Source organism: Bos indicus, chromosome 5, assembly GCF_029378745.1.
Source record: "Bos indicus isolate NIAB-ARS_2022 breed Sahiwal x Tharparkar chromosome 5, NIAB-ARS_B.indTharparkar_mat_pri_1.0, whole genome shotgun sequence".
Taxonomy (NCBI): domain Eukaryota; kingdom Metazoa; phylum Chordata; class Mammalia; order Artiodactyla; family Bovidae; genus Bos; species Bos indicus.
Window position 1 is genome coordinate 24,372,247 of NC_091764.1, and position 1,153,433 is coordinate 25,525,679.

The following is a 1,153,433-nucleotide window of genomic DNA, read 5'->3' on the forward strand; positions in this document are numbered from 1 at the left end:
AACAAAACCTGTGCTGGCTAAAATTGTAATTGCCAAACAAGATCCACATAAGGGCTCCATTCAGGCCACAGGCTACCAGTGTGCAAGCTCTTGTTTAATACTTAATTTTTTCTAGTTATTTCACGTATGTATGTATTATTCACTCAACTAGAAAGTAGAAAAAACTATACAAGTAGGAGCTGTGTCTTAATGTCCTTCAATGTCCTGCAGGTCATCTGCAGTGGACAGCTCACAGGTGCCCTGCAAAATATCTGATGATACACACACATACTCACACACCACTCACACACACAAACTCACCCCCCTCACACACACAAACCCACACATTCACACACACAAACCCACACACACTCACATACACACTCACACAAACACACATTCACACACACACTCACCCCACACACACTCACATACACTCTCTCACACAAACTCACACATTTGCACACACAAACCATTTACACACACAAACTTACACACACACTCACACAATCACTCACACTGCTGCTGCTGCTGCTAAGTTGCTTCAGTTGTGTCCAACTCTGTGCAACCCCGTGGACTGCAGCCCACCAGGCTCCCCCGTCCCTGGGACTCTCCAGGCAAGAAGACTGGAGTGGGTTGCCATTGCCTTCTCTAATGCAAGAAAGTGAAAAGTGAAAGTGAAGTCGCTCAGTCATATCCGACTCTTAGCGACCCCATGGACTGCAGCCTACCAGGCTCCTCCACCTTTGGGATTTTCCAGGCAAGAGTGGTGCAGTGGGGTGCCATTGCCTTCTCCACAATCACTCACACTAGCAACTAATTATTACAAAGTGTGGTATTTGGAGCTGTGAGAAGAGGGACTGCCTCCCAACTGCCCAAGAGTGAGGGAGCACCAAGTTGGGAGCACTAAAAGGACATCATCTGACGAGAAGGTGGAGATGCTCTGTCGGGAGAGACAGGCTGAGGGTAGGTGGATCAGGAAATTTTCTGGAGGTTCAGCCTCATCGCAGTGGAGATGAGAAAGTGCTGCAGGCTCTTAAGCAGATGGTGACAAGACCAGAGCGGAATTTGAGATAAATCCTAAAAACTAGAGCCTGGAATGCCCTGGCTGACACCTCAGAACAAAGCTCAGCCTCCCAGAGACAGCTCTGCCGGGCCTTGCGTATGTGTGGGAAGAATGGGAAGACTGGGACCTGAGGAAGCACTGGAGGAGCTCAGGGGGCTTCGGCGAGATGGGTGATGACTTGGTGGTATGCCCCATTCAGAGAAAATTGCTGTGTGTGTGTGTGTGTGTGTGTGTGTGTGTGTGTACAGATGTGTGCACACCAGTAGGCACAGTAGTTCTCAGGTGGATCCAGGCAAGCTGACCGCCCACAGGTTCAGCACATTCCCCTCTGTGGGAAGAAGACATTTCCCTCTACTCTTCCAGCTTTGTCTCTAAGAATTAAATTGACACGAGACAGATGAATAGGAGAAAGTCAAACAGAGCTTAATAACATATACATGGGAGAGACTCAGGAAAACTGCATAACCCACCAAAATAGGTTCATAACTAAAACTCTCACCTTAACTACCATCTTCAGCTAAAGATATAAGAGGATGTTGGGGGTAGTGGTATGGGACCTCAAAGGGGAGTCAGGCAACTGACATGGAGACGGAAAAGCAACTATTTGATAGACAAATGTTTGCTGGGTGGGCAGAGATGGTGGGCCATAGAGAGGGATTTTAACAGACTTTGCTAGGTCCCTCCCTCTCCACCACTGGTTCACCCTGCAGTTGTCTGTGGTGATGGCTCCCTTCCCGGGACAGGCCCTCTGTCTACATTCTTTGGGCGGTCAAGGGGAAGATCAAAGTTTCTTCCTGAGTCTTTTGGGTCATGATTGTTTCCAGCTCAAAATAACCCATGTGTGAAAGAGACACTTTGTGGGGAGTACATTTTGCTCCCCTCCACTTCCCCTACATGTGTATGCCAACCAGTTCCAGACCCTGGTCAGCGAAGGGAGGTGGTCTTGAGATCCAACCATCAGATCATCTTTGGCCCCCGGGGACATCTGGAGGAAATACTGAGCACTCTCACTTTAAACGGCCCACGCACTCAGTAACCCGTGGCAACCCCTAGAGGCTGCTACAACCTCAGCAATGAGGAGGACTGTACCCAGGGAACTTGGTTCCCCAGATGAGAAATGGCTGAGCCTTGGTGATCACAGGACGTGACCACCAACAGTCTGCACGTGCCCGCAGCTCTCATGTTGATGAGGTCTGAAGGGGGAGATGCCCACTCCCCTAACACCCTTCTCTGAGAGAAAAAAGAATCTCAGAAGAAATGATGTGAACAGCAGAGGACACTTCTCTGGTGGTTCTCTGATGGCCAACAGTAACTGGATGTTTCTTAAGTCTATTTCTCTACATTTGCTCAGGGGCAGATCTTCAATCCTGAGACTTGAAACAATTTCTTCAGAAATAAGTGGGCTTCCCTGGTGGCTCAGATGGTAAAGGATCTGCCTACAATGCAGGAGACACGGGCTTGATTCCTGGGTGGGGAAGATCCCTTGGAGAAGGGATAATTAACCAGCTGCAATTAGTGGTACCTCATAAAGCCCAGAAAATACTGTGGTCAGAAGAGTCCCACTGAAGAGGCAGTCAGGGAGGCTTGGGGCATGTGGATGGGACCGCTGTTGTCAGCAGTCTATGTTAAGATGGGTGACATCTGGGCCGCTGGCCCCAGGGATTTTGTACTTAGCAATGGAGGGGTAACTCTTCATTCCCAATCTTGACTAGTGGTAAAGATGTCAGATGCCCACAACTGATCAGGTGATCGTGATCGATGCATAACTCATATCACCATGCATTTCTGTATACAAATGGGGATGCTTCCAAAGGGGCCAGGGTACTGCATAGCCCCATTAGCCTCTGGGTGTCCCCTCTCTCCCTGCTCTGGATAGCATCTATTTTTATTGTATGCCTAAAAAAATACTGCAGTCCTAAGTGAATGGAAGGGCTTCCCAGCAGGCGCAGTGATAAAGAATCAGTCTGCCAATGCAGGAGATGCAAGAGAGGTGTTTGATCCCTGGGTCCGGATGATCCCCTAGAGGAGGGAGTGGCAACCCACTCCAGTATTCTCGCCTGGAGAATTATATGCACAGAGGAGCCTGGGGGCCATCGTCCCAGGGGTCGCAAAGAATCGGACATGACTGAGCAAGTGCATGCGCACAGGCAAGCGAGAGGAAAGCAACAAAGGGGAGGGCGTGGGTTCACACAGAGAGAGGCGCATGGCGCCTGTTAAGCACATCACTTGGTGACCACAATATAAAATAAAACTAAATAGTTAATAATTTTTGTTCCAGTTACCTAAAGACACACTTCACACTAAAATAGCTGCTTTAAGATTGCTGTGTCAACACAGCACAAGTTTTCTCATACTGCTTCCCCCATTCACCCACTGCCAGTGTCAGTTAGGAATGTCTTATGATGTGACTGAGGTCGCACAGAGTCGGACACGACTGAAGCGACTTAGCAGCAGCAGCAGCAGCAACTAACAGAGCTTAAGCAAGAGAGATATTTATGACCTCACATCACAAGTAGTCTGCAAGTAGATGATTTATGGTATTGACTGAGATGCTCAGCCAAGCTGACAAGGATCCAGCCTCTTTCCGTGTTTCTTCTGCCATCCTTAGCATGCTGGCTGTCAATCTTCACGCTTATCACCTCATGGTCACAAGACGGCTGCCAAAGTTCCACACATCATATCTTCATGCAAGGCGGGAATAAAGTGAAAAGGGCAGTAGTTAAGAGGTGGTTACAACTGAATTAAGAACTGAACCATAACCAACCTAGTGGTAGCTGAGATGAAAGGCAACAAATTTGAGACATGTTTAGAAGGTAACATTGACATGACCATGGTGGCAATGATGAGGAAGATGGACGGAGGTTTCTAGTTTGGGTGACCAGGTAGGTGATGGTGGTGGTGACTTCAATGGAAGCAATGGGTACAGAAAAAACAGATGTGGTATAAGAGAAAAATAATGACCTTGTTTTTTTTTTTTTAGTTTGAAGTACTCTAGGGTCATCAAGGTTATGTAGATATTTTATAGGAAACTTAAAACTGCATCCATGGCTCAGAAAAGATGTAACATTAACTATGTCATTAAGGTAGTACTCATCACACAGGTGATGCTGAAGCCATGGAGAGTGTGTAGAAAGGAGGTGGAGGGGAGATGATGGAGCCACGAAAGTCTGAAGAGTGGTGGAGAAGTAAAGGATACCCAAAAGGAAAACCCCTCAGGGAGGACAGAGCATCAGAGAGCAGGGAGAGATCTGCACTGTCCAATGATCTAGAGATCAAGTAAGACCAGGGATATGAAATACATCCACTGTTTCTGGCAATGAGGTAATTGATGACCTCACTGAAAGCAGTTTATGGGAGGGAGGCACTGACTGTACTTTATCATGGTTTGAAGAGCCTTAGGAAATTAGGAAGTGGAGAAAATTCCCTCAGGAAACATGTTTCGAGGTGTGGCCACATGACTCATTCTGGCCCAGGACTGATAAGATTGGTCTTATTGGGGGCCTGGAGATGAGATTTTCCTCTCTGTAAAAGGCAAGAATGAGGACAGCCTGCAATTCCTGTTGTGTTTTTCTGTGTGACTATATGATGGCTGGATCTGGGGCAGCGATCTTGTGGCCAGGAGGGGAGACATCATTAATACACTGAGGCTTAGCAGAGCAGTAGGATGGGATGAACTTGGCCCATGGCCTTCACTGAGCTGATAACTATCCTTGCAGCCACCTACCTCTAAACTTCTTTTTAGACAAGAAAAATAAATCCTTGTTGCTTAAGCCACTTTTTTTCTGCTTATAACTGGCATGTTGAACACACTGTTCATGAGATATAATAAAAAATGAACTCTATTATTGCTTCCCACCATCCCTGGAAACTATGGAGACTCGGGTTTGACCCTTGGGTCAGGAAAATACCCTGGAGGAGGAAATGGCAATTCACTCCAGTATTCTTGCTTGGAGAATCCCGGGTAGGCTGCTGCTGCTGCTGCTGCTAAGTCGCTTCAGTCGTGTCCAACTTGGTGCGACCCCATAGACGGCAGCCCACCAGGCTCCCCCGTCGTTGGGATTCTCCAGGCAAGAACACCCTGGTAGGCTACAGTCCATCAAAACTGAGCGGCTAACACACACACACACACACACACACACAGGAAACTATGCACTGGGGATAATATCTCCCTACTCCTAGATAAAAGCTCTGGCAGACACATTACTTTTGTCCTCACACTTAGGTAAAAGTATAAATTCTCCTCCGACAGCGAACATGGTTGCAATTTTGTAATTAAAATGGTCCAAGACCAACAAACACACTGAACCTAATTTTGGATCAAATTTCATTTCATCAGGCCTGGGTTAGGCTCAAAGCCCAAGGTGAAAAGAGCCACAAGGCTGGATTCTTTCTGTCCACCTCATGCTCCTCCTCCTTCCCCTGGAGCTTACCTCTCACCTGCCTGCTAGGGTGCATTTGACCCTTTAGGTCAGGGTCAGGGTACAGGGTCATGAATACTCAAGCCATGGGGCAGATCTTCCTTGAACAAGTCCTGCTAGAAGCTGACTGTGGCTTTACAGTCTCAGCAGAGGTGAAGCTGACTTTCTCATGGGTGCTGCTGTGGGCTCTTAGAAGCTTCTCGTCCTTGGGGATCATCATTCCCTGCAGTTCCCTTGACTTGAGGGGATGCAAAAGGCGATGCCAAAGAATGTACATACTGCAGAATTGCACTCATCTCACACGCTAGCAAAGTAATGCTCAAAATTCTCCAAGCCAGGCTTCAACAGTACGTGAACCATGAACTTCCAGATGTTCAAGCTGGATTTAGAAAAGGCAGAGGAACCAGAGTGCAAATTGCCAACATCAGTTGGATCACAGAAAAAGCAAGAGAATTCCAGAAAAACATCTACTTCTGCTTCACTGACTACGCTAAAGCCTTTGACTGTGTGGCTCATAACAAACTGTGGAAAACTCTTCAAGAGATGAGAATACCAGACCACCTTACCTGCCTCCCGAGAAATCTGTATGCAGGTCAAGAAGCAACAGTTAGAACTGGACATGGAACAACAGACTGGTTCCAAATTGGAAAAGGAGTACGTCAAGGTTGTATACTGTCACCCTGCTTATTTAACTTATATGCAGAGTGTATCATGCAAAATGCCGGGCTGGATGAAGCACAAGCTGGAATCAAGATTGTTGGGAGAAATATCAATAATCTCAGATATGCAGATACCACCCTTATGGCAGAAAGCAAAGAGGAACTAAAGAGCCTTTTGATGAAAGTGAAAGAAGAGAGTGAAAAGCTGGCTTAAAACTCAACCTTCAAAAAACTAAGATCATGACATCCAGTCCCATCACTTCATAGCACATAGATGAGGAAACAATGGAAACAATTTTCTTGGTCTCCAAAATCACTGCAGATGGTAACTGCAGCCATGAAATTAAAAGAGCTTGCTTCTTGAAAGAAAAGCTATGACCAACCTAGATGGCATATTAAAAAGCAGAGACATTATGGCTCAGCTGGCAAATAATCTGCCTGAAATGTGCGAGACCTGGGTTCGATCCCTGGGTTGGGAAGAGCCCCTGGAGAAGGGAAGGGCTACCCACTCCAGTATTCTGGCCTGGAGAATTTCATGGACTGTACAGTCCATGGGGTCACAAAGACACCAACTGAGTGACTTTCATTTCACTCCACATTATTTTGCAGAAGGTTTGTATAGTCAAAGCTATCGTTTTTCCAGTAGCCATGTATGGATGGAGAATTGGACCATAAAGAAGGCTGAGTGTCAAAGAACTGATGCTTTTGAACTGTGGTGTTGGAGAAGACTCTTAAGAGTCCCTTGGACTACAAGGAGATCCAACCAGTCATTCCTAAAGGAAATCAATCCTAAATATTCATTGGAAGGACTGATGCTGAAGCTGAAGCTCCAATACTTTGGCCACCTGATGCAAAGAACTGACTCATTGGAAAAGACCCTGATACCAGGAAAGATTGAAGGCAGGAGGAGAAGGGGACAACAGAGGATGATGTAGTTGGATGGCATCACCGACTCAATGGACATGAGTTCGAGCAAGCTCTGGGAGTTGGTGATGGACAGGGAAGTCTGGCATGCTGCAGTCCATGGGGTCGCAGAGAGTCGGACCTGACTGAGTGACTGGACTGAACCTGTCCTGAAGGCTCCTTCCTCAGCCAGAGGAAGGCCGTGCCCACCTCCAGCTTCCATCTGCTGTGTTGCCCCCTGGCCCCACCCACTGGCTCAACCAAACTCATACCATGCAGATGTCTCTCCTGAGTGGCCGATGGGAAACCGGGCATCCCTGTGGCTGAACCCAACACAGCCCGTGCCTCCTGGGTAGCCACAGGCCACTTCACTGTCTCACCTGTCAATCAAAGCTCTCTTGGGGACCTGCTCTTAGGTGAGGGCAGTAGAACCCTCACCCCAGGCCATCTGAGTGCCTGAAATCTGAAGACAGAAATAATTTACAAATATTCTCCTTCTCGGATTTCCCTGGTGGCTCAGACAGTAAAGAATCTGCCTGCAATGAGGGAGACCCAGGTTCGATCCCTGGGTCAGGAAGGTCCCCTGGAGAAGGGAATGGCAACCCACTCCAGTATTCTTGCCTGGGAAATCCCATGGACAGAGGAGCCTCGTGGGCTACAGTCCATAAGTAGTCCATAAGCAAAAGAGTCAGATACAGCTGAGCAACTAACACTTCTCTTTCTTGCCCCTGTCTCAATCCTTTTCTGTTCTTGAATCAGTGAGAGGCTCCTGATCACCTCCTTTGGAAGTTCTACATGAACGACTTGGCTTTAGAATTCCATCTTTTATATTCTGGTGGTTTCCTCAAAACTTTGGTTTAGCCACCTACCCCTGAAATGCTTTTGCTGAGAAAAATAAACCTCTATTGTTTCAGTTCAGTAGTCTATCACCAGGCATGCAAAGTAGTTCAACCACTTCAGCTGGCTTCATGGCTCTCCTGGCACAATAAAGTTCAAGTCGGTGATTTATAATAGTGAAAAATCAGAAATGTCCAACCACAGGAGACTCAACAAATGAAACATGCATTTGATGGAAAATTATACAGCCTTTTCAAATGATACTTGGAAAGAATCGAAATATAGGAACATAGAAAAATGTTCATATTTTGTTAAATTATAGAAGAAAATTGACTTCCTGGTGGCTCAGATGGTAAAGCGTCTGCCTACAATGCAGGAGACCCGGGTTCAATCCACGTTCAATGGGTTGGGAAGATCTCCTAGAGAAGGAAATGGCAACCCATTCCAGCACTCTTGCCTGGAAAATCCCATGGATGGAGGAGCCTAGTAGGCTACAGTCCATGGGGTCTCAAAGAGTCGGACACGACTGAACCGCTTCACTTCACTTCATAGAGGAAAAAGACTAACAGGAAACATGTCAGAAAGATCAAAGTCCAGTTTGGTTGGAAAACCAGCACATGTACATTATATATGCATAGAAGACAGCTGGGTGAATACACAAGACACCCAGGCATCAGCATCTGCCTCTGGGGAGGTCCTGGGGATGAAGGAGGAGGGGGGTGTGACTTCAGAAGGTATCAGTCAGATGCATATATTGCATTTTCAACTAAAGAAACGGATAGTGTTGTTTTTCTTTTTTTAAGTTTGATACTTTAGAGGGAAAAGGATAAAAATAATTTTCTCTGAATGGAAGATTTAATAGAGATTTAAAAAAATCTTTTTCTTTGTTTCTCCTGTATTGCCAAATCATCATGTGTTACTAAAATAAACAGGAAAGGGGACTTTCCTGGCCATCCAGCGGCTAAGACTCCATGCTCTCCATGCTCCCAATGCAGGGGCCTGGGATCGATCCCTGGTCTAGGAACAAGATCCCATATGCTGCAACTAAGATCTAGCGGAAACAAATAAACAAATATTTACAACAGAAAGAAAATAATCAGGAAAAAAAGGCCACACACCCACAGAAAAATGCCCTCCTTCTCTGTTGCCTGCCTTTCCCTCCCTGAGCAGTTTTAAAGTCACAAGTAATAAGTGGGCGCAGACGGCTGGGCTCCATGGGGGGAGTGGATGGTCTCGAGCAGGGTGGCGGAACTCAAGCACGGGGACAGGACTTGGTGGGGGGAGCCTGGGGGAGGCACTCAGAGCCTGGGATGGGTGAGGAGGGTTTCCTGGCGTGTTGAAGTTGGAGCAGTTGGGGAGAGTGTCCACGCAATGAGACGACCTGGCCAGGGTGACCGAGATTGCAGTAGGGTGAGAAGGGCTGCTCAGCAGAGAGGCAGCCTGGTGCTGAGTGTCGACACCCAAAACCCACCCACGCCAGGGAGAGGCAGGCAGCAGAGAGACGGAGCTGGCGACACATGGAAGTTGGGCAAATGAGGAATATTAGAGACAATGGAAGGCAGTGTTTCACTGTTGGAGAGCGGGTGAAGATACCGAAAGGAAGACAATTTGAATGAATCCGTGGGGTTGGACTGGGGTCAGAAGTATTGGTGTGCACTCATGGTTTTCAACATATAGCATCCGTGTGTGTGTGTGTGTGTGTTCAGTTGCTTCTACCTCTTTGCGACCCCATGGACTGTAGCCCACCAGGCTCCTCTATCCATGGAATTTCCAGGCAAGAATACTGGAGTGGGTTGCCATTTCCTACTCCAGGGAATCTTCCCATCTCAGGGATCAAACACATATCCCTGTGTCTCCCGCACTGGCAGGCAGATTCTTTACCACTGAGCCCCCTGGGAAGCCTTTTCAACATACAGAGAGATACAGAAATAAGCAGAGATCTAAATGTATATTTATGTGAATATATGTATAAACAAATATATATGCTGTCTAAGCTCAGTCTGCTATAATAAAATATCATAAACTGAGTGGCTTAAACAAAAGCTTTTTTTCCTCCCATAGTTCCGGAAACTAGGAAGTCCAAGATCAAGGGTGCAGATCTGACTCCTGGTGAGGGCCCTCTTCCCGGCTTGCACTGGGTTGGCCACCTCCTCACTGTGTGCTCACCTGGCCTTTCCTCAGTGCACACTGCTCCTCTGCTTATAAAGCCTCTAATCCTGTGGTGAGGAAACCACCCTAATGACCTCATCTAACCCTAATCACCTCCCAAAGGCTCCATCTCCAAACACCATCACATCGGGTTATGGCTTCAACATATGAATTAGGGGGACACACACATTCGGTCCATGGCAGGTACATACACAGGTGTATGTGTCTCATTCCATGTTACATGTACACACCCATACACGAACACTGCGTCTAGTCCCTACCTCTGTCCACTCAGACGGCCAGGGAGTGATAACACCCCCATATCAGAGAGCAAAGCTAGCACCCTGATCTTGGCTTTTAAATACTGTTTTCCACTAAAAGGGACCTGGATTCCTTGCCAAAACTGCCAGTTCCAGGTCTAGGGTGAGGAAAGCACAAGACGAACCTGGAACATCTTGTGCCCAAACGCAAAGGGTGCTCAAAGAATTGTGAGGACACGCCAGAGGGACACGAAAGACAGCTCAAATGAGTTCCCAGTGCTCAAGCAGGGGACAACACGTCCTTAAGATGAATAACTGTCATCATGAATTGCAACCTTTGAGTAAAAGAAAAAGCCATGAACCCCTACTGAGAGAAGTAAATCAAAGAATAAATTGAAAGTTTTTGGAGAAAACAGGAGGCGCAAAGTAACTTCCCCTAAAATACTTGTTAATTACCAAGAGGAAAAAATATTTTTATAGTGGTGGAGCCTGGCAGACATCACCTTAATCGAGTGTTCAAAGCAAAAGCATCCGTAACAAGACACAACAAAACTGCAGCCCATCTGATAGGATGCAGTGAGAACACAGCGTCACTTCTGCGATATTCCTGCCAAAGATGGATATGCCAAATCTAATCACGAGGAAACACCAGCTTGGGGGACTTAATACAAACAACTGTAATCTTCAAATGCGCCAAGATGAGGAAAGTCAGGGAAAGATTAAGGAACTGTTTCAGACAGGAGACAAAAAAAAAAGAGAACTAAATGCAGCTCATGCTTCTGAACTGGATCCTCAGGCTGCAAAGGACAATACCAGGACAATTGGCGAAGTGTGAATGGGGTCTGAGGATTGGATGCCAGTAACACCTCCATTTAATTTTCAGATTTTGATGGTTGTATGCTGGTGATAGAGGAGAATGTCCTTATTTTCAGGAATCACACAGTAAAGTCTGAGCAGGTGACTGGATTTCACTCCCAAATGGTTCAGGAAAAATAAAATTCTTTGTACTAAACCTCCAACTTTTCTCCAAGTTAGTGATCCTTTCAAATCTTTTTTTTTAAACCAATAAATTCAATTTACATATATGAGTTAAATATCCCTAAATACAAAATAGGGCTTCCCCCGTGGCTCAGCGGTAAAGAATCCACCTGCAGTGCAGGAGACATGGGTTTGATCCTTGGATCCGGACGATACCCTGGAGAAGGAAATGGCAACCCACTCCAGTTTCTTGCCTGGAGGATCCTATAGACAAAGGAGCCTGGTGGGCTACAGTCGACGGGGTCACCAAAGAATCGGACATGACTTAGTGACTGAACAACAATGACGACAAAGACAGAATAGGTATGTTATGTACTGCATGTTTACTTTATTTGTGCAAGAACAGGGCATAAGCAGACCATCTGTATACACAGCACAGGGGCCCAGAAGCAGACATAGACCGCCCTGTGCTGAGTCGGGGGTTGCAGCGCCTGGAGACCCGAAGAGGTTCTGGAGAGATGGGCCAGCCTCTGACGGCTTCCTGACTGCAGCTGGAGGCTGGGCCCCTCCCTAGAATATCTAGCTCTACCCCCCACCCTCCCAACCTCTGTCAGTTCTGAGAGAACAGCTTCCAAACATCCTAGAAGATTCAGAAATCAGAAATTCATAATTGCTGACCTCAGAAATCATTGAAATCCCAAACATTCTTCTATTTGAGGATCCCCGGGGCATGTCCCAGACAGCCTCATACCCTGGATGGTGGCACCCACTGTGACCTGAGGGTTCAGAGTCAGTCAGAGGAGGTTCTATGCTCAAGCTTCTCTGAGTCTGTGCCTCAATCACTCCACGCATAAGATAAGAAGTGGGAGGGACTTCCCTGGCGGCCCAGTGTTTGGGACTTTGCAGGGAGGGATGGGTACAAATTCGATCCCTGGATGGGTAGCTAGGATCTCACATCTTGCAGCCAAGAGGCCAAAATGTAAAATAGAAGCAATGTTGTAACAAATTCAATAGAAGACTTTCAAGATGGTCCACATCAAAAAATTCTTAAAAAGATAAGAAGAGGGCTGTGGTGGGGAGGAGATAACATAATCCATAGGCCCCACGAGAAGAGGGCTGTGGTGGGGATGAGGTAACATAATCCATAGACCCCACGCCCTGTACCGGGTACACGACAAGCTCAGTGAACAGGAACTGCTTCCCTTTATCAGTTAAACATTCGTGTTTCCTTTCCTGGACTCCAGAAATGTGGTCACCACTTCAATAAAAGCTAGAAGTACTGAAAGCCAGTTGGGCTGGGCTCAGATGTGTGCTCTATTTTTAGCCATGTGAACTTGGGACCCCAGTAAGGTTTTATGGGACCTGCTTTATGGCTCCAGGCTTCCTTCTGGCACAGGGTGAGAGTGAGGTTACTGGGTGAGGTGATGGATCAGGGAAAGTCAAAGTGAAGGGAAGCTTTTCAGAAGCCACACTGGCCCAGTTAGAGACCCTCATCCCTTGGCAAAGTGAGGGGTTTCTGGGAGGAAGTTTATGCAGACCCTATTTTCCATACTCAGTAATATGTTGTTGTTTAGTCGCTAAGATGTGTCTGACTCTTCGTAACCCCATGGACTACAGCCCACCAGGTTCCTCTGTCCATGGGATTTCCCAAGTAAGAATACTGGAGTGGGTTGCCATTCCCTTCTCCAAGGGACCTTCCTAACCCAGGGGTCAAACCCACATCTCCTGCATTGGCAGGCAGACTCTTTATAACTGAGCCACCTGGGAAGCCCCAGCAATATGTTTTGAACACCGATTGTCTAAGAACAGCAGATAAAGAAGAAAGGAAACACTCAATCAGGGCAAGATGCTTCAGTCAAGGGGGAGCATCATAGTGGCAAATGATGTACAAATTAAGTAAAGACACAAGCTGCAAAGTAGGCACCAGATAAGCAAAGGGGTCACTGGTGACCCCACTGAGAGAAGTTGTCCATCAGTTTGCAGGCTGATACTAGTTTTTGGTGGATTAAGAAGCCTGGGGAGAGCAGAGTGGAGATTATTCCTTTAAGACACATGGTGAAGGGACGAGAAGGAGTAGTGAGTGGAGCAAGGGCAGGATGCAAAAAAGTGGGTTCAGGATATTGGCGGTGTGGACAGTGGTGTAGGCTGAAGTGAGTGTGTGGAAAAGCAGGCACGGATGGCACCGGACTTGATGATAGAGGAGCAAAGTCTCAGGAGAGGTGGGATGGGGAGAAGTGGGCACAGGTGGGTGGGTCATTGTGGCTGAGCAGAGCAAAGAAGGGAAGAGGGGAGAACCACCGAGCAAGCCTAGGCCTGATGAGTAGGGGTCCGGGGCTCTGGGGAGGGAGACCTACCGGGGAAGGGAGTGTCTTCCTCTGTACCGGCTGCAGTTGGGCACACCATGGCCCCAGATGGTGAGGAGGCTCCTGGTATCCCTGACCCAGGATTCCAGGGAAGCAGTTTCATCAGCTGCACCCCTGGCTGCAGGTGCAGGGAGCAGCTGGCCTGACCCGGGGTTGTGCCCAAGCAGGGTGACATGGGCAAGAGCCCGGGGTGAGGGCACAGAGGCTGCCAGTGAGAAGCCCCTCAGGGATGTGAAGGAGCCAGTGGGGAGCTCTGTGTACGCTCTGAGCCCAGCATCCCGCAGAGGGGTTACTCACTGCTGACTCAGACCCAGGTGCTCATTTGCATGTTATTCATTTCAAGCCAAAAAAAAAAAAAGAGCAGGAATACTAAGAGCATCTCATTCCCCCTTCCAAAAGAGCCACCTCAGATCTTCGAGTGCTCCTGTGGCTGTGCTCAGTCTCTCTGACCTAGAAATCTTTCCACCTTGGAGGGCTCCCCTCAATCATGCCCACACAGCTGTCTGTGAAATTTGGAAAGTTCATTTCCTCTCCAAGAACACCAAGGTAAGTTTTCATTTTAAGTTAAATGCTCAGAGCATGGCCCTTAGTGCTGCCAAATATTCTGGTTGTATCATTGTCTCCTCCCACTACAATGTCACCTCCATGAGGAGAGGGGCGTCGTTTTGTATCCCTGTGCCTAGAACGGTGCCTGATACACAGTAGGTGCTCAATAAACACATTCAATGACTGAAGGCCCTGTTCCAAGCACTTTAACTACACCTTTCCACCCTGTGCATGTTCCAGTTGACGACATGGAGATTCAGAGAGGCTAAACGTTTTCCGCAGGTCATTCAGATTGCAGGTACAAACGAAGCCCCGAGTTTCAGGCGGGCCTGCCCACTTGTCATGCAATCATTCAGAAGTTGCTTGATGAGTTTATTGGGTAACCACTCCTATGAAGCTGATTCATGCTAACCCAACTCTGACAAGAACATCCCTGACAAGAAAAAGCAAACGTGCTAATTTACATTCAAACAAAAATAAACTACCAAGGAGCTGAAATGCTCTGAGCAGCTGGATGGCTCAGTCCAGCCCCAGTAGGACACGTGTTGTGACTAAGGAAGGCAGAGGAATGTTCGCCAGCTTGGCCAGGAGCCAGCTCTGGGAACTGGACACCAGGAGCCCCACTGGGCTGACAGGTCAGGGTCCTGCTTCCAGGAGGACCAGCAACACATGGCTGCCTGCGCTCTCCACTTGCGAGGAGAGCCAGCCTCCAGCCTCCAGCCTCCTCGGGTCCTCCCAGGCTCTCATTTGGGGAGAAATGCTTGTTGAATAATGAGTGGACCTTCCCCCTTCCAACTCCATATATGGTTTTCATCGACTCTTCAGTGACTGCTTCTTGTTCATAAGGGGAAACCCTACATGTACCAGGAAGTCATACTGTTTAACAACTCTGACCCCAGTGTCTAGGGAAGCCCATCTCTGTGAATCCAGGCCTCCATTTGGGTTCCTGCCAGTTTGAGCCGCTGAGGGTGTTTATGTCCTGCCTATGGTTTGAATTTTGGGGATCTCTTTTATAATTATCTGTTCCCTGCAGCTACAAGGGCACGGGCTTCAAACTACAGGGGAGTATGAAATGGAAGAGCAACCAAAATGACTTCAGAGGGACTTCCCTGGTGGCCCAGTGGCTGAGACTCCACACTCCCAATGCAGGGGGCCCGGGTTCGATCCCTGGTTGGGGAACGAGATCCCACATGCCGCAAGGAGAGATCCCACGGACCACAGCGAAGATTGAAGAGCCCGTGTGCCACAACTAAGACCCAGCCCAGCTAAATAAATAAACAGATAAATAAATAAAGTATTTATGTACTAGTAGGAAATGATCTTTATTATATTTTTAAAAAAAATCACTTTGGGGAGTGACCAGTGGAAGTTTGGAAAGCAAACTTATAATGTGGATGGTTGAGAATCAGAAAAGAATCTAGGCCTTTCCAGAAAGAGATTCTTTGGCACATGGAGTCCCTTAACTGTTAGTGGAAACCAAGACATGACTTTGCTCCTTTTCTACTACGTAGCAGTTATTTTAAAGCAGAACATTAAAAAAAAACCAAACCCAATTCCCAGGACCTGGGCCAGAGCAAGGTAACCACCACCAACACAGCTGTTACACGGCTGACGCCCGTTGCTGTCCGCTGCTTTAGTCCAGGTAAAGGCCTGGCAGGGGAGAAATTCTGGCTGGCTTAGCAAGGAGAGGAATCTGAGAGTAGCCATCACAGATGGTGGGTAGCAGATGCTAACAGAGCACAGGGCGGAAACCAAAAGGGACCTCACCGTCTCAAAGTTGAGCAAAAAAGCTGATAAATACTCGGCCCAGCCAACTGCCAATTATACAGCCCATGAAGCTCAGGAAGCCAGGGAGGGTGTAGAAGTTTCTTTAGTTGATAGCTTTCCATTCTTTTCAACCACAGATCTGTCAGCCTATGTCTCTTCAAGGAGCAAGTATATCAGCTTCAGGGAACCATCCTCACCATAGTATGGCCAAAGAGCAGAGGTGAAAACGCACAATTTGCAACTGGGCTCCAGGAGAGTCATTTGCCTCGCAGAAGCTGGGAGTTTCCAAGCAACTGGATGCCAATCATTCAGTCTTTCTATTACAGCATAGGGGGTGGTTAAGCAGTGTAGGCTCAGAGTCACACACGCATGGGACTAACAGACCCACCATATCCATGATAAACTTCAGCCACTTGGAACCTGTTTCCTCAGCTGTTAAGCAAGGATAGAAGTGCCTATGTTCTTAGGCGTTGGTATGATCATGTTTGATGGTGAATACAAACCATCTGGCACATAGAATGTGGTAGTGATGGTTTAGTTACTAAGTCCTATCTGACTCTTGCGACCCCACGGACTGAGGCCCACCAGGCTCCTCTGCCCGTAAAATTCTCCAGGCAAGAATACTGCAGTGGGTAGCCACTCCCTTCTCTAAGGGATCTTCCCGATCCAGGGGTCGAACCTGGGTCTCCTGCATCTCCGGTACTGCAGGAGGATTCCTAACTGCTGAGCCCCACCAGGGAAGCCCCAGCGCATAGCATGGCACACAGCAAATGCTCAAAGAACCTTAGCTGTCACTTCACAGCTATGAAAGTCCAGATGGCGCTGTTCCATATCGTCACAGACCTGCTGTATCCCATAAATTCCTCCCGCTCATGGTCATACGTATCAGAAAGTAACTCTATGTACAGCAGCAGAGGCAATCTTATGGTTAGAAATTAACAAAAGCTATTATTACCAATTGCTATTATGGTCTTAAGCTACTTGGTCAAGTTGTGACTATAGATATTCTCAAGTGTCCATGATAATTTCTTCTATTAGGAGTCCAGGTATGATTCAAAATCAGAAAGCACTGCTTTCCTAGGTAGCAATAGCTTTCATTATTAGCTATAATCCAACTAAACAAATTTTTTTACCATCTCTCATTTTAAGGAAATATCAGATCAGATCAGTCGCTCAGTCGTGTCCGACTCTGCGACCCCATGAATCACAGCATGCCAGGCCTCCCTGTCCATCACCAACTCCCGGAGTGCACTCAGACTCACGTCCATCGAGTCAGTGATGCCATCCAGCCATCTCATCCTCTGTCGTCCCCTTCTCCTCCTGCCCCCAATCCCTCCCAGCATCAGAGTCTTTTCCAATGAGTCAACTCTTGGCATGAGGTGGCCAAAGTACTGGAGTTTCAGCTTTAGCATCATTCCTTCCAAAGAAATCCCAGGGCTGATCTCCTTCAGAATGGACTGGTTGGATCTCCGTGCAGTCCAAGGGACTCTCAAGAGTCTTCTCCAACACCACAGTTCAAAAGCATCAATTCTTCGGCGCTCAGTCCAACTCTCACATCCATACATGACCACAGGAAAAACCATAGCCTTGACTAGACAAACCTTTGTTGGCAAAGTAATGTCTCTGCTTTTGAATGTGCTATCTAGGTTGGTCATAACTTTCCTTCCAAGGAGTAAGCGTCTTTTAATTTCATGGCTGCAGTCACCATCTGTAGTGATTTTGGAGCCCCCAAAAATAAAGTCTGACACTGTTTCCACTGTTTCCCCATCTATTTGCCATGAAGTGGTGGGACCGGATGCCATGATCTTCATTTTCTGAATGTTGAGCTTTAAGCCAACTTTTTCACTCTCCTCTTTCACTTTCATCAAGAGGCTTTTTAGTTCCTCTTCGCTTTCTGCCATAAGGGTGGTGTCATCTGCATATCTGAGGTTATTGATATGGTGTTTTCCCTAAAGCAACACTTGGGAATATGCCAGATCAGTCCCACACTTAATGTAATTATTTTAATTTTCTGTATATACATCTTCAGACATCAAATAACAATGGGTGTGCAAAATAACAGTGGGGTGCCCTAAGATTTCCAAGGATTCAGATATGCAAATAAACCAGGGCAGGGGAGGAGCTGATGCATTTACCAAGTCTCCATCCTCTAAATGTTCTAGTTATCATGTTAGTGCACGGTGGGTGCTGGAATGACCAGAGCAGAAGTTGCTCATCACACGGAGCTGAGTGGAAGTAGATAAAAAGGCAGGAGAAGGCAAAGGCAAAGAGAGTCCCAGCTCCCTCCTTCACTCGCTGTGACCTTGGGAAACCTGCATGTATCTGAGCTTCAATTCCACCCATGTACCCGGGATAACAATGCCCATGGCATAGGACTGGCTCGGCTGAGTTACAGCACTAGGAAAACAAATACTTCGTCAGCACCGAAGCACCACACAAAAGAGAGACGCCGCTAAGTGTGCGTCTTCTAGCAGAGGGTCCGCTCACTCCTGTGCCCACGCCCGCCCCGGCGAGGCCCTCCTTGTCTTGCTCACTCCAGCTCGGGATGGCTCTGCCCTGTCCTCAGCATCCCACCACACCTCCGCCCACAACGCTGGGGACAGCCCCTAGATTTCCACCCTTCTCCCTCCCCCCAGGCTCAAGGAATAGGCACGCAGACAACTTTCCCCAGAGTTGAAAGTAGTTGAAAGACTGATGGTCGGGGCGGGAAGGTAGAGAAGACAGGGAGGGATAAGAGAGGATTTTTAGGGCAGTGAAACTATTCTGTATGGTACTATTAATGCAATTAGCGGTGGGTACATGTCATTACACACTGAACCCTAATGTAAACTAGGGACTTCGGGTGATAATGATACATCAATGTAGGTTTGTCAAGTGTCACAAATGTACCCCCCAGTGGGGAATGTTGACAGGAGGGGAGAGTGTGCATGTGTGGGAACAGAGGGGTGTGTGGAAATTGTTATTCCTTCCAATCAAGCTTTTTGTGAACCTAAAACTGCTCTAAAATAGCCTATTTTAAAAAATGATTCTGTACACACAAAGAGATCTGCTATTGAGATGGGCTCTGACAAATGTGGATATTTAAGAAATCCAGCACTTTATTTAACATCAAAGCCAACATCAAGTGTTAATTAAAAAAAAAAATAACAGCCCCTGCTTTGACTCGGGTAGCGATCTACATAAAATTTACAACTCTAGGCTAACAGGAAACTATATGATGTCCCATAAAACAGAAATTCTGCAGCAGGCCTCACAATAAGCATTTCCAGTTTCTGTGCTCAGAGCCACTAACTGCCTAAACACACTAACAGAGAGCTTTGCTGAAACAAACGCAGCAGACATGCTTTAAATAAACCAAAGTTGCAACACATAAATCATTCCTAAAACAATCAAGATATGTTACTTTCAGCTTCTTATAAACAGAGAATTGCATTTACTTTAGAAAATTATAGATCTGCTTTATACCTTCTGGGTTACCACAATGATTAAATGTACCTTTCTTCTCAGCAAAGTTTCTTAACTACTTTTAATATAAATAGGCCAATTTCATTCTTTTTAGTGATCTACCTTTTTAGATTAACTCTTTCCTTAGCATATGTGCTAAACTTCTTATAACACCTCTCTCCAGATAAAGTCCTGAATTTTAAATGTCATTTCATCCTACCCCCCAGTTCCTCAAAATTATGAAAAAAAAATGCAAAATCAACCGTTTAATCATACATGTTCATATTATTAGCAAGTATATTTAAGTGTTTTCCCGAACCAACACAACTGTATTTGGATTCAATGCAAAAATGTTCCATCTGATGCAAAATAACTTGGTATTTAAAAAACAAAGGAAAAGGACCTAAGAGAAGTAGTTCCTCTATTACTGAACCCACAATTAAACCTGATACACTAGAAGAATGACAAGGCGAGAAACATACATAGTGGGGAAACACGTAAATGAAAACCAGAGTGACAGAGCAGGAGAAAGGCTAACATCACACAAATGCCCACTGATAGACAGGGAGGGATAATGACTGCATTATGGGCTGTGGTGGAGAGGGGAGGAATTCAGATTATCAATAGATCACGGCAACCATATAAGCTAAACAACTAACTGTACATGCTAGAAACTTGGGACTCTACTTTCACTGCCCCAGATCAGCCATGGAATATTTTTATTTCCTGCTTCATTTTTGGTTTTATCTTGGTGGGGAGGGGGGAACTGAATGGGAGGATGTTCTGTTTTGACTCAACCATACTCAAAATATAAGCTGCAATAACCAACTCAAAACCCACAAGAGAGTATTCTTAGGTTCTTCTTTTGTCCTCAGCAGACTATCATTATCCTTGTGATCATGAAAATAATATGCCACCAAAAAATCCAGTGCTAGGACACAATGCCCAGTATCTTCAATCACTTAAGTTCATGGAGGGAGCAGGCACTTCCCCATCCCACAGATGGCTTTCATCTCTAGGTATGTACATGATGCTGACTGCCAGGGAAAGGTGGGGAAAGGGATTCATTAACTTAAATGTAAATTGAATACCCAATTCCAGAATGTCATAGCAAGATCACTATTTTTATTGTATATTTATAACATTTTATTTAATCTCCTTAGGCAGTGAAAAGCAGCAGCAGCGGGAGAGTTTATTCTTTGAGAAGAGAATAATAAACTGCAGAGAGTAAAAGTCTCCTTGGAGGATACCATCTTATTAAAAAGCTTCATGAACTTTCGACAAGACTTGAAAATAAATACACTGTGTAGGTTGAGCACATCCAAGTGAAAATAAGGTTTTTGAAATCTAATGAGAATCACTGGAAATAAGAATTCTTAAAAATAAAAATTCACCGTCAGGTGGAGTGACTTAGACCCTACAATATTTCAGAAGAGAGTCAGTTTTGAGCAGTTTCTGTTAACAGCTCCACGTTGCAGGGGGTGAATCATGTTGCTTTCCGTTTATTTCTCCATCTCTCTCACTGGGGAGGAGAGACACTGATCATAGGTCCGGGAAGCATCAAAGCAAAGGCGCCAGGCTGAGCAATGGAGCGGAGTATGGGGGCGTGAGGAGCAGGCTCGAGCCTTCTTGGGTCCTCCCAGAGCTCTTATCTCAAGGGCCAGGGATCGATCTCCTCTCTAAACTACCAGTAGCATCCACACCCACCCCACCCCCTGGCTTGTCCAAAGTGGCCTCAGAAAGGTTCACAGAAATCAAGAGGACCCATCCAGGAGGCAGCTTGATTCAAGGGCATAAGTTACATCCAGCCCTTATCCACATGGAGACTGAGGCCCAAGGACAACCGGGAATGCTGGCCATGAAAACAGAACCAGACTCTTTCTCTGGATCCAGAAACTGTCTCCATCTCCTGGACTGGATGGATAGACCAGGGGAGAGTCTTGCAGTGAAAGGGGACAGAGCCATGAGAGGAGGTAGGACTGTAACTCCCTCTTCCCTGAATGCAAGATACTTGAAGCCAAAGATTTCATGAAACAATGTTTATTGTTGTAAATAACTCAAGTCTGGAATTAGATGGTAGCCACAGTTACATGTGAATGGACTAAAACCACTGAATTGTAAACTTAAAAAAAATAAAAGCAAGCAAATTTTAGTTGTGTAAGTCTCACCCACACTGGACTTGTACCAGATGTTCGACAGTTCCGTTCTCTCAAACCATGGCATTTGTCACATTTTTAAAGGAGATTTTCCTAAGAGCATGTGTGCATGCACAGTCGCTTCAGTTGTGTCTGATACTTTGCAACCCTATGGACTATAGTCCACCAGGCTTCTCTGTCCATGGAATTCTCCAGGAAAGAACACTGGGGTGGGTTGCCATGCCCTCCTCCAGGGGTTCTTCCTGACTCAGGGATCAAACCTGCATCTCCTGCAACTCCTGTACTACAGGCAGATTCTTTTCTGCTGAGCCACCAGGGAAGCCCTATTTGCAAAAATATTGCACTTAAAATTTAAATCCGGGTCATTTGATGTTTTCTGGAAGATAACATATACTAACACTCTTCCTTTTGTCTTCAGATAACAAAACAGGTTGTGGGAGGAGGGGATGAACCAGTTTTCACTAACATCTTCTAGAGCTTCTTTTTTTGTGACAGAGAAACAGATTTAAAAGACAGTATCATCTGGGCTCAAGAGAGTAAATGACATCCCCCAGATTGGCCAAAGATGTTGACTTCTGCATGCTCTCACCTCAGCAGAAATGTGACCGCTCCTTCTACTCCCTTAGAACTTATCCTAAGAGACAGAGGGCAACCTTGGCTCAGACACTGAATCTAATTTATTCTTACAGGTCTTTCAGGGTCTGCCAAAGACCCTCTCAATCTTCACCCAGGCCACCTGCACCCACTTAGATGCCACCCCCTTAAACCACATATTCTACTTTCTTCCCTTTTTCCAGTGTTCCCACTTCAGGGCACTTTAGCTTTAGAAACTATGATCCTGCTGTCCTTTCTTGGAGAGAGAGAAAAAAAAAAAAAAAAAAAAACACTCCAAATGTGAGCAGCCTTTTTTATTTACTGAGTACACTTTGCCAGCCCTCACAGACTGAATAAAATGAATCACAGAAAACGAAACACATCCTGAGAGGGGCTGATCACAGTGAAAATTTGCTGGAACACAAATACAGTGCTTTTCGGACCTCAATTAAAGACACAGTTTGAAGAGGGATTGGGGAGCATCTCTATATGCCTGGAAGGTGGTACGTTCGACAGTCAGTGAAGGTGGAATCAGGACTGTGGCTCCCTGGGTGAAAGAAGGCAAGACCTGTTCATAAATCCTCACGTCTTACCATTTAAAGAGCAATGGAACAGCTAGGTTAGACTTTTGATGGACTAACAGGTGAACCGTAAGATTCCCATGTGACAGTCACACACAGTTGGCCACGGTGGACACTGGGCACACGGGGGACCAACGGCCAGCAGCAGACAGTGGGACAGATTACACGGGATCTACTGTGCTTTCACAGGCCCCACAGGCTCACAGGGTCGCCGTCTGAGCGTCTTCCCCTCCCCAAGTCCTGCCACATCTTCACTGCTTCCAGGACTTGAGGGGAAATGTAACCCTAGCAATGGTGAAGCTCAGTATCAACAGAGACTTAAGAGAGACTGAAAACCTCTCTCCTTCTGGGTCACTGATTACACCGTGTGCTTGACAACCAGAGGCTGACCATGCTGAGCTGCTCAGGTGGGCAGGAAACCAGGACTGATTAAGGCAGTGAGCAAGGTGGGGAGAGCCTGGAAACAGATTCACGGTAACCACGCACAGGGACCCAGCTGGCGAGTGCCACCGAGTGACGAGAACTGTAGTTATTTACAATGCACAGCCCTGGTCCTTGTATTCGTCCGTCGGCACAAATGTTCATTTTAAAGTTTGGTAGTATGCACAGAGTTTTCTTTAAAATAAAAACTTGAAAGGATGTGAGGACAGGAACCAGAGACTTCATCTTGGTATTATTATCCTTTCTATGGCACACAGAATGTGGTCCCAGTTTTTACAAAATATCGCAAAGAGAGTCACAGCGAAAAAGGTGCCGAGGATGTGGAAGCGGCTCTTCATCATGGGCGAGATGAACTTGGCGATGGTGGACACGCACACCAAGATGACGGTCATGAAGGCGAGGACGACATTGATGCACTTGCCCAGCAGGACTTTGGCATTCACCGTGTCTGTCTGCAGGGCTTGCTGCTCCTGCTGGTGGAGCTCCAGCTTAGAGATGCGAGTCTGGCAGGACTCCAGGGCTTCCTGTGGGCGAGAGGGAGAGCGAGGATCAAACGCTGTTGGGGCAACACAGGAGCGGGAGCCAGGACGTGCACAGGGCCGCCCCGCTCAGGACGCTGCTGCTGGGGCAGCTTCACACTGACGCTGATGATAATGGTGGTGATGACAGACAGGTGTCAGACAAGAATCCCAGGGCTCGCCTTATCCTGCTATTCATGGATAGAACGAGCTTGTATCTACAACCGTGAAATACCATGAATAAGGAATTTAAGGGCAGGTATTTTGGTTTTTGGCCACACTGCACAGTATGTGGGATCTTAGTTCCCCGACCCGGGGAGGCACTGGAGGCACAGGGTCTTAACCACTGGATCACCAGGGAAGTCCCACAGTTAGGTATTTTGACTCTGCCTCTATGTAGAATAAAGTGCATAAAATACTGGCATCTGGTGGAACTCTCAGGGACAAACCAGTGGAGGGGGTGGGGTCCCGTTTGGCAACAGAAGACTATCTTCAGCAGTGAAGGAAGTGGCATCTCCAACTGCTGGTCCTCACGCCACTGCTCAGAGTCTGCGCATCTGTTGCAGAGCAGTGGAGGACAGTGGGAGAGACAGGGCCGTGGACCGTGGGGCTCCCGTGGCTGCTCTCTGAATGCCGCATCCCCAGGGCCCTACCTGAGGCCACACCTTCTCCCTAGGTCTCAGCCCCCCCCAAGCTTTCATTACTTGTACTCCAAGAACATCTCCAGCCCAGGTGTCTCTTCTGAGACGGAGCTGTGTGTCTACATGAGTCCCTGACATTTCCATCACTGCTGCCGTTTAGTCACTAAGTCGTGTCTGACTCTTTTGTGACCCCATAGGCTGTAGCCCACCAGGCTCCTCTGTCCATGGCATTTCCTAGGCAAGAATATTGGAGTGGGGTGCGATTTCCTTTTCCAGGGGATCTTCCCAACGCAGGGACTGATCCCACGTCTCTTGCATCTCCTGCACTGGCAGGCAGGTTCCTCACCACTGAGCCACCAGGGAGGCCCTGACATCTCCGTCAGAGCTTCTCAGAAGCACCTCAGATGCAATGTGGCCAGTTCTGTATACACGTCCTCACCATCCTCACTCCTGCCATCAACCCCGTTTCCCTTCCAGTTCCTTTTCTCAGAAAACAGCTCTTGGTGAGCCAAATTCTCATATGAGAAGCATGAGGGGCATTCCTTGATGCCCTTCTCATGACCCAGCCCCACCCACACAATGTCTGGCATTTATCTTAACTGGTCCGTTCGTCTCCCCTCCCACAGTAACCCCCCACCTAAACCACCAGGGTCTCTGCCTGCAATAACTTTACACTTGTTTCTCTGCACATCCTCTCCATCCCCAACCACATGAATCCACTTCCCACACAGCAGCCCAGGTGACCTCTGAAAGATGTGTATCTGGTATGGCTCTTTCTCGTAGAACCTTTTAAATCTTTAACGTGGCCCAGGCCCAGCCACTCTCTCCTGCCAAGCTTACCAGATAAGCCCACTTCCTCCCCGCTTTCACTGTGTTCTAGCCATCCTGGCTTTATAAAGTGCTGAGAAGGACCATGTTCAGGGCCTTTGCACACGCGCTGTGCTGTGCCTAAAAGGTCTGCCTCCCCACACACCACCCCGCTCCATCTTTCAGGTCCCATGTTGATGGTCACATCCTGAGGGAAGCATTCCTGGACCCACCAGACTGTCAAGCCCTTCTCCGGGCCTCGTGCCTAACCAGGGGACCATGCCTGCACTGTGCCCTGAATACCTCCAGCAGGAGGCGCAGGCTGGCTGCACGCTCCGGAGACTGAATGCCAGTAAGGGGACCCGAGGCTTGAAAAAGGGAAGAAACATACACCTCCCAGGAGAAAAAGACCTAAGAGGCAGTACAATGACCTAGTTTGGTTCACCAGCCTATTTTCTAACTTATTTCCCAATATATGTTTGCTCAATTAAAATCCAGTCATGTTTTCAGATTTTAAACAAGCATAATGGTGCCAACATTGATTTACTTTCCTTTTTGTGACCATACTCTATGGGCCAAGGGTTCCCTGTTACTATAGTAACTCTCATTATACAGGCTACCGACAAAGCAGGTAAAACTTCTTCAGATCCTCACGATCCAAACAATGCTGACTTCCATAGCAACAGGCAAAGGGCCCCCCAGACCATGTATTCTTTTAAAATGCTTAGGTCCACAGATAGCATCCTCTGTTTTAGGCATGGCATGGAACTAGTGATGGAACGGGACAAAAGATCACCATTTTAGGGAAATGCATTCACCTGTGACTGGGGAGATGATTTACATATACAGAATAGATTGATTCTAGACACTGCCTTAGAACTTCGGTCAAATTTTTAGCCAAAAGAGAAAGTCAAGAAAATTAAGCAGTCAACTGTGAGGAATTTTGGTCACAGCACCCGCTAAGAAATTAAATAGTGGGCCAAAGTAAGTACTGCATTTATTGGGGATAAGGACAAAGGACAGGATTATCTTTAAACTTTTCATTGCAAATTCAGGGTTAAAAAAACTCATTTGCTCTTTAAAACAACAACAAAAGCTTTGTATCCTAACAGGCAACAGTTACCCTCATCTATGCTACTCCATCACCTTGTATAACCCTGCCTATAAGCACGAAAGAAACAAGAAAGAGGAAGCTGAGCAGGCCCAGTCACCAAAGCCCCAAGAAATAGAGCTACTCATACATACTAAATATGAAACTGACCAGCATCTGTTTTTTGGCCGCTAATGTGTCAGGTAAAGGTTTCAGTATTTTATCTATCTTATCCCATTTAATCCTTCTGACAGATGTTTGAGGTAGAGCTTGTTAACATTTCCATTTTACAGATGAGGAAGCTGAGGCATAGCACTGACTTGTGCGGGGTCACACAGTAAGAGACAGGGGCAAGATTCTAACAGCAAAGGCCCTCCAGTCACTCACACGGACACCCCTTTGCACTTCTGAGCTACAGGTAAAACTAGAAAACGGTAAAATGAAATCTGAATTTTTAAGCTCTCTCTGAAGTTCACCTCCCCCCTTATCTTACCCCTTTCATCTCTAAAGTATATTTCTTTTAAAAAAGAGTAACAATATAAACCCAAACAATCCCGTAAATAAGCAAACCATATATAATATTTAGATATAAGCCAGTGGAATCCCAGATGTATGCTAAACAGCATGCTCTAATAAAACAGACTGTGCTGTTTGCCTGGCAACACGTCACATTTAGACGGGTTCACATCTTTTACACCAGTCAGCAGTAAAGCTCAGTCTCCTAGCCCAGAGCGGAAATTCGCTTGGTGTCTTCTGCACCAAGGTCCTCAGGGGCAAATAAGTCTGATGCTTTCTTTGGCTCCCAGCATTGTCCAAGCAGACAACTGGCAGCAGCACTGGCTCAGCCCTTGACAGGAAGGAACAAAACATGGACAGCTGAAACTGGCTCACACACTGTGGGAGAAATCTGCGTTTCAGCCCCTTGTAAAGTGGGGTTGGAGAAAATAACCACGCCTACAAAGAACATTTGTAAAACTGAAGCTGTGCGTGACCTGGATAGTACTCTTTGTTTTCTTTTCTTAAAGAAGGGAATCTATGGGAATGTAAATCACTGCCGCCACCATGGAAAACAGTACAGAGGTTCCTCAAAAAATTACAGATAGAACTACCATACGATCCACAAGTCCCACTTCTGTGTACACACCAAGGACATGACATTACCATCTAGAAGAGAAATTCACACCCTCACATTTATTATAGTGTTACTGACAATAGCCAATCCGTGGAAACAACTCAAGTGTCCACTGATGGATCACTAAAGAAAATGTGGTACACGTACACACACAGGCGTACTATGCAGCCATGAGAAAGAAGAGAGCAATGCCCTTTGCAACACGGATGGGCCTAAAGGGTATTAACGCTAAGTGAAATGAGTCAGACAGACAACCAACACTGTAGAATCTAACAGGGGAAGGGAGGCGAAATGGGTGAAGAGGGTCAAAAGCACAAACTTTCACTTATAAGATGAATAAACCCTGGGGAATGCAATGTACAGCTTGGTCACTCTAGTTGACAACGTTGTATTGTATATTTGAAAGTTGCTCAGAGTAGACCTTACAAGTTCTCATCATAAGAGAACAAATTTGTAACTATGTGAGGTGATGAATGTTAATTTACTGTAGTGATATTTTTGCAATATGTACACATATGAAATCATTATATTGTATACTTTCATACAGTTGTATGAAAATTATATATGAATAAAAACTGGGGCGAAAGAGACCTTCTGGAACCCCAAAAAGGAGCTCAAGAAGCCTACGGCTGCTTCAATACAGCATTGTTGTTCACTTGCTCAGCTGTGTCTGACTCTTTTGCGATCCTATGGACTGTAGCCCATCAGGATCCTCTGTCCATGGGATTTCCCAGGCAAGAATACTGGAGTGGGTTGCCATTTCTTCCTTTAGGGCATCTTCCTGAGCCAGGGATCGAACCCAGGTCTCCTGCGTTGCAGGTGGATTCTTTACCATCTGAGCCACCAGGGAAGCACCATGACAGCATTAGTATCACATTATCACTAGAACACGCCTTTGTTTATACTGATCCATTTTCCTCCATCCACTGGGATCCCATCCACCCCTTCGAAACCCACCTTCTCCAGGACTTTGATTCAGATTCATTACTCAAGGACTACTTGTAAGACCTTGAACAAGTTCTCTGTGCCTTGGTCTCTACATCTGAGAAATGGGAAGAGTAATAGGAGCTATCCCAAACAGAAACAAATGGGCGTACAGACACCTCAAGTGCTTTGACAGTGCCTGGCACAGTATGTGCTCAAGTGCTTGAAATTCCCACAAATATGAAAGCTATTATTTTACAGATAAGCAAAGAAACTTAAAGCTTGCTCAGGACCAGGTAGCTGGTAAACAGCTGGGACTGAAATCCAGGGTCTAATCACTTTGTGGCCCCCTGCCCCACAAGTCCATAGCTTGCTAGGCACCACACGCCTGAATTTCTGAGGCTTTCAGAGCCTATAATCATGTAACTTGGCCCTCGTTCATGTTGTCTTGAGGCCCCTGGCAGCTGTGTTCCTCTTGATTTCTCACCTAAGCAAGCATGTTGAAGGCAAGGTTCGTCTCATATTTTAAAATTTGTAAAAATGTGGTGATGGTGGGGAGAGCAGAGTATAGGCGCTAGGCTTGGTGTAGGTAAAAAATAATTGTTAACTACTTTAGGCAGAAAGCAAACAGACTATAGCTTAAAGTCTGTAACAGGAGCTACTGGGGTCAACAGGGTAAAGATTAAATGTCTGCTCCTGATGCCAGAAATTCTTCCAGGCTTGCGTGTAATGTATCGGTTTGTTAAATGAATGAACGGCGGGGAAGAGCTCACGTGAGCTCTGGTGGGAGGGGGGAGGCACCTGGATGTCCCGTGAGCGCTCATAGGCCTGGTAGGCCACCTTCTCCTCGATGCTGGCTAGCTCCTGCTTCAGGTTGGCCGTCTCGTGCTGATGCAGGTCCGTGAGGTCGTGGAGCTGGTCCTCCAGTCGCTCGCACCTTTGTAAAGAGATGAATCGATTCTGAGCGCGACGTTTCAAAAGCGTACGACAGCACTTAGAAAATGACATCCTTTGTGCCTGCCGTCGCCACCGCCCTGTGGCTTGTGCTCATCCACGCAGACTGAGCTTCCAAGAGTACGTCTAGTTGTAGGGGACATGCTTTTGGATAACGCTGAACTCTAGCTCCAGAAAGGACTGGTCTCTGCAGTCTTAACTCTGTCCTCACTACTGAGGGTTCATGCAAACCAAAGTGGGCTATTCTGCCCACGCCACACCAGCACCTTGCTGGCTGTGGGGACAACAGGGCAGACTCCAGTGGCTCCTCGTTTGGGCTGGTCAGGAGGCGGGGCTGGCAAGAAGCCTGCTCAAGGCGAGGACCCACTGGCATGCTGGTGCTTCTCCCTCTTCTGAGCCCTCAGTGCCCGGTGGCTCACCGCCATAGCTCTCGTGCACCAGAGAAGCTATAAAGACAGGACTGGTTTCTATGCGGAGCCAAGTCCACTGATTTCCCAGTGTACACGGTGATGGTGAATACAGGTCTCAGTTCTTAAGTGCCAATAAAAAAAAATTCAGCTTGTTACAAATTCAAGATGGGTTAACAGGTGGCAGTTCGAAAAGTTCAAATCTAAAGAAGGACCAAGATTCTTATTCCCAATGCCCAGTCCCCTCAGAGAAGGGGAATTTTGTCTTATATCTGAAAACTTATATAATGTTTATTTTGAAACAGGAAGCACTATTTGGGGAAGATGCATTAAACCTGGATGACTTTTGAGTAATGCCAGTTTTAGACACTCCATATAGGTCACTTGAAAAAATCATTTTAAAAAACACTTTAACACAGATTTAATGATCATTCTCAGGTAGGACCTTGTAGCTGCTCAATGTTGGGTGTTTGTAAGCAAGCCTTTTAAAGACCTCTTAACAGATGAATGAATAAAGAAGGTGTGGCACACACGGACAATAGAATACTACTCAGCCATGAAAAAAGAATGAAATGCTGCCATTCGCAGCAACACGGATGGACCTGGAGGTTATCAGACTCAGAGAGATAAGTCAGACAGAGACAGACAGCACGTGATGTTGCTTATCTGTGGAATCTTTTAAAAAAAGATACAAATTAACTTATTTAAAAAACAGAAGCAGACTCACAGACTTAGAAAGCAAACTGATGATTGCCAAAGGGAAAGCATAGGGGAGGGATAAGTTAGAAGTTTGATACTAACATGGACACACTGCTCTATATAAAATAGGTAATAAGGACCTACTGTACGGCACAGGGAACTCTACCCAATACTCTGTAAAAGCCTAAATGGGGAAAGAAGCTGAAGAAGAACAGATATATGTGTATGTATAACAATCACTTTGCAGTACACCTGAAACTAACACATCGTCATAAATCAGCTACACTCCACTATAAAATAAAGATTAAAAACAAATATCTCCTAAGGTAAGCCATATAGTGAGAGACTAAACCAGGAGGATCACAAACATAACCATATAACAAAATGAGAACCAAAACTGTTTGAATTGATATTTGTGACTTGAAATAAAATTTGGACCCAAACAGAGCTGTATCCCAAACTACCTGAATGGAATTAAAGTCAATATTATTTAGAAAAACTGTGACTCAAAAATTGTTCTTATGTGACAAAGAATCCAGAGTCAAACATGCACACAGAAAGTTTTAAAAAAATTGTTTCATAAAATATAAGAGCTGGAAAAGCCACATCTCTAAACTAACACTCACATAAAATCATATATCAGATATAAAACAACATGTAAACTAAATTTAAAATTTAAATCTTATAATATGTAACAGGCATTCACTGTTTCATCTATATTCTTAGAAGTTAACATTCACTTGACAAAAAAACCTGATGCGGGGATATTTTTACTGGGAAAATGGTGGAAAATCACCTCATATTTGGACATGTACACTTTTTATGCTAGAGGCACCAAAAAGCCAGCCATATACAACACTTGAATTTAAAAATTAGCTTATATAAATCCACAAGATTTGAATTTTTAAGATTCCTTTTGAAAGGTTTTCATTTAGGGTGAAAAGTTTATTAATAAGCAAAATGTAATCTCACAAAAAAATACATGATATAAACACATTTAAAGACATTATAAAAATACATTATATAAAGAGATTTAGGTACCAAATAGAAGTTACCTTGCTGGACTGTGAATTTGTTTTTTTACTTGACAGTTATTATGGGGGGAAACCCAAATACAGACCTTGAAATTAGTATACTGAGATCTTGTGACAACTGTCTACTGAATCAGGAGCTCAATATGCATGTGAGTCATTGACTATATGGTGATATTTTAACAGACCCACATGCATGATGTCTTTCTCTAAGCTGTCAGGCTTCAAGTAGCAAATTACAATATTTAGAATTGCAAAGTATGGAAGGGACTCTCGGTTCCTAAATGCCTTTTGACCCACAATCACATTAAAAAAAAAAAAAAATTCGCATATCACTTTCAAACAATCTCTCCAATCTTAGAAACTCAAGCTCCTAAGAGCAGAGCCTGAAATACCTGTATCTCTCCTCTTGCAGTGTCTGAGAGATGAAGCCGTACTCCCTCTTGAACTGCACCTTGAGGGCCTCGATGTCCTCAGCCAGCTGCGCCTGGGTGTCCTTGATCTCCCGGAGCTCCTCCAGGATGGCGGTGAGTTTGCCCTGGCTGTCCAGTGCGCCCGAGCCCCCAGCCGCAAACGACTGGTTCCCATTGCTGTCGGCGGAGCCGGACGTGCCGCTCGAGCACTCGTCGTCGCTGCCGTATTTGGGCTTGTTCACGATGGTGGCGCTGCCCCCGTAGACCCTGGCGCTGGCCTCGGGCCGGAACTCCTCCAAGGAGTTCTTCAGGTGGGCAATGTTGTCAGCGCTGCCAAACTTATTCCGGATCAAGTTGGCGAACTCTCTGGACTTGTTGAAGACAAACACGGGCGGGGTGAGGGACACCCCCGGCATGCCCGACTTGCTGCTCTCCAGGCTGTGGGGGGCAGTGCGGGACTTGGCCTGGGCATCCTTCAGAGAGGGCGGGATGTCCTTCAGCTGGTCCTTGGCAGTGTCCTTGGCGCTCCGGAGGGCCCCGTTCTGCTCGAGCTCCCGGAGCTTCCGGTGGTACTGATCTAACTTCTTCTGCAGCTGGGCGATGGAGTGAGCCGACTTCTGGTTCTTCTTCTCGAACACCTGCTTGATGCGGCCAGCCTGCTGCTTGTCCGCGCTGTTGACCAGCTTCAGATACTCTGCCACGTTCCCATCACGGGACGTTTGCTCGATTTTTATCTGCTCTGTGACCTTGAGGATTTTCTGTCTCAGGCTGTCCGCATTGAGTTTGACCTTGTGGAAGTCCAGGATGCCATCTGGTACATCGAAGTTGAGGTTGGTATCCGACCCGCCTCTGCGGATGTTCAGGGGCAGGCTTAGGGTATTCATGTCATGGCGTTCTACCTGGAGGAGACAACAGGTAGGGGGACGGGAAGCACTATTAGACTGGAAGTCCAAGAGAGGGTCACTGTGACCGACCCTGTACACACACAACAGACATACTTTATGCCCCAGATTTTCAAACTGCAAGTATTCACCGGATAAAAACTCCCTACTATCCTCTCAAGTTGAATGAAGGACAACCCAACTCCTTCCTGCACTCATGTACAGGGATGATGAGATTCCACTCTACCAGGTTATCCAATGTTCTGTCTGATTAGATGGTAAGCATTTGTTGCCAGTATAGAAAATCCATCACACGATGATGTTATCAGTCCTCATGGTTTTCCAAAGTGCCCAGGTAAGTGGAATGCCTGCCATGCCCCATTCACAAAGAACTTCACCATTGTGGGAAATGCGCTCAATTCAGAACTCAATCATTTAACAGAAGGGCAGAAAAATAAAAATAAAAAAGAAAGCAAAGTTCCAGTAGGTACATTCGTCCACACAAGAATCGTTTTCTTAATGGAAACATTAACAGATGTGATAGAATAATATGGTACAGGATTAATTGAGTAATACAACAGCAATATTTAGATGTGGAAACAAATAACCCAAACGACAACCAAAGTGATTATAAACAACAACAGTGACAATACTAAGACCATGAGAAACAGCTTTCTCACTCCAGGGCCACCAGGAGAAAAGAACTGCATCATTGAGCACCCTGGCCAAGGGAGGTGACTAGATTCTGCTCTAAAAGGGACAGGCAAATGGGATCCGCATGGCAGGCACTGATGATCACAGGGTTGGTCTTGTCTGGGCCTCACCATCACACTAGGCAAAGAACATGTTATATCCATATAACATGTAGAAACAGAGACTTAAAGAGCCAGGATTTGAATCCAACTCATCCTACCTCTGGTCCTCTTTACATTCTTGTCCCCAGAGGACTAAACACAGGTCTTTATAGCATCTGAACACAACCTCTGAACAAAAATTCTTAGGTTCTAAACTGAAGTATTGGAGAAGGCAATGGCACCCTACTCCAGTACTCTTGCCTGGAAAATCCCATGGACGGAGGAGCCTGGTAGGCTGAAGTCCAAGGGGTCACGAAGAGTCGGACACTTAGTGAGCGACTTCCCTTTCACTTTTCACTTTCATGCATTGGAGAAGAAACTGGCAACCCACTCCAGTGTTCTTGCCTAGAGAATCCCAGGGACGGCGGAGCCTAGTGGGCTGCCGTCTATGGGGTCACACAGAGTCGGACACGACTGAAGTGACTTAGCAGCAGCAGCAGCAGCAAACTGAAGTATCTTATTTGTAAAGCTGACAATCTTTTGATTAGAAGAATGACTTGGGAGTCTTGGGAGATGGAATGGGAGACAAGACAATGCTCACTTCAAGTTAGCTTTTTTTAACGGGAGAAGAAGCTGATACAGCCAAAAACTGCTATGACAATAACAGACCTCATACTGACAAGTGACCCAGGCTCAAATGTGGACCATTTCCAACACTTAGCATCAACGCTTTGCCATATGCAAAACCCTACCCAGTGCTTTTTCCATGGAGGGAGTCCAGTAGCCCAGGGGGACACAATCCCAGGTCAGTGGGTCAGTGGGCCTCCTTCACAGCTTAAAAAAAGTTTCTTAACTTACTTCTTGGCCCCCCTCTCTCCACACACGACTTGGCTGTAAGAGATCCTGGTTGCTTTCTTTGGCATATGAGCATCACATAGGAAAGGCTGGAAGGAATTAAATGCCAGATCACTATTAAGACTGTAAAAAAGGATAAAGGAATTGTGACTTCACCTGGTCAAGGGGGAAGGATGGGTGTAGGAACTAAAGAAGGTACATAATGATCACCTTCAAGTCCTGAAGAGATGACCACAGGAAGTTCAAGGAAGCCAAGCACCTACGGCTCACCCCATGGATCCAAACAGGAATAGGCTCAAAATACAGAAACAAAGGAGGCACTAAGCTGAGGAAATGTTTACTTTGGGCCGACAGAGTTAATAACAGTATAACTGTGAGGTCAGGAATTCAGTTTCACTTAAGATAGCCCATCTGATCATGCTGCTCTACTTCAGAGAAAATCTCTCTGGCTCTCTCATGCCTCTCAATTTATTTAATACAACCTGGCCCCTGTTAAGGGCCCAGCTTAGCTGTCAGGCCTCCAACATGCACCTGATGAATGCCAACCATCTTACGTGAACCATGTAAGTTCCTAGAATGTGTATGCATTTTCTATGGACTTCCTCATATGCACCGTATTTTCAATGGCAGCTACATACCCACTTCTGTTTATCAAAATTCAGTATATTCTTTATAATCCATTTCAAATGCCACTTTTTTCCTCTGAAGCTTTTCCCAGTCCTTCCTGCGATCCTCCATAGTGCTCTTGCTTCACTTTACTCCGCCTCTGAGCATTCACCCACTCCTCCAGGGGAAAGGTGGTGTCCCAACTGCCCCCAGCTCTAGAGTGAGCTCTGGCCCTACTTCACAAGAGGCTGTCAGTTACATATTTGCTGAACTAAAGTGACCTCATTCTTTATTCCTGAAGAATCTGCACTGAAGTCATTTAAGACAGGGGTCCCCAACCTCCAGGATCTAATGCCTGATGATTTGAGGTAGAGCTGATATAATAATAATAATAATACAATTCAAGTGCACAATACATGTAATAAATGTAGTGGGTCTGAATCATCCTGAAACCATCCCCCCCGCCCAACCCCAGGCCTGGAAAATGTCCTCCTCCATAAAACCGGTCCCTGGTGCCAAAAAGGATGGGGTCCCCTGATTTAAGATATATTTGAAGGGACTTCCCTGGTGGTACAGTGGCTAAGAACCCACTTTGCAATGCAAGGGACTGACCAGGTTCAATCCCTGGTCAGGGAACTAAGAGCCCACATACCATGGGGTAACCAAGCCCCTGTGCCACGACCACTGAGCTTGTGTACCCCAACAGACACCCAGTGCAGCCAATAAATAAGTAAACAAAACTATAAGATACATTTGAAGAGAATTTAAAAAATGGCCTTAGAAGTTCTGTCCAGACGGACCGACAATTTCAGGTAAAGATGTTTTCTTAATACCGAGGTAGTAATTTCTACATCATTTCAACCTGATTTCAACTGATCAGATTTTTCTAAGTATCAACGTGCAACATGAAGCACAAATAAAAACAAGGACTTCTAAACTTTAAGCTTAATTTACACACAGAAAAGAGAGTATTTGAAAAGAATAAAACTCGAATTTTCACAAACTCTAAACCTAGTGTAACCAGGACTCAGTTAAAAAAAAAAAAACAAAGAACACACAAGCTCCCCTGCGCCCCCGTCAGTCACAACAACATCATCCCCACCTCCAGAGGTAACCAGGGGCCTCGCTTCTAACAGCACACATTCGTTCTGGCTAATATATCACGTAGTCCGCTTGTCTTTTTTGCTCCACATCGTGGGAGTCATAAGGAGGAAGGCTCCTGTCACTCAGATAAAAGCAGATTAAGTTTTTTTTAAAGAAAAAAAAACCCTGCTTACAGTCCCTGTTAAAAAGTCCACCACACCTTGGAGGGTACCGGGGCTCTTAATCCTTACCTTACCAAACAAGCAAGAAGTCATCACCTGTTCCTCTTCCTTTAATTCTCAGCCCCACAGCAGCTGCCTATCCCGCCCTGGTGTCTCAGGGCACTGGCCCGGTTCCCTCACAAATGCTGGCCCCGGCCGGCGGCGTACACAGGAATGTTTGTGCTCAGACAGCTGGCTGACTTCTCGCTCACTTCAGTTACAACGCCTGGCGCGTCCTCGAGAGTCCAGGTGGAGGACAGCAACCGTGTCTAAAGCTCAATCAATGACTCCTTCTGCTGGCTCGCAAATCTTAGAAACTTCCGATGAGGGTGGAGAGCTGAAACTTGTGTTGGGCTGCAGGCCTCAGCCTTTTATAGCCCAGGCTCTGCGAGATAATTAAGAGTCAGCAAACCCATACAATCCCTGACCTCAAGCTGGGGCTGCAGGTACCGGCTGGAAGAAAGCTGAGTGAGTCCTCCAGCCACCATATCAGACTTGGCACTGAGGTCATGGTACAAACGCAGCTGTTTCGGGGCTGGGGCCCAGGGAGGAGGATTAAGGTCCACAGCTCGCCCAGAGCCAATGAGCTTGGGGACCAGGTGGGTCAGGGCACATGCGCTCCAACGCTGGCACTGCATTCACTAGCTGTGTGTTCTCGGCTATACCTAATTACCTGTGTGGTCTTTGATTTCCTAATCTACAGAATGAGGAGACAGAACCAGACAACTCAGAGATAACACTGCAAAACTCCCTGACGCGTATTCCAAGCTATCTTGACTGTGAGAGGGCAACACGGGACCCTGGACTTGAAAGATAGACTGCTTTGGTTTCCATCTTGGCACCGTTCTTGCGAGCTGTGTGGCCCTGGAAAAATGACTTAGCCTCTCTGTGCTTTAGCTTCCTCTTCTGTAAAATGGAGATAGTGATTCTTTGAAGAGTTGTGAGGAATAAATTAGCTAATTCGTATCAAGCACTTAAAAGACTTCCCGGCACAGAAATTAACCATTTTGGTTTCAATAAGATATACTATTGTTTATCATCCCTATGTTATTTACAAATGTACCTATGTAAAAACTAAAAGAAAAACAAGCTGCAAAGTGCTAACAGTGGTTATCTCTGTCCTGTGGGGTTATGAGGAGTCATTCTTTTTAAGATGCTTTTGTATTTTCCAATCTTTAAAAAATAAGGAACCCGAATTACCGTTTTGGTAGAAAAGACGCTGGTTTTAAAAATGACTGCTAAGCTTCAGTTCTCTTGGAATGATTTGTCTATTATTACCTTACATGAAAGCAGACCGCCAGCATTCTAGTGAAAAGCCATTCCTCATAATGTTTTCCTTCCAGCAGCAGTAACATTTCCACTGTCTTCTCAGTGTTCTGGAACAAAGGCTAACGAAAAGCCTTAAGCCCTGGACACACGTCAAAACCTGACACTGAATCATCTCTGCTCCAACCCAAGCCTCCAGCACAATTACTCCTGGGAGCTCACCTTCCTCACTGGGATGCCAGGCACATCTCAGTCATTACCAGTGTTGCTCAAACACATTGTTCAGGCTTCAAAAGAGGGCTGTCCCCCAGGACATCTCATGTGTACCCACTAAAGCTCAGAGAGACGTGAACAAAAAGAGCAGCATAGCCAAGCAGAGGCACATGATCCAAACCAAGAGGACTGGAAGGCAGAGTGTGGGCTCCTGTGGACGCAGACCAGCATGGACTTGAGGCAAGAGGGCCCGAGGCCCTGGGGTCGCAGAAGGGCCACAAGCTGCAGGGGCAGAGAGATCAGAGCCAGGGCAACAGATAACAACCTGCACCTTAGTCCTGAGGCCAAATACAATGAACCTCTGCTCACAGAAAAGCTGCCTGAGCTCGGCCACATAAGGAAAGGCCAGGTCCTGCAAACTGGCGGCCACTGCCTGGGCCTGGCATGTTTCAGAGCACACACAAGGGTGATTTTACAGACACACCCACAAGGGAGCTGCAGGTTCAGGATCCAAAGGTTTTCAGGGTTTCCGTGGCCCAGGTGTCCAAGCCAACACAGCTGAAATTTTGTACTATTACTCATTTTAGCCAAAATCTAACTTTCGGTGTAGCATCAGGGCTGTTCCTCTGGTGTGCTGGTCAGAATGTGCTAGGCTTTGCTGGCGTAACAACCAACATCAAAATTCTAGGGGCTTAAGAAAAAGGGAAAGGTTTATCTCTCATTCATGCTAACAAGCCTGCTGTGAGTCGGCTGAGGGACCCAGGCTGTGGCGGAGCCCCTGCATCAGGAGTGCTGCTGGTGGCCAGGGCAGGGTACTTGGTGATTGTCCACTGGCTCCTAAAGTCTTCCCCTGAAGTCTCCTGGGCTTCCTGAGTTTGATGCACTGGCCCTACCTAACTTCAATCCTGCCACATGCCCAGGAGGAAAAATACCATGTTAGTGACACATGCCATATCTTATTGGCTAAAAACTCTGAGACCGGTTCTGCTGTTATTACCATTTCACAAATGAGAAACCTGGATGCTGAGAAGTAAATTGCCCAGTAAACAGCAGAACTAGGACTGAAATCCAGGCCGTCTGTCTCCAGAGCCTGTTTCCCTGACAATCATGACTGAATGCTCTTATTACGAGTCAGGCATTATGCTAAATTTGTTTATATATTCTTCACAAATATATGAATAGAATAATATACAAACACATAAATTGTGGTGCTGGAGAAGACTCTTGAGAGTCCTGTGGATTGCAAGGAGATCAAACCAGTCAATTCTAAAGGAAATCAACCCTGAATATTCATTGAAAGGACTGATGCTGAAGCTGAAGCCCCAGTACTTTGGCCACCTGATGTGAAGAGCAGACTCACTGGAAAAGACCCTGATCCTGGGAGACAGTGAGGACAGGAGAAGGTGGCAACAGAGGATGAGATGGTTGGATGGCATCACCGACTCAGTGGACATGAGTTTGAGCAAACTCCAGGGGCTAGCAAAGGACCGGGAAGCCTGGTGTGCTGCAGTCCATGGGGTCGCAAAGAGTTGGACACAACTGAGCAACTGAACAATGAACCAACCCAGTTGCTGGACCCTGGACTCAAACACTTGGTTTTCTCGCCAACTAAACCAATCTGTACTGGAAAAATAATTTTGAAGGTCAATAAGCATCCTTATCAAGATGTAATTATTACATCCATGGGGACACCTAGACAGAACATTTAAGACCTCTATTCGAGAAGGAGGCCACTTCCCCTCCCATAACTATATGCTAGAAATGGAAAATCTGAAAGATGCTCACGTGGTATCCCAAAGGATATGTTATTAGTAAACTGTCTTAGTACACTGTTTGTTCTAATTTGTTCAAAGAACACTTCCTTTCGCAGTTCAAATCTAACAACGGCACATTCTGTTCACGGTGTACAGAACGGGAATTGAGTCACTAGTTTTATCATAAAAGTTTTAATTTCTCCCCACCTCTTCCTCTCAGTATCACTGACAAAAGAAAACCTGTAGCGTCAAAAGTTCTATTTCTTGATTGGAAGGCAAAGTAAATCTGGAATCAAGGATCATTTGGAACTGGGGCTGAAATACATGTCCTTTTGAGAGCTCAATCTTTTATTCATAGATCCTGCTAATTAACAGTGTATGGGAGATTAGGCAAAGTGTTCAGAGATCTCAAAAATAAATTCTTCAAATATCTTCAAGCGCTTACAAACACTTAATACTGTAATTAGAAATAATTATCTTGATAAGCCTCTACCAGGCAACAGTGGTAGGTAACCTACTTTGAGTTACATATACTAGAAAAATACTTATTTCTTCAAAAGAGCTTTCAATTAATGCAAACTAATCCCTTACCAAATTAGTCTGATCTGGTAAAGATTTACCGTATACTCTATAATTTATCTAAGAATTGAATTAAAGACAGGGAGGCCAGATTTAAAAAGACTGTGCCTTGAAGAGCAGAAGGGGAAGGCTATGGTGATGAAAACCAATCTACCCAGAGAACCACCTGCAGCTCAAGGACGGTCCCCGAGGGAGCGTAGGCGAGTGTGAGGCCACATAAGACAAGGGTTCTGCTGACAAGAGGAGGGAGTCTCTGGGGACCAAGCGTACCTCGAAAACAGGCAAGCTCAGGAAAGAGAAGTGAGCCCCTCACCTCCACCAAGAACTCAGCTTTCTCTTAGGAAGAATTCGCAGTTCCTTTTTTTTTTTTTCAGAGGATTTTAAAACTTTATTTCACTGAGATTAAGACTCCTCCTAATGAGGTTTCTTTTGTTTTAAAGTATCTTTTTTTTCAGAGTAGCACTGACATATATACATGCTGCTGCTGCTGCCAAGTCGCTTCAGTCGTGTCCAACTCTGTGCGACCCCATAGACGGCAGCCCACCAGGCTCCCCGGTCCCTGGGATTCTCCAGGCAAGAACACTGGAGTGGGTTGCCATTTCCTTCTCCAATTCATGAAAGTGAAAAGAGAAAGTGAAGTCGCTCAGTCCTGTCCGACTCTTCGCGACCCCATGGACTGGAGCCCACCAGGCTCCCCCGTCCACGGGATTTTCCAGGCAAGAGTACCGGAGTGGGGCGCCATTGCCTTCTCCGACATACATGCTACCATGTGCTAAACAGACAGCTGGCGGGAAGCTGCTGTGCAGCACAGGGCGCTCAGCTCGGCGCTCTGCGCAGACCTAGAGGGTGAGATTGGGGGCGGGGACGGGCACATACATATGGCTGATCACCACGTTGTGCGGCAGAAACCACCGCAGTTCCTTCTTGTGGGGAGACGTGGGATGGGGAGCTTTGAAGATGGGGAAACAGGAAGCCCCAGTTTTAATACTAAACACAGAATAAGCGTCACTGAGGCTTTTAGTTCCTATACTCAGAACAAAAGGAGGGAAGGGATGAGTGGGAAGACCCGGCGCAACCTAACAGCTTCGGAGGGATTCAGGGATCTGTCCCCAGCATGGTTATTCCCGGTCTGTTCCCGGCAGCATCTGTCAGTAAAACAGATCCAGGAAAGGGACCTGAGCACTTACCTTTTGAGGGAGAGGGGGGAGGACCATGTTCTGCTGCAGGAGAACCACCCAGCCCCAGGAACTGAGGGAGCAGAGGCAGCTCAGAAGAAGGCAGGTGCCAAGGTCCTGAGCTAGCGGGCAGAGCAGGGTGGTGGCCAGAGTGGCAGCCTGGGGCAGACAGCCTGCCTCCCGCTAGGCCGGGGCCCAGCCTTCTCCTTTTCCTGGAGCATTTATTCACTGCCTCCTCTCCTCAAAACACAGAGGGTGGGTGTTCTCGGGAGGGCCACGTACTTGAGCAAAGCTTCTGAATGCTAACTACAAAGCCAGCCGTGTCCTGGTGTCTTTCAGCACCTCCAATCTGAACAAGGAGAGAGAAGGAAACACATCTCCCTCTCAGACACACAATGATGGATAACTTTGTACCAGGGGCAGCGACCTGTAGCAGAAGCTACTCTCAAGAGGGAAGAATCCTTGAAATCTCATCTGGCCTAATGCCTGTTTTTAAAAGCAGCAGCCTGAGTATGTACCCAACTTACTTTTCATTGCAATCTATGCTCTCTTCATTCTAGGGGGCCTACACAAAAGGGAAAGTAATTTGACTTGGATTGACATGTATCACTGCTATACTTAACACAGATAACCACTTGACTGGGGATCAGAAGGCTGTGTGACAGAAACAGCTCTGCTCTTCAGCTGCTGTGTGACCCCTGTGGAAGCTTCAACTCAGGTACTTTAGTTGTGTATCAATATCCGGACCACACGTTCAATGGACCCATCTTACTCTATAATCTTATGAACTCAATGTTAAAAACTTTCAAATAAAGTACTTAAAAAAATAAAATAGCCAACAAGGACTTACTGTATACCACAGCGAACTTGCTCAATACTCTGGAATAACCTAAATGGGAAAAGAATCCGAAGAAGAATAGATATATGTATGTATATAACTGAATCACTCTGCTGTACACCTGAAAACTAACACAGTACTACTAATCAACTATATTCCAATATAAAATATATTTTTTAAAAGTACAGCTTCTTGGATCAATACATAAGATGGATATAATAGTGAATACGATAGGGATGTCTATCAGACACCAACCATCATGTTTCCCTTTTTTGCTACTAGGATACTAGGCAGTTTAGAATCAAATTCAGAGTAACTGTTAGACTTGTCAATGAGTCTATTTGCTTTTCCTTCTTTTTTTTTTTTTTTTTTTTTTGAACTTTTGGATATTATTGCTACTCTGCCTATCATAATCTGACTCTTAGTGGAAATAGGCAGGTGAACTTTAATGATGCTGGGTATGTCATCTTGCCAAGAGATGAACACTAGACTCTCACTCCCATGTGTGACTGGGGGAATGTGCTTGAACACACTGAGCTCACACACTGGCACAGTAACCTCTCTCCGCCTTCCCTAGGGCACCCAGAGAAAGCCACAGCAGAGTCACAATCTGGTCCAAGTCCTTTGAAAAGACGCTATATTAAGACTGAGCCAGAAAACACACTCAGGCCCTAAAGCACCTTCCCCAAGGAAACCTAAGCCTTATAACTGAATTATTCCCTGCAGGCCAGGGGTTTAATTTGGTTTTGGTCCTGTAACAAATACTGGAGGAGGGGCACAGGTCCTGGATGATCTGTGTAGTATATAATTCTGTTTTAAACGAATCAGAACATTACTAGATATCAGACATGGCTTAGAAATAACATACTTAAGTTTTGAGGAAGCAAAGGAAAACTGATCTGTATTCATTTCTTTCCCTTTGGCAATACGGAAATTACTTCCTTTGAGCAATTTTATTTTTTCTAACGTAAGCCAGCAGTATTATCACCAAATAGCAATTGGAAATAAAAAGCTGCTTTTAGTTTCACAAAAATTATAAATAACATTACTTAAAAAAAAAAAAAAACTTTAATGTCCATGAAAAGTGTACTCAATCAACATTTTGCAATTTATGTAGTATGGAAAAACCATCTGACTTTGAAGTCACGTTGGACCTTCAAATGAGACAATCAAAATAAAAACTCTGACCTCCTTGGGCTGAATAAAATTTCCTTTTTAAAAGATAAAGCAGATCATGTCCTTTTCAAAAACCCTTTCGAGATCCCTAAAGTGTGAAATCCTTAGCAAAGACTTTAAAATTCTTGATCAGAGTCCTCTCAGCCTATACTGCTAGTAGACTCATCCATAACGTGACTGTGAGCACATCTATGCACCAGCACTACAGTTAGGATGAAGCTTGATACACACTCTCATTTGAATCCCCGCAGCTCCATGAAGTAGGAGCCATTACCTATGCTTTATAGATTTAGAAGTGAGGAGCCATCACATAATTTGTGATTACAGCTAATAAGACACAGAACCAACATGTGTACCAAGGTCTAAAGCCTTTAATGTTCACTGCACTCGGCCAATAAGCTCCCGAATGCTTCACACACTTGCCGTGTTAAATACCTGCTGTTTCCTCGCCATAGCACGACCTCTCATACTTCCATCCCAAGGTGTCTTCTGAGGTCTAATCCAAATACTGTCTCTTTCACACAGCCTCCCCCATGCCAAAGCCCAGGCTCCTTTACACTCTCCCCGCAAGGATGCCCTTCAGGTGCATACTCTCCAGGTCTGGCAAGCGTGTGTGTAACATCTGTTCTGCTGTCTTAAAGCCTAGAGGAGGAGGGAATGTCTCCTAAGCCACCTGTGTCCTGGCCTACATTCCTTCTTCAACAGGACCTTGTTATCTGCTGGGTGAATCAATGGCTGACAAACAGCCAACTGGGGCAGCCAGTCATTCCGCGTGCTCACATCCTTTCAGCTGCTTGCGTCCGAGATCAAGAAGAACCTGTAGCTGAAGTGGTGCTGGACTGTCTTCAAGACAGACCGGACCGTGGACTGTTAATGGCTTTTGATTCATGCAAGAGGTCAAATATTCAAGAGACTAATGTGTCCCATGGCTCTTTGACGCTCCAAGCAGAATACAGGCGACCGATTATCAATTGATAGATACTAAGACCCTGTGGTGTTGGAGAAGACTCTTGAGAGTCCCTTGGACTGTAAGGAGATCCAACCAGTCCATTCTGAAGGAGATCATTCCTGGGTGTTCATTGGAAGGACTGATGCTAAAGCTGAAACTCCAGTACTTTGGCCACCTCATGTGAAGAGTTGACTTATTGGAAAAGACTCTGATGCTGGGAGGAATTGAGGGCAGGAGGAGAAGGGGACGACAGAGGATGAGATGGCTGGATGGCATCACCGACTCAATGGACATGAGTTTGAGTAAACTCCGGGAGTTGGTGATGGACAGGGAGGCCTGGCGTGCTGCGATTCATGGGGTCGCAAAGAGTCGGACATGACTGAGTGACTGAACTGACTGACTGAAGACCCACAATGTGCAAGAGGTGTACTCTCTTCCTAAGTGACATTTCCCCTGAGATTACCATCCTGTCACAGAGAACTAGGTGTCGGCTCCTAACACATCCATGTCTCAACTCAATCCATCCTTTGTGGTGGCATGTAAGGAAACAGTCTTGTACTGTATTAAATGACAATCTTCAAAAAATAATTTATTCAATGTGCCAGCAAGACTATCAAGAGTACAGCTGATCCCTGAACAATGTGGGTTTGAACTGGGCAGGTCCACTTGCACACAGATTTTTTTCAATCGATAGTATAGTACCGCACAATCTGTGGCTGATTGAATCTGCAGACGCAGGGCAAAGAGGGGCAGAAATGAGAGGGGAGTACGGGGCATGAGCACCCAAAGGTTTCAGTATCCAAGGTGGGGGGGTGGTCCTGGAACCAATGTCCCAGGGACACCAATGCCAACTGTAGTTCCTTGTCCCTTAGGAAATCACAATTCAATAGAACTGGAACAAAAAATAAAACAGCCCTTCTTTCCTCCAAAGCCTAAGAAGGAAATGACTTGTTTAAAGGCCAAAAGCAGGGTCCAAGAAAGAACAGAACCTTGGCAAAATAGTTCAAATTTATTTTTAAAAGGGAAGCTACTAGATATTAAGAACTTATGAAGCATCATGTAATTTTCTAAATGCCTCACATAGATTACTGTATTTCTCCTTTCAAGAATCTGGGATTAGAACAACTATTTTCCATTTTACAGATGGGAAAAGGAACTGACTTTTCTGAAGTCATAAAGCTAGCATGTAGATGAGCTATCATTCCAGTTGGCTTCAAGGGCTGGGCTCTAATAATATTCCCACCTGCTACTGAGACCTGCTGCATATAACAGACTCTTTCCTAGACATGAATGTGTTTCCCATAATCCCTACAACCCCTAAGATTTTGTTTACTTAAATCACTGTGTTACTGTTAAATGTTACAAAGTAAAAAGTATGTATGGTAGAGAAACCAGAAGGGTGAATACTAATGGACGGATTTAGACAGTTCTTGGTACCACAAGGCAATTTACTGGAGATGTCCTGAATCTGACATTTAATAAGTAAGACAAAACACTACGCTTAAATCCCAAGATACCATGGGTAATAAAAAATGCAGGTTGCTCCTGTTTCAACCATTAAAAATGATTCTCAATGCCAGGGAAACCTGCCAGCTTGTGCATCAACTCCCTCTCCTGGCTAAAGCTCCAGTGGCTACTGGAGTCATTAAAGGCTTCGCTACCAAGATGCAGTTAAGAGGGGGCTTCCTTCTCCCACAGACACAGCAGTTCACAAGCACTCGAGTCACGTTTCATAGACAACTGTCCTCTAGGAACTTATTGTTCTGTAATCTCAGAGGAAGGAAACTGCAAAGAAATGAATTGTAGACTGTGATTTTTGAGATAAACACTATACCATGACCCTTCTTAGAATCCAAGTCTATATTTGGTTTGTATTTCCAAACAGAGGCAGCAGCCTTTCAGGGCCACTTATAACACTTGCAGCAACTAGCCAACTCAGATTCAGGGGAAAGCCCTGATTCCAAAGCTGTGTGTCCTATAACTGTGTCACAGTGGTGGCATACATGAGTGGTTTAGAAGCAGAGATTCAGAGCAGGACTGTGTATGTTCATATCGCAGCTCTGCCATATTAATTGTATCACCTTGGGCAAGTAGTTACTTACTCTCTCTCTGACTCAGTCTCCTCATCTATAAAGTGGGAACAGGTATTGACTTCACAGGCTGACTGTGAGGATTAAATGAATTAATGTTTTATGAATAAACTGCAGTTAAGTGAATAAACTGCTTGGAACAGGGCCTCGTAGAGAGTCACTGCTGTCTAAGTGTAAGCTATCCTTTATTAAACACAACGTACCCCCAATGGGTACTCCCCTAGGTCAGGAAGATCCCCTGGAGGAGGAAATGGCAACCCATTCCACAATACCTGCTGGGAAATCCCAAGCATAGAGGAGCCTGGTGGGCTACAGTCTGTGGGGTTGCAAAGAGCTGGACACGACGGAGCACACACCCACACCCAACAGGTGGGAACTTCAGAAAAGTCCAGAACCAAGAACAAAGGCGCTGCTGCCGCCACGACTAAGCTCTTCCAGCAGAAGCGGACCACTGCCCCCACCCCACGGAATCCGCTTGCGTCTGCATCTAGCTGCACACAGAGAAGAGAAACGACCAGCAGGGTATCACACTCACACCAGGAGGTGCCTGAAGGATCAAGTGTCAATGAGCCTGAATAGCAATGCTAAGACTTCTTTAAAAATGCCACCATCGCTCATTATTAGAGAAATATAAATCAAAACTACAATGAGGTATCACCTTACACCAGTCAGAATGGCCATCATTAAAAAAAAAACCTACGAACAATAAATGCTGGAGAGGCTGTGGAGAAAAGGGACCCCTCGTGCACTATTGGTGGGAATATAAACTGATACAGCCACGATGGAGAACAGTTTGAAGATTCCTTTAAAAACTAGGAATAAAATTACCATATGACCCAACAATCCCACTATTGGACATACACCCTGGGGAAACCATAACTGAAAAAGACACATGTACCCCAGTGCTCACTGCAGCACTATTTACAATAATTGGATCATGGAAGCAACCTAGATGTCCATCAACAAATGAATGGATAAAGAAGTTGTGCTGCCTATACACAACAGAATATTACTCAGCCATAAAAAGGAAAGCATTTGACTCAGTTCTAATAAGAGGGATGAACCTACAGCCTATTATACAGTGAAATCAGTCAGAAAGAGAAAGACAAAAATCATGTATTAACATATATATAGGAATCTAGGAAGATAGTACTGATGAACCTATGTGCAGGGCCGCGGTGGAGATGCAGACATACTGAACAGACTTGTGGGCATAGTGGGAGAAGTGGGACACGTTGAGAGAGGAGACTGAAACACACACATTGCCATATGCAAAATCAGACAGCCGGTGGAAGTTTAATCACGCAAGGAGCTCAAATCTGCTGCTCTGTGATAACCCAGAGGGGTGGGATGGGGTGGGAGGTGACAGGGAAGTTCAAGAGGGAGGGGAATATGTATACCTATGGGATGGGAATACCAGACCACCTGACCTGCCTCTTGAGAAATTTGTATGCAGGTCGGGAAGCAACAGTTAAAACTGGACATGGAACAACAGACTGGTTCCAAATAGGAAAAGGAGTACATCAAGGCTGTATATTGTCACCCTGCTTATTTAACTTATATGCAGAGTACATCATGAGAAACGCTGGGCTGAAAGAAGCACAAGCTGGAATCAAGATTGCTGGGAGAAATATCAAGAACCTCAGATATGCAGATGACACCACCCTTATGGCAGAAAGTGAAGAGGAACTAAAACGCCTCTTGATGAAAGTGAAAGTGGAGAGTCAAAAAGTTGGCTTAAAGCTCAACATTCAGAAAACGAAGATCATGGCATCTGGTCCCATCACTTCATGGGAAATAGATGGGGAAACAGTGTCAGACTTTATTTTTTGGGGCTCCAAAATCACTGCAGATGGTGACTGCAGCCATGAAATTAAAAGACGCTTACTCCTTGGAAGAAAAGTTATGACCAACCTAGATAGCATATTGAAAAGCAGAGACATTACTTTGCCAGCAAAGGTTCGTCTAGTCAAGGCTATGGTTTTTCCTGTGGTCATGTATGGATGTGAGAGTTGGACTGTGAAGAAGGCTGAGTGCCGAAGAATTGATGCTTTTGAACTGTGGTGTTGGAGAAGACTCTTGAGAGTCCCTTGGACTGCAAGGAGATCCAACCAGTCCATTCTGAAGGAGATCAGCCCTGGGATTTCTTTGGAAGGAATGATGCTGAAGCTGAAATTCCAGTACTTTGGCCACCTCATGCGAAGAGTTGACTTATTGGAAAAGACTCTGATGCTGGGAGGGATCCGGGGCAGGAGGAGAAGGGGACGACAGAGGATGAGATGGCTGGATGGCATCACCGACCTGATAGACGTGAGTCTGAGTGAACTCCGGGAGTTGGTGATGGAAAGGGAGGCCTGGCGTGCTGCGATTCATGGGGTCGCAAAAAGTTGGACACGACTAAGCGACTGAACTTAACTGAACTGACTGATGGCTAATCCATGTTGCTATATGGCAGAAACCAATACAATATGTAAAGCAATTATCCTTCAATTAAAAATAAATAAATTTTTAAAAAATGCCCATCAAAAGCAGATGACCTAGTATATGAGTGATTTAATCTAACTTTTAAAAAGTTACGGTATCTTAAAAGATTAAAATTTTAAAGCTCAATATCTGGTCCTTAATTTTTAAATAAATTCATTACTTTTCTATGTTGCTATTTTCGGTAAAACCAGAACTCTAAATTAAGACCTAAAGACAGACATCTAACATTTCCCATCTCTAAGTCTTTAAGCCAAACAAGAGGAAATTGTATTAGATGAGCTTATCTAATGATGATAATTTGCTACTTTTTCTAAAGAGCCTCCCAAATTACTTCTTGAGAGTATTATGTCATGGAAGCCTGTCTTTATAGATGAAGTGTGGAATTTTTTTTTTCAGCCAGGTTACAGTTAATTCTATGACCTTATCTATCAATGACAACATTCTCTAATTTTGTGTAGGTTTTCTCTCCTTCAACCCTTATTCAAATTGCCACCAAATTGTTATTTCTTTGTGCAGCAATTTCTCTCTAGATTGACACTTTCTTGCTATTTCTGGGTCTGTCTTCCTGAATCCAATCCCATTCCCTACCTTACCCTACACAAAGGGCAATGGTCTAATCGGTTTTACTGCTTTCAAAATTTTACTTTTTCTATCCAGTCCATAGAGAGTCATCACGCTAATTTTCTAAGCTTCCACTTTCATCACGTTATAACAAGATACCCAAGATGTACAGTGGTTCTTCCTTTAATAAAGAAATTAGGTTCTTCCTCCTCTTGGTACTTAATCTGAGTGTTTTTTCCCATTTGAACTCTTCAATGTCTTCCTCCTTTCTACCAACCACCCACCAGACAGATCCTGATGCCATAGTACACTGAACACATTTTTGTACTTTTTTTTTTTTAACCTTAATACTTATTCCCAGTGGATACAGCATTTCGAAAGTCTCTGTCTTACCCCAATTCTACCACTCTTTCAAGATCTCTTCTGTGAGGTCCATGTCCCATCCTTCCCGATTCATTTTGGCTCTTATTTATACGGTCCAGTTGGTTCCTACTTGTTTTATCTTTCTTGATGGACTTTTAGATTACCAGGAGTATTCACTTTTTAGATGCCACACAATACTCAGCACAGAACTGGCAATATCACTGGGTAGCAAATACTTATTATAACCAACTTCTCTATGCTATAAAGCAGTATATTCCCAATTCTGAATGAGACCAAAGTAAGAAATACACATGTACCATGACATACATGCATATGTGTTCATGTACACACACATACATAACCGAAACATAAATTTTATAAAACAAGTACTTATCTTTATACATGCAATGCAACTATATTTTTAAAAATCATGGCTAACACTTTTTTAAAAACATTTAACATGACAACTGAATATTAGTAAATTATAGTTAATTCTGTTAGGTATGTTAATTTTATTATGTAGAAAAAGTCCTTGTTTTTAAATACATTTCAGAAACAATATAACTTACTTTGAAAAAGATTACATACACACACAGACACAAAGGAAATGTGAAAATTTTTAATTGCTGAATCTGATAACATGGATGGGTGTTTGCTATACTCTTCTTCTAGTTTCCCATCTAAAAATATGATAGTTGCTAGCCATTAAATCTATTTCATAACCAACTAATGGGTTTCTATCTTGTTTGAAAAAATGTGCTTTATAATTAAGAAAAAGACATAAACCACTTGTTTCTATGTTTACTAATTATATTTAAGGAGACTCTAACATACTGAAGAGGGCTTCCCCTGGTGGCTGGCTCAGTGGCAAACAATCCACCTGCCAGTTGATGGGGTCTCAAGTCAGACATGACTTAGTGATTAAACAACAACATACTGAAGAATGTTCTGTAGTTACTTCCTGGCTAGTAGGTCAATAAGGGATTTAATCTTCCACTGCTATGAGCCACTAATCTCTCCTTTAAAATCCTTTCTATGGAACTTTCTGTGAAACATGACTATCTTAGCAGGAAGGTATAAGATTAAGGACTGATTTTTTACTTGCAGAGATCACAGAATCAGAATTTACCTTAAGACTTCTCATCCTAAGAATAATCTTTGTGGTTTTCATCAAGGCTTTAAAGAGTAACATCTGGGAATGTTAAAAACGATGCACTGAAACTGAAACATTCTAATAAACACACACATTGGTTAAGACAGTCCTCTTCCTTTTCCTTTAAGCACTGGGTCTAGTAAAAGAGTAAGTTTCACAGTCAGTAACACCTCGATTTAACTGACTGGAAGAGGGAAGTATAGATGAGTGAAAGAAATTTCCAGGTAACTAGAATTCTTACCATTTATAGGCCAATATATTAAGTCGGGCTTCCCTGGTGGCTCAGAGGTTAAAGCATCTGCCTGCAATGTGGGAGACCTGGGTTTGATCCCTGGGTCGGGAAGATCCCCTGGAGAAGGAAATGGCAACCCACTCCAGTATTCTTGCCTGGAGAATCCCATGGGCGGAGGAGCCTGGTGGGCTACAGTCCATGGGGTTGCAAAGAGTCGGACACGACTGAGTGACTTCACTTCACTTCATATTAAGTCTTGCTGATTGCGGATTTCTAAATTACTAACTTCCCATGACTGCTTTCCTGTTGACTGAGATCATCTATATGAGCAAGTCTGAACTGTGACACAGCATCTTGACCTCAGGAAGAAACCTGGTCTAGATCCGTGTGGGACCTGGGGTCTAGTTACCCCTCCAGTCTTAGGTCCCTCACTTGAGAAAATGAAGTGGCTGAACTCTGCAACCTCCATGCCTTTGCAGCTCTTCTCCTCCACAATTCTATTACCACTAGGTCTGTAAAGCTGGCTGCTCTCAGCACATACCAATTAACATACGTTGAATATTTATACTTCTGGATAATGAATTTTACTCACCAAAATGAAAATCAAGCAAAAAGCAGTTAAAAATAATATGCAGCAAGTTAAAAAGAAAGAAAGAAAGAAAGAAAGAAAGAAAAAGAACAGTTGTTAACATACCACATAAGTGGATCTCAATAACATCATTCTTAATGAAAGAAACCACAAACCAAGAAGGACATGCTCTGTGATTCCAGTGACTGGGATGTCAAACGGGTTATGCGTGTGGGGAAGCAGAGAGGACCTGCCACAAGGTGGCATAGTGGAGTGCTGGATGCTGACCAGGCCAATGCAAGGGACACTTACATGGTGCAACACAGGCAGAAACCATTCAACTGTACATTCAGATGTAAGCACGTTACCACAAGTTATTCTTCAAAAGAGTAAAAAAATAAATGCAAAAAAATCATAGGAAATGAAGATCACTGTCAAAATTACTATTTTAACTTTACAGGGCCTAAAACATGGCTGCTACTGCTAAGTCACTTCAGTCGTGTCCGACTCTGTGCGACCCCATAGATGGCAGCCCACCAGGCTCCCCCGTCCCTGGGATTCTCCAGGCAAGAACACTGGAGTGGGTTTCCATTTCCTTCTCCAGTGCATGGAAGTGAAAAGCGAAAGTGAAGTCACTCAGTCGTGTCTGACTCTTCGAGACCCCATGGACTGCAGCCTATCAGGCTCCTCCGCCCATGGGATTTTCCAGGCAAGAGTACTGGAGTGGGTTGCCACTGCCTTCTAAAACATGGCAGGTGTTTATTAAATGCATATTGATTAACATATGAAATTGTTCGGTTCTAGCAGGAAAAGAATTTTCAACGGTGTGTCCATTCACACTTTTGGTCAGCCCTTTCACATTTTTAATGTTTCTGAAATTTTCATGATACTCTCTTACAAATATTTGTTTTTAATACCCGGATACAGAAGAGCAAATGTAAAGTACAGAAAAAGAGTAGAAATCCTCATGATACACTAGCAAGGCACTAATACCTACGATGTAACTAAATTCATCAGATTTAAATGCAAAAATATTTTATCTTACATTCTGCAAAATGCAGTAAAATCCTAAATACCATGTTGACACAGATTGAAAATCACCTGGTTCATTACATGATAGTTATTTAGAAAGCCAGTTTTTCTTAAAGAGGCTGAGAAACCTCTTTGTACACCATATATAAGACCAAATTATTTTTATGACAGTTAACAGAATTGATTAAATTAAGTTCCAAGCCAGGCCCCCTAAGATACAGAACTCACACTCAAAAAATGTTTCCTGGGCATTTTTTGAGCCACGCAGTACGCTAAAAGCACTGGCGTCAGAAAGATGAAATGATGAACTCTTCCCTAGGAGTTCACTGTTTGGGCTGGAGACATACAGAGATACACAACTGCAGAAAAATGTAGTAGGTACTCTAGGAAACAAAGAAGTGGAAATACTGGATACAGAAGGCTTCAGTGAGACATCTTCCAAGATGCTATCTGACCTGGGCTTGGAAGGGGAGGCTCAAAAATCAGCTGAGAGAGACCACAATGGGTCCACAGAGGCAGACTGCAGAATATTTAGGAAACAAAGTTTCTTCAGATGTCTAGAATTTATAACAAGTAATGGGTCATTCTAAGTCACGCTGGGGCCAAAAAAAAAGTGCAAGGCAAGAATTTCTAAAGGAAGGAGACATGAAATGCTAAAGAATACAGACAGTCTGTGCCAGGCTCTATTATACTTCATCATGCAGACAAGGTGAAGCTGGGATTTTTTAAGTGATTGGGAAATTTTTTTAACCATAAAAATAAGATACTCAGAAATAGAGAAGCTTAAATGTCAAAAAGAGTAGGGGAAAAAAATCATCCATAGCCCCACCCTAAAAACAGACGCTGCTTAGACTCTCAGTAATGTTTTTGAAACACAGAACTATGACTCTACTTACTGTACATAAGGATTTCAGACTTGGTTCATGTACTGTTCACAGTCACATAAGATTTATTCATGAATTTGTGAGACTCCATCAATACTGTGCCTGTACACTCACACTGCACTGCATAGGAACAGTACTGGGATGCAGGGATCAGGCAACCAGATCTATTAAAAACAAAATCATTTGAAGTTAAGGACAGCTGAATTCTCCCCTAAAATAATAGTGCCCATCATATGATGGTAAATCAGGCATTCTGCCTCAGAAACATGATTGGTGATTTATTCCATCTTTACTCATTTCTTTGCAAGGGATCTGAAATGCTAAACTAATTATCACAGCGGCTGGTGCTTTTTTATCAGAGGGTTTTTTGACAGATTGCAAAGGACAAAATTTTACCTAGCATGAAAGAAAAGGCCAGAATTAAAAATGACTTCCCTGAAGGGTACAATTCCTTTTGTCTTTTATTTACAGATTGAAAAAAGAAATCCTTCAATGTATGCGCGTTACAAATTATATTCTCTTCACTGTAAGCCATGGTTACAGAAACATCTCAGATTCTTCTGCCTGCAAGAAGGCACCACAGTAACCCTGCTCTACACTATATATCTTTATGACTCAAATTCTGTAAGAAAAAAATGTAAAAAATCCAAATTAGATTAGTAAAAGAGGGGAAAAAAGGCTGTGAAGGATAGAAGGTAGTTTGGGAAAATTTCGATGACAGATGCTTTCATTTCTCTTTACTGGGAACTGAAACCAAATCATAGGCCAGTACCTGGCTCAGAGCCCTAACTTTCCAACAAGACTGTAAAAACTCTGAGACAGGACACCTGCTCTGAGCTTACCACAGAACTGCTTTGTGCAGAATTACCATTGGAAAACACATTAACTTTATGCCCCAAAGGAAGAATGCCTTTCTTAAAAGGCTTTGTTTAAGCCTACTTCCCTAAGATATATGAATGGTGGGGTATTCTTTTGCCTAATACTGGGAAAGCCCATGAACTTATTAAGACTCTAAGGGCTGCTAACTACACATGAATATTCCAAAGTAGTACACTTTATTAATTAGACTCAGTCCATCTACCTTATTCAACATTCCAAAATGTTAGAGGACCATCTGTTCAAGAGTTCACCAACTGAGAAAATTATGAAAACTCATTCAGCCCAAGACGTGATCCTGAATTTGATGAACTGAAACTTCTTTGATTTGTATACTTGATGATGCCTGTGATGCCATTCATTACTTCAGATGTTCCTTTGACTCATGTTTTATTACTGAGGCCACTGTAAATATATCCATAAGGACCACAATCCCTGTGTCAGAGAAAGTTTTGCTCAACCACTTTTTGTCCTAGATTAACATAGAGTCAACAGTTACTGAACGTGTTCTTCATACTACAGGATCGACTCATAGTGCTCCTACTTAATAGAGGGAAGGGTGTATTTATTTTATTAAGGGGCATATCCTTCAAAGAAGCTGCACTTTATATATAAATAGGGGGAAAGTGACAAACATACCTGGGCAAGGATTAAATGACAGACTTGGGCATCATCATTTATTTACCACTAATATAGCATCTGTCATCAAAAGTTTCAATAAATCTTGACAAATGTTCTCGACCCAACCTGGGATATAATTACCCGAAAGTGTTCCAAATCACTTCTGAATTTCACACTGAACAAAATAGCCATTCAGGTTTGGGGGCTCATTGCTAAGTCTTTTCTTCCCCTTGCCTCACACATCACTAAGTTTCTTTTTTTATCTTCCAACACCCAACCCTTCCTTTCTCTCCGACATCTGACACTTGCTTGTCCAGGTCTTCTATGCTGCACCTACAACCATCCCTTCACTCATCTCACTGTCTCTAGGCTGCACAGCAGGGGTCTCCAACTTCCAGGATCTAATGCCTGATGATCTGAGGTATAACTGATGTAATAATAACAGAAATGAAGGGCACAATAAATGGCATGGGCTTAAATGATCCCCAAACCATCCCCTACAACCAGTCCATGGAAAAACTGTCTCCCACGAAACAGGTTCCTGGGGACTGTTTCTAAATTCTGTTAGAAAAGTCAAGGTCCTCCATGTCTTGACCCAAATCTGTCTCTTTCTAGACTTTGTACACACACCCTCTTACCTAGACCAAATGACTTGATCCAGTGATCTCTGACTAGATCAACATGCCCAGATCACTTCTATTAACTCACCTCACCTTGGCTCAAGAGCACCCTGCAACATGCAGTCCAACCGCCCCTTCCACCTCCACCATCTCCCTGGTGCCTGCCACATGCCCAACAGCACGACAGATGTTTGACATGTTTCTAATCCTCACCTCAGTCCTACAAGTTATGGTTCATCTATCATGATGAGTATCAAAGAAATCAAAGACTTTGACAAATTCACAAACTGGTGACAGATGAGCTCAAGCTCGGGTCTTAGTCCATAGCCTGTGTTCTTTCTAAAACCTCAGGCTTCCTGGAATACCATCCCCAACTCTCTCCTTACCAAAACCTTGAGGTTCCTTCAGAGTCTGATTCAATTTAACCTCTTTTATCCAAAGGTGTTTCTCATCACCTCCAGTCTAGTAAACAGTGCTTACTCAGAACCTCTGCTGCTCTTACTGTCTGAGTCTCTCTGGTTGCAGTAAATTCTTTACTGCCTCTTATTATTAATTGCCTTATTTTCCCCCTTTTTCATAGTCCCACGGCCCCATGTTGCCTCTTGAACACAGAAGGCACTCAACTATCCTATAACTGAGTGGTTCTCCACTTTGGCAGCATGTCCTATGGGTAAAATTCCATACCAGCAGGATAGTTTCAGTACCGAATAAAAAATTCAATATGATGTCACAAACTAAGAAGATCAGCAGACAGGGCTAATCTGATGGCTTAAAAATGTTATCAAAGATCCAAGCTCTTTCCATTTTTTCATTATACCATCTTCAGAGCATCTGCAAGTTCTCTCAGAGAGGCAAATGAGCTACTGTGGTTTTAAGAACCACATATAGATAATTTCCAGCTAAAGACAAGTACACTGCTCTTCTTTCATATTTTGTTAGGAAGGAAACTATTTTCTAGAAACTCCTCAGCAGATTTCCCTTAGGACAGGACTTTGGATAGGACTGAGTCCTATGTCCCTGAGCTAGCTGCAAGGGAGTCTGTGGAAGCAGTACCTAACATTTTTAGCCTCTACTCTGCTGGCTCCACCAGCCAGGGAGAAAGGAAAGAAGAGGAGTATTTGGATAGACAACCAACACTGTTAGAGAAATATCAATACAATGATAAGCTCTGTATAATGAAACCCCTTCACAGTTCAAACAGACGAATTATCTTAAGAAAGTTCTGCTAATCAGGTTATAACAAGCAATCCTGTTACAACAGGGTGTTGTTTGTACACTAGGAGAGATAAGAACTGGAATCTCCCAGTCCTTTAGCCAATAGGTTGTAAATACACTCCTTTTCCTCAGGTCCTTAAATATCACAATCTCTTTCACCATCATGACCATCACAAGGAAGGAAAGACAAGCAGGGAAAAAAAAAAAAAAAATCAGTCCTTTTGAGCTTCCATACATTTCTCCAAACACACTAAAACATTAAAAAACACTTCTGAGAGATTTAAAGAACAGAAATGGAAATGAAAGTATTTCCAAGTCTCTGCCTCCTTGTCTTATTCTTTGCTTCTACCTAACAGGACAGTCTGCCTTGTATCACCACCATTACCACTGCCCCCACCATTATCTGTTTCTAATTCTGGAATTGGCTTAGACATCCACTAATGGAGAACCACTTAAAAACCAGTACAATGAAGAACAATGCAGTCACCAAAACAGAGGTGGATCTGAATGGAAGCTGTCCAAGCTCAACTGTTAAGGGAGAAAGATACAGAGCTACATCTATAGTACACACTCAAGCTCTATATACTTGAGCTTTAAAAGACGGGCGGTGGTGGGATTCATATAAATGTGATACAAGTGTACTTTAGTGGTAGAGAAATTTCTAGAAGCATGTCTTAGGAATTGTGGATGGTAATTACTTCCGGGGAAATGGCAGAGAAAAAGCAAGGGAGTAGTTAACACAAACCTTGGGATAGCATCACCTCCTAGGTGAGGAGATTTGTGACACAGCGATATGAAATCAGGGAGAAGGTCAGAGGGTTAAGTCTGAATTTTTGCCCTGGGTTTTAGGTACAGGGGTGTCTCATATTACTTTTTAAAATGGCATATCTGTGTGTGCAATATTTTACAATTTACAAATATTTAAAAATAAGAACTATAGAACAAGAAGTGTTAGTCACTCAGTCGTGTCCGACTCTTTGTGACCCCATGGATTGTAGCCCACCAGACTCCTCTGTCCATGGGATTCTCCAGACAAGAATACTGGAGTGGGTTGCCATTCCCTTCTCCATAGAACAAATTACACAGTTTAAAAAAAAAAAAAAAGAAAAAAAACCCAGGAGTGTATGTTTAAGGCTTCCCAGGTGAGGCTAGTGGTAAAGAATCCGCCTGCCAATGCAGGAGACATAAGAGACACAGGTTCCATCCCGGGTCAGAAAGACCCCCCTGGAGGAGGGCATGGCCATTCACTCTAGTATTCTTGCCTGGAGAATCCCATGGACAGAGGAGCCTGGTGAGCTACAGTCCATGGGGTCACACAGAGTCAGACACGATTGAAGTGACTTAGCATGCACTCACCCTTGAATAGGTACCTTGAATATGTTTATGCTATGTGATGAATAACAACCTCTTTTAATCCTATCATTTTACCTCTGAATCTACACTTAACTATTTGGGTATTATCTTAAAATCTAAATTTGAGGCCCTACTTAAATTGTGACCTGGATTTAAAGGCCCTCAGGAGACCCCCTTCAACAGGGCCTGAGTTAATCTCCCTGGGGCATTATCCTCGGTGGCTCACATCCAGGAATTTGAAGGATAAAGTCCCATATGTCCCCCAGGCTACAGGTGGCTGCAAACAACTCAACTGTGTACTTTGGGCAATCCAACTGGACTCCTCAGTGGCTGGAGGAGGGGAACAGAGAGGAGGAAGAGCCTGGGGCAGAGTGGGCCAGCAGGCTTGCAAGGGCTTCTCCTCAAGAGCCCATCCACCAGCAGACCCACTGCTACACCCCTTTTGAATAGCCTCGCACAGACAGCAGCTCCAGCTGTTTCACAAGCTGTGCTCTAGCAGTTCCGGGGGGCCATTTCCCCCTTTCATTCCAATGGAAACCCTGCGTGTCAATCTCTGTCAACCACTGTGCTCACAATGCTATGAGACTATTAAGATGCTCTGTTGTTAGAATAGCTAGCCCCCCAGTTCTGTTTTTTTAGTAACAGAAATTTAATTTTCAAGATTCAAAGGATCAAACAATGACCGCAAACTTCTCCAACTCTCCATACCCCTCACTCCCCAACCAAAGCTGTTTTAGCTTTTAAAGATTGGGGGTCATTACCAACAGTAAGACCACAGTTGGGAACTTCCCTATGGCCCAGTGGCTAAGACTCTGCGCTCCCAACGCAGAGGGCCCAGGTTCGATCTCTGTTCACGGAACTAGATTCCATGGGCTGCGACTCAAGAGTTTACAAATCACAACTAAAAGATCCTTCATGCTGCAGCTAAGACCCGGCACAGCCAAGTAAATAAAAGACTAATTTTGTGACATTCCAGGCAAATGCCTGATTCAGAGCTAACTGGGGGAAAATGACTGAATTAATAAATGTGTTCAACATGTCAATGTCCAAGAAATGAAAGAAGGTTTGTATTTATTGCAGCAATACCCCCACAGTTTTCTAGGACATAGATGCAAGAGCACAGCCACAAACTGAACACAGACTTCCCATGAGATTCAGCAGCTCTCAGAAGCAGAGCACAGGTGAAATGGAACCGTCCCTGCTCTCCACCCACCGCCGTGGGGTGGCGGAGGACGGCCAGAACAGCCCTGGTGCTTCAGGCCACAGCGCTTCCCCTCCGCTGCTTCCTCCCCCAACCATAGGCCACACCACACACCCTCAGCAGTCACTTTCCTGCGGTCTCAAGTTTCAAGGGGCGATGTCCACTTGTCAACAGACCGAATGTTAAAAGACAAAGTCAGACGCCAACTCAGTAAGCTCAGACCCAGGAACACTTTCAAAATGACAGGGAAGGAGCAGGACTGGCTCTTTTCCAGCCAGTAGCCGGCACACTCATGCCTAGATGTTTGTTCACCTCCTAAATCACACACACATTGGGTTTACATTTTTAAAGGACCAAGCGGTAAGGAGTTCGGTGGTTCATTAGGAGTTGCTGCAGTTTAAGGATGTAGAAATCCACTGAGAAATTACAAAAGGTGCAGGGCAAGCAAAAAAAAAACAAAAACAAAACCATTAAAAGCCCCCAAACAACTTGTATCTCTCTTTCAAGCACCTCACAGGATACAAATCACCACACAGCTCTACCATCCATACTGACACAGCCTGGCTGAAACAGGAGCGCACGGAAGAGACTTACCAAACACCACACCACACATCAGGGAGCAGAGACCTGGATCGGCGACCAGCTCACCCTCCTGCTCGAGAGGCATCTGAGCCTGGAAGGCAGGCAGGCTGGATACTACAACAGCTCCTACTGTATGACTCACCCTGGACTTTGGAGATACTGCTCACATATCTCTGGGTATTCCCATGTTTGCCTCAGAGAAACTCCACGCCCTGTACCGTAACCACTACTACTGCCAGCCGTAATACACTGTATTCAGCCTACTGCTGACAAATGGGCTCTTTGTGCTGCCAGGAGAAAAGATACAATTCTGTATTTTCAGAGAGAGGCAGACTAGAACAGAGTCCTGTTATCACACCACTCTGGGGGTGCGAGAGGAATTTAGGGGGATGTTCGGACTGGCACTCCCGGTTTACAGACTAGGAAACGGGCTCAATTCAACCAACTTCAGTTGGGCAGAGCCAACACACACCAGCGATCTGAACACAGGAAACCCCGACAAGAACAGAGGCAGGGTGAGCAGCAAGTGGTCAGAGCGCACAGGGAAGGGCAGTGAGTGGAGTCGGGAGAACCTTCCTTCTGTTGCTTCATTCATGGGACAGATGCTCGCTGGTGCCTTCACGTGTCAGGCGCAGCGAGGCGTGCTGGAGCTGCAGAGGGGGCACCCCCACCCCTGGGCTAGAGGCAAGGCAAACAATGACAGTTGCTGATGAGCCATGGGAGGTTGTACATGGTGCTATAAGGTAGCATACGGGAGGGGCAGCTAAGGGGGAGACAGGCGGAGCAGGGCAGGAGAGGTGACAAGGCTGGCACAAGGCAGGAAGAAAGAGATTTGTCAGTCAAAGGGTGCTTCAGGTGGTGCGTTCTGAATCAGCCAGCCAGACAGCCTGTGAGGATGTGAAGGGTACCACGCGCAGCAAAGGTGGCAGGAGAAGAACTGGGTCAGCAGACAGGGATCAGACGTTGAGGATTCCAGTTAAATCATGCTAAGGTGTTTGGATTTCATCTGAGAGGACAGGTGGCTGCAGTTAAAGGGATGAGGGTAATCAGCTCCCTGTTTCAGACAAGTCATTCTGAAAAAGATGAGAAAATGCATCCCAGTGGCAGGGATTGGAGCCCGCAGTAGTGACCCAAGGCAAGAGCTGGTAGTGGCGGGATGAAGTGGTGGTGGTGGGGAGAACAGAACAGTGTCTGGGGAATACACAGGAGGCAGCATCAAAAGGACGTGATACCCATCGGATGTGGGAGTGAACGGGGGAGTCAAGGGAAACCCCACTTGTTTCTTTCTGGTGGGCGACACATCATTCATGAGATAAGCAACTGAGGACAGGCAGGAGGAAGAAGAGATCTGCAGGGAATTCAGCATCAGACAAAATGAACTTGAGGTGCCTGCGAACATTTCAGCACAGGCATACAGAGGGATGCTCAAAGAGACAGGGGTTGAAGACAGAGAACTGGAGCCTGTGGGTGACACTGCCTTGGGGCAGCTCACTCAATCAGAGGATGTGCCTGGATTTAGGGTCAGGTAGACCTGGTCAAAACTCCACTCTGCCACTTAGTAGCTGACCCCCAGCAAATAAATTAGTTCTTCTGAGGCTGTAGTTTCATCTGAGGAAATTCCTCCTAGAATGTAGTGATAGCAGCAAAGAATCTGAGGTCAGACACAAACATTAAATATTTCTCTCTTGCCCTTCTTTAATCATGAATGGCTTTTTGTAATAATAAGTTGAGTACTAACCTCTGCCACAGATTACAAGTTGCCCCGTTGTCAGTCACTTGTCTTCGAATCCTTTGACCTTCCTTGTATGAAGAGATTCTCAAATGTCTGAACTGCTAGCTCAGGCCAGAATCAGTCTAAGAGACCAAGGGTTTCCTGCCCTTGACATTAAATAACTAATGCAAAGATCTCAAAATGGTTATGTGGTTTAGGTGGTACTGATTTAATTCTGTCTTGGGGGCATGATGGGGTGGGGGGAGAAAAGAGCACTGGCTGTTTGCAAAAGACAGAAAACTGTGTGGGTCTAATAAAGCCTCGTGAAAATAACAGGACTTTTTTTTTTTTTTTCGGAAAACTATACTGTAATATTTAAGAGGAAGAGTGTCTCCTGAAGTGAGTATTTACATAGCCTCTATCCTCTGGATCAGTTCAAATAAATGTCTTAAATGTTAAATAATGAACTCCAGCAAATGGGTCTTATCTTAAACCTAACCTTAAGTTAATAGTATACTCCGAATGTAAGAAATACATAGTTTCTTTGTAAGGTTCACTTTGCTTTTTCTATTTATAACTCTCAAAATGGACATTTAAAAACTACAGTAAAATTGAAAACTCACATTTGAGTGCTAAGGCATACAGAATTCAATTTTACATAGCCAAGCCTGTTCATTTTTCTCCTGGTTTTGCCTTCAAATCTGGGTGCTAATTTGTTTTACCCATTTTTTATTGGCTGTCTTCCTAGCCTGAAAACCTAGCCTTGGTCCCTGGATATTTTATTGTATTTCCAACTTACTTGCTACAGTCTTACTTGACCCTGTTTCCTGATCCCTCCCTAGCTTCATATATTCCCATTCTTTCATCCACAGCCTAGCTTAACATACCTATTTCATGTTCTCTGTCTCAAAATAGCGCCAAAAAATTCACAAAAGTTTCTAATATAAATTTGTTTTACAACCGCCTCAAAGCTCTCTTGTTGCTCGGCTTATTTAGTTAGTCTGATTAAAGACAGCTGCTGCTACTGCTAAGTCACTTCAGTCGTGTCCGACTCTGTGCGACCCCATAGACAGCAGCCCACCAGGCTCCACCGTCCCTGGGATTCTCCAGGCAAGAACACTGGAGTGGGTTGCCACTTCCTTCTCCAACGCATGAAAGTGAAAAGTGAAAGGGAAGTTGCTCAGTCGTGTCCGACTCTTAGCGACCCAATGGACTGCAGCCTACGAGGCTCCTCCATCCATGGGACTTTCCAGGCAAGAGTACTGGAGTGGGGTGCCATTGCCTTCTCCAGATTAAAGACAGAGAACGATCTAATTCAGAGCTATGGTCTTGGCCACAGGTGGTCCAGCTCAAGCATGACCAGTTTCAGAGAGCACTTTGGTCCCTCTGTGCTGAAGGAGAACACGCATCCTCTCCCCAGTGTGCCTAACCCTAACCCAAGGTTCTCAGAGACTGTCTGGATGGCTCCCTTTAAGCTCACACAACACACCTGGCCAACCCACGTTAGCCAATATCTAAGATTCTGACTCCTCAGTGACTTACAGATCCCCTCGAAGATACCCCCTAGTTCTTCCCTGCCTTGAATGGACTTGAATTTCCCACACTTGAATAAACTCAACTAATTTTCTATGTGTAAGACACTGTCCTATCTTGCTGCCACCAGGAGACACAATGAAGGCAGGGAGACAAAGGCAGATAGCGTCAGCCGGGATGGGATCTGCCACTAATCCAGCACACCCCCATGCCGCCCAACTCCAGACCTGTGTTAAGGAGATGCACACACATCTGACTGAGAGACTGTGTGCTCAAGTCGTGTCTGACTCTTTATGATCCCATGGACTGTAGCCCGTTAGGCTCCTCTCTCCATGGGATTCTACAGGCAAGAATACTGGAATGGGCTGCCATTTCCTTCTCCAGGGGAAAAGCCTATGGGATGTAATTCTTTCCATTTAAACGTTTCTTTGGGGCTTCCCTGGTGGCTCAGTGGTCAAGAATCTGCTTGCCAATCTGGGAGGAGCCCACATGCTGCAGAGCAACTAAGCCCATGTGCCCCAACTGTTGAGCTCTACAGCCCGGGAGCCACACTGCTGAGCCCAAAGGCGGAAGCTCGTGGGCCCTAAACTCTGTGCTCCACAAGAGAGGTCACCACAATGAAAAGCCTATGCACCGCAACTAGAGTAGCCCCTGCTCACCACAGCTAAAGAAAAGCTCGCACAGCAATGAAGACCGAGTACAGCCAAAATAAATACATAAATAAAATAAATAATTTTCAAAATACTTTGAAACACACACACCTAACTACTACACGGTGATTCACATTAGAGGTGTTTGAAGAGCATCCCATCCCCATCACACTTCACCCAAACTGCCCTGTGGCATCCACTAACGGAGCAGGTCAGATCCAAGAAACACTTTACCATAATCTGGAGCATGACATTTCTCATCACCACATTCTGCTCCAGGGCTGCCTGAATTTCTTCTGAACCCTGACTTTCACCAAGTTCTGGGACCTTGTGTGACCCAAAGCTTTCTCCTTGCAAGTTCAGGATTAGCTACTTGCTTTGCTAAGCCATTCTATATACTTCGTCTCCCTCTAAAAACCTAAGATATCTTTTTAATTCTTCTCTTTCTCATGAAAGATCTCATTTAATTCCTTCAAGCAGAGACTCTGGAGACTCAGGGTTTGAGTAAACAAGGAGAGTTAGCTGCTTACTTGCTGCATCAGAACCAACTGGGGCAGGAAAGCCTTTTGAAAAGAAAAGATTTTCCTGGTAAACAGGCACAACCCTCTAGAAGGACATTTTGTTCCCATTGATCCTTATTTAAAAGACATATGTCCTTTGACCCAACGATTTTGCTTTTAAAAATTTATCCATATATGGTTAGAGAAAAAAAGATGTACAAAAATACTCAGTACAGTATTAACAAGTCGAAAGAAACATGGAAAAAAGCACTCTAGAAGGAACTTAAATTGTATTATCAATAGGAGACTAGTTAATTAAATGACAGATATGGAGGTTGTGAGCAGAGAACTTTTCTGTAAAGATACACAGGAGACGTAATAGCACATATCTCTGGGGATAAAGATGAGACATTGGAAAGAGACTCCATTTTCTAGCACCTGCCTTTTAGTGCTATGGATTTTTTTCCCTATGAAGTTGCATTTTTTTAAGTGTGGACTGTAAACAGGAAAGCAAAGTGTACCTTCATAATTTTCACTTACGTGGATGATCTACAAGACACTTCATTTAACAATGTTATTCAATCTTTGTAAACAGGAAATAGAACGAGGAACAAATAGAAACTCTACATATTAAAATGTGTTTGCTCCAGCAGGTAGTGATCTCATCATTACACATTAGAAACCCTTGTCTCAGAGTCTGAGAAGATCAGGTTTCTTTTCTCTAAAGTACCTGCTGAATGTGCTATAGACGCTTCTACAATCTAGGTGGCTCAATTTAACCATCTCCCTTGTGCTAATAAATGTGTTCTGACACTTAAACTTAGTTTTATTCTAGAAATTGAGGGAAGATTGGGAGGAGCCCACAACTTTTGTCAAAACCTCGAAAAAGGAAAAAACCCTTCAACTTAAAAAAAAAAAAAAAAAGACTGATGCTCAAGCTCCATATAAGACTTACTGAACCTTTGGGTCTGGTAGTCCAATTCCTGTATCTTTTAACCAGCTCTCCAGGTAATTTCTACATGGCTGGTCCTACCTCATGCACAGCAGAAATAACCGTGTTTAGCAAACTCTATGTCTTATCTGAACAAAAGCACACACCATAGAGTAGAAAATTCTATAAACAAAGGTGTTCACTACTGCACCACTGAGATTTTAAAATTATTATTTTTTTGAAACACTGATACAGAGTTTGGGGCTGACGCTGGCTGCAAGCAGAACCACTGGGCACTACCATCAAAGCTTCTGGCTCATTTACTTTCTCAGATTGTGGCTGCAATCACCTGACCACACAGCCTCCTTTTTCCTACCCACTCCCACACTAATCTTATGTCCGAATATAGTCTGACCACTACTGAGCTCATCTGGTATTTCCTGAACATCTGACTATAAGATCACCTGTGTGTGCTGTGCTTAGTCACTCAGTCGTGTCTGACTCTTTGTGAACTTATGGACTATATCCCACCAGGCTCTGTCCGTGGGACCTGGGGCCCCTACTATCCTTGTCCCACGCCAGACCTAGTGAATCAGAATCTCTAATAGAGTTTCTGGGTGTTAAACCAGTGACCCAGGTTACTCTAATAAACAGAGAAGTCTAGAAAACACCAATGCAGGTCACACTCGTTTTAAGATAAGGAAGTCAAGATCTAAGTTGTTAAATAAGTTTTCCAAGGACTTACCAGCTGATCACTGACAGCTGGGACACCCGAAACCTGGTGAGGTAATTCTCGCCTTTTACACCTTTATTACTTATTATTCTGTTTATCATGAGTATCTGTGAAGTTTCTGATTCACCATGATGAGGCCCCAAGTAAGTGACTAATGAATCTGAAGGCAGAGGGCACATCATGACATGCCACTCGTTTAAACAATAACATCGCTGTAAGGCTGTCCAACATCTAGCTACCTGCACCTAAAGTTCTTTCACTTTCAGTATCAGGATGAGGGTGTGCGTGCATGCATGCGTGTGTGTGCATACGCTCAGTCATGTCCAACTCTGCGACCTCGTGGACTGTAGCCTACCAGGCTCCTCTGTCCATGGGATTTTCCAGGCAAGGATACTGGAGTGGGTTGCCATTTCCTCCTCGAGGGGATCTTCCTGACCCAGGGATCGAACCTACGTCTCTTCCATCTCCTGCATTGGCAGGCAGGTTCTTTACCACTACCACCACCTGGGAATTCCATCAGGATGAGGAGGCACATAAAATAGAACATGTAATGGAAAAAGACATACAGTTCCACACATGTATAACTAGGTGGGGAAGATTCGAAGTCCTCCGATCTCACTATCTCTTGCTCAGATGTTAGAACCTTTACCCAAAGGAGTCTAATAACCACACACTTTCATTACAGCAACAGCCCGCACCTTGCTGTTGGGAGGCAGAAGAGGACAGCTCCCACCGAGATTCCACAACCTTTCCCTGCAACCAGTATCTCTTAACCCATCGATGAGAAAAACCGATGGGAGACAAAACCCTCAGCTTGGAAAGCACACAGCAAGCTTTAATTCGGGGAGGGTTCCGTGGAGTTATAATTGCCTCTAATTGGCCCTCCCACACAGTCTCACAATTTACAGCTGTAATCGGTTCCACAAAGAACGTGTTAAATTTCTTTTCTACCTTTGAAATCAGAATCGTTTCTGGTTAGGTTCTTACAACATTATAGTTTTCTTTTCTTTTACAGAAAAGGATGAATGAGTGAATAAAAAGCAAAGATGCAGACAGACCTTTTGGAAATGAACACTGAACCCTCCGACTTAATGATAACCCAAAGGGATTCAAATTTGTAACAGAGACTGATGCCAATTCGGGAAACCTTTCCGTTCCAGGGCACATGATCCAAAAAAACACATTCATCTGGTCAGACATTTTCCATACTCTGATTTTTATCTTTCTTGGCATGCTCCACTCTCCTTTAATAAAGTCACAACCCGTTGTTGCCATGGAACCCAATCAGACTTGGAGCCTGTTACTATGACTTCCCTGCAGGTCTAAAAAAAGACCGAGTGACCAAAAAGAACAGCCCTTTCTTTAAAAAAAAATAATAATAATTTATAAGGCAAAAAGACTCCAAAAAGGACCCAACCCTTTTATATCCACTGAAGTTTAAGCTCTCGTGCTGGCTAATTTAAACGCTGGAGCCAAAGCTAGCCAATGTTTTATAAAAATTTGTCAGCTGAGACATTCCCAAAAGATGGTTTTATAAATAAGTACCTGGCAAAGAGGATAAAAATGTTCTTAGGATTCTTCCTTTTTTTTTTCCCCTTCCAGGCAGTCTTTCTGAATTCTGAGTAGCTGTTTAGCAAACATGTGTCAATCAGCAGCTACCAAATTGCAATATTCATTTCCACCAATACTTAATTTTTGCCAAGAGCTCAAGATCTCTCTGTAAAGAAAAGATAAGCTAAACAGTACAATCCACCCTGGGTTCTCTCATATCTGGAGCTGGACCAAAGCTGTAGAAAAAAATACCTGAGACAGACAGCAGAGCTACTTACAGAGCTACTGAAGGAAAGAGAATGAACACGTGTTGAGTGCCTACCATGAGCTGTGCACTTTGAGGTCATCGCGAGAACCCAGCAACAGATGCACTTCCCTATCTCTGTTTTGCAGCTAAGAGACCAAGACTCAGAGAGCTTAAAACAGCTTGCTCCAAGCTGCCATGCTAGAACGGTGTCTGGCGCCCAAAGCCAAAGCTATTCATTTGTTCAGCCAACATGTATTTCTGGCCTCACAGGTGCTTTTGCATTTTGTTATGTTTCTTTTTCCTTACAATAGAGGACAATAGAGTCTGAAGCTTCTAAAGCCTGTCTGTAAAGAGGGCATGGCATCTATCTTTACTGGCACAAGGGGCCAGTTCTGGCTGTCCCCGCTTATCACAACCACCACATCTGAACAGCAGCAGCCTACTCCTGGGAGAATCATGAGTAGATGCCCTGGCCTCTTACCTGAGTTGACAGGGGGCCAGACATCCACTACATCCCTCAAAAGGCTGCCCTCTGAGAAGGCCTTCCAACCCTGAACCCTGCAGAATAGAGAGGACCAGGAAGCTCTTGGTACCTGTTTTTTGTGCAATTTCAGTGGCGAAGTAAAAGCCAAGTCAGGAAAACTCAACGACAGTTATTCTATTCAACCCTGGTTGTGGATATCCAGCTTCAAGAAATGACTAGTGAGGACGAATGTGGTAAAGCACAGAAGTTACTTTCAAAGTTATACTATTACTCATACCAGCCTTTCGGCTAAAGATACTTTGTCTGTTTCCCTGTATAACGAAATACAACTGCTTTTATTAAAAGAAATTTCAAAAACCCAAACAAAACCACAGTGAGATAGCACTTCACACCTAGTAGGACGATCACAATCAAAAGGCATAAAATAACAAGTGTTAGCAGAGACAGGGAGAATCAGAACCTTCATAACCTGCTGGTGGGAGCAAAAAAATGGTGCAACTGCTGAAGAAAATACTCTAGCAGTTCCTCAAAAGGTTAAATATAGAATTACCAGGGGCTTCTCCAGTGGTCCAGTGGCTAGGACTCCAAAGCAGAGAGCCAAGTTTCGACCCCTGATCAGGGAATTAGATCCCACATGCCACAACTAAGCCCTGGCGCAGCCAAATAAATAAATATTTTTAAAGAGAATTAGCATATAACCCAGCAGTTCTACTCTTAGGTATATATCCAAGAGGAACAAAACTTACACCTACACAAAAACTCATACACAAATGTGTATAGCAGTTTTAATTATAACAGCCCCCAGATGGAAAGTCCCAAATGTCCATCAACTGATGAATGGATGATAAAATGTTGTACATCCATGCAATGAACCACTATTTGGCAAAAGAAATTAGGTACTGACGTTACACCATGGAAGAACCCTGACAACCTTATGCTGATTGAAAGAAATCAGAGATAAAGACAGCGTGACAGAAACTCCACCCATTCACAGAAAATGTCCAAAATAGGGCAAATCCAGAGACAAAAAAGTAAATTAGTGGTTGCCTTGGCCTCGAGTTTGGGAAGGGAGGAAATGGAGAATGACTGCTAATGGATACGGAGATTCCCTTTCGTTCTGGAATTGATTGTTGTGGTGGTGTCACAACTCTGTGCGTATACAAAAATCATTAAACTGTACACTTACAAACGGGTGAATAGTACGTGAATTACATCTCAATAAAGCTGTTTTCTTTTCTTTTTTTTTTTTTTAAGGAAAAACCAACACAACTCTTTTTCGGTTTTTTGTTGTCCTATTAAATGAAAATAACCCAACTGACAAGACCATCTGACCTGGGACATGTGACTTTGTCTCTGGGGTCTCTGTGTTTTTAAGGAAACAAGGCTCAAGCCTGAACCTGACATCCTCTTCTGCTGCCCTATGAACAAAGGAATCTTGTGACTTTTTATTTGAGGGGAAAAACCATGTGGATGAACCTCTCAGCCAGTGTTCAAACAGGGGAGTCAGACCCCATCTGTCGGCCAGGCCAGGCTCTATCCCATTCTTGCTGACTCTCTAAGTTCCCTCCTTTGGTTCTTCCCTTCACCCCAGCCGTGAGCCTTAACTGGTTCCTGAACACCTGCCATGCACAAGGTTTGATGCCAGGCGGTTTTCATCACCACTAGTTCTCAATCCACAGTCTAGAGGTATGCTCCACTCTACAGGTGCGTAACAGGCTCAGGATGATTATGCAAGGTGATGAGGGGTGCATGGCCGCACGCTGGCAGAGATGAGATTGGAACTTGAAACCAAACTCATTTCTACACCTGAGTTTTTCAAACTGGGTCCACAGGCATATTCTGGGGTTCCCTGATTTTGCTACAAACAATTTAAAAGAATGTGTTTATTTAGACAGTGAAAAATATTAAAATTTGGAGGAGCATACAACCATCTGCTAAACAAGTTAACTGGAAACTCTGGGGTTTTAAGGCTTTTTCCACTTCTGCTCATATGAGGCCAGGTATCTGTACTTCTTTAGTTGTCACAGTGAACAGGAAATGTGTCAGCTAACTGTCTTGGGGTGCTGGGGCTGCCATAACAAGGGACCACAAAATGAGTGGCTTAAAACAACAGAAATGTATCATCTCGCAGCACTGGAGGCCTGAAATCTGAGTGCTGGCAAGGCCATGCTCCTTCTGAAGGTGTTGGGGAAGGGCCTCTCCAGGCCTCTCTCCCAGCTTCTGGGCACCTGAGGCATTCCTTGACTTGTAATTTCATCCAGTAATCCTGTCTTCACATCATCCTTCCTCTGTGCGTGTCTGTCTCCCAATCCCCCATTTTATAAGAACACCAGTCACAGTGGATTAGGGCCCACCCTGATGACTTCCCTTCAACATGTGTGGACGAAGAATGTCACCTGCCATATTGGTGAACAAAGGATGTAGTGGTCATCAAGCCATTAGTCACTGCAGCCACCTTCAACTGTGCACCCTGGATACTGGCCCCAGATGATTAAGGTGCTTATCAAGGGAATGATTTCAGTGAGCCCAGACTCCCGAAGCTTCCCGGAAGCCTGGCACGCAGCAGGTGCTCAATACACATGTGATGAATTAGGCTGAAAGCAGAATCATTACAAGTGTGACTCTTACCTGTGCCGCTTCTGCAAGGAAGTTGGCCTGACATCTCCCATATAAGATGCTGCTGAGCTGGTGAAAAGGGACAGGGAGGAGACACTGGGTGGGAGGGGGTTGGAAGAAGCCCCTCAGGGGCTACAGGGAGCTTATTCTTCAATCAGTGCTGTGCCAAGATGCCTGAGTGACTCCTCTTCCCCAGCATGTGTTGAGATGTAGGTACCACCCAGCTGGATGCACTGCGTATCAGGGCTGCTGTCCATCAAAGCTCTCAATCTCAAGGTGTGGTCCTGGGGGAAGGGAACACCTCAGACCACGAAGATTGGAAAGTAAAGGGTAGCCTACTTTTCTGCCTTCTCCCAAAGTGCTAATCAATGGAAAACTCTGCCTGGCCACTCAAGGAGGCCGTTATTCTCCCAAGTTAACCCCCATCTTTTCTCCCAAGGACTCTGGAACCCCAGGTCCAGGAAACTCACCAGAGCTCCTGAAAGAAAGCCACAAGGGTTCAATCCTCCAGGAATTCTCACAGCAAAGGTGGACTCTGAACTTGCCTACAGAGTAACTGGCAGGAGTGAGATATTCTAAGCATCTCAGAGTCTGCTGAATCTAGAGAGCGATGGATGGTGAAGACCCAAGCACAAAAAGACCGCTCAAGGTCAGACAGCAAATGCATTCAAGAGAAGGGAGAGGGAATACTCTTCACCAGGGAGGAGCCTGTGAAAGAATGCATAATGTCTCCCCAACTCCAAATTCAACCTCAGCTAATCCTTTGTATAAGTCCTGGCCATGTGGATTTGACTGGGGTGGGAGTAGGGTTGGAAATGGGGGTGACACATTATAATAATGGGAAAATCGTTAAGTACTGACTTCATAAAATTCTAAGGCATTTAAGGGTGCCTTTCATCTCGGAAATTCTACAAAGGAACCAAAATCATTGCAAGACTATTTTCAAAAAGCAAACAAAACCTCACTGAGAGATGGTACTATAATTTCTTGAGTTTGCGTCAGTCTGTTTTCTGTAGTTAGAAAAAAGGTGCTGGGTTTGGGTTACGAAGGCAGTGTTCCACTATAAAAACCTGCTGGTTGCTATGACAATGAACATCTCTGTTCCTCCCTTTTCTGTAGCATCCTTCTTACATCTGAATCAAATCAAAGGACCTATCTGTGATGGCCAGGGTTTAGTATTTCCTTTGCAGGAGGATATAAAAATGCATATACACACATACACTCATACACAAAATACACCATCAAAGGGCTAACCAGGGCCTTCCCTCGGGGCTCAGTGGGAAAGAATCCTCCTGCCAGTACAGGGGACACAGGTTTGATCCCTGGTCCAGGAATATCCCACAGGACGGGGGAAAACTAGGCCCATGTGCCACAACTACTGAGCCTGTGTTCTAGAGCCCACGAGCCTTAACTACGGAGCCCAAGCACCACAACTAGGGAAGCCCACATGCCTGCAGCCTATGCTCTGCAACAAGAGAAACTACTGCACTGACGAACTTGAGCACCACAGCTACAGAGCAGTCCCTGCTCACCTCGAAGAGAAGCCTGCGTGCAGCAACGAAGGGCTGGCACAGCCATACATATAAATAAAAAAATGGGGGGCTAATCAGAGGTGAACCAAAAGCTCAAAAATGGGTACTACTTTTTGTCCTCCCTGTCCTCTCCCTACAAACATCTATCAGGAAATACCTGGGCAGGAGAGTATGAATATGAAGGAAGGTGAGCTAGAAAGCCTTAGCAGTAGACACTTCATCCCGCCTACAGCATCTCAGGGTAGACTCTCGGTCAATTCTTTTCAGAAAGGCCCACATGAGGCCAGGGCTCCCTGGAGCACTGCCATTTTCTATCTGCAAAACTGCTGACCTGAGCTCCTCCAAGGCAGTGCCCACGTCTGACTGGCCATAGGGGCCAGCACAGCGCCAGGTAGGTACACAAAGCAGCACTCAGGACGATGAGGGGGCCTCTGGAATAACGCAGCCACTCCTTACATTTTCTACCAAGATCTCAAGTTAGAACCCATCCTGCTTCAACTTGTGCCTGCCTGAGAAGCAAGCCAGGGAAATCTAGATCCATGCTCTCGGGTGTACAGCTTGGGACCTGCAGTACAGCGTGGCTATTGGTTTCCATCACTGTGGTCCTGAGTCTTGACCACTGACGCTTCCCCAGACCTGGGGCAAAACAAAGAGTAAATGAGAAAGTTACAGCACTAATGTGGTTTATTGTCTCCTTTCCAGGACTAAGGCTGCTCGTCACTTAGCTAGATTTAATTGCAAAACATGTTTGTTTTAGAAAAGCTATGAAAATACCAAAAAGCCAGTGGAAGAGAAATAGAGCTCCCACTGTTCTACTTGTCCAGAGGTTGTGTGTGTGCATGCTTAGTTGCTCTGCTGCTAAGTCGCTTCAGTCGTGTCCGATTCTGTGCGATCCCATAGACGGCAGCCCACCAGGCTCCTCTGTCCCTGGGATTCTCCAGGCAAGAACACTGGAGTGGGTTGCCATTTCCTTCTCCAATGCATGAAAGTGAAAAGTGAAAGTGACGTTGCTCAGTCATGTCCGACTCTTAGTGACCCCACGGACTGCAGCCTACCAGGCTCCTCCGTCCATGGGATTCTCCAGGCAAGAGTACTGGAGTGGGGTGCCATTGCTTAGTTGCTCAGTCGTGTCCAACTCAGGTTCCTCTGTGCACGGAGATTCTCCAGGCAAGAATACTGCTATGGGTTGCCATGCCCTCCTCCAGGGGATCTTCCCAACCTAGGGATCGAACCCAGGTCTCCCGCACTGTGGGGGATTCTTCACCGTCTGAGCCACCAAGGTAGCCCAAGAATACTAGAGTGAGTAGCCATTCCCTTCTCCAGGGATCTTCTGACTCAGGGACAGAACCGGGGTCTCCTGCATTGCAGGCAGATTCTTTACCATCTTAGCCACCAGGCTGCCAGGGTCTGTATTTGAATTTCTGTGTCACTACAATTCCAGGGATTGTGGCCGTTCTCCCCATTGGTTAGAGGCAAAGGCTCGGGAAAGCTGACCAATACGGATTCAAGTTCGAGCCTTTCCACTTTTTACTGGTATAATCATGCTAGAGTCATTTTCCCCTGTTTGAGCCTCAGTTCTTCATGCATAAAATGAGGATAACTGCACTTATTTGCTTTCAGGCAAAATTAAAATGCATACAAATTCTAAACAAATACTATTCAACATACACATGGAATCTAACATCACTATGAACATTTTCTATGACAAATATTAAAATACGGCTTTAAAAAATCACTCCTGTAAGTACAATTATTTGACAAAGTTACTTAAAAATAGATGGTAAACTTAAAGATACTCTTTTTCCTCTGCCCCAGGAATGTCACTTCAAAGAATCTTTCCTAGAGAAACCCTCCCACGAGTATACAGACCTTCTCAGAATCAGCCTGCCTGCCCAACATTAGCAGAGTGGCTACATACACACTCTGGTTTATTCATATACTGAAATAATGTACATCAGTATAAATGGGAATGAAACTGGATAAATTTATAAACATCATGTTGGGAAAAAATAGCCAGTTACAAAAGAGGTGCCATTTACATAAATATTTAATACAACAAACAGTATTATAAATTGCTGACGGATTCTTTTTTTGTTTGTTTGGTTGGTTTTAATTTTCCAGAAGGAGAACTGGGCCTCTGACAGTCCTTACGGATCCTCCCCATGTGTAAAACCATTAAAAGAATCAAACACAACAAATTCAGGTTACGGAGACCTCTGAGAAGGTAGAAAGGGAGAAGATGTCAAGGTACTGTGTCTGGAACCACTTATTTCTTAAAAAAAAAAAAAAAAGAAAAAAATCTGGTACAAGCATGGCAAAATATTAACATCTGTTAAATCTACGTGGTAGGTCTATGAGTGCCACACTTTAAAAAAATGTCTTTTCCATATCTGAAGTATTTAGTAACCAAAAATAAATTTACTATTTATCCAGAACTATTTGGTTAATGATTTGATATGGGTTTTCCTCATATGCAGAACATTCTCCCCTCCGTGAATTTGGTTTAATTTTAAAAAATGGTGTAAGTTGCTGTTTCTGATGGGCCATTTCGTTACCTTATCATTTTGGAATCTGATGTCACTGCATTTACTTCCATAGGACATTAACTGCAACCTTAAATTAAAATCAACAACCACAGTAGGCTTAAGAAAATTAAAATCCACTGAGAGTTTAATAAGCTAGCTGCCCTAGAAAAACATCCAGCCTCATTTTAACTTACTGTTTAAATAAACTAAGGAACAATTATCCAATGGTAAAGAACCCACTTGCCAACGCTGGAGATGTAAGAGATGTGGGTTCAATCCCTGGGTCAGGAAGATCCCCTGGAAGAGGGCGCAGCAACCACTCTGGTATTCTTGCCTGGAGAATCCCATGGACAGAGGAGCCTGGAGGGCTACATACAGTCCATAGGATCACAAAGAGTGGTCTCGACTGAAACAACTTAGCACAGACCAGCACAGGGAACTAGCTCCCACACGCCGCCACTAAGAGTTTGCATGTCACAACTAAAGACCCTGCATGCTGCACCTGAGACCCAGGGCAGCCAAAAGGGGGGGAATCATGTACCAACTAAGCAACTGTGATTTCTGAAATGTCCAAAGTATCAGAAAACATAAAGTAATCTTTGTGTACAGATTTAATCTTTCTCTCAACTGTATACGTATTATTCTTAGTAAACAAATCAGCTCTCATTAACATCACCCCAAATGTGCAACAAATAATTTTTAAAAATGAAGGCTGAGAAGGCATCAACATTAATTTAAAGGAAACCACATAAATATATGACTATTTCATTCTTCTCTTATTTGCCCAAAGAAAAGTTTCAAAAAATGTCTGTTGAAATGGTAGGCTCAGCAAAACCAGAGATGAGGGACGCTATAATCCTCATCTTCGCCAACAAGCAGGACCTCCCCGATGCCATGAAACCCCACGAGATCCAGGAGAAACTGGGCCTGACCTGGATTCGGGACAGGAACTGGTATGTGCAGCCCTCCTGTGCCACCTCGGGGGACGGACTCTATGAGGGGCTCACATGGTCAACCTCTAACTACAAATCCTAATGAGCATTCTCCACCCATCCCCCAGAAAGGAGAGAAATCAAAAACCCATTCATAGGATTATCGCCACCATCACCTCTTTCAATTGCCACTTTCTCTTCTTTTGAATTTGAACTCTGGAGTTACAGTTCTGCGGTTTGGGGGAGGGAGTTAGGGATTTTCTTTCTTTTCTTTTTTTGCTTTGCGTTAGGATGCTCTGATCTGACTTTTTGACATGAACACAAAGTGCTAGATGCTCTTGTTGACTTCCAGCAAATGGGATGGGGGAAATATAGCAGTTCTTGGTAAATTCCTTTATAATAATGGTTTGATTTTTTTATCTCGAGAGAATCTTCTTTTCCAATGTATGCTTTTTTCCTTTTTGCCCAGTTTCCTTATCACTTGCTGTAGATGGCTTATTTTGCATTCATGCAGACTATGTTGCAAGTCTGTTTCATCTAGTAAACTGAAAATTATTGCTTAATCAAACTGCCATTTGTCTTTTATATTTAAGGCCTTTTCCCCCGCCTTATGAGTTCTGACTTTAACTTAGTAAATTCAAATGTGACCTTTTATATCTAAAACCAGTATAGTAAACTTAGCCCACGTGGCAAATAATGAGTAATATCCTTGTAATATGTTCCAGTTCCACATCAGTATGTTAAACAGGTAATGTAAGAAGTTCTTTGAAATTTCAGCTATTAAGTTCTGAAACATACATCATGCATGAGTAAGGATAAAACTCAAGTTCCCCATTGCAAAGCTAACTTACACTGCATAAAACTATGAAAATATAACCTGTCAAGGACACAGATTTTTTTTCACTGCAAAGTTAGCAACTTTGCTGTGTTTTCCCTCTTTGTTAACTTTTAAAACATACTCTTCCAGAAAATGGAGCAATAATGGTGTATAACATACACAGATGAAATATTTGTAGATATTTTAAGTGACTTTTGGGCAAAACTGGAATATATCCTTTTACCATGTTTCAAATATCTAAGACCAGTAGACTTTACATTACTGGAATGGTTATTTTGTTCATTAATAAATCATTTAATAATTCAAATTATATGCACCTTTTACCTAGTTGAAAAAAAAAAAAACTGTTTCCACATTATAGCAACCTGAAGATGTCTTTTTTTTTTTTTTTTAGTAAATGAGTGATCCATATCTCCATTAATTAGAACACTGGAAAAGATGTTTTATAAAAAGTATTCTATTGGATTAACTCATGCAAATAGATATCCTGTTGGTTCAAAAATACACTATCTCCTTTAAGGAAGGAAATGTGATGAATGAATGATGTGTAGACTTGAGGAATGACAAAGGGGTAGTAGGATGTAGAAGAAGAACCTACAGATGACAATGAATGTAAACTTATTTTTCTTCAAGTGTAAGCAATGTGCTTGCTGGTGATAGCCAGATCTTAACAAGATTACTTGCTTAGCTGGTTAGGACCAGTAACTAGATTATTGAGACCACTATGATAATACTTTGAACCAAATGTTAATGCTTGATACAGAATAGTGTAGCAGCATCTGGTTCTTATATAGCCTTAAGGATTAATTGTAGAGATCCTCAAGGAATTAAAACTTAGGGAATTTCAGAAATGCAGACTGCAAATGCAGTTTACAGGAAAAGGTGAAGTGGGTTTTGTTTATGAGGGTGTCTGAAAACGAAAATTGAACGGGATATCATGGTATATGATTGGGCAGTATTGGTCCTCCATGCTTTGGCCATATTGTATAATGGAGCTTTTACCAAAGATGTATGAGAAATACAAGGCTGTAGAAAATTAACTCTTCAAAGTAAAACTCTTGACAAACGTTTTACTTAAAGCAGATGAGAAAAGGTGCTATGTTGTAGGCTCCTAATGGTGCAGAGGGATTTTTGAATTCAAAATGCAACTAAAGTATCAAGTTCTCAGCGTCACTTTAGTAGAAGTATCTCTGGAAATGAAGCTGACACACACCTAAGAACATTTTCGTTGCTTTTAAAATTCCCAAAGCTCCATCATACATTTAATTACTAGTGTGTTAAATGATTACATATAAGGTACATAAACATGGGTTATACAAATATCAATGTTACGGTAACATCCTGAAGCGACAAGCACAAAGGTATAAATGCCTAAACTGGAGGAAACTTGAAACCCTCATGTTAATTCTTAAATGTAGTATTTCTAACTTGTGACAAGACAGATTGGTAGGCAGCCATTTTTGTGTCTTAAAATAACTGGGGGCATAGTTAAAATTTTATACATCAAGTGATTGCTAAGGAATGTTGCAGGTGAGATGTGGTTATTTTCAGTTTATTTGAAATGTCTTAAGGTGGGGGGAGGAGGGGAAGCAAATATCTGAAATTTGGAAAACCCTAAATCTTTTGATAAGAAATTGTAATTTCACTTACGTTATCTTTAAGGATATAAAAGGTTGATAAATTGGTGTAAATTGAGCCATAACCATTGGTGATCATGGGGACTGGTAATTAAGGCTGCAGAAAAAAATTACAATCTAAGAATTTAAGAAATAAGATCCTGAAGATTTTGTTTAATTGCATCAATTTCTGTATTTTATGTGCATTTAAAAACTGCAGTAAGTTGAATGGGTTAATCTTGTCTAATATAAGTAAATGAGTCTGTAGACTGTGATCTCCCCAAACTAAAAAGTACAGTACTTGGAATTGTGTTCTTTATGGTTGTAGTCTTGGTAAAGCACAAATACGCAGAAAATAAAGGAATTACACAGTGAAAAATAAATAAATAAATAGACAGCATAAAGCTGAAGAGCTCTCCTTTTAATTCTTTCTTTATAAATAGAGCCTAATTTGAGCCCTGAGTACTTAAAATCATTTTAAATTGCCAAAGTGCTAGTTAAGTTTCTCAACAGAATTTAATGCACTCCCACCTACCCAAACAGTAGGAGCATGTCTGGGTACTAAAACAGACAAAGATTTGGTATAAATAAGAGCCCTCACGGCTCCCATGGTGGTAAGAGTACATGAATGAGCTGCGTGAATGAAAGGAGACTATCACTGTAATTTGGGTGCCCACATATCCAACAGATGATGCCAAATCAGCGAGTACCTCTAAATTGCTCAGCACATGAGGTAAACTTTGGCTGGCTCTATAAAAGAAAGATCACTTGATAATTTGTTTAAGTCAGGAGGTTTCGACAAGCACAGCGGCCTTTCCCAAATGAAAAACACGTGTAATAAAAGCATACTCGTTTCACTATTATAATACACTCATGGGTCAGCCTATGAAATGTTAAGTGTTAATTTCTGGGTACAAGAAACAGTTTCAACTTCCCTCTGTGTCAGACACACGCACTGTAACCCATGTGAACCTCTCAGTAATTAACTTCGGTGCATACAACCACCACTAAATATTTAGTGATATTTAGCAAGCCACAGGAGTAACTTACAAATATGGGGAATTAAGCCAAATACAGCAACACCTTATTACCTACAAACATGAAATCTTGTTTTATTATGTTAACGTGAGTCATAAACCAACTTAAATTCCTAGTACTGAGGATAGCACAAGGGAGCTACAGATGTTTCCTAAGGAGAGGACCAAGCTTTTCCTAAGCTTTAAAGTAGTCTGCTGAGAGTTATTCCTGTCCTTTCACCTCTGGAGCTCAGATGGTAGACCACAATGATTAAGGCAGCAAGAACACATATTCTTTATACTGTAACAGCTTTTGCAAACATACACAGGGACAAACGAAAGTGAAAGTGTTAGTTGATCAGTCATGTCTGACTCTGTGTGACCCCATGAACCGTAGCCCACCAGGCTCCTCTGGCCATGGAATTCTCCAGGCAAGAATATTTGGAGTGGGTTGCCATTTCCTGCTCCAAGATTTTACATTAAATAGAACTTGTTGACAGGTAACATCTAGTTCAAAAGGGTTGAAAGCAAATTTTTATTTTTAAATGAACAACTTTACCGTCTCTTCTGTTTTACCTTTTGGTCTTTCCTTACCATCAGTGATACTGGAAATATGCCTGTTGAAAGTTTCAAAATACATGAGCTAGAGTTCTCAAAATGCTCATTTTTGCGGGGAGGAGGAGGAGGAGAAGGGGAGGAAGGATATCATTCCAGAAAAAATGAACCAAAAGCATAACCTTTGATTCAATACATTTACAACCAGAGAAAGAAATTCATGAAGATGAAACTATACATATGGACAGCAGTGTATTTTTAAAGAGAAGTAACTGCAAAAAATGGTGCAGGAATAACTATGGCATTTATGTGCAGACATCTTAAAGAGGATCAAATTCTAACTGGATCAAAGATTAAAATATATAAAAAGAAAAATCATAAAATGTATTGTAAAACACCATGGTGTTTATGGTTTTTTAAAGAGTCATTTAAAAGGCCATTCTAAGAATGACACAAACCTTTAATAAGTGCTAAAATTTTTAAATTTATCCATGGCAAAGTCTGGCTAGTATATATTCCATGTTTGCTACATGCTACATCTATATATATGCAAGGTATTATTAAGTCAGTGTGGAAGGCAGAATTCTAAGAGAGACCCCAGGGCTCCTACGCACTGGTGTATATACCTCATATGATAAGCTCTCCTTGTGTGTAAACAAGACTTGTGAGTAAGATGGGGTTTTACCTCCATGATTCAGTTCAGTTCAGTCGCTCAGTCGTGTCCGACTTTTTGCGACCCCATGAATCGCAGCACACCAGGCCTCCCTGTCCATCACCAACTCCCAGAGTTCACTCAGACTCACGTCCATCGAGTCAGTGATGCCATCCAGCCATCTCATCCTCTGTCGTCCCCTTCTCCTTCTGCCCCCAATCCCTCCCAGCATCAGAGTTTTTTCCAATGAGTCAACTCTTCACATGAGGTGGCCAAAGTACTGGAGTTTCAGCTTCAGCATCATTCCCTCCAAAGAAATCCCAGGGCTGATCTCCTTCAGAATGGACTGGTTGGATCTCCTTGCAGTCCAAGGGACTCTCAAGAGTCTTCTCCAACACCACACTTCAAAAGCATCAATTCTTCAGCACTCAGCCTTCTTCACAGTCCAACTCTCACACCCATACACGACCACAGGAAAAATCACAGCCTTGACTAGACAGACCTTTGTTGGCAAAGTAATGTCTCTGCTTTTGAATATGCTATCTAGGTTGGTCATAACTTTCCTTCCAAGGAGTAAGTGTCTTTTAATTTCATGGCTGCAGTCACCATCTGCAGTGATTTTGGAGCCCCAAAAAATAAAGTCAGCCACCGTTTCCACTGTTTCCCCATCTATTTCCCATGAAGTGATGGGACTGGATGCCATGATCTTCGTTTTCTGAATGTTGAGCTTTAAGCCAACTTTTTCACTCTCCATTCTCATTTTCATCAAGAGGCTTTTTAGTTCCTCTTCACTTTCTGCCATAAGGGTGGTGACTTGTGAGTAAGATGGGGTTTTACCTCCATGATTAGGTTACATTATTTGTCAAGGGTAAAAGAATGTTGCAGATGTAATTAAGGTCTCTAATCAGCTGACTTTAATTCATCAAAAGGTGGAATCACTGAGTGGGCCTGGCCTATCAGGTTTCTAGAGGTGATGCGACAGAGACACTCGTCTGCTGGCCTTGAAGAAATAAACTACCGTGTTGTAGAGAGGGCCACGTGGCAGGGAACAGCAGGCAGCTAGGCAGCCTGCAAGGGCTGAGGGCCACAGTCCTACAACTGCAAAGAACTTAACTCGGGAAACAACAAATGAGCTTAGAAAAGGATTCCAAGCCTCAGACAAGACTGTAATCCTGGCTGACACCTTCATTTTAGGCTGATGAAACTTAAAACGAGAAGAGACACAGGTAAGCTGGGCCTGAACTCTTGGCTCATGGAAACTGTGCGATGATAAATGGGTGTCACTTTAAGTTGCTGGATTTGCAGTAATTTGTTACATGACAGTGGAAAATTAACAGACAAAAATGACAAACAGAAAAAAAAAATGTGCAAAACAGCATATTTAATAAGTAAAAACTCCTACCAATCAATTTGAGATTAATAACCCAATAAATGAGCAGAATATATAAACAGGTAATTCACAATAAAGAGAAATGTTTTTAAGTGTATAAAAATATGATTAACATATTGCACTATAATTACATAAGATGTAACCATTGGGAAAATCTAGGTGGCGGGAGAGGGTAAATGGACACCTCTGTACTACTTTCTGCAGCTTCCTCTGCATCTAAAATTATTTCAAAATATTAAAAAATACAGGTAATCTCATTCATATCAGGAAAAATATAAATTAAAATGAGGTACCAGTTTTCACCTACCAGATTAGCAAGCATCAAAAAACCTTGCAATACACTGTGTGTCAGAAAGATGTGAGCTGAGGCATGTTCATACATTGATGGTTACATAAACTGTAACAGTTTCACTCTCTACTGCACCTTCAGCTCCTACTGTCTGCACAGGTACAGTGTTCAATTTCACAATACCATAACTTAAAAGGCACATACCCTTTGATGAGCAAACCCACGTTTAAGAATTTAGCTTTCAAATGGAAGAGCCGCTGGAGAAGGGACAGGCTACCCACTCCAGTATTCTTGGGCTTCCCTTGTGGCTCAGCTGATAAAGGATCCGCCTGCAATGCAGGAGACCTGGGTTTGATCCCTGGGTTGGGAAGATCCCCTGGAGAAGAGAAAGGCTACTCACTCCAGTATTCTGGCCTAGAGAATTCCATGGACTATACAGTCCATGGGGCTGCAAAGAGTCGGTCACGACTGAGTGACTTTCATATATTCTTCACATGTGCAAAAAGAAGCATGCCCCAGTGTGGTGAGTGAGGTGCCTATAGTAATTAAAGACTGAAAGCAATACATGTTTCCTGTAATAAGGAAATGGTTAAATAAATTATGGAATACCCATAGACTGGAATCCTGTATAGCAATTATAACAAGATTGATTAATCTGCATTGATAAAGATCAAGAGTAGAATATGTTTTCCAGCTTCTCAAGTCCCACAGAGCAATTTCACAGCATACCCACATTCACTTATTTGGTCAGTATTTACACGTCCCAAGTATGTACCACGCTCCATGTCTGGATAAAAAGGATGTAACTATCCCCATGTGAGAAGAGGGAGCAAGTGCCCACAGGCAGAGAGGGGAGGCAGGGGAGCCCACAAAGAACGGAGACCAGGGCTCAAGGGCCAAAAGGGCATAAAAGACAAAGGTCAGATGAAGAGGCTCGGGTGACAGGCTGGGCTTCTGTCCTGCTGAAGGATTTAAAGCAAAATCTTGACAAGACATTCAGTGAAGCACACAGTTACTATAAAAACCAAGCAGGGGTCCAGCTGGAGAAGTTCAGGATCTGGAGACCATGTGTGATTTCATGAGAGATGTCTTAGGGCATCTCAACTTGAGCACTTCCAGTAAGCTGCATCACCCAGGCACACCCCTTCACCGCATACGTGCTAAGACCTCCAGAACCATGAGGACAGCATGAAGTCCTCTTGAAACATGCCATCTTGCGTACTGGAGTCAGAGGATATACTCGACACATTGTCCTCGCTTGGAGAAACATTTACAAGCAGATGTCTCAAGCACCTGGACACGCTTCCCTTAACCATGTTCCTTTACTGGTTCTTCATCCAACATTTAAGGATGGAGTCAAAGCAGGAAACTATTCCGCTACATTTCTACAACCTTCCTGTGTTCTGAGCTCTTAATGGCTGAAGCTTTTAAGCACCATCCCTGATGCCAACACACAGCCTGAACAGCTCTTACTGAATGGACCTTATATTTTCAGATAAATTAATATCTATGCCAACTAGTGTTCAGTCCCAAATAGAGGCCACCTGTTCCAATTAGTGAGATTAAAATAGTATATTACTGACTATCTGAAGTCGAGTCCCAAGTCTTCTGGATTATCACAAAATCTTTACAAAAGACAGAAAAAAAAAAAAAAAAAAAGAGAGAATTTTGGTCCTAACACACAGTTGCACACACAGGAGTAAATATATCCAGGTGACGAAGTATAGCTTTTGCGAAGGGACAGACTTTATTTCTGGACAAGTGCTTACCTCAAAATTTCTGAGAAAGGCTGCTCAAGGCATCATTTAATTTAATTAAGAAAAGCTCAAGGCATCATTTAATTTCCTTACAACAAGCTTACAGATACAGCTTAATTAGATTCAACTTTACTTCAGAAAAACACAGAGCTTAAATTTCTTCTCCACCCATGTTTCTGTCCCTGCCTGAAATTCCCAAAGAATCTGCATCTTCTGGATGTTCCACTCTTTAGCCCCATGCCCTCCATTGTCTCAGTTTTTCTCAGGTCATCAGAAGACTAGAAAGACAGCCTGGAACACAACTCTCAATTTCCCAAACATTCCTATCCCAACAAGGCTGCCCTCAACTCACCAGAGTGTGCTTTTGTTCATCCCAAACATTCAATTATTTAAATTTTTGCAATCCATGAGAAGAAGAAAAATCTCTTAGCATTTTCAAGACCAAAGGTCTTAACTGTTTCATAAAGGAAGAGAGTTAACACATCAAGACTGGTGTTTTCCTAAATGATTCTGAATCATTTTAGGTGGGCAAAACTGAAAGCATTAAATACACACAGAATCAGAGAGAGTGAGTTAGTCCCTTGAAAACAATCCTCAACCCAACGCAGCTGCTTGAGGCTGGGAGCACGTCTGGGTTCTGTGCTAACAGCCCCTTTACCAAGCTCCCACGCTCGCTCATCCCCTTTTTCACCTGGTGCAGAGGCCAGATGATATTCTCCTAGAGCAGTTAACACTGCTGTTGTTTTTTCAGTTGCTCAGTTGCGTCTGACTCTTTGCGACCCCATGAACTGTAGATCCCCAGGCTCCTCTGTCCTTGGGATTCTCCAGGCAAGAATATTGGAGTGGGCTGCCACTTCCTTCTCCAGGGGATCTTCCAGACCCAGGGATCAAACCTGCATCTCCAGCACTGGCAGGTGGACTCTTTACCACTGAGGTACCAGGGAAGCCCAAACTGATTTAGAAATACTAAATAAATAAAGGTGCTGGTGGTCTGCGTAGGAGGTGTGGGAATGAGTGAGGTTTGGGGAACTCTGCAGTAGACAGAGGATGACTCAGTGTCAGAACAACCCACACTGTGCTGGGTCTGCCAACCCCACTTCTCACGGTCACTCACACAAGCAGGCGGGGGAGGAGCGACATTTCAGGGTGACTCCAGACTCTGAACCCTTCACTCCAACCCTCAAATCTGGAAGCAAATTGAGGGAGTGGTGTTGGGGATGAAGAGGAAAAGGTGGTTGAGAAAATTTAGGAAGCAAACCATTGGATGTGGTGGGTAAGGGGGCTGATTGAGTGGGCTTCCCCAGCATCCAGTTTGGGGATTGACTGTATGGGAAAAGTATTCATCAGGAATTGGGGGGGTTGTGAGAGAACAAATTAAGTTTGACACACAGACTTTGAGGTGCCTGTGGAACATGTGCACAGAAACATGAGACCACAGATATGAAAGTGAAAGCTGCTCGGGTGTGCCCGACTCTGTGACCCCATGAACTGTAGCCCACTGGGCTCCTCTGTCCATGGGGTTTTCCAGGCAAGAGTACTGGCGTGGGTTGCCATTTTCTTTTCCAAGGGATCTTCCCAACCAGGGACTGAAACTGGGTCTCCTGCATTGCAGGCAGACTCTTTACCATCTGAGCCATCAGGGAAAGGGCAGAAACATACTATACAATAAAGCCACACCTAGGTTGAGCTCTCAGGTCAGCACATGAGGCAGGAAGCATACACACTTTCACAGAGGGAGATGTGCCCCTCTGGACGGACGTGCCAGCTCCCAGAAGGTGACAGACCCCACCCCTGCCTTCCCCCAGGGTGCCAGTGCATGACTGTTTCTTAGGCTAAGAAGCTGATGATGTTGCTGGTTTGTGTTTAGGGGCTGTGTTGTATGGAAATTATATATGCCAAAGACAAAGGGTGCTGGAAGATGCTCTCCAAAGAGACTCACGGGACCGGAGAGCTTCAGAGGTGACAAAAGACTGAGGCTGAAATTCTAAGTTAAATCTGTACATGATGTATTCCATGACTTTTGCATCTGGTACGTGCTTTTTCCCCAATACCCTTTCCCAACAGGTAGGAGGTCAAGACAAAGATGAACTCACATCACAAAACTTGATTTTGGAAAAAAAAAAAAAAAGACCATAAAAGGGACCTCAGAAAAGACTTTTTTTAAAATCTTAGTCACACCCCACAGCATGTGGGGTTAGTTTCCTGACCAGAGATTGAACCTGTGCCCCTGCAATGGAAGGCAGAGTCTTAACCACTGAACCACATGGGAAGCCCCAGAAAAGATAATTTTAAAACAGTCGCAGCAGATCCAATACAGCTAAGTAGTTTAATATATGAATTGTTACCCCTCCTATTTACTCCAACCCCACCAGAAATCTGGAAATAAAGTCAGAAGCATAATGGCCTAACATTAAATTATTTAATTCACTTTTTTCACCCAAAAATCACAAAATTTTAAATCTGTTCATCAATTAATTCTCTACTGAAAATAATTAAAACTTTCATCAAGTTCAATTTTGAGATGTTTATCACATAATTTAGCAATTAGTATGGTATTAAAAGTGTTTTAAGGACTTCCCTGGTGGCTCAGACAGTAAAAGCGTCTGCCTACAATGTGGGAGTCCTGGGTTTGATCCCTGGGTCAGGAAGATACCCCTGGAGAAGGAAATGGCAACCTACTCCAGTACTCTTGCCTGGAAAATCCCATGGATGGACGGAGGAGCCTGGTAGGCTACAGTCCATGGGGTCGCAGAGAGTCGGACACAACTGAGTGACTTCACTTTACTTTAAAAAGTGTTTTAAGTGGCTTTCTTTTAAGAAATTCTCTTCTAAGACAGGAGCTGGTATAATGCTTAGTCCTTAATCAGTTTGTATTCATTCTATCTGGTTACAGTCTATTTGGTTTTATTTTTGCAAAGTATCAATAGAATGATGTGGAGTTAATGTCTGAATTCTCTTCCAGTTCTAACACAGTGAAATCTTTAAGTCTAACTTTCCAACCTCTGCCTTAAGGGTTAGAAGGATATGCCTGCCCAGTGAAGCTTGAGTCCTACAGAGAGATCCTATGAGGCCAGAAGGTGACTCAACTATAACATGAAGAAACCACCCTTGTTTTGTCTTTCCACTGCTCATCCTCCAGAGAAAACACATCAGGAAGAATATGATTCTTTAACAATGTCTTTAAGTTGTAAGCTTATTCAACAGCCTTGAAGATGTCCCCAACTACTGTCAAAATTCTTACACCCTAGGCATTATAAAAAGTTTGTAAATGATCACTCTAAATTGTTCACCCACCGAATGCTTACTGGGAACAACCTCCTGCAGAGCACCAGCAATGTGCAGTTTGGCGGGCCCCCAGCAGAGCACCTTCATCCCCAAGCACTGAACAGGTTTCTTAAGACAGAACTTTCTTCTGCACTCAGCTCAGAGGCAGAAGATTGGGAAGTGGCTAAAATGCAAGATCTGGAATTAGATCTGGATTCATCAAACCCTAGCGCCACTATTTCCCAACAGCCACAGGCCTCGGACAAATCACTTAACCCACCTGGGCCTTAACTCCCCCAACTGTAAAACATAAGTATAAATAGGATATTGTGAGGATTAAGGAGTGCATTTGAATTGTTTAATATTGGCACCTGGTATATAGTGAGGAACTGGTAGCTATTGGCTATTATCACTGTCGCTGCATTCTTCTCTTTATTTACATTCTTTGTGCCTTCTTACAGAGGAATAATCGACACAGACACTACATTCTCCTTCAAGCAGCATCGCCCTCTCCCAAGTCAGTGGAAGCAGCTGGATTATGCATAGATCATATATCCCCATGTTCCTTTTCTGAGGAATGTGAAGTCCTCACTCTGATTCACAGTACAGTGATTCATGGTTCTCTTCTCTCTCACCACTCCCCCCATCACCACGCTCCACTTAAAACACAATTAAACAAAGAAACAGCAGGGCTGAAACAAAGTCAAGCTGGGCTTGACTTAGCAGCCTCTCCTAAGTCAAGACCTGGGCAATTTCCACCCAGAAGCACGAGGCTCATTTCTGACCTTAACGGCAGACCTGGAAATTTAGGCAGTGGGTCTGAAGCAAACACATCCTGTGATCCAACTGGGTAGCAGCTGTCTTGGTGTTCCACAGCGGATGTGACAAGCGGGCGTGTTGTTGGAGGCTGGCGATTCATTTTCCTCTAAAGGGAGAACCAGTGAGCCCACAGCAAAGCATGGCTCAAAAAAACACACATCAATCCATTCATGCTACACTGAAGACAGTTCCAACTCACACATTCATCTACTGACTGTCCCTTTAATTAACTCTTTAGAAGAAAACAAATCACTGATTAACAATTGTACTCACAGACCACTCACTCAAGTTACCCCTTCACCAGGTCAGCGTCTCACCTACAGAAGAAGTCTGTTTCCACTCACTCTGGTTCCTGTTCAGGAAGTAAGCATGCAATCATCAACTTATTACATCACTGCCCAATCACTTCCATAAGTGAGAAGGGCTCTGACATCTTCCTCTCCCTGACTGCCTCTGGCCACTACTCATCATGCAGTTCTGGATCTATTTCCAAACCTCAGAAGGTTTAAAGATGTACTACAGGTGGCAGCCATACCCGACACAGGTTTTACTTCAGACACTAGAGACTCGTACTTACTATCATCACTTCCTCCTACAAAAGAGAAGGGTATTTCCTGGGGCTACAGGGATAAAAAAGATACATTCACTAGATACTAAATTTCCAGAGAGGCCAGGCTGTTTCATCACCCATACCTTGCTGATGCATGGAACAGCAGTGAGCACAGAGAAGGTGCTCCGAAACATTTGCTGAATGAAGCCTCTTGCTCTCCCAGCGCCAGCGTCTGTAGTTCATAAACATGTAAGCAATCAATTGATGAGGAATGTGCAATGGAGGAAGGTACCACATGCTAAAAATCCAAGAAAAGTCTCCATATTATTCACAAAATCAGCAGTCTTTCCATTCTCAAGCTTATGAATATGTGTTTCAGTTCAGTCGCTCAGTCACATCCGACTCTTTGCAATCCCATGGACTGCAGCACGCCAGGCTTCCCTGCCCATCACCAACTCCTGGAGCTTGCTCAAACTCATGTCTTACATAGCAATAACAAAAACTGGCCACCATCTATTGAGTCTTACTGTGTAGCTGACATTTTATAGACATGACTCATTTATTACTCACAACACCTCAACGGTGTGGAAGAGGAAACTAAGGCCTAGGATAACTATTAGGTCCAAGGTCGAGTGCTTAGTAAGCAGCCCTAACTAGCCCAGGATCTGTCCTCTGCGGGCTAGCCGCATGAAACTGGTTCTGTAGACCGAACAGTCTGGTCTGTGCAGGCAGGATGGAATAGAAGTTGATGATGTCCGAGAGTAATGAGGAAGCTAAGGCACCAGCTATCTCCTCCTGAGGTCGTAAGTGGCTAAACTAAGGTGGGATGTCTGGGGAACACAGGAAGAAGGAAAGGAATCCAGAGAAATGTCAGACCTCCAGGGGCATGGCTGACAGACTAGAGATGGGGGGAGGCAGGCACTCCAGACAACCAGCAGCTCTGATCAGTGGACCAACAGCATAAGGAAAAAAATTATTTACCTCACACATGGAGAAAAACAGCTACTACTGAGTATATACAACCACTCTTTTTACAAATTCTCTTACTGAAGACTCACAATCACTCCCCAAAGTGGGGATTATTACCACCTTTTATACATGGGCAACTGGAGGCTTGGAAAGGTTAGAGCCTGCCCAGCAGTCACCCCGTTGGGAAGTGTGAAGAGCCAGCTATGATCCAAGTCTTCTGCTTCCAGAGCCACAGCTGTTCGGCCCTAGACCCTAGTGGCTGAAGATGGCATTTTAGGACACTCAAAATTAGAACTGACAAAAATTTGATTCAGACATAATTAATAAAAACCAGTAACTGTATAGAAAGCGGACTCCCTATATTCTTAAATAGATAATAGGCTTTAACTATCTAGGGCATGGGAAAAAAAAGTAAGATTCTAATTATGTACACTCTTTCTTTTAAAATAAGGGGATATAATGTGCAGTGAGTTTTAACATGTACCATTTCTGAGTTTTACCCAGATGAAATTTAAAAATGTGAATGACCCTGACTTGTCAGCTTAGAGGCAATCACAGAATTCATCAGTTACATTACATTTTCACCAAGGGGGGTGGGGGGGAGGAATTTAGGTTAATCCACCTGGCTGTAAAAATAGACTTGTGCACTGTTAAAATAGTACACTGCCTCATTATTATTCTAGTCTCAAAGGCTTAAACAAGCTCAGCAAGCAGGATGTCTATTTTCCCTGCTCTCTCAACAGGGTATCAATTTTGAACACAGAAAGTGACCATTCGGTAAACAAGAACTTGATCTCACTGAGTCTTAACCCCCCAGGGGGAAACTTCTTATCTCTGAAAGGTTAACCAACTCCTCACACACACCTCCATTTCTCATTATAATGTTTTTAGGGGAGCTAATTTACCAAATAAGTCCACAAAAAGGTTCTTTTTAAATCCTATGTTAGAACCTTACTGTATGGCACAGGGAACTCTACTCAATGCTCTCTGATGACCTAAATGGGAAGGAAATCCAAAAGAGAAGGGATATAGGTAAACATACAGTCAATTCTCTTTGCTGTACAGCAGAAACTAACACAACACTGTAAAGCAACTACACTCCCATCGAAAAATAAATAAACGAATCCTATACTAGATGATTTGTCAAGGCAAAAGTGATATAAAGAAATTAAGTATCAGTGTTCCTTGAGGCTACCCTCAGCATCACATACTTTCTGAGTGTAAAGAAAATAAGTTTTTATAGCTACATTCAAATGAGTACCATGAAACAGTAGTTAAAATCATCTAATGGGATGCTTTCTGCGTGGGAAAATTGCTTCCGCCTGGCCTTCATTATAGCAGCCTTATGGCAGCCTTCAGGACAGATGAAAATTATATCAGCCCCATCTGAGTAAAGGTCTTTGCTGTAGAACTTGTGATCACTGTCCACTGAAGTTCTAGCCTTCCTCAATTTGATTTTGTCCAGTCCTTACCAGATTTCATTTGCCCTATATAAGCTAATTTAGAATAATCAGTATATATACGTCTAATACAGTTTTAATATATGGTCTATATAAAAACCAGGTGTCTCCATGTAGTACTTTAACAGGGTCAACAGAATTTTAAACAACATAAGAAACCCCCTTCACAAACGGTTCCCCTACTTTAACAGGAAAGATGGGTGTGGAAATGGAACAGCAGCAGATACAGCAGAGATAAAGTCTGTCGCTGACTTACACATCTGCTTTGCCACTTTCCATCTCAGTAGTTAAGCTAAAAAGAGCTGAGTTTTGGAAAGTTCCATGTGCTTTTGCCAAATTGCTTAAATGGGTTCACAATGAGCCATCCCTCCCTCAAAGATTACTAATCCTGCTGTTTACACGAAGATTATCACAGTTGTGACAAGAGAAACCCAGCTTCCACACTTTTTTCAAACCTGAAATGTCTTCCGTCAACTACAACACGATGGACCACACATGCCCGATTACAAAGTCATCAGAAAAAGATCTTTATCTTCCTTTGCAGTTATATTAGTCAGCCGCCATCCCTCAACAAACGTCTAACTTTAGGTAACCAAAGATTTTTTACTATCAATATTTTCTTTCAAATGCAGTTTCTAGTTATTTTCATTACAAACTGTTATGGAACTTTTAAGAAAGTGCAGAAAAAGAGAGGGAGAATTCTTTTGTGGGGAGGGAGAGCGGGCTGCATGCTGGAGATAAGTATTACTCCACTAAATGTACTTAATCCGAAAAATATTAAATCATTTTGTTAAACTGATTAACAGATGCGAGCACGATCCTACCTCCTGAACTTTAAGCAGAGAGGCTGGCAGTCAACGACTAAGATCGTGCAAGAGAGCAGTTAGCGCAAACAACACCTTCAGGCAATCCTCGCCCGAACAAATGCCAGGAGGAGGAGGTGCAGTTCTAAACGGCAGTTCAATCAGTCAACGGGAGAGCCAAGTGTTCAACCTGGACGATCAAACATTCCTGAGAGCAAAGCTATCCCCGAGGCAGGTGAGGCTTCCTCTCTCCTGAGGGACCGGCGCGCAGGCTGAGGCCTCCCTCCCCGTTCGAGCACTACATGGTTCGTCTCCGCTGCTCACTCTGAAAAGCTATTTTCGCCCACAGCCAAAATCAGCAACAGCAAATTACACAGCAAACAATGGAGAGGGCGCCTGCTCCTGACGACTAGAAACTGTACAGGCAGCGCGCAAGACTGACTTTTCACTGGGGCAGAGCCCGGAGGAGCGGCCGCGGGAAACCGGGAAGCGGGGTCTGCCGCCTGTCTACGCTCCGGCCGCGCACAGCCCCGAACCCGAAAGCCCCGACGGCTCGGGAGGCGCGGCGGCTGCTCTTGAGTTTAGGAAGCTGGGAGGCCGAACTCCGGGGACACGACGACGCGCGCGGCGGGATCCCCTCGGGTCTGGCCCCGCGCAGAGAGCGCTCCCTGGCGGAGAGGGGCAGCGGAGCGCCGGTCGTCGAGGAGACCCAGGCGCGCCGGGACCCGACGAGCGGCGGTGGGCCTGGGCTTGGCGTTGCTCCCACCCCGGACGGGAACTTGAGGTCTCGGAACCGCGCGGGCCGAGCTCCTACGCCCCTCTTCCAATCCCTGTCAGCCCGAAAGGTGCAGGGAAGTCCGGGCTCCGAGCCGCAGGGAAGGGAGGGAGGGAGCCGGCGAAACGCGCAGGGCGAGGTCGTTCCAGCAGGAGCCCACGCCCACCCAACCTCTCCCCTGGGAGGGCGCCCCCACCGCCACAACGACCGCGACCCTCACCCTTCTCTTGCAGTGGTGGTGCCGGCCCGGGTCGGAATAGGTCCGGTCCACGGTGAGCGCCGTGTCGCTGCCCGGCATCTCGGCGCTGGCGCCGGGAACTTTCCCGGGGTCCAGTGCCGCCGCGCCGCGAGCTGCCGGCGTGCTCCGGCTTGGGCTTGGGCTCGCCCAGGGGAGCCTCGGCCAGGGGGCGGTGCGGGCTCCCGCAGCTGCTGCCAACACCCGCGCGGCCGCCCTGCGCCGCCGCCGCTGCTGCTGCCGCGGAGTGGAGAGGGCGGGAGAGGCGGGGCAGGGACGCAAGAGTCTCCGCCCCTCTCCCGTCTCTGCCGCGCCCCCTGCGCGCCCCGCCCTCCCGAGACCCTCTCCAGGTGCCTCGGCTCTGCCTCCCTCTCTTGCTTAAACTTGATTCCACCTGAGTGGCATCTTCACTATTTGTTGACTTACCTGATGAAAGATGGATTTTGGTCAAGATGTTGAGGCATGCCTTTAATGCTTCCTTTCACGTTAGTCTTATTCAACATGCACTTATGGGACACCGTGCTAGGCCCTGGGGGTAGGGATCCGAATTCTTTTTTTGTGTCTGAGGTGTTTTTTTTTTTTTTTTTTTTTTTTTTTAAGTGCTCATGTTTTTCTTCTTCTGATTCCACTGAGCAAATACTACACTTCCTCTTAAACAACCATCTATAGTGTTGTGTATTTTTATTTTGCAAGTCTGGCTCACCTTTATGTTGGAAACTACTTGAAAATCAAGATACATCTTTTCATTTTAGTATGCCCTATTTCGAGTGAAGAGTTCCTCCCCACAAGAAATATGGAGTCTAGAGGAGACAGTGAAAACACCTCGTCTGGTTATTGAGACAGTGTACCAGTGGGAGAATGAGTTGAAATACTGAAAGTGCAGCTGCTCCAGAGAAGAATTAGAGTTAGACCTTACCAGCCCAGAAGGAGGAGGATTGGGATCCTCTCCTTCAAAGGGCTGAGGGGAAGGGAAGTACAGGCAGAAGAAAAATCCTGAGCATAAAAATAGAGGTGCATGCTAAGTCACGTGCAACTCTGGGCAACCCCTATGGACTGTAGACCGCCAGGCTCCTCTGTCCATGGGATTCTCCAGGCAAGAACACTGGAGTGGGTTGCCATGCCCTCCTCCAGGGGATTCCCCACCCATAGATGGAACTCGCATCTCTTACCTCCACCTACATTGGCAGATGGGTTCTTTACCACTAGCGCCACCCGGGAAGCCCCCAAAGGTACGTTTGGAAAACCTCAAGCCATCAGTTTAGGGAGTCTCTGCAGGAACAGAAAGACTGGATGGAAAAAGTAGGCAGCGACCATGTGGTGCAGGGCTCTACTTCAAGGCTGATTAGTTCAGCCCTATTGTTGGATACTGGGAGAGCTGCTGGAGGGTTCTGAAAGGGGACAAGACAGTGTCAGGATGGAAAGTAAAGAAGAAATATCTAATAGCTGTGAGATGCACTGATTAAAGATGGGTAAGGGACACCGGCTAGAAGGCTACTGCAAAAATTGAAAACAACTTCAATGTCCTTCAGAAGGAGATTGAGTAAATTACAATATAGACATCCAGTTAAGTGGTGCTGCTAAGTCACATCAGTCGTGTCCAACTCTTCTCGACCCCACAGACGGCAGCCCAACAGGCTCCTGTCCCTGGGATTCTCCAGGCAAGAACACTGGAGTGGGTTGCCATTTCCTTCTCCAGTGCATGAAAGTGAAATATGAAAGTGAAGTCGCTCAGTCGTGTCCAACTCTTCTCAACCCCACAGACGGCAGCCCACCAGGCTCCCGTCCCTGGGATTTCCCAGGCAAGAGTGCTGGAGTGGTGTGCCATTGCCTTCTCCAGTGTTAGGTACCTGTAATAGAATGGCAGCTCTCAATGTATGGCTACAGAAATAGCTCTAACATATCTGGTTAGTAAAAAAGCAATGTGCAGAGTAATATATATATAGTATTCCACCATTTATATAAAAACTATATATATATATATGGTTAAATATGCATAACATATTTTGGGGAGAATTAACATGAAACTAGAGAAATCTACAAGAAACTGATGGCAGGAGACAGGAACTAGGTAGCTAGAAGGAACGGATGAAGGTTTATTTCTCACCGTATATGCTTTTTGAACTTGAATGCTTGAACTGTGTGCATATATTGACTATTTAAAAAGTGAAATAAAACATATCTTTTATTGAAGGGGGGTTTGGGGGAGAATGGATACATACACATGTATGGCTGAGTCCCTTCACTGTTTACCTGAAACCATCATAACATTGTTAATTGGCCTTACCCCAATATAAAATAAAAAGTTCTAAAAAAGGCAAGGATTTCTAAATATATATATGTATTTTTTTAATGAAGAGGACAAATTTATCAAAACTAACTTAAGAAACGGAAAACCCCATAGAGTCCTAAAATCATTCAAAAATTAAATCAACATTTAAAAATACTCCCCATATATGAAACAACTCCACCAGTCCCAGAGAGTTTTTCAGGTGAGTTACTCCAAAGCAGAGAAGAGAGATTTCAAATGTGAATGTGTGTATGATGTTAGCTAGGGTGGCTACAGAAGGCCTCCACGATAAGGTAACATTTGAGAAGAGATCTAGGAAGAATGGGAGCTAGCCACGTAGATGTCTGAAGACTGTTGATGAAAGGAACAGCAAGTATTAATATAAAGTCCCCAAAGCAGGAACATTTGGGAGTGTTCAGGAAGAGCAAGGAGGCCAGTGTTGCCTGGGACAACAGTAGATGAAATCAGAAACATTTCAAAGGACCAGGTCCTATAGGGTAATTTAGACTATTTTAAGAACTTTGAGTTTAATTCTGAGAAAGATGGGAATATCTGAAATTTTCTAAGCAAATGCTCTGTCTTTTCACTTGGGAGGAAAAAAAAAAATGATCCCTACCTCAAGGCATACAAAAAAATCAGTATCAGATAGATTAAAGATCTAAAGGAGAAAAAACAATTATTAAAACTGCCAAAAGTGGAAGAATATCATTCTGATCTCAAGTCATAAAAAGTAGTTCACAAAAAACATAAACCACAAAGATTCGACTACACTGTTTTAAATTTTCTGCTCATGAAAAAAAATAATAAAGTGAAAAGATAAGCCACAAACAAAATGAGCTAAAAATAATCAATATAGATGAATTTCATCAACAATACTGAGAAACAAAAAAAAAGCAAACCACATAAAACTGCCTGTTGTGAGATTCTATTCAAGTAAAGTTGAAATAGGAAGAATAAATGGCATTTTTAGGAGAACAAAGATATATAGCTAAGCTATTAAGAAAAGTTAAGAGCATGATATACACAAATTTCAGGAGAGTATTTACCTCTAGTGTGGAGATAAGGATTCAAGAGGAAAGGGAAACAAGATTATAAACAATGCCATATTTACTGAATGGCTATTGTTATACTAGATATGTTTTCATGCCTACATATATACACAATATTTCATAATAATTTAAAATTCTAAAGATAACAAAGACTCAAAAGACAGATGTGATGATGGCATCCTTAATCCTGGATTTAAGTCACCAGTGGAGTATCTACTTATATACACAAATGTAATGAGCACCGAAGAATTGATGCTTTTGAACTGTGGTGTTGGAGAAAACTCTTGAGAGTCCCTTGGACTGCAAGGAGATCCAACCAGTCCATCCTAAAGGAGATCAGTCCTGGGTATTCATTGGAAGGACTGATGTTGAAGCTGAAACTCCAGTACTCTGGCCACCTGATGCGAAGAGTTGACTCATTTGAAAAGACCCTGATGCTGGGAAAGATTGAGGGCAGGAGGAGAAGGGGATGACAGAGGATGAGATGGTTGGATGGCATCACCGACTCAATGCACATGGGTTTGGGCAGACTCTGGGAGTTGGTAATGGACAGGGAGGCCTGGCGTGCTGCAGTTCATGGGGTCACAAAGAGTTGGACACGACTGAGTGACTGAACTGAACTGAATAACACTTTATAAGTATAAATCTTGATATAAAGGCAAGACAGTCTGTTGTTATTGTCTTTATGCCAATGTAATCTTATAAAGATCCATTCTGAAATCTGTTAAGAGTCTGTCTCTGGGTTTTCCCCCTTCATTTGCCTGATGCCTCATTTTTTCAGGTACCTAGGACTGTAGAAATTATATTGATCAGGTGTATGCATGTACAAGTGTGTGTAACTGTATCTGTGTGTAACTTTAGAGAGGCCAGACCTAAGTAAGTTCTCTGACAAGCCAAGATTGGGCTTTGGTTAGTGACAGCAGGCAGCTATTTTCCATTTCTATTACTGTCTTGGTGTTGCTTAGAAGAACTCCATTCTGGAAAGAAACGCTGATCCTCCACAAAACGAATGAATTAAAACTATATTAGGCTCACTTCAATTTCAATTAACAGAGGATGTTCTTTTTTAGATCATTTTGATTTTTTTCATAAGCCAGTTGCCCAAAAGCTGCTCTACTGGGCACTCATACAAAATAATGTTTTTAAAAGCCCAAATTAAATAGCACAAGAGCAAGCTCCCCAGAAAAGAAAGAAAACAAGCTGTGTGGATCACCATTGGCTCTCTTATTTGGAATTAGGACCCATGGGGAAAACAGATCATGTGCCTTCTTTTTCTCTCTTCTTCTCAGGGAGAGGGAGGGAGAGAGGGTGGGGGGGGGGAGAGAGAGAGAGAGAGAGAGAACACACATTTTTTCTTCAACATAAGAATTATCTGTGCCTCTGATAACAGCCTCCAAAAGCCTCTCTCTGCAAAACATAATTAAAATTTTTTTAAAAACTGCACCTTTAAAGTAGCAAATGCAATCAGAACAATATGGAAGATAAAGGTACAAAATCTAGGGTGTAAACCAAGAATTTACTTCCAAAGTGTAAGGTACAATAACGCAGCATGTTCTCAGCAGGAGAGAAGCGAACTGGGTCATTAAAGCCATAATAGTGTAAAACAGTGAGAAAAGTCTTCATAAAAGAGACAGGGTTGTACTTGATTCTCATAGTACATATTTGTTGTTTCTGCCTGCCCCAGCATCCAGCCTCTTATTCTCAAAATATTAACAGTACCTCGATTTTTCTTTTGGGATCCATCCCATCCCCATCCTCAATTCAAGTAATTTAGGTGAGACTGACCACGCTGGACCTCTGGCTCCAGGAAGAGGCACGTGATCCAGACTTGGCCAATCAGAGTTGGTTCAACGTGCACAGAAAGAGGCTCATGACCCAGTCAGAGCCAATCAGAGTCTCCCCTGAGACTTCTGCTGTAACTACTGGGAAAGAACTGAGCCCATCAAGGTGGCACCAGGTTTAGCCGGTAGAATATAAACCTGCTGCCATGGTGGGCATTCCTGCTATATGTGGTAGACACACAAACACAACTTCCTCCCTGAGGGAAACAGCCATGAAAGGGGAAAGACTCATCGCTGAATTGTTGAAGCACTGAATCCAGCTTTTTCCACTATCTACTGCCACACGACAGCTCACCCTAAGATACACTGGCTTACAACAACTACCTAATTCATTTGCTTATGAGTCTGCATTTTGAGCAAGTCTGCAGAGTTTGGCTTTTCTCTGCTCCTTGTGATACTGGCTGGAGCTGGAGTGTCCAAGATGGCTTCACTCACCTGTCAGCACCAAGAGGAATGGGGGTGGCTGGAATACCTGGGGCTGGCCAGGCCTCTATCTCAATGTGTATATGTTTATATATTTAAACAAAATATTTTTATATTTCATAGTCTCCCTTCTTCCAGGGATCCCTTCTCCCTATTGGAATAGCTGGACTTATTTACATGGTGAGTGGTTTTCAAGAGATGAAAAACAAATGATGCCAAACTTCTTAAGGGCTAGCCCGGAGTTGGCAGAGTAGCACTTCTGTCACATTCGATTGGTTAGAATGAGTCAAAAGCCCAGACCAGGCTCAAGGGGAGCAGAAGTAGCATCCACTCTTGACTGGAGTAGTAGACACATACAGGGATGGGAGAATTGTTGGATGCCATCACAGCAGACGATCCGCCACATCAAATGTGGCTAGATTCTCCCCTCCTTTCTGGTTATATGAAGCAAGGCATTTCTCATTTTACTTAAACCAGTTTTTAAAAACCGAATACATTTAATGCTGGGTCTGGGTAGACAGAAGACAGTGAGAAGGGCAGCATTTCAAGAGAAAGCAGGACCTAAGGACAACACAAACAGAGGAACAGTGAGCAGAGAATTCCAGTGAGGACAGTTTTTATCAGGCCACTAATTGAGCCTTCCTTGGTCAGTCCATGCCAGATGACCTCCTAGATTCTTGAACTAATTATAGTCTATACCTCTTGTTTGAACACAAAAGTTATCTTATCACGTTATTTAAATATTTAGTGTGGTGTTTTGTATGTGCCCTCCCCCAACTAGATTATAGGCTACCTGAAGGAAAAAATGATGCCTTCTAGGTAAGTGTGTGCAGTCCTGGTTCCTAACATAGTATCACACATTCAATGCATACTTGCTGAGTGAATGGATAGATTCAACATTTATCAAACGCCTAGTTATTTTCCCAGCATTAGGGTTTTAAAAATGAGTAAGAGGTAAGCAAAAGGTAGCTTTTGCCCTCCAGGGGTTGGAATGAGCAATATTATAAGGATGAAAATGTGCTGAACAATGAGTGTTACTAATTTTCATACACTAAGTAGTTACTGAAATTTGTGATTTCACAAATTTCTGCGATTGCTTATTGAGCATCTTTGATGTGATGGGTTCTGTTCCTGGTGCTGAGGATATAAAAATGAGTAAGAGGGACGTCCCTGGTGGTCCAGTGGTTAAGTATCTGCCTGTCAACGCAGGGGACACAAGTTTGATCCTTGGTCCAGGAACTAAGAACACATATGCCGGGTGGCAACTAAGGCTGTGCACCACAAGTACTGAGCCCATGCACCTCGAACCTGTGCTCCACGATAAGAGAAGCCACTGCAATGAGAAGCCTGCATACCCTAACTTGAGAGTAGCCCACACTCGCTGCAACTAGGGAAAGCCTGTGTGCAGCAAGAAAGACCCAGCGTAGCCAAAAATAAATAAATAATTTTTTTTAATTAAAAAAAAAAAGAGGACAACATGGTCCAATCCTGAAAGGCTATCCCATTTAGACGGGGAGACAGACTGCCAAAAAAAAGGGGTTACTATGAATGCAAAGATAGTTATATCCTTGGTACAGTGGTGGGGCAAAGGGAAAAAGTCATCTCCTGGTGAAACTCAGTTCCGTACGTTAGGCTTCCTATCACTATAGCAGGGAGAAGGAAATAAACATAAAGGAAAGTGTGACTTTAAAGATGAAAGTGTAAGCCTCTTATAAAGTAAAGGAAAATGTATTCCTTTCACATAATATTTTTATTTAATAGTAGAGGGAAGTTTCCTTCTCCAGGGAAAATATGTAAGACAAAAAGTACAGCAAGCTTTTCTCTTAAGGATTTAAGGACAGAGAGTGGAAAGTGAAGAATAAATCAGATGTTTAAAATTTGTTCAAATAGCTTAAGGTAAATACATGCTGATATATATAAAAAATATATACATATAACTTGTTTATACCCCAGACCAGAAGCTTCCAGGGCTGATACAAATATAAATATCTAATTTTAACCACCTGATTTACAGCCAACTGGAAATGACCACTCTTAATGTTTATACTTAATTTTCAAGATAGCATGTTCTATATAACTGTAAGAAAACAATTGCTGCTATTTATTTAGCATTAGCAATCATCTGGCACAGTAACCCATAACTTCCACTTGGCAAGATTTTGATAAAAACAGGAAAGTAAAAAGATTCAAACTTTGCAGGCTTGTGAACTTGCCTTCTAAGTTTCCATTTTTCTTTTTTAATTTAACAATTTCATGCTACCAATTTCTCAAGAGCAATGAAATCTTTTTTCAATTTTTTAATTGACTGATGATTGCTTTACAAAGTTAATTTGATTTCTGTCATACATCAACATGAATTAGCCATAGATGTACATATGTCCCCTCCCTCTTGAATCTCCCTCCCACCTCCTGCCCATTCTCACCTCTCTATAGTATTACAGAGCCCCAGTTTGAGTTCCCTGAGTCATACAGCAAATTCCCATTGGCTATCTATTTACATACGTTAGTGTATATGTATGCATGCTACTCTTTCCATTCACCTTGCCCTCTCCCTCTTCTCCCTCACCCTTGTCCGTACGTCTGGTTTCTGTGTCTGTGTCTTCATTGCTAAGAGTGATGAATCTTAAAGAGGATTCTACATGGAGATTTCAAGTGTTCAAGACACTGATCCCTAACATTTATCTTCCCTGAATACATGAAGCTACATTAAGAGGTACAAAAATGTACTTTATCTCATCAAAATGAAAAGCTTTTGCTTTGTAAAAACCTTGTTAAGACAGTGAAAGGACAGAATACAGATGGGGAGAAACATTTGCAAAACCACAAATGCAACAAATTAGCTGGGTTAGAATCCAGAATATATAAAGAACTCTCAAAACTCAGCAGTAAAAAAAAAAAAATAAACAATCCAGCTGGATTTAAAAAAGACAGAGGAACCATAAGTCAAATTGCCAACATCCGTTGGATCATAGAAAAAGCAAGAGAATTCCAGGAAAGCACCTATTTCTGCTTCATTGACTACACTAAAGCCTTTGATTCTGTGGATCACAACAAACTGTGGAAAATTCTTCAAGAGATGGGAATACCAGACCACCTCAACTGCCTCCTGAGAAATCTGTATGTGGGCCAAGAAGCAACAGTGAGAACCGGACATGGAACAACAGACTGGTTCTAAATTGGGACAGGAATACATCAAGGCTGTGTATTGTCACCCGGCTTATTTAACTTACATGCAGAGTACATCATGCGAAATGCTGGGCTGAATGAAACACAGCTGGAACTAAGATTGCCAGGAGAAATATCAGTAACCTCAGATATGCAGATGACACCACCCTTATGACAGAAAGTGAAGAGAAACTATAAAGAGCCTCTTGATGAAAGTGAAAGAGGAGAGTGAAAACTCTGGTTTAAAACTCAACATTCAAAAAACTAAGATCATGGCATCTGGTCCCATCAGTTCATGGGAAATAAATAGGGAAACAATGGAAACAGTGAGAAACTTTATTTTCTTGGGCTCCAAAATCACTGCAGATGGTAACTGCAGCCATGAAATTAAAAGACGCTTGCTCCTTGGAAGAAAAGCTATGACTAACCTACACAGAATATTAAAAAGCAGAGACACTGCTTTGCCAGCAAAGGTCCATCTAGTCAAAGCTATGGTTTTTTCCAGTAGTCATGTATGGATGTGAGAGTTGGACCATAAAGAAAGATGAGTACCAAAGAATTGATGCTTGTGAACTGTGGCATTGGAGAAGACTCTTGAGAGTTACTTAGACTGCAAGGAGATCAAACCAGTCATTCCTAAAAGGAAATCAGTCCTGAATATTCATTGGAAGGACTGATGCTGAAGCTGAAACTCCAATACTTTGGCCACCTGATGTGAAGAACTGACTCATTGAAAAGACCCTGATGCTGGGAAAGATTGAGGGCAGGAGGAGAAGGGGACAACAGAGGATGAGATAGTTGGATGACATCACCGACTCGATGAACATGAGTTTGGGTAAGCTCTGGGAGTTGGTGATGGACAGAGAAGCCTGGCGTGCTGCAGTTCATAGGGTCACAAAGAGTCAGACATGACTGAGTGACTAAACTGAACTCAACTGAACTGAACTGAAAAATGGGCAAAAGACATAAATAGATTTCATCAAGGAAGATATACAGATAGCAGGTCACATATGAAGAGATGTTCAGTGTTATTAGCCATTCAGTTCAGTTCAGTCGCTCAGTCGTGTCCGACTCTTTGCGACCCCATGAATCGCAGCACACCAGACCTCCCTGTCCATCACCAACTCCCGGAGTTCACTCAAACTCACATCCATCGAGTCAGTGATGCCATCCAGCCATCTCATCTTCTGTCATCCCCTTCTCCTCCTGCCCCCAATCCCTCCCAGCATCAGAGTCTTTTCCAATGAGTCAACTCTTCGCATGAAGTGGCCAAAGTACTGGAGTTTCAGTTTTAGCATCATTCCTTCCAAAGAACACCCAGGACTGATCTCCTTCAGCATGGACTGGTTGGATCTCCTTGCAGTCCAGGGGACTCTCAAGAGTCTTCTCCAACACCACAGTTCAAAAGCATCAATTCTTCGGTGCTCAGCCTTCTTCACAGTCCAACTCTCACATCCATACATGATCACAGGAAAAACCATAGCCTTGACTAGACAGACATTTGTTGGCAAAGTAATGTCTCTGCTTTTTAATATGCTATCTAGCTTGGTCATAACTTTCCTTCCAAGGAATAAGTTTCTTTTAATTTCATGGCTGCAATCACCATCTACAGTGATTTTGGAGCCCCTGAAAATTAAGTCTGACACTGTTTCCACTGTTTCCCCATCTATTTCCCATGAAGTGATGGGACCAGATGCCATGATCTTCGTTTTCTGAATGTTGAGCTTTAAGCCAACTTTTTCACTCTCCTCTTTCACTTTCATCAAGAGGCTTTTTAGTTCCTTTTCACTTTCTGCCATAAGGGTGGTGTCATCTGCATATCTGAGGTTCTTGATATTTCTCCCCGCAATCTTGATTCCAGCCTGTGCTTCTTCCAGCCCAGCGTTTCTCATGATGTACTCTGCATATAAGTTAAGTAAGCAGGGTGACGATATACAGCCTTGACGTACTGCTTTTCCTATTTGGAACCAGTCCGTTGTTCCGTGTCCAGGGAAATGCAAATTAAAACCTCAATTGAGACATCACGACATACCTATGAGAACCTATCAGATTGGTAATAATAAAAAATAGTGATAGCACTAAATTCTGGCAAGGATATGGAGAAACTTAATAACTCATACATTTCTGGCAGGAATGTAAAATGGTACAATCTCTCTGGAAAATAATTTGGCATTTTTCTATAAAACTAAATATGCAAATACCATATGACTCAGCAATTACACTCTTAAGTCATTTATTCCAGGGAGAAGAAAACATATGTTCACATTAAAACCTACACAAAAATGTTCATAGTAGCTTTATTCATAAAAGCCCCAAACTAGAAATGGCCCGGGATGGCCTTCAGCAGATAAATGGTTCAACACACTTTGGGACATCCATACTATGAAATACTACTTAGCAAGAAAATGGTACACACAAATGATATACAACAACTTGGGTGAGTGCTGAGGGAATTATGCTGAATGAGAAAAGCTAATCTTCCAAAGGTTATATACCACACAATGATTTCATTCATGTAGCGTTCTTGTAATGACAAAATCATAGAAATGGAATCAAGACTGGTGATTGCCAAGGATTAGGAACTGGGTGGGGAGGAAGGGGGATACAGGAGGAGGCGAATAGAGTGATAAAAGGGCAACGCCAGGGATCCTGTGATGATGGAAGTCTTCTGTATCTTGACTGTAGTGGCATAGTACTCATTCATGTGAAACAACTGCAGAGAACTAAACACACACACACACACAGAGAACTGCCCCTCAGTATCCATGGGGCATTGGTTCCAGGACCCACTGCAGATTCCAAAACCCACAGATGCTCCCATAGTCAACCCTCAGTATCCATAGTTCCACATCCTCGGATTTAACCAGCTGCAGGTATAGTATGGAATGTGTTCACTGAAAAATTATGTGTATTAGTCGACCCACGCAGCTCAAATCTGTGTTGTTCAACGATCAATTGCACGAGCAAAACTGGGGAAAATCTGATTAAGGTTGTGGATTGCTTCAATGCTACCATGTTATTTGTAGTACTACTTCTACAAAAGACGTTACTTTTGAGGAAACTAGGTAAAAGGTACCCGGGATCTCTCTGTATTATTCCTGTAACTACATGTGACTGTATAATGATCTCAAAATGAAAACGTTAATGTAAAATGTATTTTAGGACTTCCCTAGTGGTACAGTGGGTAAGAATCCACCTGCCAGTGCAGGGTTCTATTCCTGGTCCAGGAAGTTTCCACATGCCCCAGAGCAACTAAGCCCATGTGCCACAACTGCTAAGCCTGTGCGCCTGGCACCTGTGCCCACGCAACACGAGAAGCCACCACGATGCACTGCAACGAAGGGTGGCCTCCGCTCACCACAACTGGGGAAAGTCCATGAGCGGCAGCAAGGACCCAGCACAACCAAAAACACGTAATTTTAAAAATAAATAAAATAAAATGTATTTTAAATGTAGGTGCAACTGGGATGATTTTCACAGGAAAATCTTTGGGTTTGGGGAAAGGGGAACAACACAGCAAGTGGGAGTGGGTGGTGCAGGTTCAGTTCAGTTCAGTCGCTCCGTTGTGTCCGACTCTTTGCAACCCCATGAATCGCAGCACACCAGGCCTCCCTGTCCATCACCAACTCCCGGAGTTCACCCAAACTCATGTCCATGGAGTTGGTGATGCCATCCAGCCATCTCATCCTCTGTCATCCCCTTCTCCTCCTGCCCCCAATCCCTCCCAGCATCAGGGTCTTTTCCAATGAGTCAGTTCTTCACATCAGGTGGCCAAAGTATTGGAGTTTCAGCTTCAGCATCATTCCTTCCAAAGAACACCCAGGACTGATCTCCTTTAGAATGGACTGGTTGGATCTCCTTGCAGTCCAAGGGACTCTCAAGTCTTCTCCAGCACCACAGTTCAAAAGCATCAATTCTTCGGCACTCAGCCTTCTTCACAGTCCAACTCTCACATCCATACATGACCACTGGAAAAACCATAGCCTTGACTAGACGGACCTTTGTTGGCAAAGTAATGTCTCTGCTTTTGAATATGCTATCTAGGTTGGTCATAACTTTCCTTCCAAGGAGTAAGCGTCTTTTAATTTCATGGCTACAATCACCATCTGCAGTGATTTGGGAGCCCAAAAAAATAAAGTCTGACACTGTTTCCACTGTTTGCCCATCTGTTTCCCATGAAGTGATGGGACCAGATGCCATGATCTTCGTTTTCTAAATGTTGAGCTTTAAGCCAAATTTTTCACTCTCCACTTTCACTTTCATCAAGAGGCTTCTTAGTTCCTCTTCACTTTCTGCCATAAGGGTGGTGTCATCTGCATATCTGGGGTTATTGATATTTCTCCTGGCAGAGTGGGTGGTAGAGAGAATTTTTTCTCTGGAGGAGCGGTCCACAGAGCAGAGTGCCTCCAAGTTCTGGCCCCTTACCACACCACAGAAGGGGACCAGCTGTAGAGATCGGCAAGTAAGGGCCAGACCATAGGTGGTGTCCATGAATGAGATCGCCAACAGCAGCCCTTGGCTGCAGTGATGCTGTGTCTGAAGCTCTAGTCAACTCCGAAGACTTTGAGGCCAGGGGTTAGTCCTTTATCCTGAGCCAGCCAGTGATCAGCTTTTTAACAGAGAAGCAGTCATTCTATGTTTTTGTTTGAATAAATGACTGACAATTAAGAACAACAGACCGAACAGACCGATCATTTTCAGTAAAATGCAAAAATTCATATTTTCTACATTGAATAGAGAATTTCACTGTTCTGCTGAGAGTTCCCATATTGGTTTGAGTCTCTGAATTACATTCTGTAACACACAGATGATAACATGAGTGCTATGTTATTTCTAACCTCTTGACCTCCCATTTACTAGGAAAGGGTTGCATTATCTGATCACCGTTTATGACTCTTGGCTGTCTGCTCCTGCAGTTTCCCAGAAGCCACAACAATGACAGAAAACAAACCTAGATGCAAATGCCTTACTTTGTACTCGGCACAAAGTGTTCCTTTTGGTTAAGTCTTTACTAGAGTTGTGACGCTCAGGTTCCCACTTCCCTTCACCACAGAGGCAGCAGTGTTCTGATCTCTAGCTGACTTCACGCTCTGCATGACCAGCCAAGGAGAATTCTTTCTCATCAAACACATACTGAGCCTGAAGGCTGAGCTAGCTTCACTTCAGAAACACAGCGTCTGTGAATTCACTTTGCACTTTATCAATTCACTTTGCAAGATAAGGATGGTGGGAGATGAAACTGCCAGAAAAATCTGATGTGATGTCTACACAAGTCCCAGTCCAACCAAAAGGGAGGCTGCTGCTTGATGAAGCCTTCCTTGTCCACTCCAATCCACACTCACGTATCCCTTCTCTGAATTCTGACAGCATCTGTTGCTTCTATCAGTCAGATAAACATTTAAGTAGAAATGTTCTTCTGCTGTTGCAGGAAGGCAGTACCATACACACTGGAGATAGGCACGCTGCCTGGATTCTAATCTGGATGTTACTACCTACTTAGCTATGAAGCCTTGGTTCTCTCATTTGTAAGCTGAGAATAATAAAAGAATCTACCTCATTATTGCTAAGAGTTAAGACATATGAAAAACATTTCCAAATGACGGCTCAATAAATGTCTACAGAAAGCAAAACAAAATCTAAAATCTGAATTCACGTGACACATTTTTCTCCTGATCAGTAAGACTTCCACGACCGACCTTATCCTGGAACGTATCCTATTAAGGAAGAGGTGCACTCTGATGTCACACCTTATCTTCACAAATTTTGTAACAGAACTAAGAAAGAGTAGGCGCCTGTGGCCAAGCTCTGGACCAAGAAAGGTAAACTTCTCTTCACATTAACCTTTGATTCCCTTCGTCTTCAAGGTACCTGCTCCCACATATAACACAGAATTGTTTTTTGGTTTTTTTTTTTGTTTTTGGCTTGTACACTTTGATCAAATAATTCCATTTCTAGGACTCTATTTAAAAAAAAAATACAACACAGGAAAAGTTTTATAGACAAAGACTGCCCATCACAGTGTTTTATCATTCTGCAAAGTTCAGAGCAATCTAAAGGACTGTTTGTGAAACAGTTGTTTATTGTTTATAAAGATAAAAGGTTAATGATACAAATTATGATAGTTCTACAAAAAAGAGAGTATACCTATTGCAAATTATACTTAGGAAGAATGTGTAATCATATGGGGAAATGCTTATATAATAATATTATGCAAAAAATCTTGATAACCCTAATTTGTCAGATTGACAAAAATTTAAAAAGTATTCTAGTTTAGTGCTGGCAATGACCTGAAGCAGCAGGAACTCTTACACATTGGCGGTGGGAACATAAACAGGTACAAGCCCTCTGAAGCACCATCTGGCATTATCTCATAAAGTTGAGGCCATGCCTATCCTATGAGTCAACCTCTCCACTCATCAGTATGTATCCTAGAGCTGCCTATCCTATGAGTCAACCTCTCCACTCATCAGTATGTATCCTAGAGCAGTAGTCCTCAAACTTTTGGGCGCCAGGGACTGATTTCTTGATTTCATGGGAGACAATTTTTCCATGGACCAGAGGTTAGGGGGATGGTTTTGGAATGATTCAAGTACATTCCATTTGTTGTGCACTTTATTTCTAATCCAGTGCCACTGCTGATCTGACAGGAGGTATCAGCCTGGAAGTTGGGGACCCCTTTCCTAGAGGAGACTAGTCAACCAGAACAGAAAGACAAGGATGTTCAACATGGTAAGAGTCCCCAGCAGGAAATAACCCAACTGTCATCAACAACAAATGGGTAAACTGTAGAAGTTGTATTTGAGAATTACATTTTCCACTTAATGTCTGTCATCTGTTGCTGAAAATCAAATGCATGAAAATGCTAACTACAGCCTATTTCTCATTAACTTGACTAATTTTTACAAAGTATGGCTTTTTGGTTGTAGGTAGCCAAACTGATTGACCCAGAGTCAAACAAAATGCCCAGTATAAAGTATCATAAATGCTAATTCTCCCTGACCTACCCCAAATGTTCAGAGCAAAATGATTAGCAGAAGCCCTGAAACATTTTGCTACTGAAGAGTAAGGGAAAAAATCTTCCTCTCCTACTTTTGTGTCTTCCTATGGCATCTGTCCAGTACTCTGTACAGAGTCAGCAAAAGATGATAGTTGTTATTGTCTTTTGGATAATATGGAGGAGGAGCAGCCTACTCCATCTGCACTGGAATTTTAAATATATCAACTCTGAATTATGCCAAACCCCTTCCCTGCCCCCATCTCTGTGATAGTACATGCTATTATTTTTTCATTTTGCTGAGGGTCTCTAAATAAGTTATCTGACCAAGGGTATTCAGCTAATAAATGGCAAAAGTGGAGTCCAAATTCCAGGCCTTTTTGACATCAAAGCCCACTTAGGTATATATCCTTGGACAATTTATTTAACCTTTCTAGGCCCCAGTTTCCTCACCTGTAGAGTGGGGATACTTGCAACCATTAACATTACCACCTCTTAACCAAAGACCTACACTAGCATCACTAAGAAAAGGAACAAGGAGGAACCTCAAGGCCTCTGGAAACTCCACTGATGCCTGGCGCCTCACTTAACATGCAGTTCATATGAACTTGCTCCCCACCTCCCGCTTGATCTTTTTCTGCACCACTTGAAGAGTTTAATGAACAGCAGCATTTTTAATAGTCCCATGAAGATGATGTCTATTTTCTAAGCTTCTCGTTTCCTGTTCTTTCCTTGAAGAAAGAAAATGAGCAGAGCTTTTAAAAGTCAAAATTATATCATTAGGACTTTATCTGAAGGCTCCTTGTAAATCTTTTTTTTTTAATCATTTCCAAGCACTTTTAGCTTTCCAGTTTTTCATTTCAAAATGCAAAATGAGAACTCAATTTTCAGATCACTGTGGAAGGGATGGCTAAATTTCCTACCAGTATTTAGAAGTACTCACCATCCTAGCTGACACTGTTGAAAGGTATTCTACAGTTCTATTATTTCTCATTGCTTCTTGCCAGATCAGCTGTGGCTGATGCACTCCCAGTCAGTATTTCTGACATTCCATTGAGAGAATGTCTTTCACAAAAGAAAAAAAACTGCTACCCTAGGCACAAGATTTAAAATAGCTAACAAAGCATCATGCAGGGTACCCAGCTGGTAGCCACCCCTGCTTATGAGCATGAACATGCATTTAACATGTGCACACACACACATGAATTATCAGAAGTTACCAAAAATGCAACAGGGTTTGGTCATTTGGAGTTAAAAACAATAATAACCCTTTCAACTGCGAAAAGGGACTCTTGGAGGTAATAAGAGGAAAAACAAACAAACATATGATAAAAGATGAAATTGTTTATAAAGCTTGATTTGGAATATCTGTTCCCAAAGAAGAAGAAAATCCATAAATATCACTGTGGCCTCCCGACTCTGATAATTGTAAAACTATTCTCTAGACACAGCTCTATGGAGATGAAGTTTTTCCCAAGCTTGATTAGTTCCATCTGATCCTTTTACAAACGGAATTACATTTTGTCAATTCAAAAATAGCATAATGTCTTAGATATAGACGGCAGCCCACCAGGCCCCGCCGTCCCTGGGATTCTCCAGGCAAGAACACTGGAGTGGGTTGCCATTTCCTTCTCCAATGCGTGAAAGTGAAAAGTGAAAGTGAAGTCGCTCAGTCGTGTCTGACTCTTAGCGACCCCATGGACTGCAGCCTACCAGGCTCCTCCGTCCATGGGATTTTCCAGGCAAGAGCACTGGAGTGGGGTGCCACTGCCTTCTCCCAAACCATTAGAATACAGGTTATCAATTAGAATGTATATTATTCATAAAATTCCAGTGCACAAGCACCTACTTAAATTATTGTGTTTAAAATATTTTCCCTCGCTGAGATAAAGATTAGCTGCATGATAAATGATTGTCTAATGCTGCAGTGTCCAACACAACAGACACTAGCCACACGTGGCCCATGAGCACTTGCAATGTGCCTACTGGGACTGAGGAACTGAATTTTTTATTTTATTTTAATTAAATTACATTTTGAAGATTTAGTACCCCCAAATGCAAAATATTCATTAATATTTTTGGTACTGACTACATGTTAACATAAACAACAAAGGCCATTTTTATTTAGTTGCCAAAATGTGAAAACACAGAGGTTGACCAGTATTCTGTAAATCTCATTACAGAAAATATGAGACAAATATAAACATACTATTATTTATGCATACCTCTTTCTCCTCAAATGATCTCTCAGGTCAAAATTAATCTTCCTTCCCTGCTAGCATGTTATGTATAATTTTAATACCGTACTTATGACAGTCTAATATTTTTATTGACCACATCAGGTGGCTGGCAGGATTTAAGTTCCCCCATCAGGGACTGAACTCAGGCCCAAAGTGGTGAAAGTATGAAGCCTTAACCACTGGACTGCCAGGGAATTCCTGACAGTCTAATTTATATGAAATAAACTGTGCATGTCTACCACACCCTCCCTACTAGACTGTAAGCATTTTGAAATAGGAGGACTAACTTGCTCATTCTAAAAATCTGCCACTCCCCACTGTGGTTCTTACAATGAAAATCCTTTCATAAATGTTTGAAAACTTGAATACAGTGTATACAAGTTTTGTTTTTTTTTTTAAGTTCATTGTTCTATAAAAGAAAGCCTAAAACTAATCATGAGGAATTCTATGCTCATGGAAGGAAAGACGCAATATCAACTAAATGACAAGTTCCCCTAAATCAATTGATAAATGAAACCGAAACTGACCAGTTACCATGACCAGGAATAAGACCAATAGAGAGGGCTCAGAAATAGACTCAAGCATATTTAGTAGCATAATCTATGACAAAGGCAGCATTGTAAGTCAGCGGGGAAAGGAAAATACTGGTAGTTCACATGGAGAAAAGGAAAACTGCACTAGATTCTCACACCAAAATAAAAAAATTCAGGTGCAACTCACCTCTGAAAAATATGTCATGTTTTCTACTATTGATGATTCATTGAGATTTCCAAGTGGACTATGTAACACATAAATTACACACTGTGAACACACCGTCCCTACCCCATGGTAATAGAAAGGAACAGAAATGAATACTTTTAAGGACTTATTTTAAAGATGCCCACACAACAGGGTACATAAAACACATTTTTTCTTCTTTAATGTACTGAACCAAGCCAGAAGTCACTGCGGCTGAAGGTCAAAATTTCAGAACTGAGGTAGAGGCCAGTAAATCCATGGAGGGGCTCAGTTACTGTGCAAAGTACTTCTAAGGGCTTCTTTGAAGTTAACTCCATAAAGCTGGAATCAAATCCAGCTGCACAGTGACAGTGCTCCACTCTATGAAACAGCGCCTCTCGACTCAGCCCCATCTGGGTTGTTTCACTGAGGCAAAGCTCCGTGTGACCCTCACTCACTCAGATCTAAGCCAGTTACTCTCAGTGTAACCCCACACATCAGACACTCAGAGCAGAGGCAGTGCGATCCCGCACGCCGCATGGTTTGCTTACACTTTCTACAGTTCTGAGCAAGTGGTGGAATTTCTTCCCGGACTTCCAGGGAGGCCAAAACCCCAAAACCAGGCTCGGAAAGAAAAGAGTGTTTCAAACACGTTGCCTATCAATACCACATGTGCTCAGATCATCTCCCACATGAGTTTATTTCCTGCTTGAAAGCCTGTTTTCTAGATCTCATAGCTTCGATTCTCCTGAGTGGGCTTGTAGTGACCTCGTAACACAGATGGGATATTGCTATCACCATTAGTATTAGTTTGTGGGGCTGTCACGACAAAATACCTTCAATGATAGAGTGGCTTCAATAGTAGAAACATATCTTCCCCCAATTCTGGAAGTCCAAGATCAAAGGACCAAAAGGGATTGTTTTCTCTGGGGCCAATCTCCTTGGCTTGCACATGGCAGCCCCCTCGACGCTTTGCCTTTTTTCTTGGTCATCACCCGTGCCCTTATATCCTTGGTACCTCAGTGTGGTCAAAGATCCTCCTCTTACAAGGACACCAGTCAGACTGAAATAGGGCCCAACTTAACAGCCTCATTTTAACTTAATCATCTTAACTTAAAAATCCCCTTTTCCAACACAGTGATGTTCTCAAGTATGAAAGAGTAGGGCTTCAACACGTGAATTTTAGGGGGACACAATGCAGCCCCAAACACCACTTATGGGATGATTAATTTGCCAAATACATGTAAGCAGCCATGCTGTGAAGCTGGGAGGAACAGCAGCTGAGAAGTGAAAGAGAAGGGATCTCTAAGCCCACAGAGAAACTCCATGACCTGTAGGGGAGTGGGGGAGGGGGGTAGGTAATGCCTGATTTCTTTTGTAGAAAACTTCTCATTTTGATTAGGTACTCTCTTAAACTCCTACTTAAATTTCACATAGACTTATGTATAAGACTTCATCCAAAGAGATAACTAAAGAGGTGTGTGTGTGTGTGTGTGTGTGTGTGTGTGTGTGTGTGTCGCTCAGTCATGTCTACCTCTTTGTGACCCCATGGACTGTAGCCTACCAGGCTCCTCTGTCCATGGAATTCTCCAGGCAAAAATAGAGTGGATAGCCATTCCTTTCTGAAGGAGATCTTCCCAAACCAGGGGTAAAACCCGGATTTGCTGCCTTGCAGGTAGATTCTTTACTGTCTGAGCCACCACGAAAGCCCACTAAAGAAGTAATGGTCCATTAATTGCCTCTAACAACTCCTGCAAAATACCTAGCCTTTTCTCCAATTCTCAATGTGTCATCTCTCTGTGTAAAACATATGTGTAGGGCCTAGTGATAAACGGGCAGAAAAGGAGAGTGTGGGGAGAGAAACAGAAGAGATGGGAGAAAAGGAAAACCAGTGAATTGATATTTTTAAAGAAAGTACAGTAATAAAAATAAAATACACTCGAGAGGTAAGACCATGCTGTAACTGGCGCTTCTCTGAGTGAAATGCTAGGGCAGGATGGGCCAAGAGAATTTTGGATGTGAAAAAGACATAATGAGATGGAAAAAGAAGTATAAATCTGTTGTAAAGCTCAGTGATTCATTTTTGAAATGAGATATGATCTACTTAAAAGGACCTGGGAGACAAGGAAAGCGTGGAGATATGAGGAGATGATGCCATAGCAACAGCTGGGCATGGGGATAGAAGGAAGTTCTGCTGTTGCTGGGTCAAATGAAGAGTGGGGTTTTTCGGGTCAAATAAACAGAACTGAATCTGAGGTTAGCAAAGGACTCTACAGTCCCAGACTCTGGTGTTAAAAATCTATACCATGCCTAAGTAAAAAACTATCTTTTAAAGAGCTCTGGCTAAAGATGGGGTTTTATAATTACATATTGATTTATATTGGATTTCTTAGTCTACTGCAGAGTTTGGAATCTCTCCAGGAGTACTTCCCTGCCAATTTCTAGGTAGTTTATAGCAATTTCCAAGTACCTCTGAATATACATTTTCAACAGATGGGATTATTAAATGCTTAGTGCAAACAATGATCCATAGATGTGTTACCACCCACCAGTAGACAAAGTAGATCTTCTCTCTGCTCCACTCTCATTTCAATAAATATTTACATCCTTCCATTACTCACTTCAAGACTGCAGGATATGGAATTTCATTGCTCTTTTAAGGTGAATGCAAGAACTTATTGGTGCTTTCCAAATTTTCCAATTAACTTGCTCTCAGAAAAATTTACTTTTGGCTCAAAGAACAGATCCAGTTCATGGTCTGTAGACACTTTCATTAACAGATCAGTCATAATTCTCAGCCAATATTTTTTTGGTGCCAATATTTTTTTCCAAGTAGGAACTCTTTTTTTTTCATATATATATTTTACTTTTAAAACCTAGAATTGCAGAACTTTCCAGAATCTTCAAGAGTGTATGGTCTAGCCTTGTGTTTTAGATGAGGAAACTGAGCCACAGATATGTAAATTGACTCACTAAATCAGTAAGATAGTTGGAGGAAGGGGTGGGAGAAAAGAGAGAAGAGAGACTGTGGGCAGGTCCAGAGCCAGGTCTATGTCCATGCACTTTCACACACACACACCTCACAGCATCCTTGTCACAGTCCCAGGACAGGGGAGAGACTGAGGCTGAGAGATGTTAGGAAACCTGCCCACTGTCACCGGAGGGACTGATTTAAACCCAAGTCTGTCTGATACTGCACACCAACCCTTCCCGATTTCCCTACACTTTCAAAGAAAATAAACAGACCAAGTTATATTAAGTTCAAAGCTGATATTTACAATGGCATTATATAAAATTTCTCAAAACCTTGGGTTTATTCCTTACTGTTCAATCTCTGATTTTTACCTGTTTAAACTTTGGCAGCATAATTGACATTTACTTAAGAAAGTATGAATTACTACATATTTAATCTTCCCTGGTGGCTCAGCTGGTAAAGAATCTGCCTGTAATGAAGGAGACCTGGGTTTGATCCCTGGGTTGGGAAGATCCCCTGGAGGAGGGAAAAGCTACCCACTTCAGTATTCTGGCCTGGAGAAGTCCGTGGGGTGGCAAAGAGTCGGACATGACTAAGCAACTTTCACTTTCTCAGAAAGTATGAATTAATACATGCTGCTGCTGCTGCTAAGTCGCTTCAGTCGTGTCCGACTCTGTGCCACCCCATAGACGGCAGCCCACCAGGCTCCTCCATCCCTGGGATTCTCCAGGCAAGAAGACTGGAGTGGGTTGCCATTGCCTTCTCGGGAATTAATACATATTTAGGTATACTGCTGCTAATGCTACTGCTAAGTCGCTTCAGTTGTGTCCGACTCTGTGCGACCCATAGACGGCAGCCCACTAGGCTCCTCTGTCCCTGGGATTCTCCAGGCAAGAATACTGGAGTGGGTTGCCATTTCCTTCTCCAATGCATGAAAATGAAAAATGAAAGTGACGTTGCTCAGTCGTGCCCGACTCTTAACAACCCCATGGACTGGAGCCTACCAGGCTCCTCCGTCCATGGGGTTTTCCAGGCAAGAGTACTGGAGTTGGGTGCCATTGCCTTCTCCGATATTTAGGTATAAATCAAGTGAAATCCCAGCTGTCTGGCCTTAATGAATCAGTGATTTAAAAAATTCATAATCTTTTGAAGGGTTATTTGAATTATTTGAAAGAAATACAATGCAGACCCTTTAGCATGTCTTACCTAAATTGGAAATTTACTGAGTATGTCTTACATGTGTATGTGTGTGTGTGTGTGTGTGTGTGTACTCAGTTGCATTGGACTCTTTGCCACCCCATGGACTGTAGCCTGGGATTTTCCTGACAAAAGTACTAGAGTGGGCTACCATTTCCTTCTCCATATCTTTCATACCCATCACCTAATGTTCATGGTGAGAGGCACAAAAAGGTACAAGAAATCAGCTAGTAACTGATGCAAACTCAAGGCCATGATGGGTGCGTGCTCAGTCATGTCCGACTCTTTGTGACCCTATGGACTGTAGCCCGCCAGGATCCTATGTCCATGAATTCTCCAGGCCAGAATACTGGAGTGGGTCTCCATTTCCTCCTCCAAGGATCTTCCCGACCCAGGGATCGAGCCCACGTCTCCCATGTCTCCTGCCCTGGTGGCTGGATTCTTTATCACTGAGCCACCTGGCCCCCTGGCACCAGAAACCAAGCCAAGAAGTGGGGCAGAATGTACATTTAAAATACATCCAGCATATTTAAATATGAAAGCTTCTTAGAATTTTGTATTTGTTTCACAGAACTTACAGTCTTCTTGGGAACCATTTCATCAAACTAAGGACTGGTGCTCAATTTCTCTGGCCCTGTTAATTAGATCGGTTTTATTTGGCAGAGAGAATAAATAATTTGTATTTATTTAAAACAGGTTGGTATCTACATAGCTACTAAACTCAACACTGTTGGGCCACAGGGCTAATGAGACCTGATGCTTCACTCCTGTTGACTCAAAGTGCCATCACCACAAAGGTCATCCTTAAATCTTCATTTGGAAAATCTGAATTGCATGAGTGATTAGGTAAGAGTGTGACCTATTACTATAATAAAACAACCCACAGGTACGCACTGGGTTGGCCAAAAAGTTTGTTCATAATAGCTTCTGGAAAAACCCAAACGAACTTTTTGGCCAACTCAATACTATTACTACTTTAGGAGCCAATGGCATAATGTTAGTTTTTAACAGACAGCAAGTAACACTCATTAGCAGACTTTTTGTGTCCTTCTGCTCACATTTAATGCATGAGGTTAAAGCTATTTTAATACCCAATCTTCTTTCAGATCACTTTAAAAAATCTAAGTCTGCCTTGGGTCATCCTCAGTAGAATGGAACTGGGAAGGCAATGAATTGCTTTTGTTTTTATGTCACCATGTCCATAATGAGGCGATGTTTTTAAAAAGAAAACAATCAAAAAGTTCAAGGAACGATACCCTTGTAACTTTGTGCTCTTTTGTAACCCAAAGTGATAATACTGACAAACCTGGTAATTATGCTTTCTAAATCTCAGATTGCTTTCTCTCAGTTGCCAAAAGTACATTCAGTAAATTACATCTACTTCCGTCAGTATTTAAATTCCCATTTGTATCCCAGTAGAAACACACATTTCCTGAGGAAAAGAAGCCATGTTTTAAAGAAGGAAGCTGACATCTTTAAGCTTGGATTAAGTCTTTTTAAGATGGAAAAAACTTTTGGCAGGATCTGAGTTCATCCTACTCCAGTAGAAATTGGAAACTTGTCCCTTATTTCATAAACATTACTATACAAATTATAAAACATACTGGTACCACAACAACCAACTCCACAGAGTATATATGCAGCTTTTGATGGTAACCTGGGCAGGAGGGAAGGCAAAAAATCCCTTTATTTAAAAATTGAAGTATAGCTGATGTAAGATAGCATATAAATTACAGGTGTAGAGTATAGTGATTCCCAATTTTTAAAGGTTATATTCCACTTATGTTACTATAAAATAATGGCTATATTTCCCTTGTTATAAAACATATTCTTTTTTGCTTTGTTTTTGTTTTACAACATATTCTTATCATTTATTTTATACATAATAGTTTGTACTTCTTAATTACCTACCCCTAAACTGCCCCTCCCCCTCCCCTTTCCAAAAGTCACTTAATTTTGAACTTGAGGGTTTGTGAGGATACTTTCTATTTTCACTATCCCAGACTTCCCTAGACTTTTCACTCAGGGAGAACATGTGATGCCGATTCATTCAAGTCTAGAGTGTGAGGAACATTATTTTACTGGGTTAGGCATATAAAGTCAGTACAGTTGACGAAACAGGAACAAGCAAGAAACCTCAAACCAGGCTGATAAATAGTCTCAGGATTATCCCAGTTTTCTTGCTCTCTGGGTTCACCATCTCCCTTGGAAAATCTATTTCCATTTTTTAAGAGGTCCGGACAACCAAATTAACGAGTGGTCATTGCAACTTTCACTTGGAAAACACTTTGTTTTATGAAACATCCTGACATTTATAGCAAAACCAAGGCAAACCGGCCAGTTGGTATTTCCGGGGGGCCCACTGTGTGTCAAGTTTTGACCAGGTTGTAGGGTGACAGCTGCAGAATGAGATCCCCAACTGCCCCTGGCTGAACGCAGCAAAGCACTGATGGGGAAGACCAGCACAGCACACTGCGGGCTTTCGAGAAGAAACAGGTGTGTTGGAGTCTCAGGGCCCGCAAACCTGTTAGGGGAAGCACACTGATAGAAACTGCCCACCCTGGCCAGGCGCCATAGTAACCATTTGCATGAGTTGTTTGACGATAGGAGATCTTGCTAAGGAACACGAAACTAATAAGCCCCCACCAATGGGAAGAGTTCAAGAAAGGTCAAAAGGAGACACCACATGTCCGACCGCCTCCCAGAATCCTTCTCTCTGGCATCCGTCTTGGCTGAACAAGGCGTGCGCCACCAGGAAGGACTCTGAGTCAGAACGATTGGCTAAGGACAACCCGGAAACTAATCCCATCACCATAAAACCCGAGACTGCAAGCCATGTGGCAGAGCAGTTCTCCTAGGTTCCCTTACCCTACTGCTCTCCACCCGGGTGCCCTTTCCCAATAAAATATCTTGCTTTGTCAGCACACAATTCATTTCTGAGTGTTAGACAAGAGCTCAGTTTCGGGCCCTGGTCCCCCTTCCTGCAACAGACCTGACCAAGTCTGGAGCTGAGAAGGATTCCCTAATAAAGAGACTCTTACGCTGAAGCCTAAAGAAAGAACAGCTGTTAAGCTGGTGCAGAAAGGATAGAGAAAGACAGCTGAGGGGAAGAGTGGTGTACACTTGAGAAATGGAGATAAATATAACGCAGCTGGAAAAAGTAAGCGATGAAGCTGAAGAAAAGGTAAGAGCCACACCATACAGAGTCTGGTGGGCCAGAAGAGGGAATCTAGAATTGATTGCTAGGGCAATTAGAAACCACTGATTTGTTCCAAGCAGAGAAGTCATACCCTGCTGCTGCTGCTGCTAAGTCGCTTCCGTCGTGTCTGACTCTGTGCGACCCCATATGATCCAATTGTTATTATTGTTTGTGGTCATTTTAGGTCACTATGGCTGCAGTTGGGGTGGAAGTAGAGAATCTAGTTTCTTTCTTCTGATAAAACTAAATAAATAAGTGAACATGCATAGGTACCACACCCACTCCTTCTTTTAATTTAAAAAAACCCTCCAATTAAGTAGGAGGGTCCTCTGAGCAGCAGGATGCAGGTTCAAAACTATTATTCAGTGTTAATAAGCTTCCTGTGGTCAAGGGAAACTGTTACAATTCATATCTGGGGTTTGCCCAGATATGATATTAAAGAAAAGCATTCTTTATTCTGGGAAGTAGCTTTCTGATCACGCAAATGTCAGTGGGATACCCACTGTCCTTTGGTAGCTCTCCAAGCCAGTAATGTAATCCAAAAGCAAATGCTCTGATGTTATTAAGTGTCTCCTTTAATAAATGAAAAGGCTGTTCCACTGTGAGAAAGACGTATCTTTACAGAAAAACTCTGCTCCTCATAGAGTTCTGCATTTTTGTGGAGAATATCATTTAAGAACCCAAGGACTTTCCTGGTGGCCCAGTGGTTAAGAATCTGCACTTCCACCACAGGGAGCAATGGTCTGTCCTCCCTGGTCAGGGAACTAAGATCCCACATGCCACATGGCATGACCAGATAAATAAATTAAAACAAACAAAACAGTTACCAGCTAGGAGGCTACTGCTCTGCTCAGTTCAGTCACTCAGTCGTGTCCAACTCTTTGCGACCCCATGGACTGCAGCACGCCAGGCCTCCCTGTCCATCACCAACTCCCAGAGCTTGTTCAAACTCATGTGCATTGAGTCGGTGATGCTATCCAATCACCTCATCCTCTGTTGTCCCCTTCTCCTCCTGCCTTCAATCTTTCCCAGCATCAGGGTCTTTTCCAATGAGTCAGCTCTTCGCATCAGGTGGCCAAAGTATTGGAGCTTCAGCATCAGTCCTTCCAATGAATATTCAGGACTGATTTCCTTTAGGATTGACTGGTTTGATGTCCTTGCAGGCCAAGGGACTCTCAAGAGTCTTCTCACTGCTCTGCCAGGCTTGGAGTAAAGAGAACAGGGGAGAGATGCTGTGGAATACAAACAAGAGGACGTGCTGATTCCCCAGATGTCATGTGCTAGGGAGGGACACTCTAAGGAGGGTTGTTGATGGTTGGTTGTGTCAGGGTGCCATTCACTGACCAGTGTGACCCCAGAGGAGCCAGAGCGGGTGTGGAGGAGCGTGAGTATATTCGGATGCACTCAGTGGCCACCAAGTGCTAGTAGAGGTAAACAAATAAGCAAGAGTGGAGGTCAGAAGACAGGGAGGAGCGAAAGAATTGAGGGTGGGAGTTGTAGGCACATCAGTGCTCTCTGAAGCCAAGCGTGGTCTAGGAGAGAGAGCAGGATGGGAGGGGAAGGGTCACCTACAGACCCAGAGAAAGCCTGGACCCTCCCAACAGCCTCCTCTCCAGCCCCTTGCCTCCACCCTTGTCCCCAATAGTCTATTCTCCACAGAGAATCTGGGGTTGACTTTAATTATTTTATTTTTGTTTGTTTGTTTTTTTTTTATTTTATTTTATTTTTAAACTTTACATAATTGTATTAGTTTTGCCAAATATCAAAAGTCATTGTTTTACTCAAAGCCCTCCAATGACCTCTAAGTTCACTTGAAATAAAGCCAAGTCCTTACAGTGCCTGGAAAATGTCTCAAGATCTGCCCTGCCCCTCTCCTCACCACAGACCACTTGTCTGGGTTCATCTCCACATCCACCCCTCTCCTGCTGGGCTCACTCTGCTCCAGCCTCACTGATTTCTTGCTGCTCCTCAAATGTACCAAGTACTCCCCTGCCCCAGAGCCTTTGCACTGGCTGTTGCTTTTGCCTGAATGGTCTTCTAAATATTCTACATGTATTACTTCCTACTTCCTGAGGTCTCTAGTCAAAAATCAGCCAATCAGTGAGGACTTCCCTGAGTATGCTATCCTAAATTGCAGCATTCATCCATTCCCCTTTCCCTACTGGAACTTAGTAATATCTGATATATGTCCACTAGACATATGGTTCATTATATACAATATAGTGTTATACAATACAGTTGTATATATTATATACATTTACTATGTGTCAGTTGTCATCTGATACAGTATGTATTAATTTTTACAATTTCCCAGCCCCAAGCATAACTCCATGAAACCAGCAACTTAATTCTGTTCACCGCTGCATCCCTAGAGCCAAGAAAACTTCCTGGAATGAAATATGCACTTGCTAAATTATTTGTGGAATGAACAAATCCCGACATTTCATGACACCATAGAAGAGCAGAAGGGATTGAGGATGTAAGAGGAAAACAAGAAAAGAGTGTCACTAAAACCAAAGACGAGTGCACTGATAAAAGCAATAGTTAACACTTATTGTTGCTTATCACTATCTTGGGTTCGGAAGATCCCCTGGAGGAGGGCATGGCAACCCACTCCAATATTCTTGTCTGGAGAAACCCATGGACAAAGGAGCCTGGCGAGCTACAGTCCATACGGTTGCAGAGAGCTGGACACGACTGAAGTGACTTAACACGCACACACGTTGCTGCAGCAGACACGGTGCTCACCGTTACACGAACGATCTCATTTAGACCTGGCCACAATCCTAAGAGGAAGTTGAGTAATTCCCCAAGGTTGCCATGTGTACTACATCCTGCTAAGAGAGGAATTAAATTGAGTCCTAAAAGCTGCCCACTGAACTCATTCACGGGTGACTTTAACAAAAATCTGGCCGTTTCCGGACTGAAGAAGAGAGAGAGGTGAGAGGAAGGGGAGGAAACGAGGACAGGGAAGCAGCCACAAGTTTTAAAGATTATACTCCATTTATAATTATAAAATGTTGGCTATAATCCTTGTGCTGTACAGTATATCCTTGTGGCTTCCTTTATACATAGTAGTTCGTACCTCTCCCTCCCTTACCCCTATCTCACCGCTTCTCACTTCCCTCTCCCCACTGGTAACCACGAGTTTGTTTTCTGTATCTGTGAATCTGCTTCTAGTTTCTTGTATTTGTTAGATTCCACATATAAGTGATATCATACAGTATTTGTCCTTCTCCAACTTATTTCACACAGCATAACACCCTCCAAGTCCTTCCACATTGCTACAAATGTCATCCTTTTTATGACTGAGTAGTATTCCAGTGTGTATATATACATGTGTGTGTGTGTGTGTGTGTGTGTGTGTACACACACTCTCTCTCCAATACTTCCTAATTGAGGCTAACTTAGGGCAAGATCATACATGACCACAGCCCAGTACCAACTCCCCAACTGTGGCCATTTCTTATGGAGACATGGCCATCTCCAATTAAAGGGACAGAGAACAGAACCACAAAGGCTTTACTTTTAAAATTTAAAACATCAAGTCCTGCTCTTTAGTTATCACTGTATGTTACAAATATATATATATGTGTGTGTATATACACACACACTCTCCTTTATCCATTCATCTGTTGATGGACACTTAGATTGTTTCCATATCTTGACTATTATACATAATGCTGGTATGGACACTGGGGTGCATGTATCTTTTGAGTTAGTGTTTTTAGTGTTTTCAGATATATGCCAGGAGTGGATATATGGGACTTCTATTTTTAGTTTTTTGTGAAACCTCCACACTGTTTTCCACAGTGGCCGCACTAATTTACAATCAAGGTGGGTTTTATTTTAGGTGACAACGAAATAATTTGAATTTCTAAAACCCAACCCTTTCAGAGTTTTGCTTAGCAACTCTATGGGAGCAATCAGCATAGATAAGGTATTTGTTTTCCAAGTTTCCTGCTCCAAAGAAATTCAGATTTTTTGCTTACAAATTTGGTTTTTAAAAGTCATTGGCTAGACATAAAACTTGCTCCCTACATCCTACAAGATGGAAAAATCCACAGAAAAGATGTGTAATTGGGTCAACATGACAAAGAAACAAAAAGAAGACCTACTCCAGTTCTCTCAGGAGGCTGAAAATTCAGAGCTTTAGAAAAATCAACGGAGCCATACTGTTTTGTGACAGCCTGGAACACAGACCCCACAGTGTACATGGAGGAAGAAAACCTAGCTGGTTAGTCCTTCTGGGCGAGCCACTATTGAGCTCTGTCCCCTTGTGCAATCTGTCCAACGTCAGTGTCAGAATGATCTTTCTTAAGGCTCCCTTGGTTCTGGGCAGAATCAGAGAAGGAGGAGCCAGAAAAAGTGCTTTATGCAAATGCAACCCTATTTCTTGTGATTGAAGGTGAGTAAGCATTAAAAGGGGGCTTCCCTGGTGGCTCAGTGGTAAAGAATCTGCCTGCAGTGCAGGAGACCCAGTTCAATCCCTGGGTAGGGAAGATCCCCTGGAGGAGGGCATGGCACTCTAGTACTCTTGTCTACCTAGAGAATCCCATGGACAGAGGAGCCTGGCACCTGCAGTCCACAGGGTCGCACAGAGTCAGATACGACTCAGGCGACTAAGTAACAGCAAGCATTAAAAGATACTTCCAATAATGTATGCAAGCTGACAGTAACCGTTTGGATATGTGTACAAACATTCACCAACTGATTCAAGAGAACAAAAAAAATTCAGTGATTGCTTAACAATTACACATGTCGTTTATTTAGAAACACCTGCATACTTACTGTTAATTCCTACCACTGGTGCTGCGGAAGCCGACTGACAATGAGGTTAAGCCAGGCCTAAGCTGGAAGTGCTGTCTGCTCTCAGAAAATGCAGAGTGTGACATACTTACTTTCAGCTTGCTCTGAATCTGACAGTGTAACAATTCTGTACGCAAATCCTGGCACACAGTAAATGCATTACTAACCAAAGAAAAACCAGTACAGCCAGTCTAATTATAGACCAGACAGGCTTTAAGCCTCTCTTTAGTAGTTCCTAATTGAGGCTTACTTAGGGCAAGATCATACAAGACTGCAGCCTGGTACCTACTCTCCAACTGGGGCCATTTCTTATGGAGACATAGCCATCTCCAATTAAAGGGACAGAGAACAGAACCACAAGGGCTTTTCTTTTAAAATTTAAAACATCAAGACCTTCCCTTTAGCTATCACTGTATGTTACAAATATTGAAAATGTTGAATGGGGGCAGAGGTGGTGGATTAATTGTTACAGAGACCAAAAGCATCAGGTGTTTCACTTATGTACCATTCTGGGCTCCCAGAACCTCTGCTGCTGCTGCTAAGTTGCTTCAGTTGTGTCCAACTCTGTGCGACCCCATAGACGGCAGCCCACTAGGCTCCCCAATCCCTGGGATTCTCCAGGCAAGAACACTGGAGTGGGTTGCCATTTCCTTCTCCAATGCACGAAAGTGAAAAGTGAAAGTGAAATCACTCAGTCGTGTCAGACTCTTAGCGACCCCATGGACTGAAGCCTGCCAGCCTCCTCCGTCCATGGGATTTTCCAGGCAAGAGTACTGGAGTGGGGTGCCATTGCCTTCTCCAGAGTAGGAGCGAATCAATCCCACATCCAAGCAGATAACAGCTAAATCACCCTCTCCACACAATTCTTCCTGGCATCCTCCTCTGTCTCTGCAAAACAAGATTGGTTCTCCTTCCTCTCCCTGACCCCAGGGCCTAGGTCCTCGGCTGCCCAGTGACAGTAACACTTGAATCACACCATCTTCTGGGCTGCTGCGGCTGTAGTTAGCAACAGCCAAGGTGGGGCTGGGGAGAGCATAACTTTGATGATGTACTTGTGACTTCAAAAAGAGTCGCCTCTGGGCTTCCCCAGTGGCTCAGCAGTAAAGAATCTGCCTGCCAATGCAGGAGATGAGAGTTTGATCCCTGGTCCGGGAAGATCTCACATGCCACGGAGCAACTGAGCTCATTTGCCAAAACTATTGAGGCTGTACTCCAGGGCCCGTGAGCTGCAAATACTGAGCCCATGCACCTAGAGCCTGTGCTCCGCAACAGAAGAAGCCACCACAATCAGAAGCCCATGCACTGCAACGAAGACCCAGCGCAACCAAAAATAAATAATTTTTTTTAAAAAACAAAAATAAATAATTTCTTTAAAATATTAAAAAAGAGTTGCCTCCTAAGCTTCTGGGAATTCTCCTTGCCGCCAAGTCAGCCCTGGCTAAGATCACGAGTATGCCTATGTGTGCATGCTCAGTTGTGTCCAACTCTTTGCAACCCTCTGAACTGTAGCCCACCAGGCTCCTCTGTCCATGGAATTTTCCAGGCAAGAATATTGGAGTGGGTTGCCATTGCTTCCTCCAGGGGATCATCCCTACCCTGGAATCAAACCCAGGTCTCCTGCAGCTCCTGCATTGCAAGCAGGTTCTTTACCACTGAGTCACCTGGGAAGCATCAGGATCATGAGTATTATCAATGACAAAAAAAGCGAGGAGGAGGTAGGAGAGAAGGAGTGGGAGGATGGGAAGGGGGAGAAGAGGGGTAGGAGAGGAAGAGGAAGAAAAAGGCAGTGCAATCCTTCTTTACTGGGTGTTTGGCACCCAAAACTGAAATTGGACTTCCCAACACAGGAATCGAACCAGGGTCTCCTGCATTATAGGCAGATTCTTTACCAACTGAGCTATCAGGGAATCCCCGAAATTGGACTAGGAAATAAATATGATTGAAACCAAGTCCCCCTAAGACTGACTTACCAAGTTGACGATTAATCTCCAAAACTTCATTCCCATTCTTGTCCCCTCTGACCTCAATTCTGTGCTAACTGAACACTACTCAACCAGAGTCAGATGACCAAGATTGCTGTTGTTGATAACGGTGTTAATGTACTAAAATTGTTTGTAAAGATGAGAATTGCTCTTATAGATGTCATCTTCAACGTACAAACTCAGGTTGTTTCTCCAGGGCATGATGAGCTCACAGATCCCTCATGAGCCAAGGCCAGAGAATCATAAACCAAAGACATCCTGACTCTAGAAACCACAGTTAAGAAATATCACAGAAATGTCACAAGATGATGATGACTAGTTTCTTTGTTCTTCTTTAAAAAGATTCTTAACCTCAAAGACCACATTGGAGTGGATCTCTTCCTCCCATACTTGGCGCTCTGCAAAAAATCCTCACTTTGCTGCAGGCTCCCACTGCCAGAATTTGGTTTTCTGCACCACAGGCACGCAAGCCCTTTGCTTGGTCACATGATGATGGTCAGCATGGGAAACCTTCCACAAATACCTCTGACCAGGCTTTCCCTCCTCCCTTTCTGCAGCTGGCCCGCCCTCCACACCTCAGTCAGCCTGCATTGCTCACCATTCCCTACACATGCTGACCTGTCTCATCTCCGTGCTGTTTTTTAGCTGATGGCATAACCTTTCCTCATGGCAAACAGAAGGGGAAAAAGTGGAAATAGTGACAGATTTTCTTGGCCTCCAGAATCACTGAGGATGGTGACCGCAGCCATGAAATTAAAAGATACTTGCTCCTTGGAAGGAAAGCTATGACAAACCTAGACAGCATATTAAAAAGCAGAGACATCACTTTGCCAACAAAGGTCTGTATAGTCAAAGCTATGTTTTTTCCAGTAGTCATGTATGGACGTGAGAGTTGGACCATAAAGAAGGCTGAACACCAAAGAACTGATACTTTCGAATGGTGGTGCTGGAGAAGACTCTTGAGAGTCCCTGCATAGCAAGGAGATAAAACCAGTCAATTATAAAGGAAACCAACCTTGAATATTCATTGGAAGGACTGATGCTGAAGCTGAAGCTCCAGTACTTTGGCCACCTAATACAAAGAGCCGACTCATTGGGAAAAACCCTGATGGTGGGAAACAAGACTGACGGCAAAAAGAGAAGGGGGCGGCAGAGGACGAGATGGTCAGATAGCATCACTGACTCAATGGACATGAGTTTGAGCAAAGTCTGGGAGATGGTGAAGGACAGGGAAGCCTGGCGTGCTACAGTCCATGGGGTTGTAAAGAGTGGGATAAGACTTAGGCACTAAACGAGAACAACCACCCCTCTTCTCTCACAGGAACCCCACCCTTCCAGGCCCAGATCAAATGCTCCTCCCCAAAGAAGTCTTCCTCAATTACCAGAAGCAATAATCTTCTGTCTACAACAGTAAGTAAAGTTGGTAATAAGATTAGTGAGCACATACTATGGGACAAGAATCACGTGACACAGTTGATTGTTTTTTCCCTTTAATCCTCACAGTGACCTCCATGAGGACACACCATTACTGTTCCCTTCTGTAGATGAGAAAACCGAAGCTGAGAAATGTTAGATATTTTAAAAGAGCAGTGAGGGCAGTGGGCTGGAGTAGCTTGACTCCAGAGCTCACACGCTCTCCTGCAAGTTGCCTTGTACTGTAATATACACGTGTCCCATCTGCTCTGTGAATTTTGAGGTCGTATATCTTTGGCTATCCCATTATACTAACTCAGGGCCTGGCTCAAAGTGGGTGCTTGAATTTGAGCAATAGTAACTTGGTGCTGTTTTATGCATTTCTAGAGCTATCCCATTATAGTAACTCGGGGCCTGGTTCAAAGGGGTGTTTGACTTTGAGCAAAAGTAACTTGGTGTTGTTTTATGCATTTCTAGATAGATCACTATGCCTGATTTTTCCAGGCATATGATCTCTCTCATTTCATCCAGCAAAAAGGCTTTAGGACAAGAAAAGAATGGCAATTATAATTGGCCATCCAAGGTCAAGAATCCAAGACCCAGGAAGTAGGAGAAATCTGATCCTTAAAACATTCAAGAAGCATCAAAAGGGCCCACAGGACATGGGCACCACTGTTTCCTAATTTTGGTGATCAGATATCTGAGACATGTAAGAACTGCCTTTGTGTGCATCAGGTAGATCACTGAGAATGGTGAGTCCTGGGGGGGTCTTTCTTTTCAGGTAAGTTTATTATAAATGTATGCCTGCTGCAGTCAACATTCCTTTAGATTCTCTGTTTTCAGTCTCATGGAGAATGATAAACTCTTGTTGAGAGCATAAGGCAAGGTGGCTCAAACAGCAGGCGGGCTTTCCTGCTAAGCGGACTTGGTCTGAACGTCCTGTGGAGGAGGAAAAAGTTTTCGTTTCCCACGACTCTGTTAGGGTCCCTCTTGCTGCTGTTATTTAGTCCCTCAGGCGTGACCAACTCTTTTGTGACTCTATGGACCACAGCCTCTGTCCATGGGATTTCCCAGGCAAGAATATTGGAGGGGTAGCCATTTCCTTCTCCAGGGGATCTTCCCAACCCAGGGATAGAACCTGTGTTTTCTGCATTGCATAGTCCTTTTTTTTTTTTTTTTTTAATTAAAGGATAATTGCTTTACAGAATTTTGTGGTTTTCTGTCATACATCAACAAGAATCAGTGCAGGCAGATTCTTTACCAATGAGCCACCAGGAAGTCCTAGGGTCCCTGACTGGGCCTGAAAAGTAAACTGACAGGAGAAAAGCATACAACTTTATTTAACACAAGATACTTCATATGGAAATGAAGACCCCAGGAAGCAGTTAAGCCTGTGTACTTTTACGCAAGGTTTGATGGAGAATGCCCAGTGGTGAAGGAATACGACAGGTTAAGGAATATAAAGTAACTGGAGGAGCCTGGTGGGCCGCAGTCCATGGGGTCGAGAAGAGTCGGACATGACTGAGCGACTTCACTTTCACTTTTCACTTTCATGCATTGGAGAAGGGAATGGCAACCCACTCCAGTGTTCTTGCCTGGAGAATCCCAGGGACGTGGAGCCTGGTGGGCTGCTGTCTATGGGGTCACACAGAGTCGGACACGACTGAAGCGACTTAGCAGCAGCAGCAGCAATAAACTGAGGGAAACTAGCAAAGCTTGTTTGTTGAGATTCTCTCCGAGTACCTTTGTCTTTGGAGATAAGGATGCTCCTTTGCTCAGGGTGTAGGAGGGATACCTCTTGCAGAAGGGTTTTATGATCTGTGTTGGGAGAAGGGAGAGGAAAGGTCAGAGTGACCTTCCTGCCTGTGTTGTTCATTCAGCTTAAAATATTCAATACACCAAGGGCCATACAGCATAAAATATTCATACACCAAGGGCCACATTGGGGTAGTATGTCCTGAACCCCTTCACTCCCAATTCTGCCCCATTTTTGTGATGTAAGACTTAACATTTGATCCTGGGTCTGCTTGTCTGATAATCAGCACCTGTTCATCCATAAGATGACTGGAGGACAGAATGCAATAATGCATAGAAAGTGCCCAGTACAGTGTACTCAGAAAGTATTTAATGATTACTATTACTAATATTAGAGGTCTTCCTTGGTGGCTCAGTGGTAAAGAATCCACCTGCCAACTAGGGGATTCGATCTCTGGTCTGAGAAGATCCCCTGGAGAAGGAAATGGCAACCCGTTCCAGTATTCTTGCCTGGAGAACCCCAAAGAGTTTGGCAGGCTACAGTCCATGGGGTCACAAAGAGTCAGACATGACTTAGTGACTGAACAACAACAATTACTAATATTAAATGGCCACTGTTGGAGATCATGGTTTACAGCTCACAGGAACACTTTTTTCATCTGAAAAATTCCTCATTGAAGTTTACTGGTTAGTGCTATTTTTTTCTGGTCTGCAGATCCAACAGTGAATACAGATATCCACACCTCTCAACATAAAGAAGGAGGGGAGGTAAACTGTGGAGGGACCATCTAACAATTAAAGCTGCTTGAAATCTGAGACTGTGAGCACTCCCTCTTTCCTACTCAACAGAAGATGCCTCCTATGGATGTTGCCCTTTGTCCAACCTCAGTTCCCTAAGATCCTACTTCTAAGAGCCTAGCCACTTTCCCTAGCTACTTACAATGATGATTCTTAAACTTCAGAGGCCATAAGAATCATTGAAGGTGTTTAATAAATGCAGATTCCCAGGCCCACTACAAGGGATTATGATTTAATAAAGACCATCCCAGGTGATTTCAATATCAGGGGTTCTGGGTGCCACACTTTGAAAAGCCTGGGCAGTGACTGACACCTTAGAAATACTTAACATGTGTACGTATATTTCCTGCATCAGAAAAAGACCGAAAATCTTCTTTTACTTTTCTAACTCTCTATCTGCATTTTAAAAAACAATGCTCACTTTCAGCCTAATCCTTGGATTCTGCAATAAGGGGTGTGTCTTCTAGTTATAACTTATTAGCTATTGTCTATTATTGTCTATTAGTTATGCTGAGTAGTTTTAAAGTCTCCTTTAACTTAATGTTGTTGATGAAACACTGAAAAGTTACCCTGTTGTTCCTTCCCAAAGTTGCAGATTAGTGTATTATTTTAAGACAGGCCAAGATCTTGACATTGATTATAATATATATAATAATTTGTAAGATTATATGTTATAACTTATATAAGTGATATATATATATATATATATATATATATATATATAAAATCAATCAAAGTTCTGGAACAGAGGACATCAGGAGAGAATGCAGTTGCAAATACTAAACCTGCCTCAGAATTGACCGATGAGAGTATTCATTTGTTTCCCTTGACTCCAGTGACTGGGGACAGCACAGTATGAATATTTAAAACCAATAAGACCATAAACTCTAGGGGCAGACTGCATGAATTTCAAATCCAGCTTCTGTACTCACTACTATGTGATTCTAGGCAAGTTATCTAATGGCTCTGTGCCTTAATTTCTTCATCTATGAACTGGGATGTTGGAAGAATAGAGTTGGTTCATAGTATTATTATTATTGGATGCTATTATTGGATGGTCATGTGACCCAAACCAAGCCAAAGACACTCGGTCCCAGAACTTTGGTTGGATATACTTCTCCTAGAGTCACTAAACTGGTAAACATATGAGAACTGCCAGGGGCCACCTGTGGAGAAAGTCTTCCTGAGACTGAGTCTCCCACAGAAGAGAGAGAGCTGAGAGACAGAGCAGTCATTTCTGGGGTTTGTTATTGCTTGAGACCAGAATCTAGTCATGCCTGGACATCTAGGGTAGGACTTGTCAATGACCTGGTCTATTAACTCCCTGTTTTCTCTGTTTGAGTTGGGAGTTGGTGCTTCCCTGATAGCTCAGTTGGTAAAGAACCACCTGCAACGCAGGAGACCGAAGTTTGATTCCTGAGTCAGGAAGATCCGCTAGAGAAGGGATAGGCTAACCATTCCAGTAGTCTGGGTTTCCCTGGTGGTTCAGCTGGTAAAGAATCCGCCTGCAATGCAGGAGACCTGGGTTCGATCCCTGGGTTGGGAAGATCCCCTGGAGAAGGGAAAGGCTACCCACTCCAGTATTCTGGCCTGGAGAATTCCATGGACTGTATAGTCCATGGGGTCACAAAGAGTTGGACACGACTGAGCAATTTTCACTTCACTTCATTTCCCATTACTTGCAAAAAAAGAATTTTGACCTGGTTTTATTGAGACATAATTCAGAATACAATTCACTCCATTAAAGCATACAATTCCTTCAGTGGTTTTTAGTACATTTCCAGAGTTGTGCAACCATCACCATGATGTAGGAGTTTTGATCCAAAACTCCTCAGAAATGGCTCAGGAGGCATGAGGTGTGGAAGATGGTGGGGACAGACTTGTGCAAATCTGCTTGCAAAAGCATCACAATTTTGAAACTACCTTTAAAGTTGGAATCATCAACTATTTGATTTGAAAGTGGCTTCCAGCTCAGCACAGCATAATGGAAAAGGAAGTGAACTGGAATTAGAACCCTTAGTTTCTTTATTATTATTATTTGTTAAGGTCTATATTGAATGTGTTACAGTATTGCTTGGGCTACCCTGGTGGCTCAGACAGTAAAGAATCCACCAGCAATGCGGGGGACCTGGGTTCGATCCCTGGGTTGGGAAGATCCCCTGGAGGAGGGCATGGCAACCCATTCCAGTATTCTTGCCTGGAAAAACCCATGGACAGAGGAGCCTGGCAGGTTATCATCCATGGGAATCATAAAGAATCAGACACGACTGAACCACTAAGCACAGCACAGTATTGCTTGTTTTCTATTTGGGGGCTTTTTGGGCTCAAGGCATGTGGGATCTTAGCTTCTCAACCAGGAATTAAATCCATACCCCCTGCATTGGTAGGCAAAGTCCCAACCACCAGACCACCAGGAAATTCTCTAGAACTCCCAGTTTCTTTTGAGGGAAATTATAAAATCCCTATGATCCCTTCATCCTCTACATAATTCTATGCTTTTAGTTAAATCCTGTCGGGTTCATGACAAAAATGAAAACCAAAGAGGGTAAGCCAACTGCCCAAAGTCGACAGAGGTATTTACTGTTAGACACATTCATGGACACAGTTCAGTTTTCTCTTGCTAGTTTCAAGTAGTTCTTACTTTTTCTGCAGGATTTCATACTCAAGATCCAGTTCTTATCTCTTGAAATGCTTGGAGGTTAGAAAGTCTTTGAAATACTAATCAAATAGTCATCCATTCATTCTAGAAATACATTGTGATTAACGGTATTCCCCAAACTTATGTTCAGTCTCGGTGTGTCTCTCTTCAGATATTATTCTACCTATAGAGGAAAATTAATATACTTTCTTTAAAGCAAAATATGATAGTTAATTGCAAAAATATTCTATAGTATTTAATATGTTAGTTAGATAACAGGCTGGCAAGTTTCTACACATGTTTGTACAATAATCTTGGTTTGCAGAATCAGGAGGTTTCATTACAAAGTCCTGCTGGGGATAAATAAGACTGATGGTTAAGGGAATAACTGCATTCTTCATCTATTAACAACAAAAATAAAAAGATTTGATAACCAAACTGAGAATTTAGAATAATTTCACTTATAACATCTCGTGAGACTTTAGATGAAAGGCATAAAGAACTCTAGCTGTTATTAATCTCAAATCTGTCTATCTGGGCACAAAAGAACTCTATATGTAGGCTTTTGAAATTTTTGGAAACACACTTCCTGGAAGAACCTGAGAGTCTGGATCTGGCCAACAAAAGGTAATCCAGACTGGGGCAGGATGCATGGTACTTAGCCATATTCAAGGTCAGAGAGGAATTTGCTTTATCTGAGCTATCCTGGGAAAACACAATTAGAACACCCAAGGAAATATCACCAGCAGGGATAGTATTTGTGATCATCATTGTTTTTAGTGCGTGTTTTTCTCCTCTGTGAATCTAGACAAAATTAGTTGAACCCTGTAAAAAGAGTACTGGATGTTTTATTTAAGCTATAAGCAAGAGGTGGTAAAATATTTAAACTGAGTAGTGAGACCTTTGTATGGGCTTCAAGGGGTAAATAGTGAAAAAGAGAGGAACACAGTCCATAATTCCATCACCCTGCTACAACCACCATGAGGGTGTTAATGTGCGTCTGTTTACTTTTCTCCGAAGCAGTCATTATATACACTTGCAACTGAGAGGAGAAAAAGCTCTATCTAAGATGTCCTGCCAAGTCCTGCCTTTACCGAACTATCCTCTTTCCCAGCACATATATTCTCTTCCTTCAAAACCAACAAGCCCTATCCCATCACCCTTGCTACAGTGATTATACAAGCCCAGGCTCTCCAGGGATGCAGGCAAGTAAGCATCCCCGACCAGGCTGCTACCCTCATACACACCAAAGCTCTCCACTCTGTCCTCTGTCCATAGTCTTCCAGCAGCAAATTGCTCTCTGTCCTCAAACTTCAAACATTTTCTTCACTTCCCCGTTCTAATTGAAACCTGTGGTCACTGCTTCCCCTGCTGTTTTCTCTCGCGTTTTCACTGTGTGAAGCCTGAGTCCACCTCCACAGCTGGCCTCCTCCGTGTCGGTGATCTTCCTTTCTGTCTACATTCCCACCTTTTAAAAGCTGTCATTAGATTCAACGACAGGCGGCTCCTTGCTGCAGTTATCAAGAGAAGGCCACCTCTTACCACTCCCCCTTCATTCCTTTTGGTTTTCCTTTGGCCGTACTGAACGGCTTGTTTGAACCATTCAGTTGGGATTGAACCAGGGCCTTTGGCAGTGAAAGCATCGAGTCCAACCACTGGACTGCCAGGGAATTCCCCATCCGCTCTCATTCCTTAAATATATTAGTCCCTGACTCACTGTTACCTTTGCCAACGTTACTTACTTTATAAAATACTTCCTGATTTCAAAATCCACAGGGGAGCCTCCCAATACTCCTGGCCTCTAAGCTCCTTGACCACTTTCCCATCACATGTCTTGTCTTCCACCCTACCGCAGCTTCCCCCATAGTCATGCTCCAGACCATGCCACTGCCAAACCCCACTGCCACCCTCCTCCATTTCAAGCATCCCACCACCACTTGCTTGACTTCCGGCTGACTCCCTTTAGTTCCCTCACAATCCAAGGAGACCTATGAGGCACTGATCTTACCATCTTTTCACTATTAATAATATCCTGCATTATCTCCACCCAGCTTCTTCGAACAGCTTACCATTCACCTACGTATACCTCCAACTCCTTGCCTCTCCTTCCCATCCTAATATTCACACAGCAAAACCTCTGCCTTGTCTCACTTACTCTGTGCCTGCATCAGTGCAGCTCAACATGGCTGGAGAAAAACATACCCATGTGGCTGTTCTCATCTTAAATCCATGACCAGAAACCAGGATTGCCATCTGATAATCCTGCCATCTGGTCCCTCTGCCCTCCCTCTCTCCTAGACGGTTAATTCATACCCCTCTTTCCTCAAACTTCCAACACCTGCTCCTCCTCCATTCTCACTCTTGGCTCATGATTTTGCTTTCCATGTCTCTTGGAAAAAAAAAAAAAAGGTAGCGATCAGAAGAGAACTCCCACAAGCTCCCCCACACCGCGTTGACCCACCACGCGCACCTGTGCCCATTCACACCTGCTTTCCCTCCTGTCACAGGTGAGCTGTCTGAGGTCCTGAGGCCAAGCTCCTCTTCCCGCTCTACACCCCAGAACTCCTTCCCTACTCAGGGCATATGGCCAGATTCTCCCCTCTCTTTCCCGCATCATTTTATTTTCTCCCTCGGGGATCCTTTACAAAAGCACACAAACATGCTGTCATTTTTTCATCCTTAAAAAGCCCTCTCTTGACCACATCTCGGTGAAAACTAAGTCAGACCTTGTCCATCCTGCTCAAAGGGTGTCATCCTTGTCACCCTACTTAGAGAAAGGCCAACATCTACTAAAGACCTCCACAGGTGCTCCACCCGCTCCACCCTCTGTGCCTCAGCCCAGCCGGCATTTTCATTCTTCCAAGCACACTCACTGGGCATGCTTTCTCAGGCCTTTGTGCATGCGGTCCCCTCAGACGGGACAATCATTCACGCCTTCACCAGAGAGGCTCTGTTGGCCTCCCAGCGTAAAGCTGCAATGCAACCATATCCCCAATGTGCCCTGTCTCTTCACTGCTTTATTTTCCTTCTTTGCATGTATCGATTTCTAACATATAGTGTGCCTACTTGTTGGGTTTATTGACTGTTTCCTGCAGTCAATATTCACAGAGCTGGAATATAAACTCTGCAAGAGCAAGACATTTTTTTTGTTTACTTTGTTTACTGCCAATGTTTCCTCAGCATTGCAGGGCCTGGCTCACAGCAGGTGTTCAACAACCATCAGTTGGCTGAATGAATGAATGAATGGTTAAAATTAAAGATGTAAGAGTCATATTTTATCATTGTAAAGTTTTCATAATCATGTTTATTTACGGTTCTTCTATAGCCTCTGCATTAGAGTTCTCTGAATCAAACATAAGGACCTTCATTTTATCATGTTCTCCTGTAAACCTGTCCCTGCCTTTCAAACAGAATTTGATTTTAGAATGAGAAAAGTCAAAATTCTGGCGCACCTTCAGTAATTCTTTTCCTGCTTTCATTTCAGTTTATACTGAGTTTGGTTTGAAAGGAGGTGGCTTTTGTGTCTGTCTTGGGGAGCAGAGAAAATCTTGGGAGGACTTGAGAAAATATCTGGGAGGAGAAAGCATCAATCAGAGCTTAGAAAGAAACTCATTCAGAGGGTAAGGGGGAAAAATACTGACGCTGGAAACAAACGGTAGAATCAGTCATATCACTTGAGAATATGGTTCTCTGGGTCCGAAGAACACTGTGGCCCAAAGCTGCTTCCAAGATCAAAGGAAAAGTGGAATTCCACAGCAGAAATAAAGATTTTAGCCAGGATTAAAAGTACAAATAAAAACAAAACCACAACAGGGTTTGAAGGTGGTGCCAGCAGTAAAGAATCTGCCTGCAATGCAGGAGACCCCCCAGTTGGATCCCTGGGTTTGGGGGGAGATCTTCCCCACTCCAGTATTCTTGCCTGGGAGAATCCCATGAACAGAAGAGCCTGGCAGGCTACAGTCCATAGGGTCGCAGAGAGTCAAACTCAAGTGACTATTAGTACTTAACACACACAAAAGTACAAATAAAACCCCAACAGGGGGACAGCGAGCCCAGGAGCTGGAAAGACCTCAAAGTGAATCTGGCTCCCCGACTTCCCAGTGCTGGGAGGGAGTTCCAAGGCGGTGGGGGTTGGGGGGGGAGTGGGAAGGGCTGGATGGATTTTGGCTCCTCCCCCACCCCAACCCCCACTGAGTCCCCAGAGCCCAGCACCGGGTAAGAGGCTTGGATACTGAACAAATGACGTTTGCGGTGAACAAATGCCGAACTCAGGGGAAAGTGACAGTGAAAGTGATGTCGCTCTGTCGTTTCAACTCTTTGGGACCCCATGGGGTGTAGCCTACCAGGCTCCTCCCTCCATGGGATTCTCCAGGCAAGAGTACTGGAGTGTGGTGCCATTTTCCTTCTCCAGGGGATCTTCCCGATCCAGGGATCGAACCTAGGTCTCCCGCATTCCAGGCAGACGCTTTAACCTCTGAGCCACCAGGTCTCCCGCATTCCAGGCAGACGCTTTAACCTCTGAGCCACCAGGTCTCCCGCATTCCAGGCAGACGCTTTAACCTCTGAGCCACCAGGGACTCCGTGCAAGGACCTTCTCAATTCAAGCTGCCTCTACAGGTGAGCCAGACTTCACAGAATTTGCTTGGTTTTCCCCGTCACTTTACTGCCCCTCTCACGGTCTGCTTAACCCACTCTCAGAATAATCTTCTCATTTGTTGTTTGTTTGTGTCTCCGCTCCACAATGGAACCGGCGTCAACGACGTCAGTCCCTCAGCTACCAAACATTAATTTCCATTTAAAAACAAAGTGTTTTAGCAGAGAACTGGGGATGCAGGAGGCACGGTGCAGAGTCTGGGCTCCACTTATTAGTCCAGGCTGACAGATTTTTCATCAGGTTCTTGTTTTTCTCCTCTGCAGGAAAGCTTATTTCCATAGAAGGATATCCCCTCTTTGTGTTCATTCTTCATTCACAGTTTTAGTGTTTACTTTTGCTTTTTGTCTTTGCACAATCCTTGCAGTTTCAAGAATCTGAAGAGACTCTGGATGGGAATGCCTTACCCTTCCCTGAAAATATCTCCGGTGCCTGCCAGTAGGAGCTGACACATTTCCCTGGTATTCCTTTCCCATCTCTGTAAGGCAAAAGGGTGCTAGTAAATCATGTGGACAAGCCTCAGATAAGCTGGTATTTGTTTGTGGGATATTTTTCAAGCCTGGGGCCAAGACTGTGCAACAGTAAGTTCATTTCAACAGAGTTCTGGAGAGAGGGTTCCAGATGCAGTCTGGACTACATAACCATTGACCTGTTCAGAAGTCCAGCAAAGCTGAGGAGAGGAAGGCTTCAAAGCCCACTGCTCAGAGAACAGCTGTGCCCACTGAAGCAAGAGGCTGCTCTCCCCAACAGTTGGGGTGCGTCAAGGGGGTCGGGGAGGTGAGAATTGCTTGGTAAACACTGGAGCAGAAGAAGTGACAGCCGGGGGCACCCCCAGCAGAATAAATCTCATGAATGAGGGCAGAGGCCTTTTCTTGTTTTGTTCACAATGTCTCCAGCATCTAACTATGTGTACAAGTTATAATTACTGTTCAGTAAATATTTATGGGATGCATGAATGAAGGAGGCAGAAAGCCTGGGCACCACAAAAATCCTTTTGAATAAAAAGGGGAGTTTTGGAAGGGGTTAGATCTGCTCTTGTCATGTTAAGTTTTTCTAGGAGATGTTTATAATTCTACTGAAACCCCAGGTTGCTGTGGCCTGAAGAATAAAATGAGTCACTAAAGTTTTTTTTTCTGCTATATATGACAAACCAAAAAAGGGGGGGGGGCTTCAATCAAAAATTATGGGGCCTAGTGTGAGCAAATATAGTTGTGAGCCAAATATAGGTGTGAGCCAAATATAGGAGATGAAAAACTAAGAAAAAGACTCCTGGACACAGAGCTATATCTGTGTGCTGTTATGTATGTGTATACAGAAATATACAGTTACTATTTATTAGCACTTGCCTCATTCCAGACACCATTTAATTCATCTAATACCAATAAGATGTTGTAGCACTGTTATTTCCATTTGATAGATACAGAAATTGAGGCCAAGAAGTTTTTAAAAAGGCTAAATATAAAGCAACCTTGACAATAAAGTGCTTCTTCCTTTCCCCAATGAAAAAATTACCCTCTTTCAAAGATTCTTGGCTAACTGAAGAAAGCTTTTAAAAATGATAGTACACAATTTCTGATATGCACTGTTCAAAATAAGGAACCACCAAAGTCACTGACTTAATTCTTCCTTTGGCCAGAAGAAGAAAAGACAGAAATAAATTTTCGAGGATCTCTTTCTTGAAAGAACTTTATGTAATCTTGTGTTAGTCGCTCAGTCATGTCCAATTCTTTGTGACCCCATGGACTGTAGCCCACCAGGCACCTCTGTCCGTGGCATTTTCCCAGCAAGAATACTGGAGGGGGTTGCCATTTCCTTTTCCAGGGGATCTTCCCAACTCAGGGATCCAACCCAGGTCTCCCACACTGCAGGCAGATTCTTCACCATCTGAGCCACCACAGTTCCTAATTTGAATAATGTTATACCATGACAATTAATTGGCAGGTAATGTTATTTCCATTGGAGATACTAAATTTTAGACAATCTGGGTGTTTCCCAGTGGGTTTCTTAGAGACAACTCTAAAAAGACATTTCATGGTTACTAAAAACAGAGTAGGATTTTATTATGGGATGTTTTCAGCCTTCAACTTTATTCAACAGCTTTCTCTTCCACACAGCCTTACCGTTTAGCTCCCAGTCTCTGTACTTACATTAACACCCTCTCTTACACGCTTAGGGTTTTTTTAACCAGCAATTGCTGAAAAGGAAAACTGCTATTTCAGGCCACAGACAAGATTTCATTTGCTGAGTCTAAGTCAGAAGAATAGAAAGTAAATTGAAGGCCAAACCAAAGAATATGAGAATAAATAGACTTTAGGAATAAACATAAAATTTACAGTATGTTTCTTCCAGGGAGGTGAATAATATATAATCAATATCTATTATATTTTCATCTATCAATTTGATTCAATGTATACATTGCAAAAAGGTCTGGTAGGTCTTCATAGAACTCTTCAAGTTCAGCTTCTTCAGTGTTACTGGTTGGGGCATAGACTTGGATTACTGTGATATTGAATGGTTCGCCTTGGAAACGAACAGAAATCATTCTGTTGTTTTTGAGATTGCATCCAAGTACTGCATTTCGGACTCTTTTGTTGACCATGATGGCTACTCCATTTTTTCTAAGGGATTCCTGCCCGCAGTAGTAGATATGATGGTCATCTGAGTTAAATTCACCCATTCCAGTCCATTTTAGTTCGCTGATTCATAGAATGTCGACGTTCACTCTTGCCATCGCCTGTTTGACCACTTCCTTTTCATTATAGGGGACTGGAACGCAAAAGTAGAAAGTCAAGAAACACCTGAAGTAACAGGCAAATTTGGCCTTGGAATATGGAATGAAGCAGGGCAAAGACTGATAGAGTTTTGCCAAGAAAATGCACTGGTCATAGCAAACACCCTCTTCCAACAACACAAGAGAAGACTCTACACATGGACATCACCAGATGGCCAACACCGAAATCAGATTGATTATATTCTTTGCAGCCAAAGATGGAGAAGCTCTATACAGTCAACAAAAACAAGACCGGGAGCTGACTGTGGCTCAGATCATGAACGCCTTATTGCCAAATTCAGAATTAAATTGAAGAAAGTAGAGAAAACCACTAGACCATTCAGGTATGACCTAAATCAAATCCCTTATGATTATACAGTGGAAGTGAGAAATAGATTTAAGGGACTAGATCTGATAGATAGAGTGCTTGATGAACTATGGACGGAGGTTCGTGACATTGTACAAGAGACAGGGATCAAGACCATCCCCATGGAAAAGAAATGCAAAAAAGCAAAATGGCTGTCTGAGGAGGCCTTACATATAGCTGTGAAAAGAAGAGAAGTGAAAAGCAAAGGAGAAAAGGAAATATACAAGCATCTGAATGCAGAGTTCCAAAGAATAGCAAGAAGAGATAAGAAAGCCTTCCTCAGCGATCAATGCAAAGAAATAGAGGAAAACAACAGAATGGGAAAGACTAGAGATCTCTTCAAGAAAATTAGAGATACCAAGGGAACATTTCATGCAAAGATGGGCTTGATAGAGAACAGAAATGGTATGGCCCTAACAGAAACAGAAGATATTAAGAAGAGGCGGCAAGAATACACAGAAGAACTGTACAAAAAAGATCTTCATGACCCAGATAATCATGATGGTGTGATCACTCACCTAGAGCCAGACATCTTGGAATGTGAAGTCAAGTGGGCCTTAGAAAGCATCACTATGAACAAAGCTAGTGGAGGTGATGGAATTCCAGTGGAGCTATTTCAAATCCTGAAAGATGATGCTGTGAAAGTGCTCTACTCAATATGCCAGCAAATTTGGAAAACTCAGCAGTGGCTACAGGACTGGAAAAGGTCAGTTTTCATTCCAATCCCAAAGAAAGGCAATGCCAAAGAATGCTCAAACTACTACACAATTGCACTCATCTCACACGCTAGTAAAGTAATGCTCAAAATTCTCCAAAACAGGCTTCAGCAATATGTGAACCATGAACTTCCAGATGTTCAAGCTGGTTTTAGTAAAGGCAGAGGAACCAGAGATCAAATTGCCAACATCCGCTGGATCATGGAAAAAGCAAGAGAGTTCCAGAAAAACATCTATTTCTGCTTTATTGACTATGCCAAAGCCTTTGACTGTATGGATCACAATAAACTGTGGAAAATTCTGAAAGAGATGGGAATACCAGACCACCTGACCTGCCTCTTGAGAAATTTGTATGCAGGTCAGGAAGCAACAGTTAGAACTGGACATGGAACAACAGACTGGTTCCAAATAGGAAAAGGAGTATGTCAAGGCTGTATATAATCACCCTGCTTATTTAACTTATATGCAGAGTACATCATGAGAAACGCTAGGCTGGAAGAAGTACAAGCTGGAATCAAGATTGCCAGGAGAAATATCAATAACCTCAGATATACAGATGACACCACCCTTATGTGAAGAGGAACTCAAAAGCCTCTTGATGAAAGTGAAAGAGGAGAGGGAAAAAGTTGGCTTAAAGCTCAACATTCAGAAAACGAAGATCATGGCATCTGGTCCCATCACTTCATGGGAAATAGATGGGGAAACAGTGGAAACAGTGTCAGACTTTATTTTTTTGGGCTCCAAAATCACTGCAGATGGTGACTGCAGCCATGAAATTAAAAGACGCTTACTCCTTGGAAGAAAAGTTATGACCATCCTAGATAGCATATTGAAAAGCAGAGACATTACTTTGCCAACAAAGGTCCGTCTAGTCAAGGCTATGGTTTTTCCAGTGGTCATGTATGGATGTGAGGTATGGATATGAGAGTTGGACTGTGAAGAAAGCTGAGCACTGAAGAATTGATGCTTTTGAACTGTGGTGTTGGAGAAGACTCTTGAGAGTCCCTTGGACTGCAAGGAGATCCAACCAGTCCATCCTAAAGGAGATCCATCCTGGGATTTCTTTGGAGGGAATGATGCTAAAGCTGAAACTCCGGTACTTTGGCCACCTCATGCGAAGAGTTGACTCATTGGAAAAGACTCTGATGCTGGGAGGGACTGGGGGCAGGCGGAGAAGGGGACGACAGAGGATGAGATGGCTGGATGGCATCACTGAGTCGATGGATGTGAGTCGGAGTGAACTCCGCGAGTTGGTGATGGACAGGGAGGCCTGGCGTGCTGCGATTCATGGGGTTGCAAAGAGTCGGACACAACTGAGTGACTGAACTGAACTGAACTGATACATTGCAAATGTCTTCATCATCACTACAGCTACTTTTTGAGTCAACTAACACAGTTTCCTGTAGTCTTTACTGTGTCTGTCTGGTTTTCTTAGTAGAAACACACATGACTATAAATATAGGCCCTTTCCCCACCATGTTGTTCAAATAGCTGCACATTATTACAAAGTATATTTACCAATATGCTCTGGAAACACTGGATTGTTTCCAAATGCTCAATATTACAAAGGGCACTGAAACAAACATCCTTATGGATAAACACGTACATCTGTTCTTAATGATGTCTATAGGATTTTACTAAGTCATAAAGCCAAGCAGGACCCCATGGGATCTTCCTGGGGACAGGCCTCTCATCGCGCCTCCCCATGTCCCTAGCCTCTTCCCTGTAAAAAAAACCTTTAGCCTCCTAGGCTCAGAAAAGTTACAGAATCAGAATAAACCAAAGGAAATCAAACAAGACAAAATTATGATAGTTTAACTAAAAAACAAAATCAAGGATCTTTAGTTCCTCCTTAAGGGCTATAGATAATATCTTGAGCCATATCTTTGAGTTGTTTTATAGATACTAAAACCCCGGCCAGGTGAAAGAAGTTAACTGCATGCTGACCAACAGCATGCAGATCCCAGATTGATTAAAATCAGAAAAGCTGATGATCGATATTTCCAAAACATCACCCTGTTACCTCACTATTAACCACTATTGTGGTTAGAGAACTGAACACAATCTGATCATCCATCTCACGAGCCTCCCTCTCACACTGTCTTAAAAAACCCTTTCCGGAAAGCCACTGGAGTGTTTAGCTCTTTTGAGCATGAACTTCCCAAGAATACCTCCCCATCCCCCCCTGGAACAAGAGATTTTCTTTTTTTAATCACCATCAGTTAACTTTACCTGTCTCTGAACTTCATACAGGGCTTCCCAGGTGGCTCAGTGGTAAAGAATTTGTCTGCCAGGGCAGGGGGCTCAGGTTTAATCCCTGGGTCAGGAAGATCCCCTGGAGGAGGAACTGGCAACCCATTCCAGTGTTCTTGCCAGGAAAAATCCCATGGACAGAGGAGCCTGGCAGGCTGCAGTCCCTGGGGTCACAAAGAGTGGGACATGACTGAGTGACTGAGCGTGAACTTCATACAGGTACTCCTTTCGTGCCTGGCTTCTTTTGCCCAACATAATACCTTTGAGATGCAGTCATGCTTTTGCATGCGTCATTGGATCATTTTTAAAATTAGCTCATCATTTTCATTGCTATGAAATATTTTACTACATGAAAGTGCCACAATTCATCTATCCATTTCCCTGTTGATGTCCATTTGGGTGGCTAGCTTGGAGCTATTAGAAATAAGGCTGGTATAACACCATTGTTCATGTCTTTTGGTGATGAAGGAGGGCAGAACAGGCCACCCCAAAATGTGCCACTTCGCCATGTGGGTCATTTTGAGCTGAAGGCAAACAAGATCCAGCAACAGGAAAAGTTTTTCCTTCTCCCCTAACTGCCTAAAAGTAGGAAGGGGGACTGTACTAAGAACACAGTCATTACCAACTTCTTCATTAGACTTAATCTGCAATGCAGGACAAACGTTTGTTTACCAAATGCTTGCCTTTCTTTCTTACAGTTCTGTGTGGGTTCCTCTCCTCTGAAGCTCCAGATTCCTGTCCCTTTCCTTATCTCAGGATAGGGTACAAGCCTAACTGCATGGCTGCCTTTGATTCTCATATCTTGTGGATTCCTGTATGTAATTAGATTCATTTTTCTCCCATTCATTTGTCTTTTTATTATGGGGAGTCTCAGCTAAGAACCCAGAAAATTATTTTTCCCTTCCCTCGCAGTGAACACATGCAGTCATTTTTCTTATATGTTTATTTAGGAGTGGAGCTGCTGTTCAATGGCTAGGTATAGGCATGACTTTAGTGGAAACTGCTGATTTTTCAAACTGACTGAACCAATTTACATTCCCACAAGTAATATGAGATTAGTTCCAGTTATTCCACACAGTTACCAATATGCTGTCTAAACTTGAAGATACTTGATAGATACGACATGACAGAGTCTTACACATTCCATTTATATTACAAAAATTTATTCTGGATTTTCACCATTGGAACATAGAGTACAATAACAAAGGAGGGTTTAGACATTTGTTTCAAGTGGTTGATTCTTGGTAGAAACTGTCTGTACTATTACAATCATTATTATCCTGGTCAACATGCCTGAGACCTTCTAACACACACAAAGGTCAGAGAAAAACCCCTATAACCTTTCAAGTCAAGCTGCTAACCTCCCAAATGAACCTCTAAGACATGATAGTCCATAATCAGCCACATAATTAACAAACTGAAGTCAAGGGCACTTTTATCTCCAATCAAAATGAAAGAGATTTATGTCTAATTACTAATGCATCTGATGCTCATCATAATAAAACTTATCTCCATGAGAAATCTCACAAAATGAACTGACTTTGACTAGTTGAAGCCTCACTCATCTCTGAGAAGAGCATTTTACTATGTCCAGCTTATGAAACAGTGAACTGAGACTTTGAAGAGTTCTGGCTGAGATGGTGAACAGGCTTCACAGGCTCTGTGGATATACCAGTCCAATTCTTTGTCCTCCAATTAAATCATGGCCACAGACTCTCCCACGTGTGCACTTATAAAAAGTAACTTGTGACTGTCGACCTGGTGGCTCTACCTGTTACACAGCTGGAGCCAAGAACGTTGGAACCCGCATAAATACCAAGCAGTGTGAGAAGCTGAGTCTGCAATCCTCCTCCCCATTTCCCAGTCACACCAGGGATGGGACTGGTGTTGAGGGTCTTCCAGTTGCCCCTCAAGAATCTACTGTGCCTTCCCTGGGAGCTCAGCCCACACAGGCTGCAGCAAGAACCTCCAGGCAGGCTCACTGTGGGGCAACACTGGCAGGAAGCGGAAAAGAAGAGGGAGGCTGGGAGAGTCATTACAGCAGTCTCCTTCTCTGCGGCTCCCTGCAAGCTGGCTGCATCTTTTGACCGGAAGGCATAGCTCTGGCCAGGCAGCTCCCTGCGTACGGTCTCTGTCCTCGGTTCTGGCGACCACTCCCTTCCTCTTCAGCTCTAGGGCAGCAATCAGCCTGAAGTAGCCCTGCACATGTCCTGCGTTTTCTCTCCACCTTTATAAGGACTTTCTTTATTAATTCTCTTCAAATTGTGTCCTATTTGGACTCTAGCTAATACTATAGTCTTGTCAAAGACCCAACCTAAAGCCCTCACAGTAAATGAAAAAGAAAGACACTATTAGACATATCCTAAGGGAATATGTAACCTTAGGAGGCCTGGAGGAAGAACAAGAATGAATGGGCTTTACCTATCCACCTATAAACACACCGCCTACAGGGCTGGTGGTTCCCTCAACATGCAGTGAGCACCTGGGATGCAGCAGGTCTGGTGCAGGGACTTTCACACACTCTGTCATCATGTGCTGTGTAGCTTTGAGCAGACTTGTAACCCCTCGGCACCCCAGTTTTTCATCTGTAAAATGAGAACAATTATAGGACCCACCTTGTAGGGTTATTGAGAGAACTAAACGAGATAATACTGTCAAGTGGCCAACAGGACAGAATACATGCTCAATAAATGTTACTATTAATAATAATGATTTTGAGGAGACAATAGTTATGAAGACGAGTAAGCAACTCTTAAAACAATCTTCCAAGGTAGGTATTTCCCTCGTTTTAAGAGTAAACTCGGGCCTCGTGAGCTACACCACAAAGAAGAGGCAGAAGAGAGATTCATCTGGGGCTGCTTCTCGCGGATAGAAAAGCCCACACTGATCTGTTGACTGTGCTTTCTATGTAAGAATGAATTCTTTAATGAGTCCAAAAGACAACTAACCTGTTAGTCAACTAAAATAGAAATACCTTTATCCCTCGGATTGGTTCCAGGACCTCTGTATATACCAAAATCCAAGGATGCTCAAGTCCCTTATAGAAAACAGCTTAGTACCATTGGCCCCCCTTATTCACAGATGGAAGCCCAAGAATACTGAGGGGCCAACTGTATATTTATTGGAAAAAACTATGCATCTAAGTGGACTTCTGCAGTTTAAATCAAGGGTCAACTGTACATACATGTATACACGACACATACTGAAAACTAAAATAAAAACTATTATTTTTTAAATCAAGTACCCTGATTTTTTTTTTGAGTCTTTAATTATGAATAAAATATCTTACACCTACTGAATTCACTTGTGCAAAAAGAATAGGTTGATGCCTTCTCAAAGTGTTCTGTGAAGAGCTATGGCACCAGAAGTCTTAGACCTTCATCTGAAGATAAAGGTTTCCTTAGGGAGCTATAGGGAATCTACAATTTCACAACTGCATAAAGTTGGAAAAAACACTTTTGTAAAAGTGATGACATTCTTTAAAATTGATCAGCATCATGTCATTGTTCATACAACATTTAATTAATCCTAAGGAAGTATTACTGCAGATGGTGATTGCAGCCATGAAATTAAAAGACGCTTACTCCTTGGAAGGAAAGTTATGACCAACCTAGATAGCATATTCAAAAGCAGAGACATTACTTTGCCAACAAAGGTTTGTCTAGTCAAGGCTATGGTTTTTCCAGTGGTCATGTATGGATGTGAGAGTTGGACTGTGAAGAAGGCTGAGCACCGAAGAATTGATGCTTTTGAAGTGTGGTGTTGGAGAAGACTCTTGAGAGTCCCTTGGACTGCAAGGAGATCCAACCAGTCCATTCTGAAGGAGATCAGCCCTGGGATTTCTTTGGAAGGACTGATGCTAAAGCTGAAACTCCAATACTTTGGCTACCTCATGCAAAGAATTGACTCATTGGAAAAGACTCTGATGCTGGGAGGGATTGGGGGCAGGAGGAGAAGAGGATGACAGAGGATGAGATGGCTGGATAGCATCACCGACTCAATGGACATGAGTTTGAGTGAACTCTGGGAGTTGGTGATGGACAGGGAGGCCTGGCATGCTGCAGTTCATGGGGTCGCAAAGAGTTGGACACGACTGAGCGACTGAACTGAACTGAACTGAAAGAAGTATTAGGGCTTCCCAGGTAGCTCAGCTGGTAAAGAATCTGCCAGCAATGCAATAGACCCCAGTTCGATTCCTGGGTTGGGAAATTCCCCTGGAGAAGGGATAGGCTACCCACTCCAGTATTCTTGGGCTTCTCTGGTGGCTCAGATGGTAAAGAATCTGCCTGCAGTGCAGGAGACCAGGGTTCAATCGCTGGGTTGGGAAGATCCCTTGGAGAAGGGCATGGCAGCCCAGTACAGTATTCTTGCTGCAGAATCCCCATGGACAGAGGAGCCTGGTGGGCTATAGTCCATGGGGTTGCAAAGAGTCAGACATGACTGAGCAAATAAGCACAGCACAAATAAGTATTATTACCTTCATGTTTCAAAAATCATACACAATATGTATTAAGGATCTTAAAATCTTCTGTCATTTCATAGATGCCTTCTTTCTACATCTGTTGAAGTGAAGTGAAAGTGTTAGTGACTCAGTCATGTCTGACTCTTTGTGAACCCATGGACAGAGGAGCCTGGTGGCCTAAACCCATGGACTACAGCCTGCCAGGCTCCTCTGTCCATGGAATTTTCCAGGCAAGAACACTGGCGTGGACAGCCATTCCCTTGTCCAAGGGACCTTCCTAATTGAAGGATCAACCCTGGGTCTCCTGTGTTGCCAACAGATTCTTTATCATCTGAGCCACGAGGGAAACATCCTACATCTGTTTAAGGCCAATAATAAAACATTTAAGAATCTTCTGTTATCCTCCTCTAAGTAAAAATTAATTAAAATTTTTAAGAAAGAAGAGAAATTAATTTGAATCCTGTTGACACTAAATCTGTATCTATTCCACCATCACATCACACTCCCCTCTGTACCCCCCACTCCCACCCCACGTTGCCACAATTCACAGTCTACATAAAGGATAACACAGATGTGGCCCATTGCTCTCACATTCTTCTCCCCAAATGAGTAATGGAAGAGGGTCCTCCTTCTAGCCAGTCCCCAGAAATTCTCCTAACATGCTATCCCAAGCAGCCACTAACAGTCATCAGATTTGACTTGTGACACAAACCTCATCTGCTTTCTCTGAAGGAAAACATCAATTCAGATGAACAGGGCAATATCAGATTCAACAAAGAATATTGGCTCCGTAGAATAGGAACTTTGCTATGTTCACTCCAGTTATCTCCAGGGCCTAGAACAATGCTTGGTTCATAGGAAAGAAAGAAAGAAAGTGAAGTCACTCAGTTGTATCCGACTCTTTGTGACCCCATAGCCTATAGCCTACCAGGCTCCCCCATCCCTGGGATTCTCCAGGCAAGGACACTGGAGTGGGTTGCCATTTCCTTCTCCAATGCATGAAAGTGAAAAGTGAAGTCGCTCAGTTGTGTCCGACTCTTAGTGACCCCATGGACTGCAGCCCACCAGGCTCCTCTGTCCATGGGATTTTCCAGGCAAGAGTACTGGAGTGGGGAGAGGAAAAAGACATATATACAGATTTGGTCTTAAAAGTTCCCCAGATATAAAAGTTTAGAAAGTGAAAAGCAAGTCATTTCCTCTCCCACCTACCCCCACCTCCCACCCTCTTCCTTCAACTCCTCCCCCACCCAAAGGACCAGGGAGGTCTGCAAACTATGGCCCAAGGGTCAAACCAGCCTGCCACCTGTTTATGTACAGCCTGTGAGCTAAGAAATTGTTTTTACATTTAATAGTTGAAATAAGTCAAAAGAAGAGGAGTATTTAGTGGCATATGAAAATTACATGCACTCAGGTTTCAATTTCCATACATAAGTTTTCACTGGCACACAGCCACATCCGCTTGCTTGTGTTGTCTGTGGCTGCTTTTTCACCAGAGTTGTAGAGTTGAGCAGCATCCCTCATCTAACAGAATAGATCCTATCAGCCTTTCTAAAAACAACTCTCTTTCTAACCCACTATCTTTTATTCATCCATCTATTTATCAGATTGCTTGACACAATACCTTCTGTCTGCCTGCTTTTTTTCATTCAACTATATATCATGGCCATTTTAAGTTTCCCTAGACCCACCAAGTTTCTAATAGGTATTTCATCGTCAGTCATGCATTCAAGGGCATTTCTTCCTCTCCTCGCTTATCTTCCATACTAAGCACAGGAAGTGCATATTGGAAAAGGTTCAGGAGAAATGGGAGCGATAATCCTCTGATTTCCCTTTAAAGTAAACACAACACCCTGATCATCAGTCATTCCCCAACTGCGCTGGCCAGGTCTGGTGGAACACACCCATTGTAATTGTGCTGCCTGGTTGGGAAAATTATTGCCAAACAAATGTCTTAGGTGAGTGAGCAGCCCTGAACAAAAATAACAGATTTTATTCTTCTGCCCTTTTATTTAATGTGAGTAACCAACTCTAGACTGTGTAATACTTGTACCTAATTTCCAGCAACTCATAGATTCACTTAAACTGTGAATCTGTTACATTGACTTAGTTTCTGTAATTTTTCTGATGGCACTTTCTTGACATTCCACCAACAAATGTATTTTTACTTACTAGATTTCAATTTAGTCAGTAAATCTGTACTAAGGTAGGTGGTCTTTGATATTTGCTTGAGAGAGGATAGAGGGGAAAAACATTTTAACTGTGCAAAAATAATTTCTGGGATTATTTTCAGGTATGATTTGAATTAAGAGTTAAGTTTCTTCTTCTAGAAGACTTCCTGTAATAGCACTGAAGTGAAGTGAAGTCACTCAGTCGTGTCCGACTCTTTGCGACCCCGTGGACTATAGCCCACCAGGCTCCCCTGTCCATGGGATTCTCCAGGCAAGAACACTGGAGTGGGTTGCTATTTCCTTCTCCAGGGGATCTTCCTGACCCAGGCATTGGACACAGGTCTCCTGCATTGCAAGCAGATGCTTTAACCTCTGAGCCACCAGGGAAGCCCCAAACTAAAGAAAATGACACACAAGAGGGAGAGGATATGTGTATATAATTATGACTGATTCATGTTGTTGTACAGCAGAAACCAACACAACATTGTAATTTTCCTCTGATTAACAAATAAATTTAAAAAAGAAAACAATACTTTATTGACCTTACATTTGATTCTGGTTTATATTGGTTAAAGTTGGCAGGTGCTCCGGTCATACCATGCCAAAATTTAGTGGTTTAAAACAGAAATAGTCATTTATGCTGCTCATGAACTCTGCAACTTGGGCAGTGTTCAGTGGGGACATCTCTTCTGTGCTCCACGTGGCATCAACTGGGGTCACTCAATGGAGGCTACAGGATCCACTTGCACATGACTCACTCATGTGGTTGGTAAGCTGGCACTCACTAACCAGCATCCTTATTTCCTTTCCGTGGGGGCCTCTTAATTTGGTGTCTTGGGCTTCCTTATAGCATGGTTTCTAACAGTCAGTATTCAAAGAAGCCAAGGCAGAAGCTGCAAGTCTTCTTACAGTTCACCTTGTATATCACACGGTGTCATTTCTTCTTCACTCTACCAATTAAGGAAATCATTAAAGCCAGCACAAGTTCAAGGGGAGGAGGAGAATTCAATCCCGTGTCTCAACAGGAGGAGTTTCAAGGAATTTACCTACCGTAGCACCGTTAAGCTACCATAGCACATCATAGAAACAGTGTAAATGTGTCTCTGAAAATCTGGAAATGTGTGGAGGGTCCCAGACTGTTTGAAAAGGGTGCCAGATGCCTCTCTTGGGAGGGAATAAATCACGTTAGTCAGAAGCACAGACCATTTGGGTATGATTCCTAGCACATACACCAGCTACACAATAATGAACAATTTGCTTGATTCTTCCACATCCTCACAGCCTCAGCTACAAAATGGGGGAAAATAATGTCTATTGCATCAGGTTTGCAGGGGGAAACCAAGATTCTGCTTTTTAATTTTTTAAAAAACTTAAATATAACATATGCAAATAATATACAAAATTAAAATTTCTATGAATTTGCACAAACTGAACACATTCATCTGACACATTCATCAGGCCTGGGGAGCAACAGACAGTGGTAGGGACTTTGGCGAACAGGAGAGCATATCTCCCCTCTCAGGGAGACTCTTGGCTCCTGCCAGTGGTTGCTATGTGGGAATAAAGGTGGAGTGTGCAGAGGGTCAGACTTAGCCCAGGGCCCCTGTCTGGGACTTTGTGGGAGGTTCAGGAACAGTGGTAAGGGAATGGGAAAATCAGTGAGGGCTGAACAACAAGAGAGGCTGACATTTAGGGTGTAGCCAAGCATGCCAGTAACAGGTATGGAATTGACCAGGCACAAGGTTCTGTAGGGCTTTCCTCATGGCTCAGAAGGTAAATCTGCCTGCAATGCGAGAGACCAGGGTTCAATCCCTGAGTCAGGAAGTTCCTTGGAGAAGGGAATGGCTACCCACTGCAGTATTCTTGCCTAGAGAATTCCATGGACAGAGGAGCCTGGCAGGCTGTAGTCCATGGGTTCAGGCCTCCAGGCTCCTCTGTCCATGGGTTCATAAAGAGTCAGACATGACTGAGCAACTGACACACGCAAAATTTTTTAAGGAAACTTCTTGAATTCTGAACACAAGAAGGCTTCTTGAGACAATCAGCCAAGGGCTGGCCCTTCACATACACCACCAATTTTCATCACTAAAGCCATTTCAGGAGCTCCACTCTCATGAATTGTCCTCAGGCTTTCTCCCCCACTGCCTTTGCCTCTGTCCACATGGTGGGAGGGGGAGGTCATGTTCTCTCTTTTCTCACTGTCTTGCTTGCTTTTTCACAAGTTGCCCTTCTGTGTGGAGATCCTAAGGCTCTCCCTCTTGTGAAATGTCTTGTGACACACATCATCCTATTGGAAGATCAAATCCTTTTTGGAAAGAGACAGACACATGTTAGGGAAACGAAGACAATATATTGCCCATGACTCTGGCTATGAAATCTGAGGCAACTGGTAGACCTTTTCAAACAATTCTGAGCCCTCCCCACCCTGACTGTGGCGCATGGTTTAATCAGTGGCTGATGGAGTACTGAGATGCGGTGGGAGGAGGGAAAGTCTGGGATCTAACAACTAATCCCATAACTGAAAGATCTACAGAATGGCTGCCCCCAGGATGCAGCTGGTGAGAGCCACGTCAAGAAGAGGACTGACTTACTTGGAAATATTCAGATCAAACTACCACCTAAACATTATATCCATGCTTGCAGCCTACTAAATGAGGCAGTGCACAGTCAGCACTCAAGCTCAGTGCTGGGCAAAGAGCAGGTGACTTATAAACCCTTCCCCTCTCCCCACCCCATTACTCTTTTCCCCTTTCTATTGTGTGTGATTACATGAAGCTTTATTTACTTGAGAATTCTGCTAGTTATAGTCAGCTCTTTTTCTCAAGCTCTACGCCCTGATCTGAACAACATGACCACATAGTTTTCTACTGACTAGGAAGATGCCTTTGAATCATTTCATTCACTTGTTAAAGATAAGGCCTCTAGTTCAGAGATTGTGAGTGTTTCTGGATATATACATTCTGTTACCTATCAATCATTATTACCTTGGAGGTAGTACAATGATACAGCTGGTTTGTTCATGTGTATAAACACATTTTTATGCTCAGCACACATTCTACGAAGAAATCTAGGTACTTTAAATACAGCTGGAAGGAGACATGACATAAATTAATGAAATCAAGTTGAAGGACAAAATTCTCCTTAAAATATTTTTTCCACCCTATATCCTTATTTACAGTGCATTTTAATAAGTTCTGTTTGGCGTATTTTTTTTTTTTTTTGGTTGTACCACACAGCTTATGGGATGTTAGTTCCCTGACCAGGGATTGAACCCCAGCTCTCAGCAGTGAAAGAGTAGAATCTTATGCCAGGGAATTCCCTGGGGTATCTTAAACTACTGTAAAACAAATCAGTTAAGATAGCACTAGATTCTTCACACTGCGAATAAAAATCTTTACTCAATAATTTAGGATGAGCTATAACTTTTAAGAGAGTCAAGATTACTTTGGAAAAGGAAGTATGGGTGGTAACAGGAACATGTTTTAGGCTCTACTAGTAATAGTAATTTATGAGACAAGAATACCACTCAAATGTAATACTAAAAGTCTAGATTTTGGTTTAGATTTTAAAACATTTTTATTTTCATCAACATTTTAAAAGCATTTTAAAATTTAGCATGTTTTTCTAGAAATGCACTTGCACGCATACACTTTTATATAAACTGGGCTATGGATTCTTTTTGAAATATGTTTTTTCAAAACAATAATGCAAGTATTTCTACTTTAGCTACATCACAATGCCGAAGTTAACTAATGGCCTATTGTTGGATACTATGTGAAACATTTCGCTATTTTAAACAATGCTAATAGAATAATTAGGGCTTCCCTGGTAGCTCAGTGGTAAAGAATTCGCCTGCCAAAACAGGCTTCAAGCCCTGGGTTGGGAAGATAACCTGGAGAAATGGCAACTCCCACTCCAGTATTCTTGCCTGGAAAATCCCATGGACAGAGGAGCCTGGTGGGCTGCAGTCCCTGGGGTCGCACAAGAGTCAGAGACTAAACAACAACACAACCATTCTTTATATCAAAGCTTTACATGCCTGTCCCTTTATTTCCTTAGGATAGTCTACTAGGGGTGAAATTACTATGACAAAGAACATACACATTTTAAAGCTTGGAATATAGATTTCAAACCCTCCTCCCCCAAATCCTATCAATTTACACTCCAACAGAGAGCTCTTCTCCGCAGCTGGGCCAGCCCTGGATTGTCCATTTCTTTACTGTCCTTACCACCTCAGTGGCATTTGTTTAATGACATAGCTTTGATTCTTTGTGAAGTGTTTTTCATACATTTATTATCATCTGAATTTCTGTTGTTGTGAATCGTCTGATCAGGATGCATGCAGGTGCAGGTTTTACCACATACATTGTTAATGCAGAGCAGACATCACAGGCCTCCAGAGGACTGAATGCACTATTGAAGCAATTCTGGCTGTAAAATATACATAGAGTGACCAAAAAAAAAAAAAAAAAAAAAAGGAATCACTCAAACAAACCTCTTACTTCTTGTCTGAAGTAAACAAAACACGTTCTCCATTTGTGGGTCAACACAATTAGTACCTCTTACTAAAGAAAAAGGGCTGGTTCTAGCTGCTGAGTCATTTAGATTATGTTCCACTTGGCAACATAACTTTCATTCCTTTTGCAAATAAAGAGATGTTCAGAACTACTCCAAGTTCCAAGCAATGCATTAAGGACAACAGGAAACACACACCCACAAAAGACAGATACACTTACAAGCAGGAATCCAGGCATTTATACAAAGTCCAGTTACTATTTTATTATTTAATCGAGTTAATCTTTCTTAAGTTAGGACCTCACTGTCAAATAGTGGCTGGAGATAACTTAAAACATCTGAAATCCAAAAGCCCTCTCTCCAAGTATTTTATCAGTTTAAGTATTAAACAGTATCTTGTATTTATGGATGCAACCTGGTACTCCAAGTTTGTTATTTCCCATTCCAAGCCTCAGTCAGTCAGTTCAGTCTCTCAGTCGTGTCTGACTCTTTGCAACCCCCTGGACTGCAGCACACCCGGTCTCTCTGTCCATCACCAACTCCCGGAGTTTACTCAAACTCATGTCCACTGAGTTGGTGATGCCATCCAACCATCTTATCCCCTGTAATCCCCTTCTCCTCCACCTTCAATCTTTCCCAGCATCAGGGTCTTTTCCAGTGAGTCAGCTCTTCACATCAGGTGGCCAAAGGATTGGAGCTTCACCTTCAGCATCAGTTCTTCCAATGAATATTCAGGACTAATTTCCTTTAGGATGGACTGGTTTGATCTCCTTGCAGTCCAAGGGACTCTCAAGAGTCTTTCCCAACACCACAGTTCAAAAGCATCAATTCTTCAGCACTCTGCTTTCTTTATAGTCCAACTTTCACATCCATACATGACTACTGGAAAAACCATAGCTTTGACTTAAACAGACCTTTGTTGGCAAAGTAATGTCTCTGCTTTTTAATATGTTTTCTAGGTTGGTCATAACTTTTCTTCCAAGGAGCAAGCGTCTTTTTAATTTTCCAAGCCTAACCTGCCTCTTACATTCACTATTTCTGTCTAATGGCAGGGCTTCCTTCCCAGGTACTCAGGTTGAACACTATGACATAATCTTTACTTCTCTTCCTCCTTTACCCTCCAAAGCCAATCATTTGCCATATCCTGGGGACTGTTCTTGCTTAGTTTTTTTTTTTTTTTTTAATATAAATGAACCATTTATTTTAGAATAGTTTTAGATTTACAACAAAGATGTAAAGATAACAGTGCTCCCATATTCTCCTGTTTGCACTTCATGGTACCACAGGGCACCTGTCACATAGGAAACTCCACACTTCATTGAGACATCACTAATTTTCCCCGTGTCCTTTCTCTGTGTCAGGATCCCATTCCCAGTATATAGTACTCCTAGCCATCACATCTCCTTAGTCTCCTGAGGTTTGTGACAGGTGCTCAGGCTTGTTTTTGAACACCTGGACAGCTTTGAGGAATACTGGTCAGGTATTTGGTAGAATGTCCCTCCGTTTAGGTTTGTCTGGTGTTCTTCCCATGTTTGACTGGGGTGATGAGTATTTTGGAGGATGACCACAGAGGTGAAGTGCCGTTTTCATCCCACAGCTATCGATGCGACTTACGTGTAATGACAGGAACCTTGACCACCGGGCAGACAGCACTCACCAGGTCTCTCTAGAGTTACTCTTCCCCCACTCCTGCTTTCCACACTCATTTTGCAAATGAGGAAACAGGTTAGAAGTCAAATAACTATGTCAAGGTTAGAAAGTAAAGCTGAAATTGGAACATAGTACTTCTCCCCCGTAGTTCTGTGTTTCTTCCACAATACTAAGGGTTGGTAAACAGTGATGGTACCATAGGCCAGATTCTACTCTCTGACTGTTTTTTTTATTATTATTATTTTAAATTTAAATTTATTTATTTTAATTGGAGGCTAATTACTTTACAATATTGTATTGGTTTTTTTTATAAAGCCTACAAGCTAAGCATGGCTTTTATATTCCAAATGGTTAAAAAAAATCAAAATATTGGGGGGAAGGGATAGTTAGGGAGTTTGAGATGGGCATGCACACACTGCTATATTTAAAATGGATAACCGACAAGGACCTACTATACAGCACAGGGAACTGCCCAATGTTATGTGTCAGCCTGGAGGGGAGGGAAGTTTGGGGGAGAATGGATACATGTATATGTTTGGCTGAGTCCCTTTGCTGTCCACCTGAAGCTATCACAACACTGTTAATTGGCTATACTCTAATATAAAATAAAACGTTAAAAAAATAAAAGTCAAAAGAAGAATATTTCCTAACATGTAAAACTTACATGAAATTCAAATTTCAGTGTCCATAAATCAAGCTTACTAGAATATAGCAATGCTCACTTGTTTATATATTTGCCTGTAGCCACTTTTATGATACCTCAGCTGAGCTGAACAGTTGTGACAGAGACCATATGACCCCCAAAATTTTAAATATTTATTATATGGCCCTTTTCAGAAACCATCTGCCAACCCTGCGCTATGCCATGATGCTAACTACCCACCAAACACCCTCATTTTTGTCAGGGGGTGGAGAAAAGAAGAATCTCTTCATCCCTAAGAAGATTTGCTAACTGTGCAATCTGCAAAGTGTAAAAAAGACCCTCAGAAATATTTCTTTAGGAGCCCAGATTCAAGGTTTGCTGTGCTTTCCCATTCTTAGTGATGAACTCATACATGTGGGGTGAAAGAGTTGGGTGGGAGTGAGGCAGAGATGCGGAGACAGGGCCACAGAGCAGAAAAAGACAGAGAAACACACATTATAATGGATGTTAGGATTTGGGGGCAGATCCCTCAGTGAACAGATGGTACATAAAATTAGTGCAGCGAGTCAAAAATCTGTACCCCGGGAGAGTTTGTGACAGGCCAGGGAGCCTTCAATGCAAGCATTGAGATCCCTCTCCTACTTGTACAGCAAAGGCATCCTTAGAAGCATTCCCTGCATGCTTCCAAGTCACAGCTGCTCCAGCGTATTCCAGAGAAAGCCCCTCCCAGCCTTCTCCCTGGCTCAGACCATGACCCCCATCATTCCTATCCACAAACGACAAGGCTGGCCACTCGCCCAGCTCTCTAACACTGTTCTCTATTTCTAACTCTAGGAAATGAGAGACATGTCTCATGATAACTGTATTCTGCGGTGTTATTTTAAGTATCTGGTTTTATTGTGTATAAAATACAGAAAGTTACTTTTTTCTCCATCTTTTATGAATAATTATTTTCTTCTTTCTGGGATCTCATCAAATGCCTATGAAATTTCTGAGTTAGGAGCCCCCTCCTTTTAAAGAGGTTTGTTTTTTTTTTTTTTTTAATGAAGCAGATAAGAAGTGGGCATTGATCACGAATCAGGAAAATGGGATCATCTTTGGAGAGGAAGATGCAACTGTTGCAGAAAGACAATGGGCAAAGGGAAGGTCATTTGAGGATAACTTGATGAAAGTAAATAATAGGCAAAGCAGCCAACCTAGGAAAGTTCAAGGATAAGGGCACTGCTGAGGCTGTGTAAACATGTTGACCTAAAGAACTCTACAACTGCTCAATTGTTGATACTTTTCTAAATGTGTCAGCTTCCCTGATAGCTCAGTTAAGAATCTGCCTGCAATGCAGGAGACCCCGGTTCTTTTCCTGGGTCGGGAAGATCCCCTGGAGAAGGGATAGGCTACCCACTCCAGTGTTTTTGAGATTCCCTTGTGGCTCAGCTGGTAAAGAACCCGCCTGCAATGTGGGAGACCTGGGTTTGATCCCTGGGCTGGGGAGATCTCCTGGAGAAGGGAAAGGCTACCCACTCCAGTATTCTGGCCTGGAGAATTCCATGGACAGTCCATAGGGTCGCAAAGAGTCAGACAGGACTGAGTGACTTTCACTTTCAAATGTGTCAGCATAGAAATCCTGTGAGGTTAAGAATTAACCTTGTTTTTCAACTAAGGCCTGAAGAAGGGAAACAGCTCATTTAAGTTATCTCCATGAAGTCATATATTGGATTTATCACTATATTCCCAGAACCTACCCTCATGCCTTGGAACACAGCAAGTATTCAATAAGGAGTTGTTAAACGTGTCATTTGGCCAGTTGACCAAACTCCAGCTTGTGTCTCCAACTCTTCATACTGCTCATGGATGAAGAAGACTCCTGCAATAAATGATCCTCTCCCTTCTATGCCACCTTCAAAGTACAATTTGTTGATTCATGACTTGCCAGTTTGGTTATCATCTAAGTACAGTTCGGTCACTAGTGAGTCAGTAGTAGGTACAGAGAACCAAGGGAGGGACTCAACATCCCATTTCCTGAGCATTTTAAGTTAATTCCAACTCAGTGGGTAGATTATACTAATCTCAAAAAGCAAATGTATACAACACAATATTTATAGAGGATCAGTATTTACAGGGAGAAGGCAATGGCACCCCACTCCAGTACTCTTGCCTGGAAAATCCCATGGACGGAGGAGCCTGATAGGCTGCAGTCCATGGGGTCGCTAACAGTCGGACACGACTGAGTGACTTCACTTTCACTTTTCACTTTCATGCATTGAAGAAGGAAATGGCAATCCACTCCAGGGTTCTTGCCTGGAGAATCCCAGGGACGGTGGAGCCTGGTGGGCTGCCGTCTATAGGGTCGCACAGAGTCAGACACGACTGAAGCGACTTAGCAGCAGCAGCAGTATTTACAGAGGGCTTCCCAGGTGGTGCTAGTGGAAAAGAACCCAACTGCCAATGCAGGAGACATACGAGACACAGGTTCAACCCCTGGTTTGGGAAGATCCCCTGGAAGAGGACATGGCAACCCCCTCCAGTATTGCCTGGAGAATCCCACAGACAGAGGAGCCTGGAGGGCTACAGTCCATAAGGTCACAAAGAGCTGGACATGACTGAAATGCTTTAGCATGCACCCACAGCATTTACAGAGGAAATGTTACCTTTTAATAATTAAATCTTAAAGTTGTTTTCCAAGCTTACAGATGGGACTGGCTTTACTTAACAGTTTGGCAATAAGAAAATGAAGGGCAAGATGAGAATTCTGCAGAATTCTCTAGACTAACCTTCTCATAAAAGCCATATCTGTAAAACAGAAGAGTATGAGGATAAACAAAAAAAGAAGAAGAAAAATTCAGCTGCTTTTTACTTTCTCATAAAAAAGCCAAATTATCAGTCACAGTACATTCTGTATAGTCTATTCATTAACCTGTATTTACATAATGATGCAAATGTTCGAGGCCACAGTTTTCCTTGGAGGAGGCATGGTTTGAAAACAAATACTATCATGATGCTACACAAGGCAGGAGAAAACCGAATGGGCAGTGTCACAGGTTTGCTGAGCCCCTTTCAAAAAATTCCCTTTTCAATCTTTAGAATGAGTAGAGACTTTCTGGCAATGCCATCTAACTTTGTATTTGAGAGACATGTGGGGGATAACAAGGCATGAAATTGCTTTGCAAAAGAACTCATTTTTCTGATTCAATAAATGGTATGGGGGAAGGGAAAGGTCCATTCAATCCTGATCTGAATTAGGGAGAGCAAAGAAAATCTTTAATGCTTTTCAAGTTAATCCTGCACTGAGATATTGGTTCTGAGAGATGATGAGAAAAGAAAATCTAGGAGCACTTGGTCATGAGAGAAAGTGACTTTGTTATTTCCAAGAAACCAATATATTGTCCCTGCATTTGCTAACAGACCACCCAGCCAGGATGGGATAACTGGATATGTAAAACTTAGTGTCTACCAATGGAGAAGGCAATGGCACCCCACTCCAGTACTCTTGCCTGGAAAATCCCATGGACGGAGGAGCCTGGTGGGCTGTAGTCCATGGGGTCGCTAGGAGTTGGACACGACTAAGCAGCTTCACTTTGACTTTTCACTTTCATGCACTGGAGAAGGAAATGGCAACCCACTCCAGTGTTCTTGCCTGGAGAACCCCAGGGACGGGGGAGCCTGGTGGGCTGCCGTCTATGGGGTCGCACAGAGTCGGACACGACTGAAGTGACTTAGCAGCAGCAGCAGCAGCAGCAGTAGTGTCTACCAAGAGTAAACTGGTTCCTCAGGCAAAGCACTAATAAATCACTGGTTTGATTGTGGAAACAACAGTTTATTATTTTTTTTAACTAAGACAACAGAGAGCTCATAGTCCCCAGAAGGAAAAGGTACTTTCCTGCCAACATGGGACAAAAGTGCAATTCTTCAGAAGCAGTCCACCAAAGGCTTCCTCTCCCCTCTCCATCACGGCTGGCAATAGAATTTTATGTCTCAAATGAATGAACATTTTAATAATGTTTTCTGATAAATGTGATTATGAAAGTAATTTCTCTTTGCTCTGTGAAATGAAGACACATTGAAATTGACTGCATGTGGAGATTTTGTTTATTTAATAACTTGGATATGCTATGAAATCTCAAAAGTACTGGACTAAAGGAACTCAAAGACTCATTGGATCCATGGTATATTCCCTTGTTCCAAGGCATGGCCCTTGGACCAGTAGCATGAGCATCATTCTAAAGCCTGTTAGAAATGCAGAATCTTGGGCCCCATCTTAGAACTAGTGAGCCAAAATCTGCTTTGTTACAAGATAGCCAGGTATTCTGGATGTACAAAATTTGTATCCTTTCTCCTTCAGCTGTACATCTCTTGAGTTTAAGAATCCTTCGTCTAGCATGCAGATACATTAGTGGTGGTATCTAAGGATCAGAAATGCTTTGGCCATTGGTAAGATGGATGCCTGGGTACCATGCTCACCCCTGCAGGAAGGCAGGGAGTCAGGCCATGTGGACTGACTGCCAAGGAAGAAAAAATCATTCAAAGTGCTATTATAAGATAGAGAATGAGTGATGGGCAAACACATTAAAAGATATTCCCAAAGTGATGAGTTGTTAAGGATGAGCACCTGACCCAAGTCAGGTCAAGGAGGCTCATTTGTGAGTCTTTTGCCACATCTACAGAGAATGAGAAGCTCTTGGTTCTGAGGTTATAAAACTGATAAAATAGAAACCTAGGGCCACCCCTAGGGTGACCTCTTAAAAGAAGGCCTGCCGGGCAACAAAGCAAACCCCAGGAAAACAGGGCTAAGAGGTGGAGAAAGACCAAGTCCCCAGGACTTCAATATAGTGGCCCAAGCACAGGGCCACTAATTCCAGGGGCACAGCACACTGTTTTCTGATAAAACCTGAATGTGCCCCCGGGAGTGATGCAACAGCACGGCAGCCCTTCTTGGCTGAAGTTATGCCTGAACCTGGACTTCTGTTACATGTGCCAATACATTTCTCCACTTAAAAATTTTTTTTTTTTGGTTTGAGATAGATTTTCCATGACCTGAAACCAACTAAAAGACTGTTAACACTCAAGAGGTACTTTAAAAATACTCAGGCTCATATGCAGCCCAAAACTTTCTCCCCTACAACAGACAGACTGATATGGCCTAGGTAGGGGTGGGCGTTGGGGAGAGACAGTCAGATTATGCATTCTTATGCATGTCTGGGAAGGTGTAAATGAATAAATCCTGTTTAGAAAGGCCATTTGGTAATTTCTACTAATATCAAAAAGGATATACCCTATAAAATAAATAAGTCATGGGATATAATATACAGCATTATATATTAAATTATAATTAACAATACTGAATTAATTAAGCTATTATTAATTATAGCATTAAACTACAATTAATAATATTGTATTTGTATATCTAAAAGTTGCTAAAGGAGTAAATCTTAAAACCTTTTCATTAAAAGAAAAAAAATTCTATAACTATGTATGATGACAGATATTAACTAGACTTACTCTGGTGATCATTTTGCAACATATACAAATATCAGATCATTATGTTATATACCTGAGACCAAAAAAAAAAAAAGAAAAATATAGATGGCCAATAAATAGAACAAAACAAAAAGGATATACCATTGGGCCTAGTAATTCTACTTCTACCAACTGATTCTATATAAATCAGCACCATGTACCCATAAGTATTCACATATATTCAACTAAGTATTATTGGGATGACAAAAGCTTATACAGCCAAACTGCGCAACAATACAAGGCTGAAGTAAATGGTTTAGATGGTCCATTTGAAATATGGAACAAACATTCCACAGCTATTAAAAAGAATATGTACAGATGTAGAAAACAAATTTATGGTTACCAGGTGGTAACCATAAGCTGAGGGGAGGGATAAATTGGGAGACTGTACATGTGCGTGCTGAGATGTCTGCTCAGTCATGTCTGACTCTTTGTAGCCCACCAGGCTCCCCTGTCCATGGGATGTTCCAGACAAGAATACTGGAGTGGGTTGCCATTACCTCTTCCAGGCAGTCTCCCGGACCCAGGGATTGAACCTGAGTCTGCTGCAGCTCCAGCATTGGCTGTTGCTGCTAAGTCACTTCAGTCGTGTCTGACTCTGTGTGACCCCATAGACGGCAGCCTACCAGGCTCCCCCATCCCTGGGATTCTCCAGGCAAGAACACTGGAGTGGGTTGCCATTTCCTTCTCCAATGCATGAAAGTGAAAAGTGAAAGTGAAGTCGCTCAGTCGTGTCTGACTCCCAGCGACCCCATGGACTGCAGCCCACCAGGCTCCTCCGTCCATGGGATTTTCCAGGCAAGAGTACTGGAGTGGGGTGCCATGGCCTTCTCCCCGACCCACGGATTGAAGCTGAGTCTGCTGCAGCTCCAGCATTGGCAGGGGGAGTCTTTATCACTGAGCCACCTGGGAAGCCCCAAAATTGGGAGACTGGGACTGACATATACACACTGCTATATATAAAATAGATAACTAATGAGGACCTACTATATAGCATAGGGAACTCTACCTGATACTCTGTGATGGCCTAGATGGGAAAAGAGTGCAAACGTAAGTGGATAGATGCATATGTACAACTGATTCACTTTGCTGTACACCTGAAACTAATACAACATTGTAAATCAACTTTACTTCAATAAAAATTTTTTAAAAAAAGAAAAAATATGGCAGCTCTACATGTGCTATCCTGGAACAATTCTCAAGGTAAGTGTAAAAAGTAAGGTATGAAATACCTATTATTCCAGAGTATGCCCCCATTTATATAAATAAAAAGGATAAATAAATACATGTATGCATATTATGTGTGTATGTACATGTAGGTATAATATGTACAACATGTATATGTATTTATGAGTAGAATATCTTTGTAGAAGTAGATAAACTTAATAATAGTTGTTTCTGGGGAGATTACAGGATCGGAAAGAGATCACATCCTTTACATTTTCTAACAACATGCATCAATTCCATATGCATTGCCCTGGCATATCTGGAACACTTCCCTCCTGCTTCCTTTAGAAACACTGGCCTGGAGAAGATGGGGATGCTTGTCCCAGGGAAGGAGTCTGGAGACTGAGCCATCAGCAGCCCCCTCCTCTCTTATTAGACCAGGAGCTGAGTATTCCACAGCCACTCAAAAATTATTGACAAATCGCTCAGAGAACTGAATGTAATCAGGGAGGGTGGACCTGCATGAACAGGAATGAGAGTTATTTTCCCCAGGAGCAGACATACACAGACTGGGCCCTGGGAACATCTGTCTTGCTGAAGGAATGCTGCCAGGCAGGGAAGGTTCCCAGCTGCCCTGCCATCAAAGCAACCCTCTCTGTGATTTCTTTCTCTCAGGTGGCCTGAATCCTCACTGACATCTGGCCTGGCCTGTTGGCCAATCAGAATTACTGAGCCCTCCTTCAGGACACCCTTTTGATTTCTAAAGACCTGCCCCTCTGAAGCATGTACAGCTGAAAACACTGAAAGCTTCAAGCCCAGTTTAAATGAAAAGTGTAAGCAATCTACGCATTAATTCTGAAGTAGCTTGACTTTCCTAATGAACTGAGGGTTAGACAGTCACTGGCATGAGTCTGGGATGTTCTGCCGAGGTCCCCATGTGCCTGTTGACAGTGAGACACAAACACAGGGACACAGGGTGACCTGAGACACTCATGGCCAAGACCACCCACACAGGGACAGCTGCCAGTGGGGGAAGCTTGGGGGCTGGCACTGGAGTCACTATCACTTTACTGCTTTGAAATGTGCAACTCAAGTGTGATGAAGCTGTTGTTTCCATTAAGCTGTGGTGAAAGTGAAGTTGCTCAGTCGTGTCCGACTCTTTGCGACCCCATGGACTGCAGCCTACCATGCTCCTCCGTCCATGGGATTTTCCAAGCAAGAGTACTGGAGTGGGGTGCCATTTCCTTCTCCAGGGGATCTTCCTGACCTAGGGATTGAACCCGGGTCTCCCGCATTGTAGGCAGATGCTTTACCATCTGAGCCACCAAGGAAGTCTATTAAGCTGTAACTCACCTACAAATTAACCTCGCTGCACTGATTCAGTTAAATGATGTTTTAGAAACAGTTCTGATCCCAGTATTTGGAAACAGAAACTCATTCTCCCTTTCCCCCCAGGAAAACCCATCCCCCCTCACTGCCCCAAACTCCATATCTTACTGGTGAGCCTTCTGAAATGGATGTGTGGTTATGTGTGCATAGGCAGGGGGTGGTAGAGGGTGAGTTGGGAAAGTGGCACATGCGTGCTATCAGAGAGCACAGAACTGGTTTTAATACTTTCCCAAATGAACACACAAACTGCACTTTATACCTTTCCAGGCCTCGGATTTCTCATCTGCCTACGCTCCCTGGGAAATCAGGGGAAAAAAAATTTTTTTTTTTTTCTCATTCATTAATGAAGTTTTTAATGTTAAAATTCTTTTGTTCCACATTATTTTCCTTAAACTTCCATTTTTTTTCTAAAAAACTTTTTTTATTTTACATTGATGTATAGCTGATTAACAATGTTGTGACAGTTTCAGGTGGACAGTGAAGGGACCCAGCCCTACACATACATGTATCCATTCTCCCCCAAACTCCCCTTCCATCCAGGCTGTCACATAACATGAGCAGTGTTCCCTGTGCTGTAGAGTAGGTCCTTGTCAGTTATCCATTTTAAATAGAGTCGTGTGTTACATATCAATCCTATTATTTCTTATTAGTCTTAGCACCTGCTTTGCTGTGGCTCTTTGTTTTTTAGAGAGTTTTGGTGTGGTATCTAATGTGATTTGCGGTGTCATGTAGCTGCTATTGCATTTTCTGCCAAATCAACTGTTATCTTTGAATAGGGACTTTGGCCCTTTCACATTTACTGGAACAGCTGATGGATTTCATGGGACTTACTTAGGGGCAGACTGTAGGGCAGGTACAGAGGCTCTGAATGGTCTCAGAGCCTCTTGCACTGCACTGTCGGCGCTTGGACCAAAAGCACCCGAAGAGGAGGGCTGGCACCAAAAAGAGCTAGAGGTCACAGGGAGCTCGGTGCTCTGCGATGACCTGGAGGGGTGGGATGGGGGTTCAAGAGGGAGGGGATAAACGTATACACAGGGCTGACTGACTTTGGGGTACAGCAGAAACAAACACAACACTGTAAGGCAATTATACTCCAATGAAATAAATAAATAGAGCTAGAGGTTTAGTTGTTTTGATGATTACAGCTGGAGCTGACCGTGTCGTGATCTTTCACAATGCCCACCTGGGGAAAGCTTAGTAAATACTTATTGAACTGAGCAACCTTTGTCTCTACTCCAGCTGCTATAGAACTGTGTGCATGTTCAGTTTGAACACTAAACAAAAAAGCAGAGTGCAAGTATGAAATACTGTTGAACACACAATTAAAATGTATTCAAAATGGACCCGAGTCTATTATTAATTACTGTTGTTTGGTGAGCTCTGGGGGAAATGTGGCTCTTTTCATCTGGGGGGATTTAAAAAGCCACACAGGCAGTTCCAGTTGAAACACACTTGCGAGGGGCCTCCTGGGTCTAGGCAGACTGTGACTCAAGTCCACGAGGGCTACATACTGTGCTCGGTGTATGCGGAAGTTCTTCCCCTGGGCTTCATCTGATCCCACCTCCATCCCTCACCATCTCACAGGACAAGATACAAACTCGCAACTCATGCCAAATGCCCCATCTGACCCGAGATCTCTTCATGCAGAGCAGTCTGCCTGCCATGGACAGAGTCTGACCCTATTCACGTTGAATGAGGTCAGGTAACATGTAGCTGGGTTAGACTGGAATATGGCCAACAATCCTAACCAGAAAATGTCTAGAATGATCTGTGATCCAGTGTGAGTGAATTTATACCTCCAGCAACAATGCCAAGACTTGGGATATGATAGAGACCCAAAAATGCTGAATGAATGAAGTGAAAAACCAGACTACATCCTAAATTTTTAAGGAAGCAGTTAAACCAGATCCACGGCAAGATCTAATCTGAATCATATGAAATAAGTTTTAAGGGTTCGTGTGAGGTGAATGGGACGAGAAACTGGCTAGCGATTCCTTACACCTGTAAACGACTTCCTCAGCACTTTCATATCTGTGATCTCACTTCCTTATAACGAAAACCTTATAATGGTGGTTAAACAAGTATTATTATGCTTATTTTACAGATGGGGAAACTGGCTCAGAGAAATTGTGATTGGTTTAACAACTTTATACTAAACAGAGCTAGGATACGAATTCTGATGTCTTTGACCTCACCTTACCATAGGAAGCTATAGTTACTATTGTTTATCTTTTATAATTAAGCTACATATAAACATAGCCTCATACAAGCACACAGTACTCAGGACATCTTCCTGCCTTCATCGGTGTCTGCTTCAGTGTTTCCACAATGGAAATCAACTGACCTGGGAGGCAGACAAACCTGGATTCAGGTCCCCACTCGGATCTATGTGATTTTGAACCAGTAACCATCTCTCTACGCCTCTGCTTATGTATCTGGAAAATGAGAATAACAAGATCTGTCTCAAAGGGTTACTGTGAGGATTAAATGAGAATACAGGTAAAGTGCTTAATACGAAGATTAACACATTGTCAACATCCAGTGAGTGACAGCTCTCATGATTATTATGGTAAAGTGAAGGAGAAAAACGTAATCTGGGACTATGAATTTGAATCGAGGGTTATACAGCCTAGCTTATAGTGACTCGTAGCTGTTAGTTTCAGACTGGATTACCAATTGAAAGAGTTCAAAATCACTGAGTACAAGATATATAAAATGAGAATCTAGGAATGCATTGAGATTTTCACATTTTTAAGCAGAGAATGTCTACATGCATTTAAACATAGGCATACACACTCAACATTCAGAAGTGGAAACAGAGACAGATTTTATTTTCTTGGGCTCCAAAAGCACTGCGGATGGTGACTGCAGCTATGAAATTAAAAGACACTTGCTCCTTGGAAGGAAAGCTATGACACACCTAGACAGCATATTCAAAAGCAGAGACATCACTTTGTCGACAAAGGTTCATCTAGTCAAAGCTATGGCTTTTCCAATAGTCACGTATGGACATGAGAGTTGGACCATAAAGAAGGCTGAGTGCTGAAGAATTGATGTTTTCAAATTGTGGTGCTGGAGAAGACTCTTGAGAGTCCCTTGGACTGCAAGGAAATCAAAACAGTCAATCCTAAAGGAAATCAACTCTGAATACTCATTGGAAAGACTGATGCTAAAGCTGAAGTTCCAATACTTTGGCCACCTGATGTGAAGAGCCGACTTATTGGAAAAGACCCTGATGTTGGGAAAGATTGAAGGCAAAAGGAGAAGAGGGCAGCAGAGGATGACATGGTTAGACAGCATCACCGACTCAATGGACATGAGTTTGAGCAAAGTCTGGGAGATAGTGAAGGACAGGGAAGCCTGGCATGCTGCAGTCCATGGGGTCACAAAGAGTCGGACATGAGTTAGCGACTGAAGAACAACAACCACATACACATGGATGCAGGCTGGGGAAACATACACTTTCCTACATTATAGCAAACTTCTTGATGAACTGCAAAAAAAAACAGCTCAGTGGACTTTCTTTCAGCACAAACAACACTGCAAGTGAGAGAATAAGATCCATTCTGATATGACTCTGCATCCACTACAGGTAGAAGTTCATCCCCTGAAAGTACAACACACTATTAAGATTTGATCAATTTCCTTTAAAGTCTGGAAATCAGTTCTGATCACGAACTTCACTATGATATTATATCTCTAAAAGCTCTTCAACATGTTTCAAGGCTGAAAATCCAAAAGATTCCAGATATACTGATGGCTAACAATAATTAACCATCTTTTTTAAAAACTGAAAGCTGCTAATACAATATATCAGAGAGCCAACAGATTCTTTAGTAATAATTCACAATGAACACAGATTCTGGAACTGGATGGTCTGAGTGTTTTGTTTGCTTGGCCACACAGCATGTGAGATCTTAGTTCCCCAACCAGGGTTCAAACCTGGACCCTCTGCATTGGGAGCACAGCATCTTAACCACTGGACTGCCAGGGAAGTCCTGTCTGAGTTTAAATTCAGACTGTACCACTTCTTAGCTGGGTGATTCCCAGTAAATTATTTCATCTTCCTGTACTTCAGTTTCCTATCAACAAAAGGGAAATAATAAGAGCATATACTTCATAAAGTTTCCTATGAGTATTAAATGAGATAACTGATATAAAATTCCTAGAAAGGCACTTAGCACAGAGTCATAAATCAGTACATGGCATCTATTGTTCTATATATACGCAAAATACCCTCATTTAAAAACACTTACCACTTCAGTTCTATACCCATCCTTCCTCAGTGACCAACCTTGGAAGTTCCACCCAGACAATGATGTGAAAACTGATTTATCTTGCATTCTCTGCTCAGAAAGGCCAGGTACTGTGACTGCCACAGAATAGTTACTCGGAAAATATTTGATAAGAGAATGAAATAATGACAGCAATATTTTAAAGCACTTTGGAAATATATCATGAAAAGCATGATATTCATTGTGATCCTCAAGGGTAAGGGAGAAAGAAAAGCTATTCAAAGCTTAGATTGTCTTTCTCCCATTGGAATAAAAGGGAAATGAATAAGAGCAGCTATTGCAAGAGGCAGTGGAATTAAATTATGTCAATTTCCCAGCATGATAATAACAGAAAGCTCCATCATGGAGGCTAGGCTGGTCACCTATTCATCCACTCTGTTCTTTTAAATGACACACCATCCTCTCACAAACCCCTCTGTTACTGATCAATGTACATGAGTCACTGAGAATTCACATTATACAAAATCACAAAAAAGCAATAGGAATTCAACAATATTTTTTCTAGCTCTCACAAATATTTGGCCCCCAAACCATGGGTATCAGAGAGCTGAATTTCCAATACGCTTTTCAACTGTCATCTGACAGCAAAATCCTATGGAGGAGGCTCCGGTCAGTGGTTCCTATGGGGATACTATGCCAGGAAAGATTCATAAGCAGAAGGGTGGGAGCTGCCCAAGACCTGCAATGAAAGCTCTGGTCAAAGCCCACAGAAATTCCAGGCTTCAAACTCAGGCATTCCACACAAAAAGACAAAATTATCCCCTGGGGGACAGAAGCTGCACTGTTACAGAAGCGTGTATATATATATAGGAAAAAATCAACTGCTCCAATATAAAATTAAGTGGCAAAATGTCCATGATATTTCTCCCCTCTAAAAGAGAACATTGTAGACCAACATGTATAGTGACTCTATTTAAACAAACCCAAGCAAAACCTTCTCCACTGCCCTTCTTTCTCTGTAATTTATACATAGAAAAAAAAGACTGTCTGCTCTCATCTGATTCCTCTTGAAAGGGAATCAACATTCCACATATGCCTTGATCAGCTCAGAGTTCAGGGGGCCTGTGCTTCACTCATTCCATGCAGTACTTTTCAAGATGGTTGTTACTGTGAACGCGTTTGTGGCTTTGATTTTTAGCAGCTTCCCTCCTCCTCTGGATCAAACCAAGATTAGACTTGACTGACACTGTCCACAGCCCCACCTGGCCACATCCAAGTTAAGTGAGGCTCTGAGTCAATGACAAGCAGGGCTGAGGGTTCAGTAAGACAGTGGCTGTCAATTCTGGCTGCATATTAGAACAATCTGGAGAGCTTTAAAAACTCTTAATGCCTCATTCTAATGCCAGAGATTCTGTCTGGTTTGGTCGATTGGAGCATTCTTTTCAAAATCAGTATTTTTTTTTTTAAGCTCCCATGATTCTAATGTACAACCAGGTTTCAAAGTCACTGCAATAGGAAATCCCTCTTAATAGGTAAATATGCTCTGGAATTCGTCTGTAGCTCGCTATCTGTAAATAGAGCTCAAGGCGCCTGACAGGACTTCTACAAAACAACTCATAGACTGCACTAAGCATTTATTAAACTACATTCAATTCTCCCAACAACAGGGAAGTGGATTTTATGATCACTTCCATTGACCAGATGCAAAAACCAGTCCTCAGGAATGGCAAGTAACCTGTCCCAGGCATTCACAGGAAGAAAGGGGAGAGATAAGGAACATTTCTGCAGATTTCAAAGACATGTCCTTCATGCTGGAACCCTTCCCCAGTGGAGCCCCATGCCTTGGCCTTACTGAAATGTTTTACTTGCTCCTGGCGCCCTGAGAGTTGGGCTCCTCTTGGTTCTCTAGGAGACTGGGGTTCAATCCTGAACCTCTGGTTAATTCTTACCAGCCCTTCTTATCTTTTGCTTCTGATACCATTTTCTTCACCTTGAAGGAACTCTGTCCAGTACAGCTTTGGTATTTCAAAATCTAGGCATAGGTCACTCTCGGGTACAGCTCCCTCTGGTCACTGACCTCCCTCCCCACCTCACCCCAATCCACCCTACCACTCTCTCCCAGACTCCACCCATAGTCGGTCCTGGGTGACTCTCAGGTGTCTGCATGCTATGCCAACCGCAGTATCACTTAAATCTCTCTGGGTTTCTTCCCCCCACATGAACTATCGTGAAGCTGTTCATCTGGCATGTTTATGATTGTTCCTTTAAATTTATATATAGGACTGATTGTTGCGTTTTCATTAAAAATATTTTTATTTTTATTAGTTTGGGGCCATTATCCCAGTACTCCTATAGAATTCTGAAATTAAATTGCCACATATCATCATGAAGTCTCCTCCTGAGATCTTTTTCTCATCTGTAAGTTTCATGACCATGGGCTCTATGTTTTTTTCCCTGATTCCTAATAAAAAGGGTTCTTCACTACTATCCTTCCTTTCATGTGGCCTGAAACTGACAGAAATAACATTCACTAGGAAACAAATCACTCACTGGACTCTCTCCAGTTAACTGTATTAGTTATTCAGTCACCAAGACTCTTCATGACCCCATAGATGGCAGCATGCCAGGCCTCCCTCTCCCCGACTATCTCCCGGAGTTTGTCCAAGTTCATGTCCACTAAATGCATGATGCCATCCAACCATCTCATCCTCTGTTGCCTCCTTCTCCTCCTGCCCTTGATCTTTGGCAGCAACAGGGTCTTTTCCAATGTGTCAGCTGTTCATATCAGGTGGCCAAAATACTGGAGCTTCAGTTTCAGCATCAGTTCTTCCAATGAGTACTCAGGGTTGATTTCCTTTAAGACTGACTGGTTTGATCTCCTTGCAGTCCAAGAGATTCTCAAGAGTCTTCTCCAGCACCACAGTTCGATTCTTTGGTGCTCTGCCTTTTTTATAGCCGAGCTCTCACAATCATATGTGACTACTGGAAAAACCATAGCCTTGACGATATGGACCTTCTGTCGGCAGAGTAATGTCTTTGCTTTTGAACACACTGTCTAGGTTTGTCATAGCTTTCCTGCCAAGAAGCAACTGCCTTCTAATTTCATGGCTGCAGTCACCGCTCGCAGTGATTTTAGAGTTCAAGAAGAGGAAATTTGTCACTACTTCCACCTATTCCCCTTATATTTGCCATAAAGTGATGGGACCAGATGCCATGATCTTCCTTTTTTTAATACTGAGTTTTAACCTGGCTTTTTCATGCTCCTCCTTCACCGTTAGGAAGAGGCTCTTTAGTTCCCCTTTGCTTTCTGCCATTTGAATGGTATCATCCATATATTTGAGGTTGTTGATATTTCTCCCTGCAATTTTGATTCCAGCTTGTAATTCATCTAGCCCAGCATTTCTCATGATGTGCTCTGCATATAAGTTAAATAAGCAGAGTGACAATAAACAGCTTTGTTGCACTTCTTTCTCAATCTGAATCAGTCAGGTGTTCCATACAAAGTACCAACTGTTGCTTCTTGACCAGCATAGAGGTTTCTCAGGAGACAATAAGATCGTCTGGTATTCCCATCTCTTTAAGAGTTGTCCACAGTTTGTTATGATCCACAGAGTCAAAGGCTTTTGTGTAGTCAATGAAACAGAAGTATATGTTTTTCTGGAATGCCCTTGCTTTCTCTATGATCCAGTGAATGTAGGCAATTTGATCTCTAGTTCCTCTGCCTTTTCTAAACCCAGCATGGACATCTGGAAGTTCTTGGTCCATTTAATGCTGAAGCCTAGCATGCAGGATTTTTAGCATAGCCTTACTAGCATGGGAGATGAGTGTAACTGGCTGGTGGTTTGAACTGCCAGACAGTTCATTAGTACTGCCCTTCTTGGGAACTGGGATGAGGATTGACTTTTTCCAGTCCTGTGGCCACTGGTGGGTTTTCCAAATTTGCTGACATACTGAGTGCAGCACTTTGGTAGCATCATCTTTTAGGATTTTAAATAGTTCTGCTGGAATTCCATTGCCTCCACTAGCTTTATTGACAGCAATACTTCCTAAGGACCACTTGACTTCACATTCCAGAACGTCTGGCTCTGGGTGAATGACCACACCATCAAGGTTATCTGGTTCATTTAAGATCGTTTTTCGTACAGTTCTTCTGTGTATTCTTTTCATCTCTTCTTGATCTCTAGTGCTTCTATTAGATCTTTACCATTTTTATCCTTATGGTGCTCACCTTTGAATGACATGCTCCTCTGATAGTTCCAATGATCTTGAAGAGATCTCTAGTCTTACCCTTTCTGTTATTTTCCTCTATTTCTTTGCATTGTTCACTGAAGAAGGCCTTCTTGTTTCTCCTCGCTATTTTCTGTAACCCTGCGTTTAGATGGGTGTACCTTCCTTTTCTTCCTTGCTTTTTGCTTCTCTTCTTTCTTTAGCTATTTAAAAACCTCCTCAGACAACCACTTTGCCTTCTTGCTTTTTTCTTTGGGATGGTTTTGTTTGCTGCCTCCTGTACAGTATTATGGGCCTCTGTCCATAGTTCTTCTGGCACTCTGTTTACTAGATTTAATCCCTTGAATCTATTCATCACCTCCACTGTATATTCATAGGGGGTTTGATTTAAATCGCAACTGCCCGGCCTAGTGGTTTTTCCTGCTTTAGTTTAAGCCTGAATTTTGCTATGAGAAGCTGATGATCTGAGCTACAGTCAGCTCCAGGTCCTGTTTTTGCTGACTGTATAGAGCTTCTCCATCTTCAGCTACAAAGAATGTAATCAACCTGATTTCAGCCATGTATAAAGTCATCTCTTATGTTGTTGAAAAAGGTGTTTGCTATGACCAGTGCATTCTCTTGGCAGAATTCTCTTAGCCTTCGCACTGCTTTATTTTGTACTCCAAGGCCAAACTTGCCTGTTACTCCAAGTATCTCCTGACTTCCTACTTTTGCATTCCAATCCCCTATGATGAATAGGACAATTTTATTTAATGTTAGTTCTTTTTTGTGTTTTTTTTTTCTTTTATTTATTTTTTTGATGTTAGTTCTAAGAGGTCTTCTAGTTCTTCATAGTACTGATCAGCTTCTTCGGGATTAGTGACTGGGCATAGACTTGAATTACTGTGATGTGGAATGGTTTGCCTTGGAAACAAACCGAGATCATTCTGTCATTTTTTGAGGCTGCACCCAAGTACTGCATTTCGGCTCTTCTGTTGATTATAAGGGCTACTCCATTTCTTTTACAGGATTCTTGCCCACAGTCATAGATATAATGGTCAACTGAGTTAAATTCACCCATTCCCGTCCATTTTAGTTCACTGATCCCTAAGATGTCGATGTCTACTCTTGCCATCTCTTGCTTGACTACATCCAGTTAACCTTGATTCATGGACCTAACATTCCAGGTTCCTGTGCAATACTGTTCTTTACAGCATCACATTATACTTTCATCACCAGAAATATCCGCAACTGAGCATCATTTCCGCTTTGGCCCAGCTGCTTCATTCTTTCTGAAGCTATCAGCAGTTGTCCTCCACTCTTTCCCGGTAGCATATTGGACACTTTCTGACCTGCAGGACTCATCTTTTGGTGTCCTATCTTTTTGCCTTTTTATACTGTTCATGGGGTTCTCACAGTGAGTGTCCTGGGGTGGTTTGCCATTCCCTACGCCAGTGGGTCATATATTGTCAGAACTCTCCACTATGACCTGTCTGTCTTGGGTGGTCCTGCACAGCATGGCTCATAGCTTCACTGAGTTATGCTAGCTAACTTAGTTTTCAAAATCTGATATGGGATTTTGTGAGTACCTTGTTGAAATTAAGATTTACTATGTACTTTTCTCTGAACCAAGTCACCATAAAGAATATTCTTAGTAAATCTTTATGGCTCTTAGTGATCTCTTTACTATTTTCTCATTCCCATCATCTATTTGATAATCTATTCTAAACTTGTTAAGGATTAAGAGAAAAGTCAAAGACTATTTGTGAAAAACAGTACAGTATTTTCCCATTTTGGGAGCCAATGCTCCTATTCTCCACAACTTTTCAAAATTTGCTAATAGTTGCCCTAAGGTCAACGCCCTCACACATGGAATGTAATCAGACAAGGCTTTCTTAGCCTCTCTCCACCTATCCTTTCAGTGCTCTTCTAACTCATTTATCTTTTATTGTGGGCTTCTCTGGTGGCGCAGATGGTAAAGAATCTGCCTGCAATGGTGGAGACCCAGGTTCAATCCCTGGGTTGGGAAGATCCCCTGGAGAAGGGAATGGAAACCCACTTCAGTATTCTTGCCTGGAGAATTACATGGTCAGAAGAGCCTGGTGGGCTAGAGTCCATGGGATCACAAAGAATTGAAAATGTTACCCCAGTAACATTAGTCATAATTTCTTACTTAGTCATAAGAAATAACAGCGAGATCCTTGTGTGCTTTGCCCAGTTTCCCCCGATGGTTTTTCCAAAACTGTCATATTCGATATAATACCACAACCAGATATTGATATTGATAAAATCCTCATATCTTCTTCAGACTTCCTTAGTTTTACGTGTACTCATGTGTGTGTGTGTGTGTGTGAACTTCTCCACAACATCACTACTTGTGCAAAATCATGTATCCAGTCAAGATACAGAACAAATGGTTCTAACACCACAAGAGTCCTTCGTGTTGCCTACCCACTAATCTTTTAAACATGCTTGCTCTGTTCTTTCTGGATCAACTGTCTTAAAGGAAAAAGCATATGCAAAATATGAGTTGAGAAGTGCTTTCACTGGGCTATTGGTTAACTTCACTGCTTCCTCCCCCTTTAGAGCACAGTTTCTTAAAACTGCATAAATTTGTTTTCTGAATACTACTACTACACTCTCCAGAATTTTTTTTTTAATGCTTTTAAGTCCTTAGGTGTTCTTTATTTGATGCTCATATTTATAATTTCTTTGGAGTTCTTTATCTGATGTTCATTTTTATAATTTCTTTAGAATGAAGCATGACAAATGGGTGGAGAGGTTTTTTTTCCCTCCTTTGCAGCAGAAAGGAAGATGGTTTCCAATTATAAGAATTTATGAGACATCTTTCATTTGAGTATGAAACTGTAACCAGAAGCTGTAGATCTCTTACCATGTTAAAGTATCATTTTCCCTTCCATATTAAAGTATGGCATTTGACACATTCCTTGAGGAAAAGGATCACATCCATTTCTTTCGTGTTTACAGTGGCTGCTGTCCTTGACTCTCAAGGACCCATACATCCCAGATGATTAATCTAAGTTAAGGATCAGTGGCTTTTGTGTAAAGGGCAGACAGTAAATAGTTTAGCCTTTGCCAGAAGATCGCTGTTGCAACTGTTCAGTTCTGCTGCTGTATCATGAAAGCAGCAACAGGCATTATGTAAATGACTGAGCCTGGCTTATGCCAATTACACTTCAGTAATACTTGCCAAACCCTGACCTGAACTAATCATGGTTAAGTCCATTTCCTCAGTCAATGACTGGCTCACAAATGGACACAGGACCCAATCCTAATATGTGGAATGTGACAAAAGTTTGCTGAGGGGCTCCTAGGAAAGACTATTTCACGTTTTAGACAGTTAAGGAAGAGGCAACCCTCCTTTTCCCTTTGGATATTAGCAGATCTGGATGTGATGCCTGGAATCACTGCAGCCATCTTGCTCCTGATCTAAAAATGCAGCCATAGGAGGGCAGAACCATGAGGATCACAGAGGACAGCAGAAGCTTGACACACCACGCTTGCAGACTGCTCCTTCTTCTTATGTAAGACAACAAATTTCCTTATCACTTAAGCCCGTGAGTTGGCCAAAAAGCATCCTAATTACTATACCCCCTTCAACGCTTAGCAAAGTACTTCATAGAGGAAGCTCACACAAACTGAACCTTCAATGCATGCAAATTAGAGTTCTTTCCATTGTAAATAACAACCTAGCTCCTTTTAAAGACAAGTTCAAATTTTCGGGGGAGGGGGAACAGTAACACTAATAAGAAATAATAGTAAACCTCATATTATTTAAGATGAATAGAAAACCAAAGTATTCGATAATTTTTCATTTTTCTCAAAATAAATGTGTTTCAAGATTATCCACTCCTTACAGTTATCCTCCCCTTACTTGAAGCCTTCCTCTCCCTGACTGGCCCTTGGAAGGCAAACTGCATGCAAATGTCTGTATACTCATCAGTCTTACTGGGCATGGTTCCAACTGGCCACCCCACATGAACACAATAAAAGTTAAACATCAATTAAAATTCATGCAATCCATTTAGCTCTCTGAAAAATCACTAAATAACCATACACATTTGGGGCCCAAATTAATCCTAAATTGTTTCCCATCAGTCTTTAGTCATCAAACATACTGGGCCTCATTTTAGACTCTATTAATTGCTCATTCAGCTTTCAGAGTAGGCCATGAAAAATGAACCCAGGATAAAAAATAAAGACGTGGAATGAGATGCCACACTGGGTCAAGTTCAGCTGGCCAGGTAAGTCTTTTAGTGATGGTGGCACTAGGGAAATTCCCCAGGAGGGCAAGCCCTATCCAGGGCTGAGGGGACACGCAAAGGGTTCTCTGATTTATTCATCCGCTGATTTATTCGTCTGCTTTCAACACAGACCTGGATGTCTAACAGGCATCTCACATTTTAACATGTCCAAAGCAGAATGCATAATTTCTCCTCTAAGTCTAGTTCTTATCCCATCTTTTCCATTTCAATAAATGGCACCCAACTACATAAGCCCAAAGTCAGCATCACCCTTGATTTCTTTTTTCTTACCAGCCTGATGCCATCAGCAGTTCTCACTGACTCTGCAACCAAAACCTGTCCATTCCTCCCCATCCCATGCCACCACCTTAATCTGGATCTCTGTCATGTCCTTTTTGAGATTACTGCCACCACCTCCTAAATAGGCTCTCTGTTGTCCCTTCTGTCTCCCAACAACCCATTCTTTTAAAAATTAAATACAATCCCATCGCTCCCCTGCTTAAAACCCTTCAGTAGCTTCCATCTGCATTTTTTTCTATTTAAATTTTTGGCTGGTTTTTTAAATTTCTTGGCCATGCCCCATGGCATGTGAGATCTTAGTTTCCCAACCAGGGATCAAACCAGTGCCCTGCAGTGGAATCTCAGAGTCTTAACTACTGAACCACCAGGGAAGTCCCCCAGATGCATTTTAGAATTAACATCTTTATGAATTTCCTATTGCAGCTATAAAAATTAGCATAATTTGGTGGCTTAGCCCAACACAAATGTACTCTCTTACAGTTCTGGAAATCAGAAGTGTAAAATCAAGGTGTCAGTAGGGCTGGGCTCCTCCTGGAGGCTTCAGAGGAGAATCTGCTCCCATGCCTTTTTTGGCTTCTAGAGCTTCCTACACTCCTCAACTTGTGGCTCCTTCCTCAGCTTCTCTGGTTCTCCTGCCCTCCTCGAACAAGGACCTTTGTGATGACACTGGGCCCACCCCGGTCACTCAGTATGGTAGCCCCATCACAAGATAATTAACTCCATCACATCTGCAGTTTCTTTTACCACGTAAGTGACATTTTTATAGGCTTGGAGACTAGGACACGGATAGTTTAGAAGGGCCCTTCTTCAGCCTATCATAATACAATATTGTAAAGTTTAAAAATAAAATAAAATTAAAAAAAAAATCAAAACCAACACATGGATGGACCTAGAGAGAATCCTACAGAGTGAAGTAAGTCGGAAAGAGAAAACCAAATATCGTATATTAACGCATATGCATGGAATCTAGAAAAATGGTATAGACAATCTTAATTGCAAAGCAGAAACACAGACGTAGAGAACAAATATATGCATGCCCAGGGGGAAAGGGGAAGTGGGAGGAATTGGGAGATCGGGACTGACACATATACACCGCTGACACTATACATAAAATAGCTAACTAGTGAAGATACACTGGACAAGACAGGGAGCTCTAACGGTCGCCTGAGGGGAAGGAAGTCTGAAAGGCGAATGTGTGTGTGGCGGATTGATCTCGCTGTACAGCCGAAACTAACACAGTGTTGTAAAGCAACTACACTCCAATAAAAAGTATTTTAAAAAGCACAACATAAATAAACAGAGCAGCTCCTGACCATAGCTTACCAGCCTGATGTCACCCATGCAACCCAGACCCGATCGCCTCTCTCTCTCTCACTTACATTCTCCTTCCACTCAGGCTCCCGTCACTCTGTCAATGTGCCAAGCTGGCTCTCCCCCTAGAGTCTTTACCCCGCTGTCCTCTCCATCCGGGCCAGTCCTTTCCCAGAAGTCCGCACAGTCGATTCATTCTTAAGAGCTCAAGTGTCATTTCCTCACTTATCACCACCCGAGACCTCCTCCTTGACCTATATCCTCACTGTCAGTAAGTCAACTCAGGGGGAAGATTCTCTGGTTTGCTCACTGTATCACCTAGAACAGTGACTGACATTTGCCGCAACTAAATATTTGTTGAAGGACTAAACTTTATGACTTCAAAACGTTGGTGATTTCCCCATAACATGCCTCCATATCTCATTCTGGTTTTATAATCCACAGACTTACACAAATGCTTTTTCAACTCGCCCACATCTTCATCCTAGATCAGTGCGCAGGATAAGGCTAAACAAGATGAAATGTGATTAAAAACAACTGTAAAGCCTGCAAAATATTGGTGGGGGAGGTGGGAGGTGGAGTGAGGGGACAGGGCTGAAAAAAATGTGAATAACATAACACGGGCTTCCCTTGTAGCTCAGTTGGTAAAGAACCTGCCTACAATGAAGGGGACTTGTTTCCTGGTTTGGGAAGATCCCTTGGAGGAGGAAATGGCAACCCACTCCAGTATTCTTGCCTGGAGAATCGCATGGACAGAGGAGCCTGGCAGGCTATAGTCCAGTCCAGTTGCAAGAGTCGGACACGACATAGCAAGTAAACCACCAACATAACACGGAAAGTAGATTCAGAAGGAAGAATTACAGATGACTCTTAACTCAACATGACTTACCAATAGGACACAGCTACCAAAAACATAACCTTCTGTGCAATGGAGGTTTTCAAGCAAAAAGAAAACTACTTCTTGGACACACTTCATTAACAAAAATAAGAAATTCCCCTGCAGGCAAGTGGTTAAGATTCCATGCTTTCGTTTTCGAGAGTTTAGGTTCAATCCCTGGTTGGGGAAACGAAAATCCCATGAGCCATGCATGGCGCAGCACCCCCTGCCTCACCACTCACAAAAAGCTATCATTTACCAAGGGTACAAAATGAACTAGGCACTGTAATGAAAGCGCCACATGAAATGCCTCATTGAATCCCCAAAACACTGTTATGGAGGAGTGTGTTAGTCCCTCAGTCATGTCCAATTCTTTGCGACCCCATGTACTGTAGCCCACCGGACTCCTCTGTACATGAAATTCTCCAGGCAACAATACTGGAGTGGGTTGCCATTCCCTTCTCCAGGGGATCTTCCTGACTCACGGATTGAACCTGGGTCTCCTGCATTTCAGGCAGATTCTTTACTATCTGAGCCTCCAGGGAAGCACATTATTTATATTTCTCGTTCCACAGATGACAGAAATATAGTTCAAAGGAGTCAGGTAATTTGCTCAAATTTATAGAATTAGCATGTGTTAGAGTCAGGATTCAGGAGTCCAAAGGTCTTTAAAAGTAATGGTCTACTGTACCAGCTTTTACTGACTATGCTGGGCACAGTGAAGGGTTGATAAGAAAGCACTACCTGTTCTTTAGGAGTTGTGGGATTCAGCAATCTGAGCAGCCAGCCCTGTGTAGCCTGGTGAAGCTTATGACCCATAAACTGGAAGGTGAAGTCCTTAATTTATAACTGCAGAATACCTGCATGCTGATTAGCTCCCAAAACACTACCACCTGCCAGTAATTCAGGCTTCACGTTTCAAAAATCATCTGACACTTCCTTCTCCTTCATCTCCATCTCTCATGAATCATAAAGTCCAGCTACCAATTCTACTAATATTTCTGCTTATAATTACTGAGTTTCAAAGAAAAACATCCACTGTTAGAAAGACAGTCTAACACTATAAAAAGATAGATAATAAAAAAAGTAAGTCTCCCTCCCATTATAGACCCCAAGTGCTCTTTTCTGGAGACAACTGTTACTGTTAAAAACACACAAATGGGAAAGGGAGTGATAGGATCAGATGTGGGTCAGCCTGGGTGCAGTGGAGGGAGGGTTAGGGCAAGTGAGGCAAACACCAAGAGGTCAGCATGGAGGATACTGCAATTGCTATGGCGACCCATGATACAATTGTGAAATAGGACCATAGCAACCAGAAGAAAAGACCCTGATGCTGGGAAAGATTGAGGGCAGGAGCAGAAGTGGGTCAAAGAGGATAAATGGTTGGGTGGCATTATCGACTCAATGGACATGAGTTTGAGCAAACTCCAGGAGGCAATGACGGACAGGGAAGCCTGGCGTGCTGCAGTCCATGGGGTCGAAAAGAGTCACAGATGACTTAGCAACTGACCGACAACAAACTTGAAGAATCTGTGGAATATAAGGGGGTTGAGTCATTTAGAGACAGCGGTGCTTGGATTTGGGGATGAAAGACAGTGAAGAGTCTGGGATGACCTGCATGCCTGGCTTGATGATGGTATTGTTTCACTGAGATCAGAGTATGCAGTGAAATCGGAGTATGAAGTTCACAAACACAGCCGTGGATGTGTTTGTGGCAGTTGGGGCATACAGGAGACAGACAGCAGTGGGGGTCTAGAGCTCAAGAGGGCGGTCAGGCTGCAGCACAATGGGGCTGCTGAAGCTGTGCACAGGCTAAGTTCGCAGAGGGGGTGGCCCGAGCAGGGTGAGAGCATCCCCGTCTTGGGATGGGCAGAGGAAGCGGCATCCCGGATGTCGTCACCACTGCATGGACAACAGAAGACACTCCAGACGCCTGTATTTATCTGGAGGTGTATTTTGACGTGTATTCAGTCCTGTTTTGAGCCTCTGTCATTTCATATGCATGTCCTTCTGTCCTGTAACACTTGCCATTCTTTCAAAGGTGGAGATTTGGCATGTTTCAAACATGAGGGATAACACTTTTTAAAAAAATTTTTTTGCATTTTAATATTTTCTTAAATTAGGGTATGTAGCTGCTAGCAGTTGGACTGGGTCTGAGCAATATAACAACTGAGGTGGGGAAGGTTTGAAATGTGCGTGCACTGCTCGCTTTGCTGCCTTGCGTTTCTGCCATAGCCGAGAGAACTACTACCCCAGTCCTGGGCTCAAAATAGGCACATGAATGGGGCAGAATCGCCCCAGCTGATCCACAGACCTGAGAGGGATAAACAAGTGCTTACTGTCTACTAGGTGGCACTGAGGTTTTGTGGTTGTTATGCAACAGATGGTGAGGGACAGGGAGGCCTGGTGTGCCGCATTCCATGGGGTTGCAAAGAGCAGGACACGACTGGGCGACTAAACAACAGCATGCAACGGTTATTCCTTTCCCTTGTGTTGAAGTATCATTTATACACAATGAAATGTTCAGATCTTAAATACACCTTCAGTCTGTATTCACCTGCGGAACCCACACCCCTGGCCATTACCAAGTGATTCGCTGGCCCTTTTGAGTCAATCACCACCTCATGCCCAAAAGCAAACACTGACTTCCTCTAACATCATATCTTAGTTTTAAGACTTCTATCATTACAACCTACTTTGGGGGTAAGTTGATATACAAAAGAGCAGGGATTAGCAAAATCCAGCCCATTATCCATTTCTGTATGCTTCATGAGCTAAGAATGGTTTTTACATTTTTAAACAGCTAACAGAAAAATCTAAAGAGGAGTACTCGTTTGTGACGTGTGAAAATTTTCAAATTTCATCGCCTGTGATAGTTTTTTATTGGCATGCAGCCAGCTCCATTTGTTGATATATCATCTATGGCTGCTTCTGCACTATAGCTGTGGAGATGAAGAGCTGAGATTCAAGAACATATGCCCCAGAAGCCTGAAGTACTTACTACCTGGCCCATCCCCCTCTCTCCATCACACATGTGGATCCAAGTGCTGGCAGAGGGGGACGGGGGCTGGTCAATGCTGAGAACCAGGAGTTCTGAGTGCTGTTCTAATTACCCTCAATCAAGTTATATATAAAAATCATACAGGTTCATGGAGAAGGCAATGGCAACCCACTCCAGTACTCTTGCCTGGAAAATCCATGGACGGAGGAGCCTGGTAGGCTGTAGTCCATGGGGTCGTGAAGAGTCGGACATGACTGAGCGACTTCACTTTCACTTTTCACTTTCCTGCATTGGAGAAGGAAATGGCAACCCACTCCAGTGTTCTTGCCTGGAGAATCCCAGGGACGGGGGAGCCTGGTGGGCTGCCGTCTATGGGGTCACACAGAGTCGGACACGACTGAAGCGACTTAGCAGCAGCAGCAGCAGCAGCAGCATGCATGTTCATGAAAGTCTAAATACTGTCAAAACACACAATGTGGAAAGTAAGAGCCTCTCATAAGCCCAGCTCTAGGGCAGAATACTCTACACTAAGATTTCCAAGCAAACTAAAGCTAAGTTACAACTAATGCATAATCATTATTATCCTGTATCGTTTTCATATGATGGTCACCATCACGAAGATCCATTACTACTGAAACAGGAAGAGTGAAGCTGTGAATAGGAATAGGCCAAAGTCAGATGAAGAGGTAGGATGACTGCCAACATTTCACCTGTGAACTACAAGGGGAGACAGGAAAGAGTCTGATCCCCAGAATCACACTGCATTAAACACCCAAATCCCGCCAGGCCAGTCCATGGGCACATCAGACCTCCAAGGACAAAAGGAGGGGTCCCGAAGGGGGACCAGCCACCACACACTGTGCTGGCTGGGCTTTGCCAGATTACAGGTGTGCATGGCTGCCTTAGAAACAGCCTGAATCTTATCCTAGAATGCAAAGTGTGTTCTCTCCCGGCTAATAAAGTACAGTGCTATTCCTCTGCTGGGAATACCGGTAAGATTTACATTCTGCCTTTAGGAATAACACCATCTGGAGACACCTTTCCAATATATGGCTTTGTTCAATAATTCCAACTCTAGAAGACCATCTCTTCAAGTTTTTCCCAACCACCTCAGCCTTCCTTAATGGAAATATTTCTCTTTTCATTCAGTGATTTCTCCTCTAATTGAGAACCATTTTGATACTCTAGAAGGGATGTGGGATTGGGGGCAGTGACAGATCTGAATATCTGCAGGGCTTTTCTTATGCTGAGTGGCAAACATAAGTCGGGATCAGAGTTCAATTTTGGAGACAACAGGGGAAAAGCTGATGCCATTTCTCATGCCATCCCTTTAAGTGTATCTGCATAAGCATTAAAGTTTATTAAAGGTGATAAAGTATTACTTTAAAGGCTATCAATTTAGTAGCCAACTGTGGATGTTCACATGCTTCTGTTTTTGGGGTGGGGGGTGGTTGTTGAGTATTTCAGGAAACCTATGAATTCTTTGCTCAGAAAAACTCACACGTGCACACCTTCCCTACACACACACACACAAATATTCATGGTGCCTTCAGGCTCCCAGTGCATGGCGAGGGATCCCAAGTTTATAAAACTTAACTACGGGATGGGGGGGGCGGTAAGGGGAGAGTGTACCCCGAGGGGCTGTATTAGAGACAGTCTAAAATGACAGCCTCATCACCTGTGAAGTTTGCCTCAGAGGCAGGGAGATAAAATGAATAAAATAGGCTCTTAATTTGCAGCTCAGCTGGCCTTTGGGGGGAAAAAATGCAAGGGTTTGATTTGAGAGTGACTAAATTGGTATTCGTATGCTCCGTGTGTCTGTGTGTGTAGGTGCATGTAGATGTGGGAGTTTCGTGTGTTCACGTGAGTCCACCCTTGAGGGACGAATCGTCCACTCCTCTATACTGTTCCTCAGTTTAGCAGCTGAGATGAATTCACCCAGGTGAGAGCCAGCTGGTGGGGCCCCAGGCAGCCTGCCCCGGACCGGGGGGCGGGGGGGGACCCTGTTAACCTCTTCCCACCTCCAAGTGTCTATGCTCACGGCCACCATCAAGGTGAGGACACCAGTCCCCATGGGAGCCTTTCTGGCAGCTGTGAACTGTTCCAATTCCTTCTAATCGCAGAGGACTGATCTGCTGCTTACTGCTAAACCGCCTTAAACTACATCCCGCTGTGTGGCCCAAAGGGGATTACCAGCTGTCATGGAGCTTTTATCTTTCCACCTACCCAGCAGCAGACAGGAGAGCTCAAAATGTGACAGAAGTAAGAACTAGGAGTAAAGAAATTCCCAGAGGGGCAAGTCTGTGTCTCTCAGAGGCGCTGAAAGCATCCTACACAAAAGTAAAACATGAATCTTGGGTTTCCTGAATTCTCCTCTGTCTTTTCTTGGCTAAAAGCATGAGACTGATAAGTCAGTGTCTGCCAACTGCGAGCTCTGGCCAGCAAAGAAAATCAGATGGGGGAAAGGCAGGCGCCTGAGCACGGGCTTGCTAGCAGGCAAACACACACAGGCCAGACGTGGGGAGAAAGGAAAGAAAAGGCCACCGCCCTTCCTGAACTTTCAAGGACAGCCCTACAATTGTTTCAAAGGGTGGTCCAGACAACACAGGAACTCCTAAGAGTTCAGCTGAGGGAAGAGCACGTGTGCGCACCACAGGATCATCAGACTGGCTCTGTTTCCATGTCCATGATCACACACAGGTTCTGCTTCCTATGGCAGCAAAGGCTGCGCTGCCTTCAGAACTCTGGGCTGTCTTGCCAGGTCTGGCGTCTATTCCAGGAACCCTTGGGACCAAGAGACTGATCAACAGAGGAAGGGGGAAAAAAAAGAGTGTTTTATTGTGCAAAAGCCCAAGTAACTTTTTTAAAATGTGCGTTGTTTAAAATCTTCCAGTGGATTCCCACTTCCCTGAGGATAATTTCTCAGTTCCCTATGTTGGCCTTTATGTAAGACCATATACGTAGATGCTCCAAACAGGGACACCTTGGAGAATGAAAGACACTGCTATTCCTAACAATGCTGGGACAACTGTCATAAACCAGGACTGTCTACCAAGACACCAGACTCTGGGCATCCTCTGGCTCAGCCCAGGGACCCCCCCTTCCCTCCCACCGCCCACAGGCTTTCTCCCACCTCCTCGCCCTGTTCCACGTGTCTGCAGGTTTCTCACCCACCCCACTCTTGCTCAGCCCTCTCAGGTCTCAGTCTGGAAGGAACATGGACAGGGAGGTCTCCTCTGACCCCTGAGACAAGGTTGGTTCCCTCTCACAGGCTCCCAGGGCACCCAGAACACTGCTCATCACTTCTGCTATCTTCATTTACTGGCTGTGGTTGCCTTCTGCAGCCGCCTCGCTGTTTGGCCTCCAGGTTGGGGCAACTCAGATCCTTGCAGTAGGCCTGATGCAAGGAGGTGTTGGGTTCTTCCGGTCTCACCCACGGCACCTGTTTCAGATGCTTCCCTTAACCACCGTCCCCATACCACGTGAGCTAAAGGCTGTTCCAAGGGCTCTCAGGGCCTTAGGCTGCCTCTGACACACGCTGCTGACATGGACCCACTCAGCACTCTGAGCCCTCCAGAGCAGAGACTGTGATCCAGTCACGCAGGCACAGTGTGCTCCTTGGGGAAGAGGCTGGAAAACGATGAGAGAGCCACGATCCCTGGTCAGAAACCTTGGGCCCAGATGCACTTTGGGCTTCAGAATTTTTCATTTGAAAATGATAGCTTGATGTAATAGCGCCAGTGGAGCTGGGCAGCACCCAGTAATCTGCCACCACTGATATTTCTGCAGCAAAACGTGTGAATATTCACACTGAGCGGCTAAATAAAGCCTCAAAATAACCTCACCCTGACTCCCTTCGGGTCAGGCTTTGCAAGCCACTGAGTTCAGAGCAAGTCAGAATTTTCTGCCCCGGTTATGAAGGAATTTTGGTTGTCAAGAGCTTTTGGGTAAGGAAACATTCAAAGAAATAATAGCTGAGAACTTTCCTGAATTGCTGAAAGTCATTACCTACCTGGTCACAGCAGGTTCTTGAATTTTTGTCTATAAGTATTGAATAAAACTTTTTTAACCACCCCCCCAAAAGTTTTTGGGTATTTTAATCATGGGAAAGGGGCTGTGGACTCGTGACAGCTGACATTTTATTAATACTCATCTTGGTGCTGTTCCAAGTTTCTATACAGTTGTATATAACACAACATATTCTACATATATCTATGGACATGTTATAAATAATATATAGGCTGCATCTATAAAATGTCATTTTGTGCTCAAAACAATCCTATAAAGTAAGTGTTCCTAAAAAAAATAAATAAATCAATCAACTAAGTGTTCCTGCTTTATTGTTCAGATAAGGAAACTGAGGCACAGAGAAGCCACAGGACACACCCAGGGTCAGCAGCAGACTCCAACACCGACACACGCGCCCCAGCTAGTGCTCAGCCACGGCTGAGTAAACGAATCAACAAAGCTCGCGTGTGCATGCAGCAAGGTGCAGGGGAAGCAGCTGAACAGCAAATCTGCCGAGGTGGCCGGGTCAGTTCCCTGGGGCTGTCTGTCTCAAACCTCTTTGATAGGCATTGCTTCTACACAAAGATTCTATCCCATCTTAAATGTTTACAAGCGGCCCAGCCTCCTGGACACAGAGCCTGCCTGGTGCAGGGGTTGGCTCCTGACTCAAATTAGGACCATTAACGACAGTTCCCTGCAACTTGGGAGCTGGCATTACAAAGACATTCTCTTGGACAATGAGACGCACGCATGTTTCAAAGGGATATAGGAAACAACCAGAGACAGCCGAGACATCCAAACCCAGCCTGACATATTCTACTCTGCAGACTATGATTTCTTTTTAAATAAAACACTGGCTGGCACACGGGACCTAGTAGGCCAGTGGGGGCTGCCTCTTGCTGCTGATATGTAACTGATTATTGTCGAGTCATTTGGCAATGATATTCTTCCACCAAGGCTTACCGCGCACTACTACGGGCCAGGCACTCTGCTTAGCAGATAATGTGGTGCGCGCTCTCCCAGGTCATGAGACTATAGTGGAACATCAACAACAAGGTGAGTGTCATGATCCGGGGAATAAATGGGCAGCAGAGAGAATTATCAGCAATGGGTTTAAATCAATTTGTAATTGGACCTGAAGTGGAACAAAAATTAATTATAGTATTTATGAGCTGTTCAAGTTTAATCCAACAAATTTAGATTATAAAACTAAACGCTTGTGAAGGATTACTGACGCAAGCAGTAGAGTTTCGTGCACTGAGTCATTCTAACGCTCCCGTGTCGAGCACAGACCATCTAGACTGACTGTTATCATTAACAGAAGATTAACATGATTTGCATATATATTGTGAACGTCTAATTAAATAGTTCAATAGTGGAAAAACTAATACAATTTGAGAGTATGGTTTCCAGAAAACATTTAGTTCAGCCAATATCTTTTGTCCACTTAAAGCCAGGTTTATCGCCAATGTAAAACTGCATTCTGCAGAAAGCACTTTGCAAAAGTGTTCGGACACCTGCATTTCAAGAGATAAAAGAACAACACTAAAGTGCCTGCAGCTAGAGTAAATATGATTGTGTAGCTCTGGCAACAGAAACATATTTGATGGAACATATGACAGACCCTGTTAGCTGTGATTGCACTTATTCTTTTCTTTCTTGTGAACATGACCCCCATTTTGGTCACTACTCTAACATGCCCTGCTAAATATACTATTTTCCGGCCTCCCTTGAAGTCACAGATGGCCATAGGTCATGGTTCTGGTGAATAAAGTCCAAGTCTGTGTCTGGCTCCTAATAAAAGGAAATAGTTGGCAAAAGGAACCCTTCTCCTACTCGTCTCCTAACCTGGATGTAGACGTGATGCCGGAGCTGCAGCCACCATACTGTCACCATGAGGATGAAAGTAAACATGCCAAGTAGCCCTGATGAGGAATTCAACCAGACTACCTCTAGACTTTATATTATGTGATTAAAAAAAACACACTCTTACTTGTTTTAACCACTGTTCTTTGATATTTCTGTTCTTTGCAACTGAACATTACTAACAGAATAGCCCAAGACAGGAAGTTGTACTGAGAAGTTTGAACCTTGGGTAACCAAGACCGAGAATTCTCTATAATCAGTGACTCAGTGCAGACAGAAGGAAGTAGCCAGTCTGGTACAGAGCAGCATAAAATACTGTTCATCATGGAACCATCAAGTCAGGATGGTGGCAGAGGCTGTTGGCTATTTACTCGACATGTGTCTCTGTCTTCTTTCTCACCAACATATTCTTTTCCAGCCCCAGAGCAAGTCCCATTTGAGTCACCTGGGCAAAACCTAATAAAAGACAGGAAAGTTGGTTTGGGGCTGTGCTCTGCAACTGTGTAGACAGTTAAGCTTCCAGCTTTCACTTTACATAGGAGAGATTTCAATATGAGGTGCAGAAATGTGGTTTACTTCACGGCAAGTGCAATTTACTGTTAGAACCTTCAGGCCATTTTCTCTGTTTTTTGGTAGAAGTAGGTTTCTAGGAGCCTGGTATATTTGATATAAGATTATTACTACTCCTGGACTCAACGGTAGCTGTATAAATACACATGGAAGAGGTAGCTGCACTTCCCTTGAACCTAATGACCTCACCTTTCCCCCTTTTAAATCGAGAAGCAGTCTGTGCTCTTTTACTCACTCTTGTGTTAATGCTTCATTTGTAAATAATAAAACATTATCTATTTATTTATTCTAAAAAAGGAAGGCATGGGGGGAGTCCCAGAGAACAAGGCATACTCAGAAATTCTAAGGCTGGAGAGCACCAGGAGCTAAGGTTTCATATATGGGCAGGCAGGTGTGGGAGAGTTCTGTGTCTCACACATTAAAGACTGACTTTCATTCCAGTGGCAACAAGGAGCCACTGAAGGATTTTAAACAAGGAACTGACATACTCAGATGTCTTCTTTAGAAAGATCACATGGGCTGCACTACAGGGAACAAATTGCAGGTGGCACAAGAGGCCACTTACAAATTAGTAACAAATGATGCAGGCCTGATTACGGCTATGGCAACCGACAGCTCTGAGAGGCATGAAGGGAATGGGCTTGACATCAGCTTGGGTTCATTGGTACCGGACAGGAAAGCATCACAGCGGCTCCCAGATTTGACAGGGGATAGTTGATACCATTCAGAGCCATAGAAAATGCAGGGCGGCAGGTGAATGGTAGATGGCACCCGCACTTCTGTGCATGTGGTGGGGCATCTCCTGGAGATATACCACCAGACGGCAGAACACACGGGTCAAGCCCTCAGATCTGAACAGTAACTAACTGTGCATGCAAACAAAGAGCCATCAAACTGTAGATGAACTGAATCGCGTAAAGACAACGAGTAAAATAGGAAGATGTGTCAGTGAAATCACAGGAAAAAAACAACACTAACAGCAGGGATCTACAAATAAGAGAAGGAAGAGATGGCCAGCAGCCTAGGAAGGGAACCACAGAGGAGGCGGGGCAGGGAGCAGGGGAGCAAGGCGGGGCGCCCAGGGAGGAGCTGGAAGGCCTGAGTGGCCTGCAGGGCCCACCACTGCCGAGAGTGACGCCAGCAAGGCTGCTCCTCCCCAGTACACACGGGCTTTGACCCACGGCCAGTGTGTGTGCGATCCTGCTCCCCCGCCACAGCTACCCGGTCAAGAGGCGATCGTTGCCCCAAGCAGTGTAGAAGCCTGGAGTGCCATCGCCCCGCCGCGGGGACTGTGAAGCCGGCTGAGCGGGGAGGAGAGCAGGAACACAGAGTCCCGGTCCGTGTTCTGATAAATGACTGTTGTGCTAAGGTGAATTCCAGCTGGTTTTTCTTACTTGGAATAATCCCAGTCTATATCCAGTGAGAGACGCAGAAATACAAATGGCTGTATCGCCTGACAGAGTGAACTACATGCTTGATGGAGACGGAAGAGGCTGCCGTGCAAGTTCCAGAGCAGGCGAGATGAACTGGGGCTGGGTTTAGGGAATGCTTCCAGAAGGGAGGTGGCATCTGGGCTGGCACTTGAAACATTAGGAGGCTTTTCAGGGGGAAAGAAGGGAAAGAGTGCGCTCTAGCTGAAGGAGGAGCACCAGCAAATGCAGAGAAGCAGGAAATAAATGGAGCGTTAAGGCAAATGCAGGGGATGGCCATGCCCCCGCCAGTCTCCTGGTCTGATTAACTCTGGCGCTGGCACACCCTTCAGGAGCCTGCAAAGCCTTCCTGTCCTCCCTCAGCAGCCTGCCCAGCCCATCTCAGCCCTTCCCACGCTGTCTCGGAAGTCAGCTTGTGTGCGTCTGCGTCCCTCTCCAGGCTGGAGGCACGCATCCTTTTACTTCCGTCCGTCCGGGGCCTGGCACAGAGCCTGGCACGAGTGGGGGTTGAGGGCAGACCTGAGCATCTCCAGTAACCTCTGCTCAACCAGTGCACTTGGAGGAGGTGGGCAGCATGAAAGTCTGAGAAGGGACCCTGGGGTCTGGTAGCAGGGAGGCTGCTCGTCAAGACTGGCTTGGATGAATGTGGGTGTAGGAACATTAAAACAACTTAAGTTTCCTTTTTTTTTTTTAGTGTGGTAAAATGTATAGAATATAAAATTAGCCATTTGAGTGTCCAGTTCAGTGGCATGGAGTGCATTTATATCGCTGTGCAAACGTCACCACTATCAATTCCCAGAACTTTTCATCTTCCCAGACTGAACCTCTGTACCCATTAAACACTTAAGTCCCATCCCAGCTCCTCTCACCCACCTGTAACCACCACACCACCTCCTGTCTCCATCTATTCTATTCCTCTAGGTACCTCAGTAAATAGCATTTGACCTTTTCGAAACAATTTAGGTTTAATCGTGCTTTAAACTGCAAACATTTACCAAGTGTTAGCACTTCCTCCTCCTGAGGCGGGCAGGGTAGGACTATAGGTCTGGCTTTGGAGGCTGATGAAGCTGGGGCTCAGGAAAGTTAAATGATTCACCCAAACCTCAGCTTTAAGGGGTCATAAGTGGCCCATGTTCCCCAAACTGCCAGGCTCAGCTAACCCTCTCAACACACTCCATGGAGGCCCCTTCAAAATCTGGACCGCTGGAGGGCCATTACCTCAACGCACACCCCACATATCAGCTGGTCTCCCTTGCCTTGGCCCAAAGGTGGGTGGTTTGGGCACTTCACTAAAGATTAGCAATCAGAACAGGAAATGGCCAATTTAGTAGGGCAGGGACAACAAGGATTTAACCTTAGGCCCGGGTGTGTCTTTCCAAGGTCGGATGCTCCCTGCTTAGGAGGGAGACTCGCTCAGAGAGGTCAAAGCCATTGCCAGCATGAATTATTCATCTGTACACTTGTTTGGAGTCCACCTGAATAGGCAACACAGTACAGTCATAGCAGAAATGTGCTAAATGATTAACCCTCCTCCTGCCAGAGTCCCTGGCTGCTGGGCTGGTTGTCTTTCTACTGAACATCCGGAGAAAGGTCCTGCTTTCCATATTCAGGTCAAAAGGTTCGCTTGATTTTGTTTTCTGCAGTCATTAGTCAACACTAATGAACTATCGGTGGTGGTTTGGTTGATAAGTCGTGTCTGGCTGTTTGCAAATCCATGGACTGTAGCCTGCCAGGCTCCTCTGTCCATGGGATTCTCCAGGCAAGAATACTGGAGTGGTTGCCATTTCCTTCTCCAGGGGATCTTCCAGACACAGAAGTTGAACCTGGGTCTCCTGCATTGCAGGCAGATTCTTTACCAACTAAGCTACAAGGGAAGATCCTAATGACTATTTGCAGACTGCCAAAGGACTCATTGGAAAAGACCTGATGCTGGGAAAGATTGAAGGCAGGAGGAGAAGGGGACGACAGAGGATGAGATGGTTCGATGGTATCAGTGACTCGATGGACGTGAGTTTGAGCAGGCTCCAGGAGTTGGTGATGGACAGGGAAGCCCGGCATGCTACAGTCCATAGGGTCACAAAGAGTGACTGAATTGAACTGAACTCAAAGGATGCAGGGTTTCTTTAAATTAGTTTGTTTGCTGGAATTAGAAATGGTTCAAACTGTGCATTCATTATCTTCTAAATCAATGTAGAAAGCTCTTAGTGAGCCTAAAGATAATGAGGCTCATTCATTCCATTCTCATCGATACCAACTAAAATAATCTATCGGGTGTTTGTGTGTGCATACATAGGATCTAACATTAAAATCTGAAGACAATCCTTTAAAGATGCTCGTACTTTTTATTTGCCTGTAAATTTACCTGAAGGATAAAATCAAAAGCTAATTAGTTTGATCCCATGTGGCTCCGTTGTGCTTAAGCCTTAAGGAAGATTATGTCTTAGAATTTAAGAATTTCCCTTTGGGCTGGTTGAAAGATGGAAATCCTGTCTCACCTTAAGACTCTGTAAGTGAACCAGAGTGGCTGGGAGACAGATATGGAGGAGGAACCAAGGAGGCTGAAGCAGGAAGACCTAGATTCACAAGCTGCCTCCCACTTATGACACAGTGCTCTGCTGCTGCTGCTGCTAAGTCGCATCAGTCTGTCCGACTCTGTGCGACCCCATAGATGGCAGCCCACCAGGCTCCCCCATCCCTGGGATTCTCCAGGCAAGAACACTGGTGTGGGTTGCCATTTCGTTCTCCAGTGCATGAAAGTGAAAAGTGAAAGTGAAGTCGCTCAGTCGTGTCCGACTCTTCGAAACCCCACGGACTGCAGCCCACCAGGCTCCTGCACCCATGGGATTTTCCAGGCAAGAGTACTGGAGTGGGGTGCCATTGCCTTCTCTGACAGTGCTCTAGGGAAAGCCTATTTATCTGAGCCTCAGTTTCCTCATCTGTGAAAAGGGATCATACCTTCATCTACCAAGGAGGGATTCAGTGCAGAGATTAAATAAAATGAGAACTAATAGCAGCAACAATTCACTGAGTGCATACAATGAGTCAGGCACTGTTCTGTGGAAATTACTGCAATGCACTTTACAAATACCAACTGTAATAACAACTTTATTGTTGGCCTTTACTGGCAATTCACAGTGTTTCAATAAGTTTAGAGGATATGGACAGGTTTCTTCCACTTTATTCTTAAAATCCCATACTGTTTGAGTACCAAAGGTCTTACCTCCCAAATGCCACTTTTGAGTCCATAAGGATCTTCTTCCCGCCCGTCCTCTCTTCAAGGGATGAGGGGAGAAACTGAACCAGAAGGAAGAGGACAGGGAGCTAATATATATTAATTGAGGCACCAAACTTCCATAGCCAGAAACTTAGCCAAATGTTGGGTGTACAAGGATAATAAATAGGAGTAATGTTAAAATGTATCATTATGCTTTTTTCCACCTTTTGTATTTGAGGGCTGATGGACTGGCAGCGGCAGGGATTTGGAGGCTAGTGGTGACCAGCGCTACAGCCACTGCTGGTTGCTCCCAACAAGCCACCCTGAGAAGTCAGGTGACACCCGAGGCATTTCAGCCACTTCCCTCCAGGGAACAGTCCCAGCTGGGCACAAACAGGTACTCAAGGACTCAGCATGTGGGCCGCTCATTCCGGCCACCGGCCACTACCAGCCACACAAACCACGCTTCCTGCTCTTCTCAGGGGCCTTTTTAAGGAGGAGCTGGAGTGCGGACAGGGCTCTGAACGACAGAGACCTCCAGACAAAACCAAATTACCTAGACAGCCGATTTGAGTCGTTGGAGGAGACGAAGCTATTGGATTAGAATAAGATTTGGTTTTCCTCCGCTACCCAAGGAGTTCAAATGAAGCCTGAGTTCACTCTAGAAAAATAAGTTACACTTTCTTTGCAAATACAAGTGGTAAGAGTAAATCCAATATTAATATCCTGCAGCCCTCAGCCATGGTCTGGGAAAGGTTGTAATTATTTCCTCTGCCTGGAAAGCTTTCCCTCACCTTTTTGCACTCCTCTTCCTAGTTAATAGCTTTTTCAGATGCTTGCTTGGAACAACTTCCTGATGGAAACTTCCCTGGAACAACCCCCCCACCCCCAATCCACATCCCCAAAGCCAGGTCAGTGCTCCCCCCTCCCCCACGGCCATGCTCCCAAGCCTGGCCTCATCAAGGCAGGGACCTCTGTGTTGTAAGTGCTTGTTTTTTTTTGCCTCTGCAGTCTGTGTAAACTTTTCAAGTCAAGGACTGTGTCTTGTTCACCACTACATTCCTGGTGCCTAACACAGCGTCTGACAATACATATGTTCAATACTGATTGACAAGTGACTCACTGATGACCATGCAAGGAATACATACTCCTTAGGTGTCAACAATTTGAATGTGGAAAGACAGCTGTCTGCCAGGGAACGCCAAGCTCAATACAGAAGGGAGAAGAAGAACCTGGGACGTGGCTGGTTAGAAAAGACCCGCTCATTTTGAAAAGGGTCCAGAACTAAAATTATGTTTTTGTTTTGTTTTATTTTTAGTGTAACGCCACATACATGCCACACCCAGCACCTGGCCAAGCTCCGCCCCTAACTGGATATGGGACTTGGCCCCAGCTCCTCATCACTTACTCAAGTTTCACTTTCATGTAATCCCATCATCAGAGCTTCAGGGTTCTTAAGGGATGACAGAGACTTGAAGAGTCTTCTTTTAATTCTGTATTATACTGAAAATATAAAACAATAAAACGAATCATGCAGGAGTGGAATTTTGGAGTATTTCTTTCCGGTTTTCTACAATGCACATGATTATCCTTTTTGTGTTATATATTCTAACGAGGTCCATGCCCATGGACAGCTGCCACCTCTGGGCACCTCTGCTTCCCCTGCTTCTTCAGCTCCCATTCACTCTAGAGTCCAGTGAGGGCCGTGGCATCTGCGCTGGCTGTCCCCAGGGGCATCAGAGTGTGTACTGTCACTAGGGCTTTTCACATTTGTTTCCAGTATTTGGTGACCATTCTTTTAAGTGCTACTTAAACTTGTTTTTTTCTTTTTTTGAAAAACAAACAAGGGACTTTCCCTGATGGTCCAGTGGTTAAGAATCTGCCTTCCAATGCAGAGCATGGGGGTTCAATCCCTGGTCGGGGAGCAAAGATCCCACGTCATAGGGCACCTAAGCCTGCACAATCCAACTACTGAAGCTCGTAAGCTCTAGAGTCCGTGCTCCACAACAAGAAGAGCCTGCGCACCACAGCTAGAGAGAAGCCCTGCAAGCTGCACCTAGAGAAAGCCTGCATGCCACGACAAAGACCCAGTGCAGCTAAACAAGCAAACAAAGCATAAGCAAGGTGAAGGGAACAGTATAAAGAACCCATATGCCCCTCACCCTTATTTCATATTCTCCCCCACACTGTACGTGTATTGGGAGCACTTTAAAGCAGACACCATGTACCAAATCTTCAACACCATTTTTAACTGTCCCTGTGCCCTGAAGCTGCCTTTGGGAGGCTCAGAACCTCAGAAATGCACAGAATGTATAAAGAGTACCAGTAGGTAAAGGCTGCTTATGGATGTACACGCTCACAGCATCACGCTGATTTTTTTCTCCCTGACCTGCACGAGAGGGAAACCTTCCAAGTAACTGCTTAAAAGCAAACTCTGCAAATGCCTTTGATCCCTGTGAAAACCTTAGAAGGAACCAGGCAATTTTCCAAAAGCACCAGACTTCACACAGTAACACGCCAGGTCAAATGGACATTTCTGCCTGATACCCAGTTATTTCAATTGTCACCTCTCCAGTTACTTAGTCTCCCTGCTTCATTCTGCCTGGATAGTGGAAAGGGCCACCTGGTTCACTGACTGCCGCTGCCTTTTCTTTTTCCTCACATAAAGAAGAGGGGACTAGTAATTACAGGTGTCATGAGAGCAAGTGATCTTGTCTAGACACAGAGAAAGGGGGCTCAGGGGCCTGGGGGCTGAGCTGTCTGAATACTGACCCACCCAGGGACAGACACACAGACATAACTGGGACTTGCTCAAGCACACAAAAGCACAAAATGAACAAATGAATCAATCAGTCAAAGCTAAAGAGGCTAGAGGCCCAGTGGAATGAATGCTGGAGCCTGGATCCCCCAGGCCAAGTACTGGGAGCTGCTGCTGCTAAGTCACTTCAGTCGTGTCCGACTCTGTGCGACCCCATAGATGGCAGCCCACCAGGCTGCCCCATCCCTGGGATTCTCCAGGCAAGAACACTGGAGTGGGTTGCCATTTCCTTCTCCACAAACAACTAAAATAAAACCTAAGAGATAACACAGTGAGTTTCAAACATACACCATCGCAGGACTTCCCTGATGGTCCAGGACTTCCCTGATGGTCTGGTCCCTGATTGGGGAACTGGGATCCCACACGCTGCGTGGCATGGCCAAAAAATAAACCCCAAAATATCAACTCAACAAAAGAGTTACTCTCTTTCTTCAACTTAACTTCTAAGTCTTGGTCCTTGGAAGAGTCACTTCTACACAACTAAAATCACGGCATACGGGTACTTTTATACGTGCTCCTCCTCACCTAATATACCAAACACACCCCCACGTTGCCTGTCTTCCTCAGAATTGTTTTACATAGCTGCACGGTCTGTAGGTATGCCTATAAGCCCAAATGTAATTCTCTGCTCTATTCCTTCCCTCTTTCTTCAGTCACTCATCTTTTGGAAGTGAAGTGAAAATTGCTCTGTTGTGTCCGACTCTTTGCGACCCCATGGACTATACAGTCCATGGAATTCTCCAGGCCAGAACACTGGAGTGGGTAGCTATTTCCTTCTCCAGGGGATCTTCCCAACCCAGGGATCGAATCCACGTCTCCCGTATTGCAGGCAGATTCTTCACCAGCTGAGTCACAAGGCAGGGGGTGCAAAAACTGCTCTTTCGCCTCGTCTCCATCCCCTTCTGCCACAAAGCACCCATCCCCAGAGGCACCCCTGCTTCCAGGAACTAGCTTGTGCTTCTGCCTCTGTAGGCAACACTCTGCAGCCACTCATCACCTGGCCTATTCCTACCTCTGTGTAAGGGCTCAGATTAAAAGTCACTTATTCCAGGAGGCTTCCCTGACCCTCCTGATGACCTTAACTTTCTGGACTTCAAAGGTCAAGGTACTCATCACACTCTGTATTGTAACCATTTGTCTAATAGTCCGTTTGATCACTAGAACTGAGCAGAAGTCATTTTTCTGAGCCCGATTAGCCAAGTGGTCTGGTCTCCCTTCAGCCTCAGTTTCCTCATCTGTGGGAGGGGATAATTACGCAGTCTCTCACACCATTCACAAGGATGTGAAAATCACATGAGGCAGTATTGCAAAGATTCTTGGAACAGCATGAAGGGCTGTAAGAATGTTGATAATCATTACTGATTATACATCTGTACTTAATCCCAAGAGATAAAAAGCAGCCACATAATTTTAACTTTTTGAGGATCACAGATGAATAGTGATCGCCAACATTTACTGAAGGGCTCCCCTGGTGGCTCAGCGGTAAAGAATCCACCTGCCAATGTAGGAGACTTAGATTCAATCCCTGGGTTGGGAAGATCCCCTGAAGAGGAAATGACAACCCATTCTTGCCTGGGAAATCCCACACACAGAGTCTGATGGGCTACAGTCCATGAGTTGCAAAAGAGTTGGACATGACTCAGAGACTAACCACCACCACCACCACTTACTGACTGCTATGGGCACTGTACCAGGCGGTGTATATACATTTTGTCATTGTCTCCTCATGCAAATGAATGGGGTAAGACCTCTTATTGTTCTCATTTCTCAGAGGCTCAGAAGACTAAATCATTTTCCGGAGGACACACTGTTTTAGAATAGGATGCTAAGAACCCATGTAAGCCTCTCTTCAACAAGTGCCCACATTCGTGTCCATAGAAAACAGTGCCCACAATGTCCATAAGTTCATGGGTTCCCTAAAGCCCATGTTCTGTGGGCTGAGCCCTTGTTCAAGGCAGAGAAATGAATTCTGCAGAAAAGTTCAAAGATTTACACACCTCGCAGTTCTGGGTGGTTATGAGAATAAAACCTGTGTCAGCAAGAATTCGAGAGCCTGGGAACAGGTTATAAATCCTGAGGTCTCACCAGACATTGTTGCCTTGGCAATTTAAGTCATCGGATGACTGAAGACTCTTGGCCCAACAGCCACCTGGCATGAACACTGCACTCTGATAAATCATGTGCCGGGAGAAGCTGATGGTACCAGCTGTCAAACTCCAGCCACTAGCAGCAACAGACACTTCAGGGTATAAATAGTTTCTGAAGACACTCATGGCTTGATGGAGCCCACAAACTGGAAAAGCATTTGCTAAACAGAATGTAAGCGGCCACAAGGAACCAGAGCGGGAGCAGAAACAAGAGTGTGTCGAACCATCTGGCTTTGGCCTCTCCTAATCTCAGAAAAGCTTTAGAAACTGCGAGGCATCACCATGGGTGTAAGAAGTGCATGTGGCTCACACCGAGAAGGGTGAGAGACAGCAGCCTGGCCACCAGGCATGGTGAAACCCATCCCTCTGCAGAAAAATCCCTGGGCCTGTGCCACAAGCCAAAATAAGCAATTAAAACATGAAAGCAATCTCGTGGGCCAGGCTGCATTTTTCAGCATGGCACCGCATGGGCAAAGCCTCAGAGACCACTTGGGAATGGACTGAGATGAGCCAAACTGGTTGCCATGGTGAAGGCTCCCCGAACCAAGGAGCAAAGGCTTACAGAGTATGTGGCTTCAAGAAAAGCAGCCTGCTGAGTAGTGTGAGGTGTGATGGTCCTCACAAAGACAAGGGTGGAGACCGGCTGTTCAGGTTCCCTTGGAGACAGAAAGGGAATGTGGCTGAGGAGCTGGTTGAAGTGGGGTCAGGGGGAGCAGCCTGAGGGAATTCCCCACCCCCGAGACCTGTCACGTGTGGGCACACACACAAAGAAAGGAAACAGACACACACACAAGAAAGGTGCCAAGCAGCCCCCTAAATGTCAGAAAGGCAGAAGCCTTCTTGAAACAAGGTTTGCTTTGCTTTTAACAAAGGGCCTGGGGTTCTCGTGGCGAGAATACTGGAGTGGCTTGCTGTTCCCTCCTCCAGTACACAGCGAGGGACAGGGAAGCCTGGCATGCTGCAGCCCATGGGGTCACAAAGAGTCGGACACAACAAGCGACTGAAGAACTGAACAACAACGCCCTCTATCAGACATTAGGTTGGCGCCCCGTAAGTTCAACTTCTATCAGAGCAAATAGGGAGGAAATTATAGGCCCACACATTTTTACCTTTAATTCTGAGACCCAGAAAGTTCCGAGATATGAAAGCTTTTTTCTAAGTGTGTGTAAATCAATCACTTGGTAACAAAAATCTGACGCCAAGTGACAACGTATTTATAGTCTTCCCTTCTAGCTGTAAGTCATACCACAGATACATCAACATGTCTGATCACAGAGTGTAACCCCAGCCCCACTGGGGGTCTGATGCAATATAAGATGTAATAAGCCAAGAATTTCCTTTAAAATTTCAGATAACTGATTCTGGACATATATTTCCTTTTCTACACATCGGTAAAAATCAAAGAAATGCTGGACCATTTGGGATGGGATGGATACAATCAAAAAGACAGCTGCAAGATCTCATTTAGACTCTTTGAAGGAACGTGGCTTTGAGGCAATTTGCATGTCCTCATAAGGTCCATGGACAAGCCTATCCTTATGTTCCAGCCCTAGTTTAGAGTTTACCTCTGATGATTAACTCTGTGAAAACTCTACCTCTGCACCCAGATAAATCCAAAGCAACACCAGGCTTTTCATGCACACAGCAAAGTTGGGAAGATTTTCTACCACGATGGTAAGGATGGGTAACAAGTCAGCCACTGCCTACTCCTCTCCCAAAAGTGTGTGAGCTGAGGACTTGACTCCTTTCATCTCCAAGGGTCCATGATTTTAGAAGAGGAGTATAAAAAAAGCAAAGTTAAAGATGAGGTATTTTCTCAAGGATTCAAAGAGTATTTTCAATGAACAAAAAGACTCTAAGCTTTTCTATCAAAATGATCTGCTTTTCCTGTTTCACAGCAGAAAGATCATTTTGGGCACCTGGAGACAAGGAAAGAGGATCCAAAAAAAAGGAGTAAAGATGGTTTATTAACAAAAAGACTTGGATTCAAAATCACACACTGCCACTTAAGAGCTGTGTAACCTTGGAAAGTTTACATCCCCGAGGCTGAATATCATCTGGAACCGAGAGGAAACAATACTTCTTTCCTCGTAGGGTTTTTATGAGGATGAAATGACATGGAAAACATTCAATATATGGTAGCTATTATTGTGGTTGCAATTAGATTCTGGAACTTGAACAAGGCCTGGCCTCACTTCTTATTTCACCAGATTGCCTGGTTCAGCAGAGTGTAGGGAATACTGACTTCACAATCACAGAGCCAGTGGCTAATAAACACACATAGCAACAAATCACAGTGGTAAACCAATCTCCCTCCGCTAATAACTGCTTCCCAGGCTTCTGCATTTGCTTTGTTAAAGAACTCAATAGGTCCTGAGGGCTATGAAACCAAATCTTCTAGAAAAGGGTGAGTTACATCAGAATTAAAGATTCTGTTAAGGGCCTAGTACTATGGGAGGAATCCATTCAAAGCCATCCTTATTAAAGAAGGCTAAGCAAAAAAGCAGTCCATCCTAAAGGAAATCAGTCCTGAATATTCATTGGAAGGACTGATACAGAAGCTGAAACTCCAATACTTTGGCCACCTGATGCAAAGAACTGACTCATCTGAAAAGACCCCGATGCTGGGAAAGATTGAAGGCAGGAGGAGAAGGGGACAACAGAGGATGAGATGGTTGGATGGCATCACTGATTCAGTGGACATGATTTTGAGTAAACTCCGGGAGTTGGCGATGGACAGGGAGGCATGGAGTGCTGCAGTCCATGGGGTTGCAAGGAGTCAGACATGACTGAGCGACTGAACTGAACTGAAGCAAAAACACTAAGTAACTTGGCATGTTTTCTGAGGCTTACCTTACACCCTCCCCTCAACCAATCCTTTCAGGTGACAAACTTTTACTGAGATGCACTATGTACCACATTGAGTGCTGGGGCACAAAAATGAAAACATATGGCCCCTTCCCCTCAGAGAGTTCAGGCTTGCAAGTGAGACAGTTGCAAGAATCAGTTAGTATGGTACATGCTATCAGTGCTAATGAGAAACACAGGTTTATAAATGGACTATCTAACACAAACAAACATCTTTTTGTTTCCTTAATGTAAGATATTTCCATAATGTTGGGATTTTATATAGTGCCCATGGTTGACTTTAGAAATTAGGGGAAATAAAAACTTTACAGGAAAAATAAAGAGCTCAATGATGGAATGATATGACCGATTTTCTAACATTCAAATACAGGGGTGAGTGCCAAAATTCAGCAAAGAACCAGAACTTTGATGGGACCCATGAGAAGAAAGGAGGGCACCCCACACCACCTGGAGGTGAAACTGACAAGTCAGGCTTCCCCAAGAAAGCGGTACTTAAGGTGAGACAAGAACTGAGTGACAGTTTGCCAGTGAGAGTGTAAACTGGAGTAAGTGCAGCCCTTTTAGAGAGCAATCCGGGAATATCTGTCAGTATTTAAAATGTGCAGGAACTTCCCTGGTCGTCCAGTGGCTAAGACTCTCTGCTCCCCATGCAGGGGGCCTGGGTTCAACCCCTGGTCAGGGAACTCGATCCCACACGCCACAACAAAGACTGAAGATCCCACGTGCCACAACTGTGAACTGGCACAGCCAAACAAAATAAATATTTTTTTAAAATAAAATGTGTAGACCCCTCCACTCAGATGCTCCTCTTCTACTGAGATGAATGCCAGGAAACATACACAAAGGTCTGTGTAAAAAGATGTTCACTGCATCACTTGGATGCATAAGTGATAAGTATATAATAAGTATATAAAAAGATGACACTGGAAATAACTTGTGTCCACCAAGAGGGGATTCTTTAAATAAAGTGGAAAGTACACCAGAACATAACTATGAAAATACAAAACTTACAAATAGCATATTAAGTTTTAAAAGCCAAGTTACAGAATAGCGTGATCTTATTTTTGTATAAATAATTTTATATATACTTCGTTTGTATATGAATAGGAAAAGTCAGAAAAGACACACAACAAGCCATATTAGGCCTATGAGAGCTGCTAGGGGAGGGAGAGGGGTGAGGAGAGGGAATTTCATTCTCTCACCTTCTCTATATTTACATTTTTATGACAACGTATTTCTTTAGTATTTAAAAAAGTTTTTTTTTAAAGTTTACTAATTGGATAGTTATGAGTACAAAAAAAGCAGAGATTTTAGAGAGTGTGTATTCAGAAACAGGCTTCCCTGGCAGCTCAGCGGTAAAGAATCCGTCTGCCAATGCAGGAGATGCAAGTTCAGTCCCTGGATCAGGAGGCTCCCCTGGAGGAGGGCATGGCAACCCATTCCAGTATTTTTGCCTGGAGAATCCCATGGACAGGAGCCCCGTGGGCTCCTGTAGTCCACGGGGCCTCAAAGAGTTGGACACGACTTAGCACCTGAGCACATGTGCGTGCATTCAGAAACAGATGGTTGCTATTTGAATACAGGAGGCACCTGAGTGCAGGCGACGGGATCCAGGGGAGGCTTCACAGGAGAGACCAAAATGAGGGGTTCTCCTTGGAGAATGGAGGACAGAGAGTACGGAATGAGTAAACAGCACAAGAACAGAAGAACCGAAGAATGCTCTTCAAACGGACGAGAACAGTGCAGAGAAAAGTGGACCAGGGATTTTCAAGAGTGAAAAGCAGGAAACATCTGAAGAGCAGAGGTATCAACACATCTTTTTATTTTTTAATTTTTTTAACACATCTTTTTAAAGGAGGGTATCTACTAAACAGATTAAAAACTAAATTTTCACTAAATCCCAACTACAACTTTGTTTGCTAAGAGGGAAAGTAGAGGGAGAGAGAAAGTTGTTTTAAATAAAAGAACAATTTAAATTAAAATGCCAATTTATTCACAAATTGTTCCATTACAAATACCAGTGACACAACGGAAAGGGCTTTGAAAGCAAACCTGTAGTTCGTCCAAGATGAGTTTCAGACCAAACCCCAGCCTCTCCCTCTTTCTCCCTGGTGGAGACTCACTTATCCCATTCGTTTTTGGGAGCCCAATCCTTCTCTCAGAAAGATCTAAGGTAAGTGGTTTATACTTCAGTGTGAACTTATAGTCATTCTTACCTTTCAACATATTTTAATTTTAGGTCCTAACTTCCCTGGTGGCTCAGATGGTAAAGAATCTGCCTGAAATGCAGTAGACCCGAGTTCAATCCCTGGGTCAGGAAGATCCCAGGAAGGAAATGGCAATCCACTCCAGTATTCTTGCCTGGAGAATTCCATGGACAAAGGAGTATGGCGGGCTACAGTCCATGGGGTCGCAAAGACTCAAACACAACTGAGCAACTAACACTTTCACTAAATACAAATCCTTAATTTAGAGATCCAATGTTTTTTAAAGCAATTGTGAACATCAGGCAACAGGTGAAGATGGAGGGAGAAAGTTCCTCATGGCCATGGGTGGAGTCACCTACACTTGGAAGCTAGTCTTCTTTTCATGTCTAAACCACATGGAAACAGCCCTCTCAGAACTGTGAGCTTGGTCCAGGATCCATAGGTTGGATTCTAAAACACTGATGGAGTAGAGGTGGGGATATTAGTCCCTTGTAGCTCATTTCCTTAAAACACATCAGCAAATGAACTGAAGCTATAGCCACTTTCTGGTTAATTTAATCAACTGGAGACAAGAAAACTAGTGAATTCTGCTGAGAAAGTATCCCTCTGGGGGTTAAATGGTCTCTTGGGCTGTCCACATCCATCAAATTAATTCAATAATCCTAAGCTCTCATTTCACATTGTGTTATATGAATATTACTCTGCAGGTTCAATGTTGATGACCTAATAAGCATCTCACCAGCATTTGTGAATAGCTTGGCAGCTAAAAGGTCTCTTCCTCCCTTCCTAAAGCAGGGTCTAAAACAATGCCCACGGGATCCTGGGGGAAGTACCACAACTACCACAGTTGAAACCCTGCCCCACTTTTAAACAGGGGCTTCAATTACGAAAAGGTGATGGTTTAAAACGCTTTAAGTTGACTGTATGTTTCCCAATCCAAAAAATAAGTAATTTTAAGGCATCTGGCAATTGATAGGGAGAGTAAATATATGAGGGTTAATCATCCTACACTGCCCATATTTGGAACAATAATAAAAGGGAAAATGAAATAGCAAACATTTTTTAAAGTCTTGCTAACAAGACTAACGAGTAACCATTTCTGACCTATCAGATGGGCAAATTTTTTAAAAACATTCTTCCAATGTGGGAGAGTATTTAAGAAAGCTGGTGCTGGGCTGTCCTGGTGGCTGAGTGGTAAAGAATCTGCCTGCCAGTGCAGGAGACACAGGTTTGATCCCTGATTCGGGAAGACTCCACACGCCTAGGAGCAACTAAGACTGAGCACCACAACTACTGAGCCTGTGCCCTAGAGTCTCTGCTCTGCAACGAGAGATGCGACCGCAGTGAGAAGCCGGAGCACTGCAGGTGAACTGCAGCCCCCGCAGAACAAAGACCCAGCACTGCCAAAAATAAATATACATACAATTATTTAAAAAAGAAAGCTGGGCCCGGTGAGAGTATACTTCCTTTCAAAGAATAACTTGAAATTTTGTTCAAAACATCTTTTAATGTGCATATGCTATGATTCAGCTATTTCATTTCTAGGGACATATTCTAATAAAATAAACAAGTATACAAAGAAAGATGGACAAAGATAATCTTTGTAGTGATAACCTGTAATAGTAAAAAGTTGTAAAAATCACAAATTTCCATTAGTAGTGAGCTGTAACTTACGTTATAAAATGGAATACTACACAGTCATTAGCACTGATAATGCAGAGGCATATTGATTCATAAGTAGATTCATAACATGCTAGTAATGACAGAGGCAGGTTATAACACCATATATAGCATGAAATTTCACTTCTGTTAAGCAATACAGACACACATATACAGAATATAAATTAAGAAGTGTTAAGCAATTTATACACACATACATCCTAAACTATAAATTGAAAAAGTACAATTCTCTTCAAAATATGCTAGCATAAACTGTGATATACAGATGTGTGAGTTTTAATTTATATCCTACAAGTAAGCGCTTATTTAGCATCTTAAAGACTTAATTATATGTTGGGGCTTCCCAGATGGCTCAGTGGTAAAGAATCTGCCTGCCCATGCAGAAGACACGGGTTTGATCCTGGGTCAGGAAGATCCCCTGGAGAAGGAAATGGCAACCCACTCCAGTATTCTTGCCTGGGAAACCCATGGACGGAGGAGCTCAGCAGGCTACAGTCCATGGGGTCGCAAACAGTCAGATATGACCTAGTAATGACCAGAACAACAAATCACATGTTGACATGTCTATTATAAGGCTTCAATTGCTTTTATTCTCTGATTAATATCAGAGCATTTGTTAATAACCATAATGGATATTGGAAATGATTGTTACTGATAAAAAGACACGTGTTGCAAATATATGGCTCAGCCTGAAATGTTATACCAGCAACTCTGCCACGGTCCAGGTGTGAGAATCAGGCGAGCCCAGCTGCCTCTGGCCCTCCAGCTCGTGTGGAGGTGGGTTCTGTGGTGTGAGCAGCCTGTGAGGCCAGCTGAATCCCACAGCTGCGGTGCTACAACTGCTCGCCCCACGTGCTTCCATTCAAGGCGCTCCACTTAGGGTCTGGAAGGCCGGGAGCTGGGGGCTCACCGGCAGTTCCCAGCGTGGCTGTGTGCCCATCTGGTGATGCATGGTTGTCCCTGTAACAGGATTTGGTCCAGAGAACGGTTTTTTATTTACCCTTCTACCTCTTTGGGAAGCTGTGGCAATGGTCTTTGCCACGGGCCTTGCCACGGTCCTCACCTCCAGGGATCTGTAATCATTGGAGGCTACTGATACCTACCAAGCATGACCTTATTAATTGTGAACTACTGAACTGACTTTGGTCACCGTGCAACCAAGGCTGTCGTATGCCGGAAATGCAGCAGTGATTACCTACAAATTGTGGGACACTGAGACTCCTGCCCACCCTTCTCCAAGGTGCTTTCTAATTTTTCCTGTAATGAACAGGCAGTATGTGTTTTCTAAGTAATAAATAAATAAAAGGAAACAAACTGCACAGACTGCACTGTCACCACCTGCTGGCAAATACTTAGAAGGGCCACTCAGGTTAATGCAGACTCATCACCAGTAAGCAGCAGGGCTGAAGCTCTACTCACTGGCTTCAAGTCATTTTCTATTCAGGAGTGTAACATTTGGATTGTTCTGGAGGGGAAAAAAAAAATCACCTATTGTGATGGACAGCATACTTTAAAGTAGGAAGCTCTCTTTAAGCAAGCTGTGTTAAAAGAATTCTGACTTTTCCGAAGAAAAATACAGTTCCATTGACTGTGGTTTAAGTATAAAGAAAATCATACTCTGCTGGATGTAACATTATTAATTTGGTCATCTGTCAAATAGTCCACATGTTCTTAAATGCATCCCTCCCAACTATCAATGTGTAAAGCAAAATACATGTCTACTGGACCCGTCTTCACACAAACATCTATTACCTGATGACTGTAAGCTGAAAAAGGAAATGGCAACCCTCTCCAGTACTCTTGCCTGGAAAATCCCATTAACAGAGGAGCCTGGAGGGCTACAGTTCATGGGGTTGCAAAGAATCAGACATAACTTAGCAATGAAACAACTATTGACTATAAGTTAGGTCTATATTCTATAAGATGTCAATCCACATCACCACTTGACTTTTTCCCATTGCTGATGGCATTCCCATGCTTCCTTCAGCACCATCTATTGCCACAGCTGTTTGGCACTGTCTGAACAGAAGGCGTAAAAACAGCCCTTACTACCACTACCCATGTGCTGTGTGATCATCTGGGAGTTTCCTTCACAAAGCACCATCCCCAAACAAAATGTTCTCCTTTATACCTTCATTCACTCTTTTCTTACCACAGGATGGCATATCTTTACCGTTGCCTGTCCACTCCACGCCATCTTCTTGAGGCCAGTATCAAATATCAGTAAAGCCTTGTTTAATTTATCCCCCAAGAAGTAAATGTTTCTTGCTCTGTGGTCTTGGAATACTGTGTTGGTCTCTTTCTAGCAGTACTTGCTTCATCCTAACTTAGACAATACTGTTGCAAACGTGAGTTGTATGAACCAGCCGACATGCACACTTAGCGCTCATGGAGCACCCCCCGCCACCATGATGTTTGACAGGGGTGCCGTAAGTATCCACTGAGTATTTGCCAAGTTGAAAGTGTGAACCTCTGAATATATGGCTCAGATCTAAATAGCCACTGACTTGGATATGTGTGAGCACACTCTTCACACACATACAAACACACATATACACCACGGATATAACCAGCTCAGGTGGTGAGAGATGATACCAACCACAGTAAGAATGCCACCGAGGTCAGCAGCTTCACATGCAAAGCCAAAACAGTGCCATGGGCTACACCCAGTTTAAATCATTTTAAGGACCTGGTTCTTTGGCTGTTTTTAATCAGGGGGTCGTCAAAATGGACTCAATCAGTAAGGCTATAATCTCTTCAGTCTTAATATCTCTGCTGAATTTCTAACAGGAATATCAGTATCTTAGCCTCAGGGTTCGGGTTCTGTAAGCAAAGCCAATTCCGCACAGCCACAGATGGCAGGAAAAGGCAGCAGTTACAACAGCTCCATGACGGGACAGCCTTTCCCCAGGCTGCTCTCTGGGCAACAGGGCCTCCTGGTGGCACAGGACTCGTGTGTGCGACAGGCCACAGGTGACCGCCTCCCTCTCCCTGCCAACCTCTGCTGTCTTCCGTGCCCGACTCCCATCACCCCAGCTCAGGAAACAGGAAGGCTGCTGCCCTCAGAACATCCATCCTGCCAGTTCACCCCATTCCACCCTGTCCTCTCTCCAATGGAAGAGGATGCTACAAGGACACCCCACCCCACTTCCAACCATCTCTCTCTCCCATTACACCCCTCACACACTACTCATCATTTCTATAAATTATTTACACATCCTATTAATAAATATGTTACTTGGAATCCTTGCTTGAAATGAATGGAAAACAGACAAATCCTTTTAACAGGGAGGATGGGGAGCAAGGGCCCACTGTGAGCGTGACACACACACACACTCAGTGGTTATTCACACAGAGGGCACACAAGACTGTACCTGCAACTGTTAATCCACTCTCCACACTGGAAAGGACTACATCGGTCCTCTAATTTCAGGAGGGCCCAGACTTTCGGATTCCAAGGCAGGTGCAACTCTCTCCCCCACACGATCATCCTACATAATTAAAAGGGAAGGAACAACATGGAGCTGCCAATACTCTATTTTACCAATTTGGGGACTTTTTAAAATCACCATCTCTTTTGGAAAAGGATTCTTTAGTATCACAAAGGAACATGCTACCAGAATGACAATGATTAAATTTAGCTTTATGAAACTGACTTCGTTGCATTTCCTCTGTCATGGACCTGAGCTGGTTTGGGGATAGACTAATAGGAATCAGTGACCTAGATTGTTCCAAAGTTTCAGATCCTCCAAGAACCAAAGTTTTAGATGTTAAAGATATTATATCATTACTGTACATTATTTCAGTACAGTTAATATTTTTGATTAAATAAACTCACATTTTTAGTTTTCTTTTAAAAGAAAACTATAGATCATGTCCATAAAGGAAAAATCAATATCACCTGCCACAAATAAAAGCAACCACAAATGAATGCAATAAAAACAAAACATGTTATTAAATTCCAGCTAGATACTATTGCCTGGTCTCTCTCTGCACTGCCAAGGGAGATTGGCAAGTGTTAGAGCCGTTATTAAAGACTATCATTAAAAAAGCTTTCTCTTTGACAAGATCAGAGGGTTGAAATTAAATTGAAAAGAAATTACTTTCACACAAGGTGATGCAATATTATTTAGTGCTAGATCCAGGCTCCATCTAAAATCATCTCTAGTGGTTCATGTCCTACTCAAGAGGCATACTAATCAAGACACTTTGGTGGCTGAATCTCATTCATTCATTCAACACACTTCCTGAGCACCTACTACGTTCCAAGCAAGGTACACAATAGAATGAACAAAACAAACGTGGTACGTTTCACAAAAAAGCTCACCTTTCAGTGGTGAAACCTACATTAAACAAACGGCGACACAAAGTGTATTTGTGGGGACTTCCCGGCTGGTCCAGTGGTTAAGACTCCATGCTTCCGCTACAGGGGGCATAGGTTTGATCTGTGGTCAGGGAATTAATATCCCACGTGCCACACAGTGCAGTCAAAAAATGAAAAAAAAACTCAAAAAAAGTATATTTGTGCTGTTTTATATAAATATATGTAGATACGTGTAAGATATATCAAAATATGATATGCCTGTGATAAGGTTGTATACACACACACACACACACAAACATGCCTTTATTTGTTAAGTGCTATAAACAAAAAAGGGCTTCCCAGGTGGCACTAGTGGTAAAGAACCCACCTGCCAATGAAGGAGATATAAGACACAAGGGTTCGATCCCTGGGTCGGGAAGATTCCCTGAAGGAAGACACGGCAACCCACTCCAGTATTCTTGCCTGGAGAATCCCATGGACAGAGGAGCCTGGCAAGCTACAGTTCACAGGGTCGCAAAGAGTTGCACAGAACTGAAGCAATTTAGCAGGCATGCATAAAGAGAAAAGAACAAGGTGTCATGGTATAGTTTTATTGGTAAGACTCTAAACAAGGGGTTCAGGAAAACCCTATGTGAATGTAACAATTAGGTTGAGCCTACAGGAAGAGCAAGATTTAGCAGGCTGAAAGTGTCGGGGGAGGGGCGGGGGAGAATGCGTGGGGCATTCTAGGCAGAGGTAACCATAGTGTAGACAAGAGCTTGGCTCCTCTGGGGAACTGGAAAAAAGAAGCGTGGCTGGAATGCAGCAAGTAGAGGAAGAGTTTTCCAGCCTCTGTCGAGTGATCAGAACCTTTCTACCTCTCTCTGCAAAGATCTCTTCCATTCTTACACCACTCCCCAGAAATGTCTCCTTTTACTAAAGAGAAACCCATCTCTCTGCCTCATTTAATGAGTTTACACATTAATATAGCAGTTCAACCCTTTGCCTCATAGACAGAAAAAAATTCAACCCTTCTTCCACATGGGAGCCCATTATATATCTGCAGAGAGCTAGCATGTTACACCTGAAGCTTCTCTTCCAAATTAAACAACACCCAAGTTTCTGCGCTACATATGGTCTGTGTCACTCTTGCATGGAAGGTAGATTTTCCAAGGCCCATTTCTGTCATGGCATTAGAATTTCCCTCTCCACATATAATCCAAAGTTTGTTTTCAGCCTTGGGTATTCTTTTATTTTGCTCTGTTAGAAACAGCTTTTCTGGATAATACCCAAATAAGTTAAGGTCAGGCCTGAATTTCTTAAGAACTGGGAAATCTCAAATGTATACCATCATTAATATTTATTTCGTCTTTCATGTCTCTTTCCCACATCTTGGAAGACATATTTCATTTGTAGGGGTGGGCTAAGGATCTTTTTCAAATAATGGAGTGGCAATAGATTCTGATCTAAACTGAATTCAAAGATATCATACTCAAAACTTGCAGTATAAAAAAACACACAAGTTATTATTGCTCAAACTGACCATCCATTTATTTGGAAGACTCTGGGAAGGTGCATGTAATGCAAGAAAACTGCTCTGGATTGCTTCACGTCCAGCCCCAGACTCCCTGGAAACTAGGGTGAGGTTACAGGGACAGTGCTGTGTAAGCAGGGCACTCTGCCAAGCAGGGCTCACATATCTCCACTTCAAGACTGGAGTGGAAAAACAGACCAAAACTCTCATGAATAAATAGTGTATCCTTGGCATGCTGGATGAAAGTTAAGTGGCCTTTAACACAATTTATCCAAATAAATTGGCATCTCTCAGTATTCCTACCCGCTGCCTCCCTGCCCTCTCCCCTCTTATCATATTAGGTCCAATTTCTAGCTGCTTCCTGTTGCAAGGTGAATTGTCCCAGGGAAAAAAAGGTTGTTTCCACGTGATCTCTTATTCCTGAAGCTTCTTTCACTCTGTGGCTGTCATATTACCCATTACCCCTTCATCAGGTGAGGCCCTGTGGTCTGAGGAAAAGCAGAAGAAATTCAAAGGCAATGAGCTGCTTCTTCCCTATTAGTCCTAATACCTTTAGGGTAGGTAGTGGGAGATACTGAATAGAACAGAGAAAGTCTGTCTTCTCATTAGCCTGCCCATCACAGCTCTCCTTCAGCATGTAATCTGAAGAAGTACCATGCAGGTATGAGTAAAATTGTATCACCAATAGCATTAAAGCTTAGTGAATTTAAGTGACAGATGAAAGGGCTTCTCTGTCTCACCAGAAGCAGCCGACATGTAAAGCTGTAGGGAACAGTGTTCCCATTAAAATACCAACTCCTAGAGGGCAGAGGGGGCTTCCCAGGTGGCGCTAGTTGTAAAGAACCCACCTGCCAATGCAGGAGACATAAGAGTTGCGGGTTCGATCCCTGGGTCGGGAAGATCCCCTGGAGGAGGGCATGGCAACACACTCCAGTATTCTTACCTGGGAAATTCCATGGACAGAGGAGCCTGAGAGGTTACAGTCCATGGGGTCGCAACAAGTCAGACACCATTGAGTGACTAACACTCACACTCGCTCTTTCTTCCACTTTACCCTTCCCTTCCCTGAAAAGACACTGTTTTGGTGAGACTCTAATGTTGTTTTCCTTTTTCCTTTTATTTTCGTGCTTTTATATTTGATGTTTAAAATCATCTTCAGGAAAATTCTGGGGGAAAAAGTGAAAGTGTTTGTGTAAATTGACACCAGTTGCTATAACAGATAACTCCCCAATCTTAGTAGCTTAACACAATCGATCTTCCCCTCAACTCATATAAATTCCCAAATGAGTGTTCTTTTTTTAAAAATTGGAGTTTAGTTGCTCTACAATGTTGTGTTAATATCTGCTGCACAGCAAAATGAATCAGCCATACATAGACACAGATCCCTCTTTGTCACCACAGAGCACTGAGTTCCCTGTGCTACAGAACAGGTTCTCATTAGTTATTTATTTTATACATGCGTGTGCTCAGTTGCTCAGTCATATCTGCCTCTTTGCTACCTCAAGGACTGTAGCCCACCAGGCTCCTCTGTCCATGAAATTTTTCAGGCAAGAATACTGGGGCAAATTGCCATTTCCTACTCCAGGGGATCTTCCCAGCCCAGGGATCGAGCTCACGTCTCCTCCGTCAGCAGGCAGATTCTTTACTACCGTGCTACCTGGGAAGCCCATTTTATACACGGTACTGTATCCACGTCAATCCCAATCCCCAAGTCATCCCACTCCCCTTTTGCCCCTTGGCGTCCATATGTTTGTTCTCTCTGTCTGTGTCTCTATTTCTACTTTGCAAATAGGCTCATCTGTACCACTTTCCTAGATTTGTTAAGTCTGCAACCCAATTTAAAAGCAAACTATGCCATCCAGTAAGCTTATTTCCTTAGAAGACATTATTTTAGAAAGTGCAGAGCAGAATATAATTTACAAGTCATTAAGAAAAACACCCTCTGCTGCTTTCCTAGCAAAACACTTCCCCACTCCTTGCTGACAGATGACTTCAAAACAGCCTCTGAAAGGAATCTTAACAACTGTGAGCAGTTGAATAGTGAACAGCACAAAGAAAGGAGGGTTTATTATGCATTTGTTTGCTTCTCAAGAAGAAGACTTAGGAGAGATTTTCTGGGGGCTCATCTTCCCCCAAATTTTTATTGATGCATGAACTTCAAACTCTTCATTGTAAAAATTTCAAATACACAAAAGAGAGAGACTAAAGAGATGAAGTAACTCTTTCAAGGTTTCCCAGCAACAGAGGCAGGATGTGAACCCAGGTCTAGTTAACTCTGCAGTCCAAGCCCTTAACGGTGCTACCACCCTACCACCTTCTGTTGACATGTTCATTGGTTCCAAAGTACAGGTGAAGGTTAATGTCCTTCTGAATCTAGTGTGTGTTGAGGATGGGAATAGATGGGAAAGGATAGAAGGAACTCTCCCGCCCAAGGTCTGGGGAAATCCCTGGGGCAGACAGGGACCCTGACAACAATTTACAGACATGACCTCGAGGGCATCAGCTTTTCCAGACCTCACCGGGAACGGCAGTAACCAACACCTATTCTGGGAAGTCCCTCTAACCAGCAGGCCACTCCAGGCTGTGGGTTCCTGTGGACCAGCCCCTGGTGCCCTGCTGAGTCAGAACATTCCCAATCCCACTAGGAAGAGGTGGATTATCAGACAAGTGTTGCTGAAGCAGATAGATGGCAAATTCAGACTATATAATCTGAAGTAAGATTACTAAAAGGATTGTTTACAAAGGTGTGGGTAGGGTATGGGGCCAAAACTCATGACCATAGGGACAGTCACCACCCAAGGCTCGATAGAGAGAAGGAAGGAACTGCTGAAGTCCCAGGAGGGAGGAATATGGAGACTCTCCTTCACCAGAGCTGAAACCTGTGGTCAAGGTGGACTCAGGAGCCAGAGGGGACTTAAGAGGGAGGAAGCTGGGAAAACTTACTTTACTATGAATCTTCTCTCCCAACCACTCTCACTGGCCTCCCCGCTGGCTGAAACCAATGGGGAAACCAGAGGATGAGGGAGCCTGGTAGCTGGTTCACAGTTCATCTCCCAGGACTCAGAGCAGGATGGAGAAGGAGGGCTGGGGCTGCCGGTGAAAGCTGGCAGGACACAGGGGCTCACAGCCACCTTCCTGATGGTACCAAGCCACGGCTTAAGTGGACACATACTCGGCAATGCCCAGGACTCTAGCTCTCCAAACATTCAATGGGCCGCCTTCTCCCCACATCTGCCTACGGTGGCTCAGAGCAGCTGAAGCGATCAGAGCACACTGCTCCTCAGTTCAAAACCTTCCAACATTGTCCACCTCATTCAGAATAAATCCAAGTCCCAGAATGGTCTGTGAAGCTCTTTATAAGCTGGCTTCTGCCGCCCTCTCTGGTCTTACTGCCTGACTCACACGTGTAAACGTGGGTGTGTACTGAATGAATTAATGAACACGCACAAGCATGAGAGACAGAACTGCTTCATTTCAGCTGAGCTCTGCTTCTGAGTTCTCACCTCAGTGCCCCAGAGCACTTGGCCAAGCCCCGTAGCGGAGCTGCACTTTCATCACACCTATTGTTAATGGTTTTTCATAACTATCAAGGTAATTCACGTTCATTGTAGAAAAAGAACAAAAATTTGAAGATTAATTCAGCCACTGTCAACAGAGCTTTTATGCATATATTTAGTATACAAAACTGGTATACTATTATGATTTTGAGAGTTCCAAAGAATAGCAAGAAGAGATAAGAAAGCCTTCTTCAGTGATCAATGCAAAGAAATAGAGGAAAACAACAGAATGGGAAATACTAGAGATCTCTTCAACAAAATTAGAGACACCAAGGGAACATGTCATGCAAAGATGGCCTCGATAAAAGACAGAAATGGTATGGACCTAACAGAAGCAGAAAATATTAAGAAGAGGTGGCAAGAATACACAGAAGAACTGTACAAAAAAGATCTTCATGACCAAGATAATCACAATGGTATGATCACTCACCTGGAGCCAGATATCCTGGAATGGAAAGGCCCACTGGAAGTCAAGTGGGCCTTAGGAAGCATCACTACGAACAAAGCTAGTGGAGGTGATGGAATTCCAGTGGAGCTATTTCAAATCCTGAAAGATGATGCTGTCAAAGTGCTCCACTCAATATGCCAGCAAATTTGGAAAACTCAGCAGTGGCTACAGGACTGGAAAAGGTCAGTTTTCATTCCAATCCCAAAAAAGGCAATGCCAAAGAATGCTCAAACTACCGCACAATTGCACTCATCTCACATGCTAGTAAAGTAATGCTCAACATTCTCCAAGCCAGGCTTCAGCAATACGTGAACCGTGAACTTCCAGATGTTCAAACTGGTTTTAGAAAAGGCAGAGGAACCAGAGATCGAATTGCCAACATCCGCTGGATCATGGAAAAAGCAAGAGAGTTTCAGAAAAATATCTATTTCTGCTTTATTGACTATGCCAAAGCCTTTGACTGTGTGGATCACAATAAACTGTGGAAAATTCTGAAAGAGATGGGAATACCAGACCACCTGACCTGCCTCTTGAGAAACCTATATGCAGGTCAGGAGGCAACAGTTAGAACTGGACATGGAACAACAGACTGGTTCAAAATAGGAAAAGGAGTACGTCAAGGCTGTATATTGTCACCCTGCTTATTTAACTTCTATGCAGAGTACATCATGAGAAACGCTGGGCTGGAAGAAGCACAGGCTGGAATCAAGATTGCCGGGAGAAATATCAAGAACCTCACATATGCAGATGACACCACCCTTATGGCAGAAAGTGAAGAGGAACTAAGAAGCCTCTTGATGAAAGTGAAAGAAGAGAGTGAAAAAGTTGGCTTAAAACTCAACATTCAGAAAACGAAGATCATGGCATCTGGTCCCATCACTTCATGGGAAATAGATGGGGAAACAGTGTCAGACTTTATTTTGGGGGGCTCCAAAATCACTACAGATGGTGACTGCAGCCATGAAATTAAAAGACGCTTACTCCTTGGAAGGAAAGTTATGACCAACCTAGATAGCATATTCAAAAGCAGAGACATTACTCTGCCAACAAAGGTCCATCTAGTCAAGGCTATGGTTTTTCCAGTGGTCATGTATGGATGTGAGAGTTGGACTGTGAAGAAGGCTGAGCGCTGAAGAATTGATGCTCTTGAACCGTGGTGTTGGAGAAGACTCCTTGAGAGTCCCTTGGACTGCAAGGAGATCCAACCAGTTCATTCTGAAGGAGACCAGCCCTGGGATTTCTTTGGAAGGAATGATGCTAAAGCTGAAACTCCAGTACTTTGGCCACCTCATGCAAAGAGTTGACTCATTGGAAAAGACTCTGATGCTGGAAGGGATTGGAGGCAGAAGGAAAAGGGGACAACAGAGGATGAGATGGTTGGATGGCATCACCGACTCGATGGACGTGAGTTTGAGTGAACTCTGGGAGTTGGTGATGGACAGGGAGGCCTGGCATACTGCGATTCATGGGGTCACAGAGTCGGACACGACTGAGCGAATGAACTGTTTGAACCGATTCTCATTTAACAATGTGGCATTAAACTTTCTTCCAAAACTTATTGTTTCAAGACTGCATTGCATTTCACTGAGTCTCCAAACTAATGTCACTAACTAATCCCCTACTACTGTACATTCCATTTGTTTCCCTTTTTCTAGCTATCATAAAAAACAATAATAAACATTCTTTCATATCCACATATGTTTCCATTATTATATGCTCCAGACAGATTCCTATAACTGCTTGACAAATGCAAATACAAATTAGAGCATTTCGAAGTATTACTGAATTGCTCTCCAGAACAAGTGCCTCGATTAACACTCCCAGTATCGGTATTTAAATACAGTCATCTCCTTTTTCTTTTACTAATACTGGGTATTAATATTTTTAAAAATATATAATACCATGTTGAAACTGTCAATTTTCTATCTCTATTAAATAATTAGATCACAGATTTCTTGAGAAAGAAAACTGTCTTTGACTTCTGATATACAGCAGGCACTTGATGTTGGAAGGATGGATGAATGGATAGATGGATGGATTGGATGGATGGACGGATGGATGGATGGATGGACTGGACAGACTAGATGGATTGAATAGATGAATTTTGTTAAGGAGTACCAAGAAAGACACTGAGCCACGTGAATAAGTTGTCTTTTTCCAATTTCTAGGACACTCCTGACTGGTTTGTGTATTCATCACGGTGACAGTCTCTCCTCTTTGGTTAAATTCCACTGGGCATCACTTTGCTTTTGATTATAAAGCATTGGGCTCATATTCCACCAAATCTGGCTCTCCCTCCCAGTTGGCTTCAGCAAAGAGGTATTAAAATTACTAATTTGGGCTTACGTGTTTACAGTCTCAAGTATAACTAATTAACATTTTAACAGCAGAATAACAAGTCCCAGATTTTCCTTAGTAAAGCAAAACTGAAAGTAAACAGCATAATGGACTGCTCCATAGCATCCAAACCCACCACCTAGAAAGATATCATCACCAGGGGTTGCAGCTTACCGAGAATCTGTACTGAGAGAAATTTAACCCAGTGATGCCACCATGGGGAGCTGCCTGGTACCCATTCACCCCATGTGCAGACCACAACTTGTCAGTCCTCGGGGAATCAGTAAGGGGAGGGGCTGGAGTCTTGTCTGCTGGTGTAGCCCCTGTGCCCAGCATTGTCTGAAACACGGTAAAGTGAGGTGAAGTGAAAGTCACTCGGTTGCGTCTGACTCTTTGAGACTCCATGGACTGAGTCCATGGAATTCTCCAGACAGAATACTGGAGTGGGTAGCCTTTCCCTTCTCCAGGGGATCTTCCCAACTCAGGGATCAAACCCAGGTATCCCGCATTGCAGGCAGATTTCTTTACCAGCTGAGCCACTAGGGAAGCCCAAGAATACTGGTGCAGGTAGCCTATCCCTTCTCCAGTGGATCTTCCCAACCCAGGGCCTCCTGCATTGCAAGCAGATTCTTTACCAACTGAGCTATGAGGGAAGCCTCTGACACATGGTAAATACCGGTTAAGTGTCTAGTGAATAAGCAGACCCCAAAGAGAGGGAATATGGGGCAAGAAGATTCATGGAAGCCTGGTTATACTGAGTGGGCTATACTGCTCATAAATTCTTGAACCTGGATTTGGACCTAGGTCAGAAACAACCCCATTCACTTTCTCTGTTCTATGCTGTCTTTCCACATTAGAGAACAATGTTTAATGCCCTCTTTCTGAAAACCTGTGCTGCAATAAATAATCTGAGTCACAGTTTCAAATTTAAAGTGCCTCAAATAATCAATCATATTTCATCTACTGTGAAGGGGTTCTCACAGCAACATTCCCCCTGTTTCTAATGACCCCAGTATGCTAAAAAGATATGGAAGCAAGAACTACTGTCTATCCACAACAAACTGGCACTAAAATCATAGGCTTCTTGGGCTGGGAAGACAGAAGCAAAATGAACAATGTACTCTCCAATTTGCTTTTGTTTTTTCATATGTACCCTGTGGCTGGAGATAAGAGTTAATCACTTTAATGACATCAAGTGCCAATAACAGCTTATGTGCAACCATAGCAGAAGAAGCCGTATAACTTATCTACTCATTTATTTAGCATTAGGCACCATGGAACCCAGGAGACCCCAGTTCAATCCCTGGATTGGGAAGATTCCCTGGAGAAGGGAAAGGCAACCCACTCCAGTATTCTGGCCTGGAGAATTCCATGGACTGTATAGCCCATGGGGTCACAAAGAGTCGGACACAACTGAACAACTTTTACTTTCAGGCGCCATGGAAACAAAGACAGGAGGTTCCTCCTACCCTCATGATTGTCAACTGGAGAGATCTATACACAATCTATCAGAGTACAATACGGAAAAAGCACAAAGAGACCCATGTTCATGTTACAGGAAGTTTCTGACCAGGTTTCTCAAGGAGGTGAGAAGTTGTGGCAATAAGAAAAAAGAATGGACTGTTAGAAAGCAAGAAGGACCATGAATTATATTAGTTGAGAATATATTAATTATACTAGAAGTTACTCATTGAGTGCCCTACTATGGAACCAGGATACCCTCACTAAGATAGAACCTGTTATTATCCCCATTTTAGAGAGGAGGAAGCTGAAGCTTAGTTTAAATAATTTGCCCAGCTAGTTAAGTTCCTAACCATAAGGAGAAGCAACTGAAAGTAAAGATGTGAAAACTGTATATAACAATCATTGTCCCAAATACCACTTGAAAATTAGGTGTAAACTTACTGATGATCTGCTGTTACATAACAAGCTACTTTCAACACTTAATGGTATAAATAAATAAACATTTATTATCTTTTAGTTTCTGTGAGTCAAGAGTTGAGGAGCAGCTTAGTTGGGCTGTTCTGGCTCAAGATCCCTCAGGAGTTTGCATTCAAGATGGCAACTGAGGCTGTGTTCATCTGAAGACTTGACTGGGGCTGGAAGATCTATTTCCAAGACGGCTGCTGGCATGAAGCCTTCATTTTCTTGCTTTGGGAATCTCTCCACAGGAGTCAATATCCTCATGCCATGGCCCTTGGCTTCCCCAGAACTAGTACTTCAAAGGAGAGCAACACAGAAGCCATAGTGCCTTTTATGACTTACTCTCCAAAGTCTGACATCATCCCTTCCTCAACTTTCTATTAATTAGAAGTGAGTTTTGCGGGGTTTCCTTCGGGGTCCAGTGGTTAAGAATCTGCCTTGCAATGCAGGGGACACAGGTTCAATCTGTGGTTGGAGAACTAAGATCCCACATGCCAAGGAGCAACTAAACCCACGCACTGCAATGTACTGAGCCTGTGTGCCACAACCAGGGACCCAACGAAGACCCCTCGTGCTGCAGCTGAGACCCGAAGCAGCCAAATAGGTATTTTTTAAAAAGCAGCAGTGAGTTGTTAAGCACAGGCCATAACCAAGGGGAAGACAATCTCTTCTACCTTTTAAATGGAGGAGAATATTTGGACATATTTTTAAACCACCACTAGACCTCAGACTGGAAATTAGAATTGACTGCAAGGACCCTATCTAGAGAAAAAGATTTGCATCCCAGAAAAAAGGGGGTGGCAAATAAACCAGGTCCCAGGTGCTGGGGAAATAAGAGGGCAGCTCTAGGCCATCAAAGGGCCAGGGAGCTGTTCACATTCATTAAAGACTGAGGTGGAATTATTTGAGAGGAGTTAGGTGCCTGGTAAAATTCATAGGTTTTGAAACAGCAACATGCAGTTTAAAAAAAATACTTCTCTACTGTTATTAATTTCTTTTGGTTTTCCCTGCCATTGAGCAAAAGCTCTTTTGAAAATGTTTTTACTTCTTAGATGTGTTTCTAGAAAGGAGTTGGGCTGGATAGAAACAAAGGAATTAAGATCTCAGGAGCAGAGGGGAGTGGCAGCCAGGACCAAGGGGAGGGAGACCAGGGGGTTGGAAGAGGAGGAGCAGGGCCCCCGGGTAAGCTGCTCCCACCAGAGAGTCTCCTTCAGGGCTCTCCTGGGCATGCTGCAGACCGGTGAAAACTGGTGTTCTGTTCAAAAGGGAGGGGCTCCTCCGTTTCAGAGCATGCAGAACCTAGATGGAAATGAACCTCCGAGCCCAGAAAGCTGAATGTTAAACAACCAATTTACATGACCTCCCAAATGCCAAAATACAGACCATGAAAGGTCTTAACATATTGCACACAGTGTCTGCACCAAGTTGGAGAAAAATAGAGGAGGCAAAGCCAAGAGAAAGATGAGCGTCGTGGCAAAATGAATGATATTCAGCTGGACCTGGGTTCGAATTCTAGCGTCTTCTCTCACCAGCTGTGACACAGTGGGAAAGCTCTTCTTTCTGAGGTTTGATTCTCTTATTGTAAAGATGGGGGTACTAGCAATTTCCTCACCAAGTGGTGAGGATTTAATGAGAGATGTAAGCATTCGATGATGGTCATATTATTAACACACAACAGGGTAGCTAAGATATGAAGTTGACCTTTAGAAATAAAAACGGAGAACGTTTGCTCATTTTCTCCATCTCGGTGTACAGTTTATGAGAAATCCTCTCAAGCGTTGCTCAGAGAACAGATGGTGAGTCAGGCACCTTCTCTCCCTCTCGCAGCCTCCCTGACCTCCAATGCTCTGCTCTCCAGGGCAAGGGGCCGGCCCCACCTCCCCTGGGCTAGCAGGGGAAAACGCAAAGAGCTGCTGTCCCCAGAATACCAGCAGCATCTCCAGATGGGGTAAGTTCTGGGGAGGAGCTGGGGCAGTGAACTCCCAGGGTTCCTTCATCCCCATCTTTCTGAGACCATGGGTTTTTTTGCCCAGCATAGTTTAGGTCAGTTCAGTTGCTCAGTCGTGTCCGACTCTTTGCGACCCCATGAATCGCAGCACGCCAGGCCTCCCTGTCCATCACCAACTCCCGGAGTTCACTCAAACTCATGTCCATCGAGTTGGTGGTGCCATCCAGCCATCTCATCCTCTGTCATCCCCTTCTCCTCCTGCCCCCAACCCCCTCCAGCATCAGAATCTTTTCCAATGAGTCAAGCCCTACTCAACAGCAGCTTTTTCACATCCCAGAAATCAGGCACCACGGTGGCCCTGTGGGCCTCCTGGAATCCTAGGGAACGGGATGCTGGAATACTAGGGAAAGGGGTACTAAGGGTAGGTAAGGACCCTCTCTGCAGCACACAGTGAGAAATAATCCCTTCAGGGTTATTATCACTTCAGCTTCAGGTCACAAGCCACAGAGCAATATAAGCTCATAACCAGTGGGGCTGTGTGCCTACAGCCAGCAGTGCAGTTCGAAGGCCTTTATGAAAAGGAAAACAAATTACACAGGTGTTATAAGGTACCTTAAAAGAAGCTGATGGCAACACAGATGCAACTAAGCATTATCCTAGGCGAAGTAAGTCAGAAAGAGAAAGACAAAAGCCGTACGACACCACTTATCGTGGAATCTAAGGTAGGGCACAAATGAACCTATCCACAAAACGGAGACAGACTCACAGGCAGAGAGATCAGATTTGCGGTCGCCAAGGGACAGGGGGAGGCTGGAGTGGGAATGTGGGGTTGGTAGATGTAAACCATCGCATCTAGCATGGGTAAAAGAACAAAACCCCACTGTATAGTCCAGGGAACTATATCCAGTCTCCTAGAAAGAACCATCATGAAAAATATTTTAAAAGGAATGTCTATACGTGCAAAGCTCACTCACTCTGCTATATAGCAGAGATGGAACAATGCTGTAAATCAGGTTTTTTAAAAAGCTGATGAAAGGATAATTGCTGTTTCCCACTCCACATGACCAAGTGTCAACACATCAACAGGTCAGCTGGTCAGCTCACTCCCACTCTCCAGTGGGGAAGGGGACGAGCTGCAGCCCAAAGCTGGCAGAACGCGCAGGGCGGAAACCGGCTGAAATTCCTTTCCAGACCTCGTCCTTACTGTTTCCCAAGTCTCATCAGGGAAACAGTTCCTTGACCTCCTTGATATCTTGCCAGCCAAACAGGAAACTTCAGGCCCACGTGGCCACGTCCCGTTAATAACGGAAGCACTCTCCTAAAAGCAGGCAAGCCCGGCTTTAGGAAGGATCCAATCAGCAGATACAATACAACATTTTCATAAACGATTCATGCCTCTCCAGGGCTTCCCTGGGACTTATCAGGAGCGGAGGGAAGACGGCACTGACAGCCTCCTGGGAAGTCAAATTATTCTGGAATCTTGGGGAATGAACAGAATGTGTTGCTATTTACTTTTAATAACAAAACCGCCTAGCACCTGTCTACACCTGTCTCTCAGTCAAAGAAAATTGTTATTGCTGTTACAGGGGAACGGCTGGCTCTAAGGGCTGCCAGACACACGTGCGCAGGGGAACTCAGGTGGACCCTCCGTGGAGTTAGGAGACACTTGATCGCACACCCACCAGGTAGCTCAGACTGACTCCGGCCGGCAGCTTCTGGCCCTTTCTGAGCAGTAGGAATTTTTCAAGTTCTCTGTACAATAGTTTCCTCATCCTCTGGGTCAACAACAACAGCCAAAACTTACTGAGCCCTTGTGATACAGCAGGTACTGTTCTGATACGTATTATCTCTTTTCTTTTCACAGCTACCCTGAGAGGCAGGTTCTATCATCATCCCCGTATCCTACAAATGCAGAAAGTGAGACAAACGGAGTTTCAAGAAGGAAGCTAGCCAAGGTCCCGCAGCTGAAAGAACAGAGCTGGGATTCAAACTCACAGTCTGGTCCCAGAGCCTGTACACTTGCTACTGTGATATCCGAACTTGCTTATTGCATTCCATATGTGTTTCTGGGTTTTCTCATGACATTTGAGGATTAAGTCCTTCTCCCCTTCTTCGAAATCCTACCAAAACCAGGTGGCCTTCGATGGCGGGCATCTCATACCTGTTGGTCAGTGTCTATGTTTCAGCAGCCTCGACCCAGGAGAAGACTGCTGTTTCATGCTTTACAAAGAAAACCAAAACTTAACATTGACTTTTTGAGATTTCTTCTGCCAAATGTTATTTTCTAGTGATGATGTAATTTTATTTCCCTAAAGAAGCAGAATAAAATGGTGGAACAAGGGTTTTGAAGAGAGAGAGAAAGGTTCCAATTGGCCTCCTGCCATTTCTTGATGAGTGACCTTAGGCAAGTTATTTAATCTCTCTCAGTCTGAGACTCCAAGCCTATAAAATGTGGGTAACCATACTTATCTTTGAATATTATGATGAGAAACGAAGGATATAAAGTATAGAAAGCATCTATTATAAGAGTAATTCTCTAAGGCTTTTTCCTGTTCTAAAGGCCTGTGACTCTGTAGCTATATCTCTTGGGTGGTTATACATCTTCAAGGAAGCAAGCGTTAGCTTTGCTGGCTTGCTTCATTCTCAAGCATGTCCTGGCTGTGGAGCATCAATGAGCCTCCACTGAGTACTGTCCTCCAGTGCACGGCCCACGCCTTCCACCCCAGAGAGCACTAAGGCACACGTGTGTGCAAAGAGAACCAACCGTTCCAAGAAGAAAATGACCGAGCAGAAGACTGACAGGAGAAGGCACTTCCTGCTGCCCCTGTGTCAGGCTAGATGAGAGAAATTTTTAGGGAAGAGCAGACTGAGACAGGCAGAGAAGGTGAAAAAAAATTCAGTTCAGTTCAGTAGCTCAGTAGCTACTGTTGTGTTCGACTCTTTGCGACCCCATGAATCGCAGCACTCCAGGCCTCCCTGTCCATCACCAACTCCTGGAGTTCACCCAAACTCATGCCCTTCGAGTTGGTGATGCCATCCAGCCATCTCATCCTCTGTCATTCCTCTTCTCCTCCTGCCCTCAATCTTTCCCAGCATCAGGGTGTTTTCCAATGAGTCAGCTCTTCTCATCAGGTGGCCAAAGTATTGGAGTTTCAGCTTCAACATCAGTCCTTCCAATGAACACCCAGGGCTGATCTCCTTTAGGATGGACTGCTTGGATCTCCTTGCAGTCCAAGGGACTCTCAAGAGTCTTCTCCAACACCACAGTTAAAAAGCATCAATTCTCTGGTGCTCAGCTTTCTTTATAGTCCAACTCTCACATCCATACATGACCACTGGAAAAACCATAGCCTTGACTAGACGGACCTTTGTCGGCAAAGTAATGTCTCTGCTTTTTAATACGCTGTCTAGGTTGGTCATAACTTTCCTTCCAAGGAGGAAGCGTCTTTTAATTTCATGGCTGCGATCACCATCTGCAGTGATTTTGGAACCCAAAAATATAAAGTCTGATACTGTTTCCACTGTTTCCCCATCTATCTGTCATGAAGTGAAGCCATGATCTTAGTTTTCTGAATGTTGAGCTTTAAGCCAACCTTTTCACTCTCTTCTTTCACTTTCATCAAGAGGCTTTTTAGTTCCTCTTCACTTTCTGCCATAAGGGTGATGTCATCTGCATATCTGAGGTTGCTGATATTTCTCCCGGCAATCTTGATTCCAGCTTGTGCTTCCTTCAGCCCAGCATTTCTCATGATGTACTCTGCGTATAAATTAAATAAGCAGGGTGACAATATACAGCCTTGACGTACTCCTTTTCCTATTTGGAACCAGTCTGTTGTTCCATGTCCAGTTCTAACTGTTGCTTCCTGACCTGCATACAGATTTCTCAAGAGGCAGGTCAGGTGGTCTGGTATTCCCATCTCTTTAAGATAAAAAAATTTCAGGAAGGGCTCAGAAAGAGAGCACAGTGAGATCTGGAGTGTAAAGATGGAACATCACCAGCTATATTCAGTCAACAATAAGACAGCTGGTTAGGCAGCAGATTTAATGGCAGGAAGTTAGAATTAAACAAATAATTGATAGTGGATAGATTATTGTTATATTTTGCTTTACCAAGTTCATGTATGTGACCCTACTTAATACTTACAAGGGCAATGCTAAGCTGGCATTATCTCTACTTTGCTATTGAGTCAGAGACACTCAAAGACTCTGGTGCTGGGAAAGACTGAAGGCAAAAGGAGAAGGGGGCGACAGAGGATGAGATGGTTAAACAGCATCACCAACTCAATGGACATGAAGAGGACAGTGGAGGACAGAGGAGCCTGGCATGCTGCGTCCATGGGGTCACCAAGAGTTGGACACAACTTAACAAATGAACAACAACAATGACTCAGTTCACTTTATTTCCAAATTTGATCCTCAAAATAATTAGAAAAGATGAAATATAATTAATCATATTTCATCCACTTCAAAGGGGTGCTCACGGCAACCTTCCCTCTGCTTCTGATGACCTCAGTATGCTAAAAAGATATGGAAGCAAGAACTATTGTCTACCCACAACAACTGGCACTAAAACCACAGGCTTCTTGGGCTGGGAAGACAGAAAGCAAAATGAGCAATGTATTCTCCAATTTGCTTTTGTTTTTTCATATGTACCCTGTGGCTGGAGATAAGAGCTAATCACTTAATGCCATCAAGTGCCAGTAATAACTTATGTGCAAGCATAGCAGAAGAAGTTGTATAACTTATCTATTCATTTATTTGGCATTAGGCACCATGGAAACAAAGACAGGAGGTTCCTCCTACCCTCATGATTATTATCTCCATATATAATGCTAACTTTATTATCCTGAAATGAAATCTAACTCATAAATAATGTAACAGCCATAACTGTGACAACTAAAACTGTCCCCCCAAATATCCAAAGTACTGTTGAAGGGATAGGATGCCCTCACCCACCCAAAGTCAAAGGTAGGGCCAAGTCACAAACTCAGGTCTCCAGACTTCTGGAACAAGGTTTTTCATTGAAAAGGTGGATGTGGCCAGAGTAGAGGACACGGACCACCAGAGCTATGAATGGGAAGCCTGAACATCAGTGAGGTCAGGCCTGCAGCTTCCTGTCCTTCTGCCACTGGCCACCGGTATTGAGAAGATGAAGACATTTCCATCCATCACATTCACTCCCATCCTCAGGTCTTCAGTCTCTAGAACTCATCTTGGCGAAATGGAAATTTTGTCTGCTGTTATGGTATAGAGTCCGTATCCCAGTTCTAACAAAAAGTGTAAAAATACAGGATTCTTCTTGAGAAGAATCATTTACATTCTCAATGGCCAATTCAAATCAAGTTATAATACAAAACACATTTGCTTTAAAAGTCTACGCTGGGAAGGAATGGAGACACAGAGGTAGAAAAGGGACAGTGGACACAGAAGGGGAAGGAGAGGGTGAGACTGAGAAAGTAACACTGACATACATACACCGCCATGTGTAAAACAGATAGCTAGCAGGAAGCTGCCATACAACACAGGGAGCCCAGCCTGGCACTCTGTGATGACTTAAGAGGGGTGGGATGAATTGCTCAACTGGGTAAAAGTGAAAGTGAAGTCGTGTCTGACTCTTTTGCGACCCTACAGATACCAGGCTCCTCTGTCCATGGGATTTTCTAGGCAAGAGTACTGGAGTGGGTTGCCATTTCCTTCTCCAGGAAATCTTCCCGACCCAGGGATGTAACCCAGGTCTCCTGCATTGTAGACAGACACTTTACCGTCTGAGCCACACCGGCTTATTTTGGGGTTATATATAGTCATGACTCGGAGAAAGCAACGGCAGCCTACTCCAGTACTCTTGCCTGGAAAATCCCATGGACGGAGGAGCCTGGTGGGCTGCAGTCCATGGGGTCGCTAAGAGTCAGGCACAACTGAGCGATTTCACTTTCACTTTTCACTTTCATTCATTGGAGAAGGAAATGGCAACCCACTCCAGTGTTCTTGCCTGGAGAATCCCAGGGACAGAGGAGCCTAGTGGGCTGCCATCTATGGGGTCACACAGAGTTGGACATGACTGAAGTGACTTAGCAGCAGCAGCATAGTCATGACTGATTCGGCTGTTGAATGCAGAAACCAACACAACACGGTAAAGCAATTATCCTCCGCTTAAAAAAAAACAAAAAACCAAAAAAAAACAGTCTGTGCTTGACTCTGGATTGGATTTACCTTCCTCAGGGTCAAGCCACCTGACAGGATGATGGCTTTAATCAACCCTACCAAAAAAAAGCAAAAGCAAAAAGACATCCAGAGCTCACATTTTGGAGCGCTTCTGGTAGCTTCTAGACTGAAAATTTTAAGCACAGACTGTCAGGAACAAATGCAAAGCATTATTTTCATTCTTGTGGTTCAATTCACGTGCTCCAATGGCGTGTTAGCATGCTTGTAAACCTATGTGATGACCCATCAGACAGTGAGCAGCATGCGTGTCTCTCAGCTGGTTGCGTACCATTCTCTCAGCAGACATTAAATAACAAAACTACCGCCTAGGGACTGCTGTCCTGTGGCTCACTTCCCGAAGTTCTATCTACTCAGAATTATTCATTCCGCAAATGATTACCAAGCACCTACACGGCGCAAGGCACCATGAGAAGTTGAAAGCTGTCCCCGGTCCTCCCAGGATTCCACAATCTGATGAAGAAAAGGAGCCAGGTACCCAGGCAAAGAGCCCTGTGGGTGGGGGGTGGGGATGGGGTGGGACACGAAAGCCTGGGGAGATTGAACGGAGAGTCCAACCAATGTTTGCTTATGTGGTAAACAATGCTAGGAATGGTATGGATAAATAAAATCCACAGACAACCTCAGATTTAAACTAATCGAACAGGTCAAACCTGTTCAAAAGATTAACGGTAGCCTTAAACACATCTACTGTTGCCTGAGACTGGCTTATTAGAGGGAAGAGAGACTGCTGTTTATCGAAGTTCAGTTGAACGACTAATTCAGTTCAGTTGAGAGACTAATCACCAACTGAGAGAGAAGAGAATCATAGGCAAGAAGGAAATAACTTTAGCCGGGAAGTTTCTGGTGCTTGCAGTATAGGACAGACGTAAAGCAATATGTGTACACATACAGTGATGTGTGTAGTCGCTCAGTCACGTCCGACTCTTTGCGATCCCACGGACTGTAGCCTACCAGGCTCCTTTGCCCATGGAGATTCTCCAGACAAGAATACTGCAGTGGGTTGCCATGCCCTCCTCCAGGAGATCTTCCCAACCCAGGGGTCAAACCCAGGTCTCACGCACTGCAGGCAGGTTCTTTACCATCTGAGCCACCAGGGAAGTCCGTGTATAGTGATATGGGTGTACAAAATTTAACAGCAAAAGACTTACAAACCAAGGGAAAGACAGAGCAAAAATATCTTTCGGATTTTTTAAAGTCCTCTGACACAAAGTTCAATTTTATTATCTCTGTCCTCACTTGTGAAAGAACAAAATTCTACAGTTTAAGAAGTGGATAAATAGTGCCAAGATTTTCTTTTCTTTCTTACAACTTGGAAAACGAGATATTTTAATTTTCTTCTTTGTATTTTTTATACCAACCCCCTAATTTCTTCTCCAAAAAAGTATAGCATTCTATGCTATGGAGGGCAAAAGAAGACTGCTTTCATGATACAACACCTTCCGCTTGGAAAATGCTGTGATAGTGCTGCTAAGGTTTTTAATAGCTTCCTTGGGAAGCTATTAAAAAACATAGTTTACCCACGTAAAGTACATATTTCAGTGGGTTTAGTATGTTTATTATAGTGCAACCATCAACACAATCTAATTTCAGAACACTTTCATCCCAAAACAAAATCTTAAACCCATCATCAGTGACTCTCCATTTTCCCCTGACCCCTGACAACTGTACCTCCTCACAGGGAATTAAGTGAGGTTAAGTACAGAAGAGGAGTTCAAGAAACATAGCTCTTACCATCAAGATGATTTTTTTTTTTTTAAATAGAAAGGAGTAAGAAAATAATTGAGAAAACCATTTGATCCTTGCAATTTGCTTTTACTTTGGTCTCAACTTTCAGCTTAACCATGAAATATTTATGTCAAATAATATCTGCAACACTTAAATTGTTAACACAGGCTCTTTTATATGAACCTCTGTCATCAGTTAGGGTTAGATTCAGCTGTGAGTAACAGAGACTCCAGATAATGATTTAAACAAAATAAAAATGTATTTCTCTTGTGTGTGAAAGTCCAGAGGCAGGCAGCACAAAGTCCTCACAGACCCCAAAATCTTCCAGGTCACCTTTCGTACACCCTTTGAGTGTCGACCTTGGTCTTACGATTCAATACGGTGGCTACAGTCATCATAACTGTGTTCCAGGCTCAAGGATGGAAGGAGGAATAGATAAGAAAGAGAGGGCAAAGAGCACCCACCAGTTTTTTCAAAAACATTCTGCAGGGTACCAAACAACCCTTCTACTCACATCCCATCAGCCAGAACTACTTCCCTGGCCTCTTCTGGTTGCATGGGAGGCTACAAAATGTAGTCTTTATCCTGGATGGCTTGTGCCCAACTAAGAGTTGTGAGCTCTGATAAGAAACGCATGAACATGAAGTCGTTAAGTATAATGAGCAGTCTCTGCCACAACAGATAATATGCTCAAAACTCAAGATGTAACAAATGAGTATTTTAAAAGGAGGGTATCACTGATATCACTAAGTGCCACTTACGAGAAATTTGCAGAACTCTGGCTGCAAAGATTTACAAAAATAAAGGAAGAGCCAGTATTCAGAAGTGAGTCACAAATGAGATGAAAAGCTGTTGATAAACTGCTTGGAGATAACTAGTTCATCAACAGCTCTTTTTATCTACTTTGTGGATGATGACGTGAAAGAAAGTTCATTGATGCTTCAGAAAGTAATGCAATGGTAAAAGGGGGTATATTTTTGATCCAATAAACCTATATCCTGAATTGTCTTCAACAGTGACATAAAACTATATGTACAGATATGTTTGTTGAAGAGTATTCAATAAGAAAAAATACTTAACTGTACAGAACTGAATTATAGAATTAGTAAACAAAATGCTGTAATATATAGTCATTACAAATAAAATCCATGTACAAACTTTATCCTATGAAGTGAACAGAAGTTTTTTACTGATTGCTATTAGATATACATTAAATGCATATAATGAAAACATGAATTAAACTTTTTAATAATGACCAACTGGGATAGGTGCCCCAGACCAGTAGAAAGCTAGATGGGCTTTATACAAAGTCAAAATAATTCTCTGTTCTGTCGGCCTGAAGAAAAAATAAAAGAAATTTCAATCAACATATAGCACCAACTTAGCCAAAATGACGCCTCATGTATGACTCTAACCAAAACTGTAAAACAGCTACATAGCTAACTGTTCTGAATGTACCTCCTTCTCCTACCCTGTATCATTTAATGGCATTAAAAATAAATAGATCACTGACAATGTGGAGACTAGGAGGCAAAGGAGTAACTTCAAGAGTTTAAAAAAAAAAAAGTGAAAGAAGCAAACTGAATGATCAAAATTAACTCATCAGTTCCCAAATAACAACTGTTAAAACTGCAATCTTTTAGGGACTTCCTGTTGGTCCAGTGGATAAGAATCCACCTGCCAATGCAGGAGACATAGGTTCAATCCCTGGTCCAGAAGATTCCACATGCCTCAGGGCAGGGAAGCCCTTGTGCCACAACGGCCAAAGAGCACACACCCTAGAGCCTGAGCACCGCAGCAAGAGAAGTCACCACAATGAGAAGCCTGTGCACAACTACAGAACGCCCATGCACAAAAGGAAAACCCAGCACAGCCAAAAATAAGTAAGTAAAAATTTAAAGAAACTTTTAGAAATCTTTTAGAAAAGGTATACTTCCTATGGGGCTTCCCAAGTGGCGCTAGTGGTAAAGAACCCACCCGTCAATGCAGGTGATGTAAGAGACGCGAGTTCAATCCCTGGGTGGGGAAGATCCCCTGGAGGAGGGCATGGCAACCACTCCAGTATTCTTGCCTGGAGAATCCCATGGACAGAGGAGCCTGGTGGCCCACAGTCCATAGGGTTGCACAGTCAGACACAACTGAAGCGATTTAGTATGCACGCATGGGAGAAGGAAATGGCAACCCACTCCAGTATTCTTGCCTGGAGAATCCCAGAGACAGAGGAGCCTGGTGGGCTGCTGTCTATGGGGTCGCACAGAGTCAGACACGACTGAAGCGACTTAGCAGCAGCAGCAGCAGCATACTTCCTATGAGACACTTGTATGCTCTCTTCTTTCCACAAGTATGAGTTATGAGCCTTATCATATTTCCTCTTTTGCTATGGCTGCCATGAGGCTCCATGTAAAATCAATCAATTTTAATACTTATGGCTTATGGTCAATTTTAATATTTATGGTTAGTATTACTATTTTAGCATTCTCTTCTTTTCCTTGCTTCTGATTTTCAATTGCTAGATCCACTTTACTAGCTTCATTAGTATACATCTGTTGAAACTCACTCCAAATTCTCTGCTGCAAGCAATACGGTAAGTCAAATGAACTCCCTGGAATTTACATTCCACCAACCTTAACATATAGTGTATCTCCTCCTATGTGAGCTCATCAGAACTAACCACTGCAGAAAGCTTTTGTGACAGCTTCTGCTAGACTATGACACATCCATGATCTCCCCCAAGGAGACATCTGGCCTTAAAACACAAACAGCATGCTTCATTCTGATGTAGAGCCTGTGGTTAGAAAGTGCTTGTTATCATTTTCTATTCATGTTTCTCATCAGAAAAAAAATTCTATTCTAATTCTTCATCACAAATATTTCAAACCATCTAACGCATGCCCTTTGTAACACCAAACTTGCTGCCTTTGTAAAGATTATAGATTTTTATCCTGTGTAAATTATTTTACAACACAGACTACAAAAGGGGAAAATAACAGGAGATTCAATCACTCTCTGGTTTATTTAAATGAAAAATTATTCTCTTGCCTCTATAAAATGATGATGTTTTTCTTTTCTGTCCATGCCATTGTTTCACGTTTTGAAAATCACATAAAATACAAACACCACCAAACCAAGCAAAACACAAGAAGGTTCTCATGAAAACTAATTCTCTTAGCACACAGGGAGGATTTCTGATACATCTTTTTGGTGGCACGTTCACTTATTAATTCTTTCAATAAATATTCGTGAAGAACCTACTATGTGCCAGGCACTAGACAAGGCAAAGACCCTGTCTGCTCTTTACTTATATAGTATCATTTTGGGCAACACAAAGGTTTTGTTCAGAGTTAAGTGTTCTGCTTGCAAGCTGCAGTAAGGTCATGTCATTTCTTTTCCACATTTTCTTATGCCTCGAGCATCTTCTGTGTCCCGTTGCCAACTGGTCTCTTCTCCAGCACCCAGACCTCCTCTGTGAACTCACAACACAGTAATACATGACACAGGAACCCTAGGGCACTGCTCTAGTAGTTACTGAGCAGTTCTTGTTTTGCATCATTTGAGAAATATTTTCAACACAGCCTTGGTTTTGCTTCTCCTTATTTCCACCTGACCCACAGATCCAACACTGCAGCCTCACTCACCCACCTCACCCATGGCTTCCCATCTTCTCATGTCACCTCGACCCCTCTCCTGGACACAGCAGTTCTGCAGGAGATCAAAGACCTTCCCTTTTCACCTCTCAAGAGGACTAGGATCTCCATCTCTCCATTTGACTATAAGTGAGTAAGACAAGCTGGGTCTTTCAACCTTCCCCTCAAGGGAAGTTCAAAGTGTCTGCTTTGTCAGTGGCATCAAGTAGGTTTTCCCCTATTATTTTGACACATTTGGAATCGTCACAGGCAGTCTGCTTAAAACAAAAAAGTGTCGTGGTGGGGATCGGGGGAAAGTAACGGTGGGTGACAATCCACAACAGGGTTTGAAAATGATTAAAACCAGTAAGAAGACCTTTGTTCGGGTAGAATCCCAAACCAAGGCACTGGAGGGCAAGAGTGACAAATGCAAAATCTGAGGACCAACTCCAGCGATGATTATGCAAAACACTACTGGCCTTCACGCTTTGATGGCCATGCACTAATTTCTCCAGCTTCCAGCACACTAAATGCAAGCATTGTGTAATGACAGCAACTGGATGGAAAGGTAATTGGGAGCTGAAAATAGAGACTTTGCCTCATTATAATAATCCTTTACCAGAAATGTTTACTGTGTAAAAAAGCGCTATTCCCTGGGCACCTGTCTAAAGAAGTAGCCATTAAAGATGCTAAGAGTGTTACCATTTCCAGTGTTTTAAATCTATGAATGCTAAAAAGCCTATAAAAAATAAATACCTTTGCATTTATTTTTTAAATTTTTATTTTGATCAGGGGCCCAGGAGGACTGAATCCCATTTCTAGGCGAAAAAAATGCGAGAGCAATAAATTCAAACCATGAGCCTAGACTGCTTAGCTGACTTCCCTCTAATGCTACTTTTTTTTCTTCCTCTTTTCCTTTCCACTCCTAACACTCTTTCTTCAATATCAGGCATCCCACCATGCTTTGCACAACCCTTTATAAGAGGGGAGGTAAATAATGAGGAAGAGAAGAGACAAAAATCTTCAACATTTCTTTTCTTCTGCCACCCCTGTAGTCTGACTTGCTCCTGGAGGTACCCTGGGGGTGCTGATGGAGTAAGGATGACAGTAACCACCACTATGTACTCACTCTGTTCCAGGTATGTTAAAAATACAGTCTAATTCTCATGAGAGCTTAATAAGGCCTAAATACTTTTTAAATCATTCTTTGATTGCAAAGAATAGAAAATATAGCTAACTGAAGCTTACATAAATAGGGGCCTATTTTCCTCGCATAACAAGAAACAGTTCCAGATGTTTCGGGGGGTTCAATAATGGTAGGACTTGGGGTTGGCATCCCTGATTTTCCTGGTCTTCTGCCTCATAGTCACAAAATGGCTGCAGCAGTTCCAAGCATCATATCCTAGCCCTGTTGCATTCAAAGCAGGAAGCAGAAAGTAGCTTAGGCAGAGGTGCTCCTCTTTTACCTCCTACTTACCCAAGGGAACAAAAATTCCTCTCAGAAGACTTCCCCATACATTTCATGGACCAGAAGGTCACATGTCTGCACCTTTAGGCCAGAAACAAGGCCCATCTTTCCTGAGTTTAAGTGGCTTTGTTAACAAGGAAAGAAAGAGTAATGGTTTGGGACTAAACAACAAATAGTCCAAAACAGTACCACCATCTCTAAACAACAGATGAGGAGACAGGGTCTTGGTGAGGTGGTATAACCTGCCAAAGTTCACAGCTAGCAGTAAGTGGCAGAACAAGGATTCAAAACTGGGGGTCAGCGTGCTTTCTGATCCCCTGAGCAAACTCTAACTGCAATAGTCCCTCCTGCTGGGACCTAATTCCTTCTGTCTACAGTGCTCCCTCCTTTTTTCTTTCATTATATATATTTTTTCTTACCATAGCCACACTGAGTCTCTGAAATCAAATCTCACCGAAATCTGTAGAGATCAGCTCCTCCCCCCCCATTTGTAAGAATTAAGTCCAAATCCATCAGGTCAAGAGCCCCTGAGTTTCAGTGTCTGCTCTTCGTAAAACAGCCACTCCCTAATTACCTATATCAGGAGCTGGAAGGGACTTCCCAGGCGGTACTAGTGGTAAAGAATTTGCCTGACAATGCAGGAGAGGTGGGTTCAATTCCTGGGTGGGGGAAGATTCCCTTAAGGAAATGGCAACCCACTCCAGTAGTCTTGCCTGGAAAATTTCATGAACAGAGGAGCCTGGTGGGCTACAGCCCATGGGGCTGCAGAGTCAGACATGTGCTGAAAACCGCCCTCCCCAGGGGCACCAGGGGAGCACTCATTTCGTTAACAGAGCTGCAGGGACTCACAGGCCTCCGAGACACGGGGCAAGCAGAGCCTGACAAAGAGGTCACCGTCAAAAACACAAAAGGGCGAAGGCCTTTTATAAACCTGAAAATGTCAGGCCTGTGCCTACAGCTCAGACCCAGGTGGGATGGACTTAGCCACCCCCACAGGCAGCCCCGGAGGCAGCGGACGACGAAGGGCAGGTTCCCAGGGCAGGCTCCAACAGCCCCTGCAGATTTCCTAATCAGTGGCTGCTGTCCTTAACTGTACAGTGGAGATGACAGTGGATCTCACTGCACTTTTTTGAGAATTAAAAGATTATGTGCGTCGTACGTGAGTACTCAGTCACGTCCGATGCTTTGCGAACCCGTGGACGGTAGCCCGCCAGGCTCTTCTGTTCATCTAGTTCTCCAGGCAAGAATACTGGAGTGGGTTGTCATTTCCTCCACCAGGGGATCTTCTCAACCCAGGGAAGGGAGGATCATGCTGCTCACTAGATGAATGCCAGTGCTTTAGCAGGAGTGGCAGCAGCAGCAGCACCAGAAGAAAGAAACAAGACCAAACTAGTTTTAAAGATTCAAAGCGAAATGAAGTCAAGTCGCTCAGTCGTGTCCAGCTCTTTGCAACCCCATGGACTGTAGTCCCACTAGGCTCCTCTGTCCATGGAATTTTCCAGGCAAGAGTACTGGAGTGAGTTGCCATTTCCTTCTCCAAAAGGTGCCATTAAATTGCCTCGCTGTCTGCTCAGCCCAGAGCTCACCAACTCCCTAAATTCACTCAACCATGAACAATCACCCAAGGCAACACACAAAGTATACAGTTTGATATGACAAACGTCGTGTCGTATTTTTATTTTATGTTATGTATATGTCTTCTTTGTATATTTGTTTTTGTGTGTTTGTGAGGGGGAATATATTCCAAGGAATCAAGAGAATGTACATAACAGGTGCACACATTTAAAATTAAAAAAAAAAAAGAAACACCCACACACCATCCCACAGCTTACAGAATAGAATAAAAATCAACATCTTTGAAGTCCTTTTTGTCCTTCTAGGATTCCCAGCCCTTTCTTGCCTTCCCTACCTGCTCCCACCCAGCACAGGCAAATGCCAATCTGAATTTTGAATGAACCATTCCTTTGCTTTTCCTTATAGTTTCTCTCTATATATATTTCCATGTATATATGGATATATATATATCCCTAAGCAATAAATCATATAATTGTATATGATTATATATTTTTACTAAACTTCATGTAAATGAAATTATACATTCTTCTGCAATTTGCTTTTTCATTCAATATTTATCTTGAGTTTTATCCACGTTTACACATATAATTATACTTCATTCATTTGCATTGGTATTTAGTAATAATCCACTGTAGGAATACAACACAATTAACTTACACATTCTCCTGTTATGGATATTTGCCTTGTTTCTAGTCCAAAACGCCTAACCTCAAGACAAGCTTCTTCTTGTTCAGTGGCTTAGGCAGTACCTAAATATTCAAGATAACCATATAATGTGTTGCCCAAACTTAGACATATTTGAGAGTGAAAGGAAATGCTATTAATAAATACATTAGGACAAGAAGAATTAACTATTTTGAATGTCACCCTTTAAATCCTGAATATGATTATAGGATTTCTTAATCACCCCCCTAAAGTGAAAACCAAGGCATTTAAATCCAGTCTTGATGGTTTACATTTCAAAAACTGTTAGCATCTTCATCTGGAAGTATAACCCTGAAGGAGAGCCCTGACAACGAATTATTTCTTTTATCCTGGGAAGAAGAGAAGCAAATTCTTTGGGAAGTAAGATGGAGACAATGCACAGCTTCCCAATCCTCTGCTGTCTCAGACATTCGCAGTTTTATTATCATTGTCTGAAGAAAACTCCAGTTATGATAACAACAGAAAGACAATGTTTGAAATGCCTTTGAATCCAAGTCCTTTTTCTGAGCCCAAGGAGGGCTAAAGGCTCAGCATCTAATGTCTCATTTAATCTTTACTTCTACTCTGGGTGGCAGGTATGAAGCTTAGAGAGGTGGGGAAACTTGTCTAAGGTCACAGTGCATGTAAGCAGCAGAGCCTCAAAGGTTGTGTCTAAGTTGATGATCATATAATTTATTGTACAAATCAGGACACTTCTGGGAGTGAGAAGGCACTGCTATTTACAACTGCACCAGGAAACCAGGTGTCACCGGCACCATGACACAGGATGGCTTTGGTTCTAAATTTTCCCACATGCTTTCCTAATCTTCCCAGTTCAGATACGATTAACTTGGGGGACTGACCAGATTTTTTGGACCCTATTCTCTAGGGTTCACATTCCTTTGGGGTAGAGAGGCAGCTCCCCAGAAGGACACCTGGAATCCGTCCCCCGTTCCTCTCCAGTAAACCTGGAAGACCTGTGTGACATCCCAGTAGCATCCTTCCATCCAGCAGAGCAGGTTGGAGAGGATCGTCATTTGCTTCCCTGATTCCTAATTAAATTAGAGCAACATTCCTCCTCCCAAAGAATCAGCAGAGTTAATGACCCTCTCACTGGAGCGAGCATCACTCTGAGCGGCTGCGGCCACGTCCTCTGACTGGAGGCTCCACAGCCCTCTCCTTCAGCAGGTTCACTGAGACTCCTAGCCTTCGCGCCTTCCTGTGTACATGAGTGTGTCCTTTCTCACCATCTCTTATCTGTCTTTCTCACACACATATGCTGTTTTTTCTTTAATTTAATGAAATATACAGTTGGTGGGACCTGTTTCTGCATCTTCACCAGCAGCTGGGGCATCTCCAGTTTCTCTTGTGTGTTTCTGGTTTGAATTACTAGAGCTCTGTACTGTGAAGCTACAGTACCAAGTCCTGTACTAAGGAGCTCCTAAAGGGCTGCCCTGGCTAGAGAAGACTGGGTTTGTTTTTAATGTGGGTTTGTTTAGACATGGAGAAATAGAGAACTACAGAACAGTATCTCCTTGGCCTGAAGAACACATCTGCCTTTGGCTATACAAAAATGCTCACATCCACATTATTTGGAAACAGCACAAATGTTCAACAAGAGTAAAATGATAAAACATAGTAGAGTCATACAGTAGGAATGCATTCCAGTAGGAAAAATGCACAGATAAGTTAATAATACACACAATAAATTAATCTCACAATCAACGTGCTGAGGGAAAGAAGCAAAAAAAAGGGGGTATTACAAACAGTATGATTTTATTTATAGAAGGTTCAAAAATGGGCAAAACTCAACTATGATGTCAGAAATGAGGAGGAGGTAAAGAATAATGACTAGGTTGGTAATATTCCATTTCTTCATCTGGATAGTGATCACAGACGTGGTAACTACGCTAATTCAAGTAACACTACTGAAGACAAGTGCATTTTCCTGTATGTATGTTACACTTGGAGAAAGCTTTACTTTCAAAAAAACCTAAAACTGAAGTCTCTTTCAGTCAAATAGTCTGTAACTTGTACCAGAAGTACCTTCACTGTTAAACTATCAGTGTGCCCTTCGGCAAATCACTGCTGTGTATTTATTTCGTTACCTGCAATAGCACCTAGAAAAGGAAGTGGCACTTGGAGAAGGAAAGGGCAACCCACTCCAGTATTCTTGCCTGGAAAATCCTATGGACAGAGGAGCCTGGTGGGCTAGAGTCAATGGCACCGCAAGAATCAGACACAACTTAGTGACTAAACCACCACCAATAGCAACAGATATGTGGCATCTACATGAGAAGTACTTAGTACAAATGAGTGAGACATACTTAGTAAGTGCCTGGTGCATAAGTGCTGCTCAGTCCTAAGCTGTATCTGACTCTTTGTGATCCCATGGACTACAGCACACCAGGGTTCCCTGTCCTTCACTAACTCCTGGAGTTTGCTCAAACTCATGTCCATTGAGTCAATAATGCCATCCAACCATCTCATCCTCTGTCACCCCCTTCATCTCTGGCCCTCAATCTTTCCCAGCATCAGGGTCTTTTCCAATGAGTTGGCTCTTCCCATCAGGTGGCCAAATTATTGGAGCTTCAGCTTCAGCATCACTCCTTTCAGTGAATATTCAAGACTGATTTCTTTTAGGATTGACTACTTTGATCTCCTTTCTGTCCAAGGGACTCTCAGGAGTCTTTTCCAGCACCACAGTTCAAAAGCATCAATTCTTCGGCGCTCAGGACTCTTTTTTACATGACTTCTGGAAAAACCATATCTTTGACTAGATAGACCTCTGTCAGCAAAGCAATATCTCTGCTTTTTAATACACTGTCTAGGTTTGTCATAGCTTGCTCCTCCCAAGGAGCAGCGTCTTTTAATTTCATGGCTGTGGTCACCATACACAGTGATTTGGGAGCCCAAGAAAATAAAATCTTCCACGTTTCCAGTTTGTCCCCTTCTATGTGTCATGAAGTAATGTGACCAAATGCCATGATCTTAGTTTTGTGAATGTTGACTTTTAAGCCAGCTTTCTCACTCTCCTCTTTCACCCTCATCTAGAGGCTCTTTAGTCCCTCTTCGCTGTCCGCCATTAGAGGGGTGTATCATCTGCATATATGAGGTTGTTGATATTTCTCCCAGCAATCTTGATTCCAGCTTATATGAGTCATCCAGCCCAGCATTTCGCATGATGTATTCTTCATATAGGAGAAGGCAATGGCACCCCACTCCAGTACTCTTGCCTGGAAAATCCCATGGACGGAGGAGCCTGGTAGGCTGCAGTTCATGGGGTCACTAAGAGTCGGACACGACAGAGTGACTTCACTTTGACTTTTCACTTTCATGCATTGGAGAAGGAAATGGCAACCCACTCCAGCATTCTTGCCTGGAGAATCCCAGGGGTAGGGGAGCCTGGTGGGCTGCCGTCTATGGGGTCACACAGAGTCGGACACGACTGAAGCGACTTAGCAGCAGCAGCAGCAGCACCATTCTTCATATAAGTCAATTAAGCAGAGTGACAGTATACAGCCTTGACGTACTCCTTTCCCAATTTTGAACCAGCACACAAGTAGGTACTCAAAAATGTTAGCTGTTTGAACTGGTGGTATCCCTTCTATGCCTGCCTTCCTCATATTTGGGACTTGCATCTCCATTTATCACCTACTCTGGATAGAGTGAAGACATACTGAAATGGACAAGTCCATTTACCCCAGTCAAGGGGGCTATTGAGAGGAATGGATAAGTCTCTTCCAGTGGACAATCTGGCCACACGTACCAAGAGTCCCTCAAAAATGTTTCCACCCTGCAATTCCATCCCAGTATCCTAAGGAGATGAGACATGCAAACAAGATTTGTATGTGCTGCAATGCATTTTATTTATAAAAGTGGAAAACTGGAAACAATTTATTATCTCAGAAAATAGGTAAATAAAATAAGGGTGGTGAGAAGTTTTAATGACATGAAAAAGCTAAATATGAAAAGAAGAGACCTATATGTTACCCATCAAAAAATATTAACAAATATACAGAGAAGAAAAAAGTAAAAGAAATTAAACCAAAGTTTAAGCTAATTATCTTGAGAAGATCATACTACAGGGATTTACGTTTTTCTTCCTTATACTTTTCTGTTTTTTCAAAATTCTTCTATGAGTACATGTTACCGTTTATAAATGTGAAACACAGAGTTTGTGTCTCCTTCTCCACAGGCCTTTATCTCTGACGTCAAGGTGACAGCCAGTTGCAATTCATCATGTTTTAGGAAGGACCCCACCACACAATGGAAAGCGTCAGAAGGAAGGTGACTGCCAAGTTGGCAAAGGGCTTCAACAGCAAGACCCGTGAAGAATGGTTGGAGGGAAGGGGATGTGTACCTTGAGGAGGACCAATCAACAGGATAGCTTTCTTGGAGTACCTATCACGTGGAAGAGGGATTACCCTTGCTCTACTAGAACCTAGAGATTGGAACCAAGACCAATGGGGTCAAAGGTTCAAGGAGGAGAGAAGGGGAGAATGAAGATTTAGCTCAAGAAGCCAACACACTGTATGATCACACTATGAACCTCAGGCTTCCTTCCTGCCCCACAGCAAGGAGCTCCTTGGAGGTAGCCAATGAATTGTTTTGTTAACGTTTGGGAAACCACAGAGCACCATCCTGAGGACCATCTGAGCACCATCCCAGACCAGTCTACTGTGAACAACCGCGTGAGTTACGATCTCTGAAATTCATCGCCTTTTAATCCCTCTCTCTTGCCCTGCAGAACAGCCTTTAAATTATACACAAACTGGGCCGCTCCTGTTTTCTCCACTGGATGATCTTAATCCAAGGCGTCACCACCTCTCTTCCCTGTACCAACAATGGCTTCCCTGTTGGTTTCTAGCACCTCCTGTTGCCCCCAGTCCATCTGCTACATAGAAGCTCAAGGAATGGTTTTCTTAGACTAAACTAAAAAATTATGAAGTGATTTCAAGACTCAAAGTGGAGACTCCAGCCTTCAACAGGGCCCTTCTCCGTCGCTCCCCGCACTCCTACCAAACGAATCGTCTTTTCGGTTTATCATTCACAGCCAACTCTCTCCCACTCAGGGTATTTGCAGGTGCTGAAACACTCTCCATCCCTCACTGGCTTGACTCTTCTGCAACTCAAATCTCAGGTGTCATTTCCCAGTTTTAATCCTATATATATAATGGCATCTCAATGCCCTAATGAAACTTTATGTGGTTTATAGGATTTTTGTGAGTAGCCACAACTGACCAGATGGCCTCCAGGCTCTCCACCAAGCAGAACCCCCTGTAGTTCCTCAAATGTGTGAGCATTCTCTTTGTCCATCAGTTTTGTGTAGGTTGCTTTCTCTAACTGGAAAACTCTTCTTGTGGCTAATTCCTATCACCTTAAGGTCTCACCCTAACGTGACTTGGACTGACTTGAGGGAAAACGTCCCTTCCCTCTAGATACTGGGTGAAGTACCTCCCCAGTGCATGCCTACAGCCCTTGGAATTATTCCATCACAGCACTCACTTTCCTCAACTGTATTTGTAGCTGTTGCTACTTGGCAAACTACACCAGGGATGGCACCTATATTGCTCAGAACGACCGAATAAATGACTTCATTTTAAAAATATGATGTTTTCCCCCATGAAGGAGCAAACTAGAGTTAAAAAATAGGAAAATAAAAGATTGCAGCAGGAAACATTCTAATAAGTGCTATTTTCTTTCTAGCATAATGAAACAAATCTAGACTTCACTCAATTCCCTGTCCTGAGCAAGGGTTCATTTGTTGTCACTTTTATTTTCACTACCTGGCACAGTAATTATTCTTGACCGGCACTTGAATGCCCTGGGCAATCTCCGGTATGCACACAAAAGGATCGATAGGTACTAAACAGACTGAAAAGATGTATAGTATTAAATTTGCAAAACAGCAGGAAATAAAAGAAAAGTAAATCAAGAAAACACTGGAGGACAGAAGACCAATAAGCAAAAAAATAAATCTTCCATAGTCTACCTTCCCAAAGGTATATACAGCTTCTGTTCATTTGATGAAACTGTTTTGAGTGAAAGACCTTGGGAAGCCAGAAGCCAGAACCCTAGTCTTGTTCTCAGTGTGGATTCAAGGTGAAGGTGCTCTGTGGTGACCTAAATGGGAAGGAAATCCCAAAGAGGCGATATATGTACACGTAGAGCTGATTCACTTTGTGTACACTTAGTCAGTTCAGTCATTCAGTCGTGTCCAGCTCTTTGCGACCCCACGGACTGCAGCACGCCAGGCTTCCCTGTCCATCACCAACTCCCAGAGCCCGCTCAAACTCATGGCCATCGATTCGGTGATGCCATCCAACCATCTCATCCTCTGTCGTCCCCTTCTCCTCCCACCTTCAATCTTTCCCACTAACAAAACATTGTATGCAATTATACTTCCAGAAAAATTAATTAAAAAAAAATAAAACATCTCACTTCACTAAGGATTGGATGAGATACTGAATGTGAAGCAGTCAGCACAGAGGCTGGCATTTATATGCCTAGTAATTATAGGAGCTATTATCATCTTTTCCATTTGGTAGAGCTGGATGTTATGATGATGAGAGCTAACAATTACTAAGCACTCTTGCATCAGGCACTGCTCTAACACATTTCATGTACTAAGGCATTTATTCCCACAGTGATGCAGGTACTGTTATTATCGCCAATCTACAGAGGAGGAAACGGAAGCAACACCATGCCAAGGTCACACAGCTTGCCCAGCTTGAGCCTCAAGTCCAGGCCGTCTGACCCCGGGCCTCTGCTCTCTGTTGCCAAAATACACCATATCCTGTGCTGTCTGGGGGCAGTGCCACGTCTCCCCACGCAACTTGGAGAGCTCCCTCGGGGCATGCCCTGCACTGTGCACTTCTCAGGGACCTCCATGACAGCTTTAGCAGGGAACCTGAGCCACCATGAGGACTCCAGACACCTGTGACATCTGATAGGCACACAAGACACAACTGACCGATTTCCAGAACACCTATTTTGTCAGATGACCTTGAAGTAGACCATCTGTCTACTGAAGAAGGTATGTCTGAAGGGAACATAGAGGGTCTCTGCCACAGGAATGCAAGCTCCCTCCCCAAATACAGCTCTTGGGCTTTCAGAGTCAGATCCCTAAAGGTTTGAAAAACTCTGAGAACAACCTGACCAGTGTTCATACACTCCTAGAGTCTAAACTGTCTCAGCTGAAGGTCTCTGTGAGTCATTCAAACTAAAATACCTGCCAGACAGAATGACATGTGCCTCAAAGCCTGCTGATCTGTAGAGCACTACCATTACCCGCCTTGGCTCTGATGGACAACAAAACTCTTCATGTTGTCATCGTTACAGACACTTTCACTGAGTGTGTCACTGTGCTAATTAGGTGCTAGCAAGGCAGGTAATAGGACACAAACCTCATTAACACAGACTCCATTAATGTGGAATGTGTGAGAATGCTTACCATTCAATTTTACTTTTTCATTATCTATAAATGAAAATATGTATAATACATGAATAAATAAAATCTATTTATCCAGTCTGCAAACACTTTTTGGGAATCTCTTATGTCCTAGCAGTAGGGTGGCAGTCAGAGACACTGTTTTGTATAATTCTCATTAAAAGAGAACTCTGTAATGTAAGAAGTAATGTATTCATTTTAAATAAGCTAGAAGTCTGGAAAATTTAAGTATGGTACATCCATACTGTAGAATGCCTTGCAATTATAATAAAACCAGTGGGGTAGATCAGTTGGTGCTAACATATTAACAAGAGCAATTGCTAAATGAAAAAAAAAAAAACAACAGGTGGAACTCTCTCTCAAATATCTCATTTATTGGAAAAAATAACAAGATGATATGAATAAGAAGCTACCTACATAAGTACATATGCAGTGAAATTCTCAGGAAATCAAGTTAAGAAAATCAAATGGCCTGGCATGGAAAAGCAACCCATTTTTTTAACTGTACTTTTGTAATGTGGAATTCTTTATCATTTTCATGTTATTTGCATAACATTAATGCTAATTAAAAGAGCTTAGCATAAATTATTATTTATTGGCCCATGCTAAGCACAGTGTCTGGTACATAATTGGAATTCCAGTATCTATTGCATAAATGTAAATAAATAATGCTATGAATGACCGTTTAAATGTATTAGTCTTGGAGAGGAGCCAAGATGGCGGAGGAGTAGGACGGGGAGAACACTTTCTCCCCCACAAATTCATCAGAGGAGCATTTAAACGTCGAGTAAATTCCACAAAACAACTTCTGAATGCCGGCAGAGGACATCAGGCACCCAGAAAAGCAATCCAACTCTTCGAAAGGAGGTAGGAAAAATTATAAAAGACAAAAAAAGAGACAAAAGAGGGAGGGACGGAGCTCCGTCCCGGGAAGGGAGTCTTAAAAAGAGAGAAGTTTCCAAACACCAGGAAACCTTCTCACTGCCGAATCTGTGCCGAGCTTTGGAAGCACAGAGGGCAACATAACAGGAAGAAAAAATAAATAAACAATTAAAACTCGAAGATTGCGAGTCCTACGGTAACTCCCGCAGCAGAGAAGCAGCGCAGACGCCTGTAGGCGCCATTAACAAGCGGGGGCTGGGCAGGGAGGCGCAGCACGGGCTGCATCGCTTAGAGTAAGAATCTGGCCTGAATACCCTAAGCACTATCTGAGCGAAATAATTTGGGCTAACAAACCAGACTGTGGGATATCTACCACGCGAAAAGCCAGCCCCAACCTAAGACCGCCAGGCCCGCGAACGGAACAAAGAATTGAACAGAGATAGCCGGCTGCAGACCTTCCCCCTCCGGTGACAGGCAGCCAGAGCCGGAAGGGGGCAATCGCAGCCCCAGAGAGACATTATCTATAAAACTGTAAGCAGGCTTCTTTGCTAACTAAAACTTCTTGGGGGTCTGGACGGTTAACATCTGCCTAAGAAGGTGCGCCGGTTTTGCGCCCAGATAACCGAGTGGCGGGGAGGCGATAAGTCGCAGCATTGGCGCTCGCCAAACACCTCATCACTTGAGCTGCTCGGACCTGGGAAGAGCACAACACTCAGGCCCAACTGAGTCTGCGCCTCTGAGGACTACCCGAGTGCCTGAACCTGAGCGGCTTGGACCTGGGAGGTACATACAACCCAGGGCCAGCCTCGGATTGTTCCCGGCGGAACAACCTAGAGCCCGAGCAGTGTGGGCAGGGAGGCTACACGCGCAGTGAGCGGGGGCAGAACCAGTGTGGCTGAGGCACTACGAGCGCACGCCAGTGTTATTTGCTTGCAGCATCCCTCCCTCCCTCCCCACAGCGCGACTGAACAAAGAGAAGAAATACAGTTCCACCCATCAGAACACTGACACAAGCTTCCCTAACCAGGAAACCTTGACAAGCCACCTGTACAAACTCACACACAGCGAGGAATAGCCACAATAAAGAGAACTCCACAAACTGCCAGAATACAGAAAGGACACCCCAAACTCAGCAATTTAAACAAGATGAAGAGACAGAGGAATAGCCAGCAGATAAAGGAACAGGATAAATGCCCACCAAACCAAACAAAAGAGGAAGAGATAGGGAATCTACCTGATAAAGAATTCCGAATAATGATAGTGAAATTGATCCAAAATCTTGAAATTAAAATGGAATCACAGATAAATAGCTTGGAGACAAGGATTGAGAAGATGCAAGAAAGGTTTAACAAGGACCTAGAAGAAATAAAAAAGAGTCAATATACAATGAATAATGCAATAAATGAAATTAAAAACACTCTGGAGGCAACAAATAGTAGAATAACAGAGGCAGAAGATAGGATTAGTGAACTAGAAGATAGATTGGTAGAAATAAATGAATCAGAGAGAATAAAAGAAAAACGAATTAAAAGAAATGAGGACAATCTCAGAGACCTCCAGGACAATATTAAACGCTACAACATTCGAATCATAGGGGTTCCAGAAGAAGAAGACAAAAAGAAAGATCATGAGAAAATACTTGAGGAGATAATAGTTGAAAACTTCCCTAAACTGGGGAAGGAAATAATCACCCAAGTCCAAGAAACCCAGAGAATCCCAAACAGGATAAACCCAAGGCGAAACACCCCAAGACACATATTACTCAAATTAACGAAGATCAAACACAAAGAACAAATATTAAAAGCAGCAAGGGAAAAACAACAAATAACACACAAGGGAATTCCCATAAGGATAACAGCTGATCTTTCAATAGAAACTCTTCAAGCCAGGAGGGAATGGCAAGACATACTTAAAATGATGAAAGAAAATAACCTACAGCCCAGATTATTGTACCCAGCAAGGATTTCATTCAAGTATGAAGGAGAAATCAAAAGCTTTTCAGACAAGCAAAAGCTGAGAGAATTCTGCACCACCAAACCAGCTCTACAACAAATACTAAAGGATATTCTCTAGACAGGAAACACAAAAATGGTGTATAAATTCGAACCCCAAACAATAAAGTAAATGGCAACGGGATCATACTTATCAGTAATTACCTTAAACGTAAATGGGTTGAATGCCCCAACCAAAAGACAAAGACTGGCTGAATGGATACAAAAACAAGACCCCTACATATGTTGTCTACAGGAGACCCACCTCAAAACAGGGGACACATACAGACTGAAAGTGAAGGGCTGGAAAAAGATTTTCCATGCAAATAGGGACCAAAAGAAAGCAGGAGTAGCAATACTCATATCAGATAAAACAGACTTTAAAACAAAGGCTGTGAAAAGAGACAAAGAAGGTCACTACATAATGATCAAAGGATCAATCCAAGAAGAAGATATAACAATTATAAATATATATGCACCCAACACGGGAGCACCGCAGTATGTAAGACAAATGCTAACAAGTATGAAAGGAGAAATTAACAATAACACAATAATAGTGGGAGACTTTAATACCCCACTCACACCTATGGATAGATCAACTAAACAGAAAATTAACAAGGAAACACAAACTTTAAACGATACAATAGACCAGTTAGACCTAATTGATATCTATAGGACATTTCATCCCAAAACAATGAATTTCACCTTTTTCTCAAGCGCACATGGAACCTTCTCCAGGATAGATCACATCCTGGGCCATAAATCTAGCCTTGGTAAATTCAAAAAAATAGAAATCATTCCAAGCATCTTTTCTGACCACAATGCAGTAAGATTAGATCTCAATTACAGGAGAAAAACTATTAAAAATTCCAACATATGGAGGCTGAACAACACGCTGCTGAATAACCAACAAATCACAGAAGAAATCAAAAAAGAAATCAAAATTTGTATAGAAACGAATGAAAATGAAAACACAACAACCCAAAACCTGTGGGACACAGTAAAAGCAGTCCTAAGGGGAAAGTTCATAGCAATACAGGCACACCTCAAGAAACAAGAAAAAAGTCAAATAAATAACCTAACTCTACACCTAAAGCAACTAGAAAAGGAAGAAATGAAGAACCCCAGGGTTAGTAGAAGGAAAGAAATCTTAAAAATTAGAGCAGAAATAAATGCAAAAGAAACAAAAGAGACCATAGCAAAAATCAACAAAGCCAAAAGCTGGTTCTTTGAAAGGATAAATAAAATTGACAAACCATTAGCCAGACTCATCAAGAAACAAAGGGAGAAAAATCAAATCAATAAAATTAGAAATGACAGTGGAGAGATCACAACAGACAACATAGAAATACAAAGGATCATAAGAGACTATTATCAACAATTATATGCCAATAAAATGGACAACGAGGAAGAAATGGACAAATTCTTAGAAAAGTACAACTTTCCAAAACTCGACCAGGAAGAAATAGAAAATCTTAACAGACCCATCACAAGCATGGAAATTGAAACTGTAATCAAAAATCTTCCAGCAAACAAAAGCCCAGGTCCAGACGGCTTCACGGCTGAATTCTACCAAAAATTTAGAGAAGAGCTAACACCTATCCTGCTCAAACTCTTCCAGAAAATTGCAGAGGAAGGTAAACTTCCAAACTCATTCTATGAGGCCACCATCACCCTAATACCAAAACCTGACAAAGATGCCACAAAAAAAGAAAACTATAGGCCAATATCACTGATGAACATAGATGCAAAAATCCTAAACAAAATTCTAGCAATCAGAATCCAACAACACATTAAAAAGATCATACACCATGACCAAGTGGGCTTTATCCCAGGGATGCAAGGATTCTTCAATATCCGCAAATCAATCAATGTAATACACCACATTAACAAATTGAGAAACAAAAACCATATGATTATCTCAATAGATGCAGAGAAAGCCTTTGACAAAATTCAACACCCATTTATGATAAAAACTCTCCAGAAAGCAGGAATAGAAGGAACATACCTCAACATAATAAAAGCTATATATGACAAACCCACAGCAAACATTATCCTCAATGGTGAAAAATTGAAAGCATTTCCTCTAAAGTCAGGAACAAGACAAGGGTGCCCACTTTCACCATTACTATTCAACATAGTTTTGGAAGTTTTGGCTACAGCAATCAGAGCAGAAAAAGAAATAAAAGGAATCCAAATTGGAAAAGAAGAAGTAAAACTCTCACTATTTGCAGATGACATGATCCTCTACATAGAAAACCCTAAAGACTCCACCAGAAAATTACTAGAACTAATCAATGATTATAGTAAAGTTGCAGGATATAAAATCAACACACAGAAATCCCTTGCATTCCTATACACTAATAATGAGAAAACAGAAAGAGAAATTAAGGAAACAATTCCATTCACCATTGCAACGAAAAGAATAAAATACTTAGGAATATATCTACCTAAAGAAACTAAAGACCTATATATAGAAAACTATAAAACACTGGTGAAAGAAGTCAAAGAGGACACTAATAGATGGAGAAATATACCATGTTCATGGATTGGAAGAATCAATATAGTGAAAATGAGTATACTACCCAAAGCAATTTATAGATTCAATGCAATCCCTATCAAGCTACCAACAGTATTCTTCACAGAGCTAGAACAAATAATTTCACAATTTGTATGGAAATACAAAAAACCTCGAATAGCCAAAGCGATCTTGAGAAAGAAAAATGGAACTGGAGGAATCAACCTACCTGACTTCAGGCTCTACTACAAAGCCACAGTTATCAAGACAGTATGGTACTGGCACAAAGACAGAAATATAGATCAATGGAACAAAATAGAAAGCCCAGAGATAAATCCACGCACATATGGACACCTTATCTTTGACAAAGGAGGCAAGAATATACAGTGGATTAAAGACAATCTCTTTAACAAGTGGTGCTGGGAAATCTGGTCAACCACTTGTAAAAGAATGAAACTAGAACACTTTCTAACACCATACACAAAAATAAACTCAAAATGGATTAAAGATCTAAACGTAAGACCAGAAACTATAAAACTCCTAGAGGAGAACATAGGCAAAACACTCTCTGACATACATCACAGCAGGATCCTCTATGACCCACCTCCCAGAATATTGGAAATAAAAGCAAAAATAAACAAATGGGACCTAATTAAACTTAAAAGCTTCTGCACATCAAAGGAAACTATTAGCAAGGTGAAAAGACAGCCTTCAGAATGGGAGAAAATAATAGCATATGAAGCAACCGACAAACAACTAATCTCAAAAATATACAAGCAACTCCTACAGCTCAACTCCAGAAAAATAAATGACCCAATCAAAAAATGGGCCAAAGATCTAAATAGACACTTCTCCAAAGAAGACATACAGATGGCTAACAAACACATGAAAAGATGCTCAACATCACTCTTTATCAGAGAAATGCAAATCAAAACCACTATGAGGTACCATTTCACACCAGTCAGAATGGCTGCGATCCAAAAGTCTACAAATAATAAATGCTGGAGAGGGTGTGGAGAAAAGGGAACCCTCTTACACTGTTGGTGGGAATGCAAACTAGTACAGCCACTATGGAGAACAGTGTGGAGATTCCTTAAAAAACTGGAAATAGAACTGCCTTATGATCCAGCAATCCCACTGCTGGGCATACACACTGAGGAAACCAGAAGGGAAAGAGACACGTGTACCCCAATGTTCATCGCAGCACTGTTTATAATAGCCAGGACATGGAAGCAACCTAGATGCCCATCAGCAGATGAATGGATAAGAAAGCTGTGGTACATATACACAATGGAGTATTACTCAGCCATTAAAAAAGAATACATTTGAATCAGTTCTAATGAGGTGGATGAAACTGGAGCCTATTATACAGAGTGAAGTAAGCCAGAAGGAAAAACATAAATACAGTATACTAACGCATATATATGGAATTTAGAAAGATGGTAACGATAACCCTGTATACGAGACAGCAAAAGAGACACTGATGTATAGAACAGTCTTATGGACTCTGTGGGAGAGGGTGGGAAGATTTGGGAGAATGGCATTGAAACATGTGAAATATCATGTATGAAACGAGATGCCAGTCCAGGTTCAGTGCACGATGCTGGATGCTTGGGGCTGGTGCGCTGGGAAGGCCCAGGGGGATGGTATGGGGAGGTTGGGAGGGAGGAGGGTTCAGGATGGGGAGCATGTGTATATCTGAAATTAAAAAAAAAAAAAACAAAAAAAACAAACAAAAAAAAATAAAAATAAAAATAAACAACAAAAAAAATAAATGTATTAGTCTTTCCTATTCACTGCATCAGGTCTCATTCTAATAATACAGGCAAAAATACAGGGTTGACCAAAAGGTTTGTTCAGGTTTTTCTGTAAGATAGAATAGAAAAACGTGAATGAATTTTTTGGCCAACCCAATACTCTGGAGTGAGTTCAAGTCCATGCATGTGCTTGTGCTGGGCTCAGTCATAGCCAACTCTTTGCAACCTTTGGACTGTAGCCTGCCAAGGTCCTCTGTCCATGGGATTTTTCAGGCAAGAATACTGGAGTGGGTTGCCACTTCCTCCTCCAAGGGATCTTCCTGACCCAGGGATCAAACGCACATCTCCCACACTGCAGGTGGGTTCTTTACCACTGAGCCATCAAGGAAGCCCATGTATGTGCTTAGAGAAATTCAGCTGTAACAGCTCTGAAAAATATTCTGTAACCCACACTGTATCTTTATGCTCCTGCCCTCTTCTCTCTCACGCTCTGTGCTACACGAACAAGTGTCTGTGTTTGCCCGTGCACATATACACACAGTCAGGAAAACAGTTCACTGACAGAAAGGAAAGAAAGGTCTGGAGTTACGAAAGGCTTTGCTGCAGTTGCTAAAAATGGTCATTTTTTAAGCAGATACCGACTTGAGGAAGGCAAATCGATAACCTCGTTAGTGCTTACTTTGCTCTATCACGAATTCTGAAGTATGTTTTGAAAAGAGTAAGTTGCTGCAGATTCATTTGAAAAGATGCATTTTTTCCTACCAGCAACCACAGAGATGCTACTAAATAGTGAGGGTAAACCTTAAGCATCTTGAAGGCCAGCAACACTGAACTCCTGGATTGAAAGGTCTTAGGTAAAGCTGGCACGTCCGGCTGCTCCTTGTGCTGCTCCTTCCTGCATGAGAGATGGCGAGCTGGGGAGTTGAAAACTGACAGCTCTACTTTCTCAGTGCTGATAAATGGGGAACAAATCATGTATTTGCCCTGAGTGTGCGGTACGTTGTCTTAAATTGTTTTGCTGGCATTTTTTTCCCCGAGTAGCAGCAACTAGGCAAAAAAAAAAGAAAAGACATCTGGTAACTTCTTTAGGGAAAATTTGAACAGATTTGTGGGTGTAATGCTAGTCAATCTGTTTCATAAATAAACCCCAGGCAATGTCATCAATTAAATATCTTTTTAAAGATGGCTTTAACATGAACAATGCCCTGGAAACTAACATCCCAATATCCTAATAATCTTGAGAACCACCATGTATGGAACATTCATTAGGTCCTGGCAGGCACTGTGCAAAGAACTCCTCAAGGAAAGCAACATTTTAATTCTTACAACACAATAGTGTGTCATTTTTATCTCCATTTTGTGGATGAAGAAACTGAGACTGAGGTGAATTAACTTGTCTAAAGTCACAGAGTTTGTTAGCTGAAGAACTGAGATCCAAGCCCAGTGTCTGAAGCACAGTGCTCAACAGGCTTACCAGAGAGAGAAAGGTTAAGGATTCAAGGTTAAGGATTGAAGGGAGCCACTTTCTCCATGCACTAGAGCTGACCTTCTCTGACCTTCAGCACTTTTTAGCAAAGCAGGCCAGGTGTGGCAGACAAAACAGCAGGCCTGGCACCTGGAAGCCCAGGGTTGTCCTGGTTCTACCATGAGCAAACCTGCTTGCATCATGTAACCTGTCCAAGCCTTGCTCTTCACAGATGTGAAAGGAGGCGGCTACACTAGAATATCCTTCAGATCTAAAACTGCACGTCCAGGAGCACACACATATAGAAACCATTTTTCCTGGATGGTAAAGTAGAAAAAAGTCTAATGTAAGCCACAGTGTACAACTGAGCCCACTTTACAGAGAAAAGTCCTGACAGACGGCAACACCAGCAGTCATCTTCCAATGCAATTGCACTAATGACCTCCAGGTGCCAGTGGTCCATTTCTGGTCATCCTAACTGAGCGATCAGCAGCATCTGCTCTGCGAAGCCTCTTCTTCACTTGACTTCAGGATGCTAGTCTCTTCTATATTTCCCTCTACCCCACTGTGCTGCTACTTCTAATTCTGCTTTGCTGCTTCATCCTCGCCTCCTCAATCAACGCAGTGCCTCAGAGTTGAGTCCTAGACCCCTTTGTCTACACTAATTCTCAGGGTGTTCTCATCTGGGTTCATGGATTTAAATGCAATCTGCATGCTGCTATCAAATATCCATCCTGGAACTCCAGACGTTTATATTCAGCTGCCCACTTGACATCTCTACCGAGATATCAAGTGGGCATTTCATGCTCCCAAATGAGCTTCTGATTCCCACCTAATTCTGCCCTTAGTAAAGACATTCTACAGTAAATGGACACTATACTCATCTAGGTGTTCAGGCCAGGGTCTCTCTGACTCCCACCTTACTGAGGGTTAAAGCCAGAGTCTTGTAATACTTACAAGTCCTTCCAGGTTCTTATCACAACTCATTTCCAATCATTTCTCTGCCCTTATCTCCAATTAGTCTTCCCCATTCCAGCCACTCCAGCCAGCCCTGGCTTGGGCAATTACTATCCACTCTGCTTGGAACACCTCCCTGCATAACCCACAGGCTCGCTTCCTCACCTCTCTCAGGTATTTGCTCAAATATCACTTTACCTGATGATCTAAATTGTAACCTTTCCCTCAAAGCACACTCTTCTTCCTCTCTCCCCTGCTTTATGTCTCTCCATAAAATTTTACCATCTGATGTATTTATATTATTTTCATGTATTTCCTTACTGCCTATATTCTCCAGCTAGAATGTAAGGTCCAAGGAGGGAGGAAGGTTTACTGTCTTGCTTATTGATGTATCTCTAACACCGAAACTATTGCCTAGAACACAGCAGGCACTTTTTGTGGAAAAAAAAATATTTACTCTATAATGTTGTATACATAGCCTGTGAAGAGTAGAAGAACAGATCAGCCTCCAAATAAGCTACTTTAACGTAAGGATTATTTTGAGCTGAAGATAAATGAGATTTCCAGTTACCACATGAAAATAGTCAGAATACAGAATTTTTAACAACAACAACAACAACAAAGTATACAAGAAACAGGAAAATATGGTCATCCGCCCTTCTCTCTTCCAGGAAGGACAGAAGTTAATCACCAAGGCAGTCTAGACCCCCATCAGCTCAGAGAACTCTATACAGCACTGGAGAACTCTATGTAATTATCCGCTAAAACAAGCCCTTACCTTCCATTAGTTTCCTTATACATTGATCTTCTCACAGTCTGCCAACCCTAGGATCCCCAGGTCCTTTTCCTTTGTCTTATCACTTGTCTAGAAATTCACTGTTCTCTTGTGAAAATGCTATATAAAACCTCTTCGGTGTCTCATCTGAGTCCTCCCACAGGTATGCATGATGCACATGTTAATAAACCTCTGTCTGCTTTTCTCTTGCTGATCTGTCTTTTGTCAATTTAATTTATAGGGCTCAGCTGGAAAACCTAGAACAGCAGCGGAAAGCAGGGTTTTTTCCTCCCTCTATATTTGGGCACACCAGAGCACACACAATAGCCATTTCTCTGTGAGAGGGAGGAAAATGATGAAATACCATCTCAGACACTAGTTTCTTTTCCTCTCATCTAAAAACAGGGGCCAGTTAGGATTTAAGGAGAAGTATATATTGTGGTTGTCTCATTTAAACTTCACAGTCCCAAAAAAGAAAGAGGAACATGACATCTTTAAGGTAACTTCTTAAAAGTATTTGAATTAGGATTAGTATTTTGTTTCTATCATATATAAATTAATTTTTAACATATACACTTTTTACATATATGTTAAGTTGGAGAATCAATCATGCCAGGATTTCTATGATAATCTTGAAACTGTCTTTACATATCAACAGCCTATTTTATTTATTTATTTTAATCTATAGCAGATTGCACTGATAATTCTTTTTTTTTTTTTTTGGTTTTTCAAATTTTAAATCTTTCACCCATCATGATTCTGCAATGGCAAATGATGTCATCAAGTAAAAAAAGTCAAAGGTCAGACACTAGCATGCTGCTGCTGCTGCTGCTGCTGCTGCTAAGTCACATCAGTCGTGTCCAACTCTGTGGGACCTCATAGACAGCAGCCCACCAGGCTCCCCCATCCCTGGGATTCTCCAGGCAAGAACACTGGAGTGGGTTGCCATTTCCTTCTTCAATCCATGAAAGTGAAAAGTCAAAGTGAAGTCACTCAGTTGTGTCCGACTCTTTGCGACCCCATGGACTGCAGCCCACCAGGCTCCTCCATCCATGGGATTTTCCAGGCAAGAGTACTGGAGTGGGGTAGACACTAGCATGAAAGAGCCTAAAGATCTAAGTCATAGGTTCACTGCTTTACTAGCTAATTTCATTAACTTATTTAACTTCCCTGATTCTTGGTTTGCTCATCTGTGAAAGGATGTTAGCCATCTAGTAAGATTTGTGGGAGGATCAATGAGATAATCCATGTAAAACACTTAGCACAGTGCTAGGCAAAGAGGAAGATCTCAATTATTATTATACTTTATCTGAAGACTTTGGCTCTTAAAATTCGAAGGGCTTATAGATCCCAAACTCTCCCCCAGCCACCCATCACTCTATCTCAATGCCTTACTTTATTTTCTTGGTATATTTACCACTACCGGAAATTATCCTATTTGTTTATTGGGCTTACACTTGCCTCGCCACACCAGAACATAACCCCCCAAAATCAGGGGCTTTATCTTGTCAACTGAGCCTAGAGCAGTGTGCCTGGCACACAGTGGTGCTGAAATCAGCATCAGTTGAATAAATGAATATCACCTGCCCATCCATAAACATAATACCACAGAGTGCCCAGGCTAGGAATGAAAAGAAAGCGAAGTAAGATAGAGAAAGCTGTGCCATTTTGAATAGGGTGGCCAGCAAAGGCTTCTGAAATGCTGACACTGAAGCAAAGAAGAGCAGTTTCAATGACAGTGGGTCAGACAGTGTGACTGGGGTGAGATTCAGGCATGAACAGGATGTAAGACGCTGCGGGGTGGCAAGATGGGGTATTAAAGAAGCTGAGAGTGGGGCCCCTGCACTTACTACCCTTTGTCTGGACCTCAGCTAACAAAATACTTTGGTGTCTGCCAAAAAAAAGTTTTCCTTTATTCATGAAGCTTTTATAGCAGTCCTGACATCTCCCTCCTCTGCCCCTTGGGCCTTTCGTCCTTTCTTCAACTACAGCACTTCCAGCACTTCTGTGGAATTGTAAGTTTCCCATCTTACCTGCCTCTTGTCCCCTCCAGTGAGCTCCTTGAGGGCAGAGACCCCACAGGGTACCCAACAGATAAGGAAAGAAGAGAGCTTCTGGCTGATGCTTCTCCCTGTGGATACCCTTCTGCTATAAAGACCAAGTTTCTTCCATTTAAAACAAGGCTTGCAGGAGTGATGCCATTCCCTGAAAAATGGCAGAGCAGGAAGCTCGAGGGATCATCCCGCCACTCAGGCAACCACTGAGGTGGAAGAAGTGGTGGGAATCAACTATTTGGGAACCTAGAATCTAACTGGACTCTTACAGCAACCTGGGGAGTGCCTGATGAAGAAAGAGGCTGCTCATCTTTCTTAAGCAAGCAGTGTGGGTAAACCAGCTCCCACCCTCCATTCCTCAGCTCCATCACAGCTGTGCGGGGAGCAGTTCACATTCCTGGAGTGGCTGACTGGTGCCAGGATGGGCAGCGGGGACCTCGTCCTCTAAAAATTTGGGGTTGTGCACTCTGGTTGATCTGGTGGTGCTTGAGGCACTGACACAGACAGTTGCCCTGGTTTTAGCCCTCTCAGTGGCAGCAGCTTCACTGATGGCATCCACTGGAAAATTTCAGAAGACCAAAAAAAAAAAAAATCCCTCCTGGGATTTCCCTGGCACTCCAGTGATTAAAACTCCATTCTTTCACTGCAGGGGGCACAGATTTAATCCCTGGTTGGGGAACTAAGATCCCACATGCTGCATGGTGCGGGAGAAAAAAAACAAAAAAAAACCCTTATTTTTGGAGCTAGACATTTAAATATATCTTTGTCAGGCCACTGGCTGACCTCCAAGATAAGGGAACAGAAACTTCAGTGACCAGATACAACAAGAAATGCATATTTGCAACAACCACTGTGGAAATGTCACAAATAGCAGCGGCCCTCAACACCACCAACAAAAAGATCAACAATCCCTGAAGAGTGGAGAATGAGATTTCCAGTTACCACGTGATAATAGTCAGAATATAGAATTTTTAACAACAAAAAAATACAAACTATACAAGAAACAGGAAAATTTCTGTTCTGGTCATTCACAGGAAAAGAAAAAGAAATAGAATGCATCAGAAGCCATCCCCAAGGAAACCTAGACACTGGAATTACTCGTCAAAGATGTTACATCAACTGTGTTAAACCTGTTCAATAAGCTAAAAGAAATGAACAAATAATCAATAGAAATAATAGAACAGTCTTTTGGACTCTGTGGGAGAGGGAGAGGGTGGGATGATTTGGGAGAATGGCACTGAAACATGTATAATATCATATATGAAATGAGAAAAAAAAAAGAAGGTTTCTTTGATTTGAAAAAAAAAAGAAAAGAAAGAAAAATGTGATATGAGAAAAAAGAATATTGACCAAAAAATAAAAATTATAAAAAGAAAATAAATTCTGGAAGTTAAAAGTATAATGACTGAGATGAAAAATGAGCTGGAGATGTTCAGCATCAAATCTGAACAAGCAGAAAAAAGAATCAGCAAGCTTGAAGATAGGAAAAATCAAAATTAACAAATCTGAGCAGCAGAAAGAAGGAAGAAAAGTGAACAGAATCTAAGTGAGGTTCGTATGTAGGAGACTTACTGTATATACTGCAAGAACCTCAACAAACTCCAAGAAAGATAAAGCCAGAGGTCCACATGGAGACAAATTATAGGCACAATGTCAAAACCCCAAGAAAGAGAAAAATTTTAAAGCGTAGAGAAGTGACTCTTCAAATACATGGGAGTGTCAATAAATTTATAGCTGCTTTGTCATCAGAAGCCATGGAAACCAGAAGACAGTGGAATAACATTTAAAGTCCTGAAAGAAAAAAGTTAACCAATAATTCTATGTCCAATAAAATTATCCTTCAAGAATGAAAGAGAAATTAAAATTAATGTCTATATAAATGAAAGATAAAGGAGTTCATTGCCAGCAAGAGCTTCCCTGAGAAATGATAAAAGAAGGCTAAAATGAAAAGAAACTAAAGCCATAGGAAGAAATAAAGAACACTGGTAAAGGTAACCACGCAGGTAAATATAAAAACAAGCATTACTGTACTTTTAATTTTTAACTTCTCTTTTTTCCTATATTACTTATAAGGCAGATACACAAGATAAATCTTGTTTGGGGGCACGCAGTGTATGGTGGGGTAAATCTGACAGTGTTAGTCACTCAGTTGTGTCCAATTCTTTGTAACCCCATGGACTATAGCCCACCAAGTTCCTCTGTCCATGCAATTCTCCAGGCAAAAATACTGGAAAGGGTAGCCATTCCTTTTCCTAGGGGATCTTTCCCACCCAGGGATTGAACCTGGGTCTCCTGCATTGCAGGCAGATTCTTTACTGTCTGAGCCACCACAGAAGCCCATCCGTGGCAATGACAATATAAAGGAGGAGGAACAGAAATGGAGTGTATACTACTGAAACTAAGTTGGTATTAGTCAAACTAGATTATTATACGTTTTCTTTTGATTTGAACGCTAATTTTAAAATAAAGTTTATAAGAAGTATGGTGTCATGGTGGAAAAACTATGAAATCAAATAAGAAATAAGGCTGAAATTGCCTCACATCACACCAGCTTTATCCTGATTGAGTTGAAATTTTTTTTAATATTTCCTAGATATTTAGATATTTTCTAGAAGAGTCAGACTATAGAGGGGAGCATTTCAGACAGGGGGAATAATATGAGTGGCAGAGAAGTTTTTTTGGTTTTTTTTTTCCCCTTTTTCTGAAAGAGGTTCTCCTTTGCTTAACAAGATTTTTCAGAGTACTTTGGATATCAAAGACACTAGAGTATAAGAATTAAGAAACAGACTCTGAGCTAACCTATCCAGATTTTAATCTGGACCTATCATTTACTTTCTGTGTAATTTTGGACAATCTTTCAATACCTCAGTTTCTTTATCTGTAAAATGGGAATAATAATAGTACCTACTTCATGAGGTTGTTGTGAGGAATAAATGTTAATACACATAAAGCACTTAGAAGAGACTCTGGAATATAGGTAAAGCCTAACAAATATTATTTCTTCTTACAATCATACAATCATCTAAAAATCCCCTGAGAGGTTCCAGCAAGTTCTACAACTGTAGCAATAAATAAAATGTAAAATTCTTTACCTTATTTCACAGTCTAATCAATCAATCCATTTCCTTTCAGATGCAGATAATTCTTAGATCTAAGATTCAGAACAAGTGTAAAGAGTCAGACACAACTGAGTGAGTGAGCTGACTGAAAGCCTATCAATATTTTGGTAGTGCTTATTTAAAAAAAAAAAAAAAAGTCTTCCACCCGCCATCAGCTCTACAAGGATCAAGTCACTAGCCACTGCAGTGGCTGACCTTTAACACACCCTGAAAGGAGTTCAGGGCAGAGACCAGCAACGAAGCACTCTGTGCTCTGGGAAAACTGAAAGAAGAGACCTTTAAACCGTTAGGTATTTTCAGGAGAAACTTTTTATAAACCTGGATTCTTTCACCTTCCCATACTTAGAAAAGTACTAAAACCATAAACTAAGATGTCTGTTCCTCCTCCTATCAACAACCTTGTAACAAGATATGTGCTTTATGTAGCCCTTCACCGAAATCACATTTATAGTGACCACCCACATATGCACCGAGCAGTTCCTCAGAGCTATCTGAGAGGTTGTCTCCTCAGCTGCAGTTCCCTGGAAGTCCCCAAATGAGACTCACAGCTCTCACACTGGGCATTTTTATTTCAGTAAACAGAGTAATAATGCAGTTAGTTCTAAAAGCTTTCTTCTAAACCAGCATTACAGCATTTGTGTCTTTCTGTCATTGCCATTTACACAGGATATACGACAGGATATAAACTGCCATGCGGCTATCTAGAAAGCTAAGATGGTTAGCCATGTGAGATTTATTCACTCCTTTAGTCATCCATTCAATAGATACTGAGTACCATTAATGTGCCAAGTACTGGGAAACAGGATTAAACAAAACAGACAGAAACCTAAGTTGACTTTCTGACAAGTAACCACACATAGGGAGGCGGCTGTTGAGGGATGCATGGGACCTGGGCAGGCAGGAACGGGGTTACTATTCTTATCTTGCTTCCTTTCTGACCCCTCTGATTTGGAACTATATTATATCACATTGTATTCAACTCAAGACTCCTGACCCAGAGGTAAAAACCATGCAAGTGAATTCCTTAAGTCCCTGCTACTTCTCACCACCATCATCCAGTCACCCAGCCCAGAAACCGAGGAACCAAAAATGACTCCGTCTCTTGGTCATCTCCAAAGACAAATACTGTAATCACACAAGAGCCACACTAGTAAAGATGAGTTGAGAGCTGTGTATCTAGATGACCTTTTTTCAAAAAGGATCTCCATCTTTTCAGGGTGATTTAACTAGATTCCTGTCCGAGGCAGAAACGAAACCACTGTCCTCCAAAACCTGGCTTCCCAATTTGAGTCTTGGTTTGGACAAGTCCTTCAACCTCTCTGACGGTTTCCTCAACTGTTAAATGGGGACAGTAATGCACATCTACAGGCTATGGTGATGAGTTAAAGACATGAAAAGTGCTTAGAACACCTAACACGTATGAAGCACTCAACACACACTGAAAAACGTGAACCTCCCAACATTCCTTTCAGTGGTTCATTTTATCTGGAGAGGATCACATCTGTGAAAAGTACAACCCAACAGATGAGTGCATAATTATCACAGCACACCAAGCAGAGAGGTGGATTTGGAGGGTGGGAGAGGCATGTCTCAGGCCACAGTTAAGGGCCTGGGCTGGTTGCAAGATTTGGCTTTTCCAAGAGCTTGGAACCCTATCAACTGGCACTTTCTGCAAAATTTCCCAGGAAGACTCTGCCTCCCACACCCCTCACCCCACCCCCAACTTCCACTTGTTTTCCTTTAAAACTGATTCAACTGACACAGTCGGGAAAGGAGAGGGTGGGATGAATTAAGAGAATAGCATGGAAACATATACATTACCATGGGAGTCCTGGGTTTATTCCCTGGGTTGGGAAGATGCCCTGGACAAAGGAATGGCTACCCACTCCAGTATTCTTGCTTGGAGAATTCCATGGACAGAGGAGGCTGGTGAACTACCATCCATGGGCTCATAAAGAGTTGGACACGACTGAGCTACTGACACACACATATACATTACCACAGATAAAATAGATAGCCAATGGGAATTTGCTGTGTGACACAGGGAGCTCAACCCTGTGTCTGTGACAACTTAGAGGGTTGGGGTGGAGTGGGAGATGGGAGCGGGGTACAGGAGGGAGGGGACACACACACACATATATATAAACCTGTGGCTGATTCATGCTGATGTATGGCAGAGGCCAACACAATATTGCAGAGCAACTGTCCTCTGATTAAAAAATAAAAGAAAAAAATGATTTACCTAAGGAAGTATGGGCCTCGAGGCCAGGGCCTAATGTGGCTAACAGGGCCCTGGCCTGGTGCTTCCTATACAGAATCCCCTAAACCCTGTGTCAAAGGAGACCCATCAGGAGAAGCACACTGCCAGCCCTTCTCACAGCTCATCACCGTTGGAAAACTCTCCCTGCAGCTTGGCTCTCCTCTCTCCATCTGCATTCGGAGAAGTACACTGACCCTGCCCTGGAGAGGATGCTTCAGGGGATCACTGAGGGGCCGCTGGTATTCCTTTCACAGCATGTGGTTCTTTCTCCCTGAAGACCCCTCTCCCCAAGTGGTCAGAAGCCTGCATTTCAGCAGCACATCATGCTTCACCCTGAGGCTGACGGCTCTGGGTGAAAACAAGCCAGGGCTGAAGGACAACTCAACAGACATCCAGGGGCCTCGAGGGCATTTTGCAAAGGGAAATAAGTCCAACAGGGAAAGACAAACACTGCATATTCTCACTGATAGATGGAGTCTTTTTTTTTTTTTTTTTCCACACTGCATGGCTTCTGGGATCTTATTTTCCCAACCTGTGTGGAATCTTAAAAAGCCAAACTCATAGAAATAGAGTAGCATGGAGGTTGCCAGAGGCTGAGAGGCTGGGAAACTGGATAATGATTTCCACTGGCTATCTATAGCCAGTTCCCATTGGCTACCTATTTTAACTGTGGTAGTGTGTATGTGTTAGTCAGTCGCTCAGTCCTGTCCAGCTCTTTACAACCCCATGGACTGCAGCTCGCCAGGCTTCTCTGTCCATGGACTTCTCCAGGCAATTGTTGGTCAAAGTGTACAAAGTGTACTTCCAGCTATAAGTTAAGGATCTAAGGTACAGCACGATGACTTAAAATTAACAGTATATTGTATTACAGACTTGAAAGTTGTTAAGAGGGTCAATCTTAAATGTTATCACCACACCAAAAAAGGGTAATTATGAGCGGGGATGGAAGCACTAACTAACCTTATTTGGGCCATCGTTTTGCTATATATATAATACATATAGCACACTGTACACCTTAAACTTATATATGTCAATAATATCTCAATAAAGCTAGAAAAAAGTACCAAGACCTGTGGTTTCTCCCCAGCTGCCTGTCCCACTGAAGTCTAGAAACGTTTTCTTTTTGACATTTTAAAATAAAATTCAAGAAGTCAGTTTCCTTGCTGTGACTACAGAAATGCTGACTATTTGGATGATTATTCCTCTTTCTTATCTGATGACATCTCTGTGAGGATAGGGGCTGCAGCTCAATCAACTCTGCATTCCTAGCACTGAATACAGAAACTAGCCTAAGAAAAGGCTGTTGAATAAATACATAAGTAAATTCTATCTTTATAGCATCTACTGACATCTAAGAATTCCAAATTAGAAGTTATAAAATTTACATATAAAATGTATGACAGATATCTTAAGAACAAATAAGCTGCAAAATCAATTATGCACTACATACTACACAGAATTTGACGAAAATTAGCACTCTCTTCAAATAAAAAAAATGTACTGTAAAACAAGCTTTGTTATTCATTGGTATGAACACAGAACCAATCATTCTGGCCTTCACTATTATAGAATGCTTATATTTTCCAGTTTATAAAGTGGGAAAAACAACAGTTACCTCATTGAATTTTTGTGAGGATTAAATGAGTTAATACATGAATAGTACCTGGGATAGTGCCTGGCAGACATTGACCACTTAAGAAATGTTAGCTATTATTATGGCTGTCACCATTATCAGGCACTGTCCTGGCTAAGACTATTACCCAAGTTAGAGAGAAGTTCATTTAGTTAATCTGCCTAGAAAAGTATTAATAGAAGCAAGATGCACATATAGTCTATCCCCTTGACAACAAAATTTGCCCTCAGAGCTTTAGATATCTTCTAAAAGCCATTAATGGATTCTCATCATGTAAAAATTGCCTATAAATTGTTTGTTTCTTAGAATGTGATGGTACCTTGAAGCAGAAATAGATACTTAGCAGACCCTAAATGAAGCCCAAAAGAAGTGAATTAGCAGCCTCACTCAAAGGTTCTTTAAAAAAAAAAATTCAGAAAGCAATTTTTACCTTCTCTTCAGGCCAGATGATGATGGTCCTGATTCAGAAAGGTCTGGGGCACTTTTATCTGATATGGGCCTGTGTGTATGTGAGAACTTCAGATGACTACTGTTTGGGTCAAAAATAGTCACTGAGAAACAAAAACTGAAATACCACTGAGAATCAGAAAGCAGAAGTATTTTCAAAGTTGCTCCATTTGCCCTCTCCCGCTGTGGGCGTTTCCCTGCTTCTTAGAACACCATCCTTCAGTGAGCAGTTCCCAAAGTGTTCCGCAGGCCGCCAGTCCCCAAGGTGTGGGGCCATGTGAGGGCCCTGAGGTCAAGTTTGGGAAATATATACTATTTTCTTCTCCAGAGAGTCACAATGCCCACCAACATATCAGAGGTCTTGAGCTTCTTCCAGGAAAGAATTCGGCTAGTTGCGCTTTACCCACTGGTTGAGAATGTAAACTAAAAATGCTGCTGCCAATCCAATTCTGTGAGGATCCAGCCAGTAGCCACTGCGGTCACTCACCCACGATGGGCCTGAGGGGAATTCAGGACAGAGAAAAAGAGCATACTCCAAGCGGGCTTCCCTGGTGGCTCAGTGGTAAAAGAATCCACCTGCCAAGGTAGGAGATGCAGGTTCGATCCCTGGGTTGGGAAAATGCCCTGGAGAAGGAAATAACAACCCACTCCAGCATTCTGGCCTGGAAAATCTCATGGACAGAGGAGCCTGGTGGGCTACAGTTCATTGAGTAGCGAGAAACGGACATGACTTATGTGACTAAACCACCACCACCGTATTTCAAGTACTTACTGGTCCTGAGGAAGCGAAGATACATATCTAAGGAGAAATCTCAATGACCCCAGATTCCCCAATCTTCCCATAGAGAAGCATTTAACTTGAGATGCTGTTCTTTGCAATTAGCAGTAATCTTTTTATGTCTGACCACATGTTTTTTTTTTTTCTCCCAGCAAACATGTCATATATATTCTGGCTCCCCCCTTACTGCTTCAGAGCTGCTTCTCAAAGCTGTCTGAAAGGTTGTCTTCCAGGCTACAGCCCTCGGTTAAGGTCCTCAAATAAAACTTCTTGTGCATTTTTCTTTTAGTCAACAAGAAATCAGCCACATATACCCTTTTACCAAAATACATAAATAAATATATATATACCAGAATTTTCACTTTGGATACTGAAATAGCCTAAAATTAACCACTTCTTTCCATTTAGGAATGACAGTGAGCTCATTACCTGGCCTGGCAAAGTCAACACTTAAAAGTAGATAGGAAAGAACCTTAACCTTATGCATTCTCACAGCCCCTCATCCAGTGCATGTTTTCATAACCAGAATCAAGTCAAAAAGAAACTATCCTCAGGATCCATATGAGGTATATCCCAAACCCAGGAAGGCAACCATAAATTCTAGGAATGGTCCACATAGGGCATCATTTCAGAAAATTTTGAGAATAAAAGAAAAGAAGAAGATGTAAGAGCAATCCAATCAACAAAAGAAATTTAATTGTCCTCCTATTTAAGTCCAGGAGAAGAATGCAAGGGCATCACAATCTAATCAGAACATGTCCAAAGTCTTTAGGAAGAAACTCACTGAGGTCAGTTTAACTCAGCCCCAACCAGAGAGGAATGCTCAAGGGGTTCCTTGTCAAACTATCTCCAAAGACCCCAATCTCTAGAACATTATCTTAAATCTACAACTGGAAAAAATTTTCCAGAATCCTGAATAGCTGTTTGCAATACAGCTTTTTCCTAGCACGTGAAACCGCACAGAAAATTAGGGGTACTGGAAGCATCTTGCCTCCCACCCTCAAGTCACTGTAACAGTCACTCAACCATTGGTCTCCCTGATGACCAAACTTACTAAAAAGGCACAGCATCAGCAGAGAGGAACGTGACGTTTCTAAAATAACTAAGAATAAAAGCATCCTGGGTTATGTAACTCTTTGTTTCCCAGGATTCAAAGGTGTTCAAGATCCTTGAGACTGAGAACCCCCTAAGTGGGGGAGGAAAGGTGTGGGGAAGGTTTTACTTGAATAGATCTACAGAAAAGCCTTATCTCATAGGCTCTGCAGCTGAACAGAAAGTCACCTAAAATTGCCACCATTTTGCTCCATCACTGTCCAACAGAACTTTCTGCAATGAAGAAAGTGTTCTGTATAAGCACTGTTCAATATGGTAGCCACTAGCCACATATAGCTACTCCACCCTTGAACTGTGGCTAGTACAACTGAAGAACTGAAATCTCAATTTTAGTTAATTTTAACTTAGATAACCACTAAGCCATGTGGCCCATGACTTCTGGACTAAATAGTACAACTAGCTAATATAGTCAAAGTTCCTTCAACATGAATTCCACAAAAAGAGAGGTGGTCAGGGATCAAGGGAGGTTCTTCCTAGGTTCTGGGAAATGGATTATTTTACTTATCAAAGGAAGAAGGGAACAATCGAGTTCAGTATCTCATGAATCTTCATGTACACCACTAACTTGGCTAAGGGTGAGCATTATTCCCATTATGACTAAAGGAGAAACTGAGATACAAATCAATTAATTGATATAATCAGTAATTGCTATTAGCAGAATCTCTACATGTCCAAAGGGTTTTATATGTGATTTTTACCACAATCTTCCAAGAGACACATTACTGTCTTTCTTTTACAAATGTGGAAACTGAAGCTCAAGGAGGTTAAGTGGCTTAGGAAATGCCACTTAGGTGGAGCTAAGAATTGAACTTCAAGACTACCCCGCCCCCCAAAAAATACACGTGTGGTCTTTACCAAAAGTGACTTTTCATTTCTAGATTTAATCAAGTATTTTTTTGAGCATCATATACACAATACCATGCCGAGTGCTTGGTGAACGGGTGATACGAAGGTAAACAAGGAAAACCAGCACACTGAGCTTGAGGGTCACGTGGGCTTGTTAGTCTTCTCTACAAAGTACAGTAATTATTCAATTACTCACAGTTAGCAACGTCAGCCCAGAATATAACATAAGCTAATATTTTTAGTACTTCAAACACATACAGAGCCAAAAACAAAAGTGACAAGAGAAAAAAGTGAAGAAGTTAGACTTCATCAAAATTTAAAACTTTGGGAATCAAAGTAAAAACAGCCCTCAGCAACAGAGTAAAAAGACAAGATGGGAGAAAATAATTGCAAATCACACAGCTGACAAGGGACTTAAAAACTCTTTCAACTCAACAATCAGAAGACAATCTATACACATTTTATGTTGACATATGCTTACATTTCTAGGAGTAGAATGCTGGACCATATGGTCATTCTGTGTTTAGCATTTTGAGGACGTAGCAAACTGTATTCCCAAGTGGCTGCACCATTTTACAAGCTCACTAGCAATATATGGAGGCTCAAATTTCCCCACAACCTCATCAACACTTGTTATTGTCTGTCTTTTTCATTTTAGCCATTCTCGTTGGTGTGGAACGGCACCTCATTACAGTTCAATTTGCATTTCACTAAAGACTAGTGATGCTGAATATCTTTTCATGTGTTTACTGGCCATCTGTGTATCTTCTTTGGAGAAATGCTTATTCAAATCCTTTGCCTGTTGTTGTTGTTGCTGTTTTTCAGGGACAGGGGGACTGGGGAAAGGAAAATCAATCCATTTCATTGAGGAGCTCCAAGGAAGGATCCAAGGTTTGGGAAGACAATGAGATCCAGGTCTGGCCAGGATATCTCCAACCTCACAGTCACTGAAAGTCTTGTCTGTTTTAAAATGGGTTGATTTTATTGTGAAGTTGTAATAGTTTCATATATATTCTGGATACAATTTCCCTATCAGATACACAATTTGAAAATATTTTTTTCCTATTTTGAATCTGCCCTTCTATGAATCAAGTCAGGTTCTCCAGCAAACAGCCCCATTCCTTGCTCAGGAAGGAACATATCATCTGAAAACATAAAGGACAACATTTTTTAAAGGGCATTTCACTTTCTAATGTGGAGCAGTTGAGAAACCCTCTCAATCCACAGCACAGAAGGGTCACTAATGACTTGAAAATAATTATGAAGCAGGAAGATGGAGCAGACTGGGAAAGAAATGTTAGGGCTGAGCTAGTGAGTCACAGATTTTAAAAGTGAAAAATACTGCTCATCTTTTTCCTTCCTCTGTTTTGTTTTAAAATCTCTCTTTGTCACTATTTTTCTAAAAGGGCCTACATGCTTCATAATCATCAGTATGTGAGCCACACAGGGCAACGATCTGGAGAACCTGACTTGAGCCACAAAAAAAGCAGAAATGTGTTAGTTATGAGCCATGTTACCCAAGACCAGAAGGTCCATGGAGGAGTACATAAACACTTGTGCACAAGTGCAGGTAGCTCAAATCCCCACCCCTGGATCTGCCTCCTACACAGCTGTCATCACTATGAACCTGCCAAAACCAAACACAGCTGGGGAGAGAGGACATCCAGATGGACAGGTACTAGATATGCAAACATCTCTCTCAACAGACAGACAGACACAAGTTTCTTGGGAAAGAAAACAAGAAAGGGAAGAAACAAGATTCAAAGCAGTCCCAAAGGGTGAATACTGGGGAAAACCCAACAAGATCAACATGGTACATTTCCAACAGATGCCAGCTGTTAGTGTTAACGTTAATATTAAATAACAACATTAACTTTAAAGTTCTGAATTTATGTTTAAAACAGCAATTACATAAAAAGAGACTAATGGAAAACTGGCTTGTGTAAAATCCACAGGAGGAAAAAAGGTTGGGAGTTTTGGTTGGCCACAAGCTTCACATGTGCCAACTGAGCAATGCAGCTGCTAAATAACCATCCCCACAAGGCTGTCAGCATCAAAGGAACTGATAGGCTCGGTAAACTCTACCAGACAGGCCATGTCTGATGTGTAGGCTTGGTGTGGGCACAGAAGATACGGATAATCTGAAGCATATCTAGCAAGGAGTGACCAGGATAGCCATAGGTCTGGAATCCAAATTAAATACAAAATAGCTGATGGAACAGGACGTGTGTGGACCTGTAAATGTGGAAGTTTAAGGTAGCGACATTCAAATATCTGAAGAAATGCCAACAGAGGATGGCCCTACGTCATTGCGTGTTGCCAAAGGTGAAAATTGCAGGGGAATGCTATGCTCCATATGTGAAGTGATTTTCCTGTACTCGAAGTCATCCGAGCATTGATCTCATGGGCTTGAGAAGCTCTATTTTGTTGGACACGCTGGGCTACTGAACAGACGATTATGTGCCAGCAAGAGCAATCTAAGGATCCTGTGGTGGGTCCCAAAACCAAGGATCCCAAAGTTTTAAAGTCTCTTCCAGCACCAAGAACCTGCAGTCCTATGATTCGGATTATGACTGAAATTCATCACACTAGTAGACAAAGCCCAGTGCTTATCTCTCCTCCAGCTCATCTTTATGTTGTGAATGGTGAACATTTAAAAGTACTCTTGGTAGGCCTGGAAAAATTATTAAGTAACATCAGAGTCTCAAATATTAACTATTTTTGTTAAATACTTTTCCATTGTACTTAAACCCTATTGCTTATCTGCAAAAACGTAAATGAGATGATAAAACTGAATAAACTCTGAAGAACTCAAAGCAATATAAGGGATTTTTATTATGACTGATGGTGATCAGTAAACAGAGAAGCACCCAATAACTTTAAGAAAAAAGAAAACACTTTCATATGGAGCAGCAGTTTCTTCTTTTCTCTCAAGTATAAACTTCCAAGGCAGATATAATTTTATCTTCATCTCAAAATTTCATAAACAGAGTGCCAGACTCTTGCATACACAATTTCAACAGAGTATCCACCACAAAATATTAGTAAGAGAACTTGGAGTCTGGGCTTTGCCTTCTGTCCTCAAAGAAGAATAAATGCAGGATCCAGGGAGAATGTAAGAGTGAAAGCTGGAGCACCTAAACTAACCACAAACCAAAGACACAGGCTAAAAGGCACAGCCTAAGCATAACCTACAAAAGGAAACAACAGATGAACTGGACTTCACCAAAATTAAAACCTTTTGTGTACTTGCCTGGCAGTCCAGTGTCAAGACTCCACACTTCTAATTCAGGGGGCATGGGTTCAATCCCTGGTCAGGGAACTAAGATCCCACAAGCCAAGGAGGCATGGCAAAAATTAAAATCCTTTGCTTTTCAAAAGTCACCATCAAGAAAATGAAAAGACAAGCCACAGATGCGAGAAAATATTTTAAAATCACATCTGAAAAGGGACTTGTATCAAGGATAAATAAAGAACTCTTACAACTCAATAAGAAGACAACCCAAGTAAAAAATGCAAAAAAAAAAACACTGAACAAATATTTCACCAAAGAAGATATATGAATATCTAATCTAATAAGCACATATAAAGATGCTCAGAATCAACAGTCATTCAGTTCAGTTGCTCAGTCGTGTCCAACTCTTTGCGACCACATGAATTGCAGCACGCCAGGCCTCCCTGTCCATCACCAACTCCTGGAGTTCACTCAGACTCAAGTCCATCGAGTTGGTGATGCCATCCAGCCATCTCATCCTCTGTCGTCCCCTTCTCCTCCTGCCCCCAATCCCTCCCAGCATCAGAGTCTTTTCCAATGAGTCAACTCTTCGCATGAGGTGGCCAAAGTACTGGAGTTTCAGCTTCAGCATCATTCCTTCCAAAGAACACCCAGGACTGATCTCCTTTAGAATGGACTGGTTGGATCTCCTTGCAGTCCAAGGGACTCTCAAGAGTCTTCTCCAACACCACAGTTCCAAAGCATCATTAGGGAAATACAAATTAAAACCACAATGAGACATCCCTACACATCCACTACCACGGCTACAACTGAAAAGACAGTTTCAAATCTGTAGAGCAACAGAACCCGTCTCATACTCCAGTAGTGTGAAAGTAAAATGATAAGCCACTTTGGAAAACAATTTAGCAGTTTCTTAAAAGGTTAAACATACATCTACCATATGTACCAGAAATTTCACTCTCAGCTATCTACCAATGAATAATGAAAACGTTCGTCCATATAAGCACACACACACAAATGATCATAGCAGAGACAACACAGATGTCATAGAAGTGAATAAAGGTAGTATATCCCTACAGTGAAATATTCAGCAATAAAAAGGAAGGTAATATGTATATCAATACATATTACAACATGAATGAATCTCAAAATCATTATGCTAATTGGGGGAAAAAAAAAAACAGACCCAAAAGACCATACGTTGAATGATTTCATTTATGTGAAATTTCCAGAAAAGGCAAATTCACAGAGAAAGAAAGCAGATCAGTGCTTGCCTGGGAGTGACAGCAGAGACCAGCTGCAAATGTGCCACATTTGGTAGTAACAGAAAAGTTTTAAACATGGATTATGTTGATGGTTGTACAGCTCTATAAATTTACTAAAAGTCACTGAATTTAAAACAGTTGAAATTTACAGCGTGCAAAATATTCCTCAATAAAACTCTTTTAAAATATAGTACAGCCCTGAGACCCATGAAAAAGTAGGCCTGGATCAGAGGGTAGATCTTTTAGTCATGTTCATTACATATGTCATTTTCAGTTCATAGAAATATAATGGAGAAAAAGAACAAATTTCCTTTTTCTTCTGTCTTACTTATCAAAAGCAATTTCTTCAGGTATCTCAAAATTTGAAGCCATAAGTGCCAGATTCTCTTATAATGTGATTTTGGAGTCAGGGTGCCTAGCGGTTAAAGATGGGGACTATGGGCTCAACCTGTATCTAAAAGCTGCTTTCCGACTTACTAGGCAACCCTGAGCATGTGACTGAATCTGAATCTCTGTTTCTTGTTCCTGTAAAACAAAACTCATACATTGCAGAATTCCCTGGTGGCCCAGTGGGAAAGAATCTGCCTGCCAATGCAGGGGACATGGGTTCGATCACTGGTCCAGGAAGATCCCATAGGCCACGGGGCAACTAAGCCCATGCACCGCAACTACTGAGCGCACCAGTCACAACCACTGACGACCATGTGCCCTAGAGCCATGCTCCACAACGAGAGAAGGCACTGCAACGAGAAGCCTGGGCACCGCAACTGGAGAGTAGCCCCAGCTCACCGCAACTAGAGAAAAGCTCATGACGCAACGAAGGCTCTGCACAGCCAAAATAAAATAAATAAGCAATTAAAAAACAAAACCTCACACTTATCACATGGTCTAACACACAGGAAGTACTCGGCAAATGATGATGCTCTGATTTTGATTATCAACACATCATCATTATCATCAATATTACTGCCCCTCCCTCAGGAGGCATGAAACGTGACTGATCCACACATGTTCTCAATGTACTTTTAGTGCTTCGTAACTGCTCTGGTTCATTTAATTCAGACTCCCACAGCAGAGACATCACCAGGACTCCTTGTGATCCTCATTTGTTATCTTAAAGACTCCGACTTTGAAATAAAGTCCCCAAATCACCTCATAGGACAGAACAAAAGCTGTCCCCTCTCCTGGGAAAAGCTAGGTATTTTCCAAGTACCCAACAGAAAAAACATTTACTAGGTAGGCTTTTGTTATTTGTTTCTTGGAGAACTGGATAAAGAAGAAAACGTCAGCCTTTCCTCAGAGATGCCCAACAGTGGAAAAGAGCACTAGAAAAATAAAGTCATCTGTCAGAGGAGCTGGCGCAGGGACTTGACGACCAGACCGTGCCCCAGAGGGTCACCAACACCCACCGAGTGAAGAAGGGGCCCTGGTTCAGTGTGGGCTGCTTTCTTAGTCAACAGCTGGATCCCAGCCAAGAGCAAAAACCTTTTTCTTTTTTATGTTTTTTTTTTTTTTAATCTATATGAAACAGGAAGGGAAACTGCACGCGAGTGAACTCTATTCTGTAAGACAAGTGTCTTCTGGTTCTCCCTGTCTTCCTTCTGGGCTTGGGGCAGGGGGCCAGAACCCTGTAAAAGTATCTGTGGTATTGAGAATGAGCTTATGTTCTCTGGGGGAAAGTCTTGGGGAAAGGGCTACTTAGGGAGTTTGGAAAGGACATGTACACACTGCTATATTTAAAATGGATAGCCAACAAGGACCTACTGTACAGCACAGGGAACTCTGTTCAATGTTATGTGGCAGCCTGGATGGGAGGGGAGTCTGGGGGAGAATGGATACATTTATGTATATGAGCTTCCTCGTAGATCAGCTGGTAAAGAATCTGCCTGCAATGCGGGAGACCTAGGTTTGATCTCTGGGTTGGGAAGATCCCCTGAAGGACAGCATGATAACGCACTCCAGGATTCTTGCCTGAAGAATCTCCATGGACAGAGGAGGCTGGCAGGTTACAGTCCATGGGGTCGTAGAGAGTCGGACACGACTGAGCAACTAGGCACAAGCACACGTGCACACTGAGTCCCTTCACTGTTCACCTGAAACTATCACAGCATTGTTTGTTAATCAGCTACACTCAATACAAATAAAAGTTTAAAAAGGCAAAAAAAAGTACCTGTGGTACCAGGTGAACCACTTCATCACCAATGACTGGAAATGTACAATGATTACACCTGCCCAGCCCGTGTCCCTCTCCATGGCCCACCAGCGCACACAGCCCCTCAAGAACCCAAGCCTCCCAGCACATCCCTCTGGCCAACACCTCAGAGAACATCTGGGAAGAGACACCAACAACATGACCGAGGGGCAAGTGGCCTTCAGTCTCCACACTTGCTGGTCAGCCACAAAAGCCCCAAGAACTCAAAGTCTTCGTAGGAACTATGTCATGGGATTTACCTATCAAGAGGACTGCTTTAATTCAGCATCCGAGAAGGCCTCATGGCCTCTATGGGGCTTCTCTTGCTCATTTTTTATTTACTTATTTTTGGCTGTTCCAGGTCTTTGTTGCTGCGTGAGCTTTCTCTTGTTGCGGTGAGCAGGGGCTACTAAGTTATGGTGTGCAGGAGTCTTCTCCTTTCTGTGGTTTTCTCTTGTGGGGGAGCATGGGCTCTAGAGCACAGGCTCCGTAGTTTTGGCACATGAGCTTAGCTGCTCTGTGGCGTGTGGGATCTTCCAGGACCAGGAATCGAACTCATGTCCCCTGCACTGGCAGGCAGATTCTTATTCACTGGACAGTCAAGGAAGTCCTCCTGCTCATCCAAATAGCAGTACACTAACAGCAATAAAAATAATAAGGAAAGAAACTTCCCCACATGAAATGAGGGCCGGATATAAATGCCCTAAAATCTGAATGGATGATGCTCTCGTCATTCTGGATCTGTCCTTGAATGTTGCCTCTATTTTGCTTTTCCACCACAAAGGGAGAGACCTTGAAAGCTGAGAAGGCCCACAGGGGACCAGAGAAGTGAAATAACTTACCAAAGGTCACAGAACATAGAAGCAACCAAGCCAAGACTAACACCAAACTTCTTCCACACAAACTGGGAAACACTGTTGTTCTGAATTACAATCCATCCTCTCCATTAAAGCACATGTCCCTGACCCAGAAAGTGTTCACAGGGGGACTACAAAGGGAGCTGATAACAAGGTTCAAATCTAGTTCTGTCCCGTACCAAAGTGTGTGACTGCAGGCAACTTCCTTAACCTCAGTTTTCTCATCCATCATAGGAGGCTAAGACAAGTGCTAACCCTATAGGCTATTCTGAGAATGAAATGTAGCAACACGGTCTCTAAAACAGTACCTGATGTAAGCAGTATAAAACTCAAGATCATCACCATTCTAAAACAGAGGGGAAGTGAAAGTGGAAATGGGGATTAAATGGAAAAAAAAAAAAGTGAATGTGTGATCATCAAGTAAGTAGAACACGTTGCGACCATTTAACTTCAAAAAATTTAGACACACCAAGAATCATGTTAACAGTAGCTTAGCTAGTGGGGGTTACTTCCCTGGTGGTCTAGCAGCTAAGACTCTGAGCTTCCAATGCAGGGTGCCAGGGTTCAATCTCTTGTCTGGCAACTATATCCCACATGCCGAAACTAAAGAGTTCAATGCTGCAACTAGGATCTGACGTAGCCAAATAAATACACTTAAAAAAAAACACACCAGCAGCTGCCAGGAAAATGAAAGCAAAACAAGAACACGTTTACTAAAGGTACAAAATGACTCCAAATATGTTAAATGATCATACCTATACACACACATTCAGACACACTTCAAAAAGAGAGTGAAGAAAATAGATAAATGAAAATAAATGAAACCCTCTGCTATTCTCTGAGCTATGGGATTATGGTTGACTTTCATTATCTTCTCTGTTTTCCAAGTTTTAACTCTGCAGACATGTACTACTTAGAAATCAACATAAAGGCGAGTTTTAAAGATTGTATTTAAAGAAGAAACTTGACCCCAGGCCAAGTCTCAAATGGCTGAAGGGCTGTTATAGAGCAGCTACAATGGGGTGGGTGGAGCCCTAAGAAGCCAGGCCTGTATTCAGGCCTGTGTTTGGGAGGGAAGCCCAAGAGATGGAGATGGGGGACTCTCAAACCACCAAGCAAATGTGAAATTTGTTGCCTGAAGTAACAACAGGTCAGGGACCAGCAGAACTCTTTAATAAGAACAAATTTCAAAAAGAAAAGAAAATGGGAGTGATGACTTCGGCAGTTCCTAGTTAAAGAGAGAGATATGAAAGCCTGGGGAAAAGGAGAAATGAGAAAAATTCTGGAGAAAGCTAACCAGCAGCCAATTCTCTTTCTCTGGCTGAGACAGATCAGTCGCCAGAACTAAAGAGCAAAAAGATCAAAATGGCTGTAAAAAGGAACAGTGGGCCCCTACTGGGGACAAGGCTGGATGGAACAAGCCACCTGGGCTTGGTGTTTCCAGCTGCTCTCCAAGTCTAAGACCATCCCCCATCCTCAGTGAGGACCAAGAATGTCCTCTTTGCAGCAGCCAGATGGGAGAAGTGCATCTGCTGACTCTGGGACCGCTGACACAGACATAAGCCAGAGGGCCCAGAAAGAACTTCCCGTGGGGCCTAAGAAGACTGAGTTAGCCTGCAATCTTTCTCTACACATCTTCCTGGCCTGTTTTTAGTCTCCAGTTCTTCCAGCTTGAGTTCTCAATTTCTTGTTGCTCACGCAAAGGGCAGACAAATGGAACAGAAGAACAAGACACACAGAACAGGCGGCAGAGGACAGCTTCACCCAACCCCAGCATCTCCTGTTCAGGGTCTCACTCTCCTCTGAGGAGCCGCCAACCTTGCGATCAGCTGAAGCAGGGCACATCCTCCCCCTCCCCCAATCCCAGCATCTCTGCATCTTCCCCCCCACCGTTCTTGGTGTGCTCAAGAAGGGCAGCTATCTAGGACCAGTGCATGTTAAGGTTCATCCAAACCACTCACCAAGTTTCCCTATTTCACAGATGAGAAAGAGGAGGCAGAAAAAAGAGGATTCTGTGTCTGAGTCTATCAAAGTCAGATGAGGTAACACGCTATCCCCAGACCATCTGATTCATGGCCTTGCCCGAGGTCACAAATCTGTATAGTGACAGAACCAGGACAAGAAGGTCATTAGCCTGCTGCCTGCCCCTTCTCTGGCCTGTGAACTGGACTGCACTCTACACTGCTCATTGTAAAAGCTCCAGCCCAATTCCAGGCTCCTCCTGGGCAGACATCAATGAAGAAAAAAATCCAGAAGGCTAACTCAAATCCAGGTGTAATAGACAGGAGTGACACTTCTTCTAAAAGGACAACTATAACAAAAATGTCTCAATCCAAGAAGTGGCCCTACAAGGGTGGACTGTTAGCACCTGTGATGACCTATGGATGAAACATTACGAATATCTGCACAGTCTTAAAGTATCATCCCCAAATATCAATATATATGAATAAAAGCATCATTAATTACTTGATTGTTTTAAAATGTACCTACAAATTCTTTGAGACTCCTCCCTCTAGAAGATGGAGCTTAAACTCCCTTCCTCTCCCTAAGTGCAGGCAGGACTCAGTGATTTCTCTTCTAATGAACAGAATATGGAAAGGAAAAAAAGAGTAATTTAACAGCAGCAAAATCTGACAGACACCACCTCATGACCAAGCGATCGAGGTTAACATCACCAGTGGTGAGTCACGTTGATGTCATCTACTTCCTGACCTGATACAATGACCAGGACATATCACTTCTATTTCACTCATTGCTATAATCTATAACCTCAAACTAACCACAAGAAAGCACTAAACAAGCCCAAATCAAGGGACATTCTACAAATTACCTGATCACTACTCTTTGAAAAGTGTCAAGGTCATGGAAGACAAGGGAAGATAAAACTAGAGGAGAATAACCACACATGACAATTAAATGCAATATGAATCGAATCCTGAAACAGAAAAGAATATTAGTAGAAAACTTGGGGAAATCTGAAATCGGAATAAAGTCCATAGTTAGTAATTAAAATTAAGAGCATTGTACCAATGTAAATGTCTTAGTTTTGACAAATGCACCATGGTTACATAAAATGTTAATATGAAGGGAAGGCAAGTGAAGGATGTACAAAGATTGTCTACACTATCAATATATACTATTTGCAAACTCTTCTGTAAATCTAAGAATATTTCAAAATAAAACAAAACTGATGCTTCAGGAAGCTGCACTGTGCTTACGCTAAAGGCTTCAGGTCCCCACAAAACCCCTAAGAGTTTGAGAAGCTACACATCTCTCGGTTATCATCTCTTGCCTAATACCATAGCTGTGACAAAGACACATCATCAAGAAATGGCATGTACCATCTTAATTATTCAGCTGTCTTTACCCGCAGACCCTTTCTAAACTCCATTCTGATAAGGAAAGGGATGAACACAGCGCTGAGGCTCTGAGCACGGCGAAGCTCCAGTTCGTTGCCTCTGGTCCCATCACTCAGCACTTTGCTAGTTTCCAACACAGGATGAGTTACTGACACACCCAGAGGACGCATTCTGAGTGTGCATCAATACTAATTCATTTACAGAGAGGGTTTTGCTTCCCTCCTCTCCTTCTAGAAACAGCCTGATTTAACACTTCATGCTACCTCAGAGATAAGCTGTCACTAAACCTTCAACCATCCATAACTGAGAAGATAAAATCTTCCCAATAACCTTGAGGGAAAACATTTAAAAGTTCTCAGCATCTAAATATATGCATTTTACTTCATAGTTCCTTTCTATAATCTTTGGGTGAGGCTCTTTTGTTTCTTCTTTATTTTGAAGACGAAATGAGGGACTTCTCTGGTGGTCCAGTGGTTAAGAATCTGCCGGCCAAGGCAAGGGACATGGGTTCAATCCCTGGTCCAGGAAGATTCCACATGCCCATAGAGGAGCAACTCAGCCCATGTGCCACGACTACTGAGCCCGCGCTCTAGAGCCGGAGAGCCGCAACCATGGAGCCTGCGTGCTGCAACTACTGAGGTAAGCCTGCACACCTAGAGCCTGTGCTCCACAAGAGAAGCCAGCACAATGAGAAGCCCACGCACCACAGCGAGAGAAAGCCCGCATGCAGCAGCAAGACCCAGCACAGCCCAAAGTAAATAAATAAAAAGACATAGTAGACACACTGCTTGTAAAAATGCCCACAAGTTCACTAGTCCTCTTGTATCCACATCCTTTTTCAACATTATGTGGCTTCCTCCACCAAGCGTGTGGGGGTAGGGAGCATTATTTTCCCTACCCCTAGAAGTGGGGCTGGCCTTGTAACTTGCTTTGACCAATAAAATGTGGCAGAATTGACACCATGCTGGTTCTGAAGCTAGGCTCAAGAGGCTTTGTTTCCTTTCTGCCCACTCTCCTGGAACTCCAACAGTCACGAGACCAAGCCAGGGCTAGTGGGCTTTAGGATGAGAAAACTCGTAGCATGAAGATGAGGTCTCACAACTAGACCCCAGCCAACCCATCAGTCGACTCAGATACATGAGCAATTACAGCCAAGAACAGAACTGCCCACCTGACTGAGGCCACCTGAGCCCAGCCCAAACTGCTGACCAGCAGAGTCCCAAGCTACGTAAATAAAGCCACTAGATTTGGGGATAGTTTATTGCACAGCAAAACCTAGCCAATACAATGGAAGTGTGCAATTTTAATGCTATTAATTTTTCTGATCTTAAAAGTATCACGTACTTATTGGGAAAAGGTTAGGAAAAACGGAAAAGGAGAAAATTACCCCGAATTTAGCAGTACAAAAAAACCAATACTCTGGTATATTTCTTTCCAATCTTCAGTGTGTATGAGTGAATGAAAATGGGATCAGTTTAGTTATAATTCTATATCTTGCTTCTCCCCCACAAATATTCTAGAAGTTTTATGCTGCAAAAACAATTTTTAATAATTTCATAATATTATCATAGATGTACAATTTATCACAGTGGCTCCAATGATAAAGAATCTGCCTTCTCTGGTGACTCAGATGGTAAAGAATCTGCCTACAATGCAAGAGAATCCGGGTTCAATCCCTGGATAGGGAAGATCCCCTGGAGAAGGGAATGGCAACCCACTCCAGTACTCTTGCCTGGAGAATCCCATGGACAGAGGAGCCTGGTGGGCTATAGTCCATGGAGTCACAAAGAGTCAGACGCGATTGGGCAACTAACTTTCACAATTTAAACCTGTGCCATATATTTTGTGGTTACTATAAAACGAATAAAGTTAATTTTTCATTATTATAAATAATGCTGTTCACTGGAGCACAGAAACTAGCCCCCTGCACACACACACCGCCCTCGCTTGCTGGCAGAGATCCATTTTGTTTAGTTCACCCTGTGGGCTACCATCTTTCCAGAGTCTGGGCAGGCGGGGCTCTCCCCAGCAAAAGAAAGAGAGGAAACTCTTTTGATTAGTCTAAGCTGCAGGCTAAATCCATCTCATCACCAGTTACTGTATGGTCCATTTAATGCCATTCTGGTCTGTGAGACAGAAGTCTTCTGGGAAGCTTTGGAAAAGGTTTTCCTGATAGAAAGACATCTGCGCAGGAAGGAAAGGTCCCTTTTCTCAGCTCCACCTATCAGTGTGTGAGAAAGTATTGCCAGAACTGATGCAGCCCTTTGTGACCGTCAGGAGCTACACCCGAGGGGAAGAGTCAACAGGTAAACATAGCAAAGCAGGAAAAGGAAAGAACCCACGTCCTTTTGGCTGGGGCTGGATTCCCTGGAAACACGCCACCGCTGGACAGCAAGACAAGAAACCTAAATCTCTCCTTGCTTAAACCATCCTTAACCAGATTTTCTGTTTCCTGAGGGCAAAGGGACAGAGGCTCTTTAAACACTGTAGCAATGGGCCTCTTCTTCAGCACTCTAAGGCTTATATAAAATCTATAAAAACAACTGGGTGAAAAGACACATATAAAGTACTCAATATTCTAACATCCAGACAACTGATGTAGTTCTCACTTGTTCCAACGTTTTAAAAAAATTCTCCTAGTAAATTCCTTTATTCACTTAAGTCCAAGGATGTGAGAGTTTTTCTTTGGGTCTTGTGTTTTTGGCACCACTGTGATTGGGAGCATTTTCCCATTACAGCCAACAGACTGTTACTGATACATAATACTGGTATTATTTCTTATGTATATACTCACAAGTTTACTGATGTCTCATTAATTCTAGAAGTGTCACCATCTGGACTGTTTTTATTGGTATATAATTATGTTGCTTATTAAAAAAAAAAAACTTTCTTCTTATTGTCAGCTACACTTTAAATACACGTTTCACGCTTTATTGCACAAGCAAGCAATGCCAGAACAATAATGAATATCATCTTGGGTTTTTTAAACTGAAATCTCTAGTGTTTCCCACTAAGAAAGATGTTAGATGCTAGTTTAAGATACATGTACATGTGTGGACCCACACACATACATTATTTTTTGGTTTATCCTTAGATATAAATTATCTAAGGAAACATCTTATTGTTCTAAGAATTTTATTTTTTAAGTTAAGAATGGGTGTGCACAGTATGGTCTGTCATACTGGAATTGACTTGGTCTAATTTACAGACTTCCTAAAAAAACTTCTTTATATTTCTGACATAAAATGTTATGCCAACATCTTGAATGATTCTTCGAATTAGACTTTTCTTTTCCATGTACTTTATCAGGTTTTTTAAATCACATGACTAGGGTAGCTCTTCTACTTGAGTATGATAGCAAATATATAACATGGAAATTACCTGATATTTGGAAATTCAAATAAGTTCATAAGTAAAATTGCCTTAGGAACCCATTACCTCATGGCAAGAGAGGAAAAATCCCAACAGATCATGTTAAACAGTTTAGAAAGAAGGAAGGAAGGACAATTACTGAAACGCTGGTATTACAATGTACTGACATTTCTAGAGCTGCTGCTAGACACAAAACTATATAATACTTGCCTGATGCTGGGACTTAGCTCTGGCTTTTTGTTGTTTTGTTTTATTTTGTTCTATTGCACCAGAGACACTTCTCCATGTTTCAGACAGTATTACTCAGGAGGGCAAAGAAAACCTTAGTTTCTCCATGTGGAAACACAGAGCCAAGTACCTGTCCATTTCTCACCATCTCCATATGTATCAATTACATACTTTCACAATAATGCTGCAGAATAAGCAATACAAACACATCACTGATACACAGTAATAAGTGCTTACAGCTCCTACTGTTAGGTATGGTGATCAGTTAGGTAGTTCTCCCGATCTTGGCTGGAATTACTTACCCTGGTATAACTGTTACCCTGGAGTCAGCTGGCTCTTCACTGATTTAGGAAGTTCTTGGCTAGGAAAATTAGGGTCATTTGGCTCTGTTCTGAAAATGTTCTCATGGTAATGAGATGGAAGCACAGCAGAGCAAGCAGAAACACTCAATGCCTCTTGAGGCCTGGGCTTGGAGCTGAAACGCCATTCATCACTACTACAGCACTCTGATGGCCAAAGCGAAAATCACAAGGCCAGGCCAGATTCAAGGGGTGAGGAAATGGAGCCTGGAACTGAAAAGAGTAGTGGTAGAGAACTAGCCATGCTTGCGATCAGCCACAGTATATCTCTGCCTTCAGCTCTCTGCGTCTAAACATTAGTGACACCGCATCCTTTCCACTCACATCTCACCACTGCAACATTTGCCCATAAATCACCCTTTCTCCTCACAAGAGAGAGGCTGCTTTTTTGCCCCAACACTTTAGCTGTCTCAGGGACCCAAGGAAGCAGCTGGGCTTTCTGCTCAGGGGAAAGAACAAGAACTGCTAAGTGAGCTAGTAAAAAGTTGGCCCAGGGGAGAGGGCAGGGAGGCGAGAGAACAGAGACTCCATGGCAGACCACAGAGGCATGGCTGGGCATGGCTCATGCAGAGTGGCTGCTGGGGAACCGTGTTCTGTATCTCTGCCTTTCAGTGAGTTAAGAATACAGGAAAATGAAGTTTAAGGCTACAGAGTACTCCCTTTAGAGGTGGAGCTTCTCCATGTCAGCAGTGTGTGTCAAGATGGGCAAGTGTGAGTTAAAGGCTGTGCAGTCACTGGCTGCCTGATCTTGGGGGGCTCTAGACCTCTTGTTGTTTAGTCATTAAGTCGTGTCCAACTCCTTCTCGACTCCATGGACTGTAGCCCTCCAGGCTCCTCTGTCCATGGGATTCCCAGAACATGGACAAGAATACTGGAGTGGGTTGCCATTTCCTTCTACAAGCGATCTTCCCAACCCAGGGATCAACCTGAGCCTCCTCCGTCTCCTGAACTGACAAGTGGATTCTTTACCACCGAGCCATCTGGGAAGCCCCCAGATCTCTTAGGACACTGATTACAAACAAGGGGTTGGATAAGTCTCAACTTTTCAGCACCAACATTCCATGGCTGTGGATTTTACTTTGCTACGAAGCTGAACTCTCTTCATATATACTCTTTCTTCAGGTCAACCTGTAGTACAACTGGTTACAATTTTAAAGATCAGAGGAACACTACCAACAGCATAACCTTAAATCCAACCTCTCAAAATACGGATTCTGCCACCCTAGATGATCAAAAGCTGCCAAGGACCATCGTATAAAGGAAACCAAAAGTGCATATTCTTCAGGGCAGTGCAGGTTCACTTTTGACTGAAGAAAGACTCAGATTTATTTTAAGCAATTGACACTGCTGAATTTTTTCACATTGAGAATTACTATTATTTCCCCCATTTCCGTTATTTTTTAAAAATTCAACTTATTTTTTGAATAGGTGATACATGAACATGGAACTAAACTCATTAAGTTATAAAATAATACAAAGTAAAATGTAGGCTTCCCTAGCATTCTTATTCGTAAAACACTCAATTACCCTCCCCTCAGGGATGATCATAGCTACCAGTATCCTATATATATAATAAGTGCAAGCATTTGTATATCACATGTGTACACTTGGGCAGACACACACACATACACACTGTTCCTTTTAAAAACTAATAAATGGTATTATACTAAAAATATTGTTTTACATCTTACTTTTTCCCCTTTTAATGGCATATATTGGGCATTATTCCACATAAAGCTGCCTCATTCTTTTAAAAGACTGCATTATATTCTGCTGTATGGACATTCTATTGCTCAACCAGTTCTCATAATGAATAATTAGGTTGTTTCCAATATTTTGGCATTTCAAACAAAGCTACTCTGAGTAACTTTGTACACCAGCTATTTTGCATAGATGCAAGCGCATCTAAGGATAAATTCCTGCAAGTGGAATTACTTCACCTGTTGATAACTGTGTGGGTTTCCCTGGAAGCTCAGCTGGTAAAGAATCTGCCTGCAATGCAGGATACCTGGGTTCGATTCGTGGGTTGGGAAGATCCACTGGAGAAGAGATAGGCTACCCACCCCAGTATTCTTGGGCTTCCCTGGTGGCTCAGATGGTAGTGTCTGTAACTTGGACAGATAAAGCCAAATCACTTCCAGATCAGATGATGGCAAATTATGATCTACAGGCCAAATCAGCCATGAGCTAAAGATAGTTTTGCATTTTTAAAGAGCTACTTTTTTAAAGAGGAGGAGGAGGAAGTGGTGGGTGGGGAAGAAAGTTTGACAGAGACCTCACATGGCCTTTAAAGCTTCAAATATTTACTATCGGGTTCTTTACAGAAAAAGTTTGTTGACCCCTTCTCTTGGTCAACTTTATATTCCCACTAGCAATTTGTGATGAGTGTCTCTCCACTATTTCAGTTTTAATCTTTGGTCAAATTAAGATTTAAAATAATGCTTCGGGTTTTGTTTCAGTTGAAGAAAAATTTGAAGCACCTATAATACACACTGGCACTATAGTCTTTCCAGGAGAAAACACAGCTTGTCAAATATCAACTGACGCTTGAATTGCTCCTGATTCAACTCTGTTGACAAACTCGAGGCAGATTTAGGACTAGAACCTGGGCCTTCTGCCTCCCGGTCTTACACACCTTTCTCCTAAACCACAATTTTCACATGTCCAGAATCACAAAACTAATAAAGAGTACAACTGGTCCGACCAACACCCCAGCCCACTCTCTACCTTCCCCATCTCACTGGGGTCCAATCTGTTTATTTCTCATGCAAAACGTGTTTTCAGTCCGCTTCATTGGGTTGGGAGTAGGGCAGGGGACAACAACAAGAACAAAATAGAAAACCTTCTCTCTTCTAAGTATCTAGAGAATTCCAGATTCATAAAGGACCAAACCCAACCATCCATGCATTCTAAATGTGTCTTTTTTCCATCAATCTATATAAATAGCCTCTACCTCACTCACTCTATTTATGCTTCCAGAGTCTGGCTGCTTCTGCAGTGCCTGTGGTGGAAACGGGGCCGGGGGCCCTCTGGAAACACACACGGGAGTTTTTGTAGACACTTAAGAATTCATGAACAGAGGAGCTTGGCAGGTTACATTCTTTGGGGTTGCAAAAGAGTCAGACACGACTTAGCGACTAAACACATACACACAAGAATTCATACTCTGTGTTAGTTAATTTTATGTTGTCAACTTGACTGGGTTAAAAGAAGTCCAGAGAGCTGTAAAATATTATTTCTGGACGTGTCTGTGAGGTTGTTTCTGGAAGAGATGAGCATTTGAACTGATGAACTGAAAAAAGCAGATGGCCCTCCCCAGTGAGAGTGGCCACGTGCCCATCAATTGAGGGCCCAAATAGAGCGAAAAGGCAGAACGGAGGGCCAGTTCCCTCCCTGCTTGAGCTGAGACATTCATCTTCTCCGGCTCCTGGATATCACATCGGAACTTCTGATTCTCTGGATTTCAGATTCAGACCAGAATTTATACTACCAGCGGATTCTAAGGCCTTTGGAATGGGACTGAATGATACCACTGCTTTCTTGGTTCTCCAGCTTACAGACAGCAAATCATAGACTTTCTCGGCCTCTATAACCACATGAGCTAATTTTTATAATAAATCTCCTCTTGTATATATATTTATACATATCCTATCCGCCTGGTTCTCTAAAGAACCCTAATATATCCGCTTCCATGGAATTTGAGGGCCAAGTAAACGTCCATGGCCTTGGATATGGAGCAAGAAAAGCATCTCATCTCTGTCAGATCCAGCCCTCGCCTTCCTCTGTCCTCCCTGGTCTCCTAGGATCCAGCACTCATCTTTCTCCAGTGTGCCAGGCACTGCTCTCTTGCCCCCATGACTGCTCACCCACGACTTCAGATGGGAGCCAGCCGCATTAAGCGCCCCCCGCCACGTGGATGTAACACTGCTGCTGGTGGAGATCCTCCAGCCTCCGCCGCGAGGATACACACACTCTGGTCTGTGCCTGCTGAGCACTATCGTTTCCAGCTAGCCCTGTGGCTAAATCTAAACGATGCTCGAGTTGGAAATGCTTCCTGTAGTCCTTCCAGCATCATAAAAAAAATGCACTTGAGAGCAGTCACCACTGATAATAGCTTTAATAAATATAATCCGTCCTATTTTCAACTAAGATTTTAGCTTTCACCCAGCAGGGCTTTAATAGAAGTCCTAAGCCAGAGAGCAGGTCGTTGAAAATGGAGAATATCTTTTTTAATGAACCAAATAGAAGGACTTTTGTTGCCATCCTAGGTTTTCTTTTTCAAGTCTTCCTGGCCCTCATCATTCTGAAACACAATTGAAGATAATTCTTTTCCCTCACAACACCACGTACTCCCTCCCCTCCACTAATTCCTACCTCCATTTTGTATTCTGTTATAGAGTCGGACACGACTGAAGCAACTTAGCAGCAGCAGCATAAAGCTTTTTAATAGGACTAGTAATATAAGAGAGAAACTAAGCAGTAGGTGGAATATTTTGTTCCTTGTAATAGGCTGTGGTCAAAAAGTCATGCAAATTCTCACCAGGATACCAAGAAGGGAGAAACATATGCCAAGAAGATTCCACAAGGGGACTCGGATGTGATCTCTCTCTGCCGATACCTCAAAATAACCTCTTAAGGTTTTGGCAGCAGGCTCTGGGTAACACAACGTCTCTATAAATCAGCTCAGTCACGCAGATATGATTTAGTTAGCTCCCAGGACAACAGGATGTTTGGCTGACGTTTGCAGACAAATGAGGAGGACAGTCCTAGAGACTGCCTAGCTTCACATTGAGGCTCAAAGGGACTACCCCGCCTTCCACACTAAGCTGTTAGCTCCCTGGCTCGTAGTGGACATTTTTAAGGTGCTAGACTGAAGGCTAGAGGAGAGGAGGGAGGCAGAGGATCAGACGGCTAGGTAGCATCACCAACTCAATGGACATGAATTTGAGCAAACTCCGGGAGATAGTGGAGGACAGGGGAGCCTGGCGTGATGCAGTTCATGGGGTCACAAAAGGTCGGACATGACTGAGCAACTAAACAACAACAACATTAACCCATTAGAGAAGCGCGCGTGAGATGGCATGGTTGAAGCCGGCCCTCCCACAGTCATGCAGTGGTGGAGGCTGGAGCTGCCCCAGGGGTTATGAAGAAAAGCACTAAGTTAAAATGACGCAGCACAGACAGTGAATGAAACAGGGCAGATATGTGTATATAAACACATACGACATGCCCCATGAAGAAGGCTGAGGGCCGAAGAATCCATGCTTTTGAACTGTGGTGTTGGAGAAGACTCTTGAGAGTCCCTTGGACTGCAAGGAGATCCAACCAGTCCATTCTAAAGGAGATGAGCCCTGGGATTTCTTTGGAAAGACTGATGCTGAAGCTGAAACTCCAGTACTTTGGCCACCTCATGCAAAGAGTTGAGTCACTGGAAAAGACTCTGATGCTGGGAGGGATTGAGGGCAGGAGGAGAAGGGGACGACAGAGGATGAGATGGCTGGATGGCATCACCGACTCAATGGACGTTGAGTGAGTGAACTCCGGGAGATGGTGATGGACAGGGAGGCCTGGCGTGCTTTGATTCATGGGGTTGCAAAGAGTCGGACACGACTGAGCGACTGAACTGAACTGACATGGTTAGTGGCTTTTTCTCAAATTTTTATTCATTCATCTATTTACTCGTTCAACAAACGGTTATTGAGGGCTCACTGAGTGCCAGGTATGAATACTAAGAACTAGGGAAATGATGGTAAACTAGATAACTGCTTATGGAGCTTACAGTGTAGTGTTTACAGCTTAGTCAAGAAAGAAATTTATAACTGATGCCCATTAAAAAAAAAAAAAACCAAGTAGTTGGGGAAAGTTGATATTCTGGACTATTGAGAATTATCACATATACCATAAATGGATTCTCAGTTCACAAATAAGTAGACTTACCTTAAATAGTCTACGTACAACTGAGTAAATCAAAATAATAGTTCTGTTCATTCAGAAAAAAAAAAAAAATGTTTATTGAGGACAAGCTGTGTGCTAGTTACTGAATTAAAAGCTGGATTACAGAAATGACTGATAAAGTGGCCCAGTGGCCAAGACTGTGCTCCCAGTGCAGGGGGCCTAGGTTCAATCCTTGGCCAGGGAACTAGATCCCACATGCCACAACTAAAGATCCCACATACTGCAACAAAGATCAAAGATCCTGCCTGCCCCAACTAAGATCCCGCACAGCCAAATAAATCAAAATAAATATTATTAAAAATACTATAAAAATAAAATAAAAATAAATGTTAAAAATAAAAGAATGGGAGTGAAGAAAGTCATAAGGTTTGGAAAGAGGGCAACACTTAAGACTATGAGCAGAGTCTTAAAGAATGTTGAGTAAGGCAATGCCCAGCAGGCAAGGGGTTGGGAAGTTCATTTCAGATGGAGGGAAAAGAATGCACATTCCCAAGTGAAAGCAGTGCCATCAGGGGGAGCAGAGAGTGCATCTGGGCAGTGGCCAAAGATAAGCCTAGAAAGAGAAACAGAACCCACATCGTGAGCGGCTCTGTACACCCCGACAACACAGCTGCACTTTATCTGGCAAGCAGCGGAAAGCCTCTGCTGTGTTTTGAGCACGAATGGATTAAACGATTAGATTTGGCTGTTGAAATATTACTCAGGCTGAAGTAATATGCACGTCACACGCTTCTGAAGGTGTGGCTGAGGGTATAAAGGCTGGAGGAAGGGAGAATGGTGCAGGAGAGCAATGATGCAGAGGCAGGAGGATAATGACCATCAGCTGTTCTTCTCAGCTTGATTGCAAACCAAAGGGAGTGTAACTGAAAATTAAAGAAAGATATCTTAGAAGAGGTCATCCATTAAACTCTGTCCAGGCTCTTCATTAAAGCAAAACAGAACAAAAAGCAACCTAGCGTCACATCACAAGATGAATAAAACTGCCTGTGCCTTTAGACCTATTAACTGCATTAAGAGACTCCAAAGAAAACAATACTGATGAGAGAAAAACAACTTTGTTCAAAGATGTTTTTAAGTCTACTACTCAAATAGCCAACAAACAAAAATAATCCAAATGTCTAAAAATAAGAGACAGTTTAAGTCAGCTGTCATCAACATGACTAAGTACTACATAAATATTAAATATAGCCATAACTAAAAAAAAAACTTATAACTAAATGCATGAATAAATACATAAAGACAACAAAAAACATATAGCGGCAACTATCCCCATACACTATGTGAGGGGCAAGCTTCAGAATAAGATACATACAATGCTTATAACCATAAGTGCCCAGTATGTGTCAGGCCTAATGCTAAGTTCTGAGAATCCAAAAATAACCCTGGGAAAGCCAGACTCAGACAGTCATAGCAATGCAAGAAGTTCCAGACAAAGTTGGTCACCTCATGGTGCGAGAGAGAAGACCTGCCCAGCTCAGAGCCAACACACACACACAATACAAATGTGGACATTCAAATCAGTAGAAGAACTCAGTCACAAATCTGATCACCCCCAAACATGTACCTATGGATTTTATTAGCTTATCCTGGACATGAAAATAAAAACTGTGAAACTTATGATGTGTGCGTGTGTGCTAAGGGGCTTCAGTCAGGTTGGACTCTCTGAGATGTTATAGACTAATAGCCTGCTAGGCTCTTCTGTCCATGGGATTCTCCAGGCAAGAATACTGGAGTGGGTTGCCATATCTTCCTCCAAGGGATCTTTCCGACCCAGGCTTCAAACCCATGTTGCCTGAAGCTCCTCACTGCAGGTAGATTGTTTACTGCTGAGCCACTGGGGAAGCCTGTGTGACTTATAATGAAGAACACTCAAATCCCCAAGACCTTGGTTTGAGAGACAAAGATTTAAAAGTAAGAGGATGGCAGTGGAAGGGAAAGACAACAAAGATTCACCCAACAGTATTCAGCTCCTGAGGAGGACTGAGAAAAAAGAATCAGAAATGCTGTCAAAAGACCGAAGCCTCCACATCTGGGAGAATGGTCATGGGGTTCCCTAAAACAAGAGACCCAAAGAGAAGATACAGTTTGAGAGTAAAAACTAAGCTTCATTGTTGTTGACATTCAATGTTGCTCATTTGGGAAACGAGAGGGAGACGTATGCAGGACTGTGCTAGAAAATGACTTCTGGAGATTTGGAGCCATAGGGTAGAGACTCAGAATCCAAGTTATTCTTGTGGAGACAGCTGAAACCAGAAATGAATACTGAACAACAGGTATGAACGTGTCTACCTAACACTCCTAAATGGAGAAGATACACCCCTTTTAGCCCCTCAAATATTCAAGCATCTACTCACTTTCAAAGTAGTAGTGCTATCAAATTAATAAAATAATAATAAGTGGAGCAGAGATGTTTGGATAGCATCACCGACTCAGTGGACATGAACTTGGGCAAACTCTGGGAGACAGTAAGGGACAGAGAGGCCTGGTGGGCTGCAGACCATGGGGTCACAAAGAGGTGGACACAACTTAGCAACTCAGTAACAACAACAAAATGGAATAAAGATTAACAATACAATAAACTATGGAATAAAGGATCGGTCTACACACAGAGCTGATACACTGACTATTTTTCCATGAGAACCATTCTCTACTTTTATAATGAACATAATTTGGGAACATGATTTGATTAATAACAATTAATATGAGGGACTTCTCAGGTGTTCCAGTGGCTAAGGCTCCGCACTCCCAGTGCAGGAGGCTGGGGCTCAATCCCTGGTCAGGGAGCTAGATCCCACATTAGTTGTGGCATGCACAACTAAGAGTTCCCATGCCACAACTAAAATACCCTGCATGCCACAACTAAGATCTGCTGCAGCCAAATAAATAAATATATATTTTTTTAATAATAATAATTAACATGAAAGCTAACTTTTTATGCAGCCATATATTCAGAACACCCTCCTACTAAGCCTACTTCTAAGATAAGGACTGTGGGACTATATCTCAGGTAAATTTCTAACAACATATCTGGAGGATAACAAACACTTAATATTTAGGGAAGAAATTTTGCAAACCAAGGACGACTTTGTATGGTTCTCAAACATGAGGAAGTTGCAGAGTACGATATATTGAGCATTTGAGTGTATGTACATACTCCTGAGTTCTTCTGCTGAAAACAATCTGGGGTGCCAAAGTGGAGGTGGGTGCTTTCACTCATTTGAAATCTACGATTACTCATATGTAAATCAGAGGCAATGCAAGGAATGTGAGAAACTCAGAATCAATTCATCTTTTTAGTACTACTGAGATTCTTTTTGGGTTTGTGATCTGTATGTGCCAACACTACAATTGTGTTAGTTCCAGAAATAACTCGGAAAACCATTTTCAGTGATGAGCTTTGAGCAGCAAAACTGGAAAGGATATTGTCGATCTAGTGTACATTCAGGGTATGCTGAACATCCCGCTCTTTCTCTCACACGCATGCTTCAGAGCACAGATGTGAAAACAACGCTGTAAAATTCAGGACTACGGGGAGAGAGCTGAAGAAGGAAAAACACAATTTGGGTACTTACTCTGGGTTGGATATCAAATCACCAGTTCTCCTATTTCCACTTGCTGAAACACATTCCCAAGAAGCTAAAGTGAAAATAATTCTTGTTCTTCCTGAGCCTCTATGTTTGATTCCCTTATTGTCTGTGAAGACAAATGGCATGAACTTTTAAGGGGAAAGCCCAGACGAGGATAAGAGGGAACTTCTGGTTTTCTTAAATCCATCAGCTGAGGCATACAAACAAAACAAAGCTTCCCAAACACATCATAGTTACCTAGGGAACCTGTTAACAGTACAGACTTCTCACCCTCTCAGAAAAATTCTGATTCAGTAATTTCTGGGGTGGGACTGGAAATCTGTATTTTTCCAAAGCCCTCCCCATTCCCACAAATGATTCTAATAACCAGCCAGGTGTGTGAGCCATGAACAAGAAATGGTACTCAGACTCAGCAAATAACAGTAACAGTTTTCACGTGGGCAGCATCTCAGAGTTTACAAAAGCCATATTCACATGAACTATCTCATCACCATGTCACCGATGATGAGGTTCAGAGTGGTCCAAGGTCCACAAGCCTGCATGTGTCACATCTTAGTTCAGACGCCACAGTATAATAACATATATAACATAATATATAAAATATTAACATATATATAACACATATAATATGTATTATATGTATACATATACACACATACATATGTATACATATACATACACACATATATACACATATACATGCATTATACATATATTATATATAATACATTATATTATGTTATATATATGTATCTCTCCTAAGTTGCATCAGTCGTGTCCGATTGTGTGCGACCCCATAGATGGAAGCTCACCAGGCTCCCGTGTCCCTGGGATTCTCCAGGCAAGAACACTGGAGTGGGTTGCCATTTCCTTCTCCAATGCAGGAAAGTGAAAAGTGAAAGTGAAGTCGCTCAGTCATATCTGACTCTTAGCGACCCCATGGACTGCAGCCTACCAGGCTCCTCCGTCCATGGGATTTTCCAGGCAAGAGTACTGGAGTGGGGTGCCATTGCCTCCTCTGGTATATATGCATATATGTATATATATGTATATATGTGTGTGTATGTATATGTATACATATACATATGTCACATCTCAGTTCAGACGCCACAGTATAATAACATATATAATATATATAATATATAAAAATATATAACATATTAACATATATATAACAGATATAATGTATTATATATAACATACATTATATATAATGTATTATATATATTATATATTAATATATTATAAATTAACATATAATATATATTAATATAATTATAATATATATGTATATTATGTATACATGCATTATATGTAAATATAATATATAATGTATATTAATTAATATACAATGTATATTATATATAGTACATTATATTATATAATGTTATATATGTATATTAACATATAATATATATTATATATACAACATATATACATATACGTATATGTATATATGCATACATATATTTGTACATGTATGTATATATGTATACATATGTATATATACATATATGCATATATACATATGTATATACACACATGTACATTATATATCTTATATATGTATATATTAACATATATAAATATATAATATATATTATACATATTATATAACATATATACATATACAAATATGTGTATTGTATATGTATATATGTATACATATATTTGTACATATATGTATATATACATATGCACATATATATGTATATATACGTATATATACACACACATATATATATAACATAATATAATGTATTATATATAATACATTATATATACATTATATATGTTATATATGTATGCTGCTGCTGCTGCTGCTAAGTCACGTCAATCATGTCTGACTATATACATATACACACATATATTATATAATATATATAACATATACAATATAATGTATTATGTAATAGATATTATATATGTTATGTATATGTATATGTGCATATGTATATATATATTCATATATATGTATATATATTTGTATTAATATATTTGTATAATATAATGTATTATGTAATACATTATATTATATGTTATATATGTGTGTATATATTAACATATATAACATATACATATATTATATATGTATATACATATATACGTATATATGTATGTGTATATATGTATACATATATTTGTATGTATATATATATAATATATATAACATAATATATAACATATATAACCTTATATATATAACATAATAACTGCACCATTACTCCAAAACCAAATTTCTGAGCACTGGTGAATTCTCACCTGATCTTGAGTCTCATTTCCCATAGTATCCATGTACCCGACTGGCAAATCACTATGGCGCACCCAGACAATTCTTACAGCTGCCCATAGTTCAGAAAGACTATCTGCATCCCAAGTGACCACTTCTTACTATATAAGCACTAGCAAAATCTATTAAATGGAACTTTAATAAATTTGTAGAATACACAGCTTGTAGCATTCTAATTTCATAGCTTGTAATGATAAATTATCTGAAGATAAAGAAGACAAAGGTATCCACTTCAGAAAAGAAAGTGATGCTAACAAACCTCACTACTAATTTCCGTAATAAATTTCCATAATTCTAGTTAATGAAACTCATTAGGATCTTGAAGTATGAGAACAAGATCCTTTGTAATTAGAAAGGGTGCTACGAACAACAAGTAAAGGTAGATGGGTGGATGTGTATGTTTAGGCAGCCAGAGAGACAAGCAGGGAAATGCAATATGAAATGTCTTGGTTTGGAATGGGTTCCTGGTTTTCTGTCCATGTGGTTCTGCATAACTTCTGAGTGCTGTGGCAAGAAAAGCTGGTTCACATTCTGGAAGGCAAACTGCAGACACACCTCGGACACAGGCAAAAACCCAACGCTACCAGAAAGCCATGGCCAGATCCAGTCGCCTGTCTTGCATGTGTGTGCGATCCATAAGAATGGCTTTAACATGTTTAAATGACTGAAAAAATCAGAAGAATTATATTTCATAATGTGTGAAAATTATATGAAATTAAGATTTCAGCATCCATAAATAAAGTTTTACTGGGACACGGCCACATCTACTCATTCTGTGTCATTTTATGTACTGCCTGGAATGGGTGAATTTAACTCAGCTGACCATTATATCTACTACTGCGGGCAGGAATCCCTTAGAAGAAATGGAGTAGCCATCATGGTCAACAAAAGAGTATGAAATCCAATACTTGGATGCAATCTCAAAAACGACAGAATTATCTCTGTTCGTTTCCAAGGAAAACCATTTAATATCACAGTAATCCAAGTCTATGCCCCAACCAGTAACGCTGAAAAAGCTGAAGTTGAACAGTTCTATGAAGACCTACAAGACCTTTTAGAACTAACACCCCAAAAAGATGTCCTTTTCATTATAGGGAACTGGAATGCAAAAGTAGGAAGACAAGAAACACCTGGAGTAACAGGCAAATTTGGCCTTGGAGTACGGAATGAAGCAGGGCAAAGACTAATAGAGTTTTTCCAAGAGAAAGCACTGGTCATAGCAAACACCCTCTTCCAACAACACAAGAGAAGACTCTACACATGGACATCACCAGATGGTCAACACCAAAATCAGATTGATTATGTTCTTTGCAGCCAAAGATGGAGAAGCTCTATACAGTCAGCAAAAACAAGACTGGGAGTGGACTGTGGCTCAGATTATGAGCTCCTTATTGCCAAATTCGGACTTAAACTGAAGAAAGTAGGGAAAACCATTAGACCATTCAGGTATGACCTAAATCAAATCCCTTATGATTATACAGTGGAAGTGAGAAATAGATTTAAGGGACTAGATCTGATAGAGTGCCTGATGAACTATGGTCTGAGATTCATGACATTGTTCAGGAGACAGGGATCAAGACCATCCCCATGGAAAAGAAATGCAAAAAAGCAAAATGGCTGTCTGGGGAGGCCTTACAAATAGCTGTGAAAAGAAGAGAAGCGAAAAGCAAAGGAGAAAAGGGAAGATAGAAGCATCTGAATGCAGAGTTCCAAAGAATAGCAAGGAGAGATAAGAAAGCCTTCCTCAGTGATCAATGCAAAGAAATACAGGAAAAGAACAGAATGGGGAAGACTAGAGATCTCTTCCAGAAAATTAGAGATACCAAGGGAACATGTCATGCAAAGATGGCCTCAATAAAGGAAAGAAATGGTTTTGGACCTAACAGAAGCAGAAGATACTAAGAAGAAATGGCAAGAATACACAGAAGAACTGTACAAAAAAGATCTTCATGACCCAGATAATCACGATGGTATGATCACTCACCTGGAGCCAGATATCCTGGAATGTGAAGTCAAGTGGGCCTTAGAAAGCATCACTATGAACAAAGTTAGTGGAGGTGATGGCATTCCAGTTGAGCTATTTCAAATCCTGAAAGATGATGCTGTGAAAGTGCTGCACTCAATATGCCAGCAAATTTGGAAAACTCAGCAGTGGCCACAGGACTGGAAAAGGTCAGTTTGCATTCCAATCCCAAAGAAAGGCAATGCCAAAGAATGCTCAAACTACCGCATAATTGCTCATCTCACACACTAGTAAAGTAATACTCAAAATTCTCCAAGCCAGGCTTCAGCAATACGTGAACTGTGAACTTCCTGATGTTCAAGCTGGATTTAGAAAAGGCAGAGGAACCAGAGATAAATTGCCAACATCCGCTGGATCATGGAAAAAGCAAGAGAGTTCCAGAAAAGCATCTATTTCTGCTTTATTGACTATGCCAAAGCCTTTGACTGTGTGGATCACAATAAACTGTGGAAAATTCTCAAAGAGATGGGAATACCAGACCACGTGACCTGCCTCTTGAGAAACCTATATGCAGGTCAGGAAGCAACAGTTAGAACTGGACATGGAACAACAGACTGGTTCCAAATAGGAAAAGGAGTACGTCAAGGCTGTATATTGTTACCCTGCTTATTTAACTTCTATGCAGAGTACATCATGAGAAATGCTGGGCTGGAAGAAGCACAAGCTGGAATCAAGATTGCCAGGAGAAATATCAATAACCTCAGATATGCAGATGACACCACCCTTATGACAGAAAGTGAAGAGGAACTAAAAAGCCTCTTGATGAAAGTCAAAGAGGAGAGTGAAAAAGTTGGCTTAAAGCTCAACATTCAGAAAACTAAGATCATGGCATCCAGTCCCATCACTTCATGGGAAATAGATGGGGAAACAGTAGAAACAGTGTCAGACTTTATTTTTCTGGGCTCCCAAATCACTGCAGATGGTGACTGCAGCCATGAAATTAAAAGACGCTTACTCCTTGGAAGAAAAGTTATGACCAACCTAGATAGCATATCAAAAGCAGAGACATTACTTTGCCAACAAAGGTCTGTCTAGTCAAGGCTATGGTTTTTCCAGTGGTCATGTGTGGATGTGAGAGTTGGACTGTGAAGAAAGCTGAGCACCTAAGAATTGATGCTTTTGAACTGTGGTGTTGGAGAAGCCTCTTGAGAGTCTCTTGGACTGCAAGGAGATCCAACCAGTCCATTCTAAAGGAGATCAGCCCTGGGTGTTCTTTGGAAGGAATGATGCTGAAGCTGAAACTCCAGTACTTTGGCCACCTCATGCAAAGAGTTGACTCATTGGAAAAGACTCTGATGCTGGGAGGGATTGGGGGCAGGAGGAGAAGGGGACGACAGAGGATGAGATGGCTGGATGGCATCACTGACTCAATGGACGTGAGTTTGACTGAACTCTGGGAGATGGTGATGGACAGGGAGGCCTGGTGTGCTGTGAATCATGGGGTTGCAAAGAGTCGGACATGACTGAGCGACTGAACTGAACTGAATTGATGGCTGTTTTCACATTGCATAGTTAAGTAGCCGTGACAAGAAGCCATATGACCCAGGAAGCTCTTACTATCTGGCCCTTCAAAGAGAAAGCCTACCAATCTCCGCTTTAGGGCAGGTGTTAGATTACTTCCTGAAAAATGACTCTGATCATAAATAAATAAAATACTGAACTTAGAATTTATCTTATTTATTTTCTTTGATATTGACCTTAAAAGCATACACACCACCATCGAGTAACCTCTGCTTGGGTGTCCTGATATTGAACTGAAACTATTCCCATGGTTTCTGAATCCAGAAGTAGGGGCAGGTGAGGGCTTCTGCACATTCAACTCCATCATTACAATGATGGATGCATGAAGAGGCAGCCAAGCAGACTAATCCTGCAGGGCTCTCTGCATGGGCTGGGTCTGAGCCTTCCTTTTATTGAGGGGTAACAAAGAGTCGGACACGACTGAGCAACTGAACTGAACTGAAAGAGCTTTTTTCTCTGTCAACAAATATCTCAGGCACTATTGCCATTTTCCCAGCCTTAATATTCAAAAATCTGAAATGCGGGACACAACGCATAATTCAAAGTAGAATGGCAGGAGCCACTGCCCTCCCTTTCACAAGGCAGGAAGGTGGCCGGTCAGCATCCAGACAGTCCTGGCCTATTATAAATAGTCTTGTTTCTGCCATCTCTGAAGGCAACATAAATCATGTATAAAGTGTTTTATAGTATTGCACCAGTCAGCTAACTCAATTGTCAGGATACCTCAAACCCTGTGATTTAGACTCAAAAGAGTGGGGAGCCTCACACCTTTGAACTGCCTTTTTGACTATTCCATGTCACAGCTTGCTTGAGGTGAGGGGAGGAAAACCAAAATGTTCTCCATTAGAAAATCAATGTAAATACCCTGGAAAGCCAGTTAATAAGCATAATGGTTTAGAAGAGAAGTAAACAGAGTGGTTTATTATTCACAGCACAAGTACGTATTTTAAACTGTGGCTGTATCACACACATCGATTGCTGGTTAACTTTTTATTTTTTTAAGGCTTCTTGTTTGGTTGCTTATGTGTTATGGTTGAATTCTTAAGGTATTTTACTCACATTCAAACAGCACCTAATCCAAGCCTCTTTCCCAGTGTTTTTACCTAAACCCTCTGTGAACCACAGTTTCCAGTTTCATAACATATCCAGTCCTTAGGTGCCAAGTTAACAAAGAAGGTGCCCTCATACTGAAGACCTCTGTGGGCTCATTTCCCTGTTGAAAACCTGAATGTGCTTTCACAAGCTGTAACTCTAGCACGAATCCCAGCTCTGCCTGGTGGATGTGCACAGAGACGATACGGCATTTCCCCAAGCTCCAGTTTGCAGCTGACGACCGAGGTTAAGACTACTTTATAAAAAAATAAATAAATAAAACACACACACACACACACAAGACTACTTTAAGTGATGATTTTGACTCAGGAAATTTACTAAATATCACTGAATTACACACTTACCATTGGCCAGTTGCATAATATGTAAACTATTCCTCAATAAACTTGTTAAAAAGTTAGTTTTTTAAACTTGTGGTGAAGGCAAGAAGCCATCAGTGAAAATGAGCAAGTAGAGAGACAGGCTCACTGAGGAGAAGAGATCAGGGTGAGGCGGGAGTAAACAGGCGAAGCCAGAGGCCCAGACAGAGGCCCTCAAGTGTTCCCAGGTGTCACGTCCTATTTAAAACCCTCTTCCTAGATTCCCCTGACTCTCTTCTGCCCCTCAGAGTTAAACAGGCTCTTTTCTAGGCTGTATTTCGGATATGCTTTTGTAAATGCAATTATCACATTGCATAGCAAATATTTCTTTAAAAGTCTGCTTTCCACTTAACTGTGAGTTTTTGGAGTAGCAGTCCTGGTCCCTAATTTAGTCTAATAAGGTTTAAGAAAATCAGATGAATGAAAAAATGAAAAATTACCATTGCTGCAAAAAGTAAACAAAAAAAGATGGCTTTGAAGAATCAATTAACTGTACACGTATATGCAAAGCACTTAGTACAATGTTTTCATGTCATGAGCGTTAGTAGACGGTGTTTTTCTTTATTAACAACAGTTGCTAAGAACTACACTACAGAAAGAAGTCTTTTTTGAAACTACTCTAACCTGCAAAATAGAGATGTCCAAATGCATAGAAGGCCTAATTTTAGGGGACCCTTCTCTTATTTCCAAAACTTAAGGGCCCAGATACTGGCCAGATTTCAAAGAACCTCACAGAGCTATCTACAATTTGTGATCAAAATCCTCCAAGGTCACAATTAGCAGCAATCCCACTCTCAATTAACCTTGTACTTGCAAGCCGAAGCCATTATTGAGTAGTACTTGTTGGGCTGGCTGAGAATTCATTCTCCTCAAGTTTGATCTGAATAAAAAGAGACAAAAGGCAGCAGAGAGTAAGGGAGGGAAGAAGCGAGGGATGGTGTTCCTGACTGTCTCCTCCTCCTCTTCCCAAAGGTAAGCTACTGTCCAGAGTGTCAGGAACTGCTGGACTATTGACTTAGCTGGCACCATAGGAGACTGCTTCAGCCATTCAATAGTATTTACTGAGCCCCTCCTATGGGTCTGCCATTGATCTAGGCACTAGACACATCAATGAACAAAGCATTTAAACATACTCAAGAACAATGAGGTAAGGTGACACTACTATCTGACATCAGGCATTAGCAAGATCTGAAAAAAGAGACCACAGATTCATCCATATATGGAAACCTGATAAATGCAAAAGGTGGCACTTCACATTCGTGAGGAAAGGATGGGAATTCAGTAAGTGTTGCTGAAGTGGTTGGTTATCAACATGGGGGGAAATACTAAATTCCTAACTCACTTAATATGTTGAACTTAATATCAAGTGGGTTAATGGTCTAAATACAAAGTTCAGTTCAGTCACTCAGTCATGTCTGACTCTTTGCGACCCCATGAACCGCAGCACGCCAGGCCTCCCTGTCCATCACCAACTCCCTGAGTCCATCAAGTCAGTGATGCCTTCCAACCATCTCATCTTCTGTCGTCCCCCTCTCCTCCTGCCCTCAATCCCTCCCAGCATCAGGGTCTTTTCCAATGAGTCCGCTCTTCGCATCAGGTGGCCAAAGTATTGGAGTTTCAGCTTCAACATCAGTCCTTCCAATGAACACCCAGGACTGATCTCCTTTAGGAGGGACTGGTTGGATCTCCTTGCAGTCCAAGGGACTCTCAAGAGTCTTCTCCAACACCACAGTTCAAAAGCATCAATTCTTTGGTGCTCAGTTTTCTTTATAGTCCAACTCTCACATCCATACATGATCACTGGAAAACCATAGCCTTGACTAGACGGATCTTTGTTGGCAAAGTAATGTCTCTGCTTTTTAATATGCTGTCTAGGTTGGTCATAACTTTCCTTCCAAGAAGTAAGCGTCTTTTAATTTCATGGCTGCAGTCACCATCTGCAGTGATTTGGGAGCCCAGAAAAATAAAGTCTGACACTGTTTTCCCATCTATTTCCCATGAAGTGATGGGACCAGATGCCATGATCTTAGTTTTCTGAATGTTGAGCTTTAAGCCAACTTTTTCACTCTCTTCTTTCACTTTCATCAAGAGGCTCTTTAGTTCTTCTTCACTATCTGTCATAAGGGTGGTGTCATCTGCATACCTGAGGTTATTGATATTTCTCCTGGCAATCTTGATTCCAGCTTGTGCTTCCTCCAGCCCAGCATTTCTCATGATGTACTCTGCATATAAGCTAAATAAGCAGGGTGACACTATACAGCCTTGACATACTCCTTTTCCTATTTGGAACCAGTCTGTTGTTCCATGTCCAGTTCTAACTGTTGCTTCCTGACCTGCATATAGGTTTCTATATAGGCAGGTCACGTGGTCTGGTATTCCCATCTCTTTCAGAATTTTCAGTGTTTGTTGTGATCCACACAGTCAAAGGCTTTGGCATAGTCAATAAAGCAGAAGTAGATGTTTTTCTGGAACTCTCTTGCTTTTTCCATGATCCAGCAAATGTTGGCAATTTGATCTCTGGTTCCTCTGACTTTCCTAAGACCAGCTTGAACATCTGCACATTCACAGTTCACATACTGCTGAAGCCTGGCTTGGAGAATTTTGAGCATTACTTTACTAGCGTGTGAGATGAGTGCAATTGTGTGGTAGTTTGAGCAGTCTTTGGCATTGCCTTTCTTTAGGATTGGAATACAAACTGACCTTTTCCAGTCCTGTGGCCACTGCTGAGTTTTCCAAATTTGCTGGCATATTGAGTGCAGCACTTTCACAGCATCATCTTTCAGGTTTTGAAATAGCTCAACTGGAATGCCATCACCTCCACTAGCTTTGTTCATAGTGATGCTTTCTAAGGCCCACTTGACTTTCCATTCCAGGATGTCTGGCTCTAGGTGAGTGATCATACCATCATGATTATCTGGGTCATGAAGATCTTTTTTGTACAGTTCTTCTGTGTATTCTTGCCACCTTTTCTTAATACCCTCTGCTTCTGTTAGGTCCCTACCATTTCTGTCCTTTATTGTGCCCATCTTTGCATGACACGTTCCCTTGGTATCTCTAATTTTCTTGAAGAGATCTCTAGTCTTCCCCATTCTGTTCTTTTCCTCTATTTCTTTGCATTGATCACTGAGGAAGGCTTTCTTATCTCCTCTTGCTATTCTTTAGAACCCTGCATTCAAATGGGTATATAAATACTAAAGACAAAGCTTAAATTCTTTTTAGGAAAAACATATGTAAATATCTTTAGTTTGCAGACAGGGAAGGACTCCTTATGAAACAAAAAGCACAAACCACAAAGGAATGAACTGGCAACCTCAAATACATTAAAATTTAAAATATTCTATTAAAAAAGATAAACTGGAAAAATTGCAACTCAGTAAGAAAAAGACAATATAAAAGACAAATAAGCAAAATATATGAACTGATATTTCACAAAAGAGGAAAGTTGAATGGCAAATGAATACATAAACCTATGTTCAACTATACTTGTAAGCAGAGAAATACAAATTAAAACCAGTGAGAGAATATTCTACCCATGTCTGATTTGCAAAAAAAAAAAAAAAGTTACACTCTTGACAGTACCAAGCATTTGGTAAAAATACAGGCCATTCATAAACTGCCGATCAATCTCTTTAGAAGAGTATGGCAATATCCAGCAGAATGGACAGTACGATTACCCTGCTGTCCCACTACCCACCTCTAAATACCCTGGCAAACAAGTAGATACACAGAATAATACAGCAGCACTGCTTTAAAACAACCTAAATATATGGCAAAAAGACAAAGGATAACTTAATTACACAGTTATTTCATTTTGTGAACATACTATAAAAATCCATTATCAGCTATTGGTATCAAATGGATAAATGCCACATCATGCAAAAAAGCAAATTATAAGAATACATAATACATTCATACGTACACATATGGTGTATATGTTGGGATACATACAAAATTTAAAGACAGGCAGAATAACAGTGTGTCTTACTTAAGGATCTATGCATATATAATAAAGCATAAAAGGTCATGGAGTCTGTCACGTTAACCCCTGTCCTCCCTCATCCTCTGCATCCTGCTGCTGTTACTTAGCTCCTCAGTCGTATCTGGCTGTGCAACCCTACGCTGCAGGCTGCCAGGCTCCTCTGTCCCTGGGATTCTCCAGGCAAGAATACTGGAGTGCGTTAGCCATGTCCTCCTCCAGATCTTCCCGACCCAAGGGTTTAATCTGGATCTCCTGCATTGCAGGCAGATTCTTTACCGCTGAGCCACCAGGGAAGCCCCCACTGCATCCTATCAGTCATTAAGTTCTACTGACCCTACTGCCAAAACACGACTCAAATAGAACAAGCCCTTTCCCTTTACCCCCTGGTCATGGTCATTGGGATCAATGACTGATAGCCTCCTAACCAGGTTTCCTACCCCAATTTTCCACCTCCAGTCCATACTCCACATTATGGGCAACGGAAACTTCTGAAGCAAATGTCTGATTTTCAGAAGTCTGCTTAGAAGCTCTCAATGGCTTTTGGTTGTTCTTTGGACACTTCTCAACATGACCTCCACAGCCAACGGGGCCTTTCCCCTTCTCTTTCCCTCCTCAACTATTGTGTGCTCCCTTGCGCTCTAGGCAGCAGCTACTCTACATGCCTCTCGCTTCTTTTGGCGTGCTACTCCTCTCCCCATTTTGCACACACTGTTTATCCCACCTGGAATGAAATCCTCCTCCTCTTTCCTGGTTGCCCTGCTCAGGCTTCAAGTCTCTGTCAACAGTCACTTTGTCTGAAAGCTTTTATGAACCTTCCCTCCACCCCTGCCCTGAGTAAGAAAGGACCTTCTAGCTTGCCGACAAAGGTTTGTATAGTCAAAGGTATGGTTTTTCCAGTAGTCATGTACGGATGTGTGAGGTGGACCATAAAGAAGGCTAAGCACCAAAGAATTGATGCTTTTAAAATGTGGTGTTGGAGAAGGCTCTTGAGAGTCCCTTGGACTGCAAGGAGATCCAACCAGTCAACCCTAAAGGAAATCAATCCTGAATATTCATTGGAAGGACTGATGCTGAAACTGAAGCTCCAAAATTTTGGCCACCTGATGCGAAGAGCCAACTCATTAGAAAAGATTCTGATGCTGGGAAAGACTGAAGGCAGGAGAAGAAGGGGATGACAGAGGACAAGATGGATGAATAGCATCACCGATTCAATGGACACGAGTTTGAGTAAACTCCGGGAGTTGGTGAAGGACAGGGAAGTCTGGCGTGCTGCAGTCCATGGGGTCGCAAAGAGTCAGACACGACTGAGCGACTGAACAACCACCTCCACCACCTTTGCAACAGCATGCCACCACTCGCAGAACTGCTTCACCACCTCCTCAGACAGACTCCAAGCCCTCTGACAAGATCAGTGCCGCTCAGAGCTCGTTCACTCACCATGATGTCTAGCACACATTAGGAGGTTCATTTGAAATATCTGTTCCATGAGCGTTACCACGTTACATTTAGTCCACGTACAAACAACGCTTGCGAAACCACCTCAGTTGTTTCCTTCAACTTGAAGATATGCAGGGCTCTAAATTCAGAAAGCCATGAATTACCTGCGGTGTTTATGTTTTATCCCCTCTGCTGCTTTGGTAAGCATTGTTTGCCACCAGAGAAGCACTCCATCAAAAGGAGCAAGAACTGGCAAGACTCAGAACCAGCTAGCTTGATTCTCAAACCTTAAAAAAAAAAAAAAAAAGCTCCATGTATTTTCAAAGGTCAACACCTCGGTTACAAGAGAGACATAATGCCTGAAATCTTGTTAGGATTACCATGATTAAAGTGGAAAGGTTTTTGGCAAAAGGACTGAAAGTTTATTCATTTATGTTTTTTTGCCCAAAGATTTTTGGTCTAAGGCTCATGTGGCTATGCTTAACAGCTGCCAAGGATAGAGGCTGCCTGCGAGTTCACCAGCAGTTTACCTAGAGCTGCTGTTGCTGCTACTGCTAAGTCACTTCAGTCGTGTCCGACTCTGTGTGACCCCATAGACTGCAGCCCACCAAGCTCCCCTGTCCCTGGGATTCTCCAGGCAAGAACACTGGAGTGGGTTGCCATTTCCTTCTCCAATGCAGGACAGTGGAAAGTGAAAAGTGAAAGTGAAGTTGCTCAGTCATGTCCGACCCTCAGTGACCCCATGGACTGCAGCCTACCAGGCTCCTCCATCCATGGGATTTTCCAGGCAAGAGTACTGGAGTGGGGTGCCATTGCCTTCTCCGTTACCTAGAGCAGAAGCTCTCAATTTTAAATCCCCAACCTTCCATCCCATTCTTTTTTTTTATTAGCATAAACATTAAGAACACAGACTCTGGTGCCAGGATGCCTGGTTTAAAATCCCTGCTATATCATTTATTGGCTGTGGTATGCTGGGCAAATTACTTAGCTGGTCAGCATCTCTAGCTTCCTCACTTGAGCATGGGGATAAAATGGCACTTATTTAAGAGGTTTGCTGTGAGGATTAAATGGGCTAATTACACATAAGGCACCTAGAGTAAAGGCTCCATAAGCGTCAGACATATCTAGGGCAGAAGAATAGGTTTGGAGGAGCAGGGATGTGAAACAGAATGGACAACACGGAAGCAAAAGTCATCTGCTACATAATAGTAACAGAGCACTTTGGACAGATTATTACTCAGCCTTCAGAAAAATCCATTAATGCAAGTGAGCCAATCCAAGTCACATGGCTAATAAATAGCTGAGCTGGATGTGAATTCAGGCAATCTGTTTCCAGAGATCAAGTCCTGAACCACTATGAAATCGTGTCTCCTACCTTCACATCTGCCCCTTCGGGAATGGGATTCCTGCCTCGAACAGGAGAAAGTGAAGGAAAAAAAGATGTAAGGAGTGGAAAAGAAGAAAGAATAAACAAAATAAGGTCAGACTCAACTACTTTCTGAATTTAAGTGATAAAGTGACAGGTTTCCCTTTATCATCCCTTCGCACAGAGCCTACTATCTCTGTGGTTGACACTCTACTGTGAATCTGGTGAGCCAGGATGAAATTAAAGTCACTGTGAAAGACTGCAACAGGATCACAGATCCCTCTCGACTTGGTAAGACCCAAATGTGAAGTGGACCTCACAGTCATGAAATGAGAGGGTGGGCAGGAGTGCCGTGCACTGAGTATCAGGAACACAGAAATGGTACCCCTACCCAGAGCATCAGGACAAGCTGCAGGGCTTTAGAGTTAGACACACAAAGGATTCACACTGTTGTCTGGCCCAGAGCATCTGAAAAAAACGACTTGACATCTCTGAGCATCACTTTTTCTATATGTGAAATGGGAACAAGAACACCCCCCTCTTCACGGATAAACCACACTGCTACAGTGTCAGGAAGAAACGGGAAGACAGCACTAACACATGGCAAAGGCAGGTGAAGAGCGAGGGCAGACTGGTAACTGGTGGTGGTGTTCAGTCACCAAGTTGTGTCCGACTCTTTGTGGCCCTATGGACCGCAGCACGCCAGGCTCCCTGTCCTTCACTATCCCCCAGAGTTTGCTCAAACCCATGTCCATTGAGTTGGTGATGCCATCCAACCTGTGTCACCAATCTTGTCTTCTGTCACCCCTTCTCCTCCTGCCCTCAGTCTTTCCCAGCATCAGGGTCTCTTCCAGTGAGTTAGTTCTTCGAATCAGGTGGCCAAAGTACTGGAGTTTGAGCTTCAGCATCAGCCCTTCCAATGAACATTTAGGGTTGATTTCCTCTAGGACTGACTGGGTTGGATCTCCTTGCTGTCCAAGGGACTTTCAAGAGTCTTCTCTTGCACCACAATTTGAAAGCATCAATGCTTCAATTTGGTGATACCTCTTTCTTTTTTCAATTTAACAAACTTACACAGCACTTACAATATGCCAGGCACTGTACTAGTCAGTCACTTTACAATTATTAACTTATTCAATTTTTGTGGCAGATTGTTTGCCAAAATGGGAAACATTTGGCAAACTTACTGTATCCCTGTCCTTGGAGAGTCCCCTCCCACATGGACTCTAAGGCTGGCCGGATACCTGATTTGGTCAATGGGACAACAGCAAATACGACATAAGCAGAGATCTGAAAAATGCTTGTGCTTTGGGGTTTGCCATCTCTTGCTGCTTTTTTGAACCCTGAGACCTCCACATGAACATCTGCCACCCTAAATGAGGTCCCCGAAGACCAACTCGCTTGTTGACTGCCAGACATGAGTGAGGCCACCCTAGATCCTCCAGCTACCAGCTGACCCACCAGGACCACAAAGCTGGAGAGGACTCAGTGGAGCTCAGTCGGGTTGGCCAAGCCAAGAAGAGCCACCCAGCCAACCTACCGACTCACAAGCTGAGTAAAACAGTTATTGTCTTAAGTCACTAAGCTTTGGGATGATTTAACAAATCAACACAAACTGATACAACCTTCATAACTATTGTGTTAAATAGGTATTACTCTTATTCCTATTTTACAAGTCAGGCAAGGGAGTTAAAGAGAGGTTAAGTGACATGCACATACTGTTAAATGGCAGTCAAGTCCACCCCAGGCAATCTGGTTTCTAAATATGGGCTATATTTATGTGTCTATATATTTATATAGATACCTCCCCAACACTATGCTGCTTTACCTAACAAAGGTAAAGACATTTGTATCAGTTGATCCAGACATTTATCACACAGATATACTCATATGAAATCATGTATATATAAGAGTATTCAGCACTGCTGATAGTAGCAAGGCTAGAAAAACCAATTCCAGCAGATCCATGTAAAGATACCACGTGAGGCCATAAAAAGAACAGGTAGCTCTACAAACACCGATCTTGTGTACACAGAAAAAAGCAAAATGCATTTATATGTTAGCATTATATGCTAACATTTACATTTGTGTGTAAAAAAGCAGGGTGGGGGACGTGAGTATACATCTGCTGTGTCTCTGCACAGACTATTTCTGAAAGTACACAAGAAATGGGTTTAACCTCAATCATTTCTAGGGGAAGGGAAGCAGCTAGCTGAGCAACAGAGTAGGAGGAACAATGTTCACTGTAACCTTCGTATCTTTTAAATTTTATGTAAATGCATCACTTATTAAGTGTCACTTTAAAGCTGTTACAAACATGAAGGGAGATGACCCATGGCTGGCACAGATAAGCCATCAATAAGTAGTAACTACCATTGTCCTTATTTTTCCACAGTTGATTTCTAACTCCTTTTTTCAAACTTTAAACTTTTTTTTTTTGGAAGAAATAGAATGGTGTTTTTATTCTCAGCTGGCAGTGAGGGGAACACAGCATGCTCCTGCCTCAAGAACTACACCCCTAAGGCAAGTGCTCCCAGTCAGGAGTCTGTGACAAGGAAGCAAAGGTGGCAGGATCTTGCTTTCTTCCTCTTGCACTGTTTCAAAGGCAGTCATAAACTGGCGTCAGTAACCCAGCGACTGCATCTGGCAGTTTCTGACATGTAACTACAAGGGGAAGGGTGTTGTAAAGGTAAACACCAGATAGGGGATGTATGTATTTAGCATAGAGGCAAGTGAAGTGTAGCTCCTGCAGAGTTAGAGGGCAGAAAAACAAACTTAGTTACAGACGTGCAGAATTAGGAGCACTTTTATCTTTTTCCATCAGAGGGCAGACAGACTGAAAAGCACAATCAGAAAACTAACCAATCTGACCACATGGACCACAGCCTTGTCTAACTCAATGAAACTATGAGACATGTCGTGTAGGGTCACCCAAGATGGATGGGTCGTGGTGGAGAGATCTGATGAAATGTGGTACACTGGAGAAGGGAATGGCAAACCACTTTAGTATTCTTGCCTTGAGAACCCCATGAAGAGTATAAAAAGGCAAAACTATAGGACACTGAAAGATGAACTCCCCAGGTCGGTAGGTGCCCAGTATGCTACTGGAGAAGAGTAGAGAAATAACTCCAGAAAGAATGAAGAGACAGAGCCAAAGCAAAAACAACACCCAGTTGTGGATGTGACTGGTGATGGAAGTAAAGTCTGATGCTGTAAAGAGCAATACTGCATAGGAACCTGGAATGTTAGGTCCATGAATCAAGGCAAATTGAAGTGGCAAACAGGAGATGGCAAGAGTGAACATTGACATTTTAGGACTCAACAAACTAAAATGAACTGAAATGGGTGAATTTAACTCAGATGACCATTATATCTAATACTGTGGGCAAGAATCCCTTGGAAGAAATGGAGTAGTCATCATAGTCAACGAAAGAGTCTGAAATGCAGTCCTTGGATGCAATCTCAAAAAACGACAGAATGATCTCTGTTCGTTTCCAGGGCAAATCATTCAGGAACACAGTAATCCAAGTCTATTCCCCGACCAGTAATGCTGAAGAAGCTGAACAGTTCTATGAAGACCTACAAGACCTTCTAGAACTAAAACCCAAAAAAGATGTCATTTTCTTTATAGGGAACTGGAATGCAAAAGTAGCAAGTCAAGAAACACCTGGAGTAACAGGCAAATTTGGCCTTGGAGTACAAAACAGAGCAGGGCAAAAGCTAATAGAGTTTTGCCAAGAGAACGCACTGGTCATAGCAAATACCTCTTCCAATAACACAAGAGAAGACTCTACACAAGATCACCAGATGGTCCAATACAGAAATCAGACTGATTATATTCTTTGCAGCCAAAGATGGAGAAGCTCTATACAGTCAGCAAAAACAAGACCTGGAGCTGACTGTGGCTCAGATCATGAACTCCTTATTGCCAAATTCGGACTTAAATTGAAGAAAGGAGGGAAAACCATGAGACTATTCAGGTATGACCTAAATCAAACCCCTTACAATTATACAGTGGAAATGAAAAATAGATTCAAGGGATTAGATCTGATAGATACAGTCCCTGAAGAACTATGGACAGAGGTTCGTGACATTGTACAGGGATCAAGACCATCCTCATGGAAAAGAAATACAAAAAAGCAAAATGGCTGTCTGAGGAGACCTTACAAATAGCTGTGAAAAGAAGAGAAGCAAAAAGCAAAGGAGAAAAGGGAAGATACAAGCATCTGAATGCAGAGTTCCAAAGAACAGCAAAGAGAGACAAGAAAGCCTTCCTCAGTGATCAACGCAAAGAAAAGAGGAAAACAACACAATGGGAAAGACTAGAGATCTCTTCAAGAAAATCAGAGATACCAAGGGAACATTTATGCCAAGATGGGCACAATAAAGAACAGAAATGGTATGGACCTAACAGAAGCAGAAGATAAGAAGAGGTGACAAGAATACACAGAAGAACTGTACAAAAAAGATCTTCACGACCCAGATAATCACAATGGTGTGATCACTCATCTAGAGCCAGACATCCTGGAATGTGAAGTCAAGTGGGCCTTAGGAAGCATCACTATGAACAAAGCTAGTGGAGGTGATGGAATTCCAGTGGAGCTATTTCAAATCCTGAAAGATGATGCTGTGAAAGTGCTGCACTCAATATGCCAGCAAATTTGGAAAACTCAGCAGTGGCCACAGGACTGGAAAAGGTCAGTTTGCATTCCAATCCCAAAGAAAGGCAATGCCAAAGAATGCTCAAACTACCGCACAATTGCACTCATCTCACATGCTAGTAAAGTAATGCTCAAATTCTCCAAGTCAGGCTTCAGTGGTACGTGAACCGTGAACTTCCAGATGTTCAAGCTGGTTTTAGAAAAGGCAGAGGAAACAGAGATCAAATTGCCAACATCTGCTGATCATCAAAAAAACAAGAGAGTTCCAGAAAAACATCTATTTCTTTTTTTTCTTTAATTTAAATTTATTTATTTTAATTGGGGGCTAATTACTTTACAATATTGTATTGGTTTTGCCATACATCAACATGAATCCGCCACGGGTGTACACATGTTCCCAATCCTGAACCCCTCTTCCACCTCCCTCTCTATTTCTGCTTTATTGACTATGCCAAAGCCTTTGACTGTGTGGATCACAATAAACTATGGAAAATTCTGAAAGAGATGGGAATACCAGACCACCTGACCTGCCTCTTGAGAAACCTGTATGCAGGTCAGGAAGCAACAGTTAGAACTGGACATGGAACAACAGACTGGTTCCAAATAGGAAAAGGAGTATGTCAAGGCTGTATATTGTCACCCTGCTTATTTAACTTCTATGCAGAGTACATCATGAGAAATGCTGGGCTGGAAGAAGCACAAGCTGGAATCAAGACTGCCAGGAGAAATATCAATAACCTCAGATATGCAGATGACACCGCCCTTATAGCAGAAAGTGAAGAAGAACTAAAGAGCCTCTGATGAAAGTGAAAGAGAAGAGTGAAAAATTGGCTTAAAGCTCAACATTCAGAAAACGAAGATCATGGCATCTGGTCCCATCACTTTATGGTAAATAAATGAGGAAAGAGTGGAAACAGTGACAGACTTTATTTTCTTGGGTTCCAAAATCACTTTAGATGGTAACTGCAGCCATGAAATTAAAAAACGCTTATTCCTTGGAAGAAAAGTTATGACTAACCTACACAGCATATTAAAAAGCAGAGACATTACTTTGCCAACAAAGGTCCATCTAGTCTAAGCTCTGGTTTTTCCAGTAGTCACGTATGGATGTGAGAGTTGGACTATAAAGAAAGCTGAGCGCCCAAGAATTGATGCTTTTGAACTGTGGTGTTGGAGAAGACTCTTGAGAGTCCCTTGGATTGCAAGGAGATCCAACCAGTTCATCCTAAAGGAAATCATCCCTGAATATTCATTGGAAGGACTGATGCTGAAGCTGAAACTCCAATACTTAGGCCACCTGATATGAAGAGCTGACTCACTGGAAAAGACTGTGATGCTGGCAAAGATTGAGGGCAGGAGAAGAAGGGGACAACAGAGGATGAGATGGCTGGATGGCATCACTGACTCAATGGACATGAGTTTGAGTAAACTCCAGGAGTTGGTGATGGACAGGAAGGCTTGGCGTGCTGCAGTCCATGGAGTCACAAAGAGTCAGACACAACTGAGCGACTGAACTGAACTGAACTGAACTCACCAATGGGAGTGGTTGGAGTGGCTGCAGACAAATAGGCCAGGTGGCAGGCATTTCCCTTTCTCGGGGTCTGCTGACTCAAATTGAAGGGCTGCAATCGCTGATCCATGTCTCAGGTCTTTCCTTCTGGGCCACGGATGAACATTATCCTCCTGGAATTTAGGCTCCAGGTCCTGCTTCAAAGTTATTTATAAGTGATTCACTGCTGACTCCTCCTTCTTCCACCACCCCCAACTACTCCAAACTTTAAACTTTCTATTTTTTTATGGTAATGATAACCCTATATGCGAGGCAGCAAAAGAGACACAGATGTATAGAACAGTCTTTTGGACTCTGTGGGAGAAGGCAAGAGTGGGATGATCTGAGAGAATAACATTGAAACACGTATTTTATCATATGTGAAACAGATCAACAGTCCAGGTTCAATGCATGAGACAGGGTGCTCTGGGCTGGTGCACTGGGATGACCCAGAGGGATGGGATGGGGAGGGACATGGGAGGGGACTCCAGGATGGGGAACACATGTACACCCATGGCTGATTCATGTCAATGTATGACAAAACCACTACAATATTGTAAAGTAATTAGCTTCCAATTAAAATAAATAAATTAAAAAAAATAAACTTTCTATTTTGTATTGGGGTATAGCCAATTAACAACCTTGTCATAGTTTTAGGTGAACAGCAAAGGGACCCAGCCATACACATACATGTATCTATTCTCCACTGAGTACAAATAAGTTTTTAAAGTAACTCTTGAAACCCTTGGCTCTCATAGGAAGGAGCTCATTTTGGATGCAAAATAGAGAACAAAATGTTAAACCAGCTACATGAAGAGGTGAAAGAAGAATCGAGCAGGTGGCTTCTCTAGAGGTCACCTGAGGTTCAAAGCAGAGTGGTGTATGCACCATGCCAGCTTCTCCCGGCAGAAACCCAGTTACTGGGCATCTTCTGTGCTGCCATTCTGAACACCCTCATGCACTTTCCCTTTCAGTCAAAAACTCCAGGGAAAACAGTCACCGCTTTCCACGTAATAGAATGTCTTCCCTCCCTCTGCATTTACTGATCTACAATGGCTGAATGGTCACCACATGCATCTTCCTAACAGCAAAATTATCTCTTCAGGACCAGAAAAAGTCCGAGACAGGAGCGGACAGTTTGCAGGCAACAGAGTAGACTGGCAAGAGAAGGGTTTTGGGGTCAGGCAAGCCCGGGTCCAATCCCAGCTCCAACACTTAGCTGGGTGGCCTAGAGCAACATACTCAATGTTCCTGAGCTTGTGACTGCATCTGTAGAATGGTGACAAGAGTTACTATTTCAGGGGGCTCTTATTAATACATGTACCACAGTAAATGTTCACTGAATGCTCACTATTTTCATTATCACTGGGGCATTTTAACCAAGGCCCAACCACCTTTTTCTATATCTCTCTCTCGCTCTCACATACACACATTCACACAGTTAGCAACCTTAAACATACATGTGGATTCCTATCCCTTCCTTCCTCCCACGTCAGCAACTTCAGTTGACTTTACCTCCAAAATACCTCCCCCGGCTCCATCACTCCTGCACTCAAAGGTGGCCTCCCTCTACCACTACCATTCCCATCCCATAATCCATTCTACACACATAGCCAAACTGATCTTCAAACAAGTAAAGCAGACCACATCATTCTACTCCTTTAGTTAAAATTCTCTTCTAAAGAGCATTCCTCTAACCAACAAGGACCTACGGTATAGCACAGGGAACTCTGCTCAATGTTATGTGGCAGCCTGGATGGAAAGGGAGTTTGGAGAATGGATACATGTATATGTATGGCTGAGTCCCCTCACTGTTCACCTCGAACTAGCACAATATTGATAATCAACTATAATCCAATACAAAATGAAAAGCTTAATAAAGTGGGAAAAAAAGAGCATCCCTCTGCATTTAGGCCTAAATCCAAATTTCTTACCAAATTTCTCCATTCCACTCTCCTCACCCCACTCTGCTTCAATTCTGGTATCTTCTCTCTGTTTTTCACACAGGCCATGCCTGCTCCTACCTCAGGGCCTTTGCATTTGATGTTCTTCAGGCTATAGCACTTTCCTCAAAACTTCACATAGCTGACTTCCTTTCCTGTGTAATTCACAGTTCAAATGTCAACTTCTTGGAAACATCTTCCCTGCCCACACAAATTAAAATGGTTTCACTCCCGGATCCACTTTCCATTCTGTAACAGAACAAACCCAACTCCATATTGACCTATTCCTTTAGCTCTAACCTTTGAGCTCTGTTGCCTGAGCTTAAGTCATGGAGGTTCTCCATCCGTTTGTAAAAGAATATTGCCTATAGCCTGAAATACACAAGACAGCCCATTCCCAAGGCTCTGACCTTTAAAAGTATAACACTTTCCCCTCCATATAGAGACAAAAAGTTGCAGAAGAGAGAATAACTTTAGTCTTGTTGAAGATTTATGAGAACATTGTGACCAGACCCTCCTGGACAGCTGCAAGAACCAGCTTGATTCTGGCACCAAGGAGTTTGCAACAATCAGCCACACTCCCTCCCGTTTTAGTAGTATAAAAGCAGCCGGAATTCTAGTTAGGTAAGATGGATTTTGGGGACATTACTCCACCATCTTCGCAGTCTGCTGGCTTTCCAAATAAAGTTGCTATTCCTTGCCTCAACAACTCATCTCTTACTTTATTGGCCTGTGCTTTATTGGCAGTACAAGCTTCGGCTGGAGACAATTCCACTATCCTGCTTTATTTTCTTCATAGCACTCATCACTATGTAAAATTATTTGAATATTTGTTTACTTCTGTATCATCTAATTTCTCAACCAGAATGTAGCCTCCAAGAAAACAAGGTTTTTAGCTATCATCTGCTCTCTGTACTCTTAGAGCTTAGAACAGTGTCCACACATATGTTTAATACATATGCCTTATGGTGGTGGTTCCCTCGTGGCTCAGGTGGTAGAGTCCCCCTGCAATGCAATAGACCTGGGTTCAACTCCCTGGAGAAGGGAATGGCTGCCCACTCCAGTATTCTTGCCTGGAGACTCTCATGGAGGGAAGAGCCTGGAGGGCTACAAAGAGTCACAAAGAGTTCATGGGGTCACAAAGAGTCAGACATGACTGAGTGATACTAAAAGACAGTAACACTTTTCACTCCTTTATAGTGGTGGTGGTGGTGGGTGTTTAAAATGCAAATTGCTGAGCTCCAGTCCTAAAAGTTCTCATTTAAAATAACTGAGGTTGAGCCCAGAAATCTGCCATTCTAGCAAGCATTCACCTCTTTCATCCTAAAGAAGGTAGTATGCAAATCTCATTTCAAAATACTTTGGTCAGTGCCCACCATCCTCAAATCTAGATTCTCCGTCTAACACACCTTACCTATCCCTACAGATCCCATCTCAGTTGTTTCCTTAATAACCCTAGTGGCACTCAAGGTAAAAGGAGGTTACTGAAATTGGAGTTTAAACAAGTAACCCCGCCAGTTTCCATTTCTGCTGCTCTTCTGATGCCAGGCATGTCAAACTAGCTGGCCAGCCCCACTGGAATCCTGTTCTCCCCAGACACACCTGAGCAGGTCTGGACTCACTCCAAAGGCAAACCAGGTAAATTTCCATGTCAGCTCACTAATAGATTTTCCAGAGGCAGCTGAGGCCAATTCACACTTGCTCTACATAAACTCACTCTAAATATCACCCACCCCCACCAAACATTAGACTTACCCTGGCACCACCTGCTAAAGGACAGGCCAGAGTTCCCTTTGAAACACCCTAGCCCCTGAGAGGAAGAAATCTTTGAAAGGGTCACAGGTGACCAAATTAATAAGCACATACATAGGGCTTCCTAGGCGGCTCAGGTGGTAAAGAATCCTCTGTCAGTGGGATTTTCTGGGCAAGAGTACTGGAGTGGATTGCCATTTCCTTCTCCAGGCAATCTTCCCGACCCAGGGATCAAACCCAGGTCTCCTGCATTGTAGACAGACGCTTTACCATCTGAGCCACCAGGGAAGTCTTGAAAGGGTCACAGGTGACCAAATTAATAAGCACATATGTAGGGCTTACCTAGGCGGCTCAAGTGGCAAAGAATCTGTCTCGCGACACAGGAGACATAGGCAAGAGAAACCGGGTTTGATACCTGGGTGAGAAAGATCCCCTGGAGGAGGAAATGGCAACCCACTTCAGTATCCTTGTCTGGAAAATCCCATGGACAGAGGAGCCAAGACGCACTCTCAAAAGAGTCAGAGGGGACTGACTGAGCTGAACACACACACATACGTTAGTCACAAAGCAACCCAACTCCAACCCAGAGAAATTCACAAGCTCTGGTGAATTACTGTTTTTCCCATTTCCTCTCTCAACCTTGTCTCCTCAGAAAACACTCTCTGCTCTGGCACATAAACTGTCATGAACGTTGGTGTTTAGGAGGTCTGGGGAAATGTCACAGTATCTACCTGGATCTCCTTGAATTTCCTCTGCTCTCTCTTCTACTCTGTAAGTGCCGAGATCCTGCATTTGATTAAAGCAACCTGGTCCCCAAGATTAAGATCCAAACGGCATGTGGGGACTGATAACTCAGAAAATCACCAACACTTCCATGTCAATCACCGACACTTCCATGGCAATCACCAACACTTCCAGGTTAATCAGCTCCCGCAGACAGGCAAGATTAAACTGCGCAGGACATGTGAGCGTGCTTTGCAGGGCGGACAACAAGCACCACCAACCTTCAGACTGTTCCTTGGGGTGGAATAAACCCTGCACTTCAGCCTGTGGATTGGAGTTCCCAGCCACACACCTCCCCCCCCCCCCCCCCCCCACCTCCTCCAGGAGCTCTGGTGAAGGGGGAACGGTGTGAGCAAGACCCTCACACTCGCGGTTTGGGGAAGGAGCCGCTGTCGAGGGCGCCCCCAGCCCCGACGGAGGTGCTGGGAGCCGGCCTCCGGGACTCCGCGCGGGTTCCCGTCGGTGGGCAGCGCCTGGCTAGCCGGAGCGACTAGAGTTTACACTCCGCGCCTTCCAAACGCCATAAGCCAGCGCATTTCTGGAGAAGACTGGGGACCACTACCTCCTCCAAACGCACGCACCCGCCGCGGCGCCGTCACTTGCAGGACTCGGGCTGGGGCCCGCCGCTCCCTGCGTGTGCGCCAGAGGAGCCCGAACCGTGCCTGCCGGCAAAGTTTCGAGGCTCCGGAGGAGCGAGCGAGGCGCCGAGCTCAGAACGCAGCGGCGAGGCGAGCCGGCTTGGGGAACGCGGGGAAAGGGGCTCTCCTCAAAACGGGGGGCGCAGGGTGCGGGGAAGAGCCCACCTCGGGCTCGGGGAGGCGCGGACACAGAGCTCTCGACGTGTCCGCGCGGCCGCAGGCAACCGATGAACCCGATGCCCTCAGGCGAGGAGGGATCCCACGGTCCCCAGTGTACCCCCAAGCCGTCCGAAGGGCGCCGCCCCCCTCCGCACGCCCAGGCTACGGCCGCGGCCCCGCGAGACCCACCGTCCCAGCCCTCTGCCCTTCCCGCCCGGCTCCCCAGTCGCCCGGAGCGGGGCGGGAGGGACGCGCTCTCACGCTCCCCGGCCCCTCGCGCTTCCGAGGCGGGGCACACTCACCCTCCGCATGGTGCCGGGACGGTGCTGGCCGGGCTCTGCGGCGCGGGCACGAGGCGACGGGGCGGGAGCGCCGCTCAGCTAGCCGGGAGGGCCGCGCTGCCCCCACCCGCACACGCGTGCGCCGCGGCTGGCGAGCCGGCGGACCGGCGGGCCGGGGCGGGGCGGGGCGGTGGCTTCCCGGCGGCTGGGTCCTCGGGTCCGCCCCCTCCCGCGTGCCTAGCTCGGGGACCTCCCGCTCCAGGGGCCTTCCTCCCCGGTCGCGGCGGCCCCACCTTCCTCGCGGCGCGGCGCCCTTCTCCTTCTCGAGGTCGCGCCTCACCCGAAGAGGAGCCGGTCCTCGCGGCCACCTCAGCACTGGGAGACGGCTGGAGTTGAACGTGGGGACCCTGCAGGCACCCAGTTTAAGGAGCAAGAGGGATTGGTGGAGAACTGAAGTGAGAGTTCTACCCACTTTGAAAGTACTTCTGTACTGCTCGTTGGATGGGAGGATGCCTGCTAGTGTCCCATCCCCTCTATAATAGAGTCAGCGATTAGGTCTTTTGGAATCAAGAAACCTTTGTCGGGGGAGCGGGGGTGGGGGAGAGTTAAGTGTGGGAAACCGCAGATCAGCCTGAGGCAGGAGGAAAGACAGCCTCACGGAACAGAGATGATCTAGTTTTCCAGATGAACGAACTCGGTAGGGCCAGGGCATCCTCATTACTGAAGAACCCACAGGTCTTCCTGGCAAACCCCTGCTTGCTAAGCTTCCTCTTCACAGTCTCCCCACCCCCACCCCAACTGATCCAAACAACAGAGAAAGCCCATCCCCAACTGCTGATGCTGGGAAAAGGATGAGGGGCACGGGATCTAGTCCTCCGGATCAAGAAAACACTGCACACCTGGAGCCAGAGTATTCAGGAGCCAAATCTTGAAGAACAAATTAGAATGGAACGATGTGTGCAGGTCTTCGGGAAGAAACCTGGCCTTTGTCTTTTCAGCTTCTATTGCTGAACAAAGTAAATCAAATAGCAAAGAATTCAAGGCAGCCTAAATTCAATGTAGAAGAGAAGAAAAAAAAAAAAAAAAAATCCCTGTTTACCAAAAGAGCCTTTGAAAAACTTACAAGGACGCTTGTGTTTTCAAACCCAGCTGTGACAGGTAAGCAGGCAACAGCAGTAGAAACACAAAGGCTTGTGCTGGGTAAACACTTGTGAGAATGTTGCATCTTTTACATTGCCTGACTGCCAGTTATTCTGGCAGCTCACCGCTTACCGCTGTCAAAGATACACTGTTATAATTTTCTAAGGTTGATAGTGTCAACGGCACCAATTATTAAACAGACTAAGTACTTTTATGGTCAAATGAATGAAAATATTTTGTCTAGATATCTCTTGGGTACCTACCAGCACAGATAAGAGGAAAGACTGATGATGTATTGGGAGAAAAAGTAAAGAAAGGAAATTCATGAACTCTGCTAACCCACTTTTTACGTATTTATGATCTGCATGCATAAATACATGAGGTTTTTGCTCCCTTGATCTGAATCCTTCAGACTGGCCTTTGATGTTTTGCCTTTGGGGAAATAACAGTTGTAGCCAGTGTACTCATGCACCATAGGCTTTACCTCTGTTACCACTTTCAATCTATACAACCCTATGAAGTGAGTACTACAATTTTATGGTTTTTCAGAGAGCGCTACAGAGAGGGTCAGTCATTTGCCCAGGTTCATACAGCTTGTTAGTGGCACAGTCAGAATTTGAACTCAGGCAGTCTGACTCCAGGGCCCATCCACTTAATCCCAATGCTTTACTACCCTCCTGTGCTCTGCTTCATGTAAAAGATGCAGCAGTGAAAAATGTTACTCAAAGTTAACATGAGCTCCTGTCATAAATCATGTAAGTTGCTTGCCATCTCTGAACCTTGGCTTCCTCATCTATAAGATGAAAACTTGCACTAAATAAATGCATTAAAGATCTGTCAAGAAATAAAGAGTTTTAGTTTAAAGTATTATGTACAAGTGAAAGTCCCTCAGTCATATCCGACTCTTTGCAAACCCATATTTTATACAGTCCATGGGATTCTCTAGGCCAGAGAATTGGAGTGGGTAGCCATTCCCTTCTCCAGGGGATCTTCCCAAACCAAGGATAGAACCCAGGTCTCTCACATTGCAGGCAAATTCTCTACCAGTGAGCCACCAGGGAAACCCAAGAAAACTGGAGTGGGTAGCCTATCCCTTCTCCAGTGGATTGTCCCAACACAGGAATCAAACCGGGGTCTCCTGCATTCAGGCAGATTCTTTACCAGCTGAACTACTAAGAGCAGTTTAGAGTATTCAGTTCAATTCAGTTCAGTCGCTCAGTCGTGTCCTACTCTTTGCGACCCCCATGGATTGCAGCACACCAGGCCTCCCTGTCCATCACCAACTCCTGGGAGTTTACTCAAATTCATGTCCATTCAGTTGGTGATGCCATCCAACCATCTCATCCTCTGTCATCCCCTTCTCCTCCCGCCTTCAATCTTTCCCAGCATCAGGGTCTTCTCCAATGAGTCAGCTCTTCGTATCAGGTGGCCAAAGCATTGGAGTTTTAGCTTCAACATCAGTCCTTCCAGTGAATATTCAGGACTGATTTCCTTTAGGATGGACTGGTTGGTTGGATCTCCTGCAGTCCAAGGGACTCTCAAGAGTCTTCTCCAACACCACAGTTCAAAAGCATCAATTCTTCGGTGCTCAGCTTTCTTTATAGTCCAATTCTCACATCCATACATGACTACTGGAAAAACCATAGCCTTGACTAGATGGACTTTGGTGGCAAAGTAATATCTTTACTTTTTAATATGCTGTCTAGGTTGGGCATAACTTTTCTTCCAAGGAGTAAGCGTCTTTCAATTTCATGGTTGCATGAAATTATGTTTAGAGTATTACCATGTGAATGTATTGTGCTCAGCATTGCGGGAAATCTTAACCTAGAGGTACGGAGTTAGTAACTTCATGGGTTTCTATAATATCTCACCAGAGCCTCTGGTTTTGTAGTGCTTATGCTGCTTTCTACAACACTACCTCTCTCTCCTCCTTCTAATGAAAGTCCTTTCCTTTGTGAATGCAATTTCTAATCTAATTAATGTTAATTTCTTACTCAACTTGAATAAGGACCCTGGTATGAGGGGGGAAGTTTGAGTTAACTAATTGTTATGGTGATCTTCAAGCCTTAGTTAGTGTTTAGTTTAAATAATTAGTTTAGTTTAAATAATTTTTAAACTCCTTTCAGAAACCAACAGGATTATTCAACTGTATCAAATAAATGACAACATATCATTTGTTAATGGAACAGAGTGATACTGAAGCTCATCTATGGAAATCCCCATGTTTCCAATACTATCATTAACTAATTTGAAGAACCAATTTAAAAGTGGAACTAGATTGAATCAGATTTTCCTCTTTTTGCAGGGGAGGGCCTCTGTTTCCTTTATATAGATAAAGCATATTCAAAGGGTTTTAATGATAAGTTATATTGCTGGTTCATATTATCACATCTCCATCAGCCTTCTATACTGAGATATATTACTATTTGTTTCTCTGAAAACCACCTAATATTTGAGAACATATTTTTTTCCTTTTTTTTTTTTTCAATTGTGTAACAACATTTCCACCAGTCTCAAACAGTGGTATTTAGTCCTCTTGATCTTCAGGCCAGATTTATAGGTCCTCCACTTAAACACAGCAGGAAATGTACTAAGATTATGAGGCCAATTTAACTTCTTCCATTAGTTATTAACAACCATAGGCATTTGATATAAAATTGGGCAAAAATGAACCCATTTGCAATTTCACATAAATAGTAAAAGAGAAATGAATAATTTGTCTACTTTTTGTAGATAAGAAATGTTGCCAATTAGCATAACTTCTTACCAGTCTATCATCAGCTTGAAATGACTTAGCAATGGAATATTGTTTTTCTTTGCCAATGTTCTTAAATCAGATTCCTTCAGAAAGCATCTATTAAATACCTACTAAGAAGGAATAGGGTATTGGTTGAATCAACCCATATTTCCCTGAAACAGATCAAGAATAATATAAGGAAAAGAAATGGTCATAACTACATATGCCCCAGGCACCATGACAAACCATTTTACATGTATCAATCTGTTTCATCCTCACAAAACCCTACCAGATATTTGTTATTATCTCCATGTGATAGGTTAGGAAACTAAGGTTTATCATGAATAAATCCCTTCCATAGGTATCAAGATTGCCGGGAGAAATATCAATAACCTCAGATATCCAGATGACACCACCCTTATGACAGAAAGCAAAGAAGAACTTAAGACCCTCTTGAAGAAAGTGAAAGAGGAGAGTGAAAAAGTTGGCTTAGAGCTCAACATTCAGAAAACTAAGATCATGGCATCCAGTCCCACCACTTCATGGGAAATAGATGGGGAAACAGTGGAAACAAAGACAGACTTTTTGGTGGTGGGGGGGGCGCGCCAAAATCACTGCAGATGGTGACTGCAGCCATGAAATTAAAAGACGCTTGCTACTTGGAAGAAAAGTTATGACCAACCTAGACAGCATATTAAAAAGCAGAGACATTACTTTGCTGATAAAGGTCCATCTAGTCAAAGCTATGGTTTTTTCAGTAGTTATGTATAGATGTGAGAGTTGGACTATAAAGAAAGCTGAGCACCGAAGAATTGATGCTTTTGAACTGTGGTGTTGGAGAAGACTCTTGAGAGTCCCTTGGACTGCAGGAGATCCAACCAACCAGTCCATCCTAAAGGAAATCAGTCCTGAATATTCATTGGAAGGACTGATGCTGAAGCTAAAACTCCAATACTTTGGCTACCTGATATGAAGAACTGACTCATTTGAAAGGATTCTGATGCTGGGAAAGATTGAAGGCAGCAGGAGAAGGGGATGACAGAGGATGAGACGGTTGGAGGCCATCACCTACTCAATGGACATGAGTTTGAATAAATTCCAGGAGTTGGTGATGGACAAGGGAGGCCTGGCTTGCTGCAGTCCATGGGGTCACAAAGAGTCAGACATGACTGAGCGACTGAACTGAACTGATAGGTGGCATGGCTAATAAGTGGTGCAGATTTAACCCAAGTCTGTCTAACTCCAGAGCCCATGAGATTAACCAGTGACAAGTGGATGCTGATACATCACAGACTCCTCTGTCTAGAACTTCTTCAAAGCAGTGGAAATGTGAGCCAAGAGTTTCATATCCAGTAAAGCTGACTTTCAAGTCTTTCTACTTGAATAGATTGGATTTAACTAAGAAAGTGGAGAAGGCAATGGCACCCCACTCCAGTACTCTTGCCTGGAAAATCCCATGGATAGAGGAGCCAGGTGGGCTGCAGTCCATGGGGTCGCTAAGAGTCAGACACGACTGAGCAACTTCATTTTCACTTTTCACTTTCCTGCATTGGAGAAGGAAATGGCAACCCACTCCAGTGTTCTTGCCTGGAGAATCCCAGGGACGGGAGAGCCTTGTGGGCTGCCGTCTCTGGGGTCGCACAGAGTCAGACACGACTGAAGTGACTCAGCAGCAGCAGCAACTAAGAAAGGGTTCTTGAAGAAGATGATTGTTGTTTCGGTTGCTAAGCCCTGTCCGACTCTTCTGTGACTTCTCTGTAGCCTGCAGACTTCTCTGTCCATAGGATTTCCCAGGCAAAAATACTGGAGTGGATTGCCATGCCCTCCTCCATGGGATCTTCCCAACACAGGGATCAAACCTGCATCTCTTAGGTCTGCATTGGCAGGCAGATTCTTTACACTGAGCCACCCAGGAAGCTCTGAAGAAGATGAATCCTTATCTTTTTTTAAAGAAAGGACGAGATTTGAATTAAAAGAGTGAAGACTGTTCTTGAGAGGGGTCAGCACAATGGCCAAAACATGGAGAAGATGACAATTAAAAACAAACAAACAAAAAAAGACCTGATCTCCTAAGGAGTCCTGGGGCACATGACTGGGGAGATATGCCTGGTGGCCAGTTAATAAGAGGCTGAGGATACTCATCAGGGTACAATCATACACATTCCCTTCATTTTTATTTGCACTATCACAATCACTCAAAAATATCCATTTATTTTGCTGTAGAAGTTCAGTGTGGTTGCTATGCCATTATTTTTCTTCTTGCCCTTGCCAAGACCTCTTTGACTTCTCTGAGCCACAACCAAGGAATCGGGCACTCCATTAATATTATTTTATTTTTTTAGGTGCCTGAGGATGCATGATTGGAGAAAGAGTAAGGAAGAGCTTACCTGGAGTTGTATGTAGACTTTGAGAAATTTGGTTCTGCTCTCTCCTGAGGTTCTTTGCAGGGTTGGCTCCCTAATTGGTATTTGAAAAGATAAAAATTCACCTAAACTCCTCATACTGTTTACATATTTCCACATCCCTTTCTAGTCTCAATCCAAATGCATACCTGCTTGCAATCTATTAACATGGCTTTCTCTTCTGTTAGACTCCTTTATAGAAGGCTTCTTAAAGTGTTATTAACTCAGTCATATCCGGTTCTTTATGACCCCATGGGCGTAGCCCACCAGGCTCCTCTGTCCGTGGAATTCTTCAGGCAAGAAAATTGGAATGGATTGCCATTCCCTTCTCCAGGGGATCTTCCTGATCCAGGGATCAAACCAGGGTCTCCTGCATTGCAAGCAGATTCTTTACTTTCTGAGCTACTATCGCCCATCTCCTTAAAGAAGGGACTGTCTTAATCCTTACATCTCTATGGCCTATCACAAAATAGGTACTCAGTATATGTTTAATAAATGAATGAATGATGTTAAAATCATATTGTAGTCTTCTCCTTTCCATTGACAAAAGATTTTCTATATTAATAATTATCTTTATTGATGCTTATATGGACATCTCATTGGTGCTGCTTCCCAGGTGGCTCAAGTGGTAAAGAATCCACCTGCCAACACAGGAGATGCAGGAGACATGAGTTCAATCCCAGGGGTGGAAAGATCCCCTGGAGGAGGGCATGGCAACCCACTCGAGTATTCTTGCCTGGAGAATCTCATAGACAAAGGAGTCTGACAGGCAGCAAAGAGTCATGACATGACTGAGTGCATGCATGCATTGTGAACATTGATATATTATCATTTAACCATCCTTTCAAGTCATTCGAGTTCTTTCTACTCTTTAGAAATTCTTTGTGAGTTACTGAGTAGAGACATGACTTAATATAAGCAAAAATTTAGAGGCAAATAATATGAATGAGGTTGGTCAAATGGTCCAGATGTAAGGAGGCCAGTTAGGAGACTCACCTCAGTCACACAAAAGGGTGCTGATGAGGTGGCTAAGGCCAGGATTAAGATGATGGCTGTGGAAATGCGAAGGGAGAATTCATTTCTATGTCTACTGCTAAAGCTGGAAAGTTGTAATATGGGTTTATGTCTGCTGCTGCTGCTGCTGCTAAGTCGCTTCAGTCGTGTCCGACTCTGTGCAACCCCATAGACGGCAGCCCACCAGGCTCCACCGTCCCTGGGATTCTCCAGGCAAGAATACTGGAGTGGGTTGCCATTTCCTTCTCCAATACATGAAAGTGAAAAGTGAAAGTGAAGTCGCTCAGTCGTGTCCGACCCTCAGCGACCCTATGGACTGCAGCCTTCCAGGCTCCTCCGTCCATGGGATTTTCCAGGCAAGAGTACTGCTGCTGCTGCTGCTGCTAAGTCACTTCAGTCATGGCAAGAGTACTACTGAGGGCTAAATATATGACAGACAATAGCAACATTGTTCTGTGTTGAAGGGCATTGTTTTAGCACCACGGACAGCTCCTGGCTTGCAAGGCAGGGGCTGTGGGTGGAATGGGGCCATTATCACTGTCTGATGGCTCCTCTGAATAAAAAGCAATAAATAGCATTTGTTGAGCATGTACTCAGTGAAAGCCTTCCATGCATTAACTTATTTAATTTTCACAAGGAAGTAGGCACAGAAAGGACCCCCAAAGTCAGACAGATAACAAATGAGGCAGAGCTAACTTCTGAACCTAGGCATTCTGGCTCCAAAGTCTATTACATCATATTGTAAAAGACAATTACAGTTAAGTATGATAAATTATATGACAGGAAAACCACAAAAGAGAGGTATCTGAACTACACCATGGAGGGAAAGAAAGGGAGGAGTATTCTGGGAAATTTTCTGACAGAAGAGAACACTGGAACTAAGTTTTGAAGGATGAATGGGATGTACCTAGAGAAGAAGAAGGCTAATAGTTTACTTGAAGCCCTGCGTTGAGAAGGGTTCCGAGGCCAGATCCAGGCTCAGCAAAAAGCCTCCTGTGATCAATTAACAAATGAGGTAGAGAACAATAGAAAACCTGAGCTATCGAGGTATGTGGGCCAAATAATAAAGGATCTTGCATGTAAGTTAAGAAGTTTAGGGCTTCCCTGATGGTCCAGTAGTTAAGAATCTGCCTCGCAATTCGAGGGACATCGGTTCAATCCCTGATCCAGGAAGATCCCATGTGTGCATGTGTTAGTCATTTAGTTGTGTCCAACTCTTTGTGACCCCATAGGCTGTAGCCCGCCATGCCTCATGGCAACTAGGCCCTTGAGCCCTAGAGCCTGTGCTGCACAACAAGAAAAACCACTGCAGTGAGAAGCCTTCACAACAGAGAATAGAGAATAGCCCCCACTTCCCACAACTAGAGGAAGCCTGCACGAAGCAGTGAAGACCTAGCACAGACAAAAATGATTAATTAAAAAGAAGAAGTTTAGACATTTTTTTCTAAAAGCTATGAGAAATCACCAAGGAGTTTTAGGCAAGACATGGCAGGATAAAATTTGCATTCTAGAAAAAGCATCCTAAGATGTCCTAATACCTAATGTAATGAACAAAAACTAGCTTAGAGAGAGGGCAATACATTCATCCTAGATAAGATGGGAACAGAGGCAAACAGACTACATTCACTCAACAATAGTTACAAGAAGCTCTGATTGGAGATGCCCTTATTAAATAAGAGTGAGATGAAAAGAAATTCGGAGGAGGCAATGGCACCCCACTCCAGTACTCTTGCCTGGAAAATCCCATGGACGGAGGAGTCTGCTAGGCTACAGTCCATGGGGTCACTAAGAGTTGGACACGACTGAGCGACTTCACTTTCACTTTTCACTTTCATGCATTGGAGAAGGAAATGGCAACCCACTCCAGTGTTCTTGCCTGGAGAATCCCAGGGACAGGGGAGCCTGGTGGGCTACCATCTATGGGGTCGCACAGAGTCAGACACTACTGAAGCACCTTAGCAGCCACAGCAGCAGAAAAGAAATTACATGGCAACCATGTAAATACCGTACAATCAAACATGGGAGAGACAGGGAGGAAGGAAGGTAGTGGGTCAACTATGAAGAAACTAGTCTGGAAGAAAATATAATTCCAAGATACAGGAGATCCTCAGGGATTATACTAGACAAAAGGGCCTTAATAAGAAAATGAATCTGAGAAAAATAAGACCTCAAAATTCAGATGATAAAATGAAAGAGGGAGATTAAAGAGATTTCAGAGCTAAGGAAATGAATCGAGAACAGAAGCAACACCATTATATATCTAATACACAAATTAGAAATGTCAAAGTAACAGGAAAGACATGATTGAAAATTGAATTAATGGCATGGATAAAAGACTTGAGATAATTATGGGAAATACAATGGAAAAACACACAGGGAGTAAAGCAATTAGGGAAAAGATAATAAGAGAACAAAGAGACCATCAAACATAAGGATAATTGGTGCCCCTAATAAAGAATCCAATAAATGCAACAAAATATGCATGCAGAAACACAATACATGGACATTTTTCCTAAAATGAAGGGAGAACTGAATCTGCAGAGGAAATTTTCCATTGTGCACCAGGGGGAAAAACTGCTTTCAACAAACAAGATATTAATTTTCAAGGGGAAATAACTTAGACATTGGGCAGAAAAGGCAAATCATCCATGGAGGTAGAGGTGGGTAGGGATGGAATCAAGCTGGATACAAACATTTCCAAACAGCCTCAATGTAAGAAGACAATAAAACAATGTCTAGAGAGTTTGGAGAGAAAAAAGTGTGACCTTGGAATATTACAACTAGCCACAAGTAGATGTCTCAAACATGAAAGAACAGAATGAAACACCCATGAATCTTTCTTGGAAAAAAAAAACAAAAACAAAACAGGGCTTCCCTGGTGACTCAGTTAAAGAGTAAAGAATCCACCTGCCAATGCAGGAGACATGGGGTTCCATCCCTGATCTGGGAATGTCCCACGTGCTGCAGAGCAATTAAGGCCGTGTGCCATAACCATTAAGCCTGTGCTCTAGAGCCCGAGAGCCGCAGCTGCTGAAACCTGCACGCCCTAGAGCCCATCCTCCGTAATAAGAAAAGCCACAGCAGAGAGAAGCCAGCCTGCACGCTGCAACTACAGAGTAGCCCCTGCTCACTGCAACTAGAGAGAAGCCCGTGTAGCAAGGAAGACTCAGCACAGCCAAATAAATAAATAAAAGTTTCCTAAAACTCCAACCAATCAGGACCAAGAAATGAATTTTTTTTAAAAAGAATTCAGGAACAGAAGACACCAAGGTAAGAATCCAAAGAATATGGTGATAGGATGGGCAGATAAACCAGATAAACTGTTTATATACAGAATTAAGACAAAGGACGGATGGAATTCTAGTTATGGAACAAAATGTAGATATTACAAATCCTGACAAAGTAAAAATAATAGATTTTACAAATCAGAAGGTGGGAGAAGGAAGAAGTAAAATGCTAATTACTTCATCTCTCACCTGCAGGGATCCAATTGCTATCACCTAAAATTGAAGCATAAACCAAGGGAAATAGTGTAACTTCCTAACAATTTCCTAACTTTTTTCTTAAGCTCAGGAATGCCTTATAAAAACACTTCTCCCAGGTGAGGGGGAAAAGTTGTCTGAAACTAAATTACCAGTTTAATTTTAGTTTTTCCTTTTGTAAAGTGAAAGTCGCTTAGTCGTGTCCAGCTCTTTGCGACCCCATCGACTATACAGTCCATGGAATTCTCTAGGCCAGAATCCTGGAGTGGGTAGCCGTTCTCTTCTCCAGGGGATCTTCCAAACTCAGGGATCGAACCCAGGTCTCCCGCATTGCAGGCAGATTCTTTACCAGCTGAGCCACCAGGGAAGCTTAAAATTCAGTACTTCAATTACAATAACTTTGGTAATTAATCATAAAATTCTTTCCATCTGTCTGTCTCTCATCTTCTACCTTTATATATACATAAAAGAGACCTTGAATTATGTTACTGTTTCTGGGTGGTGAGATGTTTTCCCAGTTTTAATGAAATATAATTGACATATAACATTGTATTAGTTTAATCAATATGTACCACATACTTATTTGATGTATATATTGTAAAGTGACTATCACAGGAAGTCTAGATAACATCCATCACCTCACATAGGTATAATGGCAGGATTTCCTTCTTTTTTGGGTGGTGAGATTCTGAGGAATGTGCTGCTTTTATTTTTTCTTTGTACTTTTCTGTATTGCCTGAAACTTTTGGTAAGGAACAGGTATTTTTATTTTAAAACAATTACCTTTTTATTATAAATGAATATGGCTGCCCTAAGTGATTTGACATGGAAAGACGTCCATGATACATTGCTGAGTGAAAATATTGCTGGTTTCAAAATTGCATCTGCAGTATATCATTATTTGAGGTAAAACCTACATAGCATACATGCTAATATATAAATTAATAAGTCTGAAAAGGCAAGCACCTAAATGTTAGCAGTATCTCTGAAGCTGGGATAAAGAATTTAAGAGAAGGGTTTATAACTTCAGTATCATTTTTTTAAAACCTTTTTTAATTGAAAATGAAACACAGGTACAAACACAAACAAAAAGGAAACGTGTAGTCTTTTAAGTTCCTAAGGTGAACATCCTGTAAATACAACCCAGGTCAACAAGTATAACACTGTCAGTAGCCCCAAAACCTGTCTGGTGCCCCATCCTCTTTCCTCCCCACAAAATATCAGTATTATCATGACTTTTGAAGTACTGATATCCTTACATTTCTTTATGGTTTTATCATTCAAGTACACATGCACTTAAAAATACTTTGATATGTTGTCTCTTTTAATCTATGTCTTGTTCTCCCTCCATTCCTTTCTTCTCCTATATTGGCTGAAAAACCGTGGGGGGTCTGTCTTGAGTTTCCCACAGATGCAAGCTGGACTTGGTTGCTTGCACAGTTATGATGCACTTTAATGTGTCCCTCTGTCTGTCCTCCATATTTCCTGCAGAAAGACAGCTGGATCCAGATTCTCTTTGGCAAGACTACGGGTGATGTGACGCTTTTATCAAGTGCTATAGCATGTCTGCTCGACTCTTTTTGGGTGATGTTAGTAGCTATTATCAATATCTCAATTCATTGACTTTTTAGGATTGCAAAATATTTCTACATACCTCAATAAAATAATACGTATTAACAGAAAGATTTCTAGGGAATTCCCTGGCAGTCCAGTGGCTAGGGCTCCACACCTCCACTGTAGGGGGCACCAGGTTCAATCCCTGGTCAGGGAACTGAGATCCCACAAAAATGTTTTGAGTTCTACTTTTCTTTCTCATTCATTAACTGAAATGCTTTTATATGGAGATAATTTCCCTCATTGGTTACCCAGTGTTGCAATTTATACAGAAAAGGCAAGATCATTGTTTGATTCTGTTTTCTTTACCAGTTTTGAAGATAATGAATTGGTTCCCTATCATATTTGGAAAGTAATCAATTATTTTTTAATATCCATATGAATTCATGGGTTAAGCATATTTGGTGGATTTTAATCAATTGCGATGATCATCCTTCCTGAAGGCTCTGTCTCATCTTTGGCCACACCTTCCAGTGAACATCTCTTGGCTGGGGATTCTCCTGCTCTCCATCCAGGAGCTGCCCCACTGCTCCCTCAGCTTTGTTAGCACAGATGTTGATACCACACAAGTCTTCCTGTATTGGGGGATTCGGCGGTAATCTTGTCACCCAGTTTTGCTAGAAACATGTCCACGGGTTTTAGATTTAGCCCTCTAGTTTCTCTGTCTGTATTGCCTCATCTTTGGCCAGTTAAAGCCTCTTCAATTCAGCTTGTGGGTTTTATTGTTTGTTTTCTGTTTGGCCATATCCCTAAAACGCTTCATACCTTCCCTGCTCTCAGATTTCCAAGTTCAACTGGTAGATCTTCTGTCCCAGATAGGAATCAACTATTTCTCTGAGACTTAACCATTTCTCCAAGAAGCCTTAATTTAATTGAGAGGTAGATTAAGAGAGGCAAATATTTCAAGACCACAATATTGGTACTAGGCATGCTCCATGTTTCTGCCTTGCTCACAAATTTTAGGCCTCTGGATATATGTGATTTATGTATAGTCTTATGGTCTTAGCTCTGTCCCCAAAGACACCTACCACCTGTATATAATCTATAGACCACAGGCTATATATACATAGACGAAAGACTTTGTCTCTTTCGCTCCACTTAACTCTGAACTTGGCTTCCCTTCTCTACTGTCTATTTCCACTCTTTCTCTTTCAAGGCAATACCCTACCCTGAAAAGGATCCCTGGCTGGTCAGCTAGAAGAATCTGTAAAGGTTACACTGCTCCAGCTCCTCTGGCTTTTACTGCGAACCCACTTCACTCTCCAGCTACTGGAACTGACGGATATCTACCCATGACAACAGCTCTTCTCAGGTTACATTACCATGCCTTCCAGTGAACGCCCCTTGACTGGGGATTCTCCTGCTCTCCATCCAGCAGGTGACCCACTGTTTCGCTCTGCTTTGTCAGCACAGATGTTGATACCATGCAAGTCTTTCCAAATTGGGGGATTCAGTGATATCTTGTCACCCAGTTTTGTTGGAATTGTGTCCATGGGTTTTGGATTTAGCCATCTAGTTTCTCTGTCTGTATTTGTCAATTCAGAGAAATTTCAGAAAATATGCTGGAGCTACGATCTTCCCAGCTCATCTTATTTTACTATATTTTTACAATGGTTATGTTTAGGCTGTTATGTTTTCTGGGAAGGAGTGGAAAGCAACAATATTTTCATTTGGAGAAGGAAAAAAAGATAAGTCTGGCTGCATTGTACTGTTTGGCTTTGGGGGAGTTTAACAGATAAAATCAGCTGGTACGCACTAGTACAGCTGTACCACTAGTAAAATATTTAAATACATCCATTTCAGCTGGCACCAGGCTCAACTACTCCCAGGTGGCGCTAGTGGTAAAGAACCCCCCTGCCAGTGCAAGAGATGTAAGAGACCAGGGTTTGATCCCTTGGTCGGGAAGATCCCCTGGAGGAGGGCATGGCAGTCCACTCCAGTATTCTTGCCTGGAGAACTGCATGGTCAGAGGAGTCTGGAAGGCTACAGTCCATAGGATCGTACAGAGACAGACATGACCAAAGCGACTTAGCAGCAGCAGCATTTCAACTAGTAAATACCACTATTTCAACCCCAAGTTCTCGTACCTTGATATTCCTTTCCTGTGCCCCCAACCCGCCCCCGCTCCCCGTTCAGAAAAGTTAATGTCTACCCCGGGAAGGGTCCTCCAGGATTCCAGCTCACTGGCGGCTTGGTTAGTGCCCAGACTACACTGTTGGTTCAATATCCCAACCGTGGGGACTTCCCTAGGGGTCCAGTGGCTAAGACTGCACTCCCAGTGCAGGGGGCCCTCATCCAGTTCCTGCTCAGGGACTAGATCCCACGTGCTGCAACTAAGATCTTGCAGTTCGCGTGCCACAAGGAAAATCAGAGATCCAGAGTGCCACAGTTAAAACCAGGCATGACTGAATGAATGAATGCATAAATAAATAATAAAAAATATATCCTGACTATGACCTCTGGGAAGACTACACAGGGTTTTGAGACTGGCAGTACATGGAGATAAGAGAGAGGATGAAATGGGTATGTGGCTTCTGAATGGGCCTCAGCTGAATAATTCAACCAGTATTTCTGAAGCATTCCCTGTGTGTTAGGCACTGTGCTAAGCTACACCCTGAGGAGCCCACAAAGTTCTGTGCCTTGGGGCCATGGGGAAGGTGACAGTTTTGCCATAGAGAGGTACAAACCTCAGTCCCTGAGTGGAAATGGGAGGAGCAATGAAAGTGCAGACCCAGTGTCAAAGCTCTTAATTTGACATCACCTAACAAGCTCACATCTCTCCACCTTTGGAACACTGACTGCCATGAAAGTCCCGGCAGCTAATTAAACACACAGTAAGTAAGCCAGGCAAGGAACAGCCTGTCCTTGTACACAATGAATCCAGCAGTCTCCTTAGACACAAAAGCTGGCATCTTTATCTGTAGAGTGAATCAGTTATTTAACAATTCATGTTCCGTGTCCTAATTGGACCAGCAATGGTTTCTTTGAATACTGAGGAAAAGAGACCTAGAGTAAAAGCAGGTCGGCAGCACAGTGTTTGTCTAAATAAAAACAAAATTTTTTCTTAAGAAAGACTTTTACAGTCAGGAATGTAACATACTTAAGAAGATGCTCTAATTGTATTTGCCCAGTTACTGGAAGCACAAATCTCTTGGAGAAAAAAAAAAAAAATTAAATAGGACTAGCTGTCTACTGTCAGAGCCCAAAAAGCACCAAGAGGAAAAATAAATAACCGTGACACCTTCATTCCCCCAGAGTCAACAAATTCCAATTGATTACATGTATTACTGCTGCTGCTGCTAAGTCGCTTCAGTCATGTCAGACTCTGTGTGACCCCATAGACAGCAGCCCACCAGGCTCCCCCGTACCTGGGATTCTCCAGGCAAGAACACTGGAGTGGGTTGCCATTTCCTTCTCCAAAGCATGAAAGTGAAAAGTGAAAGTAAAGTCACGCAGTCGTGTCCGACTAGCAAATACATATTGTTATTCAGTCACTCAGTCATGTCTGACTCTTTGCGACCCCATGAACTGCAGCACACCAGGCTTCCCTGTCCATCACCAACTCCTGGAGCTTGCTCAAATTCATGTCCATCAAGTTGGTGATGCCATCCAACCATCTCATCCTCTGTCATCCCCTTCTCCTCCTGCCTTCAATCTTTCCCAGCATCAGGGTCTTTTCAAATGAGTCAGTTCTTTGGATTAGGTGACCAAAATATTGGAGTTTCAGCTTCAGCATCAGTCCTTCCAATGAATATTCAGGACTGATTTTCTTTAGAATTGACTGGTTTGGTCTCCTTGCAGTCCAAGGGATTCTCAAGAGTCTTCTCCAACACCACAGTTCAAAAGCATCAATTCTTCAGCGTTCAGCTTTCTTTGTAATCCAACTCTCACATCCATACATAACTACTGGAAAAACCATAACTTTGACTAGATGGACCTTTGTCAGCAAAGTAATGTCTCTGCTTTTTAATATGCTGTCTAGGTTGGTCATAGCCTTTCTTCCAGAGAGCAAGTGTCTTTTAATTTCATGGCTGTAGTCACCATCTGCAGTGATTTTGGAGCCCCCCAAAAGAAAATCTCTTACTGTTTCCATTGTTTCCCCATCTATTTGCCATGAAGTGATGGGACCAGATGCCATGATCTTATTTTTTTGAATGTTGAGTTTTAAGCCAACTTTTTCACTTTCTTCTTTCACTTTCATCAAGAGGCTCTTTAGTTCTTCTTCACTTTCTGCCATAAGAGTGGTGTCATCTGCGTATCTGAACTTACTGATATTTGTCCCGGCAACCTTGATTCCAGCTTGTATTTGTATTCCAACCAAAGTATTGGAGCTTCAGCTTCAGCATTAGTTATTTTAATGAACATTCAGGGTTGATTTTTTTTTTTAGGATTGACTGGTTTGGTCTCTTTGCAGTTCCAAGGGACTCTCAAGAGCCTTCTCCAACACCACAGTTCGAAATACATACTAAGCATCTACTATGTATCAAGTGTATCAATACTTTGGCCACCTGATGCGAAGAGCCACTCTTTGGAAAAGACCCTGATGCTAGGAATGACTGAGGGCAGGAGGAGAAGAGGGGGACAGAGGACGAGATGGCTGGATGGCATTGTCAACTCAATGGACATGAGTTTGAGCAAGCTTTGGGAGAGGGGAAAGGACAGGGAAGCCTGGTATGCAGGTTCCTGGGGTTGCAAAGAGTCAGACATGACTTAGTGACTGAACATCAACAACAATGTATGAGGTGCAGTCTCTACGATTACCAACTTCCACCTTAATCATCAGGGAAATCAGTATGCAGACATGACTGTTGTAGAGGTCAGCCTTGCTTCTGTAGAAGAAGTAAGAAATTCAATGTTTCCCACAGTGGAGGTAATACTTAAATAGGAACCAGACATATATTGTGAGTAGGACATTATTGTTTATACCTTCAGTTGGGACTTCTGAGAAAATGAACAATCACAACAGTTTGATTAGTCTGTAGGAGTTTATGACGAATGTGGGAACCCCCTGTCTTGGATCCTATTTCCAAAGCAGAAGAATCAGACCCTGTAAAATATCAGCCGACAAAGTCAGAATGTTACATTGACAACTGCTACCATTAACTTCTAGTAATACAGTGGTTTGCAAGATGGGAAGGCGATGTATCAAAAATCTTGGTGGGGTGACAGAGGGAACTAAAAGGGATGTTTTTCAAATTACACATCCCCTTAATAAGAGATTTTATACAGAAATGACTATGAGCACAGGCTTTGGATTCAGACTGCCTAAATTCAAATCCTGGCTTTAGTATGTATTAGTTGTGTGACTTTAGAGAAATTATGAAGCCACTATATGATTCTGTTTTTGCAGTTGTAAAAGGGGAACAATGACAGTAGTAGTATCTGTTCATTCAGCTGTTTTGAGAACTGAGCGAATTAAAATAGCTAAAGCCCTTAGAAACGTGCCTCCCTCTCAGGCCCCTTTCTACTGCTGCCTCTCGCTGACCTACATTGACTTTCCTGGGGAGGCCTCAAGTCTTAGACCATGACAGAATCAAGAGCGGGGAGGAATCTTGGAGGCCATCTGCTCTCATCCATTCTGGAATCCTCTCTCTGAAATCTTGGCCGAGTCATCTGGCTCCTACTTCAACACACTGAAAAAAATCCGTTCCATCTCTGGACATTTGAAAGAACACACTGAAAAAACCTGTTCCATCTCCAGACATTTGAAAGGCCTCCCTTGTATTGAGCTGAGTCTGTTTCTGTCTTCTCTGACTTTTGCTCTCTCTGTTGGAATCAGAGACAATAAGGTTATTAATATCCCTTTAAATAATGGAGGACAGCTAATGGTGTACAGTTAAGCCTGTGGGCTCTATGGGCAGATTGCATGGATGGACTGACTCTCAGCTTCCCCGTTTGCTGATTGTCTGATCTCGGGCAATTTAATCTTTCTATGCCACAAGATTCCTCATCTGCAAAAAAGGCATACTAATTCTGCCAATTTCATAGGGTTGTTGTGGGGACTGAATGAAATAGCATACTTAAGGAACCTGTTGCATGATATTCAATCACTGTCAGCAATGTCATCATACATACATGGTTCCTAAAACTCAATAAATGGGGACTTCCCTGGTGGTCCAGTGGTTAAGAATCTACCTGCCAATGCAGGGGACACAGGTTCGATCCCTGGTCCAGGAAGATCCCACATGCCACAAAGCAAGCAAGCCCAGGCACCACAACCACTGAGGCCGCACACCCTAGAGCCTGTGCTCCACGACAAGAAGCCTGCGTTCTGCAACTAGAGGTAGCCCCCCTCGCGGCAACTAGAGAAAGCTCTCATGCGGCAATGAAGACCCAGCACAGCCAAAAACAAATAAATGAATTTAAAAATGAATGTCATCAACACCGATGCTGTTGATAACCCTCTTGGGCATTTGTTTTTTGGGATACACATCTGTATTTCCTTCACTTATTCCTGATGCAATTCCAGTGCCCCCTCAGCCGTTCCCTCTGAGCGAGCTCTGGTTGCCAGTCTTCCTCTCCAGGGCTCCAGCTCCCTTTCCCTCTTTCACTGCACCCCCCATATGGAGCCAGGACTCTGGGGGCTTCTGGTCCACATAGACCAGAACGAGCCACTATCTTGCTCGTTTGGTTGTTGCTTCATCTACTGATTCATTCACAAATGATTTTAAGCATTTATATTTTTATAAATGGATCCTAAGGGAGAACTGGCTTTTTTAGCAAGCGCATCACGGTCTTGATTGACAATGAATGCACAGTGACCTGACTCCTCTTTAGTTAGAAATTTTACGAGGCATTTCCTTTGCACTCACAGCTGAACGTTGAAGGTTGAGACTTTGGATTTGTTTCTTTTATGTAGCTCACTCAGCTCCTTAAAATATACTCACCTTTAAATCAGAGTAAGGGTTGCAAACTGGTGGCTCCAGGGCCAAATCCAGCTGGCAGAAATGGGCAGTGTCATCTTCACCCCTGCCTCCCTCCCTCCCTTCCTTCCTGCCCGGTATAAAATATCTGACTTGCTTTTAGCAAAGCACGGACTCCCCAGCTTAACCAGGGTTTCCTCCATTCTCTGTTACCCCATACAGGGTATATACACATTTAAATGACCTTCCTGGCCCTGAAGGCATTGAAGGTTTAGATCCCAACATTTGGGACAGTGAGCAATTTGCAAAAGGGAGGGGTCATTATAGCAGTTTTTATTTTAGAGCATTTACTGTGGACAGGCACTGGGCTATATATACATTCCATACATCCTACAACTTTAATAGACTGAGAAAGAAAAGCCAGCCCAGAGCCACAGAGCTGGGGGCAGCCCTGGGACCCATGCAGGCCTGGGTAGGCCAGAGCAGCCACTGCTGTGCTCCATGGAAATGGGTGCTTTTCTGAAGCAGTCACACCTGGTCTCCTTATTCTTAAACATTTAAGGAAATACAGAGGCTTTAATTCAGCTGAAAAACCGAAGGAGAGCAGACTGCTACCCCCAAACATTATATTGTGGCATACTGATTATTTTGATCTATAGTTACTTGAGAAACAGCCAGTTTAAGAAGGACTCTCTGACCCTTCTCTGTCCCCCTGAAGGCAGGAAACAGATCTGTCATCCGAAAGCTACCTTCCCTGTCCCAGGAAGGTAGAAAATATTATTTATCACCAGAAATCGGGAATTTAGGACAGGGAAGGCTGTATAAACAAATTTTGTTACATCTTCACTAATTTGTTACTCTAAGTCCAAAATCCTTTGTCTTGTCAATTCTTTATAAATTCACTGTTTTTTGTGTGTAAAAGCTGCCTGTTTTGGTCTCATACTTTTATGGGATTCCCATACATACAGCATTAAATGTTTTCTTCCTGTTTATGTGCCTTAAGTCAACTTACATATTAGGCCAGACAAAGAACCTATTGTAGAAGGGAAGAGGGGGACATTTTTCCACCCCTATGAAATTATGACTAGATGTGAAAACCAAAACCCAGAAGAGAGACTAAGCAGATAAGCCCCAGAACAAAATGATAAAAACTCTCCTAGCTTTTAAGAGGAAATTCTAAAAAGCCTGAGAATGAGAGTTTTTCTGAAGCTATTATTATTAAACTAAGTGGTCACATGTGCGTGTGTATCTATACTATATTTTATTTTGTTGAATATGCTTTTATGACACCATAGCCCATGTGTAAAACTTGATTTCTCTAAGGACAGTGCAGACAGAGCACCAAAACTGATCATTACTAGCTGTGTCTTCAGAAGCAGAACCAGATAGGGCAAGGAGCAGCAGAAAATTAACTGCCTCATAAAAATTCCAGACTAGCCAGCCCTCAATGACAGCAGGGGCCTCCCTCCCTCCCTCCTTTGTGTTCTCAATAGGGATCAAATGAAGGCCCACAAACTACTGATACTATCACGTTTTTAGGAAAGACCCCCTTTGGTCAGTTCACATGTTTCCGAGGGCCAACTGCTGTGTCCCATGTGAAATACTGAAGCACAGTGCTTGCCTGCCCTCCTGGAGCTTAGAATCAAGACGATGCAAGTTCTTTCCTTTTGAGTGTCACTTACTCAGAATTCTAAATATTTCTTGTAATCATTTTCCAACATGTCTCTGAAACAGAGATGGATTATAGTTTCTGGAAGTATCTAGTTCCCAGGATGCAATGGACTGAATTATGTCCCTGCCAAATTCATATCTTAAAGCCCTGACCCCCATGTGACTGTACTGGACACAGGGCCATTCAGGAGGATTAAGGTTAAGTGAGGTCATTAAGTGTAGCTGCTGCTGCTGCTAAGTCGCATCAGTCGTATCCAACTCTGTGTGACTCCAGAGACGGCAGCCCACCAGGCTCCCCCGTCCCTGGGATTCTCCAGGCAAGAACACTGGAGTGGGTTGCCATTTCCTTCTGCAAAGCGTGAAAGTGAAGTTGCTCAGTCGTGTCCGACTCTTAGCGACCCCATGGATTATAACCCACCAGGCTCCTCCGCCCATGGGAATTTTACAGGCAAGAGTACTGGAGTGGGGTGCCATTGCCTTCTCCGCATCAAGTGTAGAGTCCTGATCTAATAGGACTGGAGTCCTTATAAGAAGAGGAAGAGATACTGGTGCTCTCTTTGTGTGCACACACTGGGGAAGGCCACGTGGGCACGCAGCAAGAAGGCAGAGCTCTGCAAGCCAGGGAGAGGGTTCTCGCCAGAACCCAATCTTGCTGGCGCCCACATCTCAGACTTGCAGCCTTCCAAATTATAAGAAAATAAATCCCTGCTTAACTGACTCAGCCTGCAGTATTTTGTTATGGCAGCTCTAGCGCACTAATATATGTGGTGTGATATTAGCATGTGTAGAGTAACTAAGGGTACAAAAGCATCAGTATGAAATAGCATCACTCAGATGCCCCTCATCAGTTCAGGGGCCTGGTGAGCATCTACTATTTTGCCTGCTCTGCTTCTCTGACTTGTTTGGGGAACTCCTCATCCCCAGTCCATAGAGTTCATGTGGAGTTGTCACTCACTGTTTACTGCCCTATGCTGACCATAGGCTTGCTTATTACGGTACCCAATCACCCTGATGACGGTGACGGTAACTGGTACAGCAGCTGGCATGCCACACAGACAGGACATCAGAGCCTTTCTCTGCATTTATATGCAGTACTTACCTTGGACATTTGATATGCATTGAGAGAACTTGCTTTTTCTGCTAGGCTTGCAGAAAAGTGAAAGTGTTAGTCACTCAGCAGGGTCCAACTCTTTGGGACCCCATGGACTGTAGCCCACCAGGCTCCTCTGTCCACAGGATTTTCCATGCAAGAGTACTGCAGTGGGTTGCCGTTTCCTTCTCCGGGAGATCTTCCCAACCCAGGGATCGAACCTGGGTCTCCTGCATTGCAGGCAGACTCTTTACCATCTGAGCCACCAGGGAAACTTGCAGAGCTGGGTCTTAAAAGGCTGGCTGCATGTAGGAAGCCTGACTATAATGGTAGAGAGCAAGCCTGGAGGAGAAATGAGAAGACAGAGAGTGCATGTTATGTCCGGCCATGTCCCAAACCTACTCCTGGCTCCCCACTCCCCAAAGCAGCGTACTGCTTCTCTTTTAAGCTTAAGCTAGTTTGAGTTTGATTTCTGTCACTTGTATCTAAGAATCTCAACTTATCCAGTAGGTTCACTGGTCCCTTTGAGTCCTTTGCTGGCCAGATTTGGCCAGAACCCAGGCTCAAAGCGACTTTCATCCTCCGATTGTGCTGATCCTTTTCTTTTCAGAGGAGGGCAAGTTTTATCATCAGATTTCCCATGACTAGACACATACTTTCCCTGCATTCCCCTCTAGGTTCTTCCAGCTAAACACCTCAGTTTTCCTGTCTTTAAAAGGGCAACAGCTACCTGTAAAAACACCGAATCAGTATGCTGTACACTCAAAACTAATATAATATTATAAACCAACTATACTTCAATTTTGTAAAAATCGGGAAGTGTTGCTGTGAAGTAATTTCAGGAGGTATCTAGCATATTATTGGGCAGTAGTCAGTGCTTGGGAATGTTAGCTCCAATCATGGAAAATTCTCTGTATGGTGCCTGAGGCCCTCTCTTAGGCTTCCATATAACAACCTCTTATTTTTCCTCATGAAAAGCAAAAGCAATGAACAGATCACAGTCAATATCTGTTGTTTTCACAGTAAGATCTTAGTCCCCTCCCAGAGGAAGGTTGTCTATCTGTAACAAGGGAGGAGAACACATGTGCATAAATGCTCTGCTTAAAATTGTGCTTTTTTAGAAATCATTCTTGCCTACTTTTCCTCTTCAATTCAAGAATGAGAAGAAACCATTTCTTCAGCATCCGTTAGCATAATGTAACATAACATGCTCAGTCCCGTCTGGATCTTTGTGACCCTATAGACTGTAGCCTGCCAGGCTCCTCTGTCCGTGGGATTTCCCAGGCAAGGAGGTTGCCATTTCCTCCTCCAGGGGATCTTCCCGACCCAGGGATGGAACCCCCATCTCCTGCATGTTCTTCACTGGTACTCGGGTTCTTTACCACTGAGCCAAATGGAAAGCCCAGCATCCAGGAAGGAGAACTGAAATGAAAGATTACCAGGGGCGCTCAATTACTGCTCTGAGGAAATTAACAAAGAGGGCTGGCAAGCCTGCCCTCCCTGGCATGGTCACTGGATGGGCTTGCAAAGATTTGGTTGGGTCCTGGGGAAACTCCTCTGCTGTCTGCCGTCACCACCAAATGGGAGGTACCACCGCACCCCTCCAGGGGAGGATAGTTTGGGAAACAGAAGAACCTCAGGTTCAGGCTGAAGCGGGAGCTTCATAAGGCTGCTACCTGGATGGTACATCTGGTATAATAGGGATAAAGGAAGTGCAAAACCCTTTTGACTGGTCTCAGCCTCCTGGGATCCTGAAATCTCCATTACTTGGGATAAAAAAGAATTGCAGTACAAACTGCCCCACAGAGGAGAAGCTTCTGGTCAACAATTAGGGCTTGCTAAACAACCAACCAGAGCAGGGTAGTGCTGACACAGGCTTGGCGAACCATTAAATCATCACACTCAGTGGGTCAGCCTCAGTCAGGGCCACCGGCCTTCGCTGTCGTGGACAGAGCTCTGAGTCACACTGCACGCACTCATCCACTTTAGTCTCGCCCTGTGAGGTGGGTTACCTATCCTCCTTACATAGAGGAAGAAACCGGCTTAGAGATACGAGGTAACCAGTTGGTAAGCAGAACTTGCTAGTCTGTATAAATACAACACCCACATTCTTCCCCACTGCAAAAAAGTATTCACATATTTAAGACTCTTGTTTCTAAGGCATGCAATGAGGGCAGTTAGGCCAGCACACCCCTAATTAACTAGATGGGCTTCATCTTCCTAATAATCTTCATCATTTTGACTCTAAAATAAAAAGCCATCCTATCAGCACCATTCAAAATGCTTGGAGAAGGAAATGGCAACCCACTCCAGTGTTCTTGCCTGGAGAATCCCAGGGACACAGGAGCCTGTTGGGCTCCCATCTATGTGGTCACACAGAGTTGGACACAACTGACGTGACTTAGCAGCAGCAGCAGCAGCATAATGCTTCCTTTCCCAGAGAAGAGGCTGTTCTCCGGTATTTTCTCAATCAACCTCATGAGAGCCTGGCACATTGTTTCTCAGTAATCGTAAGCAGCGTTCATCTGCATCTCTTCATTCGCTGAACACTGAATGGGTCAGGCCTTTTTGCTCCATGTCCTGGGTCCTCAGAGGGGCCTGCAGCCCTTTTATTGTTATCCCTCGTCTGGCCTAGCCAAAGACCAAAGCAGATGGCCCAGCTCTGGGGGTAGAGACCTCCTCTGGTTTCCCCACTTGAAGACCAGTTAATCACCTGCAGTAGTTCATGCTTCTTCCTCTTCCGTACAAATAAGACCCAGGCACTTCTTGAGAAACCTCTGGTTTGCAACGTTTTGAAAACTTTTCAAACAACCATCACTTGCGCTTCCACTCAGCAGCTGAAGTATCAATGTGGTGGGGTGGAAGTCAGGGCGACATTGCTGTCCTGCAATTGCTGCATTTATTTCACTCATTTCACATATTGGCAGGGGCATAAAGGGTTAGGTGTTTACTTCTTCATTGGTTTAGGGCCCTCTCTCACCCCGCACCCAGTCTCATTCATCAGTAACTGGAGACAGCTGTCTACAAGGAGTCTTTATGGTGTTTTAATGTTATTTTATTTTCCTAAAATGTCAGTTGGACAGCCAAGAAAATTTCCCCTTAGAGTCCTTGGAGGTTGTTCTGAGCTGAAATCACCACCCCCATGGTTGGCTGAGCACTAGATGAAAAACAGTGTTATAAGTCAAATTAATATTTTAGGGAAGAAAATGTGTGAACCCACACCGGCAGTTCCGCCAGCATAATTTCAAGCTTTAGCCACAAAACTGCAGAGGAACGACTGAGGGCCAGAGTCATCCCTGGCCATCAGTTAGGGAGCCGAAATCCAAGAGAAGGAGAGAATGAATAATGGTGATGAGGTCTCCGTTCATCCACTGTGGCAGATTAGAAGGCCATCAGAAGGCACGAGTGATGACATTTTTAAATGGATTCATTCTGTGAGAAGACAGCTGGGTGAAAAGCAGTGGGTCAGAGCTTATTAGAAACCACAGCTGAAGCCGTAAGGAAAGAACATAAGACACTGTAGAAAAATAATGATGATGAGAGATAAAGCAGCTTGACAAAAGCAGTTTACAAAACTGAACGTACAATACTGTCCAATTTTTGAAAACTACAAGAGAGATACAGACAGGCAAGCAATAGGCATGAGTTGAGTGCCAGGGTTTTTAAAACTGACTTTGCAATAGAATGTTCTGGAATTTTTTTTTTAAACACAGACCCATCATCCCTATCCCTGCTGCTGCTGCTGCTTCTAAGTCGCTTCAGTCGTGTCCGACTCTGTGCGACCCCATAGACAGCAGCCCACTAGGCTCCCCTGTCCCCGGGATTCTCCAGGCAAGAACACTGGAGTGGGTTGTCATTTCCTTCTCCAATGCATGAAAGTGAAAAGTGAAAGTGAAGTCGCTCAGTCGTGTCTAACTCTTAGCCACCAGGTAGACTGTAGCCCTCCAGGTTCCTCCGTCCATGGCATTTCCAGGCAAGAGGACCAGAGTGGGGTGCCATTGCCTTCTCCTCCCTACCCCTAGAGGTTCTGATTTATTAGCTCTGGTTTGGCATCTTTATTTTAAAAAGCTCCCCAGGTTGTTCTGATGCATTGTCAGCACTGAGGACCACTAGTACATACAGAGAAAAATTTAAAAACCAGAAATGGCTTTATGGGATATGTCTGATTTAATTTTAATGCAGTTTTTCTGTGTTCCTACATATTGTTCTATGAACATGCATTACATCTCTGATCAGAAAAGGTTATTAATAAAAATTATAACTGAACTTATTAGGAAAAATCACCCCAGGCAACAAGAAATAATAATAATGACTAACATTTTGCTGAGAGCCAGATATGCTCTTTGTCTTGTTTTTGTTTTGTTTTGTTTTTCAGCAATTGGGAATGTTGGATCTTTGTTCCCTGATCAGAGATTGAACTGAACTCATGGCCCCTGCAGTGGAAGCACAGAGTCTTGACCACTGAACCACAAGGGAACTCCCAGACACTGGCTTTATCAATGTCCTTACAACAACTCTGTGACTGAGGTACTGGTATTTCAGCCATTCTACTGATAAGGAAGGTGAAGTCCAAGAGGTTCCAGCTCAGACACCAAGACAGTGACAGACACAGCACAAACTCAGGACCAGTTACTGGAGAACCTGAGGCTTACCCTAAAGAAGTCCTGTGTGGTCCCTCCCCTCCATCACACCATCACGGGCCCTGTAGATCCAGGGCCTCACCTGTGCCTGCTTCCGGCTTCCCAGGGCTCATGGGAAGTTTCCTCTCTGAATTCCCATCAGTGTTCTACTTCTTCCAAAGACTTCCCACAGTTTGCTACTCCCCTCAAAGGAGAACCCTGTCTCCAGGCAAGCTAGAGAGAGAGGAAAAAGAAAGAAGAAATTGAACACCACAGGATACTGACTGTCTAATAAGACATATTATAAGAATCCTTTTTTAAAAGTATTAATTGATTTTTTTACTGGAGTGGAGAATGAAGAGGAGGTGCCCCAGGCAATTATACTTGGGGATACAGATGGGAAATTCTACAGGGTTTTCCCCTGGGGAGATGACAGAGTGCTTATCAGATTATTTCCCCATTTCACAGATGGTGGTGCCAAATTCTTAAGAAACAACATGAAAGAGAAAAAAAAAAAAAAAAATGAGTGATGCCCCAGCCAGAACCAAAAATCCTTTCTAGTCCACAAAAGGTTTGTGGATTTTAAAAGATTTTTTAAAAAATCAACGGCTATTTACCTTCATCCTCTTTCATGATTAGGTTTCCAGATAAAACACAGCATGTCCTGTAAGATGTGAATTTCAGATAAGTAATTTTTTTGGTAAAAGATGTCCCAAATATGGGACATATTTATACTAAAAAATTATTGTTTATTTTATTGATAGGTCAGTTTTAACTGGGAGTCCTGTACTTTTGTGTGCTGAATATGACAGACCTATTTCATGAGAAACATGATTTTCTTTCTTCCTTGGACATTGTTTTTCCTTCTCAGTGTCATCAGCTCAATGATTTGAAGAAGCATAGACCAGAAAATTGAGCTCATCAACTGAGCTCATCCTTTTGTGTCAAACAACCCACTGAGCCAACTCCTCTGGTAGTCAATAAGTGTTACATCTTCCAAAGGCGCACACACACACCCCTTATACACATGCATTCACAGACACCCACACACCTTCAGACATGCCCAGGCACACACTTTCACATATATGTATACATATGCATACACACAGAGTACAAACAGATTTTAATTTCTCCTAACACTCTAAAATGCAGATCCCTCATTCTCTTTTCACATTTTCATGGCTTTCCAAACACATTTTCTTATTTGTTCAAGGAGAAAAAGCCATGTCTCCAGTTTACTTTACATGCCCAGCTACACTAACCGGGCTTCCCACAGAGATGGTTGGCAATAAGACCTCGTCTTTTGTATTTCAGAAATGTTGAATGTTCTTTTCTTGCCACTGTATTAAACTGCTATTTTAGTATAAAGGGGATGACAGTTGTCTTAGGGTCAGATACTAAACACAACTTCCTAACAAGGAAAAATACAAAACTGCAAATTGAAAACTTGAACCATACAATAAAAATACTTGAAAATGAGAGAAAAGAAAAATTTTAAAGTATTTTCAAGAAGGATAGTAGTTAAATGAATAATTCCTAGATCCAGCCTACTTGAGTAACTAGCTGGCCAAGTTACTTAACTTTATCTGTAAAGTAGAAGTAACAATAGTTTCCATCTCATGGATTGCTGTGATATTTAAGTACATACATAATTAAAGATGTACAAAATAGTGGCCAACACACATTTTTTACTATTACAGTTACCTCTTATTTGCCACACACAGGGGTAGCCTCTTTACATACATAATTATATTTGATTATCAAATGAATGTGAGCTATGTAGTCATGAGGAAACTGAAACTCACAGAGGTTAAGAGACTTCCCTGAGGTCACACAGCTAGCATGCAATAAGCCAAGATTTAAGTACCAATCTCAGTACAAAAACACTGTTCTCTTGATTACCCAGTTTTAAGGTAACAAGCAGAAAGTACACAGGTGGCAAGGTGGTAGCTTTTCAAGGAGACGACCTCTATGGTCATTGCTTCTATGGAGTGGGGTGGAGGTGGGGTATTCAGAAAGATTTGGACTGGTGCATCAGGTAAACAGTACAGGACCTTCTGTCTAGTTACAAACCTCACCAAACATTTGCCAACCAGATTAGGACCCTACTTTTTTGTGACCTCTCCATGTAAATCCCAAGGAGGTGGAAAGCCCTGACCCTGACTCTGCCTGCCTCTCTGTTTTAAGGCAATTAAGGTAGGGCTGATCCACCAGCACTGGGTGTGTTCTAGCAGCAGCCCCAAGGACTCGATCCTTTATCACATTTGTCTACTCAGCTTCTCCACCTGGATATCTAAGACTCTCATCTCAGACTTAAGTCCAAAACTGGCTTTACCTCTGAGGGCCCCAGTTCAACAGATAACAACTCCCTTCTTCTGGTTGAGCGGACCTAAAGGTGTGGAGTTGTCCTTCACGTCTCTCTTTCTTGTGCCCTTGATATCTAATCCACTGACTCATCCCTCATCCAGTCCTGATGGTTCTACCTTCAGAATACATCCAGAACCTGACCACCTCCCTCCATCTCCACGCCCACCCTCCCAGTCTGTGCATTGCGCCTTCATCAGCACCACTTCCATCCTTGTCTTCTGCCATCACGTCATCTTCACACAGTGGCCAGAGTACTCTTGTTACATTTGCCTCCGATCGCCAGGCTTCTCTGCTCAAACTCCTCCAAAATCTCCCACATCAGAGGGCCTGAGAAGCCCGTCATTATCCACAACTCTGCCTCAGCTCTCTTGGACCTCCCCTCGCACCACGATCCACAACCCCATCTGTTCCAGCCCCTACCCCTCCACACCAGTCCTTGTACGGGCTGAGCCAGCTCCCGCATTAGGCCCTTCGCTCTCTGTCTGCTGGAAGTACCCCACCACATTGCCTATATGACTCACTCCCCAGCATCCTTCAAATCACTGTGCTCCTCCATCTCACCCTACCAGAGAGGACCACCCTGTCCACCTACATAAAACAGCGATGTACCACCCTCACCCGGGCACTCCCTCCCCCTTAACCTGCCTTATTTTTTTCACAGCATTTGTCACTTCCTGATGTGCTCTATTCACCTATTTGCTTATTGTCTCCATCCTCTAGAAGGGAAGATCCAGGTGGATAGAGATTTTATCTGTGTTATTGACTGCTGTTTATGTATCCTCAAGGCCTAGAAGCCTATGTACACACAGTAGGTACACAATAAATATTTGACAAATGAATGAATGGAAAGAGCCTCATGTCATCTGAACAGGACACCTCTGCTGATTGCTTCAGCTTTCCTACTCTAAAGTCAGCCTTTAGAAAGACTCTTGAGACCTCCCTGGTGGTCCAGTGGTCAAGACTCCACACTTCCATTGCAGGGGATGTGGGTTGGGGAAATAAGATCCTGTAGGCTGTGAGGTGTGGCCAAAAAATGGAAAAAAAAAAAAAGACTCTCCACTCTGCATTCTTTTCCATCTTAGGAGTCAAAACTCCAGGGTGATCCTGAACAAATCTTTTCTGGCTGGCGTGCTGCTGCGTTTGTGTAGTTCTGCTCGGTTGGGTTGAACAGAACAGGCTCATGGACAAAGCCACGTGCAAGGCTCCCTGTGTGTCTCTGGCTTCCCATGCGTTCTCGGTGGAAACGTGTCTGGGGCCACTGTTCTAAAGCCTCCAAACCAACCAGCGCATGACGAAAACCTCATCACTCAAGCAGAGAAGAAAACAAATCCATCCACCTCAATACCCACTTCCATGGAAACTTGGCATTAGTTCAAAAGGCCAGTGCTGGCAACACTTTTGACTTTTATTATCCTCTTTTGTCATTCCAGGGATTGTGTTTACAGGCACATGCTGAGAGGAGGCGGCCTTTCGAATTGAATGCACCAAGCAGGAAACCTTCCAAAGCCCAAATTAATTATCTTCAGCAGCATCTAAATAATTATTATTTTGTGAGGAGTTTGCCAGTCAGAGACTTTGGCACATCCATTAGGGACCCTGAAACCCCGCCAAGGACTTAGCCTTTCACTGCAGAAATCCCTTTACCCCCCCAAATAAGCAAGGCTGTTAGAGAAAGTCTTTGCTGATCCAGGTGGGAAGCCTCACCCAACCCTCTGGCTTCTGCTGCATCTCCTAACAGCTGAAGTGTTGCCTACAGGAGCCTCACACAGACACTGAACACTATGAAGGCAGAATGCTAGAGTATGCAGTTGCTAAATGTCCAAGGATCATTCCTAAAAGGGTTCAGGCATATCCAATCACCACTGTGTTGGTTAGTCATTTCTCCAGGATTACACTGGCAAAACTATCAATAAGTCTAGAGTTCCTGTTAATGGGTCCCAGGTTCATGTACACGCATGCTACCCACATGAAGAGGACAATGCCCGGTGGAAGTACTTGAACTCTGTGGTTTTTCTGGCACTTGCTTTAGCCATGTCCCCTCTAAGATTCCTGAACATTCAACCAGCACAAATTTCTAGATCGTTTTTAAAGTATATTTAAGACACTGAAGGCTCAGATGGTAAAGAGTTTGTCTGCAATGCAGGAGACCCAGGTTTGATCCCTGGGTTGGGAAGATCCCCTGGAGAAGGGAATGCAACCCATTCCAGTATTCTTGCCTGGAGAATTCCATGGACAGAGGAGCCTGGCAGGCTATAGTCCACAGGTCACAAAGAGTCAGACACGACTGAGCAACCATCACTTTCACTTTCGCACCATACTTTAATTTGTCATCCATTTTAAGATGCACCATTATTTTATGTTGGAGAAGGAAATGGCAACTCACTTCAGTATTCTTGCTTGAAGAATCCCATGGACAGAGGAAGCCTGATGAGCTACAGTCCATAGGGTCGCAAAGAGTTGGACACAATTGAGTGACTAACTCATACCTACATACATTATTTTATGTAAAGCTAAGAAAGACAACAATGCTGTCAATTAAATTAGAACAAGCCATTGATTGTAGATTGGGTCCTGATCAGAAATAAGTTGTCAAAAATTGTGTATCTTATTAATACAATCATGTGTGTGTGTGTGTGTGTGTGTGTGTGTGTGTGTGTAGGGAGAAAGAGAGAGATGTAGTGGGGGGAAAAGGAAACTCATATAAGTGGTTTGGAGCAGTTTTGATATTTCATATTTTTACCATTTCTAAAATTAAAGAAAATTACTATACTGCTTTAAAAATCCACTTGGGATTTTAATAGAATTTTTTATATTATCAACTGTACAAATTTATTTCTATCTTAGACTCTACTGAGCAGGCACCAAGTTCTCTAACATGAAAATGAATTATGTAATTGCTTTTTCTGCTTGCTCTTCTTGCAAAGGGCCAAACCAAGTTCAGTGTTGCTGCCTCAGCAGAGCACATATGATTAAGTAATGCAGTAAATGGCCATCGTTCTAAGATCTTGAATCCACTCACTCACTCTTTCAGGACTGCCATCTAAACTCCGGTCACTGGTAATTTTCTGAGTTTATCTCTCGTTTCTCATTTACAGAATGAGAAGCTAGAACTAAATTGATTTCTAAGCACCTTTTCTGCTTTAACATTCAGCTTTATACTAACTCCAGTTTGACTTCTAAAATATAGGAATCATCTGGAAAACATTTAATGAGCATACGTTCAAGGCACTCTCATTATTGCTTTTCATATGGTGTTTCATTTAACCCTGAGGCAGCTCTGTGAGGTATAACAGATGTTACTATGACTATTTTACAGATGCAGAAGCTGCAAATAAATGCCGAGCAAGGTCTTTTGTTTTCTGTTACAGATTGAGTGACATATAATTCACATCCCATACAACTCACCTTTTAAAATGTAAAATTCAATGATTTTTAGTATATTCGGGGCTTCCCTGGTGGCTCAGAGGATAAAGCATCTGCCTGCAATGCAGGAGACCGGGGTTCGACCCCTGGGTTGGGAAGATCCCCTGGAGAAGGAAATGGCAGCCCACTCCAGTATTCTTGCCTGGAGAATCTCATGGACAGAGGAGCCTGACGGGCTTCAGTCCACAGGGTCGCAAAGAATCGGACACGACTGAGTGACTTCACTTTCACTTTCTTTCTATAGTATATTCACAGTAGTGCAAACAGCTGTTGTTATTGTTTAGCTGCCCAGTTGTGTCCAACTCTTTTGCAACCCCGTGGACTGTAGCCTGCCAGGCTCCTCTGTCCATGGGATTTCCCAGGCAAGAATACTGGAGTGGGTTGCCATTTCCTTCTCCAGGGGACCTTCCTGACCCAGGAATTGAGCCTGTGTCTCCTGCATTGGCAGGTGGATTCTTTACCACTGAGCCACTAGGGAAGCCCATGCAAACCATGTACCAAACTCAATAAAAGCCATGTATCATAATCAATATTAGAACCTTTAAATCACCTTAAAAAGAACCACCCCTTTTAGCAGGCATTCCCCTCATTGCCTACTTTCTCAGCCCCTGGCTACCATTAGTCTACTTTATGTCTCTAGAGTTGGCTAGTCAGGATATGTGCTACAAATGAGATCATACAATACAGTCGTTCCCTTTGTATCCACGAGGAATTGGTCCCAGGAATCCCCACAACCCTACAGGTATGCAAATCCCATAGATAAAATGGCGAAGTACAGTGAATACAGTTGGCCCTCCATGTGCATAGTTTCATATTTGCAGATTCAACTAATCATGGGTATGGGGGGCACATTGTATGTGGTCCTTCCTAGTAGGGTCTTGAACCCAAGTCTTCCGGACTGCAGGATTATATATCATACTGCCTTGGTGCCGGGTATTTTGAAGGACATAGATAAAGTAGGATGCTAATCCCTGCTCAAGTTTGAGTGAGAAAAGTGTTAGTGGCTCAGCTGTGCCCAACCCTTTGCAACTCCATGTATTGAAGCCCACCAGCTCCTCTGTACGTAGAATTCTCTAGGCAAGAATACTGGATTGGGTAGCCATTCCCTTCTCCAGGAGATCTTCCTGCCTAGGGATCAACATGCATTCAAAACAAGAGCCGACATCCCTATCAAATTACTGATGGCATTTTTTGCAGATCTAGAATTTTAAAAAATCTTAAAATTTGTATGGAAATACAAAAGATGCCAAATAGCTAAAGCAATTTTGAGAAAGAAAATGAAGCTGGAGGAATCGGGCTTGCTGGCTTCAGACTACACTATGAAGCTATAGTAATCAAAACAGCACAAAGTCAGACCTATAGATCAATGGAAAAGGATAAAAAGCCCAGAAATAAACCTACGTACCCATGGTCAGTTAATCTATGACAAAGGAAACAAGAATATACAGTGGAGAAGACAGTCTCTTCAGTAAGTGGTGCTGGGAAAACTAGACAGCCACATGTAAAAGAATGAATGAAATTAGAACATTCTATAATACCATACACAAAAATAAAATGGATTAAAGACTTAAATGTTACATCAGATACTATAAAACTCTTAGAGTAAAATATAGGCAGAATACTCTTTAACATAAATTGCGGCAAGATCTTTTTGGATCCACCTCCTAGAGTAATGAAAATTTAAAAAAAAAACAAAAACAAATGGGGCCTAATTAAACTTAAAAGCTTTTACACAGCAAAGGAAATCATAAACAAAATAAAAACAGAACCCACAAAGTGGGAGAAAATATTTGCAAATGATGAATCCAACAAGGAATTAACCTCCAAAAGATAAAAACAGCTCATGCAGCTCAATATTAAAAATAAAAAATATTTAGAAGATTTAGATAGACATTTTTCTAAAGAAAATGAAAGTCATTCAGTCATGTCCGACTCTTTGTGACCCCATGGACTATACAGTCCATGGAATTCTCCAGGCCAGAATACTGGAGTGGGTAGCCTTTCCATCTTCCAGGGGATCTTCCCAACCCAGGGATCCAACCGAGGTCTCCCGCATTGCAGGTGGTTTCTTTACCAGCTGAGCCACAAGGGCCAAAAAGCACATGAAAAATGCTCAATATAGCTAGTTATTAGACATATGCAAATAAAAACACAATGGGAAAAAAACCACAATGAGATATTACCTCACACTGGTAAGAATGGCAATTGTCAAAATGTCTACAAGCAATAAATGCTAGAGAACGTATGGAGAAAGGAGAAGCCTCCTACACTGTTGGTGGGAATGTAAATGGTACAGCCACTATGGAGAACAATAAGGAGGTTCCTTAAAAAACTAAAAATAGAGCTACTGTATGATCCAGCGATCCCACTCTGGGGCATATATCTGGAGAAAACCATAATTTGAAGATATATGCACCCCAATGTTCATAGTAGTGTTTACAATAGCCAAGACATGGAAGCAACATAAATGTCCATCAACAGATGAATATATAAAGGCAATGTACTACATGTATACAATGGAATATTATTCAGTCATAAAAAGACTGAAATAATGCCATTTGCAGCAACATGGGGGCTTCCTACGTGGCGCTAGTGGTAAAGAACCCACTTGCCAATGCAGGAGACATAAAAGATGCGGGTTCAAGCTCTGGGTCAGGAAGAACCCCTGGAGGAGGGCACAGCAACCCACTCCAGCATACTTGCCTGGAGAATCCCATGGACAGAGGAGCTAGCAGGTTACAGTTCATAAGGTTGCAAAGAGTCAGACACCACTGAAGTGACTTAGCACGCACGCATGCAGCAACAAGAATGGACCTAGAGATTATCACACTAAGTGAAGTCAGTCAGACAAAGACAAATACAACGTGATATCACTTATACGTGGAATCTAAAAAGATAACGCAAATGAACTCATTTACAAAACATAAACAGACTCATGGACTTAGAAAACAAATTTATGGTTACCAAAGAGGAAAGGCAAGGGGAGGGATAAATTAGGAGGTTGGGATTAACACACACACACACACACACACACACATATATATATATACATAAAATAGATAATCAACAAGGACCTACTGTATAGCACAGGGAACTCTATTCAATACTCTGTAATAACCTATATGGGAAAAGAATCTGAAAAAGAATGCTGCTAAGTCACTTCAGTTGTGTCCGACTCTGTGCGACCCCATAGACAGCAGCCCACCAGGCTCCCCCGTCCCTGGGATTCTCCAGGCAAGAACACTGGAGTGGGTTGCCATCTCCTTCTCCACTGCATGAAAGTGAAAAGTGAAAGTGAAGTTGCTCAGTCGTGTCCGACTCTTAGCGACCCCATGGACTGCAGCCTACCAGGCTCCTCCACCCATGGGATTTTCCAGGCAAGAGTACTGGAGTGGGGTGCCAGTGCCTTCTCCGTGAAAAAGAATAGATGTATGTGTATATATAACTGAATGACTCTGCTGTACACCTGAAACTAACACAACAATGTAAATGCACTATACTCCAATATGAAATTAAACATTTTAAAATAATTAAGAAAATAAAACAATAACACAATATAAGATAACAGGGGAGACAAAAGTGTGATCAGATAGATCTCCCTGACTTCCCATTTCTGTTCTTCTCGGTCTGCATATGGAGGTTTAGCAGGTCCTCAGAGGCACTTGGTTCTGAGCAGGAACCCACGCCCACACACTCTGAGGTTCACTCAGAGCTATAAAACTGTAAAGAGAAAAAGCAGGTAACTTTCCTGGCCCTTTATGGTCAAAGAGGGGACAGACTGTGGTCTTGTTTCTGTACTGAGTCTTGAGCTGACAAAGCATTCCTCAAACACCTCCAAGCCACAGCTCAGGATTCTCCCTTCCTGTACCCTGGCTGGAAGTTTCAGTCTTTGTACTCAAACTGCTGCAAATCTTCTCACCGTATAGGCCAGCCCCTTTCCCTAATGTGTGGAAGGACACAGGCTGGCACCTTGCAGAGGTGACTATGCTGGATATTCTCTATTTGTCCCACACCATCTTCGCCCTCCTCTCCCTGCTCTGGACTCTGAAGGCTGGTCTCTGGGCTCACCAGGCTCCCTTGCTGTTAGGTTAGATCCAGGCAGCTGCTTGCAAAAGACAGAAGGGCAAGAAGATGGAGAGCCTGGGGTCTTTAGTCTCTGGCCCCTCTCTCTTGGGTCCAGGGCTAGTAGCAGCTGCCTTCTCTTGCTAGCTTCCAGATATCTAGCCATCCTTTGATGGTTCCCTTCAGTCCAGTTCAGTTCAGTTCAGTCACTCAGTCGTGTCTGACTCTTTGCAACCCCATGGACTGCAGCACACCAGGCCTTCCTGTCTATCACCAACTCCCGGAGCTTGCTCAAACTCATGTCCATCGAGTTAGTGATGTCATCCAATCATCTCATCCTCTGTTGGCCCCTTCTCCTCCTGCCTTCAATCTTTCCTTAATCTTTCCCAAATCTTTGAAAATCATCTCTCCATTAATTTTTCAGTTAAATTCTTCTGACTGTGTCATCTGTTTCTGCTAGGACAGCTAGCAGCCTTCAGAGATAGCTACTGAGAGCTACGTGCATGCATGTTCAGTTGCTCAGTCATGTCTGACTCTGTGACCCTATGGACTGTAGCCCTCCAGGCTCCTCTTTTCATGGAATTCTCCAGGCCAGAATACTGGAGTGGGTTGCCATTTCCTCCTCCAGGGGATCTTCCTGACCCAGGGATCAAACCCGCCTCTTTTGAGTTTCCTGCATTGGCAGGTGGATTCTTTACCACTGAGCCACCTAGGAAGCTTCAAATAATCACTCCAAAAGGGGTAGGCAGAACTAGCTGTCTATTTATCAACTTTCCTTCTGCCTTAATGGGCTTCCTTGATAGCTCAGTTGGTAAAGAATCAGCATGCAATGCAGGAGACCCTGGTTGGATTCCTGGGTTGGGACGATCCTCTGGAGAAGGGAGTCTACCCCCTCCAGTATTCTTGGGCTTCCCTTGTGGCTCAGCTGGTAAAGAATCTGCCTTCAATGAGGGAGACCTGGGTTGGATTCCTGGGTTGGGAAGATCCCATGGAGAAGGGAAAGGCTACCTACTCCAGTATTCTGGCCTGGAGAATTCCATGGACTATATAGTTCATGGGGTCACAAAGAGTTAAATAAGACTGAGCTTCACTTCATTTCTGCCTTAATAATAATAAACCCACTTTATTTGTAGCTAGACATGTAGCTACTCCTAATTTTCTCACCCTCCTTTGCAATTAGCTATTATGGCCTTATGACTCAATTCTGCCTGTAAGATGTAAGCAGAAGTCAAATGTAGCCGTTTCTGGGAAAGCTTAAAAGAAAGCTAGATAATGTCATTTGGCCTTTTTTCTGTGTTCTTTCCTCTACTACTTGAAACATGGTAATGATGGCTAGAGTTCCAGTAGCTGTCTTAGACCATGCGAATGAAGGCTATACCTTAGTAATGGTGGGATGGGACACCTGAAGGAGCTTGGGTCTTTGCATGTGTAGAGTTCCTATACCAGCCTGGACTGCCTACTTCTGATCTCTTGCACAACCCATGCTTGCTTATGCCGCTGTTATTTTTGGCTGTCTGTACGATGCAGCTGAGTTCAGACTAAAATTGGGGAGTGAGATTGGAAAAGAAGTGTGGTTTAGGAGAAAGAACTTTAGGCCAAAAGGCAGAAGATGCTGGTTCAACCTGTAGTTCTTCTATCAGTCGTGTCTGACTCTGTGCGACCCCATGGACTGCAGCCCACCAGGCTTCTCCGTCCATGGGATTCTCCAGGCAAGAACACTGGAGTGGGTTGCCATTTCCTTCTCCAATGCATGAAAGTGGAAAGTGAAAGTGAAGTCGCTCAGTCGTGTCTGACTCTTAGCGACCCCATGGACTGCAGCCTACCAGGCTCCTCTGTCCATGGGATTTTCCGGGCAACAGTACTGGAGTTGGGTGCCATTGCCTTCTCCCACTAAGAGCTCTAGAATATTGAGAAAATCACCTGGTCTTCCTGAGACTCAATTCCCTATCCATTAAGTTGGAAAAATAGTATCCACTTCACATGATCATTGAGAAGATTACATAAGATAAATATGTTTCAGTGTGCTGCAAACAGCAAGCGCATGGTTTTAAGTGTATGGCTCTAGAGTTGGACTGGGAGTTATAATCCTGCCCCCACTCCTTACTAGCTGTGTGCCTTTGAGAAAAGCTGTGTACCTTTGGGAACTGACTTGGCCTCAGTTCTCTCATCTTTAAAAGTGCATTATAATAATACATGCCTTACAGGGCTTCCCTGGTGGCTCAGATGGGAAAGAATCTGCCTGCAACGTGGGAGAACTGTGTTCAATCCCTGGGTCAGGAAGATCCACTAGAGAAGGGAATGGCAACCCCCTCCAGTCTTCGTGCCTGGAGAATTCCATGGACAGAGGTGCCTGGCAGGCTACAGTCCACAGTGTCACAAAGAATTAGACATGAATGAGCAACTAACACTTTCATTTTCATAGGACTTTGAGGATAAAATTTGGGAATTTGTGTAATTACCTTATTTTATTACCTAGCACACAGTAAACATTCATTAAATGAGTAAACTACTGCTATTGTTATTTTCTGGTCATCACCCTCTAATCATTTTTATATATTCTTATAATGATTATTTTCATTTTAAGTAATGGATTGCATGTTTCTATGACAAAGGAATGTCTATATACTGTTACAGCCTTTACTGCTCCAAGCTCAACGCCAGACCCAGAAGTACTTAATTAAACAGCTCACAAATCATTTTGCATGCTTCAGTTGAGGAGGTCCAGTTTTTCAGTGAGGTTGAGATTCCTGTTCTCAGAAAAACAGCTAGATTTACCAAAGAGGAATGAGATGGGGAGAGGCTGGGAGAAGAGGCTGAGAAGTGTTGAGATTTCAGAACTAGTAGGGCATTATATAAATAGAGAGTCCTTGTTGCAGACAACAGAATTCACTCTGGCTGGCTTAAGTAGAAATAAGAACATGAAAGAAGCTAAAAAGCTCACAAAATCTTTGGGAAGAACCAAGCTTGAATGTAATGCAGCCAGAAAAAAATGCCCTGCCACAATATGGAGCTGTTTTAATGCAAGTCTACAAAGAACCATAAGAAAGTACCTTGGAGGTTTACAGAGAATCTGCTCTCCTTCCCCCCTCCCTCCCTCTCTCTTTCTGGACTCAGCTGCCTTCTTACATCTAGGCCTCATAAGTTGGGCAGAAACTATCACATGTCTCAGTCTATCTGCAAGGGAGTCTAAGAATGTAGATTTTAGCTTTCTTGACAGAAAGGGGTTGGAATATGAGTTTACTGAGTCAACTTATAGTATCTGCCACATAAATTTTAGGACTTTCTGTTTGCCTATGGCTTCATCAGTGTGATGTGTCAGAAAGACCATGAGGTATAGTGAAAAGATCACAGGCCATGATAACAGATAAATGTGCTTCTTTCTTTTCTTTGCACAGACCAAATTTGTTCCTATCTTAGAGTTGTTGCGTATGTTCATCTTTTACCTGGAACTCTCTGCCCCTGTGACTTCTCATGGTTCATCCATACCTGTCCTCAAGTTCTGGCATGAATGTTACCTCCTCAGACAGGCCTTCCCTGACCACCCATCTACATGATTCCATCTCACCCAGCCTCCCATCATGTCATCCTTTTATTTTCTCTTTAGAATTTATCTGCTATCTTCTTGTTCCTTGTTGTTGTTGCTTTTGCAGCCTGTACTCCTCTTACCTCTAAATAGAACGGAAATTCCATAAGAGCAGAGACTTAGTCTATCTTATTCACAGCTGTACTCCTGGAGTCCTAAAGAGTGGCTGACACATGACAATATTTATTTTATTATGTATACATATAGGCTTCCCTGGTGGCTCAGATGGTAAAGAATCTGCCTGCAGTGTGGGAGACCTGGGTCCAATCCCTGGGTTCAGAAGATCCCCTGGAGAAGGGAATGGCTACCCACTCCAGTATTCTGGCCTGGAGAATTCCATGGACAGAGGAGACTGGCGGGCTACAGTCCATGGGGTTGCAAAGAATCGGACATGACCGAGCAACTTTCACTATGTATACTTATATACATGCATATGTAAGTCTGGCTTTAGAGCCTGAGCATGCTAAATATAGCAGGTTAATTCTTGGATACATGTGTGCATGGACGTCTTTGAGTCATCTCATTGGCCCTCTCTATTATATTTAACACTGCTAATTATCTCTTTCTCTGTCTCCTCACGGGCTTCTCATCCTCAATCCCCTTGTCCCCTCTCTTTACCTGCTAGTGTTCTATAGACTTCCATCCTGTGTCAACTGCTGTTTTTGCCACATGCTCTCCTTGGGTTTTATTCAGCATCACGATATGCTGAATATGAATGCCTATATTTTGTGCTCAATTTCTAGTGCCGATTCTCCAAGGGGGACAGAACTAAATGTTCTTGGCTTCCTGATGTCACCATTTGAGCATCCTTTATGCATCTCAAACTCAGCAAACACAAAGTTGACTTCATCTGCTATGTGTAGTCAAGTTAGTATCAGCCGGTCTGAGGAGAGGGTGCCATTTCATCTTCCCCCCAAACAAAATCTACTCCTTCTCCACATCCCCCACCTCAGTCAACATCACCAACCATTTAGCCAGTCTTCAGGACCAACAACCTGGAATTCACTTTAGAATTTCCTCCCCTCTTCTCATAGCCAATCTATGACCAACTCCTATGGATTTTACTACTTAAATAGTTCTCTAGTCCATCCTTTCTTTTTATTCCTGCTCCCAACAGGATTTCTGCATTTCCTTCCAAGAATATATATCGCAATAGTGTCCTAACTACTCTACCTGTCTCTGGTCTTGCTCCCTCAAATCTGTTTCTGAATATCACTGGTGTGATCGAACTACAATAAAATTTTGTTTGCTCTAAGCTACGCTCTGCAGTGGCTCTGCCATTCATTGCCCTCAAGATAAAGTTCCCCCTTGTTAAAAATCAACCTTGACCTGGCCCTCGCCCACATCCCAAATCTACATCAAGCCCCTTCCCTACTCCCAACCTTCACCATCATCTATGCTGCAGAAATGACCAGTTGGGGACTTCCCTGGTGGCTCAATGGTTAAGAATCCACCTCCAGTGCGGGGAACATTGGTTTGATCCCTGGTCTGGGAAGCTCCCACATGCCATGGGGCAACCAAGCCTGTGTGCCACAAGCACTGGGCCCACATGCTGCAACTACGGAAGGCCCTGGACTAGAGCCTGTAGTCCACAAGAGAAGCCACTGCAATGAGAGGCCATTGCAGTGAGGAGCCTGTGCACCACAGCAGAGAGCAGCCCCAGCTCAGCGCAACCAGAGAAAGCCGGCACACAGCAGCAGAGACCCAGCGCGTGCAAAAATGAAAATAAATAAATCAATTTAAAAACAAATGGCCAACTGGCCAGTTCACTGCTTTTCCCCACCAAAGCCCACATATAGAGGCCTGTTTTGCTCCTGTGGAGTAGGGATCAGGGAAAGTCAGTCAACTGGAGAGGAAAGGAAACGTTACGGTAGCTTTTCGGTTCCCCAGTTTCTTCTTGAAGCCCAGCTGCAGTCCTGCCATTTCACTTCTCCAGACCCTCCAAGAGCTTTATAATTCAGTTCTTTTATTCACTTCTGGCTCAAGTTGTGTCTGCTATTTGAAACCAAAAGAGTTTCAACAAATGCACTGATGAACTGAAAGAAAAGGCATCTGTTTACATAAGATGATTTGCATGAGAGGAAGGAAAGAGCCCTGTCACAGGAAGAGGGAGATGACTGGGGAGGCTGGCCCAGCCAGGCTGGGAGGGATGCGTGTCTGAGCAGCGAGTGGAGCAGGAGAAGCTGCTAAAAGACGATGAAGACTATTTCACAGAGCCTCCCTCCTGCAGAAGCACAGCTTCTGGGTCCAAGTGACCGAGCACCACACGGGGCAGAGCGTTCTCCACCTTCTGTAAGGGACGCAGCTGTGGCACATTTAGGGCTCCAGGGACAATGGAACCGCTTTGGCATCTCCAGGTTGGCTGTCTGGGGATCCCAAAAGAGAGGGCATTCATGGCACAGTCCTCAGCGTTACCACCTTGGACACTAGCAGCATGGGTGTGGAAATGCACCCTCCCCAAATGGCTCAGTGGGCAACAGATATCTTTGAGGGGAGGAGATGAGGGCCCAGGAAGAAGACGTCACAGATGTCCCTTGGTAACGGTAGTGGACAGACTGGTTTGCAACACAACCACTGGGGAATCACAAAAATAACTGAACGAGACGTGAATGGGGACACTCAGGCTCTGAAACTTGAAGATGTGAGATGAATTCAGCAAAATGTGGGTTATCACCATTAGTGCGCCCCCACTGTGACCCCCAGGCCAGGGAAAGCTGAGGAAATTGAAGGTCACGGTATTAGATCTACTTAAAAATGGTTTTAAGTGAAGGAATAAAATAACCCTAGGAAAACTAAGTTGGAATTATCTATGGGACTTTCCTTCAAAGCCTTGTCTAGAACTCACAAGATGTTTATGAAATGTCATCCACTAAAAGATATAATTTATAATTTAGTATGCCAAGATTTTCCTACTGACTCAACAAAGTAGAGGAGGACAATAGAAAGCTTATATTCCAGGGTAACAAGTCTGAATGTCCCCTTTATAAAATTAGGATCTCTGGGTAGTTAGCCACAGAGATCTTGTCAATTATTCTCGATCTCATTTGGGAAAGAAGTAGACAGACATTTTTATAACCTTACTTTTAGTTCTGCATTTCACATGGAGTGCTTGACCCAATTGTGAAATGACACATTTTCCACAGCCTGGTTGGGATAAACCTGACTGAACATATAGCAAATCAATTCACCCATGGAATGGATGGATGTCAACCTAGCCTTAAAGAGAAACTTTCTCTCTAAAGAAACTTTGAACTAAATTGATACTTAATACAACTTTTGGATCTTTGGTTCTTTTTCATTCTTATAAGTGATAATACTGAGTTTCAAATTGAAGTTGATGAGTTATAAAAACCTTCATTTATAATATCCTAACTATGTTTACAAGGAGAAGGCGATGGCACCCCACTCCAGTACTCTTGCCTGGAAAATCCCATGGATGGAGGAGCCTGGTGGGCTGCAGTCCATGGGGTCACGAAGAGTCGGACATAACTGAGAGACTTCCCTTTCACTTTTCACTTTCATGCATTGGAGAAGGAAATGGCAACCCACTCCAGTATTCTTGCCTAGAGAATCCCAGGGACGGGGGAGCCTGCTGTCTATGGGGTCACACAGAGTCGGACACAACTGAAGTGACTTAGCAGCAGGAGCAGCAACTATGTTTACAGACATTTTAATAACACTCAGGAGACATAAAATGCAGGATCATTAGTTCATTGGAAGATGAAGACTTGGGGAATTAAAATGTTTCTCAAACATAAATTTTCTAGTAAATGAAATCCAGAAATCAAACTTCCTATGTGAGAGGAATCGCTCAAAGCAAGTAACAAAACCTTCTGAGACAGATGTCATTTTTTCCCTATTTCACAGATGAAGAAACATAGGCTTGGGACTTCTCTGTGGTCCAGTGGCTAACACTCCAGGCTCCCAATGCAAGCAGGCTGCATCCGATCCCTGGTCAGGCAACTAGAACCCACATGCCACCACTGAAGGTTCACACGCCGCAACCGAAGATTCCATGTGCTGAACCAAAAGATCCCATGTGCCTCAACTGACACCTGTGCAACCAAATAAGTAAACAGAAATAATTTTTAAAACTGAGAAGGAAAGAAACAGAAATTTGGAGAACTTAAGTAACTTGCCTAAGAACCCACAGCTAGTAAGAGCTGGGCAGGGATTTAAGACAAACTGACTAGAGAGACCAGATGTGGTATCAGCATAAGTACACAGTGTCCCGACTTCTGCTAGCTCCTTCTTTAGCCAGTATCTGTACCTTTGGACTGTTTTGGTGCCAACTCTGATCCCATCTCTATGTGATCTTATCCTTCAAGCATGTAACCGCTTTTCTAGGAAGTCTAACTGACCTAGGATGAATTAGTGTCTTCACTATGGGTTTTTCATTTTGACATGACCAAGTAATTCCATAATTCTCAGCAGACACTGGCTGGGTCCTGAGTGTCCTAAACTAACTCATTTCTGGCACTATCTACCTGGAGATAGCATGAGATTCTACAGGTTAAGGGCTCAGTCCAAAACACTGCTCTTCCTTAGCCCCCAACTTCAGATGCCAATCACAAGTTCAGGCTGTCACCTGAGCTTCTGATTTACTAGCTAGAGATGACAGGTCCCTGTGACTGAATTCTGGGGTTTGATTAACTTACTAGAGCAACTCACATAAGCGTTTTACCTGCTAGATTACTGGCTTATTAGGAAAGGATATAACCCAGGAAAAGCCAGATGGAAAAGATTCATAGGGCAAGAGATGTGGGAAGGGGCTCGGTCTCCTAGCACCTCCTTGTGCTCACCAATCTGGAAACTCCAAATCCCGTCCTTCTGGTTTTTCTATTTGTTTAGTTTGCCACACTGCATGGCCTGTGGGATCTTGGTTCTTCAACCAGCGATTAAACCCAGGCTGCAGCAGTGAAAGCACCCTGTCCTTTTGGTTTCTATGGAGGCTTCATTACATAGGCATGCTTGATGAAATCTTTGACCATTGGAGAACAATTCAACCTCCAGTTCCTCTCTCCTCCCCAGAGGCAGTGGGAGGAAGAGGGACTGAAAGTCCCTTTCTTCAGAGAAGGGGTTAGATGCTTGAAAGATAAAACCACATATAGATGGGTTCAGAGTTGATACCAAAGTAGTCCAAACAGCTGTGGTCCATTCCCCTGGCAACTACCATCCATCCTTAGGTGCTTTCCAAAAGTCACTTCTTTAATATAAACTCATGTGTGGCTCAAAAGAGTTTGTTGTGAATACTGAGACACCTTTATCACTTAGAGACGTCCAAGGGTTTTAGGAGCTCAGTGCCAGAAAGGAGGGCAAAGACCAAATATATATTTCTTATAAATCACAGCTTTCATGTTTAAGTTGTGGGGACATTAACTGGAAAAACCCCTCAAATGCACCTACTACATCTCAGTGAGTTCTTTATAATCAAGACTTGAAAAACAACCACAGGCAAAAATATTGGAGAATCACAAGGTGGAGGATTACCAGTGTCGATGACCTACAATGTGCCATGAAGTGAAAGTGAAAGTCACTCAGTCATGTCCGACTCTTTGCGACCCCATGGACTATACAGTACATGGAATTCTCCAGGCCAGAATATTGGAGTGTGTAGCCTTTCCTGTCTCCAGGGGATCTTCCCAACCCAGGGGTCAAACCCAGGTCTCCCATATTGCAGGCAGATTCTTTACCAGCTGAGCCACAAGGAAAGCCCATTATGTGTCAAGCACTGTGCTAAGAGTTCTAAATGCATTACCTCATTTATGTTTGTAACAACACAAGAACTAACTGTAACAACACAAGAACAAAGACTATCAAAGGGTCAGTTAGAACAATCAACAATGTTAAAGAACAATGACAATGCAAGATATTAGAAGACTTCAACAGCCTAAGAGGAGACAGACTAGGAAGATGGTCCTTGGGAAGAGCCTCAAACAAATGGATTTAAATTCTTCTTAATTTATATTTTGAATGGGTATTATATGCAAAATTCAAAAGGTACAAAGAAAGTCTTTTGACTATTTTATCTAATCAAAATAGTTTATTGATTGGGACCATAAACTTTTTTGTCCCAAGAGTTTTATAATGGACATTTGATATTTGTGTTTGCTCCGCATCTTTTCTTTGTAGTTCTTTTATATTGTGAATTCTCCTTTCCATAAATAGAAACAAAGATAACACATATCCTGAAACCCTTTGCTGCTAGGATATAGACATGTGACTATACTCCAATAAACCCCAAATCTAAGCAAGACTGGAAATACAAGCAAAAAAATTACACATTATTCTCCTGGTAAGTATGGCCCTGGGGAATTTGCCTTTCTGCAGGAACTGCAGTGGGTCCAGGCTTTACAGAGGTTGAGCATCCCCTGCCTGGCAGCCACAGCAGGACTTCTGCTAGAACACTCCGATGGTGTGTTCAGACATTTGGGATGTCGTTGGACATTTCTCCTGGATGCTTTGCTTCTGACTGTTTGACATGCAGGTTTTGTTGTTGGCCTTCCCAGAAATTCTAGTTAATACCATGTAATGAAGTTCTACTGAAACTGGATAGAATGGATTCTTTCTTTGAAAGAGGTCACAAGGTACTGGCAATCTGGGGTAGATTAGATGACCTGGTTGGCTAAGAAAGCAGTAAGGGGACTTCCCTGGTGGCTCAGTGGTAAAGAATCCACTTGTCAGTGCAGGAGACACAGGTTCAACCCCCTGGCCCAGGAAGATCCCACATACTGCAGAGCAACTAAGCCCGTGCACCACAACTATTGAGCCTGTGCTCCAGAGCCTGAGAGCCACAACTACCGAGCCCACGCACTGCAACTCCTGAAGCCTACACACCCTAGAGCCGGCGCTCCACAACAAGAGAAGCCGCTGCAATGAGAAGCCTGCACATCACGAGAGCAGCCCTGCTTGCCACAGTTAGAGAAAAGCCTGCACAGTAACAAAGACCCAGCACAGTCAAAAGTAAATAAATAAAACAATTTTAAAAAATAAAGCAGTAAGGATGGGATGCAGGTAAAACAGTGGCACCCAGTGGTAAAAGAGTCATGAAAACTACTGCAATACAAGTTAGGATGATGCTGTTTCTTCCTCAGTTTAGTCAGACACATCACTAGATTATATCTCAGGATGCCACAGTTAGAGTGAGGCCGGCCCCTATTCCCTATTAGGCAGGATTTGTAGGGCTGAAAAACTGCCCCACATCTCCTGGGCTTCTCAGAGAAATCAAGAATGTAAACAGGGCTCAGACTATTCGGAGAAAATGGCTGAGAAGATCTTTTTTGAAGAGGTTTCAGCTCTAAGTCTTTTCTCCTTTGACAAGGGTGGAGGGTGCTTGGTGCTATCTCCCAATCTCAAGCCTGGTGAAAGAAATTTCCAGTAGACCACTGAGTAAGTTGCAGCAGCCTCCTGCAGCTGGCAGACACGGAAGACCAGGGTCTAATGACCAAGAAAGTGCAATCCAGTCACGGAATGAAGTCCAGGTTCTCCAGCAAAATGTTGAATGTTAAGAAGGGCTGGTTAAGTGCTCTGGAGAGAACAGACCCAGGAGGTGCTATGCTGGAATCATTGGGCACTCTCAGAGCTTGCTGGGGCAGGGAAGGGATTTCCCATGACTACTTGCAGGTTGCACAGGAGAAAGCCTTGGATCCTAACAATAGGTCTTTTTAGACAGACCTTGACAATCAAAGCTGAGCATGTACTGCTGGATATCCAGGGGCCAAGGAAAGAGTTGAAAGAACCACCCAGAACAGAGATTTGTCCTATTGAGGGAATTGCAGGAGAGGAGGACTGCAGGGAGTGTCCAAAATCCCTAGGCCAGTACACCGAGGGAAGAATCCTCCTGAGCTAAACTATGGCCCCCTGGGGGTCACCAGCTTTAATCATCTCCAAGGCCAGAGAACATGAAGCCGCACGTTAAGTCATAACTCACTGGTCTCTTTCCCTCTCATCTTACCCAATCTTCAATCTGAGAGAAAAAGACAATGATAGCTAGCAGGTGGAGGTGAAGGTCATTGGGGACAGCAAGAGAAGCTGTCAGAAGTTTCATCTGCGGGGAGAGGAAGATCAGCTCTCCTCCTCCATCCCTGAGTGAAACTGAGAGAGTTGGTGGTAAACATAAAAGTGCATTTTGATTATACCATGAGTTGTGTTCATACTGGGGCTTCCCAGGTGGCTCAGTGGGAAAGAACCAGCATGTCAATGCAGGAGACACAGGTTTGATCCCTGGGTCGGGAAGATACCCTGGAGTAGGCAATGGCACCCCACTCCAGTTCTCTTGCCTGGGAAATCCCATGGGTAGAGGAGCCTGGTGGGCTACAGTCCATGGGACCACAGAGTCGGACACAACTGAGCGACTAAGGACAAGCCCACACACCCAGTGGCCAAACTGATCACCTGCTGCTGTGCAGAATGAAATGTCAGGGGAAGCAGGGCTCCGGTGGGTGGAGAAGGAAGGAATATGAAAGCTCTCAGGTGAGAAGTTCCATCTAATCGCAGAAAACAAATTAAAGAAAAAAAAATCATGGGCTATTTAATTCTCACTTCAGAGCATGGTCAGTGAATGAGAAAGGTTCTATGACCTCCCTAAAATACTCTTTCATCTCATGAAGGCACAGAGCTAATGAAGCTGAAAAGTCAGAGGCAGAGACAGAGCCTGAAGATCGATGGATTATAAAACAGACTGAATTCACAGTCTCACCAGGTCTTTCAGGGCATTTATTGGGAAAAAGTGACTCTTGCCCTGAGTATTGGAATGGACATATTTTGGAGGTGTCACATAGCCCCCAAAATCTAAAGTCCCAGAACAGAACTCCCTGGATCAACAAAAACAGCCCGTCCTCCCATTCCGATGAGGCTGGTCCCGTCCTGTTCAAAGACACCAACTTCACATGGTGGTGACCTTGCAAGGGGATGTCCCCACGGTCCACCCCTACCTCTGCTCACTGACTCCAGACCCACAGTTACAGTCCGATTCCAGCATGCCCTGAATCAAAATCAGACCTGGGAAGAGCAGGCTGGCACACCCAAAGCACTGCAGGACTGTGGGAAAGTATTCTGACATTGTTAGGAAGAGAAGGTCCTCATTTTAGATTGGATCGATTTCATTTTATAGGTGCCCTCACCAAAAAGTTCTGGATTCAATGTGCTAGATCAAACAATCAGAAGAGGTGTCAATTTCTTGCCTGGTTGTCTGAGACTGAGTCTCAGCGGCAGCCTGTGCATGTGAAGTTCAGAAGCCACACATTCCTTGATGGAATGTACACCCCAAGTTATCTCATTAGTAAAGATACAGGTGTGCTCAGAAGGGTTTCCTCACGAATAACGAAAGACTATCATATCACTCAGGAAATTCCAAGGGTTTTAGGAGCTCTGTGCCAGGAGCCAGGAATGAAAACCAAATATATATATTCCTTAACATAAGTCATAATATCACATATATGTACCCCAATGTTTATAGCAGCATTATTTACAATTGCCAACATGTGGAAGTAACCTAAGTGTTCATCAAGAGATGAATAGATAAAGAAGATGTAGTATACACACAATAGAAAACTACTTACCCATGAAAAAAAAATGAATGAAATTTTGCCATCTGCAGCAACATGGATGGACCTAGAGGGTATTATGCTAAGTGAAGTAAGTCTGACAAAAAAAGACAAATACTGTGTGGTATCACTTATACGTGGAATCTAAAAATGCAAGTAGTGACAAGAAGGAAAAAGACTCATAGATAGAGAACAAACCAGCGGTTACCAGAGGGGAGAGGTGGGGGTGGGCAAGACAAGAATAGGAGATCAAGAGGTACAAACTGCTATGTAGTAAAAAATTAGCTACTGGTATATATTGTACAATACAGGCTGCTGCTGCTGCTGCTAAGTCACGTAAGTCGTGTCCGACTCTGTGCGACCCCATAGACGGCAGCCCACCAGGCTCCCCCGTCCCTGGGATTCTCCAGGCAAGAACACTGGAGTGGGTTGCCATTTCCTTCTCCAACAATACAGGCTAGGTAGCCAATATTTTATAATAAAAATAAATGGAGTATAATCTTTAAAACTGTAAATCACTATGCTACATACCGGAGAAGGCAATGGCACCACACTCCAGTACTCTTGCCTGGAAAATCCCATGGACGGAGGAACCTGGTAGGCTGCAGTCCATGGGGTCGCTAAGAGTTGGACACGACTGAGTGACTTAGCAGCGGCAGCAGCAGCACGCTGCATACCTGTAACTTATATAATATTGTACATCAAGTGTGCTGTTGTTGTTCAGTCACCTAGTTGTGTCCAACTCTTTGACACCACGGATTACAGCATGCCAGGCCTCCCTGTCCCTCACCATCTCCCGAAGTTTGTCCAAGTTCATGTCCATTGCATCAGTGATGCCATCCAGTCATCTCACCCTCTGACACCCTCTTCTTCTGCCCTCAATCTTTCCCAGCATCAGGGACTTTTCCAATCAGTTGGCTGTTCACATCAGATGACCAAAAATACATCAACTATACCTCAATTTAAAAAAATCACAATATCAGAGTTATCCGTTTCATTAGATTGTAAGGTCCATGAACATCCATTTTTTTCTTCTTCACCACAGTATCCCCAGAACTGGTGCAGGGTTCTCTGTACATGGGATTTTCTCAATAAATGTTGGAATAAACGACTCACTGATTTTTAATATGATAATTGTATTGTCAATTATCTATTCCTAGATAACAAATTGCTTCAAAGTTAGAAACTTAGAACAGCACACAGTTATCATCTTGGTTAACTGTGAGTCTAGACCTCATGGTTCTTGTGAGTCTAGAGTCCAGGCAAGACTGTTGGTTCTCTACTCCAGGGTCTCATCTGAAAGCTGCAATCACTGTCTTGGCCAGGGCTGCAATATTAGCTCAAGATTTGACTGGCAAATGATCCACTTATAAACTCACATGATTGTTGGAAGAATTCAGCTTCTCGAGGATGGTTAGCCTGAGGGCTGCAGTTCCTTCTCCACTGTCAGTGGGAAGTTACTCTCAGTTTCTGCCATCTCAGAACATGGTCACTTGCTTCCTCAGAGCCAGCAAGGAAGAGGGTCTATTAGCATGATGGACGTTAAAATCTTACGTAATAAAATGATATACATGCAATCACGTACATTCCATTACCTATTGATCAGAAACAAATCTCAGGACCCACTCACACTCAAAGGGAGAGAATTACACAATATCATGGATACCAGGAGGTAAAAGTCTTTGGGGCCGCCTTATAGCCTGTCTGCCTCAGTGATGCACCAAATACCCTTATTGAATCAGCTAAGCTGTAGCCATTCTCTAAAGAAGGTTGGACAGTTAATGTCTGTGAAATGCCAGAGGGTCCTCATTAGCTCAGCCTTCATTACTCAAGTCCCAGCTATTGTCAGGTTACATAGGGAAGCAAAGGTCATCTCAAGATAAAAATATTCACTGATATCAAATTAGTTCCCATTCGAAAAACATTTCTTCTCTTAATGCTAGTATCTGTCCTCTTAGATCACATTTTGCCAGAGCACCTCCTGCTAATTGTGCGAGCCTGCAATGCAAATACAATCAAAACCAACTGCATGGGCACTTCAAAAGAAAATTATTTGACTCTCAGAGGCTTAGGAGAGGCCCTTGGGAAAACCAATGAATCCCTAAAATAACTTTGTAAGAATATTCTTATTTGGACCATGTTGGGAAATTTGATCATGAAATATTATGCATCCTGCTGTCGTACCAGTTTTGGATAAATATTATGAAAAACTGTCAGCAAAATATTCCTTTTTCTTATGCTAAGAAAATGGCCCAGATGCAGAATAATTAAGTAAACTAACCTTAAATATAAGAGAAAATAACATAGTCCCATAATTTTATTTTTTTACTTACTATAACCTTGAGTCTTTTGTGGCCTGGGTTCAAATCCTAGTTATATTAATTACTAGCTGTGAGATAGGCAAGTTAATATTTCTGTGCCTCAGACCACATGTCTATAACATGGAGATGCTAGTAATAATACCTGAATCACCTTGTTCCTTATTTGACCCTAATGACAACACAAGGAGGCCAATGTTAAGGCAGGTGCTCTTGATGGGATTAATGACTGTGATTGGAGTAAGATGACCAGATGTTCCTTTTTTTGCCTTTAAAATGCTGGGCCTCCACAGCATAAATCATAGAGGCCAACTAATTAAGGTCAGGGGAGTCTGCAAGTTCAGGATAACTTCCTCATCTCATAGGTTTTTTAAAAAGTCCATACAACATGAATCCACCAAAAACAAAGACCAGATGATACACTGCACCTCATAAGATATAAGAGCATTTAAGTAACTTTCCAAAGGTCAATAGATTAAAAGTGATGGATTCAAAGCCCTGTGTAACTAACTGCAAAGCCCACTTTGATGCTTTTTTCCCATAACTTTCTCTGTGCACAGCCCTGTGGATGGGAGGATGAGTAGTAGCAGGGAGGAGTGGGCCGACTAGGAGAAATACCCAGTGCTCAGATCCATAGCCAGCCCCAGAAAATCACCAGCCTTGCTTCCCCACTCCCTTCTTCCTCAATGAACCCTTCATTCCTTAGCTCTCCCCTCCCTCCCCCACAGCTCTTATGTTCCTCCAGGCTGCTGCTTAAGAAGGTTTTTGAACAGTGCCCTTGAGATCTCAGGAAAAGAGAAACAATCTAAATCGAAAAAGCAAATAAACATTGAACCATCTTCCAGCTGTTCTGTTTGAACAGACAGAGGAACCCGAAGCAAGGCCCAGGAGTGTTAAGAGTTCATTTTCAAAGCACAGCTCAGAGAGTGCTCATGCTTAATAAACCAATGGAGTGAGACAGAATGTAGAGACTGGGGAAAGGGTCATTGCTTGACAGATCAATGCCACAAACATAAACAGCCAAGTCCACACACATGCAAATACAGATTGAGGTGCTGCTCGGGGCCAGGAAGCATCAACTGTGTCTCTGGAACTTGTGGTTCCAAGCACGAAGCCTGGCTTTCCCACTTGCTAGTCACAGCATCTCTGCTCCTTCGTATGTGAGGAAGAGAATAATCAAAATCCTTGGAGATCAAGTTGGGAATGGCAAAGAAAATGAAATGCTGGGATCCAAGTGGTATTGCCTTGGAAAATAATCATTGTGAGGGAAGGAAAGTATTATTCCATAGCTGGTGCTGGGTACAGTCTGAAGAGTGAAATGAATTCATTCCACTGTGGAAATATTTAACTGAAACAAAAAGGACTGTAGATAACATGCTACATGGTATTTAATGATAAGGTCTGAGAGGCAAATCTCATGAACAAAAGCACACAGAGAATTCCAAACCCTGAGGTTATATTATCATCTCAGTACAATGATGAAAGAGGATTAGCGAATATTCACACCCCAGAAACCTCAAAAAACCAGGAACAATAAATATCATCCAGGTGGGTCAAATATCTTAAGTTTAAAATGTCTTATCCCCAATAGTCCTGCTTAATACAGTTTATATATATATGTATATATATTCACACACATATATAGTGTTTTTTTCAGATGTTAATTGAAATCTCAAAAACATATATTTAACCAATCAAGAAAAATAAATCTTGTCTTGTTTTCATTTTAGTCACTCAGTTGTATCTGACCCTTTTGTGACCCCATGGACTGTAGCCTGCTCTACAGGCAGGCTCCTCTGTCCATGGGATTTCCCAGACAAGTATACTGCAGTGGGTGGCCCTTTTCTTCTCCAGAGGATCTTTCTAACCCAGGGATTGAACCTGTGTCTCCTGTACTGCAGGCGGATTCTTTACCACTGAGCATATATACCATAAAAAGATATCTCAAAGAAGGTTATGATTGATTCATTGATTGATTGGCTAATGGGGGAGTTTAGGTACATTATCTCCAATCATCATAAAGGCTCCCAATGCGCTTTACAGAAGGGAAAACTGAGGCTCAAAGTATCTAAAATCATCCAACTGATAGAGATGTGCTTAGTTTCAAAGCTTCTATTCTCAGACCACAGCTTCCTGGCTGGAAGAAGGAAGGGAATGAGCAGAGATTCTGATGCAAAACTAGAGGCTGGCCAGGGAGGAGGCCACTGGGCTCTGGATCTGGTGGGATAGGTTTGTGTGGTCAAGCGCATCAGGAAGCAAAAGCTTGGCCACTCTGTGTTGTTAGTGGTCATAATATGAATAACTGGCTGAATATTCCAAGTGTGGACTGCTATCAGTACAATGGCTAGCCGACAAGAAGGTGTTTCTTTTAACCATCCCAGTTTACCCCAATCCCCCAGTGAGAACAGATTGAAGGCTCATATCAGGACCTACTGAATGAGATAGAACATTGTCTGAGTGAGTCTTACTGACATCAGGAACTACTAAACACTGCCCATAGTTCCAAGTGTTATACATCTTTGCCACTAATACTTGTGCATGAATTAGCTTGTTAAGGAAATAAGCAAACTAATGACTTCCCAAGACCAGAAGAAAGGAGGTTCAGATGAATACGTTTTGTAAGGGAAAGGGACTGTGGTTGGGAAGAAGCAGAGGGTAGAACCAAAGTGGGTAGAGCCAGAGCGAGAGCTGGACGGAGGTCAGGGGGACGGAAGGCCCTGAAATAACCAAAGGGATCCAAGGAAGAAAGCTCAGAGGACACAGAAGATGAGATCTCACTTCTTTCCAAACCTTATTGTTGTCCATGAAATTGAGCCATCCATGGGCAGCTGTCCCTTCCTATGTAAACCAGGGGCCCCTGGGATGGGTCTGCAGTCATAGGCAAATATCTCTTTTGTTTTTATGTCTCAGATGAATATAGACAGCACAGTATAATGGAGAGAGGAAAGGCTTAGCACTTTGGAGCTAGTGTTGGAGGAGACAGCTGCCTCTTTCACCTACTGGCTTAGAAATTACTTACCTTCCATGAGAGTCAAGTCCCTCATCTATACAAAAGTTCATAGCAATTTATTAAGGTAACACCATATGCCGTGCAATACTTGTTAGGTAAGCAGGTAACACCTACTAAGGTAACACCTCAGCACACAGTCTCATGTTCCACAGATGAGTCCTTCCCTCATCTATAACTCCAGTCCTGCACTCTGCCCACCCCAAGCAAGCAGAAATCACTGAGTTCGTTCACTCCACTGCCTGGCCCTGAGCCATCTGAGGTCAGCACCTCTCCTTCCCCTTGCTGGCACCCTAACAGTTTGCTCTCTTTATTTTCCTACTGCCCCTGCTCTGAGGACCTCTGAGGACTTGGCAGACTCCAGAGGGGAAACATAAACCATTTCTATGTTATCAAGAGGGAAGTCAGGACACAATGAAAAATAAGCGGTTTTTCCAGAAAACATTTGAGAGAAATCCCAAATTGTCATCCTTTCCCACCGTCCACCCCACTGTTTGAACTGCTGCCCTGGACACTGGAAGAAAGCAGCTGGCTATCAGGGACTGTGGTCCACAGGGAATGCTTATCAAGGGCTGGGTTGGGGTCAAATTTTCAGGTGTCTCATCTTCTTTTTATTTTTTATTTTTTTTTATTTTTTTGTGTGTCTCATTTTCTGAAGCCCTCGGAAACTGCCTCTCCTGAATGACGGCAGCTGCAGCACCAAAGTCATTTTATCCTGAAACAATTGCCAAGCACCAGGCATACCCAGCCTGTGGCGCTGGAGAGGCATGAGTGACATGCTTCCTCGGATTATGTCCATCCCTTTGAGGAAAAGCATATTGCTAGGTGATAGTAACCTCTGGTGTCAGCCTCTGTTTTTAGTCTCCAAGTGAGTGATGAATCAGGTTCTAATCTGACAGTGTGCTTAAAGACATATTAAAGTCAAATTAAATTACAGTGCCTCAGACACCACACACATTTCTAAAGAACAGAGCCAGAAGGCATTATACCTGCTCAGTTTCAACACGCACCCATTATAACCTAAATTATTCTTATTACATATCCCATTATACCTCAGAAGGTTAAATGTGACTCTAAGATGAAGTAAGTTTCCTCCAATTTTAATCAAGCCTCCTATATTCCGGTAGTTCATTCCAAAAGTTGGAGATAGAAATGATTTCTCTTGAATATTATCACTGTGCTGTGAGCTCAGACACTGCTGGTAGAATCAATACTCTCAATCACTGAGATCGATCTGGAACACTTGTGACATTGGCAGACACTGCCTCGGGCACTGGGGAGACAAGGGTGAACAAGAGCAAGAATTATTCTTGCCCTTGTGGAGCTAGTTGAGGGAGAAGCGAGATAATAACCAAATAATCAAATAAGTAAATGGTTAGAATTGAGTGCTGAAATTATATTACTAAGTCTCTGATTTTATCTCCTCCATCCATCTCTTAGCTCTGTGGTCTTCTATTCCAGCACCTGTCTCTATGTGACTAAGATGGCCACTTGCAGCTCCTGACTACTACAGTGCTAATGAATGATGATCCTAAAGGAACAATTGTCCCTAGAGCTCCAGCCTGTCCTGGAGAGGATGCTGATAGGCCTGGATCAGATCACATGCTCCTTCTCACAATGCGATGGAGACCTGGGAAAGGAATATTCTGATTGGCCAGCGTAGGTCACATGTGCACTCAAGGTGGCAAAGGGAGGGGTGGTGTTAGTTTCCTTGTTCCACACACCTAAGCAGGATTCCTATGGCATGGGAGACAGTAGCTTCCCAAGTTAAAGGGTGATGGGCCAACGAACATTTGTCCATGAAAGTGTCAGAAGGTTGATATTTAAAGTTAATCAAGTGAAAGAAGAAAAGAAGTAGCAACGTAAGTTATGCTTTCTCTACATTTCCTTCCTGGTCCTCTAAGGCCAGGAACTGAGGCATGCTACAGGGTAGAAAGAGAGAGGGTTTCAGGACTAGACAGACATGGGCTCAAATCCTGTCACCACCACTTTTTAGAGGCTGTGTGGCCTTCAGCAAATCATCCAACCCTCTAAAAGAGTTTCTTCACTGGTAGCAAGGGGATAATAGTTCCACCCCATAGGCTCAATAGGGACATGAAATTGTACAGTGTAAACAAGGAGGTGCAGCAATGGGACCACTGGAGCTACTTGATGGATGGTGGGTATTTAGAAATCTCCCTGAGGTACCATACTGTGCAACAAAATATTGTAGACAGACAGGGTCCTAATATGGAATGGAGGGAGGGAATGGTGTTTAGAGACAAGAGGAAGAAACAAAATATATACAAATAAATAAATAAATAAGCTTCCATTCATATTTTGAAAGTGCTCTGATGGAAATAAACAAGGTAGAAAAAACAGGAGAAAAACAAATACAACAGAGTAATAAGAGTGGAGGCCTCCTTTAGACGGAATCGGCCAGGAAGGCCTCCTTGAGAAGGTGATATGTGTCCTTCAGAAGTCCTGAAGGCTGAGAAAGAGACTGCCACACAAGGAGTCCAGGGAGTGGGTTCTGGACAGAGGGAACAGCAAGTGCGGAGGCTCAGAAGCAGGGAAGGGGCGGTCATATTCAAGGAACAGAAGGAAGGACAGAGGTGGGAATGGTAAGGTTAAAGAGAAACCCGAAACAGATCCTAGTAAGTATGGATCCTTTCAGTCCATAGTAAGGTAGTTCAAGTTCCACACTAAATGATGTATCTGGCTAAAAATTCTAATAAGATAATTAGAGTTGTTGAGTGGAAAACAGAACAGATAAGGGCATGCGTGGGGCAACCAGTTGGGAGACAATTGCAGTCATCTAGGTAATAAGACCAAAGAAGGCAATGGCACCCCACTCCAGTACTCTTGCCTGGAAAGTCCCAGATGGAGGAGCCTGGTGGGCTGCAGTCCATGGGGTCGAACAGAGTCAGACACGACTGAGCGACTTCACTTTCACTTTTCACTTTCATGCATTGGAGAAGGAAATGGCAACCCACTCCAGTGTTCTTGCCTGGAGAATCCAAGGGATGGGGGAGCCTGGTGGGCTGCCGTCTATGGGATCTCACAGGGTCAGACACAACTGAAGCGACTTAGCAGCAGCAGCAACAGGTAATAAGACACTGGGAACCTAGCCTACTCTGATGATAGTGGAGATGGGGATAAATGGCTGGATTAAAGATATATTTTGGTTGTAGAACCAGGAAGACTCAGAGATGGATTTGTATGTGGGAGGTGAAGGAAATGAAAGAATTAAAGATAAATCTTGCCTCTGGGGATTGAGCAACTACTTGGGCAAATGTGGGCCATTTAGTGAGCTAGGGACACCTTGGGAAGAGACAGATTTAGGATACTGAGATTGAAGTCCCTATAGAGACTCAGGGGGTGACAAAATGGATTAGGCAGTTTGATGACAAATCTGGGTCTTAAGGGAAAGGCCAGGGCTAGGGTACAAATCTGAAACCATAGAACTGGATGAGATCATCCAGGAAAGAGGGGAGATAAGAAGAGAAGGGAGAAGGTCCTTGCATGAGCCTTGAGACTCACAGAGGAAGAGCCAGCAAGAAAGAGAGGCCATGATCTAGAGGGAAACCAGAGAGTCAGAGGAACAGAGGTCAGGAGAGGACATCATTTCATAAAGAAGGAAGCAGTCAATTCTGGTGAAAACTGTTGAGTGATTAGTAAAATGAGGACAAGGAAATGAACTTTAAATTTAGAAACAAGTGAAATGAAGCAGGAAAAAGGCTAGCAGAGTTTTGTCAAGAGAACATGCTGGTCATAGCAAACACCCTCTTCCAACAACACAAGAGACGACTCTACACATGGACATCACCAGATGGTCAATACCGAAATTAGACTGATTATATTCTTTGTAGCTGAAGATGGAGAAACTCTATACAGTCAGCAAAAACAAGACCTGGAGCTGACTGTGGCTCAGATCATGAACTTCTCATTGCAAAATTCAGACTTAAATTGAAGAATGTAGGGAAAATCACTAGGCCATTAAGGTATGACCTAAATCAAATCCCTTACAATTATACAGTGGAGGTGACAAATAGATTCAAGGGACTAGATCTGATAGACAGAGTTCCTGAGAACTATGGATGGAGGTTTGTGACATTGTATAGGAGGCAGTGATCAAAACCATCCCCAAGAAAAAGAAATGCAAAAAGGCAGAATGGTTCTGAGGAGGCCTTACAAAGAGCTGAGAAAAGAAGAGAAGTGAAAGGCAAAGGAGAAAAGGAAAGATATACCCATCAGAATGCAGAGTTCCAGAGAACAGTACGGAGAGATAAAGTGAACCATGCAAAGAAATAGAGGAAAACAATAGAATCAGAAACACTAAAGATCTCTTCAAGAAAATTAGAGATACCAAGGGAACATTTCATGCAAAGATGGGCTCGATAGAGGACAGAAATGGTATGTACCTGACAGAAGCAGAAGAGATTAAGAAGAGGTGGCAAGAACACACAGAAGAGCTATATAAAAAAGATCTTAATAACCCATATAACCATGATGGTGTGATCACTCACTTAGAGCCAGACATCCTGGAATGAGAAGTCAAGTGGGTCTTAGGAAGCATCACTAAGAACAAGCTAGTGAAGGTGATGGAATTCCAGCTGAGCTATTTCAAATCCTAAAAGATGATGCTATGAAAGTACTGTACTCAGTAACATGCCAGCAAATTTGGAAAACTCAGCAGTGGCCACAGGACTGGAAAAGGTCAGTTTTCACTCCAATCCCAAAGAAGGGCAGTGCCAAAAAATGTTCAAATTACCACATGATTGCACTCATTTCACATGCTAGCAAAGTAATGCTCAAAATCCTTCAAGCTAGATTTCAACAGCCTGTGGACCGAGAAGTTCCAGATGTACAAGCTGGATTTAGGAAAAGCGGAGGAATAAAGATCATACTGTCAACATCTGTTGGATCATAGAAAAAACGAGAGAATTCCAGACATCTACTTCTGTTTCATTGACTACACTAAAGCCTTTGACTGTGAAGATCACAACAAACTTTGGAAAATTCTTAAAGAGATGGAAATACCAGACCACTTTATCTGCTTCCTGAGAAACCTGTATGCAGGTCAAGAGGCAACAGTTAGAACAGGACATGGAACAACAGACTGGTTCCAAATAGGGAATGGAGTACGTCAAGGCTGTATATTGTCACCCTGCTTATTTAACTTATAGGCAGAGTATATCATGCTAAATGCTTGACTGGATGAAGCACAAGCTGGAATCAAAATTTCGGGGAGGAATATCAACTTCAGATATGTAGATGACACCACCCTAATGGCAGAAAGCAAAGAGGAATTAAAAAGCCTCTTGTCTTGTTGAAGGTGAAAGAAGAGAGTGAAAAAGCTAGCTTGCAACTCAACATTCAAAAAATGAAGATCATGGCATCCGGTTCCATCACTTCATGGCAAATAGATGTGGAAACAATGGAAACAGTGACAGACTTTATTTTCTTTGGCTCTAAAATCACTGCAGATGGTGACTGCAGCCATGAAATTAAAAGGCGCTTGCTCCTTGGAAGAAAAGCTATGACAAACCTAGACAGCACATTAAAAAGCAGAGACGTTACTTTGCCGACAAAGGTCTGTATAGTCAAAGCTCTGCTTTTTCCAGTAGTCATGTACGGATGTGAGAGCTGGACAATAAAAAAGACTGAGCACAGAAGAATTGATGCTTTTGAACTGTGGTGTTGGAGAAGACTCTTGAGAGTCCTTTGGACAGCAAGGAGATCAAACCAGTCAACCCTAAAGGAAATCAACAGTGAATATTTATTGAAAGGATTGATGCTGAAGCTGAAGCTCCAATTCTTAGGCCACCTGATGAGAAGAGTCAACTCACTGGAAAAGACCCTGATGCTGGGAAAGATTAAAAGCAGGAGGAGAAGGGGATGATAGAGGATGAGATGGTTGGATGGCATCACCAACTCGATGGACATAAGTTTGAGTAAGCTCTGGGAGATGATGAAAGACAGGGAAGCCTAGCGTGCTGCAGTCCATGGGGTCAGAAAGAATTGGACATGACTGAGGAACTGAATGATGACAAATAAACAGAAGTCCACCCTTGACAGTGGTGCTCTCAAACTCATCTTTCCAAAACACATCTGATTATGTTACTCCCCTGATTACAAAATTCAGTAGCTCATCTCCAAAGCCTTAGCAGGGCGCATGGGCCGGGTCCTTCCCACCAAAGCCTCCATCTGCTCTCATCCACTCCCCACTTCTCTGCCTGTGCTTCCTGTGAGCAGCGACCACAGATAGTCCTGCCTCTCCGGGAAGCCCCTGCTCTTTGGGTCTGTGGACATAGTTTCTCAGATCTGCCCTGCCTGCACTGCCTTTCCCTTGCTCCTGGCGGATGCCATACCCTGATTCCATCACGAGACAGTGTTGTTGGAGCCACAAATCCCCTCCTTAGCTCTCTAATACAGCACTTCTCAGGTTGCGTTAGAATTGTTTTCCTATTCATGGCACCCACTAGACTCTGAGTGAGATTCTTTACAGCTGGGAATTTGTTTTGTTTATCTCTGCACTCAGCACAGTACCTAATGCATAGCAGCTGCCTACTAGGCATTTGTTGAATCAGTTTCCTGAAGACAAAGTTTTAACTACTCTTTAAAAAGCAATTTTAAAGTAAATCTCTTAAACCTGAATGCATATACAAGTTCCCCTTACTCAAAAAATCATCTTGCAGGGTACAGAAACGTGATCACTCCTATTATCACTTGAACTGTGTTCTCCACCCCTTATTGAAGTCTTAACTCTCAATACCTCAAAATGGGACCTGAGTTGGAAATAGGGTCTTTACAGAGGTAATCAGGTGGCAGGGGGGCTAGTCCAATATACCTAGTATCCTTACAAAAAAGGAAAATTGGGACATGGAGGCAGACACACCCAGAGGGAAGACCATGGGAAGACAGGGAGAATGCCTCGTGAAGACAGAGGATTAGAGTGATGCGTCTACAAGCCAAGGAATGCCTGTGGCCACCAGAAGCTAGGAAAGAAGTCTGGAAGTTTCCTTCCTCAGCACCTTCAGAGGGAGCGTGAACCTGCTGACACTTTGATTTTGAACTTCTGGCCTCTGGAACCAAGAAAGTAAATTTCTGTCATTTTAAGCCATGTAGTTTTTGCTTCGTTGCTTTGGCAACTCTAGGAAGTTATCAACAGTACAACCCCTGACATGCAGGAAGCCCCAAATGTATTTTCTTTCTCTTGTCACTTTGGCAGTCCATAAGTTGAACTCAACCCATTATGCTGAAAATGTTTAAAATACAGGAAAAAAAAAATCACTCTCATCAATTTTGCCTAACAGAGAATGAAGAATCCCCAAAGACCTGAGTTTAATCAGATTTAAATTAATCTACATTTTGTATTTGTAGTAATATTAAATTAACCAAATGCATTTTATAATAATAATGTAGTCTGAAGATGGAAATTGGATTATATTAATTTGAGCACTCTATTTTTATTTAGTAAAAGAAAGTTATGCCTTTTCTTCTGCTCATTTTATAGCCCTGAGTGAGTTCCTTATAAAATAATATAGTCTATTAATTAAAAAATACTCTATGAAAACCATAAAGTTCTGTAGTGAAACAGTGAAACACGTGGTTTCACTGAAAATTAACAGTGGCAGTTAATTTTATGTCAACTTGACTGGAATAAGAAACATCCAAATAGCTGGTAAAATGTCTTGTGAGTGCTTCCAGAAGGAATTAGCATTTAAAATGGAAAGCTGAGTAAAGAAGACCATCCTCACCAGAACATATGGGCATCACTCAATCCATTGAGAGTGTGAATAGAACAAAAAGGAAAAGGAAGGGCAAATTTGTTCTTTGTTTGAACTGGGGTGACCGTCTCCTCCTGCCCTCAGACAATGATACTTATTGGTTCTTGGGACTTGAAGTCAGCCAAGAAACACCACTGGCTTTCTTGGGTCTCCTGCCTGCAGAAAACTGTTCAGGTGACTTTTATATATCTATCTATCACCTATTGGTTCTGTTCTTCTGAAGAACCCTGACTAATACAGATGGGGACGTGGCAGAGAAAGTATCATTGACTTAGTTGAGTGGAGAAGAAAAAAGTAAAGAAGCTGAGCTGATACTTTGGGAAGGCATTAGTCAATTTAACCAAAAAAAAAAAAACAGAAGCCACTTTAAGTGTTTAAACAGAAGGAATTTAATACAAGGGATTGGTAACACATAACAGAAGAGATGGGCTTCCCCAAAGGCTTAGGTGGCAAAGAATCTGCCTGCAGTGCAGGAGACCCGGGTTCGATCCCTGGGTCAGGAAGATGCCCTGAAGAAGGAAATGGCAACCCACTCCAGTATTCTTGCCTGGAAAATCCCATGGACAGAGGAGCCTGGGGGGCTATAGTCCCCCTGGGGGTGACAAAGAGTCTGACACAACTGAGCAACTAACACTACTACTACTACTATTACTACTACTACTACTACTACTACTACTACTATTACTACTACTACTACTACTACCAAGGGCAGAGCTAAGCACCAAACAGAACAATGAGGCGAACCTGAGATGAACAATGGAAGGAGCCACTATTGCCTTTAGGCTGGAGCGGGTTTCTCAATCGGGAACTATTGGTGTTTTGCACCAGATGATCCTCTGTTATCAGGGGCTATGCCCTGTGTAAATAGGATGTTTAGTCTTTATCTCTGACATTCAGCCACTAGACGCCAATAGCACCACGGTCCCAAGCTGTAACAACCAGAAATGTTTACAGACATTGCTAAATGTCCCTTGAGTAGAGGGAGTGGGGATTAGGTAGAAATGTCCCTAGGGTGAGAACCACTGAACTGGAGAGACAAAAGGAGGAAGTGGTGTTACTGGAACTTAGGTACAGGGTCACCTAGGAAACGCTGGATCCACAAAGCAAGAGGTTTGTCCAGTGAGAATTAGAGACATGGAAAAGAGGCTTTAGGCAGAGAGGGAGAAGGAGAAATACCCTGGCTTTTCCCCTGCCCCCTCAATTTCCTGCAGGTTGGTGTTGGTTTCCGGAGATATGCATGCAAGCATGCATACTAAGTTGCTTCAGTCGTGTCTGACTCTTTGCTACAGGCCCCATGGACTGCAGCCCACCAGGCTCCTCTGTCCATGGGATTCTCCAGGCTAGAATACTCGAGTGGGGTGCCATGCTCTCTTCCAGGGGATCTTCCCAACCCATGTCTCTTATGTCTCCTGCATTGGCAGTTAGGTTCTTTACCATTAGCGCTACCTGGGAAGCTCCGACATACAGAGCAGATCAAGGCAAAGGCAAGAAATGGCCTAAGGGTGCAGAATTGGTGCAGAGATTCCCTTAAAACTTTGGCTCTGAATGGAGTAAGTATTTTAATCTGAGGTCCAACTTTGAGATGTTCCAGATCACCAGATGATCACCACGTGTCATACAGAGGTAACTTACTGTGAAACCAAAGACCAACTTTGAGATGTTCCAGATCACCAGATGATCACCACGTGTCATACAGAGGTAACTTACTGTGAAACCAAAGAAATCCCTTGTTTGCATGGGCCCCTCCAAGGTGCCAGGAGGACTCTAGTAATGTGTTCAACATGGTCTTACATTTTAGTAAAATGCATTTCACACTCCTCCTCATGTTGGGTGGACCTGAAGTGGGTGTGGGCACTTCAGAGCAACAGGGGCGCCTGCCCTGGGGCCCACACATCAGAGAGCCGCATGGAGCCTCCTCCTGCTGCACCATTCCCTCTAGATGAGAAGTCTGCAGTGTCTGGGGCTATGCCCACGGAGAATTTATACCCTCCCCTTTTGCCCGTACTTTGAGTACCCAGGGCTATAAAATTGCCTGTCCATATGGTCCTGAGCCAGCTCCCAGGGTCTACATGGGCCTCTCCTCTGAGTCCAGACTTCCAAGACTGGAATGCACACCCTTAGGAATAGGAATGCACACTCCTAGGCCCAAGAGGGAGCCAAGGCATAGCAGTTTGCTGGGGTTTATAGATAAAGCTTGGTTGTATGGACTGTAGTGTTTGCACATGTGATGAGGCCCTGCAGGGTGCAGAAGGGAGCTCGATAGGAATAGGAAGAGAAGGGGAGTCATAAATAAGCAATAAGATCAGTATAAATTATTCCAACATTAAGAAGCAAATTCTAAGTCCTCCGTTTTTATTCAAATTATATCCAAGGAAGTAATTCACAAAGAAGAGAGAAGTTTTGAATAAAAGGAAAGAATCAGCTTTTATATTGTTTGATATCTGTTTCTTCTTGATCTAGCATGACATACTGACATCATAATCTACCCAAACAATGACAAACTGGTTAATGAGGGTCCTCAGTTCAAAAAGTATTGAACATTAGTCCCTGTGCAAGAGAATTTGAGATACGTATGAATTCTTACAGCTTATATGTAAAAGAAAGTTGATGTAGGATCTCCCAAATTTGACAATTTAAAAAAACTACATGACTTATCAGTAACCAGTTATGAGGCTGAAAAACTTTTTCTATCATATCAATAAAAATATTTATTCAACCAGGCTAGAAGAAAGACTGAGTAATCTTGCTATAAGGTGTACAGGGACTTCCCTGGTGGTCCAGTGGCTAAGATGCCACACTCCCAATGCAGGGGGCCTGGATTCAATCCCTGGTCAGGAAATTAGATCCCAAATGCCACAACTAAGAATCCACATGCTGAAACAAACAAACAAAAAATATCCCATATGCCAAAACCAAAAATATCCTGCATGCCACAGTGGAGATCAAAGATCCCATGTGCTGCAACCCAGGCCTGCTGCTGCTACTGCTAAGTCGCTTCAGCCGTGACTGACTCTGTGTGACCCCTTAGACGGCAGCCCACCAGGCTCCCCCATCCCTGGGATTCTCCAAGCAAGAACACTGGAGTGGGTTGCCATTTCCTTCTCCAATGCATGAAAGTGAAAAGTGAAAGTGAAGTCGTGTCTGACTCTTAGCGACCGCATGGATTGCAGCCCACGAGGCTCCTCCGTCCATGGGATTTTCCAGGCAAGAGTACTGGAGTGGGGTGCCATTGCCTTCTCTGAACTCAGGCCTAGCTCAGCCAAATAAATAAATGGATATTAAATAAACTAAATATTTCTTTAATATTAAAATTAAAAAAGAACTTTACAGAGGTATGTCACCAATCAATATAGAGAGAAGGATATTAAAGAGATGTGTCAAGCCATCAAATAATGATGGTATTATTATTTTTCTAGATTTTTGTAGTATTTGTCAGTTTTTAAAATTTTGTGACTTGCTGTAGTTCCTTTTCCCATTTCATGTAAATATTAAACTTCATGTTTAGTTGTTCACAATTTTTAATTCTCTTCTCTAAAGAAAGAGCCCGCCTCCCTCTAAATTGCAAAGCTTTGGTTTCCACAAAATCTGGCTCTTCCCCTGGCATCATAATTTATTCTGTGAGTTGTTTGAGTGTGGAGAAATGAAGTAAGAGGGGCTTGAGGGCTATGCCTGGAGATATTTATAGAAAATTATCTGAATGGGCAGCTCATCCTGACTCCCAAAATGTCAAGACGTTTTATTTCCAGGTGAGTCAGTAAGTGGCGCTTCTCGAATACCATTTTCAGATGACTGAATTACGTCTTCTTTCCTCCTTGTTTTTGTTCTGTAGTCATGGTGGCAGCTGATGACAGGAGATTGAAGTGGGTGAGGGGCAGATGTTTAGCTATGACTCCTCCGTCTCTCACACGGTAGAGAGCAAAAACAGACGACTAAAAAAGAAAAAAAAAAAGAGGCCACCAGAACACGCCTTCAACCCTGGCAAAGAGTTTTGCTATTGGGAGCCCCATCCATTTTGGAGCCCCAAGGTCAACCCAAAGTAGATAAAGCAGGAGTGTGGGTATAAGGTCATAGAAGCCAAAGTTCAGGGGCTTCATTTGTGAGCCTATAGGCTGCAGAGCAGTGACTATTCATCTCACTGAACAAAGCACAGGGATTAATTCTTAGTGTGTAATTTATTATTTCTTTTAAAAAGAAGCTATTTTATCTTGAAGTTATTAGGGTTCCTAAGTGTTCACATTTCCTCAGAAACAGTTATTGGGATTTGCTGATGTAATTCCTACATAATTCCTTGGTGTGGTTATGTAGTTCCTTGCGACAGAAGAGCTGCCCTGAGCAAGGCTGCCAGTCCATTTTCCAGCAAAGGTTTTTTAACTCCTCAAAAACTTTCTGGTTAAAGTGGGTTGAACACAAACTCTTTATCTCTGCTCCCTTCCATGATCCCAATAACACAACTGAAAAAAGAGTGAAATAGGAAAACTTCACAAGGACAAAAAGAATGAAAGACAATGGCAGCAGAACAGGATTCAACAATCCTGGAGACCGTAGTCCTGGAAAGTGGGACTCAGCAGGAGAGTGGATCAGAAGTACTCGCCCTCCCTTACCACTTCTAGGCCAGAACAGAAGAACTTTCACAAAGTGACTTCAAACTTATATTTTCTGGGGTTATTTTCTTTTATAAAACGGATCACTTCAACTTATAGAATAGAAGCTTTCATTGACTTAACAGGGAGAGTTAATCAGGAGCAAGTCAATTATTACCTCCAGATCCATCCTCTATCCCTGGTCAGGAAGTTCTCTTTCTGGAGAGATGGGACCAGCAGATCCTGGATTCAGAGAGGGCTTAGATGAGATGTTAGATCAAAAACAGTAGTCAAGGCGGAGTCAGCTGTCTCTGAAACACAGATACTGGAGGAAAGGAGAACAATTTCCCAAAATGAAGTTGGGTAACAGTGACAACAGCTGATACATACACGGCGTGTGACGCAGTTTCTGAAACACTTTATACACATTAACTCAATTCTCACAACAACCGTATGCTCGGGGAACAATTATCACTTTATTTTATGTGCAAGGAACTCAAGGCACAGAGAGTTTCAGTACATTCCCGAAGGCCACACAGCCAATTAGGGGCAGAACAGGAGATGAACCCAGACAGTCTGGCTATACTGAGAGGGGGACATGAATCCCAGGGGGCAAAACTCACGAAGGGTTACCACAGGGAGAACTGTGGCTTATGTTCCAAAAGTTTCATAGATTGTGGAGGTTATATGCAGTTAACTTCTGGTAGCTACAATGTGAGCCAAGCAAACAACAATGCCACGCTCATTCATTCTGAGCAGATTCTTTTCTGCAGCAGCAGGTCCCTCTATAGCTACAGGTCTATGGTGGCCTGATTAATGACCCCCTCCCCGCCAAAAGATGCCATGTCTCAATCCTGGGAACCTGTTACATTACATGGTAATAGGGGCCCTGTGGGTGTGGATCTTGAGATCTAAATGCAGAATCTTGAGATGAGGGTTCTCCAGTCCTCAGGCCTTTCGTACTTACCCAGCTCAGAGTACCAGGTGAGACGCTCACGGACTACACACCCCTCTGCTAATACCACACGCAGCCCACATCACGATTCCAATCACCAGTAAGAAGCTGCTGACAAAGGTGAGTGGGAGTGGACTTCAGATAGATCTGTGTCTTAACTGGGATATGAACTGAAAATTGGTACTGATTACACACCACATACACTGAGTACATACCCACAGGATCCCCATGTAAGAAATGGTTTCTAATCACAGAATAGAAAACTCTCTCATTAAGGATAAATGTACTGTGACAAAAAGAAAAAAAGTGCTATGACATTTGCAGAGCTTGAACGCCAACACAAATGGATTTTGTGCAGGAATCAGAATTTCTAGAGTGGCAAAGATGTTGCTGTGATTTCAAGGAAAGAACTGTGAATAAAGCTTGGCTCAGCCGTGTCTGTAGAAAGGATGAAACGTTATTAGTCATGGATGGAGACTGGCGTGGAATCAACAGCCCACCTGTTCTCTTGGTAGAAATCATCTCTGTTCCTGTTTAAATAATTTTGATATTGTGAATTGATAATCCTAAAATGATCTTTGAAGCTTAGGAAGGAGGAGGGAGGAGGAGCTTAGGAAGGAGGGAGGAATACCATGGGGGCACCTAAATGAGACACCAGAAATGAGCAGATGGAAGCTACAAACAATATATGACAGGGAGGGGCCAAGCAAGTCATTTTTCCAAGGGTGTGTCAGTCATGTCAGGTCTGCAAGAGAACTATGAACCTGATGTGTTCCTTAGACAAGAAGCAGAAGGTTATTGGGTATAGAAGTCCTGAACCAGGAAAAGATACATTGAGCCAGGAGCTGCAGAGAGACATCTGAAAGGCTATGTTACTATTAGAGGAGCTAGGCTCAGACCTTGACTTAGAACAGTGATAGCAAACGCACAGTTACTCTCTACCCCATGCCCATGGCAGACATCACTTACACTTTCTCGCTGAAGCCAGAGGCAGCCTCAGAATCTTTCTTAGCTTGGATCTCAGTCCTAATACTTATTGATCAGAGTTGACAGACGAGATGAAATCTATTTGCTATCCCTGGTTTAGAACAGGGATACAAGAACAAGAGGTAAAAGAACCAAACATTGGTTAGAAAGGCACACACATTAGTATCTTGAAAAAGCACCAAGGGCAAGTTGAGTAGAACAGAAAGATTTGGGCAAGAAAGAAAGGAAGGACTTCCAGGGTCTGAGGCCAAGGGGGTATCCAGGAAGTTGCAGGAAATGACACTAGCCAGGCTGAGGTCTAGAGGGAGAACTTAGCAAATGTTTCCTCATGTCTCTATGGCTTTAATGGGATTATGGGCCCATCCTGAACTGATCACTGTCATCACATGTGGGCTCTGCTGATTGGTTTAAGTTAATAAAGCCCACCTGTAGAGCAAAGGGCATTCCCACCTAAACCTCATGACTAAGAGTCAGCAAGAGGTGGCTTCCCGAAGGAACTGGGGTACCCCTCCCATGAAGGAAGAGACGTAATGCTGAGGAATAACAACAGGCTTTACCTACACTGGGTAGGATTTACAAGGACCAGATTTGGAGAGCTCTTATAGAAGGGCAGTGGGATATCCATCGAGTAGGTGCAGGGTGGCTCAAAGCCCACAAAAATAATTTCTGGGGACCACATAGGAATTTCTTTCCTCTTCTAAGGAGACCAAAGAATTCATACCTGCCACAGAAATGAGGAAGCAAGTTTAGGTTGCAACTCAGAATATTCCCAGACCTAGTAGAGACACAAGCTTGAATTTCCTTGGCTAAGCATTTCAGGCCAGCTTTTCAACGTTATATGAGGGTGACACCTTGGAACCAGCCAGGAACTAGATCCTACAGCTCAAAGACAACAATAGCAAGTGCTTTCTGCAACCGTGAAAGCATCCTGTGTTTGTAATTTTGCTTCCATGAATGTTTCCTCGAGATGCGTGACAGCCAATTCCTGAGGTCTGAAAGTCCCGAGTGACTGCCTTCTAGAAAAGAAAAGAAAAAGGAAATGGGGCGATTGTGTCCTAGGTCTTTGTCACTCCTGGAAACAGAAAATTCCCCAGGGCTGGAGAGGGGATGGCAGCTTTGAAAAGAAAGGGAGTTTGGATGTTTGGGATACATGGAAAAGAGGAAACGTGCAGAAAGGCAGTGATGAGAAGCAGGTGTGGGTTTGATAGGCAGAAAACCCCATGGGTTATAGAGGAGGAAGAATTTGTAAATAAGAAGAAAGCCATCAGTGGAAAGAAAGGTGTTAGTTTGCTGCAGTTTGTTCACAAATAGTATCAATTGTGTTAGGTATCTGCCAGGTGTAAGCATTAGGAAATCTTTCCCAAATTGTCTTTAGAAAGAAAAAGAATTTATTAGCTCATGTATTTGAAGGGGAGGGCTTTCCTGGTGGCTCAGTGGTAAAGAACCCACCTGCCAACGCCGGAGATGTGGGATCCATCCCTGGATCGGGAAGATCCCCTGGAGAAGGAAATGGCAACCCAGTGCAGTACTCTTGCCTGGGAAATCCCATGGACGGAGAAGCCTGGCATCACAGAGTCATACACAACTTAAAGATCAAACAACAATAACAAAATTAGAAAGAGACAGATGTAGAATGGACTTTGGGCAAGATCTGATCCAGTAGGGACTTCCCCGGTGGTCCAGTGGCTAAGACACTGCACTTCCAACACAGGGGGACTGGGTTCAATCCCTGGTTAGGGAACTAGGTCCCACCTGCCACAGCTAAGAGTTCTCATGCTGCAACTGAAAGATTGTGCCTGTTGCAACAAAGATGGAAGATCCCATGGGCCGCAACTAGGACCTGGCACAGCCAAGTAAGTAAATAAATATTAAAAAAAGATCTGATGCAGCAACTCAAAGGATTCCACTTCTTCCCATCTCTACTCTCTTCATCCTAAGGCTGGCTCTTCTCATTGCTGCAAGATGCCTACCAGCAGCTCCTGGGGGAAAGGAACATGCTTCCTCATTAACACAGACGGAAGAGAAAGGATGCTGTGTCCCAGAATCCCTATCAAAGGACCTCTGATTGGACTTACTTAAGTCCTGTGACGACCTTTGAACCAATTACTGTGTTCAGGGGAAGGGAAATCAGGTTCTAATCATAGGTGGCTATACAGCCCCTCACATCAAATCTGCATGGCTGAGAATGGTCCAAGTTGTGGTTTTCTTAAACAGGAAGTTATTATGAAGGAAGAGAACTAAAGGCTGGAGAGCCAATAGCAGATCTCCTCGTATCAAATGTATGGAGAAAGGAGGAATATACTTAATATATATTTCTAAATTAAAGATAAAGGCAAATAGCAGAAGTCTCTCTCCTAGAAGAGACTTTGGCTTAAAAAAAAAAACAAAAACTGATGACCAGAAGAGAAAGGCTCCCATGGTTTGACCATGGCCTTGCTTGGCTGGCTGGCAGCTGCTCCACCAAATGAAATGAGGCTCGCGGTAACAACTCGCATGGATCACCTCTAAAGAGGGATCTTGATATACATACTTAACCTCACATTCTTAGAGGGACTCATGGGCACATCGCAAAGAGGGAGTTAATGTTCTGTTAAGTTCTTGCTTTATTTATTCGCAAAGATGGTTTTTTCCTGAAACCCAGCACTGTGTTAGCATCCTGCAAGTCCCTCTGATTCAAGTAAGCCATAGGAAGATGGATGACTGTTCACTCACTGAAGAATTTCCCAAGTTAAGAAGACATACAATTAATGGTGGAGCAACTCAGCTAGAAACTCTTATATGCCACGGAAGACAGAGAATAATGAGAACATTCTTCGGTGCCCAGAAGAGAAGAGTGAAATAGAGTCAGTAGCATGATAACTGTTCAGTAGATCTTTTTTTCTTCCTGGGCTTGTTGTCCTTGGTTCGTGGCATGGGCCTATGGAGCTGAGAGAGCCAAAACATCCATCTGAAACAGAATTCTCCAACCACTATGTCAGACTGTAGCAGCAGATTCCAAAGTCTTGCGTGGTAATGAGATGATTCTTTAAACAAATTATGTTATATCCCTACAATGGAATTCTATTCTTTCACTTAAAATGATGCTGTAGATGAAAATGTATTGACTTTGTTTTTTAAATATTTATTCGTCTGGCTGTGCTGGGCCTTAGTTGTGGTACATGGGATCTAGTTCTCAGGCCAGGGATCAAACCCAGGCCCCCTGCATCGGGAGCATGGAGTCTTAGCCAGTGGACCAAAAGTGTATTAACTTTAGCCAGTGGACCAAAAGCCAGGGAAGTCCAAAAGTGTATTAACTTAAAATGATGTTCAAAATATATTATTGGGTAAAAAAGCAAATTAAAAAACCACATGGAGGTTACAACCGTACTTTTCAAAAATATGAAAATATTTCGGCACAGAAACAGTGAGAAAATATATTTTAAAGTGTTTCCAGTAGTTTCCTCTGCATGATGGAATCATGAATATTCTTTTTTTTTTTAAACCGGAGGATAATTACTTTACAATATTGTGTTGGTTTTTGCCATACATCAACATGAATCAGCCACAGGTACACAAACGTCCCTTCCCTCCTGAACCTCCCCCCACCTCCCTCGCCATCCCACTCCTCTAGGTAGTCAGAGTACAGGGTTGAGCTCCTGTGTCACACAGTAAATTCCTGCGGGCTATCTATTTTACATATGGTAATGGATTTGTTTCCCTTCTACGCTCTCAATTCATCCCGCCCTGTCCTTCCCCCCACCCCCCCCCCACCCCCCTTCCGCTGCCCAGCTGTGTCCACACGTCTGCTGTGTCTGCATCTCCATTGCTGCCCCGCAAATACGTTCATCAGTACCATCTTTCTAGGCAATCATGAATATTCTTTGTGGATCTTTTTTATATTCTCTAAATTTTCTATAATGTTTATCTATGGCTTTTGTTATAAAAATACAGCAGAGATATTTTGAACTAAAAAACTATATCCGTTACATCTGTAACTCTTTAATTGTACTTCCATCTTATTCTTTTAAAAGTGTGGCATTCTTGGTAAGCAGCCACAGGTCCTCTGTGGCATGAGGCAGGGGAAGAAATGCATGCATGCATATATAAACGAGTGAATGAATAAACACGGCCCCAATTACAGCAGGAAAGGAAACTCTGGGGAATCCCAAGCCCGACCCTCTGTTCTCTCACTTTGATTTAGTTAACATTGAAATGAGATCCAATTCCAGGAGAATAGTCCCAGCCCTGGCCACATGAGACATTTTAATGCTTCTGGGTCTGCTGACAGAGTTTTCTTGCTCCCAGGAGAGGCATCTCAAGAACATAGATTCTCAGACTCGAGTCAGGGGTCCATCACTCCCCTCTGGGCCCCAAGAGGCCTTTCTCATCCCATAATCTCTAGATCACACTCTCCTCCCCAGGCAGGGCCACATTTGGCCTTGGAGGGAATGCCACCACCCGGACCCAGAGGTACTCCTTGACCTTCACACTCACTCCAAGGTTTCTGGTGCTGCCCCCTGCTTCAGACACCTCTAGTCCTGCCCCCCTATGCAGCCAGCATCACGGCAGCAAGCCTGCTCCCAATATGTTAGAAGTCCCTCCCCTCCGCTTTAGTCCCGAACAAAGCTGCAAACTCCCCCTCAACAGCTGCCAGCATCTAGAAACACAAAGGCCTCTTCACAGAGCTGTTCTCAGGTGGGAAGAGGGTGGACACATCAAGGTCCAACTCAGTCCCACAGTACCCCCACCTTTCTGCTCACCAGGCTGCTAGACGTGGGGACACGAAGTGACAGAAGTGGAGGTGAAAGAAACTCAAAAGCCTGCAAGTAACATGTTATCTACAAGTTGCTGAGCTGCAGTAATTGTTGCCAAGGGTAATACAGGCCTAGTATTGATAGGTTTGTTTTTTTAGGAGAAAGTAGAAATTTAGGTTATATTATCTGTAATCCCCAATTTTTAAATACTGGCCATATGCCATATATATATATATGCATTTAATATTTGTTTATATTTGTTTCTATATTTATTTGCACCGGGTTGAGTTGCAGTGTGGGATCGAGTTCCTTGACCAGGATTTGAACCCAGGTCGCCTGCATTGGGAGTGCAGAGTCTTAGCCACTGGACCACCAGAGAAGTCCCATGTGTTCTATATTTTTAATCCCAAAATAAGTCTGTCCTGGTTAGGAATTCTGTCCAGTTGCAATAATAGAGATGAGAAATAATACGACTGATGGTAGAGTCTTGGTTCTCTCTCACCTGAAAGAAATCCAGGGCAGTGCAGGGCTGTGGGCAGCTCCACGAATATCACGTTTGAATCACTTGGCTTGGCTTTCTGCCTAGTGGTTGCTAAAACACTGGAACTCGAATTCAAGATAAACCAGCTGAAAGTCCCTGGGCACAGCCATTTATCTTTCTATGCTGGTTTCCTCTTTTGTAAGATGGACTAGAATGGTATCTGCCTCACAGGATGGATGTGAGATGGAATGAGGTAATACATGAAAAGAGCCTGGGGCACAGTGAAACCCGTAAATGTTGTATAAGACACAGAAAACCCCATCCTAGATCCTTCTACATGGTAATGACAAAGTAGCCTTTAGAGAGCTGAGCATAGGACAGATAAGAGATGAATTGTTCTGTATGTTAAAATGAGAAGAGCTCAATTTCCTATCTTTTCCCCCTCTTAGAGCAGGAAATGACAGAAAGAGAAGGGAGGAGAGAAGCAAGTAGCAAAGCAGTGTGCAGAAGGACATTTACAAAGATCTGATCTTATTTTTTGACACTGATGATCTTTTTTGAAACGTAAGCCCGTCTGTCACCCCAAATCTTTAAAGTCTGCTAGGCACTAAAGTATCTATTATAAGTAATTTTAAATAAAATATGAGAAGGGGATGAGTTCTGTGGATATCGACGTAGGATACAAGTGGACAGCATATGAAAATGAAGTCACTCAGTCATGTCCGACTCTTTGCGACCCCGTGGACTGTAGCCCACCAGGCTCCTCCGTCCATGGGATTCTCCAGGCACGAATACTGGAATGGGTTGCCATTTCCTTGTCCAGGGGATATTCCCGACCCAGGGATCGAACTTAGGTCTCCTACATTGCAGGCAGACCGCTTTAACCTCTGATCCACCAGGGAAGCCCAGCAGACAGCATGTATAGGACTGTATATTCTAATGAATAACTAATGCAACAGAAATGAGAAGGATTGGGAGTTTGGAGTTAGCAGATGACAATTAGTATGTATAGGATGGATAAATATCAAAGTCCTATGTTAGAGCACAGGGAACTATATTCAATATCTTGTGATAAACAAGATAATGGAAACAAGTATGAAAAAGAATATAAATATGTATAACTAAATCACTGTGCAGTTCAGCAGAACTGGAGCCATTAACCTCTGGAGCCAGAGGTTAATCTGTAAGAACATGAACTCTACCCTTCCCCAAATCCTTGGAGAGATTACTGGATTTTCTTCAAATGTGAAAGGAGGGGTGAGAGTTTGAGTCAATTTTATTAATACCTTGATCTAAAGCAGCAGCAACACCCTAATAGACATTTGATTTGCATAGCTACTACCTACCCTCCTCCAGTCCTCAACCACACTCCCGATGACCCTTCACAAAACTGAAGGGGAATCTTCTGACACTGCCTCTGCATTTGTAACACTCTTCATCAAATCAGGAAGAGCTTGAGTTGACTGTAATTCTAAAGGATGAATGGATGCTGATGGTGTTTCCTAGCAACAACTGGAAAGAAATCAAGGTTAAGTGATAGAGTGCCATGAGCAGAAGCAAAAGATCCACTGAAACAGTCAGAAGTAACATAGGCTTAAGCACGGACCGTCAGACCAAAACTGGCAATTGCACGCTGCTCCCATTAGGACGCTGCACAGATGAAGCAACAGCAAGAGACAAGGTAGGCTAAAGGAGGCCTCATAAAAATGACCCCGATCACATTGCTCAAAACCCAGGTTTGGCGGGACAGCCTCAGCCAGAGAAAACCATTTCATCTATAGACAACTGAAGGTCATAGAAGGCTGTCAAATAAATCCCTTTGATCTCATTACAATGACATTTATTTCTATAAAGCCATATAGTATTAAATAAGACACTAATAATCACATTTCAGAAGGATGAAAACAACTCTCTTCACTACCGTATTAGTAAATTTAACAAGCACTGATTGTTACCCAAGTACCAGCTAAAGAATACTAGTGTATCCTACGGCGTTTGTCAGAGGTATTTTTATTGCCAAAACAAGAAATTCAGCGTGAGCTTCACTTGAGCAAAAAGAGGATTTGGGGGAAGGAGTGAGTCGTGGAATCAAAAACATCGAGGAATCAGGGCAGCGCCGAGGAACCAGAAACCAGGGATTTAACGCGCCTGGGACTCTTTCTGCTTTGCTGTGACTTCTTCATTTCCTCAGGCTTCTCTCTGAGGCTACAATATGGCTCGTAACAACCCTGGAGCTGTGTAGTTTTGTGGTCCCAGGAGGGAAGAGCACTTTCCTTACTAGTTTCACTTAGGAAAAATCCCAGGGTGGGATGCGTTACCCCACGCTGGGCTGCGTGTCTTCTGGGCTGCTCACTGGGGTCGGGAAGAAGGTGCGAGCATCGGTCAGGCTTGGGTCACACACTCACCCCTGGTGTCGGGACAGGAGGTAGGATACACTGGTTAGCAGGGTTGGGATGGGAAGAAGTCCCACAAAGAAAGGGATGCTATTTTCCAAAGGAGAAAAACCTGGCACCGAGCAGAAAAGAACACATGCCCACCACATTTCTTGAATTGGTGAGGAGAGTGATTTTCATAACCCACTACTATCCTTAGCTTGTCTAAGTTGTCTTGGTAAAGGCAAATCATTACAGAATCCACAGCTGTCTGGAATGTACTGTGGATTTGGTTTAACCTTGCAAAATTGCAATTAGCCACCGTAGGAAGGGGGACTTTAGTTGTTCATCTCTGAAAATACCAAATCCCATTTTCTCCATAAGTAAAAAGATGATAAAGATAACATCTAATATAGTAGCTACATTTGAACTCTGTTTCCAAATAGAACAGTTACATTTATTAAGGATTTTTTAGTCAGTAAAATAACACAAAATTGAATTTTTATTAACATTTAAAGGAATATTACATACAATAATTTTTTAAAATTACTCATTCCTATAGTGATCTGGCTTCCTGGGTAGCTCAGCTGGTAAAGAATCCACCTGCAATGCAGGAGACTCTGGCTCAATTTCTGGGTCAGGAGGTTCCCTTGGAGAAGGGATAGGAGATCCACTCCAGTATTCTTGCCTGGAGAATCCCATGGACAAAGGAGCCTGGCGGGCTACAGTCTCTAGGGTCAGAAAGCGTCAGCCATGACTGAAGCGATTGAGAGCGCACACACACTAACAACTGTCTCAAACAATTATTGAATCATAAATTGTATAATTGTGTCTCATATTTGGGCAAAGAAGCTAATCTCTTAGACTTCAAAATGTTCTCTCAAACAAGACACATTTGCAGTGTGCAAAATGAAACAGTTGCTAATTCTAAGTGAGTGAAGTGGAAGTCATGTTGGACTTTATATGAACCCACGGACTCTAGCCTACCAGGCTCTTCAATCGATGGGATTTCCCAGGCAAGAATACTGGAGTGGGTTGCCATTTCCTTCTCCTGCTAATTCTAAGACCCTAAGAGAAATCTCAACATCAAACTTGATGTGAGAAACCACCGATCAACAAAAAATGAAGGCAAGAAAGCTGTTATCCAGTCAAAAATCAAGGAACAACTGTGCCCCGAAAGACCACAAAAGAAAATGTGAGAATAAGATCTTAGCTCTTCTTCACCAATGGGAAACTAGATAAGGGGGTTTTTAATTTAGGGTGTGAGGACAGTTAGGGAGCTGGGGCAAGCACAGTTATATGACAAATATTAATGGCCATCTCAATTCTCTAACTGAAAAACTCAGGTCAGTTTGTATAGGGGAAGCTGTCTCCAAATGCAACAGGCTTGTTTGAGATTCACTGGAAAAGCCTACCTAAGCAAGGGAAGTCATCTGAGCAAACAGAGAAGTACATAATTCAGAACAAAGAGATGTCTGTCAATAGAGTACAGACTTGTGGTTGCCAAGGTGAGGGGGTAGTTGGGAGGGAAGGATTGGGAGTTTGGAATAGATGCAAACTAGTATGTATAGATGGATAAGCAACAAGGTCCTACTGAATAGCACAGAGAACTCTATTCAGTATCTTGTGATAAACCATAATGGAAAAGAATATGAAAAAGAATATATATATATATGTAAAACTGAATCACTTTGCCCTACAATAGAACTTGTTTTAAAGTCGCTAAGTCATGAATGATTCTTTTGCGACCCCATGGACTGTGGCCCTCCAGGATCCTCTGTCTGTGGGATTTCCCAGGCAAGAATACTAGAGTGGGTTGCCATTTCCTTCTCCAGGGAATCTTCCAGAGCGAGGGATCGAACTCGTGTCTCCTGCATCGGCAGGTGGATTCTTTACCACTGAGCCACCTGGGAAGCCTGCGGTAGAAATTAATACATTGTAAATCAACTATACTTCAATAAATTTATAAAAAAGAAGAGATGTTAGTTAAAACATCCCTACATTTTTGGACAAAATTCCAGCAGAGTGGTAGTTTTCCCAGTGGACAAGGCAACTTTTCTCCACTGGGAATATTAATCATGATACAGTAAAAGCTGGTCGGACACCACCAAGCTTGGAGTAGGTTCTCTATGACAGATATCATTAATGCCAACCAGGAGTTATTCCTCCAGCTTTTGTTAACAGAATCCTAGTTTTGCTTACCCTTCATGTCTTTCAACAAGGCTGAGTCCTGGTCCAGCCACTGGGGATGACCACTGATTAATAAAACAAATATGGGCATCTCATGAGCCTTGCCAGGTGACTGGTTTAGACATGGGCATGAGATGCAATTCTGCTGAAAGTTTCTGGGGAGATGTTCATGCTCTCAAAAAGGGACATAAGACAGGGGCATCCCCCTTTCCTGACTCTAGATATTGTCCTCTGCGTGTGATGTCTAGAACTGCAGCAGCTATTTTATGAAAGGAGCCAGACTAAGAGAAAAAATCCCCATATTGAGGATGGCAGAGTGGAGAGATGGGAAAACCCATCTCTTGATCCCTTGATAATGTTACTGGGCCCTTGAACTTAGAAACTACAAACTACTTCAGTTACTTAAATCTTAACTATAGATTCTTTATAGGTTTGTTACTAGTGTATTGAAGGCACTTCTGAATTGGTTTTCTTTATAAGCCAAAGCTTCTTGAAACTGTACCCAAGCCAGAGGTATCAAAATCCAATTTCAGGACATGATGGTCAGATCAGCCTTCCAGCCTCCTCTACTTGCTGCCCAACTTTGTGTGTGATCTTTTAACGTTCAAAAACTTGGCATCCCCATCCTCCTTTACCTCCCCTCTCTTCCTTTCCATCCCCTCAACCCCCCACCAGACCTTTACTTCAAACCTTATCCACCCTCAAGTCACACTGCACTTAACTGCAGGTAATGGAATTTTTAGGAGACTCAACTCAATCTATATCAAGCCCAACTGCAAAAAGGTGGAATAATCATATGGTGCTTGCCCAAGGACGGGGTAGTTTTTAAATGGATCTATAGTAGGGTGAATGTCACTTTCTTTTATGCTGAGGATACAGTATATAACCCATTAGAATTGAGTTTTAAAATCATTTTTTTTTTAACTGAGACAAAATTCACATAGCACAAAATTCACCTTATAAACCATTTTAAAATGTGTAATTCAATGGTTTTTAGTATATTTACAATATAGTGCAACCATTATCACCACCTCACTCTAGAATGCTATCTGATCCCATCATTCCTCCCCGCAAAAAATCCCAGGCCTGTTAGTGTATGTGTGCATGCTAAGTATCTTCAGTCGTATCTGACTCTGTGAAACCCTATGGACTATAGCCCACCAAGCTCCTCTGTCCATGGGATTTACTACGCAAGAATACTGGAGTGGGTTGCCATTTCCTTCTCCAGGGCATCTTCCCGACCCGGGGATCAAACCCGTGTCTCTTACGTCTCCTGCATTGGCAGGCAGGTTCTTTACCAGTAGTGCCAGCTGGGAAGCCCAGGCCTAGTAGTGAAAGTGAAAGTCACTCAGTGGTGTCCAACTCTTTTCGATCCCACAGACTATACTGTCCATGGAATTCTCTAGGCCAGAATACTGGAGTGGGTAGCTGTTTCCTTCTCCAGGGGGTTGTTCCAACCCAGGAAGTGAACCAGGTCTCCTGTGCTGCAGGCAGATTCTTTACCAGCTGAGCCACCAGGGAAGCCTATTAGTTGTAAACTTACACGTCTTAAAGGACTTTTACTGATTTTGTTTCTTGTAGTTTGTATTATGAAAATAATAGGGTGGATTGTTTTTATTCACTTTTCCAATGCAAAATTACGTTTTACAACTTCCCTGGTGGTCCAGTGGTTAAGAGTCTGCCTGCCAATGCAGGGGATGCGAGTTTGATCCCTGGTCTGGGAAGATTACGCATGCTGTGGGGCAGCTGAGCCCAGGCACAACTGCTGAGGCCTGAGTGCCTACAGCCCATGCTCTGCAACAAGAGAAGCCACTGGAGTGAGAAGCCCACACTGCAACTAGGGTAGCTCCCCACCCCCACCATCATAGCAGCTGGACAAAGCCTGCATGCAGAAATGAAGACCAAGCACAGCCAGAAATAAGTGAATAAATTGGAAAAAGAAAACTCAAAAAAATAGAATCACAATACCACTGTGATTTATGTTTTATTGTCGTTTGTGCTTTTTCAAACTATAGATGCCTCCCAGATTCTGATGGGCAAACCCATCTCTGCAGGCATCCTCTCTCGGCAATCAGGACTATGCTCTGATAGAGGATACTTGTAAGATGTGCATATTTTGTGTGCATGGTTCTTATATGGCCAACTGCTTCTTCCATGAGTGAGTTCTTGTTTTTTTCCACCTAGCTCAAGTTAGAGTTAATGGTTCTAGTGATTTAGATGAAACTCTTAACATTACAAATTTACTGATTCTACCTGCAAAAAACTGCTTTTCATAAATGAAATAGTTTTAATGATAACTTAATATTTAAATTTCAAATTAGAACACAGACTTTTTCTGTCACATACTTTTTATCCTCTTCCTATTGCTTTGAAAGAAGTATCATAAACCCCTTAAAATGTGGGAGTTGATGCTTAGCCTTATTTAGTGACATAAAAATGATTGTCTGTTTTTTACCCATTTTATTGTGGCCCAAAGTCCCATGTCCAGGCTACATGCAGTCAGATCTGCAGACCTTTCTAACTGGAATCATCCAGTAGAGTCATAACATACACGAATTGTAAAGACCTGGATATATCCTCAAATGCACATGCAGATACCTCATGGAATGTGGGCATCCACTTTAACACAAACTTTTTTTTAAAAAGGTTTTTTTTAAATTTTAATTAGTTTATAGTAATAAATCATAACAGACACCACAGGCCATCAAATACCCATATTTATAAATCAAAAATTCATAATCAGAGCTACACCTAATAAGAAAGATGGTGCAGACCAGTAACAAATTTCATTATTACAGAGAAGTGACAAAGTCATAAGAATGTTATATCCATGAGGACAGGCAAAGAAATCAGTGTATATTCAGAAAACAAACTAACAAACAAAACCAGTGAAATTCATTGGTTTCACTAAAAAGTCTAAGTGAATTCCACATTCAGGCACAGTTGGAGTTGGGAGTTAAACACTCTTAATAAGTCTGTCCTGTGTCTTCTCTTGGCTCCACTTTTCCTTTCATTGTTCACTTTCAGGCTCCCTTCCGAGGTGCAGTGGCTCCCAGCCACACCTGGGATCTATCCTCCAAGCTTCAAGTCTTACGTGTGTGTGTGTGTGTGTGTCCAGTCATGTTCAACTCTGCGACCCCATGGACTGTAGCCTCCCAGGGTCCTCTATCCATGGAATTTTCCAGGCAAGAATTCTGGAGTGGGTTGCCATTTCCTTCGCCAGGGCATCTTCCCGACCCAGAGATTGAACCTGCGTCTCTTGCATCTCCTGCATTGGCAGGTGGGTTCCTTACCAGGTAAGCCTTATAGAACGAGGCTTCTATAGAAGCCTTATAGAACGAGGAATTCTATTTTCCAGTATTTCTAACTAAATCCTACTAGTTGAGTTGCACTGGTCTGTCTTAGTCACCTATTCATTCCTGAACCAGTCACTGAAGCCAGTGAAACACAATACTCTGAGAATATTTACAGTGGGTACAAACCCACTGACCCATATGGACTACAAGCAGGGGTATGATAGTTCTCAAGGTAAGTCAGGATTCTATGACAGAAAAAAGGAAAAGGGATGCTGGGCATCCCCAGCAACAGATGTCCAGACATATGCTTCCCAGGAACTGGATTAACTCCCTGACATGTCCTGGTGGATAACCCAGAACTAATGTGTGGCACAGCTCCAAGGGGCACCATTCATACTGTATCCACGTAGGTGAAAAGTGCAACACAGGAGCTATTGTGCCCAACCTTTCTTTGGACAGGAAGGCTGGATCAACACCAGATGAACCTGGGAAACAATTTTTGTAAGGCCAGTTCTGTCCCCAAGAATTTGTTAGACAGTTTACCACCACATCTCGACTTCGGTAATCCCATTCTTTCCCTGAGTCTTAAGACAGACATTACCCTCCTGGAGCCGGCGCTAACAAATGTGCCCTGATTATAGGGCACTTATGAGGCAACTGCATTTCATACTGATGGGCACTTGGCACCAGCAGATGGATCATTTTGTATTTGAGAAGAATGTTATAAGTCATTTTCTTCTGTAGGAGCATGATTTAAAACAGGGATGCAGGCCTGGAGGTCTCTGCAAACTGATCACACAAAGTGATTGCAAACCCTTGATATAATCACGAATCTTTTTGGAAACACAGCACGACATCCTGGCAATTAGTGTGCTTTTTTCTTTCTTCTATAAAAACTGCTCAATGAAACATTTTCAGTTCTCTATTTATAACTAGTTGCATGCTTTAATGCTATCCCCTACAGATCCTTTCACTTCCTAAAATTTCAGATTTTGCTATTCAGGGCTGCTGCCGTTTTAATTTCAGTCATCACACCTCTATCAAAAATACGAAATCTGATCAATACTGTTTTACTTTAGGTGTTCAGTCAGTGCTGAATACACAGGTTATTTCCTGGAATAATTTTGTTCATCTTGTTTTTCAAAAAGGAACAATAAATACTACGAAGAAAATAAAACAAGCAAATTTATATAAATAGAATTCTTAAATAAGAGGAAGTTTCAAGAGAGCTCCTTTAGATTAGACAGACAGGGAGCATCTCGCTGTGGAAGCGATACTGGTTAAGTGAGACACCAGTGATACAACAGAGGGTAGAACACAAAGATGTTACTGGTCTAGACCGAAGGAAGAGTAAGTGCAAAGGCCCCAACTCAAGAATGAATCCTGTTTTGAAAGGGGGCTGGTGTGACTCACATATGGTGTGTTATAGAGGGAAAAACAAGAAAGATAATGTCTGAGAAACGGGCACATCAGGAATACCAGACATTGTTCCCACAGACACTGGTTCATTGCCACTTTCGGTGAAGTCGCCTGTATTCTTGAGCACAGGCACTCTTCTGCGTATGACAAAGCAGAAGGCATTCTCAGCCCATGAATGTTAGTGCTGGCCAAGGTATGGCAGGGTCCATACTCAGAACAACCGTCTATTTCCATGGGAACAGATCACAGCTCCATCCACAATGGAAGCGGTCCAGGGAAATGAACTTGTCACCAGGTGGCTGCTGGACTTTATGCTGGGTTCCCTCAGAGTCTGGCCCTAAGTCAAGGACTTGTGCTCAGGAGGTGCTCCTGGTAAGCACTTAGCTGCTTTGTTCTAATCTTAAATTCTAGGTCCCATCCTCAAGGTTCATTGGTAAAATCCTTCCTAAAACCTTTACACCAATTGTCAACATTGCTTTTTTCAGGTCTCTGACCATATAGCCAGTGATCGTTTTAGAGCCTGGCTCAGGTCATGCTTTCTTCAAGTCAAAGTATATGGTAAAAGGCATTGCTTGGAACTTCCCTGGTGGTCCACTGGCTAAGACTCTGCACTCCTAATGCAGGGGGGCCGAGTTCGAGCCCTGGTCAGGGAACTAGATCCCACATGCCACAACTAAAGATCCTGCATGCTGCAGCAAGACCCAGCACAGCCAAATATATATAAAGGCATCGCTGTACGGCAGAAACCAACACAGCATTTTAAAACAATTATCCTATGCTGGGATTTGCCCTCTACGGTCCTTCAAGATCACTGTGAATGGGGCTGCAGGATACAGCAGTATACTTCCACCTGGTAATACTTATTGTTCAACAATATCTATAAGCCAGGCTTGACTTTTTCCATTCTCAATTAATTGGCCAACAACTCTCCACCAGGGCAAAGGGATAGATTGATAGGGGCACTGAGTGGGAATAGGGTACTTAAAAGCACACAGTGGGGAGAAATCTGCTTACCCAAAGTTAGAGTGCCTTCATGGTCTGCTCTGGTCCCATCTGCTATGGCAATGCTACTGGAAATAGCCAACTTTTTGAGTAGGTGAATTACACAGCAATACCAGTAGCAAATGGGAGCCGTATCACAAAAGGAAAAGAGTAATTTTTCTGAAGGGGATGTGGCCTTGTTCCAAAATCCTGTGGGCTTCCACTGTGACTCTCCTAGAGATTTGTTTCTGACTTTAGTAAAGCATTTCAATCTTTCAGATACTTCGAGAGGGCCGAGCAGCAGAGCTGCTTGGTCTACAGCCTAGGTGGGCCACCGAGAGAGGCTGCTTCTGCACTGCCAACTTTTCAGGTCACTTGGGAAATAAATACGAGCAAAACATTTGTATGCTATATGCTGTCTCTAAAATCCAGAGCCTTTCTTAATTGTAGAACAGGCAAGGTGCAGCAATTTGCCCTTTAACACTGAAGAGGCCCATCTCAACATGCACTAGACCACTGAATCCCTGAGAAAATCACGAAGGAATCAAGTCCCTCCCTTTGTATGATATTCAGGTTCCATCCTTGGCATATGTTGTGTCTTATCAGGGCATTTGGGTATCTGATATTTCATGCTCTGCATCAACACAGTGGGCTAATGTGACATCCTACAGTTTGATGAGGCATTAAATGTCCTCATGTAGCAATTGGCTAGAAGTGACATCCATTCTGTCCCTGTCAGGTAAAAGCAAACAATTGCTGATGGATTCTACCAACCAAAATGGGTAAAAATACAGTGGTTAGACCAACAGTTACATCTCAAATGCCAGAGGCTGTACTAACTTGCTCCAGTGAAGAGACCATTGGATAGCATCTGCAATTCAAATCACCTCAAGGTTAAGTTTGATCATTATAAACTGCTGTCACCCTCCAAGGCCTTTCTCGCTGGTCAAATGGAAGTACACTATATTTGAGGATGACAGGAATGTCCACATTTGTACCTTTCTTCCCACCAATGGTTGCATTTAACTGTCATTACCCCAAAGACATACTGCTTTTTCACTTATTATTTTGGTAAGAATGGAATGCTCCAATGTCCTTCCCTTGGCCTTTTGCCACAAGTGTATTTACTCCTGAAGGCAGGGATCCAATGCTGGGCTTCTGCAAAGGGTGTCCAACCATCTACACTTAGGAACTGAAGAAATAAAGCATGGGGTAGAGGAAAGGGAGAGGAGTTCAGCCTTTCCCATGGGCTTCGAGTGAAATGGGGTCCAACGTGCCACTCACAGCCTATATTTTTATCAGTGGGCCATGGTGTTCTCAAGCTTCCCAAAGTTGGTCTAATTTGGAACAAGTGTTCACTGAAACACTGATATTTCTTTTTTCTAAGTACACATATCTATTAATATAGCACAGCCCTTGAGGGTTTCAGATCAGATCAGATCAGTCGCTCAGTCATGTCCGACTCTTTGCGACCCCATAAATCGCAGCACGCCAGGCCTCCCTGTCCAGCACCAACTCCCGGAGTTCACTCAGACTCACGTCCATCGAGTCAGTGATGCCATCCAGCCATCTCATCCTCTGTCGTCCCCCTCTCCTCCTGCCCCCAATCCCTCCCAGCATCAGAGTCTTCCAATGAGTCAACTCTTCGCATGAGGTGGCCAAAGTACTGGAGTTTCAGCTTTAGCATCAGTCCTTCCAAAGAAATCCCAGGGCTGATCTCCGTCAGAATGGAGCCCTGTGAATTAACTCAGGTGTGAAATCTAGAGAGAAGCTGTGATCTAGCTTGATTCAGGTGTCTATTATCCAGACCTATAAAGTTGTTTTCAAGAAAAACCAGATTAAGAACTAAGGTAGCGAGTTGGGGGCGGGGCTGTAGAAAAAAAAAAAAAAAGAACTAAGGTAGCTGCCTACTGCTTTCATTCCTAGAAGCCCCAAGCTAACCATCAGCAGAGATCGCTGCAGATCAGACCATTTCCTCGTTACCATCTCTGTCCACCTTCCCCCTCCTTATGAGAACCACACCCACTTTCCTTCTAACAGGTGAACCTCCAGCATAGCCAATCCAGAAAGAACAGCCAGGACAGAACTTCTAATTTTTCACATTTCCCTTTTCAATCTATTCCTAATTGCACTAGAAAGCCATGCTTTAGGCACTGACAGAAAAGTCAGTGAAGTGGTAGACAGAGCATACAAAATCTCAGTCTAGCACAGGCTAGCTTTTAGCGCTTAGTGCTGCTCTGCTTTGGTCAATCAACAAATTGCAGACAGCTGCCCCAATAATATGCCGACTATCATATCTCCTGAGAGCACCACATTCAACCTGATCCAGCTAAGTAGGGAATACTCAGCAGCAAAGCTATGGGAAAACCTTAATTTCTTATGATTGAGAAAGTTTCAGAACTCAGGTTCAGAAACCTGAGGAATTGGCTAAGTCATATAATTGCCCTGAGTTTCACTCAACACCTTGAGTGGAGATTTGGGGATTAAAGTTCATTCTCTCCCTTAAGTTATCCAGTATCCTTGAAAGCAATCACATGACTCTACAACCTTTTTCCATCACTAAATTGTTCCATCTCTGTTCTGCTAAACTATTCTATGGTAGCTGCTAACTGGTATCCAAGGGCCTTATCCTTCAGGGGCTTATGGACCCCAGTGACTAAGGACAAGAGCTTGATAAGCTGATCACTGCAGCTGCTAGCTTCCCATCCAGAATACGAAGAGAGGTGGTGGTGCCTTTCATCCTACCCAACATCAGTGTGGATGACGACTGCAGCCATGAAATTAAAAGATGCTAGCTCCTTGGAAGAAAAACTATGACAAACCTAGACAGCATATTAAAAAGCAGAGACATCACTTTGCCTATAAAGGTCCATACAGTCAAAGCTATGGTTTTTCCAGAAGTCATGTACGGATGTGACAGCTGGACCATAAAGAAGGCTGAGCACAGAAGAATTGATACTTATGAATTCTGGTGTTGGACTTCTCCACTCCCTTGGACTGCAAGGAAATTAAGCCAATCCTAAAGGAAATCAACCCTGAACATTCACTGGAAGGACTGATGCTGAAGTTGAAGCTCCAATACTTTAGCCACCTGATGTGAAGTGCCGATTCATTAGAAAAGACCCTAATGATGGAAAAGATTAAAGGCAGGAGGAGAAGGGGACGACAGAGAATGAGATGGCTGGATGGCATCACCAAGTTAACTGACATAAATTTGAGCAAACTCTGGAAGACGATGAAGGACAGGGGAGTCTGGTGTGCTGTAGCCCATGGGGTTGCAAAGAGTCAGACACAACTGAGCAACTGAACGACAACATAACCAGTTCCAAAGATTCCTTATTTCCCGGAAGGTCTTTTGCCTACAATCCATTCTTTGGAACCAATCTGGATATTAGTTAAAGCTCTTTTATTTGCAAGCAAAAAAAAAAAGAAAAATGTCAGTGACCTTACTTGGCTTAAGGAAATAAAAATATATTGGAATGGATCCTGGGGTAGTTCAAATCAACTATGAAAGAACCAAAACTCAGGAAATAGGAAACCTCTCATAACCTTCTTACAGGCCATCATAAAATCATCCAACTTTGATGTCTCTCAGTCTCTCCATTCAACTTTCAAATTCCCATGAGAAGATCTGTTTGGCTCAACTCAGTGTTAGGTCTCCCCATCAATCAGCTATGGCAGCAAGGCAGGGACACAAAGCACAGAGACCACCACACAGGTGACAGGGGACCGTACACCACGCAGCTGCCCCAACAGAAGTCTACTTCAATTACCCATGTTTGTAAGCTTCTATTTTGCAGCTGATAAATAAAAAGTTAAGGGCAAAAAAGCACAAAGTGAAAGTGAAGTTGCTGAGTCGTGTCCGACTCTTTGCAACCCCATGGACACCAGGCTCCTCCGTCCATGGGATTTTCTAGGCAAGAGTACTGGAGTGGGTTGCCATTTCCTTCTCCGGGGATTCTTCCCAACCCAGGGATCGAACCCAGGTCTCCCGCATTGTAGACAAGACGCTTTACCGTCTGAGCCACCAAAAAGCACAAAAGACACTGCTTAATCAAATAACTTTAATCAAGTTAACAGTAAGCAGTACAATTATAGGAAAAGCCCCATATTTTACACGTAAATTGCTTTTCATTGTCTTTACTTGTAAGGTGTCGAAGGTGGGACCCACTCCTGAATCTTCTTTCTAGTGGTGGAATAAGGTACGTACTGTTGTGGAGTGCCACTCAGATTGAATTTATGGTTTGTCCAAATGAATTTACGAGCAGTAGGTGGTTTTACTGTTGGAGGATCATCAGTCATACAGTGAAGCCAACGATGCCTTAAAGAGAGAGAGAGAAAAAAAAAGACAGTTATGAAGAGGTAGCCTAGTGTAGGAGGAGGAGCGCTAAGAGAGCAGTTCTCAAGTTATTACGTTGCTTGAGCTCAAATCTCAGCTCTAACTAGCTGAACTTTCCCATGCTTTGGTTGTTTCATCTGAACATTCTTACTAAGAAAAGTATAAGGATTAAATCAGATAATACCTAGAAAAACTCCTGTGCATGGCAGGTTCTCAATGTTAGCTACTGCTTTTATGATTATTATATGTCATCAAATCTAGGACCCCATCAATTTTAAGATACACCATTATTTTATGTATCACTAAGAAAGAAAAGAAGATGCTGCTAATTGTGGCACAACTGATTATAACATGCATCTTAATTTTAGATATAAAAATGTAGTTTAGAACTGATGACGTACAGCATTATTCTATTGGATGCTAGAGGCTGCCTCCGCGGTTTCAGCATGCTCAGGATGCTCTGGTTCATGAAGCTCTAGTTTGAAACCCTTCAGGCTCTTGTCGAAGAGGAGGGTCTCTGCGTGCATCTTAAGTCAAAGCTTAAGTCTGAGCACTGGAGGACATACAGTTTGTTATAATAAAATTGTTCAACCACAGCCCAAAGTTCACGAGTGTTTCAGCTTCAAGTGTTTGTAAAAAGATACTTGGGGGGAGGTGCCAGAAATCTGGCCTAAAGAAGGAAGCCGGGCATTTCCTTGGAGTACAGAAAACTCTCTAATAACAGAAAAGAAAGAAACTAAGTCCAAGGGACAAAGAGTAGAACTGAGCAGAAAACCAAGCTGAATTTATATGGGAAAGGAAGGGGAGAGAGAATTTATAACAAGATTCTGAGCTCCTAACACAAAGATGACTCTATAAGAAAAGGGAATGAGGTGACAGGCATAGAATTGCAGCTCCTGAGGAAAAAAAGGGCTGGGGTGGGGTGAGGGGGGATTACCCGGCTAGAGAGGAAAGGGCAAGTCAAGGAAGTTTCAGTAAAATAAGACTAAAGCTTGGACTGCAAGGAGATCCAGCCAGTCCATTCTGAAGGAGATCAGCCCTGGATTTCTTTGGAGGGAATGATGCTAAAGCTGAAACTCCAGTACGTTAGCCACCTCATGCGAAGAGTTGACTCATTGGAAAATACTCTGATGCTGGGAGGGGTTGGGGGCAGGAGGAGAAGGGGACGACAGAGGATGAGATGGCTGGATGGCATCACTGACTCGATGGACGTGAGTCTGAGAGAACTCCGGGAGTTGGTGATGGACAGAGAGGCCTGGCGTGCTGCGATTTATGGGGTCGCAAAGAGTCGGACACGACTGAGCGACTGAACTGAACTGAAAGCTAATGAGAAAAATGCATGATGCTATGTAAGTTTAAGAATATCTGCTAACAGTAATTGATAGATACAGCTAGGTAATTGTCTAAGATCAATAAGATATTATTACAGTTGCTATATTTGTGTCTAAGATAATTATATCATGACCAGCTAACACAATGAAGAATGAGGAAGTCTAAACCCACCGGGCTGCTTTCTCTCTTACATCCTCCAAAGGAAAATGGGGATTAGTCAAAGTAACCTGGACCAATAAACCATGACATTATGAGACACCAGTGGTGAGACAGGAGGGATTAGCTGTGAAAACCAAAGCTTTTACTTACCAAGGGGTTTTATGTAAGTTAAGGCACAGCAGAAATATTTAACTTTTGCCTTTTGAGTCAGCCTAAGTAACTACAAAAAAAGTGTGTTCAAAAAAATGTTAGTTGCTCTGTCATGTCGGACTTTTTGCAACCCCATGGACTGTAGCCTGCCAGGCTCCTCTGTTCATGGAATTCTCCAGGGGAATCTTCCCAACCCAGGGGCTGAAACCAGATCTCCTGAACTGCAGGCAGATTCTTTACTGTCTGAGCCATTTTTATTCAAATAATTGTCATCAAGACTCCTGAAAGTTAAAATGATATTTAAAGAAGCAGAGTCCAAAGCTTTTATATGCCTATTCAGTAACTTAACTGAGAGCTCAGAGAGAGAAAGAAAATGCTAAAAAGAGAGAACTATAAGAGGAGGGAATTCTCTGGTGGTCCAGTGGTTAGGACTCAGCAGTTTCAGTGCCAAGGGCCCAGGTTCAATCCCTGGTCAGGGAACTAAGATAAGATACTACAGGCTGCACGGTGAGGCCAAAAAAAGGAAAAAGAAAACTAAAAGAAATTTTTACCGCCAACACATAAAATCTGAAAATGTTCATCTAGTAAGGCTACTGACTGGAGTCAGGGAATGAGTAAACAATCATTTATTCTCATTCTGTTAGAATAAGAAGCTACAAGAAATAAGAAAATGTTTATAATCTGCTAGCCTAATTTAACCCTTCTAACTATATTATTAAATAAAGCGTAAAGAAACAATATCTTTTAGATTTTCACACTGAAGAGTTTGCGCAAACAGGTTTTCATTTGGGTCATTTTTATTCCAATTAATTAAAGGCACCAATGGACTAAGAGTACTGCCTAAAAACTGTGTTGAGCTGGCGTCAGACCCACTTCAACTTTATATCACTGTTATTATCTTACAGGACAAAATATAAACTTCAACTTGATGATAAAGTCAGTAAGACTATAAATAAGGAGACTGGCAGAAAGGCAGAAAGTTCTAAATACAAAAGAGATAAGTATTTGTCATGAAAACAGATTACACTTTGGGAAAAACTTAGTACTCAAATATATTCAAGTATGTCAAAATTAATAACAAAGATATTAAACCATAATTACAACACAACTCAAATGGAAATAAATCCCACAGGTGGTTGATCCAATTTTCAGTTGTTAATGAAGAAAACAGAGACTGGAACACAAAAAGAAGTGTAGAAAGGAACAGGAAAGGACGACCTTCTCTTTCTTTGAAAACATACTACTTCACTTAAGTTTGAGGTTGTTAGCCACTCTAAGCACAAAATGGAGGGATTTATTTCTGAAGAAAGAATAAAACAGCCTAATAGGAAATTTAAGAAATAAAAATATACACCATATAAAACAGATTGTAAGATGGTAAACAATCTTTAAGATGGATATTAATAACAAAGATAAAAAGTTTAATTTTCCTTTTCAGAAATATAACAGCAACAAAAATACAGGCAGTTTTGAATCTTTTCCTTGGATAATAAACATTATTAACTTTGGGAATCAAGGCTGGAGTTTGTGTTCATGTTTCAGATATTTTTACCTAACATCACTGAGCCTAGAAACAACAAAGATTTTTCAACTTTTCAAAAGACAGACTAAGAAAAACCACACAAACCCCTCCAGATGGTTTTCTGAGGTAAAAATATTCATTATACTTAAACTATTATTACTCCATCTCACTTTAGTTTATGAAACATTCTCATGCATACCACTCAATCACTTAAATTAATACTAAGTATTTTGTATTTTAAAACTGAGGAAACAGAGTTGAAACCACCTTCCAAGGTCCCACAGCACTTATGTCACACAGCTGAGGCTTGAACAGTTTCCCAGGAGCCGAAAAGAACATCCTGATCAGGAGCTTACATACGAGCAACAGATGAAAACTGGCTGGGATGATGATAGCACTTAAGTATCTGTCAAAACCCTGAGATCCAGCTAACCATAGGATAAGACTGACATATTTAACAAAATAAAAACCAAAGACAATTCATGACAAAATAGCCAACTCAAACTTCTTTAGCTCAGTAACTACTGTTTTTAATTAAATGCAATCTGAATCAAAATCTCAATAGGGTTTGACAATTATAATTCTAAGGATCAGCTGCAAGCCTATCTTAAGAACACTTTGAAAACACAACAATCAGGAAGGCTGGCAATACCAGACTTTAAAGTCACAAACATTAGAACAATATAAAAATTGGTACAAAAACTCTGTACTAAGAATTTTGTACAAAAGTATAATAATAGAACAAAATCCCCTAGACTTAAGGATATATAAAGTAAGGTTGGCATATCAAATTATTGGGGAAAGTAAATTTTTCTCAATAAATTATGCTAGGACAATTAATTTTGTTGAGGAAAAAGTGCAAGAATATTTATATTCATAAGACGTGTTGATACTAACAGAATATGAAGGACCATTTCTGAGCTTAACATCAAAGTCCAAAAGCCATAAAGAAAAAAAAATGGTAATTTTATTACATAAAAATTGAAGTATGTTTATGTCCTAAAACTCTGAAAACAAGATTAAAAAATAAAAGAAATGGGGAAATATACAGAAAAGTAGTTAATCTATCACTACAAAACAGAAAAAGTTAAACATCCAATAGCAAAACAGATAAATGATGTTAAAAGATAAGTCATAAAAAAAGATAAAAAATTTTAACCAAGGGAATAAAAATTAAAACAAGATATAACGTTTTACTTGCTAAGCTGGTAAAGATTTAAAAATAAAATAATATCTAGTATTGGTGAAGTTATAGAGAAATCAAACTCACATACTGTGAATGTATTTACCCTGAGAATGTCAACTGAGGGTAATTTGGCAGTAGGTACCAAACACTTCCAAAACATGTACATTTCTGGACTCAGCAATTTTACTTGTAGGAATGTGCCACAGAAAATAGGATGTGTGGATAAACACTTACATACAAGGATACTGACCAAAGTTTACTTATAATAGTAAAAACACAGAAAAAACAAAACCAAGAATAATATAGGGAATACTTTAACTCAGGCCATAGCCACATGACAGAGGATTAAAGCCTTAGTAAATATTATGTTAACAGAGAATATTTTATGACTTGAGAAAACGCTCACCAAATATTAAGCTTAAAAAGCAGGTTATTTACTTAATTTACTGAACGATCAGATCAGATCAGTTGCTCAGTCATGTCTGACTCTTTGCAACCCCATGAATCCCAGCACGCCAGGCCTCCCTGTCCATCACCAACTCCCGGAGTTCACTGAGACTCACGTCCATTGAGTCAGTGATGCCATCCAGCCATCTCATCCTCTGTCGTCCCCTTCTCCTCCTGCCCTCAATCCCTCCCAGCATCAGAGTCTTTTCCAATGAGTCAACTCTTCGCATGAGGTGGCCAAAGTACTGGAGTTTCAATAGTAGATAGCATTTGTAAGTCATGGCACTGTTCTAAACAATTTATAAATATTAACTCATTTAATTCTTAAAACAACTCTATGAGACAGATGTTATTAACCCGATTTAATAAATGAGGAAACTAGAGCACCAAGAGTTTAAAAATAACTTGCCCATGATAGTGAAGCCAGGATTCAAACACAGGCTACCACTTTAAAAAATCCACTTACATTAAAAACAAAAGCATTGGACTCTGTGGGAGAGGGAGAGGGTGGGAAGATTTGGGAGAATGGCAATGAAACATGTAAAATATCATGTAGGAAACGAGTTGCCAGTCCAGGTTCGATGCATGATGCTGGATGCTGGGGGCTGGTGCACTGGGACGGCCCAGAGGGATGGTATGGGGAGGGAGGAGGGAGGAGGGTTCGGGATGGGGAGCACATGTATACCTGTGGCAGATTCATTTTGATATTTGGCAAAACTAATACAATTATGTAAAGTTTAAAAACAAAAGCAAAGGATATATATGCACAGGAAAAGGGGAAATGAGAAGAATATATATCAAAATATCAACAGTATTTTGTCTCTGTGTGGTAGGGTAATAGGTTACTTTTATTTGCTTTGTGATTTTCTGAATTTTCTGTAACAAACATGTACTACTTGGTAAGACAAAAGAAAGCTATTAAAAATTAAAATCCTAATTCAAAACAACTAGCAGGGTTTTAAATCCTCATTGAAATCATCTGTCATTTATTTGAGACTATAAGTAGGTTCTTCTACTTCTAACCCCACTTCACCCCACTTTAGACCATCACTTAAAAAAAAAACAAAACACTCTCTTTAATGTACTGAATGTTTTAGTGGCAGGTAGACTGCTTCTCTCAGTCTACCTTAATGGGAATTCTTCCTATGTCACTTCCACAGCACAACGTCTTTCACTATAGTTACACAGAAAAGGTTCAAACTGTTTTTCTAATTTAGAAACCTCAAAAATTTCTACATATGACTATGTGTGCCATATTTTATACTTTGATAACCTGTGAACATCAAATAGATTTTGTCTGGAAATTGCAGATAGTTCTTTGTTCAGCAAACTACCCAGTTTATTTCCACAATCAGGTATGAAATTTCCCAACAACACATCTTTGTAAAATGTTACATTGAACAGTGAATAAAATGTGTTATTTATTATAAAGCAATATTCTGTAACACCTACATATCTACCTAAACATGCATTTTATAGTTTCTTAAAACACAGCCACTTAATACTCTCATTTTCTGGAACAGAAAATAAACATTAGGAAGGAACTATTTTGAAAATAACCTGTAACCCACTGTACTGAGTAACACTTATTTCAATTCAGAGTATTTTATACAACACTTACTATCTGAAGAAGGACAGACTGAGCAGATATATCAAGAGGAAGACAATATTCTCTGGCATTGAGAGATGGCAATTTACTTAGGAAAATAATATTCTAAAAGACTAAGATACAATTCAGTGGGACAAGATATTAAAAAGGACAGGCTGAAGTTAGAGTGGAACTCAGAGGTAAATATATTACAGCTTCAAATTCATACAAAAGCTATGAAAAGAGTGACAGATATACCATTTTTGGATCAGCCAGCAGAAGCAAATAAAATTACTGTATCCAAAAAGCAAAATAACAGTTGTTTCAAGTAAAACAGTATGTCCACATTCATCTAACAAAAGTTTACTGAGCGACTACTACGTGTGAGACACTGATTCAAGCATTAGCAACACAAGAGTGAACGAGATTCTTACCAAGAAGCATGGCAGCTGGAGAAACAAACCATGAGAGAAGGACGGGGCTCTTTCAGCTAGGGCAGTCTAAGAAGTCACTGGAACAGACACTTGAACAACCTGCAGGCCTGAGCCGTGCAATCTGGGGAAACATCCAGTGCAAAGTAACTGAGGTAGGAGCGTGGTCACTCCGTAAGAAAAGCCAGAAGGCCATTGTGGCTAGTAAGTCAAGAGTCAGCAGGGTGGTGAACTGGGCAGGGCGCACAGACCTGGAAGGGCCAGGACGGCATATGGCCTTGCAGACCGAGTGAAGTGAGAGCCGCTCAGTCGTGTCCGACTCTTTGCAACCCCATGGACTATACAGGGCATGGAATTCTCCAGGCCAGAATACTGGGATGGGTAGCTTTTCCCTTCTCCATGGGATATTCCCAACCCTGGGATTGAACCCAGGCTTCTCTCATTACAGGTGGATTCTTTACCAGCTGAGCCACAAGGGAAGCCCAAGAATACTGGAGTGGGTAGCCTATCCCTTCTCCAGTGGATCTTCCCGACCCAAAGAATCGAACCAGCGTCTTCTGCATTGCAGGTTGATTCTTTACCAACTGAGCTATTAAGGAAGCCCTGCAGACCAAGTAAGGAGTTGGAATTTTAATTCTAATCATAATGGAAAGCCAATGGAGAGAGTTCTGAGCAGAGTACTGATATAATCTGAGTTAACATTTTAAAATAATCACTCTAATCACTTAATCATCTTCCCAGGTGGCGCACTGGTAAATAATCTGCCTGCCAATGCAGGACATGCAAAGAAACATGTTTGATCCCTGGGTCAGGGATATGCCCTGGAGTAGGAAATGGCAATGCACTCCAATATTCTTGCCTGGAAAATTCCATGGACAGAGAAGCCTGGCTGGCTATATAGTCCATAAGGTCACAAAGAGTCGGACACGACTGAGCAACTGCACGCGCGTGTGAGCGCGCGCACACACACACACACAATCATTCAGTATGTTGGGAATACTGGTATATTGTAAGAATGTAAGCCAACTAGTTAAGTGGTTGCAGAAGTCCAGGCAAGACATTACTGTGTTCTGGACTGGGGTAACAGCCATAGATGTAGTGATTAGGCATGGGATACATTCAGAAGATAAAGCAGAAAGAACATGTTGATAGAACATGTTCCTAGAGAAAGAGTTTAAAAGGACCCTTAAATTTTTGGCTTGAATAAACAAGAGTCATTTAATGGCTTAGGAACATTTTGCCTGAAAGGTTCATTAACCTACCTACACTGGGAATCTGAAGATATTTAAAAAAATCAAATATATTATATTTATAAATGTGCCCTAAAATGCTTTAAGGGATGTAATTAACTAACATTGCAAGTGGAGATAACTCCTTAGGAGAATTTCTTTCCATTAGCGTTTATTAACCATTCATCAAAGAACAAGAGAATATAATTGTTTTTTATTTTTATGCACAAATATTCAAGTTACTAATCTTGCTATCCTATTCATAAACAAATCCTCAAAGCTTAAGAGCAACTACATTTTAAAGTTTGCAGCTATAGTTAATAGAATATTCATTTTAAACCCAAATTGCCATTAGTCCTGTCTATATTCAAAGCCCCTCTACACTAAAACACTCAAACTGACAAGCAGCATATTAAGTGAAAACATCTGTGCTATATTAAGTGAGGGGAGGGGGAAGGGAAACAAAATATTGTATATAACAAATATATTTGTATACACACATTTACCTATATATAGTTATTAAAATTTATAACCACAAATCTTCTAAAGAAGACGTGACCAATAAACTACAACCTGTTCTCCACACTGTGGTCCTTTGAAAACATTCCTTCTCTACTCAAAAGCCGACAAACTGGTATCTGTTCAATCAGTGAACAAAACCTTAACAGTGCTTATTTCTTGGCTAAGGAATTATAGTTTATTTTTGTTTGTCCTTCTATGGATTTTCCAAGTTTTCTATAACAACTGTACATTTTTACCATCATGATTATAAGGATTCTTTTTAAAAAGGAAAATTGCTTATATTATACACTGAAAAAAAAGAGTAAATAAAACTGAATGATTAGGAACACAACTAACATAAACATTTATTTTAAAAGACTAAAGGAAATATGGCAAATGCTGACAGTGGTTGCCTCTTAGGGGTGTATGTGGATTATCCCTGCCCACCCAACAGATTTTTAAAAATTTTTCTGATCTCTCCACATTTTGTTCAAGAACAGATTCCATTTAGATTCAATGAAGTTCATACTGCCAAATGTACGTGGACACTTCTCTGTCCTTATATTACTTAATCTCTCAGCAAAAATCAACACAGTTAGACTTCCTATGATTATTGAAATGCTCATTTCTCTTGTCTTCCTTACTTTGCTGCTGCTGCTGCTAAGTCGCTTCAGTTGAGTCCGACTCTGTGTGACCCCATAGACGGCAGCCCACCAGGCTCCCCCATCCCTGGGATTCTCCAGGCAAGAACACTGGAGTGGGTTGCCATTTCCTTCTCCAATGCATGAAAGTGAAAAGTGAAAGGGAAGTCGCTCAGTCGTGTCTGACTCTTCGAGACCCCATGGACTGCAGCCTTCCAGGCTCCGCCGTCCATGGGATTTTCCAGGCAAGAGTACTGCAGTGGGGTGCCATTGCCTTCTCCGCCTTACTTTGCTGCTGCTGCTGCTGCTGCTGCTCAGTGGCTTCAGTCGTGTCCGACTCTGTGCGACCCCATAGACGGCAGCCCACCAGACTCCCCTGTCCCTGGGTTCTCCAGGCAAGAACACTGGAGCGGGTTGCCATTTCCTTCTCCAATCCTTACTTTGCTAGTAACTACTTATTCTTTACTGGCTCGACCTCTGTCCTAAGCTACAGATTCATCTATCCTGCTGTTTACTTAACATAATTGTTCACTTGGATTTCTGGCACGTATCTCAAATTTCCTTCATCCAAAAAGGAGGCTTCTGATTCCTACCCTCCACCCTCACAGGCTACCCTTCTCCTAGTCTTCCCATCCTAATGAAAGGTACCACCACCACCCAGTCTCTCAAGCCCGAAGTAATCATCTCCAGGTAATCCTCCCCACCTGCTACCTCACTTCTCTAAAAGGCTTCTAGAACATCTTCTGTCAAGTGAAAAAAAAAAAAAGCTGACTAAAATGATGTTGTGTGTATGTATGTGTGTGTGTTAAGTTGCTTCAGTCATGTCCGACTCTTTGCAACCCTATGGACTGTGTTAGGTATCCTAAATAAATTAACCCTACAAAAGAAAAACCATTGTCAATGTCACCATGGCACTAAAAAAATCTTCAAGGACAAATTATTTTCTGAAAAAAAAAAAAAAAAAAAGCGAAAACTTTTGAAAATAAGCTATAATTTCTTTTAAAAAGTACTTATGTATTACTTGAGTAATTTAACCGTTAATTTTAATAAGAAAAATTAATATATGGGGAGGAGAGACCAGTACACTACATGGAAGAAGGAAGGGCATGTTACTTTAAAATGAACAGAAGGTGCCACCAAGTGGGAAAAAAGTATATCCACAATAAAGAAAAATCCAGGCAAGCCATGGTTTTTCTTTTTTAACTTGGTTCAAAGGATTTCAGAGTTCAAATATTTCAAACCACACATAAACAAAACTTTGTTTCTCCTGATGTAAATGAAAACAGCAATTTTATACTATTATGCAAAAAACTGCCCAAAATTTTCTTTCTATTGGTATTCAACAACATTTTATCGTGTCAAATTTCATGTAGATACTGATTATTTACTTGGTTTACTACCATAAAAATGAAAATAAATATTATTATGCATTACTGTATAGATGGTGGCAATTAGCTAACTTAAAGATAAAATTAAGGGTACTCCAAAATGGTATAAGACAGTATTTGTAATCCACTGAAATAAAGACTTTGAGTATTCTATTCAGTCAAGTTAAAGGAGAAATTAAAATCTAATTGTTGACCCCATAAATGAATAAAGGACTTCCATGGTGGCTCAGATGGTAAAAGCATCTGCCTACAATGCGGGAGACCCGGGTTCGATCCCTGGGTCGCAAAGATCCCCTGGGAGAAGGAAATGGCAACCCACTCCAGTACTCTTGCCTGGACGGACTGGGGAGCCTGGTAGGCTACAGTCCATGGGGTCGAAAAGAGTCGGACTAAGCACCTTCACTTTCATTTTAAATGAATAAAACAGATAAGAAAAGGAAGGTACTGTAACAAAGAAAAATAACAGTAAGTTACAATACAGTATTAGTCTACCAGCCAGTACTCATTAAGTGACTATAAACTCCAGGACAGGCTCATATATTTTCATCCGTATAAATGTACAAACCCATGAGTACCTGAAACATAGTGGGGTGCTTAATAAATATTCACTCAATGGCATGAACTATTTGTAAGCTGGGTGCTGTGCTGGGCTCTAGGCAATAATTTTTTTCTTTAATTTTCAACGTTCGAGTGGCTCCACTGCCCATCCAAGATGTTTGCACCACCACGGATACCTTTTGTTTATCTACTAATAGACCTTACCAACTGCTGACACATTCAAAGAAAAGGAAAGCTTTGAGACAAGACTGACAAAATGAACTCATTTTCCCACACAATTTCTCATGTTACCACAAAGATGGGGAACATTAAGTGAGCTACTGCTGCTGCTAAGTCACATCAGTCTTGTCCGACTCTGTTGGACTTCATAGACGGCAGCCCACCAGGCTCCCCCGTCCCTGGGACTCTCCAGGCAAGAACAATGGAGTGGGTTGCCATTTCCTTCTCCAATGCAGGAAAGTGAAAAGTGAAAGTGAAGTCGCTCAGTCATGTCCGACTTTTAGCAACCCCATGGACTGCAGCCTACCAGGCTCCTCCGGCCATGGGATTTTCCAGGCAAGAGTACTGGAGTGGGGTGCCATTGCCTTCTCCGAAGTGAGCTACAAGTTCATTAAAAATATGCCCTGGTTCTACCAAAAACACTGAAAGGATGCCACTGAAGGGAAATCCTTCCCCAGGTGAGACTATGTAACTACTCAACAGACTCAAAGACTGTCAGAGGCCACAGAGGGCCCCTGAGAACTCAGCAGGGCCAAGCACGGGAGCCACAGCCTGAGAACACAGGGACGCATCAGGTGTCACTCTCACAGGGAGTCTTTGCAGTAGTTCGTCAGGGGACGCGGCTCACTCAGACATCCATCTTTCACTCTGTAGATGACACAGCACAGGCTCAAGGGAGATGAGAACCACACAAGGCAGGTGCCGGAGCTGCCCTAACTTTAAAGCTTCACGCCCACAAAAGCTAACATCTCTGTTAACAACTACACAGGCACGGCTTCAGGACCGCCATTCCCAGCAGGGACATACTGGTTCTAAGAGCAACAAGACAGGGGAGCCAAAACATAGCTGACTCATCAGGCATTTGCAAGTCCTCTCAATCTAGATGCAGTTTGCCAATCAAGGATCAGTTTTATCCAGCACTATGACTGATACAATCTAACCTGGTTTCCAGGGTGACAGAGCTAGATATTTAACTGAAGATCAGAGTCTCTCAACCCTTTTACCCATAATTTATGAAAACTTCATACTATGCTAGGTAAAATCACACTTGAAGTCCTATCTCCAGCACCAACCTCTATTCTGACCTCCGGACTAATGTTTTCAACTATCTATCCACCACACTCACTTGGCTGTCTAACAGACATCTCAGATGGAACTCTTGATTACCCCTTCCAATTGTGCTTCTCCCATTCTGCCTGCTCCTCCTCTTCCCAGCTAAGATACCACTAGTAGTTCAGGCCAAAATCTTGAAGCTACCCTTTTCCCTCAAAATCCAATCTATCAGCAAATCTAGTTGAGTCCATCTCACTTCAAAATGCGTCTCTGTGGTGGGCAGCCTCTAAGATGACCTCCAATGACCACATCCTCCTGGTGGACATACCTCTCCTTGACTGTGGGCTAGCCCGACGGACTCAACTAACAGAATACAGCACCAGTGTGGGGTGTCACTTCTGAGATTAGGTTTAAAAAGACTGCAGCTTCCAACTATGGTGCTCCCTTTCATTTGCTCCTGATTGTAACTCTGGGAAAACCAGCTGCCGCATCATGAGGTAGTCTTGAGGGGAGGCCCACACGAGTGTTCTAAGGTCTGTGAATGAGTTGAACAGTGGATCCTTCCAAATGTAAACCTCAATATGACTGCAGCCTCACATGGCAAAGAGATGGGGAAACAACGGAAACAGTAACAGATTTTATTTTCTTGGGCTCCAAAATCACCGTGGACAGTGACTGCAGTCATGAAATTAAAAGATGCTTGCTCCTTGGAAGAAAAGCTATGACAAACCTAGATAGCATATTAAAAAGCAGAGACATTACTTTGCCGACAAAGGTCCATATAGTCAAAGCTATGGTTTTTCCAGTAGTCATGTATGGATGCCAGAGTTGGACCATAAAGAAAGATAAGAGACAAAGAATTGATGCTTTTGAACTGTGGTGTTGGAGAAGATTCCTGAGAGTCCCTTGGACTGCAAGGAGATCCAACCAGTCCATCCTAAAGAAAATCAACCCTGAATATTCGTTAGAAGGACTGATCCTGAAATTCCAATACTTTGGCCACCTGACGCTGACTTATTAGAAATTACCCCGATGCTGGGAAAAATTGAAGGCAGGAGGAGAAGGGGATGACAGAGGATGAGATGGTTGGATGGCCTCACTGACTCAATGGACATGAGGGTGAGCAAGCTCTGGGAGATGGGGAAGGACAGCGAAGCCTGGCGTGCTGCAGTCCATGGGTCGCAAAGAGTTGGACACGACTGAGCAACTGAACAACAGCAAACACACGGTGTCTTCTGTATGGCCTTGTGAGAGAGTCTAAGCCAGAGATATCCAGCTAAGCTGCACTCAAACTCGTACCCACAGAAACTGTACGATAATGTTTACTGCTTTAAACTAAATTTGAAAAATCTGTTACACGGGAGTAGACAACGGTGTGTGCGTGCTCAGTCGTGCCTGACTCTGTGAACCCAGGGACTATACAGCCCCCCAGGCTCCTCTGTCCATCCTCTGGGATAACCCCGGCAAGAACACTGGGATGGGCTGCTGTTTCCTCCTCCAGGGGATTTTGCTGCCCCAGGGAATGAACCCGCACCTACTGCGGGTCCTGCACTGGCAGGCAGATTCCTTACCTCTGTACCACCAGGAAAGCCCCCGAGAGCCATTAGCTGGGGCTAAGCAAAGTAAGCATCTGTCTGCTTGGCACAGTGGGTGGAGAGGAGGAGTGTGGCAACAGACTAGTAAGGTGATAGAGCCTGCGCGGGGAGAAGAAGGCATTCCCGTGGGGAGGGAGGGGGAGTTGCCAAGCTGATGTGGGGTGCTGGAAGCATAGTGGGGTAAGAAGGGCGTTCAGAGGTGGGGAGTGGGAAGGAAGCAATGAGAACTTCCATACATAGAGTGGAATTCATCAAATAAGTAACTCTATTTAAAAAAAAAAGAAACAGAAATATGGAAAGAGAAAAAGCTGGAATATAACCTATGGTGTTGGACTGGATTCAGTGGCACTGCTGTGGATGCATGGTTTTCAATATGTAGACTAAAAAAGACAGAGATATAGATGTATACACACATACACACAATTGTTAGAGCCAACTAAGCTTGTCCACTGAGAGAGCCTGGGAGCAGTGATGTCCCAACAGCAGTGAGCATACTTTGCACTTAGATATTATTATAGTTTCTAAATACTATATGGAAAAACAGCAAGAAAACAAAACAAACACAGGGCTCCTCAAAGAAATGGCTGTTTTCATGGGTGGGGAGGGGAAAACATAAGATGAACCTGGAAAAATTGTTGTCAGAAAGAATGTGCTCCAAGAATGCTGGAGATGTTTTAAAAGGACCACAAATGCAGACTGAATGGACTCCTACTGGTCAAATTTGTTCAATCTGAGCAATAAAAGAACAAATTATATTAACAGATTATGCTGCTGCTGCATTGCTTCAGTTGTGTCTGACTCTTTGCAACACTATGAACTGCAGCCCACACTATGGACAGAGCGCCCTCTGTCCACGGGGATTCTCCAGGCAAGAATCCTGGAGCAGGCTGCCATGCCCTCCTCCAGGGAACCTTCCCGACGCAGGGATGGAACCTGTATCTCTTATGTCTCCTGCACTGGCAGGCAGGTTCCTTACCACTAGTGCCACCTGGGAAGCCCATTAAGGGACTATAACCCATGGATTAAAATAACAGTTCATACTGCTATAAATAAATTGAAGTTTCTTGAGTAACTGGATAGTTATATAACTTCAAAGTTTCTCCGCACAAAATGCTAATTGTAAAGGGAAAATGAGTAACTTGAGAATGCAGAAATCTGGGGAAATCAGAAGCCATTTAATAAAATGCAACAAGAAGAACCTGACATTGCTTCCGTGACATTCCTGTCACAGATGCACAGCTCGCATGGAGTTATGAGGAAACACACCGAGAAGCACTCCACAACACAACTGGCCTGCAATCTTGTAAAGTGTTAAGATCATAAAAATCAAGGAAAAACTGATGAACCAATCCAGTGTGGAAGAGACTAGAGAGAAATGAGGTCTACATGAAAGGCATGACCAGACCCTCCTGCTATAAAGGACATGGTTGGGAACACTGATGAAACCTGAAACAGGGTCTGACCATTACACGGCAGTGTGTATCACTGTTCATTTCCTAACTTTGACGGTTACATCGTAGCTATGTATGTAGGAGAATGTACTTGTTTGTAGGAATTATATACTAAAGTTAATTCTGTCGTAATATGACATCATTTTGGAAACTTACTTTGAAATGATTCAAGTACTTGGACTTTTCAGAAAATTTGGGATTGTTCCCAATTTTTAAAAAATTGTAAAACAGGACTTCCCTGGTGGCGCAGTGGTAAGAATCTGCCTGCCAATGCAGGGGACACTGTTTCCATCCCTGGTCCAGGAAGATCCGACATGCCACGGAGCAGCTAAGCCTGTGTGCCACAACTGCTGAGCTCACGCTCTAGAGCCCGCGAGCCGCAACTACTGAAGCCTGTGTGCCCGAGAGCCTGCGCTCCGCAACACGAGAAGCCACGGAAATGAGAAGCCTGCACGCTGCAACCAAGAGCAGCCCCCACACTGCAACGAGAGAAAGCCCACGCACAGCAAAGAAGGCCCCTCCCAGCCAAAACTAAATAAAGAAATAAAATGTAAAAACCTGTAAAACAGATCACACTCTATCTTGCCTTCCAGTGACTTTCTAAGAACTTTAAAAAAACAGCCAAAGGATTTACCCATGACTTACAAGATCCGCATGCAGATGTAGCTACTGTAGGCCCTAGCTAGTTCTCCTTCCTCGTCTCCTGACATCTTCCCCTCACTCATTCCATTCCAGCCCAACTGGCCACTTTGCTGTTCTTTTGAATACAAGCAATACATCTCAGACACAACGGGCCTTTGCACCTGTGGTTTCTGCTGTCTGGAACTCTTCATTTCCCCCACCTCAGTCCCCTCCCCTTTTCAAATGTCACTTCTTCAAGAAGCCTTCCCTAACCCCTGTATAAAACAGCCACCTCCCCCTCAAGAGAAGGCCCTCACTCTTTATGAATATCAGCTCCCTTGCATTTACTGTTTCCTAAAACACATATTTGTTTTTCTGCTTCCTCTCATGAGAGCAAGGGCTTTGTTTCACTCACTTGTTGTATTCACAGTGCCCACAATTGTTCCTGGCATCCAGTAGGCATGCCATAGGTTTTTTGGTTTTGTTTTTTTTGCCATAGGTATTTGAATGAATAAAGATGACAGACTGTAGTTCATTACTCTATACGTAATACCTGGCTCTCTAATGAAAGAAAAATCAACCCAACTTCAGATTTATTCATGGATCAAATCAAAGGTAAGATCAGAGTTCCACAATGCATTGCACTCACTCAGAAAAGGGGGTTCTGAGAAACAAACAGCTGAAGCCAATCCAAACCACTCTCTCCAAGGCAGATTTATCACAAGCCTTTAAGCTTCCTTTACAAACAAGGGTCCTCAAAGGTGCTCAGAACTTAGGGGGCTCCACTCCACAAAGAAACCCAGCTTTGTATCCTCAACTGCCCCCAGGCAGCACCCCAGCGGGTGATGTTATCTTCTACAGCTTTCAGCTTGGCTGAATAGCACTTATCATTTCAGATTTTTAACTATTTAATGGCTTAAAATGTGTTTCATCCCACATAATTTAAATCAATTCCCTCCCTAACCCCTAATCTAGATAGGTACTCTGAAGGAGATGGCCATCCATCTGAACAAGACAGCCCACAGACCTACACACTCTTGGGACCAACCCCTCCCCAAAACAATCAACCAAATAAATGAAAACTGCAGGATACCTAGTCACCTAAAGCCAACACTCCACTTTGAGATCGTGGTCTCAAATAGTGCCCCTGACATACAGAATGCCCCTTCAGAGAAGGCAGGTAGCTCCAGACCTAAAATCACAGCTCTTCACATTTTCACAGACCACAGATTATTGTTTCCCATTAAAAAGAGCACAAAAATCCAGCCTCAAATAACATCAGTGCTGCTTTCTCATGTTAAGAGCCAATGAGTTTTATTAAAGACACACTTCAATATCGTAGTCTTCAAACTACGTCACTGACAGGGGTAAACACTCCTAAGCAGTCCAAGCAGGGGACCACAAGTTGAAAACTGCACGTACGTGAACCCTTATAAACATACTTTCCTTAGCTCACATAATATTTAAAAAAACAAAAAAACTACTCTGTCCAATGAAGTAGACTGTTCAATTTAAATAAAACATTAGATTAGTTCACTTCCTTAGTCACATTAGCTGCATTTCAAGGCGCTCTGGGCTACATGAGGCTGGTGGTTTTGTTGTAGTTCAGTCGCTAAGTCGTGCTGGACTCTTTGTGACCCCACGGACTGTAGCCTGCCAGGCTCCTCTGTCCATGGGATTTCCCAAGCAAGAACACTGGAGTGGGTTGCCATGCCCTTCTCCAGTGGATCTTCCCGACCCAAGGACCAAACTTGCGTCTCTTGCACTGGCAGGTGGAATCTTTAACACTCACTGAGCCACCAGGGAAGCCCCACTGGAAAGCACAGTTATAGAACGTTTCCATCATCACGGAAAGTTCTATTGGACAGTGCTGTATTAAACATTCAATAACAAACAAACAGAAAATAAATCTCATAAAGAAATACAGATTTCCACTTTCTCTTGAAAAATTGTATCTGGAAATCCTTGGCTGGACCCCCACCTGGTGGAGCTGGAGAGGGAGCAGCACGTGCGTTCAGCTCACTGTAGCGCCCAGAGCCCCCAGCCATCTCACAGCAGCACTTCCGCCACTCACTCAGTGCCTGGGTTCCTACTTGAGCCTTTAGAATGAAAGTGAATACTATGAGATTATCTCAGTTTCTACTCAGTAGAGCCCCAAACTACTTCTGACGATCAAGTTCAACTAAAAGATCACAATTAACCTGATACTTTATTTTTAGGTGTGTGCTTTTTTTGTAAAATTTTCTAGACCAGGATCTTCTAGAAAGGATCTCTAGAGTATATCAACCAGCAATCTATGAAATAGATATAAATACTTTTTCTGAACTATTTTTATTAAAAATTTGGTAATTCAAGTAAGAGGATTTGAAATTTCATTTTTAAAATAGACATATTAGAAATCATAGTTTTTAGAGACCAAAGGAATTTGAGGGAATCTCACTTAACAGATGAGAAATCCAAACTCCAGAGAGGTTAAGGAATGTGCTTTAAGTTGAACTGCTGAATTAGATCAGGGCCAGAGCTCTTTTAGCCTTTCTCTTCACTATGGCCAAGTGATACCACAGCATCCTGCTTTTCCTCAAAGATGACCACACCATTATATAACCCAACATATAATATGATTGGTGATACCTCTCTATCAAGAGAGAGTCTACACCTCTCCTGTTAAACATGAACAGAGTTTTCTAACTGCCTCGGCCAAGGGAATGCAGACTAAGTACTGGATGATTTCCAACACTAACTCAGATAAAGCAACATGGCTTCTGCCTGGTGCTCCCTCTCAGAGCATTTGCTTAAGTAGGCTCAGGCTACCTGAGGGTATTCCAACCCAACACTCAGCCATGTTCCCCGCTAAAAGCCAGCATCAATTGCCAGACGGAGACAGAACATATCTCCAGACTGTTGTCAGAGCTGCTCCAGGTCTTTGCTCAAACCCTCCAACCTCCACCTTCGGCCAGGTTATTCTTGCTTAAAACCAGCAAACAAGCCACTACCTCCACCCACACGTTTAGTAAAAGTGAACATAAATTTTTAAGTTAAAGGGTACAGAGATAAGAAAGGAAGCTACAAGCAAAAACACAGATGGAACCAGATGAGACCAACCAATGAATCTGACCTCCAACTATAATAACCCTGAGTCATCTTATACATTGATTTCTATGATATTAACATATTAAATGGCACACCTACCAACAGTGATGACCAGACATTAGTAACAAAAAAAGGATAAAAAGGGAGTGGCACCCCACTCCCTGAGGATGGGGGGAGCCCTACCTTTCCTGGCAGACTAATGCATATGCCTCCCCATCATTAGGCTCACTTCTCCTCCCTTTGTCTTTACTTTTTAAAAAAAAATCCCTCTTGCCACTGATTTGAGTAAGATGGAGGAGGAGAAAGACATGTGCTCATCTCCTCCTAAGAGAACACCAAAATTGCAACTAGCTGCTGAACAATCAACAGGAACCCACCAAAAAAAAGATACCCCACATTCAAGGGCAAAGGAGAAGCCACAACAAGATGGTAGGAGGGCTGCAATCGAGTTTAAAATCAAACCTCATACCAGCCAAAGATGCTTGGAGAACACACACAAAAAAACCTTGTGTGCACCAGGACCCCAGGGAAAGGAGCAGAGACTGAGCCAGCCCTGCCTGTGTTTGAGAGTCTCCTGGAGAGGCATGGGGCCTCAGGAAGCATTATGACGAAGAAAGTCAGTAGAGGTGATGAAATTCCAGCTGAGCTATCTCAACTCCTAAAAGATGATGCTGTTAAGTGCTGCACTCAGTAACATGCCAGCAAATTTGGAAAACTCAGCAGTGGCCACAGGACTGGAAAAGGTCAGTTTTCATTCCAATCTCAAAGAAGTGCAATGCCAAAGAATGTTCAAACTGCTACACAATTGCATTCATTTCACATGCTAGAGAAGTAATGCTCAAAATCCTTCAAGCTAGGCTTTAACAGTATGTGAACCAAGAACTTCCAGATATACAAGCTGGATTTAGAAAAGGCAGATGAACCAGAGATCAAATTGCCAAAATCTCCTGGATCATAGAAAAAAGCAAGGGAATTCCCAAAAAACACCTACTTCTGTTTCATTGACTATTCTAAAGCCTTTGACTGTGTGGATCACAACGAACTGTGGAAAATTCTTAAAGAGAAAGGAATACCAGACCACCTTACCTGCCTCCTGAGAAACCTGTATGAAGGTCAAGAAGCAACAGTTAGAACGGGACATAGAACAACGGACTGGTTCCAAATAGGAAAAGGAGTACGTCAAGGCTGTATACTGTCACCCTGCTTATTTAACTTCTGTGCAGAGTTTCATGAGAAACGCTGGGCTGGATGTAGCACAAGCTGGAATCAAGATTGCCAGGAGAAATATCAATAACATCAGATATGCAGATGATACCACCCTAATGGCAGAAAGTGAAGAGGAACTAAAAAGCCTCTTGATGAAGGTGAAAGAAGTGAAAAAGCTGGCTTAAAACTCAACATTCAAAAACTAAAATCATGGCATCTGATCCCATCACTTCATGGCAAATAGATGGTGAAACAATGGAAACAGTGACAATTTTCTTGGGCTCCAAAATCATTGCAGATGGTGACTGCAGCCATGAAATTAAAAGACGCTTACTTCCTGGAAGAAAAGCTATGACCAACCTGGACAGCATATTAAATAGCAGAGACATCACTTTTCTGACAACGGTCTGTCTAGTCAAAGCTATGGTTTTCCAGTAGTCATGTACGGATGTGTGAGGTGGACCATAAAGAAGACTGAGCACCGAAGAACTGATGCTTTTTAACTGTGGTGCTGGAGAAAACTCTTGAGAGTCCCCCGGACTGCAAGGGGATCAAACCAATCAATCCTAAAGGAAATTTATCCTGAATATTCATTGGAAGGGCTGATGCTGAAGCTGAAGCTCCAATCCTTTGGCCACCTGATGCCAAGAGCCAACTCGCTGGAAAAGATCTTGATGCTGGGAAAGACTGAGGGCAGGAGAAGGGGGCAATAGTGGATGAGATGGTTGGATGGGATCATCAACTCAACAGACATGAGTTTGAGCAAGAGTTTGGGGAGACAGTAAAGGACAGCAAAGCCTGGCGTGCTGCAGTCCCTGGGGTCGCAAAGGGTCAGACACAACTAAGCAGCTGAACAACAACTACTGCCACCTGGGCAAGAAGCTGATCTGTGAATATGTTCTCGCTTCTCCACTCTTTGGCCAGTGAATAAAGCTTGTGCTGAGTCAATCTCCGTCAGGGTCCATGGGATGTAATCAGGAACAAGATGATTCCAGCATCAGCCCTGAGTCTTCCCCTTGAAGCCTCAGACATCCTGGAGCAGAGATAAGCCATTCCTGCTCTGTCCTGTCTGAACTCCTGACCCACAAAAACCCCAAGATAAATACTTATTGTTGTTTTAAGCTACTAAGTTCTAGGATAACTAGTCACACAGCCATCACAATTGGGACCGATGCTTTCAGAACACCACCGATTAACTTAGCAATAGAATTTCAACAAATATTTGTGTAATACTGCCAACTTAAATAAAATAAAATGCTGATGCAGCCTACCATTCAGGGGGCACCATGCTTCCATCCACATCCCAGAATGTGTTTTTGCCATTCATTTCAGTAGTATATATAACCCATCGGTGTCGGCCTGAAGGGAAAGATCAACGTGTAGTTTAGAGAGATGTGAGGAGGTAAAGACCAGCTTTCTAAAACAGCGTAATTGCGTAGTATCAAAGTAAGCTTTTTATTAAGAAAAGACTTTTATATGCTCTTATGTAAGAGAAAAGTTAGAGAACTATAGAGACCCGGGTGTATTATTGAAGGTAAACTCCAGGAAGTACATGGCAAGGTTTATCAACAACCCAGAGGCCACCTCAGGAAAACCCCTCTAGGGCAATGGACTCGCTCTGTGGGTGGAGCTCAGGCCTTTTCCACAGTGCAGAACCCTTGTTTCTCCCCCAGGTGCCCTGCCAAGCAGGTATCAGAGAGGGAAGGGGAATACTTTCCCAGTCATTCTGGGTATTCAGGAGAGAAAAGTGCTCCTCCTGAAACTGGGGCAAGAGAAATGTATTCACAGCAATCACACTTGAGGAACAGGTTTCCGTATAAATATTTTTAAATAACCATCAGAGATTCTTTAGGAAATTGGTGGTTATTACATAATAAACAAGCATTACATATGATGGTTAGATAAGTAGAACAGCTCATGTTATCAAAATAGTATAGCTACATGTTTTAACAAATTTCTATGAAACAGCTGAGAGCCTAACCACAATTTACAAAACTGTTAGGCAAAGGCCTATATTTTAAGGAACATTGTCACTTTTTTTTCTTTTACTTTTTACTGGGGTATAGTTGATTTACAATGATGTGTTTCAGGTGTAGAGCAAAGTGAATCTGTTTTTATACATACATATATATATATATATATATATATATATATATGTATATATGTATCTCCACTCTTTTTTGAGATTCTCTTCCCATATAAGCCATTACAGAGTGTTAAGTAGAGTTCCCTGTGCTATACAAGACTGTCATTTATTATCAATGGCTGTTAGGCAAGTTATAAGCCTCAGTTTCTTTATCTATTAAAAGTGGCTGATTATACCCACATCTTAACGTTGCTATGAAAACTAAATGTCACACACACACCCCTAGTTTGGTATCAAGCACATAGGTGCATAAAATCTCTTCCTCACTGCCCTCACCCCCACAAAGGGAATACTGAATTCATCCCTGTAATGAATTTTAAGCCAATAAGCAAAATGATGCCATGATAGAGCTGGGCTTTAACAATCTCATAATCTATACATATCAAAATTTTAAATGTGCATACTCAGACTCAGCAAATTCCACTTACAGGAATTTACTCTTAGAGTACTTAAACAAGTGAATGTGGACACTGTTACAATCAAGTTCACTGCAGCATTGTCTCTAACAGCAAAAAGTTGAAGGCAATGTAAGTGTCTACCAATAGTGAACTATCCAAGAAAATAATGGTTCTTCCATACAGTGGAATACACTGGTGCTATTTAAAAGAATGGTGTGAAAATCTGTAAAATAAGAAAACACAAGTGTTCAAACAGAAAAGAATGCTGTAGATACCTTCAACTTACTATGGGAAAAATGACCCATGATTTTTAAGTAAAAGTATTTCAGTTTACAAACAACATGCATGACATAATTTTAAAAAATGAATGTTTACACATGCACTGAGGAATGTTGAAATATATATATATATAATACTATTAAAATGGGGTAAAACTATGAGACAAGGAAGCTTTCCTTTTTCACTTCATACACTAAGTTTCAATGTTTTACAACAAAATATATCATTTTTTAAATTAGCAAAAGTAAAGATATTTCCAATGTGAGGCAAAAATGGAAAGAAGAAAAGGGGAAAAAATGAAGGAAGTTTATTATTATACTAGTTTGTAACAAAGCGATGAATAGAAAGAATTTTGGCCTGGGGCTCTGCCACTACCTAGCTGTTATTTAACTAAGTTCCTTCTGGATAAGACATTTTCTTGGGCCTCAGTTTTCTTCTCTATTCAAAAAAAAAAGCTTTTTGATAATCTCTTAAAATCAACTGCAGGCCTAGAACTCTGATTTGCCTAAATATTACAAAATTATGGTTACAGAGTGTTAAGATACTGCTGTTTACCCCTTGTAGACCAACTTGCATCCAGTGCAATCACACATGGATACATGATTTGTATGTTCCTAAAAATATTAAGGTCCATGAGCAAGTTTCCTCTGTAAAATGAGGGAGGGGGAGATGTTAAATATTAAAGTAGATAATGTACGTTATATGTGTTTAGCAAGCACATGGCACTCAAGGCCATTATATTTCACCTTATCAGTTTTTCCCCTGGATAAAGACTAACTATTCCCTCTCTGATACTTTTAATCTCAATCAAAAGATAATTTTTTTTATTATAAAAGTAACAAATGCACATGGCAAAAAATTTCCAACACTTCAAGAAGGTAATAATACTAACAACAGTAGTATAGTATTTTTTGAGCACTTACAGCCCGAGCAATAGGCCAGTGGTTCTCAACGGGGGATAACTCTGTCCCCCAGGGGACATTTGGCAAAGTCTGGAGACATTTTTGGTTGTCACAACTGCAGAAGGGAAGTGTTTCTGGTACTTGGTGGGTCGATGCCAAGGATGCTAAGCATTCCATAATGCACAGACCAGCCCCTCACAACAGAGAAGTATCTGACCCACAGTGTTAATCTTGTTGAGGCTGATAAATCCTACATTTAGATAAGCTCCTCCCATTCACTTATCTATTTTTTATACAAGTTTATGAGGCAAATATTATTATGATGATGCTACTTTATAACATGAGGAAGCTGGGGCTGAGAGACATTAATTAAGTAAACTTCAGAGTTACAAAGTTTTAACATGGAGAAACAAAATGTTGAAACCTTACCATCTGATAATACTTCTAAGTTTCTTGTATTTCCTTCCAGCATTTGGAATATGAACACAAAAAGCTTAATTTTCTTCCTGTGAGGCAATAAATTGTTCTGCATCTGGAGTTTCTTGTGTTACAAACATCTTTGACATCTTTCTACATAAAATGTATTGGTTTACATCATTCTTAATAACAACAAAGTATTATAAAAAATGCAATTCATCAATATCCAATTGATGCACAATTAATGTTGCTTTTAGAATGTACTAGTAAAACAATGCTGCAATGGTTGCTTTTGGTTTGCAAGAATATTTAAGGTGGATTCCTAGAAGTTGAATTGCTGGGACAAAAGATACGTGCAATGTAAATTTTAAGAAAATTTACTGACTGTCCTCCAAAAGGACTGTTCTAATGTATATACTTAAAAAAAAAAAATTATTTATCTGGCTACACCAGGTCTTAGTTGTGGCACATGGGATCTTCAATCTTCCTTGTGGCACGCAGGATCTTTAGTTGTGGCATGTAAACTCTTAGTTAGGACATATGGGATCTAGCTCCCTGACCAGGGATTGAACTTGGGCCCCCTGCACTGGGAGCATGCAGTCCCAGCCACTAGACCACCAGGGAAGTCCTCATGTATATACTCATGGCATTTCCCCAGTAAGTATTTATCAGATTGGCAAATGCTTCAAAACTCAACAGGTGAAAAAAGATAATGCTGTTTTTTTGAACTGCATTTCTGTAATTACAAGTGAGGATGAGAGGGATAAGTTAGGAATTTAGATTTAAAATATACACATACTATACATAAAATAGATAACCAAAAAAGACCTATTATATAGCAGAGGGAACTATACTTAATATGTTGTAATAACCTACAATGGAAGAGAATGTAAAAAAAGAATATGTGTATTTATACACGTATACATGAATCCCTTTGCTGTATACCTGAAACACTGTAAATCAACTATATTTCAATAAAAATTGAAAAATAAAAAAATCATGTATTCTTTTAATAAAAAATAAGAATGAGCATCTTTTCATGCCTTTGTTAGTGACTTAATTTTCTTTTCCTATGGATTACCTTTTTCTTTTTTCTATTGAGTTCTTCATCCTTTTACAAGTACCTTGTAAAAATACATTATGGAAAACAAAGTAAAATCAAACCCCAATCTCACTCCCATTACTTATACCCCAAAATACTGCACTTACCAAAAAACTGCTTGTTGTCTTCATAGTATTTATTTCCATATTTGTCTTCTCCCACTAATGTGCCAACCCTCACATCATTTGCCCTGGGAATGTCCAAAAGAAAACAGACATTTTGGAAAGATTTTTTATTTACAACACATAGGTAAAAAAGAGAGTATTAACTTTCACAAACATAGGCAGCTGTGCCAAGGAGAAAAACGAGGAGATGCTGGATATGGTCACCGATTGTATACTTCCAGCACAAGCGAAGAGAAACTGAGCCAACTGATGTGCCTTAAATGCACTAAATATTTACACGCAATACCTTCAAATTACAAGACTACTTTAAAAAATCTATTATCCCTAGGTCTGAGCCACTGAAGTTAGCAATAAACTTCAGGAAACCTGGAAATTAAAGTGTTTCATCTTAAAATGATACGAACATCTGGCTCTTTCATTCGGCTCTAGGTCTCCAACTCCGTTTCCCCGGACGATGCTGCTCGTCCAATTTACCGAGTTGAAGGACTACTCGGGGAAAATTGTAATCACTTGGTTTAACTCCTTACATTACATGGAAGGAAAGGGAAGGAGGAAAAAAACCCCAAAAGTTTCCCAAGGTCACACAGTGTGAGCTTTTGGCAAGCTCATTACTCTCCAGGAAGCAGAGCAGGGGTGCAGCCCATACACGCCCTCACCTCTATGTCACAGCCCTGTCTCTACAGCCGGCTTTGATCCCGTCTCCGGGAGACCCCGGGACAGACTTCCGCCCGGGGAAAGCCAGGCTGACTTGGCCGGTTGTCCTTGAGAGGAGTTGCGGATTCTCCAAGGTGACCCAAGCCCGAACCCCCTTCTAAGAAACCAGCCAGGGTAAGTCCAGTCCCAGAAGGCAAGAGCATGGCTGGCTGCCTACCTGAACAAGACTCGTAGATAGCCGCGGAGGCCACCGTGGCCGCTGACCTGCTGCAGCCCGCGCTTCAGGACCTGCAGCAACTCCATCTTGTCCTGCAGGCCCCGCCTCTCCGGCGCGCCGCGGAAAACCCACCGGCGGAACCAGCCACTCAGCGGCAGGGAGCCGACGACAGAAAGTTTCCAAGCACGCGCGGCAGGAGGAGTTGGTTTTGCGCATGCGCGGGTCTGGAGCTCCCCCTTGTGGCCTCCTCCCGTTTTCCAGAGAAGATGAGCTTTGTTGTCCCTCCAGAGCTGCGTTTTCAGAGATGCCATTTAGAAGACAGGACAAGTGGAAAAGTCACCTATACTAGGGTTTCCCAGGTGAAGTTTTCTCCTTTGGGGACCTCAGTTTCCTCATCTAAAGTGATTGCTTCAGACTACTCCAAAAATCCTTTCTAGAGTCAAGATTCTTTAGAAACAATTACCATCAAGGAATTCAATATTAAGCACAAAATGATTATTGCACATTTGAAAGTAAGTACATTTAATACTACAGTTGTATAGGTAGGCCATTGAGGAGGAGGAATAGAAAAATACAAGATTAAGTATCTACTTTAAAGGACTTAATGATTCAGTTTCAAGTTTTGAAATAATAAAAAACTATTTTCTAATTTAAATTAGATGCATATTTAATTTTTTAAATAATCAGTTCAGTTCAGTTGCTCAGTTGTATCCGACTCTGAGACCCCATGAACTGCAGCACGCCAGGCTTCCCTGTCCATCACCAGCTCCTGGAGCTTGCTCAAACTCATGTCCATTGAGTCTGTGATGCCATCCAACCATCTCATCCTCTGTCATCCCCTTTGCCTTCATTCACTCTTTCCCAGCATCAGGGTCTTTTCCGAAGAGTCAGTTCTTCACATCAGGTGGCCAAAGGATTGGAGCTTCAGCTTCAGCATCAGTCCTTCCAATGAATATTCAGGACTGATTTCCTTTAGGATTGACTGGTTTGATCTCCTTGCTGTCCAAGGGACTCTTCAAGAGTCTTCTCTAGCACCACAGTTCAAAAACATCAATTCTTTGGTGCTCAGCTTTCTTTATAGTCCAACTCTCACATCCATACATGACTACTGGAAAAACCATACTGGAAAAACTAGACGGACCTTTGTCGGCAAAGTAATGTCTCTACATTTTAATATGCTGTCTACGTTTGTCATGGCTTTTCTTCCAAGGAGCAAGCGTCTTTTAATTTCACGGCTGCAGTCACCATCTGCAGTGATTTTGGAGCCCAAGAAAATATAGTCTGTCACTGTTACCATTGTTTCCCCATCTATTCGCCATGAAGTGATGGGACCAGATGCCATGATCTTCGTTTTTTGAATGTTGAGTTTTAAGCCAACTTTTTCACTCTCCTCTTTCACTTTCATGCAGAAGCTCTTCAATTCCTCTTTGCCTTCTGCCATAAGGGTGGCATTTCTGCCATTTTTAAATAATAAAAGGAATTAAATGAACATTATTTTTTCTAGCATCTAACTTTATGACTTTCAATATGCTTTAAAACACACACTCCTTGATCTGTCAGTTTGAAACAGTCCTCTGAGTCCCAGCTATTTGAGATGAGAAACTTGGCACATGGTCACTTTCTTCATCTCTTCTCATCTTTTGTGCTTCCAGATGCCAGTTTACCATATCATTTCTTTAAAAAGGCCAAGGCTTATAAGATTTACACTCTAACCCATAACTGAAAGTCTTCATAATTGTCTAAAGAGTTTTAAAAATGGAAACACATTATTTCCTGAGAGGACTGAGTAATAAGATTGGACCCAGACATGTAATGTCACACTACTAAATCTTCAACCCCAGAAGAGAAACCTCCAAATGTTAGGATCAAATTTTCTTTTCTTAGACTCACTCAAAATTATGTCACACAGGAATTTATTTTATGCTTAAGTGTGACTTTCATGGTCTTTCCACAGGCTTTTTTGTTTTTAAAAAATTCCATCTGTCTTATTTCACAATATAAAAATTACTCTAAAAGCATAACCATATTATTACTATCTCACCTGAAAAAGTTAATAACTGCTTAATATAAAGTATCTGCTGAGGAAGGTTCAAATTTCCACAATCATTTAATACTTTTTTTTAGTTTGTCCAAATAAGTTCCATATTTTGTAACTGATTTTCTTTTAATATATGATTCTCCCCATTTCCCACACCTTGTTTTTGGTCCTTCTGGTTTATTTGACAAACACACTGGTAATTTCTCCTGTAGAGTTTTCCACTGTCTGGATTTTGTTGATTGTGTCCTTGTGTTCTTCTAGCCCCTGTATTTCTGTTCAGTTCAGTCGCTCAGTCGTGTCCGACTCTTTGCGACCCCATGAAATGCAGCATGCCAGGCCTCCCTGTCCATCACCATCTCCCGGAGTTCACTCAAACTCACGTCCATCGAGTCGGTGATGCCATCCAGCCACCTCATCCTCTGTCGTCCCCTTTCCCTCCTGCCCCCAATCCCTCCCAGCATCAGGGTCTTTTCCAACGAGTCAACTCTTCGCATGAGGTGGCCAAAGTATTGGAGTTTCAGCTTTAGCATCATTAAATCTAGGCACCTAACAAGATTTGTGTTCATTTTTTTGTTATCTTTCCATTCAGGAGCATATATGGTGTCTGCTTGTCTCATTTTTTTGGTGATTTTAGCTGTCACTGCTAAGCATTGTCTAAATACTTTCATTCCTTCATTAGCCTCAAATCTCCTATAAAGAGAAAAGTGTGTGTGTGTGCTCAGTCATGTCCAACTCTTTGCAGCCCCACTGACCTTAGTTCGCCAGGCTTCTCTGCCCATTCATTTTTCCAGGCAAGAATATTGGAGTGGGGTGCCATTCCCTCCTCCAGGGGATCTTTCTGACCCAGGGATCGAACCCATGTCTCCTGCATCTCCTGCACTAGCAGGCAGATTCTTTACCACTACCACCACCCTGGGAAGCCCCGTAAAGAAAAAACTTCCTCTCAACTATTTGGTTCCTAAAATACTGTTCATATAGGAAAGATGCTTGATTCTCCCTTATGGAACAGTTTTCAAAAGTACAATTTGGTTTCCTAGCATCCTGTGTATATGTGGGGGGAGAAGCAAAAAAACCCATAAAATTTACCATCTTGTTTTAAAGTGTATAATAATGTTAACTATATATATAGTTGTGTAGCAAATCTCTAGAACTTTTGTATCTTGCAAAACTGAAACTCTCAACCCACAGAACAACACTCCCCTTTCTCTCTATACTAGGTTGTGCTGTGCTTTGCTAAGTTGCTTCAGTTGTATCTGACTCTTTGCAACCCTATGGGCCATAGCACGCCAGGCTCCTCTGTCCATGGGATTCTCCAGGCAAGAACACTGGAGTAGGTTGCCATGCCCTCCTCCAGAAGATCTTTCCCACCCAGGGAACACCCAGGGATAGATCGAACCTGCATCTCTTACGTCTCCTGCATTGGCAGGTAGGTTCTTTACCACTCCCTAATAGCTCAGTTGGTAAAGAATCAGCCTGCAATGCAGAAGACTCCAGTTCAACTCCTGGGTCAGGAAGATCCGCTGGAGAAGGGATAGGCTACCCACTCTAGTATTCTTGGGTTTCCCTGGTGGCTTATCTGGTAAAGAATCCTCTCTCAAAGCGGGAGACCTGGATTCAATCCCTGGGTTGGGAAGATTCCCTGGAGAAAGGCTACCCACTCCAGTATTTTAGCCTGGAGAATTCCATGGACTGTATAGTCCATAGGATCACAAAGAGTTGGACACAACTGAGTGACTTTTACTTTCTTTACCACTAGCACCACCTGGGAAGCTTCTATTGGAGCTCCTATTAGGTCACCAGAGCCCAATAACCACTATTCTACTTTCTGAGAGTATGACTACTTTAGATACCTGCTATAAATGAAATCATGCAGGCCTTGTTTTGGCTCAGACAGTAAAGAATCTGCCTGGGTCAGGAAGATCCCCTGGAGGACGGTATGACAACCCACTCCAGTATTGCCTGGAGAATTCCATGGACACGGGAACCTGGTGGGCTACAGTCCTTGGGGTCACAAAGAGTCAGACACGACGAACACTTTCACTTTTATCTTACTTAGCATACTATCCTTCAGTTTCATCCACGTTGTAGGATGAAATCCATGTGACAGGATTTCCTTTTGTAAGGCTAATATTCTACTGTGTGTACATATCACTTTTTCTCTATCCATTCATCTTTCAGTGGGTGTTTTTGGTTGCTTTCATCTCTTAGCTATCACGCAGTAAACATGGGAGTGTATACATCTCTTCCAGATCTGTTTTCAATTCCCTGGGATATAAGTCTGTGTGTGTGTGTTAAAAGGATGTGTTAAAGGCATAATCTTTAACCATGGATTGATTTTTAAGATTTCATTTTTTCCTAGTGTTGTTTCTGCTTGTTTTAAAATGTTTGTTCCCCATTGCTGTTCCCGTTTCTTGCTTTTTTTGTGGGGGTGGGAAAGAAAAGTTTATTGCAAGGCCAACCAAACAGAATGGGTGGCTCATACTCTAAATTCCCAAACTCCCCAGTGGTTTTCAGGGAAAAGTTTTTATAGGTAAAATTTGGGTTGAGAGCTACAGGGTATGTGACTTTCTTCTGATTGGTTGGTGGTAAGGTAACAGGGCAGTGCAGGAATCTTTTGCTCAGCCTGCAGTTGCTATCCTCCACCTGGGTGAGGGCCTCAGATTTGTAAAATTGCCAGGCCTGCTATGAAACCAGGTAAACCATCTAAACGACTTGGTTCTTCAGTCTCTCCCTTGTTTGCACGGAGACCACCATCCTATTCAGGATTTCTGCTGGCCCCACGACTTTTCTAAGTTCACTGCCCATAATGCTGACTGACAAAATCAAAGTTCAACTCTCTCCATTGTGGGTGCCTAACAGACCCAACATATGTGCTCAGTGTCCACCCAAGCCAACTCTGCTACTTATTTTTTTTTAAATAAACATATATATATAATATATATATATATATATATATATATATATTTTTTTTTTTTTAAAAGAAAAAGGCAGGTCAGTGAGAAGGACAGAGATGGGCTGGTTGAAAAGGCCTGGGGAATTACCTCCATCCCTGGAAGCAGAGGGCAGAGGATGAAGAGCAAAATGCAAGTGAAGGTGAGTGGGGGCAGCACACCCAAAGGGGACAGGGACCTTGGTGTGTCCCACAGACACACAGGGAGAAGGCTGAAGAACTGGGCCTGAGTCAGTCACACCCCTCAGGGCTCCAGAGACCATGGGAGGCAGCTGGGACGTGTCCAGTTGGCAAGCGGGTCCATGGAAGGGTTGTTAAGAAGGGAATGGACGGGCGCAGACAGATGTGCTTCAGAAGGTTCTCAGTGGTGCTGCTGGAGAAGGCTGCCGGGGGCAGAGGCACACACACAGAGGTGAAGGGATCTGTGACCAACTCTGGAAGCTGAAGCTTCAGGGGTTACTGTTGAACTCGATGGGGGTGGGAAGATGGAAGAGCTGCCCTAGGTGTTGGCTCAGGTGAGTCGGTGGCTGGTGGTGTTGGTCACCAAGGCAGGTCACTGAGCCAGCAGTGCTGGGGACTCCGAAGTGCCTACAACCACAGCACACAGTAGATGCCCAAAAGGATACTGGTTGAACCAGAACACCCACCTCCTTTTCGATTTCATTTTTTTCTTCTTAAAACTTGTTATGTACACTTTGAATCATGTACAGATAGGACAATTTCAATATTTTTTAGGATCTATATGTATTGCTTATTGCTGACTCATTCAAATTTCCTTCTAACTTTGATAATTTTGTGAGCTCATATTTGGTTGAGCTTAATGTGTGACAAATTGAGGTTCTAAATTAAGAGGTCAGCCAACTACACTCGAAGGGCTAAGTCCAGTTCACTCCCTGTTTTTTAAATGTTTTACTGGACCACTGCCATGCCCATTCACTTATGTACACTCTACAGCTGCTTCTGAACAACAGCAGAGTAGTTGATTCAGACATGGTAAGGTCCTCAAAGTAAAAAACACTGATGCTCTGGCCCTTTACAGAAAACTGTGCAAAACTCTGATGTAAATTAATGTTTTCCCCAGAGTTTTGATTCTGCCAGGACAGGGAGGGTTCATGACCTGGGACAACTTAAGCCTGCTTTGAGAACTCATGCCATATTTCTTTCAAGTCCAGCAATAGATCAAAGGCCTTCAGAGTTATCTATTCCACAATACTGTTAGAAGCAGTAATACACTATCTTCTTTGATTATGCTGTTCTCATTTCAAGATGGTATGGATCTTTTTCATTTAACAGGTCAATCATTCAACCTGAGAAGCACATGTCCTTCTGTGGAACTTTTCTTGTATCAAGTAATTTTCTTACCTCGTCTTTTGTTTTCTCTTAAGTCCTTACTATTAAAATGTTAGACGTCCTGTTCTCTTTTCTCATTTTCTATTTCTCTGTCTCTTGGTTAGAGTTGACCCTTAAAATCATGGGTTTGAACTGTGTGGGTCTACTTACATGCAGACTTAAAAAAATACACACACACTACAGTGCTACCGGAGCTGCAGGTGGTTGGTGCCCCGAACACCCATGTTATTCAAGGCTGAATTGTACTTTGAAGGTTGTTGAAACCTTGAAACCTTTCCTCAACAACTTTATCTTGCAACCCTTCTAATGAATTGTTTTGGCTATCAGTTTAAATTTCCAGGGGCAGTTTCTTCCTTTAAATTTTCCTTTTCAAAGCATCCTATTTTCATTTAATGAATACACATTTCTTTCAAAATATTAATAATATTTGAAGGTGGGGTACTTTTCTGATCACTGCATTGTTATCTTCCCCCACCATCAGATTATAGCTGATCTCTTATATATTAAAAATTTTCCTCAAATATCTGATGATCCTGGCTCTATGTTCATATTTAACAGTAGACATTAGAGAGCTGAATGGGAACCCCATGTATACATATATGACTTAGAAATACTGGGATTCACTGAAGAGTGATAAAATGGTAGGCAGTCTTCTTATCAGGGACAACCAAAAGTTGAGTGTCAGATCTTTTTTCCAGACAAATTAGTTTTTCCTAAAGAAAAAAAATCCTGGCATTAGAAGCCTATACCCAGTGGTCAGCATTCTGGGAACATGCTTCAGTTCAGTTCAGTTCAGTCACTCAGTCGTGTCCGACTCTTTGCGACCCCATGAATCGCAGCACGCCAGGCCTCCCTGTCCATCACCAACTCCTGGAGTTCACTCAGACTCACGTCCATCGAGACAGTGATGCCATCCAGCCATCTCATCCTCTGTCGTCCCCTTCTCCTCCTGCCCCCAATCCCTCCCGGCATCAGAGTCTTTTCCAATGAGTCAACTCTTCACATGAGGTGGCCAAAGTACTGGAGTTTCAGCTTCAGCATCATTCCTTCCAAAGAAATCCCAGGGGTGATCTCCTTCAGATTGGACTGGTTGGATCTCCTTGCAGTCCAAGGGACTCTCAAGAGTCTTCTCCAACACCACAGTTCAAAAGCATCAATTCTTCGGCGCTCAGCCTTCTTCACAGTCCAACTCTCACATCCATACATGACCACAGGAAAAACCATAGCCTTGACTAGACGGACCTTTGTTGGCAAAGTAATGTCTCTACTTTTCATATGCTATCTAGGTTGGACATAACTTTCCTTCCAAGGAGTAAGCGTTTTTTAATTTCATGGCTGCAATCACCATCTGCAGTGATTTTGGGGCCCAAAAAAATAGTTTGACACTGTTTCCACTGTTTCCCCATCTATTTCCCATGAAGTGATGGGACCGGATGCCATTATCTTTGTTTTCTGAATGTTGAGCTTTAAGCCAACTTTTCATTCTTCTCTTTCACTTTCATCAAGAGGCTTTTTAGTTCCTCTTCACTTTCTGCCATAAGAGTGGTGTCATCTGCATATCTGAGGTTATTGATATTTCTCCTGGCAATCTTGATTCCAGCTTGTGTTTCTTCCAGTCCAGCGTTTCTCATGATGTACTCTGCATAGTAGTTAAATAAGCAGGGTGACAATATACAGCCTTGACGTACTCCTTTTCCTATTTGGAACCAGTCTATTGTTCCATGTCCAGTTCTAACTGTTGCTTCCTGACCTGCATACAGATTTCTCAAGAGGCAGGTCAGGTGGTTTGGTATTCCCATCTCTTTCAGAATTTGCCACAGTTTATTGTGATCCACACAGTCAAAGGCTTTGGCATATGGCCGTAGACGGGAACATGCTTAGGGAGCCCATATTCAACGCAGATTTTCACTTAATCCATATCTTCAAGATTATACCTAATCAAAGCCTTCTGTTATCCCTGGTATCCTATAAATCCTGTGATCTTCTGGTTTAGTGTCTCAAGATTATTCATCTCTGGCTTCTTGCTCAAACAGGCTGAATGATAGAAAGTGGTCACTGGGGACTTCCCTGGTGGTCTAGCAGTTAAGATTCCAAGTTTCCAGTGCAGGGGTCATGGGTTTGATCTCCAGTTGGAGAACTAAGATCTCACATGCCGTGCAGCGCGGCCAAAAACAAGACAAAAAACAAGAAAAAGAAAGGGGTCACCTGACTTGAATAAACGTAGAGAAAGGCAGTTCAATGATTCTGTAGACAGATATGCAACCAATCCTCTTGTTAATGCTGCAAGTACCATCTCTGAAGATGAGCACCTGATTCCCCGGGCACTAGACAGCATTGCTGGACACTGCAACGCATACTGGCTCCTTTCTCAGTGTACCACCTTTTGCAGGCATTCAGATGACCATTCCCTTGGTTTTGGCTCTTTCTCTACCCACATTTTCTTTCCCTAAAATTTATTCAACTCTCTTATCCTTTGATTTCTTCTCTCCTGTTTCATCTGTCATTGTGTGTTTACACTTTACTGAGATTTCAGGAGAGAAAGAAAATAAACGGTCAGTGTGTAATATTTAGTTACAAGTCTTCAAACTGAACTGTAAATCATCCTAAAATATTGGGATATGGAAATGTTTTCCATGCTTTTTCCTTCCTGAAAGTACTTTCACAAATATTACTAGAGATTTCTTAACAATGGGACAAACAGAAGGATGACCAATGAACAAACAGGACTCTGAAATCAAATATATTGGCAGAAAACAAATTTGTAATGCAGGCCACATTTTAATGTAGTTTTTAAAAAACACTTCCAAATACAACTGTAAATGTAATCAGGAAAAATACTTCAAACATGTATCTTAATTAACCATTAGTACATTACTTAAAAGAATTTCTCGAATCCTTGGCTTTCTTCAGCGGGTTTATAAAGGTATAAACCTACTGATTTTTCCATTTGACTATTCTGTACTAAATGTAGTTTACCCAGCTGTCATTATAGAAAAAAAATCCCATTGACAAAAATCACATTTTAAATAGGGAAAAAAAGTTTCCCTTAAGTTGGTAAAGACTGTAAATTGACACTTTAAAACTTCTTATTTACTATAAAGCAGCAATTAGTAAAATCCATACTCTTCCCCCAAATTCTGCTTCTCTTCTATTGCAAAATCTTTGTAAAAAATGTTCAAGTGCAATAAAATATCCTTATTTTTTAAAAAAAATCAACAAATAGAGATAACAAAGTAATTTCTCACGAAGTTATAGCAAAGAAATACTTAACAGTATCATGTTCTGCTAAAGAAAACATTACTGTGGAAGACATTCAAGGAATCTAAACTGTTTCCATTGTGGTATACAAGGCAGTGCTTCAGGCTGATGCTCATACTGTTGTTACAACAGCCCTTTCCCCTTTAGAGTGAAAAATCAGTGCACATTCCTCCATGTATTAAACAACTGAAGTCTCAAAAAATTATCAATTGCTTTTAAATAACTGTCTAACTCACTTTGGAAACACAGACTGGCTATGATAAATCCACTTTCACAAAGGAGGTATTTGCAGTGACCTAACAGAAACTGGCTAAATCCCATGGAAGGGTCAGGAAACTAAATGCAGGTCAGAAAAGAGGGAGAGATGACAGATGCTTTCTGTGGAATAAACAGCAACAATTTATATATCTGTTGTGAAATACTGAAGCTTGTGGCACTCAATCAGTTTCTATTACTTTTACAACACAGTAAACCAAAAATATTAAAACATGAACCCTATCTTATTCTCAAAAACAATTTTCTGCTACATACATAAATAAAAAGTGCTTGTAACTAATAATACACAACACTAAAGATATCAGCTCTTAAGTTCACAAATAACCTATGTCTCATTGCCAGCAATGAGGGTGATAAATGCTAATGGTGCCATGATATTTACAAAAAACAAAAAAATATTTATATTCAATTATTATCTCCTATAGTCCCAGTGTTATCATTATATCACTGAGCATAAAATAATCTTCTTTAGACAGGTAATTAAAACAGATTATATTTTAGAAGCGTAAAATGCAAGATCCTTCTTAGCGATTGATTAAGTGTTTGTACTGGTTCATAATGAAAGTAAACATGAATAGAACACAATTCTGGGGGGAAAACAGAGAGACTTATTTATTTGTTTTATAAAATAAAAGGAGAAATCTTAGTCAAGAGGTGACAGCTTTAGGTGTCATCTTAACCAAGAATAAGATGATAATATTTTTTATTCACTTAAATAAGACAGGAAAGGAAATTCTAATTCCTGCTACCTGCTCAGTCACTTCAAACAGTCTTCTTAAGGAAGTAAAATCTAAATATCTTGGTTTTTGGTTTCTCTTTTAAAGTAAAAATTTCCAGATGCCCTGGAATCAGTGAGTTCGATTTGGTATCTTCTTGTGTTCTGGGAAAGAACAATCACTTTAAATTGAGATCTCAGCTTTCAAATGCTGTGACCAATTATTTGTGAGTTATAATCTGCAGGTTCCATTTTTAAAATATGTGGGATGACACTGTCAATTCGAACATTGCCGATGAGACCTTTGAAAAACAGTTCTTCGGTGATGGTAGCGTTCATCAATCTCAAAGCTGGCAATCGAAGTAGTAGTCTAGACAACCTCAAAAGAGAAAAGGAAGGTGAACAAGGTTGTAAATCAAAGAGTAACTCAGTTGAAAGACATCAGTAATTTCTGCATGAATACCAATGCCATAAACAAAGATTACCAATGGTTTTCAACACTTATAATATTTAGTATTCTCAAGCCTTAAACGATATGACAATCACCTAGATATATATGATGTCTGAGAGACTTCTTTGGAAAGCCTTGCTCTTAACTGCTATGCTGTGCTACCTCTAGTTGGTTGTATGAACCATGGAACAAAGTTTTAAACCATGGATCGAGTTATAAGTTTAATGGCTTAGGAACTCTTTCAAGGTTATCATAGCAATGTTTTGTGTTATCAGGATACATGAGGCTCAAAGATAGTTTTTTTGGTTTTGCTTTGTAAAATGTATTGGGAATAGTAAAATAGGCAATGAAGTGAAGTGAAGTGAAGTGAAAAGTCGCTCAGTCATGCCTGACTCTTTGTGACCCCATGGAAGTAGTCCATGGAATTCTTCAGGCCAGAATACTGGAGTGGGTAGCTGTTCCCCTCTCCAGGTAATCTTCCCAACCCAGGGATCGAACCCAGGTCTCCTGTATTGCAGGCAGATTCTTTACCAGCTGAGCCACTAGGGAAGCCCCAAATAGGCAATAGCTGTTATTAATGGGAAGAGCACAGATTACAGAATCAAAACCATCAGGTTCAAATCCTGATTCAACTACTTCCTGGCTATGTGAATGGGTGGAAGCCACTACTCGCCCTGTCTCTCTCCCAATGTTGTGACAATCAACAAGATGATCCCTGCCAGTTTCTGTGCTAGTGAGGTAGGACAATGTCTTGTGTGAAAGTACATCTTAAGTTGAAAACTGCTATCCAAAGATAATTAATGAAACTAACTATGGATATAAGAAACTAAGAAAGAGTTCCAGAGGTCAAAGAACCTGGAACCTAATGGAACAGAGGTCAGCAAGAAGGTGTACAGTCAAAACGAGGAAAATTCTAAATACTCTATTGATTTGTATGTGTGTGTGCTAGTTGCTCAGTTGTGTCCAACTCTGTGACCCCATGGACTGTGGCCTGTCAGCCTCCTCTGTCCATGGAATTCTCCAGACAAGAATACTAAAATGGGTCACCACGCCCTTCTCCAGGGTATCTTCTTGACCCAGGGATCAAACCCTGGTCTCCAGCATTGCAGGCAGACTCTACCTTTTCAGCCATCAGGGAAAGCCCATTAATTTATATAAGGTATAAAACTTTTGAAACTTTAAAACACTGAAAAAAGAAAAAAAAAGATCATAACAAAACTAACACCCAAAGAACTACCTTTCCAAAAAGTTTGTGGCATTATCTGTCCTTCCTCTATGCTAAGGCCTTACACTCTTGAGAACACTGGAGCACTTGAGAACAAGTGAAACCAGCAGACCCAGAATTAAGTGATCTTTCTGTGTTCATGTACTATACTGCTCAAATACCTCATTTCCTGTTTGTTCCCACCAGCTGAGCTGTATTCACAGAACTGTGAATAGATACTTAGGAAGTAAGGTAGGAAAACTATTTAGATGTTAGATAAACTACAGCTGATTTTCATGATGGAACTGCCTTATAAGCCTATTATCTAATATATGTAAAAAGTTATTATATGTAACATATTCTTTTACTAGTTTGAAGTATGTTAATAATATTAGTAAACAAATTTACATAGCCCTTACTATGTAACAGGCACTGCTCTACCAAGCTCTTTGAATATATTAACTGATTTAATCCTTATACTAATTATAAAATGTGGGTACTATTATCTCCATTTTACAGTAAAGAAATTGAAATAGAAGTTAAATAACTTCTATTAACTTCTATAAGGTCTTACAGCTAGTAGCAGGGTTAGGCATTAAACCCAGGTGCTCTTGCTTTGACAGCCAAATGCTTAATCACTCAAAAACTGAGTTCATTTTATTAAAGGACACTGGTAAGAAACACCTTGCTATAAATGCCATAGGCCAAATTTCAAAATTAATTATAAAATAAGCTATTTTTTAAATTCATGCACTTTTCATCCGCTTTTCTAATTCAATCCATTATTTCATCTGAAGCAAGTTAAGAGCTTGGGTGTGAGAGTCAAACTACCTGGCTCTGCTGTTTATTGTGTGACTTTGAGCAGGTTACTTAACCTTTCTGTGCTGAAGCCTCATATAAAACAGTACATATAAAGTGCTTGCAACAATGCATTAACTACTTGAAAGGCCAAAGCTGACTAAATTTAATTACACTTGAAATGGAGAATAAGGAAACAGATACACAAAAATTTTTAAGATGAATTTAATTAAATAGTATTTAACTTCTAGATACCTGTAGGTGTCATCTGGATATGTTTTGGTTATATAATCTTGGAATTCAACATAAGCCTTTTCCTGAAATTTCTCAATCTGTTCCATGTTTTCTAGGCCTGGATGATCTGAAACATTAAAGAATATATTGTTACCTTAGTTCTGAATACTCATTTACTAAGATACCAAGTAGAGATGGAAGAGGTAATAAAAAACAGTTCAGAAGGAAGCCCGATCATATATGTGTGGCTCTTTCATTCCACAAATACTATTTTAGTAACCCACCCACTAAATACCAGGCACTGTACTTAAACCCTTAAAACTATTTCATCTGATATATGTATTCTAACATTTAATAAAAAAATGAAACCATTGGGCTCAAATAAAATAAGACAGCCTTTTCTATTTCAAAAGTGGTAGAAAGGATTTTGATCATTTTGCTTTCAATAGAAACAAAAAAATGAAATGACTTAGCTTGGTTAAAAGTATTTTTAACCAAGGAAATATTTTCAGAATGAAAATGAAAGTGAAACTCGCTCAGCCATGTCCGACCCTTTGTGAGCCCATGGACTATACAATATACAGTCCATGGAATTCTCCAGGCCAGAATACTGGAGTGGGTAACCTTCCCCTTCTCCAGGGGATCTTCTCAACCCAGGGATTGAACCCAGGTCTCCCACATTGCAGGCGGATTCTTTACCAGCTGAGCCACAAGGGAAGCCCAAGAACACAGGAGTGGGTAGCCTATCCCTTCTCCAGCAGAACTTCCCAACCCAGGAATCCAACTGGGATCTCCTGCATTGCAGGCTGATTCTTTACCGAGCTATGAGGGAAGCCCCCATTTTCAAAATATATTCTTTAAAATTTTTTTCATTAAAATAATAATACATATTTTAACTTAAGTATAATTAACATACAACGTATCTGTTTAAGGTACACAACAAAATGAAGTGACATTCATATGCACTGTGAAATGATCACCACAGTAAGTCTAGTTATCATCTGTCACCATTCAAAGCTACAAAACTTTTCTTCCGATGAGAACTTTCAAGGTTTATTTTCTAGGAACTTTCATGTTTACACTACAATGGTGACTACTGTCACCATGTTACAAATGTTATCACTGTGACCTGATCATAACTACAAGTTTGTACCTCATGATTCTCCTTCACCCATGTCACCCACGCTCGTGCATGCTATATTCTATATTTTTTTAATAAGAAAATCTTCCTTTCACCATTGTTAGGATAAAAAGATACTTAGGAAAATATAAACTCTGAACATCATCTCTATCAGAAAAATAATATAGCAACATGAAATAACCTATATAAATATTTCACTGAAATGGAAATGTTAAAAGAATTTCATGAAACTTATGCCTAAAATATGGAAAGTGGTATCCTGACTAAGGAGAATAAGAAAAGTAGCAAACAGAAACAGAGGGAATATTTAATAAAACAAAAGTACATTATAATTCTGTTGTCAAATCTACGGTCTTTCAATTTTAAGGAAAATTAAAGTGGCAAATTGGTTGTGATAAAGATTGCGATACATGTTATTAATTTAGCTAAAACATCAGAATAATAGTACAAAATAGCTTTAATTATCTTACTGATATCACTGAAGGTAGTAAGAAGCAGGGTTCCTCAGATAATTTTATTATGATACATAGTAACAGAAAAACATATACCAAAATGAAGAATACAGAGCCTAAGAAAATAGGCAATTTTTCTTACTCTAAAATTGATTGTTGAGCTTTACTGTCATTTTACTATATGTAAAAACTAGTACTTGGCAGAAAGACAAGAGACCCATTTTTCTATTTATTGGGAACTCGGAGAAGGAAATGGCAACCCACTCCAGTGTTCTTGCCTGGAGAATCCCAGGGACGGGGGAGCCTGGTGGGCTGCCGTCTATGGGGTCGCACAGAGTCGGACACGACTGAAGCGACTTAGCAGCAGCAGCAGCATAACATGTTTGGAAATTTAACCCATTAACAAAGCAATCTTCATCTCTCTTTTTGCCTTTTAATGATGCCTAGAAAATATACCTAAACATTCAAGTGCTGAACAGGACTAAAAGTCTATGTCATTTCACTGATTTCTTCAATTTTCCTTTTCATGCCCAGATGTCTAACATCCAACAATTTCACAGATTTGAAGTGTACAATTCAATAGTTTTTTAGTATATTCAGAGTTGTGCAAACCTCACCACAATCTAATTTTAGAACATCTTTGTTGGCCCCAAAAGAAACACCCATTAGTAGTCACTCTCCATTATCTCCTATCCTTACACCAAGGAAGCCACAAATCTCTCTATAGATTTGCCTATTCTAGACAATGCAGATACATGGAAATATTTAATATGCGTTTTTTTTGTGATTGATTTCTGTCACCTGCATACTGTTTTCAAGGTTTATCCATGCTGGCATGTATTAGAATTTCGTTACTTTTTATGGCTGAATGATATTCCATTTATATATACATTTTGTTTATTCATTTGTTTCATGGACACTTCAGTTGTTTCCATATCAATGTACATTCCCAATGGCAAATGTATGAGGGTTGTAATTTCTCCACATCCTCAAACACTGTATTTTGAATAAGAAGTAAATGTTTATATACCTGGACTGAAGAGTACTATTGCCTTCAGGTAGGCATATTCATATCCATCAATGCAGAGTTTTACCATGCTGTTACAAAACTCCTGTAGTTTGAAGATGTGTTCCATCAATAATTTCCTTCTTTCTGCTGATATTTTATCTTTAATTAAAAACAAACAAAATCTTCTAGTGTTCAGCAAAAATGTATGACTATTTTTATCCAACATATTTCCTCCTCACTAATTTCCAGCTTTGAATATAATCAATTTATCAAATGTTAAAAATTCAATATATCTGCAAGTTTAGTGTTTTATTTATTTATTTATTCAGCTGTGCTGGGTCGTAGTTGCAGCATGTGGGATCTAGTTCCTGAACCAGGGATGGAACCCAGGCCCCCTGCACTGGGAGCATAGAGTCTTGGCCACTGAACCACCAGGGAAGTCCCTCTCTGCCAACTTCAAATGAAACTAATTAATGATCTTCAGACACTGTTCATTCAAGAAAATAAAAAAAGAACAGGCTGTTAATATAAAAAGCCCTAAAGGTTATGTTTCCTTCCAAGATACACCTTTGAGAAGATAAGCTATAAAGATTAACTACAAAAGACTCAAATTTTGCTAATAGGATTTAAGTTTATATCAATAAAATAAGCAAAATCATCTAGATATTTAAGTTACCGACACTACTACAACAACAACAAAAAAAACCCTGTTAAGACCAAAGAAAAGTTGAATAAAACAGTATGTTCTAACTTAAAATTTATTGTGTTTATGTAGTACTGACTTCTGGTATATCTACTATTGATGAGATTTTAATAATCAATAATCTTATTGATGAGGTTATTCTTTGCCATTAAATGGAGGGGAAGCAGATAGTTCAAGAAAAATGTACAACAACAGGAAGTGGCATATGCAAAGGAAATAAATGTAATTCTCTGTCTATAATTTTTTCTTGAACTCAAAAAAAATAGTTCTTCCCATTTGATGAAGGGGCACCTTCTTGGATAGTCACAAGCCATTCTGAAACAAAACATTTATAAATCAGTGCTTGCCCACCTGTCTCCTCAAGCAAATGGGAGTTGTAATCAGGAAAAGGAAAAAGATAATTAGGATTGTTTTGTGACTCTTCAGTAGTGTCTAAGTGAAAGGATACATACTGATGAATTGATTAAAAAAAAAAAAGTTTAGCCTACCTTGGGATTCAAAAGGCTACAATGAAGAAAAGCAGTTTAAAAACAGTTGGTAACTATACATTTATAAATAGTTGATTACCTCTATATAAGCGTACCCTGGATTCTTTGGTATGTACGTTGAAGTGTAAAAATTCATGAGGCCTGATCAGAAAGAGCACTTAAATACATTTGTTTCAGTTTTGTTGTACTATCATTTAAAACTATTTTGGTTGATTAATGAATTATATCAAAATGTAACAATTATGTAAGGTAAAAAGGATTATTGATATTTATCTTTTGATACTTAACTTTAAACGTAATACTATAAAACCGATGTCTCCTCTTATATCCTAGAAAAGGAAAAATAAGGTGCTTTTTACCTTGTTGAAGGCTACTGTGAAGACAGTTGACAAACGTTGCTAATATAGTTGCGACATTCATCACTTGCCAGCACTGGGCAAGACCGAGAGTAAAAAGTTCATTCCAATAAGCTTTCACCAATGATATGCTGTTTTCTTGCCTATAAAAACAAAAACAAATATCAAATATGTTTTATGAAACCTTATAACTGACTCATATATTTGAAAATACAATATTCAGTTCAGTTCAGTCACTCAGTCGTATTGGACTCTTTGCGACCCCATGAACCGCAGCACACCAGGCCTCCCTGTCCATCACCAACTCCCGGAGCCTACCCAAACTCATGTCCATTGAGTCGGTGATGCCATCCAACCATCTCATCCTCTGTCGTCCCCTTCTCCTCCTGCCCTCAATCTTTCCCAGCATCAGGGTCTTTTCAAATCAGTCAGCTCTTCGCATCAGGTGGCCAAAGGATTGGAGTTTCAGCTTCAACATCAATCCTTCCAATGAACACCCAGGACTGATCTCCTTTAGAATGGATTGGTTGGATCTCCTTGCAGTCCAAGGGACTCTCAGGAGTCTTCTCCAACACCACAGTTCAAAAGCATCAATTCTTCAGTGCTCAGCTTTCTTTATAGTCCAACTCTTACATCCATACATGATTACTGGAAAGACCACAGCCTTGACTAGACGGACCTTTTTTGGCAAAGTAATGTCTCTGCTTTTTAATATACTGTCTAGGTTGGTCATAACTTTCCTTCCAAGGAGTAAGCATCTTTTAATTTCATGGCTGAAATCACCATCTGCAGTGATTCTGGAGCCCACAAAGACAAAGTCAGCCACTGTTCCCCCTCTATTTGCCATGAAGTGATGGGACCGGATGCTATGATCTTAGTTTTCTGAATGTTGAGCTTTAAGCCAACTTTTCATTCTCCTCTTTCACTTTCATCAAGAGGCTTTTTAGTTCCTCTTCACTTTCTGCCATAAGGGTGGTGTCATCTGCATATCTGAGGTTATTGATATTTCTCCTGGCAATCTTGATTCCAGCTTGTGCTTCTTCCATCCCAGCGGTTCTCATGATGTACTCTGCATAGAAGTTAAATAAGCAGGGTGACAATATACAGCCTTGACGTACTCCTTTTCCTATCTGGAACCAGTGTGTTGTTCCATGTCCAGTTCTAACTGTTGCTTAAGAGGCAGGTCAGGTGGTCTGGTATTCCCATCTCTTTCAGAATTTTCCACACTTCATTGTGATCCAAACAGTCAAAGGCTTTGGCATTGTCAATAAAGCAGAAATAAATGTTTTTCTGGAACTCCCTTGCTTTTTCGATGATCCAGCGAATGTTGGCAATTTGATCTCTGGTTCCTCTACCTTTTCTAAAACCAGCTTGAACATCTGGAAGTTCACAGTTCATACTGCTGAAGCCTGGCTTGGAGAATTTTGAGCATTACTTTACTAGCATGTGAGATGAATGCAACTGTGCAGTAGTTTGAGCATTCTTTGGCATTTCCTTTCTTAGGGACTGGAATGAAAACTCTGAGTCTAAAGTTTTATACAGGAAAGTCAAAGGTAATCAACCAGTGAACAAAGCACACAAAAAAAGAACAGAGTAAACAGATTTAAAAAGTCAGTTTTTGATGGCCTGCGTTATATCTCTTAGTTAGAAAATAACATTGGCATTGTTGTACAATGAGGTCCTACAACTTGACCAATACTTTTCTAACTATGGGCTTAACTTTCTCCATGGTCTCTTTGCTTCTTCAAACCAGTTACTTTAAAACAATAAAGAAATCTGACTTTAAACAAAGCTTGGATTTCTCATAATAGACCATTTTCCATTACCACCTAATCTAAACAGAATACAGACATGCTCTTCAGTGATACAACCAAACTTCTAACTCTTCATAGTGGTACTATGGGCTAATTTATATTTTCTTACTTTTTTAGGGGGCAACCAACCACATGATTAAAAAATAATTACTTCTATTTTCAGACATATTCAGTGTATGCAAGTTTCAGATCCTTATTAACAAGCCTGAGATGACACTGAAACGGTGGTGGTAGGGAGAAACAATACCCCAAGTCATCTAGAGTCTCCCTTATTTAAGCCAATCAAAGACAGCCTATTATAAATGCTGGCTCCAGTGCACTGACTTCATTCAAACTGTTAACTCCATCAGATTATGAAATATGGATAATCTTCCACATAAAATAATATACAGTAAATACCACCCACTATGATCCTTCATATAAAATTTCAAGTTATAATGCTGTATCAGTTTGCCCCGTTTAAACAAATTCTCCCAAAATAAAAGCTCTTGCCTCATGTACATCTGTGCTACAAAATCACACTTAATATTCAAGAACTTCAGGACACTTACCCTAGAGCCTGGAAGGAAGGAATTGAAAGTGCCCAGTGCATTGATAAGAACAGCAGCCTGGAGGCAGACTCCCCAATGTAGTGCACATTCAGGTACTCAGGCATAGGAGACGGCATGGTGAGCTAGTGTGGACAGGGATGAGGTCAATTATCTCACATCGGACACTTCTAAATGAGCACTTCTTTGAAAAACTTAACTGTCAACATGTCAAGTAACTATCTTACATATTAGCCAAAAAGGCAAATCTTGATATAATCCAAGTCACTGGATGTTACAGCTAAAAACAGGATTTAGAATAAACAAAAAGAGCAGAGTTTCTAATAAAGCAATATTCAGATAAAGCAGAATTCCACTTAACAAATACCAACCTCAACATTATCTCGGTGTATTTTTAAAAGTTACTTTCTGTCTTCATATCAACAGTAAGTGTTTCCTTTCCTCTCTTCATTAACAGTATGTATACAGAAAACTTAATTCAAGAAGCAATCCTTTATGTTAAATGTCCCTTTCATTTAGGCTATGGGGATAACAAATTCAAATGCTTATAGGAGAGTAAGGAGTGAAGTGAGCCTGCTGATGCCATTTGTAGAGTGCATATTCCCAGATAACGGGCATGGGTGAATTCAACACATTGAAGACGTTTGGAATTAGGGCTCAGAACTGCTTGCTTTTTCAATTTTTCAAAAAGCAGCTTCTACACAAAATCTCACCATCTAATCTACAGGAAAAATAAAATGTGTCTGTGGCCATAACAGTCACAGGCTGACCTTAGGTAATGTGTGACCACTGTTGGAAATAAAGATCCTACATCAGAATACTTATCAAAGCATTTCTGAAAATCTTGTTAAAGAGATCTTTTATTGCTATAAATTAAGAATTGATGCTTTTGAACTGTGATGTTGGAGAAGACTCTTGAGAGTCCCTTGGACTGCAAGGAGACCCAACCAGTCCATCCTAAAGGAGATCAGTCCTGGGTGTTCTTTGGAAGGACTGATGCTGAAGCTGAAACTCCAATACTTTGGCCACCTCATGCAAAGAGGTGACTCATTGGAAAAGACCCTGATGCTGGGTGGAATTGGGGGCAGGAGGAGAAGGGGACGACAGAGGATGAGATGGCTGGATGGCATCATCCACTCAATGGACATGAGTTTGAGTGAACTCCGGGAGTTGGTGATGGACAGGGAGGCCTGGCGTGCTGCAACTCATAGGGTCGCAAGGAGTCGGACATGACTGAGTGACTGAACTGAACTGAAATGTAATTTCATTCATAAGAAACTTCTATTTTAAAATTATTAAAATAATCAGTAATACCAAGCATAGGTGATGATATAGGGAAACAAATACATACAACTGAAGTGAGGTGAAAGTTGCTCAGTTGTATCCGACTCTTTGCGACTCCATGGACTATACAGTCCACGGTATTCTCTAGGCCAGAATACTGGAGTGGGTAGCCTTTCCCTTCTCCAGGAGATCTTCCCAACCCAGGGATGGAACCCAGGTCTCCCGCATTGCAGGCAGATTCTCTACCAGCTAAGCCACCAGGGAACTGAGTACCGGTCAAATGAAGGGCAAATTGGCTGTATCTATCAGCGTTTTAAAACTGAGTTTATCCTATGACCTAACAACGCCATTTCTAAATCTCTATTTCAAAAGGATACTTGCAAATATGCACAAAAAAGCATATACAAGGATGTCCATTTCAGTACCACTCTTAACAGAAAAACTAAATTAAATGCTGGCTATAACCCAAATTTCTATCACTAAGGAAAGAATAATCCATGCCTACTTAGCAGGCATTAAAATTAGTAACATAAACTGAGATAGCAAGAAACATTTCAGACATCTAAGCAGAAAAAAATAGCAAAATAACATTGATGAGCCAATATATGTTAAAAAGAGTATATGCATATAGATACACACTTTATGTGTATTGTATATATGATAGGAGGAGATACACCACACATTTAACAGTAGCTACCTCTGCTGGGGGACAGATGAAAATGCCCATGTGCATTTTTCTGGGGAGTGAATATACAGCTTTTAACAGATTCTCAAAGGTATCTATGATGCCAAACAGATTAAAGCTTTTCATCGAAATGATACCAAAGTTCTCTGGAAATGTTAGATAAAAATGCAAAAAATATTAATTTCCTTTGTTCAGTGTTAACCATAAGCGGTTTGTCTATTTACAAAACGGTGTCAAGTAATAGAACAGGACAATCAACAGCTGAAATTTCACATGTGAAAAGATAATTTTTAAAATGTTTGAGAAATGTTTACTGCAGCAATAAATTAAAATATCATTCCTTAAGAGAATTATAATAAGTAGATATTAAGCATCATAAATTTAATTGTTAGGATTCAACTGTTTCCACACATAAGTATATAAAAAACCAATTGGAAACTACCATACATTTCCGTACTGCCTATGGTGAGTAGGGGGAAAAAAAAATCCCTGAAAGTAATTACCAAAGATTACTAGTTTTAAGGGTAGGATTAGGGTGCAAAAACAAGATTACCCTTTACTAAGTAGTTTAAAATCATTCTAAAACAAATGAAATACTTACAATATGTAAAAACTGGATATTGGGGGCTAAAAGATACAGATGCACCCCGATTTACACAATAGTGGTGGCAATGCTGAAAACTGTGTTGCTCTAATCGTAAAACTGAAACCACTTGCAATATACACTAGAACCTGTTATTCAAAAGACTGCCACATTGTATTATTTTATAGAGAAAAAACTGTTTTACATACATAATTTTCTTAAAGCCAAGATAAACCTCCAACATTATATCAAGGCCAATTCTAGAAAGAAAAATGTTTTAATTTCCCCAATTTATCTGTCCAAAACAAATTTTTGAAGGATGACACTGATTATTCTCACTGCCTATTCCTATAGCCCCCATAAAATTTTTTCTTGTAAAGTACAAATAAAGCATTTCTGATTTTTTCATGTAAATTAACTTTGGTAAAATGTTCCATAAAGACTAGTTTCCATGATACATTTGTGGACTATATCAAATTACAGCCACAATTATTTAAATGTGACTTTTCTCTGAGTCAATTCTACTAAGCCAAATTTTGTAGGAATAAATTTTATCATACGCAGCTTTGATCAGTGTTAGATTTTTTTTTTTGGCTGCACCACACAGCATGTGGGATCTTAGTTCCTGGAAGGGATGGAACCCACGTGACCAACCTGTAGTGGAAGCTCAGAGTCTTAACCACTGGACCACCAGGGAAGTCCCTGGCCAGGGTTAGATTTATCTTGTGTTCATTATTTCTGCCAGTAGCACACATCTATTTGATAACTGTATATATTTTCATAAGAAACCCATGGAAATTTATATTCGCCAGTAAAGTTATGAGCAACTACCCTCAGGTAGTCCAGGACTGCTATGCTATGCACTGCTAACTAAGAGTTCTTAAGCACTTTCAATCACTTGCATATGATCTGCTAACAGTCCTCAGGGTGGGAGGAGCAAAGATAAACAGAGGGATCAAAACAGCAGAGTCTTAATGAAGGGTCTCAATGTCTCATTGGTCAGCCTATATAGCTGTAGTTTGAATATTATCTGAATGACAAATCAAATGCCAGATGTTATTTTCTAATATTCTACATGTATTGTTTCTAGTATTCTACATGTATTGTTTCCATCATAAATATATTTAAGGAAGCAAAAAAGAAATTACAGATGTACCTTCTCCAAATGGTTAAAGTGTAAAAAGTTAAAAACCAAAAATTAAATAATTTTAACCTTCTTAAAATGAGGCTGAGAGCTAGCTAACTGAGGCATTATATAATTAATTCTGTTCTTTGTAGTTAACTTGGTAAAAGCAGAAAATCTGGGTCTTAGATACTGATTTACACTAAAGCAGTAGTAGCTAGGCATTGAATAAAACCAGTGGATTCCACACATGATGAACACCAATACTTAAGAATACCCCCATCAACCATGTCTAACAGTGTCTAAACGAAACAAATCATGTCCAAATGTCCTAAAAGCTAACTTTTATAATCTTAAACACATTAATTGATATTGTGAGTACTATATAAACAGGATGTTTTAGTGAGCTGTTATTTTATGTTTTAGCTGGTGTTTCGAATCCTATTTGGGGTATCTCTGAGTTTAAAAGCACAACAAATATATTTTGATTTCTGAAAGGACAATTAAAATGGTCACACAACATAAAAATTATGAAATGTATATATATATAGAAATACCCTGAAAGCTACATGTGAATCGCTGAGAAGTGGCCCCTCTTTTTCGATGTAATTTATGCTTGAGTCTCCAGCAATTAGGTGTACGTTTCCTTCCATGCCCTCTCCTGAGCTCTGACAGGCTGTGCTTTCTCCAGGATTCAAAGCTTTTGCAAGAGTGTCAAATGCCCTATAAGGAGACATCAGAAGCTGTGAGCTTGGCCAATCTCCACAATAAAATGAGAATTCTATATAAAATCCTGAAATTAAGATTTAGGCCTTAAAAACTGTTTAGAAAATAGAACTTTGGTATATCACTGAGTATTCTATTTCAGTGATGTCTTTGACTCACTCTCCAAAAATAACAAATTAAACTTTAAATGTATAGTATGAAAAACTTTATTATTAATATATTTTACCAGAGAATTAGTCTTTTTAAAAAACTTACATGATTTAAGGGGAGAAAAATTCTTATGCTTCCTTTTACAAGTTAAATATTTGATACAACAAGGTATCAGGCCATTTATTTTACATACAAAAGTTATTTAGAAGAACAAGAGCAAGAACTTAAGCTGACTTTATTCTACACAAAACAAAGTTAGGTTTTTAATTTTATTTAAAAATGCAGAGAATAAACTTATGATAACACAGCTACATCTGAACTATAAGAATCTGAAATTAAGATGGCAAATAATTAATATTAGTAAGTAACTAGTCAAACAGCTCCTTGTATTTTTCAGTGAGAGGGCTTCTACAGTTCTTTAAAATCTCATGTTCAACAAAGTACTCGGTGAGATTCTGCAGTTCGTTCAATATTTTAGAAGAGGAACAGAGTGTAAAAAAAGCTGGTTTCTACATCCTAAGTATTAATAGCAGAAGAATGAAAAGTAGAATTCTGATACAAGTTTCCTGAAGTGTAAACTTAAAACTATAATGGATTCAACCCAATTTTTAAAACCTATTTTCATCACCAGAAATTGGTGGGGGAAATGAAAAATGACTGCCTAGTAAGATATACATTAAACTTTAAATACACAGAATATAAAATCTGGCAACTAGAACATCTGAAAAATCAGACCCAAATTATCATCTTTATTGGGAAAAAAAAACCAAAACTGAATTTTATGACTACATTTCTAATCTTATCATATTTACTTATTGCTCACTATTTACAATGTAACCTGCTGGACATCATTTTATATTGAACAGAATTTTTCAATGAAAGTTTACTTATGACTTAAATTTTCTAAGTTTAATAGAAATAATTGTTTTTTGAAACTTCTGTAAATAATATTTAACATAAAAGTATTTTTTAAGAGATACTAAAGGACAATTGGCAAAGGGACACATGCTCAAAACAGATCTTACCTTGAAACATCACCGTTTGTCTGCATTTCTTGATGAAATTCACACAAAGAGGTATAAGAAGTATCACCATTGCTTAAGCTTTCAATCATAGACACTTCATTACTATTTGGAGCAGGATCTTTAGTTTTTCCAAGGTTTGCTAATGATGTAACCACACTGGCCAATGTACTTAAATCTCCCTGACATGATACAGCCTTTAAAAAAAAAAAATTAAAATTCTGCAAATTGGTATCAGTTAACATTTCAATCTTAAATATCTAATTCTAGAATGTGAAATGCCAAAAGAAAAGCATATAAAGATATATGAAATCTAGAAAGTAAAATCAAAGAGCTCTGAGCTTTTAGAAACTTGAGGAACAAGTTTAAAAATATCAGGCACATTTCCTAGGAAATATTAATATTTACACAGGTTAAACTAAAAACTGTACATAATGGCTATCTATCCACATAACAGTTGCTTTCTTTTATTAAAAAGGTATTTGCTGCCCCAGGTCTTAGTTGTGGCATGTGATATCTAATTCCCTGACCAGGGATGGAACCAGGACTACCAGGGAAGTCCATTAACAGGTGCCTTCCCTATAAAAGGATATTAAATTAGATGAGCTTTCAAGATCTTCCAGCATTAAAATTTTGATATTTCTGTAATTCCCAAAACTTATTATGCAAACTCGAAAGTTGCATAGGATAAAATTAATGTTTTATTAAGGAATAGAGAAAAGAAAAGTGTATTACTGAACAGACTTCCAGGATGCCAAGTTTTACCAGCCACTGTGTTAAATGTGTTAAATATCAAGCATTCTGTAGGTGGAAAGTCCCTCTACATTATTTAGGAGACTGGGCTTTTGTATATATTGCATGTTTTCCTATTTGTCACCACTTTTTATTTTTGTTAACGTGTACATTCTTTATGCATGAATTAGCGACAACTGTTTTATGAAAAAATCTGCTCAACTCTCTGACTACCCAGAAATATAATCTGTACAGGAAAAGCAGATAGATGGTTTATTTTTCTTCCTTTTATTTATCAATTTTAGAGCAATGAATCAATGCCCAAGCAACTTATGACGAAAGGTGAATTTTGAGTATCATTTTAAATTCATATTTTTATATACTCATTAGTCATTCTTTCATAAATGCTCAAATCATTCCACCCTAATCAAATGAAAGGCTTTTCAGTTTGCCTTCTATGACTTCTGACAGGTCCATAGATATTTAAAATTTTTCATTATATCTTTATGGTTTTTTAGTGATAATGATTACTCCTAAGAGGATACATGTTTCCTTGAATTTCTCTATATCAATTCTTTAGTTTATGCAAAACTGATTTGTCTATGAATACATAGACAAATAGCTTCTGTGCTCTCCCCAAACTAAAGAATGGTCCCAGAATTATTTACTGAGTAATCCACCAGTTACTAAGTTTCTTACATGACTGCGACCTTTGTATGTATTTTATGTAATCCATACATCAACCCTGTGAAATTGCAATCATTGTCCCTTTATTACTGATAAGAAGAATTACTCATTGTCTCTTTAGCAGTAAGTAGTAGAGGCAGGATAGGAAGTCAGATCGGTCTGACAGGAAAGCCTGTGCTCCTAACCCCTGCTCCTGCCTTCATATATACATGTAAAAGGAACTGACATTTTTTAGGTGTTTTAATTTTCAACTAAAACATTTATATATTCTCTTCCATTTCATACCATGTCTATCTAGACAGGTGCTTAATGTGGAAAGGACTTACATTGTAGCTTGACAGCTTTGGGACCATTTGTCAGAAACTAACCAAATAAGGTTGTTAACACAATTTAATATAAAGACATTTAGAGAAGTACAGTGTCTGGGCAAGTATTACAGAAAATTTTCAACAAAACTTAGTTCTCTTCCTTTCCTGAAGAAGTTAATATGTCAATGAAGTTGTAACTACCATTCTAGGTACAAATCATGTAGATAAGGCTAAGTGAAGTCTTGAATGTAATTCCAAAATATATGGTAAGATACCAGATCTCCTTGATTAATAACAATACGCTAAAGCCCAATCTGTAAGGCAGACACTCTTATTATCCCTTATTTTATAGATGAGGAAGGAAACTGAAGCACTAAGGTCAAATATCTTGCCCAAGGTTATGCAGCTAGTAAGTGGCAGATGAAATTTGATTCCAGAGCACAAGTATTAAGATTGCCTTAAAGTACCAAATAAAAAATAATAACACAAATCTGGCCATATATAGAATAAATAATTTCATAGGGCATATGAAACCAGATCACATTATAGGTTAAGACAAACACCAGTAATAGGCTCTCTGAAATCTGCCTTCAGGAACAATGTTTGTTTTCAGTTCTTATAAGGGGCTTTCAAACACTACGGAATTCTACATGCTTGTTTTTTATTTCAGACCTCTTGCTCAATAAAGAGCTGCTCCAAATCTCTAAGGGGACCCAGATGACTTGGATACATAGCATGAGAGCTCATGCAACTGTTACTACTCTTGATTCAAGTCAGTGTTTTAAGTGAGGTGCGTGAAGAATTTCTCTTCATCTGAAATATTTTTAATATCAACATTTTAACACTAAAAAGTTTGTAGGACAACACAAAAGGAATATAAAGAATTTTATACTTATTATACATTTCTATATCTGAGGACTTTTATTTTAAGATGAAAGAAACCCAGAAGACTTTTCCACGTTGAAGCTATAGTTGGTTCTAGTGGAAAAATGAACATTTCTACTGATAAAATTAATTTATCAGGACTCACAAAGTAGAAGCTGCTCCAGTGACCTGGCCCATTTCACACCACACTTACGGCAGAAAGCAAAGAACTAAAGAGCCTCTTGATGAAAGTGAAAGAGGAGAGTGAAAAGTTGGCTTAAAACTCAACATTCAGAAAACTAAGATCATGGCCTCTGGTCCCATCACTTCATGGCAAAGAGATGGGGAAACTGTGAAAACAGTGACAGACTTTATTTTCTTGGGCTCCAAAATCACTGCAGATGGTGACTACAGCCATGAAATATAAATATGCTTGCTCCTTGGAAGAAAAGCTATGACCAACCTAGACAGCATATTAAAAAGCAGAGACATTACTTTGCCAACAAAGGTCCGTCTAGTCAAAGCTATGGTTTTTCTAGTAGTCATGTATGGATGTGCGAGTTGGACTATAAAGAAAGCTGAGCACCGAAGAATTGATGCTTTTGAACTGTGGTGTTGGAGAAGACTCTTGAGAGTCCCTTGGCCTGCAAGGAGATCCAATCAGTCCATTCTAAAGGAGATCAGTCCTGAATATTCATTGGAAGGACTCTTGCTGAAGCTGAAATTCCAATACTTTGGCCACCTGATGAGAAGAACTGACTCATTGGAAAAGACCCTGATGCTGAGAAAGATTGAAGGTGGGAGAAGAAGCAGACGACAGAGGATGAGGTGGTTGGATGGCATCACCAACTCAATGGACATGAGTTTGAATAAGCTCCGGGAGTTGGTGATGGACAGGGAGGCCTGGCTTGCTGCAGTCCATGGGGTCCCAAAGAGTCAGATGTGACTGAACTGAAACTTACGTCACTTTGCACTTAAAGGAAACATCTGTCAAAGAAACCTATCATATACCAGTCATAATCCTCCAGCTCCAGCTTTAGTGAGCTCACCTCATCCTAGACAGCAGGACCCGAGAGCATTACAGGGAATCCCAAACTCTGAGTCAATCCCAACCTCTGTTTCCTTTTTGCTGCTTCAAATCCTCTATAAAACTAACTCTTGTCTAAAATTCCTCCACTAGAGTGTTCCACTGCTAATCAGCACTGTAATCCGCTCATCCATGGATCGTTTTCCGTTAAATAAGGAACACTGAACTCATTACCAAATTTTTTTAGTTTTGTTATTTGATACTACCAAACAGTTGATGATAATTTTCATTAAAATAAAAACAAGAATCTGTAACCCGAAATATTTAGGACCAAATCAATTGGCCAAACTGATGGAGGAGAAAAGGAAAAACTTTTATAAGCTTAAGCAGTTTTAAGCTTTAAATTAATTGTACTAAACACACCTTATCTGGTGTCATCAGCATAGTTGACTCAGTTTTTATTCCAGATTGATGAATATTCACAAACATTCCTGAATCTAAAAGTCCTGCTGACCTGTAACAAATAAGTACAAATTTTAGCCTTGGTTTCACTGGGAAGACAAAAAATGACCACCTGCTTATCATATGTTGCTGTTGTTTTCTTTTTTTACTATACCTTGCAGTTTCACTATCTGTTACAAAAGTTGGAGTTGCAGCTAACGGGCTTCGAAGGTCTTTTCGAATGTAGATTTTTTCTGTTGAAGCAGCACAGTTGGAAGATTTTTCTCTGGATACTTCAATGGGTTTTCTTTCACACTGAACAGCTACAAAAATGTGCCAAATTTATATCACAATGCAGAATTTATAAGCAATTATAAATGCAAGCTCTAGGTCAGCAATGTTGTTATGGGAGACATGGTTATCATAACTCTAAAGATAACCATCAATCTTTAGAAATTATTTTTTAAGTTCAATGAAGTTGCTTCAAATAGTAAAACTGGCCACTGTGCATCTCTCTTATTCTCTTTTCTCTCCCTGCCCCAGTTGTGGCAGAAATGCAGAATTCTTATTTTTTAAAAGTTCACTATCAAGAAGGAAAACCTGAAGTTAGGAGTCCTTTACACATCTAATACACATAAGAGTATTAAAAAATAAAGTATTTAAACAACTGAAGACAATACTGACAGTGAACCACAAAAAGACCCAAGTCAAATCTTTTTTTAATTAAGGGCAGGGAGATTTTTAAAAATTTGTTAGTTTTTTAATTTGTACAGGGCAAGGAGATTTTTGAGCAGCAACTCAATCGCTTAGTTTTTATTTATAAAATAGAGGTTAATAAAAAAAAATAGAGGTAATAAATTTTATGGGCTTCCCTGGTAAAGCTCAGATGGCAAAGAATCTGCCTGAAATGTGGGAGACCTGGGTTTGATCTCTGGGTTGGGAAGAGCCCTTGGAGAAGGGAATGGCTAACCATTCCAGTATTCTGGCCTGGAGAATCCATGGACAGAGAGGAGCCTGAAGGGCTACTGTCCATGGAGTTGCAAAGAGCTGGATGTGACTGAGCAACTTTCAATAAAATTTACAGCAATTTTATTTCATGATACTTAGGAGACGGTATACTGAAGTTGTTAAATGTACGTTTTCTGAGAAAAACAAAACAAAACTGCCAAGATGCAAATCCAAGTTCTGCCACTTATTAGTTATGTGACCTTGGGCAAGTTTCTAAATTTCCTCTGTTCACACAAATGTAAAATGGCTAACAGTAGTATCTACTGACAATTCTGATGTGAGAACAAATAATTTAATTTGTACGCTATACACAGAGTAAAGCACAATGAGAGCTCAATCAATACTAGCTACTGTTATTGCCTTATTAACCACTTTAGTATTAAAAGTTTGGTGAAAAACTAAACTGGTATCTAGTTACCTTTAAAAAAAATTATTATTACCAGATCCAAACTAAAATTACAATGCCTGGCATTATAAGCATTGAGTTAAGATTTGTTGAACATACAAAAAATACATATTTCTATATTTTTGTTGGAAAACTTTAAATTAAAAAACATATATATATGACATATTTTAACGTGTTAATTTTAACATATTTCTAGGAGTTTGCCTGAATTCTTAAAAGTATTTTCTCCTGAAAAGCTAATACATACAGTCTTGTTTCATTCCAAACGCAATACATCTTTGTAACCTGCAGTATTGACAGCGATTTCGATGGTGTTTATTAATAATACAGTCCTTTGATCCTCGACATGAATAAACTAAATTTTTTCGGATACTTCTTTTAAAAAATCCTTTGCAGCCTTCACAAGTTACTGCTCCATAATGACGGCCTAGAAACAAATGTTTAAGAAAATACGAAAGTCACATTTTTCAGAACTAAAATGAAGTAGGCCCGCCCACATCTACCCTTTAAACATGAGATGAAACTGAGATTTCTGAGTTTATGACATGATGTTTTTTTTTTTTAATGAACTACCAGAGAATGACACAAACAATTCTCTGATAAAATATACTAAACAATATGAGATTTTAAATTTTGCAAAGTAATTTTAACAATGACATGGAAAATTTGGGAAAGAGAAGAAACACAATCACCCATAACCCATGATATAAAAACTATTTTCACTTCTGAGATCACTTACAAATGACAATTCTATTATGTACTATATAAGGGTTTCCCTGGTGGCTCAGTGGTTAAGAATCCACCTGTCAATGCAGAAGATGCAGGTTGGATCCCTGGGTTGAGAACATCCCTTGGAGAAGGAAATGGCAACCTACTCTAGTATTCTTGCCTGGGAAATCCCATGGACAGAGGAACCTGGAGGACTATAGCCCATGGGGTCCAGAGAGCTGGACATGACTTAGCAACTTAACAACAACAATATACTTTATAAAGCTACTTTATTCTGAAAACTATGCTCTAAAAAAAGGATATAATGTCAGTTAGTATTTGAAAATCTAATCATCCTTCCTTATAGTGAGTCCACTTTTAAATTTTTGGAGAAATCTGTTACACTTTGATAAACCTATCATTTTCACAAACCATTAACAAACTGAACATACTCTGGGAAAAGCTCCAGTACAAGTTTTGTAATGAAGCTATGGGAAAGATAAAAAAGATGAAGGAAAACAAGCTGGGCCCTTAAACTTATCTCACTGGTACTTGTGAATATATACGAATAAATATGGGTATGTATTTCTGGGCATGAAGGAACAATGGCCAGAACTAAAACAGTGCAAACCTGAGTACTAAAATCAGGCTTGGAGAAATGTCTGCTCAACTATGCAGAGCATTTCATCAGGGTTCACCAGAGCTTTTCCACCTCAGTAATCTATTACTCTGTATTCCTAGAATGAGAACAGGGCTCAACAGGTAGATTAGTAATCTAATGTTACATGTTATTAAGGATCACAACTAATTTTTAAGCAATACCTTTGATAAAACTGGTTTCACATTCAGAAAAATTTCCACATGTTCAGTTTACTTTCAAAAAATTGAAACTGCCTTTCATAATTCTTTGAAATATGCATTTTATGTCACTGCAAGATCACATTAAACTGCAGTGAAATAAAAAACCTTTAGGTGAATAAAAAGCTCTGGGGGAAAATCAGTTAAATTTCATAGGCTACAAATATGAACCATAAAAACAACATGCTCCTTTATTTTACTTTTTACTGTCAGTAGAAGAAATGCAGCAGTGAGGCAATTATTTTAACAGCACAACACAGATAGCAGGTTATTTGTAGTATTACCTGATGCTTTGTCTCCACATACTACGCAAAGATCAAAAACCTTATTTGGTCCTTGTTCTGAGGAAGAATTATCTGTTAAGAACTAAAGAAACCCCCCAAAACAAACAAACAAACAAGAAAACAATAATTTGTTGTTACTCAGTAATACTCTTATGTAAAAAATTAAAAGAACTTTCATATTACTTTTTGCTTTCTTTTTTGTAAGTTATTCTGAAACTTTGAACTCTATTATTATGCATGTATCAATTAAACTATTCTGAATTTTCTTTACATAAAGATTAAAATTTCAATGTTATAAAAAGTACAGACAGAAATAATACCTTTTAAGTTTGTTCCCTAACAATTCATTAAAGTAAAAAGAGTCTTAAACACACAAATACATGAGTATATTTTTTTACTGCATCTCACCCATAAAGTATTTACTATTCATATGGAACACATCAAATTACTGTAGCAGTTATCTGTCCTATTTTGACATTTGTCTTTGAATAACTCAGAATATTTCCCCATAGAATGATATGACTAAAATAAGCTATAATAGCATAAAAAGAGAAATCTAATTTTAAATATAAAAAGGTTATGAAGAAAAAAGAAATCTGTTGAAGCATTTACTTTAACTATGGAACATGACTGATATACAAAGGTATAAACTTTTCATTCAGCTGTCTAAGGATTGGGTTAGGTGCAGAGGTTGAGAACATGGACTCTGGAGTCTGTTAATGACAGCAAATTAGTAGGGACTAGATGGAGTGGCCTTGGGCAAATTACTAAATTTCTTTAAACTATATTAAGAGCTCATCGCTAGGTACAGCTAATATAATACAAAGAAATACTAGTTTCTTCTTTTAGGTTCATCCTTCAATCTGTCATTTTCTTTCAATCTTTTGAAATGTGAACAAATTAAATTCAAGCTTCAAAATGGTAAAAACCTACCCCTGCTTTAAAACAGCTCACAAAATAATCCTCTCTTCCTTCTCTTAGGGGTGTGAATGCCTTCAGGAACAATTCTGATTTTAAAAACTTTAAATAGTCATTAAAATAGCTGTCCCAGGGAATTCCTTGGTGATCCAGTGGTTAGGACCCTGCGCTTTCACTGCTGAGGGTCTGGGTTTGACCCCTGGTTGAGTAACGAAGACCCTGCATGCCATGCAGCAAGGCCAAAAAATTTTTTCAAAAATAAAACAGCTGTCCCTTACTATGTTATAGTAGCATAATTTCTTTTTATATCACCATAAAAATCAGTCTTCAATGAAAACTTAAAAAAAAAACAATTTCTGTATTAGATATCCTTTGAAAACATCTCTGACAAATATCTATCTTTTTTTAAATAGCATATCTACTGCAAATGGTGCTAATCTTTTATTTGTTAATTTCCTAAGGGTGGAAGAGACACTGAGGTTAATGGGCCTGCCCACATCCCATCTTAGGTCACTGGAACAGAAATCAAATCTTGGCCCAGGGGAATTCCGTCCTATACCTGTTTCTCTTTCATTGCTTTTAGAGATGCAAAGTACCAATATTATTTTTATTTTTTAAATAAAGAAAACCTTTGAAAAAGATTAACTTTAAAGAAATCTGATATACACCTTTTCAGCCAACTGATGTCACCAGTCATAAATATGATGATAGGAACTACGCTTGGAATGATGTGATGAAAATGGCACTTAACTTCTGCTAACTACTCCCCCACACCCACAACCCCAGTCTAACCATGAAAAAAACATCAGACCAAGTCCCACAATAAGGCAATTTATAATATACCTGACCAGTATAACTTAAAACTATCAAAGTCACCAAATATAAGGAAAGTCTGAGAAACTGCCACAGATTAGAGGAGTCAAAGGAAACATGACAAATGTACTGTAATTTGGTATCCTGGAACAGACAGACATTAGGTAAAAAGTAGGGAAAGCTATGGATTTTAGCTAATGTATAAATACTACCAGTTCATTATTTATAATAAATATATATTATTTATTATATATATATATTATTTATAAATATATATAAATATAATAAATATATATTATAAATATATATAATAAATATATAATAAATATAATGTAGAATGTCAATTATATGAGTAATTGTGTGTTGGGCGATTATATGGGAACTCTCTATACTAAATGCTCAATATTTCTGTAAATACAAAACTGTTCTTAAGAAAATCAAGCATGTTTATTAAAAAAAAATAAAGAAATTAGGGTATGGATAATGCCATACATTTTTTTAGTGACTTCTAATAACTTTATATATTTTACCCATTTTCTACATTAGCTGTTTTTAAAAGTAATATAAAATTGTGTAACTTGAAGAATAATACAATTTATCAGGATATATAGGCATAATTTTGTATCTTATGAATTTGGAGCTTTTCAATTCTAAAAGGAATTTTACTTGATTAGCTTTTCAACACAAAATGTGGAATCCAATTTTCAGTGGGCACCCTCACCAAAGCCTCTGGAAGCCAATGTAAGGGTTCACTGTATTTATATTCAATCATAGCAACCATTGGTAAAAACAGCAGCTACATAATTGTATGAAAGCCTTAGCTGGCTCTTTGAAGAATAATGTATAACTAGCAAAAATAAACAGCAATGTAAAGGTAATTTACACTACTGAGTGAGTTCCAGTGTTAGAGCAGACCACAGGCTCGGCTGCTCACTACATTAGTGAAGATGCACACGACAGAAGGGAAGCAAAGGCCACAAAGCTGCCAGCTGTAATATGGACTTCTTGATCCGGCAGCTGCTTGTTCACAACACAGGCATCTTGGTCTTGGAAACTGCAGTCACAGAATTCTGTAGATGCTCCTGATTTGGAAGTTTCCTAACTGCCGAAGCAGGGCACCTAGAAGCAAGCTCTGAAGCAGGCTCCCAGTTATTCTTGGAAACCTGACCTACAAGTGTTCCTTCAGCCTTTCTAACAGTACTTTGAGCTCTCTACATTCTTTGTTAAATTCCTTCCTGCCCAAACTCGCCAGAGTGGATCTTACTATATGCCACTAAAAACCCACCGAAATATACGCTGTGAGGATGTGTGAGGAAAAGTATAGTGGCCCATAGGAGAAGGTAGCACCTAATTTTATACAAGATCTTTTCCTACTGAACATGCAGGATATAAAGTCTTAATGTCAGGACTTATTTTATGATATGCTTTTTCTTTTTTTCAAGGATAAGATTAAAGAGAAACTCTTATGAATTTACCTGGAGCTGTTGTGTAGACAAATCAGGAGTCGTAAAAAATAACTGGTTGACACCTGCTGCATCTGGCGTTGTGAAGAAAACTTTTCCTGGAGTAGAGTCTTGCCTGGCCAGAATGACTTTGTTTGGAGTAGAGCCATCGTGATTTGTCAGAATGAACTGTTTGCCTTGGGTATTATGATCAAGTGCTGTCACAATCTGGATTTTCTGGCCAGTAGGCTGCTCTGTAACAATCTAATACAATCATGTCATTAGTAATTAAGTCAACTTAATCTTTTTCCTTCTCTAAGGACAATTTTTCTCATTTCTCAGACAAAGCTAGACTAGAAAGCATACCATTACATATATAGATTCAATGTAATACACATAACATACATACCATTTAATCTAGCAATCCTACTTCCATGACATCCTACCCTACAGAAATAAACAAATGTGTAGATAAAGCTACAATAGTAAGAGCACTTGGACTTCACTATTTTGATTCCTTCCCTTCTCCTCCTTCCTACCTTCCATATACATAAACATATACTGAGTGTATTCTATTTGCCAATCGCTGTTTGTTCTGGGTCCCTGGATACAACAATAAAGAAAACAAAATTTTTATTCTCTAAAAGCTTTTACTTTAGTGAGGAAAGGCCAATAAAAAACAAGTAAGCAAATAATATTGTCAGGTGGTTATGTGTTACAAAGTAAAATAAAGCAGGGTAAGCTGGGGGTTATTGATGGAATGAGAGTGTTGAGGAGATAACATTTCAGCACAGACCTGAGTGAAGGAACAGACCAAGGCTTAGGACTAGCTAGGGGAAGTGCGTCCCTAGTAGAGGAAGCAGCCTGTGGGGCAGGAAGAGCGTGTTTGAGATAGCTGAGGCAAGAGGCACAGCAAGAGAGCTGTATGAGTGAAACTGGATGGGAGAGAGATTTACGGTAGGAAGTGGGATGTGAGAAACAAAAAGGGCCAAACTGAAAAGGGTCTTGTAGGCCATACAACATCTGATTTCCTACTGGATGACATGGAGATCCACTGAAGGGCTCGCGGAGCAGAGACGCGGCAGGATCTTTTGCAAACAGCATCTTTCTAGATTCAGTGTAAAGATCAGACTATGAATTAAGAACAGAATTAAGGGAGACCAGAAAGGATGCCAGTGCACAAACACTGGCAGCACTTGGGTACTGTATATAGGCAGAGACACAGGCCAAGATCAGGGTAGTAGGCATGCTAGGGGTGAAAAACAATTGGGGATATTTTATAAAGGGAGAGGTGACAAGATACACTGATGGATTGGATATGGAATATGAGAAGAGAAGAGTCGAGGATGATTATGAAATTTTGGCCCGACCAATTAGGACAGAATTGTCATTTACTGAGACAGAGTAGTCTGGAGAAGAAAAAGTTCATGAATAAAAAGAACAGCCTAGCATTGAGGGTTTTCAATGTAGCTGAGCAAATATTTTACGGAAAAAAACTCATTAAGCCAATTAAATTCCCTGAATTCAATTTTAAAATGGCAAAGCTGATTTGTTCCCAAGTTTTTTCTATTTCTCTGAAATTATTTTCAAGACTATTTTCTCCTTTTTCTGGCTCTCTTAGCAGCCCCCATGGTGGTCGTCAAGAACAAGCACCTTATGAAAGGAGGCAAAAAGAGAGCCAAGAAGGAAGTGGTTGACCCAGTTTCTAAAAAAGATTGGTATGATGTGAAAGCACCAGCTATGTTCAGTATAAGGAATACTGGGAAAACGTTGTTCACAAGAACTCAAGGAACCAAAATCACATCTGATGGCCTCAACGAATATGTTTTTAAGTGAGTCTCACTAATCTGCAGAATGATGAAGTAGCATTTAGAAAATTCAGGCTAATTATTGAGAATGTTCAGGGCAAAAACTGCCTAATTTCCATGGCATGGATCTTATCCGTAACGTATTCCATGGTCAAAAAGTGGCAAACCATGATTGAAGCTCATGTTGAGGTCAAGACTACGGATGGTTACTTGCTTCATCTGTTCTGTGTGGGTAACTAAAAAACGCAACCATCAGATTTAGAAGACCTTTTATGCTCAGCGCTAGCAGGTACACCAGATCCCCAAGAGGGATCTGCACCTGAGAGGCGCAGATGAATGACTTGAAAGAAGTGGTCAATAAACTGATTTCAGATAGCACTGGAAAAGACTTGCCAATCTATTTATCCACTCCATGATGTCTTCTTTAGAAAAGCAAAAAATGCTAAAGGAGCCCAAGTTTGAATTGGGAAAACTCATGGAGCTACATGGTGAAGGTAGTAGTTCTGGAAAAGCTACTGGGGATGAGACAGGTGCTAAAGTTAAATGAGTTGGTGAATATGAGCCACCAGTCCAAGAATCTGTTTAAAACGTGTACTTTTAATGATGACAAAAGATCTTATTTGTGGTAGGAAAAAAAAGACTATTTTCTGCACAAAATTTACAGCACAGTTCTGAATCACTCATTAGTTTTTGTCTAGAGCACACTGCATTGATTATGGCTGCTACCAATGTGAGTTTCCTTTGTTGACCATTATTTCTACCATGCCCTATTTTCCTGGCTGCAGTTTTAACTGTTGTCAGTTTTGTTTTGCATAGGTTATTTCTACCAAGTCTCGTCTCCAACCTCCCCACTAACAATTTCTGCAATATTCAATGACACTTATAAGAGGTTTTCAATCAGTTCATGTGTAATTTTACCATGTAAAGTTTATGCTGTTATACATTTCATTTTAGAATATTCCTTTTTTTTTTTTTTTTATGTCTTTGAATCTGTTTTATTGATGTTACTCTGTTCCTATCAGAAATATTAATTGTAAACTGAATAAAAATCTAATGGCTCACACTTATTTCTTAGAGACAAGAGCATCAGGTACATGCAGGGTCCTTTATTATTATTATTGCCTGGAAACACTTTGCTTAGATGGGTAAAAGTATGTTTACTGCAGCACAATAATTATAATTAGAAACTGAAGTGATCCAAGTGGCCTTCAATAAAGAAAAGTAAATAGATTATGGAAACAGTTCTCAGGTCTTAGGATTTCTTTACATCCCTAAACAAATAAATAAAAATCACTGAGAGCCCAAACGGCTTTTATTTACATAGGTTATATCTATTGATATTTACCATACTGAAATTCAAATAGAAAAAATTTTAAGTATTTATTAATTCATCTTAAAATAACCCATTAAATATTAACATAATATATTTATTTAATGAAAAGTAAGTATATTTTCCAAACAAAAAAAAATTTAGTGGAGGACAGAGGCACTGATTTACATTTTTGCAAACAGATTCAATGTCTGGCTTAATAGAAGCTGGATACTCATACCTGCCTGTGCATTCAATCTGCTGCAAAGGCTGTTTTGGTTAGAACAAAGAAAGACAATCCAGCCTTATATTTTTTGGGTAAAAGGGAGAGAATATCTTAATTGCTTCTTCAAATTGTGTAAACTGTTCTTTGATATGACATCAAAACGTGAAAAGTGACAGCTTTTTAGAGGTTAGTTGCAATGTAGAATCAGAAACTACTGGGTTGGTCAAAAAGTTCATTTGGGTTTTTCTTGAGATGATACAAGAGACTTGAACTAACTTCTTGGCCAACCAATATATTAAAATCTATTGGTCTATCCTGTAATGTGAATCCTTCACTTATGAGTGATTTTGTTACATCATGCACTGTTCATTTCGAAAACGCTGGTTCAATGAGTTATGTACACCTTTTAAATTTTGACATATTTAACCTATCATGTAACAAGTAGTCTCTGGAAAATTATACCACGTATTTGTGAGAGAACGATAGTGAAAAGACAAACAGCATTTTAGTATTATTATGAGAATGGTTTGGACCTTGCTGACTCTGAAAGAGTCCCTAGATGATATTTTGAAAACCTCTGGACTATGGAACTTCTTACTAGAACACAGCTGTTTATATGATATAGATCTCCTTCTAATGGTCCAGTAAACCACAGATTTCACACCCTCCAGAAACAGTCTCTGACTAGAACCTCACATCCCACAACTCTTCATTAGCTGTTTTTCTTCCATGTTCCCAATTCCCAATTACACTCTACACAATCACCTATCATAGCACTGAACATACTCTATTTTTATTGTCCAATTATTCAACCATCTCTCACTAGATCAAAGTGAACTGAAAGTCAGTTCAGTTCAGTTACTCAGTTGTGTCCAACTCTTTGCGACCCCGTGAACCGCAGCACGCCAGGCCTCCCTGTCCATCACCAACTCCCGGAGTCCACCCAAACTCATGTCCACTGAGTCGGTGATGCCATCCAACCATCTCATCCTCTGTCGTCCCCTTCTCCTCCTGCCCTCAATCTTTCCCAGCATCAGGGTCTTTTCAAATCAGTCAGCTCTTTGCATCAGGTGGCCAAAGTATTGGAGTTTCAGCCTCAACATCAGTCCTTTCAGTGAACAGCCAGGACTGATCTCCTTTAGAATGGACTGGTTGGATCTCCTTGCAGTCCAAGGGACTCTCAAGAGTCTTCTCCAACACCCCAGTTCAAAAGCATCAATTCTTCAGTGCTGAGCTTTCTTTGTAGTCCAACTCTCACATCCATACATGACTACTCAAAAAACCATAGCCTTGACTAGACGGACCTTTGTTGACAAAGTAATGTCTCTGCTTTTTAATATGCTGTCTAGGTTGGTCACTGGAGAAGGACATGGCAACCCACTCCAGTACTCTTGCCTGGAGAATTCCGTGGAGAGAGGAGCCTGGTAGGCTGCTGTCCATGGGGTCGCACAGAGTCAGACACGACTAAAGCAACTTAGCGGCAGCGGCAGCAGGTTGGCCATAACTTTCCTTCCAAGAAGTAAATGTCTTATAATTTCATGGCTGCAATCATCATCTGCAGTGATTTTGGAGCCCCCCAAAAAATAAAGTCAGCCACTGTTTCCCCATCTATTTGCCATGAAGTGATGGGACCGGATGCCATGATCTTAGGTTTCTGAATCTTGAGCTTTAAGCCAACTTTTTCACTCTCCTCTTTCACATTCATCAAGAGGCTCTTTAGCTCTTCTTCGCTTTCTGTCATAAGGGTGGTGTCATCTGCATATTACTGATATTTCTCTGGGCAATCTTGATTCCAACAATTGAGGGTATCTTTTATCTCTGTGCCACCAAAACCTAGCAAACTTATTTGTATAAATCACTTTGGTTAAGCAGTTAATGAACAGTAAATTAGACATACCTCTCCCATTTGTTGTTCAATAATTTGATGTGCAATTTCTTCTATGGATGCCATGATTTGATTGTCAGTGTCCTGCCAAAAATAAGATGCTTTTTCACAATTATACCCACAAAACATATTAACTGAAGAATTTACAAATGAAATTATATGATAACTAGGATTTGCTTCAAAATATTCTGGTTTTGGAAAGAGGTAGAGGTGGGAAGGAATAAACAACTTAAGATTGGCTGTGTGTTGACAATTATCAAAGACGGTTGACGTTTATACAAGAATTCATAAAATTATTCTCTGTGCTTTTACAAATTTTGAAAATGTCTATTAAAAAAAAATACCAAACAATTTCACTTTTCAAAGGTACTGAAGACTAAACCACAGACTTTCAATATAGATCAGGAATGGTTTATTAATTAAAGAAGGTCAATCCAGTCTATAAACAAATACATCACTGTAGCCATTTAACACACTTTTTAATCAGTATACTGTAAAAGCTGACAAAATAATTATATTCAGAAGACTGGAAGATTTCTCCAGAATTTTATGATTGTTCTTCATTGTTCTTATGTGTTAAGTTTAATTTGAATTTTAACATAAAACTCTTCAAATAGATTTGAAAGTCAGTAAGATTAACAGATTGACTTTGACATTTGTTTTTTCTCTATATCAGGTAGTCAAGAATACAAAAATCATTTGACTTTATTATATACCATCATAAATTCACTAATATTCTACAATTAATATTGATCACCAAATTATTTTAATCACTTGTCTTTCAATCACTTTTAAAACCTTAAATGTTTCAATTACTTGTTCTAAAAGCAATATACAGTATTTAGATTAATTACTCAACTATCTCCCACTTGAAAAGTAGTGCCAGTTAAGTGCCCTCAACCTCTCTGGAACCCAACCAAGGAGACGGTTACTGCCAAAGCCTGTGTGCTCTGGGTCCATGATGGAATGGCAATCCTTCCAAACTCTTCTCTATTTTGGCGGGGGGTGGGGGGGACGGAGTGTCATTCTTTCTTTTTTTTGAAAGGCAACATATGTTCAAAACAGAACAGCGCTATTGACCCACCCAGTATTCCAGAGTTCCAGAATTCCAACAGCCTTCATTCATTTCATCCCATTTATGTCCCCTTCAGTCCAAGCTGGCAGCCATTTCTGCTGGCATGAATTCTCAGAAATCTTTGTTGCCTCCCATGCAATTCACACGGGTTCATGCCACCAGACAAGAGTCTTGTACAGATCTCTTGTGGGTAACTGCATCTCTATTCCTACCATGTGCTGTCTGTAGATCTCAAGGACACTGTGAATGCAGTCTTTTGAACAAGGCTGCTTACTTTTCCTACACGAAAAACTCTTCCTTTGAGACTCACTTAAGCGAGTTATACCAGTTTTTAATGTCATTCATTCATTTCTCTTTCAATTACACTACTTACTGAAGACTGACAGACTGGTGTCCCGTTCCTGCCATTCTCCCAGTTTCTTGACCTCAAGGTCCAATAACGTTCACCCACTTGCTATTAACACTTTAATACTGTGGTGCCAGACTGCTTTAATGTATATATTTAACATTATTTTAGCTCTTAATATTCTTCAAAGCCTTCCCTTTAATTATAGGATGTGAGGTGCCAATGGTTAAACCTTACATTTTAGCCATATGCACTACTTGTAACTCCTTGAATTTATTACCATGTTGCTTCATATTGCCATGTCTCTGCTAATGGCTTCTCTCTCTATCACAACTGCAATGGAATCACTAGATCAACATGTGTTTGTTTTCCAAGACTAAATTTAACTCAAAAAAACTGAGGAAAAATAAGCATTCTTTACATATTATTGATGTAAGTCTAAATTGAAACAAACTTCCCAGAAATTTGCCAATGTTTATCAAAGCTTTAAAACTTTTCCTACTCATTGATCCAATAATTCATTCGACATTCTTCCATTCAAAAATAATTGTTGAGTGCTTACTATGAGCCAGGCAGTTTTCCAAATGTTAGGGATACATCTTTCTAAATGTCAGGGAGTATTAAAACAAGGGCTTCCCTGATAGCTCAGTTGGTAAAGAATTCGCCTGTAATGCAGGAGACCTTGGTTTGATTCCTGAGTTGGGAAGATCCGCTGGAGAAGGGATAGGCTATACTCACTCCAGTGTTCTTGGGCTTCCCTTGTGGCTTAGCTGGTAAAGAACCTGCCCGCAATGTGGGAGACCTGGGTTTGATCCCAGGGTTGGGAAGATCCCCTGGAAAAGGGAAAGACTACCCACTCCAGTATTTTGGCCTGGAGAATTCCATGGACTGAACAGTAGGAAAAAGAGACAATAAATAAAATATACAAACATTCTCAAGTATTACTGATGACTTCTCTAAGTGCAGATTTACAGGCCACTTATTTTCTGCTTTTTGAATGGGTATCTACTAATGGGTAATTACAAAAGTAAACATTCCTTCATCTGTAATCCACTGTATTTTGTGCCTATTTATCTTCTAAAGCACGTGGCTTTATCTGTGTAGATGATAAAAAAACTTCTAAAGAAAAAGAACTCGTAGTTTTTCAATGGACTAATTTTTTCCAATGAACCTGTAATGTTTAATACTGCCTGGTACTTGTATTTGAACTCAGAAAGCATCAATATTTACTGAAAGATACTTAACAGGCACGGTGTGACTGCTGGACTTCACAGTGAGTAAGACAGAGACAATCTCTGCTGCATGGAGCTTATATTTTAATGAAGAAACAGATTTTTTAAATTACCACGTACTAAACGCTACGAACGGGGAAGGCAATGGCACCCCACTCCAGTACTCTTGCCTGGAAAATCCCACGGACGGAGGAGCCTGGTAGGCTGCAGTCCGTGGGGTCGCGAAGAGTCGGACACAACTGAGTGACTTCACTTTCACTTTTCACTTTCATGCATTGGAGAAGGAAATGGCAACCCACTCCAGTGTTCTTGTCTGGAGAATCTGAGGGATGGGGGAGCCTGGTGGGCTGCTGTCAATGGGGTCGCACAGAGTCCGACACGACTGAAGCGACTCAACAGCAGCAGCAGCAAATGCTACAAAGTAAACTAGTAAGTAGTGATAAAGAGAAAAAGAGAGGAATATAGGAGGGGGTTTATAAAGGTAGTAGAGTGCCCTAGAGTCAAGTCAATAAATCACTTTCAATCCCATTTTTACTATTTACTAAATGTTTAACTACATGTCAGTCACTTAAGGCTGTTTGCTTATAAATGAAATGGATTCAGTAAAATCTATCTCAAAATATTCTTGTAAAAATTGAGTTTGTGAAAATATCTTTGTCAATGTATGCTGTTGTTCCGTTGCTAAGTCATGTCCAACTCCTTGCGACCCCATGGACTGCAGCATGCCAGGCTTCCCTGTCCTTCACTATCATGGAGTTTGGTCAAACTCACGTCCATTGAGTCAGTGAGGCCATCTAACCATCTCATTCTCTGTCACCCCCTTCTCCTGCCTTCAACCTTTCCCAGTGTCAGGGTCGTTTCCAGTAAGTTGGCTCTTCGCATCAGGTGGCCGATGGAGCTTTAGCTTCCGTCCTGCCAGAGAACATTCAGGGTTGATTTCCTTTAGGATTGACTGGTTTCATCATCTTGCTGTCCAAGGGACTTCAAGAGCCTTCTCCAGAGCCACAATTCAAAAGTATCAGTTCTTCGTCACTTAGATTTCTTTGTGGTCCAACTCTCACATTTGTACCAATGACTACTGGCAAAACCAGTAGGTCCATTTGACCAAATGGACCTCTGTTGGCAAAGCAATATCTCTGCTTTTTAATATGCTGTCTAGGTTTGCCATGACTTTTCTTCCAAGGAACAAGCATCTTTTAATTTCGTGGGTGTAGTCACCATCTGCAGTGATTTTGGAACCCGAGAAAATAAAATTTGACACTGTTTCCACTTTTCACCCATCTATTTGCCAATATAACAACATTCATCCACACACACACACACACACACGCACAGACACATAATCAGTGTACAATGGTCTCTTGCAGGTAAAACATATTCCCTGAAAGTTAGCTGAATAAATAAAGTGCTCAATAAATAAAGAGCAACAGGTCAGGAGAACCATCACACTGGAGAGGGAGGGTCTGGGAAAATCTTATAGAAGAGACATTTGAGATAGGCATTGAAGGGTAAGCGTTTTTACCAACCTGAGGGACAAAGCCAAAAAACAGGAGGATGCTGCCTTTACTACTCTAGAGCTAATTAACATATAGAAGACACACAGTCTTACATTTTTGGCTCTGATTCTTCTTTTTTCACATTCACCTCAATCTCACGTCTATGTATCTTCCCACAGGAAAAAATATACCCTCAGTGATGCCATTTGAATCTGTTCATGGGGTTCTCATGGCAAGAATACTGGAGTGGTTTGTCATTCCCTCCTCCAGTGGACCATGTTTTGTCAGAACTCTCCACTATGTCCCATTCACCCTGGATGGCCCTTCATGGCACAGCTCGTAGCTTTATTGAGTTATACAAGCCCTTTCGCCATGATAAGGCTGTGATCCATGAAAGTTATGGTTTTTCCAGTAGTCATGGACGGATGTGATAGTTGGACCAAAAGAAAGCAGAGCACCAAAGAATTGATGCTTTCCAAATGTGGTGCTGGAGAAGACTCTTGAAAGTCCCTTGGACAGCAAGGAGATCAAATCAGTCAATCCTAAAGGACATCAACCCTGAATATTCACTGGAAAGACTGATGCTGAAGCTGCAACACTTTGGCCACCTGATGTGAGGCGCTGACTCACTGGAAAAATACCCTGATGCTGGGAAAGACTGAAGGCAAAAGGAGAAGAGGGTAGCAAAGGATGAGATGGTTAGATAGCATCACTGAATCAATGGACACAAATCTAAGCAAACACCAGGATATAGTGAAGGACAGGGAAGCGTGGCATGCTGCAGTCCACGGGGTTGCAAAGAGTCGGAAATGATTTATTGACTGAACAACAAAAGTGGTGTCATCCTCCTTCCATTCAGGTTCAAAATTTTAAGTCTGTGTTCTTTGAGTACATCATAAACAGTCCATTTTCTTTCTCCACCAGCCCTACTCCCATCAACCAACTGTAGGCTCTTGTTACAAAGCAGTATTTTGCAAACTCCTTATTGTGAGCCACTTGTGAATGGGGAAATATAGTGGGTCAGAATTTTCTTCTTTTAAAAAAGAAATTAGAATAGAAAATACTGCATCAAGCATAGTGAGGGTAAGGACTTACTTCAATTTAATCTGTGTGCTAAGTCATGACGGAAAACATTCTTCTGTGTAGCAGTCAAAAAATGCTTGAAAATATGATGCAAAACAATTATTATTTTTTTTTTTTTTCTGGTAGGGTGGATCAAACATAGATTTGAAAATCTGGGACTTCCCTGGTGGTACAGTGGATAGGAATCTACCTGCCAATGCAGGAACACGGATTTGATTCCTGGTCTGGGACGATTCCACACGTCATGAAGTAACTAAGCCCATTAACTACAACTACTGAGTCCGTGTGCCGCAACTACTGAAGTTCGCACAACTACAGCCCACGCTCCGCAACGAGAAGCCACTTCAGGGAGGAGCCTGGGCGCCGCAACTGGAGAAAGCAAGGTGCAGCAACCAAGTCCCAGCACAACCGAAAATAAAAAAGAAAAGAAAATCTGACGGCAGTTAAGGTTTCCCTCACAAGAAAACAGGTTCACATTCATTCTCTCTACAACTGATCATATATGCTATGCTGAATTTCAAGGAGTTCATAACTCTATGGCCAGCCCAAGGTCTTCAGGTTAAGAATCCTTTGAGTATAATTTCAGCTACTGCCAGAAAAAACTTTCCTGGATGAATACTTAATATATTCAACTTTGTGTATATGAAAAACCCCTAGAAGGCAAGAATCATCTATGTGTCAGCACTTCTAACCAACAGCAAAATCTCGGGATGCTTACAGAATTGAAACACATCCTTATTCTCCTGTTTTATAAGTATCAGTGCCTCTTTAATGGTCAAAGAATAAAGTTTCAATCCTTCTCCTGGTATTTTTTCAGTATTTACTAAGTCCTTATAAACACACCTGCCACTGCAGACACAAAGGAGCATTCCTTTATAGTTTGACTTCCCCATCTTCCTATTGTATCTCCTACCAGTCCCAGAGGGGACTCGTTCAGGACAAACTGGAATGTTCTTTATTCCCCAATATACAATTCCAAGCTCCTCCTCCCTCATTTAAATTCTCTCACCTTTAAAACTCAGTTGTGAAACTTCTGTTTACTTACAAAATTGTATGCAAGGGTGCATTTTTCTAGAGACAGTCTATGGCTTTCATAAAAGATTAAAAAAGGTGGCAGACGGTTCTATGACTCAAAAAAGGTACATGATTATATAAACTATTAATCCTTTCTTATATACGATTTCTTTCCTTCTCTCCAACAAATAGTAGGAATTATATTGTGTAGCACACACAAAGAGTACATATTTTGGGGATGTTTTTTGCCTTTGCTTTCCTTTTAAAAAGCCGAAATGCTCCTACAAAGAATGATGAAATTACATTTTCTGCGATCCATTTTAAAAATAAGCAGAAATAGCTTCTTTATTGTACATCTACCAAACTGACAATTAAAATCTAAAACCAACCACACAGCAGGCACCGTTCTAAAACCCTCAAAGTCGAAGGTCCATTAAGTTCCGAAGCACAAAAACCCTAAAGGCCTTAATTTCAAGCCTTTTTTATTTTCCTTTCCAGAAATTATTTTTTAACAGTTGACCTATATAGCGAAGGTTACAAAACAACCTGGCAACATATGCCATTCATAAAACGGTATCTGCAAGAGCTGGAAGCAGACTTTTCTTAACAAAAGAGATGCAGGAAGCTTGGACGTGCACTGCAATGAGGACATTCGGCCGTTGCCTTTTCTTTCTCTAAAGATAGAGATCCAAAGGCAGCGGCCGCTCCTGCGCCACCGGTTGTGAAAGTAGAGAGCGTCATTCCGTCGGTCCAGTAAAAAGCACAGAAACAAGTCAGAGACTCGTAGTGAAAGGGATCCGGGCCTCGGCTCGCCGCCAGGCCGGCTTCTCCCACGTCCGCAGGCGCTAGAGCCCACTCCGACCCCGGGCCCGGCGGCAGCGCGCGGCTCCCGGAGGCTGGGGAAGAGGCGCCCGCGCCAAGACGGAAGCTTTCCCTGTAGGTGAAAGGTCAGAGGTGCCGCGGGAGAAGCTGCCGTGCGCGCAGAGCCGCTCGCCGACTCCCTCTCGCGCCCACCGCCACGGCCCTGCTCTGGGCTCTGGACCCCGCTCCCGGCTCCGGCCTCGGCCTTTCTCGGAGCCCCGCGCACTCGGCCCCGCTGCTCCGGCAGCTCCCAGCCCGCCCAGAGTAGCGCGCCGCGGATGCCGAAGTGCGGGTTCTGCTGGCCGAAGCCTCAGGCTGCTGCGGGGACTGGGGGCGCGCCCGTTGGCAGTTGGGAGGAAGGGACCCTCCCAGGGCCCCCCGCCTTCCTCCCGGGCGCCGCTGCGGCCGCTTTTCTCCTCACCCGTCCCTCCTTACCGGCGCTTCTCTGCCGAGCGGCGTCCTACGCTGGGCGTAAACCGGACAGTCCCGTGCGGCGGCTGCTGGGACGGGATAGGGTAGGGAGCCTCCAAGCAAACAGACTGGAAAAAGCTGAAGCGGGGAGGGTCAAAAAAGTGGAGATGGACCTTTCTGGGTTTGTGTATTTGGGGGGGGAGGGGGGGTCAGAGTTCGTGACCCCTCCCTCAGCGGCTCGGTGCGCGCTCCCGTCCGCGCCTGCGCACCAGTGGAGTGCAGAGGCGGCGAGAGGCGGTCGTGACGTTCCCCGGGTGGAGGGTTGAGAGAACCCAGCCTCTGGAAGTAGACTGCCCCCTATCGCGTAGGAGGGAGACTGCTCCGGCAGAGCTGCACTTCCCTTATCTAGGGCTTGGAGAAGATGTGTGCGCTTAGCATCCTGTTTGCAAAAGGCGGTCCTTAAAGAAAATTTTGAGACTGTTCAGATTGGAGCCAAGATAGATGACCTAATCAGTTTTAGACAGTTCGGTCTCTAATTTATGGGAAACTGGGCTTTGTCACAGGCTCTTGCTTTAGACTAAACGGTTTATTAGAACACTTAACTGGGTAGATCCCAATAAAATATTTCAAATTCCCTTAAATAAGCTGGAGTATAGCCCTGTTGAGTAAGGCTAAGTTTTACTTATCAACTTTTGTGAGTAAATAGCATAATTGCCTAAATGGAGCCAGAGCAGAATCACTTAGAATGAAAACTTTCAGAAGACTGGCTTTAGTCTGTTTTGTTCACTGGTGTATTCCCAAGCGTATGGGACAGTACCTAATGGTAAATACAGATTTGCGAAATAAGGTGTTGACAGAACATCACATTCTGATCGTGGCCCCCGAAGCACCAAGGTGTGGTAGCAAGAGCCGCCATGTTTGCAGAGTGCTGTGTGGTGTGGTCTTGAAGGGGTCCTCAAAATGTCTTATTTATTTTTTAATGTCATAGTTTTGATTCACCCTAGAAAAGCAGTCACGCATTCAGACCAGAAACCCAAGTCAGGAAAAACAAGGTGCACTGATAAGGAGAACATCTCCTCTGTCATTTCCCCCTGGAACTGGGCATCTGGGCAAACAAAAGGGGCATGCGACAACCCCTAACAAGTGAAAACACTACGTCTCATTCTCTAGAAGTCGCCCTCTTCCTTTTAGTGTCATTTGTTGTGTAACTGGTGGTTTTAAAGCAGCCCTCCTCCATCCATCCTTGAAGTCGAGTCCTAAAGGAAATCAACCCTGAAATGTTCATTGGAGGGACTGATGCTGAAGCTGAAGCTGCAGTACTTTGACCACTGGATGTGAAGAGCCGATTCTTTGGAACAGACCCTGATGCTGGGAAAGACTAAAGTCAAAAGGAGAAAGGCTAGTAGAGGATGAGATGGTTGGATGGTATTATCGACTCAATGGACATGAATTTGAGCAAACTCAGGGAGACAGCGAAGGATGGGAACCCAGCGTGCTGTAGTCCATCCAGTCCCAGAGAGTTGGACACGACTTAGCAACTGAACAACAGCTACTCCATCCACCCAAATTGGGAGCCAATCCTTACATCTGTCCCAAAGATGAAAGCTAAGAAAGTATACTACCTATAGGTCCAATGGAAAAAGGCGATCTGAGACCTTTTCTCTATTCTCAGTGCCCAATATGCACACCCACAGTGATGCCTAGGGTCATCCCCTTTACAGCCAATTAATCTGCTTAGGTCACAGTAACATTTCAGTGTAGACACCATGCAAATGGGGAGTATGTTTTGTTGGTGAAAAAGAGCTTCCTCTATGATTCAGGAAAATAGATCAGTGTGGTTCATCTCTAATTGCATGGCTATAAAAAATGATTTAAAAGACATCACACTGAGAGTAGATTTAGTAAATTTATTTTGTATAAATATACATAACATTATTTACACTGCTAATATTTTATTTATAAAGTATCTATATCTCTACATGGACAATAAGATACAAACATCATTTTTAAAGTAAAAAGTGTTTCTATAAATTTATGTCATTTGAAAAAATAGTATTTCAAGATTGGTTCTTAACATGCTATGATGAACTCATAAAAGAAAGTTGCCACCATTCGTCCTAACCACTCCCTCAAAAACGGGGGAATTTTATATTGAGACTTTCTGAACATTTATCTTAACAAAAAAAGCCAACTAGAAAATTTCCATTAGAAAAAAACATTAGAAGTGGCATAGGCTCCAGAATATTTGTGTTTTGGAGGCATTCAAAAAAGAGATCATTTGAATTTAATTCACAACAGTGTCCAGTGAATGCAAGGCACTCTGCCGGGTGCTGAGGAGGAATCGCAAACGAACAAGATACAGTTGCTGTTCTCAAGGCTAGAATGTGATAAGCACCATAAGAAAGTCTGTAGGAGCCAAAGGCTACAGGAGCATAGAGGAAGGAGAGACTAGATCTAATCTGCAGGAATGGGGAGAGGCTAGGATCAACTGTTATAGAGAAGTCTTAGGTAAATAGGCAGAAAAATGGGGTGGGGGGAGGATGAGAAAAGACAAAACGGTGTGAACAGAGGAAGGTAGGGTTGGGGTTAGCTGCCACATGATACCTGAGCAGAAGTATTCATGCCAAACCACTCAGAAGCCAGTGAAGGTTGTAAAGAGCAGGAATGAAACTAAATTGGAACTATGCTTAACAAGGTGGGTCTGGCAGTGTTTAAATGGGAAGGCATTGGAATTAGAAGAAAAGTTATACCCATCACTGGGAAGAGGTAACAAGGATTTGAGCTAGGGTGGATGCAATAACAGAAGGACAAAGAAGATGGAAAAGACACGAGGGCAATTGTAAAGGGTCTTGTTGAGACTTGGAGGCAGATTCTGGAGCCAAGAATGGTGTTTCTCCATTGTAGAAGAAAACATGCAGATCTGAATGAAAGGAAATTGAGTTTTAGACATGTAAAGCTTAAAATGCTTAAGATATAGATGTCCAACAGGTACTTGCTAATATGGCCTTGCAGGATGGTGGGAAGAGCAGGTCTAAGATCTGAGTTATAATATGGGCCATCTGGGACTTTTGAGTTCAAAATGATAAGAATCCTGTCCTTACTTTCTTCCAACAAATATTTTCTCTTGAAAGATGCAAGGTAGGTATTTTGTGAGAAACTGTTGTACCAGGAATAGAATAGTACGTTTTTAAGGAGTGTGCAGTATAGTAAGAGAAATAGGATTTATCTCTGGAAGTCCCCGTGATGACATCCGACAACAACAGATCTCAAATTTCAAAAACCGGGTACAAGGAAAGCACACTCAAAGACATAAATCAAGATATCCTGTGATGACATTTACATTTTAACTGAATTACTAAATAGTAGGCTTTCCCTATTTCTGGATATATTCTACCATCCAAATATAAAATACACCTTTGGCTAACAAAACTATACTTTAAAGTTGTCCTCATGTAATTGGTTCATTTGGAGAAGGCAATGGCACCCCACTCCAGTACTCTTGCCTGGAAAATCCCAGGGACGGAGGAGCCTGGTGGGCTGCAGTCCATGGGGTCGCGAAGAGTCGGACATGTCTGAGTGACTTCACTTCGACTTTTCACTTTTATTCATTGGAGAAGGAAATGGCAACCCACTCCAGTATTCTTGCTTAGAGAATCCTAGGGATGGGGGAGCCTGGTGGGCTGCCGTCTATGGGGTCGCACTGAGTCGGACACAACTGAAGTGATTTAGCAGCAGCAGTAGTTGGTTCATTACAGCTTTATATTAAAGTTTGCTCTGATGATCTCATTTTAAGAAATGCTACTACACAATCAAGCTTTTAGTTATTAAAAGGGAGATGTATCTTGGGAAAAGACAATAGCAGGATACTGGGTACATTAGGGAACAAGGGGAAAGAGGTTGGGAAGAGGTTCAGAAATACCAAAGATAAACTTTCTCATTTTCTTAGACTCTGGTGGGTCCTCTATGTTTAAAGCTGCCACAGATAAGGGAGCAGCACTGCCTAGAGACACACACTAAGGCCAGCCTTCCCCTAGTTTGACCTGGCATCTCTTGTCTAGGTTTCTTAAGCATCCTTTTGGACTGAACTTTATAACTACTCTTCTTTCTCCTTATGAATAAAAGGAGACACTTGAAAAGGATTTGATGGAAGCACATATATCAATGTAGAAAATACACTAAGCACTACTGGGATCTAAGTACTGTTTATGCTTTCTTCTCATTTATAGAGTGCATACAACATCTTTTTTTTTTTTTGCTAAAATGTTAGCTTCAAGAGTGGTTTTAAAAGTATTGACAGCTTTATAACAAAATATATATAATCAGGCTTTTCATTTGACATTGAATGAGCAAGGTTAAATAATTGATCAGCTTCAGTGAAGTTATGAAGGATTGATAAGGGAGAAAGGGAATGTAATACTATTTCACATGTAAAACATCTGGTGGGGGGGGCTGGTAATCCGATAGCTTCCTCAAAAGGCACCATATTTTATATTTTTCAAAGCCCTCCATGGGCCTAAGCCAACTAGCATAATCATACATGCGCTTCACATGTAATTAGAATTATCAGAAGTCTGTGCACTGTTTCTTAAATATTTAACTGATTCTTGATTCAGCCAACTGTTGGAAAGACAGAATAGCCACTGGCTGATAATTTTCAGATTCCGATTAGACCAAACCTTGCAGTCAGAAGGTTGAAAGCTCAAGAGGAGGAGAGAGGAACCCCAGTAACCTGTTTTACAAAATGCTGATCCTATGAAACCAAGGGAAATACTTCATAAGGCATGACCTTGGTCTCTAAAAAGGACACACTAAAAACTGCAGGGATTTTAACGTGGAAGCCTTATTTATGCTATCTTGGTTAAAGTTAATGAGATGCAAAGAAATGTTAGTTTACCTACAGCTAACAGAAAGACTTGGAAGTTAACATGTAAGGACTGTATGTGAGGTTGCAAGAGGGTTTAAAATGATTCCACAGCAAGTAATAGCCAGAAAATGACAGCAGTCAAAATCGAGATGTAGAGACCCTGGTGCTGCAACCAACATTCTAAGGGTTTCAGGAGGCGCTCGGCAATTCTCTTGGCAGTCACAGAGATAATACTGCATTAGGAAATTCTTTATATAACAGCAGAAGGGAAATTTCTTGAGCCTTTTATTCAAAGGAATTTCTTGCCTTTGAAGATACTTTATATTTCATTTAAGCTCAGTCAGTAAATTTATATTATGAACATCAGAAATGACTTTAATCATAGTGTTAATTTAATTTTACTTCTGCTCATCAATTTTATGTATAAAGCAGTTCATATGTTAAACAATACATGAACCAAAATAGGAATATAAGTCCTTCCTAATGAGGTATGCTGACAGCTGTTTAAAGGAAAATATAAAAATATATACTTTAATTACCAGAGAGGACATAACACAAAGTGGTATTTAAAAATCTTTTAAAAATGATTACTATACAATTTCTAATACTGGCTTAGAATATGTGCTTTTTGATATGGTAATTCCAGTTCATTTAAAAAAATCACAATATTATAGAAAATGTAACATTCTTTTTATATACAAATACCTCTCTACTACCTTGGGCTCAGAACATCTAGAAGAGCAAGAAACATTATATAATATACTCGCCATATTTTGCTTTTCAAAGAAATAATACATTTATGTTTGTGTTGAAATGGTAGTTTTTTTTTTCTTTTTTAAAGATTAGACTTAATGTAAAGGCCATAGAGTTAATTATTTGTGTAACCCTGAAAATGGAAACATTCTTTTTCCTACTCACAATTGAGTTAAGTGAAAATTCAGATTCTATCCCTTTGCAGTAATTCCTTGATGATATATAACATTATCTCATGGCACAAGAGGTACGTAACAGTAGAAATACTTTAGACAATTTACTGGAATTTTGTTTCAGTTACTGAGGTAGAAATTGGCCATATGTTTTTCCATTAAAAGATAAAAAAAATTCATCTAAATGTATGGATTCAAAGACATACATTTTTCTCATCAGCTGTTTAATCATAATTTCCAACCCAAAGACTGTATAGAAATTCATACCACTGGTGAGAATGTTACAAAGTAACATTGTAAAACACACTGAGAAAACAGGAGGGACCGTGTCACAAACAGTTAATACGGTATTAAGGTAAGTGTTCTGGTTTCTAAAAAAAAGGTACTTCAGAATACAGTGTGAGTCTCAGAAATAACTCTGACCATTAAGTAAACATTAAAATTTTAATAAATAACATACATGAAAAACAAACATTTTTAAAAAATTACCTTATACCTAATAAAATAATCTCTCTGATGAAGATTTTAGTTGGATTCATCTTGGCATTGTTCATTTATATAAAATGTTTGTACTGCATTTATTCTGATGAAATTCCACCCTTTTGGAACCACAGGAGACGAAACCAACGCAACTACAGTATTGTGCCTTCTTGAAATGCTTCTATCCACCTGGAAGAGAAATTTGTTAGACCTGTAAAATGCAGTCACCCAACATACGGTAAGACAATACTATAGACCACAGCTATTCCCTTGGATCCAATTACCCAACAGTATATTTAAGATCTTTTCTATAGCAAACGAGAATTCTGTATGAATGAAACTACCCTTTATCTGGTAACTTGGACCAAAATTTGACCTGAAGAGTGCATCTCTTATTTTTTTTTAGTGGTCAATTTAAAATGCAGATGGCATATAAGTTATACCATAATAAATAAGATTTTTTAAAAGTCAAAAGTTTTCCTTAAAATTAACACATTTTAATATTCTGTAATGTGAAAATATTGCAACCCATGTGATATTAATAAACTCAAAGAGAAATTTATAAATTAGTCTGTATTAATTCTAAATAACAACTAAGCTGATTCTTTTCATCCAACTACATTCAACTCTCTTGAAGGGATTTCTATTTTGTCAACTATATAAGGAAAAGATACATATTCAAAAGTTCAACAGCTGATCATGAACACAAATGAAAATGATGAGAAATATAATATCTAACAGAATTGTAGGCAATTACTATTTTATCCAAATAACTATTTTTTAAAGAAAAAATAGCTGTGTCATAATTTTAAATTATTCTTCCGTACCCAGAAGTAATCATTTGGTTTAACAGCTATATATGGTTCGAAACTCTAATATAGACTGAAAAAAAAAGCTTATAGAGTATTTGTAATATAGTATCTGACTATTATTGAGGGGGAACATGTTTAATTCTGATACATTAGTTGTAACTACCTTTAATAAAAGACAAGCCTTATTTAAAGCATTCTTTTAGATTTGCATGTACTTTGAGAGCCTAGTGAGAAAACATGAGCACCACTTAGTGAAAATAAAAATGCATATTTTGTGAGGCCAAAATAAAAATCTAGTGAAAGGGAGGTGAACTGAATTGTTTTGTTCACAGAGGACCTCAATTTCACGGAGATACTCTTCTCTATGTCAAGCAATCTCACGACATCTAAATAAATATTCTTTTCAGAATTTTGAAGAGACTATTTCAACCCCTTCCATCTAAAATGATATATGTTTCCTTCTACTCAGTCACTGGGAAGCATAAGAGACTCTTAATGTGTTTGACCTTCTCCCCAAAGATGTAAGTTAGCAAGCAGCTGTTTAAGCTCCTGCCGTTCCATGGCACGACTGACTCACTGGACTGCCAAAATCCCAGAATGTTTCAAGAGAAAACTCTCCTCTTTGGAGGAGAGGTCAAATACCTCTGCTTCCCTTCCTTTCAGCAGAGCAGCTTCATGCTGCTTCCTTGGAGGTCATGTGTACACAAAATATTTTGGACAGAACTACCTATTTTCTTTTCCTCTCTGCTTCCTGAAAATATTCCAGATACTCTTGCCTATCTTTAAAATAATTCTAAAGAGTTTGAATAATACGTTAAATCTTTCTAAATGGGATCTCTGATTTATATTCTTTGTTGATCACATGCCTGGAAGTAGGTTATTTTTAAAATCAATCATTTAAAGTAACAATTTGAAATCTCATGTATGAAAAAAAAAAGCCTAAATTACTTACTTCTGAGCTGAGTGAGCGTCATCTGCTTTGAATACATAAAATAGCATGTTTTTGTGCAGTAACTGAAACACTCTCGACTCTGAATTCTCATCTTTGACTTGAGTAACTGTGAATCCTAGTAAAGGCTGACTCTCCAAAGCTGCCACGTCCTAAATTTACAAAGACACAAAGGAAGATGGACTTCTAAAATGATACAGAATTCAGACCTGCAACTTTTTATCTGAAAAGCTCTAACTTAATTTCAAACAAACACACGTATATAAAACAATGGTAATTCTAGCAACTAATTCACTTTTCATTTATTCAACAATATTTATTGGGCCACCCTCTCCCCACTCATCAGACAGACATGGCAGCAGACAGTTTTCAATGTGTTCATATTCACTGATTTCATGTTATTTCCCTACAACCATGGGAAGTGAGTAATTACATTACTTTCATTTTATGGATGCAAAAAATACAGCTCAGAAAGGTGACATAGCCCAGTCTTACCAAACTTCTGCCTTTAGTGAAGTAGTCAGTAGTCACATGATATCCCCCAAACTTAACATTTTAACACTATGGAAAATTCCTAATATCTTTGAGTATCTTTAGGTACAAAACAAGGACACTGTTCATGTCAAAAACAACAGTAATATCTCCCCCTCTGAAAGTAAAGCAAAAGTGTAGACAAATAGACCAGGCAAACACTAATCATTTCTAGGTGGCACTATAAAATAAAACTCCAAATTATTCATGTTTACATTTCAGATCTTACCTCACTTGCAGCATATGTATACAGTACTTTATTTTTTATGACAAACCACAAGTGTTTCCAAGGTTTTTTATTGCCCTTTGATCTGTACAAGTAGCCACTCATAGAGGAATCTTCTGTGTTTGCTGATACCTAAATAAGCAAACCCCATACACAGTTTAACAGTTTTTAGACAAAACCAAAATTTAAAATAACAAAATTGTTTTTGATCATTGATGCTGAAAGCAATAACCATGATAATATCGTGTTTAAGAATGAAGCTGTTTATATTCAAAATCTGCTGCTGTACAGATTGAATACTTCCATTACCATGAGCACAAAATTTTTCCTTTTAGAAGCAATTCCAGAATTTTACCTGGTTTACCTGTGCTTGCATGTATAGGTTTCTTAGTGGGTTCCACTAGGTTTTCTGGGTTGCCAGGAGATGAATAATAATTTCAAATGACAAAAATGCCTTTTTAAAGCCGTGTTTTGGGGACGGTATATGTTGTTTATTGCTCTCTTTTAGGGGTGTTAGGGAAAATTACTTAAACCTTTAACTTTGTTTCTGTGATAACTCTGGATTTCTACAAATTATATCAACAGATAAGTAAACAGGAAATTCTATTTTTGGGGGGAGGGGATCATGCAGCTTGTAGGAATCTTAGTTCCCTGGACAGGGATCAAACCCCTGCTCCCTGCATTGGGAGCTCAGAGTCTTACCCACTGGACTGCCAGCAAAGTCCCAAGTGGAAAATTTATATCTAATGTTAAATTAGAATGTCTATTAAGTGCAAGTAAATCTGTATACAGAAATAACATCTTATATAAGACTACCAAGTAATTAAAAAAAAGGAAAACTACAACATTTACATTCAAAGGAGGTTTCTCTTAAAATGCAGTTACACTGATACTACTGATACTAAATATTTAGGTTAACTGTTACTATCATTGCCGAAATATTGTGTATATTGCTCTTTTGGAATATTTTACAATTAATTTAATAGCCATATAAGACTAATCACAATATTGAATAATCATACATAGTCCTCTATTATCTTTTTAAAAGAAAAATTAGTGTTAAACCAGTTTAATCACCTAATTCACAAAACTTTCATGCTATAACTTGGCTGAATCTCAAAAACACTGTGCTAAGCGAAAGAAGCCAAACATTCAGGATCATATATTGCATGACGCCTTTTACATGACAGATCCAGAACAGACACGAGCAGATTCACAGTTGCCAGGAGGTGGGGGTCGGGGGTGGGGGTGGGGAATGATTATTTAACAAACACAGGGTGTTCTTATGAGGCAATGAAAAAGTTTTGAAACTAGAGCAATACAGCAGTTACACATCACTGTGAATACACCAAATACCACTGAATTGTGTATCTTTAAACAGTTAATTATATGTTATGTGAATTTCACCCCCGTTTAAAACAAAAGACAAAAACCACAGGTTTCCAAGGAGACTACTTTGACTTGTATAGAATGTAATCGGAAAAATGAATTTCCCCTGTGTGGCCACAGAGGCACAAAGCAATGGTTTTCAAACTTAAGTAGACATACACCTGAATCACTGGGAATGCTTGTTCAAGTTTCTGATTCCACACAGCTTGGGCCCAAGAATCTGCATTTCTAGTGAGTTCCATGGTGGTGCTGCTGCCACTCCGGAGGACACTGAGAACCAGCGGAGTCAGGGGAGAAAGCAGAGGTTTGAAAGTGGAAGGCCCGTTTGTATGCTTGGGTAGAAAGATGTACAAAAGAGGACTGGAATTAGGTTGAGTCTAGTCTATAGCCCATAAAGAGTTTTTTGTAGCCAAAAACTCTGTGGAGTTCTGACTAAAGAGGGGAGCACGTGTCAGAATTATAAACAGTGACATCAACATGGAGAAGTGAAAAATTACAAAGAACTGAATATTATTTCAGTTGGTTAAAAACTGCAAAGTTTTTGAATGTAAACTTAGATTCAGGAACTGTGTGATCGAAGAAAAAGAGTTAAGAGGTATTCACTTAGCTGGCTTACCCAGTTCCACATGAAACTTGGCAAATGGAACTGTAAATCCTATTCTTACTATTTCATGAGACTGGCTATAAATCACTTCCTAGTGTTTCAACAACCATGATAAAATATGCTCAGCTTTACATAAGGAACATGATCTTGGTCAAATTTTTAGAGTTCCTTTCTTCCACTTTTCATGATGGAACACTTCGACAGCAAACAAGCAAGAGAACAAAATTTAAAATGCTACTTTCCTGGGCACAAAACCAATTAATAAACTAACCAAAATAGGAATGACTAGAAAGGCAGAACTATTTGATCTCTTGACATCAGCTGATTTAACACTTGACTTTGAGGAACTGGGACAGAATATCAGTGATGCATATGGATTTACTCCAGGGGCAGGTCAAGCTTTGTAGGTTATTAAAACTTAAAAATTTTTTCTGTTAAGTTGAAGGAAGAACAACCTACTATCAGTGAACAACCTACTATATCAGTTGTATATAACCTACTAATGCCTAAGAAAAAATAAGCCATGCAGATGAGTAAATGCTAACAAAATCCCCCCAATAGTTTATAGACTTCTTCCCTCTGATAAGGGGTCTCCTCAAAGTAATTTTAAAAATCAACCCAAGTCCAAATTATCTTTACTTTCTATCACTGCTATAAAATGCTTTCCAAACCTTTCAACATTCATTTTCTAAATGACTCAGGTCATAAGGGAGATAAGGGAGGCCTAAGCCACATCCATCTTCAGTATTAAAATGCACGTCTTAACAGTGGTGGGAAATGGCATCTTCCTTTATGAGAGAAAAACTAAAGTACTATCTGGGTATGAATAATTCAGCCTCTATCAAGTTGCAAGTTTAATGGAAACACTTACTTCTTTCAGAGCAGCTGGGATTTTTTTCTGTTTCCTCCCTGATGGAATACTATGTAAGACTGATGATAAGGCGCTGGAAGGAGATTTGTGATTTCCAGGGGATCCAAACTTAGGAGAGTGCTGGTGATCTAAAACAAACCAGGTACACTTATGGAACCAACGGTAAACATTCTGCAATTCAATTTAATCCAAGTCAATAAACACTGTTGTGCAAAATATCCATGGAAGGATACTTAAGAGACTTGTGTCACTGAGGCCCCTGGGAAAGGAAACCAAATGGGTGGAAGTTGAGTGGGAGGAAGACTTTTCACTGTCTATTTTTTACTTTTTTCAACTGCAAACCATATGAAAGAATTGCCCCTTTATGCCTTTAGAATTCTGAAACATGTTCATGTACTACCAACTTAAAAAACTAAATTGAAAAAACTTCTCTCTTGACTTAAAAAAAAAAAAAAAACTAACATCATCATTTAGTATCTAATACATGACCAAATAACATTACATAAAATTTTCAAAAAGAGACTATAAGGCAAGAGGAGGCAGTAATTAATTTTGACTGCAGAGGTTCAAGGAAAGCTGGGAAAAGAATGAGTTTTGAGTTGGCATCAAGGTATTAAGTAGGAGTCTGGCAAGCAAAAAAGAGGAGAAAGAACACTTTGTGAAGAAAAGTCAGCATAAGCAAAAGCACAGAGATATGAAATTAGATCATCTATTTGGAGTGAAGCTAGAAAAAAGAGGACTGGTTCTAAGGACTGTCTTTTAGGCAGTAGGAAATCAAAAGCCTTCTGGGCTGGGAAGTAGACTCAATTTAGAAAACCAAATCTGACAGTAGGAAAGGGGAAGGATTTGCAAGAGAAAAACCTGTTAGCAAAGTAGGACAGCAGTCAGATGAAAGATAACGAAGGCTTTGTTAGGGTGGAGATGCAGAAGTCAAGAGCAGGACAGATTTTTCAAAGATAAATCTGCCAAGATTTATTGACCAAATGGGTGACAAAGGAGTATTCAACAATGGATTTTGAATGTTTGAGCCTATATTAGATACTCAGAGAACAGAGGGAGGAACATAAGGCTGGCAGAAGATCAGGTGAGTGTTTCTTTTTGGAAAATGTGTACAGAAAATAACAAACAATTCCTCTATTAATGTATGGATTTTAAAATAGCATGTCAACCAGTTTTATTCACTTAGACACTCTCATCTGCTAATGAAAAGCTTTTCTTCATCGCCATGAAGGATCATCTTTTAAAAGTTTAGATCCTCTAAGTTTCAGGAATTTTAACTACGGATCTTTTCTCAAAATGTAAACCTGAGCTGCATTCATCTTAACTGGAGGAATGGATACCTGCAGGCAGATGTAACTCATCATTTTGTAGCTGGTAAAAAGCTGCACATTTAGATGTAGGTTAAAACCTCACACATCAGTCCAAGTGAATAGAATAAGGCTAACAAAGTGCCACTTGGTATGTTTTCATAGAGAACTACTTGACTGATTGACAAAAATGATTTGTAATACACATAGATGTGAAACTAGAAACTTGAAAATTACTTAGAAGCTAAAGTTCCCTTGTAACTGTTCTAAGCATTTCATCCTGTGATTATATTTCTACAATTAGAATCCTTAGCAAAACCCTTTTCCAAATAAAAATAAAGTTTCAGTGCAACCTTTCCTGGAATCATCACAAATACGAGTGAAGAAAGCTTAACTATCCAGTGCTATGTGACACCTAGAGGGGTGGGAGATGGGAGGAGGTTCAAGAGGGAGGGGACATATGTATACCTATGGCTGATTCATGTTGATGTATAGCAGTAACCGACACAAAACAGTAAAGCCATTATCCTCCAAGTAAAAATAAATAAATTAAAAAAAAAGAAAGAAAAAGCTTAACTAAGTTAAGAATGCAAGATACTTAATATTTTGAGAGAAGTATCACCAATTATATTGCTAATAGGCCCTATGACAATTCTTTTAGAAGGTTTTTTGCAAGCATCTGGACCATAAAGGAATTTTCAGTTAAATCTTTACTTATACATTACCTAATTTCTGCAGTTCTTGGAAACAGTGTTCACATACTCTTGCTGGTTGATTTTTCAGGTAATCTAAGCCATACTTATTTGATGAACAAGCTTGGCATACAATCTGCAAACACATTGGAATTAAATCATTTCATTTATTTTTATTTTTTTTTAATTTTATTTTATTTTTAAATTTTACAATATTGTATTAGTTTTGCCAAACATCGAAATGAATCTACCACAGGTATACCTGTGTTCCCCATCCTAAACCCTCCTCCCTCCTCCCTCCCCATACCCTCCCTCTGGGTCGTCCCAGTGCACCAGCCCCAAGCATCCAGTATCGTGACTGGCGACTCGTTTGTATCTAAACCATCAGTCACAATTTATAGCCCAGTCTACTTTTCAAAACCTGTTCATAGTCATTGGGTCTCAATAACAACTCAGTAGAGGTATGTAGGGAACTCACACACACTACCACATTTGAAGAGGCCACAGATTATCATTGATTGCTTATGACAGATAATAATATACTAATGGAGTTAACAGGTGCAAATGTTTAGACACTGCCTGGTGGGTATAGTAAGTGCTATGTTAGCTGTGCCATCATCACTGTCACTGCTGCAACCATGAATACCTCTGCTGTACCTCTTCCTAGTGTCTGGCCTGTATTAAATGCTCTCTAAATAACATCCATTAAATCTTTACAGTCACTCTCTGATTTCATTGTTACTATGCACATTTTACTGATCATGTTATAAAAACTTAGAAACATCACAAAGGGTAACTTCAACACTGAAAGTTTCCTCCTGTTAAGAAAGTAGTTTTGGGACAAATGTAGTTTCAATAATTACCTATAAATGTGAGCATCTATTTAATTGTCAATTTGTTAGTTTTTTTTTTTTTTTTTTTTAAATGAACATGTTCTACTATTGACATCCTAAAGTAATCTTGGGGTAGAAGGAGTAAGTTTCCTAACAAGATTGCCTCATGCTAAATGTTTAGGGGGGGATACCAGTCTTGAGTCAGTATCTCTCTCCTCCCTACCCTACAATGGTTTACAAGTGGAAATACACTTCTTCACCATGTACAGCGTGGAGCTATTGAAAATCACAAGGGAAGAGAGTGTGATCCTCTCCAACCTTTCCGCAGGCCCGGCAGTGATGTCGTCTCCAGGTGAGAGTAAATTCACTGGTGCAGATCATACACATGGTGGCCCTGGTATCAGGAATCCAGATGGGAGCCTTAGATCCAAGAGGACTAACCTCGTCTTTATCTTCTGAGTCAGCCTGTAGAAGAAGGACTTCTGATTATTTCTAGGCACGCTGCCTGCTACCGCTCAAATCTTTTTATTTTGCACTGGCAGCTCACAATGCTGACGGTATCATTAAGGATGTGGATGAAATAGGAACAATTGTATTTTTCATCTTCTCAGGATATTAAGATGAGCTACATTCCAACAATCCTCCAGTGCAAAACTGTACTACCATTGCCTGTGGTAGTGCAAGGACAGCTGATTAGTTTCTTCCTCAAACTATACTACTGTATTTTCTACAGTGAGGTTTTATAACCAGAAAAAATATGAATGCACTATATACTATCCTAGATTTGTAGGGAGACATTAATAGAATAAACATTTAGGCTCTGAAATTATGCACATACCCAATCCTTCTGTGAAGCATATGCTGCTTTTCTAAACCCCTGGGAAAAGTTTCTTTAAGGTGAAAATGGTTTGAAATGCACTTAAAAAACATGCGAAGGAAAAGAACAATACCTCATCAAGACTCCGACTAGGACAGAATGTGATTCTTTTCTTGGCATACTCTTCTATTGACCTGGAAATGGCTTCGAGCCATTCATCCCTTTCTGGGGCAGAACTGTTGGGGGCAAAAGAGGTTCTATCAGCCAGATGTCAGCTCTTATTCTTTGCCTTTTTCTTATTTTCCTTCTGCCATGGCAACAGATTCCACCATCCTCCAACAATGTGAGTCACAGGCAACAACTAGGAGGTTTCTGGGCACAAATAACCAGCGGGCATTTAAAGAACATATGGCATTTTAGCAAACACAACACTTTTCTTCTTTCCAAAGATACCACTTTCTAAAACTGAATGGCTTTTGAAGTCTCCTAAATTTGGAAGTATTTTTGTTCAATTTAAGGGCTATTCATGCAATTAATAACTGTAATTACTTATATAACCAAGGAGCTTCCTGAGATATAATCCTAGCTTTAAAAAATATTCCAAGGAATCAAGTTTCAAATCCAAATTTACAACACAGAATGCCAAATATTTTTAGGTTACTAAATACTCTAGAAAGGGCACTAGAGTAAAGGAAACATATTTTTGGTGTCATAAACAGAAGCTGAAGAAGTGTTTAATAAGGTAGAGAGCCTTCAGTGGTTATTAGGGCTCCTCTACCAATTCAGTCCATCACGTTTTCTGTTCTTACCCTCAGTTCATCAGGAATGTCTGACTCAGATATAGATAGAAATGGGCCAAATAGGGGGACAGCCTGCTCGGAAAAATGCATTCTTGTTCTACGTTTTTGCAAAGAGGCCCTCTAAAAAAATTCTATGGTGACTCAGAATCATTACCAGTATCGGTGCATTTGTTTTGCAAACTCAGGAGGGGAGACACATTTTAGGTATTGTGTGTGTATGTGTGTGTCTTTGTAGAGAGAAAAGAGAATTTAATAATAAATGTAAAACTCTATCATAATAAAAATCCATTATAATAATGGGAATGTTACTGTGTAAGAAAATGTGCATTTTCTTATTTTTAAGAGAAGCATACTCAAGTATGCAGAAGTAAAATGACCTGATATTTGCCATATGTTTTAAAGTACTTTTAGAAAAAAGGAAAATCTGTGGCAGAACCTTGGTAATTTTTTGAGTCTTAGTGACCAAATATGCAGGTTCGTTGTAGTCCTCATTCTATTTTTAAGTGCATAACTTTTAAGTAATGACTTTAAAAGGAAAAATTCCATCATAAAAAATTATACAAATAGGCATATTTTGATGAATCCAGAGCACATCAAGGAGATACTTTAACCTTCCCCACCATAATCATTCTCAGAAATGAACCTTCCAACTAAATGGCTTCAGTACCATTTAGAAAATGCACTCATACGGATATTAAAAGGAAGGCATCCAGTTTACAAACAAAATTTTAAAACTAGTATATTTTTCAAAGTTTCATTATGTATCAGAACCAAAATAAAATAGAAATAGCCCCATCTCTCTAAACCAAACAAAACCCACCTGTTACCTCTACTATTCCACCATCACTGTCTCACTAGCTGCCGCTAATTTAACATTTACCACATTATCTGCCAATTGTGCTGAATGCTCTCTGTGCAAATGCCATCACACCTCATATCCTCAGAGGAATATCTCTTTCCCCCAATCCCAATTTCACACACCATCTCCATCTATAGAAAAGCAATGTGAAGATTTGAACAGTTAGATAATTTGCTTTAGATAATATGATGCTCAGGATGCTCAAGTGCTCAGTCCTGTCTGACTCTCTGTGACCCCATGGACTGGAGCCCACCAGGTTCCTCTGTCCGTAGGATTCTCCAGACAAAAATACTGGAATGGGTTGCCATTTCCTTCCCAACGGATCTTCCTGACCCAGGGATCAAACCCATATTTCTTGCATCGGCAGGCAAATTCTATACCGCTGCATCACTTGCGATGCCTTAGATAACAGGCTGCTGTGTTAAATGGTGACCTGGTATCAGACTCAGGTGTGGCTAAGGATGGAACCCTTCACCACCAGGCCATCTCTAGCTCCTATTCCTGTCCTCTGAAGAGTTATGCTATGAGATCACAGGTCCAGGTTCCGGGTAAACATTCATAAAATATTACTGTCCCCCCTGCCTTCTCTCCTTCCCCAACTTTTCACTGGAAAAGGTAACAGAAAGCAGAGAGGCAGATGGCTAATTTGAGGATTGCTGTCTGATTTTTCTGGAGCCCTGGGAGCATGTGGAATGTGATTCGACTGCAAATCATGTCACATATGCTGTTCTTTCATTTAGTTATTCCTGGCTTTTTCTTGTGTGGGCTTCTGCCAAAACAATGTTTATCAGCTCTTGATAAAACACGTCTCAGAGACCACACACATTCGCCTCGAGCATCAAGTGCAGACATTCTAGCCCTGCTTTTGTGACATGGTTAAGAGAAGAATCAGCATCTTCCTCCTAAGAAAACACAGTTAAGCCAAGTATTCTTTTCTTTATGGAATGTGGACATTGCCAGAAAGCAAATTTGCATCAACCAAGCACCTTTTCTCCACTGACTGGAAAGAATTTCTAAGGGAAAAAGTTCTCCAACAGAAGGGATTTCTGGTGTGCTCGACCTGCCACACTATGGCTTTCTTGTGTTAACTGTGGGACGCTACTCTGGGGTCCAAAGGCCCCATCATTTCAGTTCACTTGATAACATTTACTGGGAGCCTTCCATGGGCCAGGCACGATGCTGTGAACCGGGCACAAAAGTACCCTTCACTTCCAAGTGCTGACACCCAACTGAGGTGAGACCTAAGAACAAGTAATTACCATATAATACAGTAAGGGTAAAGTAGATAAATAATTCAGAAATAGTAAACTACCTCATTTGGGTCGCAAAGAAGGCTTTGCAGAGGTGATGACTAACGTGCGACTGGAAAAATTACAGGATTTAACAGGGAAGTCTGTGGTCTCCCTGTGCACTCCCAGTCAGTCTGCTACCTTCCATCATCATCTCTAAACTGATGACTCCCCAGGACATGCCTCTAGTCTGGTCTCCCTTCTGACATCCAGCTCCTGGCATAAACTACCTCTGTACTGACCGATGGTTTTTAGGCACCTCATATTCAATATGCACCTGTGAGCCTGCACTCACTCACTCAGTCGTGCCTGACTCTTTACGACCCCATGAACTGTAGCCCACCAGGCTCCTCTGTCTGTGGCATTTTCCAGGCAAGAGTACTGGAGCAGGTTACCATTTCCTTCTCCAGGGGATCTTCCACATTCACATCTGAACCTAAATTCCTGATTTCTCCCCAAAGCTCTCAGTTACCTATCGCAGCAACCTGATACGTTGTCCAGGCTAAAGACTCAATCTTATTGCCTCTCTCATTTCCTTTGTCCCATTACTCACTGCCTTCAGTTCCCTCTCAAACTGTTCTCCACGGAGTAACCAGATATTCTTTTTAAAATGCCAGTATGATCAAATCATTCCTTTGTATAATCTTTCCGTGGTTTCCTGTGGCTCTTAGGCTAAAGACCAAAATCCACAAGACAGTTCTGCATAACTTTTCTCCCAGTCCCTTCAGGTTTATCTCGGGTCACTCTCCCTCTCATTTGCTAAGTTCAAGACGCAGTGGCTTTTCAGTTCTTCGAACACGCCATGCTGCCTTCCACCTCAGGATCTTCGTTCCCACTACTCCTAGTGGCCAAGAGCCCCCTCCTTTTCTCTTTGCCAAGCTATCCAACTCCTACTTACCCTTCATAACTCGACAGACACAGGACTTGAGGGAGGCTATCCCTAACTGCCCTTTCTCCATCAAATCTAACTGAAGGCTAGACCTCAGTCTAACCATAGTCCAGACCTCACCATCGACAGCCTCCTAACCGGTCTTCCAACTTCTACTCTAGTCTCTGGTGGCCTGTCATCTACAAAGCAGATAGTGTGCTTTTTTAAACATGAAAAATGAGGTCATACCAATTCTTGGCTTAAACCTTTGGATAGTTTCCCATCACACTTAAAAATTCAGTGATCTTACTAGATCATTCTAGGAGCCAGATCTGAAAAAACACACAACATCTAGATATTTAACTGATAGGCAACCAAAGAAAGAAAGACTGACCATCATTTTCTGAATTGTTTAATTTTTAATAAACAGAATGTTTGTTTATCAAAGCACATTTTAGTTAGAAAACTTAAGTGCAATTGAAAACTTAACTTCCCTATAAGCATTTCCTCTTTGGATCTTTGAAAATAAATTTTTTAATTTTAAGAACCAAGCTAAAGTATTCGCCAGCAACCGGATATACAGGGACTTGATGTTCTTTGCATTTTTTGTACTAATTCAAGAAAGAAAGAAAAGAAAGGGGAAAAATCACACAGTTCCAGGTGATCAAACTTTTTTCCCACTTTCTTAAAAAAAAAAAAATTGGCTGCACTGCTCGGCTCATGGGATCTTAGTTCCCCAACCAAGTACTGAACCTGGGCCCTGAGCAGTGAAAGTGTGGAGTCCTAACCACTGAGCAACCAGGCAAGTCCCCTACTTTCACATTTTAAATACTGATCTGGAGGATGCTTCAAGTACTCGCTCCCTTGACAGAGCTCTGCTTGCTCCAGCCAGCATCTGGGAAGCACGTGACAAACCCAGAATACAAGAATTTGTCTTCCCCTGTCATCCTGAGATTTAGTATCAGACAGCAGTGGCCTTTCTGTTTCAGAAGAGTGACACAACCCAGGGAGCTGTTCCTGTGGTCTGATTTGGGAAGTCAGCACATTTGGTCTGAGGCCTTCACATCCAGGGACACAGGCAATATTAGAACAGTTAAAAGAATGAATTTTAGTGTCAGATCCAAATTTCAGCTCCACTGGCTCTGCTACTTAATAGCTGGTTGACTTTTTTCACCATAAAATGGGTATAATAGTAGTAACTCACCTAAAAATTTATTGTGAAGATTTAATGAATTAATACACAGAAAGTACTCAAGACAGTCCCGAGTACAAAGTAAGCACCATGTAAGGGTTTGCTGCTATTTTGATTACATCAAAGGTGAAGTCTGAGAGCCACCCAGACTTGTTATCCAGATCTGGCAGTAGAGTAAGCTAGAGCTATTGGTGTCTTTCCCTTCACCAGTCAAATCCTGCCAGACAGCCACTCCTGGCACTTAGCCAAACCTGAATAATGTACCTGTATGAGTCATACAGTTTCAGGTTTCCTCAGCACTTGATTTACATTATGGTCATATATTTTGCTGTACACACAAATCACTGTAGGTTTCTATTGGAGGCAAAGTGGTATTATAGTAACAACAGATTTAAAACCAAAAAAAGTTCTATTCATATCCTGACTTTGCCAGCAATGCAGCCTTAAGAAAACAATTCAATTTTTCTGTAACTTGGTCTTCCTCACTTTTATGACACCTACCTCAATAGATTTTTTATGACCTTGGAATGTTATACGAAAACTTCCTTGTAAAATATAAAGTGCTAGATGTTTTAAGAACATTCCATATCACTGTAAAAGGATTTGAAATACCCACTTCAAAAATAATGATTGGCAAAGCACTTTTTAGCATTATTACTCCATTCAGAGGAACATTTTAATATTTGTGCTTCTAGCATACTACTGCATCAGCTCTCAGACATTCTCCCTACATGGTAAATCAAGAGTAAACTGCATGGGGAACCCCCTTGATGGTCCAGTGGCTAATACTCCTCGTTCCTAATGCTGAGAGGCTGGGATCTGGTTCCCCTGGTAAGGGAACTAGATCCCACATGCCGCAATTAAGACCTGGCGCAGTCAAATAAATTAATAAATTTAAAAAAGAAAAAGTAAACTGCATGGTATTAGGAGAGAAAAGAAGGGGGGAAAATAAGTCTAGTTGTTAACCTTAATGTGAAAAATGTTGCAGGTATCTGAGCCCGTAACACTGGCAAATGTTTATACGTATTTGTAAAATGTACCTGGCTGAGAGGATGAAGGAACGTTCTACACTTTCGATCTTAAGTTCATTTTGATATGCTTCTTGGGTGGGTTTTCTGACCTGGAAGAAAGCAAAACGAACTGAGCAGACATCTCCTATGGAAAACCTTATCTCCGATGTGCAGTTAAAACTGCCCAATGCTCTCCCTCATCTGCTCTATGCTCCAGATGAATGTAAACACCCACATACTCAAAGGCCCAACTTTCCCATCTTCAGGCCTTTGCTCACACTATTCCCTCTACCAAGAATGCCTTTCCCCACATCTCAGTGTGGCCAGATGTGACCCACTCTGTTAAGATTCTTGGCTCTTCCTCCAGAAAGACTTCCTCATGTCTCCCTCTTTACTCACTGCCAACTATCCCTCCACCATGTCCCATAAAAAGCTACACGTTCTTTATTTTCTGAGCTCCCACAAATTTTGTGCCTTTATAGTGATTATTTATTACCATCTATTTTATAGGTGTTGACATGCAGTGTATTTGCTTCCCCACTAGTTGCTAAACTCATGGGGGTTTAGAGCAAAGGTGGAGACGAAAGAATCCTGTTTCAATTCATCTTTGTATTTTTCACTAAGTCATTAACATGTTTTGTTTATAGCAGTTCTCAGGAAATATCTTGTAACTAAATTAATATATGAGGGAAAAAATGAATAAGTGAACACACGAACAGCAACACATGGAGACAGAAGAGAGAAGGATTATGAGAAAATGATCATCGTAGGGATTTTTCTCTAAATACATCTGGGTTAAAAAAAAAATATATATCTTCTAACAGACGCACAGACCTTCATTCCAGCCAAAGATAGCATGTTGTTCAGTTTGTACATCCCAGACTGCACTGGTGTTGTATACAACAGGGCATCATTAAACTGAAAGTAGAAACATTTCATAGGACAAAGTAAAGCAAGAAATTTTATCTACAAAGATACTGGTAAGACACAGGAATAAAGGAACAAAATTACCTCTTTGCTTCAAACTCTCTCAATAAAATCCTTAGGTTCTGCTTATAAAATCAGAACCACCTAGAATGTTCTATTATAATATTACTAGAAGGCAACTTCTGGAAAATGCGCTGTCTTTCCAAGTTCTATAAGAAATTTGACATTTTCTGAATTCTAAATCCCACTAAGGAACTATAATCTGCCAAAACAAAACACCGACAGAATCAATTTTTCCAAATCAGACATGAAACAAACTAGATTCAAGAAGGAAGTAAATTTCTAGTTATGCACCATACAAGACTTTGTTTCCTATACTTGACATGCAAATAAGCACTCCAGACAGTCAAAGATCCCACTAAAACTGCTATTTGAACATGCCAAGCTTATCTGGCCTGAACAAAGGTCTCCTTTCACTAAGCAATTACCCCTGCCTTGGGTTCAACAGCAACACACATAGCCACTTACCAGGAAAAACATTCGGGGCTGCATGACTTTCCGAGATAGCTTCATCAGAATTCCTTCTTTGAGAAAAACCTGATTCATCCAAATGAACACCCATTTAATACCATCACAACTACAATATATGTATACACGTAATTTCCTTTTCAACCTTCTTTACCCAGATGTTTTGTGTGAAGGCTGGGTAGCATAGTTTCCTTGTGGCTTTTTACAGCCATGGTTTCTTTTAAAACCCTTACAGTCATTTAGGAATTGGATAAGCCAGCAGAATTCTATAAAGCCAATACTGACCCCAGGGGTACCATGTGGTCTAAAATGTAACTGACTGAGTGTGTACTTTATCCCCAGGCTGAGCCAACATCCTGACAATTGCACTTTGTAAATTTCCTGAATTCATTCCCTCAGCCACTTTTGTGCTCCAAGAAGAGCATCAAAACATCAATAATTTTCCCCTCCTCTCAAAATTCACTCTTACATTAAAGATTTGAAATGAAATTGTCTTTAAAGCTGTGTGAGGTCAGCTATATTACACAATAAAATGATCCTATTTAATCAGATACTCTGTGGGGTCCATTGCCATTCTCCTAATTGAATTGGACTTCTTGTTACAGTGACTTAAATCATGCATGTTTTTAAAGGATAGAATGAATGCAGTTAATCCAGATTGGGTCACTGAAGACTAACAATAACAAAAAACCTATTTTCATAACTCAAATGAAAATAGCTACAAATGGTGACTAAATCCATTGTATTAAGCTTGTAAAGGGCAATCTAAAACACTTACCCGTCCAGGCTGAACTATTTCATGGTGTCCATTTAAGCTGTACTGAATTTGCATAAGTTTCTGGAAGTTGTCCTATAGAAAGAGAATGCAGAGCATATGAAGGCATAAGCTCCCAGGTACAACAGTACAACAGCCACTGAAATGAAGATACTTACTCCTTGCTTCATGGTGTCATTGGCGTGGTTGGCTACCTCTATAACAACAGCAAGGGCATCTAAAATACGTAGGAACAGAAGGGGCATTTGATCACTATCATTACCAATGAAATGCAACATCAAGCAACTCCAGGTAACAAGACGGCTAGTGGAGGAGCTCAGTTAACTGTGCGTGGGCAGAAATACACATGGTGAAGTTCGAGGAGAGCAAAACCAAGGACAAACAGGCAAAAACAGTACTTAGGAAAAGAAATGAGCCAAAGACAGACTCTGAAGACACATTAGAGGGAATTCCCTGGCAGTCCAATGGTTAGGACTTCCATCGCAGGGAGTATGGGTTCAACCTCTGATCAGGGAGCCAAGACCCAATAACCATGCAGTCTGGCCAAAAACAAAAAAGACACATTATAGACCATGCATATCAACAGTAGGAAGTCAGGATTGTTTTGCGCTGAGATTTGTGCTCTTGGAGACTACAAGGATACGAATAGGATTTAACTGGAAGCTGAGGACCATTCCAGGATAAACTGCCTTGACAGACAAGGATCCTGGGATAGGAAACCAGAATTATGAGAACCTTGAATTTAAGAAGGTCAGGGCTTAGCTGTCTTCTCTTAGTCTGACCCCAAAAGGGAAAAAAGCCTCGTGGAAGCATACTGTATCTTAGGAAATTACACACATTATTTTGTGAGTTGGGTTACTGAGCCTCACCTGTGTTTTATTCTTTTTATTAACTTCTTGCCTTTATCAAATGTTTCTGAACGTCTGTCTTACCATCTTCATTATACATATAAAGGAAAAAGTGTCCCTTGTCTCGTTTTGGGCCATGGCTGTTCTCAGCAGTATTCCCCTAGGGAATGCCTGAATATGTGTAAGAACTTTTGTTTGTCACAATGATGGGAAGGCCCACTGGCCTTTAGTGGGAAGGAGCCAGGGATGTTAAATATCCTGCAGTGCTAATTAGCAATCCCCACAAAGAAAGCTATCCCAAATGACAGCAGCACTTTCACAGAGAGAAACTGGTAGAGTGTTAAAGAGGGAAGCATACTCTCCTGAGCCTGGTGTGGCAGTGACAGTAATTATCAATGAAAGGAATAGATATATATATTTTTTAATCAATTTCTGGAAAGGGTTTGAGGTTTTTTTTGGACCAGCTACTATACCTACTGGGATTCCCCGATGGCTCAGATGGTAAGAATCTGCTGGTAATGAAGGAGATCCAGGTTTGATCCATGGATTGGAAAGATCCCCTGGAGACGGAAATGGCTACACACTCCAGTATTCTTGCCTGGAGAGTTCCATGGACAGAGGAGGCTGCTGGGCTACAGTCCACAGGGTCGCAAAGAGTTAGACATGACTGAGGGACTAACTATACCTTCCAAGGGATACTCTTTCTGGTATCGACCCTGGAGGTTTCTGTAGCCTTTAAATATATTATTGGACTTTCCTGGCAGTACAGTGGATAAGAATCCACCTGCTAATGCAGGGAACGTGGGTTCGATCCCTATCTGGGAAGATTCCACATGCCTCAAAGCAACTAAGCCTGTGTGCCACCACTACTGAGCCCATGTATTGCAGCTACTGAGGCCTGCGCACCTAGAGCCTGTGCTCTGCTACAAGAGCAGCCACCACGATGAGCGGCCTGCTCACCGCAACGAAGAGGAGCTCTGCTCATTGCAACTAGAGAAAACCCACTCACAGCAACGACGACCCAGTGCAACCAAAAATAAATGTGTTATCATCACCTTTATCCAAGGAAAGCAGTATCTTCTTGTACAGATTCCAACCACCTATCGGAATGTACTGCAGTTGGCACTTATCGTGGAAGATATCAAGAGGTGAGCCTGGACACATTCCCTGCTTTCTGACCTGCTTGACCTCCCAGTGGACAGGGACAAAGGCTTGAAGATTTAATGAATGGATGAAGTACTAAAGTTGCTGCTATTTGGTCACCTGGCCTCCAGGCTCTGACTTCTCCCACCCATTCTGCAACCCTACTTTTCCCATGTCATCCCTTTACAAGGCCCCTGTGACGCTTCCTTTAACTTTTCTGCTCACCTTCCAAAGCTATATTACCAACAGTCTCATTTTCTCTCGCCCTTGGGCAGTCTCATCACTGCACTGCACTGCCTCTGGCCATACAGTACATGTCACCATTCACTGCCTATTCTAAGCCATGTCTTTGCTGAACTGTGTAATTTCCTTTAAATAAGCTCCTTAATCTCTGCCCTGCCTCTGTTTTACTGGCAAAACGGAGCTAACAATGCACTTTCTTTGAAGGCAGAAGCCCTGGGACAGATGTTTTCTTGAGGCCTGCTCTGTTAAACTCTGTCTAAGATATTTATCTTCGTGATGTCCATTCTTCCTCTCGTCCACCATCTCCAGTCAATTCATCTCTGGTTCCGCTTTCCTCTAAGTAGAACTCTGCCTCTTCAATTCTCATGCTTTGTTCCCTCTTTCAAATGATTCTATGCTGCTCAGCGCATTCTTACTTTAAAGCTATCTGCTTTGTTCTTTACCTGAAGGGTATCACAGACGTCCTTCTTCAACTAAACTATGTTCACCAAAGACAAGAAGCATGTTCTATCCCCCACTCCAATCTTTTCCTTTAAAAAAGCACCCTTTAAAGCACAACCCTTGTGAAAGAAGATGTTAGAGAAAAAGAAGTAAAATGATTAATAGAATGAATAAGAATCTCTACAAAATGGGTTAAAGACCTTTCAGCTTTGTAATCTGATAATGTAAAGGAGGATGCACAAGAATGTGATCAAAATTCATAAGATGAACGTAGTGGAGATGGATTTGTCTAGGGTGTTTCTGTAGATTGGAACCAGGGATATACCTATGACATTCAAAAGAGGTAGTTTGGGAGTAAACAGAAAAAAACACTACTATCCCAAATGGAATTAAATCCTTGTGTGTGTGTGTGAAACAGAGAGAAAGAGGGAGAGAGACAGACATACTTGCATGCACATGCGCGCGCACGCGCGCGTACACACACACACACACACACACAGTGGATTATCCCATGAATATCAGTGAATCCCTTGTACTGTACTAGACTATTTCCGATAAGTACTATTGGGGTAAGGAGTGGAAGGATGGCAAACCTAATGCCCATCTTTAAACAGTCCCAGAATAATAGATTATTTTAGACCTTACCTCTAATTTGTATTGTTTGGTCACTTCAGGGACTCATGATTTTAAAGCCTGAAAGGATGCTGCAGATCAACTGGTTCAATCTCTGCCTTCGAAAGCTGGTGGACATTTACTGAAGGTGAACGCACCCTGGCACAGACAGACTGAGCCCAGGAGGACGACGCTTCCTGATCACACACTATGCTGGGACCACCCTCTCAGGAGGCTGGCTCCCATGGCTGCCTGACCATGGGCATCTTTGGTCCCTATAATTTCACCTGCTTCCAGGCCACTAACACTTTATCTAGTTCTATCTTCATCTGCCCAAAACAGAGTTTAAAAAGGCTTGTTATGAATAAAACACAGTTTTGTATATGGGTTTTGTTACATTTTTACTTTCTAGGTCCAAATGAATGTAACATAAAAACTTCTAACACATAAGACCACAGAAATCATTTACCTTGAGTGTCTCTGTAATCTCCAGAGTCTTCTAAGAGATTTTTCAAATAATCTAGAAAAGGTGAAAAAAATACATATATAGTACTTAGTACAATAAAGCACTAAGGAAAAAAAAATTAGTCAGCCTTATTAGTCAGACCAATAAGTCAGCCTTATTGGTTAGTATACACATTCATTCTGGTTGTGCTAACTTTCTAAAAATGGAAGAATAAAGCCCTGGGGTCAATTTGAAATCAGGACACAGAATCAGAGCTAAGAAAGAGCCTACAGGTTGCACTGGTGATTTTAGAGATGAGTAACCAGGCTACTGAGGACACGTCTCACCCAAGTAATCCCACCTCTTTGTGGCAGAGCCAGGATCAGAATCCAGGTCTCCAGATGACCAGCTCAACACTTTTACTCCAACACACAGTAAATACCTTAATCCCAAGATCAGATGTACGTCTACTTCCAAAATCCAAGCATTAATAAATTGAATGCCTAAGGGACTCAGATTCATCAATCTTAAGAGTCTAATAATGCCCAGAATACATACCCAAAAAATGCAATATGTGTGTCTAGACCAGTGGTTCTCAAACGGGGGCAACTTTGCCCCACACCCACCTCCCAAGACATTTGAAAACGACTGAAGATATTTCTGATGATCACAACTGGGTGAACGGGGACACCACTGGCATTGAGGGGTTAGAGGCCAGAGATGCTGCTTAACATCTGCCAAATGCGCAGGATCGTCCTAATGTCAACATTAGGGCGTTGTCAACAGGGCTGCAGTAAAGAAACCCTGGTCCAGATGGTCTGTAAATGAGCGACATGGTACACAGCAGCTCTTGCAACACAAAATAAATTAAGGCAATAGGTTATATTTAATAAGTCTTTAACACCAAGGAATATTGCTGGATTTCAAAGTGACACTTCCAGTTGAGAAATGCTGAACGACTTAACTACCAAATTAAAACAAATCCCATTTCCTGTAATTTCAAGACCCCACTACATGGTCCCTGTTGACTGTTCTGATTTTCTTTCTTGCTACTGCCTTACACCAGCCCTTTGTTCTTATTAAAATTTGATTCTACACAATTTATTAAACACTTCCTATGTGTTCCCTGGCTCTATACTTTTTGTCTTTAATGCACCCTTCTTCTGAATCCTTTCTTGTCTCTGCATATAAAAATTCTACTCATAATTCATCAAGGCTCATCTCAAATTCCTCCTCCCCTACCAAACTTTCCATTTGAAAGAAATATTCTTTCCCTTTGAATAATATAACACAGCAGTTACTCACTGTATGCCTTCTATCATTTTTTTTTTCATTAGATTCAAGGCTCCTTGTGGGCAGGGCCTGCCCACATCTGATACCATCTTTCTCTCATACCACTTAGCCAGAGACGTGGCATACAAGGGACAAGAAATACTTAATGATTTTTTTTTTTTAAGATTTTTTTCATATAGGATTTTGTCTTAGTGGGTAAAAGGCAGTAAAAGCTAAAATCAATCCTAATTCCTGTGGGAGCTTAGAAATGGAAAGAGGAAAGGCATATTAAAAGACTGAATGCATTTTATCAGATCCAGTCTCCACTAGGAGATACCGCAGATGACATTAAGCCTCTCTGAGCCACAGCACAGGTTCTATCGTTCCAGAGACCATCACACCACTTGCGCTCCCCAGGTGGCGCTAGTGGTAACGAACACGCCTGCCAATGTAGGAGACCTAAGAGATGCAGTTTCGATCCCTGGGTCAAGAAGATCTCCTGGAGGAGGGCATGGTAACCCACTCCACTAGCCTGGAGAATCCCATGAACAGAGGAGCCTGGCAGGCTACAGTCCATGGGGTTGCAAAGAGTCAGACACGACTGAAGTGAGTTAGTACCATGCAATCTCCACTTAGCAATATTATGGAACAAATACAATTTCATCCCATGGATTTATGAAGTCATGCTCAAAAAGGCACAAAGAGAAACTTGGATATTGGTGCCAGCTTTTCAAACTTAATAGATGACATAAACATACACACCCAGCTGTTGAAACTATACGTCTTTGAGACACTGATCTAAGAACCTGTGAGTCTAGACATGCACACTGTAACTACCCAGCCCTGGCAGTGAGTCACCGTGAGATACTGTGGGAGACAGCACTAAGCTTCTGTGAGCCACAGCAGAAGTTCTATCTCACCAGAGGCCATCACAAGCAATTTAGATCCCAAACTAATCCGAACACACATTGGAGAGCATTCTTCCAATCAAATAAGAAAGTCTCCAAAACTAACAAAATATATTGACCGTACACTGTACTTAGCCTCACCCAGGGATGAAAAATGAATTTAATCTCACTCTGACCCCATCAGAATGCATTCCCTGTATAAGTCATCTTTTGTGAATTCAAATATTTAATGTTTCCATGAGAGTGACAGGGTTAGGAAGAAAAACGTACTCTTTTTAGGCTACATCATTAGTCAAAAGGGATGTTCCTTTAAGCCTGGGGGAGCAGAAGAGCACATGAACGAAAGCAGATTTACCTAAGCATCAGATTCACAGCAAGTTCCTATTTTGTCTTTGATTCTTATTCTTTAATACAGAAACATATCTATGCAAACTGAGACATTTCTCTAAACCAAAAGCGGTCACTGGAGGTTGTCCGTATTAGGAAATCCTGACCTCAGAATCACTATGCTGAGCCTGATAAGTTTCTGAGTTGCATTTTCTTCCCTTGTACTCAAGTTCAGCTACTGCTCGCCAACCTAAACTTTTAGGAACAAAGTGGAAAGACACAAATTGGCTGGGCAAAAACCCCACCATGAAGCTGTTGCAAAATCATACTATTAATCAAGAAGATAATGGGGTTAGGTTTACTTTCCTTGCCAATTAAAAAAAAAAAACAACTTAAAATTCACCTTTCAAAATTCAGCTTTCCAGAAGTGAATTTTAGAATTTCAACTTTCTAATGTATTCATCTGTATTTTCAGGTTATCTCATTGCAGTACATCTTCCTTTTGAGAACTTTTACCTTTTCTAGGAAGACCCAACCATGAGCCCCTCAGTTAAGAATCACTCCATGCCTTAACTACAGAATGAGCAGGAGACTGATCACCCTCTGAGTCAGATGGAAGGAGCAATGAAATCACCAGCTGTCCCAGTGACTGTCATAAGCCAGGTGAAACACAGGAAGGGAGACCAGACAGACACGCCTGCATTGGTCATGTGGAATTGTTCACTACATATCATTTAGGTCCTAGTATCCTGCTGGCCACCTGATACGAATAACTGACTCATTTGAAAAGACCCTGATGCTGGGAAAGATTGAAGGCAGGAGGAGAAGGGGACAACAGAAGATGAGATGGTTGGATGGCATCACCGACTCGATGGACATGAATTTGAGCAAGCTCCAGGTGTTGGTGATGGACAGGGAAGCCTGGTGTGTTGCAGTCCGTGGAGTTGGACACGACTGAGCAACTGAACTGAACTGATCCCGCTGGCGATCATTTTAAAAAATGAGAACACAGGAGTCATTTCAATTTGCCATGTTAGATTTATAGTATTCCATGTCTTTCCTGTTTTCAACAAACGAAGCAAAGAATTTTTCAAAACTTCAGTAATAAAAATGCCTCAAATGCTATTGAAGTTATTTATGTCAAAGAAAAACAGGCTGGTGAGGTCTGCATGGGCACCACAAAATGTACTTTCTGGCCACCAGGTGGCACCCTTGATTAATAAAGGTTAATTAATCCCCATAATCACCATCATCCAACAGTAGCAGCACAAAACTAATTTAGCATGTGCAGCCTCAAGGATTAAGCAAGTGAATTTTGTCCTCATATATCAGGACATAGTCTTTCATGTTCTCATAAAAGAATGAGAACCTAAAAAACACCATATCTTGTTAGAGCTCTAAGTGTTCAATACATGAACTCCTAGTAAGCCTTACCATTTCTTGATTGCCTCATCAATGAATAAGCAACTTAAAGCAGAAAACTATTCAGAGGTATAGTAACCATTTCCTAAAGAAGAGTCATCTGTGAGAATCGGGGACTTTTTAATTCAACAGCACCCAGTCAGATTCCTGGACGCTTTGCTCAGAAACGGTTGATGGCAAAGAACAGAGGAAATGAGCATATACAAAGGGTAGAGTTCCAAAGTTGAGCGTTTCAAATTTGAGAACATGGTTCTATGGTGTCAGGTATCCCTTTAAACACAAATGCTAAACTATGGATTGCAGGAGGACCAGGAGCCTGATTATTTACTCTTATATTACCAGCATCTAATAGAATATGCAATAAAATTGCATATTCAGCAAATGTTTCCTGAATTTATGATGGACTAAATGACATTCCATGTCCAGTTCTAATTGTTGCTTCCTGACCTGCATATAGGTTTCTCAAGAGGCAGGTCAGGTGGTCTGGTATTCCCATCTCTTTCAGGATTTTCCACAGTTTATTGTGATCCACACAGTCAAAGGCTTTGGCATAGTCAATAAAGCAGAAATAGATGTTATTCTGGAACTCTCTTGCTTTTCCGATGATCCAGCAGATGTTGGCCATTTGATCTCTGGTTCCTCTGCCTCTTCTAAAACCAGCTTGAACATCTGGAAGTTCATGGTTCACGTATTACTGAAGCCTGGCTTGGAGAATTTTGAGCATTACTTTACTAGCGTGTGAGATGAGTGCAACTGTGCAGTAGTTTGAGCATTCTTTGGCACTGGCTTTCTTTGGGATTGGAATGAAAACTGACCTTATATGCAGAGTACATCATGAGAAACGCTGGGCTCGAAGAAGCACAAGCTGGAATCAAGACGTCCCGGAGAAATATCAATAACCTCAGATATGCAGATGACACCACCCTTATGGCAGAAAGTGAAGAGGAACTAAAAAGCCTCTTGATGAAAGTGAAAGAGGAGAGTGAAAAAGTTGGCTTAAAGCTCAACATTCAGAAAACAAAGATCATGGCATCCGGTCCCATCACTTCATGGGAAATAGATGGGGAAACAGTGGAAACCGTGTCAGACTTTATTTTTGGGGGCTCCAAAATCACTGCAGATGGTGACTGCAGCCATGAAATTAAAAGATGCTTACTCCTTGGAAGGAAAGTTGTGACCAACCTAGACAGCATATTCAAAAGCAGAGACATTACTTTGCCAACAAAGGTTCGTCTAGTCAAGGCTATGGTTTTTCCTGTGGTCATGTATGGATGTGAGAGTTGGACTGTGAAGAAGGCTGAGAGCCGAAGAAAGCTGTACCAGAACATTGGGGGTGGGGGGCGGGGAATGAAAAGGAAAAGATTCTGGGTCTATACAGTAAAAGCCTTAACTTATTTCTAGGACAAACGAATAAAAGAAGTTACCTCATGCAAAGAGTTGACTCATTGGAAAAGACTCTGATGCTGGGAGGGATTGGGGGCAGGAGGAGAAGGGGACAACAGAGGATGAGATGGCTGGATGGCATCACCGACTCGATGGACGTGAGTTTGAGTAGACTCCGGGAGTTGGTGATGGACAGGGAGGCCTGGCGTGCTGCGATTCATGGGGTCGCAAAGAGTCAGACATGACTGAGTAACTGAACTGAACTGAAGACATTCACTTAGGGGTTACCACTTTTTGCTCCATATTTTATTAAGCAGCTGAGATGATGCTCGGAGGGTCTGATTAATTAAAAAGTGCTCCAGTCTTTGCTCTAATTTTCCTGCTTCTCAAATATGGAGAACTCAGTTGGGAACCCTTCTCAGTTCAGTATGTGGTCCAGAGCTCCCTAAGTTAGTAAAGTGACCTTTCCAGGCTCTCAGGCTCACCAATTCATGTTCTAAGAAAGCTGACAATGCCTTTCTGTGAATTAAAAAGACCATTTATTTCTCAGGACTTCCTCCAAAGTCCAGTGCTTCCTAATGCAGGAGCTATGGTTTGCTCCCTGCTCAGGGAACTAAGATCCCACATGCCTCATGGCACAGCCAAAAAGTTTAAAAAAAAAATTAAAAAGTCCAATTCTCCTGGGCTGATGCAGTCCTTCACCAGGGCACCCAATAAGGTGAGCAGAGTGAAGGCTGGACTTGGAACTCGGCAGGAGCCCATCAGGACATAGCCACTTGAGGCAACACTGGCCTATCTTAAGACTTTGATCAGTCTGTTCCAGAGGGGCATGCCCAAAGAACTCACAAACCAAACCTGATGCCAGGCTCATCGTAGGGCAAAATTTTAGAGCAGGTCTTATAATGGACAGACTCTCCCTTCAGTTCCTTTTTAGCAGAACAGGTTGGCTTGGCATATCCAGAAGGCCCTTAGAGGAATCAACCCCAGATGGAAATCTCCCAACAAATGTAAACATCCATTATTTTTACTTCATTGAGATTGCTTTTCTTCTTGGATAACATTTTCCAAGCATTAAGGCTGCCAATTTACCAAGTGAGAATCTCACATATACAGAAATGGCTTCGTTGAGGCCAAGGCCCACTTAAAGAACCTCTTATTCATATTTGGTCCCCACCAACCCAGTTATCAACGAATTGCAGTTGCAAATAAAGTATTTTGAATTGCAACAGAACTAGAGCTGAGCTAATTACAATAGGAATTTTGAATGTTATGACCCTCCCATTTCTCAAGGATGGAGCTGCCTTATATCAAGGGCTTTGGATTCCTTAGAGACGAAATTCTTTGGCTGGTGTCCAGGACAGCCCTGCCTTTCATCATGTTTTGCTCTAGAGAAAATGTTAGAATGATTTCAGATGTAGAAAATTAGCCCATGGTTTTCAAACAAACACTTGCTAGGCAGAGGTTTTAATTTTCAGAAGCAAAGTTTCAATATTCAGTGGGGATTTTTAAAAGTCATGCATTAATCTGATTCTGATCTTTTGTCATATCTGCTTATTAGCCTGTTCACAACTCAAATTTATAGCTTCAGAACACTACGGCAGATGTAACAGATGTTTTCAATATCCCATTTTTCTATCAAAATGGGAAATCCTGGATTTCTAAAACCTAGAGGGAGTTAATGCCATCCTGGACTAAAGGCCAAGATTACACGAAAAGTAATATAATATGTTGTTAAAGTTACTTATAATATAACATAAATATCTTGAACAAGATCAAAGAAACTACCTGATCTGAATTTAATCAAAGTTCAAAGGATTGGTTCCTCTGCCACATACAGAAATGGAAAAAAATACTTCAGAGGAATTTTTAAATTACACTTTTCATTATATTTTCTTCACTAGGATCCCCAATGATTCACCTTGTTTCAACACCAATGTAGTAACTTTCCACAAATAAAAGGTTTTTTACTGAAACTTTTATAGTGCATATAACAAAATAGAGACATCCCCCCCACAAATAAAACCCCAAATCCTAACAACAGCAGCAAAAACAAACAACCTGAAAGGATACATGATAGTCATCCCTGAATGGTAGAAGATGAAAAGGGACTTTTTTTTGGTATTATGTAACATACTTTTCATACACACAAAAGTGAAAGAAAGTGAAAGTCACTCAGTCATGTCCGATTCTTTGTGACCCCATGGACTATACAGTCCATGGAATTCTCCAGGCCAGAATACTGGAGTGGGTAGCCTTTCCTTCCTCCAGGGGATCTTCCCAAGCAAGGGATCAAACCCAGGTCTCCCGCATTGCAGGCAGATTCTTTACCAGTGAGCCACAAGGGGAGCCCAGAAGCGCACTTGTCCCACAGAGCCAGCCAGGAAAGGTTCCTTCCAAAAAGAGAAGGTGATGCTTACAAAAATAAATCCTCAGGATCTTCTCACTCAAACAAATGACCAGATCAATATAAATTCTAGGCAAGAAGAGGAAGAGCTGGGAGGGAACCTGAGGGGTTGGGTGTGGTTCCCAAAGAACAGGACTGTAAGCTCCATAAGGGCAGGGACCACCACTGTGTTGTACATACAGGTGCCCAGCTCAGTGCCAGCCATGTGAATACTGCTTGAATGAGAAAGTGGTCGATGAATGGAGGAGAAAATCTGCCCTTGACAGTCAGGTTTGAGGAGAGAGTCAGATAATGAATGCAGCTAGAGCAAAGGAAAGTAAGGCTTGCACAATTCTTCAGTTACAAAGAGCATGTTTAATAGTTGTGGTCTTTATACTCTGGACCAATAATTTTTTTTTCTAAAGTAAGATTTAACTTTTTAGAGCAGTTTTACATTTACCGCTAATCTGAGGAGAAGATATGAAGACTTCCTACATATCCCCCGCGCTCACACATGCATAGTCTCCCCCATCATCAACACACCCCATCAGAGTGGTGCATATGGTACAATGGAGGAACCTACACTGATACACCATAACTGCCTCAAATCCACAGTTTCCATTACAGTTCATTCTTGACTTTGGATAAATGTGTAATGACATGTATCCCTCATTGTGGTAGGATAAGTAAGTTTTCAACTTTCCTGAAAAGCAAAATAAAAGTATGTCTGCGAAATGACAGAAAATATATACAGCTATCCCTTGTTATCTGTGGGAGATTTAGTTCCAGCACTCTGCTCAGATACCAAAATCTGGATGCTCAATTCGCTTATATAAGATGGTACAGTACAGTCAGCCCTCCCTGTGTGTGGGTTGTGAGTCTGCAGATACCGGAGGCCAACTGCAGAGTCTCTGCTCCCAGTTCCTGGCCCAAGGTTCCCCAAATCTTTACAATCTTCTAAATGACAGAAGCAGCAGGAGCATCTTTTGTCCTAATATCTGGATTCCCTGGTGGCTCAGATGGTAAAGAGTCTGCCTCCAATGTGGGAGACTTGGGTTTGATTCCTGGGCGGGATGATCCACTGGAGAAGGAAATGGCAACCCACGCCAGTATTCTTGCCTGGGAAATCCCATGGACAGAAGAGCCTGGCAGGCTACAGTCTATGGGGTCACAGACAGTCAGACACACCTGAGCAATTTCCCTTTCTTTCTGTTCTTTGACTTTAGTTCTGACAAAAATGGGCTTGCCAGGACATGCTAGTGGTAAAGAACTCCCTGTCAATGCAGGAGACATAAGAAACATGGGTTCGATCCCTGGGTCTGGAAGATCCCCTGGAGGAGGGCAAGGCAACCTACTCACATTCTTGCCTGGAGAATTCCATGGACAGAGGAGCCTGGCAGGCTACAGTCCATAGGGTCACAAAGAGCTGGACATGACTGAAGTGACTTAGTGCTTGCACACACAAGCATGCGCGTGCGCACACACACCACCCCCTCCCCCTGCCCCCAAAGCTGCCTTGGGATTTCCTAGGTGACAACAAGTATCTTTTGTTGTAACAAGGTGACTCTTAGTGGGCTCCTAAATGGGGATGGGTCACCAGAAAGATCAAACCATGACTGAAACTTTCAGCACCACTCTCCATCCTCCAGGAAGGGGAGAGGGACTAGAAGTGGAGTTAATGATGGGCCATGCCTCCGTGATGAAGCCTCCATAAAAATACCAGAGGACAGGATTTGGTGGGGTTCCAGGGAGCTGGAGTACCCAGAGAGGGCATGGGAGTTCCAACCCACATACTTAGCCCTGAGTATCTCTTCCATATGAAGCTCGTTTTTATGCTTTATCATACCATTCTACAATAAACCAGTAAATGTAAACAGGTGTTCCCCTGAACTCTGTGAGCCATTCTAGCAAATTTTCAAACCTAAGGAGAAAGTCATGGGAACCCAGATTTACAGTCCATCAGTCAGAAATAGAGGTTGCAGCCCAAGACTTGTGAATGGCACCTGAAGTTTGGAAGGATCAGAGCCCACTATCTCTAGGCAGATAGTGTCAGAACTGAATTAAATAACAGCAGCAGTCTTCAACCTTTTTGGCACCAGGAACCGATTTTGTGGAAGATAATTTTCCCATGGACCAGGGGTGGGGGGATGGTTTCGGGATGATTCAAGTGCATTAAATTTATTGTGCACTTCACTTCTATTATTATTACATCAGCTCCACCTCAGATTATCAAGTGTTAGATGCCAGAGGTTGGGGACCCCTGAATTACAGGACACCAAGCTGGTGCTGAAGAGAATCGCTTGGTATAGGGAAAAAAAGCCCATATATCTGGTGTTAGTAGTGTTGAGTGTGGTGGTGTGAGAGCCAACGGGAGACACAGGAGGAGTGTGTTTTTTCCCAAGGTCTTCTTGGAAGGGGGCCTGATAAGAACACCATGACCAGTAGGAAGATACTGCCATAACTTGGCATGACTTTAGAAAGATCTGGCCTGAATCATAAAAAGGGAAATGGAAAGAGCAGGAAGCAGAGCAGAGAAAAACTAGTCAGCAAATCCTACGACCGAGGCAAGATGAGGAAAGGGAAGCATTTCAGTCCTTTCCCACAGGTTTGTTTCTGGATAACCGGAAGACTTGTTTTTACTCTTAAAAGCAATTTATCGATCCATCCATCCAACAAATGTTCACTGGCACTACCATATAGGAATTCTCAACCTCATAAAAAGGAACACGGCTTATTTCTCTGAGCCCTTTCAGTTTATTGAGTCCCTGTTATGTTCCAGAATCTATGCAGGCAGAGTTAGGATAAAAAAGATAGTCTCTACCCTGAACTGATGAGGAGGTAGAAAATAAAAATTAATGTTGTTTCTTCAGCAGCATCTGCGCACTTAAAAAAAACCACTCCCTCACTGTTGCTTCAAGATCCCCCTTTGTCCTAACTCCAAACAGGGTTTGGGCACCACACAGACATAAAGATCTGGCCAGATCCACTGGTCTTAAGTGGCCAAAATAAAGGCAGAATTTACAAGTTTCTCTTCTTAAATTAAGTCACTTTATTTTACTACTTAAAAAAAAAAATCTGATCTTAAGCATTTCATTACACAATAGACATTTTCTTGGATCCTATTTTGAGTTGAGCTTAAAAAAACATTATCAAGAATTTACTTGGAAATTTTACTACAATGAAGGAAGAGAGAGCCTAAAAAAATAACCACTAAAAACCCAAATTAGGTTCTGAAGAAAACACTGCATGACAACAGGCTGGTTGTTTGAACAGGAGGCAGGACTGCTGTATCCAGGGATTTCCAGTTACCTCTCTCTAGAAGAATTCCAAAAGAAACCATCTTATCTGCACTCCATCCCTGCATTTCTCAATCTTCCCTTCCCCAGAAGCCAAAGTGGGCACAAATCTACTTACACCAAGCCGGGCAGGAATCCTTCCCTTTCTCTGCCCAATAAATCAAAGTTGTCAGGAGTTGTCTCAAATAGTCTCACTCTTTCTTTCTGTGCCCCTGTCATTTCTAAAATGGAAATAAAAGTACTTCCCTCATAGGGTTGTTGGGAGGATTAAATCATTGAGTTTGTTTATCCAAAGATGAGGATCCAGCTAATTCACACATCTGAATTGATGCTAACCTAAGACCTGAAGTCCAACTTCTAAAAAATCTAAATGCATAGACAGGGGCACTTTGATAACTAAAGCAGAAATATCTTGCAAGGAAAAGAAAAATCAGAACATGACAAAAAGGAGTATTGGAAAGTCAGAGTTTTAAGTAAAAAGACATATAAAACAAACTGTTGGCATCAATTCCCATATGTCCTTAGGATTATATGATCATAGATTCTTCAGTTAATACTATTTGTGTTGCTGGGGCAGGACATTTCACCTCTCTGGAGAAGAGAACATCCCTGAAATTCTCTCTCTCAATATTGTTCTTTAGGCTAAAGATATTTTGGTTAAAAGGATGCCTTAAATGTAGCTTAAAATCAACAAAAATTATTTCCTAAATAGCTTTCAAGTGATCCCAAACTGACCCAGATACATTGGGTACACTAAATTATGAATTATTAATTAAAGACTTACTCATCAGGACTTCCTGGGGGTCCAGAGGTTAAGAATCCGCCTGCCGGTGCAGAGGATATAGGTTTGATCCCTAGTCTGGGAAAATCCCATATGCTGCACAGGAAATAATCTGTGTGCCACAACTACTGAGTTGCACTCTAGAGCCCGTGCTCCACAACAAGAGAAGCCACTGCGATGAGAAGCCCTGCATCGCAACAAGGAGTAGCCACTACTTGGCACAGCTAGAGAGAGCTCGTGGACAGCAACGAGGCCCAGAGAAGCCACAAAACAACAACAACAACAACAACTCACTCACTGACCTCAAGGGGTTTATAATCAAACTAAGGAATCAATATTCAAGTCATACAAATATTAGCAAATAAACAAGACACCAAATAAATCTTTACTAAGTCACACTGCACTGACACGAAGGATCAAGGAGAACTGAAGTAATCCGAGATGGCTTTGGAGGGATGGGGGACTCAGGTCAGGGGGGAGGAAGGGAAGAATCTGAATCAATGGAAGAAAAGGCACAGAATGAATATGAAGTCTTTGCTTTACAAAGTCTATGTTCTTTCTTTAACTTTAGTCCTGACTTTGCAACCTTGAACAAGTCATTTACCTTTCAATAAATCCACAATTATTAAGAGTCTACTATATATAAAGTATTGTACATCATTTAAATAATGTAGATTTTCCAAGTTAAGAAATGGGGGGGGGGGGGGGGGCTTTAAGATTAAAGAAAACACAGCTCAAAACTAACTCCAATCTCATATCATCTTGGTTATAAAACAATGAAACAAGTGAAACCTGTTCTCTTAAAGAGAATTTTTAAAACTTACTGTTGCTATTTCACCATTCATCAATTAAAATCAAACCCAGCATGAAACCTACATTAAACACATGTGTAACTTTTACTTGGATCAGTCATAGTGTGGGAAAAAAATATTTTTACATGAAAATTTCAGAACCTTGCTCCATTCTTCTCCCATTTGAAAACCATAGTTGTCTTTTGCCACTAAAAACAGTACTTAATTCAACAGCTGTAGAAATAGCCTGAGCCCTTCAATAGCTCATTTATGATAAAGCACTGAATTTATCTAGCAAAAACACAACACATGCATGGGCACTTCCTTTTGCCCTGTGTATTCCAAATCTCTGCCAACTGCAGAGGAAAGAAAGTACAGATGGACAGGATATCCTGAAATTATTTGGTTTGCCTTATGTCAGTCCAGAGAGAAATCCAGTGCCTGATTCACAGCAAGAAATTCAAATTAAGTAGAAATATCTAGGGTAGCCAGTCCTGGGGCTGAAGGCAGGCATTCCTCACCAGTGGTTCACCAGGGAAGCTTGGAAGGATGGCTTTGCCTAAAGGGAAATCAAGAAATCTTGGCTTTCCAGAATTCACTTCCCTCATTCCATTAAGCTCTTGGCTTAAGAGAAAGTGATTAAGGATAAAAGCATGCATGCCATTTCTTAAGAACACTAACAGGAACCAAGTACCTCAAAACCTATTACATAAAATTTCAACTGACTGAATTTAGAGTTGTGGAGGCATTTGAATATTCTTGTGTATTTGGACACAATTCCTTTAAAACAAATTTTTTTTTGGTATGCAGGATCTTAGTTCCCAGACCAGGGATTGAACCTGTACCCCCTGCATTGGAAGAAGGGAGTTTTAACCACAGACATACAGAGAAGTTCTAGAAACAACTCTTAATGGTACTATATATATATTAAGGTATTGCACATCCAGTACATTTCCATAAATACCACAGAGGACCTAGTAGTATGTGTTTGATACTATGCTTGGTACTGAGGCTATATTGGCTTTTTTGTAATGCCAAACAACTTAATATGTGAAATATGCATAGCTATGGTGAAGATTTAAAGAGCCAATGAATATAAAGTCCTGAGCCTCCATTCAAATCATAGCTTTCTTTTCCTTCTTCTTTTTTAAATGATTACATTGGTAAACAAGACACGCAGCCCGGTAATCTTGAAGCTGTAGAAGATACAGACAATGGCCTGACATAGTGACGGTGATGATGATGATGATAAGGATCTAATAATAGGAGTTAATACTTATTTAGACTTTACTATGAGCAATGCTTGTGGCTCAGACGGTAAAGTGTCTGCCTGCAGTGTGGGAGAGCCGGGTTCAATCCCTGGGTTGGGAAGATCCCCTGGTGAAGGAAATGGCAACCCACTCTAGTACTCTTGCCTGGAAAACTCCATGAAAATTCCTGGAAAATTCCAGGAGCCTGGTGGGTTACAGTCCATGGGGTCGCAAAGAATCGGACACGACTGAGCAACTTCACTTTCACTATGAGCAAGGCATTACTCTAAGCACATAGCTCATCAATCAATCCTTATAATAACCCTCTGAAGTAAGTGACTAGGGCCATGGTGAAAAACTGTAAGTGTTTTAAGTGGCTCAGTTGTGTCTGACTCTTCGTGAACCCATGGACTGTAACCTGCCAGGCTCCTCTGTCCATGGAATTCTCCAGGCAAGAATACTCAACTGGGCAGCCATTCCCTTCTCTAGGGGATCTTCATAACCCAGGGATCAAACCCAAGTCTCCTGCATAGTAGGAGATTTACCATCTGAGCCACCAGGTAAGCCCCAGGGTCATGGTAGTTGATATTCAAATATGTGGGAATGATCCTCTAAACCTCATTCTTGAGTCGCTGGAAAAGCACCTTCTAGGAATTAGTAATATTAAGCAGGTAAAATGACCCAAGGTTTTGGGGCTGGGACAGTAAAAGAAGTTCTGAGCAAAACAAATTAACATGTAGAAATGCCCAGAGCAGAGAATGCACATGGATGATCGAAGAACTGGAAGAAGCTCAGTTCTGGTGATGTCTATGTGAGGCCACCAGCAATGTATAAATTCCTTGTTAGGAAAAGCAGCTACTGGATAGACAGAAAAACAGAAGTGTTCTCAGGAAAAGCAGGGTGTCCTCAGTGTGACAGGAGTTCCTTGGTTGGTAATCTGCCAGAGAAGCCCACCTGTTAGCAGCAGCCTGTACTGGGGAATCCTCTGAACCGGCTTGAGCAGGTAGTGCTTGAGGGCCAGATTAGCACAGCGTGGGCTCATCTGAAAGGAAAGGCATCCAAAGTAAACACGAACATTTTCCTCCGAAGCAAGAGACCCAGACTCAGGTGCTCGGGAAGCCAAGTTTTAAATAGCCAGCAACTCCGGGAGGGGGTTCATGGAGATACTCCCTTTATTTTAAGGCACAACTCATACGCTGAGAGGGAGACCAGAGCTGACTCATCATGGAGCCCACCCTCTCTTGCAGATAGGTCTCCGAAATCACTGACTCGTGAGGAAAATTCACAGCCCAGAAATAAAACTACTGGGAACTGGATTCAAATAAACATCAGAGCCTGTTGTCAATATACTCATAATAACAACAGTTGGTACTGGGGAGAAGGCAGAAATTCAAGACAACCTGAAAAACAGCCTTGCTAAACAAACCTCTTATAAGCCTGAAGAATGTAAACTTTCTCAGATGAACGGCTACAAAGGACAGCCCCAAATCACACTGTCAATGGAAACATTTGATTCTGGAACCCTTTTGACTTGACCATGAGGACATTTGATTCTGCCTTTAAAGTTGTTTTCTGTAGTATATATAACAGATACTGGTGCCCAATTCTGAGCCCCACCTCCAATCTCCATAACAGGTATTAACTGTGGGGAGACCACAAAATGGCCTAGGGAAAATGTCCCCGCATCCTAAGATGTCCTGGGGTTCTTAAACAGCTTAAGTGAGAAGGGAAGAGTTTTTTCAAATTTGTTCAGAGGGTTCTATTTGTTTCTAAATATATACATCCAGGGTCTGGTATGCAGGATAATTATGAAAGCATAATGATAATGCATGTTAAGAAAGCATCTGTTGTGCAAGCATCCTTAGACATTGGACGGTTAACTTCCCCCGGTCTTGTGTTTTTTTTTGGTGCCAAGGCAACAGAACAACTCACTGGACAGTGATGAGAACCTGGGCCACAGCTATATATATATATATATCTATCTATCACACTTCCATTCTTAACAGCATGAAGACTTCAGAAGAAAGGAAAAGAGGGAAGAAAAGTTGACACATAATTTTAAAGTTTAATTACCATACAAATTAGAAGAAATAAGCAATATCTTAATACTTCTAAAACTTTTCTAGTTTGGTATAAATGGAATTTACTGATAGTTTTAGCTTCAAAACAGAGAAAGTGGTAGCAAAACAGAGGATGGTAGCAAAAATACCTCAAATTCTCTAACAACAGCAGCAAAACCTGGGTTTTTCTTGCACTGCTCATCCAACAAAGCTATATTCTTATCAAATTCTTTGATGTATGTGGAATACATTTTTAGATATGGTCCCTTCTTTACAAAGATATCAGCAATTCTTTGTTGTTCCGTCCTAAGGAGTGAGAAGGGATAGACAAGAAAAAGAGTCATTACAGGATCCAAAATATATCCACTGATAAGCAGAGTCCCATTTCCAAGCCATCTGTTTATCCTTTTTTCCTCTTCTTATAAGATATATCCCCTAATGCCCACTCTTTCCCATTTCGATTGTCATCATTATATTTTGCCTGGACTCTGCCAGTTCTGACTGGTCTGCTAGTCCTGACTGGTCTTTCCTGCTTCTGTACAGCCAGAGACTTTAGAAAATTCAGATGAATTTCTAAGATAATTTTTTGTAAGACGAATGATAAAGTACGGACAGGGAAATTCTTTGTAATTACATTTTATTTTAGCATGCCTTTAAAAGAGAGCTTTTAGTCACTCCTCAGTCCTTAAACTGTGTAATTATAGTTTTAATCACTCCTTAGCCCTTAAACTGTGTAAGTATAAATTTTATACTTAGGCCGTAGTGAAGTATTAATCACTATTTAGCATATTTTCCCAACATGTAGAGGCAAGATATTTCCAAAACAGGCAGAGGTTATTTTCCTGGATTATATATAAATAAAACTTAGAGGGAAATTTTTTTATCATCAAAGTAGGTGATACACAATGTTGTTCTAATAATTTGGTGGTTACCCATGAACTTCAACAGTAAATCCAACCCCCTAAACCAAACTCACCACACATTTCCAAAGATGTCACCAAACTTTCTATTACTGTCTAAATATCATAATACTGTCTAAATATCATAACGGGCTTCCCTGGTGGCTTAGATGGCAAAAAGAATCTGCCTGCAATGTGGGAGACTGGGGTTTGATCCCTGAGTCGAGAAGACCCCCTGGAGAAGGAAATGGCAACCCACTCCAGTATTCTTGGCTGGAGAATTCTGGTGGGCTACAGTCCACAGGGTCACAAAGAGTCGGATAGGACTGAACGACTAACACTCAAATACGGGTAGTGGCAGTCAACCTTTGGTATTGTTTTCCGGTTGTGAAATCTACAGCACCTACAATAATGTCATATATGTGTAAATTTCCTAAACCAAACAGAAAAATCTCCCTATTCTCTCAGTTAAAAGCCTCCTTTAGGAAATGCAGTTTCCTCTTTTTGAGGTTCCAAAAAGAGAGATATTTAAAAATGTTTCCAACGTGAATATATCAACTAAACTCTCCTCCCAGTCTCAAAAATCTTGGATTATCAAAGGGCACCTATAGAAAGTTAAATTGGCCAAAGATAGGCCCTTCTTGCTTTTGAGACAACATTACTAAAGAATTAAAAAATGTAGTGTACTGAGCTGAGTGCACCAGTGAATTCTGGCCATCTAACGTGATCAATCTAGGGGACTTCCCTGGCAGTCCAATGGTTAAGACTACAAGCCTCCACTATGCAGGGGGCACAGGTTCAATCCCCAGTCGGGGAAATAAGATCCTGCATGATGTGCTGTGTGGTCAAAAATAAATAAATAAATAAAGTGATCAATCTACAGGTAATTCTTATGCCAAGAAAATTCAACATATTGAATAAACACAATGTAAGGAACAACAAGTCTTTGTCACATGCAGGTCCCTTCTGCCTTTATCTAAAATTGGAAACTCTGGGAAAGCGGGTCGGCCCATTTTTACCAGTTTGACATTCTTTCCTCCAGCTCCTTCAGGAGATCCCGATTGAGCTCATACAGCTGAGGCAAGTAGTACAGGATCTGGTTTAGGATCCGGTCCTCAATCACTGGTTTCCCAAGTTGCCTGGAAGCATGGGCTACTGCATCCCGGAAATCCTGTTACAGTTCAGAGGAGGAAAAACAATGTATACACACATACCACTTAATATAATGAAAAGCTTTTCCCCCAGTCACTCTCTTTACCACAACAATATGAACTGCAAACTGTATTTCCCATGTAGAGTTCAAACTGAAAGCACCCACTTCCTCTTACCCCACTTACTTGGATAAGAAAGTACACATACATACATACACACATACACACATACACACACACACCCCGAGTGGCTGGAGTGGATGTTTGGTTTTTAAACAGAACATGATATTTCTCTTAAATCTTTTGGTTTGATCTCCAAACTTAGCAATTATATTAAGGAGGTATCTGCAAATTATACCGGAACTCTTAAGTAGTCCTCAAAATTATTCTAATACTGCTATATGGACAAAATCCATTTATTTAAAAGTTCCCAGAAGATCTTAATTAATTTTACATTGGGAGCATCCTTTTGTCCACTTTCAGTAATTATTTGCTAACTGCTGGAACATTCTAACTGAGGCATTTAGAGGGTGATACATTCTTGATAATCAGAGAATATTGGATGTAAGCCCTTGTTCCTATTCTACTGTATCTCATTGAGCTAGCTCCATTTTACTCATCAGTTAAATGGGTTGTAAGACTTTAATTAGATACTACACACAAAGCTTTCTGCAATGTATTTGGCACATAGACGCAACAAAACATTTTAACTCTGGACTTGAAACTCTCTCTTCCCTCTATCCAACCTCCCCATAAATTCACCAGAATTTATAGAAATTAAAAATTTTTCTCATCACACATTCTTTTTCCTTGACTTTTCCCTATAATAAGACTATTTATACCATGTTTTAAGACAGGTCCACCCTACCCCACCCTCTCTCTCCAGAGAACTTGGAAAGGGTGAGGCTGGAGATGGTACCTGGCCAGAATTCAATATATTTTGAGGCGTACCCTCAGGGGATAAGTAAGACAATAGCAAACTGTATCACAGTCCTGAGGATTCAAAAAAAGATTGTTCCTTCTTAGAAAGGAATTTAATTAAAAACCTTAAGGCAAAGGCTGGGTAAAACAGACTCTTTACTAGGCTTTATCTTTTTTCTCCTTTCTAACTGCTTCCCTTCAGGAATTCACTGGGCAAATCAAAAATCAAAACAAAGACCCTGATTTCTACCCTGATCCCTTTTAATAGCTACCCCATACATACACACACTAACCATTAGTATCAGTATTTCTTGAGCTTCTTGTGAAGGACAACAAACTCATATCTAATTTGAAAGTAAATAAAAGCTACCAGAGTAATGAAAATAAAAACAACAGTAAACAAATGGAACGTAATTAAACTTAAAAAGTTTCTGCAAAGCAAAGGAAACCATAAACAAAAGGAAAAAACAATCCACAGAATGGGAAAAATATCTGCAAATAAAGTGACCTACAAAGAATTAATCTCCAAAATATACAACTAGCTCATGCAGCTCTATGTCAATAAAAACAAACAATCCAATCAAAAAATGTACAGAAGATCTAAATAGGTATTTCTCCAAAGAAGACATACAGATATCCAAGAGGCTCATGAAAAAATGCTCAACATAACCAATGACCAGAAAAATGCAAATCGAAACTACAGTGAAGTATTACCTCATACTTTATTTTATTGGACTCCAAAATCACTGCAGATGGTGACTGAAGCCATGAAATTAAAAGATGCTTGCTCTCTGGAAGAAAAGCTATGACCAACCCAGATAGCATATTAAAAAGCAGAGACATTACTTTGCCAACAAAAGTCTGCCTAGTCAAAGATATAGTTTTTCCAGTGGTCATGTATGGATGTGAGAGTTGGACTATAAAGAAAGCTGAGTGCAGAAGAATTGATGCTTTTGAACTGTGGTGTTGGAGAAGACTCTTGAGAGTCCCTTGGACTGCAAGGAGATCCAACCAGTCCATCCTGAAGGAAATGAGTCCTGAATATTCATTGAAAGGACTGATGTGGAAGCTCAAACTCCAAAACTTTGGTCACCTGATGTGCAGAACTGACTCACTGGAAAGGACCCAGATGCCGGGAAAGATTGAAGGCGGGAGGAGAAGGGGACGACAGAGGATGAGATGGCTGGATGGCATCACCGACTGAATGGACATGAGTTTGAGTAAGCTCCGGGAGTTGGTGATGGACAGGGAGGCCTGGCGTGCTGCAGTCCATGGGGTTGCAAAAAGTCAGACACAACTGAGTGACTGAACTGAATCACCTTATACAGGTCAGGATGGCATCATCAAAATATCTACAAATAATAAATGCTAGAGAGTCTGTGGAGAAAAGGGAACCCTCCTACACTGTGGGTGGGAATGTAAATTGGTACAGCTACGAGGGAAACAGTATGGACGCTCCTTAAAATACTAAAAACAGAACTACCGTACGATCCAGTAATCCCATTCTTGGGCATCCATCAGGAGAAAATCATACTTCAAAAGGATACATGCAAATGTTTATTGCAGCACTATTTGCAATAGTCAAGAAATGGAGGGGACTTCCCTAGTAGTCAAGTGGTTAAGACCCTTGTTTCCACTGCAGAAAGCAAGAGTTCAACCCCTGCTTGAGGAACCAGATTTTGTGATTCTGCATGTCACCCCATACAACCAAAGGGAAAAAAAAGAAAAAAATGACTCCTCTTCTAAGGTATATTTTAGACAAGTCAAATGCTATGCTCAACAAGTGCTAATAAACCCTTCACTTAGTGCTCAGTGTGTTCAGTTGTTGTGTCCAACTCTTCAAGATTCCATGCACTGTAGCCCACCCAAGGAATCTTCCAGGCAAGAATACTGGAGTGAGTTACCATTTCCTCCTGCAGGGGATCTTTCCACGTCTCCTGTGTCTCCTGCATTGAAAGGCGCATTCTTTACCACTAAGCCACCTGGGAAGCCCTCAGTACCTTTATCAACCCCAAATAGTCATATTAACCCATAGGAACCAAACTACTTCCACCAGTAACTAAAGAACTACTTTTACAACTAATTACTGTAATATAAAATAAGAATTTACTACTTGTATAAACTAAAATTCAGAAAAACACACAAAAAAACTCCACAAACCAAATGGATTGGGGCCAAATTCCACCTCCAAACAGCTTGTTTTTATCAGCACTCACATATAGTAAGAGAAAATAGAGCTAACTTAACATTTTTGACAGTCATCAGGATTTCCATCAGGCAGAACTATAGAGAATGTGTTTACATATCACAAATAACATCCTCAACTGTAAATATACTCAAAGCACTATAACTAAACATCTTCTATGGCATTTTTCATTTTCCCAGTTCAAAGACTAATATAATTAAGATGCAAGAGTTCCTTTTTCAGCAAAACAAGAAGCACTGTCCTTTCTTCTGATAGGTTAAATGATGGATATGTTTGTCCCCTGGCAGGAGGATAACTTTTATTTTCCAGTTAGAAGGCATTTCCTCAGCCAGGACAGTGACAGCAGACATTAGCTGCTAAGCAGCTTAAGGACCTGTTTGACACAGCTTTGCTAGACTCTGCATTCCATGTCTGCCACCACTGCCAAAAAGGAAACTGGTTTATTTAAGACACAGTCAACAGAGACCAGCTAGTATGCTGCACTGACGAGTAAGGTGGTCACCTCTAACTGGGGGTCCCTGACACATACCTGGCAAAACTGTGGGGGTTTTTTTGAAGTATTATTGGGTAATGTCAGCAGTTCTGCAGGAATGAATGGCCAAAGATGCCATTTTGGGGGCTTGTACTGTGCTTTTCTTGGAAGAAAAGCTATGACCAACCTAGACAGCATATTAAAAAGCAGAGACATTACTTTGCCAACAAAGGTCCGTCTAGTCAAAGCTATGGTTTTTCCAGTAGTCATGTATGGGTGTGAGAGTTGGATCATAAAGAAACTCAGCACCAAAGAACTGATGCTTTTGAACCATAGTGTTAGAGAAGACTCTTGAGAGTCCCTTGGACTGCAAGATCAAACTAGTCAATCCTAAAGGAAATCAGTCCTGAATATTCATTGAAAGGACTGATGCTGAAGCTGAAGCTCCAATACTTTGGCCACCTGATGTGAAGAGCCAACTCACTGGAAAAGACCCTGATGCTGGGAAAGATTGAAGGCAGGAGAAGGGGACAACAGAGGATGAGATAGATGGCATCACCAACTCAATGGACATGAGTTTGAGGAGGCTCCGGGAGTTGGTGATGGACAGGGAAGCCTGGCATGCTGCAGTCCATGGGGTTGCAAACAGTTGGACACAACTGAGCAACTGAACTGAACTGTGAGGCATGCAGGACCTTAGTTCCCAGACCAGGGATTGAGCCTGTGACCCCTGCAGTGGAAGCACTGGAGCTTAACCATTGAACCACCAGGGAAGTCCACCATGATGTATTTTTTTAAAATTATGACAGCATGTCAAAATAAAAGAGAAATAATTATAAGAGCAAAAGAAGAATGTCTATGATGACCTTCTTAACTGCACAGGGCAGCCCTGGCCCCCATCTCATTTCCCCACCCTGTGGGCCACCATCCCCTGAAAGCCATGTGCAGTGGCCACAACGCCAGATGTAACTAAGTCACACAGGAACTACACACAATCTAACTTCTCAACTCTTCATGAACCTCAACCACTGCCAAACATGTGCCACTGGAAGGAGGAAAAAAAATATTTTTAATAGAAAGGATGATTACAACATATGTCTGGTTCTTCTTCTAAATGCTAACAGCCAGGATAATTTGGGAAAGTGTGATGACACTTAAGAGCCAGAGGCAAAACTATTTTGGGGCAGAAGAATCTAAAGTTGCCAACACCCCCTTGAATAAGTCAGTGAGGACACAGGATGATAGGACTAGTACTTTCCGTTAGATCCAGAGTATAGTTTTTCACACTGGAAAAGCTGAGGAATTAAAATAAATGGGTGGAAGGGAGCTATAGTATAAAAATGTTAGGTGCTGGCATCCCTGGTGGCTCAGTGGTAAAGAATCTGCCTGCCAATGCAGAAGACATGGGTTTGATCCCTGGTCCAGGAAGACCCCGCATGCTGCGGAGCACCTAAGCCTATGCACAACTACTGAGCCTGTGTTCTAGAACCCAGAAGACAGAATTACTGAAGCCCACATGCCCTAGAGCCCATGTCCCACAAGAGAAGGCCGCGTACAGCTAGTAGAGAGGAGCCCCCACTTGCTGCAACTAGAGAAAAAGCCCATGCAGCAACAAAGTCCCAGCACAGTCAAAAATAAATAAAAATAAAATTATTTTAAAAAGTTAGGTAAATGAGTGAGTTTTTTAAAATATCAACTACATATACTTCAGTCTATTCTTCTAACATAAAACCTACCAAAGAGTCTGTATGCAAAACAAGTTCCTAATCACCACCAACCTGGCCTTTTTAGAAATAGAAATGGGTGCCTCAATTAAAAAGTGTAGTATAATATTATTCTTAATAATTTGAAGAAAACCTACAACCAGATCAACTTAAAAAAAAATACTCAGTTCCTGTGAGGTATTAACATACTAGTCTTACCACCTCTGATCTCCTGGGCAAAAGCAAGCAAAAATCAATGCAAACAAAATCGAGACTGAACATTTTAACGTAATGAAGCACAAAACAGATGGCCTTGTTCATCAGGTCAGACTTTATATCCCCAGGGCCAAAGAGCAGCAAGTGACTTAATGACCAGCTGTCCTGACTGGCATGACCCGACCTTAGGGCATTACTTAACCACTATGATGACACAGTGAATTACAAAGACCAAATGGATATATGGGCAGACAAGGGGCTCTGTAGAGCTCCCTGCCTATATGAAGGGCACTAATCAATTCGTATTAAGCAAAAGCAAAGGAGCTGCTAAGATCAGAGAGCTATGATGAATAAGCAAAAGGCAGTGTGATGCTATGAAGTACAAGTGGGGATGGGGTATAGGCTCCACATTAATAACTTGATTTTATTCTAAAATGAAAATGTTTGACCAAGGAAGTTACTCCTCCCTTTGTTTATGTTCAGACCTGGTGATAATCTGAAAGCAAGCCAATAAACTCAAAAATACACCAGAGCCTATACAGCACAGCAGACATTCCAAGTAACAACTTTTAATCAATTTCTGAACTTTCACTTAGCACGTGGGTTCAAAGGGACCCAGAATTTAAAGTCTGGCTTTGCCATTTAGTAATGGGGTACTTTTGGCAGTTAGGTCACTTTCTTCACTTAAAAAACAGACATGACACCCATTTGACAGGGTTGTCATGAGGACTGAAACAGATAATTTATGTAACAGCACGCTGCACAGAGAGCACTCAGTAGACAGCCATTTATTTCATTAAAGGAGATTCAGTTATTTTAAATGATCACATGACCACCATTTACAATCCCAAGTCCCTTGAAGCTCGGAAAAAGAGCTCTCAAACAGAAGTCTATAAACAGAAGCAAACATCAAAGCAAGGTGAGGAAAACCAACAGTTCAGTGGCAAGACAGAGACACGCTTAACAATGAACTTCATTCAGCGAAGGAAGCCACTCAACACTGAAAGTTTGGTGTCCATGTCAACATACAATACAGGAGGATGCTTCACAACTAAAAAACAAAGAATAATTAAATAGTTCACAAAACTGAAAAAGAGACAGTGTATTTGGTAAAACAAGATGGTCATTTTAATATGGTAACAACTGGAGGCTTCTGTGAGGAAGTCTTTTATTCTTTTTATAATGCACTTTTTTTAAAAAGATATTTTCTATTTACTAACAAACACCTGACTGTCCAAAGTAACTCTGCCTCTAACTCTACGGATTTTAATTGAGAGTCTTCTCAAACCTTCAGGGTAATATATATTCCAGCCTAAGGAAATTGGTAGAACAAAAATGCCTCATTACAAGTACCACTTACCTACAACTTAACCAGCCCATCTTTGTTCGAAAGACCTCAAAGTCTTTGATCATTCTCTCTTAAGATGTATTATTTAAATCATGCTGTTTAGACATTTATAAAATAAGTTTATAGATACATCTATTAAACCAGTCTCCCAGCAGAGAGCAAATCAAATAACAAAAACAAAACAAAAAAACATTGTATCATTTGTACTTAATTATATTAGATGTCTAAGGTGTTTTATCTTGAAAATGGTACTTATAAACAATATTATAGCAACCTCTGGATTGGACAACTTCTGATACAAAAAAGGAAAAGAAATATAATTAACTAGAGCTCTACCAAACCAAGAATTATTCATCACTTTCCTATCATTCATTTAACAGATATTAATTTAGTGGGATAACACTAAACAAAACAGACAAAAATCCCTGTTTTCACGGAGCTTACTTTCTAATGGAAAAAGAAACCTAGTAGGGTATTTTTCAGAAACAAATTCTATTTTGATTGATTTGAGTAAAAGCTTACTTGGTAACAACAAAATTAAATAGTACAGATTTTAACTGATAGAAATAATTCTAAATAACAGCACATGGGAAATAGATGGGGAAACAGTGGAAACAGTGTCAGACTTTATTTTTTTGGGCTCCAAAATCACTGCAGATGGTGACTGCAGCCATGAAATTAAAAGACGCTTACTCCTTGGAAGGAAAGTTCTGACTAACCTAGATAGCATATTGAAAAGCAGAGACATTACTTTCCCAACAAAGGTCCGTCTAGTCAAGGCTATGGTTTTTCCTGTGGTCATGTATGAATGTGAGAGTTGGACTGTGAAGAAGGCTGAGCGCCGAAGAATTGATGCTTTTGAACTGTGGTGTCGGAGAAGACTCTTGAGAGTCCCTTGGACTGCAAGGTGATCCAACCAGTCCATTCTGAAAGAGATCAGCCCTGGGATTTCTTTGGAGGGAATGATGCTAAAAAGCTGAAACTCCAGTACTTTAGCCACTTCATGTGAAGAGGTGACTCACTGGAAAAGACTCTGATGCTGGGAGGGATTGGGGGCAGGAGGAGAAGGGGATGACAGAGGATGAGATGGCTGGATGGCATCACTGACTCGATGGACGTGAGTCTAAGTGAACTCCAGGAGTTAGTGATGGACAGGAGGCCTGGCGAGCTGCGATTCAAGGGGTCGCAAAGAGTCGGACACGACTGAGCGACTGAACTGAACTGAACCGAACCTGAAGAATGTCCACTTCACCTGCAGCTAACACTAATTAAGTGCCTAACATTTATTTTGTATGATCACATTTAACCATCACACCAAATGTGGTTATTATTCCCATTTTCAAGAAGAAACCAAGGCTTGATTAATTTCTCCAAGAGCACAGTTAGTGGCAGAAGCACAATTCTTAACCACTAGCCAATTAGTCACATTCATTCATTCAATAACATTTACTGGGGGCCTTCCACACAATAGGAATGATGGGAAACTCAGAAGATATCCCTGGGTTGGGAAGATCCCCTGGGAAAGGGAATGGCAACTCACTCCAGTATTCTTGCCTGGAGAATCCCATGGATAGAGGAGCCTGGCAGGCTACAGTACATGGGGTCACAAAGAGTTGGACATGACTGAGCAGCTAACACTTTCACTTTTTTTTCTTTTCTGAAACTACAGGATCGTTGCCCTCACCTAGCTTACATTTTAGAAAGTGAAGTAAAGTGAAAGTCGCTCAGTCGTGTCCAACTCTGTGACTCCATGGACTGTAGCCCGCCAGGCTTCTCTGTCCAAGGGATTTTCCAGATCAGAATACTGGAGTGGGCTGCCATTTCCTTCTCCAGGGGATCTTCCCAACTCAGGGATCGAACCCAGGTCTCCCACATTGCAGGCAGATTCTTTACCATCTAAGCCACCGGGGAAGCCCTACATTTTAGAAGAAGAGACTAAAAACAAACAAGTAAACAAACAGATAAACAACATATGTGATGTAATCAAGAAGAAAATAAACACAGGAAAGTTGGAAAGGATGGTCAAGGAAGACCTCTTTGACGAAGTCACCTTAAGCTCAACTGGAAGGATAAAGAAAGAACTAGCTTGAATGAATGAAGGAAGGATAAATATTCCAGGAAACCGCACTGGTAAAATCTCTCAGCAGAAATAACCTTAGCACTGAACTAAAAACTGAAAGCAGGCCATGATGGGACAGAACATAGTCTTTTACAAGTGAGAGAAGGCCTTCCTCTCTTTCACTGCCTTTTCATCTCATTACTAGAAGCCAAATACAGAGCACCTTACAGGCGCAGGGAACGATAACTTACTATCCACATTAGATCATTTCTGACAGTAAAAGGAAGCTCTATTAATAATATTTGTTGCTGCTGTTTAGTCACTAAGTCATGTCTGACTCTTTGCAACCCCATGGACTGTAGCCCGCCAGGATCCTCTGCCCATGGGATTTCCCAGGCAGGAATACTGGAGTGGGTTGCCACTCCCTTCTCCAAGGGATCTTCCTGATCTAGCAATTAAACCTACATTTCCTTCATTGGCAGGCAATTCCTTACCACTGAGTCACCTGAGAAGCCCATTAATAATATTATGCCAAGACAATAACCAAGATGGTCAAAAGCAGATTAGGACAGATCGTCATCCTACTTCCAGGACTTGGGACTTGCTAAGGAACAGCTTTTATTCTTAATGCAATGGGAATCATATAAACAGCTTTAAGCAGGATAGTGACATGACCTAATACATATTTTAAGAAAATCACCCTTAATACTTCACATGAAAAAATATTTTAAGGAACAGACTGAAGGGGGGTAAGAATAGAAATAGGAAGCCCAGTTAAAAGGCTGATGCTGTTTTGAGTAAGAGATGATATTCTGGACTAGGATAGTGGCAGTAAAGAGGAAATAAAATCAGCAGGGTTGCTAACAGTTTGGCAAGAGAGGTGAGAGGGAGAAATGAAGAACAAATCCTAGTTTTCTGGCTCTGGCAGCTATATGGATGTCATCACTATTTTGAAAAGAGAATCTCTGTTTTTCCTTGGACTCAATAGTGTATTGACTTAGAGACAATGTGTCTATTGGACCATTTTTTCAAATCTAGGTCAAAGTCTAAGCGCTCATGGTAGATACTGCAGAGTAAGGACCATATAAAACATTACTTTTAAAGTCTTGCTACTGCCTCTGCAGGCCCAATTTTTTCTCGCAAACATCAGAAGAATCAAAGCCTTCAACTAAGTACACCGATTCTTAGAATTTTAAGTATACTTTAAATCACATGATCGCTACCCAAATCTAATTCTTTCCAATGTAGTATGATAAAATTTATTAGTTTAGATTTAAAATCACTTTTATGAGCTATATCACCTAGTTTATCAAATTCGAAACAAAGAAATAATAGTGAGCTACAGTGATATATTGAAGTGATATATAAAGTATTGCACTACAGAGACACATTAAATTTCAAGTGTGACTACTATACTAGACAGTGCAGATAACTGAACATTTTTGTTTCTGAGAAAGATCTATTAATGTTAATCTAGAGTCTCGAATATGGAAAACTATTAATGGGAAATCATATATAACTGAAATAATAGCTCCTCCCAAGCCACTAATATAATGGGTTGATTTCCAAAGATACCCACTGGGTTATCTAAAGCCTGTTAAGATATTTTAAAGCAGTCATATTCTATCATATAACACAGTAGTTAACTCATTTAGATGAAATCAGATAGCAGCAGCATTCAGGATTACAACTATCCATGAGCTATCTTTGTGGTAGGGGAGTAAACGTGAGCCTTAATAGCATGATTGGAATGTTGGACTGAAACAAGAGATGCTTTTGGCTTTACCCACATTATCCTGGTGACAAAGCCCTCCTAGCAATGGTTCAGAATCTGTTTTAATGCCTGGCTGTTAAGACACCCACTAATGTTGGGCTCTGCTGAGTTACCCTTTGCACATACCAGACAGGATGTTAATATAAGGTTGGCAGATGATCTATTCTCACTCCTACATTAAAAGCTTAGGAGGTTTTGAAGATGTACAAATCAAGGTGAGTTACGGATGATTCACTCTGTTCAACATCAGTGGGGAAGAAGCCGAGGCCATCTATCAGATCTGAGATGATAAGGGAAACATTTTGGTCTAATTGTCTATTCTTATGGTGCTTTTGTTTTGTTTCAAACACACAGAGGTAAGAATCAGGATACATATTTTTTTTTAAAAATCAAACACTCTGGTAATGCTTTTACTGGGCTTGCCTTGTGGCTCAGTTGGTAAAGAATCAGCCTGCAATGCAGGAGACCTAGGTTCAATCCCTGGGTTGGGAAGATCCCCTGGAGAAGGCAAAGGCTACCCACTCCAGTATTCTGGCCTGGAGAATTCCATGGACTGTATAGTTCATGGGGTCACGAAGAGTTGACTTTCACTTCACTTCACTTCATTGCTTTTAAGTGCTTCTCTACCTACTGGAATCAGAACTTCCTTCATGAAAACGAAATTTTAGTTCAGGAGTAGAGGAAAAGGCATTTGAAAGCATCAGAATTGTGAAAAGTCTACTGCCTGGTAATATTAAAATGGATACTTCATTCACTGATGCTCTACATGGGAAGAAGGAGAAGAAGAAAATATAACAGCAATTTGAGATCCTATCATATACTTTATAATTTTAGTTTTTTTCACATACTTTATTTCACTGATTCTTCATGACCTGAGAGATGGATTTTTTTTTTTTTTTTCAGCCACACCACAGCTTGTGAGACCTTGAGTTCCCTGACGAGGCGTGGAACCTGGACCCTCAGCAGTGAAAGCTCAGAGTTCTAACCACTAGACAGCCATGGATTTCCCCAAACTGTTTTCTAAAATTCACATACCTAGTAAGAAACAGAATCTACTTAGCTAATGCTTCTCCAAGTGTGGTCTACAAATTGTTATAGGTATACAAAGACATTAGTCAAAAAAAGTAAGAATAAGGGATTAGAAACTTTTCTATCCATGAATTTTTATTGCATTTTACCAAAGTTTTGGTCCACCATGGATGTGCAATTTAAATATTCATTTGCTCACCAAAGCAGTGTGAGAAGCAATATATTAGACTACAGGCATCCTAAACATATGTTCCATGCAAGGTTTGAATAGCACAGTGAAGTTAAACAGCAATTTTTGCCTCTACCAGTTTCCTCATTCACTTGCAGATGCTTCAAATTTCCTTCAGGAGGTCCTCTGTCTATTTAAACATGTCTATCAGAAAATATGTCAAATAGATATAATGTGCTCATTCTGGAGATAAATTCTAAGTTTTCAAGAAAACAGCAATTTAGCATTTTCTTCCACCTCTCCCTCTACAGTTCCTTATACAATAGAGACAGTTGGGGCATAGCAGCCAATGCATATGCAGTTTATTTTCAAAAGTCATTTATTTATCAAGTTTATCATTATTTTTTTTAATGACAATATTGTTGTCATTCAACAGCTCAGGTGACCAAATATTGCTATATATATACATAAATTTTAAAAGGGAACCTACCAATATAGTCAAGAGTTACATGAAAAAAAATTCATGGGAAAAACAAATTAGCAATGCTAAGAAATTTTTAAGAAAAATATTCCAAAGCTAGAGATTTTTCACACAGGAATTAGGTCTCCATGAAGGCAATGGCACCCCACTCCAGTACTCTTGCCTGGAAAATCCCATGGATGGAAGAGCCTGGTAGGCTGCAGTCCATGGGGTCGCTAAGAGTCAGACATGACTGAGCAACTTTACTTTCACTTTTCACTTTCATGCATTGGAGAAGGAAATGGCAACCCACTCCAGTGTTCTTGTCTGGAGAATCCCAGGGACGGGGGAGCCTGGTGGGCTGCTGTCTATGGGGTCACACAGTCGGACACGACTGAAGCGACTTAGCAGCAGTAGCAGTGCCCACTGGACCAACTAAAGAGCACAGGGGATTGGTGAATGTTACCCACCTTTAAGTGGAACCCTCTTTTCATGTTTATACAAAAGAAAACAGAAAATGATACTCTTTTCAGAGACAGGAATGAGTATATATTTTGTAAACCTACCACTCCTCAGTAATTCAGTTAATAATTACCATCTAAGTAAACTTGGATGGTAACTTAATTCACTTCCATTTCTTTTAAATTGTTTTGTCTATTTCAAACTTTTCTTTTCTAAATCTTAATATCCTGCTAAAATATAACTAAAACAAAGTAACACCAAAAGCACTTTAATTGCCAGTAAGTAATGAACTTGTGCAGAGAAGGCAATGGCAACCCACTTCAGTAGTCTTGCCTGGAAAATCCCATGGACGGAGGAGCCTGGTGGGCTGCAGTCCATGGGGTCGCTAAGAGTCGGACACGACTGAGCGACTTCACTTTCACTTTTCACTTTCATGCACTGGAAAAGGAAATGGCAACCCACTCCAGTGTTCTTGCCTGGAGAATCCCAGGGATGGAGGAGCCTGGTGGGCTGCCGTCTATGGGGTCGCACAGAGTCGGACACGACTGAAGCGACTTAGCAGCAGCAGGAGCAATGAACTTGTGAAAACTTGCAGGAGTGCATGAGAAAAATGAATATGCAGCCAGACACATTAACTGTTTCCCAACAGGTTTTTTCAAGTTTACAACTGCAAAAATTGAAAACAGAACTCTAAAAAAGTTTGTTTTTAAAATATCTATTTTAAGTGACTTTCTAGGAGATTGTTCATATAGAACAGTTTTGAACACCAACATTCTTTACCCATTGCTGTAGAAAATTCTACTGAAGCAGAAATCTTCTGCAAATGGCCAAGAAGAAATATCATCCTTCTAATAACTCTTTATTATGAGGATAAAAAGTTTAAAGATTTGGAGATACAGATATAAAGGCTCTGTTTTTCAGAAATCATCTGGCATATTATACACATACATGAGATTAATGCACTTTAGAAAATTTCTGTCTTCACATAAATGTGTGAATTTACTAATATAACCATGTATTAGAAAGCACATACATGTATATACATGTTAATTTAATAACACTGAACATATCGAAGGATAGGGAAAGATGTAAAAGAGGATAGTCAGACTTCAAGAAAATATTAGCAGATACTTACAATATGCAAAAGTTTTAACACATCCACAAACCTGTAAAAAACAGCAATGGGAGACATGTTTTAAACGAACCAATGAGGAAACAAATAGTCTTTTGAATTGGAAACTGGATACCTACACTTTTTCTGAGCTCATGATCTCTTTGGCAATATGATGGACTTTACATTTCATTCCAGTATCTTCACCCTGTGGATAAGAGTGCATTAAGAAAGCATGAACTCATAAAAGGATAAGGAAGATCAGCTTTGAGTTATTCAGATGTACATTCAAGCTCTGATACTTACAGGTTTCAATTAGAACACATTTCATACTATATAATGTCTCAAATGGCAAACATGAAGGATTAGATGTGGTTATTAAACCATGATACAGGAGAAGCTGAGAGCAATCATAATCCTCACTGTTATCAATGCCGGATTCATGGAGTACCCTGAGGAACCCCAGAGCCCCAGTGGGGCACACTGTTAGTGGCACAAAACTGAAGTTACATTCTGCAGGGGAAATAGACACCACATGAACTTGTGTTCTTGGGGTGCAGGCAAGTAATTTTAGTTAGTAACTATTTAGTAGGCCTGTCGGAGAAGGCAATGGCAACCCACTCCAGTACTCTTGCCTGGAAAATCCCATGGACGGAGAGGCCTGGAGGGCTGCAGTCCATGGGGTCACTAAGAGCGACTTCACTTTCACTTTTCACTTTCATGCATTGGAGAAGGAAATGGCAACCCACTCTAGTGTTCTTGCCTGGAGAATCCCAGGGGCGGGGGAGCCTGGTGGGCTGCCGTCTGTGGGGTCGCACACAGTCGGACACGACTGAAGCGACATAGTAGTAGTAGTAGTAGTAGTAGGCCTGTATCAGAGAAGGCAATGGCATCCCACTCCAATACTCTTGCCTGGAAAATCCCATGGACAGAGGAGCCTGGAGGGCTGCAGTCCATGGGGTCGCTGAGGGTTGGACACAACTGAGCAACTTCACTTTCACTTTTCACTTTCATGCATTGAAGAAGGAAATGGCAACCCACTTCAGTGTTCTTGCCTAGAGAATCCCAGGGACGGGGAAGCCTGGTGGGCTGCCGTCTATGGGGTCGCACAGAGTCGGACATGACTCAAGTGACTTAGCAGCAGGCCTGTATAAGAGTACTTCACCTTCAGTAAAGCCATTTTAAGTCAGACAACTTGAGTGCAGACTGGCAAGTGCTCTTCAGTAGTCTATAACCCCACATATCACAGCCATAAGCTTTTACAACTTACTGAAAATACCTTTTAGAAATATGCTCTTCCTGGAATAGACTGTTTCCTCATAGTCCTCAACTCTGCTGATACACTAATCTGGACATTTCCCCTCTAGAAGTGAGACAATAAATTTCTGATGTTTGGGCTTCCCTGGTGGCTCAGTGGTAAAGAATCTGCCTGTCAGTGCAGGAGACATAAGAGATATGGGTTTGATCCCTGGGTTAGGAAGATCCCCTGGAGGAGGGCATAGCAACCCAGTAGTCATGTATGGATGCCAGAGTTGGACCATAAAGAAAGCTGAGTGACAAAGAATTGATGCTTTTCAACTGTGGTGTTGGAGAAGATGGACAGCAAGGAGATCAAACCAGTCAATCCTCAAGGAAATCAGTCCCGAATATTCATTGGAAGGACTGATGCTGAAGCTGAAGCTCCAATATTTTGGCCACCTGATGTGAAGAACTGACTCACTAGAAAAGACCCTGCTGGGAAAGACTGAAGGCAGGAGAAGGGGACAACAGAGGATGAGGTGGTTGGATGGCATCACCGACTCAATCGACATGAGTTTGAGCAAGCTCCAGGAGTTGGTGATGGATAGGGAAGCCTGGCGTGCTGTAGTCCATGGGGTCACAAAGAGTTGGACAAAACTGAGCAACTGAACTAAACTGATCCATCATCCGATAGCATGGTTAGTAGGAGAAAACAGCTTCACCATCAGCTAATTCATTGCTCTGCAGCTGAAAACACTTCTGATCATTAAAACCACCAGGCAATGCATGAGACAGGGTGCTCAGGGCTGGTGCACTGGGATGACCCTGAGAGATGGGATGGGGAGAGAGGGGGAGGGGGGTTCAGGATGGGTAACACATGTACACCCATGGCTGATTCATGTCAATGTATGGCAAAAACCACTACAATATTGTAAAGTAATTAGCCTACAATTAAAATAAATAAATTAATTACAAATAAATAAATAAAACCACCAGACAACTCTTATTAATTTTCAGATTCCTAGGTAACTGTCTTGGAAATTCTGATTTTGTACTTCTGAAATGGGGCATGAAAGTAGACGTTAGAAGAAGGGATTGAACATAAATAAGAAATAGCTCCAGGCTTCAAGACGAGAACAAGGGAGCAAACCACACATACAAATAACTATACATAAAGACACGGACTTGCCTGGTGGCTCAGATGGTTAAAAATCTGCCTGCAATGCAAGAGACATGGGTTTGATCCCTGGGTCAAGATCCCCAGGAGAAGGAAATGCCAACCCACTCCTCTATTTTTGCCTGGAGAATTCCATGGATAAAGGAACCCAGTGGGCCACAGTCCATGGAGCTGAAGAGTCCAACAGGACTGAGTGACGAACACTTTGACTTTTCATATATAAGGACAACTGCGAAATGTACTGATTATCTCGAAGGAGAGAAGGATCATAATCAGGCAGTGGTACGATCATAACCAGGAAAAGATTGACAAAGAATAAAAAATTTGATGACCTTCAGTCACTCCTTAAACAGACATAAAATACTCACATCCCAGATACTATACATATCCACTGATCAAAGCCAGAAACCTGGACTCTACGTTCTTCTCCACCCTCTATGATCACAACTGAATCATTGAGCCCTGTTGATCTGCACTTCTGAATATTTTATTAATCCTCTCCTCTCCTTTCATACTGCCTCCTTATTTCTGGTCTACATTACTGCAGTAATCTCAGTGGCTCCCTTGCTCTAGATTTACCCCCGCTGCAACCATTCTCTGCACTGCCACTAGACAGCTAGGCTCTAAACTGCGAATATAATCACATCTGTTCTCAGGCTGAAGCATGTTAGCAGACCCTATCACGGAACTTCCTTTTCCATGTGTATACGGCACTCCACATGACGGTCTGGTTGTCTTCACTAGTCTCATTCCTGCTTCTCCACGGTGTGTACTCTCTACTCTAGCCAAACTGGAACCACCCTGAAACTCCACATGTGCTCTGCCCTTACATGTCTGTCCTGCTTCGACTTCCCTCCTTACCAGCTCCACCTCCCCCGAAGATTTCTGCTCATTATATTCCAACCCATCTTTTAAAGTGGCAGGCACTCAGTTTTCTCCTTGACAAAGGCTGCCTTTATATTCTCTATTCTCTCCCTACCATCCTTGGGGATGTCATTTGGATGACAAGATTATTCTCTTACTGGTGTAGAGTTTACAGGACTGAACCCAGTGGGCTCTGTTTATTTGCTGACCCGTCTAAATCCTCTCTAGTCTGTGATCTTATTCACCCTTGTCCCCTTATGCACCAAGCAGACTGCCTGGTTCACTCTGCACTTAAGACGCATGAATGAGCAAGTGTACAAGGTGGCTACCATCTGCTCAGAATCTAAGACCAGAGAGCACTACTTTTGAGTAACAGGAAAATGTAAATTCAAACTAACAAACAAAAGGCTCATTACAGCGATTTCATCATGTAAAAGAACAGAATGTTGGACTAGATGATTAACGGTCTGCTGCTGCAATTCTAAACTTCTAGGAGTCTGTATAAAGTTTTCTACTTTACCTTTTAAACCAGGAAGACGGCAGAGCTAAAGAAGGACAGAAACTACTAGAAAATGATTCAGAGGATTACAATCATTTTCCAAGTAGAGAAAGCCAAAGACAATCAAAAAACAAAATACAAAGCTCTATATTAACTCCAACTTGCAAGAACAATGATTCTGACCCAAGTCAAACTATGACGGGAAAGTACATCCCACTGTAAAACTTCAAGACAGAGGCCTTATTTGGTGTCTTAACTTCTCTGTTAATGTAAGTCCTCACTTAAACTACATCACATTTCAAAGGAAGCTGCCTGTTAGATAATTGCATGTCCCCAAGTATGCAGTCATGGAAGTTGAAACAAGAGTTACAAATGAGATTACTTTGTTAAGGTCATAAAATAATTCAAACAAATTCCAAACAGAACCTTTGATCTGAAATTTAGTTTTATGTTCTGATCTCCTGATAACAGACCAGCTTTGTAAATTCTTAACTGTGTTCTCTTCTTTTCATATTTGTTCACAAGTAAAATCCAGTGAAATTTATCCATTACTTTAAAACAGAATTTGTAAAACATCTCTGCTGTATCACTTGAGTTCTACTAAAAATAATACATACGGAATTTAGAAAGATGGTAACGATAACCTGTATGCAAGACAGCAAAAGAGACACAGATGTATAGAACAGTCTTATGGACTCTGTGGGAGAGGGCGAGGGTGGGATGATTTGGGAGAATGGCATTGAAACATGTATAATATCATACGTGAAACGAAATGCCAGTCCTGGTTCGATGCATGATACAGGATGCTCGGGGCTGGTGCACTGGGATGACCCAGAGGGACGGTATGGAGAGGGAGGTGGAGGGGGGTTCAGGATGGGGAACACATGTACACCCGTGGCGGATTCATGTTGATATATGGCAAAACCAATACAATACTGTAAAGTAAAAAAAAAAACCTAAACAACCACATCACCCAAGAAACATCTCCATATCATTAAATAATCCCACAAATGAGGTGACACCATGATGAACTAAAAAAAAAAAGTCCTCTTAGGTTTTCACCTCTCTCTTCATGGTATGTACCATATGAGCTGTTACATATACACAAAAAAATGTGGGGGAGGGAGGCAGAGAAGTCAATATTTAGGAGGGGTGAATAGTGGCGAATATTCTAACCATAACGAAGCAGAATGAATAACATATCTCATTTTTAAACAATCATTTATTAAGTACTGAAAATAAAGACCAAAAAATATAAAACTAAAAAATTGGAAAAGAAAAAATTTGCATGGCTACTCCCTCCATCCCAAACACGTTCCATCAACATCATTCAGATTCTGTGGCTCAAACCAAGTTATTAGCAGTGACAGATTTTGGCTACAAACCTCAGTTCCGGAGGTTCCCAGGCAAGTTATTTAACCTGTTTTTAAAAAGTCCCTTTCTTCATGTGAAGAAGAGAAAAAGAGGACAGTTGTCAAATCTATAACCCTGGACGATTTTGAAGATTAAGTGTAATAACCTGCACAGAGACAGGCACAGACACACAGATGTGGTAAGGGCAGTTTTCTTGCTTTTATGGTGGCACTTTTCTCTTTCCAGGAATAACTTTTTGAACATCAGTTTGTTGTTCCTTCACAAGTTAAAGATAAGGGCGCAGCGGCACACATTCTCTCTTCTCTCCTTCTACTGAGTCTGGTACTTTGGTGAGGGAATGTTATTGGCATCTAGACACGTATTCGTGATGTGCCCATTATATGTCCATGGAATGGGGTATTTGCTATAGTTTGAAATAAGTCCCTCCAAAATGAATGTTCAAGTCTTAACCCCTTGGGGTTAAGGTCCCTGGGGGACCTCAGAATGCATCCTGATTTGGAAATAGGCTTGTTTCAGATGTAGTAAGCTAAAAATAAGGTCATTTTGGACTATGGTATGCTCCTAATCTAGTAAGATTCGTTTCCTTCTAAGAAGAGGAGACACAAGCACACACACACAGCGAGCACACCATGTGATGACGGGGGCAGGACTGAAGTGCTGGAGCTATAAGCCAAGGAACCCTAAGGATGGCCGGCAAACCACAGGAAGAGGTAAGGAAAGATTCTTCCTTAGAGGTTTCAGAGAGAGCTTGGCCTTGACAACACCCTGATTGTGGAATTCTGACCTCCAGAACTGTTAAATAATCAGTTAATTATTAATTGTTAATTTCTGTTTTCAAGGCACTCAGTTTGTGGTCCTCTGTAACAACTTCCCTACGAAACTAATACAAACACAAGCACAGACGTACATCACACGTGTTTAATGTGCATAAATTTCTTTGATTTACGAAGTGTTTTGGCAACTATTAGCCTGCTTGAGACTCAGAACAACATTACTGTCCCGCTGAATAAACTGAGACATTTAAAATCAAACAAGTTATAGAAGAAGGTCTTCTCCTATGCTTCTACTCCAAAGACTTCTTTTGGAAACTATCACCTTTTCTCCTTGAGTTACTGGCTGGCTACAGCCACATTTGTGGTCCACCCTTGGCTGATATATATGGACTATACAATATGCATGTGCTATGCTCAGTCGCTCAGTCGTGTCTGCCTCTGTGTGACCCCATGGGCTGTAGCCCGTCAGGCTCCTCTATCCATGGGATTCTCCAGGCAAGAATCCTGGAGTGGGTTGCCATGCCCTCCTCCTCTGTACTAACCTTTCTCTTAGCACAATTATTTTCCCTTTATCAGGATTTTAATCTTTCTTTAACAACTTTTTTGAGATATAATTCACATTTCATAAATATATTTTTGTATTTTTAAAATATATAACTAAATGGCTTTTTTAAATATTAAGGGATGTGCAATCATCACCACAAGCTAAGTTTAGAACATTTTTATCACCCCCAAAACAAACTAGTGGTTCCGCCCAACTCCATGATCCAATACTTTATAGCACAGAAATGAAGTCTTGTGAATAACAAATATCAGAGTCATTGCATTCTTATCACGTACTAGACAGTATTCCAAGACTTTACACATATCAACGAATTTAGTTGACACAATCCTATGAAATAAGTACTATATTTTCCTTCATAACACTGAGTTCTTTAGCTCAAAGAGGTTATTGAGATCATAGGTGGTGGCACTGGAATTTAAATCTAGACAATTACAAAACATGTGCCAATCACTTAAGGCTGAAAGTTAATTTAAACAAAGCAAAACTATAGTAAAGAGGAAGCACAATGGTCTGACAAATTATGACACAGGAGTTAAGTGACATGGATTTTCTCTAGGGCTTGATAAGTTTGCTATGTGAATCCTTTCAAATTCCATCTTCCTGTAACATTTCAACACATTCTGGGGATATTGCTGATAACACTATTTTTTTTCCATTGCAACTATTTCTTTATTCAAAGAATTATGATTTAAAATGAAACACATGCATATCAAACTGGAGAAATAGTGTCATGAACTCCCATGTATCTCTGATACATCTTAAATAATCACCAGTACATGGACAATCCTGCTTCATGTATACAGAAAATACACACGTAGTGGATCATTTCAAAGCACATCTTGAGGTACTACTGACAGCGATCTTTATTCTATCCCTAAAAAGATCTGATTGAGGATGAAATGCAGCTAATTCCTTTCTTTCAAGTAGAATCACCAGCAGTACAGGAAGCAATCCTAAGAAGGGTTTTTATTATCAAAAGAAAATCAAAGGACGTTACCAAAAACAGTTTCTCGAAAATTACTAAATAATCTCTCAATGATATGTTCTTTGAAATAGGAAAACATCTCAGGCACATATAGCAAGAATTAAATAACTAGAAAGATGTTTTATAAGGTTTTGAAAACTAAGGAAGGATTTTATGCCTATCATGATAATAAATATTACTTCTGAGTGTCCTGAGAGGCCAAAAAACACAAAAGTAGAAACTTTTAAATACCAACAACATACCTGTTTATCGTCCAGCAGATCAGGCTCCCCTTTACTAGAACCAGAGCTGACATCATCTTCATCTGAACTGTTGATGACTTCCTCTTCATCTGAAGGAAGGTCACCAAGACCAAGGTCCAGATCACTTTGTCCCTCCTGGGATGCTCCAGAACTGCTTTAATAGAGAATATCACATTAGACACCTTTGAGAACAAGAAATCTCACCAAAAACAAACTGTGACGGCTTCCCTAGTGACTCAGCCGTAAAGAATCTGCCTGCCAATGCAGAAGACACAGGTTTGATCCCTGATCCAGGCACGTGTCACAGAGCAACTAAGCCCGTGTGCCACAATTATTGACCCTGTGCTCTAGAGCCCAGGAGCCACAACTAGTGAGCCCACGTGCTACAGCCACTGAAGCCTTCATGCCCTAGAGCCTGTGCTCCACAGAGAAGCTACCATAATGAGGAGCCCATGGTGGGGGTTTAGTCGCTCAGTCGTCTCCAACTCTCGAAACCCCAGGGACTGTGGCCTGCCAGGCTCCTCTGTCCATGGGATTCTCCAGGCAAGAATACTGGAGTGGATTGCCATTTCCTTCTCCAGGGGATCTTACCGACCCAGGAATCGAACCTGGGTCTCCTGCATTGCAGGCAGATTCTTCACCAAATGAGCTACGAGGGAAGCCCGAGCATCGCAATTATAGAGTAGCCCCTGCTCGCCACAACTAGAGAAAAGCTGACACAGCAATGAAGACACAGTCAAAAACAAATAAATAAATTATATATATATATACACACACACATATGTATGTGTGTGTATATATATATGGGCTTCCCTGGTGAATCAGATGGTAGAGTCTGACTGCAATGCAGGAGATTCAGGTTCAATCCCTAGGTTGGGAAGATCCCCTGGAGAAGGGAATGGCAACCCACTCCAGGATTCTTGCCTAGAGAATTCCATGGACAGAGAAGCCTGGTGGGCTACAGTCCATGGAGTTGCAAGAGTCAGACACGACTGAGTGACTAATACACACACACACACACACACACACACACAAACAAATTGTGTGAGGTAAGCAAAGCACATCTAAGGGATCTGGAGGGATGGAAAGAGTCAGATCAACCAAACTCTCCCTTCCCTTTCCCCATCTCAGTTGTTAAAAACCCAAATTCATCTTGGATTTAAAATGGATCATCTTGAAAAACACGGTTTTTTTTTGTTTTTTTTTTTACAACAAACCAGTGAATATAACATAAAAAAGGCAGACTTACAGATACAGAAAACAAACTAGTGGTTACTAGTGGCAGGGGGAAGGTATAATACATTGGGTGTAGGACAGACTCAAATGTATTCCTCAACATGGGGAATATGGCCAATATTTTGTAATAAATGTAAACGGAAAGTGATCTTTAAAAATTGCATAAAAAAACAAAAACAACACCCAATGGGGCTTTCCTACTGGTCCAGTGGTTAGGAATCCACCTGCTAATGCAGGGGACACAGGTTCCATCCCTGGTCTGGGAAGATTCCACATGCCAAGGGGCAACTAAGCCCGTGAGCCATAACTACTGAGCCCATGAGCCATGACCACCGAAGCCCACACAACCTGGAGCCTGTGCTCCACAAGAAGAAAAGCCGCCTCAGTGAGAAGCCGGTGCACCGCAACTAGAGAGCAGTTCCTGTTCTCTGCAACTAGAGAAAGGCCGCAGCAACAAGGGCCCAGTACAGCCAAAAAACAAATAAATACAATTGGATAAATCTTAAAAACAAAAAACAGACCAAACCTAACATGTATTTCTGTGACAGGAAGGTGGGTAAGGAGCAAGTTTCCCAGATGCCCCTATTCTATGCTTTAATATACCCCTAATCAGGTATATTAATATACCCCTGATATTATATAATAGTATATTAATATAATATACTATTATACTATATTAATATAACCAGGTCTCTACAAACACAAACCAAGAATAGGAGGTGGCCTGGGTTACTGATCACGTTAATGTTTCAACATTAGAAGAGGTGTTGCTTCCTTAGGTCTCAGAGATTTGTTTTTTTTAAAAAGCGACTAACAAATCTATAAGTATTGGGATGTAATGATGGTGACCATAATGCACAATCCATGTGCTATTGTGAACATGTGCCCACCTCTCTGGTCATCACTCCTGCCTTTCATGTAACCACATCTGAGGATGGGTACAAAATCTCCAGCTTGCTCCAGATATGCTGAATCAGAAACTCTATAGAGCTGCAGGGCCCCTAAGGGATACAGGCTGGAGTTTGAAAACCCTATTGTACAAGGCCATTTATCAACTCCTCCTCACCAGCCTGACATCAACAACATTTCTCACTCTGTACTGAGACAGAATTCTTAAATCTAAAAGACACTGTGGCAATCCAATCTGTGAGGGGAATTCCATAGGAAAGCTTCCAAGGAAGGCAATAGAAATAATCCTAGCTTTAGTTGTAAAGACTCAGGAAGAAAAGGACTGTACTAATGGCTTTCCTGTTTGTAGGCTGTAAGAATATTTGCAGAATAGAAGAGTCAGGAAAAGATCCATAGAAAATCATCAGGGAAAATAACTCAGGCAGAATAAGGCGACAGTTCCACTCCCTGCGGCAGGTTTCTTTTTCAGGTCATGGGCAGGTCACTCAACTGCCAAGATTCCTAACAAGTCATGAGGTTTTCTAACGGGAATCTTAAAAGTTAAATTTTCTGCCAGTTCCTGATTACACACTGTAGGATACAGGCTTGCCTCAGAAGCCATTCCTGAAGCCCAATTGTTATACACACCAGTTGGATGGAGGCAGAACGCCAAAGGAACACGTCCTCCTGCCAAAGTTACAGTTTCCTATTACTCAGGGGCAGAGGGCCTTGGGGAATAATATCACAGCCTCAATTAAGTGGGTGCATATCTTATCACAGCTCCCCATGACACAAAGATTCACCCCTGGGGTGGTGGGTGGGGTGGACAGCAGAGCAGTCAAATCACTGGCAATATTCACTTGTTTCTTGGTGCAGGGATAGGAGCCCAATCCAGCTGGGTAATTAGGTGACTGAGATGAGAGAGAGTAAATGAGAGGTAGGATATACAAACTGCTGGATTCATCCATATACGCACACAGAAGGAAATATACCTTCAACTTGCTTTTTATCTTAGTTCTTAATTTCCTCACATCCTCTGAGACTCTGCTACTCAAAACATATTCAGTCTATGAGCAACTTCAGCATCACCAGGAAGCTTTTTAGAAAAATAAAACCGCAGTCCCGCCCCACCCCAATGAATCAGAAGCTGGTTTTAACAAAACCCCAGTAATTTGATTTTTTGGATCAGCCTATCCATGAGTTCTTTAAGATTCAGCAGTACAAAAATTGCAAATAGTAATACAGCTGTAGTACCTATGAGGAAATTAGGTTTATTTTGTCTAGAGAACACTGAGAGGTGTTTCCTGGATTAACATTCGGAGAGCTATTTTAAAGAAGACAGCAACCAGTTGGTTGCCACATCCATTCATGGACACAAAAGTTCACAAAAGCTAACATTTAAGAACAAGGGGACAAAAAGTAAGTAAATAAATAAATAAATAAAATATTTAAATAAGGATCAAAGGAATAAAAAGCTTTAAATATTAAAAACAAGGATCAAAATATACCTCCATGCAACTTCAGGAGATTTTAGTTCTGAAAATTGCTTACCTAGAGAAAACCTTCCCTGGCCATCCTCTACCTACTCCAAATTAGATTATCTGGCTCTTCTCAATCCTACATGCTCTTACTTGGTGGTAAATTTTTTTCTCTCATTAAAATGTAAACTCTTAAGGACAAGGAAATTGTCTTTTTCAGTTGAACTGCCACCACATTACTTGATATGTAATATGCACTCAATATATTTTTATTGAATGAACAAAAAGGATATTAGAAACCAATGGGTGTTAAATTGCAGAAGTTCAGATAATCTATGTGGTACTGGTGATGCCAGATAAAGGCCTGGGGCAGGGGTAATACTGGAAAAACGATGGTTTTTAAAGGAAAAAGGACCTCTGGGCATCATCATCAATGGTACAGAAGAATGCTGGCATTCACAAAACAAAAAAACCATTTTGCCTACCAAAGGAATCTCTTGTGAGTAGTTAATGGAAAACAAGCTTGGAGATGACAGGTGTCAAGCTGTCAAGAAGCATGAAGAGTTCACACGCATCTTACAGGCCTTCAACAAGGAGACTGAGATCTTCCAGTAGACCTCAAAGATCTCCTCAATATATCTCCAAGATGCATGTCACTACCATGCTTCTTTTTTTTTAAGTCTTTAGTGGGTTTGTTACAATATTGCTCCTGTTTTATGTTTTAGTTTTCCTGGATGAGAGGCATGTAGGATCTGAGTTCTCTGACCAGGGATCGAACCTGCATCCCTTGTACTGCAAGGTGAAGTCTTAACCACTGGACTACCAGGGAAGTCCCTATACATCTTTCTTATTAGTGCCAACAGAGAAGAGAATGGCACCTCTTCCATCAATCAAGTTTTGTAAGCACAGTACCTACCCCTCTCTCCCCATATCCCACCCCCTCCAAGCAGAGGAAAGGATATCCTTGTTTATTAACATCACTGAGGTCACCTTGATGATTTCAGAGCTTAAGTCGAAGCTAAAGCAGCTCCCCACACACCTGGATGGTAAACAGTACAGATCAGTTATGGTTTCTGAAGCTTAAAGAACCCACATGCATGCTCATCTCTACATGACTAAATAGAGAAAAACTGTTGATTACTCTATTTTCCCATATAACCATCAACAGCTTTCAAACCTATCTAATAATTGTAGATTCCTGATAATGAAACATGGATTTCTTACCTATGCTAGTCACTGAGTTCAGGCTCCTCCATTCCTTACACTCCCTTCCCGCTCTCAGAACGATCACATCCTAACACAGTCTGCTTTCAGGGTTAAAGGCACAAGACATAGTGTCTCCTCCACACTTTCCTGCCTAGTTATTACATAATTTGAAAACTGAAATAAAAGGACAGTAAGCTGCAAAAACAACCAAAACAGAGTCACAACTGGGCTCTCCTTTTGTAGGCCATCTTTTCCAAAAGTACACTGGGATAAAAACAGAGACAAGGAGAGCCAGAAGTAAATTTCTACTGATTTAGGTAACTGTTCCTTCAGTCTCACATGCCAAGGATCCTTGCATGTGGAGTGGTGATTACTTACTGTCATCACTTAAAAAAAAAAATTGACATATTTGTTGTTAATTTCTATATATAAACAGTATATTTTATACTGGAAGTACATCAAACTTCAATTTTTATCACATCAAGGATGATCTCTCTTTTTAAAAATTCTTTAAAAAAAAAATTCCTATTTTATCTATTTCCTCAAAGAGTTTTTAGAAACACAAAACCTGCACAGAACCAAGCTAGGCATAAAAGTTGCCAGGGTTCAGCAATGAAACATCCTTGTGAACCTCTATTAAGTTAGAGTCTAGCAAGGGGAGGGGAGAAAGCCAAGGATGACACAGAAATGAAAAGAGGAGCAGAATCAACAGAACACGTTTTCAAAGCACTGAAAGCAGTTTTGGCAAATCCAGTTATCTTTTACCTCTCTTGCCTGTGATCTTATTTGGAGCCCCTTAAACAAAGAAAATCTTCCTGCAATGCAGGAGACATAGGTTCAATCCCTGGGTGGGGAAGATCCCCTGGAGAAGGAATGGCAACCCACTCCAATATTATTGCCTGGAGAATCCCACGGACAGAGGAGCCTGCTGGGCTACGGTCTATGGGGTGGCGAAGAGTCGGACACGACTGAGCAACTAAACAACAACAGAACAAAGAACACTCCCTGTAATTTCTCCAAGTGTGAAAAAAAGAAATCCACTCCAATATTCTCACCTTCAAAGTTTCTCTCTCATTTTCAAGTGACAACTTGTAAATCCGAATTTCTGTCATCTTTCATCTCTTCTTTCTACTCCTGAACCAAACTGAACAGAACACCTGCTAGTCTTCAAGATGTCAAAATTCTTTTGCAAATGCTGTCTCATTATGACTTGGTGATTATGTGCTTCCTTTAGCTACTTTCATATTTATCACAGAGTAAGTGGGGAAAACGACCAAAGAAAACTTGAAGGATGAACATAACAAGGAAAAATCAGGAAAAACAATTTTAAAACAAGTCATATATTATATAATGTAAAGTATATAAGACAGGTTTACAATTTCACTGGAAAATTGATTCTATTTAGTTTCCCCAGGAAACTTTTTACTCTTTCACTTCAGTTCCTTTGTAGAATTGCAGATTCCACTGTCAAGTTGAAAACTAGGCATTAAATCAACAACAACAAATTTTAAAAACCATTCACTTTCTTATTTTCAGGTCCTCTTCTCAATTATGCAGTATGTATGGAATTTTCTCTACCCACTACACACATGACTTTCCCAGGAACTACCCCTAAAATAAGAAAGATTTCTATTTCTTTTAGGAAATACGGAACAACTCGGGAATTTGCCCTACATAACATTTTCATCCTCTAATAAAACAAGACTCATATAATCATGTCATGATTTCAGGTTTTCCAAACACAGGATCTTGCATGATTATTTTCTGTCTGTGCAGAGCCAGAGTGACAGAACGTAAAAGCCAGAAGATAACAAAGAGTTTGAAGCAAATTTATCTGACTTCAACAAAGCTCAAGTTCCACAAGTGTAAACCCTCTGGGCTCAGAGGTAAATCAGATCATCTGATAGATCTTCATTGCTAACTGTTTTGACTAAAAATAAACACTGATGTCTCCATAAGTAAGGCCGAGACTTTTATTACTGATTTCAGAAAAAAAAATTATACACACACACACACACACACACACATATATATATAAAGAAATAAAAGCAAAAGGAAAAATGGTTGTCTGAGGAGGCCTTAATAGCTGAGAAAAGAAGAAAAGTGAAAGCCAAAGGAGAAAAGGAAAGATATACGCATCTGAATGTAGAGTTCCAAAGAATAGCAAGGAGAGATAAGAAAGCCTTCCTATGGGAAAGACTAGAGATCTCTTCATGAAAATCAGAGATACCAAGACAACATTTCATGCAAAGTTGGGCAAAATAAAGGACAGAAATGGTATGGACCGAACAGAAGCAGAAGAGATTAAGAAGAGGTGGCAAGAACACACAGAAGAAATACACGAAAAAGACCTTAATGACACAAATAACCACGATGGTGTGATCACTCACCTAGAGTAAGACATCCTGGAGTGCGAAGTCAAGTGGGCCTTAGGAAGCATCACTACGAACAAAGCTAGTGGAGGTGATGGAATTCTAGTTGAGCTATTTCAAATCCTGAAAGATGATGCTGTGAAAGTGCTGCACTCAATACGCCAGCATATTTGGAAAACTCAGCAGTGGCCACAAGACTGGAAAATGTCAGTTTTCATTCTAATCCCAAAGAAAGGCAATGCCAAAGAATGCTCAAGTGAAGTCGCTCAGTCGTGTCTGACTCTCTGCGACCTCATGGACTGTAGCCTACCAGGCTCCTCCATCCATGGGATTTTCCAGGCAAGGATATTGGAGTGAGTTGCCATTTCCTTCTCCTGAGGATCTTCCTGACCCAGGGATCAAACCTGGATCTCCCAAACCATAGGCAGACGCTTTACCATCTGAGCCACCGGGGAAGCCCCAAGAATGCTCAAACTATCGCACAATTGCACTCATCTCACACGCTAGTAAAGTAATGCTCAAAATTCTCCAAGCCAGGCTTAAACAGTACATGAACTGAGAATTCCCACATGTTTAAGTTGGATTTAGAAAAGGCAGAGGAACCAGAGATCAAATTGACAACATCCACTGGATCTTCGAAAAAGCAAGAGAATTCCAGAAAAACATCTACTTCTGCTTCATTGGCTATACTAAAGCCTTTGACTGTGTGGATCACAATAAACTGGAAAATTCTGAAAGAGATGGGAATATGAGACCACCTTACCTGTCTTCTGAAAATCTGTATGCAGGTCAGGAAGCAACAGTTAGAACTGGACATGGAACAACAGACTGGTTCCAAATAGGAAAAGGAGTACATCAAGGCTGTATATTGTCACCCTGCTTATTTAACTTATATGCAGAGTACATCATGAGAAACGCTGGGCTGGAAGAAGCACAAGCTGGCATCAAGATTGCCGGGGAAATATCAATAACCTCAGATATGCAGATGTCAACACCCTTATGGCAGAAAGTGAAGAAGAACTAAAGAGCCTCTCGATGAAAGTGAAAGAGGAGAGTGAAAAAGTTGGCTTAAAATTCAACATTCAAAAAACGAAGATAATGGCATCCAGTCTCATCACTTCATGACACATAGATGGGGAAACACTGAGAGATTATTTTCTTGGGCCCCAAAATCAGCACAGATGTTGACCGCAGTCATGAAATTAAAAGATGCTTGCTCCTTGGATGAAAAGCTATGACTAACCTAGACAGCATATTAAAAAGCAGCAAAGACATTACTTTGCAGAGAAAGGTCTGTATAGTCAAAGCTATGGTTTTTCCAGTAGTCATGTATGGATGTGAGAGCTGGACCATAAAGAAGGTTGAGCATGGAAGAATTGATGCTTTCAGACTGTGGTGCTGGAGAAGACTCTTGAGAGACCCCTGGACTGCAAGGAGACTAAGGCTGTCTACCCTAAAGGCAATTAATCCTGAATATTCATTGCAAGGACTGATGCTGAAACTCCAATATTTTGGCCACCTGATGCAAAGAGCCAACTCATTAGAAAAGACACTAATGCTGGGAAAGATTGAAGGCAGGAGGAGATGGGGACGACAGACCAGATGGTTAGACGGCATCACTGACTCAATGGCCATGAGTTTGAAAAAGCTCTGGGAGACGGTAAAGGACACGGAAGCCTGACACGCTGCAGTCCATGGGGTCACAAAGAGTTGGACATGACTGAGAGACCAAACAACAACTATATATATGTGTGTATGTATATATATAATTGAACACATGTATATAGTATGTTAACTTTTTGGAGTTAAATTTTTTTATTAATAACCACAAAATATAAATAATAAAATCACTAAAATAAGGGATAGCACTGGAGGTGTTTGTTACCAAAAATAAGTTCAAAAAAAAAAAAAAAACTTGCAGCATAAAATGTACACAATTAATGTTTTTACTCATTGTCAATGAGTTTTAGAGGTATTAATATCTAAGCCTTTAAAACTAGCAAGCTGAGGATCTCTAGCTTTAGAAAAACAAACCACAGAAAAATATCCAGCGTTAGCTGAAATGTAAACTAGATTATTTAAAAAATGGCTTCAGAAAACAACAACAAATAACAACAACAAAAAACTAGCTTTGTATAATGAACTCTGAAAATCAGGTCTGCTTCATTTTCCAGGGGCAACTTCTACCGTCATAAATTCCACCATCATTCCCTTCCTCAGAAACACATAGGATTCTTTTTTGCTTATTTATTTAACTGCTTTAAAATATTGGTTTCATTTCTGTCTTACATCAACTTGAATAAGCCCTAGGTGTACACATGTCCCTTCCCTCTTGAACGTCCCTGCCACCCTTTCCCACCCCTCTATCAAGGTTGTTCAGTTCAGTTCAGTTCAGCAGCTCAGTCGTGTCTGCCTTTTTGCAACCCCATGAATCGCAGCACGCCAGGCCTCCCTGTCCATCACCAACTCCCAGAGTCCGCCCAAACCCATGTCCATTAAGTCGGTGATGCGATCCAACCATTTCATCCTCTATCATCCCCATCTCCCACCTTCAATCTTTCCCAGCATCAGGGTCTTTTCAAATGAGTCAGCTCTCTGCATCAGGTGGCCAAAGTATGGGAGTTTCAACTTCAACATCAGTCCTTCCAATAAACACCCAGGACTGATCTCCTTTAGGATGGACTGGTTGGATCTTTTTGCAGTCCAAGGGGCTCTCAATAGTCTTCTCCAACACCACAGTTCAAAATCATCAATTCTTCAGTGTTCAGCTTTCTTTACAGTCCAACTTTCATATCCATACATGACTATAGGAAAAACCATAGCCTTGACTAGATGGATCTTTGTTGACAAAGTAATGTTTCTGCTTTTAAATATGCTGTCTAGGTTGGTCATAACTTTCCTTCCAAGGAGGAAGCGTCTTTAAATTTCATGGCTGCAATCACCATCTGCAGTGATTTTGGAGCCCCCAAAATTAAAGTCAGCCACTGTTTCCCCATCTATTTACCATAAAGTGATGGGACTGGATGCCATGATCTTAGTTTTCTGAATGTTGAGCTTTAAGCCAACTTTTTCACTCTCCTCTTTCACTTGCATTAAGAAGCTCTTTAGTTCTTCACTTTCTGCCATAAGGGTGGTGACATCTGCATATCTGAGGTTATTGATATTTCTCCCGGCAATCTTGATGCCAGCTTGTGCTTCTTCCAGCCCAGCGTTTCTCATGATGTACTCTGCATATAAGTTAAATAAGCAGGGTGACAATATACAGCCTTGACGTACTCCTTTTCCTATTTGGAACCAGTCTGTTGTTCCATGTCCAGTTCTAACTGTTGCTTCCTGACCTGCATACAGGTTTCTCAAGAGGCAGGTCAGGTGGTCTGGTATTCCCATCTCTTTCAGAATTTTCCACAGTTTATTGTGATCCACACAGTCAAAGGTTTTGGTATAGTCAATAAAGCAGAAATAGATGTTTCTTCGGAACTCTCTTGCTTTTTCGAAGATCCAACGGATGTTGGCAATTTGATCTCTGGTTCCTCCACCTTTTCTAAAACCAGCTTGAACATCTGGACGTTCACGGTTCATGTATTGCTGAAGCCTGGCTTGGAGAATTTTAAGCATTACTTTGCTAGCATGTGAGATGAGTGCAATTGTGCGGTAGTTTGAACATTCTTTGGCATTGCCTTTCTTTATGATTGGAATGAAAACTGACCTTTTCCAGTCCTGTGGCCATGGCTGAGTTTTCCAAATTTGCTGACATATTGAGTGCAACACTTTCACAGCATCATCTTTTAGGATTTGAAATAGCTCCACTGGAATTCCATCACCTCCACTAGCTTTGTTCATAGTGATGCTTCCTAAGGCCCACTTGACTTCACATTCCAGGATGTCTGGCTCTAGGTGAGTGATCACACCATCATTATTATCTGTGTTGTGAAGATCTAGGTTGTTACAGAGTCCCAGTTTGAGTTCCCAGAGTCATACAGCAACTTTCCATTGGCCATCTATTTTTCATATGGTAGTGAATATGCTTCCATGTTTCTCTCTCCATTCGTCTCACCCTCTCCTTCCTGCCCCTCACCCGTGTCCCTTAAGTCTGTTCTCTATGTCTGCATCTCCAATGCTGCCCTGCAAATAGGTTCATCAGTACCATATTTCTATTACTAGGATTCTTAAAATTGTATTCTGACAGAAACAAAATCAAGATCAGTACCCTGAGGCTACTATTTAAAATACAGTCATAGAAGGACAAGGGCTTCCCAGGTGACTCAGTGGTAAAGAATCTGCCTGCCAAATCAGGATCAGGAGAGGCAGGTTTGATCCCTGGGTGGGAATATCCCCTAGAGGAGGAAATGGCAACCTACTCTAGTATTCCTGCCTGGAAAATCCCATGGACAGAGGAGGATGGTGTGCTGCAGTCCATGGAGCCCTAAAGAGTCAGACACGACTAAGTGACTGAGCACACACACGCATGGAAGGACAACTCTGAAAACTGGCTAAAACACAAAATGGAATTCAAAATTCCTTAAAGCAGATGATAACCTACCCAGATGTGAGCACTTTACATAAGCAGATTCCAGAGTCAGTAAGGTTTAACAACAAAACAAGCAGTTTTAAAAGAAGTTTCCATCAATGGCCATTAGTAGGAGGCTGGTTAAAAAAGCAGGGCACATTCATACAATGATATACTAAACAGCTATTTTAAAAATGAAACAGGTCTATGCACAATGATACAGGTTGCTCTCCAAGAATACTGCAAGGCTCAAAAGGAGTCAAGGCACAGAGCAGTGTGCATCCATCTGTGTAAAAAGGAAAAACACACACATACACGTGCACATGTGTCTATCTACATAAATATATGCATATAAAATGTATGCAGACAGGCTGCTGCTGCTGCTAAGTCGCTTTAGTCGTGTCTGACTCTGTGTGACCCCACAGACGGCAGCCCACCAGGCTCCCCTGTCTTTGGGATCCTCCAGACAAGAACACTGGAGTGGGTTGCCATTTCCTTCTCCAATGTATGAAAGTGAAAAGCAAAAGTGAAGTCGCTCAGTTGTGTCCAACTCTGTGCCCACAGACAGCAGCCCACTAGGCTCTGCCATCCCTGGGATTCTCCAGGCAAGAACACTGGAGTGGGTTGCCATTTCCTTCTCCAATGCATGAAAGTGAAAAGCGAAAATGAAATCGAATCCGACTCTTAGTGACCCCATGGACTGCAGCCTACCAGTCCAAACAAAACATTTCTACTTACTTTTTCAAAGACAACACACATACATCCCAAACTCAGAAACTGAAGTTTTAATTCAAGCACCAACTCTTCAGGCATTCTGCCCACACCCCAGGTTTAGCTTTCTGTGTATTTTCAAGAGTGCCTTTATTTTTTCCCTTTAATTGCTTCTTAAATGGGAAAGATACATAGATTATGCCTTCTCTTGTAGTCAGTACGTAGGGGCTTATTTAGGAAAACCACTGGCATGAGTCTCTAGATAATAGGTAGGAGGAGAGACCTTCTGGCCAGTCAGCTGATAGCTTTAAAAAAGAGAAAGAGAGATTGTAAAGGGATTGTTCCACAGTCTATAGGGGCCACAGAGTAACCACACAACTGTTAAGGAGACCACAGTAAACAGCACCATATTATTAGATATCTCCCAGAGGGCTCTGGCTGGGTTGTGGGAAAACTCCTGGCCTGTAAGATCATGCCCTCCAGACCTGGTCCAATCTTAAGGACAAAGGAGAAGTCCAAAGTCAATCACAATCCAACAGACTCCCCTGTCCCTCCAGCTTGGGGCTTCCCAGGTGGCTCAGTGGGTAAAGAATACACCTGCAATGCAGGACATGCAGGAGACACAGGTTCAATCTCTGTGTTGGGAAGATCCCCTGGAGAAGAGGATGGCTACCCACTCCAGTATTCCTGCCTGGAGAAGCCCATGGACAGGGGAGCCTCGAGGGCTACAGTCCATGGGATCGCAAAGAGTCAGACACAATTACACATGCATGCCCCTCAAACTTAGCTGGAAGGCATCTGGTTCAAGTCTGAGCTGTTCTGAGTTACAGTGGAATAAACTGTTATAAAAATGTCTTCTGAAACAAGCACTAGCTAAAATAAGTACCAAACATTTAACTACCAGCAGTTTTGCTTTCTTAAGGGATTTGAGGAATGAATGATTCTTTAAAATGCATTTCAAGAAATACAGATAATAGAAATCTTTTTGTTAACACAAATAGGAAAGAATTCTACTGAGCTTAGAATTGCTTCCAAATTAAATATAGCAGGTTCCCAATTCAGTTTTCTTATTGCAGCACAGATGGTATTTATCTTGTTGAAAAATAGTGTTTAAAAAAAGAGATGTTGACCCAACATCATTTCTTCCCTTTAACTCCTCATTATGTAACATGTAATTCATTAGTATCACACCAAATAGAGGCCACTAGAAATAATGAGGTTGGGATGATTGGGATGAATATATGAGGACACTTCATATTTAGACATGCACACACACACATATGCACATACACATATATTGTACATATATACATATATTTTCACACATGTGAGAAATGGAGTATTTCCTGCCATGTCAGTAAACAAGGATGTCACAGTCATCAGTGATTCCAGCCCTCCAGGGCACTCAGGAAGGAAAAGAATACCTGCTAAATCTGGCAGCCCTGAGGCTGTAGCCACTCCCTATGGTGAGCACTGAGGAACTCAGGATGTGAAGAAAACACAGGATACTGACCCAGGAAGATGCAAATGAAAGGAATGATTTCAGTGAGCCCAGACTCCTGCATCTTCTCAAACATAGAAAAACACTAAATTACTTAACTTGAAATATTTGGTTTCCTTTAATTAATTGTTGTTTAATTAACAAAAATCTCTTGATGTTCCAGCTACCTGCCCTTTGTTGTGAAAATTCTATAAAGCCTGGTTTCTTCCCTTGCCTCCTTGAAGCAGTTCTCTCAGGATTATGTGAGAAGCTGCCTCCCGGGCTTAAGTCCTAAAAATTTCCACCAAATAAAACAGAACTCTCAACTTTAAGGTTGTGAATATTTCTTAAGCTAACATATATATTTTATATATTATAATATTTAATATATAAAACTGCTATACCATTTATTTCAATAAATATTTATTGTGAGATTATGCATTCTATTTTAGATGAAGCTACTGTAACAGAATTAGTCATAGATGATGTTCAAACTGTAAATTCTATTGGTTGCTTTTCTTTTTACCTGCTAATTGAGACTCTCCTAAACTAATAAAGGCAAAAGGAATCAGGATAACTGCAGTAAATAGGGTAAAAGGCAGGGACCATTTTCTAAACAGAGAACAACTAAAAGTAAGTGCATGCTAAATGTTAAAGGCAGCTCACAGGCACTAGGGCTATGGAAGCAGAGAAAGAAGTACCCCATGCAGACTGGGGCAGTCAGATAAATTGGAAGTATGGGCACCTGGGAGAAGATACTTCAGTGAATGAAAGGAGAAACACAGGTCTCCTAAATAGGAGAGGACTGGAGGGAAAACAGTGTGAGCTAAGGCATGGAGGCAGAAATGCAAGTTATGTGGTGGGTGATGGGAGATGGTGATAGGAGGGTGAGTGCATTTCTGTGTGATAAGAAACGAAGAGATTTACTAGTTAGAAAGAGGTTCCTGCAGCTAGGAAGCAAGCAAGACACACAAGAAATAATCCATTTGTGATGGGAGCTGGGATCCAAATCAACACTTCCCCTTAGCTTTATCAAGTTTCAGCACTAGACAGGGAACCTAGCAGGGGAGTCAGGCTGGGAGAACGTACTGCGTGGTGAGCAGGCAGGGATGAACAGCTCACCTCTGACTACCAGCTCTACCAGGGTGACCACATGCTTTTGTGTCAAGCGTGTGTGCCACACTGCTTCTGCTAATGTCTTTTCATCAAAATCCTAACAGTCACTGAAAACGTGGTGAGACTTTTGGAAAATATGACCAGGTCCTCTGCCCCTGCGACACTCTTGATCGTGACTCAGTATGAAGCCACTATGGTGTAAGGGCCCATACGGAGTTCTGCCCTGCCATCGGGGGAAAACGAAGAGGGCCCCAAATGGCCTAATTACAAGTTGCTCTTCCCGCTCTGCTCCCTCAGATAAGGCCCCCTGGTCAAACAACCTTCTTTACCATAGGGACTCTTGCGGCTTATCCTTGAATAGGTGATTTTAGTTCCCACTGTGTGAGATTACTGAAACTAGTCAGTCACATTCTCCCATGGAATCCTCTTGATGGTACAAAGTCTGGCTCCCACAGCTCCTGGTGGTTCACTCTGCTTCCAGTGCAACCTCTGTGTGGCCCCATGTGGAATGCTATGTCCTCCTCCCCTAGGGTGTGTGTCGCTGATAAACTGCTGTCAAGCTTATCTGTCAACATTTGGCCATCCTTAACCCTCCCTCACCAACAGAGTGAACAGAATGTAACAAAACACCTACCAAAGAGGATGTCATTTTCTGGATCCTTACATACAAAGCTGGTGCACTGGTGATTTCTAATAGCGTTATCCTCACATCATATTGAAGGGTATATGAACCTAGCTTCATGAATTCCTAACTAAACTCTGCATTTACATCTACACAGACTCTGCCAGGATAAACGCAAGCCACCTTCAAGTTAAGGTATTATTGCTATTATTACAGACACAAGACATATTCCACATCACACAAAATAAAATGTTGTATTAAATATAGACCCCACTATAATTAAATAGTGGGGGATTATAAGGAAATCAGCAGTTAAAGCCAAATCTACTTACTGTTCAAGATCTTTTTGTATTCGAGCCTACTTGAGTGTTTCCGTTTTCTAACAGGAACCACAACCTGTAATTGGGATTTCCCACTGACACGGAGGAAAAAGATAGTAGGCTTCTTGGTAGCCCATAAGTAGCTAAAGAGGGGAAGGTTAAACTATCGCTTATGAATAAATCAGTCCACTTCCTTATTTAAAATATGCATGAAAAACTGTATTTATCATTTCTCTTAGACTACTCTAGATCAACTATGAATTGTCAACAACCCCAAAGACTCATATGGGACCCATTTCTTCCTCAGAGTACATTGGATACAGGCCCATTTTTTTTAAGACTGAGAATCTGCAGATGGCTTCAGGAAAGTTTTGTCCTCCACAAAACAATATCAGTTTTATCTTTGCACTGGTTACATTATTGACCGCCTCCTTTATCTCTGGCTCCCTTGACTGGGAAACAAACAAAATCACAACATTTTTATCAAACTTGGGCAACATTTTCTAGAGTCAGAGAAAATGGAAGGGAAGTAAAAATAAACATGCATTCAAGAAGTGAGATAAACGGATGCACTTTTGCAGTCACAAACATTTCATCATAGTTTCATAGTTTCTCAGAGTAGATGCTAGACACACTCTGACTTGGAGCAAAACTGCCTGTCTGAGTCGTCATCTAAGCATTTACTAGATACGTGAAACTGACTTAACCTCATTATGTCTCATTTCCTCATCCATAAAATGGGGATATCATAGTGTCTACCTGACAGGGTTTTATGAGAATTAAATGAATTAATGTAAATGATGCTCTAACAATGTCTGAGACATAGAAAGTTCACTTTCCTGTGTGCACTCTCTTTCTCTTCATGTGTGTGTGTGTGATCATCTCTAGTATTTAAAAGGAAATTAGTACTCTAGACACTTAGAGGTCTAGACTTGTAGCAAAAAGGACTGCAAGAGAGAACCTTCTGCATGGTCAGTCATGTGAAACAGCTCATCACCAGCACACACATCTGAGTAAAGAACTCCTGCAGTGAGATCATGTGAGCTGTGGTTTTGCAGGTCACTCCTGGGCTTGTTTTCCATGTTTAATTTCACTGCTTCTCTGTGGTAGTTTACTACTTGTACAGGAAGACTGAAAGCCCGGTTTCACAATACAGTCTCCTGTTTCTAAAATAATTTCAATCACCAATATAAATGACTTAAAGGTATCCTGCTGAGTCTCAAGATACTTTTTAAAGTAACTTTCGAAAAGCTAGCTTCATCCCTCTTTGACATATAACGATCACAATGATAACAACTTCAAAGACCAATATAGGTAGAGATGGTCTATGAATGATATAGGAAGCAAGTGTCACTTGTGGAATGAAACTGCTGATTTCCTTGCCAATATGAACTTCATTTCGCAAAGTAAAGCCAAATACTTGTACAGACTTTCATATGAGGTTAAATAGCATAAAGAATCTAGTAGGCCTTCAAAACACTGATCCTCTGTTCTGAGCCACTGGCTAAAAGCACAAAAAAAAAAAAAAAGAAAAAGAAAGAGAAAAAGAAGAGAGGAGGGAAGTAAAGAGAAATTAAGACACCAGGTAGAAAGACAAAGGGGCTTCCCAGGTACCTCAGTGGTAAAGAATCCGCCTGCCAAGAAGATGCAGGTTCAATCCCTGGGTCAGGAAGATCCCCTGGAGAAGTATTCCTCCTACAGAATACTCCAGTATTCCTGCCTAGAGAATTCCATGGACAGAGGAGCCTAGTGGGCTCTAGTCCATGGGGTCACAAAGAGTCAGACATGACTTAATTAAAGACTAAAACAACAAAAGAAAAGATAAAGCGTCCTCCACTCCTCCGGCTGTGACATGTGTTAACTCTGGCCATTCACTGAGCTTCTGGGGCGTTACTTTTCATGTCAGGCATTGACACACAAGAAGGAAGATGCTATTCCTGCCCAGGGGGAAATAGGGCTGACAGCTTTTGTCTTTCTCACTTACTTCCAAGATAACAATAGCCTCCCAGGGACAGAGACAAACTACCCCTAAACTTTCCATTCATTCTAAAACTTTCCATATTAGAAAGCAAAACAAAAACAAACAAACAAAATCCTTCAAAATCCTTATCTTTCAGCTGGAACAGAAGAGGGTAATGAGAGGGAAAGGGACTGTTTTACTTTTCACTATCTCTACATTTAATATTTTTTTAAAACAAGAATTCTATATAACATTTAGAATTAAAATATAGTAATATGTAAAATTAGAATACTTCCTAACACCATACACAAAGATAAACTCAAAATGGATTAAAGACCTAAATGTAAGACCAGAAATTATAAAACTCTTCAAGGAAAATGTAACTAGAACACTTGATGACATAAATCAAAGCAAGATCCTCTAAGACCCACCTCCAAGAGTAATGGAAATAAAAACAAAAATAAACAAGTGGGACCTGATTAAACTTAAAAGTTTTTGCACAACAAAGGAAACTATAAGCCAGGTGAAAAGATAAACCTCAGAATGGGAGAAAATAATAGCAAATGAAACAACTGACAAAGGATTAATTTTCAAAATAAACGACCAGCTCTACAAACAACAAATGCTGGACAGGGTGTGGAGAAAAGGGAAAGCTCCTGCACTTTCGGTGGGAATGTAAACTGATACAGCCACCATGGAAGACAGTATGGAGATTCCTTAAAAAACTAGGAATAAAACCACCATATGACCCACCAATCCCACTCTTAGGCATATACCCTGAGGAAACCAAAACTGAAAAGAGACACATGTATCCCATTGTTCATTGCAGCACTATTTACAATAGCTAGAACATGGAAGCAACCTAGATGTCCATTGACAGGTGAATGGATAAAGAAGCTGTGGTGCATATATACAATGGAATATTATTCAGCCATAAAAAAGGAATGCATCTGAGTCAGTACTAATGAGGTGGATAAACCCAGAGCCTATTATACAGCATGAAGTAATTCAGAAAGAGAAAGATAAATATTGTATACTAACACATACATATGGAATCTAGAAAGATGGTACCAATGAATTTATTTGCAGGGCAGCAATGGGCTTCCCTGGTGGCTCAGACAATAAAGCATCTGCCTACAATGCGGGAGACCTGGGTTCAATCCCTGGGTTGGGAAGGTCACCTGGAGAAGAAAATGGCAACCAGCTCCAGTATTCTTGCCTGGAAAATCCCATGGGCAGAGGAACTTGGTAGGCTACAGTTCATGGGGTCGCAAAGAGTCGGACTCGATGAGCAACTTCACTTCACAATGGAGAACAGACATAGAGAACAGTATTATGGACACAGGTGATGCTTCCTAAGGCCCACTTGACTTCACATTCCAGGATGTCTGGCTCTAGGTGAGTGATCACACCATCGTGATTATCTGGGTCGTGAAGATCTTTTTTGTACAGTTCCTCTGTGTATTCTTGCCATCTCTTCTTAATATCTCCTGTTTCTGTTGGGTCCATACCATTTCTGTCCTTCATAGAGCCCAACTTTGCATGAAATGTCCCCTTGGTATCTCTAATTTTCTTGAAGAGATCTCTAGTCTTTCCCATTCTACTGTTTTCCTCTATTTCTTTGCACTCATCACTGAGGGCTTTCTTATCTCTCCTTGCTATTCTTTGGAACTCTGCATTCAAATGGGTATATCTTTCCTTTTCTCCTTTGCTTTTTGCTTCTCTTCTTTTCACAGCTATTTGTAAGGCCTCCTCAGACAGCCAAGAGAAAACTTTAACCCTTCAGATCCTTATTTTATATTTGTCACTAAAGCCTTCTGTTTTTCATTTTAAGAGTTCCTTTTATACTTCCCCAAATATGGTGCTCAATACACAATATTATGTAAGTACCTGTTAACTGGAAACAACTTTTAACACACTAAAGAAAGAGGTAATCTACTAAATAGCTTTCACAGGTTATCTGTGCAAATCCATAAGAATATTTTACTTGTCTTCTTAACAGCTAGTACATGGGATTTTACCCAATATAGAATAAGAATACTAAAAGATAAAATAGAGAGTTTTTTTAAGGTAACATTTTTATAAAAGATTTTATAATTTTCTTAGATAAAACTCTTAACATCTTCCCCATCTGGATAGCCAACTAGTCCATGCTGGGGTTCACAAAACACTTTATTTAGAGACAATGAAGCAGAGTCTGAAATAATGCAGATAGATGTTCAAATCCTGAGATAATTTTATGACTAATTCACTCTACAAGGGAAAACAGGTTTTCTGTAGCTAAAACATTCTGAGCATTTCCCCATATACATAAAAGTTGCACAAGGCCCTTTACCAGGCTCTTGACTTTGGGATATCTTAGTAAATTTTTGCTCACTCCAAAGGTACCTACAGACTGCCCAGATATTTTCACGTGCAGTTTTACATGTAAGACATGGGGACAGGTCTTTCCTTAAGAAGAGTTTTGTAAAACTGTAATTGTTTCTAGTGATAGACAATTTTTAAAAATTGTTTTCTGAATAGCATATGAAGATTTTAAGATCTGCACTACTTATGAAACTGTTAAAAACCGTTCCACAAGCTTGATCAAAGGACTAGTGGAATCAGAGAGACGGAATGTTTTGTGCGTCACTATCCCACCATGTGGAAGGGTGCTCACTACATAGCTAAAAAAGACAGACGCGTGTAAGGGCTTTTAACTCAGCGTGTCTTCTCAAAGGGAGCTTTGTTTTACTGAACAGCGGTAATTCTCCAAATCGGTGTAATTGCTTTCCAAAATGATCAGGTGTTTCCTGTATATTCTGGAAGCCCGGTCACTGGGACACTGGTTTACTCAAAATGCAGCTGGACTCTGACTTCATGCAAGTAAAAGCAACGTATAACCTGACAACTATTTACTCAGATCTGTTCATCTATTTTGTGCCAGGTATGTGCTGGGGTCAAGGATACAAAAGTGCTTATAATCTCTTATACCATTTGTTCCTTTATTTCATTTACTACATGTTTCCTCTTTTAGCGGGAGTGGTAAGAAGTATAGCAAAACTCTGGTAGAAGAATGAGTTAGTGTTGTGCAACAGTAGAATAAGGTGTGCCTTATACTGCTTGGTATAGTCAACACAACTCATGTTAGCCGTTACTTTTATAATGCAACAAACAGCAAATGCCAGGCAATGTGCTACAGAAGGGAATGGTGACACAGGAGCCACAAATCCACTTCCTTATTCAGTCTTTAATAAATATTTACTATGTCCCTACCATATGCCAGGCACTGTTCCAGGCATGGGGGATAAAGCAATGTAACAAAATTAAGTGGGAGGGAGAAAAAGGAACCCTCCCACACTGTTGTTGGGCATATAAACTGGTACAGCCACTATGGAGAACAGTATGGAGGGTCCTTAAGAACTAAAACTAGAGTCACCATATGATCTGGCAATTCCACTCTAGGGCATGCCCTGGATAAAACCACAATTTGAAGAAATAAATGCATCCCTACGTTCAGAGCAGCACTATTTACAATAGCCAAGGCGCAGAAACAATGTAATGTCCACCCACAGTTATAAACGGCTAAAGAAGATGTGCTACATATATACAATGGACTATTACTTGGCCACAGAAAAGAACAAAATAATGCCACTTGAAGAAACACAGATGGACCCACAGATTATCATACTAGCTGAAGTAAGTCTGACAAACATCTGAAAGACAAATGTCATATGATATCACTTATATGCAGAGGTTCACAGACACAGAAAACAAAGTTACTGCGGGCAGGGAGGGGTAATTAGAGAAGTTTGGGAATAACAGATACACACTACTATTTATAAAAGAGATAAGGACCCACTATACAGTACAGGGAACTATATATAATATTTTATAATAACTGATAATGGAAAACAATCTGAAAAAAAATACATATGTGTGTTTAAAAAACTGAATCTCTTGCCTATATACCAGAAACTAATATAATATCCTGGTATGTAAAGTCAAGTGGGCCTTAGGAAGCATCACTACGAACAAAGCTAGTGGAGGTGATGGAATTCCAGTTGAGCTATTTCAAATCCTGAAAGATGATGCTGTGAAAGTGCCGCGCTCAATATGCCAGCAAATTTGGAAAACTCAGCCATGGCCACAGGACTGGAAAAGGTCAGTTTTCATTCCAATCCCAAAGAAAGGCAATGCCAAAGAATGCTCAAACTACCACACAATTGCACTCATCTCACACGCTAGTAAAGTAATGCTCAAAATTCTCCAAGTCAGGCTTCAACAGTACGTGAACCGTGAACTTCCAGATGTTCAAGTTGGATTTAGAAAAGGCAGAAGAACCAGAGATACAATTGCCAACATCTGTTGGATCATAGAAAAGGCAAGAGAATTCCAGAAAAACATCTACTTCTGCTTTATTGACTATGCCAAACCTGTTGACTGTGTGGATCACAATAAACTGTGGAAAATTCTGAAAGAGATGGGAATACCAGACCACCTGATCTGCTTCTTGAGAAATCTGTATGCAGGTCAGGAAGCAACAGTTAGAACTGGGCATGGAAGAACAGACTGGTTCCAAATCTGGAAAGGAGTCTGTATATTGTCACCCTGCTTATTTAACTTCTATGCAGAGTACATCATGAGAAACACTGGGCTGGAAGAAGCACAAGCTGGAATCAAGATAGCCGGGAGAAGTATCAGTAACCTCAGATATGCAGATGACACCACCCTTATGGCAGAAAGTGAAGAGAACTAAAAAGCCTCTTGATGAAAGTGAAAGAGGAGAGTGAAAAAGTTGGCTTAAAACTCAACATTCAAAAAACGAAGATAATGGCATCCAGTTCCATCACTTCATGGCAAATAGATGGGGAAACAATGGAAACAGTGAGAGACTTTATTTTTTGGGGGCTCCAAAATCACTGCGGATGCTGACTGCAGCCATGAAATATAAAGACGCTCACTCCCTGGAAGAAAAGCTATGACCAACCTAGACAGCATATTAAAAAGCAGAGACATTACTTTGCCGACAAAGGTCCATCTAGTCAAAGCTATGGTTTTTCCAGTGGTCATACATGGATGTGAGAGTTGGACAATAAAGAAAGCTGAGTGCTGACAAGCTGATGCTTTTGAACTGTGGTGTTGGAGAAGATTCTTGAGAGTTCCTTGGACTGCAAGGAGATCCAACCAGTCCATCCTAAAGGCAATCAGTCCTGAATATTCATTGGAAGGACTGATGCTGAACCTGAAGCTCCAATCCTTTGGCCACCTGATGCGAAGAACTGACTCACTGGAAAAGACCCTGATGCTGGGAAAGATTGAAGGAGGGAGGAGAAAGGGATGACAGGGGATGAGATCGTTGGATGGCATCACCGACTTGATGGACATGAGTTTGAGTAAGCTCTAGGAGTTGGTCGACAGGGAAGCCTGGTGTGTTACAGTCCGTAGCGTCGCAAAGAGTTGGATATGACTGAGTGACTGAACTGAATTGATAATATGATTTATAGCATTATTTGCTTAAAATGAAGACTAGCCAGGTTTAGTTCAGGTTAGGCAGGATGAACACTGGTGCTGAATTTAAAGAGGCATTTCAATTAGTTTGCCCTTGGAGGTAGGTTTCACCAGCCCCTAGGTAGAGAGGGTCAACAATTGTGACACATGTCCATAGTCCCAGCAATGATGCTAGAAATGCTTTAGCTAAGAAAATTTCTTTTGACCTACAATCCAACTGAATGTTTTCCTCTCCTAGTTTCCAGGTCTTATCCTCTCATAATTCAAAGGCTCCAGAAATCCTACTTCCTCTAATCTTCAACTAGAGAGTTTATCACCTGCCTCTTTGGGGAAAAAAAATTCACCATTCTCTTAAATCTAATTTTTCATCAAGATAATAAGGCTATTATGTATTATAAAAGGTACTGCCGCCCTACAAAATTATTTCCTTTGGAGAATCTATAAATAGTAACTAATTTTAAACTACAGGGCTTTAGGGGGGCTTCCCCAGTGGTCCAGTGGTTAAGACTCTATGCTTCCACTGCCAGGGGCAGAGGTCCAATCCCTGGTTGGGGAACTAAGATCTTGAATGCTGCCCAGCGTGGCCAAAAAAAAAAAAAAAAGAAAAAGAAAAAACAAAATAAAAAAAACTACAGTGCTTAGAGCTCGGAAAGTACTTGACAGAAAACGAAATGAGGAACTGGAATAATAGATAAAAAAGCAAGTGTCATGTAAATCAGTGGGGAAATATGAGGCATGCATAACTCCTTCTGTATCACTGATGTCCACATGCAACCAGTAAATGACAGGAACTATTTTAACTCGTTCTGAATAGCAACCACCATTAACTTGACCAAATGCAAACATGGCATGATTATTTCCATTTTTAACCACCGAAACACCTATTCCCATAAAAGCTTTCCAATTCACAAACTTATCTTGCATGAAAAATCCTGGGCCTCTGAAAATGCTCATTAATTTCTATACAAATCACCGCAGGTGTCCCGTGTTTTTTCCTCTAGATAGTGAACAAACTGGGGACAGTAATATTTTTTCAATCATAGTCTCCTGGGTAGATAGTCTATAATATGAACATGTTCTTATTTAAAATTATTATGTCTCAGGATCAGTTTTTCTGAATATCAGCTGTGTGCCCCTGGGCAAGTTATTAAACCTCACTGAAGTCTTAGTTTCCTCATCTGTAATAAAAGATAATATCTATCTTTGGAAGGACTGATGCTAAAGCTGAAACTCCAATACTTTGGCCACCTCATGCAAAGAGTTGACTCATTGGAAAAGACTCTGATGCTGGGAGGGATTGGGGGCAGGAGGAGAAGGGGACAACAGAGGATGAGATGGCTGGATGACATCACCGACTCGATGGATAGGAGTTTGGGTGATCTCCAGGAGTTGATGATGGACACAGAGTCCTGGCGTGCTGCAATTCATGGGGTCACACAGAGTTGGACACGACTGAGCAACTGAACTGAACTGAAGTCACTTCAGTTGTGTCGGACTCTGTGTGACCCCATGCAATGTAGCCTGTCAGGCTCCTCTGACAGGAGGAGAATCCATGGGGATTCTCCAGGCAAGAATACTGGAGTGGGTTGCCATGCCCTCCTTCTAGGGGTTCTTCTCAACCCAGGGATCGAACCCAGGTCTCCTGCATTATAGGCAGATTCTTTACTGTCTGAGCCACCAGGGAAGCCCAAGAATACTGGAGTGGGTAGCCTATCCCTTCTCTAGGGGATCTTCCCAATGCAGGAATTGAACCAAGGATCTGCTGCATAGGATAATAGGGACTAAATAACTCTTATGAGAGTTCCTAGTATATCAGAAATATCAGCTATTACTATTAAATATGGAATCTATGTATATGATATTACAGCATTTCTTATCCTTGATATTGTCTGATCAATAAAGTTTTGGTGAAATGGGGGAAAAAAAAACTGGATTGATGGGCAGAATCAGAGAGTTGAAGGAAAGAAATACTAATATACTACCATATATTAGTGGCATGAGATTATTTGTAAAGCTTCTGCTTAGTTTGAACACTCACCTCCCTGAAATCACCATTTAAAAAGTAGGAGTCACACATCTGTGTGGCAGCCATCTTTCCTCACATGGGGAACGTTATCCGTCATAGCAGGAGAAAATAAGGCCAAGGTACAAGCAATCCTGAAGCTTTCTGCAACTAAGATCACTTGAATTTTCTAAAACTTGTGGTCTCTGTAATACTTCCACAATAGCGTTAGAAGTGGAGATGTGGTATTATGAAGTACCAGGTTGGAGCCACGGTTTTGCAAGTTCCATCTCTCTCCCGTAGGGAAAGTCAACAAATCCTGCTGTGCTGGGTTTTAGCAAGTGAATGAGGAGGCTGGCCCGAATGCTTTCTAATGACTCCTTTAATTCTGAACTTTAATGATTCTAAAACTACATTTAAAGTAAAACCATTAAAAGACACACTTCAATTTTCAAAGTTTTCAAACTACCCCAAAGGCCCCCATTTAAATGTTTTCACCCCAACCTTTGTTAACAAACAAATCATACTGGACTAGTGAACGATCTCATTATTTATCCCTACTTGCCCCCAGCTCCCCTGGCCCCGAGCCCTGCCCCCAGAGTCCTTCCCACAACCTAACTGGGGGTTACAGAGGAACTATGCTTTATTTTCCTCTTCCTCACAGTGAAGCTATTGAAAGAAAAATTAAATAGTGCAAAAACTACTCATTTAAATTGAAATCTGTTTACTTATGACTATAGATACATCTAAAGACCAACAGAAAGAAGACAGAAAAAACTTTCCAATTATTCAATTACTCCTTCTTTATTTATTATATATGTTTTCCTGATGTGAAATTACACTTGTCAAGCAATTCAAATCAGAAGTGCTTTTCAGATTAAGGGCGGGGGGGGGGGGGCAGGAAACACAAAAACCAAGCTATTCTAAGTTTGCTAGAAACCAAGTCTTTAATCGGTTTACTTTAATTCCTAACGTTTAAATGATAATAATATATGACAAAGTATATCAACAGTTACAAATATGCTACCAAGAAACTTACTTAAAAAAAAAAAAAAGTGATTTAAGTAAAACAAAGGTTTCAATGGAAGCCACAGGAGCTACAAAGAACAAGCACTGATATCATTTTAAACAGAAAGAGTCTAAATGGGTTTGTTTTCCTTTAAATTTTTATCCAAACAGTCAGGGGAAACTGACTTGCTTTGTTCAGTGTTTATTATTTCACCTTTCCTGAAGCTGAAACTAAAATACTTTGACAAATGGGAGAGTCTGGTAAACAGACCATTCAATGTTAGGGCTTAGAACCACTAATCCATTTGCATTTCCTCTTTGCCCATTTTTCCTGAAGTCAGCATCACCATGATTGTTTCTTTACATATAAAAGGGTAATAATACCTCATACAACCTTACTCCAATTCACACTCACATGGAACCAGAATGGATCTATAATACATGCAAACAAAAAGGGATAAGAACTCTGAAAGACAACTGCAGAAGAGAGCTATCCTTTCTGGAAATACTATCATAGTACTTTACTCCACTGATATCCTATTTAACCAATCGAATTTTTATAGCCCCACTGATAGACTGTCTCTGCCTGATGACAAAACTACTCGCAAATACTTTTTTTTCCCTCTAGAGATCCACAAACAAAAGACCCAAACTAAACCACCAAAGTTGTTTTTCCATACTATCCAGAAGAAACGAGGCAGTTCCATTCTTGAACTTAACTCTTAAACTCAGTCTTTAATAAAAAGGTCGGCAGTGCTTTGTAGCTTCCCACACCCAAAACTACTGTAACTCGAACTTCTCTTTGTACTTCATACAGTTTCAAGAAAGTGTTAAAATAAACAGGCTAATATAAACAGATCTACTTTTTAAATAAAGGGCTTTCCCTAAATACTAAATTAATCTATGCAACCCCAGGAAAAGATGATGCATTTAAAAGAAATGTCTGGGAGAACCCAGAAAACTTACCAAAGTAGCATACAAGTACAGGCATTTACTGAATACCTGAAATATGAACATACTCACCCCCTCTTGTTTGAACAGGGGCCTGCATGTGGAATTCCCCTGAACCACCTGGAGGACTGGTGGGCCAAAGGGCATCTTCTCCACCTCTTCATACTAGTCCCTCCTCCCTTATTATTTTCCTCATCAACACACTAACCTTTCCCTCTTTGACTACATCAGCATTTAAAAGGCATAAACACTATTCATTTAATTTTATTGCTCTCTCTAATGCTATTGTCCCCGGCTCACTTCCCACTACTTTCCATTGCATTTTTCATATGCTAAAGATGCTCTTGTGATAAGGCTGGGAACCCAACTCCTGCTCTTGGTTATTTCTAAGGCAACAATTCATTACGTTGCAAACATCCTACTGATAGGTTTAATCCACTCACAGACTGGTGGATTGTCTGATTATCTTTACCTATCAGGTCCTTACAGAAATGGGAAAATTTTTCCAGGAAAAAGATCAAAATTTCATTTTGCAAAGCAATTTCTACCTCATTGATACAATTCTTAATTGCAATTTTATGAAAAACAAAGAAACAAATCATAACCTTGGTGAAATTCTAAAACTATATATTCAATTTTTACTATTGAAAAATCATGGAAAAACCACCAATTATCTCAAAACAATGTCATCTTTTTTCCCCCAAATGTGCAAATATCAGCTATCTCAAAACAATGTATTTTTATCAAGGAAGACAGGATGCGCTCGCACACACGCACGGGCATGTGTGTGTGTGCACACAATCACAGTGTAGGATATTCATTCTTCTATTTCTGGCTAAAAATATGCTCTCTAAAAGTATAAAGTGATATTCCGTCACATAAAAACATATGTATTTGATAAAATATTAACTTATCTGTTTTGGCAAGAGTGAGATCAAAGGTATATAGTTGTACAAAAATATCACATTTTAATTCCTAGTACATATTTAAAAGGAAAAAAGAAAAGTTGCATAGCCAAGAAATAAAATCCAATGCTTCTAGTGGATGTTTCAAATGTAGGGTAAGCATGTAAACAAACAGATCTGCCAAAACCGTGTGGCTATGGTTCCAACGCAAGAAGCACAAAGTTAAAGAGCCGTACAGATTTTTGATATTTCCTGAGCTGATACTGAAAATAACTCACAGGAAGAGCTGCTGTTGAGATGTACGAGTCCCAGCCCCCACCCTTTAACTGTGCTAAATCTTCCTGGTGCTATGACAACCATGGAAGTGCTCATTAGGGCTATTAATTTATACTTTAATCGTTATATTAAAATCCAACAAAACCACCAGATGGTAAATGTAACCCAGGAGAGACAGCTTCTAGGCTGGCTCTGAAGATTTACAACACAGATGCCATACTGGGACTTGAGATTTGAAATGCCATTCGGCTGCTCTTTAAGCCCAGTTTTGTATTTAAATTAAGGAGAAAACAAAGAATGAAACCACTCTTATTGAGGTTAGAAAATGATCTAAATGCCAAATCCAATCATGCCATTTTATAAACCACAGGTCAAGTGTCACTATCTCTGTGAAGTCAAACACCCCTACTTGGGATACAACTCAGACAAAGCTTGTCGTCCTATAACTCAGCCTCACTGGGCAGAAACTCCTAGGGAGTAGCACATGCTTCCATCTCTGAATGCATACTGTTTGATACCAGTCAGCCTTTGCGCAATTAATAAACTGAGGACTTGAGAGGTTACCCAGGAAAACCCAATTACCACACATTTTCTCTGAAGGGCTTATAATAATAACAAACTAAAACAACAGAGGAAAAACCTGGAATGTTTCCAGGGAAAACTGTTCTGGGTTATAGAATTAGGAAATCTGCTACAATTTTTAGAGGAAAATTCCACTGTTTGGGCACTACTGTTCTGTGATCTGTCCCTAACTCTTTAACATCAGAGGCCCAAACTTTAGAAACTTCCTTATGGAAATCACACTTCTTAGTGAAGTGAATGAGCACTCGTCACTTGCATGCCAGAGAGAAAGGCCCACTGCCTGTTGTTTTAGATGTATTATGTCTGAAACACATCAAGGAAGAGGGTCGCTGTACCCCCCAAGAGCACTGGAATACTCCAAGGTGGCTCACTATCTTACTTCCAATGAAATTACTTCTGAGAACCCAGAGCAATGACACAGTGGTGACCTACCTGGGAATACCTAAAGCTATGTTTCTATGCTTTCTCTGTTTCTGAGCATTTAAAATACTCTGGCTCCTTGGAAGAAAAGCTATGACAAACCTAGACAGTGTATTAAAAAGCAGAGACATCACTTTGCCAACAAAAGTCCATCTAGTCAAAGCTATGGTTTTTCCAGAAGTCATGTACAGATTCGAGAGTTGGACCATAAAGAAAGCTGACTGCCAAAGAATTGATGCTTTCGAACTATGATGTTGGAGAAGACTCTTGAGAGTTCCTTGGACAGCAAGGAGATCAATCCAGTCAGTCCTAAAGGAAATCAACCCTGAATGATCACTGGAACGACTGATGCTGAAGCTCCAATACTTTAGCCACCTGATATGAAGAGCTGACTCATTGGAAAAGACCTCGACGTTGGGAAAGATTGAGAGTAGGAGAAGAAGAGGGCATCAGAGGATGAGATAGTTGGATGGCACCACTGACTCAATGGATATAAGTCTGAGCAAACTTACGGGAGATAGTGAAGGACAGGAAAGACTGGCATGCTGCAGTCCATGGGGTCACAAAGAGCTGGACACCACTGAGCGACTGGACATCAACAATAATGTTTCTATGACATCATCCACCTTGACCTTGAGATTTGGCTGAACCACTCCTTACCATCCAGCCCCCTCCCTCAGTTTCTTCCACTCACTCTCTCCTGAGGTCAGAGACTAATTAGGTGAATCACACAAAGCAGTCTGAGGAGGGTTAAGGGGAGGAGTAGGAATAGTAAAGGAGAAAGGAGGAAAAGCAAATTCAGTGCATCCTAATTCCCACCCACCCAGCCCTTCCCTTCTTGTCACTGGCAGCGCTTTGTAGTCTTTCTCAGCCCAGCCCCCAGTTTCCTCATTCTTCCTTAGCTGCCTCACCCTTTCCACAAACCCCGCTGCCTCCAAACAGCAACTCTGCTCCTGCCCTGCAGGCACGCAGCTCCAGCCTGGCCAACTCTCCTGTATTAGCACAAAGCACTGAGGATCAATCTACCTGGAGAGGGGCAAGGAGACACCGGGACAGTAACAGCTAATGTAACCAGGAGACTAAACTGGGGTTATATCACCATCCCACAACTGTGTCTTTGAGAAATACACTAAGTTTCAAATCATCATAAACTTTCAGAACACAATCCTTTTTGAAATTGGGGGCTGCCTGCAATTCTTTCCTGAAGAGTTACAAACATGTTGTTACGAATCTGTAAATGTTAAGCCGTTGGATTCATGAAACATCTATACTCTAAAGAAGGAGACCATACGGGCTACCCCAGCTTGGCAAATGTCTGTTTACTAATCCAGAATCTGCTCGGTTATCTAAGTAGACTGTAAAACTAGTGAGTTTCTGTGAACCAGTCCCCTCTAGAATATCCAGAACCTCTTCTTTGAGGCCTAAGAAACTGTTAAAGACACTTTTTTGATTCACTTCAGCAGAAAAATTTTAAACAGAGTTCATTTGTGTTTTTTCTTATCATTTTAGAAGCACAGGGTGTTGAATTTTAATTACTCTAAAACATAGATCTGTATTCTCAACAGCCAGATTATCAAACAGGATTTCCACTTGGATCCACTCAGCTCACCTGAAACAGATGCCCCATTTCTCATTTACCTTATTTTGGGGGGAGCCAGGTATCCTCCTCGGGAGGCTTGAATTCTCCTTTCTCTTTCCACGCGCAATGTTGTTTACACAAGGGACGACCTCCCAGGCAACACTGTTAGCCTGGCCCTGTGACTGAAGGCTTTTGATTCAGCTGGCACATTTTAGGACTCCCCAGCCTGTTCAGGCCTCCCTGCGCCAGGCCTAAACAAAAATCTCCATGGAAAGTGAAATTCAAAAGCAGAGCTCTTTTGGTAAAGAACCCACTCTTTACCAGGCTGCCCTACTTGACAGATTCAACCTGTCCAAAGCCGCCCTCGGTTTCCTGTGGCCTTGAGAAAAAGCCCTTCTTATGAATGCCATCCGGCTGCACTGGCTGGATGTGTACATTAACCCCTTCCATCCTCGTTTCCCTCCCTGACCAGAGCAGCAGTGCCCTAAAGACATAAGAAGCAAACCAGATGAAGAACAAGTTCCAGAAGTTTACAGTTTGCATTAGAGATAATCACAAACCCTTCAGATCAAGTCTGAGGGTCGACAGAAAACTTAACACTAAGGGTCAAATCTCCAATTTCAAGGAAAAAAAGTTCATCTTAGCTAAGGATAGGAGCATGTCACAAAGCCCTGATGGCTCAGATGGTAAAGAATCCACCTGCAATGCAGGAGACCCGGGTTCAGTCTCTGGGTCAGGAAGATCCTCTGGAGAAGGGAATGGTAACTCACTCCAGTATTCTTGCCAGGAGAATTCCACAGAGGAGCCTGGTGGGCTACAGTCCATGGGATAACAAAGAGTCAGACATGACTGAGTAACTAACGCTTTCCCCTAGATAGTTATCTGGCATCTCAAATCCAACATATCCCAAAAGCAAACTCACTACTCTTATTCCAAACCTAATCCTATCTCAATTGCTGGCATCCACTCATTGCTCAAGCGGAGAAGGCAATGGCACCCCACTCCAGTACTCTTGCCTGGAAAATCCCATGGATGGAGGAGCCTGGTAGGCTGCAGTCCATGGGGTCCCTAAGAGTCGGACATGACTGAGCGACTTCACTTTCACTTTTCACTTTCATGCACTGGAGAAGGAAATGGCAACCCACTCCAGTGTTCTTGCCTGGAAAATCCAGGCAAATCCCAGGGGCAGGGGAGCCTGGTGGGCTGCCATCTATGGGGTTGCACAGAGTCAGACAGGACTGAAGTGACTTAGCAGCAGCAGGATGTCACAAAGAAGCCAAATTCGTCCCTTCAACGTACACACATACACAATAACACACAAAACCTTGTTAAAAGGAGGGCAGTAGCAGCAGAAACTAACACAACATTGTAAAGCAACTATCCTCCAATAAAAAATTATTCAAAAGGAGGGCAGCATCAACAAAACTGTTCCATGGTGAGATGAGCAGGCATGAAAATAGAAAACAGACCTTTAAAAAATTTGGATACTTTATTCCCCATTGAAATATTTATGCCAAGGGAGAGGTTTTCACCTAGGTACTAACATTCAGAGTAGACAGCTGTAAACAGGATGGAGTCCGATTTAGAAAAGTTAAGGCAAAGGAGTAAGTCTTTGGGGGTTAAAGGAGGAAGGGCAGAGAGGATTATGAGCAAAGAAAAGTGCCAAGAGAGCATCTGAAAGGTAAAAGGACAATATATTTTACTTGGTGCAACAACTAAGATTTTGCTTAATTTGATTTATTCAATTCATCCAATAATCCTTTTTTTTTTTTTTTTGAGGCTCTACTATGTGCCACATATGTTAATATTTCTACAGAAGTCCTATCTTAAGACCTAAGCACTCAAAGGCTTGAAGTTTGTAACCTAAAAAAGAATATAAAGACTTCCAAAAAGGTCTGTGTGCTTTGTGTTAAACACAAAACACTTTCAACACAATGCCAAGGATCCCTTTGTGACTAGGGGGACAGAAGGAAGCTGCTCCTGGGGTTAGGAAGCTGCTCCCCTTTCCCTTCTTTCACTCATTTTTCCATTTACTCAACCAAATCTACCGACCCCCACTAAACCCGTTGCTTGGCCTCATGCAGGACAAAAAGATATGACCAGAACTCTTCATGAAGCCTGAAACCAAACACCAATCAGACATGGCAATAAACAATTCTACCATAAAGAAGACTGAGACAAAGGACACCACAGCATCAAAGCACAACTGGGAGATCAGAACAGGAGGTAAACACGTCCCACTAGGTAACTGTGGAAGCTTCAGAAAGCAAAGGATGGCTGAGCTGGACCATCAAGGACAGGCAAGGTTTCCAATAAGACAGATGAAGCAGGCGCACCAGGGGGAGAAGTATGTACACAAAAGCGAGAAAGGCAGGAGTTATGTTTCTCCTGCATTTTTTCTATCTCCATCTGAAGTTAGTAATTAGCCTTCAACAAGTAAAATAAATAATCCTCAAGAGTAGTGACTTTTGCAAATTTAGAGGTTTTATCTGACAAGGGCACCAAAGGTAAACACATAGATTTCAAAAGCTTCACAGATTTCTTATACCTAGCAAATAAACCTCATTGACTTGGACAACTTTGTCCCCTAGGGTCTCGCTCTGTATTCCAAGTTGGTACTTTTAAGTCAACAACTTAAAGGCTACATTGCAAATACCCATCCTGACTACATGATAAAAAGAGACTGCACTTTGGAAATAACTTAATATATGCTTAACTAAACTGCTCTCTCAAACTGGGTCATTTGTAGAGACGTGATGAACCTAGAGAGAGTTATACAAAATGAAGTAAGTCAGAAAGAAAAACAAATATTGTATATTAACCCATACATGTGGAATCTAGAAAAATGGTATAGATGATCTTATTTGCAGAGCAGAAACAGAGACACAAATGTAGAGAACAACTATATAGATATTAAGGAGGAAAACAGGGATTGGAGGAATTGGAAGACTGGGACTGACGCATGTATGCTATTGATACGATGTATAAAATGGATAACTAACGAGAATACAGTGTATAGCACAGGAAATTCCACTCAGTGCACTGTGGTGACCTGAATGGGAAGGAAGTCCAAAAGGGAGGGGATATAATGTATATGTACGGCTTATTCATTCTGCTGTATAGCAGAAACCAATGTAACATTGTAAAGCAACTATACTCCAATAAAAATTAATTAAAAAATAAAATCAAATAAACCACTCTCTTGCCAAGTTACTTGTCCCCACCTATGAGATCTTAACCTATCTCCCAGGGTTGCTGAAGGTTAATTTCAGTGATACACGTGTCTGTCTGACACCTAAGTGTTACCTGGAATGCTGGTGTCTGGGTCCGAGTTGGAGCTGGCCATCTGGAGCTTCATACGGCTCCTGTACCTCATACACATTTGCATCAGTGTCCTCCACGCTGCTGGAGTTCCGTCGTTCCAACTCGGGAGTTTTCCCCATAGCCATAACAAAGGGCAAGTTCTCATACTCTGGTATTTCCTCATAATGCCGTATATTTTCATACTCTGGTACACAGTCGCTGGTAACAGATTTGCAAGGTGCCTGCAAGGACGACTCCCTGGACAGCATTTGGTCATCCAGAGACTCGGCTCTTGGTCCATTAGCTGCACTGGTGTGGCCCCGCAACTTCTTCCTCTTCTTGTGGGACTCCAGGCTATAGTTATCTGCCGAATATGCCTTGATGGGTTTACTTCTCTTCTCTTCTCCTACCAACAGGCCATGCCAATCACTCTCACTCCCTCTTTGCTCCCCACCTGCCAGGCTGCCTGAGGTTGTGTCTCCAAGATGGCTATGCTTGGACCAAAATTTCTGGAAGTCACTCTTCATGAAACAGATGGACAGCTTCATATTGAGCAACTTCTTTAAAGAGTTCTTCTTGTGAGAGTCTTTGCATGGCTTAGTGCACCTTTCCACATCCATAGCAGATAATGATTTTGCTCTAGGCTTGGTCAGGGGTGTGGGAGTCTCACTGTTTGAGGATATGGTGACAGACTTTAAGGATTCTGGGTTCCCTGAAAAGGGGATAATGGGATGAGGTAATTTCCACACTGGCTTCTCTGAAGCCCGTTTAGGCATATCAAAGGAGGATGACATACCATTGTTTGGGGCACATAAATGCTGCACGTGATCTCTTTCTAGACCCTTCTCTGCATCTTTTTCTTCATTTGAGGGATAAGAACTTTTCTCCACAAGCTCCTCAGAGGCAGCCTTTTTAAGCACTCCGGCAGCAGGCAAACTGTGTCTTTGAGGTTTTTTGGGGACAACTTTTGAGGAACTTTCACCTTTTATCATAGATTCCTTTTGCATTTGAGGGGCAGACACTCCTGGGTTAGAGGCAGTAGGCAAATGTTCGCTGCAGGTTAATTTGAGCTGCTTGGGCAGGCTCATAGATAGAGTACTGCATCTTATAAAACTGATTCCTTTGTCCTCGGCAAGTGACATACCAGAACTATCTCCTGACTTGTCGTCAGAACTCAAGTTAGAGTCTGTTTCTAAAGGAGGTGCCGTTTTTTCAGAGGAAAATGTTTCAGGACGCAAGGCTTTCTGTGAATAGACCGAGTTTTGTCTGTCACCAGTGAGGTCCACATTCAATTCACCTTTATTTTCTGGCTTCACTTTGTCCACCTGTTCCTGGTTACACAAAGCAGTCTGATGAAAGACACTGATTTTATTGTTTTTCAAACTATCTTCGAAAACATGAGGCAAGCTGTCTACATCCTCTGGTTCTTCAGTACTTTCACTAGAAGTATCTATATGTCTCTGGCGTAAGAGGCGTGCAACATGTGTTTTTCTGGGCTTGGGAGTTGGAAATTTGGGAGTACATGGCACTAAGTGGATTTCCAAGGGACCAAGGTCTCTGGCTTCTGATTTCTTACTATCTCCATCTGAAGATAAGAAAGGACTCCTTTTTCCATTTTCTAGAGCTTCTTGTTCAGATGAATGATAGCAAGTGTTGCTTTTTTCACTGTCATTCTGATTAGTTTCAAAATTTTGAAATTCAGTGCTAGGAAGTTGTAGGTGGCAAGGGTGATGATTAGAAACGTTTTCAAAGCTGGACAGGGAAGGTGACAAATCTGCAAATTCAATGCTGAATTGTCTGTGGGAATTACAGCCATCACTCATTTCTGGACTGTCTGTGGATCTGTGCTTCTGGGGGAAAAGAAAGGGTGACATTGGTTGTGTTAAAACATCTTTGAGCTTCTCTTCGAGGATGCTTGCCTTTAAAACTACTTTACTCTGGCTCTTGACCCTTTCACCAACAGAATCACATTTATGCTGATTTTTCACAGCTGAAGGGGACTCACCAATTTTGTTGTTTTCTAAATTCTCATGCATTTCCAGGGGCCCTAAGACAAGCTGCTTGACATACAAATTCTTTCTGCTCTCAAGCTTATGGTTACATCCAGGATGGCAGGAACACACTGGTAAAATATAATCACTGCTCGGATGCCCTCTGTTTCTGCAGTTCGAGTTGTCAATACTTTCAGGGAATTCCTGTGTATGCTCTTCCAGGTTCACGACGATTTTCCTTGATGGTGACTGTGTGATGTCCTGGACAGGTGAGGCCTTCAGAACTTTTGGTTTTGGAGCTATGGATGGTTTGGTTTTCTTTGTTGACTGTGGAACACTAGAAACCAAGATCTCAGGTTTAGGTGCGACAGGAGGTGGAGCTGGCTTATTAGCTGCCAGAACAAACTTTGGTTTGGGGGCCACTGGTGGCTTCTTAATCTCTAGAAAGGGGAAATAAAAAAAGTCTGATGACCAAAAATCCAAAGCAGAAGATAAATGATTAAGTTTCACATTTTTACTTTTGACAATGCATTTTACTAGGTAGATTATTATACTACATTATGCAGAGTCAGTGTTACTTTTGAAAATTCTGTAAATTGCTCAATTCCAGTACATACAGATTTTGGTATAGTGTACACTGCTTAGTAAATCCAGTACAGTTGTTCTTCTAACTCTGGAACAGCTCACCATATCTTTAGTCAACACTAAATGAAACAACTGGCTTTTGCTTAGATCTGTATAGGAGGACAGGATACTGTGGTTCATTTACTGAGTCCAAGAGCTGAATTTGCCTAAGGTTTACATAGGATACGACCCAAACATCTCATGTGAATAGCAGTATTCTTCTATCTCAAGGATACACAGTGGAGTTGTATAAAATACCCTTTATCAATGACCTATCTCACTTGAACCCCAAAATAACCTAAAAGAGAATACAGAAACTAGAAATTTCCCAAACTTAAAAACTGAAAATTATCAATACTGTATTATTTGAGGCTCTTAATAAAGCGGGTATTTTTCCTGTGCAGGGGTTGTCAAATGGGAATTTTCATTATAATTCTTCACTGAGCTTTATTTTTAGAAAGTCACATGTCTACACTCTACACCAGGTGATTATGATGTGCACCCCTCATTTATAACCACAGTTCTAGCGCATTTAAAAGATGACCATAATTCCTATGGTAGCAATTCTTTCTTGACATTATATTAAAAGGACTTAATAAGCACCTTATAAGCACTGTGTTAGATTTCGGCAGATCTGCTCTAGCCTATAGGAACCTAAAACTTTACACAAAAGGCCTATAAAATGAAGTTACATAGTCTGAACATCCACATTTTTTAAAGTTCTTTTAGTTTTTCTATCTATACTATCACTTTTCACCCTCTCATATTTCTTAAAAGACTTGTGGTAAAAAAATATTTTTAAACCTTTCAAAATATCATCTGCTGGACACTGTTTATGTACTTGGATACACAGAGGCTTTGATTCTTCAGTTGGTGGTGAGTTTCTTTTCAACAAAGGAAATTAGTCACAACACTCCAATTCGGGAAGGTATTACAGGGACACAAGTAAGGAGAAAAAAAAAAGTAGGGTGCTCTACTTCCTTTTTACCAACCAAGGAAGAATTTCTCAAACCTCTTCAACTAAGGTCACCTGATAACAGATGCCTTCTCATTTAATTCTTCAGTATAATGTTATAATAAAAAAAGATATGAGGTAGTTCCCAAATGCCTTAATACAAATTCCCAAAGCCATGCAATTTCAGTTAAATGTTCAATAAGCACGTTATTATTTTGCTTGTTCTTTTTTAGGTAGAAAATATTTTAAAACCATTCAAACCCTAATGATAAAGCTTTGTGTCATGGTCTATTAAATTAAACCCTTGACCTATTAAGTAAAGTCTTAAGAGAAAGTATGACTGCCCTAGGCTTCTTCCTAACCTCCCATCTTATTCAAGATAAGGAAGACTGGCAGACTGTCACACTGATTTCATTTCTGTAACCATTCTGAAAACATCCTACCTCTGGGCATTTTGAAGGAATAAAAAAAAAAAAGTTTTGCAATGTGGAAAGAGTTCTGGAGACTGGCTGCACAGCAGTATGAATGCACTTACCACTGCTGCTTTGTACACTTAGTATAGATGCTAAATTTATGTTAGGTTATCTTACCACAGCTAAAAACCCAAAAAAACAAAACAAAACACCTCTGATCTCATTAATCTTTTACTGAATCTTAGAGACTGTTCAGAAATTTCAGGGTCATTCACTCAAATCAATTTTTGCTATTTCAGTTCAATCTTTTTTTTTTTAATGTTTGGTATTAACTTTACTCTTTTCTTTAAATATGTTTTGTACAGGGTCTGCTTCCAAGAATCATAAATCTCTTCCTGTTCCAGAAACTCAATTAACTACATGAACTATGGTTGATTACCAACAAATACAGCACAGCATTCTGTACCTAACTTGCTCAACACATACTCGATGAATTAAAGAACTGTGAACTTTGGCCTAGTTAACGCTGTTTTGGAGGAAACCAATAATGTAACTGGGAGAGCTGACTAACCTAACCGTGTGTTTTTATGCAGAACTGGTTGCCTCAGTTTCCTTACTTGTAAATGGGGGATTTGAACACATTACTCTAAAGTCTAAATGACTTTGAGGTGATACGTCTGAGATACCTGCTTCAGGAGAACCCTTAGATTCCGGAGCCCTTTGCCCTGTGTGATTTTTCTTCGGTGTACCTCCCTCTGTCTTCACCACAAGGAGACAAGCTCCAGGAGGGCAGACACTTTGTCTCTCTGCTGTATCCCCAGTGCTGAACACTAGGCCTGGGAACAGACAGAGTTGCCACACACACATAGTCTTTACTATGTCTCAGTAACAAGATATTTCTTTAAAAAAAAAAAAAAAATCAATACCATTTAAACATAGAATAATAATATGTTTGTAGGAATCAACTTCAATAGGATTACTAAGTTCTTAATTATTAGTAGGAATAAGTGTTCAGCTAAGTCAGTAGCACAGAAATATTTGAAATTCATCATTATTTTCAGTGGCTCTATTTTGAAAGAAACACAAATCAAAAAATAACAAGCCATTATGAGACGGTCTGCTCCAATGTCAAACTTGCAATAAATCCAGCACCTTTGGATGTTAATACTGTATCAACAGTCAGACTTGAAACTTTTTAGAGCATAGCAGCAAATCTTTTATTTACACAGCTGTTTGGCTCCAGGGAAAAATAAGGTAAGAGTGTAAAGCACTAGTAACACTATTCTAACAATTACAAACACACTCGTCATCTATTACACACAGATGGCTGCAGCCCACGTGCAACACTTTGAGCTACTAGACCAGCCAAAAAGCAAAGCACAGCGCACGTACACTGAGACCTGTATGTGTTCATAAAGGTATAAAATACATTCCTATAATTAGCTCTCTTTTTCTCAGACACTGATTTTAAAAATTCTAAAATCTCTATGTGGGCCTACTCTTTTACAGATGCAAAAAAAACAAAGCAAGCTCTTCTTTAGAATACATATAATTTAGATATTCTACATTTTTCTTATGTCCTTAAATTAAGCCAACCAGCCCAAACAATACCACAGATTAGGTTCAGTGTAAACAAACATCTCCCCCAGTTGCCAATAATGTTCCTAAAGTTTTAATGCATTTAAATTTTGTTCCAAAGAGCATCATAAACAGCTTGTAAGAATGATGAACACATAATTTTGTTAGAAGATGGGCAGTTCTTTTCTATATTCCCCATTTAGACATGAGAAAAAGTTATAATAAATCTTAACAGATGGGCAAACAAAAAAGTCGTCAATGCTTCTCAGCCAGCTATGCTAAAAACCAACTAACTCAGCTAAACACAGGAAGTGTCCCTCTTTTAAACACCACAAAAATGTCTGGATTTCTTTAATTGTAAAGTTGATAAATATAAAAATAGCCTGAAATATTTGAGGGTCATTCAAATGAAATAATACAATTCCAAACTGAGACCTAGATCAGGTTTACATATTTAAATATCAATTAAATGCTTCTGTATCTGTTCATTTATAAACTGTTGGGACTGGAACTGAAAGTTGACACATCCAAGGTACGAATTTGAAATGCGTTTGACAAAGGAAGGAAGAGTTAAAACAGGCTGGAAGGATTTTAAAATCTCCAATAATTTTAAATCTAAATTTAAATTAAATTTGGCTTGTTCATTACACTGAGGCACAGAAATTTAGGATGAAAATACTTCACCTCAAGTAAGTGGAAAGGCTTCCTTTGGTAAGGAAAGAAGAGTTTATAAATAACGTAATTCTCAGTATATGATGACATCCTCTACACACACATATAACATCAAAAGGGAAGATCCACAACATCTTCTTCAGAAATACTACTACCGGAACACTGCTTTCCTTGCTTTCTTACTCCTATTGGCTAACTTCTCAGCTCCTTAGTTTGTAATCAGATTACACCTAGCAGTACAACCTCTAGCATATCTAGTCTTCAGAAAGAACACAAATCAGAACATTCAGGGTGCTGTTTGACAGTTTCAAGTTACAGAAATTTAAAACAAATGCCAAGAAAAGCTAAGAAAATTTAATCTGATACTTAACTGCTGATTCTAGAAGTAACTTTGAAGTCTTACACTGTTTTACTATTAAATGTATAATGAAGGTTTATTGCTTTCAATGTGGGCGAAATTGTTATTTAAAAAAAAAACAAAAATTAAAAAAACTTAATACTGAATACATTATTAAGTTCTAACTTAAAAGTTAACCTATGTTCTTATAAGTGAATATAATACCACTTCAGTAATTATTTCGGAAAATAGGAACTGTTCCTTCTGAACGTTGTCCATAAAATTCTTCAGAGTGCACACAAAGGTAATACAACTGGCTTTGCCATATGGATGAAGGGAAAGGACCAAGGAAGGTAAACAGAAAATAAGGCTTTGTGTACACTAACCAGGTAGACACAGGGGAAAAAAGTGCACAAAAAAACCGGGTGGAGATGAACAAAAACCTTGGCATCGGCAGGCAGTTCTACTCCTCTGATTCTTAGATAACAGGGGGAAACCCACCAGGACAGCAGTAACAATGTCTAAATCTCTTCACTAAGGGTCAGGGTTTCCAGTCCTCACTGAGGTTAAAGCCACACAGCCTAGTGGCTAAGTTCAACACTCCGGGAACGCTGCCCTTTCCTAGAATAACTGATTTCTTAACATGGGAATCTAAACTATTTTCATACGCAAAGGCAAAGTCGCTCAAATTTTAGGAAAGAAAAATAAATGCCCTCTTTACATTTCCCGTTTCTCCTGGAGCTAAGAGACCCCAACAAGGTCTTCCTTTAAAGGGAGGTCCCAAGAGACACATGATTTCCAAAGAGCCCCTCTTAGGCACGAAGGGACGAGAAAATCCGGCAGCAAACACCGTCTGCTCCGCACTTGCCGCAGTCCCGGAGAAAGGCAGAGGGAACACTACTAACCTATCCCGGGGGAGAAAGCAGCTCCGAGCCCCAAACCTGCAGCGCTCGCTACAAACTTTCCAGCGGCAGCTCGAGCGCCGTCACTTACCTGCAGCAGAAGTCATGATTCCCCAGTGCAGGTCGCTTCCCAGCTCGCCCCACTTAATCCCCGCGCCCCTTACAGTCCATTGTTTCAAGAATTTGGGAAGAAGAGAAAAACTCCCACAGAGCCCACATTCCGTCCGGAGGGACCGCGGCGCGAGCGCCGCACAAAGGGAGCTGCCTGCCGGCTCTAAGGACCCGGCGGCGCTCCCCGGCGCGAGCGCCGGCGACGGGCAGGCGGGCACGAGCACCGAGCAGCGGAGCTCCCGGCGGACGTACACGCGCGCGCACGAGCAGTGCTCACCGCAGCTTCGCCAGTGCGAGGCCTTCTCCAGCTCCAAAAAAAAAAAAAAATCAGAGCTCCAGGCGCCCTCTGCTAGTCGCGGCCGTAAAAGGCGGACAAAAGCCCCAACCTCCTCCAATCAGAGGGCCCAAGTTTTACCCCGTTCCCGGCCCTCCCGCCCACATGCTCAAGCTCGGCTCCAATGAGCGGGCTTTAAAAAGGGGCATGAGCTACAAGGCATGATGGGAATTGTAGTTTTCTGCACACAAGGACTGGCAGAGGCAGACGCTTGGGTGCAGCCTGTTCTCCCGCCTTCATTTCCCATCGTGCTGAGGCGGGTGGCATGGCGGAGAAGGATGACACCGGATTTTGACGAAGAGGTGGTTTTTGAGGTAAGGGGAAAATGGCGGTGCGTGTGAGTTGCCTTTGTTTGAGAAGGACGAGGGAGAAGGCGAGAGGGCGATCGAGGGAGCGACGGATCGGGTGACGCTCCTGCCGGTCTTGGTCACCGAATCTCGTCGATTTCCGGGCCTACTGTTGGCCGCTGCCTGACAGGTGTAGCCCGAGGCGCCCTTGCCTCGCCCAGTCTCTGCCTTGGGTCCTCCCAGAATTCCCAGCCTGGCCGGTGAACGCGAGCCCAGCTTGTTCCTTCCCGGGTGATGGATACGCCTTGGCTGGGTGTGGGGGTGGGGTAACTGCTCCTGGTTGGGGCGGGGCCCAGTCGTGGATTTTGGGTACTCGCCCATACGATTTAGCCTCCCCCTTTTTCGTCCTTGATTTTTTGGGGTCAATATCAAGAAGTGCCCGAGGTCACCGTTCACTGTCGAGGCGTGGCTCTTCGAGTGGAGGCAGCAGGTGCTGGTTTTCTAACGTGGTTTAAGATCTGTGTGTGGGACCTCCTGTGGGTGATTAGGGCCGGGGCGTCTCAGCGTCTAATTCTTTTGTCCTTTGCTGTTGCTCTAGGTGTAGCTGTTTCTTCTGTTTCGAGGCTTTGGTGAGAGTGCTTTTGTGTGGGGACTATTTTAAGACGTTCTCTGCCATCTTGAATGAAAAAAAAAAATTCTAGTGTTTCTGTTGCCGTTTATCTATCAGACACAGGCGCAAACCCACACCTCTGTATAAGGCATGTGTATGAATGCTTTACCAAAGTCCATTCATCCAACTTGCTTTTAAGAAATTTAAGAAAAGAAAGAGCTCATTCTTTACGAAAAAGAAGCTAGACAATAAATAGTGCAGAATGGTATATGTTGAAATATATGCAAACTGTCATTGGAGGATTGGTTTGGAAACTGCCGTCTGTACTCGGAGACGCTACACCCAGTAAGTGGATATTGGAGGTGGGTCTTGAACTGTAAGTCTGTTTAGAGAGGTGGAAGGGAGAAAATGCATTCTGAAGAACGAGAACAAAGTATGCCAAGCTTGGGAGGTGTGAAGGTATCTGGTGCAGATTTTTCCAGGACTTGAGTGTGAACTGTCACTATGTGAAGCGGTCTGATGGGGCTAGAATGGAGAAGTAGTGAAAGATAGGGCTCTTTTACCAAAAGGAAGTGTCTTGGTTTGAGGTCAGTAGGGAATACAAGTGCCTGAGTTTCAGATATGAGAGAAGACCGAATTGAATAATGGCTTGGACAGATACTGCTAAGGTAAAATTGAGGAAACAAGTTATAAGATTGTATGTGGGACATGAAAGAGAGACAAAAATCTATGTTACTTAGATTGCTAGAGAAAAGGGACTGGGTGGATTTTTTTTTTTTTTAACCCTGTTATGTGGTTAGATATCTGAATAATAATAATGCGTGCTCATTTCTACAGCATTTCATTGTAGAAAACAAGCCACAAAATTAAATCACTCGTTATCCTTTCACCCACAGATGGCCACTGTTAACATTATAGTATGTATTCTTGCCAACGTTTTCTATGCAAATATATGTTTGATTTTTTTTAACAAAAAAGTATACCACATAGAATTGTATATGTATTTTTCACTGAGTGTTTTCTTATCATTACTCTTTGAAAACAACATAATATCCAATATGTATATGTATCATAATCATTTTCCCATTCTTGGATAGTTACATTGTTTCAAAATGCCGTTATAGTCAACACTGGCATAAGTCCATTTTTAATTGCATCTCTGATTTTTCCTTAGAATAATTTCTAGAAAGGAAACTCGTGGGTCAAAAGATACATTTTTCAAGACTTTTACGCGGAAAGGTTATACTATTTCAAGTTTCTGTTAGGAATAAGAGTATTATTTTCACCAAATCCTCAGCAGCAACCTTATTAATTTCCTTTAGTCTTTGCTAATTTGATAGGGAATCGAGCATTCTGCTGTTCTAATTTACATTTTTTGAATTTACTAGAAACATTTTTATTTCTTTCTTGAGCATTTCTTTTTGTATTTTTTCCCCCATTTTCCTGTTGGATGTTAGATTCTTAACTGATTTGCATACATTTTTCATAAGTCACTTAAACCTATTTTACTTGTACAAATTTATTTATTTATTTTGTGGCAGAACCAGGGGGCCTTGTGGGATCTTAGTTCCCTGACCAGGGATCAAACCCTGCAGTGGAAGCACAGGATCTTAACCACTGGACTTTGTGGGAAGTCCCTAGAAATGTTTTTTGTTGTTTAGTTTATTTGCTTTTTGTCATATACATTAATTTTTATTGCAGCATAATGTTCATAAGAAAAGTGCACAAATCGTAAATGTGCAGACTGATCAGTTGTCACATGTTGAATACACCCATGCAGCCAGGACCTGTGTTAAGAAACTGAACATCACCAGCACACCAGAAGCTCCCTCTTACTCTCTTCCAGCCACTTCTCTCCACCCCCAAAATAACCACTCTTCAGACTTATAATCATTAATTTAGATCCCTTTTGACGTTTTTTATAGTGTACACACTGTGCAAGTTCCATTTGTATATGCTCTTTTTTGTCTGACTTTGCTTTCTGATTTTGTCTGTTATATTCATCCATATGGTCATGTAAGGATTTTTTATTTCTCCATAGTATTGCATGTGAACGTATAACCAGTTTTTAATCTACTCTACTATTAATGGTCTTTGGGTGATTTCTAGTTTGAAACTATTATGAATAGTGCTAATGTGAACATTTCAGTATATATATCTTACTGAACATATTTCTGTTGGGTATATACTTAGAAGAGGAATCACTGAGTCATAGGAAATACATGCATTCACCTTGTGTGGATATTGCCGAACATTATTCCAACGTGGTGGTGCCAATTTGTACTCTTAACCAGCAGTGTAGAAGAGGTCCAGTTGCTCCCCTCACTGACACTTGTTAATTTCCGTCTTTTTACCATTCTAATGTGTATACTGGTATCTCCTCTTGGCTTTAATTTGCATTTCCCTGATAAGGAAAGGGAGAGGGTTTTTTTTATGTTTAAGGACCAGTTGTATATTCAGTTTGTGAAGCCAATTCAAATTTGTTGCATATTTTTATTTTGGGTTATCTCTTGATACCAATTTGAAGGATTTCTCTACATATACTGAATGTAAGTCTTTTGGTGGATATATGTACCTCAACTGTCTCAGGTCTGTGGAACTCTCTTAATAGTGTCTTTCAATGAACAGAAGCTCTTAATTTTATTATAATCGAAGTAAATCTTTTTCTTTTATGGTTAGTGCCTTTAAAGAAATATTTGCCTGCTCTAAGGTCACAGAGCTTTATTTTAACCTTGTGCTTCTAGATCTGCCATCCATATGGAACTGATTTTTGTGTGGTATCAAGTAAAGGTCAACATATTTTTTCCCCACATGGATGTCTATTTAACCTGGCATTTTCTGAACAGACCATTGTTTCTTTGATGAACTTCAATGTTGCCCTTGTCATAAATCAGGATACCTTGTGTGTGTGGCTTTGTTTTTGGATGTTCCCTTTTCCACTAATTTGATCATTCTTGTGCCTATACCACATTATTGTAATTACTATAACTTTTATAATAGTTCTTAGTATCTGATAGAATAATACCCATCAGTTTTATTTTCCTTCAAGATTGCTTTGTCTATTCTTAGCCCTTTGTCTTTCTGAATGAATTTTAGAGTCAGCTTGTCATTTTCACTTTAGAAAAAGGAAACTGCAAAGACTGATTGAAATTGCTTTGAATCTCTGGATTAATTTGGGGAGAACTGACATCTTTACATTATTGAATCTTCCAATCCACGAGCATTTTTATTGCTTGCCTTCTAAATGAGTGAAGCAACTTCCCATCACTTTGTGCTCTAGGACAGATTTACAAACTGGGACAACAGGGGAAGAGAAATAATTTTTCCTCTACCCTTTGAGTTCTTGGCTGAGATTCCTGTAATAACAGATAGATTAACTAGAGGAAAACAAAAAACAAAAAAATGTTAACATTGTTATGAAACGAAATTCATCTAGAGTAAATTTAAAAGATCTTATAGACTTTGTTCACCGATTTATGTATTCGGCAGCATCCCATCTAGCAGACAGAAAGGAGTTCCTGAATCTGTTAAAAAAAAGAGAGAGAGAGAGACTTTTATAGGCAGAGGAAGTGGGTCAAGGAAGTTAGGCTAGTAAAGAGGAGATTGGTTGTATCAAGGTCACATTCTTTTAGGGAGTGGCAGGGGTCTGTCAGGCAGATTACCTCACTGATGCTGATTGACTGGCTTAAGATTGTATTTCTGTTACTGAACAAACAAGTTCCTGTGCCCAACTTGGACTTACTAGTCCAAACACCAAAACACTGAAGTCTGGAGCAGAGAAAGATTTATTGCAGGGTCATGCAAGGAGAACAGGTGACTCGTGCCCCCAAAATCCTAACTCCTGGAAGGGTTTCACAAAGCATCTTTAAAGGCCAGATTGGGGGAGGAGCATCCCAAGATGTGTGATCTGGTCACTCAGAATTCTCTGATTGATTGATGTTGAGGTAATAACCCCTCATTAATGGTTAATGAGGGGCATTAACATTATCAGGTCTTAGGTACCAATAGGTTTGGGGGCTACAGGCTCATGATCATCAGGTAGTTAATTTCTTCCATTTGGTGGTAGTTGGAAATATGCAGGATATACTTGCTATTTCTGATACGAGCTACAGCACAGAATATTGGGAGAGGAGCTCTGTCCCAAGAAGGCCCCATAGGGTCCTCTTTGGTTACATTTCTGGAAGAGGCCAAAAATGTAAGTCTTGATTTGGAAAGTGGATCTTAGCATAAGTGACTCCATTTGGGGCGTGTGTCTTGTTCCTAACAACATGCATACCCACATATATACATGGGAGATAGTGTTTTTAAAAAAACAAAAACAAAAAAATGGAACTAGATGATAGTTAAAGCAGTAAAAACATATTTTATTCAGGACTACTGCAATAGAGGAAAGAGACCTCAGTATAGAACTGGATTCTATTGCAAATACATGAATAAGTGGAAATTTAATTACTAAGAGGAAATCTTGGATTTAGAGGGGTTTTGGCTAAACCAATATACCAGATTCTTGCTGAATACAAGCCAGGGTGGTCTTTTCCTTTGTTACTGCAAGCCAAATGCTGAGAAACTGAAGTTTGCCGTAGAAGAGAGTTTACTCACAAAGCAGCCAAGGGAAAACAAGCAGAAAATCCACCCTCCCGAAGGTGGGGTATTTATGGAATAAAGAAGCAGGGTGGTCTTAGTTGCAAGGAAGGGTGATTGGAGGTACAGGAAAAGTGAGGTAGTCAGTGTTCTTTGCAGTCTTATCTAGGTTACATGCTTCTTCCAAGGGTGCATGTTGAAAGATGGAGGCACTTAGCATGGTTCTGGAGGTGGAGGTTTTGGCCCTCTGATGTCAAAGGGACGTTCATCCAACACCTGTGTGGGTCCAGTCTTACGGCCTGTGATCTCAACCAGTCTTAGCCAGCTCTGACTGAACAAAAGCTGATTCTTAAGTTCCTAAAAATCAGCTTAAGCCCCTGCCTCTAGTACTATAGCAAGCCATATATCAGAGGTATTTTCTGTGGGGTGGTTAAGGAATCTTGTGGTATATTACCTAGGCTCTATGAAGCTTGGGGTGCATGCAATTAAAGAGAGGGAAAAAAACTAAAGCAAGCTCACCAGTGAAGGCAATCTATAAGCAGAGGGGTTTTAACAAGCTGTTCCTTTATCTGTTCTTTAAGACAAGCTTGAGAATTTCTATTAGTCACCAGCTTCTGACCCTGTTGGGCTTGATTTCACCTGGAGGGATGGTAGAAGATGAGGAACCCATGAGGAAGATTGAGAGTGATCTTTTGTGGAAGATGAGAGACCCTTGCTAAACTGACATAGCAGGGTTTTGTTAAAACCAGACTTTGCAAAGAAGTGTGTAGAAGAATTTTCAGGAGCCTGACTAAAGTTGGGTTAAGGAAACAATCTTTGTCAGGGGAAGGTTGTAACACTCCAAGATGTCTTAGATGATTCAGGCTTATGTACCATCTATGTGGGACCAGGGAAAGGATGTAGGCCTCTTGTGTGAGTGTGCTAAGTCTCTTCAGTCATGTCTGACTCTTTGCGACCCCAAGTACTGTAGCCCACCAGGCTCCTCTATCCATGGGACTCTCCAGGCAAGAATACTGGAGTGGGGTACCATGCCCTCTTCCAGGGGATCTTCCCAACCCAAGGATCGAACCCGTGTCTCTATGTCTCCTGCATTGGCAGGTGGGTTCTTTACCACTTGTGCCACCTGGGAAGCCCCATGTATACCTCTTAGGGGAGAGCAAATATTTACTTTGCAAAGATAAATGGGTTCTTAGAAGAGCAGATGGGAGATATGACAAAGTTTGTCTGGGTGTATCTTCCTTTCCTGTGATGAGTCAATCTTCCTGGTTGATGAAACTCCCAAGTAGGGGATATATGACAATTGAGTTTCTTTTGAAAGATGTGTCTTTAGATCTGAACGAAGGGGAGAGTTCAGAGAAAGCATTTCTCATTTGCTGTTTTTCAAGTGCGTACAGCTCAAGATAACCAGTATGCCCCAGTGACATAATTTTGGAGTAGCATATTTTGCTACCTTTCAGGAAGGATCTGTTCCTCGAGGCCATAGCTAAATTGACCCTTAAACTGTCTAGACCTTTGCTGAGGGTGCACAGAACAGATGTAGTCTAGTGGTTCCTTTTCTTTTATGGTTAATGCTCAATTCCAGTTTTCTGTTTCAGGGGATACTTTGATAGTCTTTTTTTATTCTGAAAGGGAGTGTAATACAGTTGTCAAAGGAATAGAATCTTGAGTTGGACGACCTAGGAAATCTTATCTCCAAGATACATTAATTACTGTGACTTTGAGCAGTTTACTCCTCTTTGTGTCTGTTTTCTCGATATTAAGTAGAAGTAACAGTATCAATCGGAGAAGGCAATGGCACCCCACTCCAGTACTCTTGCCTGGAAAATCCCATGGATGGAGGAGCCTAGTAGGCTGCAGTCCATGGGGTCGCTAAGAGTAGGACATGACTGAGCAACTTCACTTTCACTTTTCACTTTCATGCCTTGGAGAAGGAAATGGCAACCCACTCCAGTGTTCTTGCCTGGAGAATCCCAGGGATGGGGGAGCCTGGTGGGCCACCGTCTATGGGGTCGCACAGAGTCGGACATGACTGAAGCGACTTAGCAGCAGCAGCAGCAACAGTATCAATCTCATAGAGCAGTTATGAGTCATTAAATGACTCAATGTAAGTGAAGTACTTAGATGAGTACCTGGCACATTATAAGCATTCTGTAAACGTTAGCTTCCCTGATAGCTCAGATGGTAAAGAATCAGCCTGCAACGCAGGAGACCCCAGTTCGATTCCTGGGTCGGGAAGATCCTCTGGAGAAGGGATGGGTTACCCACTCCAGTATTCCTGGGCTTCCCTTGTGGCTCAGCTGGTAAAGAATCCTCCTGCAATGCAGGAGACCTGGGTTCAATCCCTGGTGTTGTGAACATCCCCTGGAGAAGGGAAAGGCTACCCACTCCAGTATTTTGGTCTGGAGAATTCCATGGAGTGTGTAGTCCATGGGGTCACAAAGAGTCAGATGCGACTGAGTGACTTTCACTTTCAAACTTTAGCTACTATTAAATTTTTCCTGAAAAAAAATTCATGTTGGTTTTCAGAATTACTGGTATTGTGTGTTTCTTGAGTTAAAGACTTGAGTACTAAAAAATAATTTGTAAGGTTATAAATGTCCCTGGGTGCTGTACTGGCTGTATTTCATGAGTTTTGAAATATAGTTTGTCTCATGATTTTGTAATTTCCTTAGTGATTTGTTCTTAAACCCCGACTTAACACCTAGGTGTATGGGTAAGGGATTGATGGTGGTAGTGATGACTTTTCTCCATTCAGCTGGTGAGAATTCTATATAGCTAATTCCATTTAGGCTCAGCCAATTTAGTTAATTCAGGCTGCTGTAACACTCAGATTGGGTAGCTTATAAACAACAAAAATTTACTTCTCACAGTTCTAGAGGCTGGGAAATCCAAGATTAGGGTACCAGTGTGGTTGAGTTCTAATGAGAACCCACTTCCTTGGTTCATAAATGACTGTCTTTTCCCCTGTGGGCAGCAGAAGGGGTGAGGGAACTCTCTGGGATCTCTTTTATAAGGGCACTAATTCTATTCTTGAGTGCTCTAACCACATGACTTAAGCACCTCTCAAAGCCTCACCTCCAAATACTGCTACATTGGAGATAGGTTTCAACATTTGAATTTTGGGAGAACACAAACATTCAGATAGAGCAAGAGGATAGAAGACAGAACACTGGAGAGATACTATATTTCTAGTTCCCTTCTAGCAGGGCTGCCATTTGGTAGTGATTGTGTTTCTGTACTTAAAGCCACAAGTCTTTTGGGGGACTTCTTTAACTTCATCTCTTACAGGGCTTCAGTGTGACCCTGCTGCTTTCCTTTGACCTTTAGGCCCAAGGAAATTAATAACTTACTGCTGTTGCCACTCTGTGGATGCTTTACTATCCCCTCTTGGCTGCCTCAGCCCTTCTTGAAAAGTGAAAGTGAAAGTGAAGTCGCTCAGTCATGTCCGACTCTTTGTGATCCCATGGACTGTAGTCTACCAGGCTTCTCTGTCCATGGGATTTTCAAGGCAAGAGGACTGGATTGGGTTGCCATTTCCTTCTCCAGGGGATTTTCCTGACCCAGGGATCGAACCCAGGTCTCCTGCATTGCAGGCAGATGCTTTACTCTCTGAGCCAGCCCTTCTTAGGGCTATGTAAATAATGGTCATTTCATTACTCTTTTCAGTTATCCCTTTTGAGTGTGCCGTCTGCTTCTTGTAAAATCGTCCTGCAAGAAGACTTTCTTGGTTAACCTACTTTGTAGCCCTTGTTCCGTTCTCTAGGATTAACTCTTATCCACTGTCATCCACAGCCTTTGGTTTTGCCTTCTGAGAACTTATTCCTTATCTCTTAGCACTCCTTAGCTTCATAGGAAATGGGTATTAAAGTATGCTTTACTTGCAGGCTGCATACCTTTCACAGCCTGATTCCTGATGTGGGTTTAAGAGTTGCTGTAGAGGTTGAATAAATATGAGGTTTTGCAGGATTTTGGTTTCCCTAGCAGTATCAGTTCAATTCAGTTCAGTTGCTCAGTCATGTCCGACTCTTTTCGACCCCATGAACCGCAGCACGCCAGGCCTCCATGTCCATCACCAACTCCCGGAGTTCACTCAAGCTCACGTCCATCGAGTCAGTGATGCCATCCAGCCATCTTCATCCTCTGTCATCCCATTCTCCTGCCCCCAATCCCTCCCAGCATCAGAGTCTTTTCCAATGAGTCAACTCTTCGCATGAGGTGGCCAAAGTACTAGAGTTTCAGCTTTAGCATCAGTCCTTCCAAAGAACACCCAGGGCTGATCTCCTTTAGAATGGCAGTATAGTTCCCTGAAATGTGGTAGATTTTCAGTTTGTTAGCTTCTAGACAGTTTTATACACAAGTAACCACAGTTAGAGAGCTCATTTGGGCCTAACTCTTACATCTGAAATCTATAGAGTATTTACTGGTTCTGTTTTGGATCTTTTCTCCTCATTCAACTTCATGGCATTACCTACAATAAGAGGCCTGGTTGAAAAGGTGTCACCTTTAATTAGATCCTAACAGCTGGGCTGGTTCCCACTAATAGCTTATGGTGAACAATGTCAGATTTGTGATCTCCAAAGAAGACTTAGCTTTGGGATCAGGGATCAGGCTTGATCACTCAGAGCTTTTGTGTGGCAGAAGTTTTACTACAATGAGAAAGGACAGAGAAAGCTTCTGACATAGACATCAGAAGGGGGTGGAGAGTGCCCCCTCACTAGTCTTATCAAGGCCTTATATACTTATACCAGACCCACTCCCACAACCTGTCTTAATATAACAAGATTAGTCAGAAGATTCTTGTTAAGGAGAAACATGTCCTTGAGCAAGATACATTGTTGTTATATAATTATTAGTACAGAGCTTAAGAAAAAACATAGCCTTGAGCAAGATGGAGAAGCTCTCTACAGTCAGCAAAAACAAGACCTGGAGCTGACTGTGGCTCAGATCATGAACTCCTTATTGCCAAATTCAGACTTAATATGAAGAAAGTGGGGAAAACCACTAGACCATACAGGTATGACCTAAATCAAATCTCTAACTGTTATACAGTAGAAGTGAGAAATAGATTTAAGGGACTAGATCTGATAGAGTGCCTGATGAACTATGGTTGGAGGTTCCTGACATTGTACAGGAGACAGGGATCAAGACAGGGAGCAAGAAAAAGAAATGCAAAAAAGCAAAATGGTTGTCTGAGGATGTCTTACAAATAGCTGTGAAAAGAAGAGAAGTGAAAGGCAAAGGAGAAAAGGAAGGATGTACCCATTTGAATGCAGAGTTCCAAAGAATAGCAAGGAGAGATAAGAAACCCTTCCTCAATGATCAGTGCAAAGAAATTGAGGAAAACAATAGAATAGGAAAGACTAGAGATCTCTTCAAGAAAATTAGAGATACCAAGGGAACATTTCATGCAAAGATGGGCTCAATAAAGGACAGAAATTGTATGGACCTAATAGAAGCAGAAGATATTAAGAAGAGGTGGCAAGAATACACAAAAGAACTATACAAAAAGGATCTTCATAACCCAGCTAATCACGATGGTGTGATCACTCACCTAGAGCCAGACATCCTGGAATGTGAAGTCAAGTGGGCCTTAGGAAGCATCACTACGAACAAAACTAGTGGAGGTGATGGAATTTCAGTTGAGCTATTTCAAATCCTAAAGATGATGCTGTGAAAGTGCTGCACTCAATATGCCAGCAAATTTGGAAAACGCAGCAGTGGCCACAGGACTGGAAAAGGTCAGTTTTCATTCCAATCCCAAAGAAGTGCAATGCCAAAGAATGCTCAAACTACCGCACAGTTGCACTCATCTCACACGCTAGTAAAGTAATGCTCAAAATTCTCCAAGCCAGCCTTCAACAATACGTGAACTGTGAACTTCCAGATGTTCAAGCTGGTTTTAGAAAAGGCAAAGGAACCAGAGATCAAATTGCCAACATCTGTTGGATCATCAAAAAAATCAAGAGAGTTCCAGAAAAACATCTGCTTTATTGACTACACCAAAGCCTTTGACTGTGTGGATCACAACAAACTGTGGAAAATTCTGAAAGAGATGGGAATACCAGACCACCTGACCTGCCTCCTGAGAAATCTGTATGCAGATCAGGAAGCAACAGTTAGAACTGGACATGGAACAACAGACTGGTTCCAAATCAGGAAAGAAGTACGTCAAGGCTGTATATTGTCACCCTGCTTATTTAACTTATATGCAGAGTACATCAGTAGAAACACAGGGCTGGATTCCAGTACAAGCTGGAATCAAGATTGCTGGAAGAAATATCAGTAACCTCAGATATGCAAGTGACACTACCCGTATGGCAGAAAGCAAAGAACTAAAGAGCCTCTTGATGAAAGTGAAAGAGGAAAGTGAAAAAGTTGGCTTAAAGCTCAACATTCAAAAAACAAAGATCATGGTATCCAGTCCCATCACTTCAAGGTAAATAGATGGGGAAACAGTGTCAGACTTTATCTTTTTGGGCTCCAAAATCACTGCAGATGGTGACTGCAGCCATGAAATTAAATGACGGTTACTCCTTGGAAGAGAAGTTATGACCAACCTAGACAGCATATTAGAAAGTTTAGACATTACTTTGCCAACAAAGTTCTGTCTAATCAAGGCTATGTTTTTTCCAGTAGTCATGTATAGTTGTGAGAGTTGGACTATAAAGAAAGCTGAGTGCTGAAGAATTGATGCTTTTGAACTGTGGTGTTGGAGAAGACTCTTGAGAGTCCTTTGGACTGCAAGGAGATCCAACCAGTCCATCCTAAAGGAGATCAGTCCTGAATATTCATTGGAAGGACTGATGTTGGAGCTGAAACTCCAATACTTTGGCCACCTGAGTAAAGAGTTTACTCATTTGAAAAGACCTTGATGCTGGGAAAGATTGAAGGCCTGAGGAGAAGGGGATGACAAAGTATGGGATGGTTGGATGACATCACTGACTCAATGGGCATGAGTTTGGGTGGATTCCGGGAATTGGTGATGGACAGGGAGGCCTGGGGTGCTGCAGTCCATGGGGTCACAAAGAGTCGGACACGACTGAGTGACTGAACTGAACTGATGTGCATCTAGAGCCCTAGCTGCAAGATAATTTGGAAAATATTACATTCAGCTCTTTCTTCTCTTTAATACAAGAGTTGCACTAGGCAGGAATGTAATTTAGAGGTTGGAAAAAACAGCCTACCACATCCATCATAGGACCTAACCTCTCTTCTAAGAAAGTTTAATGGTTTTTTTTAGTATATCTGATGTAATACTATTATTTATAATGATTTTCAGAATCAAACATCAGGCTTATTTATGTCTTAATACTAACTCAAGGGAGTCATGTGCCCCATTAAAATTAAAATTTTGAATTTTAAATCAAGCATATATTTGGAAAGTATTCTAATCGCATCTTTTCTCTATTTCAAACATTTTCAAAATGACTTGGTTTAATACCAGTTTCCTTGGTTATTAGTCAGTTGCACTGTTTTCTTGTAGTTTTGGTCTTTTGTATTCTCCCTCCAGAAGCTACCTTTAAGCCCTCCTGGACTGAACAATGATGTAGAGGATGAATTAAGAAATGGAAGGAAGAGTGAGGTTTCCAGTTCCTGGTCCTTACTGTAGAATCTGACTGTTTTCCTTTCATCAGGGCTAGATTCCATATATATGAATATCTTAAAAGTTAGTTTCTTTATCTTGGAGCCCGACTACCCCCTGGAGGCTGAAGTGGGAAAGACATCACCTCACACTGGGACCTCTGACTGAGCAGCAACGGGACAAAATTTAGAAAATGATGGACTCCATATCTAACATGGGTATTAAGCAAAATAAATACTGAGATAGCAGTATTGTCATTTTGATCTGTTATTGGAATCTCTTAAGATGTTTTGAGAGTAAGAATTCTCTAGTTACCTTAGGTGACTAGTTCTGATTGCTCATTCATAGCTGTTGGATTTTTTTAATTATAGATTAATTGCAGAAATTTTGAGTTGTTTATCCTATCTTGAATCCTTCTACTCCTAGAGGGAAGAGTATCTGAAAATAAACATTTATTTGAAGGACAGATATTTTTACCTCTTTGCCTTATTTGTAGTGCAGCTAAGCCTTTTTTTTTTTTTTTTTGTAACTTTCTTAGAGGGACAGCATTATCCTCAAGGGATGTTTTTACTCTGTAAACTCTCTGTCCGTGATAACCTTTTTTTGTCTTTGAACTCCTTTTGATATTTGTTGAAATTCATTCTTTTTTCCTTTGTTCATGACTGGGGAACCTAAATGCTCAGAACTGGGAAAGCCCCTCTGGTCTTGACTTCTCTCCCTCCTTCATCAGTAAATAATTAAATGTTAACCCTTTGTTGGCAACGTGTTCAGGTTTAGCTTTCTCTGACCCCCAGCACTAAGGCAGTCAAATGAATGTGAGATGGCACTTACACAATCTCCCATATCTACAAGAAAGGTACAAAAAACCCTCTCTTGCTTGAGAGAGATTCTCATTTTGTTATATTTTTAAAGGTTATTATACATCTCTAAAGAACAGTAAGGCATTTTTTATAAGTAACATTTGTAGGTTCTTTCCTATGTGCTTTATTGATTTGACTAATGGAAGGAAATTTTTTCTGTCTGTGTATGTTGATAGTATTTGCTGTTTTGATAGTGGAGCTTGCTCTCTGAAAAAAATTATACATACAAAATTTTAGGTATTATGGTATCATATTATTATTCCTTAAAATGCATTTTCAGTTACCTGTAGTACACAAAGCTTCACAATTGTATTATATAATTTACTTCTGACTAGTAGCTGAGATCAGAAGCATGACAAAATTCATGTTTTTATCACTTATCTATAATAGAAAGGATATTGATTAGTGGAGTTATTAAATCAGAACTGTATTGACATATAAGATTGACCATTAAGACCAGAGCTAGTTTATTACCATATATACAAGAATAAATTTATTTAACATGAACTGTAAAATTTTTTCTTGAGGGACAAGTCGCTTTTTTTCTGTCTGTGTCATATTGTTTCTACTGTTTTGGCTTCATCACATATCCTCAGAGCTCCAATATAGATTTTAACATTTTAAAAAATATATTGACAGTGCAAAAGATAGTAAGTAGATCTCTATTTATTGCATTTATTAAAATGCAAGTTCCTTTGTCCGATATACAATTCTTAAGTTACTTTTACTGGTTACCTTGGTAGCTTATGTAGTTATATTAACGACTTTCATACTTTGAAAACATTATGGAAAGGGGACTAATCTAATAGTCAAGAGATTAACATGAATTAGCAATGATATCTTAAATGAATCACTTAATTTCTCTAATGCTTACTTGCCATCTGTTATAGAGGAGTTATACCAGATCATCCTTGAGTATTAAATTTTTCTTGAATCTGATAGGTTGGTTGAGTTAATGAGAGTAAGCCGCTAAAGGCTTCCGTTCATTAGAAAATACAGGAAGAGATTCTGCTCATTTCCAGTCTATTTTTATATCAATAACCCTGGCTCAATTTTCATTTTCCTGACTCCATTCCAGGTGTTTTCTGAGTTCCCAGAAGCAAATCATGCTTAAGGATTTAGGAGAAAAGGCCGAAGCTCAGTGTACTACTCAGGGGTATAGTATTAGTGTACTGACTTCATTGCCTCTGGCTTTTTAGAATATTGCTTACATGCTTATTACTGTTAATCCCACTGCAGAAGATCAAAGTGCCCATTTGTCTTTATTTGAAATATTTGACGATTTAATTTTTAATCCACATTTTAATTTATTTTGCTGACAGAATCTGGCCATCTATATCCTGTTTGGGGATTTTTGCTGATAAATCCACAATCATTAACCTCATATCTCTTTAACACCTTTATTAAAGTAGATTTTCTATTTTAGTGTATATTTTGCCATGTTCTTTTCATTTTACTTTTCCTTACAAAATCTCCCTGATGATAGAGTATAATGAATTATTTGAGAGAAAGACGTCCCCACTATCTCTTAACAGAATCACAAATTCTGCCTCCACATTTATTATTATTATTTAGGATAAGGAAAAAAGAAAATAAGGTTAGATGGGATCTAATAGGGCTTCCCAAACCTCACTTTGATGTTTGTTGTACGCTCTTCTCACACCCAGCATTTTGCCAATGTATTCAACATGGCTCCAATTTTTTTTTCAAAAGCAGTTGAAAATGGTAGTTTTCCTTTCTCACTATATTTCTCACTATATATATTTTCTGCTCTATATTCAGTTAAGTGCCCAGTATAGGCCAGTTGATTAACAAGATATTGAGTAACATTAAGGGTAGCATCAGAACTACAGGGGGTCAATCAGGATTACTGTCTTCTCTTTCCTTAGTTAAGACCAAGTCACTGTTGCTCTTTGCTTTTAATCAGTTGAGCCTGTAAGCCGTGTGAGTGCTCTCCCTTTGCATCTCTTCATCTTTCTTTTGATGGATATGTTTTGTTTTGGATTAGATACTGTTGTACTTAAGTAATTTGTACTATTATAGGAAAAAATGTAAAGTTAATCTCTCTAAGCTTTTTGTTGTTTATAACATTTCATGAAAAATTAACTGGATAGGATGAATTTCTGCTGGAAAACAGAAGCCTGAAACCAGGAGAATTTATGAATAGATGTCTTATTTGCTGCTGGTTTAAAAAAAAAAAAACTAACATAAATATTAAGTAATAATCTCTAATGGCATTTTTTAAACACCACCGTCCTTATTACTGCTTCTGCAGTTACAGAGTAATATTGAATGGCATTGAAGAAATTATGTTCAGGTTTTTTCAAAGAGCTGCTTCTGATAGCAAAATGCTTAGTAATGATGAGGACACACCCTCCAGTTCAGTGGCCATTTTGTACTGTAGTTCTGGAGAAACAAGTGGGAACCATCAAAGAAAGAAGTGTACGGATCAAAAGAATATGGTCAAGAGGCAGTAAATTTTTCCTCTGGCTCAATTGGAGGATTTAGAACTATGCTGTCTGTGAGTAGTTTAATTAGTTGGACCCTAATTAAACCCATTTATGAACCTTTTTAGCTTAATCTTTTTTAATTCTATGATTAGATTTTTGCTTTGTTGATAATGAGGAACAATTAACACGTGAATTTGGGACTTTTGGAATAGTAATTTAGAAGTTATGCTGAAATGTATATACTCCAAAAAGTATTTCCTGTTATTTTATAATATCTTTAATTTTGCAATATACTTTTCCTGTATTATTCAAGGTTGAAGGTGGGAGCAATAAATAGTTATTTTTAAATTATGCTTTATGATTGTGTATTAATTAGAGATAATTGAAAGGTCTGTAGAAATTCCATATATTAGCAATATAGTTAATAGTAATGGGAAAATGTATTTTCCTTTGTAGGGTTTATTAATTGTGACTGTTTTAGCTGTTGATATACCAAAAGTTTCTTCATTAAAAATAGAGAAAATAGCTACCTTGTGTAATTTGGTAATGACAGTCTTCCTCGTCAGCTTATTTTGTGGAGTTCTTCAGTTAACTGAAAAAATAAGAAAATCAAAGCAATTGACAACAGTTTATCCTTTTCAATCACATTCTTCAAAAACAATGCTGTTCTATATGTGATAATCACATTTAGACCTACAACTTTAAACTATGTTCAAAGATAAAAGATTTTTAAAACATTTATAATGGTTAATAAACTGTTTCAAGGCAAATATTCTCCATCAAATTCCTCTAATTACAGATATCTTTCTCCTTAAAGATTTTGTTTTGAATAAAAGATCTTTTAGAGATTCTGTTGGTATGGTAGGAACGTTTAAAAATATGTAACTTAAATAAATTATAGTACTTTTCTTAGACTTTTAAAGAAAAGTTACCTGTAAGCAGTTTGATAAATTCTGTTAACAAGGGGATGGAAATCGAAGGCTTCTGAGAACAGATTTGTACAGGCGTAAAGTCTTCATTAACAGTTACTTCTGCCTCACACAGTTTCAGGTTTTTGTGCCAATGCTTCCTACTACTTTCTGTTGATAGTTAATTATTTTCCTATTGCTTTTGTGTTTAATAAAAACTTGCAGAGGTCATATAGCATCTAACATTCGACAGTAGTTAGCATTTTGCTTTGATACGGTATGATGCTTTAAATAAAAGAAATGTGTAACAGTCAAGTAGATCATTAATTTTTATATAGAAAGGTGCTCAGGATCATTCCATTCATTTGCTAAATTAAGAATTCAGCCTCTCTTTTGGGGTACCTTTTCCCACACAAATAACACATAAATATATTTTCACTATAATAATACTCTACTCTTGCAAACTACTTTGAAGTCTGGGTCAAACAATATTCTTTGTAGCCAGCTTCTAAGCTTGTGTAATCTGAGGCAAATTCATGTGAATTATGGCTCATCTGAAAGAGAAATGATGGGTAATAAATGTAGATATTACTGGGAGACTTATGCTGATCTGTTTTGAGTTTTCTAACTTAATCTGTTAAGTAATTTAAAAGTCACAAGTTCAGCTTCTGGTTAAAAAAATACACAAACTGTACAAAATACTATATAAAACAAAGTTAATGAACTTCTTATTTGCGATGTAGTGAAGTAAATAACAGCTTTGACTCTGTCAGGCTGCCTCGATTCATATCCTGACTCTTAGCATTTACAGGCTCTGACCGTGGCCAACCAAGTTACTTGGTCTCTCTGTGCCTTAGTTTCCTCTTCCCTTAAATGAGCTCTGCCATAAAAGGTTATTGTAAAGATGAGAATTATTGTATAAAAATGCTTAGAACAATGCCTGGCAGTGTGGTTACTCGGTAAATGTTTGGTGCTGCTTTGTTTGGGGAGGAATTAGTAGGGAGGGAATCAACAAACAGATGGGAGCCTACACTGATCATCTTCTTGTGAGAAATAAGTGCATCTGGTTGCACCAAACAGAATTAGCAGCTTCCACTGACATTTCCAAACCGGAAGTAAATGCTGTTGTAACCTGCAAAATAGGCAGAGGGAGCAGGTCAAGGACCATTTTGAGATATCCACTGCCTGTGGGCCCTGTAGCCTCTGGGAAACTGCAGCAGTGGAATGAGTGAAAAGGAAAATCAAAGAGCTGGTAGATCATAAGAGCAGTAGTTCTATGAAGATCTGGAGGAGCTGCCATTTTCAAAATATATTCACAGGGGAAAAAAATTCAATTTGAGAGACTGTAGTTCTGTGAAACTTAAAGCTAGCAGTGAAAGGGAGTAACTTGAGGTGAGGAGAGCCTGAAGAAAAGGGGGAAATATATAATTGAGTTAAAAATAGTACCATGCAGGGCCTGCATTTTAAACCTTACAGAGTATAAAATCTGACATATAAGTTTATTAGCCATTGTTTTACTTTCTGTATTCTGTTGCATTTAACAACTTGGAGCCTTGCTGACCCTGCAGGGATTGCTGCTCCTTCCAGGTTACGAAGAAACTGCTCACCTGGCTACTGTCTGTCTGCCTAGTCACCCTGGGGTCACTACCAGACCCTACTCAGGACAGACCCTGTGCTCTAGAGCCTGCTGAAATCATCCATTTCGCCAGTCTGAAGCCGGCTTGCTTTGCTGCCTTCCTTCCCACACAAACCACAGTGAAGGCTCCCTCCCATAATCCCCTCCTCTCCCTTCCAGCTGACCCTGGTGCCGCCCACGTCCCCTCTCCTCCCCTGTGGCGCAGCCTGCTCCCGTCTGGAGATACGTGAATATAACAAACTGTCTTTCCAATGGCAGTTGTCTCTTGATCTGTGGGCCTCACCATACCTGTATAAGAAAACTTTTGTGAGAGAAGCCTTAGTTGTTCCTTTTAGATCTCCTTTTTTCCTCGAGTAGTCTTGTGTTATGGTTAAGCATGTAGGCTTTGGACTCACCCCAGCTAGCTTCCATTCTGCTGGGTGACCTTGGACAAGTTATTTAACCTCTCTATATCCTAGTTTCCTTCTAAAATGGGAGTGGTAGTAATAACACCTCTTTAGAAGTTTGTTAGGAGTAAATTAGGTATGGTAAAACATGCTTAACTTATGCTTAATATATATTCAACTCAACAAATCTTAACAGTTTTTACTGTTACTCTTATTATTTTCCAGCTTTGACTTTACTCTTTTCTAAAATATTGATCTCTCTTAGGACCCTCTTGTCTTCTCACATATGTGTTATCTCAGGCTGATCTCATTTACTCCATCTGTTTTTCACACCTGTATGACATCGTATGGGTTTGCCAGCATACCTATTCGCTAAAAACTCAAATCTATACATCCAGATTAGGCCACTCTCCTAATCTCCAAATATCTTAGGTCCAAGTTACTTACATTTGAATGTCTCATAGGTGCCTCTAACTCATTGCCTCTCTCTTCAGACTTGTTCCTCTGTTGCTATTTTATATTTTAAAATAATATAAATATAAATAGCACCTCCTAATTGTTCAAACCAAAAATCTCGGAGTCATCTTAGCCATCTCCATTGCCAGCCACTTTCAATCATAAATGGATTCCAAATTTAGGAGGAAGAATTCACAAGCTAAAGAATGTTTATTACATTTTGGGAGAGGATGTAGGGGTAGGATCAGGGGCAGGGGAAAAAAGTTTTTATTGCATTTTATATCTTTTGGTATTGTTTTAATTTTTAATTTAAAAACAATGAAAAAAAATCCATGACGTTGAGCATTTGAACTTAGTTTCCTTTATAGGTAAAGCAAAGTTAACTTTTTCTTGAATATCCTCAGAGAGAAGTTAGAGAGAAGTTAACGGCAGAAAATTACCATAACTCTAGTTAGTTTAGTACGTGCTCTATAGATATTTGGTTAGTGGTAGATAAGCAGATGACGATTGCCATTTGAGTTTCCCTTTTGCTAAATTTTTCTGGCGGAACGCTGTTAGCACTCAGTCATCCGCATCTAGAAGACAAAGCAAATAGTTGATGAGGAACCAGCATCAGAATTTGTCCAGTAGTTGTTGCAGACTAGAGATTGCTTTTCTAAAAGGGTAACTGAGCTCTCCTGGGAATCAGGATTAGTTTGGAAAGAGCATCGTAGCATTCTGCTGGTGTTTCCAGCCTGATGCAGGTGCGTGCTTGTGGGCCTGTAGCATTGACAGAGCTGTGCCAGTAACCAAAGGAAGCCGCTTCTTAGTAAGATGCCATCTGTGGAAGAAACTGAGTTTATCTAGATATCCAAGTTTCCTAGTTGCATATGTGGCCTCATTAGTCAGATATATTTTTTTTTATGTTGAGACCCCAACAGAAATTTTTTAATAAGGAAATGATTTTATTGGAAAATTGAAGTTCAGTTAGATGAATAAGAAGTTCATTTAGAAATAGTCTCCAAATGTACCCAAGTGCTGTGATTATTTTGGTTTTGCATGGTATTAGTGACTGGTTGAAATTTTAACATGTTAACTCTGCTGCAGTTATTTCAAAGGTAACTCATTTCACTATTACAGAGCCTGTTGGGTTCTTAGATGGCAAGTCATGGAAAAGTAATTTTCCATTTTGGCTTTGGAATCTATCATGCTCCCAAAGTAAAAGGTAAATAATGAAAGCAGCTGCTGGGGTATATATTTGGGGAGAATTTTTTCAATCTGTGATTCTTTATACTGTAAAATAGGGTTTCTCAGCCTCAGGACTGTTGACAGTTTGAGCTGGATAACTTGTGGGGGTCGTCCTGTGCGTTGTCAGATGTTGAATATAGCCCTGATCTCTCTCCATTAGATGCCAGTAAAGCTCATCCCCTCAGTTATAACAACCAGAATTATCTTCAGACATTGCCAAATATCAGAGTTGGGGAATGGGGCCAAAATCTACTTACTTGCTCCATAGGAATATACTGGGTTTTTGTATTTGTTTTAACTGTCTAAATCACATAGCTGAAAATTGCTTATCCCACAAACTTCACATTAGTTTTTGAAAAGTAAATATGAATAATTGACATGTAGTTAGCCATTTATTTGTACCTCTACTAAGACTGGTAACTTGAAATCTTGTTGCTAGAGAGTACTTTGTTATATTCTCTTTCAGTAGGTAACTAAAAATACCAGTACCATTATATGGAAGTTTGTAAGGACTTGAGAATTCTTTTCTAAAATTTAATAAACTTATCTTTTTCCTAGATTAAAATAATAACTTAAATTTTTTCAATTTTTCTGCCATTTTCTTAAATCTTTTATACCAGACTCTGGAAAAACCTAGCATCTGACTTTTAAAAACTATTATAATGAACTTATACATAAGAAGAGTAATACAGTGAAAGTTCTGTGTGCCCATAACCCAACTTCAGCTTGAGCAGCTGTTAACATTTTGCCAAACTGTCTCAGCTGTTCCTCTCCCACCCTCATCTTTCTTGGAGTATTTTAAAGCAAATCCCAGACATTACTTAATTTCACCCATAAATGCTTCAGTATACATCTCTAACAGATAAGCACTCTCTCTTTTTAATGCTAACTCTGATGCAATTATCTAAAAAATTAATAATTCCCTAGTATCATCTAATACCTATGTTTGGATTGCCTCAGGTATCTCAGAAATGTCTTCTTACAATCAAACCAGGATCCTAACATCCATCCATCACATTTGGGTGATATGTCCCTTTAGTCTTTAGCAGTTTTCTTTACCTCCTCTACCTTTATTGTATCATTTTTTTGTTGCTGAAGAAACTGGGTGATTTAATCTGTAGAATTTCCATCCTGTAGACTTGACTGCTTACATAGAGTAAAATGGCATTTGAGTTAGCACAAGATTCTACATTTTAATGTACCACTTTTCTGTCTTGTTTCCCAAAGAATGTCATGAGTTTTGTTTTACCACCTGAACAAGTTTAAGAACCTCATGGCATTCTTTGTACTTCAGGAAACTGAGACCAAGAGAGGATTTTCCTGAAACCATCAACTTAGTTGGAAAGTATCAAGTGTACCATAGTTTTATAAGAAGTGTCATAGAATGAAACTTTCTTAGCAAAGACCTCAACCTGTTTTGTTTTCTCACCTGTGCATACATACTACCTGCCACACGGGGGGATTTTTAGTATTTATTATTATGAGTTGTCTAATTCTGCTGGATTTGGCCTCTTCTTCCCTTTCTGGGCTAAAACCTGAAAGATTACAACTTGCTCTACCTGTAAGGGTTTAAAGCGGTTTAAAAGAGAAAACATATTAATAAGAGCATTTTACACATCACCTCCATTTCTGCACAGTTAATCTTTTAAAATGCAAATCAGCAGTAATAGTACTGGCACTTCTGTGGAATGCACCATAAATCATGGAGAAAATAAACAGTTGGTTAAATGAGTTGTTCAAACTTTATATATCCATTGGCATGGGATCTCCTGTTTTGCGGAGAGCATGAAATGCAGGTAATCTGGGACTTAAAGAATCATTTTATTGCAGTGCTAGCAAAAATATTGGGATTTCCTGTCTTATTTTATGTTTACTTTCTTACAAGAGTATATTTTAGCCATCAGAACAATCTTAGCACAACCAAAGACTTGTGGCATTTTTGCATTTAGCAAAATTCTTTCTGGTGCTATGATGTGTGTTTTCTGTCAGCTAAAATTTACAGGAATAGTGAACCACAAGGATTTCCTGAGGAGAAGCTCCCACATGCTGTGTCTGGGATTTCTCATATTTCTTTTGGCAGCAGTAACATTCTCCAGTACTACAAAATTGTAGTTTGAATCCAGTGCTAATAATTTCTCTTCAAGAAAACAACTGAAACGTTTTGATTCTATTCCCTTGAACCAAGGGAAAAAGTTATAACAAGGAAAATTATTTATCACCACCTACTTTGCCTTACCCTCCACACACATACAAAAAGTCCCTTTCTAAAGCTGAATCAACCTATATTGTATGAATCACAGAAATTTGTGTGTATTTGTTTTTAAGCCTAATAGTCCCGAACCTCCAAATATAGTGGCTAAGGCTGTTGCAGTATGGAGCTTTACCCTGTTGTAAAAGAAAAAGTAATTTGTTTTATATTGGGTGATCAAGTTTTATACTGACATTATTTGTTTCTATTATTCTCATTCTCTTGCATGTACAAAATATGAAAAGCTCACCAATATGGTTTCATATTTCATGTTAAACCTTTTCAAAATTATCACTTGTAGAGTTTGATATGGCTGTTTTTTCAGTAATACAGTTATCAGAGAAGACTTAAAATACTCCTCCCTTTCCAACTGCATATCTGTTTATGGTCTGATTTTCTTTATATACTTCATCCAAAATAAAAAATTGCAGCTGATTCAGTGCAGAAACAGATATAAAAATCCACCCACTTCCTCCTGTTATGCCAGACTTTAATAAGAGATTTGCAAAAATATAAAACAACCTACTTTTCTCAATACAGTTATTTCATTGTGAAAAAAATTTCATTAAAATCATGTTGTTAAAATGTTTTGTTTCCATGACTATTATAATAGGTTTATTGTTAAGTAAGTTGATAAATATTTTAATTATTTAGTTTTAAATTTCTAATATGATAAATATTGTTAGGCATCCAGATAAACAAAAGCTCTTTGGGACCTTTAACAATTTTTAAGACTAGAAAGGAGTCTCGAGACGAAGAATTTTTGAAAATCACTTGTCTTGATTTGGCTATCTGAGATCTTTCAGTTAGTGCGTAGATGATATTTGGTAGTTCAGAGAGAAAGGTAATTTTATCTGCCCAACAGTTTTTAAATTAATATAAAATAATTACTAAAAATCCCTTTGCATTCTTAAAATTTGTCTTACAAGGTCTGTCTTGGTCAGTTCATCTTGGCTGATGTTCAGTTTGTTAGCCAAAGGATGTTTGTTTTTCATTTGTGTGTTATCATTGGTTAAATTTTAAATTTTCTTTTGGCTCAAAGGTTATTGAGTCATAAAAGTGCAAATAAAACAGTAAAATAAATGCTACAATGCAGAATGCTATCATAAATATAATCAATAAAGCTTTAGTGTTCATATAGTCTGTTTATATGTGTTAGAAGGTGATATGATTTGCATTAACAGCCAAAAAGAGAGAAGAACAAACATGAAATATGACAGTGACTGGAATTAACATTTTACTAAACCTCCTTTACCTTCATCCCCTGTCTCCAGAGGTGACAGAGGTCTTCAGAGGTCTCTGAAATTTTGCCAAAAACTTAGTTACATAAAGTCATGAGACAAAGCAGTGATGGCTTGGCAAGCCAGAATTTACTAAAGAATTAGTAGTTGCTGTTTTGTGAAATATGAAATAGTGGTTCATAGTGTGGTTATCCAAGCTGAGGGCGTATGTTCTTAGTTAATGTGCAAACAAAAAGGGAGAACAGAGTATTTATTGTATCTCTTCTGTGTAATCACTTTTTAAAAATCTGTTACAGATACTCCATTTTGTTATTTTGTGAGCTGTGACATAAGCTGGAAAAGGAAGGGACATTGAAGTCATTGCTGGACATAGCATCAGCTAGTTTGCTGTAAGGTAGGGCCTTACAGTTTGAATAAAAAGAAATTTGGCCCGGTCCCCACCCACTAAGCCCCTTCCCAGAGAACAGTTAGCAGTCAAAAGTGTGCCTCATGTCTTGATTGAGTAGGGAGTCGTCAGTAAACTCTGGGCCAATTTGTACTCCTTCAGTGCCTATTTTTATATGGCTGATGAACAAAGAATGGTTTTTACATTTTTAATGGTTGGGAAAAATATCAAAAGAATGTTATTTTGTGACACGTGAAAACTGTAAGAAGTTCACTATTTCCATAAATAAGGTTTTATCGAACATAATCACATTCATCGGTCTGTGTGTCGTCTGTGGCTGCTTTCATACTACAGCATACTTGATTAGTTGCGACAGAGACCATATGGCCTGCAGAGCCTAAAATGTTTACTATCTGGCCTTTACAAAAGAAGTTTGATGACCCTTGAATTAGAATAACTCCACTTTGATCCATCTTATTTATTGTTCTTCCCCATGGGAATTCGTTTGAAGAAAGGATTCTACTGTCTTAAAAACAAGTTTGGGTTTTGTTTTGTTTTTAAATATGTAAACTTTTCTAAAGGTCAGCCCACAAGAACTAGTATTCTTGTTCTTTTGCCATTCTAGGGGCAGAGCAAGGTGGGATTCACAGTTCAGTTTGAAAATATAGGTTGAGTAACTCAAGGCAATATTTGAAAAAACATTATGGGTAATAGAAAGATTAACCATTTCTGCCACTAGAGATTTTAAGTCTGATTTAGGGATGAGACTGTAAGTTCTTTCTCCTTATTTTTAAATGCTTTGCCTATTTTTCTCAAAGGAGAGATTAAACATAGCTTTAAAGGAAGGCATTCATCTTCTTATTCTCTCAAATTAATAGCCAGTGAATTGCTACCAGTCCAGCAAATTCCCACTCTTCCTCATGTTTCCAAATTCAAAGATATATTCCCTTAAAGTATTGGTCTCATTCAGATGCCTCTCCTCTGTTTCCATATCAACCAGTACATTCTTGTAATTATTCATTTACTTCATGTCTCTGTACTAAACTGTACGTAAGCTTCTTTGGTGTCTTCTTTTCTAAACACAGGAGGCTGTTTGTAACTTTAGGTAATATAGCACAATATTTCAGAGCATTAGCTTTGGAGTGAGACCTATCCTGCTTCCTCTAGGTGAGTGAGTCTTTCCTCATCTATGAAACGGGAGTAACAGTAGTAATGATGATGGTAAAGCATTTATCTAGAATTGTCCCATGGATTTTCATTCGATAGTGATGAGGATGTTTCTGTTTGTTCTATTCTATAACCTGCATTTGGCACATAGCTTATATAAAGTTGAGGTGTAGATTGAACAATTACTGTGTGCTAGGGACTACTCTGGAGAAGGCAATGGCACCCCACTCCAGTACTCTTGCCTGGAAAATCCCATGGACAGAGGAGCCTGGTGGGCTGCAGTCCATGGGGTCGCGAAGAGTCGAACACAATTGAGCGATTTCACTTTCACTTTTCACTTTAATGCGTTGGAGAAGGAAATGGCAACCCACTCCAGTGTTCTTGCCTGGAGAATCCCAGGGACTGGGGAGCCTGGTGGTCTGCTGTCCATGGGATCGCACAGAGTCAGACACGACTGAAGAGACTTAGCAGCAGCAGCAGCAGGGACTACTCCAAATGCTTTATATTTATTTAGTCCTAGAACCCCATGGTTTAGGTATTAATTATTATATCTATTTTTAGATTAGACAGCCCAAGCATAGAAAGATTATAAATCGCCATGGGTTACCAAGCTGGTAGGAGGCAATGTTGGGATCTAAATCCAAATAGTCTGGCTCCACAGTTTTTGTTCTTAACCTGCACTGTCTCTTATTTGCCATATGCTTGTATGTAAGCTTATTTTGGTAACTTTCTTGGTTTTTTAAGTTTGTTTTCAGTGCTGACAAATGATACGTAATACTCATCTGTGCCTGATTGACTTAATCAGTATGATTGTATGATAAATTTATAATTGATACAGTTATAATCATTGCTCCTTGGCTTCAAGTAATAACTATTTTTCACTGTGAGCCCTTTTTGGAGCTATATTTAGCCAGGATTAGCTATTTTGAAGCGATTTATTCTAATACTACAAAAATTTGGACAAAAATTGCTTAAATCTATTTATACTCCTAAATTCATTTTTTCTTGCTGGCACTCAAAGAATGTCTATTTTATTTAGTTTTTCCTTTGAGTTTTAACCCTGCTGAATTGTTTGTTGATTTTTTTTTTTCTTTTGATGTTAAGTGGCGTTGTGTAAATAATTCAGTTTGGGCATACTTGTCATAATGTTGAATTTGGTCTCTAAAACTTTTGAAATAGTTGACCTTTGAAATATAGGGGGGTTGAGGCACCACCCGCGTATAACCACACAGGCAGCCCTCCCTACACTCAGTTCCTCTCCCTGGGCTTCATCCACCCCTCCATATGCAGTGCTAGTGCTGTAGTGTGTACTTATTTTTGAAAATCATCAAAGTGGAGCCCTGTCGTTCAAACCCATGTTGTTAAAAGGTCAACTGTAGTAATTATCTTGAAATTTATTTTATATCTCTTTCAGAATTCTCCACTTTACCAGTACTTACAGGATCTGGGACACACAGACTTTGAAGTATGTTCTTCTCTGTCACCAAAAGCAGAAAAAAGCGCAGTGACAGAGGGACAGCAAAAGCCTCCTGCGAGAGCCCTGCCAAAAGTAAGAAGGTGTCTTCATTCTCTGTGACTCAGTCTTTTGTCTTTTACTGATTATTTAAATTGCCTTTAGCCTTATCCTTACCAAAAAACACCTTATTGGCACCTCCATGTTCTTCCCCTGCACTGGTTAAGACTTTAATTTTTATTTCATCAGTGGTATATATCTGTTCAGATAAACATGAATCCTTGGTATTTTGGACTATCTCATAGGTAATTTGTATAATGAATTGAAATTAATATGATTGAGGATCAAAATATATTGCTTATTTAAATATTGAAGTTACTTAGAGTGAACCAGGAAAAAAAAACGAAAAGATAAAAATTAATACCTAATGGGAGCCCAACTATAGGATCCTACAATAACCAGAATTTTTTTCTTTAGATTTTTTTAAGAGAAAGCAAATTAATATTTAATAAATTATTTCAAAGATATTAATGGAGTAAGTATATTTACCTCAATTTCTGCTGCCCTTTATATCTGCAGTATCATATATTTTTATATAGTAAGTATTTTGTAGTTGATATACAGCATTGGGAGGCTGAGGTACTAGAAGAAGCCAACAATAATTAGGTTCACTAAATTGATTTGTGCTCTATTATTGTATTTACTAAAATAAGAAAATATTCCAGTACATTTCAGTTTTAACAAAAAGAATTCTAACAGAAAAAAATATAACCAGATTACCTTATTTCTTGAGCATTCTAGTTTAATCAGTGTTTTAATATAGGAGTCAGTTACTTTTGGGAGGAAGATTTTAAAGTTTTCAGTTAATCATTTACTCTGTAAGATAGAAAGGGAAGGATCTTTCCTTTTGTTCTTCTTAGGAAAAAACTCTAAAATGTGAAGTAACCAAGCTGGACCCAAAGGCAACAGCAGAGTAAACACCAGGGAAGCGGTGTTTTTTTAGCTAACTCTCACGAGGAAGGAGTTAAGGGAGTGAGAGCACACAGGCCAGAACCAATGCTGAGAGTCCTCCCTACCTAAGTCCTTTCTTCTCCTTGTTCCTTTCAAATACAAGCACCTCTGGGGAAAGTTTTAAAAGCAAAACCTAAAGATATATCTAAAAGATTATTCATAGATTAAAATTTGAATTTGAGATTACTTGGCAACAAAAGACAAAGGATGGGTCAAGGGATAGTGTTGGGGCTGGAGATGGACATTGACCTCGTGTGTGTGTGTGTGTGTGTGTGTGTGTGTGTGTGTGTGTGTGTGTGTGTGTAAACTTGGGTTTTATAAGTGTTTAATTCTTTTCACTTATGACAGTATTTTTACATTTAGAAATATTGTTATTAGTTTATAAATAAATAAGAGTTTAAAGTTCATCCTCTCAGAAATTGAGGAGCAGTTAAAAGCATAGCCAGAAAGTGTTTTTCAAAATTACCACATATCCAGAAAGTTCGTTTAATCTTCATGTTATACATTTCAACTGCGTAAGGTACATCTCTCTAAAATGAATTTTTTCTATATAAATCTGGGGCAGCTATATTTTTAAAAGATTTCTTGTTCCTTTTTAGGGGATATATTTTTAGAATTGCCCCCCAGATTCTGTTCAAGTGATGAAGTTTCAGTTATTTCCTTTGGAAAGCAAAGCAAATTTTCTGTATGAGTTCATGATGAAACAGTCACCATTTTTAGACTTTTTTTTAGAAAATGTGATTGTTAGATACTTACTGAGTATTCTGTATTGGTATTCTCATCATGAATATTCATTCTCTGTATATTTTTCTGGTTTCTTTTCCTGGGATTATTCTTAAACATTCCTTCCGTAAAGTTTTAGCATCAGTCCTCTGCTTGGTCTCTTTTTTTCTGAGCTATCTCATCTACTTTCTTGCCCTCACTGGCGTTTTTTGTCTATTCTCCATTTTCACTGAGTTCCAGATACTTGTTAGACATTTCCATCTGCCTGTGCTCCAGGAAACTCATATTCAACATCCCTAGAGCAGAGCTTTTTTTCTCAGCACCCCTGAAACAAAATATTTTTCTGTATTCCCAAATTACTACCCTCTCAATTTATCTTACAGTTTCCCACACTCTAACATTGATTTGGTCAGTAAGTGACTTCAACTTCTTTCTAAAATCTAATCCTTAGTTATTGCTGTTTTTACTACCCTAGTGCAAGCTTTTATCATTATTTAGCCGGACTATTATGTACCCTCCTAATCATGCTTCTTGGCTATACTCATTCCTTGCTAGTACAGCCACTGCTCTGTTTGCCAGTTATTTTTCTAACATGCAGATTTTTATTGTTTCACTTCCCTGTATTAACCTTCCATGACTCCTCATAGTCTATAGGATAAATTCAAAATTATTAAGACCACAGTCTTTTAAAATCTATCTCAGTGTACTTTTTAAACTTCATTGCTCTTCTGTTCTTCCCTTGGCTCTTTGCCAGCCCAAACTCTTAGCTGCCACTGTCTGCAGGACAAATGCTTCCATGGCTCCCTCCTGTACTCATCCTTGTCCCTTGCCTGGGCTTAGCTCCAGCGTTAGTTCCTCTTGACTTCCTTTCTCCTACACTTCTCCAGATTTTACATTGTGAAAGAAAGTGTGCAAGTCGCTCAGTCGTGGCTGACTCTTTGTGACCCCATGAACTATACAGTCCATGGAATTTTCTAGGCCAGAATACTGGAGTGGGTAGCCTTTCCCTTGCTACAGGGGATCTTCCCAACCCAGGGATTGAACCCAGGTCTCCTGCATTACAGAATCTTGTACTGCAGATTCTTTACCAGCTGAGCCACAAGGGAAGCCCAAGAACACTGGAGCAGGTAGCCTATCCCTTCTCCAGCAGATCTTCCCAACCCAGGAATTGAACTAGGATCTCCTGCATTGCAGATGGATTCTTTACCAACTGAGCTATCAGGGAAGCCCAGATTTTACATTAATTTGTAACTATTTGTACTGTCTCTTCTAAGTTCTTGAAAACAGCAGTTATGTATATTCATCTTTGTTCCCGTAACCCTTTTTCAGTACCTGGAATATTATAGTCACTCAGTGAATGTAAACTCCATTTACTGGCCTGCTCAGGAAATGAGCTAATAAGGTAAACTGAATTTTTGATTGATTCAATAATATAACACATTTCAATATGAGACAGTTATTCTAAAATTGTTAAAATAAATTTCTGCTTTAATATTGTAGAATGAAATGTTCTTAATATTTGAGAACTTGGAGCACTTGGTTTTCGTTTTAAAATACCCATATCATCATCATGTTGACATAGGTAGTATTAATACATAGTGTACCCAAGATAAGGTTTCCAGGTCTCATTCCAGACTCACTGAATCTGAATTTAGTTGGGGGGCCTGGGAGTATGTTCCTAGCTAAAATCTCCAGGTGATTCTGATATACGATTAAATTCGGGATCAAGAAGGAGACTGAGACATACTAGCAAAGCATATTATATAGCATATAATACAACCTGCTGCTGCTGCTTCTGCTAAGTCGCTTCAGTCGTGTCCGACTCTGTGCGACCCCAGAGACGGAAGCCCACCAGGCTCCCCCATCCTTGGGATTCTCCAGGCAAGAACACTGGAGTGGGTTGCCATTTCCTTCTCCAGTGAATGAAAGTGAAAAGTGAAAGGGAAGTCGCTCAGTCGTGTCCGACTCTTAGCGACCCCATTGACTATAGCCTACCAGGCTCCTCCATCCATGGGATTTTCCAGGCAAGAGTACTGGAATGGGGTGCCATTGCCTTCTCCAATAATACAACCTAGATGATTTTAACTTTCTTTTTCTGATTAAAAAAATGTGATTAATTAGAAGTAGGTTATTTGAAGTTTTTCTGATGTTTAGGTGTGGTTTAATAATCTTGCACAATGTCATTCATCTCCTTCAGCAAGGCATCCTGTTAAAAGTGGCTGAAACCATCAAGAGTTGGATTTTGGCTCAGTCCAATAAGAATGATGACTTACTTCACAAGTTGGTAAGTGTTCACTTTACTTTTTGGTCACTTTTCAGGACTCCAGTTTCTTTTCCAATGAGAAAAATCAATGAATCCAAATTTGTTTTGCCATTGATTTGGGCAGTGACTAATTTTAATTAGAAATTCTGGGCTGTTCTCTAAAAGGAGAGTATCCACTTCATGAAGTGTTAAAAAAGTTTGTATCACCTAAGGAAAAAGAAAAAGGAGATTCTTCAGTAACTGGGTATCTTTGCATATGGACTCAGTAGTATTTCATAGATCTTCTAAGAGGTTGTTAGCTACTGAGAATAGGATATTCTGATAGTTATTGAAGACCTATTTGTTAGATTATTCATGTCCTGCTGCCATCTTCCTCCAATGACAGGTATTCCTCTCAGTGAGTTAGAAAATAGATCCATTAGTGGGATCTTCCCTCTTTTCATTAGGAACTTAATTATCTCTATTCCACAGCCTTTGATTACAAAGTTGGGCAAAATCAAGAGTGTGGTTCCTCCCTAATTTATTTATCATTCATTTACCATTCTCTGTGCTGTGTGCTTAGTCACTCAGTTGCGTCTGACTCTTTGCTACCCCATGGACAGAGGAGCCTGGCGGGCTACAGTCCATGGGGATTCTCCAGGCAAGAATACTGGAGTGGGTTGCCATGCCCTCCTCCAGGGGATCTTCCAAACCCAGGAATCAAACTCAGGTCTCCTGCATTGCAGGCAGACTCTTTACCGTCTGAGCCATCAGGAAAGCGCACCATTCTCTGACAACTTCTTGTATAAAATATAGTCTTCTGGGATTGATAAATCAGAGAATTTCCCAAAGACTTGCTTAATCTCTGAGCCCCAAGGAGTGCCTCAACGTTTTTACATCCTAATATTAATAATAGGTAGTATAGTTTAAAAAAATATAATTCTCTCACAAGTAAGCACATTTCAGAATCTTCTGCTGGCCTATGACCTTAAGATGATAATTTAATTATTATTCTTGTAAATTATCATTTGATAAGGGATGTTTACAAAGTGCTTTCTCATTTTGATTTGGTGATCTAAACACCATATAAGGTTCAGTATGGTTTACCATTTGGAAAGCCTGAGGTTCAGATATTTCAGTTTGGTTAAGAATACTCATGAAGAGAGTTGTTCAAAAATGTTCAGCTAGAAAGTGAGTCAGAATTTGAACCCAAGTCTCCTGGTTTCAAAGTCCAGGCTCTTTCCGTTATAGTGTACCACCTCTCTAGTTTGTGTGTTGTTTTTACTGACTAAAATTACCTTTTTAGCAATCCATTTGGGCAGATTCTCTGTTTAGGGTTCATCTCCGTAGGTGTTTTGAGAATGTCAATGAAGTATCTTTTCATCTACGTAGAATATCGTCTCTATCCAGGTGGAGCCATCTTCATTCTTCAGTGATATTAGAACTGTGGTAAGGTACGTGCTTGGTCTCTTCAGTCTTGCCTGAATCTCTGCGACCTCCTGGACTGTAGCCCACCAGGCTCCTCTGTCCATGGGGTTCTCCCGGTTCGAATTCTGGAGTGGGTTGCTATGGCCTCCTCCAGGGGATCTTCCCTACCCCTGGATCGAACCCGCGTCTCCTGCACTGCAGGCAGATTCTTTACATGGCTCATTCTTTGCTGAGCCATGAGGGAAGCCCCATGGTAAGGTATATGGGTGCATATACATTTTTCTTGGTTTAATCCTAGTGTGCATAGTTCTGCTCTTTTCATTCTTGGATCTTTGTCACTGACCACATGCTTCACGTCATGTTTCACTTTAAAGTGCCAGCTTTTGTATGCATCTCTTTTGTGCCTAGATTATGGAGAATTTTAGGAAGTACATACAATAGAATAAAGAATTGCCCAGTTGGCATGTGGCATGAAGTTGCTTGACTTTTTTCTCTTGATTATAAAATATTTAAAATTTTGTTAGCTATACAGATATTGAATGAGTCCCTCTTTCCTTTTATAAAGATACTGGCAATTGCTCCATGATATCTGGACATTTTATTATTGTTCATTTTCATTAAGGTAGTACTTTTCTTCTTAAAGATTTAAAAAAAATTTATAGCAACTATGATACTAGTGGTATTGGCACTCTCTTAGCACTTTTTAGCCTATAAAGTGCTTGCCCAGAAGTTATCTCACCTGATCCTCATCAGCTTAATTAAATAGCACTATATATTTAAAAGTGTGTAAGATCATTGAAGTATATTGACACATGAATATGTTTTCTTCATCCCTAGGGGCCACAATAGAAATCTCTTTATTCTTTAGCAGTGCTTCTCATACTCTTCATTCCATCCACGCAGTATTCTTCCTAAGTTACCTTCTCATGCTGTTTCCCTGTTTAATTTCTAAAAAGATACCTACTGCCTACCAAGTCAAGTCCAGTTCATCACTTTGACAGGCATGAAAGTGTTTGCATAATTTGGCCTTAATCTGCCTTTCCAGTTTTATGCACCAGTATTTCATCAGCCCAGTATAGTCTTCCTTTTTGTTTATTCCTTGCCTAGTCTCTCTATATGTACTATTTTATATGTATTTATATATATATATATATATATATATATATATGTATATACTGTGAATTGTGTTCCATTTTTCTATGATTGGAATCTTTTCAATAAGCAGTTCTAGCTCTTCCTCAGGACCTTTCTCAGAACCTACAGCCTGTTGGATCTCTTTTCTACAACAACCTTGTAATAATTATGTGTGCTATGTACTGTAAGTTTTTATATTATACATGGTTTTCTTTATTGTACTTTTAAGTATTTCATATGTACTAAAAACACTAGGAGCTAACACTTACATAGTGCTTACTGTGCACTGGATACTCTTAGCAGTTTATAAATACTGACTTATTTAATCCTTACAGCAACCCTATGAAGTGGATACTATTATTGTCCTCTTTGCAGATGAGGAAACTGAACAGAAAAATTAACTTGCTTAAGTTGTGGGACCAGGCTGTAAACCCAGGCACTAAGTCTTGACACTAAGACTTGTTGAGGGTAAGCCAAAGTTCACATAGTCCACTTCCCCCCAGCACAGAGCACCAGTACTATCAGTATTACCTCGGATCACACTGGTTAGGGGGAAGCTTTATCCCCAAAGCAGATCTGGTGCCAAGGAGTGGTGTTGAAGAAAGTGAGTTCCTGATGAAGCAGCAGGTCCATAAGAGAGCCTGTGTAGAGGAATAGCTCCCACCTATGTTAATAGCTTCCCCCTCTCTGTCAGTGTTGGCCTTCATTTAATTAGGCTTCTTTTAAACTTACCCAAATATAAGTACATAGAAGTCTCATAAAAGGCCTGCTTTCAAGTTTTTGTAGCAAAAGTTTTATTTTTAATATTTACATCTGAATATGATCCTGTCTGATGGGGTAATCAAAACCAAATTATAAGGCATACATGAAGATTTATTTCAAAGATTATTTGAAAAGCTACCCTGCCCCACCCACTGCCCTCCCTGCCTCCCATTGCCCACCTGCTGTTGATATTCTGCAGCCCCTGTCCCCCTTCCCACCCTCAACAGTAGTATAAAGTAAGTCGTGCTGTTCTCTGTTTATGAAAGTGTGATGGAATGTCAAAAAATTGAGTAGTTCCTAATGTTAGGATTGTAAATGAGAGGAAGCAGTAATTCAAACATGAGCCATAAAAGTGCTGCAGAGGTATGTCCAGGGTATATTAGTAGATGGTAAAATCCATATTGGGCTAAACAGAAGATCAGCATTCCACTGAGATTCTTTTTTATTATTGTTATTGATAAGAAATATATCCAAATAGGCTTCATATTAAAAACATTCTTCTCTAAAAGTGATGTGTACAACCCATGATCAAGAGGATATGTACTTGTAGTATGTGGATCACTGCCTTCTTGCTTAAGTCCTCATGATGAGCTCGGGCTACAGTCTGTGGTGTGGGAATGATTAACTAAGAAGAGGAAACCCTAGACCTAACTGATTTTACTTTGATTGCTACAGGTCTTGTCCATTGAAAGTTCTCTTTTATTTTTTATCATACAACAGGATCATTCTATTCTTTTTTTTTTTTTTCATTCTATTCTTGAATCGGATGCAAAATAAAAATTTAAATTTTCTGATAGAGAAGACTATATTCAGGGAAGCAGAATCAACTAACTACCAAAGACATATGATTTAAAATCAGAATTCTGGAAAGTTACTTGGTTTCTTTGGGCTTCATTTTTTCCTCTATAGAATGGACAGAAAATGATAACGTACATGACAGGGTTACTGTGAGAACTGCTCTAACATTGCTGCTTCATCTCTCATCTCTCCACCAGGTATACTCTGCCCAAAACTAATATTGGTCACTTACAGGTCCCCAAACTAGAAGAGGCTTGCTTTCATTCTGTCTCATCCCACTCTTCCAACTCTTTCATCTGGTCAGTTCTTGTGTATTCTTTAAAACTAAGCTTAGGCTCTTTTACTTTCTCTTTGTTGCCGGTTTATTCCCTCAATGCCGTTTTCATAATAACTTAGTTATACCTCGTCACACTTGTCTGCACTTTATATTGTAACTGCTTACCTTTCAGCCCTCTCCTTTAAACTCTGAACTCTCTAAGAGTAAAGACTTGTATGTCTTGTGTATTTTTTTGTGTTTTTGGTGTCAAGCATGTTGCCTGGTATGTTAGGAGATATTCCTTGATAGATGGATAAAAGGGAAAGAGGGAGGAAAAAATGAGCTAGTATATGTGAAAGCATTTTGTAAGCTATAAAATGCTATGCACACATTAGGGCCATTTTGTATTATATTCCTTAATGACGTATTTTTTAATATTCGAATATTTCATTTTTAGAAAGCCTTGATCCTGCTGATGTTATTCTTAGATGTTGGCTATATTGTTACAGTATCTAGGGACAGCATATCTGTTAGAGGATTATATTTTCCATGTTGTTTTGCAGCCGTTTAATTAATTAGGCTTAACAGGTTTATTAATCTGTAAAAAATACATATTTCACTCAATATGCAGCTCAATGATGTCTACCTCTGTTTTTTTGTTTGTTTCATATTTACTGTAAAAATATAACCCTGTACATCATACTGAAAATTGACTATTGTTTCTTCTTCTTGTAGTCTATACTGAAAATAAACACCTCTAGTTTTATTAACATGGTAGGAGCTTAATATTTAATACAAAATTATGTGTGTATTAATACCTCTCTTTGGTCTTTCAATGGCAAGGATATTGGATTCCGACTTGATTCACTCCATACTATCCTGCAACAGGAAGTCCTGTTACAAGAGGATGTGGAGCTGATTGAGCTGCTTGATCCCAGTATCCTGTCTGCAGGGCAACCTCAACAACAGGAAAATGGACACCTTCCAACACTTTGCTCCCTGGCAACCCCTAATATTTGGTACTGTCTAGAAAACATCTATCCTTTGTTTACATTTAGAGTATTAGTAGAGGAAGTCTGTCATCATCCTCTCCATGATAAAGGCATTATAAACATTTTAGCATTGTAATTAATATAATGATATGCCAGAGGTTTTTTTTTAAAAAAAGGATACCTTCTAACTAAATACTATTTAAAATGAAAGTGGGAAAAAACATCCAGTTTGACTATTATGTACTTGCAACTCAGTGTAATTAGTTCTGTGTATAACAGCCCAACAAGCAGGATTAACATACGCCAAAAAAGAATCTCTCTTATACACATGTGTGCATGAAGTCCTAGCCAGTTCTTCACGTTTCTTACCCTTAATAGATTATATAATAATTACATTGTAGAGACACCCAGGAGAGTATGAGACATGGAGATAAACAGTCAATTCCTACTTTGTTAGGTGAGATGAGATCGTAGGGAACATAGACAATTCACATTGTCTTAAAACTTGTCAACCACTTGAAGTATTTGTGTTTAATGCACAAGTCCTGGGCCATCATCTATTAAAAAAGAAATATATATATGTATAGTAATAAGGAATTATATCTTCAGAACTGTTAATATCCTCTTTCTATTAAAGTATAAGTTTATTAAATGAACTAAATTATTGCTCAAACTATTCAAGTTATATGGGCAGTTACATTCATTGGCCTCAGTGTTCTGAATTTATCTGTCTTTCCTGTCATGTGGACAAATGCTTCATTTTGTAACAAGGAGTCTATGGGCTCACATAGAGTCGAACACAACTGAAGCAACTTAGCAGCAGCAGCAGCAGCAGCAGCCATATATAGTGTTTTCCAAATGTGTAGTTATTCAGATACTGTCATGATGAAGTGTACAGCATCTTACCATTTAAAAATTTAAGAACTTAAGGAGCTGCTAAGGAATCATAGGTTTCAGAATTTTACAACTTTGTATTCCTTTGACCACAAAGGTGATTAAGCAAGTCTGAGGCCTATAAATCCTTTATAGGTTTGCTATAAATATATAAAAGTATATGATCAGATTTTGCTATGATATTACCAATATTGCCTAACAGCAAAGAATTCCAAGGGAGATTTTGGCAGGCAAATATTTATTAAATATTCTTATGTGTTATTTTCTTTATAATTTGACTGTAACTATCTTCAAGTGTTAATGATGATGTTTCTTGGATATCCTTAGATATAACTCCCCTGTATTTGCCTTCTTATATTTAAACATTTTCATCAAAGCCTTCACTGCTTGAAAGGAATTTATAGGTTTGTAATTGGACTAAATTTAAAAATATCATACGTCTTTTGATTTCACTTAAAGCAGTATAAAAGTACAAAGCTTGTCCATATTATGGTCTGTGGTAAATATGTATATTCCAGAATTGTAATGATAACTTAAAATTAGATGACTTTATTCAAAGCAATTACTCAAAGTATATATTATTTCTAATTGGAAAAATGCTAATAGTTTTTTGAGATATTATATGTTTTCGCACAAATAACTAGAGTCTGATTTTGGGAAAAAAGACCGCATAATATCTCCAAATATGAAACATTTTTAGTTATTTTTTTAACTTTTATTTTGTATTGGAATATAGCTGATAAGGTTTTTAGTATTAAAAACTAGTAAAAATTAAAGCTTTTTACTTTTATACTTATAAAATCAGATTTTAAAATCTGTAATTGTTATTAGGTTAAAGAGTACATATCAGAAGACACCTATTTATATCTACCACCTAAACTTACTAGCTTTAGACAGTGGTATCTAGCAACTAGATAGTGGTACTAGATATTTTTTAACTGTTTCATGTTATTTTTTTAAATGTCATATTTTATAAAGCCATAGTTTATAGAGAAGCTAGCATTTTATCTGTTTTAGAAAACATAAATTCTAACTAGAGAAACTCATCTTTCTCTGGACTGATGGATATCATTTTCTTTGTTTCTCTGTTCCAGGGATGTCTCAGTGGTATTTGCCTTCATTAGTTTGCTTGTTATGCTTCCCACTTGGTGGATTTTATCTTCCTGGCTGGTATGGGGAGTGATTGTATTTGTTTATCTGATCATAAGAGCTTTGCGATTATGGAGGACAGCAAAACTACAAGTAACTTTAAAAAAATACAGTGTCTATTTGGAAGATATAGCAACAGATAGCCGAGGTTTTACTAACCTTGTGAGAAAAGCTTTACGTCTCATTCAAGAAACTGAAGTCATTTCCAGAGGATTTACACTGTGAGTTCATTTTTCATTTTATTTTTTAAATAACTATTTTCTACTACCTAGTTAAATTAGAATATTTATTACCTATTTTCATTTCTGTGTTGTATTTACAGAAAAAAATAGGTTTCTCTCTATTATTTATTAAAGTCTATTAACTACTAAGTGAAGAAATAAATACATTATATGCTAGATTTAATAAGTAGTGTGAGTCTGTTTATTTACTTTGAGAAACCAAAGTATTTTGAGAATCATGATTATTTCTCTGTGTTACCATGTGGTTATATGAGATAATATAGAGACCTTAATATTATATATATATATATAAATATATATTTATCTATTGCATGCAATAGTTACCCAATAAATATTTGTTCCCTTTACTCACCCCCAGATGCTCTCTTTATTCAGCTTACATGATAGATGATTTCACATAAATTCATTCTGAAAAATCTTGCCATGTATTAATAGTATTCTGTAGGTTAATATTATGACACTGACATTCTCATATGTTCTCACTGATATTTAATACAGGAAATTAAATATTCACTAGTCTAGCTATAAGTGTACTAAGGTACCGGATAGACAGCCTATTTATTGTGTTATTAAAGGAAAAGCACCAGTTATGTTCCATATACTGTGCTAGACAATTTTGCATACAACTAAAGGCATACAGTTATAAATGGTTGAGCAAATGTTCAAGTTCATTCCATCTGACTCTAAACTTTGGTTTCCTGTACACTGCCACCTAAATACTCATGTATGACAGTTGTTCTATAGTGTATTTAATAATTTATATAACCTTTGTAGCCTATAGGTGGGAGGAAGTAAGTATATGGTAAAGAAAAAATGTTGCTCTTAATTAGTTGTATCTGGAAAATCATGAAAAGAGGTAGGCAGAAGAACTTTGGGTGGTCATTACTGTCTTCACTCTGCTGTGCTCTGGAGAAGAACCTAAATAATCCTGAATAAAAGCTGTATTTGGAACATCAGGAAATAGGAAAGTAGAAGAGTCTTCAGTAGTCATCTCATTCTTCACTCTGTTGTGTTTTGGAATAGTGTTTAAAACTTCTGAGACATGAGAGAGGTTTTATAACTTCTCTTTCTGTTCAGTTCAAAATGTAACAGCCCTCAGTGTTTGTTAATTTTGGTCCTTCCATTGTAAAGTCCACTATTGATAGAGCATAACAAATATTGAATATCAAATTTTAAAAGTTAAAAATTATGCTAAGTAAAAGTAATAGCTCCTTTTCATTCTTGACTTGTACAACATTTTATTAGGAGCACTGACTGGTTAAGCAGAGTGGTGTGTGTCCCGTTAATGCTAGCCTTGTGTTGGTGGTTCTGTGCCTTTGTCCTTGTTCCGTTTTTACCCATATGTGTACAATTAGAATGAAGAGCTAAAATGGGCCAATTAGGCATGATTTTCCTCTGGATTATGACGTATATCTACTCAAATGCAGACAAAAAATTTTGGAAAAATTGTACTTGTGTCCATCTAAATGTAAATGGATTGGAAAAAATTATGAGGAATAATAAATTTTGAATCATAATTTTTTAGAAATATTTTTGTTTTTAAGACTGAGTAAAATGGAACACAAACAGTAGTGTCCATATGTTGAAAATATTAGTGCTGTTTTATTCTGCCTCAATTTTTCCTCTCTAGCAAATAATTAAACCCTTCTTTGCCTCTATCAGTCATTGTCCTGTTTTTTATAGATTTTTAATGCCTGAATGTGTTTTAATTTGGCTTAACATTTTTTTTAAGTTTTGAGTTAGATGCCTTATTTTACAAATTTGTGGTTATGTTGTAATAAATTTATAAATTCCAATATTTTGTCTTACTATTAGGAGTGGTTACTAGTTAGGTGAAAGCCTATTGTCTGGAAAACTGTAATATGAAATCATAATTTCATTTATAAAAGCGTAATACATTATATGGCATTGTTACAAATAGGTAGTCCCCCATTTACCTTTGGAAAAGTGCTTATGAAATGTGCTTCCTCTTGAACAGTTTTGAGAGTAGCTATGCTCCTACCTAGTAACCCTTACTTTGCCTTTCTACTTGCATTCCCCTGTTGGCCACTGGTTCTCTTTCTGCGTCCCCTACTTCATTTTGGGTAGGTAAGTTCCAGTGGCTGCAGGTGGGTAAGTAATTTTACCCTACTTTTATGAATGTACAGAATGTATTTCTATACAGTATTTGAATGTTCTGTACAAATGACCAAAAATATGATTGATAAACATATATAAATGCATATTAAGAACATGAAAGTTTATAATTAAGGCTTTCCTACTTACTGTAGATACCAGGCTTTTGAAAACTAAATGTAAAGTAGTACCACTTTGGTATATTCTATCAGGTAGAGTATCTATATTAAAAAGTTAGTATCTTAAATAAATATCCCTACATTTCTACTATTATTTCAATTAAAATTAATTGTTCCCCCTGTATCAGAGGAAGTATTCTTTTTTCAATTGTCTTTTTTCTGGTGGCTATATATGTGTCAGGGAAATATCTATTTATGAGACCTGAGTTGGAATATTTATAACCATTTTGTAATGAAAAAAGAATTTTTTCCTAAGTTTAATAAAATTGTGGATTTAGAAAACAAAAACTTTAGGACACCTGTACAGTTGTATCACATTTTACTTTTCAAGTTTGCTTGACAGGGTCAGTGCTGCTTGCCTATTTAATAAAGCTGGACAGCATCCCAGTCAGCATCTCATCGGTCTTCGGAAAGCTGTCTACAGAACTGTCAGAGCCAACTTTCAAGCAGCAAGGCTAGCTACCCTATATATGCTGAAAAAATATCCTTTTCTGTCTATATGTAAGAATAAGCAATGTTTCCAGAGTCCTGAATATAGATATTATAGCTGCATCCTGTAAAACTTCACTGTAAACTGAAATCGCCTATTTTGAAGCTGATTTCCATCATCACTTCTATTTTAAAACTGGAAATGCATTCCAGGGGGAATGACAATAATAGACAGGAAGAAAGTTCTTCTGCTTGCATGTGGCTCATTTTTAACAAGGAAAAAACTTGATGTCCTTTCCTTTACTGGTCCAAATAATAAAGTCAAAAGAACCTGGCTTCTCCAGGTCACAGTTTTTCAAATTACTGAACATGGCAAATTTGCGTCATCATATGGAAATAAACTGGCAGCAGAAAATCCTTGCCCTTTCAAAAAAACGGGCTCTAGAGTCAGATTGACTTTCTGAATTTTGGCTGTATCAGTTACTGTGTCAGAGACCATAAGCAAGTTTCTTAACTCTCTGTACCTTGCTTTATTTGTAGAATGACAAAAATAACAATCCTCCTGTTTTTGTTAGATCAAATGAATTATTTTATATAAAGTGCTTAGGCAGTGTCTGATATATAATAAGCACTTAAAGACTGTGTGACAATAAGTCTGTCTCTTAAATTTACTGAAATAGGAAATTAGTTCTAGTAGTCAGAAAATAGAAGTGTATAAGATCTTTATTTTAGTTAAAATTCATAGATTAAATAATAAGTAAATGGGATGCAAAAACTTTGTACCTTCAGTATGTTGGATACTGTGACACTGATGAATATAATGCTTGAAAGTTTATCATTATATCCTTACACAAACCTTTCCAGCTAGATTTTCTTATCCCCACTTAATGAGAAAATGAAATAAAATCACTACTTTATATGAGATTTACCCAGTGTCACACAATTAATAAGAAATAAAATTGTGTCTTTATTGTAGGACTTAGGACTTTAAGCATTTTCTATATGTGTATAGATATACTATATCTAGATTTATACACACACATACTGTACTATGCTACCACTTTGGATATTGAGAGAAAGTACTTTGATTTTAGTCAGGAACTTGTGTATTCAGTTCCCTTACTGCCTAAATACTCGCCTGCATTGTGCTAGGAAGACAGAGCAAAAACCTGTACTGCCTACTTCTAAAAACTTCTGAGTGTAGTCAGTAGATACTCTTAGTACAGTAGAGTGCCTGGGGTGCCTTCCAGCATCTCAGGACAATGTACTTGGCCTGTGAAGCCACAGAATGCTTTCAGGGAAGCAACACCTGAGCTGACCCTCAAGGAACGAGCTGGAGTTGACCTTGGGAGAAAAAGTCTGCATTTCAAGCAGAAGGAAGCAAGATATAGAAGGAAATAGAGACATAACAGTGTGGCATGTTAACCGCCAGTAGTTATTCATTTAGTGACTATTATGCCAAGCAATATGCTAGTCACTAGATATGCAGACGTGGTTCCTGCCTCAGGGAGCTTATAATTTCTTAGAAGTGGGGTGGAGGCAGGTGAGGGGGCCTAACGAAGACTGTAGATTGTATGAGTTCCCAGTGCCAGTCACTTTTCTAGGTATGAGGGACCTAGCAGTGAACAAGATAAACAAGATCCTCGTTTTTAGGGAGTTTGCGTTCTACTGAATGATGAATAAAAAGTGAACAAAGTTTTCAGATGTTTGCTATAAAGAAAAAAAAAAACCAACCAGGGGAATAGGATAGAAAGTGCTTGGTGTAGGTTGCTGGTTTTGATTGGATAATAAGGAAGGCCTTCAGTTTAAATGGAGACTTGAGATGGAGTTCCAGTCAGATGCACCAGCAAGTATAAAGAACTTGTGTCAAGAATGAATTTAGCATGATCAAAGTGTAGAAAAAGGATCACCATACTCCAAGACAGGAGCACAGCAAGTTGGCAGTTGGAGTATGAGATAAGATCCAGAATTAGGCAGGGGCCAGATCATATTCTTCACACGGGAAACCTTAAGAAATTAAATAGTATTATCTACCAAGTATTTCTTTGAAAAGACTTAATACATTATATGAACTCTAGCATCCCTGTTCAAAATAAAAAGAATAAAAATATACAAGATTAGTAATGAGAATAGAGCAAGAAGCTGAAATTATTATATAAGGGAATAGCGACTGAGCACACATGTAACTTTCTGGCCACAGCTTTGAAACCGTAGGGGAAATGGATCATTTCATATCAAAATACAAACTCAAAAACTGACCTAGGAAGAATTGAAAAACTGGAGATTAGACAATTCATAAAAAGAACTCCATTAAAAAAGAACACACTTGGTTATATATATAAACAGTGGGAAAATACACAGCTATAAAAAATAGTTCTTGGTATACTATTGTGGAATGTTGTTAAATAAACAAAGTGCACACAGCGGTATTTATGCTACCCTTCCATTTGTGCATAGAAGGGAGTGTAATATGTGTGTATGAGGGGATAAAGAAGTGTGTGTATATATTCATATGTATACCCACATACATATTTATGTTTAGATTTCCTTATATGTATGTCCACAATAATAAAATATCTTAAAGTATACACAGATACTGGTAGCAGTGATTGCCTTTGCTTTTGGGTAGAGGAACTAGGTGGCTAAGAGATAAAGGTAGCAAGCAGTTTTTACACTACCTTGTAAAATGTTAATCCATAAATACCTTACTTATTCAAAAACTAAGTGAATGAAAAAAATGTTTAAGTCCCTAGTCCAGATGGTTTTATAATTTAACAAAAACCTATTTTAGACCATAGAAAAGGTTAGATAGAAAGCTACTCTACATCATTTTATTTATGCAGATACTATAATCTCACTTCTAAAACATGATGTAATACACAGAATAAAAACTACAGACCAGTCTTGCCAATGGAGATATAAAATATTTAAATAGAATATTTATAAATTTGGCTTAGTACTGTATCAAAAGATTATTATAATATGACCAAATAGGAATATGCTATAAATGCATGAATAGTTCAAATATTAATATAAAGAATTATATGGATATAATTCTTTACAAAAAACAATTGAAGAGGAGGAAATCACATAGTAAAGTTGGCAGCTGCCATGAGGAAGAGGGAGACAGAAGGAGCAGCAGCCTGTGTCAGACAACCTGGATGTAGCAGGCTTAGTGTTATATCAGTAGTTGAATGTTTTCAGGTCATCGTTGTCAGGTAATGATGTCCTGCAGTATGCAAACGGGGAGATAAAGAGAAGTATTTACTATAGGGTGGTAAGGGCCTGAGCCATGCAGTCGAGTACATGATACAGTTTCAAAAGGCACATATCAAAAATAACTAAATTAGTACTTTTGCACTTGTGAAGAGTTGAACTTTTAACTATCTAGTTATAAAGATATTCTCACATTTCCTATAAGATTTGAGGTATATTAATCTATTAGATTTTAAGATTAATTTCTTTTTAAACTGATGTAAATCTCCAAGGTCAGATACCTTTACTTATCTTTTTCCTGAACTTTGAGGAGAATTACATCACTTTTTAAAAAGAAACTAATCTTAAAATCTAATAGCCGACTAATTAGAAAAGACCCTGATGGTGGGAAAAATTGAGGGCAAGAGGAAGAGGGGGCGACAGAGGATGAGATGGTTGGATAGCATCACTGAATCAATGAACATGAGTTTGAGCTAACTCGGGGAGATAGTGAAGAACAGGGAAGCCTGGCATCCTGCAATTCATGGGGTTGCAAAGAGTCGGACACGATTTAGCCACTGAAAAACTGTACCCTTTGTACTTTAATGAAAAGGCTTTGTTGATTGCCTTAACCTAATTTAACCTACCCCCTGAACTCCGAGAGTGACAATGTAACCAACTACATCTGTGTGGTGCCTTTTAAGGAGCTGGGCCTTGGACTTAGTGAAGAGCAGATTTCAGAAGAGGAAGCACATAACCTTACAGATGGCTTCAGCCTGCCTGCATTGAAGGTAATCCATTCATGGACGTGAAGGGCTAAAGAAAAGATAGATGCATTTGGGTTGTGTTCGTGCTTTCTGAATGTACGTGGTACACCTGTCCCCCGACTTTTGTTGTTTGCTGGATACCATTACCATAATAGCCTTACTGGTGTTTTTTGAAGCTGCCTTTAAAAATGGAGAGTATCATAAAGATTGGATGAGGAAATCCTTATAGTCTGATGTTAAAATACTTAAAATTCTTAATATATGTATTTCTTGAATTAAATTAGAATTTGAAGATAAATGAGTTTAAAAGGAACCCAACGTGTGATTTTATTTACTAGCCATTTGTTTCAACAAACATGGGTAAAGAACTTACAAGATCTACCCCTTGGAAAATCTTCCAAATCCTTGTTTAGAACAAGAATTTTTTCATATGTTAAAAGTCTCTTAAAAGGATATATTTGACTACATAAACTTCTAAACTTTAAATGCTGTATCCTTTAAATGTGAATAAGCTCGGAGGGGGGAGGGGAAATGCAATGATTTATAAGCAATGGGCTTGAATTCTTTCTATATAAAGAAAAATAAGATATGTAAAACCTATTGAAGATAGATCAGGTGCATGAGTTGCCAGTTCATAAAAGAAGAAATAGAAATGGCCAATAAATATGATAAAAAATTTCAATCTTATTACTAATGAAAGTAACAAAGAAAAATAAGTAAATATTTTGCCAAGGATTCTGAAAGTTGATAATAGTCATCGTCAGTGAAGACTTTGAGAGAACTCACACCAGTAGTAAAAATGTCAACTGCATCACTTTAGCAGTGAATACCAGTCTTTACAAATGTACCCTTTACTGCATCGACTTTAGCTTATAGATTCATCTCAGAAAGTAATCGAAGATATATTCAAAGTATGTTCATAATATTATTACAGCAGCAGATATTGGAAAGAAAGGAAAAGCTCAGTGATATGAGATTGGTAATGATTTATGGTGCATTCATTTACTGAACTGTTTTGGAGTTAGTAGTAGGAAAAAAAAACATGAAAAAACATAAGTTAAAGAATGTTACAAAACTGTATGTATTTTAAGATTCCAGAAATATTTTTTGAAAGTCAATCCAAATGTCTCAAAGTTCATTTTCAGTATTTAGTAAGCTCCACTTCGATATTTCTTTATTCCTAGTCTTTAAACTTCACTTGATACTGTGGAAATCAGTACAAGTGTAATTAACAGCATATTTTTCAACATCCATTTTGTTTTGAGACTGTATGAACTTTCACATCTTTGAAATTTTCAGATCCTCATAAAAGTTCTAGTTCTCCTGTTTTTCTTTCCAGTTACTTGAAATTCACCTTAACTAATTTTTAATGTCATTCTAACCCATCTTAATAAATGTCACCATATAACTTATTAAGCTAGATACCTGTTTACTGTCATCCTTATCCCTCTTTTTACCCCTCACATATAAGCTATCAGTAGATTTTTGTGCCACCTTTAAACTACATTTTAAAGTCTTTCCCTTTTTTTCATGTCATTTCCCACCATTCTAGTCATAGCTGCCATCATTCTTATCAAGGCCACTACAATAATTTTCTTTTTGGTTTACCTTAGTTCCTTAAAATTTGTTTCAGAATGCACTTTGACATTTACAGTGCCTTAAAAATGATAGAATCAGTAATTCCACTTATGCAAATCTTTCTTAAGGAAATTATTTCAAGTATCTTAAAGCTTTATGTACCAAGTTGCTTATTAGCTCTGTTCATAATAGTTAAAACGGAGAAGGCAATGGCACCCCACTCCAGTATTCTTGCCTGGAAAATCCCATGGACGGAGGAGCCTGGTAGGCTGGAGTCCATGAGGTCGCTAAGAGTCGGACACGACTGAGCAACTTCACTTTCACTTTCCTGCATTGGAGAAGGAAATGGCAACCCACTCCAGTGTTCTTGCCTGGAGAATCCCAGAAACAGCGGAGTCTGGTGGGCTGCTGTCTATGGGGTCGCACAGAGTCAGACACGACTGAAGTGACTTAGCAGCAGCAGCAGCAGCATAATAGTTAAAAATGGAACACTGCCTAAATGTGCAGCAGTAGAGGAATAGTTGCATGAATTATGTTAAATCCAATAGGGACCATTGAATAATAGCTACAACTTGCTTATAAAGATTTTGTAAAAATTTGGAGAAACCAGTGCAACAATCAGAATAAGTAAATATATATTTAGTATGACCACAACTCTGTTTTTAAAAAAGACCATGAGAAAATACTAATATACAATTAGCTGTTCTTAGGGTGGTTGCACTATAGGTAATTCCATTTACTTCTAAATTCAATACCATGACCATGCTTTATTCTGTGAATGGAAATAGTCATTTTCAAAAGACAGTTTGGGAGATTCTTAATGATGAAAAAGCAGGGACTTTGGAATTAAGCAGGTGTGGGTTTACATTTGAGCCCTGACACTGACTAGTTGTTTGACCTGAATGAGTTATTCTTCGAATTCACTAAGCTATAAAAAGAGATTACCATACCTGCCCTACATGGTTTTAGATTAAATGAGAAAACATAGAAAATACCTACAACAAAGCTTGGTTAACCCAAAATGGTAATCGCTGTTACTCTTTAAGAAGGATTTGGAGAGAGAATTATGGTCATATTTCTTTCTGTTTTAAATAATTTTTTCTTTACTCATCAAGATGTCTTAGTTATTTCCCTATTTTTCTGTGCTTTTTGAAAAGCTTGTTAAATCCTGGATTATATTTTGTCCAAATACAGGCAGCAAAGAGAAAAAGTGAGTCTCTTAGAGTCAGACTGCTAGGTTTCACTCTTGCCACCTGACTATTGATATGGTCTTGAACAAGTCGTCGTTTCTGTGTTCATAAAAATGAGATAATGCTTATCACTAAAGGATTAAATATTCACCAGTCCAGTGCCTGGGACTGAGTAAGTGATTAATAAATGTTAGCTGATTTTTTTAATTCCATCTGACATGACCTATTCTAAAATGTGGGACGCATTCACTTATCTCCTCCACATACTATGATGAAGGATGTAGCTGGATCCTCTTTGCACACCCATATTATTTTATAAATGAAACTTTAGTGTTTTAATTCCGTTTTATTTTGACATATAACTAATATATAACTAAACTTGGTAATTGTGTTCCATTGTTACCAGGAACATCAGACTCCAAAAGTGGCCTGTCTTGAGATTTACTTTATAAACTGCTAAAAATTCCTGTAATGTTCAAAATCTGTGTAGGGCCACCTTGTTCAGTTGTCATTATATCCAGATAAAGAATTTCAAAGTGAATTTTATAAGCTAAATTCTAAAAGAAAATTATTTCTCAAAAGAGCAACACTAATTAAAGCTTTTAAAAAAAAATGTAGTGAAAGATGGTTTACAAATCAGGTCCTTTTGTTTTCCTTTGTAATCTTCATTATGTCTTTTAAAGAAAATGTTTTGTTTTGTTTTTTCAATTGCATATCTTCTCTCAGGAGAGTTTCAATTCAGTCACTTAATTGTGTCCAATTCTCTGCGACCCCATGGACTGTAGCATGCCAGGCTTCCCTGTCAATTACCAACTCCTGGAGTTTGCTCAAATTCATATCCATCCAGTTGGTGATGCCATCCAACCATTTCATCCTCTTTTGTCCCCTTCTTCTCTCGCCTTAAATCTTTCCCAGCATCAGGGTCTTTTCTAATGAGTCAGTTCTTCACATCAGGTGGCCAAAATATTGGAGCTTTAGCTTTAGCATCAGTCCTTCCAATGAATATTCAGGACTAATTTCCTTGGTTATTGACTGGTTTGATCTCATTGCAGTCCAAGGGAATCTCAAGAGTTTTCTCCACAGTTCAAAAGCATCAAATCTTCGGCACTCAGTCTTCTTTATGGTCCAACTCTCCATGCATGACTACTGGAAAAACCATAGCTTTGACTATGTGGACCTTTATCAGCAAAGTAATGTCTCTGCTTTTTAATAGGGTGTCTCGGTTTCTCACAGCTTTTCTTCCAAGGCGCTTGCTTCCATAAAAGCAAGTGTCTTAATTTCAAGGCTGCAGTCACCATCTACAGTGATTTTGGAGCCCACGAAAATAAAGTTTGTCCCCAAAAAATAAACTTATTTCCATTGTTTTCCCATCTGTTTGCCATGATGTGATTGGACCAGATGCCATGATCTTAGTTTTTGAATGTTGAGTTTTAAGCCAACTTTTTCACTCTTGTCTTTCATTTTCATCAAAAGGCTCTTGAGTTCCTCTTCACTTTCTGCCATAAATGTGGTGTCATCTGCATATCTGAGATTATTGATCTTTCTCCCAGCAATCTTGATTCAAGCTTGTGCTTCATCCAGTCTGGCATGTCCCATGATGTACTCTGCATAAAAGTTAAATAAGCAGGGTGACAGTATACAAGCCTTGATGTACTCCTTTCCCAATTTGGAACCAGGCCATTGTTTCATGTCTGATTCTGTTGATTTTTGATCTGCATATAGATTTCTCAAGAGGCAAGTAAGATAGTCTGGTGTTCAGGAGAGCTTAGCAATAGCAAATGCTGCATCTTTGGAAAGGAAAGAAACTTCCTAACTGTATCCTAAGGAGAGACATGTGAAATATCTAGTACAGAGTCCTTACCCCTCTTTTTTCCTTAGTTCAAAATTTTAATTAGTTTTTTGTAAAATTATTATAAAGAGTATCTTTCCTGCTTTAAAAAGCAGATCTAGTTTTGAAAATGCTTTTTTTTTTGGTCTTGCTGCCTGGTTTGCAAGATCTTAGTTCACTGACCAGGGACTGAACCAGGGCCACAGCAGTGAAAATGCCAACTCCTAACCGATTGACCGCAGGGGACTCCCTGAAAATGCTTTAAAACAGCATTTCCTAATTGCCCGTAAACTATGGTTATCCCCTCATCCAGTGGGGCTTCCCTTACTCAAAGAACAAACAAGAAAAAAATGTGTATTTCTGAGTTTCGGTTTCATTGGATAACATAGCAATGATTAGATAATAGTCTTTTTTTTTTTTTTTTTTAGAGCAATAAGCTATGCCAACTTGATTTTTTAGTTGTGTGAAACAACTAGAATCTGAAACTCTAGAATCATCCTTGTTAACACTTTTACTCATAAACCATCTGTCAAGAGATTCTGTCCATTCTGTATGTATCCAGAGTGTGCCCTCTGCTTACCTCTTACTGAAGTAGAACGGTTCTATGAAGACCTACAAAATCTTCTAGAACTAAAACCCAAAAAAGATGTCCTTTTCATTATAGGGGACTGGAAGGCAAAAGTAGGAAGTCAATAAATACCTGGAGTAACAGGCATATTTGGCCTTGGAGTAAGAATAAAGTAGGGCAAAGGCTAATAAAGTTTTGCCAGGAGAACGCACTGGTCACAGCAAATACCCTCTTCCAACAAAACAAGAGAAGACTCTACACATGGACATCACCAGATGGTCAGTACTGAAATCAGATTGATTATATTCTTTGCAACCAATGATGGAGAAGCTCTATAGCGTCCACAAAAACAAGACCAGAAGCTGACTGTGGCTCAGATCATGAACTTCTTATTGCCAAATTCAGGCTTAAATTGAAGAAAGTTGGGAAAACCACTCCATTCAGGTATGACCTAAATCAAGCCCTCACGATTATACAGTGGAAATGACAAGTAGATTCAAGGGATTACATCTGATAGAGTGCCTGAAGAACTGTGGACGGAGGTTTATGACACTGTACAGGAGGTAGGGATCAAGACCATACTCAAGAAATGCAAAACGGCAAATTTGTAAGGCCTATTTGTAAGGCCTCCTCAAACAGCTGTGAAATAATACAAATACAAATAGCTGTGAAAAAAAGAGAAGTGAAAGGCAAAGGAGAAAAGGAAAGATATATCCATTTGAATTCAGAGTTCCAAAGAATAGCAAGGAGAGATAAGAAAGCCTTCCTCAGTGATCAATGCAAGGAAATAGAGGAAAACAATAGAATGGGAAAGACTAGAGATCTCTTCAAGAAAATTAGAGATACCAAGGGGATATTTCATGCAAAGATAGACTCAATAAAGGACAGACATTGTATTGACCTAACAGAAATAGAAGATACTAAGAAGAGGTGGCAAGAATACACAGAAGAACTGTACAAAAAAGATCTTCATGACCCAGATAATCACGATGGTATGATCACTCACCTAGAGCCAGACATCCTGGAATGAGAAGTCAAGTGAAGCATCACTACAAACAAAGCTAGTGGAGGTGATGGAATTCCAGTTGAGCTATTTCAAATCCTAAAAGATGATGCTGTAAAAATGCTACAGTCAATATACCAGAAAATTGGAGAACTCAGCAATGGCCACAGGACTGGAAAAGGTCAGTTTTCATTCCAGTCCCAAAGAAAGGCAATGCCAAAGAATGCTCAAACTATTGCACAATTGCACTCATCTCACATGCTAGTAAAGTAATGCTCAAAATTCTCCAGGCCAGACTTCAACAGTACATTAACCGTGAAGTTGAACTGTGAACTTCCAGAATGTCAAGCTGGTTTTAGAAAAGGCAGAGGAACCAGAGATCAAATTGCCAACATCCAGTGGATCATCAAAAAAGCAAGAGAGTTCCAGAAAAACATCTACTTCTGCTTTATTGACTATGCCAAAGCCTTTGACTGTGTGGATCACAATAAACTGGAAAATTCTTAAAGAGATGGGAATACCAGACCATCTGATCTGCCTCTTGAGAAACCTGTATGCAGGTCAGGAAGCAAAAGTTAGAACTGAACATGGAACAACAGACTGGTTCCAAATCAGGAAAGGGGTACATCAAGGGTGTATATTACTGCCCTGCATATTTAACTTATATGCAGAGTACATCATGAGAAACACTGGGCTGGAGGAAGCACAAGCTGGAATCAAGATTGCCAGGAGAAATATCAATAACCACAGATATGCAGATGACACCACCCTTGTGGCAGAAAGCAAAGAAAAACTAAAGAGCCTGTAAGAGGAGAGTGAAAAAGTTGGCTTAAAACTCCGCATTCAGAAAACGAAGATCATGGCATCTGGTCCCATCACTTCATGGCAAATAGATGGGGAAACAGTGGAAACAGTGACAGGCTTTGTTTTTGGGAGGGCTCCAAAGTCACTGCAGATGGTGGCTTCAGCCATGAAATTAAAAGACGCTTGCTCCTTGGAAGAAAAGTTATGACAAACCTAGGCAGCATGTTAAAAAGCAGAGACATTACTTTATCAACAAAGGTCTGTCTAGTCAAAGCTCAGGTTTTTCCAGTAGTCATGTATGGATGTGAGAGTTGTACTATAAAGAAAGCTGAGCACTGAACAGTTGATGCTTTTGGACTGTGGCATTGGAAAAGACTATTAAGAGTCCCTTGGACAGCAAGGAGACCCAACCAGTCCATCCTAAAGGAAATCAGTCCTGAATACTCATTGGAAGGACTGATGCTGAAGCTGAAACTCCAATACTTTGACCACTTGATGTGAAGAACTCACTCATTTGAAAAGACCCTGATGCTGGGAAAGATTGAAGGCGGGAGGAGAAGGAGATGACAGAGGATGAGATGGTTGGATGGCATCATCAACTCTTGGACATGAGTTTGAGTAATCTCCAGGAGTTGGTGATGGACAAGGAAGCCTTCAGTCCATGGGGTTCCAAAGAGTCGGACACAACTGTGCAACTGAACTGAACTACCTCTTACCACTCACCATTATGTGCAAGGTACCTTGTTAACGCCCACCTGCATTACTGCAGTAACCTGTCTTCTGCTCACCTCCCTATTATCTATCAACACAGCAGCCAGAATGATCTTGTTAAAGCTTAACTCGAATTATATTACTCTAATGCTTAGAAACCTTCAGTAGCTCCCTGTTTCTCTTAAAAATCCAATTACACACTCTCCCTCTTGCTTATTGTATTCCTCTGCTATTCTCTCCTTCCTCTTCCTCTCACATATACACACACAATCACACATTTGCTGTTCCCCTTCTCTGCTATATTCTCCCCATACACTGTCAGCCAAGAAACTTATCTTTTACTTGTTAATATCTATTGCCCAACTACTTGAACATAAGCTCCATCAGGGCAGGGATATTTTTCACCTTTGTTCTCTGCTGTATTATTAGCACCTATAATACTGCTTGGCACATCATTGATGCTCAAAAAACACTTGTTGAATGAACAAATAAAGGGATAAAGAAAAATTTGGGGGGGGCCACACTGCACAACTTGTGGAATCTTAGTTTCCCAACCAGGGATTGAGCCTGGGCCACAGCAGTAAAAGCACAAAGACAGCCACAGGACCACCAGAGAATACCCAGGAAAATTATTTTAGTGAAGAAATTTAATGGTTAAGTAAGATTTCTGCAATAGCTTGTATTTATATTTAAGAATTCTTGGTGTATCTTTAGTGATTTGAAATTTTGGCCTTGCTTATTTAAAAACAATGTTAATAGTAAAATAGGTTTACATTAAATTATCTTAATGCATTATTTACATAATTTTAAAATTCATTTAATATACCAGTTTAAATAATGTCCATTTTCATATTTATAAAAAACTAGAATCTAAATTATCCAAAGTGGTTGAATCCTCTCTGTTATCTGCTAACTCCTTTTCATACTAGATTGTATTTGTGTGTTTGATATTGTCCTCTTGAACAGGACGATTTCTAGGAATCCTTTGCTGCCGGGATCAAGCTGTGTCTTTTAAGAATGGTTGTTGTAGTTTCTCATGCCAGACATTCCTGAGTATGATCACTCTGGAACTGATTTTTATGTTATTTCTTAGCTATTTCCTAGGCCAAAATATTGGTATAATTTTGAACCCCAAACTCTGGATCCATCGGTGACTTATTTCTTTGGACTTACACAGACCCATCATTCCTGCTCTCTCCATTTCTCCTTTGTATACAGTTTAACAAAAATAATTCATCAAAGAACATTCATTTCTAATTAGGTGTGTCTTATTCCATCAGCATTTCTCTTTTAGGACAGTCAGTCCGTTCGTTCAGTCACTCAGTCGTGTGTGACTCTTTGCGACCCCATGAACCGCAGCATGCCAGGCCTCCCTGTCCATCATCAACTCCCAGAGTTTACCCAAATCTATGTCCATTGAGTCAGTGATGCCATCCAACCATCTCATCCTCTGTCATCCCCTTCTCCTCCTGCCCTCAATCTTTCCCAAAATCAGGGTCTTTTCAAATGAATTAGCTCTTTGCATCAGGTTGCCAAAGTATTGGAGTTTCAGCTTCAACATCAGTCCTTCCGATGAATATTCAGGACTGATTCCCTTTAGGATGGACTGGTTGGATCTCCTTGCAGTCCGAGGGACTCTCAAGAGTCTTCTCCAATACCACAGTTCAAAAGCGTCAATTCTTCGGTGCTCAGCTTTCTTCACAGTCCAACTCTCACATCCATACATGACCACTGGAAAAACAATAGCTTTGACTAGACGGACCTTTGTTGACAAAGTAATGTCTCTGCTTTTCAATATTCTGTCTAGGTTGGTCATAACTTTCCTTCCAAGGAGTAAGCGTCTTTTAATTTCATGGCTGCAGTCACTGTCTGCTAAACTGGTATAAGCTGCTATAGGATCAGAAGTTTGTATGTGCTATAACTACATTTGATGTAACATGGGCTTCCCAGGTCTCGCTAGTGGTAAAAAATCGCTTCTAGTGCAGGAGCTGAAGGAGTTGTGGGTTTGATCCCTTGGTCTGGAAGATCCCTTGAAGAAGGGCATGGCAAACCACTCCAGTATTCTTGCCTGGAGAATCCCCTGGACAGAGAAGCCTGGTGAGCTATGGTCCATAGAATCTCAAGGAGTTGGACATGACTAAAGCAACTTAGCATGCAGGCATGCATTCTTCACTACTCTTAGAGTTAGTTCAAGCTCAGCTATATTCATTACTTAGGATAAAGTGAAAAGTTTAATCCAGAAATTAAGATAAATAAATTTGTAGTTTGTTTTGAATATTGGCCAGTATTTTTTTATTGATCTTGTTCTTTTTTTCTTTTTAGGTTCTGTTTCAGCTCTGGGTGGCACAGAGTTCAGAGTTCTTTAGGCGGCTAGCCCTGTTACTTTCTACAACAAATTCACCTCCTGGGCCCTTACTTACTCCAGCACTTTTGCCTCATCGTATCTTATCTGATGTGACTCAAGGTCTACCTCATGTTCATTCTGCCTGTTTGGAAGAGCTTAAGCGCAGCTATGAGTTCTACCGGTACTTTGAAACTCAGCACCAGTCGGTACCCCAGCGTTTCTCCAGAACTCAGCAGAAGTCAAGAGAACTGAGTAATGTTCACACAGCAGTACGCAGCTTGCAGCTGCATCTGAAAGCATTACTGAATGAGTAAGTTTAGAAGCCACGTAAGGAAACATCCCCGTGATTAGCAGGCTTCATTCTCCTGCCATTGTGGTTGTTGGCTTGTGTCCTAGCTGAAAAGAAGCAACAAAGTCGAGACATGCAGCCTAAAGGGTGGTTTCAACCTACAAATGTAACAAACTGGTTTGTTAGTACTGTAGTTGGGGGAATTCATTTATAGTTTTTACTTTTTTTATTTCAACAGAAAACCTAGAAAGATAGGACAAAAGCCGAGAAGTATTATTATATGTAGTTGAAGAGTATTATATTGCTATTTTTCTGAATAAGAGGTTTGGACATTTTTCTATAGCATAGAACAAGTTTTTTGGCCCCAATTGGATAGTAAAATGTAGGATCCATGGTTTATATTTGTTGATCTTCTACTTCGCATGGTATTGTTAGTATTCCACCTTAGTAAAATGCAGTGTCCAGTCATTTCAGTGAAATTTTTCTATAACAGATACTCATAGTATAGGACTGCATCAAATGAATGAGTTGGTTCATGTTGTGTTGTAATCAGGGGAAGGTCAGAGGGATTTAATGAGTTGAGAAGATTGTAGGTGATGTATTTGACGCTGGATACCAAGCAAGATGTGGAAGGGGGAGGGCAGCAGTTGATTTTCAAAGATAAGAAAATGCATCAGAAGGACTTGAAATCTCAGTAAAATCAAAAGGCTCATTTACCAGAGTGAAGAAGGATGTGATGTACACAGATAGGAAATTAAGGTCAGAAAGACTTTTTAAAAAGATAAGTTTTTAACCATCAATTCAAGGTCTGAGATAGGTATATAATACTCATGTAAAGGTTGAGCCATAGGGAACAATTAAGACACTATGAGGCAGTGATGTTCCATTGGTCTGTTGCTGCTGTTCTAAGAAAGCTATTTCCCACTGGGAATGTGGGAGATAAGGCTGTCCATTTGAGTGGGTGGCAAAAGGTGGATCATCATGAGAGGAAAACAAGATTTCAGTGGATGGAAAGGTTGTGTTAGGCAAACCAGGGTCTATCAAGAATTAATGTTTGGCAGTGGAATCAGAAATGTACAGGGTTTAATAAAATGCATTAGCATGAGGAAGATGGTTTGGGAAGAAAGAGTACTACACTAGACGGACATGAAAATGACAAAGAAGGGCTGTGTACCTTGGCCAGGGATTATGGAAAATACATGGGAGGTATGTTTCCTGTTAAAAAATGAAAGATTTTATGTATGCTACTGTAATCACCCTTCAAAATACTTCACTAGAGAGCAGTCCAGTCACAGAGCATCATATCTGATTTGCTCTTTAGCACTGCCACACACAGCTTTGAAAAGTGTTAAAAAAATCATTCTGTGTTTCATTCCTCCCACTTGCTTGTCCCACTTGCCGTTCCCACTCTCACTTGCCTGCAGGAGAACATTAACTCTGTTAAGTGTTCTCCTGGTCTGTAGAGTGCCTGCTGCCAGAGGAATGTTTCTGAGCCTTATATTTGGTTTCTTACTTATCTGAAAAATTTCCCTGGATTTGGAGTGAGTGTAGCAGCTTAGACTGAAGTCTGTATAAAACACTCTGCAGAAAGGGCTTGGCATAAACTGACTGCTGTCTGCTCTCTCTTTATTTCTCACTCCTTTACCTCAGTCCAGCCAAACTGTATAAATGCTATTTCCCACTACCATCTAGAATGACCTTCATCTTCTGTAAATGCTCAGGTTTTATCCATCTTTCAGTGCTACCTCAGAAGTACCTCTTCCTTAGCATAGTAACTTGCTCCTCTTCTGAATTCTTTTAATCCCTTCTTTCTCTCTGTCATTTTGTGCCTGGATATAACCCAGCTTTACAATTTACCAGCTGTATGACCTGGGCAAGTTTCTTCAACTCTCTAGAACTAATTTCTCATCTTTAAATTGGAAATAAAATGTTAGTTTTAATTTTTTTTATATTATATATGTATGACTTCTCTGGTGTGGTTTAAGTTTCTTATAAGTAGGAAGTAGGTTTAACTTATCTTTTTAGTTTGTAAAAATGCCTGGTATATATGCAAGAAATATTGGTTGAAGAAATATATAATACTCTTTATAAACTTTTTTTAAAACTGGTAAATGCATATAATGTAAAATTTAGCACTTAACCATTTTTAAGCTACAGGTAAGTGGCATTAACTGCATATGTATTGTTGTGCAACCATCACCACCTTCCACATTCAGAACTTTTTTTCATCTTACAAACTTTTTTTTAAAATAAACTTTGTGAATTATACATTTTGTTTCATAGTTTAGAAATCTGTTTTTGTTTTTCTTTATTACTCAGGGTAATAATTCTTGAGGATGAACTTGAAAAGCTTGTCTGTACTAAAGAAACACAAGAACTAGTGTCAGAAGCTTATCAAATCCTAGAACAGAAATTAAAGTTAATTCAGCCCCATGTTCAAGCAAGCAACAATTGCTGGGAAGAGGCCATTTCTCAAGTGGACAAATTGCTACGAAGAAATACAGATAAAAAAGGTACCTGTGAGAGAGTACTTTTACATACACTTACCAGACATACTTATTCCCCAGTAGGACTTTATGAGGTTTACTTCTTGTCTGCATGATAAAACTGATTTGATAAAATCTCTTAGTTGTCTTAAAAAAAAAAAATGAACTTATATGTGCAAATTGACACTGAATATAAAGTATGGGCTCTTATTTTTGTAAATAAAAAATGAATATCATTTGAAGTTTCCCTGAATCATATACTTCCTTTTTTAAAATTTTAATTAAAAAATAGATTTTAATAGTATTATTCCATTATTAGAAATTCCAGAAACTCTTTTCCAGTTAGGGTAATAATGAGTTTTGATAGTCAGAGACCAGAAATTGAATTTACTTTTAAGATAAAATACTTCATTAACTTCACTAATTTAATTGTAAGTGTTTGGCATATTAATCTTTAAACTTGTGCTATAAGTCAATAGTATGTTTATCCCTTGGACCTTTATTATGATGTTAAGAGGGAGGGGACATATGTACACCATGCTGATCATATTGATGTTTGACAGAAAACAACAAAATTCTGTAAAGCAATTATCCTTCAATTAAAAAATAAAATAAAAAATTGTATTATTGCCAAAGGTGAGTAATGCTTTATCACCCTGTAAGTCATCGCTTTGTTTGTAGCTGGGTCTGTAATGCTTTGTTTACTGTCTTGAGCAAACTAAGCAAGTCCTTAGATAGTAAAAGTATTAGCATTTTTCAAAGGAAATGTAAACAAGCTAATTACTGATATACTACCAGTACATTTCCTCAGATGTAAATGGTGAATAATTCTTTCTCCAAAAGTTAGATTTGCCAAGAGTTTTTAATATGTGCAAATATTTATGCATATTAAACTCTTTTAGATGATTTAACTAGAGCTTTCGGGTGTATTTTTTATAAATAGAAACACTCAGGAGACCACTGGGTGTTAGAAGATGCATCCCATTCCTGCCTCCCTCAGCATACTGTAAGATACTGAATCTTAGTCACTTAAACATGATTGTTAAAACAGTCTCAAATCATTGGGCAGGTGATAAGCCATTTCTTGATTTGCTCATAGGTGGTAATGATATGAACTAAGATACAAGTATTCAGAAACTTTTCTCACTAAAATGCCCATCGTAGCCTTGGATACACAACTTGAAATAAAATTGTTGGTTTAAATTTTTTAAGAAATAGGTGCTTTAGTTAGCTGTATCTTTTTATTTTAAGTATTTTAAAATTATAGGAATATCACAAGAATAATTTTAAGTACCCCTTAATTCCAGATTTCCCAGTTTTTTACACTCTACCACATTTGTGTGTGTATTGTCTATAAATTCTTTTGGTAATATTATTCTAAACCATTTAGTTAAGAAACAGACATGAAATCCCATTGCCCCTAAGTACTTCTGTTCATATTTTTAAAAATCAGACATTCTTCTGCAAACCCACAGTATACCAACAGAATTAGGAAACAACCCAAGGTCCTTCAGCTGACGAATACATAAATCGTTACTTCCATCCATACAGTGGACTACTACTTAGAAATAAAAAAGAAATGAACTACTACTGCTCTGTCAGTAAGGTGGAAGATGCACTCTGCTAATCAGCAGAAGTTCGGCTCACATCACTGCACACTGTGTGATTCCACTTACAGGACAGCCACAAAATGACAAAGTTTAACAGGAAGAAGAAACGTATCAGTGATTACTAGGAGTTGGATATGGAGGGAGGAATAGGGCGTAAAGAGGCAGCATTAAGTAGATGTTTTGAAGTGATAAGACTATTCTGTATCATGATCAGTGGTAATGGTGATTACATGACTGTAATTTATCTAAATTCATAAAATTGTGTATCGAAAAGTGAATACATTAGCTTAAAATGTTTTCACCCACTACTTTTAGCATCCATTGATAGTTCTTGCTTCAGCTGGATATTGCTGTGGTGGTTGCCAGATGGTAATTTTCTAATTCCGTTTCCACCTGCACTTACTAGTTGACACTATTTTAAGGTTAAGCATCCCCCTTTCTACTTACTTACACATTTATATTAGTATGGGTTCTTATTTTATTCACTAGATCATAATTAGTTACTCTTATTTTATATTGTTGCTCAGGTTGTCCATAGTTCAACCAGAGGGAGCCCATTCAGGGTGGTTCCTATCACCATCATTCTTTGAGCACTTGTTGACTTCGTCTCATACTTGCCTTGCCTCCAGCCCTAACATCTGCCTTGTCTCCAAAGAGCCTCATTCTTCTTAATAGAAAATGACCTTTAGAAACCAAGATCTGAAGTGCTAGGGATGCTCATGGCCACTGGGATATTACTGCTCTTACCACTTATCCGTGTACAGAACTATGGAATACATCTGCACATATACATGTACAGGCTACAGTCCCTCGGGTCACAAAAGAGCTGGACACAACTGAGCACACATACAACTCATATGCATGCACACACACATCTGTCTCTGTTTGTAGATCTATCTGTCTGTCCATATATGTTATATACCACACCTTCATACCAGTACCTCCAGCGCAGTTTCAGGAGCACATAGTTTATTCTGGCCTCCCCCTCCTCTGTGTTTGTTCTTCCCTTTTGTGATAATGAGAAGCTTGACTGTCATCAGTTTCAGTATATTTACTTTACTTACTCAGTCTTTTGTATGAAACTAGTCACCTGACACTGTGGGCTAAGTCACATTTTTGCTGATGATACCCACTGAGAGTTCTCCCCCGCTGGCCTAGATTGCTCTGACCATACCAGCCCATGCTAGCCAAGAGTCTCCCCCAACTCTGAAAGCTAAAATCTAGAGGCTTAACCCCTACTTCTTTAAAGTAGACAAATAATGATAAAAGAGAGCTGAATATGAAGCTAAATAACCCCGAGATTGGAAGTCAAACACTGTCTTTTAATAATTAATTGAAGTTAAGCTCACCTGAGATGATCTTTTCAATCTTTTACTTATGAAACTCATTTCCAATCCTAATTTCTCCTGAGAATAAAAATGGTATAAGTAAAGTGCAGAATTGAAGTTTCTTTTTCGTAGGGAAGAATGACGATAGTCTGTCTTGAGTCTGTTTCTATGCCATGAGTAAAGTTGATTGTTGAAGTATTTAGAGTACCTCCTGTGTGCCAAGTACTATGGTAAGGTGAAAAAGGAAGAGAGAAAACAGGTTTTCTTCTCCAAGAGTTTATTTAAATTATAAATCTACAGATGGTACTCTTTATTAACGTTAGTAGATACTCGCTCATTTCCGTGTTCCTTTTTAAGGGCACCCTGAAATGGCGTGTGAGAGCCCACGCTGTACTGTGGCACCTGTGCTGCAGCCTCCTCTACACATCGCAGACAAAGATCCAATCCCTGAGGAGCAGGTAAGGATGAAAACGGCTTTTCTTCCCTCTAAAGAGTTTACTGTACAAACCTTACCTCCCTTTCTCTGTAATTGACATGGATAATTGTTGAATTAGAATTTTCCAGGGTTCGATCCCAATTTGGGAAGATCCCCTGAAGGAGGGCATGGCACCCCATTTTGAGGGCTTCTCAGGTGGTGCTAGTGGTAAAGAACCTGCCTACAAAGTCTGGAGATGTAAGAGACAACAGGTTCAATCCCTAGGTCAGGAAGATCCCCTGAGAAGGAAATGGCAACCCACTCCAGTATTCTTGCCTAGAAAATCCCATGGACAGAGGAGCCTGGCAGGCTACAGTCCATAGGGTCACAAAGAGTCTGACACAACTGAAGCAACTTAGCACAGAACAGTTGTTGAATAATTGTGAACAGTTGTTGAATTTATATTTCTAATCTTCAAAGATCACAACATAGTGTATTGAATTTATATCATATCTAACTAATTTATATCATATCATATAACTAAGAACATTAGTTCTTAGTGTCTTGAATTTTAATCCATTGAATCTATCAGAAGATTTTCCTGTTTATATCTAATTGTCCATTTCTTAAATACTCGAAAGTGATGAAATGCATTAAAAATTAGTACATTGGTAAAGGTACCTTCTGGGATGCTAGAAATGTTTTTATCTTGATCAGAGTGGTGGTTCCCAGTATGTGTACATCTGTAAAAATACTTTACACTTAAGATTTGTGCATTTGAATGTATCTATGTAAGTTATGTGAAAGATGCTTGGTTGTGTCTGACTCTTTGCGACCCCATGGACTGTAGCCTGCCAGGGTCTTCTGTCCATGGAATTCTCTTCTCCAGGAGGTCTTCCCGACCCAGAGATTGAACCTGGGTCTCTTGCGTTACAGGTATATTCTTTACCATCTGAGCCCAGGGAAGCCCAAAAGTGTGGATTGGCAGGATGTATGCTAAACTTCACTTTTAAAATACTTTTTAGATGATTAAGTTAGATATTGACAACAGATTGCTTATTCTGAAGAAGACTTTTCTTCTGAAGAAGAAGACTTCTTTTTCTTCGTCATTTTGTCTATTCAATATTCTTAATTGCAAAGGGAGACCAACCCTACTTAGTTTAACAAAGAAATTTATTTAAAACCGTTAGCTAGCTGACAGAATATTTCAGAGGGCCAGATGATGAGCTTAAAGCAGGCTGGGGTACACAGCCAAAGTCACTCAAAAGCACTGTTCCAGTGGTGGCGTCACCGCTGAGTCACTGGGTGTAGGCATTGCCACTTGTTGCATCATGTAAATAATGAAAACTATATTCGGAACCTCTACCTCTAGAAATTTTGTCTGCCACCATCCTTGCCAGAATAGTTTCCTTAGAACTCCTGTTCTTTTATCACAAACTTCTGAATCAGATCTGACCCAGTTACACCTGATTTCAGTTCAGTTGCTCAGTCGTGTCCGACTCTTTGCCACCCCATGAATTGCAGCACACCAGGCCTCCCTGTCCATCACCAACTCCCGGAGTTCACTCAGACTCACGTCCATCGAGTCAGTGATGCCATCCAGCCATCTCATCCTCTGCCGTCCCCTTCTCCGGCCCCCAATCCCAGAAAAGCGTCCGGGTCTTTTCCAATGAGTCAACTCTTCACATGACGTGGCCAAAGTACTGGAGTTTCAGCTTCAGCATCATTCCCTCCAAAGAAATCCCAGGGCTGATCTCCTTTAGAATGGACTGGTTGGATCTCCTTGCAGTCCAAGAGTCTTCTCCAACACCACAGTTCAAAAGCATCAATTCTTCAGCGCTCAGCTTTCTTCACAGTCCAACTGTCACATCCATACATGACCACAGGAAAAATCATAGCCTTGACTAGACAGACCTTTGTTGGCAAAGTAATGTCTCTGCTTTTGAATATGCTATCTAGGTTGGTCATAACTTTCCTTCCAAGGAGTAAGTGTCTTTCGATTTCATGGCTGCAGTTACCATCTGCAGTGATTTTGGAGCCCCAAAAAATAAAGTCTGACACTGTTTCCACTGTTTCCCCATCTGTTTCCCATGAAGTGATAGGACCGGATGCTATGATCTTCGTTTTCTGAATGTTGAGCTTTTTCACTTTCCAATGTGTTCTCTCTCCTCTTTCACTTTCATCAAGAGGCTTTTTAGTTCCTCTTCACTTTGTGCCATAAGGGTGATGTCATTTGCATATCTGAGGTTACTGATATTTCTCCCGGCAATCTTGATTCCAGCTTGTGCTTCTTCCAGCCCAGCGTTTCTCATGATGTACTCTACATAGAAGTTAAATAAGCAGGGTGACAATATACAGCCTTGACATACTGCTTTTCCTATTTGGAGCCAGTCTGTTGTTCCATGTCCAGTTCTAACTGTTGCTTCCTGACCTGGATATAGGTTTCTCAAGGGGCAGGTCAGATGGTCTGGTATTCCCATCTCTTTCAGAATTTTCCACAGTTTATTGTGATCCACACAGTCAAAGGTTTTGGCATAGTCAATAAAGCAGAAATAGATGTTTTTCTGGAACTCTCTTGCTTTTTCAATGTTCCAGCATATGTTGGCAATTTGATCTCTGGTTCCTCTGCCTTTTCTAAAACTAGCTTGAACATCTGGAAGTTCACAGTTCACGTATTGCTGAAGCCTGGCTTGGAGAATTTTGAGCATTACTTTACTAGCATATGAGATGAGTGCAATTGTGTGGTAGTTTGAGCATTCTTTGGCATTGCCTTTATGATTGGAATGAAAACTGACCTTTTCCAGTCCTGTGGCCACTGCTGAATTTTCCAAATTTGCTGGCATATTGAGTGCATAAAAAATAAAAAAATTAAAAAATAGAAGCACTTTCACAGCATCATCTTCCAGGATTTGAAATAGCTCAACTGGAATTCCATCACCTCCACTAGCTTTGTTCATAGTGATGCTTCCTAAGGCCCACTTGATTTCACATTCCAGGATGTCTGGCTCTAGGTAAGTGATCACACCGTGATTATCTTGGTCATGAAGATCTTTTTTGTACAGTTCTTCTGTGTATTCTTGCCACCTCTTCTTAATATCTTCTGCTTCTGTTAGGTCCATCCCATTTCTGTGTTTTATTGAGCCCATCTTTGCATGAAATGTTCCCTTGGAATCTCTAATTTTCTTGAAGAGATCTCTAGTCTTTCCCATTCTGTTGTTTTCCTCTATTTCTTTGCATTGATCGCTAAGGAAGGCTTTCTTATCTCCCCTTGCTATTCTTTGGAACTCTGCATTCAGATGCTTGTATCTTTCCTTTTCTCCTTTGCTTTTTGCTTCTCTTCTTTTTGCAACTATTTGTTAGGCCTCCCCAGACAACCATTTTGCTTTTTTGCATTTCTTTTCCATGGGGATGGTCTTGATCCCTGTCTCCTGTACAATGCCACGAACCTCCATCCATAGTTCGTCAAGCACTCTATCTATCAGATCTAGTCCCTTAAATCTGTTTCTCACTTCCACTGTATAATCATAAGGGATTTGATTTAGGTCATACCTGAATGGTCTTGTGGTTTTCCCTACTTTCTTCAATTTAAGTCTGAATTTGGCAATAAGGAGTTCATGATCAGAGCCACAGTCTGCTCCCAGTCTTGTTTTTGCTGATTGTATAGAGCTTCTCCATCTTTGGCTGCAAAGAATATAATCAATCTGATTTGTATTGACCATCTGGTGATGTCCATGAGTAGAGTCTTCTCTTGTGTTATTGGAAGAGGGTGTTTTCTATGACCAGTACGTTCTCTTGGCAAAACTCTATTAGCCTTTGCCCTGCTTCATTCCGTATTCCAAGGCCAAATTTGCCTGTTACTCAAGGTGTTTCTTGACTTCCTACTTTGGCATTCCAGTCCCCTATAATGATAAGGACATCTTTTTTGGGTGTTAGTTCTAAAAGGTCTTGTAGGTCTTCATAGAACCATTCAACTTCAGCTTCTTCAGCGTTACTGGTTGGGGCATAGACTTGGATTACTGTGATATTGAATGGTTTGCCTTGGAAACGAACAGAGATCATTCTGTCGTTTTTTTAGATTGCATCCAAGTGCTACATTTCGGACTCGTTTGTTGACCATGATGGCTACTCCATTTCTTCTAAGGAATTCCTGCCCACAGTAGTAGATATAATGGTCATCTGAGTTAAATTCACCGTGATTAGAGGATCCCAAATAATTTTCCTTAACCATAACTGCAACAGAAGCTGAGTAATAAGGATCCTACCCTTCACCTTAGAGATAAGGAGAACCATCAGATGTGGTTTTCCCTAATCCTAGCAATGGTGTTCAGACTTCCTGAAGAGTCAGAAAGAAATATAAATGTCTATCAAAGAAAGCTAACATACCTGACTACCTCCGTAAACCAACAGCCCTGCTAATTTTGATTGATTTTGACATAGCTAATAGCTTGAATCTTGACTAGATCTATCAAATGGTATCAGAGTAGAAAAACAATGACTGAAGTTGTTAAATTTTCTTATCCACAACTCTATTTAGTATCAAGTAAGTTTCGTTAAGATTTCAGTTTATCTGTGTTTGCTTTGTATGCCCAATTTGTGCTTCAGTGACCTGTGCCAGGAGTCCTTATTTTTTTTAATCTTGGAGTTCGATAGGTTCAAATCAGTGAATGCTACTAGAAACCTGTCTGCTTGAAGTGCTGTCTTCTTTCTTTCATTCATTTTCAGGAGTTAGAAGCTTATGTAGATGATGTTGATATGGACACTGATTTCAGAAAGGATGATTTTTATTACTTGTCTCAAGAAGACAGAGAGAGACAGAAGCGTGAACATGAAGAATCCAAGAGGGTGCTCCAAGAACTGAAATCTGTGCTGGGATTTAAAGCATCGGAGGCAGAAAGGCAGAAGTGGAAACAACTTCTGTTTAGTGATCATGGTAAGCACTGACTTCAGGGTAAAAGTTTATTTCAATGTAAGGGATTCTTTTTTCTTAAACTGTAAATCTTAGCACAGAATTGTTATGGTGTTCATTTTAGGGATCCACCAGTAAGTATAGTACTTTGTCTTTTAGACACAAAGTCAGTTTGATCATTAAAAGAGTCATTATGTAATCCAATTTAATCAGTAAAAGAGTTACTGTATAATCAGATTGGGAATATGAAGTCAGACTTTTTCATCAGTTACTCTATTTTTCTACTAAATTTGTTTCAGTGGGTTAAAGATTCTAAACCCTGTTCTCAATTATAATTTTTAATATAACACAAAATTAATAACTGTTCACTGTTGAAACCAATGAATTAAACCCTAGGACCTTAGCTATATCACTAGGTTACTTAATAATAGTTGATTTGAATATTGTAGAAGATGGAAGGCAGAGATGCATATGTGCACGCTGTCTCCATATTTGGATTTGTACAAAAGTGGATGACTGGTAATACCTAAGATTACCCTTGAACTTCTTTATGTAACCACCCTTCTTTTCTTTAGAACTTCATAGAAGGCAGGGAGGAAGAGAGGGGAAGCTTAGTATTCAACAGTATCATCAAACTAGCCATTTCCTAATTCAAGAATTAATTCCTCTGGATTTCTAAGCAGGTAGAGTGAGACTTCCCTTCTATTTTAGTATATGAGGAGCATCAAAATCAACTGCCTTCTCTTCCCTTTCTCTTTTTCACTAGAAGTGTATAGATTATTTGGAAGGTTCCTCATCATTCTCTTTTCTTCTCTGGGGCCCTCCCATCCTCCCTTGTCCAGATGTATACTTCTTGATTTTGTCCTCCTTCTTTCTTCCCATTGATCCCGTTTATAGCCCAGGTCCTTGTAAGGCTGGGCTTCCCTGGTGGTTCTCATGGTAAGGAATCTGCCTGCAATGTAGGAGGTCCGGATTCAATCCCTGGGTCAGGAAGATCCAGTAGAGAAGGGGATTGGCTCTCCACTCCAGTATTCTTGCCTGGAGAATTTCATGGACAGAGGAGCCTAGCGGGCTACCATCCATTGGGTTGCAAAGAGTCGGACATGACTGAGCTACTAACACACACTTATAAACTTAGGCTTATATATTATAATAGCCTCTTAGCTGACTTGCATTTTCAATACCTTTTTCTTCTAAGCTATTCTTAAAGATAGCTTCTAAGCCTTTAGGTTTGCTTCTGTCTGTCCTTGAAAACTAATTTGATTTTTCTCAAACAGCACATAGATAATAGCTCTCTGTCTTAAAAACCTACAGTTTTTAACTCTGATTCCTGGTTTCAAGCCTCCATCATGAGTCCCCCATATTCAACTGTATTCCGCACTATTTCTAATATAGATATCTTTCTCTACTTATATCTAATTAGACAATGGTTCTGCAAGCTGGCTGTTTTTATTAATGAAAAGTATTCGTGGTGATCCCTTTCACAGGCATCCTGTCCTCTCCACCAGTCTTTCCTCCATGAGTCCCACTCGTACTGTTCCAGTCCTGCCACCTCTCCCACTACTACAGAGCCTTGCACGCAGGGGACACTGTTGTGAAATGAAAGGATTTCTTGAGCAAAAAGCAGAGAGTTCCTGCAACCTGCTTGTCCATATATTGGGCCTTCGTAAATCAGAGATTAGGAGTATTAGATTTTAGACACTATTGTTTCCTGTGTGTTCTATTTTTTTTGTTTCTGAAATTAAATTACAGTATTCTTAAATAGGGGCTTTATTATCCCCCACAGTATTCATTTAGAAAATTACTCAATAAGTAGATAATAAGATACGGTTTACTATTGAATCCCCAGCACATAGATCAAGAGACAGAAATCTGTACAGTCCTGGAGGCTTATATTCTAGCACAGTGTTAACATACTAGTTCATTGATGCATTATACAGATTACCCGCCCTCATTTAATTAACAATAATCAGGAATATCAATCAACTTCTAATATGTGTTGCTTTAAGAATTAACAGATTTATCAGCTAACACTGTCCACAAAGTTGTACACAAAGTCTGAAAATAGCACTGTATATAAACTTGTATCCTTTTTTATTGTTTAGTAACTTTTTTCATGTGGCTTTAAAACTATCCTCTTGACAGTATGGGTAAAGATATAATGATGAGAGAAGTATCTCTTTTCAGGTATGTGCTTTTGATAGTTTATATTTGAAAAGGCATAATGCTAATTTAGTTTATGAAAATAAGTAAAAAGCTGATACCTTAAAATGCTTTTCCCATGAAAAATTTCAGTACATCTTCCAGAGTTGTTTTCATCTCTGCCTACAGGGGTAAAGTCCGAATGGAATTAGAGAGGGAAATTCTACACTGGAACCTGCTGTGGCCATTTTTTTCTGTTGTTGCTGCTTCTCTAGTGGAGTTACTGCAGCTTAGGGATCTGTTTCTTGGAAATGGACACGTTTTACAAATTATTTTTTAAAATAAACGCCAGATCTTCAAGACGCACTTTTTTTTCTTCCGTCATGCTTCATAACATATTGTATTGTACTAACCCCTCATACTGGGAGGAGAGACTGCATAGCAAGCAACCCACTGCCTACTAACATCAAGAGGGGCTAAATAAAACTTCATTTTCCTTGAAAGGACAACTTCTGCCGTATGGATGTAATATTTATGTATTACGCTTTGTACAGTAGTTGATATGGAATACAGGTTTTATTTTATTTTATATTTTTCTGTGGCGTTAAAATATGTAGAAGTTACGGCTTTACTGTCATCAGGGTCTTATGAGGTGGTTGACAAGTGAGTTGAATTGTATGTTGTCATTTTTTTCCATGATGTTTTAACTTGTAAATATGTGTGTGTTGATGATGATAGGATTATTACTTGAATTACTCTTAGGTGTTTCGTCTATCATACTATGGGTGAAACCATGCTGCTTATCCTTTAGTACAGTGGCTCTCAAACTCGTGTGCGCATCAGAATCCAGCAGAGGGCTTGTCAAACCTTAGCCAGTCCTCCTTCAGTTTCCGATTCAGTAGGTATGGGGTGGAGCTGAAGAATTTTCATTTCTAAAAAATTCCTAGGTGATGCTGACTGATGCTGTTGGTTCAAGAGCCACACCTTGAAAACACTGCTTTAATGGTTTGAATTAAGAGAATACATGAGGTGTTTTAAAATATTTATCAAAACCCCATCTCATTTCATGTCTTAGGTATTTGATCTCTTATAAAGTTCTCTGGTTTTATAAATTTACTTTGATTTACTAGAAAGTTTTATTTAGCTTTTATTTATTGTTCTTTATAAGAAAAACCTACTTGGAGTTTAAATTAAAGTTTAAATCATTGCTGGGTTTTTAGTTATTATTTTTCTTTCTTTTTTTTTTTTTCTTTGAAGCTGTGTTGAAATCCTTGTCTCCTGTAGACCCAGTGGAACCCATAAGTAATTCAGAGCCATCAGTGGATTCAGATATGGGGAAAGTTGGTAAAAATGATACTGAAGAGGAAAATAATAAAACCTCTACAGCTGACAATGAAATAAGTAGTAGGACTGAGTATTTATGTGAATACCCTGTAGATGGTAAAAGTAAAGACAATTCTGCAAATGAAGTCTTCTTCCAAGGAGCTGAAGAAAGAGCACATTACCAATGTGAGAGTGAAGATGAGTCTCCGCAGGCAGATGTAGATGGCCTGGCCCCTGCCCACCCAACCCCCAGGGTCTCATCACAGCCCTCCATCAAGCAGAGGCTGGCACAGCTACAGCTGTCCCCTGGTTTCACTTTCACTGCTGGCCTCGCTGCAGAAGTGGCTGCTAGATCTCTCTCCTTTACCACCATGCAGGAACAGACTTTTGGTGATGAGGAGGAAGAACACATAATACAAGAAAATGAAAATGAGGTAGAAGAAAAGTAAGAACCAAGATTTACGTGAAGGATTTTATTCTTTTTTTGTGAAAGTGTTTTAACTTCAAGACTAGAAATTCCACTGGAAAGGGAAAATGAGTGTAAGTTTACTGTGTTTAAAGCTAAGATGTGAAATTATAGGAAGAACCTGGGTTTGAACAACTGATCTGGAAATACTAGTTACCTATAAATGGCAGACCTTTTAGGAGAATAAGAGAAAGGTAAGGGCTCTCTTGAATAAATTGCTGTTTTATTTGCAGCATGACTGATTGATCTTGGAAACTCTTTAAGTATCTTTAATAACAAATGAATTTATCATTTCTTGCCAGAATTTACTACCATAAAATGACTGGGATAATTCTGTTGCAAGAATATTAACATTTAGTAAGGCTCCTTTTTACTGTATTCTCGCAGTTAATAACTGCAGCTATTATGTCAATAACAAGTTGTTTGTATTTAATTTTTGTTTATACCAATCTTAAAGATACACGTTCTGAATAAAAAAAGTTGAATTCATGAAATTGATGTGTACTGGGGTTTGGAACTAAAACATGGTTTCGAAAGTACTTGGGTTGTAACATGTGTCCTTGTTTGTATGTGTATTCAGTATCTTAAGATTTCTTAATGATCTTGTAAAGAAAAACATTGCACCTTTTTAGGAATTATCCTTTAAATTTTTGTATATTTATCTTTTTCTGTTGTTGCAACTAAAAGAGATGATACCAAAGTGGGATCTCTGTAGTTCGAGGCCTCATCCCCGACTTTATAAAAAGGTTTCTTCCATCAGTTTCCCTAGAGTTAATGGGTGCCATTGCCATCAGTAAATCATGATGCTGCTAATTTCTAGCCTGAAGCTGTACCCTCTCCACCTTAATAAGATTATGGAAACATCCTGTTGACTTCTTGGAAAGCATCCTTGTCTCCTTAATAACTTTATTTACAAACTACCTCCTAAGACGTTGCTTTCCAAATTGTCTCAGTTTCATCTGTTTTGTGTTGTGATTACGTTTTCAAAGTGATATTTTCAAGAGTATATGTTTTTTACTACCTATAGCTCCTATGCACTGACATAGTTTACAGATGTTATTTGAGGAAAATGTAGGAAAAACTCTATGCTACTGTCCTAGAAAGGAAATTATGAATCTAGTGTGCCTTTGGAGTTAAAGAAACACACTTAAATTCTTGTAACTTAGCACTTCAAATGAGTAAATTTTTGTATACCAAAGGGTATTTTTTTTTTTTCCAGTAATCTAAGGAATTTTATTTTTGGTCCCGAGGAAAAACTTCATTCTGCTTTATATGAATAATAGCGATTTCATATACTATAAGTGATTCTGCCAGTTGCCAAATATTCTGGGACTTACCCATAATTAAGCTCTTAGCAATATGTTAGGGTGGGCCTGTAACACTTAGAAATAGCTAAATTTCAAGAAAAAATTTTGTGTTGTAACTATTACAGTCTTAAATGATAATGCTTAGAGTTTATTTTCACTTGAAATTGCTTAGTTTGCCAACTCCTTTTTTCCTTGAATTTAGAATTATGGAAAAACTTGGATAATCTTTCTCTAAATCTATATAACCTTATACACAGAATTAGAGTTTAATCATTTTTAATTCTATTATTATATATATATATTTTACTACACCAGTTTGTGGGAAATATCTTCATTATATTATGCCAGTTTTATTTAATTTCTAAAATGGTACTTTTTAATTTTGAAAGACTAATTTTAATCAGGAATTCTTTTTTATTATTATTTTTAATCAGGAATTCTTAACCTTCCATTCTGATCTGTTTTATTCACTAGTTGTTACTTAGTTCTATGAAAATTCTACTTGAAATCATGATAAGAAGGGTCTTGGAATTGTAATTGAATGTTCTTTTATGTACTTTTCAAAATTTGTCATTTTTTAGAATATTTCCAAGGTAAAAAATTATTTTACCTGTGAAAATTCCTTATTTTCTCTTACAATAGTCTAGCGGTCAGTGTTTCTCTGTTCCTCTCCCCGCCCTCCACCCACCCCCGTGGGCCCACCTGCATTAAAATAAACTGTAGGTCTTATTTTTTTTTAATGCAGATTTGGGGCCGTACTCTCAAGTATTCTTAGTGGTCATTTTGGAACAAGATGTAGGTGATATTTATACCCAGTAAAAATCTAACAACTCTGTCTAGGACCTTATTGTTCTTGCCATGAATACCCTAGGAAATAAATAACTCAGTGTAACATACCTAGATATTTTTGTTACTTTTCTCAGAATATTTCAATTTTCCTTATCAGGCTTGTGACTAGTTTTATGGCTGTCATCCTCTGTCCAAAAGAAGCCCTCTGGGGAAAATATTCTGTGGGGAAAACTTGTAATTGTGCTTTCCAAATTTAACAATGGTATTTTGACAGAATAATTCTTGTAAGGAGTAATACCGTGAGAGCTTTTAATATAAATGTTTCTAGAAAAAAGGCATTTAGGTCACTCTTAAAGACAAGATTTTTGCCCCTTGCCTACAGTTAGGAAAGTCATGGCAGTAAATGATCTGGTGACAGTTATCATATTTTAAATCCTTTTTTTCCCCAAGCCTTCAGTGAAAGTCTACATATCTGGCCTATCTAGGGCCAGACTTTTGCTGGTCCTGGATTGGCAGGTCGTTGCTTATTTTCACAAGTTGTCTCTTTGATCTGACTTCCACAGTTAAGTCCTCATTAAAATCAATTGTACTTAACAGCGTGTGAATATATTTCATTAGAAACTCATGCAATTGACTCAAGTTTAATTTCTGAAGTTGTTGAAGATAAAGTCAGAAAAAAATGCATTTAAGGTAACTTTCTATGGAAATTTAAGAATATGGTTTTAAAGAATTAATATAGAAGGATAGACCTGAGTTTAAATCCCAGATCTCTATAATTTAAAAGCTATCAGTGCAGCTGAAGTAATAATATCATGGAGAGTTTTTATATTAAAACCCAAATTCTCTGAATTACTAAATGATATTTGTGACTTCTGACTTCTCAGACATAGTTAAAAAGAAAATAAAACTTTTGAGGCTGGGAAACAAGACCTGTTTATATTAGTAAGCAGTTAGTAAATATGTTAATAAAATAGGTCAAAAAATTTAACTCAACTTTTTTGAAAAATAAATAGTAATATTCTGATTCACATAATAAAAATGGTAAAGTTTTTAATGTTAAAGCATAAAAAGAATTAAGTTCTGATACATTTCATACAACTATAAGTCACTGGAGTATTAGTCAAAAGCAACCCTAGAGGTCATTTCACTCTGATGACTGACTTTTACTTACACATCATCAGTAATGTAAAATATGAAATATTTTGATAAATTTATATCATGTGGGAAGAAAAGGTCAATGGATCTGGTTTAATCATAGCATATTGTTTCTCTATCTGAACAAAACAAGAGCTGCATACCATAAGGCTGTAGTATAGCTCATTATTTGAACTAAAGTGGATAACCAGAAAAAGCATAAAGATTGATTTATCCCTCCAATTCTATTTATAAGACATTTATGCAAATCACACTGAGAATTACGAGATGAGCTACAGGTAACACCCTGGTGGTTCAATGGTTAGGACTCCATGCTTCCATTGCAGGGGCCATGGGTTCAGCTCCTCATTGGGGAACTAAGATCCCACATGCCACATGGTGCAACCAAAAAAAAAAAGAAAACTACAAATATTTTAGAAGGGAAAATATCTTAAATACAGTAACAATCCATTTATATCATCATTGGCTATATCATATGCTAAGGCGGCTACCTTGCATAATTTAATTTTTCAGTTAACTGAGGCAAATCCATTTAATCATTATTTTTTTAACAGTTTTATAAGAAATATTCTAAATATACTTTCTACTTCTCTGCATTTTCTTTGTCATCTTTAAGAACATGGGGTGATAACAGAAATCCACCCTTAGGGGCTGCTGAGATATAGAATGCCCTTTACTACGTGACCTTGCGTTGCGGTGCTTTTTGAGTCATATCTGTTTTTCACAGTTTCTCTATCTTCCCTTATAATCAGTTGTCACTTTTTGCTGCTGTCCTGTATGCCTGCTTCCCGCACTAGGCCCCTAACTTGCTGCTTCTAATCTGCTGTGGACTGAGAAACCAGATTGCCAAGCTTGCTAGAATTGTGTCTAAAATAAGAGTAAGTAGACTGAACAAGGCTTAAGGGGCTTTTCTGTCAGTACAGTGCATGGACTTTGTGGTACCTGTTTGGCTGCTCAGCATACTTTTGTTTGCTTCTTAGTTCTTTACTAAGAATTTGCTAAAAATACTTGTTTGAATATGTGATTGCTATACATTTAGAGTATTAATTCAGTTTTTATATGGTGATGTTTCTAAGACTCTCCATTAATGAATTCAGCCATAAAAGAAAATTTGACTATCTTTGTATAAATCACTGTATATATTTTAGGAAAATGTTAAATATTTTATTCTTGCTAAGTGTTCTAATATAGTATGCAGACTTAAAACTTAGAGCACTATAAGTAGACTTCAACTCTGTTCACCAAGATTTATATTCTAGAACTATTGGTTTGAGACTAAACATGCATGGCTAATTTAGTAAGAACTGCCTAACTGAATATTTGGGGAATGAGTCATTCTAGATATCCCAGTTTTCTGTGGAGCTTAAACTTCTAAAGAGCTTTTAAATTTTTTGGAATTACTGAAGAAAATCTTTTTAAAACAATATGCATCACTGCCTTCTTAAGCAATATATGAAATACATTGAAAAAATTTTGATGTCAAAATGATTGTTACTAACAACAGTTTTACTGTAATAAACTACTCAGGCACTGAAAGCTATATGCCCCTTTACTAAATAAGTCATTCTGCTGTGCCTTTGATTTCTAATAGTTTTGATTCTCTATTACTGCTCACTGAAGTGTGCCTGTAGCAATAGCCTTTCTCTGCCTTCATAATGTTCCTTCTAGACTGCTTCAGTTTTGGAAAACAGCTGACTGAGACAGCTAGCATAATGTATAAAAAATACAAAGAGTAAACTGACTCAGTGAAAACCTGGAAAACTGGATTATACCTAACTACATGAGTTATAACTTACTACCTGTTTCATTGCTGTCTTTAAGTGTACTAGATTAGAGTCCTGTTCTCAGAATAGAAGAGCTGTCAGTATACCAAAGAAACCATTTTGTTTCCATACTTTACCTTCTATATATTTCACGCTGCTAATATTTTTGGCGCTGATTAAAACCAGTGTAGTCAAATTAGCTTTTTCTATAGTACTTTCTATTTGAATTGGATACCACACGATGCCAAGGATTTCTTTGGCTAGGTTGTTTTTGTTATGTCAGTTTTGTTTTTAGAGAAATGTATCCTCATTTTCAAAACACGAAGTAGGTTGAGCCCTGGAAAATAAGGAAAGTTTTGTTATTGATACTATGGAGAACTGAACGGTAATAAGGATTTTAGACTCAAAACAATTATACACAGGAAAATTATTCTTTGATTATACAAGTTTTTAAGATACTATCTTTTATTCAATTAAATGTATATTAAAAGCTGGCCAAACATAAAAGTGTTAGATCTAATGATCTTGACAGATACTTGAATGACTAAATCCCCACTGCCATTCTGTATTTTGCATGTTTAAGTTATAATTTTATGTGTTAATCAAGCATGATTATTTTTCTTGTGAAAAATAAACATTAGATTTGCATGTTATATAATATCTGCAAGTAAAATTCAAACCTGTCCAGAAAGGGATACTTGTCTGATATCAGCACTGAACTACTTGCTTTTACCAAAGTCTGATTGTGTTTTAGTAACCATATGTTGATTCATCCTGCCATCTAATTACACGGTAATTAGAGAATCAGCCCACTTATTTTATGGCCATGCCTCAAAGTCAGCTTTCAGTTATTCATGCTGCTAGAAGGGAATTATGATACAATTTTCATCAAAAAATAGATGATCCAAAACACTGTCTTAAGTTGAAGCTGCCACTACAAAATAGTTATGAAGCCAAACTTGGTTTGGTGATACAAGGAGAAAAATTCTCTTTAAGTGTAGTTGTGAGAAGAAAATGACTCTACCTAGTATAATTGCTGTAAATCAAAAAGAGGGTGAATTGATTCCAGAATTCACATATACAGAAGTTTAACATGAATAAGGAGTTGATTTTTATGGATATCCTAAAATGTGTGATAAATTAAAATACATATGTTTTAAATGCTATAAATTTTAATATATATTTTAACCTGTGAGCGATTCAGTTAGTTTCATTTCTATTTACTAATTTCATTTGTTAAATATCAAACATTTTACTGCAACAGGACAGTATTTAAGTTGTGTATACTTTGGAATACACTGTTTTTAAAAGTGAGTATATTCTGTGAGATACTGTTGCACAAGTATATTTCTCCTCTCATTTATATTTTAAGAGTTTCTCCAAATAAGAGATAATTTCACTATTTTGGACTTGACGTTTTTCACTTTTTAGCATTTTCTTAAAGGTCGGCTACCTACAAATTATTTTATCATTGAACATATTTTAAAAACTAACACAGTCTTTTACAAGTAATTACATTCTTTTTCCCTTCCCAAGTACATCTATAATATATTAGCTCAAATGGAATCTGTATTAGCTGAATCACAGTATTTTCTGCACTTTTATTTCACCAACTTGTACTTCTGTTCATAACATGATTTAAATAATGCTTACTCAAGCACAGTACTAGCATCTGTCGACATACAGAAAGCTCCAGATATGTTACACCCATCCCTTAAAGACTGGCTTATGGTTCTGGTACAGCCCTGGAGGTCCATATGAGTGAAAAGCCAGAAGTCTGCCTGAGCTGAAAACACTCCCAAGGAGTTTGGTTTTGTTTGGGTTTGTTCTAGGTATGGTCCCAGGGATCCCAGATCAAACCAGGCCCCTGGGCCTATCCTAGAACCAACCTAAACTCGCGCATCATTCCTGGAACGTCAAGAGTGTGAAGGCTGAAGACAACCTGAAGCTGACGAGACATACTGAGTTTAATGTTTTTTTTGTATGTGTGCCTATGTGTGAACAAGAATTGGTTCCTTAATCCTTCTCAAATAGAGGGATGACAGTGGACAAGATAGTCTTACCAGACTTTGACATTATAGTAATTTATCACAATAGGAACGTGGTATATAATATGGTTATTATTAATTGCCAGTGAGAAGCATTGTTCTTAAAATTTTTATTATCTGGTCTCTATTTTTAGGGTAAGCAACTTAGCCACCAAAACAAATTTCCCTCCTCCCCAAATTCATGATTTCTGCTTTTGCTTTTCTCAAAAACTTTCTACTCAACAATAGTATCACAGTCTCATTTAACTAATTTTTCGTAGTTTCTAAAAAGGTATTCTAAAAAGTCTTTGCTTTCTTGCTGCATTGTAGGTGATTCTTAAACTCTTGTTTCTGGAATTTAATGCCTTTTTCTTTTAATCTGTTACTGAATCTACCACATTGCTTTCAGCTTGCTTTTTGAAATTCAGATCTGGGGAGAACTTGAGCAACATTTGTAGATGCTCCATCCCTGTTAGACTCAATGTGGGCTGCATTTTGGAATCTGCTATAAGATTTTTAGCAAGGTTCTTTATTTTTGTTCCCTGCTGCTCTGGATTTTTAAAATATTCTGACCTAGTTGATTTATCAAATGGCCTCATATTATAACATCACTATAGTCATATACATGTTTTTATTTAATTTGGAGAACAAGATTTCTGAACAGGCATATTGAAAACACCCCCAAAGGTTGTTATACACCTTTGGTTATTATATTTGTATATTGTATTATACAATATAATATTTGTATATTATACAAAATAATATTTGTATATTATACACCAAAGGTTATTAATACACAATGAAAATGTATACTTTTGGTAATACTAGCATTTCAGTAGATTTAGACCATGTTTGAAGTAATTGCAGACTAAGCAGGGACTGTACCTGTGAAAGCAGCTAAAACTGTGCTATTCTTCCAAGCCTTGTCACACTAGAAAACTCTGGCCAGTGAGGTGTCCTTTAACATAGGACTGAGAGACTGTCGAGGCTCATCTGAAGAACTCAACCCTGGGCTTATTTCTGTATTACATTCGTTATGTAGATGCTTCATCCCATGGATTCTGTTATTTTTGCCTTTTAAATCTTGCTATGTTTACGCTTCTCAATGTTTTTCTTTTTGCACAATGTTTTCCTGTTTGTGTAAATCAAAGCACTGTACATGTTACTCTGTGTGTGTGTATATATTCTTAATAAAAGAGTAGACTATGGGTCTACTGATTTTGAATTTTAAAGCTAAATGATTTAAATGTGTTTTATTGTCTTGTAAATTCACTCTTAATTTATGCCTCAAGTCTTCTCATTCATTTTTTTCTCTAATGGACTATATAGATTTAATAGGTGAGCCTTATTTTCATCTTCTGCCAGAATTTGACATTTTGTGTTCACCCAAACATGAAGAAGTTCTGTCATCTGCATTCTTATATCAGTGCACAGTTAACTTTATTTCTTGACAGTTAGCCCAGCTTATGTTTATATACAGTAAGTATTCTTGGTTATGGGAAGGGGCCTGTCTACTCACTTTTAACATGGTTATTTATGAACACTGACAATAGGAATTTGCATACTGTCCTACAAAGTTGATGCTTATTTACATAGGAAGTTTCTAAAGTCTGCCTTCACTTTAGATATTTTCAGAGTGTTAAGGTGTATTTTTTAAATATCATTTGAAAATATTCTTTCAGAGATGCTTTAATTTTTACTTTTTGACTACTTATGTTTTATATGGTAAAACTACGTTTCCAACCCTACTTGAAGACTTGAGAGTATAACCTTTTTTGAACAGTAATTTCTTTGATAACTCTATGTATTTTATCATAATGCATTTTTGTGAACTGTTTTAAAAGATTTTACAAAATCCCAACAGTAGGTTTGTACATATCTCTATTATTGTCGTTCCTCCTTAGCCTAAGTCTCCAATAAAATCTGTACTTCTTTATACTTTGTACCTTTTGTATTCTGGTGTTTGTCACATGAATTAGCCAAAAGATAAAATTTCTTTTTCTGTTTCTTCTGTCTTTATTTTTTTATTGGACTTTTTTTTTTTTTCCCCAATATTTTTTCCCAAAAGACAGTGGTTGTCTAGGAAAGCCTTGGATTCATTAGTCTAAGTTTGTTTGATCATTCAGGTGCCTCACATGAGACTTTATCAGCGCAAAAGCAGCAGGTTAAGTGTAAAAACTCCATTTTAACATTCTCTGTGACATTCTCATCCTGTTACATTTGTTGCCTTACATGACCTCCCTTACAGAAAGGGCCTGTTGAACTAATAAGGGAGTTAAGGTCCTGTGGATCATACTTTTCCTGTGTAATGAATGGAAAGTTGGTTTTAACTTTCCTAAGCTTAGCTATAGACTTGGGAACATTCATGGTAATTCCACAGTGGCTCTTCAGACTGAATGCTGGTTAAAGAGAAAGTGATCTTCCTTGAACTGAACTTTTAAATAAATAAGCTACCCCTTTGCAGAAAAGATTTGAGGCAAGGAAATTTTGCTCTTGTCTGAGATTTTTTTAATTAAAAATGCAAAGATAAAGTAGATTGTATATAGTTTACTCTACCGGATCCTGAAGTCATTGGGTAGGAAATATCCCATATGATAATCACTCCTTGTCTTCACAGTTTGCTTTTGAAGATCCTTAGCAGATGTGCCATAACCATTGAAAATAAAGTTGGCAAATAGTAATTTTCCCCGAATATACATCTGTAAAAATTAATAAAACTCTTAGAGAAAATGGCCAGATGAAAATTAGTCCTGTTTGTTTGAAGTAACATCTTAGATGTGTCTGTACAAGAAAATATTAATTTTTATATACAAAATAATGTTAGGTAATAAACATGTTCCTAGAATCCAGATATGTTGTTTGAAGATTAAAAAAAACAGGCTCAGTTGTTTTCTCACTCAAAGTTATACACATGAGGTGGCAGAACCAATGTCCAAACCAATTCTAAAAGGATAACCAGCCTTCATCATTATGGTAAGCTACTTGTGGATACATTTAATTTTACAGCTAACCTCTAGGATAAAGTAGAAAGACCTGAATTGGAAGTCAGTAGAGTTGGACTGTGGACAAAGCTACTTTCTCAGTCTCAGACAAATCATTTAATCATAATGAGCCACAGTTTGCTCAGTAAGAAAAAGACAGTTGCTCATGTGAATGTATGGCAAAACCCACCACAATATTATAAAGTAATTAGCTTCCAAATAAAATAGAAAAAGACAGTTGTCATTTATGAATTGGACTAGACTTCCAAAATCCTCTTCTAGGAGTAAGATTGTCAGATTGTCTCTTTCTTAAAGAGATAGAGTTCCACTATGTAAAGCCATATTTGTCTTTTCCTTCCAGGGTGCAAGAGAGCTAATATTTAGGCACAGGTGAGCATCTTGGAAATTATTCAATTTTTAGAGGCTAGAAAGGTTAAGAAGGGGTGGCAGGGGAAGGAGATAGTAGTTTTAAAACAATGTAGCTGGTTCCAACACAGAAAATAACCTAAGAAGTAAGTATACCGTATTTTTAAAGTTGTCCAATACAAGTGCTTTAACGGGACTGTAAGATTCAGAAGAAACAGTTGTTCTCTATGATGACATGTTATTTCTTTCCTCTTAGCATGATCTTTAAATCATGAAGGGATGTCCTATTGCAAGGTTTGCTCAAGGAAGAGAATAATTATTATTATTTCATTTTAGGAACAAAAGAATTTCTCTTGTTTCCTTTCTGGGATCATCTATAAACACTGGCTGAGATGGAGCTTGGTGTGGTTCCTTGATCTGAAACACATTCTTTGACTTTATTCTTTAGCACCCATGTCTGGCTGTTAGTCGTGAAGCTACTTATCTTGCCTGTACTTAGATACATGATTAATGATAGGCAGTGACAAAGGTACTGTGTTCAGTGTATGAATATTTCACAAGATCGGAAGAATTTAACAATGATAATCTCTTAAACATTGATATCAGGGTAACTTAGCTATTTTTTTCTACAAAGATAAATGTGAAACATTTGTATAATAGAAAAAAATGTAGTTTAAGAAATTGATAAGTTGCAAATGTGCAGGATTTCATTGTTATTTGGGGCTTATAATCATCCATATAAGCCATCCCCTCTTAGGTTGAAATTGAAGCCTAGAAAAAAGTGGACAAAGCAGCAATCTTTTGTTCTTGGAGAAATAACTTAGTCAAAATACAGAGAAATGTTAGACTAGGAAAAAAAAAAAAAACAAACCTTAAGTTTGTGTGTGTCCAGAAGCCAGGATATGACTAGACACGGTATTAAAATTTTAAGTATTTTCTTACTGAAATCATGTTGAATTTGAGTTTCAGTTGAGCTTCAAAACCTGGAATAAATAATCCAGATGTTCTCAGCATTTTATCAAATAAAGACTCCTGATGTTATTTTCCCCATGGGACCTATGCTTTGAAATTTTTTTAATCTATCACATAATCTATGTTCATTAAAACTCTGTAGATTGGGACTTCCTGGACGTCCAGTGGCTAAGATGCCATACTTTCAATGCTGGGGCCTCAGATCTGATCACTGGTCAAGGAACTAAATCCCACCTGTCATAACTTAGTTCCCAAGCCGCAACTAAAGATCCTGCATGCCGCAACAAAGATGGAAGAGCCCGAGTGCCTCAACTAAGACCTGATGCAGCCAAATAAATACTTTTTTAAAAATACTCTGTAAGTTGCATACCCTCCCAAGTCCCTCCCTTCTTTGTTTTTTCAGCTAGCCAAAGTTATAATGGCCATTTAATCAGAGTGTATGCTGCATGCTGGACTTCCCAGGTGGCACTAGCAGTAAAGAACCTGCCTGCCAATGCAGGGGATAGAAGAGATGTGGGTTCAATCCCTGGGTCAGGAAGATCCCCTGGAGTAGGAAATGGCAACTTACTCCAGTATAATTTTTTTTTTTTTAATACTCCAGTATTCTTGCCTGGAGAATCCCATGGACAGAGGAGCCTGGTGAGCTACAGTCCATGAATTGCAAAAGAGTCAGACATGACTAAGCACTCATGCAAGAGGGATATGGAGGATGCAGAATGCTTTTTATGGTGATCAGGTGTGAGGGAGTGAGGGAACCATCCCCCACAGAAGAGTATTGCAGAAGCTGTAAGTGAAAGGGCTTTGAGGCAGGAACAGAAGTAAAGAGGCAAGAGCGGCTGAAGCCCCACAAGAAAGGGGCTGGTCAGTCAGGGAGGGTCTTGAAATGAACAAGGCTTTTACTTTGACTTAGGAAGCCTTTGGAGGTTGTTGGGCATTAAAGTAACATGGCTTAGATTTTTGCAGATCTGTTGGCTATTGCAGTGATCTGTGTGAGGGATGCTGGGTGGTGGTAGTGAAGGCAGTCAGGGGTGATCAAATTCTGGATCTATGTTGAAGGCAGAGCCAACAGGACTTGCTGATGTAATTAATGTGCAGTATAAGAAAGGGGAGGTCTAGAAACTTCTATGGTGTTCAGCTTGAGAAACTGGAGGGACAGAGTTGTCATTTATTGAGAAGGAGCACCCAGTAAGGTTTGGGTAGAAATTGAACTGATTTTGGATAGGCTACATATGAAATACTTATTCATCTTTAGGTGGAAATAGGAACAAGCAATTTGATATATGAGTTTAGGGGAGAGATCCAGACTAGGAGATGTCACAGTTTGGGATGTGGTTAAAGGTATGAATATAGGTCAGATGATAGAGTCGGAAAGCTGAGATCTTTCTTTGGGGTATCTGAAGCTGGAAATCAGGAGATAAAAAGGAAACTGCCAAGACTGAATGAGAGCAGTCAGACATAAGAGTGGTGTTCTGAAGCTGAATGAACAAAGTATTTTATAACAGAGGCCGTGATTAATTGTCAGTTCAGTTCAGTTGCTCAGTCGTGTCCGACTCTTTGTGACCCCATGGACTGCAGCACTCCAGGCCTCCCTGTCCATCACCAGCTCCCAGAGTTTACTCAAACTCATGTCCATTGAGTCGGTGATACCATCCAACCATCTCATCCTCCATCGTCTGTTGGGAGCCGGCATATTGCATATTGAGTGCATATTGCATATTGAGTGCAGCACTTTCACAGCATAATCTTTCAAGATCTGGAATAGCTCAACTGGAAGTCTATCACTGCCGGGAGCCAGCGTAAGGAACTCCACCCGTGGCAAAGGTCATGAGGAAGGAGGCTCGGCATACGCAAAGGCGGGATCGAGCCTCAGGAGTCCCCCTGGAAATTCTCGAGCATCTACCCCCATAACCACAGTCTGCCTACTTTCTGCTTTGTGCTTTCACCTACACCTCTGACTTTACGGGGGGCTGTCCCCCACTACCTCTCTCTGAAAAAAGAGTTAACTTATAGCTCCAGTTAATAAAGTTCCTGGGTGTGACAGTGTTTCAACTTACAAACTCCTTTGGAAATCCTCTAGCCTACCTGAATAGGTTTTTCCAGCCACATGTGATTGTTTAGAGCTTCCCAACTGTGAGAGGCAGGAGACGTTCTAAACTGTCTAAATACAGATTCCTTTGAGTAGTTAAAAAGTTGATTAGAAATTGTATTGGTGAAGGGTTTTTCACTTGTTGGGCCAATGTTTGCTGCTAAGTCTCCATATCCCTTACCTGCTGTGTCCCTGGCAGTGTATTGATTAATATAATTGGTGTAAGTAGTAGCTTTAATGTTTGTAACCTTGGACCCTTGAGTTAATTCTTTTTTGTTGTAGCCCACCACACCTTTGCCCTATAGGAATGCAACTTTAATGCTTTTGGAGGGTGGCGCCTGCCTAATCACCTTTAGAGAAAAATAAGTTTTCTGAAGAAAGGGTCTTAAGATGTTAACAGGCCTCCGGGCCAGAAGATGATGCAAATCACCTAAACTTTTGCATATGATAAGTTTGCAGGAAGAAAGCCTGGCTTACTGCATGACTCTACCCCTTCCCCCATTATCCTTTATGCATAACTTAAGGTATAAAAACTACTTTGGAAAATAAAGTGCGGGCCTTGTTCACCAAAACTTGGTCTCCCCATGTCGTTCTTTCTCTCACCTTCTGGCTGAATTATTCAGCCTCTTTCCTCCACTGAATTTCCTCACTGAGCTATCCTCATTCTATTACTCTTTATATCTTTGATAAATATTTAAATAAATAGGTCACTGATGCCGTCTCTCCTTCGAATACCCTGGATCAGCCAGGGCTGGACCCCAGCAATCGTCCCCTTCTCCTCCCACTCTCAGTCTTTCCCAGCATCAGGGTCTTTTCCAGTGAGTCAGTTCTTCACATCAGGTGGCCAAAGTATTGGAGTTTCAGCTTCTACATCAGTCCTTCCAATGAATATTCAAGACTGATTTCCTTTAGGATGGACTGGTTGGATCGCCTTGCAATCCAAGAGATGCTCAAGAGTCTCCTCCAACACCACAGTTCAAAAGCATCAATTCTTTAGTGCTCAGCTTTCTTTATAGTCCAACTCTCACATCCATACATGACTACTGGAAAAACCATAGCCTTGACTAGATGGACCTTTGTTGGCAAAGTAACGTCTCTGCTTTTTAATATTCTGTCTAGGTTGGTCATAACTTTTCTTCCAAGGAGTAAGCGTCTTTATAATTTCATGGCTGAAGTCACCATCTGCAGTGATTTTGGAGTCCCCCAAAATAAAGTCTCTTACTGTTTCTACTGTTTCCCCATCTATTAACATGTCAAATGCTGCTAAAAGATCAAGAAAGGTGAGGCCTTTGGGTATCTTCAGAGCAATGCAGGAGACCTGGTTTTGATTGCTGGGTCGGGAATATTGCCTAGAGAAGGGAAAGGCTACCCACTCCAGTGTTCTTGGGTTTCTTTTGTGACTTAGCTGGTAAAGAATCCACCTCCAATGCAGGAGACCTGGTTTCGATTCCTGGGCTGGGAAGATCCCCTGGAGAAGGCAAAGGCTACCCACTCTGTTATTCTGGCCTGAAGAATTCCATGGACTGTGTAGTCCATGGGGTTGCAAAAGGTGGGACACAACTAAGTGACTTTTACACACAGAGCAATGCCTGCTCAAGTTCTTTGCTCATTTTTTATTGAGCTATTGGTTTATAAACCAATTGGGCTATTGGTTTATTTTGTTGTTGAGTTTTAGGAGTTCTTTATATCGTCTGGATATTAATCTTTTATCAGATATATGCTTGGCAAGTTTTTCCCCTTCTGTGAGTATGTTTACACTCTTTAATAGTGTCCCTTGACAATAAACATATTTAATTTTGATGTAGAAAAAAAATCTTATTTTTCTTTTGTTGCTAAATCTCCTCTTTTCAAGAAAGTCAATAATAACACCTGGTTCATAGGATTATTATGAGGATTAAATAAATTACTACATGTGAATACATATAAAAAGACTGGGACAATACTTACCATGTCAGAAGCATTCAATAAATACTAGCCATTATTCAGGCTAAGTTTAGTACAAAAACCATGGGTTAGAGGGGTAGAATTATGTGACATGAAAGCCACTGGAGCAGAGTCTCAGGACCACGATCAGCAGTGTAAAATGATGCAGAGATGTCAAATAAGGTCCCACAAACTTAGACGTGACACCAACAAGGTAAGACCGTGGTAAGACAGAGTTAGATGCCAAATTATACTGGGTGGAAAAAAAGTGTTAGGCTCTTTTTTGTCCAGGGTCAAGTCTCCTACTGTTTATGCTCTTATGGTGCTCCAAAACAAGAATAAACCTGTGGGGGGTTGCTAAGGTACAAATTTGACTGGATTTGGAGTCAAAACAACTAGGTTAGAGTCTCTGGTCTCCTACCACTTGATGCCTGTGCTCACTTCCAGAGTTCCCATCTCCTCACTTAAAGGACAATTATTCCTATGTTACGAGGTCAACGAGGGTTTGAAAAGTAAACATAATGGTAAGTCATTAATTAATATTGTCATAATAAATGGTTCTAACTCCTCTTCTTATTCTTTCTAACGTTCAGTAGTTCCCCCTGCATGCCAGATCTTGTGTAGTGGGGTATTCCCACCTCTCAGATAATTGACTTACAGGTTTACAGTGGTAATTAAGATGAGATTAATACACATCTAGGGGCTTCCCAGGTGGCACTAGTGGTAAAGAACTCGTCTGCAAATACAGGAGATGTAAGAGACACATGTTCGATCCCTGGGTCAGGAAGATCCCCTGGAGGAGGGCATGGCGACTCACTCTGGTACTCTTGCCTGGAGAATCCCCATGGACAGAGGAGCCTGGTGGGCTACAGTCCATAGAGTCACACAGAGTTGGACAAGACTGAAGCAACTTCATACACACACACACAATACACATCAAATGCTTATGACAATTTGGCATGCTGTTCTATGCTATTGGGAAACTTTTGTCTGAGTTTTAGTGGTGACTATATCTTCAGGTCTGCTTCCTGAGCCACTGCATTCCTCATGGCTGTGATGTTCACCAATTTAATTCATCTTCAACTGTTGCCATAAAAAGCAAGTGCTTAAAATATTACCATTGAATAGATCACTGGATCTTTTTGTTCACTTTGTTTTGGTTGTAGACATGCAGAAGTTTGAGGATTTAATCTGCTGTTCAGTGAACAGAACATGGGGCTCCTCCTGAGTTCCTGCAGGTGCCTAAGCAAAGATGTTTTCAGCAGAGAAATGGCCCAGGCTTGGTCACCCTCACCCTTGGGAGCCACATTTCAGGGCAGGACATAAGTCGCATTTATTTACTCTGATTTGCACCTTGTTGTGTGGCTTCTTTTATTCTTTTTTAAAAGTTTATATTTCTTTTTATTACATATCCCAAGGTACCTTAGGAATGAATACATTTTCAAAACATAATAAGAATAAATTCTATAAAGAATATTTGAATAGCCTTGCAAGGAAATCCAAATGAACTATAACTTTATAATATTTTGTTTGTTAATGATGGATGGTTACAAATGGAAAGAATTTTTAATTCAATACATACTTATTAGGGGCTTCCCTGGTGGCTCAGTGGTAAAGAATTCGCCTGCAATGCAGGAGATGTAAGAGACACCAGTTCACCTTCTGAGTCGGGAAGATCCCTTGGTGGAGGGCATGTCAACCCACTCCAGCATCCCTGCCTGGAGAATGCCATGGATGGAGGAGCTTAGCGGGCTGTAGTCGACAGGGTCACAGAGAGTCAGACACGACTGAATCGACCTAGCATGCACACACGCACGTACTTATCGACCGATTTTCTTTGTACTAGACACAAAATCACCCTATGAGATATTCCCATTTTATAAATGAAAAGCGTGGCTCTCGAATAAGTTAGATATCTAGCCCAAGAGTCCAAGCCTCTTAGCAAGAAAAAATAGTGCACTAGGTTCCCTAAAAAGGCTCTTTGACTTCAAATTAGATGCTTGTGTTTGTGTTTGGTCACTTTGCTCCTGTTTTCCTGCGTAGGTCACCACATACAGGGACACACATTCACACAAGCACGTGCGTGTGCACACACATTCACAGAGGAATCCTAGTTACCGCTTCAGACAGCACAGTCCCCTCTGTTCACATTTAATCATGGGATTCCTAAAGGAAGTCAATTAAATGGGCAATTAATTCCTCTGTGCACCGTTCACTCATATATTAAAACTCTTAATCTAATTTCTCTAGATACTGTTCCCCAAACCACTGTCCTCAATGTTTAAATTCCTTATTACTTGTGAAGTTGATGTGAGAATCTTTTTGCAAGAGCACTTTGTAAACTGAAAAGATATTCTATTATCTAGTTGTAGGATCCAATCTGTTCAGTTTTATTTGCTGGTGAGAGGTTAAATGTTTATCCATTGTTCCACGAACTGAATGAGTGGAACTCAAACCAAGAAAACAGTCCCTGATTTGCTCTCTCAAGCTAAATATATTAGCCTTGTGGTGACCAAATATTGACTAAATGAAAGCAAAGATATTCTAACTGTCCACTAAAGTCCTTTCCAATTAACCTTAGTGAAATATCCTAAGATACTTCCAGACAGCTACTCTTTCTGTTAAGCAAAGACTAGAAAAAGGATATGTGTTAGGAGAGTAAATCAGTTCAGTTCAGTTCAGTAACTCAGTTGTGTCCGACTCTTTGTGACCCTGTGGACTGCAGCACTCCAGGCTTCCCTGTCCATCACCAATTCCAGAGTTTACTGAAACTCATGTCCATTGAGCTGGTGATGCCATCCAACCATCTCATCCTCTATCGACCCCTTCTCCTCCCCACTTCAAACTTTCCCAGCATCACGGTCTTTTCCAATGAGTCAATTCTTCACATCGGGTGGCCAAAGTATTGGAGTTTCAGCTTCAGCATCAGTCCCTCCAGTGAATATTCAGGACTAATTTCCTTTAGGATGAATTGGTTGCATCTCCTTGCAGTCCAAGAGACTCTCAAGAGTCTCCTCCAACACCACAGTTCAAAAGCATCAATTTTTCAGTGCTCAGCTTTCTTTACAGTCCAACTCTCACATCTATATGTGACTACTGGAAAAATCATAGCTTTGACTAGATGGACCTTTGTTGGCAAAGTAATGTCTCTGCTTTTTAATATGTTGTCTAGGTTGGTCATAACTTTTCTTTCAAAGAGCAAGTGGCTTTCAATTTCATGGCTGCAGTCATCATCTGCAGTAATTTTGGAGCCCAGAAAAATAAAGTCTGACACTGTTTCCACTGTTTCCCCATCTATTTGCCGTGAAGTGATGGGACCAGATGCCATGATCTTAGTTTTCTGATGTTGAGTTTTAAGCCAACTTTTTCACTCTCCTCATTCACATTCATCAAGAGGCTCTTCAGTTCTTTGCTTTCTGCTATAAGGGTAGGGTCATCTGCGTGTCTGAGGTTATTGGTATTTCTCCAGGCAATCTTGATTTCAGCTTCTGCTTCATCCACCCAGCATTTCTCATGATGTACTCTGCATATAAGTTAAATAAGCAGGGTGATAATATACAGCCTTGTCATACTCCTTTCCCAATTAGGAACCAGTCTATTGTTCCATGTCCAGTTCTAACTGTTGCTTCCTGACCTGCATACAGATTTTTCAGGAGGCAGGTCAGGTGGTCTGGTATTCCCATCTCTTTGAGAATTTTCCAGTTTGTTGTGATCCACACAGTCAAAGGTTTTGGCATAGTCAATAAAACAGAATTAGATGTTTCTCTGGAACTCTCTCAGAGAAGGCAATGGCACCCCACTCCAGTACTCTTGCCTGGAAAATCCCATGGACGGAGGAGCCTGGTAGGCTGCAGTCCATGGGGTCGCTGAGTCGGACACAATTGAGCGACTTCACTTTTACTTTTCACTTTCCTGCACTGGGGAAGGAAATGGCAACCCACTCCAGTATTCTTGCCTGGAGAATCCCAGGGATGGGGGAGCCTGCTGGACTGCCATCTATGGGGTCACACAGAGTCGGACATGACTGAAGTGACTTAGCAGCAGCAGCTGGAATTCTCTTGCTTTTTTGATGATCCAACGGATGTTGGCAATTTGATCTCTGGTTCCTCTGCCTTTTCTAAAACCAGCTTGAACATCTGGAAGTTCACGGTTCACGTATTGCTAAAGCCTGGCTTGGAGAATTTTGAGCATTACTTTACTAGTGTGTGAGATGAGTGCAATTGTGCAATGATTTGAGCATTTTTGGCATTGCCTTTCTTTGGGATTGCAATGAAAACTGACCTTTTCCAGTCCTGTGGCCACTGCTGCGTTTTCCAAATTTGCTGGCATATTGAGTGCAGCACTTTCACAGCATCATCTTTCAGGATTTGAAATAGCTCAACTGGAATTCCATCACCTCCACTAGCTTTGTTCATAGTGATGCTTCCTAAGGCCCACTTGACTTCGTATTCCAGGATGTCTGGATCTAGGTGAGTGATCATACCATCGTGATTATCTGGGTCATGAAGATTTTTTTGTACAGTTCTTCTGTGTATTCTTGCCACCTCTTCTTAATATCTTCTATTTCTGTTAGGTCCATACAATGTCTGTCCTTTATTGAGTCTATCTTTGCATGAAATATTCCCTTGGTATCTCTAATTTTCTTGAAGAGATCTCTAGTCTTTCACATTCTATTGTTTTCCTCTATTTCTTTGCATTGATCACTGAGGAAGGTGTTCTTATCTCTCCTTGCTCTTCTTTGGAACTCTGCATTCAAATGAATATATGTTTCCTTTTTTCCTTTGCCTTTCACTTCTCTTCTTTTCACAATTTGTAAGGCCTCCTCAGACAACCATTTGCCTTTTTGCATTTCTGTTTCTTGGGGATGGTCCCCTGCCTTCTGTACAATGTCACGAACCTCCATCCACAGTTCTTTAGGCACTCTGTCTATCAGATCTAATCCCTTGAATCTATTTGTCATTTCTACTGTATAATTGTAAGGGATTTGATTTATGTCATACCTGAATGATCTAGTGGTTTTCCCTACTTTCTTCAATTTAAGTCTCAATTTGGCAATAAGGCGTTCATGATCTCAGCCACAGTCAGCTCCCTGTCTTGTTTTTGGTGACTGTATAGAGCTTCTCCATCTTTGGCTGCAAAGAATATAATCAGTCTGATTTGTATTGACCATCTGGTGATGTCCATGTGTAGAGTCTTCTCTTGTGTTGTTGGAAGAGGGTGTTTGCTATACCAGTGCGTTCTCTTGGCAAAACTCTGTTAGTCTTTGCCCTGCTTTGTTCTGTAGTCCAAGGCCAAATTTGCCAGTTACTCCAGGTGTTTTTTGACTTCCTACTTTGCATTCTAGTACTCTGTGATGAAAAGGACATCTTTTGGGGGTATTAGTTATAGACGATCTTGTAGGTCTTCATAGAACTGCTCCATTGCAGCTTCTTCAGCACTACTGGTTGGGGCATAGACTTGGATTACTGTGATATTGAATGGTTTGCCTTGGAAACAAACAGAGATCATTCTGTCGTTTTTGAGATCACATCCAGTTACTGCATTTCAGACGCTTTTGCTGACTATGATGGCTACTCCATTTCTTCTAAGGAATTCTTGCCCACAGTAGAAGATATAATGGTCATCTGAGTTAAATTCACCCATACCAGTCCATTTTAGTTCACTGATTCCTAAGAGGTCGATGTTCATTCTTGCCATCTCCTGTTTGACCACTTCCAATTTGCCCTGATTCATGGATCTAACATTCCAGCTTCCTATGCAATATTGCAGTAGCTGCATGGCACTGGAGTGACTGTGAGAAGATACCCCATGTCCAAGGGCAAAGGTGATGCCCCAGCAATATGGTAGGAGTGGAAAAATCACATTTAGAATCAAACCCCATACCCACCAGAGATGCCTAGGGGGCTCAAACAAACCTTGTGTGCATCAGGACCCAGAGACCCCACAGAGACTGAGACAGAACTGTGTTTGAGTGTCTCCTGCAGAGGTCCAGGTCAGCAGTGGACTGCCACAGGGGCAGGGGCTCTGGGTGCAGCAGACCTGGGTATGGCATATGCCCCCTTGAGGGAGGTCGCCATTAACCCCACCATAGAGCCTCCAGAACTTACATAGGACTGGGGAAACAGACTCGTGGAGGGCACAAACAGAACCTTGTGTGCACCAGGACCCAGGAGAAAGGAGCAGTGACCCCACAAGAGACTGACCCAGACTTGCCCATGAGTGTCCTGGAGTCTCCAGTGGAGGCATGGGTTGGCAGTGGCCTGCTGCAGGGTTGGGGGCACTGAGTGTAGCAGTGCATGCATGGGACCCTTTGAAGGAGGTGGCCATTATTTTCATTACCTCCACCATAGTTTGGTCCCAAGTAAATAACAGGGAGGGAACACAGTTCCACCCATCACCAGAAAGTTGGATTAAGGATTAACTGAGCGTGGCCTCACCCATCAGAACAAGACCCAGTTTCCCCTCAGTCAGTTTCTCCCATCAGGAAGCTTCCATAAGCCTCTTATCCTTCTCCATCAGAGGGCAGACAGACTGAAAACCACAATCACAGAAAACTAACCAATCTGACCACACAGACCATAGCCTTGTCTAACTCAATGAAAGTATGAGCCATGCCATGTAGGGCCATCCAAGACAGATGGGTCACAGTGGAGAGTTCTGACAAAACATGTCCACTGGAGAAGGGAATGGCAAACCACTTCATTATTCTTGCCTTGAGAACCCCATGAACAGTATGAAAAGGCAAAAAGATAGGACACTGAAAGATGAACTCCCCAGGTCGGTAGGTGCCCAATATGCTACTGGAGATCAGTGGAGAAACAACTCCAGAAAGAAGGAACAGACAGAGCCAAAGACTGGTGATGGAAGTGAAGTCCGATGCTGTAAAGAGCAATGTTGCATGGGAACCTGGAATGTTAGGTCCATGAATCAAGGCAAATTGGAAGTGATCAAACAGGAGATGGCAAGAGTGAACATCAACAGTCTAGGAGAGTAAATAGAGACCTCCAAAATACTCTGTCCTAGAAAAAAAGTCTCATTTACAGAAAAACAAAGAGGGGACAATTTTGCACTCTACCTCCCCATACATTATATTCCAATGCAGTCAACAGACACTTCCTGTTCCCCATTTTGAACTAAGAGATAAGACGCCTGGGTTCAAACCTCAGCGCCTCCCCTTAGCTGTGTGATCGCCTCAAAGGCTCATAGAAACAGCAATATCATCTCATAGAATAGTTTCCAGGAGTCATGAAATTAGCTATGTGAAAAAATATACTTCTCAACAGATATTCTTTTCCTTTGGGTCTGAAATTTTATTTTTTCCTTGGGAAATTCCTGCCTTGTAGAAAAGCCTGGGGCCTTGCTAAGGGCTGGGACAAAGGCTTGGTTGATAAGTGAAAGAGACAAAGCAAAGTAAAAATGGGTTTGGCCTTCCTGTAGGAAGGACTGGTGAGTATTCATTCACCCAGTCAAAAAGTACTTATTGCAGTCCACTCTTTTTCTAGGCATTCTCCTAGGCACTGGGACGTAGGAATAAACAAAAAACATGAAGTCCCTACCTTCAGTGGGTATACTGAAAATAAACCAGTAGTTGCATAAGATGTCAATGGACAAAATAGGGTAAGGAACAGAGAGTGAAAGAGGCCCTTAGTGTAGAGCAGAAAGGCAAGGCCACTGAGGGGTGGCATCTATCTAGAGATGTGATTATGTGTAAGACAATAAACTATTAAACTGAATGGAAAACAACCAGCACAGAGAGTGGCACGTGTAAAGGCTCTTATGGGGAATGGCCGGGAGGCCAGAGTGGCAGGAGCTGAGTAGCCATGGAGAAGAAGGCAGCCAGGGGCCAGATTACATGATGCCTTGTGGTCCATGGAAAGGACTGGGGATAAGCAACCCATTGAGGGTTCCAAGCAGGAGAATGCTGTCATCTGATTTAAGTTTTATGAAGATTACCTGGTCACTATGTAGAGCACAGACAGTAGACAGGGCAAGAGCAGAAGCAGATAAATCAAAGAGGAAGATGCCTGGAGGTGGTGAGACAGTACACACAGCAGGATTCTGGATATATCAGCAAGAAAGGGGCTACAGGATTGGCAGATAGATTGTGAGTAGGATATGAAAAGAGAGAAGTCAGAATTTAATTCAGTAGTTTTGGTCTGAGTAAAGGGGGTGAGGGCCAGTGCTTGATGTGAGGAAGATACAGGGAGGAGCAGATATGGGAGAAAATGAAGAGCTGTATTTGGAAAAGTTGAGCCAAGATACCAATTTATCAAACATCTGAGGAAAAGATTGAAGTGAGTTGGAATTAAAAGGAACCTGGAGTTCAAGGGAAACATCGCACTAGTGGGGTTTTTTTTTAAAGCCCTGGCACCGGAGGAGAGTATCTCGAGCAAGCACCGATGGAAAAGAAAACAGACCTGAGATGATCTACTCTTCCTAGAGGCTGAGTGACACAACTGACTCTTAACCCTGGTTGTCTGTAAAAGTCATGCAAGGGTCTATTTAAGAAAATAGATACTCAGGGAATTCTCTGGTGGCCCAGTGGATAGGACTCTGTGCTTTCATTGCCAGGGGCCCAGGTTTGACCCCTAGCTGGGGAACTAGAGTCCCACAAGATGTGTGGTGCAGCCAAGAAAAATGAAAAAGATACTCAGAATAAAACAAACTAGTGAGTATAACAAAAGAGAAACAGACTCACAGATATAGAGAACAAACTAGTAATTACCAGTGAGGAGAGGGAAAGGAGGATGAGCAAAATAGGACTAATAGATTACAAGGTACAAACTACTATGTATAAAATAAATAAGCTACAAGGATATATTACACAACACAGGGAATACAGCCAGTATTTTAGAGCAACTATAAACAAAATATAACCTTTAAAGATCGTGAATCACTATGCTGTATGCCTGAAACATATAATATTGTACATTAACCATGGTGGTGGTGGTTTAGTCACTAAGTCGTGTCTGACTCTTGTGACCCCTTGGACTGCAGCCTGCCAGGCTCCTCTGTCCATGGGATTCTCCAGGCAAGAATATTGTAGTGGGTTGCCATTTCCTTCTCCAGGGGATCTGCCCGACCCAGGAACTGAACCCAGGTCTCCTGCACTGCAGGCAGACTCTTTACTGACTGAGCTACAAGGGAAGCCCCACGTTAATCATAGCTGAATAATAATAATTAAAGATACTCAGGGTCCATATGAATCTACTGAGTGAAAATCTCTAGAAGGTGACACTTGTGGTTCTTAAAGAGGCCATGAGTGGGCAGCCAGGTTTGAGGACTATTGACCCAGGAAAAACTAAGGCAAAGGAGTGGGAAAGGCTATGGTTCAGGTAAGACTAAAAAAAAATAGACCAGAAGCTCAACAAAGAACCCATTAAACCCTTCAATTCTACACACACACACCCCCCACCCCCACCCCCACTCCCCTATCACCATCACTGTGTGTCCTAGTCGCTTAATTGTGTCCAACACTTTGCTACCCATGGACAGTATCCTGCCAGGCTCCTCTGTTCATGGGATTCTCCAGGCAAGAATACTGGAGTGGGTTGCCATTTCCTTCTCCAGGGGATCTTCCTTACCCAGGGATTGAACCCAGGTCTCCTGCATTGCAGGAAGATTCTTTACCATCTGAGCTATATGCAAATCTTAAGTTCTACACATCAAAATAATAATGATAACATACACAATATTTTGTGGTTTATCAAGGTTTTGTACACGTTTTCGCATTTGAACACATTCTCACATCAACCCTGGAAGAAACAGGTGAAGACTGCATTTACTTCTATTAAATCTAGCTTTACACTCAGGTCCTGTTCATACGATAATTCAGTTAATCCTCATGACATCCCCATAGTGGAGGTGGTGATTTTCACCCCAGTTTACAGATGAGGAAACTGAGGCAAGCCACAAAAAGAAGTGGCAGATCTCAGATTCAAATTCAAGTTTCTGACCTTATGCTCTTATTTCATCAAATATAAAAAAGTAATCACTACTCTGCTTCATTTTTTTTTAAGTGACTACTAAACTAGGTTAGCTTTTTTTTTTTTTTTTTTGGCTGTGCTGGATCTTCTTTGCTGCGTAGGCTTGTCTCTGGTTGCAGTGAGAGGGGGCTACAGTCTCTAATTGTGGTGCGTGGGCCTAGTCGTTCTGCAGCATATGGGATCTTCCCAGACCAGGGATCAAACCCACGTCTCCTGCACTAGCGGATTCTTTACCACTGAGCCACCAGGAAAGCCCTAGGGTAGCTTTTATAGCCCAGAATCATTCGTCTTATCAGAAATGATAAAAATAGCAGTGTACTGGGAATTCCTGATTCTGAAGTAATTATTGTGATAGCAATGTCAACCAGATTTCCACACTTCCTTGGTAGGTACTGGTTTTGCTCCAAGAATTTTTAATAATAAAAGTTTTTTCTTAGAGATGCAGGTGTAAAATATGTAAGCTCCTCAAATAGTCCTCTAAAATTAGAATCTAAAAATGGAACGATAGGGTAATTGATGGCCCCTCACATCCAAGTCAGGCTGGTAGGATTTGGTGGAGGAAGTTATAAATTTTATACACATTAAGAGAGAAGTTTCATTTCCCTTCTCTCTGTGATTATTCATCCCCTTCTAAAGCATGATTTTTCCCCTAAGGTTCAGCATTACGAAATCTGTTTCTTACTAGTAAGTTTGATCACTAGTGTTGATAACCATATGCCCTCCTTATTTTCCATATAGTCTTAGGAGAATTTATGAATGTGGCCTTATAGAATGAGCCCTCCTAGTCAGGAAGAATCTTTACTCTAGTTCCTTAGAGTCAAATTAGACATGCCCAAACTAACTGCTTCCAGAAATTGTGTTGGTTTTCACTGTACCAGATTCACATCCTTAGAATTAACATTACAGATTTCAAAGCTGTGTCTTAAGAAGGTTCTAGACTTGAAAAGAAAACAGATTAAAAAATTCAGTGCCACTATATAGCACAGAGAACTATATTCGATAGCTTGTAATAACCTATAATGAAAAAGAATTTGAATATATGTACGTATAACTGAATCAATTTGCTGTACACCAGAAACTAACATAACATTGTAAATCAACTATACTTCAATTTAAAAAAAAAAACCATTGTACTGGCACAAAAATAGACACATGGATCAACGGAACAGAAGAGAAAGCCCATAAACAAACCCATGCTTCTATGGGAAATTAATCTATGACAAAGAAGGCAAAAATATACAATGGGGAAAAGATAGCCTCTTCAGTAAATGATGTTCAGAAAACTGAACAGCTACATGCAAAAGAATGAAACTGGACTACTCTTTCACACCATGCACAAAAACAAATTCAAAATGGATTAAAGACTTAAATGTAAGACCTGAAACCAGAAAGGTAGAAAAAACCACAGGCAGTATTTTTTGAATATGTCTCCTCATGCAAGGAAAACAAAGGCAAAAATAAGTAAGTGGGACTACATCAAACTAAAAAGCTTTTGTACAGGGAGGGAAATTATTAACAATATGAAAAGCCACCTACTAAATGGGAGAAGATATTTGCAAACAATATATGCAATAAGGGGTTAGTGTCCAAAATATATACAAAGAGCTCATATAAGTCAACATAAATAAAAAGCCCAAAACCCAGTATTAAAATGGGCAGAGTACCTGAAGAGACATTTTTCCAAAGAAGGTATGCAGGTAGCCAACAGATACATAAAAAGATGCTCAATATTACTATTCATTAGGGAAATGCAAATCAAAATCACCTCACATCTGTCAGAATGGCTATTATAAAAAAAAAAAAATACTTCCCAGGTGGTCCAGTGGCTAAGAAAGTGTTCTCCCAATGCAGGGGGCCCAGGTTTGATCCCTGGTCAGGGAACTAGATCCCAGATGCCACAGCTGAGAGTTCCCATGCTGCAACTAAAGATCCCTCACGCTGCAATGACGATGGAATACCCCACATGCCGCAGCCAAGACCCAGTGCAGCCAAATAAATAAATATTTTTAAAATCCAAATAACCAGTGTTGGCTAGGATGTGGAGATAAGGGACCATCTTGCACCAATGGTGGGAATGAAAAAATTAGTGAAGCCACCATGGAAAATCAGTAGGGAGGTTCTTTTAAAAATTAAAAACAGAACTACCATATGATTCAGGAATTCCATTACTAGCTATTTATCTGAAGAAAATGAAAACACTAATTCAAAAAGATATATGTACCCCTCTTGCCTGGAAAATCCCATGGACAGAGGAGCCTGGTAGGCTGCAGTCTATGGGGTTTCGAAGAGTCAGACATGGCTGAGCGACTTCCCTTTCACTTTTCACTTTCATGCATTGGAGAAGGAAATGGCAACCCACTCCAGTGTAGCCTGGAGAATCCCAGGGACGGGGGAGCCTGGTGGGCTGCCGTCTATGGGGTCACTCAGAGTTGGACACGACTGAAGCGACTTAGCAGCAGCAGCAGCAGCATGATCATTGCAGCATTATCTATAATGAGCCAAGATATGGAAGCAACCTAAGTACCCATCAGGAGATGAATAAATAAGATGTGGTATGTATACACAATGGACTATTACTCAGCCATAAAAAATAAAATCCTGCAATTTGTGACATGGGTGGACCTAGAGGGTATTATGCTGAGTGAACTAAGTCAGATAGAGAAGGACAAATACTGTATGGTTTCATTTATATGTGGAATCCAAAAAGGAAAACAAATGAACAAACACAGAAAAACAGTTATAGACACAGAGAATAAACAGGCAGTTGCCAGCGGGGAGGAGCTGGGGGGAGGATTGAAATAGGTGAGAGAGATTAAGATGTACAAAATTCCAGCTGCAAAGTAAATGAGTCATGGGTACGAAATGTATAATGTGGGAAATATTGTCAAACACTATGTAATATCTTTGAATGGCAACATATTGTAATTAGGCTTATCTTGATGATCAGTTTGAAATGTATAGAAACATTGAATTACTGTGTTGTACAACAGGAACTAACAGTGTCATAGGTCAATCATACTCCAAAAACAAACTCATAGAAAAAGAGATCAGATTGGTTGTAACCAGACATGGTGGGTAAGGAGAGGGGCAACTGGAGGAAGCACAAACGTCATCAGGCAAAAAGTACAAACTTCCAGTCATAAGTACTGGGGATGTAGTGTACATGATAAATGTAATTAACACAGTTCTGTGTTATATATGAAAGTTGTTAAGATTGTAAATCCTGAGTTCTCGCCACAAGAAAAAGTGTTTTTTTTTTATTTCTTTAATTTTATATCTATATGAGATGATGGATATTCACTAAACTTATTATGATAATCATTCCATGATGTATATAAGTCAATCCATTATGCTGCACACCTTAAACTTCAACAGCTGTTGTTTAGTCTCTCAGTCATGTCTGACCCTTTTTGTGACCCCATGAACCGCAGCATATGAGGCTTCCCCGTCCATCACCAACTCCCAGAGTTCACCCAAACCCATGTCCATTGAGTCGGTGATGCCATCCAATCATTTCATCCTCTGTTGTCCCCTTCTCCTCCTGCCCTCAATCTTTCCCAGCATCAGGGGTCTTTTCAAATGAGTCGATTCTTTGCATCAGGTGGCCAAAGGATTGGAGTTTCAGCTTCAACATCAGCCCTTCCAATGAACACCCAGACTGATCGCCTTTGGACTGGTTGTATCTCCTTGCAGTCCAAGGGACTCTCAAGAGTCTTCTCCAACACCACAGTTCAAAAGCATCAATTCTTCGGCACTCAGCTTTCTTTATAGTCCAACTCTCACATCCATAAATGACTACTGGAAAAACCATAGCCTTGACTAGATGGGCCTTTGTTGGCAAAGTAACATCTCTGCTTTTTAATATGCTGTCTAGGTTGATCATAACTTTCCTTCATAACAATAGCTGTAAGTAGTTTTGACTCTGTGGTCCATTTTTTATGCTCTTACTGGTAAGGTATGAAGACTGAAGCTGCTATTTAGCTTTCAACCATATTATGTTTACACTACTTCTCACAACATTAATACTTCTAGCCAATCTCTGTGTTATCAGGCAGGGAAAACTGGTTAAAAGGTAATTTACTTAGAAGCACAAACAGCAATTTGATTTTTAATGCTTTCTCCACTAAGAGTCGTAATGGAAGAGTCCCCCAGCCTTCCTAACTAGATGTGTTATAGAAAGGAAGCAGATATTCAAAACTATTGAATTCCCAACAGATTCACTTTTTCACTGTGGAATGTAGATATGTACATACTAAGGCCTTGTCAAAACTAGAGCTCATAGCTACTTATATGATTTTCAGTAACACTTTCCATGTTAGTAGACATGAGATAGGAGTTAGATCAGGGCTTCACTGATGGCTCAACAGGTAAAGAATCCACCTGCAATGCAGGAGACACAGAAGACTTGGGTTCAATCTATGGATTGGGAGAATGGCAACCCACTCCAATATTCTTCCCTGAAAAATCCCATGGACAGAGGAGCCTGGTGGACTAGAGTCCAAAGGGTCCCAAAGAGTCGGACATGACTGAGCAACTAAGCACACACAAGCACACATAAGTTAGGTCAATCAGACTTCATCTCTCCTGGGCTGCACACAAAGTCAAAGTGTTAGTTGCTCTGTTAGTTCTGTTAGGTCCATTCCATTTCTGTCCTTTATTGTGCCCATCTTTGCATGCAATGTTCCCTTGGTATCTCTAATTTTCTTGAAGAGATCTCTCTCTAGTAGTTATATGCTAAAGTGGTTAACCATTCCCTTCTCTAAAGGATCTTCCTGACCCAGGGAAAGAAGCCAGGTCTCCAGCATTGCAGGCAGGTTCTTCACCATCTGAGTCACCGGGGAAACCCCAGGAGGCACACAAAGCGCAGACAGACTGAGACGGAGGAGGCTGAAAGCCAGTGCTCACCCAGAGGCAGTGCACTGGAAGGAAGGTCCAGAGCGGTGCTGCTCTGGCTCCTTGCTCTCCTGGGTCTTCTTAATGAGCTGGGGTCTTAATAATGACCTGATGAAGTCTAACTTTGACTCTGTGAATTGTCCTGATCCTTCAAAAACCACTCCCACATTTAAGTTAGTTGGTTTCTGTTGCTTAGAACCACAGATCCTTAACTGAGAAACCAAACATAGGCCTCAACACCCATAAAATAAAGTACAAAACTAGAAGGAAGAGTATTAGCTTCTTTCAAGGGCACTACCTCTTTATTGCTATTCTATACATTTGTGATTAGAAAGTACATTTAGAAATTCAAAAAGGTAGGAAGCCTTTGAGCTTTGGTGCAAAATAATTCATTCAGAACATTTGCTGGCTGAACCAAACAGGTTTCTAGTTTGTGTGCTATTTGTAAAGTTCTGCATGCAAATCAACTTATATCCTTCTTAGCAAAAATAATTTTCATGACTTTGAATTTTGATCTCTGACTATATCCTTCTTGGCATTTTTTGAAGGTGCCACTAAGGAAGAGGTCCTTTTTCCCCAAAGTTTAAAATATTTTTGAGATATAATTAACACTGTATCTCCATTTTAAATTGTACGATTTGAGTATTTTTCGTGTATTCACAAGGTTGTGTAACCATCACAACTGTTTTCAGAACATTCTCATCCCTAGAGAAATCCCCTACCCACTAGGAGTCATTTCCCATTTTCTCCTCACCCAGCCTCTGGAAAACAGTTTTCTACTTTCTGTCTCCATGGATAGATTTTTCTGGACAGCTCATATATATGGAATCATATAATATGTAGCCTTTTGTGTCTGGATTCTTTTTCTTAAGCCTAATGTTTTCAAGGTTCTTCCAAGAGATCTTCTTTGAGCATAGCTTTTAATCGGGTTGTCTCATCAAATACAAAATATATCTCAACAAAAATACATATGTATATACATAATATATATACATATAATCATATATAATACATATAATCATAATGTATATACATATGTATCTACTTGCATCTACCTACATACTTTGGCTACCTCATGTGATGAGTTGACTCATTGGAAAAGACTCTGATGCTGGGAGGGATTGGGGGCAGGAGGAGAAGGGGATGACAGAGGATGAAATGGCTGGATGGCATCACTGACTCGATGGACATGAGTCCGAGTGAACTCTGGGAGTTGGTGATGGACAGGGAGGCCTGGCGTGCTGCGATTCATGGAGTCGTGAAGAGTCGGACACGATTGAGCGACTGAACTGAACTGAACTGAACCTAGGACCCTTTTTCCTTTAAGATCTTATAAGGGCTCATGCTTTTTCACTCTAATGACTTGAGGGTATGAAAGAAAGGAGGGAAGGAACCAATTCTTACAGGAAACACTAAAACAAAAGCAGGACTTCTTAAACAGCAATCTGGGGTCACCCTTTTCTTTTTGTTTTTTTTACCCTTTTTGTTGCCCTTCTTTCTTTTTATCCCTCTTTTTCCTGTCTTTATTTTTATAAGAGCATTGGTCACTCCCCAATATAATACATATTATTGTCTTGCCCCACTAGAATGCTTGTTCCAGAAGAAGGGGAAATTTTTGTCTCTTTGTTAATGACTATATCCCTGGTGTCAAGGACAGTGTCTGGTGCATAGTAGGCACTCATATTTTGGGGAAGGAAAGAATGAAGGAGGTTTAGTGTGAGATGAGACTCTTTAGGTGGAGAGAAGGCACGTGACCAAGCAGTCCTGCTCCCTTTCCGGAGTTTTCCTAGGACTGTGGGCATTATCAGGGCACCATCTTGCTGGCCATGGGGACTCCATTCCCCCTTCAATCTTCTGACCCCAGGCAGAGTCCCCTTCTCCAGATCCCCTGCCTCCTTCCTATGGCCCTTTCAGATTGTCTCAATAGCCACCTAAAAGGTCTTCCCACTCATGGTCTTGTCTCTCTCCAATTCATCAACGGTATTGGGTGAATAGTGCTCTTCCTAAACCATGGATGTATAATTAATTGTGTCAGTCCCTGTTAAACATACTTCAGTGCTTCTCATTGCTCTGAAAAATCAAGCTCGTGCTTCTCTGCCTCCCCTTCTCCCTCCTTCCCTTCCTCTTCCTTTTCCCCTTCCTCCTCCTTTGCTTCATGGCTTGCGAGGCCTTACATTATTTATATTTTCATCTTTTGCAACTCTCCTCATGCCTTCTTAACCTTATACTTCATGATCCAAATGGATTTTGTATTTGGACTTGTTTCTGAAGTACCTAAAACACCTCCAAGTCTTGGATGAGAAGTCAGGACTGGTGATGGAGATTTAGGTGTCACTAGCCTACAGAAAAAGTGAAACGTGGGAAAGGATGAACGTGTAGAGTTCAAAGAGGACTCGTGGCAGAACCCTGAGGAGGGCCAGAATTCCAGCAACCTCAACCAGGGACGTGCTTTTAGGTATCTTGACTCCTTCATGATCCAGATCAAAAGATCTAGCTTTCCTGTTCACAGTTCAACCTTCCCCTTTCTGGTTTTTAGTGAGGAGACAAAATTCTAAGGCCTATGTTCTTTAATTTAGCACAGGCTACAAATTATCACTGAAGCAAGCCCCAGCAGTTCAACAACAAACCCAAGTATTTGACAAGACAAATACTCAGCAAGGCAGTACATCTTAGATGTAAGAAAAATAAGTATGCACACCCTAATTCCTCTGAGTAGGCAGCAGCAAAGATCCCCAAGTGATCCCCATCTGTCCCCCCAAACGAAGACTTGCAAGCAGCCCGACATGATCGCAGCCCGCTTGGCCCTGATTTGTTCCAGTCACTGGCTGTGGTGCTCTCCCATTGCATCCAGGGCGGCATGGGACTGAGGCAGGACCAGAAAGGTAGAGAGGGACTGGGACAGGCAGAGGGCCATTAACATCATCTTCACTTTTCACTTGCAGTGCTCTCCTATCAAGTGGAAACCTGGGAGACACTGATTTGGAACACGAGATCTATGGAATGTTAAGAGTCAGATCAAAAAGGAGTTCTGCAGCTAAATGACAGAGAATTTGAACAAAATTAAAAGATTCTTTAAAGGAAAAAAACTATGAATATTTACCCATGGGTGGCGCTAGTGGTAAAGAATCCGCTTGCCAATGCAGGAGATGTAAGAGACACTGGTTCAAGCCCTGGGTCAGGAAGATCCCCTGCAGGGCATGGCAATCTACTCCAGTATTCTTGCCTGGAGAATCCCATGGCCAGAGGAGTCTGGTGGGCTATAGTCCATAGGGTCACATAGAGTTAGACACAACTGAAGTGACTTAGCACACACACAGCATAAAGTTTATGACTTATTATAAAGTCAAGTTTCTCAGGCTGTTTGCTATGAAGGGCAAAGAGCTTTCTGGTGATATACAAAGGTTCGTTGTGACAGTTACAAGGACTGTTGATTTGTATCCTTCAGATCATAAACATTTGTAATTGGAAACTGCATTTGTTAAAATAATGTTTGTTTACTTAAAACTATAAACTATATTTGTTCAACAGATTGATTTTTATCCACCAAACTTAAGATAATTAGCTTCACCAACTTTTTTCTGTAGCATTTCTAGACTCTAATTGGTGCCTGAATAATAATAGTTATTATTATTATTATAGTTAGAAAACACCTACACCTTTTATCTGGACTTCTACAGACTGGTATTCTAATAAGCCTGGCAACTCTATGATTTCTGAAAATGATAGCAAATGTCAACTTGTCTCCATCACTTATCTGAGAGGATGTGTCTTTTTCACAAATGTTTGATCATCAGGTGGGACCTCAATAGAAATCCTAATATGGCTTTGTCCTCAGAACATGCATTTTTCTGATGACTGTTTAGAGTTGGAAGAACACCTAATCCAGTCCCCCTTGATTTACAGATAATGAAATTGAGGAGTAAAAAGGTTATCTGTTAGAGGCAGAACCAGGGCTAGAATCAAGTTTTACTGCTTTTCCCATACTTATCCCCCTCCCCTGACTTTTCTGTTGTTGTAGTAGAATGTGTGAAAGTGTTAGTTACAGTTATAAATTTTATACACATTAAGAGAGAGGTTTCATTTCCCTTCTATCAGTGATTATTCATCCCCTTCTAAAGCATGGAGGAGACAGCCATTCTTGTCTCCAGGGGATCTTCCCAACCCAGGAATCAAACCTGGGTCTCCTGCATTGCAGGCATATTCTTTACCATCTGAGCCACCAGGGAAGCCCCGTAGTACAAAATTTACTACTTTACCCACTTTTAAGTGTTCAACTCAGTGACATTAAGCACATTCACATCATTGTACAACCATCACCATTATCTACCTCCAGAATTTTTTCATCATCCCAAACTGAAATTCTGTACCCTTTAAACAGGAACTTTGCATTCTCCCTCAGCGTAGGCCCCAGTAACCAATGTTCTATTTTCTGACTGTGTATTTAACTGTTCTAGGTACCTCATATAAGTGGAATCATACAGTATTTGTCCTTTTGTGTCTCACTTGTTTTGCCTAGCCTAATGTCCTTAAGGTTCATCCATCTTATAGCATGTATCAGAATTCCATTCCTTTTCAAGGCTGAACAATAATTCATTGTAGACATATACCACATTTTGTTTATCCCTTCATCTCTTGATGCACATTTGGGTTGTTCCCACCTTTTAGCTTTTGTGAACAATGCTGTTATGAAGCAAATAACTGTCCCTGCTTTTAATTCTTTTAGATATATACCTAGAAGGAAAGTTGCTGGATCATATGATAATTGTATATTGAATTTTTTGAGAAACCACTATACTGTTTTCCACAATATCAGCATCACTTTACATTCCCTCTCCTTGTTTTTTCATGTGCAGTAGAAAGAGTATTGAATTGAAAGTTGGCAAAAAAAAAAAGAAAGTTGCCAATCCAACCCTAGGTGGCTCAGTGGTAATCTGCCCATCAATCAGGAGCCATAGAAGACTTGGATTCAAACCCTGGGTCAGGAAGATTCCCTGGAGTAGGAAATGGCAGCCCACTCCAGTATTCTTGCCTGGAAAATCCTATGGACAGAGGAGCCTGGCAGGCTACATACAGTCCATGGGATCGCAAAGAGTCAGACACGGCTGAGCAGGCACACACGCGCTCACACACACACACACACACACACACACACACACACACACACATGCCTACAGTCCAACCTCAGGATTGATTTGCTGTGTAATCTCAGGTGAGCCACTCCACCACTCAAACTCATTTTGTCCAGTCAGAAAGAGCCAAAGCACATTTGGCTGTCTGACCCCACAGAACCATTACAAGAAGTCAACAAAATGAGATACAAAGACTGCTTTATAAACTAAAAGAAATGTTATTCAATGGAAGTTGTTATTAGTTGTTTGTGCTAAATTGGAGTCAAATCCAAAGTCAAAAGAGAAAACCATGAGGTATTAGGAAGGAAAGGACTCATTAAAGAAATTTGATATCCAACAAAGACTTTGATCTAAAGATCTTTTTTTTTTCCCCCCACAAACCTAGGCAGTTTGACCCTAAACAAAGAACACCGTGTCTCAGTGCAAGTGCAAAGTTACAGCCAGCTTGGGAGAAGCTGAGAAAAGAGCAAATCAGCACTTCAGAAAGCAGCAGTGGGTCAGTCAGCTATTTGAGTCTGAAGCTCTGGAAGTCAAGTTTTATCAGAGGAATTCAGAATTGTGTTTACAATTCTCTGTAAACATATCATTCCTAGGACAATGTGGCTTATTCCTTTTGACTGATGATAAGGGTTGCTGAAGTATATCTAACAGATTTCTTTGTCTGAACTTAAACGTCAGGCTTAGTTTTACTCACATTGATTAAACAGCCTTCTATAAATAGGAAGTGTTCAAGGTGGCCAAGATGGTGGAATAGGAAGACTCCAAATAGGAGATGAAAGCTACATGCTAGCTTTATAAAAAATTTAGAGATGCCATTGTGATTTGGGATCCTAAAATATTAAATTTACTCTTTCACCAAAAATTGGCTGTACAAATACTGATTGTGTAGCTACTCTAAAGAATGTATCAAAAATAAGAAGAGTAGAATCCCTGCCCTAAAGTGATTAAAGTCAGAATTAAGGATCTCAAGAGGCTAATACAGTGTTGATCAACTTTATAACTAATGACACAAGAGAATTATTTTCACTTTTATTTACACATACTAACATCATTGTACATAAAGAGCATCCGCTTTAAAATTTGTTTTTTGTTTTGAACACATTTAAACTTCTTTTGCCAGCTCTTTCCTGTACCCATCCTGAAAAGTATTCCATTTTTAAGAACAATGAAGGCCTAGGATATTCTTATGATGTGACGCCAGGCTACTCAACTATTCAATGGAAGAAGTTGGAAATTCCCTGGTGGTCCAATGGTTAGGTCACAGTGCTTCTACTGATTGGTTCTGTCTCTGGTCAGGGAACTAAGATCCCACAAGCTGCGTGGTGTGGCAAAAAAAAAAAAAAAGAGGTTATTGGGCCTAGAGAATGTCTGATTAGATTGGCCAGGAAAGAGAAGCCCTATGGTAGTGGGGATATGGCTCAGAGGTAGAGCATTTGACTGAAAAGCTCTTTAGTAGAGACAGGAATGCAAAAGCAGTGCTTTCTGAATCTGGAACTAAGGAGGGAGAAGGAGATGGTCAGGATGATAAGGTTGAGACGAGCCTGAAGCACAGGGAAAGAAGGCAAATACTAGGAAGAAAAATAACTGCCACAAGAAATGCGGTCAAAGAAAAGAAAGAAGGTACCTTCTTAGAGTAGGAATTGCTTCTGAGATAACCCCTAAAAATTACATTCTAGCCTCTCAAAAGGAAAGCTCACTGCTTTGCAAGGCTGTGCATTCCAAAATTATCAGACAGCTTTAATTTTTCTAATGTACTTCTTTAAATAATTTAATGCTGCTGCTGCTAAGTCGCTTCAGTCGTGTCTGACTCTGTGCGACCCCATAGATGGCAGCCCACCTGGCTTCCCCGTCCCTGGGACTCTCCAGGCAAGAACACTGGAGTGGGTTGCCATTTCCTTCTCCAATGCGTGAAAATGAAAAGCCATCAGTAAAAGATATATTAAGTAATAAGTCATGGTACAGCCGTATACTGGAATATTATTCAACTAACATAAATGATGTTGTTGTAAAAGAATGTAGAAACAATACTTAGTGATACGGGGAAATATTTGTAAGACCCTAATATTAGCGCCACCTGAGCAGCACTGGAGCAGCGAGCAGTGGAGAGGAGATAACCCATGTCCAAGGTCAGAAGCAGTGGCTGCACTTTGCTGGACTGGCTGTGTGGAGATACCCCATGTCCAAGGTCAGAGAAACCCCAGTTAGACGGTAGGCACAGGAGCGGCTGTGAGGAGATATACCACAACTAAGGGCAAAGGAGAAGCCCCAGCAAGACGGTAGGAGGGGCGAATGTTTAGAATCAAACCCCATTCCCACCAGAGATGCTCAGAGGGCTCAAACAAACCTTGTGTGCACGGATGCAGGGACCCCACAGAGACTGAGAGAGAACTGTGTTTGAGCATCCCCTATGAAGGTACCGGTTGGCGGTGGTATGCCACAGGGACAGAGGCTCTGGGTGCGGCAGTCTTGGGTATGGCATAAGCCCTCTTGGAGGAGGTGGCCATTAACCCCACCATAGAGACGCAAGAACTTACACAGGACTGGGAAATAGACTCTCGAAGGGCACAACAGAACTTTGTGCACCAGGATCCAGAAGAAAGGAGCAATGACCCCACATGAGACTGCCCTGGACTTGCCTGTGGGTGTCCTGGAGTCTCCAGCAGAGGCATGGGTCACTGGTGGCCTGATGCAGGGTTGGGGGCACTGAGTGTAGCAGTACATGCATGGGATCTTTTGAGGGATGTCACCATTATCTTCATTACCTCCACCATAGTCTGGCCCCAGGTAAATAGCAGAGAAGGAACACAGTTCCACCCATCAACAGAAAACTGTATTAACGATTTACTGAGCATGGCCCCGCCTATCAGAACAAGACCCAGTTTCCCCCTCAGTCAGTCTCTCCCATCAGGAAGCTTCCATAAGCCTCTTATCCTTCTCCATCAGAGGGCAGACAGACTGAAAACCATAATCACAGAAAACTAAACAATCTAATCACATGGACCACAGCCTTGTCTAACTCAATGAAACTATGAGCCATGCCATGTAAGGCCACCCAAGATGGGCCAGTCATGGTGGAGATATCTGACAAAATGTGGTCCACTGAAGAAGGGAATGGCATGCAACTTCAATATTCTTGCCTTGATAACCCCATGAACAGTATGAAAAGGCAAAAAGATAGGACAATAAAAGATGAACTCCCCAGGTTGGTAGGTGCCCAACATGCTACCGGAGATCAGTGGAGAAATAACTCCAGAAAGAATGAAGAGACACATTCAAAGCAAAAACAACACCCAGTTGTGGATGTGACTAGTGATGGAAGTAAGCTCTGATGCTGTAAAGAGCAATATTGCACAGGAACCTGGAATGTTAGGTCCATGAATCAAGGCAAATTGGAAGTGGTCAAACAGGAGATGGCAAGAGTGAACATCAACATCTTAGGAATCAGTGAATTAAAATGGGCTGGAATGGGTGAATTTAACTCAGATGACCATTTTATCTACTACTATGGGCAGGAATCTCTCAGAAGAAATGGAGTAGCCATCATGGTCAACAAAAGAGTCCGAAATGCAGCACTTGGATGCAATCTCAAAAATGACAGAATGATCTCTGTTCGTTTCCAAGGCAAACCATTCAATATCACAATAATCCAAGTCTATGCCCCAACCAGGAATGCTGAAGAAACTGAAATTGAACGGCTCTATGAAGACCTACTAGACCTTCTAGAACTAACACCCAAAAAAGATGTCCTTTTCATCACAGGGGACTGGAATGCCAAAGTAGGAAGTCAAGAAACCCCTGGAGTAACAGGCAAAATTGGCCTTGGAGTACAGGATGAAGCAGAGCAAAGGCTAATAGAGTTCTGCCAAGAAAATGCACTGGTCTTACAAACACCCTGTTACAACAACACAAGAGAAGACTCTACACGTGGACATCATCAGATGGTCAATACCGAAATTAGACTGATTATATTTTTTGCAGCCACAGATGGAGAAGCTCTATACAGTCAGCAAAAACAAGACCAGGAGTTGACTGTGGCTCAGATCATGAACTCCTTATTGCCAAATTCAGACTTAAGTTGAAGAAAGTAGGGAAAACCACTAGACCATTCAAACGTGACCTAAATCAAATCCCTTACAAATATACAGTGGAAGTGAGAAATAGATTTAAGGGACTAGATCTCATAGACAGAGTGCCTGATGAACTATGGATGGAGGTTTGTGACATTGTACAGGAGACAGGGAGCAAGACCATCCCCAAGAAAAAGAAATGCAAAAAAGCAAAATGGCTGTCTGAGGAGGCCTTCCAAATAACTGTGAAAAGAACAGAAGCCAAAAGCAAAGGAGAAAAGGACAGATACTCCCATTTGAATGCAGAGTTCCAAAGAACAGCAAGGAGAGATAAGAAAGCCTTCCTCAGTGATCTGTGCCAAGAAATAGAGGAAAACATTAGAATGGGAAAGATTAGAGATCTCTTCAAGAAAATTAGAGATACCAAGGGAACATCTCATGCAAAGATGGGCTCAATAAAGGACAGAAATTGTATGCACTTAACAGAACCAGAAGATATTAAGAAGAGGTGGCAAGAATACACAGAACTGTACAAAAAATATCTTTATGACCCAGATAATCACGATGGTGTGATCACTCACTTAGAGCCAGGCATCCTGGAATGTGAAGTCAAGTGGGCCTTAGGAAGCATTACTACAAACCAAGCTAGTGGAGGTGATGGAATTCCAGTTGAGCTATTTCAAATCCTAAAAGATGATGCTGTGAAAGTGCTGCACTCAGTATGCCAGCAAATTTGGAAAACTCAGCAGTGGCCACAGGACTGGAAAAGGTCAGCATTCATTCCAATCCCTAAGAAAGGCAATGCCAAAGAATGCTCAAACTATTGCACAATTGCGCTAATCTCACACGCTAGTAAAGTAATGCTCAAAATTCTCCAATCCAGGCTTCAACACTATGTGAACCATGAACTTCCAAATGTTCAAGCTGGATTTGGAAAAGGCAGAGGAACCAGAGATCAAATTGCCAACATCTGTTGGATCATCGAAAAAGCAAAAGAGTTTCAGAAAAACATCTATTAGGATCTTGAAGAGATCTCCAGTATTTCCCATTCTATTGTTTTCCTCTATTTCTTGGCACTGATCATTGAGGAGGGCTTTCTTATCTCTCCTTGCTGTTCTTTGGAACTCTGCATTCAAATGGGAATATCTGTCCTTTTCTCTTTTCCCTTTCACTTCTCTACTTTTCACAGCTATTTGTGAGGTCTTTTCAGACAACCGTTTTGCCTTTTTGCATTTCTTTTTCTTGGGGATGGTCTTGATTCCTGACTCCTGTACAATGTCACGAGCCTCCGTCCGTAGTTCTTTAGGCACTATGTCTATCAGATCTAATACCTTGAATCTATTTGTCACTTCCACAGTCCCTGGCGGCTTAGATGACAAAGCATCTGCCTACTTTGTGGGAGACCTAGGTTCAATCCCTGGGTTGGGAAGATCCCCTGGAGAAGGAAATGGCAACCCACTCCAGTACTGTTCCCAGGAAAATCCCGTGGATGGAGGAGCCCGGTAGGGTACAGTCCATGGGTCACAAAGCATCGGACACGACTGAGTGACTTCACTTTCACTTTCACTGTATAAGGGATTTGATTTAGGTCATACCTGAACGGTCTAGTGGTTTTCCCTAATTTCTTTAGTTTAAGCCTGAATTTGGCAATAAGGAGTTCACAATCCGAGCTACAGTCAGTTCCTGGTCTTGTTTTTGCTGATTTTACAGAGATTCTCCATAGCTGCAAAGAATATAATCAATCTGATTTTAGTATTGACCATCTGGTGATGTCCATGTGTAGAGTCTTGTGTTGTTGTAAGAGGGTGTTTGCTATGACCAGTGCGTTCTCTTGGCAGATCTCTGTTAGTCTTTGAACTGCTTCATTTTGTACTCCAAGGCCAAATTTGCCTGTTACTCCAGGTATTTCTCGACTTCCGACTTTTGCATTCCAGTCCCCTGTGATGAAAAGGACATCTTTTTTGGGTGTTAGTTCTAGAAGGTCTTGTAGGTCTTCATAGAACCATTCAACTTCAGCTAATTCAGCATTACTAGTTGGGGCACAGACTTGGATTATTGTGGTATTGAATGGTTTGCCTTAGAAATGAACAGAGATCATTCTGTCATTTTTGAGATTGCATCCAAATACTGCATTTCGGATTCTTTTGTTGACTATGATGGCTACTTCATTTCTTCTAAGGGATTCTTGCCCACAGGAGTAGATAAAATGGTCATCTGGGTTGAATTCATCCATTCCAGTCCATTTTAGTTCACTGATTCTTAAAATGTCGATGTTCACTCTTGCCATCTCCTGTTTGACCACTTCCAATTTGCCTTGATTCACGGACCTGACATTCCAGGTTCCCATGCAATATTGCTCTTTACAGCATCAGATTTTACTTCCATTACCAGTCACCTCCACAACTGGGTGTTCTTTTTGCTTTGGTTCTGTCTCTTCATTCTTTCTGGAGTTATTTCTCCACTCTTCTCCAGTAGCATATTGAGCACCTACTGACCTGGGGAGTTCATCTTCCAGTGTCATACCATTTTGCCTTTTCATACTGTTCATGGGGTTCTCAAGGCAAGAATACTGAAGTGGATTACCATTCCCTTCTCCAGTGGACCACATTTTTTCAGAACTCTCCTCTGTGACCTGTCTGTCTTGGGTGGCCCTACCTGGTATGGCTCATAGTTTCATTGACTTAGACAAGCCTGTGGTCCATGTGATCAGTTTGGTTAGTTTTCTGTGATTGTGTGATAAAACATAAATGTGTTGACTTAGTACAAACAAACGGGACCAAATAGTATTGAATAATGCAAAGTTTAAAAAATCTGAAAAACGTTTTGTGGTATAATTTCTATTTTAGTCATTCAACCTGACAAAAAAGAATTTGGAACAGAATCCTACATTAACATTACTCTATTGTTTACTATATAATGAAGAGTCTCAATATTTTTGGATCATGAACCTTCCCATTTTGGGGAGTGAGAATGGAGAACAAACATTTACTAACCAACTCTTTTTTTTTTTTTTTAATTTAGTCTTTCTCTTTAACCACTCATGCATTGGCAGGAAAGTTCTTTACCACTGAGTCACCTGGGAAGCCTGCCCATATAGTATTAGTATATCTATACGTGCTCTACTTCAGACATTTTTAATCTATGATCAGTCCTGGGTGCTCACTGGAAGGACTGATGCTGAAGCTGAAACTCCAGTACTTTGGCCACCTCATGCGAAGAGTTGACTCATTGGAAAAGACCCTGATGCTGGGATGGATTGGGGGCAGGAGGAGAAGGGGATGACAGAGGATGAGATGGCTGGATGGCATCACCGACTCAATGGACATGAGTTTGGGTAAGCTCTGGGAGTTGGTGATGGACAGGGAGGCCTGGTGTGCTGCGATTCATGGGATCACAAAGAGTCGGACACGATTGAGCGACTGAACTGAACTGAACTGAATCTAGTTACTAGAAGAATAGGCCCATTAAAGTATTACTAGGTAATATAGATTTACAATAATATAAAACTAAATCAGAATTAACTTTCTTAAAGATTATAAATTGGCAAGAAGTAGTAAGTAAATTGTATTTGACATTAAAAAAATTTTTTTTATTGAAAGATAATGGCTTTACAGAATTCTGTTGTTTTCTGTCAAACCTCAACATAAATCAGCCATCAGATCAGATCAGTCACTCAGTCGTGTCCGACTCTTTGCAACCCCATGAATTGCAGCACGCCAGGCCTCCCTGTCCATCACCAACTCCCAGAGTTCACTGAGACTGACGTCCATTGAGTCAGTGATGCCATCCAGCCATCTCATCCTCTGTCGTCCCCTTCTCTTCTTGCCCCCAATCCCTCCCAGCATCAGAGTCTTTTCCAATGAGTCAACTCTTCGCATGTGGTGGTCAAAGTACTGGAGTTTCAGCTTTAGCATCATTCCTTCCAAAGAAATCCCAGGGCTGATCTCCTTCAGAATGGACTGGTTGGATCTCCTTGCAGTCCAAGGGACTCTCAAGAGTCTTCTCCAACACCACAGTTGAAAAGCATCAATTCTTCGGCGCTCAGCCTTCTTCACAGTCCAACTCTCACATCCATACATGACCACAGGACACACATATCCCTTCCCTCCTGAGCCTCCCTCCCACCTCCCCCTGCATCCCACCCTCCAAGTTGACACAGAGCCCCTGTTTGAGTTTCCTGAGCCATACATCAAATTCCCATTCACTATCTATTTTACATATGGTAATGTAAGTTTCCATGTTACTCTTTCCATACATCTCACCTTCTCCTCCCCTCTCCCCATGTCCATAAGTCTATTCTCTATGGATGTTTCTCCATTGCTGCTCTGTAAATAAATTCTTCAGTACCATTTTTCTAGATTTTGTATATATGTGTTAGAATATGATATTTATCTTTCTCTTTCTGACTTACTTCACTCTGTATAATAGCTTTTAGGTTCATCCACCTCATTAGAACTAACCCAAATGTGTTCTTTTTTATGGCTGAGTAATATTCCATTGTGTATATGTACCACAACTTCTTTATCCATTCATCTGTCGATGGACATCTAGGTTGCTTTCATAGTCTAGCTAGTGTAAATCGCGCTGCAATATACAATGGGATACATATGTCTTTTTCAATTTTGGTTTCCTCAGGGTATATGCCTAGGAGTGGGATTGCTAGGTCACATGGTGGTTTTATTCCTAGTTTTTTAAGGAACCTCCATACTGTCTTCCATAGTGGTTGTATCAATTTACATTCCCACCAACAGTACAAGAGCATTCCCTTTTCTCCACACCCTCTCCAGAATTTATTGTCTGTAGACTTTTTGATAATGGCCATTCTGACTGATGTGAGGTGATATCTCATTGCAGTTTTTATTTGCATTTCTGTAATAATGAGCGATGTTGAGCATCTTTTCATGTGTTTGTTACCATCTGTATGTCTTTGAAGAAATGTCTGTTTAGGTCTTTTCCCCACTTTTTTTATTGAGTTGTTTGTTTTTCTGGTATTGATTTGTATGAGTTGCTTGCATATTTTGGAAATTAATCCTTTTGTCAGTTTTTTCATTTGCTATTATTTTCTCCCATTCTGAGGGTTGTATTTTCACCATGTTTATAGTGTACTTTGCTGTGCAAAAGCTTATAAGTTTAATCAGGTCCCACTTGTTTACTTTTGTTTTTATTTCCATTAGTCTAGGAGGTGGGTCATAGAGGATCTTGCTTTGATTTACATCATCAAATGTTCTGCCTGTGTTTGCCTCTAAGAGTTTTATAGTTTCTGGTCTTACATTTAGGTCTTTAATCTTTTTTTAGTTTATCTTTGTGTATGGTGTTAGGCAGTGGTCTAATTTCATTCTTTTACATGTAGCTGTCCAGTTTTCCCAGCACCATTTATTGAAGAGGCTGTCTTTGCCCCATTGTATATTCTTGCCTCCTTTGTCAAAAGTAAGGTACCCATAGGTGCATGGGTTTATTTCTGGGCTTTCTATCTTGTTCCATTGGTCTATGTTTCTGTTTTTGTGCTAGTACCATACTGTCTTGATGACTGTAGCTTTGTAGTATAATCTGAAGTCAGGAAATTTGATTCCTCCAGCTCCATTCTTCTTTCTTAAGACTGCTTTGCCTATGTGGGGTCTTCTGTTTCCATATGAGTTGTGAAATTTTTTGTGCTAGTTCTGTGAAAAATGCCATTGGTAATTTGATAGGGATCGCATTGAATCTGTAGATTGCATTTGGTGGTATGGTCATTTTCACAATATTGATTCTTCCTACCCAGGAACGTGGAATATCTCTCCATCTGTTTATGTCATCTTTGATATCTTTCATTAGTGTCTTATAATTTTCTGTATACAGTTCTTTTGTCTCCTTAGGTAAGTTTATTCCTAGATATTTAATTCTTTTTGTTGAAATGTGAATGGGATTGATTCCTTAATTTCTCTTTCTGATTTTTCATTGTTATTATATAGAAATGCAAGTGATTTCTATGTATTGATTTTGTATCCTGCAACTTTGCTAAATTCACTGATTAGCTCTACTAATTTTCTGATACTATCTTTAGGATTTTCTATGTACAGTTATCATGTCATCTGCAAACAGTGAGAGCTTTACTTCTTCTTTTCCGATCTATATTCTTTTTATTTCTTTTTCTTCTCTGATTGCCATAGCTAGGACTTCCAGAACTATGTTGAATAATAGTGGTGAGAGTGGACACCCTTGTTCCTGATCTTAGGGGAAATGCTTTCAGTTTTTCACCATTGACAATTATGTTTTCTATAGGCTTATCATATATGGCCTTTACTATGTTGAGGTAGTATCCCTCTGTGCCCATTTTTTTGAAGAGTTTTAATCATAAATGGGTGCTGAATTTTGTCAAAGGCTTTTTCTGCATCTATTGAGATTATCATGTGGTTTTTATCTTTCAATTTGTTAATATGATGTATCACATTGATTGATTTGTGTATGTTGAAGAATTCTTACATTCCTGGAATACATCCAACTTGATCATGGTGTATGAGTTTTATGATGTGTTGCTGAAATCTGTTTGCTAAACTTTGGTTGAGGATTTTTGCATCTATGGTGATCAATGATATTGGCCTGTAGTTTTCCTTTTTTGGTTTGTCTTTGGTTTTGATATCAGAGTAATGATGGCCTCGTAGAATGAGTTTGGAAGTGTTCCTTCCTCTGCAATTAAAAAAAAAAAAGTTTTACAAGGATAGGCATTAGCTCTTCTCTAAATGTCTGATAGACTTCTCCTGTGAAGCCATCTGGTCCTGGACTTTTGTGTTTTGGGAGATTTTTAATCACAGTTTCGATTTCTGTGCTTGTAATTGGGTTGTTCATAATTTCTATTTCTTCCTGGTTCAGTCTTGGAAGATTGAATTTTTTTAAGAATCTGACCATTTCTTCCAGGTTATCCATTTTATTGCCATATTTATTACTTATAATAGTCTCTTATAATCCTTTGTATTTCTGCATTGTCTGTTGTAACCTCTCCGTTTTCAGTTTTAATTTTGTTGATTGGATTCTGCTCTCTTTTCTTGATGAGTCTGGGTAAAGATTTGTCAATTTTGTTTATCGTCTCAAAGAACCAGCTTAAGTTTTATTAATCTTTACTATTGTTTCTTTTATTTCTTTTTCATTTATTTCTGCTCGGATCTTTATGATTTATTTCCTTCTACTAATTTTGGGGGCTTTTTGTTCTTCTTTTCCCAGTTGTTTCAGGTGTAAAGTTAGGTTGTCTATTGGATGTTTTTCTTGTTTCTTGAGGTAGGATTGTATTACTATAAACTTCCCTCTTAGAACTGCTTTTGCTACATCCCATAGGTTTTGAGTTGTTGTGTTTTCATTGTCATTTGTTTCCAGGAATTTTTTATTTTCCTTTTGATTTCTTCAGTAACCTGTTCATTATTTAGAAACATATTGTTTAATCTCCATGTGTTTGTGTTTCTTACAGTTTTTTTTTCTTGTAATTGCTATCTAGTCTCTATCCTTGTGGTCAGAGAAGATGCTTGATATGATTTCAATTTTCTTAAATTTACTGAGGTTTGATTTGTGACCCAAGATGTGGTCTATCCTGGAGAATGTTCCATGTGCACTTGAGAAGAAGGTGTATTCCTTTGCATTTGGATGGAATGTCAAGAAGATATCAGTGAGATCCATCTCATCTAATGTATCATTTAAGACTTGTGTTTCCTTATTAATTTTCTGTTTTGATAACCTGTCCATTGGTGTGAGTGGGGTGTTAAAGTCTCATACTGTTATTCTGTTACTGTCAATTTCCCCTTTAATGTCTGTTAGTGTTTGTCTTATGTATTGAGGTGCTCCCTTGTTGGGTGCATAGATATTTACACTTGTTATGTCTTCCTCTTGGATTGATCCCTTGATTATTATGTAGCGTCCTTCCTTATCTCTTATAATCTTCTTTATTTTAAGATCTATTTTGTCTGATATGAGGATTGCCACTCCAGCTTTCTTTTGCTTCCCATTTGCATAGAATATATTTTTCCATCCTCTCACTTTTAGTCTATATGTGTCTTTAGGTCTGAAGTGGGTTTCTTTTTTCTTTAAATATAAATTTATTTATTTTAATTGGAGGCTAATTACTTTACAATATTGTATTGTATTGTATTGACATGAATATTGACATGAATCTACCATGGGTGTACATGTGTTCCCCATCCTGAACCCCCCTCCCACCTCCCTCCCCGAAGTGGGTTTCTTGTAGACAGCATATATGTGGGTCTTGTTTTTGTATCCATTCAACCAGTCTGTGTCTTTTAGTTGGAGCATTTAGTCCATTAACATTTAAAGTAATTATTGATATATATGTTCCTATTGCCATTTTCTTAATTGTTTGGTGTTGATTTTGTAGATCTTTTTTCTTCTTTTATATTTCTTGACTATATAAGTCCCTTTAACATTTGTTGTAAAGCTGGTTTGGTGGTACTGAATTCTCTTAACTTTTGCTTGTCTGAAAAGCTTTTTATTTCTCCATCAGTTTTGAATGAGATCTTTGCTGGATACAGTAATCTTGGTTGTAGATTTTCCCCTTTCAGTACTTTAAATATATCCTGCCATTCCCTTCTGATGGGCAGAGTTTCTGCTGAAAGATCAACTGTTAAACATATGGGGTTTCCCTTGTATGTTACTTGTTGCTTCTCCCTTGCTGCTTTTAATATTCTTTGGTGATGGACAGGGAGGCCTGGCATGCTGCAATTCATGGGGTCGCAAAGAGTCGGACACGACTGAGCGACTGATCTGATCTGATCTGTGTTTAGTCTTTGTTAGTTTGATTAGTATGTGTATTGGCGTGTTTCTCCTCGGGTTTATCCTGTATGGGACTCTTTGTGCCTCTTGTGACTTGATTGACTATTTCCTTTTCCACTGGGGAAATTTCCAACTATAATCTCTTCAAAAATTTTCTCATACCCTTTCTTTCTTCTCTTCTTCTTCTGGAACCCTTATAATTTGAATGTTGGTGTGTTTGATATTGTCCCAGAGGTCTCTGAGATTGTCCTCAGGTCTTTTCATTCTTTTAACTTTATTCTGCCCTTCAGAAGTTATTTCCACCATTTTATCTTCCAGCTCACTGATTTGTTCTTCTGCTTCAGATATTCTGCTATTGATTCCTTCTGGAGTATTTTAATTTCAGTAACTGTGTTGTTTGTCTCTGTATGTTTAGTCTTTAATTCTTCTAGGTCTTTATTAATTGATTCTTACATTTTCTCCATTTTGTTTTCAAGGTTTTTTTTTTATCATCTTTGCTATCATTATTCTGAATTCTTTTTCAGGGAGTTTGCCTATTTCTTCTTCATTTATTTGGACTTCTGTGTTTCTAGTTTGTTCCTTCATTTGTGTAGTATTTCTCTGCCTTTTCATTATTTTTTTCTTTAACTTATTGTGTTTGAGGTCTCCTTTTCCCAGGCTTCAAGGTTGAATTCTTTCTTCCTTTTGGTTTCTGCCCTCCTAATGTTGGTCCAGTGGTTTGTGTACACTTTGTATAGGGTGAAATTTGTGCTGAGTTTTGTTGTTGTTGTTTTGTTTTGTTTTGTCTATTTGTTTGTTTTTCCTCTGATGGGCAAGGCTGAGTGAGGTGGTATTCCTGTCTGCTGGTGACTGGGTTTGTATTTTTGTTTTGTTTGTTGTTTAGATGAGGCATCCTGCACAGGGTGCTACTGGTGGTTGGGTGATGCCGGGTCTTGTATTCAAGTGGTTTCCTTTGTGTGAGTTCTTACTATATGATACTCCCTAGGGTTAGTTCTCTGGTAGTCTAGGGTCTTGGAGTCAGTGCTTCCACTACAAAGGTCAGGGCTTGATCCCTGGGCAGGAACGAAGATTCCACAAGTGCTTTGTTATGGCATTAAGTGAGATTAAAACAAATACCCAAAAATGAGAAACCAAAGGTGAACCCCAGACAAATGGCAGTTACAAAACCAGGCAAATAATAATTAAAGTAATGGAATATACACATAACATATACATCCCTGAGCAAAGTCAAAACTGTCCAACAAAAATAAAGTACAATAGATTGACCTGGTGAACAAAGGAAATAAAAAATTGTATTTACCAGTTAAGAACAAAACTAACTAAAGCACAAACTGGAAAACAAAACTAAAGCAAGGTGCCAAGTGGGGAGTAAAGCAATGAAAACAAAACTAACACATATGTTGAGAGGAAAGGAAAAAAAAGAAAAGAAAGAAAGAATAGATATGTGAAGTTAAATAGAGGTAGATGAAGAAGATTTATATACATTAAAGATTAACTGGAAGGGAAAAAGAACAGTAGGAAAAACAAAGGAATAAATGTATAAAATAATACTATGTTTAAAAAATTAAAATTAAAAAAAGATAGAAAAAAAGGAAAACTCCACAGAACTGCAAAAGCCCAACATAGAGCCAGAGGTTTATAACAACAATAAAAAATGTGACAGAGGAGAGAAAACAAAAAGCTCAAAAGCTTAATTAGATTTCATAGTGCCAATAAAATTGACAACTACAATGGGGGGGGGGGGGGAAGAAAAGTCAAAAGAATCTACTGTGCTTAGTTGCTCAGTTCTGTCCAACTCTTTGTGACCCCAGAACAAGTCAAACCATAAGAATAATAAATGTTTTTCTTGAGTCACTGCTGTCAGAGTCCAGCCTTGCTGGGAGTTACAGTCCACCTCACCTCCCTAGGATGCCCTCCAACACTGTGCTGGTCTCTGGACCTGCTGTGGGGGCAGCTCAGATTCTAAACTGGTCCTACGCCTGTGTGTTCTTGCCTCCAATGTCCACAGCCATCAGAACTAGTGCGTTTTCTTTTGCGGGAGTTCTCAATGACCTTTTATATATTCCATAGACACAGAGTCTGCCTAGTTGATCATGTGGATTTAATCTGCAGCTTGTATAGCTGGTGGGAAGGTTTGGGGTCTTCTTCCTCAGCCACACTGCCCCTAGGTTTCAATTGTGGTTTTATTTCCACCTCTACATGTGGATTGTCCACTGGGGTTTGCTCTTGAGGCTGCCCTGGAGTACTTGGGTTGGCCCCCATCAGGGCCAGGTGTGGAGATGGTGCAGCTGCTTGGGTCACAGGGGTTCTGGCAGCACCAGGTACTCAGGGGAGTTGGCAGCTAGGGCAGCAGGAAATACAGTGCTTTAGAAGGGTATGGCAAGCAGTACTGGCCAATATGCTCCAGTATTTTTGCCTGGAGAACCCTGACAGAGAAGCCTGGCAGGCCACAGTCTACAGGGTCACAAAGAGTCAGATACAACTGAAGCAACCCTGCATGCATAGATGCAAAACTTTTTTGCCTGTGGCAGCTCTGCCCCAGTGAGAGTTGAGAGTGAAGGTAGCACAGCTGCTTGGCTTGCGGGGACCCTGGGCGGCACCAAGTGTGCAGGGACATGGACTGCCTCTGTCGCAGGAGTTATGGCCTTTTCAGACTATTTTTTCAAGCCTCTTATAGCTGACGATCAGAAGGCCTCTTGGGCCAGTTTTCCTCCATAGCCCTACCCATTCAGGCACTTAGAGGCCTCCCTTGCCTGGGGTCCTTCTCTGTTGTTCAGTGCCTTGGGTACTTAAAGGGGCACCCTGGGTGGAGTCCTGCTCTGTAGTTCAATGCATCAGGAGTTTGATGGGCTAGCCTCTCTATTGTTCCCTGGTGGCTCAGATGGTAAAAGCGTCTGCCTACAATGCAGGAGACCTGGGTTCGATTCCTGGGTTGGGAAGATCCCCTGGAGAAGGAAATGGCAACCCACTCCAGTATTCTTGCCTGGAAAATTCCATGGACAGAAGAGCCTGTAGGCTAAGTCCATGGGGTCGCAAAGAGTTGACACGACTGAGCGACTTCACTTCACTTCACTTCACTCTATTTTTCAGCTGCTGATGCTAGTGTGTGAGGAGAGAGGCTATGGTGATGACTCTATCCCCTACACATGACTCAGCAGAATCACCTTGCTTCCATGGCTGCCTGGCTTTCCTCCATAGGCATTTCCCACTAGTCTCCTCCCTCACATCCCCTCAATCTGTCTCTCTGCAGTCAACAGTGGCCCTCACCCTGGGATTGTGCCACAATCCCTAAAGTCCAGCTCCCAGCTGCCGGGCCTTCCAAGGGACCTGTGTCCCTGTCAGGGGTATGTATGGCTGTAGCAAGGACTGTCTGATTCTCATTCCATTTAGGCTGCCACAGATCAGCTGTTTCATACTCAGTCTTAAATGCTTCTCCTCTGACTCAGACAATTGCCCTGATGTGGGGATCAGACCCCTGCTTCGGTTCCCCCACCTGCCAAGGGCAGGTCCAGTCCTACTAACACTCCTGTGTTTCCCCCTAGTTCCTTCGTCCTACTGAGTTTTGTGTGATTCTGTATATTTTTTTCCACTGCTCAGGTACTCCTGTTCTCTCTCAGCTGGTGTTCTGCATGTAGTTCTGTGTCTGAAGATGAATTCCTGATGTATCTATGAAGAGAGATGTACTCCACATCCACCTACTCCTCTGCCTTGTTCCTTCAGACCAACTCTTTTAAAGACTCCTGAAGCTGGCACTCAACTCACTTCCTGTGTTGTCCTTTTAAAATGACGATGTGACCTGCCACCATTCCCTCTACTCTACCGCATTATCATAACACACTACCATCATTTCCACTGATCACACCGAATCTTAGTACAGTGTTTGTTGTTGCCTATCTAGTTCTCCTGGTTTTTCCTGTGGTCATATATGGATGTGAGGGTTGGACTGTGAAGAAGGCTGAGCGCCGAAGAATTGATGCTTTTGAACTGTGGTGTTGGAGAACTCTTGAGAGTCCCTTGGACTGCAAGGAGATCCAACCAGTCCATTCTAAAGGAGATCAGTCCTGGGTGTTCTTTGGAAGGAATGATGCTAAAGCTGAAACTCCAGTACTTTGGGCACCTCATGCGAAGAGTTGACTCATTGGAAAAGACTCTGATGCTGGGAGGGATTGGGGGCAGGAGGAGAAGGGGACGACAGAGGATGAGATGGCTGGATGGCATCACTGACTCGATGGACTTGAGTCTCAGTGAACTCCGGGAGTTTGTGTTGGACAGGGAGGCCTGGCATGCTGTGATTCATGGGGTTGCAAAGAGTCAGACACGACTGAGTGACTGATCTGATCTGATTTGATCTAGTTCTCATTTTGAAGACAGGGATCATGTCCAGAATAGATAGAATAATGTAAAACCACGACATGGCAATCTGGAAATAACAGTCTACAAAGACAATCTTGTCCCTCTTCAGAGCCCTGGATAATGCACATCCACCACTCTAGCATGTTTGTATTAGAATGAACAACATGCGTAAAGAATTGTTCCATCCCAATGCATTTAAGTAAACTGCTAAAATGAATTTTCAGCTGTTTACACAGTGCTCTTTACAAGCTTTCTGCCTTCATTGTCTATATTGTCAGGGAAACGCAAGTTAATTTATTACGGACAATCACATTCATTATCTGTACTGCTTTGCCCAAAGAAATCCAGGCCCAATGTGGTTACATCAGAACAATTTACCTCACATTTTCCTTTGAAAGATAAAGAAAACAGAATCATTCTTCCTTGCTCCTGAGGAAAGACAGAGCTTCCCCCATGACCCTCAGAACTCCATCTGGCTGCAATCTTTCCCAGAGTTTGCTGGCCCTGAGACAAAACACATTTATTTCAGATGGATCAATACTGTCACCCAGTGGATGGCCAGCTAAGCAGGTTGAGGCCTTTGCTTTGTTCTTGGTTTGAAAGCCAGAATTCTGACAGCCAGGAATTGAGTGGGAACCTGTTTGCTTTAGGTGATCGTGAGTAATGGTTGACACTTTCTTACAGGGAACCGGAAGGACCTCAGCTGATAAGTCTTTGATTTGGATTTCACAGATGAATGCAGCTTGCTGCTAAGTCACTTCAGTCGTGTCCAACTCTGTGCCACCCCATAGATGGCAGCCCACCAGGTTCCCCCGTCTCTGGGATTCTCAAGAATCCCACTGGAGTGGGTTGCCATTTCCTTCTCCAACACATGGAAGCGAAAAGTGAAAGTGAAGTCGCTCAGTCGTGTCTGACTCTCAGCGACCCCATGGACTGCAGCCTTCCAGGCTCCTCCGTCTATGGGACTTTCCAGGCAAGAGTACTGGAGTGGGGAAGAGGACATATATTTTCACTGTGTTGGTACTTTTCTTTTTTCTTTTAAAGCCACCAGTAAATTTACAGGAAGCAGAGACTATAAACCAAACATGCAGTCTGCCAAGACTCATAGGATCAAATAGGCTTGCAGGAGTTGGGTGATATTTGATCACCTGCCAGGTCTGTGGGATGACTTCCCTACCGCAGAATAAGACTCATTGTTTATTGTTCACAGTGACAAGGATGTGTATTTTGAAAACTGAAAACAGATTTTTTTGTGCGTATGTTGGTTGAAATTTGAGGAAGTTACTCAGCTTACTGTAGTGATATTAGTGGATGAGCTCCTTTTAGCTAGAAAATTCACTAGCTAAATTTTCTCTAATTTATTTAGAGAAAATAAATTTCTCTATTTAGTGTATATCTCAAAACACAAGTACAGATGCAGTCTCTGCCCCATCTCTGAGTCTGAGTCTCTTTCTCTTGACTAAACTGTCATTTGAACACTTCCAACCAACTAGCTTACTTTCATATTAAGGTGACAGGTTGTTTGTCTATAAATATTAGTGTTATAATCATCCTAATTATTACAACAGCAATCATATTTGTTACTCCTAAAATTCAGCTTCTATAAAGTACCTCTAGACAGCCGATGAAATCATGGTACCCTTTTTAGCTATAGGGTCCTGTGAGATCATCCAGATTGTTGCTTCTCATGAAACTCATCTAAGGAAGCCTTTAAAAAGCACTGATATCCCAAACAGCCAGCCAAGAGGGTGCTTATTGGGTGAATGCTCTAAGTTGAAATTTTAGAAAAGGCAAACCCAATCTACAGTGCCAGTAAATCCCAGCAGTGCCAGTGATGGCCTGAAGGTGGGAGGACTTCCAGCTAGAGGGCCGGAGAAAACCTTCTGGGGTGACAGCAGTGCTTTCATTCTCGATTATAGAGGTGCTTTCATGAATATCCACATTTGTCAAGTCACTGGGACTGTACACCTTACAGTGAGTGCATTATATTGTATGTAAAATATATCATAATAAAGTTGATGTGAAGAGAATACTGATGCTGAGTCTCACCCACAGAAATTCTGATTTAATTATTCCAGCATAAGGCCTAGAAATCATTATTTTTTCATGCACTAAAGCATTGATTGGGATTGAGAGCCAGTCCTCTCCTCTACCAGGTGAGAATAACACGGTTATAATGCAAGACACAGGACTAAAAACCATATCTCTAGGTGTTTTGCACCCCAAACCTTCACCTTTCTAATAATATTCCTCCTCTCTCGAATTTCTTTCTCCTCCTCTTTCTTACCTGTATCAGAATCCCATCTTTAGAGCCCAGCTCATATATCACCCTTTTCAGGCTACAGCTCTCCCCACTGTACTAGAAGCTCCATGACAGGAGGGAATGTGGGTTTTTTTAATTTGTGTATCCTCAGTTCCCAGTACTGTGCTTGGCACAGAGCTTTCAATAAACATTTGTTGAACTGAAAAATTGCTGGAAGGGAATTAACACTTACTATCTGCCCATGATGTGCCAGGAATTGAAACAAGCAATTTATGCACATTATTTTACTAAATTTTTACAACTTTATGAATTGATTATCATTACCCACTTTGGTCACCTCAATGTTAAATGATATCCAACTTTTAACTTCACTAGGAGTAATTATAAGGCTAAGATCTGCAGTCAAGGAAGTACCACAAAATGTTGTGATACAAGCTGATCCATTTCTGCATTCTTATAGCCTCTGTGCACTCTGTGAATTATCTCTAAGTCTGGCAAGCAACATATACAACAGTCAAAGAGTTATATATCTCAAAGCACATACCAAAAAAATTCCTGGGATGACATTGTGCCTTTGAACCAGAAGTGGACTTTTGCTACTAGTAAATTTGGATGCAGTGATGACGTTGTATTTCATCAATCGAAAGGCATCTGAATGACACTGAGAAAAGAAAAAGGGAAATTGTAAAGATACTGAAGCCCAAGTAACAAATCTTTTGCTCCATTCATCAGTATTTGTATCTTTGAATCAAAAATTCTAGACTCTGTCCCCACCTCTCTATTAGAAATGCCTTCATAGGTTCACCAGGCTTCCCAGGTGGCACAGTGGTAAAGAAATCGCCTGTCAAAGCAGGAGACATGGGTTCAATCTCTGGGTTGGGAAGATTCCCTGGAATAGGAAATGGCAACCCACTCCAGTATTCTTGCCTGGGAAATCCCAGGGACAGAGGAGCCTGACAGCCTATAGTCTATGGAGTCAGAAAGAGTTGGACATGACTGAGTGACTGAGCACCCATGCACGCACGCACACATAAGCTCACCAAAGACCTCTCTGTATTGCCAAGCCCAGGGGACAATTTCGTGTTTCTTTTATTATTTCACCGCTTCATGGCATTTAACATTTTTGAATTGTACCTCTTTCTCTGTCTCCTGGATTTCTGTGGCCGCATTCTCTTCTGTTTTCTTCCTATTTCTCTGTTTTCCATCCTAGTCTTTATCATGTACAACTTTTCTCCACTTAGCCTCTAAATTTCTACTGTACTAAAATCTCCATTCTTGCCTCCGACCATTCAGTGTCTTCACACACTCCTTGGGTAACCCGTAATTTTAAGCACTCTTCATGTCTACATCAAACATCTTCCAAAGTTAGTGCTCTGCTCAGAGCCAGACCTGTAGTTGAATTGCCTATTTCTTGATGTCTCCATTTTGATGTCATTTGGGGACCTCAACTCAGCATTCTCAATCTGAATTTTTCATCTTTTTCTTCAAATAATGTTATGGCAGATTAAAGATGGCTATCAGTCCTTTGCCATGCCACTCCTCGAGTAATGGGAATCTATTTCCAGTCATCTGGGCTGGCTCAGTGGCATCCTTTAGCCAATTGCATACTGTGTAACTTAAGAGATCTCCAGCTTGCATTTTCACCTCTTGGGATATTCCTTTTCAAAACATAGACCCCATGTTGTGAGGAAATCTGAGAAGCTATGTGGAAAGGTCCTCATGAGGAGGACAGAGACCCCTGGCCAGCGACCATAACTGTGAGCTCCCAAATGGCAGCAGCACTACCTGCCAGCCTCGTGAATGAGCCTGTTCTTGAATCCTCTGGCCTTCTTCATCCTGCCTCAGTCAGTGCTACCTGAAGCATAGCCAAGCCAGTCATGAGCACACATGTGACTGTTGTTTTTAAGATTTCAAAGTTTCTAGGTGTTTTGTTATGCTGTGACAGATAACAGACATTTCTTCTTCTCCTCCTGAATTCCCTCTCTCAACAAGGGGCACTGCCATTATTCTAACTGTCCACATGAAAAGCTGAGTGACATCTTAAGTTCTTCCCTCACTCAACAAATTAAATCTTAGAGAGTTTTGCTTCTAACTCACACTCATACTCAGCATCCTTTTTCAACCACACTGTCCTGGCAGATTATTTCTCACCTGGTAAAATGTATTCATAGTAACAGTGAAAGTGAAGTTGCTCAATCGTGTCTGACTCTTTGCAACCCCATGGACTGTAGCCTACCAGGCTCCTCTGTCCATGGGATTTTCCAGGCAAGAGTACTCGAGTGGGGTGCCATTGCCTTATCCAGGGGATCTTCCCAACCCAGGGATCAAACCTGGGTCTCCCACACTGTAGGCAGACACTTTACCATCTGAGCCACCAGGGAAGTCATCATAGTAACAGGCCTCCCTGTTACTCTGACATTTTCTGGATTGTTTTTTCAAAATTATCCTTCTAAAAAAAAAAAGTCTTCATATTACTTCTCTGCTTAAAATCCTTTAATGAATCCTTCTACTTTTCAAGAAGAGTTCAAATTCCTTATCAAATCTCAAATAAGAGATCAAATCTTATCAAAGTGTGTTGTTTGTGAACCTCTAGTTGCTACCTCCTTCAACATGCACCCCTTAATACTGATTTATTCCCAGTCTTCCAAATTCAGCTTCCAATTTCCTATCCTCTCGCCTTCCAACATGCGTTATTCCAACATGCTTTCCAAAACACAGTTTGTGGGAGATGTTCTCTGTCCAGTTAACTCTTCTTGGTGCTATAAGACGCTTCTTGCCTGAATGTTGTGTTCATACTTCTGACCGAGCACTCAGTTCACTGTGTTGTGATTGTCTGTTCTCTGGATTGTCTTTTCCTAGTGGATAAGATCAAAGTCGAATTCATTTTTCTATCACATGCTCCTACCAGTTCTTATCACATGCTCCAGCATTTGTAGAGCTCAGTGAGTGTTCACGTGTCAAAAGCGCTCATTGGGGACTTCCCTGGTGGTCCAGTGGTTGAGAATCTGCCTTGCAATGTGGGGGATGTGAGTTCTGTCCCTGGTTGGGGAACTAAAATCCCAGATGCCTTGGAGCAACTAGAGAGACCATACACAGCAATGAAAGATCCTGCTTGCTTCCGCTAATAAAGAATGCTCCTTGGACTGATTGTTGTTGTTGTTCAGTCACTCAGTCTTGTCCAACTCTTTGCGACCCTATGGACAGCCCCAAGTAGATATTACTAGTATTTTGGACTTATTTCTTCATTGCTAAAAGGGTTCAGCCAGGGATGGCTCCTTTTATCAACTGCATTGGCCTCCCTAATTCCTGCTGGGGATACATACAAAGCCCCTTCCACATCTCCTGCCCCCACAAGCCCAAGCATATATTCCTGAAGTGCTTAATATGAGCCGTTCCTCCCAATCCATTCACTCATTCAGTCCCACTCTTGCTTCCCTTAGCTGCTGATTTTCCTGCTCCATGCTGCTATGCAGCATGCCACAGTGCTTGTGAGCACAGGTCCTAGAGTAAGACTGCCTGGTCTGAACCTCAGCCCCACCACCTTCTCAGTAAAAAGCAGACAAATAAATAAATGTCCTTTGTCTTAGTTACTAACCTGTGCTCAATAGATGCCTATGCAGAGAGCCAGCTATTTAGGGTTCTTTAGAGAATTTACTGATAAATCAGGAAAACAGTGGTTGCAACACAGAAAGCACTCAATAAATATTTTCTCTCTTGAGCTTATCTTGACTTTGCCATTTCTGATCATTTCAGCAAATATTTACTGTCTATTAGTTGCCAGACATACGGTGTGGGACGGTCAGGTGCTGGCTACCCCGAGGATATCAGAACCCTTGGATTTGATGCACCTTGTTGTCATTTCAGTGAGGAGTTGAACTCCTGACTGTAGTCTTGCTCTCTCATCAGCTTGGCTTGTCTGTCTCTTCAGGGGAGACCTAGCTCAGTTCACAAGTAAATAGTTCAAGAAGCCCCTTCCATAGGGCCAAAAAAGAATTTGCAGTGACAATATGCCCTCACATATTTGTGAAGCCTCACAGGCTTCACAAATGGTGCAGTGGTAAAGAATCCACCCACCAATGCAAGATACAAGAGATGCAATTTTGATCCCTGGGTTGGGAAGATCCCCTAGAGCAGGAAATTGCAACCCAATCCAGTGTTCTTGCTTAGAAAACTCCATGGACAGAGAAGCTTTGTGGGCTACAATCCATGAGCTTGTGAAGAGTAGAGCACAACTAAGCACACACACGCACATATACTGCCATATCTGGCCCTCGGGCTGAAGAGTCATTTACTCATTCATCAGTCCATTTATTCATTTGATAAATATGTTTTAAGTGTTAATCAATACTTAGGTCCTGTGATAGCCATTGGGACTCTAATGTGAAAAAGACATGATCCTGCCATCCAGAAGCTTCCAGCATGCAAGCAGAGGACTCCAGCAGCCTCTGGGGCTCAGGCCCCCTTCTGAGAGCTTTGTCTGTATACCTGGATGCTTCCACCAGAGTATCCAGTGAATTCCCACTGCTGTTCAGCTTCCATGCACAGCTTCAGCAATTTCAGCACTATGCAGGGGCCTCTACCAGGCCCCTACACACCACCAGGTCCCTGGTTAGGCGGAACTGTAGAGAATGAAGGCCAGACAACTCTGTTTGAGGAGACTGGGATTCTCAGGTGAATTTCCTGTGTTTTATAACCATCTCTATTCTTATGTGTATTCCCTTCAGTGTCACTAGTATAATGAAAGTGAAAGTGAAGTCTCTCAGTCATGTCTGACTCTTTGCGACCCCATGGACTGTAGCCTACCATGCTCCTCTGTCCTTGGGATTTTCCAGGCAATAGTACTGGAGTGGATTGCCATTTCCTTCTCCAGGGGATCTTCCCAACCCAGGGATCAAACCCAGGTCTCCCGGATTGTAGACAGACGCTTTACCATCTGAGCCACCAGGGAAGTCCTGTCACTGGTATGGGATCATTCTTTTCCTTTTTATGAGCTAAAACAGAATCTACTTTTTGGAAGCATAAGGTACACAGCCAGTAATGCCCAGATTCTCTTTCTTTACCATCCAAACTTACAAACTTTTATGTTACCTCCCTGCAAGGTTACTCTCAACTCTGCTGGACAAAATAATACTTCCTTAGCCAAATTTATGGAGAAGGCAATGGCCCCCCACTCCAGTACTCTTGCCTGGAAAATTCCATGGACGGAGGAGCCTTGTGGGCTGCAGTTCATGGGGTCGCTAAGAGTCAGACACGACTGAGCGACTTCACTTTCACTTTTCACTTTCATGCATTGGAGAAGGAAATGGCAACCCACTCCAGTGTTCTTGCCTGGAGAATCCCAGGGACGGGGGAGCCTGATGGACTGCCGTCTATGGGGTTGCACAAAGTCGGACACAACTGAAGCAACTTAGCAGCCAAATTTACATTTTAAATTTATTGTTTACACTCTGCCTTTTTAGTAAAAACCTGAGATGGTTCATAGGAGGTAAATATAGCCTAAAAGAAAATCATAAATTATAAAAATTACAATGAGAAGATTTTAATATAAACAGAAGCTCTAGATCCAAAAAGAAGAAATGGATTTTAGATAAGTGGTCCATAACTTCTTAATGTATTGTTATGATTCAGTCTAAAACTTTGCTGTGTACTTTCAAGCAAAGTGAAAACAGAAACTCAGTTGGGCACCCAAAATCTCATTACCAGGGAAGAAGAAACCAACCAGATCCTCACAGGAAATAAAACTTTTCTAGCTTCTCATTCAAAGACAATTTTCACACTTCACTGCAATTCCAGGACATCAAACTTGTGGCAAATAATATAACATCCCTCAGAAGAAGCTCAGAGCATATTCAGGGCAACATCCTAAAAGGCATCTCATTGAAAGCAGTTCTACAAGGGGCCACGTGGCCCAAGCCCTCAGCTTTCACGTGCTTCAGCCTGATGAAGAACAAGACCTGGGCTCTCAACAGTTCTGTAAAGTATCCCCCAGGGCTATAAGTGGGGCTGGGATCATGAACTGACCAGGCAGGGCTGGAAAAGCCCCTGTGGGAGAGACCCTCAATGTCACACAAAGAAACCTGTACTGGACTCTATAAGAAATCCTTAGAGGGTTTTAAGCAGAAGATGATGCATGTTCAGATATTAAAAAGAACACTTTCGATGTGCAGGAAATATCAGAACAACCAAGACCAGAGGCAGGAAACTTTCAGGGAGTCCACTGGAGAAAATCAAAGTCTGAAATAAACAGAAGCTTTGGGATTGAGATGACGAAACAAATAGGAAAAAAAAAGTCACAATAATAGAATGAGTAAGACTTAGAGACTTACTGTCAGAATAAGAAAAACAAATATCGTATATTAAAGCATATATGTGGAATCTAGAAAAATGGTACTGATGAACCTGTTTGCAGGGAAAGAATGGAGATGCGGATTTTGAGAACAGACTCATGGACACAGTCAGGGAAGGAGAGGGTGGGATGAACTGAGAAAGTAGCACTGACATATATAGACTATTATGTGTAAAAGAGCTAGCTAGTGGGAAGTTGCTACATAACACAGGGAGCCAAGCCTAGTGTTCTGTGATGACCTGGAGGGGAGGGAGGCTCAAGATGGAGGGGAGATATATATATATATATATATATATATGTGATTATGACTGATTCACGTTGTTGTACAGCAGAAACCAACACAGCATTGTAAAGCAATTTTCCTCCAATTAAAATGTAAATTTAAAAAATGACCACATAGAAATATAAAAAATAAAATTGTTAAACACTGGGGGAAAAAAAGATTCAGAGATTTATTAAACGGGTTGAGTGTAAAGGCTATCATGTAGAAGATGTTTCATTAGTGCCTTCTCAGATCAACTTTTAGTGGCTATTTGAAATACAACCACAAATAAGAGTTAGGGCCCAGTCCGGGCTCAGTTGAAAATAATGGATTAGTAGGCTGCCATCTATGGGGTCGCACAGAGTTGGACACGACTGAAGCGACATAGCAGCAGCAGCAGCAGCAGCAGCAGCAATGTCTGCCGTGTATGCAGAATAGGAGCATGTTGGCATAACTGGTATTTACCATTCTTATTCTCTGACAGAGGAAACACAAAAGTATACTGTGTATTTTTAAATGTTCACACTGTATGATTCCACATCTGCAGGCATGCATGTTAAGTCACTTCAGTTGTGTCCAGCTCTTTTATCCTAAATAAATTAACCCTCTGCCCATGGTATTCTCCAGGCAAGAATACTAGAGTGGGTTGCCATGACTTCCTCCAGGGATAATTCTATGTATATGAAGATTTAAAACAGAAAAAACTAATTTATTGTGATAGAAGTCAAAATAGTGGTTACCTGAGATGATTAGGTGGTAGAATATTGACTGAGAAGGGGCAAGAGGGAGCTTTTTCAGGTCTGTAAATACTCTATATCTTGATCTGAGTGGTGATTTTATAGGTGTATATACAGGTGAAAGTTCATTCATCTACATATCATTAAGATTTGTGATCTTTATTATAGGAAGGCCATACCTCAACTTAGAAAAATGGAGGAAAAACTCCTTCCATAATCCTCAAATAGGAAAAAAGAGTATGTCAAGGCTGTATATTGTCACCTTGCTTATTTAACTTATATGCAGAGTACATCATGAGAAACGCTGGGCTAGATGAAGCACAAACTGGAATCAAGATTGCTGGGAGGAATATCAATAACCTCAGATATGCAGATGATACCACCCTTATGGCAGAAAGTGAAGAACTAAAGAGCCTCTTGAAGAAAGTGAAAGAGGAGAGTGAAAAAGTTAGCTTAAAGCTCAACATTCAGAAAACAAAGATCACAGCATCCAGTCCCATCACTTCATGGCAAATAGATGGGGAAACAGTGGAAACAGTGGCTGACTTTATTTCTTTGGGCTCCAAAATCACTGCAGTTGGTGACTGCAGCCATGAAATTAAGATGCTTGCTCTTTGGAAGAAAAACTATGACCAACCTAGACAGCATATTAAAAAGCAGAGATGTTACTTTGTCAACAAAGGTCCATCTAGTCAAGGCTATTGTTTTTCCAGTGGTCATGTGTGGATTTGACAGTCGGACTATAAAGAAAGCTGAGCACCTAAGAATTGATGCTTTTGAACTGTGGTGTTGGAGAAGACTCTTGAGAGTCCCTTGGACTGCAAGGAGATCCAACCAGTCCATCCTAAAGGAGATCAGTCTTGGGTGTTCATTGGAAGGACTGATGTTGAAGCTGAAACTCCAATCCTTTGGCCACATGATATGAAGAACTGACCCATTGGAAAAGACCCTGATTCTGGGAAAGATTGAAGGTGGGAAGAGAAGGGGATGACAGAGGATGAGATGGTTGGATGGCATCACCGACTCAATGGACAGGAGTTTGGGTAAACTCCGGGAGTTGGTGATGGACAGGGAGGCCTGGCGTGCTGCAGCCCATGTGGTGGCAAAGAGTCGGACACGACTGAGCAATTGAACTGAACTGAATGATCCTTTGTGTGGCTGAGGAAATATACGAAGATATAACTTCCAAGTAAACATTATTATACAGGCTGCCTTTATACACACGATACTCACCTGAACGCAAGGCATGCTTCTATGTCTATTCAGTTTCGTGTACAGTTTGGCCATTTCTCTCATAGTCCTGTCCTTCTTCTTAGCTGAGAACACATAGACTATAATGATCTGATCCACAGAGGACAGCTGGTCAAATATTAGGTGATCATATTCCAGGTCTGTCACTTCAGGGATTCGGCAAGTGCTACAGTGGCATTTGTTCCTTTCATTCCCACACAGTGCCCATCTTAGGACCACAGGACAAACCAGCTGGGAGGCAAACCATGCATCCTTGTTCTCAATGGGGAGAGGAAGCCTAGAAATGTAATGGTTGAAATCATGTTTAAAGAACTGAAAGGAGAGAAAAAATACATCTTTTCAAAACACCAAAGAATCAAAGTGGCTACTTTAGTAAAGGATTGAAATTTAATTCTGGACATAATTCTGTTTGCCATCATGCTAAAATATGTGTCGATACACTAAAAGAGTTCAATGTAATTTTTTTTTTCAGCTATATAGGCACCTAGGGTTCAGAAACCAAGCGACATATTCAGAGAAGTTTAACAATGTAAGAAGACTGCTGGTCTGTAAGATATTTACTTTATTTCCTCTTAGAAATGGGGAAACTGAGACTTATAAAATTCAATAATTTGACCAAAACCACACAAGTAGTAAAGGAAAGGGTTGGAACTAGAACCAGTGTGTATTCTTTTCTATTATGGTCCTTCTATCTCACTGACTCCTGAAGATGAAGTGCCTGTGGCATGGTTCTGTGTTGATTTACGTATATTACTAGAGAGGATATGCAGAGAGGCTCAGATGGTAAAGAATCTGCCTGCAGTGCAGGAGATCCAGGTTTGATCCCTAGGTCGGGAAGATCCCCTGGAGAAGAGAATAGTAACCCACTCCAGTATTGTTGCCTGGAGAATTCCATGGACAGAGGAACCTGGAGGGCTACAGTCCATGGGGTCACAAAGAGTCAGACACAGCTGAGGGACTAACACTTTCACATGCAGATGATACCAGTCTAATGGCAGAAAGTGAAGAGAAGCCTCTTGATGAGGGTGAAATAGCAGAGTGAAAAAACTGGCTTAAAACTCAATATTCAAAAAATGAAGATCATGGCATCTGGTCCCATCACTTCATGGCAAATAGATGGGGGGAAAATGGAAACAGTGACAGATTTTATTTTCCTGGTCTCCAAAATCACTGTGGACAGTGACTGCAGCCACGAAATTAAAAGACTCTTGCTCCTTGGAAGAAAGGGTATGACAAACCTTTGCTGTTGTTGTTCAGTGGCTAAGTCGTGTCCTAGTCTTTATGGCCCCTTTGAACTACAGCACTAGACAGCATATTAAAAAGCAGAGCATCACTTTGCCAACAAAGGTCCATCTAGTCAAAGCTATGGTTTTTCCAGTAGTCATTTATGGATATGAGAACTGAACCATAAAGAAAGCTGGGTGCCAAAGAATTGATGCTTTCAAATTGTGGTGCTGGAGAAAACTCTTGAGAGTCCCTTGGACTGCAAGGAAATCAAACCAGTCAATCCTAATAAAAATCAACCCTGAATATACATCAGAAGGACTGATGCTAAAGCTGAAGCTTCAGTCCTTTGGCTACCTGATGAGAAGAGCCAACTCACTGGAAAAGACCCTGATACTGGGAAAGACTGAGGGCAGGAGGAGAAGGGGATAACAGAGGATGAGATGGTTGAATGGCATCACTGCCTCTAAGGCACCTGGGCTGTGGAAAGAATGGTGAATATTAAATAAACTTGGGGCCCTATTAGGAAGGGTGAAGATGGAAATGATTCTTGGTTATTCAGTTGGAAAAATGTTCACCAATGTCCACCACAAATGTAATGATTTAAAATGTGCACTTGCTGAAACAATTAGAAACAAAGCATGAAAAGTTAGGAAAGGACTTCCCTCATAGTACAGTGGATAAGAATCCGCCTGCCGATGCAGGGGACACGGGTTCAATCCCTAGTCCAGGAAGATTCCACATGTTTTGGAGCAATTAAGCCAGTGCACCACATCTGCTGACCCCACGTGCTGCAAGTACCGAAGCCCCAGCGCCTAGAGCTTGTGCTCCCCAAGCGAAGCCTGCAATGAGGAGCCTGTGCACCACACGGAAGAGCAGCCCCCGCTCACCTCAACTAGGGAAAGTCTGTGCCCAGCAACAAAGATCCAGGGCAGCCCCCCCAGAATTAAATAAATAAATCATTTAAAAAATCAATCGATCATATTAAAAAAATTAGGGAAAGGACATATTAATACTTGATTGCCTGTGAACTGTCATTCATACAGATCACTCTAGTGGGTAAAACTCTGTGCTTATGTGCTCCTCATACTGTGGCTGATTTAATTTCTTTTGTCAAATAGCACTTACGTGGACAGTGCTCAAAGTTCTGCAACTGAATGCCTGTTTTACTTTATAGACTGCTACAGCCTTTAACAGTCTTCTGTAAAAAATGCTACACCATGTTGCACAGATGTTACTGGTTGTCTTCATTCTGATTTTATGAGTAGAATCTGGGCTTTAAAAATTCTTCTCTTATTCTTTGAAGCATGTTGAGTACTTCCTAATAGGATGGATAGTTCTGAAAACAAAGCGCTGTTTAAACTTGCCCCTGTAGTTCAACTTCATCAATGGTGACTGTGAACCATTATGAAGAAAGTAGCAACTTGCTTGTGCCTAAAAGGAGAAATTGGAACTGGAAGGTGTATTATATGGGGACTTCATGGGCTTAATTAATCTAAAACTAAATCTTAATGTGTTTGCACATCTGTTCATTTTTTTCAGCATTTCGAAACACCCAAGAAATACTTTATTACTAGTATTTTCCTGTGCATTAACCTCTAAATGTGAAAAGTTACTGAACTTCTTTTTAAATACATAAATTTAAAAAATTAATGTAGATGCATTTTCTGTTTGCTGCTCTTCTCTGATGTATACAATAAACTCGTATATAGAGGGTTGCATTAAAATATTAACTTCCAATGTGCATCATGACAAATACAGAGAATGAATATGAATTTTTTAAGCACACAACAAAACAGTATATATCTCTCACTAAAAGGCTGAACAATCTTAAAAGAAATCAACCCTGAATATTCACTGGAAGGACTGATACTAAAGCTGAAGCTCCCATACTTTGGCCATCTGATGCAAACAACCGACTCACTGGAAAAGACATTGAGGCTGGGAAAGACTGAGGGCAGGAGGAGAAGGGGATGACAAAGGATGAGATGGTTGGATAGCATCACTGACTCAATGGACATGAATCTGAGCAAACCCCAGGAAATAGTGAAGGACAGGGAAGCCTGGTGTGCTGCAGCCGATGGGGTCGCAAAGAGTCAGACATGACTTAGCAACAGAACAAGAGGCTGAATACTACATTAACAGTCTTATATTGGGGAGTGGGTGGTAGACACAGCACTAAAAACTTGCTCTGTATCATCTCATTTAATTCTTTTACAGTCTTGTGAAATATTTATTATTATCCCCATTAAAGAAACAGAATCTTTGAGAGGTACTTGACTGCTGAAGATCTCACAGCTTGTATGCTCTGCTAGTGTGTTATCAGGAATTATGCCAGGTGTCAGCCTGTCCTCTGTGCACAGGATTTGGCTGGCAACGGAACTAGAACATGGAACCCATACAAAACAGCGATTGCATACAAGATGGGCTTTCTCACGCATGGAGCTTATTTCTAATTCATGAGCTAGGTGAATACTGGATTAGATAAATACTATGTTAGGTGAAGCCTTTATGCTTTCTAAATTCAAGATTCAGAGTCCAACTGTGGGTTTTAAAAGTTTCAGTTAGGGTTTGCAGAAATAAAGGACTCCCTTATTGGATTGATATTCATCGCTTCAAATGTCTGCAACTTGTATAGCTGAACTGTAAAAATAATGCTACATTTCACATGAAATGATTGGGTTTTAACTTCTTTCAACAAACTTGAAAGCCATTTAATTTATTTATTTTTTAAATTTATTTTTATTTAGCTGTGTCAGGTCTTAGTTGGATCTTTAGTTGTGGCATGTGGGATCTAGTTCCCTGACCAGGAATTGAACCCTGACCCCCTGCACTGGAAGCACAGAGTCTTAGCCACTGGAACACCACGGAAATCATTTGAAAGCCATTTTAGCTCTAAAATACATGTGCCTACTTGCTTTCTCATTAGATTTTAAAGGATTTGGTTACTTTTGTTATTTGCTCCCAGGCCTCACCTAGGGTCAAGACCTTCCATGATCTGGCCCCAACCCTGCCTATCCCATTTTCTACATTCTGAGCATCAGTAAAACCAGACTGTTTAGCTGCTTGTGCTTAGCCTATACTGACCGTCCGTCATGCCTCTGCTCTACTGCTTGCTTGCTCTGTCTTTGGGGCGGGAAGGGCATGGTAGGATTATGGTTACCTCTTAGGTGTGTCATGGATGGTAAATGACATCTTGGGAGAACAGTGTTTAGCATGGTGAAAGTGAAAGTGAAGTCGCTCAGTCGTGTCCAACTCTTTGCGACCCCATGGACTGCAGCCTATCAGGCTCCTCCGTCCATGGGATTTTCCAGGCAAGAGTGCTGGAGTGGATTGCCATTTCCTTCTCCAGGGGATCTTCCCAACCCAGGAATCGAACCCGGGTCTCCCGCATTGCAGGCAGACGCTTTACCGTCTGAGCCACCAGCATAGTACTTAATGTATATTAAGTGCTCAGTAAAGGTTAACTGTCCCTGACATGACCAATATTATCAGCGTTCTTACCACTCATCTCTCTACATGGATTACCCATCCCCCCCGCCTGCATATCCAAATTCTCCTCATCACTCAAGATTCTACTCAAAGGCTCCCTTGTTGCTGTTGTTCAGTCACTCAGTCATGTCCAGCTCTTTGCGACCCCGTGGACTGCAGCACGCCAGGCTTCCCTGTCTTTCACTGTCTCCCAGAGTTTGCTCAAACTCAAGTTCATTGAGTCGATGATGCCACAAATCCTTTAAAAAGTTTTTCTCCCTCCTCAAAACTTCTTCAGCATTTCACTTCTGTACAAATCCAATAACACTTTCTTCTTTATTTTCTATTGATTAATAGTATACATTCTTAATCTCTCTTTGCAGACTTGAAGCCCTTGGAGGGCAGGGACCAAGTCTGTATTTCTGGCTGTGACTGTATCTCTGTGGATGGCAGATAACAGTTATTGGTTGAAGAAATCATTCCATGGCTAAGGGTCTGGGAGCACTGCTTGTTTAGCAGCATTATCTGCTGACAATGCTTCAGATACCAGAAACATTGCCCTCGTGGCATTTACCACTTTTCATTATCTTCACCAAATATTACTGAAACAATATTAAGATTGGGAGCTCTAGGGATTCTCAGATCCTGGAAGTCTTGGCAGATGTCAGCCCATCTGGTTTGCTGTACATGTGGTGGGAGGAAGCAAGGCATCTCCTATGGCTTCTGAATGCTGCCACCTCAGGGTGGGTTCCAGTGTAGAGATCAACCACTCTTCCAACCACTGCTCCCCTTCCCCATGCCTTCTAGACCTGGAGGAAGATGACACTAGGGCTTTCTCTGCCTGAGGTAGGAAGCACTGCTGTTTATAGCTACTCCCAGAGACACAAATGCATAGAGACCGTGGCTTTTTATGCTGACTAAGAAAACAAGAATATATTTCTTTTGAGAGGATTACATGAGAAGGCAATGGAAGCAATAACTCCTGGCCCTCATTTACCATTTCCAGAGTCAGAATTTTTTTTAATTAATTTTTTAATGGAAGGATAATTGCTTTATAGAATTTTGTTGTTTTCTCTCAAACCTCAACATGAATCAACCAAAAATATACATATGTTCCCTCCCTTTTGAACCTCCTTCCCATCTCCCTCCCCATCCCACCCCTCTAGGTTGATACAGAGCCCCTGTTTAAGTTTCCTGAGCCATACAGCAAATTCCCGTTGGCTATCCATTTTACATATGGTAATGTAAGTCCAAATAGGAAAAGGAGTACGTCAAGGATGTATATTGTCACCCTGCTTATTTAACTTATATGCAGAGAACATCATGAGAAATGCTGGGCTGGAAGAAGCACAAGCTGGAATCAAGATTGCCGGGAGAAATATCAATAACCTCAGATATGCAGATGACACCACTCTTATGGCAGAAAGTGAAGAGGAACTCAAAAGCCTCTTGATGAAAGTGAAAGAGGAGAGTGAAAAAGTTGGCTTAAAGCTCAACATTCAGAAAACGAAGATCATGGCATCCAGTCCCATCACTGCATGGGAAATAGATGGGGAAACAGTGGAAACAGTGTCAGACTTTATTTTTGGGGGCTCCAAAATCACTGCAGATGATGACTACAGCCATGAAATTAAAAGACGCTTACTCCTTGGAAGAAAAGTTATGACCAACCTAGATAGCATATTCAAAAGCAGAGACATTACTTTGCCAACCAAGGTCCGTCTAGTCAAGGCTATGGTTTTTCCAGTGGTCGTGTATGGATGTGAGAGTTGGACTGTGAAGAAAGCTGAGCGCCGAAGAATTGATGCTTTTGAACTGTGGTGTTGGAGAAGACTCTTGAGAGTCCCTTGGACTGCAAGGAGATCCAACCAGTCCATTCTGAAGGAGATCAGCCCTGGGATTTCTTTGGAAGGAATGATGCTAAAGCTGAAACTCCAGTACTTTGGCCACCTCATGCAAAGAGTTGACTCATTGGAAAAGACTCTGATGCTGCGAGGGATTGGGGGCAGGAGGAGAAGGGGACGACAGAGGATGAGATTGATGGATGGCATCACTGACTAGATTGACATGAGTCTGAGTGAACTCCGGGAGGTGGTGATGGACACGGAGGCCTGGCGTGCTGAGATTCATGGGGTTGCAAAGAATTGGACATGACTGAGCAACTGAACTGAACTGAACTGAATGTAAGTTTCCACGTTCCTCTCCCTACATCTCACCCTCTCCTCCCCGCTTCTCATGTCCATAAGGCTAATCTCTATGTCTGTTTCTCCATTGCTGCCCTGCAAATAAATTCTTTGGTATCATCTTTCTACTTCTACTACTACTACTACTACTACTACTACTACTAAGTCGCTTCAGTCGTGTCCGACTCTGTGTGACCCCGTAGACGGCAGCCCACCAGGCTCCCCCATCCCTGGGATTCTCCAGGTAAGAACACTGGAGTGGGTTGCCATTTCCTTCTCCAAGGCATGAAAGTGAAAAGAGAAAGTGAAGTCGCTCTGTCGTGTCTGACTCTTAGCGACCCCATGGACTGCAGCCTACCAGGCTCCTCCATCCATGGGATTTTCCAGGCAAGAGTACTGGAATGGGGTGCCATTGCCTTCTCTGATCATCTTTCTAGACTCCATATATATATGCATTAGTATACAATATTTATCTTTCTCTTTCTGACTTACTTCACTCTGTATAGGCTCTAGGTTCATCTACACCATTAGAACTGCAGAGTCAGAAATTTCTGACATACAATCAGTGTTCACTGAAGAGGTAAAAACAGAGTCTTGATTCCTAATTCAAATTCCTTCTGCTAAATGGGCAGCCTCTTGGGAAGCAGATTGGAGAAAACTCAAATGATTGAATCAAGGCATGTAAGTTTGTCTCAGTTTTTTAAAATCTTTTGGCCGTACCATGGGTCATGTGGGATCTTAGTCCTCCCACCAGGGGTCAAATTCATGCCCCCTGCATTGCAAGCGGACAACCTTAACCACTGGACCACCAGGAAAGTCCTGTCCAAGTTTTAAGAAAGATTTTTCACTGACAGCACATAAGTGGCAACACCTTAACTCAGTCTGCTTAGAGAACTCTTACATGAAGCGACTGAACAGCAGGCTTTGCTCAGCATTTGTAGGTGGACTGAATGAGATATTCATCTAAAGTGCTTTCAAATGTAAGCTGAATCATGAATTATTAAGACAAATGAAGCTGGTTACCTGACAGGTGGACTGCTGGCTGGGGTCTTCTGAATTTGACGGAGAGGCAAAGGCTTAAACATACCCTTTAGTTTTAGGAAGGTGTTTTGGTATCGAAGATATTCCTTATTCTCATTGCTTTCCTTTGTACTTTGTTTCAAAGGAAATTTTGCTGTTGAGATTCTTCTTCTGACCACTTTTTGTGGAAACTTGGGCATTTTGCAAATATGTCGGGTTTCTATTCCTAAAACATAAACAGAATATACTTTACTGCTTAGTGAACCTAGGTCACTATAAGTGGAACTATATGGACTAAGTTGGCTGAAATAATCTGGACACTCCTTCACCCATTTACAGAATTGTCTTTCTGTTGGTTCTTTTATTTTAAATGCACTACGTGGTCTGTTCAGAGAATATATAGCATCTATGTAATAAACAAAGAAAATTTTAGGTTATCAACAGATCTGATCCATAGGAGAGATTGTCTGTACTTACCTTGTACCAGCTAATGTGCTAAGTACTGTAAATACATAATCCCATTGAATGAAGTACCTTCACGAGGTACTCTTTTTTTATGATATCACAGGTAAGTCCAAGTCCACTCAGCTAGAAAGAGGCAGAACCAGGCTTTGAGCATAGCTATTTAATTCTGAAAGTTGTACCATAGGATTAGACATAGTGCTTCACAAATTTTTCTCATCAAATCAAAAATTGTAGACTATAAACCCCTATATATAATAGATCATTATCATAGAAATATGATATAAAAAGAAAGTATGATGTATTTGTATGGCACACAGTGGTAAAATTACTAGGCTCCTTGCAGGTGGAGTCAACAATCTGAGGGGCTCAATCACCCCAGCCCAGCTGGCTGCCCGAGGGCTGAGGGGTTCCATTTTTCAATTTCTGTGTTAAACATCTGTGGCACATCCTTTGGGGAACTCTGCTATATACTATGCATGTGTGCATGCTAAGGTGCTTCAGTTGTGTCCGACTCTTTGAGACCCCATGGACTGTAGCCCGCCAGGCCCCTCTGTCCTTGGGATTCTCTAGGCAAGAATACTGGAGTGGGTTGCCATGCCCTCCTCCAGGGGATCTTCCCAGCCCAGGGATCGAACTCACATCTCTTATGTCTCCTATTGGCAAGCAGGTTCTTTACCACTAGTGCCACGGGGGAAGCCCACTATATACCATAGTAGGTAGCAAATCACCTCCTCAAATGGAGAAGCTTGCCTTTTAGATTTAGCATACAGTTGATGCTCATCACTCACAAATTCTATATTTGTGAATTTGCCTACTTGCTAAAACATATTTATAACTCCAAATCAGTATCTGTTGCACTTCTGTGGTCAGAGTGACATGGAGAGTGGTAAAACTTTTTGATGGCTTCATGCATGTTCCCAGCTGAGATTAAACAAGGTGATGCTTTGCTTCTTGTTTCCCTGCTCATACTGTAAACCAGTGTCCTTTACATGGTCTATTTTGTGCCACGTTTTGCACATTTTTATGCCTTTTGTTGGTGATTTTGCCGTTTAAAATCACCTGCAAGCTTAGTACTGAAGTGCTGTTTACTATTCCAAAGTGCAAGAAGGTTGCTATGTGCCTTCATGATAAAATGCTTGTGTTACTGTTCAGGCATGGTTCATAGAGCTGTTGACCATAGGTTCACTTAATATATCAACAGTATGTATTTAATAAGGTGTCTTTATACAGAAACACATATAATGTAGATTATATATTGATCAGTTGAAAATATTGTGACCAGAAGCTTTCAAGAAGCTTGCTCTCTGTTTCCCCAGGAGTGGCAGTTTGATATCACTAATTCAGTATTGGTAGAGATGCTACAGAATCTAACTACCATGTATAATGAGAATCCACTGCGTTATGTCACCAGTCAAGAATTGAAACAGTGACAGGTAATCAGAAACTGTCTCCAAATACAAGCTGTGAGTTGCCATTACAGCAGCACATGCCAATGTGAGGACATGAGCCCCTTTCAACATAGCAAGTTAACAAAAGACATTAGCAAGAACAGAGGTTTGGGTGGAGAGATTGAGTGGTGATGGTTGAGGAGCAAAAGTACTTTCTGATTCAAAAAATGAATATGAAAGCACCTTCCTTTATGAAAACACATAAGTTGGCCAAAAAGATTATCTTTTCCAAAAAGGAAGGAAATAAAAATTAAGGTTGGCTCCTTTGATTTTCTTACAATGGCAGATCACCTGGATCTGTGTTAAGGATCTATAGTGTATAGCACTTCCAGTTTACAAACTCACCCCTTGGGAAACCTTGGAAGGAAGAGGCATTTAAATGTTAGTCTGCTAGAAGTCTGAATGATGGAAATGGATTATGTGGAACAACACAACGGATTCTATAACTGACCTAAGGCAAATCTGTAGTGATCAAGCCATTGAAGTAGGATATGCTTGGCCTTTGTCTGTAGTCCTCTCAATTTAATAATGGCCACCACGTCAGACATAGGGCTTATGTCCATTACTGGATCAAATGTAGCTATATCCACTGAGTCTGTTAAACTTGAAGGCTTCAAAACAAGAAATGTTATATATGTTTATTAAAAAGAGAGAGGCAGTTTGATAATTTATATAATTATCAAACATCGGATCATTCATTTACTCGTTCATTCATTCAGTAGGTTGTCCAACAAACGTTTTCCTAGTGTCATTTACAGGCCAGGCACTAGGAAAGAAACAAGGACTAAAGATATCTATCTATTTATCTATACATATATGTCATGTTCCCTTGTGAATATGTGACACTGACACTGTTCCCTTGACACTGTTCCCTTGAATTACACATTTTAAAATTATTAAAGGGTAAATATCATGTTATAGGGTAAATATTATGTTATATATATTCTAGCACAACAAAAAATGAGGGAAGAAAAAGCCATGTTCTCTAGGAGCTCATAGTCAGCTCAGAAGAACTAGACAGATAGACACTAGGGTAGAGCACAAAGACTATGTTATCAAAAGTCCAGAGTGTTTTGAGCACGAAAATTTACCACTTGCAATACTGAGTCATTTAGCAGAAGAAAGTTTCAAAGTAAATAATGAAGGCATTAAACTTTAAAATAGATAGTAGTATATATGATCTGTTCACAATGAATTTGGATATATTAGAGTAGATACTTAGGTTTGGATGAGTTTATGTGACTAGGAAAATTGCTAACATTTCAGTTTTATATACATCCATTATGTATTAGTCACTCAGTTGTATCCAACTCTTTGAAACCCCATGGACTGTAGCCTGCCAGGCTTCAGAGAATACTCCATGCAAGAATACTGGAGTGAGTAGCCATTTCCTTCTCCAGGAGATCTTCTTGAACTTGGGTCTCCTACATTGCAGGCAGATTCCTTACCATCTAAGCCACCAGGGTATACATAATTAGAGAAAGAATTAGAGAAACATTTATGTATAAAACATATGCATAACTGAAATCATTATCCAGGTGTAATTTGCACAATTTGAGTGTATTATGACAGGGACAGGTGAAGATATGAGAGATATTCTGAACACAAGAAGAATGTGAAGAAGGGAGAGAATTCAAAGACCCATAAGGAGAATAATGAAGTAGACGGTGAGGTTTTGAGGAATTTGGTCTACAGAAATCAGGCAATAAAGATGAACCTGGGAAAAAAACAACCTTATCTGAAGGATTCAGACTTGAACTCTCTTGTCATGATGACTCTAAAAAGGACTTAGAGAACCCATTTGAAAGCTTGATAAAAATTACCCCAAAAATGCATGTCTTAGGTCCTGAGCCTCAGCCTCAAAAATAAGGAGATGCTGGATAAATAATCCCCAGAAAAGTTTAGAATTTAAATAAGGAAATAAAGTAAATCAAAGCTTTAATGTGTATAAAGCAATTTTGAATCACTGGGATACTCGTGTATTTGTTATGCTTGCAATATTAAAGCTATTTTGGTAAATTAGAGAATCTGAGAGATTCCTCTTGGGCTTTCAGTTTAAACTGAGTTGACTGATTTTATACCTGTGATTATTAAGTTTAAAAGTTCAATATAATTTAACTAAGTTCAAAACTATAATTGGAATATTTAAGAGAATTTGAGATTCTCCCCAAATTTAATTTATTTGCTTTATAAAAGTTAAAAACTAGAGAATATTTTGTTTGAGTATAAATATGCATTTGAGGTACTTAGGAGCAAAATATATAAAAATACACACACTTTAAAATATATAAGGGATTGTTATTCATTGAGTTGTATATAAGTCATTGTTAAAGGAAGTTTAATCAGTTCAGTTTGAGTTAATCAAATATTAATCAAGAAAAAAGGAGACAGTTGTTATTTTAGTAGAGTTTAAAATAGAATAAATAGGTTTTTATTGACTTTTAAACTTAACAAAAACTGGGTGTTTAATGGTCACTCCAAAAAAATTAGTTTTTATTTCAACACTAAAGTGATTGCATTTTTCTATTTACAAAAATTTCTTGGGTATTAAAAACCTCCACATTGATTCCTTGCTTTCTTAAAGCCTCTCCCCATTACATGTTTACTAAGTTGGTTAATCACTACCAAAGAGAATTTCTTTTAAGTTTTTAATAGAATGAAATTGACATAGATTTATGTGTCTTCTTTGAGAGCTTGTTTGGAGGTTCTAGCAGGGGAGCGCAGCTACTCGTATACCCTTGACCGAAGACCGGTCCTCCTCTAGCGGGGATGGTCGTCCTCTTCGACCGACCGAGCGCGCAGCTTCGGTAGGGACACACATGGAGCGGTGAGGGAGGAAGGGGACACCGGCCTAGCCAGCCAGATCAGCCGAATCAACCCTGGCGATCAATGGGGTGACAGATGTCGCAACCAGATCGCCCTCACATCCTATGTGTCTTCTTTGAAGAAATGTCTATTCAGATCTTTTCTCCAATTAAAAAATTGGTTTATTCATCTTTTTATTATTTAGTTGTAAGCGTTCTTTATATTCTAAGTCCCTTATCAGATATATGATTTACAAATATTTTCTTCCATTCTTTAAGATGCCTTTTACTTTCTTGATGATATTTTTTCCAACACAAACATTTTAAATTTTGATCAAGTCCAATTGATCTGTTTTTTAATTTCTTTTTTCACTTGTGCTTTTGCTGTTGTATCTAAGATACTATTGCCTAATCCAATATCATGAAGATTTACACCAATGTTTTTTTCTTTCTTTTAGCTCTATTATTTAGTTATATAAAGTAAGGACCAGATCCAACTTCCTTCTGTTGCGTATGGATTATCCAGTTTCCCAGCACCATTTTTGGAAAAGACCATTCTTTAATTGCCTTGGAAGTGTGGCCAGAGTTTTTTATTAAGAAAAAAACTTCATCTCCTCACATTTCCATAGGAGGGTCCTTCGTATCCTCTCTTCAAGAAATCTCATGAGGGTGGGCGTGTCTTGTTCCTTCTTCCATCCCCTCATTCTCTCACATGGGAGGATACAATTTAGCTAATGCAAGAGCAGACGATGGTTACTTAACCTGACCACATTCTCCAAAGCGGCACCTTTTCAACAGTTCTTAGGATATGTTGTTCAGACAATTGTTGGGATTACAATGAAAAAGATTTTGTTAAAGCAGAGTAACAGAAAGACCCTGAAATAAACAGGGAAGGCACAAGAAGATTTTCGTTTAAATATTTTCTCCCATAGTAGCCAAGAAGTGCAGGTGAGACTCTGCCACACTGGACCACCTTTCCTTATTTGGGTCAGAACACAGTTTGCTCTTGCCGACCACTTGCTCATACGTAGCATGAGTTTGCCCTGCATATGCTATTCCCGTGTGACAAAACCACCAGTAGATGTGTCTCCACTCCCTGTTCCCATTTGCCAGCTTGCGCTTTGATGGACAGGGTTACTAGTTTTTTTCCATTAGGGGAAGGATTTAGGAAACTCCACTTTGGCCTCAGGTTCGAGCTATCTTCTCCAATCCACCTCTACCTAGGAGGACTTTCAGTAATAGATGCCTTGATTTCTTTTTTTATTTTTAAAATTTATTTATTTATTGGTTGCCCTGAGTCTTTGTTGCCCTCGGGCTTTCTCTAGGTGTGGCACGTGGGTACTATTTTCTGTTGTGTGCAGGCTTCTCACTGTGGTGGCTTCTCTTGTGGAGCACAGGCTCTAGGCACACAAGCTTCAGTAACTGCAGCGTGCAGGCTCCGTAGTTGCGGCGCTCAGGCTCTACAGTGTGGGCTCAGTAGTTGTGGAGCACAGGCTTAGTTGCTCCCCGGCCTGTGGAATCTTCCAAGACCAGGGATCGAACCTGTGTCTCTTGCATTGGCAGGTGGATTCCTATCCACTGCACCACCAGGGAAGTCTCAGTGCCTTGACTTCTATTTGGCTTCTTATCCCTGTTTGGAATCAGATTCAAAAAGGAGGAAGAAAAAGGGGTTTCCCTAGTGACTCAGATAGTAAAGAATCTGCCTGCAATGCAAGAGACCTGGATTCAAACCCTGGGTCAAGACGATCTCCAGAAGAAGGGAATGGCAACCTACTCCAGTATTCTTGCCTGGAAAATCCCATGGATAGAGGAGTCTTTTGGGCTACAGTCTATGAGGTTGCAAAGAGTTAGACACAACTGAGTGACTAGGCACACACACACACACACACACACACACTTCCACTACAGGGGATACATGTTCAATTCCTGGTCATGGAACTAAGATCTCATATGCCACTTGGCACAGTCAAAAAAATTAAAATAAGTAAATAAAAGAGGAAGAAAGAGCAATAGGCACTTCCAGCTTACCAACATTTTTATGTCATTCAGTTACAAGTTATGTGTTATACAAAGTTGTATTTCTGTTTCATTTTTCACTGGGCTTTTTTGGTTCAGTTGGATTCATACTACTTATTTTATCTTTTTTATATTATTTTAAAATTTATTTATTTATTTTTGGCTGTGATAGGTCTTCCTTGCTCAATAGTAGATTTATTACAATTGTTGGTGTTTTGGTATGCTAAAATTAGCTCATCAACTATTCCTGTGAAAACAAATTATCAGGAAGAAATGAAACAACAAAAAACCTTCTTTGAAATTGCATGCTTTAACATTCTTCTTTGGAAATAAAGTACAAAGAAAATATGAAACATCTAAAAAGCAAAGAATCCGTCTTTAATAATGATTTTTAAAAGTAAGTTGTCACAGTTGAGAAGATTCTTGCTCGCACAACCTTGAACATTTATTTTTGAGGGGAAGGGAAAACTGCTGATTGTAGGAGTTTTCAGAAGTTACAAAAAGGGACTCTGATAATTACTTTGTGCTATTTGTGAATTCAAGAGATAAATGTCCATCTTTATTAAGGATATAGCACAAGAAGCCTTTTCATGCCCTGTGGAGAAAGAGTCCTCATCCTAAATCTGAAAGAAGTGAATATAAATTACAGCACTCACACCTTCAGAACTGCATCACATTAAAAATATAATTTTTTTCTGATTTGGTTTCTGTTAGTATTATCCATATTGTTTTTACCTTTGTGAGTCCTTTACACATTTCAAAAAATTTTTTCGTATTTCTAAAGTAATATATTCAACACAAAAAATAGGCAGTCTTTTAAAATACACAAATAAGAATATATTTTTCTTTTCTTTTTTGGTTGCATGGCATTCGAGATCTTAGTTCCCCCATCAGGGATCAAACCCACGCCCCCTTCATCAGAAGTGTGGAGTCTTAACTTTTGGACCACCAGGGAAGTCCCAAGAATATATTTTTCTTTGAACAAAAGTGGAATCAAACAGTACATGCTGTTTTGTCATCTACTTCCCCGCCAACAGGCACTTACCACATTCTATGAACACCAGAGGGTTTTCTTTTGTGATATTACTTCCCTTAGGAACTAAAGACCATGCATATGGGGGAAAAAAGTAAATTCCTTATATTGGAAAACTGTGACTGTAAGTATATTTCAGTCAGTTTGTAAATACTAAAAGGAGCATCATTTATAAATATTGTTTTATATTAAATAACTAAAAAATGATCACCAGTTTAACAGTGCCAAGATCTCTTGACAACTTAAACACTGAAGATTATCCCACTCAGTGATAGAAGCTGTAGAGGCCTGGACCAGAGTGCATGGATTTGCCTTCTTCCATCTGGGGCTTCACTGGTGGCTCAGATGGTAAAGCATCCACCCGCAATGAGGGAGACCCAGGTTCAATCCCTGGGTTGGGAAGATCCCCTGGAGAAGGAAATGGCAACCCACTCCAGTGTTCTTGCCTGGAGAATCCCATGGACAGAGGACCCTGATAGGCTACAGTCCATGGGGTCACAAAGAGTCGGACACGACCGAGTGACTTCACTTTTCACTTTCATCTGAGACAGAAACCAGCAAAGGCCTTCTTACATGGCATCAGATGCAGAGGTGTGGAAATTATGGGGAAGGAAAGGTACTTCAGAAGAATGTAGCAGAGCAAATAGAGGGAAATAGGGTTTGGGGTTCACAGAAAAGAAATCGTGTCTTCTGAATGTAAGCTTGCCAGATTGTTTCCTCCCAAAATAACTACAGAACCAAACCTATGGGGATGCTGTTAAGTCTGCCACAGTGAGGAAGAAGGAGAATTTGAGGACCACTGTCATGGCAATCTGGGGATCAGAAAGCTCATCAATGCAGAGTGAGGCATTTAAGTGGTTTGACATGTAAGAAGTTAAGCAGTCTAGAAAACTTTGAGAGCTGGGGTCTAAAACACCCCTCTTCTTTCATACCAAACTAATCCAAAGCATAAGCAAATGCCAACAATAACACAAGAATCTCTATGTACAGTATTCAGATATCTGTTCCTCAACTTATTGTAATCAGGATTCTACTTCAATCTGTCCCTGAAATGGCTCTTGTTGAAGTCACTACTGATCCCCATAGAGACAAACCCAATGGGTACTTTTTACTTCTTATTTGCTTGGCCTCCCTGAAAGGCTCACTCTGTTACCACTCCCTCATCTGGAAACTCTTTCTCTTCATTTTGTGCGTAGTTTTCAATTTCAGGAAATAAAATCCTCTCCAGCTATTTTGTATATAGTTATAAAATCCCTGAAAGAGCAGAAGTGGCAATCTCTAGCTGCTCCCAGAACACCAAACTGACTGGCCAGGGAGGCTGCGGCCTCTGCCACATCAGGAAGGTGCATTCAGGGAACTGCCACCAGGCTGTTGGGCTCAGGAGCAGTGAACTGATACTGTATCCTTGGAACCTGGAAGCTGCCACAGTTACATCTCAGTATCCATGACTGGATGATGCAGCACTATTGTGGGAAATCCCAATTTCTTCATGATTTTGCTTGCCTAAGCAAGAAGAAGGTTTTCCCTTATTTCCATCTTCCAAATTTCACATTAATGCATCTAACTGATGATGTTAATCCAGAAATCCATCTGCCAGGGTGTCTGGAAATAGTTTTCAGCTTTCCAACCCCTGTAGTACACTACAGCGAGAGGGGAACGGACACAGAACTCATCGTGTCCACATGGTTCTCCTCCTACCTGGTTACCAGACTGTTAAGTGTTGGCTTACTTGCCCTCTTCTTTCCTTATTCTACCTACTCTTCCTTAGTGATTTGTTCTTCATCTCAACACATAAGCCAGAAAACAGTCCTATGACTTCTGCCTCCCAATTAACTTGTACTCTCATCTATTTTCCATCCTCACTACTTTAGTCCAGTCTACAATATCTTGGCTAGATTAGTGCAGTAATCTTATGACTGATCTCCCCACATGATACACTCAAATATGTCCCCAGAGATAATTGGTATAGAAAAGTTCTCAACCCAAGTGAATACATTTTCCTTTTGGACATTCAGAAATGTGCATGGGCCTTTGACTGATGGCATAACAGGCACTTATTGATAGTTTGTAGGGACAAGGGATGTGTTTTGAAATATTCTAGGGGGTACTGCATAACTAAGCTGCTGCTGCTGCTGCTAAGTTGCTTCATTCGTGTCCGACTCTGCGACCCGATAGAAGGCAGCCCACCAGGCTCCCCTGTCCCTGGGATTCTCCAGGCAAGAACACTGGAGTGGGTTGCCATTTCCTTTTCCAATGCATGAAAGTGAAAAGTGAAAAGTGAAAGGGAAGTTGTTCAGTCGTGTCTGACTCTTAGCGACCCCATGGACTGCAGCCTACCAGGCTTCTCCGTCCATGGGATTTTCCAGGCAAGAGTACTGGAGTGGGGTGCCATTGCCTTCTCTGAACCAAGAGCTGCTGCTGCTAAGTCGTGTCAGTCGTGTCCGACTCTGTGCGACCCCATAGACGGCAGCCCAACAGGCTCCTCTGTCCCTGGGATTCTCCAGGTAAGAATACTGGAGTGGGTTGCCATTTCCTTCTCCAATGCATGAAACTGAAAAGTAAAAGTGAAGTCGCTCAAACATGTCCAAGTCTTAGTGACCCCATAGACTGTAGCCCATCAGGCTCCTCCGTCCATAGGATTCTCCAGGCAAGAGTACTGGAGTGGGGTGCCATTGCCTTCTCTGAACCAGAGCTATCTGGTCCCAAATGCCATTTAGTGCTCTCTCTAGAAACGAGGGTTCATAGATGCAGGATTGCATGGACACTAAATTTTGAAAAATGTTGGAAATGAAAACAAATTGTAAACTTTAAATTTCACTGAGTAGGTATATCAAACAAAATTACCACCATCTTTTTCCACCATTGTTTTATGAGGGAAGATAATTTTTTTAAATGTGCATACAAATGTTTATTTTGGCTTTAATCATAATAGCCAAACACTGAAAACGAATGTCCACTGGTGAAAGGACATTCAAATGGTCCACTCAAATGTCCACCTGGTGAAAGGGTCAAGTGTGGTATACCCATACAAGACAATACCACTCGCCCATACAAAGGGAGAAACAGATATATACAGTAACGTGGATGACTCTCAGATACATTAAACTGATCAAAAGTAGCCAGAAGGAAAAGAGTGCCTACTGGTTCTTGTGTGAACGACTCTCCCTACATGAAACACTAGAAATACATATCTAATTAACAGTGACAGAAAGAACTGACTATCTGCGGCCAGGAACAGGGAGAACTGACTGGAAAGGGGCACATGGGAACCTTTAGGTGTGTTAGAAATTATATCTTAATTGTGATGGTGGTGGTTACACAGGTTATACATTTGTCAAAACTCATCAGGTATAAACTTAAAGTGCATGATTTTACTGTAAATAAATAATTTTTCAATAAAGTTGATTTTTAAAAAGTTAAATATAACCACCCTCATGCCCATTAGGATGGCAACTATTTTTTTTCTTAAAAGAAAAAGTGGTGGTGAGGATATACAGAGAAATTGGAACACTTGTATACTGGTGGTAGGAACGGAACATAGTGCAACAGCTGTGGGAAACTGTAGGGTAATTCCTCAAACACTTAAAAATAGAATTATCATATGATCCAACAATTCCACTTCTGGGAATATATCTAAAAAAACTGAAAGCAGGAACTTGAAGAGAGATTTGAACACCATTATTCATTGCAGCATTATTCATAATAGCTAAAGTATGGAAATAATCCAAGTGTCTACCGACAGATGAATAGATAAAATATGGCATATGGAATATTATTCAGCCTTAAAAAGGGTGGAATTCTGACACACATGACACAACAAGGAGAGACTTTGAGGACATTATGCTAAGTGAACTTGCTGCTGCTGCTGCTAAGTCGCTTCAGTCGTGTCCGACTCTGTGCAGCCCCATAGACGGCGGCCCACCAGGCTCCCCCATCCCTAGGATTCTCCAGGCAAGAACACTGGAGTGGCTTGCCATTTCCTTCTCCAATACATGCAAGTGAAAAGTGAAAGTGAAGTCGCTCAGTCGTGTTTGACCCTCAGTGACCCTGCAGCCTTCCAGGCTCCTCTGTCCATGGGATTTTCCAGGCAAGAGTACTGGAGTAGGTTGCCATTGCCTTCTTAGACAGTTACAAAAGGACAAACACTGCATAAATCCACTTATATGAGGTACCTAGAGTAATCTAAGTCATAGAGATATATGCCTCCTGCCTCTTGAGAAATCTGTATGCAGGTCAGGAAGCAACAGTTAGAATTGGACATGGAACAACAGACTGGTTCCAAATTGGGAAAGGAGTACATCAAGGCGGTATATTGTCACCCTGCTAATTTAACTTATATGCAGAGTACATCATGCAAAATGCTGGGCTGGATGAAGCACAAGCTAGAATCAAGATTGTCAGGAGAAATATCAATAACCTCAGATATGCAGACGACACCACCCTTATGGCAGAAAGTGAAGAAGAACTAAAGAGCCTCTTGATGAAAGTGAAAGAGGAGAGTGAAAAAGTTGGCTTTAAAACTCAGCATTCAGAAAACTAAGATCATGACATCCAGTCCCATCACTTCATGGCAAATAGATGGGAAAATAATGAAAACAGTGAGAGACTTTACTTTTTTGGGCTCCAAAATCATTGCATATGGTGACTGCAGCCATGAAATTAAAAGATGCTTGCTCCTTCGAAGAAAAGCTATGAGCAACCTAGACAGCATACTAAAAAGCAGAGACATTACTTTGCCAATAAAAGTCCATCTAGTCAAGGCTCTGGTTTTTCCAGTAGTCATGTATGGATGTGAGAGTTGGACTATAAAGAAAGCTGAGCACCAAGAATTGATGCTTTTGAACTGTGATATTGGAGAAGACTCTTGAGAGTCCCTTGGACTGTAATGAAATCAAACCAGTCAATCCTCAAGGAAATCAGTCCTGAATATACATTGGAAGGACTGATGCTGAAGCTGAAACTCCAATACTTTGGCCACTTGATACGAAGAACTGACTCATTGGAAAAGACCCTGACGCTAGGAAAGATTGAAGGCAGGAGGAAAAGGCGACAACAAAGGATGAGATGATTGGATGGCATCACCAACTCGATGGACATGAGTTTGAGTAGGCTCTGGGAGTTGGTGATGGACAGGGAAGCCTGGCATGCTGTAGTCCATGAGGTCACAAAGAGTCACACATGGCTGAGCAGCTGAACTGAAGTCATAGAAATAGAAAGTAGAATGGCAGCTGGCAGAGGCTGGGAGAGGGGAGAAAGGGGGGATTGTTTAATGGGTACATAGTTTCAGTTTGGCAAAATGAAAAAGTTCTGGAGATGGATGGTGGTGATGACAAGGTTGCACAACAATGTGAATGTACTTATGCCACTGAAATGCACATTTAAAAACGGTTAAGATTTTTTTTTAAAAAGTTAAATACAAAGTTAACAAAAGTTAAAAAAAAAAAAGTTAAATACAAATAAACGAGTCAGCATACACTCCTTCCAGATAAATGGGCCTATCTATGTTCAATAGCTGAATTCTTTGGCTCTTTTTCTAAGACTACATCGGAAGAGAAAAAGAACACTAGAATAATATGAAAACCAATGTCATTATTTGCCTGAAATATTAAAATAGTGACTATTTTGCACTTACATCTTTGTTCTGTGTTATGCATTTCATTTGCTTGCACTTCACTTTGTAGGCCTTGAATAGCTTCCTGGCTTCTTCGGACATAGTATTGACATCGTGGAGTGACTGAGAGAGATTGTAAGCTGTTTTCAGGTGACGTGGCTCATAAAACCCAGGGAGGCAAGAAACTTGACATAAAGGCACTATTTATGCAAAATTTATAAAGCTTAAGCATATGTGAAATAACCATGGTAATTTTATTACCATGAGTAACATAGTAACATAGTTTTGATGCCTGTCCCTAAAAATAAAGATATTTTATATGTGTTCATACATGTGCTGTAATATGTGTACCATTAACACAAATGCACTCAAAAATTGAAAAAGTGTCAAAAGTTTTGATCAAAATCAATCAAGCTAGCTCACTGCTTAACTACATGAAATTGGAGATAGTAATGTTTTATCTCACCTCTTGAGAAACAAAAGCTTTAACCTAAAATTCCTCAACAGAGATTTTGTGCAATTGTGAAATGGTTAAGTTATTCTGAGCCATAGATTTAACAATGCTCTAACATCTCCAAGTTCCTTTGGAATGTTTATATGCTTTAAAAAAGTGAACTTAAATTGACTTACTATATTTCACTTTAGAAAAAACAAGTGTCACACCATTTTAAAGAAATCATAGATTATATAAATGCAAGCTGATGCAACTGATTAGGACACCAGAAATTAATTCTCCAAAGCTCAGGAATCACGGCCTTAGAAGAAACAAAGTGTTCTTCTTACTCCTACTTCTACCATTCTAACTTCTCCCCATCTCAAACTTTCAGTTATTTCTCAGATGAGGTCAATGAACAGTCATGGAAGGATTTTTAACTAGCCAAGATGCCAAAATCCTTATTGATTAATAGAAATCACCAGGCAATACTAAACTGAGTCAATACTGTTCTGCTCTGGTCTGTGCTGAGGTGATAACATGAAGACGATTAATGAAACTGCTGGACCTACCGCCTCAGGTAACTGTGGAGGAAAAGGTTTGCATTTCACGGGCGCCAGAGACAGACTTATACTTTGGGGGTGCCATTTGTAGATCAAGGTGATGGCAAAGCGCCCAGAAATCTTCACGGTAATGAACTTATTCACCTAGGGGCAATAGAAAGGATTGTTCATTCCTGCCCAGAATTCTCATTCTCATAATTCAGGTGGAAATCATAGACATTTACATGATGCACAGAAGGAAATTTCAGACCAGTATTCACAAACAGCTTCAGTCTAATTCCATGAAGTCAGAAGTGAGGTGTAGGTTTTTGTACTGCCAATTCATTGGTGCTTGATTTATTGACAGAAGAAAGAGAAGTGGGGAGAAATTATTTGGAATTAATGTAATTATGTCTTATAGAGAAAGATTCGTTTTCAATTGCAAAAATGCTGGGTCGGTTTACAAGTACTTCTGAGCCCTAATTCTAATCTGAGACACAGACGATCTCACCGAAAAGACGCACTTGGTAACAACTGATGCCCTTGATGTTGAGAAAAGTACTTTATGCCTGCCAAGTCCTTAGAAGTTTTATGAGCCTAAATATTATTGTCAAACTTATTAAAGTTGGAGGTATTTTATAAGTGAGAATGGAAAACTAATGACAAATGAACAACTTAAAGCTCAAATGAATATCTGCAGATTTGTAGAGCAAATTTAAAAGGCTTGCTACAGATGAAGTGTCCTTATTGAGTCAGCTGTATTAAGCATGCAAGGACTTGTATTTGGTTACAAGTTATACTCCCTTGTTTCCTGAAGGCTGCCAGCTGGAGTAATTTGAATTGAATAATCTATCCCATTGCAACCCTGAGTTTTTAGAAAAAAAGAGTAAGGAAACCCTGATTCCTGAGTGTCAGGAAGCTTTCACATACAGGCTTACCTGGTACAGTTTCTTTACCTGCTCTTTACTTCCCTAACTTTCTAGAACTGAGCAGACCTCTTTTAAAATAACTGTCTAAATAGTATATATAGGATGATACCATGGATTTTGTAAATTGTGTAGGACAGACCTGGAGGTACTTTTCATGCCTGTCCAGTAGAAATACAATATGACCCACATAAGTAATTTAAAATTTTCTAGTAGTCACATTAAAACGAATAAAGGGCAGGTGAAATTAATTTTAATACTATTTTATAGCCAAATATATTCAAGAATTCACAGTTAAGTATATAATGGTGTAAAAATGATTCGTGATATTTTACATTCTCTATATTGTATCAAGTCTTTGAAATCTTGTGTGTGGTCTACATTCACAGTGTATTTCAAGGGTTGCATAACCACGGATGGCTGTGGCTGCCACACTGGACAGCACAGCTCCATATGTCTGTGGTGCTACTCAGGTTGGCTGTGCAGGACACCACCAGCACAGCATATGCGATTGCCCTGGATGCAAAGTGCAGTCCATGCACATACACACACACACACACACATGCAGTAACTATATGTGAACAGAGAGAGTCTAGCCCAGAAGTTTCAGACTGATAGCTCAGAAATGTTTGGTTTAGTATTCTCAGAGTTTGAGCTAATTGCCAACTTTAAAATATCAGGATATTTCATTAAAAAACCTGAATTTATGACTTCTAAAAAAATCATAAAATATAGCAAGCTTAGACCCACAGTCCCATTTGGCAATAGTCTTCTGGCCCTGCATAAAGGCTGTCCCCTTTAAAATGTTTTTTTAGTAGGCATGAAATGCTTTTATAATAATAACTTTTTAAAACTACTGCTTCTAAACAAAGACAAATCCATTTTAAAAAGGACCAAGTGAAGTAAAGAACTGAAATAAAAATTTATCAGATCAACTGGCTAGTGTAGACCACTAAACTGAATAATTCAGACCTCTTAATCCTCCTACTCCCAATAGTTTATTTTAGAAACTCAAATTAAATGACTGCTACAGAATGAAAATGATCAAAAGAATGATAAATTGTAAAATAATACCCAAATTTCAACTGGATCGTCAAGTTTTCCCTTTGAAGGCCATATCCATTCTCTCACAGTGGTTCCTTTTTTGCTGAGCATCATGCCTCCATCCTGATTAAACATCATTGATATTACTTGGCTATGAAAAAGACAGAAATGTATCTCATTTAGAACAAAAAAATGGATGGACTCATTGATTTGGCTGAGATGACAGACATCAACAGGTTACAGCTTTTAAGAGTACAGGACTCCCTTCTATCACATTCCTGGTGGGTGGTCACCTTGCCTCTGCCTGAATATCTTCCTTGAAGAGAAGGCTGGTATATACATCTCAGCTGATCAAAATTTCCCTTCTCTGAGACACATCCCCTCCCATTCACCACTCCACATCTAGAGAGTCATGGAAATGGGCCCTCCAGCCATGATTATCACGCCATGTGGTCCCAATGCCTTGGCTCTGGCTGATTGAGTTGGGTGGACAGCTGACATAGAACTGTGTTGCAACTGGATGCAAAAAATACATATACAAAAGGCTATGAGTAAGGTGCTGAGCACAGTGCACTCAAAGGACTTATAGAAAGCAGTGTGGCTAGGGACTTCCCTGATGGTCCGGTGGCTAAAACTCCTCACTCCCAAAGCAGAGGGTCCAGGTTCAACCCTTGGTCAGGGATCTAGAGCCCCACATGCTGCAACGAAGAATTCTAATGCTGAATTTAAGACTCAGCACAGCCTAAGAAATAAATATTAAAAACAAAAACAATGTGGCTAGAGTCCAGAGTGGTGCAAATAAGGCTGGAGTGATCAGCAGGACTGGATATTCAGGTATTCCTATGCTGTATCTTGAATTTTATCTTACAAGTAACAAATCATATAAGGGTTTAATAACAAAGCAATGAGGTGACATGATCAAACAGATTGGTGAGGAACCAAATAAATGCTGGGTACCAGGTGAGCGGTCATATCAGCGGTCCAGGAGAGAGGATGGCAGCTTGGTCTAGGGCAGGAGTGAGAGAGATGGATACACATGCATATATTCAAGAACCACCTAGATTTGGATAGATAGAATTTGTGTAGTGAGAAACAGGGAGGTGTTCCCTATACTTTATATGTCTATTAATGCAGTCTAGCATTTTATTATATTATCTTTTCTGGATGAATAGCATCACACTATGTGTTCATGTCTAGATCATCTTTGTGTCTTCCTTCCTCTCAGCAATAGCACCTGGCACAGAGAAGAAGTATAAATTGCACTGGTAAAATGGATTCAATTAAACAAATACATAATGGCCAATTATTAAATGCAAGATACTGTTTAGGGACTGTTAGGTGTCAAGGGATGCTCAGCATGAGGTGATCTCACTGCATTCAGGAGATTTTCAGTCTTGTAATTATAATTATCTTGCTAGATTACATTTATTTGGAGCCTACTATGTGCCAAGCCTTAAATACATACTTTTATTTTTACTTATTTATTTATTTTTGGCTGTACCACCCAGCATGTGTAATCTTAGTTCCCTGACTGTGGCAAGAATACACAGAAGAACTGTACAAAAAAGATCTTCATGACCCAGATAATCACAATGGTGTGATCACCGACCTAGAGCCAGACATCCTGGAATGTGAAGTCAAGTGGACCTTAGGAAGCATCACTACGAACAAAGCTAGTGGAGGTGATGGAATTCCAGTTGAGCTATTTCAAATCCTGAAAGATGATGCTGTGAAAGTGCTGCACTCAATATGCCAGCAAATTTGGAAAACTCAGCAGTGGCCACAGGATTGGAAAAGGTCAGTTTTCATTCCAATCCCAAAGAAAGGCAATGCCAAAGAATGCTCAAACTACCGCACAATTGCACTCATCTCACACGCTAGTAAAGTAATGCTCAACATTCTCCAAGCCAGGCTTCAGCAATATGTGAACCGTGAACTTCCTGATGTTCAAGCTGGTTTTAGAAAAGGCAGAGGAACCAGAGATCAAATTGCCAACATCTGCTGGATCATGGAAAAAGCAAGAGAGTTCCAGAAAAACATCTATGTCTGCTTTATTGACTATGCCAAAGCCTTTGACTATGTGGATCACAATAAACTGTGGAAAATTCTGAAAGAGATGGGAATACCAGACCACCTGACCTGCCTCTTGAGAAATCTGTATGCAGGTCAGGAAGCAACAGTTAGAACTGAACATGGAACAACAGACTGATTCCAAATAGGAAAAGGAGTATGTCAAGGCTATATATTGTCACCCTGCTTATTTAACTTATATGCAGAGTACATCATGAGAAATGCTGGGCTGGAGGAAGCACAAGTTGGAATCGAGATTGCCGGGAGAAATATCAATAACTTCAGATATGCAGATGACACCACCCTTATGGCAGAAAATGAAGAAGAACTAAAGAGCCTGTTGATGAAAGTGAAAGAGGAGAGTGAAAAAGTTGGCTTAAAACTCAACGTTCAGAAAACTAAGATCATGGCATCCAGTCCCATCACTTCATGGGAAATAGATGGGGAAACAGTGGAAACAGTGTCAGACTTTATTTTTGGGGGCTCCAAAATCACTGCAGATGGTGATTGCAGCCATGAAATTCAGATCAGACCAGATCAGTTACTCAGTCGTGTCTGACTCTTTGCAACCCCATGAATTGCAGCACACCCGGCCTCCTTATCCATCACCAACTTCCGGAGTTCACTCAGACTCACATCCATCGAGTCAGTGATGCCATCCAGCCATCTCATCCTCTGTCGTCCCCTTCTCCTCCTGCCCCCAATCCCTCCCAGCATCAGAGTCTTTTCCAATGAGTCAACTCTTCACATGAGGTGGCCAAAGTACTGGAGTTTCAGCTTTAGCATCATTCCTTCCAAAGAAATCCCAGGGCTGATCTCCTTCAGAATGGACTGGTTGGATCTCCTTGCAGTCCAAGGGACTCTCAAGAGTCTTCTCCAACACCACACTTCAAAAGCATCAATTCTTCGGTGCTCAGCCTTCTTCACAGTCCAACTCTCACATCCATACATGACCACAGGAAAAACCATAGCCTTGACTAGACGGACCTTTGTTGGCAAAGTAATGTCTCTGCTTTTGAATATGCTATCTAGGTTGGTCATAACTTTCCTTCCAAGGAGTAAGCGTCTTTTAATTTCATGGCTGCAGTCACCATCTGTAGTGATTTTGGAGCCCAGAAAAATAAAGTCTGACACTGTTTCCACTGTTTCCCCATCTATTTCCCATGAAGTGGTGGGACTGGATGCCATGATCTTAGTTTTCTGAACGTTGAGCTTTAAGCCAACTTTTTCACTCTCCTCTTTCACTTTCATCAACAGGCTCTTTAGTTCTTCTTCACTTTCTGCCATAAGGGTGGTGTCATCTGCATATCTGAGGTTATTGATATTTCTCCCGGCAATCTCGATTCCAACTTGTGCTTCCTCCAGCCCAGCATTTCTCATGATGTACTCTGCATATAAGTTAAATAAGCAGGGTGACAATATATAGCCTTGACATACTCCTTTTCCTATTTGGAATCAGTCTGTTGTTCCATGTTCAGTTCTAACTGTTGCTTCCTGACCTGCATACAGATTTCTCAAGAGGCAGGTCAGGTGGTCTGGTATTCCCATCTCTTTCAGAATTTTCCACAGTTTATTGTGATCCACATAGTCAAAGGCTTTGGCATAGTCAATAAAGCAGACATAGATGTTTTTCTGGAACTCTCTTGCTTTTTCCATGATCCAGCAGATGTTGGCAATTTGATCTCTGGTTCCTCTGCCTTTTCTAAAACCAGCTTGAACATCAGGAAGTTCACGGTTCACATATTGCTGAAGCCTGGCTTGGAGAATGTTGAGCATTACTTTACTAGCATGTGAGATGAGTGCAATTGTGCGGTAGTTTGAGCATTCTTTGGCATTGCCTTTCTTTGGGATTGGAATGAAAACTGACCTTTTCCAATCCTGTGGCCACTGCTGAGTTTTCCAAATTTGCTGGCATATTGAGTGCAGCACTTTCACAGCATCGTCTTGCCATGAAATTAAAAGACGCTTATTCCTTGGAAGGAAAGTTATGACCAACCTAGACAGCATATTAAAAAGCAGGGACATCACTTTGCCAACAAAGGTCCGTCTAGTCAAGGCTATGGTTTTCCTAGTAGTCATGTATGGATGTGAGAGTTGGACTATAAAGAAAGCTGAGTGCTGAAGAATTGATGCTTTTGAACTGTGGTGTTGGAGAAGCCTTTTGAGAGTCCCTTGGACTGCAAGGAGATCCAACCAGTCCATTCTAGCGGAGATCAGCCTTGGTTGTTGTTTGGAAGGAATGATGCTAAAGCTGAAACTCCAGTACTTTGGCTACCTCATGCAGAGTTGACTCATTGGAAAAGACTCTGATGCTGGGAAAGATTGAGGGCAGGAGGAGAAGGGGACGACAGAGGATGAGATGGTTGGATGGCATTACCGACTCAATGGACATGGGTTTGGGTGGACTCTGGGAGTTGGTGATGGACAGAGAGGCCTGGCGTGCTGAGATTCACGGAGTCGCAAAGAGTCGGACATGACTGAGCAACTGAACTGAACTGAACTGACCAGGGATCAAACCCATGCCCCCTGCATTGGAAGCAGAGTCTTAACTACTGGATAAGGCAGTGTTACATAATGATTACAACCTCTATAGAGCTAGACGGTTAAAGGTATTGAACCTAGCTCTTCCATTTCCTAATTGTATGAACATGGGCATATTTCTCAACCTTTCTGTGGCTCAGTTCCCTTGTCTTAAAATAGCGATAACAACAGCACCCACCTCATAGAGCTGTTGTTTGTTAGTACTAAATGATCTCATATATGTAAAGCACTTCAAACAAAGCTAGACAGCTTGTAAGTTTTCAAGAAGTGTTGTTTTTATTAAGTCTCACATAAGTCTCACAAGTCCATTTATAGCCATTATGGTTTCTCTTTCCCAGATGAGAAAACAGAAGCTGAAGGATGTTCACAGAATATCCACAGCCTAATGTGAAGTTCTATAGAGGGGCTCATCATCTAATGAAAGATTAATAGTTCCCTGTATAAAAGAGGTGCTTTTGGCTTAATCAAATGAGCAGTCTAACAAGTGGGCTGGAGGGGCAAATTGACAAAACCAATGAACAAAGCAGAAATGGAAATCCCACGCCTTGGACACCTAGAGAGCATCGCTTTCTTGAATAGCCTACCCTCTCAGCCTGGGCAACCCAGCCTTGAGCTGTTCTCATTTCTGTGAGGAGTCTCATCATGCAACGTAGGAGGAGCTCTAGCTAAGGCAGCTGTCCCCTGCTGGCACAGTGCTTCCCTGCACACTGAATCCTGGCAGCAAGGGTCCCAGTCCACACTCCTCTCTTACTCATCTTCCTGCTGATGCAAGCTTCTGAGCCTTCTCACCAAGAATCCCCTTTGGTGAGATGACAGATGTGCAAAAGGGGGATTGGTTTAACAAAGGCCTACTATATGGCACAGGGAATTCTGCTTAATGTTGTGTGGCAGTCTGGATGGGAGGGCAGTTTGGAGGAGAATGGATACATGTATGTGTATGGTTGAATCCCTTCACTGTTCACCCGAAAACAAAACCTAACACTGTTTGTTAAATACAAAATAAAAGTTTTTAAAAATTGCAATTACAAAAAAGAAATGTAACATACAACATTTAAGACATATAAAATTTATAAAGCATAAAATGAAGAGCCATATCCACTGCCCAGTTTACTAAATAAAAGATTACCAAAAGTAAAAAAAAAGAAGAGGGAGGGGACTGGTTGAAAAGATCACTAACAGATAACGAATTCCCTTTGGAAGCAACTTTTTTGGTTTGTTTTTGCCTTCTCTTTTTCAGAGCCTTCAGTTCTGCTGAAAGCAGACTGTACCCTGTGCCAAGGAACAGTCTCTGGTGCCCAGGATGAAATTACACAAGGGCAGGACTTATCCATGAGGCATAGTGTTTTGAGCTTCTGTGAATTCCCAAAATACCACTAACAGATGGTGTTGTATTAATCTGCTACTGTCATCAAGGAAGACAGGGAGGGGATGAGGAAGGGGACCACTCTAGAGGGTCAAGTGGAGGAAAATTACTTCCTTGTTTGTTTTTCATATATAATCCTCATCTTGGACATTTAATTTCATGTAACAAATATTCAGGGGAACATTTTCTTGGCATAAACTTCATTCTTGGGCAATACTAAAGTCTGGCCAGGGCACTGAACATTCTGGCATCTGCCCAGAAAGTGAAGACTTGGGATGTACTTTTATTTCAATTCTAACTTTGCTGACTTGTAAATCTATTAGTCTGTCTGTAAGTTAGCCCTAAATGAGATCTCAGAAATCACATGGCTCACCTTTGTATCAACCACTATTTTTTTATTATAGCTTTCATTTTTAATTTAATATTACTTAAATGACAAGGGGAATTTTTAAAATATTTCATAAAATTGTTGTGAACAAGGAATGTCAGGTTTAGGTCCAATTTTCTTGCAGACAAAAGGGAAATAATAACATATACTTTAACTATGCAATATTGGACAGAAAATTATATATTAATATTTTGAGGGGCTTCTCTGGTGGTCCAGTGGTTAAAAAATCCACCTTGATGTGCAGGGGACACTGAATCAATCTTTGGTCTGGGAAGGTCCCACATGCTGCAGAACAATTAAGCCCATGTTTCACAGCTACTGAGCCCACACACCTAGAGCCTGTGCTGCATGACAAGAGAAGCCACAGCAATGGGAGGCCCTTGCAGTGCAACTGGAAAGTAGCCCCGTGGCAACTAGAGAAAGCCCATCCCGCTGCTGCTGCTAAGTCACTTCAGTCATGTCCGACTCTGTGCCACCCCATAGATGGCAGCCCACCAGGCTCCCCCGTCCCTGGGATTCTCCAGGCAAGAACACTGGAGTGGATTGCCATTTCCTTCTCCAATGCATGAAAAGTGAAAGTGAAGTCGCTCAGTCGTGTCCAACTCCTAGTGACCCCATGGACTGCAGCCTACCAGGCTCCTCTGTCCATGGGATTTTCTAGGCAAGAGTACTGGAGTAGGGCGCCATCATACGCAGACGCAAATATTCAGTACAGCCAAAAATAAATAAATAAATAAATATTTTGAGCTCTCGGATTCCTTGAACATCCTAGTAGTTTATATTAGTATACTGTAGAGGATTTTATGGAGTTTATCACTATCCTATAGGCTTAGTTAGACCTTCTCAGCCAATTCATTATTTCTACACTGACCGAAGTGTCATTATATATCATGCCTCTTTTAGGTGTACTCATTTGGACTATGTGCCAAAACTAGGAAAAATTAGCTCCCATAAGGGAACTGTGTCTCAGAGTTTTTTTTTTTTTTTCTGGGTGAGTTACACATTGTATCACTGAATAGGGTTTTTTGGTGAGAGACAAAATTAAACAAAATATACTTCTGGAAGGTGGAGGGGACCAAAACCAGTGTAATTACAATGTATTATCTAAAATGTCCAGTTTTTAGTAAAAAGATTATCAGACGTGCAAAGTAAAAGAAAAATGTGATCCATACACAGGAAAAAAGTAGAAAATAGAAGCTTTCTTTATGGGGCCCAGATGTTGGATTTATCAGACTTTAAAGCACCTATTATATTTTTTTAAACTACAGGAAAACTTTTTTAATTAAAAGAAAATATGATGCCAATGATTTATTCAAATAGAGAATAGCAACAAAGAGACAGAAATTAAAAGCTTAATAGACATCTGGAATTTAAAATACGGTAGTACAAGTGACAGAGTCAATAGAGGGGGCCAACCGCCTATCTGAGCTAGCAAAAGAAGAATCAGTGAACCTGATGATAGCTCAGTAGAGATTATCGAGTCTGCAGAACAGAGAAGAAAGAAAAGTGAAGAAAAATAGAGTCTGAGAGTCCTATAGACACTATTAAATTCACTGACATACATATATGTGATGGGCGTACCAGCAAGAGTAGAGAAAAATGGGCAGAAAAATAAAAATAATAATGGCCTAAAAGTCTCAAGTTTTATGAAAAACATTAGTCTGTACATCAAACCAGCTCAAAAAATTCCAAGTAAAATAAACTCAAAAGAGATTCACACCTGCACACATCAGAGGCAAACTGTTAAAAGCCAACGATGAACAGAAAATCTTGAAAGCAGCAAGAAAGCAATTAAACAAAGAGTAAAATACAAATGGGCCTGACATATAGTAGGTGCCCAATAAATATTAGATATCTATAAATTTAATCTTCAAGCTTAGAGAAGAATCAACCAGTATCCTTGAATAATAAAGATATATAGAAGAATGAAAATACCAACCCAACTTCAAGAAAGCATGATTTCTCAGCTGTTTTTCTAATAGTGAGGATAATTAGGCAGATGGTATCCAGAGTCTAGGCCAAAAATAGGCAAACTATAACCTGCAGGCCAAATATGGCCTGCTGCCTGGTTTTGTAAATAATTTTTTATTAGGGCACAGCCAGGCACATTTGTCTATATGTTGGCTATGGCTGCTTCCATGCTACAGTGGCAGAGTTCCTAGTTGCAACAGAGACTGTATGGCTGGCAAAGCTTAAAATATTTACCATCTGGTCCTTTAGAGAAAAAGTTTTCCAGCCTCTGGCCTAAGTACGTCTCCCTTGTTCCCTTCACTGGGTCCACCAGAGCTTTGGAAATCCTACTGTTTGCCATGCTCTTTCCTACTGGACTAGACTTTTAGAGATTGTGGCTCATGCAAATCGAGTTCTATCTGCTCCACTGCTGGTGGCATACTCAGCATTCAATCTCTACCTTCTTCTTCCTTTCTAACAAATTCCTATTCATTTAGTTCTTCACGGCTCATTCAGTCAAATCCCATTTACAGGGGTAGATGCTGAGCAGTCTAAGCCCATGGATGCATGGCTCCCTTGCATCCCTTTTGGTTAAAGTGTGTGCCTGTGACTAAACTGACCTAAAAACACTGAAAGGAAGGCCTCACAGTTTACTGAAAAAAGCTTTTTTTCTGTTTGACATGAAAAGGATCATGTAGCTAGTGTCACTGGCAGTGACACCAGGATGATTACCTTGGAAGAAAGGATGCCTAGGATAGCCAAGTGGAGAAATGAAAATAACCTGGGTCCTTCATGATGTCACTGGGCCCTGAATTATACTGTACCCAGAGCCCATCCTATCTCCAATTTAAAATGGTATTTTTCTGTTACTTGCTATACCAAAGCATCATAACTCTATTTTTAGCAAAAAAAATGTGATTATAATTTTCATGACTGGCTCTCTTAAAATCCTGTCTGTCCCGGCCACCCCATCCCCACCATCTTTTCCCAATAGCCTGACACAAATATTTCCGAGTCTTGTTCACTCACTCTTAAACCACTCAACAAATATTTATTAAACATTCATTATATACTAGGCTTCCCTGGTGGCTCAGTGGTAAAGAAGCCACCTTCCAATGGAGGAGACAAGGGTTTGATCCCTGGGTTGGGAAGATCCCCTGGAGAAGGAAATTGAAACCCAAACCAGTATTCTTGCTTGGGAAACCCCATGGAGAGAGGAATCTGGAGGGCTACAGTCCATGGGGTTGCAAAAGAGTCAGACATGACTTAGCAACTGACTAAACAGTAACAAAAAATACTAGGTACATACTAAGTGTTGAGGGTAGAGCAATGAATAAGAAAGGTATGGTCCTTCCCATAATAAAACTCACAGTCTAGTTGCACAGACCCAATAAATAAAAGCTTAATTTCAGTTTGTTATTGGTGCTGAGAAGAAATAAAGTCATCACTTAGAGTAACAGAAAGAGGATTTTTTTTTTAATGGATGGTCAGAAAATAGTCTGCAAGTTCCTTGCAAAGTTAAACATAGATTTATCATAGAACCTAGCAGTTCTACTCTTGGTATCTATCCAAGGGAAATGGACCATAATGTCCACACAAAAACTTGAACATGAATGTTCACAGCAGCATTATTCACAGGAGTCAAGTAGTGGAAACAACCCCAATGTCCATCAACTAATGAACGAGGAACAAAAGGTGGTATATATCAATACATTCAATGGAATATTATTTGGCCACTAAAAGGAGAGAAATACTAGTACATGCTACGTCGATGCAACTTGAAAGCCTTATACTAAGTGAAAAAAAGCAAATCATCAAAACACCATATATTGTATCATTTCATTTATATGAAATTTCCAGAATAGACAGATCCACACAGGCAGAAGGTTTATTAATGGTTCCTAGGATTGGGGGAAAGGATGGGGAATGATGAGTGGCTGCTAAGGTTTCTTTCTAATGTGATGAAAACATTCTAACATTAGATTATGGTGATGGTTGAAAAATTCTGTAAATATACTAAAACCCACTGTATTGTACATTTTAAACAGGTAAATTTTTGGAGTGTAGGTTTTCTCAATAAAGCTATTTAAAACAAAAGAAACAATCTCTCCTAGGAGTGACATTTAAACGGAGACCTGAGAGATAAGAGGAAACTAGTCAAGTAGAGGTGGGACAAGAACTTTCGGTCACAGAGAACAACAGTGTACAAATGCTGTGAAGAGAGACAGAAGGTCAGCAAACAAGAGGATGAATTATAAGAGATGAGTCTGAATAGGGACCCGAGCAGAGAGGGTCTTCTGAAACTCTCAAAGGCATCAAATTCCATTCTGACACATTCATCAGGCAGCATAATCCTTATGGAAATGGGTATGAAATGTTTAACAGTGAAAGTGGATATGGATGTGCAGTGGATATGGATATGGAAAGTAGGTATGGATAACAGTGCTATGGATAAGACAGCAAGTGGAGAACTATTAATTCCAAATGCTATAGCAGCAAAACACTGAATTGTGAAGAAAAGAAGTGTCATCGAGTTCTGAAAGGGAGAAATCTTTAAAGCAACACTCAGCCTATAACTGGGGACATCCATTAAATCACTCTCATCATTGTTATAAAGATCAGCTTCTTTATATTTGCAGAATTTTAGCAAACACAGGAAGAATTCACATCTCCAGAAAGTTCATAATGTGGGGATCCTATGGAATACCAAACAGGAACAGAAATCACTAAAGCAGCATAAATACAAAATTCATAGTGTCTGAACCTGGTGAGCACTTGTAGGTGACATACTTAAAAACATGAGCCAAAATGAAGTGACTGATCCAGGTTTGGGTCATTAAAGCATATATAAAAGAATCAAAAGATGATGCAGAACTTCAAGGAGAATCTAAAAATATCTAAACCAAAACCAGGAGAAAAAAGATAACTAAGTCTTACAAGTTTCATCAACACCCTTGAGAGGAGGGATTTGTGGTTAAGAGACTAATGCTAGCATGATCATTCATCTTATATGTACTTAACACTTCTCAAATTCTACTATACATGATCAATCAAAATAGTATTGAGAGTGGAGAGAGAAGTAACAATTTATTTTGCAGCTTCTCCCAGGAGAAGTAGGAGTCTATTCCCCACCACATGTATCTAGGTTTGGCCATGTGACTTGCTTTGATCGATGAGTCACTGGCAAAGACGATGCTAGGGGAGGCTTGAAAAATGCTTATGCACTGGGATTCACCTTTGCTCTTGCTGCTTTTGGAGCTCAGTCACCATGTAAAGAAGGCTTTACATGAGCTAGCCTTAGATACTAGAGACATATAGCCCAGTTGCCCTGATGCTCCAGGCAACTGCCAGATACATTTAACTCCAAAATCCATGCTCATAACAACATTATTATTATTACTACTATTATTATTATATTACCATTATGATAGCTATGCTAATAATTGCTCATGCAATGTATACTCAGTTCTAGACCATTCTTTCCACCTGTTAAGGGTTGGAAGGGGAAAAAGCATTGGAATTAGCACATGAAAACTGACTTCAATGTTTTCCTCTATCGTGTGGACTTGAGAAAGATATCCATCTTCTCTGAACTTCAGTTTGGAATTATATCTAGTCACAGGGTTAGATAGCATCACCAACTCAACCAGCGCCCATGAATCTGAGCAAACTCTTGGAGATGGTGAACAACAAGGAAGCCTGGCATGCTGCAGTCCACGGGGTCACAAAGAGTCAGACACAACTTAGAGGCTGAACAACAACAGGGTTCCCAGGAAAATTAAATAACTTGAAAAAGTGCTCTCTCAACTTAAAGTGATATATGTTTGCAATTAGTAGGGGGGAGATGTTTTAATCAAGTTTACCAGCAACAATTTCCAAAGACTCCAACTTGAACAATCCCTGGAATATCTAACTAATTAAAATACATTTCTTCATGAAAGCAGTTTTAGTTTTCCACCCAGTCTGTAGTGTCACAGAATACGAAGTCCGATTAGAATGCCATAAAATTACATGGTGTTTCCTAACTTTTCTTTTGAAACTGTCAAACTACTAGGGTTGGGAGAGGAAAAGACTTTTTGAAAGTATGTGCTTTCTCAGCCTCTGAAATGCTTCCAGATTCTGTCATCTTCTTTTCATCTCAACATCAAAGCTGGGAAAGGCTCTTCCACACTGAAGGCAGGTGTGTGCATGCCACTCAGTAAGGTACTTTGCTGCCTCATTCATCTCTCTCTTTCTCTATTTGCATCTTGAGAATCAAACATTAGTTTAATATTTCTTTTGGCTTTAGCTGACCTGTACTCTATTTGCTGGCAAGCTGCTGACATATTTTGACAGGTGATTTGACTCATAAAAACAGCCAGGGAAGGGAAACAAGGAGAAGAGGCTTCACCAGAAGCTAATCAGCACATACAAAATGCTGAACATGGCAGGAACACACAAAAGCATATTTATGAACTGGCTTTAAAAAAAAAAAACCATCAACTTCCATTGTCTTGAAATCAAGGGAACACAGGAAGCTCAGGTTGGCACTCTGCGATGGCCTAGCGGGGTGGGATGAGGGAAGTGGGAGGCAGGCTCAAGAGGGAAGGGATGTTAGTCACTCAATCATGTCCGACTCTGTGACTCCATGGAATGTAGCCTATCCTACTCTGTCCATGGAATTCTCCTGCCAAGAATACTGGAGTGGGTTGTATTTCCTTCTCCAGGGGATCTTCCTGACGCTGGGATTGAACCCAGGTCTCCTGCATTGCAGACAGATTCTTTACTGTCTGAGCCACTAGGGAAGCATATATAGCTGATTCATGTTGTACAGCAGAAACTAATACAACATTGTAAAGCAATTATCCTCCAATTAAAAGTTTTAAAAATATGGAGGCAGGAAAATATGTGATTGAGGATCATTCAAAAAATTGAAATTCAGCAAATATGAAAGCAATATGGTATCTTAGTTCATTGAAAGGCTGCATATCAATAAGCTATAATGTCGATCTATTTCTGAAGCTCCAAGAGCCAAAAAATGTTTTTCTCAGCCCACATTTCATGTTGTTGTTGTTTTTTTTAATTTTCTGTATTTGTATATTTACCTTTGTGCAACATTTTCAACGAGATGCTTTAAAGTGAGTCACCAACTAAATTGAAATTGAGCACACGGAAGAGGTGCAAGCAGAGGTATGGGGTAAGTAATAATCCAAAGAACAACAAATACAGGGGAAGAGTCATTACAGTGAGTTGCATAGTATCTCCCCAAGTTTCACATGCGCCCTGTACCTCAGAATGTGACGTTATTTACAAATAAACCAGGTAACATCAGGAATTGCCGGCAACCAACAGAAGCTGAGAGAGGCAGGGAACAGAATCTGGAGAAGAAAATATGATATACTGGGCAACACTTAGGATGGATGAAACACTTTTCAGCACACACAGGTACATTTTACATTTCATTTAAGTTGTTTATATCACTGTGCTATAAAGACCCAAAGCACCTGGCTACCCTTACAGAGGCGGGCCACAGCCCATCAGGTCAGAGTCAGGCACAACTGAGAGACTGAGCTTACATGCCTGCACAGAGAGCACAGAGTCCTCAGGTGAATGGTTTTTATGTGTGAAAATCAAGGAAAGAAGCAAATTCCCCAATTAGCTCAAATCAAAGAGTCAAAATAAGGTCACAGATGCAAGACACAGGGTGGAGAACATGATTCAGAGGAGGCAGGGTGTCAAAGCCAGAGGAGATCATGAGAACTCTGCAGAACTCTTGAGGAGGATGTGAGACTTTGTATGGGCATGGGATGGTAGTGCTGCCAGTGTTATCTAGTCCATAAGAGGGTAGGGAGGCCCCGCTGATACCTGGCTCACCCAAATAACCCAGTTTTGCTTCCCAGCCTGTGTGTTCCTGGGGCCTTGGCTTCATATAAGTCCCTATATGAAAAGGGGCTATAGCGTCTTCACATGGATAGCACAGTTGGGTTCTCTGAGACCTACAGTCTTTTGGTCTGTTCTGATACGCAAGTCTGTACATGGAGCAGCCATGAACACATCTATAGGTTTCATTTTCCTTATCTGCTTTCCCAAACTAGATTGCTGATTTCAAAGATTGTTTTCCTGTCCTTTCCATTACTGGGATTTAGCACTTCCTCCACCTCTTACCTTACCCACAGGTTCTAGTTTGTCTGGAATTTCACATACCTCTTAGGAGAAGAAATGCTACCACATCCAAAAGGTGTGAAGGTTCCCAGGATAACTTGATTTGGCAAGTCGCTAAATATGTTGGTATACATGCCACCCCAAGGGAGGGCAGAATAGCTTTGGCAGACAGCTAGGCGGCCAGAAGGATAGATAAGATCCAGGCTAAGGAACTGCTATTGATAAAAACAATAATAATGCTGATAACAACTCTCAGAATTTACTCTTTAGTAGAACTTATTCTTATTATAATTCTTAAATAGAACTTTTCCTATCTAATTTTTTAAATCAGCTTATCTAGGCAACGAAATCCAGAGAGAGTGACTTGCTTTCCCCTAGACACTGAACGCAATAACGATGGTGCCAGGCCAGCACATCTGACTGTGACTTCCATTTGCATGATCTTTCCATGTGTTCACATTGCCTGAACCTCCACTTCAGCTGCAAATTCCTTAAAACCAATCTTGTGACGAGTAACAGGAAGGTCTGGTCAGACAGGTTCTGTTACTGAGTCACTGGAAGCCAAAGTTGCCCACTGCTACCCAGTGTGGCCTCCTGAGGTCATTCCAGCACACAACACAATGATTGGGTCTCCCCAGAAATGTCGATGGACAGGCCAGGCAAAGGAGGACTAAGGGACAATTATGGGTATGCAAACAATTTCACAAACCTATCTGTACTAACCTTTACAAAGCCATGATGAACCCTTGAGGTCTTTTTCATTTTGAATTTGTAAGAATTTATTACAAAATCCCTATTCTAAGCTAGATCCCCAAATGTCTCTCTAATCAGGAAAATGAACAACAATTCATTTTCTCAGAATCATGTGATCCCTTAGGTGCGTAACAAAATGTTGACTAAAACCAGAGATCCCTTTAAGTAGAAGAAAGGTTTATAAACTGGAGAACTTGCCCTGACCTCTTTCTTGGGTTGACTTCTCCCACCCCCAGAGTGAGGGAACGTAAACCCTTGGGAGAAAGGGACTGAACAAATACAGGGATCAGACCTTTTTTTTTTTTTAATGCTTCTGGGATTTTCTGCTGAAACAGAAACACTCCACCTGCCGCCCCTTCTACAACTCCTGACCCTTCCCATCCTTCTTCAACCACTGGCGTTTCACAAGGATATTAGGTCAGAGAGGAACCATCTGTCAGAGCATAATGGAACTTTTTCAAATTCTGGTCAGGCTTCTTGATTGTTGGCATATTAGTCCTCCTCCTCAGCAACTCTAGCCAGAAACACTGGGAATCTTCAGGGGTGGTGTTCACCTCTTCCTCGTTATAGTGGCTCAGGATAAGTTGTTTGTCGAATCCTTCTTTCCTTAGCTTAGCTTCTTCCGTTTTTCTGTTCAAAAGAAAACAGTTCCAGATCTGGCTAATTTCTTGTTCTTATCAAGGGCTGAGGGATGGCCAACGGCTGTTTAGGCCTCTGTGACCTCACCTTTGTTGTTGTTGCTGCTGCTGCGTAGTTACTAAGCCGTGCCAGACCCTTTTGCAACCCCCTGGCCTAAAGCCCACCAGGCTCCTTTGTCCATGGGATTTCCCAGGTAAGAATACTGGAGTGGGTTGCCATTTCCTTCTCCAGGGGATGGTCATCCTGACTCAGGGATCAAACCCACATCTTCTGCATTGACAGGCAGATTCTCTACCACTGAGCCACCAGGGAAGCCCAACCTCACCTTTACCACCTATCTAATGGATTTCCTTTCAATCAGGAAAGCTAGGCTTTGAAATCCTTAGCCAAGCATTTATTGAGTGCCTACTATTTTAAAAACAGATACAGAGTGTCTACTGTGTCTGAAGCACTATACAGAGGCTGCAGCAAATGCAGGACTAGGAAGCAGCGCCAGTGCCCACAGGGGCAGCACTACACAGCACAGGTTTGGCATGAGAACTGAGGTGAACCTGGCACTGTCACTTGAGACTATAAAAAGCAGGCAAACTATTAACCTCCTCTGAACTTTGATTTCTTCGTCTGTAAATGGAGACAACAATACCTTATGGAAGGGTGGGAATCTGACTATAATGCACACAGACCTCTGGGCCAGACCCTAATGATCAGCATGTCGTCTGTTAAAATGAATAATTGTTTTTGTTACAATTTATTGGGGAACATATATATATATATATATATATTCATTAATAATATTATGGTCAAGGAAAAAGGCAGGTGAATATGAAACTACCTGGCTTCTAGGTTTCAGACAGAAACCTTCAAATTAAGGTAGCCTGTTAGAACATTCACTTAACCATTCACAAATATTCACTAGGTGTCTTCTGCAGTTCAAAACTTATACATTCGTATGAGAAACATGCTATCTGTCCCCATTCTTGTAAGAGTGAACGAGTTTTGCAGCTATATGGTAAAGCCTGGATGCAATGCCAAGGACTTCCCTGGCAGTCCAGTGGAAGCCCCACTTCCAATGTAGAGGGCACGGATTCGATCCCTGGTTGGGGAATTAAGATCTCATATGCTGTGTAGAACAACCAAAAACAACATAAAGCAACAAACATAAAAAACACCCCCCCCCAAAAAAAAAGGCTGGATGCAATGCCATCCATATCAACCCCATACTCTCTGCTCTGTTCCCTTCACTTCACAATACTGCTGTCTACATTCCTAGTGTTGGGTGCTATAAGAGCTATGGGCATAGTTTAGGTGTATTTTAAAAATGCAGATTAACCAAGGCTCTTTTTTTGAAAGTCAGCCAGTGAGGCAGACCTTCTTGCCACTAACACATGCAAAGGTATACACACACATGCACATACATGCATACACACTCATGTACTCAAGTATGCCAAGTAGGAACTGCTGGCAACATGCCATAGAAGAAGCCTCCAGAGTCAGGTTGGCAAAACAGAGTCATTAAAGAGATATTCTTAGCTGCCTTGGAGACCAACAGTACCTGTTTAATATCTCCATGGACTGGCTGGCATGACTGACTTAGTCATGATCTGAGCTACCGAAGACGGGCTGCTGAGCTTTTGGGTTATTAAGACATAATATGAAGATGGAATTGGGCAGACTCATGATCAACATTTGAGAATAAGCAGAAATGTCCAGATTCTAATTAGGGGAGGTAGGAGCTACTTTCTTAGAGAAAGAGTTAGCAGTTTGGGAGTTTCCAAGCACAGGGTAAGATTCAAAACAAACAAACCTCAGCAACAGCGTGAAAGAAGATCTAAGACTGCCCTCAGCAAATCCCTTCAGATACACAGCAGTTTCAAACAGGAATCCTCAGTGTTTTTCGTTTTAAGGTGCACTTGAAAACTCCTAAAACTGAGCTGGCATATCTCAAGGATAACCTTGGAATATTGGGAAGAATTGCTCAGTGTGTGTTTGAGTGTGCACGCCTATGCATTTGTTGGCTGAGGGAGGGACTTGGAATGTGGAAAGAGCTATGCTGAAAGGACTTTTAAAGGATAAAAATAACTAACTGGAAATAACACAGCTGATTAATGAAAGGAGAGGTAGAATAGCCACCCCACTGCCAGTGTTGGTGGCAATCAGCAAAGGTCTCTGACCCCTCTCGGAGAAGCTGGAGGAGGTGCTCCTCGGAAGTCCTGTGAGCAAAGAATCAGATCCAGGAGGGTGGGCAAGAGCCAAATCTGCTAGAAAATGGAAATGTTTGATTAAAACAATTACTTTCTCTCTCCTACTTTTGTCTCGTCTCTCACTTTCCTTCTCCTGCTGCTGCTCCTTTTCTTTCTTGTGTTCTCATGAAAATGTGTCCCACTGCCAAAAATGAGGTGAGTGGGCAAAATTTTTGAATGATGTGACAAAAGCAAAGCACTTCTAGATTTCTACTCTTCCCCACACCAGAACACACACAGGCCACTCCATTTATAAGCATCAAAGGTTGGCAGGATTTCAGCTTAACACCACCCATGTATAAGCCAACTGGAAACCCAAGTTTAATTATCATTCTCCAAGCCCATACCTCTGCCCTTTCAATCAACGCCTAGACGTGATTATATTTTTCTGTGACTTTCCACAATGGATCATTTTGGATTATTCTTGAAAAAAGGTAAGTATGCCTCTGAAGTGTAAACCTTATGCTGCTACTGCTAAGTTGCTTCAGTGGTGCCCCACTCTTTGCAATCCGTGGACCATAACCCACCAGTCTCCTCTGTCCATGGGATTCTCCAAGCAAGAATACTGGAATGGGTTGCCATTCTCTCCTCCAGGTAAACCCTATAAATCATTGAAAACAACAACAACAACAACAACAACACCACATAGTCTCCCTCCTTACCAATATGGCCAAAAATTAAGATACAAAAGCTATAGGGCAAAAAACTCCAGCGCCAAATCTCCTATATTTATATAAATCCCACATTACTCAAATACTCAAGATAGGCAGCTAAAATTCAGTAAAGTTCTCCATTACAATTTTTAAAGCAGCACTTCCTTTTGTAATCCCTTTAACAGACCCCCAGATAAAGAGTCTTTTAGTCATTGTATGACATCTAGTCAGCCTCCCATGCCAGTAAAGACTACTTCATCTCTACCTTTTCTCAAAGTATTGCTAGTGATAATCTTGCCCAAGGCCCAGAAGTTGACCTCTGGATTCTCCAGCAGGTGATAATTATCACCAAATTGATAAGTTCAACAAAAGTGTCTTTGGATTTCCCTGGTGGTCCAGTGGTTAAGAATCCACCTTGCCATGCAGAGGAGGATGCAGGTTGGATCCCTGATAGGGGAACTAAAATCCCATGTGCCACAGAGCAACTGAGCCCACACGCCACAACTAGAGAGTCTGTGCACCACAAAAGACCCTGTATGATGCGATGAAGACCCTGAGTGCTGCAACTAAGACCTGAAGCAACCAAATAAATAAGTATTTTTTAAAAACAGAAAAGCCCTGATACTTATACAAAATGGTTTATTAGAATTTCGGGTGGTTGGTTATTCCCAGGAAAAGTCATTGTCAGGACTTAAGGAACAGTCATTTTCTAAGTCAGAAGCTACCCAGTTATCTCAGACTTTTAGTATCTAGACTATTCAAAGACAAAGGCTGAAATAGAAAGGGAACTGCATGTCAAATCATCTTAAATCAAATTGGTCTATGAATCTAACAGTAAGCTAAATTCCACATAGTGGGGGCATACATTGATTGTAAGAACTGAAGGATATCTGGAGAATATCTAATCCTGTTTTATAGATGAAGGAACCAAAGCATAGAAAAGGGATCTAAAATCACTAAATAAGAATTACTGTTCTACAGATTGTGCTTTTAGCTACATTATTCCATTTAATGCTTTGAACAACTCTATAAGGTAGATTCTAGTAGGATTTCCATTTCTTATGAGGAAAATAAGGTCCGTCTAGTCAAGGCTATGGTTTTTCCTGTGGTCACGTATGGATGTGAGAGTTGGACTGTGAAGAAAGCTGAGCGCTGAAGAATTGATGAACTGTGGTGTTGGAGAAGACTCTTGAGAGTCCCTTGGACTGCAAGGAGATCCAACCAGTCCATTCTGAAGGAGATCAGCCCTGGGATTTCTTTGGAAGGAATGATGCTAAAGCTGAAACTTCAGTACTTTGGCCACCTCATGCGAAGAGTTGACTCATTGGAAAAGACTCTGATGCTGGGAGGGATTGGGGGCAGGAGGAGAAGGGGATGACAGAGGATGAGATGGCTGGATGGCATCACCAACTCGATGGACGTGAGTCTGGATGAACTCCGGGAGTTGGTGATGGACAGGGAGGCCTGGCGTGCTGTGATTCATGGGGTCGCAAAGAGTCTGACACAACTGAGCGACTGAACTGAACTGAACTGAAGGCTTGAGACACTAAGTGTCCCAAGTTCCATGGTTGGCAAATGGGAGCACAAAAGTTGTGTGGATTCCAAAGCTTGGGCTCTAAACCTTAACAGACATTAGCCCCTGTACCCCAAGTCACACAGCAAATGAATGGGTAGAAGCAAGTCTGAAATTGGCAGACTAGTGTTTTTGCATCACCATACTCTAACAGTGAATATGAGAGCTTCATTAGTTATAGCCCAGATTCAGGCCCAGAGAGCAGCTCTAGGTAGACCTGGTCTAGAGAAAGCGCTCTGCTATACGGAGTGTCCTGGGATCTGTCTGGTCTGGGACGAGAAGATTCAGACGATGTTTGTCAGACTTGACTTCCTGTGATAAATCCATAGTGTATCCTAGTGTGGATCTGCCAATAAAGTTAGAGACTTTTTTCTTTCTGCCTTCAATTTCTCTGGGCCTGACTTGATATTAAACTTCTATAATGTTAAGCAAATGTGGTAGAAACTTGGTAGGGTAAAATGGCTGATAGTTCTGACTTGCGTAAAATTGCCCTTTGTTCAGCAAGCATTTATTTAATCTCCATGCTATTAATATCTCTCATCCTGGTAATCAGGGGATGTTAATATTTGGTTGCTTTTCTTACAGAAATGTTTTGTAATGCATAAACTGTAAAATTACATGTGTTTTTTAAAAAACTTGGATCCTGTATATGACAGATCCCTTGAGAATGGATTCTACCAATTCTGCCAAGACAATTAGCAAGTCTCATCACTTGCTCATCAGTTACAAAATCACTCCCTTGATGCAGTTTATTACTGTGGGTCATGTATAAAAGCATCTTACTCATCCCTGTTGCTATATTCCAATAAAATCTGCCTCTTCCATCTACTCTGCCAAGCTATCCTGTCTTAGTTCTAAACCTATTTGTTACAAGCAACCACTTCTGATGGTATTGGGTTATTATTAAAGAATGCTTTTTACTTGCTTAGTGCTTTAGTGTCTATAAAGAATGTTTATATATATTGTGTCACAACATGTTATGGTAAGCTGCAGAAGACGTATTATTATCTCTAAATGGTTAAAGAAACAGAGGTTCAGGGAGTTCAGGCAGTGACTTACCCAAGATCTCATGCCCATGGATTAAAGAAGCTGGGTGTTCTGACTCCAAGTTCTTTTTCTTTCAGTTTTTAAAAAGACATTATTTTTTAGAGAGTTTTAGGTTCACAGCAGAACTGAGTGGAAAGTACACAGAGTACAAAATGCCTCCTGCAAGTTTAGTTTCCTTTTCATTAAAATATGCTGCCTGCTCCATAACCTCTGAGGCCTTTTTAAACTTGAAAAACTAATATATAATTCACTGGGAAGAATGAGTTGGTGAAACTGATTAAGATGCTTTGAAGTAGAAAGAGTAACCAGAGGAGATTTGTTGTACCAGATACTAAGATAGTAATAATTAATATTTATTGAATGCCTATTTGTGCTAGGAATCTTTACAACAACTATAAAAGGTAGCTACTAAGATTATCCCTATTTTACAGATGAGGAAAATGAGGCAAAGGGCAATTACGTGACTTTCCCAAGGTCGCATGAATCGATGGAGCTGGGATTTTAACCCTATCAATTTGGCTTCAAGGAGTCTTTCTTACCATCACAGCTGCCTGTCTCATACTGTATAATCTAAATAATTAAAATAGTTGAAATAAACCCACACACCCATGGTCAATTAGTCTTCAAGAAAGGAGGGAAGAATATAAAATGGTGAAAAGACAGTCTCTTCAGCAAGTGGTGCTAGGTAAGTTGGACAGATGAATGTAAATCAATGAAGTTAGAACACACCCTCACATCTTACAAAGAAATAAACTCAAAATGACTTAAAGACTTAAGCATAAGACATTACACCATAAAACTCCTAGAAGAGAGCAGAGGCAAAACATTCTCTGACATAAATCATATCAATGTTTTCTTAGGTTAGTCAACTAAGGCAATAGAAAAACAAAAATAAACAAATGGGACCTAATCAAACTGACAAGATTTTGCACAGCAAAAAGAAACCAGAAAAAAAAAAAAAAAAAACCTGGGGAAAAAACCTACAGCATGGGAGAAAATATTTGCAAATGATGTGACAGACAAGGGTTTAATCTCCAAACTATGCAAACAGCTCATTTAACTCAACAACAGCAACAACAACAAAAAACAAACCAAGAAATGAGCAGAAGACTTTAATGGACATTTCGCCAAAGAAGACAAACAGCTGGCCAGAAGGCATATGAAAAGATGCTCAACGTCACTAATTATTAGAGAAATGCAGATCAAAACTACAATGAGGTATTATCTTATACTGGTCAAAATGGCCATCATTAAAATGTCTACAAATGACAAATGCTAGAGAGAGGGTGGAGAAAAGGGAAGCCTCCTATACTGTTGGTGGGAATGCAAACTGGTCCAGCCACTACAGAGAGCAGTGTGGAGGTTCCTCAGAAAACTAAGAATTACCATATGATCCAGCAATCCCATTTCTGGGTGCATTTGTTGTTCAGTTGCTAAGCTGTGTCTGATTCTGCAACCTCATGGACTGCAGCACACCAGGCTCCTCTGTCCTCCACTACCTCCTAGAGTTTACTCAAATTGGTGTCCATTGAGTCAGTGATGCTATCTGACCATCTCATCCTTTACTGCCTCCTCCTTTTGCCTTCAAAATTCCCAGAATGAGGGTCTTTTCCAAAGAGTCGGTTCTTCCCATCAGGTAGCCAAAGTATTGGAGCTTCAGCATCAGTCCTTCCAATGAATATTCAGGAATCATTTCCTTTAGGATTGACTAGTTTGATCTCCTTGCAGTCCAAGGGATGCTCAAGGGTCTTCTCCAGCACTACAGTTTGAATGCATCAGTTCTTTGGTGCCCAGCCTTCATTATGGTCCTACTCTCACATCCATGCATGACTACTGGAAAAACCATAGCTTCGACTATATGGACCTTTGTCAGCAAAGTGATGGCTCTGCTTTTTACTAATAATACGTTGTCTAGGTTCATCATGGAGAAGGCAATGGTACCCCACTCCAGTACTCTTGCCTGGCAAATCCCATGGACGGAGGAGCCTGGTGGGCTGCAGTCCATGGGGTCGCTAAGAGTTGGACACGACTGAGCGACTTCACTTTCACTTTTCACTTTCATGCATTGGAGAAGGAAATGGCAACCCACTCCAGTGTTCTTGGCTGGAGAATCCCAGGGACGGGGGAGCCTGGTGGGCTGCCATCTCTGGACACGACTGAATCGACTTAGCAGCAGCAGCAGCAGCAGGTTCATCATAGCTTTCCTTCCTGGGAGCAAGCATCTTTTAATTTCATGGCTGCAGTCACCATCCACAGTGATTTTGGAGCTTAAGAAAATAATATCTGTCACTGCTTCCACTTTTTCCCCTTCTACTTGCCATGAAGTGATGGGACTGGATGCCTGGGCACATACAAGACTATAATTTGAAAAGATTCATGAACCCCTATGTTCATAGCAGCACTATTCACAATAGCTAAGACCCCATAGACTGTAGTCTGCCAGGCTCCTCTCTCCATGGGATTTCCCAGGCAAGAATACTGGAGAGGGTTGCCATTTCCTTCTCCAGGGGATCTTCCCAACCTGGGGATCGAACGAGTCTTCTACATCTCCTGCAGACAGATTCTTTACCCACTAAGCCATCAGGGAAGTCCAAGTCACTTTACTGTACAGCAGAGATTGACACAACATTGTAAATCAACTATACTTCAATTAAATTTAAAAAATAGCTGAAATCTCAATAGGCAGATCAATGAAATAGAATAGACAGCTCAAAAGCATACTAGTGTATACGAAACTGAAGCTATGATTAGGTTGAGAACTCAAATTAGTGGATAACAAGAAGATGTATTCAATAAAAGCCTGCAAAGAGGTAATACATTGTTACGGTTAAATGCACAGGCTTTGGTATCAGATAAACCTAAGCTTCAGAGAAGGCAATGGCACCCCACTCCAGTACTCTTGCCTGGAAAATCCCATGGATGGAGGAGCCTGGTGGGCTGCAGTCCATGGGGTTGCTAGGAGTTGGACACGACTGAGCGATTTCCCTTTCACGTTCCACTTTCATGCATTGGAGAAGGAAATGGCCACCCACTCCAGTGTTCTTGCCTGGAGAATCCCAGGGACGGAGGAGCCTGGTGGGCTGCCATCTATGGGGTCGCACAGAGTCTGACACGACTTACGTGACTTAGCAGCAGCAGCAGCAAACCTAAGCTTATATAGAAGCTTACCCACTTATTAGCTCTCTGACCTTGGTGTAAAAACAGTGACTTACTCACGAAGGCATCTATCAGTAAATTGCTTGATGTAGTGCCCTATACAAAATGATCACTCAATATACCCTAACTATCATTATCAGCACTCAATAAATACTAGCAACTTCACCTTCAGTTTTCACTTTCATGCGTTGGAGAAGGAAATGGCAACCCACTCCAGTACTCTTGCCTGGAGAATCCCAGGGATGGGGGAGCCTGGTGGGCTGCTGTCTATGGGGTCACACAGAGTCGGACACGACTGAAGCGACTTAGCAGCAGTAGCAGCATCATTATCATTGGCATGGGAGGAATAAAACTTGAATCTCATTACCTCACACCATACACAACAAAATTTCCAGCTAAATGTAGATAAAAGAAATAAAAAAAAATAGGATAGATCTATCTAACTTGAAAGCAAGGAAAGGTTTCTTCCAGTTATAAAAACAATGGGAAAAAAATCTTAAAACAAAACATTGATAACTGAACAATAATAAGAGTTAAATACCAAAATTTACTAATTTAAATTACATTAAAAATTTTAACCCTGATTTCAATTTTTAGAAAATTTCACTAGAATTTACTCTTTTTCAATTAAATCACCAGGGACTTTCAGAACAATATTTTTAATATCTTATTGCTTGTCAAGACTTGGACTCTGGTGCTTGCTGTGCCTCTCCTGTTCCTTAAAGGAGTTTGGTGGGAGAGACATCATTAACAGAGACCAAGTCAGGTCTTTCTTTCCCAGTTGTGTTGAACAAACTGTTTGATTCTTGTCCAGAGTAGGAAAGAGCCAGGATTTCAGAAAAATCTAAAAAACAATTTGACATTGTTGGGACTTCCGTGATGGCCCAGCAGTTAAAACTCGGTGCTTACACCCCAGTGGGTACGAGTTTGATTCCTGGTTGGGGAACAAAGGTCCTGCATGCTGTACGGTGTGTGGCCAAAAAAAATTTTTAATTAAAAAAAGAAAAAAAAAGAATTTGACATTGTATTATAAGATCCCTCTTAATTTAGATTTATCAAATGTCAAAACTTATTTGCTTCTCATCTAAACACTTTTCATTTTGTGACTTTTTTTTTACATGTACATAACTTTAAATACTTTGAATACTAAGCATACACTGGGCTTCCCTGATAGCTCAGTTGGTAAAGAATCCACCTGCAATACAGGTCCCATTCCTGGGTGGGGAAGATCTGCTGGAGAAGGGATAGGCTACCCACTCCAGTATTCTTGGACTTCCCTTGTAGCTCAGCTGGTAAAGAATCCACCTGCAATGTAGGAGACCCCGGTTCCATTCCTGGGTTGGGAAGATCTCCTGAAGAAGGGAAAGGCTATCCACATAACCGGCCTAGAGAATTCTGTTTTAGTCCATGGGTTGCAAAGAGTCGGACATGACTGTGCGACTTTCACTTTCAAGCATATATTATATTTAAAATACAATCCCCAAAGTGATAAGTGATGAGTTTCACATCAGCGGCCAGGTGAGGAACTAGAGAAGAATGGTGGAGAGTGAGTGGACTTTGGAGTCAGATAGGGCTGGGTCTTACCCCTGTTCTGCCTTTTTCCAGCTATATGACTCAATGAATTGCCACATTTCCTGGCACATTAGTTTTCTCATCTATAACCTGGAAGTGATAACAGACCTCTTCTGCTGGGTGCTTGTAAGGAGCATAGATAACACCTGTAAAGTGGCAGGTCCACTGTCCATCACAAAGTAGACGATTTCCAGTGCTTGCAATTGTTATTACCTCCTCCCATTTGTTTGATTTGTCATGTATTGATCGTTAATTTGCTGAGATGTTTAGTTTCCCATTAGTTCCTTGAACACAGGGACTGATTTTATGTTTCCTTAGAACACTGCTTTGCTTACAGCTGGCTTTTCTTTCTCTGATTTCTTCCCTTCCTCCTCCCCATCATCTTCACATGTGATCTTTTACAGCCTACTTAAAAGGTTGATTGACTGGTAAGTCTTGTACCACAGAGCAACTTTTCCATGAGTTACTAGGAAGAGAAGGGTTTGTGAGTATGTATATTTTTTTATAGTACAGATACAATAGGCAAAGTGATAGGGTAACTTGTCCAGAGTCCCATAGGCTCTGCATCTCTTCTTGCCTACACCCTGGTGGCTCAGATGGTAAAGAATTTGCCTGCAATGCGGGAAACCTGGGTTTGATCCCTGAGTCAGAAAGATCCACTGGAGAAGGAAATGGCAACCCATGCCAGTATTCTTGTGTGGAGAATTCTATGGACAGAGGCGCCTGGCAGGTTATAGTCCATGGGGTCACAAACAGTCTGACACGACTGAGCAACTAACACCTACACATTGTATCAGCTACCTAATAAAAGTATAGAATTCTAAAGACTGCAAAGGGCTCCTACATTTGCATTATGGCTACTTGTAGTTTCTTCACAGCAGTATCAAGAATTGTCTTCCATTTCAGGATTTCCAATTTTGAGGAAGGAGGCTGTAGGACCCAACCTTAAAAAAAAGACACACATATTAACACAAAAGGGATATTTCAAAATATATACTGATTCAGTACTCACTGGGTAGACCCTATCCAGTCATCAGTCTACCAAAGTCTACCTGGTTAAAAAAAAAAAACCCAAATCCATTTATACTAAAGCACAAATAATTATCAGCTTAAGAATTATTTTTCCTATAGGAGGATTTACACTGAAGGGATCATATCTTTAACCCCTATGATGACATCTAAAGTATTAGAGGCCTTTCAAGAATGCCTTCACATCCTGTGATTTTAGCATCCTCAGGATAGAATCCCATCTATTGGAGAGAACATTTTATAGGCAGTCAGTAGACTTGGGTTCAGTTCCTGATTCTCCTAGTGACTAGTTTGGGTACTCAACATCTCTGGGCTTCAGTTTTCTCATCAGTAAAATGGGGGAGCTGAATGAGATGATTTCCAAGACCTGTTAGCTCTATAGTTCTTCCTTTATAAAAAACTCTACCCTGGTAATGAACATATGGAAGGATCCACCAACAGCTTCAAGGAACTTAAGGGAAGAGGAAAACCTGCTATTTCTTTATTCCAAGTCTAATGCATTAAATAAACCAGTAAATTACATATAGAAGAAAATTTGGAAAATAAAGACTGGCATGGGGAAGGATATGTTTATCTTACCCCACAAGCACTGTTACCATTTTGGTGTGGCTCCTTCCAGATTTTTTCCCCTATGCATAGGTGCTTTAAAGCATTATTTTGTAATGAGAATGTTTACTGTTTACTCTGTCTCCAGATCTTTTGCCTTAGTCATGAGCTCTTCATTTTAGCCATAACTCCAGGTGAAACTTTGAGTCAGAGCATTCTGGCTCCTTCCCACTTTGTTCACCTCTAATCCCCACCTTAACACAAGATTAAGGACAGGCTTAACCTTCTCTTCCCAAATTATGGAACTACTTGACTTCCCTTTCTTTGAGGCATCATGCCACCCCCATCCCATGCAGCTCAAGTTGGGCTGACAATGACAGTTCCTTACTGTAAATTACATGTAATTTACATGAGCCAAAGACCCAGGTTTGACCAACAGTATTACTCCAATTCCGAGGCAACCATCATTGGGCCATTAGGTGGGTACCTAACTGAAGTAGAGCTCATCAGAGTCACTGCCTTGACAAATCAGAGTCAATCCCAATATCTTGAGATTATTTGGACATTGGAGGAGAAGAAGCACTTTCTTCCTAGGCAGGGAACATGTGAATTTAGGGCTGGGGGTGACATCTTCTTTACTGTATGAAATGAGTCTAACTGTAGAATTCAGCCAGAGTTGGAAGGAGAGTCCCTGAAGCATGGACTCCAACACCCTTGTTACCCAAGCTGATTTCTCAGAAATCAGTTCCCAGGGTACTAGAGTGGAGAAACCAGAGGTGGGTGGATTTGAGGGGGATGCCTTTGAAAAGTTTGACTTGGAATCCATAAACTTAAATGTCTGACTCTTATTGGGGTTATACCAAGAGGATGGCTGGGAGAAAGTTTCCAAATTCAGGGAATGGAAGTGATTCTCACTCTGGTTGCTCACTGGATGGATAAGGGGATCTTACCATTTTCTAAACAGATCTTGGATGTCAGTGAGAAGTGGGTGACAACAGGTAAACTGCTATCCTGGGAGATTTGGGAACACTGCTGTTGGTCGACAAGAGCTAGGAAAGAAGGAAGCAGGAGGAATGTGAGCAGGGAGAGGGGAAGGAAGAGAAAAAGAAAGCATTTTGCCAGATCATCATCAACAGAAAATCCAATTGTCAATATTTTAATATTCTTACCAGGGAATTAAAATTTTCCATAAGCACCCACAATTACCCATAAAATATTTTCATTAGTTCTGGAGTCAGTCTTTCAAATTGAAAATTCCAGACTTCCCTGGCAGTCCAGTGTTTAAGATCTGCCTGCCAATGAAGGGGACATGGGTTCAATCCCTGGTTGGGGAAGATCCCACATGCTGCAAAGCAACTAAGCCCAGGCACCACAACTACTAAGTCCCTGCTACAACAAGAGAAGCCCCTAATCACGGCAACTAGTGAAAGCCCACGTGCAGCAACAAAGACCCAGCAGAGCCAAAGCTAAATAAATAAATCAATTAAAAAATTTTAATGAGCATAGATTTATTCTCAAAAAAAAAAAATAGAAATTTCCTCTGCATAATTTCTTAATTTATTAGGGGACTGTGTTTATGCTTTCAAGAATTGCCTTTTCACATTAGAACTACTGAGAAAGATTCATGTTTTATTTTAATTTCTTCTTTTACTAACTGGCTAACAGCAGCCTTTTGTTGGTTAAAAAAAAAAGGCATGCTCAACAATGGTAATTATTAGAGAAATGCAGATCAAATCTAGTGAGGTACCACCTCACACTGGTCAGAATGATCATTATTAAAAAGTCCACAAACAGATGCTTAGAGGTGGTGTCAGAGAAGGCAATGGCACCCCACTCCAGTACTCTTGCCTGGAAAATCCCATGGACAGAGGAGCCTGGTGGGCTACAGTCCATGGGGTCACTAAGAGTCAGACACGACTCAGCAACTTCACTTTCACTTTTCACTTTCATGCATTGGAGGAGGAAATGGCAACACACTCCAGTGTTCTTGCCTGGAGAATCCCAGGGACCGGAGAGCCTGGTGGGCTGCCATCTATGGGGTCGCACAGAGTCGGACACGACTGAAGCGACTTAGCAGCAGCAGCAGAGGTGTGGAGAAAAGGAAACTCTCCTGCAGACTGGTAGAAAAGTAAATTGCTGCAGCCAATATGGAAGTTGGTAGAAAAGTAAATTGCTGCAGCCAATAAGGAAGTTCCTTAAAAAACTGAAAAAAAAAAAAAAAGCCAAACCCTGAAAATAGAGTTGCCATATGAGACAACAATCCCACTCCCAGGCATACATCCAGAGAAAAGTATAATTTGAAAAGATACATGCACCCCTATGTTCATAGTAGCACTATTACAATAGCCAAACATAGAAAAAACCTAAATGTCCATTGACAGATGAATGGATAAAGAAGAGGTGTATATATACACAATGAAATACTACTCAGCCATAAAAAGAATGAAATGATGTCATCTACAGCAACGTAGATGGACTGAGGTTATCATACTAGGTGAAGTAAGTCAGAAACAGAAAGACAAATACCAAATGGTATCACTTATATGTGGAATCTGAAATATGACACAAATGAACTTATTGTGAAACAAAAACAGACTCACAGACATAGAAAACAAACTTATGGTTACTACAAGGGGAAAGGAGGTGGGAGAGGGATAAACTAAGAGTTTGGGATCAGCAGATTCAAACTACTATATATATGATAGACCAATAAAAAGTACCATCATACTGTATGGCGCTTGGAACTATATTTAATATCCTGTAATGAACCATATGGGGTGTATAACTGAATCATTCTGCTGTACACCAGAAACTAACACAACGCTGTAAATCAACTATACTTCAATTTTAAAAAAAGGCTACAAGGACACAAAGCCTTTCAGTATCATTACGTTTTGGGCTAAAATACACATCTAAGACAATAAATTTATTAATCTATGAAGTGTAATGAATTCATCCCACAGAGAAAACATATACATTTTAAAAGCTGTCTAAATACAAAGCACAGAAGAATTGATGCTTTTGAACTGTGGTGTTGGAGAAGACTCTTGAGAGTCCCTTGGACTGCAAGGAGATCCAACCAGTCCATCCTAAAAGAAATCAGTCCCGGGTGTTCATTGGAAGGCCTGATGCTAAAGCTGAAACTCCAATACTTTGGCCACCTGATGCAAAGAGCTGACTCATCGGAAAGGACCCTGACGCTGGGAAAGATTGAGGGCCGGAAGAGAAGGGGACGACAGAGGATGAGATGGTTGGATGGCATCACTGACTCAATGGACATGAGTCTGGGTAAACTGCAGGAGTTGATGATGGACAGGGAGGCCTGGAGTGTTGTGGTTCATGGGGTGGAAAAGAGTCAGACATGACTGAGCAACTGAACTGAACTGAACTAAATACAAAATTTGGTTATATTTTGAAAAGAAAGCAAAACTCATGGGAGCTTCTTAAATTTTATATGTAAATTAGGAGGTTTGTAAGTCCAGGATCCCATCACAAAGAGGCTGTATCAGATGCAGAAATAAATAAGATGAGAAAATCACAATGATAAAAAAAAGCAAAAGAAATAAGGCTATAGGTAAGAAATTGCACAATAACCATGAGTTACATCTATTGAGCACTAGGTTAAGTACATTAAAATCATTATATTATATAATTCTCTCAACAAAGTTATACCATTAATTCCTCTCCCTCTCTCATTTTATAATGAGGAAATCAAATAAGTCTAGGATAAGGCCTGAAAGACTCAAAGAGAGTCTTCTCCTTGCAGTCTCTTGGACTGCAAGGAGATCCAACCAGTCAATCTTAAAAGAAATCAGCCCTGAATATTCATTGGAAGGACTATTGCTGAAGCTCCAATACTTTGACCACCTGATGGGAAAGAGCTGACTTACTGGAAAAGACCCTGATCCTGGAAGATTGAAGGCAAAAAGAGAAGGGGGTGGCAGAGGAAGAGATGGTTAGATAGTATCACTGACTCAACAGACATGAATTTGAGCAAACTCTGAGAGATAGTGGAGGACAGAGGAGTCTGGCATGTTGCAGCCCATGAGGTTGCAAAGTCAGACATGACTTAGCAATTGAACGACAATCCTGAGAGCAAAAGTGTAACCTCTACAGCTAGGTTACTTCTCTACTTCAAAGGGGTTGTTGTAGGGATAGCTACAACTACTATTTAGTCTTATTGTCAAATCATTATCATTATTATGATAGAAGAATGGGAGTTAGGGCTAAAGTAGTATAAAGAACAATATACTGGGAGTCAGAAGACCAGGGTTGGGGGTCACAGATCTATCAGAAATTGTGTGACTCTGGGCAAGTTACTCAGCCCTTAGTGAAACAGAAACCCTATCAGCTATCCCAAAGGAATATCAGGACAACTAAATTAGACAATGGTTAGAAAGTTCCCTATGATCTGTTGTTGTTGAGTCACTAAGTCATGTCTGGCTCTTTGCCACTCCATGGATTGCAGCATGCCAGGTTTCCCTGTCCTTCACTATCTCCTGGAGTTTGCTCAAACTCATATCCATTGAGTCAATGATGCCATCCAATCATCTCATCCTCTGTAGTCCCCTTCTTCTGCCCTCAATCTTTCCCAGCATCAGGGTCTTTTCCAATGAATCAGCTATTCACATCTGGGAGCTAAAGTATTGGAGCTTCAGCATCAGTCCTTCCAATGAATATTCAGGGTTGATTTTCCTTAGGATTAACTGGTTGAATCTCCTTGCAGTTCAAGGGACACTCAAGAGTCTTCTCCAGCACCGCAATTTGAAAGCAGCAATTCTTTGGTGCACAGCCTTCTTGATGGTCCAACTCTCACATCTGTGTGTGACTACTGGAAAAACCATAGCTTTGACTGTACAGACCTGTGTCAGCAAAGTGATATCTTTGCTTTTTAATACGCTTTCTAGGTTCACCATAGCTTTTCTTCCAAGGAGCTAGCATCTTTTAATTTCATGGCTGCAGTCATCGTTCACTGTGATTTTGGAGCCCAAAATAGTAAAGTCTGTCACTGTTTCCTTTTCTTCCCCCATCTATTTGCCCTGAAGTGATGGGACTGGATGCCATGATCTTCATTTTTTGAATGTTGAGTTTTAAGCCAGGTTTTTGACTCTCTTCTTTCACCTTCATCAAGAGGCTCTTTAATTCTTCTTCCCTGGTGGTCTCATCTGTCTATCTGAAGTTATTGATATATTTTCTGGCAATTTTGATTCCAGCTTGAGCCTCATCTAGCCTGGCATTTCACATGATGTAGTCTGCATATAAGTTAAATAAGCAGGGTGACACTATACAGCCTTGACATACTCCTTTCCCAATTTTGAATGAGTTCGTTGCTCCATGTTCAGTACTAACTGTTGCTTCTTGACCTGCATACAGGTTTCTCAGGAGGCAGGTAAGGTGGTCTGGTATTCCCATCTCTTTAAGAATTTTCCACAGCTTGTTGTGATCCACATGGTCAAAGGCTTTAGCATAGTCAATGAAGCAGAAGTAGATGTTTTTCTGGAATTCCCTTGCTTTTTCTATGATCCAACAGATGTTGGCAATTTCTATGATCTGTAAAATGCTATAAACTAATATGATTTTTATTTTTTTTAAATAGCTCTTTTTGCTACATCTAAATCTACTTATATATATTCAACACAATAGAGGGTGAAATGGGAACTATTAAGGTTCTGAACATAAAGTTTCAGTCTAGTAGGAGTCAGAACAGGGTCTACCAATACTCTTCACTGTGCAGTGCTAACCTCTGATGAAGATGTTCATCCTTTTTGAATTGCATGACTATGCTAGTTATTCATATTTCCCTATCAAGCTTTCTGAAATTTTTATCAGCAATGACTTCAGATCCCTAAGCTTCTTTAAAAAAACATTTCTAGGCTTGCAAATGTTTCAGCATCTGAGAATAGCATCAATTTCTTGGAAATAAAATAGTAAACTTCATTTTAGCTGTGAAAACCATGGAGACTAAGAGTAAGTGGTGGGATGAAGCAACATTCTGAGAGAGGTGAGTGGTACCTCAGAAGTGAAGGAAGAAGGCAGCAGGACTGATCTCTCTGTTAGGCATGCAACCCTTCCAGGAACCTAGAAAATGTATTAATTTTAATTTCTTCTCAAACAGAGAAAACCTGAATATGACAACAATGAATATACAAGTGTAACGGAATTATATTTGTCTTCATAACAATACAGTCATAAGAAGTTATTTTTAGTAACTTTATGGAGATAGGGACTCACGAAGGCAAAAGTGCCCAGAACCCACAAAAGTCATAATGTAGTCTAGGGAGTGAGGGAACATAAGCGCTTCTTCTTCAGTGGGGAAAGAAATGGGCTGTGGAAACAGCACTGACCCAAGTGCCTTTAAAACGGGCCAGTTTGTGCTATTTCACATATATATCACATTACCACAGGTTCCTAATTCTAGGCTTACAGAGTCAAGTTTTTACTCACCTCTGAAATTAATTAAATGCTCTTTATGACCTTGGATACACCCGTCCTTCCACTCAATTCCTTTTATTTACCCCCTTATAAAAAGTAAAGCTTAATTATCCACATTGACTTGGTTATCCCTTTTTCCCACTGTGATAGAATATACATAACGAAATTACCATTTTTAACCAGTAAAATATTTTATTGTGGTTGAATATGCATAACTTAAAATTGATCACTTTACCAGGTTTTAAGTGTACAGTTCTGTAGCATTAAGTTCATTCACATTACTGTACAACCATCATCACCATCGAGCTTCAGAAATTTTTCATCATCCTTAACTAAACTCTGTACCCATTAACCTTAAACTCCCTAATTACCCACCCCCCGCCCCCACTTCCCAGTCCCTGGCAACCACCATCCTACATTCTGTCTCTATGTATCTGACTACTTGAGGTACCTCATACTCTGTTTGTTGTTTATAGAGTACACTATATTTGTTGTTTTGTTTCCAGATTAAAATGCCTTCAAGGTTCATCCATGCTGTACCATGTATCAGAATTTCACCCCTTTTCAAGGTTAAATGATATCCCACTGTATATACATACCACATTTTGTTTATCTCTTCATCTGTTGATGGACATTTGGGCTGTTTCCACATTTTGGTTACTATGAATAGTGCTGCTCAGAGCAATGGTGGTACAAAAACCTGTTTGAGTTCCCACTTACAATCACTTCCAGTTGAAGATAACCTTATCCTAGGCCTCAAATATTTTTAAAAACAATTTTTCAAACACAATGTCTGGCAGAAAATAAAAAATAATCATATTCACAGGGAGTCAAGAGAACATGAATGAGAACCAGCAGAAACAAAAGCAGAACCCAGAAATAGATTTAAATACCTACGCCCATTCGACTTTTGACAAAGATGCAAAAGCAACTCAAAGGAGGAAAGACAGTATTTTCAACAAATAAGCTGAAGCAACTGGAGATCCATAACCCAGAAAATGAACCTCAAGTTGGTCTAAGATGTATACAAAAGTTAACCTAAAATGGGTAATGGGTTTAAATATAAAACGTAAAGTTATAAAACTTTTAGGAAAAAAAAAAGAGAAAAACTTCAGGATCTAGGGCAAGGCAAAGAGTTCACAGTCTTGATATCAACGGCACTATTTATTAAAAAACTGATAAATTTTATGTCTTCAACATTTAAAACTTTTTCTCTGCAAAAGACCCAAGTAAAAGAATGAGGAGACACTGGGAAAAATATTTGTATAGCACATATATAACAAAGGACCAATATCTAGAATATATAAAGAATTCGCAAAACTCAACAGTAAAAAATATATATTATCCAATTAGAAAATCAGTTAAAGACATGAAAGACATTTCACTGAAGAGGACATACAGACGGCAAACATTCAGCATCATTAGCCATGAGAGAAATGCAAATGAAAACCCCAATGAGATGTCACTACACATCGCCAAGAATGGCTATTATAAAACACAGTTACAATATCCAAATACTAGTGAGAACGTGGAGGAAGGTGGCCACTCAACACTGCTGGTAGAAATGTATTATAAAATGGCACAGCCATTCTAGAAAACAATCTGGCAGTTCCATATAGAAGGAAACATGCAAATACCTCATAGTCCAGTGTTGTACTTCTGGGCACTTATCAAAGAGAAATCAAAACTTATATTTACACAAAAATCTGTACATAAATGTTTGAGCAGCTTTCATAATATTCAAAAACTGGGGGAAAAAACCCCCACCCACTGAAGGAGGGAATGGTTGAACTGTGGGACATCCATACCATGGAATGCACACTGCCGAGCAATAAAAAGGGACAAACTACTGAGACACACAACCTAGATGAATCTCCAGAGAATTAAGTTGACGGGGCAGGAGGAGAAGGGGACGACAGAGGATGAGATGGCTGGATGGCATCACTGACTTGATGGACGTGAGTTTGAGTGAACTCCGGGAGTTGGTGATGGAGAGGGAGGCCTGGTGTGCTGCGATTCACGGGGTCGCCAAGAGTCAGACACGACTGAGTGACTGAACTGAACTGAACTGAACTGAAGAAAGACAATCACCAAAAATTAAACGTTGTAGGATTTCATTTATACATTCTTAAGATGACAAATATACATAGGACTTCCCTGGTGGTAGAGTGGAAAAGAATTTGCCTGCCAGTGCAGAGGACAAGGGTTTGATCCATGGATCTGGGAGATTCCATATGCCATGGAGTATCTAAGCCTATGCACCACAACTACTGAAGCCCATGTGCCTAGAGCCTGTGTTCAGCAGCAAGAGAATCCACTGCAATGAGAAGCCCGCCTACCTAACCAAAGAGTAGTCCCCACTCGCCACTAGAGAAAGCCTGCACATAGTGATGAAGACCCAGTGCAACAAATAAAAAAATAAACCAAAATACAGAAATGTAGAACACATTGGTGGTTGCCAAGGTTAAAGAGGGTGTGGGGACAGGAGGGATGTGGGTGGGATTACAGAAGGACAACATAAGTGATCCTTGCTGTGGTGGAATGTTTTGAAGCTTGACTGTGTTAATGTCCATATTCTGGTTGTGACGTTTTCCAAGATGTTGTCATATGGAGAAAATAAGTAAACAGTATATGGGATCCCTTTGTATTAATTCTTACACATGTGGGTCTATAATTTTCATAAAACAAAAAGTATAATTTTGAAGATTACATATGTGGCTAGCATCCTACTTTTGCTGGACTAAGCTGCTGTACAAGAATCTGTAGGATCTTCTGAGGTGGAGACTTAATATCACATGAATATGAAGCATAATAGATGCTTTATTTAACTGAAAGCAATTTAAATTTTTGTATCTTATCCCTGATCTTCACTAATAATGTATTAAAATGATTAATACAAACCAAATATCATTAATATAATGTTTTTTCAATATCTTACTTGCCATTTTCATTTTTATTTTTAAAACTGGAGGATTATTTATAAGTCTAACTAGTAACTTCTACTTACATGTTTTTACCACAGGTTTACTTGCTGCATCGTGATGGTCTTCTTTTACTTTCACCAGGCAGTTCCTCTTACGACATTCTTCTCTTGAGCAGCTGTTGATTTTGTATCCCTTTAAGTCGATCATAGTCATGATACTGGTATCATCTTTTAAGGCACTACATTTCTTCAACATAGGATTTTTGGTTGCATACTTATAAGCATCTGAAGTAAGATCGTGCCAACTGTAATCCACAAGATTTACAATTCCCACAGGGAAAGTAATGTTATACACAGCATATTTCTGTAATACCTCCTCAAGTTCATACAGTATTTCAGCAGCAGTGAGTTTGTATTCTTCAAACAGAGACTTTTGCAGTTGTAGTTTGGAAAATTTTAAATTAGTAGATAACATAGAAACACTAGAGGTTTGTGAGACACCAAATGAGATGAACTCATCTTTCTCCCCAGATTCAGCTACTGTAGAAAGTTTTGCTTTCTCTAGTTCTTTAAATATACTCCTTGTAGGACTGTAAAAAACAAATACGAACTTTAAAGATATTTTATACTTTTTAACCTAGTAATTTGACTTCTAGAAATCCATCTTATGGTATAATAAAAAACTATAACATCTGTGCATAAAATGCTAACTACAGCATTATTTTTGATATAGGAAAAAAATGGAAAAGAATCAAAGGCCTTATAGAGATATAGTTAAGTAAATAATGCCATACTCATACAATAGGTCGGAGAAGGCAATGGCACCCCACTCCAGTACTCTTGCCTGGAAAATCCCATGGATGGAAGAGCCTGGTAGGCTGTAGTCCATGGGGTCACAAAGAGTCAGACATGACTGAGCGACTTCACTTTCACTTTTCACTTTCATGCGTTGAAGAAGGAAATGGCAACCCACTCCAGTGTTCTTGCCTGGAGAATCCCAGGGACGAGGGAGCCTTGTGGGCTGCCGTCTCTGGGTCGCACAGAGTCGGACATGACTGAAGAGACTTAGCAGCAGCAGCAGCATACAATAGGTAGCCATAAAAATTGTTTGGAAAATTGCTCTTAATAACTTCGGGAAATGTTTATAATATTATATAAAAGTATACATAATTGCATATGTAGAAAGATCTCAAATGTATTATTTATGTATATATATATAATATATCTGGCATTAAAAGGACTAAGCAAATGCCGACCCAAAAGCAAACATTGTGAGATTATAGAAGTCAACTTTTATTTTCTCTTTTTATACTTTTCTACGTGAACATTTATTATGTTTATACACAGAAGATAAAAACCAATATGTGTTTTTCAATATGTGTTTATTCAATTGTTTTATTATAAGATAAGACAGAGATCACTTCTTCCAGAAACCTTTCCCTGAATTTCTTAGTCTACATTTTCTGTGTTCCTGTAGCCTACTCTCCACAGTCCTATTAGATGTTACTATAGTATGCTAAAATTCTAAAGTGGACAGCAAAAATAGACTCACAGAAGACTCGGCATTTCAGATATTGGAATTTTATAAGCCACAGTTTATAAAACAACTAGGCATACAATGTTTAAAACTTCCAAGTGGTCTTCCCCTTTTGGCAATAGCATCTGGGTAATCCAAATTACCCTACCCTGACTTTGGAAGACAACTAGAGAAGCTAAACAGAATATAAAAAAAAATTTCTTGTTAAAAGCAACAGAGAACTAACAAGATAGTGAAGGGCTACTATCAATACCCTGCTGCTGCTGCTGCTGCTAAGTCACTTCAGTCATGTCCGACTCTGTGCGACCCCATAGACGGCAGCCCACGAGGCTCCCCCATCCCTAGGATTCTCCAGGCAAGAATACTGGAGTGAGTTGCCATTTCCTTCTTCAATGCATGAAAGTGAAAAGTGAAAGTGAAGTCACTCAGTCATGTCCGACTCTTCGTGACCCCATGGACTGCAGCCTACCAGGCTCCTCTGCCCATGGGATACCCTAGAGAGATGGAAATCCAAAGAGGAATTTGAGAGGCTTAGAGACTGATCAGGGCTTTTTATAGTTTTGTGGAGGCTAAGGGTTTTGGAGTCCAGGCTTTCCAATGGGAGGCTGCATCCTAGGAGTAAGAGTTGTCCCAAAAGTAGACCTAGACCAGCACATTCAAAGACAGCTTCAAATCACTGCATTCTCTGAAACTGAATTAAGGTACTCCTGGCTGCTTCTTCAAGCCTCTGACACAAACAAATGTAAATCTCCTTCAGAAAAAGATAATTTCATCTTAGCCCTCAAATTATTTTTAAAAACAATTTTTCTTTTTTTTTTTTAAAGAGAGCTGAGGTATTTATTTATTTATTAAAAAAACCTTTTTATTTTGTAATGGGATATAACCAATTAACTATGCTGTGATAGTTTCAGGTGAGCAGCAAAGGGACTCGTCATACACATACATATACATATATCTATTCTTTCCCAAACTCCCTTCTCATCCATGTTGCCACATAACATTGAGCAAATTTCCATGTGCTATATAGTAGGTCCTCGTTGGTTTCCATTTCAAATATAGTAGTGTCATATTTTGGTGACTCTTGCAATATTTAAAACTTTTCCATTATTATTATGTTTGTTATGGTGATCCATGATCTTTAATGTTACTACTGCAAAAAGATTAAAACTTGCTGAAGGCTCAGATGATGGTTAACATTTTTCAGCAATAAAGTATTTTTTAATTAAAGTGTGATGTGAACATTGGTTTTTAGACATGATGCTATTGTACACTTAATAGACTACAATTTAGTTTGATACAACTTTTATATGTACCGAGAAACCAAAAAATTTGTGTGACTCATTTTATTGTGATATTTGCTTTACTACTGTGGCTTGGAACCATGTAGTTTGGAACAACTGATGGAGTTTCACTTGAATACTGTCTTTATAAAATGGTCCACTTGCATTTTTCTTCTAAATCGTAGTTCTATTAGCATAATTTGAAAAAAATGGCATAGGTTTTCTAGGTAAGTGTTTAGCGTGAAATAAAAGGGAACATTGTTTTAATTTTTTTTCAATTTTATTTTATTTTTAAACTTTACGTAATTGTATTAGTTTTGCCAAATATAAAAATGAATCCGCCACAGGTATACATGTGTTCCCCATCCTGAACCCTCCTCCCTCCTCCCTCCCCATACCATCCCTCTGGGTCGTCCCAGTGCACTAGCCCCAAGCATCCAGTATTGTGCATCGAACCTGGACTGGCAACTCGTTTCTTACATGATATTTTACATGTTTCAATGTCATTCTCCCAAATCTTTCCACCCTCTCCCTCTCCCACAGAGTCCATAAGACTGTTCTATACATCAGTGTCTCTTTTGCTGTCTCGTACACAGGGTTATTGTTACCATCTTTCTAAATTCCATATATATGCGTTAGTATACTGTATTGATGCTTTTCCTTCTGGCTTACTTCACTCTGTATAATAGGCTCCAGTTTCATCCACCTCATTAGAACTGATTCAAATGTATTCTTTCTAATGGCTGAGTAATACTCCATTGTGTATATGTACCACAGCTTTCTTATCCATTCATCTGCTGATGGACATCTAGGTTGCTTCCATGTCCTGGCTATTATAAACAGTGCTGCGATGAACATTGGGGTACACGTGTCTCTTTCCCTTCTGGTTTCCTCAGTGTGTATGCCCAGCAGTGGGATTGCTGGGTCATAAGGCAGTTCTATTTCCAGTTTTTTAAGGACTCTCCACACTGTTCTCCATAGTGGCTGTACTAGTTTGCATTCCCACCAACAGTGTAAGAGGGTTCCCTTTTCTCCACACCCTCTCCAGCATTTATTATTTGTAGACTTTTGGATCACAGCCATTCTGACTGGTGTGTAAATGGTACCTCATAGTGGTTTTGATTTGCATTTCTCTGATAATGAGTGATGTTGAGCATCTTTTCATATGTTTGTTAGCCATCTGCATGTCTTCTTTGGAGAAATGTCTATTTAGTTCTTTGGCCCATTTTTTGATTGGGTCATTTATTTTTCTGGAGTTGAGCTGTAGGAGTTGCTTGTATATTTTCGAGATTAGTTGTTTGTCGGTTGCTTCATTTGCTATTATTTTCTCCCATTCTGAAGGCTGTCTTTTCACCTTGCTAATAGTTTCCTTTGATGTGCAGAAGCTTTTAAGGTTAATTAGGTCCCATTTGTTTATTTTTGCTTTTATTTCCAATATTCTGGGAGGTGGGTCATAGAGGATCCTGCTGTGATGTATGTCAGAGAGTATTTTGCCTATGTTCTCCTCTAGGAGTTTTATAGTTTCTGGTCTTACATTGAGATCTTTAATCCATTTTGAGTTTATTTTTGTGTATGGTGTTAGAAAGTGTTCTATTTTCATTCTTTTACAAGTGGTTGACCAGATTTCCCAGCACCACTTGTTAAAGAGATTGTCTTTAATCCATTGTATATTCTTGCCTCCTTTGTCAAAGATAAGGTGTCCATATGTGTGTGGATTTATCTCTGGGCTTTCTATTTTGTTCCACTGATCTATATTTCTGTCTTTGTGCCAGTACCATACTGTCTTGATAACTGTGGCTTTGTAGTAGAGCCTGAAGTCAAGTAGGTTGATTCCTCCAGTTCCATTCTTCTTTTTCAAGATCACTTTGGCTATTCAAGGTTTTTTGTATTTCCATACAAATTGTGAAATTATTTGTTCTAGCTCTGTGAAGAATACTGTTGGTAGCTTGATAGGGATTGCATTGAATCTATAAATTGCTTTGGGTAGTATACTCATTTTCACTATATTGATTCTTCCAATCCATGAACATGGTATATTTCTCCATCTATTAGTGTCCTCTGATTTCTTTCACCAGTGTTTTATAGTTTTCTATATATAGGTCTTTAGTTTCTTTAGGTAGATATAGTCCTAAGTATTTTATTCTTTCTGTTGCAATGGTGAATGGAATTGTTTCCTTAATTTCTCTTTCTGTTTTCTCATTATTAGTGTATAGGAATGCAAGGGATTTCTGTGTGTTGATTTTATATCCTGCAACTTTACTATAATCATTGATTAGTTCTAGTAATTTTCTGGTGGAGTCTTTAGGGTTTTCTATGTAGAGGATCATGTCATCTGCAAATAGTGAGAGTTTTACTTCTTCTTTTCCAATTTGGATTCCTTTTATTTCTTTTTCTGCTCTGATTGCTGTGGCCAAAACGTCCAAAACTATGTTGAATAGTAATGATGAAAGTGGGCACCCTTGTCTTGTTCCTGACTTTAGAGGAAATGCTTTCAATTTTTCACAATTGAGGATAATGCTTGCTGTGGGTTTGTCATATATAGCTTTTATTATGTTGAGGTATGTTCCTTCTATTCCTGCTTTCTGGAGAGTTTTTATCATAAATGGGTGTTGAATTTTGTCAAAGGCTTTCTCTGCATCTGTTGAGATAATCATATGGTTTTTATTTTTCAATTTGTTAATGTGGTGTATTACATTGATTGATTTGTGGATATTGAAGAATCCTTGCATCCCTGGGATAAAGCCCACTTGGTCATGGTGTATGATCTTTTTAATGTGTTGTTGGATTCTGATTGCTAGAATTTTGTTAAGGATTTTTGCATCTATGTTCATCAGTGATATTGGCCTGTAGTTTTCTTTTTTTGTGGCATCTTTGTCAGGTTTTGGTATTAGGGTGATGGTGGCCTCATAGAATGAGTTTGGAAGTTTACCTTCCTCTGCAATTTTTTGGAAGAGTTTGAGCAGGATAGGTGTTAGCTCTTCTCTAAATTTTTGGTAGAATTCAGCTGTGAAGCCATCTGGACCGGGGCTTTTGTTTGCTGGAAGATTTTTGATTACAGTTTCAATTTCCGTGCTTGTGATGGGTCTGTTAAGATTTTCTATTTCTTCCTGGTTGTACTTTTCTAAGAATTTGTCCATTTCTTCCACGTTGTCCATTTTATTGGCATATAATTGTTGATAGTAGTGTCTTATGATCCTTTGTATTTCTGTGTTGTCTATTGTGATCTCTCCATTTTTGTTTCTAATTTTGTTGATTTGATTTTTCTCCCTTTGTTTCTTGATGAGTCTGGCTAATGGTTTGTCCATTTTATTTATCCTTTCAAAGAACCAGCTTTTGGTTTTGTTGATTTTTGCTATGGTCTCTTTTGTTTCTTTTGCATTTATTTCTGCTCTAATTTTTTTTTTTTACCCCAAATTGTTATTTATTTTCATGAGAGGGGGGAAAAAGAACCTTTTATGATAGTGAAAATATATTTTATTTTTTAATACAATAGCTGCCAGCAATATACTGGTTCCAGAGAGAGAAAAGAAAATACAAGCATTCTACAATAAGCTTTCATTTTCCTTTTCAAGTAATTTAAAAAAATGCTTCAATTCTGTTCAAGTTTATGATTTGGGGGAGTTGAAATTTTTTTCCATAATAAAAGTATAATTTTGAAAGCCCCAACCTTGGTAATTTGTAAAGGATGGGATAAAAATGATGATACAGTATAATAATGAATGTTTCTCTCTCTCTGAATCAAATACTGATTATAACCAGTGTAAGAAATTGGTTAATCAATAAATTTGATGAAATGTGTATCAAAATGTTCATGAAAAAATACATTTCTATTTCTTCTCATTTTTACCATGTAGATATTTTCTAAATGGATTAATTCAAATGCACAGAAATAAAAGCTATCTACACGCAGCTCTAAAGAGATTCAAAACAACAGAAGTAAATGTGCCTAAATTCTAAAGTCAAACAAATGAGTGTAAGAATAAATGTCAGAAACCTCTTCATTGTATACAGATTGCTCAAGGGTTTAAAGATAGTTGTATAAGCCAAAGTTACCAAGAAATAAAATCTTGTATGAATTTTATCACAAAAGTCAACAATCTTGGTAAAAGGAAATAACAGAACTATACAGAAAATCCACATCTATACATTTTTTTAAAGGGAGAAGTTATATCAACTGAAATAGTAGACAGCCTTCCAAATGTTGAACACAAAAATTTCTCAGAATCCCTTGGAAACTATAAGATCTTCCATTCAGACTCTTATCTTGTTTAAGTGAAACAAAAGGGGTTTAAATGAAGGGGAGAATGATTCAGTAGTTGTAGAAATAATATCAGACTATTTCTATTACATCAACCCATACACTACATGAACTACTATGAAAACTTTTCATGTCCCAAATTTCCCAAGACTGTAAGCTATGATTTTTCCACAAATGTAAGATGGGGTTAAAAAGGTATGTTCTAGGGTCATCTAGAAAGATAAGAAAAACTCCATATTGTATCCATTTGGCTCAGGGAGATTTCTTTGCTTTACCTTTTTTAGAACTCCTTATTGCTGAACAAAGTTAGGGTACCCACCATTTTGTAATTAAGTATTGGATGATGACTTATCTTGTTCCAGGAAGAAGCACTATCAGGTTATATATTGAGAAATTCTGTGGCAGCAGCTTCCATGGGTGAATTGCATCACTTGTGCACCAGTACACAGACAGCTGTCTTCACTTTTCACTTACTTTTACCATAGGACCAACTTGGCGTCAGGTGATACTGAATCTTGCCTCATAGCTTAAAGCATAATTCAGGCGAAGCAGGGCGTCTGTTTCAAGTGAATGGTGGACTAAGTGATGCAGAGTAGAGGGCTAATGCGGAAAGAGCTACAGTCCTCAAAACAGGGATGAAGAACACATTCTGAAATTCAGTTGTGAAGAGTTTGCCACTTTGGATATTTATTCTCTTCTTTTTAAAAAATGTACCCCATGATTACACTTGGCTTTCTCTCTAGATATCCAAGGAATGGGGAGGGTCTATCTGTTATAATTTTGATGAAGGCAGAGTTGTGTTTCTGTAGAAAGACAGATCTTATTACTTTATCAGGAAAGTTAGATGAGATTGAGATTGAGATTGGCAAATGGACAAAAGCTAGTAAAAAAAGATGACTCTGCTCTAATTTTTAAGATTTCTTTCCTTCTACTAACCCTGGGGTTCTTCATTTCTTCCTTTTCTAGTTGCTTTAGGTGTAGAGTTAGGTTATTTATTTGACTTTTTTCTTGTTTCTTGAGGTGTGCCTGTATTGCTATGAACTTTCCCCTTAGGACTGCTTTTACCGTGTCCCACAGGTTTTGGGTTGTTGTGTTTTCATTTTCATTTGTTTCTATGCAAATTTTGATTTCTTTTTTGATTTCTTCTGTGATTTGTTGGTTATTCAGCAGTGTGTTATTCAGGCTCCATATGTTGGAATTTTTAATAGTTTTTCTCCTGTAATTGAGATCTAATCTTACTGCATTGTGGTCAGAAAAGATGCTTGGAATGATTTCTATTTTTTTGAATTTACCAAGGCTAGCTTTATGGCCCAGGATGTGATCTATCCTGGAGAAGGTTCCATGTGCGCTTGAGAAAAAGGTGAAATTCATTGTTTTGGGATGAAATGTCCTATAGATATCAATTAGGTCTAACTGGTCTATTGTATCGTTTAAAGTTTGTGTTTCCTTGTTAATTTTCTGTTTAGTTGATCTATCCATAGGTGTGAGTGGGGTATTAAAGTCTCCCACTATTATTGTGTTATTGTTAATTTCTCCTTTCATACTTGTTAGCATTTGTCTTACATACTGCGGTGCTCCCGTGTTGGGTGCATATATATTTATAATTGTTATATCTTCTTCTTGGATTGATCCTTTGATCATTATGTAGTGACCTTCTTTGTCTCTTTTCACAGCCTTTGTTTTAAAGTCTATTTTATCTGATATGAGTATTGCTACTCCTGCTTTCTTTTCATCCCTATTTGCATGGAAAATCTTTTTCCAGCCCTTCACTTTCAGTCTGTATGTGTCCCCTGTTTTGAGGTGGGTCTCTTGTAGACAACATATGTAGGGGTCTTGTTTTTGTATCCATTCAGCCAGTCTTTGTCTTATGGTTGGGGCATTTAACCCATTTATGTTTAAGGTAATTACTGATAAGTATGATCCCGTTGCCACTTACTTTATTGTTTTGGGTTCGAATTTATACACCGTTTTTGTGTTTCCTGTCTAGAGAATATCCTTTAGTATTTGTTGGAGAGCTAGTTTGGTGGTGCAGAATTCTCTCAGCTTTTGCTTGTCTGAAAAGCTTTTGGTTTCTCCTTCATACTTGAATGAGATCCTTGCTGGGTACAATAATCTGGGCTGTAGGTTATTTTCTTTCATCATTTTAAGTATGTCTTGCCATTCCCTCCTGGCTTGAAGAGTTCTATTGAAAGATCAGCTGTTATCCTTATGGGAATTCCCTTGTGTGTTATTTGTTGTTTTTCCCTTGCTGCTTTTAATATTTGTTCTTTGTGTTTGATCTTTGTTAATCTGATTAATATGTGTCTTGGTGTGTTTCGCCTTGGGTTTATCCTGTTTGGGGCTCTCTGGGTTTCTTGGACTTGAGTGATTATTTCCTTCCCCATTTTAGGGAAGTTTTCAACTATTATCTCCTCAAGTATTTTCTCATGGTCTTTCTTTTTGTCTTCTTCTTCTAGAACCCCTATGATTCGAATGTTGTAGTGTTTAAAATTGTCCTGGAGGTCTCTGAGATTGTCCTCATTTCTTTTAATTCGTTTTTCTTTTATCCTCTCTGATTCATTTATTTCTACCATTCTATCTTCTAATTCACTAATCCTATCTTCTGCCTCTGTTATTCTACTATTTGTTGCCTCCAGAGTGTTTTAAATTTCATTTATTGCATTATTCATTATATATTGACTCTTTTTTATTTCTTCTAGGTCCTTGTTAAACCTTTCTTGCATCTTCTCAATCCTTGTCTCCAGGCTATTTATCTGTGATTCCATTTTAATTTCAAGATTTTGGATCAATTTCACTATCATTATTCGGAATTCTTTATCAGGTAGATTCCCTAGCTCTTCCTCTTTTGTTTGGTTTGGTGGGCATTTATCCTGTTCCTTTATCTGCTGGCTATTCCTCTGTCTCTTCATCTTGTTTAAATTGCTGAGTTTGGGGTGTCCTTTCTGTATTCTGGCAGTTTGTGGAGTTCTCTTTATTTTGGCGTTTCCTCGCTGTGTGTGGGTTTGTACAGGTGGCTTGTCAAGGTTTCCTGGTTAGGGAAGCTTGTGTCGGTGTTCTGGTGGGTGGAGCTGTATTTCTTCTCTCTCCTTTCGAAGAGTTGGGTTGCTTTTCTGGGTGCCTGATGTCCTCTGCCAGCATTCAGAAGTTGTTTTGTGGAATTTACTCGACGTTTAAATGCTCTTTTGATGAATTTGTGGGGGAGAAAGTGTTCTCTCTGTCCTACTCCTCCGCCATCTTGGCTCCTCCCCCTGGGGAACATTGTTTTAAGATCAAAAGTATTTGAGGTGGAAAAGAATTCTAAATGTGGGGAATTCCCTGGTGGTCCAGCAGTTAGGTCTTGGCATTTTCATTGTGGGAGCCTGGTTTAATCCCTGGTTGTGGAATTAAGATCCCTCAAGCTGCATGGCATGGCCAAAAAAACAAACAATAAAAGAATTCTAAATGTGGATCTTAAATTTTTTATCTCTGAGCACTGGTTATGTTATTACATTGATATTTAAAAGCTGGAAAGCCCATTTTTGAAAACAGTAAATATATTTTCATAGTAATAATTCATTAAAGCTTAAAAATTCATTAGAGCTTAAAAATCACTCTCATAAATATTATCTTATCAATTTCTAATACTCACCCTATGAGTCAGCTAGTGTGTTATCCCTATTTTATGTTATTTTCTTTGTAAATCCTATATATATGCATTAGTGGTAAATTTATCTATCACTCAAATAAAATGATAGAGATTGGATAAAGACAAATGTCATATGATACTAGTTATATGTGGAATCTAAAAAATGATACAAACTAACTTATTTACAAAACAGAAATAGATTCACAGACTTAGAAAGCAAACTTATGGTTACCAAGGGGAAGTGGGGGAGGAATAAACTAGGAGTTTGGGATTAAAACATATACACTACTATATATAAAATAAACAGCAAAGACCCTACTGTATAGCACAGGGAACTATATTCAATATCTTGTAACACTTTGTAATGGGAAAGAATCTGACAAAGGAAATACCTATACCTGAATCACTTTGCTGTTTACTGTGAAACACTGTAAATCAACTATATTTCAATTTAAAATAAATAAATAAAATGATAGAGACTGTACTTATTACAGTAATTATAGTAACACCTATCATTTATTAATCCCCTGGTGGTCCAGTAGCTAAGACTGTGCTCCCAATGCAGGGGGTCCAGGTTAATCAATTTTATCACATGTAAAATGATGCCAATAATTATAGCTCCTTCATAGGGTTGTTAAGAAATTTAATGTACATTTGAAAAAAATAATCTTTATATGTTTGGTTTACTTTTCAGACAAAAGCTCAAATAATGGACTGTTGAGTTCAAAACGAGGTTAAACAATCCTTTGTTTTTCCTTTGATGTGGACCTCTTCAAAGTCTCCACAGAATTCACCACAATATCACCTCTACTCCATGCCCTGACCCCTAGGCTGTGAGGCACGTGGGATCCCAGCTCCCTGACCAGGGATTGAACCCACACCCTCTGCACTGGAAGACAAAGTCTCAACCACTGGACCAACAGGGAGGCCCCCGGATTTAATAATCTTGACAAGAGATAGTCAACAATAAAGCGGATGGGACCTGGCCCAGTCTTAAAGTAGCCCCGCTTCTCCAGGTACAGCACATGTGAAGAAACCATTCAGCAAAATTCAACAGGCACAGTTCTAGGTGCTGAAAAGACAGGGTGAAGAGGACTGACCTCTGCCCTAGTGGACCTTACATTCTAGTTGGAGAAGGAGAGGAAGGAAAGAATGAAGGGAGGAAGAGAGGAAAGAGAAAGGAAATTACAGGTAGTGGTAACTAATGATAAAATTAAAACAGAGCAGTATAAAAGAGTGATGATGGGGTATGTGTGTTTGGTTCCTTTGAATTGGGAAGTCAGGGATATCTTTTCAGAGGAGGTGACATTCAGGTTGAGATTCAGACGATGATGAGGAAGAGTCAACCATAAAATTATATGGAAGAAAAACATCTGAAGCAGAGTGCATAGCAAATGTAGAGAACTTAATTTAGGGATGGCTTGATTGTTAAATGAATTCATAGCACATAACAGCTGGGGCATAGTAGGTGTCATGGAGTGGTATGTGAGGTGGTCAGAGGACAAGTAGGAAGGAAATCACAGAAAGGCCTGCAGTTCATGATAAGAAGTGTGGATTTTATTCTTGGTGCAATGGCTGCAGTAGGAAAGCCAGTGGAAGAAAGAGGGTGTTACCAATCAGAGCTGACAGAAGCAAAACTTAAGCCATGCCCTGAGAAGACATCAAATGAGAAAGCTGGGCAGCCAATAAACCTCTGAAGCTTTATATAAATAGACCTACTTAATGCTCACATGACAATCTGATTTCATCCACTGAGTACCAATTACAAGACCAATCGTGGATGCAAACTGACCAAGTTATGCTGAACTGCATTTAGGCAGAAAGAGTTGAAAATGAAGAGACAACGGACTTCTAAAAAGAGCAGCAACTTGCTGGGGTCTTGAGAAAAGTTATAGCAGGCTCAAAAAACCCCAGACTAGATTAATATTTCCGGGGCTTTTCAACCCTGGTATTACTGACATCTTTGACCAGATGATTCTGTTGTTGGCTGTTATGTGCATTGTAGGATATTTAGCAGCATCTCTACACACCAGATTGTCAAGAGTGCCACAACTGCCTAGTTGTTAACAATCAAATATGTCTTTGAAATGTGAAAGTGAAGGGAAAGTGAAAGTCACTCAGTTGTGTCCACCTCTTTGCAACCCCATGGACTATACAGTCCATGGAATTCTCCAGGCCAGAATACTGGAGTGGGTAGCCTTTCTTTTCTGCAGGGAATCTTCCCAACCCAGGGACTGAACCCAGGTCTCCCCCATTGCAGGCAGATTCTTTACCAGCTGAGCCACAAGGGAGGCCCTTAGACATTTCCAAACGTCCCTGGTTTGGAATGGGCTGGGGGCGCTGTGCCTGCTTGAGAACTCATAAGCTGACAACTTTTAAGCTTTGTGATGTATGTTCTAAGACAGGTTGAGGTATTTTAATTTCCACTTCACAAATTAAGAAATTATTGTAATTAGAGGGTAAAAGTGTTGTGGAATGACTAGTTTCATTATTTCATTCATCTTTGTGGGCTTGACACAATTTCATGGTTGTTAATCACAAATCTCTTATTAAGTACATGACAGAATGTGGTCCACTGGAGAAGAGAATGGCAAACCACTTCAGTATTCTTGCCTTGAGAACCCCATGAACAGTAGGAAAAAGCAAAATGATAGGATACTGAAAGAGAAACTCCCCAGGTCAGTAGGTGCCCAATATGCTACTGGAGATCAGTGGAGAAATAACTCCAGAAAGAATGAAGGGATGGAGCCAAAGCAAAAAGAATACCCAACTGTGGATGTGACTGGTGATAGAAGCAAGATCCGATGCTATAAAGAGCAATATTGCATAGGAACCTGGAATGTCAGGTCCATGAATCAAGGCAATTTGGAAGTGGTCAAACAAGAGATGGCAAGAGTGAATGTTGACATTCTAGGAATCAGCGAACTGAAATGGACTGGAATGGGTGAATTTAATTCAGATGATCATTGTATCTACTACTGCGGGCAGGAATCCCTCAGAAGAAATGGAGTGGCCATCATGGTCAACAAAAGAATCCAAAATGCAGTACTTGGATGCAATCTCAAAAACGACAGAATGATCTCTGTTCATTTCCAAGGCAAACCATTCAATATCACAGTAATCCAAGTCTATGCCCGAACCAGTAATGCTGAAGAAGCTGAAGTTGAATGGTTCTATGAAGACCTACAAGACCTTTTAGAACTAACACCCAAAAAAGATGTCCTTTTCATTATAGGGGACTGGAATGCAAAAGTAGGAAGTCAAGAAACACCTGGAGTAACAGGCAAATTTGGCCTTGGAATACGGAATGAAGCAGGGCAAAAACTAATAGAGTTTTGCCAAGAAAATGCACTGGTCATAACAAACACCTTCTTCCAACAACACAAGAGAGGACTCTATACATGGACATCACCAGATGGTCAACACCGAAATCAGATTGATTATATTCTTTGTAGCCAAAGATGGAGAAGCTCTATACAGTCAGCAAAAACAAGACCAGGAGCTGACTGTGGCTCAGACCATGAACTCCTTATTGCCAAATTCAGACTTAAATTGAAGAAAGTAGGGAAAACCACTAGACCATTCAGGTATGACCTAAATCAAATCCCTTATGATTATACAGTGGAAGTGAGAAATAGATTTAAGGACCTAGATCTGATAGATAGAGTTCCTGATGAACTATGGAATGAGGTTCGTGACATTGTACAGGAGACAGGGATCAAGACCATCCCCATAGAAAAGAAATGCAAAAAAGCAAAATGGCTGTCTGGGGAGGCCTTACAAATAGCTGTGAAAAGAAGAGAAGCAAAAAGCAAAGGAGAAAAGGAAAGATATAAACATCTGAATGCAGAGTTCCAAAGAATAGCAAGAAGAGATAAGAAAGCCTTCTTCAGCGATCAATGCAAAGAAATAGAGGAAAACAACAGAATGGGAAAGACTAGGGATCTCTTCAAGAAAATCAGAGATACCAAAGGAACATTTCATGCAAAGATGGGCTCAATAAAAGACAGAGATGGTAGGGACCTAACAGAAGCAGAAATATTAAGAAGAGATGGCAAGAATACACAGAAGAACTATACAAAATAGATCTTCACGACCCAGATAATCACGATGGTGTGATCACTGACCTAGAGCCAGACATCCTGGAATGTGAAGTCAAGTGGGCCTTAGGAAGCATCACTATGAACAAAGCTAGTGGAGGTGATGGAATTCCAGTTGAGCTATTTCAAATCCTGAAAGATGATGCTGTGAAAGTGCTGCACTCAATATGCCAGCAAATTTGGAAAACTCAGCAGTGGCCACAGGACTGGAAAAGGTCAGTTTTCATTCCAATCCCAAAGAAATGCAATGCCAAAGAATGCTCAAACTACCACACAATTGCACTCATCTCACACGCTAGTAAAGTAATGCTCAACATTCTCCAAGCCAGGCTTCAGCAATATGTGAACTGCGAACTTCCTGATGTTCAAGCTGGTTTTAGAAAAGGCAGAGGAACCAGAGATCAAATTGCCAACATCTGCTGGATCATGGAAAAAGCAAGAGAGTTCCAGAAAAACATCTATGTCTGCTTTATTGACTATGCCAAAGCCTTTGACTATGTGGATCACAATAAACTGTGGAAAATTCTGAAAGAGATGGGAATACCAGACCACCTGATCTGCCTCTTGAGAAATCTGTATGCAGGTCAGGAAGCAACAGTTAGAACTGGACATGGAACAACAGACTGGTTCCAAATAGGAAAAGGAGTATGTCAAGGCTGTATATTGTCACCCTGTTTATTTAACTTATATGCAGAGTACATTGAGAAATGCTGGACTGGAAGAAGCACAAGCTGGAATCAAGATTGCCGGGAGAAATATCAATAACCTCAGATATGCAGATGACACCACCCTTATGGCAGAAAGTGAAGAGGAACTAAAAAGCCTCTTGATGAAAGTGAAAGCGGAGAGTGAAAAAGTTGGCTTAAAGCTCAGCATTCAGAAAACGAAGATCATGGCATCCGGTCCCACCACTTCATGGGAAATAGATGGGGAAACAGTGGAAACAGTGTCAGACTTTATTTTTCTGGGCTCCAAAATCACTACAGATGGTGACTGCAGCCATGAAATTAAAAGACGCTTACTCCTTGGAAGGAAAGTTATGACCAACCTACATAGCATATTCAAAAGCAGAGACATTACTTTGCCAACAAAGGTTCGTCTAGTCAAGGCTATGGTTTTTCCTGTGGTCATGTATGGATGTGAGAGTTGGACTGTGAAGAAAGCTGAGCACCGAAGAATTGATGCTTTTGAACTGTGGTGTTGGAGAAGACTCTTGAGAGTCCCTTGGACTGCAAGGAGATCCAACCAGTCCATTCTGAAGGAGATCAGCCCTGGGATTTCTTTGGAAGGAATGATGCTAAAGCTGAAACTCCAGTACTTTGGCCACCTCATGTGAAGAGTTGACTCATTGGAAAAGACTCTGATGCTGGGAGGGATTGGGGGCAGGAGGAGAAGGGGAAGACAGAGGATGAGATGGCTGGATGGCATGACTGACTCAATGGACCTGAGTCTGAGTGAACTCTGGGAGTTGGTGATGGACAGGGAGGCCTGGCGTGCTGCGATTCATGGGGTTGCAAAGAGTCGGACACGACTGAGCGACTGATCTGATCTGATATGTCAAGCATTATCTTTGGGACGGGGGATAGAGAAGTGATAGAGAAGTGATTAAGTAAGCAAACTATCTTAACCTGTATAGACTTAACACTTTGATGAGAAGAGAGAGGGCAAACAAATAAATAGAAATATCATTTATAAAGTTAGAAAGTATTAAGAGTAGCAAAAATGTTAGGAAGGGGACTAAATAATACCAAAATGGGCACAGGGTGGAAGTATGAAATAAGGCAAATAAGAAAAGTCTTACCACAAAGGTGATATTTAAATAAAGACTTAAAGGAAATAGAGTATACAATGCATAAAGCTGAAGAAACATCTAGAACCAATTGCCTAAGGCAAAAGTGGAGCTGGGTTTGTTGTGAAATAGCAAGGAAATCCGGATGACTGGTTGATTTGACCACTTTTGCTTAAATCAACCAATAATTTGGCCAAAATAAAGTTCTCCATTGACTTCATAATCAGCTTTGAAATGGCAATTCCTTGATGTGGTTTCTTGGGGGATAAGGAACAGGGGAGGACTGGTCCTGACCACCTTATAACCTTTTGAGAATGTAAAGTGACCCTATCAAATAGAGAATAAATTCCATATGTTTTACTTATAGTTAGCTCCTTCAGTGCACTCCAAAAGGGGGAAGTGGTCTTCACATTTTCTCTTTTCCCATATTTTCCTTTTTGGTTTTATCTAAAAGAAAAGAAAATTTTCTGATTAAAAAAGACAAAAAATATCAGTCAAAAGTAAGTTACTTTTAAAGAAAGTAAACTATAATTTGACAAAACTGAGCTATATTATTACCTGATCAAAAAAATAGATGGGTCCAGTGTCCAAAAATTTAATTTCAGTAAAGTCTTCCATTCTACCAGGAGACCTAAGAAGGAGAAACTAGAATTCTGAAGTTAGGTTATCATGTCTGTAGGTAATATTTCAAAGCATTTGATGGTTTTAAAATTTAAATATTTTATTTTCAATGAAATGTAAAAAAATTAAGGGGGGGCCCAACCCTCCCTTTACCTCTACATTCATTTCATAGGCTATTGACTTGACATTGATGCAATCAGGATTTCGTGCTCATGTCAATACTGAGTTTCTCAACCTTCATACTACTGACATTTTAGGCCAGGTAATTCTTTGCTGTAAAGTGTTGCCTTGTGCTCTGTAGAATGTTTAGCAGCATCTCTGGCCTCTACCTACCAGACACCAGTAGCATAACTTCTTACTCAGACAACAAAAAGTATCTCCTGACACTGCCAAACGTCTCCTGGGAATTAAAATTACCTCTTATTGGGAATGACTATGCTAGTGTAATGGCCAGGAGATGAAAGTTTTGATAGGGAATGATCTGGTGCCTATGAAGATGAGTGATACTACTGATGGCAGGGTCATCAGCACAGTGCAACTCAAACTGTGTCCCTGCACACCTATGGGCACCTTATCTTTGACAAAGGGGGCAAGTATATACAATGGAGAAAAGGTAGCCTCTTCACTCAGTGGTGCTGGGAAAACTGGACAGCTATGTGTAAAAGAATGACAGAACACGTCCTAAAACCATACGCAAAAATAAGCTCAAAATGGATTAAAGACTTAAATGTAAGGCCAGACACTATAAAGCTCTTCGAAGAAAACATAGGCAGTACAATCTTTGACAAATTGCAGTAAGATTCTCTCTGACCCACCTTCCAGCTTGACGGAAATAAAAACAAAAATAAACAAATGGGACCTAACAAAACTTAAACACTTTTGCACAGCAAAGTAAACTAAACAAGATGAAAAGACAACCCTCAGAATGGGAGAAAATTACTGCAAATGAAGCAACTGACAAAGGGCTAATCTCCAAAATATATAAGCAACTCATACAGCTGAATATCAGAAAAGCAAAAAACCCAATCAAAAAATGTGCAGAAGACCTAAAAGACATTTCTCCGAAGATGACCAATAGACATATGAAAAGATGCTCAGCATTGCTCATTATTAGAGAAATGCAAATCAAAACTACAATGAGGTATTACCTCACACCAGTGAGAATGGCCATCATCAAAAAATCTACAAATAATAAACGCTGGAGAGGATGTGGAGAAAAGGGAACCCTCCTGCACTGTTAGTGGGAATGTAAACTGATATAGCCATTATGGAAAACAGTATGAGATTCCAGCAATCCCATTACGGGGCATAAACCTTGAGAAAAACCACAATTCGAAAAGACACATGTACCCTAATGTTCAATGCAGCAATATTTACAATATCCAGGACATGGAAGCAACCTAGTTGTCCATCAACAGATGAATGGACAAAGAAGCTGTGGTACATATATACAATGGAATATTACTCAGTCATAAAAGGGATAAATTTGAGTCAGTTGTAGTGATATGGATGAACCTAGAGCCTCTTATATAGAATAAAGTAGGTTAGAAAGAGAAAAACAAGTATCCCATGTTAATGCATACATATGGACACTACAAAAATGGTCCTGATGAATCTAGCAGAGAATGGACTTGTGGACACAGCAGGGGACAAATTGAGAAAGCAGCATTGACCTGTATACACTATTACATGGGAAGTTGCTAAATAACACAGGGAGTCCAGCCTGGCACTCTGTGATGATGTAGAGGGGTGGGTTGGGAAAGGGGAGGTAGGCTCAGGAGGGAAGGGATATATAATTATACAGATATATGTATAATTATGACTGATTCATATTCTCGTAAAGCGGAAACCAACACAAAATTGAAAGCAATTTTCCACCAAATAAAAAATAAATAAAATTTAAAAAAAATGTGGTCCCTGGGCCAGCAGCATCAGCATCACCTGGGACCTTGTTAAATTGCCCTCATGGGTTTGCAATGAAGAAGATGAGTACACAATAGAAGACTGAGCAGCTGCAACAGCATCAAAGAACTGGGACATGCAGTAGACTGAGGAGTATTAGCTATTATTAATAAGAAAATGTTTCCAAGGCTCAGGCTTGACTCTTTCCAAGGCTGAGAATCTGTTTAAAAGGAGACTTGAAGTACACTAAAAGCTCCTGTTTAATTAAACATCTCTAGCTCATTGTCTTGCCACTATGGCTAAAGTTTCCATATTGAATAAATTGTATCTCCAAAATCCCTGGTTAAAGTGTAAATACAGGTATTTATGCTCTGATATATACATTTGTGAAAAATATCATGCTCTGTAAAATTATGCACTGAAAATAATCTGGTTAATGAGAAAAATAAGATTAGGACACACTAGTTAAAATGTATGCCACTTTGGAACCAAAGCACAAAAGAAAAACAGTAATTGGCACCACACAAAGAGCTTAAATAGTCCAAGCAGGCAGCTGTGGACAGAAGATGCCTCAGGGGATATTTAAAATAAACAGTAGAAATGCAAATTTATGAGTACTGAAATAATGTGGATGAAGTAGACCTTGCCAATGGGATTGACTTTAAGTTGGGTACAGAAAGAAATTAAACCTGCCAGAATCTAAAAGCCCTAAGTCTGGGGGTGTGCCCTTCTGGAAAATGATTCCTGAGTACTAGCACTCATTTTTAGCTTTTTTTTTATTTTTTAGGAGTTGAAAGAGCTCTTGCCCATGCAGCAGCTGAACCAAAGACTTTTCCTTGTCCAATTGTTACTTCTGTGACCCCTACTTTACTAGAAAAATCAGGTATGGAAAATTGAGAATGACAATTTCTACTTACACTGAAATCATTCACTTATTTAACAATAATTAGCTAATTTGCATTATAGAAACAGAAATTGTGGTAAAGAGACAAAATGTTTCTTTGGGAAGAGAGAAGAAATAGCTTAAGCTAAAAATAAATATAAAGTGTTTCATATGAGGTCATTATCAGCTTGAAACAGAGAGCAGGCCTTGAAGAAATCAAGGAGGTAAGTATAGCAAAAGAAGGCAGTAAAAGGATGATTCTGAGAACATCAAACATTAAAGAACTTCAAACAGTTCTAGCATAGACACACAGCAAAAGGAAAGTTGGAGCTATCAAAAACTCAAGCACTAAGAATACCCTACATTCATCAAAAAATAGAAAAAGAAAATCTTCCCTACTCAATCTACAAAGCAAACATTACCCTGATACAAAAACCAGGCATCACAAAAATAAAGCCACAGTTCAAAATGGTTGCACTATGTTACATTTCAGGCTTTCTGCAACTATAAAGTGGTGGTTATGGAAACCATGGTCCTCAGTATCATTTTCTAGAACGCAGCCATCACCTATTCCACATGTATTCTCTTTAAGGATTTTTTTCTTAATTTTTCTTAATCAATCCTGCTGTTATTGCTGTTTCTTAGCAAAACTAGAAAAAACAAAACTGCAAACATTGAACATAGCATTTTAGAAATTAAGATATTTAAAAGCTTCAATCTATAGGGAAGGGAAAATCACAATAGGAAAGGCAAATATATAGTAAGGATTTAAGGCCACTTAAATAAAACAGTATGTGGATCAAAAACAACTACACTATAAAACAATTATAACTACAATTAACAGTAAAAGGATAAGCAGGAAAATGTAAAACAACTCATCAAAATTGAAAATGTGGGGAAGGGGAGTATAAAAATGTAGATCTTTTAGAATGTGTGTGAACTTGTATATCTATTAGTTTAAAGCAAATCGATATAGTTATGGGTCCATATACTTGAACTACATAGTAAGCACAAGTCAAAAACAAACAATAGATTAAAAAAATAAATAAAAAGAAAGGAACTCAAGCATACTACAAAAGAAAATCATCAAACCATAAAAGGAGAAACAAAAAGTAGAAATAAACAAAAAAGAACTACAGAAACAACTGGAAGGTAAGGATTAACATGGCAATAGGTACACATGGCAGCCCACTCCAGTACTCTCGCCTGGAAAATCCCATGGACAGAGGAGCCTGGTGGGCTGCAGTCCACGGGGTCGCAAAGAGTCGGACTCGACTGAGCGACTTCACTTTCCCTTTTCACTTTCATCCACTGGAGAAGGAAATGGCGACCCACTCCAGTGTTCTTGCCTGGAGAATCCCAGGGATGGGGGAGCCTGGTGGGCTTCCGTCTCTGGGGTCACACAGAGTCGGACATGACTGAAGTGACTTAGCAGCAGCAGCAGCAGCAGCAAGTACACATCTATCGATAATTACTTTAAGTGTCAATGGACTAAATGCTTCAATCAAAAGACACAGAGTGGCAGACTAGATTAAAAAACAAACAAACATGAATCTGTACTGTGTTGTCTATAAAAGACTCACTTCAGGGTGAAAGACACACACAGACTGAAGGTAAGAGGAATGGAAAAAGATATTTCATGTAAATGGAGACAACAAGAAGGCAGGGGTAGTAACACTCATATCATAAAAAATAAAAGGCCACAAAGAGAGACAAAGACGGGCATTACATAATGATAAAGGGATCAACACAAGGAGAGGATATTATACTTGTTAACATATACGCACCCAATATAGGAGCACCTAAATATAGAAAGCAAAAACTAAAAGACGCAAAGGGAGAAATTGACAATAATACAATAATAGTAGGAGACTTTAACAGGTCACTGTAATCAATGCACAGTTCATCCAGACAGAAGATCAAAAAGGCAACAGAGGTCCTAAATGACACAATTTAGATACAATAAACCTGTTGGATTTAATTGATAGCTATAGGACACTATATCCAAAAAAATTCAGATACACATTCTTTTCCAGAATGCATGGGGCATTCTCTAGGATAGACCACACATTAAGTCACAAAACAAGCCTCAACAAATTCAAGAGGACTGAAATTACTTCAAGGATCTTTTCTGACCACAGTGGTATAGAACTAGAAATTACCACAGAAAGAAAAATTGGAAAATAACAAACAGATGGAGACTAAACAACATGCTACTAAAAAACCAATGGGCCAACAATGAAATCAAAGAAGAAATTAGAAAATGCCTTGAGGAAAAGAAAAATGAAAACACAATTTTACAAAATCTATAGTAAAAGTAGTTCTAAGAGGGAAGTTCATAACAATACAGGCCTTCCTCAGAAAAAAAAAGAAAAACAAAAAGAAAAATCTCAAATAAACAACCTAACTTAGAAAAAAGAACTAGCAAAAGAGCAAACAAAACCCAAAGTCAGTAGAAGGAATGAAGCAATAAAAATCAAAAATGAAATAAATAAATAACATTTTTTAAAAATAGAAAAAAAAATCAATAAAACTAACAGTTGAATTTTTGATAATATAAACAAATCAACAAACCTCTAGCCTGGCTCACTAAGAAAAGAGAGAAAACACAAACAAAATAAAAAATGAAACAGGAAAAATAACAACTGATACTATAGAAATACAAAAAAATTCATAAGAGAATATATGAACAATTATATGACAACCAATTGGACAACTGAGAAGAAATGGACAAATTCTAAAACATTCAGCATACCAAAATTGAGTCAAGATGAAACATAATTTGGACAGATCACTGGAAGTGCCATAGAATCTGTAATTTTAAACATTCCCTGCAAACAAAAGTCCAGGACAGGATTGCTTCACTGGAAAGTTCTACAAAACTTCAAAGAAGAATTTACACCTATCCTTCTCAAACTATTTCAAAAATTCAAGAGGAAGGAAAACTCTTAAACTCATTCTGTGAGGCCACCATCACCTTAATACCAAAACCAGAAAAAAACAATACAAAAAATGAAAACTATTGGTCAATATCTTTCATGAATATAGATGCAAAAATCCTCAGCAAAATATTAGCAAACCAAATCCAATAATGCTTAAAAAGGATCATAAACCATGATCAAGTTGGACTCATTCCACGGTCACAAGGATGGTTTGACATATGCAAATCAATCAATGTGATACATCACATTAACAAAAGGAAAGACAAAAACCACATGGTCATCTCAAAAGATGTGGAGAAAAACATTTGACAAAATTCAACATTCATTTATGATTAAAAACTCTCACCAACATGAGTATAGAGAACTTAATATAATCAACAGTGAACATCCGACTCATTGGAAAAGACCCTGATGCTGGGAAAGATTGAGGGAAGAAGGAGAAGAGGGCATCAGAGGATGAGATAGCTGGATGGCATCACCAATGCAATGGACATGAACTTGGGCAAACTCTGGAGATGCTGAGGGACAGGGAGGCCTATTGTGCTACAGTACACGGAGTCTCAAACAGTTGGACATGACTGGGTGACTGAACAACAACTTAGGCCATTTACAACAAACCCATAGCCAATATAATACTCAATGGTGAAAAGCTGAAAGCCTTCCTACTAAGTTCAGGAACAAAAGATGTCCACCCTACCTCTTCTATTCAGCTTAGTGCTGGAAGTCTTAGCCACAGCAATCAGACAAGAAAAGAAATAAAGGTATACAAACTGGAAGGGAAGAGGTCAAACTGTCACTGTTTGCAGATGACACGACACTCTGTATAGAGAACCCGAAAGTTTCCACCAAAAACTGTAAGAACAAATAAATGAAGTCAGCACCGAGAGAGGATACAGGATTAATATACAGAAATATGTTGCATTTCTTTACATTAATGATGAAACATCATAAAGAGAAAATTTTTTTAAATCCTGCTTAAAATCATGTCAAAAAAATAAAATACCTAGGAATAAACTTAACCAAGGGGGTGAAAGACCTATGCACTGAAAACTGTAAAGCACTGATAAAGGAAACTAAAAATTATTCAAAGAAATGGGACGCTATCCCATGCTCTTGGATTAGAAGAATTAATATTGTTAAAATGGGTATACTATTCAAAGCAATCTACAGATTTAATGCAATCTCTATCAGAACACCCATGACATCTTTCACAGAACTAAATAATCCTAAAATTTATATGAAACCACAAAAGACCCAGAATTGCCAAAGCAATTATTCACAATAGCTATAGAGTAGAAACAATCCGAATGTCTTTCAACTGATGAATGGAAAATGTTGTGTAATTAGATAGTGGTGATAGTGGTACACTTACACTAACAACCACAGAACTGTACACTTTAAAATGGTGAATGTTGTGGCATGTAAATTATTGAAATTTTTTAAAAGGGATACCCAAGAGCTTCAGCCAGTTCTTACTTTAACTCATTCCCACCTAGACATGTCAACTTCCAGAGATCAGGTCCTTGAAAATATGTGAATGCCTTAAAAAGTACCTACTTTCTGTCTCACCAGCTGCTGCCAGTTTTCAGACTCAAAGAATACTAGAGAGCTGTTGATTCTAGCCCCAAAATAACTTAATACCAGTGTTCCATTCAGAACTTTAAGACCTGTTGATTCCGTTCAAGTCTTTCATCTCAGTAATCCTCAGTCACTGGAAATATAAGCTTGGAAAATCTAGATCTAGAATACCCCACTGAGTGTTAACTCATTTACATTCTGAATTTGTACCAGTTACAATGACTTTTTAAGTACCAGAAATCTGTTTTAACAATATAGAGTTGTAACATCTTACATGTTTGGAGGAAGAGTGACTAGCATAGGGTTTTTCAAGTCAGAGGCTGAATAATACAGTCAAGGGCCAGCATCTTTCCATTCTTCTCCAGATTTCATCCCCAGGGATCATTTTCTCAGACTTGAGAACATCTAAAAGAAGAGGAACTATGTTTTCTTTTCTTTCTTTCTTTTTCTTTTTTTTTTTTAAGATTTAAGGAACCTTTTACAGAAGTTCTCAGTGGCTTTTCTTCACGTCTCATTGATCAAAATTGCAACACATTTCTGTGCCTTAAGAAGTCATAGGAAGAGGGACTGGAATTGTTGTGTTTTAGCTTAGCTCAATCAGGATGCATCTTTGAACTCAGGACAGATTCACCCGATTAGAACATGGTTAGGCAGAAAAGAGTAAACACCTGGACCTAAACAGGCCTATGTTAGCAAGAGAAAAACTAAAAATGAATTCAGGATAGGTATCCAAAAGTGCCTATTATGGGGATACAACGTCTATGATCCACTTATCATGCATTCTCATTAAGGTAAAACTTTCCAGTTTGACAAAGCCCTACCCATTGACACAAAAGTCGCAGTCAGTTTTTACACTGCCACGTATGAAATTATGGCTTGGCAAGCAATGCTCATCAGACATTTAGGGAAAATCTGAAACATGGAAATGAAAGATCATGATAAAGATTTCTGGTTTCAATCATGATATAACAACTGATACTGAACATAAGACCTTCCACAGTATAATAACTGTTTTTAGACACTGGTCAATAGGAAACATAGAATTCTGATTCCTAATAAAAGGGAAACAAATGAACAAGCTTGAGGATCACCACAGCTTTCTGTGTGTATGCACTTTTCAGACTACAGCACAGGGAAAGGCCAAACAAAGGATGGTGGTGTCACTGAGCTGAGGTGACGCAGATCAGATATCAGGGAGAAGAAAGCTGCACAAAGAATTGTGCACAGGCAAGGACTCCAGGAGACTAGGCGAAGAACAGCTATTAGAGAACTTCTAGGGAGCTATGATCTGAGCAATGACCAGAGATTGCATAGGGATGGGAGATGTTAGCGTTTCAACCAACCACAGTGTAGAAATCTCATTAACCATCCCAATAATTTAGTAGACACCCTAGAAAGTCTGAGTCTTAGTAGTAGGGAGAATCTAGCACTATAGCGGCATTATTCAACAGAAATACAAGATATCACAAACATAAAATTTCTACCTTTTTTCCAAGTAACCAGGAACATGGTGGACCTTTAGACAAAGTGTGCCTACCAAAAGCAACCTACCAACTTTCAAAATAAGAAGAGGGTCCTGCTTGGAGAAAGTGGCAAGGAGAAGGTCCCGTGATATTACCAGAATGTTGGTTTGGGCTTTGAGACACTGAAGGAGGCTATCGAAGGCACCTACATTGACAAGAAACGCCCTTTAACTGGTAACGTCTCCATCCAAGGGCAGATCCTGTCTGGGATGGTGACCAAGATAAAGATACAGGGGACCATTGTCACCTGGAGACTGCCTTCACTGCATCCAAAAGTACACCTGCTTCCAGAAATGCCACCAGAACATGTCTCTCTACCTTTCCCTCTGCTTCCGGGACATCTGGATCGGGGACTTTGTCACAGTGGGCAAGTGAGGGTCCCTTGCACTTGCAAGGGACAGTGAGCCTCAATGTGCTCAAGGTCACCAAGGCTGCTGGCACCAAGAAACAGTTCCAGAAGTTCTAAGACTGGATCCCTACTCACTGCCCCAAACAAAATTAAGTTATTTTCCCAGATAGGTAGATAAACAAAATTTCCTAGTAACCTCTTGAAAAAAGTAAAAATGAAGGCAATGGCACCCCACTCCAGTACTTTTGCCTAGAAAATCCCATGGACGGAGGAGCCTGGTATGCTGCAGTCCATGGGGTCTCTAGAGTCTGATACGACTGAGCGACTTCACTTTCACTTTTCACTTTTATGCATTGGAGAAGGAAATGGCAACCCACCCCAGCGTTCTTGCCTGGAGAATCCCGGGTACGGGGGAGCCTGGTGGGCTGCTGTCTATGGGGTCGCACAGAGTCGGACACGACTGAAGCAACTTAGCAGCAGCAGCCACAGCAGCAGTAACCTCTTGAAAAAAGTAAAAATGAACAGATAAAATTGTTAATAAAATATTTTACTTAACCCAGAATATCCCAAATATTGTCATTTTAACATGTACCCAACATAGAATATGAGATATTTTATGTTTTTTCATACTAAGCATTGAAATTCAGTGTTCGTGTTTCATTTACAGCACACTTCCGTTTGGACTAGTCACAGTTCAAGGGCTTAACAGCTAAACATAGCTAGTGAATTTCATATAGGACAGTGATGCCTTAGAGTGAAGGTTACTCTAGTTCTGTATAAAAAAGAGCTTAAAAACAAACCTTGAAAGTACCACACTGAAATGCAAGTAAATTGACTACCTGAACAACTATTAAAAAGTTAATTATTAAGAATACTCTATTAAGAAAGACAACAAAAGTTGCCCAAAGGAGAGTCTATGGCATCCAGCATAAGAAAAAAATTACTAGGCATGAGGAAAATTGGAAAATGTTACTCTTGACCAGGAGAAAAAACTTATGAACTCAGAAATGAGAGAGATGATGGAAATAGGGGATACAATTTTTCAAGCAGCTATTATAAATGTGTTACTTAAAGGAAAATATAAATATAATAAGGGAATAAACAGAAAATCTTAATAGAGAAATGGAAACTATAAAAAGAACCAAATGGAAATCTAGGACTGAAAAATATAGTATCTTAAATCCATTAAGCAGATGGGCTTGGCAAGAATTAGATACTATAGAATAAAAGTGAACTTAAAGGCAAAGCAACAGAAGCCATCCAAACTGAAGCAAAAGAGAAAAAAGCAAAAACAAAAAATAAAACCAGGGGCTTCCCTGGTGACTCAGTGATAAAGGGTCAGCCTGCCAATGCAGGAGACACGGGTTGGGCCCCTGGTCTGGGAGGACCCACATGCCTAGGAGCAACTAGGCCTGCGCACCACGAATGCTGAACCTGTGCTCTACAGCCTGGGAATTGCAACCACTGAGCCCACCGGCCACAACTGCAGAGTAGTCCCCACTCACCGCAAATAGAGAAAAGCCCATACAACAACAAAGACCGAGCACAGACAAAAATAAATAAACAAAGTTATTTTAAAAATAAATGAAACCAGAATCAACAAAGCCTCAGTGACTATGAGACAATGTTGAGTTGATTCAATGCCTGGTGAAGTCTGGCTCCCTGGTTCGTAGACAGTGGGCTTCTCTTTGTGCCCCCCCGTGGTGGAAGCGGGTAAAGGAGGTCTCTGGGATCTCTCATAAAAGTACTAATCCCATTCAAGAGGGCAGAACCCTCATAACCAAATCACCTCCCAGAAGCCCCACCTGCAAATACATATCATATAGGTTCCAACATATGAAGCTGGGAAACAAATGTCTTCTAAGCTAAATTATATATATATATATGTGTGTGTGTGTGTGTGTGTGTGTGTATCAAATCTGTGGGTCCTCTATTAGTTTTCAATATAACTATATTATATAGTTATTATTTCACGCGTTGGGCCCCTGGTCTGGGAGGGGGACAATATTATACAGTCATATTATTTCAATATAACTATATTCAATTATAAAAAAGGTCCTGTGACCACAAGTTTGAGACCCTCTGTCTAATCCTTTTCCATATTAAAATCTCACCCACAGAACAATCCTAGTTCAACTCTACCTACCTCTGCCTTCAACGCTAAAATAACCTTCATTCTTCAATAAGGAGTGGGAATCATTAATTGGAGAGATGGATAGAGAGAGCCATGAAGAAAACTGTCATTTGTCCTCCAGTATTTTATGTGGCTCTTATCTTTCTATTGTGAACCCTGGATACTGATTCCCATGTAGCCCTGGTCAATGAACAGTTGAAACTTCCATGTGGGCAATAATGCTCCTGATGTCTTGCCTGTGGGAACATTGCTTAGAGCCATATACATCTTTCCCAAAGTTCAGCCTAAATACTTGGATGCTACATAGAAATTATGGGGAATGTAAAGTTCTATCATTAAGGATCTAACGATTCTCCAGTTATAAAAAGAGATAATAATATATTGTAATATAAAACGTAACAAGATGTTGTTGGACAGAGCTAAAATAGGTAAAGGATTACAGAAGAGAACGTGGCAAGAGAGTCACATTTAATTTCAAGAAAGGCACTCTTCAAGAGAACAAAAGAGGAGAGCGTAGCAAGATTGCTGATGAAGTAGGTTTAAAATAAAAAGATCCTTTGCTCCATGAGCTAGTGTCTAGGCTAGTGCATCAAAATTTCTTGTGAGAATTATTTTTTTGATATGCTTTAATTATACTGATTTCATTAAAGTCACCAATGGCTAAAATCAATGGTCTAATTTAAGACCTTGTACTCCTTGATCTTTATTCAGCAGTTTCATATACCTGACCAAACTTTTGTAACACTTTCTTCTCTTCTTATTTCCATGTGATTATTTCTAATGCATTTTCTCCTTATTCTATCTTTCTTTTGTAGTTTCCTTTACAGAATTTCCAACCCTTGTTTCCTATAACACCCTTGTTTGTTATAAACAAAACCACCAAATATTAGTATCCCTCTAGGTTGTGTTCAGTTTTTTTTTAATACTTTTCTCTCAACTACTTCATTCTTAGCCTCTACCACACCCAAGCCTAATAACTCTCATGTCTCTATCTCCAGATCCATATTTCTAACTTACTACTAGATATCTCTGCCTGGATGCCATGTAGGCATCTCAGACTTAAAATGCTCAAAGCTTATCTTCCCCTGCACCTCCTCCAAGACCTCTTCCTCCTCCTTTATTTGCTATCTCAGGGAGTGGTACTACTATCAACCCAGAAATCCAAGCCAGAAAGCTGGCTTGGAGTGTCATCTTCAACTCCTCCCTCTTCACAGATACTGGACCATTACATGTGTGCATCCTAAGTTGCTCCAGTCTTGTCCCACTCTTTGCAACCCTATGGACCGTGGCCAGCCAGGCTCCTCTGTCCATGGGATTCTCCAGGCAAGAATACGGGAGTGGGTTGCCATGCCCTCCTCCAGGGGATCTTCCGGACCCGAGGATTGAATCCATGTCTCCTGTGGCTCCTGTATTGCACTCAGATTCTTTACCACTGAGCCACTAGGGAATCATAATGGACCATTAAGTTCTCTGAATTTTAAATTAGAAATGTTTCTGCAATCCAATCTCTTCTCTCTAGTCCCCCAAAAGCCTTCACATAAGTTCTCATCAATATTGTTATCAACAATAACATCTTAGCAAGTCTCCCCAACCAGCAGGCTATGCCATTTCCAATACTTTCTTTAGAATATAAGCCATCAGACTTAGAGATATCACTACTGATAAAAGTTTAAAAATGGTTTGGAGAACTGACATAGTAAAGGCTGCCTTTAAAAAAATTTTTGTCTGGGCACAAGAAATCACTCTCCACTCTGTTAGCTCACAATAATAATTTTAGAAGACTGTCCAACTTCAAAATCTGCATACTCTCAGAAAACAGTTCTTTAAATGTATTTGAATTTTTAAATAAAATGAAGGGATTTACTTGAAGGGAATCACTGCTCTAGAATCTAAACTGCCATCAGAGTGATCTTTTACAAATGACCATGTTTTCCTAGGTTGAAGACATCTGTAAGTATTACATAAATATATACATTTATCCACATCATCTATATGAATATCATTTTACTGGCTTTTAATGGCTATACAGTTTTTTAAAAATATTTATTTTGGGGATGTATTGGATCTTAGTTGTGGAGAAGGCAATGGCAACCCACTCCAGTATTCTTGCCTAGAGAACCCCATGGACAGAGGAGCCTGGTGGGCTGCTGTCCATAGGATTGTGCAGGGTCAGACACGACCAAAGTGACTTAGCATGCATGCATGCATGGGTCTTATTTGTGCTACACTGGACTTGTGGCGGGCACGTGGACTTCTTTCTAGTTGTGGCACGGGCTTAATTGCCCTACCAAACGTGGGATCTTATTTCCCTGACCAGGGCTTGAACCCAAGTCCCCTGCATTGCAAGGTGGATTCTTAACCACTGGGCCACCAGGGAGGTCCCAGCTACACAGTATTGTTCATTGTGTTTGCGTGCTATGGACATGCCTGTGGTAGTTTATTTTAGGCATTTTAAAAAATATTAATTTTAAATAGTCCATGTCACATATCACCTTGAAGCCTTACAATAAAAGCCATACTCTTTAGGGTAGGGTAGAAAGCCATTTATGATATGGTCTCAATTTACCTACCCCTCAGCAAGAACTTCCCTTTAACATGCCACTGTAAACTGAAAAATAATGCACAATCTAAAAGCACAGAGTTATATTTTATTCAGCAGATGTATTTAGGACTTCAAGCCTGGCAGACAGCCTTTCATATAAACACTGAGAAAACTGTTCCAAAGAGTAAGAGGGGGAAGCCAGGATATAGGGGTTTCTGCAGCACCACCACATAGTCAGAATAGAAGGCTGCTATTAATAAAAGAAAACTAGATATCCCAAGTTAAGGAATTTAGCACCTTTCTATGTATTGGACGATGTACAGTCTGGGATCACTGAAATCATTCCTTTGATATGCACCGCAGCTACCTGGGCCCCGTATCTTGCGTTTCCTCATCAGGAGTGTCCTTAGCATTGTTAGGGGTGACTGCAGTCTGATGGCTGCTAGATGGCAGGAATTCCTCAGAGCTCACCATCAGGGGTGATCACAATCACTGATAACTTTGACATCCTTTGTTTACTGCCTATTTATGGCAGGAAATATTTTATTTCTCACCACATTCTTTCACGCCTTTATGCCAGTGGCTCTCAGTCAGAAGCAATTCCCTACCACCTGCTCTCCTTCTCCAATATGGTCTGAATCATATTCCCTCCAATTCACATGTTGAAGCCCCACTCCCAAATGTGATTGAATTGATAACTATATCTGTATCTATACCATATTATCTATATATTTAAAAACTTATAAAGCACTTTTCATGAAGATATGAAAAAAATCCTCAGTATTTCCCTTAATACCAAGCAAACAAACTTTCCCATTTTTTTCTTAATATATTTCTTATTAACCCATTGCCAAAGGTCACCTAATATGTGTGTGCCTGAAAATATTTAGGCCATCATGGATTCCATACAAATAGAAAAGTTTCAAGACCATGGCTTATTAACCTTGGCTAATACATATCACTGTTGTGTCAGATATTCTATCATAAGTGCTTTCTCTCTATTTTGAGATTTAATTTCCATATCCTATGATGTGGCACTATTCCTGCCCTCATTTTACAAATAAGGAAACTGAAATTTGGAGAGATCAAGTTTTTGTCCTAAGCCATATCATTAACAATGACTTCAAAGAAAAGAAGGTGGGGGCTAATTATGTCCTCCATTTTGGAATAAGGTTTTCTCACAAAAAATACATTTTCTGGACAAAATAATAAATATTTTATTGCAATAAATTGATTTTACAGTAGGGAAAGTATCTCGCTAAGGGAAAAAATCTTATTTTTGCTTGCTTATCTAGTTAACCATCTGAGACAAAATGACTTCAAATAATTAGCTAAAAAAAATATCCTAGTCTGTGCTGGTTTTGAGATCTACAGTTTTGGTTTCTTCTCTTTTTTAAAGAATTTTTTTTTGATGTGAACTATTTTTAAGTCTTTACTAAATTTGTTACAATATCATTTCTGTTTTATGTGATGGTTTCTTGACTGCAAGGCATGTGGGACCTTAGCTTGCAGACCACGGATTAAACCCACACCCCCTGCATTGGAAGATGAAGTCAACCACTGGACTGCCAGGGAAGCGCCTACAAATGCTCTTAAGTTCTTTTTCATTTTTTAAGTTTCTGAAAGTGAAAGTTGCTCAGTTCTATCTGACTCTTTGGGACCCCATGGGCTATGCCGTCCATGGAATTCTCCAGGCCAGAATACTGGAGTGGAGAGCCTTTCCCTTCTCCAGGGGAATCTTCCCAACCCAGGGATCGAACCCAGGTCTCCCACATTGCAGGCAGATTCTTTACCAGCTGAGCCACAAGGGAAGCCCAATAAAACTGGAATGGGTAGCTTATCCCTTTTCCAGGGGAGCTTCTAGACCCAGGAATTGAACTGGGGTCTCCTGCGTTGCAGGCGCATTTTTTACCAACTGAGCTATCAGAGAATTGGAGAATAACTGCTTACAATGTTGTGTTCGTTTCTGTTATACATTATGAATCAGTCATATATATATAAAAGATCTTCACAACCCAGAAAATCATGATGGTATGATCACTCACCTAGAGCCAGACATCCTGAAATGCGAAGTCAAGTGGGCCTTAGGAAGCATCACTACGAACAAAGCTAGTGGAGATGATGGAATTCCAGTTGAGCTATTTCAAATCCTAAAAGATGATGCTGTGAAAGTGCTGCACTCAGTATGCCAGCAAATTTGGAAAACTCAGCAGTGGCCACAGGACTGGAAAAGGTCAGTTTTCACTCCAATCCCAAAGAAAGGCAATGCCAAAGAATGATCAAACTACTGCACAATTGCACTCATCTCACATGCTAGTAAAGTAGTGCTCAAAATTCTCCAAGCCAGACTTCAACAGTATGTGAACCATGAACTTCCAGATGTTCAACCTTGTTTTAGAAAAGGCAGAGGAACCAGGGATCAAATTGCTAACATCCGTTGGATTATCAAAAAAGCAAGAGAGTTCCAGAAAAACATCTATTTCTGCTTTATTGACTATGCCAAAACCTTTGACTGTGTGGATAACAACCAACTGTGGAAAATTCTGAAAGAGATGGGAATACCAGACCACCTGACCTGCCTCTTGAGAAATCTGTATGCAGGTCAGGAAGCAACAGTTAGAACTGGACATGAAACAACAGACTGGTTCCAGATAAAGAAAGGAGTATGTCAAGGCCATATATTGGCACCATGCTTATTTAACTTACATGCAGAGTACATCATGAGAAACACTGGGCTAGATGACACACAAGCTGGAATCAAGATTGCCGGGAGAAATATCAATAACCTCAGATATGTGGATGACACCGCCCTTATGGCAGAAAACAAAGAGGAACTAAAAAGCAACTTGATGAAAGTGAAAATGGAGAGTGAAAAAGTGGGCTTAAAGCTCAGCATTAAGAAAACTAAGATCATGGCATCTGGTCCCATCATTTCATGGCAAATAGATGGGGAAACAATGGAAACAGTGAGAGACTTTATTTTGGGGGGCTCCAAAATCACTGCAGATGGTGACTGTAGACATGAAATTAAGACACTTGCTCCTTGGAAGAAGTTATGACCAATCTAGACAGCATAGTAAAAAGCAGAGACATTACTTTGCCAACAAAGGATATCTAGTCAAGGCTATGGTTTTTCCAGTGGTCATGTATGGATGTGAGAGTTGGACTATAAAGAAAGCTGAGCTCCGAAGAATTGATGCTTTTGAACTGTGGTATTAGAGAAGACTCTTGAGAGTCTCTTGGACTGCACGGAGATCCAACCAGTCCATCCTGAAGGAAATCAGTCTTGAATATTCATCGGAAGGACTGATGTTAAAGCTGAAACTCCAATCCTTTGGCCACCTGATGCAAAGAATCAACTCATTTGAAAAGACCCTGATGCTGGGAAAGATTGAAGGTGGGAGGAGAAGGGGACGACAGAGGATGAGATGGTTGGATGGTATCACTGACTCAATGGACATGAGTTTGGGTGCATTCCCGGAGCTGGTGATGGACAGGGAGGCCAGCGTGCTGCTGTCCATGGGGTCACAGAGTTAGACATGATTGGACGACTGAACTGAACTGATATGTCTGTCTCATTGAATGCAAACCTTTATTGAGAGTATTGATTTTCACTTTGTAGCTTCCACCAAGAAAAATTAATGCTAATGTACAATCAATACATATCTATTGGACTGATTTGAAATTTCAATGGGAAAGTTAGAATACAGAATTACTAAATTTCTGGTGCTTAGTAACTTGGGTTTGGATTCTAAGCCTATTTACTTCCTGTATGACCTGGTGCAAGTTACCAAAACTATAGCTCTTATTTTCCCAACTCAAAAATGGATTAAGTAAGACAATAAATGTAAAGTACAGGGTACTTCTTAAGTGCTATTTATATAATGAGTCTACTGGGTCCCTACAATGCTTTAGTTAGAGGTAGGTGCTGGTAAGAAAAATACAAAACAGGCAATGTTCTTGTCTTCACGGAGTTTGAAACAGTTGGAGAGACACATAAAAAACAAATAATGACATAAAGCAATTACAAACTGCCATGAAACAAAGTTAAGAATCAGATATGCAGATGACACCACCCTTATGGCAGAAAGTGAAGAGGAACTAAAAAGCCTCTTGATGAAAGTGAAAGTGGAGAGTGAAAAAGTTGGCTTAAAGCTCAGCATTCAGAAAACGAAGATCATGGCATCTGGTCCCATCTCTTCATGGGAAATAGATGGGGAAACAGTGGAAACAGTGTCAGACTTTATTTTTCTGGGCTCCAAAATCAGTGCAGATGGTGACTGCAGCCATGAAATTAAAAGACGCTTACTCCTTGGAAGGAAAGTTATGACCAACCTAGACAGCATATTGAAAAGCAGAGACATTACTTTGCCAACAAAGATCCGGCTAGTCAAGGCTATGGTTTTTCCTGTGGTAATGTATGGATGTGAGAGTTGGACTGTGAAGAAAGCCGAGCCCCGAAGAATTGATGCTTTTGAACTGTGGTGTTGGAGAAGACTCTTGAGAGTCCCTTGGACTGCACGGAGATCAGCCCTGGGTGATCTTTGGAAGGAATGATGCTAAAGCTGAAACTCCAGGACTTTGGCCACCTCATGCGAAGAGTTGACTCATTGGAAAATACTCTGATGCTGGGAGGGATTGGGGGCAGGAGGAAAAGGGGACGACAGAGGATGAGATGGCTGGATGGCATCACCGACTCGATGGAGGTGGGTTTGAGTGAACTCCGGGAGTTGGTGATGGACAGGGAGGCCTGGCGTGCTGCGATTCATGGGGTCGCAAAGAGTCGGACACGACTGAGCGACTGAACTGAACTCGGACTGATTTAGATTGCTGAGGAGGGATCTCTGAGGGAATGGCACTTAAGCTTGAAACTTGAAGGATGAAGAGATTCTCTGTTTTCCTCTCGTTCCTCAACTCTCTTTAGACTGGCTTCCATCTCTCTACCTAAATAGCTGTTGCTAAGGTTACCAGTGGCTACCACGCTACTATATACATCTGATGTTTTTCACGATCTTACTTCTTAGCAGCACTCAACGCAGTTAGTCACTCCCTCCTTGAGACGCTGTCTTCCTTTAGCTTCTCTGTGAATAAACGTCTTATCTCTGACTGCTTCAGTCAGGGCCTTTGTAGGTACATCTTCTTAACAACCTGGACAGCCTCGCCGTGAGCTGTAATAGTGAATAAAAACGCAGTCCTTTCGAGTTATAAAAAAAGACTGGTGCGCAGTATAAAACCACGAATCTAAAAGTTTTCGGTTTCAGTCGAGGGGCCTCTCTCCCGCGGGAGGAATATCTGTCCACAAGTCAGGCGCGGGCTTTCAACCTGACACTAAGCAGGCAAGTTTGCCCGAAGCGAGGGAAGAGGGAAAAGTCTGGTTTCGCCAGGTGTTCCGCGTCTCCTTGCCGCTTGCGCCGGCTTGCGGTGAGCCCGGCCCCTCCCCGCGGGTTGCCCTTACAGTCGAGTCCTCCGTAGTCCCAGCATTCCCCGCGCCTCTACCATAGAGAGCAACTTCCGGCGTCGCTGGTGTAGGTGGGTGAAGAAGGAGCGGGCCCTCGCTCTTCTGTTTCAGTGCCTCGCGCTCTCTCGGGCAACATGGCGGGTGTGGAGGAGGCAGCGTCCTGCGGGAGCCACCTGAATGGCGACCTGGATCCAGACGAAAGAGAGGAGGGAGCTGCCTCTACGGCTGAGGAAGCGGCCAAGAAAAAAAAACGGAAGAAGAAGAAGAGTAAAGGGGCTGCCACAGGTAAGGGGAGTTTTATGTTTTCCTAGTCTCCGCCGGGATGGCCGAACCGCTCGACTCGGGCTTGGCGTTGGTGACAGGGCCCGGGGACTGAGCACCCTGGACTGGTTCCCAGGACTGAATGTGTGTCCCGGGAGAGCTACAGATTCCCAGTCCCGGGAAGAGGTGACTTCTTCCAGGCGTCTTCTGGGCGTGGGATGGCGGAGAAGAGGGTGCCACGGTTTCTGTGCGGTTGCTGGGGCAGAGCTTCTAAATTGCCGGAACTTCGCTCCCACGCAGACGATGCGACGGACTTGAAGCCATGCACGGGGCCCAGCCCTTCCACCTTGCGGGTTGGCCTCCTCCTTGAAAATCTGGTTCTGACCACACTGCCGCCTCTGTGCTGGAGAGACGTGGGACATCTTTTCGTCGAGAGTGGGGGTGAAGTGGGCAAGTCTTAGTGCCTGGACCGCACCAGCCCCTATCATCCTAGTTTACGGAGGGATTTTTGTGGCGCGCTGCACTTTGGGGTTGGGTGTGTGTATGAGTTTGGGGTGTGTGTGTGAGAGAATGCCCACGCGCTCTTGTCACTGTTTGGGTGGGTAGGTGTGGGTGTGTGTGATTTTGTGGCGCGCTGCACTTTTGGCGTGTATGTGTCTGAGAATGTGCTCTTGTAGTAATAGCAGGATGTGTGGCTGCGGTGCGAATCCTCACCGCCTAATCCTACAGTATCATCAAGCTTTGGGGCTTTTAGGCCTGAATTATGATGCCACTTGTAGGCAGTCTGGGTAGAATATTCTTGAGTCCGAATGAAGCTACTCTAAATCTACTGGTAAGGCAAAGAAAACAGCTGAAAGTTTACAGTTAGATTATAAGTTAGAAACTTAAATATTTGAATATGAGAAGTCATTGTTTTTGATGCATTAAGGCCTTCGTTTTAGGAAAATTATTTGTACTGTTAAAGTCAGCCGCAGAAAGAATGAGAGAAAAATGGAGAGGCCAGAAGTGATGAAGTGGAGTTGAGAGAGGTTGAAGAGGGTTAACCTGTATCTTTCTGAAATTTTGATTATTTGAGAGTTGAAGAAGGAGAGTTGCAGGTGCTGGGACACTTTCAAAGCAAAATTTAATTTCAGGACATACTCTGGTGGCTGTTCTGGCTTTCAGATGAAAACCAAACTCTTCAGTTTGTCCTTTAAGTTGTTTAGCAGACCGACCCTAATATGTTTTTAACAGTTGTGTATTTCAGTATGAATTCTCTACGGTAGCTAGCATGTCACCTCATTATGTACTACTTGGTAATACTACCTCTTTTTACATATTACTCCTATCAGATCAGATCAGATCAGTCGCTCAGTCGTGTCCAACTCTTTTCGACCCATGAATCGCAGCACGCCAGGCCTCCCTGTCTAGCACCAACTCCCGGAGTTCACTTAGACTCACACCCATCGAGTCAGTGATGCCATCCAGCCATCTCATCCTCTGTCAGCCCCTTCTCCTCCTGCCTCCAATCCCTCCCAGCATCAGAGTCTTTTCCAATGAGTCAACTCTTCACGTGAGGTGGCCAAAGTACTGAAGTTTCAGCTTTAGCATCATTCCTTCCAAAGAAATTCCAGGGCTGATCTCCTTCAGAATGGACTGGTTGGATCTCCTTGCAGTCCAAGGGACTCTCAAGAGTCTTCTCCAACACCACAGTTCAAAAGCACCAATTCTTCGGTGCTCAGCCTTCTTCACAGTCCAGCTCTCACATCCATACGTGACCACAGGAAAAACCATAGCCTTGACTAGCCGGATCTTTGTTGGCAAAGTAATGTCTCTGCTTTTCAATATGCTGTCTAGGTTGGTCATAACTTCTTTCCAAGGAGTAAGCGTCTTTTAATTTCATGGCTGCAGTCACCATCTGTAGTGATTTTGGAGCCCAGAAAAATAAAGTCTGACACTGTTTCCACTGTTTCCCCATCTATTTCCCATGAAGTGGTGGGACCGGATTCCATGATCTTCGTTTTCTGAATGTTGAGCTTTAAGCCAACTTTTTCACTCTCCACTTTAACTTTCATCAAGAGGCTATTGAGTTCCTCTTCACTTTCTGCCATAAGGGTGGTGTCATCTGCATATCTGAGGTTATTGATATTTCTCCCGGCAATCTTGATTCCAGCTTGTGTTTCTTCCAGTCCAGCGTTTCTCATGATGTACTCTGCATAGAAGTTAAATAAACAGAGTGACAATATACCTCCTTGACAAACTCCTTTTCCTATTTGGAACCAGTCTGTTGTTCTATGTCCAGTTCTAACTGTTGCTTCCTGATCTGCATACAAATTTCTCAGGAGGCAGGTCAGGTGGTCTGGTATTGCCATCTCTTTCAGAATTTTCCACAGTTTATTGTGATCCACACAGGCAAAGGCTTTGGCATGGTCAATAAAGCAAAAATAGATGTTTTTCTGGAACTCTCTTGCTTTTTCCATGATTCAGCAGATGTTGGCAATTTGATCTCTAGTTCCTCTGCCTTTTCTAAAACCAGCTTGAACATCAGGAACACAGCTAGATTGTAATCCCTTCTAGAGCAGGGCCTGGTCTTGTGTTTAGCTGTTGGGAAATTTTGTTTTTTAGGAATGGAATAACTTTTCCTATATATTTTGATTTTACCCTGCTCGGCTTGACAGGTTCTTTCTATCTGAACCCCTGAAACTTCCAGGATTTCCAACAGACATCTTCTTACTAAGGCCTTCAGCATTTATTGCCCATCTTAAGTTCCTGCTTGGTTAATAAAGTATTTGCTGTAGATTAATTGTTAAATACTTTAGAAAGTTAAGCTACTTAAGGGTAGGGACCAACTAACCGTTTAGCTCCTAGCAGAGAATGCCTAAATGAGTGTCTTGTTAAGTGGGCAGTACCACTTAGATATGGAAGATTTTTCTGTCATCAAATAAATTCTATTCTCCTTACTGTGGTGTTGGAGAAGACTCTTGAGAGTCCCTTGGACTGCAAGGAGATCCAACCAGTCCATTCTGAAGGAGATCAGCCCTGGAATTTCTTTGGAAGGAATGATGCTAAAGCTGAAACTTCAGTACTTTGGCCACCTCATGTGAAGAGTTGACTCATTGGAAAAGACTCTGATGCTGGGAGGGATTGGGGGCAGGAGGAGAAAGGGCCGACAGAGGATGAGATGGCTGGATGGCATCACTGACTCGATGGATGTGAGTCTCAGTGAACTCCGGGAGTTGGTGATGGACAGGGAGGCCTGGCGTGCTGCAATTCATGGGGTCGCAAAGAGTGGGACACGACTGAGTGACTGAAGTGAACTGATTCTCCTTACAATGTTTCTGTTTTTGTTTCCTGAGCCTTGTCAGGAAGAGTTATGTGTTTTTTAGGATCCTTAGAACATATTGTAGTGGGAAGATACATTTGTCAGATTTGATTTAGTTGTTACATTTGATCAACAGGGCAACAGGAACCTGATAAAGAAGCAGGAGCCTCAGTTGATGAGGTGGCAAGACAATTGGAAAGACAAGCATTGGAAGAGAAAGAAAAAGATGATGATGATGAAGGTAAATTGTTAATTTTAATTTTATGGTTAGGAGGGCAAGAAAATATGACATTCTTTAACCAAAGCTGCTTATTTGTCAATATAATCCAATATTCTGTGATATTTTACTTAATTCATGTTAAAGCCTCAATGTCACAGGTAAAAACAAAAAAGTATTTATTAATAACTCGTTAAAAAGTTGGATATGTTGAATGCTGAAGTAACACAGATCTCAGCTTTTTAAAACATATTTGGCAGAAAGCCGAATAGTAGATGAGTATTAATAAGATAAAATTGAATGAATGTTGATCTTACTTTTATTGAACAACTAATATGTACTAGGCACTATCTTAGGATACTTCTGTCCATTTTTATTTTACCCTCACAAAAACCTAGCAAACAGGAAATGACAGTTATGTGATTTGCCCAATCTGACACAGCTAGTATGTGTAAATAAAGTCAGTTTCAAATCTAGCACCTGTGCATGTTAAGTCACTTCAATCATGTCTGACTCTCTGTGACCATATGGACCGTAATTTGCCAGTCTCCTCTGTCCATAGGATTCTCCAGGCAAGAATACTGGAGTGAGTTGCCATGCCCTCCTCCAGGGGATCTTCCTGATTCCAAGTCTGTTCCTTGTACTCTATCAAAGGTACTTTTATTTATTTTCAAAGGAGCACGTTGGAGTGCTTCTAAAACCTACTATGAATTCACTGGCCCCAAATCCTTATATTTTGGAGCTTTTGCCAAAGGTTTCTATAAAGACAACATTTCTTGGAATTGTAGGAGTTGATGCTATCAATAAGACAGTGGAGGGAGTGATTAGTTGGGAGAACTATTATTCTGTAGCCTCTTTAGGCAGAAGAGGAGATGGGGCTTCCCATTCTTAATTATATACTGCTGTGAGCTATTCTTCCTCAAGCACTGCCAGCTAGGGCTTACGCCTTCCAATCTTTAGCAACAAATACCTGCTGTACTCTTCTTGGGTTAGGATAATGCAAAGCAGTTGTACTTCCTTTAGGAAGATAAGTTCTGTAAGCCTTCAAGGAGATTATGGTCAAATTTAGTAAAAAAAAAAAAAAATGCCAAGAATTGATACTGAACATGGACACTGGGTTTTAGCAAAGGAAAGTACAGTGCTTAATTGCAAAATGCCAAGCAGGGAGAATGGTCATCTCATGCTCAAAAGCCCTGAAGGCTTTTTGTTGTTCAGTCACTCAATCATGTCTGACTCCTTGCAACCACATGGCTTGCGGCACTCCAGGCTTCCCTTTCCTTTACTATGTCTTGGCATTTGCTCAAACTCATGTTATTGAGTCAGTGATGCCATCCAACCATCTCATCCTCTGTAACCCCCTTCCCCTCCTACCTCAGTCTTTCCCAGCATCAGGGTCTTTTCCAGTAAGTCGGCTCTTCCCATCAGGTGGCCAAAGTATTGAAGCTTCAATTTCAGCATCAATCCTTCCAGTATAATAATCAGGAATGATTTCCTTTAGGATTGACTGGTTTGATTTCCTTTCTGTTCATGGGACCCTCAAGAGTCTTCTCCAGAACCACAATTTGAAAGCATCAATTCTTTGGCACACAGCCTTCTTTATGGCTGTGCATGACTATTGGAAAAACCATAACTTTGACTGTACAGACCTTTGTCGGCAAAATGGTGTTTTTGCTTTTCTAAGGAGCAAGCATCTTTTAATTTCATGGCTGCAGTCACCATCTGCAGTGATTTTGGAGCCCAAGAAAATAAAGTCTGTCACTGTTGCCATTTTTTTCCCCCATCTATTTGCCATGAAGTGATGGGACTGGATGCCATGATGTTGATTTTTTGAATGCTGAGTTTTAAGCCAGCTTTTTCACTCTCTTCTTTCACCTTCATCAAGAAGCTTTTTAGTTCCTCTTCATTTTCTGCCATTAGAGTAGTGTCATCTGTGTAGCTGAGGATATTGATATTTCTCCCGGCAGTCTTGATTCCAGTCTGTGCTTCATCCAGCCTGGCATTTCACATGATGTACTCTGCATATAAGTTAAATAAGCAGGGTGACAGTATACAGCCTTGACGTTCTCCTTTCCCAATTTGGAACCAGTTTGTTGTTGCATGTCCGTTTCTAACTGTTGCTTCTTGACCAGCATACAGGTTTCTCAGGAGGCAGGTAAGGTGGTCAGGTATTCCCCTCTTAAAGAATTTTCCCAGTTTGTTGTGATCTACACAGTCAAAGGCTTTAGTGTAGTCAGTGAAGCAGAAGTACATGTTTTTCTGGAATTCCTATGCTTTTTCTATGATCCACCAGATGTTGGCAATTTGATCTCTGGTTCCTCTGCATTTTCTAATCCAGCTTGTACATCTAGAAGTTCTCGGTTCACATACTGCTGAAGCCTAGCTTGAAGGATTTTGAACATTACTTCACTAGCATGTGAAATGAGTGTAATTGTATTGTAGTTTGAACACTTTTTGGCATTGCCCTTCTTTGGGATTAAAATGAAAACTGACCATTTCCAGTCCTGTGGCCACTGCTGAGTTTTCCAAATTTGCTGGCATATTGAATGCAGCACTTTCACAGCATCATTTAGGATTTGAAATAGCTCAGCTGGAATTCCATCACCTCCACTAGCTTTGTTCGTAGTGATGCTTCCTAAGGCCCACTTGACTTTACACTCCAGGATGTATGGGTCTAGGTGAGTGGTGACAGCATTGTGGTTATCTGGGTCATTAAGATCTTTTTGTGCAGTTCTTCTGTGTATTCTTCCCACCTGTTCTTAATATCTTCTGCTTCTGTTAGGTCCATACCATTTCTGTCCTTTATTGTGTCTATCTTTGCATGAAATGTTCCCTTGGTATCTAATTTTCTTGAAGAGATCGCTAGTCTTTCCCATTCTATTGTTTTCCTTTTCATTGTTCTCTTAAGGTTTTCTTTTTTTCCTTGCTATTCTTTGGAACTTCTAAAACAAGGCTTTTAGGAAAGGATTTTTAAAGGCAGCATTAAGGGTGAGGGTTGCCATGTGTCTGATCATCTGGTGGACATCTTCTGATCGGTTGGTTGTGCACTATCAGGGTGACTTTTTGGGAATCTCAGTTATCAGTTTTCTGGTTTCAGCTTATCTGGAGTCAGCCTACAGTCTGGTGGTCAACATACAGCTAACTTTTCTGCCTGGTAGGGGGTTTAGTATCTGCAAACCGACTCAAGAATGTGGCTCGGTATTATCTATAGCCCTTGAGGAGAAACTAAAGGTCCTTTACTCTGCATGGCTAAACTGTTATGATTTTGTGTTGTTGGACTGTTTTCCTTTGTTTCTGGATTTTTCTCATGTCTCTAATTAAATTTGTTCTTTGGAACTCAGGGAAAGCCCAAGAGTTTAAAGCTCTTTTACCACAAGAGGCAGGATCTGTCCCACACAGTCCTGCTTGGTTTCAGACTCAATGAAAAGGAAAATAGTTAGATTTTTGTTTTCTTTAAGTAGACCTCTTGTTCATTCTGCCTTGGTTTATACTTCAGATTATGAACATATTTTGAACTCTTAACAACAGTAATTGTAAATTCCAGGTTGCTCTTGACTCACTATGTGTAGAGTATCAGCTGCTTTGAAGATAATGCTTGTTTCATTGCACTTCTACAGAGTTATGTGAATCTCTAGACATTGAAGGAGGAAACTTTGCTTTTCAGAATGGAAATCTTTAATGTATTGAAGAAGATTTTAGGAATATTAGTATTTTTCTCCAGTTTGGTTCATCATATTCCTAATTCATTTTGATGATGAGGATCAGCCAATACTGTTTAACTGTTGTGAGAAGTCTCTGAGTGGATGGAAAGCTAATGGTTCAGTATCTTTGTTCTTAAGGAAAATTAATCATTGTGGGGGACAAAACATAGAGCTGGTAAGGTATACTGGTGCGTGCAGTAAAAGTTACTGAAATTTGGAGGTGGAATTGTGAGCTGAATGCTGAAGGAAAGCTCCTTTGAAGGAATGGAACTTAAATAAAAGCCAAGCAAACAGGACCATTTTGGGGCAGGACAATGCTGAGAAAGTATTTAAAGTATAGTAAACAGTGCATACTGGCCTCATTATGAGGTGATTCATTGAGGGAGTCTTTGAGCAGTTCCTTTATTCTTTTTTCCTCCCAGTTTATAATTGGCATACAGTTCTGTGTATGTTTAAGGTATACAGCACAATGATTTGACTTATGTACATCGTAAAATGATTACCATGTAAGCTTTGTGAATATCCCTCATATAGATACAAAATAAAAGAAAAAAATTTTTTTTCTTGTGAGAACTCTTAGGATTTACTATTTTAAGAATTTTCATATATAACATAAAGCAATATCAATTATGTTAATCATGTACCTTAACATCTCTCAAAGACAGAGATTCACTCAGTTGTGTCTGACTCTTTGCAACCCCACAGAGCCTGCCAGGCTCTCTGTCCATGGAATTCTCCAGGCAGGAATACTGGAATTGGTTGCCATTCCCTTCTCCAGGGATCTTCCTGACCCAGGGATCAAACCTGGGTCCCCCGCATTGCAGGCAAGTTCTTTACTGTCTGAGCCACCAGGGAAGCCCTTGTAGTAATTTATCTTCTAACTGGAAGTTGTACTTTTTGACCACCTTCATCTGCCCACCCCGTCTCTGGTAACCTCAAATCTGATCTCTCTTTCTATGAGTTTGAGCATTCTTAAAAGAAAAATGTTATGGAAAGATAATATAGTCTTCATGTACAAGCAGGGTTGTTAGAAACAAGGAAATAGAGGCACGGAGATCATTTTGGCGGCCAGTTGACAGTAGCCTCAGGCATGTGGTAATGAGAATGGAAAGGAAGGGTCCACTGGAACAGTGATCGAGGAAGCAAAATTCAGAGGATTTAGAGGCTTTCAGTCTGGATAGAGGGCTTTACATGGGGTCATGAAAGAATCGACACAACTTAATGACTAAACAGCAACAAAATCTGGAGAGAAGAGAGGACAAACTAGCAGACTATAGGGTCTAGGTTTCGAATTTGGGTGACAGGATGTTGGTACCGTTGATTGAAATAGTGAGGTAAAGAGGGAAATTTGGATAAAAAATTAGAAGGGGGTGCTACAGGCCAAAAAGGTTACGCTGAGTTTAATTTTAGATTTGTTTATTTGCAAATGGGGGTATTGATGTGGAAAGTTAATCCTGTGGGTGTTTGGCGATGTGCTAACCCTGGTGGCTCAGACGATAAAGAATCTGCCTGCAGTGCAGGAGACTAGGGTTTGATCCCTGGGTGAGGAAGATCCGCTCCAGTATTCTTGGCTGGGAAACTCCCTGGAGAGAGAAGCCTGGCAGGCTACAGTCTGTGGGGTCTCAAATAGTCTGACACAACTGAGCACCACACCCAACATATAGACTGTATCCATTTAACATTTCATGCCCACAAAAAATGTTCCCTTTGCCCTTTTGTACTCAGTTCTCTTGCTCTATTTGCTGACTCCTGGTAACTTTTGGTATATTTTCTTTTGGTAACGTTTGATATATTTTCTGTTCCTATAGTTTTTTCTACAATACTGTATGAATGGAATTTTTATAGTATGCAGCTGTTTTGGTGTTTGGCTTGTTTCACTTAGCATAATATTTTTGAGAGTTATCCAGTTGCATATGTATCAGTAGTTCATTACTTTTTATTGCTCAGGAATATTCCAAATTTGTTTGTCCATTTACTAGTTAATGACTATTTGGATTGTTTCCAGATTTTGTCTCTTATGGATAAAGTTACTGTGATCATTTGCATATGTGTAGGCTTATGTTTTCGTTTCTTCTGAGTAAATACCTAAGAGTATAGTTGCTGGTAATGTGGTAAGTGTATGTTGAACCTCACAAGAAACTTATCAAGCTGTTTTGTATTCCTGTCAGGAGTGTTTGAAAGTTCTGGTCCCTTTGTATCCTCATAAGCGCTGGTACTATTTAATTTTAGCCCAGTAGGTGTATAGTGGTATGTCATCTTTTCATATCTTTATTTGTCTTTCATTTATCTTTGAAGCGTATGTTCAATACCATTTGTCTATTTTTCATTTGGGGTATTTGTTGTCTTACTGAGGTGTAAGTAGTTCTTTGTGCAAGTTCTTCATCAGTTCTTCATCAAGCAAAACAGCTTGGTAAGTTTCTTATGAGGTTAAACATATTTTATAGCTCTTTTCCCACATGCTTGTATTGTTTGTAGCAGAAAAGATTTTAATTTTGATGAAGTCCAGTTTATCAGCTTTTTTCCTTTCTGGGTCATATTTTTTGTGTCCTGTCCAAAAGTTAAATAATTGATGTCTTTAAAGTCATGAAGATTTTTCTCTTGTATTCTTTTCAGTAAGTTTTATTTGTGTCATAAATGTTAAAAGGAAGAACTGCTTTATATATATAATAAATGTTTTATATACTTTGGTCTATGTCCATTTAGAATTAATTTTTATATGTAGTGCAAGTTGTAAGGATTGAGTTTTTGTGGGTTTTTTTTTTGGCATATAGATGTCCAGTTGTCATATCAAGTATTGGTTTGGGCATAGTGCTAATGCAGAAAAGAACGGTCTCTGTCTATTTAGAGTATCCTGAGATGCTCTGAAAGACAGACATGTAAAAATATAAATTGTAGCATGGTATGATAGGCGAAAGCATGAGCATATGGTATTAAAATTTAGATCCATCATTCTAGCACAAGTGGCCATTTTTCTGTGCTGAATAGCAACCTTGGACGTTGGATAAAATAATTAACCTTAGAAGGATGATCAAGTATCTGAGGAGGAGCTTCATCTTACCCATTTTAAAGATGAAGATACCATGGTGGTGGAGGCTAATTAACTTGCTCAAGGTCACAGCACTGGTAGGATTTTGAATGTGTTTAAAACTGGTTATACATCATGAAGCATGTGTTTCAGGTTCTGTCTAAGGTAAATTGCAGTGTGCTATGTTGAATATTTGTCCAGAACAAAGACTGTCATATTTACTGTTCTGTCTCTGCTGCCTGTCACTGAAGAACTCAGCAAACATTTATTGGATGAATGAAGAAGGCTGCTGTTAAAACTGTAAAGCACAATATGCGAATTAGATTATATGACACATGAGGATGTTGAAAGTTGTGTTTTCCAAAATTTTTAGTGTTGTTTTTGTTAAAGCTTTGACTTGAGAAACCACTAATGAGTAAATCAGTAGTATTTGTTTTCTCTACTGTGTTTCTGTTGCTATTATAAGATTGAATATAAGAAATGTAATTTTGTTGGTCAAAAATTGTCAAACAGTTGTAGTTTCCTATCACTCAGCCCATTAAGGCCTTAGATTATGTTACCTCCCTCCTTGCTAAGCTGCTGTTTCCTATTTCTCAACTGGGTGAAAATAAATATAAGCAGGATAAACTAAACACTCATTTTGAATAGATTGAATATTTATCACATGCTTGGCACTGTGCTTAATGGTGTCTAATCCTTAAGGAGCTCACAGACAAGTAGAGGTCAGTATAAATCAGTGATTGAGTGATAATTAGAATATGTAGTTAGTGTGGTAAGATTTCTTTTATGGCTTGTATCAGTCTAGCAGTTAAAAGGGAGCACTTTGAACAGAAAATGTAAGCACTCATTTGACATTTTTTGGTGAGTGTGGATTTTACTAAAATTATTAATGTTATTAATACAGCCAGGAGTTACTACCACTAGGTGAAACATTTAAAAAAATACTATATGCTAGGCATACTATTAAACTATCAACTTCTAATTATCGGGAACAGCGTCCCATTCATCCCTTTTTCGTAGTTATGTTATTTGTGGGTAGAATAGCATACTTTAGAAATGTTTGTTAAAATGTATTGAGCAGCATTTTTAGAAATTCAAACACTTAGGTCTGTTTTTGATACCTTTATTTAAAATACTTTAACCCCCTATTTAATCTTGGTCATAATTATATTCTTTATTTTTTTCTCTGAGTTTATGGGCATTGGGTTGCATAGAAAGTTGTCATAAAAACTGACAAGCAGATTGTGTCTGTTTTGGATAGTCTTTTGCCACCTGTTTTTGGAAATAGTTCTCAGTTTTGGTCATCAGGTTCTTTTGAGAATCTGAGAACTATGAACCTAGGAAAAGTAAGATTTTTTGTGTATGTGTACGATTTGATGCATAAAGAGAACTCTTTGTCTGATAACAACTAGGTAGGAAAAGGTATTTTAAAATACGAGACCCCAATTACCTCTCACTGGATTAGGAATCAAGTGATATTCTTGGTCCAATTCTACTATTTACCTATTAGGATTATCTTGGGCATGTCCCTTAAACATTTCTTGTTCAAGATTGTTTTGAGAGTCACATGAGGTTGTGAAATACAAGTGTTTAACTGCAAAGCATACATCAACTTGAGACTAGTATCCTTTCAGATGAAGTCATATAGTCATTATTATACTAGTATTTAAGTAACACTAGTTACTTTTCATAGCTTTAAAAAAATGTTATTTAATACATTGTTTATTCTTAAAGTATCTTATTCAACAATTCTTGTATTTAGAATAAATCAAAGTAAAGTTTATTAGTGCCTTTGATTGCACAAGTCAAATTCTGATACTTGAAGCTAACAATATACAAAATTCTAAGAGTATTGGATCAACTTTGTCATATGCTATTTAAGATGCACTCTATGTACTTGTGTGCTTGTTTTGTCGCTCTGCTTATGAGATTTAAATGAATTTGACATGTCTTCTCTTAGATGGAGATGGTGACGGAGATGGAGCAACTGGAAAGAAGAAGAAAAAGAAGAAGAAGAAGAGAGGACGTTAGTGTCTTTAGTTGATTCTACTTGCCAAATTACAAGTAGTTATTAATTAGCAGGCTTGAAGAGTAGGTTTGAGGTTGCTTAGGATCCTGGTATGTTAGGGAAATAAATGATGGCCTAATAGAATTTAGTGAAACTTACTAGTATTTGGCAAGTAGTTTTTGCAGTCTTATTATTTTATTTTATTCAGTTGTTATTTAGTCAAAGGATATTAATAATAAGTTTGTTGCATTTTACTGCAAGTTAGGGATGAATTCATAAAAAACTTTATAATTTAAAATTTGAATAATTCAGATAATTTTGTCAGTGATGACTTAAATAATGCCACCATGTGGTAATAGAATAAACAGTTTGCAGTTCACCTACCAGTTTTGATATTAAAGAGATTCTTGACATATTTAATGAGGAATCCCATTATTTAAAATTTGTGAATATGGTGAATTTTTATTAGTAATATTTGTATTGTGCTATTTCAGATTCACTTAAGATATAATCCTACTTGTATTTTGTTTCTATAAATAATACAGCCAAACATCTTAAGGGACCTGAAACTCTTAGGGAGAATAAAGGGTGACTGTGTGGTATTGGGGAACAAAGATTGGGTTGGGAATCAGAATAAGTTCTAATCTTGGATGCCCTTTGGCATCAGGGACCATTGATTGTCTGGCTAAATCTTCAGGATAAAATTTTATGAATGAGAATATTGAGGGTTTGACTTTCATTTTTATCTCTGTGTTGAAAATACTCAAATTATTATTTTTTTAAAGCTGTTAGCTCTGTTAGATATTTCCCTGATACATCTCAGGGGTAGATGGGATTGCTTTCTTTCTTGTCAGGAATCTATTCTGGTTAGATCCTTCTACTCAGGACATCATTTCTGCCTCTAGCATAATCTGTATTTAATGAGCATAGGTTACTTGCTTTCTAGGAATCTCTAGGAATTATAATGTCATATTCCTTCCATTCAAAAACTGTTCATAGAGTGCTTTTAAGACATAATGTTACCTGAAAATGGCTTGAGAGAGATCAATTTCTCCAGATACTCTAAAATTGCTTCCTAATGAAGGTAGATAAGCAGGGAGGAGTGTTAGAGGCTGCTTTGTATTTGCCCTTGGTAGACTCTTCCACTGAGGGCATTTTAGTATGATACCATCAGCGCTTATTGTGCCTCCTCTAAGGAGGTTGTTGAACTTGCTGTTCGTTATATTTCTTTATGAGCACTCTTGAAAGACCTCTCTTTGTCTGATCTTAGTATCAAGAATAATTGTGCTTTTCCTGAGTAGTTAATGTGTTTTGTTGCAGAAATACGAACTATGCAAATAATCTAAACCCCCCCGCCCCTTTTTGTTTTTTATTGACTGCTAGAGGATTTAGGGCCAAAGCTAGTTTTGTATTGGCCTTATTTCAGGTTCTATTTTAGGTTCTCTCTGTGTTTTGATTCGTTGCTTTCTAATTTGCTTTGAATATGTCTTGTTTGTGTCATAAATCACTTCTGAAATAATCCAAATAATATAATCACGAGCAGTTTACTGCCTTCATGTTCCTCATCTATAAAGTGAGAGAATTGTAAGTGATAGTTAATAATTACGTGCACTACAGATACTTAAAATTGTTCATAGTTTTAGATAATAACTTGGACATAGTACATTATAATTTTCAAAGGTTATCCAAGATTTCATCTAGTTCTTCGTTTTGTAGATGAGGAATCTGAGGCTTAGCACATTTAGCCATTTGTCCAAGTCACAGCTAATAAGTGGTAAAGGTTAGGCTTCAATTTATTTTGATTACAAATTCTTTGCTTTTTCTCTGATGATCTCTTTGAGTCCTTTATCTTGTCTTAGTAATTTGTGGACAATATAAAAGGCATCTTTATTAGATTTGTAGATGAAGTAAATTTCAGGATTATGAGATAATCCTTTGACAAAAAACAAGATTTCAAAAGAAAACTGAATTATTAACAATCTGAAATTTAAATAGACATATATAAAATTAGTATAAGGTGTTAGTTAGGATCCTAAGGATTTTGGATGCTTGTACAATGTGAAGGAAAATGCTAGGAATCCAGACCTTTCAGTAGCAGCAGGATTTTTAGAATCAAGTGTAGTCTTATACTGATTATACCTTATTTGAACTATTAGTAGAAGTAAAATCTAGTACCAGATTAAACACTGAGAAGTCTGGTGAGTATGAGTGCAAGTGTTAAGAGCCGTATCCCTTAAAAGTGCCTTCTCGTCATAGAGAGGAAGGAAGCAGTAGAAAAGAAGAGTAAAGTAGAGCTAACAGATGAAAGTAATGGGGATATTACTTTATAGCAGCTACAGTTCTCCCAGAATGAATGGATTTTAGCTGGGGAGATAATGACTGCCTTCATTGTCAGGCATGTAGTACCATCTGTCAGGGATGTTAGAGGATTCCTGAATTTGAATGTGAAGCTTAATTAGGTGACATCTAAGGTCATTTTTATTTCAAAATTCTAAATGTTCCCTCTTAGGAGGAACCTAAAATGGTGTTTCCCAAGTTTACTTGCCCATAGAACAATTCTAAACATTACTCAAAAAGAGGAAAATAGTGTTTGTGAAATACTGAGTATTCCATTAAAAGAAGGAACCAAAAAGTGGTTCTGTAGATAAATGATTTGGCTCAATTGTCGTAAAATATGTGTTAAAATTTCAGATTAAAAACCTGTAACATAAGACAGGTTATAATCAAAAGATAACCACACACTTCAACTTGGTAGTTGGTAAATGCTGCAGGTATACATTGAAAGCCATGTATTATTGTATAAATCACGTAACTTCCTGACATTCCTTGGATACAGCATTGTTCTTCATAGAGTAAGAAGTATATAACTAGGTCTTATGCAGACTTTTAGAAGACACATCTCTAAACATTTTTTAAAAAGCATTTTGAAACAGTGGTGTCTTAGAATATAGTTTGGGAAATAATGTATCCTTAAAAAATATGCTAAGTACTGAAACTTTCCAAGTATTTGGAAATTTGTATGTGGTTCCTAAAGTCTTTTAGCACTGAGAATGTATATTCTTTAACTTTTATATGTAATATACCCTTCTAAGAATTTTTTTACCTGTTTTATTAATACATAATGGCTTTATATTTTATTTTATTGCTGTAGGATTTCTTTCTTATTTTCTTGTCGTTTCTTTGATTTTTATTTGTGAAGGCTTCTTCTATATGCTATTCCATTTCCAGTATAGTAAATGAAGACAAAAACATTAGAAGTGTTCTTTGTGCCAAAGCATATACTGTTTAAATACATAATGGAATTATGAGGAGTTGAATATTTTTATTCCCAAATAACTGTAAATAAGAGAAGGTGGCCACTGTGGTGAAATATCTTCTGTTTTTGACTGTAAAAGTGATAACAAGGAGGTTCCTTAGTCAGGACATGTAATACCAATTAGGAACTGAGAAAAACTGTAATGATAACTGCTTAATTTTGTTTTTAACTACAGAAGTTAATGCTTTATTTGTATCTCACAGCAAAAGTTCAAACAGACCCTCCCTCAGTTCCAATATGTGACCTGTATCCTAATGGTGTATTTCCCAAAGGACAAGAATGCGAATACCCACCCACACAAGATGGGTAAGGATCACAAAATAACTTCCAGTATGACCTTCAAAAATTGTAGCTTAGCAATAAAGCAGATTTAATTTTTCTTGGAACTTTGCTCTACTACCTAAATAAAAAAACTTAGGAATTTGTTTCAGAGAAAATACAGTAGAAGCCCTCTTATCCAAAATGATTGGGACCAGTAGTTGGTTAATCGTTACTGATAAGAGTTAACTTAAAACAAGCATTGGTTTTTCATCATTGTTGATCCTTAAGTGTAGATTGCATTGGACTCCACTTTTTTTTTTCCTGTGAGCTATATCCATAATGCACTGAGTCCATTTCATTTTGAGTTTCTGTGGACAGCAAAAATTAAGTAATCTGAGGACTGATGGCTATATCTTTACATCTTTTTTCTGAAATCATTTCCATTTGACAGAAGTATTTTTTGAAAACTTCTCTGAGTAGTCAATTTAGTTTTCATAGAAACAATTCTTTTTAGTAATGTATAATTAAATTATGTCATTGCAGTAACAAGTACAGATGATTTATACTGGTTTGGGCACAGATCACTTGATTTTTGGAAGTGTTCTGAAAGAGTAAATTTTTTCTGGTTAGCAGACTAGTTAAGAGTCTGGATGCTGGGACCAAACTATCTACGTTTGAATCCCAGTTCTAACACTTATTAGCTTTGTGACTTGGGCAAGTAATTTATCATGTTGTGCTTTCATATCCTAATCCATAACATGGGCACTTCATAGCATTGTTGAGAGGAATAATATTTAGTGTATTTATTTAGTAGAGTGATAGACATATAGTAAGCATTAAGTAAGTGTTAGCTACTGTTATTCAGAATAGAAACCCAGTCACTAATATTCAGAATATAGTGGGCATTGGTCCATATAATTTATAGGGATAATCAGGAGCATTGGTTAATCCAGTGGTTGCAATAGTTGGTTAAGAAAGCTTCTACTGTCCCATTGTTTCCTTGACCTATATAAAGACATCATTGTTTTTCTTTAAAGTTAGAAAGGAACATGATGTTATGTTTTATGGCATGGGCATTTTTTCTTTGAATTTGAATACATCAGTTTCTGGCCCTATCTTAAGCATTTTAGAATGTCATAAACATGGAGTTTTGTATTAATTACCTAAATTTTCATGTTGCATACAATGTGATCACACTTATTTTTTAATATAATCTTTTTTATTTTTTATTTTTTTTGCTTGCTTGTTTCCTCTTCCTTCCCTTTCTTCCAGACCCATGTAACCACCTAGCAGGTAGCCTTCCATATTTTTCTATGTTCATGTATATGTATATCTCTCTCTACTTGTGTAAGGAGAGTGTTTTGGTCATTATTTGGTGTACAGAAGTAGAATTGTAGGTACACTTTTTTCTCCTCTGTGCTTTTGTCATCAGGGCTGCATCTTGGAAGTCCCTCCAAGTCAATCAAAATATTGATTATTAAGTTCTGTTATTCTTTTGAATGGCTGCATAATATTCTGTGGTGTGATCATACAGTGCTTTATTACACCATTTTAATTGTTGAGCATTCACTTTGCCTCCAGGTTTTTTTTTTTTTGGCCATTATAAACCATTTGCAATAAGGCATGTGCATATACTTATGCATATATATGTATATATACATATATGTGTTTGGATAGACACATATATATCTCCATATATGCTGGCAGTTTTATTATGTGATAGCTCTTCAGGAGTGGAATTGCCAAATTAATATATTAGTATTTTATGATTCCCACATTGCTAGTGATTTTGAGCGTCTTTTGATTATTGGTTTTATTCTTTTGCTCTTACGGAAATTTAAAGATTTTAAATAACAGTATATATTCATATTTTGTACTTTTGTGTTCTTAGCAGTCTCTTATTTTCTCAAAACTATTTTTTTTGTTTTATTACATCTTGAATTGGTCTGGACTTTTTTGTCTAAGGTCGGGAGTGCTAATTTTATTTTGTTTTAAACGGGTAGTCAGTTGTGTTAGAGTTGTTTGTTTAGTAGTTTCGTTGTATTTAATTGAATGAGCACTTTTGCCGTCTGCTACTCTCATGTAATGGAACTCTGTTCTCTTGCATAATGGAACCAATTTCTGTATTATTTATTCTGTTCCACTCATCTCTTTGTCTATTTCTATACTATTTATTTTGATAATTTGATGAGTGAATGTGCTTCTCTGCCATACAGCCCAACCAAACATAATTCTTATAGTTTTCTTAGGTACTTTTGGTCATATTTTTAGTTTTAACACACATATGCACAGAAAAATGCCCTTCTTACTGGAATCCCATCATAATTATGTATTTGTTTCAGAAAATTGATAGTTGTATTATAGTATCCAATGTCATTATATATTTTCCAACCCATTCTGATTTTTTTTTTTTAACGTACATCCTCTTTTTTTGTTATATTTGTTTGTAAAGGTTTTATTCTGTAACTGATATGAACGGGATATTTTTAATTCCATTTCTGTTTTCTAATTGCTGAAGGACAAGAAAGCCATTGATTTCCTGTACTTGTTAATACACTGTTAATAGGAAACTGGAAGTAATGTTTAATACAAGGAAAAAATTGAAATTTTGTATATCTTAGAAACTACCCTTTCTTTTTTGCTGTCATTTTCTGATGCAAATTAAACATTGTGTAAGTAAAGTAGCTTCTGTTTTTCAAATAATACAGGAAGGTATTCTATATTATAATATCTCTTGGAGTAATACATGTACCATTTTTCTGAAGTATTTGAGAGTTGTACATTTTTGGGTGGGTTACTGCATTAAGTAGATATTGTGTCCTTTTCATGGTTGTCACATATTCAGGCTCCTGATGTCAGTTTCTTTCACTTAGGTAAGATATTATTCAGTTTCTTTTGGTGTATCATTATTCTTTTCCCTCTTGTAATTGGTAATTTTAGGGAAGTTACTTTGAGAATGTAAACATCTCATTCCTTAGGAACATCTTCCTTACATGTAGAAATTCATGATTTTGGAAATCAGTTTTTACCAGGATGGTTGTTGCTCTTAAATTTTTTTTAACATTTTATGTGCATTTTCTGTGTTATTAAAATTTTTTGAAACCAACCACTAGAAAAATTACTGTGAACATCTTCGTATGTTAATGGAATCTGATTTTTCTCATTCTGGATCACTAGAAATGGAACAAAGAATTATTTGAAATTCTTGATTTATATTTCTAAATTCAGTAGGCAGTTTTTTGGGACATTTGTTAATTATCCAAGCAATACATATTCATTGTCGTACAATTAGGAAATATAGATAAGCAAAAAAGAAAATAAAAATTTCCATAAATCTGCCCGTGAATTAAAATCAGTTTACTGTCTGCTATGAGTTTTACCTTATTTGATCACTTGGTTAATGTGGTTATAGCCAGCTGTTTCTTATTTAAAATTCTTTTTGCAGTTTCTAAGTAATCTGTAGGGTACTGTTAGAATATTCTTTTTTTTTTAAACAATCTTAATTATTTTAATATCTGTTGATGATCCTTGCTTTGTCAGTTATTTTATGAGGACTTCAGAATGGTGAATGTCTAATTCTGACATTCTTTCTACACTTATTTGTTGACATTATTCTGAAGAAGAATTTTCCTTTACTAACTATAGTTAGGAACCAACTGTACTCTCTTCTCATAGGCAGTGTAAACACGCTTTTTTCTTTTTTTTTCCTGCCAAGCTGTATGGCTTGTGGAATCTTAGTTCCCTGACCAGGGAATGAACCCAGGCCCTTGGCAGTGGAGAGCGGAGAGTTCTAAACACTGGCCTACCAGGGAATTTCCTCTTTTTCTCATTAAATACCACTTTTCACAGGAAGGAGTTGATCTCAGCATGAGTGCTTAATTTTTTCTGGGCTAACGACATGTGTTTTAAGATATGCATTTTTAAATGGTTTTGGTAAATGTGGCATGTAGTACCTTAAAATGCAAATAGTGGCTCAGATGGTAAAGAATCTGTCTGCAATGCAGGAGACCTGAGTTCAGTCCCTGGGTCAGGAAGATCCCCTGGAGAAGGGAATGGCAACCCACTCCAGTATTCTTGCGTGGAGGATCCCATGGATAGAGGAGCCTTTCAGATACCTTTGTGTCTTTTGATCTTCTATTTTTTCTGCTTTTAACAATCCACTAATAAAAATGATAAAATAATTTAAGACTCCGAAATCAAAGAGGTGTGAAGAATTTACATATTCTATAAACATTTCCTGTAAAGATTGTCTTGCAAGCAACTGTTTTGATAGTTTTGTTTTGCAGACATAATTTTGTGAAAAAGCATATGTCATCTGTCAGTTTAATTAATTCCTTTCTAAAATATTTGTTATGACTTAGAATGATATTTTAATTTTATTTATAAGTTTTTGTTAAGTAAACTGAATGTCAAAAAATCAAATTTAAGAAAAGGGAGACTCCTTCATATTTTCTCTTTCACTTGGACCTTGAATTAAAATTATAGACCCTGACAGTAGGTTCTCTGATATCTCTAATGACTTTCATCTTGAACTCAAGACTTAGCAAAATAGTTTATTTAAATTCAGTTTTTGATCAATAGTTCTTTACTAACAATGCAGAACATTACATAATCTTGTGAAGAATCCACTGCTTCAAGAGTCAGCCATGCAGCCTTTCAGAAGTGTAAGATAGTCTCGAGATCTGTTGACTTCCATATTGGGGATCTTATTGTATCATGTTCTAATTGTAAAATGTCAAATATCTTTTGAAATTTAATTAAACTTATGTTTTAACCTGTAAGAAATCACTTTGAAGAATCTTAACAGTTGGATTGAGAAGAAATTGGGAATTCATAATGACCAATTCTGTTTTCATTGCCCTGAATACATGATATCCATCCGTTCCCTGTGGATGTAGCCTTTTGTCTTACCACTGTAGAGTAAATAGTAGCTCATACTTTTGCTTTCCTTAAAATCTTTGGCTTTTGAAGCAAAAGATGCTTCAGCCTTTGCTGCCAGGTATGGCTGTAGCTGTATGTGCCAGAATTATCTGAAAATAAAGCCAGTACTCTTGTGCCTAAGAATGATTTATTCTTAGAACATTTGGGTTCCTGGTTTTCAGGGAAGAGATTTGGACTTGTGGGAGAGAAAAGGCTAGACTGATTAAGTTTGTAATGGGTTTAAAACTGACCTTAAACTGGTGGTACTGTAATATTTCAGTTTTCTGAAAATATCAGTACATAGATCCAAAATGTATTTCCAAACAGTAAACAGCTAAAGAAGCCTCGGTGATTCTTAAATACTCCAGGTTTCACATAGGACAGCTCCTTTGGGCCTGTGTAGCAAATCAGAGGTAGTAGATGTTGGCACAGGTAGCTGCTGCTGCAATAGGAAGTAATCATAGTGAACTTGATGTTGACACATAAAAAAACTCAAAGCATTTTGAGTCACTATTTTAGCGGGCGGCAGTTTAAAGCAGTTGGGTAAGCTCTTACAGAGACTCAGATTGAAAATATTTTAGGTCTTGAGTATTAATTCATTGCTGTTGAGCATGAAAGTAGCTATGGATGATATGTAAATAAATGGGCATAGCTGTGTCACAGAACGGTTTTATTTACAAAATAGGTGCCAGGCTGGATTTGCCTGCAGGCTGTAGTTTGCTGACCACTAACTTTGAGGCAAATAAAAATTATGTCTTGAAGGCATCACTCTTATACTAAGTATAATGTTTACTTCAGTGATCACTGACTTATGAATTCTGTATTCAGTATTGGTTAAGAATCTGTGAAAACTATAAAAACAAAAGACTTTTATTTGAAAAGTTACGGTTTTTGAAATGTACTACTTAAAAAGGGAGTCAGTAGATCTCTTCATTCCCAAATACTGAATATAAAAATCAGTTACCCTAGCAGTTTTAGAATATGAGCCATCTCCTTCGAGGAAGATCTTTTATGTATGTATAAAGTTAGAAAAATCCTACAAAAGCATATAATTTATGTTTTGAGGAAGGTATATGCAGATTGCCAAGTCAAGTCTTTGGGTTTAGTGCATGCCCTGTTGGTGAAGTTAAATGCTAATATTTGGTTCACCTTTAAAATTCATAATACCTGGAGTGAAAGAATGACTTTTTTTCTAAGAGTCTTACAGAAGGTTTAACTTGATTTGGCTTGGTTGTAACTGTGTGGGTACTTGTATTTCAGAAACTTTGCTGACTTTTAATAAAAATCTGAGTATGTAATTTTTTGCCTGGAATATCTTAGTGTATTTTATCGCTCAGCTATTATGCTTATTTTGCTGTTTCTTAAATAACTAATGCTATACTATGCATACTATAAAGGCGAACAGCTGCTTGGAGAACTACAAGTGAAGAAAAGAAAGCATTAGATCAAGCTAGTGAAGAGATTTGGAATGATTTTCGAGAAGCTGCAGAAGCACATCGACAAGTTAGAAAATATGTTATGAGCTGGATCAAGCCTGGGATGACAATGATAGAAATCTGGTAAAAGGAATATGTTTTTGTAAGAATGTGATAAAAAAGTTTTTTTAGCTCTAACTCTTCAGGTTTATGTTTGTCTTTCATTACTGCCTTGCCAAAGATCTTAAAGTGAAGGTTCTAGAAATACCTTGTGTAATCCTTATAGTGCTGATGTACTGAGGAAACCGTAGAGGGTGTTTGCGTCTCATCCACCCTGTTCTGTACTCGTGTTCTCATATGTACAAGTGCACACATTCCTGGCTCTTATTTTCTGTTTGAAAACCTGTTATTTTGCTAGCCAACAAGTGATGGTAAATTAAAATTCTGGGACACAAAACCTTTATAATGCAATGAAGAAAGTGATTATTTCTCCAGTTTTGCCCTTGAGAAATAATTAGCTGTAGGGCAACTTAATTCTCTGATCTAAGAATTTTTAAAACTTGCAACATTGAGAAAAATGTAATCAGCCTTTAGTCTAAGTCAGGAGTCATATTTCCTGATAAATTAAGTTGAAAGTGGATCATGTTTTTCTAGTGGATTAAATTCTCTGTATTTTTTTAGAGATGAACTGTTTTCATAGTAGTTATTTAGTTGGAGAACTGTTACTTAGTTGCATCCAGAAGGTGCTCAGATCACTCCCAGAAAGTAAGAGTTTCAGTCAGCTTTCTGAACTTGATGAGCTGTAAGGTACATCAAGGGTAAGAATGTAAAAGTAAAGAAGTTCCTTTCTCTTTTTTTAGTGAGAAGTTGGAAGACTGTTCACGAAAGTTAATAAAAGAGAATGGATTAAACGCAGGCCTGGCATTTCCTACTGGGTGTTCTCTGAATAACTGTGCTGCCCATTATACTCCCAATGCTGGTGACACAACAGTATTACAGTATGATGACATCTGTAAGATAGACTTTGGAACACATATAAGTGGTGAGTTCTTAGAAATAATTCCTTGGGTAGGGCTGTAGATATTGAACTCTCTGAACATTTTCCCTTTTTGATGTCTCACTTTTCAGTAGAGTTATTAATACGTTGAGGCAGATTTTGAGATTTATGTCAACGCATACTACTTAATGTAATTCAGTGAAAACTGTTGGGTAATTTAGGTTTGTTACCTATTATAGCAAGGATTGAAAAATAGAATCTTACATCTTCATTCAGGTCTTTCAAACTTTTTTATTCATATAATAACAGTAAACATTTACTCAGAACCTTTGAGTTTACCAACCTTTGTACATAATTGTTAGTTTTTCTCAATTCTTTCCTACACACCCTTGTTAGGTAAGTACCTTTTACTTTCACTTAACAGGTGAGAAAGCAAAGCTTAGATTTAAACACTTGAGGTCTTCCTAAGCTGGAGAAGCTGGATTGGTGGTTAGTGTTCTATGGACCTGTACATTTTCTCTGCCCACTTGTGCTACTTAGTTCTCCAGGCTTTCTCAGTTTGATTTGTTTTTATTTTTGTATAACTGCCTGGTGAGTACTGAATTGGTGCTTTCTTGAAGTAACCCTGGAATTAATTTTGTCATTTTGAAACATTGATTATGAATGCTGTCTAGGGACTTGAAGTTCTGCTTTCATTAGAGCCCATCATTTTGTTTTTCTGTTAATTAGCAAGGTTAATTAATAATGTAGATGCTATAAAGTAGGTAATATGACTAACTGATAATTAAACACAAATTTTCTCTTTCAGGTAGGATTATCGATTGTGCTTTTACTGTCACTTTTAATCCCAAATATGATACATTATTAAAAGCTGTCAAAGATGCCACTAACACTGGAATAAAGGTATGTGAACTGTAAGCACCATCTCATTTAATATATTTTGAGCACTTTATAGCCTGTTTAAGGACTTTGGGTTATGTAAGACTGGTGTACCACCCTTAGGGTTTTAAGTGAGTTATTGTAGTACAGTGTATGGAAGGCTTTTATAGGTGAAGTTATTTCTGATTGTCCCTTATTTTAAGATATTAGAAAGTTCCTGTAAAATTCTCTACCTTGAGTAACAGAGTATATGTGATTCTATTCTTAGTGTGCCGGAATTGATGTTCGTCTCTGTGATGTTGGTGAGGCTATCCAAGAAGTTATGGAATCCTATGAAGTTGAAATAGATGGGAAGACATATCAAGGTATGTTATCTAAAAATGCATCTTATTTTGAAATGTCTTAATTTGGCAGAAATAATTTTGCAAGATGGTGTTGAGTGCTTTCTTTGGGTCAGCTGCTGTATCTTTCTCTCTTGGAAATTGAGAATATAAAGAGGGGAAACAAGGGAAATGGCCTGTTCGTGGTAGGAGTTCTGTGGTAGCTAGTTGCTGGGAACTGTTAGTCTACTCTGGTTGCTGTTAAGACATGGGAGGATTTATCCCAGGGTGACCAGATGTAGGCTAGATTTTCTGTGACTAGTTACAAGGCTCAGGCAGAAGTAAGAGGCCGTTTCCATTGATGACTCCTCCCCTCTATTTTTATGTTGAATTCAAAATTTAGAGACCAATTAATTCCTTGTGTTAATCCCTTCCTTTAATGTTTATTCCCTTTGCTGTCTAGTCTTTCACAGCCATTGCCAATCTACACAACCCCAGAGTCATTGTGCATTCTGGTGTTGTCAGTCTAGCCTTTCTCCACTTCCCAGGGTCTATCCAACCACTTTCCAGCCACCATTCTCCTTCCTAATCTATGCTCATTGCTCTCTGTGTCTCTTAAGAACTTCCCTGTGGAATATTTCCTACATTTCCTTTAACCAAATCGCTAGTCTTCCTTGTAGTCTGAGGAAGCATGGAGACTCTCATGCTCCTTGCCCCTCAGGAAACTCATATCATTCAGTGTCCTTTGCATTCCCCTGCTGATACTTTTGGACTGGGGTGTCTCTCCCAACCGCCCAGTGTTTGTTTCCTGTAAGGCTTGATGGTGCCTGTCCTTGTTGCTCTCTTGCAGATCCTTAAACCTATGAACATCTGTACAAATAAGAAATTCTTTAAAAAACTTTTTTTTTAATTTTTATTAATTTTTACTTGTGGTTTTTTTTGGTTGCAGTGAGTTTTCGTTGCTGCCTGCAAGCTTTATTGCGGTATACTGGCTTCTCATTGTGGTGGCTTCTCTTGTTATGCAGCACAGGCTCTAGGCGTTGCAGGCTTCAGTATTTGTGACTCTCGGGCTTAACTGCTCCATGGCATGTGGAATCTTCCTGGCCCAGAGATAGAACCCATGTCCCTTGCATTGGCAGGAGGATTCTTACCCACTGCACCACCAGGGAGGTCCCACATGAAAAATTCTTAAGGCTTCTCACACATGGATGGGAGGTGTTAAGAGCTAATGAAGAAAACTTGCTTTGGAGTTAGGCAAGTCTATCTTTGAGCTTAGATGACTTCTTTTTATTTTTTGGTTTAAAAAATTTTTTAATGTATTTATTTTTAATTGAGGGATTAATTGCTTTACAGTATTGTGTTGGTTTCTACCAAACATCAACATGAATCAGCCATAGGTTTACCCATTTCCGCTCCTACTTGAACATCCCTCCTACCCCCTTCACCCTACCCTTCTAGGTTGTTATCTAGCCCTGGTTTGAGTTCCCTGACTCATACAGCAAATTCCCACTGGCTGTCTGTTTTACATATGGTAATATATGTTTCCATGTTACTCTCTTCATCCATCTCACCCTCTCCTTCCTCCCCCCTGCAGCTGTGTCCGTAAGTGTTCTTTGTGTCTGTGTCTCCATTGCTGCTCTGCAGTTAGGCTCATCAGTACCATCTTTAGATAACATCTATAACTTTGACTGTAATAGTATTCATGATACCATGTTTTTTGTTTTGTTTTTGAGAAATGTTAATTTTACGACATGCCTGGAATTTATTAGTATTTAAAAAATAGTTGTTGTTTCCCACCCCGTTTTGGGATTGGTCCCGCAACAAATAATACTTAAGTTTCTCTCAGATTATCTTTCCCTTCCATTTTCTCCTTATTCTACAACCTTGGTTGGAATGTGGTCTGCCTTTCAAGGCACAGTAGGTGACAGTTTGACTTAAGGTTTAGTCACCACATAACAGTTTCTAGGGTGAAATGTTGAAATCTTTAATATCTACATTCTTACCTCTTCCACTAAGCCGGTGCAGCATTTTAGGTTCTATTCTTTCAGCATCTGCTTTTTTTTTTTTTCTTTTGTCAGTTATTGTATTGATCAGGGTTCTTAGCTGCTGCTGCTGCTAAATTGCTTCAGTTGTCTCCGACTCTGTGCAACCCCATAGATGGCAGCCCACCAGGCTCCCCCATCACTGGGACTCTCCAGGCAAGAACACTGGAGTGGGTTGCCATTTCCTTCTCCAGTGCATGAAAGTGAAAAGTGAAAGTGAAGTCGCTCAGTCTTTTCTGACTCTTAGCGACCCCATGGACCATAGCCTACCAGGCTCCTCCATCCATGGGATTTTCCAGGCAAGAGTACTGGAGTGGGTTACCACTGCCTTCTCTGGTTCTTAGTTGAGGGTAGCAGAATTCATTTTTACTAATTTAAGCAGAAAGAGTATAGACAGATCATGACATTTAGAACATGAAGAAATGGACTACAGGCTGAACTTTAAGAAGCAATTTCCCTAAACCACGTAACAGAACCAGGCTAGGCCATCAAGGGAGTGGAAACTATAGAATTAGAAAATAACCATGATAGCTGTTGATTCCAGAATCAGCCTGCCACTGTCCACAGCCTGTATACCTTGAGCCCTGCTTCTTCTATGTAACTTGGTTATATGTGTTAGGTTGGGATAGCTAAGAAATGTTTTTAAATGTGTTTTTGGTTGGTCTAGGGGGTCAGTTTGTTTGGTCTTGGGGAATAGTAATGCTTGCTGAATTTTAAAGCACATTTAGCTTGTCATTTTTATAAGGAAGACTTTTTTAAAAAGCCAACTGAGAGTCTTATTTTTCTGCACCACCCCTAAATTTGTAATATGCTTATCATTGCTAAAGATTTGGGGGAAAAATAACAAACTCTTGCTACCTAGTTCTGCCCTAGAAGAAAGGTAACTCACACTGGATTCTGTAGAGAATTCTAATACTGTAGAACTAGATTTTTTATTAAAGTTTCTATTGTGGAATATAACAAAAACTGAAAATACACACAATTTAAAAACTTGAATTAAACAATTGTAAAAGTTATGTTACCTCACCCCTTGAGAAATAGAATATTGCTGTTACAGAAGCCCCCCAGCTTTATATACCCCTTCTTGGTTACATAAGACTTCTTCAAATAAGCCATTGTCTAAAGATTTGCATTTCCTTTTATCTTTACCTAATTATGCATCCCTAAACATTTAGTATATTATGCTTAATTTTGAATTGTTATGTGTACGTGTATATCTATAGGATTGCACCATATCTATATAATTGTGCCTTTTGTTCATTTGGTTGTATCTCAGGTCAGTATATCCCTAGCTTTTCATTTTTATTGTTGAATAAGTGTTCCACTGTGTAAAGATACTCACAGTTTGTTTATTCTGTCATTGATTCTAGGACTTTCGGGTTGTGTCGATTTTCTTTTTTACCACTTGAAATGTTGATGTAATAATAAAATTTAGGGTTTCTTAATACTGTCGTTTTGACACAATCCTCATTTTCAAATTACCTTTTGGTTCATAACCATAATAATACATATTTTTCTTGTTTGTAATGCTTATATACATGATATCGTATGCCTAGATGGATTGTAGATGGTCCATAGATAGACCCCCATTATGTCCTCATCACATAATTTATTCTTTTTCCATTATTTTCCCTACTCCTGGTTTTTAATCTGTAACATTGCAATAAATAACTTTATAACCCTCTAGTTTTCCAGTTTGTATTTAACTATCTTAATGTGGGGTTGGGCTTTCTGGTAGCTCAGCTGGTAAAGAATCCACCTGCAACGCAGGAGACCCAGGTTTGATCCCTGGGTTGGGAAGATGCCCTGGAGAAGGATATGGCAACCCACTCCCAGTATTCTTGCTTGGGAAATCCCATGGACAGAGGAGCCTGGTAGGCTACAGTTCATGGGGTCACAAGAGTTGGACACAACTTAGCGACTAAACCACCAGACCACTAACGTGGGGTTATTTAGTAGCACCAAACCTGATTTTTAAGTAAATGCTTGAACTCTGTACCAAAGGCCAAGAGATCTGTTTGTGCCTTGAAACCCTGAATACATTTTTTTTCTATTATGCCAGTGAAACCAATCCGTAATCTAAATGGACATTCAATTGGGCCATATAGAATACATGCTGGGAAAACAGTGCCCATTGTGAAAGGAGGAGAGGCAACAAGAATGGAGGTACGTATGCCATTGGCACTATTCTTCTGTCAAGCATTTTGACTTTTCTTTTTCTTCTGAACTATGAAGCTAGTAGTAGTTGAGTATATAGTAGTTGAGGAAAATTAACTTGCCACTGATACTAACCCCAACAGGAATTGGGCTGTGTGAGTGTGCAGGTTGTGTCTGGTCACACTGGGGCTCAATTGGCTGTGCAAGTGAGGCATGTCAGAGGTTTAGTCGATACTTGATTATTTATTGAGCATCTTGTTGGTACCAGTCTCTTTAGTAGGCACTGAGATGTATAATAGTAGTGAGCAAAATTTCCTGCTCATGTAAAGTCTACGTTCTAATAGACAACACAGAGATCAAAAGTGCTAAGGAGGTAAATCAGGAAAAGGCAGATAAGGACTGCCAGGTGTGTGATTTCTTACACTAACTGGGGAATACCTCAGCCTGAAGTTAAGATGGGAATTTTAATTCATTCTCAATTTTTCTTCGTTTCCCTTTACTCATATATTTTTAGGAAGGAGAAGTATATGCCATTGAAACCTTTGGTAGCACAGGAAAAGGTGTGGTTCATGATGATATGGAATGTTCACATTACATGAAAAATTTTGATGTTGGACATGTGCCAATAAGGTGAGAGGCTATTCGTTTTATAAGATTGATGAGTTTCTCTTCCCAATTAACAGCATTTTAAAATGTGTGATGGACATCCACAGTGGTACATTCATAAATGCACAGTTCTGTAGCCTAACAATAGTCTGTAAACAATTTCTATAATTCAGCAAAAAAAAAAAAGAAGCCCTATTAGAAATGTTAACTGAGATGAAATGATCTAAGTATTCTCTTCATATCTTGTTTCCAATAATTGTAATAATTACAGATTATTATTTTGCTGGCATTCCTAGGTTTTTGTTACTGTTTTTGCCGTTGGTAAACTTTGTATTTTTATTTACTTTTTAAAAACTTTTGGATATGATTGAAGCATCTTCTTTATGATCAGATCTTTTTCAGTTTGATGCTGAAATTCCCCCCAAAAGGGGAATTCCCACCTTAATATTATTGATAAGTTTGTACTTGAAATTTAACACTGCATACATAGACATATAAATATAAGATAACCTTCATCTGGTCTCCTCTCCATCTGCCATCTGTAATTGAGTATTCTACAGTCTGGTTTTTGGAAGTTGAAAGAGGCAGCAGAGAGAGTTTTTTGAACTTTAATTACTAAGTAAAGTCATAGTTCTGAGTTTTCCTTAATGGGGGAAATGAGTTGGTAACTTATTAGCCAACTATTAATCTTTCACTTTTCTCTTAGGCTTCCAAGAACAAAACACTTGTTAAATGTCATCAATGAAAACTTTGGCACTCTTGCCTTCTGCCGCAGATGGCTGGATCGTTTGGGAGAAAGTAAATACTTGATGGCTCTGAAGAATCTGTGTGACTTGGGCATTGTAGACCCATATCCACCATTATGTGACATTAAAGGATCATATACAGCACAGTTTGAACACACCATACTTTTGCGTCCAACATGTAAAGAAGTTGTCAGCCGAGGAGATGACTATTAAACTTAGTCCAAAGCCACCGCAACACCTTTTATTTTCTAAGCTTTGTTGGAATACATTATACCAGATTTAATTTGCAACATGTTGTCTTAACAGTGGACTTATGTAATACTTTTATCCATGTTTAAAAAGGAAGGAATTTGATCAAAGGCAAACCATTTAATGCCATTAACCAAGGAAAAAGCTTCCAGGACTTTGAAATGTTAACCATTTTCTGTCTGTAAAGCTCCAAATAGTTAGGAATGACTTATACATTTTGTTTCAAACACCTAAGAGATGCTTTTCAGATATTTATATTGCCATATTCTTAATTGAATGCTTTGAATTACTACATCCAGTTCTGCGCCTATATACCCTCTGGTATTGCTTTTTAACCTTCCTGGAATCCATTTTCTAAAAAATAAAGACATTTTCAGATCTGAGAGCTATATTTCAATGTCTGTGGTTGTAATTCTGTATAGGAAATAGTTTAGCATAGTATAATATAGGAAAACGTAGAGCCTTTTGTCTGGATTGTAGACCCTCACACTGAAAGTTTTATTCTGACTGAGTGGCTAAAACAAGAACTATACATACATAAAGTGGGAGGACAATTTTCATAAGTTAATATACAGCTCTAGGAATATTTTGCCTTTACTTTTTTTAGGACAGTATTAATGCTTGTCTTTCATTTAACCCCTTGATATTAGAAAGATATAATTAAAACATAACTTAGTAGGAACATTGTGCCAACTTAAAACCTTGATTTACTAGCATCTCAACATTTAGATCCTTTGTCCAGTGGTAGTAGTTATTGAAAAATGTATTTAGCTTACTCAGTAAGCCAAAGGGGCACTTAAAACCACACAAAGAAAAACAGTACTTTCCATGTTTAGATCTCATTCTAGTTATTTCGGTTACTATGCTTTTTCATTATGAACCAGATTTTGTAGCACCCTGCCCCTGGACTGGCTTGAATTCATAACATCATGGGTGGTATTTCACTTTCAGGAAGTGAAGTTACAGTGACACTCATAGCTAAGTACATAAGTTGAATGTAAGATGCCAAATATTTGAACTGAACCCCACAGTTCTTAAACAGATTGCTTGAATTCTGTGTGAATGATTTGTTGGGAATGTTCCCACATAATTTCAAAATTGTTGTGTACCAGGGTAAAGCCTTAATTTGTATATGCTGTAGCACAGATTGCCTTGGGGATGCTGTTTAGTTTGTGTTGTGTTTAACGTTTTTCTCATAGGAGAAACCTGACTTCTGTACTAAATCATTTACTATACATTTAAAAAGCTGCTCTTTCATATTTGAGCTACAAATGAATGTTACCTTGTGGGATACACAGCCTAGGTTTTAGCTATATGAGCCATGTTTGTTATGGTGCTAATGTTCAATAGCTACCTTTGAATAATTTTTTTCCATTTCCTGTGATGATGGGCAAGTGGCAGAGCTCACCAATTCACGCCTGGACATGTTACAGGGCTTGGACCCTCCAGCTAGCTCTTTTGGGGCTTTGGTGGGAAGTATAAAGTATTTTTATTTCTAAACCCAAGAACTTTAGAACTGAGTCAAACATTTAGAGCTTTGTAAGATCTCTAGCAGTAGTGGCCCTCTAATTGTAAGCTCCAAGCTCCCTTCCCAAGTTGGGAGCAATGGCTTTACTGCATGCCCCTGAAATGGCTGGAAGGGATATGATCTTGTAAATAGGAAAGCTGTTACTTTAAAAAAAAAAAATTGTATTGTTTACCTGGTAGCGATGTATCTCTTGAAAATCATTTTGTCATGTTTACAATGATGTACCTTATTGGTAACAAAGTATTAGTTTGATGTTTAACAATAGTGCCTTTAGTAAATTATTTTACAACCAAAATACGTTGTTTTTTTGTTAGATAAATTTAACAGAATGTAGAAATCCACATTGAGATATACTGTAAGAAATCTTGACTTGGTTTTAGTTTTGTTAAATAGCCTTAATTTTTTTTTTTAGAGCAGTTTTAGGTTCTTAGCAAAACTGAGCATAAAGTACAGAGTTCCCATAGTCCCCTTTCCTTGACTTCACACAAACAGCCTCCCCCATCGGTTTTAGTTTTAAGGGTTTAAAAAGTAAAGGGCTAGTGACTCTACCACTATAAACAACATAGCTTCCAGAGTTGTTTTTAAACTGTTGCACTAAAATTAGGTACACTATAAGGTATAGTTTAAAGTAATCCTTGATGTTAAAAAAGGCTAGACTCAAGTATCTTGACCACAAAAAATCTTTAATGAGGTATAATTACATTAACAGTTGAGGTAACAACTTGCATAGGTATTTAATAGATGAATAATTTTAAACCTTAGCCATTTAAACTCAAGCTGTAGTTTTGGCATGAATGATTTGTCTGTGAAGTGGTAAATTCTCATTGCACTTCATGATCAGCTGCCCCTGATGATTTCAAACTGTAAGCAAACCTACTTGAGAAAAAAGATAAATGATTTTCTAGTAGTTAACACCGAGCTAAGATCTTAACAAATCTATAGAGGTTAGTGGATTCTCTTCTTTCTGAATAAAGTTAGCAGCAGTAGGACTTTAAAGATTTCTAATAAGGTTGTTAGGGAAGAGCAATGAGTATTTCATACTATATTTTTAATAAAATGCAAGTGTAATTTTAATTTCAAAAAGGGCCCAATGTTTAAATATCTAACAGGCTTTTAGTAGTCACATAATACTAGCAAGAGCATTTTAATCCGGCTTTAGTTACTTATTCTAAGTGAGATGCTGAACATTTTGCTCAGATGCCAATTTTGAACAGTTCTATGTCCTATGCAGTTTTTTTCTCTTTAAGACTGATTTCTATCCCTTTAAACCAAAAATCTCAAGATACAATAGTACAAAACTAGATCTAATGTTAAATATATAAAATGAACTCATATCCAAGCTGAACTGTACTTGTATTACACCATAATATACTGTTTGCTACATTCTTTTTTTTTTTTTTAATGACTGCTTTATTAGAATCTGGACAAACGTTTGCTGCCAGACAAATCACTATTATTAATAGAAGTCTCAGCCATCATCATTTTCATGTCCATAGTACTGAAGCCATTTAAACATGCTGTTTATAAAGCTGTCATCTTCATTTGTATAATACAGTTTGACTATGCCAAGTAAAGAATAATTTTTACAACAAACTTGAAAAAGAGGAAGTTCTGTTTACCAAAGTAAAGTCTATTCTGAGTCCTGTCACACAAAACCTCAGGGGTATTGAATGATAATGAGTAATATTTCACTTTGTAGTAGTTGAACTTCCTTTGGGGGCATTTGATACACAAATCTGAAAAAAATGTCCCTTTTCTGGTGAGACTTAGTGAAGCAAGTTTAATCTGTCTGATAAGAATTTGTATAGAAAATAACTATAAAAAATAAATTATAAAATGCCACCTGAACTTCTTCAGTAGAAGATTGCACAAATTCATGATCTGAGCCAATTAAGACATCAAAACACAAGAGGTAACACCAGTCTGAGGTAAACACTAAAAGTTTAAAACTCCCAAGTATTTAACAAAAATTACCTGCTGACATTGATACACATATACTTAAGCTAATTTCATTTCTGTAAAAAGATCTGTTGCAGTCAGATACAAAATGTGTAAACACTGTGCACTGATTAGTAAGTAAAAATAAAAACAGTGAAGCCCCAAATTGTCAAGTCAGCCCTTTTAAAAAGTATATATACAAATCACAAGAAGAAGGCCCCCACTGTCTTTGGATCAGCTAAGGATTTCATTAGAAGAGGTCTCAGCTTCTTCACTGGGATGCTGGCTACCAGACAGGAATTCTGGAGGCAGGAGTTTAGAATGTCCATTCTCAGTAACTCGCTGGGTATAAAACAAGATATAAGCTTGGGCCTTGCATACTTCATCCATAGTGCACATGCTCAGCTTGGAATCATTGCAGTGTACCCAGAACCCTAGAGTGAAGCACAAAAATATATCTTAATGTTTACAAAGGAACTTTAGAAATTTCTAGTATAAGTGAAAACATGGATTTAAAGAGTTTCAGTGAGAGTTGGTTTTTTTTTTTTTGAAGGAAAAATAATTGTCTAGCCAATTTAGTTCTTTAAATTAGAAATACAGCTTGGGCAGTATGTTACTCGAATCACCTACCTTTGTCCTAGAAGTAATTTGAAGTTATAGAATCTGATTTGTTCACTTGACACTACCTTTAATTCCTGGTATAATCTTACCAGTTAATGCTTTCGCTGGTAATTATAAAGCAAATTGTGTACAACTCATGGTAATGTTAATTGCCTTCCTGGGTTATATGGACTTTTTGTCCATACCTCTTTTTTTAAGGTTCATGGAAGCAGTAAGCAAAAGTTTCAAGTTAGAACTTGAAATCAAAGTTGTTCCAAATATCTGTGATTCCCCAGTTCGTTAGGTGCTCTGTTCTTTAACAAAACTAACTGAATTCAACCAGAAAACAGAGGACCTACTCTCGGAAGTGTGCCTTTCGCACTTTCTGACTTGTAACTAATGAGACCATCCTTACTATTTTATCCGTAACTAATGAGACCATCCTTACTATTTTATCCCTTCAGCCCTTACAAGACAAAACTACCACAGTCCTGCATCATAGAATACCCTATTTTCTGCACAAAACCCCCATTTTTTTTCCTTCTTGAAAGAAAACAAATCAAGTGGCTTTTCTTAAGATTAACTTAGTGTCTAGTTTAGAAATCTGTGAAGACTGAACCCTGGCTTCCAAAAGCCTACCCCAAGGTAAAATACTTTTTTTTATCTATACCTCCTTCAGAATTGTAACAGTAGGCAGTGTAGTGTCCTGAGCCAAATCCTTTCCCGTGGTGCATTACCACAGCAGATAAGTCATACAGAAAACATTCTGGTCTGAGGGACTTCAGGGATTCCCTGCAGCAATAGGGCTCCATGTTTAAGATTTCTTCAAAGCCAACATGAACACCAATCTTCTCTCGGTTATTACGTCCTGACCATCTGCAAACAAATCGGTAAAATTATCAACCAAGTCAAGGGACCATAACCACGTACCCGGTCCAAACTCATAGAAAACCTCAGACAGCATAGAGTACAATCCTATATAAAAAGTGTAAATAGTAAATCCTTTCAATACTGAAGTGGGCTATAATAGAGGAATTTAGGCGTATTTACCAAACAAGTACAGTGAGGTTCTAAAATAAATTATTTGGCTTCTGTAGTTACAGGATAGTATAGGAAGAAAATTAACTTTCAGAAAAAATACAGCCTTATGGCATATTCCCCCTTTGAAGTGAGAAATTCAAGGCACCAAAGGGTTTTTAATTCTTTACTGTCTTGTCAATACTTGGAGGAGGATATCCCAGGACCTAGAATTTGTTCCTGGGAGACATAATCTGGATTTTTCTTGGCCAGGTATGGGGAAAAAAACAAACCCAAACAAAACAGGGATCTCTAATTCCTCAAAACACTTCAAGAGCTCTTCATACTTAAAAAAAAAAACAAACTGACCCTTCCTGTGTGTAAGTCAGTATAATACCCATTAGTGACAAAACTCAGATATCGTCCCTATACTGTCAATTTCTCGGTCTGTTGGTCATGCTTCCCAGTACTGGATCTATGCATGTAAAGCAATGCTTTTATCATCAAATAGCATGAATTGGTGCTACAGGGGAAAAATAATGTAATCAATGGTAGTTCTTACAAGAGATTATAGTCCAGCTTCGAGTGCTATGGTACAATGACAAAAAACAGCTGAAAATGTAGTATCAATGTATTAAAACATGCAGTTAAGACAGTAGCAGGTTAAGTAAGGAGAAAGGCAAATAGGTTTTATGAAGAAAAAAAATGTGAAATGCTTAATTAGTAGGATGTAAAATTGTATGGAACTAAAGGTGAGACTTGCAAATTGTGTCACCTGCCACGCTCAAAGTCATGTCCCAGTCTTTCCCTACTAAGTGTATAGAGTCCTGCATCCAGTGCCCCTTTAATCTTAGTACGAAGCATGTAAAATAATGGAACTTGCTTAGCCTAAGTTCCTATCATTCTCACTTTATCTCTTTTATCATACCATAAAATTCAAATCTTAATTTACTGAATGATGCTAAATACTTGTCAGTTGTCTAATTAGAAAATAATTTATTTCCATTGACAAGCAGGATCTTTTTGTCTGCTGATAAAAATACAGTAAAATGATAAAAGAACAAGATAACACTACACCAAAAGTCATGCTTTATTTCTGAGAGAGGGAATAGGACTAGGAGGCATACATGGGGAGCTTGTAAGGTATTAGAAATGTTCTGTTTCTTATGTTTCTTCTAAAGCTCTTATGTGCCCCTCCCCAATCCCACTCTCCCTTTTATATGCCCTATATATTTTATATACTGGCAAATATAACAGTACATTTTTAATAGATGAAGAGAAAGGAAAAAGATAAATGTGGTGGTAAAGCAGCATAAAAATGGTCCCTGAATCAGAATATGGCATGGAAGCATCACAAATATTTTCAGCAGAAGATGGAAGGGAGGCAAATAGGTTTAAATTAAGGTGAGCTTCAAATGGCAGACTAAAGAGGCAATTATGAAAAACAGAAAGTTCTTCAATGATTTATAGTAGCCAATTAAATACCAGAAATTTAAACCCTTTTAATTCTATCTATAGAATCTCATATATGGTCTGACCTCTCCATGCTCCCTGGCCTTGCTACCTGGCCCTGGACAATGCTGTGCGTGCTAAGTCGCTTCAGTTGTGTTCAACTCCTTGCGACCCTATGAACTGTATGTAGCCCACCAGGCTCCTCTGTCCATGGGATTCTCCAGGCAAGAATACTGGAGTGGGTTGCCATGCCCTCCTCCAAGGGGATCTTCCCGACCCAGGGATCGAACCTGTGTCTCTTATGTCTCCTGCACTTGCAGGCAGGTTCTTTACCACTAGCACCACCTGGGAAGCCCCTGGACATAACAATTTTCTTGTTTTCATTCCACTTGATTTCACACACCCTGGCAGGTCTCACCCAGACTCCACTGAACCTTTTGTTGTGTACCCTTTCCTGTTCCTTCATACCTTTGTTCATGTTGTTCTCAGGCTAAAGTGTTCCTCCTCCTGCATACACCCAATTCATTCACTTAGTATTTTGTACTATGTACTGAGCTCAGTTCTGGATTTTGGAATACAGGAATGAAATGACCACTGTCATTACTGAACTTCTGTTTAGGGGGAGAGAAACAGGTATTAATAAATCAACTATTGCAGATAGTTTTGCCAAGAAGCAAAAATAGGGTAGGTAATGTGACACTTAAGAGTTGGTGGTGCTACTTTTAAACAGGATGGTCAGGAAAGTCCTGAGATGACATATGAACTGAGATTTAAATTACATGAAGTCCCCTGTGCCATTAGGGAAGCTTTGGGAATGTTTAGATATCAGCTAATGCCTTCCTCTAGGGCTCTGATAAATTCATTTTTATGTAGTTCGTGGTACTTAGTATTTCTACTTCATCATTATTTCTGTGAATGCTTGACTATAATCTTGAGGAAAAAATTCTACCTTATATTCCCCCAAAATATGGAACAACATCAGGCATTTTCCAAGCATGAAGCAATTGGGTCAAATACTCTCAAGCTATAGATTTTAATTTTAAAATTTTGTACCTAAAACATGCTGAATATTAAACACTATAAGCAGAGACTAGGAGAATAATCTACTGTGCAAACCAAAATGCAAGGAGTCTGCTATCAGCAATGTATTCTACAAGGGAAGATAACAGTATCAGAAGAATAGTTACTGAACATGTTGTCTATGATTAGGGCTAGAGATAATGACAGAATTTTTTCTCCTTAAAAAAAAAAAAAAAAGCAGACGTAGATAAGTCTCCCAGTCAAGTATTAAACTTTATTCTACTACTAACCTGAATCGTTTGAGATGGAGTCTGAGAACCTGAGGTAGGTGGCAAATCATAAGCTGTTTTTGTGCTTCTGTGAGTAGAACTGGTTTTGAGGAAAACCTTCTACGTTTTGCTATGATATCAAAGACAGAATGAGATGCAAATTTAAGGATACAATGAAATGCTTGAGTAAACTCAAAATAATCCAAGCTTGTATTATCCATTAAACATCTACTGAGTTATAGGCATTATATAGGGCTAAATATAAAGGCATGGCCTTGCTCAAGACACTCACAATCATGTAAAAGAAAGCAAAAATGAAGTCGCTCAGTCATATCCAACTCTTTGTGACCCCATGGACTGTAGCCCCCATGGACAGGTCCTCTGTCCATGGGATTCTCCAGGCAAGAATACTGGAGTGGGTTGCCATTTCCTTCTCCAGGGGGTCATCCCGACCCAGGAATCAAACTCAGGTCTCCCACACTGCAGGCAGACTCTTTACCATCTGAAACACCGGGGAATCCCACAATCATGTAAACCACACACCAAAACTTATGAGCTAGTCAAGGCAGACAGGTAAACAAGTACAGTTGACCCTTGAACAACAAAGGCTTGGACTACATGGGTCCACTAACATGCAGATTTTTAGTTTTTTAAATCACAGTTGACACAGTTGACTGTATGTTTCGCACACACAGATTCAACGAACCATGGATTGGGTTGGTTCAATCTGTAGATGTGAAATCTTCAGGGATGGTTTGGCAGATTGGCAGATTTTAGGATAACCGGGTGTGCCTAGAACCAATCCCCCACATACACTGTACACGATTTAATGTGGTCCTAAAATAAGGCAACAGAAAGATATAGTGCTATAATATTTTTAAATGGATTTGGTTATGCCAACTAAAAGGAAAATTACTCCCTAAACACATACTTTAATATACTCTTACCAAAGTTTAATCAATCATGGTCAGTTTACTTCTTGAGGCTAATCAGGATCCCATGAACATGGAACCTTCCTGCCCAGAGCACCCCTCCCCGCTTCCTGGAGATCCAACCCAGCACCGCCTGAGAAAGCAAGCCTTGATTAGCTGAGATCTCCCTCAGTGTCTTGCTATTCTAGTACCAGATCTCAAACAAGGGGAACTGAGGATTCTTTTTACCCCCTACTATCTCTAGAGGTCGTCCTATGGACCTTGTGCTGCAGCTTCTCTCTAGGCCATTGCCTACCAAAGTTTGCTCCTGATGTCCAGGAGTTATCCTTCAACTTGTACATCAACCACAACTCCAGCCACAGGAGAAGCTGCTTCTTATAGGAAGTGGAATCAGTCCACCATGAGGCTGTCCTCTAACCCAACTCCTCTTTCCACCAGAAGTCTTTCCTCCAGGTCTATGCTCTGGAGATCCAGGTATCAGACTGTTGCAGGATCTTAGGGACTTAACTTTGGGTTGTCTCCCAGAATATATGGTACAAGTATAGCTAGACAAAGCATGTTAACTCCTTGAATTATAGTTTTAAACATTTGCCATTATAGATTAAATTCAAGCAGCTCTTTTAGGCCTTTATTTGGTGGACCCAGCAGATATAAATATGTTATAATTTTCTGCATTTATTTTCATATCTTTCTACTCCCAGATTTGGTGAAGAAAACATCTAGGACCGTTCACATTTATGTTCAAGAAAATAAACACTATACACACTTTATCAATAAAGGCTTATTTTCTTCTAATCTTATAAATATTAGGCTCTTCTTTACAACAGATTTCATAATAGGCAGCACTCAGAAGACAATGTTGGTATAAGTTGTTTTGGAACATCATCAACTTATATGCCATTCTTTCAATGCTGGAACAGCCACTGTTTCTTTTATGTTACCTTAGGAGTTTATTATCTAACCCCCTGCTGCTGCTAAGTTGCTTCAGTCGTGTCCGACTCTGTGCAACCCCATAGACGGCAGCCCACCAGGCCCCGCCATCCCTGGGGTTCTCCAGGCAAGAACACTGGAGTGGGTTGCCATTTCTTCCTCCAATGCATGAAAGTGAAAAGTGAAAGTAAAGTCGCTCAGTCGCGTCCGACTCTTAGCGACCCCATAGACTGCAGCCCACCAGGCTCCTCTGTCCATGGGATATTCCAGGCAAGAGTACTGGAGTGGGGTGCCATTGCCTTCTCCCTCTAACCCCCTAGAGTCTAGAGTCATTTTTTTTCAGACATGGAGATTAAGGAGAATATCTGCAAATATATAGTATAAACATTTAAAATGCCATGTACTACACATTGATAAAGAAACCGGAAGAAGATGTAGCAGATCTGATGTGGTTTTATCTACCATTTCTCTGGAGGAGGATGCTTCTGTTTAATTGAAATGGCTGTTTCATCCCCCAGTGCTGGGTTCCTATGCTCACTTTCATTAGAGAGCTTATCACAGTAGACCTTGTCTATCTGTTTTCTCCATTAGGTATGTGAGCATCTTGAAAGTGTCTTTCCTCTTTCCACAATGACTAGAACAATGACTAATTATAGAAGAGGCAGTCAATGGATGGTTTTTTAATAAATCTTTGTTTTTATGAAACCAATGTCCATCACAGCAGTCCAGCAATGTATATTATTTCCTATTTTATAAGTATGTATACACACACATATACATATGTTATCTATGTATCAATGTTTTGATGTGCACCAAAAAGACTCATAAAGCAATCATTTCATTCAGTACTAAATACCTTTTACTATTCCCCTTCACTACTTTATTCTGCTGCTGCTGCTGCTAAGTTGCTTCAGTCGTGTCCAACTCTTCACGACCCCATGGACTGCAGCCTACCAGGCTCCTCCGTCCGTGGGATTTTCCAGGCAAGAGTACTGGAGTGGGGTGCCATCGCCTTCTCTGGCTTTATTCTACTCACATATTAAATTTTATCTTATGAATCCTTTCTACAACTTACTATAGGATCAAAAATATTTTAATGTCATCAATAAGGCAAAACACACATGTAGTTCACAAACATCAATTAAAAAGAAATATGTAGCCCAAGTTTCTTTTGATAAACAGTTTATTTCTATACCTGCTACTTACGGAATTTCTTCCAGTTTCCCCTCATTGGTGTTTCTCTTTGCTAACCTTAGAAAAACAAAGAGAATATACAGCCTCTACTTACAATTACACTGGTCACACACGTAGATTTTTCCTTCTAAAGCTTCGGTTTCTGTGAACTTAGCCAACATTTCAGTAACCAGACACGGCTGGGAAGCACTATCTTTTCCACTGCATTGGTATCTTTCTGGGAATTCCAGTGACAAGTCCCAGAAAGGTTCTATGGTATTTGACTTGCTGTCACATGCAAGACATGTAACCTGCAAATAAAAATATTAGTTTCTCAGATTACAATCCTTCTGTCAAAATATTTACTCCTTTCACTAGAAGTCATTACCTGTAAATAAGCTTTTCTTCTGAAAATGTACTATCAGAATTCTGAATGATCTGCTTTATATTATTTTCAGGGAATAATGTTTTTCTTCCATAAATACACTATGCATTGATGGGCTTTAACTATGAGGCATTCAAAAAGCTCTAAGGGCTTTTTTTTTTGTTTGTTTGTTTTTGTTTTTGTTTTTTTTTGTTTTGACAATAATCTCTTATTTTTTTAATAAAGAGAAACTGCTGGAAGGAGGGAAGAGTAAGGAAGAATGAGCCCCGAATTAATATTTGTAGGGAGAGAGATGCATAAGCAGATCAAGAATAGCTTATGAGTCAGATCAATTGATGTGTTGCGTTTGTAAGATGCTTTTACATTGAATCTGAAAAGATGTTTCGAGTTGCAATAGATGTTGGCTGGAAACAGAGTTGCTGCAAATAGTGCCATGAGAAGGTGGGATCTCCTCGCTCCAAGGGCACACAGAGAATCAGGCTGAGTTTTGCCTTATTAAGAAAATCCCTAGCCTTGATGCATGGCTGGGCCAGGATTATTAATCAGAATGTAAGGGCTTTTTTTAACTAAGTTCAGTCAAGTCTGAATTTAGTTAAAAAAAACAAACAAACAAACTATGGGCTCACTTAATTAGATACACACTGTGTGTATATATATGTGTGTGTGTGTGTCTATACATATAATATATATTTATATACATTTAATGTGCTTAGATTATTAGACTTGAGTTTCTTTGCCCTTTTCCTTTCTCATCTTTCACTGATGGGTTTTCTCTTCCCAAATCCCCATAACTTCTTAACCATAATGCAAGTAAAATGCTATTAGTATATTTTTATATGCAAATTTAAAAATATAGCATACTTTTATATTAGTACATTAGCATATACAGATTTTGAAGCCCTACCAACTAATAATTTCAAAAGATAGTATATATAAAATACATATAAATATTTCTACTTAAAGCAAACAGCACTACATTAAAATCCTAATCAAAATATAGGAACCTCAAAGAACAGGAGGCCTTTCTGACATAGGAAATATAGTAACTGGAAAAGGAAAGAATAACTTTGGTAAAGCATTCAGCAGGATTTAATGCCAACACTGCCCATAACTGAAGACAGACTTTAAAGATCTAATAATCCACATGATATGAAATACTACTAAACTCTTTCACAAAAGCTATATTCCTGGAACACACAACAAAATAAAAAAGCCAATTGTAATTTACATTTTAAATTAAATACACTGACACAAAGAAAAGAAGAATACCCCTAGTGTTAATAGTTTGGGGACTCACTAGGACCAAGGTTTGACCTTTTGAGAACAGTTTCTTGAATATGGCAGGTTAAAAAAGCCATTCCAGCAACCAACCTCTGAATCTTCTGAAATGACCAATTTTCTAAGTATTTATTACACATTAGAAAGGAAGAGAGCAAAGTGCTGGTATAACAACTTTTATTAAATTTAAAATTCATCCATAAAGGAAAAAAACAAGTACATACACTCTCACATTGTTCAAAACATGAAATGGTAACTTTTTGGAAAGGAATCTGCAACCACATATCAAAAGTACTACCCTTTGACAAAGTAATTCCTCTGTCTTAAGGAAATCATTAGAAAAACTGTAGTGATTGATCGTGACATTATAATAATGGAAAAATTGGAAATAGTTTAGAAGTCAACAATAGGGGAATGGTTAAAAAAAATTATGGTATATACATTTGCTGGACACTGAAATGTGGAAAAAATGACCAAATATTTTAATGACTATGAAAAATCCTTAATTATTAAATAAAGTGGAAAAAGAAGCAGGTAAATTCAACATGACCATATAATTAGGGCAAAAATATATATAAATATTCAGAAAAAAACCAGAAGGAAATATACCAAAATAGTCATAGTTTTATGTGTGGGTTGTGTGGAGTTCTGGGACTAATGTATGATTTTCTTCTTTTCTTCTACACAGATTTACTGTACTATATAGGTTTTCCATATGGTATATATCACTATATTTATAATTGTGTATTTTAAACTTTTGCATAAAAAGTTAAAAATGACAGAGAAAGATGATAGGAAAATAATATTGCATGCAACCCCCAAAACCACAACTCATATTTGCTAAGTCACACAATGTAGAATCTAGACAATTCTGAAACATGAAGTGAAATAAACTTCATAGAAATATATAAACTATTCAACTGAATATGTGTATAGTGACTCAACTGCCTCAGTTAAAAAATAACAACACACACATTTTTTAAAGTTCTATGCTCTAGAAAAGTAGAGAGCTGATGTCTAGTAATGTCCCAAGAGTCTACTCATTCTAGAGAATCATTAGATGGAAGATTCTGGTTCTGTGACTGTCACAAAGGGAAATTTTTACAGCTGTAATTAAAATAAAGGAAAACCATTGAGGATCTTTCTAAATAAAACAACATCTATTTACCTTAAAACTTCCCTATCTACCCGTTCAAGTTTTCAGTCCTTGCTCCCTTTGGTTTTATAGGAAATCTTCTAGGGCTACTTTCTTGGTTCCTGAAACTACTCAAGTGTGCACTGAAACCATTCCTGGTACAAAAGTATCTCCAAATCTGTTCCTTGTGTAATTAAACTCCTCATCTCAACCCTCAGAGAATGAAAGCAATATTATTAACCTAAGAAGCTCTGTTTCCTAATTCCTGCCCCACCCCCATCATAAAGCTTTAATACCACTTCATGAAGGTGAAACAACAGTTGGAGTGAACTGACGTCTTCATACATACTTGTAAAAGTGATCTAATGTGACCTGAGAACAGTACTAACGCTAACCTATTAGCTATACAGAGCATATGCATTTTTTAGGCTTCACTTTATGAATTCCCCAAGATGACAATAAGACTTTTTAAAAATCCATACCTGACTAAGAAGCTGTCCATGAAAAATGTTATTCACAACATTCAGAACCTGCTTGATAAGTTTCCTTTGAGAAGTAGGGATAAGAGCTGGTGACCTGGTCCCAGTTGTCTCTAGTTCATGTTGTATTTTATCCAAAAGCTCACAAAGAAATTCCTGAGCATCTTGTTGGCCATAACCACGAAAAGCAGGAATTAATCTCCATACTGAGTGTAGCATAGCAAACGGTGAGACCAAGGCCCACTTTCCAGACCACATGACTTGGAACAAAGTATGCAATTCATGACAAAGAGAAATGTATTGTGAACTTGGCTCCCTTGGCTGAATAAGTTCCATCTTGCTACTCGTTGGTGCTCCGCCACTTAGTCCTGATGATAAACTTGGATATCTGAAGCACACAGAGTAGGGCTCTTTTTCTTGACATTCATTCATTTGATACACTGTATCTGTAACTGGAGGATGCTTATAAGATGATCTTGTTTTATCACTAGCTGTCACAGCCAGCCATTGGTTCAGATCAAGTTTTAAAAAACATTGGCGAAAAATAAGTAAATGACTCAATACTTGGAGAACAGAATTCATATAGCAAGTATTTCCCAAATTTCTCAGTCCTGTTACACCAGGAGTTACTGTTGGCCTTTGTTTAACAGAGGAGTCACTAGCTTTTTTCAATCTTACATCTTCTGAGGTAGATACTACTTTATCTTTTGCTGGCAGTGCTGAGGTTTGCAGCTGTACAGGAACTATTTCTACTGTGGTGGACTGAGCTAGAGCTTGTAAACGTAAACTCTTTCTGGGAGGCATACTTTCCAATTCTGCTTTAGCTTGATGTTCTAATAGTTCTTGTCGTCTTTTCTTCTCCTCTCTTTTTGCTAACTTCTCCTGAAATTGTTCTTGCCTTTTTCTTCCAATGGGTGACTGCTCAAACCAAGTTCGAAAGATTTTACCCATGAGTATCCTTCTCCTGTGCCAAAGAGCAGTATACATTTGATCTTCATGTTGAAGCAGAGATTGGGTGCCATCATGTAAGAAATAGGAATCATCACTTGTACCCATAGACCGTAAAACCCTTCCACTACGAGTGGTACAGTGATAATTTTGATTTTTGATTGCACTTAATGTACTTCGTAGTAACTTTAGGTCTCCAGTTGCATTATCATTAAGAACATAATCATCACAAAGGTAACAAAAAACATACATCTCATTCACCTCCAATGCAACAGGATGACTGCTTTCTTGAAAGTGCCCGAGTGCATGTTCTTCGATATATCTTCCACAGGCAACATGAGAACAGCTAAGGCAAGCCCAAATCGACTCAGTTGTATTGCAGTCCACACAATGCCATTTCTGCGGGTTGAGGATGGAATGGTCCTGAGCAAGCCGCAACTGCCCAATGTGTTGGCACTTATCCATTGTTAGCATTTATTTAGTCTAGCTGAGGAATACATAATCCAAACAACTCTCTGTTGACAACACTTGAAGCATCTGAAAACTAAGAACAATGTCAATTTTTAATAAAAGAAAAACAAAAAGCCAATATTTTTCTTTTTACAAGGTATTTTTCCAGGAATTATTTTATTTTTCCAGGAATAATTTTGTTAATTTGCTCTCACTGGTCCTAATATCTGGGCTGCCTGTCATAATACCAAAGGCAATTCTCACTTTTAATTTACACTGCTGCTGCTGCTGCTAAGTCGCTTCAGTCATGTTCAACTCTGTGCGACCCCATAGACGGCAGCCCACCAGGCTCCCCTGTCCCTGGGATTCTCCAGGCAAGAACACTGGAGTGGGTTGCCATTTCCTTCTCCAATGCATGAAAGTGAAAACTGAAAGTGAAGTTGCTCAGTCGTGTCCGACTCTTAGCGACCCCATGGACTGCAGCCTACCAGGCTCTTCTGCCCATGGGATTTTCCAGGCAAGAGTACTGGACTTCACTAATCTCTCATCCACCTTGCTCTGAAAGAACACATACATTACTTGCTCTGACGGTTCCTTTTCAAAAACATTGTTTTCAATTTTATGCTACCATCTACTGGTAAAGAATGGGTAGTGACCACTTTCCACATTCCATTTACCAACTGTCATTCCTTTTTCTTAAAAATTGGGACTGGCAAGACCTAAATACATCTTACTAATATCTACATTTCAAGAGCCCTAAGTGGAGTTACTAAAATATAATCATAGTTATAAGCATGGGGTCTGAAGTAGAAAAACTTACGTTTGAATGTTACCTCTGTCACATACTGCTTTATATCTGACTTGAGCAAACAGTTTAACTTCTCTAAACTTCATCTGTGAAACAGGGAAAATCATACCACCTTCACTGAATTGTTAAAGGACTGAGATAACCAAATATCTGGCACATAGCAAATGTTCAGTAAACAATTAATATTGACACACATCTATAGTGAATAAATCAATATTACACTGTTTATTTAAATAATATTAAATATTCTAATTTTAAATACTATTTAAAATTTGGCTTTCCAGTAGTATACCCATAATGACCTTTATTTAATTCATGGCTCTGTAACATACTCTGATTTGATAGACTTAAGAAAAGAGAAAAAAGACTTAAGAAAAGAGAAAAGTATTCTCCCCTTCTGTCTTTTGTGTTTGACTAGACTCTGAAGAATGTGCAAGGATGTATAAGGAAATAACAAGAAAAAAAAGGAAAAATAAGAAATCAGTGGCAATATAACGATCTTTTACATTCTTGCATGCCTAAACATTATATGAAATTAGAGGCTTACTCCAAAAAACAAACCCACAATCCCAAAACCCCAATATAATAAAACAAATCTGATCTTGATCAAACTTGTTCCTTTATCAATTAAAGGAACATATCTGCCACCTGTACCTAAAAACAATAAAACAAAATCTAGTTAAAAAGTAGGACATCATGAAATGTTTTCTTCACTGATTTAAACATAAATTGAACACGAACTTTGGGCTGCAGTTGGGGATCTAGATATAGAATACTCAGAACATTGTGTGCAGCATGATCAATGTTTTGGATTTTTTAGGACAGCAGCATGAATTTCAACAGTACTTGCAGATGCCACCTCCAGGTCCTAAGAAAATTGCAAAGGAAAAGCTGACTTTTGGTTTCTTTCCACCTCTTTGCTTGTAAAATGTCTTAGCAATCAGATACTCCTACCTACCACAATTTCTTCACTTTTAGATACAGGGTATGTCAAGCATAGATTTAAAATGACCAACCCCAGACCTCACATGTGCGCTCCAGATTTCCTGAGGTCCAAAATCCGTTCAAATATAGTATTTTATTTGAGTAAGCAAACAACAATAGTTGCTATTGGCAAAAGTAAGACATCGGTGATTAATACGCTCCATCATCCTAAATCCTTCTAGGTCCTGAGGTTAATAATCCTGAGATCATACTTGTCTCCAATCTCTCTCTCTCCCCACACACCAATCCTTAAGTAAAAATATTTGGTTCTACTGTCAAAATATATCTAGAATCTGAGTACTTATTATCTCTACTGTTTCACCCTGAATCCTTACACAGTCAGCAAAAAGAAGATCTGGAGCTGACCATAGTTCAGATCATCAGCTCCTTACTGCAAAATTCAGGCTTAAATTGAAGAAAGGGAAAACCACTAGGCCGTTCAGGTATGACCTAAATCAAACCACTTACAATTATACAGTGGAGGTGACAAATAGATTCAAGGAATTAGATCTGGTAGACAGATCTGAAGAATCTGCCTGAAGAATTATGGATGGAGGTTTATAACCTTGTACAGGTAGTGGTGATCAAAACCATTCCTAAGAAAAATATGCAAGAAGGCAAAGTAGTTGCTTGAGGAGACTATACAAATGGCTGAGGAAAGAAGAAAAGTGAAAGGCAAGGGAAAAAGGGAAAGATATACTCAAATGAATGCAGAGTTCCAGAGAACAGCAAGGAGAGATAAGAAACCCTTCTTAAATGAAAAATGTGAAGAAATAGAAGAAAACAACAGAATGGGAAAGACTAGAGATTTCTTTACAAAAACTGGAGATACCAAGGGAACATTTCATGCAAGGATGGGCATGATAAACGACAGAAATCATCAAGGACCTAACAGAAGCAGAAGAGATTAAGAAGAGGTGGCAAGAATACACAGAAGAACTATACGAAACAGGTCTTAATGACCTGGAAAACCACAATGGTGTGGTCACTCACCTAGAGCCAGACATCCTGGAATGTGAGCAAGTGGGCCTTAGAGAGTATTACTATGAACAAAGCTAGTGGAAGTGATGTAATTCTATCTGAGTTATTTAAAATCCTAAAAGATAATGCTATTAAAGTGCTGCACTCAGTATGTCAAGAAATTTGGAAAATTCAGCAGTGGCCACAGGACTGAAAAAGGTCAGTTTTCATTTCAATCCCAAAGAAGGGCAAGGCCAAACAATGTTCAAATTACCATATGATTGCTTTCATTTCACATGCTGGCAAGGTATGCTCAAAATCCTTCAAGCTAAGCTTCAGCAGTACATGAACTGAGAAATTCCAGATGTATAAGCTGGGTTTTGAAGAGATAGAGGAACCAGAGATCAAACTGCCAACATTCATGGGATCATGGAGAAAGCAAGAGTTCCAGAAAAACATCTACTTCTGCTTCATTGACTATGCTAAAGCTTCTGACTGTGGATCATAACAAACTGTGGAAAATTCTTAAAGAGATGGGAATACCAGACCACCTTACCTGTCTTCAGAGAAACTTGTATGTGGGTCAAAAAGCATCAGTTAGAACCAGACATGGAACAAGTGACTGGTTCAAAATTGAGAAAGGAGTATGACAAGGCTGTATATTGTTACCCTATTAAACTTACATGCAGAGTACAATATGTAAAATGCCAGTCTGGATGAATCACAAGCCGGAATCAAGATGGCTGGGAGAAATATCAACAACTTCCGATATGCAGATGATATGCAGACTCTAACAACAGAAAGTGAAAAGGAACTAAAGAGCTTCTTGATGAAGAGGAGAGTGAAAAAGCTGGCTTAAAACTCAACATTCAAAAAACTAGGATCATGGCATCCAGTCCTAATACTTCAAGGCAAATCAAAGGGGAAATCAAAGTGGGAGCAGTGACAGATTTTAGTTTTTTGGGCTCTGAAATCACTATGGACAGCGACTGCAGCCATGAAATTAAAAGATGCTTGCTCCTTCGAAGGAAAGCTATGACAAACCTAGACCGTATATTAAAAAGCAGAGACATCACTTTGCCAACAAAAGTCCATATAGTCAAAGCTATGGTTTTTCCAGTAGTCACGTATGCATATGAGAGTTGGACCATAAAGAAGGCTGAGTGCTGAAGAAGTGATACTTCTGAACTGCTGTGCTGGAAAAGACTCTTGAGAGTCCTCTGGACTGCAAGGAGATCAAACAGTCAATCAGAAAGGAAATGAATCCTGAATATTCATTGGAAGAACTGATGCTGAAGCTCCAATACTTTGGCCATCTGGTGCAAAGAGCCAACTCACCTTTTCCACCTGGAGAAAACTCTGATGCTGGGAAAGATGAGAGGCAAAGGAGAATGGGGCAGCAGAGGACGACATGGTTAGATAGCATCACTGACTCAACAGACAGGAATCTGAGCAAACTCCAGGAGACAATGGAGGACAGAAGAGTCTGGCATGCTGTAGTCCATGGGGTCTCAAAGAATTAGTCACAACTAGTGACTGAACACCACCACCGCCACTACCACTCTGGACAAAGCCAAAGTCAAGTGGATTACTGCAGTTAGGCTCCTAGTGGTCTCCCATTTTTGAAACTTGCTGCCACTGAAAGTATACTCTGCACAGAGCAGCAGCACACTTTATCTTTAGACCCAAACAATGGGGGCCCATGACACTTTAGGGGGCTCTCCTGACTGTTCCTCATTATGTGCAGTCAGCAGAGTAAAGAGGATGTGGCCATCTGGAACAAGAATACATTCCAAACTTCCCTTTTAACTGCTACTTGGGACCTGGAGAATTCTCTGCCTGAATCATTCCCAAAGCCTGCTTCCATGGTCTACAAGGGGCAGTGAGAAGCCACTCTAGAATTCTATAAAGAACAATGACACCATCAGATACGTAGGTACACAGGGATCTGAATGGCAGATCTAGAGCAAGGATGAGTACGATTAAAGGAGACTTCTATTCCAGATATTACAAGGATATTAAAGATGTAGCACTGTTGAAGCCAAGATGGAAGCAGAGGTAGATCAGTGCAGATCAAACATTGGTTGAAAGAACTGACTCAATATGGAGGTCAAGAGAAGAACCTAGGGTTATTTTTTATTTGAAAGGGATCACAAAAAGAACACAGAGAAAATTTTGTTAAACACATTTCTGGCAAGTCACAGACAATAATTATCAGTTCAACTTCTTGCAGAGATGAAGTGGGAAATGCTGTTTACACTCAAAGAAAATTTCTTCATTCTTAAACTATTACTTTATATATTTATTTTTTATTTTGCCACACATGCGGCATATAGGATCTTAACTCCCTGACCAAGGACTGAACCCACATCCCCTGAATTGGAAGTGCGGAGTCTTAACCAGTGGACCACCAGGGAAGTCCTTCATTCTGAAATTTTAAAGAGGTGGTATGAGTTGATATCTTGCAGAACATTCAGAAAATAAGGCTCAAAAAAAAAAAAAAGCCTAGAGAAGAAAATATATGTATATATACACACATATATTCATTCATTCACTTTTGGGTTGTCTCGGACCCTGAGATAAATTACTGTAAATTATTTTATTAATCCATATTTTACATTCCTCAAAATAATGTGTTACTTGTATACGTTTTAAGTAGGAAAGATAGTGCTAAATTATAAACTAGTCTCTTTACTTCCTTCTCCTCTATATCTTGCAAATACATTCTCTTAGTTAACAAGGAATTTGTCAATTTCATTACAGTTGTTACTAAAAAATCTATTTAGATGATGGCAAAGCCCCTGACCTTCAACAGGAAGTTGCCAATAATCAAACAGCATGATTGCATTTGATGCAAAATTGTCAAAATGGTGAAATGTTGATCAGATGCCACCTCTCTGAGAGGCTATATAGCAGGGAAGGTCTCACAGCAAAGCAGAGAGCCCTAAGAAATCCAAATGCCTCGGGGTTGGGTCGCGGGCTCTGAGCGGCCCCTGCCCTATGGCAACAGTAGTTCTAGGGGGTGACACCATGGGTCCTGGACGTATCTTCCCCAATCAGACTGAGGAACTGGGGCCACATCAGGGCCCCATGGAAGGCACTGGGGATTGGAGCAGTGAGGAACCAGAGGAAGAACAAGAGGAAACAGGGGCAGGACCAGCTGGCTACTCCTACCAGCCCCTGAACCAAGATCCTAAACAAGAGGAGGTGGAACTGGCACCAGTGGGGGATGGAGAAGATGTAGTTGCTGATCCAGGCCCTGGGGCTTCATTTGCCGGACCCACCACTAGAAAGTGAGGACGAAGATGAGCAGGGAGCTACAGAATTGAACCACCACAGCTCTATTCCCATGGACCCAGAACATGTAGAGCTGGTGAAAAGGACAATGGCTGGTATAAGCCTGCCTGCACCAGGGGTTCCTGCCTGGGCTCGCGAGATATCAGATGCCCAGTGGGAAGATGTGGTACAGAAGGCCCTCCAAGCCCGGCAGGCCGCCCCTGCCTGGAAGTGACCACCCTGAGAGCTGCCCTAACTCCCTGCATTCCAGGCCAGAACCAGCACAGGACTGAACATATCCTGGTGTCACATTCATCTCCATCCTCCCCAGCTCCCCTCCACATCAAGGCAAATCAGACTTCTTCTCAGAGACCCACTTTATTCAGTTCTGTACATATGGGGACATCGGCCCAAGCCCAACCCACCGTAGCATGTATCACTTTGTGGAGAATAAAGCACCCTATGTACACAGCCAAAAAAAAAAAGAAATCCAAATGCCTGAGTTTAACACAAGCGTTTACGTTCCACATACCTGTTTTCTTATCTGTAAAATAACAGTGGTAATAATAGCAACAGGTTGATGAGGGAAATAGGGAAATTTATATTTGTAAAGCACTTACAACAATTCTTGGCTGCTAACAATTTGGCTCTTAGGTACATCTTACCTCCCAATAATAATAATAATATTACTACTACTACTATTATTATAAATGCTAGCTTCCCACTAGTTTGATCACTTTTAGCCAGGGTTCTTCTCAGGCAAATGTGTACTAAGGTGAATTTAGGTGCTAACTGACAATTGAGATGTTTGTTAGCTGAGGACTAAGGTCTGACCTCTCCCAGGGGTATTTGCATTTTAAAAGGGGATCTTTCAGAAAAAAATCTTTTTAAAAATCCAAAGAAGTGAAATCAGAATAGTGGAATGACAGACCACGAGATTAATATTTTAGAGTAGGGGGCCCATTCACCCAGTCTATTTATGAAAGAAACCAGTAGGGGGTGGACAACCAAGGCAAGGGCAGGGAAGAAAGCAGCAACTAGAGAGCCAGGCTGCAGCCTCCAGGGATCTCCAGTTTGCTCTGCTGCCGGGAGCCACAGCTCAGAGACAGTTACTAGGGTATCCCCAGAGGAGCCTCATCACACAAAGATCTAAAAGCTTGGAAGAGAAGAAAGGGGGGTGGGAGTATTTCTTGACGCTTATCTTCTCCTGGGTTCAGAGCACTTCTTTTCATTTGCTAATCCACTGCTGAGAGGCTGTGTATTAACTGGCTCCAGCAGATAGCACAAGTAATTTTTGGCAGTATATTCATCTCACAAAGAATTAACAAAACATTTTTGCATTCCCCATATAGATTCTGGTAAAATATTACCTGTACCTATATATAATAGCAACATACAAATAGTCAAGATGTTCTGAATGAAATCTGTATGTAAAGATTAAAACTATCTATATCATTTCTCATACATTTTTTTAAAAAGTTTCACACTTGAAATTCCAAATAACAGCTGTGAAAAGGCTTTTTTTAAACCAAATATGCTATCTTTATTTTAACTACAGATGGGTTTATAAATATTCTGAAAGCTTCTCTGTCACTCTTCACTGCTTAAAGACAACAAAAATTTTAATTTGTTCAAAGAAAACCAAGCTATTCAAACTTTTCATACCATATCAATGAACAAGCACCTTTATTTTTAAAATCTCCTTTAGCAAATCTTTGAAGTTTACAAAATAATTTGACTTGTTGAAAGCTAATTATTTTAGAATTAGCCTGGAGAATCCCAGGGACGGGGGAGCCTGGTGGGCTGCCATCTATGGGGTCGCACAGAGTCGGACACGACTCTAGTGACTTAGCAGCAGCAGCAGCAGCAGACCATTAAAGCAATTATAAAATAGAAAGCTAAAATGACTAGAAGAGAAATAAAACAAAATTTTGTTAGATATGGTATTGTTAGTCAAGGGTTTAACTCACGTCCACATCAGATTATAGGTAAAATATTCAACTTGTTATAGTTCACCAGCACAAAATTGCTTATACCTACCACCCAGAACTACGGACAGAGGTTTTGTGACATTCTACAGGAGGCAGTGATCAAGACCATCCCCAAGAAAAAGAAATGCAAAAAAGGCAAAATGGTTGTCTGAAGAGGCCTTACAAATAGCTGGGAAAAGAAGAGAAACAAAAGGAAAAAGAGAAAATCAAAGATATACCCATATGATAAATCTAAGCTCCTTTAACATGACCTGTAAGAGTTTTCAAATTGTGCCACAATATGTACCTTTCTACTCTGATCCATGATTAACTATTTCACACACATCTTTTGTTAAAATATATTTATATACAAATGACCACATGTGAATAAGCTTAATTTTTTAAACTTTCATAACTGGGATACAAACTATTGTTTTGTAGGAAATGGGTATATACATTTTATATAAATTCTATTCTTACTAAAGAAAAAAAATGTATCACTGGGAGTAAAGTAGAATATTTAAATAAAATTGTCACAGTAATCATCTTTATCTCATTAAAAAAATTCTCCTGAGACTCCCCAAGAGAGATGGATATTAAAGAGCCAATACTTTTTGTAACAAGACTGATTTTTCTTTTAAAAGTACCAAATACGCTAAACAGATCCTCTAAAAGCTCTTAAAAGTAGGAAGATTTGTTATTTTCCATAATAAAAGATATGAGGAAATGCGAATTTCAATAAGTCAGTCTTAGGAGTTACTACCTACCACAATCTTTACATGCATTTGGATAAGAATGAAAATAATGATCCACAATATTGCTTCCCTGGTGGCTTAAATTCCCGCCTGCAATGTGGGAGACCTGGGTTTGATCCCTGGGTTTGAAAGATCCCCTGGAGGAGGGCATGGCAACCCATTCCAGTATTCTCGCTTGGAGAATCCCCATGCACAGAGGAGCCCGGCAGGCTACAGTCCATGGGGTTGCAGAGTCAGACACGACTGAGCGACTAATCACAGCAAGGCACATCCACCATGTTAGAGTAAAGCCTATCCACTTCTTATAGGCAGTTTTCAACTTTCCATTTATTTCACTGCCATAGTACCCTCTCAAGAGATGTTTATAAAATGGTACATAGAAAGGGATTCAATATTTCTGAATGAACTAATTATTGAACAAATAAATACAATGGGCTCTCAAACTCTCCCTGCTTGTCTTAGGTAAGCTATTATGCCTGTTTTGTATTTTGGCATGTCTCCTTGCCAATCATGACATTATTTCCTTTCCTTTTTCTTTAGAAAGACTCTGGTTATTCTTTCTTCCCTTAGAGATCTAGAATCTGTAATTACCCTGATCTCGCTTGAAACTCCTTATTAAACAATAAAGGAGACTCTTTCCCTGGGCCTTCTAGTCTCTAGCACGCCTCTCCTGAGGCACAGAGACTGAAACTAGTTGATGACATATGAAAAAACTCCTGAAAAGCAAGTTCTGCTGCCAGATTATTTGATTTCCTCACCCACCACAACTTACAAGTATTTCCTTCATAGGCAATTTTGTTCCAAAATATTTATCATTATACCAACCTACTGCAGCTAACTTAGTAACAATAGGGGAAACATTCATAAAAAAGACTTGAGCATTCTACTATGGGTCATAAATTGAGTTCAAATACTTTGTGTAAAATGCCAGACTACTATTCTAGCACATCTATGATCTAGTCTAATAACGTATATTCTTGAACTATAAGTTAATTTTCTATGGCACATACAACTCCATGTAAAATGAATTCTTTATAACAAAAATTTTATGATGTCTGAAAGTGCTATGAAAAATCAATTATACTTCTTACAGTAATCTTTGCCAGAAGTCAGTATTGGTAGAATCCTTTTATATTTTAACCTAGTCATAGTTCAGTAGGTAAAGAATCTGCCTGCAGTGCAGGAGACCTGGGTTGAATTCCTGGGTTGGGAAGATCCCCTGGAGAAGGAAATGGCAACCCACTCCAGTATTCTTGCCTGGAGAATCTCATGGATAGAGGAGCCTGGGTTGGGCCTAATGGCAAAATTGTCCCCATTACTGAATCCAGAAAATGACTGAACATACATTTCCTATCTTGATTAGACTCCTAAGCCTGTGCTCCAGCCTCTCTTCTCCCTCAACCAGAAAACTCTGTTAGGACAGGGCAATGTGTCTTCCCACAAACATTGTAGAAAGGAGAAAAACTTCAAAGCACATTTTTTTCCCTGCTTTCTTGGTAATGCCAACATGTTGCCTTTCACTGTACTTCTATCAATCAAAAACCCAATTCAGCAACATTTACAAAGGTTTTTTCTTCATGTTAAAGCAGTTAAGTCAGGTGCTATGGATACAAATAAAATATAATCAGAGACTGCCCTCAAGTAATCCAACAAGCAGGAAATCCTCTTGTGAACCACAAATGCTATCAATAATACTCAGTAAGATTCAAGGGTGTAAAGTTTGGCAGAGGGTATACATAATACCTTATTCCTTTTTATAACTAAAAAAAAAAAAAATCTGTGAAAAAGAGGAGTAAAGACAATTTGGTAAGAATAATATACTTCAAACCTTTAACCCATGGAGAAGGCAATGGCACCCTACTCCAGTACTCTTGCCTGGAAAATCCCCTGGATGGAGGAGCCTGGTGGGCTACAGTCCATGGGGTCGCTAAGAGTCAGACACGACTGAACGACTTCACTTTCACTTTTCACTTTCATGCATTGGAGAAGGAAATGGCAACCCACTCCAGTGTTCTTGCCTGGAGAATCCCAGGGACACGGGAGCCTGGTGGGCTGCCATCTATGGGGCTGCACAGAGTCGGACACGACTGAAGCGACTGCAGCAGCAGCAGCAGCAGCAGGATGGCTAGATTAAATACAGGATCACCAGTATAATTTAAATTTCAAATAAACAAACACATTTCTACCAAACCTTTAACCCAAATCATCAACGGATTTTCCATTTTAAATATTCCAAATGTTTTATTATTGTGTTCTTATACTGTTGTAGCCATGCCTTTCGGGAAACAAACTCACTCAGAAGGACAATGCAGATAGTGGAGTGCAGTTTATTACACAGGCAGACCCAAGGCAGACTCTCCTCTTAGCCAAGGACCCCGACCAACTTTTGTGAAAATCTTAAATACCTTAAGTGTACTGCTCAAGCCCACATCCCCAAATTCCTTAAACCTAGCCTGGAAAGTGTAAAAGGGAGATACAATCAGGTTACAGCCATGATTCATAATGAGAAGGGTCAGCTGGTTATACATTGTAGCCTACACCAATGGGTGCCATAAAGATTACAAAGGTGATTGACTACATAGGGGATTATCACATTCTTTTTGGCCAGGGGAAATCTTGGTATGGAATCTGGTGTTTATCAGTCCAGGAGGCCAGTTCAGTATAGGTATGTTATCCCCATGGCTACCAGGCACATGGTCCAAAGCTCACTGAAAGTGCAAGACGGAGTTTCCTTCTTTTTCAAGATGGAGTCAGCTCGGCCTGTTCCTTTCCTCCCTCGATGCTAAATGCAAATTCACCAATCATTAAAAAGTTTTTAAGCTAAAAAACTTGGGACAATCAATATTTTGAATGAAAAATAAGGCATGCACAACCAAATCAGCCCCCAGACATTTTAACTTTCTGCAATATATGTATTGAACTACTTGTTCAATATCAGACTGTCTTTACATTTCAACATGAATAGTCTACAATGATAAATGCTGGATTGAAAAATCTGCTACCCATTGCAAAAATAATAAGCTAGTATAACAAAAAAGCTAGAAAGACTGCAGTGTGGGGGAGAGAGGCTAAATGAACCAAAATGTATTAAGTCCTTTTCAAAGGTCCCGAGACACTAAACTCAGGATAAAAAGATTAGGGTTCCAAGAATACAAACTGTTCATTTCTTTCAAGACAATTGAGTATTGAATCTCACAGTGATTATGAAATATTCTATAAATAGGTGCTTAACTTATGGTTGGCTTTCAGAATTTGAACACAGGGAACAGTCAATTCTTTTTCCTTGTTTACACCTAAAGCTGGTTTTAAAGACAACTCCAAGTGGAATTCTAGGCCCAACGTTACCACCCCTCTACTTTTACCCCACAGGCAGCTACTTAAGAGATAATAAGGAATTCAAGTGCACGGCCTGAAAGTCGTATTTCTATGCTAATTTTACAAGCCCCTAATTCGCAGGGCTTGACAATTAAGGCTTAAAAATGGGGAACAGGGATAGAGGATGAAGAGGCTCTTTCAAGACGTGTTTATTTTTTTAACTTCCAAAATTAAAACTGCAAAAAATTATCCAGTTACCAGCATTTACAACAGCTCAAATTTGCAGTTTAAACAATTACAATGTTTCACTTTCTTTTTTTATTGCGGAGGTGGAGGGAGAGGGCGAGTCCCATCTCTTAAACTTGAGTCGTTTTTTTCTGCTTATGTATGCTGACCTGTTTTCTTACGCGCCCCAAGGAAGGTTAGCCTATTAGCAGCCAGCGGGAATGGTTTAGGAAGCTGGTATTCAAAAGTCTGTCTAAGTGGCAGCAGGTGCTGGCAGTGCCCGGACCCGATCAATGAAGGGAAGGCAAGACATTTCTTATAAAAGGAAGACTAGAACCGCCCTTCCAAAGCATCCCAGAGGCGCTTCGGGCATCACTTGGCGGCAGAGCCAGGAGCAAGATGTGGCTTTATCTCGACAGCGCCAGCTCCGCAGAGCGCCCCGGCCCACATCAGAGACGCGATCATTTGCGATTACATCTTCTCCACGCTCCGCAACGCAGATCAGGGCACAACTCCCCGTCTGCGTCTCCCAGTTTCGCCCTTTCTCCCAACTCGCTCTCCGCCCCCAGCAAAGCACAGAGTGGCTACGCGGCATCCCTGGTCACAGGGGACGCCGCTGCTAGCAGCGTCTCGGAGCACTCCTGAGGTGGTCGGCACCGGCCTGGGCATCGCTCGACCCACCTTAACTTTCCAGAGGCGCCAATTCTAAATTCGCCGGACCTGCCGCCGCTGCTGCAGCCACCTCCTCCTCCACGCGCCCCTCGGCCAGCCCCCCTGAGTCTGTCCGCAACCCTGTCTCCCTCCCTCAGGAACTCCACTGCGCCCGGCGCGGCGGGAAAACACCGCCAGGTGCCTCCCGGCCCTGGGGGCTCCCGTCGGACCTCCGCTCCCGCAGGGAGCCTCAGCCCGCCAACCGCCGCAGCCGCGCGCCCCTCACGCACACTCACCAGCCCCAGCCCGAGCGGCCATCTTAGCGCTCGTCTCCCGCGCCCCGCTCCCAGCTCCCCGCTCCCCGGTGCAGCGGCGGCGGCGGCGGCGGCCCGGTGGGGCGGCTACGTCAGTGGTGACGCCGCGGCCGACCCCGCCCCCAGCCGCCTCCCGGCCTCGGCGCGGCGACTGCGGGCCCGCGGGTTGGCGGACTGAGGTGTGCGGGAACCCGGCGCCTAGGCGCCAACTAGGCATCCCGGAATAGACGTTCCCCTGCGCGACCTGTGGCTCAGCTCGGAAGGCAGAAGCTCCTCCCGGGCGGGCTTCGCACCTGTCGTAGCCGTCGGGGCCTGGGAGAAGGCATCAACTCCAAGATGCAACCCCAAGCTACTGAGATGCAAAATATTCCCGGGACATTTACTCCTTCATAGAATTTCTGTCACTCAGCGTCGAATTGGTTGACAGAAACGCGCGGCCATCTCGTTTCGGAATCTGCCCACGTTGACTGGCTTAGAAAGTTTTCAAGAAAACGTTTCCTTCCCGAGGAGGCAGCCGGGTGTGAGCTCAGCTGGCAGTGACTGCTTTGAATTTGGCTTCCTCAGACGGCAGTTGGGCAAATAAGTTTCCAGAATGGGAAGTAAAATGTTGCCTCTGTCCAAAATGACTTTACCTGAAATTGCCGATTGAAGGTAATGAATTAGTTTCCGAAAAAATCGAAGCGGAGAGACTGAGGGAGAAAAATCTGGAGAAAAATCAAGCCGACAGGTACGGAAAGATTAATCCAGTAGTATTTATTGAGCTTTTATTATACTTTGCGCTGGGCTCACAGCCATTTGTGCTTCGCTACCTCGTGGAGAGGATGGAAAATGGAAAGACGCGATAACCAGCGATACAAACGTGCAAATTTAATATGTTAGTGGGGTACAGTATCTTGCAGTATATAAGCAAGCAATACTGTTGTTCATATCTTTTAATCAACAGTTCCATTTTGGGAAATATCTTTCAATGGTATGACTTTTTTAAAATGAGCACACAAAGGTATTCATAGGGTATTATCCAAAACTGTCCCAACAACAAAGATTTGAAGGGAAAAAAATTCTAACCAAAGGGAAAAGTCTAACATCTAGGATACTGGCCTCGGGAATTATTCTGCAGATCACAAAATGGTAGTAGCTTTATCAATTAATAGTTGAAAGATACCAAATATGTACATAAAGGTTCAACTGCATAAAATGTAATATTCACTAAAGGCTAAAGATAAGGAATGGATTTGTATAGCTTAATATGCCTTTCATTCCTTTTTCTATATACTTAAATGCATTATCTTTCCAATTCAAGTCTGTCCCCCTAGTGTATTCCTCCCACTCAAAATACACACTGCTGTCTTGTAATGTTCCCTATTATCTTCATTTGTAAAATGCAATGAATTCATTATGTGAGAGCATCTCTTAAAAGCATATATTTCCTATAAGTATTTCTAGCATATGGTATAGATTTCCCTGTGGTTCCTAGTAAGCTAACTATAACAAGTTAAAATCCTTGCTCCTATTTTAAAGTCATAAAACCCTTTCTGAAAGTTCATTTGGCAGACTCTATCAAGATTGCCACCTTTGTAGTAATTCAACTTTCAGAAATCCAAAAAGTTTTTACCTGAGATTCAGGCAACTTAGAAGGCTTCTCACCTCACTGTTATTTAGAATAGTGAAGATCAAAGACATGTTAACTGTTGATCATTGTTGGAACAGTTAGGTACATCTGGAATATTCACAGGACAGAATATTATATAGTCACCAAAAATCTTATTTTCAGAAAGTAAGAAATGAAGGAATATAGATCAAGACAGCTGTGTCTGTCATTCCCATTCCTCTAAGAGGTTCCTTCATAAATTCTCTTCTGGTGCGACATGATCTCTTCTCCCTCTTTGCAGCAGTTTGTGGATTGGGATGGACACTAGATCCAAGGGCAGTCGTTCTGTAGGAAGCTTGTGAAGCTCTCCACAAACACCGTGCAAGGAGAAGGAGGGACTGAGGTGGATTGAATGATGGTTTAAAGGTGCATTGAGTAGGCAAGTGATAGATGCCAGGCAGCAAGAACCACAAAGGAGCTAAAGTTATGAATAATCAGAGGATATAGGGAGTAGAGACTGAATTATAGGGAGGTAGCAGTAGCAGGGGTCTTAGCAAAATTCTGAGTAGAACTGCTTGAATTCTAGGAGCCTCCAAAATAACCATATGAAAGTAAAAACTAAAAGCGAGATGCAAAGATGTACTGAGAGGGAATGGGACATATGTATACCTATGGCTGATTCATGTTGTGTATGATAGAAACCAACACAACAGTTTAAAGCAATTATCCTCCCATTAAAAATAAATTAAAAGATATATACTGCATTTTAAAATATGTGAAAATTATTCACATTTAACATTTGGAAGGAATAAATCAGCATTTCAATAGTGGTGGCGAGATTACAAGTAATTTTTGTTTTTACAACGATCATTTTTAAACACTTAGAATGAGTACCATCAGTAATCAAAAATTCTAATTTTGAAAATAAGTCCTATGTTGTTGTTATGTGGTTAAAGTCCCTAGCAGCCAGAATTTCAGAATTTTCTGAGATCATAAATGCCTTTAAGGTCTTGTAAGGACTAAAATAATTTGATGATTTGATTAAATGAACAGCAGGAGGTAAAATGGGAAGAAGATGAAGCAAAGGCAAGCTGAGTAAGGCATAGGTGGAGAGTACTGAAAAGGATGTCCTGAATAAAATCTCTTTGATACAAAGGTGTAAACTAGGGAGAGGGGGACTGGAGATAAATTATCTGGAAATCATTGTTAATTGGGTTAATAATTAAAGAATAGTAATGGGATAGTTTATAACATAGCCTTTTCCTTATTATTACTATCTATTCAACTTTGAAATTTCTTCAGCTACCATTTTCTTTCAGGTCTTACTAACCTAGTCCTAAAATATGGTATATCTAGCTTGTTTCCTGAGCATCAGGACCTCTCTATTGCAATCTCATTGTTACATCATAAAAATCATTCTTCTCATGTAATTTCTCTATTTATTGTTTACCTACCACATCAAATCTAAACTTTTAATAACAACCACAACAAAAATCTCTGTCCCTTCCCATCTTTATCAACTGACTTCCCCAAACTTATCAGTTGTATTCTCAAATCCTTTCCCAAATCTGCCTTTTGACTGCCAGGAAGTCAATCTCCTTAAGTCTCCCACACTTCAGGCTCTTCCCATATTTAAATCATGGCAGATGTTTATCTCCCAAATAGAAAGCCCTTTAACTTTCACTCCTGCAAATCATTAAAATCAACCTCTTTGGGAGCCTGCCTAAAAGCTCTCACCTCTTGGAAACCACTTTCCTAGTAACAACGGGACTTCCAGATTCCCCATCCCCCAACCCACACTAGTATATTATTATGCAGTCACAGCTTTTGTTCCACGCCTGGTTCTGTCTCTCTGCATTGTAACTTCTTCAGGGGCAAGGACTGTGCACTTGTCTCCATTCATATACCTCACTCAGTACAGTGCTAACTAAAAATACTCTTAAAAAGTTTAATGGATTAACAAAATCAGAAATTCTCTAGCATAATATGAAATTGTGGGAAAAATGTGGAGGGGTTTCCCTTGTCTCCACAGTCTCCATATGGGGGAAAAATGGCAACTTGCCTTTTTCCCAAGATAAGCAGACAGTTTCCTAAACAAGATTAAAATTTAATGACTCTAATACTCAATTCTGAGGCCATATACATCTTCTGAAATGGGTGCAACACAAACGTTTCTATATCCTGAGAAGAGGATATGAACGAATTGAATACAAAATAGACTGCAAATTTTGCAAACATTAGAGTTTCTTTTTATGCTTTGATTTGTAGAATTTTCTAGTCCAGTCTTTCATGAATGAATTTATGAGCTTGTTAACTTTGAGGAAACTACTTCCAAGGATTTCCAGAGTTTTACATACTGAATCTTCATATCTAAAGTTATATAAAGTTATTAATTAAAGTTATGACAAATATTTTTTGAGTACCTATGAGCCTGGTACCATGGATTAAATGGAGGAAGTGGGCAAGAATACTGAAGAACTCAAACCTAGTTTGAGTAACTTGCAGCAAGAAGTTCTTCTTTTAACATCCTCACTGCCTCTACCCTATTCAGTTTCTTACAAATCCTCAGGCTGCTTGTGCCCAGGGCTTTACCTCCGCCTATCAAGACCTTTTTGTCTTTCCTCCCATCAAACTTTTCCCATTTTGTTCTAGGACAAAAAGTATTCCCAACCTTCCATTTTTCTAAGGAACCCAATTACCATGTACTAAACTGACCCACTTGTAATAGCATCCAGTAATCTTTTTTGCATTTCTCTCTATTTAGGCCTATGCTCTAATGGAACTTCTTGTAGATACTCGTAGAGTATGGACTTGCTAGGGCTTCCCAGGTGGCGCAGAGGTAAAGAATCTGCCTGCCAATGCAAGAGATGCAAGAGACACAGGTTCGACCCCTGGGTTGGAAAGACTTCCTGGAGGAGGAAATGGCGGGGGGGTGGGAAGATTTCCCAGAGGAGGAAATGGTAACCTACTCCAGTATTCTTGCCTGGGAAATTCCATAGACAAGAGAAGCCTAGTGGGCTTCTGTCCATGGGATCACAAAGAGTTGGACGCGACTGAGCACACACGCAGACACATGGACTTTCTAAAATGAAATTTTAAGCATTATAGCAGATTAGTATGATAGATATTTTCTTAAGCCAAGACACATTTCCAGGGTGATAAGCTCTGTGTGTGTGTGTGTATACAGTTGACCCTTGAAAAAACATGGGGTTTAGAGTGGCAACCTCTCCTCCAAGTCAGAAATCCAAGTATATGTTTACAGTCAGTGTTCCATATCCTGTAGTTCCTCTGCATCATCAGATTTAACCAACTGCAGTTCCTATGGTACAATATTATTTATTTATTGATAAAAATCCGTGTGTAAGTGGACCTGTGTGGTTCACACTTGTGTTGTTCAAAGGTCAACACATAGATAACTATAACATGTTTATTTAGTTATAATCACAACATAAGTTTATCTAGTTATTTTTATGGCTTTAAATATGTTGCATGTTTTATCTCTATCTCCTCTGTAATGTTGGGAAAATAGTATTTGTCCCATCTTCCTTACAAGGATATTTTAAAGTATCAGATGAAGTTTTGCATGTGTAACCCTTCCTTAAGTGTAAAGAGAAAAGTAAATGTATTTATCATTTTATTAATATTTCTTTTAGGATTATTACTACCCTAGAAAGTTCCTTGAGATCAAGAACTGAGTTTTGTTCGTATTTATAATCCTCTAAATTGAGTTTTGCTTCTGTACTAAAGTGACAGTCGGAGGATAAATACTATGAGGTTTCAAAATCATTACAGTATTCTGAGAAACATGCAGACAATGTTTTAGTCCCCCTTTCTTACAGAAAGTGAAGAGGGTCTAGAAAAGGAGAGTGAGAGAGAAATGAAAGGGAAAATGTTAGGGGTGGACATTTTACCTTTTAAAGTTTTAGTAAACTGTGCCAAAAGATACTAGTAATCGTTCTTGAAGGAAGATTATTGAGGTACCTCAGTTTTACTTTATATCCTATACATACCTTTAGGTTCACATCTTTAAAAAAAAAAAGTAGAATAAGGAAAGCATAGGTGGTTAACCATAGCTGTTTGTGTTATTACTTATATCTTCCCAAACCATTTGGAAATTGAAATCCTTCATTGTTGCTCCTGGGTTGTTAAAAACAAGAAAGCTGAATAGAAAACAGCAGTCAAGGCAGTGGGTAACTTCATCATATAAAGGAAACCATGAACTGTAGATTCAGGATGTATGTATGCAGTTAAAAAAACAAACAGTTCTTCACCTGCAAGAGCTAGGATGATCACCCTGCTTTTCTCTGCCATCTTAAGATTGCTTCCTTTCAGGTCAGAGTTCCTCTTGGTAATAACCGCTGGTTCAGCCATCTGTAAGCAGTGTCTATAAGCTTCCCTTCCCTCAGCTAACCAGAGCTTTCCAATTCCTACTCCATGATCTTCCCAACCCAGGGATCAAACCGGCATCTCCTATGTTTCCTGCATTGGCAGACAGATTCTTTACCACAGAGCCATCTGGGAAGCCCCTTATTTCATGTAGGTTATATTAAACCAGAGCTTAATGAAGTCTTAGAAAACCACATTTCCATAGTATATTTAAGGCACAAGGAGATTGTATGTGAAGTGGATAGCCCATCTACTTCATTTTATCTTTGATCCTGGAACTAGTACTTACAGAACTAAGCAGAATGACACTTGAAACAGATTTCTTAATTTTCAAAACTAAATATGTGGCTCCTGATCTTTAGAAAAAATAATGACAGATGAGTCAATCAGAAAAAAAAAAGTGACATGAACGGTTTTGGGTTTTTTTTTTTAATATATATAAAGTTTTCTTTTTTTGTCTATTTGTATGAAAACTCTAAAATACCTCAGGAGTGATCATAGGAAATTTGTATAAATTCACCATTATGAAATTATCTCTTCTCTTCTTAAAAATCAGAAGTGAAGTGAAGTGGAAGTCGCTCAGTTGTGCCTGACTCTTTGCAACCCCATGGACTATACAGTCCATGGAATTCTTCAGGCCATAATACTGGATCGGGTAGCTGTTCCCTTCTCCAGGGAATCTTCCCAACCCAGGGATTGAACCCAGGTCTCCTGCATTGTGGGCAGATTCTTTACCAGCTAAGCCACCATGGAAGCCCAAGAATACTGGAGTGGATAGCTTATGCCTTTTCCAAGGGATCTTCCCACCCCAGGAATGGAACCGGGGTCTCCTGCATTGCAGGCGGATTCTTTACCAGCTGGGCTACCAGGGAAGCCTTTTAAAAATCAGTGATAGTCATAGTATTAAAGGATGACCTACACATATAACTTACTTGCTTACGCCCATAACATTTTTATTGAATTAAGATGAAATCTGGTTTTAATATTATCACTTATGGGGCTTCCCTGGTGGCTCAGATGGTAAAGAATCTGCCTGCAATACAGGAGACCTAGGTTCAACCCCTGGGTCATTTATTAGCCAATCACAAAGTTAAATTGTACAAAATAATTATAATTTTAACTAGTCTTACTGTGAATATTTTCCCCATATTATTTTGTTTAATATAACCTACATGAAATAAAGGGCTTCCCGGATGGCTCTGTGGTAAAGAATCTGCCTGCTAATGCAGGAAACATAGGAGATGCCGGTTTGATCCCTGGGTTGGGAAGATCATGGAGTAGGAAACTGCAACCCACTCCAGTATTTTTGCCTAGAAAATTCCATGGACAGAGGAGCCTGGCGGGCTGCAGTCTGTGGGGTCGCAAGAGTCAGACATGACTGAGTGACTAAGCACGCATGCACGCACATGAAATAAAGGTTAGGATTATTCCTACAAAAAGGCCTATAAAGGATGCTTTTGCTGTGTTGGTGTGATGGGATGCCAGAAAAGACCAAGCTTCTTTGACTTGGTTCTCAGAGTCAGAAATGCCCACATTATTAAACAGTTTAAGAGGCCCCAGGTTAAAATGCAAATCTGGGAGGAAGTAATTTGTTAAACTGTTACTAGTTCTGATATATTAGTGTAACTTAATGAATTAGAGAAGTTAAGATTGCTCTGAAAATAATGAGAAATAAGTTGTTAAATTTGGGGAATAAGGAGGGAAAATGAGAACTGTGCATGGATATTATGTTGACTCTGGGAGGGCCTCTGGGAGGCCTGATCAAAAGTGGAGCAGCATCAAGACCCAGGTCTTGGGGAAACAGAAAGAGGGAATCTGAACGCATGCAAAACTTTTTGTGGAAGACTAAGTGCTAGTCATGAAGTCCAACCCCTTAAAAACCTACCCAAACCCCAAAAATTCTCTAGGAAAAATAACTCTTCATAATCAACTTTATACTTAAGAAAAATTTTTAAAAAAACCTCCTTTGCAAGTCATTTAACCTTCATGCCTTCAATCTCTCTACCTGAAAATAAGAATTACAAAACTGATGGCACATTCACTTTGTTTTGGGAGGATTATGTGAAAGCTTTTGTAAGCTATGAATCTACATGAATTCAAGGTAGATTATAAGTCTGAAAGGAGGATAAATAATGTTTCTACTTAATTTATAATTTATATTGACGTCAATAAAAATCAGATGTAAATTGTTTTATAACAATTTTTAAATGGTAATAGATATCATTTTTAAATAATAGATATCATTTTAAATGATAATTTAAAAATGACAATTTTTAAATGATAAATATAACAGTTTTTAAATGATAATAGTTCCCAACAGATGTTAGGTGCTAATATTATTGAATCTTATCCTAATATGTGAGGGGGATGTTTGTGTGTGTTCAGTCATGTCTAGCTCTTTGCGGTTACATGGACTGAAGCCTGCCAGGCTCCTCTGTCAGTGGAAACTTCAGGCAAGAATACTGGAGTGGGTTGCAGGTTTCCATTTGCTATTCCAGGGGATCTTCTCGACCCATGGATCGAACCCTGACTCTCCTGCAATGGCAGGTGGATTTTTTTTTTCACCACTGAGCCACCTGGGAAGCCCCAATATGTGAGGTACTTTGTTGCTAAGCTTTTCTTGTTCTGTATCTTGCGTTCTCTTCCCTTTCCCTTGGTCTTTACCATCTGCCTTAAAACGTGCAGTTTTTTACAGCTTGAAAGAAATTGCCTGTCCTATTGCTTCTTGTCTCAGCCACTTTGTTTCTCTTCTCCTTTACATCATCAATGAGAAGCTTTTATCAGTAGATCTCAATGGCATAGAAATAATCTAGTTCACATGAGACTACATTTAATTACAATCACTAAAAATTCATTCTCCATATCTACTTAGAGATATGGCTCACCTTCCCATGCCCACTTTACTTACCAATTTTTAATTCATCACCAAAGAGCTCTGTAGAAATCGTAATAGCTTTATATATTGTCAAGCACTAATGGAACATTTTTCGTGTTTGTGAGTTAGAACCCATGGAGCAAGACAGTCTCAGTCATATTTTTCTCAATCCTGCCATCTCCATTTTTATTTGTTTTTGTTAGCCACTTATGATCAGGCTTCCCACCTTTCTGCTTTGAAAATGTTCCCTTAAAACAGGGTATTTTTTGTCAAATTCAAAAGCCAATGATATTCCTTCACCACTGGCTAAAGTTGATCACCCTTTGCTTGGTAATGCACTCTTAGTTTTTATTCTGAAGACCTATGCAGGCATCAGGACAGAGTGAGAACAGTTTGCTGCTGCTATTCCTGCTACTGCTGCTTTTACTTAGTAGTTAGCTTATATTCACTATTTTTCTCTCCTTTAAAATTTTAGATTTATTTTTTACTGAGGGAATTTTGCTTATAACATTATGTGCGTTTGATGTGTACCACATATTTCTGCTTCTAGTCTCTAAGCCCTACACAGTGTGCTCACTCCCAAAAATGTAGTTTATAGTCCCTGTTTACTGTAATTCTCATAACTTTCCTATGGAGATCAGTTATTATCCTCATTTTACAGCTGAGGAAATAAGCTCAGAATTTAATCAACTTGCTCAAATTCACACAACAGAACAAGATCTGCTCTGGGAAGTATTAGGTTTAGCAATAGAGAAGAAAGCCTTTTCCTAACTGGATCACTGCATGCCCTATGTTTCTATATTTAGATTAAGTAACTTATTCATTTCTTTTCCTATTTATCTATAGTTTGGAGCATTACTGTACTTCATTTGCGAAGATGGCTTTTCAAGTAGTTTTTTTGCCCAAGTTGTCCATACGCAATTTATCTTAGTCCATTTTTTTCTTCTTTTTCGAGTTAACTGACTCCTGTAGAAATAGAAATGGAACCTCAGATTCATTTAGGCTAGACAGTGCTCTAACTACATACACTAAATCGAAAAGTATAGTTATCAGAAGTCAGTGAATGACAACATAGATTTTAAATTAACCTTTATAGTATAATTTACTCAACTTTTGACTGGGTCTGTTTATCGAAACCACTGTAGACATACGGTAGGATTTAGTTACATACATATTTTGTTTTCTCAAGTGAGTGCATAACAACAGTGTGATCTAGCTACAAAAGATTTCCTTAAGGTTTTTGTTGGCATGTCAGTGCTAACAATTGGAGCTTGAGTGTTTTAGATTTCATCTGAAATTAGTGGTTCAAATACAACAATAAATAGTTTTCATGGTTGTCAGCTCTGATTAATGTAACATTAAACCTCTTGAGTATATTACACCACTACTTTTGTTTTTAACTGACAAATTTGAAAAATAAAACAAAGACACAGTATCTGTCTTATGAACACATTAAATGTAGATCTTTGCTTTTTTCATTTAATGTACCCTTACATTTTTCAGAGGCATTTGGCTTTATTTCTTTAGCAGGTTTTTTCACTAAATCTTTTACCTATCTTACCAAAATGCCTTCCATCATTTAATTAACAAATCTGGTGGAGGGAAGAAAGAATTATGAGTTATCCGAAAGATATATTAAGGACATTTCAACATTAATAGAATGAGGAAAAGAATTATGCATTAATAATCTTCACTGCAGAACAATTTATACCTCTCAAAGGATTTTCATTTACCTTCTCCTTCATACTAAGAAGTATATAGCTGAAGAAATTAAGGTAATAAGGGACTTATCTGAAGCCACACAGCAACTTGCCCTAAGATTAGAAAACAAGTCTTCTTATGACCAGCCATTTCTCTTTATTGTGTACCTTATACATACCATAGAGATGATTTGAGTAATAGTTACTAAAACTTTTTCCCCTCTCAACTTGTGAAAAAAAGATGAATTTAAATCTGATTGCCTAAACCAAACAGAATAGTGTTTTGGAACCTCTGAACAGATTTTTTTTAATTGAAAAATGTTAAATTATGATTTATTTTCCTCTGATTTAGCACAGTGGTTCTTTCAGTTTCAAAGTTATACCCCCATCCCTTAGCTCAGTTCTTCAAAGTTACATCAAAGGGACAACAATTTTTCTTCAGAACACATTCTCAAATGTTATACAGACCACAAGACATCTTATTTTCTTGTATTTTACTGTATTTATCAAACTCATTTTTAATCTATTCACATTTTCTGAATAGAATTTTAGCAGTGTGCCCTACTCTCTTAAGAAAAATATTATCTAAACTGTGGGAAACTTATGTTTAAGATTTAGTGTCTTTTCTTAGATTTGTTATTTCATAGTGAATTGATACTTACAGTTTCCATGTCCAGACAGAATTTGTATAGATACAATCAGAAAACACAGTTTAGAGAATTTAACCTGCAGCTTATCTTCTGTTAGATGGCTGCCTTGCCAAGCTAATTTCACATACATTTCAAGGTGTCCAAATCAATTTAAAAGTCATTATATTATAATTTATAAAAGCTCTTCTACCATAATGTATTCACCCAGAGGTAAACTTATGACCTTTGAAAGAGTAAACAGAAAAACGGATACAAGAGGTCTCAAAGCAGAAACAGAAATGCATGTGTTCTCTATGTTACTCATTAAAATGGTGAGTATGAGGATCAGATGATTCATACACAAAGTTTACCTCCTCTTCCTGATGTGAGTTATATCCTCATTTACTTATCTACATTTGGTTGGGAAATGCATTGATGGTCACAAATCAGTTTCTTCTGATACATTCAGGGATGTAGGAAGTGTCTTAATAAGCACCAGCATCCAAACAGAAAGGATAAAACCTTTGGTCTGAATTTTGCAGATGAGACAGCTAAGTTGGGGGTAAAATGACTGGTCTAAAGTCATACAGTGGGATACTTAAGCTTCCGGGATTCCAAAGCAAAGCTATTGCCTCTCAGACTTAGTGACTCCATAACCAGGTCCTCTTGCTATTATAAAATTCTTTCTTGGGGCAAATCAAAATTTACTTATAACATTTATTCTGTGATCCTGTTTCTGCCCTTTAGGGCCTCACTGAATGAACTGTTTTCTCCATATCCTCTACTCCCACCCCAGTCTCTTTTATGTCTTGTACAGTTTAGGGTCAGAAGTGGCTTTGAAATATATCCAAGAATTTTTAATATCTTAGATTTTTCCCCCTGTCTTTTTAACGCCCACTTGTGGTTACTTGCAAAGGCTTTAACGTCTTAAATATCTTTTGTCCTTCCCTTCCTCCCAGTCCCCAATCTCCTCTTTTTTTCTTTTACTTCCTATTTTTTAGAATCATAATCTAATCAACCATTTATTTTCAATAACTTAGAATTATCTTTGAATCCCCCCATACAAACCCACCTGTTTCTGATCTGGGTTGCAGATGAAGCACCTTAGTTCAGAAATTTTAAATAATACCCCTAATGCATGTGTGCATGCTAAGTTGCATCTGATTCTTTGTGACCCCATGGACAGTAGCCCACCAGACTCCTTTGTCCATGGAATTTTCCAGGCAAGAATACTAGAGTGTGTTGCCATTTTCTCCTCCAGGGGATCTTCCTGACCCAGGGATCAAACCCACGACTCTTGCATCTTCTGCACTGGCAGGCAGGTTCTTTACCACTGCATCACCTGGTCTAGGATTTAAACTTAGGTGTGTTTGATTCTGAAGTTCAGGGTTGTTACACTATTTCACTAAAGCAGAGGAACCAGAGATCGAATTGCCAACATCTGTTGGATCATCGAAAAGCAAGAGAGTTCCAGAAACACATCTAATTCTGCTTTATTGACCATGCCAAAGCCTTTGACTATGTGGATCACAACAAACTGTGGAAAATTCTGAAAGAGATGGCAATACCAGACCACCTGACCTGCCTTTTGAGAAATCTGTATGCAGGTCAGAAAGCAACAGTTAGAACTGGACATGGAACAACAGACTGGTTACAAGTAGGAAAAAGAGTACGTCAAGGCTGTATATTGTCACCCTGCTTATTTAACTTATATGTTAAATAAGCAGTATATCATGAGAAATGCTGGGCTGGAGGAAGCACAAGCTGGAATCAAAATTACTGGGGGAAATATCAATAACCTCAAACATGCAGATGACACTGCCCGAAAGCGAAGAAGAACTAAAGAGCCTCTTGATGAAAGTGAAAGAGGAGAGTGAAAAAGTTGGTTTAAAGCCCAGCGTTCAGAAAACTAAGATCATGGCATCCAGTCCCATCACTTCATGGCAAATAGATGGGGAAACAGTGGCTGACTTTATTTTGTGGGGCTCCAAAATCTCTGCACATGGTGACTGCAGCCATGAAATTAAAAGACGCTTACTCCTTGGAAAGTTATCAATCTAGATCAATCTAGACAGCATATTAAAAAGCAGAGACATTACTTTGCCAACAAAGGTCCATCTAGTCAAGGCTATGGTTTTTCCAGTGGTCATCTATGGATGTGAGAGTTAGACTATAAAGAAAGCTGAGCACCAAAGAATTGATGCTTTTGAATTGTGGTGTTGGAGAAGACTCCTGAGAGTCCCTTGGACTGCAAGGAGATCCAACCAGTCCATCCTAAAGGAGATCACTCCTGAATATTCATTGGAAGGACTGTTGTTGAAGCTGAAACTCCAATACTTTGGCCACCTGATGTGAATACCTGACTCATTTGAAAAGACCCTGATTCTGGGAAAGATTGAAAGCAGGAGGAGAAGGGGATAAGAAGGTTGGATGGCATCACTGCCTCAATGAAGATGGGTTTGAGTAATCTCTGGGAGTTGCTGATGGACAGGGAGGCCTGGTGTGCTGCAGTCCATGGGGTCACAAAGAGTCGGACATGACTGAATGACTGAACTGAACTGAACTGCATTTGATTCTGAAGCTCAGAATCAATAGCTATTTCACTAAAGCACACTCAGATGTCTTTGAATGTCTGGAAATTAGACAAGTCATCTTAAAGGGGATTGCAAGTCCACATGTCTAATTTTGAGGTTATTTCTATGGCACCATGAGCAATATTAGCTTCGTCATTATAATCAAAGGATAGATTAGAGATAGATAAAACATCATTACTGTCTTCAAGGAACTAGATGTGATAGGGAAGACTGACAATACAATGTGGTCAGTGTTATAATAATGAAAAAAGGTCAGGGGCTTTGTTGAGGTTCAAACTCCTGTTGCTCCGTAGCCTTGCTATAGACAGTGACTAGTGTAGACAAGTCATTTAACTAATACAAGTTTAAGTTTCCCGGTCTGTAAAATGAAGGGGGTATGACTAAATTAGTGAACCTCTTAGTTATCAAAACTCATTGTTCATTTTCCCCTAACCTTTAGTTCTGTTTTTGCTTTTCCATTTGTTTCATTCATTCACTGACTCATTCATCATCGCTTCACTCCATCAGCATTTATTGAATACCTTCCAGGTTCCAGACACTGTGTGGTACACTGGGAACACAAAGAAAAGATACAGTAACCCTCTTCCCTCAAGAAGCTCACAGACTTGGAATACACATAAATTAAAGGAAGTAAATTGGAGACAGTAAATTCAATGTAGTTTCACAATAGAGTTGTTTACAAAAATTCTGTGAGAGTACAGCAAAGAGAGTACAAAGTGGGGATAAGGATGAGGAGGGGAAGATTTTACAAGTTGACATTTGTAGAGGCTCTTAAAAGACTGAATAGGTGTTTGCTAGGAGGAGTGTATATGGGAATTCCAGGCCAAGGGAATAGATCTTGGTTTCTTATATCTGCCTGCTCCTAATGTTTTTCTTCATCAAAATATTAACTCTTCTCTAGTTATCATCACAGTTGTTGCATATGCAGTACACTGATGATTTGGTTTCTTATAAAAGAACACCCTAAGTAAGGAATTCCTTGGAGGTCCAGTGGTTAGGACTCCATTGTTTCACTGCTGAAGGCACAGGTTCAACCCCTAGTCAGTCAACTATGATCCCACAAGCCTTGTGGCTAAAAAAAAGAATACCCTAGATAGAAGATGATGCCTTTTTTCATGCAAATGTTCTTAGTTATTAGATAGAAAGAAAAAGATACTTAAAGACCACAGAATTTTGTTCTCTGTAAGCCCATAGGACTTCTAAATGAGGAGTTTATACCTGTTTTAATAAAAAGAATCGACAAGGTTATTATAATAACCTGAAGAAATCACACACATACACATATAAGGTATTTTGCTAAGGGATTGAACTCATGTTTTCATACTCAGAAAGCATTATTCTTCTGAAATATTTAATGTGTATGTTGAGAGAATTGAAGAAGTTTGAGTATTTTCTGTAATATAAGCTATCTCCATATGGTGAAGCCCTGTAATAGTTCCACTGTTGAGCTTAATACCTTAAGTGTGAATTGTCTTTCATTCTACAAAAGATGGGGTTGAAATAAAGATATAAAATAGGTTCACGTTGGTGGTTTCATTACTTTTACCTTAAAGTATATGCTTTTAGGCTTATGATCTATTGTTTATCCCCAGATCCAGTTGGAATAATTTTCTACCAGTGAGACAGAACTTGTGATTCATCTACATACCCTAAAGAATAGATATTGTCATTGCTGGAGAGGGCAGACTTAGAAGCAAATTGGGAGACATTGCCTAGAGGTAGAATGTGCCTCAGTGTAAGGGAATACTGTCATCATTAGAACTGTCCATCAATACACTAATTTATTTTGTCTTGTCTTGGTTATTGTTTAAGGTTCACCAGATTGTAAATTTCCTTAGAGAAAGTGTGTCATTCACCTTTATATTCTTTCCTCATTCCCCATCAACCTAGTGACTGACACACGTTAAACATGCAATATGTTGAAATGAACTACTTATGAAATCATATGCTCTGAAATAATGTTATTAGGCAAAGGTTGATGACCATTTGCCAAGCATACTATAGTAGGTGACATAGGCCTCCTCCATCATGGTGTGTTAGAGAATGTTGACTATGGGGCTTGGGTTCATATCCAGGCTCTTATCATTTATTGGTTATATAATCATGAATACATCACTCTTCTGTGTCTTGGTTTGTGAATGAAATTGCATATCCACTCTATTCAAGTACACTGTAATCCTTTCCCTTTCTTCTACATGATCAATTTTCTTCTTTGATGGATTATTGCTAATACCATAGAAACATGCCATTATTTCTCCCATTTTAAAAATACCATCTCTTCACTAACCATTCCTCTGTTCTCTTAGTAGCAAAGGTCCTTTCTTCCCATTATCTTTTAAACTCATCCCAATCAGGCTCTCATCTCCGTCATTCCATAGAAGCAACTCTTTGTTGAGCTTCTGATAACAGCAGCTTCCACACTGTTAAATACACTGGTCAGTTAATTTTCATCATTAGGGCCATCAGTACAATTGATCACTTCTTCCTCCTAGAAATACTATCTTCTTTTTGCCTCCCAAGAATTCCACACACTCCTAGTTTTTCTCCTCCCTCACTGGTTGTTCCTTTTTAGGCTCCTGTGCTGAATCCTTCTCCTTTCCCCACCTTTTACATTGGAGAGCACCATTCGTTGGTCTTTACCTCGTTCTCACTTGGTGATTCCATCTGTGCTTGTGGTGTTAAATGTCACCTATGAAAGTGAAAGTTGCTCAGTCGTGTCTGACTCTTTGTGACCCATGGAATTCTGTATAGTCCATGGAATTCTCCAGGCCATAATACTGGAGTTAGTAGCCTTTCCCTTCTCCAGGGAAATGTCAACTAAATGAAGACAATTCCCATATTTTCCAACCCAGACTTCTCCTGTTAACTTCTAACCCTATATATCTATCTGAATTCAACATCCTAGTGGAAAGATTGAATAGATAACAAAACTTGACATTTGCAAAACTGAATTCAAAGTCTTCAAATCTGCTCTGCTATTGTTCAGTCACTAAGTCGTATCTGAGTCTTTGCAACCCAATGGACTGCAGCACACCAGACCTCTCTGTCCTCCACTATCTCCCAGAGTTTGCTCAAATTCATGTCCATTGAGTCAGTGATACCATCCAACCATCTTATCCTCTGTTCCCTCTTCTCCTCCTGCCCTCAGTCTTTCCTAGCATCAGGGTCTTTCCCACATCAGGTGGCCAAAGTATTAGAGCTTCGACTGCAGTGAATATTCAGGGTTAACTGGTTGATCTTCTTGCAGTCCAAGGGACTCTCAAGAGTCTTCTCTGGCAGCACAATTTGAGTGCATCAATTAATTCTTAAGTGCTCAGCCTTCTTTATGGTCCGACTCTCACATCCAGACAGGACTACTGGAGAAACCATAGCTTTGACTAGACAGACCTTTGTCAGCAAAGTCATGTCTTTGCTTTTTAATATGCTGTCTAGGTTTGTCATAGCTTTTCTTCCAAGGAGCAAGCATCTTTTAATTTCATGGCTACAGTCACCACCCATAGTGATTTTAGAGCCCAGGAAAATAAAAATCTGCCACTGTTTCCACTTTTTCTCCATCTATTTTTCATGAAGTGATGGGACCAGATGCCATGATCTTAGTTTTTTAAATGTTGAGTTTCAAGCCAGCCTTTTCACTCTCCTTTTCACCCTCATCAAGAGGCTCTTTAGTTCTTCTTCACTTTCTGCCATTAGAGTGGTATTATCTGCATATCTGAGGTTGTTAATATTTCTCCTGGCAGTCTTGATTCCAATTTGTGATTCATCCAGCCTGGTATTTCATATGATGTACTCTGTATAGAAGTTAAATAACCAAGGTAACAATATACAGCCTTGTTATACTCTTTTCCCAATTTTGAACCCTCAGTTGTTCCATGTCTGCTTCTAACTGTTGCTTCTTGACCTGCATACAGGTTTCTCAGAAGACAGGTAAGGTGGTCTGGTATCTCCATCTCTTTAAGAATTTTCCACAGTTTATTGTTATCCACGCAGTCAAAGGCTTTAGCCTAGTCAATGAAGCAGAAATGGATGTTTTTCTGGAATTCGCTTGCTTTCTCTGTGATCCAACAAATGTTGGTAATTTGGTCTCTGGTTCCTCTGGCTTTTTTCTAAACCCAGCTTGTACATCTGGAAGTTCTTGGTTCATGTACTGCTGAAGCCTAGCTTGAAGGATTTTGAGCATAACCTTGCTAGCATGTGAAATGAGCTCAATTGTATGGTAGCTTAAACATTCTTTGTCATTGCCCTTCTTTAGGATTGAAATGAAAACTTAACTCAGTCCTGTGGCCACTGGCAAGTTTTCCAAATTTGCTGATTTATTGAGTGATGCACTTTAACAGCATCATCAAATCTGCCCCATTTTTCCTCAGTTCAATAAGCAGCATTTCTGTCCTTTCAGTGGCATAGACCAAAAATGTTAGCAGCTTCCTTGGCACCATGTATCTTTGCTACCCACATTCTTCATCAAGAGATTTCTTCTACTTTCAAATTGTATACAGAATCCATTTCTCACTAGCTCCACTGCTATAACCATGGACCAAGCTACAGTCATCTCTTGCTTGGGTTATTGTAATAGCATTCTAGATAGTCTCCCTGCTTCTACTCTTGTTACCCTATAGTCTTTTCTCATCAAAACAACCAAATGGCTTCACGCTCTTAGAGTAAAAGCTAAAGATCTTTAAGGTCCTAAAGGATCTGGTTCCGCCCCTTCTCCATTGTGTTTTCATCTCTTATCATTTTCCTTATCACAGTGGTCTTTTTGTTGCACTTTAGAACAGATCCTCTGGAGAAGGAAATGGCAGCCCACTCCAGTATTCTTGCCTGGAAAATTCCATGGACTGAGGAGCCTGGTAGGCTACAGTCCATGGGGTCGCAAAGAGTCGGACACGACTGAGTGACTTCATTTTCAGGCAAGCTCCTGCCCCTGGACTTTTACACAGACTGATTAGACCCTCTGATTAGACCATTCTCCTCCCAGATATACTCTTTCATATAACACCTGTATTGACACTGCTGTTTAAAATTGAAGTCCTCCCCCTAGCACTTCCCAATATCCGTATTTATTTTTCCATAGTATTTTATACTTTTTAAATTACTTCATCATTCTAATATTATATTCTAAATGATTTGTTTATTATATATGTATATAAGCAAATTGTACATTGTCTCTCTCCTACTAGAACATAAATTATAATGAGAACAGCAACTCTTTTATCTGTCTTGTTCACTGCTGAATTTTCCGTACCTCAGAAACAATTTGGCACATGTTAGGCATTCTATGTTTTATGGAAGAAAGGAAGGAAGGAATTGAATATAAACAAAAACAATGTCTTGGTTTTACCTTCCTAAACTATGGTCAGGATCTAATGAAAGAACGGCTGACAGCCCTTGGTAAATCATGGAGCAACAATCAAGATATTAACATCAATAGTATGCCTTGAAGCCTTTTTGAACTTTTTCTATATGTGTCATTGAATAAGCACTGGTCTTATACCTCCATTCAGTTAAACTCTCAAGATTAAATTTTCCTACATAAGTTCATTTGATTATGGATGTTCATTTATGTTTCCTTTCAACTCTTAATGCAGCTCTTTGCTTATGCTCTAGCATAGTGCTACTTAAATTGTGTGGTACAGCTGTTTCTGCATATCCTTTGTGTATGTGTGATGCTGGCCGTCTTTTGTGTACATGTGTGTACACATGCATGAAGTACATATGTATGCTACATGTGCTCTTCAACCTGGCTCTCTCTGAGCCATCATTAGTCAGATCAGTAATGATGAAGTTCCTTTTATGAGGAATCAGCCAGAGGGTTTCCCAAGTTGCTCAGTAGTAAAGAATCCGCCTGCAGTGCAGCAGATACAGGTTTGATCCCTGGGTTGAGAAGATCCCCTGGAAAAGGAGATAGTAACCCACTCCAGTATTGTTGCCTGAAGAATTCTATGGACAGGGGAGCCTGGTGGGCTACAGTTCATGGGGTCGCAGAAAGTCAGACATAACTTAACAACTATAGCAAAGGCCAGCAGGAAGCTCCAGACAAGCCAGTTAATGAGGGTGAATGTAGGGCAGGGCCAGCAATGGATATTGTAGGCAGGATGACAGGTATTACATTTTTGAGCTTGTTTTCTGTTCATTTTGAGAGGCTTGAAAATTGAAGCACAGTGGCAGCCTGTTCTACCTGGGTCCCTTGCTACTCTTACTGCCATTGGCCAGGTAAAGGACCTGTCACAGAGAGGCAGGGAAATGGATTAAAAGGCATCTTCTTCAAGAGCATTTTGGAAAATTGAACTTTTATTTTTAGTCCTCAGAAGAAAATACACAGATTACGCTGTTTCTACAGGTTATGGGGTTTCGACTGAAAAATAATTCACCAAGTGATAGAATAATTGTCGTATGGGTCACAATAAACTGTGGAAAATTCTGAAAAAGATGGGAATACCAGACCACCTGACCTGCCTCTTGAGAAATCTGTATGCAGGTCAGGAAGCAACAGTTAGAACTGGACATGGAACAACAGACTGGTTCCAAATAGGAAAAGGAGTATGTCAAGGCTGGATATTGTCACCCTGCTTATTTAACTTATATGCAGAGTACATCATGAGAAACGCTGGACTGGAAGAAACACAAACTGGAATCAAGATTGCTGGGAGAAATATCAATAACCTCAGATATGCAGATGACACCACCCTTATGGCAGAAAGTGAAGAGGAACTCAAAAGCCTCTTGATGAAAGTGAAAGTGGAGAGTGAAAAAGTTGGCTTAAAGCTCAACATTCAGAAAACGAAGATCATGGCATCCAGTCCCATCACTTCATGGGAAATATATGGGGAAACAGGGGAAACAGTGTCAGACTTTATTTTTCTGGGCTCCAAAATCACTACAGATGGTGACTGCAGCCATGAAATTAAAAGACGCTTACTCCTTGGAAGGAAAGTTATGACCAACCTAGACAGCATATTGAAAAGCAGAGACGTTACTTTGCCAACAAAGGTCCATCTAGTCAAGGCTATGGTTTTTCCTGTGGTCATGTATGGATGTGAGAGTTGGACTGTGAAGAAAGCTGAGTGCCGAAGAATTGATGCTTTTGAACTGTGGTGTTGGAGAAGACTCTTGAGACTCCCTTGGACCGCAAGGAGACCCAACCAGTCCATCCTAAAGGAGATCAGCCCTGGGATTTCTTTGGAAGGACTGATGCTAAAGCTGAAACTCCAGTACTTTGGCCACCTCATGCAAAGAGTTGACTCATTGGAAAAGACTCTGATGCTGGGAGGGATTGGGGGCAGGAGGAGAAGGGGATGACAGAGGATGAGATGGCTGGATGGCATCATCGACTCGAGGGATGTGAGTTTGAGTGAACTCCGGGAGTTGGTGATGAATAGGGAGGCCTGGCATGCTGTGATTCATGGGGTCGCAAAGAGTCTGACACGGCTGAGCGACTGAACTGAACTGAACTGAAGAAAGATATAACCTTAGAACCTCTATTCTGTCAGCCAAAGAGCAGAAGTACTTGATGACATGACACTGAACTGTCTTGCCCTCTCTCCAGGGGATTTGGTTACCTGCATATGTTATTACCAGCCTACTTTTGTGAGGCCATGGTTGTGCTGGAGGTGATAGCTGACTCCGAGATTGATTTAGTCAATTTGGCTGGTTGGACAGGCATCTTCTCTGGGTCTCCCTACTTCATGTGTTTTCCTCCAGAAACCATGCTCTTTCAAAGAGGACTGCCTTCCCAGACACAGGTAGGGGTGTGTGTGTGTGTGTGTGTTTTAATGTCTTTCTCTCTCAGCTCTCATATTCCTGCATAAATCTAAAAGATTTTTTTAGAGTATCATGAAACACCATTGAGCTCAAGTTCCAGAATTATGAGTGGTTCAGAGAAGGTTTTCAAGGTATTAATTAGAATAAAATTTCAGTGAATTTGGATTTAAAACAGACCTTGATTCGAATTTTTCTTCACCTACAAAATGTGATCTCATAGATTGTTTTGAGTATTGAGTGAGATAATATATGTAAAAAGTAATAGATATACTATTCAGGCCTATGATGAATGGAAGGCTGTTGCTGATGGTAGGGATAGTACCTTGTGATTATGGTGACATATTTTATTGCTGAAAATTGCAGTAGCTACAATCAGAGGGAACTATAGTTTAAAGTGCTAAATTAGGGGCTTCCCTGGTGGATCAGTGGTAAAGAATATGCCTGTTAATGCATTAGGCATGGGTTTGATCTCTGATCCAGGAAGACCCACAAGCCACAGAGCAACTAAGCCTGGTGCGCCACAACTGCTGAGCCTGTGCTCAAGAGCCCAGGAGCCACAACTACTGAAGCCCACGTACTCTAGAGCCTGTGCTCGGCAACAAGATAAATCCATTGAAATGAGAAGCCTGTGCACTGCAACTGGAGAGTAGTCCCTGGTCTCTGCAACTAGAGAAAATTCTGTGCAGCAACAGCCAAAAATAAATAAATGAATAAAACTTTTTTTGTTTGAAATGCTGGATTAGATGGTAGCAGCTGATGATCCCTGACTCTGCCAACCACTGTGCCTTATTACAGAGTGGGGAACAATCAATTATCTTGACTATCCAGATTAAAGCTATGTTTGTCATACATCTACTACAAAGATAAAGGGGTAATTATATCTATGAAGTTTTATGTAATTTGTATATTTAAGCATGTTGAAGGAAATTGTTGTGGGAAGATGCTTTATCTCTATCATCCTCCACAGCAATGGGGGTGGGGAGCGGGGAGAAATTCTGCAGGGCCAGGCTTTGAGCTTCGCTGAGTCTGGAGTTTGGGTGTTGAAGAGAAAGGGGAAAGAGAAGTTGTAAATTATATAAGGAGAGGGTCTCTAGAGAGTCTTCAGGAAAGAGATACACATTTGAAAGTGAGAAATTTTTCATTAAGAAGCCAAGGATCACAGGGCTATGTCCTTACTAGTGAAGTCAAAGTTGCTCAGTCGTGTCCGACTCTTTGTGATCCCATGGATTATACAGTCCATGGAATTCTCCAGGTCAGAATACTGGAGTGAGTAGCCTTTCCCTTCTCCAGGGGATCTTCCCAACCCAGGGATTGAACCCAGGTCTCCCGCATTGCGGGCAGATTCTTTACCAGCTGAGCCACAAGGGAAGCCCATATTCTTTCTAGGTAAGGTAGATAGCATATTCCTGGGGAAAAAGAATAGGAAAAGAAAAATAGGGTTTTCAAGGTGATGTCTCTGGGAGTAGCTTACCTCTGACACTGAAGAAGGAAGTGCAACATAATTTCCTTTTTCTTTTTTTAGTGTTAAAAAAACTAAACATTTATTGGGCTTCCTGATAGCTCAGTTGGTAAAGAATCTGCCTGCAATGTGGGAGACCCTGGTTTGATTCCTGGGTTAGGAAGATCCCCTGGAGAAGGAATAGGCTACCCACTCCAGTATTCTTGGGCTTGCCTTGTGGCTCAGCTGGTAAAGAATCTGCTGGCAATGCAGGAGACCTGGGTTCGATCCCTGGGTTGGGAAGATCCCCTGGAGAAGGTCAAGGCCACCCACTTCAGTAGTCTGGCCTGGAGAATTCCATTCACTGTTTAGTCCATGGGGTTGCAAAGAGTTGGACACGGCTGAGTGACTTTCAGTTCACTTCACTTCAAACATGTATTGGCTTTATACAATGGCAGTTTTATAGGCAGTGAATTGGGTTTTTTAAATTTATTTTAATTGGAGGATAATTACAATTCTGTGATGGTTTTTGCCATACATCAACCTGAATCATCCATGTGTATACATGTGTCCCCCCATTTTGAACCCTCCTCCCACCTCCCTCCTCACCCTATCCCTCTGGGTTGTTCCAGGGCAGGGGCTTTAGGTGCCCTGCTGCATGCATCAAATTTGGAAGTGCAACGTAATTTCACAGTCCAGGTTCCAAACCCTAGTCTTCATTCTGTCAAACTGTGTACATATGATCACCAACTAGGAAAAAGTTGCAAGGAAAAACAGAAGACATACACCAACTGTTAAATGACCTTTTCTCTAATTGGTAGAATCAGGGGGATTTTATTGTTCTTTTAAAATTCTTTGTAGTCATTTCTACATTTTACACTAAACGTGTTATTTCTATAATAAAATTTTCATTTTTAAAATATTTCAGAAGGTCTGTTTTCACTCATCCGTCCAGATGGAGCCACTGTGTTAATAGTTGCTATTATTTTATAAGCACTCACTTACATGTCTGTGGATTATGCAAGCAGTTTTATCAGTGTTTTGTCATTTAATTCTCTCAATAAGTCCATGAAGTAGAGTGTTATTCCAATTTAAAAGATGATATCACTGGGATAAGAGAGATCAAATAACTTATTTTAGGTCATGTAGCTAGCAGATGGCAATACCAGAAAGTGAATCTAGGAAGTTTGACAGCAGAGATTCCTATGCGTATTTATACTGTGTTACAGTGTCCTGATCTCTACACACACTCAGACAAAGGAGATGCTCTGCCTTGGGTCTACTTTTATGTATATCACACACAAGTTCTGTTTGGTGGCTTCTAGACTATTTAAAAAAACAATGTAAATAGGCTTTCAGATGCTCTTACAAGAAATTTTTGTTGTTGTGGTTTTTCTTAAAATTCTTATGAAAAGGCAACTATTTTATTAAGAAGATAAACTGGAGAATTGAATTCAGATATACACATAAAGATTTGTTTTTGACAAATGTGAGTAATATTGCAAAATCCTGTGTTATGTCACTAATGTAGCTTTTGCTTTTTAAACCCTGTCTCATGGAGCTAGGTTTTTAGTCCCTATGCTTGAGTGTTTTTAGAATACTTGGAAAGCAGTAAGAAATGACATTTTTTTTCTTTAGTGCAAAAGTGTGTAGGAAAGATACTGATTGGGAATCAAGCAAGTGGTTGGTTTAGTCACTAAGTCATGTCCGACTCTTACGACCCCATGGACTGTAGCCCACCAGGCTCCTCTGTAGGATTTTCCAGTTGAGAGTACTAGAATGGGTTGCCATTTCCTTTTCCAGGGGATCTTCCTGACCCAGAGATACAACCCTGGTCTGCACTGTAGGCAGATTGTTTACCAACTGAGCTACCAGGGAAGCCTATGTCAAGAGCATAGCTTTCATGTAGAAATTCCTTCTGTAATTTCTCCAGCGAAGAGTTTTTAGGTTTGAAAAATACCTCATACAGTACAGCCCAGTAGATGATGGGGATGTCCTTGAGTCCCTTGCTTATTTCCCTCTGATCTTATTCCCCTTCCTAAGGTCCTGCTACTAGTAACAAAGAACTCACAGTCTCCAGAAGCAGGCTGTTTTAGGACCACTGTTGTTAACTTTCCCTGATGTTGAATGAGAATTAGTCTTCTGGTGGCTTCTTGTTTATCCTACAAGTGATTGAAAGAGCCACTTGAATAGATAGAAACAAGTCTTAATCTACTTCTGTTGTGTGTGATGGCAGAAGTATGCCCTCAGTAATCCTTACATTATTGAGAGTACTACTTTATGTAGTACTTTCATTTTTTGAAAGTGCTTTCTGTGTAACACATTGTATTTTGTCTTTCCCTCTTATCTGAGAGGGAGATAGTTTACATACTCACACACACACACACACAAAACCTTTATTATTCCCATTTTACAGACGAGAAAAGTTAGGTTAAATAACTTCAAAATCATCCAACTAAAATGTGACTGCATGGGCATTTAGGACTCAGTTTCCAAAGGATAAATGTCTGGGCTTTAGATCTTTGCTCTTTTTCACTGTAGTATGCTGAATATCAGGTCAAATGGATTACCTGTGGTAAAGAGTAGATAAAGTTACAGAACTTGTTTTGGAGTTGGAATCAGTCTTGCAGTCTTTGGTTTTGTTTCTGGTGCTTTTTGTAGTCTACCAGATGTCACTAGCTTGAAAGTATAAATTTGACTCATTTTCCTCAAAAGGCTTGCAGACAGTCATGCCCATTTGATCCTTTAATTTTAAAAGAACTGGTTGGTATCTTTATGAGTATATGGATGAAATACTGCTCCATACTACTATGCCTCTTAGTTGGAGATGATTCCACTCTAGGGATTCTAGTTTACCTGCTTTTAAGACATAGTATAAAACCCAGTTCTTTCCTTTGCCTGGCCAGTTCTAATGGAGCTTGGTGCTAAAACAACAGAATATGGTCTTTTCCCCAAAGGATTAGGGAGAGTAGCTAGCTAGGTTCAAGGATACATAATCGTGTCTTCAAATAGACAGGGTTTTTGCTCAGTTCAGTTCAGTCACTCAGTCCTGGCCAACTCTTTTTGAACCCATGGACTGCTGCACGCCAGGCTTCCCTGTCCATCACCAACTCCTAGAGCTTACTCAAACTCATGTCCATAGAGTCGGTAATGCCATCCAATTATCTCATCCTCTGTTGTCCCCTTCTCCTCCTGCTCTCAATCTTTCCCAGCATCAGGGTCTTTTCCAATGAGTCAGTTCTTTGCATCAGGTGGCCAAAGTATTGGAGTTTAAGCTTCAGCATCAGTCCTTCCAATGAATATTCAGGACTGATTTCCTTTAGGATTGACTGGTTGGATCTCCTTGCAGTCCAAGAGACTCTCAAGAGTCTTCTCCAACACCTTAGTTCAAAAGCATCAATTCTTCAGTGCTCAGCTTTCTTTATAGTCCAACTCTCACATCCATACATGACTACTGGAAAAACCATAGCCTTGACTAGATGGACCTTTGTTGGCAAAGTAATGTCTCTGCTTTTTAATATACTGTCTAGGTTGGTCATAGCTTTTCTTCCAAGGAGCAAGCGTCTTTTAATTTCATGGCTCCAGTCACCATCTGCAGTGGTCTTGGAGGCCAAGAAAATAAAGTCTGCCACTGTCTCCATCGTTTCCCCACAATTTGCCATGAAGTGGTGGGACTGGATGCCATGATCTTAGTTTTCTGAATGTTGAGTTTTAAGCCAACTTTTTCACTCTCTTCTTTCACTTTCATCAAGAGGCTTTTGAGTTCCTCTTCACTTTCTGCCATAAGGGTGGTGCCATCTGTGTATCTGAGGTTATTGATATTTCTCCTGGCAATCTTGATTCCAGCTTATGCTTCATCCAGCCTGGCATTTCACAAGGAGTACATCAAGGCTGTATATTGTCACCCTGCTTATTGAACTTATATGCAGAGTACATCATGAGAAACGCTGGGCTGGAAGAAGCACAAGCTGGAATCAGGATTGCCGGGAGAAATAACAATAACCTCAGATATGCAGATGACACCACCCTTATGGCAGAAAGTAAAGAGGAACTGAAGAGCCTCTTGATGAAAGTGAAAGAGAAGAGTGAAAAAGTTGGCATAAAGTTCAACATTCAGAAAACTAAGGTAATGGCATGCAATCCCATCACTTCATGGCAAATAGATAAGGAAACAGTGGCCGACTTTATTTTGGGGCTCCAAAATCACTGCAGATGGTGACTGCAGCCATGAAATTAAAAGACACTCCTTGGAAGGAAAGTTATGACTGCATATTAAAAAGACAGAGACATTACTTTGTCAACAAAGGTCCATCTAGTCAAGGCTATGGTTTTTCCAGTAGTTGTGTATGAATGTGAGAGTTGTACTATAAAGAAAGTTGAGCACCAAAGAATTGATGCTTTTGAACTGTAGTGTTGGAGAAGACTCTTAGAGTCCCTTGGACTGCAAGGAGATCCAACCAGTCCATCCTAAAGGAGATCACTCCTGAGTGTTCATTGGAAGGACTGATGTAGAAGCTGAAACTCCAATACTTTTGCCACCTGATGTGAAGAACTGACTCATTTGGAAAGACCCTGATGCTGGGAAAGATTGAGGGCAGGAGGAGAAGGGGACGACAGAGGATGAGATGGTTGGATGGCATCACTGACTCAATGGACATAAGTTAGGGTAAACTCTGGGAGTTGGTGATGGACAGGGAGGCCTGGGGTGCTGCAGTTCATAGGGTCACAAAGAGTCAGACATGACTGAGCGACTGAATTGAACTGAACTGAACTCTGCATTTAAGTTAAATAAGGAGGGTGACAATATACAGCCTTGATGTACTCCTTTCCCGATTTGGAACCAGTCTGTTGTTCCATGTCCAGTTCTAACTGTTGCTTCTTGACCTGCATACAGATTTTTCAGGAGGCAGTTCAGGTGGTCTGGTATTCCCATCTCTTTAAGAATTTTCCACAGTTTGTTGCAATATAGACATTAAATGGCTTTGGTGTATTTAATAAAGCAACAGTAGATGTTTTTCTGGAACTCTCTTGCTTTTTTGATGATCCACTGGATGTTGGCAATTTGAACTCTGGTTCCTCTGCCTTTTCTGAATCCAGCTTGAACATCTGGAAATTCACAGTTCACATACTGTTGAAGCCTGGCTTGGAGAATTTTGAGCATTACTTTGCTAGCATGTGAGATGAGTGCAATTGTGCGGTACTTTGAACATTCTTTGGCATTGCCCTTCTTTGGGATTGGAATGAAAACTGACCTTTTCCAGTCCTCTGGCCATCACTGAGTTTTCCAAATTTGCAAGTATATTGAGTGCAGCACTTTCACAGCATCATCTTTCAGGATTTGAAATAGCTCAACTGGCATTCCATCACCTCCTCTATCTTTGTTCGTAGTGATGCTTCCTAAGGCCCACTTGACTTCACATTCCAGGGTGTCTGGCGCTCAGCAAGTGATCACACCATCATGGTTATCTGGGTCATGAAGATATTTTTTGTATAGTTCTTTTGTGTATGCTGGCCACCTTTTGCTAGATATTGTTAATAAGTCAAATTTAGTTGATAGATAGAAAAGGTCAAGAAAAACCGAAGGCCTTTATTTTCTAATACATCCTAAACTCCAAATGCCACAAATACAATTTAAGTAAACATCAAGGCCCAAAACTTCAATCCCTAAAGGAACAGAAATAAATCAGAGTTCCCTGAATTCTCTTTCCCATCAGCCTCACCTGTCCACACTTCAGAGCCTTCTGAATTCTGACTTCACACTAATAGCTGACTCCGGTTCCACTCATCCAAAGCTTTCCATTTTGATCAGTTTAAATCCCTAAGGCAACTGCCATCAGAAGGCTAGGTATTGTGAGCTCACAAGGTCTGTGGGGGAGGGATGAGCTGGCCTGTGAGGACTCCCATCTCTAGGAGCTGGGCACTCAGCTTCAAACAAATCTGCATCACACTGGGGATTTCCACCCCTTTTTCTATGTCAGTGATCACCATTTGTCCCCAGGGTCTGGGGTTACAGGTCCTGGTGAGCCATTTTCATTTATCTTCTTTTTGTTTTTGACCTGCATTCTGCCTTAACCACCAACAATTATCAATTATTCGGTACCTTTTAGTTTGGTGGTGAATGCTGAGGCTTTGCTAGCCTTTCAGTTCTGACATTCAGGCTTTTTCTAAAGAAGAGGATCTCAAACATCAATTCCGTGATCTATCTCTGGCTAAAGTAGTTAGAGCTGGAGGGGGTTTCTGAGTCCAGATGTCTCCTTGAATTTTTTTGGTGTCAGGAAAGAGTGGGAAAAGCATAATTTTTCAGTGGTTTTGAATCTCTCTCTCTCATCTCTTAAACCTCTTTGAGAATCTTTCCGTCCTCAGAAAAATGCAGTTATAGAAATTTACAGACTTCCTGATACCCATGAATGTACCACCTCCAAGTTAGGAACCCTGTCTGCACTGGTGTCCTTCTAGAGTCTTACATGTTCTGATCTAACATGAAGGAATAAGTAGTGAATGTGGCTTTTGAGAAGCAGTAAGCTGATTTCCTCTCACTTTCCCATAATTTCCATGAGCATTTTTAACTTCATTTTTGAAATTCTGGGAGCACTGTGTACTCTGGCATTTTTTAGTGTAGTGTTTAGTCGCTCAGCCCTGTTTGACTCTTTGTGACCCCCTGTACTATAGCCTGCCAGGCTCCTCTGTCCATGGAATTTTCCAGGCAAGCATACTGGAGAGGGTAGCCATTCTCTTCTCCAGGAAGTCTTCCGGACCCAGGGAACGAACCCAGGTCTCCTGCATTGCAGGCAGGTTTTTTACTCTATCTGAACCACCATGGGAGAGATAATTTATTTCCAATTTGTTATTATATATTTTTAGCAACTTCAGTACCAACACTGTTTCATAACCTTTTTGGGGGAAATGAAGCTCTGAAATTTCTCCATCCTTTGCATGTGGCAGTAAGGTGACCTCTAGTAGACTTCTATGGTGGTTTCTGGGACATCCTGGAATAAGGAGCCATCACTGTTCCTGGAGGGACAGACCACTGAAATTAGAGCAGCTATTGAGCTATGTAGTGCTTGAAGTTCACTTGGATATACAGACATCTTCAAGGCCGAGGCTGGGGCAGGTGAAGGAGGTACATTTGAATGAACCAAGTTTCATCACTGGTTAAAAGGAACTTCAAGAGACCTTGAGTCCCTTGGAAGAAACATTTCTCTAAAGGACCAAAGATTAGGTTATGACCAACCCACTGGATTGATTTTAGAAGAAAAAAAAAAAGCTTTCTCTTTGAAATAATAAACAGGGAGAGGGATTTAAAGTCATAATGGGCTTTGTAGACAAACAGGAAGTAAGTATTCCACATGTTATGTTCTATTTTGAGTGGTGGGACATGTTGGTAGGAGGAAGAGAAGGAAACAAACATTTTAAAAGTTCCAGCTCAGGGCTAAATAGTTTCTCAATTTCCCAGTCTCTGTCTCTCTCACCCTCAGTCTGTACCTTTTATCCATCCTTACTCAACCACCAGAACAAGGCACACTCTGTTCACAGTCAGTGCCCAGGATCCACTCTGGCCACTTTAGGGTCATGCTTTAGATCATGTTTCCTGCCCACTGGACCTGCTTGACCTTGGTTATCTGCTTTGCTTTTTGAAACTCCTTAAGAGTGTTTACTGGATTGACTTCTCAGGATATGCTCACTTCTGCTTGCTCTGGGGAGGTTATGCTGCCTCAACTCTGTTCACAAGGACCCAAACCCTGGCAGCAGCTGAGCCACTCATGGTGGGAACAGCTGGTTTGGACATTTGGTTTGGGCCTTTTGTCTATTAATAATCCCCTGCCTTTGCCGCTTCTAACCTGGTATTTAGTCTTGAACCTGTGAGCCTGTTTCTCAAGTCACAGACTCCTGGCTTTGGTCCCGTGTTTAACACCTAGATCTCATCTAACTCTGCAGGGCTCAGGCTTCTTTAGTTAGGTCTGACCTTTTGGGAACCCTGTATAATGGGATATATGTTGTGTCTCCAGTATGACATGATTGTAGGTGTGCATGTGCGCTCAGTTGCTCAGTCATGTCTGACTCTGCGACCCCGTGGATTGGAGCCTCTCAGGCTCCTCTGTCCATGGGATTTTTCAGGCAAGAATACCGGAGTGGGTTGCCAGTTCCTCCTCATGGAATCTTCCTGACCCAGGGATCGAACCTGCATCTCCTGCATTGCAGGTGGATTTTTTTTTACCACTGAGCCACCTGGAATACAAAAACTTAATATCTACTATTCTCTTGATTAGCATTCAAAAATACTATTAAACCAAACTCTTATCATATGTTTAAATCCGAATGCCTTTTTCTAATGTTTAACATAAAAACCATAGAGATTTATTCCTAACATACAGAACATTTGAAAAGTCTAAATAATGGGTTAAAAAATAACAGGAGACAGAAGTTACATGTGAATTTCCTGTCGTGCTAAATTATTACAAACATTTGCCTGCTTGGTTCAGAATTTATTAATTCATCTCTTGTCTTTCCAGCTGCAGCAAGAACCTTCCAGAGAACCATGTTTATAGCTGTAGTCATTCATGATCTTAACAGTAAGGATCAGTGATCCTCTTCAGTAAATGACAGGTCAGAGAGTATTAATAACATAAATGGGCTCTGAAGTTGGCATCCACGAGGAGTTCAGAGATTAGTGGGTATGAATGGTTTAATGAAAGTTGACATATCACAGAATACTTCAAGTCTAGCTGGTGGTATAAGACTCCATCTAGGAATTAAGCTCATCAGGAGTAGGAAAATGGTTCATTTAGGTTTGCCACGATTGAATGAATCTATAAAGTATAGGCTTCTGTGTTCTTCTAGCATGAAAAAAATTAATTTTGAAACTATATATGAATCTACTTATAAAGTAAACTGAGACTATTCTTTTGAGTGTCAACACGATTTCTAATTTCCCATTGAAAAAGGGGAAAAAGTCATGAGTGGAAAAGCAGTATCTACCTCTTTATACTGAAGATTTGAAGCACTTGACTTTTCCCGTGGAAGTCCTTTCCTTAGTGCAGTTAGCCATAAGGGGGTGCTCTGGGATAATACTGTTCAGCAAAGCCTCATCTTTTCTACTTGGTTACCTGAAGAAAAATAAATGTGTAGGTTTGTGAGAAAGCATCAGTGAGATCTAGACTCACTAACCTTTGAAAGGTGTCAGTTTAAATTAGAACAATGAAAAGATAGTAAAAACTCTGTAAGATAACCAGTGTCATTTTGTGTGTACCCTTGTTTCTTTTTTAAAGAAATAACAATCACAGTAAGCCAAAATTGCACTCAAATTCTACTGGCTTGGGAACTAAAGCCTTATCTTGAGAACTGTTTCTTCTTTTCTTTTGGTTCTTTTTTGTGGTGTTATTTTCACTATGTCTCTGGCCAGTGCTGTGGGGACACAGTATAGTCGAAACTACTTTCTTCTGAAGTTCTGTCAGTGTTTCTGTAACCTCTTCTGTTAACTTCTGCGACATTTATTGACCAGTCCTGAGGGTCTGTTCTTGCCTTCCTGAGTGTGGGAGGTGACACAGTGAGGAGGAAACTTGATTCTGTTCTTATAGCCTGGAAGGGAAAATGAGAGGCAATCATAGTAGCTATTCTAAGCACAGAATGCTGTGAAGGACAGCTTACTAGTCAGGGTCACTAGCAGGACTTTCAGGGAGATGGCTACAACATCTGATGGCCAGAACAGAGAATCTTCATTGTTTTTGTCAAAAGAACTCACTAGGTTTTACCACAGGATGTCTGAAGGTGCTGGCTCCTTATGGCCTGAGTGGCAAAGAGCTCTGGATATAGCAGAGGGATAGAGAGAAATGTTATACCTTTTTCTTATAAAAGAGTAATTCTCTCTATATATTCCCTAAACCCATCTCCTCAGGTGTAACTTGGTAAGGCTTCTTTAGTCATCTCTGTATAGAATAGGGAAATGTATATAGAGGCTGAGGGTTTATCTAGTATACCTTGGGAGGTTTTTTTTAAATTGGAGAATAGTTACTTTACAATGTATAGTTTCTGCTGTACAGCCAAATGAATCAGCCACATGTATACATATATTCCCTCTTCCTTGGATTTCTTTTCCATTTAGTTCACCACGGAACATTGAGTAGAGTTCCTTATGCTGTGCAGTCAGTTCTCATTAGTTATCTATTTTATACATAGTAATGTATATATGCCAATCCAACTTGGGGAATTTTTAGAATAATGTCTATTCATCAGTCTTTAGTGTCCTCTTTGAGCATGGAATTAATTTTTTAAAAAAAGATATATCCATATCAGCATCCATATTTTAAAAATACATTTTTCTTAAATATATGTTGGGTTCCACTTCTGAGATTTGGTTACCTTTATGCTTTTTTTTTTCCCCTAGAGGTGATATAGAGAAATGAGGGAAAGAAAGAGTTCTAGGTAAAGGAAAATGTATATAAACTTTTTTCTTCCTTAAAATTTAAAATAGTATTTTCCTTGTTCTTTCCACTTGTGGGGAAAACTCCTAACTTTTTTTAGATTCTTGATTGTAATAGAATATCCTAAGGAAAAGGCTTTCTTTAAGAGTCTAGTATGAGAAACCCTAAGAGGTTATCAAATGTCAAAGAACTAAAACAAAGAGAGAAATGTTCTCTACGTGTTTTTTTCTTGCTGCTTTGCCATCTGTTTAAGATGTGAAATTTTAAAGTTTTAAGATTTTAAAATAAGCCATAGACCCCACATGGCTGATAGTTTCCTCACACATTTTGTGGACTGGTAAAGCATCAAAAGGGGATGTGCAGTCACTAAACTGACTCCTGACCTGCACACACATTTTTTTCCCCATCAATCATTTTGCACAGGACAGATGCTCTGGGGGCAGCTTTAGACCAAAAGAATGTCCAAGACGTGTGGGTGTGGATTTGGCCAAAGGTTTAGTTACCTGAATGTGGAGCTCAGATACCAGCTTGGTAACAGGCCACATTTTAATGAAAAATGCACATTCAGCATGGCATTGTGTTTTTCAAAGAGGTAATTCCCAGCCATGGAGAACACAAGGGAGAAACAGGGGAATCATGTGGAGCTGCTTTAAAACAGAGTTCTTGTGTATTCTGGATGGTGAGGCAGGGCTCACTAGTAGCCCTTGGAAAATTAGATGATGGAATTTTGCTAAGCATGATTGAGTTTTTTTGATCATCAGTCATAATTCTCCAAAAAGAAAAAAACCTGTATGATTGAATAAAGGAAAGACTTCAAAATTATAGTTGACTGTACTAGAAAAAAACTTTCTAAGAGGGGTATTCACATGCTAAGAACTATGAATAAGCAGAAAAACAAAAGTGTCCTTGTTCTATTTTTTAAAAAAAGAAAAGAATAGTGAAGAAAATAAAGTGACCAAAAAATCTTTACTTTTACATAAAAAGTGAAATATAAAAGTCTCTTAGAAAGAGTTCTGTTTCCTCTCAAGAAGTGTGTATGTGTTTTAAACCATTTGTGATCATCTAAGTACATAAGTGGCTTCCCAGATGGGGCTCTGGTGATAAAGAACCCACCTGCCAATGCAGGAGACGTAAGAGATGCAGGTTCAATCCCTGGGTTGGGCAGATACCCTGGAGGAGGAAATGGCAGTTCACTCTAGTATTCTTGTCTGGAGAATCCCATGGACAGAGGAACCTGGAGGACTATAGTCCATGGGGTCTCAAAGAGTCAGACATGACTGAAGCGACTTAGCGCACACACACACATAAGTGTATAAGCAACATAATTGAGGTTATTTTTTAAGAATGAGAGAAATGTAGAAATAGTAGACTCAGTCACTTTAAAAATTTTTATCTATTTATTTATTTGTTTTAGCCCCACCATGTGGCATATGGGATCTTACTTCTCTGTCCAGGGATTGAATCTGTGTCCTCTGCAGTGGAAGCACAGAGTCTTAACCACTGGACCTCCAGGGATGTCCCAGTCACTTATTAAATAGGAACAAAATGCTATTTGATAGTGTTAAGAAATAAGCATTTAATTTTATTATTATGGCTAGTTATACATGGCATTACAAACAGCAGTGGAAAATGGCTTGAAAAAAGGAAACGTATTAAGGAAGGTATTATATGTGAAGTAAAGAAGGTGAGAGTTTTAGGCTGCTAGTCAGTTTTATGATCAGCCCCTTCCTTCAGAAGAGCTAGGGTGCTCAGGGAATATGACATTAAGACATCAAGGAAGAATGAAGGAATCTTAGTGTTGTTTCATCTGAAGAAGGCAAGACTAGAAGAGTCAAGAGGGTGAAGAAGGATCAGGCTTCTTCTGGAAGGACCCTCCAAGTTGAATTTTGTTTAGTGAATGAAAAAAAAACATCATATTTTGGTTTAGTAGTGAGCTCTTCAAATAGTTGGCTATTGGGCAGTACGTTGTAGAGAAGATTTTAATATAAAGATGCCATACTGATAGGATAAAGCTTATGAGATAGAGATTTAGCCTCAATTATGCCAGAATCTTGACAGAAAAAACCCTCAAAACTCAGTTATTTGCAAAGATTGTGAAAATAAGTAAGCAAGAATTTTTTTTTCTGTTTGTACTCCCTTGTCTTTCTTTTTTTTTTTAATTTTATTTTATTTTTAAACTTTACATAATTATATTAGTTTTGCCAAATATCAAAATGAATCCATCACAGGTATACATATGCTCCCCATCCTGAACCCTCCTCCCTCCTCCCTCCCCATACCATCCCTCTGGGTTGTCCCAGTGCACTAGCCCCAAGCATCCAGTATCGTGCATCGAACCTGGACTGGCATCTCGTTTCATACATGATATTTTACATGTTTCAATGCCATCCTCCCAAATCTTCGCACCCTCTCCCTCTCCCACAGAGTCCATAAGACTGTTCCATACATCAGTGTCTCTTTTGCTGTCTCATACACAGGGTTATTGTTATCATCTTTCTAAATTCCATATATATGCGTTAGTATACTGTATTGGTGTTTTTCCTTCTGGCTTACTTCACTCTGTATAATAGGCTCCAGTTTCATCCACCTCATTAGAACTGATTCAAATGAATTCTTTTTAATGGCTGAGTAATACTCCATTGTGTATATGTACCACAGCTTTCTTATCCATTCATCTGCTGACGGACATCTAGGTTGCTTCCATGTCCTGGCTATTATAAACAGTGCTGAGATGAACATTGGGGTACACATGTCTCTTTCCCTTCTGGTTTCCTCAGTGTGTATGCCCAGCAGTGGGATTGCTGGATCATAAGGCAGTTCTATTTCCAGTTTTTTAAGGAATCTCCACACTGTTCTCCATAGTGGCTGTACTAGTTTGCATTCCCACCAACAGTGTAAGAGGGTTCCCTTTTCTCCACACCCTCTCCAACATTTATTATTTGTAGACTTTTGGATCGCAGCCATTCTGACTGGAGTAAGCAAGAATTAAACATGCATAATCTTTAGGTATAAAACAAATGTGTTTTTTTAAGCTCAATGCAATTTTTCAAAAAATATTCATTTTATGTATTTATTTGGCTGCAGCGAGTCCCACTTGTGGCATGCAGGATCTTCTACTCTTCATTGTGGCATGTGGGATCTTTTAGTTGCAGCATTTGGGATCTAGCTCCCTGACCAGGATCAAACCCGGGCCCCCTGCATTGGGAGCACAGAGTTTTAGTCCACTGGACTACCAGGAAAGTCCCAAAACAAATGTTATAAAATATTTTATTTACTTCTCAAGTGTTTGTTGAGTTGAATTAGGTTAAATGTTATAAGCCCATAAATATTTTATCCATTTTTTCATTCTAAATATAGTTGAGCCTATTTTCTATACTATAAAATAGGCATGCTAGATCTCAGTTTTAGGTAGGAAATCTTATTTCCACATTTAGCCTCTCTTAAATGATTACAAGTAACAATATAAAGAAAACTCGTTTGAGTTTTAACAACTATTGTAATAAGTTGAACCCCTTCTTGTTACCTACTCTGTAAGATGGAAACAGATGTCAAGGTCTAGAGCTTTCCTACACTTGGATTAAAAGAAAAACAACTCAGAAGAAAAACAACTTACTTCTTGTTCTAGAACGTCAGTGTTGGAACAATTGAGTATCTCTATGGGAAAAAAATTGACTTCTACCTCACACCTAGACAAAAATCAATACCAAGTAGATTTATGACTGAAATATGAAAGTCAAAACTATAAAGGTATTAGGAGAAATATAGGAGAATACCTTAAGCTTTAAATGAAGTGAAAGTCGCTCAGTCACGTCCAGCTGTTAGTGACCCCATGGACTGCAGGATGCCAGGCTTCCCTGTCCATCACCGATGGAGCTCCTGGAGCTTGCTCAAACTCAGGTCCATTGAGTCAGTGATGCCATCCAACTATCTCATCCTCGGTCGTCCCTTTCTCCTCTTGCCTTCAATTTTCCCAGCATCAGGGTCTTTTCCAGTGAGTCAGTTCTTCGCATCAGGTGGCCAAAGTATTAGAACTTCAGCTTCAGCATGAGTCCTGAATTCTCCAGGCCAGAATACTGGAGTGGGTAGCCGTTCCCTTTTCCAGGGGATCTTCCCAACCAGGGATCGAACCCAGGCCTCCTGCTTTGCAGGTGGATTCTTTACCAGCTGAGCTACCAGGGAAGCCCCCAAATGACATTAAACAAGCAGCAAAAGTCACTAAACATAATGGAAAAATGGACTACATTAAACTTTGTCAAAAGAAAACTTAAAAAGACAGAAAAGACACCACACAGAATGGAAGATTTTTGCAACCTGTAGGACCAGTCAAGTATTTATTAGTACCCAGAATAAAGAACTCCTTTAAAAAAAAAAAAAGACAAGCCTATAGAAAAAGACCAAAACATGTAACGGACATTTCATCATTTCACAATAAAGGATATCCAGATGGCTGGTGAAATTTATGAAAAAGGTTAGCAACCTTCTTTCTAACCAGGGCTGTGTAGATTAGTGGGATACCTTTACACACCCAGCAGAGTTGCAAAAATTAGTACATCTGACAATATCAGGGGTTGGCCAGGATAAGAAGTAGCTGGAGCTCTCATAGATTTCTAGTGGCAGTGTAAATGGGCACAACTGTTTTGGAAATTAATAGTGTGCATCATCAGGTAAGGATACTCATGTCCTATGACATAAGAATTCCAGTCTGAGAAATATACTGTGTGCTTACGTTCATCACAGTTCATGTTTAACAATTTTCATAGCAGCTTTGTCCCCAGTAGTCCCCAAATTGAAACGTCATAAATGTCTATTAGCTGTACAATGGAGAAATAAAAGGATATTTTAAAATGGAAAATTAGGCAGAAATGAAAATGAACAAATAGAGCTATAAGCAACAACGTGGAGCAAAAGAGAATATATGTAGTATGATTCAACTTCTATAAAATTCAAAAATAGCAAAGTAAATTGTATTGTTAAAGGATACATATATGGGTGGTGAAACGAAGAAAGGACATGACTATGATAAAAAATAAAGATAATGGTTAACTCTAGGGGGATGGGAGGGTAACAGAAGATCCATTCTCTAGAGTTAGCAAGTATAGATAATTTCTAGAAGGAACAAGGTATAGAAAGTTTATGAATTGAAAAGAAATTTTGTCTAAGAGAAGAGCTATCTATAATAAGGTATCATCTAGAGTTATCAGATCAAAATTCTGAAATATCTTAGAAAATAAATTCACATCCAAACCTATCTTAAGTTACTATGGGCTTATTTTACCTGAAATCTTATGAGAGTAGATTATTGGTAAAATTGTAGAATAGGCCAAAAATTTTCTTTGGCTCTTTGGCCAGCTCCTTTCATCTCATTTCTAAGTTATTTAATGAAGATGATAACTGCTCTCTTGACTTAAGGGATTAACTCTCCCAGGAATTTGTATTTTAAGAGATTTTTTTTCTAGAAGACTGAAAGGTTTTAAAGACTTCTAATAAAATCTCAGATAGTGGAATTTAAGCAACTTTAAAAAAAAATATGGAGCAATTTTTCACAACTGGACTCACTTTTAAGGTTTTATGAGTAACAGTCAGCCTCTGCTTGCAGAAGACCCACCAAAGAAGAGAGCCCTGTGCAGTTGGTTTCTTTTGAAATTGGCAAAGATTTAAAGCACTTTACCTGAAGTTTTTGCTCTGTAAGAGGTGAAATCTCTACTAACTCAATGATTTGTAAATAGAGATAATGCATTTTGGTTGTTCATGTATGAGATGGCTTTAGTTTTAGTTCAGTGAAATGAAATATAACCAGCCACCAAAGTATGAAACTTATATATCCTTCATAAAAGAAACTGAAAAATTATACTCCTGGCTACAGTGGAATGAATCTTTTTGATTTATAAAGTATAAATGATTAAGATCACTAATTTGGCAAAGTTATAAAAGATACATTGTTATGCATTAGTATAAGACTTCTATTGAATATAAAACCCATTCTTTAAATAATTATCCCCAAGACTTGATCATCTCATGAGATAGAAGCAATCATCGGAGAGTGCTAAATACCTAACTGATTGAGTAGGTAATTTGTGGAGCTGTACTTGCAATGAACAGAAGAATTTAAATAAGTTGGACTATATTCTAACTGTTGAATACCCCAAATTTGTTGAGTGGCAATAATTGCTAATCCACCTCAAAATTGTAGGTAAAAATATTCCTGTATTGGTTTAAATGTTAACTCAATAATATAAACAGTAAAGTACAGTTGACCCACGAACAGCAATGGGTTTGAACTGCACGGGTCCACTTATCTGTGGATTTTTTTCAATAGTGTTAATAATATAATATTACATGACTGAAGATTAGTTGACGCCAGGGTTGCTGAACCAGGGATACAGAGAAACTCAGAATATTGAGGGCTTATTATAATTTATATGTGGCTTTTCTAGTGCTCGGAGAGTGTGATGTTGAAGCATCTACACACACTAACGCACACACAGTCTCTTGATAATTTCATTAGTTTCCATTCTGAGTGGTCAGGGATACCTGTAATAGATTTCAAAGTGGTTAAGTATCCTAATGCATCCTTGTGTGTTTCAGAGTAGCCAATCTAGTTGTCATGGTTGATAATTTATTTTATACTTCTTTTATTTTCTATGAAAATCTCACAGGTGCACAAGGATATATATATTCTCCCCCAGAACATTTTTTTTAATTTAATTTTTATCTTAGAGTGTAGTTGATTTACAATGTTGTGTTAGTTTCAGGTGTACAATGAAGTGATTCAGTTATACATAAATTTATTCTTTTTCAGATTCTTTTCCCATATAGCTTATTGCAGAATATTGAGTAGAGTTCCCCGTGCTATACAGTAAGTCCTTATTGATTATTTTATACATAGAATATCTGTTAACCCCAAGCTCGTAATTTATCCTTCCCCCACCCTTTCCCCTTTGGTAACCATAAGTTTGTTTTCTATGTCAGTGAATCTCTTTCTGTTTTGTAAATAAGTTCATTAGTATCATTTTTTTAGATTCCACAGAAAAATAATATCATATGGTATTTGCATGTCTTTACACTAACAATGAAAGATCAGAAAGAAATTCCATTTACCATTGCATAAAAAAGAGTAAAATACCTGACTTCCTTGGTAGTCCAGTGGTTAAGGATCCACCTGCCACTGCAGGGGCATGGGTTTGATTCTGGTCTGGGAAGATTCCACACGCCACATGGCAACAAACCCCAGTGCTACAACTACTGAAGCTCACACACTCTAGACCCATGCGCTGCAACAGGAGAAGCCACTGCGATGAGAAACCTGTGCCCCGTAACTAGTGAGCAGCCCCTGCTCACCAAACTAGAGAAAGCCTGCGCATAGCAACAAAGGCCTAGTGCAGCCAAAAAAAAAAAAGAATAAACTGCCTAGGAATACGGAGAAGGCAATGGCACCCCACTCCAGTACTCTTGCCTGGAAAATCCCATGGCTGGAGGGCCTGGTGGGCTGTAGTCCATGGGGTCGCTAAGAGTCGGACACGACTGAGCGACTTTCACTTTCACTTTCACTTTCACTTTCACCTAGGAATAAACCTACCTAAGGAGGCCAAAAACCTGTACTTTGAAAACTATAAGATGCTGATAAAAGAAATTGAAGATGACACAAACAGATGGAAGGATACACCATGTTCTTGGATTGGAAGAATCAATATTGTAAAAATGACAGTACTACTTAAGGTAATCTATAGATTCAATGCAGTTCCTATTAAATTCCCTGGAACATTTTAAAGGGAAAAAAATTGAAGACAAACTAAAAGCTCATTATGGTGGGATGGCTGTATTATGGTACAGTGATAAAATGGGATACAATGATAAAATGAAAGAGCTAGATTTATAGTGTAAATGTAAAAGGATTCCTGCTCCTGCGACATTACCTTCTTCCAGCCTGGCCTCATCAGGAGTTGCCTACAATCAGATGAAGGGGAAGAGAAATCTAAGGCCTGGTTTATAGATGATTCTGTGGAACATGCAGGCACTGCTTGAAAATGGACAGCTATAGTACTACAAACCCTTTCTGGGACATCCCCTGAAGGATGGTGGTAAAAGGAAATCCTCCCAGTGGGCAGAATATCAAGCAGCACACCTGCTTGCTCAGTTTTTTTTTTTTTAATTGAAGGATAATTGCTTTACAGAATTTTGTTGTTTTCTATCAAACCTCAGCATGAATCAGCCATAGGTATACATATATCCTCTCCCTTTTGAACCTCCTTCCCATCTCCCTCCTCATCCCACCTGTCTAGGTTGATACAGAGCCCGTTTGAGTTTCCTGAGCCATACAGAAAATTCCCATTGGCTATCTATTTTACCTATGGTAATGTAAGTTTCCATATTACTCTTTCCATACAACTCACCCTCTCCTCCCCTCTCCGCATGTCCATAAGTCTATTCTCTATGTCTGTTTCTCCATTGCTCCCTGTAAATAAATTCTTCAGTACCATTTTCCTGGATTCCATATATATGGGTTAGAATATGGTATTTATCTTTCTCTTTCTGACTCACTTCACTCTGTATAATAGATTCTACGTTCATCCACCTCATTAGAACTGACTCAAATGCATTCCTTTTTATGGCTGAGTAATATTCCATTGTGTATATGTACCACAACTTCTTTATCCATTCATCTGTCAATGGACATCTAGGTTGCTTTCATGTTCTAGCTATTTAAATAGTGCTGCAATGAATAATGGGATACATGTGTCTCTTTCAATTTTGGTTTCCTCAGGGTATATGCCTAGAAGTGGGATTGCTGGGTCATATGGTGGTTCTATTCCTAGTTTTTTAAGGAATCTCCATACTGTCTTCCATAGTGGCTGTATCAATTTACATTCCCACCAACAGTGCAAGAGGATTCACTCATTTTTCTTGGAAGGAAAAATGACCAGATATGTGATTATAAACTAATTCATGGCCTGTGGCCAATTGTTTGGCTGGATGGTCAGAGATTTGGAAGGAGTATGACTGGAAAACTGGTAACAAATTTGGGAAAGAAATATATGGATAGATCTCTCTGAATGAGTGAAAAATGTGAACTTATTTGTATCTTAGTTTTAAATGGAAGAATGCTTTTACCAGGAGACACAAAATGGACTGTAAGTTAAGACTGTTACCTGGCTACCTTGGGCTCCTCATACCTCTAAATGGACAAAGAAGAGAGTTACTATGTTGGCTGGGGTGATTGATCTTAATAACCAAGGGGAAACTGGGCTACTGCTTCACAGTGCGGTTAAGAAAGGGTATGTCTGGAATGCGGAAGATCTCTTAAGGTGTCTCTTATTACCACACCCTGTGTTCAAAGTCGATGGAAAGTTACTGTTGGGGTTTTTCTCCCTGGGACTTGGAAACGACGAACCTGAAAGAATGACACTCAGACAGTCTCTTGCAAGGACTGACAAGTTTATTTCTGCAGTCAAGCTTTTTTATAGAAGCAGGAACAAAGAGCTTAAAGTATATGGCCAGCAGAGCGCATGCGGAGTTAACACATAATCAGTAAAAACATTTCAAGGACAGCGCGCTCTAAATGACTCATGGGCTTATCCCACAACCCGCTCTCACAAGTAACATCCCTATTTATTATTAACTCTTGGCGCCAAGCATAACTAAAGGCAGGAGATGTTTTTCTGTCCACAGTGCAAAGCCGAGTACTTCTGGCCCTTCACCATTTTCCCAAGGACTTTCTCCTTTTACAGCTGTTTTGCACTACGCTTCCCAATGGTTACAACAACCCAGTTCAGACAGGACTAGTAATGACCCAGACCTTTTATGAATGAGTTTGAGTTGTCTACATGGTAAAGAACCACAACCAGTTGAGGTGGTTACGGAGGAAAAGGGGAAATACAGAATAGGGAGTGAAAGAATGTATTCTAAATACCAGCTGTGACACATGGACAGTAGTAATAACAACTGTAATTGTCATGAGTATTTCTTCCTTATTTTGTTATGAATATCTCTTTGTGTGTATTCTTAGCAAGTATCTTTGTTTTCTTCTCTCTTTTATCCTCTTATATAACGTAAGATGTATTGTTTTTTACATTATAATATTTAAGTTGCATGGTATCAAGAAGAGTGAACACCACCCAAGAACTTTGCATCTTCTTTTGGAGAAAGATTTAGTACTTTTTCAGTTGAACAAAGGATACTTGTACCATATTGTGTGGAAGTATAACCTTAGTGTTATGGACAGAATGTTTGTGTCCCTCCAAAATTAATAAATTGAAACCTCACCCATCATTGTGATAATATTAAGAGGTAGGGTTCTTGGGATTAGGATTAGATGGGGTCAGGATGATAAAGCTCTCAGGAATGGGATTATGGTTCTTTTGATTTGCAAGAGAACTTCTATCCATTTCTGCTTTCTGCCATGTGAGGATACAAGAAATCAGTGGTCAGTAACTGGAAGAATAGCTAAAAGAGCAGTCTCACCAGAACTTGACCATGCTGGTGCCCAGACCTCAGACTTCCAAACTTTAGAACTGTGGGAAATACATTTCTGTTGTTTATGAGCCTCCCAGTCTATGGTACTTTGCTATAATAGCCTGAACTAAGACACTTGTTATTATCTTTATTTAGGTATAAAGTATGGTTTAAAGAGTGCCAAATTGACAAGGGGTATACTTGTGATGATACATTTTATGTATCAACTTAGCTAGTCTGTGGTGCCCAGATGTTTAATTTAAGTGTCAGTTTAGATGTTGTTGTGAAGGCACCCCACTCCAGTACTCTTGCCTGGAAAATCCCATGGATGGAGGAGCCTGGAAGGCTGCAATCCATGGGGTCACTGAGGGTCGGACACGACTGAGCGACTTCACTTTCACTTTTCACTTTCATGCATTGGAGAAGGAAATGGCAACCCACTCCAGTGTTCTTGCCTGGAGAATCCCAGGGACGGGGGAGCCTGGTGGGCTGCCGTCTATGGGGTCGCACAGAGTCGGACACAACTGAAGTGACTTAGCAGCAGCAGCATTTAAATCAGTATTTTGAATAGAGCAGATTATCTTCTATAATGTGAGTTGCTGAGCAGCACATAGAGTAAATTCCATTTTTATTAAAAATTCATATTCAAACACTTATAAATTAGTGGTCATGGAAAAAAGTTCTGGAAATAACGCATATCAAACCAACAGCAATTACCTCTGGGGAATGGGACAGGTGTTCAGGTAAGGAAAGAGGTGGATCATTCCTTTTCAGTCTTATAAAATTTCTGTAATTGAAATTTACCCAATCAGAATATATTTCTTACATTTTTATTTTATTCCAGAAGAAGATTCTACTTTCTTTCTGTAGATTTTATTTTGGTTAAGAGGACCAGTTATCGGACTGACAGATCTTGTTCCTCAGCATCACCTACGACTATATGCTGGGACTTGTGCTAAGTGTGTCACAGCACAGCTGCACCATGACCATCTCCCTCCAGCCTGCTGGCTGTACAAGTGTGTGGAATAAGACTAAGAATAATGCAACTTGTTTGAGATTCCTTTTTTTCCCCCAGTAACTACATTTAGTAAGATAGATTATTAAAGATGTGAGATATTTTGTGTGAGTAAAAATGGTATTTTTTGGTAGTGTACTTGCAGTGTTGCAAGTTGGGCTTCCCAGGCAGCAGACTCTGAGACACAGCTCAGCATGCAGGATGTTTATTAAGCAGTGCCCTTGGGATTAAAACTTGTCAAAACATGGGGAAGGAAGCAGAGGGATAAATCCAGCTGTGTACACCAACCACAGTCTTAGCTGACCCCACAAAGAGCTCAGTAGCTAGTCATGGCCATTTGGGGTTGTCCTAAGTTGGCCCTTGATAGCTAAGTCTTTATACTCCTATATCAGCCAGCCATTGTATAGGCGCCACGCTGGAAGGGGAATGGTTTTAGGCAAAGCTCTTTGCTTCTGAGGCAATCCTGGAATGGGCTGACAGCAGAAGCCTGACTGAGGTAATTCCTGAAAGGTATTAACATGGGCAAGACTGTCTGCCAACAGTACTTCTAGCTGGGGCAACAAGTTCATCAAGAAGAAGAATCTGGGTAGCACAGCACAATGCCCTCTTCTTATTCTTGGGATCAACTTCTCAAAACCATTTATGTGTCTTTTTTGTATGTAATTGTATTACATAATCATATCAGTATGGTAATTCAATAAGTCATGTGAAATACTTATGATGCTTCTTAAGTGCTTTCATTATCATAATTATTAATACCATTGTTATTATTCTCATCTAGGTGGCAGATGTCTTGGAAAAAAAGTGTTGTTTCCCAGGCTGTGCTTTTAAGCATGGAGAAGAGCTGATACAAGTGGAAAGGAAAATTATAACATTTCTGTTGAGCATACCTTATATTAAGTTTATCCTGAAAAAGTTTCAAATTTTAAGTTGTTTTCCTGTGGTATGAATGCTAATCCCTTTCATGTGACAAAGGGAGTGCTATTCTTCCCTTTTGATTTTATAAGATGTAATTCAGTGTCATTCAATGATTCCTAAGAAATTTTCTTTCCTGGTTTATTAAGAAAAAAGTTAGGCCCAGGTTGTAAAGTCATTTCTTACACATATGTAATCCCATCATAAATCACAGCAATAAATGAAAAGTTGGCTTATGCTCTAGGAAAAAAGAGTCATGTGAGATTATTGGTTAATGCCACTGACTTTTGGTTTTGTACATTTGACTACTGTGCTGATGAAAAGTATCTGTTAACCAGGGGGAAAAAAAGAAGCTAACACTTACTGAGTACACTTCTAGATATTTTACCTGCATTATTTCCTATAATATATCAGTCTTCTGTGGTAGATACTGTTATTATCTCTTTTACAGATAATGAAACTGAGGTTTGATTAAGGTCAAACATCTAGTCAGGGGGCAGCAAAGGAATTAGGACCCAGGATATTTGGACACCTTTTTTTGGTGTTAGTTCTAGAAGGTTTTATAGGCCTTTATAGAGCCATTCAGCTTCTTTGGCATTAGTGGTTGGGGCATAGACTTGGATTACTGTGATATTGAATGGTTTGCCTTGGAAACAAACTGAGATCATTCTGTCGTTTTTGAGATTGCACCCCAGTACTGTATTTTGGACTCTTTTGTTGACTATGATGGCTACTCTATTTCTTCTGAGGGATTCTTGCCCACAGTAGTAACTATAATGGTTATCTGAATTAAATTCGTCCATTTCCCCTCCTTTTAACTTAGTGATTCCTAAAATGTCAATGTTTACTCTTGCCATATCCTGTTTGACCACTTCCAATTTACCTTGATTCATCGGCCTAACATTCCAGTTTCCTATGTAATACTGTTCTTTACAGTGTTGGACTTTACTTTCACCACCAGACACATTCACAACTGGGCGTTGTTTCTGCTTTGACTCAGCCTTTTCATTCCTTCTGGGGCTATTTCTCTGCTCTTCTCCGGTAGCATATTGGGGACCTACTGGCCTGGGGAATTCATCTTTCAGTGTTCTACCTTTTTGCCTTTTCATACTGTTCATGGGATTCTCAAGGCAAGATTGCTGAAGTGGTTTGCCATTCCCTTCCCCAGTGGACCACATTTTGTCAGAACTCTCCACCATGGCCTGTCCGTCTTTGGTGGCCCCACACAGCATAGCTCATGCTTTCATTGAGTTAGACAAGGCTGTGATCCATATGATCATTTTGGTTACTTTTCTATGATTGTGATTTTCATTCTGTCTGCCCTCAGATGAATAAGGGTAAGTAAGAGGCTTGTATCTTCCTTGGTGGCTTAGAGGTTAAAGTGTCTGCCTCCAATGCTGGAGACCCGGGTTCGATCCCTGGATCAGGAAGATTGCCTGGAGAAGGAAATGGTAACCCACTCCAGTATTCTTGCTTGGAGAATCCCAAGGACAGAGAAGCTACAGTCCTACAGCCTACAGAGGCTACAGTCCACGGGGTCGCAGAGAGTCGGACATGAATGAGCAACTTGTGGAAGATTCCTGATGGGAGAGGCTGTTTGTGGGGAAAGCTGAAGTTGAACAGTTCTGTGAAGACCCACCCAGAAGACCTTCTAGAGCCAACATCAAAAGAAGATGTCATAGGGGACTGGAATGCAAAAGTAGGAAGTCAGGAGATACCTGGAATAACAAGTAAATTTGGCCTTGGAGTACAAAATGAAGCAGGACAAAAGCTAACAGAGTTTTGCCAAGAAAACACACTGATCATAAAAAACACCCTCTTCCAACAACACAAGAGATGACTCTACACATGGACATCACCAGATGGTCAATCAGATCAGATCAGTCGCTCAGTCGTGTCCGACTCTTTGCAACCCCATGAATTGCAGTACGCCAGGCCTCCCTGTCCATCACCAACTCCCAGAGTTCACTGAGACTCATGTCCATCAAGTCAGTGAGGCCATCCAGCCATCTCATCCTCTGTCGTCCCCTTCTCCTCCTGCCCCCAATCCCTCCCAGCATCAGAGTCTTTTCCAATGAGTCAACTCTTCGCATGAGGTGGCCAAAGTACTGGAGTTTCAGCTTTAACATCAGTCCTTCCAAAGAAATCCCAGGGCTGATCTCCTTTAGAATGGACTGGTTGGATCTCCTTGCAGTCCAAGGGACTCTCAAGAGTCTTCTCCAACACCACAGTTCAAAAGCATCAATTCTTCGGTGCTCAGCCTTCTTCACAGTCCAACTCTCACATCCATACATGACCACTGGAAAAACCATAGCCTTGACTAGACGGACCTTTGTTGGCAAAGTAATGTCTCTGCTTTTGAATATGCTATCTAGGTTGGTCATAACCTTCCTTCCAAGGAGTAAGTGTCTTTTAATTTCACGGCTGCAGTCACCATCTGTAGTGATTTTGGAGCCCAGAAAAATAAAGTCTGACACTGTTTCCCCATCTATTTCCCATGAAGTGATGGGACCAGATGCCATGATCTTCGTTTTCTGAATGTTGAGCTTTAAGCCAACTTTTTCACTCTCCACTTTCACTTTCATCAAGAGGCTTTTGAGTTCCTCTTCACTTTCTGCCATAAGGGTGGTGTCATCTGCATATCTGAGGTTATTGATATTTCTCCCAGCAATCTTGATTCCAGCTTGTGTTTCTTCCAGTCCAGCATTTCTCATGATGTACTCTGCATATAAGTTAAATAAACAGGGTGACAATATATAGCCTTGACGTACTCCTTTTCCTATTTGGAACCAGTCTGTTGTTCCATGTTCAGTTCTAAGTGTTGCTTCCTGACCTGCATACACATTTCTCAAGAGGCAGGTCAGGTGGTCTGGTATTCCCATCTCTTTCAGAATTTTCCACAGTTTATTGTGATCCACACAGTCAAAGGCTTTGGCATAGTCAATAAAGCAGACATAGATGTTTTTCTGGAACTCTCTTGCTTTTTCTGTGATCCAGCAGATGTTGGCAATTTGATCTCTGGTTCCTCTGCCTTTTCTAACACCAGCTTGAACATCAGGAAGTTCACGGTTCACATATTGCTGAAGCCTGGCTTGGAGAATTTTGAGCATTACTTTACTAGCGTGTGAGATGAGTGCAATTGTGCAGTAGTTTGAGCATTCTTTGGCATTGCCTTTCTTTGGGATTGGAATAAAAACGGACCTTTTCCAATCCTATGGCCACTGCTGAGTTTTCCAAATTTGCTGGCATATTGAGTGCAGCACTTTCACAGCATCATCTTTCAGGATTTGGAATAGCTCAACTGGAATTCCATAACCTCCACTAGCTTTGTTCGTAGTGATGCTTTCTAAGGCCCACTTGACTTCACATTCCAGGATGTCTGGCTCTAGTTCAGTGATCACACCATTGTGATTATCTGGATCGTGAAGATCTTTTTTGTACAGTTCTTCTGTGTATTCTTGCCATCTCTTCTTAATATCTTCTGCTTCTCTTAGGTCCATACCATTTCTGTCCTTTATCGAGCTCATCTTTGCATGAAATGTTCCTTTGGTATCTCTGATTTTCTTGAAGAGATCCCTAGTCTTTCCCATTCTGTTGTTTTCCTCTATTTCTTTGCACTGATCTCTGAAGAAGGCTTTCTTATCTCTTCTTGCTATTCTTTGGAACTCTGCATTCAGATGTTTATATCTTTCCTTTTCTCCTTTGCTTTTTGCTTCTCTTCTTTTCACAGCTATTTGTAAGTCCTCCCCAGACAGCCATTATGCTTTTTTTCCATTTCTTTTCTATGGGAATGGTCTTGATCCCTGTCTCCTGTACAATGTCACGAACCTCATTCCATAGTTCATCAGGCACTCTATCTATCAGATCTAGGCCCTTAAATCTATTTCTCACTTCTACTGTATAATCATAAGGGATTTGATTTAGGTCATACCTGAATGGTCTAGTGGTTTTCCCTACATTCTTCAATTTCAGTCTGAATTTGGCAATAAGGAGTTCATGGTCTGAGCCACAGTCAGCTCCTGGTCTTGTTTTTGCTGACTGTATAGAGCTTCTCCATCTTTGGCTGCAAAGAATATAATACAGAAATCAAATTGGTTATATTCTTTGCAGCCAAAGATGGAGAAGCTCTGTCAGCAAAAACAAGACTGGGATCTGACTGTGTCTCAGATCATGAACTCCTTATTGCCAAATTCAGACTTAAATTGAAGAAAGTGGGGAAAACCACAAGACCATTCAGGTATGACCTAAATCAAATCCCCTATACAGTAGAAGTGAGAAATAGATTCAAGGGATTAGATCTGATTAGAGTGCCTGAACAACTATGGATGGAGGTTTGTGATATTGTATAAGAGGCAGTGATCAAAACCATCCCCAAGAAAAAGAAATGCAAAAGACAAAATGGTTGTCTAAGGAGGCCTTACAAGTAGCCAAGAAAAGAATATAAGTGAAAGGAAAAGGAGAAAAAGATATGCCCATCAGAATGCAGAGCTCCAAAGAATTGCAAGGATAGATAAGAAAGCATTCCTAAGTGAAAAATACAAAGAAATAGAGGAAAATAGTAGAATGGAAAAAACTAGAGATCTATTCAAGAAAATTAGAGATACCAAGGAAACATATCATGCAAAGATGGACACAATAAAGGACAGAAATGGTATGGACCTAACAGAAGCAGAAGATATTAAGAAGAGGTGGCAAGAACACACAGAAGAACTATACAAAAAAGATCTTAATGACCCAGATAGCCATGATGATGTGATTACTCACCTAGAGCCAGATATCCTGGAATGGGAAGTCAAGTGGACCTTAGGAAGCATCACTATGAACAAAGCTAGTGGAAGTGATAGAATTCAATCTGAGCTACTTCAAATCCTAAAATATGATGCTGTTAAAGTGTTGTACTCAATATGCCAGCGAATTTGGAAAACTCAACAGTGGGCATGGGATTGGAAAATGTCAGTTTTCATTCCAGTTCCAAAGAAGGGCAATGCCAAAGAAATGTTCAAACTACCGCACAATTGGACCTATTTCGCATACTGGCAAGGTCATGCTCAAAATCCTCCAAGCCACGCTTCAACAATATGTGAACTGAGAACTTCCAGATGTTCAAGCTTGATTTAGAAAAGGCAGAGGAACCAGAGATCAAATTGCCAGCATCCGTTAGATCATAGGAAAAGCAAGAGAGTTCCAGAAAATCATCTACTTCTGTTCATTGACTACACTAAAGCCTTTGACTGTGTGGATCACAAAAAATTGTGGAAAATTCTCAAAGAGATGGGAATACCAGATCACCTTACATGCCTTCTGAGAAACCTGTATGCAGGTCAAGAAACAACAGTTGGAACTGGACATGGAACAGTGGACTGGTTCAAAATTGGGAAAGGAGTGTGACTGTATATTGTCACCCTGCTTGTTTAACTTAAATGCAGAGGACATCATGCAAAAGCTGGAATCAAGATTGCAGGGAGAGATATCAATAACCTCAGATATGCAGATAACATCACCTATATGGCAGAAAGCAAAGAGGAACTAAAGAGCCTCCTGATGAAGGTGAAAGAGCAGAGTGAAAAATTTGGCTTAAAACTCAACATTAAAAAGGGGAAGATCATGGTATCTGGTCCCGTCCAGTCCCATCACTTCATGGCAAATAGATGGGGAAACAGTGGAAATAGTGACAGACTTTATTTTCTTGGGCTCCAAAATCACTGCAGAAGGTGACTGCAGCCATGAAGTTAAAAGACGCTTGGTCCTTGGAAGAAAAGCTATGACAAATCTAGATAGCATATTAAAAAGCAGAGACATTACTCTGCCTACAAAGGTCCTTCTAGTCAAAGCTATGGTTTTTCCAATAGTCATGTGTGGATGTGTGAGTTGGACCATAAAGAAGGCTTAGCACTGAAGAATTGATGCTTTTGAACTGTGGTGTTGGAGAAGACTGTCAAGAGTCCCTTGGACTGCAAGGAGATCAAGCCAGTCAATCCTAAAGGAAATGAATCCTAAATATTCATTGGAAAGACTGATACTGAAGCTGAAACTCCAATACTTTGGCCATCTGATGAGAAGAGCCAACTCATTGGAAAAGACCCTGATGCTGGGAAAGATTGAAGGCAGGTGGAGAAGGAGACGGCAGAGGATGAGCTGGCTGGATGGCATCACCGACTCCATGGACATGAGTTTGAGTAAGCTCCAGGAGTTGGTGATGGACAGAGAGGCTTGGCATGCTACAGTCCATGGGTTGAAAAAGAGCTGGACATGACTGAGCGACTGTGGCTTCCCTGGTGGCTCAGACGGTAAAGTGTCTGCCTACAATGTGGGAGACCCGGGTTCGATCCCTGGGTTGGGAAGATCCCCTGAAGAAGGAAATGGCAATCTACTCCAGGACTATTGCCTGGAGAATCCCATGGACAGAGGAGCCTGGAAGGCTACAGTCCATGGGGTCGCAAAGAGTCAGACATGACTGAGTGAGAACTGAATTGTTTAATTCTTCATTAATTCTTTCTTAATTATTTTTCTGGGGTCTAGATTTCTAATATTTCAGGTTAAGGAGATGCTGTAACTATTTTCCTTGGACTAAAACCTCCCAGTAGGTAGCAATACATTTTTTGAAGGAAGATTAGGAAAACTGAGCACCGAAGAATTGATGCTTTTGAACTGTGGTGTTGGAGAAGACTTGAGAGTCCCTTGGACTGCAAGGAGATCCACCCAGTCCATCCTAAAGGAGATCAGTCCTGAATATTCATTGGAAGGACTGATGCTGAAGCTGAAATTCCAATACTTTGACCACCTGATGCAAAGAACTGACTAATTGGAAAAGACCCTGATGCTAGGAAAGATTGAGGGCAGGAGGAGAAGGGGACAACAGAGGATATAGTGGATAGATGGCATCACCAACTCTACAGATATGAGTTTGGATAAACTCCCAGAGTTGGTGATGGACAGGGAGGTCTGGGGGGCTGCGGTTCTTGGGGTCGCAAAGAGTTGGACACGACTGAGCAACTGAACTGAACTGAACTGAAGTAGTGCTCATACTGTCAATTCCTTCATCACTTCCTTCTTTTCCAGTGTGTTGGTGTTTGCATCAGGTGATCAAAGTATTGGAGCTTCAGCTTCAGCATCAGACCTTCCAATTAATATTCAGGATTTATTTCCTATTGGATTGACTGTTTGCTCACCTTGCAGTCCAAGGGACTCTCAAGAGTTCTCTAGCACCACAGTTCAAAAGCATCAATTCTTTGGTGTTCAGCCTTCTTTATGGTCCAACTCTCATATCCGCACATGACTACTGGAAAAACCATAGATTTGCCTATATGGACCTTTTTTGGCAGAGTGATATCTCTGCTTTTTCATATGCTGTCTAGGTTTGTCATAGCTTTTCTTCCAAGGAGCAAGCATCTTTTAATTATGTGGCTGATTTGTGATGGTGTATGGTGGTAACCAGCACAACATTGTAAAAATTTTTAAATTAAAAAAATAGAAAAATCCTGATCAAGTTACTTTGACATTCTGGTCATTCTTATCTGGAACTACTGTTGAATTATTTAGCACTGCCATCAAAAAAGGAGGGTTGGTTATAGAAAGTGATGAGAGAAATGGATTCTGGGCTGAGAGTAATTCATAATGAAATTTCAAGGGCACTTTTTTTCTGTTTAAAATTGTTTTTTGAGGTATATTTGATTTACACTATTATGTTACTTTCAGATGTACAACATAGAGATTCAAAATTTTATGAATTAAACTCCATTTACAGTTATAAAATATTGGCTATATTCCCCATGCGGTACAATATACCCTGGTAGCTTATTTATTTTATACTGTGTTGTGTTTACCACTTAATCCCAAATTGTTACTATCTTCCTCCCATCACCTAACTGGTAGCCAATAGTCGTTCTCTATATCCGTGAATCTGGTTTTTTTTTTTTTCCTTGTATAATCACTACTTATTTTTACTTTATTAAATTCCACATATAAGTAATAACATACACTATTTGTCTTTGTCTGACTTATCTCACTAAGCATAATGCCTTCCAGAACCATCCATGTTGCTGTAAATAGCAAAATTTCATTCTTTTATATGTCTGAGTCACATTCCATTGTATATATAGACCACATCCTCTTTATACATCATCTCTTATGTTCCTTCTATATCTTAGTTTTCTAAATAATGCTTCTGTGAACTTTGGGGTGCCTGTATATGTGTAAATTAGTGTTTTGTATTCTTTGGATATATGCCCAGGAGTGAAATTGCTGGATCATTGGGTATTGCAATTTTTTGAGAAAAATCCCATCATGTTTTCCACACTGGCTGCACCAGTGTACAGTTCCACCAACAGTGCAGGCTTCCTACTTCTTCCTATCTTAGTCAACATTCAGTATTTGCTGTCATTTAACAGTTGCCAGGTTTACAGAATTGTGATGATATCTCATTGTGTTTTTGATTTGTGTTTTTCTGATTATTGAGGATCTGATTATTTTCTGATTATTGAGAACTCAGGATCTTTGCATGTGCCTATTGGCCATCTGTATGTCATCACTGGAAAAATGTCTATTTAAATGTCTATTTTTAATGGAGTCATTTGTTTGATATTGATTTGTGTGAGCTGTTTATATGTTTTGGAAATTATACCTTATCAGTCATTTCATTTGTAAATATTTTCTCCCATTCATTGTTGTCTTTTTGATCTGTCAGTGATTTAAATTTGCTGTGTAGAAGTTTTAAGTCCAATTTTTAATTTTGTTTTTGTTTCCTTTGCTTTAAAAGACAGATCCAAAAAAGTGTTATAATTTGACATCTTAGCAATATTAATTCTTCTAATCCATGAACATAATATAATCTTTAAATCTGTTTTTGTTATCTTCAGTTTGCCCATCAGTGTCTTACAGTTTACAACTTCAGGTCATTTACCTCCTTAGGTAGGTTTATTCCTGGGTATGTTATTCTTTTTGATGTGATATAAATGGGATTGTTTCCTTAACTTCTCTTTATGATTGTTCATGGTTAGTATATAGAAAAATGACAGATTTCTGATATTAATTTATATCCTACAACTTCATAGAATTCATTGAAGAGCTGTAGTAATTTTTTCTGGCATCTTTAGGATTTCTTGTGTATAATACCATGTCATCTGCAAATAGTGGTAATTTTACTTCTTCTTTTCCAGTTTGGATTTCATTTCTTTTTCTTGTCTGATTGATGTGGTCAAGACTTAAAATACTATATTGAATAACAGTTTTGAGTGTGGCCATCCTTGTCCTGCTTCTTTTTTGGGGGAAATGTTTTCAGCTTTCCCCCTTTGAGTACGATGTTAGATGTTAGTTAGTTAGTTCAGTCACTCAGTCGTGTCCGACTCTTTGCGACTCCATGAATTGCAGCACGCCAGGCCTCCCTGTCCATCACCAGCTCCCGGAGTTCACCCAGACTCACGTCCATCGAGTCAGTGATGCCATCCAGCCATCTCATCCTCTGTCGTCCCCTTCTCCTCCTGCCCCCAATCCCTCCCAGCATCAGAGTCTTTTCCAGTGAGTCAACTCTTTGCATGAGGTGCCCAAAGTAGGATTGTCATATATGGCCCTTATTATTTTAAGGCCCTTATTATGTTCTCTCTGTACCCAGTTTCTGGAGAGTTTTTATCATAAATGTATATTATTAAATATTATCCAAAGTTTTTCCTGCATGTAAAGCATGATCATTTGTTTTTTATTCTTCAGTTTGGTAATATGTCACATTAATTGATTTATGAACATTGAACCATCCTTACACCCCTGGGATAAATCCCACTTGATCATGGTATATGATCCTTTTAATGTATTGTTGTTTTCAGTTTGTTAGTATTTAGTTGAGAATTTTTTTCATCTATGTTCATCAGTGATATTACCCTGTAATTTTCTTTCTTTGTAATGTTTTTGTCTGGTTTGGGTATCGGGGTGATGCTGGCCTCATAGAATGGGTTAACAAGCGTTCCTTCCTCTGCAATGTTTTTTAATAGTTTGAGAAGACTTGGTGTTAACTCTTCTCTGCATGTTTGGTAGAATTTACCTGTGAAGCCATCTGGTCCTGGATTTTATTTATTAGGAATTTATTACTCATTGAATTTCACTCCAGGTAATTGGTCTGTTCATATGTTCTATTTCTTCTTGTTTCAGTCTTGGGAGATTGTATATTTCTAGGATTTGATCCATTTCTTCTAGGTTGTCCAATTTATTGGTATATAGTTGTTCATAGTAGTCTTCTAAGATCTTTTATATTTCTGTGGTGTTAAATCTAACTTCTTTTTTATTTCTACTTTTATTGATTAAGACCCTTTGTTTTTCTTAATGTGTCTGGCCAAAGGCTTGTTAAACTTTTTCATCTTTTTAAAGGATGAACTTTCCGTTTCATTGATCTTTTCTGTTCTGTTAGCCTCAATTTCATTTATATCTGCTCTAATTTTTATGATTTCTTTCCTTCTATTAAATTTTGGTTTTGTTTGTTCTTCTTTCTCTAATTCCTTTTGGTGTAAGTTTACATTAGTTATTAGAGATTTTTCTTGTTTTCTGAGGTAAGCTTGTATCACTGTAAACTTCTCTCTTAGAACTGCTTTTGATGTATCTCATAGATTTTAGGTTGTTGTGTTTTCATTTTCATCCATATGCATTTATTAAAGTATAAAATGTATTTATTAAAGTTTCTTCTTTGATTTCGTTAGTGGTTCTTTTGTTGCTAGTGGAATATTGCTTGCACTCTTAAGTGTTTATGTTTTCGTAGTTTTTTTTTCTTCTTGTATTTGATTTCTAGTCTCACAGCATGGGGTGGGGAAAGATGCTTGGTATGATTTCAGCTTTCTAAAATTTACTGAGGTGTTTTGAGATTTTGCATATGATCTATCTTGGAGACTCTTCCATATGCATTTTAAAAGAATGTGTATTCTGCTGCTTTTTGATGGCATGTTCAATTTAACTATTATGTCCAACTTATAAACTGTGTCATTTTGTGTTTCCTTATTGGTCTTCTGTTTGGATGACCTGAGGAATGTGAAGCTCCTCTGTTATTGTGTTACTGTCAGTTTCTCCCTTTTTATCTGTTAATATTTACCTCATCTGTTAAATGGCCTTATTTTGCTTGCATATATATATATATATATTCACAATTCTTGATTTGTTCTTTTGATCATTATGTAATGTCTTCTTTGTCTCTTATAACAGTATTTGTTTTACATTCTGTTTGATGAAAGTATTGCCATTCCAGCTTTGATTTCCACTTTTGTGGAATACCTTGACTCAGTGGTAAAGAATCCACCTGCCAATGCCAGAATCACAGAAGCTGCAGGTTTGATCCCTGAGTCAGGAAGATCTCCTGGAGGAGGAAATGGCAGCCCACTTCAGTACTCTTGATAAGGTAATCTCATGGACAGAGGAGCCTGGCAGGCTACAGTCCATGGGGTCGCAAAGAGTCAGACACAACTGAGCACGCACTACTTAACAACCTTTTTCCACATGCTTTCAATTTGTATATGCCTTTAGAGCTGAAGTGAGTCTCCCCTAGGCAGTACATATATACACATACACACACATATATATGGGTCTTGCATTTATATCAATTCAGTCATGCTATGTTTTTTAATAGGAGCATTTAGTCTATTTACATTTAAAGTCATAATTCACATCTGTACTTACTGCCATTTTTTTCATTGTTTGAGAACTATTTTATAGTTATTTTTCCTTCTTTTTTTTTCTTGTGATTTAATGACAGTGTTATGTCTTTAGTGTTATGTTAGTTTTATGTTTGGATTCATTTCTGTTTTCTGTATGTGTATCTCTTACAGATTTTTGATTTGTGATTACCACGAGTTTGATACACAGTAGTCTATATGTGTGTGATTAATTTATGTTGCTGATCTCTTGATTTCAAATGCATCTTAACAATCCTACATTTTTATGGTCTTTCCATAGTAATTACAGTTTTTGACATCCTATTTTACATCTATTGGATTTATGTATGCCATATCTGCTTCTTATGGATGTGGATTATTTTACTATTTTTGTCTTTTAACCTGTACTAGCTTTATATGTTGGAGAAGGCAATGGCACCCTACTCCAGTACTCTTGTCTGGAAAATCCCATGGATGGGGGAGCCTGGTGGGCTGCCGTCTATGGGGTCCCACACAGTCGGAGATGACTGAGCACCTTCACTTTCACTTTTCACTTTCATGCATTGGAGAAGGAAATGGCAACCCACTCCAGTGTTCTTGCCTGGAGAATCCCAGGGACAGGGGAGCCTGTTGGGCTGCTGTCTATGGGGTCGCACAGAGTCAGACACGACTGCAGCGACTTAGCAGCAGCAGCAGCAGCTTTATATGTGGTTGATTTACTACCTGTTGATACATTTACCTGATGGCTCAGATGGTAAAGAATCTGCCTGCAATACAGGAGACCTGGGTTCAATCCCTGGGTTCAATCTTCCTGAGGATCAGGAAGATCCTCTGGAGAAGGGAATGACAACCCAGTATTTTTGGAGTTGGCAACCCAACTCCAGTATTCTTGCCTGGAGAAGTCCATGGACAGAGGAGCCTGATGGGCTATAGTCCATGGAGTTGCAAAGAGTAGGACGTGACTGAGTGACTAATACTTTTTCCTTTTGCAGTGTACATGTTTCTAGTTTTAGCCTTTTAATTTTGCTTAAAGAAGTCCCTTTAATACTTTTTGAACAGATTGCTTGGGCTTATGAAATCTTTTAGTTTTTTGTTTATCTGTAAACTTTTGATCTCTCCATCACATGTGAATGAGAGCCTTGCTAGGTAGCGTATTCTTGGTTGTAGTTTTTACTTTTTCACCATTTTAAACTAGGGTTAAATTAAGATTTCTTCATTCTGACAAAATGTATCAACCAAACACTTTAATCATATAAATCTATATAGTGGAGAAGAACTGAAATCTTTCTGCTAAAATTGGAAATTAATATTTATTAAGTATTTCTGTTCTTATCACTTCTATTTAATATCTTTCTGGAGGTCCTAAGCATTTCTATATGCAGGGAAAAAAGAAATATAACAAGCTCAGATATAATGAAGTAAACTAATTTTACATGAAGATGACAAGGTTGTGCACATGTATAACTACACATACACATTTGTTAGAAACAATAAGTAAATTGAAGTCATGGTATAGACAGCCAATATATTAAATTCAAATATATTTCCACATATTACCAGTGATCAATTGAATTTTGAAAATTCCAAAAAAATTATTTAAAAAGCATCAAAACATATACTTATTGATGGATTGATTGATCACAAAATGCGACTTCTACAGTGAATCTTAAAAATTTTCAATGACAGAAATCAAATAAACCTAAATAAATATAGATATATTCTTTTTATGTCATTGAATAAATAATGTTAAGTATCCATTTGTCTGTATCTTCAGTTCAATCCAAGTCAATATGTCAGAAGACTTGCTGTTAAAATTGACCAATAGATTCCAAAATATATATGACAAATTAAAAAGTACCAGTGAACAAAAATAATCTTTTTTAATATAAATTTATTTATTTTAATTGGAGGCTAATTACTTTACAATATTGTATTGGTTTTGCCATACATCAACATGAATCCACCACGGGTGTACATGTGTTCCCCATCCTGAACCCCTCTCCCACCTCCCTCAAAAATAATCTTGAAAAAGAAAAAAGTTGTAGGAATCACACACCTGATATACAAGCTTATACATCTACATTAATAAAGTCATTGAGATACTGACATGGATAGAAAAATAAATCAGAAGGGTAGAAAAAGACTTATAAAATAGTTCCACACATTTATGGTTAGTTGGTTTTTGACAATAATGCTAAGAATACTTAATAGAAAAAAGTAAAGTCTTTCAACAAACTAAACTGAAAAAACACAGAACTACCTATATGATAACAAAAACATGATTCACACCTCATATGATACACAAAAATCAGACTCAATTATAAACACTAAAATTATGAAACATCTAGAATTAAACCAAAAAGTGCACCTACCTAAACTTATGGAACTAACATTTCTTAGACAAAGAAAAAGGTAAAAAACTGAATTTCAATAAAAATAAATCATGTTTCCCTAATCACTTCTGTATATTAATTAGTAGTTTATAATAGTAGTACAGTTCATAACCTGAGAGGAAGTGGACTAAGCAAATGGTGAATTGATTGTTCCACTTTAATTGTATCTCTAAGGTTACTCCTTTACAGGATAAGCAAATCCTAGCGGAGTCTGAGTGCCCAGTTAATACCCAGTACATAAACACTTACAGAGCCATGGGGCTAACTATAGCAGTCCAATGGGATCCACTTGTCAGTGTCAGATCATTTCACTTACAGCCATTATTGATCCAATATTTTCCTGTTCACAGTGGATGCATTTTCTTCATTGCATCATTTCTTTTTATTGTCTATCATATTTAAATGCCTCGCAGATGCCAGGAGCCTAAAACTTTGTCCACTCCTATCTACAGAACTTAGAGCAATACACAATGAAAAGATTTATTCTTGCTTTCTTTAATCAGTGTTTGGTACCTGCAGAGCCTCTTGAGACTTACTTCCAAGCAGCAACATTGTCTTCAGCTCAAGAACTTCCACTGGTAATCCATTCATTTTATGTGCCATGCCACTTGTGGTGATGTCAGGGAAGTTCTTTGAGAGCCCCATTTTCCACCCAACAAGTAGCAATAGAACATGTTTCTGTATGTGTGAGTCACCCCCTGAAATTTCATTCTTAGAACACCCTTAAAAATAAACTTCCACACTAAGAGGGAGCATTTCTTAGTGGCCCTCATGTATTTGACTGTTTGTCTCTCTCATCATCCAGGGCATGACCAGAATCCATAGATATTTAATGGCCTCAAAATACTCTGGTGCTCTTCAATAGTGAGGCTACATTTATCGAATACCATTGAAAAGATAGCATCTATTTTTCAAATGGTCTAAAAGAATAATCTGCATTAGGTAGTTTTCAGATCCAAAACCCAAGAGAATTTTGCAAAGAAATCCTATTTGATTTCTGCCAAAGGGTTAGTCCACACATATATGACAGAAATGTCTACTATTGATATATGAACAGTCAGATCTTGTGGGCTAATAGAGAAGGCCTGGGGCTGATTTTCAGTAAATTTATTAAGGATTTCTGCTTAGGGTCCTGCTAAAATTCCAATTTCTACCTGGTGACTTTGTGACAAGAGACAGATTCCTAGGTTTAGGAGCATGCTTTTGGCAAAACCAGGAAAGTCCTATGGTCTCTCCCTTCTTTGTTATTAGCATGATCTGAAAAACATGACAACGTGTTGCGTATTTCAAGCAATATCTCTTGTTGTTCTAACACATAATTCCTAGATTTTCCACAGATGGAACTAAGCCTTGAATATTGCTTTAAAACCACTACCCTCTAGTTATCATATGACTATTAGAGGTCTTAATTCTTTTCAGTTTATTCCTCTGAGGAAGCAATTAACATGATAACTACTAATTTGCCCTTAATGGTTATTAATTCCAAATCTTGTCTGAGTTAGATTATGGCAATATGCTAAAAGACTCAAATATCCCTGGGGCAATATAGTGAATGTATACAAACTCCAATCTATGAAAATTCACCTTGTGCCTTTGTGGACTTAGGGACTATTATGAAAGTTGTTATAAAAGTGGATACGTGTTCACCAGTCCCACTTGACCTGTTGTTCTTCCTAAATTGTCTTTATAATATTATTGCCAGCACAGGCCCTTTGATCTTTAATCAACAGAAATATATAAGTGGCCAGAATAGAGTTCCATGCTGCACTTTATTGGGTCTCATTCTGTAGCACAAGGAAGCAAAGGCAAGTAACAGATATACTTGCCCACTCCCCCAGAGGAACAGCTTGGGTCACTAAAGGAGTAATGAGGCAGGTCCATGTGTTGGTCAGGAGACAGAGCTGAGATGGTCTAGCCACCCCTTGGTGATGCTGTGTACAGGGATCATGCACAGTACCCTGCTTTTGCTCTGTGTACCTCAGAAGTGGCATTTGGTTTGTGGTTTTATTATAGTTATTGTTCACAATTTCCCCAACTACACATTCATCCCTTACAGTTTCTGTGGATCCTATTGCCCCAGGAGACATTTGTCCAGGTGCAACTACTCCAGCAAGAGTCCCAGGTCCCAGCCTATTTCAATGTCAGGTAGCTGAAATAATCAGCAGACTTACCTTGTCTGACATTTAATAGTCTCCACTACCTGTTATTATAGGCTTCCAGGGTGACTCACATGGTGAACAATCTGCCTGCAATGCAGGAGACCCAGTTCAATACCTGAGTTGGGAGGATTCCCTGGAGAAGGAATCCACCTTCCTTCAAGGTGGGTGGATGGGAATAGCACCCACTCTGGTATTCATGCCTGAAGAATTCCATGGACAGAGGAGCCTGGTGAGCTACAGTCTATGGATCTCAAAGAGTCAGACACGATTCAGTGTCTAACACTTTCATTTGTTATTAAGTGGAATCAGATAGTTATTTTTTAGAAAATTTAGTCAGCATCGAATTTCATCTTCAATAATTTCCTTAATCAGACCATTAATGTTGTTCTTGAATTTGCACTGCTTAGTTTACTGATGGTGATGGTTCAGGCAGTTGTAAAGGCTCCAGTTAACCAAACCTCCCAGAATTGGGCAAATTTTAACCCAGCAAATATCCAAAGGGAGAAAGACAAAGATACCACCCCTTGTTCTCATACCACGTCCATCCCAATTATACATTCAGGTATCAAAGTCTTCCAGCCCCAAACCACCAGGAACACAGCTATAGTTGAGTTGGTTTGGGTTTAGTACTCATGGCAGTGGGGAGAACATAAACCATGGGGAATTACAGACAGGTGCCTTAATCCAAGGGTGTAAGAAAGGACTTGTTACAGGATTTGAGTATATGTGAGGTGACTTGGGGGAGGGTTTAAGGAGCAGGCCTCTGCTCTGATTAGTGACTCTAAGGGAGCACGAATAATGCTATACCTGAGTGTCTTAACAAACCTAACAGAGAGGAGAAGAGGCTAGAGTGGGGCTAAAGTTGTACTATGTAATGAATTCATTACCTGGGAGAGGATGATATTTACTGATAGTATTTTATGGTTTGTACACTGATCTTGTTTTTGTTTGTACTGAAACAGAATTATGAGTTGGTCAAAATTATGGAAGTCACCATGTGTCTTTCTCTGATGTTGGTGTTTTGTGATATTGTTTGTGTGCAATAAGAGAGCACCATTTCTAAGCTCTGAGATCAGGTCAGACCCTAACAATTCCAAAGCACAAGTGTGTCAGGCTAGTTCCCAGACCTCAGGAGTGCTTCCCTCTTTCTCACCTGCCAAGCCACTGAGGATATGAGAATAATTAGGGGTCAGTTAATAGCCGAGTTTGATGGAATCAGAGTGAACGTTTGTACCCAGGAAATGTTGATTAGTGCACTCACATACAGAAAACTGTAGTCTTTAGTGATATACCAAAGGATCATCTCCTGTTTTTAAAAAATTGGATAAACATGTAGAAAGTCTATTTATTAACATTAACCCAAGAAAGAACTAGGTAGGATTCAAACTCTGTCACTTGGATAGACTAAACTTTTGGACAATCACCACGCCAGCACCTACAGAAAATCATTTTTTTCATGTTGCTCATGATTTTTTTATTTTAAAGAAGATACACTGATTAGAGATAGGATAGACATAGTAGGGATGGAAAGTCATTGCATTAAAACAAATCAAGGGACGTATTGGCCCAGCCCAGCAGGATCAAATGCAGAAGGCTGAGTCTGATTCCATCTCGCTGATAACTCAGCAAAATATGTTAAACCGTGGAAAGAAACCTGAAACAGAAAAAAGAGGTTTTCAAAAAAGGTTGAAAATGTGGCTTTATACCTTGGAATCTGCAAGAAGACTAACAAATGTCAAATGGCACTGAATTCATGGTCAAAAAGAGATTTACATTCCTGGAAGATAAACACCTAACTCCTGTCCAGAGGCAGTTGGACGTGAAGCCTGGGATGGAAGCCTAGATCAGTGGGAAGTTTAGAAAAAAAACAGAGATGACAAATATGATTAGTTTTCCATGTGCTACAGCATACAGCAGTCCAGGCTTCTCTTGTTAAAAGAAATATTCATTTTCTCACCCATTGACTACCCAATACAGAACTTTGAGCCAAGAGCCAAGCACTGAAAGAGTATAAATGTTTCTAACTTTCATTGCTTATGTACCAATCCATCTCATCTCTTACGGCACAATATTCAGGGGGAAGTTTCTGTTGCAATTTTTTATTTCATCATCTTTAAAATATTTATTGCATAGAGTTACTATGAGATTTAAACTATTTGGTTAACCATATCTTATGGAAAAACCTGAACGAACTTTTAGGCCAACCCTACATTATATATGTGAATTTGATACCACATTGCCTGTCATATATTCAGAATCAATCATAGTAGTCACTGATTTTACCAGGCTGTTTAAGGTCAGGGGGAAATGAACCAGGAATAGGAAGACTGTACCATGAACCACAATGGAATTCCAAATTCCCAGAAATACCCAGAATAACACTCAAAGCATTCTGCCTCAAGGAAGCATCTTTGTAAAGATATTTTCTATTTTTAGAAAGATCTTTAAAGGAGATAGGAATTTTCTAGCAAAACAAAACAGACTTAGCCAGGTACTTGGCCACATGGAGGGACATACTTTGGTCTCTCTGTTGTCAATTTTACTAATGATGAATTTTACCTATTAATTTCCAAAATTTCAAGAGCCATGCAGATAAAATTGGTAAACGAGAGACTCAAAATTTTTGATTCCTCTGATGTTGTCTCTTGGCTTGATTTGTAAAACCACAAGGATTTAGAAAATACTGAAAAGAGAACACAACTTTTCCCATGACTTTTTCTGCCCCCCAAATATAGTCTATGCTGAGAATAGTGGACACAGGAAATCCAGGAGATCCATGAAGAAAGTACTTATGGGGTGATCTTACAATATCGAGTGGTGGTAGATGCAGTACTGGTCGAGCGGGCAGCAGTGGAAGTGGAAGCAGCAGAGCCTGTGGTGGGGGTATCTGTACTTTCACTAGGAGCATCTGTGCTTTCTCTGGGAGCATCTGTGCTTTCTCTGGGAGCATCTGTGCTTTCTCTGGGAGCATCTGTGCTTTCACTGGGAGCATCTGTACTTGCGCTGGGGTCAGCAGAGCTCGTGGCAGCAGCTTCAGAAGCTGAAATTAAGAGGAAACATTCAAATCAAGACATATGATTCTTCAGGCAACATGCTTGAATGTGCATTTCTCATTCTGAATTCATCTCAGCAAATGTCATCAATTCTTTCATACCTTTACCCTAGCTGCCAGGTCTCCTCTTACTCATTCTTCCTAGCCCCGTCCTTTGTGGGAAAGAAAGAATTTAGTATTTCCTTGCTAGGGCAGTAAGGCTGAGGGAAGACACAGGCAAATACTTTCTGCTAGCATGAACACGAAAGACCAAATCCACATATGTCCTTATTCACAGGAGCCACTGATGAAAGACAAAAGGAACTTCCTGTGGACTGACATTCTGGGGACTTCCTCCAGAATGACTTAGAACTGAGTAGGTTCTAAGTATGAGGAGCATTGCAGTATGAGGAGAAGAGAAGAATCAGTTGATTCATCTCAGATTAGAGGGAGTATCTCCTTTCTTTTAATGCAGCAAAATCTCTTTTTGCAAGTTCTGGCCTGAGGAGATATATATATATATATTTGTCATACCTTTTGTGGGAACTTGTACTACAGCAATAATTGTGAGAGTCCCTTCTACATAATGGGAAATATTGGTACTATTCTGGAAATAATAAGAATGAGCAAATGCCCTTTCACCCACCCCATGTTCAAAAGGACCTTGCCAAGATTTATGAGATTTATCTCTCCCCACAGAGCTGCTAACAAATAGCAAGAGTCAGACCCCAAAACTGTGAGCGAAAACCATCTCATCACCATCTCCATACCCGTACTCTAGCTGTGCTGACTCAGGCCTCATACAGGAAAGGGAAATTTTTTAACTGGACTCCACATGGCACATGTGGCATGATATGCTAGGTCAGACTAGAGTCAGTGCCCTGTGATCAGAGAACCCAAGTCCCCAAGCTGTTGAGGCTGAAAAGAGGAATCTTCAGAATGCCTGTGTGAGCATGACACACAGCATAGAATGGGCAGAGTGCTGTGGGGACAGTCCAAGAATGACCAGGAGCTTTGGTCCACAACCTTGGGATTCAGGTTAAAGAATGAAAACAAACCTCAGCCTGGGACTCAGGCATCGATGCCATTACAAAGAGCAGAGCTTAGAGCTCTACTTGCACTTGACCCCTACATTCCACATCCTGTTATCCCACTCTCCCATGTGGTCCTTATGCCCTCATTTCTGCATCACTCTCAGGCAGAAAGTGAAGAGGAACTAAAAAGCCTCTTGATGAAAGTGAAGGAGGAGAGTGAAAAAGTTGGCTTAAAGCTCAACACTCAGAAAACGAAGATCATGGCATCTGGTCCCATCACTTCATGGGACATAGATGGGGAAACAGTGGAAACAGTGTCAGACTTTATTTTTGGGGGCTCCAAAATCACTGCAGATGGTGACTGCAGCCATGAAATTAAAAGACGCTTACTCCTTGGAAGGAAAGTTATAACCAACCTAGATAGCATATTCAAAAGCAGAGACATTACTTTGCCAACAAAGGTCCGTCTAGTCAAGACTATGGTTTTTCCAGTGGTCATGTATGGATGTGAGAGTTGGACTGTGAAGAAAGCTGAGCACCGAAGAATTGATGCTTTTGAACTGTGGTGTTGGAGAAGACTCTTGAGAGTCCCTTGGACTGCAAAGAGATCCAACCAGTCCATTCTGAAGGAGATCAGTCCTGGGTGTTCTTTGGAAGGACTGATGCTAAAGCTGAAACTCCAGTACTTTGGCCACCTCATGCAAAGAGTTGACTCATTGGAAAAGACTCTGATGCTGGGAGGGATTGAGGGCAGGAGGAGAAGGGGACGACAGAGGATGAGATGGCTGGATGGCATCACTGACTCGATGGGTGTGAGTCTGAGTGAACTCTGGGAATTGGTGATGGACAGGGAGGCCTGGCGTGCTGCGATTCATGGGGTCGCAAACAGTGGGACAGGACTGAGTGACTGAACTGAACTGAACTCAGGAACTACATTCTCCTCATTATGGTGAAACCACACTCCTCACAATCTTTTAATTCACGCCTGGTGCCTGGTCTGCAGGTTCTTTTGTCTTAGTGCAAAACAATTCAGGCACAGAAAGAATGCAGCCAGAGGCAAAGTAACAGGCAAACAGGGAGTTAATTAGAGTAGGATACTTGTGAGAGATATAGGCAGGCAAGGGACTACAGCCCTGAGAACAAAGAGGGCTGCCTGCTTTTTTTTTCCTGGCCATATCCCGAAGCTTCCTGGACCAGTGATCAAAAACAGGCTCAAGCAGTGAATGTGTCACATCCTAACCCATGGACCACCAGGGAATTCCTAAGGGCTGCATTTTTATAATCAAATAAAAAATGGGAAGGGTAGAAGACCACAGATTTTCTCTTTTGGGGTCAGACATCAAGGCTTACATCATTAGTTCCTCCTTGACATTATATGGTCTAACCAGAGCTGTCACGGTGTTATCATCATATGTATATTAACAAAGAAGTGGTGACATATCCTAAAATACTGTAATTCACCTCAGGTTGTGGTATAATGTCCTGTTTCACCTAGTTTCTTTTCTCTTTCACCTGTACTCCTGTCTTGGCTATGTGCAGGAATGCAGTTTTTCAGGATCTGTTATCATAAACCTCCCAAGGCCAAATTCAGGCCTCATCCCATTTTTCAGTGGCAGTGGCCACTGAATAAACAGTAAGTCTGTTTACTTTCAAAATGTTCTGATTGTTGCTGATCATCTTCTGGTTGGTGTCTAGCTCATGGTGATCTTCTGAAGTCCCTCTCTGTTTTCCCCAAGTGGGATTTCCAGGTGTAGAACTATCTTATTCTATCCCTATCACAGGGACTAAATGGCCTCTCATTTACACACTGGCCATATATTCAACCCTTTGGTTTAGGGTAATCAGAAAGACTTTACATGCACCTCCCCCAAATTCTCAGGCCACAACATCAGACCACGGCCTCCTCTCTGCTGAAGAAAATTCTATGATTCACCCACAATTTATATATATATCCATGCCAGAGTGTTCATGTTCTCTAATAATGTGTAAGAAATAAGCAGACTTTCTATGTTCACCATAAACATTTGAATCAGGCAGAAGACTTTGCCAGGTTTGGGCTTAGGAATCCTTATATCCTATCTCCTGTGGAAACTTTGACATGAGGCTGGGATAGAAAATGGTCGTTGCTGAAAGGAGATGAGGTGCAAGGGCAGACTTACCTGGTGTGTCCTGTGGAGCAGTTGTTGTATCCTCTGAAAGAAAAATAAAAACAGGACGTGAGTTGAACACCAGATTTGGGTGTGGAGAGAAGAATATGGACAATGGTGCAGGCTTTCAGAGTCAAATAACTTTAGTCTTTGGTGCACACGTTGAGGGGGAAAAGATGCACAGATAATATAAAATCCCACAATATGTGGTCACTTTTGATTTCCTGAAATAAACCTCTGATTTGTGTTCTTAAACAGATTTTACTAACTCTGACCATGAAACTGGGTTCCAAGGTCAGAAATGAGCTATGATCTGATTGAATTAGGAAGAGCCTAAGGGTAGAGTCATATCTATCGTGAATGGTCAGTGAAAATGGTGATGGAACAGGGGACTGGAGTAGAGGACAGGAGAGACCAGCATTCTCGGCTCCCCCAAACCCACATCCACAGAGTTCTTATCTTGATGTAACTATTCCTCCAAACCTTATTTTCAGGTAAGAATCTTTACTTACGGGCAGAAACCAGGATGGTGGAAACTGCCACCAGTGTCAGGAAGGCTAAGAGCTTCATGATGGTCAATTGCAAAGCAGGTATCACAGGAAATTTTCGGAGCCCAGAGGAATCTTGGCTCCAGGATTCCGCATCAACATTATATAGGAAGAGACAGAACACCAATCAGAAGATGCCAGACCAGAATCCGGGTTAGTTAATGCCAAGAGTTACCTCAGAGAAAACACTGAAGAGAAAACAGCACATCCTGAGGCTCTTGGAAAGATCCTAATATCAATCATTTCATTCTGACACACTCATACCTTGCAGATAGAGTGTTATCATGATTATAGTCTTTTCTGACAAGATGAAAAAACCCCGCATCCAGTCTTCCTGATATAGTCATATCTGCAGTTCTCCCTTCAGAGACTTTGGAAGCTTACTCAGGCTTGTCTCTCATCAAAGGAGATTAATCAGGGTAGAGCAGCCTGATGGAAGAACCACCATCTGAGAGTCAGGCTGTGCATTCTTTCAGCTATGGCCTCTCTCCTGCACATGTGAATAAAGAGAAAAACAATAGAAAATGAAACAGATGTCTGTTAATTAATGCATGCCTTGACTCCATACATACATTCTACAAATATTCATTGAGCGCTAGACATTAAGGAAGCAGTAGTGAACAAAGCACACAAAAATTATACACCATACATCCTGTTGTTGAAACCCATACCCATATGTTAGTAAGTAAATAGGAAGGAAGGGAGGGAGGGAGGCAGGGAGGAAGGAGAGAAAAATGGAAAAGAATAATTTGTATATATAAGGTGGTCAGTTCACTTCAGTCACTCAGTCGTGTCTGACTGTTTGCGACCCCATGAATTGCAGCACTCTAGGCCTCCCTGTCCATCACCAACTCCCGGAGTTCACCCAAACTCGCATCCATCGAGTCGGTGATGCCATCCAGCCATCTCATCCTCTGTCGTCCCCTTCTCCTCCTGCCCCCAGTCCCTCCCAGCATCAGAGTCTTTTCCAATGAGTCAACTCTTCGCATGAGGTGGCCAAAGTACTGGAGTTTCAGCTTTAGCACCAGTCCTTCCAAAGAACACCCAGGACTGATCTCCTTTAGAATGGACTGGTTGGATCTCCTTGCAGTCCAAGGGACTCTCAAGAGTCTTCTCCAACACCACAGTTCAAAAGCATCAATTCTTCGGCACTCAGCTTTCTTCACAGTCCAACTTTCACATCCATACATGACAACTGGAAAAACCATAGCCTTGACTAGATGGACCTTTGTTGGCAAAGTAATATCTCTGCTTTTGAATATGCTATCTAGGTTAGTCATAACTTTCCTTCCAAGGAGTAAGCGTCTTTCAATTTCATGGCTGGAATCACCATCTGCAGTGATTTTGGAGCCCCCAAAAATAAAGTCTGACACTGTTTCCACTGTTTCCCCATCTATGTCCCATTAAGTGTTGGGACCAGATGCCATGATCTTACTCTTCTGAGTGTTGAGCTTTAAGCCAACTTTTTCACTCTCCTCCACTTTCATCAAGAGGCTTTTTAGCTCCTCTTCACTTTCTAGGTGATAAAGCCTAATAAATAATAACACAGTTAAGAAGGAAGGAAAGAATTATAGGAGATAGAAAGTGAGGTTATGTTTACAATATGTAGCACAAAAATGGGCTTCCCTGTGGCTCAGATGGTAAGGAATCTGCCTGAAATGCAGGAGACCCAGGTTCATTCACTGAGTCAGAAAGATCTGGAGAAGGAAATAGCAACTCACTCCAGTATTCTGACCGGGAGAATCCGATGGACAGAGGAGCCTGGCGGCGGGCTACAATCAACAGGGTCACAAAGAGTCACACACAACTTAGAGACTAAGCAACAACAAAAGCCCAAAAATGCTAAATTCATATTCTCAAATTAAAATTAAGTCCAATTAACAACTGAAATTAAATCCAGAATGTTCTCCAAAATGTTTTACTACCGCCCTTTCCTGTCACTTAGTTTTTTTATAATTATCATTATGAAAGTTAAAATAAAAGTGTATATAAGAAAGTAAAATTTACCAGACACAATGAGAAACTGTAATTATTACTTTTTTAATATACATTTCCTAAACACTTTTATGCACATACGAATACATGCTCCTCCATGCTTAGCATTCCAAACTATTGTTTACCACTACCAAAAACCTGGAGAAAGAAATGGCAACCCACTCCAGTATTCTTGGCTGGAGAATCCCATGGACAGAGGAGCCTAGCAGACTACAGTCCGTGGGGTGGCTAGAGTCGGACACACCTTAGCGACTAAACCAAACCACCACCAAAAACAAATTTTTAAAATGAAATTTAAATTAATTTAAATTAAATGAAATTTAAATCAATCAATTAACAGATAATTGATTTTATAATTATAATTTATATGTATATAGATAATTGTTAATATATATTCAATGTTATATTTTATATGATATAATTAATACATGAATAATATATTTATATACATGTATAATGTATAATTAATTCATTTAAATTAATTAAATGAAATTTTAATTTAAAACAAATTTAAATGAATTTCTCCATGTTCCTCTTATCATATGTAAATCTGTACATATACAAATCTATATATATGTTGATATGTTTCTTACAATATGGTATGCAAAACAGCATTATATTCTGGATCATTCTTCTTTGTGCACTCAACATGACATCTAACAAATCTAGGTCAGCCACTATAGATCTATATCATTCCTTTAAATGGTTTTGTTATATCATACTTGACTCTAACCTTACATGTTGATAGAAATTGAGGTCACTGCTAGTTTTTTGCTGCTACCAATCATAAAGCCATTGATATGCCTTTTTAATGTACTCTTAACAAATATTTTATATCAATGCTCTAGATTGCCAGACTTATTAATAAACTCATGAATATTTTTAAGAGGTAGTATCAAATTGTTTTTCCAAAGAACTCAAAAAGTATTATTAAAAGAAAGAAAATATGAGAGTGCTTCTTTCCAACCATCTTGCCAGAAGTAAATGTATCACAATATTATTTTGCTGACCTGATCGGTCAAAGCAGTATTTGTTATGCTCATTTGCATTTCTTGGATTATAGTAAATTTGAACATACTGCATGCATTAATTGACATTTGAACTTCCTCATTCACGATTTTCTATTCAAATAGTTTATTCTGTCTTCTGATCTTATCATTTTAAAGACTTAGCATATAAAAGAGATTTTAATATTTTTAAACTCTTACAAAAATCACAAGGCTTTACAGTCTAACACAATTTTAATTTTATTCACAATATATTTTTAAAGTTTCAAATTAAGTAACCTATCATTTTTATTATACTTCCTATATTAAGCAGTTTGCAAAACACATAACATGACATCTTAAATTTGTGACCCTTCAGTATTCCTCCATACAAACTTCACATCTCTTTGTACCCTCTGAACTTACCCAATGATCAGAAACCTGGCCCCACCACCAGTGCACACTCTCATTTGAATCATTTAGTAAAGGACCTAGGCCCTGAAAGAAAACCAAAAAATAAGCCTCAGCCTGAAGGGAGGTCTTGAGAGGAACGTCAAGGACTTGGTCCAAAATCAGTTCCCTTGCCCCTTGTCAGATACCTCACAAAGATTGGAAGATTCTGCAGTAGTTCTGGACTGGGATGGGCAAGGATACATGAGTGAATTTCATAAAGACAAGAATTAACTAGACACAGATAAACAAGAGGATATGGTACTAAGTTTATATAGGAGAGAAAAGATGTAATTAGAAGTCTCAGGGTGATGTGAGGCCCAGGAAGATTTGGTGTTGGGATCCTGTTCTTCCATCAAGGGAGCTGAGAAACAAACAGGGCTACGCAATAAGTGTTCAGCAATATAAATCTGACTGTGTGCACAAGCACAGTGTGCAGACCTAGCCTGTTTCTTCTAGTTATCAATAGCTTCCATTGTCGCTGTTCAGTCTCAAATAGCACCTCTTCATGGAAATCAAGTTAGATTCTATTTTCACATAAGGTTTATCACTCCCTGATATTTTCTTGTCTCACTGTTTCTTTGTCCTTGGCTTCTCTGGTGTTGTCTTCCTTCAAATAAATAGACTCTAAAAGAAAAAAAAAACCTAGAAGAATACGAAGCACTGAGTATGCTCTTGAGAATTGAGCCTAAATAAATGAATGAATTAGCCTTTGCCCTGCTTCATTCCATACTCCAAGGCCAAATTTGCCTCTTACTCCAGGTGTTTCTTGACGTCCTACTTTTGCATTCCAGTCCCCTATAATGAAAAGGACATCTTTTTTGGGTGTTAGTTCTGAAAGGTTTTGTAGGTGTTCATAGAACCATTCAACTTCAGCGTCTTCAGCGTTACTGGTTGGGGCATTGGCTTGGATTACCGTGATATTGAATGATTTGCCGTGAAAACAAACAGATCATTCTGTCATTTTTGAGATTGCATCCAAGTACTGCATTTCGGACTCTTGTTTACCATGATGGCTACTTCATTTCTTCTAAGGTATGGACATCACCAGATGGTCAACACCAAAATCAGATTGATTATATTCTTTGCAGCCAAAGATGGAGAAGCTCTATACAGTCAGCAAAAACAAATCCAGGAGCTGACTGTGTCTCAGATCATGAACTCCTTATTGCCAAATTCAGACTTAAATTGAAGAAAATAGGGAAAACCACTAGACCATTCAGGTATGACCCAAATCAAATCCCTTATGATTATACAGTGGAAGTGAGAAATAGATTTAAGGGACTAGATCTGATAGAGTGCCTGATGAACTATGGACAGAGGTTTCTGACATTGTACAGGAAACAGGGATCAAGACCATCCCCATGAAAAAGAAATGCAAAAAAGCAAAATGGCTGGCTGAGGAGGGCTTACATATAGCTGTGAAAAGAAGAGAAGCAAAAAGCAAAGGAGAAAAGGAAAGCTATAAGCATCTGAATGCAGAGTTCCAAAGAATAGCAAAGGAGAAATAAGAAAGCCTTTCTCAGCCATCAATGCAAAGAAATAAAGGAAAACAACAGAATGGGAAAGACTAGAGATCTCTTCAAGAAAATGGGAGATACCAAGGGAACATTTCATGCAAAGATGGGCTCAATAAAGGACAGAAATGGTATGGACCTAACAGAAGCAGAAGATATTAAGAACAGGTGGCAAGAATACACAGAAGAACTGCACGAAAAACATCTTCATGACCCAGATAATCACGATGGTGTGATCACTCACCTAGAGCCAGACATCCTGGAATGTGAAGTCAAGTGGGCCTTAGGAAGCATCACTACGAACAAAGCTAGTGGAGGTGATGGAATTCCAGTTGAGCTATTCCAAATCCTGAAAGATGATGCTGTGAAAGTGCTGCACTCAATATGCCAGCAAATTTGGAAAACTCAGCAGTGGCCACAGGACTGGAAAAGGTCAGTTTTCATTCCAATCCCAAAGAACGGCAATGCCAAAGAATGCTCAAACTACGGCACAATTGCACTCATCTCACACGCTAGTAAAGCAATGCTCAAAATTCTCCAAGCCGGGCTTCAGCAATACATGAACCATGAACTTCCAGATGTTCAAGCTGGTGTTAGAAAAGGCAGAGGAACCAGAGATCAAATTGCCAACATCCGCTGGATCATGGAAAAAGCAAGAGAGTTCCAGAAAAACATCTATGTCTGCTTTATTGACTATGCCAAAGCCTTTGCCTGTGTGGATCACAATAAACTGTGGAAAATTCTTAAAAAGATGAAATACCAGACCACCTGACCTGCCTCTTTAGAAATTTGCATGAAGGTCAGGAAGCAACAGAACTGGACATGGAACAACAGACTGGTTCCAAATAGGAAAAGGAGTATGTCAAGGCTGGATATTGTCACCCTGCTTATTTAACTTCTATGCAGAGTACATCATGAGAAACGCTGGGCTCGAAGAAGCACAATCTGGAATCAAGATTGCCGGGGGAAATATCAATAACCTCAGATATGCAGATGACACCACCCTTATGGTAGAAAGTGAAGAGGAACTAAAAAGCCTCTTGATGAAGGTGAAAGAGGAGAGTGAAAAAGTTGGCTTAAAACTCAACATTCAGAAAACTAAGATCATGGCATCTGGTCCCATCACTTCATGGGAAATAGATGGGGAAACAGTGGAAACAGTGTCAGACTTTATTTTTTGGGCCTCCAAAATCAGTGCAGATGGTGACTGCAGCCATGAAATTAAAAGACGCTTACTCCTTGGAAGGAAAGTTATGACCAACCTACATAGCATATTGAAAAGCAGAGACATTCCTTTGCCAACAAAGGTCCATCTAGTCAAGGCTATGGTTTTTCCAGTGGTCATGTATGGATGTGAAAGTTGGACTGTGAAGAAAGCTGAGTGCCGAAGAATTGATGCTTTTGAACTGTGGTGTTGGAGAAGACTCTTGAGAGTCCCTGGGACTGCAAGGAGGTCTAACCAGTCCATCTTAAAGGAGATCAGTCCTGGGTGTTTATTGGAAGGACCGATGCTAAAGCTGAAACTCCAGTACTTGGGCTACCTTATGCGAAGAGTTGACTCATTGGAAAAAACCCTGATGCTGGGAGGAATTGAGGGCAGGAGGAGAAGGGGACGACAAAGGATGAAATGGCTGGATGGCACCCCTGACTCAATGGACATGAGTTTTAGTAAACTCCGGGAGTTGGTGATGGACAGGGAGGCCTGGCGTGCTGCGATATATGGGGTCACAAAGAGTTGGACATGGCTGAGCAACTGAACTGAACTGAAACGAATGAATGTAGGAACATAATACAAATTCAAATAGTAAACAAAAGACAAAGGAGGAGGACTTTGAGGATCAGGGTGGGAGTGTATTGTGAAAGGGCAGGATTAAGCAGGACATGGATGAGGTCTTGTAAGGTTGAACCTCAGCCTATGACTGTGAGTTACAACATAAAATAAGTACAGAAAGGGTAGGAAGGCAGTAATCTCATGAACAGAATTAACTATGGAAGAATGCCAGTGGTGTTTAGAAACAGAGTCTTTATTCTCTCAAATCTTGGAGTCACAGAAATTCGGATCTAAAGGGTCACACACACACATAAAGAAAACAGCGTGCACTTACACATGAAGATAGGAACTCCCTGTACCAGTGAACCAGGGCTTCCCAGGTGGCCCAGTCGTAAACTATCTGCCTGCCAATGCAGGAGACCAAGTGATCTGGGTTCGATCCCTGGGTGGGGGAAGATCCCTTGGAGTAGGATATGGCAACCCACTCCAGTATTGTTTCCTGGAGAATCCCTTGGACAGATGAGCCTGGTGGGCTGCAGTCCATGGGGTCACAAAGACTTGGACAGGACAGAGCAACTGAGCATGGGCACACACACCAGTGAGCCACAGGAAAGATTCAACTGTACCTGATAAACCTCACAATACTTCCTTTTTTAAAAATATAAATTTATTTTAATTGGAGGCTAATTACTTTACAATATTGTATTGGTTTTGCCATACATTGACGTGACTCTGCTGCGGGTGTACATGTGTTCCCCATCCAATTCAGGGAAGTTTTCCTAAGCCTGTGTCCTGGTTCATTATTTTACTATCAGAAAATTACTCTCCTAAGTACAAATTCCTTCCACCCTTGGCTTTTCCTAGTTAAGGAAAAGAACATCTAATCTTTGCCCTAATTCTCATTCTTTTTCCAACTGGGGCTCATACTATTCAGTGTGTGTGTGTGTTTTCAGTTGCTAAGTTGTGCCTGACCCTTTGCAGCTCCATGGACTGTAGCCCACCAGGCTTCTCTGTCCATGGGATTCTCCAAGCAAGAATACTGGAGTGGGTTGCCGTTTCCTACTCCAAGGGGATCTTACTGACCCAGGGATTCAACCTGTGTCTCCTGTGTCTCCTGCACTGGCAGGAAGATTCTTTACCAGTGAACTGTCTGGGAAGCTCCTATCCCACTCATTCCTTCATATCAATTCTCTATAAATGCAACTCTTTTTTTTTTTAATTTATTTATTTTTATTGATGGATAATGGTTTTACAAAATTTTGCAGTTTTCTGTCAAACCTCAGCATGAATCAGCCATCAGATGAGATCAGATGAGTCGCTCAGTCGTGTCCGACTCTTTGCAACCCAATGAATCACAGCACACCAAGCCTCCTTGTCCATCACCAACTCCCAGAGTTCACTCAGACTCATGTCCATCGAGTCAGTGATGCCATCCAGTCATCTCATCCTCTGTCGTCCCCTTCTCCTCCTGCCCCCAATCTCTCCCAGCATCAGAGTCTTTTCCAATGAGTCAACTCTTCACATGAGGTGGCCAAAGTACTGGAGTTTCAGTGTTAGCATCATTCCTTCCAAAGAAATCCCAGGACTTATCTCCTTCAGAATGGACTGGTTGGATCTCCTTGCAGTCCAAGGGACTCTCAAGAGTCTTCTCCAATACCACAGTTCAAAAGCATCAATTCTTCGGCACTCAGCCTTCTTCACAGTCCAACTCTCACAGCCATACATGACCACAGGAAAAACCATAGCCTTGACTAGACGAACCTTTGTTGGCAAAGTAATGTCTCTGCTTTTGAATATGCTATCTAGGTTGGTCATAGGTTTACATATATCCTCTCCCTTTTGAACCTCCCTCCCATCTCCCTCCCCATCCCACCCCTCTAGGTTTACACAGAGCCTCTGTTTGAGTTTCCTGAGCCATACAGCAAATTCCCATTGGCTATCTATTTTACATATGATAATGTAAGTTTCCATGTTACTCTTTCCATACATCTCACCCTCTCCTCCCCTCTCCCCATTTCTGTATGTCTGTTTCTCCATTGTTGCCCTGTAAATAAATTCTTCAGTACCATTTTTCTAGAATCCATATATATGCATTAGAATACAGTATTTATCTTCCTCTTTCTGACTACCTTCACTCTGTGTAATAGGTTCATCCACCTCATTAGAATGACTCAAATGCATTCCTTATAAATAGCCTTACAAATAGCTGTGAAAAGAAGGGAAGTGAAAAGCAAAGGAGAAAAGGAAAGCTATAAGCATCTGAATGCAGAGTTCCAAAGAATAGCAAAGGAGAGATAAGAAAGCCTTCCTCAGTGATCAATGCAAAGATATAGAGGGAAACAACAGAATGGGAAAGACTACAGACCTCTTCAAGAAAAAGAGAGATACCAAGGGAGCATTTCATGCAAAGATGGGCTTGATAAAGGACAGAAATGGTATGAACCTAACAGAAGCAGAAGATATTAAGAACAGGTGGCAAGAATACACAAAAGAACTGCACAAAAAAGATCTTCATGACCCAGATAATCACGATGGTGTGATCACTCACCTACAGCCAGATATCCTGGAATGTGAAGTCAAGTGGCCCTTAAAAAACATTACTACGAACAAAGCTAGTAGAGGTGATGGAATTCCAGTTGAGCTATTTCAAATCCTGAAAGATAATGCTGTGAAAATGTTGCACTCAATATGCCAGCAAATTTGGAAAACTCAGCAGTGGCCACAGGACTGGAAAAGGTCCGTTTTCATTCCAATCCCAAAGAAAGGCAATGCCAAAGAATGCTCAAACTACCGCACAATTGCACTCATCTCACACGCTAGTAAAGTAATGCTCAAAATTCTCCAAGCCAGGCTTCAAGCAATATGTGAACCATGAACTTCCAGATGTTCAAGTTGGTTCTAGAAAAGGCAGAGGAACCAAAGACCAAATTGCCAACACCCACTGGATCGTAGAAAAAGCAAGAAAGTTCCAGAAAAACATATTTCTGCTTTATTGACTATGCCAAAGCCCTGACTGTGTGGATCACAATAAACTGTGGAAAATTCTGAAAGAGATGGGAATACCAGACCACCTGACATGCCTCTTGAGAAATTTGTATGCAGGTCAGGAAGCAACAGTTAGAACTGGACATGGAACAACAGACTGGTTCCAAATGGGAAAAGGAGTACGTCAAGGCTGTATATTGTCACCCTGCTTATTTAACTTCTATGCAGAGTACATCATGAGAAATGCTGGGCTGGAAGAAGCACAAGCTGGAATCAAGATTGCCGGGGGAAATATCAATAACCTCAGATATGCAGATGACACCACCCTTATGGCAGAAAGTGAAGAGGAACTAAAAAAGCCTCTTGATGATGGTGAAAGAGGAGAGTGAAAAAGTTGGCTTAAAACTCAACATTCAGAAAACTAAGATCATGGCATCTGGTCCCATCACTTCATGGGAAATAGATGGGGAAACAGGGGAAACAGTGTCAGACTTTATTTTTTTGGGCTCCAAAATCAGTGCAGATGGTGACTGCAGCCATGAAATTAAAAGACGCTTACTCCTTGCAAGGAAAGTTATGACCAACCTAGATAGCATATTGAAAAGCAGAGACGTTACTTTGCCAACAAAGGTTCGTCTAGTCAAGACTATGGTTTTTCCAGTGGTCATGTATGGATGTGAGAGTTGGACTGTGAAGAAAGCTGAGCGCCGAAGAATTGATGCTTTTGAACTGTGGTGTTGGAGAAGACTCTTGAGAGTCCCTTGGACTGCAAGGAGATCCAACCAGTCCATTCTGAAGGAGATCAGCCCTGGGATTTCTTTGGAAGGAATGATGCTAAAGCTGAAACTCTAGTACTTTGGCCACCTCATGCAAAGAGTTGACTCATTGGAAAAGACTCTGATGCTGGGAGGAATTGGGGGCAGGAGGAGAAGGGGACGACAGAGGATGAGATGGCTGGATGGCATCACTGACTCGATGGACGTGAGTCTGAGTGAACTCTGGGAGTTGGTGATGGACAAGGAGGCCTAGCGTGCTGTGATTCATGGGGTCGCAAAGAGTCGGACACGACTGAGCGACTGAACTGAACTGAACTGAATATTCCATTTTGTATTTGTACCACAACTTCTTTATCCATCCATCTGTCAATGGACACCTAGGTTGCTTCCATGTTCTAGCTATTGTAAATAGTGCTGCAGTGAACAATGGGATACATGTGTCTCTTTCAATTTTGGTTTCCTCAGGGTATATGCCTAGGAGTGGGATTGGTGGGTCATATGGTGGTTTTAGGGAGAAGGCAATGGCACCCCACTCCAGTACTCTTGCCTGGAAAATCCCATGGATGGAAGAGCCTGGTAGGCTGCAGTCCATGGGGTCGCTGAGGGTCGGACATGACTGAGCGACTTCACTTTCACTTTTCACTTTCATGCATTGGAGAAGGAAATGGCAACCTACTCCAGTGTTCTTGCCTGGAGAATCCCAGGGACGGGCAAGCCTGGGGGGCTGCCGTCTATGGGGTCGCACAGAATCGGACACGACTGAAGCAACTTAGCAGCATGGTGGTTTTATTCCTAGTTTTTCAAGGAATCTCCATACTGTCTTCCATAGTGGCTCTCTCAGTTTACATTCCCACCAACAGTGCAAGAGCATTCCCTTTTCTCCACACCCTCTCCAACATTTACTGTTTGTAGACTTTTTGATGATGGCCATTCTGACCAGTGTGAGATGATATCTCATTGTAGTTTTGATTTGCATTTCAGTAATAATGAGCAATGTTGAGCATCTTTTCATGTGTTTGTTAACCATCTGTATGTCTTCTTTAGAGAAATGTCTGTTTAGATCTTTCCCCCACATTTTGATTGGGTTGTTTGTTTTTCTGGTATTGAGTTGTATGAGCTGCTTATAAATTCTGGAAATCAATCCTTTGTCAGTTGTTTCATTTGCTCTTCTCCCATCCTGAAGGTTGTCTTTTCACCTTGCTTATAGTTTCCTTTGCTGTGCTAAAGCCTTTAAGTTTAATCAGATCCCACTTGTTTACGTTCCATTTCCATTACTCTAAGAAGTGGGTCACAGAGGATCTGTCTTGATTTGATTTATGTCATCGAGTTGTCTGCCTATGTTTTCCTCTCAGAGTTTTATAGTTTCTGGTCTTACATTTAGGTCTTTAATCCATTTTGAGTTTATCTTTGTGTATGGTGTTAGGAAGTGGTCTAATTTTATTCTTTTACGTGTCCAGTTTTTCCAGCACCATTTATTGAAGAGGCTACCTTTGCCCCATTGTATATACTTGCCTCCTTTTTCAAAAATAAGGTACCCATAGATGCATGGGTTTATTTCTGGGCTTTCTATCTTGTTCCATTGGTCTATATTTCTGTTTTTGTGCCATTTCCATACTCTCTTGATGATTGTAACTTTGAGGTATAATCTGAGGTCAGGAAGATTGATTCCTCCAGCTCCATTCATCTTTCTCAAGACTGCCTTGCCTATTCGGGGTCTTCTGTGTTTCCATATGAATTGTGAAATTTTTTGTTCTAGTTCCATGAAAAATGCCATTGGTAATTTGATAGGGATCGCATTGAATCTGTAGATTGCATTGGGTAGTATAGTCATTTTCACAATGTTGATTCTTCCTATCCAGGAACATGGAATATCTCTCCATCTGTTTATGTCATCTTTGATTTCTTTCACTAGTGTCTTATAATTTTCTGTGTAAGTTCTTTTGTCTCCTTAGGTAAGTTTATTCCTAGGTATTTAATTCTTTCTGTTGCAATGGTGAATGGGATTGATTCCTTAACTCTTTTTCTGGTTTGTCATTGTTATTATATAGAAATGCAAGTGATTTCTATGTATTGATTTTGTATCCTGAAACTTTGCTAAATTCACTGATTAGCGCTACTAATTTTCTGATACTATCTTTAGGGTTTTCTATGTATAGTATCATGTCATCTGCAAACAGTGAGAGCTTTACTTCTTCTTTTCTGATCTGTATTCCTTTTATTTCTTTTTCTTCTCTGATTGCTGTAGCTAGGAGTTCCAGAACTATATTGAATAATAGTGGTGAAAGTGGGCACCCTTGTCTTGTTCCTGATCTTAGGGGGAAAGCTATCAGTTTTTCACCATTGAGAATAACGTTTGCCATAGGCTTATCATATATGGCCTTTACTATGTTAAGGTAAGTTCCTTCTGTGCCCATTTTTTGAAGAGTTGTAATCATAAATGGGTGCTGAATTTTGTCAAAGGGTTTTTCTGCATCTATTGAGATTATCATATGGTTTTTATCTTTCAATTTGTTAATATGGTGTATCACATTGATTTGAGTATGTTGAAGAATTCTTACATCCCTGGAATACACCCAACTTGATCATGGTGTATGAGGGTTTTTTTTTGGTTTTTGTTTTTTAAATTTTATTTTATTTTTAAACTTTACAATATTGTATTAGTTTTGCCAAATATCGAAATGAATCCGCCACAGGTATACCTGTGTTCCCCATCCTGAACCCTCCTCCCTCCTCCCTCCCCATACCCTCCCTCTGGGTCGTCCCAGTGCACCAGCCCCAAGCATCCAGTATCGTGCATCGAACCTGGACTGGCGACTCGTTTCATACATGATATTATACATGTTTCAATGCCATTCTCCCAAATCTTCCCACCCTCTCCCTCTCCCACAGAGTCCATAAGACTGTTCTATACATCAGTGTCTCTTTTGCTGTCTCGTACACAGGGTTATTGTTACCATCTTTCTAAATTCCATATATATGCGTTAGTATACTGTATTGGTGTTTTTCCTTCTGGCTTACTTCACTCTGTATAATAGGTTCCAGTTTCATCCATCTCATTAGAACTGATTCAAATGTATTCTTTTTAATGGCTGAGTAATACTCCATTGTGTATATGTACCACAGCTTTCTTATCCATTCATCTGCTGTTGGACATCTAGGTTGCTTCCATGTCCTGGCTATTATAAACAGTGCTGCGATGAACATTGGGGTACACGTGTCTCTTTCCCTTCTGGTTTCCTCTGTGTGTGCCCAGCAGTGGGATTGCTGGGTCATAAGGCAGTTCTATTTCCAGTTTTTTAAGGAATCTCCACACTGTTCTCCATAGTGGCTATACTAGTTTGCATTCCCACCAACAGTGTAAGAGAGTTCCCTATTCTCCACACCCTCTCCAGCATTTACTGCTTGTAGACTTTTGGATCGCAGCCATTCTGACTGGCATGAAATGGTACCTCATAGTGGTTTTGATTTGCATTTCTCTGATAATGAGTGATGTTGAGCATCTTTTCATGTGTTTGTTAGCCCTCTGTATATCTTTTTTGGAGAAATGTCTATTTAGTTCTTTGGCCCATTTTTTGATTGGGTCATTTATTTTTCTGGAGTTGAGCTGTAGGAGTTGCTTGTATATTTTTGAGATTAGTTGTTTGTCAGTTGCTTCATTTGCTATTATTTTCTCCCATTCTGAAGGCTGCCTTTTCACCTTGCTAATAGTTTCCTTTGTTGTACAGAAGCTTTTAAGTTTAATTAGGTTCCATTTGTTTATTTTTGCTTTTATTTCCAATATTCTGGGAGGTGGGTCATAGAGGATCTTGCTGTGATGTATGGTGTATGAGTTTTTTGATGCCCTGCTGAATTCTGTTTGCTAAAATTTTGTTGAGGATTTTTGCATGTATGTTCATCAGTGATATTGGCCTATAGTTTTCTCTTTTTGTGCTGTCTTTGTCTGGTTTTGGTATCAGGGTGATGGTGGCCTCATAGAATGAGTTTGGAAGTGTTCCTTCCTCTGCAATTTTTTGAAAGAGTTTTAGAAGGATAGGCATTAGCTCTTCTCTAATGTTTGATAGAATTCTCCTGTGAAGCCATCTGGTCCTGGGCTTTTGTTTTTGTGGAGATTTTTGATCACAGATTCAATTTCAGTGCTTGTAATTGGGTTGTTCATAATTCCTATTTCTTCCTGGTTCAGTCTTGGAAGATTGAACTTTTTAAAAAATCTGTCAATTTCTTCCAAGTTATCTATTTTATTGCCATATAGTTGTTCATAATAGTCTCTTAAAATCCTTTGTACTTCTGCGTTGTCTGTTGTAACCTCTCCTTTTTCATTTCTAACTTTGTTGATTTGATTCTTCTCTCATTTTTTCATGATGAGTCTGGCTAAAGGTTTATCAATTTTGTTTATCTTCTCAAAGAACCATCTTTTAGTTTTATTAATCTTTACTATTGTTTCTTTCATTTCTTTTTCATTTGTTTCTGCTTGGATCTTTATAATTTATTTCCTTCTACTAATTTGGGGGTTTTTTTGTTCTTCTTTTTCCAGTTGTTTTAGGTGTGAAGTTAGGTTGTCTATTTGATGTTTTTCTTGTTTCTTGAGGTAGGATTGTATTGCTATAAGCTTCCTTCTTAGAACTGCTTTTGCTGTATCCCGTAGGTTTTGAGTTGTGTTTTCATTGTCATTTTTTTCTAGAAATTTTTTTATTTCCCTTTTGATTTCTTCAGTAATCTGTTGGTTGTTTAGAAATGTGTTGTTTAATCTCCATGTGTTTGTGTTTCTTATAGTTTTTTTCTTGTAGTTGATATCTAGGCTCCTAGCCTTGTGGTTAGAGAAGAAGCTTAATATGATTTCAATTTTCTTAAATTTACTGAGGTTTGACTTGTGACCCAAGATTTGGTCTATCCTGGAGAATGTTCCATGTAAACTTGAGAAGATGGTGTATTCTTCTGCATTTGGATGGAATGCCCTGAAGATGTCAATGAGATCCATCTCCTCTAATCTATCATATAAGACTTGTGTTTTGTTATTAATTTTCTGTTTTGATGATCTGTCCATTGGTGTGAGTGGGGTGTTAAAGTCCCCTACTATTATTGTGTTATGACCAGTGCATTTTCTTGGCAAAACTCTATTAGTCTTTGCCCTGCTTCATTCCGTACTCCAAGGCCAAATTTGCCTGTTACTCCAGGTGTTTCTTGACTTCCTACTTCTGCATTCCAGTCCCCTATAATGAAAAGGACATCTTTTTTGGGTGTTAGTTCTAAAAGGTCTTGTACGTCTTCATAGAACCATTCAACTTCAGCTTCTTCAGCGTTACTGGTTGGGGCATAGACTTGGATTACTGTGATATTGAATGGTTTGCCTTGAAAACGAACAGAGATCATTCTGTCATTTTTGAGATTGCATCCAAGTACTGCATTTCGTACTCTTTTGTTGACCATGATGACCACTCCATTTCTTCTGAGGGATTCCTGCCCGCAGTAGTAGATATAATGGTCATCTGAGTTAAATTCACCCATTCCAGTCCATTTCAGTTCGCTGATTCCTAGAATATCGACATTCACTCTTGCCATCTCTTGTTTGACCACTTCCAATTTGCCTTGATTCATGGACCTGACATTGCAGGTTCCTATGCAATATTGCTCTTTACAGCATCGGACCTTGCTTCTATCACCAGTCACATGCACAGCCGGGTATTCTTTTAGCTTTGGCTCCATCCCTTCATTCTTTTTGGAGTTATTTTTCCACTGATCTCCAGTAGCATATTGGGCACCTACTGAACTGGGCACTTTCTCTTTCAGTATCCTATCATTTTGCCTTTTCATACTATTCATGGGATTAAAAGGCAGAGGAACCAGAGATCAAATTGCCAACATCCGCTGGATCATGGAAAAAGCAAGAGAGTTCCAGAAAAGCAACTATTTCTGCTTTATTGACTATGCCAAAGCCTTTGACTGTGTGGATCACAATAAACTGGAAAATTCTGAAAGAGATGGGAATACCAGACCACCTGACCTGCCTCTTGAGAAACCTGTATGCAGGTCAGGAAGCAACAGTTAGAACTGGACATGGAACAACAGACTGGTTCCAAATAGGAAAAGGAGTTTGTCAAGGCTGTATATTGTCACCCTGTTTATTTAACTTATATGCAGAGTACATCATGAGAAATGCTGGACTGGAAGAAACACAAGCTGGAATAAGATTGCTGGGAGAAATATCAATAACCTCAACTATGCAGATGACACCACCCTTATGGCAGAAAGTGAAGAGGAACTCAAAAGCCTCTTGATGATGGTGAAAGAGGAGAGTGAAAAAGTTGGCATAAAGCTCAACATTCAGAAAACGAAGATCATGGCATCTGGTCCCATCACTTCATGGGAAATAGATGGGGAAACAGTGGAAACAGTGTCAGACTTTATTTTTTTGGGCTCCAAAATCAGTGCAGATGGTGACTGCAGCCATGAAATTAAAAGACGCTTACTCCTTGGAAGGAAAGTTATAACCAACCTAGATAGCATATTGAAAAGCAGAGACATTACTTTGCCAACAAAGTTCGTCTAGTCAAGGCTATGGTTTTTCCAGTTGTCATGTATGGATGTGAGAGTTGGACTGTGAAGAAAGCTGAGCGCCGAAGAATTGATGCTTTTGAACTGTGGTGTTGGAGAAGACTCTTGAGAGTCCCTTGGACTGCAAGGAGATCCAACCAGTCCATTCTGAAGGAGATCAGCCCTGGGATTTCTTTGGAAGGAATGATGCTAAAGCTGAAACTCTAGTACTTTGGCCACCTCATGCAAAGAGTTGACTCATTGGAAAAGACTCTGATGCTGGGAGGAATTGGGGGCAGGAGGAGAAGGGGACGACAGAGGATGAGATGGCTGGATGGCATCACTGACTCGATGGGTGTGAGTCTGAGTGAACTCCGGGAGTTGGTGATGGACAGGGAGGCCTGGCGTGCTGCAACTCATGGGGTCGCAAAGAGTCGGACACGACTGAGTGACTGATCTGATCTGATTATTGTGTTATAGTCAATTTCTCTTTTTATGTCTCTTAGTGTTTGTCTTATGTATTGAGGTGCTCCCATGTTGGGTGCATAAATATTTACAATTGTTATGTCTTCCTCTTGGATTGATCCCTTGATCATTATGTAGTGTCCTTCCTTATCTCTTGTAATCTTTATTTTAAGGTCTATTTTGTCTGATATGAGGCTTGCTACTTTAGCTTTCTCTTTCTTCCCATTTGCATGGAATATATTTTTCCATCCTCTCACTTTTAGTCTACATGTGTCTTTAGGTCTGAAGTGGGTTTCTTGTACACAGCATATGTATGGGTCTTGTTGTTGTATCCATTCAACCAGTCTGTGTCTCTTGGTTGGAGCATTTAGTCCATTTACATTTAAAGTAATTATTGATATATATGTCGCCATTGCCATTTTCTTTGGAGAAGGCAATGGCACCCCACTCCAGTACTCTTGCCTGGAAAATCCCATGGATGGAGGAGCCTAGTAGGCTGAAGTCCATGGGGTCACTAAGAGTCGGACACGACTGAGCAACTTCACTTTCACTTTTCACTTTCATGCATTGGAGAAGGAAATGGCAACCCACTCCGGTGTTCTTGCCTGGAGAATCCCAGGGACGGGGGAGCCTGGTGAGCTGTCGTCTATGGGGTCACACAGAGTCAGACACGACTGAAGTGACTTAGCAGCATTGCCATTTTCTTAATTGTTTGGGGTTGATTTTGTAGATCTTTTTTCTTCTCTTGTATTTCTTGACTATATAAGTCCCGTTAACATTTGTTGTAAAGCTGGTTTGGTGGTACTGAGTTCTCTTAACTTGCTTGTCTAAAAAGCTTTTTACTTCTCCATCAATTTTGAATGAGATCCATGCCGGGTACAGTAATCTTGGTTGTAGATTTTTCCCTTTCAGTACTTCCCTTCTGGCCTGCAGGGTTTCTGCTGAAAGATCAGCTGTTAAGCTATGGGGTTTCCCTTGTATGTTACTTGTTGCTTCTCCCTTGCTGCTTTTAATATTCTTTCTTTGTGTTTAGTCTTTGTTAGTTTGATTAGTATGTGTCTTGGTGTGTTTCTCCTTGGGTTTATCCTGTATAGGACTCTTTGTGCCTCTTGGGCTTGATTGACTATTTCCTTTTCCTTGTTGGGGAAATTTCCAACTAATCTGTTCAAAAGTTTTCTCATACCCTTATTTTTTCTCTTCTTCTTCTGGGAACCCTATAATTCTAATGTTGGTGCCTTTGATATTGTCCCAGAGGTCTCTGAGACTGTCCTCAGTTCTTTTCATTCTTTTTACTTTATTCTGCTCTTCAGAAGTTATTTCCACTATTTTATCTTCCAGCTCACTGACTCATTCTTCTGCTTCAGATATTCTGCTATTGATTCCTTCTAGCTGCTGCTGCTGCTGCTAAGTCACTTCAGTCATGTCTGACTCTGTGCGGCCCCATAGACGGCAGCCCACCAGGCTTCTCCGTCCATGGGATTTTCCAGGCAAGAGTACTGGAGTGGGGTGCCATTGCCTTCTCCGATTCCTTCTAGAGTATTTTTAATTTCAGTAATTGTGTTTTTTGTCTCCGTATGTTTATTATTTAATTCTTCTAGGTCTTTGTTAACTGATTCTTGCATTTTCTCCATTTTGTTTTCAAGGTTTTTGATCATCTTTACTGTCATTATTCTGAATTCTTTTTCAGGTAGTTTTCCTATTTCCTCTTCATTTATTTGGACTTCTATGTTTCTAGTTTGTTCTTTCATTTGTATAGTATTTCTCTGCCTTTTCATTTTTTTTTTTTAAACTTATTGTGTTTGAGGTCTCCTTTTCCCAGGCTTCAAGGAAGATGAATTCTTTCCTTGAAGAAGGCTGAATTCTTTCTTCCTTTTGGTTTCTGCCCTCATAAGGTTGGTCCAGTGGTTTGTGTGAGCTTTGTATAGGGTGAGATTTGTGCCGAACTCTTTTTTTTTTTCCCCTCTAATGGACAAGGCTGAGTGAGGTGGTAATCCTGTCTGCTGATGATTGGGTTTGTATTTTTGTTTTGTCGTTTAGATGAGGCGTCCTGCACAGGGTGCTACTGGTGGTTGGGTGATGCCGGGTCTTGTATTCAAGTGGTTTCCTTTGTGTGAGTTCTCACTATTGGTGAGATACTCCCTAGGGTTAGTTCTGTGGTAGTCTAGGGTCTTTGAGTCAGTGCTCCCACTCCAAAGGCTCAGGGCTTGATCTCGAGTTTTGTGTGGTTCTCCTTGGAAGGAAAGTTATGACCAACCTAGACAGCATATTCAAAAGCAGAGACATTACTTTGCCAACAAAGGTCCGGCTAGTCAAGACTATAGTTTTTCCTGTGGTCATGTATGAATGTGACAGTTGGACTGTGAAGAAGGCCGAGCACCGAAGAATTGATGCTTTTGAACTGTGGTGTTGGAGAAGACTCTTGAGAGTCCCTTGGACTGCAAGGAGATCCAACCAGTCCATTCTGAAGGAGATCAGTCCTGGGATTTCTTTGGAAGGAATGATGCTAAAGCTGAAACTCCAGTAGTTTGGCCACCTCATGTGAAGAGTTGACTCATTGGAAAAGACTCTGATGCTGGGAGGGATTGGGGGCAAGAGGAGAAGGGGATGACAGAGGATGAGATGTCTGGATGGCATCACTGACTCGATGGACGTGAGTCTGGGTGAACTCCGGGAGTTGGTGATGGACAGGGAGGCCTGGCGTGCTGCAATTCATGGGGTCACAAAGAGTCGGACACGACTGAGTGACTGATCTGATCTGATCTGATCTATTCTTTTCCACTGGTCAGGTACTCCTGTCTGCTCTCAGCTGATGTTCTGCATGCACTTCTGTGTCTGAAGGTGTATTCCTGATGTATCTGTGGAGAGAGATGTAATCCATTTACACCTGCTTCTCTGCCATCTTGTTCTCCCTAAGTGCAACTCTTGCTCCCATGAATTTTGAATGGCTGCTCCACTCTAGAAACCCAGAACAAACCACAAAATACTCTTTCCTGAAGTAAAGCAATCAGACAAGTGTTATCCCCATTGTTCACACTTTACTTTTTTTTCTGTCTCTCTGGGAATATGCCACTGTTTCTTCTTCATTATGTTTTGTTTTCTTTTTCTTAGTATCTTCTTATTTCTTTTTACAAGTCTTATTATCTCACTCAGTATCATCCTTTACCCTCATCTAAACTATTTTTACACATTGCCTTTATTATAGTTGCATAAATTTTACAGGCTGTACAACATTCTCAGGCTTCCCAAACTCCCTTCCTGAAAATCTGAAAATAATTACACACCAGGACTGACACCTCGGGAAAATATCCTTCACAATACTGTGTGGTTTACTCTAGAATACTTAGATAAGCATTCTTTTTCCTCATCAGCCCCCTCATCCCTCACATTTACTCTCTGTCTTTGAGAATCAGATTACCCTCCTGCATATCTGACAAAAATTCTACTACAAGAGTGTCCTTCCTGAAGCCTGAGGACAGTTTCATTCTGTATACAGTTTGTTCCTGCTCGCCTGTCTCTATCCTAACATTTACCTTAATCTTCCATCATCACACTTGCTGGATATTTACTTTGCACACAGTCAAGTACTTATTCAAAAACCTGAGCCAGGTACTTGGATATTCTGTTAATTTTTATCTGAAATTATTATTGAATTATTCAGCACTATTATTAAGAAAAGGGGGTTGGAGATTTGATAAGAGGAATAGATTCTGGGTTGAGAGTAATTCATAGTAAAACTTCAAGGACACGTTTATTTTTTTTAATTTTTTTATTGAGGTATATTTGATTTATAATATTACATTACTTTAAGATGTATAACAAAGTGACTCCAAATTTTTATATGTTATACTCAGTTTACAGTTATAAAATATTGAACTTATTCCCAAGGTAAACAATATACCTTGTAGCTTATTTATTTTATATTTAGTAGTTTAAACCTCTTAATCCCCTTTCCCTCTGTTGCCCCTACCACCTTCTGTCACTTAAATGGTAACCAATAGTGTGTTCTCTATAACTGTGAGTCTGTTTATCCTTTGTATAATCACTGCTGCTGCTACTGCTGCTATGTTGCTTCAGTCGTGTCCGATTCTGTGCGACCCCATAGATGGCAGCCCACCAGGCTCCCCCATCTCTGGGATTCTCCAGGCAAGAACACTAGTTAATTTTATTTTTTAGATTCCACAATTAAGTGATAGCATACAGTATTTGGCTTTCTCTGTCTGACTTATTTCACTAAGCATATTACCCTCCAGAACCATCCATGTTGCTACAAATGGCAAACTTTCATTCTTTCTTACAACTGAGTCATATTTCATTGTAGATATACACCACATTCTCTTTATCAGTCGTTTCTTGATGGAACCTTAGGTTCCTCCTATATATTAGCTATTGTGAGTAATGCTGCTGTGGACATTGGGTTGCCTGTATCTGTTTAAGTTAGTGTTTTTATATTCTTTTGATATATACCCAGGAGTGGAATTTCTGGATCGTTGAAGTTCATTATTAGGTTTTTTGAGCCCTTGATACTGTTTTCTGCACTGGCTGAACCAATTTACATCCCCACCAACAGTGTACTAGGGTTGCCTCTTCTCCACATCTGCATCAACATTTATTATTTGCCATCTTTTGACAATAGCTATTCTGACAGAAGTGAAATGATATTTCATTGTGGTTTTGATTTGCATTTTTCTGACTGTTTACAAAGTTGAGGATCTTTTCATTAGACTGTTGGCCATCTGTATGTCTTCACTGGAAAAATGTCTAATTAGGTCTTCCACCCATTTTTTAATTTGTTGTTGTTGGTTTTTTTTTTTTTTTTTTTTTTTGAGATTGACTTGTATTTGCTGTTTATATATTTTGGATGTTAACACTGTATCAGTCATTTCATTTATAAATATTTTCTTTCATTCATCAGCTTCTCTTTTCACTCTGCAATGGTTTCATTTGCTATGCAAAAGCTTTTAGGTCCAACTTTAATTGAACCTAAATTAGGTCCAACTTATTTATTTTAATTAGATCCAAGTTATTTATTTTGTTTTTGTTTCTTTTGGGAAACAGATCCAGAAAAGTGTTGTTACAATTTATGTCAGAATTTTGTTTTGCTAATGTTTTATTCTAGAAGTTTTATGGTTCACAATCTTACATTTATGTCTTTAATCCATTTTCAGTTTGTATCTATATAGGGTGTGATAAAATGTTCATGTTTCATTCTTTTCCATGCAGCTGTCCAGTTTTCCTAGCACCACTTATGGCAGAAAGTGAAGAAGAACTAAAGAGCCTCTTGATGAAAGTGAAAAAGGAGAGTGAAAAAGTTGGCTTAAAGCTTAACATTCAGAAAACTAAGATCATGGCATCTGGTCCCATCACTTCATGGCAAATAGATGGGGAAACAGTGGAAACAGTGGCTGACTTTATTTTTCTGGGCTCCAAAATCACTGCAGATGGTGATTGCAGCCATGAAATTAAAAGACACTCCTTGGAAGGAAAGTTATGACCAACCTAGACAGCATATTAAAAAGCAGAGACATTACTTTGTCAACAAAGGTCCATCTAGTCAAGGCTATGGTTTTTCCAGTGGTCATGTATGGATGTGAGAGTTGGACTGTGAAGAAAGCTGAGCACCAAAGAACTGATGCTTTTGAACTGTGGTGTTGGAGAAGACTCTTGAGAGTCCCTTGGACTGCAAGGAGATCCAACCAGTCCATTCTAAAGGAGATCAGTCCTGGGTGTTCATTGGAAGGACTGCTGTTGAAGCTGAAACTCCAAAACTTTGGCCACCTGATGCAAAGAACTGACTCATTGGAAAAGACCCTGATTCTGGGAAAGATTGAGGGCAGGAGGAGAAGGGGACGACAGAGGATGAGATGGTTGGATGGCATCACCGACTCAATGGACATGGGTTTGGGTGGACTCCACGAGTTAGTGGTGGACAGGGAGGCCTGACATGCTTCAGTTCATGGTGTCGCAAAGTGTCGGACATGACTGAGCGACTGGACTGAACTTATTGAAGAGACTGTCTTTTCTCCATTGTTTATTCTTGTCACCTTTGTTGAATGTTAATTGACCATAAGTATGTGAGTTGATTTTGGGGCAATCTGCTCTGTTCCATTGGTTTATGTATCAGTTTTGGTGTCAGTACTGTACTGATTTGGTAACTATAGGTATGAAGTACCACCTAAAGTTGGAGAGCATGGTTATTTTAACAGTATTAATTCTTTCAACCCATTAGTATGATGTATCTTTCAATCTGTTTTTGTCATCTTCAGTTCTTTTCAGGTCATTTACCTCTTATTCATAGGTATTTTATTCCTTTTAATGTGATTGTAAATGGGATGGTTTCTTTACTTTCTCTTATGTAGTTGATGGTTAGTACATAGATATACAAGACATTTCTGATATTAATTTTTTTTCCATATATTTACTTTTTATTGAATTTTTTAATGACACATAGTTTTTGCACTGCTAAACCATGCCTGAGAATTCAAAGAAAGAAATGGTACAATGGACAGCCTCATCCACCCATCATACAGCATATTTAAACTTGATTCATGTGCACTTTGATAATTCCACATATCTTTTAAAAAGTTGTAACAAGGGTTGGGATTTTTAAGTCTCCTTGCAGGTCTTTAGATTTCTATGCCATTAAATAACTTTTCCCATATATTCATCTCAGTTCCTCAATAACATAACCCCCAACAAAATTTTGCTGGAAAAAAATGCACTTTTCAGGGGATTTATGTGGCTCAAGGTCCAAGAGATTATTTGTTAAAAGATTTTTGTTTCCCATATGATGTCTTCAGATTAACCAAGAATCCTTTGTTTTTCAATCATCCAACCTCTCCTTGGCTGGCTCAGCTACTCACCCAAGCACATCAGAACACAGGCATCCTGCCTGCCACCTCAAGTAACTGCAACATTATTGCCCAGATACACTTTGCAGGTCCCATCAGGTGATTCTGTTCGCTTCCCGGGAGTGGGATTCCTGCATTGACACTTTTATCAAGACTCAACTCCTAGAGGAAAATGCCCCCACAACAGGATAGTTTTACTCACCCATTTGCTTCACTCTTGCCAGTAGCAAGTCTGCAACTCCTACATTTGGCAAAGGGATTTTATTATAGAGAAACCCAGACTCTGCATCAAGCGGTCACATGCCACTTTGAAATATTTCTACCGAAGATACAAAACTAGGAAATTACCAGACTATCTCATTAGATGTAAAGACTTTTCAGTAATCCTGGGTAGCATCCTGGTGTCCCTTTTCAGGACTAAAAATTACTGGATAGTTTAAGCTGTAATTATTAAAAACAGAAGTGCTACATCACCTGTCTTTCGCCCCTGACTCTCCAAATGATCAACTTAAAGACATACCAGAAGGTTGATACCAAAGCTAGGCTGGGACAATCACTGCATCTACAGAATACCTAACACCTTAAATGTTTGGGCACAAGTGCATCTGGAATTATTGTCAAAGATCATGCAAGATCTGTGAAACTTAAGTGTGTTTCAGGTTGAGGTTCTGCTCTTACTGCTTTGAATTTGTAAGGACAGGACAGTGACTCCCTTGGCCCGAGCAGAAACTAAACAAAGTCTTTCCACCAGTTTACTATACAATTTAGACCTGATTAGAGGAGGCTTTAGCAGCACCTGAAGTAGAGCCCCCTGCATTTACTGCCCTTTACATTAAAGGCCATTTGGTTCCACTCTAGGGATTGGCAAATTCATGAGACATTTCACAATTCCAATGCATACTTCAGGTTACTGAACTAAGCAATACGCTCTGTAAAACAACTATTCCAAGTGATAGCAAAAAAAAAAAAAAAAAAGCCTTAATATGGAACACAGAAAAAGTATTACCCAAATAAAAAATTACTAAAAGAAATAAGCTTCTTCCCTCCTACCCCTTTCCCCACTTGGTGACCAAAGTTTGGTTGAATTTAATTTGTGGTTACCTCAGAATACAACTCAAAGTTTTAAATTATAAATCAGAGCCCTACAGATTTTCCAAGCACATCAGTTCTTTTGAGAGTGGCATGTTCTAGGAAGTCTAATCCAGCCACAGTCCACCTCAGAGTATTCCTTATAGATGGGGCACAGGACAGGTTAATTAAGGTCACTTAAATCTTCATCTTTTACAGCAGATCAGAACCCAGATGGCTGACTTTCTGCAGGATTTCTGATAGGAATCCAGTAGAACTGGTTTCAAGTTTCACATCGATACTTAATAGCTGTAACCTTCTTATCCAGAAGTTGTGATCCACATGAAGTCCACAATGAGTGCAGCAAATCTGAGGTAGTCAACCCTTACGAAGGCTCAGTATTTCCGACTTTCTACATGCTCGGCAGGGGATGCAGGGATGGGAACTGCGTATCACTATAGATTTCTGGTGGTCCTTGTGGTGCTTTCCTTGTTGTGGTCAACCTAGCTCCAGGAGGCCTATACACGCCACTAGTCATTGTCGGTTCTGGGGTTTCTGTAACAACTCCTGGAGCAGGAGGTGCTTGTACCGGAGCAGTTTTATTCCAAGGGCCTGAAGACTTTTCTACACCACCACCACCACCTCCACCTTCTTCCCAATTATCACTTGGATCTTCTCTCTTTTCAACTTCATCTTCTTCCTTTTCACTTATTTGCATTGCTTGAACTCTTAGGCCACTGTAATCAACCTCTTTTTGCTCAAATTCTTTCCACTCATCTTCCTCCTTTGTCACAACCTTGGTGGCGGCCCCAGGGCCAGTGACCCCTACGCCCGCGGTCCCGCTATCGCCCGTCCGGGTCCCCGCGCCCGCCCCACCGCCCGCCGCGCCCGTGGCTCCGCTGCTCCCGCCAGCGCCTCCCGCCAGCGCCTCCCGCCAGCGCCTCCCGCCAGCGCCTCCCGCCAGCGCCTCCCGCCAGCGCCTCCCGCCAGCGCCTCCCGCCAGCGCCTCCCGCCAGCGCCTCCCGCCAGCGCCTCCCGCCAGCGCCTCCCGCCAGCCGCGCTCGCTGCGCTCGCCGCCCGGTTGCTCCGCTCCTCCTTCTTCTTTTTATCTCTCTTGGCGAAAAAGTTGTCTAGGCTCCGCTCCTCCGTCTCAGCCATGGCCGCGGCCTCCTTGGCCCAGATGGGTGGGGCCGGCGGCGGGCCAGGCCCACCGAGGCTCTGAGCTCGGGGTCGAGGCCGGCTCGGCGCTCAAGCTCCCGGGCGCGGCGACGCCTCAGTCCCGCGGGGTCGCTGAGGCGTGTGCAGCGGGGCGACCGCCCCGCCCCGCGCCTGCTGGCGGACGGTGGTACGGTCCTCCTAGGGGCTCGCGTGCCGCTGCCGCCGCCGGAGGCCGCCCGGGCTGCAGCTGCTGCCGCGATCACAGTGCAGGATCCCGCCCGCTCCACAGCTGGAGGGAAAAAGGAACGCGCGGGCCAGAGGCTCCAGCGAGAGTGCTGGGTTAGCGGCGGCGCGTGCAGAAGTTGATATTAATTTTTATTCTGTACCTTTATGGAATTCATTGAAGAGCTCTAGTAGTTTCTAGTTTTTTTTTGTTTTTTGTTTTTTTTTGCTGGTGTCTTTAAGATTTTCTATGTATAGTATCATGTCATCCGCAAATAGTGATAATTTTACTTCTTCCTCCCCAATTTGGATTTCTTTCATTTCCTTTTGTTGCCTGATTGATGTGGCCAGAACTTTCAATACTATGTTGAATAATAGTGATGAGTGTGGGCAATCTTGTCATGTTCCTTATCTTAGAAGAACTGTTTTCACCTTTTCATCACTGAGTATGCTATCAGATGTAGGCTGGCTTATCATATATAGCCCACTTATTTTGAGAGCTGTTCCCTCTCTACCTACTTGCATGAGGGTTTTTACCCTATATGTATATTTAATATTGTTCAAGCTTTTTCTGCAACTTTTGACATGATCATATGGTTTTTCTTTTTTTTTTCTTCTCTAGTCCAGCTTTACTTAAAATATAGTAAATTTACAATGTTGTATTTCAAGTGCTCAGCAAAGTGATATTCTTTTTCAGATTTTTTCCCATTATAGGTTATTATAAAATATTGAGTATAGTTCCCTGTGCTATATATAGGTCTTATGGTTTAGGTATTTCATACATTTTATTGTGTTTATGTTAATCTCCATCTCCTCATTTATCTCCCTTTGTCCCCACTACCCCTTTTGGTAACCATAAGTTTTTCTATGTCTTGAGTCTATTTCTGTTTTGAAAATAACTTTATTTGTATCATATCCACACATAAATGATAACATACGATGTTTGTCTTTCTCTGTGTGACTTACTTCACTTAATATGGTAATCTCTTAAGTCCATCCATGTTGCTGCAACTAGCATTATTTAATTCTTTTTAGGACTGAATGATATTCATGTGTGTGTATATATATATATATATATATATATATACCACTTCTCCTTTATCCATTCATTTGTCAGTGAACACTTCAGTTGCTGTCATGATGTGGCTATTGTAAGTAGTGCTACTATGAACATTGGTGTACAGGTATCTTTTCAAATTAGAGTTTTCTCAGATATATACCCAGGAGTGGGATTGCTGGATCATATGATAACTCTATTTTTAGCTTTCTAAAGAACTTCCATATGGTTTTTCATGTGGCTGCACCAATTTACATTCCCACCAACAGTGTAAAAGGGTTCTTTTTTCTCCACACCCTCTCCATTATTACTTGCAGACTTTTTAATGATGACCATTTTGACTGGTCAAAATGTGTGAGGTGTGCGGTGATACCTCATTGTAGTTTTAATTTGCATTTCCCTATTAATTAGTGATATTGAGCATCACTTCATGTGCCTATTGGCCATCTGTATATCTTCTTTGGAGAAATGCCTATTTAGACATTGCCCCTTTTTTGATTGGGTTGGTATTTTTTTATATTAAGCTATATGAACTATTTGTATATTTTGGAAATTAATCCCTTATTGGTAGCATTGTTTGCAAATATTTGATCATGATGTATGGTCCTTTTAATGTACTTTTGCCTTTTTACCTACCTACTAGCTTTCATAAGAGGTTAATTTACTACATGTATATTTACCTTTACTAATGAACTTTTCCTTTCAAAATTTTCTTGTTTCTAATTGTGGCCTTTTCTTTTTTCCTTAGAGAAATCCCTTTAATGCTTCTTTTACAAATGATTTGGGGTTTTTGAACTCTTTAGGCTTTTGCCTGTATGTAAAACTTTTGGTCCTCATCAAATCTGAATGAGAACTTTGCTAGGTATAGTATTCTTGGTTTTAGATTCTTCCCTTTTGTCACTTTAAACTACGAATAAACAAAGATTTCTTCATTCTGATATATACTATCTACAAAATACTGCAACTAATAATATATATAGTGGAGAAGAACTGATATTTTCCCCTAAAATCAGAAATTATGGACAGGGAGGCCTGGCGTGCTGTGGTTCATGGGGTCACAAAGAGTCAGACACAACTGAGCGAATGAACTGAACCAAACTGAAGGATGTCTGTTCTTATTACTTGTATTGAATGTCTTTCTGAGGTCCTAGGCAATGCAAGAAGCAGGGGGGAAAGGAAATATAAAAAGCTCAGAAATAAGTAAACTGTTTTTACATGCAGATAACATCGTTGTGCACATGTATAACCACACACACACACATGCACACACACACAAGCACACACACACATACACAAATATGTGCTAGAAATGATAAGCAAATGAAGATCATATGACAGAATATCAATATATAAAATCAAAATGTATTTCCACATATTATTATGATCATTTGGATATTGAAAATTTCAAAAACTTATTTAAAACAGCATCAATAATACATAATTATTGATGGATAAATTTATTACAAAATAAGTGAGAATTCTACAGTGAATATTAGAAATATTCAATGACAGAAATCAAAAAACCTGAAACACACATAGATATATTATGTTCATGTCATTGAAGAAATAATAGTTTTAAATACTCATTTATCTATATCTTCAATTTGATCCCAGTCAACATTTCAGAAGACATTTTTTTGTTAAAATTTGCGAATAGATTCCAAAGTCTATATGACATATTAAAATATTTCAGAGAACAAAAATTTATTTATTTATTTTTAAATTTTATTTTATTTTTAAACTTTACAATATTGTATTAGTTTTGCCAAATATCAAAATGAATCTGCCACAGGTATACCTGTGTTCCCCATCCTGAACCCTCCTCCCTCCTCCCTCCCCATACCCTCCCTCTGGGTCGTCCCAGTGCACTAGCCCCAAGCATCCAGTATCAGGCATCGAACCTGGACTGGCCACTCGTTTCATACATGATATTATACATGTTTCAATGCCATTCTCCCAAATCTTCCCACCCTCTCCCTCTGCAACAGAGTCCATAAGACTGATCTATACATCAGTGTCTCTTTTGCTGTCTCGTACACAGGGTTATTGTTACCATCTTTCTAAATTCCATATATATGCATTAGTATACTGTATTGGTGTTTTTCTTTCTGGCTTACTTCACTCTGTATAATAGGCTCCAGTTTCATCCACCTCATTAAAACTGATTCAAATGTATTCTTTTTAATGGCTGAGTAATACTCCATCGTGTATATGTACCACAGCTTTCTTATCCATTCATCTGCTGATGGACATCTAGGTTGCTTCCATGTCCTGGCTATTATAAACAGTGCTGCGATGAACATTGGGGTACACGTGTCTCTTTCCCTTCTGGTTTCCTCAGTGTGTATGCCCAGCAGTGGGATTGCTGGATCATAAGGCAGTTCTATTTCCAGTTTTTTAAGGAATCTCCACACTGTTCTCCATAGTGGCTGTACTAGTTTGCATTCCCACCAACAGTGTAAGAGGGTTCCCTTTTCTCCACACCCTCTCCAGCATTTATTACTTGTAGACTTTTGGATTGCAGCCATTCTGACTGGTGTGTAATGGTACCTCATAGTGGTTTTGATTTGCATTTCTCTGATAATGAGTGATGTTGAGCATCTTTTCATGTGTTTGTTAGCCATCTGCATGTCTTCTTTGGAGAAATGTCTATTTAGTTCTTTGGCCCATTTTTTGATTGGGTCATTTATTTTTCTGGAGTTGAGCTGTAGGAGTTGCTTGTATATTTTTGAGATTAGTTGTTTGTCAGTTGCTTCAATTGCTATTATTTTCTCCCATTCTGAAGGCTACCTTTTCACCTTGCTAATAGTTTCCTTTGATGTGCAGAAGCTTTTAAGGTTAATTAGGTCCCATTTATTTTTGCTTTTATTTCCACTACTCTGGGAGGTAGGTCATAGAGGATCCTGCTGTGATGTATGTCAGAGAGTGTTTTGCCTATGTTCTCCTCTAGGAGTTTTATAGTTTCTGGTCTTACATTGAGATCTTTAATCCATTTTGAGTTTATTTTTGTGTATGGTGTTAGAAAGTGTTCTAGTTTTATTCTTTTACAAGTGGTTGACCAGATTTCCCAGCACCACTTGTTAAAGAGATTGTCTTTAATCCATTGTATATTCTTGCCTCCTTTGTCAAAGATAAGGTGTCCATATGTGCGTGGATTTATCTCTGGACTTTCTATTTTGTTCCATTGATCTATATTTCTGTCTTTGTGCCAGTACCATACTGTCTTGATAGCTGTGGCTTTGTAGTGGAGCCTGAAGTCAGGTAAGTTGATTCCTCCAGTTCCATTCTTCTTTCTCAAGATCGCTTTGGCTATTCGAGGTTTTTTGTATTTCCATACAAATTGTGAAATTATTTGTTCTAGCTCTGTGAAGAATACTGTTGGTAGCTTGATAGGGATTGCATTGAATCTATAAATTGCTTTGGGTAGTATACTCATTTTCACTATATTGATTCTTCCAATCCATGAACATGGTATATTTCTCCATCTGTTAGTGTCCTCTTTGATTTCTTTCACCAGTGTTTATAGTTTTCTATGTATAGGTCTTTAGTTTCTCTAGGTAGATATATTCCTAAGTATTTTATTCTTTCCGTTGCAATGGTGAATGGAATTGTTTCCTTAATTTCTCTTTCTGTTTTCTCATTATTAGTGTATAGGGATGCAAGGGATTTCTGTGTGTTGATTTTATATCCTGCAACTTTACTATAATCATTGATTAGTTCTAGTAATTTTCTGGTGGAGTCTTTAGGGTTTCCTATGTAGAGGATCATGTCATCTGCAAATAGTGAGAGTTTTACTTCTTCTTTTCCAATTTGGATTTCTTTTATTTCTTTTTCTGCTCTGATTGCTGTGGCCAAAACTTCCAAAACTATGTTGAATAGTAATGGTGAAAGTGGGCACCCTTGTCTTGTTCCTGTCTTTAGAGGAAATGCTTTCAATTTTTCACCATTGAGGATAATGTTTGCTGTGGGTTTGTCATATATAGCTTTTATTACGTTGAGGTATGTTCCTTCTATTCCTGCTTTCTGGAGAGTTTTTATCATAAATGGATGTTGAATTTTGTCAAAGGCTTTCTCTGCATCTATTGAGATAATCATATGGTTTTTATTTTTCAATTTGTTAATGTGGTGTGTTACATTGATTGATTTGTGGATATTGAAGAATCTTTGCATCCCTGAGATAAAGCCCACTTGGTCATGGTGTATGATCTTTTTAATGTGTTGTTGGATTCTGATTGCTAGAATTTTGTTAAGGATTTTTGCATCTATGTTCATCAGTGATATTGGCCTATAGTTTTCTTTTTTTGTGGGATCTTTGTCAGGTTTTGGTATTAGGGTGATGGTGGCCTCATAGAATGAGTTTGGAAGTTTACCTTCCTCTGCAATTTTCTGGAAGAGTTTGAGCAGGATAGGTGTTAGCTCTTCTCTAAATTTTTGGTAGAATTCAGCTGTGAAGCCGTCTGGACCTGGGCTTTTGTTTGCTGGAAGATTTTTGATTGCAGTTTCAATTTCCGTGCTTGTGATGGGTCTGTTAAGATTTTCTATTTCTTCCTGGTCGAGTTTTGGAAAGTTGTACTCTTCTAAGAATTTGTCCATTTCTTCCACATTGTCCATTTTATTGGCATATAATTGTTGACAGTAGTCTCTTATGATCCTTTGTATTTCTGTGTTGTCTGTTGTGATCTCTCCAGTTTCATTTCCAATTTTATTGATTTGATTTTTCTCCCTTTGTTTCTTGATGAGTCTGGCTAATGGTTTGTCAATTTTATTTATCCTTTCAAAGAACCAGCTTTTGGCTTTGTTGATTTTTGCTATGGTCTCTTTTGTTTCTTTTGTATTTATTTCTGCCCTAATTTTTAAGATTTCTTTCCTTCTACTAACCCTGGGGTTCTTCATTTCTTCCTTTTCTAGTTGCTTTAGGTATAGAGTTAGGTTATTTAATTTGACTTTTTTCTTGTTTCTTGAGGTATGCCTGTATTGCTATGAACTTTCCCCTTAGGACTGCTTTTACAGTGTCCCACAGGTTTTGGGTTGTTGTGTTTTCATTTTCATTTGTTTCTATGCAAATTTTGATTTCTTTTTTGATTTCTTCTGTGATTTGTTGGTTATTCAGCAGCGTGTTGTTCAGGCTCCATATGTTGGAATTTTTAATAGTTTTTTCTCCTGTAATTGAGATCTAATCTTACTGCATTGTGGTCAGAAAAGATGCTTGGAATGATTTCTATTTTTTTGAATTTACCAAGGCTAGATTTATGGCCCAGGATGTGATCTATCCTGGAGAAGGTTCCATGTGCGCCTGAGAAAAAGGTGAAATTCATTGTTTTGGGATGAAATGTCCTATAGATATCAATTAGGTCTAACTGGTCTATTGTATCGTTTAAAGTTTGTGTTTCCTTGTTAATTTTCTGTTTAGTTGATCTATCCATAGGTGTGAGTGGGATATTAAAGTCTCCCACTATTATTGTGTTATTGTTCATTTCTCCATTCATACTTGTTAGTATTTGTCTTACATACTGTGGTGCTCCTGTGTTGGGTGCATATATAATTGTTATATCTTCTTCTTGGATTGATCCTTTGATCATTATGTAGTGACCATCTTTGTCTCTTTTCACAGCCTTTGTTTTAAAGTCTATTTTATCTGATATGAGTATTGCTACTCCTGCTTTCTTTTGGTCCCTATTTGCATGGAAAATCTTTTTCCATCCCTTCACTTTCAGTCTGTATGTGTCCCCTGTTTTGAGGTGGGTCTCTTATAGACAACATATGTAGGGGTCTTGTTTTTGTATCCATTCAGCCAGTCTTTGTCTTTTGGTTGGGGCATTCAACCCATTTACATTTAAGGTAATTACTGATAAGTATGATCCCGTTGCCATTTACTTTATTGTTTTGGGTTCGAATTTATACACCGTTTTTGTGTTTTCTGTCTAGAGAATATCCTTTAGTATTTGTTGGACAGCTGGTTTGGTGGTGCAGAATTCTCTCAGCTTTTGCTTGTCTGAAAAGCTTTTGATTTCTCCTTCATACTTGAATGAGATCCTTGCTGGGTACAATAATCTGGGCTGTAGGTTATTTTCTTTCATCAATTTAAGTATGTCTTGCCATTCCCTCCTGGCTTGAAGAGTTTCTATTGAAAGATCAGCTGTTATCCTTATGGGAATTCCCTTGTGTGTTATTTGTTGTTTTTCCCTTGCTGCTTTTAATATTTGTTCTTTGTGTTTGATCTTTGTTAATTTGATTAATATGTGTCTTGGGGTGTTTCGCCTTGGGTTTATCCTGTTTGGGACTCTCTGTGTTTCTTGGACTTGGGTGATTATTTCCTTCCCCATTTTAAGGAAGTTTTCAACTATTATCTCCTCAAGAATTTTCTCATGGTCTTTCTTTTTGTCTTCTTCTTCTGGGACCCCTATGATTCGAATGTTGTAGCATTTAATATTGTCCTGGAGGTCTCTGAGATTGTCCTCATTTCTTTTAATTCGTTTTTCTTTTATCCTCTCTGATTCATTTATTTCTGCCATTCTATCTTCTAATTCACTAATCCTATCTTCTGCCTCTGTTATTCTACTATTTGTTGCCTCCAGAGTGTTTTTAATTTCATTTATTGCATTATTCATTATATATTGACTCTTTTTTATTTCTTCTAGGTCCTTGTTAAACCTTTCTTGCATCTTCTCAATCCTTGTCTCCAGGCTATTTATCTGTGATTCCATTTCAAGATTTTGGATCAATTTCACTATCATTATTCAGAATTCTTTATCAGGTAGGTTCCCTCCCTCTTCCTCTTTTGTTTGGTTTGGTGGGCATTTATCCTGTTCCTTTATCTGCTGGGTATTCCTCTGTCTCTTCATCTTGTTTAAATTGCTGATTTTGGGGTGTCCTTTCTGTATTCTGGCAGTTTGTGGAGTTCTCTCTATTGTGGCGTTTCCTCGCTGTGTGTGGGTTTGTACAGGTGGCTTGTCAAGGTTTCCTGATTAGGGAAGCTTGTGTTGGTGTTCTGGTGGGTGGAGCTGTATTTCTTCTCTCAGGAGTGCAATGAAGTGTCCAGTAATGAGTTATGAGATGTCTATGGTTTTGGGGTGACTTTGGGCAGCCTGTATCTTGAAGCTCAGGGCTGTGTTCCTTTGTTGCTGGAGAATTTGCTTGGTATGTCTTGCCCTGGAACTTGTTGGCCCTTGTGTGGTGCTTGGTTTCAGTGTCGGTATGGAGGCGTTTGATGAGCTCCTGTCAATTAATGTTCCTTGGAGTCAGGAGTTCCCTGGAGTCAGGGTTTGGATTTAAGCCTCCTGCTTCCAGTTATTGGTCTTATTTTTACAGTAGTTTCAAAACTTCTCCTTCTGTACAGCACCATTGATAAAACATCTACATTAAAGATGAAAAGTTTCTCTACCATGAGGGTCACCCAGAGAGGTTCACAGCGTTACGTGGAGAAGAGAAGAGGGAGGAGGGAGTTAGAGGTGACCCAAATGAGATGAGGTGGAATCAATAGTGGGTTAGGGAGGAGACACAGGCGACCTGGTGGAGAAAAAGGAGAGTCCAAAGGGAGAGAGAGCAGTCAAGCCAGTAATCTCGTTCCCTAGTGAAAAATGGGTACTGAAGATTGGGTTCTTAAAGGTACAAAATTGGTAACAAATACATAAAAGCAAAAATTAAAAATCTAGAGTAGAGTTTGGAAGTTTAAAAATATGATGTTAAAGAAAAGAAGAAGGAAAAGAAAGAGAGAAAAAATGAACAAACAAAAACAAACAAGGTCGTGAAAATTATAAAGAAAATATAGGTACAAAATTGATAACTAATACCAAAAAGCAAAAGTTAAAAATCTAGAGTAGAGTTTGGAATTTCAAAAATACAATGTTAAAAAGAAGAAGAAGAAAAAGAAAGAGAGAAAAAAAAAATGTTGCAAAAATTATAAAGAAAATACAGGTACAAAATTGATATCAAATACCAAAAAGCATAAATTAAAAATCTAGAGTAGAGTTTGGAATTTCAAATATACAATGTTATATGAAAGAAGAAGAGAAAGAAACAGAGAAAAAAAAAAGTCACAGAAATTATAAAAAAACTATAGGTACAAAATTGATAACAAATACCAAAAAGCTAAAATTAAAAATCTAAAGTAGAGTTTGGAATTTCAAAAATACAATGTTAAAGAAAAGAAGGAAAAAAAAAAACAGGTCAAAAAAGTATTAAAATATATATATATGGAGTTTGCTGAAGAAAAAAAAAATAGGGTCTTTTTTTTTTTTTTTTTGCAAAGTAATAGGTTATAAAAGTGAAAAGTAAAGGAATAATAGAGGACTTAAATTTTTTTTTTAAGTTAAAAAAAAAAAGAAAGAATGATCGTAAAAATAGTAAAAATATATCGAGGATTTTCTCTGGTTTTGTTGTGAGTATTGTGGGTTCAGCTCATTTTTGGCTAGTTCCTTGGTCTGACTTATATTTCTCAAGATCTATAGGCCCCTTCCTATGTAGTTGGTAGTAACCACAGGGTTTTAATCTATTGCCTGTAGCTTCCAAGGCGGTTCCCTCTGTTATAGCTTCTTCTGTTTGCTGGACTCTTCAGTGTCTGGTTTCCGCCCTGACACAAAGGGGATGGTGGAGGACACTTTTTTTTTTTTTCTTTTTAGGCTCACTTGTTCAGTCACGCTGTGGGGAGGGAGGGAGGGAGTGATGCTGCAAACAAGTAACACTGGCATGTGCTCACAGTGCCTCAGCCACACTGGGTCTGCCCCGCTCACGGCGCGTGTAGCCTCCCTGCCCACACTGCTCAGGCTGTAGGTTGTTCCACCAGGAACCATCCGTGGCCGGCCCTGGGCTGCCTGCACCTCCCAGGTCCAAGCCGCTCAGGTTCAGGCACTCGGGTAGTCCTCAGAGGTGCAGACTCGGTTGGGCCTGCGTTTCGTGCCCTTCCCAGGTCTGAGCAGCTCAGGTGATGAGGTGTTTAGGGAGCGCGATTGCTGCGACTTCTCGCCTCCCCGCCGCTCGGTTATCTAGGTGTACAACCGGCGCACCTTCTCAGGGAGATGTTGACCGTCCAGTCCCCCAAGAAGTTTTAATTAGCAAAGAAGCCTGCTTACAATTTTATAGATAATGTCTCTCTGGGGCTGCGATTGCCCCCTTCCGGCTCTGGCTGCGTGTCAGCAGAGGGGGAAGGTCTGCAGCCGGCTATCTCTGTTCAGTCCTTTGTTCCGTGCGCGGGCCTGGTGGTGTCTTAGGTTAGGGCTAGCTTTTCGCGTGGTAGATATCCTACAGTCTGGTTTGCTAGCCCAGATTATTTCGCTCAGATAGCACTCAGGGTATTCAGGCCAGGTTCTTACTCTAAGCGATGCAGCCCACGCCGTGCCTCCCTGCCCAGCCCCCGCTTGCTAATGGCGTGTGCAGGAGTCTGCGCTGCTTCTCCACTGGGGGAGTTACCGTAGGGTTCGGAATCTGTGAGTTTTAATTGTTTATTTATTTTTTCTCCCTGTTATGTTGCCCTCTGTGCTTCCAAAGCTCGGCACAGATTCGGCAGTGAGAAGGTTTCCTGATGTTTGGAAACTTCTCTCTTTTTAAGACTCCCTTCCCGGGACGGAATTCCGTCCCTCCCTCTTTTGTCTCTTTTTTTGTCTTTTATATTTTTTCCTACCTCCTTTCGAAGACTTGGGTTGCTTTTCTGGGTGCCTGATGTCCTCTGCCGGCATTCAGAAGTTGTTTTGTGGAATTTACTCGGCTTTTAAATGCTCTTTTGATGAATTTATGGGGGAGAAAGTGTTCTCCCCATCCTACTCCTCTGCCATCTTGGCTCCTCTCCCCCAAAAAATTTTTTAAAAAGAACAAAGTTACAGGAATAGCATACCTGATTTCTCAACTTACACTGCTATATTAATCAAGTCATTTAGATATTGACACTAAGATAGAAAAGTAGGACAATGGAACAGAATAGGGAATTCTAAAATAGATCCACACATTTTCAGTTAATTGGTTTTTTCACAAAAATGTTAAAAAGGCTATTCAATAGAAGGAAAGAAAGTCTTTCAACAAATTATGCTGGGAAAACACAGCATTACCTAATATGATAACAAAAACATGATTCATGTCTCATACAGTACACAAAAATTAAACACTTAACCATAAACACTAAAATTATAGAATACCTAGAATTAAACCAAAAAGTGTGTCTATCTAAACTTAAGGAATACAAACATTTCTTGGGGTGGGGGGGAGTTGAAAACCTAGATTTCATCAAAAATCGTCATTCCCCTAATCACTCTGTACATTAAATAGTACTTCTTGGTGACAGTATAGTTCATAACTTGAAAAGAAATATAACCAAGTAGACCAAACAAATGATGAATTGGCTGTTCCACAATTTGCATCTCCAGGGTGCTTCTTTACAGGATAAGCAAATTCTAGAGTCACATGAGTGCCCAGTACCTATACCCAGTTTTAGAACCACAGGGCTATCAATAGAGGTGCAGTATGTCCATGGGGTCGCCAAGAGTCAGACACAACTTCACTTTCACTTTCACTTTTTACTTTCATGCATTGGAGAAGGAAATGGCAACCCATTCCAGTATTCTTGCCTGGAGAATCCCAGGGACGGGAGAGCCTGGTGGGCTGCTGTCTATGGGGTCCCACAGAGTCAGACACGACTGAAGCGACTTAGCAGCAGCAGCAGCAGCATGATCCACTTGCTAGCGTAAGGTCTTTTCACCCACAGCCATTATTAATCCAATACTTTCCTGTTAATATTGGATGCATTTTCTTTATTACCTCATTTCTTTTTGTTGTTGTCTATCATATCTAAATGCTTCCCAAAGGGCAGGAACCTAAAAATCTTTTTCACTGATAAACAAGGAACATTCAACCCTACACAATGGAAACATTTACCCTTGCTTTATTTCATCAGTGTTTTTCTATCTGCAAGGATCTGTTTGAAACCAAATTCCAAACAGCAACATTGTCCTCAGTTCAAGAACTTCCATTGGTAATCCAGTCATTTTATGCCCTAGACCACTTGGAATGAGGTCAGGGAATTTCTTTGAGATCCCTGTTTTTCAAGCAACAAGTAACAACTTGTCTGTATGTGGGGGTTGGTCCCTGAAATTTCATTCTTAGCACACACTTAAAAATAAATTTCCACTCTCTGATGAAGCTTTTCTATGTCAGCCTCAAGTATTTGGCTGTTTTGTCACCCTTCTTTTGGGCTTCCCTGGTAGCTCAGATGGTAGAGAATCTGCCTGTACTACAAGAGACCCAGGTTCGATCCTTGAATCAGGAAGATCCCTTGGAGAAGGAAATGGCTACCCACTTCAGTATTCTTGCTTGGAGAATTCCTTGGACAGAGGAGCCTATCAGGCTACTGTCCATGCGTCTCAAAGAGTCAGACACGACCGAGCGACTAAGCACAGCACTCCCATCATTTAGAATATGACAGGAAACCATAGGTATTAAGGGCCTCAGAATAGTCTGATGCTCTTCAATGGTGAAGTTACTTTTATCAAATACCACTGAGAAGCTAGCAACTATTTGTCAAATGGTCTGTGAGAAGAATCTGACTCATGTAGTTTTTGTTGCCTAAATTTAACCTCTGTTCACCAGTGCCAAACAGGTCTTAATTCTTTAGAGTGTATTCCTCTGAGAAAGCCAACCATTAACTAAATAAACTAAACCATTAACTAAAACCAACCATCATGATATATACTAATTTCACTTTAAAGATTATAACTCCAAATCTTATCTAACTAGATTATGGTAATATACTATTAGACTCAACTATCCCTGTGGCAATACAAGGCAAAGTACACAGATTTCAGTCTGTGAAAATGCAAATTGTACCTGGGTGGACTGAGAAACTATTATGAAAGGGAAGGTGTTAGTGAACTACATAAGGGTTCACCAACCCCTCGTGGATTGTCACTTTTCCTAAATAGTCTTTTTCATATTTTTACCAACACCTGCCCTTGGTTCAATAGAAATTAATAAGAGGCCAGAGCAGAGTTGCAGCCAAGACTTTACTGGGGCTTATGCTGCAGCAGGCAGGATTGAAAACAAACAATAGGTACCCTTGTTTACTCCAAAGAGAACTTGCTTGGTTCCTCAAAGGGGTAGCAACAGAGGCAGGTCTGTGGGTTGGGCAGGAGGCATAGCTTAGGTGGTCTGCCTACCCCGTTGGTGGTGCTGTGAGCAATGATTCTCAGCAGGGACAAGTAGAAGAGAATTACTTTTAAAAAAGAAAAGAGATTTAGTAAACATCAAATTTCGGTCTTATTTCCTTAATCAGAGCATTAATGTTGCACTTCTTGAATTCTGCACTGCTTAATTTACTGATAGAGTACAGACTGTTCTAAAGGTTCTCATTGAACAAAATTCCCCAAATTGGGCATAATTAAATCCAACAAACTTCCAAAGTGAAAAGGACAAAGGTACCACACATTGTTCTTATATAATGTCCATCCCACTTATGCATTCAGATATCTAGGCCCTCCAGCCAAAAACTACCAGAAATTCAGCTGTAGTGGAAAAGTATGAGTTTAGTACTCATTGCAATGAGGAGAACATAAACCATAGGGGATCACAGAGAGGTGCCTTAGTTGAAGTGTGTTAGAAAGGATTTATTTCAAGATTGGGGCCTGTGTGAAGTGATTTGGGGAAGGGTCTAGGGAACCAGGCCTCTTGGCTTGGTGACTCTAAGGGAATAATGCTGTGACTGAGTGTCTTAATAAACCTTATCTAGAGGAGAAGAGATTAGAGTGAGGCCTAATCTTTAAGAGCTAATAAAACTGCAGTCACTCACTACATAGTAGAAGGTGATAGTTACTGTTTTATGATTTACACACTGACCTTGTTTTTGTCTGTACTGAAATTTAGAAGTTGGTCAAAATTATGAAGGTCACTGTGTGCCCTTTCATGCTGTTGATATTTTGTGAGATTGTTTGTGTCCAACTATAGAGCACCATTTCCAAGCTGTGAGACCAGGTCAACCACTAAAAATTCCAAAGTCACGTGCATTGGGCCAGTTTCTAGACCTCAGCAACCGCTTCCCTCTTCCTCACCTGCAAAGTCACTACAGATACAAGAGTAATTATAGGTCAGTTAATAGTAGAGTTTGATGGAATCAAAATGAACACTTGTACCTAGGAAATATTCATGAGTGCATTCTCTTAAGACAAAGCGCAAGTCACTAGTGATATATGCAAGGACTGTGTCTTGTTTCAACAAATTAGATAAACATTTATTAACAGTAACATAAGAAAGAACTATGTAAGAATCAAAGTACCTGTCATTTGGATTGACTAAACTATGGGACAACCACCACCCAACACCTAGAAATATAGTACTTTTGATGTTGCTCATTATTATTTTTTATTTGACTAAAGATAAACTGATTAGCAATAGGAGAGATATGATAGGGCTGAAAAGCAGTTGCATCAAAACAAATCAAGGGACATTCTGGCCCAACCCAGTAGATCAAATGCAGAAAGCTGAGGTTGATTCCATCTCACTAATAACTCTCAGCAGACAATTATCTGAAGCCATGGGTACCAATCTGAAACAGAAAAACATTATCAAGAGAATTCCAAAAAAGAGAAAGAGTGTGGCTTCCTTCCCTGGAATATGCAGGGAGACTAACAAATGTCAAATGACACTGAATTCAGTGGAGTGAAAAAGACATGAGATTTGTATCCTCAGAAGACGAACACCTAAACGTTCCAGAGACAGTTGGACATGCAGTCTTGAATGGAAGCCTAGTTTGGCTGGAAGTTTAGAGAAAACAGAAAGACCAATATTTGTTAGTTTTCTGTGGTCTGTGACACAAAGCAAGCCAGCCTTCTTCTGATCAAAAAATTATTCATTTTCTCATCTCTGGTTCTCTGAGTACAGAACTTTGTGTGCCAAGCGTTGGCTCAGGCACTAAAAGAGTATAAAGCAATATTTCAAAGGTTTTCTCAGGACTTTCATTGCTTATGTACAAACCCATCCCTTTTCTTACTGTACAGTGTTCGGGGGAAATTTTCTATTATAATTTTTTATTTCATCATCTTTAAAATATTTATTTCACAGACTTACTGTGAGATTTAACTTACATAATGACTGTGAATTTCATACCATATTTCCTGTCAAATATTCAAAATCAACCATATTTGCCATTGATCTTACCAGGATGTTAAAGGACAGGCAGAAATGAACAGGAGTAGAAGGACTATACTGTGATCCTTAATAGATTTCCACATTCCCAGAAATAGCCTGAATAACACTCAAAACTTTCTGCCATAAGTAAGCCTCATTGTAAAGTTGTTTTCTCTTTCTGGAAAATTCTTTAAAGAAGCAAAGAATTTCCTGGTAAACAGCAAACATAAAGAGGTACCTAGCCACATGGAGGCACATATTTTGGTCTTTAATGGTTCTACTGAAGATGATTTTTTTCCTATTAAATGCCAATATTTCAAGAGCCATGTAGGTAAAACTGGTAAACAAAAGACTGCAAATTCCTGGCTCCTCGAACATGGCTTTTCTCATGACTTCCTTGGCCCCCAAAATGTAGCCTATTGTGAGAATAGGTAACACAGGGAATCCAGGAGACCAATAAACAAAATACTTCTGGGTGAGGTTGGGGGGAGGTCTTAAAAAAATAAAAGGGACAATTTCGAGTGTTCTTGGTGCCAGCAGCTGTAGTCATGGTGGGAGCAGTTGTGGCAGGAGCAGCAGCAGTCAAGGCAGCAGCATCAGAAGCTGAAACTAGGAGAAACATTCTAGTCAAGACATTTGACTCTTCCTCAGGCAACAAAATTGTGTTGCCAAAGCTTGGACGTGCAATTCTTATTTTGAATTCATCTCTGCAAATGTCACCAATTCTGTCATACCTTTACCCTGGCTACCCTCTCTCCTCTTTCCTCATTCTTCCTGGCCCTGTTCTTGGTGGGGCACAGAGAGTTTAAAGTTTCCATCCAAGGGGAATGAGGCTGAGAAAAGAGACAGTCAAATACTGGCTCCAGGGACTGCGCACAAAAGACCAAATCCACATGTGTCTCTGTTCACAGGGACCACTGCTGAGAAGCAAGAAGGAAAATAACTTTTAGACTGATGTTGTGATGACTTCCTATGGAATAATTTAGAAGTGAATAAAAGTGAAGAAAGAATGAGACAAGGCATCTCAGATTAGAGTAATAGTAGCTCTTTTCTTTGAATGCAGTAAAATCTCTTCCCATAGACTGCAACATGAAAAGATGGCATATTTTTCTCACTTTCTGGGGGGACTCCATTTGCTATAGCAGTAATTGTGAGAGCCACTTAGATATAGCAGGAAATATTGGTATACTCTGGTAATAATAAAAATAAGCAAAGACTCTCTCATCCAACCCCATGTTCAAAAGGAACTTGCCTTTATTTATCTCTCCCTACAGGGAGAAATTTGTATGCAGGTCAGGAAGCAACAGAACTGGACATGGAACAACAGACTGGCTCCAAATAGGAAAAGGAGTACGTCAAGGCTGTATATTGTCACCCTGCTTATTTAACTTTTATGCAGAGTACATCATGAGAAACGCTGGGCTGGAAGAAGCACAAGCTGGAATCAAGATTGCTGGGAGAAATATCAATAACCTCAGATATGCAGATGACACCACCCTTATGGCAGAAAGTGAAGAGGAACTAAGAAGCCTCTTGATGAAAGTGAAAGTGGAGAGTGAAAAAGTTGGCTTAAAGCTCAACATACAGAAAACGAAGATCATGGCATCCAGTCCCATCACTTCATGGGAAATAGATGGGGAAACAGATTTTATTTTGGGGGCTCCAAAATCACTGCTGATGGTGACTGCAGCCATGAAATTAAAAGACGCTTACTCCTTGGAAGGAAAGTTATGACCAACCTAGATAGCATATTCAAAAGCAGAGACATTACTTTGCCAACAAAAGTTCATCTCGTCAAGGCTATGGTTTTTCCTGTGATCATGTATGGATGTGACAGTTGGACTATGAAGAAGGCTGAGCGCCGAAGAATTGATGCTAACTGTGGTGTTGGAGAAGACTCTTGAGAGTCCCTTGGACTGCAAGGAGATCCAACCAGTCCATTCTGAAGGAGATCAGCCCTGGGATTTCTTTGGAAGGAATGATGCTAACGCTGAAACTCCAGTACTTTGGCCATCTCATGCGAAGAGTTGACTCATTGGAAAAGACTCTGATGCTGGGAGGGATTGGGGGCAGGAGGAGAAGGGGACGACAGAGGATGAGATGGCTGGATGGCATCACTGAGTCGATGGACGTGAGTCTGGGTGAACTCCGGGAGTTGGTGATGGACAGGGAGGCCTGGCGTGCTGCGATTCATGGGGTCGCAAAGAGTTGGACACGACTGAGCAACTGAACTGAACTGAACTGACAGGGCTTCCCTGATAGTTCAGTTGGTAAAGAGTCTGCCTGCAATGCAGAAGACCCTGGTTCGATTCCCGGGTTGGGAAGATCTGCTGGAGAAGGGGAAAAGCTACCCACTCCAGTATTCTGGCCTGGAGAACTCCATGATAGTCCATGGAGTTGCAAAGACTCGGACAGGACTGAGCGACTTTCACTTTCATTAGGGATTCTCAGGTAGCACAGTGCTAAAGAATCTGCTTCCAATGCATGAGACCCAGGAGATGTGGGTTCAATTCCTGGGTTGGGAAGATCCCCTGGAGAAGGAAGTGACAACCCACTCCAGTGTTCTTGCCTGGGAAATCCCTTGGACAGAGGAGACTGGTGGCTACAGTCCATGGGGTCACAAAAGAGTCGGACACAACTGAGCACACAGATATACAGAGCTTCTAACAAACAGCTCTGTATATGTATATGAGTCAGACCCCGTAACTGTGAGCTAAAACCACCTCAACACCATCTCCATACCCATACTCTTGCCATGCTGACTCAGGCCTCGTGCAGGAGAGAGAAATTTTTCAAATTGAACCCCACATGGCACATGTCTTGACCCCCTTCATGTGGTCCTAATGCCATCATTTCTGTTCTACTTTTGTGAAGTACATTCTCCTGCTTCATTCTGGGACAAACTGGCCTCTGTTTGACTCACTGGTCAAATAATCAGCCCTTCAATTTAGTGTCATCAGAAAGACTTTTACATGAACTTGCCCAAAATTCTCAGGCCACAAGCTCAGATCACACTCTCTTGGCCTTTCTGATAGAAAAAATAAATGACTGATCCAAAATTAATATAAATTCATGCCAGAGACTTCATATTATTGAATAACATGTAAGAAATATGCAGATTTTCTATATTCATCATGAATTTTTGAATCAGGAAGAAGGTTTTCCCAGGCTTGTGCTTAGGATTCCTTATAACCTCTCCCCCATGGAAGCTCTGACATGAGGTTGAGATGGATAAATGGTCATTGCAGGAAGGAGATGAAATGCAAGTACAGACTCATCAGGATAAGTATCAGTAGGAACTTCTGTTGTATCCTCTGAAAGAGAAAAATGAAAAATAGTATGTTAGTTGAACACCAGTTTTGGGTGTGGAAAGAAGAACATAGGCAGTGGTGCAGGCTTCCACAGATGAATAACTAGTCTTTGGTGCACACGCTGAAGGCAGAAACATCCACAGATAACATAAAATCTTACAAAAGCATTGTATGTGGTCACTTTTGCTTTCCTGAAATAAACCTCTGATTTATGTTCTTAAACAGATTTTGCAGCCTCTGACCATGAAACGGGGCTCAAAGGTCAGAACTGACTAAACATCTGACTGAATTTGGAAAACCCAAAGTGTAAAGGCAACTCTATTGTGATGGAACAGGGGAGTGGAGTAGAGGACAGGAGGGACCAGCATTCTAGGCCCTCCCAAAACCGTGTCTACATAGAGTTCATATCTTGATGTACTGTTCCTCCAGACCTCACTTCCAGATAATAATCTTTATTTATGGCCAGAAACCAGGATGGTGGAAACTGCCATCAGTGGAAATTGTGCCAACATCTTCATGATGGTCAATTGGAGAGCAAGGTGTACATAAAGGAAATTTTCAGGGCCCAGAGGAAGGCAAGACTCTGACTCCACAATTCCACATCCTGACATTATACAGGCAGAGGGCACCAATCTTAAGCTGCCAGACCAGAATCCGGGTTAGTAAATGCCAACTAACCTGGCATTAATGGCAACATTAATGCCAGCAATGTGAGTACTCAGAGAAACCACTGGAGAATCAACAGCACAGCCAGAGGCTCTTGTAAACCATAATGTCAGTCCCTTCATTCTGACACAGGCTTTAATTCAAGAGTTTGCCAGATTAAAGATTTTATAGCCATCAATTTCTCCTCTAGGCTTCCTCTTACCTTGTACATCCACCAACACCATGATTACCAGCCCCACAGCCAGCCTTCCTGATTTATTCACATCAGCAGTGCTCCTCTCAGAGACTCTGAAAGCTTACTCAGCCCTAAGTCACCTCAAAGTGAATTAAGCAGAGTAGAGCAGCCTGATTGAAGAAGCATCCTCTGTTGTTGAGCATTCTTCAAGCTATGGCTTCCATCCTGCACATACAGATAAGATCAGATGACAGTCACACAGAGAGCACCAAACACTGATATGGTCTCTCTGGATTTAAATGTGTCTTGTGAAAATTTTCCAGGTCAAAGAGAATGAAAATAGATAGTTAAACTAACATTTGTTAATGAGTCCATTTATCAATTCATTCATTCTAAAAACGTACATTGAGGATTAGACATTAGAGAAATAGCAATGACAAAAGCACACAAAAATTCCATGCCATACAACCTATTGTGGAAATTCATACATAAAAAGTAAATAGGAAAGAAGGAAGGAAAGAAGGAAAGCAGAGAAGAAATGAATATGTTGTATGTAAGATATAATGAATAATGTAATGAGTAAACTATATGCAGGTCAGAAAGCAACAGTTAGAACTGGGCATGGAACAACAGACTGGTTCCAAATAGGAAAAGGAGTATGTCAAGGCTGTATACTGTCACCCTGCTTATTGAACTTCTATGCAGAGTACATCATGAGAAACGCTGGGCTGGAAGAAGCACAAGCTGGAATCAAGATTGCCGGGAGAAATCTCAATAACCTCAAATATGCAGATGACACCACCCTTATGGCAGAAAGTGAAGAGGAACTCAAAAGCCTCTTGATGAAAGTGAAAGTGGGGAGTGAAAAAGTTGGCTTAAAGCTCAACACTCAGAAAACTAAGATCATGGCATCTGGTCCCATCACTTCATGGGAAATAGATGGGGAAACAGTGGAAACAGTGTCAGACTTTATTTTTGGGGGCTCCAAAATCACTGCAGATGGTGACTGCAGCCATGAAATTAAAAGACGCTTACTCCTTGGAAGGAAAGTTATGACCAACCTAGATAACATATTCAAAAGCAGAGACATTACTTTGCCAACAAAGGTCCATCTAGTCAAGGCTGTGGTTTTTCCAGTTGTCATGTATGGATGTGAGAGTTGGACTGTGAAGAAAGCTGAGCGCCAAAGAATTGATGCTTTTGAACTGTGGTGTTGGAGAAGACTCTTGAGAGTCCCTTGGACTGCAAGGAGATCCAACCAGTCCATTCTGAAGGAGATCAGCCCTGGGATTTCTTTGGAAGGAATGGTGCTAAAGCTGAAACTCCAGTACTTTGGCCACTTCATGCGAAGAGTTGACTCATTGGAAAAGACTCTGATGCTGGGAGGGATTGGGGGTGGGAGGAGAAGGGGACGACAGAGGATGAGATGGCTGGATGGCATCACTGACTCATGGGTGTGAGTCTGAGTGAACTCCGGGAATTGGTAATGGACAGGGAGGGCTGGCGTGCTGTGATTCATGGGGTGGCAAAGATTCCGACATGACTGAGTGACTGAACTGAACTGAATGAATAATAATACAGGAAAGAAGAAAGAAAAGAGTTGGAAATGGAAAGTAAGTTTACAGTTTTAGATAAAGTAGTCCAAAAAAGCCAATTAAATCCATAATCTCAAAATTAAATCCAATTAACAATTCAAATCTATAATTATCTCCAGAACTTTTTACTACTGCTCTTTTGCATTACTTGATTATTTTAAAATTTTTTATTATAAACCACAACTGAAAGTGTATCCAACCAGACCATCTAACATAATAACTGAAATTACTATTACATACTATCTTTGCTAAACACTTTTCCACACATATGAACTCTTTCTCCTCCATGCCACATTATCACTATTAACACTACCAAAAAGCAACTGTTAAGTGAATTGTTCCATATTCCCTTTATCATAGACAAATGTGTATATATGCAAATGTAGTTAATATATATGTTTCTTACAAAATGGTATACCAGATAGCATTACATTTTGGACTATCTGTCCTCATTGTGCACATGGCAATACATCTTTGAAATCAAAGTCAACCACTATAGATCTGAATCATTCCTTCCAGTGGCTTCTCTAAGTCCTAATTGACTCTGTCATTCTTTGTTGATGGAAATTGAGATCATTTCTGGTTTTTTACAGCTACCAGTCATGAAGCCACTGATAAGTTTTTCCTGTACCCTTATTAAGTATTTTATATCCATGCTCTAGGTTTCCAGAGGTTTTTTAAATAAATCATATGTATTTTTATTAGATGATACCCAAAAGAATCTAAAAATTAGAGTTAACAGAAACAGAAAATAGGAGCACATTTTTCCAACCATCTTGCCAGCAGTGAATTTACCTACTTTAATTTTCTGAATCTGATCATGTCAAAAGCAGTATTTGATATGATCATTTGCATATCCTGGATTACAGTAAATATGAGCATATTGTATATATTTGTTATCAGTTGAATTTCCTCTTCTGTGATTTACCTATCAAATATTTAAATTCAAGTAGTCCTATCATTTTTGTATACTTTATATATTAAGCAAGTTTTCAAATATGTAGTTGGGTCATCTTAAATTTGTGATCCTTTAATATTAATTCATGTAAGGGTCACATCTCTCTCTAATCTCTGGATTTAACCAGTGATCACAAGCCTGGCCCCGGTCACAGTGCACTCTCTTTTGGAACATTTATCACGGGAGCCAGACCCTGAGAGGAAACCAGGAAAGAAGCCTCAGCTTGACAGGAGGCCTCAGAATGGAATGTCACAGACATGATCTCAATTCAGATATCTACCATTTGCCATACACCACACAGAAATTGGAAGATTTGGCAGCACTCAAGGACAGGGATAGGCATGGACACATGGCTGAATTTCCGATAAGCCAGCATTAACCAGACACATAAACAAGGGGATCATATACAGAGTTTGTAACAGAGAAGAGGTGAAAAGAAGTCCAGAGTAATGTAAAGCCCATTTAGGTTTGGTGTTAGGATCACAGGTCAGCTCTCATCCTATTATTCCATGAGAGGAACTGAGGAACACACAGGGCTGCACAGTGACTGTCCAGCATTAGAAATCTGAATGCATGCATCAGACACAGCACTTTTCTACTAGTTACCAATAACTTAAGTATCACCTCTTTGTGGACGTCTCCAATGGATTCCAAATTAAAGTAACCCTCAACTTGTGAGCAGATAACTTGATTCAATTTTCATCACCATATCACTCCCTGATATTTTTTTGTCTCTTCGTTTCTTTGCCCTTTGTTTATCTGGTTTTCTGGGTCCCTTCAAATAAATAAGCTCTAAGAGGAAAAAAATCTTACTTAGTTGCACTCTATTTCACAAGACCTAGAAGAAGGCCAAGCATTTGGGAGACTTGATAAACGTGAGCTGATTAGGAGGAGGAATGAATGATTGAATAAATATAATACAAATATAAGCATTCCACAGAATTAGAGAGGGAAATACTGTGAAAAATAAAGATGCAGCAGCATGTGGATGAAATCTTGAAAAGCTGAACCACAGGCTATGATTGTGAGCTATGATGTAAAATAGATACAGAAGAACTAGGAAGGCAGGAATCCCATGAACAGAATTAACTATGAAAGAATTCCAGTGGTGTTTAGGAAAAAAAGTTTCTTTATTATCCCAAAATTCCAAAATCATGTATACCTGAATAAAAAGAGTGACGCAAAAAAAAACCAGCATGCACCTACAGATGAAGATAGGCGTACCCCACACCAGTGAACCATAGTCATCACTCAGCTGTACCTGATAAAACTCACAATACTTCCTGTACTGAAAATTAGGGAAGTTCCTTCCAAACCTGCCCTGTGTGCTGGTTCATCATGCTGCTATCAGAAAACATCTCCCCAAAGTACAAATTTTCTCCACCATTGAAATTTCCTATTTATGGGAAAAAGCTTCTAATTCTTTCCCTAATTCTCTTTCTTTTCTCATGGCTGCTCCATGCTGGAAACCCCAGAAATGCCCTTTCATGAAGCTAAGCAATCAGAAGTGTGTTGTTGCCATTGTAATCACTTTTACCTTTTTCCTCTTTCTCTCTGGGCATACTCCACTGTTTCTTCTTCCTTTATTGTCTTTTGTATTTTTATTCTTTTTCTGACCATCTTTTCCAAAATTTCTCCCTATTTCTTTTTGCAAGTCTCTCTGTCTCCCTGCATGTCTTTGTCATACTAAGTTTATCTATAGCTCTCATCATCCTTCTCCCTCATCCACACTTTGCTAACAAATTGCATTTATTATATTTACATAAGTCTTACAGGCTGTGCAACATTCTCTGCTGTCCCAAACTCCCTTCCTATAAATCTAAAAATAATTACACACCAAGACAGTCCTCGTTGACACCTTGGGAAATATCCTTGGGAAACTATGTCAGGTTTACCCTGGAATATTTAGATGGCTTTTTAAGACTTTCTCCTTGTCCTCAGCCCCCTCAACCCTCACACTTACTCCTTCAATCACTAAGTGTTACATTACCCTCCAGGACATCTGACAACACTTCTATTAGAAGAGTGTCCCTCTTGACACCTGAGGGCAGTATTGTTCTGAATATGGTGCTAGGTTCTTGAGCTCAGTCCTGTCCGACTCTTTGCAACCCCATGGACTTTAGTCGCCAGGCTCCTCCCTCCATGGGATTTCCCTAGAGAGAACACTGGAGTGGGTTGCCATTTCTTTCTCCAGAATATGGTGCTAAGCAGAAGCTTACAATATCTGCATTTCTCATTCTTCCTATTCACCACCCTCTCCACGAAAACTTACCTTAGTCTTTTAACATGATACGTGAAGATGTTTACTTTGCATACTGTCAAGAATTTATAAAAAAGATGAACAAGTTACTTGGATATTGTGGTAAATTTTATTTGGAATTACTCTGGAATTATTCAGCACTATTCTTAAAAAAGAGGGGGGGGTTACAGAGTTTGATGAGAGAAACGAATTCTGGATTGAGAGTAATTCATACTGAAACTTCAAGGACAGATCTTTATTTTAGACATTTAACTTTTTATTGAAGTGTGTTTTATTTACAATTTTATGTTACTCTCAGTACTTGAGTGCAATCTCAAAATGACAGAATGATCTCTGTTCGTTTCTGTGTGACATGACAAAACATGATCCACTGGAGAAGGGAATGGCAAACCACTTCAGTATTCTTGCCTTGAGAACCCCATGAACAGTATGAAAAGGCAAAAAGATAGGACACTGAAAGATGAACTCCCCAGGTCGGCAAATGCCCAATATGCTACTGGAGATCAGTGGAGAAATAACTCCAGAAAGAATGAAGAGATTTAGCCAAAGCGAAAGCAACACCCAGTTGTGGATGTGACTGGTGATGGAAGCAAGATCTGATGCTGTAAAGAGCAATATTGCATAGGAACCTGGAATGAAATTTCCAAGAATCAAAGCAAATTGGAAGTGGTCAAACAGGAGATGGCAAGAGTGAACATCGACATTTTGGAAATCTGTGAACTAAAATGGACTGGAATGAGTGAATTTAACTCAGATGACCATTATATCTACAACTGTGGGCAAGAATCCCTTAGAAGAAATGGAGTAGCCATCATAGTCAACAAGAGTCCAAAATGCAGTACTTGGATGCAACCTCAAAAATGACAGAAAGATTTCTATTCGTTTCCAAGGCAAACCATTCAATATCATGGTAATCCAAGTCTATGCCCTGACCAGTAATGCTGAAGAAGCCGAAGTTGAACGGTTCTATGAAGACCTACAAGACCTTCTAGAACTAACACCCAAAATAGATGTCCTTTTCATCATAGGGGACTTGAATGCAAAAGTAGGAACTCAAGAGATACCTGGAGTAACAGGCAAATTTGGCCTCAGAATACAGAATGAAGCAAGGCAAAGGCTAATGAAGTTTTACCAAGAGAACACACTGGTCATAGCAAACACCCTCTTCCAACAACACAAGAGAAGACTCTACACATGGACATCACCAGATGGTCAACACCAAAATCAGATTGATTATATTCTTTGCAGCCAAAAATGGAGAAGCTCTATACAGTCAGCAAAAACAAGACCGGGAGCTGACTGTGGCTCAGATCACGAACTCCTTATTGCCAAATTCAGACTTAAATTGAAGAAAGTAGGGAAAACCACTAGACCATTCAGGTATGACCTAAATCAAATCCCTTATGATTATACGGTGGAAGTGAGAAACAGATTCAAGGGATTAGATCTGATAGAGTGCCTGAAGAACTATGGATGGAGGTTTGTGACATTGTACAGGAGGCAGTGATCAAGACCATCCCCAAGAAAAAGAACTGCAAAGAGACAAAATGGTTGTCTGAGGAGGCCTTACAAATAGCTGTGAAAAGAAGAGAATCTAAAGGCAAAGAAGAAAAGGAAAGATATACCCATTTGAATGCAGAGTTACCAAGAATAGCAAGGAGAGATAAAAGAGCCTTCCTCGGTGATCAATGTAAAGAAACAGAGGAAAACAACAGAATAGGAAAGACTAGCAACCTTTTCAAGAATATTAGACATACCAAGGGAACATTTCATGCAAAGATGGGCACAATAAAGGACAGAAATCATATGGACCTAACAGAAGCAGAAGATGTTAAGAAGAGGTGGCAAGAATACACAGAAGAACTATACAAAAAAGATCCTCATGACCCAGATAATCACGATGGTGTGATCACTCACCTAGAGCCAGACATCCTGGAATGCGAAGCCAAGTGGGCCTTAGGAAGCATCACTACGAACAAAGCTAGTGGAGGTGATGGAATTCCAGCTGAGCTATTTCAAATCCTAAAAGATGATGCTGTGAAAGTACTGCAGTCAATAAACAAGCAAATCTGGAAAACAAAGTAGTGACCACAGGACTGGAAAAGGTCAGTTTTCATTCCAATCCCAAAGAAAGGCAATGCCAAAGAATGTTCAAACTACCACACAATTGCACTCATCTCACACGCTAGGAGCGTAATGCTTAAAATTCTCTAAGCCAGGCTGCAGCAGTATGTGAACCGTGAACTTTCAGATGTTCAAGCTGGATTAGAAAAGACAGAGGATGACATACATCACAGCAGGATCCTCTATGACCCACCTCCCAGAATATTGGAAATAAAAGCAAAAATAAACAAATGGGACCTAATTAAACTTAAAAGCTTTTGCACATCAAAGGAAACTATTAGCAAGGTGAAAAGGCAGCCTTCAGAATGGGAGAAAATAATAGCAATTGAAGCAACTGACAAACAACTAATCTCAAAAATATACAAGCAACTCCTACAGCTCAACTCCAGAAAAATAAATGATCCAATCAAAAAATGGGCCAAAGAACTAAATAGACATTTCTCCAAAGAAGACATGCAGATGGCTAACAAACACATGAAAAGATGTTCAACATCACTCATTATCAGAGAAATGCAAATCAAAACCACTATGAGGTACTATTTCACGCCAGTCAGAATGGCTGCAATCCAAAAGTCTACAAGTAATAAATGCTGGAGAGGGTGTGGAGAAAAGGGAACCCTCTTACACTGTTGGTGGGAATGCAAACTAGTACAGCCACTATGGAGAACAGTGTGGAGATTCCTTAAAAAACTGGAAATAGAACTGCCTTATGACCCAGCAATCCCACTGCTGGGCATACACACTGAGGAAACCAGAAGGGGAAGAGACACGTGTACCCCACTGTTCATCACAGCACTGTTTATAATGGCCAGGACATGGAAGCAACCTAGATGTCCATCAACAGATGAATGGATAAGAAAGCTGTGGTACATATACACAATGGAGTATTACTCAGCCACTAAAAAGAAAACATTTGAATCAGTTCTGATGAGGTGGATGAAACTGGAGCCTATTATACAGAGTGAAGTAAGCCAGAAGGAAAAACACCAATACAGTATACTAACGCATATATATGGAATTTAGAAATATGGTAACAATAACCCTGTGTACGAGACAGCAAAAGAGACACTGATGTATAGAACAGTCTTATGGACTCTGGGAGAGGGAGAATGTGGGAAGATTTGGGAGAATGGCATTGAAACATGTATAATATCATGTATGAAACGAGTGGCCAGTCCAGGTTCGATGCCTGATACTGGATGCTTGGGGCTGGTGCACTTGGAAAACCCAGGGGGATGGTATGGGGAGGGAGGAGGGAGCAGGGTTCAGGATGGGGAACACATGTATACCTGTCACGGATTCATTTTGATATTTGGCAAAACTAATACAATATTGTAAAGTTTAAAAATAAAATAAAATTAAAAAAAAAAAACTAAAAAAAAATAAAAATGTGTGAACCATGAAAAAAAAAAGAAAAGACAGAGGAACCAGAGATCAAATTGCCAACATTTTTGAATTATCAAAAAAGTGAGAGACTTCCAGAATAACATCTATTTCTGCTTTATTGACTATGCCAAAGCCTTTGAATCTGTGGATCACAACAAAGTATGGAAAATTCTGAAAAAGATGGAAATACCAGACCATCTGACCTGCCTCTTGAGAAATCTGTATGCAGGTCAGGAAGCAACAGTTAGAACTGGACATGGAACAACAGACTGGTTCCTAATGGGGAAAGGCTGTATATTGTCACCCTGTTTATTTAACTTATATGCTGAGTACATCATGAGAAATGCTGGGCTGGATGAAGCACACGCTGGAATCAAGATTGCCGGGAGAAATATCAAATACCTCACATATGCAGATGATACCACCCTTATGGCAGAAAGTGAAGAAGAACTAAAGAGCCTCTTATGAAAGTGAAAGAGGAGAGTGAAAAAGTTGGCTTAAAACTTAACTTTCATAAAACTAAGGTCATGGCATCTGGTCCCATCACTTCATGGAAAATAAATGGGGAAACAATGGAAACAGTGACGGACTTTATTTTGGAGGGCTCCAAAATCACTGCAGATGGTGACTGGAGCCATGAAATTAAACGATGCTTGCTCCTTGGAAGAAAAATTACAACCAACCTACACATCATATTAAAAGCAGAGACATTACTTAGCCAACAAAGGTCTGTCTAGTCAAAGCTATGGTTTTTCCAGTAGTCATATATGGATGTGAGAGTTGGACCATAAAGAAAGTTGAGTGTCCAAGACTGATGCTTTTGAACTGTGGTGTTGGAGAAGACTCTTGAGAGTCCCTTGGACTGCAGGGAGATCCAACCAGTCCATCCTAAAGGAAATCAACCCTGAGTATTCATTGGAAGGACATGCTGAAGCTGAAACTCCAATACTTTGGCCACCTGATGTGAAGAACTGACTTGCTAGAAAAGACCCTGATGGTGGGAAAAATTGAAGGCGGGAGGAGAAGGGAAGACAGAGGATGAGATGATTGGATGGCATCACCGACTCAATGGACATGAGTCCAGGAGTCAGTGATGAACAGAGAAGCCTGGCATGTTGTAGTCCATGGGATTGCAAAGAGTTGGACATGGCTGAGTGACTGAACTCAGAGAAGGCAATGGTAACCCACTCTGGTACTCTTGCCTGGAAAATCCCATGGATGGAGGAGCCTGGTGCGCTGCAGTCCATGGGGTTGCTAGGAGTCGGACACGACTGAGCAACTTCACTTTCACTTTTCAGTTACATGCGTTGGAGAAGGAAATGGCAACCCACTCCAGTGTTCTTGCCTGGAGAATCCAAGGGACGGGGGAGCCTGGTGGACTGCCGTCTCTGGGGTCACAGAGAGTCGAACACGACGGAAGTGACTTAGCAGCAGTAGCAGCAGCAAAGTGAACTAAATGAACTGATTCTGCATATAAGTTAAACAAGCAGGGTGACAATATACTCCCTTGACATACTCCTTTCCCAATTTGGAAGCAGTCCATTGTTTCATGTCCAGTTCTAACTGTTGCTTCTTGACCTACATACAGATTTCTCAGGAGGCAGGTAAAGTACTTTAGTTTTCCCATCTCTTCAAGAATTTCCCACAGTTTGTTGTGATCCACACATTCAAAGGCTTTGGCATAGTCAATAAAACAGAAATAGATGTCTTTTTCTGAAATTCTCTTGCTTCTTTTATGATCCGACAGATGTTGGCAATTTCATCTCTGGTGCCTCTGCCTTTTCTAATCCAGCTTGAACATCTGAAAGTTCACGGTTCACGTACTGCTAAAGTCTGGCTTGGAGAATTTTAGCCATTACTTGGCTGACGTGTGAGATGAGTGCAACTGTGCAGTAGTTTGAGCATTCTTTGGCATTGCACTTCTTGGGGATTGGAATGAAAACTGACCTTTTCCAGTCCTGTGGTCACTACTTTGTTTTCCAGATTTGCTTGTATATTGAGTGCAGCACTTTCACAGCATCATCTTTTAGGATTTGAAATAGCTCAATTGGTATTCTATCACCTCCACTAGCTTTGTTCGTAGTGATGCTTCCTAAGGCCCACTTGGCTTTGCATTCCAGGATGTCTGGCTCCAGGTGAGTGATCACACCATCGTGATTATCTGGGTCATGAGGATCTTTTTTGTATAGTTCTTCTGTGTATTCTTGCCACCTTTTCTTAATATCTTCTGCTTCTGTTAGGTCCATACCATTTCTGTCCTTTATTGTGCCCATCTTTGCATGAAATGTTCCTTTGGTGTCTTAAATTTTCTTGAAGAGATCTCTAGTCTTTCCAATTCTACTGTTTTCTTCTATTTCTTTGCACTGATCTCTGAGGAAGGCTTTCTTATCTCTTCTTGCTATTCTTGGTAACTCTGCATTTAAATGCATATATCTTTCCTTTTCTTCTTTGCCTTTAGCTTCTCTTCTTTTCACAGCTATTTGTAAGGCCTCCTCAGACAACCATTTTGTCTTCTGCAGTTTTTTTCTCGGGGTTGGTCTTGATCATTGCCTCCTGTACAATGTCCAAACCTCCATCCATACGTCTTCAGGCACTATGTATGTCAGATCTAATCCCTTGAATCTATTTCTCGCTTTCACTGTATAATCGTAAGGGATTTGATTTAGGTCATATGTGAATGGTCTAGTGGTTTTCCCTACTTTCTTCAATTTAAGTCTGAATTTGGCAATAAAGAGTTCATGATCTGAGCCACAGTCAGCTCCCGGTCTTGTTTTTGCTGACTGAATAGAGTTTCTCCATCTTTCGCTGCAAAGAATATATCAGTCTGATTTTAATATTGACCATCTGGTGATATCCACGTGTAGAGTCTTCTCTTGTGTTGTTGGAAGGGGGTGTTTGCTATGACCAGTGCATTCTCTTGGCAGAATTTTATTAGCTTTTGCCCTGCTTCATTCTGTACTCCAAGGCCAAATTTGCCTGTTACTCCAGGTATCTCTTGACTTCTGACTTTTGCATTCAAGTCCCCTGTGATGAAAAGGACATCTATTTTTGGTGTTAGTTCTAGAAGGTCTTTTAGGTCTTCATAGAACCATTCAACTTCAGCTTCTTCAGCATTACTGGTTAGGGCATAGGCTTGGATTACTGTGATACTGAGTGCTTTGTCTTGGAAACGAACAGAGATCTTTCTGTCATTTTTGAGGTTGCATCCAAGTACTGCATTTTGGAATCTTGTTGACTATGATGGCTACTCCATTTCCTCTAAGGGACTCTTGCCCACAGTTGTAGATATAATGGTCATCTGAGTTAAATTCACTCATTCCAGTCCATTTTAGTTCGCTGATTGCTAAAATGTCGATGTTCACTCTTGCCATCTCCTGTTTGACCACTTCCCATTTGCCTTGATTCTTGGACCTTTTATTCCAGGTTCCTATCCAATATTGCTCTTTACAGCATCAGACTCCACTTTCATCACCAGTCACATCCACAACTGTGTGTTGTTTTCCCTTTGGCTACGTCTCTTCATTCTTTCTGGAGTTATTTCTCCACTGATCTCCAGTAGTATATTGGGCACCTACCAACCTGGGGAGTTCATCTTTCGGTGTCCTATCTTTTTGCCTTTTCATACTGTTCCTGGGGTTCTCTAGGCAGAAATACTGAAGTGGTTTTCCATTCCCTTCTCCAGTGAACCATGTTTTGTCAGAACTCTCCATCATGACCCATCCATCTTGGGTGGCCCTACACCGCAGGGTCATAGTTTCTTTGACTTAGACAAGACTGTGGTCCATGTGATGAGAGTGGTTAGTTTTCTATGAGTGTGGTTTTCAGTCTGTCTGCCCTCTGATGGAGAAGGATAAGAAGCTGAAGGAAGCTTCCTGATGGGAGAGACTGACTGAGGGGGAAGCCGGGTCTTGTTCTGATGGGCAGGGCATGCTTAGTAAATCTTTAGTCCAATTTTCTGTTGATGGATGGGGCTGTGTTCCCTCCCTGTTATTAACCTGGGGCCAAACTATGGTGGAGATAATGAAGATAATGGCGACCTCCTTTAAAAGGTCCCATGCATGCACTGCTACACTCTACCCCTAACCCTGCAGGTCGCCACTGACACACACCTCTGCTAGAGACTCCTGGACACTCACAGGCAAATCTGGGTCAGTCTCTTGTGGGGTCACTGCTTCTTTCTTCTGCGTCCTGGTATGCACAGGATTCTGTTTGTGCCATCCAAGAATCTGTTTCCCCAGTTCTGTGTAGGTTCTGGTGGGGTTAATGGTGACCTCCTTCAAGAGGGCTTATGCCATATCCAAGTATGTTGCACCCAGAGCCCCTGCCCCTGTTGCAGTCCACTGCTGACCCGTACCTCCACAGGAGACACTCAAACACAGTTCTGTCTCAGTCTCTGTGGTACAGAGTACATCTTGTGAAATGCCAGACAGGAATGAAGCACGAGCTGAAATCAAGATTGTCGGGAGAAATAGCAATAACCTCAGATACGCAGATGACACCACCATTATGACAGAAAGTGAAGAAGAACTGAAGAGTCTCTTGATGAAAGTGAAAGAGGAGAGTGAAAAAGCTGGCTTAAAACTAAACATTCAAAAAACGAATATCATGGCATCTGGTCCCATCACTTCATGGCAAATAGATGGGGAAACATGGAAACAGGGACAGACTTTATTTTCTTGAGCTCCAATATCACTGCAGATGGTGATTGCAGCCATGAAATTAAAAGACACTTGCTCCTTGGAAGAAAAGTTATGACCAACCTAGACAGCATATTAAAAAGCAGAGATATTACTTAGTCAACAAAGATCCATCTATTCAAAGCTATGGTTTTTCCAGTAGTCATTTATGGATGTGACAGTTGGACCATAATGAAAGCTGAATGCTGAAGAACTGATGCTTTTGAACTGTGGTGTTGGAAAGGACTCTTGAGAGTCCCATGGACTGCAAGAAGATCCAACCAGTCCATCCTAAAAGAAATCAACCCGGAATATTCATTGGAAGGACTGATGCTGAAGCTGAAACTCCAATACTTTGGCTACCTGATGCGAAGAACTGACTCACTAGAAAAGACCCTGATGCTGGGAAAGATTGAAGGTGGAAGGAGAAGGGGACAACAGAGGATGAGATGGTTGGATGGCATCACTGACTTAATGGACATGAGTTTGAGCAAGCTTCAGGAGTTGGTGATGGACAGGGAGGCCTGATATGCTGCAGTCCATGCTTTGCAAAGAGTTGGAGATGACTGTGTGACAACTGAACTTAACTGATGTTACTTTCAGATGTAGCACATAGTGAATTCAAATTTTTATAAATTATACTGCATTTATAGTTATAAAATATTGGCTTTATTCCCCATGCTGTACACAATATATCCTTTTAGTTTAACTATTTTTTAATTAGGATTTTAAACCTCCTAATTCCCTCCTACAGTATTGCCCACCTCACTTCAATCTCTGAACTCTTAACCTCTGATTTATGTGGGAGTCTGATTCTCTTTATGTGTAATGACTACTTTTTTCATTTTTAGGTTGTACATGAAAGTGATAACACAGTATTTGGCTTTCTCTGTCTTACTTATTTCACTAAACATAATACCCTCCAGATCCATTTATATTGTTCCAAATAGCAACATTTCTTTCTTTTTATGGCTGAGTCATATTCCACTGCATATATACACCATATCATCTTTATCCATTCATCTGTTAATGAACACTTAGGAACATGTAGGTTGCTTCTTTGTATAGATTTGATATCAGGGTGATACTGGCCTCATACAATGGTTCAGATATGTTCCTTCCTATGACATTTTTTGGAATACTTTAATAAGACTAGGTGTTAACTCTTCTCTAGTTTCAGTAGAATTCTCCTGTGAAACCATTTGGTCCTGACTTTTTTTTTTTTTTTTTTTTTTGGCGGGGGTGGGGAGAGGGGGGAGTTGTTTTCTGATGTATTGAACTTCATTACAGGTAATTGGTCTGTTCATATGTTCTACTTCTCATTTCAGTGTTGGAAGTTGATATATTTCAAGAATTTGGTCCGTTTCTTCTAGGTTGTCTTACTGGTGTATAGTTGTTCATGGTAACCTTCTAGGATTCTTTATATTTCTATGATGTTGCCTGTAACTTCTCCCTTTTGATTTATACTTTTATTGATTAGGGCCAACTCTCTGGAGTTTTTTGTTTGTCATCTTTTGTTTTTGATGAGTCTAACAGAAGATTTTCTATTTTGTTTATGTCTTCAAAGAAAAGGCTCTTGTTTTCATTGATCCCTTCTATTGTTTTACTAGATCCCATTTCGTTTATGTTCTGATTTGTATGATTTCTTTCCTTTTACTAAATTTAGGTTTTGTTTATTCTTATTTCTCTAACTCCTTTAACTGTAAGTTTAGATTATGTGAAAGCAAAAAGTTATCAGGGCTTCCCTGGTAGCTCAGTTGGTAAAGAATCCACCTGCAATGCAGGAGACCCCAGTTCGATTCCTGGGAAGATCCTCTGGAGAAGGGACAGGCTACCCACTCCAATATTCTTGGGCTTTCCTTGTGGCTCAGCTGGTAAAGAATCCACCTGCACTGTGGGAGACCTGGGTTCGATCCCTGGATTGAGAAGATATTCTGGAGGTGGGCATGGCAACCCACTCGAGTATTTTTGCCAAGAGAAACCCCACAGACCGAGGAGCCTGGCAGACTCCATGAGGTTGCAAAGATTTGGACATGACTGACCAACTAAGCATATTAGGTTATGTATTTGAGACTTTCCTCTTAGAGCTGCTTTTGTTGTATCCCACAGATTTTGGAGTGTTGTGTTTTCATTTTCTTTGTCTCCAGGTATTTTTTCATTTCTTTTTCAGTTTCTTCAATGGATCACTGATTATTAGTAACATATCATTTCACCTCCACATATGTGTGTTGTTTGCATTTTTTTCTTCTTCTTGATTTATAGTTTCACACCTTGGGGTGGCAAAAGATTCTTGATATCATTTCAATTTTACAAGATTTACTAAGGCTAGCATATGATCAGTCCTGGAGACTATTCCATGTACACTTGAAAATAATGTGTACTCTACTGTTCTTGGATGAAAATTTCTACATTTATCTATTATATCTCCCTTGTCTAATGTGTCATTCATTGTCTCTTTTATGAAACATCTCCAGTCATATAAGTGACACATTAGAGGACCCTACTATTAATGAGTTACTGTCATTTTCTCTATGTTAATATTTGCCGTATCTATTTAAGTGGTCTTATTTCGGGTGCATTTATCTTTTCAGTTTTTTTACCTTCTTGGATTGACCCCTTGGTCATCATGTGATGCCCTTCCTTATCCCTGTTAATAGTGTCTATTTTGGAGTCCATTTTTCTGATGTAAGTATTGTTACCCAATCTTTATTTTGATTTCTTTGTGCATGGAGTATCTTTCTTCATCCCCTCCCTTTCAGCCTGTGCTTGTCTTTGGGTCTGAAGTGAGTCTCCCATTGCAGCATATATATGGGTCTTGTTTCTGTATCAGTTCATTTACTATGTCTTTAAATGTTGTTTTTGTTGTTCAGTCCCTAAGTCGTGTCTGCCATTTTGTGATCCCATCGACTGCAGTATGGAAGGCTTTCCTTTTCTTCACTATCACCCAGAGTTTGTTCAAACTCATGTCCACTGAGTCAATGATGGCATCCAACCATCTCATCCTCAGTTATCCCTGTCTCCTCCTGCCCTCAGTGTTTCCCAGCATCATGGTCTTTTCCAGTGAGTTGGCTCTTCGCATCAAGTGGCCAAAGTATTGGAGCTTCAACTTCAATGTATAATGAATATTATCTAAGTATCAATGAATATTCAGGGTTGATTTCCTTTAGGATTGACTGGTTTGATCTCCTTGCAGTCCAAGGGACTCTTAAGAGTCTTCTCCAATATCACAGTTCAAAAGGAGGAGAAGGGGATGACAGAGGATGAGATGGCTGGATGGCATCACTGACTCGATGGACGTGAGTCTGAGTGAACTCTGGGAGTTGGTGATGGACAGGGAGGCCTGGTGTGCTGCGATTCAAGGGGTTGCAAAGAGTCGGACAGGACTGAGTGACTGAACTGAACTGAACTGAGTAAATTTCTGACTTGAGAGCTTTTAACTACAATCTCTTAACTTAATTTCCTTTTCTCGATAAATCATTCAGTGCAATGATTCTCAGCAGGGGTAGGTGGAAGAGAATTGTTTTTCAAAAAGAAAAGAGATTTAGTAAGCACCAAATTCCAACCTTATCATTTCCTTAATCAGAGCATTAATGTTGCACTTCTTGGATTTTGCACTGCTTAATTTACTGATAGAGATAGTTCAGGCAATTTTAAAGGTTCCCTTTAGCAAGACTCCCCAAATGAGGCTTTATTAAACCCAGCAAATTTCCAAAGTGAGGACAAAGGTGCCACACCTTGTTCTTATATAATGTCCATCCCAATTATACATTCAGATATCAAAGCCCACTAGCCAAAAAACCACTGTAGTTGAGTTCAGTTGGGTTAGTACTCATTTCAGTGAGGAGAAAGTAACCATGGGAAATCAGAGAGGTGCCTTAGACTTTGGGAGTTAGAAAGGACTTCTTACAGAATTGGAGCCTGTGTGAGGTGACTTGGGGGAAGGTTTAGGGAAGCACCCTTCTGCTCTGGATTGGTGAGTCAAGGGAACATAACTTATGCTGTGACTGAGTGTCTTAACAAACCTTATCTGGAGCAGAAGAGAATAGAGGGAAGCCAAAGCTCTAATAGTAAATGAAGTTGCAGTCATGCTTTAGCTAGGAGAGGGAGATATTTAGTGTTTTATGGTTTCGGACTGACCTTGTTTTTGTCTGTACTGAAGACTGCCAATATGATGAACTGGTCAAATTTATAGAAGTGACTGTGTGCCCTTCTCTGATGTTGGTGTTTTGTGAGAGTGTTTGTGTCCAACAAGAGTGAGTCATTTCCAAGCTGTGAGCCTAGGCCAGGTCCTAACAGTTCCGAACCCCAGGAGTATCAGGCCAGTTCCCAGACCTCAGGACCGCTTCCCTCTTTCTCACTTGCTAAGTCACTTCAACTAGAGTACTTAATGGTCAGTCAATAGCAGAGCTTGGTGGAATCAAAGTAGACCTTTATATCTAGGAAATATTGATTCACATAGAGAAAGCTCTAGTTACCAGTTATATACACAAGGATTGTGACTTGTTTTTAAAAATTAGATAAATATGTAGGAGGTCCACTTATTTACAGTAATATAGGGAAGAACTGGGTAAGTTTCAAAGTATCTATCACTTGACATAACTATTGGATGACTGCTGGGCCGATAGCTAAAAAAATACATGCTATTTTTGATGTCACTCATCATTTTATTTGAATGAATAGAAACTGATTAGAGATAAGAGAGATATGATAGGGCTGGAAAGTAGTCGCAGTGAAACAAATCAAGGGGCATTCTGGCCGAATCCAGTAGGATCAAATATAGAAGGCTGAAGCTGATTCCATCTCAGTGATAACTTTTAGCAGTAAAATAGCTGAAGCCATGGGGTAAAACCTGAAACAGAAAAAAAATATTGGGAAGAGGTTTTCCAAAAAGAATGAAGAGTATGTTTCCCTTCCTGGGTCCCTGCAAGACTAACAAATGTCAAATGACACTGAATTCAGTGGAATCAAAAAGAGATGAAATTTGTATCCCTGGAAGATAAACACCTAATTCCCATCCAGAGGCAATAGGACATGCAGGCTGGAATGGAAACCTAGGTCAGCAGGAAGTTTAGAGGAAACAGAGAGACAACCAATATGGATTAGTTCTTTGTGTATATGGCACAAACCAATCCAGCCTTCTTCTGATAAGAGACAATTATTCATAATCTCACCCATAGGCTATGCAATATAGAACTTAGAGATGGGTGTCAAGCATTGTCTCTGACACAGAAAGAGTATAATGCAGTATTTCAAAGGTTCCTCATGTCTTTCCTTGTTTATGAACAAGTCCATACCTTCTTCTGACCATGTAATGTTCTGGGAAAAGTTTGTATTGTAATTTTTAATTTTGCTATCTTTAAAATATTTATTTCATAGCATTACTGTGATTTAAATTACATTATATATATGAAGTTATAACACATTCTCTGTCATATATTCAGAATCAGTCACATTTGTTATTGATTTTACTAGGCTGTTGAAAGAGAGAATTGAACCAGAAATAGGAAGACTGTACCCTAGACCCTCTGGATTTCCACATTCCAAGAAATACCTTGAATGATACTCAAAACTTCCTACATCAAGGAAGCCTCGTTAAAATGCTATTTCCTATTTTTGGAATATTCTGTAAAAGAAACAAAGACCTTTCTGGTAGAAAAAAAAGCAAACATAAAGAAGTTCCTGGCTTCAGGGAGACCCGTATTTTGGTCTTTCCAGTGTCAATTCTGCTAAAGATGAATTTTGCCTGTTAGGGCAGTATTTCAAGAGCCACACAGGTAAAACTGGTAAACAAGAAACTGCAGACTTCTGGCAGCCCCGATGTCTCTCTGTGACTCAGTTTGTAAATCCACAAGGAATTAGAGAATAAAGAGAAGATAACAGGGCTTTTCTCATGCCTTCTTTTGCCCCCTAAATATAGTCTAATCTGAGAATAGGGAACACAGCGAATCCAGCAAATCCATAAAAAAGTACTCATAGTGTAAACTTACGAAAATAAAAGAGGCAGTCATCATAGGACGTGGTGGTCTTGGCAGCAGTGGTCGTTTTGGCAGCCGCAGTAGATGTGGTGGGAGCAGCCGCGGATGTGGTGGCAGCCGTGGCGCTGGTGGGAGCAGCAGTGGATGTGGCGGCAGCTGTGGTTGTGGAGGGAGCAGCCGTGGTTGCGGTGGGAGCAGCCGTGGATGTGGCAGCCACAGTTGACTCCGTGGCGGCAGGAGAGATGGTGGTGGGATCATTAGTGGTTGTATCAGAGGCTGAAATTAGGACACATTGCAGTCAAGACATTTGATTCTTCCTCAGGCAATAAAATTTGTGCTGCCCAAGTCTGGACATGCATTTCTCCTTCTGAATTCATCTCTGCAAATGATATCAATACTGTCACACCATTGCTCTGGCTACCAGCTCTGCTTGAGAAGTGGTATCTCCTTTCTATGCATGCAGTAAAATCACTTGCCACAGATTCCTGCGTGAAAGGGGGGCATATTTGTCTCACATTTGGAGGGCACAAAGATTCCATGTACTACAGCACTACTTGTGAGAGCCCCTTAAAATAATGGGAAATATTTATATTATTCTGATAATAATAAAGCTAAGCAAAGGCTCTGTCACCTACCCTGTATTCAAAGGGAACCTGCCAAGATTGATGAGATTTATTTCCCCCTACAGAGCAAACAGCAAGTCAGACCTGAGAGGGTAACAGGTAGGAAGGCCAGGGGTCTCCAAACGGAGGAAATAGCCTGCAAGTGTCAGACGTTTTTTTATCTCTCTTAAGTGGCAGGAGGAAACAAACTAGCAATATTTTTTCCTTATCTATAGAAATTTAAAAGGAGGTTTCTCTTAAAATACTGTGTTGCCATAATGACACCTGGTCTCACCTGAAGTTAACTATTCTCAAACCTAGAGATAACCAATGCCTTTTTCTTGTGGAAATGTTTGTCTTAAGCTATGCTAATGTACTATGCATTTACCCCAAACTCTGTCTTCAAGTCAGTTCCGCCTCTTGGCTCAGAACCTACTTGACAAACCAGTATATTATACTCAGATCTTGTTTCCCTATTCTATGTAAATGAAACTATTTGTATGGTGGTCTGCCCTTCTTCAAGATTCAAGTTAATCATTTTATGGCCCAGGATAAACCATTTGGTGCCAAGATTATCCCAAAATGCATCTTATGGGTGAGGGGCCTGGTGCCATTCTGAATTTTAAGACATTCCTTTCTTTCATTCGGAGAAGGCAATGGCACCCCACTCCAGTACTCTTGCTTGGAAAGTCCCATGGATGGAGGAGCCTGGTGCGCTGCAGTCCATGGGGTCACTGGGAGTCTGACACGACTGAGCAATTTCACTTTCACTTTTCACTTTCATGCATTGGAGAAGGAAATGGCAACCCACTCCAGTGTTCTTGCCTGGAGAGTCCCAGGGACTGGGAAGCCTGGTGGGCTGCCATCTATGGGGTCGCACAGAGTCGGACACGACTGAAGCGACTTAGCAGCAGCAGCAGCAGCAGTGACTATATGACATCCAGCTGAAGACTAGCAGGGGGGTACTCTTCTGCCCCCTTCTGATGCCTACGTCAGAAGCTTTCTCTATCTCCTTTATACTTTAATAAAACTGTATTACACAAAAGCTCTGAGCGATCAAGCCTCATCTCTGGCCCCAGATTGAATTCTTCTTCTCTGAGGGCCAAGAATCCCGGTATCTTTGCGTGATTCAACAACAACCTTTCAAGACCCCCAAACTGTGAGCTAAAACCATGTCAATACGATTTCCATACCCACACTCTAGCCAGGCTGTCTCAGGCCTCATGTAGGAGAGAGAATATTTTTTAAGGTGAACCCCACATGACACATGTGGCACAGTGTATGAAGTCAAACAAGAGTCAGTGCCCTCATGAACAGAGAACCCAAGTCCCCAGGCTGTGGAGGCTGAAAAGAGGGAGCTTCGGAATGCCTGACACACACAGACAGAATGGGCAGGGTGCTGTGGAGAAAGCTCAATAATGACTGGGAGTTTGGTCCACAACCTTGGGATTCACTTTAACGAAGATACACAAACCTCAGCCTGGGAATTAGGCATTGATGCGTTGCAAACCTCAAAGCTTAGAGCCCTTCTTCTACTTGACGCCTACATTACACATCCTGCATCCTGCCCTCCCATGTGACCCTAATGCCCTCATTTCTGAATCACTTTCAGGGTGTACATTCTCTTCCTTCCTTCAGGCCTCTCCTTGAAACAATGGTCATGTATTCAATCCTTCAAATCAGCATAACCAGAAAGATTTTCACGCACCTTCCCAAAATTCTCAGGTCACAACATCAGACCACATCCTCCTGCTCTTTTGCTGGAGAAAAATTGATTGACCCAAATTTTTTGTAAATCCATGCAAGAGACTTAATATTATCAAATGCTGTATAAAAAATAAGCTGATTTTTATATGTTTCCATGAATTCCCTCATAGCTCAGTTAATAAAGAATCTGCCTACAATGCAGGAATCCATCTGCAATGCAGGAAACCCTGGTTTGATTCCTGGGTCCAGAGGATCTTCTGGAAAAAGAAATGGCAACCTACTCCAGTATTTTTGCCTGGAAAATGGCATGGACAGAGGAGTCTGGCAGGCTACAGCCCGTGGAGTTGCAAAGAGTCGGACATGACTTAGAGACTAAACCATGAATTTTTATATGAGGAACAATACTTTTCCAGGCTTTTCATAGAAGGCTTATAACCTGTCTCTCATAGAAGCTCTGACATGAGACTGGGATGGAAAATGGTCACTGCAAGAAGGAGATGAAGTGCAAGTGCAAACTCACCAGGAGAAGAAGAAGCAGGAACTTCTATTGTAACCTCTGAAAGAGAAAAGGGAAAAACAGGACGTGAACACCAGTTTTGGGTATGGAGAGAATAAGAATATGGACAATGGTGCAGGCTTCCACAGATGAATCACTTTAGCCTTTGGTACACACATTGAGGGGGAAAAGATGCACAGGTAATATGAAACCCCACAAACCATAACAGGCAGTCACTTTTGCTTTCCTGAAATAAACCTCTGATTTTACATACTTTAAATAGATTTTACTGACTAACCATGAAGCTGGGGTCCAAGGTTAGAATTGAACAAAGATCTGACTGAATTAGGAAAAGCCAAAGGGTAGAGTCAACTCAATCACGAATGGTCTATGAAAATGGCAATGGAACAGGGGAATGGAGTAGAGGACAGGAGGGGCCATAATTCTAGACTCCTGCAAACCCACTTTCACACAGTTTGATGTACTGCTCATCAAAACCTTGTTTTCAGGTAAGAATCTTTACGTACGGCCAGAAACCAGGAAGGTGGAAACTGCCACCAGTGCCAGGAACACCAAAAACTTCATGATGGTCAGTGGTAGAGCAGGCAGCACAGAGAGGAAAACTTCAGAATCCAGAGGAAGATAAGACTCCGACTCTAGGATTCCACATCCTGACATTATATAGGCAGAGGGTGCCAATCAGAAGCTGCAAGACCAGAATCCAGGTTCATTCGTGCCACGAATGTCGTTACTCAGAGAAACCACTGGAAAATCAGCAGCATAGCCAGAGGCTCTTGGAAATCATAGCGTCAATCCCTTCATTCTGACGCAGCCTTTAATTCCTGAGTTTGCCATATTAAAGATTTTATAGGCATCAACTTCCCCTCCAGGCTTCCTCTTGGCTTGTGATATAGACTGACACCACAATTACCAACCACACACCCAGCCTTCTTGATTTACTCAAATCTGCAGTGCTCTTTTCAGAGACTTTCAGACACTTTTGAAGCTTACTCAGCCATTGTCTCCTCAAAAAAGATTAATCAGGATACAATAGGCTGATTGAAGAACCATCCTCTTTAGAGGGGCTGTGTATTCCTTATGCTATCGCCTTCCTCCTGCACATAGAGATCAGGTCAGGTGACACACAGGGACAGCTCAGCACTGGTAAGATTTTTCTGAATCTAAACGTGTCTTGTGAAAAGTTTCAAAGCCAAAGAGAAAGAAAAGAGAAAGTTTAACACTTATCAATGAATCTATTGCAGCAATTCATTCTTTCTACAAATATTCATTGAGTGATTTGTTGCTGTTCAGTCGCTCAGGCATGTCTGACTCTTTGCGGCCCCATGGACTGCAGCACGCCAGGCTTCCCTGTCCTTCACGATCTCCTGGAGTTTGTTCAAACTCATGTCCATTGAGTTGGTGATACCAACCAACCATCTCCTCTTCTGTCATTCCCTTCTCCTCCTGCCTTCAATCTTTCCCAGCATCAGGGTCTTTTCCAATGAGTCAGCCTTCTGCCTCAGGTGGCCAAAGTATTGGAGTTTCAGTTTCAGCATCAGTCTTTTCAATGAATATTCAGGGTTGATTTCCTTTAGGACTGACTGGTTGGTTGGATCTCCTCACAGTCCAAGGGACTCTCAAGAGTCTTCTCCAACACACGGTTTGAAAGCATCAATTCTTCAGCACTCAGCCTTCTTTATGGTCCACCACCTCCATACATGACTACTGAAAAAAACATAGCTTTGACTATATAGACCTTTGTAGGCAAAGTAATGTCTGTACTTTTTAATACAGGTTTGTCATTGCTTTTCTTCCAAGGAACAAGTGTCTTTTGATTTCATGGCTGCAGTCACCGTCCACAGTGATTTTGAAACCCAAGAAAATAAAATCTGTCACTATTTCCATTGTTTCCCCACCTATTTGCCATAAAGTGATGGGACTGGATGCCATGATCTTAATTTTTTGAATGTTGAGTTTTAAGCCAGCTTTTTCACCCTCCTCTTTCACCTTCATCAAGAAGCTCTTTAATTCCTCTTCTCTTGCTACCATAAGGGTGGTGTCATCTTAGAGAAACAATGAACAAATTGCACAAAAATTCCATGCTATACATCTTATTGTGCAAATTCATACATAAGAAAGTAAACAGGAAGGGTGGGAGGGAGAGGGGATGGAAGGAAGGAAAGGAGAAGAAAAGATGGAAAAGGAAAGAAACATGAAGGAAAGAAATATTTGGTATGTAGTGTGACTGGCCTAATAAGTAATAATACAGAGAAGAAGAAAGGAAAGAGTTTTTGGAGATGAAAAGGGAGGTTATAATTTTAGATAAAGTAACCCAGAAAGGCTTATTAAATCCACAATGTTAAACTAAAATGAAGTGCAATTAACAACTCAAATTAAATCCATAATGCATCTCCAAAATTTTTACTACTACCTTTTCCATCACTTAATTATTTTTATAATTTCTATTATGAAACAAAAAGTGGAAGTATATATAAGAATGTAAAATTTACCACATTGTCTAATGCAATGAGATAACTGGCATTACTACTTGGGTAATTATATATTTGCTAAACACATTTCTGCTCCTGTGAAGTCATGCTCCTCCATTCCTGACATTGCACACTCACTATTAGCACCACCAGAAAGCACCTGTTAAGTAAATTGCTTCAGGTTCCCCTTGTAATAGACAAATGTGTATGTATACAAATGTATGTATGTATGTTTCTTAAAAAATGATATACCAAATGGCATTATATTCTGGACCATTCTTCCTCATTGTGCAGACAGCCTTACACCTTTGAAATCAAAGTCAGCCATTATAGATCTAGTATATACTTTCTTCCAGTGGCTTCATTATGTCATAATTGACTCTAGCATTCCCTGTGGATGGAAATTGAGGTCACTTCTAGTTTTTTGCTACCATTAATCATGAAGCCAAAGATATGCTTTTTAAATGATATTTACCAAATTTTTTGTATCAGTGCTCTAGATTGCCAGAGGTTTTGGAATAAATCATATGTATATTTTTGTTAAACTGTACAAAATTGCTTTTCTAAAAGACTCTAAAAATTAATATAACAGAAACAAAAATAGCACATTTTTCCAACCTGCTTGCCAGCAGTAAATTTACCTCAGTTTAATCTTGCCAACTTGATACATCAAAAACAGTATTTATTATACTCATTTGCATTTCCTGGATGACTTTACATATTCCATGTATTCATTGACCATTTAAATTTCCTCTTCTGAGATTTACCTATTCAAATCTTTAATCTATCTGTTTTGTTTTCCTATGATTTTAAGGACTTATGATACATAACAAATTTTAACATTCTTTGCCTTTTATACAAATCACAAAGTTTTCCAATCTAACCCATGTGTTTTAATTTTATTCACAATAAATATTAGAGGTTTTAAATTCAAGTAGTTCTTTCATCTTAATCCAATTTCTATATTAAGCAATTTTAAAAATATATGACTGGGACATCTTAAATTTGTGACATTTTAATATTCCTTCATGCAAATGTTGCATCTCTTTCTAATCTCTGGATTTCACCACTGATTACAAACCTGGCCCCAGTTCCTATGTGTGCACTCTGAATTGGATCATTTAATAAGGGAGCAAAACACTGACAGGAAACCAAAAAAAAAAAAGCCTCAGTATGGCCGGAGTTCTTATAGAGGAGCATCAGGGACTTGGTCCAATTCAGACTGCTCACCAATTGCCATACACCACACAGAAGCTGGGATGGGCAATGACACAGCTGTTTCCAATAAACCAGCATTAACCAGACACAGACTAGCAAGGGGATAGGATACAAGTTCATAACAGAGAAGAGAGGTGAAGAGACGCCTTGGGGTGATGTGAAGCGCAGGAGGATTTGATGTTAATATCAAAGGTCGAATCACCTTCTATTCTTCCATCAGAGGAGCTGAGAAACACACAGGGCTACACAATGACTCTCCAACATTAGAAATCTGCATGCCCGCACTAAGCACGGTGTGCAGACACAGCACATTTCCACTACTCATCAATACCTTTGTCTGTTGTCATCCATTATCACTGTTCATCTCGACTTAAATAACACCTCTTCATGGAAGTCTCCAATGGCTTTCAAACTAAAGGAATCCTCAACTTGTGTGCAGATAATTTGATTCTATATTCATCACAATATTTATCACTCTGATATTTTTTTGTCTTACTGTTTCTTTTCTTTTTTTAAATATAGATTTGTTTATTTTAATTGGAAGTTAATTACTTTACAATATTGTATTGGTTTTGCCATACATCAACATGAATCTGCCACAGGTATACACACGTTCCCCATCCTGAATCCCCCTCCTTCCTCCCTCCCCTTACCATCCCTCTGGGTCATCTCAGTGTACCAGCCCCAAGCATCCAGTATCATGCATCGAACCTGGACTGGCAATTCGTTTCATATATGATACTATACATGTTTCAATGCCATTCTCCCACATCATTCCACCTTCTCCCTCTCCCACAGAGTCCAAAAGACTGTTCTATACATCTGTGTCTCTTTTGCTGTCTCGCATACAGGGTTATCGTTACCATCTTTATAAATTCCATATATATGCATTAGTATACTGTGTTGGTGTTTTTCTTTCTGGCTTACTTCACCCTGTATAATAGGCTCCAGTTTCATCCACCTCATTAGAACTGATTCAAATGTATCCTTTTTAATGTCTGTGTAATACTCCATTGTGTATGTGTACCACAGCTTTCTTATCCATTCATCTGCTGATGGGCATCTAGGTTGCTTCCATGTCCTGGCTATTATAAACAGTGCTGCAATGAAAATTGGGGTACATGTGTCTCTTTCAATTCTGGTTTCCTCGGTGTGTATGCCCAGCAGTGGGATTGCTGGGTCATTAGGCAGTTCTATTTCCAGTTTTTAAAGGAATCGCCACACTGTTCTCCAAAGTGGCTGTACTAGTTTGCATTCTCACCAACAGTGTAAGAGGGTTCCCTTTTCTCCACACCCTCTCCAGCATTTATTGCTTGTAGACTTTTGGATCGCAGCCATTCTGACTGGTGTGAAATGATACCTCATAGTGGTTTTGATTTGCATTTCTCTGATAATGAGTGATGTTGAGCATCTTTTCATATGTTTGTTAGCCAACTGTATGTCTTCTTTGGAGAAATGTCTATTTAGTTTTTTGGCCCACTTTTTTATTGGGTCGTTTATTTTTCTGGAATTGAGCTGGAGGAGTTGCTTGTATATTTTTGAGATTAGTTGTTTGTCAGTTGCTTCCTTTGCTATTATTTTCTCCCATTCTGAAGGCTGTCTTTTCACCTTGCTTATAGTTTCCTTTGTGGTACAGAAGCTTTTAAGTTTAATTAGGTCCCATTTGTTTATTTTTGCTTTTATTTCCAATGTTCTGGGAGGTGGGTCATAGAAGATCCTGCTGTGATGTATGTCAGAGAGTGTTTTGCCTATGTTCTCCTCTAGGAGTTTTATGGTTTCTGGTCTTACATTTAGATCTTTAATCCATTTTGAGTTTATTTTTGTGTATGGTGTTAGAATGTGTTCTGCTGCTGCTGCTGGTAAGTCGCTTCAGTCGTGTCCGACTCTGTGCGACCCCATAGACGGCAGCCCACCAGGCTTCCCCGTCCCTGGGATTCTCCAGGCAAGAACACTGGAGTGGGTTGCCATTTCCTTCTCCAATGCATGAAAGTGAAAAGTGAAAGTGAAGTCACTCAGTCATGTCCGCCTCTTAGCGACCCCATAGAATGCAGCCTACCGGCTCCTCCATCCATGGGATTTTCCAGGCAAGAGTACTGAAGTGGGGTGCCATGTTCTAGTTTCATTCTTTTACAAGTGGTTGACCAGTTTTCCCAGCACCACTTGTTAGAGAGATTGTCTTTTCTCCATTGTATATTCTTGCCTCCTTGGTCAAAGATAAGGTGTCCATAGGTGTGTGGATTTATCTCTGGGCTTTCTATTTTGTTCCATTGATCTATGTTTCTGTCTTTGTGCCAGTACCATACTGTCTTGATGACTGTTGCTCTGTAGTATAGCCTGAAGTCAGGCAGGTTGATTCCTCCAGTTTCATTCTTCTTTCTCAAGACTGCTTTGGCTATTCGAGGTTTTTTGTAATTCCACACAAATTGTGAAATTATTTGTTCTAATTTTCTGAAAAATACCGATGGTAGCTTGATAGGGATTGCATTGAATCTATAGATTGCTTTGGATAGTATACTCATTTTCACTATATTGATTCTTCCGATCCATGAACATGATATATTTCTCCATCTATTTGTGTCATCTTTGATTTCTTTCATCAGTGTTTTATAGTTTTCTAGGCCTTTTGTTTTTTTAGGTAAATTTATTCCTAAGTATTTTATTCTTTTCGTTGCAATGGTGAATGGGATTGTTTCCTTAATTTCTCTTTATGTTTTCTCATTGTTAGTGTATAGGAATGCAAGGGATTTCTGTGTGTTAATTTTATATCTTGTAACTTTACTGTATTCATTAATTAGCTCTAGTAATTTTCTGGTGGAGTCTTCAGGGTTTTCTATGTAGAGGATCATGTGATCTGCACACAGTGAGAGTTTTACTTCATCTTTTCCAATCTGGATTCCTTTTTATTTCTTTTTCTGCTCTGATTGCTGTAGCCAAAACTTCCAAAACTATGTTGAATAGTAATGGTGAAAGTGGGCACCCTTGTCTTGTTCCTGACTTTAGGGGAAATCTCTTCAATTTTTCACCACTGAGGATAATGTTTGCTGTGGGTTTGTCATATATAGCTTTTATTATGTTGAGGTATGTTCCTTCTATTCCTGCTTTCTGGAGAGTCAAAGGCTTTCTCTGCATCTATTGAGATAATCATATGGTTTTTATTTTTCAATTTGTTAATGTGGTGTATTACATTGTTTGATCTGAGGATATTGAAGAATCCTTGCATCCCTGGGATAAAGCCCACTTGGTCATGGTGTATGATCTTTTTAATGTGTTGTTGGATTCTGGTTGCTAGAATTTTGTTAAGGATTTTTGCATCTATGTTCATCAGTGATATTGACCTGTAGTTTTCTTTTTTGTGTGTGTGGCATCTTTGTCAGGTTTTGGTATTAGGGTGATGGTGGCCTCATAGAATGAGTTTGGAAGTTTACCTTCCTCTGCAATTTTCTGGAAGAGTTTGAGTAGGATAGGTGTTAGCTCTTCTCTAAATCTTTGGTAGAATTCAGCTATGAAGCCATCTGGACCTGGGCTTTTGTTTGCTGGAACATTTCTGATTACAGTTTCAATTTTCGTGCTTGTGATGGGTCTGTTAAGATTTTCTATTTCTTCCTGGTTCAGTTTTGGAAAGTTTTACTTTTCTAAGAATTTGTCCATTTCTTCCACGTTGTCCATTTTATTGGCATATAATTGCTGATAGTAGTCTCTTATGATACTTTGTATTTCTGTGTTGTCGTGATCTCTCCATTTGCATTTCTAATTTTATTGATTTGATTTTTCTCCCTTTGTTTCTTGATGAGTCTGGCTAATGGTTTGTCAGTTTTATTTATCCTTTCAAAGAACTAGCTTTTGGCTTTGTTGATTTTTGCTATGGTCTCTTTTGTTTCTTTTGCATTTATTTCTGCCCTAATTTTTAAGATTTCTTTCCTTCTACTAACTCTGGGGTGCTTCATTTCTTCCTTTTCTAGTTGCTTTAGGTGTAGAGTGAGGTTATTTATTTGACTTTTTTCTTGTTTCCTGAGGTATGCCTGTATTGCTATGAACTTACCCCTTAGCACTACTTTTACAGTGTCCCATAGGTTTTGGGTTGTTGTGTTTTCATTTTCATTTGTTTCTATGCATATTTTGATTTCTTCTGTGATTTGTTGGTTATTCAGCAGCGTGGTGTTCAGCCTCCATATGTTGGAAGTTTTAATAGTTTTTCTCCTGTAATTGAGATCTAATCTTACTGCATTGTGGTCAGAAAAGATGCTTGGAATGATTTCTATTTTTTTGAATTTACCAAGGCTAGATTTATGGCCCAGGATGTGATCTATCCTGGAGAAGGTTCCGTGTGCGCTTGAGAAAAAGGTGAAATTCATTGTTTTGGGGCAAAATGTCCTATAGATATCAATTAGGTCTAACTTGTCTATTGTATCATTTAAAGTTTGTGTTTCCTTGTTAGTTTTCTGTTTAGTTGATCTATCCATAGGTGTGAGTGGGATATTAAAGTCTCCCACTGTTATTGTGTTATTGTTAATTTCCCCTTTCATACTTGTTAGCATTTGTCTTACATATTGTGGTGCTGCTATGTTGGATGCATATATATTTATAATTGTTATGTCTTCTTCTTGGATTGATCCTATGATCATTATGTAGTGACCTCCTTTGTCTCTTTTCACAGCCTTTGTTTTAAAGTCTATTTTATCTGATATGAATATTGCTACTCCTGCTTTCTTTTGGTCTCTATTTGCATGGAAAATCTTTTTCCACCCCTTCACTTTCAGTCTGTATGTGTTCCCTGTTTTGAGGTGGGTCTCTTGTAGACAACATATATAGGGGTCTTGTTTTTTTATCCATTCAGCCAGTCTTTGTCTTTTGGTTGGGGCATTCAACCCATTTATGTTTAAGGTATTTAGTGATAAGTATGATCCCATTGCCATTTGCTTTATTGTTTTGGGTTCAAGTTTATATACCCTTTTTGTGTTTCCTGTCTAGAGAATATCCTTTAGCATTTGTTGGAGAGCTGGCTTGGTGGTGCTGAATTCTCTCAGCGTTTGCTTGTCTGTAAAGCTTTTGATTTCTCCTTCATATTTGAATGAGATCCTTTCTGGGTACAGTAAATCTGGGCTGTAGGTTATTTTCTTTCATCATTTTAAGTATGTCTTGCCATTCCCTCCTGGCTTGAAGAGTTTCTATTGAAAGATCAGCTGTTATCCTTATGGTAATCCCCTTGTGTGTTATTTGTGTTTTTTTTTTTTTTCCCTTGCTGCTTTTAATATTTGTTCTTTGTGTTTGATCTTTGTTAATTTGATTAATATGTGTCTTGGGGTGTTTTGCCTTGGGTTTATCCTGTTTGGGACTCTCTGGGTTTCTTGGACTTGGGTGATTATTTCCTTCCCCATTTTAGGGAGGTTTTCAACTATTATCTCCTCAAGAATTTTCTCATGGTCTTTCTTTTTGTCTTCTTCTTCTGGGACTCCTATGATTCGAATGTTGGGGCATTTAACACTGTCCTGGAGGTCTCTGAGATTGTCCTCATTTCTTTTAATTCGTTTTTCTTTTTTCCTCTCCAATTCATTTATTTCTACCATTCTATCTTCTAATTCACTAATCCTATCTTCTGCCTCTGTTATTCTACTATTTGTTGCCTCCAGAGTGTTTTTTATCTCATGTATTGCATTATTCATTATATATGGACTCTTTTTTATTTCTTCTAAGTCCTTGTTAAAACTTTCTTGCATCTTTTCAATCCTTGTCTCCAGGCTATTTATCTGTGATTCCATTTTGATTTCAAGATTTTGGATTATTTTCACTATCATTATTTGGAATTCTTTATCAGGTAGATTCCCAATCTCTTCCTCTTTTGTTTGGTTTGATGGGCATTTATCCTGTTCCTTTACCTGCTGGGTATTCCTCTGTCTCTTCATCTTGTTTATATTGCTGAGTTTGGGGTGGCCTTTCTGTATTCTGGCAGTTTGTGGAGTTCTCTTTATTGTGGAGTTTCCTCACTGTGGTTGGGGTTGTATAGGTGGCTTGTCAAGGTTTCTTGGTTAGGGAAGCTTGTGTCGGTGTTCTGGTGGGTAGAGCTGGATTTCTTCTCTCTGGAGTGCAATGAAATGTCCAGTAATGAGTTATGAGATGTCAGTGGTTTTGGAGTAACTTTGGGCAGCCTGTATATTGGAGCTCAGGGCTGTGTTCCTGTGTTGCTGGAGAATTTGCATAGTATGTCTTGCTCTGGAACTTGTTAGCCCTTGGGTGGTGCTTGGTTTCAGTGTAGGTATGGAGGCATTTGATGAGCTCCTGTCAATTAATGTTCCTTGGAGTCAGGAGTTCTCTGGTGTTCTCAGGGTTTGGACTTAAGCCTCCTGCTTCTGGTTTTCAGTCTTATTTTTACAGTAGTCTCAAGACTTCTCCTTCTATACAGCACCATCGATAAAACATCTAGGTTAAAGATGAAAAGTTTCTCCACAGTAAGGGGCACCCAGAGAGGTTCATAAAGTTACATGGGGAAGAGAAGAGGGAGGAGGGAGTTAGAGGTGACCCAAATGAGATGAGGTGGAATCAATAGAGGAGAGAGCAAGCTAGCCAGTAATCACTTCCTTATGTGCACTGCACAGCTGGACCACTCAGAGATGTTCACAGAGTTATACAGAAAAGAGAAGAGGGAGGAAGGAGACAGAGGTGGCCAGGAGGATAAAGGGGGGAATCAAAAGGAGGGAGACAGATCCAGCCAGTAATCAGTTCCCTAAGTGTTCTCCACTGTCTGGAACACACAGAAATTCACAGAGTTGGGTAAAGAAGAGAGAGGGTAGGGAGGAGACACAGGCGACCTGGTGGATAAAAAGGAGAGTCCAAAGGGGGAGAGAGCAGTCAAGCCAGTAATCTCGCTCCCAAGTAAAAATGGGTACTGAAGATTGGGTTCTTAAAGGTACAAAATTGATAACAAATACCAAAAAGCAAAGTTTAAAAATCTAGAGTAGAGTTTGGAATTTCAAAAATACAATATTAAAGAAAAGAAGAAAAAAATAGAAAAAAAAAAGTCACAAAAATTATAAATATATATATATATATATGAAGTTTGCTATTAAAAACTAGGGTCTTTTTTTTTTTGCAAAGTAATAGTAAGTTATAAAAGTGAAAATTAAAGGAGTAATAGAGGACTTTAAAATTTTTTAAAAATTAAAAAAAAGAATGATTGTAAAAGTAGTAAAAATATATCTAGGACTTTCTCTGGTGGTGTTGTGGGTATTGTGGGGTCAGTTCATTTTTGGATAGTTCCTTGGTCCAGCTTATATTTCTCAATATCTATAGGCCCCTTCCTATGTAGTTGGTACTAACGACAGGGTTTTAATCTATTGCACCTGTCACTTCCAAGGCGGTTCCCTCTGTTTTAGCTTCTTCTGTTTGCTGGTCTTGTCAGTGTCTGATTTCCTCCCTGACACAAAGGGGGTGGTGGTGGACACTTTTTTTTAGGCTCACTTGTTCAGTCGTGCTGTGGGGAGGGAGGGACGTGGCAAACAAATAACACTGGCGTGTGCTCGCAGTGTCTCAGCCACACTGGGCCTGTTCCCGCTCATGGCGCATGTACCCTCCCTGTCCACACTGCTCTGGCTCTAGGTTGCTCCACCGGAACCGTCCGAGGCCGGCCCTGGGCTTCTTGCACCTCCCAGGTCTAAGCCGCTCAGGTTCAGGCACTCGGATAGTCCTCAGAGGCACAGACTCAGTTGGGCCTGCATTTTGTGCCCTTCCCAAGTCCAAGCAGCTCACGTGATGGGGTGTTTGGCGAGCGTGGTTGTTGAGACTTATCACCTCCCCCGTCCCTGCTGCTCGGTTTTCTGGGTGTACAACCAGTGCACCTTCTCAGGTGGATGTTGGCCATCCAGAACCCCAAAAAGTCTTAGTTAGCAAAGAAGCCTGCTTACAGTTTTGTAGATAATGTCTCTCTGGGGCTGCAATTGCCCCCTTCCGGCTCTGGCTGCCTGTCACCGGAGGGGGATGGTCTGCAGCCGGCTAGTTCTGTTCAGTCCTTTGTTCTGTGCACGGGCCTGGCGGTGTCTTAGGTTAGGGCTGGCTTTTCGCATAGTAGTTATCCCACAGTCTGGTTTGCTAGCCCAAGTTAGTTCACTCAGATTGCGCTCAGGGCATTCAGGCCAGATCCTTACTCTAAGCAATGCAGCCCGCGCCTCCCTGCCCAGCCCCCACTTGCTAGTGGCGGGTGCAGGCGTCTGCGCTGCTTCTCCGCTGGGGGAGTTACCGTTGGGCTTGTAATCTGTGGGTTTTAATTATTTACTTATTTTTCCTCCCTGTTATGTTGCCCTCTGTGCTTCCAAGGCTCTCCACAAACTCAGCAGTGAGAGTGTTTCCTGGTGTTTGGAAACTTCTCTCTTTTTAAGACTCCCTGCCCGGGATGGAGCTCCATCCCTACCTCTTTTGTCTCCTTTTTTTGTCTTTTATATTTTTTCCTACCTCCTTTCGAAGACAATGGGCTGCTTTTCTGGGTGTCTGATGTCCTTTGCCGGCATTCAGAAGTTGTTTTGTGGAATTTACTCAGCGTTTAAATATTCTTTTGATGATTTTGTGGGGGAGAAAGTGGTCTCCCCGTCCTATTCCTCTACCATCTTAGGACCACCCCCTTACTGTTTCTTTGATCATGGCTTCTCTGGTTTTTTGTCCCCGTCAAGTAAACAAGCTTGAAGAGAGAAAAAAAAAGTTGTCAACTCTATCAAGATCTAGAAGAATGCCACTGGATAAGCTCTTGATAAATGTGAGTAAACTAGAATGAATGATGGAATGAGTGAATAAATGAATGAAATAATGAATGAAAAACAAATCATATAATACACATAACACAAAAGGGAGGTCTTTAAGGAAGGTATTAGGAAGTATAATGTGAAAACCAAAGGTTAAGTAGCACGTGGGGGAGACCTTGGAAGAGACCCTCAGGCTATGAATGTGAGTTAAGATACGAAATAACAAAAAAAGATTAATTAGAGAGGAATCCCATAAACAGAATTAACTATGGAGAATTCCAATGGTGTTTATGTACAAAGATTCTTTATTAACTCAAAATTATATAGTCACAAAAATATGGATATACAGGGTTACACACAAAAAAACAGCATCAGTTACACATGAAGATAGGAATTCTACACAGAAGTGAAGCATAGTCACTACTCAGCTGGACCTGAAAAACCTCAAAATAGTTCCTGTACTGAAAATTCAGGAGAGATTTTTCCAAACCTTCCCTGGGTTCGTTATTCAACTGTCAGGAAAGATTTTTCCTAAGCAAATTCTCTCCACTGTTTACTTTCTGTAATTAAGGGAAAAAAATTCCAAACTGTTTACCTGTTTTCATTCTTTCCCCAATCTAGGCTCATCGCACTCACTGCTGCTGCTGCAGCTGCTAAGTCGCTTCAGTCGTGTCCGACTGTGCGACCCCATAGATGGCAGCCCACCAGGCTCCACCGTCCCCAGGATTCTCCAGGCAAGAACACTGGAGTGGGTTGCCATTTCTTTCTCCAATGCATGAAAGTGAAAAGTGAAAGTGAAATTGCTCAGTCGTGTCGGACTCCCAGTGACCCCATGGACTGCAGCGCACAAGGCTCCTCCGTCCATGAGATTTTCCAGGCAGAAGTACTGGAGTGGGGTGCCATTGCCTTCTCCACATCGCACTCACTGGTTTATATCAATTCCCTATAAGTGCCACTCTTGTTCCCATAAATTTTAAATGGATGCTCCATGGTGAAAAACACAGAAAACCAAAAAATGCTCTTCCATGAACCAAAACAATCAGAAGAAATATTAGACTAGTTTTATCACTTTACTTTTTTCTCTCCATTTCTCTGAAGATACTCCACTGTTTCTTCTTCATTTATTATCTTTTGTATTCTTTTTCTGAGTGTCTTTTCCAGAGTCTCCTGTTATCACTTTAGTTTTTTTTCTCTGTTTCTCTGGGAATAATCTACTGTTTCATCTTCATTTATTATCTTTTATATTCTTTTTCTTTTTCTGAGTATCTTTTCCAGAATCTTGTGTTATCACTTTGTTTTTCTCCATTTCTCTGGGTATATGCGACTGTTTCTTCTTAATTATTATCTTGGAATTCTTTTTCTGAGTATCTTTTCCAGAAGCTCTTTCTCCAAGTCTCTCTATCTCTCTGGAAGTCTTTGTCACACACCGTTTGTCTATAGCTCCCATCATCCTTTACCTTCATCCAAACTTTACTAACAGAGTGCCTTTATTTTATTTAGGTCAATTTTACAGGCTGTGCAACGTTCTCCAGCTTCCCAAACACCCATCCTGATCATATGAAAATAAATACACACTGAGACTGTCCTCCCTGACACCTTGGGGAAACATCCTTCTGAATACTGTGTTTGGCTTATCCTGGAATACTTACATAAGCACCTATTTTCTTCGTCCTCAGCCCCCTCAATCCTCACACTTACACTTTCAGTCTTTGACCATCACATTACCCTCCTGGACATCTGAAAATGCTTCTACTACAAGATGTGTCCTTCCTGACACCTGAGGGCAGTATGGTTCTGAATGTGGTACCAAGCAGGCCCTGGAATACATTCAGTCCTCCTCCTTCTGGCTCAGCTCTGTTTGAAATTGAAAAGTGAGAGTGAAAGTCATTCAGTCGTGTCCTGCTCTTTGCAACCCCATGGACTATACGTCCATGGAGTTCTCAGCCCCCTTTACCCCAAAACATATCTTAGTCTTCCATCATCATACTTGCTGGAATTTACTTTGCACACAATCAAGTATTAATTAAAAAACCTGATCAAGTTATTGGACATTCTGGTAATTTTTATCTGGAATTACTGTTAAATTACTCAGCACTGCTGACAGAAAAAGCGGTTACAGATTTGAAGAGAGGAACAGATAGATTCTGGGTTGAGAGTAATGCATAATGAAACTTTAAGAATCTGTCAGTTTTTTTAAAAAATATTATTGCACTATATATGATTTGCAATGTTATATTACTTTCAGGTATGTAACATAGTAATTCAAAAATTCTAGGGAGGAGCCAAGATGGCAGAGGAGTAGGACGGGGAGAACACTTTCTCCCCCACAAATTCATCAAAAGAGCATTTAAACGTCGAGTAAATTCCACAAAACAACTTCTGAATGCCGGCAGAGGACATCAGGCACCCAGAAAAGCAACCCAACTCTTCGAAAGGAGGTAGGAAAAAATATTAAAAACAAAAAAAAAAGAGACAAAAGAGGGAGGGACGGAGTTCCGTCCCGGGAAGGGAATCTTAAAAAGAGAGAAGTTTCCAAACATCAGGAAACCTTCTCACTGCCGAATCTGTGCCGAGCTTTGGAAGCACAGAGGGCAACATAACAGGGAGAAAAAATAAATAAACAATTTAAAACTCGCAGATTGCGAGCCCTACGGTAACTCCCCCAGCAGAGAAGCAGCGCAGACGCCTGCATCCGCCATTAGCAAACCGGGGCTGGGCAGGGAGGCGCGGCGCGGGCTGCATCGCTGAGAGTAAGAATCTGGCCTGAATACCCTGAGCGCTATCTGAGCGAAATAATTTGGGCTAGCAAACCAGACTGTGGGATACCTACCACGCGAAAAGCCAGCCCTAACCTAAGACCGCCAGGCCCGCGCACGGAACAAAGGACTGAACAGAGATAGCCGGCTGCAGACCTTCCCCCTCCGGTGACAGGCAGCCAGAGCCGGAAGGGGGCAATCGCAGCCCCAGAGAGACATTATCTATAAAATTGTAAGCAGGCTTCTTTGCTAACTAAAACTTCTTGGGGGTCTGGACGGTCAACATCTGCCTGAGAAGGTGCACCGGTTTTACATCCAGATAACTGAGCGGCGGGGAGGCGATAAGTCGCAGCATTGGCGCTCGCCTGGGAAGAGCAAATTGGCGCTCGGACCTGGGAAGAGCACAAAACGCAGGCCCAACTGAGTCTGCGCCTCTGAGGACTACCCGAGTGCCTGAACCTGAGCGGCTTGGACCTGGGAGGTGCATGCAGCCCAGGGCCAGCCTCGGATTGTTCCCGGCGGAACAACCTAGAGTCCGAGCAGTGTGGACAGGGAGGCTACACGCGCCGTGAGCGGGGGCAGACCCAGGGTGGCTGAGGCACTGCGAGCCCACGCCAGTGTTATTTGTTTGCAGCATCCCTCCCTCTCTCCCCACAGCGCGACTGAACAAGTAAGCCTAAAAAAAAAAAAAAAAAAAAAAGTGTCCTCCACCGTGCCCTTTGAGTCAGGGTGGAAACCAGATACTGAAGAGACTAGCAAACAGAAGAAGATATAACAGAGGGAAACGCCTTGGAAGCTACAGGCAATAGATCAAAACCCTGTGGTTACTACAGACTACATAGGAAGGGGCCTATAGATCTTGAGAAATATAAATCTGACCAAGGAACTAGCCAAAAATGAACTGAACCCACAACACCCACAAAAAAAAAAAAAAAAAAAAAAAAAGTCCTAGATATATTTTTATTATTTTTACGATCATTCTTTCTTTTTTTTTTTTAATTAAAAAAAAAATAAATTTTAAGTCCTCTATTGTTCCTTTAATTTTCACCTTTATATCCTATTACTTTGCAAAAAAAAAAAAAAGACCCTATTTTTTTCTTCTTCAGCAAACTTCATATATATATATTTTATAATTTTTTGACCTTGTTTTTTTTTGTTTGTTTTTGTTTTTTTCTTCTTTTCTTTAACATTGTATTTTTGAAATTCTAAACTCTACTCTAGATTTTTAATTTTCGCTTTTTGGTATATGTTATCAATTTTGTACCTATAGTTTTTTTTTATATATAATTTCTGTGACTTTTTTTTTTTTTTTCTTCTTCTCTGTTTCTTTCTCTTCTTCTTTTATATAACATTGTATATCTGAAATTCCAAACTTTACTCTAGATTTTTAATTTATGCTTTTTGGTATTTGATATCAATTTTGTACCTGTATTTTCTTTATAATTTTTGTGACATTGTTCGTATTTGTTTGTTTGTTTTCTCTCTTTATTTTTCTTCTTTTTTTTTTTTTTTTTTTTAACATTGTATTTTTGAAATTCCAAACTCTACTCTAGATTTTTAATTTTTGCTTTCTGGTATTAGTTATCAATTTTGTACTTGTACTTTCTTTATAATTTTCGCGACCTTGTTTGTTTTTGTTTGTTCGTTTTTTCTCTCTTTCTTTTCCTTCTTCTTTTCTTTAACATCGTATTTTTGAAATTCCAAACTCTACTCTAGATTTTTAATTTTCGCTTTCTGGTATTAGTTATCAATTTTGTACCTGTACTTTCTCTATAATTTTCGCGACCTTGTTTGTTTTTGTTTGTTCTTTCTTTCTCTCTGTCTTTTCCTTCTTCTTTTCTTTAACATCGTATTTTTGAAATTCCAAACTCTACTCTAGATTTTTAATTTTTGCTTTTATGTATTTGTTACCAATTTTGTACCTATAAGGACCCAATCTTCAGGACCCATTTTTCACTAGGGAGTGAGATTACTGGCTTGACTGCTCTCTCTCCCTTTGGACCCTCCTTTTTCTCCACCAGGTCGCCTGTGTCTCCTCCCTAACCCCTCTCTACTCTACCCAACTCTGTGAATTTCTGTGTGTTCCAGACGGTGGAGAACACTTAGGGAACTGATTACTGGCTGGATCTGTCTCCCTCCTTTTCATTCCCCCCTTTTATCCTTCTGGCCACCTCTGTTACCTTCCTCCTTCTTCTCTTCTCTGTATAACCCCGTGAACATCTCTGAGCGGTTCAGTTGTGGAGTGCACATAAGGAAGTGACTACTGGCTAGCCCACTCTCTCCACTATTGATTTACCTCATCTCATTTGGGTCACCTCTAACTCCCTCCTCCCTCTTCTCTTCTCCATGTAACCCTGTGAACCTCTCTGAGTGACCCTCACTGTAGAGAAACTTATCATCTTTAATGTAGATGTTTTATCAATGGTGCTGTATAGAAGGAGAAGTTTTGAAACTACTGTAAAAATAAGACCGATAATCGGAAGCAGGAGACTTAAGTCCAAACCCTGACTCCAGGGAACTCCTGACTCCAAGGAACATTCATTGACAGGAGCTCATCAAATGCCTCCATACCGACACTGAATCCAAGCACCACACAAGGGCCAATAAGTTCCAGGACAAGACATACCAAGCAAATTCTCCAGCAACAAAGGAACACAGCCCTGAGCTTCAAGATACAGGCTGCCCAAAGTCACCCCAAAACTATAGACATCTCATAACTCATTACTGGACATTTCATTGCACTCCAGAGAGAAGAAATACAGCTCCACCCACCAGAACACCGACACAAGCTTCCCTAACCAGGAAACCTTGACAAGCCACCTGTACAAACCCACACACAGTGAGGAAACGCCACAATAAAGAGAACTCCACAAACTGCCAGAATACAGAAAGGACACCCCAAACTCAGCAATTTAAACAAGATGAAGAGACAGAGGAATACTCAGCAGATAAAGGAACAGGATAAATGCCCACCAAACCAAACAAAAGAGGAAGAGATAGGGAATCTACCTGATAAAGAATTCCGAATAATGATAGTGAAATTGATCCAAAATCTTGAAACTAAAATGGAATTACAGATAAATAGCCTGGAGACAAGGATTGAGAAGATGCAAGAAAGGTTTAACAAGGACCTAGAAGAAATAAAAAAGAGTCAATATATAACGAATAATGCAATAAGTGAAATTAAAAACACTCTGGAGGCAACAAATAGTAGAATAACAGAGGCAGAAGACAGGATTAGTGAATTAGAAGATAGAATGGTAGAAATAAATGAATCAGAGAGGATAAAAGAAAAACGAATTAAAAGAAATGAGGACAATCTCAGAGACCTCCAGGACAATATTAAACGCTACAACATTCGAATCATAGGGGTTCCAGAAGAAGAAGACAAAAAGAAAGACCATGAGAAAATACTTGAGGAGATAATAGTGGAAAACTTCCCTAAAATGGGGAAGGAAATAATCACCCAAGTCCAAGAAACCCAGAGAGTACCAAACAGGATAAACCCAAGGAGAAACACCCCAAGACACATATTAATCAAATTAACAAAGATCAAACACAAAGAACAAATATTAAAAGCAGCAAGGGAAAAACAACAAATAACACACAAGGGAATTCCCATAAGGATAACAGCTGATCTTTCAATAGAAACTCTTCAAGCCAGGAGGGAATGGCAAGACATACTTAAAATGATGAAAGAAAATAACCTACAGCCCAGATTATTGTACCCAGCAAGGATCTCATTCAAGTATGAAGGAGAAATCAAAAGCTTTTCAGACAAGCAAAAGCTGAGAGAATTCTGCACCACCAAACCAGCTCTCCAACAAATACTAAAGGATATTCCCTAGACAGGAAACACAAAAACGGTGTATAAACTCGAACCCAAAACAATAAAGTAAATGGCAACGGGAACATACTTATCAGTAATTACCTTAAATGTAAATGGGTTGAATGCCCCAACCAAAAGACAAAGACTGGCTGAATGGATACAAAAACAAGACCCCTACATATGTTGTCTACAAGAGACCCACCTCAAAACAGGGGACACATACAGACTGAAAGTGAAGGGCTGGAAAAAGATTTTCCATGCAAATAGGGACCAAAAGAAAGCAGGAGTAGCAATACTCATATCAGATAAAATAGACTTTAAAACAAAGGCTGTGAAAAGAGACAAAGAAGGTCACTACATAATGATCAAAGGATCAATCCAAGAAGAAGAGATAACAATTATAAATATATATGCACCCAACACGGGAGCACCACAGTACGTAAGACAAATGCTAACAAGTATGAAAGGAGAAATTAACAATAACACAATAATAGTGGGAGACTTTAATACCCCACTTACACCTATGGATAGATCAACTAAACAGAAAATTAACAAGGAAACACAAACTTTAAACGATACAATAGACCAGTTAGACCTAATTGATATCTATAGGTCATTTCATCCCAAAACAATGAATTTCACCTTTTTCTCAAGCGCACATGGAACCTTCTCCAGGATAGATCACATCCTGGGCCATAAAGCTAGCCTTGGTAAATTCAAAAAAATAGAAATCATTCCAAGCATTTTTTCTGACCACAATGCAGTAAGATTAGATCTCAATTACAGGAGAAAAACTATTAAAAATTCCAACATATGGAGGCTGAACAACACGCTGCTGAATAACCAACAAATCACAGAAGAAATCAAAAAAGAAATCAAAATTTGCATAGAAACGAACGAAAATGAAAACACAACAACCCAAAACCTGTGGGACACGGTAAAAGCAGTCCTAAGGGGAAAGTTCATAGCAATACAGGCACACCTCAAGAAACAAGAAAAAAGTCAAATAAATAACCTAACTCTACACCTAAAGCAACTAGAAAAGGAAGAAATGAAGAACCCCAGGGTTAGTAGAAGGAAAGAAATCTTAAAAATTAGAGCAGAAATAAATGCAAAAGAAACAAAAGAGACCATAGCAAAAATCAACAAAACCAAAAGCTGGTTCTTTGAAAGGATAAATAAAATTGACAAACCATTAGCCAGACTCATCAAGAAACAAAGGGAGAAAAATCAAATCAATAAAATTAGAAACGAAAATGGAGAGATCACAACAGACAACACAGAAATACAAAGGATCATAAGAGACTACTATCAACAATTATATGCCAATAAAATGGACAACGTGGAAGAAATGGACAAATTCTTAGAAAAGTACAACTTTCCAAAACTGGACCAGGAAGAAATAGAAAATCTTAACAGACCCATCACAACCATGGAAATTGAAACTGTAATCAAAAATCTTCCAGCAAACAAAAGCCCCGGTCCAGACGGCTTCACAGCTGAATTCTACCAAAAATTTAGAGAAGAGCTAACACCTATCCTGCTCAAACTCTTCCAGAAAATTGCAGAGGAAGGTAAACTTCCAAACTCATTCTATGAGGCCACCATCACCCTAATACCAAAACCTGACAAAGATCCCACAAAAAAAGAAAACTACAGGCCAATATCACTGATGAACATAGATGCAAAAATCCTTAACAAAATTCTAGCAATCAGAATCCAACAACACATTAAAAAGATCATACACCATGATCAAGTGGGCTTTATCCCAGGGATGCAAGGATTCTTCAATATCCGCAAATCAATCAATGTAATACACCACATTAACAAATTGAAAAATAAAAACCATATGATTATCTCAATAGATGCAGAGAAAGCCTTTGACAAAATTCAACATCCATTTATGATAAAAACTCTCCAGAAAGCAGGAATAGAAGGAACATACCTCAACATAATAAAAGCTATATATGACAAACCCACAGCGAACATTATCCTCAATGGTGAAAAATTGAAAGCATTTCCTCTAAAGTCAGGAACAAGACAAGGGTGCCCACTTTCACCATTACTATTCAACATAGTATTGGAAGTTTTGGCCACAGCAATCAGAGCAGAAAAAGAAATAAAAGGAATCCAAATTGGAAAAGAAGAAGTAAAACTCTCACTATTTGCAGATGACATGATCCTCTACATAGAAAACCCTAAAGAGTCCACCAGAAAATTACTAGAAATAATCAATGACTACAGTAAAGTTGCAGGATATAAAATCAACACACAGAAATCCCTTGCATTCCTATACACTAATAATGAGAAAACAGAAAGAGAAATTAAGGAAACAATTCCATTCACCATTGCAACGGAAAGAATAAAATACTTAGGAATATATCTACCTAAAGAAACTAAAGACCTATATATAGAAAACTATAAAACACTGGTGAAAGAAATCAAAGAGGACACTAATAGATGGAGAAATATACCATGTTCATGGATTGGAAGAATCAATATAGTGAAAATGAGTATACTACCCAAAGCAATTTATAGATTCAACGCAATCCCTATCAAGCTACCAACAGTATTCTTCACAGAGCTAGAACAAATAATTTCACAATTTATATGGAAATACAAAAAACCTCGAATAGCCAAAGCGATCTTGAGAAAGAAGAATGGAACTGGAGGAATCAACCTACCTGACTTCAGGCTCTACTACAAAGCCACAGTTATCAAGACAGTATGGTACTGGCACAAAGACAGAAATATGGATCAATGGAATAAAATAGAAAGCCCAGAGATAAATCCACGCACATATGGACACCTTATCTTTGACAAAGGAGGCAAGAATATACAATGGATTAAAGACAATCTCTTTAACAAGTGGTGCTGGGAAATCTGGTCAACCACTTGTAAAAGAATGAAACTGGACCACTTTCTAACACCATACACAAAAATAAACTCAAAATGGATTAAAGATCTAAACATAAGACCAGAAACTATAAAACTCCTAGAGGAGAACATAGGCAAAACACTCTCCGACATATATCACAGCAGGATCCTCTATGACCCACCTCCCAGAATATTGGAAATAAAAGCAAAAATAAACAAATGGGACCTAATTAACCTTAAAAGCTTCTGCACATCAAAGGAAACTATTAGCAAGGTGAAAAGACAGCCTTCAGAATGGGAGAAAATAATAGCAAATGAAGCAACCGACAAACAACTAATCTCAAAAATATACAAGCAACTCCTACAGCTCAACTCCAGAAAAATAAACGACCCAATCAAAAAATGGGCCAAAGAACTAAATAGACATTTCTCCAAAAAAGACATACAGATGGCTAACAAACACATGAAAAGATGCTCAACATCACTCATTATCAGAGAAATGCAAATCAAAACCACTATGAGGTACCATTTCACACCAGTCAGAATGGCTGCGATCCAAAAGTCTACAAATAATAAATGCTGGAGAGGGTGTGGAGAAAAGGGAACCCTCTTACACTGTTGGTGGGAATGCAAACTAGTACAGCCACTATGGAGAACAGTGTGGAGATTCCTTAAAAAACTGGAAATAGAACTGCCTTATGATCCAGCAATCCCACTGCTGGGCATACACACTGAGAAAACCAGAAGGGAAAGAGACACGTGTACCCCAATGTTCATCGCAGCACTGTTTATAATAGCCAAGACATGGAAGCAACCTAGATGTCCATCAGCAGATGAATGGATAAAGAAGCTGTGGTACATATACACAATGGAGTATTACTCAGCCATTAAAAAGAATACATTTGAATCAGTTCTAATGAGGTGGATGAAACTGGAGCCTATTATACAGAGTGAAGTAAGCCAGAAGGAAAAACATAAATACAGTATACTAACGCATATATATGGAATTTAGAAAGATGGTAACAATAACCCGGTGTACGAGACAGCAAAAGAGACACTGATGTATAGATCAGTCTTATGGACTCTGTGGGAGAGGGAGAGGGTGGGAAGATTTGGGAGAATGGCAATGAAACATGTAAAATATCATGTAGGAAACGAGTTGCCAGTCCAGGTTCGATGCATGATGCTGGATGCTTGGGGCTGGTGCACTGGGACGGCCCAGAGGGATGGTATGGGGAGGGAGAGGGAGGAGGGTTCGGGATGGGGAACACATGTATACCTGTGGCGGATTCATTTTGATATTTGGCAAAACTAATACAATTATGTAAAGTTTAAAAATAAAATAAAATTAGAGGAAAAATTCTATACATTATTTTGCTCAATTTACAGTTATAAAATATTGGCTATGTTCCCCATGCAATACAATATATGGTTATCCTTATTTTATGCTCATTAGATTATAACTATCAATGCCTCACTTCTATATTGCCCCTCCCCAGCTGGTAATCAATAGTTGGTTCTCTATATTTGTGAGTATGATTCTTTTTTGTATCAATTCAGTTCAGTTTAGTCGCTCAGTCGTGTCCGACTCTGCGACCCCATGAATTGCAGCAGACCAGGCCTCCCTGTCCATCACCAACTCCTGGAGTTCACTCAAACTCACGTCCATCGAGTCAGTGAGGCCATCCAGCCATCTCAACCTCTGTCGTCCCCTTCTCCTCCTAACCCCAATCCCTCCCAGCATCAGAGTCTTTTCCAATGAGTCAACTCTTCGCATGAGGTGGCCAAAGTACTGGAGTTTCAGCTTTAACATCATTCCTTCCAAAGAAATCCCAGGACGGATCTCCTTTAGAATGGACTGGTTGGATCTCCTTGCAGTCCAAGGGACTCTCAAGAGTCTTCTCCAACACCACAGTTCAAAAGCATCAATTCTTCGGTGCTCAGCCTTCTTCACAGTCCAACTCTCACATTCATACATGACCACTGGAAAAACCATAGCCTTGTATAATCACTACTTTTTTCATTTTTTTGTTTCCATGTATCAATGATAACATTCATTATTTGTCTTTCTTTGTCTAACTTACTTCACTAGGCATAATACCCTCCAGAAGCATCTATGTTGTTGCACATTACAAAATTTCATTCTTTTTCTAAGGCTTTGTCATATTCCATTATATATAATGTATGTAATATCTTCTTCATATATTTATCTGTTGATGAACACTTAAGTTGCTTCCATATGTTGGCTGTTGTAAATAATGCTACTATAAACAGCAGGGTGCTTACAGCTCTCTGAGTTAGTGTTTTAGTTTTCTTCAGATAAATATCATGAGAGGAATTGCTGGACCATATGGCAGTTCTATGTCTAATTTTTTTGAGGAAACTTCATACTATTCCCCAGATAACTAAACTAATTTATATTCCCACCAACTGTGCACAAGGGTTCCCTTTTCCCCACATCTCTCTCCAACACTTGTTAAGTATTGTCATTGTGATAATAGCCATTCTAAAAGATATGAGATGATAGCTCCTTGTGGTTTTGATTCACATTTCTGGGATGGTTATAGACTTAAGAATCCTTTCATGTGCCTATCTGCCATCTGTATTGCTTCTTTGGAAAATGTCTATTTATGTCTTTGATTCATTTTTCAATTTGGTTGTTTCTTTGATATACAGGTGTGTGAGCTTCTTACACACTTGGGATATTAAACTCATATTGGGCATTTCATTTGCAAATATTTTCTATCATTTTTTGTTATTTTGCATTCCTTCAATGGTTTAATTCACTCTGCAAAAGCTTTTAAGTTTTATATAGGCCCAATTTGTTTGTTTTTATTTCCTTTGCCTTAGGAGAGGGATCCAAAAAAGGTATTGCTACAGTTTATGTCAATGAGTGTTCTGCTTGTTTTCTTCTAGGAGTTTTGTGTTTTCTGGCCTTACCTCTAGGTCTTTAATTCATTTTGAGTTTACCTTTTATTTACTTATTTACTGGCCATGCCAAGTGACATGTAGTATCTTAATTTTCCTATCATTGATTGAACCATGGAGTGCAAAGTCTTTAACCAATGGACCATTAGGGGACTCCCTTGAGTTTACTGTTTTATAGGTTGTAGGGAAATGTTCTAATTTCATTCTTCTCCATCTAACTGGAAAGACATGATGAACCTTTGAAATACTGCATTATACTCTTTCCGTGTCAGAGACAATGCTTGGCACCCATCTCTAAGTTCTATATTGCATAGCCTATGGGTGAGATTATGAATAATTGTCTCTTATCAGAAGAAGGCTGGATTGGTTTGTGCCATATACACAAAGAACTAATCCATATTGGTTGTCTCTCTGTTTCCTCTAAACTTCCTGCTGACCTAGGTTTCCATCCAGCCTGCATGTCCTATTGCCTCTGGATGGGAATTAGGTGTTCATCTTCCAGGGATACAAATTTTATCTCTTTGATTCCACTGAATTCAGTGTCATTTGACATTTGTTAGTCTTGCAGGGACCCAGGAAGGGAAACATACTCTTCATTCTTTTTGGAAAACCTCTTCCCAATATTTTTTTTCTGTTTCAGGTTTTACCCCATGGCTTCGGTTAGTTTACTGCTAAAAGTTATCACTGAGATGGAATCAGCCTCAGCCTTCTATATTTGATCCTACTGGATTCAGCCAGAATGTCCCTTGATTTGTTTCACTGCGACTACTTTCCAGCCCTATCATATCTCTCTTATCTCTAATCAGTTTCTATTCATTCAAATAAAATGATGAGTGACATCAAAAATAGCATGTATTTTTTAGCTGTTGGCCCAGTGGTCATCCAATAGTTATGTCAAGTGATAGATACTTTGAAACTTACCCAGTTCTTCCCTATATTACTATAAATAAGTGGACCTCCTACATATTATCTAATTTTTAAAAACAAGTCACAATCCTTGTGTATATCACTGGTAACTAGAGCTTTCTCTATGTGAATCAATATTTCCTAGATATAAAGGTCTACTTTGATTCCACCAAGCTCTGCTATTGACTGACCATTAAGTACTCTAGTTGAAGTGACTTAGCAAGTGAGAAAGAGGGAAGCGGTCCTGAGGTCTGGGAACTGGCCTGATACTCCTGGGGTTCGGAACTGTTAGGACCTGGCCTAGGCTCACAGCTTGGAAATGACTCGCTCTTGTTGGACACAAACACTCTCACAAAACACCAACATCAGAGAAGGGCACACAGTCACTTCTATAAATTTGACCAGTTCATCATATTGGTAGTCTTCAGTACAAACAAAAACAAGGTCAGTCTGAAACCATAAAACACTAAATATCTCCCTCTCCTAGCTAAAGCATGACTGCAACTTCATTTACTATTAGAGCTTTGGCTTCCCTCTATTCTCTTCTGCTCCAGATAAGGTTTGTTAAGACACTCAGTCACAGCATAAGTTATGTTCCCTTGACTCACCAATCCAGAGCAGAAGGGTGCTTCCCTAAACCTTCCCCCAAATCACCGCACACAGGCCCCAATTCTGTAAGAAGTCCTTTCTAACTCCCAAAGTCTAAGGCACCTCTCTGATTTCCCATGGTTACTTTCTCCTCACTGAAATGAGTACTAACCCAACTGAACTCAACTACAGTGGTTTTTTGACTAGCGGGCTTTGATATCTGAATATATAATTGGGATGGACATTATATAAGAACAAGGTGTGGCACCTTTGTCCGCACTTTGGAAATTTGCTGGGTTTAATAAAGCCTCATTTGGGGAGTCTTGCTAAAGAGAATCTTTAAAATTGCCTGAACTATCTCTATCAGTAAATTAAGCAGTGCAAAATCCAAGAAGTGCAACATTAATGCTCTGATCAAGGAAATGATAAGGTTGGAATTTGGTGCTTACTAAATCTCTTTTCTTTTTGAAAAACAATTCTCTTCCACCTACCCCTGCTGAGAATCATTGCACTGAATGATTTACCGAGAAAAGGAAATTAAGTTAAGAGATTGTAGTTAAAAGCTCTCAAGTCAGAAATTTATTAAAGGTACATTAATGTATCTTGTAAGAATTCTTACCTAAGTTTTTCAGTGTTTAGATTTGACTTAATTGGAGCAACCTGGTTTTTTTAAAACTTCATTTACAAATCAACAAGAGTATACATGGCCATTCAGAAACAATTATTGGTGTATCTGTGTACAACCACCAATTCTTGCATAATATCTGGTATCATTTTACTTTAGATTTGGATGATCCTCACATTAAATTTCTTCTCCCTTCTCTTTCTCTCTCTTCCTTTCTGCTCCTCTGTCTCACTTAATCACCCTGTTCATATACATACGAAAACCACACATATTACTATATTCTCATGTTATATGTGGAAAAATATGAAAACAATTCTCTTTGGCTACTTGATAATAGGCAGAGGAGACTATTAAAGGTCAAACAAGGTGTGTCTTCTGATTGCTTCGGCTGTACTTAATATTGAGATAAGCTGGGACCTGGGGACATGGGACCCTTTGCCAGAGTGCTCACACCTGGACAAGGGGTCTTCTTCAGCAGCAGAATACAAAGGAAGTATAAGGGACACACAGTAAGACAAAAAGGATAGAAGCAATAAGATACAAAAACGTCCTAGACCAACTGCCACTCCTGAGGGGCCTGGAGCAAAAGCAGGGTAGCTGTGCATGAACCCTGCATACAGCACCAGCAAGAAGGCGGGCAGACCACCTCAGCTATAGCCCCCTGCTCAACCTCTCAGACCTGTCTCTGTTATCACTTTTAAGGACCCAAGAAAGTCTTCTTAGGGAATAAGCACATGTACTTGATAGTTGTCTGCATGTTGCAGTACAAGCCTTGCTTGCAAGTCTGCTTTGGCCTCTTTCAATTTCTATTGTAGCAAGTGTGGGAGTTGGTAAAAATACGAAAAAGAATATTTAAGAATAGCAACAGTCCATGAGGAATTGGTGAACCCTGATATATTTCAATAGCACCTTCCCTTTTATAATAGTTTCTCGGTCCATTCAGGCACAATTTGAATTTTCAGAGATTGAGATCTGTGTACATTAACTCTATTGCCACAGAGATAGTTGAGTCTATTAGCATATTGCCATAATCTAGTTAGACAAGATTTAGAGTTCATAATCATTAAAGTCAAATTACTACCTAGTATGATAATTACTTTCTCAGAGGAATATGCTCAAAAGAAATGTCCTTTCCTATTTGTATGATAACTAAAGGTAGTGGGTTTCATGTAATATTCAAGGCCTAATTCCATCTGTGAAATTCCTGGGAATTACATGTGTTGAAGAAACCAGAGACATTGCTCAAATTATGCAACATGTGGTCATGTTTTTCAGATCATGCTAATAAACAAGAGAGGCTGAGACCACAGAATTCTTGTGGTTTTGGCAAAATCATACTCCTAACCTAGAAATCCTATTGGCCTCTTCTCAAAAGTCACCAGGTAAATTAGCATTCATTGTTGAAATCTCACTTATTTTTTGATAAATTGGCCTATCATTAAGTATACATTAATGATGTCAGTGACTCAATGGACATGAGTCTGAGTGAACTCCGGGAGTTGGTGATGGACAGGGAGGCCTGGCGTGCTGCGATTCATGGGGTCGCAAAGAGTCGGACACGACTGAGCAACTGATCTGATCTGATCTGAATGATGCTGTCTTAAGTAATGTTTTCAAATTTTTCAATTTTGATCATAGGAAGCATGTGGAATTATCTTTGAATTTTGTATAGCTGCTTTCTATCTTATGATCTTATTTTACTTATTGTTTCTAACACATATTTGTACATGTGTGTGTATGTGATTATATATATATACAACCATGTTAACATGCAACCATGTTGCATGTGTATGCAAATTTAGTTTCCTTCATTATTTCTAAGGTTTTTAAATTTCTTTTTTTTCCTGCCTATTGCACTGGCTAAGACATCTGAAAAGATGTTAAGTACAAGTGAAAAGAACCAAGACCTACCCTAAATTCTAGTTTTTTATTTTAGGGGAAGGATTTTACTTCTTCTCTATTATAGATACCATTTTTGAGATTGTAGTAATTTTCGCTGACTCCTAGCTCAAAGTGATGAAAAGGAAAAACTTATGGATCTCATTCAAATATGAAGGAGAAACCAAAGCCTTTAGAGACAAGCAAAAGCTCAGAGAATTCAGCACCACCAAACCAGCTCTCCAACAAATGCTAAAGGATCTTGCTAGACAGGAACCACAGAAAAGGATTATAAACATAAACCCAAAGCAACAAAGTAAATGGCAATGGGATCATACTTATCAATAATTACCTTAAATGTAAATGGGTTGAATGCCCCAACCAAAAGACAAAGACTGGCTGAATGGATAAAAACACAAGACGCCTATATATGCTGTCTACAAGAGACCCACCTCAAACCTAGGGACACATACAGATTGAAAGTGAAGGGATGGAAAAATATTTCACACAAATGGAGACCAAAAGAAATCAGGAGTAGCAATATTCATATCAGATAAAATAGACTTTGAGATAAAGGCCATGAGACAAAGAAGGACACTACATAATGATCAAAGGATCAATCCAAGAAGAAGATATAACAATTATAAATATATATGTACCCAACATGGGAGCACCGGAATATGTAAGGTAAATGCTAACAAATATGAAAGGGGAAATTAGCAATAACAAATAATAGTGGGAGACTTTAATACCCCACTCACACCTATGGATAGATCAACTAAACAGAAAATTAGCAAGGAAACACAAACTTTAAATGATGCAATGGACCAGTTAGACCTAATTGATATAGGGCATTTCACCCTAAAACAATGAATTTCACCTCTTTCTCAAGTGCACACGGAACCTTCAAGATAGATCACATCCTGGGCCATAAATCTAGCTTTGGTAAATTAAAAGAAAAATTGAAATCATCTCAAGCATCTTTTCTGATCACAATGCAGTAAGATTAGATGTCAACTACAGGGAAAAAACTATGAAAAATACAAACATACGGACGCTAAACAACACACTTCTGAATAACCAACAAATCACAGAAGAAATCAAAAAAGAAATCAAAATACGCATAGGAACTAATAAAAATGAAAACACAACAACCCCAAACCTGTGAGATTCAGTAAAAGCAGTGCTAAGGGGAAGGTTCATAGCAATAGACGCCTACCTCAAGAAACAGGAGAGAAATCAAATAAATAACCTAACTCTACACCTAAAGCATCTAGAAAAGGAAGACATGAAGAACCCCAGGGTTAGTAGAAGGAAAGAAATCACAAAAATTAGGGCAGAGATAAATGCAAAAGAAACAAAAGGGACCATAGCAAAAATCAACAAAGCTAAAAGCTGGTTCTTCGAGAAGATAAATAAAATAGACAAACCATTAACCAGACTCATCAAGAAACAAAGGGAGAGGAATCAAATCAACAAAATTAGAAATGAAATGGGGAAATCACAATAGACAACACAGAAATACAAAGGATCATAAGAGACTACTATCAGCAACTATATGCCAATAAAATGGACAACTTGGAAGAAATGGACAAATTCCTAGAAAAATATAACTTTCCAAAACTGAATCAGGAAGAAATAGAAAATCTTAGCAGACCCATCACAAGCACAGAAATCGAAACCATAATCAGAAATCTTCCAACAAACAAAAGCCCAGGACCAGATGGCTTCACAGCTGAATTCTACCAAAAATTTAGGGAAGGGCTAACACCTATCCTAGTCAAACTCTTCCAGAAAATTGCAGAGGAAGGTAAACTTCCAAACTCACTCTATGAGGCCACCATCACCTTAATACAAAAACCAGACAAAGATGCCACAAAAAAAGAAAACTACAGGCCAATATCACTGATGAACATAGATGCAAAAATCCTTAACAAAATTCTAGCAAACAGAATCCAACAACATATTAAAAAAAATCATACATCATGCCCAAGTGGGCTTCATCCTAGGGATGCAAGGATTCTTCAATATCTGCAGATCAATCAACGTAATACACCACATTAACAAATTGAAAGATAAAAACCATATGATTATCTCAATAGATGCAGAGAAAGCCTTTGACAAAATTCAACATCCATTTATGATAAAAACCCTTCAGAAAGTAGGCATAGAAGGAACATACCTCAACATAATAAAAGCCATATATGATAAACCCACAGCAAACATTATCCTCAATGGTGAAAAATTGAAGAGATTTCCCCTAAAGTCAGGAATAAGACAAGGATGACCACTCTCACCACTACTATTCAACATAGTTTTGGAAGTTTTGGCCACAGCAATCAGAGCAGAAAAAGAAATAAAAGGAATCCAGATTGGAAAAGACGAAGTAAAACTCTCACTGTGTGCAGATCACATGATCCTCTACATAGAAAACCCTGAAGACTCCACCAGAAAATTACTAGAGCTAATTAATGAATACAGTAAATTTGCAAGATATAAAATTAACACACAGAAATCCCTTGCATTCCTATACACTAACAATGAGAAAACATAAAGAGAAATTAAGGAAACAATCCCATTCACCACTGCAACGAAAAGAATAAAATACTTAGGAATAAATTTACCTAAAAAAACAAAAGACCTAGAAAACTATAAAACACTGATGAAAGAAATCAAAGATGACACAAATAGATGGAGAAATATATCATGTTCATGGATCGGAAGAATCAATATAGTGAAAATGAGTATACTATCCAAAGCAATCTATAGATTCAATGCAATCCCTATCAAGCTACCATCGGCATTTTTCAGAGACTTAGAACAAATAATTTCACAATTTGTGTGGAATTACAAAAAACCTCGAATAGCCAAAGCAGTCTTGAGAAAGAAGAATGGAACTGGAGGAATCAACCTGCCTGACTTCAGGCTATACTACAGAGCAACAGTCATCAAGACAGTATGGTACTGGCACAAAGACAGAAACATAGATCAGTGGAACAAAATAAAAAGCCCAGAGATAAATCCACGCACCTATGGACACCTTATCTTTGACAAAAGAGGCAAGAATATACAATGGAGAAAAGACAATCTCTTTAACAAGTGGTGCTGGGAAAACTGGTCAACCACTTGTAAAAGAATGAAACTAGAACACATTCTAACACCATACACAAAAATAAACTCAAAATGGATTAAAGATCTAAATGTAAGACCAGAAACCATAAAACTCCTAGAGGAGAACATAGGCAAAACACTCTCTGACATAAATCACAGCAGGATCCTCTATGACCCACCTCCCAGAGTAGTGGAAATAAAATCAAAAATAAACAAATGGGACCTAATTAAACTTAAAAGCTTTTGCACAACGAAGGAAACTATAAGCAAGGTGAAAAGACAGCCTTCAGAATGGGAGAAAATAATAGCAAATGAAGCAACTGACAAAGGATTAATCTCAAAAATATACAAGCAGCTCCTGCAGCTCAATTCCAGAAAAATAAGAGACCCAATAAAAAAATGGGCCAAAGAACTAAACAGACATTTCTCCAAAGAAGATATACAGATGGCTAACAAACACATGAAAAAATGCTCAACATCACTCATTATCAGAGACATGCAAATTAAAATCACAATGTGGTACCATCTCATGGCAGTTAGAATGGCTGCTATCAAAAAGTCTACAAACAATAAATGCTGGAGAGAGAGTGGAGGAAAAGGAGCCCTCTTACAATGTTGATGGGAATGCAAACTAGTACAGCTACTATGGAGAACAGTGTGGTGATTCCTTAAAAAGCTGGAAATAGAACTGCCGTAGGACCCAGCAATGCCACTGCTGGGCATACACACCAAGGAAACCAGAATTGAAAGAGACATATGTACCCCGTGTTCATCACAGCACTATTTATAATAGCCAGGACATGGAAGCAACCTAGATGTCCATCAGCAGATGACTGGATAAGAAATCTGTGGTACATATACACAATGGAATATTACTAAGCCATTAAAAAGAATGCATTTGAATCAGTTCTAACGAGGTGGATGAAACTGGAGCCTATTATACAGAGCGAAGTAAGTCAGAAAGAAAAACATCAATATAGTATATTAACGCATATATATGGAATGTACAAAGATGGTAATGATGACCCTATATGCGAGACAGCAAAAGAGACACAGATATAAAGAACAGACTGTTGGACACGGTGGGAGAAGGCGGGGGCAGGGGGGATGATTTGAAAGAATAGCATTGAAACATGTATATTATCATATGTGAAATAGATCACCAGTCCAGGTTTGATGAATGAGGCAGGGTGCTCAGGGTTGGTGCACTGGGATGACCCTAAGAGATGGGATGGGGAAGGAGGTGGGAGAGAGGGTCTGGATGGGGAACACATATACACCCATGGCTGATTCATGTGAATGTATGGCAAAAACCACCACAATATTGTAAAGTAATTAGCCTCCAATTAAAATTTTAAAAATAAATATATATAAATTAAAAAATACAAACTGAAAAAAAAGGAAAAACTTATAACTATGAATACTTTACATAGCAAAGCTCCCATTAAGATTTTATGGATGGCTGAAAAATTTTACAGACAAAAGATGAGTTCAGAATCTCCAAACCAGCTGTATAAGAAGTGTTAAAGAGGCTTCTCTAAGAGAAAAAGAAAAGGCCACAAATAGAAACATGAAAATTAAGAGAGGAAAGTACATTGGTAATGGTAAGTATATAATATAGATAGCAAATCAACCACATATAAAGTTAGTAGGAAGATTAAAAGACAAAGGCAGTAGAATCATCTGTATGCACATCAAGCAGTTGAGGTACATACAAAGCAGATGTAAAATATCATGTTAAAAACCATAATGATGAGAGGAGAGTCACAGTGCAGGAATTTAAGACGTGTTTCAAATGAAGAGATCAGCGACTTAAATTAATTATATATAGATGGGCTACTGCCTGTAAAACACAAGGGGACCAAGATCTGAAAATCTACATACACAGAGAGAGAATGAAAAAGAATCCAAACACAACACTGACGATCAAGTCACAAAAGAAGGGAACAAAAAAAAAAGAAAAAAAGAACTACAAAAATAACCCCCAAACAACTATAAAATGGCAATAAACACATACATATCAATCATTACTGTAAATCGGTAGATTAAATGCTCCTGTTAAAAGATATGGAAAAGGTCAGTTTTCATTTCAATCCCAAAGAAGGGAAATGCTAAAGAATGCTCAAACTATTGTACAATTGCACTCATTTCATGCTAGCAAGGTAATGCTCAGCAGTACGTGAACTGAGAGCTTCCCGATGAACAAGCTGGATTTAGAAAAGGCAGAGGAACCAGAGATCAAACTGCCAACATTCATTGGAATTCCAGAAAAACACCTACTTCTGCTTCATTGACTATGCTAAAGGCTTTGACTGTGCGGATCAAAGCAAACTGTGGGAAATTCTTAAAGAGATGGGAATACCAGATCACCTTACCTGTTCCCTGAGAAAATGAGGATCAAAAGCAACAGTTAGAACTGGACATGAAACAAAGGACTGGTTCAAAATTGGAAACTGGACATGAAACAAAGGACTGGTTCAAAATTGGGAAGGGATTACTTCAAGGCTACATATTGTTACCCTGCTTATTTAACTTCTATGTAGAGTACATCATGCGAAATGCCAGGCTAGAAGAGTCACAACTTGGAATAAAGATTGCCAAGATAAATATCAACAACCTCAGATAAACAGATGATACCACTCTAATGGCAGAAGGAAAAGAGGAACTAAAAAGCCTCTTAATGAAGCTGAAAGAAGAAAGTGAAAACTCTGGCTTAAAAGTCAATATTCAAAAAACAAAGATCATGGCATCTGGTACCATCACTTCATGGCAAATAGTTGGGGGGGAAAGTGGAAGCAGTGACAGACTGTACTTTCATGGGCTCCAAAATCACTGTGTATGGTGACTGCAGCCATGAAATTAAAAGATGCTTCCCCCTTGGAAGGAAAGCTGTGATAAACCTAGACAGTGCATTAAAAAGCAGAGACATCAATTTGCCGACAAAGGTTTACATAGTCAAAGCTATGGTTTTCTGGTATTCATGTATGGATGAGGGATTTGGACCATAAAGAAGGCTGAGTGCTGAAGAATTGATGCTTTCAAATGTGGTATTGGAAAGACTCTTGAGAGTCCCTTGGACTGCAAGGAGATCAAACCAGTCAATCCTAAAGGCAATCAACCCTGAATATTCATTGATAATGAAGTTGAAGCTCCAATATTTTGGCCACTTGATGCAAAGAACCAACTCACTGGAACAGACCGTGATGCTGGAAAACACTGAGGGCATGCAGGATAACTGAGGATGAGATGGTTGGATGTCATCATTGACTCAGTGGACGTGAGTTTGAACAAACTCTGGGTGATAGTGAAGAAAAGGGAAGCCTTGCATACTGCAGTCGATGGGATCCCAAAGAAACAGACAAGACTTCAGGACTGAACAACAGTAACAACATTTAAAGACATAGTAAATGAACTGACACAGAAACAAGACCCATATATATGCTGCAATGGGAGACTCACTTCAGACCCAAAGACAAGCACAGGCTGAAAGGGAGGGGATGAAGAAAGATACTCCATGCACAAAGAAATCAAAATAAAGATTGGGTATCAATACTTACATCAGAAAAATGGACTCCAAAATAGACACTATTAACAGGGATAAGGAAGGACATCACATGATGATCAAGGGGTCAATCCAAGAAGATAAAAAAAAGAAAAGAAAAGATAAATGCATCCAAAATAAGACCACTTAAATAGATACAGGAAATATTAACAACATATAGGAAGTGAGAGTAACTCATTAATAGTAGGGTCCTCTAATGTGTCACTTATATGATTGGAAATGTTTCATAAAAGAGACAATGAATGACTCATTAGACAAGGGGGATATAATAGATAAATGTAGAAATGTCCATCCAAGAGCAGTAGAGTACACATTCTTTTCAAGGGTACATGGAATAGTCTCCAGGACTGATCATATGCTAGCCTTAGTAAATCTTGTAAAATTGAAATGATACCAAGAATCTTTTATCACCCTGAGGTGTGAAACTATAAATCAAGAAGAAGAAAAAAATGCAAACAACACACATATGTGGAGGTGAAATGATATGTTACTAATAATCAGTGATCCATTGAAGAAACTGAAAAAGAAATTAAAAAATACCTGGAGACAAAGAAAATGAAAACACAGCAACCCAAAATCTGTGGAAAACAACAGAAGCAGCTCTAAGAGGAAAGTCCCAAATACACAACCTAATATGCTTAGTTGGTCAGTCGTGTCCAAATCTTTGCAACCCCATGGAGCTCGTCAGGCTCCTCTGTCTGTGGGGATTCTCTAGGCAAGAATACTGGAGTAGGTTGCCGTGTCCTCCTCCAGGGGACCTTCCCAACCCAGGGATTGAACCCAGGTCTCCCACCCTGCAGGTGGAATCTTTACTACCTGAGCCACGAGGGAAGCCCAAGAATATTGAAGTGGGTAGCCTATCCCTTCTCCAGAGGGTCTTCCCTACCCAGGAATTGAACTGGGGTCTCCTGCACTGTAGGCAGATTCTTTACCAACTGAGCTATCAGGGAAGCCCTGATAGCTTTTCACTTTCACATAACCTAAACTTACAGTTAAAGGAGTTAGAGAAATAAGAATAAACAAAACCCATATTTAGTAGAAGGAAAGAAATCATATAAATCAGAGCATAAATAAACGAAATGGGGTCCAGTAAAACAATAGAAGGGATCAATGAAAACAAGAGCCTTCTCTTTGAAGATATAAACAAAATAGAAAATCTTCTGTTAGACTCATCAAAAACAAAAAACGACAAACAAAAACCTCCAGAAAGTTGGCCCTAATCAATAAAAGTATAAATCAAAAGGGAGAAGTTACAGGCAACATCATAGAAATATAAAGAATCCTAGAAGGTTACCATGAACAACTATACACCAGTAAGACAACCTAGAAGAAATGGACCAAATTCTTGAAATGCACAATCTTCCAACACTGAAATAAGAAGTAGAACATATGAACAGACCAATTACCTGTAATGAAGTTCAATACATCAGAAAACAATTCCTCCCCCCCCCCCCCCAATAAAAAAGGTCAGGACAAAATGATTTCACAGGAGAATTCTACCGAAAATAAAGAGAAGAGTTAATACCTAGTCTTATTAAAGTATTCCAAAGAATTTCATAAGAAGGAACATTTCTGAACCATTGTGAGGCCGGTTTCACCCCGATACCAAATCCACACAAAGAAGCAACCTAAGTGTTCATTAACAGATGAATGGATAAAGATGATATGGTGTATATATGCAGTGGAATATGACTCAGCCATAAAAAGAAAGAAATTTTGCTATTTGGAACAATATAAATGGATCTGGAGGGTATTATGTTTAGTGAAATAAGTAAGACAGAGAAAGCCAAATACTGTGTTATCACTTTCATGTGCAACCTAAAAATGAAAAAAGTAGTCATTACACAAAAAAGAATCAGATTCCCACATAAAGAGAACAAATCAGAGGTTAAGAGTTCAGAGATGGAATGAGGTGAGGTGGGGCAATACTGGAGCCAGGAATTAGGAGGTTTAAACTACTAATTAAAGAACAGTTAAACTAAAAGATACATTGTGTACAGCATGGGGAATAAGGCCAATATTTTATAACTATAAATGCAGTATAATTTATAAAAATTTGAATTCACTATGTGCTACATCTGAAAGTAACAGTTAAGTTCAATTGTCTGAGTCATCTCCAACTCTTTGCAACCCATTGACTGCAGCACGCCAGGCCTCCCTGTCCATCACCAACTCCTGAAGCTTGCTCAAACTCATGTCCATTGAGTCAGTGATGCCATCCAATCGTCTCATCCTCTGTTGTCCCCTTCTCCTCCCGCCTTCAATCTTTCCCACCATCAGGGTCTTTTCTAGTGAGTCAGTTCTTCGCATCAGGTGGCCAAAATATTGGAGTTTCAGCTTCAGCATCAGTCCTTCCAATGAATAGTCAGGGTTGATTTCCATTAGGTTGACTGGTTTGATCTCCTTGCAGTCCTCGGGACTCTCAAGAGTCTTCTCCAACACCACAGTTCAAAAGCATCAATTCTTCAGCATTCAGCTTTCTTTATGGTCCAACTGTCACATCCATATATGACTACTGGAAAAACCATAGCTTTGAATAGATGGATCTTTGTTGGCTAAGTAATGTCTCTGCTTTTGAATATGCTGTGTAGATTGGTCATTACTTTTCTTCCAAGGAGCAAGCATCTTTTAATTTCATGGCTGCAATCACCATCTGCAGTGATATTGGAGCCCAAGAAAATAAAGTCTGTCCTTGTTTCCATTGTTTCACCATCTATTTGCCATGAAGTGATGGGACCAGATGCCATGATCTTTGTTTTTTGAATGTTGAGTGTTAAGCCAGCTTTTTCACTCTCATCTTTCACTTTCATCAAGAGGCTCTTCAGTTCTTCTTCACTTTCTGCCATAAGGGTGGTGTCATCTGTGTATCTGAGGTTATTGATATTTCTCCCGGCAATCTTGATTTCAGCTTGTGCTTCATTCCAGCTTGGCATTTCACAAGATGTACTCTGTACCACAGAGACTGAGACAGAGCTGTGTTTGAGTGTCTCCTGTGGAGGTACGGGTCAGCAGTGGACTGCCACAGGGGCAGGGGCTCTGGGTGTAGCATACCTAGGTATGGCATAAGCCCCCTTGAAGGAGGTCACCATTAACCCCACCATAGAGCCACCAGAACCTACACAGAACTGCGGAAACAGACTCTTGGATGGCACAAACAGAACCCTGTGCATACCAGGACCCAGAAGAAAGAAGCAGTGACCCCAAAAGAGACTGACCCTGACTTGCCCATGAGTGTCCAGGAGTCTCCAGCAGAGGTGTGGGTCAGTGGTCACCTGCTGCAGGGTTGGGGGAAGAGTGTAGCAGTGCATGCATGGGACCTTTTAAAGGAAGTCGCCATTTTCTTCATTATCTCCACCATAGTTTGGCCTCAGGTAAATAACAGGGAGGGAACACAGCCCCACCCATCAACAGAAAATTGAACTAAAGATTTATTAAGCATGGCCCCGCCAATCAGAACAAGACCCAGTTTTTCCCTTCGTCAGTCTCTCCCATCAGGAAGCGTCCATCAGCTTCTTATCCTTCTCCATCAGAGGGCAGACAGACTGAAAACCATAATCACAGAAAACTAACCACATTCATCACATGAACCACAGCCTTGTCAACTCAATGAAACTATGAGCCATGCCGTGTAGGGCCACCCAAGATGGACGGGTCAAGGTGGAGACTTCTGACAAAACATGGTCCACTGGAGAAGGGAATAGAAAACCACTAAAGTATTCTTGCCTTGAGAACCCCATGAACAGCATGAAAAGGCAAAAAGATAAGACACTGAAAGATGAACTCCCCGGGTTGGTAGGTGCCCGATATGCTACTGGAGATCAGTGGATAAATAACTCCAGAAAGAATGAAGAGACATAGCCAAAGCAAAAACAACACCCAGTTGTGGATGTGACTGGTGATGGAAGTAGAGTCTGATGCTGTAAAGAGCAATATTGCTTAGGAACCTGGAATGAAAGGTCCATGAATCAAGGCAAATTGGAAGTGATCAAACAGAGATGGAAAGAGTAAACGTTGACATTTTAGGAATCAGCAAACTAAAATGGACTGAAATGGGGACCATTATTTCTACTACTCTGGGCAGGAATCCCTTAGAAGAAATGGAGTAGCCATCATAGTCAACAAGAGAGTCCAAAATGCAGTACTTGGGTTGCAGTCTCAAAAATGACAGAAAGATCTCTGTTCATTTCCAAGGCAAACTATTCAGTATCATGGTAATCCAAGTCTATGCCCCAACCAGTAATGCTGAAGAAGCTGAAGTTGAATGGTTCTGTGAAGACCTACAAGACCTTTTAAAACTAACATCCAAAAAAGATATCCTTTTTGTTATAGGGGACTGGAATGCCAAAGTAGGAAGTCAAGAAACACCTAGAGTAACAGGCAAATTTGGCCTTGGAGTACAGAACGAAGCAGGGCAAAGACTAATAGAGTTTTGCCAAGAGAACACACTGGTCATAGCAAACACCTCTTCCAACAATACAAGAGAAGACTCTACACATGGACATCACCAGATGGTCAACACTGAAATCAGATTGATTATTTCTTTGCAGCCAAAAATGGAGAAGCTCTATACAGTCAGCAAAAACAAGACCATGTGCTGACTGTGACTCAGATCATGAATTCTGTATTGCCAAATTCAGACTTAAATTGAAGAAAGTAGGGAAAACCACTAGACCATTCACGTATGACCTAAATCAAATCCCCTATGATTATACAGTAGAATCGTATATAGTGGGAAATAGATTTAAGGGACTAGATCTGATAGAGTGCCTGATGAACTATGGACAGAGGTTCGTGACATTGTACAGGAGACCAGGATCAAGACCATCCCCAAGAAAAAGAAATGCAAAAAAGGAAAATGGCTGTCTGATGGGGCCTTACAAATAGCTGTGAAAAGAAAAGAAGCAAAAAACAAAGGAGAAAAGGAAATATATACCCATTTGAATGCAGAGTTCCAAAGAATAACAAGGAGAGATAAGAAAACCTACCTCAATGATCAGTGCAAAGAAATAGAGGAAACACTAGAATGGGGAAGACTAGAGATCTCTTCAAGAAAATTAGAGATATCAAGGGAACATTTCATGCAAAGCCTTCATATGTATGATGGCAAAAACTTCTATTATATGAACAAGAAGATTGTATGGGCTTATAGGGACTGCCTGGGGCATGTTCTCAGTATATCTATTTAGGGTTTCTTCTTAGGGTCTGGCTGAACCTCAGATGTCTGTCTAGTGACTTTGTGAAAAAAGGCTAACAGGATTACTAGGTTAGAAATATGATTTTGTGAAAACCAAAAGGGTCCTACTTGTCTCTGCTCTTCTTGTTTATTAGCATGATCTGAAAAACATGATCATATGTTGCAGAACTTGAACAATGTCCCTGATTGATCCAACCCACCGGAATTAGGCCTTGAATATTACCTGATCCACTACCCTCTAGTTATCTTATGAATAATAAAAGCCTTAATTATTTTGAATGTATTCCTTAAAGAAAGCCATTATCATTCTATGAACTAATTTTCCCTTAATAGATATATTCTAAATCATGTCTACCTTGATCATGGCAATATGCTAACAATCTTCTTTGGCAATACACTCTATGTGCACAGATTTCAATCTTCGAAAATTCAAAATGTGTCCAATTGCACTGAGAAAACATTATGGATGAGAATGTGTTTTAAAAGTGCATAAAGGATCACCAATACCTCATGACTATTGCTCTTCCTAATTTTTGTTGTTGTTGTTGTTCAGTCACTCAATCATGTCCAACTCTTTGTGACCTATGGACTGCAACACGCCAGGCTTCCCTGTCCTTCACTATCTCCCGGAGTTTGCTCGAACTCATGTCCACTGAGTAGATGATGCCATCCAACCACCTCATTCTCTGTTGTCCACTTCTCCTGCCCTTAATCATTGCCAGCATCATGGTCTTTTCTAATGAGTTGGCTCTTCATTAAGTGACCAAAGTATTGGAACTTCAGCTTCAGCCTCAGTCCTTCCAATGAATATGAAGGATTGATTTCCTTTAGGATTGACTGGATTGATCTCCTTGCAGTCCAAGGGACTCTCAAGAGTTCTCTCCAGCACCATGATATGAAAGCATCAGCCTTCTTTTTAGTCCAACTCTCATATCCATGCACGACTACTGGAAATACTGTAGTTTTGACTATACGGACATTTGTTGGCAAAGTGATGTCTCCACTTTTTAATATGCTGTCTAGGTTTGTCATAGCTTTCCTTCCAAAAAGCAAGGGTCTTTAATTTCATGACTACGGTCACCATCCACAGTGGTTTTAGAGCCCCAAAAGAGAAAATCTTCCACTTTTTCCCCTTCCATTTGCTGTGAAGTGATGGAACTGGATGCCATGATCTTAATTTTTTGAATGTTGAGTTTTAAGCCAACTTTTTCACTCTCTCTTTCACCCTCATCAAGAGGCTCTTTAGTTCCTCTTTGCTTTCTGCCATTAGAGTGGTTTCATCTACATATCTGAGGTTGTTGATATTTCTCCCAGCAATCTTGATTCCAGCTTGTAACCCATCCAGCCTGGTATTTCACATGATGTACTCTGCAAATAAGTTAAATAAACAGGGTGACTATATACAGCCTTGTCATACTCCTTTCCCAATTTTGAACCAGTCAGTTCTTCCATGTAATGTTTGAGCTGTTGCTTCTTGAACTGCACTCAGGTTTCTCAAGAGGCAGGTAAGGTGGTCTGGTATTTCCATCTTTTTCAGAATTTCCACAGTTTGTTGTGATCCACAGTCAAAGGTTTTTACAAAGTTAATGAAGCAGAAGTAGATGTTTTTCTGGAATTCCCTTGCTTTCTTATGATCCAACTAATGTTGGCAATTTGATCTCTGGTTCCTCTGCCTTTTCTAAATCTAGCGTGAACACCTGGAAGTTCTCAGTTCACGTACTATTGAAGCCTAGCTTGAAGGATTTTGAGCATTACCTTGCTAGCATGTGAAATGAGCAAAACTGTATAGTAGTTTGAACATTCTTTGGCATTTCCCTTTCTTGAGATTGGAATGAAAACTGACCTTTTCCAGTCCTGTGGCCACTTCTGAGTTTTCCAAATTTGCTGACATGTTGAGTGCAGCACTTTACAGCATCATCTTTTAGGATTTGAAATAGCTCAACTGGAATTCCATCACCTCCACTAGCTTTGTTTCTGGTAATGCTTCCTAAGTCCCAGTGACTTCACCTCCAGGATTTACTTTAAGTAACCTTAAATCTGGATACGCAGCTAAGGCCATTCTACAAATAAGGTCTCTGCCTTTAAGCAATGTTCATCTACCTACCCAACATCCAACTGATAGTATGATTTCACTGAGTCACCTGCATTCCTTTCCCTCCTTAATGATTTGCCTTCAAGAAAAGAAGTAATTGGCCAGCATGGTTATATTGATTAAATTAAGTATAACTTAATGATACTTTAGCAGGCAAGGAAAAAAACCCTATCTTTTCTGTCAGAAAGAACCTATCCATAACCTGGGTTCTTAGGGTCTTTTGCACCTTTAGCACACATTTTATATCCTAGATTATATTATTTAATGCAGATGCTCTGGATTGATTACTCTAAGTTTCCAAAGTGCAGCCCTAACTCTCATTGTTCCCTGAGATTTCTCCATTCATATCTGGATAGTTTTATAGTAACAAATTTTACTTTTGATGTGGCTTTATTTGAATGCCAATAACTTTGTACTCATCTCACACGCTAGTAAAGTAATGCTCAAAATTCTCCAAGCCAGGCTTCAGCAATATGTGAACCATGAACTTCCAGATATTCAAGCTGGTTTTAGAAAAGACATAGGAACCAGAGATCAAATTGCCAACATCCTCTGGATCATGAAAAAAGCAAGAGAGTTCCAGAAAAACATCTATTTCTGCTTTATTGACTATGCCAAAGCCTTTGACTGTGTGGATCACAATAAACTATGGAAAATCCTTCAAGAGATGGGAATACCAGACCACCTGACCTGCCTCTTGAGAAACCTATATGCAGGTCAGGAAGCAACAGTTAGAACTAGACATGGAACAACAGACTGGTTCCAAATAGGAAAAGGAGTGTGTCAAGGCTGTATATTGTCACCCTGCTTATTTAACTTATATGCAGAGTACTTATCATGAGAAACGCTGGGCTGGATGAAGCACAAGCTGGAATCAAGATTGCCGGGAGAGATATCAATAACCTCAGATATGCAGATGACACCACCCTTATGGCAGAAAGTGAAGAATGAAAGAGCCTCTTGATGAAAGTGAAAAAGGAGAGTGAAAAAGTTGGCGTAAAGCTCAACATTCAGAAAACTAAGATCATGGCATCTGGTCCCATCACTTCATGGGAAATAGATGGGGAAACAGTGGAAACAGTGTAAGACTTTATTTTGGGGGGCTCCAAAATCACTGTAGATGGTGACTGCAGCCATGAAATTAAAAGACGCTTAGTCCTTGGAAGGAAAGTTATGACCAACCTAGATAGCATATTGAAAAGCAGAGACATTACTTTGCCAACAAAGGTCTGCCTAGTCAAGGCTATGGTTTTTCCAGTGGTCATGTATGGATGTGAGAGTTGGACTGTGAAGAAGGCTGAGTGCCGAAGAATTGATGCTTTTGAACTGTGGTGTTGAAGAAGATTCTTGAGAGTGCCTTGGACTGCAAGGAGATCCAACCAATCCATCCTAAAGGAGATCAGTCCTGGGTGTTCATTGGTAAAACTGATGCTGAAGCTGAACCTCATGCAAAGAGTTGAGTCATTGGAAAGAACCCTGATGCTGGGAGGGACTGGGGGCAGGAGGAGAAGGGGACGACAGAGGATGAGATGGCTGGATGGCATCACTGACTTGATTGGACGTGAGTTTGAGTGAACTCTGGGAGTTAGTGATGGACAGGGAGGCCTGGCATGCTGCAATTCATGGGGTCACAAAGAGTTGGACACGACTGAGCGACTGAACTGAACTGAACTTTGTTGAGACAAGTCGATGTGAAGAGAAGGTAGGCAATCAGGTGAGATGAAATGCAGACACATTCTAGCCTGAGACCAAAGGCAGAAAGGACAATGTATGCACAAGACTTACTAGCACAGTGGCTTCGCCAAATATCCCCCAGTTCAGTTCTGTTGCTCAGTCATGTCCGACTCTTTGCGACCCTGTGAATCCCAGCACGCCAGGCCTCCCTGTCCATCACCAACTCCCGGAGTTCACCCAGACTCACGTCCATCGACTCAGTGATGCCATCCAGCCATCTCATCCTCTGTCGTCCCCTTCTCCTCCTGCCCCCAATCCCTCCCAGCATCAGAGTCTTTTCCAATGAGTCAACTCTTCGCATGAGATGGCCAAAGTACTGGAGTTTCAGCTTTAGCATCATTCCTTCCAAAGAAATCCCAGGGCTGATCTCCTTCAGAATGGACTGGTTGGATCTCCTTGCAGTCCAAGGGACTCTCAAGAGTCTTCTCCAATACCACAGTTCAAAAGCATCAATTCTTTGGCGCTCAGCCTTCTTCACAGTCCAACTCTCACATCCATATATGACCACAGGAAAAACAATAGCAATTCATGCAAATATACCTGTAACACACATTAAGAAGAGAGACAGAGATTGTTAACAGTTCCATAGAAGTTCACAGAATACAATCTCCTTATTTACTCTGCTAGGGGAACAACAGTGCCTAATGCCACTGAGTTCATAGGAGGCAAACAGATCTGAGTTCAGAGTTTCTAGAGCCCAGTGCATGTGAGAAAATCTACTTGTTTCCAAGAGAATGTGGTCTACACAACCCAGCATGGGAGCCTACCACAAGGTGAAAGTTTTACAATGAGAACAATCCCAAGACTTCTTAAACCATTTTCCAGAAATATGCAACAGAGTAAGACAGCCTTCCTGTGAAGTCACCAGCAGTTTAATACATGTGGCAACATATGCCCAGACAGTAGAATACTATAAAGCAGTGTTAGTAAAGTCTCCTCAGAACTGAGACTCCTTGAATTCAAAACACTTCTTGGCCATATATACCATGTGTCCAAAACAGCTACACACTATCTCTGTATATCCATTTACTTTTCTTCAACACTTGCTACTTAAAAAAGTTGGTGTGATATGAAACTTTTATTTAATATGTGCAATATTTAACATGGTGCCCAGAAGCCTTAGATTAGCAAAATTTTGTAATAATACATTGTTGGAAAGGGAAAAATAGGTAGCAAGGCAGGCCTAAATCTTGACCTGCAATAAGACTAAAATATTTCCAGTATATCCTGAAAGAACCTCAAAATGATCTGATCCATACTTCTTCCCTGAGAAACACCCACTGTAAAGTCCTTTTCTATTTCTAGGGAAATTCTCCAAAGGAACAGTGAATGCTCTGGTCCTAGCTGCCACAAACATGTACATGGCCAAAGGTTGGACATGTCTGGTCTTTACTGTATAATTTCTCTTAAAGTTGAAGTTGTGCAGACTGCATGCTAAAGGAAAATGTAAGTCAAGGTAGTAGGCAATAAGTACAGCCTTGTGGTCCCCATACTTTCTGTCTACCTGCTTTGGAAAATGAACTGAAACTAGAGACCAAAGAAAACACAGGGCATTTCTCATACCTTCTGCCTCAACACACATCGTCTACTGTGAAATAGGGAACCTACACAACCTAAAAGCCTCATAAAGACACCCACTCAGAAGGTGGATATTAACAGAAACAGCAGGTATAGAAGGGAAAGACAACCTACTGAATGGGAGGAAATATTTGCTAATGACATGTCTAATAAAGGGTTAATACCCAAATAAATGAAAATACTAATTCAAAAGTATACATGCACCACAATGTTCATTGCAGAATTATTTACAATAACCAAGATATGGCGCAATCTAAGTATTGATCAACAGTTAAATGGATAAAGAAGGTGTGGTGTGTGTGTGTGTGTGTGTGTGTGTATATATATATATATATATATATATATATATATATATATATATATATATCAGAGAAGTCAATGGCATCCCACTCCAGTACTCTTACCTGGAAAATCCCATGGATGGAGGAACCTGGTAGGCCGCAGTCCACGGGGTTGCTAAGATTTGGACACAACTGAGCGACTTCACTTTCCTTTTTCCCTTTCATGCATTGGAGAAGGAAATGGCAACCCACTCCAGTGTTCTCGCCTAGAGAATCCCAGGGACGGGGGAGCCTGGTGGGCTGCCGTCTATGGGGTCGCACAGAGTCTGACACGACTGAAGCGACTTAGCAGCAGCAGCATATGTATATATTACTCAGCCATAAAAAAAGAATAAAAAGTTGTCATTTGCAGCAACATGGATGGGCATGGAAGGCATTGTGCTAAGTGAAATAAGTCAATCGGAGAAAAATAATTACTCTATGTTACCACTAATGTGTATAATTTTAAAAATACAATAAACTAGTGAATATAGCAACAACAAAAAAAAGCTTATTCATAGTTACAGAGAACAAACTAGTGGTTACCAGTGCAAGGGGGAGTGGCAATATAGGGGTTGGGAGTGTAGGAGGTGCACACTTCTGGGCCTAGGATTGGCTACAAGGATGTATTATTGGACAACATGAGAAATATAGCCAATATTTCAAAATAACTATAAATAAAACATAACCTTTAAAATTGTATAAAAATATTTTTTTAAAAGAAAAGCTTCCAGAAGCATGTGCTTCATAAACATTTCCCTTTTTGAAGTTTATTTTCATAATCCTATCAGGAATTTCTGTTAAATAATTTTTGTTCATAACCCTATGACTCTTGTCTGGGTTTCAGTTTATAAATCTTCATCCATACCCAATGAGTTCATATTCCTCCTTGCTCTGAGAAGGCTCCTTTTCAAATTGGAACTTACAGTTTTAACTGTTCCAACCACTGTAATCCATACTAGAATGCACTCTGGGGGCTGTTCTACATGCTAATCCTTCTGTGAGCTTCTGACCTGAAACCTTTCCAACTCCTTTTCTGCCTGGAATCTCATTATTCTAGATTCACTCATGCCTGCCCCTTTTTGGAAGACTTTCTTGACCACCACCCACATTGGCTTGGAGAGCTGCCCTTCTTAACCTATTTCATCTGCTTCCTCTATCACATTCACTTCTGTTATAATCATTCTCTCCACATCTAGACTCTACATCTTCACAACAGTCATGTTGCACTATTTTCTTAAAATATAGCACAAAATACAAGTTAAATATATTGATAAATATAGGGTGGAAAGGAGTCAAAAAGGAGCCCCTTGGACAGCAAGGAGGTAAAACCAGTCAATCTTAAAGGATATCAACCCTGAATATTCATTGGAAGGATTGATGCTAAAGCTGAAGCTCTAATACTTTGGCCACCTGATGCAAAGAGCCGGCTCATTGGAAGAGACCCTGATGCTGGGAAAGACTGAGGGCAGGAGGAGAAGGAGGTGACAGAGGATGAGATGATTGGATGGCACCACTGACTCAACAGACATGAATCTGAACAAATTCCAGGAGACAGTGAAGGACAGGGAAGCCCGGTGTACTGTAGTCCATGGGGTCGCTTAACAACTGAGTAACAGCATAAAAGAGAGGGAGAAACAATGGAAGGGAGAAGGCCAAAAAATGCATTCAAATGTTACAGTTTCAGGTGAGTAATGGACACCAAAAGGAAGTTTCATATGGTTAATTTTCTTTGCTTCATCCTGTCTGTCTCTCCCTTTGGAAGGCAAATTCCATGAGAGTAAGAACTTTTGTCAGTTCACAGTAGTACCTCACAAGGTGTGAGGTAACATCTCATGTGGCTTAGAACAGTGTAGAGAATAGGGTAGGTACTTAATGGAAAGCAAAGGCACTGGTAATAGAGTATTAGTATATGGAGTTCTGATATCAGCTCTGCTACTACATGGTAACGTCTGGACGTACCATAGAAAAACCTGAAGTTTTTTTTGAAGTTTATTTTTATAATCTTATCAGGAATCTCTGTTAAATAATTTTTGTTCATTTTGTTCAGTTGATAAAAAAATTTATCAACTGGCCTGTCAAACTTAGGGAATTTGTTCCAATATACTAAGCAATGGGTAAAAAATGTCTCTGAAAATATTCTGCATTCCAGGGTTTCAGAAGTTATGTTGAGAAATGTGGGACAATGTTTTGAAAAGTAACATAGAGGTAGGTACAAAAGCCACACGTGAAATGATCTGAAGAAAAAAAATTAAATGCATTAAAGTGATTACTGCAACTTTGCTTAAGAGAACCCAAACCTGGAAATAACCCAAATTTCTCACAATAATGTGGATTTGGGACTTCCCTGGTGGTCCAGTGGTTAAGACTCCGTCTTCTAAGGCAGGGGATGAGGGTTCAATCCCTGGTCAGGGAACTAAGAGCCCACATGCCATGGAGCAACTAGACCTGTGTGCTGAGACAACGTGCTGAGACAACTAGAGACAATGAAGACCCAGTGCAGACAAAAATAAATAAAGACAATGGATTTAACAAAATGTTGGAGTATTTTGTAATCATTAAAACAAGTACTAAATAACAAATGAAAAGCATAATAAAACTAAGTAGAAATAATGGCACCCCATTCCAGTACTCTTGCCTGGAAAATCCCCTGGGCAGAGGAGCCTGGTAGGCTGCAGTCCATGGGGTCGAGAAGAGTTGGACACGACTCAGTGACTTCACTTTCACTTTTCACTTTCATGCATTGGAGAAGGAAATGGCAACCCACTCCAGTGTTCTTGCCTGGAGAATCCCAGGGATTGGGGAGCCTGGTTGGCTGCCGTCTATGGGGTTGCACAGAGTCGGACACGACTGAAGTGACTTAGCAGCAGCAGCAGCAGCAATCTTATTTAGACACAGTGAACTCAACTCTATAAAATGAACATGCATGTTAAGGATAAGAAAAAAAGTAAAATAACTGTGTATCAGAAGCATACTTATTGCAAACTTGGTGAAAGTGGCTTACTGCCTAGTGAAAATGGCTAATTGTGTCTGACTCTTTTGTGACCCATGGACTGTAGCCCACCAGGTTATTCTGTCCATGGAATTCTCCAGGCAAAAATGCTGGAATGGGTAGCTATTGCCTTCTCCAGAGGATCTTCCCAACCCAGGGATCAAACCCAGGTCTCCCGCATTGCAGGCAGATTCTTTACCATCTGAGCCAAAGGGGAGCCCAAGAAGACTGGAGTGGGTAGCCTATCCCTTCTCCAGGGGATCTTCTCAATCCAGGAATTGAACCAGGGTCTCCTGTGCTGCAGGTGGATTCTTTACCAACTGAGCTACCAAGAAACTAGCCTGGACTAAGGCTAATTTCAGCAGAAAAGTAGTTTATCATCTGGTTCCTAAAATCCCTCAAAGTACTGGAGAAACGAATGAAATGGAAGCTTGTAGGAACACTAGCAGTATCTCTGCCACAGGACTTGGTGTAGTGAGAAAACCCCCACAAAACCACAGCTGCTGCTGAGTGCTGTGTGTGTGTACTCAGCCACGTCTGACTCTTTGTGACCCTGTGGACTGTCTCCCGCCAGGCTCCTCTGTCCATGGGATTTTCCAGGCAAGAATACTGGAGTGGGTTGCCATTTCCTACTCCAGGGGATCTTTCCGACCCAGGGATTGAGCCCCAGTCTCTTGCATCCCCTGCATCAGCAGGCAGATTCTTTACAACTGCTCCACCTGGGAAGTTGCCCAGCGCTAAATAAATGCTAAGAATTTGATTAACACTAATAGTGAATACTACCCATAAAGTGTGCTTCAGTGTCAGAATTCCATCCTATTAATACAACCATTGCTCTTTTTGTAACCTGTATGCTTCTGCCACATATGCCAGCAAAATGAAGACAGTTTTCACACATGCTTATCTCCAGACTAAGGTCTTATGAAAATTGCTAAGATTACCAGAGCAAATTCACAAACCTGCCTCCTGGTTGCAGAGGAAGCTAGAAACTATAGTCCTGTTTCAATGTTGGGAAACTATACACAGCATCCTATTTACTTCTAAAAATTAAAAATAAAATAGCTGACATTATAATCTAGATTTGCAAAGAGAGATTGAGATATGACTATTCTGTAAATTATAGACTGTTTCAGGTTTCCTATAGAGATAATCAAGTCATTGACAAGCAATGACATTTTTCTTTCTCCAACTACTTAATCATGTATTTCCTTTTCTTTTCTTAATGTTCACATGAGAAATCTAGTATAAGGTTGAAAACAAGTAGTGATAGCAGCATTCTCTAAATTATTCCTGATTTTAAGATAAATGCATTCAGTAATTCAAAAGTATGATATTTGTGGTAGGTCATTTGAAAAATGACCTTAATTTTTTCATGTAAAGAAAAGTTCGCATTTACTTGTCAGGATACCTTCTGGTGAAGGAAATTAGGAGGTACAAACTCTCAGTTATAAAATAGATAAGCCATAGGGATGTAATATATTGCATAAGGAATATGGTCAATAGTATTTGTACAGGGACACATGTTTACATGGGCTTCCCCGGAGGTAAAGAATCTGCTTGCAATGCAGGAGACCCAGGTTCGATCCCTGGGTCAGGAAGAGCTCCTGGAGGAGGGCTTGGCAACCCACTCCAGTAAGCCTGGCAAGCTATATAGTCCATGGGGTCTCAAAGAGTCAGACATGACTGAAGCTGCTGAGCATGCATGCATGTGATTACATGATGGTCATTTCATAATGTATATAAATGTCAAATCACTATGTGATATACTTGAACCAACATAATATTGCATGCCAATTATATTTCCATTTTTTTAAGTTCCCTTTTACTCTTCATTTGCCAAGACTTTTAGTAACAAATGGATGTTGAATGCTACCAAATGCTATTTCTTCATTTAATTAGGTAAGTATATGTATTTTCTCTTTTAATTTCTCAATATGGTAAGCTACAATCATAGACTTCTTATCTTAAAATAGTTTTGCTTTCCAGGAAAAATTCCAGTTTTCCTAATGCGGTGTCTTGCCTTTAAAGAGAGTTGGATTCAGATTGCTGCTAATTTGATTATGATTTTTATATCATTTCATAAACAACATCTACATGATTCTTCTGTTGTCCTTAAAAACTTTTAATATCAAAGTTATAGTATGTTCATAGAATAAGTAGAATAATATTACCTCTTTTATATCTTCAGAAGGAGTTATCTAAGTTTGGAACTATTTATTCTTTACTGGTATGACATATAAGGGCTGGAACTTTCTTTTCCACCATCTTGCTGATGCCACTCCCCTAAATTATATATTTATACATTTGACATTTTATCTGTTTTCATATACATTATCATAATCATATTTATGACATCCTCCTTATATCTATGGGCTTCCCTGGTGGCTCAGAGGTTAAAGCTTATATCTATAGTTATAGCTTATACCTATAGTTACGGTCCCCCCCCTTTTTTTTTTCTACCAATACAGTTCATTTTTGCATAAGCAATATACATCCTTAGAAGGAGGTTCACTTCTGATTCCTTCTGGTTTTCCTAAATAATCTCACAGCACAGCAGAGACAGCCCAGAGCCATGGGGCATGCTATAATCTTTGATTTTATAGATACCCAGCAGCCTTTAAATATTCATTTATTACTTTTTAACTAAAATATAATGTCTATAGGTCCCTTGGGCTATCATCCAATTTTAAAACATTCAGTCCAAAATATCAGAAAAGTCAATGTACTAAACATCAAACATCAAGGTAAATGAACTTCTTCTAAAAATAAGTGGGACAAATCCTGGATACACTCCCACATCCTTAGGCAGAGGAAACACAAAATTCATAGAAGATAATAATGAAGTAGTTGTTGATGATTATTACAGTTCAGTGGCAATTATTCAAATTGTGAACATGGGTTAAACATGCCATGACTCGGTACTTTAAGCAGATTGCAATGAAATAGTCTTAGTTTCATTTATTTTATTCCTTCAGTTCAGTTCAGTTGCTCAGTCGTGTCCAACTCTTTGCGACCCCATGAATCGCAGCATGCCAGGCCTCCCTGTCCATCACCAACTCCTGGAGTTCACCCAAACTCACGTGCATCAAGTCGGTGATGCCATCCAGCCATCTCATCCTCTGTCGTCCCCTTCTTCTTGCCCCCAATCCCTCCCAGCATCAGGGTCTTTTCCAATGAGTCAACTCTTCGCATGAGGTGGCCAAAGTATTGGAGTTTCAGCCTCAGCATCAGTCCTTCCATTTTATTCCTTAGTTTCACATTAACACTTAGGAGCTAGACAAAGCCCCTCTCCATTTCTTGACAGCTGATATCTCACTTCTTGGGGAGAAAGAGTGCTGCTCCAGTTGGTCAGATTCCAGAGCAAATGTGAAGACATGTTTTTCTGTGAATAAAAGCAGTTGGAAATCTTCACTTTGGCTCTTTCTCTTCTAATAATTGTAAGTATAAACTCTTCATCCCCTTTGAGTAGTAACCTCCAAGATTCAGTTTGGGGCAAGGGAAGGAGGGAACCATTTGGGCTTGGAGTTAAAAACGATACCCATGGGATCTAGCCCAGAGATTCTTAAACATCCCACTCACAGGCACCTTTAAAATTTGGGGGAAACCTACATACCTTCTCACACATTTTTAAATCGACATTTAGGATTTTTAAATAAATTATTTAAGTTTAAATAGTTCCAAGTGATCTGACTTCCACCACATCAAAATACTGATATTTTAAATAAAACTGTTATTTCACTCTTTTAAAAGGTATCTGATGGAATTGAAATGCCATAGCAATTTTACACCCACTATCAAACATTTTTAAGACGAGATGTTTTTAAAGTTAAAAATTTTATAAAATTCCTTTTCCTCTTTAACCTGTATCTATACCCCACTCCCCCACAAAATTTTATCCTAATATATTCTTATGCTTGAAAGTATTTTATGGATTCCTCTATCATATTCTTCTGCCACACATATATGTATAATATTTAAATCTTTTCGGTAGCCATAAAATTCCATGGATTGAAAATTTCCTTCTGAATTTAGTTATAATTTTTATTTATTCACTATTGATCAAAATAGTACAGTGTAAATTCTAAATCTTGACAAATATGGAACATAAAAAGATATCATTGGAAATATATTCCGTAGATGAACTTTTTCCCAATGAGTTCATGTATCTAAGAATGAATATTGCTTAATGCTACAGCATTCAGCACAACTACTATTTCTACTTTCAGTTTTATTTGTGAGCACTGATAAATTTTTTCAAATAAGTCAGTTGAAAGAAAAGGATAAACTTTTAGCAGTGTCGCTCATTTCTTTAAATTCCTTCTATGTTATGTGTTTTAAAAAATCACATAACCACCTATTATCAAAGAATAATCATCGTCATGTGACAAATATTTAGTAACCACTTGATTTGCAAAATGATTGGCTATTATTAGAGTCATTCATTTTCTCAGCGCTGGTACCATATTTCAAATATTTAATATTAAATATATATTACTTAACTGTTTAATGCCCTAGAATTCTACACATCAGATTGATGCATATGTTTTGCATGGATGAGAAATATGCTTTTCTTTTTAAAGTAGGAGAAGGAAAATTGTGGAAGAAGAGGCGGGAAAGGGAAGCCACGGTGAGTCCTTGATGACATGTCAGTTGTCTGGCAAATATATTTTAGGGAAGAATGTGTGAAAATTAAGAATCTGGACATTTATTCTCTTGAAGCTATCCGTAACTGTATACCTCTAAGGTATGGTCATCTAGTTTTGAGATTGTTGTTGTTCTTGTTGTTCAGTCACCCAGTTGTGTCTGATTCTTTGCAAACCCATGGACTTCAGCACACCAGTTCTCCCTGTCCCTCACCATCTCCCAGAGTTTGCCCAAGTTCATGTCCATTGCATCAGTTATGCCATCCAGCCATCTCATCCTCTGATGCCCTCTTCTCCTTCTGCCCTCCATCTTTCCCAGCATCAGGGACTTTTCCAGTGAGTCAGCAGGTGACCAGAATGCTGGAGCTTCAGCTTCAGCCTCAGCATCAGTCCCTTCCAATGAGTATTCAGGGTTGATTTCCCTTAAGATTAACTAGTTTGATCTCCTTGCTGTCCAAAGGACTTTCAGGAGTCTTTTCCAGCCTCACAGTTCAAAGGCATCAATTCTTTGGCGCTCTGCCTTCTTTACAATCCAGCTTTCACAACTGCATGTGACAACTGGGAAGACGATAGCCTTGACTATATGGATGTTTGTCGGCAGAGTAAGGTCTCTGCTTTTCAACACACTGGCTAGGTTTGTCATAGCTTTCCTGCTGAGAAGGAATCATCTTCTGACTTCATGGCTGCAGTCACCATCCACAGTGATTTTAGAGCCCAAGAAGTGGAAATCTGTCACTACTTCCACCTTTTCTCTTTCCATTTGCCATGAAGTACTGGGGCTGGATGCCATGATCTTAGTTTTTTTAATACTTAGTTTTAAGCCAGCTCTTTCACTGTCCTCCTTCACCCTCATCAAGAGGATCTTCAGTTCCTCTTCACTTTCTACCATTAGAATGGTATCATCCATGTATCTGAGGTTGTAGATGTTTCTCCCGCCTATCTTGACTCCAGCTTGTAACTCATCCAGCCTGGCATTTCTCATGATATGCTCAGTGTACAGATTAAATAAACAGGGTGACAGCAGACACCTATCTTACTCCCTTCTCAATCTTGAACCAGGCAGTTGTTCCATTCAGGATTCTGACTGTTGCTTCCTGACCCTCATACAGGTTTCTCAGGAGACAGGTAAGATGGTCTGGTATTCCCTCTCTTTAAGAGCTTTCCACAGTTTGTTATGACCCACATAGTCAAAGGCTTTAGCATAGTTGATGAAACAGAGGTAGATGTTTTTCTGGAATTCCCTTGCTTTCTCTATGATCCAGCAAAAGTTGGCAATTTGATCTCTGGTTCTTCTGCCTTTCTAAACCCAGCTTGAACACCTGGAAGTTCTTGGTTCTCATAATGCTGAAGCCTAGCATGCAAGATTTTAAGCATGCTCTTCCTAGCATGGGAGATGAGTGCAACTGTCAGATGGTTAGGACATTGTTTAGTACTACCCTTCTTTATATTATTAGCCTAACCCAATTTAAGGGCTTCCCCAGTGGCTCATGGGTAAAAGAATCTGCCTGCAATGCAGGAGCCACAAGAGTCATGGGTCCGATTCTCGGGTAGGGAAGATCCCCTGAAAGAGGGCATGGCAACCCACTCCAGTATTCTTGCCTGGAGAATCCCATAGACAGAGGAGCCTGGCGGGCTATAGTCCATAGGGTTGCAAAGACTCAGACATGACTGAATCGATTTAGTGCACACAAAATCCAATTTACTAGATACCTCTAATTTAGGAAACAAGTACAAGATAGTGATTGGTCAGTCTAATTCAATAACTGCTTAATAACTGGCTACTAAGAAGCAGGTTTTAAAAATGTACAACAAAGAGTAAGAAAGATATATGTTTCAGGCCCTTCCAGAGTGAGGTAGTTAAAAGGACAAACATTGGGTGTTGCTGTCAGGGATTAAAATATAAAGGATGACTGAGCAAGTACTGACGTCCTCAGCGTGTGGCAGGAAGGTCTGGAAACGAGGATGGTGCCAGCTGGTGCAGGTAAATGAAGTTGCTGGCTCTGAACATGAAGTACAAGATCACGAACAGTCTCCACCTGTGGAAGCCAGGAGCCGAAGCATCACCAGGGGAGAGCCAAGTCTCATGGAAGCCAAGAAAGCTGGGGAAAGAGATGTGAAACAGAAAGTGAAGATGCTAGTCCCTCTGCCATGTCTGACTCTTTGCGGACCCATGGACTATAGCCCACCAGGCTCCTCTGTCCATGGAATTCTCCAGGCAACAATACTGGAGTGGGTTGCCATTCCCTTCTCCAGGAGATCTTCCCAACTCAGGGATCGAACTCAAGTCTCCTGCATTGCAGGCACATTCTTTACCTCTGAGCCACCAGGGATGCCTTAACCACATACCAAACCTTATTGCTTTTGCTTTTCTTGATTCCTTTGTAGATTCTCTCCCTAAGGACCTCTGCTCAGAAGAAAGGTGGCTTGATCCAGGCAGAATGTTCTTGAGTTTCTCTACAATTAAAAAAAAAAGAACTTGGAAGTTATGGCATCTGCCAGTAAAGGATAGGACAAGCTTAAATATCATCCAGCTCCTTCAGGAAATGGAGAAACAGAATGAGCAGGACAGGCTGCTGGTACTGTGAGTGTCCACAGGCCAATCTCAGCAGCCAGATGCCTGGAGTCCTGGAGCCCAGGGAAAGGAGAAAAGCCAGAATGTTAGGTTTCATCACCAGGGGCTTCCCTGGTGGCTCAGATGGTAAAGCGTCTGCCTGCAGTGCGGGAGACCCAGGTTCGATCCCTGGGTTGGGAAGATCCCCTGGAGAAGGAAATGGCAACCCACTCCAGTACTCTTGCCTGGAAAATTCCATGGATGGAGGAGCCTGGTAGGCTACAGTCCATGGGGTCACAAAGAGTTGAACATGACTGAGCGACTTCACTTCACTTAGGTTTCATCTAAGAGTAAAGAAAGAGGTCTCAGAAAATTCCTGCGGAAGCAAGATACCAGTATCAGTGCCTCAGATCCAATTCTTTGAAAAAAGTGTAACACTTTATTCTCCCAGTAGTTGGCTCTTTTCCACTAATAAGCTTTTGACATAGATGCTGAAAATGAAAACACAATCAGTAGAAGCCCAGGCCCTGCATAGCTCCAGGGGAAGCTACCAGGCTCCACCCAGGCCCCCAGGGAAAGATTCAAGTGACTGTAACTGAGAAAGAGAAGGAAATATTCTTGACAGTCAAGTTCTCTGTGGGATCAAAGAGCAGAATATTCGATTCAAAGACGTTATTTCTGTACGGAGAAATGAAAATGGAAGGAAACCAGCATTGTTCAATACAGGATAATTTCTTTTTTTGTTGTTTTTTAATTACAGGCTTTGTTTTAAATTTGGGTTTACTGCCCTCTGGTGCTCATTTAAAAAACTACATGGTGACCAAATTTATACACCGTGAAGCGAAGAAGTTTTAGTTGCTCAGTCGTGTCCGACTCTTTGTCACCCCATGGACTGTAGTCTGCCAGGCTCCTCTGTCCATGGGATTCTCCAGGCAGGAATTCTGGATTGGGTTGCCATTCCCTTCAGGGGATCTTCCCCACCCAGGGATTGAACCCAGGCCTCCCTCTTCACAGGCAGATTCTTTACCATCTGTATCCAAGGGTTAAAAACAGGAAGAGGGAAAAAGCAGAGGCAAATGCTTATTGAAAACTAACTGAATTAAGTTCTACATAGTTCATGAGCTCCTCTGGTAATGTCAAAGAAGCTATATGCTCAATTGTTTTGGTCTTAGTTGGGTATGTAAGTGATATATCATTGATTTTCCATAGCATTAAATGCAGAGATGTAAGACACACAAGTTCGATCCCTGGGTTGGAAAGATCCCCTGGAAGAGGGCATGGAAACCCACTCCAGTTTCTTGCCTGGAGAATCCCATGGACAGAGGAACCTGGTGGGCTGAAGTTCATGGGGTGGCAAAGAGTCGGACACGACTGAAGCAACATAGCACACGCACACAGCTGTAGCAGAGCCTTCAGGCTCTAAAGCCAGGCTGCCAGCATTTGAATCCCAACTTGGGCACTGGAAGATACTGGGGAAGTTATTTGATTTCTCTTGATTCCCATTTCCACATCTAAAGAATGAGATTAATAATAGCACCTGAGAAAAGCTAATTTATAAATGTAAATTGTCTCGAACAGTGCCTGGCACATGGTATCTGATCAATAAAATGTTAACTATTACTTTTCCAAGGAGCTTACCCTAGGTTCTGTGCTATGCTAAGTCACTTCAGTTGTATCCAACTCTGTGTGACCCCATAGACGGCAGCCCACCAGGCTCCCCGGTCCCTGGGATTCTCCAGGCAAGAACACTGGAGTGGGTTGCCATTTCCTTCTCCAACCCTAGGTTCATTAAACTCAAAAGAAAAGATATAGATGTGAACAGTCTCCACCTGCCTGTTCACTCTTACCCAGAAAAGAGGAGTATGGTTATGATTGGTCAGATTTCTAACTGGATCCAGTATCTAAGAGTCAGAAAATTCAGATATAAATAGGCCTCTCCTGTTAAGTGGGTTTCCCTGGTGGTTCAGCAGTATAGAATCTCCTTGCAATGCAGGAGCCGCGGGGATGTGTGTTCAATCCCTGGGTTGGGAAGATCCCATAGAGAAGGGCATGGCAGCCCACTCCAGTATTCTTGCCTGGAGAATCCCATGGACAGAGGAACCTGGAGGGCCACAGTCCCTAGAGTCACAAAGAGTCGGACACAACTGAAGCAACTGAGCGTTACGCACCACTCCTGTTAAGAGCCACTTGTTCCATTTCTATTGGTTATCTCGGGTGTGGTTTTGCATCATCAGAATCCTTCATGCATGACTTCGGGCTTATGGAAAACCCAGTTTAAAAGCCTGCTTCTCATTTCTCACATGCTGCACGTGATGGAGCCTCCAGCCCTCCTCTGCCTTTTTATCATTTTTATTAATTTTATTTATTTTTGGCTGCACTGGGTCTTTGCTGCATGCATGGGCTTTCTCTAGGTGCGGTGCACAGGCTCCTCATTGCAGCGGCTTCTTTGTTGCAGAGCACAGGCTCTAGGCTCACAGGCTTAGTAGTTGTGGTGCACGGGCTTAGTTGTCCTGAAGCATGTGGGATCTTCCTGGACCAGGGATCGAACTCTTGTCCCCTGCATGGCAGGTGGATTCTTAACCACTGGACCACCAGGGAAGTCCCCCTCTTCTGATCTTATCCAGTCTCTGGCCCTTTCTCATCTATGCCTAGCCGCAGTGGCCTCCTTGCTGTCGCTCACAAGAGAGACATGCTTGCCCAGGACTGGATCGCTCCTCCCCAGATATCCACCAGGCTCTTCCTTCATTTCCTTCAGATCATCTCCCCAGAGGATTCCTCCCTAGTGACACCATCATAATGAAAAATGTCACATTCCATCTGATGCTGCCTTTCTTCAAAGCACTAAACCACCTGACCTATGATATATTTACTTGTTTGATTGTCCATCTTCTTCCACTAGAGGTAACCTCTGTGAGGGCAGGGACTTTTTTTTGTTCATTCCAACAAAGCCAAACACAGATCTTTCCCCTTTTGCCCAAACCTGCTGACAAACCCAGTCTCAAAACTACCAACTTCTCGTCCCTGCCTCCTAATTGATTAGATAAGATTAGAAGCATGTGTCCCTTAAAACTATCTAACCAGTGAGGAAAACATTTCCTGTTCAGATGACCAACAGGGCTCCCCTTCCCTCTACAACTACTTCAACTCTGAATAACCCCACCTGCAACTTGCTCTCCCCTCCTGATAACAGCTAAGGCAAAACCACCCTGCTGAGACATTCTTTTTCATCTGGCCGTGCTCTTTGCAATAGCCTGAATAGAATCAATCTCCTTACTTATCTGGCTGTTGTGTATGATGATGCCTCCTATATCTCCATCATATAGAACAGGTTTCACTTTTTAAAATTTTTCTATGCAAGTGTAGTTGATTTACAATGTTATATTAGTTTCAGGTATACCACAAACTAATTCTGTTTTACATATATATTCTTTCACATATAATGTATATATTCTTTTTCAGATTCTTTTCCATTATAGGTTATTGCAAAATACCAAGTGTAGTTACCTGTGATGTACAGTAGATCTTTTTTGGTTATCTATTTTATATAGGTTGTTGTTGTTCAGTCACTAAGTCGTGTCCAACTCTTTACAATCCTATGGAATGCAGCATGCCAGGCTTTCCTGTTCTTCACTGTCTCCTGGAGTTTGCTCAAACTCATGTCCATTGAGTTGGTGATGCCATCCAACCATCTTATCCTCTGTCGCTCCCTTCTCCTGTTTTCAATCTTTCCCAGCCTCAGGGTCTTCTCCAATGAGTTGGCTCTTTGCATCAGGCGACCACAGTATTGGAGCTTCAGCTTCAGCATTTTATTTATAGTAGTGTGTAGATGTTAATCCCAAACTCCTAATTTATCCCTCCCACCCACCCCTGCCCCTGCCTTTCCCCTTTGGTAACAGTAAGTTTGTTTTCTATGTTTGTAGATCTGTTTCTGTGTTATAAACAGGCTCATTTGTATCATTTCTTTAGATTCCACATATATGTGATATCATATGTTATTTGTCTATGATTGGCTTACTTTGGTATAATAATTTCTACATCCATCCATGTTGCTGAAAATGGTACTATTTCATTCTTTTTTACAGTTGAGTAATGTTAAAAGTTTTTGATACATAGTCAGCACTCAATAAAAGTTTGTCGAATGAATGAACTATGGAGAAAGAGTTCTCCAAGAGATCCTCCCCAGCTTATTGGAGTTCTGCACTACAGCTGGATGCCAGTAGCCCTGGTTAATCGTAAAGAATTGCTTTGATTTGGGTTTTGATTTTGACTTTACTCTTTTGGCTTTTATTTTTGGTTTTCTTCTCTTGTGTATATATAACCTCTTAGGATCTCTAAGAACTGGAGATGTGACTGGAGTAACAGAATTCGGGTTTTTCTGGTCCTCCTAGCATAATAGCATCTTAATAATACCTCATTATTTTACTATTCCAAGAAGGCTAACCCATCTATGAGACAGAGACGTGGACTTTGAATATTCCAGGAGAGGTATGCACATGTGTACACAACAGGTGCTCAGAAGAGAGATGTCTAGTTTATGTGCAAAGGTGTCGGTCAGTTCATTTCAGTTGTTCAGTCATGTCTGAGTCTTTGTGACCCCATGGACTGCAGCACACCAGGCTTCCCTGTCCATCACCAACTCATGGAGCTTGCTCAAACTCACGTCCATCGAGTTGGTGATACCATCCAACCGTCTCATCCTCTGTCGTCCCCTTCTCCTCCTGCCTTCAGTCTTTCCTGGCATCAGGGTCTTTTCCAATGAGTCGCTTCTTCACATCAGGTGACCAAAGGATTGGAGTTCAGCTTCAGTGTCAGTCCTTCCAATAAATATTCACAACTGATTTCCTTAAGGATTGACTGTTGGATCTCCTTGCAGGTCAAGGGACTCTCAAGAATGTTCTTCAACACCACAGTTTAAAAGCATCAATTCTTCGGTGCTCAGCCTTCTTTACGGTCCACCTCACACATCTGCACATGACCACTGGAAAAACCATAGCTTTGACTACATGGACCTTTGTCGACAAAGTAATGTCTCTGCTTTTTAATATGCTGTTTAGGTTAGTGCAAAGGTGTATGTGTTTGTTAAATATTTGACACAGGCCTTTAGGACTTAACCAAGCAACTCCTGAGGGCTTGACACTGGGAATGAAGAGCAGGAGGAAGAGGCAAACTATGAAATCTATAAAAACTAAGGACTCTTCCTTTGTCTTTGAATCTACTTTTTAACTTTGACTTCAGCCTCAGTTTTTAGCTAAATACTTACCTCAGTTTCTGACATTACTGGGCCCCTGATGACCAATGACTATCTTAGCTCATAGGTACCTTCATAGCTAATACAAACAAGCTGTGTCATTCAGATGCACTGCTAACTTTCACATAAGCATTATGTTAGAAGACAAATTCTGCAAGTGTGCAATAAAAGGTAAACTCAGCAGCCTGGGTGTTCAAACCCTTTACATCTCAAAGAAAGGACTGGTCCTTCCTGCCTTTGGGGTGACAACCTCTAAGCCATTGGAATAGCCTGACTGCTAAGAGTGTCTTTGACTACCTGGAACATGGGCCATGCCAAATAGCCTGTACCGACAGTCTGATCTGTGGGAAGTACCTGTCTCTGTTCGCCTGGGGCCCTGGGCCACAGTGCATCTGTCTGACCTCTGCAGAAGCTAGAGACTAAGTAGCTAAGATCAGCCACACAGGTGCTCCATGCCTACATGACTGACCTCCAGTAAAAAGCCCAGACATCGAGGCTCGGTGAGCTTCCCTGCTTGGCAGTAGCTCATTCATGTTGTCACATGGGAGAAGTAAGCACTGTCCATGTGACTGCACGGGCAGAAGATAACTCGAAGCTCATGCCTGATCTCTCCTGGACTCTGTCTTGTGCACTGTTTTCCTTTCTGTATACCATTGCTACAATAAACTGTAACCATAAGTACAACCCCTTTTTTGAGTTCTATGAGTCCTTCTAAATGAGTCATTGAACCAGAGGGTGGACTTAGAGACCTCTGACACAGCAAGGATTAGCAACAATTGTAAAAATCCATTCATTTTATGTATAAAAATAATCCCTAAGGATTTTAAGTAGTTAAATAATTAATTATTACTTAATATAGATATGAAGAGTATATATTCATTTGGCTTTGACTAGTTGATCTTAGAATATAATATCAGTTTGTGCCAAACTACATACAAGATGATATAAGAGAAAGACTCATCAATATTTCCACTCATCAATAATTCCAGTAGAATTGCTTGATATATCAATATAAATGACATTAAAAAAATAGCCTTGAGGAATCATACTTTTAATTGAAGCTAACCATGAATCTTTTATGAAAAAGTCTTATTTGAAAATTCTTCACATCATAGAAGGATGAACTTAAGGATGAACTTAAATGTCAACTTCTCCACCTCAAAACATCGTGCAAGAGAAAAATACCAAAATCATGTAAGCCCAGCTTTAAGAATCTATCAGACATATCTGCATTCACACATGAACCAGGTTTTTCTAGCACCAATCAAGCCATAATGAAGAATACAAAGGGTATGACTAAAACAGGAAAATGATATAGGAATACTTTGAGGTATTAAAAAAACACATGGTTTTCTCACTCACCAAACTTCAAGCTTAATTATCAAGCTTAATTATTCCAAGAATAATTTTAAGATACTGCCTTATGGTTTTGAGCCTGTCAAAGTTAAAAATTTTTAACAAAAACTTGTTGAAATTATTACTATGGACTGATGACCATCTGCAGTTGTTAAAAGATTTTTGAGATTTTTCTCAATCCGAGGTATGAAGTTCTTTCTAGAAAGTTTGCCACTGAATTACATTTTACTGGTGCAACTCAGCATTCTGCTCCAGTGTCTCATGTATCAGACACCTTCACAGCAAGGTGGATCCATGGTAACTTCATCTTATTCTCCTTCACTTGCCTCCGGAGAGAGATCTGGGTCTCACATGACTGTTGGTGAAGAAGTTGGTTGAAGAAATATTTATAAACTGTAAAACTACAAGGAAACTTGTGCAACTGGAACCATCGGGCTTGGTTCATGCCCTTCTGTTGTTTATTCTGAAAGTAATAAAGCACACTGTAGTTAACATAATTATTGGCTGAAAACGGAAATAATGAGCCACTTTCACTGTTTTTCTGTCTGTCATAGGAGATACTTTAGAATTTCTTTGGCATGTAATTATGTTCAAACAAAATGGAATAACAGCTATTATTTGCTCTTAAAAGAGCCAGGACTGACTCTAAGGAGGTGGGAATGGTAAAGGACAGAAGAGTGAATGATGAACATCATACTGGATATCTGGATTTTGCAATGCCTCACAAATGTGGGGGTGGTGGTGAATAACATGGTAAATAGCTGGATACATTGACGTGAAACCCGTGAACCCCACTTGCTTGTTGTGGGTCAGTTTCGTGAGCAGCAGATAACATGCCTGCTCCCTCTTCACAGAACCGTCCATCAGGTGACAGCCCACCCTAAGCTTACCAAGAGCTGTCAGGGTGTCTGTATCAGATGAAAGGTGAAGACTACACTGAGAATCAGGCAGACTATATAGACTGTCCTCACTTCTGACAGCAGATCAGGTGGGATGTAGAGCTGTCATCATCCCAGTGAAGAGAGCACCCGGAGAAAGAAATGTTAGAACTCTGCAGATGTCTTTTTCATCATTGGACCCCAGAGCACAGAACAGAGTTCCTAATGGTTTTATAAAGGACCACAGGTAAAGAAGAAATTAAAGATGTTTGGAAATTAGAAAGGAAGAATTAAGAAAAAATATAAAAAATTTGAAAAGACCAAAAAAAAAGAAAAAAATCACTGTGTACCCTTTCAAGTTCACCCAAGACACTGTCTAACAAGCCCACTTAAGGATCATCCAATTATCTGGGAAATACGGTTGTATGACTTACTGTTTATTATTGAGTAAGGCCCAGACTCTGTGTTTGGAGAAGATAGTGAATTGTAAATGATTTTCTGTCCTGTAGAAAAGATAATCCCAAAGATCTAATCCTGGACATTAACTAGTTTTGTATCTAATTTTGCAATCTTATTCTTCCATTTCATTTCTTTAACTTAACAAATACACTAGTCCCTCCTATCTTGCTGTTTCCCTCATGGATGAATTAAGTAAATCCTTTACATATTCTCATACTGTTTTGTGTAATAATCATGTTTCTTGTTTGTTTAACTTTGTCTATTTATTTGGCTGGACTGGATCTTCAGCTATGCCCGGGCTTTCTCTAGTTACAGTAAGCAGGAGCTACTCTTCATGGTGGTGTGTGGGCTTCTCACTGGGGTGGCTTCTCTTGTTGCAGAGCACAAGTTCTAGGTGTGTGGGCTCAGTAGTTATGACACACAGGCTTAGTTGCTCCGTGGCATTCAGAATCTTCTCAGACAAGGGATCGAACCTGTGTCCCTTGCATTGGCAGGCAGAGTTCTATCTACTGAGCCACCAGGGAAGTCCTGTATAACATTTTGCAAGATACGGTTTGATGGAAGGAAGGAAAGAAGGAAGAAAGAAATTGTCTTATCAGATTACTCTCAGTAAAGGGTAACCCTAGCATCTTCTCTCCCCTCATTACCTCTCCTCTCCTTTTCCATCTCTTCCATCCACAGGCTCTCTCTAGTAAATCCACCAAACTCAATGAAGAGTAATACAAAGGGCACATTCCGCCATAACACTAATCCTGAGACTTGCCAGTCACAGTAAGGATTCTCATGCCTAGTGGAGGAAGAAGAAAGCACAGAGTATAATCCAAAAAGCATAACTTCCCCTTCAGTCTGCAGTCATCTCTTGTGTTAAATGAGAGCATAGAACCAGAGAGCTTCCTCCTAGCTGCATCCCACAAGCTCTGGGCCTTCCTCTGAGTCCCCTGTGCGTGAGAGGGCTCTGGGTTCTCCCCCATCAGGGCTTGCATCTGAGGCGCTCAACTTTCAACCTCTTTAAATACCACACACGTGGTGTGGTGTTTAGTCTCAGTCATGCCCAACTCTTTGCGACCCCATGGACTGTAGCCCGCCAGGCTCCTCTGTCCATGGGATTTCCCAGTCAAGAACACTGGAGTGGGTTGCCATATCCTACTCCAAGGGCTCTTCCCGATCCAGGGATCAAACCGGAGTCTCCTGCATCTCCTGCATTGGCAGGCAGATTCTTAACTGCCAAGCCACCAGGGAAGTCCAAATACCCACCCATAGGAGGCAGATTTAATTTAAAGCAAAAGGGTTTTATTTTCATATATATGTGAAATGCTTATGATATTTCCCATACTTCAAATAGTACTTTTTAGTATTAGACTTTTCAATGTGATGTAATAATTCCATTTGAATAATGCATTGTATATAGAGGAGTTTAATATATGTAGAATTTAGACACATCTATAATCAAAATTGTTATTATTATATCTGTTGTTACATAGTGTCATAACTGAGCTAATAACTGCAACTTGTTCAACATACTTGACCTTTCTGTGGCATTTATGTAGCATTTACATTATTTATGTACTGCCAGAAAACAGTTAACCTCTTTTGCCTGCTTATAAATGCAATGGATGCCCGATGTTGAAGAAAAAAAAAAGGCTTGCTTATGACAGGTATCATATGCTAGAGAAAATGTACATCATTGGAGACAAATCAAGATAGTATCGGTCACACCGGCCTGCTGTGTAATTGCCAGTCAAGTTGCAAAACAGCTCCACCCTCAAATCCCAAGCAATATATCAAGTGCTTTTACTCAAATAAGATGATTTCTGAGGGGGAAAAACGCAGATTTGTTTGTTTGTTAGGTCTCTTGATAGTCAAACTGAAGACAAACCATTATTCAGAAATCTGACTTTCACCTCTCTATACCACCTTCTCTTCAGCTGGATTCTTTTGAAAGTTATTGTTGTTTGTTACTCAATATTCTGTAATAACCTAAGTGGGAAAAGAATTTGAAAAAAGATCAGTTCAGTTCAGTCTCTCAGTCGTGTCCGACTCTTTGTGACCCCATGAATCACAGCATGCCAGGCTTCCCTGATCATCACCAACTCCCGGAGTTCACCCAAACTCATGTGCACCCAGTTGGTGATGCCATCCAGTCATCTCGTCCTCTGTCATCCCCTTCTCCTGCCCCCAATCCCTCCAGCATCAGGGTCTTTTCCAATGAGTCAACTCTACACATGAGGTGGCCAAAGTATTGGAGTTTCAGCTTTAGCATCATTCCTTCCAAAGAACACCCAGGACTGATCTCCTTTAGGATGGACTGGTTGGATTTCCTTGCAGTCCAAGGGACTCTCAAGAGTCTTCTCCAACACCACAGTTCAAAAGCATCAATTCTTCAGTGAAAAAAGATAGATGTATGTATATGTGTAACTGAATCCCTTTGCTGTACATCTGAAACTAACACAACATTGTAAATAAGTTATACTCCAATAAAATTCAAAATAAATTAAAATTTTAAAATAAAAGTAAATGCTGCAGTAGATTTTTATGATTGTATAAATTTGGGGGAATGTCAAGATTAGATCCAAAAATATTTTTTTTTCTTCCACATAAGCATAGGCGAAACATGACTGTACTTGGCTCCACAGTTACCAGTAACCCAGTTGCCTTCTACCGTGTTACTCTACCATCCCAAGAATTGGATTCTATGTTGCCTTCTGGTTGAAGATACCTCTTCCACTTCCAGCTCTCCTGCTTTCATCCTGGCCAATAAGAAGGAAAAACAAAGAAGGGCGCACGCATTCTTCCCTCTAAGGACGATGCTCAAGCAGGTGCACCAGCCTCCTTCACTGTACATGCTCTCCTGGCCAGAACATAGCCCTGTGGCCATAACAGCATCAGTGGCAGTTGGAAAGTCATTTATAAGTCCAGCAGCCAAGTCTCCAGATGAAGTTTCTGTGACTGAGGAAGAAAGGAAGAATGGATGTTAGGGACTAACTTGCAGTCTTTACCCCATCTATCTTTTTGGCCACCCACCATCTATCTATGTACATCCTCCCTGTCCCTAAAGGACACACACACACACACTCCTCAAAAAAGGACAAAGTCTCTGGACACAGCCAGGCACAGCCTCCAGATCAGAGTCAGGGATCAGAGTCTCTAGGTGATGAACTCTTTCTCAGTCAGGTCTAGATATTGTTCTTTATGAGCTGGTGCCCTATAAGCTACAAGATCTCATCTACTTGGAATACACCCAAGATGCGATGAAGGAGTAAGACGCAGATTAAATCTACAATTTGGTGAAGAGGAGCAGGGAAACTACACAGCAGTCATTAGCCCATAACAATGAATCCCGTTGTTCTTTGATAGTAGACCAAGTCCTTATTCTGACCAGCTTCCCCTGGTTCTAGTCTAGGAGAGTAAACACCTTTTCCTTGCCCTCTCCAGTCTGTCCTTCCTCACTCATCATCTTCTGTAGCCAAAACCAACTCTAGAAACTTTAGAAAGGATGGCCTTCTTAGGAGCCACGTTTCAACTTTCCACTGTTTGTAGGTTTCACAGGTGGAAAAATCGTGGTCTTTTACAGTCAGGCTCATGGTTTCTTTATCACTGCTGCTGCTGCTAAGTCACTTCAGTCATGTCCGACTCTGTGCGACCCCATAGATGGCAGCCCACCAGGCTCCTCCGTCCCTGGGATTCTCCAGGAAAGAACACTGGAGTGGGTTGCCATTTCCTTCTCCAATGCATGAAAGTGAAAAACAAAAGTGAAGTCGCTCAGTCGTGTCCGACTCCTAGCGACTCCATGGACTGCAACCTACCAGGCTCCACCATCCATATAATTCCTTAAAAACTTAGTAGAAACCTGATCTATTTGTATCCAGTAAATTCCACATATCCCACATGCAAATAACCCACAATTGAAGGGTTTTTAAATCTGAAGACTCTGGTTTGTACCAGCTGGCCTCTGTCCTCTCCATCAAGTTAATGGCAGCTATCTAGAACTGCTCAGAACAAAAAAAATAATTATCACACAAAGGCAGCATCCTTTGCTATTGCAGACAGATCCCACTGTCTGACAGAAAACTCTTCCTAGAGGATGCTATAAAAGGCTTGGAGCCACAGTTTATCTACTGTTTCGGCTGTTCCTTCACAGCCACTGATATAACTGCTTCATTTTTGGATATTATAGTGATTATCTTTTCCAAATGTCAAGACTCCAAATTCCAGACTTTTCAGTCAATTTAAATTAGAGGCCTTGGGCAGAGAGCATCTCCCAGAGTGCTGTACTTCCCCCTATCTGTGCTTGCAGACGGACAAGCTCTAGTCTGAATTCCTCTCTCTCCCAGAACTTAGATGAAAGCGGCAGGAAGCAGCCAACCCGCACTAATACGGCAATTTCCCGTCATTTCCACTAATAGCACACACCCTCAGCTGGCAGGCAGTTAGCTTTCCAAATCTGGTAGTTTCCTGCTTTCAAATGTGTTACCGCTGAATGAAAGAAGTCATCTCACTTTCACCCTGCAAATGCTGGATCCTTGCTGTCCACTAGTCAGTTCCCAAGCCAATGTCATGTGTTTACTTTCTGTCTGATGCATCTTCCCATTTCCTAGTTCCATAGTATAAATTAGTGAGGATTGGGTCTAGCAGGAAATAAACAGATAAAGACATAAACAAAGAAGCAGTGGCTTAAACATGCTCAACTTGTCTCTCTCCTCTCTTTTCCTCGATTCCTCTCTCTCTCTCTCTCAGAAAGACTGCAGTTGCCATGACCAGTCCGTGATTATAAGGAACCCAGGGTTCTTTGATCTTGTTGCTCTATAATTGTCACCATGCGTTTTTCACCTCATGGTCCAAGATCGCTATAACACCCTCAGTTATCAGGCCCACATAACAAGCAACAGGAAGGAAAGAAAAGAGAGAAGAAAGGCATGCCCTCTCTTTTAAGGAAACTTTTTGTAAGTTGCATGATATGTTTTCGGCTTACCTTGCATGGACCCTGTTAACCACATGGTCATACGTGTCTGCATGAGAGGTTGAGAAATGTCATTTTTCTTCTGGGTGGTCATGGACTCAGCTAAATTTAGGAGTTCTGATACTGATAAAGAAGAAAGGAATGGATATTGGAAACTCCTAGCACATGGAGGATTGCTTCTTTTCTGATTTTGTTCTTTCCGCTTGGTCGGATAAGATTCTGCTTGTTTGGTACTCTTGGCCTCTCACAGCACTCTCCCTCACTCCCCTGGGCTTGGTGACTTTGACAAGTATAACATGGATGCTGAAACTAAATCCTTTCTCTCAATACACAATAAATTCTGCCCCTGCGTGTCCCAAATTTTGTGGAGATATTTCCCAAACAGGAGAACCATGAGTGTTCAGTGCTGCCTGGGACTGGGTATAAATCTGTCTAATCCTGGTGATGAAAATGTGCCTATATAATGTCACTTATCCAGTATCAGTTTTATCAATAGCAAAGGTAATAATTTTCTCTCCATACATCTAACCTTGTTCTGTCTCTCTTAATTAGTTAGAACCTGGACCTATAAAACAACCGTATAATTTATTTGACCCATTTTCAAGGCAACATAAATAATAGATGTTCATTTGAAAATTCCAAGCAGTGTAAGCAAGAGTAGGGAAGAAATCCAATTCCACCACTTCAAGATTGCCATTATGTTTATTTATATAACCATATTTCATATTTGTCTTTATGCACATGCTCACTTACAAGTATGCTAAGCTGCACACAAATGGACTATTGTACAATTTTTATATACCTGTCATTTTTCTTTTAAAAAGTAAGCAATTGAAAAAAATCACACTGGGCAAAGTTAAATAGGCAAGAAGGACTTCATTCTAGGCTATTGCAATAGAGGAGAGAGGCCAGAACTCAGTCTGAGCTCAAATCTACTAAGACAAAGGGCTGGAGAGTTTTTAAGAGCTGGAGTGAGAGAGGTCACAGGTCATCTGTGTTTGCTAATTGATTGTGCCCAAAGGAAAAGTAAGCATCCTCATACCTTCATGACAGGAGGTAGTTTTATGACTTGGAGAAGATTCTCACCAAGGTGAGACTCTCACCCTCCTAGAGACAGGAGAGATGGAGCTATCTTCCTTGTTTTTTAAAAAAAGGTTTTTTTGGCTGTACCACGCAGCATGTGGGATGGAACCCACACCACCACCACTACCACATCCCCACGTTGGCGGGGGTCTTAACCATTGGACCGCCAGAGAAGTCCCAGTGCTATCTTAATGACTGCACTTCAGAGGGGTGGCTCCCAGGTCTTGGAGAAAGACAGACACAGATTGTAAACCTGGCAAGAAGTTTCACATCTCAAAGGGACAGAAAGAAATTATAATTTTTACACAAGTTACTAAACACATAATCTTATTTAACCTGCTGGTCTCACTTTCTTCACCAATAATGTGAAGATAATAAGAGTACTTACCTCATAAGGTTAGTGTGAGGATTAAATGATTTAGAAAAATATTTGCCCAACACATACAAACCAATCAATAATGATAGCTGATTTTTATGGTATCAATAAAACCAGAAAAATAACAAAAAAATGGGCAAAGAATATAAAACAGAAGGGGAAATGCAAATAGCTAAACTGTACTATATGAAGATATTCTAAATGTATCAACAATCAGAAATATGCAAATTAAGCAACTAACTGCTACTTTACCACCATTAATGTGGCAAAAAATTTAAAAAACAGATAAAAACAAATATTGGTATATCCTGTGTTGATAAAGGGAATTTTCATCAAGTATCCGTGGGGAGCGTAAACTGGTTCTCCCATGCCAGGAGGAATCAGACACTCCTAGGTGATATTAAATATGTATGTATCCAATGGCCCAACAGTCCAACCACACACACATTCAGGCAGACACGCCTGAGGCTATTTACAGCAATAATGTTTGTGAGAGCAAAAAGCTGGAACCAAACTGGGTGTTCATCCCTAGAGAAATGTATAAGTTGTAGGGTGTACCCTTTATGGAATATTCCACAACAAAGAGAAGCAATAAATTGTATCTTGCTTGTCTATTTACTCAGGAAAAAATCCTAAATGTGAAATTGCTGGGATAAAAAATACACATCTTTTAAAAAAAATTTTCAGACACACTGGCAAAATTACAATTGTTTGGCATGGAGTAAATGTTCCCAATTTCTGCAAACCCCCTCCATACCTGATTCTCATTTTTGCTTTCCACCTTTGCCAATCAGATAAGCAAAAGGTAATGTTTCTTTGTTTTAATTTGCATTCTCTTACTCACAAGCAAAGTTAAACATTTCTCAAGGTTACTTGGTCATTTGAATTCTTTTGTGTATTTTTTATTATATGGTTAACACAATTTTCTATTAGATTCTTCAACCTTCCACTGATATATGTGGTGGACACTTAGTTCCTGACTCAGCTGATAACCCATGTCTTTACCTGCCACTTCCCATATTCCTTGCTGCCAGCCCATTGGGCCCTATCCAGAATGCAAAGGCAGATGATAACTTCCTTACTTCAGTTAGGACTGGGTGGCCAACAGCAGTTGAAAAATAAAACCTTAGGGTTTTTGGAGAAGATCTCCTATGCCCCCTGATAAAAAGAAATGCTTGTGATGAGGCTTGTGGTTTTCATTATTGTCACGTCTCCATCTTCAGCCATGACGAAGAAGGAAATCTTGCCATTTAAAACAACACGGATGAATCTGGAGGACATTATGCTACGTGAAATAAGCCAGACACAGAAAGACAGATACTGTATGGTATCAATCGTATGTAGAACCTTAAAAAAGTGAACTCATAAAAGCAGAGAGGACAGTGATGGTTGTCAGGGGCTGGGGGTGGGGAAAATGGAGAGATGATGGTCAAAGCACACAGATTTTCCATCATAAGATGAACAAATCCTGGCGGGCCTAATGTACAGCATGATGGCTAAGTAAGTAGTGCTGTATTGTAAACTTGAACTCTGCTAAGAGAGCAGATCTTAAGTGTTCTCACCACACACACAAATAAAGAGTAAGTGAGGGTAACTACATAAGGTGATAGATGTGCTTGACTTAACTCGACTGTGGTGAGCGTTACACATGCGCATGCTCAGTCGTGTCCGACTGTGAGATCCTATGGACTATCGCCCGTCAGATTTCTCCGTCCATGGAATTTTCCAGACAAGAATACTGGAGCGGGTTGCCATATCCTACTCCAGGGGATCTTCCCAACCCAGGAATGGAACCTGTGCCTCCGTCGCTGGCAGGCAGATTCTTTAGCACTGTGACACCTGGGAAGCCCCTTCACAATGTACATGTGTATCAAAACACTGCTTTACAAGTTCAATGTATACAACTTTCATTTGTCAATTATACTTCAATAAAGCCGACATAATGTTTAAAAATTTTAAACTTAAAAATTTTTAATTCAATTTAAAAAAGAAAAGAAATGAAAACAGGGTAATAGATGAAGATTGATGGAAGTCGGGGTGGTAACTTTAGCTGCGGGAGTCTGGGAAAGTGAACTTGTTTTTTTTTCTTTGCTTCTTTTTATTTATTTTATTTCTAATTAGCGGATAAATGCTTTACACTATTGTGTGAACTCTAAACAGAGGCCTAAAAAGTGTAAATAAGGAGTAGATATGTGAACTGTAGCTCGCCCACGGGGCTCCTCGGTCCATTGGATTCTCCAGGCAAGAATACTGAAGTGGGTTGACGTGCTTTTCACCAGGGGATCTTCCATCCCAGCGATCAAACCTACAACTCAACATCTCCTTCATTGGCACGTGGGTTCTTTATTACCACTAGCGCCATCTGGGAAGCCCTAAAAAGAGTAGATATAAGATGATGAATTCTAGAATTTACTCTATGACATTATGCCTTTGGTCAACAATACTTTTTGGACACTTTCAAACTTATTAAGAGGGTAAATCTTGTGTTAAGTGTTTTTACAACAGTAAAAAAAAATAATAATTTTTTTTAAAAAAGAAATTCACAAAAGCAACACTAAAACCAATAGACATACGAAAAAACTTCATCTTCCCTGATAGAGAAACACAGACTTAAATAACACAGTCTTCCCTGGTGGTCCAGTGGTTAAGACTCTGTGCTTCCAAAGCAGGGGGTGCAGATTCGATCCCTGATCAGGAAACTGGTCCCACCTGCCACTTGGTGTAGCTGGAAAAATAAAAAAGAAAAGAAATAATGAGAAACTACTTTTTAAAATGTATATTCATTTATTTGTAATATACATGTACATCGGTATACAAATACTATAAAACATTTATTGGAATAGAAACTGGAAACTGATCTACATACATATGTTTATATATATATATATTTTTTTTTACAAATTCTAGTCTCTTTTTGACTTTTGTATTTGTAGAAACTAATTTCATATCCATTATATTTGTAAAATGTTTAGAGTCTGCTAACACTGAGTGTTGGAACAATGGGAACAAATGTTTCATGTGTATCCCCAGTGTAGAGCATTTGGTTGAACCATTGTTGAGAACAGTTTGACAAACTGTATTAAAGATGAAGGCTTCCCTGGTGACTCAGCAATAAGGAATTTGCCTGCAATGCAGGAGATGTGGGCCAATCCCTGGGTCAAAAAGATCCCCTCGAGAAGGAAAAGTAACCCTCTCCAGTATTTCTCGCCTGGGAAATCCCATGGACCTCTGTAGCCTGGCAGGCTACAGTCCATGGTGTTGCAGAAGAGTTGGGCATGACTTAACAGCTAAACAACATCAGTAAAAGTTGAAGATGCTCATATCACACAACTGACAACTCTAACCCATGGACAGAAAAAGACACGAAACAAGGGAACAAAAATATCCTTGTAGTAAGGCTAATACGAGAAAGAAATGGAAAACCAAACATCCATCAACAGGGGAATAAGAATAAATTGGTTATGTTCATACAATAAGATCCAGGACAGAGGTTTAAATAAATGAACTAGAAGTATACTTGTCACCAGAATTAAGTCTCAAAGATATAACATAGACTGAAAAGAAAGCAAGTTTCAGAAGGAGACAGAAGTGTGAGACCACTTATATAAAATTTAAAATCTGTAAAGCCAGACTTTAGAATACTAATGGAAACATTTTATGTAACAAAAAAGTTAAAATCCTAAAAGAGAGGGATAAGCAATTAATGAAACTGGCTAGTTCCTGATGGAAAGGAAGAAGAGTCAAAGTTCAATTGATACTTTACCATTTTTAGCATTTTATTATTATTGAATTCATGTACTGTTACTCTTTGTTGGGTCTTCCCTGATAGCTCAGTTGGTAAAGAATCCACCTGCAATGCAGGAGACACCAGTTCGATTCCTGAGTGGGGAAGATCCTCTGGAGAAGGGATAGGCTACCCACCCTAGTATTCTTGGGCTTCCCTTGTGGCTCAGCTGGTAAAGAATCTGCCTGCAATGTGGGAAAAGGGAAAGGCTACACATTCCATTATTCTGGCCTGGACTCCATGGGGTCACAAAGAGTTGGACACGACTGAACGACTTTCACTAACACGTGTTCACTATATTATTCTATTTTTTGTACATTTATTTGAAATGTTTCACACACTAGATTAATTGCAATCAGTTTAAAGACCTATAACAAAATTATTAAAATGAAATCCTCAGCATCCCTGAATTTCACACATGAAAATCTAGCTAACAGCGCCCTCTGCTGCTGTATGTGCGCTATGGCCAACAATTTACAGGAAAAATCAGCCATGAAACCAGTAAAGGTCTCCTTCACACTTCCTTTCACTCCAGCAAGAAGCAACTTGTGCACCAGAAGTATCAGGTTTGGGGACCAGAGAATACGGAAAAAAACACAGAGTTTTTGGAGATTATTATCTAAGAGGGATTTTTCCCAGGCAAATGAGGAGCCAGTAACTTGAGGAAAGCTATCTGCAGGGCATACACCTATTTAGGGACCTCTGTAAAGCAGTGTGTCTACGGCAAGAGAATGCAGAGCAGGGGGTGGACCAGAAGGGGATACTGAATGAGGGTCAAGGCCAGGCTCTGAGCAGCCTGTGGTCTGAGAGAAATCTGATTCAATCTCTCTATTTGCAATGAGGAGGAAGACTGTTTCTTCCTGGGTCACCCTGTGGCTTTGAGCTACATGAAGAAGGGCACCCAGGGAAAGTGGAACCAGGCATATGGTGGTACTCTGTCCTCATGCATGAGCCCTAATCAACCTCCCTGATCCTATCCATGGAGGCTATACTCAAGCCCAGTTCACGTGCACCCCTTCCCCACCATCTTCACCACCACCCACCTCAGCGGTAGGAGGAGTTGTAACAGAAGTGTCCTCCCCGATTAGCTCAAAACTCAGAACCACCTAGAGTTTTGCACTAGAAGGACATTCTCCCCAGAGAGAGGCAGCTGGACACAGTGGCCTGCCAAAGACATTTGCCATCGTGTGGTGTACATTCCTATTGCTGCTAGAACAAATCACTGCAAATTTAGTGGCTCACCACCACACAAATCTTATAGTCCTGGAGATCTGCTGTTTGAAATAGGGCTCAGTTCAAGGCATCAGCAGGGCTGTATTCCTTCTGGAGGCTATGAGAGAATCCATTTCCTAGTCTTTTCTGACTTCAAGAGGCTGTCCACATTCCTTGGCTCATGGCCCACCTTCTTTCAGCAAAGCCAGCAATCACATCAGTCCAACCTCTGCCTCACATCTCTCCTCTGAGTCTTCTGCCTCCTTGTTTCATTTATAAGGACCCTAATGATTGGACCACCCAGGTAATCCGGGATGATCTCCCGTCTCAATGTCAGTTGATTAGCAAACTGAATTCCAGCTGCAACCTTAATTCTTACTCTTTACCATGTAATGTAATATACTCACAGTTTCCAGATCAAGATGTGGATATCTGGGAAGAAAGGGAGCATTATTCTGGCTGCCACACCCAGTCTCAGCCAGTGCTGACTTGAAGAAAACCTGCACCCTTCAACTCATGTCTCCATTGCCCCTTAACCTTCTCTAATACTCGATCATCTCTCTTTCTCTCTCCCTCTGTCTCTTATACACACACACACACACACACACGTGCGCGCAGTCTAACTACAGAGCTGACTGAAGAGAGACAAGAGCACCAAGAGAGAATAATTAGCTCTGAGCCTGGGAAACTTGTGGTCAAGTCCAAGAGAATGTTGGTTAAGTGAAGAAAGTCAGTTAATCACTTTTCACAAATAAATCAGAATAATATTTCATGAGTGTGATGGAGGAGCCTGGCAGGTTACAGTCCATAGGGTCGCAAAGACTTGGACACAACTGAAACGACTTAGCACACATGCATGCATGTGGCCAAAGCATTTGAGATGAAACGTTAGAAATGAGGGGGTCAAAGAATTGGGCAACTCCAGAAAAATGCAAATTGTCTGGGATGTTAGTAGGATATGGGATAGGAAGTTACACTGATCCAGGAAACAAAATCTTAAAAAGAAGATGCATTGCAGGGAGGTGAATGGATGAAGCATTGAGGAGGGGTAGCCAGAGGGTCTGGAAAAGGCAATGGCACCCCACTCCAGTACTCTTGCCTGGGAAATCCCATGGGCGGAGGAGCCTGGTAGGCTGCAGTCCATGGGGTTGCTAAGAGTCGGACATGACTGAGCAACTTCACTTTCACTTTTCACTTTCATGCAGTGGAGAAGGAAATGGCAACCCACTCCAGTGTTCTTGCCTGGAGAATCCCAGGGACGGGGGAGCCTGGTGGGCTGCCGTCTGTGGGGTCACACAGAGTCGGACACAACTGACGCGACTTAGCAGCAGCAGCAGCAGCAGCCAGAGGGTCTGGAAACTGCAGTGCCGACTCGGAACCAGCACGTTTGTGGGCTCCAGCTCCCAAGCCTGGGGGGCAGACTGCCAGTACAGCAGAGTAGGCTGCATCTCTGGTACCTCCCAGGGAAGAAGGGGTCCTGAGAGCCTCGTGTTCTGTGGTTTTCTATTTGGATGACTTTCACTTTCCTATCTATTAATTCCCTCCTACTCTCTTTTGGTTTGTTTGGCTTTTACAGTTTAGTCTCTAAAGTCAGATGTTTTGTTCCTTTACTTTCCATGTATCTCATTTTGCAATAAAAGTTGCCAGGAGTGAAGAATTCTCTGAGAACCACATGGACTGCAACTCATGCATTAGATGGGAATTGTTCCTGTTGTCAGTTTTCAAAGAGCCTGTAGTTGAATGCCTAGCTTTCCTTTTGACCAAGAGATACTGATATTTAGAAAACTGCTTTAAAAAAAAAATATTTCCATGCAAATCAAAACCACAATGAGGTACCATCTCACGCTAGTCAGAATGGCTGCTATCAAAAAGTCTACAACAATAAATGCTGGAGAGGATGCGGAGAAAAGGGAACCCTCTTACACTGTTGGTGGGAATGCAAATGAGTACAGCCACTATGGAGAACCGTGTGGAGATTCCTTAAAAAACTGGAAATAGAACTGCCATATGACCCAGCAATCCCACTGCTGGGCATACACACTGAGGAAACCAGAATTGAAAGAGACACGTGTACCCCAATGTTCATCGCAGCACTGTTTACAATAGCCAGGACATGGAAGCAACCTAGATGTCCATCAGCAGATGAATGGATAAGAAAGCTGTGGTCCATATACACAATGGAATATTACTCAGCTATTAAAAAGAATGCATTTGAATCAGTTCTAATGAAGTGGATGAAACTGGAGCCGATTTTACAGAGTGAAGTAAGCCAGAAAGAAAAACACCAATACAGTATACTAATGCATATATATGGAATTTAGAAAGATGGTAACGATGACCCTATATGCGAGACAGCAAGAGACACAGATGTAAAGAACAGTCTTTTGGACTCTGTGGAAGAAGGCGAGGGTGGGATGATTTGAGAGAATAGCACTGAAATATGTATATGATCATATGTGAAACAGATTGCCAGTCTAGGTTCGATGCATGAGACAGGGTGCTCGGGGCTGGTGCACTGGGATGACCCTGAGGGATGGGATGGGGAGGGAGGTAGGAGGGGGGTTCAGGATGGGGAACACATGTACACTCGTGGCGGATTCATGTCAATGTATGGCAAAACCACTACCATATTATAAAGTAATTAGCCTTCAATTAAAATAAATAAATTAATTTTTTAATTTCCAAATAGTTAAAAAAAATGATTGCAATTTAATTCTACTTAATATGTATTATTTTAGAAAATGGGTCTTGTGCATTTTCAACCTTAGGGATTTATTGAGATTTTCTTGAGAGCTTAATATTGATCAATGTCCTATATTTAAGGCCCCACGGGAACTGAAAATAATAGTCATTCTTTGATCATTGTGAGCAAAGCCATAATAAAGCTGCTTTGTCCTAGTTCTCAAATCTTCTGTGTTGTTGAGATTTATTTGAGAGAGGCATTTTAAATGTCTCCTACTATTATGGTTGTGTTTTTTCCTCATATTTTTGACAGATTTTGTTTCACTTGTCTTGGTGCAAAGTAGTATTGATATATGAAGGTTCACGACTATTCTAGCTTCTTGGTGAATGGTACCTTTATTTTCTACATAAAAGGCATTCTTTTTTCCACTTAATGATCTTGGCTCGATTCCACTTTTTCTGATACTTGCATGACTAATCTTTTTCCTTTGGGTTAACATTTTCCTCACATGTATTTAGCCTCCATTTATAGTTTACCCTTGTGTCCATCTATTTACGGTGCCTCTCTCATAGAAAACATATAACTTTATTTTACTTTTTGACTCTGCAGTCTATTCTTATAGCATTTTCCCCTTGTTTTTTGTATGTTTTTATTTTCCCCCCAGGCTGACATTGACAAGTTCAGTTGAGTTTTAGGTTGCTCTATTTTTCTTCTAGTGGTTTCAAGGATCCTATATAATTAGTATTTGATTCTACTGAATAAAGCAGAAACTCTAAAATAAGCTTAAGAACACACATTCTTACATGTAAAAGAAGTCTGGAGGGAGGCAGTCCAGAACTGCGATGGAGACTCCACCATCTCAGGAACATAGGTTCCCACTCGCTTTCTGCTCCACTATTCACCGAGTGCAATTTCCAGTCTCAACATCATAAAGTGGCTGCTGGAGCTCCTACCATTATGCCCACGTCCCCTGAAACAGGAAGGAAAAAGGGGGAAGGACAAAAAAACGATGTCTCTCAGACTTCCCTGGTTGTCCAGTAGATAAGACTCCACACTTAACAATAATTATTATTAAATTTAACCAAAAGTTATAATAGCTTCCGTGCTTACCAACTATGAATACAAAACTACATTATCTTGTTTCTAGGATTTTTTCACCTGTTGAGAGTAAATTTTTCAGAAATGGTATATGAGTGGCCCTGTTATTTTTACCTAATTTCTGTATGATATTTTTTAACTATAGAAATTCAATTTCCCAGTTCTTTCTCCTCGAAATCAAGTAGCCTCTGCTTTCTTGTCCATGGGCAATTAATCTTGTAGACAATAAATCTTATGCCATTCCAGTTGGCTTTCCTTTACATGGAATTTTTTCTGAAAGCTTGTAAATTATTATCATTAGCCCTAAAATTCAGAATTCAGAAATAAATCTCTATTATTCCTACCTTCAGTAGGAGGTTTCAATTAAAAGTATTAAGTAGCCACCAAGGACATACTATATAGCACAGGGAACTATACTCAATACCTTGTAATAACCTATAATGGAAGAGAATGTAAAATAAAAAGAGTATTTATATATATATATATATATATATATATATATATATATATATATATACAGGGCTTCCCTGGTGGCTCAGACGGTAAAGAATCTGCCTGCAGTGCAAGCGACCCAGGTGCAGTCCCCAGATCAGGAAGATCCCTTGGAGAAGAGCATGGCTACCCACTCCAGTATTCTTGCCTGCAGAACTCCATGGACAGAGGAGCAATGGGTCACAAAGAGTCGGACACTACTGAGTAACTAACACTCTCACTTTCTTTCACATATATTTATGTATGTCTGGAGAACGAAATGGCAACCCACTCCAGAATTCTTGCCTGGAGAATCCGATGGACAGAGGAGCCTGGTGGGCTACAGTCCCTGGGGTCGCAAAGAGTCGGACATGACTGAGCAACTAAGCACATATGTATGTATAACTGAATCACTTTGCTGTATCCAGAAACTACTAAAACATTGAAAATCAGCTATATTTCAATTAAAAAAAATTTTAGAGTATTAAATGTATCTTCTCAGGAGGGAGGTGGGAGGGGGTTCAGGATGGGGAACACATGTAAACCCATGGCTGATTCATGTAAATGTATGGCAAAAACCACTACAATATTGTAAAGTAATTAGCCTCCAATTAAAATACATAAATTTAAAAAGATTAAAATAAGATAAACTAAAACAAAATAAATGTATCTTCTCTTCTGAAGTTTTTCTACTCCTCCTTCATTACCGCCTCGTCCTCTTCATCTTCTGACTTATTCTTTTCACCACCTCTTAAGTACGTACGTGATCTCTTGGGCCTATCCTTCATATCTCTTATCTTCATCTCATAATTTCTATCTCCTTGTCATTTTGGTCTATGCTATGGGATCATACCTTGATTTCCCAGTCAGTGGTTTGTTTACAGCCATGTCTAACAGTATTTGGAACTTCCTTTTGGTAAGTGACTTCTTAATTTATAAGAACTTCTTTGTCTATGATTGATTTATGAATATGATATCATCTCAACCTTTTCTGAGAGTAATTAATAATTTTTTTCACTTTTCTCTATTTCCGTCCTATCTAGTTATCTCATCAATTCTTCTTGGCCTTTCTGTTTATGATGTTACTTGTCCTCAGTTCAGTTTGTTCAGTCACTCAGTCAAATGTGACTCTTTGCAACCCCATGGACTGCAGCACATCAGGCTTCCCTGTCCATCACCAACTCCCGGAGCTTGCTCAAACTCATGTCCATTGAGTCCGTGATGCCATCCAACCAGCTCATCCTCTGTCATCCCCTTCTCCTCCCGCCTTCAATCTTTCCCAGCACCAGGGCCTTTTCCAGTGAGTCAGTTCTTCACATGAGGTGGCCAAAGTACTGGAGTTCAGCTTCAGCATCAGTCCTTCCAATGAATATTCAGGACTGATCTCCTTTAGGATGGACTGGTTGGATCTCCTTGCAGTCCAAGGGACTCTCAAGGGTCTTCTCCAACACCACAGTTCAAAAGCATCAATTCTTCAGTGCTCAGCTTTCTTTATGGTCCAACTCTCACATCCATACATGACTGCTGGAAAAACCATAACTTTGACCAGACAGACCTTTGTTGGCAAAATAATGTCTCTGCTTTTTAATATGCTGTCTAGGTTTGTCACAGCTTTTCTTGCAAGGAGCAAGTGTCTTTTAATTCATGGCTGCAGTCACCATTTGCAGTGATTTTGGAGCCCAAAAAAATAAAGTCTGTCACTGTTTCCGTTGTTTCACCATCTATTTGCCATGAAGTGATGGGACCAGATGCCATGATCTTAGTTTTCTGAATGTTGAGTTTTAAGCCAGCTTTTTCACTCTCCTCTTTCACTTTCCTCAAGAGGCTCTTTAGTTCCTCTTCATTTTCTGCCCTAAGGGTGGTGTCATCTGCATATCTGAGGTTATTGATATTTCTCCCCGCAATCTTGATTCCAGCTTGTGCTTCATCTAGTCCGGCATTTTGCATGATGTACTCTGCATATGAGTTAAACAAGCAGGGTGACAATATTGACGTACTTCTTTTCCAATTTGGAACCAGTCTGTTGTTCCATGTCCAGTTCTAACTGTTGCTTCTTGACTCCCACACCAATTTCTCAGGAGGCAGGTCAGGTGGTCCAGTATTCCCATCTCTTTCAAATTTTCCACAGTTTGTTGTGATCGATGCAGTCAAAGGCTTTCATGTAATCAATGAAGCAGAAGTAGATGTTTCCTGGAATTCTCTTGCTTTTTCTATGATCCAACAGATGTTGGCAATTTGATCTCTGGTTCCTCTGCCTTTTCTAAGTCCAGCTTGAACATCTGGAAGTTCTCAGTTCACGTACTGTTGAAACCTTGCTTGGAGAATTTTAAGTATTACTTTGCTAGTTTGAGTGCTAGAGATGAGTGCAATTGTGCAGTAGTTTGAATATTCTTTGGCATTGCCTTCCTTTGGGATTGGAATGAAAATTGACCTTTTCCAGTCTTGTGGCCACTGCTGAGTTTTCCAAATTTGCTGCCATATTGGGTGCAGCACTTTCACAGCATCATCTTCTAGGATTTGAAGTAGATCAGCTGGAATTCCCTCACCTCCACTAACTTTGTTTGTAGTGATGCTTCCTAACGCCCACTTGACTTTGGACTCCAGGATGTCTGGCTCTAGGTGAGTGATCACACCATTGTGGTTATCTGGGTCATGAAGATCTTTTTTGTATAGTTCTTCTGTGTATTCTTGCCACCTGTTCTTAATATCTTCTGCTTCTGTTAGGTCCATTCTGTCCTTAATTGTGCCCATTTTTGCAAGAAATGTTCCCTTGGTATCTCTAATTTTCTTGAAGAGATCTCTAGTCTTTTCCATTCTATTATTTCCCTCTATTTCTTTGCATTGATCACTGAGGTAGACTTTCTTATCTCTCCTTGCTATTCTTTGGAACTCTGCATTCAGATGCATATATCTTTCCTTTTCTTCTTTGCCTTTTGCATCTCTTCTTTTCTCAGCTATTTGTAGGGCCTCCTCGGACAATCATTTTCCCTTTTTTGCATTTCTTTTTCTCGGGGATGGTCTTGATCACTGCCTCCTGTACAGTGTTATGAACCTCCATCCATAGTTCTTCAGGCACCCTGTCTATCAGATCTAATCCCTTGAATCTGTTTATCACTTTCAAGGGATTTGATTTAGGTCATATGTGAATGGTCTAGTGATTTTTCCATACTTTCTTCAATTTAAGTCTGAATTTGGCGATAAGGGGTTCATGATCTGAGCCACAGTCAGCTCCCGGTCTTGTTTTTGCTGACTGTATAGAGCTTCTCCGTCTTTGGCTGCAAAGAATATAATCAATCTGAGTTCAGTATTGACCATCTGGCAATGTTCATGTGTAGAGTCTTCTCTTGTGTTGTTGGAAGAGGGTGTTTGCTATGACCAGTGTGTTCTCTTGCCAAAACTCTGTTAGTCTTCGCCCTGCATCATTTTGTATTCCAAGGCCAAACTTGCCTATTACTCCAGGTATCTCTTGACTTCCTACTTTTGCATTCAAGTCCCCTATGATGAAAAGGACACTTTTTTTGGTGTTGATTCTAGAAGGTCTTGTAGATCATCATAGAACCATTCAACTTCAGCTTCTTTGCATTAATGGTTGGGGCATAGACTTAGATTGCTGTGGTATTGAATGATTTGCCTTGGAAACAAACAGAGATCATTCTGTCATTTTTGAGACCGCACCCAAGTACTGCATTTAGGACTCTTGTTGACTATAAGAGGTACTCCATTTCTTCTAAGGGATTCTTGTCTAAAGTAGTAGATGTAATGGTCATCTGAATTAAATTCACCCATTCCGGTCCATTTTAGTTCACTGATTCCTAAAATGTTGACGTTCACTCTTGCCATCTCCTGCTGACATCTGTAGTATCTTTTAAATTTGTATATAATCATCAATGCTTGTTTTCTTTTTTAGTTTATCTTGTTTTGATTCCTATGTGAGAAGGTTTTTTCTACCCCCAAGATATGTTCCTAATCTCCCAAATGTTCATTTAACCTTTTTGTTTCTTTTTGGTTTTAGATTTTCAGGCTATGTGGAATATATTTTATACATAAACAAGGTTAGAAACAACTTTCTTCTAGATGAAAAGTTAATTTTACTTATATAAATGATATTTTATATCCTTTATTGCATGATTATTTCACCCACTGAATTCCAACTGCCATCTGTTTATGTTTTACTCTTCTGCATCCGGCCTGTTAAAGTCACTCAGGGCTGGTGGTTTTCTCCACGGAAAGCAGGGTGGCTTTCTTTGCTGTGAGGAACTGAGACATTAGTAATCCCTGTCTTTCGCTCACTGCTTCGCATTACTCAGATTATCATGAGAGGTAACATGGGACAAAGGGCAGGTGGGGAACAAGAAGGCATCGGGGAATCCTGTGGCTTTGGCACTTAGTCGTCATAACAACGGTGGTGTTTTATAGATATCACAGTCGCCTGGTTTCTTCTTGCACTGTTAGGACTGATACTTAAGGGAGTGTAGGAGGGGCTTCCCTGGTGGCTCAGCAGTAAAGATGCCTCCTGCAGTGCAGGCAGATGCAGGAAACAGGGGTTTGAACCCTGGGGCAAGAGTTGGGAGACAGAGACAGACAGGTGGAGTGGTGCAGTTCTTCACAGCAACTTAATTTTTAATGAGCTCCATTTGCTGCATTTTTCTCATATAAAACCATGTGATAGCTATAGCTGGAGCCTGGGTCCTCTGCAGGGAAACCCTGGGGGTTCTTGGTAAGATGGTCAGTGAGTTCCTGATATGCAGACTCGATGAACACCATATCTTTCAAGAGATCAGGGGTGAGATAACTGTCCGTCTTAGAAATGACATCAAAAGTGGCCTTGGAGAAGTTGCCCAGGGTAACAGGGCATTCCCTGGCAGAGGTGCAGCAGTGGTCAGTTCTGGCCATCACCAAGGATCTTCTTGGGCACAGGGGGCTGAGATGATGCCAGTGCCCCTGAGGGCACCAGCACAGAGCCATAGTGGCCAGTCACCTGGCCAATGTGGGACTTGCAGATCTTATTCCCCCAGTAGCCTCACAGCACAGGGATGATGGAGAGCTTGCAAGAATGATGGCCCCACGAATGGCAGTGGCTACCGTCTTAGAGCACTTGACACCCAAACCAACGTGACCACTGCAATCCCCAATGGAAACAAATGCCTTGAACCTGGTCTCCCGGACAGCAAAAGAATCTGCTTTTGCACAGGCATAATCTTCAAATCTCATCCTTGAGGGATGTTCCCAGGAAAAAGTCAATGATCTCAGATTTCTTGATGGGCAGAAAGAAGAGATATATCTCCTCCAGGGACTTGATCTTCACATCCCTGACCAGGCAGCCCAGTTTGGCGATGGGGAACCACTCATCCTCGGTCTTGCCTAGGCAAGACCACAGCCTCAGGTTCCACAGCCTCGACCCCGGCCCAATCCCTGTCTCAGATACCGCAGCCAAAGGCTCCACCGAAGCCACTGAGGCCTCCCATTCTAGGGCCCTAGGGGCCTCTGGGCCCTGCCTCAGCACCAGCATCAGCCACCATTTGGTGTTTTTACAGAGAAGAAACCTTCATGCCAACTTTGAGGGAGTTTCCCATTCCCTGAGGGCTTCCAAGTTGGCTCAGTGATAGAGAATCCCCCTGCCAAGCAGGAGATGCAGGTTCAATCCCTGGGACAGAAAGATCCCCTAGAGAAGGAAATGGCTACCTATTCCAGTATTCTTGCCTGGAGAATCCCATGGACAGAGAAGCCTGGTGGGCTACAGTCCATGGGGTTGCAGAGTTGAGCATGACTTAGTGACTGAGCACAGATACCCATTCCCTGGAGTCACAGAGAAAATTGATCTGAGGACCGCAGGAAGGGTCTGATTGGAAAGCTTTCAAAGTTGCAACACTAACTGAGAGTTCCACCCTCTAGTCTCTTACACAGAAGTCAGAAGTAGGATCTTGCTGTGAGGGTATTGAGTAGACATAGTTAAGAGCAAGAATTTTGAGCCTTCAGATTCTCCTGAATCTCCTTGCCAAGTAAGAGCAGCTTACTGTTCATCAGTCTGGTCTTAACTCATGGTTTTTTGAGGATTTTTTTCCTCTTGAAGAGCTCTTTGACTTCTTGCAAACTCAGTAATGCAGTTTAAAAAAAAAAAAAAAAAAGCTGATTTATGTAGGTTCTCAGAGAAGGCAATGGCAACCTACTCCAGTACTCTTGCCTGGAAAATCCTATGGACGGAGGAGCCTGGTTCATGAGGTCGCACTGAGCAACTTCACTTTCACTTTTCACTTTCATGCATTGGAGAAGGAAATGGCAACCCACTCCAATGTTCTTGCCTGGAGAATCCCAGGGACAGGGGAGCCTGGTGGGCTGTCGTCTATGGGGTCGCACAGAGTCGGACATGACTGAAGTGACTTAGCAGCAGCAGCATGCAGGTTCTGTAGGAACTTTCAGAATGTCTGAAGGAACATTCTGAAGGAACTTTCAGAATGTCTGCTCCATAGTCCTGTCCCTCATTCGCCTCTAAGCTCACACTGCTACTGCTAAGTCACTTCAGTCGTGTCCGACTCTGTGCGACCCCATAGACGACAGCCCACCAGGCTCCCCCGTCCCTGGGATTCTCCAGGCAAGAACACTGGAGTGGGTTACCATTTCCTTCTCCAAAGCTCACACTAGGCCCCTACAAATACTCTGGAAAGGCTCTTGTCAAGATCGTAAGTTGCCTTTTGATTGATTAAACCTCACTTTGTCTTCCTTGACCCATCAAAGCATATGACACAGCTCATCACACAGCCTCCTTGAGACACTATTTCTCCAAGGCTTCCAGGCCACCTCACTCTTGGTTCTCCTGCCTCCTCACTGGACAAGGTTGCCCTGTCTCCTTTGTCGACTCCTCCCATCTTTCTGATCTCATCCTCTTCTCGCTCTCTCACTCTCTCTACGCATGTTTAAGATGATCTCATCCAATCTCTTAGACTTAAATATTAGCCAGCCCAGAAATAGTCTCTGAACTCCAGCCTTATGTATCAAACTGCCTGCCTGAAAGCTCCACCAGAATGTCTAATGAGCCTCTCAAACTTAAAGTGGCCAGGACAGCACTCATGATTTCCAAAGCCTTCCTCACCAACTGGGTTCCGTCAGAGGTCTTCCTCAATTCAGTCCATAGAAATTCCCATTCTTATAGCTGCTCAAAACTGGCATCATCCTGGACTGCTCTCTTGTGTGAGTGACAGCTAATAATTTTCTGGCAAATTCTGTCAGATTTACCAAGAAAACACTATAGAATCTGACCACCACCAACCCTTTCCTCCAATACCACCAGTACAAGCCAACATCCTCTCTCCCCTGGATTATTGCAACATCTTTTAATTGTGTAGTGGAGGAGACTAATGACCACCCAATGTCATCTTCCCCTTCTTCCTTGGTGACAAAAACCTGGACAATACATGCAACAGGGAAGCTATTTCCCAGCTGCCCTAGAAGCTAGGTGTGGCCACGTGGCTCAGTTCTGCCCTCATAATCAGAGGTGCTGCACAGACTGCTGGGAAGACTTACGGAAGGAGAACGAGCTAGCCCTTCCTCGTCCCCACTCCTCCTGCTGCCTTCAGAGTGCTCCACGGCTGCAGCTTCAGCGTTCATCATAAAACATGAAGTGTCCATGGAGGGTGGAAGCCAGGCACTCAAGACAGTGAAGCAAAAATATAGAAGAAGCTTGAGTCCTTAATCACTTTGTGCTACCCTACTAGCCATAAACTGTGTGCCTCTGGATTTTTTTAATATAAAAATAAGCCTATCTTGGGTTTTCTGTAACACAAAGCAATCATGGTTGATGAATGGATCTTTCTGCTTCTACAGCCTATTCTCCACTCAGCAGCCAAAATGATCCTTTTCAGGTATAAGTCAGATCATGTAGAAAATAAACTTATGGTTACCAAATTGAAGAGTGGAGTGGTGGGGGAGCAGGAGGAGCTGTGAACTAGGAGTATGTGATTAACATATTCACGCTACTCTATACAAAATAGAGTATATTTTGTATATACTGTATATTTTGTATATGTTCACAAGGACCTACTGTATACCACAGGAAACTATACTCAATATCTAATAATAACCTATAATGAAAAAGAATATGAAAAAGAATCTAATATGTATGTTTAATAGGTATAACTGAATCACTTTGGTGTACACGTGAAACTAACTCAACATTGTAAATTAACTATACGTCAATATTTTTTTAAAAATAAGTCAGATCATATCACTTCTGCACTCAAAATCCTCCTATGGCTTTCTTTGTCACTCAGAGTAAAAACAGAAGTCCTCACAGTGGTCAGTAAGGCCCTAAATGACATGCCTCCCCACTACTTCTCTGTATGCATCTCCCACTTCTACCCCTCCCGCTCACTCGACTTCTGCCACCTGATTTCTTGCTGTTCCCCAACGTGCCAGGATGCTCTAGCCTCAGGGCCTCTGCCCACCCTCTTCGGCCACCTTCACTCCCTCACTTGCTCAGCTCAGATGCCTCTTATCCAAGAGGTCTTCCGTGACTGCCCTGCCCACAGCGTGGCGGTCTCACTGGCAGCCTGCATCGCATTATTACTGCCTCTCGGTATACTGCGTGTACGTGTTTGTATTCTGTGCCTCCCTCCCCCTCCACAAGGATACAAATGCCACAACCACAAGCACTGTGTCTGTTTGACTGCTTCTCTATCCCTTTCAGGGCTCAACCTGGAAAATAAAAACATATCTGATGATTTTAAAGAGGGGATTTAAAGCAGAGAACTTACACAGATGAGTAAGAGCCTGAGAAACTACCCATAGAACAATGAAAGGGAGAGAAGAGAGTGAAGATTCAGGGGAGGGAGGGTGAGTGTCAGTGAGTTTCGCCCCTGCGACTGCACGGACTGCAGCCGTGGCTCCCCGGGAGGAGGGAGGCAGGGTGGGGAGCTGCATAGAAAGCCCTCGGGGGAGCCAGCCAGCCTCAGGCATCCGAGCACAGGGTCAATGGAGTTGCTTAGGTCCTGAACCTGGAGGAGGCCTGCTGCATATGCCACATTCAGAGGCTCATTTCATATCACACAGAGGGCGCCGGTGTGCCCAGACCCCATTCTCTCTCACAGGTTCAGGGCTTCATTTCTTATTGTTCAGCCATCCCTTACTAACCCTCCTGGGGCTCCATTCCAACCTCCAACCTAAGCCAGCAAAAATGGGTTCATGGCCTCACTCTCTCAGCCTGTCCAGCTCCTGGCATCAGAGCAGGCAGGAAACCTCAAACCATTTGCTCCTGGGAATAGAGGCTGGGTCACGCCCCTCCGAAAAATAAGCCACCCCATCCAAACTTCAACTTCTCTTCCAGCCAGGTAAAGCTGATTGCCTTTGGAAGGTTACCTGCTAACACGCAGCTCTATTCTAATGCCCAGGGGCCTTGGGAAGCCTTTCCAAGCTGCAGCCACCAGGGTCAACCATGGTCTTCACTCCATGAACCCAAAGGTGAAGAGGACGGAGTTTCTCAGGACAGACGTGTTTGTGTGTGGTAATGAATTTATTTCACAATGTCTTAAATGATGAAATTTATATTCTCAGAGGGGGAAAATATGTGTATTATCTGGTTCAAGTTCAAATTAATGAACCACTTCAATCATCAGTATCATAAACAATAAATCATAGTCAGAGACATGCAAGGAGACTCCCTTTAAACTGGAATATTAGTGCTACTAAAAATTCGGTATGCAGAGAACAGCCTCCGATAAGTCTGTCTGGGAAAGTATGGGACTTTTGATACCGGCATTCACCAAGCGATGGCAATCCTAATGAAACACTACCCTGATTAGGGGATATTGTATCATGTGACTCAGAGAAAGTTCCTTTGCACACTTGTTCCTCACCTGTTCTAAGGGCAGACCTTTTATTCTTTCTCTCTGAGTCTCTCACTCTGGAACTCTCTAAACTGTCTCCCTCTCCAACCTCTCCCTCTCCCTACTGGTCTCTCCCTTCCTATCTTGCTTTGCAGGTGTCTCTGTCTCTTTGTATCTCTGCCCATCCACCTACCAAGCCCTGCTCTTCCCTCTGCCCTGACTCATTCAAATGTCCCTTGCCATGAGCAGATACTACCAGTTCCAAAATCCTCACCCCCAAACCTGAGAGTCTGACGCCAGGGCCTCAGCCGTGAAACAGGAAAACCATCCTCAGTAACCTTGACAGGGTCAGACCATGTGGCCAAAGGCCCCTCCTTCAGTTTTCCTTCTCCTTCTTCTTTCCCCTGACCCTAAATCCATTGATCCAGCTCCTGCTGCTTCAGGGCATTGACTCTGCGCTTTGTCAAGTGTTCCCCAGGGTTCCTGCCAGCACCAGTTTGGCATTTACTTTGGCGTTGATGTTGCCCCACTGCACTCTCCCAAAGTCACAGTGAAGGAAGGCTGGGGAGGTGGGGCGGGGCGGGGGCAGCAGAGAGACAGAACCTTGGGCAAGAGGCTTTTCCCGCGTCACCTGGGGGCCCCATCTCCCCTTAATAGACAACCCAGAGGACTCCAAGCCCTAAGCTTAGAACGCCTCTCAGGAGAATGGGGGAGAGGGCATCAGAGAGCTGGGAATCCACGCAAGTGGACCTCCTGGCCCTCTCTGCAGGCTTCCCTGAGCTGCTTACACTCTTCCTTCAGGTCTCATCCTCTGTCCTGCTCCTTGAGGCACTCCTTTCCCAAGACTAGCCCTGGGACGTTACAATTCAATTAAATTGAATCAAATGTACAATGTGTGCACAAGTTCACAAACAAAACAGATACACAATACACACGTGCCACACACAAAGATACCATACCACACACTCACAGTGCACACACAGACACAATACACACAAACGTGTAAGATGCACACACATTCTCAGACACAACGCACACATGTGCACACCAGCCTCCTTGCACTAACCCCACAGGCTGCAGCACCTCTCTTGCTCTGTCCTCCCTCTTCCTGTCCGGTTGACACTGCAGTGTTTATCTAACGCGCGCACTCTGCCCCACACCCACTGTCCTTGGACCATCACAGACCTCATCGCTCCCTTCTGGCCTTCCCTCTTACATTACAGGCTAGAGTGTTCATTCCATTGAACTTTAATCAAGATGAGAGGGTGAGAACGCGGTCATACCTTTCTTGTAGACTCAAGAGCTCAGCATCTCCTCAAGGCCACTCAGCAAATAAGGGCAGAATGGGAATTCAAGCCCAGCCAGTCTACCCTAGAACCTGTGCTTTGCTACCTCATACACAGGGTCCTGATCATCCGGTGGTAAACTCCAAGCCACAGCTCATAGGCCATCCCGTCTACCTTCCTGCCTCCCTAATGTCTGAGCTCCAGCTGCCCTGAAAGGACAGGCAGAAATCCGCCCCACCTGGAGAACTCTCTTACACCCCTCCATCCAGGAGCTCTCCAACGTCACAGTCTCTTCCCCTTTGACTGCCAGGAGAACCCCCTCCTCTCCAGATAGGGTCAGCTCGGCAGCACTGGTGCCTGGGAAGCACCGGCCAGAAAACAGGGGACTCACGGGGAGCCTGGGAGAGAGGGTGGCAGGGAGGCTCTGAGGCTCAACGTCAGAACCTTGCTGTGAACATGCATTGTCTACACTGCCTAGGGGTCTCCTCACCCTGCAATGGGACCCTCCCAATTCTCCCCAGCCCTTCACTCGAGCACACACGTGCACACACACACATATGTATACTGGCACACTACCCCTAATACCCCAGAGAGTAAGAAAACTTCACAACAAAAACAACTACAGCCTCGATTCCTGGATCGGGGTGATCCCCTGGAGTAGGAAGTGGCAACCTGCTCCAGCATTCTCACCTGGAAAATTCCAGGGACAGAGGAGCCAGGAGGGCTACAGTTACGGGGTTGCCAAGAGTCAGACACCGCTGAGAGACTGAGCACCCATTTTCTAGAAGAGTAACAGCTTTCTTCTAGGAGTAGACGGATTGTTGTTTGTGCTGTTTTGTTTTGTTGCTTAAAAATACATTCTGAGAATCTCTGACAGGCCTTCTATCAGAAAGTCGAGTTTCCCCTGGGCAATAAGACAGAAAGAACTAAACTTGCCCCTGTGCAGAATGGTGCCTGATGTGTGGTAGCTCTCAACAAACACTTGTTTCCTGAATGATTGAGGAGAAAATGTGAAAATAATTACGGAGCAGGGGGCTGAAAGCCGAGAGCCCAGGGTAGTGGGGGGCCAGGAAGAGAAGTGTTGTGGGGGGAAGAGAGGCTAGAGGAGGAGGTTGGTGGGAAATTGTGTCCCCCATAGCCCAAGAGCTACACTGTGGGTGATTCATCCTCATAAAATTGTTCGTCATCCTGTGGTGTCAACACAAACCCTCAGCAAGAGCCTGTCTCACACAATAGCTTCATGCTGGGGATGCTGGAGTCGGGGGTGGAACTCAGAGAAAGGGGTCTAATACTTGCGTTTGGGGAGACTGAAAGCCAGCGGAATAGCTACGGAGAACAAGATGCCAATGAGACCAGCATCTGCAGGAAAAGGAAATCATAGGGAGACTGATTGTGAGACCCAGGGCTCCAGTGGTATTTAGGGGTGGGAGCTCGACTTCCATATGTTATTTTTCATGTCATAGAAGGAGATTAAATTAAAGAAGTTTGGAGAACGAGGGACTCCCAGCCTTGACATGTGCATGCGTGCTAAATTGCTTCAGTCGTGTCTGACTCTTTGTGACCTCATGGACTGTAGCCCACCAGGCTCCTCTGTCCATGGGGATTCTCCAGGCAAGAATACTGGAGCGAGTTGCCATGCCCTCCTCCAGGGGATCTTCCCAACCCAGAGACTGAACCTGGGTCTCCCACATTGCAGGCAGATTCTTTACCGTCTAAGACACCAGGGAAGCCCTAGCCTTAAGATAGATGTATCTACAAATACCAAACCATAGCATGTATCCAGAAAACAGAGTCACAAACTTATAGCAAAAGGTAAAGCCAGAATCAAGACATAGTCTCCCCCCCTAGCTCCTCCCCTCTCACTGCCAGTCTGACATATATGGGTGGAATGACACCCACCTAAGCCCCTTTGCTTCTAAGTATCTCTGAGTTATTAAGGAAGCAAAATCCCTCCATGTATCCAGCTGGTTCCTTCCTTGTTGCCAACTCAAGAGAGGGAGAGAGTGAAATTCTACCCAATACAGAATTAGAGGGAACCAGGGATCGTGGCCATTTGGGAGCATTTTAGGACACAACGGCCTCCCAGGGTTCCTGGAGCCTCAGCAGGGAACAGGAACCCTTGTGTCCTTCATACTCCACTGGGCAGCTTTTTTTCCCCACCCCATGAACTAACAGGAAAATTAAAATTCTGTTTGTCCAAGTCATTTCCATGAGTAAATTGGCAATTCATGTGTCTGGACTTGCCTCTCTGATGCCTCCAGGGATTAAAGGGATGGGTCAGGAGGGCTGGGAGTTGGCAAGGACCTAGATCCGGTTCAGGTACCGTCAGTACTTTAGAACTGGCCCTAAGGGCCAAAAGTAGATGGAGGCAGAGAGGTAAGCTGGCAGCCCCCTTCCCTCCTGCTTAGGACTCCATCTTATCACGGCCTCCCATAAGAACCATCCCAGGCTCCAAATAACTCCCTCCACTTCACATTTATGTCACCCTTCATTTATAGAGGTCCCCAAAATCAATTCCACCAAGCTGATTGTCCTGGTTTTGTCTCTCCCCTTCTATATCCAAGATCCACAGTAAACAGCCTCTAGGTTGGCAGCCCTAAGTTCACGCACCTCTTTCTAACTGCTTTACAGTTTCTTCCTTCAGCACGTCCCCAGAAGGAAGAAACCTATGAAGTTCCCTCCCCCATAACTTCCCACGATCTAAGGATGCGTCAGCCCTCCATCCCTTTAGGGTGAAGGAACTTAGCTTCCACTAAATATGGCCCTGACTTTGCTAGGTAAAACCAAGTCCAAGATATGCAATGACAAGATGAGAACAGCTTTGTCACCAATAGATTGGAATTTCTACATCGAAGTGGCCATTATCCTCTCCAAATAAGTCACTGAGTGACGAAGCACTTATTCCAAAAGAGCATGCAATGGCCAATTTCACGTGGAATCTAAAAGAGTCGAACTCAGAGAAAAAGACTGCAGAGTGGTATTTGCCATGTGCTGGGGGAAATGGGGTGATATTGGTCAAAGTATACAATTTCCTAGTTATAAAAGTAACAAGTTTGGAAATCTAATGTCCAACATGGTGATTATGGCCAATAATACCATATCATATACTTGACTGTTGCTAACAGAATGGATCTTGAATTTTCTCAGCACAAAAAAGAAATGAAAAGCTATATGATAAGAGGGAGGTGGTGGTTAGTACTATGGCAGTAATTATTTTGCAATATATATGTATCAAATCAACACACCGTACACCTCAAACCACCTTAAACTCACGTAATGTTATTATATTTCAATAAATTCTGGGGGTGGAAGACTCGAACATTTATTGCTCTAAAAATGGTTGTAGAAGCTTCCCTTTTAAAATGACCATTTGAAGCTCTTTTGCAAACCGCTTACTCCTTGGAAGGAAAGTTATGACCAACCTAGATAGCATATTAAAAAGTAGAGACATTACTTTGCCAACTAAGGTCCGTCTAGTCAAGGCTATGGTTTTCCCAGTGGTCATGTATGGATGTGAGAGTTGGACTGTGAAGAAAGCTGAGCGCCGAAGAATTGATGCTTTTGAACTGTGATGTTGGAGAAGACTCTTGAGAGTCCCTTGGACTGCAAGGATATCCAACCAGTCCATTCTAAATGAGATCAGTCCTGGGATTTCTTTGGAAGGGATGATGCTAAAGCTGAAACTCCAGTACTTTGGCCACCTCATGCGAAGAGTTGACTCATGGGAAAAGACTCTGATGCTGGGAGGGATTGGGGGCAGGAGGAGAAGGGGAAGACAGAGGATGAGATGGCTGGATGGCATCACTGACTTGATGGACGTGAGTTTGAGTGAACTCCAGGAGTTGGTGATGGACAGGGAGGCCTGGTGTGCTGCAATTCATAGGGTTGCAAAGAGTCAGACACGACTGATCGACTGAAGTGAACTAAACTGAACTGCAAACCATGCAAAATAGAAAACACTATGTTGGTGTCATCAAGCCCTATTTTCATTTTTCTTTTCTTAATGTTTTAATTGTGTTTTTGTTTATTTTAAAATTTCAGTTTTTTAAATATAAGCAATGCATAACACATGAAATAGTTTTTTATTTTTTAATCGAAATATAGTTGATTTACAGTGTCGTATTAACTATTATTGTACAGCAACATGATTCAGTTACACATACATGTGCGAGCTAAGTCGGTCAGTCGTGTCTCTTTGCAACTCTATGGACTGTAGCCCTCCAGGGTCTTCTGTCCATGGGATTCTCCAGGCAAGAATACTGGAGTGGGTTGTCATGCCCTCCTCCAGGGCATCTTCCTGACCCAGGGATCAAACTCGCACCTCTTACATCTCCTGCATTGGCAGGCAGGTTCTTTACCAGTAGCGCCACCTGGGAAGCTTTACACACACACACACACACACACACACACACACACGTATATTCTTTTTTTAATATTCTTTTCCATTATGATTATCATAAAGTATTGAATATAGCTGTCTGTGTTGTACGGTAGGACCTTGTTTTTTACCCATTCTATGTAAGCTTACTTCTGTCAAGCCCTATTTTCAATCTAAATCTCTCTCCTTATGTATCTCACCATTGGAGCTTGATGTCGTTTGACTATTTCCAAACATCAACTCAAATTTCACAGGACTGCGATGTGTCACCTGAGAGTATTCAAAGTCTGGGACATTTATTCTCTCAGGCATTTTTCTGCTAAGTTCACTGCTTTGCCTTCTGGTCATGCCTGGTGCACTTGACCAAGGGGACTGATCAGCTTGCATCTATTCAGGGAAACCAATTGGTACTGTGGTGCTCACAGGGCCTTGGCAGAAGGACCAGTGAAGTCAGAGTAGTCAGGGTGAGACGACTCATGTAATGACAGTTTATACATGTGTCTTGGAGATGAAAGGTGCTAGGAGCTCCTGAGGAATCCGGGTCATTTCTTTTCTCTGAGTTCTGTGCTGTCTATCTCTTACTCTCTGGGACAAGGCTCTGCACCCAAGTACCAGAGAAAGAACATGAAGGTGTGAAGACAGTCAGACATACAATCATTAGGACCTTCCACAGCAGGTCCTGGGAGGACAGCCTCTCAAGCTACCCAGTACAAGGGGTAGGAGTACGTTTATTAGCCATCTAAGGAGAAAACAAATAACCCTTTCTGGAGTAACGCCTACCTCTTCCATCCTATGCCTTCCCACTCTGTCCCCATGTGCTAGTGCTAACTGTTTCAGTCGTGTCCAGCTCTTGGCGACCCCATGGACTGTAGCCCACCAAGCTCCTCTGTCCTTGGGATTCTCGTTAAGAATATTGGAGTGGTTGCCATATCCTCCTCCAGGGCATCGTCCCAACCCAGGGATCAAACCCACATCTCTTAAATCTCCTGCATTATCAGGTGGGTTCTTTACCACTAAGTGCCACCTGGTAAGCCCACTTGAAATGAACATTAAATTTAGGATACTTTTTAAAAATTAATGAGAAGGTCTTTACCACCCAGATCCCTGCCTTCATTCCTGTGAGTACACCCCCTTCAAACCCTGGGTCTCAAACAAGAGAAAGGCAGAGAGGGCTGGAGCTGAAGAGGCATTTCCTGCTGTAAATTCTGAGACAGGAATCCTGCGGGCCAGTTTCCATCTGAAAAGAGCCTGGTGCAGATAGCAGGACCTGCCCCCATTGTGTTTTCAACGATATACCACAGAGAATGAGAAGACCCACTTCTGTGTACACATCCTGCAAACACACACATGCACACCTGCCTGCATACACATGCACACACACACACACACACACACACACACACACACACACACACACAATGCTCCACATTGATTCCCGTCCTCCCCATCAAGTTCCCCCATGCCTGTCTAGGCCAATCACCCTCTTGCTGACTCACAGGGAAACCCCTGGGCACTCAGCACCATCCCCACATTTGGCCAGCTCCCAAGTCGTGTCTTTACAGACCCTGGAGTGTGTATCCAACACACCCCCTTTCCTCCACTTCCACTGATCCTACAGTGTTCTGCCTCTCTTTTAGAGGCTTCCTGTTACAGTTTAGACTAATCTCAACATCGTTTTAATTAAGCTCAGTACCAGTCCCACCCTGTAAACTTCTTGAAGGAAGAATCTTATCAAATTAATTTCTCTTACTCCAGTGCCTAACAGGGCTTTCTTAGGCCTCAGATATTAAAGAATTCTCCTGCAATGCGGGAGACCTGGGTTCGAAGCCTGGATTGGGAAGATCCCCTGGAGGAAGGCATGGCAACCCTCTCCAGTCTTCTTGCCTGGAGAATCCCCATGGACAGAGGAGCCTGGCGGACTACAGTCCATGGAGTGGCAAAGTGTCAAACAAGACTGAATGACTAAGCACAGCACAGTACCTAACAACTGAATGGAGAGCCAGAGAGAATAGTGTAAGGTGGGGTTGAACAGAAAATGTAGTCTGGGGCCTCCAGCAGATATGAGGTATTCCAGAACCAGGCCACAGAACTGCCCCCTCCCAACTCCCTCTAGCCACACTCCTTGCCTGAACTGGGAGGAAGAAAGCAGATGAGGTTTATACTAAACTTGATAGTAAATTTCAAAAATGGTCTCTTAAATAATCGAATGACCAGAAAGTCATGGTATCTGCCCAGAGTGTGATTAAAGAATAGGAGATGATTCGACAAAGCATATATGGGAGAAAGAAAGCTTAACAACTGTTTCCAAAAGTCAAATCAGCCCACAAAAGACCAAGATTTGCCACACGTTGACTCTCAAGGACTGAATCAGGGATCTTCTGAGGCATCTAGTAAATATTCAGTACCATTGCTTTCTGGTCATACGTCTCCACGAGGCAAAGGTGAAGGGTCAAGGGCATCAAGGACGTGAAGTGGCATCACAGGGGCCTGGTGCAGACCAGTCACGTCAATCACAGCAGTCAGGGAAAGATGGCCCTCCCAGAGACAGCCTATCTACGTCTTGATTCCAATGAGTCAGATCCCAGTGAGTCCCAACTTCCTCTCTTTGGAGTCTCTGTTACCCCTCCCACTCCCAGGCAAGGTCTGAACAGGTGGGCAGAAGAATGGGAAAAAGAAGTTCAGAAAAGCCTGGTGGGTGAAGGATACACAACTGGGCAAATAGATGGCTATTCAGCTCTAACAGGACTTCACAGAGAACAGCCCTTCAGCAGGACACAGCAAAGGGAAGGAGGCTTCATCTTAGCAGGCCCTCCCCTAACGCACAAAGTGGATTCATTCCTTTCCCTTGCAGTTAATAACTTTGAGCCTGGGACCTATCACAGAATAGTGGGGGACAGTACTACAGCCCACATGCCCATGTCTCTCAGACCCCCATTTCTGTGAATAATTTGCTTGTTAACTCCTGGAGTCAGGAGTGAGGCAACTAGAGAAATAGGTGGATAGTAAGTAGTGATAATGATATCTGGAAAGACTCTGCTCTGTGGCTGGAAGGAAATGGCAACCCACTCCAGTGTTCTTGCCTGGAGAATCCCAGGGACGGGGGAGCCTGGTGGGCTGCCGTCTATGGGGTCGCACAGAGTCGGACACAACTGAAGAGACTTAGCAGCAGCAGCTGCTGCTGCTCTGTGGCCATTCTGGTATTGGTTTTAGAGACCCAGCCTCTTCTTTTGTGAAACGTGTTAGTCACTCAGTCGTGTCCAACTCTGCCACCCCATGGATTGTAGCCCACCAGGCTCCTCTGTTCGTGGGATTCTTCAGGCAAGAATACTGGAGTAGGTTGCCAAGCCTTTCTCCAGGAGATCTTCCAGACCCAGAGATCTAACTCCGTGCAAGTTAGAGTTTGAAATGGCTGACTCTAACACTCTGCTGCTGGAGACCATTTGGGTCCTAGAGTCAGAGTTCTTCCCCTTGTCCACAAACCACCATCCACCCATATACTACACACACACACACACACACACACTCATTTATATACACACACTCACATACACCAGTGCACGCTGAGACTCAAACTTTCAGACATGCAACCCTTATCCCCTCCCTCACTCTCCTCATCCAGTCAACAACCCAGTCCACACTACCTCTGAATATTTGTCAGCACATACCCTTTTCTCCTCTCACTGACCCTGAAGCACATCAGACCTTCATTCTATCTCTTCTGGATATCTCCCCTTAGAAACCAGATAAGTCTCATATTGTTTGCTGCTGCTGCTAAGTCACTTCAGTCATGTCCGACTCTGTGCAACCCCATAGACGGCAGCCCACTAGGCTCCTCTGTCCCTGGGATTCTCCAGGCAAGAACACTGGAGTGGGTTGCCATTTCCTTCTCCAATGCATGAGAGTGAAAAGTGAAAGTGAAGTCACTCAGTCACGCTCGACTCTTAGCGACCCCATGGACTGCAGCCTACCAGGCTCCTCCGTCCATGGGATTTTCCAGGTAAGAGTACTGGAGTGGGGTGCCATTGCCTTCTCCACATATTGTTTAACTCATATTTAATCCCAAACTTGACTGTGGATCCCTCGAGGATAGGGATCTGCCAGATGCTTCTCTCCAATAAAACATTCTTCCAGTGAGAGTAAGTAGGGCCCATATCTATCTCTCCTGCCGCACCTCCCACTACCAACCCCCTCCACCCCTCAATGCCAGAAATCTCTTTCTGAACCCTCCTGATCAGAGAACCAACTGGCTCAGCCCCTGCAATTGCTGGTCACTTTATTTCCACCTCATACTGAACCCCATGTGGCGCTAGTGGTATAGAATCCGCCTGCCAACGCAGGAGACATAAGAGACATGTGTTCAGTCCTTGGGTCCGGAAGATCCCCTGGAGGAGAGCATGGCAAGCCACTCCAGTGTTCTTGCCTGGAGAACCCCTTGGACAGAGGAGCCTGGCGGGCTACAGTCCATGGTGTTGCACAGAGTTGGACACGACTGAAGCGATGCATGCATGCATACTGAGCCTGCTGCCTCCTACAGACCTACCTGACCCCCCTCCCTGCACACCAGACCTACAAGAAGCAGCCATTCAGGTGGTCCAGGGCTGTTCTCCACCAAGCCAGCCATGGTGACTTCACCGTCCTTCTGACACTTCACAAAGCCCATCCTAGAGAACCTCAGACAGGCCACACTCGATAGGGCACCATGAAGCCCACACGCATAATCCCTGTCACAGCTTGGAAAGGATGGGGAAGATTCAGAGAACTCCAGGAAAAGCTTCAGGTGGGAAGAGATTCCTGGTCTGAAACTTTAGGTTGAGTATATTTAGACATCTATTAAATCCACGAAGGGCTCTCGGGTTTAGAGAACAATGTGAGGAAATTTAACAACTTAGTGGAAAACCTTGATTTACTGAGCAACATTTAAAAAATCTGTCTCGAAAGCATAAAGTCTGAATGAGAATTTGAAAAGTTAAAAAACTGAAATTGTGACTGGGCCAGATCATGAAAGGCTATGTTGGCTCGGCTAAATATCAAGGGTTTATCCTTAAGGAAAGTTGAGAGGCTTTGGAAGATTTTAAGCAAGAAGTGACAAGACCAAATTTGCATTTTAAAAACTATTCTGGCAGCATTTGGAGGAAGGATCAGATCATCAGAAAACAAACCCAGTGTGAGACTGTTCTTCATCAGAGTGAGATCCAGGAAGGGCTTGGACTGAAAGGGTGGCACTAAAAATAAATAAATAAAAGGGTGGCACTGAAAATAAGAACAGGGAAAGAATCCAGAGGACTCTACAGGGAAACCCCAAGATTTCTGACTTGGTCATTTGAAAATGTGCTCACATCATTAGGCCCAATGAGAAACACAGCAGGAGGAGCAGTTATGCGGGTGGGAGGTGAGAATGATGAAGTGGGTGGGACATGAGAATGATGAAGCGAGTGGGAATGATACTGAGTTTTAGACACCTGTGAAACGCTCAGTGGAGAGCCACCAGGAAGGTGTACAGACGCGTCAGAAGAGCTACCTGGGAAAGAGATGGACACAGTCAGTAGAAAAGATGGTTGAGATTATGCAAAGACGCTGAGCATGGAAAGGAGCTGAGGGTTCATGGAAGGTTTGAGGAGGAAAGCACTGTGTGAGACAGCTAATTGGGTAAGTGGAGCATGTTTACTGGAGAAATGTAGGACTGATAGGCAGGGATAGGTGCCCACTGTAGGTTTGTAGTAGTAAATATAAACTAGGAGCAGCCCGCATACGGTTTTCCCTAACAATGTTCAACTGGAGAAGTATAGATACCAAATAGGCAGGTTGGGATTCTTAGGATTGCATATGTGCTCAAGGACTCTCTGCCAGACTCGTTTCCATTTAAGTGAACATATGAACACAACTATATTTAAAATATTTAAAATGGATAACCAACAAGGATCTATTGTATAGCACATGAAACTCTGCTCAATGCTTTGTGCCACCCTGGATGAGAGGGGGACTTGGGGGAGAATGGATGCGTGTACATGTTTTGTTGAGTTCCTTTGCTGTTCACCCGAAACTACCACAACATTGTTGATTGGCTATTCCCCAATACAAAATAAAAAGTTTACAGCTTGGGGGGAAATGAACATGTGAACAATTCTACACAAACTGCATTATTGTTCAAATTATTAGTTCAGATCAGATCAGATCAGTCGCTCAGTCGTGTCCGACTCTTTGCGACCCCATGAATAGCAGCACGCCAGGCCTCCCTGTCCAACACCAACTCCCGGAGTTCACTGAGACTCACGTCCATCATGTCCATAATAAACCACACTGGATTAGAACATATTCTCTGCAGGCCCATGAACAACATTCACCTACTGCCCAGGTAGGTAGAAACTTCACTTTCTAAGTATTTCAGCCCTGCTGGGGGTCTTCTCATGGCTCTCAAACAATTTATATGAAATTCTTACCACTCTTAAAAAATGAATCAAATGTTTTCAGCATTTGAATCCCCTGAAAGAAGATTACTATGTAGTGAAAAAACTAGCAAAGAATCACTTGTTGTGCACGTGACTCAAAGCATGATCCAAAAATCTAAAAATTCAGGAAATGAGATTATTGCTTAACACTGTGAAATAGCCATGGAGCTGTGTTTCTGAATTTTTTATCCCTTTTGATTTCTGGAAGGCATGAATTCTGGCAAAGAAGTTTTCCCCAAATCCTGCTTTGACTTTTTCCTCTCCATGGGGGTTGTGGGGGTGGGTGGTCAGACCTGACAGCTAAGAGCAACTTTGTCACGATAAGTTTTGTTAGGGGAGGCACACTGACTGAAACCACCCAACCTGGTCAGGCCCTTTAGTAACCATTCGCATGAGTTGTTTTATGACAGGAGATCCTGGTAAGCCACCACCAACCAGAAGAGTTTGGGAAACGTCTAAAGGAGACACTGCTTGTCCGTCCACTTCCCAGAATCCCTCTCACTAGCATCCATCTTGGCTGAGCGGTGCGTGCGCCACCAGGAAAGACTGAATTAGAGGGATTGGCCAAAGCCAACCCGGAAACTAATCCCATCACCATAAAACCGGAGACAGAGAGCCACGTGGCAGAGCAGTTCCCTTATTCTACTGCTCTCCACCCGGGTGCCCTTTCCCAATAAAATCTCTTGCTTTGTCAGCACATGTGTCTCCTCGGACAATTCATTTCCGAGTGTTAGACAAGACCCCGGTTTCAGGCCCTGGAAGGTGTTCCCCTTCCTGCAACAGTTTCACTACCTTTTTCCTCTTATTTTTCTTTTTTGAATAATTAAACACAGATAGAAAGGCCAGCTCCCAGTGCTATGTTTTTAAAAGACCCAGGTGACCTATCTCTAAAGAAGAAATTGTTTCAAGGATTAAACATTCTGATATATTGATCTTGTTGACCCAGTATTTTCCAGAGGTCCCCAGAAGTTGGCAGGGAATGTGATTAAATATCTCTCACCCAGGGAGTTCAAGGTGGACTGTTTCTGAAGACCATTTATTTCCAACAGTTCCAGAGAGCAATACACAAAAAATTACAGATTAGCAGTCACTTAACTTTAATATTAAGCTATAATACAAGTGCAAGCATTGACATTTCTGGAATGTAATAGACACGCCATGCTTCAAACCATACATTTAAAAATAACATAAATAACATAAGAAAAATAATTATTCTGGGTATGTATTCACAGATTTTAACTGTTTCTCAATCATCTCTGTTTCTAACACCATGTCACCTCTTTTATTCTGAAGGATATTTTTTAACAGTACTTTATTATTTTTTACTTTTTATTAAAATTGCCAGTGACCATTCCCAAATTTGCAAGCCATGAATACTAAATCTGAAATTGTTGGCATCTTTAATTAACTCTTTTCTGTACATCATGTATGTGTGTTTAGGTAAGGAATTGATTTATTTAAAGAGAAACATTCCACAGACAAGAGGGTGGGCCATCTCAGAGGCGAGAGGCCCTGAAACACAGCATGGTTAGCTTTTTTTTAATTGTAGGATAATTGCTTTACAATGTTGTGTTAGTTTCTGCTGTACAACAATGTGAATCAGTTATTGGACCATAATATTTTAAGTGATAAAAACACTCTTTACAATTGCTGAAGTAACCTGGTAAACTCAGAAAATTCTGCCAAATAGAATACTCTCTCCTAATTTTTTCTTTTGAAATGTGTAAATATTTTCACAGATAACTATATTCTAACCTGTTGACAAATATTTTTTGAAGGCAAAAAGAACTGACAAGTGATCTTTAGTTTATGGTGCTTAGAATGTTTCACCAGATTGAGATTCTACTCAATTTCATCTAATTCCAGAAAAGAATATCAATTTGTTTGTTTAAATATACAAGTTCTATCAAAACATTCTTTCCACAAAGTTGAGATATCCCAAATTCTCAAATTCAAAACTTGTAAACTGCTAGTCATTTGATTTGTTTGATTTTCATTTGCTTTTGTGGAAATAAATTTCAATGTCTCCACAAGCAAACTGTATTTTCCGTTATTGCAATTTACTAAAGACTTCAAATGCTGAGATTTTGTCATATCATTGAATGAATACTTTGATTAAAGGTTTCCAATGAATTTTAAACAAAATGCACTCACAATTCACAGGTTACTGTTTATGAATATATACCTATAATAATCAACTCATTTTTTAAAACAATACAATTGTAGAACATTTAGGTTGATGACATCAACTTCCTCATAAATTATCTTAGCTCATACATATATAATATATTGTATAATGCATACATATCTATGCTTATACATATAAAAATTATATATGTATGCTTATGTATGTATATTATGTATATACGTACATTGGTTGTTTAGTCACTAATCGTGTCCAACTCTTTTGTGACCCCATAGACTGTAGCCTGCCAGGCTCCTCTGCCCATGAGATTTCCCAGGCAAGAACACTGGAGTGGGTTGCCATTTCCTTCTCCAGGGGATTTTCCCATCCCAGGGATTGAACCCATGTCTCCTACATTAAAGGCAGATTCTTTACTGCTGAGCCACCAGGGAAGCCTATATGTATGTCTACACATGTATAAGTTTGTAATTATATATATATATATACATTAGTAAATTTAATATATATGTAAATTCTTACAGCTATAACTCTGGATTGGTAAAATATTGTCACTTATTTTGCCTCAGTTATAAATTATATGTGCACCATAGGCACTTTTCTACTTCATAGTTTGTTTTTTTACCATAACATTATGATTCTCCAAAAACTTTACTCATATTATCACCACAAAAACAGATGATTTCCTCTTCAAACTGTTTAACTAAATTTATAATAGCATTATAATAATGTCAAATGAACTTACAAAAGCTTCATTTTGATTCCATAAATTGAATGACAACAAAACTGAATTATTGGAATTAATTTTCTACTTGAAATATCCAATAACACTGATATAAAGTGGATTTACTTATTTATTTATTTCTAGTTGCACAGGGTCTTCATTGCCTCATGAGAGCTTTCTCTGGTTGTGGCAAGCCGGGGCTACTGTCTAACTGCAGTGCTTGGGCTTTTGTTGCAGCGGCTTCTCTTGTTGCAGAGCACGAGCTTCAGTAGATGTGGCATACTGGCCTAGTTGCCCCGAGGCATGTGGAATCTTCCCAGAGCAGGGATCGGGCCTATGTCCCCTGCACTGGCAGGGGGATTCTTATCCACTGGACCACCAGAGAAGTCCCGAATAGGTACCTTTTAAATGTTTGCAAATTTCCTTTGTTAATGGAACCAATAGATTTTCAGCTATAAGTTCACTTTTCACACATGCTCAAACATGCTCAACAAAGTTGAAAATTAGCAAAATTAGTCTAGAACAGACATTTGATCTAAAAGAGAAGTCATGCTTCCACAGAGTAATACAAATATGTGCTTTCTGCAGCTGCAGATGTAAATCATTGTCTCAAAACACAGTCTTCTTGAATAACTACAGACCTCAAGAAGATTATAGTGCTTCTTTGGTAGTTTTGTATTTTCTTGCTTTCATGTGGTCAGTGATATGACAAATGTGTCTTAGTTTCTATAGGCTGCTAAAACAAAAAGGTCAGTTTTCATTCCAATCCCAAAGCAAGGCAATGCCAAAGAATGCTCAAATTACCACACAATTGCACTCATCTCACACACTAGCAAAGTAATGCTCAAAATTCTCCAAGCAAGGCTTCAATAATACATGAACTGTGAATTTCCAGCAAGCTGGATTTAGAAAAGGCAGAGGAACCAGAGATCAAATTGCTAACATCCATTGGATCATCAAAAAAGCAAGAGAGTTCTAGAAAAACATCTATTTCTGCTTTGGTGATTATGCCAAAGCCTTTGACTGTGTGGATCACAACAAACAGAAAAATTCTTAAAGAGATGGGAATACCAGACCACCTGACCTGCCTCCTGAGAAATCTGTATGTAGGTCAAGAAGCAATAGTTAGAAGTGGACATGGAACAGCAGACTGGTTCCAAATCAGGAAAGGAATACGTCAAGGCTGTATATTATCACCCTGCTTATTTAACTTATACGCAGAGTACATCATGAGAAATGCTGGGCTGGATGAAGCACAAGCTGGAATCAAGATTGCCGGGAGAAATATCAATAACCTCAAATACGCAGATGACACCACCCTTATGGCAGAAAGTGAAGAAGAACTAAAGAGCCTCTCGATGAAAGTGAAAGAGGAGGGAAACAGCTGGCTTAAAACTCAACATTCAGAAAACTAAGATCATGGCATCTGGTCCCATCACTTCACAGCAAATAGATGGGGAAACAATGGAAACAGTGACAGACTTCATTTTGGGGGGCTCCAAAATCACTGCAATAGTGACTGCAGCCATGTAATTAAAAGACCCTCGATCCTTGGAAGAAAAGTTATGACCAACTTAGACAGCATATTAAAAAGCAGAGACATTACTTTGCAAACAAAGTCTGTGTAGTCAAAGCAATAGTTTTTCCAATAGTCATGTATGGATGTGAGAGTTGGACTATAAAGAAAGCTGAGTGCCAAATAATTGATGCTTTTGAACTATGGTGTTGGAGAAGACTTTTGAGAGTCCTTGGACAGCAAGGAAATTCAACCAGCCCATCCTAAAGGAAATCAGTCCTGAATATTTATTGTAAGGGCTGATGCTGAAGCTGTAACTCCAGTACTTTGGCCACCCGATGTAAAGAACTGACTCATTTGAAAAGACTCTGATGCTGGGAAAGATTGAAGGCAGGAGGAGAAGGGGATGACAGAGGATGAGATGGTTGGATGGCATCACCAACTCAACGGACGTGAGTTTGAGTAGACTCCAGGAGTTGGTGATGGACAGGGAGGTCTGGAGTGCTGCAGTCCATGGGGTCGCAGAGAGTCAGACACAACTGAGCAACTAAACTGAAGCAACTGAGCATGCATGCCTAGACATTTATACTAAACTGACAGTTTCAAGATAAAACAAAATTAGGAAGACCTACAACTGAATTAGGACCCGTTAGACCATTTCTTGAAACAAAAGCATGACCAAAAACCTTGACACCACTTTTCCTTGCTAAAAACCACATCACAATATGAAATTCAGTAAAAATTGTTTCTTAATGTGCCATTAATGCAAGCTGCCAAGTCGCTTCAGTCGTGTCCGACTCTGTGCGACCCCATGGACTGCAGCCTACCAGGCTTCTCTGTCCATGGGATTCTCCAGGCAAGAACACAGGAGTGGGTTGCCATTTCCTTCTCCATTAATGCAAGCTATCACCTTGAAATACAGATATTCAAAATTGAAAAAAAAAATGCCACAAATTGAGCGGCTTATAAACAACAGAAATTTTTTTCTCTCAATTCTGGAGGCTGAGACATCCAAGATCAAAACACCAGCAAGGTCAAGTTCTGGTGAGGGCCCCCTTCCTGGTCCATTGGTAACTTCTCACTATATCCTCACATAGTAGAAGGGGCATCCATGGGGTCTACCTAAGACTTTTACAGGGACACAAACATTCAAACCATAGCACTGTGGTCCCCATAATGGATAGTGAATGTTAACAAACATTTGGTACATGGTACACCTTTTCATGTCCTTCAACAACTTTCTCTAGGAAATGAATATCAGTTAATTTTTCATTTAAATGCTTTCTTCTCTCTGCAAATACCCTCTGTATTTTTTGCAGTTTTTTAACTTTACTGAGGATTTCAGTGCCTAAGTCAAAACTCTCTTGGTAAATGTCACATTGCACTTGAAAAATACATGGGTTACTTTCAATTATCTTTTGATATTGATTTCTAACATCATTCCACACTGATAAGAGTATATATTCCATACCTGTATGGACTCTGTATGATTTCAATACCTTTACACCATGAAGTTTTTGTACCTTGTTGTATGTCCCTAAATATGTTCCAATGTCTCCTAGTTTATAATTTATGGGAACTTGAATAGAATTTGTATCCTACTGTTGTGCAAAAATTACATAAATCTTAATTATGTTGAATTGGCCCATAGTGCCTTTCAGGTCTACTATGTCCTTCTACTTTTTCTGTGTATTCATTCTATTAATTTTGAGAGTTTGATATTGAAACTCCAACTAAAAATCTTAATTTATCTACTTAAAACATTAATTATAATATATAGTGGAACTATATATAACTTTGTTCTATGTTTTCCAAGTCTCCCGTAAATGTGTTCTCATACTTTTATAATTTAAAAAATAAAAAAGAAAGAGAAAAAACTAATAATATTGCAGAAACTCTGTATGGTGACACAAGGTTATTAAACTTATCATGTTGATCAATTAATAATGTATATAAGCGTTGAATCACTATATTGATACCTGAAGCTACTATAATATTGTATGTCAACTATACTTCAATAAAAAAATAAAATAAGTAAATAAAAAAGAGAGAGAAAAAAATAAATGAAATCAGACTTCCCTGGTAGCCCAGTTGTTAAGACTCCTGGCTTCCTCTGCATGGGGAGTGGGTTCGGTCCCTGGTTGGGGAACTGAGATCCCAAATGCTACATAACCAAAGAAAAAAAAAAAGGGAAATGAATATTAAGTACTTCATTTTTGTTTGTTGTGAATCTATCACAAAACTGATCAGCCTGTCTCTCACCAATATCTCACGTAATGCCCAAGTTCCCTGCTGACTCTGTCAACCTATGCCCTGGTTTTTGTTGCACTTCGCAGGCCATTTCACAGGCCGTTATACAATTGGCTGACACCCCAAGTGGCCAGCAGGAAGTATTTTGTCAAATATTTCTCCTACCACCGTCCAAGACCTGAAATAACTGTCCCTCACTGTTTCACCTACATGCATTATTTTTTTTATCAAGAAGTGCCCTGCCCGCAGGCCCTGAAAGGGAAGTGTTAGTCAAATTGCATCTGTAAAAGGTAAGAAGAAGGAAAGGTTATCATTAGCTGTCTTTCAGATTTAATCACGCTTTAAAGTGAGAACATGGGTTTCTCACACTTTCCAACAATTCCACAACAAATACACAGCGAAGATCTATCACAATATCTCAGTTTACTGTAATGTGATTATGAACAATCATATTAATATCTTATTAAAATACGAAAATTCCAGGTCAGATGCTAACCTAGACTGAACACTAGGAAAAAATAGTCCTAGACTGGGACTGTCCTAGGCAAAGCAAGACATATGGCCACCTTATTCAGTACCCACTGTAAACATTTTATACTGTCTGCTTCCACCACAGAAAATACAAAATTTCACAGTAATAATCCAATCCCTCAGTAAAAGAAAAAACTATTCAACTAAGGGATATTTGCTAAGAATATACCTAACCAAGTAAGGTGTCCAAGCAGAATTGCATTGCTAAGCTGCTACTGCTAAGTCACTTCAGTCGTGTCCGACTCTGTGCAACCCCATAGACGGCAGCCCACCGGGCTCCGCAGTCCCTGGGATTCTCCAGGCAAGAACACTGGAGTGGGTTGCCATTTCCTTCTCCAGTGCATGAAAGTGAAAAGTGAAAGTGAAAAGTAAAAGCGAAGTCGCTCAGTCGTGTCCGACTCTTAGCGACTCCATGGACTGCAGCCTACCAGACTCCTCCATCTATGGGATTTTCCAGGCAAGAGTACTGGAGTGGGGTGCCATTGCCTTCTCCGAGAATTGCATTAATAGAGCTTAAATGTTTTTTCACAGTTTTATTGATTAGACTTCTCCACTGAAGGATATGATTGTATTGGTCTCTAGGGGTAGAAGCTCACAGTCCCTCTTCACTCTTTTTCAAGGAGAGGAAATAAATTCTTGGAGGCTTGGACTGTAGACCCTCACTGAACCATGTTTTCCAGCTGGGTGAGGGGCAGAGTAGGATAAATATTTGTGTACAGTGAAAATTTCTCTGGTTCATTTTCCTTTGACACTGATGACTGTGGATTTCATCTCTCCTGAGTGGAAAATTTCAAAATTTAAATTTGGGCTTAACAAATGTCACCATTTAGGATTCTAAATCAAATAAAATGCATTTCCCATAGGGTCCAATTAAGCTTCCTAAAGTTCTGCATTTTGCCTTGAGGCCAAAGAGTCAGTCAAATGACTGAATCAATCCAACAAAAAATGAATGTTGAGTGGTTTTTGTACACCTGACGTGTTCCAGATGCCGGAATTCAACATTGAATAAGAAGTCCTGGTCTTGTTGGAAGAAGCAAGAGTAGAGAAGCTCAGAAAAATAAATTTAGTAGATTTCAAATCAGTAAATGTTATGAAACTATATTATAGGGTCCAGGATATTTTATTTTAAAATAAAATAAACTAAATAAAGTTTAGTTCTAAAGTTTATTAGAACTCTGCCTAATCAAACCTTAAAGAATAGTGATATTTCTTTCTCAGAGAAAATGATATTTGATGAAAGATGTAAAAAGCTTTGGGGAATCAATATGGAGATTGGAAGTAAAGAGAAAGAGACCATTTCAGAAAAAATGATCAGCATGTGATATTTAAAATGGATAACCATCAAGGACCTGCTGTATAGCCCAGGGATCTCTGCTCAATGTATGTGGCAGCCTGGATGGGAGGGGAGTTAGAGGAAGAATGAATACAGGTATATGTATGTCCAATACAGGTATATGTATGTCCAAGTCTCTTTGCTATTCATCTGAAACTGTCACGCCATTGTTACTCAGCTACAGTCCAATACAAAATAAAGTTTTTCTTGAAAAAAAATGGTCAGCATGTGCAAAATCCCAGAAGTAAGTGAGACAAGGCATGCTCAAGGAACTGAAAGAAAATCTACAGTGCTGGGACACAGACTGAGAGTGAGAAGGGCTAAAAAAACAAAAGCCGAAGAGGTGGCAGGAAGAAGCCAGATCACACTGCGCTACATAGTAGGACTTTGTTCTATATCGATTTTATGTAAAATAGTGTGTATCTCTTAATCCCAAGCTCCTGATTTATCCCTCCCCACCCTTTCTGCTTTGGTAACCATAATTTGTTTTTTATGCCTGTGAGTCTGTTTCTGTTTCATAAATAAATTCACTTGTATCATTTTTTAAGATTCCACATATAAGTAATATATATTTGTCTTTCTCCTTCTGGCTTACTTCACTTAGTATGATAATTTCTAGGTCCATCCATGTTGTTGCAAATGGCATTATTTCATTCTTTTTCTGGCTGAGTAATCCAGATGTTCAAGCTGGTTTTAGAAAAGGCAGAGGAACCAGAGATCAAATTGCCAACATCCGCTGGATCATGGAAAAAGCAAGAGAGTTCCAGAAAAACATCTATTTCTGCTTTATTGACTATGCCAAAGCCTTTGACTCTGTGGATCACAATAAACTGTGGAAAATTCTGAAAGAGATGGGAACACCAGACCACCTGACCTGCCTCTTGAGAAACCTATATGCAGGTCAGGAAGCAACAGTTAGAACTGGACATGGAACAACAGACTGGTTCCAAATAGGAAAAGGAATACGTCAAGGCTGTATATTGTCACCCTGCTTATTTAAGTTATATGCAGAGTACATCATCGGAGAAGGTGATGGCACCCCACTCCAGTACTCTTGCCTGGAAAATCCCATGGACGGAGAAGCCTGGTAGGCTGCAGTTCACGGGGTTGTGAAGAGTCAGACACGACTGAGCAACTTCACTTTCACTTTTCACTTCATGCATTGGAGAAGGAAATGGCAACCCACTCCAGTGTTCTTGCCTGGAGAATCCCAGGGACAGCGGAGCCTGGTGGGCTGCCGTCTCTGGGGTCGCACAGAGTCGGACACAACTGAAGTGACTTAGCAGCAGAGTACATCATGAGAAATGCTGGGCTGGAAGAAACACAAGCTGGAATCAAGATTGCTGGGAGAAATATCAATAACCTCAGATACGCAGATGACACCACCCTTATGGCAGAAAGTGAAGAAGAACTAAAGAGCCTCTTAATGAAAGTGAAAGAGAAGAGTGAAAAAGTTGGCTTAAAGCTCAACATTCAGAAAACTAAGATCATGGCATCTGGTCCCATCACTCCATGGGAAATAAACAGGGAAACAGTGGAAACATGCTCAGACTATTTTTTGGGGGGCTCCAAAATCACTGCAGATGGTGATTGCCATGAAATTAAAATTAAAAAATGAAATTAAAAGACACTTACTCCTTGGAAGGAAAGTTATGACCAACCTAGATAGCATATTGAAAAGCAGAGACATTACTTGACATTGCCAACAAAGGTCCATCTAGTCAAGGCTGTGGTTTTTCCAGTGGTCATGTATGGATGTGAGAGTTGGACTGTGAAGAAAGCTGAGCACCAAAGAATTGATGCTTTTGAACTGTGGTGTTGGAGAAGACTCTTGAGAGTCCCTTGGACTGCAAGGAGATCCACCCAGTCCATCCTAAAGGAAATCAGTCCTGGGTGTTCATTGGAAGGACTGATGTTGAAGCTGAAACTCCAATATTTTGGCCACCTGATGCAAAGAGCTGACTCATTGGAAAAGACCCTGATGCTGGGAGGGATTGGGGGCAGGAGGAGAAGGGGACGACAGAGGATGAGATGGCTGGATGGCATCACCGACTCAATGGACATGAGTTTGAGTAAACTCCGGGAGTTGGTAATGGACAGGGAGGCCTGGCGTGCTGCAATTCATGGGGTTGCAAAGAGTCAGACACGACTGAGCGACTGAACTGAACTGAATATTCCATTGTATATATACACCACATCTTCTTTATCCATTCATCTGTTAATGGACATTTATGTTGCTTCCATGTCTTTGCTATTCTAAATAGCACCAATATAAACATTTGGGTGCATGTATCTTTTCAAATTAGAGTTTTCTCTGGATGTATGCTCAAGAGTGGGATTGCTAGATCATATGGTAGCTCTATTTTTTGTCTTGTAAGAAACCTCCAAACTGTTTTCCATAGCAGCTGCATTAATTTACATTCCCACCAACAGTGTAGGAGGGTTCCCTTTTCTCTCTCTACACCCTCTCTAGCACTTATTTGCAGAATTTTTGATGATGGCCATTCTGACCCATGTGAAGTGGTACTTCATTTCCATTTCTCTAATAATTAGTGATGTTGAGCATATTTTCATGTTGGTCACTTGTATGTCCTCTTTGGAGAAATATCTTTTAGATCTTCTGCCCATTTTTTAATTGCATTGTCTGTTTGCTTTTTATATTGAGCTGTATGACCTGTTTGTATATTTTGGAAATTAAACCCTTATGGTTCGCATTATTTGCAAATATTTTCTCCCAGTCTGTAGATTTTCTAATTGCTGGGGGGTTTTTTGTTTGTTTGTTTGTTTGTTTTTTATGCCAGGAGAAAGTTCAGGAGGGAATGAAGATAATCAACAGAGCAAGATTTCTGAGAAGGCAGAAGATGGGAAGTCGGAACATAGACAAAGAGTCAGTAGTAAACAAGAGACGTAAAAATTCTCACACAATCACTGTAGAAGAGGAGAAAAAGGTGGGATGTAAGTATATGTAAGATTGTAGGTATTACCGGGAAATAAAGGGAATATATGTCCAAAGCCTTCTATTTTCTCTGTGAAGCTGATGGGGTTACCTGCTGTGGGTGAGACATAATGTGATGGGATAGGTTTAGTGAGATTACACACCAGAAGTTTAAATGTATTGTCTTTATAATTTTGTATCTTTTCCTCTCTGCTGCTGCTAAGTCGCTTCAGTCATGTCCAACTCTGCGCGACCCCATAGACGGCAGCCCACCAGGCTCCCCCGTCCCTGGGATTCTCCAGGCAAGAACACTGGAGTGGGTTGCCATTTCCTTCTCCAATGCATGAAAGTGAAAAGTGAAAGGGAAGTCGCTCAGTCGTGTCCGACTCTAGCAACCCCATGGACTGCAGCTCACCAGGCTCCTCTGTCCATGGGATTCTCCAGGCAAAAGTACTGGAGTGGGGTGCCATTGCCTTCTCCGTTTCCTCTCTAGATATGCTCAATAAACCTGGAATAGGACCAGAGAAAGTAAATAACTGGGTTCATCAAGGGTCAAAATTTTGTCAAATTTTGCAAAAGTGGAGTCAGTGAGGAAAACATATTGGCCGAAGAGTTGTCAAAGTTGGTGGACTATGCAACTTAAGCTGGAACTGGAAGCAAGTAAAGGCTGGAGAGGGCATATATAAAAGAAGAAAGAATTAGAAGGTCAAGGAAATAAGTTTTGAAAAATAGATACAAAGAAAGTATCACAATAATAGAGTTGGAAGAAAAGGAGATCATGGTCAGAGAGTGGGCGTTTTCAGAAGTGGAGTAGCTCTGAGCAAAGATCAGGTCCCTATCGGGCATGGGAGTTGGGATAAAGGTCATGCTGAGCTCAAGAAACTGGACACCCAGGTTGCTGGGTGGGTCACTCACATGAACCTTGAGGTTGTCCAGAAACTTGAAAGAAAAGAGAAGACAGAACATCCAAGGGTCAGTCTTCCATGAAGGGGGTGGGGTCACTGAGAGCTCTGTCACTGAAATGATGAGGACGGGTAGACAGATGACCCGGGACTCCTCAGGTGAGGAGTTGTAAGTGACAGGTCTGGACACTGCTATGAGTCCAAAGGGATCAACATGGTAGCGTCCTCCACTGTTAATCTAAGGAGCACAGCTAGGGAATGAGTGGGCCACACTTCAGAGAGAAAGGGAGATGCCTGGGAGAGCTGTGATTTTCCTATTGGGATTGCTTCTTTTTTTCATTTTATTTATAAACTATAGTTGGTTTACAATATTGTGTTAGTTTCAATTGCACAGCTTCAGATTCTTTTCCATTATGGGATATTAGTTTCATTTTCAATTTAGTTAAATTAATTCTATTTTTATATCTATTCACATTCCCCTCTCTTCTTTTTCTCAGGGTATTTTCTTGGCCATTTCCTAACCACTAAACTCATTGGAAAACACTCTGATGCTGGTAGGAATTGGGGGCGGGAGGAGAAGGGGATGACAGAGGATGAGATGGCTGGATGGCATCACTGACTTGATGGACGTGAGTCTGAGTGAACTCCGGGAGTTGGTGATGGACAGGGAGGCCGGGCGTGCTGCGATTCATGGGGTGGCAAAGAGTCAGACACGACTGAGCGACTGAATTGAACTGAACTGAAACCTGAATTTGTTTTTGCTAGGTATTCATCTGTCATAACGGAGAAGGCAATGGCACCCCACTCCAGTACTCTTGCCTGGAAAATCCCATGGATGGAGGAGCCTGGTGGGCTGCAGCCCATGGGGTTGCTGAGGGTCGGACACGACTGAGCGACTTCACTTTCATTTTCACTTTCATGCATTGGAGAAGGAAATGGCAATCCACTCCAGTGTTCTTGCCTGGAGAATCCCAGGGACCGGGGAGCCTGTTGGGCTGCCATCTATGGGGTCGCACAGAGTCGGACACGACTGAAGTGACTTGGCAGTAGCAGCATCTCTCATAAAAGCGCTAAACACCAGGAATCCTTTAAAAACTCCATTGACTTCAATCCAGGAAGAAATGTATAGTGTTCATATAACATTCTTTCCAAACAATCGTAATTTAAGTTTCAGTTTTCTTCTTGACCCAAAAATTATAAAAAAGGTTGTTCTTTTACTACGATGGTTAGTTTTAGGTTTGTTTTTTTTTTTTAATTATTATCAGTTCCCTTTCATTTTTAATTTCTAACGTGCATTTTACTGTATTAAGAGAATGTGACCTTTATAATCTCTTTTTGGAGAATGAATTCATATTTTCTTTGGTACATGGTATTTAATCAATTTTGTAAAGTCCTATGGGTGTTGAAAAAAGTGTTTATTCTCTTTTCATTGGGTATAACATTCAAAGCAAACTTGTCTATTGTGTTATTCAAATCTTCCATATATAAAATTATATTCAGTCCACATGAATCATCACTCCTGATACTTCCTATAGACATCATGGCTTTGTCAAATATTCTTCATATTTTTAACAGTGTCTGTTTTGTTTCAATGCAAATTCAGTGCATGAATGTTGGTAACTATTTTATCCTCTTGGCGAATTTTACCTTTTTTCTGTTTAAGCTATCTAAATAGCACTTGATAGTCCCCTAAGTATTTGGGTCTTGAATTCTGTTTTGCCATATATTAATAGTGCCATCTCTTTTACCTAACATTTCGCTCACCATCCCTTTATTTTCAACTTTTATGTGTCATTTATTCTTGACCTCTTACAAAAGAAATCAATGACTTCAGTTCACTTTCTAACCCTGCCATTTATCACTTGGTTTTCTTGTTCTTGATTTCTTTTTTTCACCTTGCCTTCTCAACCATCACTGGATGGATCAAACTTTTTGCTGTTGTTCCTCTTTTCCCTCTCCCAGTACGGAAGATTCTAAATCAGCTAAAATTCAGTTCGGCTACATAAAACAGAAATTCCAAAATAAGCAGCTTAACGACATGACTGCTTTTTTCCCAAGCAAAAGAAGTCTAGAGACTAAAGTCGGCACACACCAGTTATATCAAGACTGGAAAGGAGGCTCCGCTGTCTTCAGGAATCCAGCCATCTTTCCTCTTTCTGCTCCACGGTTCTTAGAACATAACTACGTTTCTCAAGGTCATAAAGCAGCTGCTTGGGCGTTAGCCATTGTGGACGATTTCCAAGCCGTAGGAAGAAAACAGGCACAAAGGGCAAAGGTCAAGTGAATCAGATCCTCTGGAGAAGCCTTTCCTGACACATTCACACAGCACTCCATTTACATTTACTAACGGGACCACTGCTTACTGCCAGAATGGCTGGAAAAGTCATCAGAATTCTATGTCTATGGCAAAACCAATACAATATTGTAAAGCAAAAATAATAATAATAATAATTTAAAAAATTTAAAAAAAAAGAATTCTATGTCTTTGGAAGAAACCAAGAATGGATATGAGTAGGCAAGTAACACACTGCCACAACTCCATACTATACATTCTGTTGATAAATGTATTTCTATTTCTAACAAACCTATTTCAGTATTTTTATATCAATATCAACAATAATATCCATGACTTTCCCCTGCAAAAAATGAGACCTGTGTCATGTATAATTTTGTATATAATTTACCCCTCTTTCCTATTTGGTCTGCAAAATTTTGATGAGATTATAATTTTATTTCAGATATTGTTAATTTGTATTGTTATAATGTATAATAATGGACTTCCCAAGTGGTGCAGTGGTAAAGAATCCGCCTGCCAAGCAGGAGACACAGGTTTGATCCCTGGGTCAGGAAGATCCTCTGGAGAAGGAAATGGCAAGCTACTCCAGTATTCTTGCCTGGAAAATCCCATGGACGGAGGAGCCTGGCAGGCTACAGTCCATTGGGTTGCAGAGTCAGACATGACTGAGTGACTTTCAGTTTCACTTTCTGTTGTCTTCTCTTTCTCTTTTCAATGAGTATATATTCTCCTGGACATATCCTCTATATCTCTTAACATTAGTCCCATTATTTCTGTTGTCTTTTTGCTTTACACTACAAAAAAAAAAAAATCCCTTATTTTCCAAATTACTGATTTAGCTTTCAGTCATGTGCTTTCAGTTACTTAGCCCTCCTATTCATTGTTTTACTTTTAGAATCATCTTTTAAAATTATAAATCTTTCTTGTTTAGAAATTTGCTCTTCTTCATTGAAATCTACCCTAGTTTTATGGATTTAATATACACTCAAGGTTTCCTAAATAATTATAATTTTTGTGTGAAATGAAAAAACATTTGCTTCATCATGAATTAAAGTGAAAGTGTTAGTCACTCAGTAGTGTCTGACCCTTTGCAACCCCATGGACTATAGCCTCTGTCCGTGGGATTCTCCAGGCAAGGATACTGGAGCAGGTTGCCATTCCCTTCTCCAAGGGATCTTCCTGACCCAGGGGTTGAACCGGGGCATCTTTCCTTGCAGGTGGCTTCTTTACCATCTGAGCCACCAGGGAAGCCCCCCTATTAGTTACTCTATATTTTTATCTTGATTCTTTTTTTTTCAAACTGTTCTTTTTCTGCAAATATTTGGTAATTCTTTGTTTTAAATGAAGCACCTTTAGTTCTTTCTCTCCCACCACATTATCATGCTATAAGTAGCTGGCATAGGTTTTCATCATAGATGGCCTTCCTTCTCCTGGAAAGCCTAACGGAGCAAGCATGATGAGGGTGTTGACAGAACGGTTTCTTATTAAGATGCGTAGATGCTATGGAAATGGGGTCAACAGGGAGGCCAGTGTCCCCCCGAAGAACAATTTTACCTTTCTTTTCTCCTCTGTGACCATCCGAAGCCCCAGAGTCACGAGAAGCCCTGGTTCACTCCTCTCTCTGTTTGCTCGTACCAGGGCAAACCCTTCAGTCAGTCACTCTGTAAACATGAGGTGTGGTGGGGGCATGACTAGCCTGGCTATTCCAGAAACAGTCATTTGCTTATTTATCTTTATGATTATCCCGTTGGTCAGTTTCTCCTCAAGCTTATTAACTCCTGGCTTCAAGGTTCTCCAGGATTCCTGGGGGAACAGCAAGTCTCATTTCTGGCAGTAGCCCTGTCCTGCTTTTATTTCTGCCTGAGTTGCCCAACACCTGGTCCCAAAAGTTTTCTTTTAGCTTTTTAACTGGAAATGTATTTGGTGTTAATTCATTCAACAAATAATAAATTGAGGGACTTATCTGGACCCTGGAGATACGGCAGTGAAGTTTTCCAGATTGAAGGAAGCTAAAGAGATATGAAGACCAAATATCACACATGATCCTAGATTCAATTCTGGAAAGAAAGTCCAGGCACTACAGAAGAGATTTCTGTTGTTGTTGCTGGTTTTCTTTTGTTATTGTTTTTTCTGCTACAAGGGATATGATTGGGACAAGTGACATTATTTGAATATTGATTAGATGGTAGTACTGTATCAGTGTTAAGTTTCTGATTTTGATGGGTATAGTATGCTTATTTTGATTAATGTCTTTGTTTTTAGGAAATATACACTATCTAAAGGTAATTGGGTGTCATGTCACAAATGACTGAAAATAATAAAAATAAGTGAAAGAATAATAAGGCAAATGTGGCAAATTATTAACAATTGGGAAATCTGGGTGAAGGGTATACACAAATTTTCTTGCTTATTTGTGTAAATTTTATTGACGTTTGAAAGCATTTCAGAATAAAAAGTTGACCTTTTTAAGGAATAGGGCAAAGGTTGATTAAGATATTTCCTCCCATTCAGTCTTCTCTGGTGGTCTAGTGGTTAAGAATCCACCTTATAATGCAGGGTGATTCAATCCCTGGTCTGGGAAGATCCCACATGCCACGGAGCGACTAAACTCTTGTGCCACAACTACTGAAGCCCGTGTTGCCTAGAGCCCATGCTGTCCAACAAGAGAAGGCACCGCAGTGAGAAGCCCGCACGCTGCAACTGGAGAGTAGACTCCACTCGCTGCAACTAGAGAAAGTCCTCTCAACAACCAAGACCCAGGACAGCCAAAAGAAAAAAAATTAATAAATAAATTAATTTTTTAAAAAGATACTACCTATATATAGGTACTACCTATATATAGATACTTATATATCTGACAGTGGAGAACGAAGCTCATGTCTATGCAAAAGAAACTTTCTACCACTGGATCCCAGAGTTAAATACAGTTGCCCATCTACTCACAGATAGTGTTGGAGGCCCCCCCAGCATGGGAGGAAGACTGCAGAACAGATGCTCCAAGGGCAGATTGGGTCCCAAGGGAAGGAGAACAGGTGCGCAGCCCACCGCACCTATCAAATCTGTTCTTTCAAACTCCCCACTAATTTTGAGTCAGTTCTGCTTAGGAGTGAAGACAGGCCATGAGTGTTATGCTTGGAGTTTTAACATGGAAAGAGCCATTCTGAGTAGAAGAAAGCTGATCAGTCTTCTGACAACATATGATAAAACAAAAGGTTAGTAAGGAAAGTATTTTAAAGGAACATATCCCTTGAACCAGCAATTCAACTTCTAAGAGTCTATCCTTCCAAAATATTCACACATGTACACAAGGAATTCCACTTAAGCATTATTAATATAGGGGGAAACTGGAAAGGGCCTCCAAAAATCTCTCAATAGAGAAGTGGCTAAAGTAAAGAAAGTACATTCATTCTTTGAAATAGGAGGCTGCCACTTTTCAAAATGAGATAAGGCTGTATATACTAATGAAATAAGAACAATGTTGAGCTGTAAATAAAATATAGTCCTATTCCTAATTTTTGTCTATACATATGTTTATTAAATTGGTGATAAAAAATCTGGAAAGACACATAGAAAATAAAATGACTTTACAGAGAGAAGAATTTCAATAGCAAATAGGAAATTTCACCTTTCCATATTTTCTGAATTTTTATATGAGCTTTCAACTATTTAATTTAATAATTAAAATGAAAATTATACTCCATTAAGGTAAGATATGCATGTACAGTTATTACGGTATAGGGTCCATTGAGAAAAGCTGTCTTTGTATAGCACGACAAAGTTCTTTTGAATGTGTCTATGTCCTACGTGTGTAACTGGATTTTGAATGGGACCTTTATGTCTTTGTTTTGGCAAAAGCCCCCCCCAAAAAAAAAATAATAAGTACCAAGTACCCTCACTTCTGGGCTTCCCTGGTAGCTCAGTGGTAAAGAATCCACCTGCAATTCAGGAGACACAACTTCAGTCCCTGGGTTGGGAAGATCCCCTGGAAGATGGCACGGTAACCCACTCCAGTACCCTTGCCTGGGGAATCCCATGGACAGAGAAGCCTGGAAGCCTACAGTCCATGGGGTCGCAAAGAGTCAGACACGACCAAAGCGACTTAGCACTCACATGCACCCTCACTTCTAAAGCAAGGTGTTACACCACCTAGGCAGAGCATAGATAGTTCAAAGGATTCTGTCATCCCCCATCTCCCGAGTCTATGAGAGAAACCTCAGAATTCATCCCCATCTCTGGGAATTCCTTTGGAGAGGATTGTCAGTGTGCTGAGAAGGAAGAATTTGCTTCCTCCCTTCACGCTAAACTAGATGAGAGAAGCTTCCAGAGAAACATGCAGGGAGGATGACATGTGTCCTCTGGATTTGAAGAAGTGGGGAATGAGATCAATCTTTCTCCTGAAAATTCCAAAAAGAAGAAGCTCTCCTGTCACAGTGCTCTACAAATGAAATCAAAATGGTTCTGTTGGTCACAGCCCACATGTCCAGACACTGGCAGGGCAAATTTTCCTGTGGGTCAGAGATCGAGTACACTTGGGAGGAAGCTCACTAGGTCTCCCTGAGATAGACCACCAGTAGGACCTCCCACAAATCAACACAGGAGAGAGGGAGTCAGGGATATACAGCAGGGGGCATTCGCAACCAGCCCAAACATGCACGCTTCCAGGCCAGAACAGTCCATAAGGGAAGGGAAAGATTTTAAATGGATAAAAGTTTAGAGTTTTGATATCATGTGCATTCATGCTAAGTTGCTTCAGTCCTGTCTGACTCTTTGCAACTGCAGCCCACCAGGCTCCTCGGTCCACAGAATTTTCCAGGCATGAATACTGGAGTGAGTCGTCATGCTCTCCTCCAGGGCATCTTCCCAACACAGGTAGAAGCTGCATCTCTTATGTCTCCTGCATTGGCAGGCAGGTTCTTTACCACTAGCGCCACCTGGGCAGGCCTTGATCCTATACTTGACTTCTTATTTTTTGACAGTGTTTGGAAAAGGTATTAAAAACTGTTTGCAGTTTCTTCTGGGTGTGGAAAAAAAAATGGTTTTATAGAGAAGGTTTTCAAAGGTGGTGATGTTTATAATAGCCAGGACATGGAAGCAACCTAGATGTCCATCAGCAGATGAATGAATAAGAAAGCTGTGGTACATATACACAATGGAGTATTACTCAGCCATTAAAAAGAATACATTTGAATCCGTTCTAATGAGTGGATGAAACTGGAGCCTATTATACAGAGTGAAGTAAGCCAGAAGGAAAAACATCAATACAGTATACTAACGCATATATATGGAATTTAGAAAGATGGTAACAATAACCCGGTGTACGAGACAGCAAAAGAGACACTGATGTATAGAACAATCTTATGGACTCTGTGGGAGAGGGAGAGGGTGGGAAGATTTGGGAGAATGACATTGAAACACGTAAAATATCATGTAAGAAACGAGATGCCAGTCCAGGTTCGATGCACGATACTGGACGCTTGGGGCTAGTGCACTGGGACGACCCAGAGGGATGGTATGGGGAGGGAGGAGGGAGGAGGGTCTAGGATGGGGAACACATGTATACCTGTGGCGGATTCATTTTTATATTTGGCAAAACTAATACAATTATATAAAGTTTAAAAATAAAATTAAAAAAAAAGAAAGAAAATATCCTTTATTATTAAAAAAATTTTAAAAAAAAAAACAAAGGTGGTGATGAGAAAAATATTGTTTCCCTTCTTTCCTCCTACCAAGTCCAGCTCATTCAGTAAACAGTTTACATATATTAACAGTGGCAATTATCCCACTCGTCACAGTGGCTCCTAGGAAGGTCCTCAGTGGCTCTGCCTAGTTATCCTTGGTCCAGAAGGAGCTCAGCCTCATCATAGAGCCCAATGTACCACCTGCCCAGGGAGGCTTTGGAAGAGTCCAGGATTGTTGTAGACAGTTTTCTATAGGATCAATGGACTGTGTGGGTCCACATAAGAACTGGTTCAGCACTGAGTTCTGACAGGCAGCTCCCAGGTCCTCAACCTGGAACCCGAGGACTGTGACCCCTTGTCTTCTCCAGCTCCACTCAACCCCTCCTCCGCTCCTCCAGCCCTGTCTTGTCTGGTCTCTGGGAGAGGGAAACCCTAGCTCAGCAAGCATGCAACTATATTTTTCTGTCTTGAAATTAAGCTGAGATTTAAATCTTTGTATCTGTTCCAGTGTTGGCTGAGGGAAAGAGAGAAATAGAAACAGTCCTCAAGACACTGGAACAGAATTGGAGGAACTGAGGATCTGGTATATCCATATGCATATGGATATCCCCCAAAAGCCAGGAAAGGTTAATAACAGCTACCTCTCAATGGTGACATTCCAAGTGATTTTTTTTTCATTCTCATTCTTTTTTGACTGTTTTACATATTTTTTAATTTTTTCTAAAATTACCATATGTCTATGTATAATTATATGTATTGTAATGTAATGGTCTATACGGGAAAAGAATCTGTAAAAAGTGTGGCTCTATGTATGTGTATAACTGACTCACTGGGCTGTACACCTGCAACAAGCACAGCACTGTAAATCAACTACACGCCAAGAAAAAATTTTAAATAATAATACCACGTAGGAGTGGAAGCATAGAGATTCAGCATAAAAAAAGAAACATATCTGAATGTGTAAGCATGGAAAAATTAACAGTGTTCATCTGCAGGCTCTTTTTCATCAGCATTTAAATATAGTCAAGCCTCTCTCAACTTAGAGAAAACGCACCCTCAGCACCAAATCTCTGCCAACACAGATCTCTCACCACTCAGGCCAAACTCCTTCGAAGTGTCTGTACTCCCTATCCTCACCCCTTCATTTCCCACGGACCCCTTTATCACTTCACCAGAAAGACCAGCCTCTAATTTCCCTTCTTGGCTGCATATCAGAGGTCAGACGTCCTTTTCATGGTAACTACTGTGGTCACAGATGAGGTGTCCAGAGAGGCCAGCCTGTCTACTGATCACCAAAGAAGACACTCCCCTCACCAGATACATAGGGAATTCAGTATCCTTTCAGTCAAGACTAAAAACTATTTTCTTACTTGGATGACATGTGATTGTTATTCTTTGCTGTTGGAAAACATGAGGAGAGTCAAGCCACGAGGTCCAAAGGAGGGAGAAAAAGAATCAAACATTAAGACTATGAATTAATCCCCTAGTAGCTGGGCTAGAGCTAGAAGTGGTGGTGGTTTAGTCACTAAGTCGTGTCCGACTCGCAATCCCATGGACCATAGCCTGCCAGGCTCCTCAGTCCATGGGATTCTCTAGGCAAGACACTGGAGCGGGTTGTCATTTCCTTCTCCAGGGGATCTTCCCAACCCAGTAATCGAACCTGGGTCATACATTAAAACATATGCATCTCTTAAGGAAAATAAGCCAAAATATCCCTATGTCCAAATTAGGAATTCAAGAGAGATTGAAATTGAGAGAGACTGAGAGAGGAAGTACACTTGGAGAGGTTAGAGTGTGGACTCTGAAGAGTCCACTTATTAACCTGGCTAAGTTGCATAACAGCTTTTGCTTTAATTTCCTAATTTATAAAAACATGATTAGATAAGGAAAGTAATTTAAAACTCCCGGTGCAGTATCTAATACATAGTAGCATTATTTTGTTATAACTCTACTCCCAGCCTGAAATCTTCCCTGAATTTCATATCTGTACTTTGAACTGCCTTAATGACATACTGGATAACACCCAGCCAGCTCAATACAACATTCTAGGAATCAAATTCATTATTTCAATCCACCTGTGCCTGTGCTTCCTCCAGTGTTCAATAAATATTTTTAATAATAGATTTGTTCTCATCATTTTTTAATCCATGTTTTCAAATATTTTAAGTGAACTTGTATAAGGAAAGATGATCAATACTTTTATTTGTTAAAAAGGAAACCACTCAGCAAAATCGAATTTATAAAAGAAATATCAAAGAAGGATTTGAGGATTTTGTTCTGCAGAAATGTTACAGCAGAATCAAGATAAATAGATGAAGGAGTAAATACAGAGATGAGGGATAGGATAAAAAGCATGGAGGAGTCAGGGTAAAATGTTTAAAAGTGACAGAGTAGGAAGAGGGGAGTACACGCTTAAAAGAGAGATTTCTCTACAAGGAAAGAATAAAATAATTGTGGGCTGGGGGAGAACTACCAGAAGAGGAATAAATTCAAGATGTTGCAGAAAAAATGTGGAAATAAAATCAAGGTAGGAACAGTGCTTTATCCTCTGAGATTTGAGAGCAGTGGAAAGGGTGTTGAGAGCGAGGGTAGGGGAAGAAATTGAAGTATAGAAACAGACGATACTACGTATGTATGTTTAGTGTCCGTGCTCGGTCACGTCCGATTCTTTGCAACCTCATAGACACTAGCCTGCCAGGCTCCTCTGTTCATGGAATTTTCCAGACAAGAATACTGGAGTGGGTTACCATTTCCTTCTCCATGGGATCTTCCTGATCCAGGAATCAAACCCATGTTTCTTGCATCTCCTGCATTGGCAGGTGGATTCTTTACCACTGCGCCACCTGGAAAGGCGTGTGTAAATATATTTAGGAAATTGGAAAACATTATTTCCCAATATTTGGGTATCAAATGGATAATGAAATGACCTCAGAGAAATACAGATGAAGCCTCTGAACCAAATGTCAAAGACGTTGATGAACCTTAGAGATTAACCAGGAAGTCAGTGGGTAAACAACAATTCAAACACAAAATGAACTCCAAGTTCTAACCAGAACCCCAGGTGCTTGGCTTAAGTTGGATCTGGAAATGTGTTCACTTCTTGTCAGATGACTTCCTGCTTCCAAAAAAACAGACTCTGCTTAAAGAAAAAAAAAAAAATCAAAGTTTCTGTCTTGTTTATATTAGATGAAATAGGGAAAAAAGAAAATAGGCCTGTGTTCAACAGGTCAAAGATTTCTGAGGTAAGAGTGTGGAACAGATGGTTCCATACAGACAGTAAAGGGGTATTATTATCTGTATGGGTAAGATCGGGAATTCCTTGGCAGTCCAGTGGTTAGGACTCAGAGTTTCCACTGCAGGGGACATGAGTTCAATCCCTGATCAGGGAACTAGGATCCCACATGCCAAGTGGCATTCCCTATGTAACTAAATAAATGAATAAGAACATAACTGATTTACTTTGCTGTACAGCAGAAAGTAACACAACACTGTGGGTCAACTATACTCCAATTTTAAAAAAAGTTTTTAAAAGACAGGTGAGATCAGTATTCCAGGCGGAAAGAAGACCATGAGCAAGGGAGCCTAGGCATAGCCAGAATTTCCAGAATTCTAGAATTCCTCTGCACCCACCCTGCCTGCCTTCCTGACTTACTAACTGCTGTCCTAGCAAAGCCCTGCACAAAATATCCGGAAATATAAGACTAGGCAAAAGATCTTATGAGCTCAGGCTCCAGTTCTACACCCCAGCTCCTATGAAATAGGCTCTTTCCCCTTTGGTGGCATTGTCTCAGGCCAGGTGTCCTCTGATTGGCTGTCTGAGATGTTCAATACATTCCAGCTTGATGTGAACAGAATTGTACTAAGCTGGACCTGGGTCACTCTGATGAGCTCCTTAGGTTTCATACAGCCTATACCACAGGAGTTCTGAGTGATACTTGGATTTAAGAGTAATAATAAATTACATTTTATTTCATCTTCCCCTTCCCACCATGTGCCAGACCAGCTGAGAGACTGACAGAGGAGTAAGGCAGTCCCAAAGAAAGAGTGCTGTTGGAAGGAAATTGTAGATATATGGTTTAGAAGGCACATAGGTGAGGACAGAAGTATGTCAGCCCTGCTTCCTGGCCCCAAGACAGAGGTGATGTGGGGGGAGGTTGACCAGCTTCATCTCCAGGGGGCTTGGAGGGAATAGAGCAAATATTTTCATCATTATCATCCACTAATCAGACAAGTGCACAGCTTCTGGTCAAGATAAATCACCAAGTGCTTAAAGAGTTTATCTCACTTAATTCTTACAACAAACCATGAAGGAAACATTTTACTATAATCTCTGCTCTGAATGAAAAAGAAACTAAAATTTAGAGATGAAGAATTTTCTTGCAGCGACATGTTTACTGGGTGGTCGAAACAGGATTCCTTCATTCTCTTTATGTCCACTCTCTCATTTAATTCTCACAGCCACTCTTGACAGCAAGTTGGGTTATCCTTCTCTTATGGATGAAGACACAGACTCAGAGAAGCCAAATTACTGTTTGAAGTACTAGAAGAGGGGAGCTAACATATTGCTTCTGTCAGGAAAGTTCAAGGTGGGCAAAAAAATACCACCCTGCTGGCTGCCCTGTGGCCCAAAGGCAGCAGCTTTCAGTTAAAGCTTGGAAGCAGAAGAAAGTTCCAGAAAAAGGTTCAGTTGTAGAAGAGATTCTTGGAGACAAAATGTAGTTTCAGGAGTGGGTGAAGGAAGAAGTTGAAAGTCTGGGGAAAGAGGAGTTAGGGGATATCATTGAAAACAAAATCTCCCACTAACCCAGAAAATCCTTCCACAAAAGTTGAAGAGGAATAAATGCTTGTATTATTGAATAAGCATTAAACCCGAATGTGGCCCACGATACAGGCAATTCACTAGAGATGGCAAGGATGGAAAGAAATGTATAGACAAGTACATACAACTTGCATACATGGTCTCCAGATAAATGGTAACCATAAGTGATTCATCCTAATTTACCTGTTAACTGGGGTGATCATGCACATTAGCTAATTGCCTTTATCCAAAGGAAAAATACCCTTCTCTCATCTTTATGACAGGAGGTAGTTTTGCTGTTTGGAACCAGGCACCTTAATTAGACTTACAGCCCCCACCAGACCTGGAGATAAAGGGCTCTGGTCCTTGATTACATTTCAAAGAGATGGCTCCCAGGCCCTGGGAAAGATGTTCCATGATTGTAAAACCTACAGGAAGCTTTTTTTTTTTTTTTTAAGATTTACATCTCAAAGGAGCAGGGAAAGGATTTACAATTTCAAATTTTCTGAAGTAAATGCTCTAAGGAAAGGGAGGAGGGATCAGGCTGAGGGAAGAGAAAATTTCCCTCAAAGAGACTGAGGAAACAGGGGAACGTGAGTGAGTTATGGAGTTTACTCCTTGAGCTGCTGCTGTGAATTGTGGTTCAGTCCAGAGCTGTTTTGTGCCCTGTCAGTCAGTCTGTCTCTCCCAGGAGTTTGAGGCGGGCCTGCCAATGGTCTTACAGATTTGGGTACAAGTCGCCCAAGCAGGTAAGGTCACATGGTACCTAACAGGTACCATTTATATACACTGGTCATTGTCAGCGGCCCCCAGAAACCCAAGAGAAAAGGGGGAACCACAAGACTCATTTTTAAGTACCACCACCCTTCCAAGGAAGGGGTTATTATCACCCACTTCAAGCACCAAGGTGTATGTTTCTCTGTCTTGATAACAGAGAAGTGAGTCCCTTAAACCTACGTTCTCTTCTATCTAGTGTTGTCCTCCTGGGGACAGGGAAGCAGGACCTGGCCCTCAGTGCCATGATTCACTCATCCTGTGATGGACACGAATAAGCATGCAGAGCAGGACATGCGTCCTTCGAGTCTCAGCAGAATATCCTTTAAGGAAGCCCTGAGATGGTGTGTGTTCTAGACCTACGTCATACAAAGCAAAGTTTCCCTGCTTGGGTTACCCAGATTTCTAGGGGTCCATGGGGGTGGTGATACAGGGCCTGTATTTGCTGTCTTTCAAAGACTCTAATAATAATTACACACATAACTAATAAGGATACACAGGAATAAATGTAAAATATCACTTCCACTTCCTTTATTTTAAATTATATAAAATCAACATGCCAACTCTAGCTTATGTCAATTTGGTTAAAAGTGTCTACACGAATATTGGAACTGATTGTTACTTATATAATGGGATGCTTACTAAGACAGAACTTAAGATGTCAGCAGCCTCTTCTAGGTCTAGAGAGAAGGGGTCACTTCTGAGTGGATTTTCATTATTCTGGTGCGTGTGCATGATAAGTTGCTTTAGTCGTGTCCGACTCTGTGCAAATGTACGGGCTGTAGCCCAGCAGGCTCCTTTGTCCATGGGATTCTCCAGGTAAGATATTGGAGTGGGTTGACATTCCTTTCTTCAGGGGATCTTCCCGACCCAGGGATTGAACCAGAGTCTCTTACTTCTCCTGCTTTGGGTGGGTTCTTTACCTCTACCGCCACCTAGGAAGCCCCATTATTCTGGTGAAAGAAAGTGAAAGTGAAGTCGCTCAGTCGTGTCCGACTCTTTGCGACCCCATGGGCTGTGTAGCCCACCAGACTCCTCCATCCATGGGATTCTCCAGGCAAGAATACTGGAGTGGGTTGCCATTTCCTTCTCCAGGGGAATCTTCCCGACCCAGGGATTGAAACCAGGTCTCCCACATTGCTGGCAGACGCTTTAACCTCTGAGCCACCAGGGAAAGTGGTGGAACTTTTTTCCTATTCTGGTAGGAACAACTAAATAGTTACTTTAATTGTACAGTTGGAAGGCGGGTGGGAATCTAGTTTCCTGGGGGAATGGTGTAATCAGATATCTTATATATGACCAGACAAGGCCAATTTATTTGAGATCCTCAGCAGCTAGAGCAAATCACTGGGGTGAAAGTGGATATATATGCACAGAGTCCAACAAGGCTTCTAAGAGGCAAAGGTCAAGACCCTGAGCCCTTCCCTCCTGGGATTACAGTAACTATACTCTCCCTATTCCAAATCCTGAAAGATGATGCTGTGAAAGTGCTGCACTCAATATGCCAGCAGATTTGGAAAACTCAGCAGTGGCCACAGGACTGGAAAAGGTCAGTTTTCATTCCAATCCCAAAGAAAGGCAATGCCAAAGAATGCTCAAACTACAGCGCAATTGCACCCATCTCACACGCTAGTAAAGTAATGCTCAAAATTCTCCAAGCCAGGCTTCAGCAATATGTGAATCATGAACTTCCTGATGTTCAAGCTGGTTTTAGAAAAGGCAGAGGAACCAGAGATCAAATTGCCAACATCCACTGGATCATGGAAAAAGTAAGAGAGTTCCAGAAAAACATCTATTTCTGCTTTTTTGACTATGCCAAAGCCTTTGACTATGTGGATCACAATAAACTGTGTGAAATTCTGAAAGAGATGGGAATACCAGACCACCTGACCTGCCTCTTGAGAAATTTGTATGCAGATCAGGAAGCAACAGTTAGAACTAGACATGGAACAACAGACTGGTTCCAAATAGGAAAAGGAGTACGTCAAGGCTGTATATTGTCACCCTGCTTATTGAACTTCTATGCAGAGTACATCATGAGAAACGCTGGACTGGAAGAAACACAAGCTGGAATCAAGATTGCCGGGAGAAATATCAATAACCTCAGATATGCAGATGACACACCCCTTATGGCAGAAAGTGAAGAGGAACTCAAAAGCCTCTTGATGAAAGTGAAAGTGGAGAGTGAAAAAGTTGGCTTAAAGCTCAACATTCAGAAAACGAAGATCATGGCATCTGGTTCCATCACTTCATGGCAAATAGATGGGAAAACAGTGGAAACAATGTCAGACTATTTTTCTGGGCTCCAAAATCACTGCAGATGGTGACTGCATCCATGAAATTAAAAGACGCTTACTCCTTGGAAGGAAAGTTATGACCAACCTAGATAGCATGTTCAAAAGCAGAGACCTTACTTTGCCAACAAAGGTCCATCTAGTCAAGGCTATGGTTTTTCCTGTGGTCATGTATGGATGTGAGAGTTGGACTGTGAAGAAAGCCGAGCACCGAAGAATTGATGCTTTTGAACTGTGGTGTTGGAGAAGACTCTTGAGAGTCCCTTGGACTGCAAGGAGATCCAGCCAGTCCATTCTGAAGGAGATCAGCCCTGGGATTTCTTTGGAAGGAATGATGCTGAAGCTCAAACTCCAGTACTTTGGCCACCTCATGCAAAGAGTTGACTCATGGGAAAAGACTCTGATGCTGGGAGGGATTGGGGGCAGGAGGAGAAGGGGACGACAGAGGATGAGATGGCTTGATGGCGTCACTGACTCGATGGACGTGAGTCTGGGTGAACTCCGGGAGTTGGTGATGGACAGGGAGGCCTGGCGTGCTGCAATTCATGGGGTCGCAAAGAGTTGGACACGACTGAGCGACTGATCTGATCTGAAATGATCTGATACTCTCCCTTCTTGTTATCCCAATAATAACATATCCCAATTGTGTCTGTTGATAAAAAATGATCCCAGGGACCCCCAAAAGGGATTTCACTACATAAGCCTGTGAACTAAAACAATGCACAATGTGAGAGTTGTGAGTTAAGTTTTATTGGGGCCAAAATGAGGACTGTAGCCCAGGAGACAGTATTTCAGATAGCTCTGGGAAACTGTTCCAAAGAGGTGGGTTGGGGGGAGAGTCAGTATATATGTGATTTTGGAGGAAGGGAGTACATGCAATCAAGCACAGACTTTTTGCAGAAGGTTTCTGCTAGTCTCCTAGAAGTTACTGCTAGTCATGAGGAGATGATGTCACCATGAAAGATTCTAGTACTTTTCTAGCTATGAGGAGATACAAGAATTGGGCTCACAAAATCCTCTCCTGAAAATATCTAACTGTCTGAAGGCCTGTTCTGCCAGTTTTTCCCAGAGCACAGAGTACCTTATTCCTCATGTCCACTCTGAACTCCTTTCAGGGCTGTTGAAGGCCAGCAGAGGCAGCAGCACGTGATTTAATCCTAGTAGAAGTAGATGTGTGTGCATGCATGCTAAGTCTCTTCAGTCATGTCCAACTGTTTGTGACCCAGTGGACATCAGCCCACCACGTTCATCTGTTCATGGGACTCTCCAGGCAAGAATACTGGAGTGGGTTGCCATGCCCACCCCCAGGGGATCTTCCTGACCCAGGGATTGAACCCATGTCTCTTATGTCTCCTGCATTGGCAGGCAAGTTCTTTACCACTAGCACTATCTGGGAAGCCCAGAGGTAGATGGTAAGTGCCAATTTGTAGTTAGTAAGGCCCAAGGTGGGATGTTGGAGAAGCTGGCTATAGTCCAGCATGCAGCTGTGATCATAAAAGCCGCTTAACCCAAAACCTCTAGCCTGATGCCAGGCTTTGGGAACAAGGACAGGACATGAGGTCAACAGAAAGAACCATGATTTTGTGCCTAATCAGGCCTGGCACCACTGTTGTGCTGGCTCATCATCATTTACCACACTGTCTGTCAAATTATATACGGTGTGTTTTTGCCTGAAGTTAAGATTAAGAAGATTAGAACTTCCCAGGGAGCCAGGAGGAAGGAGAGCAGTGCCAAAGACCACAAACTCTTAAGAAAATCAGTAGAGGGAACACAGTCCTAAGTTCTGAAGCCAGAGGCCCTAAAAAAAGATGGGGGCATCTAAGAATTAAGTAGGTGATGAAAGACCCTAGTCTCATTCGTTTAGCAGCCCAGGAGACTTATCAGCAAAGAAGTAGTAACGGCAGGACCAAGCAGGTTTCTGAATCTATTTGGATTATGAAAGAGGAACAGCATACCACAGTGGAAAGAGCCAGGACAAATAATCAGCCAACTCAACTTTGTCATTTATTCGCTGGATGACCTGGAAGGGTTATTCTAGGCAAAAGGAGCAGTTAGACAAAGTTGTGGTTGGGGAAAGAGCACTGAGCTGTCAGAGGAACCATTAAGTGGTGCATGGGAATATGGAAAGAAATTTCCAGAAAAGGACTAAAATTATGTTAAATCGTGTTGTAAAACAAAATATAGATACAGAAAATTTTCTATACAGAAGCTATAAAACATTACTGTTAATATTATATTACTAATTAATAATTAGTAATAAATCAGGGAATAGATCATATCCATGATGAAAAGACTCAATATTGTAAAGACTTCTATTTTTTCCAAATTATCTATAGATTCAATGTTATCCCAACAAAAATCCCACTAAGTTTGTTTTTCTTTCCTGGAAAGTAAAAAGAATCCTAGTTCTTAAGAATACAAAATGATGGAATAGCCCCATAATTACTTATTTACATTATCCTGACCTGCCTTCTTGACCTATATGCAGGTCAAGAAGCAACAGTTAGAACTGGACATGGAACAACAGACTGGTTCCAAATAGAAAAAGGAGTACATCAAGGCTGTATATTGTCACCTTGCTTATTTAATGTTTATGCAGAGTACCTCATGAGAAATGCTGGGCTGGAAGAAGCACAAGCTGGAATCAAGATTGCCGGGAGAAATATCAATAACCTCAGATATGCAGATGACACACCCCTTATGGCAGAAAGTGAAGAGGAACTCAAAAGCCTCTTGATGAAAGTGAAAGTGGAGAGTGAAAAAGTTGGCTTAAAGCTCAGCATTCAGAAAACGAAGATCATGGCATCTGGTCCCATCACTTCATGGGAAATATATGGGGAAACAGTGGAAACAGTGTCAGACTTTATTTTGGGGGACTCCAAAATCACTGCAGATGGTGACTGCAGCCATGAAGTTAAAAGACACTTATTCCTTGGAAGAAAAGTTATGACCAACCTAGATAGCATATTCAAAAGCAGAGACATTTCTTTGCCAACAAAGGTCCATCTAGTCAAGGCTATGGTTTTTCCTGTGGTCATGTATGGATGTGAGAGTTGGACTGTGAAGAAAGCCAAGCGCCGAAGAATTGATGCTTTTGAAGTGTGGTGTTGGAGAAGACTCTTGAGAGTCCCTTGGACTGCAAGGAGATCCAACCAGTCCATTCTGAAGGGGATCAGCCCTGGAATTTCTTTGGAGGGAATGATGCTGAAGCTGAAACTCCAGTACTTCGTCCACCTCATGCGAAGAGTTGACTCATTGGAAAAGACTCTGATGCTGGGAGGGATTGGGGGCAGGAGGAGAAGAGGACGACAGAGGATGAGATGGCTGGATGGCATCACTGACTCGACGGACTTGAGTCTGGGTGAACTCCAGGAGTTGGTGATGGACAGGGAGGCCTGGCGTGCTGCAATTCATGGGGTCGCAAAGAGTTGGACACGACTGAGCCACTGAACTGAACTGAACTGATACTATATCACAATAGTCTGAAAATAACCATGTTGAGACTACAAACTTATCGCCTATGCATACTCCTCATTCTTCAGTTCAGGACTGATTTCCTTTAGGATTGACTGGTTTGATCTTCTTCAGTCCAAGGGACTCTCAAGAGTCTTCTCAAACACCACACTTCAAAAGCATCAATTCTTTGGGGCTCAGCTTTCTTTATGGTCCAACTCTCACACCCATACATGACTACTGGAAAAACCACAGCTTTGACAATACTGACCTTTGTCAGCAAAGTAATGTCTCTGCTTTTTAATAAGCTGTCTAGGTTTATCACAACTTTTCTTCCAAGGAGCAACCATCTTTTAATTTCACGGCTGCAATCACCATCTGCAGTGATTTTGGAGCCCCCCAAAATAAAGTCTGTCACTGTTTCCATTATTTCCCCACCTGTTTGCCATGAAGTGATGGGACCAGATGCCATGATCTTCATTTTTTGAATGTTGAGTTTTATGCCAGTATTTTCACTCTCCTCTTTAACTTTCACTAAGAAGCTCTTTAGTTCCTTTTCGCTTTCTGCCATAAGGGTGGTGTCATCTGCATATCTGAGGTTATTGATACTTCTCCCTGCAATCTTGATTCCAGCTTGTGCTTCATCCAGCCCAGCATTTTGCATGATGTACTCTGCATAATGTACTCTGCATAAGGCTTCCCTCATAGCTCAGTTGGTAAAGGATCCGCCGGCAATGCAGGAGACCTGGCAACCCACTCCAGTATTCTTGCCTGGAGAATCCCATGGTTAGAGAAGCCCGGCACGCTACAGTCCCTGGGGTCACAAGAGTCAGACACGACTTAGCGACTAAACCACCCACTTTGCATGTAAGTTAAATAAGCAAGATGACAATGTACAACCTTGATGTACCCCTTTCCCAATTTGGAACCAGTCTATTGTTTCATGTCTCATGCTTATAACACTATATCTTAATTTGTTGAGTGTATAACTATTTAATGCTCTGGGGCTCAGGAATCTTGCAAGTGCTTGGGGGATCTAGTTCCCTGATGAGGGGTAGAACCTGGGTCCCTTGCATTGGCAGCATGGAGTCTTAATCACTGGACCACCAGGGAAGTCCCTAGCTCATTTTTAAATAAAAGATTGTAAGATTTGAAAAGTTCTTTGGATACGTTTTCTTGGCATGCTTTCCTTGTCTATAGGAATGCTATTCTGGTATTTTTCCTTTTT

At 40.8% G+C, this 1,153,433-nt stretch overlaps 11 protein-coding genes, 1 long non-coding RNA gene, 2 other non-coding genes and 5 pseudogenes across 42 annotated transcripts; 8 read left to right on the forward strand and 11 right to left on the reverse strand.

Moving 5' to 3' along the window:
• Positions 1 to 22,417: 22,417 nt before the first annotated feature.
• TMCC3 (transmembrane and coiled-coil domain family 3) lies at positions 22,418 to 317,489 on the reverse strand. Of its 19 annotated transcripts, none has more exons than XM_070788965.1 (5): positions 317,339 to 317,463; positions 209,035 to 209,151; positions 31,739 to 32,655; positions 29,054 to 29,189; positions 22,418 to 23,664 (listed from the first exon to the last, which is right to left on the reverse strand). In XM_070788965.1, the coding sequence occupies exons 3-5, from the start codon at positions 32,638 to 32,640 to the stop codon at positions 23,362 to 23,364; spliced, it is 1,341 nt and encodes a 446-aa protein (XP_070645066.1). In that variant the 5' UTR covers positions 32,641 to 32,655; positions 209,035 to 209,151; positions 317,339 to 317,463; the 3' UTR covers positions 22,418 to 23,361. The 19 variants fall into 19 exon arrangements, with proteins under 19 accessions (XP_070645066.1, XP_070645057.1, XP_070645063.1 ...); XM_070788956.1 differs by having other exon boundaries at positions 195,349 to 209,151; XM_070788962.1 differs by lacking the exon at positions 209,035 to 209,151 and adding an exon at positions 195,349 to 195,443 and having other exon boundaries at positions 317,339 to 317,448.
• Positions 317,490 to 406,067: 88,578 nt separating this feature from the next.
• On the reverse strand, positions 406,068 to 433,123 carry NDUFA12 (NADH:ubiquinone oxidoreductase subunit A12). The gene is made up of 4 exons (XM_019960361.2): positions 432,967 to 433,123; positions 432,078 to 432,160; positions 427,998 to 428,085; positions 406,068 to 406,341 (listed from the first exon to the last, which is right to left on the reverse strand). The coding sequence occupies exons 1-4, from the start codon at positions 433,050 to 433,052 to the stop codon at positions 406,161 to 406,163; spliced, it is 438 nt and encodes a 145-aa protein (XP_019815920.1). The 5' UTR covers positions 433,053 to 433,123; the 3' UTR covers positions 406,068 to 406,160.
• Positions 433,124 to 442,062: 8,939 nt separating this feature from the next.
• NR2C1 (nuclear receptor subfamily 2 group C member 1) lies at positions 442,063 to 481,754 on the reverse strand. 5 transcript variants are annotated; one of them, XM_019960364.2, is made up of 14 exons: positions 481,591 to 481,754; positions 474,061 to 474,132; positions 468,854 to 469,084; positions 465,648 to 465,729; positions 464,045 to 464,224; positions 462,559 to 462,706; positions 462,366 to 462,456; positions 458,328 to 458,521; positions 456,996 to 457,149; positions 452,755 to 452,876; positions 450,393 to 450,532; positions 448,864 to 449,001; positions 446,262 to 446,367; positions 442,063 to 443,932 (listed from the first exon to the last, which is right to left on the reverse strand). In XM_019960364.2, exons 2-14 carry the CDS (start codon positions 474,112 to 474,114, stop codon positions 443,758 to 443,760), a joined length of 1,815 nt encoding a protein of 604 aa, XP_019815923.1. In that variant the 5' UTR covers positions 474,115 to 474,132; positions 481,591 to 481,754; the 3' UTR covers positions 442,063 to 443,757. The 5 variants fall into 5 exon arrangements, with proteins under 5 accessions (XP_019815923.1, XP_019815922.1, XP_019815921.1 ...); XM_019960363.2 differs by having other exon boundaries at positions 442,063 to 443,923; positions 456,984 to 457,149; XM_019960362.2 differs by having other exon boundaries at positions 456,984 to 457,149.
• LOC139183068 (small ribosomal subunit protein eS1-like) lies at positions 470,450 to 471,214 on the forward strand (annotated as a pseudogene).
• Positions 481,755 to 483,450: 1,696 nt separating the features above from the next.
• FGD6 (FYVE, RhoGEF and PH domain containing 6) lies at positions 483,451 to 590,692 on the reverse strand. 3 transcript variants are annotated; one of them, XM_019960367.2, is made up of 21 exons: positions 590,394 to 590,691; positions 582,834 to 585,261; positions 548,419 to 548,569; positions 540,841 to 540,908; positions 540,725 to 540,755; positions 526,639 to 526,790; positions 524,870 to 525,026; positions 523,615 to 523,702; positions 508,872 to 508,922; positions 505,274 to 505,332; positions 505,119 to 505,190; positions 504,341 to 504,409; positions 503,720 to 503,803; positions 502,916 to 502,995; positions 497,001 to 497,103; positions 496,369 to 496,515; positions 495,251 to 495,353; positions 493,219 to 493,346; positions 490,358 to 490,486; positions 489,601 to 489,749; positions 483,451 to 488,025 (listed from the first exon to the last, which is right to left on the reverse strand). In XM_019960367.2, exons 1-21 carry the CDS (start codon positions 590,407 to 590,409, stop codon positions 487,989 to 487,991), a joined length of 4,302 nt encoding a protein of 1,433 aa, XP_019815926.2. In that variant the 5' UTR covers positions 590,410 to 590,691; the 3' UTR covers positions 483,451 to 487,988. The 3 variants fall into 3 exon arrangements, with proteins under 3 accessions (XP_019815926.2, XP_019815925.2, XP_070645068.1); XM_019960366.2 differs by having other exon boundaries at positions 548,419 to 548,572; XM_070788967.1 differs by lacking the exon at positions 490,358 to 490,486 and having other exon boundaries at positions 548,419 to 548,572; positions 590,394 to 590,692.
• A 214-nt stretch (positions 590,693 to 590,906) lies between these two features.
• On the forward strand, positions 590,907 to 670,515 carry VEZT (vezatin, adherens junctions transmembrane protein). Of its 4 annotated transcripts, none has more exons than XM_019960368.2 (12): positions 590,907 to 591,061; positions 618,186 to 618,320; positions 622,156 to 622,242; positions 627,422 to 627,597; positions 629,559 to 629,834; positions 632,481 to 632,630; positions 636,417 to 636,564; positions 646,545 to 646,876; positions 649,175 to 649,368; positions 652,637 to 652,737; positions 657,417 to 657,624; positions 661,000 to 670,515. In XM_019960368.2, exons 1-12 carry the CDS (start codon positions 590,909 to 590,911, stop codon positions 661,512 to 661,514), a joined length of 2,475 nt encoding a protein of 824 aa, XP_019815927.2. In that variant the 5' UTR covers positions 590,907 to 590,908; the 3' UTR covers positions 661,515 to 670,515. The 4 variants fall into 4 exon arrangements, with proteins under 4 accessions (XP_019815927.2, XP_019815928.2, XP_070645070.1 ...); XM_019960369.2 differs by having other exon boundaries at positions 632,493 to 632,630; XM_070788969.1 differs by lacking the exon at positions 661,000 to 670,515 and adding an exon at positions 659,932 to 660,949.
• Positions 666,769 to 763,832, reverse strand: LOC139183069 (uncharacterized protein C3orf20 homolog). The gene is made up of 10 exons (XM_070788971.1): positions 763,651 to 763,832; positions 749,186 to 749,306; positions 747,216 to 747,350; positions 746,232 to 746,333; positions 735,198 to 735,357; positions 732,837 to 733,059; positions 724,918 to 725,212; positions 716,884 to 717,000; positions 671,129 to 671,271; positions 666,769 to 666,882 (listed from the first exon to the last, which is right to left on the reverse strand). Exons 1-10 carry the CDS (start codon positions 763,740 to 763,742, stop codon positions 666,837 to 666,839), a joined length of 1,434 nt encoding a protein of 477 aa, XP_070645072.1. The 5' UTR covers positions 763,743 to 763,832; the 3' UTR covers positions 666,769 to 666,836.
• Positions 712,590 to 712,662, forward strand: TRNAC-ACA (transfer RNA cysteine (anticodon ACA)). The gene has a single exon. It is a non-coding gene; the product is annotated as a tRNA-Cys (tRNA).
• A 378-nt stretch (positions 763,833 to 764,210) lies between the features above and the next one.
• On the reverse strand, positions 764,211 to 822,666 carry LOC139183070 (uncharacterized). 2 transcript variants are annotated; one of them, XM_070788974.1, is made up of 7 exons: positions 822,252 to 822,666; positions 803,319 to 803,391; positions 803,122 to 803,207; positions 786,256 to 786,761; positions 777,767 to 777,865; positions 776,086 to 776,185; positions 764,211 to 764,991 (listed from the first exon to the last, which is right to left on the reverse strand). In XM_070788974.1, the coding sequence occupies exons 2-7, from the start codon at positions 803,376 to 803,378 to the stop codon at positions 764,775 to 764,777; spliced, it is 1,068 nt and encodes a 355-aa protein (XP_070645075.1). In that variant the 5' UTR covers positions 803,379 to 803,391; positions 822,252 to 822,666; the 3' UTR covers positions 764,211 to 764,774. The 2 variants fall into 2 exon arrangements, with proteins under 2 accessions (XP_070645075.1, XP_070645076.1); XM_070788975.1 differs by lacking the exon at positions 822,252 to 822,666 and adding an exon at positions 810,666 to 812,883.
• Positions 812,194 to 812,675, forward strand: LOC109558671 (small ribosomal subunit protein uS17-like; annotated as a pseudogene).
• Positions 822,667 to 822,750: 84 nt separating the features above from the next.
• METAP2 (methionyl aminopeptidase 2) lies at positions 822,751 to 853,501 on the forward strand. Its single transcript, XM_019960375.2, has 11 exons — positions 822,751 to 822,977; positions 826,391 to 826,495; positions 835,155 to 835,220; positions 838,722 to 838,824; positions 845,097 to 845,258; positions 845,975 to 846,156; positions 846,920 to 847,014; positions 847,259 to 847,355; positions 851,415 to 851,518; positions 852,024 to 852,139; positions 852,822 to 853,501. The coding sequence occupies exons 1-11, from the start codon at positions 822,827 to 822,829 to the stop codon at positions 853,072 to 853,074; spliced, it is 1,434 nt and encodes a 477-aa protein (XP_019815934.1). The 5' UTR covers positions 822,751 to 822,826; the 3' UTR covers positions 853,075 to 853,501.
• A 1,803-nt stretch (positions 853,502 to 855,304) lies between these two features.
• On the reverse strand, positions 855,305 to 881,951 carry USP44 (ubiquitin specific peptidase 44). The gene is made up of 6 exons (XM_070788973.1): positions 881,885 to 881,951; positions 867,250 to 868,738; positions 864,085 to 864,280; positions 860,956 to 861,064; positions 857,847 to 858,052; positions 855,305 to 857,010 (listed from the first exon to the last, which is right to left on the reverse strand). Exons 2-6 carry the CDS (start codon positions 868,666 to 868,668, stop codon positions 856,811 to 856,813), a joined length of 2,130 nt encoding a protein of 709 aa, XP_070645074.1. The 5' UTR covers positions 868,669 to 868,738; positions 881,885 to 881,951; the 3' UTR covers positions 855,305 to 856,810.
• On the forward strand, positions 874,368 to 875,143 carry LOC109558999 (male-enhanced antigen 1 pseudogene; annotated as a pseudogene).
• Positions 881,952 to 882,049: 98 nt separating the features above from the next.
• LOC139183071 (uncharacterized) lies at positions 882,050 to 931,680 on the forward strand. The gene is made up of 4 exons (XR_011566537.1): positions 882,050 to 882,629; positions 922,085 to 922,141; positions 922,850 to 923,001; positions 927,531 to 931,680. It is a non-coding gene; the product is annotated as an uncharacterized lncRNA (long non-coding RNA).
• Positions 931,681 to 945,459: 13,779 nt separating this feature from the next.
• On the reverse strand, positions 945,460 to 950,619 carry LOC139182976 (mucin-like protein 1). Its single transcript, XM_070788700.1, has 4 exons — positions 950,562 to 950,619; positions 950,062 to 950,094; positions 946,644 to 946,877; positions 945,460 to 945,491 (listed from the first exon to the last, which is right to left on the reverse strand). The coding sequence occupies exons 1-4, from the start codon at positions 950,617 to 950,619 to the stop codon at positions 945,460 to 945,462; spliced, it is 357 nt and encodes a 118-aa protein (XP_070644801.1).
• Positions 950,620 to 974,469: 23,850 nt separating this feature from the next.
• Positions 974,470 to 976,835, reverse strand: LOC109563319 (protein CDV3 homolog pseudogene; annotated as a pseudogene).
• A 32,242-nt stretch (positions 976,836 to 1,009,077) lies between these two features.
• On the reverse strand, positions 1,009,078 to 1,019,039 carry MUCL1 (mucin like 1). Its single transcript, XM_070788701.1, has 4 exons — positions 1,018,982 to 1,019,039; positions 1,018,479 to 1,018,514; positions 1,015,662 to 1,015,925; positions 1,009,078 to 1,009,283 (listed from the first exon to the last, which is right to left on the reverse strand). The coding sequence occupies exons 1-4, from the start codon at positions 1,019,037 to 1,019,039 to the stop codon at positions 1,009,078 to 1,009,080; spliced, it is 564 nt and encodes a 187-aa protein (XP_070644802.1).
• A 56,138-nt stretch (positions 1,019,040 to 1,075,177) lies between these two features.
• On the forward strand, positions 1,075,178 to 1,075,249 carry TRNAC-GCA (transfer RNA cysteine (anticodon GCA)). The gene has a single exon. It is a non-coding gene; the product is annotated as a tRNA-Cys (tRNA).
• Positions 1,075,250 to 1,103,266: 28,017 nt separating this feature from the next.
• LOC109558340 (small ribosomal subunit protein uS5 pseudogene) lies at positions 1,103,267 to 1,104,172 on the reverse strand (annotated as a pseudogene).
• Positions 1,104,173 to 1,153,433: the final 49,261 nt, after the last annotated feature.

What these genes read in the sequence shown, in the direction of transcription:
- METAP2 (XM_019960375.2), top strand. Translation starts at nt 822,827, where the DNA reads ATGGCGGGTGTGGAGGAGGCAGCGTCCTGCGGGAGCCACCTGAATGGC. An exon ending in AGATGGGAAGACATATCAAG is followed by an intron (nt 847,356 to 851,414) that starts GTATGTTATCTA and finishes CTATTATGCCAG; the next exon opens with TGAAACCAATCCGTAATCTA. An exon ending in GAGAGGCAACAAGAATGGAG is followed by an intron (nt 851,519 to 852,023) that starts GTACGTATGCCA and finishes ATATATTTTTAG; the next exon opens with GAAGGAGAAGTATATGCCAT.
- LOC139182976 (XM_070788700.1), bottom strand. Translation starts at nt 950,619, where the DNA reads ATGAAGCTCTTAGCCTTCCTGACACTGGTGGCAGTTTCCACCATCCTG. An exon ending in TGCTCCACAGGACACACCAG is followed by an intron (nt 946,878 to 950,061) that starts GTAAGTCTGCCC and finishes TCTTAATTTCAG; the next exon opens with CTTCTGAAGCTGCTGCCACG. An exon ending in ATCTACCACCACTCGATATT is followed by an intron (nt 945,492 to 946,643) that starts GTAAGATCACCC and finishes TTTCTGTTTCAG; the next exon opens with GTTTCTTTCCACGGTTTAAC.
- FGD6 (XM_019960366.2), bottom strand. An exon ending in CCCAGACACCAGCATTCCAG is followed by an intron (nt 548,573 to 582,833) that starts GTAACACTTAGG and finishes TCTCTATTAAAG; the next exon opens with CAGTTCTGGAGCATCCCAGG. An exon ending in GAGGAAAGAATGTCAAACTG is followed by an intron (nt 525,027 to 526,638) that starts GTAAAAATGGGC and finishes CTCACTCCTTAG; the next exon opens with GACGGAACAACAAAGAATTG.
- NR2C1 (XM_019960362.2), bottom strand. Translation starts at nt 474,114, where the DNA reads ATGGCATCCATAGAAGAAATTGCACATCAAATTATTGAACAACAAATG. An exon ending in TGTCTACACAACAGCTCCAG is followed by an intron (nt 465,730 to 468,853) that starts GTAAATTCATAA and finishes GGGTTTCTTTAG; the next exon opens with TTCTTAACAGATAATTCTTC. An exon ending in TCACAGTAGCCTTCAACAAG is followed by an intron (nt 449,002 to 450,392) that starts GTAAAAAGCACC and finishes TTTTAATTAAAG; the next exon opens with ATAAAATATCAGCAGAAAGA.
- TMCC3 (XM_019960358.2), bottom strand. Translation starts at nt 92,977, where the DNA reads ATGCCGGGCAGCGACACGGCGCTCACCGTGGACCGGACCTATTCCGAC. An exon ending in CTGCAAGAGGAGAGATACAG is followed by an intron (nt 29,190 to 31,738) that starts GTATTTCAGGCT and finishes CTCTTTACAAAG; the next exon opens with GTGCGAGCGACTGGAGGACC. An exon ending in AGCGCTCACGGGACATCCAG is followed by an intron (nt 23,665 to 29,053) that starts GTGCCTCCCCCC and finishes TCTCGCCCACAG; the next exon opens with GAAGCCCTGGAGTCCTGCCA.
- VEZT (XM_019960368.2), top strand. Translation starts at nt 590,909, where the DNA reads ATGATGGGAATTGTAGTTTTCTGCACACAAGGACTGGCAGAGGCAGAC. An exon ending in CTGGCAACCCCTAATATTTG is followed by an intron (nt 627,598 to 629,558) that starts GTACTGTCTAGA and finishes TCTCTGTTCCAG; the next exon opens with GGATGTCTCAGTGGTATTTG. An exon ending in AAGAAATACAGATAAAAAAG is followed by an intron (nt 649,369 to 652,636) that starts GTACCTGTGAGA and finishes TTCCTTTTTAAG; the next exon opens with GGCACCCTGAAATGGCGTGT.
- USP44 (XM_070788973.1), bottom strand. Translation starts at nt 868,668, where the DNA reads ATGCTAACAATGGATAAGTGCCAACACATTGGGCAGTTGCGGCTTGCT. An exon ending in CGTGTGTGACCAGTGTAATT is followed by an intron (nt 861,065 to 864,084) that starts GTAAGTAGAGGC and finishes TTGATATCATAG; the next exon opens with CAAAACGTAGAAGGTTTTCC. An exon ending in CTCCATCTCAAACGATTCAG is followed by an intron (nt 858,053 to 860,955) that starts GTTAGTAGTAGA and finishes ATTTGTTTGCAG; the next exon opens with ATGGTCAGGACGTAATAACC.
- NDUFA12 (XM_019960361.2), bottom strand. Translation starts at nt 433,052, where the DNA reads ATGGAGTTGCTGCAGGTCCTGAAGCGCGGGCTGCAGCAGGTCAGCGGC. An exon ending in TATCTACGAGTCTTGTTCAG is followed by an intron (nt 432,161 to 432,966) that starts GTAGGCAGCCAG and finishes GGACATTCCCAG; the next exon opens with GGCAAATGATGTGAGGGTTG. An exon ending in AGCATGGTGCCCCCTGAATG is followed by an intron (nt 406,342 to 427,997) that starts GTAGGCTGCATC and finishes TCTCTCTTTAAG; the next exon opens with GCATCGTTGGCTTCACTGTA.
- LOC139183070 (XM_070788974.1), bottom strand. Translation starts at nt 803,378, where the DNA reads ATGGAAGACTTTACTGAAATTAAATTTTTGGACACTGGACCCATCTAT. An exon ending in TAAACCTGTGGTAAAAACAT is followed by an intron (nt 777,866 to 786,255) that starts GTAAGTAGAAGT and finishes CTTCTTTCCTAG; the next exon opens with CTCTTGTCGACCAACAGCAG. An exon ending in CAAGATCTGTTTAGAAAATG is followed by an intron (nt 776,186 to 777,766) that starts GTAAGATCCCCT and finishes CTTTTTTTTAAG; the next exon opens with GTTGGGTCCTACAGCCTCCT.
- LOC139183069 (XM_070788971.1), bottom strand. Translation starts at nt 763,742, where the DNA reads ATGTATACCAACATATTTAGCGACTTGCCAAATCAAGTTATCCTGGGA. An exon ending in TCATCCCAGGAATTTTTTTG is followed by an intron (nt 671,272 to 716,883) that starts GTATGTGCTTTG and finishes TAATTTTTACAG; the next exon opens with ATGTATATTCGGGGAAAATT. An exon ending in CCCAATGACTTCAGGATCCG is followed by an intron (nt 666,883 to 671,128) that starts GTAGAGTAAACT and finishes CTTATTTTCCAG; the next exon opens with GGCTCAACCTACTTCGTGTT.
- MUCL1 (XM_070788701.1), bottom strand. Translation starts at nt 1,019,039, where the DNA reads ATGAAGTTTTTGGTGTTCCTGGCACTGGTGGCAGTTTCCACCTTCCTG. An exon ending in CACCTTCCTGGTTTCTGGCC is followed by an intron (nt 1,018,515 to 1,018,981) that starts GTACGTAAAGAT and finishes TTTCTCTTTCAG; the next exon opens with AGGTTACAATAGAAGTTCCT. An exon ending in TCCTGCTTCTTCTTCTCCTG is followed by an intron (nt 1,015,926 to 1,018,478) that starts GTGAGTTTGCAC and finishes TCCTAATTTCAG; the next exon opens with CCTCTGATACAACCACTAAT.